This window comes from Hemiscyllium ocellatum, chromosome 17 (assembly GCF_020745735.1).
Source record: "Hemiscyllium ocellatum isolate sHemOce1 chromosome 17, sHemOce1.pat.X.cur, whole genome shotgun sequence".
Lineage (NCBI taxonomy): Eukaryota > Metazoa > Chordata > Chondrichthyes > Orectolobiformes > Hemiscylliidae > Hemiscyllium > Hemiscyllium ocellatum.
In genome coordinates, this window is record NC_083417.1 from 40,107,900 (window position 1) to 41,261,332 (window position 1,153,433).

At 40.0% G+C, this 1,153,433-nt stretch overlaps 9 protein-coding genes across 17 annotated transcripts; 3 read left to right on the top strand and 6 right to left on the bottom strand.

Annotated features, from left to right (window-relative positions):
* Positions 1-72,575: 72,575 nt before the first annotated feature.
* Positions 72,576-85,882, bottom strand: c17h16orf87 (chromosome 17 C16orf87 homolog). 3 transcript variants are annotated; one of them, XM_060838103.1, is made up of 6 exons: positions 85,656-85,882; positions 84,341-84,440; positions 76,715-76,768; positions 76,048-76,230; positions 74,437-74,509; positions 73,134-73,252 (listed from the first exon to the last, which is right to left on the bottom strand). In XM_060838103.1, the coding sequence occupies exons 1-6, from the start codon at positions 85,722-85,724 to the stop codon at positions 73,231-73,233; spliced, it is 501 nt and encodes a 166-aa protein (XP_060694086.1). In that variant the 5' UTR covers positions 85,725-85,882; the 3' UTR covers positions 73,134-73,230. The 3 variants fall into 3 exon arrangements, with proteins under 3 accessions (XP_060694085.1, XP_060694087.1, XP_060694086.1); XM_060838102.1 differs by lacking the exon at positions 74,437-74,509 and having other exon boundaries at positions 72,576-73,252; XM_060838104.1 differs by lacking the exons at positions 74,437-74,509; positions 76,715-76,768 and having other exon boundaries at positions 72,576-73,252.
* A 29,034-nt stretch (positions 85,883-114,916) lies between these two features.
* Positions 114,917-148,647, top strand: gpt2 (glutamic pyruvate transaminase (alanine aminotransferase) 2). The gene is made up of 11 exons (XM_060838105.1): positions 114,917-115,309; positions 130,744-130,833; positions 132,010-132,118; positions 132,971-133,104; positions 133,265-133,508; positions 135,500-135,579; positions 135,728-135,864; positions 140,866-141,040; positions 141,834-141,989; positions 144,961-145,073; positions 147,570-148,647. The coding sequence occupies exons 1-11, from the start codon at positions 115,004-115,006 to the stop codon at positions 147,658-147,660; spliced, it is 1,635 nt and encodes a 544-aa protein (XP_060694088.1). The 5' UTR covers positions 114,917-115,003; the 3' UTR covers positions 147,661-148,647.
* Positions 148,648-197,555: 48,908 nt separating this feature from the next.
* On the bottom strand, positions 197,556-224,864 carry dnaja2a (DnaJ heat shock protein family (Hsp40) member A2a). Its single transcript, XM_060838106.1, has 9 exons — positions 224,707-224,864; positions 218,087-218,146; positions 216,282-216,505; positions 216,121-216,201; positions 210,355-210,488; positions 206,625-206,821; positions 199,042-199,186; positions 198,239-198,366; positions 197,556-198,018 (listed from the first exon to the last, which is right to left on the bottom strand). The coding sequence occupies exons 1-9, from the start codon at positions 224,782-224,784 to the stop codon at positions 197,827-197,829; spliced, it is 1,239 nt and encodes a 412-aa protein (XP_060694089.1). The 5' UTR covers positions 224,785-224,864; the 3' UTR covers positions 197,556-197,826.
* Positions 224,865-269,464: 44,600 nt separating this feature from the next.
* On the bottom strand, positions 269,465-311,845 carry LOC132823712 (neuropilin and tolloid-like protein 2). The gene is made up of 10 exons (XM_060837693.1): positions 311,775-311,845; positions 308,872-308,925; positions 293,610-293,687; positions 292,386-292,526; positions 291,831-292,079; positions 288,486-288,530; positions 288,250-288,377; positions 282,112-282,340; positions 277,632-277,745; positions 269,465-270,182 (listed from the first exon to the last, which is right to left on the bottom strand). The coding sequence occupies exons 1-10, from the start codon at positions 311,809-311,811 to the stop codon at positions 269,599-269,601; spliced, it is 1,659 nt and encodes a 552-aa protein (XP_060693676.1). The 5' UTR covers positions 311,812-311,845; the 3' UTR covers positions 269,465-269,598.
* A 4,887-nt stretch (positions 311,846-316,732) lies between these two features.
* On the bottom strand, positions 316,733-562,305 carry itfg1 (integrin alpha FG-GAP repeat containing 1). The gene is made up of 18 exons (XM_060837695.1): positions 562,071-562,305; positions 549,471-549,549; positions 549,246-549,382; positions 548,172-548,229; positions 534,765-534,845; positions 517,810-517,904; positions 484,231-484,289; positions 478,742-478,832; positions 465,903-465,997; positions 442,530-442,699; positions 397,082-397,232; positions 392,473-392,581; positions 365,447-365,490; positions 348,927-349,005; positions 336,564-336,688; positions 335,217-335,299; positions 329,842-329,959; positions 316,733-317,128 (listed from the first exon to the last, which is right to left on the bottom strand). Exons 1-18 carry the CDS (start codon positions 562,252-562,254, stop codon positions 317,069-317,071), a joined length of 1,818 nt encoding a protein of 605 aa, XP_060693678.1. The 5' UTR covers positions 562,255-562,305; the 3' UTR covers positions 316,733-317,068.
* Positions 562,306-562,503: 198 nt separating this feature from the next.
* On the top strand, positions 562,504-824,665 carry phkb (phosphorylase kinase, beta). Of its 4 annotated transcripts, none has more exons than XM_060838109.1 (32): positions 562,504-562,580; positions 563,760-563,852; positions 576,554-576,640; positions 602,239-602,377; positions 643,468-643,567; positions 651,349-651,456; positions 651,700-651,780; positions 661,826-661,941; positions 666,745-666,808; positions 672,774-672,869; positions 680,629-680,826; positions 692,268-692,325; positions 696,683-696,760; positions 718,225-718,383; positions 719,490-719,584; positions 755,695-755,750; positions 755,975-756,068; positions 763,427-763,510; positions 764,164-764,268; positions 767,170-767,252; positions 767,350-767,440; positions 773,124-773,185; positions 773,285-773,447; positions 778,352-778,433; positions 784,631-784,688; positions 788,848-788,938; positions 798,512-798,714; positions 810,186-810,320; positions 814,662-814,791; positions 815,905-816,012; positions 819,417-819,557; positions 824,168-824,665. In XM_060838109.1, the coding sequence occupies exons 2-32, from the start codon at positions 563,789-563,791 to the stop codon at positions 824,300-824,302; spliced, it is 3,264 nt and encodes a 1,087-aa protein (XP_060694092.1). In that variant the 5' UTR covers positions 562,504-562,580; positions 563,760-563,788; the 3' UTR covers positions 824,303-824,665. The 4 variants fall into 4 exon arrangements, with proteins under 4 accessions (XP_060694092.1, XP_060694091.1, XP_060694093.1 ...); XM_060838108.1 differs by lacking the exon at positions 788,848-788,938 and adding an exon at positions 796,560-796,650 and having other exon boundaries at positions 824,168-824,664; XM_060838110.1 differs by lacking the exon at positions 788,848-788,938 and adding an exon at positions 796,560-796,650 and having other exon boundaries at positions 562,508-562,580; positions 563,682-563,852; positions 824,168-824,664.
* Positions 824,666-850,782: 26,117 nt separating this feature from the next.
* Positions 850,783-958,776, bottom strand: abcc12 (ATP-binding cassette, sub-family C (CFTR/MRP), member 12). The gene is made up of 30 exons (XM_060838341.1): positions 958,670-958,776; positions 958,418-958,576; positions 958,175-958,322; positions 952,135-952,368; positions 948,464-948,637; positions 938,396-938,543; positions 937,760-937,908; positions 937,557-937,664; positions 937,127-937,411; positions 936,949-937,020; positions 933,350-933,474; positions 908,375-908,447; positions 908,072-908,275; positions 904,248-904,382; positions 896,993-897,089; positions 895,266-895,355; positions 891,835-891,924; positions 890,610-890,707; positions 889,872-889,883; positions 887,590-887,790; positions 880,993-881,219; positions 874,835-874,972; positions 874,527-874,713; positions 866,116-866,205; positions 865,837-866,026; positions 863,266-863,425; positions 861,241-861,319; positions 853,236-853,349; positions 851,476-851,640; positions 850,783-850,875 (listed from the first exon to the last, which is right to left on the bottom strand). Exons 1-30 carry the CDS (start codon positions 958,774-958,776, stop codon positions 850,783-850,785), a joined length of 4,152 nt encoding a protein of 1,383 aa, XP_060694324.1.
* A 33,532-nt stretch (positions 958,777-992,308) lies between these two features.
* Positions 992,309-1,099,010, top strand: lonp2 (lon peptidase 2, peroxisomal). Of its 2 annotated transcripts, XM_060837696.1 has the most exons (15): positions 992,309-992,636; positions 1,004,504-1,004,729; positions 1,008,033-1,008,164; positions 1,009,374-1,009,496; positions 1,012,947-1,013,128; positions 1,013,762-1,013,856; positions 1,019,094-1,019,352; positions 1,026,248-1,026,389; positions 1,030,889-1,031,039; positions 1,041,250-1,041,376; positions 1,046,606-1,046,739; positions 1,081,524-1,081,663; positions 1,091,040-1,091,247; positions 1,095,016-1,095,206; positions 1,098,281-1,099,010. In XM_060837696.1, the coding sequence occupies exons 1-15, from the start codon at positions 992,407-992,409 to the stop codon at positions 1,098,500-1,098,502; spliced, it is 2,562 nt and encodes an 853-aa protein (XP_060693679.1). In that variant the 5' UTR covers positions 992,309-992,406; the 3' UTR covers positions 1,098,503-1,099,010. The 2 variants fall into 2 exon arrangements, with proteins under 2 accessions (XP_060693679.1, XP_060693680.1); XM_060837697.1 differs by lacking the exons at positions 1,019,094-1,019,352; positions 1,026,248-1,026,389; positions 1,030,889-1,031,039.
* Positions 1,099,011-1,130,163: 31,153 nt separating this feature from the next.
* Positions 1,130,164-1,146,760, bottom strand: siah1 (siah E3 ubiquitin protein ligase 1). 3 transcript variants are annotated; one of them, XM_060837698.1, is made up of 2 exons: positions 1,146,579-1,146,760; positions 1,130,164-1,133,908 (listed from the first exon to the last, which is right to left on the bottom strand). In XM_060837698.1, the coding sequence occupies exon 2, from the start codon at positions 1,133,904-1,133,906 to the stop codon at positions 1,133,058-1,133,060; it is 849 nt and encodes a 282-aa protein (XP_060693681.1). In that variant the 5' UTR covers positions 1,133,907-1,133,908; positions 1,146,579-1,146,760; the 3' UTR covers positions 1,130,164-1,133,057. The 3 variants fall into 3 exon arrangements, with proteins under 3 accessions (XP_060693681.1, XP_060693682.1, XP_060693683.1); XM_060837699.1 differs by having other exon boundaries at positions 1,146,494-1,146,760; XM_060837700.1 differs by lacking the exon at positions 1,146,579-1,146,760 and adding an exon at positions 1,146,442-1,146,490.
* Between the last annotated feature and the right edge of the window lie 6,673 nt (positions 1,146,761-1,153,433).

Genomic DNA, 1,153,433 nt, shown 5'->3' on the forward strand with positions numbered 1-1,153,433 from the left:
AAACCAATTTCTAGTAATGGAATGATAGACCGGAATGGCAATGATTTAATTTTTTCATAATGGAACTTAGACTGAGTCAAAGGGAAATATTAACAATGCAATGGATTGAAAACGATTGTAGAATTTTTGGAGGAGGGGGAATGGGTATTCATAAAGTAGCACAATCATAGACTTTCTGCCCTTTACCTTACAAGTCTTGTTGAGACACATTGGAAGGGAAAATAGCAGACCTAGCTGGGCTCCAGGAGGCCTGGATCTCCCTTTGTAGGTGATGGTTGTCCACCTTATTCAGCTAGTTGCAAAGTGGTTGCTAACATCCAGTTTATACCTAAGAATTTTGAAGATAATAGTATGCTTCTGACTTATGTTTCTTCTCGGTTTTAATCTCAGCTTCATCATGTTATCTGCTCTGATCAGCAAGCTGTGGGTGGTGTGACCCATGGACGTCTTGCTTCCCAACCCCTCTTTACACAGGCCAACCCTTTTCTCTGATTTCCTGCTTTCAAACAGCCAAGAATTGCTGTCTACCCAGCCACAGTAGTAAGGGAGAGAGAGAGAGAGAGTAGTACTGTATGAATGAAGAGGCCACATCACTTGATGTTACATTCGCACCCACAAGTTCAGATATTGGCACTGGATATTAGCCTGGAAGTTAGGAATGAGTTGCAAATAGCAAGTGTTGAGTCATGCAGATTTGAATAGTCAGTAGCCAGACCAGAGGCAAAGGAAGACTTGTTTACCAATATGGATAAAATTGCAAACAAATTCTGCTGCATTGAGGGTCTTGCTGTGGAGAAATACAGGATTGTGCTGACAAGCAAGCTTACCAGGATGCAGAGTATATTGGTTGATCTGCTAGACAGCCTGCTGTGACTGTTAAGGAGTATATAGCAATTTGGCTCCAAGTTGGCAGAGCAAATGGCACATACTTTAAGCCTTTCTGCAGTCTCTGTTTCACCTTCCTGTCATGATACAGATCCAAAGGCATTGGCACATCTGTTGCAGCCAATTATTTAAGATGGTCATTAAAGCTTATCTCTTTGATCAAGTTTTTTTATTGTCTGTCCTAATACCTTATTTTATGACCGAATAACTAATATTATTCAATATTGCACCAATGAAGTGTTGTGGGACAACTCACTACATTACCAGTGCTACATAGAACATAGAACATAGAACAGTGCAGAGCAGGCCCTTTGGCCCTCGATGTTGCACCAACTTGTGAACTAATCTAAGCCCATCACCCTACCCTATCGCATCATCATCCATATGCTTAGCCAAGGACTGTTTAAATGCCCCTAATGCGACTGAGTTACCTACATTGACAGGAAGGGCATTCCATGCCCTTACCACTCTCAGAATAAAGAACCTGCCTCTGACATCTCTCTTAAATCTATCACCCCTCAGTTTGAAGCTATGGCACCTTGTACAAGCAGACATCATCATCCTAGGAAAAAAACTCTCATTGTCCACCCTATTGAATCCTCTGATCATCTTGTATGTCTCTATTTAATCTCCTCTTAGCCTTCTTCTTTCCAATGAGAACAGACCCAGGACCCTCAGCCTTTCCTCATAAGACTTTTGCTCCAGATCAGGCAACATCCTGGTAAATCTCCTCTGCATCTTTTCCAATGCTTCCACATCCTTCCTCTAATGGGGCGACCAGAACTGCATAAGTGCAAGTTATCGTTGGAGATGGCCATTGAGTTGGTCCTGAATTTGTAAAACATTTCCTGGGCCTATTTTTTTTTCAGTTCAGAACCAAGGACAAAGTGAAATAAGAATCTTTGTTCAAAATATCCTGACTTGGGTGCAACTGGTGATTCCAACGTAAATTATGTTCAGAATTGTGCCCCCTTTGTAAAATTTTCTTTTCCATTCATTTCAACTCAACCCCTATGTTTATATCAACAAAGGATTTGAAAGGACATGGGCACTACCTCCAAAACTCAGGATAGCCCAATGTTTAATCCTTTACATTTAGGTGTATTTGAGTGGAAAGTGTATTTCAATACAATGGTGAGAAACAAAGCATATCAAAAGTTACAATTCCTTCCCTATATTACACAAAGAAAATTTGACTTGAGAAAGTATTATAAGCATTCATGCTGTTTCACATTAGTTTCTAGATCACACAGAATTTGAATACAGCTGAAAAGAGAGACTTCTTGCACTCATCAAATTTCAAATGGTCACACAGATTTACACTACAGGAACAAACAGTGCTAATTCATTGGCAAGTCAATTCTGATTGACATAGCATTGCAGTCTTGGCAATGAGAAACTTGAGACTCCTGCATCTGTTTCATAGCTCACTTTCTGTCCAAGGAAGGTAAATACATAAGAATATTTTTTCACTGGCAACAGTTTCATTACCTAAAATAAATTATTTGGTTTTATTTTCTATTATTGATTGTTCAGAGTATGGCAATTATTAGAATCTAATAGTATTCATAGATTTTAAGAAATTGAATTTCTAGCCGTATCTGTAACTCAACAAAGAAAATGTCCTCTAATAATAGTATTTAAGGCATTTCCACAGAATTCCTTATACATCAAGTGCATGAATGTTGAAAATCGGGAGGTTCTCCTGAACCCAGAAGACCTGACCTATGTGAAGTCAACATTACTATAATTCCATCCATGTCTATTGCTTTTCCTGGACTCAAAACTGTAATGTAAAAGAACCAAACCATTTACTGTTCCATATGAAATGAAATTTGTTTTCTGACTCTCGAACTGTGAAATATTGCCATCCTCATTTATTTCAGATCAGTGTAAAGTTTAGACTCCTTTTACTGTGATTTTCTGCTTGCAGTCGGAGAAAACTATAAACGTACTTCATCCATCCTTCAATTACAAATTGAATATTCAGCCATGGATTGAAAGCTGTTTTGAGATTCTTGCCAATATGACAAAAATTTGACTATCTGATATGGCCTATTTTACAGCCTTCTCTGACACATCAATAGGAGACGGAAAACCATTTCCTCGTGCAGTTTGGAAAAGATTGCTAGCAGCAACTGGCATTTGTAAAGTACAAAATGTGCAGAGAATTGAAGTTATTTATGGTGCCTGGAGCATACATGTACAATATACACACTTTATCATGACAGGAGCAAATTCAAGAATTTTGGGCAAGCATGATTTAGTAAGTATAAAGTCAACTAAGTCCTAGCAAATCATATTCTAAACACATTTTGGACAATTACAGTTTATTCTCAAATATTCATCAGATTCATATTGATTTTCAGCAGTCTAAATAACGACTGATTGGAGATTTCCAAATTTTTACTATACTATAGAACTGTATAATCAGTACTCAGAAGAGGTTTGAAATCACAGTTCCCCTCAATAAAAAAAAGTGGACTCTACTATTGAAAAGAAATTGCATGCTTATAATTCTCTGCTTTAGGAACTTTATCCAGTGTCATTTGCTCAAATAGCCATAGGTTCACTCTGTTAACAATAAATCAAGATGGACAATCACATAACATTTTTCATGATTACTGAAAGTTTTAATGCTTTACAATCGCTGTACATTTGCAATGTAGTCATTGGATTAATTTCAAACAGCAAGTTATGAGTGGTAATGGTCAGATATTCTGTTTTGGTGGTGTTGAAGAATATTTATCAAGAAATGGAGGGTATGTTCTTCAAAATCGTGCCATGGTATTTTTACATCCAGCAGAGCAGAAAGATGGGGCTTTGGTAAGTGGAAACCAACATTATTGATGCTCACTGGCTTGTGGGTGATGGAGGGAGTCCTTGTTACCTTCCAGTCATTATTGTCTTGACCTCTGTGTGGCTGATCTGCAAACCAACTTGAACACCTTTTCCAAGATTGTAAGTCATGTCTTGAAATGTGTGCAGTACGTCGGCACTATCATCAAAGAAATCCAGGTCTGTCAATCGGTAGTAGTACCATGGGGTGCCATATACAGCTCTTGCCTCTCAATTAAATCAGATAAGAGATAAGCAAGGTGCTAGTGGGAGGGAAGTGCTTATAACATGAGGGTTAAATAAGGTAAAGTTGTCATGGTCCCATAGGGTCACTTCCTTAATAGAGAGAGAGCGAGGGACATGGTGAAATTAACCTGAGGGTCAGCACACCTCGTTGAGGGACACGGTTGAGAAGTCTGGATTTCCATGATGAACTCAGCTAGTATGGGAATTGAACCTGTGTTATTAACATCACTCTGTATTGTAAACCAGCTGTCCAGCCAACTGAACTAATCAACCTCCACCACAAGGACAACATATTTGCCAAACTAATGGGTTGAATCTTACTTTTTATGATGAAAAATTAATAAGGTTGAGAAACCTTGAGACACAGTGGGTAATCTTCAGACAAGGGATTAAGGAAACTGCAGAAGTTACCACTCTGCAAAGTGGAGGAATCAATGAAGAACAATCGATCACTGACTCAAATGAAAGTTGATTGACAAAAGCTGGCAAAAAAACCCAAAGTATCCGAGAAAAGAACATTAAGCAAAGATGAGAAAGCAATGATAAGTGGGAAAGATTCATTTAAAGCATGAATGACAGCTGCAGGAGAGAAAAGGGAAAAGGTTTGGAGTTAAAAGCCAGGGAGACACTAGAAACTGCAAAAAGGAACAACTCTTATGCCATGCAGGATTGAAGAGGGACTGACAAGAAGCAATATAACGCCGATTGCTAAGATGATTTCTTCATCCTGAGACCATTACCAGGAGACTGATGAGTGCAGCTGCATCGCTATACTCAGCTGAAAAAATAAACAACCCTCTACAATCTGTACAACCTCAAATATATCATAAAATAAGCTGGTGGTGTTTTAGATTGCAAAATAAAACCTAACATTTTGTTTGTATTTTACAACTGTTATGTACTTATCTGACAATTTATAAGTCATAATTATCAAAATTATGAGAGAAATTCACAATATTCTCACAAACATGCAGTTGTTTCTTGACAACTAAAGCTATTCCAAATTAAGCTGTGCCATTTAAATCCAGCATACAGAAATTGTGGATGTTCTTTTACAGATATATGACATTCTGCTTATATTCTGAATGGAGTGTCCAAAATTTATATTAAAAGTCAAAATACCAGATTATTTCAGCTGACTGAGCATTTGGCAAACATTTCTACTTATCTAATGGAATATAAAAATGTTCAGAAATGGATGCAAAATTCACACGGTACTGTAGTGATTGGAACCAGGTAGATCCTGTTGACTACAAGATCCTTGATTGGGGTCATTAACCTGGGCCAGTCAGGATAACCCTGGTTGACCAATATAACCAGGAGATCAATCCATAAAAAGATGGTGGTGATCATGACTCGTGAAGGGCAAACCAATGACTTTACGGAGATTGTCAACAAGTTGATCCCAGACAGCATTGGTAAGGACATTGAAAAAGCTTGTCAGTTCATTTACCCTCTTCACGACGTTTGTGTTCGAAAAGTCAAAATGTTAAAGAAGCCCAAGTTTGAACTGGGCAAACTGCTGGAACTGTATAGTGAAGGAGGAAGTGGCTCAAGCAAACAGGTGAAGAAACTAGTGCTAACGTGGATCGAGCTGATGGATATGAACCCCCAGTTCAAGAAACTGTCAAAATATGTATAATAAAACATTTCTTTGCTCATAAAAAAATAACCAGGTGATGGAGGGTGCTGCACGAAGCAGTCCCCTGCAACCGCAGATTACGGTGGTTCACGAACTCCCAGCCCAACTGTTTGTTCTGTCATTCTGTGGAATCTGTAGACCATGTATATATTGGGTGTGGGTGCTTGCACTCCCTTTTTGATTTCCTTAAAAACCTTCTCATTTGTTTTTGTTTGCACTTCAGTCCCACACTCCTGATCTTTGGGCAGCCGGAGCGGATGGGGGAGGGTAGGTCGAGAACCACCTCATGGGTCTGCTCCTAGGCCTGGCCAAACTGGCTATAAACAGGTCCGGGCAGCGGGCCGTGGAGGGGGTTGTTATTACCAACTCCTGCCCCTCTTCCGCGACTATGTCAGAACTCGGATGTCCCTGGAGAAGGAGCATGCAGTGTCCATAAACATCCTTGAGATTTTCAGGGAAAGGTGGGCACCGCAGGGAGCGGAGTGTGTTATTCCCCCCTCCAACTCTTATTTTGATTTAATCCCTGTCTTCACCTTCACTGTTTGATCACACAGCAATGCCCTCTGAGAAGGGCAATGCTTGTCACAGGCTACCCTGGTGTTTCCTTTCTTCCTGGTGATGGAAATTGAATAAAGATTTGTACACCCGTTGTCTCTCACTGTATCTCACACCTGCATACACACAACATGGGTGCTGGGGAAAATATAAGCACTACCACAGTAAAGCGGTAGTGAGGGAAAAAGAAAAAAAATATAAAAAAAGAAAAAGATATATAACCAGAGGAACCATTGTTAGGCAGTAGTGTTGGGGAAGGAATAAAAAGTGGAGTCCTCCCCTTTTCTCTTGGGAATCTGGGGTGGAGGGTGCTGCACACAGCAGTCCCCTGCAATCACAGAAAAAGAAAAAAATATATAACCAGGAGATCTAGAATCACCTCAGTTCAGGGGACTGCCTCTGAGCTAGCTGGCCACACAGCCAGTGCACTGTAAGGGAAGAGAGAGTAGGGAGTGACTAGGGAGACATTTGCCTTCCTTTATTCTTCTTTGTTTTTGGTTTTCCTTTCTTTTACTGAGAAAAAAATATAAATTGGAGATTGAGAATCAGCTCAGTTCAGGGGATTGACTCCAAGCTGGCCACAGTCAGGGTACTGTGCACTAATAAATAAAGGGTGACTTAGTGACAGACTGCCAGCCTCTGTACAGTTTTTTCAGGGGTAACAGGAAAAAACAGTAGTTGCTTGAAGAACATTCATTTGTACCAGTCATCTTGGAATTGGGGTAAGCATTTCTGGGATAATGCCTTTAGAACATAATAGAACATAGAAAAATACAGCGCAGTACAGGCCCTTCGGCCCTCGATGTTGCGCCGATCCAAGCCCACTTAACCTACACTAGCCCACTATCCTCCATATGCCTATCCAATGCCCGTTTAAATGCCCATAAAGAGGGAGAGTCCACCACTGTTACTGGCAGGGCATTCCATGAACTCACGATTCGCTGAGTAAAGAATCTACCCCGAACATCAGTCCTATACCTACCACCCCTTAATTTAAAGCTATGTCCCCTCGTAATATCTGACTCCATATGTGGAAAAAGGTTCTCATGGTCAACCCTATCTAAACCCCTAATCATCTTGTACACCTCTATCAAGTCACCCCTAAACCTTCTTTTCTCCAATGAAAACAGCCCCAAGTGCCTCAGCCTTTCCTCATACGATCTTCCTACCATACCAGGCAACATCCTGGTAAACCTCCTTTGCACCCGTTCCAGTGCCTCCACATCCTTCCTATAGTATGGCCAAAACTGCACACAATACTCCAGATGTGGCCGCACCAGAGTCTTATACAACTGCAACATGACCTCAGGACTCCGGAACTCAATTCCTCTACCAATAAAGGCCAGTACGCCATATGCCTTCTTCACAGCACTATTTACCTGGGTGGCAACTTTCAGATATCTGTGTACATGGACACCAAGATCCCTCTGCTCAACCACACTATCAAGTATCCGACCATTAGCCCAGTACTCCATCTTCTTGTTACTCTTACCAAAGTGAATCACTTCACACTTAGCTACATTGAACTCCATTTGCCACCTTTCTGCCCAGTTCTGCAGCTTATTTATATCCCACTATAACCTGCCACATCCTTCCTCACTGTCAACAACTCCACCGACTTTCGTATCATCTGCAAACTTGCTCACCTAACCTTCTAGCCCCTCCTCCAGGTCATTTATAAAAATGACAAACAGCAATGGTCCCAAAACAGATCCTTGCGGAACACCGCTGGTAACTGCACTCCAAGATGAACCTTTACCATCAACTACTACCCTCTGTCTTCTTCCAGCCAGCCAATTCCTAATCCAAACCTCCAACTCACCCTCAATGCCATACCTCCGTATTTTTTGCAGTAGTCTACCATGGGAAACCTTATCAAACGCCTTACTAAAATCCATATACACCACATCTACCACATACACCTGGTCCACCTCCTTAGTCACCTTCTCAAAAAATTCAATAAGGTTTGTGAGGCACGACCTGCCCCTCACAAAACTATGCTGACTATCCTTGATCACATTATTCCTATCCAGATGTTCATAAATCCTATCCCTTACAATTCTCTCTAAGACTTTGCCCACAACAGAGGTAAGACTCACCGGACTATAGTTACTAGGGTTATCCCTACTCGCCTTCCTGAACAAGGGAACCACATTTGCTATCCTCCAGTCATCTGGCATTATTCCTGTAGACAACGAGGACATAAAAATCAAGGCCAATGGCTCTGCAATCTCCTCCCTTGCTTCCCAGAGAATCCTAGGATAAATGCCATCAGGCCCAGGGGACTTATCTATTTTCACCCTTTCCAGAATTTCCAACACCTCTTCCCTACATATCTCAAAGCCATCCATTCTAATTAATTGTGACTCAATATTCACATTGGCAACAATGTCCTGTTCCTGAATGATTACTGACGAAAAGTATTCATTCAGTGTCTCCCCAATTTCTTCAGCCTCCACACGCAACTTCCCACTACTATCCTTGACTGGACCTATTCCTACCCTAGTCATTCTTTTATTCCTGACATATCTATAGAAAGCCTTTGGGTTTTCCCTAATCCTACCAACCAAGGACTTTTCATGTCCCCTCCTTGCTGCTCTTAGCTCTCTCTTTCGATCCTTCCTGGCTACCTTAAAACTTTCACTCACCCCAATTCAACCTTCACACCTCATCTTTACATAGGCCGCCCTCTTCCCTTTATTTGGGAAGCTTGACTCATTTGATCCTGCTGTTGAAGACTGGGCCCAGTATGTGGAAGGAATACAATATTTTTTCTGGGCAAGTGACATCGGGGCAGATGGAAAGCAAAGAATAATCCTTTGGACTGCTTGTTGGCCTGCAGCATTTTTGGTTATGAAGGGCTTAACTTTCCCAGAGGCACCAGACACTAAAACATTCCAAGAGTTGACAGAGGAATATCATCAGAGGTTAAGGAATATCATCACCCCAAACCTCCTCTAACTCTGAGATGCTATTTGTTTTATTTGGCTGTTAGAGAACTGAGGGAATCCGTATTAGGATTTCTGACAAGGTTGAGACAGCTGACAACTGTACCATTCAAGATCGGAGACAGTTACAGAGAGTGGTGAACTCGGCCCTGACAATCACAAAGGCCAACCTCCCATCTATAGAATCAATCTATCAGGCCCGCTGTCAAGGAAAGGTCGCCAGCATTCTCAAAGATTCTTCCCACCTTGGCAACATTTTTCTACAACCTCTACCATCAGGGAGAAGGTAGAGAAGCCTGAACACATGCACTAGCTGGTGTCAAAACAGTTTCTACCCTACTGTTGTTAGAATACTGAATGGACTCCCAAACTCTTAGCATTCGCCTGTACTTGTGTTTTTGCCGTTGTTTACCTATTATTTACTTATCTATGCTTTTTAACTATGTGATCTGCCTGTGTTGCTCACAAGACAAAGCTTTGCACAGTGCCTCAGTATACGTGACAATAAATTCACTTCAAAGTGATTTTGGTTTAACCCTAATGAGATGCTGACAGACCATTTGGTATGTTGGATTAATGATGTAACCTTGCAAAATCTTGCGCATGAATCACAGAAGGTTGGTCTGCAGGTACAATAAGTAATTTGGAAGGCAAATGGAATTTTGTCCATCATTGCAAAAGGGATTGAGTTTACGTTGGAGGTTTTGTTGCGGCTATACAGGGTGCTGGTGAAATTACACCTGGAATATTGTGTGCAGTTTTGGTATCCTTACTCGGGAAGGGATGTATTGGCACTGAAGTGGATGCAGAGGAGGTTTACTGGGTTGATTCTGGATTTGAAGGGGTTGGCTTATGAAGAGAGATTGAGTTGACTGGGATTATATTCATTGGAATGCAGAAGAATGAGGGGAGGTCTTACAGAAACACATGAAATAATGAAGGGAATTGATTAGGTAGAAATAGAGAGGATGTTTCCACTGGCAGGTGAAACTAGGACAAGAGTGCATAACCTCAAGATTAGAGGCAGCAGATTTAGGACTGAATTGAGAAGGAACCTCTTCACCCAGATGTTCTATGGAATTCCCTGCTCAGTGAAGTAGTTGACACTACTTCAGGAAATGTTTTTAAAGTTAAGATAGATTTTGTTTTGAGCAATAAACGGGATATGGTGAGAGGGCAGGTGAGTGGATCTGCGTCCACAAAAAGATCAGCCATGATCTTATTGAATGGCAGAGAAAGCTTGAAGGGTCAGATGGCCTACTCCTGGTTCTAGTTCTTGTATTTGAAATCCCTTAAATGAGGTTTGGAACAATTAGATTGCTTATCGACATCCAAATCAAAACCGATTTAAAAATAAAACTTAGTTAAATGGTCACCCAGTTCTCATGGAGGTCGATACTGGCACAGTTGTATCGGTGGTTGCAGAATGTGCCTTTAACAAGATTTGGTCAGGAATCTGACCCTTAAGTTTGCGCAAGACCTCAGCCAGACTGCGAACATACACTGGGGAAACGTTGCAGATTAAGGGTATGACTTCAGTTCCGGTCTCCTATGAGAAGTAGTTGGTGCAGATACCACTGGTGGTAGTAAGAAGCTCTGGCTGAAGCTAATTGGGGTGGAATTAGTTGAGAAAGATTCACCTGGATTGACTCAATATCTTTAGATTAGAAAATGGCTGCCACAGTGAAGTCCTAGTGAAATACCCATAAGGATTTATATCAATTTACAGGATAGCCATTTGGGTATCACCAGCCTGCACCCTTTTCAAGTGGGCCATGGAGAATATTTTATAAGGGCTACCCCAGGCTGCCATTATTCTGGGTGACATACTAATGACAGGAAAGACCAAAAAAATGCATTGGTCTCCTTAGAAGGGCAAAATGTGTGGTCCAGGTACCCCAGAGGCCTACTTGGGTTACAGAGTTGACAAAACTGGTTTACAACCATTGGAAGAGAGTGAGGGGTGATCAAAGGAGCCCCAGCTCCCACGGCTATACTGGAGCTTAGGTCTTTCCTTGGGTTAGTGAATTATTACAGAAAATTCATACATAACCTGGCCTCCATTTTGGTACCCTTACACCTGCTATTGAAAAAGGATCAGTGTTGGGAATGATCGCCGAGCCAAGAAGTGGGCTTTTGGGAAGGGAAAAAGCAACTATCATCATCTAAAATCAAAAAATATATATAACCAGGAGATCTAGAATCAGCTCAGTTCAGGGAACTGACTCTGAGATGACTGGCCAAGGCCAGTGTTTTGTGAACAAGTAAATAAAGGGTGACTTGGTGATGGGATACTGGCTTCTGTGCAGTTATTGCTGAGGCCATATACCATTCTCTCTCTTATCCACTGTTGCATCATTTGGTAAAAGAAACACTGTGCAGTTCCCTCTTCAATTTGCCATTCATTTGGGTAATTGGATGCGCACACACCCCTCCCCAGTACGACATTGTTAAAATTAAATTGTCGGAGGGATCTAAGATGTCGGCGATCTGAGAAGATCACACTGCAGAGCTTCGCATCACAGCAGGAGCAGGACCATCCTTTAACCCACCCATTCTTGGGGCGTTGGAAAGATTGTGGAGCCCCAAGAAACATTTAAAAATTGACTTACCTGTATTTTCAGCTGTCCAGGAATGCCTAAAAAGAAGGAGGAGCATCTGAGGCCGGGCTGCAGCTCAGCCTGCAGCAGCCTCAGAGCAGCTTGCTCTCCAGGACCTGGTGAACCAGCTCTCGAAATCTCGCGAGATGTTGGGGAAACAGATTGAAGAGAAGCTGGCTCCAGTCTCTCTCATGCTGCAGAAGCATGAGCAGCAGCTGGGAGACCTGGAGAAGACGACGGATGAGGTGGAGCACAGGGTCACAGTGGTGGAAGCTGATGCCAGTTCATTCAAGGAAGAGATCCAAGCTCTGAAGACGCAGGTTCATAATTTGCGTGATCAAGTGGATGATCTTGAAAACAGGGGCAGGAGACAAAACATTCGGATCATCGGTCTGCCTGAGGTAAGGAAGGTGAGCAGCCTGCGGAATTTGTTGAAGATTGGATTATGAAATTTTTTGACTTGGAGACTGGCATGAGAGGATTGAAGATAGACAGGGCTCACCGGGTCGCAGCACGGAGATCGGGTTTGGGTCAACACCCTCGTCCTTTCCTGGTGCGTTTCCATCATTACCGGGATAAGGAGAGAGTCATGGAGGCTTCCAGACTCCAGGGGAAGGGTCCAAAGGCCCTAAGTTATGAGGGGTCTAAGATCATGTTTTTTCAGGACTTTTCAGCGGCGGTGATCCAGAAACGAAAATCGTATGATGGTGTCAAGAGAAGATTGAAGGAGCTTGGGATTCAGTACTCCCTGAGATATCCGGCAGTGCTTCGGATCACCTTAGATGGATCCATGCATCTCTTTGACACATCAGAGAAGGCAAGAGACTTTGTGGACAAACTAACCTAATTTAAACAATTGTCGTATGTATAAATATTGTTGCTTGGGTATGTGTTTATCATTCTGTAAAAGAAATGGAGGAATCCGGTTGGAGCTTTGTTTTTCCCCTTTTTATTTCCTCTATTGATAATAATTTGGTTCAAACTATGTCTGGCAGTGGTTAAGGTGTACATTTTAAATTTCTAAGTTAGGACATACCAAAGGATGGGTGGGGTATCTATTCCTCCTTCTTTTTTAATAAAAGAATTTTTTTTATTCATATTGATATTCTATGGGGTGTTTATTCTTTTTGCTTGTGCTTGCGATGCGGCTCTAGCTGGGAGAAGTGAAGGTAGTTGAGATGGTTAGATGCCTATTTATGGGCAGTTCTGGACGGGTAGTTGCCCCCTCCGGGCAGGGGGTGAGTTCCCCTACTCAGCACTATTGGCGCTTAATATGTTGGTTTGTTTTCTGGTTTTTGTTTTTTATTTTTAATAATTTTGTATGTTTGTTAAATGTAATGGTTTTAGTTTATGTAGTTTTTATATTTGGTGGACCATGCGACACTAAGGCTCAGCAATTTGTGGTTTGGGTTCCTCCTCTCTGGAATTTAAATGTAATTGCAGAAGATTATGGCTAATGATTTGATTCGATGGTGTACCTGGAATATCAAGGGAAGTCACTCACCAATTAAGAGGAAGAAGGTACTCTTGAGTTTTAGAAAGGAGAAGTGGATATTGCTTTGTTACAGGAGACACATTTGGATGACAAGGAGCATCTGAAATTACAGGAGAATGGCTTTGACTGAGTTTATTTTTCATTATTTAATACCAGAAGTAGGGGAGTGGCTATATTGGTTAGGAAAAATCTCTCATTTAAATTATTGGAATATGTTAAAGACACATACAGGAGGTTTGTAATTCTTAAAGCCTTGATAAATGGGGAAGAATATGGCATTTTAAATGTTTATTGTTCCCCCCAGCTCATCCTCTTAAACTCTTGGTAGATGCTTTTTCTAAACTGATAAGTCTCAAGTCTTGGCACATCATTATAGGGGGAGATTTTAACTGCCTCATGGACCCCACAGTAGACAGGTTGCCTAAAGGTCCCTCAATATCCTCTGCACAAACTAAACAGTTATTGGGTCTGTGTGGGGAATTAGGGTTGGTGGACATCTGGAGGTATCTCCACCCTACAGGTGGGGATTTCATGATTTTCACCAATCCGCATAGATGTCACACGAGGATTGATTTTTTTCTGACCCCTGCTGTAACCCTGGATCTGGTGGCATCCTGTATGATTGGTAATATTGCCATCTCTGATCATGCTCCAGTGCTCCTCATGGTTAAGATTAAGGATGTTACCATGGATTCAAGGTACTGGTGAATAGACCCCTTTATTCTCATGGACAGCAAGTTTGTGGAGTATTTCTCTAGGGAATTTCGGGCATTCCTAGACATCAACATAGGCTCGGTTGATAGCTCATCTGTTCTCTGGGAAATTGCCAAAGCTTATGCCAGGGGGTTAGGTATTTCATATTCCACCAGTAGGAAGCGGCAGTAGGGTGAGCAGCAACGTCTCCTTGAAGCACGGTTGAAGGCAGTCGAGAAGGCCTACATTGACAGACTCTCGTTGGTCAAACTACAGAGGATTATGGCACTGCGGACTGCACTAAATTCCATGCTCACACAGACGGCAAAGAAGGAGCTGGTTTTTACAAAGCAAAGGTTATATGAGCATGGTGACAAGCTAGGCAAATACTTAGCATACCTTGCCAGAAAGAGAAGTGTCCCACAAACCATTACAGCAAATAGGGAATGGTCTGGGAGCCTAACATGTGATTCTAAAAAGATTAATGTGGCATTCCAGAGATTCTACTCCAAGTTATATCAGTCTGAGAATTGTGAGGAGGGGCAGGCCAAAATCTTTTTTAGAGATCTGAAGCTCCTGGGTGTGACTCCCAAACAACAGTCCTTTCTCAATGCCCCATTATCAGTGCAAGAAGTGCAGGAAGCTGTGAGGCAGCTTCAGAGTGGAAAGGCACCCGGTCCTGATGGACTTCCCAGTGAATTCCATAAGGAATTTATAAGTATACTGTCAGGCCCAATGCTGAATATGTTTAATGATTCATACAGTCAAGTTTGTCTCCCACCATCTCTGAGAGAGGCCAATATTTCACTTATCCTTAAAAAAGGGAAAGATCCGGAAGACTGTGCTTCATACAGGCCCATCTCGCTCTTAAATGTGGACTTTAAGATCCTCTCCAAGGCTCTTGTGTTAAGGCTGGAGACTGTGTTACCCTCTATTATTAAAGAGGATCAGATAGGCTTCATAAAGGGTCGCAGATCCTCCAATAACGTTAGGAGGCTGCTTAATGTTATTCAAGCATGCCAACAGCAGTCAATACAGGGATTGGTGATTTCTTTAGATGCAGAGAAGGCATTTGACTGAGTTGAGTGGCCATACCTTTTCTATACTCTAGACCGGTTTGGTCTGGGCAAAGTTTTCAAAAGATGGGTAAAGGTTCTCTACAGTGTACCTCTCACTGCGGTCATTACCAACGGGGTACGCTCAAGCAATTATAGTATTTCTAGGGGCAGCCGGCAGGGCTGTCCCCTTTCACCATTACTTTTTACGTTGGTGATTGAACCGTTGGCAGAGGCCATTCGTGGAGATCTCAATATATCAGCTCCAGAGTGGGGTCAAAATTACATAAGATGTCGCTGTATGCAGATGATGTTCTAATTTTCTTGACAAATCCAGCAGTTTCAGTGCCTTGCCTGATACAATGCATTCATGCATTTGGTGCTTTTTCAGGGTATAAGATTAATTTTGCGAAATCAGAGGCTATGCCTATGGGTGGTCTTATGAAAGAGCTAGCTCTTGACAGGGACTATAGATTCCCATTTATGTGGTCACAGGGCAGTTTTGTGTATTTGGGCATATTCATTACTCCAGTTCTGGATCGGCTGTTCAAAGCCAACTTTACTCAATAATTTGAAAAAATTAAACAAGATCTCCAAAGATGGGAGGCACTTCCAGTCTCATGGTTGAGTCGGATAGCGCTTATTAAGATGAATATTCTTCCTCGTTTGCTATACCCTATACGGATGCTCCCCCTGATTTTCAATAAACAAACACTCAGGAGACTGAACGGTTGGTTCAGCTCCTTTATCTGGCACCATAAACGGCCCCTCATTAAATTAGCCAAACGGCAGTTGCCTCACAGGTTGGGGAGAGTAGACCTTCCAGACATTAAAAATTTCCAATTAACATCACTTTTGACCTACATGAGTGATTGGGTTTGTGGGGACCCTCTTCAATATGGCTAGATATATAAGTCTCCCAGGCAAGGTGCCCCCTTACCAGTTTGCTGTTTTTGGACAAGGTGAGGACAGTTAGGGAATGTTGCCATAACCCAAAGGTTATCAATACTGTTAAAGCATGGAGGGCAATTCAGCACAGGGAAGGTAATATGGCAAAACATCTTTGTTTATGCCTTTACTGGGTATGCCGGGTTTTCAATCGGGTATGATAGATTCAGGATTTAAACGTTGGGCAGCTAGGGGTATATCTTGCACGGATGATTTATTTGAGGAAGATGTAATGATGTCCTTCGATCAGTTAGTACGGAAGTCCGAGTTACCAAATAGAGACCTCTTTCGTTTTTTTCAAGTTAGGGATTTTATTCAAAAAAAGACCACACTTTTGACTGATCCCTACAAATCTGACATAGAAAGAGGGGTACTAAGGGCTAAGAGTACACTCTGTCAGTACTCTAATCACCAATTGGGGGGTGCCACCTCAGATGAGTCTGATCGACTCTGCAAGATGTGGGAAAGAGCTGGGTGTTGAAGTTTCTTCGGAGGCATGGGAGGATATTTGGGAGAATGCAAGGAAGATATCAATTTGCAATAGGACCCATGCTTTACAGCTGAAGATTCTCCACAGGGTCCACTTAGCCCCAGACCGTTTGTCAAAAATTAAACCAGGGGTATCTTCAGCATGCCCCAAGTGCAAGGTCTGTACGGGTACTCTTACCCATTGTCTTTGGTCTTGCAATAGGCTTCAAACATATTGGAGCGCTGTGGTGGGTGCAATGGAGAGGATTTTAGGTGTAGGGGTGGAGAAGGACCCTATTTCACTCCTTTTGGGCCTACCCATTGTATTTCCTGCAGACTCGCATAAGAAAAAAACTTTTCAATATTCTTACGTTCTGTGCAAGGAAGAATACCTTGGTAGGTTGGATATCAGAAAAGCCCTCAGGCCTGTCGGGTTGGTGGAAGATTGTCATGGAGCATATTCCCCTGGATTTTCTCACAAATATGGTACACCACAAAACTGAGAATTTTTACAAGACATGGCAACCCTTTTTGAAATACCTGGACACAGATTTATCTGCCACACTAACAAGGGCTTTTATATAGCCGTAACGATTGTGTTTCATGAGTCCAATATCCAGGGAGGAGGAACTGTGAATGTATGAGTGTTTTGTTTGGCTGGGCTGTTATTACTATTTATTTGTTTGTTACTAGGTATTTGTTTATTTAGTTAAATAGCTAGTTTAGGTTTTTTTTTCATTTTATACTTTATATATATTTATACATTCGTAAAGGAGGGTGGGTTGGGGATTTTTTTATTATTTGGGTTTAGTTTTATACTATTTTTGTACTGTTTTGAATTGCATTGTTTTGTATTTGTTGTAATATTTAAAAATCTATTTTTCTTATTAATATATTATATAAAAAAATTAAATTGTCTACCTTTTCTCTTCTGAGTTCATGTAAATGTCCCACAACCATTTGATTGTATTAGTTATGATCTGCAGGTGTATTTAATGGACTATACCATCAGCAAAATATTACAGCCTGTTTAACTCATCTTTTACCTCACTTACTGTTTTGCTTAGGACTGAAACACTGATGGGGTAGAATCTGCAATATATTATTTTCTGTTCTGGTACAAGAAGGGTTTTATTTTTTTAAAAGGTTTTTCTCCTGAAATTGTATTCTTTTCAAGAGTTAAATCAATTATTGCAGATTTGCTTATTTGTCTAATTTTGTAAATGTCTAATTTCTTGGTTTCTTCATTAGAGTTATTCTTTAATTGATAAGCTACTACTTGTTTAGTGAAGCGAACCCAATGACCCACATGTACTCCAGCCCAGCCTATTCCATCCCAATGTGCTTTTTGTTGGCTGCTTACAGCATTGCCGTGGTAGGATGTCATTAAATGCCTTTGCTTTCTTCCACATCTTTATTCAAAGTAAGTTTCCAGCAGCAGAGAAAAAACCCATTCATCAAGTATTATGTTTCAGAAATGACACATCCACAGCAGGAGGCTCATGTCATACGTATCTCTCCAATGTACAGATTTCAGGCTGCATCCTCATAACATTTGGGATTTCATTTTGTTTTGTGACTCTGTACAGACATCTTGAGAATTATTGCGCACCATTTGCATATGTTGATCTTCATTTCTAAAGATGTATTTCCTAAAATGCTGATTTCAAGTATTTAATCCCTGTCAGTATTTACTAATCAGCAAAGTAAGGCAACTTTATTTCACACAAATATTGACCAATGTGAGTATGCCTCCAACAGAGCATTTTACCTGTCATGCCAATGGTTGTTATCTTCCATAACATTTAGGAATTTGGTGAGAATGTTATGATATCAAAGAATCCAACAAATATTTATGACAGAAATCATACATAAATACTACACTCCTCAGATATCCAAGTGCTGGGCACATATAAAGCTAATATATTACAACAGAGAAGCAAACCTCTTCTAATATGTCATGCTTTAAGAGATCTAAAGATAAGATGGAATATGAGATGATGAGTATGTTTCTTAGTGGTAAACTGACATAATATTTGTGAGACATAACACAATATCATAACTTTATGCAAAAAGGTACACAATTTTACCAAAAATTAGCACAGTTCCAATTTTGGAGAGTTTCAAGTAGGCTTTCTCTTTGTGAGCTCTAACAAGCTCTCATGGTATATTCTCCAAAATATTACACCATTACCTATGCATCATATCTCTATGGTGCCTTGCTTGTACTTTCTTGCACTCGCCAGCAACAGAAGTACTTAGTGCTGTCAGAATCTTCATGGATTTCTGGCGTCTGTGTCACGTTTGAAACTTAGCTGTGCACCAGGTCAAGTATTCTCAAGCACAGTCATGCGATTATTGAATCAGTTGGCCAAAACAATGCCTTGGGTAGAAGTAGTGATCAAAATGTGCAATGCAGTGTTCAGATTGGGTTTAATTCTGTTTGTCAAGACAAAGGAGACATCATGCATTGTCAGTAATATAGAGAAACATCTCAAAGTATTTTTTTTCAAAGTTGCTCCAACTTTTCCAGGGAGGAAAGATTTACCCTGGAGTGATTTAAACAATTGACTGAGGATTGGTTAATAGCAGAAAATATCAAGTTAAAGTTAAAACCAAGAGCTAATGAAGCAGAAATAGTTGAGGCTTCATCATTGCCTCTGGGATCGGACAAAGAGGTTAGCTAATGCAACAGTTTGTGTTGGCTAGATTTCAGTTGCAGATGAAGCAGTTCAAATTCAATTGGAAAAAGAAATGAGAAAGGCAAATATTTCAACTTGAACCCAGAGAATGAAATTGGCAAAGAAGAGAAAAGGAAAAGAAAGAGAACCTCAAAGAGAGGAAGAATGAACTAGCTAAGAAGAAGCATAGTTTATGTGGTTTAAAACAAGTTGTTTCAGTCAATAGAAAGGTTAGTAGATTTAAATTGACCCAAGGAAACCAGTATATTTCATCACCATAAGACAGGGCACGTAAAATCAAATTGCTAGATGCAAAAACATTAAACCAGTGGGAGTAATAGGAATACTTCAGAAGTCTTCAGGGATCAAAAACAGTACTGATAATGGAAATGTGTTTGAAATAATTCCAATGGCGCACATGAAACATGTTCCTTTGGAATTTATGACAGTGGGGGCATGGGGGTTAGACATGGGGATTCTTCTTTAATACTGTTAGTCTGAGTCAGGTTAGTGGAGATTATAGAGATTTTGTTTCTCTATAAGATAGAAGTGCTCCCTTACTCTTTCACCAACGTAAGTAAACAAAATTAATTATTTAAAAGCTACAGGTACAGCTTTTGATTGTTCATGACATTTGTATTCCAGATGGTTTGATGAAAGGGAAAGTATTAATTGGGACCTTTATGGGATTGTACAATGTTCATTTACAAAATAATTCAGTAGGCAGTATTATAGCTGTGAGAATTGTATCTAGTTTACTTAATGAGGCAATGGTAATGTTTTGCAAGCTTGAAATTCTTGGCATCTGTGAACCTTTCATGAAAGCCAATTGAGATAAAAGAAGTAGATTTTGTAAAGGAGCTTCCTCAACTGTTCCAAAATTATGCAGTAGCTAAAGCCAAGCTCATAAAGGTAGATTAGCCCAGCACCAAGAAAGGTTAATACTAAAAATGCAAGAATGTGAAAGGTGACATGAGGAATTTGGCTCTACTAAAGGAAAGTGAATCAATGCAGAGAACCCACTTTCATGCAGAAAAGATTGCTGATGAAAAATGGACATGAGAGCATTGGTCACAGGAAATAAAACACCTAAATGAGGGCTAGAAATGTCTAAATGATAAGTGTTTGGAAGTAATTAAAAATTAAAAATTTCAAGTATCAGGAGTCTCTAAGAAATATCATGACAAATGCCTTAGAAAAGTAAAGACAATTGCAGTTGATCAGAACAGTTAGTGACCGTGAACTAAATATCCAGATTGACAACCTATTGGAACTTCATCTTGGAATGAATAATAGTAGCCTTGAACTCCAATGCAATCTGGGGAATAGAAAGAAAAGATATGCAATAGGGACAGGCTGATCTAGACTTTAAAAGCATTGATGGGAAATTTTAAGGAACCGAATGAGGAGCTAACTAGTAAACTGAAAGAGTCTAAGAAGCAATTAGTAACCATGGAGGGAGAATTCCAAAATGAATGGAATGCCCATTATGAAGTTGCTGGGATTCTGTAGATAACTCCAAAACATAAGCAAAATGAATTTGCTGGACAGTTGCCAAGCTGAATTAAAAATCAACAAACTTGAAAATTAATTGAAAATTAAGAGATGTTTGGGAAAATTGTGGATCAAATGGAATGGAAGGCCCCTTTGTTGATGTGCTAGTGAGAAGAAAATGTGTATGTACAGAAGGCACAACAATGCAGATAAACCATCAAGTGACTTAATAAAGAGAGAAAGCTCATTCAGTGTTTCGTTCATCTTTTGTTTTTCTAAACAATGAAATTGCAAAATTTGTTACGAAGGAAGTGGCTGAAAAAGATTGCTTTGAAGCTATCTGTCAACCTGAAATACATACTTAATATAGCAAAGTTAAAGACCCATTGAAAATCAATAGAGGAGTAAGGAAAAACTTACTCAACTTAGTAAAGTTGAGAAACCTGCGTAAAAGTCATTTGTACCAAACAGCATGATTAATATGCATCCAAATGTGAAGAGAGGGAAGCCAGCAGAGTGTTACTTTGCAGTTACATTAGTAAGGTTGAAAATCCAAATACAAATTGGTTTAGATTTTTCTAAAGAAAGCTTTAATATTGATCTGGAGAGCATCCATTAACCATTGCATTCGATTTTCTATCATTCAGCCAATTTCATGTCCATATAACTACTGTCTCTTTTATTCCATGAACTTTAATTTTGTTCACAAATTTATTGTGCAGTACTTATGCCTTTTGGATAAAAGTCCTTGTACAGTTTCGTGCCTTATCAACTTGAAGTACAGGCATTCTGTCTAAAAGCTCCTCCTTATCAATATTAAATTTGTGGGCGACACGGTGGCACAGTGGTTAGCACTGCTGCCTCACAGCGCCTGAGACCTGGGTTCAATTCCTGACTCAGGCGACTGACTGTGTGGAGTTTGCACATTCTCCCCGTGTCTGCGTGGGTGTGCTCCAGTTTCCTCCCACAGTCCAAAGATGTGCAGGTTAGGTGAATTGGCCATGCTAAATTGCCCGTAGTGTTAGGTAACGGGTAAATGTGAGGGTATGGGTGGGTTGTGGGTCGGTGTGGACTTGTTGGGCTGAAGGGCCTGTTTCCACACTGTAGGTAATCTAATCTAAATGCTTTTCGTGTATTAATTATCTCATCTTTCAGCACAACCTGTGCAGAATTTTCTAGTTTGGTAAAAACAGAGGCAAGGTATTAAAGTAATACCACAGCTATGCCCTACCCCCTCCCTTGTATAAATCTCCTTTTTGGACCCTAATCAGCCAACTCCCCCCAGAACATACAATGCCACTTAATTATACCCAAGAAAACGGCAGCTCAGAAAATGGCACCTTCTAAAGTTTAAATGTTGACATAGTGAATCTTGCACTGCTGATCTCCCTGAGTACACATGTGCAACAGCATAAGGAAGTGTCTAGGACATCCCAATAAGCAACTTTGCACCTCAGCCTTGAAGCAGATAACATTGTTGACTTTTAGGATCCAATCTACAACATTGGCATCAAAGCAAAATCTCTTATGTGCGCTGGACAGCCTATTGTCAAGCTTCCAATTTGCCTGAGTCTTTACTTAAAGTGTGAATACTATGCGCAATCAGTCGCATGAATGTCCAAATCTATCAGCAGTTCATCAGGACTCACAAGGGCAGCAACTCTAGCAACCTTGACAGAACCTTAGACTTGACTATGGGTTGCAATTGCCCTTTGACCTGCAAAGCATGAAGGGCAGCATTGAGAGGGACTTTTCGAGCATCTCATCTCTCGTTTCCGCTCATGCACATTAAGCATTCTGAAATGCAGCTGAGAATATTATTGATTCTTTGTAAGAGACAAGCATTCATCAGAAATCATCAATGTGCATTCTCCCAGCATTTTAGGTTCATACAAAAAATCATGAAGGTGAGTACAGCTTTAAATAGTTCATCAGCAGCATGCTTCCAGGCTGGTAAAACACGGACTTCCTGTTGGATGTAACACTTAGATTATTGGACATGATGATGCACACATTTAACAAAATGGGTCTTTATTCAAGTACTCAACGCTAATGGTAATATTTATATTAATGTTGTGCTTCCTATACATCTCTGGGTCAAATTAGTAGATGCCTCGGTGCATATATAAATCAGTTTGTCTCCTTATTAAATTTATCATTTGCTGAATTTTAATTAATTAATTGTATAGCCATATTCTTTGTCTAGCTTGCATTGTTAGGTTTCACCGGTTGAAGCCAAAGTCATGTCTTGTTTATCTTTTCTATTTGAAATGAGTACATGAAGACATTTTATTAATGCAGTATATAACATTGCAATAAGACAATGCAGTATCAACCAGCTGTATTGCTCAGGAGAGGCTTTTTTAGTCAGTAAAGTCAAATAAAATAGTACAGTTTAATCATAAAACTCTGTAATTGTATGGTTCTACATTTCTAGATGGCTTTCATAAAGCATAACACTGTAGATTATTTTTATCAGGATGTTCAATTATATTCACTTTTACTGTAGTGTAAACTTTGGTAACCTTACCGCAAATCTCTTTATATAGTCAGAGACATTAAATCCTCCAGTACTGAGACGAACAGATCTATACAACTGAGAGTCTTTGTGCAGCATTTCCATTATGCCTTTTGCATTCATAAACTTGTGCAAGCCTGAGAGCAAACTATAACAAAGCAATTCTCCTCTAGTCCATGATGGATGGTTACTTGATTAGTGCTAATGTGACGCATCAAGTATTTCATCTTATCAGGCACTTTATTTGGCATTTTAAAAATTCTGTTTAAACATTGCCATGCTTAAGTGCGTCAACTCATATCTACAACTCTGATATTTCCTTCCTGCAAGACAGATCTTGAGCTTGTTTACACCATTAGAAAGCACATTGGGAAATTTAAGCACAAATAATTTGCTTGAGATAACGCCTGGTCTTAAACATGTGAGATTCGAAGGACCTGCTGTGTGTGGCCACAATGGAGAATGTAGACATTGCTCATTGGGAATTTAACACATAGTGGCCAAGACAGACAATTTATTATTACATTCCCATCTTGTTAGTAAACAAACTAACAATCGTAAAACTGTTGTGGCAGTTCCTGTCCACTAAATCATCAGTGTTTATGGAACAATCAAATCCACTGGCTTTCTAGTTTTCATTCATTAACTATTTTCTCATCCAGGTTGGCATTAGAAGGCAAAACTAGGACTAAATATCTTGAATAGCAGATTTGTTTAAGAATTTCCATGTTTTTTCATGTTGGTATCTCTGGAAGCAATGGGCAGAATTTTGTTTCTTTGAGACTCAGCGTAAAGGTGAACCAAGGAGGCACTTTCACTTCGGATGGGTCAGATTTACTCGTACAATTATGATCTTTGCAGCTCAATACATATTCACACATGGTAAATTCTTAAATGTTTTGTGTGCAGCAAGTTCTGCCCCCTGCCAGGAATTTCTGAGCTTCAACTCCTGGATGCTGTATTTAAAAGGCACCAGTGCACCAGTACTCCATTGTCTGCATCTCAGGAGCAGTACTCAAACTCTCTCATCACCACCTGGCGGCATCAGAGGCCAGGCAAAAGGCAGCACCACACTTCAGCCTTGCCATCCTAAAGGTTATCCTGAAGACCATCCGGGAGAGAAGGGAAGCACTTTTCCCTCAGGATAGTAACACGGGGCAGATAAAGGCAGCATGGACAGAGGTGGCATTGGAGGTCAACACCCAGGGACAGCTCAGAAAGACTTGGCTTCAATTCTGTAACAGGGTGAAAGATCTCCTGTGCTCTATAAGGTTGTGTGCCACTGTCTGCACAATGTTCACTGCACTAACTTCATCAATCCTCTTTGTTACTTCCTTAAAACTTTTAATCAAGTTAGTATGACACTATCTTCTCTTAACAAAGCCATCTGTGCTTATTCCTATGTAACAGTTAATCCTGTCTCTTAATATTTGATTCCAGTAATGTGCCTACCCTTGACACCAGACTGACTATGTTATCTGGCCTATTTCTCACACACTTTTTTAATAGGGATCCACCTCTAATCATCTGGCACCTGATCTCTCTACAGAGGATTGGAAAATGATCATTAGAGCATATATTATGTTCTTCCTGGCTTCATTTAACAGCCTAGGAAACAATTTAAAAGGGGTGAAAGCCAAGGTACAACAATCCAGATGATGGACCTATATCTCATCACAACACATCCACTCTTCTGACAGACAGCAGAGGTGTTTGTCTGAATCAGTAGATAGCGTAATTAATCTATGCAAATTAGTAGTCTATTTGAGCCACCAATGTTAATTTCATGAGTGCATTCTTTGTTTAGAACAAAAGATGAGACAATAACAGCTCGGAGTTAACATTCCGTTTGTGAGCCTAAGAAGCAGGAGTGCTGTTCTGATTTTTCCACAAGAATAATAAAGCACAGCCAGCATGGGCTCTCCATTTCCTAGCAATTGCAAACATCTCCCTGCCCAAGTGTTTCATTTCACTTAGAATAAAAGCAAAAAGGTTGGAAAATTGAGATCCCGTTTCTGAAATCTACTTCTAGACAATGGAGTAAGCTGAGAAAAGCCACCAGAGGTTCAGGGTCATGCTCATGGACCAAATGAAGGTATTCTGTAAAAAGTACCCAGTCTGCATTCAAGGTCCCAATGTAACGGAGAGCATATTGTGAGCAGTGAATACAGAATACGTGAAAGAAGTACACACACACACTAGTGCTTCACCCAGGAGGAGTGCTGGGGCCTGGGATGGTGAGGAGAGAGGAGATAAAATCACAATTCTTATATCTCCAATGATTACACGCTTCAAAAAGTGCCATAGGAGAGAGAATGGGGTAAAGGGAGTGACTGAGGAGTGGACCAGGATATCACAGAGGCAACAGTTCCTTCCCTGTGATATCAATGAAGATGGCACAAATGACAAAAAAATCTGGTGAAGACAGGGGCTGGTGGTGTGAAAGGTGAGGACATAGGGAACTCTATTGGAGGGATAGGAAGGGGCAGAGCAGAAGTGCAGGAATTTGGCAGACATGGTTGAAGGCTTCACCAATCACGGTGGAACTTTTATGGTGCTTCTGAGATGGCTTCAATTTCACTCAACAGAGGATGTTACTGCCTCACTTGATTAAAATGTATGATCAGTGGCAGGAGACCCCACATCTCTTTTTGGGAAGTCCTGCAGCATAAAATGCCAAACAAGAACTTAACTAGGCAACAAAGCCTCTTTGGGTTAGAGGTCCTACTCATTGAGAGCTGCCAGGCAATCAGAGAAGCACACCACCAGAAAGATGGTGGCTGCTGATGGTAATATGTCCATATGAGGCTCATGATCTCCAAAAGACCACTGCCACAAAGCAATAATGGGAATGGGAATCATAGGTTGGAGGAGAGGAACAGAGTTTACAACAAGGATAATAAGAGGTCTCAGCAGGTCCCTCACTTCTGGCTCCTAAATTCCTCAGTCAGGAACTTTTTGCTCAATCCAGCAGGATTTGCTTTTCATTCAGGCATCCTGTGTGGCAAGCCCTAACCTTACCAGCAACAATGGGATCAGGCCCTTAGATGTGTGTTAATTGCCCATATCAGTGGGACAAGAAGTTTGTAACTGGCAGAAGCAAGGAGGTCACAGAGTCCCTCCACAACAACCTCACCCATAATTAAAGGCCCCCCCCCCCCCACCCCACCATCCCCCTACCCAACCCCCCACATGTCCAAACCCATCAGAAAGGAAGGCATTAAATTATGCCAAATTGTTTGAATTAAAAACATCACCAGATGTTTGTTTAACACTGCGTTAATATCTCTATTTCTGAATCAGTTCAAGTTCTATGTCAGGATATAGATTCATAGAGTCATAGAGATGTACAGCATGGAAATAGACCCTTCGGTCCAACCTGTCCATGCCGACCAGATATCCCAACATAATCTACTCCCACCTTCCAGCACCCGGCCCATATCCCTCCAAACCCTTCCTATTCATTTACCCATCCAAATGCCTCTTAAATGTTGCAATTGTACCAGCCTCCACTACATCCTCTGGCAGTTCATTCCATACACGTACCAACCTCTACATGAAAAAGTTGCCCCTTAGGTCTCTTTTATATCTTTCCCCTCTCACCCTAAACCTATGGCCTCTAGTTCTAGACTCCCCAATCCCAGGGAAAAGACTTTGCCTATTTATCTTGTCCATGCCCCTCATAATTTTGTAAGCCTCTATAAGGTCACTCCTCAGTCTTTGACGTTCCACGGAAAACAGCCCCAGCCTGTTCAGCCTCTCCCTGTAGCTCAGATCCTCCAACCCTGGCAACATCCTTGTAAATCTTTTCTGAACCCTTTCAAGTTTCACAACATCTTTCCGATAGGAGGGAGACCAGAAATGCACGCAATATTCCAACAGTGGCCTAACCTATGTCCTGTACAGCTGCAACATGACCTCCCAACTCATGTACTCAATACTCTGACCAGTAAAAGGAAAGCATACAAAACGCCTTCTTCACTATCCTAGCTACCTGTGACTCCACTTTCAAGGAGCTATGAACCTGCACTCCAGGTCTCTTTGTTCAGCAACACTCCCTAGAACCTTACCATTAAGTGTATAAGTCCTGCTAAGATTTGCTTTCCCAAAATGCAGCACCTTGCATTTATCTGAATTAAACTCTATCTGCCACTTGTCAGCTCATTGGCCCATCTGGTCCAGATCCTGTTATAATCTGAGGTAACCCTCTTCGCTGTCCACTACACCTCCAATTTTGATGTCATCTGCAAACTTACTAAATGTACCTCTTATGCTCACATCCAAATCATTTATGTAAGTGACAAAAAGTAGAGGACCTAGCACCGATCCTTGTGGCACTCCACTGGTCACAGGCTTCCAGTCTGAAAAACAGCCCACCACCACCACTTTTCTGTATCCAAATGGCTAGTTCTCCCTGTATTCCATGAGATCTAACCTTGCTGACCGTCTCCCATGGGGAACCTTGTCGAACGCCTTACTGAAGTCCATATAGATCACATCTACTGCCCAGCCCTCATCAATCTTCTTTATTACTTCTTCAAAAAACTCAATCAAGTTTGTGAGACATGATTTCCCATGCACAAAGCCATGTTGACTATCCCGAATCAGGAGAATCGACGTTTCGGGCATGCCCAAAACGTTGATTCTCCTGCTCCTTGGACGCTGCCTGACCTGCTGCACTTTTCCAGCAACACATTTTCAACTCTGATCTCCAGCATCTGCACTCCTCATTTCTCCTATCCCGAATCAGTCCTTGCCTTCCCAAATACATGTGCATCCTGTCCCTCAGGATTGCCTCCAACAACTTGACCACCACCGAGGTCAGGCTCACCGGTCTATAGTTCCATTTTTAACCATTTCAAGACATCCAGCATTTCCTCCTCTGTAATCTGGACATTTTGCAAGATGTCACTACTTCCCTACTGTATATATTTTCCACATCCTTTTCCACAGTAAATACTGATGCAAAATATTCATTTAGTATCAACCCCATTTTCTGTGGCTCCACACAATGGCCACCTTGCTTATCTTTGAGGGGCCCTATTCTGTCCCTAGTTACCCTTTTGTCCTTACTATATTTGTAAAAACCCTTTGGATTCTCCTTAATTCTATTTGCCAAAGCTATCTCGTTATAGATGGACAAACATGTCCAAACAGATTGATTCAAGGGAATATATCAATGGGGTGGCACAGTGGCTCGCACTGCTGCCTCACAGCAGCAGGGTCCCAGGTTCAATTCTAGCTTCGGGTGACTGTGTGGAGTTTGCACATTCTCCATGTCTGCGTGGGTGTGCTCAGGTTTCCTCCCACAGTCCTAAGATGTGCACGTCAGGTGAATTAGCTATGCTAAATTGCCCATAGTGTTAGGTGCATTAGTCAGAGAGAAATTGGTCTGGGTGGGTTACTCTTCGAAGGGTCGGTGTGGACCGGTTGGGCCAAAGGGCCCGTTTCCACACTGTAGGGAATCTAATCTAATCACATTCGCTTTGAAATTTAGGACATTAGTTTCAAGTCCCATACAACACCAAGACTTGAACTGAGTTATTAACACTCCCACTCCTTCCTGTTCCCAACTATAAGCAAGAAAATACTCATCCAACACTTCCAATCATTTTCACATCTCCTGATACCTCTGCTGATTCCTCCCTCTCTATCTCTGTCTGCTGTGATTAGAGAACCCACCACGATAAGTTTGTTCTCTTACTGTATTAGGAAAACCACAGCTGATTTACACCCATTCCGCAAGCTCGCAGGATCAACATTACACCCATTTACCAAGGAATGTGGTCAGAGACTGTTCTGTCGGTCCCCAGCTGTGGCCCTCCACCACAGTTCTATCTTACTAGTCGCTAGTCAGCCCTTCAATTTGGTAGAAAACAAAATGATGTCCTTCCATTAAGATCAGTGGGAGTCTATGTCCCTGTCCTAACCAGGATCGTTGACTGATTTCATATTTTCCCTCAATTCCTGCCTGTTAATATCCAGGCTTCAGTGTCCTCCAAGGAATATAGGTCATAGAACAGTGAGAAACCAAACATTTTCAATGCAGGCAGTGCACATTTCAGAGCTCAGAGGAAATAGAAACCAGAAGATCTGTGTAATTTAATACTGTTTTATATATAAATATAGAACAATCAATGCGTCAACAAAATCATTGCAGTCAAGAAACTTTAATGAAAAACAGCTGCCAGATCAGGCATGATCACAGTCAGTAAGATCTGGCAAGAGTTAGTGCTAATATTATTCATTTTTGGAGCACAAATTGACAAGTTTAAGCAGATATACGACTACAAAATATTTGGCTATGACTAACTGATCTGCCTTTCACGCAGGAACATGCCTTGCATTTGGAGTTGCAGCCTCAAAAGCTGGTCTGACAGCATTTTACAGAGAAGAATAATAATGGATTGTATGCCAAAACGGTTCTGTACAATCAATTCAACTTGGACTTTGCTTCAATTGCAAAAGGTTAAGATATCGAAATAAATGGCTGTGAAAGCAAAGTACCCTCTGTAATTATTATTTGCTCCCTGTTACATGTGGGAAGACTTCAAACACATTAACAAGAGTGAAGTTTAAGTACACTGGCTCTATAATTACGTCTGTTCATTTCCAACAGTTACTAGGCCTTTCGTGGTATATTTTAGAATTCTTCTTCTGGCTTCTACTACTTGTCAAGGGTCAGATACAAAATTAGCAAGGAGACTGGCAAGGAAACAGCAAGATTTCAATGAGAGAGTGCAGCAAAAACGAACAAGCAGAGCAGGGCAGACTTTGAAGAGTGCGCAGAGGGAGAAAAGAGCGTGACATGAAGCAAAGCAGTACTAAAAAACAGAGTCCATGAGGAGGGTGCTTGGAGCCTGCAAACAGCTAGGCAACAGAGATGGTAGGAAACAATGAGTGAAACAGAAAATAGCAAGACGTCAAGGAAATCAAAGCCAGAAAACAGGTTGATATCAAGAGCAGTGTCAGAAAGCAGTGAGGTCTCAGGCTGAGTACAGCCAGCAAGCAGAAGACAACAAGGAGAGTGCGACCAGAAGACAGGGGGAATGTGGGAAGAGTGGGTCCAGATAGGTGTCAGGCTTCAAGGAAAGTGGGACTATAAATAACCAGACTTTGTGGAGACCTTGAGCCAGAAAACAGCAAGACTTGAAGAAGAGTAAATCTAACCACCAGGAACCATGAAGCCTGTAAGTTCAAAGCCCACATTTGGAATCAACATCAAGAAACATGGCATCACAGTGAAGAATCATCTCTTTAGTATTTTATTTATTTTATCTAAATGCAGGAATTTCCTATGTACTAAGAACAATATTAATTGAAATAATAAAATACAAGCACAATCAAGACTTGAAGCATTATAATTTAATTACACAAACAAATAATTAAATAAAGGTTACTGGACAGGTGATATGTTGCGCATTATGTGATTGGATGGATGATCAGTAAACATGTCTGTCGGAAGCGCTTGTGGTACAAGGAATTTTGTTTTAGAATTGCTGAACTGGAGGCCAAATTGCAAATGCTGTGCTGCATCAGGGAGGGGAAATGTTACCTGGACACATTATTCTAGAAGGCAATCACACCTCATATGTTATAGTAATCTGATTTGGTGTATGGTAAAGGACATGAAGGTATGACTGCAAGTGTTTTAGTAAAACTAATTTTGAATCCCCACCCTCTGTTTGTCTCATACAATAACAGCACCTGAATAAACATGTTTCTTGAGTAATTAACTGGTCAAAGTGTATTTATAGAACATTTTACAGGCAATATGATAATAGCCGGTGACAGTACTGTTAGAGAGATAGAAATAAACTTCTGTATCAAAGAGAAAGAGCCCAGAAGGGTATGTTCCATTTAAAGTAAAATACTGTGGATGCTGGAAATCAGATACAAAAGCAGAAAGAGCTAGAACCACTCTGCAGGTCTGGAGAGTGAAACAAAGTTAACATTTTGAGTCCAATATAACTTTTCTTCTGAAGTCGAGAAAGAATAGCAAAGAAGTCATTTGTAAGTAGTTTGTAGACCCCTGATGATAACTGTGCACTGGTATTGGGCATTCAGTAAGAAATAATGGGATTTTATTTTTTTCCCTTTAAACTAAGGAGACTCAGAATCTCCCGTTTATTTTTTTTCCTGTTTCTTTTTATTTTATTAAACAAATTACAAAACAGTTTACAAAAAACATTTACAGCTGTACAAGAGACAGCAATTTTACAAGGGAGCAGAGCAGCAAAGCTAGGCCCCAAACCCTACCATTTGACCATTTCACAGGGAGATGAGGACAAACCTCAAATCCCAGTTCCACATTTAACAAGACAGTGACAATGACATTTGTACATTAAACAATACGGTTACATACAGAAGTGCAGACAATACAGACCCAGCAAGCCCCCACCCCTCCCACCTTTCGACCACTCTAAGGCAGCCCGCCCCTACCCACCTTCCAGTTCTCGGTCCACCCCGTGCCCTTTCCAGTTCTCGGTCCACCCTCACACACCTTTCAACCACTTCTAGGACAGCCCGCCCTGGCACCCGCCCGGGGTGACAGCGGTTTGGACGGCCTACCCACCTTCCGGCTTAATAATGGATTTTATAAGAAAGGTATGGCAATAATCATAGGTGATTTTAATCTAAAGATAGATTAAATGAATAACATTGGCAAAGGTAGCCTGAAGGTGAGTTCATAGAATGTTTTTCAGAAGAATTCCTTTGAGGAACATGTTCCGCAGCTAACGGGAGACCAAGCTGCCCCAGCTGGGGGTATACAATAAAGCAGGATTAATTCATGGCCGCACAGTGAAGGAAAAATCTAGGGTGCTGTGGTCATATACACATCAATTTCGAAAGCTCTTAACATAAAAAACAAAGATTTAATTTTAGCCAGAAATATTCTTTTTAGATACTCAATCACAGTGAAATATCTATTTTGGGTTCACTCTGAGAGCTGGCTCTTGAGGGAGCTGGATCAGTGTGTGCGCACATGACTGCGTCTGAGGGGAAGGGGACTGTCTCTGGACCAGCTGCCCCACATCCAGTATGCTCGGAGGAAGGAGGAAGGAGGTAGTGAGAGCTCTGAATCCTGGGCCTGCTTTGGAGCTGCGGCCTGGGCTCCCCCAGGTCAAGGAAGTGTTGCTGCTGGTCTCTGGGACCCCACCCGGACCTGCCTTGGAGCTTGCCTCACTGCTGCTGCCTGGGACCCAACTTGGGCCCCTCCCAGGACCTCCACCACTGCTACTGCTGGAGGCCCACCTCCACCGCTGCTGCCCAGGACTCGCTTTGCGGCTGCCTGGGACTTGCCTTAGGGACCCTCCCCAACAGGCCTGCCTCCACTGCTGTGACCAGGGGCCTGCCTGGGACTCACCTTGGGACCCTCCCAGGACCTCCACCACTACTGCTGCCAGAGGCCCACCTCCACCGCTGCTGCCTGGGACTTGCCTTTGGCCCCTCCCCAGGACCTCCACCACTGCTGCAACCAGAGGCCTACCTGGGACTCACCTTGGGACCCACCCAAGACCTCCACTGCTGCGACCCGAGGCCTGCCTCCACCTGCTGCTGTTGCCACTGCCTGAGGCCCCACCTGGGATTAACAACACAGCTGGTTCCTGGGGCCTACCACCATACAGCATCATGGCATGGCGAGTCCTAAAATTGCAGGACCAAGCCGCACCTACGCCTGGGTAGCCACTGCTTTAGGCTTGACTGCTCCAACCCCGGCTTCAACCTCAACCCCCTTTAGGCACCTAACTAAACACCTGGGGGTCAAGGCCTATCCCCACCCCAACATGACCATCGAGGCCTGCAATAAGGCCATGAATAGTGTGGTCAGCTCATTGGCCATCGTCACTGCGGCCAAGATGTATGGGAAGGCTGTCTTTTTCCTAAAGACTGAGCAGGAGGTCCACCTGGCCGTGGAGAGGGGGCTCACTGTGGGCGGGACATATCTACCCATCGACCCTTTGGAGGTTATGGCCCAGAGGGTCATGATCTGCAACCTCCCGCCCTTCATTGACAGTGAGCTCCTTCTTCCCCACCTCAACACCTTGGGGGAGATCCGGTCGGGTGTCCAGCTGCTCCTGCTCTGTCTCAAGGACCCTGCCCTCTGGCACATTTACTCCTTCTGGTGCCAGGTGTTCATTTGCCTGGCCCGGGAGGAGGTCACCAAGAGCTCTTTTACCCTCTTCCGAGGGCACGGCCTACCGCATCTTCTGGACGGCGTGCGGTGCTACCTGTGCCACAAGGTGGGGCTCAGAAGAAAAAACTGCCCCCACCCAGAAGGCTGCCCAGCCCACACCAGCAGCTGAGGGTGGCACCACTGCACCCACTACCCCTCCCCAAAGCCAACACCACAAGCCCTGGCAATGGGGGCTAAGCCAGAGGCTTCCAATGCCTTAGCCTCTGGCAGGGAGGGGTGAGTGTCTGGCCGGACAGAAGGCCCTAAAGAAGACGCAACGTGCCAGGCCCACCCACATGGAGACCACCCTGTCACCTTCCCCCACAACTAACCATGACCTGCCTCATCCCAGCATGACAATGCCCCCGCGGCTGTGCCAAACTTGTACCTGATCCCAGCCCTTCTGCACCCACTGACCCCACACCCAACCCCCCCCCCACCCGTTACAGAAATCCCTGGGGCTTCAATGCCTGCTCCTAGTCCAGGGGCCCCTGAGCCCCGCCACACCCTGGCACTAACCTGGGGGAAATCACCACTGCCTTCCCTCCTGCAGCAACTGTCTCTCTGGGCCCTTGCTCCACCCCACCCCACCCCACCCTGCCCTGCCCTGCCCTGCCCACCATCACCTGATAAACCAGGTGTGGGGCAGGAAGTGACACAGCTGGCCCTCCCCACCCTGGTCATGCCCCCTGCCTTCCCCCAGCCAATGGTATCCTGGGAAAAGCTGGGGGGGGGGAGGGACCTCAGGCCCCATGACCACCAAGGTGGGTGGGGAGGGGAAGGCCCATAAATTCCCCCCGTCTCTCTTGGGAAGAGCTGCTGGCCCTTGGAGGGAGGAGACATCCTGGCAGCGTGCCAGTGGCGCTGGCCTTCTCTAGGGAATGAGCCTACAGTGTTCCTTGTCTGACCTGCACCACGGTCTGACCTGCCCGAACCCCCAGGGGTTACAGCAGGACCTTCTGCTGCCATAACTCCACTGGTCCCTGGGGCAGACTTTAAAAACAACACGGGCTGTGGTGCGGGTGACAACAGCGAACTGTCCGCTGGGTCATCGAACAGTGGAGGGGAGTAAGGTGTTATCCTCTCTCCTCCCTCCCAGGCTGTTTTTCTGGGGGCCTTGGTCCTGGGGGAGGACCTTTTCCCTGAGGAGCCGGGTGTTCCGGTGTTGGGAGATAAGTGGGGCCCCGAGCCTCTGCCGCCCGACGACCCGAATTCGGGGCATTCCGGGAAATGGTGCACCGAGGAAGGTACTGCCGGTGACCCGGGGGGTGGGGTTGCCGGGGGTTTGAGGCCAGTTGATGGTGCCGGATCAGCCCCCACTCTCTCGGTGGGGGAGGGGTCGGTGACTGAGGGCGACTTCCTGGAGTAGGGTACAGGATCGGTGGTGGACACTGGGGACGACGCAGAGTCTGTCACCAGCGGCATTTTTGAGTCCCAGGTGCCCCCCACCAATCTCTCCCTTCATCCCCCTTGAGGAACAGGAGTTTGTTGAAGAAACTCGGAGTCGCCGGGATAGAGCCCAACTGGCGCTCAACCGTTGGAGCTCCTTTGAAAGAGTGTACTGGTCAGCCCACGCTGCTTGCCAGGTGCCTGAGCTCGATGCTAATGAGTGAAAGCGAGTCAGGAACTTCCTGGGAGCACTCCCGGTGAGGGCGAAGGACTTCTGAGCCCCTCCCTCGTCCTCCCAGTAAATGTATATAGTTTGTAACTGTACTGGTGGTGGGTACACAATGCTTCTGACGTGAAGACCACTATAGCCAGTCTCAACATCAACGGCAGTAGGGAGTCACAGCACAGATTCCAGATCCTCTCGGTCCTTCAGGACAAGAAGTATGTGGTGTGCTTCCTGCAAGAAACCCATGCTACCCCGGGAGATGAAGCCACCTGGCTCCTGGAGTGGCAAGGGAGGGTCTACATGAGTCACCTGACCTGCATATCTGGCGGGGTGGCTATCTTGTTGGCCCTGCATTTTCAGGCAGAGATCTTCGGGGTCAGAGAGCCTGGACCAGGCCGTTTGCTTCACCTGACGGTTCGGCTGGGGGGTGCGGTGCTTCACTTGGTGAACGTCTATGTCCCCCTGGCCGGGCCGAGGCAAGCGAGCTTCTTTGTCCGCTCATCTCGCCTCCATACGAGAACCAGTGCGTCGTCCTCGGGGGAGATTTTAACTGCGTCCTCGAGGGCAGGGACCATGGCAGTGCCCGCACCGGTTGGGCATTGGGGAAGAGGTTGGGGGACTTGGTCAAGACCTTCGACCTGGTCGATATCTGGCGGAATCTCCATCCCGACTCCATTGCCCTCACCTTCGTGAGGCCTGGGGTCGGAGTGTCCAGAATTGACCACCTGTACGTTTCACAGGCATACACTTCCTGTTTTCCGACGGCCTCCACATGACAGGTGTCATGCACGGACCATCACCTGGTGTGGGCGGAACTCCTTCCATTCGGCGCCAGGCTCGGCTCCGCGTATTGGCACTTTAACAACCTGCTGCTGGAGGATGAGCGGTTCCAGGGCTCGTTTTTGTCATTTCTGGGCCAGCTGGAGAAGGAAGCGGGGAAGCTTCCCCTCCCTGAGGCTATGGTGGGACGTGGGCAAGGCTCACGTCCGTGTTTTCTGTCAGGAGTACGAAGGGGGTTGACAAAGAGGTGGAAATCCAGGATCGAGGATTTGGAGAGGGAGGTGCTTGACTTGGAGTCACGCCTTGGTCAGCCCGACGCGGACCCGGCCCTGCGCACGGTGTATGAAGAGAAGAAGGTCAGCTCATCGGGACTCGGGGCACATGCGTAAGGTCATGGATCCAGCTCCACAAGGACCTGCACCGCGGCTCCTCCTTCTTCTATTCGCTGGAAAAAAAATGTGGCACCCGTCAGCAGCTCCTTGTGCTGCTGGCCGACGACAGGTCCCTCGCCTCGGATCCGGAGGGTATCAGGGCCCACGTCCGAAACTATTATATGGCTCTGTTCCCTCCGGATCCGTCCAGCGAGGATGCTCGCAGAGTTCTGTGGGAGGACCTGCCGCAGCTCGGCTTGGAGGATGCCGGAAGGCTCGACGCTCCCGTCACTTTAGAGGAGCTGACCGGCGCTCTCGAGGGGCAAATCCCCGGGGCTGGACGGGCTGACTATGGAGTTCTTCAGGGCATTCTGGGATGTCCTGGAGAGCGACTACGCACAGGTCATAGAACATAGAAAAATACAATGCAGTACAGGCTCTTTGGCCCTCTGTTGCGCCGACCCAAGCCCATCTAACCTACACTAGCCCACTATCCTCCATATGCCTATCCAATGCCCGTTTAAATGCCCATAAAGAGGGAGAGTCCACCACTGCTACTGGCAGGGCATTCCATGAACTCATGACTCGCTGAGTAAAGAATCTACCCCTAACATCTGTCCTATACCTACCTCCCCTTAATTTAAAGCTATGCCCCCTCGTAATAGCTGACTCCATTGGTGGAAAAAGGGTTGACAATGAGAACCTATCTAAACCCCTAATCATCTTGTACACCTCTATCAAGTCACCCCTAAACCTTCTTTTCTCCAATGAAAATAGCCCCAAGTGCCTCAGCCTTTCCTCATACGATCTTCCTACCATACCAGGCAACATCCTGGTAAACCTCCTCGGCACCCGTTCCAGCGCCTATAGTATGGCGACCAAACCTGCACACAATACTCCAGATGCGGCTGCACCAGAGTCTTATACAACTGCAACATGACCTCAGAACTCCGGAACTCAATTCCTCTACCGATAAAAGCCAGTACGCCATATGCCTTCTTCACAGCACTATTTACCTGAGTGGCAACTTTCAGAGATCTGTGTGCATGGACACCAAGATCCCTCTGCTCATCCACACTACCAAATATCTGACCATTAGCCCAGTACTACATCTTCTTGTTACTCTTACCAAAGTGAATCACTTCACACTTAGCTACATTGAACTCCATTTGCCACCTTTCTGCCCAGCTCTGCAGCTTATCTATATCCCGCTGTAACCTGCCACATCCTTCCTCACTGTCAACAACTCGACCGACTTTTGTATCATCCGCAAACTTGCTCACCTAACCTTCTAGCCCCTCCTCCAGGTCATTTATAAAAATGACAAACAGCAATGGTCCCAAAACAGATCCTTGTGGAACACCGCTAGTAACTGCACTCCAAGATGAACCTTTACCATCAACTACTACCCTCTGTCTTCTTCCAACCAGCCAATTCCTAATCCAAAACTCTAACGCACCCTCAATGCCATACCTCCGTATTTTTTGCAGTAGCCTACCATGGGGAACCTTATCAAACACCTTACTAAAATCCATATACACCACATCTACTGCTTTACCCTTGTCCACCTCCTTAGTCACCTTCTCAAAGAATTCAATAAGGTTTGTGAGGCACGACCTGCCCTTCACAAAACCACGCTGACTGTCCTTGATCACGTTATTCCTATCCAGATGTTCATAAATCCTATCCCTTACAATTCTCTCTTAGATTTTGCCCACAACAGAAGTGAGACTCACCGGCCTATAGTTACTAGGGTTATCCCTATTCCCCTTCTTGAACAAGGGAACCACATTTGCTATCCTCCAGTCTTCTGGCACTATTCCTGTAGACAACAAGGACATAAAAATCACGGCCAATGGCTCTGCAATCTCCTCCCTTGCTTCCCAGAGAATCCTAGGATAAATGCCATCAGGCCCAGGGGACTTATCTATTTTCACCCTTTCCAGAATTTCCAACACCTCTTCCCTACATACCTCAAAGCCATCCACTCTAATTAATTGACTCAATATTCACATCGAGGAGAAAGTGAGGTCTGCAGATGCTAGAGATCAGAGCTGAAAATGTGTTGCTGGAAAAGCGCAGCAGATCATGCAGCATCCAAGGAACAGGAGATTCAATGTTTCGAGCATAAGCCCTTCCTGAAGAAGGCTTATTCCCAAAACGTCGAATCTCCTGTCCCTTGGATGTTGCCTGACCTGCTGCGCTTTTCCAGAAACACATTTTCAGCTCAATATTCACATCGGCAACAATGTCCTGTTCCTGAGTGAATACTGACAAAAAGTATTCATTCAGTGTCTCCCCAATCTCTTCAGCCTCCATGCACAACTTCCCACTATTATCCTTGGCTGGACCTATTCCTACCCTACTCATTCTTTTATTCCGGACATACCTATAGAAAGCCTTTGGGTTTTCCCTAATCCTACCAAGCAAGGACTTTTCATGTCCCCTTCTCGCTGCTCTTAGCTCTCTCTTTAGATCCTTCCTGGCTACCTTAACTCTCAATCGCCCCAAATGAACCTTCACGCCTCATCTTTACATAGGCCGCCCTCTTCCCTTTAACAAGGGATTCCAATTCCTTATTAAACCACGGCTCCCTCATACGACCCTTTCCTCCCTGCCTGACAGGTACATACTTATCAAGGACGCTCAATAGTTACTTCTTGAACAAGCTCCACATGTCGATTGTGCCCTTCCCTTGAAGCCTACTTTTCCAAGCGAAAGGTCCTGGGGGAGTGTCTAAATGCCAGAGAACTGCCCCTTTCTTGGCGCAGGGTGGTCATCGTCCTGCTGCCAAAGAAAGGAGACTTTCCTTCTTTGAAGAACTGGCGTCCGGTCTCCCTCCTCAGCACGGACTACAAAATCTTCGCCAGGGTGTTGCTTTCTCGCCTGGCTCCCGTGCTGACCCACATGATCCACCCGGACCAGTCCTACACGGTCCCGGGCCAAAGGATACACGACAACGTCCACCTAGTCCGGGACCTGATCCATTTCTGTCGACGGGCAGGTCTGCCGAGCGCCTTCCTGTCTCTCAGCTAGGAGAAGGCATTCGACAGGGTCGATTATGAGTACCTGCTCGGGACTCTGCGGGCATTTGCGTTTGGGACGCAGTTTGTCGCCCGGATCCGACTTTTGTACGCTGCCACAGAGTGTCTGGTTAAAGTTAACGGGTCCCTGATGGCGCCCCTTCGCTTCGGGAGAGGAGTGCGTCAAGGCTGCCCCCTGTCCGGCCAGCTGTACTCCTTGTGCGTGGAGCCTTTCCTGCGCCTCTTGCGGAGGAGGTTGTCGGGGCTGATTCTGCGCGGCACGGGCACGGGGGTGGTCCTCTTGGCCTATGCCGATGATGTGCTCCTCACTTTCACCGACCCGGCTGACCTGGGGAGGATGCGCGAGTGCCAGGCTGTGTACTCAGCAGCGTCTTCCGCCAGGATCAACTGGGACAAATGTTCCGGGCTACTGGTGGGTCCGTGACGGGTGGACTCCCTGCGGAGGAGTTACGGGGGTTCAGCTGGAGTACCACCCATCTCCTCTTCCTGGGGGTCTACCTCAGCCCGGCTGAGGAATCCTGGCCGGCCAACTGGCAGGAGCTAGAGACCAAAGTCTCAACTCGCCTAGGCCGCTGCTCAGAGTGCTATCTTCAGGAGCCTAGTGCTGGTCATAAACCAGCTGGTGGCTGCCATGCTGTGGTACCGGCTGGTCACTTTGGTCCCTCTCCTGGCTTTGTCGCTGACATCCAGAGAACATTGGTTGACTTCATCTTCTGGGACAAAAAGATGCACTGGGTCGCTGCGCAGGTCCTGAGTCTCCCTATTGAGGAGGGCGGTCAGTCGCTGGTGTGCGTCCGCACCCAGGTCGCGACATTCTGCCTTCAGACCTTGCAGTGATACCTTTACGTCGAGCCTCCTCCTAGATGGTGCGCCCTGGCCCCCTATTTTTTCCGCCAGGTGCGTAACCTCAACTACAACACGCAGCTCCTGTTCATCGACCGTGACAGTTTGGAGGTCGCCCTCAAGATGCTGCCTGTCTTTTACCAGGACCTGATCACTGTCTGGAACATGGTTGAATTGCGCCACGCCTACCCTCTGGCAGGAGTAGCGGCTGTCATCAGGGAGCCGTTGCTCAGGAATCCGCACCTCCGTACTCGCAAGTTCGAGTGGACATCGGAGGGGAGGGCCGTGGTGGCGAGGGTGACCAGGGTAGGGGACGTGCTGGGTGCCGGGGGACTGGGCTGGACGCTGCCGCAGGACATAGCGAGCAGGGCAGCGGTAGACGTCCGGTATGTGGCCACCGCCATCCAACGCCTTAAAACGGTGGTGCTCAGACCCAACGTAGTGCACCAGTTGGAGGACGCTCACATGTGCGGTGGGATCCCGTCCGCGCTCACTCCAGCCCGGATGGAATTTCACATTGGCCCCAAGGTCCAGTACATCCAGCAGGAGCCTGTGCCCCACAACCTGAGCCGCCTCCGGAATTTTAATTTTGTCCCTTTTTAAGGACATAAAAGGGCGGGCCCTGTATCGACTGCTGCTGCACACCGCCCACCTCTTCTCCCTCATCCACCACCCAGACACTCCTTGGCGTGCCCATTTGCCAACGGGCGGTGGGGATCCTCAGTGGAGAGCTCTCTATGTGGGAGTCCTCCCCCTTTCTCTCGGGGTCTGGGATGGAGGGTGCTGCATGCAGCAATCCCCTGCAACCGCAGATAGCTGTGGTGCATGGACTCCCAGACCACTGCTTGTTCTGTGGTGCTGTGGAATCCATGTGTATATTGGGTGTGAACGTTTGCACTCCCTTTTTGATTTTCTTAACAACCTCCTCCACTGCTTTTGGTTGCACTTCAGTCCCACGCTCCTGCTCTTCGGACACCCGGTACGGAGGAGGGAGGGCAGGTCTGAAGACCTCCTTGTGGGTCTGCTCCTGGGCCTGGCCAAACTGGCCATAAACAGGTCCAGGCAGCGGGCCGTGGAGGGGGTTGTTAGGGCAGACTGCCTGCCCCTCTTCCACGGTTACGTTAGGGCCCGGGTGTCCTTGGAGAAGGAGCACGCGATGTCCACCAACACCCTGGAGTTGTTCAGGGAGAGGTCGGTGCCGCAGGGAGTGGAGTGCATTATTTCCCACCAACTCTATTTTGATTTAATCCCTGCCCCACCCCCTTTCACTGTTTTGATCACACAGCATTGCCCTTTGATGTGAAGGACACTGCTTGTCGCTGGCCACTCGGGTGTTTCCTTTCTCCCTGGTGGTGGAAATTTGAATAAAGATTCGTGCACCTTGTGTCTTTCAGTGTGTCTCACACCTGCACACACACAGCATGGATGCTGGGGAAAAAATAAGCACTACCGTAGTTAGGCGGTAGTGTGGGAGTTTAAAAAAAAGTAAAGGATAAATCTAGGGTGTTATGGTCATATACACATTAATTTCAAAAGCTCTTAACATAAATAACTAAGAGATTTTAATTTTAGTCCAGAAATATTCTTTTTTAGGTACTCAATCACAGTGAAATATCTATTTTCATTTATTCACTCCATCTCTATTGCCCAGAGGGCAGTAAAGAGTCAAACACATTGTTGAGAGTCTGGAATCATCTAAACCAGACAAGATAAGCATGGCAGATTACCTTCCTTTCTTGTTCTGATGGCCTGAACTTCCTTTCTGGTCCGATGGCCTGAACTTCCTTTCTCGTTCCAATGGCCTTAACTTCCTTTCTCGTTCCGATGGCCTGAATTCCCTTTCAGTTCTGAGGGCTTGGATTTCTTTTCAGCTCTGGCAACCAAGAGACTTTTTCAAATTTTCACAACCTGGAAATTCTACAAACCTAACAAACCACTCTGCTGTTAGATGAAGACTGCTCTTCTCAGTTGACATCTGATTCTTCTGCAATGATGTAACTATTCTTGCACTAGCATGGAACTAAAGCCTAATGCTTCCAAACAGAACTGAAGCCAATTGTCTGATCATTTTTATTTCTGTATGTCGTAAACACTGCAGTGTAAATACATCATTAACTACCATGACCTTATCTACTTATGGTCACACTTTCTTGGACATGAGATTATACATCACTTTTTCAAGTGCCTTGCTGATGATTAAACAGAAGTTACTCTCACAAAAATGAAACCAAAACCCATTTACCTCTATTTTAAAAGCCCAAATTCCTAAATGACAATGTACATAACCATTTTTATCGTAAGTTGAAGTTTTGAGGAAGAAATAAGGAATCTCTCAAAGGAACATAGTTAATTGAAGTGAGTGGGCAATAATTTGGTAGGTGTAAGTATAAAGTGGGAAAAGTTGAACCTGTTCACTTTCTTAGAAATAATTTAAAAAGCAGCATATTATGGGTGGCATGGTGGCTCAGAGGTTAGCACTGTTGCCTCACACCACCAGGGACCCACGTTCGATTCCTGCCACGGGCGACTGTCTGCGTGGAGTTTGCAAATTTTCCCCCTGTCTGTGTGGGTTTCCTCCAGGTGCTCCAGTTTCCTCCCACAATCCAAAGATGTGCAGGTTAAGTGAATTGGTCATGCTAAATTGCCCATAGATTGAGGTGCATCATTCAGGGGGAATAGGTCTGGGTGGGTTGCTCTTTGGAGGGTCGGTGTGGACTAGTTGGACCAAGGGGCCTGTTTCCACATGGTAGGGAATCTAATCTAATTATTTAAACCGAGGGAGAGTGGCAAAGTAGTGGTTCAGAGGGAACTGAGGAGCAGGAAAATTGACGTTTTGGGCAAAAGCCCTATTCCTGAAACATCGATTTTGCTGCTCCTCAGATGCTGCCTGACCTGCTGCCCTTTTCCAGCGCCACACTCTTGACTCTAATCTCCAGCATCTGCAATCCTCACTTTCACCTAGTTCAGAGGGAATTGTTTGTCTTGGCACACAAACTACAAAAAGGTTGATACGGAGGTGCGGCAAGTGGCTCGAAAGGCAATGGCGCGTTGTTGCTTATTTCATGAGGAATGCAGTATAAAAGTAAGGAAGCTGTGTTACAATTATATAAGGCATTGGTCAGACCAATCTGGAATATTATTTATTGTTTTGGTATACTTACACAAGAAAAGCTATAATTGCATTAGAAACATTCCAGCAAGTGTTCAGTCAACTGGTTCCTAGAATGAAGGAATTCCTAGACTTCCTAATGCAGAAACATTGGTCAGACTAGGAGTTCACAAAAATGAGAATTAACGTTACTCAGACAGACTGAGGGGATACAAAAAAGTGGCTACCAGGAAGATGATTTCTTTTGTGGGGGAGAATAAAACTTGGGGATAAAGTTTTAAAATAAAGTCTCTCCCATTTAAGATGGAGATGAAGATCTTTTCTTATTCTCAGACGGACATTAGAATATGAAATTCTCTTTCCCAGAGTGCAGTGGAGACAGAGCTATTGTATATTTGTAAGGGTGATTCAGATAGATTCTTGATTGATATGAGAGTCAGAGGGTATATGAATAGAAAGGAAGGTAATGTTGAGACCACAAGTGTAAAGGATGTGATCAATTTAATTAAGAAATTAAGGTGTTCATTAAATTAAAACAAATTCATGAAAATGAAATATACTATGTAGCATTTGAATAAGTGCCAAAGAGCTGGTGAGAAAATATTGTGTAGCAGTGTGGAGCTTGAAGGCCTTTGACTGATTGGAAATAGCCAAATACCTGTAAGATAAAAGAAAAGATAAATTTGTAGTGAATGTCAAGCATTCATAAGGAAACAGTTTTAAACAGTGATAAAAATATTTATTTTTAAAAACTGTTTCTATGAATAATGAAAGTCTCTTTCTCTGCATCTCAGGCAAACTAAAAAATACACACACATCAAGCATCTTGAGACACATAATGACCATGCTTGACTTAAACTCTGAAACAAAGACGCATCAAAGATTTAAACATATTTAACAAATTTGTACAAATCTAAAACAGGGTCACTTATAACTATGTTTGATTGACTGTAGAGTTACCATTCAATATTAAGGGAATACAGCTTAGAATATTTATTTTTCTTAGAGTGGTCACTATCAATACAAGTGAAGTGTTTGTCTTTAAGCATGACAAATTCTATAATACATTATTCATTCCTATAAATGTAATCTAGAATTGATTCTTACAATGAATATTCATAAGCAACTATTAAAAAATCGCAGTTTCATATTTACATCAACATGAGTCCACATCTTGATGACAAAATCTTAGAATTCTTTGGTGAGGATCTAAAATGTTGATATTGGTAAACTTAAAAAAAGTTTTTTTCTGCTATAAATACCTGTAAATATATTCTATTCTGAGATAATTTGGCCAGTTTGAAAAACTCCTAAATAGAAGGATATTTCATTGCAAAGCCCAGTCTACAGCAAATAATAAAGTTGACTAAGTTTTTATTTCATTCACTTACAGGACATGGACATCACGCACCAGGCCAGTATTTATTGTCTATCCCTAATTGCCCAGAGGGCATTCGAGAATCAATTACATTGGCTCTGGGTCTGGATTTACATGTAGGCCAGATGGGGTAAGGATGATAGATTTTCTTTCCTAAAGAACATTAGTGAATCAAATGAGTTTTTCCAACAATTGGCATTGGTCAACATTAGACTCTTAATCCCAGATTTTTATTGTATTGAAATTTCACCATCTGTCATGGTAAACTTGAACCTGAATCACCAGAATATTAGTTGGGTCTCTGGAATAATGGTTTAGTAATAATACCACCACAGCATCATGTCCCCTAGTACCTTTAAAGATCTAAAATTTTTCTTAGTTGTGCTTTTCAGCTGACAATAAGTTTGCCTGGGTATGTTTACTGTACCAGTGGGTAAAGTTAGTAGAACCATGAACACAACCTGATCGGCTGATCTTATTAACTGCTGGATCAGGCTTCAAGTACTGAATGGGCTACTTCTGCTCCCAATTTATTTGCTCATATGTATGTTGATTTGTTTGCGGGTAGTCACGCTGTAATGCAGTAACATTCTTGTAACTTTGTTTGGTTGTTAAATGTAGGATATTTGGTCAGGTCACAATCTTTTACAAGGTGACTGACCACCATCTGCTTCATTAGGCAAGTATCCTGGATGAATGAGTCACACACAGTGCCCACTATAAGAATGTTTATCCTCTTGCTAGGATCATCTCACTCTTCCATTGTTCCAGATTTTGTGCACTTTGGGAGATGATATCCCTTATCGACACATGATGAAGTGGATGATATCTTCATTTAGTTTTGCTTGTCAGCTGAAATGAGCTACCAGGGTTCATGTAGGTATACATTACCAGTTACTTGGAGACATAAGTAAGAGCAGGGGACACTTTGGGACACCAGTGAAGCTTACCTTCACACAATCAGAGAACTACTCAAAGGTACTATCACAGAAATTCACAGTTTATCAGGTTTGTCACAACATACAGTGCTGGGATTATGAGCTCAAGGCCCATTAGTTACTATTCTAGTGCCATGATCACAGGTCTACTAACCAATACAGGGAGTTATTTGAAGGCAGATTGCTTAAAATGTGGCAGCTTCTTAAGTGTGAGGGAGATTAAAGGCAAGAAACTGCACATGAGCACAAAATTGTTTCAGCCTTTATAAAGTTTCAAAATTTACTTTAAGTTTGTGTCAGACTTTTCAAATTTGGAGGAGCAAAGTGTAAGATTGAAGAGCAAAACAAAACTGAAATAAAAAGAAACCTAATGCCTTTGATGCAATTGTTCTAGTCCACATTTGATTTTTAGCCAAATGAACATGCGGTTGTTTGACATGTATGCACAATGGGGTAGCCTTTTCATTATTCCTCTAAGCACCTGTCTAAGCACCAAGTTCTCTGATACAGGAAACATCATGCCCAGGTCGCTCCCCATATCAGTAAAGTAAGAATTAAGCTGCAGAATGAGGTTAATCAATCAATTAAGTGACCAAGTAAATTTAAGAAGGGAAGAGTACTACTGGGGTGGACAGACCTCTGTGTCTATGAACTAAAATCCACAAGGAAAAGGTGTCTTGAGCTCTATTTTATTATTTGAATTATATTTGAATTGGGTCTGCAGACCTGTATACTTTAACCAAAATTCCACTGCATAATGCTCAGTTTCTGTGTAACTTCCCACAGGTGCAGGTGGACTTCCCTCAGCTCAATTTTGAGGACCTTTGTATCCTTCGATAATTGCATGAAGACAAGAGGAACTCGACAGAGAAATATCCATTGTGCTAACATTCCAAGTGAATCCTCTTTGATAGTTATGGTGAATATAATGTTTTTAACAAAATGAAGAATACTAACAGTGCACTGAATATAACAGTTTGTTGGACAACCATAAAGCAGCCTTAAAGACAATACAGAGCAATCTGCCTTCCCAGGAGCTTAAATTGCTGTCAAAGCAACAGAACACAATGGGAAATTATAAATAGAAAAATATACAAGGTACATCAGTGACAATGACACTGCAATTGTCCCACACAAATACAAGTATAGCGAAGATGACATAAGGGAGAATGCACAGTCCACAGTCTAGTTAAGTTGTGACTAATACTCAGAAAGAAATGAAGCAGGTGTTGCTTTGACAGGAGAAATAAAGTTGAATATAATGGGCAGAAGAAAACCATCTAATGCCCTCTAGACTATTATCTTGAATGATAATTATAGCTTCAGTAAAATAATTAAACTCAAGAGCGTACTGTTTAATGTCGAGAGTAGGCACAGTGCAAGAACACCATGACATGTTTTGTGTTGTGAGACTGTACTGCAAATTAATACTATAACGTCACTCATTCAAAAAAATGTTATTTCTTCTCTTGGAACTTAGAGTCTATTTAATATATCTTTCAACAAATAATAAATTACACTGAACTATATAGAATCTACAGCACTGGAATAGGTCATTCTGTCCAATGATCTGAAAAATGAACAAATCACCCAGCTCCTCAACTATTTGTTGTTAGACTCTGCTGTACTTAACTGATATAGAATTTGGAAGGGATATTGAAGGAAGACTGCATATCCTTGCAGCCATTCTGTTGCCTCTAAATAGATGAAGCGATGGCAAAGCGTAATAGCACATGTTCAATTTAATTTTGCAGTTAGTTATCTGTTAAATTTGTCAGCACCATTCTTTAGATAGTTCTGGTAGCTGCCAATAATAGACACTGGACTCTTTGCATATGTTAATGAGATGCCTAATGTCCCTAAAAGAAGTCTTGGAGAAACTCTTCATGCAGGAGGATGCAGGTCATTTTGATTACCTTTAGAGAAGCCAGGACGAGAATGAACCAAGGAACCCTCATAAAACTCAAGTCAGCAATCAGAGGGCAAGTTGTCCAGTCACTGAAATCAGTGTCGGCACCAAGGTGCAGCTCTAGATTTTGCTGCAGGAGTTCTCTAGTCAATATCCTGAACACCATCATTTTTAGCATCTTCAGCAAAGGCCTTCCCATAAACTTAGGTATGTGATCGTTCACTATTGATTGCACATCTGCTCATTCATAATTCTTCAGAAAATGAAACAGACTTCATTCATGTAACAGAATCTGAACAAAATCCAGGCATGAGCTGCTAGCTGTAAGGTAACACTCACATTTTGCAACAACAGCATAACCACCTAGAACATGGTATTCACTGCCATTCCTATCACAATGTCTTCCACCATTATCATTCTGGAGGGCATCATGGATTGTATCTGTCATATAAGTAGCAAAACAAACAACACCAGGTCAGAGACTGAGTATCCGGCAGCAAGTAACTAACCTCCCAAATTCTCAAAATCATCTTCACTAATCAAATGTTTGGCTGATCAAGCAAGCTTCATTACCTTGAATAAGATTACATTTCTTGACTATTATTGGATCTACACTCATCTAGGTCATTGGAGAATTTTTCATCATATTCTTGACTTGGGTTTTGTGTCTCCAATCTCTGACTCTCTCTTGTAGACATGGTATGTATATGGCTAGTCCAGTTCAGATTTTAGCCAGTGATAACCCCAAAAATGGAAGGATTCCAGGCTTTTTCTAAATTAAAATTTCACCACCTGCCATGGTGAGAATTAGACTTATGTCCCTGGAAATTTGCCCTGGGGATCTGGATTATTAGTCCAGTAATGCTACACCACTGTCTTCCCCAAAATAAAAGAACAAGTTTCTGCAGGGACTTGATAAGGTAGACGTTGAGATGTTTCTTCCCTTTCCTGGGGAATCTAGAACATTAAGGACAGCCTCAGCATCAGGAGTCAATTATTTAGGAAGAAGAGGATACCGTAATTCTCTTCAGAAACTGTGAATCTTCCGAATCAAATATCTCACAAGGGGCAGCACAGTGGCACAGTGGTGAGCACTGCTGCCTCACAGCACCAGGGACCGAGGTTAGATTACCGCCTTGGGCAACCGTCTGTGTGGAATTTGCACATTCTCTCCATGTCTGCATGGGTTTTGGCCTGGAGCTCCGGTTTCCTCCCACAACCCAAAGATGTGCAGGTCAGGTGAATTGTCTATGCTAAATTGCCCACAGTGTCAGAGGTAAATTTAGGGTAGAAGAATGGGTCCGAGTAGATTATTTTCGGAAGGTTGGTGTGGACTTGTTTGGCCACAAGGCCTGTTTCCATACTGTAGGGAATTTAATCTAATCTTTGTCGATGTCCTGTCATCTTAGATTACATAAATTGAAACATAGAGTGCAAAAGTAAAGAAGTCATTCCAAACCTTAATAAAGTTCTGGTTAGGCTAAAACTGGAATATTACATCCAATTCTAGTCACTACATGTCAGGAAGATAGCAAAGTTCCTTCAGATGATGCAAAGGAGATTTAACAGAATGATTCCAGAAAAGAGGGATTTTAGCTACAAGGTTAAATTGTAGAAACTGGATTTATTTATTCTCCTTGGAGCAAACTAGATTGATCAGAAATATGATAGAGGTGTAGGAGATTATAATAAGTTTAAATAAATTAGACAAAGATAAGCCTGAGCTGATGGTACAAGGACTAGGAAATATAAATTTAGGGGTTGGAAGAACATTTTTTATATAATGAGTAGCTGTGGCCTAGAACTCTCTAAATACAAAGGTGGTGGAAGTGGAGATGATTAATAATATCAAACAAATTAGCATTTGTGAGAAATGAAGTTGAACAGCTATGGGGTCCCTCCACTACCTGGAGTATTGGTGAAAGCACCTGTCATCTTTTCTTGGGAAGCCCAAATATTTAACTGCTTCAGGCACTTAAGTAGACAGCAGTAGGACCTCTGAGGACCAATGACCCTGTGAATTGAAGTTCCATCTGCCAGTGCTAATAACTGACAGTACCACCAAGAGGCAGTGGCTGATGGTACAACATCCATCGGAGACCCAAGATAATTATATATTCTAAGCATGGGTGAGTGATGGTGAGAACACAGTGCTGAGGTGAGGGACAGAGTTGACAGGCTGACATTGATGGGAGGAGGATGCTCTCAGCAGGCCTCTCTCTTCCTGCTTTCATGTCCCTCAATTAGGCACTGGATGTCTACGAACAAACGACTGCCCTGTCCCACCTAGTGTCCAGCAGCTTGTAAGCAGCCACACGATGAGTCCCCTGCACATTGCACTGGGTTAATAAGTCAATACAATTTGCAGAAGGATGAGGCTCTTAATTGATCATTCAATACCCTGTTAAAGACCCTGATTTTCTTGCTCCTCAGATGATGCCTGACCTGTGCTTTTCCAGCACCACTCTAATCTTGACTCTAATCTCCAGCATCTGCAGTACCCACTTCTGCGTGGCACAGCAGGAAGGCTGTCCACAGGCCTACTTGACATAACCTTAATTGGATCAGAAGTGTGATCCACATATCTCCCTCCTGTCCATTTAAATGCTCCCCTGTCAAACTTGCCATGGATTGGTGACCAGGGACAGGAAGGGTAATCTAATTCTAATGCTGTTTTCGAGCTGATTCCTGTTCTGAATGCAAATTTACCTTCGATTCACTCATTTCCTTCCCCATCCTTATGCAATTGTGCTTTATTTTTCAGCATTGGTCTTTATCAAAATTCTAACAGTTCTTATCAAGCAATGCTTTTCCTATTAAACTCCTTGTACTCAATAAAGGATGGGACCAAACTTGTAATTACACTAACATTGAATTTAAAGAACTCACATTCTGTTATTCTACTTGTTTATTCATGTGTTTTTTATCAAATGTTGATGATGCTCTTTGATGGTGTTTCTGATTATATTTGTCTGACATCAGAAGAGTAGAACCAGAAGGACAGATCACAGAGAAGACTGTAATGGATCAGGAGTAAGACATTACATTTGTTACGCTAGGATCACAAGCAAGGTTCCTAAGTTATTATTCCAATTCCACATGGGAATGATACTTCAAACTATCAGCCTGCTTAGTGAGGAAAGATTAATTGGCTGCCTTCCTTTACTCACCCACACTCCCTCAGTTGGGTGCAACAAAGTTAATTTAGAAAGAATCCATCCTTTATGGATACCTCTCTGACAGAAAAAGATAATTTATGCTTTAAAGGAACCAACTTAACCTGGCTTTCTTGAGTTAACAAAAAATAAGCTAATTAGTAACTAAACACAAGAAGAGATAATAGCACCAGACACACAGTTCAGAGGAAATAAAAAGTGAATCTATAAAAAAGATAAAATATGCAGTCATTTGTGAAAAGCAGATGGAAGAATAATGTTGGTGCTGGCAGTTGAATAGACAATCAAAATTCTTCATTCCTGGTTCCTTTCAGCAGTAGCTGGCTGACAACATGAGAGAGAGAGATTTTTTTTCTCCTTTTCTTTACTGCTGTGTTGAGCTGTATATTTGTTGCTCTCAAAGCTGTGACCTTCACAGAACACTAAAGCATCCACTAACATGCTGACCAGGCTGAAGTTTGATTTTTACCCCTCTTCCTGTGTATTCTTGGGATGGGAAATGCAAGCAGGTCCCTTACACAAACTGCTGTCTTTTCTCTGGATGTTCACAGACTGAGATGCTCGTAGGGGAGTACAGCTCAACTTGTAGTGCTGTTCTTCCTTTGAAGCTTCTTTGATACCTATAGATCTGATATTCTGAAATTTCTCTCCAGGTGGTCATTGGATTTACATCCATGGTCATTTTGACTATATAAAAAGCATCTGTTGGAACTTAAAAGTTTGACATATCCAGCATCATGTTTTGTAGTTATAACGCACTTGAGAGTTGTATTTAGTAACCTGCAAATAAGTAAGTGTAACAAGGAATGTTACAGTACTGCAAAGCGTGTAAAAGCTTTAGTATTAAAGGTAAGGATGAGCTAAGGATGCTAAAGACAATCAGAAGGGTCAGATTCTATTCATGCTTTTTCCTATATCACTCAACTCCTTAAAATTTAAAAACTCTAACTACTTTCTCTTTAAATATTTTCAGTGATCTAACTTCTTGAACAATCTTGACTGGAGAACTCTAGACATTCACTGCCCTCAGAAGAACTTCCTTTATGTTTTAGTTTTAATAATTGCCTTCTTTGCTGTAACTATGTCCCCTAGTTTAATATTCTGCCCTGAGAGGAAACATCTTCTCAAGATTTACCATGTCAAGCACCTTCGAATCTTGCATGCTCCAACAAGGTCTCATTCTTCCCCTTATTCTTCTGAACTCTAATGAATAAGGGTCTAACCTGTTTAGTGGTTCTTGATAAATCAACCCCATCATCCAAGGAACCAGCGTAATGAATCTCTTTTCAACTATCTCCAACATCAATATGTCAATTCTTAAATGCAAGCTCCAAAACTATTCACAACATTCTAGGTGTGACCTAACCAACAACTTGAACAGTTGTAACAAGAGCTTATTTTTAAGCTCTAACTCCTTAGCAACAAAAAACAAAAATGTATTTGTTTTCTTAGTTACTTGTTGCACCTTAACTTTTTGTGTTTCATGCACAAGAACACTTGGATCAATCTGTGCTGCAACCTTTTTGGAATCTCTCTTCATTTAAATAATAGTCTGCCTTTCGATTCTTCCTGCCAATGTGCATGTCCTCAGACTTTTATACATTAAAGTCCAATCTGCCAAGTTTTTCCTACTTACTCAACCTATCTATATCCCCTTATATACTCTTTATGTTTGTATCACAACATACCCTCCCCCCTATTTTTTGTATTATTTGGATGCATTACACTCTGTTCCCTGTTCTAGAGTCATAGAGATGTGCAGCATGGAAACAGACCCTTCAGTCCAACTCGTCCATGCCGATCAGATATCCCAACCCAATCTAGTCCCACCTGCCAGCACCCTAACCATATCCCTCATTAATTTAGATGTTAAACAATTGAGATCTTACAACCAATTCTTGTGGAACTTCACTGACTATGTCTTTTCAATTTGAAAACACCCATTAATTACGACTCTAAGTGTGTTAACCAATCCTTGGATCTTCTCTCTTTACATATACAAGCTATCATCAGATATATTTCAGATTATCGCGCAGATAAGTCTCTATTCTAATCTGCTATTTTGCTGAATATAAATTTATTTTTGTTTCTTCCTCTCCTCTCTATTAATATCTAAAAATAGATTGTAGGACTCTGCAATTCTGATGAGGATCTTCGCGAGCTAGGAGCACATTACTCATGGTTCGTAATTAAAATCTGTGGACAGCAGGCATCACCTGAACCTTCTCGGTATTCAGTACAGGTTCATACTGTAACAAAAAAAACAACCTCACAAAGTCTTGAAGGTTCATCATAATAATTAGGGGATAGATTATTAATACCAATGTGAAAAAAAATGTATTTGCTCCACATTCTGGATTATAATAATGTTTCAATATAAACAAGTGTCATTATGTATTTGTAAAATGACCACACATTGCCAACAATTATTATTTATAATCAAATCTCTAATTGACATGTGTGTTATCTAAACCCTTTCAGAATTATCTCTATTTGTAGAGATTGTCATCTTTGGAAAAAAAGAGTGTTTGTTTTTTGTTTATGTTCAATAAGGAATTACACTAGCTACTTACTTCTGAATGTTCTTTAAACCACGTTTTGTATTGTTACCTGCTGGAACCTACTGGATTTTATTCTAAGACAGCACATGTCATAGTTGGTATTTTGCTTCATTTTCCAACACAAATTCTTAAAATAGACAGAGTGGAAAATGTCCTTAAAACATGACCTTATACACAGTACAGCCGAGATACAGTGTCAGTTAAAGCAAATTGGCACTTATCCAACATTTTGTCACAGCAGCACTACAAAGTATGCTGTTTTATATCAGACTGAAGGCATGCAATCAGTTGATAAGTAACTTTGTAAGTTTTCTTGATCATAAAGCTAGCTTTACTATATTCGTATCCAGATGGAATACAGGTCGTATGCTTTTTACAGAAAAAAATTGGTCATCAAGTTTATTCGACAACATGTTGAAGTTGGCATTCAGTATCAGTGAAATAACTAAAGTTACTATCTCCATTGAGTAGAATATCCTGTTTGAGGGTTTTACCTGGAAATATACAATTGGCTTACATGTGATTGATCTCTTTATAGAAATAGGAGGAGAAAGTGAGGACTGCAGATGCTGGAGATCAGAGCTGAAAATGTGTTGCTAGAAAAGCGCAGCAGGTCAGACAGCATCCAAGGAGCAGGAGAATTGACGTTTCGGGCATGAGCCCTTCTTCAGGAATGATCCTGAAAAAGGGCTCATGCCCAAAACGTCGATTCTCCTTCTCCTTGGATACTGTCCGACCTGCAGTGCTTTTCCAGCAACACATTTTCAGGTCTTTATAGAAATAGTCAATTAACCACATTCCAAATGCAATTTTCTGATTTAAGCAAATATGATTTTACATCAGAGTATATTGCTCTAGGATTAGACAGCAAACATCGGCACAAGAGTAATGAGTCATAAAAACACTATATAATGTTCCTCATTCTCTCTGATAGTTTAATAGTAAGTTATTGATGTCAGAGCCTTCATTTTTATACATGGCATTAACATGCCTCCTCTAAGAACGACATTCTAGCACAAATAAATGAACTGGCATTGCCTTGTAAAAAACACAATTGCAACATTTCTTTTGACTTGTGACACTTGTGATTTTTTAAAAAATCTATAATTCAATTCTTCCTGAAGAAGGGCTTATGCCCGAAACGTCAATTCCCCTGTTCCTTTGATGCTGCCTGACCTGCTGCACTTTTCCAGCAACACATTTTTAAGCTCTGATCTCCAGCATCTGCAGTCCTCACTTTCTCCTACTGTATTATTTCAATGTAGTATAATGTTCTGTGATATTCATATTGAATTAGGCCTGCACTAAAATTCTGACAATTTGTCCAGATTTCAATTAATGAAATTGGGAAAGAAATTAAATTTGATACAAGGTCATGAAATTTCTAGAAACTAATAATTCCGTTCATAATGTCCATACAAGTCAAAGATATTTAAAGAAATAAAACTTCCATTAAAATTAGCTTCCTCTTTCTTTAACTAGGATATGTAATGTTTATGCCTTTGCCTATATGCACCACCTAGTGGCCTGAAAATAAAGAAACAAAATTGCAAACAATTGGAAGCAGTCGTCAGCCTTACATCAACAAAACATGTGCTTTCATCTATATTCTTTGATGCCAATAGCCCATCTATAATGCATATGGTGCATATTCAATAAGTCCTCATTTAAAATAGGTCCATTTCATATTCTTTCACTTTGAAATTGGTCAGTTAATGGGGCTTGTAATCTTATTGAGTGTCATGAGATTCATTTAACATCAATGCCCATGTGATTAGTGTCATTTTAGAATGGCATATCCTGCTTTATAACTCTCCAACTTGATGCTACTCCCCATGTCCCGCCTTCTGATACATGGCCTCTCTCAGGGCCTTGCTGCCTCTCCCCTGATAATGGAGGCCAAGATCGTGTTGTGCTCCTGTTTACATCTCTCTTTGTGAAAGCTACAGATCAGAGGTCAGGGAAGAGAAGGATCTGTGACAATCAGGGAGTGAGACGTTCAGGAAGCAGAATTAGCAAGAATTAGCAACGTATTATTGTAATCAGAAAGCTGCATCCCTATTTTAAGTTTTAAAGGTGTTTTATGATAAAAGCTTTCTTTTCATTCACCAATGTAGATTCAGTAGCCAAGTAAAATACCCTAGGATTTAACATTTTCATGCTGATTTTATTTTTTATCTGATAAAGAAGAAACTACAGAACCTCATGGCAGTTTTAGCGTGAATTCCTATGGGAATAAATGTTTTACTTAAAAGTCATTTAATTTAAAGACATGATTTTCAGGAATGCAATCAGAACTTTAAGTGATGACTTATCGTGTGGGTATAAAAGCACAGTGTCATAAAAGGAAAGATAATGTAAGGTAACCAAACGTTTAGCCAAAGAGTCTCTCAGGCAATAGTAAATGGAGAGGCAGAAAGTTGGGAGAAAATTCCAGAACCTGAAGCCACTCCAGTCCATGCTGTACATCTCTATGACTCTAATACTCTAAATCATGGCTGCCAAATAGTGCAAAAGGAATTTTGGATGCATGAGAAATGGGAGTCAGAGACTTGAAGAGACAAGATCATAAGGTTGAAAGGGATTCTGGAGAGGCTTAATGACACCCTCTTGTGGTTATTTTATACAAATATATACCAGAATAAATCTGTTTAATTTGGTTATACAAATAAAAAGTGATGGAGACACTCAGCAGATCTGGCAGCATTTGTGTAGAAAGAAACAGAGTTAATATTTTGACTCCGATATGCACATCATCAGAACTGAAAGACATTGAAAAAGTAATGGATTTTATGCTGTTGAGAAAAATGTAGGAACACCAAATGGTACAGATGCTAGGAGCACTACGGAGCAAAAGACAAAGGAAGTGCTAATGGTAATACAGAAAAGATATGGTTGAAGGGTAGGTGTTAATGGAAGGAATTGACTGCAGAGGATATGTCAGCTCTACTGATCACTAATCAGGAGAAAGCGAGGATTGCAGATGCTGTAGATCAGAGTTGAAAAGTGTGGTGCTGGGAAAGCACAGCATGTCAGGCAGCATCCGAAGAGCGGGAGAGATGATGTTTCAAGCATAAGTGATTCATCCGGAATGGTTGGGGTGTGTGGGGGGGGGGGAGGCGGGTGGAGGCTGAGCAATAAATAGGAGAGTGAGGGTGAAGGTAGCTGCGAAGGCAATAGGGAGATGAAGGTGGGGGTTGGTAGTGATAGGTCAGAGTGGAGGGTGAAGTGGATAGGTAGGAAGGAAGATAGACAGGTGGGACAGATCAAGAGGGTGGTGCCAAGTTGAGGAGTTGGATCTTGGATGAGATGGGGGAAGGGGAGATTTAGAAACTAGTGAAGTCAACTTTGATGCATGTGGTTGAAGGGTGCCAAGGTGAAAGATGAGGCATTCTTCATCCAGTTGTCGGGCCGCTTGGATTTGGTGGTGGAGGCGGCCCAGAACGTGCATGTCCTTGGCAGAGTGGGAGGTGGAGTTGAAGTGATTAGCCACAGGGCGGTGGGGTTCTTTGGTGTATGTGTCCGCAGATGTTCCCTGAAATATTCTGCAAGTCGGTGTCCTGTCTCCCCAATGTAAAGGAGACCACATTGAGAGCAATGGACACGGTAGATGCAATGTTTGGAAATGCAAGAAAATCTCTGCCAGATGTGGAAGTATTCTTTAGAGCCTTGGATGGGTGTGAGGGGGGGAAGTATGGGGGGAGGTTTGACACTTGCAGTGGCAAGAGAAGGTGCAGGTGTGGAGGGTAGTATGGTGAGGGGCATGGACCTAACAAGGGAGTTGCGGAGGGAATGGTCTCTTCGGAATGTAGATAGGTGTGGGGGGAAGGAAATATGTCTCTGGTGATGGGGTCTGATTGTAGATGGCAGAAATGGCAGAGGATAATGTGCCGTATCTGGAGATTAATGAGGTGGAAGGTAAGGACCAGGGAGGTTCTATCCTTGTTGTGAATGGAGGGGTGGAGTTCAAGGGCAGAGATGCAGGAAGTGGAGGGGATGTGCTGGAGAGCATTGAGGCCATGTGGGAGGGGAAATTGCAGTCCTTGAAGTAGGAGACCATCTGGGATGTCAGAGTGTAATTACTCCTCCTGAGAGCAGATATGGCAGAGGTGGAGGAATTAGGAACAGGAATAGCATTTTTACAGGAGGGGGAGTGGGAGGAGGAATAGTCCAGATAGCTGTTGGAGTCGGTGGGTTTCAAATAGATGTTAATATTGAGTGGGTTGCCAGAGATGGGGACGAGAGGTCCAGGAAGGGCAGGGTAGTATCAGAAATGCTCCAGGTGAACGTGAAGTCAGGGTGCAAGATGTTAGTGAAGTTGATGAACTGTTCAACCACCTCGTGAGAGCATGAGGTGGCATTCTATAATCATCAATATAGCAGAGGAAAAGATGGGGATGATGCCAGTGTAACTGCAGAAGATGGACTGTTCCATGTATCCAATTAAGAGGCAGGCATAGCTGAGGCCCATTGAGCTGCTCGTGGCGACCTCTTTGGTTTGAAGGAGGTGGGAGGATTTGAAGGAGAATTGTTGAGGGTGAGGACCAGTTCTATCAATCAAATGTGTGTGTCGGTGGAGGGGTACTAGTTGGGTCAGCGAGAGGGCTTGGAGGCCTTAGCTATGGCAAATGGATGTGTATAGGGACTGGATGCCCAGGATGATATTGAGGCATTGGGGGCTGGGGAAACAAAAGTCATGGGGGAGGTTGTGGGCGTGCATGATGTCCCAAATGTATGTGGGGAGTTCCTGGACCAGGTGGGACAGGATGGTGTTGAGATATAAGGAGACAAGTTCGGTGGAGCAGGAGCAGATGGAGACAATGAGTCAACCAGGGCAGTCCATACAAAATAGTCATAGGGTTGGGATTCAAACAGGTAATCGAAATGAAAGACAGTGTTGATGATTTGAAATTGTTTAACATAATGCCAAATCCTGAAGGTTTTAAGGTGCTTAAGCGGAAAATTAGGTACTGGTCCTCCACCTTCTCTGAAATACCACAGCAGCCTAAGGACAGAAATGTTACCATCATAACAAGATGGTTTATTGAAATTTTTTTTTAAAAACTGTGGATGCTGGAAATCAGAAACAAAAACAAAAACAGAAATTGCAGGAAAAATTCAGGTCTAACAATATCTATGGACAGACATCAGAGTTAATGTTTTGGATCCGGTGATCCTTCTTCATAACTGGTGTATTGAAATGGCAGGCAGCTGTAAGCTTGTGATCATTACTTACAGACAGAGCAGAGATGTTCTACAATGCACTTATCAAGTTGTGTTTAGCCTAACCTATGTAGAGGGGACCGCGTTGTGAACAGTAAATACAGTGGACTAGATTTAAAAATGAGCAGAGTTTATGGGACAGCATGGTAGCACTGTTGCCTCACAGCACCAGGTCCCGGGTTTGATTCCAACCTCAGGTGACTGTCTGTCTGGAGTTTGCCCATTCTCCCCATGTCTGTGTCGGTTTCCTCTGGGTGCTCCAGTTACCTCCCACAGTCCAAAGATGTGCAGGTTAGGTGAATTGGCTATGCTTAAATTGTCAATTAGGTGCATTAGTCAGAAGGAAAAGGAGTTTGGGTGGGTTACTCTTCGGAGGGTCAGTGTGGACCTGTTGGGCCGAAGGGCCTGTTTCCGCACTGTAGGGAATCTAATCCAATAAGTCTAGGTTTAGAATGCAAGTGGACCAGTGTTGTAAGCAAAGGTTACTGACCAGGTTTCAATACCTGCTTTGTTAATATGTCTTAAAGCAAGTAAGATAGATGCATTTAAGGGGAAAATAGATGCGCTTTCAATGAAACAAAGGTGGCTCCTCATTAGTATATGTGGTTAATATTCCTGCCTATGATGCAGCAGACTAGTGAAATAATTCCACAGAGGCCAGTATTCCATCACCAAATCACCCTTTAGTTACATATTAAAAGTCCTTGACACTGATCCAGCTTCCTCAGAGCCAGGTCTCAGAGTGAACAGGGTCTCAGAGTGAACAGAACCTCAGACACTCCTGTTTATACATATCAGCCAGGGCTCCCTGATGGGGGCCAGATGAGCAGCCCTGATCAGGGAACTCATATTCTGTGAGGTCCACCTGGCTAACCTTGTCACAATCAAGACAACTAGGGAATAATTCCCTGACAGGGTGGGCAACTTAATATCTTTGAGGGCTCTTGTGGTAGTGTCTTTGTCTCTGAGCCAGGAAGCTGAAGTTCACATCCTACTTATTCCAGAAATGTGTGATAATATCTTTGAACAAGTTGATTAAAACATCTGGGAAGAAAGGAATGTATGTTTACAGTGTTACATTCAGATGAGAGGAGGCATGATTGAAGCATAAGGACTAGCATCAGCCAGTTGGGCCAAGAGACCTATTTTTATGTCATAAAATCTATGCAATATAATTTTACTTCTTTAGAGATCATAAATTGCTTCCTGGAGTTTACATAATTGACCACTTTCTTTTTCATTTAACTCTGCACTCTTTTAATTTTATTTGACTTTATGAAACTGTACAAGCACCTATTCATACATTGCATTTCACATATTTTTTTAAAATGCATTATATTTTGAAAAGGTATCATATTACATTGTGAATATGAAAATTCATGAATGTTTTAAGATTACATTTACACATTTAATAAAATTACTCCAGTGAATATTTACTTACATTCTATGAAACTGTACATTCAGAAATATATTTTGTGAAAGTCAGCATTCAAGATAATAGTATGGTAGCACACATTTGTAGTTACTTGTGGATTATTCGTATATATTAGGATGTAATTTTATAAAATTCATCCACATGGTTTATGGAAGTGTACAATAATATTAGTTTGTTTTACAAATGTACACAATTACAGACATAATTTTCATCATACATGTAAGTGCACACATATTTAAACATTTTGTGGAATGGCCATTCATATACATTTTATGACCTCAGAATAAGTTGTTATTATCTCAATGCTTGCATACAGAACGTAAAGATACCTTATGAAACTATTGAAACATATTTACCTGTAGTTTCACTGTGACTTTCATAAGTCTAAAGTCAAGATTCTTTCAATTAGTAAATAATTCTTAGTGAAGTTTGAAGCCTAAAAATGCTGAAAAACAAAGGAAACATTCAAGTACTGAAGGCAATGTGGAGGACACTCATAAAACCAATCCCTAGTGTCAATGACTGAGTAATGAGGAAATACTGAAAAGACTAGAACCATTCAGCCTTGGAAAAAAAAATCTGAGCAGTGATCATCAACAAATATTCATTGAGATGGAAAAAGTTATTTAGAGCTTCATAAATCTACTGCAGAGAGACATGCCATTTTTCCCAAATGATCGACCCCACTGTTACTGCTCCGCATGAGCCCCTTGCCACAATGAAATCCTCTGAAAAGATTTAATCCAAATAGCTCATTTCGATTAACTCCGAGTTGAACAAGAGGAGATAAGCTGAAAGAAAAGAAAGAAAGTGCATTGATAAAGTGCTTTCACAACTTCAGGATGTCCCAAAGTGCTTTACAACCAAGGAAACACTTTTTAAGTGCAGTCTCTGTTGTAACCCACCGGGATATACAGCAGCTACTTTGTAATGGTCAGAACACAGAATTCCCCTGCTCGTCTTTAAATAGGATTGAGTGATTATTTACCTCCAACTGAGAGGGCAGAATGGGCTTTTGGGCAAACTCGTAACAGACAATGTGAGGATTGATATGGCAGGTCATCTTCACCAAGACAATGATAAATGTTTGAAATCAGTTTAGAGATAGAGTGATGGCTGCAAAATCTTTGTCATAAATTAAGAAGCAATTAGATGGTGGAGTTAAGATTTTGGAGTCATAGAGACATAGAGCATGAAAACAGACTCTTCGGTCCAACACATCCATGCCAACCAGATATCCTAAATTAACCTAGTCTCATTTGCCAGCATTTGACCTATATCCCTCTCAACCCTTCCTATACATGTACCCATCCAGGTGCCTTTTAAATGTTGTAATTGTACAAGCCTTCACCACTTCCTCTGGCAGCTCATTCCATACACGCACCACTCTTTGCATGAAATAGTTGCCCCTTAGGTCCCTTTTAAATCTTGCCCCTGTTACCTTAAATCTATGCCATCTGGTTGTGGACTCCCCCACTCCAGGGAAAATACTTTGTCTATTTACCCTATCCATGCCCCTCATGAATTTATAAACCTCTATAAGGTTACCCCTCAGCCTCCGACACTCCAGGGAAAACAGCCTCTCCCTTTAGCTCAAACCTTCCAACCCTGGCAACATCCTTGTAAATCTTTTCTGAACCCTTTCAACTTTCACAACATCCTTCCTATAGCAAGGAGACCAGAACTGTATGCAGTATTCCAATCATGGCCTAACCAATATCTTTTAAAGCCACAACATGACCTCCAACTCCTATACTCAATGCACTGACCAACAAAGGCAAGTATACCAAAAGCCTTGTTCACTATCCTATCTCCCTGCGACTCCACTTTCAAGGAACTATGAACATCCTGGATAAATGAACTAAGATGGGCCAATGGCTTTCCTTGTTCATGTTTCTTGTGACCTCATGTTGATGAAAGTAGTGATAACTCCAGCATAAAGGACAAAAATGCTATGTTTCAGTACAAATCCTGCAGACATCAGCTGCTGTACTTTAAATATGGCCCTCTGGAGGCTAGCAATTGAGTAACACAAGACGTGCTGCTACTCGACTGAACAACAATAATAAGCTGAGATGTGAAGCAAGAGTTTCTTAAATGTGTAAGACAGCATAGGACAGATCGCTCCCCTCAATCTTGGGTGTCATGGCTATCTTTATGACAATATTTTTTATCAATACCATTATACAGATTCTGAAAAAACATGTTGAGATCAACAAACCAATTTCCAAAGGTTTTAGTTCACATACTGCCATCTTAACGGAAGCCCAGATTATTTTCCCTGCTGGCTCAGTTTGTACACAGTATTGGAATGGTACCAAGCCAGGTATATAATTCTACAGCCCTCTGTACTGAGAGTTATCAGATTTCAACAGGAGATTGCATGATTGGATTCACTGGCTTTGATGTAATGATGGGAGGTGGAATAATTAGAAGGGTTTTGTCTTCAATCACTAGCAACTGGATATTGCTAGAAAGTGTTCAAGTAAGGATATTGATCAAGGGCAAACTCGAGTTCGGCAGAAATGTGTCTAAATTATAAAAAGAAATATGGTGACAGTCACTGTCTAGATTTTGGGGTTGAGTACTGAAAGGATAGCTGGGGTCAATAAAACTACAGTTTTAGATGATTCAAATACCTCTTGGAGAGGGAGAAAGAAAATAGCACAGCCATATTTCCTTACCATAGACGTATCATTTTGTTACACAGTTCTTTTTTTGTGGCAATGGAAGTCAACTATTACCTGCACCACATTTTGCATTTACCAGGTTATTTAAGTAGAACATATTGTGTTCAGGTGTTTGCTTATTTACTATGTAGCCATGTCTCAAACAGACTTCAAGCCAGTGAAGGAAGAAAGAGGCCTTTACAAAGGAAACCTCACATGTACATTTTTACATCAGTTCTATGCTAATAATTATGTATAATGTGTGTTTTTTTTAAGTTTTGATTTATTTTGGTCCCTTTACTGTACCATTTTAACTCCATTTTAGTTGTTTTTCTTTCACATTTTTCTTCATTAAAAGTTTTGTTCTACCACGAGGCATATTAATAATACCAATGTATTCAAAAAAAGGATTAATTAAGAGTACAAAATGTATACCTTTCTAAGGGAGAATGCTGTTTTGCTTAAAGTGTTACTGCCACTACCCAACTCCATTAAATTTGGATGCATTGCAACACTTTATATTAAAACATAGGCTTTGATCAGTAAAGAGCACCATTTTCCAGTGGTGCTATATTACTTTAATCTAAATGATGTGCTACATCAATCATTCTGGCATTTTGCTTACATGGTCTCAGCTCAAGTGGAAGGATTATTCCCTGGTCTTGAGTTCCCATTACTTCACCAGATTTAATAAAATTAAACTTGCAATTAAAGTAGGGGGAATGGAGAAACGAGTACAATTTTGCTTGCATTTCATATTAAATTTGATGTGCTCTTGTTACATGGTCGTATTTTTGATGAACTTATGTCAAAGATACACAGTGTCAAATCAAGCATGTAGCTTATAGTCATTCTCCTTTCCTATCTCCCTTTCACAAAGTCACTCATACATTTTTTTCATTATGTTTAACCATTCAAGATGAAACACTGAATAATTTCAGTTCAATTTGGGGAATTAGTCAAATGGAATATTACAATTCTATATATTTAATAGGAAAGCTAGCCAGTTTTTTTTGTAAATTATAAAGCGGGAATTTGACAAGCATTATCAGAAGAGAAAGATTGGGATCACTATGAAAGAATATGGATCAATTTTAGTGCAAAAAGAGGGTAGTCGGGCCCATCATATCGGTACTAGCCAAAAAGAATGATTCTGTCTAATCCCACTTTCCAGACCATGTTCCATTGCCATACAGGCTATGGCACCTCAAATGAAAATCTAAGTGATTTTCCTTTACATGCAATCAGAATTTCTAATACTGCCAACTTTTCAGGCAGTGAGTTCCAGATCTTCTTCACTCTCAGGAGGACAAAATCTCTTCAACTCCCTACTATTTCTTCTATGAGTTACTTCAAATCTTTGGCTCCTAGTAACTTGTCTCTGCTACAGGAAAACAAATCCTTTCGAACACCCCCAACAATTTTTTTTTAAACACCACAATTAGATCTCCCCTCAGCTCCCCACATTACAAACACCAGCCTACCCAACATTTCCTCAGTGCTAACAGTTTCCATTTGTGGCAACAAACACATGAATCTCCACTGTAACCTCTCTAGTACGATCAAATCCTTCTAGAAAATGTGATGAGTAGCATTCGACAGGACTCTGATTATGACCTAACTAATACTTTTATACTATTCTTGAAACTTCTTTGCTGTTATGCTGTAGGAGAAAGTGAGGACCACAGATGCTGGAGATCAGATTCGAAGGTGTGGTGCAGGAAAAGCACAGCAGGTCAGGCAGCATCCGAAGAGAGGAAGAGTTGATGTTTCGGGCATAAGTTGGAATTCCTGATGAAGGGCTGATGTCCAAAATGTCGATTCTCCTGCTCCAGTTACGCTCTAGGCCTTGGCCAATAAAGGCAAGTATAAACTTTACCTTCTACTAAGACATGCCAGAAATACTATCAAGATTTGATATAAGATTGTCAGCGATAATGAGAAGGCTTCTCATCTGTTGAGAATGTTTCTAAAATTTTTACATTTATGCATGTCAAAGCACTACTTGTTACAATATTGAGAAAATATATGTTTATGATTAGTACATCTTTCAAGCTTCACTGTAGAGCACCATAATGAAAAATATTGCTGAGTTGACATACTTGCACTATATACAGGGATATGTTGAGCAATGGCTATATATCGCCACCTGCAGTTAGAAATCATCAAATAAGGACTCTTCATCAGACTTCCTTGCTTAATAGCTGGCTAGAACACAATTTAGATATATTCAAATCAAGCTGTCCAAATAGATGTTATTGCATGTATCCAGAGCATGAGAATCTTGATCCTGGCCCTTCTGGCTCAGAGGTATGGACACTACCACTGTGCCAGAAGAGCTCTAAGAATTTATATTGGAGTGGGGTTATCCTCGACTCTATGCCACGTGAATTGCTCCTACAGTGTAACAGGAGCAGGAGAATCGACATTTCGGGCATAAGCCCTTCATCAGGAATTCAGGCTTATGCCCAAAACATCAATTTTCCTGCTCCTCGGATGCTACCTGACCAGCCGTGCTTTTGTTTTTATACTAGAAATAAAATCAGGAGATGCAAGACAAACTTCCAATTCACTATTACCCATTTTACATTATAATGCAGTCAAAACTACAGTGCCCCAACTTCCAACTATACAAAGAAATAGGTTGTGTGAATCTGAAAAAAAGAGGTGAGGAAAAGATTGTTTAAGATGTACTATACTAAGTATTTTAAATTTGACCTCAATAGTTGACATCAGCCGTTTCAACCAATAAGCTCCCGTCTAAGCCATAAAAGGAGAACATTTTATTCTCCCTCTGGACAATGACTCTCCTATTCTGAAAGTTTACTGGGTCTCTACCAATGCCACCAGGCAGTGCACAAATATATTTGTGCTTTTTTTAAAAAATGGCTTTCCTTCTTGGCAAAATATGTTTGTGTCTACTCAGCATCGGCCCACAACATAAATGGAATCTCTAACGCACCTCACAATGCCTGCCATGAGTCAGGTATTAAACTTCTTTTGCATAGCAAGCTGTTGAAAATGTGAGCTGATAACAAGATTCACAAGTCATCTGAGACTTAAAGAGTATGGGATAAGCAGCTGTGTATCTCTTTAACCAATCAGATTGAAAAATTGTGATATAAATGACACGAGTACTGGGAATGTCAAAATCACGTCCAGAAACAGAAATTGTCAGGGATTTGATTAAGAGAAAAGTAAAATAAAAAAGTAAAGTTGGCTGCTAGTAATTAACTTTTATTCAGTGGTAAAAAAAAATAATGCTCAGACTTGAAATGACAAGCCTTAACTTGCTGTGACAAGTTTTTTTTAAGCTTGTCTCAACCATGTAAATGCAATCACTTCAATAATGAAGACGACAGTTTCACAAAATTAAAGGTAAAGTGGCAAAAAAAGGCATTACCTTGTGAATTTCCAGAAACATGCATTTAACCCTTGCCTGCAGCCCCTGAATCTGATTTCAGCTGAAACATTAAACTTTGAAATGTTAGGTGAGCTGGATAACTGAATTTTACATTCCCTCCTGCTGTGCAACTGAAAGGTGATACCAGACAAAATGGGAATTTGTTTTTAGTCTCATTGGCAAAACTCTGAAACAGCTGCAGAATTAAATAAAAAGGTCTGAATAAATAAGACTTGCAACAATGTTATGAGAACTGGGGAAAGCACGCTACAGTTGACACTACACACTTAATCTCACTGAAGAGTAGATAAACCAAACAAGAGATTTTCAGAGTATACTTTTAACCTTATATCATTATTACCTAAGAACAGAATTTGTTCAAGGTCTGAGCTTGGGGCAGGGGTGGGGATGGGGGAGGTAAAGCACTGAACAGTATATGATTGCATTGATGTATCTAAAGTTTCATTCTGACGTCATGGATAAATGAAAGATTATCTCACTTAAGATGGTTTTAGGCATAAGAGAGTCACCCTCATTCAGAAAATCATTTCAGAAATACAGGTGACCATACCTAATATTTGGCATTTCCAATGGGTCCAGAATAGTACAAATGTGACAGCACAAGACAGACAACAATCTTCCTAGGCTGGAAGCAACACAGAATTGTTTAGGCTATAGATGTGACGACACAATAAAAGAACTCTCACAAACCATTAACAGAATTTAGTGCAACTGCTAGAGTAAACTTATCAGATGAAACCGAAGTCAAACAAAAAAAATGTAATTGAAGTTGCCCGAGTAGGTATGTAGGTCAGCAAAAGGACACCAACCCGACTCAGTGGTTAGCACTGCTGCCTTACAGCACCAGGGTCCCAGGTTCAATTCTGGCCTCAGGCGACTATCTGTGTTGAGTCTGCACATTGTCCCAGTGTCTGCGTGGGTCCCCTCTGGGTGCTCTGGTTTCCTCCCACAATCCAAAGATGTGCAGGTTAGGTGAATTGGCCATGTTACATTGCCCATAGTGTTAGGTGCATTAGCCAGAGGGAAATGGATCTGGGTGGATTAACCTTCGGAGCGTTAGTGTGAAATTATTGTGCCGAAGGGCCTGTTTCCGCACTGTAGAGAATCTAATTGTGACAAGAGCTCCACAAGAAATGCAGAAAATAATGTGAAAACAGTGTATAATTTGTTGGTTTTTGTCAACTACGTAGCAAAGTATTCCACAATTTGCCATCAGAGTGTGAACCTCTGCACAAGACTCACTGCAAAGGAATGTACAGAGCTATTGGAACATAAACAAACAGCAGTTTTAATTCAAATTTTAAAAAAACTAACAACAGCTTGACACCCTTTGCAAGTCAGCAACCCAGCTAAGGCACTGATCCGAAACATAAGTTTCTTGCTCTGATTAACTTCTCCCTATAGAAATGCCATTCCACAAGGAAGGATCACCAACTAGGAACAGATACCAGACAAACCAACAACTCTCACCATTAAAATACCTGAATGCTTTAGGGATAACTGATGAAATGTATCAAGACTGATAAAATTCAAAGAGACTCGAATTATCAGTTTTGTTCATATGTGATTTTTCTTCTTTATTGATCACAGACTGGGAATTGGTAACTGCAAGTGATTTTTGTTCAGTTTTTAAAAAAATAGGAATTTTAAAAAAATATTTATGCATAATGTACTAGCTTGCCATCATGTGGAATTGCCAGTGTTGGACTGGGGTGGACAAAGTTAAACATCACTACACCAGGTTATGGTCCAACAGGTTTATTTGGAATCACTAGCTTTCAGAGAGCTACTCCTTCAACACATAGCTGGTGGGGCAGGATCATAGGACACAATTTATAGTAAAAGATCAAAATGTCACATAATTGATGCAATGTATTGAACAAACCCAGATTGCTGTTCAGTCTTTCATCTTTTAGAATGGGTTTCGATTCATTAATTTGCAACTTCTTTCAAGTCACATTCCCAAGATAACTTAAGGGTTTTTTTTTTAAAAGTGACATCTCAGCTTGCCATAGTCATGCAACCTGTATCTCGGCTATAACTTGTTTTTACCTTAGATTGTGGCAGCCATTAAACACATCACATTGAAAGGCACTCTGTTTCAAGAATTTATAACCTTGATATATCTTTCAAAGCAATTAATACTTTCAAAATGAATTACAGGATGATTATATTTTTGTACCATTAAATAATTTATTCCCATGTGTAATTGAGACAAACCAAATTTTACTCATTTTCAGTTTTGGAATTACTAATCTATGTTACTTTGGAGAAGTGAAAAATGTTATTTTATATGCCACAATATACTGCTTTTTTTGCAGTCACCAGCCAATCGCTGTTAGCTCTAGCATTATCAATAGTTTGAATAAACAATTTTGCTGCTGCTTTTCTCAAAACTAAATCTTAAATTGATTAAACTGTAAAACCACTGATTTTTGTAACTTAATCATTCCAATTTAGTTACTATTTTCTTCCTTCAAGAACTTGCATTCCACTGCAAAATCACAGTGGTCAATTTTAGTCCTTTCTTAAAAAAAAAGTTTCACTTCTGATTTTTATTTGTTTACAGGAATACAGGGTCACTGCCTAGGTTAACATTTAATGTTTATCCCCATCAGCCTTCAAGATATTGATGAGCAACTTTTTGCAGTCTGGGTGTTGTCAGGGGTTTCCAGGAGTTTGGTCCAATGACAGTGAAAGGAAAAGCAACAAGGCTCCCAGGCAAGATGGTGTGTTGCTTGGTAAAGCGATTCAATACTTTTTTATATAACTGGTATTTAGAATTTCTCAACCAAAATGAGAAAATATAAAATTGGTTATTAAGTTAATCAAGGAAAGACAAAAGGTGAGCTGAAAATGTTTCAGCTTTACAACTGGTAGGAAGAGCACTCACTCCCATTTTATAACTCCCATGAGGATGAGAGTTTGTCCATGAGTAACTCACATGTAGAGACAATACAGATCCCAGATTTAGTCCTGAGGACTTGCTAACTTAAAAATTACTTTTACATGGTATTACCACCCTGTTTGAACGCAACATATGCTATCCTGCAGAGAACAAGCAGGAATTTCGAGAAATAAACATTTTAATCAAATCCTAGATAAATAAATCCTTATTTTAAAAATATACCGAATGCTAAGTTTAATGTAATTCTCTTTGTTTAACATATTGAAAGAGCTCAATGAGCCAGTCTCAAATGTTTTATCCTAGGAAGCATATTCTGTTAATTAAAACCAAGAAATTCCTGACCAAAGAGTGAGTTAATAACTTGTTGGCTTGTCAGAAAGCTAAAATCAGGCAGCTGCAAGCATACATTCTTCTAGATGCTACACATACATTCCAGTCTGTGCTACTTTGCATATCATTATCCCAATTTCACAATTGCCCATCAACATAATTCCGCAGCAAAATCAGTTTGAACAACCAGAAATACAACACATTGTGTGCCTTCAAACACAAAAAATACTAGAATTTCCTTTTTAAATGGTATTATTTAATTTTTCAGCTAAATGTTAAGTAGGCAATTTACCACAATGAGAAATTTGCATTGAAAAATCCCTAATTTACAGTGAATCTAAGAGGAGCCCAGGCATGTGAAGTGAATACAAACACTGTAGTGCTTTGTTAACCAGGACTACAAAGTATTGCAGCTCCAGTAACAGCAACAATGCCTCCTTCAGCACTTTCACCCTCTAATCTGTTTGCAAGGATTAGGTCCCTGTATTGAGGCCAAGAATTTTCATGTAAAGTTCCCTTTCCCTCGAGGTACGAAACACAATCACTCAGAGAACACGTATGTTATTGGGTTTTATTCTTAATTTGTTAGAGTGTAAAATTATTTCCACTTTATAAATGAAATCAATATAATTATTAAATGGAGGCAATGTTAAACACTCAAAAGATCCAACTGGCAATGACAAAAATGCCAAATCAGAATCTGCCTATTGCAAAGGAGATATGCTCAACTGTCTAACAGAGATTGAGCATATGTTCTACTTTTAGTTTTCTAGAATATTCCTCTTTCAAAAAAGTCCAAGAATCTTTTTTGATGCAACATGTTCTGAAATGTTGATGCTGACAGGAATTTGCCAGAAGTAGCTGAGATTTGCAGGAAAGAAAATATTGCACGGAATTGAAAATGAAGGAGGCAACCAAAATTTGGAAACAACAGAAGTTGGTAGTATGGTACACAGTTACCAATTAGTTGCGACCAAAGTGAGTTTTTGGTCTCAGATCTCATTACTCACGTGGTAGTTTGTGTGTTGGGGAAGGCAGGTAGTGAGGTAACTAAACAGGAGCAGACAGCACACAACCAAAAAGAATTAATGCTAAAACTATGGAAATCATTCGATAAGTCACATTTAGAGCATGGTGTACTAGTGTACTATTTTAAGAAGAATACGAATATACAGAAGTACCAGACAGGAAAAGACCAGCTAGCCTATCGCATCCAGTTGAATTCTCATGTATCATAATTCTGCAACTCCCTACCAAAATACCAAAACAAACTTTTATTCAAACAGCATTTCCAAATACAGTGTTCTATATTTAAATGACAATTAACAAAAACAGCATTTCAACAGGAGAACTGAATAACACGATCAGAAATACTTAATTTATTACAAGTCTTTCAAATGCTGTAACAGCCTAGTCGTTCAGATTATATAGGATAATTTCTACAGAGCAAATCAGGAAATAAAGACCCATGCACTCACTTTCCTGGAATAATTAGCCAGTAGGACAAATTAACATTTATGCCAAATCTACAAAAGCAAACATTTTGTTCCTGGATAGTTCAGTTTTGAATGTTGTAAATTAGGAGCGCCACTCAAGAGTTTTGCTAATTAAGTTTTTAAAAAGTAGATCCCAACATTATTTTCATCACAACATTCAAAACCAGCCTATAGATCTGGGGCATCATCAATTCAGCCCACTGGTTACATCAAATGTATTGAAGGAACACAATCTCCTAAATTGGAAGTGTAGAGTTTTAACAGCATACCCGAGTGTTAACTCTCTGTACAACTAAACATAATCTTCTGACTGATGTCATGGGCTTTTAAAACCTCCAGTTTTATTATATGGATGCAATTACATTTCTCAATGGTCATTCACATTGAATTTGATTGTGGGTAAACAAAGCAGAACATGGGATTTATTTTCCAAAGAACTTTCTTCCTAAAATTTTGATGTTCAGTCCAAATAAGCCTGGAAGAGTTCACAACAACTGGAGTTTTGATTTTCTTTAATTATTTGAGGATTAGATACCAGTTGCAGTACCCAGGTATACAAACTAATTAAAACTTGGCTTTTTGATGATGTCCCACACTGAATCGGTTGCTGACACAAGAGACTGGGATTCAGATTTAAGTTGTCTATGCCTCACGAAGCCAGTAAAGAATTGGAGAGGTGGCACTGATCTCATTTCCTGCTGGCCAGGTTCCCAATTTAAACCTCAAATCAGGCCCTCTAATTCAGAGGCAAGAATCCTACCATTGAGCCAAGGTGGACACTGAATGGGTGCAGAAAATAAAAATCAAGTCATATTCAGTCACAACAGTTCTAGGAACAAATCTGTCCCATTGCTGAAAATGGAATATTTTGTCAAACCCCTGCATCGTGCATTCAGACAATTCAGAAATACCGAAGTGAAAACAATATTTACATTGCATATGAGGAGAGCGAGCTGTTTGGTTGGCAAGTGCACAACTGGTGGAGGTACTGCCTTGGAGAATGCACCAGTTAATGACAGTTAACTGCATGTTTGGTTTACAGTTTTAAACCAGGCCAATTAACTTATTGGACAAGGCATTACCCAGAGAAATGAATAGAAAATAATTGTCACTTAGTTTGCGGTGTTGAAATCGTGCGGCATGGATACATGTTCCTAACATCTGCAGAGAACAGGAACTGCACGTCAACACATAGCTTCTAAATAAATGTGCCACCTTGAATCCAAACGACAATCCTAAATTGGTTATCAACTTTTTTTTTGCATGCTCAAGACTTGGTAGGCAACATGTTGACTGCACTGAACCAACCCACGCCAAACTCATCACAGCGACAAACATGACTTGTGATTCCATGATTCGATTATACTTGTAAATTAGTTCTGAGCATAACAAGAGCTATACAGCTCTTAAAAAAAACAATTTTGTTTTCTTTGTCAATTCATGTAAATGGTCTTGACTGCAAGACAAAGCTTGGCAAAATATCTGTTCTTCCTCCAGCAAGACTACCAAACAACTGTATTTGTAATCTTAAATGCTCCATTTTGAAAAGAACTAATCTTCTCCTCCTGCGACAGTTTGGGTTGGAATGTCAAAAAAAAAGTTTTGAAATGCAACTTGATTAAAGTTTACAGTAATTTAAAAAAAAAGACAATTTAATATACTCAACTATAAATATAATGCATGGACCAGGTAAATTCAGTGCTTAAACATTTCATTAAGCATGTGGCACCATCTGTTATACATCTGGTTACATTCTATCACAACGAATGCTGTGAAACAGCAGTGTAACCACGTTATCTATATATTGTGCCAGAAATACATTTTATCTTGGGTGGGAGGGTAACCGGAAAAGCACTTAAACATCTCTGTGAGGGAGATACGATCGAACATATAATGAACAAATTCAATCCAAAACTGGAGATTCTTACTTCAAGAGTTGTGCCAATGTGTTAATCATCGCACACACACTTACATTATACATAAATGAATCTATTTATTAACTAGAAAAACTAATTATATGTAAATAATTCCTGGATTTAATTTATGCTGGAAGATGTAAAATTAAAACCAAACGTAATCAAAATATATGTACACTGAAAATTGGAATTGGACAAATTAAGATATATGAAACTTAACACTTTTTTATTGTAGTATTTTATGCAGTGTTTAGACTAATTACACAGACCAGAATAGATAATACCTGTAAGCAATGTCATAAATAAAGTAAAACACAAGGAAATCTGCATTTGGATCAGAAATAACCATTTCTAGGTTCACGTAAACACACCAGGAGAACATCTTTGGTTCCTTTTCCTGGCTTGTTCAGTTGACAAAATGGATTGGGGAAACAAGCTTTTCACCGGTTTCTTGATCGATGCATGGATCTACACCTTTGTTCAATGTGGAATTATTATTTCCTTACAAAGTATCTTGAGATTTAGGAAAGAAATTGTTTTCGTCCACTTTGGTGTACGAATTCAAGTCACCACCTGTCCATATCCAAGACATGGAAAAGTTCTGCTTAAAAAAAAAGTCATCTGTCAATTAAGCAGAATCTAACTATAGATTTAGGCATCCACAATAATGCTGGAAAACATCACAGTACGAGATCCAAATAGGTGAAACAACTGTGCAAGAGCTGAGTCCTGAGTTGTGGTTATATTTCACTTTAGAATGCTTTGTCAAAGAATTAATTTTTGATTGATTATTTTTCTGTTTATTTCTGCCAATGCCACTGAAAATACAAAGGCTCGTTCATCTGAAAGACTTGCATATACATCAACTTCCTTTTCTTGCCTTTCTGCAAAAGAAATAATACAGTAAAGTCAGTCATGGTCAAGTCCACAGGAATGTGGTTTCTGTAACAATCTACATCTAATTTTATCAACTTCTTCATCTAACCCCACCCTTGCAGAAAGGGTACAGAAACACATTTATTAATAATCAGACTGCCAGGGCAGCCTTCTATCAACTAGGTGGGGGAGAAAGGAAGGCCAATTATAAATTCAATCAGTGTGGGAAACTTCCTTTTAAAAAAAAACTGCTCTCTTTTTCATTTGTAACTTAAAGAAAAAGAAATCTGTTTTCATTAAAAGGAAATAAAGATCAAACAAAAACCTAGGATTAGTATGTGGCTAGGATTATACATTCTCTTGACACTGCTTTGGGAAAAGTAATACTACATGCAGCATTATACAATTCAAAGGTTTGCATGTACGTTAATAGCAGTACAAATCTGGGCCTTATTTTGCTTGACTATGTTTTTTTTTAAAAATGTACTTCAGCTATAAAGCTACCTCAATGTACCAAAGAATCAGCATTAAAAGAAAGACTAATGTTTGGCAGCATGTTAGATGTTTTCCGTTCTAATTGCATCTCTGTAAATGTTTCTGCACATCTGCAATACTGAAACTCCTTTGAATTTCATGTGATAATTAATTTTTTTTAAAAGAGAAATTTTCAATGCCATTTTATAAATAAATGCCAAAATAAGCTTCAAATGTTACTTTAGGATTTAATGTTTTCAGTATGATCATTTTTATTAGGTCAGTCTATATATCCAAAAGGAGGTACTGTTTGTGGACAAACAAAACCTGTAAACCTCATCATGTCTGAATACACACTCATGCAGGTGCCTTTGGCCACTGGTATTAAGCTAATTTAATCAACGCACAATGTGAAGTCTTTTGAAAAGATGGGATGCTGTTGCCAGCAAGATATGGGAGGTACTGATAGCATGTGACAATTCTTTTTCATCTATTAAGAGAATGTCAAAGATTGGATTATTTTTACAGGCTTCTCAACAACATTCCTATTGCAAGGAGTAGGCACTTCTGTAAGTTACTGCTTGGCACAGAGGTATGCATTTAAATTGTTTTATAGTAATGTGATGTGCGTACATTTGACTGCAAGTTTGTTTTGCAATTGCTATTTTAAAACAAAAGACACCTGTAATTTTCCATAGAAAGGATTGGTGGGCCTCACCGAGCAGGGACGAAGTGTTTCGCCACAGTGATAGAGAGAAGGAAGATGAATGGATGCAGAGTCATCATGGGCCCTTTCACAAGAGGAAACGTGTTGTCACAAAGTTTGGATTTTACAAACCCATTTATTAGTGGAGAAAGGAAGCCAATATAATTAGCACACATTCATTTTTATAAACAGAGCTTGGAAAAACAGAAAAATCAGGCAAAGGACAGGAAGTGTTTTCAGAATTGCCAAGTCACTTGATCTTCATTTTTGTTGGAAGGGAAAAACACTTTTGTTAAATAAATCAAAAAATGAAATGCATTACACTCATTTAAAAAAAACACGTATAGAATGGCAATGAATTTTGGAGGAGGCAGTGTGTAGTAATGTCATTGGACCAGTCATTCAGAGCAAAGGAGAAGGTGAGGACTGCAGCGCCAAGCTAAAGTTCTGGAAAAGAACTCAATTCCCATCAAGGCAAATGGTGAAATTTGAATTCTATAAACAAAATTGAATAAAAAGCTAGACTATGTAATTATTATCAACTATTGTAAAAACCCAGCTGGTTCACTAATAACTTTTAGGGAAGGGAATATGTCATCTTTACCTGCTCTGGCCTACACATAGCTTCAGTCACAAACCAATGTGATTAGCTACCCTCTGAGCAATTAGGATGGGCAATAAATGTTGGCCTTGCTGACAGTAGTTGATGCCAAATGAACAAAAACAATAAGTTCAGTAATTTTCACTTATACAAGAATAGCTCAACATTTATTTTGGCAAAAAACACACCAAGTAGTATCAGATTAGTAGTAGAAAAAAAAATCTGATAAACAAAATCCCATGTTTTTCCAATCTTTCCAGATGTGAAAACTACTGTATCCAGTTTTACCAATATGTTTCTAAAATAAATTCATGTTCAGCCTCAGCTCTCAAAAGCTAAACTTGTGTTAACTATCCAGTACATTCTTGATTTAAAGTTAAAATCCAACTAGTCAGTCATCATCAGCATAACAAAATTGCATGCTATTGAAAAGCAAAATACTGCAGACACTGGTTAAATCAGAATGCTGGAGAAACTCATTAGAGCAGACAGCACCTGCAGAGAGTGAAACAGTTAATGCTTCAAGTCCAATACACTCTTCTTTGGAAATGAGTTTCTGTATGTGTTTTTTTTAATTTTAAAAAATATGCTGCAAATGTTCAAAAAAGTTATTAAAAAACAGCCAAAGTTGTCACTCTCGATTACTATTCAGTAACTCCTGCTGAAAAATGTATCTCTGAATATCTGAAGATAGATCAATTTGTCTCTGATGTCCCTTACCCTCTTCCTTCAAATTATCAGCTCACACTGTTAAGGCCCATTCAATTAATGGAGGTGGTTCTGGAATGCTAATGATTCACGTCAATACATAGGCCAACATGATTTAACAATTTCAGTACCAGAAAAGCAATAAAACAAGAAAAAAAAATTATTTTCATAGGGGGCAAAATTATGCCACCCGCCAATAATTGCACGTTCACTACATATTCTGACACCTTCGACACCAAAAAATTAAAATTGATCTGTAAAGTTCAATCCTCACCCTAACACACCATTCAAACCTCAATCACAAGTATTTTCACCTTTCTCGTCATCATGTTTCTTGCTAGGGGTGGTCTTGGGTCGCCCTCGTCGCCGCCGAATTTGTTCAGATTGGCTGTCGGATCTGGAACGCTTCCTGTTTTCCAAGTCTTTAGCAAGAGCAGAATTTGCCTTCTCGCGCCGTGCCCTTTCTGTTCTCCTTCTCTTAGCTGCTGATTTGTTGTCTAGCACAAAATAAAGTTTTGTTAAATCCTAACACACGTTTGACAATAGCTTAATGCGTACATCCCTCTAAAATGGAGCACACAAAGTGACAGTCAGTTACATATTAGATTCAAGTCCTTTCCAAAACTAAAACTATCCAGTTTGGAACAATCTTACACAGGATTGGAGTAGGCTATTCAGACCTGAGCCTGTTCCGCCATTCAATGGGATCATTGCTGATCTGTGACCTAATTCCATGTATCTTCTGTGGCCTATATCTTTTAATAACTTTTGCTAAACAAGTCTCTCCCAGATTTTTAAAAAATCAACAATTGATCTAGCATCCAAAGCAATATGTGCAAAAGAATTCCAAACATCTCTATCCTTGCTTACAAGTGAAGGAGTGCTTCCTAATATCTCTCCTGAATGGTCTGGCCCTAATTTTAGACTATGCCCCCTAGTTCTAGAATCCCCAACAAGTGGAAATAGTTTATTTTCACCTACCCGGGACTTTTCCTGTTAATATCTTGAATTCATCTCTGCCTTCAGCTTGTAAATCTAACAGTAACAATTTGAAACAGGCTGTTAATACAACCATAGAAATATACTGTGGCTACCATGCGCAGGTCAAGGCCATGAAACCTGCAGCAACGCAACTCTTGCCTCCCACCACCACCCACCCCCCCCCAAAACCTCTTCACTACACAGGTTACAATTGCGGAATTCCCTAAATATCACTATAGGTGTCCCCACAGCACCACGACTGCAACAGCATATTCTCAAGAGCAATTAGAACGAACAAGATGTTGTCTTAACCGGCAACACCCACATCCTGTGACAGAATAATCACTTTCCCTTCAGAATTTGGGTTTAAACTTGAATACAAGTTTAAAATTGCATTCACCATAACCTTGTTAAAATAGGCTATAAAAAGTAAGGAAACAGAAGGCTGAAGAAAATATTATTTGAACTCTGCACATTTTTGGCCCATTTCCAAATAAATCAAATTCAAATGAGTAATGAATGTTGCTGGCCCTACACTTTTGGATAATGCTAGAGCAACTTTACTACAGTAATTTAAACTATATATAGTAATCTGTACATCAGATATACAGCTATGTACATCTCCTGCCATATTTTCCATTATAAATGCCTTTTTGTTTGCACTTCTAATGGATAAGTCTTTATGAACTTAACATGCTGCAAATACCACCTCAACTTAATAAAGAGCACCAACATTGGCAGGAGGTTGGAACTACAACATTTCAAGCTACATAGTATTTTCCAAATAAAGTGTGGGCACAAAAACATCTGTAATGCAAATAAAATAAAGGGCTGCATGTACAACTTTAAAGTGTGACTCAAAAACATCTGCGCATCCTGGTCTAACTATTGCATCCCCTAACCTCACCACTTCAAGAAAACACTTAGTTACGCCTCAAGCTCTATACTTTGAAAGCTCAGCTCGAACTAGAGTCATAGAGATGTACAGCATGGAAACAGACCCTTTGGTCCAACCCGTCCGTGCCGACCAGCTATCCCAATCCAATCTAGTCCCACCTGCCAGCACCCCAGCCCATATCCCTCCAAACCCTTGCTATTCACATACCCATCCAAATGCCTCTTAAATGTTGCAATTGTACCAGCCTCCACCACTTCCTCTGGCAACTCATTCCATACACATACCACTCTCTGCACGAAAACGTTGCCCCTTAGGTTTCTTTTATACCTTTCCCCTCTCACCCTAAACCTATGCCCTCTAGTTCTGGACTCCCCCACCCCAGGGAAAAGACTTTGTCTATTTATCCTACCCATGCTCCTCATAATTTTGTAAACCTCTATAAGGCCACCCCTCAACCTCCGACACTCCAGGGAAAACAGCCCCAGCCTGTTCAGCTGCTCCCTGTAGCTCAGATCCTCCAATCCTGGCAACATCCTTGTAAATCTTTTCTGAACCCTTTCAAGTTTCACAACATCCTTCCAATCGGAAGGAGACCAGAATTGCATGCAATATTCCAACAGTGGCCTAACCAATGTCCTGTACAGCCGCAACATGACCTCCCAACTCCTGTACTCAATACTCTGACCAATAAAGGAAAGCATACCAAAGCCTTCTTCACTATTCTATCTACCTGCAACTCCACTTGCAAGGAGCTATGAACCTGCACTCCAAGGTCTCTTTGTTCAGCAACACTCCTAGGACCTTACCACTAAGATTTGCTTTCCCAAAATGCAGCACCTCACATTTATCGGAATTAAACTCCATCTGCCACTTCTCGGCCCATTGGCCCATCTGGTCCAGATCCTGTTGTAATCTGGAGGTAACCCTCTTTGTTGTCCACTACACCTCCAATTTTGGTGTCATCTGCAAACTTACTAACTGTACCTCTTACGCTCACATCCAAATCATTTATGTAAGTGACAAAAATCAGAGGGCCCAGCACCGATCCTTGTGGCACTCCACTGGTCACAGGCCTCCAGTCTGAAAAACAACCCTCCACCACCACTCTCTGTCTTCTATCTTTGAGCCAGTTCTGTATCCAAATGGCAAGTTCTCCCTGTATTCCACGAGATCTAATCTTGCTAATCAGTCTCCCATGGGGAATCTTGTCGAATGCCTTACTGAAGTCCATATAGATCACATCTACTGCTCTGCCCTCATCAATCCTCTTTGTTACTTCTTCAAAAAACTCAATCACAAACCCAAGTTTGTGAGACATGATTTCCCACATGTTGACTATCCCAAATCAGTCCTTGCCTTTCCAAATACATGTACATCCTGTCCCTCAGGATTCCCTCCAACAACTTGCCCACCACTGAGGTCAGGCTCATCGGTCTATAGTTCCCTGGCTTGTCTTTACCACCGTTCCTAAACAGTGGCACCATGTCTTCCGGCACCTCACCTGTGACTATCGATGATACAAATATCTCAGCAAGAGGCCCAGCAATCACTTCTCTAGCTTCCCACAGAGTTCGAGGGCACACTTGATCAGGTCCTGGGGATTCATAATATCATTCTAACTTCCCAGCAGTGTGTCTACAAGCACATTACTCTGCAACATTTACCCAGGTATGCAAATGAATGATCATGAATGATACATAAAACTGGTCAAAATAATCCCATTTAAAAGAACTACAACATACAAAGAACTGCATTGTGATGGCCCGAGAAAGGATTCCAGGTAAATACTGTCCATGCGAGTTAAGTTAAAAATCACACACGACACAGATGCTTTCCTATAAAAATCTGGGTCTTATGATCCTGCTCCACAGCTACCCGATGAAGGAGCAGCACTCAAAAGCTAACACTTCCAAATAAACCTGCTGGAGGATAACCTGTTGTCTACCCCAGTCCAACACCAGCACCTCCGATCACAAGAGTTAAAGTAATGTCACAGGCTTCTACATAATAAACAAGCTATATTAGGCTATCCAAGTAAACAAAAATCCCAAAATTAATGTCATAGTTTATGGTACTTGAAGGAATACATGAAGGTAGTGGAACTCTTTACATTGTTCATTGTTACTTGTAGCATAAAGCCAGTTAACATAGATAGTGATGTTTATATCATGTTCATTTGACATTTCACACCATAAAAGTATCCGCTACATATTCAAATATAATAATTTACAAGAACAAAAAGGTACATGTCATATCTTGTACAAAAAATAAAATTAATCCTAATCATAAAGTGACAGCTTCCTTGCTGCATGCACGTAATAAAGTTTACTACATATTCCTACCTTCAAATGAAAGAAGTTGAGGGAAGAATGAACTCAAAAAAGAAACAAGACCATTTTGCGGAGTAAGATTGTGATTGGGTCCAAAATACTATCACACAATCTACCTTGTTCAAACAAAGGCATCTATCCTTCCAATTATTAATAATAATTAATTCCATTGAGTCAATGGACTCTTGACTTTTTCTAACATACAAATAACAGATCATAATAACTTTTCTCAGTCGGTCACATCTGAAGCAGTTGGACAAGTAGGCATAAATGTTTGTACGTCACCTAGCGAAGGATTACTAACCACTCAGTACAGTAAACACTATCACCTTGTTCTATTATATTATGCCACCACCCAGGTTATTTGCCAAACGTCATCTGATGACTTTCACTAAAAAACAGAATTTCTAGATGTTACTTCACCAGGCAAGGAGAGATGACGACCTAGTGATGTTATTGATTGACTATAAATTCAGAGATCCAGGTAATGTTCTGAGGACCTGGGTTCAAATCACTCTGTGGCAGATGGAGGAATTTGAAAATAAAAAAAATCTGGAATGAACAATCTAACGATCATAAAACCATGATCGATTCTCAGAAATATCCATGCATTTTCAGGAAGACCGTCTATACCTATACTGGTCTACGTACAACTCCAGATCCACTACAATGCAGTTGACTCTTAACTGCCCTGTGGGGTAATTAGGGATGGCAATAAATGCTGGTTTAGCCAGCCACACCTACATGCAGTAAAATGAATCTTTAAAAATGGGCAGAAAGGATATTTAATGTGATTTACTTTCTTCTGATCCAAGTAAAGAAATTCCAAAAAATCATTAGCTCTTACATCATCTTTTAGATCTTTCTAATCAAAGTGATAGCAATTACATAGTTTCTTGCAATCTCAACCATCCTACAGCTGAAATCCTCATTCATGCCTTTGTTACCTGCAGACTCAAAATGTCACATTTCCTAGACTGGCCTCCATCCTTCACAATACAATATGAAATATCCAGATATAAAATGGTGACTATGAATATTACAGCTTAGCAAGGCAATTCAAGCATTACGAAACAGAGACAATTTCAAAAAAAATTTGAAAGAATAAAGGAAAGAAAAGCTGGTAAATAACTGAACTCACCTTTCCCTTTTGTTAGCGTTGAGTAGTACATTGGTTGTGGCACTGAAGCAACAATCAGGCATTTCCAAACTAATGGACTAACACTAGACAAGACGTACATGTGCAGCTCTAAATGCTGCACAAATAGGGAGAATATCGTGGTAAGAGAAAAAGGAGACAGCACAAATAGGAGCCCTTCTAGCCTGCTCCAACAATCAATAAAATCACGTGTAATTGGATTCTAGCCTAAGCCAGTTTTCACCCACTCCTAATCAACAACAACTTGTTAGTTAAGGATCTACCTACTTCCACCTTAAATCAATAATCAATGACTTGGCTTCACTGGCCTCTAGGGAAGAGTATTCCAAAGACTTACAAACCACAAAAGAGAAAAATTCTCAATTTGATCTTAATTTGGAGACTTCATGTTTCTAAAACATGCCCCCTGATGTTAGTCTCTCCCACAAAAGGAATAACATCCTCTCAGCATTCACCATGTCAAGACCTTTCAGAGCCCTCCATGTTTTTCAATAAGATCAGCTCTCATTCTTCTAAATTCCAATGGATTTGGGCCCAGCCTAATCAACCTTTCCTCAAAGGTAACCCTACCACCCCTAATCCCAGGTTTAAATAGAGTGATACCCCTCTGAAAAAGAAGTGTGACATTAAAGGACAAGACAAGAATAAACTTTCTTTGTGGACAGTTGTGAAACATGGAATGCACTGTCAGTTTTCGTAATCAAAGTCAAGACAATGAACATTTTTAAAAGTTGGGTTCGTAGGTAGCTGAAAGAAGAATGAAAACAAATGAGAAAGAACAGACATCTGATTAGGAACACTGTGTATAGGATTAACAAAGTGGCTTGTTTGATCAAAAGACATTTTGGTGTTATGGTCTCAAGTGTAATTTGATGTTCTTTCAGTTCTTACTGAAACTTTTGGGTTTGTTTTAACTGATTAAAGACTTGTTCTTATCATTCTTCCACTATGATCCTCCCAATTTACTCTTAGATCTGGTGCTGTAATGCACCAACAGATGTAGAGCTGAAAATAGGCACCATAACAAGGTGATTTGGAACAGTCTGAAGTATGGCTGATTAGTCATATTCACCACCTGCCTTACTTTCTATTCATGACTAGAGCAAAATGATATGGAGAATGCATGTGTAACAGGACAGACGAGGAAGGAAACACAAGCATAAGTGGATGAATGAGTCAGAAACAAACTGCAGCAATGAATACAAGATGTTGCACCTGTTACTGAGATGTAAGACACTTTTGATAAATAAAAAGGGGCTTTTTTATGGTGGCACATTATTTTTATGAAATGGAAAACTACCAATGCTTTCACATTTTCTAAGTTATATGATACAAACATTCTGAGTGAGAGTTAGACTCAACAGAATTGGCTCTTTTAAAAACAATTAAAATATTCAAAGTAGAACAAATATTGCAATTTGTGATACTACTGTCATAGAAATCATCTAATTTACTACAAGCAATGCAGACATTCATTATCAATTTCTAAGACCCTTTACACGCACAGCATACATCATATTGCAAATAAACCTTAACATAAACAGAAACAGAACACATTTAATGGGACAGAATAAAGTATCTTAGTGCTGGATGCATTGACTGGAAACTGAAACCAACTAACACTTTAAAACTTGTAAACATTCCCTGATAAACTTGTACAGCATCTTTATTGACAACATAAAAATCAACCATTCAGAATATTTTATCATACTAGAGCAATCATACAAAAAGAAAACAACTTAATATTGGAGATATTAGGATGTCTATCTAAAATCTGTCAAACCTAAAGTTTGAAGGAAGCCTCAAAAGGAGTCTAAGAAAAGATGGCTAGACATAGTTAGGAGGCTAAAAATCACAACGCCAGGTTATAGTCTAACAAACTTTCAGAGCACTGCTCCTTCATCAGCTATTATCCTGTCCTCTGATTCTGACCCACTAGCTGATGAAGGAGCAGTGCTCTGAAAGTTTGTTAGACTATAACCTGGCGTTGGGTTAACCTAGCTAGTGGGTCAGAATCAGAGGACAGGATAATAGCTGATGAAGGAGCAGAGCTCTAAAAGCTTGTACTTCAAAATAAACCTGTTGGACAACCTGGTGTTGTTTTTAACTTCAGCTGGTTAAAGGCATAGTTACCAATGGTGGGGCACAATAATAGGATGCACAAGAGGCAAGAGATCGAGGAATGCAAAATACTTAAATGATTGTAGTGCTAAAGACAAACATGAGGGATGATTCAATTAAAAATGTATAGACCAGGATGAGAACTTTAAATTGTTAGTATTGGGATCCAGAGCAATTACATTAGCAAACTTGGGATTAAGGAATGAGAAAAACTTGATAGGAAACAGAATACAGATAACAGACTTTTGGATTTGTTGTATTTTACAGATGATGATTCATGGGACTCAGAACTAGAACAGCTGATTCTAGAGGCAAGTTTGCTAACAGTCAGAGGTAGATGCTGAAGTGAGAGCTAGAAAATGTGAAAAGGATTGAGATTGTGGAAGCTAAAGACAAAGGCTTTGATCTTTCAGGTGTATAACTGGAGAAAACTGTGTCTAATCTAGGACTGCGTATGATTAAGCAGTCTGAATGCAGAGGCAGTGGAGCAGTTGAAAAGGGTCATGGAGTATAGACAAAGGTGTTCTCAGTGTATCCATGTAAACTGACACATTGAGTTCAAATGATGTTGGAAAGAGGCAAGTGAGTGAACAGCTTCTGCTTACTTGAAAAACCACACTTTGCTACCTTAAGTTCCCTTTAGAAAAGCAATATTATAAATAATACTATAACATTCATTACATATCATCAGTACATTATGAAACAGAATCAAGTAACTATAAGCAAAACTAATGGAAATGCAATCATAATATCTTAGCCAGTCATTAAAAACCATTGGCTGAACACAAGTCACACTTAACCTTCAGTTGGAAACCAACAATGTTAAATTCTCTAATAAAAAAAAGCAAATTTTAATGTCTATTTAGGTCACAGATCAGTCACAGGGATCTCAAAAAGAACAGCTGTACCTTACCAGCAAAAGGATACATTTTGCTTTGATCAAACGTTTGCTGAAGGACTTCTGTGCCTTTATGTTTCAAAATGACAAAGCAACAGAAAAAGATGCCAATGTGATTCATGAATTGATGATAAATTTGTGTTGCTTACTCACTGCTTTGCTCCCTACCCCATATAGTTATTTATCTTGGTAGACTGATGGGGTTTTAATCATCATTTACCTAAATTAGGTGGTGGTGATTTCTCAGACAGTTTAGCATTCAGTAGTCTTCTACTAATAAAAATGAATCCACACGGGCATGACTTACAGGCAACAGGAATCTGAAAAATTAAACAGTTGAAATTAAATGGTGTTTTTCTGCAGTCCATCGCCATAAACTTTTAATCACAAGGGATAAGAATACGTTTACGTATGTAGTCGTTTGTCGCTAAGAATTTTCTTTTTAATTGGCATCTACACAAATTCGCTAAACCATTCAATTCTAGCACTTTTATATAAAAAAAAACATAACACACTAGAAACACTGTACCAAATCATTTTTAAAATTCACAATTTCCAGTGTTACTAAGATTATACACTGGGCAAGGCAGTTTGCCAAGAATGCAGTCTTTTGCATTTTCCTTTTGATGACGGACTGACATCTCTTACGCAAATGTTTCTAAGAACTGGCGCCCGTCCCTCGAGAAAGAATTACTGTACTGTAAAGCGCCAATATAATCACACTATATTAATAACAGAGTTAATAAGCTTAAATCCCCAGGATTTGAATACTAAACGGCCGCATAATTTAAATTCAATACTCAAAATAACGTATTTTGAAAGTCACGGCATAAACCCATGAATGTCTACGTTGTGATTAAGCCTTTGGCAACTCGTCAGCACTTTAGTAGTATTCATGTTTGCGACAAACTGCCCGCAATGCATATGCCATATGACAACAAAGATAAATTCTACATTCAAGAAAGTCTGAAAAAAATGTCTAATGTCCCCATTCAAAGTTCATTAACGGCTGTGTGAATAGCAGACTTAGAACTCGGCTATCACCGTGGAAGTAATATGTAATTTTGCAAATCTGTTATTCGGCTGACGCCAAAGCATGCTAATCACTTTCAGATGAAAGACATTTGCTCAAGGCTGTCTTCCACAGTCATTTCCAGCTCAAGTACCATCATTTTATTACATCTTCAAATAGAATGCGTGACCATATTGTAGCAAGACGGAACGGGGTTGGGGGGGGGGGGGGGGGTAGTGAAAACTGATATTATGCAATATTATCCACGCCTAAAGCTTGTTGGAAGGTCCAATAGCAATCCAAGGTGTGGGTTTTTATAAGAAAATTAAAACAAAGTCATGTCAGTAATGAGGTCACGCATAAAAATCGAAAATGTTAGGCCAAATGCTTGTGAATGATGCTTCAAATAGACAACCTCAATAATGCAGCCTATCAAACCACACAAAGAAAGGCTCAATCCTCACCGATAAACGCGAACTGAATGTGAAATATAGACAAATGTTTCCCGTCTGAGATATCCCACCTGTTGGTCACATTCCGGACATGCTTTCGTTGCCATTTTCGTAACTTTCTTTGCCTTATTTGCAGCCATTTTCGGGCTTCGGTTGCAGGCTCGTATTCACCAGGGCTGTCCGGGATAAAAACTTCCAACACAACTTCATTCCAACTCCAGAGTAACAATGTATCCGGCTTCCATCGACCGCGAGCCCCAACACTCACTCAGCAAGGGAGCGAGCAAACCGCGCGGCCCCGACCGCGGGCCGGAGCACGTAACACCACCGCAAAGCGCGTAACCCCAGCCGGTTGCGTGCGCGCGCACCCGGCAGTATAAGTGATACACTGTGCACACACAGTGAGCGCTCGCGCACCGTATCCGGAAGCTTGCACCCTGCTCCAATTCAGGTGCTTACCCCTCGGTCTGACTTGAAAACTCAATAAAGTACACTGGCTGCATTTACTGCTGGTACATGCAATTAAAACGGAGCATGCTGCCGATTCTCAGCAGGCCAAAGTAACATGTGTGGAGAGGTTTCAGCTTGCCACTTTAATTTTGTCTGTTACAGAACATCAAATCAGAGAAAATGTTGGTAACTGACCTCTTGTGCAGAGTGTTAATTTAAAGATGCAGATTTGGAACATCCAGCAGACGTGGAAAATATTATAGACAACCAAAGTTTGAACATTAGAAAACGGGACTGAATAAACAAAGTGCACAAACTATTGTGGGGTAAAAACATGAAATCTGAATTACAAGGAGAAAGTGCTGGAAACACACTAAGCAGGTCAGGCGACATAGGGAAACTCAATTTTCCAGCACGTTCCGATTATATTATTAGTGTTAGTGATTTGTGGGAGATTGGTGAAGTTACACCGTAAATGCAAAGCCAGTTTAAAGACGACGTAGAACAAAAGGGAAAGATCTGTGTGATAGTGTGGACGCCAGGAGTAATTCAATGACAAAAGCCATCGTGGTATAAGCCTAAAGCAGGTGCTAATGACGCAAATATAAAATCAAAAGATACTCGAGAGGAGGTGAGAATGGTCATAGCAGGAATGGAGAGAGGCATGGAAAATTTGCCAGAAGGAAGCTCCTACTTTACAAAAACATGGCAGTAAAAAAGCAAGGGGGTTTAGCGTTACGCTAATCTCTAAACTTGGAAGCTATTGCAGGAGATGGAAAGGCAGGAAATGTATCTTGCACTTGTTAGGTATTGGCGCAAACAGAATTAAGTGTCACTACCCGATGGTAATGATCATGATGGTAAAATTCTGCAATATACCGAATGCTGTACATTCAAAATGATCATAACCTTTTTAAAAAAATCCATCTTGCTAGGCTTCATTTAATGAGGACAACAAAAAAGCATTTTCTTCCAGAACATATAATTATGATATTTGTGTGACTGGACTATTCTCAGAATATTCCACAATTTTTAACTAGATAAGGTTTGTATTGAAAAATATACATTAACCTGAATTTGCGGTATGATTAATTGATAATAATCTTTGTCTAGGTTTGAGAATCATGCATTTATAATTATGACCGCTGGTACTGGTAAGTGGCGTAATGTTGCAATTAATTGTCATTGTCATTTTTACCCCAGTCCATTATACTCGTGCCAAAAATGTACATGGTCCTCTAGGATTATGTGCAGATTTCATTTAGCACCTGCAGTTTTCTGTATATAGATTTTCTACTTTACAAACTGACAGTTATATATATATTGTTTTTGTGTTGCTAAAACAGTTTACATTAATGCATGCACAGTGGTCATAACAAAATACTACAGTTTAAATAATGGAAAGTAGGTTATTCATTCAAATTACTTAATAGGATATGTGTAATACTATACTCATAATGACAGAGAATGTCATGATTTACTGCTTTCATATTTAGTAATGTTGGAAGATTGTTAGATGTCACAAAGGCAACAGATCTAATGGAATAGGCCTGCATGCCATCAATTTCAACCTTAACTCACCCAATAAATGGACAAAATGCAAAACAAAAATTGTTACATAAGGGTGAGGTGCTTCTGTTACCATGAAAGACTCTCCTTCTGAACTTCTTCCCTCGCCTGAGGTCTGGTGACCCTCAGTTAAATCACCACTAGTCGCTTTTCTCTTTGATGAGAAAGCAGCCCTATGGTTGCTTATGGTCTGATAAGACTATGGTGGCACAACAAAAAAAAAGTTTTAAAAATTCTTCTTGATGTCACGAGGAATTAAGGGCTAGGGGAGAATGCAGGTAAGTGGAGTTGAAATGCCCATCAGCCATGATAGAATGCCGGAGTGGACTCGATGGGCCGAATGGCCTTACTTCCACTCCTATGTCTTATGGTCTTATGGTCTGATAAGACTATGGTGGCACAACAAAAAAAAAGTTTTTAAAATTCTTCATCCATTAATGGGATCTGTGCATCAATAACAATATTGTCTATCCCTAATTTTCCTTGTCAATTAGCCTTCTTTAGGTTACAACTATAGTGCTTTCAGGAATGGGGTTATAAGATTCTAACCAAGCAAGAGTAAAGAAACTGTGGTAAAGCTCTGTCAGGATGCCACTGTGTAGTAGTGATGGAGGAAGTGAATAGTTCAGTTGCCCTGAATAGAGTGAAGCATCTTGCGTGTTACTTCCATTGCATTCATCCAGCTAAATGAAGGGTATCCCCTCACACTCCTGAGTTTGACTTTGTAGATGGTGGATATGTTTCTGGGATCAAGGAGGTGAGTTTCTAATCTCTCACCTGTTCTTTTAGCCATAGTGACTGATCTGATTACGTTTTTGTAATATGATAACTTAGTGAGTCATAGAGATATATAGCCTGAAAACAGCTGATTGAAAAATCGCTGACAGCATGGTAATTGACCCAATTGGATAATTTCTGTTTTAGCAGACAAGACATACTTGGGTTGATGGTGGTGCAGTGGCTGCATTGGAACAATTTGGTTCGTGTGCAACTAGATCAAGAACATAATTCTTCAATAATACAGCCATAACATTCTTGGACCATAATCTTTGCTTTGTGCAGTGTGTTGAGCCATTTCTTTCCATCATGCGGAGTGAATTAAATTGTCTGGAGATTGGCATCAGTAATGATGAAGACCTCATGAAGAGGCTAAGATGGATCATCCACTTGTTACTTTTGGCTAATCATGGCTGCAAATTCTTCAGCTTTGTTTGTTGTAACAATGTGGTAGGCTGTCTCATCACTGAGGATGGGATGTGTGGAACCTCTTCCCTCAGTTAACTTTTTAATTGTCCACCACCATTTAGGAATATATATGATAGCACTGCAGAGTTTTGATCTGATCCATTTGTTGTGGGATTGTTTAGCTCTGTACATCAGATACTATTTTACTGTTAACCTTGTATGGTGTTCTGTGATGTAGCTTCATCAGCTTTGTGTGTCAAACCATGTTTGGTCATTAAGCTTGATGATAGTGATTAAGTGAGGAATATGCCAGGTCAAGAGATTACAGATTGTGTTTGGATAAAATTCTGTTGTTGTTGATATAATCCAAAGTGATAATATATGATCAATTTCAAGCTGCTAGATCTGTTTTCAATCTATCCCACTTATCACAGTGGTAGTGCTACACAACATGATGAATGGTATCCTCCACATTGACAAAGTAACTTTGTCTCCACAAGAATTGTGCAATGGTCACTCCTTCCAATATTATATGGACAGATACATTTCCAATAGGTAGATTCCCGAGGGCAGGGTCAAGTAGGTTTTTCCCTCTTTTTGGTTCACTCACTATCTGGTACAGACCCAGTCTGGCAGCAATGTTCCAGATCATTGAACAGTAGCCAGAATGTGTTTCTAATCTTTAATAATCTTGTTGACAAAATGGTGCATGCTCAACTTGCAGAATAATTGGGGCATTCCGCAATGGTTTACCATTCTTGGGAATAATGGTTTTACTTTCAGTGTATCTAAGCAACAAGAACAGGAATCATATGATGTAATGTCAGTTTAAAACAACAGTGAATGATTAATTTGATTATTATTAAAGTAATTTTAAACACATTTCTAATAATAAACCATCAAATTTGACCTAATATTTTACCAAAATAGTATGGTAACTATGAACATATTGACTTATGATTTGTCTCCATAACATCACTGCACACTGAGATTAATAATTCATTGTGTCTGAAGTGCTTTAAAACATTCCGTTGTAATGGTATACTATAATATGCACCTTGTTACAGCAATTTAATTTCCGTAGGTAGTATGCAGTAAACATTAGATGCAGGTTTTGCAAAAGTGTAGAGAAACTAAATTAATCATTCTATGATGGTAGGTTTCTTTGAAAGTAAAATCCCATTTCAGTTTTTAAATTGGATTTGTGATAAATTTTACAATTTTGTAGTTATGAAGCAGAGCTTCATGGCACCAGAATTTGTATTAGGCATTAAGATATTGATGCCATCAAGCCTCATGGTCAGCTCAATTTTCCAGTTTTAATGTCTGAAAATGATGCAAGCTGCAAAAGTCAGAAAAGGTGACGACAGATGAGGGTGCCTATTCATCATATTTATCTTGATTTTATACAGAAACCAGTATAGCATTCAACTGCACTGGAATAATTACTGTGATTTTTGCCTCTGCTCACTTGCCTTCCTGCAACTCAATAACTGATTCTCTCACTGTGCTGTATCTGTGATGGCATGATGTCGTTTGCTGTAATTGAGCCGTCATTACAACAGCAACTTGCGTTTATATAGCTCCTGTAATGCAATAAAAATTCCCAAGGTGCTTCATAGGAACATTAAGAAGTAAAATTTTGACACCAGAGATTCTCCGAGCATCCAAGCCAATTTTCCACCATTTCCACTCAAGTCTGCTTCCCTCACATCAGAAGTATAACAGAACATATCATGAATGATATTGATGTTTTACAGATTGATGTTAAATCTATTTATATACAACTTCCCTGCTGAAAAGTCTTCTCATATACCAGATAATATGGAGGCTTGACCAGACAGTACACAAAACTGAAGCCAATCAACCTCACATCCTGTTCCTGAGCACATAGTTCAGAGGTACTTTAGTAAGAGCAGAGTCTGTAAGAAAGTATTGGTAGAACTGAATAAAAATTGTGTTGACTGATACTCCCCAAGTACTGTGAAAATTGTTTTGGTATACTAAAGATAAAGATTATTGTTACCTACTCCATTACTGTGCCTCTTTGTGGGGCAAAGTTGCCCAGAATACATGTAATAATAATTTTGAGATGTTTAAGAGCTGAACAATAGCTGAACAAGTTCCTGTGTAGATATTCACATCACAAGATGATAATGGTGTGCTTGATTGAAACTATGGTGTATGCTTGCAAGATATTCTAACTTTGGTGCTATATATGGCTGCATTTATTTTCTCAGGTAGTTGCTTTTGCCAGAGATGAGTTAAATGTAGCTCTTTACATTCACAAAGTTAATATTATGGTCTGAAATGAGAAAAAAGCTGTTTTTAAAACCAATGTTTGAAAGAGTGGTGGTAATTTTGAAAAGCAAGTAACCTGACACCCATGGCAAGCATCATAACCTTGATGCTTGAGTTGTTTGAACAAGTAGTAATTGAAGTTTCGTTTACAGACAGTTTAAAGGTAATGGGTGTGCAAATGCAGCTTTCATTGGTGTCAAGAAATTGATTGCTAACTAGTCACAAGCTCATAGACCAATGATAGAGACCCTTTTGCCTGCCGACAATTGTGTGATTTCAATCTTGGGCAACTGAACAGCTTGAATCCAGTATTATGGGCAAGACCACACCCTCAAAATATATTAAGAAAGTAATCTAGACTCTAACCTTTGCTTATTTTAAAGGCAAGTGCCAGGAATTACAATGGTTAAGATACAACAAAAGGAAGAAGAAATTGGAATCATTTAACTCTACTGGAAAACTAAACAGAATAATAGATTATTTACCTACTAAATAGTAACTGTTCCAATATAGTTTAAAATCATGCAACAACACATTATAGTCCAACAGGTTTATTTCACGAGTTTTTGGAGTGCTGCTGCTTCATCAGGTAGCTGTGGAACAGGATCGTAAGACACAGAATTTATAGCAAACGATTAGTATCCACAGCTACCTGATAAAGGAGCAGCACTCTGAAAGCTAGTGCTTCCGAATAACCCTGTTGGACTATAACCTGGTGTTGTGTGATTTTTAACCTTGTCTACTGCAGTCTAATGCTGTCACCTCCACATCATGCTCCGATATTGTAACATCCCATAAACATATCCTTGGCAAAGGCATATTCAGTCAAATAGATTGTTTCTCAGGCAATTCTCAGGTCCAGGAGGAAAAACATCAAGATAAAACTGTGTGTGTGTGTGTGTGTGTGTGTGTGTGTGTGTGTGTGTGTGTGTGTGTGTGTGTGTGTGAGAGAGACAGAGTAGCAGGGGGAGATATATTGCAGTTTCCAAACCCAGCTACAGGACCCCAGCAACTGCTACTGAAAAACTAAAATTAAAAATCCTGGTTCTTGGGGAGCTTGATCCCACCCAATTAGACTTCTTTTATCATTCCAACCTAAAAAAAACCAAGGCCTCACAAGCTGTTTACTTTATTGGGTTCAAATAGAGAGTTCAGCACTTCTGCCTTCAAACCTTCTTCAAAAAAAAGGACAAAATATACCTCTTAAAGCCACAGTATCATCACACTGGGAAAATGGAAATCATGTTTAACTAATTTATTGAAGTTCTTCAAGGAAGGAACAACCAAAGTGGATAGAAGGGAACTAGTGGATATGGTGCATTTGGGATTCAACAAGGTACTTCAAAAAAGGCTAAGTGCCAAAGGTGTTAGGGATAGCATATTGGCATGGTTAGAGAATTAACTCATGGACAGGAAACAGTGAGTGGCGATAAACAGCTCTTTTTCAGATTGGCGACCTGTAACTAGTGAGGTTCCACTGGGATCAGTGCTGGGGGTCTGCAACTGTTTACAATATATCATAGAGTCATAGTCATAGAGGTGTACAGCACAGAAACATATCCTTCAGTCCAACTCGTCCATGCCAACCAGACATCCTAACCTAATCTAGTCCTATTTGCCAGCACTTGGCCCATATCCCTCTCAACCCTTCCTATGCATATACCCATCCAGATGCCTTTTGAATCTTGTAATTGTACCAACCTCCACCACTTCCTCTGGCAGCTCATTCCATACACACATCACCCTTTCCGTGAAAAAGGTTACCACTTAGGTCTCTTTTATACCTTTCCCTTCTCACCCTAAACCTATGCCCTCTAGTGCTGAACTCCTCCCACGCTAGGGAAAAGACCTTGTCTATTTATCATATCTGTGCCCCTCATGATTTTATAAACCTCTATAAAGTCACCCCTCAGCCCCCAACACTCCAGGGAAAACAATCCCAGCCTATTCAGCCTCTCTCTATAGCTCAAATCCGCCAATCCTGGCAACATCCTTGTAAATATTTTCTGAACCCTTTCAAGTTTCACAACATCCTTTTGATAGGAAGGAGACCAGAATTGCACGCAATATTCCAAAAGTGACCTAACCAATTTCCTGTACAGCTGCAACATGACCTCCAAACTTTCTATATTCAATGCTCTGACCAATAAAGGAAAGCATACCAAATGCCTTCTTCACTATCCTATCTACCGGAGCCTCTAGTTTCAAAAAACTATGAACCCTGCACTCCAAGGTCTCTTTGTTCAGCAACACTCCCCAGGACCTTACAATTAAGTGTATAATTTGCTTTTCCAAAATGCAGCGCCTCACATTTATCTAAATTAAACTAAGGGAGAACAAAACAATGGGGTATTATTTAATGGAGAAGAAAACAGAAAGCTGCAAAATGAAGAGACTTGGGGGTGCTTGTCCACAAAGAATTGAGAGTTAGCACACAGGTGCAGGAGGTAATCAGGAAGGCTAATGGAATGTTGGCCCTTATTGACTCAAGGGATTTGAGTGTAAGAGTAGGGAAATCTTACTACAATTGCACAAAGTGGCAGTGAAAGCACGCCTAGAATTCCATAAGCAGTTCGGTCCCTCGATTTAAGGAAAAATAGTTCAGGAAAGGTTCGCAAGGATGATCTCTGGTATGGAGGGATTGTCTTATGAGCAGAGGTTAAACAGCTTGAGACTCTACCCATTGGAATTTATGAGAGGTGATCTCATTGAAATATATGGGATTCTTAAGGAGCTTGACAGGGTAACTACTGAAAGGATGTCTCCCCTCATGGGAGAGTCTAGGACCAGAGAGCATAGTCATGGAATAAAGAGATACAGATATAAGACTGAGATGAGGAGGAACCAAAAGACAAAGGGTCAGTTAGACTCGAAACATCAGCTCTTTTCTCTCCTTACAGATGCTGCCAGACCTGCTGAAATTTTCCAGCATTTTCTCTTTTGGTTTCAGATTCCAGCATCTGCAGTAATTTGATTTTATTATGAGATGAGGAGGAATTTCTTCTTTCAGATGGTTGAGTGGCTTCAGAACTCCTTGCCACATAGAGCTGTGGGGCCAGAGTCCTTGTGTATATTTATGCCTGAGATAGACGGATTCTTCAAGAGAGTATTCAAGGTTTTTGGGGAAAGAACTGGAAAGTGGATGCAAGGATCAGCCATGATACTATTGAATGGTGGAGCTGGCTTGAGGCGCCAAATAGCCTACTCCTGTTTTACTATTTATGTAGTCTTGTTAAGTTAAGGAAAGAGTATGAAATAGAGCTGCATAGGGAGGAGGTGGCAGCTTAGTGGTATTATTGCTGGACTATTAATCCAGAGACCCAAGTAATGTTCTGAGAAACTGGGTTCAAAATCCTGCCACAGCAGATAGTGGAATTTGAATTCAATCAAAAAAAAATCTGGAATTAAAAATCTAATAATGTCAATTTTCAAGAAAGTCCCATCTGGTTCACTTTATGCCCTTTATAGGAGGAAATTGCCATCCTTACCTGGTTTGACCTACTTGTGACTCCAGACCCACTGCAATGTGGCAGACTGTTAACTCTCAATTAGAGATGGACAATAAATACTGGCCTAGCCAGTGACATCCTCATCCTTGAATATTTTAAAAAAGTTCTTCCACAGCTGTAGCGTGGTTTGGCCATTCTCAACACACCACAAAGCTAAAGAACCAGTTCATCATTCCTCCAACAGTTGTTGCAAACTGTAACTTTTAACTGACAAGTCAGACCCTTTTTATAAGAACCAGCCACCTTATGTCTCTTAGCAACCAATGAAAGTATCTGGAAAAAGAAGACTCATAAGCATTTTAAAAAAAAAGTAAAAAGCACCTGTGGAGAAAAATCAAAGTTAATGTTTCCGTTTTGGTGACCCTTCTTCAGAACCAGTTGAGGTTTTACAGGAATTTCTGTTTTGAATCTGATTTCCACCTTCTGCAGTTCTTTCAGGTTTTTTTTATAAGAGTCATTAAGAACATCTCAGCAACAGAATCTGGGAAGAAAGATTATTGAACTATTTTTCCAGTTTTTTCTCTCTGTTCAGAACTTATTTTGTTTGTTTGTATGTGAGTGTATGTGTGTAAGGGGAGTTTATAAAGGGATTAGATTTATAACATGTTGTTAGAGTCTAATTACATGTAATGAATAGTGACTCTTGTTCAGTACTGAAACCTGTGTTTTCTACCAATCTGAGTCTGGAAGTTAAGTAAATTGGGAAACTTTGCGTACTTTACCAGTGGTCTATCTTCTGGTAGCAATGTAACTACCCAGCCAATGTGGTATCTGAAAAGATTGCAATGACAATACCAGATCAACCTTTTCATTCTTGCAATGTATAGTATGTTTTAAAAATACATTTAAGTTTGCTAGCACCTTCCCAACCACCCCCCCCACCCTTCTTTTTTTCCCTTATTTCCTTTATTGTTTAATATCATCTCCGGGGATAGGGAGGGGGGCTTATTGTTCCCCACTATGTGATTTTCTTTTTTTTGTAGGTCAGACGGTTTAGTTGATTCAGGTGAGGGGGGATGTTTGCTTTGTCCTACCTTATTTCTTTCTTTTAGAGTGGGGCCTTTCCCCTTTTTTGTGTTATTATACTTAGTTATTACCTGCTGAGACTGTAACTTTATAGTTTTATATGTTTATACGTGGTATTATCTTTACTAAATGTTTCTAGGTGTTGTTATGGGTGAGGGGGGTAGGGTACTCATCGTTAACTTTAGCTTAGTGGTACTCTTGAATTTTTCTATTTTATTATGGGATGCCTGGGTTGAGGGTGGGGCACTGGTTGGGAGAGGATATGATGGGTTTTCAGATAGGAAGTGATGCCCCCTGGAAGGGGGAAAATCTCCTTTTAAATATGTTTTTTTTATTTAGAAATAGTTTTTTACTATATTGGCGTGAGTGTATGAAAGAATCTCTATTTTTGTGAATTTTCTATGATTTATGCTCGGGGTGCTTTTGATGGGGTTCTTCCTCCTCGGTGGTCTCGGACAGGCCTGGACAATTATGGTTAGTCATTCGATTAAATGGTGCACCTGGAATGTCAAGGGGAGTAATTCGCCAATCAAAAGGAAGAAAATACTATCAAATCTCAAAAAAGAAAGGGTTGATATAGCTCTCTTACAGGAGACACATTTACTGGATAAAGAACACTTGATATTACAACAGGGAAGATTTGATCAGGCCTTCTTTTCATCTTTCAGTTCAAAAAGTAGGGGAGTAGTCATTCTCATTCAGAAGAATCTCCCTTTCAAAATCTTAAGTCAGATAAAAGATGAATCTGGAAGGTACATACTGATTAAAGTCTTTATAAATGGAGAGGAATATGGGATTTTGAATCTTTATTGTCCCCCGGCACATCTTTTCAAATCATAATGGAAGCATTTTCCAAACTAATGGCTTTCGGGCTTCACTACACAATTATAGGAGGAGATTTTAATTGCATTATGGACCCGGAGATAGACAGGATACCCAAAAGTACTGTGGGTATATCCCCCAGATCCAGGCAATTGGTGGATTTGAATAAAGAGTCAGGATTAGTAGATGTGTGAAGGTGCCTCCACCCGCAAGGCAAAGATTTCTCTTTTTATTCTAGTCCACAAAAGTGTCACACTAGAGTTGATATGTTTTTTGCCCCCTCGACCTTTTTGAATTCCATATTATCCTGCAAAATAGGTAATATAATAATTTCTGATCACGCTGCAATGTAAATGGAAATCAAGACTAGGAACAATGAGACGGCTCCCCGACATTGGCGTATGGATTCGTTCTTAATGAGGGTTAGTAAATTTATAAAATATTTCTCTCAAGAATTCAAAACCTTTTTGGAAATTAATTCAGGTACGGCTAGTAACCTGTCGGTGATGTGGGAGACCATTAAGGCCTATGCGCGGGGTCTGATCATTTCATACTCGGTGATCCAGAAAAAACAAAAGGGAGAACAACAGCGTCTTCTCGAGGCTCGCTTAAAGGCAGCTGAGACAGTGTACGTTGATAGGCCCTCTGTTGCTAAATTACAAAGGATTACAGCCCTTAGGACAGCCCTGATTACCGCGCTTACCCAAACGGCAAAGAGGGAAATATTATTTGCAAAGCAAAGATTATATGAATATGGCGATAAGCCTGGTAGATATCTAGCGTTTCGCACAAGGAAAAAAAATGGCCTCTCAAGCTATCACATCCATCAGGGAAAGTGCTGGTACTTTGACTCACGATCATAAAAGGATCAACACAATCTTCAGAAAGTTTTACTTTGATTTGTATAAATCACAGGATTGTGAAGATATAGCCAAGAAGATGGAGTCCTTTTTTAAAAGCCTGGCCTTTCCAGACTTAACCCCTGAACAGGTGTCGATCCTGAATGCTCCCCTAACAACCCAGGAAGTACTTGACGCAATTCAGAGCAGTAAAGCACCTGGTCCAGATGGATTTCAGGTTGAATTCTACAAAGAGTTCACAGGAGTATTAGCTGGTCCACTTATGGACATGTACAACTACTCATATAGTTAGGGCTGCCTCCCACCTTCATTGAGAGAAGCGAATATTTCTATCATTCTCAAAAAAGGAAAGGACCCAGAAGATTGCACATCATACAGACCAATATCTTTGCTCAATGTAGATTTTTAAATTCTTTGTAAAATATCAGCATTGAGGCTGGAGAGGGTATTGCCATATATCATAAAACAGGACCAGGTGGAGTTTATCAAGATCCGTAGATCATCTAATAATATTAGAAGGGTTTTGAATGTGATTCAAGTCTGTCATCAGGAAAGAATACCGGGAATAGTAGTCTCCTTGGATGTGGAGAAAGCATTTGACAGGGTTGAATGGTTATACTTGTTCTATACACTGGAAAGGTTTGGCGTTGGAAAGGTATTTGCTAAATGGGTCTCAGCATTGTATAATGACCCCAAGCACTCATGATTACCAATGGTTTAGGCTCGGATAGCTTCAGTGTGGGTAGGGGCTGCCGTCAGGGATGTCCTCTCTCACCGTTGTTATTCACGCTAATAATTGAGCCACTAGCGGAAGCTATACGGGCTGATTCTAATATAACGGCCCAAGGGTTGGCACGGGTAAACATAAAATTACCCTTTATGCAGATGATGTTCTCCTTTTTCTTAGTAATTCTTTGATGTCTATGCCCTGCCTGACCCTAGTTATTAATTTATTTAGTGCATTCTCAGGTTACAAAATTAATTGCTCAAAATCGGTGGCCAAGCCAATGGATGGTCTCGCTAGTAAGTCCCACTTATTGGATGGATCTCATTTTCCCTTTTGATGGTCTTTGGAGGGTTTGTTATATTTGGGTACTTTTATTACCCCAATATTTGGTCAGCTGTACAAAGTCAATTTTGTGCATCTACTGGAAAGGATAAGGCAGGACTTTCAGCGTTGGGGGGATCTTCCAATTTTTTGGCTCGGTAAAAGAGCTCTAATTAAAATGAATCTCTTGCCCCGTCTCTTATACTCTATGAGAATGTTCCCGATGATGCTGCCGAGGCCGGCATTGCGCCAATTATATGGTTGGCTTGGTTCTTTCATCTGAAATCAGAGACAGCCCCTCATTAAGTTAAAGAAGCTTCCACAAGCAAGGGGAGGGCTGGATTTTCCAGATTTTAGGAAGTATCAGCTGAGTTCTCTATTAAGCTACATAGCCAATTGGATTTTGTCTGAACCGCAATCAATCTGGCTGGACATTGAGGCTACTCAAGCAAAGTGTCCTCTTATTAACCTCTTATGTTTAGATAAGATGAAAGTCATTATGGACCATTATAAAAACCCTATAGTGTTAAACACAATTAAAGTCTGGAAGATAATGCGGCAAAACGAGGCTAATTCACATAAAACCTCCCCTTATCCTCCTATAGTGGGGGCATGGGGTTTTTAACCGGGGCTCACAGACGCCACAATTAAATCCTGGAGATCAGGGGTATCTCCTGTTGAGGATCTGTTTGATGAGGGGGGTCATGATGTCTTTTGAACAGCTGCACCAGAAATTTGGACTACCTAATGGAGACCTCTTTCGATACTTCCAAATTGGAGATTACATATAGAAGAAGACTATGTTATTAGATAGCCTTTATAAATCAGATAGGGAACGAAGAGTGTTGTGGCCAATGGGTTTACCCTCATTCAGCACTCTCTATCATTTATTAGATAATGAAGTTTCGGAAGACATGGAATGATTGCATAGAACATGGGATCAGGAATTGGGGTTGGAAATATCCACAGAAATGTGGGACGACATCCAGGAAAGTGCCAGAAAATCTTCATCTGTAATAGAACCCAAGCCATTCAGTTAAAGGTACTCCATAGGACTCATATAGCACCAGAATGATTGGCAAAATTTAGGGCAGGAGCATCTCCAGTGTGTCCCAAATGTAAAATGGAAGTGGGCACTCTCACACACTGTTTGTGGACATGTCATAAGATCCACAATACTGGGTCAGAGTAGCAAATGCTTTGACAGAAATCTTGGGAGCGGAAATTAGAGTAGATCCAGTATCTCTTCTCCTGGGCTTTTCAAGCTTGCCTTCCCTGGATGTGCACGGGAGGAAATTATTTTCCATTCTCTCCTTTTGTGCAAGGAAAAGTATCTTAGTCAACTGGGTAGCTGAGGGCCCTCCAGGACTTTCGAATTGGTATAGGTTGGTCATGGAATGTATTCCCCTTGACTTCCTTACAAATATGGTGCACCAAAAAAATGGAATTATTCTATAAAATATGGCAGCTAGATGATCTATTATATAGATACAGATATTTCAACCATTTTGTCAAGGGCTTTCATCTAGTTGTGGTGGCGGTTAGAACATAGAACATAGAACATAGAACATTACAGCGCAGTACAGGCCCTTCAGCCCCCGATGTTGCACCGACCTGTCATACCCAATCTGAAGCCTATCTAACCTACACTATTCCATGTATGTTCATATGCTTGTCCAATGCCAACTTAAATGTACTTAAAGTTGGCGAATCTACTACCATTGCAGGCAAAGCATTCCATACCCTTACTACTCTCTGAGTAAAGAAACTACCTCTGATATCTATCCTATATCTATCACCCCTCAACTTAAAGCTATGCCCCCTCATGCTCGCCGTCACCATACTTGGAAAAAGGCTCTCCCGTCCACCCTATCTAACCCTCTGATTATCTTATATATCTCTATTAAGTCACCTCTCAACTTTCTTCTCAGGCAACATCTGAGTAAATCTCCTCTGCACTCTTTCCAAAGCTTCCACATCCTTCTTATAATGTGGTGACCAGAATTGTACACAATACTCCAAGTGCAGCCGCACCAGAGTTTTGTATTTGATTTAATGTTTGTATTTGTGTGTATTATTTTGTATGTTTATAAAAATGTTAGATTTTCAATAAAAATATCTATTAAAAAATACATTTAAAGTGACTTTTTCCAAATTTGTTCCATGAAAAATTGATCAACAACTTCTGAAATGTGACTACTGATTGATTTAAAAGATACAAGAGTATCTTCTGCCACTGCACTGACAGAAGAAATTAGTGCTGTTGATGTCAATATGCTCCTAGAGCTGGAAACCAGCACCAAGCAGGAGACTGTGAGGGATTGTATGCAGGGTGAATAATGTTTGGATTAGGGCAGTAAGGCTATTGCTCTTACTCTTTGATGTAGCCTCCTCCTGAGGAAAGAGATCAATCTGAGACTGGTACAGTTGAGAACATATGCAAGTCAAACAGTCAGGGCAGGCAGGGAGAAGGTAGTACAGATAAATTAAACTGCATTTATTTCAATGCAAGGAGCCTAACGGGGAAGGCAGATAAACTCAGGGCATGGTCAGGAACATGGGACTGGGATATCATAGCAATTACAGAAACGTGGCTCAAGGATGAGCAGGACTGGCAGCTGAATGTTCCAGGATACAAATGCTACAGGAAGGATAGAAAGGGAGGCAAGAGAAGAGGGGGAGTGGCATTTTTGATAAGGGATAGCATTACAGCTGTGCCGTGGGAGGACATTCCTGGAAATACATCCAGGGAAGTTATTTGGGTGGAACTGAGAAATAAGAAAGGGATGATCACCTTATTGGGATTGTATTATAGACCCCCTAATAGTCAGAGGGAAAATGAGAAACAAACTTGTAAGGAGATCTCAGCTATCTGTAAGAATAATTGGGTGGTTATGGTAGGGGATTTTAACTTTCCAAACATAGACTGGGACTGCCATAGTGTTAAGGGTTCAGATGGAGAGGAATTTGTCAAGTGTGTACAAGAAACATTTCTGATTCAGTATGTGGATGTACCTACTAGAGAAGGTGCAAAACTTGACCTATTCTTGGGAAATAAGGCAGGGCAGGTGACTGAAGTGTCAGTGGGGGAGCACTTTGGGGCCAGTGACCATAATTCTATTAGATTTAAAGTAGTGATGGAAAAGATCTAAAAGTTGAACTTCTAAATTGGGGAAAGTCCAATTTTGATGGTATTAGGCAAGAACTTTCAAAAGCTGATTGGGGGCAGATGTTCGCAGGTAAAGGGATGGCTGGAAAATGGGAAGTCTTCAGAAATGAGATAACAAGAATCCAGAGAAAGTATATTCCTGTTAGGGTGAAAGGAAAGGCTGGTAGGTATAGGGAATGCTGGATGACTAAAGAAATTGAGGGTTTGGTTAAGAAAAAGAAGGAAGCATATGTAAGGTATAGTCAGGATAGATCGAGTGAATCCTTAGAAGAGTATAAAGGCAGTAGAAGTACACTTAAGAGGGAAATCAGGAGGTCAAAAAGGGGACGTGAGATAGCTTTGGCAAATAGAATTAAGGAGAATCCAAAGGGTTTTTACAAATATATTAAGGGCAAAAGCGTAACTAGGGAGAGAATAAGACCCCTCAAAGATCAGCAAGACGGCCTTTGTGTGGAGCCACAGAAAATGGGGGAGATACTAAACAAGTATTTTGCATTCGTATTTATGGTGGAAAAGGATGTGGAAGACAGAGAAAGTAGTGAAATAGATGGTGACACCTTGAAAAATGTCCATATTACAGAGGAAGTGCTGGATGTCTTGAAACAAATAAATGTGGATAAATCTCCAGGACCTGATCAGGTGTATCCTCGAACTCTCTGCTAGAGAAGTGATTGCTGGGCCTCTTGCTGAGATATTTGTATCACTGATAGTCACAGGTGAGGTGCTGGAAGACTGGTGGTTGGCTAACGTGGTGCCACTCTTTAAGAAGGGTAGTAAGGACAAGCCAGGGAACTATAGACCAGTGAGCTTGATGTCGGTGGTGGGCAAGTTGTTGGAGGGAATCCTGAGGGACAGGATGTACATGTATTTGGAAAGGCAAGGACTGATTAGGGATAGTCAACATAATTTTGTGTGTGAGAAATCATGTCTCACAAACTTGATTGAGTTTTTGAAGAAGTAACAAACAGGATTGATGAGGGCAGAGCGGTAGATGTGATCTATATGGACTTCAGTAAGACGTTCGACAAGGTTCCCCATGGGAGACTGGTTAGCAAGATTAGATCTCATGGAATACAAGGAGAACTAGCCATTTGGATTCAGAACTGGCTCAAAGGTAGAAGACAGAGGATGGTGGTGGAGGATTGTTTTCCAGTCTGGAGGCCTGTGACCAGTGGAGTGCCACAAGGACCAGTGCTGGGTCCTCTACTTTTTGTCATTTATATAAATGATTTGGATGCGAGCATAAGAGGTACAGTTAATAGGTTTGTAGATGACACCAAAACTGGAGGTGTAGTGGACAGCAAAGAAGGTTACCTCAGATTATAATAGGATCTTGATCAGATAGGCCAATGGGCCGAGAAGTGGCAGATGGAGTTTAATTCAGATAAATGCGAGGTGCTGCATTTTGGAAAAACAAATCTTAGCAGGGCTTATACAATTAATGGTAAGGTCCTAGAGAGTGTTGCTGAACAAAGAGACCTTGGAGTGCAGGTTCATAGCTCCTTGAAAGTGGAGTAGCAGGTAGACAGGATAGTGAAGAAGGCGTTTGGTATGCTTTCCTTTATTGATCAGAGTATTGAGTACAGGAGTTGGGAGGTCATGTTGCGACTGTACAGGACATTGGTTAGGCCTCTGTTGGAATATTGCATGCAATTCTGGACTCCTTCCTATCGAAAAGATGCTGTGAAACTTGAAAGGGTTCAGAAAAGATTTACAAGGATGTTGCCAGGGTTGGAGGATTTGAGCTATAGGGAGACGCTGAACAGGCTGGGGCTGTTTTCCCTGGAGCATCAGAGGCTGAGGGGTGACCTTATAGAGGTTTACAAAATTATGAGGGGCATGGATAGGATAAATAAAAAAAGTCTTTTCCCTGGGGTGGGGGAGTCCAGAACTAGAGGGCATAGGTTTAGGGTGAGAGGGGAAAGATATAAAAGGGACCTAAGCGGCAACATTTTCATGCAGAGGTGTGGTACATGTATGGAATGAGCTGCCAGAGGAAGTGATGGAAGCTTATACAATTGTAACATTTAAAAGGTATTTGGGTGGGTATATGAATAGGAAGGGTTTGGAGGGATATGGGCCGGGTGCTGGCAGGTGGGACTAGATTGGGTTGGGATATCTGGTCGGCATGGATGGGTTGGACCGAAGGGTCTGTTTCCATGCTGCACGGTAGCACAGTGGTTAGCACTGCTGCCTCACAGCGCCTGAGACCCGGGTTCAATTCCCGACTCAGGCGACTGTGTGGAGTTTGCACGTTCTCCCTGTGTCTGCGTGGGTTTCCTCCGGGTGCTCCGGTTTCCTCCCACAGTCCAAAGATGTGCGGGTCAGGTGAATTGGCCATGCTAAATTGCCCGTAGTGTTAGGCAAAGGGGTAAATGTAGGGGTATGGGTGGGTTGCGCTTCGGCGGGTCGGTGTGGACTTGTTGGGCCGAAGGGCCTGTTTCCACAATGTAAGTAATCTAATCTTTATGAAACAGCTGTGTTTTTACAATAGCCAACAATTTCATGTATTCCACAGTTGAAGTGAGCTTTAAATTTCAAATTTAAATTTCCCCCAGCTTCTGTGGAGCAATTTGAACCATATTCCCCAGATAAATGATCCATGCCTGTATAATTAGTCCATTAACACTAAATGTGGTCACTCTCTCGATCTAAATTTAATAAATTGAGTCATCTGCTTGTAGTTTACAGTTGTTGGGTTGCAGATAATTTCTAATATGGACAGTTACGAAGCAGAAATAGAAAATTCTGGAAATAGTTAGGTCAGGTAATGTCTGATTGAAGGCATCATCAATAGTGCTATCAAAGAGCTCTTGCTTGTCACAACAACTTGAGTGTATTATTTTTTGTCATTTATATAAATGATTTGGATGCGAGCATAAGAGGTATAGTTAGTGAGTTTGCTGATGACATCAAAATTGGAGGTGTAGTGGATAGCCAAGAATATTTCCTCAGATTACAATGGGATCTTGATCAGATAGCTTAATGGGCTGAGAAGTACAGGTGAGTTTAATTCAGATAAATACGAGGTGCCGCATCTTGGGAAAGCAAATCTTAGCAGAACTTATACACTTAATGGTAAGGTCCTAGGGAGTGTTGCTGAACAAAGAGACCTTGAAATACAGGTTCATAACTCCTTGAAAATGGAGTCACAGGTAGATAGGATAGTGAAGAAGACGTTTGGTATGCTTTCCTTTACTGGTCAGAGTATTGAGTTGGGAGGTCATGTTGCTGCTGTACAGGACATTGGTTAGGCCACTGTTGAAATATTGCGTACAATTCTGGTCTCCTTCCTATCGGAAAGATGTTGTGAAACTTGAAAGGGTTCAGAAAAGATTTACAAGGATGTTGCCAGGGTTGGAGGATTTGAGCTATCGGGAGAGGTTGAATAGGCTGGGGTTGCTTTTTCTGGAGTGTCGGAGGCTGAGGGGTGACCTTATAGAGGTTTATAAAATCTTGAGGCACATGGATAGGATAAATAGACAAAGTCTTTGCCCTGGGGTGGTGGAGTCCAGAACTAGAGGGCATAGGTTTAGGTGAGAGGGGAAAGATATAAAAGGGACCTAAGGGGCAACTTTTTCGTGCAGAGGCTGGTAAGTGTATGGAATGAGCTGTCAGAGGAAGTGGTGGAGGCTGGTACAATTGCAACATTTAAAAGGCATCTGGATGGGTATATGAACAGGAAGGGTTTGGAGGGATATGGGTTGGGTGCTGGCAGGTGGGACTAGATTGGACTGGGATATCTGGTCGGCATGGACGGATTGGACCGAAAGGTCTGTTTCCGTGCTATACACCTCTATGACTCTGCACCACTACTGACAGTGATGTCACAGGCACTGCTACTGTATGGGCAATGAGTGTATGTCCTGCAATCGTAGTGACAACAAATGCAGCCATTTTATAAACTAATTGTATCCTTACTTTGTTGGTTGCTATGCTAGTTGTGAACAATGGAGGGCACTAACTAAAAAGGAAAACCTCAGTCAAAAGCTGTTTAGTAAATAGCAACTATTCAATGAATAAATGTGTTTTCTTTGAAATGACAATTGTGATATAAAGTAAATGTCCAATGATTAAATTTGTTACAAGCAGAGAGAATACTGGAGAAGCTCAGTAACTCTGGTAGCATCTGTGGAGAGAGAGGCAGAGTTAATGTTTCGTGTCGTGTACGTCTTCTTCAGAAACCTAAAATTGTTTGCATCTGGCTGTGAAAATATATTCTTCTTATTTACCTAACAAACTGTTCCTAATTTTGAACAACAATATAAAACATGTTAAACTTCTTTAATAATATAAAACATAATGCAATATAGCACAGGATTAGGCCTTTTATTCAAACAAAAATAACTTCAGTCTCTTCACATAACAGAAATCCTAATACTCGTAAATGTGGACGCACTGGTTGCAAAGGTCCAAAAATATTTCTTCTTCCTCAGGCAGCTAATGAAATTTGGCATGAAAGCGAATACCCTTGCCAACATCTATAGGTGCGCCATCAAGAGCATTCTGTCTGCATGTATAACTGTCTGATATGGCAACTGTATCATTCAAGATCGGAGACGGTTACAGGGAGTGGTGAACTCGGCCCGGATAATCACAAAGGTCAAGCTTCCATCTATAGAAGCCGTTGTCAAGGAAAGGCCGCCAGCATTCTCAAAGATCAATCCCACCCTAGCAATGTTTTTCTACAACCTCTTCCATCAGGGAGAAGGTACAGAAGCCTGACCACACGCACCAATCAGTTTCGAAACAGTTTCTACCCTACTGTTGTTAGAATACTGAATAGACTCACAAACTCTTAACATTCACCAGTACCTGTGTTTTTGTTTTTGCCACTGTTTACCTATTATTTACTTACCTGTGCTACTTAACTCTGTGATCTGCCTGTATTGCTCACAAGACAAAGTCTTTCACTGTGCCTCGGTACACATGAAATTCAATTCAATTCAATTCAATTTGATTCGGTTCAATTTGATTTGGCATCTTTCCAAAATGTACTTCAAACCTGTGTTTTACACAACTTCTTCATTTCTTGCTCAATGCTTCCAGTAATAAACTCAAAGATCCAAGTGTACTTCTGTGGTCTGTATGGTGCAACCAACACTAGCTTCTAGTTGCCAGCTATTTCAACACCTCCTCCCATTCCCTTGGCGACATGGCCATCCTGGACCTTCTCCACAGCCAAAATAATGTCGCTCACACTGGAGGAACAACAACTCATATTCTGCCTCAGGACCTTACAGCCCAATGACCTTAACATAGAATTCACGAGCTTCAAAATCCCTCCACCACCCCGCCCCCCCCCCCCAACCTCATCCTATGGTCAGCCTTCCCTCTCCTCTCCACCTCCTTGACCTGACCTAACCTGTACAGCTTCCTTCTCACCTATCCACTCCATCCTTCCTACTCACCAATCACAATAACCTACTACCTGTATCCACCTATCACCATCTCAGCTACCTTTTCCCTCAGCCCAACTATCCTCCCTTTATTTATTTCTCTGCTCCCTTCCTCCTCCCTCATCCTGATGAAGGGTCCCGATTCGACACATCCACTTTTCTGTTTTCCCGATGCTGCCTGACCTCCAGGGTCTTTCCAGCTCCATGTTTTGTCGACCCCGTTTTTAAAAAAAAAATCAGCCTTCACAGCTTGTCCTGCCATCTTCACTGATTTGTGATCTTTCACTTCCAGGTTAACAATCACCATACTTAAAATGTGAAAATCTGCTTTCTTCCCACAGATGCTGCCAGACTTGCTGAGTTTCACCAGCAATTTCTGTTCTTGTTTCATTGATTCCCTGTGCTTTTAAAATTGTACCATTTAGTTCATGTTTCCCTCTCCTGTTTCTTCTGTGTTGTGGACAGCAGGTGTAGGTTATTGAATTTGAATGATTTATTGTCACTTCCATTTGACAATGAATAATTCAGTAAAATACAGTGAAGAACAATCTAGTTGAATAGTTTAAGAATAAAAAGATGTAACAGAAACAGAATCTATCCTTGTTTCGCCACTTCCACCATGAGTCCTGAGATGGCTGACCAGCCACATGACAACTCCGCCACCACCCATCCTCCATCGCTATCGACTCTGAACTCACCATTGTAGGAGTCGCCATGCTTTAAGTGCCATCTTTTTGTTGCTCAGCCCATCTTGTTGACACTTTTTCAAGTCCCATGCTGGTCCCACATCCGCCTCCCAAACAGCTGCCACCATTGCCTCACCAACAGTCAGGGGTCTGTGCTCCCAGCCGACAGCGGCTGCACCAGGAGTCCCTGGCTCTGCTCCTGCCAAGAGTTCTGCTTTCGGCATGCTACCCTGCTTTGACTGCAGCCACCACCTCGCCAATACCAGGAGCCCCCACTCTAGCTGAACTACAACCAGGAGTCCCTGGCTCTGCTGCGGAGCCAGACCACCACAGCTCCAGGAGTCCCGCTCTGGCCACCCTCCTTTGAGATGTTGCCTTGTCGGCACTGCCACCTTGAAGAGTCTGCTGCTGTTCCTGCCGCCACTGCCTCTGATCACTGGAGGGGCTTTGCTACCACTGCTGCTAGCCCTGAACGCCAGGAGGGCGTTCTTGTTGCCTCTGCTGTCACCTCCAATTGCCTGGAAGTGCCATGTCTACCTCCAGCTGCCAGGAGGCTGCTGCCAATCCGTGCATAGCCCGTTCTCACTACTGTGCCGATGCCACCAATCAATGCACCAAAGAAATAAAAATGAATGGAAAAAGGAACAAAAGAGAAAGAAGTTAAAAAACAGAAAGAAAGCAGATGGGAGTGGATGAGCACCTAGGAAGAGGCTGCACACAGCCTTGCTACCCTGCCGCCATCTTGGAATCAGGCCAATTGCTCTGAGGAATCTTTGTTCATCTCCAAGCCTCTGGTCAACTATCACTTTAATTCCCCATCCATTTCTCCAATCCAGTTTTTCTCAAGTTCCTGCATTGTTTCATTGAAAATCAATGGAAACTCAATGAGTAACACCTCCGTTCAAATAGGTACTTTACATCCTTTTGACTTAACAATAAGTTCAACAGTTTGAGGTCATGAGTTTGCTGAAAAAGGGACATAGTTCATCTTACACACATCAGGACAGTTTGCAACAATTTGCAATTATGATCATCCCATTTTGTCATGCTGCACTCGTTGATGAGGATTCTACTGTTGTTGTTTGCATCTCTCCAGATCCATTTTTAATGCTTTATATCTCCCACTTACACTTCCTTTTGCCTTGCATCATTATTTCTTTACTCATTTAATCTCTCCTGCCTTCCAGTTTTATCACAAACCTTCCCCTTTGTTAGTAACCCATTCCTCTGCTTCTGTATTTGCTTAAATTGGTTTCTGGTTAAAGGTCAGTCTGAATTGATAATATTATTTCTCACTTGACAGATGCTACATGATCTACGAAGTATTTCTTGGATTTCTGCCTTTTTTTGCTGATTGCCAGAATGTATGATATTCTGAAAAAGAAACGGAAAGAGTTGGAACTTCGCAGAAGTGTTATGCTTTTCTGTAATCACTGTTCTATTTTATGCGCTGTTCTAATTTAAAAGTAACAAATTGCAAATGTTAGTATATTCAGAAAAAGTTTCACCATAGTTTTTGTTTTTTCTAAAGCTTTTACTTCAATGATTTGTACAGTATTGTAGTAATAAATCAGCAAGGCGGCCTTTGTGGAGCCACAGAAAATGGGGGAGATATTAAATGAATATTTTGCATCAGTATTGACTGTGGAAAAGGATATGGAAGATATAGACTATAGGGAAATAGATGGTGACATCTTGCAAAATGTCCAGATTGCAGAGGACGAAGTGCTGGATGTCTTGAAATGGGTAAAGATGGGTAAATCCCCAGGACCTGCTCAGGTTACCCAGGAACTCTGTGGGAAGCTAGAGAAGTGATTGCTGGGCCTCTTGCTGAGATATTTGTATCATCAATAGTCACAGGTGAGGTGCCGGAAGACTGGAGGTTGGCTAACGTGGTACCAGTGTTTAAGGAGGGCAGTAAAGACAAGACAGGGAACTATAGACCGATGAGTCTGACCTCGGTGGTGGGCAAGTTGTTGGAGGGAATCCTGGGGGACAGGATGTAAGTGTATTTGGAAAGGCAAGGACTGATTAGGGATGGTCAACATGGCTTTGTGCGTGGGCAATCATGTCTCACAAACTTGATTGAGTTTTTTGAAGAAGTAACAAAGAGGATTGATGAGGGCAGAGCAGTAGATGTAATCTATATGGACTTCAGTAAAGCGTTTGACAAGTTTCCCCATGGGAGACAGATTAGCAAGGTTAGATCTCATGGAATACATGGAGAACTAGCCATTTGGATACAGAACTGGCTCAAAGGTAAAAGACAGAGGATGGTGGTAAAGGGTTGTTTTTCAGACTGGAGGCCTGTGACCAGTGGAGTGCCACAAGGATCGGTGCTGGGTCCTCTACTTTTTGACATTTACATAAATGCGAGCATAAGAGGTACAGTTAGTAAGTTTGCAGATGACACCAAAATTGGAGGTGTAGTGGACAGCGAAGAGGGTTACCTCAGATTACAACAGGATCTGGACCAGATGAGCCAATGGGTCGAGAAGTGGCAGATGAAGTTTAATTCAGATAAATGCGAGGTGCTGCATTTTGGGAAAGCAAATCTTAGCAGGACTTAGATACTTAATGGTAAGGTCCTAGGGAGTGTAGCTGAACAAAGAGACCTTGGAGTACAGGTTCAAAGCTCCTTGAAAGTGAAGTTGCAGGTAGATAGGATAGTGAAGAAGGCGTTTTGTATGCTTTCTTTTGTTGGTCAGAGTATTAAGTACAGGGGTTGAGAGGTCATGTTGCAGCTGGAGAGGACATTGGTTAGGCCACTGTTGGAATATTGCATGCAATTCTGGTCTCCTTCCTATCAGAAAGATGTTGTGATTCTTGAAAGGGTTCAGAAAAGATTTACAAGGATGTTGCCAGGATTGGAGGATTTGAGTTATAGGAAGAGGCTGAACAGACTGGGGCTGTTTTCCCTGGAGCATCAGAGGCTGAGGGGTGACCTTATAGAGGTTTACAAAATTAAGAGGGGCATGGACAGGATAAATAGACAAAGTCTTTTCCCTGGTTTTGGAGAGTCCAGAACTGGAGGGCATAGGTTTAGGGTGAAAGGGGAAAGATATAAAAGAGACCTAAGGGGCAACTTTTTTACACAGAGGGTGGTACATGTATGGAATGAGCTGCCAGAGGAAGTGGTGGAGGCTGGTACAATTGCAACATTTAAGAGGCATTTGGATGGGTATATGAATAGGAATGGTTTGGAGGGATATGGGCCAGGTGCTGGCAGATAGGACTGGATTTGGTTGGGATATCTGGTCGGCACAGACAAGTTGGACTCAAGGATCTGTTTCCGTGCTGTACATCTCTATGACTGTAATAGGCAGGGGATGATATTAGGTGTATTGCTCTTCCAGAGAGCTAGCACAAACACAATGGGCCAAATTATGAGGAGAGTTTGAGTTGATTGGGTCTGTATTTGTTGGAATAGAGATGAATGAGAGGTATACCAGATTTTTAAGGTCTAGATTTGTAAAAGTTGTTTCTCCTAATGGGAGAACCTAGGACCTCCTTAGAAGGCATAATCTTGGAACACAGTCATAAATTTAAACCAGATGAGCGATTTCTACATGCCTTTTAAAAGTTGCAATTGTATAGCCTCCATCACTTTCTCTGGCAGCTTATCCTACACACGTACCACCCTCTGTGTGAAAAAGCTACCTTTAGATCTCTTTTATATCTTTCCCCTCTCACCCTAAACCTATGCTCTCTCGTTCTGGAATCCCCCACCCCAGGGAAGAGACTTTGTCTATTTACCCTATCCATGCCCCTCATGATTTTATAAACCTCCAGAAAGTCACCCCTCAGTCTCCGAAGCTCCAGGGAAAACAGCCCTAGCCTATTCAGTCTCTCCCTATAGCTCAAATCCTCCAACCCTGGCAACATCCTTGTAAATCTTTTCTGAACCTTTTCATGTTTCACAACATCTTTCCGTTAGGAAAGAGACCAGAATTGCACGCAACATTCCAACAGAGGCCTAACCAATGTCCTATACAGACGCAACATGACCTCCCAACTCCTGTACTCGATACTCTGACCAATAAAGGAAAACATACCAAATGCCTTCTTCACTATCCTATCTACCTGCGACTCCACTTTCAAGGAGCTTTGAATCTGCACTCCAAGGTCTCTTTGGTCAGCAACACTCCCTAGAACCTTACCATTAAATCCTGTTAAGGTTTGCATTCACAAAATGCAGCACCTCACATTTATCTAAATTATACTCCATTTGCCACTTCTCAGCCCATTAGCCCATCTGATCAAGATCCCATTGTAATTTAAGGTTACCTTCTTCGCTGTCCACTACACCTCCAATTTTGGTGTCATTAGATTACTTACCGTGTGGAAACAGGCCCTTCGGCCCAACAAGTCCACACTGACCCGCCGAAGTGCAACCTACCCATACCCCTACCCCTACATTTACCCCTTACCTAACACTACGGGCAATTTAGCATGGCCAATTCACCTGACATCTTTGGACTGTGGGAGGAAACCGGAGCATCCGGAGGAAACCCACGCAGACACGGGGACAACATGCAAACTCCACACAGTCAGTCGCCTGAGGTGGGAATTGAACCCGGGTCACTGGCGCTGTGAGGCAGCAGTGCTAACCACTGTGCCACTGTGCCATCATCTGTAAACTTACTAACAATAAGTCTTATGCTCACATCCAAATCATTTAGATAATTGATGAAAAGTAGTGGACCCAGCACTGATCCTTGTGGCATTCCACTACTCTCTGCAGATATTTCCTTTTGAGATAATGATCCACTTAGCTTTTGACTGTCTCAATTAGCACTGCCTCAAATAAACTAGCAATTTACTGTCACGTGTATTTTTACAATAAGTGAAATGTTTCATAAGTAACCATACTACGGTGCCTAAATTAATGAATCATAAAGAAGAGAAAAATGTTAAAGTTCATCACAGTTCAATTAACAACTCATGAGTTTGGAGCTACGCTGGTAAAACTGGGCTAAAAGCACCATGCCAGGCTGAGACTGCCATGCCAAGACAAGACAAGACCTCCACGCTAGGCCAAGACCAGAAGCTGCCTCCAAAGCATGGATGAGACTTCCATGCCAAGATGAAACCTCCCTGCTGGGACTAGACCTTCACACTGAGCTGCTGGGGTATCTGGAAGCCACCGCAGAAGACCTCCATGACATGATAAGACCTACACACCAGGACAAGAACGCCAATACAGGCTAAGAATGCCACTCCAAGAGAAGACCCTCCCACCAGGAGACCACCACACCGGGAGACCTGCACGCCAGGCATCAGGCCTGTACCACAATTCCAGGCTGTTGGAACCATCTTGCTTGGCCTGGGCTGGGAGAAAACTCCTTCCAAAGCCATTAAAAGACAATAATGTACACACTATCATACTTAGGAGCAGTGCTTTCCAATTCCTAACTACTCTAGGCATGAAAAAGGTTTCACTTGTATTACCATTTTCTTTTTGTCAATTATATTATATCTGTGCGCTCTGATACACAATCTTTTCACTAAGGAGACCAGTTTCTCCCTCTGTTCTGGAGCCATAGCCAAGAACCCTCCTGAATTTGAATACTTCTATTAGCCAACCTCTCCAATTCGTCAGCCTAATTGATGTTCCTCATATCCTGGAACCATTCACCTAATCTTTACTGCATCACCTTTAATGAATAACCACATATTATGTGGTTGGGTGAGACAGATGCTCATGATTCACCCAGGACATCCCCAATGATTTTATAGATATTACTAAAATCAAACAGCAAGACATGTAAAAATGTGATCCTGGTGTACAGTAGGTGGGACTTGAATCTGGCACTCCTAGCTCAGAGGTAGAGACATTACAACTGTGCCACATGAACCCTACCCAAGCTCTTTATGCACACTTTTTATCCAACCTATCCAAAGCCCAGTGGGACAAACCAAATAATACTCGGAAGTGAATGTGCTTGTCATATTGGTTATCCATGATAAAGTAGTCAAAGGTCTGGTGCTGGAAAAACAAGCAGATCAGGCAGCATCCGAGGAGGTGAATCAACGTTTTGGGCATAAGCCCTTAATCAGAAATGGGATTTGAACCTGGCATTCCTGGCTCAGAGGTTACCACTTCTGGCAGTGTTCTGGCTCACAGCTGTTCCTGATTCCTGAAGGGAATATGGCTGAAACGTCAATTCTCCTGCTCCTCAGATGCTGCCTGAACTGCTGTGCTTTTTCAGCACCACACTCTTGACTCTGATCTCCAGCATCTGCAGATCCTACTTTCTCCTAACCTATTATAAAGTACTCAAGATGTGTGGGACCAGTATGTCTCAGTAGCTGATTTCTTTCCCCCTTTTTTGGAAAATATTAACAGAAGGAGGGTAGAGAATCCTGGCCTCCCAGCTCTGCCATGCTATCACAATATTCTCATCTCAGCACCTTTAAAATGTAATTATGAACAGCATTTACCTCCACTTTGAATGATCCAGCAAAGTGCTCTAGGCTTGTGTTCACTGGACATTGGTTTGGCCAATTTTGGAATATTGCATGCAATTCTGGTCTCCTTCCTATTGGAAGGATTTTGTGAAACTTGAAATGGTTCAGAGAAGGTTTACAAAGATGTTGCCAGTGTTGGAGAATTTGAACTATCGGGAGAGGCTGAATAGGCTGGGACTGTTTTCCCTGGAGCATCAAAGGCTGAGGGGTGACCTTATGTAGGTTTACAAAATTATGAGATGCATGGATAGAAAAAAACAAAATGTTTTTTCCCTGGGGTGGGGAGTCCAGAACTAGAGGGCATAGGTTTATTTAAGGTGAGAGGGGAAAGATAACAGAAGTTGTCACTTATATCAAGCAGCGGGTGGTACGTGTATGGAATGAGCTGCCAGAGGAAGCGGTGGAGGCTGGTACAACTACAACATTTAAAAGGCATCTGGATGGATATATGAATAGGAAGAGTTTAGAGAGATATGAACCAGGTGCTGGCAAATGGGACTAGATTAGGTTAAGATATTTGATGGGCATAAGACGCGTTGGACCGAACAGTGTTTCCGTGCTACAATTTTGTTGGTGGGAATGCGCGTGCGCCGTTGGCGCCAGGCCTGTCGGGAGCTGTAGTTTCAAGGTTAGCCGCTGACGTGGCGAGGTGTCCATTATGGAACTACAATTCCCAGCCTGCTCCATCTCATCGAACATTGTTGGTGGGAGTGCGCGTGTGTCATTAGTGGATGGCCTGCCGGGAGCTGTAGTTTCTCAGGTCAGGCGCTGACTTCGCGAGGTGTCTGTTGGAACTACAATTCCCAGCCTGCCTCAGACAATAGGCAGTGTTATTTGACAGTGATGCGGTTTTGAAAAAAGGGGGATGCTGCTGCTCCAGTCCCGGAGCCGCTCTCAAGTGAACAGCTCACCGAGGCAGCAGCAATGTACGCACTGGGGGCCGCGGCCAGACCGGCGGTGGTGGTGGTGTCGGGCCGGAGCGCTCGGCGCCTGGCCGGGATGCGGCTGAGCTGGCGATTCGGGGACCGTGGAGCGGGTCTAGCCGGCGCCTGGGGCTCCGCCGCCGGCCTGATCACCGAAGGGGCGGCCTCGCTTCTCCGGGACAACTGCAGGAATGGCGACAGGGTCCTCACCATCGCGAACATGAACCCGCAGGTCCGGGCTACTGAGTACGCGGTGCGGGGACCCATCGTCATTAAAGCGGGAGAGATCGAGAAGGAGCTGCAACAGGTTGGTGGGCGGGCGAGCGGAGCAGGACTGAACCATGTACTGGACTTGACAGAGCAATGCAGTCTAGGGTGAGGCCATTCGGCCCATTGTGCATTTGCTGGCTCTACCCAGTTAACTCCGACTTTGTTTTCACTGTCCCGCCCAAGTGTGCCTCTTCAAATGCAGTTCCCTTTTTAGAAGCATCTTCTCTCCCTGTTTATTTTCTCAGATCTCATTCAGCGCCTCAGACTGAACACCTGCTAGTACACTCTCTTTAACCTTAGTTAACCAAGACTGACCAAATAATTGCACCCCCTTTTAGGCCAAAGAAACATAAATTGCTCTAAAAGCTCAGGTCTGGCAACATCTCTGGAGAGAAATCAGACGTGTTCAGTTGAGTGACCCTCCGTCAGAACATTGTCACTACTCCCAATCTCTTCTAGACCAACATTGGAGCCAAGCATGTACATCCAAAGTTGCTCAGAAACTGAGTTGCACTCCGTCTTCGACAGACATCTTCTACAAACTCACTGACTCCTACAGCTACATGGACTACACCTCCTCCCACCCTGCCTCCTGTAAAAATGCTATCCCTTATTCCCAATTCTTCCGCCTCTGCTGCACCACTTCCAGGAGGACCTGTTCAACCACAGAACACACCAGACGGCCTCCTCCTTCAAAGACTGCAGATTTTCCTCCCACGTGGTCGATGATGCCCTCCAGCACATCTCATCCACTTCCCACGCCTCTGCCATCGAACCCCACCCCTCCAACTCCATCAAGAAGAGAACCCCTGCCCTCACCTTTCACCGCATCATCTTCTGCCATTTCTGCCACCTAAAACGGACCCCAACACCAGAGATTTATTTCCTTCCCCACCCCTATCTGCTTTCCACAAAGACCATTCCCTCCACGATTCTCTTGTCAGGTCTACGTCCACTCCACCAACCCATCCTCTCCTCCGGGCACCTTCCCTTGCCATCACAGAAATTGCAAAACCTGCACCCACACCTCCGTCCTATGCCCCAAAGGAGCCTTCCACATCCATCAGAGTTTTATTTGCACTTCCACACGTCATTTACTGTATTCGTTGCTCCCGATGCAGTCTCCTCTACACTGGGGAGACAGGATGCCTACTTGCAGAGTGCTTCAGAGAACATCTCCGGGACATCTGCATCAACCAGCCCTTCTGCCCCGTGACCAAAACCATCAACTCCTCCCACTCTGCCAAGGACATGTGGGTCCTGGGCCTCCTCCATCGCCACACCCTAACCACCCAACGCTTGGAGGAAGAACGCCTCATCCTCCACCATGTGACCATCCAACAACACGGCATCAATGTAGACTTCACCAGTTTCCTCATTCCTTTCCCCCCCCCCCCCCCCCCCCCCCCCCCCGCCTTATCCCAGTTCCAACCTTCCAAATTGACACTGCCCTCATGACTTGTCCATCTTCCTTCCATCCTATTCGCTCCATCCTCCTCTCTGACCTATCACCATTACCTATCTACCTATAGCATGTTCAACTGCCGTACCCCACCCCCACCCCTCCACTTCCACCCCCTCAGCTCAAAAGCCTCGTTCTTGATGAAGGGCTCTTGCCCAAAGCGTCGATTCTCCTCCTTGGATGCTGCCTGAGCTGCTGTGCTTTTCCACTCTCGACCCACATTTGCTCCCTCGGCCTGCTCCACTAGGTTGTGATTGATCTGATGTGACTTTAACTCCATTGTTGTTGTGAGTTCTCCACAGTCCTCGAGGTCCTTGACATTAATTCAAAACTAGGCAAAAGTGAGGACTGCAGATGCTGGAGATCAGAGTCCAGATTAGAGTGCTGCTGGAAAAGCACAGCAGGTCAGGCAGCATCCGAGGAGCAGGAAAATCGGCATTTCAGGCAAAAGCCCTTCATCAATAAAACAAAACTGTCTAATCCAATGTTGAATATATTCAAAGACTCAGTTTCAGCTGTTTTGGGGAAAATGTCTGTAAACCAATGATCCTTAAAAGGGATTCTTCCTCCTCTTCACCTTCACTGAGAGTCTCCTTTCGAAACTGACTTCTCCTTCTAGATTGCTCAATGCAGGCCCTGTGCTGGGGTAAATATCACATACTTCAATATATTCTTTGTAAGTTCTTAAAATGGTTACACACACATTAAATCTAGGAGAAAGTGAGGACTGCAAATGCTGGAGATCAGAGTCGAGAGTGTGGTGCTGGAAAAGCACATTAGGTCAGGCAGCATCTGAGGAGCAGGAGAAGTGACATATTGGACATAAGCCCTTCATCAGGTCAATTTTCCTGCTCCTCGGCTGCTGCCTGACCTGCTGTGCTTTTCCAGCACCACACTCGCGATGCAAATTAAACCTGGCCCTGAATAGAACAGTCAAAGTTTAAACATTAGAATCAGCTGTGACTTAGTGGTTAGTAATCTTACCTCAGAACCATAATATAAAATTCTACATTTACCATATATCAGATCACAGACTGGAGGTTTATGTTGAATTTGTGAGCCTTGCTTTGTGGAATGTTATGTTCGATGAGAATTTTAACTCTGAAACTTTTCCTGTGGAATGATAGCAGATATTATGGTTTATTTAAACATTAAGGCAACAGGTGTACTGAGTTTACCTAATCCTGTCATTAAAAAGTCTACGTCTATATTTTATGAATTCAGTTGTGAAATATCCACAGATATTTCTATTTTTAGCTGTGATAGAAGTATTTGACTTCTGTTAAGTTGACCTTAACAATGATAAATAATACCTTTTTTTTTGAAGAGGGAGAGTGAGCGAGACAGTGGAGGAAAAATGCTGATGATCTTTTAATGTGCATTGTAGACATTGAAATACATTAGCTGTTTACAAAATCTTTGATGTCAGCAAAATGATTTTCTTGTTCTGTGTTGATGGTTGTGACTAGATTGTAGAAGTTGTATTGGTGTACTAGGAAGTCTTAATCACAAGTTTCAGATGAATGAGCCCCTTGGCGAATCGTGAAACCAATGTTTATTCATACCTCCCCAAATAGCCCCTATCTAGGGGCAGGTCTTTAGGAGACCATAAGACCATAAGACATAGGAGTGGAAGTAAGGCCATTCGGCCCATCGAGTCCACTCCGCCATTCAATCATGGCTGATTGGCATTTCAACTCCACTTACCAGCATTCTCCCCGTAGCCCTTAATTCCTCGAGACAACAAGAATCTATCAATCACGGCCTTGAAGACATTTAGCGTCCCGGCCTCCACTGCACTCCGTGGCAATGAATTCCACAGGCCCACCACCCTCTGGCTGAAGAAATGTCTCCGCATTTCTGTTCTGAATTGACCCCCTCTAATTCTAAGGCTGTGTCCACGGGTCCTAGTCTCCTCACCTAACGGAAACAATTTCCTAGCGTCCACCTTTTCCAAGCCATGTATTATCTTGTATATCTCTTAAGTCTCCCCTCAATCTTCTAAACTCCAACGAATACAATCCCAGTATCCTCAGCCGTTCCTCATATGTTAGACCTGCCATTCCAGGGATCATCCGCGTGAATCTCCGCTGGACACGTTCCAGTGCCAGTATGTCCTTCCTGAGGTGTGGGGACCAAAACTGGACACAGTATTCCAAATGGGGCCTAACCAGAGCTTTATAGAGTCTCAGTAGCACATCTCTGCTTTTATATTCCAACCCTCTTGAGATAAGAGACAACATTGCATTTGCTTTCTGAATCACGGACTCAACTTGCATGTTTGCCTTTAGAGAATCCTCGACTAGCACTCCCAGATCCCTTTGTGCTTTGGCTTTACTAATTTTCTCACCATTTAGAAAGTAGTCTATGCTTTTATTCTTTTTGCCAAAGTGCAAGACCTCGCACTTGCTCACGTTAAATTCCATCAGCCATTTCCTGGACCACTCTCCCAACCTGTCTAGGAGCTTCTGCCATTGTCTTTATACTACAAGTACAATGTTTGTTCTACCTTTCAAATTAAAAATCTGGAAATTGGAGAGCAAATTGCCCGTGCTACAAGACACTATTCACGTCAAAGCAAAAGAAAATGTAATAGTGAAAAGGAATATGTTAGCAGAGGGATAGATACAACTATGGAGTCATGACTGAGTATTCTGACGGTTGTGTTGCCTCCCTATGACTTAAAGGGATCGTCCCTTCCCCTGCTCCCCCACAGTTGAATAAAGGTGGAATTGAAGAAGGTGGATTCATCTGTTGTCATTATATGAACAACATGAGTAGAAGTAGGAATGAAGTTACCTTGCAAGATCTTGAGCTAAAATTGAAATTAAATCGCAAACAATTATAATAATAATCTCTGGATGCTTACCTGAGCCACAACTAAATTGATGACAGGTCAGTTAGATAAATGACAGTTCCATTGGATACAAGGGAACATTGATTGCATTACTTAGTGTGGAAACAAGTCCATACCGAACCGCTATCCACCCATACATTTACTCGTTCACCTAACACTACAGGCAATTTAGCATAGCCAATTCACCTGACCTGCACACCTTTGGACTGTGGGAGGAAACCAGAGCACCCGGAGGAAACCCATGCAGACAGTGTGCAAACTCCACACAGTCGCCTGAGGCGGCATTTGAACCCGGGTCTCTGGCGTTGTGAGGCAGCAGTGCTAAACACTGTGCCACCGTGCCGCTCACTAGGGGGTCGATTCTTGGGGTACCTCCACTAGTAGGGGATAAGGAACCAGCTTTTCCATTGTGACAAGCTTCATTTACCATGAACTGAGATCATTGGTCTGGTGCGATGAATAACCAGGGCATTAGGAGCTGAACTGATTTGGAATGAGTAACAAGCTGTAGAACAGAATAGCAATTTTGGATCAAAATTAGACTAACAAAAGTATACAGAGCTCAGTAAAGGAAATAGCTAGGGTGAAATCAGGAATTTTTAAAAAAACTTGGTGTTTTAAGGATGCCATAATCATGGAAAACATGGTCTGCAAATAGATTGGAAAATCAGAATTTGCAGCAATAGTGTAAGATGACGAGTTTATGAAAAACATTCAAGTTGTTTTGAAAGAACCAACCAAGCAGCAGGCTGTTTTGGATCTGGTGCTGTAGCATGTTGGCGTTAATAACCAATTCGTAATGGGAAGTCCAGGGAAGGAAGTTCATAATATGTTGGAATGAATAACTTTAGTTATACCCAAAATTATTTTTTTAAAGTGCAATTAAACTATGTGAGGGGAGAGTTGCCAAAAAATAGGCTAGGAAATTAAATAATATTGTTGTAGTTAGGCGATGAAAGACCCTTTAAGAATTCATAATTCAGAATAAGGATATGTTGCCGTAAGCAATAAAAATCACAGGAAACACGATCAGATAATGGTTTGCAAGAGAAACTAAGTATTAGGTTAAAAGAAGAGGCTTAGCGTGTCACTGGAAGACAGTGTTAGGCCATAGAATCTCAAATATAGGAACAAATCCTTCAGCCCACCATATCCATGGTGACGAACAAACGTAATCTCATTTACCTGCACTCAGTCCATTGCCTGGTCCAGAAGCTTCTGAAATGTTGAAAATACCTGCCTGCACTGCCCTCTCAGGTTCCATATTTCTACAACCTTCTCAGTGAAAAAATGTTTTCTTCAGTTCCCCCCTAAACTGCCTAGTCCTCAACTTAAACTTTTGCTCTTAGACATATCTGCCATGGGGAGGAGACTTTCATGATCTACCCTATCTATGCCTTTCATAATTTTATATAGCTCAATCAGACTCCACCCCCCGCCCCCCCAAAAAAGCCTCTTCTGCAAATCCAATTTCTCCTTATAACTGAGATTTTATTGAAAATTGGCAGAGTTTTATAAAGTTTAGCAGAGGAGAAATGAGAATTTAATGTAGAAAGGGAAAATAGCAACAAGATTGGCTGTTAGGGATGTAAATAGATTGTAAGAGTTTCCATAATTAAGAAGAGATTAACTTGAGTAATTGTGGGTTATCTGGAAGCAGACATGGGAGACATTATGATGGGGAATAAGGGCTGAAAGATGCAGCAAGTATTTTGTGTCCATCTACACCTTCTGCAATTTTTTTCTCTTCTGATGTGTGGAACTGTAGACCTTGTGAAAGAATGCATGCTGGTGAAGAAATAGTAGTGGAGAAATTTAATTGGAGTAAAAGCCAACAAATCTCTGATTCAATGGTCAAGACCCTAGGATTTTAAATTGTGACTTCAGAAATAATGAATACAATGTTTTGATTTTCTAGAATTCCCTGTTCACTATTAATTGAGGTCAGGTACGTACTGGTTTATTCCTTTGGCAGTTGGCTGCCAGGGGATTTGAGAACATCCCCTGTTGTTTGGAAGATAGTATTTGAAACCCCAGTTTTAAAGGGAGGAGGGGGAAAGAGAAAACTGAGCACTATAGGCTAATTGTGCCTTGTGATATGAGTAATAGTGGAAATGCTCAAATCTGTTATTTGGGATGTAATTTCAGGATATTTATGAAATATTAGAATAGAATCCCTACAGTGTAGAAACAGGTCCTTCAGCCCACCAAGTCCATGCCGACCCTCTGAAGAGTAACCCTTCCAGACCCATTTCCCTACCCTTTTATCCTATATTTACCCATGACAAATGCACCTAACCTACACATCCTTGAACACTATGGGCAATTTAGCATGGGCAATTCATCCAACCTGCATATCTTTGGATTGTGGGAGGAAACCGGAGCACCTGGAGGAAACCCACGAGGACGCTGGGAGAATGTGCAAACTCCACACAGATGGTCACCTGAGGCTGAATTTGAACCTGGGTCCCTAGCGCTGTGAGGCAGCAGTTCTAACCATGAACCATGTTGTTAAGCTGAATCAAATGAATTAATGAAAGGCAGATTGTCTGATACATTCATTGCAGCTTTTGAGATTGTAACTATTGGCTGAATATGGCGGGGGGGGACCCCTAAATTTTCAAGCATCATTGATTAAATGACACAAGGTTTTTGTGCAGTATTCATGCCCACTGGAATTGGAGAAATTTATTAACATAGATTGAGTAACACCTAAAAGAAATTTGAAATAAATACGCCATTTCCAGGCCAGCAGACAGTAGCTAGTGGAGTACCACAAGTGTCATTTTTTGGTCTTCTGAAATACAATTTGTGTTAGTCACTTAGATGCGGGCACAAAGTGCAGTGTATCCAAGTTTATTGGCATTACACAGTTGGGTGAAAAAGTAAGCTATGAATATAGTCTGCAAAAGGAGGTACATACATTAGGTGACTGAGCAAAAACATAGCATGGAATATAATGTGGGGAAATTTGAAGCTTTTCAATTTGTTAGGAAAAAATGTGAATCTGGGAAATCTTGATATTCTGAGAGATCTTGGAAACGTTTACTTGAAAATTCTGTTCTGCACATTTTTAAAATTGTGCTTTTGTTTTCAATTTTCTGCCGAGCCATAAACAAATTATTTATTACCAAACTTGTTCTGACAACCATGGGCCACAATTGTGTAGCTTCACAAGCATCTTGAATCTGGGTATCTTTGGTTCAAAGATAACATGCAGATACAGTAATCAGAATTAGAAAATTAGGGTAGCAAGTATTGGTGGAAGAATGAGGTGATGGTAACCAGGTGGAGGAGGGATGGGTGTCTCGAGGCCAGAGTTGAGTTAGTGGAGGAAGGCTGGCCAGGGAGGAGTTAGTAGTGGAAGGAGGTGGTGGCAGAGGAATGCTAAGGAGGATAGGTAGTCAGAGAGAGGGGAACCCTCCAGAATGTCTGATTTACACATACTCTAGGATGCTTCCAAGTAAAGAGGAATTGTCCAACAGAATCCTACATTTCCCAGACATTTCCTTCAAAATATGCTACAATGGAGATTCCACATGTGCAACTCCTACCCACGTTACAATAATGTTTGTCTGGCCAGCAGAAAATCCAGGCCCAGGAGTTCTGTCTTTTCTACAGCTATCTGAATGGGTCAAAACGAAAACATCTTGACTGGAAGGGAGTATTTACACTGGATAATGTATTGTGCTTTTTACAGTCATTTGTTTTTCTATTGCAGAGATAAAATCATTCTGGATTTTTTAGATCCAGCATGTGTTTGATTTATAAATGTTTAACTTGATAACCACAGCCCTCTCCAAATAGCGCTGTGAAGACCTTTCATTTTTCCAACATTCACAGGATGTGGGCTAGACTAGCATCCATTGCCCATCCCCAATTGTCCACTTGTGTTAACATAGTTTATATTGTAATATTGTGTTGTGAGAGCAAATGTTTTTCATTTTAAGGTGCTTTTCTTCAAAAATCAGTTCATTTGAAATAAGATATCATCAACCAATGAAGCTTTTTTAAAAAATCTAGTGTAGCATGTGAATAATGTATGTGCATAATTGAGAAATAGTATTCTGAAAGATTGAGCCGGTTTAGTGATATTTAAATGCATGCCAAATTCAAGTCTTCCAAGGACAAGACCATCCCCAGAGCCACACCACAAGAAGGCAAATGATCTTGGAGCTGCAATTTCTTTAATTTCTTTAATTTCCAGCTTCATGATATCATCCCATGTCCAGCACTTCTCAGCTGTTGTTATTCCAGTTTCTCTGTCTTATTCTTCCAAAGGTGACTCTGCCAAACAAAACATCAAACTTGCATTTTAGGTCTGTAATTTCAAATGTTTCTAGCTCAGGTAATAAATAGATGGGGGGAGTATTGGGATCTTTCAGGAATTGCTAGATTCAGGGAGAGTCCCAGACGACTGCAAAATCACTAACATGACTCCCCTGTTTAAGTAAGGCAAAAGATTGCAGGCTGATTAGCCTAACCTTGGCCTTGGGTAAGATCTTGGAAGTCATTGTGAAGGATGAGATTTCTGAATACTTGAAAGTGTATGGTGAAATGAGGCAAAATCAGCTTGGTTTCATCAAAGGGAGATAAAGTCTTACAAATCTGCGCGAATTATTAGTGGGCGGCACGGTGGCACAGTGGTTAGACCCGGGTTCAATTCCCGACTCAGGCGACTGTGTGGAGTTTGCACGTTCTCCCCGTGTCTGCGTGGGTTTCCTCCGGGTGCTCCGGTTTCCTCCCACAGTCCAAAGATGTGCGGGGCAGGTGAATTGGCCATGCTAAATTGCCCGTAGTGTGAGGTAGAGGTAAATGTAGGGGTATGGGTGGGTTGTGCTTCGGCGGGTCGGTGTGGACTTGTTGGGCTAAAGGGCCTGTTTCCACACTGTAAGTAATCTTAAAAAAAAAGTAATGAGCAGGTTAGACCAAGGAGAGCTAATGGATATTAGCTACCTGAACTTCAAGAAGGCCTTTGACAAAGTGCTGCACAGGAGGCTACTGAGTAAGATAAGGGGCCATTGTGTCAGAGGCAAGATGCTAGCATTGACTGAAGCTTGGCTGTCTGACAGAGATCGGGGATAATTGTGAATGGCAGCTGGTAACAAGTGGTGTTCTGCAAGGCTCAGTGTTGGGACCACAACTTTTCACTTTATACATTAATAATCTAGATGAAGGAACTGTGGGTTTTCTGGCTAAGTTTGCAGACAAGTACAAAGACAGGTAAAGGGACAAATAGCATTGAGGAGGTGGAGAAGCTGTAGAAGGACAGGTTAGGAGAGTGAGCAAAGAAGTGGCAGATGGAGTACAACATTGGGAAAGTGTGATGTCATGCACCTTGGTAGGAAGAATTGAGGCATGCACTATTTTCTAAATAGGGAGAAAATGCAGAAGTCTGAAGTGCAAAGATACTTGGGATTTCTCGTCCAGGATTCTGTTAAGGTAAACTTGCAGGTTGATTCATTTGTGAGGAAGGCAAATGCAATGATGGCATTTATTTTGAGAGGACTTGAATATATTTCAAGTATTTCTGAGGCTGTATAAGGCTCTGGGCAGACATACAAATATCGTGCAGTTTTGGACCCCATATTTCAAGAAGGATGTACTGGTCCTGAGCGTGTTCATGTAAGGGGCACGAGAATCGTCCCAGAAATGAAAAGCTTAACATGCAGGGAACACTTGAGGACTCTGGGTTTATACTCGATGGCATTTAGAAGGATGAGGGGGGATCTAATTGAAATATACAGAATATTGAATGGCCTGGACAGAGTGAATGTTGGGAAGATGTTCCCATTGGTATGAGAGACTAGGACTTGAGGGCACAGTCTTGGAGTAAAGGGAAGACCTTTTGAAACGAAGATAAGGAGAAACGCCTTCAGCCAGAGAGTGGTGAATCTGTGGAATTCATTGCCCTAGAAGGCTATGGAGGCCGGGTCACTGAGTATATTTAGGCTGAATAGCCTAATTTCTGCTCCTATGTCTTATGGTCTCAGTCATATTTTGATGAGGCCCACTTTGCAATGTAGCTTTGTTTTTGTTGTTAACCAGGCTTTTGAAGTTTCAATAAGGGTTTCCACTGTAAGATTGTTTTACTGTATATATTGTTTCAAACCCTTTGGTTTGGGGGGGGGAGGGAGGCGGGAGGCAGGGTGGTTTGGTAGAGATCATGTAGCTTCAGAAACATTTGGATCATATTGAATAGAACGTGATTGAGTAATTTTTTCATTGGATTTCCAATCAGTCGAAAATTCTTGAATCAGCCAGTCTTGGTTGTGTAGTGAACACTTAAAAGGTTCAGTTATACTATGTTTTACCATTATATTTTTTCCACCATTGCCAGATAGTCAGTTTGCATCACGCAATGATTAAGTTTTCTGAATCCCCTGGCAGTTGGTTTGAAAGTTACATTTTATAGTTAACGCTAGCCATGAAATATTCCCACATTGCTTAGAATGTCTAAAATGGATTCAAAGACAGTTTATGATCTGGTTTAAAAGACTGAAACACTTGACCTATGCTAGCTAAAAACAAATTGGTAGCTCCCTGAGAAAGCGCTGTCTTTAGAGACATGTTGAAAATCTGTTTAGGTACACTGCTTCTTGTTCACATTGTATGACAGCACATTAGAGAGTAAATTTCCTGGAGGAATTTGCCAAATAAATCAATTTTGGTTTTGAATTTAAAGATACTTTCCTTGTCATAGATACTAATTGATGCTCGATGCTGCCTTAATTCTTTAGGTTTTTCTGTTCGCTCCTCATCAGAGTTAGACCATAAGACCATAAGTCATGGAGTTCAGTTTCCTTTCAGCTGTTTTCCTCAGTCAAGCTGCTCATTGCTCTGCCATTGCCTAATATTGGTCGCTGTTCCTGATGCCCATCAGCTGCCAGTTTCTTGGCCTGGTAACAGCTCATCCTGAACTGACCGAGCTCCTTTTTAGGAATTATGGGATGGCCGTATTGGCCTTCAGCTTTGCTGTATCAAATACATGTGTTTGAACTCTGATTTTGGCTAGAGTAGCCCAAATAACTTCTGGCCAGTCTGTACGTTTTGACACTTGCCCATTTCTTTTCAGTCCCTTCCTCCCATCACCAAACCGTACTGGACCACTGAATTATTGCATTAGGCATCAAGCCTCTGCAGTTAGTAACTCAGTCTTTCACAGTGCTACACATGTTAATTTTTCTGATCAGAAAATGGTTTCTGTCTCCCGTCCTGGGCACTTTCCCCTAAATTCTGGCTATTTTGCTCTTTCTGCTCTAATGCAGTCTTTCATTTACATGGTCTTACTCTTCTGTATCCTTCCATTTTCTAATTTAGTTTTCTTCTTTTCACTGCTTTGTCCCTGTGTATTTTGTCATGCCATTTCAGCTACAAATCCCTCATGGACTTTTCCACCATTTTCCTCTGATGTAGTTACGACTTGCTGCTCTCTCTGTAGACCGAAGCACACCCTGGCTTTCCAAGCAACTATCTCCTTTATTGGATAAAGGTATCATTAATCTCCTTTACATTCCTTTTTTCATGTTTTCCTTCCTTGCCTAAGACCTGGGAGCTTGAGTGTGTAAGTTGGAAATAATCAACATCCTCTTGTTTGTTTACTTGTATAAGTTTAACTCTGTGGCATATTTCTAATATTAGTTTCCCTGGATCTTGCATTGTTGCCTCCAGGGTACTGCAAGATTTTATCCTTGGTACCTTTTTTTTTGTAGCGTTTTGTACTGAATTTCACACTGCATTTCACAACTGCTTTACACATTCGCTCCCTACTTCACCACCTGCAACATATCAATGCCATACTCTGAAGTTTTGATTCAGTCTGCTTTCTTTTTTTTTCCCCCACCATCACTGACTTTCCTCAGTTATTGGTGAAACTTGCAGTTGTCCTTATCTCATGCTGTGCAACTCCTTCTATAAGCATCCCCCTCTCTTCCACCCCCCTCCACCCCTCCTGCCCCAACCTTGCTGATTGCCTGTGCAAATGTTTTTAAAAATCTTTCTCTTTGAGTAACCTCAGCCAACTCTCTTAAGTTCTCTATTGCTTGGCTCGGTCACTCCTTGAAGCATGAGAGACATTATATTATGTTAAAGACACTATACTAATGTAAATTCATGTAAAAAGAATGCCTCTATCTTTCAAAACGGAAATTCAAGTTAAGACTAGATTTCAGAAATGCTGATCTGAAATCGCTTGCTTTTCAGAACATAGAATTCATATTTAAATCCAGTTTTATACTTTGCATTCAAAGTCATTGACAATGAAAGTTTTTTTATTCTTGTTTGTTCATGAAGTGCCATAAGTGACAAATCAGTAGCTCATTTCAAGTAAGATAATTGAGTTTTGAAAAGAATGTCAATCTGTGACAACATTGTCAAATGAAAACATATAATTAAGTCTTTGGTTTTGTATAGTCCTTTCACTTACTTCCAAATCATTGATATTATTTACGTTTTTAATATTGAATTTTCAAAATGAACTGAGATGCAAATGGCTGTTCTGAACAGAGTTCTATTTTTTTGTGATTGGTAGTTTGTGCTTTTTTTAATAGTATCTTGAACCCTGCTTGGTTCCCCTGGTATCCAATATAATACAAAATCCAAAGCATCAAAGAGTAGTCTGTAACCTTTTGACGAAGAGAGATTAAAGGAAGGAACAGTTTAGGAAGGAAACAGCAGAGCTTGTGGCGTGGCTGCCATTGTTGAGACAAATGGAACGTAGAATGTGCAAGCGACCACACTGGGAGCATGGAAAAAGTGAGGCCTGCAGATGCTGAAGATCAGAGTCAAAAAGTGTGGTGCTGGAAAAGCATAGCCGGTCAGGCAGCATCCGAGAAACCAGAGAATCAACATTTCCAACATGAGCTCTTCATCAGGAATGTGTGTGGGGGGATGATGGCAAGGGAGCTGACTGATCAAATGGGAGGGGCTGGGGGAAGGTAGCTGGAAATGCGATAGGTAGCTGGAAATGAGAGGTGATGGTGATAGGTCAGAGTGGTGTGTGAAGCAGATAGGTGAGAAAGAAGATGGACAGTTCAAGAGTCCCTCGAGACAGTTGCCCCCCCCCCTCCTCCATCCAAGGCCCCAAAAGATCATTCATTATCTGGCAGAGATTTTCCTGCACCTCCAAACACCTCATCTAATGTGCCTTGCTTTTTATGTGGTCCCCAGTACATTGGGGAGGCAGGACGCCACCTTGCGGGATGTTTCAGAGAACATCTCTGGGACATACTCACCAATTAACCCCACTGCCCTGTGGCCGAGCAGTTCAACTTCCCCTCCCACTTCACCAAGGGCATGCAAGTCCTGGGCTACCTCTCCTGCCAAATCCTAACCACAGAATATCAATGTCGAATTCATACATTTCCTCATCTCCCTTCCCCTCCCCTCCCCACCTTATTCCAGAACTAATCCACCAACTCTGCACTGCCCTCTTGAACTGTCCAACCTGTCCATTTTCCTTCCCACCTGTCCACTCCACACTCCACCCTGATCACTATCACTCCATGGAGGAGTTGTAGAAATGAGGACAGTCAAGTCCATGTAGGTATTTGGGGTTAAAAGAGAACTTCAGAGTTAAGATACAAGTAAAATGAAATGAACCTCCTGTGAGAACAGGCTACAACTTGGTACTGGTTAGTGTACAGGCAGCAGAGCTTTGGATGAGCTCAGATTTGGGAGACATAAGATGGAATATCTGTCAGCAGCCCATTGGAATAGCAAAAGTGTGAATTTTCTTTTGAGGATACTCTTCAAACGTTGGATTAACATCTTTGGCCTCCTTTTCTAGGGTGCTTTGGAGGTACAGTAAATATGAAAGATATTTCAGGCTGTTTTTTGGACACCGTGCCATTTATAAGGTGTTAGATATGCTGTTGATGCAATACTTCTGTTACATATTCCCTTTCAGTTCTTTTATAGTGTTAGTTTTTATGAGTTTGCATGAAGTGCAGTGGCTTATAATTTTTTATTTTAATTTATTTTCTAATCGTGGGTGGCACGGTGGCACAGTGCTTAGTACTGCCGCTTCACAGTGCCAGGGACCTGGGTTCAATTCCCGCCTCAGGCAACTGATTGTGTGGAGTTTGTACATTCTCCCTGTGTCTGTGTGGGTTTCCTCAGGGTGTTCCGGTTTCCTCCCACAGTCCAAAAATATGCAGGTTAGGTGAATTGGCCATGCTAAATTGCCTTTAGTGTGAGTTGAAGGAGTAAATGTAGGGGAATAGGTCTGAGTGGATTGTGCTTTGGCGGGTCGGTGTGGACTTGTTGGGCCGAAGGGCTTGTTTCCACACTGTAAGTAATCTAATCTACTCTAATCTCAGTTGTTAATGGCAACACTTTTGGTAACCCACTGAATCAGAGTGGTGAGCCTATGGAGTTTACACAGAAGGCTGGAGGCAAAGTCATTGAATGAATATATTTAAAAAAGGAATTATTTTCTAGTTGCTGAAGGTGTGAAGGAGTATGAGAAGAGTATGGCATTGATGCAGAGGATCAGCCTTGATCATGTTGAATGGTGTATTAGACTCAATAGGCCTAATCAGCCATACATTATAGTAGCCACTGTGCTGGCTGACCAAACACCAAATTGTACTAATCGCATTTACCTGCATTTGGCCCATAGCATAGTATGCCCTGCATTTTATGTGCTCATCCAAATGCTGCTTAAATTTGCAAGAGTACCTGCTTCCTCCACCCTCTCAGGCAGTGTGTTCCATACTTCTGCAACCTTTGTGGTTTAAAAAAAAATTTTTCCTTAATCACCTCTAAACCACATACTCTTCACCTTAAACTTACATCCTTTGGTCTTTAGACATTTCTGTCATACAGTAGGCAGTGGGAATTTCTTCCCTGTCTATGCCTGTCATAATTTTGTCTACCTCATACAGATCTTCCTGTACCACCTCTACTCTAGGGTAAACCCAGCCTATTTAGTCTCTCCTCATAACTGAGATTTTTCATTTCAGGTAATATCCTTGTAAATCTCCTCTGGTCTTACTCCTGCACTTGTCTTCTGTGTTTCTGAGTTTTATAGCACTTGTGCTGTAACCATTACATGGAACTGTTAACCTTAGCTATCTCCTTGTCCAGGATATATTAAAGCAAATAGTTACATTGCACTTAATTGTGATTGTTCTGTGCCCCTTGTACACAGGGAGCCCAGAAGCCTTTCACGGAAATAATCAGAGCTAACATTGGAGATGCTCATGCGATGGGACAGCAGCCAATTACATTTCTGAGACAGGTATGTGTACGTGTGAGGGTAAAATAAGTATTATAGTGCTTTCTGAAAGGTTTTCATTTTAAATTCACTTTTTATAGGACAAAAACAGGTTTCTCTCAGCCAGGTCCTAATTAGCATTGAAAGTTTCCTGTTTCCAAAATGTGTTTGGATTTTCTTTGTTGTTGCAAATTTGTGTTATTAATCTGGAATGCTTTCTCTTCAATCTGTGGCATGGTGGAGAGGTGAGCGGTTCACCTCTGTTCACGTACTGTTTCTTAGCATAACTATACAACTTCAATAGCCACCTAAAATGTCTTTTTTAATTCTATGTGGAATTTATTTCTGGGTTTTGTACAATATTACAATACAATTGTTTAAACAGTTAATCATTGGCTAATCGCACGTACAGTATTTGTCAGCCAAGCTGAAACCTTGGACACTGGCATCGTTGAGGTGAAAGTGGAGCCAGGAACTCCTGGTTGTAGCAGGCCCAGAACCAGGAACAAAGCAGCAGTGGCAGCGGAGCCGGGGACTCTGGGTTGCAGGACGATTGTAGATTCATCAAGGTACCTAGTATTGGCGAGGTAGACCCAGGGCAAAGATATAGGACCTAAAGAATGGTTGGTGGGTCTGGCACAGACAGGAGCGAGACAGTGGAGGTGGTGATCTGGCTCAGGAACCATAGTGGAGCTGGTAGAACAAATATTGATTCTCTTTTGGTTATTTTTTTTATTATTAAACTAATTAAAATGGTGCTGGATTGTGGCGACAGTTGAAGCTTTTCACTGTATTTTATTGTATGAAAATGTAAGTGACAATAAATTGTTCAGTTCAATTCAGAAGCAGGTGTAACAAGTAGAATGAGCAATTGAAAGTATAAAATGTCAGAAAAATACATATGTGACACTTTCCAAGTCAGAATCTGATGAATTACAGTCCCATTTCTCTTGTTAATATTTTAAAAAATGTCTTTATGACCTTTTTGTTTTGAGCTCTTTTTGTAACAACTACACATTTGAAAAGGACCTTTTGTTTGCAACAAATATGAAATATGAAGCATTTCCCGATAATTGTTTACAAAATGCAATGAACGTTTGTAGTTGAAGTGTTCAATAAAGTTATGGCTGCGGAAGGTTGCTTATTAGTGTTGTTGGCAGAAGAAATGCTTAATTGGATTGTATTTCTTTCCCAATTTAGGTTGCTGCTCTTTGTACTTATCCAGAACTGCTTGAGAGTCAGCATTTCCCTGCTGATGCAAAGGAGAGAGCCCATCGTATCCTGCTGTACTGTGGGGGTCAAAGTTTAGGTATCTTTGTTGCATCCTCCTTTGTACTTTTGCATTGATATTTAGGATAGTACTGTTCAGCAAAACTGATACTATAAAAGTGAGTGATAAATGTAAGATTCTATGGAAGGTGACTAGTGAAAATTTCATGTAAGATTATAACTTAAAACTGTTTCCAAGTTTGTCATGTTCCAGTAATGAGGAATAGTGGACATTGTTTCCTCTTCCTCCTCCAATGAGATCATGGTATGTGCATAATGCAATCTATGGAATTGGTTTATTTTGCTGGGACCGGTTGGGTTCTTCCAGAATAGTTTTGTTTGCCTGCTGATTTTAATCAGAATTACCTATTGGGCACACGTTGATATTATTGGAGTAGTTGCTGATTCAAGACCAAAATAGAATATATATATAGTCAGTGTGTGTGTGTGTGTGTGTATATTTGTTGCCCTCACACAATAGAATGACTTGTGAAGGCAGGATAGTTTGCTGTGAGGATTGAAAGAATTGTGATGAGCTTTACTCATCATTGTAAAGAGGGGACAGTAAAGATCCAAATAGAAAACATTCTTAAATTTTGACCAGTTGTGATCATCATTTCAGAGCCCAGTGCTCTCTGTTCTATCCACAGCATTTAGTCAACCTTTGAAAAAGCATAGGGAATTAGCCAGCTGGCACAATACCTAGACCAAGCTGCCAATTGAAATTGAAAATATATCAAATGTCAGCTTGTGCCTCATCTGTATTAGTAACAACACCAGAGACGTTGAGTAATACACATAGCCAAAAGTCCAGCACTTCTGGAAAGTTTGTAATTTTAATGAAATGTTAAACTGTAATATTTATCATCTATATATATATTTTTTTTGCCAGGTTCCTACAGTGCAAGCCAGGGTCTAGATTGTATACGTCAAGATGTTGCTAAGTACATAGAGACAAGGGATGGAGGAGTTCCTGCAGAATCTGATAATATTTACATTACCACAGGAGCAAGTGATGGAATAACTGTACGTAAAGCCTTAGCTCATTTGTTTAAAAACTTGAGTGTGGTTGCCACTGTTGAATTGTAGCTGATGAATTAAATATGTTTGGAATTGCTCTATATTTGAATAGTTTTAATGCTTATCATTCTGAATTACCTGCCTCTCCATTTTTTTTATTTTATAGACTATTATGAAACTTCTGGTGGCTGGAGAAGGGCGAATGCGGACTGGAGTGATGATTCCAATCCCACAGTATCCCCTATACTCAGCAGTCATCTCTGAGCTAGGAGCCGTCCAAATCAACTACTACCTGGATGAAGAAAATGGCTGGGCTCTTGATAAAAATGAACTGAAAAGAAACCTGAATGCAGCTAGGGAATATTGCAACCCCAAGGTTCTTTGTGTTATTAACCCAGGAAACCCAACTGGTACTTGAACTATTTCAAAAATAGACACTTGTGTACTCTTGAAAAGCTAGTCTTTAGCAAATGTTAGGCACTCATTGAATTGTTGTAATATTAAAGAAAATATTTAAAAGTCAGTTTTAGCAAAGGAATTAATATTGTTACAGGTATAAGTAAGGCACACTTTATTTCAGTAACACAACTTTTCATTTGTCATGGTAATGTGACTCAGTTGCAGCATTCCTGCCTCTTGTGTCTGGATGCACATAATCTTTGCTGGCACTTCAGTGCAGTACTGAGAGAATACTGCACCGTTGACCTGTTCAGGTGACACTAAACCAAGTCCCATTTTATTCTTTCAAATTGTTGTCAAGAATCCCATGGCAATATTTAAGGGAAATATACTGAGTTCTTTGATGGCCTGGCTAATGTTCCTCCTTCAATCAATCATATTATCTATCCATAGATTATTATTTGTCTCGGTGTGTCATTTACCTGTATAATTGGACATTACAAAATGTACTACATTATCTCTGGGAATTATTGGATTGCCCTGAAATGTCAGAGGTGCCATGGTAATGCGGTTTTAACAAGTCCATCCCAGAAGTTATAGTTGTTTATCTTGTACCAATGCATATGGATTTACCAATTATTATTATTTTATTACCATCTATAGCCCCTCAAAATTAAATTGGTATTATTGCAAATTCATTCTGAATTCTGCCAGAATGTGAGGATCCCTGGATGCATACATGTTTTTCTTGGGTGAAGCACCTTTGGGGTTGAAAGTAACCATGGGGAAAAAGGGATTGGGTCAAATATGTAAAATCACAAAACAGTTTTTAACCCACTGCCTACGTCCTTCCTCTTTTTGTGGCGGTGGTTTTCAAGCTATATTTAAATTGCCCATAGTGTTAGGTGCATTAATCAGGGGTAGGGGAACGGGTCTGGGTGGGTTACTCCCCGGAGGGTCGCTGTGGACTTAATTGGGCCAAATGGCCCATTTCCATCCTGTAGGGAATCTAATCTAGCAATCGATAAATAAGACCGGAATAGTCAGCCATAAAATGCTAATGTATTTTTATGTGCTCCTTGTGAGTTAGAGTGGGTCTACCAATTGTGCTGATTGTGGTTGTCCTCATTGCTGTGTTTGATACTTCTCTCCTCCTTCCACCCCCCCCCCCCCAAAAAAAAAACGATTAATGTTCCATCTTTCCCTCCTTCCTCCTAAATTGGAGATGGCTACCGTCGTTCCTATTCAATAGCTAGCCTCTTAATCTGGTTAATTGCCAGGCAGAAAATATGGAAGAGAAAAGGTAAGATGCCTACTGTTTAGATTTTGTAGGACCTACATTACCCTCCTCCCCCCTGCTGCTGTGCTGCCCTTCTTCACTTCACCCCCCCCCCCCCCCCCCCCCCCCCCCCCCCCCGCCAAACAAAATATCAGTCCCCTTGACTTTGTGCAAAACTCCATCTAGTGACTAATTTGAGAATTACAGTAATGCGCTCGATGAAAGTAAGGAATTAAATGATGGCTGTCTCCTGATACCTGAAGGTTCACATTATAGAGACATAGAGATGTACAGTACGGAAACAGACCCTTTGGTCCAACTCATTCATGCCGACCAGAATTCCCAACCCAATCTCATCCCACCTGCCAGCACCTGGCCCATTACACATATATAAAGTACTCCTCAATCACACTTTGAAATGCACTGCTGTTTACAAACATAGTGGTGCCAAATAAGTATAATAAATGAGTGAGTGGGATGCAATGTTGTCACTAGCTATACTGGCAAGAGTGCTGCACATGTGCTTTGCACATGAGTGTAGAGAGCATTTTAGGAGTGTTAGAAAACCTCTTAAATAATCAGATACGAGTGCAGCACCCCTGTCTTAGTGTTTAAACTTTTGTAAGAAGTGATGGGTTAAACTGCCTGAAAGAGGAAAGCAATTCTGAAATGGAAATTCATAAAATTAGTTTTAATATAAGTAGCTTTTTGTTTTAATCACAGGCCAAGTACAAAGCAGAAAAGGTATTGAGGATGTAATTCGTTTTGCTTATGAGGAAAAGCTCTTTGTTCTGGCTGATGAGGTAAGACCAACCTTGTTAGCTTGCTTTTGTTTTCACGTTGTTTGATAGTTAAAACCTTGTGATTTTGGGAGAGTGTTGTATTCCCAGTCATGGATTGTTTAGCCTCAGAAAATAAAGTAGACTTGGATGTTTATTTTCTCTATCCTAGGTATACCAGGAAAACGTGTATTCTGAAGACTGTAAATTTTACTCATTCAAGAAGGTGTTATATGAGATGGGTCCGGAGTACTTCAACACAGTGGAATTGGTCTCATTTCATTCTACGTCCAAAGGATACACAGGAGAGTAGGTGTTTCTATTCTGCTCAATGTAATCTTACTTGTGTGCAGTTTTTGTTTACATTTGTAAGCTTCACTTCAGGAGTTTTAAATAATGCTGCATTTATTCAGTTAATTCTTTTGTAGGGATAAATTTAATCTGGTCAGAGTATCCAGTAAAGAAGGCACAGTCTTAAAATCAGACCCATGTTATTTAGATGTGAAATCAGGAAACACTTACCTCACAAAAGGTAGTGAAAATCTGGAATTCCTTTTAGCTAAAAGACTACAGATATTGAGTCAAATTGAATTTCACTCAAATTTCATGTTTATTATAAGATCATCAAAAATTGGCTACTTGACCCCTCAAGCCTGCCCTGCCATTCAGTAAGATCATGACTGACCTATCCATGTCTCCTTTCTCTTGCTGGCATCTTTGTAGCTTTCAACTTCACAATTTCAAAAATGTTTCAGCTCTAGTTTCAACAAGAGTCTGGGGTAGATAATTCTGGACATTTGCAACTCTTTAGGAGAACAAATTGATTGTATCTCTGTCCCCTAATTTGAGAGTCCCCAACTTGTGGAAACAACATCTAATCTGGAAAGCCTACTCAGAATCTAGAATGTTTCAATAAGATTATCTCGTCTAATTCTTCTTAATTCTTTTTATTTACTCGTGAGTGTAGCTGGCTGAACAGCATTTATTGCCTATCCCTAGGCTGCCCTTCAGAAAGTAGTGGTAAGCTGCTGCCTTGAACCAATATAGTCCATGTGCTGCAGCTTGACCCACAATGCCCTAAGGGAAAGAACTCCAGGATTTTGACCCAGCTACAGTGCAGGAACGGCAACACGTTTCCAGTTCAGGATGGTGAGTGGCTTGGAGAGGAACTTACATGGGTAGACCACCACCTGCATCTCCTGCCCTTGTCCTCCTTTTATGGAAGTGTCTGTGGGTTTGGAAGGTGCTATCTAAGGGTCTTTGGTGAATTTCTGTCATGCATCTTATAGATTATACACACAGCTGCTATTGAGTATCCATGATGGAGAGAGCGGATACATTGCTAATCAAGCAGGTTACTTTGTCCTGGATCATGTCAAGTTTCTCGAGTGTTATTGGAGCTGCACTCATCAAGGCAATGGGGAGAATATTGTCACACTCCTGATTTGTGCCTTGTACAGTTGACAGATTTTGGGAGTCATGAGGTAAATTCCTCGCTGCAGTATTCCTAGCCTCTGACCTGATCTTGTAGCCACTGTTATGTGGTGAATCCAGTTGAGTTCCTGTTCAATGATTTTGGATTTTGACAATGGGGGACTCGGTGATGGTAATACCATTGAATACCAAGTAGCAGTAGGTAGACAGTCTCCTATTGGAGACAGTCATTGTCTGGCATTTTTGTGGTGCGAATGTTATTCAGCACTTGTCAGCCCAAGCCTGGATATTGTCCAGATCTTGTTGCATTTGAATGTGGGTTGTTTCAATATCTGAGGAGTGCTGGAATGGCGCTGAATGTTGTATAGTCATTGGCTCAGAACCTCAGTTCTGACCTTAAGAGGGAGGGAGGGTCTTGGATGAAGAAGTTGAACATGTTTGAGACAAGGACACCCCCCTGAGGAACTCCTGCAGAGATATCCTCGAACCACCATTTTCCTATGTATCAGGTGTGACTGCAACCAGTGGAGAGTTTGTCCGCGGATTCCCATTGAATCTAGTTCTGCCAGGGTTCCTTGATACCACACTAAGTCAAATGCAGTCTTGATGTCAAAGGTTGACTCACTCACCTCACTTCTGGATTTCAACTCTGTTGTCAGTGTTTGAACCAAGGCTGTAATGAAGTCAGGAGCTAAGTGATCTGCGCAAACCCAAACTGAACATCAGTAAGCCAGTTAATGAATGAAGTCCCATTAATAGCTAAAAGTCTATCTTGTTGAGCCATACTTGGTAAGTCAACCCCTTCATCGCAGGAATCAGCCTAGTGAAGCTTTGATTTGCCTCCAGTGCCTTATTTAAATATGGTGACCAAATGTACACAGTACTCTGGCTCCTCATTAATGCACTGTAATGTTGTAACAAGTCTTCCCTGTTTTTAAACTCAAGTAGCAATAAAGTTCAACACTATTTTTGCTATCTAATTACTTGCTGCATCTGATTGCTAATATTTTGTCTTTCATGCACAAGAACACCCTGATGCCTCTCAACATTTCGATTCTTAATATTAGCTGTCTGCTTTCTGACTCTCTGCCTTCCTCCTTGAACAAGTGTTACATTAGCAGTTTTCCAATATGTTGGAACACTCCTGGAATTCAATGAGTTCTGGAATATTTTGATCAATATCTGCACTATCTTTTGAGCCACGTCTTTAACTCCTTGGATGCTGATCATCAGGTCCTGTTCGTTTATCAAATAATTTGATCCTCGTGATAGAAACTGTTGCAAGATCTTTCTTCCCATTAGCACCTTAGTTTGTAGTGTTCTCTACTGTGAAGACTGATGCAGATAATTAAACTTGGTTCCCTGTTCCCCTTTTCAATTCTTCCATCACATCTTCTCAGTCACTTTGAACTACTTTTCTTTTTTATATACTGTGGACGTTCTTGCTGTTTGATTTCACAATTCTTGTCAATTTAGTTTCATCATCAACTTTCTCCCTCTTTATTTTCTACTGATTCACATAGCTATTTCCTTTATATATTAAAAAAATCCTCAACTAGCATTAGTTTTCTTCGCTTTGTCTGTCTGGGCTTTTGAATTGGATATTCTCCTTGGCAACCTTTGTTAGCACGGATGTTTCATCCTTCTTGCTGAGTCATTTTTGACTAGAATGATTTATTTGCTGTGCATTTTGAAATATCTACTTTGATATCTGCTTCTGCTACTGCTCGTCTGCTGATTTTACCCTTTGTCTATTCTCCTAGACAATTGTCTTCATATCTCTATAATTGTCTTTATTTAATTTCAAGACACTGATTTGAGACCTGAGTGGCTCTGCCTGAATTGAATTTGAAATTTTATTATGTAAGCATTTATCGACTCTTTGGTCAGTTGCTGCTGTTCTTTGGTTGTACATGTTAAGCATCAATTTCACAAATGCTGTTTGGTCTCTTTCACTTTACCATTATTATTTTAACACCTTGAATTAATGTGCTTTTGCACTTCCTTCCTCTCTGACATTCAATAATTTCCATTTGACCATATTAAGTTCCTTCCATTTTTCTGCACATATAATATTTCTAGTTCCTTTGTAATCTGTCCACTGTCTATACTGAGCTGTTTTAATTTAGGAATCTTTGTGAATTAAATCAAATTGATAATTTGATCTAAACTCTGTTCTGCTCCTACTATTAGGGCCTTAGAGCACCGGACATGGTATTCTCCCTCATTGACATGACTGCTGCAAAGAGTTCTTGTTTGGCAACCCTTAAGTTAATTTCTTATCCATCACTAAATTTTATTCTGGATTTTTGACCTTAACCATACTTCAGGCAAAACATGTGTGCCTATATTTATGGAATCTTGTACCTTTTGTGTCTTTGTATTCACACATACTTGGGATTAATCAAAATTTATTCCTTACATTGTATTTTTTTTTAACTATTTAAACTCTATAAGTCAACCTTGATTTTTGTCAGTCCAAGAGTGTGGTGCTGGAAAAGCACAGCTGGTTAGACAGCATCCAAGGAGTAGGAGAGTCGATGTTTTGAGCAGAAGCTCTTCACCACACTTTTCAACTACAGTCCTCACTTTCTCCAAGTTGATCTCGTTTCATTACAGTAATCCCACATTTGCCAGGATACTTTGCTCATTTCCTCTTTATGAATATGAAGAGAAAAATACTTCAACTATTTGTGGTAACCTTGCTCAGTTTTTAGCTTATTTGGCTTTCTTATCATTTGTTTTGAACATTTTATGAAGGGTTTTTGCCCGAAACGTCGATTTTGCTGCTCCTCGGATGCTGCCTGAACTGCTGTGCTCTTCCAGCACCACTAATCCAAAATCTGGTTTCCAGCATCTGCAGTCATTGTTTTTACCTATAGATTTGCAAAGGCAAAGCAAAACCATTATAAAATCTATCATTATTGATTGGGGTATTACACAAATATCTTCCATTTTTTGTATTTTTAAAACTATCCATTTAGCCGCAACTGCGTTATGGCATGAGCCCAAAGAGTTTGTCTTAATTATTCTATCATTCCATTGAATGTAACTTATGTATGATCCTTCATATTGTGGCTGATATTTTTGTATAATTGAACACACAATATTTGCAGTTACTATGCTGAGGAACACTACAATTTCTGCTGACATGGATGAATGTCAATGAATTGTTAACAAATACTACATTGGAAGAAAAACACTCGTAGTGCTGAAGTGAATAGGTCATGAAACAAATGTGTGTTCTGTTAACCAACCCTCAAAACTAAATAACTGCTTAATTTGAAGTCCCTAATCGCAATAATTTTTCTGTACCTGTATGTCCTTTTTTTAATCTGTTCATTGTGAAATTTGTATTCCATACGCTGACTTTATAACCTACTTTTAGTGTCAGTTTGGATTTCTTAGTTTAGGTTTTTCAAATAGAAAATAACATCTTTGGAGTAAATAATAGATTCTTCTCATGAACATGTTGACTTGTTTTGTGTGATTCCAGTGGGACTCGTTAATCTCTGGAGGCTATTTGGGTATGGAGAGCATTACAGCACAACACAATCTGATCATGCCTTCACCTGACTTCCATGTGATTGTTGTCAGGTGAACCCAACTGAAAAATGCATGAGCATAAACTCCATCCTCAAATAGAAATTATCTTTCTCTTCAGGTTCAACAGTTGCCTTAAAATGTTCAACTTATTCGACAGTAATGTAGAGATTATCCTGAAGATTTCAAATCCTGTATTTCACAAGTGATTCATGTAGTCTGCAACAATATAGTTCTGACTCTGTTATTTGTGCTGTTTCTATATGATTGTTAGTTTTGGCTGTGCAATTTTCCAATAGTCAGAACATGTAACTTAATTGTCTCATATTTTAGGTGTGGATTCAGAGGTGGCTATATGGAAGTTATTAACATGGACCCTGAGGTTAAGGCTCAGCTTGAGAAGCTATTATCAGTTCGGCTGTGCTCCCCTGTCCCAGGGCAAGTTGCCATGGATGTTGTGGTAAATCCACCAAAGCCTGGAGAAGAATCTTATAAGCTGTTTACATTGGTTAGTCAGTTTTATGATTTCAGTTGAATTGATTTTATTTCTCCATCACACATGATTTAGTCTTAATATTGTGCATTTTACTCCATCTGCTTATGTTACTGCTTCAATGTTATGTTGTGTGTTTTAACTAGGAAGATTTGCCAACAATTTCACTAATATTAGTAATTTTTCTGGAATAAGGTATTATTATATCTGTGCTACTTTGTCATCTGACAGCATGTGAAGTTCATGTAGACAAAATTGTCATCAGTACTGAGGACCTGCACAATTAACTACAGTTTTACCAATGTTTCTAAATACACTGTCTGCTTCCACACCCTAAACTCCAAAATACTACGTATTGAATGCTTCTAGCCATCTTCCCTCTTGTCCTCTAAGCTACTCTGGAAAGTACTGGTTATTCAGTCACTGAACTTTCCAGTCCAGCAATGAAGTTGATTCAGCTAACCGTAACAGTTTCAATATAAGCAACACCATGATTAACTGATTCCCAGCTACAATAAGAAAGGTTAACAATCTGAAACTTCATTATCACATAACATATATATAAAATGTCTTTTAATGGGAATTGCAGACAAGTATCTAAAACTATCTCCTTTGCATACATCTGCATCTAAAGTTTTTTCAGTCCTTACTGTAAATATTGGCCAACATATTGGATTTAGGACTAATTTAAATGTTCTGTATTTGTAGGTGTGTTTGATGTACAGGCACAAGATATTATGTTGTCTCCACTGAAGTATAAATGTGGTACATTGTTATTTTTAATAAGGTGTGTTTGTTTAACATGCAGGAAAAGATGAAGGTATTGCATGACCTTGCTGAGAAAGCTAAGTTAACAGAGGATGTCTTGAATACAATTCCTGGAATGCACTGTAACCCTCTGCAAGGTGCTCTGTATGCATTTCCAAGAATATTCATTCCTTCCAAAGCAATCAAAGAAGCTGAGGTTTGTAATTCCAGAACTGAAAGCATACATAATCTGGTTCTATATTTTGCAGATCAAAATGACTATTTAAGTTATATAATTTTGGAAAGGGACTTCACCTTTTCTTTTCCTATTTGGCAATTATTTCTTTGACTGTGATTTTGGAGATTTGTGGTTCAGGTTGTAAGTTTGCTCGCTGAGCTGGTAGATTTGTTCTTGGACATTTCGTCACTTTACTAGGTAACATGCGATAAAGTGCTGGTGTTCTGTCCCACTTGCTATTTATTTGTCTTTGTCTGTTGTGGTGGGTGCCATCACTTCTTCTGGTTCTTTTTCTGAGAGGTTGGTAAATAGGGTCCAAATTGATGTGTTTGTTAATGGAGTTCCGGTTCGAATGCCAGGCCTTTAGGAATTTCTGTGCGTGTCTTTGTTTAGCGTGTCCCAGGATAGATGGATGTCCCAGTTGAACTGGTGTCCCTCTTTGTCTGTGTGTGGATACCAGTGTTAGTTGGTCATGTCTTTTAGTGGCTAGTTGGTGCCCATGTCCTGGTGGCTAGCTTCATGCCCGTCAGTCTAATGTAATGTTTGTTGCACTCCTTGCAGAATACTTTGTATATGCCGTTTGTTTTGCTCATTGTTGGTGTGGGGTCCTTTTAAATTCATCAAGAGCTGTTTCAGTGTGGTGGTAGGTTCGTGGGCTACCATGGTGCCTAGGGGCTAGAGTAGTCTGGTTGTCATCTCTGAGATGTCTTTAACGTATGGCATTATGTCTGCCATACATTATGTAGGATGACCAGACTACTCTGGCTCCTAGGCACCATGGTAGTCCCACGAATCTACCACCACACTGAAACAGCTCCTGGTGAATTTAAAGGACCCCGTACCAACAGTGAGCAAAACAAACTTCATATAGAAAATATCCTGCAAGGACTGCAACAAACTTTACATTGGACAGACGGGCAGGAAACTAACCACCAGGATACATGAGCACCAACTAGCCACCAAAAGACGTGACCAACTGGTATTCACACACAGACTAAGAAGGTCACCAGTCTAACTGGTCAATACATCCATCCAGGACAGGCTAAACAAAGACACACACCCAGGAATTCCAAGAGGCCGGGCATTCAAACTGGAATTCCGTTAACAAACACGTCGATTTGGACCCCATTTACCAAACTCTCAGAAAAAGAACCAGAAGTGATATCACCCACCACAACAGATCACGACAGATAAATAGCAAGTGGGACAGAACACCAGCACTTCATCGGAGGCTCACTGATGATGTTACCTAGTATGGTGGCGAAACACCTGAGAACAAATCTACCAGCTCAGTGAGCAAACTTTTTTACAGCCGAATTTTTTTTTCATCTGTCAGATCTGAAGTTGGTGGATGTATGACCTACAAGTACATAGCACTGCTATAACTTCCTTTTGTCCAAACAGATGCATCTTTCACTCCATGCCTTCCCCATTGTAATGCTCGGCAAGATCAATGAAATAGTGTGACTTCCAAGCTTGTTCCTACTTTTACTCTATGCACTATCCCTAGGAACATAGTTTTGCCCTGCTGGTTTTAAGAGGTTGTTGCATTGAATGATGCTTGATCTTAGCACGAATATTATTTGCCTGCTCCCTCACCAATCCAGAGTTCCCTGGCTTTTTCTTGCAGCCTTTCTTAATTAATAGCAACCCCTTAAGCCAGTCTTCTGGCATTTTACTTGTGGTTATCAGTGATACAAATATCTCTGCAATGGGCCCAGTAATCTCTTCCCTAGCTTCCCACGAAGTTCTAGTAGAGATGGCAGTGTTTAGTTGGACATTTCAATATGGTGACATCTAATGCAATTTGTTTTTAAAGAAATGAAAGAATATTTTGTGTATAGGGTTCAGAAGTTATGTGTTTTGCAAATGAAAGTAGTTATGTTCCAATTAAAGTACACCAGTTTATATTATATGAATTGTTTTTTCGTGCCTTTGGATTGTGATTACAACAACTCCTGTGCACATTTGCAACTTGCATTAGTTGTAAATCGATCCAGATTTTGCATATCTGAATAGTAGCTAGGCCACTACGTATAGGTTCACTCACTGATTCTTGCGAGCAGAGGCCTATTCTGATAAGTGGTACATGCTCGGAATTTACAAATGTATAATCCTTCTAGTCTACTGACTACCATGATCTAATAGAAATAACAAAATAGACTGGGTTCTGGATACGCAAAACACAGATGCTGCTACGTTTTGCCACTGGTTCCATTGAGCATTGAGCATGTATTCTCTTTCAGATGGATATACATTGGAGGTCAAATGGGAAAGGTAGTCCCTTTTAAAACAGGAGTTCTCAGTCTGCTGTCTGGAGGAAAAGTGGCGAGCCTATACATGTAACAAATACACGTACTGGTAGATGAGCTCCGCCAGTTTTGTGAATTTAATCCCAAAGCTTTGAGTATAGTCTTCAACTTTCATATAATGGTGTCATCTCCTGCCCCATTTGAAATACATTTTTGATCACACTTTATTCATTTATCATGTGTCATTCAGTCCTAGGCCTGGGTGCCCAACTGGTTTCTTTTAATAGTTTGATCCACCTCTGAATTTAAACCTTGATGGGGTGGAGTCCTTAATCGTCATCCTAGCATTTTTGCTAGAACGGCTTTACAGATTTTTGTCAAGTTTTCTGCGACTGATTTTGGAGCTGTATTCTTGGGAGGCAGTATTTTGCCATCAATGATTTGTTTCAAAAAGATAAAATAAGTTTTGCCATTTAACTTTAATTGTGTGATCACTTTATTTAAAAAAAAACAAGTGTATAGGCAAAATTGTTGGTACGATAACTGAGTTTTGGTAGGCTTTCTGTCCATGAACTGTTCAGTGAAAGTCCTGGGATTTTTGTTGGACTGCATACTTGCTACAATCTTTCAATTGGCTGATAATTATAATGGTCTGAAGTCTGTTTTGACTGTCCTAACTGAAGTTATTCTTGATTTAGACCCGTGGGATGATACCAGATATGTTCTACTGTATGAAACTCCTGGAGGAAACTGGAATTTGTGTGATACCTGGCAGTGGATTTGGACAAAAAGAAGGAACATATCATTTCAGGTGAAGTCTATGCGATCATTGTTTCACAATATGTCTGACTGCTTTAAAAGCTGATAATTTATAGTTTCGGCTAATTGTATACTTAATTACCTGAACAATTTGAATTCCACTGGATATTTTTTGAGTTTTAAGATGAGACTACATATGTTCGATGCACTGCCTTTTTTTGGTGGTGATGGCTCACTTTGATAGAGATTTAGTCGGAAGCCAAAAAATGCTTTGATAACCAGCGTTGAGAGATTTGAGGTGCTAATAGACCTATAGGTGAAGTAGAAAAGTCACTAAAAGTAGCAAAACAAATTAATAAGGCAAAGCAAGCAAGGTAGAGGGTGGGAGGGGACATCATTTGTGAAGAAATTAGTTATAACAAACTTTTGATCAAGCCAAGCTTGGAGGCCATTATCAAGATAATCGGTTAGGAAGGAAATATTTTGATGGAGGGATCAAAGAGCTGAGGACACAGATCTGTGCCTAGTTCTGCTTAAAAAATAAGTTGAGATGAATGTTACAAAAACCTAATGATTACATTTATCAGGAAAGGCTAAAGAGACTGAGAGAACTTTTTTTCAACACTGCAACTGTAAAGTGCAGTGTGACAGAGGTCTTTATAATTGTGAAAGTCTTTTGATAAGGACATGCAATGAGTAAGTATTTACACTTTTCGGAACATTTAAAACTAGTGACTATAAACATGGCTGTCTGCATTTGCCCCTAACCTTTGGCCTAAGTAGTTTTCTGAATCCCCGTAGTGAAGGACAAAACTCTCCCAACAGTTTGTCTGCAAAATATGCTCTGATACTCATTGCCATATCGCAATTCTGCATTGACTGCAAATGTAATTTAATCAGGCATTGTCCGCACTCTGTGTCCTGCTTGACTCAGTACAGTGCTGTCACCTGATTTTACAGAACAGATGCTTATTATACTCACTGACTAAGAGATTGCAAAACCCCAACACACTGCCAACTTCAGAAAGGTACAAGACGATGTATAGGTTTAAACGTAATGAGAATTTAAAAATTGTACTTTTGATGGGCTATAAGACAATGTAGATAAATGAGTAGAGACTGATGATATGTAGTTTGTATGCCTGAAACCAGACTTCAAAACAACAGCTCTACTCTCTTGGAATCAGTGTCGTAAGGATCTACAGCACAGAAAAATCCTCCTTGGCCCCTAGTGTCTACAGTAATCAAAAATAACCACTGGATTATTCAAATCCCATTTTCCAGCATTATATGCCTTGGGCATTGCAAGTGTGCATCTAAATATTTAAATGTTTTGAGGATTTTTGCCTCGACAACCCTAAAAGGTAGTGTGTTCCACATTTCCATCACCATGTTGGAGAAAATGTCTTTCTTCTCATTTCCTCCTAAACTTTAGCTCAAATCTTTGTCCCCGATCTTTGATTCCTCCATTTATGGGAAAAGTTTCTTCCTGCCAACTCAATCTATTCCCCTCATACATCTCAATCGTGTCCTCTCCAAATTTTTTCCACTATAAGGAAAACAACATCCAGTCATTCTCTCCAGCCCAGGCAACGTCCTGGTAAATATCCTCTGATCCCTCTTCAGTGTGGTAGGGAGTTTGACATTCACTTTAATAATTACCCAGCAATTGAAGTAGGTTTCTAATCCTTCAACTTTTCCTGGATGACTGGTCACTTAACTTGGAGGGTTCTAATTCAGTTATTCAACTTTAGTGTATTTTTTGAGGATTCCAGCCACAGGGACTTATGCCATCAGAATGTTCAATTTCTCGGGTAATTCCCGTGGAGCTATTTTGTCTGGATCTGCATGTTCCAAACAGGTGACTCCAGTTTACACTGTTACAACTCCTCTCTGGCCCATGTTTGACATTGCTGATGTTTAGAATTATGCCTTTTCAATCATCTGGAGTTAGGTGTAAAAATTGGGCTTTGGAGAACCACTGCACATTCCCTTCCAGTTTGGAAAATAACTTCACAACTGTTTACTTTGGTCCCTTAGCCAATTTTATACCCATGTAGCCCTTCACTTGCATGTGCTTTAGTTCTGTTAATTGTGTTGTGCAGTATTTTATCTCCCTTTTTAAAAAAAGTCATACATTCACTGCATTATCTTCTTCAATTCTCTTAATTACTTTAGAGAATGCAAGCAATTTAGTCAAAAATGACTTGTTTTTGTACATCCATGTTGCCACTCAATTATTGACCCATACTTTTCCACGTGCCAATTAATATTGTCTCAGAGTATTGATTCTACAAATTTCCCCTCTCCCAAATTAGACTTGTTAACCTGTAGTTTCCATGTTTATTCCTCCATTTAAACATTGAAAAATAGTTTATATTGAATGACTCCATCCTTTTCCCTTTCTTGAGATTTTTCTTTTAAAGTAATTATCAAAAATATTAGAGATAAAGTAGAAGGTTGAGGAATCATGAATTGATAAAATTTGCCAACTTTTATTTTATCAAAACCCTGCACTAGTATTTGTAATGTTATTTTCTTCCTCCAGAATGACCATTCTCCTTCCTGTTGAGAAGCTAAAAGTGCTGTTGCAGAATGTGAAGAATTTCCATATTAAGTTTCTTCGGAAATACGCATGAGCACAGTTGGTTTTTTTTTCACCAGAGGAAACTCCATCTAAATGTTCAGTTTACTGTTTCTTAATTTTATTAGACTGTCAAATTAATGTTTACTGAAATGAAATGGCATAACTATTAGCCTACAAATCTTTCTTGTTACAGCTATTTGCTAGTTTGGTATTGTGATACCAACTTGTGCTGTACTTTTTGATAGTACTTTTGTTTACATTGGAAGTACTCGTTGGAAAGATTGGTTTTGTTGCACTTCAAGAAGTTTTTTATAGTTTAACAAAAAATACGTTTCTAGCAACAGGCAATATGATATCAAATATTTTTCTAGGTTCAAGCCTCTAATTGCCAGAAATATGCTGTGATCAAGAGCAGACATTTGGGGTTGTGCCTTCTTTTTGCCTTGTTGCCCACGTATTGTGAGTGGCAGTGCATTATCTGGACTAGTGAACAGCTTTTATTACACTTGTATGTAGCAAGACCATATCTTCAATCAAGGTAGAGCTTTGGTGTGTATGCAGATGGATTTTCAGCAGGCTTAAGAGCTGCTGCCTGAATTGACTCAAATGCTAACTTCTAACTCGGCCAAGTGAATGGATTTTACAATAATTCAAAACATCTGGCAGTGAGATTTTTTTCTGAACAATAGAGGTGTAATGTTTATGTTTTTACTTTGTAAAGTTTGGGAAGGCAAATGTTACAACTGTCTTTGTAAATGATATGATTCTGAATTTGTTTTCTATTCAAGGGCTTCCAAGTAGATAAATTCAGAAATCTGAAAATGAATTGGCTTGTGCCAGGAGAGGGGGCAAAAAATAACTGCAGTTTACAAGACTTTGTTAAGGAAAAGGGAGTTTTTTTATGTCTCTCAAAAATGTTTTGAGCTTATCCATATTAATGTCAATGAACAAGAAATATCTCTGCCAATAAATTGCCTTTTATTGCTCTTTAAGTTTAATTGTCTTTCAAAAGAAAGTACAATTACATATCTGAATGAGTTCTGCTCTGCCAACATCCCTTTCTGTCTCTTCTACCCTCCCCAATTGAATTTGTAGTCTTTTCTAATCATGTGACAACTATAACCACTGTGGGAGGGGCTAATTTCAGTAGATCTCTTGGAGAAACTAAGTGCTCAAATCTCATTTAACTCAAAATGCTGAGTATCCTCACCGGTGTTATTAATCAGGTACTGATGGATGAACATATGCTTTTCAGTGAAGGTTCATTCACTGGCCAAGATTCATTTAATGTGTGCAATGGTTCCCCAAATCATCAATGGACAAATGTGTTTCAGTTACAAAGGCAGACCTTGCAGGGCAGCAAAGTCTCAAAATAAGCATAAACCTTTGAGCCAGCTGACTGCAACAGGAATGCAACAGTTGGATTTGATATATAGATAAACATGTCACAGAAATTCCAGGGGTATACATTTTTATAAGTAGGTTTAACTATTGGATTCATTCTCTAATTTCACATAACATTTCTTGCATGATTGAAAATCACAATTCACATTGCACCATTTAACATAAACATCCCAGTATATTTCACAGAAGCATTAGAAAACAAGACATGACGTTGATATACTTTGTCAGACAACCAAAGATCTTGTCAAAATGATGGGTTTTAAGGAATATTTTAAGAGGGAAACAAGGTAAAGGGCAGCCCAGAGCTTGACTGTTAGGAATAGTAGGAGAGTAGCCAGGTACTACAAGAGTCTCCTGTGACTAACCTGTATGTAGTATGTTATTCTCGATACAGTGGGAAGGATGGTTGGTGACGGGCTAGTCTGTCAGGAGAGTAGAGGATTCACAGCCAGCTTTCTGGTACTGTGACTATTTCTAATGAAGAGTATGTCAGGTTCTAAGTTATCGGCTTGTAATAGGGGACTCTCTAGTCTGTGACAAAGACAGACACTTCTGTAGCTGACAGCAAGGCAACAGGATGATGTGTTGCCTTCCTTGTGCCGGAATCAATATCTGAGGGTGCAGAATATTCTGAAAGGGGAGAGTGACCAGCAGGAGGTCATTGTGCAAATTGGTACCAACAGCATAGAGGAAAGGGAGAGAGAATATGGGAAGGTGGACAAGATGTTTAAAAACTTTTGAGGGTAAATAACTGTACTACTGCAGGTGCCATGTGCTAGTGAGAGTCAGAGGATAGAGCAAGTGAATGTGTGGCTGAGGTGGTAGTGCAGTGGGGAAGGATTCACATTTTTGGAATTATTCTGATTTCTTTGGGGTAGAAATGGCCTATATAAGAGAGATGGGTTCCATCTGAATTGGAAGGGAGCCAATATCTTTTTGGGGAGATTTTCTAGAGCGGCTTTAAACTAATGCGTTGGGAGGGAGAGCCAAAGCGATAGTGAGAAAAGGCTGGAACTGGTACAGTAGATAATGGGAGCAAGTCTAACCCAAATCTGATAGTCATGGCAGACAAAAGTTTGACTGAGAATGAGGTAAGACTGAAATTCCAATTACTTTCAATGCAAGAGGTCTGACTGGTAAGGCAGATGACCTCTGGGCATGGTTGGGAACATGGGACTGGGATATCATTGCTATTACAGAAACATAGCTCAGGGAATGGACAGGACTAATAGCTTGATGTTCCAGATTATAGTTATTATAGGAAGGATAGAAAGGAAGTGAAGGAGTGTGGTGTTTTGGTTAGGGAGCACACTACGACTGTACTTGGGGAGGATATTCTGGGCGATCGTCCAGTGAAATCATATGGCTGATTTTTTTGTTTTAAAAGTAAGAAAGGGATCATCACTTTGTTGGAATTGTACTATAGGCCTCTCCAGTAATCAGCTGGAAATGGAGAAGCAAGCATGTAAGGAGATCTCAAATATCTAAGAAAAATAGGGTTGTCAATGTTGAGGGCTTGGATGAGAATAATTTAAGTGTATACAAGAAAGTTTTCTTATGCATTGCGTGAATGTACCTACTAGAGAAGGAGCAATATTTGACCTTCTGTTGGGAAATAAGGCAGGGCAAGTGATGGAGCACTTTGAGGCAAGTGATCATAATTCCACTGGTTTTAAAATAGTTATGGAAAAGAATAGTAAATTATAGTAATGCCAATTTTGAAGGTATTAGGGACTTCTAAAAGTTGATTGACTGAGTCTATTTGCAGGTAGAAGAATGGTTGGGAAGCGGGAGGCCTTCAAGAATGAGATAGTGAGTGTGCAGAGACAGTGTTCCTGTTGGTGCAAGGCTGGTAGGTGTAGAGAATACTGGATGACCAGAGCACTTAAGGCTCTGGTCAAGAAAAAGTAGGAAGCATATAATCAGGAAAGTACAGCAGAGAGTAAGTGAATCCCTAGAAGTATAAAGACAGTAGGAATATACAGGGAAATCAGGAAGGCTGAAAGGGGACATGAGATATCTTTGGCAAATAGAATTAAGGAGAATCCAAGGAGATTATAAGCAAAAGAGTAAATAAGGAGAGAATAGGGTCTGTTAAGGTTCACCGTGGCTCCTTATGTGTGGAATCACAGATGATGAGTGAAGTACTAAAGGAATATTTCATGTCCTTTTCCAGAGTAAATACTTGGAAGCTTGGAAACTTTGGGAAATAAATACTGAGGAATCTCTATTATCCGATTGAGACGGACAGGCAGTATTTTGTTTTGGATAATTAATTGATTATTTGGATAATCGATTTGACCTGAAATAAGGGAAGCTGTACAGATCTAATGCTGTGCTCTACTGGAGGATTCGTTTAAATCTATAACTTTTGAGTCTGTTATTTAAACAAACTAATCTTTGCATTCTGCAAATTGCAGATTAAACTGAGAAGGACCAAATCCTTACCGTCACATAAATATAGGAAATACCACCATTAAGCAAGGTCCCAAACAGCTTCTGCAATCCAAAGAGCATTGACAGGGTTGTGAAAGAAAGACAGAAGCACTGCCTTGTGCGAGTGTCTACTTTTTCTGCTTGCTTTTTTGTGAACGGCCCAGTTTCCATACTTTAGGGAATCTAATCTAAAGTGATGGGAATAAAGCATGTACTTTTGCAAAGGACTGTTTTACTAACCCTTACACTAAAATAAAATCCAGTTGCTGTTGCTTGAGGTGTTTGTGTTTCTTTGTTTTTGCCAGCATTTTCACATGTTTTTCAATACAGGTAATCCGAACTCACTTACCTCTTTGTAATGTTTTTATGGGACCTTGCGATCTTGTTCGGGTAATCTGATATTCGGATAATCTGATATTCGGATAATCAAGGTTCCTCTGACGTGATGGCTTGAAGACTTCAGATTACAGAAGAGGTGGTGCTGGAGATCTTAAAATGAATAAAGCTAGATAAATCCATGGGACCTGATCAGGTGTTTGCTAGAATTTTGTAGGAAACTATTGAAGAGATTGCTGAGTTCCTAGTTGAGGTATTTGCATCATCAGAAGCCTTCATCAGCTGCTGGAAGAATGGAGTTTGGCTAATGTGCTATTAATTAAGAAAAGCTCTAAGGAAATGCCTTGGAATTATAGGCCAGTGAGCCTTATGTCAATGATGAGAAAGTTGTTGGAGGGGACTCTGAGGGACAGGATTTACATACACTTGGAAAGGCAAGGACTTATTACGGATAGTCAGCATAGCTTTGTGCATTGGAAATTATATCTTACTGACGTGATTAAGTTTTTGAAGAGGTAACAAAGAAGACTGATGAAGGCAAAGTGATACACATTATCTGTATGGACTTCAGCTAAGCTTTCGACAAGTGTCCTCATGGTAGACTGGTTAGTAAGGTTAGATCCCGTGGGGAAAAAAAAGCAAATTACTGTGGATGCTGGAAGCTGAAACCAAAAGAGAAAATGCTGGAAAATCTCAGCAGGTCTAGCAGCATCTGTAAGGAGAGAAAAGCTTTGACAAAGGGTCAGTTAGATTCAAAACATCAGCTCTTTTCTCTCTTTACAAATGCTGCCAGACCTGTTGAGATATTCTAGCATTTTCTCTTTTTTGGTTTCGGATCCCGTAGAATCTGGGAGCCAGCCCAATTGGATACAAAATTGGTTTGGAGAAAGAAGGTGGTGATGGAGGATTGTTTTTCAGACTGGAGGCCTGTGACCAGTGGTGTGTCAAAAGAATCAATGCTGAGTCGTTTTTTTTTTGTCATTCTATAAATAATTTGGATGTGACTATAGGAGGTACGATTTGTAAATTTGCAAATGACACCAAACTAGGTGTAGTGGCCAGTGAAGAAAATTATGTCCAAGTACAATGGGGCCTTGATCAGATGGGCCAAGAAGTGACACATGGAATTTACTTTAGATAAATGTGAGGCAAGGCAAACCCGGAACATATACGGTCATACAGTGCAGCTTAGAAGGAACATTGGTGGGCAGTGCACATAAATTTTTCATTTAAATTATTGATGTGGATGATCGGGTTGTGTTTTACGAAATTAAAAAAAAACCTGTTCATGAATGTCCTTTGGGAACAGAATTAGCTGTCTTCACCTGGTCTGGCTAAAAATGGACTCCAAACCACAGCAATGTATTTGAGTCTCTACTGCCCTCAAAAATGTTACAGCAAGCCACATACAGTTGGACGTAACTGCTAAAACATTTTTTTTACTGGAATGAGGCCAAATAGATCATCTAGCATCCACTTCAGCATTGAAAATGAGAGTGGTACAAACACGGTCCTGTCAATTCCGTAAAGACCCCTTGTGACCATTCGGAAGCTTGTCCCAAAATTGAGAGAGGAGAATGTGAGGACTGCAGATGCTGGAGATCAAAGCTGAAAATGTGTTGCTGGAAAAGCGCAGCAGGTCAGGCAGCATCCAAGGAACAGGAGAATCGACGTTTCGGGCATAAGCTCTTCTTCAGGAATGAGGAAAGTATGTCCAGCAGGCTAAGATAAAAGGTAGGGAGGAGGGACTTGGGGGAGGGGCGCTGGAGATGCGATAGATGGAAGGACGTCAAGGTGAGGGTGATAGGCCGGAGTGGGGTGGGGGCGGAGAGGTCAGGAAGAAGAGTGCAAGTTAGGAAGGCGGTGCTGAGTTCGAGGGATTTGACTGAGACAAGGTGGGGGGAGGGGAAATGAGGAAACTGGAGAAATCTGAGTTCATCCCTTGTGGTTGGAGGGTTCCTAGGCGGAAGATGAGGCGCTCTTCCTCCAACCGTCGTGTTGTTATGGTCTGGCGATGGAGGAGTCCAAGGACCTGCTTGTCCTTGGTGGAGAGGGAGGGGGAGTTGAAGTGTTGAGCCACGGGGTGGTTGGGTTCGTTGGTCCGGGTGTCCCAGAGGTGTTCTCTGAAACGTTCCGCAAGTAGGCGGCCTGTCTCCCCAATATAGAGGAGGCCACATCGGGTGCAGCGGATGCAATAGATGATGTGTGTGGAGGTGCAGGTGAATTTGTGGCGGATATGGAAGGATTCCTTGGGGCCTTGGAGAAAAGTAAGGGAGGAGGTGTGGGCGCAAGTTTTGCATTTCTTGTGGTTGCAGGGGAAGGTGCCGGGAGTGGAGGTTGGGTTGGTGGGGGGTGTGGACCTGACGAGGGAGTCACGGAGGGAGTGGTCTTTTCGGAACACTGATAGGGGAAGCGAGGGAAGTATATCCCTGGTGGTGGGGTCCGTTTGGAGGTGTTGGAAATGACGGCGGATGATACACTGTATATGGAGGTTGGTGGGGTGGTAGGTGAGAACCAGTGGGGTTCTGTCCTGGTGGCGGTTGGAGGGGTGGGGCACAAGGGGGGAGGAGCGGGAAGTGGAGGAGATGCGGTGGAGGGCATCGTCGATCACGTCGGGGGGAGGAACAGGAGAATTGATGTTTCGGACATAAGCCCTTCTTCAGGAATGAGGAAAGTGTGTCCAGGCATCACGTCCCACCAGACGTGATCAACGATGCCCTCCACCGCATCTCCTCCACTTCCTGCCCCTCCACCCTTGAGCCCCGCCCCTCCAACCACCACCAGGACAGAACCCCACTGGTTCTCACCTACCACCCCACCAACCTCCATATACAGCGTATCATCCACCGTCATTTCCGCCACCTCCAAACGGACCCCACCACCAGGGATATATTTCCCTCCCCTCCCCTATCAGCGTTCCGAAAAGACCACTCCCTCCGTGACTCCCTCGTCAGGTCCACACCCCCCACCAACCCAACCTCCACTCCTGGCACCTTCCCCTGCAACCACAAGAAATGCAAAACATGCGCCCACACCTCCTCCCTTACTTCCCTCCAAGGCATCCTTCCATATCCGCCACAAATTCACCTGCACCTCCACACACATCATCTATTGCATCTGCTGCATCTGATGTGGCCTCTTCTATATTGGGGAGACAGGCTGCCTACTTGCGGAATGTTTCAGAGAACACCTCTGGGACACCCGGACCAACGAACCCAACCACCCCGTGGCTCAACATTTCAACTCCCCCTCCCACTCCACCAAGGACATGCAGGTCCTTGGACTCCTCCATCGCCAGACCATAACAACACGACGGTTGGAGGAAGAGCGCCTCATCTTCTGCCTAGGAACCCTCCAACCACAAGGGATGAACTCAGATTTCTCCAGTTTCCTCATATCCCCTCCCCCACCTTGTCTCAGTCAAATCCCTCGAACTCAGCACCGCCTTCCTAACCTGCACTCTTCTTCCTGACCTCTCCGCCCCCACCCCACTCCGGCCTATCACCCTCACCTTGACGTCCTTCCATCTATCGCATCTCCAACGCCCCTCCCCCAAGTCCCTCCTCCCTACCTTTTATCTTAGCCTGCTGGACACACTTTCCTCATTCCTGAAGAAGGGCTTATGCCCGAAACTTCGATTCTCCTGTTCCTTGGATGCTGCCTGACTTCCTGTGCTTTTCCAGCAACACATTTTCAGCCCAAAATTGAGAGAACTGTCCCACATACTCCTCAACAAGTGACAGTAAAATACACTCAATAATATCTTATAGATAGTGTTCTAAACAGCACCATTACCATTCCTTGGTATGGCCTGCTCAATCAACAGAGGCCTCATTCTGGTATACAGGAGAGATTTGCCCTCAAAGTCCTCGTTGATTCTGGTCCCTGTGAAACCTCATGGCATCAGGGCTAGCTAGGGCAAGGAAGACTCCTGCTGAGCACTATTATCTCAAATGCCCCCTCCCCCAGAAAAACTATGGAAGCAGTGAAAGTGACAAGGTCACAGAATGTAGTGTTGATGAGGTGCTTCAATGTCAATTATCAAAAATAACACAGTAGTATGACTACTAAGTAAGCCGCAAAGGACATAGCAAGATCAAGTAGAACCAGCCTAGCAGCTGTTACTGATTTGTTGCCAATCGATCTGACTGTGACAGTATTAATAGGAATGACAACAACATAGACATTGTGTAAAATATGGCTAAAACATTCACATCGATCTTCATTCAGAAGTGTTGAGGCACTTGCCTTGAGGTTCCAGCATCACATGCCAACCTTTAATTTGATTCACTTGACATTAGGAAGAAATGCCTGAAGGTCCTGGATGCTGCAAAAACGATGGACCCTGACAACATTCCAGCAATAGCACTGAAGACCAGCTAAGCTGTTACAATACAGTTACAGTGCAAGTGTCTCCCCAATAATTTAGGGAATTGCTCAGGTATGTCCTATGCACAAAAAGCAGGACAAATCCAACCAGGCTAACTATCTTCCTATTGGTCTATTCACGATCAACAGCAAAGTGGTGGAAGAGGCCACCAACAGTACAATCAAGCATCCTTTACAAGGACACAATTTGCTCACTGATGCAAGGTTTTAGCCTTGGTCCAAACGCTGACAGTGAACTCAACTTAAAATGAAGAAAGAGTCACATTTAAGGCAGCATATGACCTATTGTGGCATTAAGAAGCTCTAGCTGAAAATGTGTTGCTGGTTAAAGCACAACAGGTCAGGCAGCATCCAAGGAACGGGCAATACGACGTTTCGGGCCAGAGCCCTTCATCAGGAAAGGGCTCTGGCCCGAAACATCGAATTTCCTGTTCCTTGGATGCTGCCTGACCTGCTGTGCTTTAACCAGCAACACATTTTCAGCTCTGATCTCCAGCATCTGCAGACCTCACTTTTTACACTACTTTAAGAAGCTCTATCAAAGCTGGAGTCAATGGGACTGGGGAAGGGTGGTGAGTCATTGCTACTAGTTATGGTCATGTCTAAGACAAAGGAAGAGGGTTGTCATTGTTGGAAATCAATCCCATCAGCTCAGTTCCTACCACTGCAGGAACTCTTCAGGGTATTTTCCAAATCAATCTCATCAGAGAGGTTTTTACACATGTCTGCAACAGGTCATACTTCAAAAGACCCCTGGCTCAGAGGTATGGCCACTGCCACTAAACCACAAGAGCCTCCATAGTTCCTCAGGGTGGTGTTTAAGATCTAATCATATTTGGCTGCTTCAATGACCTTCCCTCCATCATAATGGTAAGGTGGAGAATAATTATACTAATAATTGCACAATGTTTAGTATCATTTTGTTAACTCCTCAAATATTGAAGCAGTTTGTGTCTTATACCTCAAGACCTAGACGATATCTAGACTCTGGTTGCTCAAATGCAAGTAATATTCAAGCCACAAACGTATCAAGCAATGACCATCTCCAACCAAAAAGAATCTGACTATCACCCTTTGATATGGCATTATCATTGCTAAGTTCCCTATCAACATTCTAGTTATTACCATTGACCAAAAGAACTGAACTAGACAAACCTTATACATACTGCGGCAACAACAACAGGTCAGAGTCTAGGAATTCTATGGTGAATAACTCATCCCTTGTCTCCCTAATACTGGTCCATCATCTACAAGGCACAAATCAGGAGTGTGACCATAAGATATAGGAGCAGAATTAGGCCAGTCAGTCCATGGGGTCTGTTTCACCATTCAATTATAGCTGATATGTTTCTTAGACCCATTCTCCTGTCTTCTCCCCATAACCTTTGATTCCCCTACTCATCAAGAACCTATCTATCTCTGACTTAAAGGTACTCATTGACTTGGCCTCCAGAGCCTTCTGTGGCAATAGGCTCCATAGATTCATCACCCTCTGACTGAAGAAATTCCTCTTCATCTCAGTTCTAAAGGGTTGTCCCTTGGGTCCGAGTCTCTCCTACCAGCAGAAGTATCATCTTTACATAAACTCTGTCCAGGCCTGTCATATTCTTTGGTTTGATGAGAACCCTGTCATCCTTCTAACATAATTGAGTACAGATCCAAAGCCCTCAACTAGTCTTATGACAAGTCCTTCATCCCTGAGATCATTCTTGTAAACCTTTTCTGGACCTCCTCCAAGACCAGTAAATCCTTTCTTGGATACGGGGCCCAAAACTGCTCACAGTATTTTAAATCCAGCAGAATGCTGTCCATTTGACTGGATGTGTGCTGCTCCAACAACACTCAAGAAACAACACCATACAAGATAGTGCAGTTTGCTTGATTGGCAAAATATCCAGCACCTTCAACATTCATTCCTTTCACCGCTGATGCAGGTGGCAGCAGGGCATATCTTTTGCAAGATATGCTAATAGTAATTCATCAAGGTTCCTTCCAAAGGATCTTTCAAACTCATGACCTCTAACATCTAGAAGGAGAACAGCAGCAGATGAATAAGAGCACATCCATCTGAACATCCCTCTCCAAGCCACTCACCATCTTAGTTTAGAACTATAATTTCCATTCCTTCACTTTTGCTTGGTCAAACTCCTGGAACTACTTTCTGAACAGCACTGTGGTTGTGCCAGTTCCCAAGAATTGCAGTAATATAAGGCCACAGTTCACCACCAGCTTTTCCAAGGCACTTAGGGATGAACAATGAATGCTACCCAATCAACAATGTTCATATCCTACAAATAAATATTTTAAAAATCTGTCAATAAATTTGAAAACTACTCAAGTTGTACTGTCCAGAAAAATCAGGCCAAATTCAATAAGAAAATTATTGATTCAGTCTACTCTCAATTGTAAACTAACTGATGGAATGATGGAAGTTGTATTAGAGAAACATAGGATTAAAGGCTAACAAATCATCAATGCCCAATAATTTAAATCCCATAGTATTTGAGGAAGTGGCCCTGGAAATAATGGATGCATTGGTGGTCATCTTTCAAGATTCTATCAACTCTGGAACAGTTTCTTTGGATTGGAAGATAGTTAATGTAACACAACTAACTAAAAAATATAGAGAGAAAACAAAGAATCACTGATCAGTTGACCTGACATCAGCAGTAAGAAAGATGATATGGGAGAGGGAAGGAGTCCACCATAAAAGATTTAATGGCAGAGTATTTGGAAAACACTGAGAGGGTTGGACACAGTCAGCATTAACTTATGAAAGGGAAATCATATTTGACAAATCTAGTAGAATTTTGAGGATATAATGAGTAGTGTAAATAAGGGAGAATCTGCATATTTGGTTTATTTAGATATCTCAGAAAGTGTTCAGTAAGGTTCCACCTAAAAGATTAGTATGTAAAACTAAAGTGTATGGGATTGGGGCTAGTGTACTGACATGGATAGGCAACTGGCTAGCAGATAGAAAACAGTAGGAATAAATGGGCCATTTTCTCATTGGTAGCCATGACCAGTGGGGATGAGTGTTTAGACCCAGCTAGTCACTATGCATATTAATGATTTAGATGAAGGAAATAAATGCAATTTCTGCACATTTGCAAGCAATGCAAAGCCGGGTGAGGGAGTGAACTGTGGGGATGTAGCAGAGATGTTTCAGAGTGATTTGACATTGAGTGAGCGGGCAAATGCATCGCAGATGAAGTATATTGTGGATAACTGATTTGGAGTTGCCGGTGTTGGACAACACCAGTTTCTAGTTCAATAGGTTTATTTGGAAGCACTAGCTTTCGGAGTGTTGCTCCTTCATCAGGTGGTTGTGAAGTACAAGGTCATAAGACACAGAATTTATAGCAGAAGTTTACAGTGTGATGTTTTCTGAAATTATATCTTTAAAAAGACCTGGATTGTTTGTTATGTCTCTCATCTTTTAGAATGAACATGTTGGTTTCAGTTCTTTCATATGTAAATTGCAGGATTTTTTTTTAAAAGTTACATTCTCAAGTGAACGTTAACAATTGGTGTCATGTCTGCTCAGATAATGCATTTACGGTGTAAGCTGCCCTGTGTGAGACTCTCTGTGCCACAACATTCAGACTGATTCTAATTTTAAAAACGGATTTACAGAACCTTACATGGCTTCATGCAGTTTTTGAGCAAAATAAAATGCAATTCTGCAAGTACACGCACAGGTTTGTGGGGTGTGTGTGTGTCAGGGTGGGGGGTTTATGGGTGTCTGTGAGAGAGTGTGCGTATGTGTGTAAAGGGGTATAAGACTGTGAGAGGATGCATGTTTGTGGGAGTGTATGTCGCATGAGAGAGGGACTACATAAGTGTATGGGTCTGTTGGAGTGTGTGTGTGTATGAGTATGTATGTGTGTGCATCTGTCTGTGTGTGTGCATCTGTCTGTGTGTGTATATAGTGTAATGCGATCACCTGTAGTGTGACATGAACCCAAGGTTCTGGTTGAGACCATCCCTATGGGTACTGAACTTGGCTATCTGCCTCTGCTCAGCCACTTTTTGTTGGTTCCAGTCCCGAAGTCCGCCTTGGAGGATGGTCAACCAAAGGTCTGAGGTCGAATGTCCTGGAGAAGTGTTCTCCGACTGGGAGGGCACACCCCTGGTCTGTTGATTGTTGTGCAGTGTCCATTCATCCGTTGCCGCAGTCTCTGCTCGGTCTCGCCAATGTACCATGCCTCAGGGCATCCTTGCCCGCAGCGTATGAGATAGACAATGTTGGCTGAGTCACATGAGTACCTGCCATGTACAAGGTGGGACATGTCCCCATGTGTAATGGTGGTATCTGTGTCAACACTCTGGCACATCTTGCAGCATCTAGCATGACAAGGTAGTATGGTGTTGTTGTGAAAGCCAGGCAGTTTGCTGTGAACAATGATCTGTTTGAGCTTTGGTGGTTGTTTAAAGGCAAGAGGTGGAGGTGTGGGGAAGGCCGTGGCAAGGTGCTCATCCTCATTGATAATGTGTTGCAGGCTGAGAAGAACATGACATAGTTTTTCGGAAGTACTGGACAATGAAGAGTAGCCTGTCGGTTGCAGCTTGTATCTGTCTCCTGAGGAGATGATTGTGGTTTCTCGCTGTGGCACGTCAGAATTGGTGGTCGATGAGTTGAGCATTGTACCTCGTTCTTATGAGGGCATCCTTGAGTACTTCCAGGTACCTGTCACATTCCTCCTCATCTGAATAGATCCTGTGTATGCATAGGTCTTGTCCTAGAGGATGGCTGCTTTAATATGTTTCGGGTGGAAGCTGGAGAAGTGTAACATCATTAGGTTATCTGTGGGTTTGCGGTAGAGTGTGGTGCTGAGATGCCAATCCTTGATTGGGATGCATGTGTCCAAGAATGAGACAGATAGTAGAGAGTAGTCCATGGTGAGTTTGATGGTGGGATGAAACACGTTGATATCACTGTGTAGTTGTTTGTGACTCTTCGCCATGGGTCCAGAGGAAGAATATGTCCCTGGTGTATAATGTTGGTTGGAGGTCCTGCGTAGAGAAGAAGTCTTGTGTGAAGCTGTGCATGAAAATGTTGGCATATTGGGGGACAAATTTGGTCCCATTGGCTGATCTATGTGTCTGGATGAAGAACTAGTTATCAAAGGTGAAAATGTTGTGGTCAAGGATAAAGCAGATGAGTCGTAGGATGGTCCTTGGAGATTGTTAGTTGTTGGTGTTGAGTACTGAGGCTGTTGCCGCAATGCCGTCATTGTGGGGGATGCTGGTGTAGATGCTGGTCTATTGTGACAAGGAATGTTCCCAGTTCGACTGATCCATGGGTGCTGGGGACCACTGTACAATAGGATTCAAGATGCCTTTGACATAGCCAGAGAGGTTCTCACACAAGGTCCAATTACCTGATACATTGGGACGTCCGGTGTGTGGCGTTTTGTATCTTTGGAAGGCAGTGAAGTCGCCTATGTGGGAAGTACATGGGATGAGGGTATGTAGAGAACTCTGAAGTTCTGACCAATGTGTCTAGTTCACAAGGGTGCTCTTTGGTTGGATCGGCCGGTAGTTGCCTGTAGTGTTCCTGTTTGTTCAATTGTCGGTACACTTCCTCATAGTAATCTGTTCTATTCTGAATGACGAAGGTTCCTCCTTTATCCGCTGGTTTGATGACAATGTTGTGATTGGTTTTGAGAGCATGGATGGCATTGCGTTGTGATAGGGTGATGTTCTGCTCTACCTTTGGGTAGGGCTGATGAATCTGGCATTTATATATTTCCTGACGGTTTGATCTTTATAGTCATCTTTTGCTGGAGTCTGAATTTATCCCGGTCAGAAAGTCATACAGCACGGTCCAAGTTGACTCCTTTTTTGTCACTCCTCTATAGATCCCTTTGATGACTGTTCCAATTTCTTCGTGGGCTCACTGGGATCACAGCTGACATCTTGAAAGAATTCCCAGAGTCTCATTCGTCTGATGAATTCCTCCATGTTTGCTGCAAGAACTATGGGGTCCATTTTGGTGGGGCAGAAATTGAGACCCCTGCTAAGAACTTCAATCTCTTCCAGTTGAAGGGTGTAGTCCAATAAGTTGGCAATCAACTTCCCTGCAGTGGTAATGTTTTCCACTGTGGTGCCAAGGTGGGCTTGGCTACTGCTGGTGATGATGCCAAGTTTCTTGTTCTTGGTGTGCATGTATGAAGGGTTTCCACTTTAGTAGCAAAAACAGATAGGTAGTTTATTATCTGATTGGTGATAGATTGGAAAGGGGGAGGTATAATAAGATCTGGGTGCCCTTGTATGCCAGTTGCTGAAAGCAAGAGTATAGAACAGCAGGCGGTGAAGACAGTAAATGCTATGTTGGCCTCCTTAGCAAATTGATTTCAGCACAGGTGCGGGAATGACCTGATGCAATTATACAGGGCTTTGGTGAGACCACTCCTGGAGGACTGAATGCAGTTTCAGTCTCCTTATGTGAGGAAGGACATTCTAGCTATGGAGGGAGTGCAGGATTAGTCAGGATTATATCCATTAGAGTTAAGGAATGGGAGGGCAGTAGAATCTCAGAAACCTATAAAATTCTACCAGGACGAGGCAAAGTAAACACTAGAAGAATGTTACTGACAACCAGGGAGTCCAGAACCAGGGGTCATAGTGCAAGGATATGAGATAGGCCATTTAACACTAAAATGAGGAGAAATTTCATCACCAGAGTGGTAAGAGTCATAGCGTCAGAGTTGCACAGCACAGAAACAGACCTTTCAGTACAACTCATCCATGCCAACCACTTAACTTTTCGGTTTCACTGCAGCTCATTAGCAGTATGCTTTACAGTACCGGTACACAGCTTGCATAAAAGTGAAAGAAAACTACAGCTGGATAATATAACAGCTATTTCCACAGTCAACAAGCACTCCAGTCATCAGCATGGTTTAAAAATAAAATATCCCGAGGTAAGGGGCTTGACCGTACAAATAACTGTCACATTTACAGGTTTGTGGTTGAAACATTGAATAATAGCTATTTTCATATTTATTGTGTGCTGCATTTATGGTCTACTTTCATACAAACAATAAATTGCATTTTCAAAAAGCTAGGAAGCAAATAACTTGATTTAGTTTAAGAATTTAGAAGTATCATTGACCTGCAATCAAGAATTTAAGCAAATAAAATATGGAAGCAATTATACAACAGTAATTGTGAAAAAAGTCCAATTCGGAATTGGGAACAAAAGTAGTTGGCACAATACCAAGCAACAAGGACCAGAAATATATGCTTTGAATGATTGTGAAATACCATGGTAATGGTTCCATAAAACAATTCAGAAGTTGGTATACCTGCTTTGGTTACAAAGAGATTTTGTTTGATATGAGAGTATTCAAGTGAACAACAGTTCAGTGAAGATCTCTGCCAGGCCATTCAGATACTCTTTGACACAGTTGACCACAAATAGTTCTTCACTCACTTGCAAAGATCATGAGGAATGAAGAGAGAAAATAGTGGAGCAGTGGGGAGGGGAGTAGAGGAGTCAGAGCAAAGTGAAAGCAAGAAAAGAGGAACACACAATGGTATGATAGGGATGAGAAGATAACAGTCAGCTGCCCAGTTTTACATGATACAAGTGAGGAAACTACAACCCAAGTTCTTTCGCCACATTCAGAGTTCACCTTGCGCTTCCAAGTAATTCCTGATGTGCATGAAAAAAGTTTATTATGACAATAATTTCTATTAACAGCTAAATTTACACTCAGTTTATGTACATCAATCTTTCAAAATATGACTTTGTTAAGGTAACATGTAGGTTAACCATTCCAAACTGTTCTTGCCCATTTAATAATGGAAAGTTAATTGGCATTCTGCAGTGACCTTGTGACTTCAGTCATAGCATTAAGGATTTCATTCTGTGTAGAACAGGAAAAAAGCAAGTGTTGTTAAACAGAAGTCACTGATTAACAACAAGTGTGCCTCTAGCAACACTATTTTAGCCATGTGAACTAATTTTAGGAGAAAACACCATATGTATAATAGAGATAAAGTACTTGAAATGCAAAACGTCCACCACTATTCAAGGTTTGACATTCTGATATGAATTGATCAGACACAGCACATCTCAGTGCAGCTTTTAGTTTGCTGTCCAGTAGTTGCAGATAGCAATTTGATGGGAGTGATTGTTGAGAATATTAACTCAACTAGACCCATCAAATCCAATTCAGCTATCCAGAGTACAACTTTACTATAATGTGTTTGATTAGAGCAGTTAATTCTTGGTTGAACATGTTTTCTTCTGCTGTCTTAGAGAATGTTTCAGATCGGTGAATTTAGCATTGGCCATGTTTCCACGCTGAAATTTGAGTTTTCACTCATATTGCACACCATTCCCACAAATACACAAGCTGGAACCAAAGACAGAACCAACACATAGCGAAAACATTCACACTATTATGCTTTTTGACCTTGTTTCCAACCTTCAATTATGAAGAAAACAAAGAGGAGGCACAGGCCTAGTGGTATATCACTAGACTATTAATCCAGAAACTCGGCTAAAGTTCTGGGGACCTGGTTCAAACCCTGCCGTGGGAGATGGTGGAATTTGAATTCAGTAAAGAATCTGAAATGAAAGGGTCTAAAGCTGACCATGAAGCCATTGTCAATTGTTGGAAAAACCCATTGAGTTTACTAAAGTCCTTTAGGGAAGGAAATTGCAGTCCTTACCTGGCCTAGCATGTTGTGTGTGGAATCTAACGACATTAGGGAAGAGCTTAATTAATACTTTTCATCAACATTCACATTGGAGAAGGGCAATGTTAGTGAGAATACAGAGTTACAGGCTACTGGATTAGATGGGATTGAGGTTGACAAAGAGGAGATTTTAGCAATTTTGAAAGATCTGAAAATAGTTAAGACCCGGGGGCTGGATGGAATTTATCCTCAGATTCTCTGGGAAGCCAGGGAGGAGATTGCAGAGTCTTTGGCTTTGATCTTTATGTCATCATTGTTGACAGGAGTAGTGCCAGAAGACTGGAGGACAGCAAATGTTGTCCACTTGTTTAAGAAGGGGAGTTGAGTCAACCCTGGTAATTATAGGCTGGTGAGCCTTATTTAAGTTGTGAGTAAGGTGTTGGAAAAGATTATAAGAGAGAGGATTTATAATCCTCTGGGAAGGAATAATTTGATTAGGGACAGTCAACACGATTTTGTGAAGAGTAGGCAGTGCCTAATCAATCTTATTGAGTTCTTCCAGAAGGTGACAATACAGGTGGATAAAGATAAAGCGGTTGATGTGGTATATATGGATTTTGGTAAGATGTTTGATAAGGTCCCACATGGTGAGCTATTGCACAAAACACAGAGTTTTGGGATTGAAGATGATTTAGCAGTTTGAATCAAAAATTGGCTAGCTGAAAGAAGACAGAGGGTGGTGTTTGATGGGAAATGTTCATCCTGGAGCTCAATTACTGCAAGGATCTGTTTTGGGTCCACAGCTATTTGTCATTTTTATAAATGATCTCGATGCAGGAGTAGAAGGATGGGTTAGTAAATTTGTGGATGATACTAAGGTAGGTATAGTTGTGGATAATGCCAAAAGGTGTTGTGGTTAACAGAGGGATTTAGATAGGATGCAGAGCTGGGATGAAAAGTGGCAAATGGAGTTTGATGTGGAAAAATGTGAGGTACTTCACTTCAAGAAGTAACAGGAATGTAGAGTACTGGGCTAATGGTAAAATTCTTGGTAGTGTAGATGAACAGAGATCTCAATGTTCAGGTGCATAAATCCCTGGAAATTGCCACCCAGGTTGAAAGGATTGTTAAAAAGCATATGGTGTGTTGGCATTTATTGGTCAGAGGATTGAGTTTCAGAGCCATGAGGTCATGCTTCAGCTATACTAGACACTGGTAAGGCCGCAATGGGAATATTGCATACAGTTCTGGTCACTGCATTATAGAAAGGATGTAGAACCTTTGGAAAGGGTTCAGAGGAGATTTACTAGGATGTTGCCTGGTATGGAAGGAAGGTATCACAAGGAAAGGCTGAGGGAACTGAGGCTGTTTTTGTTGAAGAGAAGAAGGTTGACAAGTGACTTAATCAAGACATATAAGATAATCAGAGAGTTAGATGGGGTGGACAGTGAGAGTCTTTTTCCTCAAATGGTGAAGGCTAACAAGAGGGGACATAGTTTTAAATTAAGGGGTGATAGATTTAGGACAGATATCAGGGGTAGTTTCTTTACTCAGAGAATAGTAGGGGCATGGAATGGCCTGTCTGCTACAGTAGTAGACTCACCGACGTTAAGGGCATTAAAATGGGCTTAAGATATATGTATGGATAATAATGGAACAGTGTAGGTTAGACGGGCATCAGATTAATTTCACAGGTTGGTACAACATCGAGGGCCAAAGGGCCTGTAGTTCACTGTAATGTTCTATGTTCTATATACATGTGACTCCAGACCCAAGCAATGTAGTTGACTTTTAACTACACTCTGGGTAGTTAGGGATGGGTAATAAATATTGGCCTAGCCAAAGATGTCCACATCTCATGAGTAAATTTAAAAATTACCATATTGAAAATGCCATTGAAAAAAAGTGCAAACACAACACAACTAAACGGGTTATTAAAATAAACTATTGCTTATTTAGCAACAACAGGAACTTCAATACTCACAGTACCCACTGATTGCAAAAGATCTCAAGCAATCTCAAGCAACAGTATAACTATGGAAGGGAGTCAGGTACGGAGAACTTGATTGCCAGCTTGGATCTAGAAATGGCCACTTTGATCAGATGCAGGAGCTGAACCTTCCCTTTCCTTTGCAGACCAGGTGATCAATGATCTGGAGCAAAGGTTTGAAATAACACCAAAATAAGGTAGAAGAGAGCTGGAACCCTCGATACTTTACATTTGCTAAAACCACAGCCTTATCCAGAACCTTAAAGTATGCAGGTACAGGAGCAAATTACTTCAGATACTGAAATCTGAACTGAAAACAAAAATTGCTGGAGATCACAGCAGGTCAGGCAGCAACCATAGAGATAATCACAGAATCCCTTCTGGAAACGGGCCATTTAGCTCAACAAAAGTAACCCACCCAGACCCATTTATTCTACATTTACCCCTGACTAATGCACCTAACCTACACATCCCTGAACACTATGGGCAGTTTAGCATGGTCAATTCACCTGACCTGCACATCTTTGGATTGTGGGAGGAAACCAGAGCACCCGGAGGAATCCCACGCAGACACTGGGAGAATGTGCAAACTCCACACACAGCCTAGATGACTCTTCGTCAGAGCTAAAGTGAAGGTTACAGTCTTGGAGTCCATATAAAACTAGGGGGACAAAATTTGGCATTGCTCCAGCTAATAGCCTCCACATTTCTATTAGATTTCTATTGGAACAAGGCAGGGTACTTCTTTACAAACCATGTACTCATTTTTAAAATGTACTAATAGGGGCTGTTGTAAAAGTGATGATGTCACTAGGAGGCCCTTGTTCAAGTCTCATCTACTCCTGATTTATATAAACATATTTGACCAAGTTGATTAAAAATATTTATAATTTTCAGATGCAGGCAGGAAAATGTTGAAAGTATGAGTATTGAAATCATGTGGCTAACAACAGAGCCTGTTAGTCATTACTTTGCATTAACTAATCAAGCTTCCACATCTGCATACCAATTAGCTGCTTGTTGCTGGTGATTATTCTAGATTAGATTACTTACAGTGTGGAAACAGGCCCTTCAGCCCAACAAGTCCACACTGACCCTTCAAAGCGCAATCCACCCAGACCCATTCGCCTACAATTCATCCAACACTATGTGCAATTTAGCATGGCCAATTCACCTAACCTGCACATTTTTGGAGTGGGGGAGGAAACCGGAGCAAACCCACACAAACACGGGGAGAATGTGCAAACTCCACACAGTCAGTCGCCTGAGGCAGGAATTGAACCTGGGTCTCTGGTGCTGTGAAGCAACAGTGCTAACCACTGTGCCGCCGTGCCATACTGCAGTGTGACAAAAATCGTCCCAACATTGTAGTTAGCAGAGATGAACATGTGTTTATAACTGAAGTCAAGCAGCAGCAGAATTTCCACAATGTGTACTTCCTAGCAATGTCCATTTATAATTGATATTGGTGCTAGATTTCAAGACCACAAATGCATCTGTGACTACTTCTGCTCTGACATCTTCTATCCTTAAATCATTTGGAACCACCTGCCTGTGCGATCGTATGCTCCCTTCTCATTATTTGAGTGGATTAAGTGAAAATACAATTCTGCCACACATTATAAATAGAACGCGCGTTAAACGAAGAGTTTTTTAAAAAAGTATTTAAGTGACATTCATGTACTGATTTTGGCATTAGGGTACAGTAGGGAGTTGAAAGCCCCACATTGGGATCGTGAGGAGTTGGTGCAAATTATCCTGACGCAGGAGAAAAGCAATGAGAGGATCCAGTTATTTATGAAGTATTTTGATACGAGACGTGAGCCCAATCTCCAAGCGGAATATCAATAATGATTCATTTAAATAACTATAAATCCTGGAAATACGCAGGTTCAATCATATCTGTTGAGGAGGAAATGTTTAAGAACTCATCCTTCATTGAAATTTTCTATAAACCTGTTGTTGGAGTTTCTTTTTTAGTCCATACCATACGTCTGTAACATGTTTCATTTTGGGGTGATATGCACTGATTTAAGGTTTTGTTTTATTCTGAGGTTTTGTTTTATTCCTGATAGTTTTCCTACTTTTAAAAGCAAGAGGGTGTGGGTCGTCCCAACTTAATCCGTTAATTTTCTGGAGATGCTAACTGAAGATCGAAAAGGGAGGCTTTTTGGCCTACTTTTATCCATCATTTCTGGTTTTTATAGTAGTTCTGTTAAAGTCTGGATAGGTGAATCTCTTTGTAAAATAAATGAAAATTCTAACACTGCTGTTGAACTTCTTGTGGTCTTCTGGTAAAGTGATTTGTGTTTTTCTAAATAGTGTACTAGTGGATACTAGTGTTCCAAGAATATTAAGTTTCATAACTGTAGAAAGAGAATCTCTGCTAATAAACAATTTTAATTTTTTCAGCAAATAACAAAATAAGGGAAATAGAACAATCATCTGAAAAATTAATGGGTATGTTTGATAGTGTCTGTTTACTTGTTAAAGTTGCTAGTGGCAATAAAACAAATGAAGCTGAAGTGTGTCCTTGATAATTCTTGATTCTTGTCTTTTTATACCGTTGACCTACTTATCCTAATCCATTCACAACTGATCTTCTATCTCTATGACCTTTCCTTGTTGTCCCCTTTTATGTTTAATTGTATTCTAAAGTTGGCCTTTGTCTTGATCCATCCCTGATGAAGGGCTTATACCTGAAATGTCGATTCTCTTGATCCTTGGCTGCTGCCTGACTGGCTGTGCTTTTTCAGCACCACACTGTTGACATCGTCTTGAATATAGTGTGTTTCCAGTTATGAATTTTAAGACTTATGATTTCGCCTTCTCTTGGTACTCCAGTGGTTTGCATTTCTAACCTGAGATTTCAGACTTCATCACTGGGATAAATGTCTGCCCCCTTAAATCACATGAGAGTTTGTGCTTAATGATCACTCTCTCCATCTGCATTTTGAAAATGTCTATTCTACTCAATATCTCAGGTCAAGACTCTTGTGGCAGGCATTCTGTTGTACTCTTGAGTTAACCATTAAATGATAAGAAGACCTAAACTGTATGCAGAATGTGAAAACCCAATTTAATTGTACTGACTACTTTAGGTTCCAATTACCTGTTAATTGTTAATGCGCCATAACCTTTCTTGTGAAATGCACTACAAGGAAATGATACTCACTCAAGCCTATTGAAAATGCATTTGTTCTACTTAAATTGCCTCTATTCCTTTTATAATATTGGCACGTCCCTCTGTTCCTTTCTCCATGGTGTTCAAGTGCTTTGCCAGTCTCTTGAATGACTTGCAGCAGGTATCACAGTCCTGACCATTCGAATTCCTTGTCTAGAATCTACTCGTGACTATTCCTGATTCTGGTCCTCGAGATGACAACTTCCACAGTTGTCAAACTTTTTCTTTTTGTTTTTCTGACTAACTTCTCTGTTACTACTTTTTCTTTGTCATTTTCTTAGGGACATGTTTCCACTCCCACTCATGCCCCCCCAAAAAAACATGTTTGCCAAGTTTAACCTGTGTTGGTGGTATCATCCTTCTAGTGAATTTGTAATCTGATCTTTAGAGACCAGAAGTGCAAGGAATAAATTTCAAAGAAGGGAAGAAAATTGGCAATTTTTTAAAAGCCACTTATCAAATCACTTATGATTGCCAGGGCATAAAAGTATGGAATTACAGAATATGATCTAACATATTCTGGGGATATCATAAAATCTCTTGCTGCTATGTATGAAACCAAAGATGAATTATTTAACTGTCAATGAATTATTCAGTCACCAATCAACATAATGACAAATGGGCTGAAATGTTTAATATACATCCAAAGCACTAATTTAAAAAACTTTAATTCTTGAGTGTCATGTAAATAAATTTTGATGTGTTTAATAGTACCATTTATGTAACACTTTGTGTAACACTTTCATATCACTTCACAATCTTTCTACATGCCTTTTGTAATTACAGGAGGAAGTGATCAAGTTGCAACTGCTGCTGTAATGGTGAGCAATTTATTTTCTTGAATTTGCTGTCCAGAACTTTTAAAATTTGGATGTCCAAAACATAATTTTCTCACTTTAAAGTGGTGATGTTACAATCCATGTAGTTGAACAAATTTACTGTTTTAGTTCTGAGAACCTGTAAACATTCGCTAACTAGTTTGTAAATTCACTTTTAATTTTCTACTAATATAAAGAACCAAGATGAATTGCCACCCTGGTTGTTTGTTGTGGTGGTTAATAGACGTTTTCTATTCATTAAAGCTAAGTACTTTAAGGTGTTGGAAACTTGAATAGGAAATAAAGGAACATTTGTTCAAATTAGCATGTGGAATGTTATGAGGTTAGCATTTCGGGTTGCTCAAATTACCTTTTTAAAGCAGCTAGGTTGGGAGAGGAAAGTCTAGATAGACTGCAAAAGATAATGTGACAAGTGGTGCAAGGCACAATTTAAAAATCTAGTTTATTACTGTAGAAACTCTATCTAAGTGAGAAGCATGGAAAATTTGGCCAAGCAGAGTAGGAATGAGGCGTAGTTTGTAGACAAAGAACAGGTGCTTTCCCATTCTGCTTTCCCTTATCTGTTTATCCGCTATCTCTGGATGAGCTGATCAAGGCCCTCGAGCCCTTCGAAAAGAATAAAACTCCCGGAAGCGACGGCTTACTGGCAGAGCTCTATTCTGCTCTATGGGACTTGATTGGCCAGTATATGTCAGTATGCTTCTAGCAGGTACCATGAGTGAATCCATGTGGAAAGGCATCATCACTCCCCTCTACAAGCAGAAGGGGAAGAGGGAGGAAATTAGAAATTGGGGACTAATTTCACTGCTAAATGTAGACGACAAAATCTTGTCAAAGGTCATCGCCAACTGGGTCAGGTCTGCTCTAGGATTGGTGATTTACCCTGACCAAACCTGTGCTGTACCGGGCAGGAAGATCACTGAGAGTCTCGCACTCCTCAGGGATTCAGGGATACGATCACCTACGTGCAGGACGGGGGGTGGACACCTGCCTCATCAGCCTAGACCAGGAGAAAGCCTTTGACGGGATATTGCACACGTGCATGAGAGATGTTCTCTCCAAAATGGGCTTTGGGGAGGGAATCTGCAATTGGATCAGACTGCTCTACATCAACATTGTCAGTGCAGTCTCAATCAATGGGTGGGTATCAGACAGCTTCCCAGTCAGATTTGAGTAAGGCAGGGCTGCCCTCTCTCTCTCTCTCTCTCCTGCCTTGTTTGTATGCTGCATAGAGCCATTTGCTGAGTCCACTAGGAAAGATGCGAGCCTGAGAGGGATGACTAGTCCTGGCATTGGGGGCCTACAGGTTGAGGCTTCCCTGTACATGGATGAAGTTGCTGTTTTCTGCTCTGATCCGCTGTCCATGCACAGACTCATGTGCATCTGCAACCAGTTCAAGTGGGCCTGAGAGGCCAAAGTAAACCCAGGCAAGAGCAAGGCCATGCTCTTTTGGAACTGGGCATACCAATCCTCTATCCCCGTCACCATCAAGACTGACCACCTGAAGGTGCTGGGTATTTGGTTCGGTGGGGCTGGGGCATGCGCCAAGTCTTGGGAGGAGCGTATCAGGAAAATGAGGCAAAAACTGGGCAGATGGGAGAAACAGTCGCTCTCCATCATGGGTAAAAACTGGTAATCAGGTGTGAGGTACTTCCAGTATTGTTATATGTGGCACAGGCCTGGCCTATTCCCATAACCTGTGCTGCCGCAGTCACCCGGGCCATCTTCCACTTCATATGGAGATCAAAGATGGACTGGGTCCGAAGGGACACCATGTTCAAAGATCTGGGCAACGGGGGAGAAAACGCCCCCAATGCAACCCACACCCTGATGGCCACTTTTGTGTGTGGCTGCATCAAGCTGTGCGTGGATCCCCGGTACGCAAACACCAAGTGTCACTATGTACTGAGGTTCTACCTGTCCCTGGTATTGCGAAGGATGGGCCTGGTCTCGCTGCCGCGGAACGCTCCAAGTAGTTGGACCATTCTATATCACCTGTCCTCTGTGGAAAAATTTATGAAGGAAAACACCTTTGACCACAAGTCCATCAGGAAGTGGTCAGCATGTAGTTCCTTGAGACCCTTTAGGAAAAGGAGAGAGCAGATCCTGTTGGGCAGTTCCCTGGGCAGACTGTCAAAGGCAGAATGTCTCATCGCCAGAACTTTCAAACAAGCACCAAGACACGGCTTGGCTGGTGGTAAGGGCCCTGCCTGTGAGATCCTTTATGCATGCCGGGACACTCTGCGCCACCGCACACTGCCCTCAAAACGACTGTGGAGGGGATGAGACTGTCACACACCTCCTTCTGGGATGTACCTATGCAAAGGAAGTCTGGAGGGGAATGCAGTGGTGTTTGTCGAGGTTCATTCTGAGCAGCACTGTGACGCAGGACTCTGTGCTCTACGGTCTGTTCCCAGGGATGCACACCAAGATGAACATCAACTGTGCCTGGAGGATCATCAGCTCGGTGAAAGATGCTCTTTGGTCTGTCCAAAATCTGTTGGTCTTCCAGCTGAAAGAGTTGACCCCGACTGAGTGTTGCAGACTGGCACAGTTCAAGGTCCAGGACTACATGCTGAGGGAGTGCTGAAGCTTGGGGTAGCCGCCACTAAGGCGTTGCATTAGAGCCAGTCTCAAAATCAGAAACTTGGCTGTTAGTGCTACATTCCCTTGAGAATCCATCAACCCTTACATTTTCCAAAACAGCATATTTGTTTGAAATGGGGATAGCCACAGAAGACCCCTGCACTAACTGCCTGCCTCTCTGCCTTTCCTGGAGTTAACCCATCTATGTGAATGTGTCTGCGACTTTCCCCCTTCCTATAACTGCCATCCATCACATCCCCTTGCCCTTGTAAATTCCTCATTGCCATTAACTGCCTCTTCAACTGATCCATTCGATCTGATAGGATTTGCAACCAATGGCATTTATTGCAAATATAATCCTCAGTAACCCGTAAACTCTCCCTAAACTCCCACATTTGACAAGAAGAGCATATCACTCTACTCAGGGCCACTTTTACTTCTTTCAATCTACAGACCCAGAAAATAGCTCTCTTATTCCTCTACAAAACACTCCTCCAGGTTAAATTAATTCTTATGGCTTATATTCTAAGTTTATTCAAGAGACATATCTCAATAAAATACATAATCAAGAAAGAAACCTACTCTACTCACTACTGTAGACTGACTATAAGGCCACGCAGAAGAAAAAGCAAAGGTCATTGCTCTTAAGGCAAGAAAGAAAAAAGAAAAGTTTAAATATGTGAAGGTAGTATTAATTCTGGATGATTATATGGATGACCTTGCATTTTTCCTTTAGAAAATAATCCATTGACTTCCGATGATAGAGTGGAACTCATAGAATCCTAACGCAAAGCGAAGTTGCCTATAGCAAAACTTTGCACTGTTCCAAAAGTAAGCTAAATGATTTTGGTTTTGGTTGATATCTTGGCCCTATTGATAAATGTACTATCAATGTGTTGCAATGTAAAGTGAACATCATTCTGAAGAATCTGGTGGATTGCTCATGTAATATATGTAACTTGCACTCGATACCTCAAACTGAGCCAAAGTTGAAATCAGCTTCCTTCAGCTGTGAAGAAGAAATTCTCTTCACAAGGTAACGCTTTTTAAAAAACTATATAAATGTGATAGCGTTTCAACAATAATTTTTTTTGAAAATAATTCAATGCATACCCAAGTGGTCTGATACTGAACATCAAGATTATTTCATATCAAAAAGCTACATCAAAATTGTCTAATGGTTTTAAAAAGTAAATGGCATTTTTGAAAGCTAAGAATTTGTAGTAGCTAAAGCTGCTTATGAAAGGATGACACTGATTTTCTATGTTGGGTTGGCCAAAACTCTTAATGATGCTTGGCTGTCTTTCATAAATTTCAATGAAATTGCAAAAACAATACCCTACACAATGAGTTTTACTGGAGTCCTATCTGCATAGCAGACCTCTGCACTCTTCTAACCTTGCCATTGAGGCTATATGTCACTTTCAAGTTGCTGTATGCTGCCTTTATTATTTTGATAAATCCAAAATGACCATGTGTTTTCTGATTTTGGAGTATCCTGGGTATTTTGAATGCAAGATTTGGAAGTGCATTGAGATGTAGCAGAGAATTCTGTTCAAACACATTGATTTCTTTTAGTACTTCACTGAAGTGAATTAATGTGTAATCCTAGTTTTAAGTGGGGGAATGATGAGGAGAAAGATAGGAAATGATCAAGACCCCATAAAGATGAGATCATCATTGCATTGAACCTCAGGACAACGAGAGAGACATTAAAATGGATGTTCGATTCATGTCAGTTTTTGCTGTGGAGAAAGAAATGGAGGGTAGAGAAATAACTGTTTAAAATATCAATATGTCACATTACAGAGCAGGATGTGCCGGAAGTCTTAGAAAATATGAAAGGTGGATAAATCCCCAGGATCTGATCTAGTGTTTCCCACGTTGTTGTGGGAATTTAAGAAGGACATTATAGGGCCCCTTGCAGAAACATTTGTATTATCTTTAACTATGGGTGAGATGCTAGATCACAGGAGATGGCTAATTGTGCCTTTTTCCTTGCATCTCCTCTTAAGGGGAAAAGCATGGGAACTATAGATCTGTAACACTGACTTCAGGGGTAGTTAAGTTGGCAAGTCTGAAAGCTATGCAATAAAATGCATTTGGAGAGGCAAGGACTGACTAGGGATAGTCAGCATAGCTTTGTGTGCAGGAAATCATGTCTCTCAAGTTGATTGAGATTTTTTTTTTAAGAAGGAGCCAAGAAGATTTGAGGACAGAGTGGTGGATGTTGGTTACTTGGAACTCAGTAAAGCCTTTGATAAGGTTCCATATGGTAGACTAATTAGTAAAGTTAGATCACTTGGAATTCGGGGTGAGCTTGCCAATTGGATACAAAATTGGCTTAATAGCAGGAAGGGGTTGGTGAAGGGTTGTTTCTTCAACTGGAGGCCAGTGATTAGTGATGTTCCACAGGGATCAATCCTGGATCTGTGTGTCATTTACATAAATGATTTAGATGAGAATAAAGGAGGCATGGTTACTAAGTTTGATTTCAAAATTAGTATAGTGACTGGTGATGAAGGTGACTGGTGATTAAGATTACAAAGAGATCTTGATCAATTGGGTCAATGGGCTGAGGAGTGACAGGAGTTTAATTTAGATAAATATGAGGCATTGCATTTTGGTAAAACGAACAAGGGCAGGACTTGTACAAATTAAAAGTAGGCCCTTGGGTGTGTTGTAGAACAGAGGCAAAGGGGTTCAGGTACATATTCTTTAATGTTTATCATATAAGGTGGTTAAAGTGTTTGGTGCATATGCCTTCATTGTTCAGACCTTTTTGAGTATAGGAGATGAAGCCATTTGCTGAGGTTGTACCAAGTGTTGGTGAAGCTTCGTCTGGAGTACTGTCTAGTTCTGGCTGGTCTGTTATAGGAAGGATATAAAGTTAGAGAGGATTCAGAAGAGTTATTAGGATGTTGCTGAGAATGGTGCGCTTCAGTTCTAAAAAAATATGCTGGATAGAAAGGCTCTTTTCATTGGCGCTCAGAGGTTTATAAAATCATGAGGGGCATAAAGTGAATAGCAGGTGTCTTTTCCCTAGTGAATGCTTCCAAGGCTAGAGGGCATATTTTTAAGGTGAGAGCTTTTAAAAAGAAGGTTTTCTTTGTGATTAGTGTGGAGTGAACTGTGGAGGAGGTGGTGGAGTTAGGTACTGTCAAATGTCTAAGATACTTTGATAAGTACATAAATGTTTGGAGGGAGATGGGCCAAGTGCAGATGGATGAGACCAGTTGAGTTTGACATTGTCCACATGGACAGGTTGGACTGAAGGCTCTGTTTGTGCTGTATGACCTACCTTAATCTTCCCAACCATGTAATTCAGCTGCTCATCATTTTTTCTTTTTGTGCCTCTTCATTTTAGAATGCCTTCTTTTCACTAATTTTATTATAGGACATTTGGCTATGAAAGTTTGTTTGTATTTGGCGACATTAGTCCATGTGTACCATAATGTGGAGACTATCAAGTTTTCTCTAATGTACTTTAGATATGCAAAGTACCAAACCTGAGTTCTTTTGGGTTATTCCACTAAACTACTACTTGTTTTATTTGATCTAGGTGAAAAATTCAGAAATTTTCATATCCTTCAGCCTCTGTGGATAAGTTACTGCCATTTATTAAGATACCTCTGGCTGATGAACAGATAAACAAATGAAGAGAAATTCTAATGCAGGATGCATTGTTTTTAAACATGGAGATTTTAAAGATCACCAATTCATAAAATGTTTGCATCACAAGTAGATGTAAACTTGATTTTATGATAACACTCAATGGCTATAAGATCATATTCGTTAACCTCACTTTTACTGCTAATTCACTTACTTTGTTTCAAATCTGCATTTTAAGAGCTATTTAATTTTGCTTTTTTAAAATATTGCTTCATTGATTCTAATTGCTGTTTTTCTGTTTGTAAGCTCTGGTAGTCCCAGCTATTCAAATCACCAGGACATTGGTCCCAGCAGAGTTGACTGAAGTCCCCCTCTCGAACTGCTTACTCTGCCCATGAATAGAATGCCATTCTTCCCGAGCTAAGCTTTTGAGACATGCACTCAAACTCCGTTTTACTTATCCTACGTCAGTGTTCCTGTGGCTCAAGTAGTAATCTAGGTTATGTTGGTATTATTATCTCTGACCACAACTAGTCTCATTTCTGCATTTTTCTTTTTTCTGTTCTTGAAAATAGCTTGAGACCTAAACACAACGGCCTTATTTTAAAGATTAGAAACAGTCTCACCATTGACTGCTTTTCCCAGCAGCCATGTTCAGCTTATGGTTTGACTCCACTTCTGGTCCCATTCAGGGTAAGTCCTTGCTATGATAAGGTGTCCAAATAATTTTCCCCACCCCTGTGCCAAATCTCCAGATACTCACTTGGCCATTCTGTCTCCATTCTTACTGAATCTTTCAATGAATGGAAAGTGACCAGTCCCAATACAGCTACCTGAGACAAACACTGACTGCACCCCCTCCAATCTACTGGATTGGGATCTTGACTATTCCTTTATCACATGTATCTACATCAATAAACACATTCTTGTTGCATGTTTGTCAAGGTACATATTTGGTGATCTGCAACTGCATCTAGTTACTGAAACTATTTGTAAAAATGCTTCTTCAAATCAAAGATTTGCTATCTGACCTAATATTTTATTGTTCTAGGCAATCAGTGCAGTTGGTGATGAAGTAAATAATATAAATGTACAGTCACTTGATCCACATGCTCTTCAGCGTATTCAGTTGCTAATGGTAAGTTTCTTCACCTTTCTTTTTGGTCAAGCTATCTAGTTGGAGTCCATTATCTAGCTAAATGCAAAGTTTGGTGTTCAGCATTTTCAAGCAAAGAAGGCAACAAGTGATTCTCAGAATCTGAATGTAATTTTCACCAATCATTAATGGAGATTTTGAATATTTCAAATTACCCAAGGATGAGCTAGAAGTTAACGTGAGCGCACAATGGACCAAAGATAATCATCTGGCCTTCAGCCTGAGCTATTTTATCACTGAATCTAATGAGTGTACTCCATCATGCAGAAGCTGCAATCTCCACAAGGCAAAAGTGAAACTATAGAAAATGAGTTGTGGTAGTGTTCCTTGCAAGCAGTCAAATTAGTGCAAATGACTGTGTGTTCAGCCTCCTTGTCCGCAATTATATCTGCATTGGCTTTACCCAGAGACTCATCCAGTTGATCTTTGAGCACTTGTTGCAGATCTGCACATCCTGCATAATAAGCAAAAGATTTGATTCCTGAATGCGACAACTCTTGACAATTAATCAAGTAAAATACTAGCATAACTAGTATATGTCCTCCTCCTTATCCAATCATAAGAAGGGAAATTTAATAATTTTTATCTCCAACAGACATGACTAACTGCCTTGTGCAAAAAAGCCAAAAATAGTGCAAAACATGCCAACAATCTATGGAGAATTCATATTTTTAAGTTTTTAGTATTTGCGTACATTAAAGAATTCAGAGTTGTATTTTAATCCAAGTATGAAATTGTTTAATCTTTCAGCAAGTCTATGTTCAATTAAAACAGGCTTTAAGTGTCAGTTTGAAACTATAGTGCCCTTCATTGGGAGAGAAAGAAGTCGTACAAAGAGTTTTGTAACCCCTAGGATCTTTGCAGTGGTTCATGTTGCTTGGAGCCAAAGATTTGTCCTAGAGATGTCATAACCTATCTCAAAAGGTTGGCCCAAAGTAGTTGAATAAACTCTAAGTGGTCAAAGATCATCAAGAATTTGATTCTATAGAGTTTTTTTGCTCTGCAATTATTTTCTTTAGTGGCATAAATGGACCGTTCTACCTCTTGAGCAAAAAAAATCATTGGTGATCTTTGTTTTAAATTGCACACTTCCATCTAATCCAAGATGTTGGTTCCCTTGCCTTAGTAAAATCTTGTCTCTGCCTTATGCAATAGCCTTCCTTCCACAGTTCTCTATAGCAGATTTTCAAAGTATCTCAACCTACTGATTTTTCATTTGTCCTAAAAGGTGACCCGTTACATTTCAAAGTGCCCTGCTCTAATTCTAGACTCAGCCACATGAAGAAACACTTCAATTTCCACTTTAAGACTGTTCAGCTTCTATACTTTGATTAGCAATCCATTGCCCTTTACTGCAGTGGTGAAAACACTGTTATGTCCATTCTCTGCTGTACAATGACCACCTCTTATCAGGAAGCAACAGTGTGTTGCACTAATTACACGCAGCCAAATGCTTCCAACCTTCTGTGGTATTTGAAGTTGATTTTGCCGTTAAATGTAGCCGTGGTTCAAAGTAGAATAAAAATGAAGAGAAAATGAAAGGGCTGCAAAAAGTACTCAACCTTTTTATCGAATCCTTTTGATTCCATGTCAATGGATGCATACAGATTCCATTCACCAATAGAAAATGTTAACTCAACTGAATCCCTTTGGGCAGGTTATTTCTGACTCAATGTTTCTGGATAATACTATGTGGACTAGTGTGCAGATAAAAGATTAAGACATTAGTGATTTTTTTTTCCTCCTGTTTTATCTGTGCTGGCCACTGCCCTTTTAAGGTGGTAAAGTTGATTTTTTTATTGTAGAGAACAACTTGCAAAGTGTTTTAGTATCAATAAATCTTGGTTATGTGATGTCAAAAGTTGTTTATATGCTCTAACCAGAAAGTAAATAAGCAGCAACTTTCACCAACTCCAGAGCCTTTTCTTTTCACTCCTGTCTCCCTTTCTGCTTTCTTTCCCCTCTTTCCACAACCCTCCACCCCAAAACAAACACCAGATATTTCATTTCCCTTTCTCAATGTCGCCCTCTCACTCCCTCCCCCCCCCCCCCAAAAAACTTGAACAATTGAAGGAAAATCTGACTTATCCAAAGTTTGATCATACAAGTTATGGATATAGAGCTAGCAGATTTACCACATCAGTTTGGAACTGTCAACTGAGTGGCAGCATATGGAGCTTGAATTCTTGTGCCATTACTGTAAGGGGAATAGATGCAATGTCCTATTGGTGGGAGGAACCAACTGAAGGTATTCCCTCAGACAGAACCCTACCATGGACTGAAGGAAGAATGTAATTTCACAATTATAGTTCAGCTGACTTGTGCATAGTTTATAATTTTGATTACTGCTCAACTTTACTGATTTTACATTTCTGAACTTTACCCCAACCATTTGTATATTAGCATGGTCAAACATCTGATGTGGGGTTGTGGAGGGAGGTAATATAAACAAACCCAGAATGCTGAAACTACAAATGCTGGATAAGGTTTCAGAAATAAGAATTGGAGGGCATGATCTTTGGTTTTTAAAGAACTTGCGTGGCATCTCTAAAAGATAGAAATAACAAGGTTGTTGAATGGGTCTCCAAGTTCTAAGAGAACATCAACATGATCAAATGTGAGCTGTTATGATCCCAGGTGATGCTATTACTGGACAAGTTAAATCCCAAACACAGATCTTGATGATCATGATTTGCTTTTAATAAAGTGGCCTTTAACTGAAGCATAATCACACAATGCTGCAGATTTTGTAATAATGATCACACCAGTTTAAACAGGAAATTGTAACGATATACCTAGCCAACTGTTTATAATGCACATTCAAAGATTTTAAAACTCTCAGCAAAAGTATAATTCCAAAACATGAAATATAAAGAAAAACTTTGCATCTTGCCCTAAAATACCATTTGTACAATACTCAAACAAGCATCCCTATGTCTTAACCTTTTAGGTTTAAGTCACTTGTGACTTCAACTTTTAGACTGGGACTGTAGATAATTTATTTATTGAGCTATTTTGCACCTGATTTTTTTTAATGTACTGAGCTGTAAGCGCTGACCCCTTGAAGAGGTTACTTAGGACCCATGCTCATCTTGTGACTTTAACAGAACCGTAAGTTAATGTACAAAGAGGTTATGCAACCCATCATGTCTACACTGACTAAATAAACTAGCTACTCATTCTAATCCCACTTCTTGTGCTATAGCAGGATTAGTGTTCTTCTGGTGCTGTTCCAGGTTCTCCTTAAATGAATTGAGGGTTTCCACTTCCATCTGGACAGTGAAATCCAGATGACCGCCTCTGGTTTTTAAAAGAACTTTTCTCCTGTAACCTCTAATCCTTCTACTAATAAACTTCAAGCTGTCTGCTGGCAATTGACCTCACTGTTCAGGAACACTGGTTTTGCCTGTCCAATCTATCCAAGCCCCCTCATTATTTTACACTTAATTAGGTCACTCCTTAGCCACCTCTGCATGAAACATCTCCAACATATCTGTTTTTTTTTCTCTGCTGCTGCCATTTTCAAGACTCTCCTCTTGAGCAATTTTGTTCTTTCTGTAATGTGATGATCAGAACTATACCCAGAACTCTAACTGTGATCTTACCAATGTCTACTGTTAACTCCTGGCTTTTTGTATTGTGTATGAAGGTCCCTTGAGACTCCTCTGCCAACGAATAAAATAATGTTTGTCTTTTGAATACCATATTGGGGGGTTATGTTGACTTAATGGTAATATCTTTGAACTAATACAGAGACAAAAGTAATGTTCTGGTGATCCAAAGTCATGACAGATGATGGAATTTGAATTCAATAAAATGAAATTAAGAGTCTAATGACAATGAAACCATTGTCAGTTTTTAGGAAAGCCCATCTGGTTCAGTAATTTCCTTTAGGAAAGGAAATCAGCTATCTCTACCTGGTCTGGTCTACATTTGACTGCCAACTAACAGCAACATGATTGATTCTGAACTGTTCTCTGGGCAATTAGGCATAGGGAATAAATGCTGGTCTATCCAGTGATGCCTTCATCTAGAGAGAAAATTTAAGAATCTCATTTCCCTCAATAACTTTTGATTCCATTGCCTAACAAGATTCTACCCATCTGTCTTTTAAAAAGAAACCCATTGCTTTGCCTCCACCTCACCAAATGAAGGAAAGCATTCTATATGCCTTTTTCACCACCTTAACTACGCATCCTATCAATTTCAGGGACCTGTGGACATGTAACCCAAAGTCTGTCAATTTCTTCTGCGCCTCTCAATATCATCCTGTTTTATTATTTTTCCCATGCTTTGATTGCCTTCCCCAAATACCTAATCTTGATGCTGAAAACCACTTCTTCGTCCCTCACTGAATCCTTTCAAACTTACCAAACTTCCACTTCACACACTGTACAACCAAAGCACTACTCAGCACAGCCAAGGCAGTGTTGAGGGAGACCTATTTATGCTTCTTGAAAACAGTGGTTCAACCATGAAAAAAACAGTTTAAGTAGCTGTTAACTTAAATAACTTCACATACAGTTTGTATACTCCTGATCTAAGGCTGCAATAAAATTTATTTTTTCTTAGAATAATGTTTAATTACTAAATTTTTTAAAAAAGGAATTTAGTTGAAAAAATGCCCCTGTGACTCTCATTCATCAGTTCTGTGTTATACAAAGAAAACTTCAATTTTCCAATAACCTCAAAATTGATAAAGCTCTTGTTGGATGACAATTAGAACATTGTGTACAATTCTGGTCATCACTATTCAAAAAGGATGTGAAAGACTTTGAGATGATGCAGAAGAGATTTATCAGCAGGGTTCCAGGGAAGAGGATAGTAGCTATATGGTTATATTGGAGATGCTGGTGTTCTCTCCAGAACAATGGAGATGAGGAGAGGCTTGATATGTGTGTACAATGTTGAATGAGAGGTTGAAATAGAGAGACAATGATACAGTAATAATGCTAATGATACAAACACTAAGAAAAAGGTTTAAAATTTTGGACAACAGATGCAGGTGGGAATGTGAAGTAATGTTTTTTTTCTCACATAGCAAGTGATGACCTTGAATTTACTACCCAGTAAGATGCCCAGTCTTCCAAGAGGAAGAAGGAAGCTTACTTAAGGTTAAGGAGGCAAGGATCAGACAGGACTCTAGAGGGTTACAAGGTAGCTAGGAAGGAACTGAAGAATGGATTGAGAAGAGCTAGAAGGGAGCATGAACAAGGTTTAGCAGGTAGGATTAAGGTAGACCCTAAGGCATTTTACACTTGTGTGAGGAACAAGGGGATGGACAGACTGAAGATAGAGTTTATCAGGGATAGTGGAGGGAACTTGTGCCTGGAGTCAGAGAAGGAAGGCGAAGTCCTTAATGAATACTTTGCTTCAGTATTCACTACGGAAAGGGACCTTGTCAGAGGTGAGAACGGTGTGAAACTGGCTGATATGCTCAAACAAGTCTGATAAAGTTCCCCATGATAGGCTCATTCAGAATGTAAGGAGGCATGGTTATAGGGAAATCTGGTTGTCTGGATACAGAATTGGTTGACCCATAGAGTGTGGTAGTAGGTGGAAAGTATTCTGCCTGGAGCTTGGTGACCAGTGGTGTTCCACAGAGATCTGTTCTGGGACTCTGCACTTTGTGACTTTTATAAATGATTGATGAGGAAGTGGAAGGGTGGGTTAGTAAGCTTGCTGATGACATGAAGGTTGATGGAGTAGTGGGTAGTGTGGAGGAGTGTTGTAGGTTGCAACGGGACATTGACAGGATGCAGAACTGGACTGTGTTCAGTTCTGGTAGCCTCATTATAGGAAGGATTTGGAAGCTTTAGAGAGGGTGCAGAGCAGATTTACCCGGATGCTGCCTGGACTGGAGGGCATTTCTTGTGAAGAAAGGTTGAGGGAGCTAAGGATTTTCTTATTGGAGCGAAGAAGGGTGAGAGGTGCCTTGGTAGAGGTTGACAAGATGAGAGGCATAAATAGAGTGGAGTAGCCAGAGACATTTTCCCAGGGCAGAAATGGCTATCACAAGGGGACATAATTTTAAGGTGATTGGAGGAAGGTTTAGGTGAGGTGTCAGATGTCGGTCCTTTATACAGAGTGTGGGGGCTGTGTGGAATGCACTGCCAACAGTGCTTGAAGATACATTAGGGACGTTTAAGCGACTCTTGGTTAGGCACAGGGAAGATAGTACAATGAAGGGTATGTAGGTTATTTTGATCTTAGTAGGATAAAAGGTCGCCACAACATCAAAGGCGAAAGGGCCTGTACTGTGCTGTACTGTTCTATGTTCATACTGGAAGCAAAGACAGTAGATGTTTTCAGAAGGCAATTGGATGGACAGGTGAAGGAAATAGTATTGTAGCGCTAGGTGAAATAACCCCACAAAGGGCAGTATCCCATCACCAAGTCACCCTTTATTTACACATGGAGGCTCCTTGACACTGATCCAGCTCCCTCCGAGTCAACTCAAGTGAACAGAATGGCTGACATTCCTTTTTCTCTATTTCTTTTTTTCAGAACTTCTGACACTCCTGTTTTTTTTCTTTTTTCTCTTCCCCACACTACTGTCTGACAGCAGTAGTGCTTATTTCTTCCCCGCACCCATGTCATGTGTGTGCAGGTGTCGGACACAGTGAAAAACAAGGGTGTAAATCTTTCTTTATATTCCACCACCAGGAAGAAAGGAAACACCCAAGTGGCCAGTGACAAGCAGCGTCCTTCTCAGAGGGCATTGTTGCATGATCAAACAGTGAAGGGGAGGGCAAGGATGAAATCAAAATAGAGTTGGAGCGGGACATTCCTGTTTATTTTTTCTTTTTTTTATTATTACACCCACACTGCCACGTAACTGCAGTAGTGCTTATTTTTTTCCCCAGCACCCATGTTATGTGTGCACAGTGAAAGACACAAAATGTATGAATCTTTATTCAGTTTCCATAACCCGGAAGAAAAGAAACACTTAAGTGGCCAGTGACCAGCAGTGCCTTCACATCAAAGGGCGATGTTGCGTGATCAAACAGTGAAGGGGAGGGCAGGATTAAATCAAAATAGAATTGGAGGAGGACATTCCTGCTTCTCTTTCAGGCAGGGTTCCTTAATTGGACCAGATTAACAACCCCAATCAGGGAACTCATATTCTAGGAGGTCCACCTGGCTGACCCTGTTACAATCACTACATCCCTCTACCACCGCCCCTCCCCCTCCACCGCCCCACCAAGTCTGAGGACAAAGACCAGATTTTATTTTTGTAGTTCCTCCTGGGGCATTTTAGCACCGGGGTCAGGTTCCTCTAACTCTGTCTTCAATATGGACAAACAATGTACTCCAGATTTCCACCACTGTCGGGATGCTCTGTTGCTCAAATCCCCTTGAAACCTTGTACTCTTCATCTTAAAATTTATCATCTTGTTGTTGACCTTGCAACTAAGGGGATCAGCTGCTTCCTGTCCATCTTGTCCATGCCCCTTGTAATCTTCTCCATCTCCAGCAGGTCCTCTATCAGCTTTCTCTGCTCCAAACAAAAAACCGAAGTCTATCTAGCCTCTCTTCAGAACTAAACTGCTCCGTCCAGGCAACATCCTGATAAATCTCGTCTGCATCCCCTCCAGTGCAATCACACCCTTCCTATAGTTTGGCAAGTAGAACTGCAAACATTTCCAGCTGTAACCTAACCAAAATTTTGTTCAGCCCCAACATACCCTCCCTGCTCTTGTCATCTTGCCATGAGTGATAAAGGCAAGTGTTCAAAATGCCTTGTTAACATTCCCTATGAACCTGTCCAGCCACCTTCAGGGATGTGGACGATCCCTCTGTTCCCCTGAGCTGCTTCGTGTACTGGTTTACATTGAGTACTCCCTTCTCTTTTTACTACTTCCAAGGTGCATCTCATCTCACTTTTCAGAGTTAAATTCCATCTGTCAAATTGCCCATCTGACCAACCTGTCTAAATTCCAAAAACCTAAGACTTTCTACCTCATTATCAAGCAGAGTAAGCAAAATGTGGGGGGTCGGCAGGGCTTAGCAATCTCATGACTACTGGATCAAACAGAGGTGTGTAAGACTCTGGAGGACATAGATAGGGTAGATAGGAAGTTACTTTTTCCATGAGTAAAAAAGATCAATAACCAAGAGGTATAGATTTAAGAGGTGGAGCATATGGACCATCTGCAAACTCGCAAACTATGTGGGAGCAAAACATAGTATGGCTCACAATATGCTGAGGGGCTGACATTATAGAGGCTTATAAAAATCATGAGGCGCATGGAGAGGGTAAATAGCCAAGGTCTTTTCCCTTAAGTAGGGGAGTCCAATTCTAAAGGGCATAGGTTTAAGGTGAGAGGGAAAAGATTCAAAAGGGATTTTGGGTTTTTTTTGCGCAGAGAGTGGTTCATGTGTGGAATGAGCTGGCAGAGGAAATGATGGAAGCTGATACAATTATAACATTTAAAAGGCATGTGGATGGGTATACGAATAGGAAGGGTTTAGAGGGATATGGGCCAAATGCTGCCTAATGGGACTACATTAGTTCAGAATAACTGGTCTTCACGGACAAATTGGACTGAGGGGTCTATTTCTGTGCTATACAACTCTATGACTTATTATTTGGAGACTTATGTGCAGTGTAGAAAAAAATGAATTTTAATTGTTGGTGCTGTGCATCTGATACCGTTTTTTAAAAAAAATCATACATTAACTTTGAATCGAAAGCTACAAACAGTTGAAGAAATTGCATAATTAAAGTAAATTAAAGTGTAATTAAAGCCCCTTGGGAGATGATTAAAACGTTTGCTGGCGTGAGTTTTGCAACTCAGGACAGGTTGACAGAAAAAGATTGACATATATCGTTCATGAAAGAAGCACTGTTAATAGAGTTGCCAAAAAGAGGACAGTGTTGGGCCGGGGGGAGGAGGAGGAGAGAGAGTCTGATGTTTTCTTCAAAGCAAGCAGAAGACATTGGCGTTATTAGAGGCGAAGGCATCTTACAAGACTGTCAGACATAAGTTTGTTGAACTCTGGTTCAGAAGTGTGAGTGACTTGAGTTAACTGCTTATTTAAAGGTTTTGGGGAGATACATTAATTGAAGAAAATAGAAACAAGTGAATATACAAAAATTTACCAAAGAAGAAATTAAGCCTTGCTAGATGAGCAAGAAGCTTTAACATTAATATGAGCAATTCTTCACTGAGGTTTGTCTTTTTAAGGTAGTGCTGGGTGAACAGGATTAATTTTTCTTCCTGATGTTTGCAATTTGTGTTTCAATTATTCTTGAGTATAGTTTGTGTTTTCTTTGTGTAATAAACTTTAATGTACTTTGAACAAAAGAACATGAGACATCTTGTGAATTTGTTTAGTGACTGACTTTCATGGTAAACAAAACAAAATCAGTCTAGGATTATTCAGTGCCACCATCAGCTGGGATCTTAGTAACATACAGAACAGAAAAACATCTACATTTCTGTTTATTAGGCTATAAGCACAATTCTGGGACAATGGTCTAGAGATAATTGAACAAAAAGCTATAAATCTCCTGACAAGCCATTTCCCTTTAAAGCAAAATATTTCTATTTCTCTATCCAATTAAAATGATAGAATAATCAACTATAGACATCAGCATAATGTAAAAATTCACAAAAAGTAAGAATTCTCACCAACACATGAAGTCTAACTTCGGATGAACAGTTATTTATTTGTACAAAGTTAATTAACAGTTCTCACACGTGGACCAGTTTCCTACATTCTAGATTTTTTTAATATAAGTAAATATGTGTTCCACCTCTCATTAGACAGTTAACTTGCCCAGTATGCAGATTCCTTCCATTATGTGCAATCCTAAAGTACTGCCTCAAAGCCCCTCTCAAAGATGCTTTGGTGTATGTGGATTTACATACTTCTCGTAATTAATAGGTAACTTATCAAATATCTTTACTAATGGTTTAAAAAGCTTAATAGTGAGGTCTTCCCAACTTTTAAAAGTTTCAAATTAAAAATTATGGCTTTCATTTAGAGAATGAGACTGGTTCAATCATCCTAACAGAGGATGTGAATCGTCCAGTTCATTTTCTTTATGATCTCCAAAACGTAGCATCCAATAACTTTTGAGATATTAATTCCCTAAAATGAGTTCACACTTTAAGACATTTTCTGTAACAAACTAAAAGCTGATTAATATATTATCCAAGTAAAATTTAATCTAGAGAAAAGGTACTTTTTAACTTTTTATAAAAAAAACAAACCTTGTTTCGAATTATACTGCACACTGGAAATGTTTAAAATCGCAGGCTCCTCCTGGATTGGCTCACTACTAAGATTCCCAGCTGATGGTGACACTGAATAATCCTAGACTGTTTTTTTGTTTACCATGAAAGTCAGTCACTAAACAAATTCACAAGATGTCTCTTATGCTCTTTTGTTCAAAGTACATTACAGTTTATTACGCACAGAAAACAAACTATATTCAAGAATAATTGAAACACACTCTGAAAAAAAGTCCTCTTTGCTCAATCTTGAGCATACTCAAATGGACTTCCAGAGCGCACTCCAGTAATTTCTTATTCTTCAACTCTCCTCAAATCTCAATTCATTGAGCTCAGAATCAATTATCACCAGCACTCTGTGTCTGGTGATTAACCTATGACATTTCTTTCACGTGGGATAGAAGCACCCATTTGTGGTTTTCTTTCCAAAACACACTGACTCAGAATTTGCATGCAACAAAGCCACCTTCTAAAGTGTCAAAATTACAAAAGGTCTAAGTATTGATCCACAACCCCAAGGCAACTAAATCACGTGGGCCAGGCAAATTGCCTTAAAACGTGATACACCCCTTCAATTATACCAGGAATTAAAGGAGACTATACAAAAAAAAAATCTTAAATCCAGTATTTATAATACTTTCAAGAAGTCATAGCAGGCAAAATCTAATTTGCCATCCTCTGAAAGTAATGTGCAGCATGGTGGCTCAGTGGTTAGCACTGCTGCCTCACAGCACCAGGAACCTGTGTGTGATTGCTGCTCAGGCGATTGTCTGTGTGGCATTTGCACACTCTCCCTGTATCTGCATAGGTTTCCTCCCAGTCCAAAGACATGCAGGTCATGTTAAATTGCCCATAGTATTAGGTGCATTAGTCAGGGGTAAATGTAGGGTGGCAGGGGGGAGGGAGAGAATGGGTCTGGGTGAGCTACTGTTCAGTACAGTAGCTTCAATTCAAGTGTGAACTTGTTGGGCCAAATAGTCTGTTTCCATAGTGTAGGGAATCTAATAATAACATCAACTCCTCTTAGATTTTGGAGGAATGAAAATAATCCAGTGTGAAGAGTGTTTAACATTTTGTAATCATAGGTCATCCAAAAACACTTCAGAGGCTCTTGAGCGCTTTGTAAAATGAGGTCACTGTTGTAGGGGAGGATTACAACAAGACCCCAGAAACCAATAATGAGAAAGGGGTGGTTGATCTGTTGTCATGTTTGAAGTTGCCTGTTAGCCAGGACACACACACACTGCTGTGCCTTTCACAATATTGCCTGGAATACCTGTTTTAAGGGCAGGTGGTACCTCAACGTAATGTGCCCATCCCTCCTCAATGACAATGTGGCTTTTCTACTCAAGACATTAAATTGGACTTTCTTCTGACTCAGAAAATGCTTTTATGCAGTAACTTCTACAACTTCAAACACCAAATAGACCAGTGCTTAGGTAGCTTGCTACAATCTAAGAAATGTGACACCACATTTGTAGACAACTTAATCCACAAACACAGCCCCATTTTAGTAAAATGAAAGCAAATGCTTTGAATCAAAGAGTATGGTGCTGGAAAAGTACAGCTGGTCAGGCAGCCTCCAATGAACAGGAGAGTTGACATTTCCAGCATAACAGGTTCATGAAGAATGAGGAAGATAAAAGGGAGGGAGGATGGGCAGGTGGTGGAACTGGTGGGAACATAGCTGGGAATGTGATAGGTAGATGGAGGTGGAGGTGAAAGTATGCGAGTCAAAGAGAAGGGTGGAGCAGTTGGTGGGAAGGAAGATGTGGGATGCCAACTTGCAGAAAGTTTCAGGGAATGTCTCTGGCATGCAATATTGCAGAATGTTTCAGGGAACATCTCTAGGACACGCGCACTAAACAATGCCGCCACCCTGTGGCCAAACATTTTAACTCCCCCACCCCACTTTGCCAAGTGCAAGCAAGTCCTGGGCCTCCACCACCACCAAACTCTAGCCACCCGAGGCCTGGAGGAAGAACGCCTTGTCTTCTGCCTTGGAACACTCCAACCACAGGATCAATGTGGATTTCACAAATTTCACCTCCACCAACCTTATCCCAAATCCAAACTTCCAACTCAGCATTACCGCCTTGAACTATCCCATCTGCCTTCCCACCTATCTACTCCACCCTCCTTCCCGATCTATCACCTTCATCTACCCATTCCCAGCCATCTTACACCCCAAGACCCATCCCCCACCCTCCTATTTATCTCTTAGCTGCTCCTCTCCACTTTCCTGGTGAAGGGCTTATGCCCAAACCCAAGCGATCTAGGCAGATGAGAAATGATTCTCCTCCTTCTTGGATGCTGCCTGACTTGCTGAGCTTTTCCAGCACCACACTCCAGTCCTCACTTTTATCCTAGTTGAAAATACTTTGAATGCTGTGCGTTCATAAGAAACCAAAATATGCAAAAAATCTCAGATCTTACAGAATAGTTCTGAGCAAGAAAGAATTGAAGCTTCCAATCCATGGAGCGCTGGCACTAGTACTGGAGGATGTGGGGTCTGTATCTTTGGGATCTGTATCTTTGGGATATTCTACACTTGTGCAGTTCACTAAAATTCTGGCTCCAGCATAACCAGGGAAGTGGAGTGTACTTAAGTAATGGGGTTAATGGATCAAATTTAGGAAAATGTGGTAGAGAAAAGGCAAGATAGAAGAGTATTGCGCAGGAAATGATAAACAGATTATTACAGGAGGCAATTCAGTAAAATCTAAGTGTAAATCAATAGATAAGGCTAGAGGTTACAAAAAAAAGGGCAAAACTAAAGACTAGACTAAAAACTAAAGAATGCGCATAAGATTATAGGCAAAACAGATAAACAAATGAGTCCAGGTTGATAGATTTGAGACCTGAACAGACTTTAGAAAGGGCAGGAAGCTAGGGAAAGCTGGAGGAATGATTCTCTTAATTATTCAGTATTGCAGCATGCCTCTCTGTTGAGCTAAGTTCATGAAATCTGGATGAAGAGATCTAGGCAGATGAGAAATGATAACATCAAATCACTTGTGGGAGTTACATACATGACTAACAGTAATCACATACTGTATATGAATGGAGTATGAAAGAAGCTTCACCAAAGCATTTGATAATCATGGGCAAATCACTGTAAAAGGGATAAGTCAATTCAGCTTTCTCTGAGCCCAGGAGCTGTTAACTGAACTGTGATGAATCTTGCCTGAATTTAGTGCTGTTTCAAGATGCATGGCTTCAATCATTGATGTCAGTACCATGGAGGGGTGAATTACACATGAAAGATATAAAACTTTTCACTGTCAAAATAAATTTCTATTCTATTCAAAAAAAAATAGCAGATATTGAAGGGGATATTTCAGAATACACAATAGTTATGCTCTATAGCAGTGAAAAAAAGTCCAAGTAGAGGAGCCACCATTCATGATTAACTAAAAAAGATAAAAGGTAAAACCAACTTAAAGTTCCATTGGCACAAAGATCACAAGATTGGGCAGAATACAAAAAAAATTAAAATGAGAAAAGACTCTAGTATGAAAGAAAGCCAGAAATATAGGGACAGATTCTATAGATGTTTGCAAAAAAAAAATTAACATTGAGTGCATTGGTTATGAAGAAAATAAATCTAGGACATTAGCAAGGGAGATGGCAAATGAAATGAACATTATTTTACATTGGTCTTCACTAAACAGGATACAGGAAAATCCCAGTACAAATCAGATAATGAGAGGGAGGAAGGAACTCAAGCAAATGACAATCAACAAGGTGTTACTGAGCAAATTGTTGACACCACAAGCTGACAGTTCTCAGGTCCTGATGAGCTTCACCCCGGGGTCTTCACAAGAGGTGGCTAGTGAGATTGCTAATACTCCAATTTGATTTCTTCAAAACTTAAGGTTCATGCAAGGTTCTTTTAGGTTAGAAATACACAAACACACACTAGTATAGAGAAGATATTATAAATTAAAGGCTTTAGAGCAGGGTACTTCAACAAATTTAATGTAACCAAAGTTGTCATGGTTTTGTGACAGGAAAAAACTGTTGAACCAATTTACTGGAGTTCTTTGAAGAATTAAGATGCTGTGGATAAAAGGAAACCAGTGAATGTATTGTATTTCCAGAAGACATTTGGTAAGATGCCACAAATATTATTGGGAACAATGTTTGCTACAACCAATGCTCTGGTGGTGACTGCTGACTGCATAACACTTGGTGCTAATTATTGCTGAAGTGTGCCTGTGTACACTATTAAGCCTACATTTAAAAGAAGTTTTATTTTTACTCTTTTTCTAACTCAATATATTCTTCATTAATATGTTTACTAGGTATCTGTCACTTTGTTAAAATGAGAGATATTCTGAGTGCACATTCTCCTCGGTGTCAACAAGGACAGCCTAACAGATAATAGCAAACTACAGACAGAAATGGGCTATTTTCTGGTGTTTGTACAACCCTTTATAAATGATACAAATGACTTTGAAGGGACTGAAGGTATAGTTTCTACATTTGCAGATGACACAAGGATTGGAAGAAAGATAACTCCTGAATAGGACCAGAGACTATAAAGGAATGTGAGGCGGTAAAGAACTAGCAAAGGAATTTAATGGGAAAGTGTAAAAATATCAATTTTGACAGGGGAAAAAAAAACCTATTATTTAAATGGTGAGTGACTGCAGAGCTGAGATGCAGAGGGACCTGGTGCCCTAGTGCATGAATCACAAAGTTATATGTAAATACAAAGTAATTAGGATATCTAATGGAATGTTGATTCAAGAAACTGAATAAAGACACCTGTATTTCAGTATTACAAGTCAATGGCAAAAATCACACCTGGTGTATTGCACACAGTATTGGTCTCACCACACAAAAAATAAATCAAGGTATTGGAATGGGTGGGGTGCCTTATATGAAAAAGGTGTATAGGCAAGGCTATCATCCATTGAAGTTTCAAAGAGTAGAAAGGTATCAACAGATCTCCTCTGATCTGACAGCATTTGGCCCATTTCCCTGTAAACTGTTCCTATTCAAGTACCCACCCAGATGCCTTTTAAATGTTCCAATCGAAACCAGCTCAACTTCCTTTGGCAGCTCATTCCATAGACACACCACCCTCTGAAGGAAAACATTACCCCTCAGGTCCTTTTTAAAATCTTTTCCCTCTCACCTTAAACCTATGCCTTCTAGTTTTGGAATCTCCTACCCTGGGAAAAAGATTTGGCTATTGACCCACACCCATGCCCCTCATGATTTTATAATCCTTAGCGAGTTTTGAGAAGATTTGTAGTTCAGGTTGAGGTTCTGGATGTAGGTTTGCTCGCTGAGCTGGAAGGTTCGTTTTCAGATGTTTCATCGCCATACTAGGTAACATCAGTGAGCCTCCGGATGAAGCACTGGTGGCACGGTCTGCTTTCTATTTGTGTTTGGATTTCCTTGGGTTGGTGTTGTCATTTCCTGTTCTTTTTTCTCCAAGGGGTGGTAAATAGGATCCAAATCAATGTGTTTGTTGAGAAGAGTTCCTGTTGGAATGCCATGTTTCTATGAATTCTTGTGCATGCTTCTGTTTGGCTTGTTCTAGGATGGATGTGTTGTCCCAGTTGAAGTGGTGTCCTTCCTCATCTGTATGCAAGGATACTAGAGAGAGTGGGTCATGTCATGTCTTTTTGTGGTTAGTACTAGCCACAAAAAGACATGACCCACTCTCACTAGTATCCTTGCATACAGATGAGGAAGGACACCACTTTGACTGGGACAACACATTCACCCTAGAACAACACAAACCAAACAGACACACAAGAATTCTTAGAAGCTTGGCATTCTAACCGGAACTCTATCAACAAACACACTGACTTGGATCACATTTACCACCCCCTGAGAAAAAAGAACAGGATATGATATCAACCCAAGAAAATCAACGCGTAAATCAAAAGTGGGCCATGCAAGCAGCGCTTCATGCGGAGGCTCACTGATGAGGTTACCTATATGGTGACGAAACACCTGAAAATGAATCTTTATAATCTTTTTTAAGGTCACCCATCAGCCTCTGATGCTCCAGGAGTAAAAGTCCCAAACTATTCAGCCTCTCCCTATAATTCAAACCCTCCAGTCCAGGCACCATCCTCCTATGTTTGACCACAGCTCAAACCTCTGGAATGGAACTTAAACCCACAATCTAATCCATACATGAGGTCCTACCAAGTTCAAAGAAAATTGCTAGCCATGAGTATTTCCACTTAGTGATTAACAGTCACAGGATAGAAAAAAAAAGGCTTCTCAAACACCAAATTGTGATTAGAAACTTCCACTGAAAACAAAAGCAAATTGCAAATATTAAGCAAATTTCTACTATATTACTATGGGAGGAAACAATAAATTCTTATTAAGCTTAGAACTATGAACTGCTGAAAGCACATTTCAAACTTTTGTACAAAACAATTCAGAGTCGGGAGCATACTTCCAGTTAAATTCAAATCAAGTGGTCTCATCACACATCAACTCCCCCTTCCAGAACATGCAGGTCCTGGGCCTCCTCCATTGCCAAACTCTAACCACCTGACACTTGGAGGAAGAACACCTTATCTTCCGCCATGGAACTCTGCAACCACATAGGATTAAATGTGGATTTCACTAGTTTCCTCATTTCCTCTCCCCCCACTTGATCCCAGTTCCAAGCTTCCAACTCGGCACAGCCCTCAACCTGCCCATAGTCTTTCCCATCTTTCTGCACCACCCTCCTCTTCAACATATCACCTTCTCCTCTACCTTCATCTACTTATTGCATTCTCAGCTACCTGCACCCCCCCACCACACCCACCTCCCATTTATCTCAGCCCCCCCCAGCCAACAAGTTTCATTCCTGATGATCCTCCTGCTCCTCAGATACTGCCTGACCTGCTGTGCTTTTCCAGCACCACACTCTGTCTCATATCAATCTCAAAATGTCCACTTCATTCACTCTTCCATTCCTCCCCTCGAAATGTGGGACCATTCCAGTCTGTACTTCTGATCTATGCCAAAGGTTTCTCTATTGCTCAACACTCCCATGTACTTTCATGTTGGACTTAAAATAATCCCACTGACCTAGGTGGTCACATGATGTATCATGAAATAAGTCACAGCGTTTTCAAAGTACATTGCATTTATAAATAACTTAGAATTTACCAGCACAAGGTTTATTGATAAATGAGTGCAGCTTTGCTGTATATTCATAATTATATGGAATCCACACATTTCAGTAGCTGTAGAATCATGTTCCATTTTTGTCACCAGTCAGCTCCTTAGCCTGCAACATACTTGGGGATTAGTATTTTTGAAAGGTTTAATCCCAATAACAATTAACTGCGATATATTTCTGTACTACTATAGTGAAAATTTGCACAAGACCTTAAATACTGAACTGTGTTTTATTAAAAAAGACAAATGGAACATGACTCTGAAGCTTGCCAATGTCAATTTCTGATTTCTATTTATTTGGACAGGAAAAACCACTTCTGTTACAAGATATTGGATACCAGTCCTTTATATGGTAAATCCATATTCACCCAATTATCAAGACATTTTTATTATTGATTAGTGTATGATAAGTACTGTGCAAAATAGTCTGCTTTTAACAAAGTTGATACTAATTACATTACTGAGCAGGAGGAAACTATATGCAGAGAAATGGAGGAAAAAAGGCCTTTTTTAATGGACTGATTTGAAACTTTTGCCCCACACTGCATTTTGTTTTTCAAAAACGAGGGTCAATAGTAGATTCATTTGTCCTGAAAAGCTATAGGTGCACAGCTAAGCTTATATTACTGTCAGCTTTGCTACTTAATTTGAGAACATATACTGAAGCCAATGAAGTAAGCAAATAAAAAATGTGCTGCCTCAAATTAATTTTACTAAATTCACATGTTTAACTTATTTATAGCCCCCATCTCTAAACATACCAAATTTGGGGTCCTCTGATTCAGCCCACTGTACCCTATTAGCAGTAAGTGCACCATCTGCCACTTGTGTTCCATTCCATCAACTCCTCCAATTCCCCTGGCGTTCAAACATCTTCCTCCAAACCAATCTCTTGGTTAATGTTTCAATGACTTGGCATTCTTTGTTTTTAAGAAATCTAAAGCCATGGGATCTTACGTTGTAGTATGCAATTCTAGATATATGAACACACCAGTGATTGCTTTTTAAATGCTGTTTTCCTATCAACATCTCACCAATGAAAAAAATGATCAGGTGAGTAGCATGTTGATTCAAACCAAATTCACAGCCATTGCCCAATGATTCCATAAAAATAAATGTCTGTCCATACTTTTAATTGATTCCATTACTAAACAATTGACTGCATCCACAATGACCACCACTGCAAACGTCAATCTATTCAAATTTCATACAGGGAGCTTTTGCCATACATTCAGCAGACTGCACATCATTTTCAGCAAATGGCTGTTACACGTGTCACAGCTAAACAAAAGTCAGCCCCAACATTCTTACAACAGCCAAATATTTAACAGTGCATACAAGTGATTCTAATTTTTTCAAAACTTTTAATTTGAACAAACATTTTAACAGATGACTCAATTTTGGACTTCAGAAATAACTACTTACAGTTTGAGCATGAAAAAACATTTTAAATCATTGTCACAACACAGAATGGTCCAAAGGCTTTGCCAAAATTTAAGGCAATGGGAGGGATGGAGAAAAAGCAAAATAAAACTGCCCAAACTTTATAAAACAAACAGAACTGAGCCTCCTTCCAAGCATGGGTTCAGAATAAAAAATATTTGCCATTGCAATTTGAATTTATTACTTAACAACCACAGAACTTTGAGGATTCTGGAAAAGAACCGCATAACCACATTATCTGTTACTTTGCTTTAAACTTTTTTGTTGAAGCTCTAGAAAACTTATAGATGCAGCTTCACTTGGGTTGACATGCAGCTGTTGAGATATGCGCACCACTAAATTCTTTATTTCTACGTATGTTAGCAGCTCATGTGATTTCAGCCCATACATCAAGTGTACACAAATAAGGGCCACACAACATCAGGAAAACTTTTTTTTTTAAAAGTGGTGGCAGAAGGAAAGCAAAGAATTTACAGAAACTTTTCCTTAAAAAAGCAGAGATACAAGGACAGACAAAATTTGAGATACCAGTTTAATTCTCACCAGCTGCTCCCCTGCATAGGTCTCAAAGAATTGAGCACCTCACACTGTGCCATGGTTAGTTTACTTTAAATTATACATTCGGTAAATATAATTAAAAGTTACATATACAGCAAAGAGATGTCCATCAGAGTTCCTCTGGATCGAGTTGTGACATAAAGTCCAGTTTGGCTCTTAACAAAACCAGATGAAATCTGAAAATATCCAAAACTGAACAGAACATAGTTTGCAAGTGTGTTTTACCAAAGTTTACTGATGGGCACACTGTACACCAGGGCCAGTGTGGTGGCCACTTTCATCATCAGAACTATCATTGTACGCTTCCCGTCGGTGTCCTCCTGCAGAGCCACGGGTGCTATCGAATTCTTGCAGATCAACTTCCTCAATGTCACCAATCACATCAGGAACATCAGGCCGGGCAGGGAGCAGATCTTCTAGTTCCTGAAGGTAACACAGGCATTAACTTTGCATATGCATTTTTGAAAGAAAATGTTAGAAACATGGAGATAAAAAAATCTTTTAAATATTCCTGGTTTATAGAGGCATATTAGATGCTGCAGGATTACATCCTTCCAATACTAAATGATAAAATATCAGACTGGGTGACTGGCAGAAAGCAATCACCAAACAAATGAAATAAGAAACTGGATTTTCCACTTACAGCTATTTTTTCAGGGCTTATCCAATTATTTTCAGGGAACTGAACATCAAACTTGATATACAAGTTGCCTTTTTCAAATGGATTACGATACTGTGGCATTCCTTCACCTTTAACAACACGAACACAACCTAATAGAAAATATAAAATACAAATATCAGAATAGTGCTTTGGGAACTTAGCGCATTACAAACTGTAATGACAACCAAATACTTCATGGTCATCATTACTAGCATAATTTTTATTGCATATTTATTTCATTACTTGAATCTGAATTTTTAAAAATGTTTTTCCATATTATTAGTCCAGTAATTTGATCACTGTACTAACAAATCCCTTGGGCTGTCGTAAAAGTTGTGTGGGACAGTGAATTGATAGTGAAGAGGGGGGGTAAACTCATGAAGGAAGGATGTTCCTGATGACCAGAGTGTCCAGAACCAGGGGGTCAGCCTAAGAACATAGGGTATGCCATTTAGAACTGAGACGAAAACTTTCTCCACAGAGTGGTGTTCCTGTGAGGTTCTCTGCCATGGAAAGTGGCTGAAGCTAAAACATTGAATGCTTTCAAGAAGGGTTACATACAATTTTCAAGGCAAATGGGATCAAAGGGTATGGCGAGAAAGCAGGTACTAAGTTGGATGAGGAGCCATCATATTGTGGAGCAGACTAGGAGGACTGAATGGTCAATTCCGGCTCCTGTTTTTAATTCCATTAATGTTGGAAAATGCTGTACATTGCCATTTTAATAAAATTTTTGATGGGTTGGTTGGAAAATAAAATATTTCTTCAATATTCCTATCTATTACCTGGTTCAATAACTTTTCCCGGAGGATATTTCACAACAATCTGCCGTCCATCCAAATGTTGGAATGTGAACTGAAAGCCACAAAGTGCCTCAACAAGACCAATTTTGTGGGTCATGTGCAAATCATTTCCCTCTCTTTGAAACACCTAGGAATTAAAGCAAAATATTATGGCTTGTGAACTAAATGCAACTTTACATTTTTAAAAAAAAGAGAATAAAACACATGAAATTAGATAGGTCAAGCATCACATGCATCACGACAGAACACTAAGTTTGCTCCGAGTGATATTCCCAAAATATCAGGTATAATAAAACGACTCAAAGTTTCCATTAGTTTCAAAGAATAAGAATATTCGGTTCCTATTTAAAGATGATAGTAGCTGCACTGTAAGCACTTAGCATCCAGGCCTAAATTTTCATTTAGCAACTCAAAACATACCCACTCACAGTTTACAACTAAGTATTTTATATGAAAGCTATTCAGCCAACTGACCACAATAAACCACTCCGATCAGATATCAAAAAAGAATATGCTGGAAATATTCAGCAGGTTTGGCAAATTTTGAGAGAGAAACGATTATACTTCAGACTGACGGCTTTTCACATTAGTAGTATTTTCTGTTTGTATTTCAGATTCCCAGCATGTAGTTATTTGCTTCTGTAAGTCCATAGATGATCACTAGTCTGAATTTCTTGTCCATTTTACCAAAGCCTTTCAATTGAGCTGCTCAAGAAAGATTTGGACCAATTTGTATATCTGGTTCAGTTAGATCAGAGGCACATTCTTTGGCACTTCATGGGAAAGCACATTTCATGCTATCAGAAACGTCGGTTCAACAAATGATCCACAGTAGATTTTTCTCTCTCAACAGATGCACTCTAACCTGAGTATGTCCTATACCTGTGATTTTTACTCTATCTCAACACTCTTGCATAGACCATCCCAGGAATGACTGACCTAGTCTAGAATGCAAATGCTGAGACAGTAATTCTGACTCAAAGTTATGAGCTATCTTGCATATTGCGGTTATGCCTTTGACAAAGAGCTTGGGAAGATCATTAGGCCTAGGAATTTCAGTAACAGGGGCATGAACTCCAGAAGTAGTATGGAGCAAGGCAATATAACTTTTTAAAAATTATTTAGTTTGGAATTTTGGACAAAATGGGAAAATGACAGTGCTTTAAACTAAGAAAACTGTGGAAGGAGATTTTGCAGTTTTAAAACAAGTAACTTTAACTCAGTAGGAGTTGTATTTGCTCTGTAGCTTTCTTCAAGCAATGAGGAAAGATATTAATGATTCAGCTTTGTCCTGAGAGAATCTGTTAATTGGTATTTCATCAGGACCGGGGGTCAGGACTTAGCAGTACGAAAACTGACTGGCTGCTTGGCAGGCAGACACAGACAGACAGACAATCTCTGAGGACAACATGGGCCACAGAGCCTCAGCATGCAAAAAGTATCCCTCTCCTTGCAGATAGGTTACAAAGTATTGGAAGACGGTTAGCTGCTGCCTCCAAACAGAGACTGAACAATTAATGAGCCAACTGCCCTATGGTCTGTCGTAAAGAATTGAATACACTTGGAAAAACAACTGGAGATCAAAAAGACTAAATAACAAGGACTTCATTTAATCCTGCAGACTGGTACAAATATTTTTGTCCACTGAAAACAATTTATTTTCTTTGTCTGTTTGCATGCGTTGCAATTGAGAGTTACAAGTTGTTAATTCATATTTTGTCTGCCTGTGGTTAATTTCAAATTTATTGATTTAATTTCAATAGCTTTGTGTTAAGTACAGAAAGCTAGTCAGTGGTTTCTGTTAACCAGAGTACTTGAGACACAAAAATTAAAGAATTTGAGTAATTTAATTAAATCTTTAACTTGACGAACACAAACCATGCACTTCCTGAAATGCTCTGTAGTAGCAATCAAAGTCAGGGCACACTCAGCACAGATGTTTTAATATTTTGCATTCCATATTCTGTAATTTGAAACATATTTCTACTGCTATCCCCCTAATTACTAGCTTTATAATAGAAATACAAAGAACTTTAGCATCTTATCCATAGTTAGCAGTTTGCTGGTTGTAAAATTGCTATTACTTATACAGATATTTAAAGAAACATTAACCAAAAGAACCGTCTGAACACATACATATTAATCAAGTCATCTTAGCATGATATAACACGGGACCACTTCCACAAAATGGTAACATTTCTTTTTTAAGTTCATTGCATACAACAATGATAACAATTCAGCAGTATATCATTAAAATCTATTACTTTCAATGTAGTATAGTCAACAAAGACCCAAACACACTGATGTGTACACTCATGAAAGATAATTCTATCCATTTGCCAAAATACTTTCTGCAATAACTGATGTTTTATGATAAAAAAAGTGGTTGCCACACCTACTCATTCCTATATGAATTGTACACTTGCCCAACAGTAGTGGTGCCTAAAAGCCAAAGTGAAATAACAGAAAATTGAAAGAAATGTTTCAGCAGTCACCTTCAATTTTCTGGATAAAAGCAAATCAGGGCAGTGTGGTCACAGAATACTGACCACTGTATTCTGACCACTGATCGTGAACACTGGAAATTTTGTGCAAGCATGAATCGGCTTTGGAACTACTCAGCTGTATTTTTTTGGCTCTAGCACTTGTTGCGTTTTGTGTTACAAGCAGCCGTTGAATGTAACATACCTACAACTCAAAATAGATTAAGCAATCAGTTAAGAGACAAGAACTCTAAGGCAATCTCGAAGAGGCAAGGCGGCCAAGGAATTAGCCTTGAACAGAGGTGGTAATAAGAATTTGCTGACTCACTTTGTTTTTTAAATTAAAACAGTGATGTCACAAGACATTCGCCCCGCCTCTAATCTTCAATGGGAACGTTAAGCAACCTAGTTGAATAAATAGAAGCACCTCAGTCCTGTCAAATGCAAATCTTGTGCAATCTGGGAATTCCATAATCCTTGTATAACTGACAACATATAAAGAAATATCAGGGGGAGCACAAAGAGGATGAAGTTATCACAGCAGCAATAGTTAAGGGATTCAATAGTCATTGGAAAAGAAATACACCAACAAGCAGAGTAATAATTCCAAGATGGCATGTCATTTTTCTGGTGCCAAAGTCAATGAGGTCTCTAGGCAGCTGTAGAACATTGAAAAGGGACGATTAAATGCCTCTGCAAGGGCTTGCGATACATTAGCAGTGTGCTTGCCTCTGGACCACAAGTCCAGGTTCAAGTCCCACTTTTTCCAAATGTGTGTAATAGCATCTTTGAACATGTTGATTAGAAAATATCTAAAATGCCAAAGATTGTGGTCTATGTCTATATCAATGATACCTGTTACGAAGATGTGGGTTCAAGAGAGTTAAAAGCATCAGAACTACTGGACACAGCACCAAGTGTTCTCAATAGGAAACAACTTTGGTCAAACAACTTGATTAGATTAGATCCCTTAGTGTGGAAACTGGCCCTTTGGCCCAGCAAGTCCACACCGACCCTCCAAAGAGTAAACCAACCAGACTCATTTCCCTCTGGCTAACGTACCTAACGCTATGGGCAATTTAGCATGGCCAATTCACCTAACCTGCACACCTTTGGACTGTGGGAGGAAACCAGAGCACCCAGAGGAAATCCACACAGACACTGGGACAGTGTGCAAACTCCACACAGACAGTCGCCAGAGGTTGGAATTGAACCTGGGTCCCTGGTGCAGTGAGGCTGCAGTCTAACCACTGAGCCACCGTACCGCCTAGCTCATTGCCTGGAGACAAAAACAAATTGGAATTTGGCCAGTTTAAAAAACACCCGAAAAATACCAAATGCCAATCCAGTTTGAATTTAGTTTATCTTAAAAGCAAATGACACAATCTGACGTTTTGGGGTTATACGTCTGGGGAAAATTGAACAGTTGAGAAGAGAACTACCAAGTCCCAGCGGGTAAAAGACTGCCTGAAAAATAGCGCTCTTAAATCAGTAACCTGTGAGGCAGAAATTCCTAAAAAGAAGACAACACAGGACGATCCAAAACAGAAGAACTGAAAGCTGCCTGGTTTTGAGATAAGAAGTGTTGTTTTATCAGACTAGTGTTATACAAGGGAAACTAAGAGATAGGTTAGAGTAAGGACTTGTACATATTATTCTGTTATTCCTCAAGAAATAAAGTTAATTTTTACTTTAAATAGTTCTTGGATTATTGCATGGGTTAAATCTTTTGTGTTGCTGCTTTTAAATTAAGCAGGAGGGTTTAGCAAGTGTCGTAACATATCTGTAGAAAGAAACATGATGCCTTGCAGAGTTTGAGTTGGGAGAAAAACTGAAAAGCAGGAACTCAAAATCAGACCCAGTGCCTTACATTACTGAGCATCAAAATAGGACAATTCAGCAATGCCGAGAGAGATGTTGCAAAAGAGAAAAACTTCAGATTCCTGGTGTATTGAGACCAATGGCTTGCATCTCAATAGGATGGGATGGCCTGTTAAAGATATGGGAAGCATTTAAACTGTAGCAAAGATTCTTTACCTAAGATGGCACCATAAGCCACCTTTTAATAAGTAAACCTTTCACTGTATTCATGCAAGTATATGTGATAATAAACCCAATTCAATTAATTGGCATGGTGATAGGAAGCATAACTTATGTATTCAGAAAGAAAGTGTGAAATAGGGACCAGATGGCAGAAAATTAAGAGTACAAACAGTTGAGAAAACAAAAAGGAGTTTAATTTACTGAAGTAAAAAGGAGTCTAATTTACTCAGTAATACACATTACTGAGTTTAATGTGTTACAGCCTGTTACAAATATACATTAGGTCATCTTAGCTATTATTGAAATAGTGTCGCCATGTTGGCAAATTATTACGGGCAAATGAAATGAAATTGGTGTAAAAGGCATTAAGGGAGCAGAGTTCTTCAAATGCATTCAAAAAGCTTTTTAGCCAGTATGTAGGAAGGGTATCAATGGCAGTTCTATACTTAATTTTAGGGAATTAAACTGGGCAAGTTCAAGCAGTACCCTCGGAGGAAGCCTATAAATAGAAATTGTAGGGGTGAATTTACAAAGGAAGTAAGAAAAGCAAAGAGGAACATTAAAATACATCAGGTAAAAATCAAGGAATATCCAAAGATGTCCTAAAGAACAAGAGGATAACAAGACAGAGTTGGGCATAAGGGACTGAATAAAAACAGCCTGCATGTGGAAGGAAAAGATATGCAGTTAAGATATAATGGCTGTTGGCAGAAAATATATCATGGCAGTTGAGGATAATTCTGGGACATTGAATGAGATAAACCTAAAATATTAAGGGTTTAATGTTTGGAAGCAGATAAGTCACTCAATCCACTATGCATTGCAGGTGCTAAGAAAGAACATCACTAAAGGTATTTCACAATCCTTTCTGACTACAAGCGTGGAACCAGAGGGCTTGAGAATTGCTAACATTATATTTTAGCTTAAAAGGAGTAAGTGATAGACCAAGTAATCAGATGTCCTACCTATTATTTTAAACAATTTAGAGAGACAGTTTCTATTACTATTTAGAAAGATAGATTAATCCAGCCCATTCAGCACAGACTTGCTCAAGGAAAGTCTGACTAACTCAACTGAATATTTTGAGAAGACTAATGAGTTTGATGTAGTCAGTGTGGATTGTTACTCAGACAGTTAACAAAATCGCACTTGGCAATGACATTAAAAAGCAAAATTACAGGTGCTCGAAGGGAAAACGAAACATGAATCTCAACTAGGTTCAGCACTAAGGCGCTTTTTGTGGTTTATGTCAATGATTCAGAATTAAATGGAGAAATGACAGTCAAGACATTTGCAGATGAAACAACTGGCGCTCATAGGATTATATCATAATGGAGGAAGCAGTAAACTACAAGATATCAATGGGCAGCCAGGTAGAAAAGTGGCAAACGGTAGGATAATAAAATTGTGGAAGGAGTAAAGAGGCCTTGGAGATTCCGATGACAAGGAGATAATGTCAAGGGTAGGACATGGGACACCTTTTTTTCTAAAATTAGCCAAGGCTTAGAGGTCAAGGAGATGATTTTAGAATTGTATAAAAATTAGTTAGGCTACAGTTAGAATACTGGCTATAATCCTGCATAACATATTACAGAATGAATTTAATTGCACTCAAAAGCATCTTATCAGCATGCTGAGTGTACCTACAACTAGAATTCAACAGTTCACCAAGGCATTTTACCATGGGTAACAAATTCTTAAATAAGGATTCGAGGACACTGCCAGGAATGGAGAACATTAGCCTTGAGGGAAGATGGATTAAACTGGGGTTTTCTTCTTCCATGCAGGGAGTGTGAAAGGAGATTCAAAACATGTTTCTAGAATCGTTCATGGGACACAGACTCAACATTTATTGCTCATTCTTACCCATCTAAAATGGTGTTGAGCCACCTTGAAGCACTATAGTCATTAGAGACTTTTAAGGACACCTACAAATGACAAGTGGAAGGAAATTCCAAGGTTTAGAGCTAGTAATAGCGAGGAAATGGTAACATTTCAAAGTCAAGATGACAAAAAAAAACTTGGAAGGAATTTAGATGGAATCAATTGGAAGGACCTATTAACTGTTTAGCATCTACTGCATAGATTCAAATTTACTGGTGGAAGAATTAGAATTCGGGCAGAATTTACTTTCCCCAGAGACCAGTTGAGAACAATGCAGAAATCTTCAGTGTTTAAAAAAAAACATGGTATATGTACATAAGTGAGGTAGTTTACAGGGCTACAGCACAAGCTATAAGAAGTGGAAGCAGGCCTGATAGCTCTTTAGCCGACACAGGCAGAATCAGTCACATCGCTTCTTTTAGTGCTGCAGGATGTCTACATATCTGTAAGTTCCAATGCTTCACTTGCAAGATTTAATAAGCACCTCAAGACTTATAAAAGGTTTTTTTAAGACAGCTGATCAGTAATTAGAAGCAAAGAAAACTGGACACAGCCACCTAAATTTCAAAACTGGCATATATAACATTAATAAAGAAAACAGTGCTAAATACATGTTTTTTAAATGGGTATTGTATGAATTGAGAGGTATGAAGGGAATACTATTTTACTCCACTGTTAAACAGATCTTTCATGTCTTACTGTACAAGATCACATACACCAACATATAGAAGCATAGAACGCAGAACAGTAAGCAAGCTTACATTTCAAAACTGCAGAACTGCAAAATGAAATATCAAATTTTTAGTATATACCATCAACTACTTAAGTTGCTGAATGCTTAATATAAATAATGAGGAGACCTCTTCCCTTTGCTTCTAGTTTCAAAATGCCACAAGACTTTTTCCCTCAAACGTTTGCATTCTCAAATCAGACCAGCTTTCTTTTAAAGCTGCTTCAACCATGAAATCTGTCATAAATGAAACAACAGCGCCACTGGGAAATATTGAATATTCTAGATATTATGATTCATCTAATGTATTTTCACCCTACTTCAGGCTAATTCAGCTGAACACCCGCTAAGCCTCACCAATACTGGAGAAATTGAAAATATATTATTAAAGCAAAGGTTGCATTTATCAACTTGCAGTTAGATACCTCATGATCCTTTTCTTGTAGTACAAGGATAATATCACCAGGTTCCACACCAGGAGATTGGTCTGCTTCTCCACTGAATGTAATACGTTGCCCATGCTTCATGCCTTTATCTATGTGAACTTCTAGAATCTTCACTTCTTTCACCACCTTCTTTCCTTCACATTTCTTGCATCGATCTTTTTCATTAATAACTTCACCTGTAATATTCAAACATAAGGCCCGAATTCAAAAAGTATAATTAATAGTTCCACCATGCACCTTTTGTTCAGGATATAATAAAAACTAGACCTAAAAACAGGTGCAATACAAGATATGCTTCTTGTGCATGCACACATTAGAACTAAAATCAGTTCTGAAAGCTGTACCATATACATATTTAGATTAAAACCTTAGATTCCAGAAAGTTTTGGTATTTCATGTTTAATTTTTTACGAAAAGAATTTAATGCAAAACAAATAAGGTACTTCAAGTGACTTTTCTGATAGATACAACACTGTAGGTCTAAGTCTTTAATCACACACTTTAATGAAATCTTGGATTGAAATGAATTCTTCTTTAAACTAGATTTCCAACAATGTTTTCATATGGAGAAAGATGCATTGAATAGTCAATAAGTCAAACTCAATATAGCCTTTGCACAAACATATATTTCTTTCTTATACAAAAGGTTTACTTTCGACACATAGCAAAGCAGAGATAAAGAGTTATTTTTGGATTTACAACAGACAGCAGTGGAGGAGGAGGGGAGGCATGGGAAGAGAGTGTGTGCAGGTGTACGCAGAGGAGAAAAAGCTCAGTAACACCACTACTGAACCAAAAGCTGAGCCCCAACTGAAGGTGGTGCCAAACTGGGCTCAAAAGTAGGTATAGTAGAACTAATACAAGGGAAGAACGGACTGGACTCGCTCATCTATAAACTCAACATGACTGCGTTATGTGAAGTGATTGCCAAAGTGTTCTGTTTAGAAAAAGTCACTCTGCACACTGAAGACACCGCTGCCATTCTGCACAAATATTATGTAGAATGAAGTACAGTGGATCAGTTCAACAACTCAAATTGACTATGCACAAGGTGCTGTGGAACATCAACAGTAGAAGAGTTTTCAACAACCTATCAACCTCAAACTGGGAGATACTTTCATGCTACCATTCTTATCAAGCCAACATGCTAATTTTCATTCATTGAAGATCTTGGAGGAACATGCTAGGAACAGAACCAGCTGCACCTACAATTGAGGTGCCAAATTAGTGAAGTAACAACACAGTAAACATGCTTTAAACAGAATAAAGCAATCATACACCAACTGATCAAAGCTGTACAACGCTGGCACATCAGTCATGAATGGGGGCTGACAATAGAACAGATAACAGTAAAAGGTTCCATGATTCTCCCCAATTTTGGTGATAGTGTTACCCTGCAGGATTACAAACCCTGAAACATTCTCAATGATCTTCAGTCAGAAGTCCCAATTCAATTCACCCCATGTGACAAAAGAAAAGTCACTGCATATTACGAGTAGCAACTACTAGTCCTAATAAAATCCCAAGTTTAGTTTTCAAGACTTGCGCACCAGAACTTGCTGTAACTCTCACATTCCAATACAACCAAAACACTACCTGACAAAATTAAATTGTCCAGGTAGTTCCTGCCATACAAAGCTTGATAAATCCATTTGGCTTTTCATTGTTTTGTTGGTGAGACTGATGGGCCAATGTCAGTGGTCTTTGACAGTGTAATCAAGTGACATTTATCTATCAACAACACATTTACTGACACCAGTTCATTTTTGAAGGGACCATTTGGCTCCTGACCTCATTAAAGTCATATTACTGCAGCAGAATTCTAGTGGTCAGGTATGGCGACAAGCCATCAATGCTGTATGCGATCGGGCACAACATTAAGGAGACAGGTAAAATTGAAGTTGACATATTGCACATCTAACAAATGCACTAAGGCACTAGGGAGATTCCCAGACATAGATGTTTCCTTGCCACTGGAACTGGATCAACTTTGTGTAAAAGACCATATGCCTGTTGATCTGCAACAGCACTCAGGTTAAAAGATGCCCACAAGGCAACTAGGACCTGCCAAATGTGTGGTCAGAGATGTGGTTCTAAAATCAGAGACTCATTTGCCATACAAGGATCCAGAGAACCCATGACCAGGGATGCAGAATTTCCTAGATGGATAAAAGTAGTCTTCAATGATGAACGTAACAGCATTACAAGAGCTCATCACACTTGGAGTCAGATGTCTCTACAAAGAGACCCATCGCGCTCTATTGCGTAGAATATGATAAGATTAGATGCACTCATTATGGTTATTCTGTAGAATGGGCCCAGGAAGTGTATCAATTAACAGCACAATATGACCAATAAACCAAATCCTGACAGCCAGAAAGGAAGGAGGGTTAAAAGGCTTACAACTGTTTAGGACAAAAGAACCTAAAGGAGGATATGGGTGGAGAAAAGACTATTGCTGATGTCAGTCTAACTCGAGACTACAAGAAAAATACACCTGCAGCAAGCCTGATCAACCTGGACATGACAGAGAGACAGGTGAGGCTTGTTTGATTTGTGCTTTTGATATTGTGCTTTATGTGATAAAGCAATATTACATTCAAATCATAATTTGGGTCTCTGGATTTTTACTCGATATCACTGGCAAAACTGTGGGACATGCACCTGAACAGGCAGGTCAGCAGTGGAACAATTCAATAACACAGTTACAGTGGAAACTCAATTAAATGCCCTGCCTCTTGAGTTTTTAAAAAGTCTGCTCCCGGTTCAGGAGACTGCAGCAGCACACTCCTCCAACCCCGGGCCCCCCCATTCCCAAACCGGTCCAAACCTGCCTCCTACCCCACTGTCCCCAACCCGGTCCAAACCTGCCTCCACCACTCCCATAACCAGCGTCCACCCCCGGCCTCTCTCCAGGGCATCAGACTGCACACCAAGAATAAGACTGTTGTCTCTGTGGATAAGTCTCCAAATAGCACACAGACATAGCCACACCCCACACAAATTTCTACTGCAAATCTTTGACAGGTTCCACATTTGCCCTGCACAGGACGACGTTGGAGAGATTATTCCTTTTTTTTGGGGGGGGGGGGGCGGGAAAGGAGGGAGGGAGAGAGCAGGAGATTTAGGGTACACCTCTCTGTAGAACTTGAGGGAAAGTGTGGGGGGAGATAGGGCTCGGGCAGTCAATCAGTCATTTGGAGATGGTGCCTGCCTAATCACTGTAAGACGCGATCACTGTTGGAACCATGTCTTTGATGTAATGATTTTTTTTTAAAAATCGGGACCTCGGGATCTCCTTAGGATAATCCGATTTTCGAATAATTAGTATTCAGATAATCAAGGTTCCTCTGTAAATGGCTCCTTTCTAGGTTCAGATCTTTGAATATTTAGTGTTAAGATGAGAAATGGATGTCAAAATCCTCAGCTTTTTGATTAGTATTGCGGACAAGATTAACCAATTTGGCCAAGGTGTAGTGCAGTCATTGGATTATCAGTTAAAATTAAGTCCACATGAGATTAAACATAAACGAATCAGCAAATGTAACCCCGTCATATTTGCATCATCCTGAGCACATTTGTTTACAAATCTAAATTTGTTCCCAACACACACGTGGAGATTTCAAATCAAAAAATTCCATTTGTTACATTATAATGGCAAGCTTACACCACAATCACAATGTATATGTAAACACAAGAACTTACTCACCCTCTCCATTACAATCAGAACACACAGATTGCATCTGTTGAACCATTCCTGGTGCCAACTGCCTAATCATAATCCTTATACCTCGTCCCCTGCAAGCACTGCACTTCTGAACAGCTCCTGCCTTTCCACCCTGGCTGTGTTTAAAAATAAACATTTCACGTTATAACAAATGACTGCATGTAAACATGTGATGGGAAGAACAGCTGAGACGAGTAAGGGCTTCAGTACTTAATTGACAGGTAGTTAAATTAATGCTACTATTTCAAGAATCACTTTGTTAAATGAAAGAGACCTTGGTCACAAGAGACATTAGAAAAAGGCTATGTACATTCCGAAGTCATCTCAGAAGAGTCAAGAAATAAAGCTAAACCAAGAAAGCATGCAAATGGATGGGTGCTAGAGACAAAGAAAAAGCAATTATTGTTTAAGTTTCTAAAATAGAATTATGAAGCGACACATTTTTAACATTTCCTCATCATCTGAACTGCCTAGGTTCATCTGCAATGCTATCCACCATTACTTGTGGCCATTATTCAATGAATGGCCACTTGAACCAGGTTTGCGGGAAATATACTACATAGATTGAGAGCTGGAAAATGGATAGAAAACATGGGACAAACAAACAAGTATTTTTTGTGCTTGCAGGCTGTGACCAGTGGGGCCCACATGAATCAGTAGAGTCATGGAAATGTATAGCATGGAAACAGACCCTTCGGTCCAACCCGTCCATGCCGACCAGATATCCCAAGCCAATCTAGTCTCACTTGCCAGCACCTGGCCTATATCCCTCCAAACCCTTCCTATTCATATACCCATCCAAATGCCTTTTAAATATTGCAATTGTACCAGCCTCCACCACTTCCTCTGGCAGCTCATTCCAAATACATACCACCCTGTGAAAAAGTTGCCCCCCCAAGGTCTCTTTTATATTTTTTCCCTCTCATCTTAAATCTATGCCCTCTAGTTCTAGACCCGCCCACCCCAGGGAAAAGACTTTGCCTATTTATCCTATCCATGCCCCTCAATTTTGCAAACCACTACAAGGTCACCCCTCAGCCTCCGACTTCCAGGGAAAACAGCCCCAGCCTGTTCAGCCTCTCCCTATAGCTCAAATTCTCCAACTCTGGCAACATCCTTGTAAATCTTTTCTGAACCCTTTCAAGTTTCACAACATCTTTCCCATAGGAAGGAGACCAGAATTGCACGCAATAGTCCAACTGTGGCCCAACCAATGTCCTGTACAGCCGCAGACATGACCTCCCAACTCCTGTACTCAATACTCTGACCAATAAAGGAAAGCATACCAAATGCTTTCTTCACTATCCTATCTACCTGTGACTCCACTTTCAAGGAGCTATGAACCTGCACTTCAAGGTCGGCCTCACCATGAAGTGTATAAGTCCTGCTAAGATTTGCTTTCCCAAAATGCAGCACCTCGCATTTATCTGAATTAAACTCCATCTGCCACTTCTCAGCCCATTGGCCCATCTGATCAAGATCCTGTTGTAATCTGAGGTAACCCTCTTCGCTGTCCACTACAACTCCAATTTTGGTGTCACCAGCAAACTTACTAACTATACTGCTTATGCTCGCATCCAAATCATTTATATAAATGACAAAAAGTAGAGGACCCAGCACTGATCCTTGTGGCACTTGTGGTCACAGACCTCCAATCTGAAAAACAACCCTCCACCGCCACCCTTCTACCTTTGAGCCAGTTCTGTATCCAAATGGCTCGCTCTCCCTGTATTCCGTGAGATCTAACCTTGCTAACTAGTCTCCCATGGAGAACCTTGTTGAATGCCTTACTGAAGTCCATATAGATCACATCTACTGCTCTGCCCCTATTAATCCTCTTTGTCAGTTCTTCAAAAAACTCAATCAAGTTTGTGAGACACGATTTCCCACGCATAAAGCCATATCCCTAACCAGTCCTTGCCTTTCCAAATGCATGTACATCTTGTCCCGCTGGATTCCTGTCAACAACTTGCCCACCACCCATGTCAGGCTCACTGGTCTGTAGTTTCCTGGCTTGTCCTTGCCAGCTTTCTTAAACAATGACACCACGTTAGCCAATCTCCAGTCTTCTGGCACCTCACTTGTGGTTATCAATGATACAAATATCTCATCAAGAGGCCCAACAATCACTTCTCTAGCTTCCCACAGCATTCTAGGTTACACCTGATCAGGTTCTGAGGATTTATTCACCGTTATGCATTTCAAGTGATCCAGCACTTCCTCCTCCGTAATTTGAACATTTTCCAAGGTGTCACCATCAATTTCCCTACATTCTAAATCTTCCATATCCTTTGCCACAGTAAATACTGATGCAAAATACTCGTTTAGTATCTCACTGATCTTTGTGGAGCGCTATTCCCATGTTATCCTTTTGTGCTTAATCTATTTGTACTGTAAAAGCTTTTTGAATTCTCCTTAATTCTATTTGCCAAAGCTAGCTCATGTCCCCTTTTGACCTCCTGATTTCCCTCTTAAATATACTCCTATTGCCTTTATACTCTAAGGATACACTCAATCTATCCTGTCCATATCTGACAAATGCTTCCTTCTTTTTTTCTTAACCAAACCCTCAATTAGGAGAAAGAGAGGACTGTAGATGCTGGAGATCGGAGCTGAAAAATATGTTGCTGGAAAAGCGCAGCAGGTCAGGCATTAAAGGAGCAGGAGAATCGACGTTTCGGGCATAAGCCGTTCCTGAAGAAGGGTTTATTTCCGAAACGTCGATTCTCCTGCTCCTTTGATGCTGCCTGACCTGCTGCGCTTTTCCAGCAACACATTTTTCAAACCCTCAATTGCTTTAGTCATTCAGCATCCCCAATATCTACCAGCCTTTCCTTTCACCCTAACAGGAATATACTTTCTCTGAATTCGCATTCTCTCATTTCTGAAAGCTTCCTATTTTCCAGCCGTCCCTTTACCTGCGAACATCTGCCCCCAATCAGCTTTTGAAAGTTCTTGCCTATTACCGTCAAACTTGGCCTTTCTCCAATTTAGAACTTCAACTTTTAGATCTGGTCTATCCTCTCATCACTATGTTCAAACTAATAGAATAATGGTTGCTGGCCCTAAAGTGCTTTCCCACTGACACCTGCCTTGCCTGATTTGCCAAGTGTAGGTCAAGTTTTGCACCTTCTCTAGTAGGTACATCCACATACTGAATCAGAAAATTTTCTTGTACACATTTAAATTCCTCTCCATCTAAACCCTTAACACCATGGCAGTCCCAGTCTATGTCTGGATAGCTAAACTCCCCTACCATAACCACCCTAGTAATCTTACAGATAATTGAGATCTCCTTACAAGTTTTTCCTGACTATTAGGGAATCTATAATACAATCCCAATAAGGAGATCACCCCTTTCTTATTTCTCAGTTCCACCCAAACAATTTTCCTGGATGTATTTCCAGGAACATTCCCCCTCAGTACAGCTGTAATGCTACCCCTTATCAAAAAGGCCATTCCCCCACCTCTCTTGCCTCCCTTTCGGTCCTTCCTATAGCATTTGTATCCTGGAACATTAATCTGCCAGTCCTGCCCATCCTTGAGCCATGTTTCTCTAAATGCTATGATATCCCAGTCCCATGCTCATAACCATGCCTTGTGTTTCCTGTTAGGCCCCTTGCATTGAAATAAATGCAGTTTAATTTATTAGTCCTACCAGGTCACTGCCTACCCTGACTGTTTGACTTGCTTCTGTTCTCAATTGTGCCAGTGTCAGATTGATCTCTTTCCTCACTATCTCTCTGGATGTTCCTCCCTTAATTCCTGCCTAACACTCTAATCTCCCGTCAGAATCTCAACCTTTTCCCTTCCTATGTCGGTGGTTCCAATGTGGACAATGATCTCTGGCTGGCTGCTCTCCTCCTTGAGAACATTCTGCACCCTGTCTGAGACATCCTTGATCCTGGCACCAGGGAAGCGACACACCATTCGGACTTTTCACTGCTGGCCAGAGAAACGTCTGTCTGTACCTCAGACTAGAGAGTCCCCTAACACAACTGATCTCTTGGAACCCGATGTACCCCTCACTGCATTAGAGCCGGTCTCAATACCAGAAGTTTGGCTACCGTGATACGCTCTGCTGTGAATCAATCACCTGCACTTTCCAAAACAGCATACTCGTTTGAAATGGGTATATGCACAAAAGACTCTTGCCCTAGGTGCTTAACTCTCTTACCTTTCCTGGAGTTAACCCATGTGACTGTATCTGACACTTTCCCCCCTTCCTATAACTGCCATCCATCACATACTCATGCTGTAGCAAATTCCTCATTGCATCTGACTGTCTCTCCAACCGATCCATTTGATCTGATGGAATTTGCAATCAACAGCATTTATTGCAGATAAAATCTGCAGTAACCCATAAACGCTCCTTTGGAGCCCAACTATTCATAAATTTAATGTAGCAATTCAACGTAATACTTCCAAGTTTTCAGATGAGACAAAACTAGGAGATTCAGTTGAGAGGGGGATGCAAAAACACTTCTACAGAGGCTAAGTGAATGGTAATACACTGTTGAATGGAATATCAATTATGTGGTCATTAATTTTGGTCATAAAAGCAGAAAAAAATTATTTCTTAAATGGAGAAAGGTTGGATAGTGGTGAGTTTCAAAGGGATCTGGGGTATCCTTGTTCACGTCATTGAAAATTAACATGCAGGTACAGCAAGCAATGAAGGCAAATGGTATGTTGGCTTTTAGACAGGAGGATTTCAGCAGAAGAGTAAAGATGACTTATTACAATAATACGGAACTTTGGTGAGACACCTGAAGTATGGTGTGCAGTTTTGGTCTTCTACTTGGGTATCCTTACATTACTGTACGGAATGCAATAAAAACCCAAAATGATTCCAGGGTTGGAGGGATTGTGGGAAAATTTTAAATAGACTGAACCTTTACTTGCTGGAGTTTAGAATATAAAGGGGTGACTCCATTCAAATTTACACAATCCTTTCAGGAATCCATAGACAGTGGAAGGATATTTCCCCTGGCTGGGGAAGCAGAGGTCTAGAACCAGAAAAGAGTCTCAGAATAAAAGACTCAGGATAAAGCAGAATTTATTTACACAGAAGGTGGTGAATCTTTGCCCCAGAGAGGTGTGGAGGCTCAACCATTGAGCATATTCAAGACAAAGACTAATAAATTTTTACATGTTAAAAATCTTCAACACATGTGGGGAATGTGTAGGAAAAAGGTGCTGAAATAGAGGATCCATTTTAAATTAAATGGCACAGCAGGCTCAAGGGTCTACTCCTATTTCTTATGCTGTACCAGAAAGTCGTCACCCTGGAACAATACCTCAACAAAAATAATTGTCTTCATGAAAGGGAACAACAGGAAAAAACTTGCCATTCTGCTTAGATGAGGTCAAGAAATGTTTGCTACTAATCGAGTTCAGCATTCTCTTCCTTTGGTAGATACAATAATTATTGCTTAGGTGGTTAAAAAAATTATGAAGCTTAAATGATCACTCTCTTTGATGTTGAACGTAAAATGCAAGATATACCAAGAATGTGTACCACTCCACATAGTACCAGTTGAATATCACATTGTTCTTTCTTGCCGAGCCTCTAGCACAAATAGTAGCTATCACTGTTAAGTAGGAAAGCCTTACAAAAGTGATCTTTTCAATGCCTTTGTTTAATGGATAGTAAGTTGGGAAACAAATACTGAGGATAGAAAATCAAACAAGCATTTAAATGGTTTTGAAATGCTACTTCACTCAAATCATTCAAGCTCAACTTACCCATTACATGCACTACACAGGACATTTTTGCTTAGTTGCAGCTTAGTTGTCTTTGCATTATACAAGTCTTCTAAAGAGACCCTGTTGAATTTGGAAAACAAAATATTAGTAAGGCAATTCTTATGGTAAACTAAAGCTTTTTAAATGAAAAAATAACTTACTTAAGAGGATGCACCATATCTTCTCCTCTTCGTCTACTGTTACGGTTTCTGCTCTGACCACCCATGAATCCAAAAAGACCCCCACCAAAGATATGAGAGAAGATATCATCCATCCCACTTCCAACGCCACCGCTTTCTCGCAGGCCTTGCTCACCATATCGATCATAAAGTTCACGCTTCTCTGGATTTGATAAAACTTCATATGCAAAACTTATTTCTTTAAACTGCAAATGAAAAAAAGGTTTTAAGCACTGTCCAATTTCAATCCAAAAAGAAGCACTAATTACTGCAAAAGACTACAAAACACTTAACCAGATATGTGACAAATCAGTATTTTTAACATGGAAACTTCATATATGGAGTATTCAACTTTACATAATAACTCCGCTTTCAAAATGACTTCGCCTATTTGAAAATGAAAATTAATTTGTGCATGGTTTGGTTCAAAAAGAACCAATTTCTGACTGAAAAAGTGTGTGGTTTTATTACCTACATAAGTAAGTTCTGTCCATGAAGATGATCCAGTAAAAGGAAAAGTAGTGATGGATAAAATTTCAAAACCAGAACTTTGACAAAATAAGCATGTTCTCACTGAAGTCTTACTGATTAACTAATCGTGTCTCAGTAGACTTGGAGAGTCCCTTAATAAAAATCTGGGTGTTACAGCAGTAGTATTTAACCTTCATGGATGTGCAGTATGATTATGATTTGTAAAAATATTACTAAGAACACTGGATTGCTTGTATTAAATGCAAAAGACCTGTGAACCTTTCACTAAGAAAATGTGTCTTTACAGTCGACAGGTAAACTTAGTCATCTCATTTTTAAACCTTCGGCCTAATGTGGAGGTTATTGGAATTGTAACAGAAAAGTAGATTCATAATCGCAGATGGTCTTAGAATTTACCCTTACTAAATACTCAAACGTCAGACTTTTTGTATTTTGTAGCCTATTATGTGGCCGACACACATCCATATAACAAAAACATACTCCTCAGACCATTAAGGAGCTGTGAATTAAAGACAACACTTCAGCAACATGGTCTCTTAATAGTTCTCAATATCACTCTTGAATATTGACTTGATTGCTCCTGCCATCAAGGTATTTCTCGGAAAAACCTGAGACTTATAATTTCTACATATCAATTCATCAAAAAATGAGTTTTTTTTAAGAAACAATACATCAAACTATTTTTAGGGTAACAGTGTTGACCTTCCCCAAACATTCAGCCACCTGTGTCAAAAATGAGCTGGATCATATGCAGCACAGAAATGCACTCATTTAATCCATAACTCTGCTCAGATAACCTTCACTACAATGACACATGGAATGATAAATCTGCCATCCAACTTGAAGAAAATCCACCATGAGCAATTTCTATTCAAGATTTAATGACTCCTGCTGGAGGTACAAATATGGAATATACTGCACAGTCCAATAATCTAGCATGATGATGGAACCAAATCTCAGTAAAGAGCTGTGACTTCATGGTCAAAAGTAAAGGTTATATTTAAAAGAAAAAGCATGTCTCTTCACTGTAATTTCAAATGTAGCAGCATGACTATCATTCAAAATTTTCACGGGCTCACTGTATCAAGTTGTATTTTCATAACCAGCTGGAGCAGGATTAGGATTTTGAAAGTAGTGTCTGAACACAGACTCTCAATCGCCTCTGGCAAGGAGCAAATCCAGCTATGTGCATGATCCACACTTTACAATCAAAATTTCTCAGTCAAGCATAGCATAATGTCAGATGCAAACTTTTTTTTTTAAAAAAAGGAAAGCAAAAACTTATTCACTTTTACCTTGTCGCCAGCATTTGGATTTTTATCTGGATGGTATTCCTTAGCCAATTTGCGATATGCCTTAAAGATGAATACATTATCGGTCAAACAAACTCTCAATCAAGTTGGTCAGCATCATATTCCACACATTTAAACACGTATAATAAGAAAGAAGTTGAGTGCGTGGTATTAGAAAAGCACAGCAGTTGCGGCAGCAACTAAGGAGCAGCAGAATAGACATTTTCTCCATTACTGATAAAGGACTTATGCCCAAAACATCAATTCTCCTGCTCCTTGGATGCTGCCTGACCTGCTGGGGTTTTTCCAACAGCACACTCTTGACTCTGATCTTCTGTTCTCACATTCTCCTAATAAGAAAGGAGGAGGGCCTTCTTTATTCATAAATTGCAGTTTGTTCAATGAACCTAATGACATTTATAGATGCATGATAAAAATTCCTTCAAGTATAAAAAGGCACCAGTTATTTCTAATAAACAAATTTCATGAACAATTGATTTAAATAAGCAGACATTTTACTCTGTCATACCAGAAAGCTGGCTATTGTCCACACTGCAACAATATGCACAGATTAATACAACTATACATTGACATATCTGGAACAAATTGATCTGAAATTAAGTATCCTGTATCAGGGAACCATTATACCAACTTGCCCATATTGTCTTTCTCCCCTTTTATCTGCGACTCCAGAAAAATAGCTCTTGCTGTAACACTGCATCATAATGGAATGTGGCGTTTTGACTGAGAAAGGCAAGACAACCATCCTTGCTGTCAAAGTAACATCCAAACAGATGATTCCCACAAATAAGGATCGCTGAATAACATTAAGCTGTAATCTTTCTTGCTCAGGAGCAAACAACAATTTTAAAGATTCCACTGCGCTCTCACCTAAGTAGTGCGCCAGTTCAGGTACAGAATCTAGGAACTCTGGGTTGTCTGATACTATGCAGAACTTCTTACAGTCTGGATTGAGTAAAATGTGGTGAAGCAACACCATTAACTTTGAAGTGGTGGACTTTCACTTTCCTGATTACAGTTTAAATCTGGCCGCAAACCAAGTGGAGTACTGAATGCAGTGATGCCAGCAATCAAAGTGGCAATCACATGAATGCATTCTGCTCATAGGTATAGGGAGTTCACTCCCACCCTCTCAAGGGCAAACAGGGTTGAGCAATAATAAAACCCATATGCCCTGAATAATTTAAAAATTCTCTCGGAAAGCAACCAGGAATTAAACACTCTGAACCTCTTTGCTTTTAATTTACATTTAAACAGTGAAATAAATTTTGATTGATTGGATTAAATTAGCAGTTAAAATAACTAACAAATTTCAAAAAAAAAATCATGGAACTATCATAACGGAGAAATCTGCAATTCTACAAACATAAATACAGAATTTTAAAAAAAGGAGTATTCAGCAAGTAACATTTTCTAAGGCTTTTGCTGTGAGACCAAAAGTGAATGGTTTTACCAATTCACTGATGGCTTAGGGACTGGAGAATACGCAGTAGTGTATTTGCTGGAGCAATACCATCACTGACAGAAACTTCTGCATTTGTTTTGTTCTGCACATGTGCAGACTGCCAGCTTCAGTGCAGCATTGACAATGAATGCAGATAGCTTTGTCATTATCATTGTGAAATCTGGACCAATGAGAACTTGGACTACATTTAACGCATGCCCTTCAGTGATTGGTACAATGAAAACAGCTACCTCAATCCAAGAATAATCAAATGTGCATTAAAATGTATGAAATGGTACATACCTACAGCACGTGCATGTGTGCATCTATACCTGTATTTTTCTGGTTATTGTTCACAATTCAATGCAGCAGTATGAACCAATCAATCTGAATACTTTCCTGCAAAATCCCTAATTTAGTTAACAGAACAGTTAATCTTTCAGATAAATGACCTTCTGTCCAAATGGACTGAAGTTGGATTTAATACAGGAATTTTGAAACAGACATGTAAGGAGAAACTGTTTCCAATGGCAGAACAGTCAGTAACCAAAGGATACATATTAAAAGTAAAGGCAAAAGAACCAGAATTAAGATAAGGAAGCTTCCCCACCTCCGCCCTAAATCAGTAGAGTCTGAATGCATTGCCGGAAAGTCTTAAAGAGGTACTAAATATTGCAAGGATGCGGGGCTGAGTAACAGAACTAATGTTCAGCACCATTCACAATTTATCATAAAATGAGTCCAAATCCACCCACATCAGGATCTGCACAATATTCAGACTTTGGCTGATAAATGGCCAAGAGAAAGCAAGGACTACAGATGCTAAAGATCAGAGTCGAAGAGTGGGGTGCTGGAAAAGCACAGCTGTTCAGACAGCATCTGAGGAGAAGAATTGAAATTTCGGGTATAAGCCCTTCATCAGGAATGAGGGCATGATCATTTTTTAACAAAAGAAATTCTCCTGGTCATTCAATGGCACTACCAACATTTAATACACCATTAACAAATCCAGAGATTGAACTGGATCAGCTGTGTAAATACTGTGGCAGCAAAAGGAAGTCAGAATTTGGTAGCAATTAGCTCACCTCCTCACTCCCCAATGCTGCCCACTAACTATCTACAAATTCCAGATGTGATCGAATATATTCAATTTGCCCAGGTGATTGCATATCTATTAACACAAGAAGTTTGACACCACCAGGATAAAGCAGCCCAATTGATCAACATACCAATGAACATTTTAGACATTCATTTCCTGTACGAAGGATGCACAGTAGCACATTATACCAACTACAAAATCACACTGAACCTATCTGCCCAGTCTGACAAACAATTCGATCAGAAGGGAAACTAACACATCAAACAGTCCTCTCACCAACGACCTTAAATCACAGAACAAATTTCATGAAGATCCTAAGAATTAACTTTGTTCCCTAATGTTGCAATAAGACATGGTTTTGTGGTAAGAAACAACTTAGTATCTTTGCTGCTTATAAAAATCATATGCACATTTGACATATTGGAGCTAACTAAAACTTTCAGCTTTCCTCTAAATATTGGACTGCAGATTCGGAGTACAACAGGCTCATTTTAAAATATTTTCAAAAGGGTTACGTGGAAGACTACAACACCAATGAGGCAATTTCACTATCCTCTCCCTGTCAGAGTAATCCAGATAGAATCCCATTTTCCTTATTGATTTTTAATCTTCTCTCAACATAGAAGATTTGACTATTTTATCTACACACACACTTTGAAGCAATTTTTTTTGCATACTTATAACTGTTCCTCCAGGTCTCCGTTTAGATTATACTTTAATTATGCATTATTTTACAATTTCCCACACCGGGTTTATTTAATCTCACCTGAGATCTTTAATGAATACCTGCCTTAATCTAGTGTAGAAAACGGATCTAGTATTACCCCTCACTGAACATCAACCCTTCTCTTCATTTATTATGTTGATCCTAAAGCCAAACTTCTACCAATGCTATTACAATTCTTCTTAAATTATTCATCTAGTACCACTTTCTTTTAATACTGAAGCAATTGTATGTTTTAATGTTTTGAACCAAAAACAATTAAATGGGAAGAGCAACTTTTAGTAGATGATACATTATAAAACTAACAAACCTAATACTTTATAACACTACTTCGTGGGAAGAGGCGGCAGTGAGTCTGAAAGAGGAAGCAACATTGTTTGATCATCAAAAGGCTAGCTACCAATAAAAGGAATGACATAAGTAGAGATGCACGACAGATCAGAGTTAAAGAAAAAATTGTTGAGAGTTGTAGGGTTAAAAGAGACAGGGATCTACAAGTTGGATGCAAGGACGAGAATTTTAAATTGGAGCCTGTGTACATCAAAGAACACGAGCCAATAGGTGAGCAGGGTTTACTGAAAAGATAGTATATGAAGTCGGCTTTTGAATTAGATGATTTTAGTACATAAATGATAGGTCAGCCAAAACACCTGAATCAACTTTAAATGCTCTAGTGTGTAGCTGACAAATACACAGACGATTCAGCAGATCAGTTTGATATTTTGCTAGAACCTAATGGGTTCATTTGATAGATGTATCTTAGCATAATAAAGTAAGGTTATGAAGTTCCCACATGAAATAGGATATTAAGGTTTAAAGAGCAATGTGGACAGAGTTCCTACACCCCAAGCAATGCCACAGTTCAAGGAGGCAGTTCATCACATTTCCAGGGTTATTAGTAGTGGGTAATAAATCCTGGCCAAATGCCTAACCAGCAACACCTACATTCCGTTTAACAAAAAAAAACACGCCAAGGTACATGAAAATAGACAATGGGAAATGTGATTAAAAGGTTCCTCCCCCTCTACAACATAGTGCTTAAACTAGGTAACATATGTTGTGGAAAGATTAAAAGATAATCTTACATTAAAAATTGCCTGAAATAGGAAAGCACACAAGAAATTTGCTATTTTTTTTAGAATGTTCATAACAGAATAGTTAACACTATACAGTATAACATCTAAAGCCATGCAGAAACAATTTTTACAAAAGCAAATCAGGAACTGGAAGAGTGAGCATTGAAAAGAATCTCTGCTAGGCCAATATACAAAGTAAACCAACTTAGCTTCAACATATCTCATGAAATGTCACTAGATTAATGTTTTGGATTGGCTCTGTTAAAGTACATACTGTTACATTATTCCTCTCCCCTCCGCTACTATTTCTAAAAACAGTTACAATAAGCTGCACATTCACAAAATATATTTAACTAAATTTAAATTTACAGGATGTATTTTTCTCCTGTTGCTTTGTTCCAAACCGTTCCTGTACAAAAAGCATTATTGCAATGTACTGTAGTCCCATTGACTCCAGGTCGTTGCACAAAAACAAATTTTTATAAGAAAGTGGGCGGCAAGATGGCATGACAGCATGATTTAATGGTCATAAAAAGACATGACAAAACTATCTCCTCACACTAGGCCAGAGTCAACAGAAAGTTAGTAATAACTCTTGTCAAATTTCACTCCTACCCCAGCAAAATTACATATGCTCACAATGAATTTAACAGTCTCATAAGTCAGAGGTTAGCACAAGAACAGCCTCAAATTTCTGTGGCATCATTCAGTTGTTGTTACTTAAGCAAGCAAACGACCATGACCCTTTCGTTACTGTGATTCAGTAGTTAGTACTGCGGCCTCAATGCCAGAGACTGGGTTCGATTCTACTCCTAATGTGATGGTGGCTTCACATTCTTCGTGTCTGAGAGTTTCCTCTGGGGGCTCCAGTTTCCTCCCAGGTGGACTGGCCATGCTAAATTGCCCAGTGTTCAGGGATGTGTAGGTTAAGTGGGTTAGCCTTGGAATATGTAAGGTTACTGGGTAGCGAAGTAGGTCTGGATAGGATGCTCTTCTGAGGGTCAGTGTGGACTCATGGGCCAAATGGCCTGCTTCCATACTGTAGAGATTCTATGATTCTAAGCACCAAACACAGGAAATTCTGTAAACGATAAGACCTCCAAGAACAAGGTACAAAATATACTCAAAACATCTCAGTTCAGAACTCAAGAAAGGTAATACCCAAGTTTTCAAGCGGTATGGAGAAGATCTAAACTGACACAAAGAACAGCGAATGCTGGATATCTGAAACAAAAACAAATTGCTGAACAAAGTCGACACGGTGAAGAAGGGTTCACTGGATCCGAAACGTTAACTCTCCTTTCTCTCCATAGAAGCTGCCCGGCCTGCTGAGTTTCTTCAGCAATTTCTACTTTTGATCGAGTCAGATCGATATGTGCATTCCACCTTGCATTTTGCTAATCTTCCTCATCCAACAGGAACGAAAACAATGTATCGCTTGGAGCAGTCGACTCATCATAAAGTCTTTCCAAACCATTCATCAACAACATGAAATATTTACATAATAAGCGAAAATGCGACTTCAAACGCTGGTCTGATCTGCTTTGTGTTTATGACTCACCTCTCAGAAATACAACTTTGTATTTCTAACTAACCAATCTACCTGCACTTGAACTCTCCAGCCGCGACAGAAGACATAAACTGATATATTTCCAGATTGCTGCCCGGCTAATTGTATCAGCAGCACTTCAAACGCTTCCGCCGTCACCGTCACTTCCCTCCCGAAAAGCCTCGCTCACGGCCCAGGCGCTGCGGCGAGAGACGGGCCCGGGGTCCGGGTGGAGGGAGGGGGGGGGAGTTGCAGTTACACAAAATGGTGTCGCGGTCAACGAAGCGCCACCGGGTGTTTTTCTAATCCCTGGCGAGCTGCTGCGAGGAAGGGGAGGGAAACTCGAGCGGATGCCGGCGACAGCAGTGCCGGCAAGTTCACCTCTCCCTGTCCAACCCTGACCCTCCACACCCCCGCAAAGGGAGACCGGTGAGGCGGCCCCGCTCTGCTGATAATCAGGCCGGAACCTCGACTCGTTCCTATTAAACACACTCAACTTTCGGGGTTTTTTTTCCCCCAACCCCCGGTGCCGCCATTTGTCTACCCACAACACACCAACCCAAGGCAGCGGCCTAACCGGTCAGGCCTCAGGCTTAAAATTTTTGCCGAGAGTCACCGGCTATTGAGGGGGGGAGGGGGGGGGGGGGAAGAGAAGGGGAATTTTGTTTTCCTTCTCGATCCTTGCGTATCGCCGGCGGCCTGTGACTGACCTTCTTGAGTTCGTTCTCCGTGGCTCCGGAGCTGACTCCGAGGATATCGTAAAGCTTTGTGTCCACCACCGACGCCATCGTGACAGGAGAGAGAGAGGGAAGGAGGGAGGAGAGGAAGAAGCTCGAGCACCGGCCGCAATCTGGCAGGCTCAGGAAGTGACGTCCGTCCCTGGCTCACATAGAGCGCGCCGGCGTCACCACCGCACGGCGGAGGGGGCGGGGCCTCACTGTCGTGTCGTAGCAACGCGAACAGAAATGGTGGACCCTTCTCGTTTGACTCATGATTGAGTTGGGCTTATCGTCACCAAGGAGTCCGCCGCCGCCCGAATGCCAAAGCAAAGTCTCACCGTTTAAATGGGAAATTGAAATTAAGCGGGTGCTGGAAGAGCCCAGCAACATCGGTGCAGAGCAAGTTAAAAAAAAAGGACCTCACCTTGAACTTTGTCAGAACTGGCACTGAAACAGAAAGCAAAAAAAAAGGGTTCGGGGACAGAAAGTGATGGAAACACTCAGCAGGTCATCCAAGCGTACACACAGAAATAGTCCCAATAAGCCTGTGACTGGTGGTGTTCCACAGAGATTGGTTCTGGGTCCTCCTTTGTGTGTCATTTAAATAAATAATTTGGGTGAATTTAGAACATCGAACAATACAGCACAGAATAGGCCCTTCGGCCCACGATGTTGTGCCGAACATTTGTCCTAGCTTAAGCACCCATCCATGTATCTATCCAATTGCCTGCTTAAAGGTCACCAATGATTCTGACTCTGCCACTCCCAAAGGCAGCGCATTTCATGCCCCCACCACTCTCTGGGTAAAGAATCTAGCCCTGACATCCCCCCTACACCTTCCACCCTTCACCTTAAATTTATGTCCCCTTGTAACACTCTGAGAATATAGAAGGCGTGGTTAGTAAGTTTGCAGATGACATCGAAACTGGTGACATTGTAGACAGTGAAGATTGTTTTCTAAGGTTACAAAGGGATCCTGAACAAATGGGTGAATGGGCTGAAAAATGGCAAATGGAGTTCAATCTGGATAAGTGGAGGTGTTACATTTTGGTATAAGGGTAGGGCTTATACAATTAGTGGCAGGGCCTTGAGTAGTGTTGTAGAACAGAGAAATCTAGGGATGGAGGTACAGTACACACTTCTTTAAAGTTTGGGCCTCATATAGTAGACAGGACAGTTAAAAAGACGTTTGCCATACACCTTCATTGCTCAGTCCTTTGAGTATAAGAGTTGGGATGTTATGCTGAGGTTGTACAGGACATTGGTGAGGCCTCATCTGGAATACTGTGTCCTATTCTGGTCACCCAGTTATATAACCAATATGATAAAGCTAGAGAGGGTTCAGAAGAGAATTACCAGGATGGCAGGTGAGAAGGTATATGGAAGATTTGAGTTATAAAGAAAGGCTGGATAGGCTGGGACTTTTTTTCACTGGAGCATAGGAAGTTGAGAGATGACGTGATAGAAGTTTATAAAATAATGAGAGGTGTAGATAGAGTTGATGGTAGTTGTCTTTTCCCTAGGATGGGGGATTCTGAGACTAGGGGGCACACTTTAAAGGTGAGAGATTTAAAAACGACATGATGGGCAATACAGCAGGTGGTATACATGCGGCAGATGCAGTTGAATTTAGATAAATGCGAGGTGCTGCATTTTTGGGAAAGCAAATCGTGGCAGGACTTATACACTTTGTGAGCTGAAAAATGTGTTGCTGGAAAAGCACAGCAGGTCAGGCAGCATCCAAGGAGCAGGAGAATCAACGTTTCGGGCGTAAACCCTTCTTCAGGATTCCTGAAGAAGAGCTTATGCCCGAAACGCCGATTTTCCTGCTCCTTGGATGCTGTGCTTTTCCAGCAACACATTTTTCAGCTCTGATCTCCAGCATCTGCAGTCCTCACTTTCTCCTTATACACTTAATGTAAAGGTTCTCAGGGGTGTTGCTGAACAAAGAGACCTTGGAATGCAGATTCATAACTATTTGAAAGTAGAGTCACATGTAGATAGGATAGCGAAGAAGGCATTTAGTATGCTTTCCTTTATTGGTCAGAGTATTGAGTACATGAGTTAGGAGGTCATGTTGAGGCTGTAGTGGACATTGGTTTCAGCCACTGTTGGAATATTGCATGCAATTCTGGTCTCCTTCCTATCGGAAGGATGTTGTGAAACTTGAAAGGGTTCAGAAACGATTTACAAGTATGTTGCCAGGGCTGGAGGTTTTGAGCTATAAGGAGAGGTTGAATAGGTTCGGGCTGTTTTCCCTGGAGCGTCAGAGGCTGAGGGGTGACTTTGTAGAGGTTTATAAAATCATGAGGGGCATGGATAGGGTAACCATGGGGTGTGGAAGTTCAGCACCTGAGAGCATAGGTTTAGGGTGAGAGGGGAAAGATATAAAAGAGATCTAAGGGGCAACTTGTTTTACGCAGAGAGTGGTGCATGTGTGGAATGGGCTGCTAGAGGAAGTGGTGGAGGCTGATACAATTGCAACATTTAAAAGGCATCTGGATGGTTATATGAATAGGAAGGGTTTGGAGGGATATGGGCTGGGTGCTAGCAGGTGGGACTAGTTTGGTTTGGGATAGCTGGTCGGCATGGATGGGTTGGACCGAAGGGTCTGTTTCTGTGTTGTACCATTACTGTACATCTCTATGACTCTTAAGTAGCGGATGTGATTGCAATTACAATGTTTAAAAGACATTTGGATGGATATATGAATGGGAGAGATTTGGAGGGATATGGGCCGGAATCAGGCAAGTGGGGTTAGTTTAGTTTTGGATGATGCTCGGCATAGACTGTTTGGATTGAAGGGTCTGTTTCTAAGCTGTATGATTCTATTTGAAGGGGTGGGGTCAGGGGTAGTTGCTTTCGCAGGAAATGTTATATTTCTCGCATATAACCGTCTGATTTCTGGGTCCTCTGTACCAGATTTCCTGGAAATTCTGTTTTCCAATTTAATGTTTCAATGGCAAGTGTTTAATTTCGCTAAAGCGGTGACTATTTTTTTTCCATGCATTTGCATCTCATTATTAATTAACCTTACCTTATTCTCTGCTCCTATTTCTTTGCGGCTTGCGATTTTCCTCTCTTCTCCCAAAAAGCAAGACAGCAACAATTCCTGTTGTAAAAGTCAGAGCAGTAACTTGGTGAGTGCAGCTCGCCACATGCTTCTCCGGGTCTTCATTTTATTGTTTCTTCACAAACATGTTCTTGATTGCATCATGTGCAGCATTCTTCTCCATCTTTCTTCACCAAAGTCAGAATCAGCATACCACCAGCAACATGGCTGGGCTTTAATCATTTCAAAGTCTACTTCAGCTCTTCGGGACTTCATTTTCGAGCTCAGGAATATCTTCAACATGCATGCCTTTGCCAGGTCACTGTACGTACAGGGACATTCAGCCATCTAACACATACACAAGATGCATTTTATAGAATAAAAATGAAAGAACTGTAGATATTGGAAATTTGAAACAAAAACAGAAATTGCTGAAAAATCTCAGCAGGTCTGGCAACATCTGTGGAGAGAAATCAGAGCTAATGTTTCGGCACCGGTGACCCTTCTACAGAACTGCTGCCAGATCTGCTAAGATTTTCCAACAATTTCTAATTTCGTTATGCGATTTATGGATCTTAGCTTAATTTCTTTAGTGCTTACTTGATGGCTGCTAGTCACTGAGAACTGTATACCTTTTTTGACCCAGAGTGCAGGAAGGTTTAGTAGTTACAACCTCTGTTGGTCCACCGGATAGAAGATGGCCTTCCACTGGAAAACCCACCCACCAACATTTCCAGGGTCCTCTTTGAAAAGTAGGGTGTCAATTTCTGTTCCAAAGATATAAAGACCAAAACATTTTTGTTTTCCTGTATTTTTGATTGTGGACTCAAATGGGAAAAGGACTTTTCAAAACCAATGATCATGGAAGGGTTGCTGTACTTCTTAAAAGCAAACTGCTGGTATTTATTGTAAGTGCTGTTTACAAGATTTGTTCAGCCACTGGCAGAAGTTTAGATGCAGATGCAGTGGCATCAGGGAGTGTGTACAAAATGTGATTGAGCTGGCAATAAGTAGCTGATAGATCTATGCAGTGAAGGCCAGTTATTGATGGCAAAGGCTCTGTTAGCAATTATGTGTTTGGCCCCCAGATAGATGAAAAGCTTGTGGGTGTGAATGAGATAGCCAGAAGCTGTCAGTTCTCTGAAAGGGGAGATAGTGTTCTTTTCTGTGCTCTGAAGAACACTTAAAGCCTGAAGAAATCCATTTATTATCCCTCACCAGTTGCTATAATCTGAAACCGATAAATAAGAGACTTTATAGGTTGTGAACCAGTCACTCTGTATCCCCTGTAAGCCAATAAAATGACCTGAAGAGACAGATTAGGGAGCAGCAGGTTCTGGCCAGCCAAAAGGATCATCTCAGCAAACCCTGTGAACAGGAATCATTGAATTGCCTTTCCAATTTTTCCCTCCCATAATGTCAATTGGTTTTGTGCCTGTCTGCACATGTGTAAGGGATGTTTGAAAAGAGTTAGTTTTAATCAGTCAAAATATATTTTGACCATTCATCTTTATTTATCTATAACTAAAATCTGTTTATTTGTCATAAATAGTAATTCAGAAGTAAAATACAGGAACGTGGTCCACGCTTATGGTTAACCTGGGTTGAAAAGAAAAGTAAATTGGAGAAGTTTGCGTATTTGACAGCTTTAACTTTTGTGTTGACTCCAGGAAAGCAGAGCTTAGTTTGTTGTGTGCTGCCCCATTGAGGCTTGACAAAGTTTGGAGCTTGTCTGAAATCACTTTGAAACAAAGACAACATGTGATTTGGGAATGGTATTAGTAAATGAAACCAAGGAAGGAAACTGCAGGCTTTGTCCTGCACTTAAGAAAAGGCACTAGAAATAGCAAAAGATTTCCTGCAGGTGACAGGGTTGTCCATAACATTTCTTAAGCGAACTTTCAAAACTCAGGTTGACTGAATTGAGGGTAATTTGGATAAAATATTGCCTGACAAATGAGAAAGTTAGTATTATGGAGGACAAAAGAAAATGCTGCGGATACTAGGAATCTGAAACAAACATAGAAAATTCTGAAGAAACTCAGCAGCTATGCCAGTATCTGTGGAAAGAGAAAAAGTGTTAATGTTTTGAATCCAGTATGATGTCTTCAGAATTGAATAGGATTGGAATTTCTTTTTAAATATGCATTTAAAAGTGATGGAGGAGGAGCAAGGGGAACAGGTGATGTGGCAGCCTAGTGCAAAAGACAAATGGGTTGTTAATTGTATTGAAAGAGAAATAGAAATATAAAATTTGTGTAAATTAAGGGAGGAAATGAATTCTCCTTCTTGAGATATATTTGAGGCACTGGCAAGGCACTTGGGTTTGGAGGAAATACAAGTTGGGTACCAGTGATGAATAACTGCACTAAAAACACATCTACTTTGCAATTCAGCACCTAAATATGGCATTTGAATACAGGAAACACTTCACACTTAACTTTTCAGGATGTTATGTACTCCCAAGAAAGCTTCTATTTCCTTCATGAAAGCTCAATCCCGACTGCTTTTTATGGGCTTCCAAAACACTATGCCACCAATAATAAATTGTGTGCAAGAGGAAACTTGAGTTAAAGTGGTCAACCATACCATAGTGGTATGAGGGGAGGAAGTGGGCTCCGCATCCTGACTACTCAGTAAAGGCAGGAGAAATGGAGTGGTTTTGGAATTGTTGATAAAAATTTGATTTCCTCCAGAATCAAAACACGTGTTCACAGCAGAATGAAAATTCAGTCCCTGATATTTTATTGTAATATGACTTCACTGTTTTCAACATTTGTGGATTTATATGTTAGCAATCCATACTCTTTAATTATTTCTTATCAAGTCCTCTTCGCCATATGCACACACTGCCCACATTCACCTTTTCTCCTCTCTGCTGACTGCAGTGCTAGTGTCTGGTTCACTGAATATTTGCAGATCCTTGTACTTCATCCAAATCTCATTTCCTCACTATGAGAGAGTGAGCAGTTTTAGAAATTAGAACAAACTAGGTATATTGGTCCTTTTTTCTGAGACCAATTCCAATGACTCAGTTTCTTTATGTATCCTTCAATCGTATGTCGCTGATAATACAGGGTGACCCCCCCATCTGCGGAATCCTTTTCCGTAGTTTCAGTTACCCGTGGTTTACTGTGGCCCGAGCATATTATAGGGAACCTTCCAGAACCAGGGACTGGGGTCTGCTGGGAAGGTAAATTTCCCATGTAAATGAATGGGTTCACTCCTACCCATGGTTGTGGGCTTCCGTGGTAGGTCTTAGAACATGTCCCCCATCGGTACAGGTGTCTACTGTACATTCAAATATTGTGTAAATGTGGTGAAAGTGAGGACTGCAGATGCTGGAGATTGGAGTTGAGAGTATGGTGCTAGAAAAGCACAGCAGGTCGGGCAGCGTCCGAGGAGCAAGAGAATCAACATTTCGGGCAAAAGCCCTTCATCAGGAATGAGCTGTTTGTTTACTAGCTGCCAGTAGCCTTCAGTGTTTAATGCAAGTTCTTATTAGTTTGATGGAATGCCTGATTCTCCTTTTTATTGACTTCCTAACTTCAGTCTTATGCCCCCTGATATTTCAACTCCTTGCCAGAGGCAATAATTCACCCAGATGACTTTGGAAAATTATATTCATAACTTTGGAAACTTCAGTTCAATCACTTCAATGTCTCCTTTGACAAATAAAGCAAATACAGCTTGCTTAGCCTTTCCACAAAATTTGAAGTACTTGTTGCTATGAATCATTATAGTTGTTCAGCTTGTTGCATGAATTTTTGCAAAGAATGTTATTTTTAGTTAGTTTATGAGACAAAGGTACATTCTTTTGAGCTAAAAAGACATCTACATGAAGATAATGTGCTAAATGAAAACAAAATAAACATTCATTAGTTTCTCTGTGTAATCAAAAATAGCTTGCATCCATGTAATCAAATGTTCTTTCATCTCCATTTGTGAAAAGAGACATGAAGATGCTGGCTGGAACACAGCCTGAGAGAGAGTTTATTTTTCAAAAAACTAAATCTGTGAAGGCATTCAGATTTTGTTAAAAGGAAAATCTGTGGCTTTTAATCTGATGAAGGCCGCCTAAAGCCTAAAATGTTGAAGATCTCATCTTTTAACTCCAGCAAGGCTGATATTTGGCAGCATGTGTCCAGTTCTGGTTGTCCAGTAATAGGCAGAATATTTTTAAGCTGGAGAGGGTTCGGAAGAGATTTAGCAGAATGTTGCCGGGTATGGAAGGTCTGAGTTATAAAGAAAGGCAGGATAGGCTGGGACTTTTTTCACTGGAGCATTGGAGGCTGAGAGGTGACCTGATAGAAATTTATAAAGTCATGAGGGATATGGCTGGGTGAATGGTAGGTGTCTTTTGCGTAAGATGGTGTTTCTCAGGAATAGGGGCACATATTTAAGGTAGAGGAGAGAGATTTAAAAAAGACATGGGGGCAAATTTTTTACACAGTGATTTGCATGTGGAATGAACTTCCTGAGGAAGTGGTGAATGTGGGCACAATTACAATGTTTAAGACATTTGGATAGACACATGAATAAGAAATGTTTGGAGGGATCTGGGCCAGGAACAGGTAGGTGGGACTAGTTTAGTTTGGGATTATGTTCAGCATGGACTAGTTAGACTGAAGGGTCTGTTTCCATGTTGTATGACTCTATGATCCTATGATTTTGTAAGATAGACCTGGTATTCCAGATGTTGAAATACCACAATCAAGTGATATTTTGTTATGGCTAAAGCAGTTTGACTATGAGGAGGCCATGAAGAAACAAGAGATGGAGTCCCCAAAAGACAGAAAAATTCAAGGAAAGAACCGATAAAGATAGGGAAAGGGAGGTAGGATCAAGAAGTCTGAAAATTAGAAAATTAGCATTGTAAAGAGAAGACAAAGGTGAGAACATGAATATCAAATTTAAAATGATGACGTTGAAACAGGAGACATCAAATGCTGATGAAGACTATGTTAAGGAGAATCTGAATCATAATTGGAAGTCCAGCAAGGAAATGTTTAAGTTCACACAGGCCCTACCAAAACTTGAGGGAAAAGTTGTGGAGGCATTCTTCATATCATCTGATAAAACAGTGAGTCGAACTTGGCATGAGAGGACCAAATACTGCTCATGCAGAGCAATTGATAGGTAAAGCAAATGAAATTTGGGCTTCACTGTTAGAGGAGGTTTCTCAGGATTATCACTCTGTAAAGAAAACTATATCAGCTGCATATAAGTTAGTTCCTGAGACATATGGACAAAGGGTCCAAAATTTAAGAAAATGGCCAGGGAAAATCTATTCTAAGTTTGAAAGGGTAAAGCAAAGTTATTTTGACAATTGAATATGAGCATTCAACACAACTTAGACCATTGTCTTTGAGAAATTTAAAAACTCACAGCCCTCTGTAATAAGAACCCATGTTGAGGACCAAAGATTTACAACTGCTAGATAGACAGCAATAATGGTTGAAAATTATAAATTGATGCATAAAAGCAAATCATTTTTCTGTCACTTGTAAATTTGAAAGGGTTAGAAAATACTACAGTGAGAGGCAGGCCAGTAGCCAAGATGAAGAATGGATTGCTGGAAAATCTCCCAACGTCTCCATTTCAGATCAGAAAGGAAAGCACTGAGGGTGGAGGTTAAAATTGGAAGCCTAGATTTTTCAGTTGTAACAAGGTGGGATAGATACATTCATAATACCAGAAGTTATAAGAGAAACCTGTGGAGTTAATACGAATGAATCGAAAAAGCAAACTCAAAATGAAAAGGCCATGGGTCAGGTTGTAGCTTCAACTTCACCAAAGAGACTGGAATAAACACTACTGTAAATGTAGAAGAAGTATATAGGTAGTCGAGATAAATTAAGCATTTTTGTCTCACTGGAAGATCACTCCCTTTGTTCAAATAAAGCATCCAAGGCCATAAAATACAGGGCTACTCAAACTCTGTTACTGGAGAAGGATTTTGCTTTTCCTCCGAAGAGTTCAGTGAAAACTGAAGTGTTAGCAAATGGACTAGGTGGAGAGTGCATATGGGTTACATTGATGTGGAAGAGCTGGTGCTGGACTAGGGTGGACAAAGTTAAAAATCACACAACACCAGGTTATAGCCCAACAGGTTTATTTGGAAGCATGAGCTTTCGAAGCGCTTCCAAATCAACCTGTTGGACTATAACCTGATGTGTGATTTTTAACTGTGAGTTATATTGTACAAGGTCCAATGGCATAGAACAGTACAGGACGGGAACAGATCCAATAGCTGACTATGTCTGTCCCATCCATGATGCTATTCTAACCTAATCCCATCTTCCTGCGCAAGGTCCATATTTCTCTGGTCTCTGTCAGTTCATATATCTGTCTCAATGTCTCTTAAACCTTGCTACTGTGTCTGCTTCTACTATCTCCCTTGGCAGTGCATTTTAGGCATCTACTAACCTCTGTGTAAAAAATTCTTTCCTCGCACATCTTCTTTAAACTTACCCCCTCACACCCTAAACCTATGTCCCCTAATATTTGACCTGCTGAAAGAGTTGTTTTACTCCTGGGGAATGATTTAGCAGAAGTGAAAGTGAGAGCTTCACCTATTTTTAAGGGCAATAGAAGCTAAAGAGTCAGAACACTTGGTAGAATGGGTTCCAGGAAGACACCAGAGCAATGGATATGTAAAGTTCATCACCAGAGGTCACAATTCTGCTGCAAGCAGGTGTTAGGGGAGTTAAAGGTCTAGATAAGAATGAAGAATGAAGGTGCCTTCATTAATTAAGGCTCAGGAAACAGATCCAGATATAATTAAGTTAGTACAGACAGCTCACACTGAAACTGAGGCAGAAGGAGTTCCAGGAAGTTATTTTATTAAAATCAGAATTCCAGTGAGGAATTGGAGCCATCTTCACAGACCTGCAGATGAAAAATGGATGGTTGTTCATCAAATAGTGATACTGTCCAGATACCATAAAGATAAATTGTGAGTAGCACATGAATTCCTTTGGAAAGACATAAGGGAAAATGGAAAATGCAGGCATCAATAAACAGCTTGGAAAGACAAAGGAGTTAGACTGCAGAATATACACTGAACTATATTTCAACTTTTGTGCATTAGAGCAGAGGGAAGAAAAAAGAATTTTTGACAAGAGCTGGAATTCTTTCCCGGCCCAGTTGTCTCATCATCTTGGAATACAGTGAGGTAAAAACAATGACTGCAGATGCTGTGGAAACCAGATTCTGGATTAGTGGTGCTGGAAGATCACAGCAGTTCAGGCAGCATCCAAGGAGCAGCGAAATCAACGTTTCGGGCAAAAGCCCTTCATCGGGAATAAAGGCAGAGAGCCTGAAGCATGGAGCCTCTAGCTTATCTCTCAACGCTTCAGGCTCTCTGCCTTTAGTCTTGAAATACAGTGCCTGGTGAAAAAGTAAATTAGGAAACCAACCATACACTGAGAAAACAAAGATATCTATATATTTTGCTACTGCTGAAGTTGTACAGTAACCAGTGAACTACCATGATTTCAGGTTAAGAATCTAAAACTTCAAGGATTCTAAGATCTACTCAGAATTGTACAGTGTTCCTAGAAGTTTTTAAAAAATTCATTGGATCTATTTTGACAGTAATTTTGTGCTGTCTACACAGCTGCCAGTCTTGAAAACCAATAATTTTCAGGATGCAAAACTGCTTTGACATTCTGAAATGGAAATCAAATAGATTTAGTATGGGAAATAGTTTTGTTTGCTCACAGACTCATAAATTAATTTGAATAAATGGGCTAGGAAACCAGGAATGTTAGTCAAAGTGAAAGAAGACATCAGGTTCATGTTAGACAATGACATTAGTACAAGCATATAAATTAGGAAAAGATAGAGGCCCTTTGGCCCCTTGAGCTTACTCCGTCACTTAATCAGATCATAGTTGATCTGATTTTAACCACAAATCCATGCGTTGCCTACCCCTGATAATTTTGCAACCCACTATTCTTTTCACACTAGCCTTAAAATATTCAGATATTCTGGTTCCATTGCCTTTTCATGAAGAAAAGTAACTGGAGTTCACCTCTTACAATAGTGCCAAAATCAGATGATTATGTATAGATTTTTGCAAAGTCACTGTGGCAACAAATGTAAAATATCATAGGCTGAATAGCCAAGGTCTTTTTCCCAGGGTAGGGGAGTCCAAAATTCGATGATATAGGTTTAAAGTGAGAGGAGAAAAATTTAAAAAGGGGACCTGACAAGCAGCTTTTTCACACAGAGGGTGGTGAATGTATGGAATGAGCTGCCAGGGGAAGTTGTGGAGGCAGATACGATTACAACATTTAAAAAGGCATCTGGATGGGTACATGATTAGGAAGGGTTTCAAGGGATATAAGCCAAGTGCTGGCAAATGGGATTAGATCAGTTTAAGATATTTGGTTGGCATGGACAATGTGGACTGAAGAGACTGTTCCCATGCTGTAGAATGCTATGACTCTATTTGATAGTATTCAGCCAAACCTGGGAGGAATATTTGCATATAACCATAGGAGTAGGCCATCCAGCTCATTGATCCTGGCCTATCAAAGACTTCAATGCCTTTCATCCATATTATCCCCAGAACCCTTTATGCAATTGGTAATCAGAAATCTATCAACTCTATTTTAAAAATCTTCAAAGACTGAGCTTCTCCAACTGAGGTAGAGAACTCCAGATATATCCCTCTGAGTAAAACAGTTTCTCCTAATCTCAATACCGTGGCTCAATGGTTAGCACTGCTGCCTCACGGCACCAGGAACCCAGGATTGATTCCTGCCTTGGGCGACTGTCTATTTGCACATTCTCCCCCTGTTTGCATGGGTTTACTCAGGGTGCTCCGGTTTCCTCCCACAATCCAAAGATGTGCAGGTTTGGTGATTTGGCCATGCTAAACAGTGTTCAGGGATGTCTAGGTGAGGTGCATTAGTCAGGGGTAAATATAGGGTAGGGAAATGGGTCTGCGTAGGTTACTCTTCGGAAGGTTGGTGTGGACTTGTTGGGCTGAAGAGCCTACTTCAGCACTGTAGGGATTCTATGATTCAATACATAATGGTATTGCCCATGTTTTTAAAATGTGCATCCAGATTTTAGACTTGCCAACAAGGAGAAATAATCTTTTACATATATTCCATCTATACCTTTGAGTACGATGTTAGTTTCAATTAGATCACTGTTCATTCTTCAAAACTCTCTATATATTGATATATATTCAGAACAGCTGGGGCCTAGGTCGGGATCATTGTGGTACCCCACTAGTCACAGTTTGCAACATAAAAATGATCTATTTATTCCTATTCTGTTTTCTGCTTGTTAGCTAAGCCTTAATTCAAGCCATTGCATTAAGTCCTATCCCATGTGCCTTAACTTTACTAACCAACATCCTTATCAAAAGCCTTCTGAAAATTCAAGTACATTTTGTTCATTAAAGGCTCTTGTGGCACAGTGGTAATGTCTCTATTCCCTGGACCGGACGTCCTACAGTTCAAATCCCAGCTATAGCATAAGTTTTGGGAGTAACATCCTCAAACAATTGCGAGAAGTTCATTAAACATGAATTCCCATTCACATATCCATGTTGACTGTGCCCAATCAGATCATTATTATCCAAGTATGCATTTATTACATTGCTTATAATAGATTCCAGCATTTTTCCCTATTACTGATGAAAGGCTGATTATTTTGATGTATTTTTCCCAATATACTTCAGCAAATTTATGCTTAATGATTTCATAATTTTCTTCATTTAAATTTATGAATATTAATTTAGATTACGTTATCTTATTTTTCAACATAATATAAATTATATTATATCGTGGTCATCAATCCCTAAAAGTTCTTTAACACCAAGATTATTCATTAGCCCTCTTTCACTACACAGTACTAGATCTAACATAACCTGTCCTCTATTTGGATCCTCAACATACTGTTTTAGAACACCATCCCATCCAGGAATCTTTCCTCCACAGCTTTATTACTGGTTTGGTTTACCCAATCTACACACAGATTGAAGTCACCCATGACAAGTGTTTTGCCTATGTTACATATTTCTCTAAACTCCTGATTAATACCAAGCTCCACACCACCACTCATATTTGTTGGCCTGTAAATAACTCCAACCTACATTTCCTGCCCCTTATGGTTACTTAGTTCCATCCAGATAGATTTCACACAAACAGTTACTAATGTACTGTTCTTAACTTATTGTCAGTGCAACTCCACCTCCTTTTCCTTCTTTTCTGATCTTTCTAAATGTTGAATATCTTTGAATGTTCAATTTGACACTGTATGTTATGGGATGTCTTTTCCTGCAATGACACACAGGTGCTGAATAAGGAAGACACAAAAGGGTGGCACGGCTCTTGTTCTGGTGCATGTGGGGCAAGGAGGTGAGGTGTTCCAAAAGACTGAGGAGTCAGTGCGGAGAGTATACATGGTTGATGATGTGGGAGGATGTGGTGGAAGTGATGGAAGGTGTTTCATGCTACAGAGGGGGTGTCAAAGAATGAGCTTTGGTGGGAGGTGGCACATTGACAGAGGTAAGTGTGAGATAGCACAGAGCAGAGCATTACATTTGCCCTGATAGAATGGATAAAAACAATGACTGCAGATGCTGGAAACTAGAATCTAGATTAGAGTGGTGCTGGAAAAGCACAGCAGTTCAGGCAGCATCCGAGGAGCAGTAAAGTCGACGTTTCGGGCAAAAGCCTTCATCAGGAATACAGGCAGAGAGCCTGATAGAGTGGAGAAGATCATTCATCTTCTTCCTGCACTGCTGCCTAATCCTCCTCAATGTAGAGATTGCATGATCTGGATGGTAATCTCTGGCCATGCGAGCATAGCCGATCCTAAAGAAGGGGAATTCTTTCCACCAGCTCGTTCACAAGGAGCTCCAGGTCCTCCTCATATCATGACAGTCTCCTGTTCTCCACCATCTGTTCTCACTTCATCCAAAGCCAATCAGCACAGCTTCCAGATAGCAGCATCCTGTAGATGTACAGTGGACTTTCAAAGGTGGCATGACTGCAAGGACTGCCGACCTAAGGGAGAAACTTTGCTGAGCAACAGGCTCCCCTGTGAGCAGGATGTGGTAAGATGGGGCAGAAATCAGACATGATTCTCGCAATCAGTCTGGTGAGTTTGTTAAGATACTGAAAGGAAACTTGCTCAGCCTTATCGTAAGAATCACTCCATACATCTTGATTTGACTAGCACTTTACCAAAATCAAAAATGTAAGATTCCACCCTCTGTTAAATGTCTTCTTGGATGATATTTCTCTAGTGGAAATAGTCATAAGTACTTTGTTTCTATCCTTGACACCCTCCTGGTGAATCAACATCATACATGCTGTTATTGGCTTAGTATCTTTACTGTTGTGGGATTCCTGAAACTGCCTATTATAGTGATTGGAATGATGTCAACCAGGTGAACATTATAGAATATAAGATTCCTGATTGGAGCTGTTAACTCAGTCTAATCAGGGAGCCCTGGCTGTCAGATATAAACAGGAGTTGCAGGGAATTTGCTCGCTCTAGGAGCTGGCATTGAGCTAGCTGAGTCAGTGTCATGTACAAAGCACATGTAAATAAATGGGTGACTTGATGATGAAATATCAACCTTCAAGGAGTTATTTCAACTTTGGAGTCATAGAGCAAAATATTCCTCTTCAAGTCAGGAAACAAGCATCAGATAATTTTGTAGCATGGCATTACTGACTTCTGAAAGTTAGTCTGTTCACCTTGAATTTCTCTTCCAGAGGTTAGCACTATTTCTGATTCAGGCCTGAGGTGAAGCAGGGGGTGGATGTTGAGGCTATTGGGTTAGAAGATCCATCTCAGTCCACTGGGACATTAGCCAAATTCTCTCCATGGATGTTAGACCCCCAGGACCTCATCTCTCACCCAATGCATTCTCTGCTCCCTTCATGCCCCATGCATCCTTCATGCCTCTAATCCCTTACAGGCCCCCCTTACATACTCCTTACTCAATCACCTAACGTGTAGAAATGTAGAACCACCTAATAAGAGAAGGAAGTCTTTGAAATGCTCAGGAAAATAAGAAGAAATACAATCAACTGTTCAAACTCCAGCTGCAGTTCTGGATCATAAAATAAACTGCCCCTCTTAGAAAATAATAAAGCTATGATTAAAACGTGCAGTAATTAAACTTGCCCTTGAAAAAATAGTTCCCTCGTTTCAAGTGCTTATTAACCTAAGTAAACAGCTCTTCAAAACCTCTTCAAACATTTAATCCTATTATCTGTTCATAAAAATCACAATTAAACAAAACAAACAGCCTCCTCTACAGCATATATCAATTTAAATTCAGTACATGGTCCAGCTGAACCATTGAAATCAAATTCTTAGTATTGTTAAATGCAGAACACTTTGTCCACTGTGTAAAAACAGTGTCTTTTTTTTATTTTAATGATTTTTAAAACTTCGGACTGAAATGAAAAATAACTATTTTGAAACCTAGGATTTATACTGAAAGCTCATGTTTTGAAAGCAAGGAATTTGATACTTGTTGTGAACTCTATGAGTTCCATCAATGTGCAGATGAACTGGAGCTGAGTGGCTGTTTACAAGTGAAGCTGTTTGGTTGGTGGACAAAAGTCCTCTGCCGGCCAACTATGTAATCAGTTACAGGTAGCTGAACGACTTGGGCTCTGAACAAAAAAGAGAGAATCTTGCCCGATCAGAAAAGAAACCAGCAGATCTGTAGTGGTAAAAAAAAATATTTTTCAATCCTCTGCAGTAAGCCATTCAAGCCAGAAGAAAACTAGCCTACTTTTCCTTCAGCAATTAATACAAGTTATGACTTTTATTTGGATGAATCAAAGACGTTGAATAAGGCTGAAGATAACAGGAATTTTCAAGAGACTTTACAATGGGCTGCTGTCTGAGTGTAATTAAATTGAGTGCTTCACTTATGTATGAAAGATCTTTGTTGCCTAGCTTTGTGAAACAACATTATATATATATATATATATATAGACAAAGATACAGCAGAGACACTTAAAATTCAATAAAACTCAATTAATTTATTAAGTCCTTAAATTAATAATACATGCTTTCAGCTACTAGAGATATCTCACTATCCCGGGTTCTGTAAGTAACTCAAAACATTATTACCTGGGAAAGATGCCAGTGGGTCTTCTCAACAACGTCACCACAACTCCTGACATAGGGTACCTCCTGCAGTGTTATTCTTCAAAGTCCTGTTGGAACTGCCAAAAGCTAAGATTGCAGGTAAACCAGTAACTGCTGACTGTACCAAACAAGGACAAAACATTCAGGATTGGTCATGTGCACAGATTGTTCCAAACATGGCACAGAGATCTATGTATAATGCAGCCCAGGAGACTCTGATTTTCCAACAGGACTTTGGAGAATAACACTGCAAGAGGTACCCTATGTCAGGAGATGTAGTAAAGACGTTGAGAAGAGTTCAAGCCTAGCCAGCTGTCAACTTTCCTGGGTAATAAGGTTTTGGGTTAGTTTCAGAACCCGCGTAATGATATATCTCTAGTAGTTAAAAGCATGTGTTATTCATTTAAATACTTAATAAATTAATTGAATTTTATAGAACTCTAATGTCTCCATTGTATCTTTGTCTATACGTATACTGTTGTTTCACAGAGACAGGCAACAAAGATCTTTCATACATGAATGAACCAGCCTCTGCCTCTCACAAACCAGTGGAAGCATTCAGATAAAAAAAAGGCTGAGGATCCATGTATTTCTTTTCCCTGTTTGTGTGTGCGTTAGAGAGAGGCAGGTGATTTAAAAGGGGTTTAGAGTTTTAATTCATGAGTTCATTTAATTTAGATTATTTGTTTACGGGTAACTAGAATTAAATAACCTGTAATAAATAATATTTTTTATTAATTACAAATCCTGGTCCATGTTATCTAAAAATCAGACAGTTGGGGATTTTGCATACATCTTTTAAAATTGTTCACTTTTGATTGATGCAAATGGAGATATTGCTTTCAAGGCCAACTTTTATTACCTGCCTCTTGATAAGTTGGTGGATGTCTTATAGCAAATTTATTTAATATGTATAGAGGGGCTTGATTTCCTGTGCACTATCCCAATGAGCCAGGGCATCTGGATAAAATATTCTAAAGCCAATGAAAGTTTATATAATATTCGTCCATTTAATGGTCACTGACCTTTTAAGGATAGAGCCCAATCAATAGTTATATTGACAGATTATGTAAGTCGTCATACACAACTACATTATGATATTTTTCAACGACTTTTCAATTTGCCTGTCAAAAGATTCTTGCCTTCACGGGAGATATCCTCCCAACAGTGTTCATGATTTGACTTACCTGAGATGTTGTGGTTCTGCTCGCCGAGCTGGAAGTTTTTGCTGCAAACGTTTCGTTCCCTGGCTAGGGAACATCATCAGTGCTGTTGGAGCCTCGTGTGAAGCGCTGCTTTGATGTTTCTTCCGGTATTTATATTGGTTTGTTCTTGCCGCTTCCGGGTGTCAGTTTCAGCTGCAGTGATTTGTATGTGGGGTCCAGGTCGATGTGTCTGTTGATGGATGTTCTTGCCGTTTCCGGGTGTCAGTTTCAGCTGTAGTGGTTTGTATATGGTGTCCAGGTCAATGTGTCTGTTGATGGAGTTTGGGGATGAATGCCATGCTTCTAGGAATTCTCTGGCTGTTCTCTGTCTGGCTTGTCCTATGATAGTGGTGTTTTCCCAGTCAAATTCATGTTGCTGGTTGTCTGAGTGTATGGCTACTAGAGATAGCTGGTCGTGTCGTTTTGTGGCTAGCTGATGTTCATGGATGCGGATTGTTAGCTGTCTTCCTGTTTGTCCTATATAGTGTTTTGTGCAGTCCTTGCATGGTATTTTGTAAACTACGTTAGTTTGGCTCATGCTGGGTATTGGGTCCTTTGTTCTAGTGAGTTGTTGTCTGAGCGTGGATGTTGGCTTGTTTGCCAACCAAAAGGACTGTGGCAAAAGGACTAGCCACTCTACCATACGTCAGGAGCGTCTCAGAACTGACAGCCAGACTACTGCGACCCTTAGGACTCATAACAGCAAACAAGCCAACATCCACGCTCAGACAACAACTCACTAGAACAAAGGACCCAATACCCAGCATGAGCCAAACTAACGTAGTTTACAAAATACCATGCAAGGACTGCACAAAACACTATATAGGACAAACAGGAAGACAGCTAACAATCCGCATCCATGAACATCAGCTAGCCACAAAACGACACGACCAGCTATCTCTAGTAGCCATACACTCAGACAACCAGCAACATGAATTTGACTGGGAAAACACCACTATCATAGGACAAGCCAGACAGAGAACAGCCAGAGAATTCCTAGAAGCATGGCATTCATCCCCAAACTCCATCAACAGACACATTGACCTGGACACCATATACAAACCACTACAGCTGAAACTGACACCCGGAAACGGCAAGAACATCCATCAACAGACACATCGACCTGGACCCCACATACAAATCACTGCAGCTGAAACTGACACTCGGAAGCGGCAAGAACAAACCAATATAAATACCGGAAGAAACGTCAAAGCGGCGCTTCACACGAGGCTCCAACAGCACTGATGATGTTCCCTAGCCAGGGAACGAAACATTTGCAGCAAAAACTTCCAGCTCGGCGAGCAGAACCACAACAACAGATACCCGAGCTACAAATCTTCAATCAGATTTTACTTACCTGAGAACATAAGTGCCACAACCACCCACCTCAAAGGAAATACTCAGGCCAGGTAAAAATATATTCACTGCTGTATTTAAGTAAGGAATTTGTTAACACTTGAAGTGACCATTAAGTCACAAATCATCACATTTTATACCTTGTGGAAAATACAGTCATTTGTGAATGGTCAAATGATTTTAAATTGTGGCTTTGTAGATCTCCAGCTGAGGAGAGGAAATGCAGACCATGAGGTAATTTATGGTATGAAATGGCACCATTCAGCTCATTATAGCAGGCTCTGCAGAGCAATCCCATCAGTCCCATTTCCCATCTCTTATCTCCATAGCCCTGCAAATGTATTTCCTTCAAATGCGAATCAAACTTCCTTGATTATCTTTACTTCCACAAATCTTGTGGGATGAGAATTCCACTTGCGCTGTAAAAAAAAGTCTTCCTCATATTTCCCTGGATTTTTTAGCCCAAGAACTTAAATCTCTGTCCCATGATCTATGTAACATCAGGTAATGGCAATCATTTTTCCTTGAATTTATCCACATTATCCAAGCCTGTACACTTATATCAAATATAGAACTTTAAATAATCAGTCAAAAAGTGAAATACTTATTTTATTTGGATCATGTCAATAAATTACAACACAATTTACTTGGCAAAATATGTTTATATATCTTTGCCAAATGGCATACTGAATTTGTGCAGTGTCTACATTTCCTCTCCAACCACTGTGATAGGATTACAATCATTTGTATATTTAGCTCTTTTCATTTATTGATGCAAATGGGGACTTTGCTTTCAAGGCCAACATTTGTTACCTGCCTCTGGTTGCTCTTGATAAATTGGTGGTCGTTGGAAATATGCTGTTGAAGAAATCAGCAGTATACAGATGACTTGCACTGTAACTGCAGTATGCCAATGTTCAATTTAAGCTGTGTGCCACTCCGAGGGTCTATGCGCAATATTCGGTATGCCAACACCATTTGCAGAATTGACTTTCAATTGTGGAGGTCATTGCCACACATGGACCATAGAGGTTCTCGCAGAAGAAAACTTTGCAGGAACGCTAGTGTCAATGATGCATAGGATAAATGTTCAAGTTTGTGGATTGAGACCAATCAAATGGCCAGTTTGTTCTGGACGATAAAAAGAAATTGTGAATGCAGGAAATCAGAAACTAAACTTCCACACTGTAGGGAATCTGATCTAATCTAATCTAAAGTATAAACTGCTGGAAAACTCCACAGTTCTGGCAGCATCTGTGCAGAGTTAACTCTGCTTTCTCTCCACAGATGCTCCAAATGTGCTGAATTTTTCCAGCAATTTCTGCTTTTGTTCTGGAAGGTGTTGAGCATTCATAGTCTTCTTGGAAGATCCAAATGGAAGCTGGTTCACCATTCCTGCATTCCGCCTTGCAAATTGCTGATACATCTTATGGATTTAGGAGGTGAGTTAATCTCCTTAACGTTCCAAGCCTCTCACCTGCTCTTGTAGCCATTGTGTTTATGCAGATGGTTGATTCCCAGAATGTTTGTGGGCACAATGAGATTCATGTCTCATAACTATTATAAACCATGATGATGTAACTGATCACATGATTAACATCAGTATGACAGAAGACATCAGTCTAGAATGAGCTTTGAAGAGAGAGGTTGTAGATCTTACCCTAGAGAATTAAGTTTGTGAATGCACATTGTTCAGATGTGAATAATAGAATGTTACGTACAAGTGGACCTGAAAAGTCTTACTGATAGATAAGGAACAAGCAGCCTGAAGGACAGAGTATGCAGATACCCTCAGCCAGATATTCCAGACCAATATCTTAAAATACTGGTAGCAGTATTGGCTTAAAAGTACAAATTAAAGGGGACAGCTATGGAAGACCACCAGAGCCATGATCCAAAGTTAAAACTGAGTTCAGGGGACAAAGCTGAAAAAAGGAAGACTCCAAAGGCAGTACAGAAGATTGAGAATTTGAGGTTCAGCTGAGTGAAAAGAATACCCTGAAGACAGACAGAGTACTTGGAAGATTTCAAGGATAAAATATGGTTAAAAAGAGAAGAATCTAAAGTAGGAAAAAGACCGTGGAAATTGCAAACCAGCAATATCCCTATTGAGGAAAATACAGGATCGGAAGACTTTGACAGTAAGAAGGAAAAGTCCAAATACTCACCCAGGTCAGCAGGCACAATAGACTGTTGGGATGATGACACCAGTGGAGACATTGCTATTACCTCATCTATGGACGCAACCATTTCAGTACCATCGTAATTAATATGTGAAGGAGCATTACTAGGAATTACTATCAAGTTATAGATGGGGCAGCAGAATGGCAGCGCAGCATGAGGGCTCCTCCGCCCAGGAGCCTGTAGCTCACCTACTCTGTTTTTCTTTCTCTTTCTCTGTTTTTAAAGTTTCTAATTCATAAAGTTAATATCAAAATTCAACTTACATTCACTTAACAGCTCCAGCTGAGTGCTTTTCCTGATTTAGCGATGGGTTGGCTTCCAGCAGTCTGGAGTAACAGTCTTTCCTGGTGTGGTGGTCTCAGCCCTGTGGAGGGGTCTCCCGACGTAGTGGTTTGACCCGGTATGTGGTTTCGTTGGCGGTCCGGCTTAATCTTCATCGAATGCTTCCAGCCCAGTGTTCCGCTGGCCTGGTATGGTGTTCTCGTCCAGGAGTGTCTGTCTTGGTAGCGGTTTTGTCAGGGGTGTCTTTTGGCCCAGTGTGTCTAGCCCCCCAGCATTTTGGTTTCATCCCAGTGTGGTGTTATCATCATCGATTGGTGGTTTCATTCCACCTGTGTGAATCATCTCTTGATCCTCTGAGACCAGGAGCCATTAACTGCACTTTGATAAATTTTGTCTTAAATTTTATTTTTATTGTTACTTATGAATTTACTGATGACTTCTGTCATTAATATACACACCATGGTAGGGCAGCTTGTAATACTTTTCATTGTATTTTTCTTGTAAAAGTACACTTGACAATAAATCATAAATTGAAAGTCAGCATGTTTTTATATGCTGTAGGTCTAATAGCTGGTCATGTTCTGGTAAGGCAAAGTGTAAAAGGAAGTATGACGGAATTTGATGTACTGTTTGATGCCAAATATTTGACACGTACTTTAGCCCCAAAAGGAATTCAGTTTTAAAATGGGTTAGATTTAATCATCAATCATAACAGCTTGAAGAATGAATGGAAGTTTTTTTAGTGAATTCATATCATCTAGTAGGCTATTAGCGTATGGAATATTTCAGGATAAATTAATCAGTGAACACATAGTATTGGTGTGAGGGATGGGGAGGTACCATACATTCTTCATAAGAAGGAGATTTTAGTATTGGAGCAGTCAATCTAATTTGTAATGCATGCAGAAATCAGGGCCCCAAAATCAGTCAGTACTATAGAACCTTATACATGAAGGAGCAGTGCTATTGAGTCAGCATGATTTTATATGCTATCGGTCTAATAGATGATTATGTTCTGGTAAGACAAAGTGTGGGAAAAAAACAACAAAGAAGTGAAGAAGCAACAAACATTCTTCTGACATGGCTTGTTCGGTAGTCCCAAGAGGCTTTCTGAAAGCCCACTTACCAAAGTAGCAGGAATCAAAGTCATTGACCATATTCCCTCTTGAGTATGTTCATATTCCCTCTTAAGTATCCCTCTTGAGAATGTCCCTACACTCCTTACACTTTTCAAGAAAATCACTTGATTCCAGTTGTCTACACCTAATATATAACTCCTTCTTATTCTTGACCATTTCCTTAATATCTTTGTTCATCCATTGTTCCCTACTCTTTCCAGCCTTACACTTCACTCTGACATAATGTGGAGGTACTGATGTTGGACTGGGGTGGTCAAAGTCGAAAAGTGTGGCAGTGGAGAAACACAGCAGGTCAGGCAGCATCCAAGGAGCAGGAGAGTTGATGTTTTGAGTATGAGCTCTTCATCAGGAAAGACTGGTGGACAAAGTCAAAAGTCACATGACACTAGGTTATAGTCCATCAGGTTTATTTGAAATCACAAGCTTTCAGAACACTTCTCCTTCATCACCTTTAGAAAGACCACCTCTCTAAATCCATTAACCATCAGACTCTGTGTCTCCTGTATACTCCTCAATTACACTAAATACCTCTCCAACCGATCCAAACAGTCTGATATGAGACAGACCCAAACACATCTCCTGCAGACATAATCTCCAGGGACAGTCAACTGTTCCCTAATCTCCCATGTCTGACAGGAGTAGCATTCGATTCTATTGACTGCCATAATTGCTCCTTAAAATTAGCTGACATAGGTTAGCTTAAAAAGACTTTTATCAAATTCACTTTTTGTATGATTTAGAAGTGCTGGTATTGGACTGGGGTGTGCAAAGTTAAAAATCACACAACACCAGGTTTATTTGGAAGCACTAGCTTTTGGAGTGCTGCTCCTTCAACAGGTGGTTGTGGAGTATAAGATCGTAGAAAACAAAACTTATAGCAAAAGTTACAGTGTGATGTAAATGAAATTATTATATTGAGAAAGATCTAGATTGTTTGTTAAGTCTCTTATCTTTTAGAATGGACATGTTGGTTTCAGTTCTTTCATGTGTAAATTACAAAACTTCATTAAAGTCAGTGTGTAGACTGATCACTGTTGACACTCCTTACTGGGAGACTTAAAAATTGTGTTCAAATTATAAGACCCAAAAGAAGAAGCTCTAAAAATAACCCTTTTTTAAACAAAACACCACCCTTTCCTCACCCCAGTTTTTAATTTTAAGCATGCAGAAGAGAAAAAATTTTTTAAAAATCTAGCTGAAACTCCCAACAACCAAGAAAAGCCTTCTCCTCAAATCCTCGACCAGTCAGCTCTCAAATCTCTGGATCTGAGTAAAGGAATGTTGATTCCCATCAATATTTAAGCCGCTAAAATCGAAATCTCGACAAACAAGTTGAAAAGGTCAATCTTTCCAGTTCCATGCAAACAATAAATTGAATTTAAGTTTCACAATAAACAGCTGTTTCAGTACTGGTAAACTGTTCAGCTTGGATGAAGTCTGTGAGGGTTGGATTAGCAAGCATAAACCTCCATAGACCAGGAGGTACACATGTTTAGGGTGAGGGCAAATTACCCCAAAGCTCAGTCACAGATGACAAAATGTCACTGAAACATTACCTATGTTGAGGAATTAAAATACCTCATTGTTTAGTAGAAAGATATGTGTCTGTTTAAGTATCCTAGAGAGAGTGGATACTGCACTTCAGAATGAGGATGGGAAAGAATTTCAGCAAGAATTCCCTAAGTTATTCAAAATTTAGGCAAATTGAAGTGCGAATATCATGTTATTCAACAGAGAGACACTATAGCCATCTGCTTCTACACACCAAGGAATATTCCTCACTGTTTGGTGGGAAAAGTAAAATCTCAGACAACACACTTGAAAGGTGGCCCAGTGGTTAGCACTGTTACCTTACAGCACCAGGGAGCTGGGTTCAGTTCCTTCCTTGGGCAACTGTCTACGTGGAGTTTGCACATTCTCCCTGTGTCTGTGTTGGTTTCCTCCCACAGTCCAAAGATATGCAGGTCAGGTGAATTGGCTATGCTAAATTGTCCATAATGTTTAAGTGCATTAATCAGAGCAAAATTGGTCTGGGTGGGTTACCCTTTGGAGGGTCAGTGTGTACTTGTTGGGCTGAAGGGCCTGTTTCCACACTGTAGGGAATCTAATCTAATTAAAGTAGAGTCATATCACCAGTGATAAACTGACATAAAGGTGCTCAGGGCTAGTATCTGTTACCAAAACAAATGGAGGACTAAAATTGTATGAGGCGCTCACTCAGTCAAACAAATGAATAAGCAGGAACATCCACTCCATTTCATCTATTGATAATAGTTTGGCAAAATTGGCACAAGCATGTTTTTTAAGAAAACAGGTTGCATACAGCACATTCTGATAGATATCTTTACTTAGACCAAGATTGCTGACTGCGTTTACTGTATTACACATTTAGGTAGTGTGCTTCAGCCACCCATTATGTAGAACCCTTTTTGTAGATGCGATTTTCCAAAAAGTAATGTCTCAGACCTTAAAAGGGAGAGAGAAAACCATCTGCTATTTGGATGACAATTATAAAATGAAGAAAGAACATGGTGAGAGTCAGAGTTGGATTAAAGGCACCACAGAATGCAGGCCTAACTCTGAATGGGAAATGCCAATTCTTTAGAATAACAATGATATTCTGAGGACACATTATTCAAGACCGAGGCATTACAATGGATCCACATGAACCATCAGTGAATTTCCAGTATGGAAGCGCATAATTGATGTACAGTGCTTATTGGGTTTGGTAAATCAAATGAGAAAGCTCATCCCTAACTGAACCAGTCTTACTCAACTCATAATTGAGGTTTTGAAAAAGACTTGTGTTGGTATTGGAGTCAGGAATAATCTACAACTAATGAATAGATTAAAGAGAAGATATTTTCTACTGATATTTTAATACATTACAATCAGGCTTATTCACAACAATAGCCACAGTGCATCATCTACGAGACTAGAAACTATTCTTATTTAAGTCCAAGCTTGAATGGAACATGAAAACCAATCAAAGTTTTTGTCAAAAGTTTTGATGGGGATGGAACAGAGGTACACAACAATGGAGAAGAAAGCATTAGCAAATACAAGGGGATGCAAAATTTAGCAGGCTCCCTCATGGGTCTGAAATTCCAGATGAGACAGACTGCAAGCAAAATGACTATGGAGTAGTTTATATACCAGGCCAAGTCCAAATGTCAGCAGATAAACTCTTGAGAGCAATGGGTGGTTTGAACAGTAAAAAGATCTTATTTTTGTAGGAGAATTAGGATCTTACTCTATGGCAACAACCAACATATTACTAACAGATAGAAAACTCACTCAAATTCATGCCACTTATAAATTTGACAAGGAATACACAAAGCTGAAAATTTGTTACTGGAAAAGTGCAGCAGGTCAGGCAGCATCCAAAGAGCAGGAGAATCGATGTTTCGGGCATGAGCCCTTCTTCAGGAATGGCTCCTGAAGAGGGCTTGTGCCCGAACCATCGATTCTCCTGCTCTTTGGATGCTGCCTGACCTGCTGCGCTTTTCCAGCAACACATTTTCAGTTCTGATCTCCAGTATCTGCAGTCCTCACTTTCTCCTCGAAGGAATGCACAAAGGTCAGGCAACTCTATCTGCAAGAGTGGTCAAAATATAGTTCAGTAGACCAAGTGCTGAAAAGGTACTATGAGAATAAGCAACACTTGACAATAATGGAAGATTTACTGATGTTCGACTGGCGAATGATTATATCAATGGAGATGTGAAAGAAATCCTACAGAAACTCTATGAGAGGCATTTAGATCTCACAAAGTGTAGAACAAAAGCACAACAACCCATTTAGTGACTAGGCACATTGGAAGGTAAATAGGATTATGCTTCTTCATGTCAAATGTGCGCCCTTACATAGCCAACAGCCTATTGTGTTTATGATTTCATCAAGATTTTTGGAAAGGTAATGGGAAAGGCGTTGTTTTGTTTGATTTTAGAGTAAATATGTGTTTTGTCTTAACTTATTTAACTTGGATTGATGTGATAAAACATTGCCTTTGATGATGTCCCAGAGAATAAATATTAGATAATGGACCTCAATTTGTGAATGAGGATTTTAGAAAGTTCACTGTGGAGCCAAGCATCTACCAGGTGACAAGTTCACCATTCACTCCTCAGTTTTAACAGAGAGGCAGAAACCATGAAGTCACTGAAACATAAGAATGCTGACTGGAACTACTCCGTTACAGAATAATGTCACCAAACAATGCCTACTTTTGGATGGAATTTAACAGACTCGGCAATTATAGAACATAACCTCTCAAGGCCACGAAAAGATAAAACAACAGGAAATAAACCACAGCAAAATGTAACAGAGGTGGTACAATTCCAGAGACAGGGCAAAAATTCTAATCTTTAAAACTGGGGAAGGAAACTGATTAAGCGACAGGAAGTCAGAAGGCACAGACATCAGAGAAATAGATCAACTAAGATTTTGTATTGTCAGAATGCTTGAAGGGACATTCATGAGGAGCAAGTAGGCATTGATCACACTTGAGCCAAGAAGTGAGACCATGTAGGTTTATCACAGGATGTGGCATAGCCATATCTATACTACATTTGACAAATTACAATGTGGTGCAACTGTTCCAGACACAGTGTAACACGGCACTTTAATACTGAACTGAAGTGAACCAAATTGCCTTGACTTGTGATGTTTGGGTTTTGGTGGGATTGGCATAGGGGAATCGGTGACAATGGTGCTGGTAGGATAATTATAATAATGGGGCTAATATTGACACTTATAATTACAATGACTAAGCAAGTAAATGTAAAATACTGGAATAATATAGACCAAGTAGAGAGAAACTCTAGGGTAGACATGATATAAAGAGATGCATGTAAATCATGATGGTATAACTGGTCACAAATCACTGACAGAAGTAATTCACTAGTCTCGAGCATGTGAAGAGAGAGGCCTTAGATACTACACTAAAGAGCAGAGAATTTAAGAACCCACTATGTACAGATGTATATAAAGGAATGTTACAGAACAATGGGAGATGAAGATAACTTAGATTAGTTACAGATAAGGAACAAGCTATGTCAGGAACAGACTATGTGCAGATACCTGTGAGCAGCATTGGTTTAAAGCTTTAGAGAAAGCAACATTGCTAATTGGGAATTAGAAATGGTAGTGACATTGAATATCAAAGGGAAGTGGTTTGACTGTCAATTGATGGATCATTGCATGGCACTTGCGTGTTCTAAGTTATTTTCCACTTATTTGGACAAGTCTGGATGTTGTTCATGTTTTTCTGCAATTATACAGTGTTCAGAGTTTTTCTCCAAATGCTATAATAAGATTACAAAAGTTTGTTCATAAAGATTAATTCGTTTAAGTAATAGGGGCATCACAATCAAGATCATCACAGGAAAGGACATGAGCTAATTCATTTCCTGATGAGTTGCGAATCAAACTGAATATTAGACAATCATCTGACAAGTATCCACTTCTGACCTTATAACGGATTGAGGAGAAGGGTGGGGGAGAGGGGTGGGAGGAGAATGGTTTTTTTTAAGAAGCAGCTGAAGATGACTAGGATACGGCCCTGAGGAAAACCTGCAGTGATGGCTTGTGTTAGTATGACCTGCCTGCAACTGTCAAAACCCACCTTCCTTTGCACCAGATAGGCTGCATTTCCTCCAATTCCAATAGACTTCAAATTTTCTTAGGATTTTTGATGGCATACTCAGTCAAATGCTGCCTTGCTGTCACTTCCATCTCACCTCTAGAATTAAGAACATTCTGCAATGTTTGAAATAAGAGTTGAGAGTGTGGTGCTGGAAAAGCACAGCATCGAAGGACCCATGTTTGGAATAAGGCAATATTGTGGTCTGGAGATGAGGGTCCTGCTAAACTAAGCATTGGTCAGCAAATTCTTAGCAAGCACTACTTGAGAGCACATTTGACAAATATTTCTGTCACTGTATTCAAAGTTCAATTGTGGGAAGTTAGTTTGCCAGACTGGATTTGTTCTGTAGTTTGAGAACAAGATTTACCTGGGTAACTTGTCACTTGGTCTGTTAAATGTCAGTGTTGTAGTTGCACTAAAACAGTTTGGTTAGATGCACGGGTAGTTCAAAACAGGAAGTTGCAATACAATAGCCAGGATGTCGTTTGGGCCTACTGTACTCACTGCATCCAATGTACTTAATGGTTTCCAGATATCATGTGTAGTGAATGAAATTGATGCAAGATTGACCTATCTAATGGTTTGGACTTCACAACGATGCTGAGCTGAAACATTCAGGTGGAGCTCTAACTGAAGTTGCATACACTTCAACTGTGGCTTTTGCTGACAGATGCTTTGTTCTGATATCATTGAGGCTATGGATGTTCTTTCAGTTAATGATCTAATTCTCCAGCACCATATGTGGCACAATTGCAGAATTTATTGGTTGTGGATAGCTTAGCTCTGTTTATTGTACACTGCATATTCTGTTTAGCATGTCCTGACTTCTAACCACAGTCTGTCAGCACCTAATTATTATGCCTGTATGGTGCTGTTCCTTGTATGATCTCCTAAGCCCTACACTGAATCCTGGTTTGATGGCAAAGTTTGAGTATGGACTATGCCAGGCCATGAAGATCAAAATGGTGGTAGAATACAATGCCACTGCTGCTGTTGCTGATGGTTGATCACAGTTCATGGATGCCCAGTTTTGAGCTGCGAGATTTTCTCCAAATATACCTCACTGTGTATGACAGTATTACCAAACAAACACTGGTTAATGAGTTTTGTGAAGAATTGTAGCTCAGGTTGTGGTTCTGAATGTAAGTTTGCTTGCTGAGCTGGAAGGTTCGCTTTCAGTCATTTCGTCACCATCCGGGGTAACATCATCTATGATCCTCTGGTGAAGCACTGGTGGTATAGCCCGCTTTTTATTTATGTGTTTGGGTTTCCTTGAATTGGTGATGTCATTTGTGTGGTGATATCATTTCCTGATCTTTTTTTCAGGGGTTGTTAAATGGGATCTAAGTCAACGTGTTTGTTGATAGATTTCCAGTTGGAGTGCCGTGCTTCTTGGATTGGTTAGTGTTCTCAGTTGTGAAAATGTAACTTTTTCCCACAAAGCCGGTTTTGGGGTCACTCCTGCCACCACTTTCATTGACATATGTATCTGCGATAGATAGCTTGATGAGGATGAGATCAAACAGATTTTTTGGCCCAGACTGGCAGACTTGCCCTCCTGGACTTGGTCATCTCAGTCATTGTTTGTCCTACTGAGCCACTATTTGTGATAAACTCTGAAGCCTGTCACTAGAGTACATTGTATCCTCTTGCTACAATCAATGCTTGTTCTAAGCATTTCCAAGATGAAAGAGTAATGATTTATCTATGGGAGGGCAGACAGTGTATGTTAATCAAAAGTAGGTTTATTTATTCATGTATGATCTAATGCATTGAGACTTCTTGGGATTTGGTATTCAACTTTGATAACTCCTAAGGCTGCTATCTCATACTGTATACTACTGTCATCTCCTCTGATGGGTCTGCCCTGGTAGTGTCACAGAACATGATTATGGAAGAATCTGGGACAATGGCTGAAATGTGTGAATCAGTGCATGTTGATGCCTGTGGGATAGGTCTCCCAAGTATTTGATAAGTTGCTGTGATTGCAGGGTTTTGACTTCATTGACTGCGCCATTGTCACATTTGAATTTCATGCTTGGTCAATGTTCGATGATCTGCCTCTTGTTCATATTCCAGCTTTTCCATATTCTCATTCATCAGGGGAGATGCAAGGTGATGATGAAGTCATGTTACTAATGTTATAAATACTTTTAAATAAAGGGGGTAATGTGATGAATAAATATTTTGCAAGAGCACAATGGTACATAATATGAAAAACAAGTTATAAAAATATGCTAATTAGATTCTAAAGAACTGATAGAAAATGCCAATTCAGATTCTTAAACTAATTATGCAAATGAAAGCATTGAGAACATATTTACAAGTAATGAGAGCTAAAACTCTGTAAGTAGATGTAACAAGACCAAATGGGTAAATCAGTGCACCCAGGGTGGAGTTGTGGGTGGAAGATATTTAAAATGCATGATCATTTCAGTTATCATTATTTATAATTACTTGATTCACGAAAACATGGGCATCACACAAAAGCAGCTTGGAGAAGCAACTGAACAAGAACAATCTGCATTTATAGTTAGCATTTGGCATAGGAAAGTTCCCCAAGGTGCTTTACAGGAGTGATGTCAAAAATTAAGTTAATGGGGGAAAGGAATTGAACAATGACGAACTGTGAATTCTATATGGATGTAGAAATGTAAACACACCACATTTATTTCTCAGGTGTTACCACAACAGGCAGGAAACACACTGTCCTGACGAGGTGACAATGTGCTATCTGGTATAGAGGTAGAGGCATCTCCGATGATGCCAGGAATACATGTTGGGACAATGTCCAGAGCCGAATTTTTATATACTCAATATAAAAAGACAGATACCAGATAAAACAGTGTGAAGAGAGACAGCTGACCATATAAAATATTGTGGAGAGAGAGCAAGCAAATACCAGATGCATCAGCATAAGGAGAGAAAACACCAAAACAACATATGCAAGAGAGAACAGGGATCCTGGATAAAATGGCTTGAGAGAGAATGGGAACCAGAAGGATTGAATGAGAAAGAAGGAGAAGATAAACATCAGAGAAAACAGAGTGAGAGAGAGCAAGTGGACACCACACAAAACAGTGTCTGAGAGAAAGTGAACACCAAATAAAACAATGAGAGAGAGAAAGTGAACATCAGATAAAACAGCATGAGAGTTAAGAAAGATTGGGCAGGGAAAGCGAATCAACAACAGATGGTGGTGGAAAGAGGATTCCAGATAAAGCAGTGTGAGAAAACGGGAACCAGATAAATGAGCCTAAGAAAGATAGACAGTGTGGAAAGAGTAAGCAGGCACCAGATAAAAGAACATGTGAGAGAGTGGAAGCCAGATAAGACAGAGTGAGTGAGGGAGGACAGCAGTCAGAACAGTTTAATTTGTTATGCAAAAGGAAACAGATAGTTTGCAAAAACAAGTTTTGCATTGAGGGAAGGCAGGTTTATTTAAATGAGGCAGGATTTTGTCAAAGTAGACTGGGAATAGCTACAGCTGGATAAATCTACAGATGAATAGTGGGGTCATTCAAAAAGTAATTGGGGAGAGTGTAGGCCCAACATGTTCTCTTTGAGGTGAAATGAAAAGGGAAATAAGCTTAGAGAAACCTGGATGTCTAGGAATATTCTGGACTAGATAAGAAATAAATAGGAACAAGAGAAACAATTTAACAGAGACCCTTGTTGAGTACAGAAATTGCGGAGGGGTGGGTGGGTGGTAGTGGTGGTGGTGGGAGTAGCTTAAGAAAGCAATTAGGAAAGCAGAGGCATGAAACATCACTGGTGCATAATATTGCGAAGAAACTCAAAGTATGCTACAAATAAATCTAGAGGAAGAGAATAACCAGAGAAAGAGAAGAATTAATTAGGGACCAAAGGGAAAATCTGTGAATGGAGCCAGAGGATATTGGTACAGTGGTAAGCCCCAAGTACTTCACATCTCTCTTCACGCAACAGAAGGATGATGACTGTACCGAATTTTGGAAAAGGGATTGAGAAGTTCATAAGCAGATTGACATGGGTGAGGAGGTATTGGCAGGTAAGATTCCCTACAGTGTGGAAACAGGCTCTTCGGCCCAATAAGTTCACACCAACCCTCCAAAGAGTAACCCACCCAGACCCATTTCCCTATGACTAATTCACCTCACACTGTGGGCAATTTAGCATGGCCAATTCTCCTGACCTGCACATCTTTGGACTGTGGGAGGAAACCCACACAGACATAGGGAGAATGTGCAAACTCCACGCAGACAGTCATCCAAGGCTGAAATTGAACCTGGAACGCTGGTGCTGTGAGGCAGCAGTACTAACCACTGAGCCACCATGCCGCAGGCTTATAAGTGGATAAATCCTCAGGTCTGGATGTGTTGTGCCCCAGGCTGCTGTGGGAGGTGAGGAAGGAAATCACAGGGGGCTCTGACCTAAATTTTTAATGCTGCTGTGGCCAGAAAGAGGAATGTTCATTGAGACATTCAACAGGCTATTGGCTGATGATATGAACAAAAACAATGTACAGGGCTATGGCAGAAAGGCAGGTGAATGGTACTAAGTCAAAATGATCAGATAGCTGGTACAGACACAATGGGCCATTGTGTGATTAAAGCTTCTTTCAGGACCTCGTTTAAATTTTGTGTTTGATCCAGTGTAATTCTCACGTGTTGAACTCACCAGCAACAGATGATTCTGATATACATTGCCTGTTCTATTTTGGGTCCAAAACTGAAATGAATCTGTTCGTTTAAGCATTGTCTATAGTTATTCCTTCATGCCACATAAAGTTTGACCACATGGTGGCTCCAGAGTACCATGACCATACTTTTTAAATGTTGGCAAGCATTTACACCACCAGTTGGTAACTAATCAAAATAGGCTATGAACAGTATTACATGGAATTTTCCTATTTGCAATTTAAGTATGTAGGTGAGTGAGCCAGGATGAATTTTCTCACACAATCCTCCACTTTTCACATCATCAAGTATGCAACCAAGCTGAGAGGTGCAATTCTCAGGGAATGACATGGTCAGAGAGATGGAAGTGCTTGCCACTGATGAGACCTTCTGGATACACACTATTGACACCACATTTCACATAGGCTTCCCTCAGCTTCTGATGCTGCAAGCCAGGAAATGCCCTCAAACTGTTGTTATTGTCCCTGACAATGTTGCATAGGAAAGACAAGCTCACGTCTGTGTCTAAGATAAGGATCTGGATGTATTCGTGGATGAGGTGGTGGGCAGCAGAGAGGTCCTCGCTTTTGCTGATTTCCTAAGGAGACCATGGCAACAGACCCAGCCAGCCTGGATGCACAAAGCAGTATGGCTCAATGCTGTGTCCTGAGCGAAAAGGGATATTCAGTGTCACAGTAAAAAGGTCAATGATCTTCTCTGCTCTGCAAAGATAAGTGCCAGTGTCTCCATCTTGCTACTTCATACTTAGAGGGACAGACTCACTCCAACTCTGCCACTGCACATACTACTCACCAAGGTGCATGGTCTACAACTCTTTACATTGCACTTATCATGTCCACTCAACAATGCTCACCTACCTTACCCTCCCAAACTACACCCTGCCTGTCTTCTACACTGGTTACTGAAGACTGGGTACATCACTCTTGATCATGCATGATCACTAACTGCTCTTGCAATCGCTCCCATCATTCTCAATCCCTCTCTTTGTTTATTGCAGGAGTAAGTGGCTCATAACCAGACCAAGAGATCCAAGATCGGCAGGGAGGTCTGGGGTGACACACATCAATTACCTCACTCGTAATGAGAATAAAGTGATAGATTAGACTGGAGAAGAACAGGACTGGGGACAAGGAGAACTCCATCAGTAACCAACTCAGTAGACTTCAGAGTTCTGAGGAAGGGTCACCAGACTCAAAAGTTAACTGATTTCTCTCCATAGATGCTGCCAGACCTGCTAAGATTTTCCAGCAACCTCTGTTCAGGCTTCATTGTGCTGTGCTGCTCTCCCGTTACCACCAGTGTTAACCCATTCTTAATTTGTACAAATGCTTACACACCTTCAATAAATAATCATCTCTCTTCTTTCGTGCATATACTAACCTACCCAACAAACCCTTATAGAGTGTGATTTTTAGGTTCCTAAGGAGGTCATTATCATGCTTCCAAAAAGACAGGTATGTGACCTTATTATACTTTAAGTTGCACAACTAGCATTTGGAGTAGGATTTTGCCAGTAACTATCGTAATAGCTATAGATATTGTGAAATTTAAGAGGACTCAAAAAAGATTGATAAGGATGTTGCCAGGGTTGGAGGGCTTGAGTTTGAAGGAGCAGTTGAAGAGGCTGGGGATGTTTTTATACTGGAGTGTTGGAGGTTGAAGGGTGACCTTACAGAGACTTATAAAATCATGCGGGGCATGGGTAGGATACATAGCCAAGGTCTTTATCCTGGGTTGGGGTGGTCCAGAACTAGAGGTTTAGGGTGTAAGTGGAAGATTTAAAAGGGACCATAGGGGTAACTATTTCATGCAGAAGGTGGTGTGTGTATGTAATGAGCTGCCGGAGGAAGTGGTGCAGCCTGGTACAATACAACATTTAAAGGCACCTGGCTGGGTATACGAATAGGAAGGGTTTAGAGGGACATGGGCCAAATGCTGGTAAATTAATTTAGGATATCTGGTCAGCATGGATGAGTTGGACTGAAAGGTTTGTTTCCTTGCTGTAAATCTCTATGTTCTAATAGTCACTTACCCCGCAAGGAAACCTAATAGTCACTTGCCCAGCAAGGAAATCTCCTTTCCACATCTCAGTCCTCGTCCCTGCATACTTACATGTCTGTTAGAAACTAGCATTTGTGACACATTGTATTTCAGGACATTCTGTGGAATGTGTTTGTAAAATGAATCAACTTAAATTCTTGTTCTTGTGGCACTTGTTGAATGCCTCAGATTACCAGGACATATTGTGACTCAAATCTAATCCCTATACCAATGTGGCAGGACAGCATGAACTTACTATAGCCTGGCTCTTAGATTGATTACTTAACAGCACCCTGACTGTTACCTCTAATCCTTGGAGTGCTTGCCTTTGACCTGCAGGACTGCTTGTGGCCCATTCTTCAGACTGTAAGGACACAAATTCTTGGACTCTCATAGGATGAAGTGCTTGATTGACTGTGGCCAACCCACTAGACTGGAATAGGACTAACTCCTTGACTGACGGGACAGTATCCCTGACTGACTTTAGTCTCCTAATGGCACTAAGGATTAGACCCCTTCGACTTTCCAAAGGAAATGGTAGGGACTGATACAATTACAACATTTAAAAAGCACCTGGATGTTATATGAATAGTAAGGATTATGAGCCAACTACTGGCAAATGGGACTTGATTAATTTTGGATATCTGATTGTCATGGATCGAATGGTCTGCTTCTGTGCTGTACAACTGCACATTGTCTTTCTTGATAAGTTGAACTTTGCAAGCTCATATATTATGAGTATTTCTGGTCAAATCATCCACATTCTATTTTGTGGGACAATTTCCTGAGTGCAAATTTAACTTTGAGCCTAGTGGCTCAGCAGTTAGCACTGCTGCCTCACAGCAGCAGGGAGCCGAGTTCAATTCCCACCTCGGGCAACTGCCTGTGCGGAGTTTGCACATTCTCCCCGGGTTTCCTCCCACAGTCCAAAGATGTGCAGGTTAGGTGAACTGGCCATGCTAAATTGCCCATAGTGTTAGGGGAATGGGTCTGGGTCGGTTGCTCTTTGGAGGGTCAGTGTGGACTTGTTGGGTCGAAGGGCCTGTTTCCACACTGTAGGGAATCTAATCATAAGAATAGTAGGGATTGAGTCATGTTGATTGTTCCACAGAAAATATTCCCATGATACAGTTTCTTTACTGCTCTCATGTACTTGCATTTCAATGACCCCTTTATTTGCTGCATCTTTACAAATATCTCTCTGCCTCACCACAGTAATTTGTTACTCACAGTCATTATTGTCCTTCAGAATACCATCATGCTCAATGCCTTATTATTAAAACCAGCTACTTGCAATTAACATTTTGTGATGCATGTTAGTGAAGTTATTCATAAGCTGAAATTGAAGCAATAAAATATCTCTTTACTTTTAAATGTGAATGACTGCTGTTCTTCAGAATTGATTTAAATAACAATTCCTCAAGTTTTATTAGTATCTCTCTAATTGCAATGAGATACATGCATTCTTCCCAAATTCATCAACTTGAAGTACATGTCTTGTCACGAGATGCCGATCAGGGATACTGGCTTTGAACTCAACACATTCATACCAAATAGTTGAGGATTATGGAAGTTTACAGCACAGGAAAAGGCCTTTTGACCCAGCAAGTCTTCACCAGTCAAAAACAACCACTTACATATTCTAATCCCGTTTTCCAGCACTTGTCCCATAGCTTTGAGCCATAGCATGTAAATATTTCTTGAATGTTATGGGAATTTCTACCTCTACCTCCCTTACAGGCAGTGAGTTTCACATTCTCACCACCCTGGGGGTAATAAAACCTTCCCCTTATCTTTAGTCAGTGTTGCCTGCATTAATCCCTCCACCAAGGTACCACACAAGAGAGCTGTACACAATAACTTTTAATGTATAAAAACAAACTCAGTGCTTTACAGTACTGAAAAGATTGAGGGAGCTTTACTCTAAGATAATGATGAGCTAAGGATGTTAGAGACCAATAAGAGTGGTAATCCAGTAAAAGAGTATATGTCTGGTTACCCACTGTACAGTGGTACAAAAAAATCCAAGACGACTGGCAGTGGTAATAAAGCATAGCATAAAGCACTTTTCTTCCCTTTTTATGTGGGCAAATATTAATGAAAATGTTTTCCATTAATATGTATCAGGAGTTTAATATATGTGTACAACGTTTTGTGTAGATATTTTCTAATCAATCTGTTCAGAGATGTTATTACATGCCTTTAGAGTAGGTGGAACTTAAAGGCAAGACTTCTTGCTCAGAGATAAAGACATTACCACTATGCCACAAGAGCCCAACACCCTTGTGTGTACATCAATGTTGTACATTGTGCATAAGAGAAATCGCTGTTTCCTAAGGTAATATGCAATGTACGTCACATATTTAGAATGCAAAACAAGGTTCCACGATCCTGTCATCTTTTGAGCTTCATGCAGTGTCAGCACTCTCACCTTTGAGTCAGAAGGTAACAGGTAAAAGAAGGTTTCAGTCCTCATCCAGGACTTGAATATATTATGTAGGCTACAAGGTAAATGTAATATTTAGAAAGTGATACATTGTCAGAGGTGCAGTCTTTTGGATGAGACACTATATCCGTGGTCTCAAAAGGATGTCAACTGTTCGTCGGCACTACTCCTTGAGTTGCTGATAGTTTTCCTGGTGGTTACTTATCTTTCAATAATCAAAAATAGATTGTTCTTTGCTGTTTGTGGGATCTTGTCATGCATAAATTCACTGCCATATTAGTCTATAAAGCAACAATGGTTTCACTTCAGAAAAAAATCTGAGAGGTATTTTTGGACATTGTCAGAGTATGAAAGATAGTATATAAATAAATGCAATCTTTTTCTTTCTGAGACTTATCATTTTTGTGTAATTAAGTGCATATTATTCAGAGGCAAATAAATCAGTTTTTTTTTGCAAACTGTATTCCCTGGAAGTCTTCTGCAAAGGATAAGAAAACCTCAGATTTCTGACGTTGATAGATTATGTTCTAAATAACATTAAAAACAAGCAAAATTAGGAAGAAGGGGAAATGGTTACAGCTTTTGAACCATGAAATTAAAATTGATTTCCTTCTTGATGCCCCTCTGGAATTCTACAATTCCAATGAAAGGTGTATCGTAAGGTGCACTGAAATGGGACAATTTATATTTATGTCAACACAAAGCATCATTTGGCATTCGAGCGGAATAATGCAACATACTCTGCCCAGATTTCAGTACTTGTTCTTTATATTTTGTATAAATTGTCATCTTAAATTCCATCAAATCAAATTCTCTACATTATATTATTCTGAATTGTTCATAATCATAGAGAAATTTTATGATGTTACATGATGCGTTTTGAAAAATATTGTCAGTTAGTTATCATTAATTGCAAATAAAAGTAACACAGGTGTAATTTTATGGGTAAGGCAGAAGAAGCAGATGAAATCTGAAGAGTTGTCAGTTTTGTACTGATCTGTTAACTCATGAATGGCATGTATATAAATGAGTTTAGTTCACAAGTAAAAATACCCTATTTTTCATATCTAGGCAATATAAAGTCCATTTATATCAGAGGGTTTATTGTTATTTTTAAACACTTTCTGCAAAGTATTATTCTATTTTTGATTAGCAATAATGGAAATGTGGTGAAGGCAGATCAAATTGAGGCATTCAGGATGACTTTTTTTTAAAGATAGAAATGGTATGCAGGAATTTTGGGAATAGACAGTATAAATTGGTAGTAGGTAATAGAGCCAGTGCAGGCACATTGGGCTGAATAGCCAACTTCAATGCTGCAACAATTCTACGATTCTGTGAGGACTGCAAAAGGAACAGCAGCCTTTAATTTTGCTTTATATTTCACCTTTTAGTTGGCTTACATTTTTGATGAATGCTTTATGATGTATTTCTGTTGTGTAAATGCTGTTGTTTTTGTTCTCTTTCTGAGCTCTTATCTCTTCCCAGATAGATTCACCAAATTGAACATCCATTTATTAGAGTCTATTATTTCAAACGACTATCAGTAGAGTTCTGATGATGAATGAGTTATCATTACGACACCAATTTAAAATTCCTCATGACACATCCATCACAAAATATAACAATGCAGTTGAAGTTAAGGATAAAGTATCACAATCCTCTTGATGTCACTCTGTATCATAGCACTTGAGACAATTAAATTTTGCCACTTGCAGCCTTCATTATACAAGATAGTCTTTACTGAGATAAGAAACTGCACTTCCAATAGGCAGAGTATAAAGACAAGACATTCTTCATAATGGATGTAATGTATAATGGAATGGGAAATATCTCTCATACGAGACTTTGCAGACTCTCTATACACATAAAAATATCAATTCTTTGTCAGTTCTCTGCATAGTACATCTTTTAATGGTGCAGAGTTCCACAGGATGCAGAGATAAATCCAGAACTATTCCACTCCACTTTCCAGAAGAAATAATTTTGACAACATTCCATTCCCCTTTTAATATACTGTTTCTTTCCTTGAGCTATGTACAACACACAGCCAAGACAGCATGTTAATAATTATGAGACAAAGTCATGAACTACCATGCCTCAAAATAGAACATTTATTTCTCAGTAATCTCACCCTCTTCAACAATCCAGGAGGAAGATTTTAAACTTTTAGACTTTTGAAAAATATTAGACTGCCTAATTTTGAGCAAAGAGTTTGCTTTATTGATCTCCATGTCTCCATGTCATTATATGTCATAGAACATGGAATATTGCAACACAGTACAGGCCCTTCAGCCCTCAATGTTGCGCTGACCTGTGAAACTAATCAAAAGCCCACCTAATCTACACTATAACATTATCATCCATATGTTTATCCAATGACCATTTAGATGCCCTTAATGTCAGTGAGTCTGTTACTGTTGCAGGCAGGACATTCCACGCCCTTACTACTCTCTGAGTAAAGAATCTACCTCTGACATCTATCCTCTATTTATCACCCCTCAATTTAAAGTTATGTCCCCTTGTGCTAGCCATCACCATCTGAGGAAAAAGGCTCTCATTGTCCACTCTATCAAATCCTCTGAACATCTTGTGTGCCTCTATTAAGTCACATCTTAAACTTCTTCTGTCCAATGAAAGCAGCCTCAAGTCCCTCAGCCTTTCCTCACAAGACCTTCCCTCCATATCAGGCAACATCTTGGTAAATCTCCTCTGTACCCTTTTCAATGCTTCCACATCCATCCTATAATGCCGCGACTACAAATATACGCAATACTCCAAGTGCAGCCACACCAGAGCTTTGTGCAGCTGCAACATGACCTCGTGGTACCGAAACTCAATCCCTCTACTAATAAATGCTAACACACTGAATGCCTTCTTAACAACTCTATCAACCTGGGTGGCAACTTTCAGGAATCTTATGTACATGGACACTGAGATCTCTCTCCTCATTCACACTACCAAGGATCTTACCATTAGCCCAGTACGCTGTATTCCTGTTAGTCCTTCCAAAGTGAATCACCTCACACTTTTCCACATGAAACTCTATTAGCCACCTCTCAGCCCAGCTCTGCAGCTTATCTATGTCCCTCTGTAACCTGTAACATCCTTCCGCACTTTAGTGTCATCTGCAAATTTACTAATCCATCTTTCTATGCCCTCATCCAGGCCATTTATAAAAATGTTGCCCCAAAACAGATCCTTGCAGTACACCACTAGTAACTGAACTTCAGGATGAACATTTCCCATCAACCACCATCCTCTGTCTTCTTTCAGCTTGCCAATTTCTGATCCAAACTGTTACATCACCCTCAATCTTGTGCCTCCATACTTTCTGCAATATCTTACCATGGGGAACCTTATCAAACACTTTAATTTCATATACATTTCTACTATCTTGACTCCACACCTGATGGCAGAAACAACACCTAAATGAAGTTGCTGCACCTCTTACTGGCATTTTCAACTTTATCAGCTCCTGTCCTAAAACTACCTCACAAACCTCAACTGGGAGAGATGCTGTATCTAGCTTTACTTCTAAGAAGCCTCAGCTGCAGTCAATTAAGGATGGAGGTAGACATCTGCTATTTGGCTACATGTCCCTGATGCTACAGTCAACGCGGAATGAAAAGAAAAATCTGACACGTTTTTTTTTGTGTAGTTGAAAGAAAATTTTACTTCAATGTAAACTTTGATAGTACGAGTGTGCTACTTGATCTGCAGTTGTGGTTGGGAAACCAGGAGGAACAGCTAGAAGAGCTGGGGAGCTTTACTCCATATGGGGTTATAGAACAAGCATTGTTCCTTCAGTTATGTGAGAATCAGTACACCCAATGGCTCTGGTTCTTTTCAAAAAACTGTGACAGAGCTATGTCACCAACTGCAGTGATAAATGATGTCTATCACCAGATTTATTCCCAGTACTTTTGAGGTGCTTGCATTTCTACATCTTGGTGAGATTCCAGATTGAAGGAGATGAAATAACCACATTAATCAATTTGGGCACAAGTCAACAAATCAGATGAGTGCAACCAAGATGGACATTGTGAGGGAGCTCCAGGTCATTGGATTTGAAAGGGCTCCACTGAAGATATGAGAATTATTATTACTACTAAGATAGTCTGACCCACCTTGCTTTACAACACCATCGTAGACAGTGTTTGAGGGGATAATAGGAAGCACATGAGAAAAAGAAAAGCATGTGCCTGTCCCATGGATTCTCTAGCATTCACACTGTCTGAACCTCAGCACTGCCAATGCCCTGCATAAAAACCAACTGCAGATGTACCTGTAATTGGATTGTTTTGGTGCCTCTGATGATACAGAGGACATTGGATGCCGAGCCTGATTTATAACAGACTGACCTTCCATCGCAGTTGCCAACACATTCTTAATAACTAAGGGTTTCACTGCAGTGTAAAAACAGATGAACTATAACGAAAACATAAATAGCTGGAGAAACTCAGTTGACCTGGCATCATCCGTGGAGATAAAGCAGAGTCAACATTTCTGGTCCAGTGACCCTTAATCAGAACTCAGATAATTCATAATTGATTGAAGTGTTTTCTTGTTATATGCAAGGATTCCCCGGGGATCAGAAATGGGCAACTCTATCCTGTCCTTAGTGGAAGGAATCCTGTATCAAGCAGTTACTGATGTCTTTCATAGACCTAGGTTTGGAAAACTTTACTATTTTGTCTACCGCAGGCAGAGGATGTATTTGCCCTCTGGCAAATTCATTCTTATATCATCATTTCCCTAACTTATGTTACTGTAGATTTGTGCTTGGTGATTCTTTTAGTATAATTCCCTGCAAACAGCTTAGATCAATGGCAGTTCAAGGCGGCTTCAGGTTGCTGTGGATGTCGAGAAGGTCCGTGAAAACTCAAATGAGAGGATGGTAGGATACCAGCTCTGATCTTCCAGAGTTGCCACCTGCAAACGTCTGGTCATGCAGAAAGTGAGCCAGCATGTAACCTGAAGAGCTCTGAGCATAAGCATGTCATGTTAGCATAGCTCGAATGTTGCTTGAATGAAGCAGCAGCAATGGGGTAGTGAGGAGAATATTTGTGAGGAGATCCGTAAAATGGAAAGCCTATAAGAAACAGATGCAGTGAGGTGCGCGTGAAGACTGGATGAGCGTGATGGGAATTAGATTTCTCGGGTCACAGGTGGTGAAGTGCTAATTGGACAGTAAATTGGTAGAATTGCAATGTGACCTTGGCAGCTCTGGTACATTATTGATTTTCTCTCAATGTAATGCTGAGATCAGGTAACCATCTATGCACCGCATTCTGGGCAGCTTACATTGCACTCCACTCCTTTTATCCAGAAACTGAATCAATCCGCTTTAATATTGTACTTCAATGATCTCCAGTGAATTGACTGAATGTTGTTATAGTTCTGTTCGCCGAGTTGGAAGTTTTTGTTGCAAACGTTTCGTCCCCTGGCTAGGCGACATCATCAGTGCTTTGGAGCCTCCTGCTTCGCACAATTGACTGAATGCTTTGGGGGTTTAGTAATCTACATAGAGAATGTATTTTCTGCGTTTAAATGCATTGTGTATGCAATCTGTATTCTAGTTGCACCATTCCCAATGAGGTGCCAATCGGAGATGATCCATGCCTATCACCCACATTATTATTGAATATCTCCCTTTCCATCATTTTGGGATTAAGACATCACCCTCCACTCTTTGAAATGTTAGAATTCCATAAAGCTTTCAAAAAGTATCTCCCATTTCTCAAAATAAGTCAGAATAATATAGTATTTTGCAAAGACAGAATAATGGAAGAAACATTTGGAAGAAAATCTACTATTTCATGACAGGCAGCATGGCTTTGTATGGGTAAGGTCATGTTTCACCAACCTGATTGAATTTTTTGAAGAGGTGACAAATACAGTTGATAATGGAAAGGCTGTAGATGTAGTTTATCTCGACTTTAGTCAGGCATTGGATCAAGTTCCACACAGCAGACTGGCGCAAAAACTAAAATCACTTGGGATTTGGAGTGGGCTGGTTAGAAGGATACAAAACTGGCTTGGTTATAGAAGACAGAGGGTAGCGGTGGGCGTTTTTCAGAATGGAGAATGGAAACTAGTGGTGTTCCACAGGGATCAGTCTTGGTCCTCTGTTGTTTGTGGCATATATAAATGATCTGGATGAAACTTGGGGGTGGTCTAATTAGTAGGTTTGCAGATGGCACTAAGATTGGTGGTTGCTGATAGTGCCGACGATCGTGAAAGGATACAACAGGATATAGATAGTTTGGCAACTTAGGTGTAGAAATGGCAGATGGAGTTTAACTTCTGACAAATGAGAGGTTGAGTTTTGGAGGATCAAACTTAGATGTGAATTATGCGGTAAATGGCAGAACCCTTAGGAACATTAACATAGAGGGATCTGGGCGTGCAGGTCCACAATTCCCTAAAAGTGGCAACACAGGTGGCCATGGTGATTTAGAAGGCAAATGGCATGCTTACCTTTATCAGTCAGGACATGGAGTACAAGAGTGGCCAAACCATGTTACAGTTAGATAAAACCCTTGTTAGGTTGCATTTGGAGTATTGTGTGCAGTTTTGGTCACCACAGTACCAGTAGGATGTGGAAGCTTTGGAGAGAGTGCAGACAAGGTTCACCAGAATGTTGCCTGGTCTCAAGGGCATTAGCTATGAGGAAAGATTAACAAGACTCTGACTGTTTTCACTGGAAAGACCTCGGCTGAGAGGAGACTTGATAGATGTCTACAAAATTATGAGAGGCATAGATAGGGTGGATAGTCAGAAGCGTTCTCCCAGGGTTGAAGTTTCATTTACAAGAGGGCACAGATTTGAGGTGAGAAGGGGAAAGTTTAAGGGAAATTTTTCATGCAGAGTGGTAGGAGCCTGGAACGCACTCCCAGAAGAGGTGGTGGAAGCAGGCACATTGGCATCTGGATGGTTACATGAACAGGAGGGAACAGAGGGATATGGACCAAACAAGGAAAGATTTATTTTTCAGTTCAGTTAGGACATGATGGGCAGAGGGCCAAAGGGCCTGTTCCTGTGCTGTACTTCTCTTTTATTCTTCTTTTGATGTTCTGAATAATATATACAGAAAGAAATAATTTTACATCTCAAGAAGCTTTTTATTTGAATTAGCAAATACATAATGCTGTGAGTTCACGAATAGTAACTTTATTCATATTGATGACATGACTTAAAATGTGTTAAATTAATATGTAAAAAAAGGCCATAACACGTAGAAATGTCATTCAAAATCAGCCTAGTAGAGTCTAAAAATTGATACTATAATTAAAAGAAAAGATGTTTGAAAGCACTTCAGATGTAAATCTGGTGCTGTTTCTCATCTTTTATATTTCAGCTTAGAGGCTTCTTTCCAATGGATTAGAACAATTAAAGTGATAAGAGCAGGAAACCAAAGAATTATACCTTAGCATATTTACAGTAAGTAATTATCAATGGATAAAATATTCACAAATTTCAGAACACAGAGCCTGTTATTAAGAACTGTCATCAACAGTTTGTCTCACAGAAATAGTCAATCCAAGGGGTCAAGGAAAACTGACCCCAGTTCCACATGTGTTGCTATTGAGCTGATTATCAGGATATATTAAAATGCCAAAGGAAATGCTAAATTGCCAGTACAATTTCTGCAAGAGAAAGAGATCAAAAGGTAATGCTCAGTAACAGCACAGCAGTTCCACTTCAGAAGTCAATGGACATTGAACGTTGCACAGTGTCATTTCTGCCACGTACATAGATTTCAGGAGGAATCTCCTCCATCACTCTGTCTTCTATGACCCGTTCTGGACTGTCTTGTGAGTGCTTCAAAGTATAGCAGCTTTTCTTGAAGGTGCTATTAAATGTTTTCATTGGCTGTGGCTGAGAGAAATCATTCCGAAATGGAAGATCCATTGTGCTTAGATTAGTCCTGCTGTGCTTTATGCTTGGAGGTTGTGAGCCGCAGTGATGATCATGGATGCATCTGGAGGCATTGGATGAGGAGCGCCTGAGTTTATGGTAGTTCTCAAAATCTTCAGACAAATCAGCCAAATCTGCTGTTATTTCTTTGTCTCTTAGGGAAAACAGTTCATAATGAGGTGGATCAAATACTTCTTGAAATCCTGATTTGCTGAATGCAGCTTTGCGAGCCAAAACCTTTTTGCGAGGTTGTTTTACTTGTACGAGTACAGAAATGACAAGAAGAACTAAAACAATTCCTGACGAAATACCAATGATTGTTCCATGGGTTTTGGTAATCTGGTGAAAGAGGCCAGGCTTCTTCTTTTCTGCAAAAGTACAAAAATAAAAAAATGTAAACGTAGTCATGTCAGTACCACTTTGAACGAACACGCACACAAAATAAAACTGCTTTGAGAAAAACTAGAATATAGGGCCTTGTGGCATAGCAGTGGTGTCTTTACCTCTGGGTCAGAAGGTCTGGGTTCAATGCCTTCATAACACCTCCAAACAGGTTAACAAAAACAGAACTAGAACAACTAATCTGGGCTAACTCACAGCTCAGTCAATGGCCTGCACAGTGTTAGGCACAACTGCATTCTACTAGGTCCTCTGTTGTTTCAAATCAACACAGCATCATAATAAGTTTATTTTTTGAAAAGAAAGGAGACCCATATCTAAATCTTGCTAAGAACTCCAAGTAAATTCTGAGGAGCTTATAAACCAGCCAATTAGACATAATAACCATTCCAATGTAATGGACAATTCTTCTACAATAATATCTCTTCATCATTTCTAATTTACTTAATTTGCAACCCAAAAGGCAATATGAAAGAACACAATGAACCCTTTAGGGACTTGGGCAAATGCAATTATTTTTTATTAAAATGCATATGTTACCTCATAAATGGCAAAAATTCTAACTAAATTATCTCATGGAGTAATATTAGAGTTCCATAGGATTACTGAAGTCTGTCATTCATTATATTTAAGTCTAGCTCTGTAACAATTGCAAAGTAGCGCTTAGAGATCATTAACATAAAGCACATTAAATGTATTAAGTTCAATTATAAGTCTGGTTTCAACTTGAGGATTACATGAAGTGAGTAGGGTGGGAGTACAAGCAGAATGATGTCACTTTGAGTCCTGAGAGTTTTAAAGTCCCAGGCCTCTGTCCAGTCTGCCCATTTTCACTAAACAATTTTTTGTTGCCTGCTTATTCAAGTCAGGAATACACCTCCTATAATGATATGCCTGATTTTGCAGTGCTGGAATAGGATGACGAGGTGACTAAATTATAGAACTCTTCACAAGTTAACTGTTCTTTCCTGGAGATCTTTGTGGGGAAGTCAGGGTGAGGAGGGAAATTTTTCTCCCTCCCCACAAGTACCTGCAGGACCATAACCCAGATAAATATCCAACAATTCTGTTCAACTGCTCTGAAGAAGGATCACTGGATTCAAAACGTGAAATCTGTTTTCTTTCCACAGATGCTGCCAAACCTGCTGAGTTTCTCCAGCAATTTGTTTTTGTTTCAACTATCCAGCAAGGCTGGGTAGAGGTAGCTGAGAGATTCAATGAAAGCAGCACCATTTCTCGCGGGATTCAATTATTATTTCACAAGAACAGCAAGAGTGCAGTTTGATTTCTCCCTCTCTCTGAACAACTGCTAACCTTTCTTTCATCTCTCCCCATCACTCTTATACCATCCCCCGTTCTCTCATAAGATTCTGCACACAATCACAAGTGGAGTGTTGCTGAACAAAGACACCTTGGAGTGCAGGTTCATAGCTCCTTGAAAGTGGAGTCGCAGGTAAATAGGATAGTGAAGAGTGGTCAGAGTATTGAGTCCAGGAGTTGGAAGGTCATGTTGCAGCATACAGGACACTGTTGGAATACTGTGTGCAATTCTGGTTTCCTTCCTATTGGAAAGATGTTGTGAAATGTGAAAGGATTTAGGAAAGAGTTACAAGGATATTGCCAGGGTTGGAGGATTTGATCTACAGGGAGAGGTTGAATAGGCTAGGACTGTTTTTCCCTGGAGTGTCAGAGGCTGAGGGGTGACCTTATAGAGGTTTATAAAATCATGAGGGGCATGGATAGGATAATTAGACAAGGTCTTTTCCCTGGTGTGGGGAGTCCAAACTAGAGGGCATAGGCTTGAGATGAGAGGGGAAAGGTATAAAAGAGACCTAAGGGGCACCTTTTTCATGCAGAGGATGGTACCTGTATGGAATAAGCTGCCAGAGGAAGTGGTGCAGGCTGGTACAATTGCAACATTGAAAAGGCATTTGGATGGGTATGTGTATAGTAAGGGTTTGGAGGGATGTGGGCTGGGTACTGGCAGCTGGGACTAGTTTGGATTGGGATATCTGGTCGGCATGGATGGGTTGGACTGAAAAGTCTGTTTCTGTGATATACATCTCTATGACTCTATGCTTGCTGCAAAAAACTTCTCTTTCTCATTATAAACATAGTTAGTCTTCTTTTACTTTCTTTATACTACATCCACAATACAATAGTGAATTGAGGATTAATTTGGATTAATGAAATCAGAATATTTTCCACTTTTATCTTAAGTAGTTCGTATATGCACCAAAAGGGTATTGTTCTCTTTATAGATCACCAATAATAAGAAAGATTTATTTAGTTTTAAGTGACTTTAATGCTTCTACTTAATTGTGTACAAGGACTCTTAATTGATGCAAAATTCAATTGCATTAGTTATCATGGGTTTTATGAATGAGCGATAAAACTGTACATTTCATTGACTATGCAGAATGATGGCAAATAATTATAGTTCTTTGGAAAGAAACTCCATCCATTATTGGAAAAAACATATAATTTGTCCTGATGTTAGACTGCTCCAGCTTATAAAGAATCTTTAAGAAATCAAAGTAATTTTGAAACATATTACCTGCACATTCCTGAAATAATCAGACATTGAAAGCTCAAGAGAATGCCCAAGTGCTTTTAACACACTTAAATCAGTATTAGTTACAAGAATGTCTATGTCTTCCTTAATTATTTAGTCAATCACATAGGCACAATGAATGTTCTTAGGATGATAGTTCAGTACAGCATATAAATGTTTTATGACAAGACCAGTCCCTTTAAAACAAGACATAAAATGGAGATGTAATGAACAGTGAAACTAAATATTCACGGTCTTCCAAAGGTGTGGGGAGTTTAAAGCTGGGTTTGCTAATGATGTAAAATGTACTCTTTCTAATGTCCATTCATTTATTCAAGCAAGACGTTAAAGAACATAGTGTCAAAATCTATCAAAACTGCATATTATGCCATTTTCAGTGTGCTCTGGATGGTGATTACAGTCTACTGCAGCTGAAAGTGCTTGACTATGTATTAGACTGGTCGTGGCATAATGGGTAACAGATGGCTATTAAATATTGGATGTTCTTTTGGCAGGCACAACAGTATTAAACTGTTCTCTAATATACTTTTCATTGAAACAGAGGTCATGAAGAGTATGTAGAATGGACTCACTTTATTCGTTGAGATGGAGTATGAAATACTTAACCAATATGTCACTATATAGACAGATTGAAGACTAAGAGGACTAAATGAAAAAAGTGCTTCTTGCATAGGGTGTACAACCTCTGAGTACTGTATCACCAAGGGAATGGGATAGCATTCTAGGGACAAAGTTTACTACAATTAAAATAAAGTTAGTGTATTGTGTCTAGTTTTGGGCTCCATTCCAAATAAAGGAAATTGAAGCAAAAGGGAGGATACAATTCAATTTGTCTAGGATGTTGCCTGTGATGAATAAATACAAACCTGAAGAAAGACGAGAATCATTGGATCACTTTGTTATTTCAGTGAAAATTGAAATGTGACTTAATAGAATAGTTTAAAATTATAAAAGCCGATGAGAATCTGCAGGTGGTGATGGACTGTTTCAATGAAAGAAAGGAATAGAGAAAAGTGATTATTATGAATATAGATATGAATAAATAAATATGATTTAGGACAGAGAGCAAGAGATAATTAGAATGCATTGAGACCATGGAAAGTACTAATGGAGTTAGGTTTTGAAGCAGCAACAATGTGAGAAAATTGCATTTGAAGTAAGAGGATGTATAGAATAAATTAAATTAGACTCAAAGAGAATAAAGACTATTGTTTGAATAAATTATGCCATTACGTTTAAAAGAATCTAGGGAAGGGATTGTAGGGGCATTGCTACAAAAAAATTATTAATTTATTTAAAAAGATGTAATGCTAATGAACTGGTAGATAGCAAATGAGAGTGAATCACAATGTATGGACAATTTTAGACTGATCAGGGTAACATTGGTAGTCAGAAAACTTATGGATTTCTTACAAAGTAGAGAATAGAAAGACATCAAGAAATTATGTACACAATGAATAATCAGCATAGATTTAAAAAAAAATCCTCTTAACCAGCAGGAATCAAATGTTTGAGATTGAGGTCAGAGAGAGTAGACAATGATAACAAGGTAAATACAACCTACCTGAACTTGCAAAAGTCATTCAACTATGTGCCCCAAAATGGATTAAAAAATAATTCAAAGAATTTGGAGTTAGAGGAACTAGTGGGGGAATAAATTGCTAGTTGCCTTCACGACAGAAAGCAGATTGTGTCGAAAAAAAGGAGCTATCACAATGGAGGAAGCAGTAGAAGGGTCAGTACTGGAATCTCTGCCTTTCATAACTTACATTAATAATTTGTTCAAGGCATCAAAGCAAAACTTTTACATTTGCAAATGACTCCAAATTTGTGGGATTGGGTGGGAGGGGCAAAGCTAATAGCAAGAATTACAATAAATGACACTGGGTTAATAATAAATTTTGCAGAATGACAAATAATTGGCAAACGAAATTCAACGTGGATGTAAGTGAGAGAGTACATTTTGGTGGAGATCACATAACTTAGAAAAATGACAGTCTAGGTAGAGGAACAAATAGATCTCTGAGTACAAATATATCAAAATTGCAGCACAGGTTAGCGAGGGCATGGGATAGAAAACAAACAAAATAAAAAAGTTAAAAATTTAGTTAAACCTGCAAACTCCTTGTGAGATCATACTTAAGAGTACTGCATACCGTATTATAAAAAGGAAATGGACGCCATCAATATAAATTAGTCATCATAAATCCAATAGGAAATTCAGAAGAAACATCTTTTCCCAAACATCTTTTGAACAAAGATCCGAGGCTTACAATATTTTACTTGAGGAAAGATAGGGGAGGCCCAAATGGTGCAAAAAATGGTCTACTTGGACTGAATGGTCTGTTTCTGCAATGTCAGCAGTGAAAAACAGCTTATAGAAGTAATTGATGGAAAAAGAGAAAAAAGAGAGACATGGGAACTGATGTAGATACAAACACTTAGAGAAAAATGAAGAATCAAAAGGTTAAAAAAGTTTAAAATTACTTTTTCTCTATTCTTGTTCCCGATGATGCATTCATTGGCATCATTCTGATACCTTACATAACTGGTTGCAAGAAGATTAAAAGGGAATTAGGAATTGAGGATAGCAGATTTCCATTCCCTTTTCTCTCCCTGGAAACTTTTGATTCCTTAGTGTGGAGTGAATTGCTTGCAAAAGGTGACCATGAATTGAGGTAGGATGGGTTACCCCAGCTTCTTTTCTTTGAGGGTCATTTATAAGGATCCAACTGTTGACGTGAAGCTTTGTTCTGAGTTTCCATACTCCATAGCGGGCGGGGGTGGGGGGGGGGATGGGGATGAGGGTACATGGCATGGTCACCCAGTTGTTATCATTACGGTCTTTCAGCGCCAGGGACCTGGGTTTGATTCCACCCTCGGGCGACTGCGCATTCTCCCGGTGTCTTCCTCTGGGTGCTCCGGTTTCCTTCAGCAGTCCAAGGATCTATAGGCTAGGTGGATTACCCTGTGAAATGCAGGGTTACGGGGATGGGTCATGAGATGTACTTCAGACAGACAGTCAGTCAGTGTGGACTTGATTGACCGAAAGGCCTGTTTCACCATTGTAGGGATTCTATGATTCTATGTTAAGCAGACAGCAAAGCCAAAGAGGCATGAAAAGGAAAATAGAAACTCTTCCTTTGGCTTCCTCAGATAGCTTTAACCCTGTTGGAATTTTTGGCTGCAGGTTTTGCAGAACAACTTGAAGAACTGGATGTAAATGGTCATTCCTGCTGCTTTAAAGCTACCAGATCTGCAGAAATGGCTGCATTCCTGATCCATTTCTAGGCTTGCAATATTACTGGGTGGTAAATCTGAAATGAATGTAGAATAGGTTCATATAATTGTCGGTGAATTAGTTTGTTGAATTGCCTTCTGTGTGGAAATAAAAACTTTTAGTCAAGATATCCCTGCCCTTGAACACAAAATAGTTTGTTTAGTTCAACAGTGCCTGTAGTATGTGGTTTTAAAATCTATCCACGAGTTGAAATTAAATTTAAAAACTGTATAACATAGTACTGATACAGCAACATTTCTCGATATACACAAACAGTTTCTCTGAGCTGTTAAAACAGACCATTCAAAAGCTACCTGCCAAGCATTCAAAAATAAAATCTGGACAAACTAGTTTAGAGATCAGGAGAAACAGCTTTTAATGAGCAGGCACTTTGAAAGAAATTTACTATATGATTTGGCGCACCTCAGTGTACATCAGTTAATTATAACAACTTTATTTCAGAGTCATTCTGTTTCTAGTTAATGATTTGATCTCCAAGAACAGATTTCATTTTAACTTGATAGTTCAAAACATCACTAGCATAAGACTGGCAGAAATGTTTCTTTCCAAATGAACAATTGTCAGCATCAGTTGTATTAATAAATACAAAAATAGATGATATTAATTTAAGCCAACTATTTTGTACCTATGGCAGTTGTTCAGATAGGTAATATTTTAGTAATTAGATATATTGAATCCTTATGGCATACATATTGTTTACTTATGGCTTCAGTGCCAAGTAGCCAACTTTTTCTTATATGTGCCTGTTAGATATTAGAATAATGCCAATCAAGGCCAGCACTCTAATCCCCTTCTAAGGAACAAAACTTACAGGAACTAACAGGTTGCTCAGGGTTTCCTAATGGTTTCTAGTAATCTCTATTGCACGAGAATTTGGGTAATAATGGATAAGGATAAGATCACACTTACCCTTTGATGCATGTAGCCCTCACTCCTAGTTCAGGACCATTGAACCTTGCGTTTGACATGTGCAGTTCTGACAAAGCAAGGAACATACTGTGGCAGGATAGGCTGTCTCATTCATTCAGTTATATGATTAACCAAAGATGCACAAGTACATGGGAAAACCTGAATACTTTCACAATTATCCCAGATATAACATCAGCTTAACACTGGCTATTACGTCATTAGTAACTAACATGGGGTGGAAGTAGGGTGGGGACAAACAGCAAAAAAAATGAAACATTGAAATATTATCCAATTAATCCCAAACACAAATCTCAATTAACCAAAATATTGTCTCCTTCCTCGATAAGAAGTACCTTCATTTCATTACGGAAAATGAATCTCTCATATTTTGTTGCAGAGTAAGTTGTTTTGTATTAAATAAAGTTTCTATACTCAAAATGTGGTAATGTCAAAACTAGTTAAGTTCTGTTAGACTTTGTAAAGCAATACTTCATGCAAACGTTGATGGAGATAAATGTATTGATTTAACATATTAATACACTGTCTGAGAGAAATGGCCTTTTTCAAGTCTGATGAAGTAAAGGGCATTTTTCTCTCTCAACTTCTTTTACAGATCTGAGCAAACAATGGTACCTTTACAATGATTTTCATCCCATGGGTACACACAGTTCTGGACTCCATTACAGACCAACGAATTGTTGATGCACATGTCGCTGTGGCAAAAGAATGTGTTGTCCTGGCAGGGAGCTTTGAGACAAAGGTTAGAGTCACCATAAATTATAGCACATATATTTCAAAAGCCTATACAAGATGTGATGTAGTACTGTGTATAGTCATTCAACCATGAGCAACAAAACACAGTAAATGGGCACTTTGTAAAGGTCATGTCTTTGTTAGTTCAGCTTTGTCAGTTAGATAAATTGACCATGGCTTCATTATTCACAGTAAAAGCATCAAATGAATCTCACACACAAAATTAATGAATTCACCTAATCTTGTTGGATTTATTGATTGTTAAGTTGCATGAATTTGTAGCGCGATTTAATCATTAGTATTAGAAACTTTAGAGATTTATTGCTAGTTAGTAGCATTTTGAAACAAAGGAATGGACGTAAAATTAACATAACAATGACTAGTGCAATGCAGTTTTGACATTTCTCATTTGTAATTATGATCTGGGTTTTCATGGGGCTTCCTCAGGATTTTTGTGGTTCAACTATTTCAACATGTAACTTAAACGACAAGAAGAAAGATGGGTCATGCTAACAATATCTGAAGGGATTGTTTATTCTATACAAGTAGAGATCTGAAAGACTAAAAATGTGCATACAAATGACAAAGTGCTATATTTGTGAGAATGGCATCTGCTCTGAATAATTTGTGACTGAAGCCTCTTGAGGTCTGTTTTATAAATATGAGATAAGAACATTACTTAGAGGATTTTTTGGATTATCTGTGTTCTTCATTTTTAATGGAACACACATTTTATTTTGAGTGCTTAATTTAGTATTGAACTCAGATAAGTGACTGAAAAAGGAAGCTTCATAACGAATTAAATCAGTTAAAAAACAGGTCAAATGGAATCAACTTCTATTATAAGACTGGCAGAACTTTTATAGATACTTTTCTGCACAGAGAATTTTATCCGTTTTTCACTTATCAGCTGTAATCAATTTCATTAAGTCATTTTACACACCTTCCTGAAAGTGGTACTAATTAAGCTATCTTTATTCCAAAAGAACTACAAAACTCAAAAATAAAACTGAAAAGGATGTATTTGTGCAGAGCTGTCGTGCCACTGCTGTTAAAACTATCTGTCTTTTAACAATTTAGCTCAGAGGTCTGCGTTGCAACTCATCCATTCCACAAACTAATGAAAAATTACTTCTTGCTGCCGTTGAGTAGCTTCCATAGATTGGTACGATGACTCAGTAGTTAGCACTGTTGCCTCAGAGCACCAGAGACTTGGGTTTAATTCCAACCTTGCATGACTGTCTGTGTGGAATTTGCACGTCCTCCCCATGTCTGCGTGGGCTTCCTGAAGGTGCTCTGGTTTCCTCCAAACATGTGCAGGCGAGGTGGACTGCCCATGCTAAATTGTCCCTTAGTGTCCAGGGATGTGGAAGCTAGGTGTGGTAGCAATGGGAAATGTGGGGTTATAGTATAGAGTATGGGGCTGGGTCAGAGTAGGATGCTGTTCGGAGGGTCAGTGTGAAATTGATGAACCAAATGTAGGGATTCACTGATTGTACAAGAGGACTGTCCAGACTTGCTTTCTGATTGGAAATTTAATGGTATTTTTTGTTAATAATTCTCTCACTTACACAAGAGGAGTTTTAAAAAATGTTTTATAATAGCTAGTCAACTACTTACACATTTCCATTTTGTTCTGTAAATTTTTGTAAATTTCTAAAGGCAAATTTTAGAAAGGAGAATCAAAAAGTATATTGGATCAATATTAACAATACTCCTGGCAAATAGGAGCATGAATGTTTTATTGGCAATTTTCCAAAGCAATGTTATCAGCCATTAATCAGTTAGTCTGCCTGTTCAGACACATGAATCTACACAGAGAATGTGGAAATACATTGCTGTCCAACCTCTGCCACTTCATCCAGTGGTTAGATCTTAAAATATTGCACAGTATAGCTTCCAAAGCTATTGTAGTGGTTATAATGAGGTCAGCCAGGTGAACATCATAGAGTAAGAGTTCCTTGATTATGGATGTTGATCTGGTCCAAGCAGGGAGCTCTGGCTAACAGATATAAACAGGAGTATCAGACATCCTGTTCACTCGGAGAGCTGGCTTGGGGTCAAGGACTGTAAATAAAGCTGACTTTGTGATTGGATACCAACCTCTGTGGAGTTATTTTACCTACATTTCTGACTTTCAGTATTAAAATCCTATAGCTGTGTAACAATATTGTTTCAGTTTTTAACAATGCTTTCCTTGGTGAATAGATTAGCAGGAACGACAAATATCAAATGGTAGCAGACATTTAAGGAGATAATTCAAGACTCTCAGTAAAAATACATCCCAGTAAGGAGGAAACGATCTAAGAGAAGGATAAACCAACCATGGCTAAGCAAGGAAGTTAGGGGAATTTAAATTGAAAGAAAAAGAATATAAAGATGCCAAAGTCAGTCAACACTGGGTTAAATTCCAAACCCAGCAAAAGACGACAAAAGATAATAATGACAAGAGAAAATAAACAATGACAGCAAACTAGTGAGGAATATAAAAACTGACATTAATAGCTTCCTAAATTATATAAAAAGAAAGAGAGAGGTCAAAGTGAACATAAGGACCTTATAAAATCAATTTGGGGAGACAGTTTTGGGAAACAACAAAATGGCAGAGGAGTTAAACAAATATTTTGCATCAATCTGTACGAAGGAAGATATTTTGAACTTTCCAATAATACTGAAGGATACAGAGGAGGAATTACGTACAAGCACCATCACTAAAGATGTAGTAATGGGGCTAAAGGCAGATACGCTCCCCTGGCCTTGATGGCTTGTACCTTAGGATCCTAACAAAAGTAGCTACAGAGCTGGTGGATGAATTGTTTATAATTTTCCAAAAATCGTTCTATTCTGGAAAAGTACCAGAGGATTGGGAAATTGCCAATGTGACACCCATATTCAAAAAGTGAGAAAGGCAAAAGGTGGGCAACTATAGGCCAATTAACCTAACATTTATTATTGGAAAAGCATTGGAATCAATTATTAAAAAAGTAAGAGCAGAACATTTAGAAAATCATAATCTAGTCAGGCAGAGTGAGACGGCTTCATGAAAGGGAAATCATGTCTGACTAATTTATTTGAGTTTTTCGAGCAAGTCTCAACCAGAGTGGTTAGAAGGGAACCAGTGGATGTGTTGTATTTAGAATTTTACAAGGCATTTGACAAGGTACTTTTTAAAAGGTTAATTCACAAGATAAGAGCCCACGGTATTGGAGGTAGTAATTGGCATGGCTAGAGGTTGGCTAATGGGCAGGAAACAGCAAGTGGAATTAAGGAATTCTGTATCAGGTTGATGCTCCATGACTAGCTGGTATCACAGGGATCAGTGCAGGGATCACAACTGTTTACAATATATACTCATGACTAATGAAGGAAGTGAATATGCAGTATCCAGATTTGCAGATCACAAAAATAGGTGGGAAGGCAGGTTGGTGAGAGGGATACAAACAGTTTACAGAGAGCTGTTGATAGATTAAGTAAGTGGGCAAAAAGTTGAAGGATGGGGTACAATGTATGAAAATGTGAAGTTATTCATTTTGGAAGGGAGAACAGGGATATTATTTAAATGTAGAAAAACTTTGGAAAGCTGTATCACAAAGGGCCTTAGGTATACTTGTGCACGAAATGCAGAAAGGTGCAGCAGGTAATCAGGAAGGCTAGTGGAATATTGGCCCTTGATTCAAGAAGATTAAAGTATTTCCGAGTAGAGAATTCTTACTACAACTGTACAAGGTGCTGGTGAGACCACATCTGGAGTACCGAGAGGAGCTTTGGTTCCTTTATTTAAGGAAAGATATTCTTTAATTGGAGGCAGTTCAGAGAAGGTTCAGTCAGATGATCCTTGGTATGGAGGGATTGTTTATGAGCAATGGCTGAACAGATTGGGACACTACTCACTAAAGTTTAGAAGAACAAGAAGTGATCTCATTGAAACATATTAAAATCTGAAAGGAGAATGTTTCCTCCTGATGGCATAGACTAGGATGGGATGGCATAGTCACAGAACAAACAGGTACCAATTTAATATTGAGATGAGGAGGAATTTCTTCTGTCACTAAGTTCAGTGTCTTTGGAACTCCTTTCCACAGCCAGCTGTGTGGCCAGAGTCCTTGGGTATATTTAAAGCTGAGATGGGTAAATTCTTGTTCAATATGGGCAATCAAAGATTACAGGCAAAGACATAAGGAACGTCAAATAAGCTACAATCCTATTGAATGGCAGAGCAGGCTCACAGGGTTGAATGACCTTCTACTGTTCCTTTTTCTTATGGTTTTATTATCTCTGAAGCAATTATTTAAAGGAAATATGCCAGTAACAAATTAAACTTTATTAGAATACAGAATGTTTATAAGCTATGGTCACTTACGATCCACAAATGAAGTAAAAAGCATTCGGAATCTGCTGAGCTGGCTGCCCTCATCAGCCCACATACGAACCACTCCAACTCCAGTCTGGAGCATGACATCATTAGCTACTGTGCTACAAAATTTTGCCTTTAGGTTTTCAATAGCACTGCTTCCATCATACACAGCAACAAAATTCCTCTTGCATTCATTAGAGTGATCCATTTGATAGTCCAGAAAGCGTAAATAAATCTATTGAATAGAAACACATTGAGGTCTGTTGACAGTGTTTCATAGATGTATTTGTTCATTCTTTACACTCCATACAAGATTATTGCTACAAATCCTCAGTATTAATAATCATGAACGAACATCTTTTTCTTTCTGAAGAAACATCTGAATTCAGTCTCCAAGAGCTTATTTAATTTACGTAATCATTAATTTATAATAATTTATTTTAGATTTTGTTTTATTCTGAATATCTGGAAAAATATCATGCTCATCAATGTGACCTTAATAGGGCTGAATAGACAGCTTTTTCAATGAAGTGTCAGAACCAAGTTACTGTACATCTAAGACAACAAATTTACATCCATTTGTTTGCACTTTTTTGGGGGGGCAATGCGTACTGTACTAGTGTAACAACTCAATTTTTCACAACAACTATTCTCAGTCCCTTTAAATGTGACATTATATTGAACTTCTGGAGCTTTTACACTGAAATATTGATAATTATAATTTAGAATTAGATGTAGAACCTGTACTTAGTGACTAACTCTAATTACAAGCCAATCTTCATATGATGGACTTACATTGATCATTTATGTTAATTACACAGTTACAGCTTGCATGATATTTTATGCCTTAAGACATTGCCACTGCAATACTCCTTCTCAGAAATGGCAACAACAGGATCTCATTTTCACAAGGTGGTTAAAGGTAAATTAATTCAAAATAGATTATTTTATAATGGGCCCAGGAATGGCAGATGGAGTTTAATTTAGATAAATGTGAGGTGCTACATTTTGGAAAGGCAAATCTGAACAGGACTTGTACACTTAATGGTAAGGTCCTGGTGAGTGTTGCTGAACATAGAGACCTTGGAGTGCAGGTTCATAGTTCATTGAAAGAGGAGTCTCAGGTAGATAGGATAGTGAAGGCGTCATTTAGTCTGCTTTCCTTTATTGGTCAGAGCATTAAGTATAGGAGTTGGAAGGTCATGTTGCAGCTGTACAGGACATTGGTTAGGCCACTTTTGGAATATTGTGTGCAATTTTGGTCTCCCTCCAAAGGATGTTCTGAAACTTGAAAGAGTTCAGAAAAGACTTACAAGGATGTTGCCACGGTTAGGGGGTTTGAGCTAAAGGGAGAGGCTGAATAGGTTGGGGTTGTTTACCCTGGAGGGTTGGAGGCTGAGGGGTGGCCTTTTAGAGGTTTAAAAAATCATGAAGGGCATGGAAAAGATAAATAGTCGAAGTCATTTCCCTGGGGTGAGGGAATCCAGAACTAGAGGGCATAGGTTTAGGGTGAGAGAAGATGATTTAAAAGGGACCTTAGAGACAACTTTTTCACGCATAGGGTGATGTGTGTATGGAGTGAGCTGCCAGAGGAAGTGGTGGAGGCTGGTACAATTACAACATCTAAAAGGCATCTGAATGGGTTGATGAAAAGGAAGGGTTTAAGAGGGATATGGGCCAAGTGCTGGCAAATGGGACTGGATTAATTTAGGATATCTGGTCAGCATGGGTGAGTTGGACTGAAGGGTCTGTTTCCATGCTGTCCATCTCTATGATTCTATATAGTCACCGAACCTTTAGCTAGTAGGTTCAATTAATATTGTGGTAGATTCTGTGCATTGAAGCCAGATCATTAGTGTAAACTCTTTGACTAACATTTGCTTTGCTATCAATTGAAGTGACCTGAAAATCTTTGTCAGTTCATATGTCATGGCACATTTTGACTGAACTATAGAATGATCTGCACCTATAAATAATGCACAACAATACGGTCCTTTATAGAGGATGTTTTAATACAACTCTCAAAAGTAAAAGGATGCTGTACTGTCCTATTGAAGTTTCCAGCTTTAATAAAATTTGTTATAAGATTGAAGAATCATTGTACCCAACTTTCAGAATTATACGTAACACAAACTACATGATGTGTTTTGGATTGCAAAGGCCATGTTATAATGAGGCTGAATTGTTGTAGTCTCTATGACTCTATAAATAGCAGATTTATGCACTTGTGAGCCAAACCAATAATTGAAACAAAACCCAGCTAAACAATGCTGTAAACAAATTCATCTTTGTCCCATTTCTGTAGATCAGAAATTACAAAGATGCAGTAACAACAACTTTTATTGCTATGTTAATTGGGTAATATTACTTAAAGTGAAACTCACTTTGAGTCTTACCTGATGTTAATCGGTATAATAATGACTTCACCGCTCAGTGCTGAGTTGTGGTATTATTAAATGGTTAGTACTAAATTTGAATGAAACAGTTTGTACTCTTGGGATCACAGTGGTACTGGATAGTGAATTAAGTTTTATTTATCATAAATCACATGCACAGTTATCATTTAAAATTAATAGCAATTTAAACTGCTGATGAATATTTTGTTCAAAATATTAATATGAATTATTTTATAATGCAGGAGAGGACATACATATCTGAAAGACATTTTGTAAAGTAATTTGTTAAATAAGACATGAAAAAAAATAAACTGAACAAAAATTTTAATCACTTATGAGGAAAGTGGTTAAATGTCAAGTGGCAGTTTACTTGCAAATTTCAATCTCTGCCTTTAACAGCAATTCATATTAATCAGAATTCAATACAAACAAATGACTTTTGGCAGAGAAAAGGAATTGGCATATTTAAGCGCATTGCAAATCAAACTCACAGGTATTTAGTTGTTAATGGAAATAAAGCAGGTGAAAACATTTTCTCCTAGATCATTATTCCTAAGATTACTTAGGCCCCAACTAAACGTTGGTACTGTTGAGAACAATGGGCTTATTCTAAAATTAGATACCCCCTTACATCACACATGGTGCAGCTTTCTTATGATAAAACTGTGAAATGTATAGTTATGTTTGTACCTGTGAAATTAAATACTTTACTTCCACATTTTTACTATATGGAAGTTTACAACAATGTTTGATATTGTATTATACCAAAAATAAGCAAACGAAGATTCACTTAATTCAAATTCACTCTGATGAAACATATATGAATAGAATGTTGCAATAATACCACAGAACTACATTGCTACACCAGGAGCCAACAACAAAATTAAAATTCTAGATGTTGTTTCAGGCTTTTTATAAAATTATCTATCAACTAGCAAGCTAAATTTTCATAGCTATTTCCTTAATATCATTTTTCTATTAGTATATTTCTATTTTTACAAAAGTAAAAATGTACAATATAGTTTAATTGTAAATGGTTTCCTTTAAAGCAAGGTCAAATGGTGTAAAGGGGGAAGTCATGCCTGACAATTTACTACAGCTCTTTGAGGGGGTAACAAGCAGATTAGATGAGGGGGAAACAGAACACAATATATTGAGATTTCCAAAAGGCATTTGATTAGGTACTGCACATAATGCTGTTTAGTAAGATAAGATCCCACAAGGTGACACAGTGATTAGCACTGCTGCCTCACAGCACCAGGAACTGTCTGTGTGGAGTTTGCACATTCTCCCCAAGTCTGCATGGGTTTCCTCTGGGTGCTCCGGTTCTTCCCACAGTCCAAAGATGTGCAGGTTAGGTGAATTGGCCATGCTAAATTGCCCGTAGTGTTCGACTTAGGGGAATGGGTTGCTCTTCAGAGGGTCGGTGTGGACTTGCTGGGCCTATGTGCCTGTTTCCACACTGTAAGTAAGTAAATAATCTAATCTAGTTTATTAGCACAGATAAATGGTTAGCTAACTAACGCAAGATAGTTTGGATAAAGGGGACATTTTCAGGATGGCAATCTATAACTAGTGAAGTACCACAGGGATCAGTGCTGAGGGAATAAATATTTACAATAATATTAATGACTTGGATGATAGAAATAAATGAATGACCTTCAAGATTGCAAGTGAAACAAAAATGTGTGGGAAGGCAAGAGGAATGACACAGGAATCAACAAAGGGATATAGTCAGGTTAAATGAGTGGGCCACAATTTGACAGATGGAATATAATGTGGGAAAATGTGAGGCTATGCATTTTGGTGGGATGAATAGAAAAGCTGAATATTATTTAAATTGGGAAAGACTGCAGAAAGCTGGAGCACAGAGGAATTCAAGGGCAGTCATACACGTATCATAAAAAGTTAGCATTCAAGTTCAGTGGTTAATAGGGAAGGAAAATGGAATGCTAATTTTTATTTCAACTGGAATGAGGTATAAAAATAGGGAGGTCTTGTTAACCTTATACAAGCCTCTAGTCTGACTAAAGCTGTAATACTGTGAACAGTTTTGGTCTTCCTTTCTAAGCAAAGGTATACTAGCATTGGATGCAATTCAGAGATTCGCTTGGTTGATCCTGGGCACAGTGGGGTTTCTTTTTATTAGGAGATGCTGAGTAGGTTAGGCTTCCATTGGGGTTGAGGAGACTGACAGAAGACCTTATTTCATTGGAGATTTTTAGGGGACTTGAGAGGGTAACTGCGGAGCACTTGTTTTTTTTTGACAGTGTCTAGGACAAGAGGACATCATTTCAGAGTCATAGGTGGCCCCATTTAATACAGAACTGAGGAGAACATTTTTCTTCACAAGTATAAAGTGAATCTGTGAAATTCTCTCTAACAGAGGGCTGTTAAGTATATTTAAGGCCGAGAGAGACAGATTTCAAATCATTAAGGGTTTTGAGTGTTTTGAGGATAGGGCATGGAAATGGACTTGAGGATGATCAAATCAGCTGTGATCTGATTGAATAGTGGTGCAGACTCAATGGGCTCAATGGCCTACGTTTGCTCAAATGTTTCATGTTGTATGGGATCTGGCTGGAGACCTCCTGGTAAGTCTGCCTGGAACCAAGCCTATGTGACCTTAGGACATGGGTCCAGGACAAAACTGACTGAAAGTAAGTTACAATCTTCAACACCTGGACAGGAAGAAGGTAGCAGCTGACCTTACCACTGGCTAGGTGCACAGAATCTAAATGGCAGTCAGATTGATCATTTTGGGTTAGACAATTAACAAAGGTGCTCCTATACCAAGCAGATGAAAAGCACTTTTAGATTAAGTACCAAGTAAAGGATTGATGAGGATTGTGAAGAGTTCAAGATTACAGAATAACCAGAAGGCACCTTACAACAGGAAACTCATCTGACTACGCCCAAAGAGTTAAGTAAAGTGGACTTTGTTCAAACGAACAGTGGAAGATGCACAATGAAGCAGCAAGGAGAAGAGATTCATTTAGAACTGGAAGGTACCTTGGGTTTTAAACGTGAGACAACACTCTGTAGAGATTGCAGTGTAAATGTAGAGACAGAGTATTAATTTTTCAGTTGTGTGAAGAAATTACTTTGGAATAACTTTTCTATGCCTTAGTTGCCTGAAAAGTAATGTTTAGTCTGGGCTTATTTTAAAAACGTAAAAACATGGAATCTTATTATGTGGTTCATTGAGTTAGTTACTGGGAAAATCATCTGTGTTTAAAAAAATTATCAATCTCTACTGGGAACACAACACTATTTAAAATTTGCCTGTTGTAATGAATTGCAATTATTATTTTATTTTTGTATATTTCTATTTTTAACAAAGTACTGGCCTAATGAAGTTTATTGAAGTTTTTGTTTGCATGTATTGCTGACACAGTTAGAGATTATTGCTAAAATAGATTAATAAGATTAAAGCAACAAGTTACTTGCATGAATTTTAATCTTTTGAAATTTGATTTTGTTTTGGGGTATAAAGTAATGTGGAGGAATCTTCAACTCTTTGCATCTTGACTCCATAAAAGAGCATGAGGACCAACAACTTTACTCCTAGAAGGCAGTTCTTGAGCAATCTTCTTAGCTATCTTCTCTTTATTTCTAAGTGGCACTATTCTGAAACTGCAATGTTTCAGTTTTAACATGACGCTACAAATGTTCTATCTCTAGGTAGGAACCTCAGTTAAAGATCTTTTTCATACCTTGTTATCTGAGAAGTACAAACTTAACCTACTTTTGCTTTGGGTGGGGCTTTTATTGTCCAGATGCAGTCAATTGCTTCTCCTGGTTTTATTTTCTCCTCTTGTTCCACTTGACTGGAGTGAATAATGCCGTCAGGCCCTGATAGTTCAAACTGACAATCTGGTAATAAAAAATTATAATATTTACTGGAAAATTAAACTAAAACACTTTAAATAAATCAAAATTTTCATAAAGGTTCATTTTGAACATGTAATGATAATAAAATACCTGGAATTGGGTTCAAGATTCCACCAAGGTAGATAAAGTCAGGATCTGTAAAAGTAGGAAATGTATTTTTAATTTTGATGACATGCTAAACTACATAACATTTGATGACTTCCACAAAAACTTGTCTTTTAGAGGAACCTGGTACGCAAGAAAATGGTCAGAAAGAACAGGATACATGTATGTATATATACCGAGGACAGTAAATAAGATTGGTTGAGGTACAGACACCGATTGCCTTTTGGAAGTATGATATTGTAGCTATATTAGAGCCAAGAATGAGCAAAACTGGGTGTTAAGTATTCCTGGGAATAAGTTGGTCATGGAAAGACAGAAACAGAAGGAAAGGAGGAAGAGATAGCTGTATTGGTCAAGGAGGGAACTGCAGTGTTGAAGAAAGAGGAAGTCCCAGAGAGTTCAGGACAGAGTGGAGGAATAAAAAATTATAATCACATTGTTCGGTACAATCTATGGACCAGCAACTAGCAGAAAGGATATAGTATTTGTAGAGTCCAACAAGAACAAATGCAATTTTGGACCTGATCCTTGGAAATGACATGGGTCAAGTTGATCAAGTGACAATTCGGGAACAACGATCATTGTGTCATAAAGTTCAGAATGGTGGTGGGGAATGGCATGCAACAATCCAGAGTGAAAAACAACAATTGGTGCAGAGCTGGCTTCACTGGGACAAAGGCAGAGCTAGGGAAGATTGGCTGGAACAAGAGGTTGGTGGAAAACATCTTCAGTGAGTACTGGGCTATCTTCAAAGAGGAAATGGTTAATGTACAGTCAAAATTTATTCCCTCAAATGGGGAAGTAGAACAAAGAAATCCAGAGCAAGTGAATGCCAAAAGAGGTGAAATTTAACATTAATAAAAAAAAGTGTGCTTATGACAGCTGTAAAGTTTTAAAAAATACAATAGAGAAACCAAAAGAAATATTGAAAGGATAGGGGACAGGTGAAAAAGCAAATGAGAGACTTATCAGAAAAGACTAGCAGCTAATATAAAGGGAATACCAAAGTCTTCTATAAGCATATAAATTGTAAAAGAATGGTTAAAAGAGGATTAGGGCTGAAAATGTGTTGCTGGAAAAGCACAGCAGGTCAGGCAGCATCCAAGGAACAGGAAATTTGACGTTTCGGGCATAAGCCCTTCATCAGGAATGAGGGCTTATGCCCGAAACGTCGAATTTCCTGCTCCTTGGATGCTGCCTGACCTGCTGCGCTTTTCCAGCAACACATTTTCAGCTCTGATACTCCAGCATCTGCAGACCTCACTTTCTCCTAAAAGAGGATTAGGGCCAATTGGAAATCAAAATGGCAATTTACTCATCAAGATTGAGGGCTTGACAGAAGTGTTAAGTAAATACTTTGCATCTGTCTTTAGAAGAGCAGAAGATGCTACCTAAGTCATTGTGATAGAGGAGGACACTGTATTACTAGAAGGATGTTAAAACACAATAAATGAGAAGTCTTGCATAGACTGTCAGTATTAAAGTGGACAGAGTACAGGGATTGGTTGATCTACATCCAAGGATTTTGAAGGAAATAAGAGTCAAAGCTGTGAGGGCATTGGTCATGATCTTTCTATCTTCCTTTGACTTGGAGGAGGTGCCTGAAAGCTGGAGAATTATAAATATTACAGCTTATTCAAGAAAGGTTGCAAGGACAATCTCAGCTATGTAGACTAGTCAGTTTAAAATTGGTGGTGAGGAAGCTTCTATTCAGGATAGAATTGGCAATCACATTGGAAGGGTGGGTTAATTAGGAAGAGTAAGCATGAATTTCTACACGTGTAGAAGTGTTTAATGAACGTGATGGCGTTTCCTTAAGAGATAACAGAAATAGTTGATGAGGGTAATGTTGTCTGTGGTATAACTGGATTTTCAAAAGCTATTTGATATAGTGCCACCACAATAGACTTGTGAGGAAAATTATAGGTCATGGTATAAACAAGGGATAGTAGCAATGTGAATGCAAAATTGTACGAGTGATAGAAAATAGACAGTAATAGTAAAGAAAAGTTCCAGACTGGAGGAAGGGTTATATGGAATTACACAGGGGTTGATGGTGGGACCCTTGATTTTCCTAATAATGTATTAATGATCTGGATCTTGATTCACAGGGGTCAATTTCAAAGTTTTCAGATGATATGAAACTTGGAAGAATTGTAAACTGTGAGGAGGACAGCATTGAACTCTAGAAAGACATTAACACATTGGTGGAGTGGCCAGATCAGAGGCAGCTGAGGTTCAATGCAAAGCAGCGAGATGATGAACTTTGGTAGGAAGAATATTGAAAGACCACATAGTACACAGGGTACAATATTAAAGGGGGGAAACAGTGGCACTTCGGTGTATGGGCATAGCTCATTGAAGGTGGAGAGAGCAGTTAATAAAGCACAGAGTGTCCTTGACTTTATTAATAGGGGCAGAGTGTACAGGAGCAAGGAAATGGTGTTGAACTTATATAAGACATTTGTTAAACCTCAGCTGGAGTATTGTGCACAGTTGTGGGCACCACATCAAATGAAAGGTGTAAATGTATTGGAGTGTGCAGAAGCGATTTTCAAGAATAGCTCCAGGAATGAAAAACTTTGGTTATGAGGATAGATTGAAGGATTTGGAAAGAAGGAGGCTGGGAGGATATTGATAGAGGTTGTCAAAACCATGAGGAGTCTCTATAGAGAAGTTAGGGGAGATGCTGTTCCTGGTTCAACCTCTATCTGCCTGCACTTGTTTGCATATGGTTTACCCATAGAAATCATTACAGCGGCATATGAAGGCTACTTTAAAACTACCTCCTTCTCCATTAACTTGTATTATGAAGGACTGCAGTACAAATGTCATGAGGATATTATCAACTTCTAGTTCCCTTTCAGTGACAGCATCTTGATTAGAGCATGCATTGCCAATATTGACTGTTGTTGAATCAAAATATTGGAATCCCTTAACAAACCCCTTTGTGTGAGCATTATCATTACAATATACTCAAGGAAAAGACTCATTGCTCCTTCAGACAAAAGTAGCAATAAAAGTGTCCATTACAACCCAACAACATTTTGTTTTCAAATTAGGCTACGGCTGAAGCTTTCATTACATTTGGTTCATATAAATCAAACAGTGGATGTACTAAACAGAACTTTCAACTTGAACTTCAATGAATGGTGGTAGATCAGCTAACCATTCTACATTCTATCTGATTTACTTTTTGTAGAACAATAAATCAGGAACAGTGAATAATGAATGGCTACATTGCTGCCTCCCATTTCATGCCCTTATCACAGTTGAATGTGTACCATTGAAAACCTTTTCAGTCCTTCTAAATGCCAATAAATTAGTTACCTGGTACAAATGAGTATTTTGCTCGAAATCCAAAACCCTCTAACTCCTCATCCGAGGTAAATTTTATCCATAAGAACCTCCCAGATGATTTAATGAGCGATGGTCTTTTTTGACCACAGTAACGGTTTATCACACGAGAGAATCCAAATGGTCCATCTCTGACTTCCAAGTGATCAAATCGACAATCCCATGAAGGTTCAATGCTATAAGGTTCATCAAAAGTGAGTTCAATTCGCTGGCGTGGGGCCGCTGCAAATACAGCAAAATAGCAAGAAACATAATTCTTGGAGGCTAAAGAATACAAATTGGCTTCGAGATATGCTCAGTTATAGAAAGGAATGTTTTCATTATTTTCGAGAACATTTTGAACAGAAGGGCTATCACTGTATAACATGGTGACAAACTTGCAGTTTAGCAATCCTAAGTTATACAACATTGTTCAAGCAAATGCTGTAGATAACCCCTACTGATAAATATGGGCAGATTTGTGTTGAGAGTTGACACCAAGTTTCAACTAGTGCCAATGAGGTAGATGAAGTGAACTAGTCCCATTACCTTCCAGTATGTAGATACATTCTCTGTTGGGAGGGTAAGCATTTGGGTAATTCGGTGAAGCAAAATATCCGCCATTGTCATTCCGAACCCAAACTCCACATTGCTTTCCAGACTTGTGATGTGATATAGTGTTCTGGAACTCTGCAAATGAAATGATTTCAGTTTATACTGAGGCACTGTTGATATGCCAGGGTAGGTGGACCAGAAAGCCCAGAACATGGTTCATGCTAAACAGATGCAGTTATATAATATTTAAATAGAGATTATAATATTTTGGATTCATTATACAAATGTGAGCTGCTAATGCAGGTCAACTACATGCTTTGGTCATGAGCAACCACCTTTTGCAGTGTGCAGATGTAAGAATGGGCAGGAAAAGGAGCAGGCAGAGATTGGTAAAGAATCTACTGAGTATGGTTTGTGAATAAGAGATAGCCACCAAAATGGTAAATCATGGGTATGGTGTAAACATGAATGGTTAGAAGCAGATTTTAGAGACACTCAATTGGAAGTGTATTATTTGCACTCAGTTTTCAGCATAATTCCATGTGTAAAAGGAGACTGTTAGCTGCAGAATACGCAAACTGTAAGTAAATGAAATTTAAAGAATGCGGACAATTATACTAGAGACTTAAACTAGATCTGAAAAAGTTACAGAAAACCTTTGGGAAAAGTCACCAACCCATTTGCTAAGGCTGAAGGAGCCCTAGATGATTAAAACCAAAAGGTAAATGTAATGTAAAAGGAGTTAACGTATAAGTATAATTAGGTGAGTAGGGGGCAGAAAAGACCCTTGTCCTCTTCAAAACCCTAGTCACTATTCTTTATTTTTCCCTTTCAAGGGGGTTGACAAGTAGAGGCCAAGAGGATAATTCTTCTTGAGGGGTAATGTTGAACTGGGGAGTTTCAAAGTTTCAAAATATGGGTTGGCCCACTAAATTATGAAATTTGGATAATTTTCCTTCTCTCAAAGTTGTCAGTCTGTGGAACTTTCTTCTTTGGGGAGCACTGGAGACTGGATCATTGAATATGTTCAAGATTCAGTTAGTCAGAGTTTTGATTAACAGCAGATTCAAGAATTATTGGGTGCAGTAGACAAGAAAGTGGAATTGAGACCACAATCAGATCAGCCATGATCTTTTGAATGGCAGAATAGGCTTGAGGGGCAAGATGGTCTATTCTTACTCCTAATTCTTGTATTCTTGTATTCACACTGCAGCTTACCATTATTGTCACTGGACATGCCATCTCTATGTGTATTGACGGCATAGTTCTGCAGTTGATTCTCTGATGATCTGGACCCTGCAAAGATAAGTCACCATGATCATTGCCAGTTAGACATGCTGGGGTTTTACTTGCAATTGGTAGCATCTTGATGGGTACTGCCAATCAGTTTATGCTAGATATGACAACTTCTTCCTCACAGCTCCACTGAAAGCAATAGATTCTGTGCTAGGCGTGCTGTTGGTAAAGCATCCAGTATTGTGGTTAGTCAGATATTCACATATCATACTGGTGCCAATCCAAATCAGAATAGTCTACAGTACAAAATGAGACAATTTAGGTTTTCAGCCCTTCATGCCTATATTGGTTCCCTGAAAGAGCATTTTAGTAATCCCATGCCTCCGAGCATTCTGCAAAGTTCTGCAATCTTTTCGCTTCTAGCATTTAACCAATTTTCTTTTAGAAAGTTATTACTGAATCTGCTTCCACCTTTCAGTCAGCAAGCATGAGCATCAATGAGATCGATCACCTCATGTTACATCAGCACAATGGAAGGGGATAACTGATAATGGCTGGTAAGTATAGTTCGTCCTGATCAGTTACACTCTATGCTTATTTCTGGTAAGTTTAAATAATAAAAATAAATCCTTTAACCAAACAAATGTATATTTGTTTGTGCTAATGTGGGAACCACAAGTTATATTTCATGCTACAGTCAGCTTGAGGAGTTGATGCTTCATTGTGGGAGCTTAAGTAACAGCTAATGGCATCTTTGAAGTTCAACGCCACATTGTTAGCATGTTTCAGGAGATAGTCACTCTAGTGTTGAGGCAGAGGGGGAAAGGGTCACTACCTTGTAGATAAGAAAGGCCAAGCAGGTAGTGTAGGAGACCCGTCAATGCATTTTGCTCTTCTACTGGTTTTCAGTTTTAATTACTGGTGAGACAATGGTTATACTCCCAGTGGAATTACAATCAAGCGCTTTACATCATGATGTCTCAAGTATTAGGGTGAAAACGTAGGGTTGGTTTCAGGGCAATGGGGCCTGCATAAACGACTGGGGTTGCACCGAAACAGGAGCATGACCAGTACTGTGGGGGGATTTGCTCGTGCTATTGCAGAGGGTTTAACTTATCAGGGGGCCTGGAGCCTGGACACATGTTCAAAAAGAAAATAAGCAAAGCTTGAAATGGAAAGCAGCAAGTTAGTAAACAAGTGTGGAAAATTGTGGAGACAAAAGGCTTGAAAATAAAAAAAAAGAGTTTGGCAGTCAGTATGATCTTGTTGGCAAACCATTAACTAAGTTTATGGAATGACCCCCTAATGAAGAAATTAGCATTAAGATTTCATTTATGATAGCTTCTACTTTAATAGAATCAAAACCAACCTAAATTAAATATGAACTAACAAATAAATGTTACTTCAAATAAAAGGTAAATTTCACTTTAATAGTTGATTAAACAAAGATATATCTTATACATTCATAACCACTCACATCACTCCCCATATGGCAGTAGGTGCCAAATCCTTTCTGCAATATGGTCTTTATTCATGAAAGGCAGATTGGGAGTCTGACAACAGTATCTCCAAGTTTCACAAATACAATCATCATAAGCAAAGTATGCTTCTATGAACTTGGTCTCCTTTGGCTCTTCGCCTCAATCAACTAACCAGTAAGACTCTGCTTCATGACTTGGCCAATTTTTGACAAACTTCCAGCTCTCTAGCACCTCCAAGCTTTTCAAACATCTCTTCAGGTTTTTAATTGTTCATATGTTGCCTCCAGAGTTCCTTTTCAAACCAAAACATAAAAATTTACCTCTTCTGGAGAGAAACGTATTTCCATGGGCAGCACGGTGGCACAGTGGTTAGCACTGCTGCCTCAGACCGCCAGAGACCTGGGTTCAATTCCCGCCTCATGCAACTGTCTGTGTGGAGTTTGCACATTCTCCCAGTGTCTACGTGGGTTTCCTCCGATTGCTCCTGTTTCCTCCCACAGTCCAAAAACGTGCGGGTTAGGTGAATTGGCCATGCTAAATTGCCCGTAGTATTAGGTGACGGGGTAAATGTAGGGGAATGGGTCTGGGTGGGTTGCTTTTCGGAGGGTCAGTGTGGACTTGTTGGGCCGAAGGACCTGTTTCCACACTAAGTAATCTAATCACTTCTCACAAGAATTGTTTGTTTCTGTTTCTATCTCCCAGCCTTCTATTTGTATCCTGATTGTCTTCTCCCTGGACCATATCAGAGCTTGGGCTCACACGTGGCAATTAACATTTGTGCAAACCAATGCCTTTCTCCAAGAAGAGACAATCCAACTTTCATCAGAGTAGGTATGAAGCTTAGAATACTGAAAGTAATTCATTTTCTGACTGTCCAAAGCCTGACCACCATCTACAAAGCAAATGAATGTGATGGAATCTCCTCAATTGCTTGGGTGAGTACAGCTCAAACAATCATGAAGAAGCTTGACACTGGACAAGCTTGATTGGCACCACATTCAAAAATATCCACTCTCTCCACCACCAATGGCATGCAGAGAGCATCAATTAAAAGATGAACTGCAGAAATTTGCCAATGATCCGTAGACAACACCTTTCAAGGTGAAGAATAAGGACAGAAGACACATGGGAACACTAACACTTGCCTCCAAGCCACTCACTATCCAGACTTGGAAATATATAACCACTTAGAGTCATAGAATCACAGATGTACAGCACAGATCCAGACCCTTCGGTCCAACTCATCCATGCCGACCAGACATCCCAACCCAATCTAGTACCACCTGCCAGCACCCGGCCCACATCCCTTCAAACTCTTCCTATTCACAGACCCATCCAGATGCCTTTTAAATGTTGCATTTGTTCTAGCCTCCACCACTTCCTCTGGCAGCCCATCCCAGACATGTACCACCCTCTGTGTGAAAAACTTGTACCTTAGCGCTTTTATATCTTTCCCCTCTCACCCTAAACCTATGCCCTCTAGATCTGGACTCCCCAACCCCAGGGAAAAAGACCTTGTCTATTTACCCTATCCATGCCCCTCATGATTTTACAAACCTCTATAAGGTCACCCCTCAGCCTCTGACGCTCCAGGAAAAACAGTCCTAGTCTATTCAACCTCTCCCTATAGCTCAAATCCTCCAAACCTGGCAACATCCTTGTAAATCTTTTCTGAACCCTTTCAAGTTTCAGAAACATCTTTCCGATAGGAAGGAAACCAGAGTTGCATACAATATCCCAACAGTGGCCTAACCAATATCCTGTACAGCTGCAACATGACCTCCCAACTCCTGTACTCAATACTCTGACCAATAAAGGAACATTTTTTTCACGATCCTATCTACCTGCAACTCTACTTTCAAGGAGCTATGAACCTCCATTCTAAGGTCTCTTTGTTCAGCAACATTCTCTCGGACTTTACCAATAAGTATATAAGTCCTGCTAAGATTTGCTTTTCCAAAATGCAGCACCTCACATTTATCTAAATTAAACTCCAACTGCCATTCCTCAGACCACTGGCTCACCTGATCAAGATCCCATTGTAATCAGAGGTAACCTTCTTCACTATCCACTAGACCTCCAATTTTGGCGTCATCCGCAAACTTACTAAGTATACCTCAAGCTCATGTCCAAATGACAAAAGGTAGTGGAACCAGCATTGATCCTTGTGGTACTCCACTGGTCACAGGACTCCAATTTGAAAAACAACCCTCCAACCACCACGCTCTGTCTTCTACCTTTGAGCCAGTTCATATCCAAATGGCTAGTTCTCCCTGTATTCTATGAGATCTAACCTTGCTAACCAGTCTCCCATAGGAAAGCTTGTTGAATGCCTTACCAAAATCCGTATAGATCACATCTACCACTTTGCCCTCATAAATCCTCTGAGTTTTTTGAAGAAGTAACAATCAAGTTTGAGAGACATGATTTCCCAGAGAGGGTGCAGAATGTTCTCAAGGGGCAGAGGGCTCAGCAGGAGGTCATTGTACACATCGGAACCAACAATACACGAAAGGAAAAGGTTGAGATTCTGAGGGAGAATACAGAGTTAGGCAGGAATTTAAACAGGAGGTCCTCAAGAGTAGTAATGTCTGGATTACTCCTGGTGCTACGAGCTAATGAGGGCAGGAATAGGAGGACAGAGCAGATGAATTCATGGCTGAGGAGCTGGTGTATGGGAGAAGGATTCACATTGTTGGCTCATTGGAATCTCTTCTGGGGTAGAAGGACGGATTGCACCTAAACTGGAAGGGGACGAATATATTGGCAGGGAGATTTGCTGGAGCTGCTTGGGAGGATTTAAACTAGTAAAGTGGGGGTGGTGGGGGGTGGGTGGGACGCAGGGAAGAGATCAATCTGAGACTGGTACAGTTGAGAAAAGAAATGAGCCAAACAGTCAGGACAGGGAGGGACAAAGCAGAGAACAAGGTAAGACTGATAAATTTATTTCAATGCAAGGGGCCTAACAGGGAAGACAGATGAATTCAGGGCATGGTTAGGAATATGGGACTGGGATATCATAGCAATTACAAAAACATGGCTCAGTAATGGGCAGGACTGGCAGCTTAATGTTCCAGGATACAAATGCTACTAGAAGGATAGAAAAGGATGCAAGAGGGGGAGTGGTGTTTTTCATAAGGGATAGCATTACAACTGTACTGAGGGAAGATATTGCCGGAAATACATCCAGGGGAGTTATTTGGGTGGAACTGTAAAATAAGAAAGGGATGATCGCCTTATTGGGACTGTATTATAGACCCCCTAATAGTCAGAGGGAAATTGAGAAACAAATTTGTAAGGAGATCTCAATTATCTGTAAGAATAATAGCGTGGTTATGGTAGGGGATATTAATTTTCCATAAGACATAGGAGTGGAAGTAAGGCCATTTGGCCCATCGAGTCCACTCCGCCATTCATTCATGGCTGATGGGCATTTCAATAACACTTATCCGCACTCTTCCCGTCGCCCTTAATTCCTTGCGAGATTAAGAATTTATCAATCTCTGCCTTGAAGACATTTAAAATCCCGGCCTACACTGTGCTCCGTGGCAATGAATTCCACAGGCCCTCCACTCTCTGGGTGAAGAAATGTCTTCTCATTTCTGTTCTAAATTGACCCCCTCTAATTCTAAGGCTGTGCCCACGAGTCCTAGTATCCCCGCCTGACGGAAACAAATTCCCACCCTTTCTAAGCTAATGTATTATCTTGTAAGTTTCTATTAAGATCTCCCCTCAACTTTCTAAACTCGAATGAATACAATCCCAGGATCCTCAGCCATTCATTGTATGTGACGTCTACCATTCCAGGGATCATCCATGTGAATCTCCGCTGGACACGCTCCAGTGCCAGTATGTCCTTCCTGAGGTGCGGGGCCAAAAACTGGACACAGTGTTCCAAAATGGGCCTAACCAGAGCTTTATAAAGTCTCAGTAGCACTTCACTGCTTTTACAGTCCAACCCTCTTGAGATAAATGACAACATTACACTTGTTTTCTTAACCACGGAATCAACCCGCAAGTTAACCTTTAGAGAATCCTGGACTAGCACTCTCAGATCCCTTTGTACTTTGGCTTTATGAATTTTTTCATCGTTTAGAAAATAGTTCATCCCTGTATTCTTTTTTCTGAAATGCAAGATCTTACATTTTCTCATATTGAATTACATCAGCCATTTCTTGGGTCACTCTCCCAAACTAAGTCTTTCTATAGCCTCTCCATCTCCTCAAAATTACCTGCCTGTCCGCCTAACTTTGTATCATCGGTGAACTTCGCCAGAATGCCCCCAGTCCCATCATCCAGATCATTAATATATAAAGTGAATAGCTACGGCCCCAACACTGAACTCTACGGGACACCACTTGTCACGAGCTGCCATTCTGAAAAAGAACCTTTTATCCCAACTCTCTGCCTTCTGTCAGACAGCCAAACCTCAATCCATGTCAGTAGCTCACCTTGAACACCATGGGTACCGCACCTTACTCAGCCGCCTCCCATGAAGCACCTCATCAAAGGCCTTTTGGAAGTCTAGGTAGATAATATCCACCAGGTTTCCCTGGTCTAACCTACTTGTTACCTCTTCAAAGAATTCTAACAGGTTTGTCAGGCACGACCTCCCTTGACTAAATCTACATTGACTTGTTCTAATAAACATAGACTGGAACTGCCTTGGTGTTAAGGGTTTAGATGGAGAGGAATGTGGTAAGCATGCACTTCCTCAGTGTCATTGAGAAAAAAAATCCTTGAATTAGCGAATTATGGTATAAAGGTATTCTAGTATTTACAAATACAAAGTAATCTAGTATCTCAACCAGATCTTCAGCTCTCATCTGTATATCTCTTTTTTGATTCCAGAAGAGTTTCTCTCCTCCTATTCATAAGCCTACAGAAGTCTTTGGATTTCTTTTTATGTTAGTTGTCAGCTTTTCTCATTCTCTTTTTTTTTGCAGCTCGTATTTATTATTTCATTTCCCCTCTGAACATTGCTTAGTCTGGTTCTCACTTCTATTATCAACCTAACATCTACAACACACCGTTTTCTGCTTCAAATTACCCTCCACCTCTTATCCTCCAGGGACCTTTGACTTTGTTTGTTATGTTCTTTCCCTTCATGGAAATATATCCCAACTTACAGATGATCTCCTCTTTAGCGTTTTGGTGGTACAGACTTGAGTGTTGTTGAAAGAAGACATATTTTCTCAAAGCTTTTTTGTCTTGAAGTCCTCAGGACAATTTCGAAGAATGACTAAAGTTAAGATCATACAACATTTATACAATATGAGAAGACAGTGCTGATTGATTGGATTGTGATTGGTAGAGATATTGCCATGGACAATGTACCAGTTAATAATAACTGACAGGAAGTGACCAAACTGTGTTTGAATTTTAAATTAAGCAGTTTGGTTCTGATTGGGCAAGGCATTGGCCAGAGGAATGAACCAGAGAATTGCTGTCACGTATGCACTGAACTCATGTTCTTCGTCTCTGCAAAGAATAGAACCCTATATACTTCATGCGTTATAAATATCGCTTTCACTTTACTTTGGCAATGCTTGCAAATTGTCCCATGAGTAGATGATGGAAAGCTTTAACAAGATGTGCCATTTGTTTCAGCAGTATCTCCTTTATGGGATCCCATTGATCCATTATATATTTGCCTGTCAATCCTTAATTCAAATTTACTTGGGTCAGATCTATTTTCATTCTATTGAAAGTTACCTACCCCTAATTAATTAAATTTCACACTTAATTGCTCCTGTTCTTTTCCACAGATTGTTAAACCTTAAAATACTACAATTACTGGCCATTAAATGTCCCCTTCCTCATACTTATTACACTTACCTCACCTTTCTCTAGAACCAGACCTAGCAACATTTTGTTCTCTCCTGGGGATCAGTTCATGTGAATATAAATTACCTTAAAATGCCTGAGCAGATTGTGACAACAATTGCTGAAAATTTCTTTGAAAAGGCAAGTTTGTAGTTTTACAAGTGGCTATTCAAGTACAGAGCTTATATAGTTCTTTTCAGCTAGGTCTGAAGCCAAATCCAAGTAAAAGTTAAAGCTATCCTCTATATTCATCCACCAAATAAAGTCTGTTTATTTAAGAATAGCAGTTTAGTAATTTACGCTCATCTTGCTGCCAATTTAGATTTATAAGTGACCAAAATATGGAATGGCAGCAGTTAGTACTCATAATCAATCTACAAGTGAGGCCGGTTCATTTGGTTTCTGGGAATATACCATGAACCAGTGACAACATTATAGTGTGATATACAAGCAATAGATCTGTGTGCGCTTTGACATAGAGCCAGTGGAATATGTCTCAAAAGCAGACACTTTAACAGAAGGTTATAAATGAGAAAGATATGCTTGCCAATACATATTGGTTAACTGAGCTGACCACAGTAAATGGGATACAAATATGTCTCTTATCATGGACAACATCATTGTTGGCATCCAAATGATTACAAAGAATGTTGTACCCTCTGAAAATGAAATACAAACAAGTGATATATATTTTAATTTCTGCAATGGTTAACTTACAAGTCTGACTGAGAAAGCCATAGAAAAGACAATGCTAAAGGGTACTGAGTTCATTGAGAAGGACAACAAAATAAACGAAAACAACTAAAATCAGTTCACAAACTCTAACCAAACAGACAATTCTGTCTATATGGCTAGCGTGATGGCACAGTGGTTAGCACTGCTGCCTCACAGCACCAGAGACACGGGTTCAATTCCCTCCTCAGGCAACTGTCTGTGTGGAGTTTACACATTCTCCCAGTGTCTGCGTGGGTTTCTCCGGGTGCTCTGGTTTCCTCCCACAGTCCAAAAACCTGCAGGTTAGGTGAATTGGCCATGATAAATTGCCCGTAGTGTTAGGTGAAGGGGTAAAGGTAGGGGAATGGTCTGGGTGGGTTGCTCTTCGGAGGGTCGATGTGGACTTGTTGGGCCGAAGGGCCTGTTTCCACACTGTAAGTGAACCACACTCCTAAAAAGAACAGAATAATTTTGTGTTGAGATTACTACCTCCAAAAGGAATTTGTTCAAGATGAGATCACATTCTATGGCAATACTCCTATCAACTAAAAGCTGAAATGGTGCAGAAAATTTACTTTGGGATTGCAGAATACGTGTGCTCAGCCAGGGGTGCTATATATTTACCCATCACAAATACTGAACATAATCTCTAGATATCTTTGTGTACCTTGCTATAAATTCTCAAATGACAAACTAATAAGCCTTTAATGTGACATAGTGCCCCTTGGTCAAAACTGGAATACTAATTTTGTTGAAAGCAGCTTGTTCCCCTCCATGGCAACAAATGAAAAAAAAAACCAGCATCAGCATCAACAGACAAAACAAGCCAGCTTGAAAGTCCAGAAATTTAAAAAAAATACAGGTTAGAACCAACACAATTTGAAATAAGAGAAAGATCATCAAATCTTTTATGAATTTGAATGTGCATGTTATAAAATGCGATTTCCAGCACTGAATGATTGCGGATGGCTCTGAAAGGGTAGAAGGAAAATTTTATGTTAAAGCCCACGTATCTAAGGCAGGATACACTCTTTTTGGCAATGAATTTCATAAACCCAAAAGGTTCATGTTCTGTGGTTGTTGTGTATTGTTCAACTATTAGAAAATTTTACTTACAACTATCTTCAAATGCAACTTTTCTACCAAATCTAAATATCCAACATCTAGAGCGTGTTCATTTTTAAGAAGCTGAAATTCTCCAAAGGATCTACTGACTGAATTTTCAAAAAGGTTGCACATACTGAGTATGTGTATATATTTACACATGCCTTATGCATTAAAAAGCCAATGGAGCAGGTGTTTTAGGGACCCCTTAACCTTGATCAGCACAGATGATTAACAAAGCTTCCTTTATGAATTATTCAGATCTGAAGTGTAAGTGCTCAAGAATTATGCCACTTGAACTGATTGAAATATGTTCTTGTAAGGCACAGCAAAACTAACGAACCCACGCATAATATTTTTAAATGCTGGGCAAGACACTGAATCGTTATTGAAAATTTTCTACTTTCTTTTGTGAATTGTTATATTTCTTCATTTTTAGAATAAGAAACATTACAGCAAAGTAAAAAAAAAGGCAATCTGGCTCCTCAAGTCTATACCAGTTCTCTATAAAGCATTTCAATCGATCCACATTACTCCACTCTATCCCTCTAGCCCTGCAAGTTTATTCCCTCAAGAGTTCACCCAAATTTTCTTTTGAAGACTTTCACCATCTCTGCTTATATTATTCTTGCTGGCAGAGAATTATAGGTCATCAATACTTGCTGCAGAAAGTAGTTCACATTCCTGCTCTCTCTTGTCCAAAATCATACATCTGTGTCCTTTAAACCTCATATCATCAGCAAATAGAACCAGCTGTTCTTTGTCTACCTTATCTGTCATAATCTTGCAAACCCTATCTTGAAAACAACCCCAGCTTCTCAAATTTCATCTTCCGTCTAAAATCATCATGAAACAAATGGTCATACTGACCATTCTCCTGATAGCAACAGAGCCAAGATACAAGCCTGAGAGTTTCACAGCTTCAAATACAATGGCCCACCATCACCAGCCTTGGGTTAAGAAATGACACCAAATATCAACAGTTCACATTGGCACTGTACTACTTCCTAAAGACTTACCATAAAATGTTTGGATGTTGCTAAAAGTAATCACTTATGAAATGGCAGCAGCCATATTTGATAAAGGTGAAATCTTTAACAAAGAGGCCCATTTGACAGAGATAAGATCTGTTTTTGAATCAAAAGAAATGTCAACATGATGTACAGCATAAGCTAATGATCTAGAAAATGGCATAACTTGAAAGCATCCAAGTCAGTCCTGCAGAAGACAGGGAGATACTGCACAAACCAACTGTATCAACCTATGTCAAGAAATTAAATTTTCCATACTCAGGCATTTATATGCAATTGATATTGGGATCAGGAGGGTGTGTCCAAAGCTGTCATCCATGAAATTTGTAGACGGTGAAGTATTCACTGACAGATAAAAAGAGATATTCTATTGAACTGACTATTACTGTGAGTTGGACTCCCATGAGACCGATATCTCCCAGTCTATGGTTGATGTTCTCCTGCAGCTCCTGGTCATGGTTGAATTAGATGAACACATCTCAACCAAGCCACTTACTACTTAGTGAACTCCAGTCGAATTGCTCAAGTACTATCCACCATTAAACCTTCCTGGTTTTGTCCTTTATTGGATGGTAAGATCTATTCCGCAGAACATATAGAAAAAAAGTCAGAGGGAAGATTGTAACAATTACACAGGCATCTCGCTCCCTAGTGCCACTGAGAAGGCCTTTTCTGGGATCATGATTTGGAGATGCCAGTGTTGGACTGGGGTGTACAAAGTTAAAAATTACATAACACCAGGTTATAGTCCAACAGGTTTAATTGGAAGCACTAGCTTTTGGAGCACCGCTCCTTTGTGGAGGACACAATTGTAAGACACAGAATTTATAGCAAAAGTTTACAGTGTGATGTAACTGAAATTATACATCGAAAAACACCTGGATTGTTTGTTGAGTCTTTCATCTGTTCGAATATCATGATAGTTTCACTTCTTTCATGTGTAAATCACAAAATGTTTTTTTTTAAAAAGTTACATTCTCAGGTCAACTGTAACAATTAGTGTTAGCCAGATAATATGTATTATCTGGCTAACACCAATTTAAAAAAAAGTTAAAAACAAGTTTTGTGATTTACGTATGAAAGAAGTGAAACTATCATGGTATTCGAACAGATGAAAGACTCAACAGACAATCAAGGTATTTTTCAATGTATAATTTCAGTTAGATCACACTGTAAACATATGTTATAAATTCTGTGTCTTACAATTGTGTACTCTACAACCACCTGATGAAGGAGTGGTGTTTCGAAAGCTAGTGATTCCAATTAAACCTGTTGGACTATAACCTGGTGTTGTGTGATTTTTAATTTTCTAGTATCATTCTTAAATGGCATCAATGGTTTGGAAAGAATCAACTTATCAGGGATAGTCAGAATAGTTTTGTGCAGGTGAGGTCTTGACTCAAAACTTTGCTTGTGCTTTTTAAGGAAATGACACGATGATTGATGAGGTTTGGGCTTGTAAGTGTTGTCTATGTGGACTTTATTAAAGTATTTGACAAAGTCCTTCACAATAGGCTGGTTCAGAAAATTAAGATATGAGATCCACAGCAACTTGATAAGTTGGATACAAAATTGGCTTGATCATAGAAGACAGAAGATAGTTGTGGAGGAGTGCTTTTCTGACTAGAGGTCTGTGATGAGTAATGTTCTACAATGATCAAGATTGGGATCTATGTTGTTTGTGATATATATAAATGATTTGGATGAAAATGTACACGGTCTGATTAGTAAATTTGCAGATGACATGAAAATTGGAGGAGTTGTGGATAGTGAGGAAGGTTGTTAAAGGATACAGCAGGATGTAGATCAGTTGGAAAGTTGGGTGAAGAAATGACAGATGGAGTTTAACCCAGATGAGTGTGAGGTGATGGATTTTGGGAGGTCGTGCATGAGGAAAGTATACAGTAAATGGCAGGACCCTAAGGAGAGCATTGATATACAGAAAGATCATGGGTGCAAGTCCATAGCTCCCTGAAGGTAACAATATAAATCATACAAAGAAGGTGTATGGCATGTCTTCCTTCATCAGTTAGTGCATAGAGTATAAAAGTCAGCAAGTCTTGTCACCTCTGTATAAAACTTTTTACACCACATTTGGATTGTGCGCGCAGTTCTGGTCATTGCGCTAGGAGGCTTTGGAGAGGGTGCAAAAGATATTTACTTTCGATTGCAGTTAATTAGCTACAAGGAGAGGTTGGACAAACTTGGATTGTTTTCACTAAAGCTTTGGAGGCCGCAGGGGGAAGCATATAAAATTATGAGAGGCATTGACAGAGTGAATAGTCAGAGTTTTGTTTTGCCAAGGTGGAAATGCCAAAGACTAGAGGTATAGGTTTGTGGTGAGAGGAGAACCTTAAAGGAGATGTGTGAGACAAGTTTTTGTTTTAAACACAAAAGGCAGTTGGTATCTGGAGCACGCTGCCTGGGAAAGTTGTAGAAGCAAATAAGACAGAAACATTTAAGAGCCATTTAGACAGATAGATGGACAGGTAGGGAATAGAGGGATTTGGACAATGTGCAAACAGATGGGATTAGTTTAGAAAGGCAACATGGTTGGAACAAACATGGTGGCCTGAAGGATCTGTTCCTGTTCCTATGATCACAAGTGGATTCCAAAACACGTCGTGACTTCTGTGCTGGCAAATCTACATTGGACATGATTTTACCCAAACACTAGCTAGGAGCGTAGGAATCAGGATATACTTCTATTAACCTTCTGTAGATCTCATTAAAATGTTCAACACCATCAGCGAGACAAGAGTCTACAAGCATTTGGGGAAAAGTTGCGTACTGAAGCTCTTCAACCTTGCTCCTTTTGAGATTTTTATGACCATTTAATGGCTGCACTTTGCCTTGCCCCATTTTTGAGGTTGATGTCAGGAGTTTAGCAGGAATGGTGTGGAGCCGGGCAATACCTGTATTACTCTGACTGAGCTATAGGCAAGAAAGGTTTGTGCACCTCCTTCAAGATGCTTCATGGCAGAGAAGTAGCCCAAAACTTAAATAACTTACAATCATGAAGAAAAGAAGCACAACATTGTTCATCTTTGCAGTTTTTCCTGCATCACGGATTAGATTGCTTAGTGTGGAAATAGGCCTTTTGGCCCAACAAGTCCACACGGACCTGCTGAAGCGCAACCCACCCAGACCCATTCCACTACATTTACCCCCCTGCTCCTAACACTAGGGGCAATTTAGCATGGCCAATTCACCTAACCTGCACATTTTTGGATTGTGGGAGGAAACCGGAGCACCCGGAGAAACCCATGCAGACACGGGGAGAATGTGCAAACTCCACACAGTCAGTCAGTCGCCTGAGGTGGGAATTGAACCCGGGTCTCTGGCGCTGTGAGGCAGCAGTGCTAACCACTGTGCCACCATGCCACCCACAATTCACTGCTACAGTTCTCTCATTCTCTCAAACACTGAAGTGTGTTTACACTAATCACATGTAAGTCTTTGCTGGCTCATGCACATTTGCAAGATGCCACATACCCAATGATTTTCTGTGTGAGGTGATATCCAGAGCCAAAACACCAGTAGAAGGTATCAGCCGTTACATCAATGATGGTTGCAAACTCCATATGAAATTCCTAAACACTGGCCCTTGCCCTTGGGACATACTAGCTGATAACAGGAAATGAGGATATCATCTGTGTTAGAATGATCAGAGGTTACAACAGATTGGCAACATGCACTCTCACCAAAAATAACCTGAAAATGACAGCTCATAACTAATTCATAAGTGACAGGTAGCAGAAATGAATTCCACTAATTGGCCTACAGCTACAGTAAAAAGCCACCAGATGAAGCCTCTCTCCAAGGCCAACAGAGTTGATTTCCTGTATGCGCATTACATCAGCCGGAATGACACTGACCACGGAGCTGGGATCTGGCTTTATTTTACAAGAACTCAGATCATTTCATTTCTTTTTACTTTTGAAATTAGAAATAATGTCACGCCTCTTGAACACTCCGGGGAGTGGTAACCAAAGGAGATTTTTGGTTCCATTTGGTAATTTCGATGAGGTAACAGTGGGGGAGATCCAACAGTATTTGGCGAGCATCAGGTTCAACCCTCGCACGTGTTACGATAATTAACTTGCTGAGCAAAGGGTAAAATATCTATCCATTAAGATATAAGCACCATGCGGAAGTAAATAAAAATCTCTAATTGCAAAGTGGGAGTTCCGCTTTGGTCTCTGGTATCCCATCCGTTGTTCATCGTTGAAGACATTGAAACTGGTCCAATTGTCTTTTTTTAAAAAAAATAAAAAGTTGAAAATCGATAACACTGAACGGAGAACAATTCATTAACACAAACTCAGTCTCCACCTCAGCAGCAGAGCTACTCCTCGATTTCAGAACAGGTTAGGAACACGGTTCCGATGGGTCGAGTTCCCTGAGGACTGGAGAGCAGAACAGGAAAGTCTAAACCAAGCCACGGGGCGCCTTGTGTAGTATATGAAAATGAAAGCGGCTTTGACAGTATGCAGCTGAAAATGTGTTGCTGGAAAAGCGCAGCAGGTCAGGCAGCATCCAAGGAGCAGGAGAGTCGACGTTTTGGCCATGAGCCCTTCAAGGGCTCATGCCCGAAACGTCGATTCTCCTGCTCCTTGGATGCTGCCTGACCTGCTGCGCTTTTCCAGCAAACATTTTCAGCTCTGATCTCTAACATATGCAGTCCTCACTTTCTCCTTGACAGGATGCAGCCAATATATAGCAGTTATACACGGATGCTTAGTTGCTGATATTAGCCACCAAGACGTATATCGTTGCTTTGATCCCATTTCGGAATCTTTTGGGATGAGGCCGGGCAGGAGTGGTGACTCTTTCAATGAGCGATCCATTAACATAATGGTCAGATGGGAACAGACTGGGCTCTAACTCCACTGGAATAGAGTCCCCCAGTCACCGCATTGTATTGTCTAGCAATGCATTTACAATACAACGAGAGGCAATGCATTACAATGCACATTGTAACTGATATACAATACATTGTTTTGTCATACACATTTCTACCCAAGGTACTTTAAACAGCTTATTACAATCAAATATGTTGGTAGCCGTACAGAGATACAAACGCACCTTGCGCCTTTTGTATAGACGCGATCCCTCCAGTGAGAACAATGATCGACCAGACTGGAAAAGAAAGAGAGAATTCAATGTTTGTGTCAAGTGACGCTGCAGTTTGAACATCAAATGGAATCATATAACATCGGGATAAATTCAGCAGAGATTGGAATAAAAAAAATTAAGACAACTACTTTTATGAACATCTACATATATAACATGTACACAAGCTACTCCCATATAATTGTTCATAATTAAGCGGGAAAGCTAACATGCAGAGATTTGTTTTCTAGATTCGTAACCAATTCATTTGCATCTCCCACGAAAGAAAACAGGCTTACAGGGAACCACATTTCGTCTCATTTCAAGTGTTCAGGTTTTGCTGTCGTCAGGAAGGTTTTCGACAGTCTTTAGCACCTGCGATGTCCTGGTGGGAAAGTCTCTAACCTCGGGGTGCTTTCAATGTTGGATGAAGATGGGAATGATTGTGGACGACTACAACACAACGCGCAAACCGAGAGGAATGCAGATATGAATGAAATTCACTCAACAGAATTCCTCAATATTCAAACCTTCGCGTCATTCAGGCTTTGGTGCGAGTTCTTTGCACTTTTGCAAGTTTAATATACGGTGAAGCTAAATATTCCCAAACCGTTTGAATTTACATGATAAATGCAATTTTTATCGAGCCGATTCTCAACGTCACGTTTTCCCCCTCAAACCTCAGTTTAAGCCTTATTCCAAAAACTAAGTATGATGTTCAATGTTTCAATTTGATGACTAGAATTTATAAGATTTATTTATACGCGTGCAAGTAATTTAACAGAATAACTGTTAGCCGGCATTAGTTACAAAGCAATAATGGAATTAACACCGGCCTCATCAGAAGTTCAAACAGCATTAACTATCTTGCTGCGCAGCAAGGGATTTAGGTCTGGAATCAGCTCATATTAATTATAGAAAATTAACATTTGCTATGGTTGGTGTCGTTTTGTTTGGCTCAACTGCATGAAACAAGTGTCATATTGGATACGGCTGAACATACCTTGTATGCAGATTACAGTCATTGCATATTAAGTGACTCACCAAAAGGAAATCATGCCGTGCGTATATTACTGAAAGAGATTGTGACAACTTTTCGAAATAAATTACATTTAGCCATATTGCCCCTTAAGAGAAGCCGATTGCTTTGTAAGGACGAGACTGACGCTAAAGGGAAAAGGGATAATGAAAACATTTTCCTGAATGCATGTGTAGCAGAAACTCCTCGGTCTTTCTTGTATAAACAGACTCAGATGCACCCGAAGTTTCCCAGTGCGCCAACGGAGAGGAAGGACCTCTTGGTCTGGTGCAAGCTCTCCAGCCACGGGGGGCGGGGGGAGATCCCTGAGCAAGCTGGAGAACGGGGAAATCTCATTCTGTTTGTGCATGTTCAGATATGAAGTGGTGCTGCCCAGTCCATGTGTAAGTCAGCGAACAAAGCGCCTGTGTACTAATGCTTTGCACAAGCGAATTCCAAATGCTCGTTGCATTGTGTTTGGCACAAGATTTGAGGAAATATTTGTAAGGACGATTGACAATCCTTTTCTCAGATCAGTTTCATGTTTCAGGTTTTACAATAATACTTTTCATTATTTCTGATGAATCGAATTCGGAGCAAGTCTACGAGGTAATTCAATCAAATCCATTAGACTGATGGAAGCTTTCTATCAATTATTTGTACCGTGAAATCTTGAAGTACATGAACTGGCTTGTCATACAACGTTGAGGCGGCAAGTTGAATCTGAATGAAAAAAAAACCACTAGGCTTTGCACAATTTTCACCCAAGTGGACGAGAAATATCACCATATTTTCTGTTTCGTATTCAACATCATTCAACAATAAACTTAACTCAGCATCGTCTGGCAACTGGGAAATGGTGGTCCCATGCACGGGTCACGGTCAATGACCCTTCAGCGTCTCCGCCACTCATCAAAATCTGTCAGTTCAGAGCAAAATAAAACCAGATCTACTTTCAGTAATGCAGTGACAAAAACATCAGGAGGTGAATTCAGCTCCTCCACATCGCATTTGCTTTCAATGGTGCATTTCAAAAACAGATCTGGTGAAATTCTAACCACACTGACAGGAATTTGGTGCCGTTCAGTGCTTGAATTGCGCTCGATGCCCGGACAATAAGTATTTGACGAGGAAACCCTGAAGCTGGGAAAAAATTTAGAGGGAGCTGCAGGAGGGAGCGGGTACGGGGTTGGGCGGAGGGGAGAAGAATGTGATCGTTCAAGGTGCTCGGACAGAAGGAACTCACGGCACCACGTGGAGCTGGCACTTCATACTCTCTGTTATACAACAATCTGGGCAGGTCACACCCTGACACCCACTACATCTCCCCGGTATCCGGGGGCGAGGGAACCAATTGGTTTCCATCTCTCCTGGCTAGCAGATGCAAGAAGCCGCGGTTCAATTCTGTTTTCCTTTCGCACGGTTCCACATGGACTGTCCATTCAGACCCGATGGGAGCGAGACAACTGCTCAGAATAAATCAGCAGCCCTTGCTATAAACCCTTGCGGCTCGATGTCTTCACAATGTTATTCTTGGCTGCATTAGCGGGGCCGTCTCTTTCATGCAAACTTTTTGATGGCTTGACATGGATTCGAAGTGACTGGTCATTTAAAAACATTAGGTTGCGAACACGACGGCACAGAAATATTCCAGTCCGTGTGACAACGTTATTTTACCCTGTTAGAGAAGCCCTAGCAGAACCGCCATTCGGCGAAACCCCAAGCCTCGAAAATATAAAAATAAAACTGGCATATATTTTGAAGAACAATTCTTTTGGACAATAGGATTGGATGATTTACAAAGCAGAGATGCTTCCTCTAGATGGCGACGTTATTTTATATTTTTACTACAACTCACCTTTGAACATGAAGAAAAACTGCCTTTCCAGCACCATTCTCTCGGTGCCGATTTTTTCCGGAGTACCTCTTATTGTATTGACAGCAGTTTACAAACCGTATCCAGACCAGTACAGATCACTCCGGAGCGGTTGTCAAGTAAATCAAGCGAAATGAGCCTGTATCCAGTAGCTTAATGCTCGATACTTATTTAGATTCATACATCAGGTCCATAATCCAATTTCCTGATATTCTAATTCTATTCAGAAAGCAAGTTATGCCTTTCCCCTACACCACAGACCCGTTTCTTCGGAGGCAAACTTTTCACACGAGGTTAATTCCATCCCTTTACTGGGTCTATCCCTTGGGCATTTCCTCCACAAATACCCTCAGTCCTCGAAGAATGTTCTGTGGCCGTAGGTCTTGGTTTAAATGACTTATCGATTGACAAACACAGAAGGGGGAATGCAGGAGTATCGCAGTAGTTTCAAAGCTGCCCAAATCCGTCAAAGGGTGCACAGCAGACAGGAAGGGACTGTCGTTGTTCCGAGGAGCAGAAAGAGCTACTCCAGCTCCCAGCTGGATTGAAGGACTGGGTAGCGAGTGAATGAAGCTCATGTTCCGATCTACGTGCGGCGCTTCAGTGAGCAGCTTGTACGCATGCACCCACTTCACAGAACACACTAAGCTGCAGCCTGCTGTTTCCAATTCCACACACACACCTTCAGACACAACGGCAGTGTCCAAAGGCTAAGCCGTTAATGAAGCTTCTTTTTTCAAAAAAAATAAGTTCTCCATCACTTGACGGAGTTAGTATGTACAACACTATTTTAAATAGCCAGAAGATTTCGAACTCTTATCATTGGGTAGTTGTGGTAAAACAGGTGAAAAGAGAAATTTAAATACACTCCAGATTTTTTTTTGACAGGGTGGGTTTATACCATTTTGATCGTTTCAAGTAACTGCTGCCAGAGCACACTTCAGGCAAAATATTCCTGCTCGGAAATATAGATTCCTGAAAAATGCAAGCTACGAGCTTTTCATTTATCGTCAAACATTTACATCATTGGAATTTCGAAAATCTTTCAAAATATTAACTAGGGCAATGCAATGCAACTGACAGCAATGTCTTCCAATCTGAAATGATCAGTTAACGTGAAAATACAGCAAAGGAAACGAGTTTCCAATCACATGGGCTGCTCGGTTTGTTGTTTTGCCTGAAATTCCATATTCAGTCTGAGAAAAATGCTCCCTTCAACACGGATGTACAAAATTACTAGAGATCCATAGATGAGAAACATTGCGGGAAAAAGACGAGTGGACAAATCTACGTCGAATGGGTTTATCTCCAAACAGCACAAACAGGGAAAGTATTATATACAAGGGTAATAATTATATACAACGGTAATAATAATATAATCTCTGCTTCAGAAAGAACAGTTTCCGAGTTTACTCTGCCATAAGTTTTAATGCGTGGTGTCATGGCCAACAAAAATAGCCAATTATGATTTTCTATATAGCGTTTTCACGTAGAAAAAAACTGTTTTGTAGAACGTTAAACTGGATTGCGTTAAGTAACTCACCTCTTGACACAACCCTCCCAAAAACGTTTTGCACCGACTACAAGGAAGAAGTCAAGGGTGTGGTCCATTACTGAAAACAATACACGAGATTTGAAACATTAGCTTGCTCTCTCTTCACCGATGCTGTCTGACCCTCTGTGATTTCCAACATTTTATTTTGTTTTCAGTGTGGTGGAGTTTTCAGTGTGCTCTCCACTTGATCGACTACAGCTCCAACACTGAATAAGTGGCACAAAACATCTTGACTGATTTGCACCTCATCCAGCACTCTAATGCAGGGTACACCAGCTAACAGCAGCACTGCAACAGCAGGCTAGCATTCTATTTACAGGACTACCACCCAGGACAAAGGGAGAAGTGGGAACGTTGCCAGCACCAAGTTCCCCTCATGTGACTCCAGATCCAGGCAAAGCGGCTGACACTAAAATAGCCGAGCAAGCCAGCAGCTATAATTAATTGCGACAAAGTTTGATTGAAGGCATTAAATCGAACAGAATCCAACAAGACACCTGAAATTAACATGCCACACACTGAGCCCTGTAACACCCTGAATAGTCCTTCTTCGTCTGGGGACTTGTGCCAAAATTGGGAGAATTGTCCCACGATCTAAGCTATAATTTTATTTCAGCCATAATTCCATGAGTGTGACTGTGTCCCAGACACCGACATAACAGTCCCTAAATATGTGTTGACCCATTAGCAGGACAGAACTAGCAGAGAGGCACAGCATATACAGACAGGAGGATATTACTTTGGGACTCTTTAGCATTACCTCTGAACCTCATGAAGTCTCATGGCAAAATAAAATGGACAAGGGAATCTTTGACTGATTATTTACTACATGCCTCCCTCCACCCCCACCCCTAGTAATGAATCAGTTCACCTCCATGTTTAACAACACTTGGAGGATGCATCAAGGCTGGCCAGGGCACAGAACATAATCTGGATAGGAATTTCAGTGTCTAGTGTCAAGAGTGGGTTGGCGGCACCACTGCTGGTCGAGCTGGCTTAGTCCTAAAAGGATGTAGCTCCTAGACTAGCGTGGACGATGGCAAGGGAACCAATAAATTGGAAAAAAACTTTACCTCAAACATCAATATTCCTACAGCAGACACATCACAAAAAGCTGAACAAATATAACCTGCCCATTTAGCACTCTATCAATAATTCGGTCATATAATTCACAAAATGACAGATGTTACTGACTGTGCTGCACAGTCAACAATAATACATTTATTTGTGGTTAGTTTGGGTTCTGCCAGGTACACTCAGCTCCTGGCCCTATTATAGTTTGGGTTGAAGTACAGACAAAAGAGGATACGTGAAGGTGATAAGCTCTTGATTTTGAGGCAGCATGTGACTGGGGAACTCCATGAACTGGAGTTAACAGGAATTGGGTAAAACATACCCAGCACAAAGTAGGATGGCTGTAGTTCCTGTCTGTGTTTAAGCATAGCAATATTCTAGCTTTGGCTGATAAGTGACATTCACAGCATGTGACCTACATGTGGCTCTAGACCCACAGCAGTGTGGTTGATTCTCAACGAGACAATTAAAGATGGGCAATAAATACTGGCTTGGCTACAGATGTTCCATGCCCCATAAATGAATGAAAAAAAAAACACAAATGCCAGGCAATGATCACCTCCAACTAGAACCAATCATTACCCTGACATTCAATGGCACTACCACCACTGGATCTCCACTATCAACATCCAGGAGGTTACTGTTGACTTGGGAATGAACTGGATAAGGCACATACAGTCCTACAAGATCAGGTCAGAAGTTGGGAATTCTGTAGAGATTAATTCACCTGCATCCTCAAAACATGTCCATCATTTACAAATCAGAGTGTCTGGAATACTCTGCACTTGCCTGAATGGATGCAGCTCCAAAAACACTTAAACTTGACACCATCCAGAAGAAAGCAACTCGCTTGATTTGTACCCGATCTAACATCTTCAATATTCACTCATTCCAACACCATTGCACAGTGATAGCAGTGTGCACAATATAAAAATTGCATTGAAATAACTCACCAAGGCTTGTTAGGCAGCACCTTCCAAACCCATGAACCACCTGTAAGGACAAGAGCAGCAGATACATGGGAGAACCAGCACTATTCAGTTCCTCTCCAAGCTACATCATATTCTAATGCGGAACTATATTGCCATACCTTCCCTGTTGCTGGGTTAAAATCTGTGAATTTACTTACCAGCAGCACCCATTTCCCATGGACTGCAATGGTTCAAGAACGCACCTCATTACCACCTTTAGTTGGATAATTGAGTATGGGCAATAAATATTGGTCCAGCCAGCATCACCTACATGCCTTGACTACATTTTAAACAAATCCTAAACTTTCTAAGAAAACTCTGGGAGCATATTTATGAGTAGTTTCAGATATCACAGGACCAGCTTCTCAAGGGTGATTAGACTTAGGCAATGAATACTGGCCTTGTCAGTAACACTCATGTTCTATGAATGAATAAGCAGAAATTGATACCGTCATGCAGGAGACAGAAGAACAAGTGACCAAAGTTAGGTGAATGAGATAGGTCGTAAGTAGTATGTCAAAGGAGAAGGGGAATAACGTTTTAAGCAGAAAATTTCACTGCTTTAGGCTTAGGCATGATGTCCAATGATGGGACAAAAAGAAATCAGGGATGCACAAGAGGTCTGAATGAAGAAACACAGTTTTCTGGCAAGGTTGCAGGGCTAAAAGGAAAAAAAAGGGATTGGGAGGGGAGAGTCAATGGAAGGATTTCAACATATGGATGAGAATTTTATACTTAGATGGAAAGCATAGCTATAATTGAGTATGAAGATTAAAGCATGGATAAATGTTTCAGTAGAAAATGTACTGAGTTCAACACTGAGTGAAGTAACTTTGTTGGTCAAATTGAACTTCAAAGTTGTGAAAAGTCTGTTTCCAACTTGCAAGTAGCCAGGGCACAAAACAATGGCTTCGGTCTTCGCAATGTGTGTCAACAAAATATCATTCTCATTGCCTACTTTATTTAAGCAAATCAACACCCTGAAGTTTTTAGAATTTTTTTTGAAGAACATACAAACACATCCTAAAATCATACTGCGTTAGCCACTGTTATCACTCAGATCATCCAAATTCTGCTAAAAATAAAATTCTTAGCAATGCAGCTACATGTACATACTGTGCACCTCGGTCTTGTCACAAACTAGTTTGCACTCTAGGAATTTAAATAGCAGAATTCCACAAACATTTCGTCTCATAACTGTGCTATCTCGCACCTAAAACAATACAATCATATAATGGTAGGTTAAAGCACAATTTGAAATGGAATATTTGTTTTAAATTAATAGAAACTTGAGACACCATAGTACGGTTCATTTTTACCAATCAGAAATACTGAGCATATTTTCCCACAGAGACCATTTATTTTAGACATTTCACAGCTGATGAGCCACATTAATAACATCAGAAAGATTCACCATGTTTAGAAAACAAACTTTTGAAAACGCATGCAGTGACACAATGAAATACATAATTTATTTTTCAGTGGTTCATAACTCCCCAAAATATACAGCTTAAGTTATTTTGCAATCACTGCCCAGAAACCATAAATTGGACCTCTAAAGAAATCCAGGAAGCAGTTAGACTATGTACAATTCAACATTAAACAGTCATCTTTTTTGCTAGGAGTTATATTTTAGATCTAACACTTGGCATTTGTTTCTTAGAAACCACAGCATTTCACATGGCATCGAAATGAAATCTGTGTGCTTCTTGGCGTTTCTCTCGGTCATCTGCCTTCTGAAATAAAGAGTAAAAAGGAACGTTATTAGGAAAAAGTATATTTATATTTGCATGTGGGCAGCATGATATTGGCAGATCATTTAACCCAAAATATTCATTAATTTTAAATCTTTGAACTTCCTCTGTAAACATTTTACTAGGAGATAAAGTTGTTTTTGATCAAAAACATTTAGTCAGTCAAGTATAACAATAATTGTAAAATTATATGAACGAAAGACGACTTTCTGGCTTTGTTTTTCTAAGTCTGTATCATCCATATTAAGTTAAATAAAAACCCACATTTGCATCATCTCCTTTCCACAGAATTTTCATTTAAAAAATGTCCCAAGATAGTTCAATCATTACATTTACTTATCTACATTTGGAATGTTGATATAATGCAACCCAAGTCAGACATAGTTGCACAGTAAGATATCCTCACCACCACAACACTTTCACTCTAACATAATAATGGATTAGTAAGGATCTTTTCACTTCCCTTCATTTTGAGATTGCAAAATAAAATTGCCATCTTAATGCCACTCAACTGAAAAATAGGTTTGCTCTGAGCCTTCATGCCTACTGGAAACTGTATATTCAATCTGTATTATATCAGACCATTAAAGTTGACTTTAATAGTAGTCTATTATTACACTGTGCTAGGTGTGGAAAAAAATGCTTTGCATATTTTACATCCTGATACTGAAGCTATAAGTCTGTTGAAAGCTTTCTGCTCAAAATAGGTATGGACTGTTTATAAAAATATAGTGTGCTGCTGACAAAGAACCACAGTATTCAATGGCACAGGTCTGGAACTGCTCCTTCAAAGAATGAACTAAAGGAATGATGCCTTGTTTGACACGGAAATGCACACCTTCCAGAAGAGATCCATCCAAATTGGGCACAATAAGCTGGATCAGGAGGAAGTTGATTAAACAGAGAAAACAGATGCAGGAGTAGGTCAATTGGCCCTTTGATTATGGCTGATCACCCAAATAAGAACTCCTGTTTGCACTATTTCTGCATACTCTTTCATCCCATTAGCCACAAGAATGACAGCAAATTCCTTCTTAAAAATATTCAATGATTTGGTCTCAACTGTTTTCCATGGAAGAGAATTCCACAGGGTCACCAGTCTGGTGAAGAAATTTCACCTCATCCCATTCTTAAATTGCCTACCTTGTATCCTTGGGTTGTGACGCTGGACTCTTCAGACCTCAGGAGCATCTATTTTGTGTTTATCCCGATTGTTCTGTTAGAATTTCATAGGCTTCTTCGAAATCCCTCCTAATTTTCCAAACTCCAATTAATTTAGTGTCAAACGATCCAGTCTCTCATCAAATGCCATTCCTAACATCCCAGAAATCTGTCTGGTAAACCCTTACTGCATAGTCAGAACATTCTTCCTCAGATACAAAGCAAACCTGCCCACAATGCTCCAGGTACGCTCTCATTAAGGCCCTTTACAATTGCAGCAAGACATCCTTTGCTCCTGTACTTAAATCCTCTTTCTATGAAGCCACATAATATTTACCTTCTTCATTGCCTGCTGCACTTGCATGCTTACTTTCAGAGACTGGAGAACAATCACACTCAAGTCTTTTGTACCTCCCCCTTTCTCAAACTATCACAATTCAGATAATAAACTTTCTTCCTGTTTTTGCTACCAAAGTGGATAACCTCATATTTATCAACATTCTATTTCATCTGCTATGCATTTGCCTACTTATTCAGCTTGTTCAAATCACATTGCAGAAGGCACAGGTTGTATGGGAGGTTGTACTGTGAGGAGAATGCAGAAATACTTCAAATTGGAGATATTACACTTAGCTTTCTTATTTAAATCATTGATATATTAAGATGACGTTTGCAAGCCATCCAAATTACCCCAAGTAACATTAGCCACATGTTTGTTTACTAAGTACAGGGCCAAAGTACGTGTATGAGGAAATATTTTCTATGAACCTGTCCTGTTTTGAATGAGAACTCTTGCAAAGTCCTCAGATAACCCGACAGCACTTTCTAAACTTCACATCAAACCGATACTGTTATAGCTTCAGCTTCAAACTAGAACTTTTGCTGCATTTACATTTGTAAAGGTAAGTCAACAAAACAAACCTCCAATAAAGGTGACTGTTCAAAAATAGGAGGATGCCCAGATGAGGCAGGCATGAAGAGATTTTCTTCTGACAGAGGCTGAGTTTTTGGAACTTGCTGCTTCCTCAAAAGGCAGTGGAAGCAGATACTTGGAATATTTTTAAGGCAAAGATAGATAGATTCTTGATAGAAATACGGTGACAGATTATTGGAAGTAGGTGAGAATATGGAATAATCAAACCAGCTACAATCTTATTAAATGGTGGAGGTAACTTGAGGGGACAAGTGGCCTTTTTCTCTCCTGATTCTAATAAAATCTGACTGCATTAGCACTTGGTGTCATTGGAGCTATTCCTCAAATTTCCAATATCTTAAAAATATTGGCAACACAAACTAGTAAACAAATTGTAATAGAAAATTCAGGAAGATCTTAGAACTAATCTTCCCTTGAAGTATGTTTGAAGAAATCATGGACCATGAGAAAATGCAATGAGCGAGTAAGATTTAAACAAAAGATCTCACTCATGTTCAACATTCATATTGTCCTTTTCTGATATTTCCTCTTTCTGTTTATTCATTCTCATAGGCATATAGTCAATCAGAAAACATGAAGTATACCATGCAGGTTTGAGTTACTTTTCAATCAGCATCTGAACATATATTACCTCTTCAATCATCATAGAGGTTTCTCAAGTACCGTTAAGACTTATTGGGACTAAAAAAGGAGAAATTAAACATTGCTTAACTTGACTAACGTAGCAGCAGAAATATGTCCACCTAATGGAATGGATTGACAGTTTCAGGAAGGGACTGAAGCTTGTATTGGTAGTCATGAAGGAATAAAATTTACTTGGAGGAGGTTTAGAACTTGGTTGTCATGTTAACATTGCTAGCCGAATACAAACAGTTAGAATGTTAGCGTGATGGTTATAGTTAATTTATGCCAGTGGCCATAATCGAGCAGCATTCCTGGGAGTATTCATGTCTGTGCATTTCTGCATAGTTTATCATGAATTTGTATGTCAGGCAGCAAATAAAAATGATCTTGGAGATTCTGTAGCTATACTATACTCTTGAATCTTTCAAAGTATTAGGCGTGCTGCTTAATTACATACTTCATGCTCATTAATGACTTTCAAAAATTCATTCAGGAGTGTGATTTATAGATAACATTTTTAGTGTTTGGATTTCAAAATAGTGGCATATGGGTGTTGATTACATTTGTGAGTGTTCTTTTTTAATAAAAAGTCAGAGTTCTTCTTAAACAGTGACCTCATCCATTCGGTGTCAAACAGCAGGGTGAACACAAACTCCTGGAGTGTTAATGGAATAAAATGTTTTTACGGTTAACTTTTCACGACAGCTAGACTAAACATTGAAGGTTATTAACTTGCTTTCAATTCAAAATAATCAATGATTGATTTTAGTTTAGAAACTAAAGATTGAAATGTTTTGGGGTAGGTTAGAGGAAACCTGACTGGGCTCAGAAATAAGTTTAGCTGTCTCTCCTTACAGAAGTAGAGGTCAGCTCAGGAAAACAGTTGCCTCAGAAGAAAAGTTTAGTCGTGAAATTTCCAATTCAAGAGAATTTGGTTAGAAACATGCAGGTTATTATAATTAAGAAAGCTTCAGAGTTCTCAGAGTTGTGGAAGAGATCATACAGATGTGCAGCACAGGAACACACCCTTCGGTCCAACTTGTCCACGCTGACAAAGATATCCTAAATAAATCTAGTTCCATTTGCCAGTATTTGGTTCATATCCTTCTAAAGGATTACTATTTATGTATCTATCCAGATGCCTTTTAAATGTTGTAATTGTACCCTCCTCCACCACTTCCTTTGGAAGCTCATTCCATACATGCCCCACCTTTGCATGAAAATGTTGCTCCTCAGGTCTCTTTTAAATCTTTCCCCTCTCACCATAAACTTATGCCCCCTAGTTTTGGCCTCCCTCACCGTGGGGAATAAACCTTATCTATATACCCTATCCATGCTCCTCATGATTTTATAAACCCCCAAAAGGTCACCTCTCAGCCTCCAATGCTCAAGAGAAAATAGCCCCAGCTTACTTAGCCTTTCCCTATAGCTCAAACCCTGGCAACTTGCTTTTAATCTTTGCTGAACCCTTTGAATTTTCATATCATTCTTCCAACAGGAGGGAGACCAGAAGTGCACGCAGTATTCCAACTTTGGCCTAACTAATGTCCTCTATAGCTGCAACATATCTTTCCAACTCCTACACTCAACGCACTGACTAATAGAGGCAAACATGCCAAACGCCGCCTTACTATCCTATCTATCTGTGACTCCACTTTCAACGAACTATGTACCTGCATTCCAAGGTCTCTTTGTTCAGCAACACTCCCCAAGACCTTACCATTAGATGTCTCACCTCATTTGTGTTCAAATTTAGTTTTTTTTCCAATGCAACTATAGTAGTCTGTGTTCTGTTCATGATAACATTAAATTACTTTATTGGAACTTTCTGAATTACATAACTTTTGCTTACTTCTCAATCAAAGGGTTCCTTAAAATAGGTCCTGTGCCTGTAGGAATGTACTGCATGTATGGAATCATTGTCTATCCCTCAAGAATGCACCATGTACAACATATCCCTTCCCTTCTATCCTTGTGGGAAAGCTCTTTTCAAGGACTTTGTGATTCCCAAAGCAATCTTGTAAAACTTTAAACTACTAATTCCCATTTTTAGGATTCAGCCCTACTCTCCTCCAAAAGTAATCTCTTCAGTCTGTTATGGACCATATCAAACGCCCTTCAAATATATCGAGGAGATAGCCTAGGCATGAAATTTTGTCTTATTTAAAGGCAAGCGTAAGGTGCTGTGTTCCAGATGTAATTTGATTGGTCAAACAAATCTGCTTTAACCAAAACACACTTTTGCTTTGTTTCATAAACCCAGTTAAAACACAAGAATTAGAGTAACTAACTCATTTGGAAAATGTAACAGACTAATAAATTATTTAACTATTAAACAGCAACTTATCGCATTAAAACAGCTTTGGTAATAGTAAACTCAGTGAACTAGATTGTCGCACATGTGATACTTCTCCAGTACTGGGAGGAAAGAACATTAATAAAAAATTCTGGCAGACAAAGAACTTCAGCTTTTCTACAATGGCCAAGCGATGTACAACAGCTTTAACAGCCAACTTCCAAACCACTTCAACTGAAAGCTAAACTAAAACCCTGCTTCTGTGGGAGCCTGACTCCACTTATCCATACTGCTTCCATTGTTCTAATTTTTTTTAAACCGAAGGGCTCACAAGCTGTTTACTTTATTGACTTGGAGGAGACAACTTGGTTCCTCTGGCTCAAAACAAAAACCCAGGACAAAATACACCTCTCAAAGCCACAATATCATCCCAAGTCTGTCTCACCAGGGAGAAAGCATCAGTGACTGTCAAGTGTTTCATCACTATAGACAATAAAACCTTTAATAATTTCCAATTGGACATTTCAATAGCCCCTGTTTGAGGGCATCACTTTGTACTAATTTGTGCTTACTTGTTGTTATTTCCCATCTCTAGTTGCCCTGGACAAGGTGGTGGTGAGCTTGCCTTCTTGAACAGCTAAAGTTCACGTGCTGTAAGTTGACCCACAGTACCCTCAGGAAGGGAATTCCAGAATTTTGACCCAGTGATGTTGAAGAAAGAGCAATATATTTCCAAATCAGGATGGTGAGTAGCTTGGAGGGGAACTTGCAAGTGGAAGTGGCACCAATCAAACAGACTGTTTTTTTTGTGGATGGTAGCAAGCTTTTTGAGTGTTGTTAGAGCTGCACCCATCCAGGAAAGGGGGGAGTTTTCCATCAAACTCCTGACTTGGGCCTTATAGATGGTGGACAACTTCAGGCAGATCATGTTGGTAAATTTAGAAAAAAAAACTCCGATTTGTTTCTACAGTCCACAGCAAAGAAACTGTCAGGAATCAGTTAAGGAAAACTATACGAATTTGACCAGAGGGAAGGTGGAGAGTGGTATACTTTGTTTGGATTTGAATTTCTACAACTGATGTTGGGAAATAATTTGAAAACTATAATAAATGTAAAAAAAAACTGTGGGTGTTAGGGAGACCTGAAATAAAAACAGAAAGTGCTGGAGAAACTCAGCAGGTCTGGAAGCATTTGTGGAGACAGAAAGAAAGGGTGGAATTTTCTCAGCATCTGAGTTATTAGGGCTATGACAAGTTAGTGGTAAAATACTGCAAGATCAAAAAAATGAGATCCTTGATGTTGAGATAAAAAGTTCAATTCTACATCAAAGGTTTCAATGATGAGAAGAGAATCTCATTAGTGCATGGGCTATTTGCATGCATTAACATTTCATTATTATATTCTCTTGCCTCATTTTTAGGCAATTTGTTATTCCCCTATATGGCAGAGAGAAACTAAATGGTGGTAATTCACAAATGAACATCTGAGTGGATACCAGGCAGCTCCAGCATACTGCTTGCTCCTGTGGGCCTCCAGCTTGGGCATCATTTCCAAGTGCTGTAAGGAAACACTCCATGCACTGTGCCTACCCACACCCTTATTTCATGGAGGTTGGTAATGAACATACACCAGCTTCACCACATTATCATGGCATATCTTGGACTCATTTAGAGTACAGTTCTCCACTTCAGTACTACAACTTGCAGCACACCAACAACTTGCAGTGTAAACTGCCGACAGATCCTTGTGTGTGCAGGAATGAACATGGATTGGAGCAATGTGCATCTCAGGGCTCTCAGCTTGCTTTCTTAGTGCTCGCTCCCTTGGTGCCTAAAGGTCACAGCCTATGCTGAAGATTTTTTGCACACTGATGCTTCATTCAGAACTTACATGTTCACAGTATTTCTGTCACTTTGCCTTTTGATGCAGACACAAAGCTCCAACATTCTGAAGATGCTGGTTCGATGTTATTTGTTTGTGCTGCAATTGCTGAGCAAAAGTATTACTGAAGAGCTGCTTTGTTTTTGATATTGACAACACAAGATGCAGACACAGAAGTTGTGGTTGTCTCTGTGGCACCTGCTCTAAGATTGCCCACAGGATGATAAACATTGTCTTAAAGCCAGGATCAGTATTAACCTACAGTGGATGTGATTCAGCCTTGCAACATTTTTCAAGCATAGTTGTTTATATGAAGTGAAGGTGCAGGAGAACCGTGGAATGCAATGTAAATTACAGAAGAACAATGATGCTCTACTCTGTTAGTGGTGGTCAGATAGCCACGTCATGATGTTCTGCAAGGCGATGCCTTCTTCCACTGGGGCCACTGATGGCCACTGAAGTATCCTCCACACCAGGTTTCCATGCAGGTCATGTTTGGGGATTCATTGCATTACACCACAGAGGTATGATCCACGAATAATGAGATTTATGATAAAGAATTGCTTGTGGAAATTTCTAGAGATCATGGAAAGAAACCTCATAAATGACAATTGGCTGATTTTGGGTAAATTTCAGTCTAGAGCTAGTCTTTGGAAGAAAAATAATATTGGACTCAAAATGTCACTTCTGTTTCTTTCTTCACAGATGCTGCTAGAGCTGCTGAGTTTCCACATCATTTTCTGTTTTTCTATTATATTGAGTTGAAAACACGATTTGCTGTTTTGCTCTTTTTCTAAGCTTCATTCTATATTTAGATGGAATAAAATTAAAAAAAAAACATACAAACACCAAGATTCCATTCTGAGATCTGACTTGTCCAATAGTACCATCAGCTAAGATCATAACATGTAGTTTGAGAGTACTGTTGGCAATCCTAGCATGGTTTTCCATCACTGACAGGCCAAATGGTGAGGCCCCTTGAACCTCTGCAACTCACAGGTATTCCCACAGTGCTTTGAGGGTTGGGGTTCCAGGATTTTGACCCAGTTTCAGTGCAAGAACTGTGACATATATGGTTTGTGACCTGCAGATGGTGATATTTCCATGTATCTACTGCTCTTCTTCCAGATGTTAAAGGTTGGGTGTTTGGCAAGTGTCGTTGAATCAGCTCTGGCAAATTGCTACAGTACATCTTGCAGAGAAGTTGTTTACAGGATAGATTCCAGGAAATGGCACAACTTTGTTATTGCTTCACTGGACATAAAATTGCTGAAGGATGGATATAGGCAGTTGATGTCTCATTCAGGTAAACATGTGTACCATGCCTTTTTGTTCTGCCTTCAAGTGAATGCATAGAACAGTACTTAGTGGAACACCTGTTTTAAAGTGTCACTTGCACATTCTAAAAGCCAACAATACAGCCTTAATAACTCACATCCAGAATAACTCCAAACAATCTTTCCTCGTTACCCATTTTGTACATGCAAGCCAAGCTCACAAACTGAGAAAGCCCTTAGGCTGGCTGGAAGATTAAGCATTGTCTCATTTAGGTGATAAAGGGAAAATATAGATTATTGATCGACTTGCCAGATCAAACTTCACTGTTGGGATCAAACATCCCTTCAATCAGAAATGTTTTTTGGCAGTTCAAAACCAATGCATCATTAAATCTGCTATAGTAATGTTTTTAAGTGACTGCACGGAAAAGAAGCAAAACTGAAATAGTCAAAAACATGACGCACATAAACTGATACTTAGTAAGCCAATTAACAGGAGTCATTGAATAAATTTTGTTTGCAAATATGGGCTGTTAGTTAAGTGAATAAAGGCCACTAGTTTTAATAATATTTATCTGCCTTATTTGTGAAGAGATGTTCTTTAAATGCTCTGAAGGACTCTGCTTCTACAAGGAATAGGCAGTCTATTGTCACTGCATTGTGTGCAAGAGCAGACTACATAATCAGATTGGAGAAAGTGAGGTCTGCAGATGCTGAAGTATCAGAGCTGAAAATGTGTTGCTGGAAAATCGCAGCAGGTCAGGCAGCATCTAAGGAATAGGATGTGTTTATCATCCTGTGGGCAATCCTGATGAAGGGCTTATGCCCGAAACGTCAAATTTCATGTTCCTTGGATGCTGCCTGACCTGCTGCGCTCTTCCAGCAACACATTTTCAGCTACATAATCAGACTAGCAACAAACCATATTCTAGCATTTGGAAAGTAAATTGTTTTTTTTTTCACCTGAGATTTGAAATGGGCAGTGATTTTTCACTAACCAGTTTCAAGTAGTCACTCAAATGTGCCTAAATAGTGATCACCTTCAGTCTTTTTGATCAATTCTGTACTCAGCCAATATGGGATATGAGCCAATGTCTCTAGATTGTAATCAGAGCAGAAACTTTGGCTGGATTGAATTTAGGATTTAAAAGAACTGCACAAACAATCAGATATTTAACTGAGCAGGTTCAGCTACCCAATCACGAGTGTATAGCAATCCTGTGTATCTTTGTGGTCAAGATAAGCTTTTAGTTCTGTATAAGATTATGCACAAATATCAAAGTCATTAAGGGAATAGTAATTTAATTGTTGTGGTATTGGACTATTAAGCAAGAGATCAAATACTCAAGCTCCACTATAGCACGTTTATGAAATTTGATTCAATAAATTTGACAATACATTGACCACAATCATAAAACCTAATGGTTTCTACCCGGTCTGTCCATCCATACATGATCAACTCTACTGGCTCTACTATCTACCTTCTCTGGGTAGCTATAACTGGGAAATACAGGGTGCTGGGGTCCAAATATTTGGTACATATTTCTAAAAACTGCATCCTCACTGTAAATGGGTTTCCACTAACTCAAGCTATGATAAAAATAAAGCAATTGAGAATAAAGCAAACTTTACAAACATATTTTCTTCAGTTAGTTAGAAGCCTAATCACTTGTACAGCTTTCATCTGGTCTTATTTATTTAATGTGGTACTTGCACAAAATCTGAATGCCTAGGTCACAAAATCTGAATGTCCTGGGCTTTGCCACAGAGTTCCCAGAACCTTTCATTATGTGGTGGGGTGAAATGTGCTAGTTGGTATAGTGTGCTACTTTACAACTTGACAGTACAGTCTGTTCTGATATAACACAGTAGTTCCATTCCTGTGCCATCGCGCGTTCTAAGCACTAACAGCAGCACCATTTAAACCAATGGGACCGAAATCATGTTATAACCAATACAAGGAAAGTTTGCATTCTACAAATAAAAGTCTAAATTCTTCAATCGCGTTATAACCAATTCACATTGAAGAAATGCACTTTATAGCAGAATGACTGGAATTGATCAGTAACGATTTCTGATGTCCATCATTAACCATATCTGCAGCATTGACAGAGCTAATCTTTATTTTACTAATAGCTCCCCTGTTGCAATTAAAAGTCAAGAAGTGATGGTTACACATAAGTACTACTTGTTATTTAGGTTTCTGGCTGACTTAAGAGTAGTAGAGCTGAAAATGTGTTGCTGGTTAAAGCACAGCAGGTTAGGCAGCATCTAAGGAACAGGAAATTTGACGTTTCGGGCCAGAGCCCTTCATCAGGAATGAGAGTAGTAGACACTGCCATGTGGACTTGTACAAGTAACTTAATGCTTTTATCGCCAATCTCAATGTTTTTTTCAGTCGCTGCTGGAAGCCCATTTTCCAAACTGGAGTAATTATCCAATATGGACCCTTGCATTTGCAAATGACCAAAATGGCCCTTTCACACTGCTGTGACATCAACAGACTATAAAGAGCTAAAACATGTATATGTGCTGTAATGCCATACATTTTGTGTGCAGTGACATCAACCATGATTTTATTGCATGGTGGAGCAGACTTGAGGAGTCAAAAGTCCACTTTTTCTATTTCAAATGTTTGTTTGTATACAATTTGCTCTGTAATCATTACTTACATGCAGAAAACCTTTAAGTAATATAAAACCCTAGAATGATACAGCAAAGGAGGAAGCTTATATGATAATTCTTTTGACAGAATTGTCTCATTGGTTGCATTATCCTGCTCTTTCTCCTCAGCCCTGTTGCTTTATTCCCCTTCAAATATTTATCAAATTTCCTTTTGAAAATTACAATTTATATCATTCTTTCAGACAATGCAGTCCAGATCATAATTCAATATTCAAAGATATCTCCAGTACTCTCATTATGTTTTTCAATGCTTCTATCAAATTTTATCTTAAGCTTCTCTGTTAAGGAAAACAATTCCAATTTCTCCAGCCTTTCATTCTTGATACCATTCTAGTAAACGTGTTTATTTAAAGCACAGACATCCTTCAAAAAATTTATGCACATATATCCTAAGGTCCATTTTATTCTGCATGCCCTGTAAATAGTTTAATTTTGATTCAATTCTCTTTAACCAAATTAAACATTTATAAATCTATAGTTATATTTAAACAAATCTTCATAAAGCTACAGCAGAAAGATCTTTGCAAGACTTCAATCAAATGTTAAGCTCGTATGTTAAACATTCAAAGGGATCTCTCTAAATCTGTGGGTGTTCTTAGTGCAGGAATTTTACCTGACCTCCTCGCATTAAGCACAGCTATTTCATACTGTTGCAGTTTTAAAGGATGCTTAATCAGTAACAAAAGTAAAATGATTGACCCTGCAAGTCACCCTTATTCTTCAAAAGAACTGCTCCACATGATAAGGATTCTTGCTTCCTGCCTGCCTCTAGGAATCTGTTCTAAATGGTGAATCAAACTATTAATGTGTACTATTGCAGTTTCTGTTTCTTCTGTGAAGCCTGAATAGGTCAATTTGGGGATAGCCTTTTACATTTAGCACAAACTCATAGTTCTGTGGATGCCATCCCAATATTGTGATATCAAAAACATTTATAGTTATAGTTTTTACTGGCATTGTGGACTTATACCTATGTTTTACAGCAAATTTTTGGCTTGTGGAATAAGGGAATTCCAACAAAATAAGGTAAATTTACTGCCTTGCACTTAATAACAACCTAAGCTGTGTATTGAACTTAGACAGCCAATTTAGTTCAGAAAAATGACTGAAGGATGTTCACAGAGGGACAATACAAAATGGATGAAATATTAAAAAGGGTCACCAAAAGCTTTGTTGAAGAAGTGTGCATTATGAACAAATTAAGAAAGGAGAGATGATAGTATTTAGGGAAGCTTTTCTCGAGTATAGGGCAAAGCATAGCAACCAATAATGTGGTGAAATAAGACTGGAATGCACCGGTTAGTGACAGATAGATTGTGGTAGAAGAGAAGGGTATTGTTAGAGGTGTCAAGTAGTTAGTATTTATGGCGGGGAGAATAATGGGTCAGAAAATCATTTTAATTGTTGGGTGGTCAATCAGTCAGGGTCAGTCTGAGTCAATACCCAGAAAAAGAAAGCGGGTATGTAACCTGAATAATGGCACTTAAAGTAACTGTGGGTCACAAGGCTCCAAACCTTATTGTTGGGCCATGCTTCCTTTTTATACAACTTCAGTAAATTTGCTATAATGGATAATCATACTATTTAACTTACACATTTTTCTAAGAAACAGTGCTGCACAGCACAACAGAAGCAATCAATTAGTAATCCTGTGCCGTTAAATACTGAAAACATCAACAGAAATTAAGGTAAATGAACATAACAATTCATTTGGCCATGACAGAATCTACTGATTAGTCATAAATGTGACAGCTTGCAGACCTCGGAACTAATAACTGATGTATAAAACACCAATCTGTACATTAGATGTAAACGTCAACTGAAATTTCAAAAGTACCTTCTCCTGCCAGTGTAAAATGCCGATTATAGCCAAAATGAAAACACAGACTCCAATTAAGGCTATAGCTGTAAGTAATACAATATTACTGGGCGTCAAATATAACTTGGCACTCCAGCTGTGAAAAGAAGAAAAGAAAATGAAGTTAGGTTTCAATTGAAACAATATCATTTTTAAAAGAAAAAAAAAACTGGTGCCCACTTAAATTTTGTTGGTATTTGCTTCTTTTCTGTTTTGCAACTTGTGCCAAATTATGATACTTCTGAAAGCACAAAAAATACATCCAAGGGTATTTCCAGTGTGCTTATTTGCACCAAGTCCTCCTTAAACATTACCCTTTTGCTCACTGACTTATACTGGCTCCAGGTTAAGCAGTGCCTTGATTCTGAATTTCTCTCCTTTTCAAATCCTTTCTTGGCTACAAACCTTCAAGATATCTGTGCCCCATTAACTCTACCCTCTTCAACATCCTGTTAGTAATCTCCTCACAAATGGTGGACATACCCTAAAAGTTTCAAACTCTCTACCTCCTTTTTCTCCTTGAAAGGTGCATATGAAAAAAAGCTTTTTAAAAAAAAACGAACTTCGAGCATCTGCCCTAATATAACCTGGCTTGGAAACAAATTTTGCTTTATAATCACTTTTATAAAATACCGTGGGATGTTTTATTAGTTAAGGAGATCCAAATATGAGGTTGACAAGACTGAAGTTCCTCATCTTGTTTAGCATCAGAATAAACTTGCTTTACACAGTTTCTAAGTGTTATGAAGTGGAGTTAATCACCAAAGGGTGATTAACTTGCCCTATCTGTTAAAAGGGTTGCGAGAAGGAGTGTAATCCATTTTTTCAGCAACGTTTTGTGGGTTTTTTTTAGATTAGATTCCCTACAGTGCAGAAACAGGCCCTTCAGCCCAACAAGTACACACTGACCCTCTGAAGAGTAACCCACCCAGACCCATTCCCCTACTCATGCACCTATCACTAAGGGCAATTTAACTTGACTTGGGCCAATCCACCCAACTTACACATTTTTGGATTGTGGAGGAAACCCAAGCAGACATGGGGAAAATGTGCAACTCAGGTTCCTGGCTCTGAGAGGTATTAGTGCTAACCACTGAGCCACTGTGTCGCCCTCGTTAAGTAAAAGAAATACCTGACACTCACTTTACAATCTACAAATAACACTTCATTTATCTAACTGTAACAGTGAACAAACTAACTGAATTGTTAACAGACCGAACAATTCCTCCTAACTGCTAACTGTTCCTGAATAACACAAGAGTCTCAAGGTATGCTGTTCCTATAAATACAAGCCCCACTTGTACCCCAAAACAACAAATTTAGTCACTTGAAATTACTGCCAGGTTCTGAGTCTTCTGGAACTTGGTGTGTCTTCTTTGCTGATCCTTCTTATCGGAATGTTTTCTCTGCAGATTCTTGTGTCAGGAATTTAGATGGTGTGCCGTGGTACTCTGGTAAACAGATGGTGCTTTCTCTAAAAGCTGAGGGCTATTATCTCAGCAGATGGCAGTTTGCTCTAACGAGTTTTCAACTGTCCCCTTCTTTTATAACCTTGATGACCAATCAATATTTTTACAATCGCGTTGATCCTAGGTTGTCAAAATCATCAGATTTAAATTTAATAGATTTTTGGTATCCAAGGGCCTGGTTTAAATTGATTGGTGAAATTTAAAAGTTGTTGTCTTGGGAAAAGTGCTGCGTGGTCTGCTAACCGTACGGCCTTTTAATACAAGTGTTTAAATTTGGGTGCTCAATGTGCACCTGCAAATCCCAAGCTGCTCACAGACCTATATTTTTTAAAAATCCAAACACAGAAAAGACACTACCTTTTATCGAGACCACACAATGCTTTCCTCATTTTACAGTTTTACAAACACCAGCTTTGCAACATGAAGGACCTGACATGCTTGGCATTTTTCATGTGCATACAACAGGACATGATATTCAAGCTGAAGCCTAGTCAATAATTTGTTAAGGATTAGCATAACTAATTCAGAAAGTCAATCAAGTTAAGAACACTTACTGAAAGTACAAAGCTCCTCTTTCTTTTCTTAAAGGTACAGAATGATGAGGAAGTGCAGTACCATGGGTGCTAACTGAACTTTACTACCTTTACTAAATGGCCTTCTTCATCTGTTAGCAGAACATCCATTAACTAACCACATGACCATTGAAAGCTATTATAACCTTTCAGGATGAGTCTCTGGATTGCAGTCAGCAACATGATAATGGTTTTTATACTCCGTAATTATCCAACAATGATACCAACACTGCTTCTGCCACTGCTTTTTGAGATCATTTAACTCAGCACAAACCTGCAGCTGAAGCCGCAAATTGCCAGACATGCATGTCTCAGCATTACAGCCTGCATTGTATTTATGCACTAAGTCCTCTGTTATTTTATCCTAATCTCATTTTTCCTAGCTTTGATAAGTCACTTCAAGGGATAGAAACAATTTAGTAGATTTCAAAGGTAGATGTTTTAGAACATAGAAGAGTACAGCCCAGAACAGCCGTTTGGCTCATGATATTGTGTTGAACATGATGCCATATTAAACTAGTACCTTCTGCCTGTCGATGGTCCATATCCCTACATTCTTTAGTTATTCATGTACTTAAGTAAAAGCTCCTTAAACACCTCTATTGTATCTGCCTCCACCATCACTCCTGGCAGCGCTTTCCAGGCACCTAACACTAGGTGTTAAAAACCTGCCCCTCACATCTCTTTTGAATGCCCCCTCGGCTCCCCCCCCCCCCACCTTACCTTAAATGCATGCTAGTATTAGATACTAGTATTAGGCATTTCAACTCTGGGGAAAAAGATTCTGACTGCCAACTCTATTTTTGCCTGTCATAATTCCATACACTTCTATCAGGTCATCCCTCAGCCTCCGCTGCTCCAGAAAAAACAACTCTAGTTCATCCAGCCTCTCCTTATGGCTCAAATCCTCTAATCTAGGCAGCATCCTGGTAAACCTCTTCGGTACCCTCTCCAAAGAATCCACATCCTTCCTGTAATGTGGTGACCAGAACTGAACACAATACTGTAAGTGCAGACTAATCAAAGTTCTGTAAACCTGCAACATCACTTCCTGACTCTTGTATTCAATGCCTTAACTAATAAAGGCAAACATGGCATATGCTTCCTTGTGGGCACTTTCAGGATTTTGTGGACCTGCAAATTTTATGAAAATTGAAAATGGTAAAATATTTTTTGAAAATGCCATGATGATAATTTCAGAGTTCTTAAAAAATGGGAAGTCAGTTGGTAAGGCTGTTAAAAACCCACACAAGAACCTCAGATTATATGAGTAGAAATGCAGAATACAAAAGCAAAACAAGCTTATTGAACCTTTACAAATTGGCTATTTTAAGGAGGCCAAACTTATATTTTATGGATCTTGACTACTGTTTTCTTATTGCTTTATTCATTACTGGTTTCTTCGACACTTTTATTTGGCAGGCCTGAGGGAGTGGCATTTGGGAGCTTAAAAGGGGGAAATTGGTGGAGAGGAAGAGGAGGAGCCCCCAAAGGAGTCAAATCTTATGAAGGCGTGTCTATTGTGAAAAGGAGGCACCCTCCCTATTTTCTGCCTGAGGTTAGAGTAGGATAATATTCTGGGTCCTTCCACTGCTCTTCAACCCCGAAAACTGAGGTTGCACCTGCAATTCGTCATTAATTGTGTCTTTATGGTCCTAATCGGGTTAAGGATGGACAGCTGGCCTAATACATCGCAGCGTCGAATTACAGCTGTCGAATTTAACAGGCTCTCTGACTCCAAAGTCACCAGCAAGGGAGCATAAGAAACCATCTTCTTATTGTTAGTACACTAATGTACAAATCAGAGAATTGAAACAGTGCAGCACCCATCTATAAAAAGGTCTGGGCCCTACATGAGCAGCAGAAACATCCCTACTGGGGAATACAAAGCCTAAACCAGGAAGTTGGGAGTTAGAACATTTAGCTTCAATGAAATAAAGAGAGGAGAATTTTAAACTGTGAGAGTTTAAAATATCAAAGAAACAAAACAAAAGATGATTCATTTTATTCAAACCTCCAACAAGTAAAATCTGAAGATGGTACCTATAAATCAGCATGAGAAAAGTTGGTTGGCAGTAATTACCAACTTTGATGTTGCAATCAAAAAAAAAAATTTCTCTTGCAGGGTCAGTCAACCATTTTAGATATTCTCAAACAAACTATTTGGATATGTTATGACACACCTCTGGAACAGGCGGGGTTAAAATCCAGACTGTATGGATTTAAGGTAGGGACACAATGCTATGTAACGGATAAACATTGCAACATTATGCCATTCACATATTTAAATGCTGAGTCATGGTGTACTATCAGCATGCTGCAGCTTCTGGAGAGCAAAGAAATTTGGATAGCAGGTCCTAATTTCTGCATTTAATATTGCATCTAACCGCACAATTCTACTGCCAGAAGTTATCTTTAACATCACTGTGAGTGCACTTACACCACAATGACTACAGGGCATCAAGAAGGCAAGTCACCACCAACTTTTAATTAGGGAGTCAGTTAGTGCTGCACAATAATCACTGGCCTAGCCTGTGATTCCCAAAGCCCATGAAAAAGTAAAAAAAACAAATTCTTAAGAATGACAAGTGTTGAGAGCCATACTTTTATGCATCCTGCAAAATTCAAGCTGTATTTAGTTTGAAAAGCAATAGTTTCGGCAATGATCAGCTTGAAAACATTGCAACTTCATGGACAAAAGAATGTTAAAATCCAATGTGCACAAACAAGTCTAACAGAATGTGTAGTGAGAGATTCATTGTTTAAGCAAAATCTGGTCCAAAATAAACTTACTTATTAGCATTTTAAAATCGGAATACAGCATATTATGTTTGGGTATATCGAGAATAATTCACATTGAACCCAGAGCTGCAGGTTCACTTGATATTATTTCCTACCCAAAATGAAATAGTGGGCTTGGCTAAAATGTGCACTCTTGGGAAGGTTTTGAAATCATAATGCCAGTTGTGCATAAAACTAAGAGGGATACACCAAGGTATTTAGAAAGGTCTATACCCAAAAAAGTTTTCTAAATTAGACAAATGTAATAGTCTAAAATTACTATGCCAAATAGCAAGTCACTCATTTGTGAGGAAATTCAAGTGTTCTTCAAAATATTCCTTATATTAAAACTGATTCATATAATTTAGAATTTAGTAATTGCAGAGTGAACCTTGGCTAACATACAGAGTTATTGGGAGGATTAGTCTGACTTTCTAAGCTTCCAGGAACAAAAGCTAACTGACAATTTTCAAAATACTTGTGCTAAATGTTTTTCAGAGACTTTGCAGAGATATAAACATGTAAATATTACCTTTTTGGTGAGTTATGAGGATATGGAATGACTATAAGTTGAGAATTTGGAATAATAGCTGTCCACTCTTGTCTTCTTATAGACTAACAGGGAAATAAGATAGAAAGTAATTAGTAAGGAAAGTTTTTTTTGTCAAAAGATGTACCGTTCATTCAAACAGAGAACATTTACAAGCACATCTTCTAGTTACACAGCATTCCTTTCATGTATCATATTCATATACTTTATAATATTTGTAAAAATAAACCAGTAAAGCTAACATTGCACACACTCAAAGTTCCCAGGAATTTGCCGTGTCAAAACAATTACATTCAGCCTGCAGGCCAAAGTCAAATGATGGGTACTTGGGAAGGATTGAATGAAGAAGATGCATACAAAAATTATAAGGAAAATACTCAAAGGAAAAAGGTATATTTACTTTTCTACTTTCTTACTGATTACCAGAAACTAAAAAGGAAAATACTTAAATGATTTAATTTTTCTTGTATAAAGATGACTCCCAATTTGAGCACAACCATACTGAATTGCTTCAATGCACAGACAAAAATCCACATATTTGTGAAAAACACTTGTTCGCCTGAGAATCACAAAATCACAGAATTGTTACAGTGCAATTCAGTCTGTATCGCTGTGCTGTCTTTGTGGCTATACAATTCACGTTCTACCATTCCTCTTTCTGTCTGTAACCATATATATTTTTCCTTTACAGAATTGGCAAGGGCTTGAGAATGTAAAGAGCATAAATAATCAATTTTCTCAATCAAGAATGATGGATGATGGAAAGGAATCTTAAAAACATGTATGGCAAGGCTTTAAAATTTATCTACGTAAAAATCTATACAACAAAGCCTTTTATTCCCCTTTACAAGACTACTAATGGTCACACTACCAGCTCTGCCAGAATAGTGATAATTCAGTATTGTCAATCGTGTGTGGAGATGACAGTTCTTTGGGTGACTCAAATTGATTTCACCCTCTATGTTCTGTAGAAGAAACAGTCCTACTTTTATCAGAGATTTTGTTACAGTTGTAATTATGTATTTTATTTGTTGTAGGTGTTTATATTTTGTAGGTGTATAAGGAGATTTTGTTCACTGCTCATTCGCAGCTCATTCACTTTGTAATGTCAACAGTGTTTCTAAATCTAGCATTAAGAATAAATGCTAAATTACAAATTAATTCTTAAAAATTAAGAGTAAGATTCTTAATTAGGATATTAAGAATATCCAAAACCATTAGGACAAATTTGAAGTGCACACTGACCATCAAATAAATAGGAGCATGTTACCATATAATGATGGAGAGACAGAAGCTCCTAACTTCATGCCATAATTGTTGGGTTACTACCTTTTCTCCTTGAGGTCGAGGAATGCCAACATAGAGATGGTCGAGAAAGTTTGCACTACGTCCTAGGCCAAGGACTACATAGGGCAGCTGTAGTGCAAAATGTGCTGATTGGCTGAGTTGTCCAGCTGAAAATAGACCAGAATAATCAAGAAAATTCAAATGCAACAAGACATGTACTGTTCATTGAAATTAAGTTCCAAACTAATCTATGTGATTCAATTTCATATTACTTCATATTCTCTTAACATGAACGTTTTTTTTAAATCACATCTCATTTCTAAATGGAGTTTTCCCTTTATTTTTTGTTCTGGCATACTTTGCAACTGGGAAATGTTGCATGGCCAGAAAAGTAAAAAAGGAAAATTGCAATTAAATAAGAGGATGTAAGCAGTTAAAACAACTTTTCATGATAACTCAGCATCACTTAGCAGTATAGGCAGAATTTGGTGCAGAACAGTGGCAAAAGTGGACATTCTGGCTAATTTTCTTGCTATTGGCAGAGCCCTTGGATCTATTTTATGCTTTTTTTCCTAAACAATCTCGATCAGTTTAAAATCTTAGCACACGACAAATCACATACATTGATGCTGACAGGATAAGCAACCCAATGCATCAGAGATGATACACATTCCCTGCTCAGGACCACAGCATGTGCATTACTAATGGTCACATGGTTTGAAAGAAGCCAATACCATCATCTGTCATGCACAAAATGCTTTAGTTTTATTACACTCAGGTCCTGCACAAAATACATGTAAATATACTGAAAATACAAGTTGGATTTTCGTGTAGAAATACTGATGAGACTAAGTGTTCAGTGTTGTCAAAGTGTTGATGACAGAACAATTTCTGGTAACCACACAGGCATAGCTAAAGGAGAAAAATCAGGAAATCCGCTGTCCAAGTTGTCTTACCTCTCTAGAATCCTTGGTCTGACAATATCTCACTGAGAGACTGACATTGAAATACATAGTATTACAACTTCATGTATTTGTAAGGTGATATACTTACGAACCTCACCAAAAATGTTAGGATTTGGCCACTGCAGAGTAAGTACATTTTTAGTCAATAGTTATCACATCATTACTGTCCAAATGTTTCCCTGGTACAGAAAAATAACACTGACAGTCTCATTGCTTCATTATCTTAACGATTGCTGGAGATTAAAAATGACAAAAAATTAATTTCGCTTTTTTAATACCTCGCAATGCTTAATTCCATTTTCTTTCCTCCACTTTATCTCATTTTCTGTATCCAATTTAGAAATTAATTAAACATTCTACTTGATCTCTTCAATTTCATATTTTATTACGCATTTGCAATTCTTCAATCTGATTGGATAAAATGACACAAAAGTTCCCATGCCTCCTGCAAAAAGTACTCTTCCACTTTGTTGGTCTATAATGAGCTCCATTGTAAAATTCATTGGAAGTCTGTGGCCAGGTACAAGAGTATGTACATGTGACAGCATCCATTTGTTGCAGACAACAAACTCCAATCCATTGTTTAGCAAATCGAAGATTAATTACTTTATCTGGTCGGCATGGACAGGTTGGATCGAAGGGTCTGTTTCCATGCTGTACATCTCTATGACTCTGTTTATTTCCTTAAATTTAGAAATAATTCAAAACTGAATGAACTTCGTGGTTTTAAATTCCATATGTTTACATAGCAAGTAGAAGATCATATTTTCTTTGAAAAACATTTTTCACTGTAAGATTCTCTGTCTGTGTTTATAATGTTCTACAAAGGCAGTGCCATTAGCACATAATGCACAGTACTCATGCAGTCATCATGAACCTCTGTGCATTGTTCTCTTTTCTTAAATCAACCTAACTGAATGCCTTAACAAGGTCTTTTGGTACTGCCTATCCTGGCTGATCTGCAACCCTTCTTGCTATTCCACTCAGAACAAGGTCCTACTCATCCAATCTTCACCTTGACCCAACTCCAGCTCTGCTTATTGAATTGTTTTGCCCATGCTTATCTTGTAACGCTTCAAATTAATGTGTTTGGACAATGTTTTCAATTATTTCGCTTATGGTACATTTTCCATTTATAAACCATATTGCAACATTTTCCAAACTTGCCTCAAGTAGACATATAAAGTGCAAATTGTGGTATTTGCCTATACTGAGCAGAACAAAATCAAAGCAGGGCTAGGTGGACCCAAGGACTTGCATGAAACTCTTACCATATTAATAGGTAAATACTTTACGTTTGAATTTTATGATCCTTAATGCAATAAAGTAAAACTATTTGCAATTATTGTGATAAGATTGAATGCTGAACAAATTGACAAAAGATGAAAAGGACAAAGCCAAGGATATATTTTAAGCAATGTTTGCCTGAGAAAATATTTTTGACAAACAAGGATATGGTCATTAAGGGATTATCATCAACATGTCTGTAGCAACTACTCACACATAAATAAAGAAGGGAGCTTGCTGTACCAAAATACTGCAGTCTTCCCAATGGTGAATGAACAAGACCCAAAGATTTTGAGAAAAAAATAGAATTATACAAGATTCAGCTAAATTAAACTATTCACTGACACAAAATGCACAACAGAACATCTCAAAATTTTTTAAAATGGCAGTCCTTATGTAAACAAAAGAAAAAATCAATCTGGTACCATGCAATGTTTTAATTGAACTCCATGTAGTAATATTGCAATAAACAACAAGAGGGTATCTTAGTTGTAATTTTTCAGTGCTCCATCATCTTAGTGTTTGACATGTTGGTGCTCTCTGTCTCTGTTCTGTAGATTCTATCTGACAAAGGTTTTGTGTAGGTGTTCTTTCAACCCACTCTCATCTGCAACTCTACAGTTATCCCTGCTGGTGCACTGCTTTCTTGCAGCAGCTTTTGTGCACAATTAGAGCTCCAGGTCTGTTCTGCAGAATGAGTCACCATACAGCAATCCTGGATCTTGAAAACAGACTGTGTTTGTCTCCAGACCAGGCAACAAAGTAAAAAAAAAGCAATGCAATCTAAAATGTGCAACAGACGCTTAGGTACATGTAAAATGAATTTTAATCCCAGTGTCACATCAACCACAAAAACTTCTTTGAGACATGGACTGGGGCTGGGAGAAAGGGGGCGGGGGAGGGGAATTGGTGAAGAGCCAGGACAAAGAAGAAAAATGGAGGAGATTGTTATTCAGCTGTAGATTTAGTAACACTCATTTATCTTTAGCAAAGCCCTACATTAATTCTCTGTGATACTCATTGGAAGAACTGCAAGGATCTGTCCTTATTAGTGCAATACACTATTCAAGGAGAAAGTGAGGACTGCAGATGCTGGAGATCAGAGCTGAAAATGTGTTGCTGGAAAAGCGCAGGTCAGGCAGCATCCAAGGAGCAGGTGAATCGACGTTTCGGGCATGAGCCCTCCTTCAGGAATGAGGAAAGTGTGCCATGTAGGCTAAGATAAAAGGGAGGGAGGAGGGACTTGGGGAGGGGCATTGGAAATGCGATTGGTGGAAGGAGGTTAAGGTGAGGGTGATAGGCCGGAGTGGGGGTGGGGGCGGAGAAGTCAGGAGGAAGTTTGCAGGTTAGGAAGGTGGTGCTGAGTTCGAGGGTTGGGACTGAGACAAGGTGGGGGGAGGGGAAATGAGGAAACTGGAGAAATCTGAGTTCATCCCTTGTGGTTGGAGGGTTCCCAGGCAGAAGATGAGGCGCTCTTCCTCCAGCCGTCGTGTTGCAATGGTCTGGCAATGGAGGAGTCCAAGGACCTGCATACCTGCATGTTCTTGGTGGAGTGGGAGGGAGAGTTGAAGTGCTGAGCCACGGGGCGGTGGGGTTGGTTGGTCCGGGTGTCCCAGGAGGTGTTCTCTGAAACGTTCCGCAAGTAGGCGACCTGTCTCCCCAATATAGAGGTGGCCACATCGGGTGCAGCGGATACAGTAAATGATGTGCGTGGAGGTGCAGTTGAAGTTGTAGCGGATATGGAAGGATCCCTTGGGGCCTTGGAGGGAAGTAAGGGGGGGGAAGGTGTGGGCACAAGTTTTGCATTTCTTGTGGTTGCAGGGGAAGGTGCCGGGAGTGGAGGTTGGGTTGGTGGGAGGTGTGGACCTGACGAGGGAGTCATGGAGGGAGTGGTCTTTTCAGAACACTGATAGAGGAGGGAAGGGAAATATAAGTGTTCCTATCAGCATTCCGAAAAGCCTTCCCTATCAGCGTTCCAAAAAGACCACTCCCTCCGTGACTCCCTCGTCAGGTCCACACCCCCCACCAATGCAACCTCCACTCCCGGCACCTTCCCCTGCAACCGCAAGAAATGCAAAACTTGCGCCCACACCTCCCCCCTTACTTCCCTCCAAGGCCCCAAGGGATCCTTCCATATCCACCATAAATTCACCTGCACCTCCACACACATCATTTACTGCATCCACTGCACCCGATGTGGCCTCCTCTATATTGGGGAGACAGGTCGCCTACTTGCGGAACGTTTCACAGAACACTTCTGGGACACCTGGACCAACCAATCCAACCACCCCGTGGCTCAACACTTCAACTCCCCCTCCCACTCCACCAAGGACATGCAGGTCCTTGGACTCCTCCATTGCCAGACCGTTGCAACACGATGGCTGGAGGAAGAGCGCCTCATCTTCTGCTTGGGAACCCTCCAACCACAAGGGATGAACTCAGATTTCTCCAGTTTCCTCATTTCCCCTCCTCCCACCTTGTCTCAGTCCCAACCCTCAAACTCAGCACCACATTCCTAACCTGCAATCTTCTTCCTGACCTCTCCGCCCCCACCCCTACTCCGGCCTATCACCCTCACCTTAACCTCCTTCCACCTATCGCATTTCCAACGCCCCTCCCCCAAGTCCCTCCTCCCTACCGATTATCTTAGCCTGCTTGGCACACTTTCCTCATTCCTGAAGAAGGGCTCATGCCCGAAACACCAATTCCCCTGCTCCTTGGATGCTGCCTGACCTGCTGCGCTTTTCCAGCAACACATTTTAAGCAATGCACTATTCTGCTTTGCACTAACTCCTGAATTAGGTCTATCAGTTTCCAGTGCTCTTTCTGCTTAATTATCAGTAAACAATTCACACTTACCAATAATGAATCGTGCTTAACATCCTTTCTCCCATTGATCTATATTATCAATACCCACTTGCAACTTCCTTTGCCCTTGTAAATAATTAATCATATCATTTCTTTTGATGTTAACTTCAAATTTGGAACTGCTTTCTCTGGCTCAGAACCTACCCAATTGGTACAGTATGTAAAATGAACTGTAATAGTCCTAGAAATTAAATTTTAGAGACACTGCAATATATTTTGTCACTCTGTAAATAATGTCCAAATTTGTTTCCTTTCCTCTAATCAATATTTAGCAAGGTTTTCTAAACTTGCCCAAATTCCACAGCTGATAATCTTCTCACATAATTTCCTTCATGGTACCTTGTCATAGGTTTTATTGAAGTTCATCCATTGCAGTTCTTCCATACAAGTCAGATATCTAGTCAGGGTGTTCTAACATTAGTCCATCGTTCCTGTCTTTAAATGCAAGTTAGATACTCCTAACTATTTTCTCCTTATTTAGATACACAGTTTTAAAAATTCCAGTGAAGGATTAAGAATTTCTAAATTTCCCCACTAAAGATGTGAAGCTCTCTGGTCGGAAATTGTTTGTTTGGCTCCTCTCATTTAAGAACAAGAGCAACAGTGACAACTTGCCAGTCCTCTGACACACATCCACACTTAACAGGGTCCCGAATTATAACTATTAGGTTGTCTGCAATTTTCTCTGTTAACTTAGTCACGACCTTACAATGTAGTTCATCAAACCCTGTCATTTTGCATTCCTTTAGCTTAAGACAAACAGGAAGTGCTGGAAAAAGGTAAATAAGCCTGGGCTCACCTATTTCAAAGAAAAGTCATATTCAATTCAATAAATTAACTCTGTTTCCCTCTTTATTATGCTGCCAGATTTATACCTTCTTTTCCTCAGCACTTTTTTTGGTTCAGATTTCAAGTATCTACAGTATTTTCCCTTTACTTCCCTTTATTTAAATTTGTCTTTTAAGTATCATTTGCCTCATTCTAAACTGATCCCTGGCACAACCATCTTCAGCTACTTCATCAAGAGCATTCATCATAAGATCAGAAGTAGTGATGTTTGATGATTATAGTGTAACATTTAGAACCATTCACGACTCCTCAGTTACTGAAGCAGACTATCTCCAAATACAGTAAGACCAGGGCAATTTGCAGGCTTGGGCTGACAAGTGGCAAGAAACATTGGGCCAAAGGATGACTATCTCCAACAAGTCAGAATCTAACCATCACCCTTCACATCCAATGGCATTAGCACTGACAATTTCATTGACCATAAGCTGAACTAGTCTAACCGTACTAGTAAAACAGAGAACTGTGGTGATACAAAAGACAAAGAATTGCGGAAATCCGAATCAAAAGCAAGAATTTCTTGAGAAACCCAGCAGGTCTGGAAGCATCTGTGGAGAGAACGTAGAGGTGAATGTTTTGGGTTAAGTGTCCCTTCTTGATAACTGTAGTAGGGGAGAAGCAGTGAATGATTGGAGGAGATGGAACATAGTGAAAGACAAGGAGATAGATAATGGTGAGCCATGGAGAAAGAAAGACTGCTTTGGAGTGGCACGGTGGCTCAGTGGTTAGCACTGCTGCCTCACAATGCCAGGAACTCGGGTTCAATTCCTGCCTCGGGCGACTGTCTGTGTGGAGTTTGCACATTCTCTGTGTCTGCGTGGGTTTCCTCCGGGTGCTCCGGTTTCCTCCCACAGTCCAAAGATGTGCATATCAGGTGAATTGGCCATGCTAAATTGTCCATAGTGTTAGGTGCATTAGTCAGAGGGAAATGGGAGGATTGGTGTGCACTTGTTGGGCCAAATGGCCTCTTGCCACACTGCAGAGAATCTAACCTAACAACTTGCTTTTATGCTTTCACTGGCAATGATGTGATCATAAAAATGCTCAGAAGAAAGTTATTTAACATAGCTATGTATCGGCATTTTAACTGTTAATACATTTGTGCTCTTATTTTGAGAGCATCCTTAGTATAAGACAAAGCCAAAGTTTGGACAATTCCATCATCCAGTCAGTTTTATGACACCAGCTGATGGTATTACTGGCTGAAACCTGGCGTGATAGATCACATTTTGTTTCCCCATTGATTTTAACAAGATGCTCTTTCATTTAAACACAGACACTTAATACAGTCAAACAGCATGGAAACAGACCCTTTGGTCCAACTCATCCATGCCGGCCATGTTCCCAAACAAAACTAGTCCCACCTTCCTGTGTTGGCTCATATCCCTCCAAACCTTTCCTATTCATGCACTTTTACAAACTTCTTTTAAATATTCTAACTGTACCTGAATCCACACTTCCTTTGGCAGTTCATTCCACACACTAACCACTCTCTGTGTAAAAACAATTTCCCTCATGCCCTTTTTAAATCTTTCTCCTCTCACCCTGAAAATATGCTCCCTAGTTTGAATTCCTCATCTTAGGAAAAAGACATTTGCTGTCACCTTATCTATGCTCCTCATGAATTTATAAACCTCGAGAAGGTCACCCCTCAACCTTCTACGTTTCAGTAAAAAAGAATTCCCAACCTATCCGGCCTATGTTTATAACTCAAACCCTCCACTCCCAGCAACATTCTGCTAAATCTTTTCTCCAGTTTAATAATATCTTTCTGATAACAGGGTGACCAGAACTGCACACAGCTCTGACAGGTCTCACCAATGTCCTGCACAACCTCATTATACACCCCAACTCCTATACTCCAAGGTCTGAGCATGCTAAGTACTTTATTAACCATCGTGTATGATGCAAATTTCAAAAAAGTTATATACCTGAACCCCTATGTCACTCTGTTCTACAATGCTACTGTACAAATCCTTCCTTTGTTTGTTTTACCAAGCTTATCTAAATTAAACTCCAACAGCAACTCCTCAGTCCATTGACCCAAGTGATCAAGATCTCTTGTAATCTTGGATAATCATCTTCACTGTTCACTGTATCACCAATCTTGGTGTCATCTGCAAACTTACTAACCAAGTCTCCTATATTCTCACACATATATATAAATGACAAATAAAAGTGGACCCAGTAACAAGTCCTTTGGAACACTGCAGGTCATAGGCCTCCAGTCTGAAAAACAATCCTCTGCCATCAACCTCTGTCTTCTTTATATCCAATTGGCAAACTCACTCTGAATCTCATGTGATCTAACTTTACTAATTAGTCTACCATGCAGAACCAAGCCATTATCAAGGACTTTAGTAAAGTCCAAGTAAACAATTGTCTACCACTCTGCTCTTATCAATCCTTTTGGTTACTTCCTCAAAAAACTCGAATCTAGTTTGTGAGCCACTATATCCCTCTCTAAATGCATGTAAATCCTAAATTTCAGAATCACTCCAACAACTTATCCACCACTAGTCTATAGTTCCCAGGATTCTCCTTACAGCCTTTCTTAAATAAAGGCACAACAGTAGCCACCCTCCAGTCCTCTAGCACCTCACCCATGGTTACAGAATAACAGAAATGGATTTAATAATAAAACTGAAGCCTATAACAAAACTGAAAACAAAACAGAATAATAAAATTTTGTACATATAATACAAATTTAAAGATTTCAAAACACACGGTAAAATACAATCTCATTAATCCTAAAAGTCCTCCTTTACAGTACTCAAACATCACAGAGAATTTCTTTATTTTTCAAATCTGAAAGGCTTAATTTAACTGTTCCTTCAATTCCACATCTTGAAAGTCTGATTACCTTCTTCCTGGAGCCTTTTTACAACTGAGCTTAGATTTTCTCAGCCTCAAATAATCTCTTCGGTTTTATAACCAAACACTGCCAATCTGAAATTTTTTTGATAAACTGCTTACACTGATGCAATCTCTTTCCTAACAATCCTAAAATAACCTCCCTTTCTCAGGAGCAACACTTTTATCCATCTAAGTTCAATTAAGCTTTCTACAAACTGCCTCAACTGAAACAAAAAAGCTTTTTTCCGAGTCATGGGTGATTTTCCTCAGCCTAATATTTTTCCGAATCTTTCCATCTGCGGGCTACACCATTGATTTTGTTCAGTATAAATTCTCCCAATGAAATCAAAATCCAATCTTCAGGAAGTCTCCAACACTGTTTTAAAATCAGCAGAGCTATAAAAATACTCAACTTATTGAGCTCTTTCTGACACACAAGTTTGAAACTCAAAAATATGAATTCAATTATAATAAATATTGATAAATCACACACTTCACATCACATTTGCAAGAATTTATTTTTGTTATTACATGTTGGAGATGTTGCAAGATTTGTGAGAAGATTCCTATGATCACTTTTTTTTAAAACAAACTTGAACAATTTGGTTTTAAATGTATTTCATGAGCTTCATAAAACTAGAAATTGGAGGAAATCTTGCTATTGTTTATAACTTTTTCTTATTGTTTACGGGATGAGAGTGTCAGTGGCTAGGTCAGTATTTATTACCCTTCCTTAGTTGCCCAGGAAAAGGTGCCAGTGAGCTGTCTTCTTGATGTGCTGCACCCATTGGAGTGCTGGGATTATTGGGAGTCCACAGTTATAGGAAGAGAGCTCCTGAATTTTGACCGAGCAACTGTGAAGGAATGGCGATATAATTCTATGATCGTACAGCGCGTGGCTTTGTGAGGAGCCTGCAGCTATTTGTGTTCCTTTGTATGTGTTGTTCTTGTCCTTCTAGAGGGTACAGGTTCTGAGCTTGGAAGATACTGTCAGAGAAGCTTTGCTGAGTTACTGCAGTGCATCTCGATCACATAGTGCTGCCACAGGTGATGAAGGGAATAAATGTTGAAGGTAAATGGAATCCCATTTCTCAGTGCTTGGCCCATAGCCTATACTGGTATTGCATTTTAAGTGTTCAACGAAATAATCCTTAAAAATTGCTCCTCAATTGTGGAATAAATTTGTGTTTTCACAGCTCAACAAAGTAAAGTAACTTAAAATAAAAATCTAAGAACAATTAAAATTTGAAAAAAATGTACAGAAGTATATTTTTAGTGTAAAATAAATTGGCAGTAATTAGGAATTATTACATCATTCAAAATTCAACTAATTTTGATGTGGAAGCCCAAAGTTTTCCTGGCACCTTTTGTGGGTAGCTAATGTTAAGTGCTGCAAATATCACAGATTTCTACGTTTCATTGATGAGTTTATCAGTAAGGAAGCAGTTTAGCAAATGTATGGGGTAGTTACATACATCAGATAATGAATTCCTGACTTTGCCTTTGTGTGTGAAGGCCATAATTCCTTTTTACTCATAATAACTAAGTGCTCACTGTTATTATGATCACAAATTCAGGCTATGACATTAATTCATAGAGCTGTAATACACAAACTTGTTATGTGTCAAAAACAACCACACCTCTTCAGCCTAGTCAAAGCAAACTAAATCACTTTGTGGTAGCTCTGAAAGTTAGATATATTCTCATATGTCTGCCGTCTGCACCATTACATATTATTATAGCGAGTAAGGAAAATATTCTCTTTTCCAGGGTTTCCTCCTCAAATACAACTGCAATTTCTTCTATGTTCCCTGTGCTGAATTCTCTGACATTTAAACCAGGTAATTTCATAGCAGACAATGGTACTGTGGGATTGCCTTTAAATATATAGCTTCAAAACACCACACACCATTTTTACTAGTTATGCATTATTATGAGAAATATGCTTTTAAAGTCAGGAATAATGACATTGCTTCGATAGAATTTAGTTCACTATTAGAATAACATTGTTGCCTGAAACTGTTCAAAGAGCAGGAAAAGTTTAGGAGACAAAATCTGCAGAACATAAACTCAATGATAATTTTCAGTTCAAGAATTTCAATTCACATTTATTTTATTTTAATTTGTAGTTTGAAGCTAACTCAGCTTAAAGGATAACAGTAAGAAAACAAAACTTGATATGAGTGAAAACATCATGGATTAACTAGAATTCATAAAACAGAATCATAGTGTGGAAACAGGCCCTCAGCCCAGCAAGTCCACATCTACCCTCCAAACAGCATCCCACCCAGACCTGTTCCCCTATTACTCTACATTTACCCCTGATTAATGCAGGAGAAAGTGAGGACTGAGATGCTGGAGATCACAACTGAGAGAGTGTTGTGCTAGAAAAGCACAGCAGGAACGACCTAATGAAGGGCTTATGTCCGAAACGTCGATTCTCCTGGTCCTCAGATGCTGCCTGACCCGCTTTGCTTTTCCAGCACCACCTTCGCGACCCTGACTAATGCACCTAACCTACACATCCCTGAACACTATGGGCAATTTCACATGGCCAATCCACCTAACCTGCACATCTTTGGATTGTGGGAGCAAACTGGAGTATCCGGAGGAAACCCACGCAGACACTGGGAGAATGTGCAAACTCCACACAGTCGCCAGAGGATGGAATTGAATCCAGGTCACTGTGAGGCAGCAGCACTAACCACTGAACCACAGTGCCACCCCACAGTTTAGAAGGAGTGGTATGTGGCGAATGTATCTTTGGAAAATAAATTGTCTGAGCAAAATAAGAGAGCTACTATAGGGGTTAACACACATATAACATTTACTTGAACAACAAAGTCTTGTTGTTAGTTAAGGAAGGTAACGATGGACATTAGAGTGCGCTGGAAGAGAACACAGGAAAATCAAGACAAAATCAGGAGATAGGTTAGGCAGGTAGACTTTATAACAAGAAAGAAATAATTACTGTTTTTTCAAACAGTACAGTTCACAGTATTGTGGCTGCAACATATTTTGTGACTGAGCACATAAGTTGTGAAATAAGCTTAAAAGCTGTTGCACTTTGGTGGCCTGCCTTGTGCAGCTTGGACTTTGGACACCAGATGTGAACTGCTGCATTTAAAAGTTCCATCCAGCAAGCTGACATGGATGTGAATGCTTAGTGTTTGCATGTTTATTATGATTTGATACATGAACTTAAGGCAGAACCAACTTTGTTGTAAATAAAATATTGAAATTACAGATATAAGAATCACAGATCGATTAATTAATAAGATGAACCAGAGTAGTCACATCTAACACTGAATTTGAAATTGAGTCATGTAAAATCTCTGTTGAGTGAGGGATTGTTAAAATTGAATGACTATATTTTATTGAGGGCTATTCAGAAACCATTCCTGGTTGCTATTTGGTAGACTTAGTTCCAAATGCAATACCTTATTGAAGTACCTCAGTCATACCAGTTCAATTCATCTTTATTCCTTTTAAGCAATTTGAAAAAAATATTTCTGGCAAGCACATTAGTGAAAATAAACTGCAAAAATAAGTTACATTAGACCCAAATTTTAACTTTACCTACCTGATGCATTTTTAAGATACCCATTTGCATCTGCAGTTGTGTACATGATATATGGCCCAGGCTGATTCACACCAAACGGCTACAGGAAGAAAAACAAATAAGTTTACACACTTTGCACATATAACGTAGCAAATAATGCTTTAAACAAGTGAAATCTGAGCAACTGATCAAATTTCTTCTTATCAAGAGAAAGCACTTAATCCCATTGGGTTGTGTTAGGTGCTTGTACCATCAGCAACTTGAAACATTTTTTTCCAATTTTCCTTAAATGAAATAACCTGTTCCGATAATCTGTATAAAGAAAAACTTCCTAAAACCTTCCTCACTCAATAATTTTAAATAACTTCTGCAGTCAGACGAAACATACAGGGCCTGGGGGAAGACCACTCTTGAAATACTATGTGCAGTTTTGATCTCCCCTTTTTAAAAGAAAACGATGCTCTGGCCATGGAAGGACTGCAACAAACATTCACTTGACTGACTCTTGGGATGACAGAACTGATGTGTGCAGAGCAAATGGATCAGTTAGGACTATATTCACTGGATTTTAGAAGAATAAAGGGGGATCTCATAGAAAGCTTTAAAATTCTGACAGGGCTAGACAAGGAAAACATAGGAATTATGTTCTTGATGAATGGGGAGTCATTTTAAGAACATAAGATATAATGGCAGGAGAGAACCAGTTAACACATTGAACCTGTTCAATATTCAATGCTGCTAACTCTGCTTTCTCACCAGTATTTTTCACTACCCTGAGAGATCAAAAATCTCTCATTGAGCCTTGAATATACTCAACAGCTGAGCATCCACAACACTCAAAAATTGATAAATGCTATGTGAAAGATTTTCTCCTAATCTCAGGTCAAAATGAATGACCTCCTGAGACTGTGCCTGATTTCTCTTCAAGGGGAAATAAGAAGTCAGTGAACCACCCTGTCAAGCGTCCTCAGAATCATGTACATTTCAGTGAGATCTAAAGTCCAGAACCTCTCATCACAGGGCAACTTTTATTTCATTACAGGAAGCAATTCAGTTGATGTTGTACTGCCTCCATTGTAATTAAATCATTTCATAAATATGAAAACCAAAACTGCACAATATTCTATGATTCGTCCCACCAAAGCCTCATACAAGCATTGCTCCCTTTTTCTCATATTTCCAATTCTCTTGCAATAACAGCTAACATGTCACTTGGCTTCCTAATTGCTTTCCCCTCTCACCCTAAACCCTCTAGTTCTGGACTCCCCGGGAAAAAACTTTGTCTATTTATCCTATCCATGCCCCTCATAGTTTTGTACACCTCTATAAGGTCACCCCTCAGCCTCTGACGCTCCAGGGAAAACAGCCCCAGCCTGTTCAGCTTCTCCCTGTAGCTCAGATCCTCCAAACCTGGCAACATCCTTGTAAATCTTTCCTGAACCCTTTCAAGCTTCACAACAACTTTCTGATAAGAAGGAGACCAGAATTGCATGGAATATTCCAACAGTGGCCTAACCAATGTCATGTACAGCCGAAACATGACCTCCCAACTCCTGTACTCAATACTCTGACCAATAAAGGAAAGCATACCAAACACCTTCTTCACTACCCTATCTACGTGCAACTCCACTTTCAAGGGGCTATGAACCTGCACTCCAAGGTCTCTTTGTTCAGCAACACTCCCTAGGGTCTTAGCATTAAGTGTATATGTCCTGCTAAGATTTGCATTCCCAAAATGCAGCACTTCGCATTTATCTGAATTAAACTCCATCTGCCACTTCTCAGCCCATTGGCCCATCTGGTCAAAATCCTGTTGTAATCTGAGGTAACCCTCTTCGCAGTCCACTACACCTCCAATTTTGGTGTCATCTGCAAACTTACGAACTGTACCTCTTATACTCGCATCCAAATCATTTATGTAAATGACAAAAAGTAGAGGACCCAGCACCGATCCTTGTGGCACCCCACTGGTCACAGGCCTCCAGTCTGAAAAACAACTCTCCACCATCACCTTCTGTCTTCTACCTTTGAGCCAGTTCTGTATCCAAATGGCTAGTCCTCCCTATATCCCATGGGATCTAACCTTGCTAATCAGTCTCCCATGGGGAACCTTGTTAAATGCCTTACTGAAGTCCATATAAATCACATCTACTGCTTTGTCCTCATCAATCTTCTTTGTTATTTCTTCAAAAAACTCAATCAAGTTTGTGAGACATGATTGCCCACGCACAAAGCCATGCTGACTCTCCCGAATCAGTCCTTGCCTTTCCAAATACATGTACATCCTGTCCCTCGGGATTCTTTCCAACAACTTGCCCACTACCGAAGTCAGGCTCACTGGTCTATAGTTCCCTGGCTTGTCTTTGCCACCCTTCTTAAACAGTGGCACCACGTTTGCCAACTCCCAGTCCTCCGGCACCTCAGCTGTGACTATCGATAATACAAATATCTCAGCAAGAGGCCCAGCAATCACTTCCCTAGCTTCCCACAGAGTTCTCGGGTACACCTGATCAGGTCCTGGGGATTTATCCACCTTTAACCGTTTCAAGACATCCAGCACTTTCTCCTCTGTAATCTGGACATTTTGCAAGATGTCACCATCTATTTCCCTACAGTCTGTATTTTCCATATCCTTTTCCACAGTAAATACTGATGCAAAATATTCATTTAGTAGCTTACTCTCAGTCTCTTCATCTAGCTCATTCATAGAGATTCAAAATAACTGAAGCCACAGCACTGATGCCTGTGGCACCCTGCTAATTATAGCCCATCAACTTGAAAATTATCTGTTTATGCCAGCTCTTTGTTAACAATTCCTACCACATCAAACCCATACCTTAAGCATTAAGCTTTTGTACAGCACCCTGTCAAGTGTCTGTTGGAAATGCAAGATTATTACATCTAATGGCTCCTTTTATCTAACCCAGAGCTGTATGGTCAACAAATTCTAATAAAATTGTCAAACACAATTTCCTTTTTGGAAAACCATATTGGACTGTCCAATCATTCTATGATTTTCCAAATGTATAATTATGACTTAAGAAACAATCCCAGCATTTTCCTGATAACTAAAGTCAGATTAATTGGCAGCAATGTTTTACTTGCTTATTTCCATATGTGAGAAATATTCTAGAACCCAAGAAATTTTGGAAAACCTTGGCGATTTAACAGACTTTAATTTCTTCACTACTTTTTCTTCTATGGAAATTAATTAGTACAAGATCCTCACTCTTGTTGAGCACATATAGATAAAGTCTATTTTTAATGTAATTGTTGTTCAAAATTGGGAAACCAAAAGTTATTTGTGCAATGTCTTTTCTTCACAATGCCACTTCTTCACTCCTCATGATAACTTATCCTGCTTCTATCTCCATCATTTATGTGAGCTACACTCATTTTTAAATACTTATGAATATTTTTGACCTTTTATTATTATCATTACCTATCTACCACCCAGCTGCTGGTGCGACTGGACATGTTGGGCTTTTGCCTGAAATGTCGATTTTCCTACTTAGATGCTGCCTGACCTGCTGTGCTTTTCCAGCACCACTCAAATCTAGACTCTGATTTCCAGCATCTGCAGTCATCACTTTTGCCAAGAACCTATAATAAAATCTAGCCTGCCAAATCTAGCCTTTAAAATATGCAGTAAACATGATCAATCACTGAAAGCCATATCAGGTAGAATTTCTCGAACAATGTAAGTTTATTACAACAAAGAAATTAAGGAAAAGTCCAAGCTCTGCTAAAATTCAAAGAAGAAGAAAGTCTCATTCTCTTTTCTGGTATTATCTGTTATAGAGTTTAAACCCAGAGAAAGTATTCCTCTATGCCAAATATTTAAGTTTGACATTATTGATTCTATCCAATTTTTCCTGTGACCTGTAATTTTTTCTTACATGGTATACTAGCAACATTTGAAAGTTTAGAATTTCTCAGCTTTTAAAAACGTGCAAACTGCACAAACTAAATTTTATGATTGAACTAACTGTGCTTTTCCAGATTTGTTCTATACTTCATATAAGGGAAAGGCAAGAAAGACCAGCTATATTATTTGAACAATGCATAGTTTCTTGGTTCATTGGCTGATTTTTATTCCTTTTTCTAGACATCCTAGAAATAGATGCTTTGGCCTTCCATTCCTATGCCAACCAACAAACACCAAGTATACTAATCCCATTTACATGCACTTGATCTCTAGCCTAATATGCCTTGGGATTTTAAATTCTCAATGTTGCAAAGACATCTGCCTCCAACACCCTCTGAGCATGTTCTGTATTTTTACCACGCTATAGGTGAAAAAAAAACTCTCCTTTTTCATGGCCTTCTTTCTTGTCTTCATTGGTTTGGTATAGAGTATAAAAATTGGCAAGTCATATTGCAGCTGTACAGAACTTTAATTAGACCACATTTGGAATACTGAATACAGTACTGGTCACCACACTAACAAAAGGATGAGAAGCCATTGGAGAGGGTACAGTAAAGGTTTTGCAGGATGTTGCCTTGTTTGGAAGGTATTAGCAAAGAGGAGAGATTGCATAAACTTGACATGTTTTTAATTTGAATTTTAGGGGCTGAGGGGCGACCTGATAGAAGTTTACAAAATTATAACAGGCATGGATAGAATGGATAGTCAGAGTCTTTTGCCAGGGTAGAAATATCAATTATGTGGGGAGATCGGTTTAAGGTAAAAGGGGGAAAGTTTAACGGAGATGTATGAGGCAAGTTCTTTTTTAAACAAAGGGTGGTAAATGCCTGGAAAGTGCTGCCAAAGGAGGTGGTAGAAGCAGGTATCATAGCAATATTTAAGAGGCATCTTGACAGATACAGGAATAGGGAATTGAAGGATATGGACCGCATAGAGGCAAATGTTTTTAGTTTAGAACGGTGTCATATGATAGTGCAGACTTGGTGGGCTGAAGGGCCAGTTCCTTTATTGTAGTATTCTTATTCTTTGTCCTTTTCTAGTAGACACTATAGATGGTTCTGACCCCAGTCAGGCTTCTTTTAAGGTGCCCTAAAAATCTTCTAATCTGAGGCCTTTCTGAGCTAAAATAAATCTTTGATTAGTCTGAAATAAAAGCAAATTAATGCCATTCAATAAGTAATTTCCCATCAATGCTCTGGCAGACCCTGTTCTCTGATATATGCGTTTTAGGTCACTATTATGAAGGACTGTCTGACCTAATTATATATTAAAAACTCTTTCCAAAAGTAACCCACCCATATGGCAATACTTTAAAATCCAAACACTAAAAATTATACAAATCATACAACTTGCATCACATCATATTCTTGGCTAGTTTTCTTTGTTGAATTTACAATATAGCACTTTAAGGCTTTTTTTCTCTGATAATGCATTAAAATCAGCACAAAGTAGCCCTGTGTACAAAATAAACATTCTTCATCATCTACTGAATTCTAGTCATTTCAGATTTTAAAAAAAAACTGTTTAAACCAAAACACACAGAAGGTCAAATCATTTTAAATCCATTTTCTGATCATTAAGACAACTTTCCAGACTTTCACTACTATGCAGTGTTTTCCATGGAGATTAGTTTTGGCAGGCTGCTGTCTATGACCAGGTAAGCATCAGTAGGTTTCTAGTGACTCATTTACTATAGACAAATTTTAGTAGTACTGTTCCAGAACAGATTCAACACTGGCATCCAACTGACAATGTGGAAAATCACCTCATCAGTCTATTCTCGATTATCAAGGATGCATTCAATCCAGTGTGGTATCAGTGAGTTCTAGCAAAATTAGAAATGATGGGATTGGAGACATACCCGGCACATATCAGTCATCTCAGCTTCAGGACATCTCTGCAGGTGTTCCTCAGGGTAGTGTCCTTGACCAAACCATCTTCAGCCGCTTTGTCAATGTCCTTCCCTCCATCACAAGGTCAGACTCAGGGATATTCGCCGATGATTGCACAATGTTCAGCACTATTTGTGACTCCTCAGATACTAAAGCAGTCCAGGTTCAAACGCAACAAGACCTGGACAATATTCGGCTTTGGCAAACAAGCTGCAAGTAACATTTGCATCACACAAATGTCAATGACAATATCCAATAAGAGACAGCTGAGCCATGGCCCCTTGACAGTGAATGGCATTATCGTCACTGAATTCCCCCCACTATCAACATCCTGGTGCCTATCATTGCCCAGAAACTCAACTGGACTAACCATATAAATACAGTGGCTACAAGAGCATGTCAGAGGCTAACCTACCTCCTAACTCCCCAAAACCTGTTCACACTTTACCAGAGGGTAAAAAATGAGGTCTGCAGATGCTGGAGATCACAGCTGAAAATGTGTTGCTGGTTAAAGCACAGCAGGTTAGGCAGCATCCAAGGAACAGGAAATTCGACGTTTCGGGCATAAGCCCTTCATCAGGAATGAGGAGAGTGTGCCAAGGAGGCCAAGATAAAAGGTAGGGAGGAGGGACTTGGGGGAGGGGCGGTGGAGATGTGATAGGTGGAAGGAGGTCAAGGTGAGGGTGATAGGCCGGATTGGGGTGGGGGCGGAGAGGTCAGGAAGAAGATTTCAGGTTAGGAGGGCGGTGCTGAGTTGAGGGAACCGACTGAGACAAGGTGGGGGGAGGGGAAATGAGGAAACTGGAGAAATCTGAGTTCATTCCTTGTGGTTGGAGGGTTCCGCTGCACCCGATGTGGCCTCCTCTATATTGGAGAGACGGGCCGCTTACTTGCGGAATGCTTCAGAGAACACCTCTGGGACGCCCGGACCAACCAACCCAACCACCCCGTGGCTCAACACTTTAACTCTCCCTCCCACTCCACCGAGGACATGCAGGTCCTTGGACTCCTCCACCGGCAGAACATAACAACACGACGGCTGGAGGAGGAGCGCCTCATCTTCCGCCTGGGAACCCTCCAACCACAAGGAATGAACTCAGATTTCTCCAGTTTCCTCATTTCCCCTCCCCCCACCTTGTCTCAGTCGGTTCCCTCAACTCAGCACCGCCCTCCTAACCTGCAATCTTCTTCCTGACCTCTCCGCCCCCACCCCACTCCGGCCTATCACCCTCACCTTGACCTCCTTCCACCTATCGCATCTCCATCGCCCCTCCCCCAAGTCCCTCCTCCCTACCCTTTATCTTGGCCTGCTTGGCACACTCTCCTCATTCCTGATGAAGGGCTTATGCCCGAAACGTCGAATTTCCTATTCCTTGGATGCTGCCTAACCTGCTGTGCTTTAACCAGCAACACATTTTCAGCCACACTTTACCAGATACAAGCCAGGAGCATTACAGAAGACTGTCCACTTGCTTGGATGAGTGCAGTTTCAGCTACGCTTAAGAACCTTGACACCATCCAGAACAAAGCAATCTGATCGATTGGCACAACACCCACATGAATCCACTCCCTTCACTAGTGGCACTAGATAGCAGCAGTGTGTACTATCTACAGGGCGCACTGCAGAATTTTACCAAAGGTCCTTAGATGGCATCTTCCAAACCCCTGACTAATTCATTCTAGAAGGACATGGCCAGCAGTCATATGGGGACACCACGATATATAATTTCCCCTCCAAGCCACTTAACATCCTGACTTGGAAATACATCACCATTCCTTCACTGTTGCTGCATCAGAATCCTGGAATTATTTCCCTAATGGTATTGTGCGTTGACCTACCGACAGGAACTGCAGTGGTTCAAGGAGGCAGCTTGCCATCATTTTCTCAACTAGAGGTGTGCAATATATGCTGGACAGTCTGCGACACCTACGCCTCACAAGAGAATTAAAACAAAGTTTGCATTCTATCTACGTTGGAAAATCCAACCCTCAGCTTACATGGACTCAAGTACAAGATCAATGTTCAATCAATTTTATACTGGTCAGTTTAAACATATTACATTAAAGTATATTCCTGCATTTTACTTTGAATATTCCACTAAATCTCATTATATCAAAAAAGTTAATACATTGAATTCAGCTACTGGACTCTTCTACTTCTGTGAAAATAAAGTAAGAGTTCAGTGAAGCTTTGCAGAACAAAGTGAATGCCTGCAGGAATTCATATAATTTATCATGCTTATTGTGCATAGCATGAATATAAAATTGCAGATGATATTGATGTTGTTGGTGGTAGGAGTCAGAGGATGAGTGGTAGAACTAATAACCCAAGAATGGTATCAAAACACGAGAAGATACAAGTAGGTGCAGACTGGGTAGATAAGTGACAAATACAATTTAATATAGTGAAGTATGACTCAGCTCATCTTTCATGTAAAAACAGGGAGGAATAAGAGGATGAAGGAAAAAAACATCTGGGAACACAAAGTAAGGAGACGATGTTCAATTTATATACAACCTTTGAGATCTCATTTGAGGGTACTATCTGCAGTTCTGAACTCTGCACTACAAAAATTTCGAAGCACTTAAGAAAATGTAGAAAACAATGTTTACAAGATCTGGAGATCTCGTTAAAAAGATAAAAGTTAAAAAATACACAACACCAGGTTATAGTCCAACAAGTTTAATTGGAAGTACACTAGCTTTCGGAGTGCCGCTCCTTCATCAAGTGGTTGTGGACCACCAATTGTGTGCTTCCAATTAAACTTGTTGGACTATAATCTGGTGTTGTGAGATTTTTAAATGCTTACAAGGATGGCATCAGCATTAAGAGTATGTAACAATAAGGAAATATTGAGCAGTCCTGGTTTCTTTCCTTTCGGAAGAGAAGGCTATAAGGAGAAATGCTGGAAATGTTGAAAATTAGGAAAGGAAACATTAAATGTGGAGAAACTTGTAAGCAAGTCCATAACAGGAGAGCATAAATATAAGACAGCCAGTAATTCATGAAAGAGAGAACTGAATAGAATTTTGATTTTTTTAGAAACCACAAAATGGCAAGAATGTGGAATTTTCTACCATGCTGAATGACTGAAACAAATACAAGAAAGAAAGGAATACAATGACAGCATAGGAAATGATATTTAGAATCCAAAGATGCTTGTGTGCAGTACAAGCAGCACTAGTACACACAATGGCTGAACAGTATATTTTTCTGCAGTAGATTCCAATTATATTCAGGATTCATTAACTCAGTTGGCTAGAGGTCTTATAATACGGTGATAGCATCCCAATTTTTGAGCCAGAAACCATGGGTTCGACTCCCATGCCAGGACCTGCTGTCATGAAAGGCACTCAATGTATCTCAGCAAGTTGATGAAAAGCCTGTAAATTCTTCCAACAAGGGGAGGCAGTAACAGCAGTAAAGTCTCCTTGTTAGCCATCCTACAAAAGGCAGGACAACCCACTGCAACACTTTGTTCATAAGCATAGATCAATTCAATGGAAGTCCATGGGTCAACCTCAAAAAAAAAGAGGAAGAGTGAAAAGACAGATAGACAGACAGTTAAGGTGGATAGATAGGCAGAGTATATTATTCAATTATGTAAACAGCACAGGTATTGTCTCTGTACGAGCAGTGTTAGTTTATAGAGACTGACCTTCTTGCCTTGTGAAATATAGCTAACTACAGTTAATAAATTATTGATACTAGATATACATTCAGCATTTTTAGCTTTAAAAGAAATGAGTATCATTTACATGAAATATGATCTATCAAGTCAGGATTCAGTCAGAGATCTGGTCGGTTTGCTGGTCTTCTTGTCTTCACCTCAATTAAGTTCAACCAGGAAAGGCCTCAGATGGCTCACCTGCCCCATTGTCAATTGAGGACCAAGAGTATCCAATTAATGTCCAGTTAAGCACCTCATCCTGTCGTTGCTAGTATTAAACTAATGGTGAGAGTGCAGGGCACATCCTGTGGGAATATAGCAATCAAACCCATGAAGAATACTTGTGAGACCTTGCTCAAAGGCACTAAGTACTGAGACCCAATGTCCTTGTTTCTGGTCGCTTTGCCCCACCTCAAAATTCTCCTCCTGCTGTCAAACATGTACAAAACTCTTGGATGATGTACCAATACCAGCTCTCACCTCCATGATACATTTCTGTTCAATTATACTCTCTGATTGGCTGGCAGCTCTGGGTGTGTGTGACATGTAACCCTCCTCAGTCCTTAGTGCTGGGGAAGATTTGCTGCTACCTGAGTAGGCATTATTTGATTGGCCCTCTTTAAAACAGCTGCATAGGACTCTCACCTCTCTCCAACCAGGAGGTGAGATTTCAGCTGCATCCAGAAAATTCACCTCTTAATTTCTGTCAACCCCTCCTTTCTCCAAGAACTAAGATTTCCCTGGCTTGTATGGAAAAGATAAATGTTTAGTTCAGTACTCTAAATTGTAATTTTGATAATATGAAACACTTGTTTTAAGGATCAATTAATACAGAACAGTAATGCCTTGTTGACTTTGCTTTTCCCCAAGTCATGGTTACAGCTGGTTGACATGAGGCAAAATATTTGTAACACACACTGAACCAGTATTGTTGCTGCACCAAATGTTCTTAAGCATTTTACAAACTTCTAAATGAATTACTAAATATTAAAATCCTTTGCTCTGGTTTAACAGCATTTTATGAAGATTTTTGGTCTACTCCTAAATACACTGGATCACCTGGACACAATATGTAATTGAAGATCAGGAGGAACTAAACAGAGTGTGCTGAAGGACCCTATAAATTTTGTTCCAGTATATAAGGGGAAGTGACGGTTCTTTTCCTGATATATAGAGTGACCTACCAAAAGTTTACAGTATTTGTTAAGTTCTGGGAATCCAGCATGTCTGGGTACAGGGCTAGGAAAGTTTCCCCATTAATCTTTCTTTCAGTTTTCAGACATTTCAGGATCTTCATAAAAACTGCTGTTGTTTCTCTCATGATAAAATTGGAAAACAGTTTTAAAGAAAGTTCTAGCTTCTTTTCAAATTGAATTCAAGAAACTCATCCTCCCTTTTCCTTGCAGTTATTTCTCTTTATTTCAGTAATTTGCCACAGCCAGGACATATTCCTAGAGCCAGACAGAATCTGACAGCTACAGATACTTATTTCATTCTTTCTTTTCAAATCTTGAATTACTTCATTCAACTAATTTTTGAAATCAATCACTACCTTTCAATTGGTTTGCTACTATTAACAAACATCAGGATGATGAGAATGCAGCTTGTCAAACTGCTCCTGAAAACCTGAATGTATTAAGGTTCCTATTCATAGATTTTCTGACCAAAGATATTACTTCTTGGACATTTTTCATAATAAGTAAAAAAGTGTCCAATGATGAACTATGCAAAGGAAAGACATTATTACACTATTTTTCTTTGAAAAATATTTATACTAGTTTACATCTTTCCCAACACATGCTAAGTTGGCAACAGCTATTGATTTAATGGCAAAAACCATCAGCATTGTCTGAATGGTGTAACATTGAACCCCAGAAGGTATCTTTACCAACTGCAGCAGTTTAAATACTGGATTGTCTCGGAAGTCTTAATTCTGCTTTATTTTTTAGATTCCCTACAGTGTGGAAACAGGCCCTTCGGCCCAACAAGTCCACACCGACCCTCCGAAGAGTAACACACACAGATCCAATTCTCGCTGACTAATGCACTTAACACTATTGGGTAATTTAGCATGGCCAATTCATCTAACCTGCACAATCTTTGGATTGTGGGAGGAAACCGGAGGGAACCCAGCAGACGCAGGGTGAATGTGCAAACTCCATACAGACAGTCGTCCAAGGCTGGAATCAAACCTGGGACCCTGGCACTATGAGGCAGCCAACTCTAAATACTCCATACAGAACTCAAATACACAGTAGGAAATATTATTCCATCACCTGATATAGAAGTTAATGAGAATGATGAAGAAAGTTCCTGACTACCAAAAAGAATTGTCAGTGAAACTCAATACGGATACGACAAGGTCCTTCAAAAGAAAGATTGTGCCTTTGGCTCATCCATCTTCCACTCTGCCAATGTTCAGCTAGGTCATGGAGGACATAGCAAACACCATGGAGACAGAGTTTGGCAAATACAGGACCGCTTCTCCTCAGTGGTCGGGTCATGGGGACTTCACCTTCAGTAGGTCAATTACCTGTTCAATAATTGCACTTGAGGATGCATGGGAATGAGCTCCACACATGAGTAATTAGTCATGGCTTCTGGGAGCACCCCTTGTAACCCATTAGCCAACCCTGGAAATGATATGGGAGAATAAATATTTACAGCATTTTAGAAAGTAAACACCACAACTACTCTCTGGATAGCAAACACATGCCTGCAAGAATAATCACCAGTGATCTCACACAAGGTGAATACTAAAGGAGTTAAAATCCCTTCCTGTTCAGGAATCTGCGTGCCAGGTGAGTGCAACCAATTGGCCCTTAGACATGACAAAACTAGCAAAGGATGTAAATCTCATGGCTCAGACAGCATGGCTCTTTGGATCCATGGTGAATTGCACAAGGTTATGTACTTTCCTAAAAAGGGTGCCTGTGAATTCATCATGCACTAGTTGGTGACTGATTGGGAGATGCCACCTAACCTCCCAGTTGTGCTTTGAAAGGAACTGGTTGCGAAGAAATAAATTCTGCTGTGATATTTAGTGCCAGGACATAGCACTGCATTCTAAGCCATGTTTCTGCAGATGACAACATTTTCACCATCCTGCCTGTCTTCGACAGCAATTATGTAGTGAACAAGGTTCCCTGCCTTGCGTGGGCAGATTTATTGCTCTGGACAGGCTATATCTCTTAGGAAGTCATGATCTCACAATACAACAGTCTGGTAATACCTGTTCTGATTTAGTTAGCTAATGAAATAGTGTCCTGAGTGTGCTGCATTCCTTGTACCTTGTGAGGGTTATTGTACTAATATACATTTTGAATCAGTCTGCTAATGAAGTAGTCTAAGACAGAAGCTTGAAGCAGCATGTATACACCAGAGTGTCTAGAAAAATATCTACCTCAACAGGTACATGCCTCACATATGAGAGTCAGGTCTTTGAAGATATATTTCTTTTGCTTACTGCTAACAGCAATGCAGAATCTGCAAATGTAATTCCAATGAAATGCGGTAAGGCAAAAACTTTAGTCGGTTGCCAGAAATCTAAATTTTGGCCTCCCATGCAATTACATTCCACCTTCCACATTTCTACCCAGGCAGAACTAGGATATTCTGTCTTCAATATTCACATATTTTAGAGAATGATTTATTAATATGTGAAAGGGAATGTAAAATTACTTGCTCTTGCCAGTAATTTTTTTCTTCATTAGTCCCTGCAATACAAATTTCATGATCAAAATAATTGACCTGCTATCAGTGTGGGCATAGTTTGCTGTCCAAGTTGCCTTGGGTTTCCCAATGTTTTAATACACCTGCATCTCCCCAAGATACACAGAATTGAGACATTTAGAACAGCATGACACTGTCATACTTACATGAAAAATGCCCACTAAACATTAACAAAAAAATTGGAGTTGTTGATTCCAGTGTAAAACTTTTGTTTAGTAATTGAAACTTATTACAGAACTTAACCATTGTGTGTAGAGAATCATTCGTCACAGTCTGTGCGGAGTTTGCATGTTCTACCCGTGTCTGCGTGAATTTTTGTCGGGTGCTCTGGTCTTTTCCCACAGTCCAAAGATGTGCAAGTTAGGTGGACTGGCCATGCTAAATTACCCATAGTGCTCAGGGATGTGTAGGTTAGGTGTGTTAGAAATGAGAAGTACAGAGTTATAGGGGTAGGAGATTGGATCTTCTGAGGGTGGGATGGTCTTCTGAGGGTTGGTGTGGACTTGTTGGGCTGAACGATCTATTTCCTGTGGGGATATTTCCTCTATACTGTGGGGACTCTACAAAATATAAAGAAAAGTTGAAGTGGAAGTGACTCCTGTCACAGAGCAGTTTGCAATTCTGAGCACTGTCCATCACTAAAGATGTGCAGGACCAAAACAATCTGCAAAGAAAACAAAACTTAAATCCCAAATATGAATAGGATAGCCTTCTATAGTATACCATATCCATATTGCAGGAACACGAGTCAATTTATTTGGTTCTTCCTACTCAAAGTAAGTTTCAGTATTGACTAGGTTATTATCAAGCATCCTGTATAAACAATAAGTTAATGATTAACAGCTTTCTGGAACTCATCCAATGTATCCAACTGCTGACACATTTAATTCATTGCATCTACATGAATTGCTTTCTCACTAGCTAATTAGAATTAAGTTACAAATGGACAGATCTGCAATCCCATGAAAACACAGGACTCCACAGTTTGCTTCAGTTTAAATGCTATATAAGATGTCTCACGACGTTAGTTTACTAGCTGCTTTAGAATCTTCAATAGAATGGTGTGAAAATAATCTATTCCACTGTTAATTTCTACCAAGCTACAAGTAAATGCAAGACAATTGTAATCCTATTGAAAATGAACAAAGAAAATTGCCACGTGTTAAAATATAGCTGATGACAATGATACTGACAATGCAGCTAAAATCCTTTGGTTGCTAAGACAAGTTTACTTCACAAAATTTTGTAGAAGTTGAATAATGCCATATGTGCATTAATTTCACTCAATACCCTTAAAATCACAAAAAAAAAAGTGCCCAAGTTTGGATTCAGATGTGCATCACTGGTCAGTGGATATCATGGAAGGTATTTAGAAAGCAAACTGTGACTTATCTGAATATAGAGACAATATTTCAAAAAAGGGAAATAAAGATTGGTTCTATTATAGCTTATGCAAAGACAGTTTGGAAGATGGTAAAATTCAGAACACAGTTTATATAAAATCTTTGATATAATAAAGACTGATTTTGGAAAAACAAACATAGATAAACTTAATAATTGTGTGGTTAATGCCCAGTTTGAGGATTGCTAAAATTATCACCTCAAATGTTTGCTCCCTATACTTCATATAATCTTTAAACAAAGTTGACAAGGAAAATGTAAACATTTGCATGATAAATTGTGCTCCATTAGTGTATCCATTTTAACAATGATCATAAGCACGACATTTAAATTTTTTATTGCCTATAATGAATCAAATGACAATTGTTTCAATAGTGTAATCTTATTATGGTTCTTCTGAATCAAATTAGTTTCAGGATGCAAACTAATACAAAGTTAGCATAGTCAACAAAACAAAATGAATATTTAAATTGGAAACAGCAATAGGCCATTCGTCTCCTTGAACCTGTTTTATCATTGAATAAGATCGTTGCTGATCTGATTTTGGCCTCAAACTCCGCACTCTCACCTATCTCAGTAGCCTTTAACTCTCTATATGCATAGCTCTCCTGACCCAGCAAAATAACTCTTGCTAGAGTTTCAGGTCACTTTCAACAAAGTACTTTAGCCAGTTATGGGTTATTAAGGTTTGCTACTGGATTTTTGTTTTTGAGGTTGAAGCAGGATATTGTTTTAGTTGCAGGAGCTCTTAAGTTCCTGACATTGAAAATCGATGTTTATCTTAAATACTTGCAACTCCTGTACTGTTTCACCCAAGATCAGATTGAGTGCACAGGTTATCCACATCTTTTCTATTTTCTCAAAGTGGAATCAGTTATGGAGCAGAATATTCTTTTTAAATCTACTGATCTTTAAGGCTTTGAAGAATTCATTTGATTTCAGAAGAACAAATGATGGCCTTTGTTCATAATCTACCAAACATGATTTAAATATTCCTTCCAGATTATTTGGTTTCCATTTTGAAAAATACTGACCGTGCCAAGGGTGTTATGAGAGGACAATCTCTTGTCGAGTCATTTTCACCACCTACCTACTCCAGTCTAACTTAAACTGATTAAGCTGAAACCAAAGAACTCTTAACACCTTTTCAATATAGATAGGAGAGTAACAGCATTCCAAAGAATAGTCATGCTAGTCTCAAAACATTAACTCTGGTCCTCTCTCCACAGATGCTGCCAGATCAGCAGAGTCTTTCTTTCTTTGTATTTCAGACTCCGGCAGTCACAAGTAGTTTGCTTTCAAGAAAATAAATCCAAAACAAGAGATGCTTATTTTTGAGGCGGAATGCTTACATAGCTTGGTTCACATTTTGAAAACATCTGAATTAATTGAATTCCATCTTTTGAAAGGGATAGACCACAATCCTCAATCCTCTATCTCATCCAAACTCATTAAACCGAGGTTATTTATCAAATGCGATTTGGATTAAAGAAAACAATTACCAAAAATACAGTTACTGTTTAATTTATTATTTGAATATGATAAACTTTATAGCAAAAGACCTTAAGTCGTAATACTATATATGACATTAGATACTCCCATATTGGATTTACTTTCAATGCCTATGCTATTGTTAAACGTTACTTGCTGAAACAAAACTAACTATTCTAATTTACGCAAGAGATGATTAATATCTCAATTTGTTCTGTAAACAACAGAGCAGCATTCACTAATTTGATTTTTGAATGTTATGTAATACAACTTCTGTATTGCAATTTCACAGCAGAATGCACAGGGAAACATATTCCTTATAGCCACCTAGCTCAAATGCAACTAGTTTAATTATGATACATATCAAACATTTTTAAGAAGTCAGTGTTACTTTTTGACAAATATAACCAACAAAGTATTACTTACAGTGACTTTATGTGGGCAATCATTAGAACACAATCCACTGAGAACTGGGAAAGGAAATAAACAAGTAGTGTTAAACTTTTTTTTAAGGACGAACACAAATTATTTGAATAAATAAATCTTGATTTAAGTACATGCATACAACTAAATCCTCATTCTAACTTCAGAAAACTGGGAAACATGTGGAAACCAGTTAGCTAGAGAAAGGCCCTGGAACGGAGGGATTAAAAAAATCACAAGAGTGCAGTATCATTATGGTAAATTCCATAAAAAGTTTCCATTGAAATATTCGACAATGCTGCCCCTGTAACAAGCCTTTTTCTTCCCCCAGCGATGTGGTAAAAGACAAATACTCTGAAAAGTTTGGGGCTGAATGGTTTTGGGGCCAATTTGATTATAGCTAACAGATACTGCCTCAGACAGAAGGCTTTCAAGTTTAAAACAACACAGTTGCACAATGAAAGGGGAGTGGCCAGTTCTCCCAGCTCAGCTTTTCTCTGGTTTGGTTTTTAATGGTAATGTGGAAAAGCTGCTGGACTCAAACAAGCAGGTCCAGGATAGTACTCTCTCTCTGACTTCTCTCCTGTAAGATCTTGTGTTTGATTTACCTTTTGTGCAATGGGTTGTTTGTATGAATTGTTGCAAGTATTGGGAGTATCATTATTAAATTGGGATGATCTGTTGAGTTTTCAGATAAGTTAAGTTATTTGGTATTCAGTATCCTTTTGTTTGCACTTCATTCAGCAAACCTGTCAGTAAACTCTGTTTTTTGTTTAAAACTAAGTGGTTTGACCAACAGCATCTCTCCTGGAATATCTATACACACCTGCTAAGAACAACTAGCAAAGTTAGGGTCTGGGCTACCTTCTTGAAATGTTTTGAGGGGTCTGGCCTGGTCCATAACACATACCTGACAGAAAATGATAAAAATATATAAATAACAGCAGCGGGTGCTCACTCGTGCAATGCTAATTCTCAGAACTTTTTCTGTACTTCTGTATTATAACAACAAACACTTCAAAATTATCAATTTACATCATCAATCGTCTATTTAGCTCTACAGCAAATTAGTGAAAATTACTAATAGTGTCACAGCACGGAAGCAGATCCTTCGGTCCAACCCCTCCATGCAGACCAGATATCCCAACCCAAACTAGTCCCACCTGCCAGCACCTGGTTCATATCCCTTCAAACCCTTCCTATTCATTTACCCATCCAAATGCCTTTTAAATGTTGCAAATGTAGCAGCCTCCACCACTTCTCTGGCAGCTCATTCTACCCCTGAACCATCTATCTGTAATTGCTATGATATCCCAGTCCCATGTTCCTAACCATGCCCTGAGTTCATATGCCTTCCCTTAGGCCCCTTGCTTTGAAATAAATGCAGTTTAATTTATTAGTCCTACCTTGTCCCTGCCCTGCCCTGACCTGACTGTTTGACTCACTTCTGTTCTCAACTGTACCACTCTCAGATTGATGTCTTTCCTCACTATCCCCTTGCGCTCCACCTTACTAGTTTAAACCCTCCCGAGCAGCTCTAGCAAATCTCCCGGCCAGTTTATTAGTCCCCTTCCAATTTAGGTGCAATCCGTCCTTCTTGTACAGATCACTTCTATCGCAAAAGAGATTCCAATGATCCAAAAATGTGAATCCTTCTCCCATACATCAGCTCCTCAGAAGGGCTCTGGCACGAAACGTCGAATTTCCTGTTCCTTGGATGCTGCCTAACCTGCTGTGCTTTAACCAGCAACACATTTTCAGCATTCATCTGCTCTACCCTCCTATTCCTGCCCTCACTAGCTCATAGCACTTGGAGTAATCCAGATTAGAGCCAGTCTCAATACCAGGGTTGTTCGTGCTACTTTCCCCTGTGAATTGATCACCCCGTACATTTTCCAAAACAGCATACTTGTTTGAAATGGGGATAGCCACAGAAGACTCCTGCACTAACTGTCTACGTCTCTTACCTTTCCTGGAGTTAACCCATCTATGTGACTGCATCTGTGATTTTCCCCCTTCCTAGAACTGCCATCCAACATCACAAACCAACAGCATTTATTGCAGATATTACTCACGGTAACCCATAAACTCTCCTTAAACTCCCACATCTGACAAGAAACACATATCACTCTACTAAAGGCCATTTTTGCTCCTTCACAATCTACAGACCCAGAAAATAACAGAGTCTTATTCCTCTACAAAGCACTGCTCCAGGTTAAATTAATAGTTACGGCTTATTTTTAAGTTTAATCAAGTGACATATCTCAAGAAACATATAATCAAGAAAGAACCCACTCTACTCACTACTGCAAACTTTCTGTAGGCTACACTTAAAACTATTCACTTATCTGATTTTGTGCTGTGACTTCGCCCAAACAGTTCTTCCAAGATCAGTTGTGAATTTCACTGTTTGTTAATTTTCCCAGACACACTCCAATGTCCAGCAATACATGAATTCAAACAGCAAAGGCAGTAACTGTACAGGTACACTGTGGTGTCAGTTTCTTTCTCTTTCTCTCTCTCTCTCTCTCTCTCCTGCACTGACCTCACCATGTGCTTCCTTTGTCTGTTCTTCTCACTTTTAAAACTGCAATTGTTTTGACTTTTTTCCCCCAAAGTTCCAAAACAATGTAACAGTATATAAAACAGTAATTGCTGCTCCTGGGATTCAAGGAAATCACCTCTAACTCCTAAAATACCTCAAAAAAAGAATCAATTACATATCATTAACTCCAATGACATTAGAAGTCTGGAAAAACCATTTTTGTGATTATCAGTATGCTAAAAGTAATACCATTTTAACCCTCTATAAAATCAAAAATGAGTTTCTCCATATCAAGTACAAACAGCTTAAGCCTAAAAAAAAAACTGGTTGTTACATGCACAATATTCATCATCCTGGCATCAACATAGATTCTTTTCATTGAACATCTGCACTATAATTACTGAAGTACACGGCACAAATTTAAAACATAGATGCTACCACATATATTTGTGAATGCTCCAGTCTCAAAAACATTAGACTGATAAACTGCCTGACAAAATGCTTTGAACAATAAAGTTTAGTTGCAGATTAGGGGGTAGGCAATTAATAAAAATGAAACCGTAGATTGTCAATAGAAAGAACTGCATTGATGTCAGGATGATGAATATTGTGCATGTAACAACCAGTTTTTTTCAGCTTAAACTGTTTGCACTCGATATGGATAAACTTATTTTTGATTTTATAGTGGGTTAAAAACGGTATAAACTTTAGCACATTGACAATCACAAAAGTGGTTTTTGCAGACTTCTAATGTCATTGGAGCTAATGGTATGTAACTGATTCCTTTCAGCAATCATTAGAAATTTTCACTAATTTGCTATAAAACTAAATAGGGGATTGATGATCTAAGTTGATAATTTTGAAGTGTTTGCTGTTATAATACAGAAGTACAGAAAAAGTTCTGAGAATTGGCATTACACTATTGAGCACCCGCTGCCTGTTATTTACATATTTTTATAATATTGCGTCAGCTGTTTGTATGAGCCAGGTCAGACCCCTCAAAACATTTCAAGAAGGTAGCCCAGTCCTTCACTGTTAGTTTTGAAATGCTAACACGGCAAATATATCATGCAAATTTATAAGATATCACTCCTTAAAGTTTAGAGTAAGGTAATTTATTGATGTCATTAAGTATGGATAGTAGGAAGCTGTGGTACCAGAACTTATATTGACCAACACAAATGGAAATCATGAACACAATGGATCTCAATCTGCAATCTATCAAGATAATGTGTGTTCAGGCAAATGTTGCAGATCATCAAGTATAGGAACAATTCAAACCTAAAAGCTGTGCAGCATGACAATCATGTGGAATAGATTGCTACACAATGCAATTATCTGTAGCTGCAGAACATGAAAATTTGGTGATATTCTCTAAATAACATTTCCAAGGAAACAACTTTTCTTCCTTTAAGCTGAAGTATACAATTTTAGAAAATCAATCAAGCTAGGTTTCTGAATGAACTCTGACTTATGAACATATGAAATAGGAAAAGTAGACCATTTGGCCCCTTGATCCTGCCTCACCATTTAATAAGATCATATTTAATCTGTTTGTACTTTGAATTCTACACTCCAACCTACCCTTGATAACTTTTTGATCCCTTGTCCAACGCAAGATCCTGTTTTGACTGCCATCTGGGCTAGAGTTCTAAAGACACACAACTCTCAGAGAAAATAATTCATATGTCTGTCCAAAAAGGACTTCTAATTTTCAAGTAGTGCCCTCTCGTATCAAACTGAACTGATCCACAAGAGGAAACAACCTTTTCAAGTCCAACTTCTCAAGGCCATTCAGAATTTTAAACACTCAATCAAGATACCCCTCACTTTTCTAAACTCAAATGGAAACAAGCTAAGACTGTTTAACCTATTCTCATAAGATATTCTACTCATTCCAATTTTCTATTCTATTGATTTCTACAACTAAATATAAAAAGCCATGCAGTAATCGTTGCTGGAAAGACAGTAATTTATTTTCCACTTCAATAGTAATTAAAATAATCAAGTTTAATTAAATTACCAAAACAAAAGCAAGAATGTATCTTGTTTAATTTCAATCTGACTCAATCATAAATTGTGTTGATTATTATCCAAAAGAAGATCAAATATTTAAGGACATTTTACTAACACCTTGAATTTGGGTAGAATGTCCAATCTTATGCTCCATTGACTTCCATTCAACAAATATTAGGGCGTAGGTTAGATGCCTCAACTGAAAGCGCTTCATTCTCACTGGATGCATTAAGTTAAAATCAATGCTCAAGGCATTTGGAATAGCACTAATGATGACAGATTAATTTCACATTATTCTAAAGATGAAAAGCGTCCACTCTCTCATCCGAGCAATACCATGTGCATCCAAAAATGAGCTGCCAATCTGAAGAAGCTACAGCTCAGGGCTAAGCATACACAGTAACAATCACATATGACCAAGAAGAAGAATTCGACAACGAACAGAGCAGATCAAAGCTTTCCAGTTTTAGCTCATTTGTTGTGAATGACAGAGGCCATTGGACACTCTGGAAGCAGGAAGCATGTTTCTGCTGATGGGTAAGTCCCGAACCAGAGGACACAGTTTAAAAATAAGGGGTAGGCCACTTAGAACAGAGTTGAGGAGAAACTTCTTCACCTGGAGAGTGGTGAGTGTGTGGAATGCTCTGCCCCAAAAGGCTGTGAAAGCCAAGTCTCTGGATACTTTCAAGAAAGAGTTGGATAGAGCTCTTAAGGATAGTGGAATCAAGGGTTATAAGGGGATAAGGCAGGAACAGGATACTGATTGAGGGTGATCATAATGAATGGTGGTGCTGACTCGAAGGGCAGAATGGCCTACTCCTGCACTTACTGTCTATTGTCTAAATGAGGTTGTGGCTTCATAAATGTCTCAATCCTGAATGATGGCACAAATCAGAATGAGTGTAAAATATAAGGATGAAGCTTTTGTAACCATTTTCATCCAATATTGCTAAATAATAATGGCATCCATCTCAGTTATTGCTAAGGTCCAGACCATTTCAAAAGTCAGTTTTCAGTCATTTTGACTTAGTCAGTATGATGTCAAAAATTGCTCAACACAGGAAAAGCTACAGGCCAAGGCAACATCTCAACTCAAGTGTTGAAGAATTCGCTCTGAAAGAGTTGAACATCTAGCCAAGCTGTTGCAGTACAGCTATAATACTAGCATCGGAAAGTGGAAAATTGCTCAGGTATATTCTGTCCATATGACATATCTAACATGACCAAAGCTTACACTGAGTAACCAGCAAAGTAATGGAAGGGGCTGTCAGCAAGTTCAGTTCTAGTAAACTGAACTTACTAGATCAGGTTACATTACATCGAATACATAACACAAAATGGGCCATTTGGTTCAAGCTGGCCTTGCTGGTGTTTATGTTCCAATTGAGTTCTGTCCATCCTCATCAAAATCTGCTACTGCACCCATCTATTCCCTTTTTCCTCACAAGCTTATCCACCTTTCCTTTAAATACATCTATGTTATTTATATCAATCACTCCATGTGGTAACAAATTCTGGAGTAAGTAATATAGAAAGGAATGTAGATTAAATCAACTGGTTATCCTCAGATACAGTAGCGCCTCGACTTACGAACTTAATCCGTTCCGGGACCCAGTTTGCGAACCGAAAAGTTCGTGAACTGAATCAATTTTCCCATTGTTCAGATATTTCCAGAGTCTTTTCTCTTTTTTGTCTCTTGGAGGTTGGTGATGCCACAAGAAAACGATCCAGAGAAACTTGTTTTTTTATTTGTTGCAGAATTTTCCGAAAACGGACATCACATTGTCAGTTAAAATGTTCACCTTCGATCATACCTTGAATTTTGTACATACATTGAAGCAAAATTTTACGTACAATCCTGTTCATAAACTGATTTGTTCGTGAACAGGGTGGTTCATATGTCAAGGCGCTACTGTTAAGTTAAAATCACACAACACCAGGCTATAGTCTAAAAGGTTTATTTGAAAGCTTGTACTTTCAAATAAACTTGTTGGACTAATACCTGGTGTTGTGTGATCTTTAACTTTGCCCACCCAGGTCCTGATGAAGGGCTCTGGCCCGAAACGTTGAATTTCCTGTTCCTTGGATGCTGCCTAACCTGCTGTGCTTTAACCAGCAACACATTTTCAGCTCTGATCTCCAGCATCTGCAGACCTCACTTTTTACCCAGTCCAACACCAGCATTGTATCATCAGATAGGGCACATTAGTCATATCTAGTGATTTAGGGTTCAAATCCATTCTTGGAAAATTGTGAAACTAAGTACATACATTAAATTTGTTGGCTCGCACTGGAAAAACAGCGTGAAAACTGCGAGGTTGCTTAAATTAAAATGCCTTTTTAAGGTCAATTTTACACATTCTGAAATATGTTTAACAGAAGCAAATACAGCCTCTTGAGTACTTTCCTGAAATTACTATTAAGGGTGTGGACAGAAAGCAAATCACATTAAAAGAGATCCATAAAGAAAATTAATAGAGGGGGAGCAGATTTAATGTGGGTGGTGATAATTAACTAGAAATTTTATGTGATTTGAATTCAAATGAATTTGCTGAACTGACTCTTGGAGGGAAAATGCCTGTATTAATTCAGTCATAATTGCATTTTAACCTCAAAACAATTAATTTAATATTTTGTCTCTTCAGATTAATGCAACAGAGTTTTTAAAAAAATGCGAACAGAGGATGAGAGTCATATTGGTAGGCCGTATTTCTTGTCTATTCCTAGTCATCCTGAGGGAATTAAGAGTTAACCATGTGGTTCTAGGAGTGGAGTTATGTACTGACTCCACTACATAGATTCTCTTCATTGAAGGTCTTAAATCAGTTGGATTTTTATGAAAAATGATCAGCTGTGTTCCTATCCAACACTCTCACAGGCCCCACCCCACTCTTCTTCACTAACTTTCTCAGTTCTCAATGAGGAATCATAACAATTTTCAAATCTCAAAGTCGGGTTATGGTGGGAAAAAGCTTGGCAAACAATGACATTAGTTGTTGTAATTACTAAGCTTGCACAACGTATATAGTAAACAATCTATTACAAAGCAGGAAAGGGAATGGTACCTAGCTTATTAAGATTACATTAATTAAGGACAACATAAAACGTTTCAATTATTCACCCAAATATTAAATAGTTTATTTTATAATCACCAAAATGCAATTTAGGCTACAGATAGACTACTCAAATGTCTTCAGGATGTTAAAAGATTATATGGCTAGCTAATTTGAATTGGGTCACTATTGCAATGAAGGAAAATACAACAGCCAATTTGTACTTGGCAAGTCTCACAAACATCAATATAAGGCTATCTGTTTAGTTTGTACATCTTCCCCATGTTTCCATTGGTTTCCTCAGAGTGCTCCAGTTTCCTCCCGCAGTCCAAAGATGTGCAGGTTAATTGGATTGGCTCTGCTTAATCACCCTCAGTGTCCAGGGATGTGTAGATTAGGTGGATTAGCCATTAAACATGGGAAATGCTGGATTACAGGAATAGGGAAGGGGGTGGGTCTGTGTGAGATGCTCTTCGGAGGCTCGGTGGGGTCTTGATATACTAACTGGCCTGCTTCCATACTGTTGGGATTCTATGAAGTATGGACTGAAGTCTATGTGCATTCTTGGACTTCATTAAAAACTTTGAATAGAAAAACATGGAACGATTTAAAATTTAATCAGCTCACCACCATATCAGGGAAAACATTTGACAAGTTAGAACATAGAACAGTACAGCACAGAACAGGCCTTTCAGCCCACGATGTTGTACTGTCCACTGATCCTCATGTATGCCCTCAGATTTCTGTGACCATATGCATGTCCAGCAGTCTCTTAAATGTCCCCAATGACCCTGTCTCCACAACTACTGCTGGCAACGCATTCCATGCTCTCACAACTCTCTGTGTAAAGAACCCGCCTCTGACATCCCCTCTATACTTTCCTCCAACCAGCTTAAAACTATGACCCCTCGAGTTAGCCATTTCTGTCCTGGGAAATATTCTCTGGCTATCGACTCTATCCATGCCTCTCATTATCTTGTATACCTCAATTAGGTCCCCTCTTCTCCTTTTCTCCAATGAAAAAAGTCCGAGCTCAGTCAACCTCTCCTCATAAGATAAGCCCTCCAGTCCAGGCAGCATCCTGATAAACCTCCTCTGAACCCTCTCCAAAGCATCCACATCTTTCTTATAAAATGGTGACCAGAACTGGACGCAGTATTCCAAATAAGGTCTAACCAAAGTTTTATAGAGCTGCAACAAGATCTCACGACTCTTAAACTCAATACCCCTGTTAATGAAAGCCAAAACACCATACGCTTTCTTAACAACCACTTGGGTGGCCATTTTAAGGGATCTATGTACCCGCATCCCAAGATTCCTCTGTTCCTCCACACTGCCAAGAATCCTAAACTTAATCCTGTACTCAGCTTTCAAATTCGACCTTCTAAAATGCATCACCTCGCATTTATCCAGGTTGATCTCCATCTGCCACCTCTCAGCCCATCTCTGCATCCTGTCAATGTTTCGCTGCAGCCTACAACAGCCCTCTATACTGTCAACGATACTTCCAGTCTTTGTGTCATCTGCAAACTTGCTGACCCATCCTTCAATCCCCTCATCCAAGTCATTAATAAAAATTCCAAACAATAGAGGTCCAAGGACAGAGCCCTGTGGAACACCATTCACCACAGACTTCCAGGCAGAATATTTTCCTTCTACTACCACTCACTGTCTTCTGTTGGCCAGCAAATTCTGTATCCAGACAGCTATGTTCCCCTGAATCCCATTCCTCCTGACCTTCTGAATGAACCTTCCATGGGGAACTTTATCAAATGCCTTGCTGAAGTGCATATATACCACATCCACAGCTCGACCCTCATCAACTTTTCTAGTCACGCCCTCAAAGAACTCGATAAGGTTTGTGAGGCATGACCTGCCCCTCACAAAGCCGTGTTGACTGCATTTAATCAAGCCATGTTTTTCCAGATGGTCATAAATCCTATCCCTCAGAATCCTTTCTAACACCTTGCAGACGACAGACGTGAGACTTACTGGTCTGTAATTGCCAGGGATTTCCCTATTTCCTTTCTTGATGAGAGGAATTACATTTGCCTCTCTCCAGTCCTCAGGTATGACTCCAGTGGAGAGCGAGGATGAAAAGATCTTTGCAGGTGGCGAAGCAATTGCATTTCTCGTTTCCCAAAGTAGCCGAGGACAAATCTGGTCCGGGCCTGGCGACTTGTCGATCTTAATGTTTAACAAAAGTTTCAGCATATCAGCTTCCTCTATCTCTACCCATTTCAACATGCACACATTCTCTTCAAAGGTTTCATTCACTATAAAGTTTGTTTCTTTCATAAAGACAGAAGCAAAAACTCATTTAGGGCTTCCCCTACCTCCTCAGACTCCACACACAAATTCCCTATGCTATCCCTGATCGGCCCTACTCTTTTTGACCATTCTCTTATTCCTCACATAAGTGTAAAATGCCTTTGTGTTCTCCCTAATCTATTCTGCCAAACCTTTCTCGTGCCCCCTCCTGGCTCTCCTCTGACCATTTTTAAGTTCCTTCCTTGCCTGCCTGTAATCCTGCAGAGCTGAACTTGACCCTAGCTTCTTCCACCTTATGTAAGCTTCCTTTTTCCTTTTGATGAGAAGCTCCACTGCTCTTGTCATCCAAGGTTCCTTTATCTTGCCACTTCTTGCCTGTCTCAGAGGGACATATTTATTCATCACTTGCAACAACCGTTCCTTAAACAAGCTCCACATGTCTATAGTGCTTTTACCACGGAACAATTGCTCCCAGTCCATGCTTCCAACTCATGTCTAATCGCATCATAGTTTCCTCTTCCCCAATTAAATAACCTCCCATTTTGCCTAATCCTCTCCTTCTCCAAAACTATGTAGAATGTGAGGCAGTTGTGGTCACTATCACCAAAATGCTCTCCCACCACAAGATCTGATACCTGCCCCGGCTCGTTTCCAAGCACTAAGTCTAGAATGGCCTCTCCCCTCGTCAGCCTGTCATTAGTATTGAGTTAGGAAACCCTCCTAAACACACCTTACAAAAACAGCTCCATTCAAATCTTCTGCTCGAAGGAGGTTCCAATCAATACTGGGAAAGTTAAAGTCACCCATTACAACAACCCTACTACGTCCACACTTTTCCAAAATCTGCCGACCTATGCTTTCTTCCATCTCCCTGCTGTTATTGGGGGGCCTGGAGTAAACCCCTAAAGAGGTGACTGCTCCCTTGCTGTTCCTAATTTCCACTCATACTGACTCAGTAGGCAGATCTTCCTTGACAATGGAAGCTTCTGTAGCTGTGATACCCTCTCTGATTAGTAGTGCTACACCCCCTCCTCTTTTCCCCCCTCCCTAATCTTTCTAAATGCTCTAAACCCTGGAACATCCAGCAACCATTCCTGCCCCTGAGAAACCCATGTCTCTTATGGCCACAACATCATAGCACCAGGTACTGATCCATGCTCTAAGTTTGTCACTTTTATTCCTGATACTCCTTACACTAAAGCAAGCACCCTTTAACTGATACCTTGGTTCCTTGCCAGGAAAATCCTTCCCACTAGCTGGGCTACCTCTCGCAATTGCCTCATCTGCATCAACTCTCACCTCCGGTATACAGCTCAGGTTCCCACCCCCCCTGCCATACTAGTTTAAACCCTCACGAACTATTCGAGCAAACCTTCCACCCAGGATATTGGTCCCCTTCCAGTTCAGATGCAACTCGTCCTTCTTGTACAGGTCCCACCTTCCCCAGAAGGCATCCAATTATCTACATATCTGAAGCCCTCCCTCTTACACCAGCTGCGCAGCCATGTATTAAGCTGTGCCTGCTCCTTGTTCCTCGCCTCGCTATCTCGTGGCACCGATAGTAAACTAGAGAACACTACTCTGTTCGTCCTGCTTTGCAGCTTCCATCCTAACTCCCTGAAATCACTTTTTATATCTTCGATCCTTTTCCTGGCTACATCATTAGTGCCAATATGTAACAAGATTTCTGGCTGTTCGCCCTCCCCTTTTAGAACCTTATACACCTTTTAGAACCTTATATTCAAGAAAACTTGATTTTAGATGCATAAAATTAAAATGTACAAACACAATATTTATCACACTAGAATCGTTAAGTTGATTTGATGTGTCCCTACATATTGCATATAAAAATGTACTGGAAGTCACGTGGAAATAGGTTCAAAGGGTTTTTAAGAATGAAACAGAACCAAAGAAAATGTCAGTAAGAACACATTGCTTGAAACATTAATTAACCTTGTACTGTTTTGTTCCACTGAAATAACCAAAGATAATATTAGTTTTTCAATTTTCAGATTATGTAGTTTTCACCTAAAGCTACGTGCAACATGTTGTAGATTACAGGATTTTCAAGCATATTATACGCAACAATAAATAAACCTGAATGAAGGGAGATCAAAGTTGAATTTATAGTCTCCAAAGATGACTGAAAGCCCACAACACTCAAACAATAGTTTCTTCACATATATAGCTTAGGATGTAGCTCGATACAAAAATGTTCATTTATTTGGTGTCTTAAATGCAACAGTATGCCAGAGATGTTTCACAGGACCATTAATAAATATGCACACACGGACACATAAGGATATATTAGGACAGGTGTCACACAGGTAGGTAAAAAAATGTAACATAAAGGAGGAGAAAGAGGGAGAGAAATGTAGAACTTTTCAGAGAAAGTTCCAGGGTTTTGGGCCTTGGTTGCTGAAGACATATTCAGCATTGGTGGAGCAAATTAAAATTGGGTGCACAAGAGGCCAGAACTAGAAGAGCAATGGTCCCTAATGGTTGTATATCTGGAAAAGTTAACAGAGATGAGTGTCACAAAAGAGGTTGAAAGCAAGAATGAAAATTTTTAAAATCAAATTGCTGTCAGGGAGCCAATATAGATCCACAAGCACAGTGGTGTTGGGGAAGTGAATACTTCTGAAAAATCAAATTATGGGATATGGACAACTAGATTGACATCTAATGCTAATCTTTACCTTTGAGAAGATGCAAGTGAGTCCTTTTCTTAAATATGACTGAAATGGCCTAGCAAAATATTCAAGGGCACTAAAGATCAATCACATGGCGGCCTGGAGTCATCAACAGATCAGGTATGGTTAGCCCCTGCAGGAACATTCGTGAACCTCATGGGTTTTTATGAAAATCTGTTATTTGAAAGGTTATTAGCGACAGTTGTTTCTTTAGACCAGATTTACATGATTATTTGAATTTAGGTTCTCTAACTATTGCAGTGGGACCTGAATTCATATCTCTTGATTATAAACCCAGGCATCCAGATTACTCGATCAGTAGTATTATCATATTCACTTGGTATTAGTGGAATATGGACGGCAAAATTTTCCATCAGCATAAATTTATGAAGCATGTAGATAGGAGGCCAGTATGAAGATTACTACAATAGTCAAGTCTAGATATGAGAAAGTCATAAATAAGGCTTTTCAGCCAAAACCTAGCCAAAGGTAGGTTGCAAAGAGCACACATATTAGAGGTGGAATTAAGTATGTAGGTATGTCGTCAGAAGCACATCCCAGAATCAAACCTGATACTAAGATCATCTTTCTCAAACACGTGCTAAATCTACCAAATCAACTAAGCCTTGAAATGGACAGATAGACAGCAAACCTGAGTTTGGCAGATATAAGGACATGTATGAAAATTTGAAGTTGCAGCCTCAACGTTATTCTTAGTTGATACAATTCCATGGTGTAAAATAGCCAATCTCAGTCATTAGGTGGCTTGTTTTGAAAACAGAGCTGTAATAAAGATGTATGTTTTAGGGTATGACAAAGTGGGAACAGCTTTAATTAATAACAGATGGCAATTCTGGGACCTTGATTCTAGTTGTTGTACAAGGTACTCAAAATAGAAACATATTCCATTCTTCAGCTTTGATTGGAATCATCTTCATAAGCTGAAAACACTTATGAAAGAAACATTATGTACTGACATCAACAAAGTACAATCATCAAACATATTCACATACAGCGAGAGCCTTATCTATAAGATGATAATATGAAGACTACAATTATGGGGCGAGGCTCAAGGAGCATTCAGTATTGAAGGGAAGGGTGGAAAAAATTTAGTAGAGATTTTGAAACTTGCACAGAATTTTGACAAAGTTAATTGGGAAAAATTATTTCCTCTGGTTGGGAAGTCTGTGACAAGGGGTTTTAAATTTAAAATTGGGACAAAAGGGTTTCAGTACAGCTTAAGTTTAATTTCTTTCCTGACATGGATACAGGGAATCATTACACAACAGACCTTTGTATATTTTAGGACAGGTAATCATTTGAAGCAGAGCAAGACAAAAGCTATGGGGAAGAAGAGGGGTAGCAAGACTAGTTTTCATGAGTTGAACAAAAAAACAAAAACTAGCATGGAAGGATGGGCCAAATATCTTCCCCTTGACCTGCAAATGTTTATGGTTTGATAATGTTCTTTCTGGAAAAAGTTAACCTGTTACAATAAGCTATGACAGATGTAACTGTCCTTCTCAAGATTTCTTTTACATTATCACCAACATGAAGCATGATTCATTTTCTTTTTTTAAAAAACAACAATTGATTATCAAATCTAGGAAGTAGATTGAATGATTTAGTGAGTGTTATTATTCCCATATATGCTCACTTAGTTCTTTGTTAATTACATTCTCTCCCTTGTATTTCTTGTTAAGATTATCAGGATTAATAATTTAATTAAAACACTGCAACATTACGTAAACAGAAAGTATGTTCTGACATTCAATGGCATTACCAATGAATCCCTGGCTATCAACATCTTGGGGTGTACTACTGAGCAAAAACTCAACTAGACTATCATGTAATATAGCGGCTAGAAGAGCAGTCAGAGATGAGGAATACTGCAATGAGTAACTTACCCTGCTTCCCCAAAGCCTGCCCACCATCCACAAGGCACAAGTAAAGAATGTGATGGGATACTCTTCAATAGCCTGGAAGAGTGCAGCTCCAAAAAACTCAAGCGGCTTGATGCCATCCAGCACAAAGCAGCCTATCTGATTAGCACCACATCCACAAATATTCCCTTTACAAGTGACACACAATAGCAACAGTGTGTACCATCTACAAGATGACTTCGAAATTGCTGTTCTTTCAGTGTCATTGAGTCAAAAACCTCGAATTCCGTATCAACCACACAAGGACTGCAGTGGTTCAAGAAGGCTAACCACTATCTTCTCAAGGGTATGTACGGAAGGGCAATAAATACTGGCCCAGCCAAAGAGGTCTACATTCCATAACTGGTTTAAAAAAACAATTTTCATTAACCACAGAAAATCTTTGAAAAATTTGGTGAAAAGATATCATACTGGACTCAAAACACAAACTGTTTCTTGCTCCATAAGACCACTAAGAAATAGTAACTGGGCTAGGCCATTTGGCTCCTTGAGCCTGCTTCACCATGCATTGGGATCACAGCTGATCCAACATTCCTATCATTCATTTTCCTGCTCTTTTCCCATAACTCTTAATTTCCCTACTGATCAAGAATTGGTCTCAGCCTTAAATGTACACAAAGACTCTGCACCATAGCTATCTGTGGCAAGGAGTTTCAAAGACATTCAATCATCTGAGAGAAGAATTTTCTCCTCATCTCAATCTCAAATTTGGCATCCTTTCATTCTAAGGCAATGTCTTCTAGTCCTGGACTCTCAAGGGTCCAGGACTACTGAAAATATCCTGCCAGATGGAGGCTGATCCTCCTTGGCTGGAACATCTGCAGGCTTTTGCATCATGGGCAGGAGAGGTGAAGGACTTGAATACCTCTTGAGTGTCCTGACAGAAAACTTCAGGAGCTGTTGTATTTGGCTCTGCTTCTCTATGGGTATCTGTTGGCACCATCCTGTTTCATGAAAGGCAGAGTCAGCTGCCCCCATCTTACCACTTCATTGATGCCGAGCGTTGATGGTTACAGAAATAGAATAAAGGTTTGTATGCATATCTAACAGACACTAAGTGCGCTGGACCTGGCTCTCCATGAAGACAGCAAGATGCATACACGTTGGATAATGTTGGAGGACTCCTTCATTCTTCAATGCAGTTTACCAACTGTCTTTGACAAACGTGCCTGCTGTTTCCATTCCTGTCTTTGCATTTTGTCAAGTTCATGTATGGCAGAGACTATGTCTTCTACCTGGGCTATGTAGGTGCCTGGTCTCCAGCAGACTTCTTAAGATTCAGAAACTTGAGCCATATCTTCTTCATCCACCTGTGCACGCATGTCAGTGATGTGCTCACCAGATTGCTCCACAATCCAACCTAGATAGAGAATTACTGAGGTGGAAATCTCTGAGCTAGTGGAGGCTGCAAATGAAAACTTCTTTAACGCACTCTCTGAGGCTTCAGTGGCACCTGCCTCAAGAGGGTGAAGTAGAGCTACGGGTCTCTAGTACTGGTATCTCCGAGAAGAAGGTTTGCTGAGTGCCACTAATGCCTACATAAGGCTAGAGAGGGAATTAGTTGTATTTGGTGAATAAAAATGTGTGCAACAATTACACTGCACTAGTGTTAATGGTAAGGCAACACAGCACAACACAATGAAGACACCGACTTGGTGGCCCATTGAGGTCTCATCACCACCACGAGCTGTTCTCCAGCCAGCCTGAGCATTTTCTCCTTATATGGTTGAAAGAGCCTCAAGTCCACCAACTCCTGTGTTCTGGAATTGCTACTGCTGGTCCTTCCAGTCTGGCAGTATGACAACTTATCCTTTACGAGACAAAGGAAGGGACTGAATTTGATGTAAGTGGATGAAAGAGCCATTAGTGGAGGTGCAGGAGTACGAGAGTTGGCAATGTAACACAGGTGCTTGCGTATGGAGTGTGGAGGGAAGTATGGGTTAGTACTTTGGGAGGGTGAGTAGACATGATGCATGGAATAGAGTGAGCTGTCGCCCATGAGCCTTGGTGCGAGGTGTGTTCCATGGCAAAGTTACAGTGAGTGTTGGCCGTGCAAGTGCAAAGTAGAAGAGAGCAGGTTGTTAGAACCACCCACGTGGAGCACAAAAAAAATCACTCGCATACTTTCTGCACTGCTGTGCATCATGTTTTACTGAGGACATAGTACTCATCCAGACTGCTTAGGCAAAGTGCAAAAAAGACCACCTTTTTTCAAACCTTAAAGATTTATACCAGCATGGTCTGAGAACACTCATAGCTCATGTTATGGCTTCAGAGATTTACTTTATGGGTTCCAGTGGTTCTCCTCAGTGGCATTCACATAATATGAAAGGGCTTTGTAAGTCTGCAAAAAAGTAAAATAACCTTTAATTGTTCGAGCCAAGTTATGAGTGGCTTCTTTATCTCATTAATTGTGATTAAAACTGCTTTCATATCATTAGTGTGTTGCTAACTTCTGAAGTGCATGTTTAATGCAGCTGGTGGCAACACCAGAAATAAGCTTTGTTCGGAATTACGATTAAGAAGAACAAAGGTTTGCTGGTTTTCCTGACAGTTGGCTTCAGTAAATCTGACAATTTTATTTAGAATGCTGCTTATTGGAAACTGGCAGCACTAGCAGAAGAACCAATAAAGTACGTGAAATATATTGGCAGGAAGAATAACCTGTTTCATTCAATCACACTATCTATTTATCAGGAATTAATTTTGTCAAGCTGATGACCATCTATTGATTAAAATGTTCTATACTGATTACTGAAGATGATCATAGACAATCAGTAATTTTCTGAATATTAATTAAAATGGTGTACTCAGGGAAAGATGATTGAGAATGAAAAACAGTATCAATTAACAAAAGGTACAAATGGAGTAATGCAGTATTTAAAAGATAAAAGGATCTCGAAATGGGTTTTGAGGACAGCTATTACAATGTGAACATAAGAACTCTGATGTGAGCACTGTTCTTAAAATCAATAAATACTCATTCCTTTAATAGCAATAGTGCAACTGAAAGCCAATGCTGCATTAAAGCAAGCAAAAAAAAATCACTATCACTTAGAAGTAGCTTTGAATGTTGTAATTGGTTGAATTCATCAACACAGATCAATAGGACCTTTATAGTGGGTATCCACTAAGTAAACCAGACATGATGTCAATAATGAAGCTTTTTAAATAGTGGTTCAGCACAATGCAAATGACATTGCCTCTAAACCATGCCAAGAAGTCAGGTTTTACTACAATTTGAAACTACCAAATAATTTCTCCCCATGTTTCTTTGTAGCCTCTTGGATATTAGTTTGCAACATCTGTTCTGAATTGAAATTATCATTTGTCACCATTCTGAAATGACTTAAAAGTATCTAGATCATCAACATAAAATACAGCTTGATCAGCCAATCTTTAATGACTCTTCATTTGAAATCATGAAACCTCAAAACTGTACTTTCAAAGATCATAGATTCAAATCTAGGGATTTTCCCTCTGCGGAGAGGTTGAGTTCTTAGCAAATCTGTCATTGATATCAGTCACTGACCTCTTAATTGATTTGGGAACAGGCTTACTGGCTTTGGTGGGCATCGAAAGTTGGAGGCCTGGATATAGCTCATCACATTACCCACTGAAAAGATTAATCTTTTTTCCTGTTGTTAATTATCTCTGAGGGATTAACGCTCACTGTCACAACTCCTTTCATTTTGTATATGGTTGTGGAAATTACTATTGTCTTTTTTATTTTACATTTTTTTGATAATTTTCCCTCAACCTCCAAATTCTCCCTCCATCATTTTTGACATCCTTTGCTGGTTTGTAAAGTTTTCCCAATGTTTGGAAGCATTGTGCATCTTTTCTTTCAATTTGATACTGTTCTGAACTTTCTCAGACAGCCAAAGATACCCTTCTTGTAGAGTCTTTCTTTCTCTATGGAATAAATAATTTAGAGTTATTAGGTGTCGTTTTAAATTTTTGCTTCTTTTAAAGCCTTGCCTTTTAGCTTATTTTTCTACTCCATTGTAAATGCCTTTATTTAAATTTAAAACAATTGTTTCTAACTCAAATTTCTCAGTTTCAACCTGAATGGGAAATTCTACCACACTATAATAGGTTTTACATAGTGCATCCTTCACTATGAGGTAATTTGTTGATCCTGCCTCAGTACATATGAACATGTTTAAAATTCACTGATTCTTAGTTGACTCCAGAATGTATTGTTCTGAAAAACAGCACCAAATACAATGTATGGGCTAATTTTACAGACTAGCCTTTCCAATATGATCTAATTTATACAATGATTAAAATCTTGAATGATTATGTAATGCTTCCAATAGAAATCCCTATTATTTCTTGTATTTTACTTTGTCCTATAGTTAACTACTGTCAAATGGCTTATATACAACTCTCATAAATGGCCACTTCCTTTTGACATTTTTCAACTTCACCCAAGTGACTCTACATTTTGATTCTCCGAATCAAGATCATTTCTCACTCCATTACTGTTAGTCTTTTGGCGGAGTTGCTCAATCTCCTTTCCCTAAGATGTAGGTGCAGAAGTAGCCATTCAGTCCATCAAGTCATTCAGTGAGATTTCTGCTGATCTGATAATCCTCAATTCCATTTTCCTGCCTTTTCTCTATAATACTTGATTCCCTATGGATAGATTTTCAATCTCAGCTTTGTATGCATTTAGTCAATCAACCTCTACAATAAAGAATTCTACAGATTCACTGCTCTCTGAGTGAAAAAATTCCTCCTCAGCTATGTCTTAACTGAGTGACCTCTTACTCTGACATTATGCCCTCTGGTCCTAGATCATACCACAGAGGAAACAACTTCCCTGCATTACTCTGTCAAACTGGCAGTGAATCTTGTTTGCTGCAAAAAGGTTACCTCTCATTCTTCTGAAAATGAGTACAGATTCAGCCTACTCAACCTCTCCTTGTAAAAAAAAATCCCTACATGTCCAGGATCAACCCAGTGAATCTTCTTTGGGCTTCCTTCAGTACCAGTATATTGCACAGTATTTGGGCACCACAAATGACAACGATAAAAACAGCTATGTTAACCATGTAAAGTCATCCTTACTAACATCTAGAGCTCTTTCACAGGCTAGTCAAGCAACAGCCTGACATGCTCATACTTCACAGACAATGGTCCAGACACCGGTACCACCATCCCTGGATATGTCCTGTTCTATTGGCAGGTCAGACCTAGCAGAAGTGGCAGCACAGTGGCATACAGTTGGGAGGGTCTGGGAGTTCTCAACATAGACTCTGGACCACATTAACTCTCATGACATCATGTTAAATATGGACAAGGTAACTTCCAGCTGATCACCATGTACTGTCCACCTTTAGCTGATGAATCTACTCATCTCTGTTGAGCAACACTTGGAGGAAGCACTGAGCATGGCAAGAATGCGTTCTGACATGGAAATATATTGCTGTCCCTTCACTGTCGCTGGATCAAAATCTTGGAATCTTGGTCACATGAATGACAGCAGTTCAGAAAGTCAGCTTACCACCACTTTCTCAAAGGACAAGTCATAAATGCTGGCAACAATGCTTACATCCCACAAGACAATAAAAAAGATCTGTCACACCTCACTGGGGCAGCATGCTGGAAACACACCTCATCTATTATGTCTGTTGCTCTCGATGTGGTGTCCTCTATACTGGGGAGATAGGACGCCAACTTGCAGAGAACATCCCTGGGACACATACACTAACCAGCTCCACTGCCCTGTGGCTGAACATTTTAACATTCCCTCCCAGTCTGCTAAGGACAGTCAAGTCCTGGGCCTTCTCCACTGCCAAACTCTAGCCACCTGATGTCACATCTTCTGCCTTGGGATTCTCAAACCACACAGGATCAGTTGGAATTCACCAGTTTCTTCATTCCCCCTCCCCAACTTATTCCAGATCTAACCTTCCAACTTGGCACCACCTTCTTGAATTCTCCTACCTGACCATCTTTCTTCCTACCTATCCGCTCCACCTTCCTCTCTGACCTATCACCCCCCACCTTCAGCAACCTATCACATTCCAGGCTACTTTCCCCCCAAGCCTCAGCCCCATCTCCCCTCCCATTTATCTCTCAGCCTTCTTGGGCCATCCCCTGGGGCAACCCCTCATTCCTGATGAAGAGCTTGTGCTTGAGACATCAATGTGCCTGCTCCTCGGATGCTGCCTGAACAGCTATGCTTTTCCAGCACTACACACATCGACTCAGATCTCCAGCATCTGCAGTCTGCACTTTCTGTTGGAAACAAAGACCCTCTATTTCAGAGTTATCACAAAAGTTAACATTATTTATCCAAGTATGCAAAGTCCCCAATGTGCCTGTCAGCTTGATCCAGACTAGCGGGATACACTGAGGTAGTTTCTGTACTGAACAATAATTACTGTTTATTACAGTTATTGCATAGTTATTTACCTATGGTTTGAATCCATGATCCATGGACATATAGCCCAGCTAGTTAAACCTCTAACTCCTTCTAACAGCCCTACCCTGTACACACAGATGGACAGAGATAGACAACAAATTGGTTGAGAGTGGAGCAAAATAACATTGAGGAAACATTTCAGTGGTTCCAATCCAAAGGCCTCATTTAGATGGTTCTTGAAAAATTAGTAACAGCGCATCACTCTCACTGCAAATACTTCCTTTGACATCCCAGGATGCATAGTTTTAGGTTCAGAGGACATATTGGCTTTTTGCCCCTTTAGTTTCCTTGACTATTTTTCCTTATTGATAGCTGTTGTATTAATTTTCTCTATTCCTTTTGCCCATTGATTATTTAATATTTCTGGAATGTTATTAGAATCTCGTGTATTGTGAAGATAGATGCAAAGTACTTATTCAACTCCTCTGCTGCCTTCTTTCATCTCCAGGCTCCCAATAATTATTTCCCAGCCTTATTCGCCAAGTTGCCGACGTTCACTTGGGTCTCTCTCTTCCTTTTTACATACTTAAATGAGCTTTTGCTGTCTATCTTAATTTTTTACCCTCCAAGTTTATTTTCTTTCTCTTTTTGGCAATTATTCTGATCACCTTTTGTAGCTTTTCTTTTAAACTTCCCCGATCCTCTGCCTTACCCCTAATTTTTGCCCCACTGAAAGAGAACAGAAAACATATAATCACTGGTTAATCATGATTACTTTATCCACTTCCTAGAATCCTTCTTTTTCACTGAGTTATATTATTGTTGAGTGAAGAACTATTTTCTTAAATGTCTGCCATTATTCCTCAATCACCTTTTCTGGCTAACCCCTTTCCCAATCTACTCCAGCTAACTTTGTCCTCATTCCTTTGTAATTATCCTTATTTAAATTCAGCACAGTTATTCCGACCAAAGTTTCTTACTTTCAAACTGAATGTTAAATTTTACCATACATTTCTCGGGAATATTTTGCTCAGATCATTTTTTAAACCTTTTCATTACACATTAGATCCAAAGTAGCCTAACTCAGGTTGGACCCATAACATACTATTCAGGGAGACTGCCTCAAATTCCCTACATGAGTTCTTTCTCACGGTTTCCTCTGCCAATTTGACTTTCCCAACTAGCAAGAAGATTAAAGTCACTCATGATTAATGTACTATCCTATTCACATGTCCTTATTATCTCCTGATTTATCCCAAGTCTCACTGCATAGCTGCTGTTTGGGGATCTACATACTACTCCCACCATTGTCATCTATGAATTCTACGTTGTCTGATCTGAGATCATTTCTTGTTAATATAATTGCTTTCTTTTTTGAAGCACTTTATCATCATACTTTGCTTTCTTCTTGGCCCTTCAAAAATGACAAATATCCTTGAAAGCCTCAAAAACTTTGCAAACATATATCTGAATGTCTACCATGTCATACTCATTTATTTTTATTTGTACTTTCCATCCATCTCGTTATGAACTCAGTATTCATTTCCATAAAGAACATCTAATTCTACCTTTTTATAATTTTTCCTACTCTGACCTATTTTGTCAACACACCGTGTGTGTGGCTAATTTCTGATCATTTTACCTGCATTGTTAGCCAACACTGTTGTCTTAGTTTTTCTCTTTTAACTTTTCAAAATTTACCTCACGTAAACCCTCTTCCCCCTCCAAACTATTTTGTGTGAAGTCCTCACCACAAGCTTTAATTATTGGGTTGTTCAGGTGAAGGCTGTTCCAATGGTATAGCCTTATTTCTCTACATGGACCTTTGAGCCATGCATTCAAACTCCCTGATCTTATTTACCCTCATCCAAATGTGATGCAATACCTTTGTGATTCTGCAATTCAACTTAACTCTAGCTGCCCATATTCTCTCAGCAGAACCTCTTTCTTATTCACTTTGATGTCATTGATACCCATGTAGACAATAGAAACTGCATATTTCTCCTCCCACTCAAAGGTCCTCTCTAACCCTGATATATTTCTCTTACTTCTGACAAAGGCAAACAAAACAGCCTTCATGACTGATGTTCTCAAATGCAGAAGATAAATCTATCTCCTGAACTATACTGTTCCCTGCTACAAATATGCTGTTCTTTTGCTCGCTCAACTTGAATGATTCCCTGCACCATACTGTCATGAATTGGTCTGCATATCCTCTGTTTCTACTCTCATTCAAACTGGCTGCAAGAACCTTAAACCGGTCGAAAATTTATAATAGTAGAGTTTTTCCATTGCTACCTTTTGGATCCCCACACCTGCTTCTTTTTCACTCACCTGTCTCCACCCCATCTCCATTGCCCTGTCCTTGACCATAAACGAAATCATAAGTATCTAGCCTAAGGGATGTTACTGCTTTCTGGAACAAGATAACCAGTTAACTCCCCCACCATAACACCACCCCAATGCATGACAATATCTGAAGCTTGAATTCCATCTCTTCAACTTAGACCTGCCATTCCTAGAACTGCAGAATATTACTGAAGATTTGGTTTCTACGGATCACATAAATATCCACCAGTACTCACATGCTACAGCTGCAACACATCATCTGCCTAGCCATCTGGATTTTGTTTGTATTTAACTACTTAGACTTCAAGCTTAGGATATCATTCATTGATTACCAGCAGCTGCATTACGACATTTATTTAGTTACAATATGAATTAAATACTTATATCACTTCAGTATCAATTCAACCTACTATCTCAGCTTAGAGACAAGAATAAACTTTATTCCACTACATAGCCACATACCTACTTAATGTCTCTGGACTTCTGCCCTCAAGTCTCAAAGTTTCTCTTTCAGATCAGTCCCGTTTTTGGAAAATGCCAGAAATGTACTTCCTCCCTCAATTCACGGAATTCCTTCACTTACTAAATTCCTGGATTGAAGCATTTGGTCTAGTAGTGTGACTCTACTACAAATCTGTTAACGGCATTTTTGAAAGTCAAAACATGAACAAGGTTCTAGACACAAGAATAAAAATCCCATCATAAGCACTAGCAATCACAACTAAAGTAAAAAAACCTGCAAAATTGATAACAGGTCTGTGAGAATCTAAGGAAAAGAAATGTGAATGTGATGGGTGTAAATTTTGCTATAGAACTGGAAAGAAGGAAATTATAATGCTTTTTACTGAATTGAATAAAACAGCAATTCAAAATTCACTCCACGAAGGAATTTATCCATCTCCCCATTGCCAGTTTTGCTCAAAGATTTGTCATTTGAATTTTAACAACTTTTGCTTCTGACAGTTACATTTATGGCAAGACTATGTGGCATGGAATGAACCAAAGCAACCATGAGATTATAAATCAAAGCATTTCATTCCCCTCCCAAAACAAACACTCTATGATGGTGTCTTTCAAACACAGTAACTTGAATTGCCTACTGACTAAGATCAAACACATTTTCTTACTGGCATCTTCCTCATCCCCCTTGTTTTATTTATGTATTCTATCAATTCTCATCCACGGTACAGAAGCTTGTTCATTTTTCCCACGTCTCTATTTCAGCCACTTCCAGCTACCTCCTAATTAACCCATTTAGTTATTTTTGTGGTATAAAAATAGCTTAAGATGTGACGGATGAAAAAGAAAACTGATCTAGTGGAAAGATCATATCCTTGAAGTGGTGTTCAGTTGCGTATAAGAGTACTTCAGGATAAAAATAAAAGCAGCATCTCTCAGAATTTCACATCAGCCAGAGGTTCCTGAACCTCCCTCAGGAACCAGCACCCCACAACCTAAGTTGACTTGTGGGAATGTCTGATATGACCTACCATCTGACATGAAGGGGCTTTTTGTACGGTCTGCAGTTGCAAAGCATCTACTTCAATTCCTACATCTGCCACCTATCCTTCACATGCTTTTTGTTTAAAACCATTGGACTGCAGGGGTCCCCAGTGGAGTCGTCCTACTTTTCATTGGGAATTGATGGTGGAGCGCGTTGCATGTAGCATCCCATGTAATTGCACATTGCTGAAGTTCACTCAATCCCAGCCCAACTGTTTGTTTTGAGGCGCTGTCGAGCCTGTGGACAATGTATATATATGCTGCGGTTAACTCTTTACTTATTTAAAAATCTTTTGCTATTCTTTTGGTTGCACTTCAGCAGCCACACTCCTGATCTTTGGCCATCCGGTGCAGAGGGTTGTGGGTAAGTCAGAGGACCTCCTCATGGGTCTGCTCCCACGTCTGGTCAGATTGGCCATTAATATGTGCATAAGGGGTCACAGCTACCAACTGTCTGCCCCTCTAGTGCCATAATGTTTGTGTCTGGTGTACTTGGAGAGTGAGCACAAGACATCCATCAATACTCTCAATCCCTTTAGAGACAGATGGACACCACAGAAGGTAGAGTGTTTTATCTCTCTATCCAACTCTATTTTGATTTGATTTGATTTATTACTGTCACGTGTACTCAGGTACAGTACAAAGTGTTGTATTACATGCTTTACAGGCAGATCAACCTGTACAAACGCATAGGGTAACAGAACAGAGTGCAGTTTTCAATGTTACAGCTGCTAAGAAGGTGCAGAGAGAGATCAACATTAACGTTAAAGAGGTCTGATAAGAGCTAGGAAGAAGCTAACCTTGAATCGGTTTGTACATGTATTCAAACTTTTATTTTTTTTGCCTAACGGAAGAAGGCGGAAGAGAGTATAACTGGAATGGGAGTGGTCTTTGATTAAACTGGCTGCTTTCCTGATGCAGTGAGAAGTACAAATTTGATTTAGGCCCACCACCTTTGGTGGTCTTAATGGGTTCTGCCTGTAAATTAATCAAATTGAAAAAAATAGATGATTTATTGGTGGAAGTTAATAGATGAAAAAATATAATAAGTGATTTGATGTTGGGAAGATAAAACAATTCAGCTGTATTTAAGAGCACTTACGAATATAATTTTAAAAATCTTTGATTTAATGGTGGTAATTAAATATGAAAATTGTTACAGGTGATTTTGTGGTAGGATAGATTGCTCAGTCGTATGTGGGAGCACTTCCAAATATTTTTAAAAAAAATCTCTGAATGGGCCTGTTGTGGTGCAGTAAGGCCCGGGTTTAAGTGCTATCTGTTCTAGAAATGTGTCAGAATGCCCCGAAACAGATGGATTTAAAACTTTTAAAATGTGTTTGGTGTTCAGAATAATGCTGCCACAAATCAGTTGCAATGGCATACTTAAATGAAATGACAAGTGTTTAGATAATGTACATTAATAAAAGCAAATATTTGCCAAAATTTAAAAAAAAACATTTTTGAAGGGCTCTTGAGGTGCAGTGTTTGTACCCTACCTTTGTGCTAGAAGGCCTGGGTTCAGGTTCCACCTGCTCGAGAGGTAGGTCACAACATGTCTGAACTGATTGATTACAAAGCATTTCAGTTGGCAAAGTGTCTTAAAAGAAGGTGCTGCAGACAAGGGAGACCAGTTTAAGATGATGTTTTGCAGTTCAAAAATGCAGCCAGGTATTGCTTTGTCACTTCAGGATAATGTTGGACCAGTCAGCTTTCATAACTCTGCTCTTACGTACTTCAGAAAATGAGATCCATGAATGGTTAAACTAGGCATAATTGATTCTTTATCTCTCGTATTGAAAGGAATGGAGATAAAAACTAGACTGGAAGAATGGCTAAGTGCAATGGTCTTTATGGGGATGAGAACATGAATGGGCTGATTATTAATTTACAGATTCACTAAATAAAAGCTGGATAGAAAATGAGTCTTGATTGGGATTAGGGGAAAACTTGAACGTCAACAACTTTTGCTTTTTTGAAAGAACAATAACCTACTTCATAAAATTTTCCAGCAAAACCAGACAACTGAGAACATGACAACAGTGGAAAATAAATTCAAGTAACAAGCAGTAGAGGAGTTTGAACAGAAGTTGATGAGGATTCCCGTAGTATAGTTATTGGACTCCTTTGTTTAAACTTTCCATAAATTAGTACTGCTTTAGTTACTGAGACTAACATCAGTTTCCTATTGTTTTTTAACTAGATTATTAAAGTAATCTTCTAATTGTCGAAGTATTGCATGATTTTAATAAATAAAAAAGTATGTGACTGTCTACTTACCAATGACTTTTACAAAATAAGCATCAGCATCAAAGTTATTTCGCAAAGCATGGATGGTGAATTCTGAATTTTCCTTATTTTTGTTTAATACCAGCAAGTCCAAGATACCCTGTCATAACAAACATTTGACACATGAAAAATAATGTTATAGTGTATAATCGTATAAACTTTCATGAAAATGAAGATACAGCACTTTTTAACATTAAAAAACACCATTCAAAAATCCTGTTCAGTAAAGAAGCTGATATGTGCACAAAATCATACACTATGTCCAGGAGGAGACCATTCAGCCTGTCATGTCCATGGCAGTTTTCTGGAAGAAAAATTTGACAAGTCCCACTTCCCTTTCCTTTCTCTGCAGAAATGCAAATTTTTTCTCCCAATTCAAATGATTATCCATGTCTGTTCTGAAGACCCCACTTGAATCTGCTTCCATTAAGCTTACAGGCACAGCCTTCCAAAGCCTAACCATTTGCTGAAAAAAAAATTCCTCATGTCACCAATGTTTCTTTTGTAAATTACCCTAATCAGTTACCACTGACTATTGAACCTTCCATTAATGGGAACTGTTTGTATCTCTGTACTCAATCAAAACCTCTCATGACTTCTGAAAAGAAATTTCCTCTCAATCATCTCTTCTACAAGATTAGCCCCAGCTTCTCCAGTCTAATTAGTAATCCATGAGGTTCCTTATCATTGGAACCATTAAACTCCAAAGCTGAGCATGATAATTAAGAAGCTACTTAGAGCATACTTGGACATTGAATTTCATCTCCTCAGTCTGAGCCCAACGTAGAGAAACATAAGGTGCTTTTCATAGGAACAAAGGTTTTAATATTAAAATTAGTATTATAGAATTTGAAATAAAAATTGAGGCAATCTTTCTACTTTATAAATCATTGGTGTCACTATATTTAGAATACTGTGCATAGTTCTGATTGTAAATGTGCAACAAGATATTGCAGTTATTAAAATGACACAGAAGACAGCAAGCAGAATGAATGAGGTGATGGAGGGATTAAATTATCAGCAATTCTGTAAATTGGGGACGCTCTCACCAGAACAGAGGTTGAAAAATGATACGATTGCTGTTTTTAGGAATCTAATGTGATGAGAAAAATGCAGACCGTGATAAGCTACCCAGAAAAATGCCTGAGGGGTACAAGTTCAAAGCTACTCTGTGAAATATTATTTCAGTCACTAAGTGGTCAAACTTTAGAGCAGACTCAATTAACGTGGCAATGGAAACAAACTATGTTGTTTTACTCAAATGCAAATTGGGCAATTCCTTTAAGCAAACATTTTGGGACCTCCTATGTATATTTTGAAACATGTCAGGTGGCACTTGGCAAGCAAAGTATGCTTGAATGAAAACGGCTAACTTTTGGTCTTTGGTTTCCAAAGCTCTTGCTCGCTGATGTGTTCTCCATCTCACGTCTGTATCTATTTTAGACTAATTGATAGGGAAGGGTAAAAAAACAAGCAGAATTTGGGTGATTAGTAAGCAAGTTGATTAATATGACATGTGAACTGGCATGTGGCAATTTGTATGAAAGACAAATTAGACAGGCCTTTTTTTCTGTCTCAAGTCTGAGGCCCAGGATATACTGTCACAATTCAAAACTTTGTTGATCAAAGCTGCACTAATTTAAACAATTTAAAGCATAATTATATTTAAATTCAGATATATTTCAAGAAATAAGTGAAATCATTCCTTGCAATGTGACTAACTAAAAACAATTTTTATGTTGGTGTAGCAATCTGTTATTCAACAACAGCTTATATGCATACTGCTTTTAGTGTTGTAAAATGGCTAAAATTACTTTACAGCAATGTTATAAAAAAAATGACAAAACCACATAAACAGGTTTGAGGACAGCTTTCTAACTGAAAAAGTAGGTTTTAAACAGCATCTTAAAATGTTTGAAAAGCCTGACGTTGAAACTTTTCATAGCAAGAAACTTATGAAGTAGAATTAAATAATCAGATAGTTATTACTTTGGATCTGACTAAATGAGTAATTAAGGTTTCATTAATGACGCAATGCTGATTTTCATACACATATTGCGAGGTTATATCAGTAACTAGATAGCTGAAACAGCCTAATATAAATTACAGGCTGGGCAAGTAGTCCGGTAGTTCAAAGGCTAGTTCCATGAATACCTTATTATGGGTTGAATAGTGACAGTTCTTGGACTTCAATGCCTAATAATGTATTTTAAGGACAAGTTAATGCAAAAAAATCAAGTTAGTTCTGAGGTGAAAGTGAGGACTGCAGATGCTGGAGATTAGAGTAGAGTGTGGTGCTGGAAAAGCATAGATCAGGCAGAATCTGAAGACCAGGAAAATTGACGTTTCAGGCAAAAGCCCTTCATTAGGAATTAATCAGGATTCCTGATGAAGGGCTTTTGCCCAAAACGTCAATTTTCAGCTCCTTGGATACTGCTTGACCTGCTATGCTTTTCCAGCACCACATTTGAGTTAATTCTTAGCCAGTATATAAGGCAATCTGGTCACGCATTGTTAAAATGAAATGTCCTCGCATCACCAATATAGGTTGGAAAGACTATGAGACCAAAGATTCTGGAGGAAAACAAATTACATGCACAAGGATATATTTTGTAGTGATTGATCTCAATTACAGTGATCTCACTGTTATTGCTGTGGTTTGTGTGTTGTGTGTTCAGTTTTAACGTTAGGACTCTTTACCAGCAGAAACCTTCTTGTTTAGTTCTGCTGAGCAACAAATACTCACCACTTCTAATGACATTTTACTCTATTTTCAGGATTCTGTCATCCTTTTTACCACCTTCTTCCTAGGTAGTAATAATTCATTAAGTTTCAGAGGAATGCTCTCACTCAAAGATAAGAATTGTTGTTGCTGTTACTCATCATTTACAGATTCCTAAGATTTGCAGTGTGACATTTTTAAGGTGATGCAACAAATAAGAAAAAGCTTTATATCTGAAAGGGCAACTGTCTTGTGTATTCCTGGCATGCTATCTCCAGTATTTTTATGTTTTTAAATTTCAAAAATAAATCCTCATTGAATAAATTACATTTTGAAGAATCTCTTCTTCAGTGTCTCCCTTTCATTTTCACATTAGCTAACTAATATTTTATGAATATGAAAGTGTGCACAATCAGGTTAGCCCACTACACTAACATTATTACAGCCAAGCCAATGGTGCTACATGGCTCCTGATGAAGGGCTTATGCCTGAAACATCGATTCTCCTGCTCCTCGGATGCTGCCTGACTGGCTGTGCTTTTCCAGCACCAGTCTTGACCCTGATCTCCAGCATCTGCAGTCCTCACTTTCGCCCAATAGTGCTACAGTCAGTCCCGGATAACTGACTGAATAACATAGTGAGTTATCCCCTTTTCCATAAAAGATCAAGCAGAGGAGAGCCGGTGGGCCCACCCTGGGAAAATCAGAGTACAAACATGAATTGAGACGAAGGGCAGAGTTTTACAGTCCTCCACTGGCAGGTTTCCAGTTGGGGGTGGAATTAATTTTCTGAATTAATTTCCTGTTGACAGCTCATTCACCCCAACTGCAATTTTATGGGAGATGGCAGGTACAAGGCCAGCCCTCCGTCCTTCTCACAATGGGCATTCTGTAACTATTTCACCCCCATTTTCAAACTGGCCTCAATTTTGAGGCTGGCAGGAGGATATTAGTGCAGGAGTTTAGATAAGGGAAAAAAAGGGATGCCTGACAAGTCATGCTATTTGGACCTCAAGAAGGAACGGAGACCCTGCTTCAAATGACTTCTTTCCGTTAGGCACATCTCCACATGCTCTAGTACTCTGTGGATGCTCCTCTCAACCCTAGCCCCTCTCTCCATCAAGACCCCATTCCTCTCTCCCCATTTCCCTAGGCCTCATCCTCACCATCCTCCTGTAACAATTTCTCTACTTATCTAGTACTAGAATCTAGGGGTTGGAATCTGAGGACTCATTACAGTCCTAATCCTGGCCTCTGCTGCTACTGGCATGCAGCGACTACAACTGCCAGCTTCATTAAAACTACAAGTTACCCCACACTCTTACATGTCTTTAAAGCCGCTCAGCGACCACTGTTCTAATTTTAGCTATTTGTTCGTGACAGGCTAGTTTAAAAATACGATGAACAGTGGATAATTTAAGGCAGTATGGGCAAAAAAATTGAATCTCCCCAGTTTTCTCCTCCAAACACCTTTTCTTCAATGTCACCATCATTTTCATCTCGTAGAATAGTGTTGCATCATACTATGCAAACAATTTCAAAGCAGACAAAGTATATTGATGCTAAAACTACCAATGGTCATCATTCAGATCCAAAAATCTGCACTGTATGACAAGGGTCACCAGACAATAATTATAATTAATTTATCCTCTTCCTAGCCTTATATTGTTAATCCACTATCCTAGGTGAGGTCTGTACAGACCAGGAATTGATTCTGAACGTGGAGGAATGCCTCATCTGCAGGAATCATTATTCTACTAGGTAGTTGCCACAACCATACATCAGTAAAGTTCCCAATACTAGCAGTTATAAAAGATTGACATTGATAGTCAAATAAATAATGTGGAAAAGATAATGAGCAACACTATTCTGAACTTACATCTTCATAAATGTCAAAGAAGGTTGCAACAACAGCATTTTTAATTCCATTTAAATCGGACAGCTCCCAAAGAACCTTGAACATTCGACCCACAGGCTTGCAGCTTGCATCATTGCATGGAACATTTTCCAGTAGAAAAGCTTGTGTGTTGCTGCAAGAGGAGAAAGTTGCTTAAAGATTACAAACTATAAATTGATCATTGAGAGCAGAAACATTGGTAATTTGACTCCTGGTGATTGCCAAAAAAAACAGCAATACTGGATTGGCCACCTGCCATGCATTGGTCAATATACTTTTATCTGTTCTATATTGTTACCAATAATTAAAATGACCCTTAGGGGTAAATCGCAAATTGTATTCAAGCACTTTATTAGTACCTTTACCACTTGAATAACAATACCAGTTGTAAGTAGTGGGGAGTTAACTCCCTCTACTTTGCAACTAGTTACTGGAAAAGAATGACATTTTCTCCATTTACATATAAAACATGCTATACTCTATACTAGTAACATTATGAGCTTTGCTGAATAAGAGATAGTTTTTTTGTATAATGGGCCAATGCCTACTGGGGCCCAGTTTTAGAATGCTTAAACCGTTTCACATATGACTTGAGCAAAACGAAAAACCCTCACTTCATTAAACTGGACTGGATTTGAATTCACTTCCCAGAAGTAAAAGGTTAAAGGTTTAATATATAATGTATTATATGACTTATACGTAGAAACAAAAATAAAAGTTTGTGCAGTTCACTGTGCAAGTGTATTATTTCTGTAGGCAAGTTTAAAATAACCTGTTCATTATATGTGCCGAGGACTGTAAAACACAAACTGTTTAGGGGTGGTTGTGAAGCTTGATGGATGAGAAATGTACTTCAAACAAGAGAGTTTCTATCTAGGCTGCTATTAGTGCTGCTGAAACGGAAATCCATATGATTTAGCAGGAGGTGAAAGCAGCACTCTTGCAAATGTTTTCAGATAGCGTGGTTGCAACATTGCCAGTCTATCATGTTTTCAGTCTCAATGTTTTCTTATACATCCCGAAAAAATCAGTAATATCTTCTAAGAAAGAAAACATTCCACAAAGCGAGATTGAAAGCTTCCATGTTATTTTAAAACCATTTTTTTTTACAACCGACTACACTTTTTTCAGACAGATAACAACCCATCTGTTCTTAATCACTGAAGCTTTTAAAATGCAAATACATTCCCCCAGTGAAGGATTACAGCTTACTACTTCCTTTCAACTAACCCATTTATCTAAGTAGAAATGTCTCAAAAATCTGTAATTTCCTGAAAATCTAAGTTGACACTTAACAGCCCTCCTGACCTTTCATTTATTTCTTGTCAGGAGCTATCATTTTACATCAGATGAAGCTGAACAAAAAAAACTCTTCACAGATGAGCAGATCGTGAGGAGGTGGTCCAAATCTTTTAATTGCTTCTAAAACACATTTTGGAGGAACTAACTATAATCACACACCATCTGGCTTTTTCAATTCTGTCATGACAACTCGGAGGTACAGGATGATGTCACACAGTATGCCTAATAATTAAAATGTTTGGCCTATAATTACAAACATTGTTATTAACCCTCCACAGACTCTTGATGCCCACACAGTAAGTTGAGAACTTGTACTGCATGCAACATTCCAGTCTGCAAAATGTCAATATCTAATATTGTTAAGAGAATACAAAGTGGACTCCAAATTAATGGTTAAACAAAGTAAGTGAAATTTACTATTAGGCCTCCATGAAAGCAACATTCACATTATGACAAGTTCTGAACTGAAAAAGCAAAGGGAGGCTCAATTTCAGATTTTAACAGCTTCATTTGCAGCATAAAGTAACAAAACAAAAATGTAAGGTTACAATCACAGTGAGATATTTCCCTCCAAATTTAGACGGGAATGTGGAGGTGGGATGATACTCAACATAATAGAGACAACAAAATTGGTTCCGATATTACTTTTTATGCTTCATAGTTACTTTACATATCCAATCGATTAATTTTTAACTGATTTGATTAAATTTAATTTATTGTCACATGTATCAAGATTAGCAAAAAGCATCGTTTTGCGTGCTAACCAGACAAATCATATTTTAAGTACATCAGGATAACAGAACAGAACAAAGTACAATACAGCACAGGAACAGGCCCTTCGGCCCTCCAAGTCTGTGCTGATACATTTTTCCCTTCCATACTAAAACTGTCTTCACTTAGAGTCTATATTTCCAGCATCCGCAGTCCTCACTTTTGCCTAGTTGATTTATTGCTTTATTCCCTTCCTATTCATGGATGCTGTTATCTTGTCTGCTTCCACCATCTCCACTGGCAGCGCATTCCAGGCACTCACCACCCTTTGCATGAAAATCCTGGTATATCTCTTAAAATTTCCCCTAACGCCTCGCACCTTGAACCTGTGTTCCCTAGTAATTGACCCCTCCACCCTAAGAAAAAGCCTTATACTTTCCACTCTAGCCATACCATTCATAATCTTATAAAGTTCTGTCAGGTTGCCTCTCGACCTCCTGCATAAACACTGAGAAAATCCCAGTCTATCCAATCTTTCTTCAGCGTTAAAACCCCTCATACGAGGCAACATCCTGAACAACCTTTTCCATACCATTTCCAAAGCATCCATATCTGATAGTGTGGTGACCAGAACTGCTCGTAATATTTCAAGTGTGGCCTAACTAAAGTTCTGTAAAGCTACAGCATAACTTGCCTATCCTTAGACGTAATGCCCCTTCCAATGAAGGCGAACATGCCACAGGCCTTTTTAACTACCTTATTTACCTGTGCTGCCACTTTCACTATTTTGTGGGTCTGTACACCCAGATCCCTCTGCATACCAATACTACTAAGGGTTCTGTCATTCACTGCATAACTACCACCTGTACTTGACCTTCCAAAATGCATCACCTCACATTTATCCAGATTAACTTCCATCTGCCATTTTTCTGCCCATTCCTCCAACTGATCTATGTCCTGTTGAATCTTCTAATAATCCTCCTCACTATCCGCAACTCCACCAAACTTTGCATTGTCTGCAAAGTTACTAATTAGACCAGCCATGTTTTCCATAAATCATTTACATAGAACACGAACAGCAGAGGTCCAGCACTGATCCCTGCGGAACATCGCCAGTAACAACACTCCATTTGAAAACCATCCTTCCACCACTATCCTTTGTCTCCTATGCCTAAGCCAGTTCTGCATTCATCTTGCCAGCTCACCTTTGATATTATGTAACTTCACCTTTTGTACCAGTCTGCCATGAGAGACCTTGTCAAAAGCTTTACTGAAGTCCACGTAGAGATCATCAACCGTTTTTCCCTCATCGATTATCTTCATTTGGAAGAAAATGGACTCATCAGTGAAAGGCAACATTGTTTTTGTGCAGGGAAGGTCATATCTTACCAACTTAATAGAATTCTTTGAGGAAGTGAAAACTTGATTGATGAGGGAAGGGCTGTAGATGTCATATACATGAACTTCAGTCAGGCTTTTGATAAGGGTCCACATGGTAGGCTGATGGAGAAAGTGAAATCGCACGGAGTCCAGGGTGTACTAGCTAGATAGATAGAAAACTGGCTGGGCAGCAAGAGAATAATAGTGGAAGATAGTTTCTCAAAATGGAGAACTGTGACCAGTGGTGTTCCACAGGGCTTCGTGTTGGGATTACTGTTGTTTGTGATATACATAAATAATCTGGAGGAAGATGTAGGTGGTCTGATTAGCAAGTTTATAGATGACACTAAGATTGATGGAGTAGCAAATAGTGAAGGAGACGGTCAGAGAATACAGCAGAATATAGACAAATTGGAGAACTGGGCAGAGAAATGGCAGATAGAGTCCAATTGGGCAAATGCAAGATGAAGCATTTTGGAAGATCCAATTCAAAAATGAACCAACTGGTAAATGGAAAAGTCCTGCAGAAAATTGAGGTACAGAGAGGTCTGGGTGTTCAGGTCCATTGTACCCTGAAGGTGGCAACGCAAGTTGATAGAGTGGTCAAGAAGGCATGTGGCTTGCTTTCCTTCTTCAGATGGGGCATTGATTACAAGAATTGGCAGGTGATGTTACAGCTGTATAGGACTCGGGTTTGGCCACATTTAGAATACTGCACACAGTTCTGGTTGTCACATTATCAAAAGGGTGTGGATGCTTTGGAGAGAGTACAGAGGAGGTTCACCAGGATGTTGCCTGATATGGAGAATGCTAGCTATGAGGAGAGGTTGAGTAGATAAGCATTATTTTCACTAGAAAGATAGGGATTGAGGGGGGACTTCACTGAAGTCTACAAAATCATGAGGGGTATAGACAGGGTGGCTAGCAAGAAGCCCCCCCAGAGTCGGGGACTCAATTACGAGCGGTCACAAGTTCAAAGTGAGAGGGGAAAAGTTTAAAGGAAGATAGGAGTGGAAAGTTCTTTATGCAGAGGACGGTGGGTGCCTGGAACACGTTGCCAGCAGAGGTGGTAGAGGCGGACATGATAGCGTCATTTAAGATGTATCTAGACAGATACATGAATGGGCAGGGAGCAGAGAGATACAGATCCTTGGAAAATAGGTGACAGGTTTAGATAGAGAATCTGGATTGGTGCAGACTTGGAGGGTCAAAGGATCTGTTCCTGTGCTGTAATTTTCTTTGTTCATCGCATTCTCAAAAACTCCCCCATACAAAATATGCCATCATTAGTAAGTCCGTTTGCTTCTAAACACAGAATATAGTGTTACAGCTAAAAGAGAAGGTCAGAGAAAGATCAACGCTTGTGTATGAGACGTTTGTTCATACGTCTGATAACAGCAGGGAAGCAGCTATTCTTAAATCTATTGGTGTGTGCTTTCAAACTTTTGTATCTTCTGACCAATGGAAGAAAGTGGAAGAGAGGGATCTTTGACTACATTGCTGCTTTTGTGAGGCAGTGAGAACTATTGACAGAGTCAATGGAAGGAAGGGTGGTTTCATGATAGACTGGTTTGTGTTCACAACTCTAATTTCTTGTAGTCTTGAGTAGTGTAGTTGCCATACCAAGCTATGATACATCTGGATAGGATACTCAGTATGATGCCAAATTTCCTTAGCCTTCTAAGAAATTGGAGGCATTGGCGTGCTTTCTTGATGGTTTTGACGTGGATGGACCAGACCAGAATACCATTGATGATATTTACTCCTGGGAACTTGAAGCTCTTGACTACCTCCACCTCAGGGCTGATACAGACAGGGGTATGTCCTCCACTCAGTTTCCTGAAATCAATGACCAACTCCTTCATTTTGCTGACATTGAGGGTCAGATTGTCGTCTTTAAATCATGCCACTAAGAACTCTATTTACTTCTGTCTCTGTTGTTTGAGATCCAATCCACTATGGTGGTGAATTCAGTAAATTTGTAAATAGAGTTAGAGTGAACTTGGTCACACAGTGGTGAGTATGTAACGAGGATACTAACTGGCTGAGTATGTAACCTTGCAGGGTACTGGTATTGAAGATTATCACGGAGGACGTATTGTCATCTATCCTTAGTGACTGCGGTCTGCGAGTTAGGAATTTGAGGATCCAGTTGCAGAGGGGTGAGAAGACTCCTATGTCTTGCAGTTTGGTGATTAATTCTATTGGAATTATGGTGTTGAGGCCAGAGCTAAAGTCAATAAATAGGAGTCTGACATAGGTATTCTTGTTATTCAAATTTTCCAAGGATGAATGTAGGGCTAGGGGGATGGCATCTACAAACTGTAGTGACGGTAGGCAAATTGTAGTGGATCAAGGCAATGTTGGAAATTAGAGTTGGGTGTGTGCCATTATTAATCCCTTGAAGCACTTTAAAATGATGGATGTTTGAGCAATTGGGTAGTAGTCATTAAGACACATTGTCTGAATTTTCTTTAGCACTGGAACGACAGTGGTCTTCTTGAAGTGGAAGCCTCTCATTGGAGTAGTGAGAGGTTAAAGATGTCTGCAAATGCTCCTGCCAGCTGGTCTGCATAGGATCTGAGACTCTGGGCCAGTCGCCTTCAGTGAATTCACCCTCAAGAAGGCCGATCTGACAGCTGCGGTGATGACTGTTGATACAGGTGCACCCGAGGCTATTGGGGTAGGTGACATCATTTTACTGAAATTCTGTTCAAAATGAGCATCATCAGGAAGGGATGCATTGTTGCTCACAATTCTATTCAAATTTGCTTTGTAGTCCATTATATCATGTAAGCCTTGCCACAGTCAAAGCATTTTCTTATGATTAGTCTGGGACTCCAGTTTAGTCTGGTAATATCTCTTGGCAGTCCTGATGGCTTTGCGAAGATCAATGTGTATCCTGTCCAGCTCCCTTTGACTTAGGGAAAGATTTTATGGATAACATACCTGTGTGTAATGAAAAGTCTTATTTGTCATCTATTTGTAGCCCAAAAGAACAATGTAGAAAATTCAAGAGAAGCAGCTCCATTTCAAATCAGTGGTCAACATTGTTTTTAAAGACCTTGGGATTTTTTTTCCCCACATTTGCAGATAATGTCCTTACAATTTGTTGCTGTGCCAAAAATATCATACTGGATGCCACATTTGCAATGTGAATTTAGTGCTTTTGGGGCCGTTATTTCAGAAGTAACAGACTGGCTTTGAAAGATTATCAGGGTTATATTTATGCAATTTACGTGCTGATTTATTCGTCATACAAGTTGTTCCAACCTCATGGGCTCTTCCTGCTTCTGTGGTCTTTATCCCCTGTTCTTTAACCTATCCATCTAACTTATGGCTAAATTTAATCACCAATATGGCTAGTGTGTAAGCCACAGCCTCTCAACCCTGTGCAAAGATTTCTCTTTTCTTGTGTCCGAAATCTCTTCTATATAACATTATATCCATCATTCCAGACCTTTCGTTGACTGGGAACTATATGTAACACTAAGACTCTAACTCTGTCACTTTAATTCTTTTCACTTCAAAATGTACTTTCTGACATTTAGATATCTGCCACGTTGAAAATACTAATGCTAGTTGACCAACATTCCTGGACCTGAACAAAACCTAGGATCTAATGAATCTAAGAGATTCATGATTGACCCAGTTAAGTTCCTTTTGAGGACTGCTTATGTGTAGGAATTAACAGGTCCTTCCCCTCCACCCAATCCACCATGTAAATGTCTCCCAACTGTCAGAACCCAAAGCTCCTCTCCCATCTGACCCCACACTTGACAGCTTCTCATGACTTCCATGTGCCCTTGCAAGCTTTTCCCCACCTTCCCTGATCTTTTCTGGTCTGCAGAACTCTCTCCATGCTTTTTAAACCTTGCTGACTTCGGAGTTTCAAATTGTTGGTAATTCAAGAATGGCATTGATGATATTCTATGAGATGGGAAAAGCAGCAATTACATAGCTTACAACATACATTATAGCTACCGTAAATGTTTGAAGCTTCGCAAAATTACTCCAAAAACAGCTGTTGACTTAGATAACAAGTATAAATTGTGGATGGCCACAATTTTGAAATAGTAAAATAAAAACATGGGCAATTCATGCTAAATTAATGTGGCATGGTTTATTGAATAAACTACACAAGAATATCTTAATAATATGTACAGAGTAACAATGAATTGTTCTATAAATACACACACACACACACACACACAATTTTAAAAACAAATAAACAGCACAAAAAGCTGTCAACTATAATTGTGTAACTGGAGTTAGCAATACTATTTCAGAACCATTTCTGAATTCACTGTCAGCCAGACAATCAACACCCAGGTATCTCTTAATGGGTCTGAAATTGTAACTATTGTGTTATAATTGGCTACAGAAATTACTAACTCTGAAAGAAACACTGACATAACTGCAATTTCTTACAAGATATCATGACTTATCACTCAGGCCCTGGAATGGACCACAGACACCACACAATCTGCAATGAGAGCCCTTGTCTCTAGATCTTTTTCCACCCCAAAGCCACATGACTCCCACAGTATTGAATCCCAGGTTATAGTCCAACAGGTTTAATTGGAAGCACATTAGCTTTCGGAGTGTTGCTCCTTCATCAGGTGATTGTGACTATCACCTGATGAAGGAGCAGCGCTCTGAAAGCTAGCGTACTTCCAATTAAACCTGTTGGACTATAATGTGGTGTCGTTTGATTTTTTAACTTTGTACACCCAATCCAACACTGGAATCTCCAAATCATGAGTATTGAACACAAATGCCTTTTTCAATGTATGGTTTTGAAACAGGAGACAGTTCAGGGTCACTGTTGCTTCACATATCTATTGAATCAACGCCTCTATGTCTGGAGTACAAAGGAAAAGCTTCTGGCCTGCAAAAAGCAGCTAACAATCTATATTTTCTTTCATCAAAATAGCAAAGTCAAAGTTGCAATTTGGCACAACATTCTCAGAAGACATTTGATGAGATTTTTAAAGAGAAGAAACTGCTTATAACCCCTCAGCTGTTACCTGGCCAACTAACCACCCCACAAAGGAATTCCAGCTAACTGACACAAACTTTGAACTCCATCTTTAAAACCTCAGACATTGGTAACTTGGCATCCTTTATCTTTTTTTGCACCTAATTTGATATTATTAGAATAATCTCTTTACCTTTTTCAATCTTATCTCTCCATATATCTGTGTTGCGACATTTATCCTCCCCAGAAAAACTAAATGACTACTCCGCATCAGTATTTACTGCAGAAAAGAAATGGAAGCTAGACAACTTTGAGAAATACATAGTGCTATGTTGAAAAGTGTCCATTTTACAGAAGAATTCGCTCTGGAGGTCTTAAAAGACATAAATGTAGCAAAGTCCCTGGGACACAATCAGGCGTTTCCCAGAACTATGTGGAAAGATAGAAAAAGATTGCTAGGCCCCTTACTGAGGCATTTGTATCATCAATTGCCACAGGTGAGGTGCTGGAAGAATAGTGTTTGACTAATGCGGCACCATTATTTAAGAAAGGCTGTTAAAAAAAGCTAGGGAACTATAGACTGGTGAGCCTCATGCCAGTGGTGGCTCAGTTGTTGGAAGGGTTTCTGAGAGACAGAATTTACATGGATTGAAAAGCTTGATTAGAGATAGTCAGCATGGCTTTGTGCATGCAAAATGATGTCTCACTAACTTGTTTGAGGTTTTTGAAGAGGTGACAGAGAAGACTGATGAAGGCAGAGCAGTAGACGTTATCTGTATTGATTTTAGCAAAAGTGTTTGGCAAGGTGCTGCACATAAACTAGGTAGTAAGGTTAGATCATATGGTATTTGGGGAACTAGCCAATTGTATGCAAAATTGGCTTGAAGGTAGGAGACAGAGGTTGGTGTGGAGGGACTTGAGGTCAGTGACCAGTGGTGTGCTACTGGATCCATTGCTTTTCGTCATTCATATAAATGACTTGGATGGGAATGTAGGAGGTATGATTAGTACATTTGCAGAGGATTACAATAATAGATGGTGTAATGGCCAAAAAGGTTACCTCAGAGTACAACTGAGGACCTTGAACAAATGGGCCGATGGACTGAAGAATGACAGATGGAATTTAATTTAGACAAATGCGAGGTGTTGCATTTTGGTTAGACAAACCAGGGCAGGGCTTGCACAATTAATGGTAAGGCCCTGGGGACTGCTGCCAAACAAACAGACCTAGGGGTGCAGGTGCATAATTCCTCGTAAGTGGAGTTGCAGGTAGACAGTATGGTGACAATGGCATTTGTCACGCTTTCCAATGAAGGTTGCCATGATGCTGTTGTACAGGACATTGGTGAGGCTACTTTTGGAATGCTGCATACAATTCTGGTTGTCCTTCTACAGGAAGAATTCTGTTAAACTTGAGAGGGTGCAGAAAAGATTCACAAGGATGTTGCCGGGATTGGAGGTTTGAGATGTAGGGAAAGGCTGAATAAGCTGAAGTTATTTTTCCCCCAGGGCATCAGAGACGAAGGGCTGATCTTATAGGGGTATATAAAACCATGAAGGGAAGAAATAAGATGAATAGTTAAAGTCTTTTTCCTTGGGTGGTAGAACCCAAAACTACAGGACATGGGTTTAAGCTGAGAGGGGAAAGATTTAAAAAAAGACTGGAGGGCTGACCTTTTAATGCAGAGAACCATATGTGCATGGAATTAGCTGTCATAGAAAGTGGTGGAGATGGGTACAACTCCAACTTACAGGGAAATGGGCCAAATGCTGGAAAATGGGACTAGATTAGATTGGAATGTTTAGTCAGCATGGATAAGTTGGACTGAAGGGTCTGTTTCTGCGCTAAATGACTCCGAACGTGTGAATAAACCCTACCTTGTAAAAAAAACTTAACATAGTCTCGTTGAGTGTCTTGCTAAGACAGAGTGCATAGCAGGAGAGAAAGGAAGATATTTTTTAAAAACTGGCATCTGACCATGACATTAACCAAAATGTAAGTGCTTTGAAACTAGTCAAATTCATTGTTTTCAGCATTTGCTGCAAAGAGACTTACTCAAAATTCATTTGGAGTCATTTTGGCATCATGTGGTGATTCCATTTCTGGAATGTTCAGCTTCAGAATGCGGTCTCCAGAAATCATTTTTTTCTCTAAACATCATGTTGGATGTTCCATATCTTTGAAGTGAACTGATGACAGTTTTGCACACTAACAGCATCCCATACTTTGATTGTGGGACCAGACAAAACATCAAATGGGATAACAAGCATTTTTCCACATTCTGGGGAAGTTTTTTTCTCCGTCACCTATTCAACTTTTCCATTTGACATAATCATGATCCTTGAATAATTTGTTGAGGTACACATCCATGGTGAACTGCAGACATTGCACAGTTTACATAACTGCAATGTGTGTATTTTTTTTTGCAGGCGCCTATTCATCCTATGTGAGATCTGAACACGTCCCACTCTAATAGGCTATATTTATGCAGGCCACTGAGCCACTATTCCACATACGAATGACAATAATTTAATTCCATCCTCATTTATCTGAACCTTTCATAAACACAAAAATTCCCTGCAGGGAACTTTATTTTCAGTATGCTGTTACTTACAAATGTATCGATAGGCTTTAATTTCATTCCATTGGCCAGACAAGGCATGAATTTTGTCCTCTCATATCCTCTGGTTGTCACTATGACAATTTTTGAACGCCTTTCCTCTTCACAGTTTGGTTGCTGGACATATCAAAATTCACTGACCTTTCATTCATATTACTGATGTAGAATAATGTTTTTGCTGTTCTCTGATGAAAAAAAATCAAGGAATCATGAATTTGGCAGAACTCTTTTGGCAGGTTACTAAACAATCTTGGTCCTCTGCCACAATGTTTTGTCTTACCAATATTTATAAATAGTATAACCTTCAAAGTTAAAAAATACAGAAAACATGCAAAGTAGATATCTTGCAGGAAATAAATTGTACCTGACCTTGGTGGCCTTGACATTATAGAGTTCTTTGCCGAAGCACTGACCAGCGTTGCTAAGGAAAGTTAGTTTTCTGCATCTGGAGCTTCAATAGGCATTTGACAAAGTTTGACTTGACAAACTGTTATAACACATTGCTGTCCACAGTGCACAAACTCAATGGGCTGAATGGCTTCACCTATATCACAATTTCTCTTGGTTTGGTAATCAAAGGATGCATACTTACGATAACTGGCATCAAAATATGAAGTGATATCAGGAAGTATTTTTATGCAACGATGTGAATGGATTGCATTGGTTGAAAATATGTGGGTACCAGGTTCAAAAACAATATGTAGAGATAATTGGATAACTAGCTGAAGGGTAAAAAGTTACAGGTTATGGGGAAATAGCATAACCTTTTCAAAGAGCAATGGACCAATAGGCCAGCCACCTTTTATGATGATACAACAGAAGAAATAGGAGCTGAAGTAGACTGTACCAGTCATCAAGCCTGCTCTGCCATGCAATATGATCAGAACTGATTTTTGGCTTTAACTCTAATTCCCATCTGTTCCCACTTCCCTTTGATTCCATGAGAAATAGATTTTTAGTCCATCTCAGCCTTAAACATATTCAATAATGGAGCATACACCATCCTTTGCAATATAGAAATCCAGAGTCACAAGTCTTTTTCTTCACATTAAAATAAATTGGCCCTTCACCCTATGGCTATGTCCCCAGATTCCCCAACAAAAGGACATAGCCTGGAAGTATCCACATGGCCACTCCCCTTCAGGTCCTTACATGTTTCAGCAATATCACTTCTTATTCTTCAGCTCTCTCAAGTTTAGGCCCATTTTCCACAGCCTTTCATCATAGAACAATCCATTTACCTCATGAACTAATTTAATGAAGCTTTGCTGAATCACCTCAGATATAAGTATGACCTTTCTTAGATATGGAGACCAAAGATGCACTCAGTTCTCAAGGGTAAATTCTCAACTTAGCCCTGTATAATAGCACAAAGATTTTCTTATTCTCCTACTGCAATGCATTAGCAACTAAGGCTAACATGGCATTTGTCTTACTAATGGCTTGCTGCAACAATGTGTTAACTTTGTCTTCACAGGCAAACACATCTAGGTCTCTTGAACATCAGCAAAGCATCAATATCATATCAAAGTAAATAACCTCAATTCCTCAATTTATACTTCATCTGCAAATTTGTTATTCACTAACTAATCTGTCTACATTTCTTTGCAGGCTTTTTGTGTCCTCCTTGCAGCTTGCATCTCCAGCTAGCTTTCTATCATCAACAAACCTGGACAAGAAAACCATCATTCAGAGATAAGTAACTAAATCTCCAATACTGATTCAGTCACTGTTCCAATAATCTCAGTCAGTTAACTAGAAAGTGCCCCATTTATCCCTATTGTTTGCTTAATATTCATTAATCATTGCTCTATGCATGCTAATATATTACCCTCAAATTCAAGAGTTCTAATCTTTTGTGTGGTATTTTAGTGACTACCTTTTAAGCATAATACATTTGCTGGCAACCTTTAATCTATCTTATTAATTATTTCCTCAAAAACCCTAACACATGTGTCAAATAAAATTTTTCTTTCGTAAAACTATGTAAACTTTGTCTGATCCTATGATTGTCTTTGTTGAGATTTCCAAAATGGTAGATTGCAGCATTTTCCCCAATGATTGATGTCAAGTGATGCTGAGCTGCCTCCTTGAACCTTTATGAGACCATGTTTTATCATTTTTGGCACTGTCAGTTGAAATGGAAGTTGACTGTTATAAGTGGAATACCAAGGAAGTTTGCAACTTTTAAATCAAGTGTTGCATATTGTTGAACTTTGCAATAATACAATGTTGGTTGTTGGAAGCAGTAAGAGGGCGAATATGAAACGGAATGCCACAGAGAATCTTCTAGGTGAAGGAAATTCGACCTGACACGAGCCCTCTGACTGGCTCAAATGTAGTGTGTTAAAAAGTTGTAAGTGCCAAGATCAGCAGAGTAGATGAGACATCCAGAACCTGCAGACAGAAATCATTCATCTCCCCCTTTCTCTCTCCCTTAGATAGGGTAAGGACAGATATTCCTAAAAAGCTTTAAAAATATTCATACAAAAAAAAATCTAAGTTCAGCAGAGCAAACACTGAATCAAAGCACTGCAATCACCTTACAGAGAACAGATTTTTATCATGGCATCAGCCATGTGGAATATAACTTTTCATCTTGTGTTCTGGGCTTTTGACCTTTGGAAATTTGCTTACCCTGTGTATATTTGTTTTCCAATTATAGATTAAGGTGTTAAACTGTTTGTATTTTGTTTACCGTAATCATGATTAATTGTGCATGGATTTAGAATTTTGAAGGAGTTAGAACAGGTTGCAAAAATTAAAAATCGTTTCTGTTTACTTCTCTTGTTAAAGATGAATGTGTTACAATATCTTCATTTTTTAATGCTGTTAAATTTGGTCTGAATTGCTTTTGTCCTGAGCAGCAGTCAATCAGGCAAACTGGTTATTTTGGTGGCTTCATTGAGATTTTATACATTTTGTGATGGTTTCTGGTACAATGGGATATCACTGTACATGCACCATTTTCATGGACAGTCACAGTGCTATTAGGAGGAGAGCTCCAAGATTTTTGACCCAATTACATTGAAGAACCAGAAATATGGTTCTCATCAGGATGTTGTGTAGCTTGAAAGAGATCTTGCAGGTGGTGGGTTCCCATTCATTTGCTGCCCTTATTTGAAATAATATAACCTTGCCGCATCACTTTCTTTGCAGGTAATCAATTAATTTGTCTGCAAGCAATATTGATTAAGACAGCTAAAATGGACATAGATGTTACATAATAAAAGGCTGGAGTAACTCATTCTAAAATCACGAGTTCTGTTGCTCAACAACATGTTTCTAATTAATTGAAATTAACTTCAGCATTCTGTTTATCTACATCGACTTTCAATCAATGTCTCTTGTAAAGGCCTATTCAATACTCAAGACTGATTACTAGCCAAAATTGTACGAGTCTTTGTTCTTTTTCATTTTTCCTTAATATGTATCGATCATTTGGTGAACAAATTTCACAAAACAATTTCCAGCGTTGATCATGAGACTTCATACCACAAAATAGCTCAAGTTAATTTTAAGGAAATGAATACAAATTGCAGGATTCTTATGAATTTAATCAGAGCTACAACAAAGTTGATTGGTCTACTTTTTTTCCAATATGAAACTACAAACCAAGCAACCATTACTATTTAAATGTAGAGTAATTATATCACAGAACAAAAGCCTAAAGCTGGATTGGTTACCTTATCAAAACAAAAGTAGAGATGAAATGAACACACGAGCAGGTATGTAGAGGAATTCATACATAAAATAGGAATTAATATTTAAAAACTCTGATGAAGCATCTTTGCTTCTTCCCTCATGTCTCATTCCACAAATTATTTTCAAAACTGATCAAGCAAGAGTGGATTACGTGATTTATAAGCAGTTTCTAAACATATTTAACGATGCATTTAAATTCTATCTAAATAAAAAAAATCATGCTGCAGCCAAACTCAACATAAATTGAGGAACAAACAACAGCACTGGCAAGCCACCGCTCAGTGTACGGTTAGAGACATTTTATTAAAAATACAAAAGCCAAATGATAATAGATAAACCTGTAACTTTAAAAATAAAATACAACCCTTTTCTAAGAAACTAAATTTAAGCACGTCTGACTGTTTTAATCTTAACTTAGTATCAGAAAATTCATGATTCATCATTGACAATTTCTGAAAAAACTCACTGGACTCAAAGCTATACTACCATGGAATTGTGAAAATGACTAATAGATGAGTCAGCAATTTCTAATTTGATTGCGCATATTGCTATTTTTCAGTTTATTGACAGCGACTGAGCTGAATAATTTTCAGTGTGTTGAAATGATCATTTGTAACTGCTATATCCAAATAGCTAGTCAGGTTTGTTTGCTCTGTAAATGCAGAATAAAATTTGGTAAATGGTGTGAAAATAAAAATACTTTTTCATGGCATTTGCATTAAAAAGCAATGTCAAAAAGTCAGGAAAACTGAATGATTTCCAATGACCTAATAGTGCTTGGCTCCATGACTCTCCTTCAACCTTTCTCTGCTGTACACAGAATTAGTAGGTCCTTGAACCTCTTACTTCTGCCTACAAAAGAAGCAGGAGGCTTTGTGCAGATCAAAATGATCAAATATATATTGCATATCTGATCTGTGCATGCTGCTGATGTTCACAGGCCTTATAGGTCCAGACAGTGTCAAGAAAAATAATGTGAATGTTGGATGGAATGTCATTATTTTGCATGTCCGAGCTTTAATCAAGCCTGTCCATTGTTATTAATAGGATAAATCATTGACAGTTTTAAATAGAAGCTTAGCATCATCTGCAACTTCTAGTAGAGTCAACAGGTACAAGAATGGTTATTAAGTTATAATTTTAATGTCATAAGAGGCCATGATTAAAGGGAGACTAATGAGAATTTATAGATTAAAAGTTCACACAGATAAAACCATTGATACTAGATGAAAACTAATTTTATTACCTATCATTTTTAATCAGAATAGCATACTTTCTAGTTATCACCCAGATTGTTATCTACAGCACATTTCTTAAACACGTTCTCAGTTTTTTGAAATAGTTAAATACAGGCAAGGATGAACATGTTCATCATGAGCTGCACGTCCTTTTTATCTGTTAAAATTAAATCAGTTATAGAAAGGTGAAAAATAACTAGTTTCTTCAGTCTTCTTCAATATTCTAGAGCAGACTTGTGTATTAATCAAGTTAGAGACATAATCAAGTCATGGGAGTCCAACTTGTCCATGCTGACCAGATATCCTAAATAAATCTAGCCCCATTTGCCTGCATTTGGCCCATATCCCTGCAAACCCTTCCTATTTATATACCCATCCAGATGCCTTTTAAATGTTGTAATTGTACCAGCCTTCATCACTTCATCTGGCAGCACATTCCATACACAGACCACCCTCTGTGTGAAAAAGTTGAATCTTCGGTCCCTTTTAAGTACTTCTCCTCTCACCTTAACCTATGCTCTCTAGTTTTGGATTCGCCCACTCCGGGGAAAAGACCCTGGTTATTCACTCTATTCACACCCCTCATGATTTTATAAACCTCTTATAAGGTCACCCATCAGCCTCTAACACTCACATTTATCTAAATTAACCTCCATCTGCCACTCTTCAGCCTATTGGTCCATCTGATCAAATCCTGTTGTACTCTGAGGTAAGCATCTTCACTGTCCACTATACCTCCAATTTTGGTATCATCAGCAAACTTACTAACTATACAACTATGTTTACATCCAAATTATTTATATAAATGGTGAAAAGCAGTGGACCCAGCACAGATTCTCGTGGCACACCTTTGGTCACAATCCTCGAATCTGAAAAGCAACCCTCGACCACCACCCTTTGGTCTTCTACCTTTGAGTCCAGTTCTGTATCCAAATGGCTAGTTCTCCCTGTATTCTGTTAGATCTAATATTGCTAACCAGTCAACCATCAGGAACCATGTTGAACGCCTTACTGAAATCCATATAGATCATGCCCAGCGTTCAACCTTCATCAATCCTCTTTATTACTTATTTATAAAACTCAATCAAGTTAATGAGACATTGACGGAAAGTTGCAGGAAGTCTTCAATTCAATGAACTTTTGATATTTGTACTTGGGGTGGGGGGGGTGGGGAGGGGAAGTCAGTCTTGAGTTCAAGTGTTCATAGAATCCTGCAAATTACAACACTTTCTTCTGAAGTTAACAACCGTGAGAAGGTGGCATGATCCTACTCAAGAGTCTTCTATTCTGTCAGCAAATACTGGGGATACACTTAGAAGGGTGAACAACCTAACCCTCCAAACAGTTGTTAATTAATTTTCATTGCAGTGATATTGCTGCCTGTACGAGGACTGAATGACTTTGCCTCAGGCAATAGTAATAGTGCAATAGGAATAGTTCTCAGCCACAATCAGTTGACATGCTGAGAGATTCCTGGGGAGAACAAGTCTTTGCTTCAATCTGTTTCCTAGATACACTTCCTACTTTGACAAGGACACATCTGTGATTTGTGATACTGACAGCAGTAATTGTTGTAGATCCATATCGTGCAAGGCACTGAGCTAACAGACGAACTAAACATATTTTAGATTTTTCTTAAACTAAACATCATAGAAAAAGACTAGCCAGAACAAAATAATTTTATTGTACCTTGCAATATGTGACAAACAGTATTTACATTTAACTGACTTACAAAAGACAGAACACTCAAAATCTATTCCAGCCTCTGTAATGTATTAACAAAAGCAGTGTTACAAATACTCAGCTGGTCAGGCAGTACTTGTGGAGAGAGAAAAAAAAGGTCCATGTTTCTGGTCGATGACATGAAAACGTTAAAGATGCAATCCATTTTAAGCAAATGGGGCACAGATAGAAAAAGAATAAAAGCAAAAAAAGAATGCTATGGTGAAAGTCAGAAGAAAATAAAATGATGAAAGGGTTCATAGTTTAAGGCCAAAAAGAGTGACAAAGGAATGAGTAAAAATACAAAAGATATGTTCGCAAAGAGTTTTGCATTCCAAAAACCAATTTCCATTCATCACTACTGAGTTTTTAAAAAATAGAAAAGCGTGAAGTTAGAATGAAAACTTATGCTTTGGTTACCATTGAAAAAAGTACAATGCTGTGAATTAGTCATCTCAAATTTCAGAAGTTTCTAAAATGGTTTCATAGTAAATTATCTTTTTAATAAGTAAATATAACCTTGCATTTAGCCCAAGAATCAAATATTTGGCTAAAGATTCAGTTATTCTCAAAAATAGGTCACAACAGAAAACAGATACGTATTTTTGTTTTTTGAAAATGGTGGGGCAGGTGACACATAAAATGGATTGTTACAATACCCATCATATATTTCTCTGAATGTAGCCATGGCTCCAACTATAGACGAGATGAAGGAATCATGTAAGAAACTTGGGTCAAATAGATCAGGTGTTCTCTTCATCATCACTTGTACAGTAAAAGCAAAATACTGATAGCGGAAATTTGAAGCCAAGAGAATGCTGCAGATATTCAGCACGGTTGGCAGTATCTGTAAACAGTGAAACTGAGTTAACACTTCAAGTCCAGTATGACTCTTCTTCAGAACTCAAGAATTTACACTAGCCTTAAAATATTAATTGTTTCTCTCTCCAAAGATACTACCAGACCTGCTGAGTTTCTCCAGCATTTTCTGTATTTGTATCACTCACATAATATTCATTCTGAAGTACATAACATTTCAATTAAAGGTGGCACCGGGAAGATCAAGTAGGAGCACAGAAAACTTGTCAACATGTGTTTGAAATTCCAGAAACTGTACCAGGTCAGGAGGTGAATCAATTGACAAGAAGGAAATATGCTTCATAAATGAATGCCCCGCTATATAGTTTAAAATTTTCACTTATCAGTTGTTTAATTTGCCTGAAAATAGTGCAAGAACTTATAGCACAATAAACTGATAACAGTCAACATCAGAACAAAATAATAATAATAATCAGTAAAACAATGAAAACAGCTGTTTCAATCAGTGGTGAAAAATCCAAATAAAGCATACAAACAACAGAAGAATACATCATAATGAATACTGACCAGCAAATGTACAACCCATTTGGCATTGTGACCTAAATTTACGATTTTGCTGCCTAACCCATCATCCCTTCGCCCCCAATATTTATCTAAAGTCTCATTATTTCCTTTCATCAGGAAAAGTAAATGGTGGCCAAAAAAACCTGACCACTTAGTTCCTGTGGAAAACAATATTGAGGTATAATGTTCAATACAAAGGTGTGATTTATGGCTGACAGATTGGTACATGCAATAACCAAAACAAGTAATTTGATAACCAAGTGAAACAAAATACCATGTTGCTGCTTTTCAGAGGCTGAGATTACAAAAATCTCGTTTGAAGCGCCAACAGACATCTTAACATCTCTCAATTCTTATAACATCTCAAAGAACACAGCACTCTCACATATTAAATAGTATGCACTGTTCCTTGCAATATCATTCATTAGCTGAATAAGAACAAGATTTGTGAATTATAAAGATTAAAATGATCGAGCAATCTACTGCATTTGTGTATTCGTTGTACGGTAAATTGTGCTGTAATACTATCTGACCTGAAGAATATTAAAGGTTTTGCCTTTTACAATCTGACTATTCCAAAGCAATTTATAGCCAATTAAATATTTTTAAAATATGGTTCCTGCTGGTTTTAAAATTTGTTTATGGGATGTGCGTGCGGGCAAGGTCTAGATTCATTATCTAACTTTTATTGCTCTCCAGTAAATGATAATGAATCGCTTAGTTGAACTGCTGCAATCCCACCTGTGTCAATATGCCAATAGGACTGTTTGGGATTGCCAGGATTTTGGATTTATAAATTTATCTTTATCGAAATCCTCTTTCCCTTTTAGACTAAAACCCTTTCTACTAGCGTAGTTATTAGATTTACTAGTACACAGATCAAAGTTTAGTGGAGATTGTTTTCCCCAGGACTTGTGTCCCATGTGTCGAAACCCTTATCTCCCACACATTCTTTCAGCATCCTGAAATTCTGTGTCTCTCCTCCTACGCATGTGGCACTAGTAACAATTCAGAGATTATTATGTTTTAAGTTCTCCTATTTAATTTAATGGCCTCATTCCTCAATGGAATCTCATTTCTAGTTTTACCTGTATGGTTAGTTCTGACATTGACTATGCCAACAGATTTTCCTTTTCTTTTCCAATTACTTCTCCAGCCACAAGAAGCAATCCTTACCTCTGGTATCTTGCAGGCATCACAGCTTGGGGTACTCCTTGTGACAGTTACAGGATAACAATACAATCTCTTACATGCCTTTTTACACACTTCACTTGAATGATCTCCTGCACCATGGTGCCAGTTCTCATGGCAATGTTTGCTCTCCTTCACACTGGTAACAAGTGCCCTACACCTGTAGCACCATGGTAAAGGCTAAAGTTCCTTCACTACTGCAGCTGCAGTATCCATACCAGCTTATCACCTTTGCTTGCCGCGATCATTAATCAAATCAAAATGACTACTGAACCTAAGCTATGTGACTACCTGTTGAGACAAATGTCTCTATAACACCTATATCCTGAACTGTAATGCTTAAACCTTCATCTCCAGCTCAACAACTGAGGCAAAGCTCAATTTGCAGAGATTTCCTGTGATCGTGTTGCTCTCCACAAGATGCAATATAACACAATGCAGTCATTCAAATAAAATTTCAGCCTCATAGTGAGGTTATTCGGCATCATGTTATGCAGCAATACCACTATGCTAAATGAAATTTGATTCAAAATAGATTTGCTAGCTCAAAACTGAGGGTACATGATATCAGCAGAAGCAACACATTGTACACCATCATAATATGGCCTACTCTTCACTCTACTGTTATCATCAAGCAACAAGTTTTGGTTCAGTAAGAGATGCTGAATGCCAGAACCAGAACCAATTACACAAAACCAAGGTGCCAATCTGGTGAAATTGAGGTACAGGACAACATCAATGCTAAACTGCAGATGCATTGTGCTACTGACAATCCCATAACAAACAGGTCAGATCAAAGCTCGATAGTTCAACCACATTAGTGATGAATGATACTGGGCAATTAAACAACTAATGTGGGGAGAAGGCACCATGTATGTTCCCATTCTCAATGATGGAACAGAATGATATACAAGTGCCGAAGACAAAAGGTGTAAAGTGAATGAACAATCCTAATCTTTTCCTGAGGTCCTCACCATCACAGAAACTGATGAGATTTTTCTTTACAATTATTATGTTAGCTCTTATCAAGTGAATACTGTGATTGAGTTCTTATGGAGAAGAAGTATCAGAAGACTTATTCGTAAAGCATAGGGGAGGTAAAGGTATAGTGGTATTATCACTAGACTATCAATTCAGCTAACATTCTAGAGACAGTGCTCAAATCCTGCCAAGGCAGATGAACTAAAAAAAACTGGCATTTAGGTTTGATTATTGGGGAAAAACCCATCTGACTCATTAAGAACCTTCAGGGAAGGAAATCTGCCACCCTCACCTCGTCTGGCTTAGATGCGACTCCAAACTCACAATGTGGTAGACTCTCAATTGTGCACTGAAATGACCTAGCAAGCCACTCTGTTCAAGTGCAGTTAGGAAAAGGGAATAAATTACTGGTTAGCCAGCGATGCTAACATCCATGTGAATAAAAAATTACAAATCTATTATAGACATTTATCTTGTCTAGGGTTTAATCATTTAACATCTTGATGGATTCCAAATACAAAGCAGTTATTCAAGGTGTGCTAGTATGTTTCTATAAGAATGCCATATGAAATGATGTCAATCTCACACAGAGATTGCAAAGTTGCAAGCTTGTGTGATAATAGATACATGAAATAATACAACATCCCTTGCCTTCAAGGAATAGGATTTCACCCATGAGGAAAAAAATGTGCAGTACAAAAATACAGATCAATAATAACAAAGAATTACACATAGACACATTATCTTTACACATTGAGAAAACATTTTGGCAGATATGTAATGAAACAAGATTCAGTACTTTAATAATTCTCAGGATACAGTTACAGAATTTCACATTGTTGTATTTTGTTGTATTGGCTGCTGTTGTAGAATGGTGTGGACTATTCACTGTAGAAGAAAGTGAGGACTGCAGATACTGGAGATCAGATTGCAGAGAGTGGTGCTCGAAAAGCACAGCTGGTCAGGGAGCATCCGAGGAGCAGGAGCTTCGACATTTTGGGCACAAGCCTTTCATCAGGAATGAGGCTCCTGGTCCAAGGGGGCTGAGAGACAAATGGGAGGGGGTGTGTTTGGGGGGGGGGGGGGGGGGGGGGAGAGGAGAAGGTAGCTGGGAATGCGATTGGTAGATAAGACCATAAGACATAGGAGTGGAAGTAAGGCTATTCGGCCCATCGAGTCCACTCCGCCATTCAATCATGGCTGATGGGCATTTCAACTCCACTTACCAGCATTCTCCCGTAGCCCTTAATTCCTTGTGACATCAAGAATTTATCAAGATCTGCCTTGAAGACATTTAGCGTCCCGACCTCCACTGCACTCTGCGGCAATGAATTCTACAGGTCCACCACACTCTGGCCGAAGAAAGGTCTCCGCATTTCTGTTATGAATTGACCCCCTCTAATTCTAAGGCTGTATCCATGGGTCCTCGTCTCCTCGCCTAACGGAAACAATTTCCAAGCGTCCACTCTTTCCAAGCCATGTATTATCTTGTAAGTTTCTATTAAATCTCACCTTAATCTTCTAAACTCCAATGAATACAATCCCAGGATCCTCAGCCGTTCCTCGTATGTTAGACCAACCATTCCAGGGATCATCCGTGTGAATGATGGTGGGGATGAAAGTGATAGGTCAGAGAAGAGGGTGGAGCAGATAGGTGGAAAGAAAAATGAACAGGTAGGAATGTTCAAGAGGGTGGTGCCAAGTTGGAAGGTTGAGATGAAGTTAAATTTGTGGGCGGGGAAATGGGGAAACTGGTGAAATCCACATTGATCCTGTGTGGTTGGAGGGTCCTAAGGCATAAGTTGAGGCTTTCTTCTTCCAGGCATCGGATGGTTGGGATTTGGTGATTGTCAAAGAGTTCAGTCTTAGATTGTTTTAGATGCATCATTAACAGATGTTAATACAATGTTTTCAGTGTCAGAATCATTGTTTTGGATTGCCTGCAGATTATTTTGTTCAAATTTGAATGCATTCATCTTTAGCACATGACCTTACACACAGCAATGTCATATGATGTAGACTGAGCACATGTTTCTAATATCCTTCCATATATTAAAGTATTGCTATTAATCCTTCATATTCTCATTTTGACTGAAGTGAAGCTGAGGCACTTGTCTCCATAATCTTCGATTGTCTTCTTACCCGATTCTTTCCCGTACCGCCAACATGGGATTGTTATGTTTGGGTAGGAAGCACGAGAAATGGAGGAACAGTATGAATTGGTCTTCTGAACTGAACAGTTGCAGGTGAAGGGAGACACTTGCATTGAGTGTCACTTGTGAGTTCAACTTGGTAATCTGAAATTTGATGGGTTGCAATACGCTTTGTAATCATGGATTCAACCGCGCGTGTACAGGAGCTTTGTGAGAACATTCGATTGTGTATAGTCTAGCAAGCATGTCATATGATATACTGGACTCATCACTTCCTACATATATCTTGGAATGGCTTGAGGCACTGAACATCACATTGTCTGACACTATTTGCTTTGGGACACCAAACATAGTGAAGATAACAGTTAGCAAGTGTAATACTGCTAGCATCCTGGATATGCTGCATGAAGGGGGATTTGGTAAAGTAATTTGTCATCAGAATATAATCTTTGCCATGCATTTGTAACAGGTCTGAACAGCCTTGGACTCTGGTGCAGAGGGATTTTTGTGCAGCACAAGTGGATCTTTACACTGCTGGAGTTGATAAAGCTGACTTAACCTGCACAAATGAACCAATCTATGCCTTTGTTGATGCAGACCAACAGATAAATGTTCATGCTAGTCTTCTGGTTTTCTCTGCATTCATGTGACCAATGTGGAGCTCATTCAACATATCCTGATGCAAGATTTTGGGGATGGGGATTGTGACTTGCTTCCTCTTGAAAATTACATCTCTTGAAGGACCTAGCTCATCTCTATATGGCCAAGAAGAAAGTACTAGTTTGGCAACTTGCTTAATGTGTTCAGGCTTAATGTGTTTCTAATGATGGTACACTCAGATCTTCTACCTGGTCATCATCCGATGTAGCATGTTGACTATGTTCTGCTTAGTTAATTTTTTTTGTCTGTGACCCTGTTGTCACAGCAGATATATTTGCTACTTCATGGACTGTTACGATCCATGTAAGATGGAAAACCAACAATGGCTGGACCACTTTTTTCAACAATATAGAAAATGTTTAGTGTCTATCCAGAAGAACCATACTGACATTTGAGACTAAGAATCCTAATATACAGATTCTTAGATTTACTGGAAGCCATCAGCTTGTCATGTGTAGAATTCACCACACTGTATCACTTGCCTGCATACTTCTCATCCAGAAGATGTGTAACAGGAATAATGTTAGCTTTTGCATCCATGTTGATTTTGGTTCACAGTTTGTGTTGCCTATTTTTTTCTGGGATACAATCTCAAACGCAGTGAACCTTTTAGCTCTTCAAAATGTCATCAGTGTCATATGTTAGATTGACGCATGAATGGCTTGGCTAGGATCCGGAAGTTGCTTTGTTATCGCAAACTTCATTCACGTTTTTGTGCTTCATGGGTGCAATTTTAGTAAGATTCCATTGTGTTGGACTTTGGCTGAACTCTGACATTTGAAACTCTGAACTTCAATGTATAGAAATTCCTGTAGAGTAAGAAAAGTCAGACTGATCTTTGGTGACCGCTTCGAAGTACCACTTGACACACCAGGAATCTTCAACCTTCAAAACAGATGGTACAAAATGGGGCCAAGTAACAAAACAAAGGATTACATTCTCCACCAGCGTCACTCTTCAGTATAGCTTGAGTGCTACCTATGGTATATAATTCAAATGACATTAACAGTGTGTGATCACCAAACAACCATGGTGGTCTTGTGTTATTATTGAGCTTTATGCTGAATCTTGGGTGCATCCTCACAATTATGACTTTTTGCACATCTCTGCCCAGAGGGAATTTGTGGCATGCAGCTTGCATCTGTTACCGACTATTTTTAAAATTTGAATCAAGTCTAGCTGCAATTCATTTGGAGTAGGTACACCCAGTGTCTTTAAGGATAGAATTTCAGGATTTTGACACATCAACAGTGAAGGAGTAGTAAGATATTTCTCAGCCAGGATGTTGAATGGGTTAGAAGGAAACTGACAGATGTAGTTTTCCAATGTACTTGTGGCCCTTGTCCTTGTAGATGGAAATGGTCACGAGTTGGTGGTGGAGGGAGTGCATGTTTGAGGATACAATACCAATTAAGCAAGCTGCTTTGTTGTGGATAGTGTCAAACTTCTTAAATGTTATTGAAGCTGCATATAGCCAGGCATGTAGAGTCTTTGGTCACAGACCTGACATGTGCCTAGTAGATGGCATATAGGCTTTCCAAGTCAAGAAGTGAGTTATTTACTGCAGGACTCCTAGTCTCTGACCTGACCTTGGAGCCATAATATTTATACAGTTAGTCCAGTACAGGTTCTGATCAATGGTAACTTTTAGAATGTTGATAGTGCGACATTCAGTGATGCTAATGCCATTGAATGTCAATGGGTGAAGATTACATTCTCTCTTGTTGGAGATGGCTATTGGCTGGTATTTGTGTGGTGCGAGTGCAACTTGTCACTTGTCAACCCAAACCTGAATATTGATGAGGTCTTACTGCATTTGGGCATGGACTGCTTCATGACTTGAGAAGTTGCGAATGGTGCTGCACACATCATACATATCCCCATTTCTGACCTTGTGATGGTGGAAAGGTCATCGATGAAGCAGTTGCAGATGGTTGGGCACAGGATACTATGCTAATGAATTCCTGCAGAGGAGATGATTGACATCCAGCAACTAAAACAAATGTTCCTTTCTGCTAGGTATGATTCCAAATAGTAAAGAGATCTCTCTACACACCCCACATCCTCTGATTCCCATCAATTGTTGCTTTGCTAGAACTCCTTGATGCCATGATTTGTCAATTATGGTCTTGATATAAAGAATTGTTATCCCATCTCACCTTGGAGTTCAGCTCTTTTGTCCATGTTTGAACCAAGGCTACAATAAAGTCAGAAACTGATAGTCAGTGAACAAGTTATTGCAAAGAAAAAATTATGCTTGATAGCACTGTTGACAACTCTTTTAATTATGTTACTTATGTTAGAGTAAACGGATGAGGCTGGAATTGGTCAGGTTGGATTTGTCTAGCTTTTCCTTTGTAGTACATACCACATTGTTGGGTAGATTCCAGTGTTGTAGTTTTACTGAACAAGCTTGGTTTGGCTTAGTTCCAGAACACAGGTCTTACAGGGATCTTTGCATTTCAGCTAGTGCCAGCTCAACAAAGCTCTTCATTGTACTCATGTATTTTACTCTATAGCCACAGCTACTTCCTTTTTCCCCTCTCGCTGTGCTGGGAGAAGAACTGCACTAGATACAGTGTAGATCAGATGTGGGTGTGGACTACAAAAGGAAATCGTATAATTTTCAATGGAGTTTAAGATTGCCACCATTTGTGGATACACAGTCAGATGTAACAAGCCATATGGATAATGTAGACCTTGTAAGTGCAGTATATCTGAAGGCATTTGAAAAGGTGCCGCACAAAAGGTTAATATACCAAGAATGAAAAGAGCTTGCCACTGTTCATGAAAACAAACAAAGTGGAGTCTAACATTCCCTGCCACTTTCCAAAAATCAAAATGATGAGATTGAACGATGACCTCCAAACCACACTCGCAACAGATCTAAACTACTACTGAATACCTACCTGTTTTTGTTCTAAATTAGTCACTCTATTCCACTATAGCACTCCTAATGAATACAGTATACTTGCAGCCTTTCCATTTCCCAAAATGTTTGGTAAGGTGAAGCACTTTTAGCCTGATTGTTTCGTGCTTGCAGACATCTGCTGGCTTCAGCAATGTAGCTATCATGAGGATGAGCTGTGAATCATAAAACTGCACAGCCATGGTGATGATTATGGTTTTCTAATGTTAACGAGAGGTATTTGGATGATTAGGCACCGAGGAGAAAGTGAGGTCTGCAGATGCTGGAGATCAGAGCTGAAAATGTGTTGCTGGAAAAGTGCAGCAGGTCAGGCAGCATCCAAGGAACAAGAGATTCGACGTTTCGGGCATTAGCAGTCTTCTTGAATATTCTTGTAACACTGCACTGATGTGTTCTACATGATGATATTGGCTCTTGAAACATGAACACATGTTTACAGAGAACGAGTGTCATAAGACAGTCATACAGCAACAAAAAGCAGTATAACTCCATCACAGACATCTGTATAGTCCATGCTTTATCTTTTAACATCAGGAAATATAGTGGCAATTTTGTAAAGAATCTCATGTAGCAAGATATCATATCAGATGGTATGATGTTATATTGATGTCATAAGTTTGCTCACTGATATCACTTACATAGTTGCAAGATCACAGACACATTCAATATTATAAGGGAAACCAGTCTTCAACCAATTTGAACCATTCTACGTGATATCAAAAAATGTCTATGAATATTGGATAGAGCATAGGTTAAAGGCACTGACAAAATCTAGGCTGCAGTGTTGAAGTCTAGTCTTGAGAATTAGCTGTGCCTCCAGTGAAGCTGGTTTCTTACAACTTAAATACACGACCTAAATGAGAAGTAGAAAATTGCTGAAATGTGTTATCAACAATATGCAGGAAAACTTCAATCTGATACATTACAGCTCGCCAGTCTACTCTCAATCATTGAAGCAACAGACAGCGACAACAGTGTTACCAAGCTGCACTGACTCATGAACAGCTTTTCACTAATGTTCACCGAGATCTAGCAGGACGAGATCCTGTTACAACCTTGCTCTAAACAGAAGTAAAATGCTGAATTTGAGGTGAAGGGAGAGTGACTGCTCATAACAAAGCAACATTTTACAGTGAAGCATTAATGTGCTTAAGAAAATCTGAAGTCAATGGGAATCAGAGGAAAGCTCTTCGTTGACTAGAATCATGTCCAAATAGTTGTGTTGTTGATGAGCTAATCATCTCAGCAACACGACATTGATCAGAGAACCTCCTGAAGCTTAGTTACAGTATCAGTCAATCACCTTTAATTGCTCTGAAGGCTGTCCTTCTCTCAGTTCGGACATGGGATGGTGGTTGCACAACAGCAACTTGCCAAAGGTTTCTTTAATAGCACCATTCAGCCTTAGATTTTTACCATCTATCAGGAAAAGCACAGCATATGTATAGAACACTTCGACTTGTAGGCTTGCCTGCAAGCCACACAACATCCTGCTGTTTGTTCAACATTACCAGGTCAAGATTCTGGAACTCCTTCCACACCACTGTAGGTCAACCAACACCACCTGGATTGTAGCTTCCTTCTTAAAGAAAACCAAGAAAAACAATTCAACTGATTCTGTAATGGCCTTCCTGGGAGGAAATGTACCATCCTAACCTGGTCTGTCTAATGAGTGACTGCAGACCCACAGCAATGTGGTTGACTCATAAATACCCTCTGAAATGGGCTACCAAGCCACTCAGTTGTATCAAACTGCTACAAAAATGTTGACTAATATCAGAAGGTCTACCCTACAATTGACCTACACATTGAAACAACAAAGATACATCCTATCCACTCAATCCTGTAATGTTATCTTCATTAACATTTGGAGACTTTGGAATAATTCTCCCATTGTTGCCACGAGTGCCTCATATGGGCATACTCTCAAAAATCATATCTTAAAGCCCAATTCCCAGATTCCTCCATCAAGATCCCCCATTTTGGTGGCAAAGTGTTATACAGTCCTTAGGGAACGGCCCCAGGAATCCTGAACAGTGACCCCCAATTCCAGGAAGTTTCATGGGATCTGTTGAAACATGATCTGGAAAATTTTCCACAGTGTACCACTTACCACCAGATGATGAAACAGTATCTCTTCAATGCTGAGCAACATTTGAAATAAGTACCGAGAGTAGCAAGGGCGCAAAGTGTATTCTGTAGGAGGGAATTCAGCATCCATGAGCAAGAGTGCTTGGTAGCAATATGATTGCCTGAGCTCGCTGAGCCCTGAAGATCATATTTCCCAGACCTAGATTCCAGCAATGGTGAGAGATGCAACAGGAGGGAAAATCATATTGAATCTGGTCATTACTGATCTATTGTAGCAGACCTATTTATCTACAACTCTATTAGCAAAAGTAATTATTGCACAGTTGTAAAGATGACAAAGATTATTCGTCATTGTGAGAACAGACTCATTGTGTTATTCAATGCAAACACTGCACTAAATAGGACAGTTTTGTTTCTGCAACTATTTTTATCCAGAAATACTGAATTGATCCATCTTGGTATCATTTTGAGGTGCCTACCACCAAAGATGCCAGTTTTCAAATTGGTGTTGAAAATTTGTGCTCCGGAATTAGTCATATTATTGGCCAAGCTTTTTCAATACAGTTACAATTGCAATACCTACCTGAGAAGTGGGAAATTGTCCAGGTGTTCCCTATTCAGAAAAAACAGAATTAATTCAATCTAGTCACTTACTGCCTCATTAGTTTATTTTCAACAAAGTGATGGAAGATGTCATGGAAAGTGCTTTTGAGGAGCTCGGTCAGTAATAACTTGAGTTCCACAAGGGCCACTCAGCTCAAGATTCCATAACAACCTGTGTCCAAACATGGATTAAAAAGGGGTGAATTTCAGAGGCGAGCTGAGAGTGACAATCTTTGATATGAAGACAGTGTTGTCCAAGGAATCCTAGTAAAATCAAAGTCAATAAGAATGAGGAGGAAAAAAATCCATTGGCTGAAGATATACCCAGCACAAAAAACATTGACTGTGATTTTTGGAGGCTCATCCCTAAGACAACACTGCAGAAGTTCCTCAGGTATCATCCTTAACCCAATCATCTTCAGCCACTCCTGCAATGTGTTAGCTCCATCTTTAGATCAGAAGTGGAGATATTCACTTATGATTGCATAGTTTTCAGCAGAATTTACAGGGGACAGTCATGTGGTCTCTACAATAGTAATTCAGAGGTCCAGCCTCATTTTTTTGGGAACATGTAATTTGAATTTAATAAATCTATAATACATAGCTGATCATGACAACTATGATAACTGCTGCATAAACTCATCTGGTTTATTAATGGTCTTGCCAGGTGCAGGTTTTCAATAATTATTCAATAATTACTAATAATGATTTAAATAAGCAAGTAGGGAATTAAATTATTTTTAAAATTGTGGTTAATTGTAAAATAGCTTTTGTAAGGAAGCAAGCCATGTGGCCCAGATCAAAAAGTAAGATCAAGAGTTTATTATTACTTTTATTGATCAGGCCATTGTAAATTGAGATAATGCATTTGTGAATGCTTTGGGGTCAAAGGATTTACTCAAAGGCACAGTTATGTTTAAAATGGTTAGTTTTGTACATTATAGTATGTAACGGGCCTGTGGTGTCTGTTTATGTATATGAATAGCCCTTTGGAATTAGGCTCTGTAGGGAGTTTTGTAGCCTTTAGTTGATTTGACATTTTTTGTGCATCGATTGGGACATTGAATGTGAGAGCTGAATGCTAGTATGATCCTGAAAATACACAAATGGCTTTACAGGTATCACCTTATCTTGGTAAAGATAAATGTAGTTGGCAAGATAAATGTAACTAGCTGTCATAAAACATAAGGTACGTTAAGAACGAATCAGGAGACCAGAGAAAGGGATGCCACTAAGGTGACCATTAAGTTTAAAGAAATCAGGAATTGGGCAGGAAATTAGCTGATTCAAAACTAACCATGACCTGTTTTGCACAGTTCACTCTAATTCAGGATGACTCTGATCATGTGCAGAGTATAGGAGCGAGCAAGATTTAATAAATGGTAGTACTTAGTAGTTTCATGTACAAGAAATGAAGATTGAAAAAGGTAAAACTTCAGTCAACAGAACAGAAAAACAGACCCATGCCCAGTCAATGTCATGAAACTGTATCCAGAAGTGGATTAACTGCTTACATTATTCTCATTCACTGCTTTTATTAAGGATCATTTGTTTTGCACTTATTGTAAACTTAATAAATTCTTTGGAACTTGGGATAACGTATTTGTATCTGGAATGGATCTTAGAACTAATCAAGATGAATAAACTTTTAGATTGGTTTCCTTAAACAGTCGATAATTTTCAAATGACTTGGTCTTATAACTAAAGTTGACATGTACCCCAATATCTTACTCAGACCTGCCCTACATGTGATTCCAAATTCATAGCAATGCATTTGATTCTTAACTGTTCTCTTCAATGCAGACAGTCCCTAGGAAGTAATTCAGTTTGAGAAAACAGAGGGGCAACAAATGCTGGCTTTAGCAGTGATACCCAGAACACATGAAAGAACATAAAACCTTTCACTACTCCTCTGATACAGAAGTAGTCTGTGCTCACACGCAGTAAGATATTCAGGCTTGGACTGATAACTGACAAGTATCATCAGCACAACCCAGGTGCCAGGCAATGAATTTTCAATAAGAGAGAATTGCAGTATTTTCCCTTTATATTAAAAAGCAACAACATTGCTGAATCATCTGTTGTTAACATTTTCAGTGTCACCATGGAGCAGAAGTTTAATTGGACTAGCCATCGAGGTAGCAAGTAACATAACCCCAGAGGCTGAGAATTGTACAATGAAAAACCTCATCCTCTGTCTCACCAAAGTTTCTCCACCATCTATGAGGTAGAAATCATTGGTATGATGGAATAAGTGTGGTTTCATAAATACGCGAGGAATTGGACACCATTCAAAATAAGGCAGCTTCCTTGATAACAACTGTATCCATCACCGTAAATATTCAGTTCTTCCACCACCAGCACACAATACCACTGTGTATCATTTTCAAGATACACAGACACCTTTGATAACATCATCTAAACACATCAGGTCTGACATCCTGAAGAAATAGACAGTACAAGGTATACCTTTGTATTTGTCGCACACAAATTTTACTTTAACACACAAACAATGGTCTTGCCAACAATATTATATCCTGACTGTGAAGTAAAAATCAGACAAAATCAAAATTTGCAGAGAGATGAGTAACCCAGAATATAAGAACGCCTATTCTTGGTGCGGTGAAGAATAGTGATGAGGACAGCCTGAGATTAAAGGAGACCACAGCCAGGCTGGTCACATGGGGTGAACAGTGGCACATGGAATGAAAAGTGGATAAATGTGAGGTGGTGCACTTGAGCAGGATAAATAAGGTAAGGAACGGAAGGACTCTGTGCTTCCCAGAGGATCAGAGGAACCTTGACAGACATGCTCACTGGTCCCTAAAGTTTGCAGGACAAATAGATGACACATTGGACCCTTGCCTTCATTCACCAAAGCATTCAGTGTAAGAACAGGAAGTTGATGCTGGAATATATAAAATGGCTAGGTCAAACCTAGAGCATTGTGCACAGTCTGAAATTGTGTGGTGTGTGTGATGTGTGTGGGAGAGATTGCACTGGAGAGGACGCACAGGAGACTTACCAGGATGTTGTCTGGGCTGCAGAGTTTTCATTATGAATACACTGGGATTATTTTCCTTGAAGTAGTGAAGACTGAGAGAAATGTGATTACGATGTACAAAATTCTGAAGGGCATAGATAGAAAGAAACATTTCCCCTTGGTAGAAGGATCAATGACCCCAGATTTAAGGTAAGGAACAGAAGGTTCAGAGGGGATGTGAGTAAAATGTTTCACCCAGTGGGTGGTAGGAATCTGGAACTCACCACCTGTAAGGGTGTTAGAGGCAGAAATCATCTTAACATTTCAAAATTACTTATAAATACATTTGCAATGACAAGGCATAAAAGTGCAGGAAAATGGGATTAGATTAGTTAGGTGGTTGGTTTTCCACTGACACAGACTTAATAGGCTGAAGGGCCTTTCTCAATGCTGTAAACCTCTGCAACTCTATTACACTTAAATGCTACATTGTAGATGATTCCTTTCTCAGTCACAATTGTAAAACTCCCCAAATCAGTAATTAAACAAACAAAATCAGGTTATTTTAAAAATGCCTGATGTATTAACAGTATTACCTATGGGATACATTATAGATTCCCTGCAGTGTGGAAACAGGCCATTTGGTCCATCAAGTCCACAGTGACCCTCTGATGAGTAACCCACTCAGACCCATTCCCCTACCATATTACTCTGCATTTACCACTGTACTTAACCTACACAGCCCTGAAAACTATGGGCAATTTAGCATGGCCAATCCACCTAACCTGCACATTTTTGGATTGTGAGAGGAGACCAGAAGACCCAGAGAAACCCTCTCAGACACAGGGAGAATGGGCAAACTCCACACAGACAGTCACCTGGGGCTGGAACTGAACCTGGGCCCTCGGTACTGTGAGGCAGCAGTGCTAACCACTGAGCCACGTACCACCCATAATCCTTTGAAGTTGCTGTGCTTTAGCTGATATAGTCATGTCATAGAACATTGAACATAGGATTCAAGGTGTATCAGTCATTATCTGATTTGATGAAAGTTTGTACACATGGATGGTGGGGAATCAATTGTATAGCAGCAGGGAATTAAGCCAGAATCAATGAAAAACTGAGCGTATGATCTCTAATATTTTGTTTCCGTTTAAATAAATGCTGACAAAAGCTTTTCTGCTATTTTAAAAAAAACTTTTTAGTCCCAAAGAATGTAGCCCACCTTTATTTTGCGCTCCTTTCCTTCATGATTCACTACAATATCAGGATACAGAAGGTGAGGAAGTGGGTGGTGATGATTGGAAGAATATGAGATAGAAATTCATCTATGTGATCCGTAAGGATTCCAATTAGTATAACAATGGAGAGGATGTGATCAGAAGGATAATATAATTGACAATTGAGAAAGTAAAAGTATCAACAGCTTAAGCTATGCACTGATGTTTTCTTCCTCAGATTTGGAGCTTGCAGTTTGACTAAACATTATAAGCTGCCATTCACAAGCACCATTAAAAGGTGTAGCCAAATGACTCACCTAGGTTATGATTCAATTAGTGATAGGTTCTGCAGTATTTGTATGAGTAAGTCTGGTACGCTGCCTCTTCTTATTATGAAGGTGATACGGGGATTGAACATATTCAATGAGTGGGAAGCTGCAATATGCAGAGAGCTATTACTATTTACTGTCTGAACTCTACCTCATAAACCCTATTTAAATTTCACATCATTGTTCTCAATTATGTCTCAGATTGACACTTATCAGTTATAAACTGTATACTGGACTACCACCTGTCAGTCAGCAACAATAAAAGGGCAAGTCTCAACCTGAGCAGGTCACAAATCCAGAACAGAAGCCAGTAACAAAGTATCAGATCAACCATCACAGGAAAGTCATAACTTGATTGGTTGAGCAGTTGCTATAAGGTTTGCATTTCACCTCCAGCAATTTTGAAAATTAGAAATTGCCAAACCAGTACAGAGAAAGAATGAATTTATGGGCACATGAGTAAGAGCGGATTTGTGGTCAGAGTGGGAAATGCTTATTTTCTGTTAATTTGTAATAAATATAAAATAAAGTCAAATTTTAAAAAAAATCTAAACTAAGTTAAAACTAAGCTTAATATATGAAGGTAGCTCAGCCGAGCAGTGCCAATCCTGTGAAACATGTAGGTGTCATGGTCACTTGATGTTACCTACAATGTGTCACTGACTGCACAAAACTAGAACTATAGGATTGTGCAACTTGAGTGGTGTCTGTAGTCACTGAGTCGCAATTGTAAGGCAGAGAATTACATGGATAGACTTCAGAGAGGTGGTCATACCACAGAAGTTTATAGGCAGTGAGGGAATAGGTGACCAGCAGCTAGTGCAGGAGCCAAAGGTCCTGATCACTGGTTGGTTTTGTATGCCGAATAGTGATGAAGGTGATGAATCATCAAAAGAGTGCAGCATCAGCTAAGCCCGTGGCAAAAGTGGCAAAACTGCACAGGAGTAACGGATGATGAATGGGAGTGCAACAATGATAGCAGGCATTCTTTAGTTAGAGCAGCAGATTGGAGCATCTGTGCCCATTGGTGTGATTCAGGATGGTACGTTGCTTACCTGCTGCTAAGATCATGGGTGTACAGAACAATTACAGAACATTATTGTGAAACAGGGTGAACTGCAACAGATCATTATTCACATTGAACCAATGATACAGGAAGGAAAGGGGATATAGCCCTGCAATCAGAATTCAGGGAGCTAGATGGAAAAATGGCAAGCAGGATCTCAAAAGTAGCAATCCTCAGATTATTCCTAGTATCACATGCGAGTAAGACCAAAAATAGGAAGAAAAAACAATTGAATGCAATGGTCGAAGGATGGTGCAGAAGGGACAACTTTAGATTTGTGGAACAGCAGGTCTATGTCTGGAGGAGTTAGCACCAGTATAAGCCAGACATATTGCACTTTAACAGAGCCAGAATGAACTTCTAGCCAGTGCTGTTGGAGAGGATTAACCTAACTTGACAGGTCTGTGTGAACCAAGAGGGGTGCACGGAATACTAGGAGAGGCAAAGAGCACAAGAATAGTGAAAGATGAAGTCAGAGTAAGAGAGAAAGTTGTGAAGCCAAAATCAGATCTATACTGCATGTATATGAATACACTGTGTATGTTAATAAGACTGGGAGGTTACAGGTACATAGTAACACGCAGGATAATGATTTTGTGTCAAAGATGGAGATAGCTCAAGAAAGGACTTTACTGGGTGCTAAATATTCTTGGTTATCAACAGAAGGTTGGTGTTTTTGGTTAAGGAGAGCACTGCACTGCTGGAAAAGAAGAGGATGCCCCAGAAAGTTCAGGGATAGCCAGCATGGTTTTGTGAAGGGCAGGTCGTGCCTCACAAACCTTATTGAGTTCTTTGAGAAGGTGACCAAGGAAGTGGATGAGGGTAAAGCAGTAGATGTTGTGTATATGGATTTTAGTAAGGCGTTCGATAAGGTTCCCCATGGTAGGCTAATGCTAAAACTTCGGAGGTATGGCATTGAGGATACATTAGAGGTTTGGATTAGGAATTGGCTGGCTGGAAGGAGACAGAGGGTAGTAGTTGATGGATTATGTTCATCTTGGAGCGCAGTTACTAGCGGTGTACCACAAGGATCTGTTTTGGGACCATTGCTTTTTGTTATCTTTATAAATGATCTAGAGGAAGGACTTGAAAGCTGGGTGAGCAAGTTTGCGGATGACACAAAAGTCGGTGGAGTTGTGGATAGTGAGGAAGGAAGTGGTAAGTTACAGCGGGATATAGATAAGTTGCAGAGCTGGGCGGAAATGTGGCAAATGGAATTCAATGTAGCTAAGTGCGAAGTCGTTCACTTTGGTAGGAATAACAAGATGATGGATTACTGGGCTAATGGTAGGCTACTTGGTAGTGTGGATGAGCAGAGGGATCTTGGTGTCCATGTACACAGATCTCTGAAAGTTGCCACCCAGGTAAATAGTGCGGTGAGGAAGACATATGGTGTACTGGGCTTTATTGGCAGAGGAATTGAGTTCCGGAGTCCTGAGGTCATGTTGCAGTTGTATAAGACTCTGGTGCGGCCTCATCTGGAGTATTGTGTGCAGTTTTGGTCGCCATACTATAGGAAGGATGTGGAAGCTTTAGAACGAGTGCAGAGGAGGTTTACCAGGATGTTGCCTGGAATGGTAGGAAAATCTTATGAGGAAAGGCTGAGGCACTTGGGGCTGTTCTCATTGGAGAAGAGAAGGTTTAGGGGAGATCTGATAGAAGTGTATAAGATGATTAGGGGTTTAGATAGGGTAGATACTAAGAACCTTTTACCGCTAATGGAGTCAGGTGTTACTAGGGGACATAGCTTTAAATTAAGGGGTGGTAGGTATAGGACAGATGTTAGGGGTAGATTCTTCACACAGCGGGTTGTGAGTTCATGGAATGCCCTGCCCGTATCAGTGGTGAACTCTCCTTCTTTATGGTCATTTAAGCGGGCATTGGATAGGCATTTGGAAGTTATTGGGCTAGTATAGGCTAGGTAGGATTCGGTCGGCGCAACATCGAGGGCCGAAGGGCCTGTACTGCGCTGTATCCTTCTATCATTCTATCATTCTATCATTCTATCATTCTATCAAAGTTCAAGTACAGAACCAATTTGATTAGAGCTAAGGAACAAAAGTGTGCAATTACCTTCTCATTGTAATCTATAGATTAGCTACTTGTGGAAAGGATGCAGTGTAACAAGGAAATTAGACAGTTGCAAACATCATGGAGTAGTCATAATGGAGAACTTTGATTATCTGAATATAGACTAAGATTGTGATAGTGTGAGGAGCAGAGAAAGAAAAGACTTCCTCAATAGCGTTCAGGAGAATTTCCTACAGCTAAATGTGTCTAGTCCAATGAGAAAAGAGACACTACTGGATTTCATTCTTGGGACTGAGAAGGCCAAGTAGATCAACTATCAGTAGGGGAGGATTTAGGGTGTTGTGACCATTGTATTGTAAGTTTAGGAAGTTGGTGGAAAATGACACTAAGCAAACTGGTGTTTGAATAATCAGTTGTCAAATAGCTAATTTAAATGGGATAGGAACAGAGGGGACCATATATACTGTAACCAAAGCTTGGCAGGAAAACAGTAGCTGAGCAATGGGCTACCTACAAAAAGCTGATGGATTTGACACAGTTAAGATTACTTGAAAAGGGAAAGATAAGGCAAACAATTCCAAAGCTCCTTCAATGGTGAAAGATATAGAAACTAAGTTAAAGAAGGAATTGTGCTAATGACAGATATTGGGTAGAAAATACAACCAAATACCAAGCTCAACATAGAAGCTGCAGATTGGAGGAGAATAAGCAAATAAGGGAAGAGAAAAGGGACTATGATAAAAGTCTGGCAGCTAGCAAAGGGAAATCCCAAACTTTAGAAATACAGAAAATAGGAACAGGAGTAGGTGATTTGGTCCTTTGATCCTGCTCCACCAAGTACGATCAAGCCTGATCATCCAACCTAACAGCCTGTTCCTGCTTTTCCCTTATATCCTTTAGCTCTCAGTGCAATATCTACCTCCTTGAAATCATTCAAGGTTTTGGCCTCAACTACTTTTTGTCGTGGTGAATTCCACAGGTTCAGCACCTGAGTGAAAGAATTGTCCCTCATGTCTGTCCTAAATGGTTTACTCTGTATTCTTAAAGTGTGATTCCTGGCTCTGGGTTCCTGGGCCATCAGGGAAATCCTTTCTCTCCCTAATCTATCGGTTCTGCTAGAATTTCATGAGTTTTTATGAAATTTCCCCACAATCTTCTGAATTCTTGTGAATATAATCCTAACTGATGTAACCTATCCTCATAGGTCTGTCCTGCCATCCTAGGAATTATCCTGGTAAAAGTTCCGGAACACCTTCTATAGCAAGAGCATCCTTCCTCAGATAAGGAGACCAAACTCAAACTCAAACACAAACTCAAAGGTGTGGCCTCACAAATGACATGTATAACTACAGCAAGACATCCTTGCACTTTTGTACTCAAATCCTCTTGCTATGAAGGCCAACCTTTGCTTTCTTCACTGTCTGCTTCACCTACATACTTTTCTTGAATTTTTGAGAACACCTAGATCTTATTCCACATTTCCTCTCACACGTTATAGTAAGGTAATAATTTACTTTCCTGTTTTTGCTACCATAGTAGATAACCTTATATTTATCTATGTTAGGCTGCAGCTGTCATGCATTTGCCCATTCAAGGTGTTCAAATCTCTGAAGCAATTTTGCATCTTTGCCACAGCTCATGCTCCCACCAAGCTTTGTGTCATCTACAAATTTGGAGATATTACACTTAGTGCCCTCACATAAATTATTAACATATATTTTGAATAACTGGGGTCCTAGCATTGATGCCTGCATTACCCAACAAGTCACTGTCATTTGGGAAAATACCCATTTAATCCTATTCTTTGTTTCCTGTCTGTCTACCAGTTCTCTATTTATATCAGTACACTACCCCAATCCCATGTGACTTAATTTTACATCCTAATATCTTATGTAGGACCTTATTGAAAAGCCTTCTGAAAGTACAAATAAACCACATCCACTGGCTTTCCTTCATCAATTCTACTCATTATATCTACGAAGAATTCCAGAAGATTTGTCAAGCATGATTTCCCTTAGATAAGTCAATACTGACTCTATCCAATCCTGTCACTATTTTCTCAATGCTGTCACTGATTTTTTTTTAAATAAAAGGGGCTTGAGCATTTTTCTCCACTACTGACATTAGGCTGACTCTCTCTGCTTCCCTCCTTAAATAGAGGGGCTACCAGCCAATGCATAGATTCCAAACTATGACTCTACAGAATCTTGGAAGATGACCACCAAATGCATCCACTATTTTTAGGATCACTTCCTTAAGTACTGTAACGTTGATTATCAGGCCGTGATATCAAGTTTCTTTGTACACCCTTTCTGTACTAATACTGATTTCCTTCAGTATCTCCCTCTCACTAAACCCCATGCTTCCAATACTTCTGGTGTGTTATTGTGTCCTCCTTTATCAACAGTGTCAAAGTATGCTATTGGAAAAGCACAGCAGTTCAGGCAGCATCCGAGGAGCGGGAAAATCGACGTTTTGGGCAAAAGCCCTTCATCAGGAATAGAAGCAGAGTGCCTGCAAGTTGGAGAGATAAATGAGAGTCTCATTTATTTCTCCACCAGGCAGGCACACTGCCTCTATTCCTGATGACGGGCTTTTGCCCAAAACGTCGATTTTCCCGCTCCTCGGATGCTGCCTGACCTGCTGTGCTTTTCCAGCACCACTCTAATCTAGAATCTGGTTTCCAGCATCTACAGTCCTTGTTTTTACCTTCAAAGTATGCTATTAGTTGGTCAGCCAAAGTACTCTACAGGCGCATCAATAGTAAATGGATATGAAAAGGAGCAGGTCTGATTAGGGACCAAAAGGAGGAATTACATGTGGGGGCAGGAGGCATGGCAGAGGTGTTTGTATTTGACTTTACCAATGAGGCAGATGCAGTTCAGGCCACGATGCCACAGGAGAAACCTCATTTACTAAAGTGGCTTAAACTGATATGAAAGTGGTACTGAATAGGCAATCAATATTTGAAACTGATAAAAAAAAGACCAGATGTGATGCCTTTAAGAAATTGGAATGGAGTAAACAGAAATTGCAGAAGGACTGACAACCATCTTTCATCCTTCCTTGGATCTAAGGGTGGTACTGGAGAATTGAAAACATTATGCCCTTGTTCAAAAAAATGGTGTAAAGATAAGCTCTATAAATAAAGACAGTTAATTTTGAAGGTGGGAAAGTGTTTAAAAACACTTATTTGACAGAGAATTAATAGTCACATGGAAGAATATGGGTTAACTTGGAAGAGCCACAATGAACATGTTAAAGAAAAATCATGTCTAACTACTTGCTGGAGCTTATTTTGAGAGTAACAGAAGATTGATCAGGGCATTGTTGTTGAAATGGCGTATATGGACCTCCAAAAGGCATTTGATACAGTATCACAGAACAGACTTGAGGAAAGTGATAGCTCATGGAACAGAAGGGACAATTGTAATATAGATAAAACTGGCTCAAGGATAGGAAATAGAATAATTGTTAATGAGCATGTTTTCAGGTTGGAAGGTTTATAGTGGAACTCTGAGGTCAGTATATATACTACTGCTTTTTCTGACTTACATAAATGATCAGAATCTTAGAGTGCAGAGGATGATGGATCATTTCAAAGTTTTCACATGATTCAGAATACAGTGTAGAACTTCACAAGGGCACTGGCATGTTGATAAGGTGGATGACGGGTGGCAGATGAAGTTCAGTGTAAAGAATTATGAGGTAATACAGAATACGTAGAGTCACCAAAAATAAAGGGTATTATTCTAAAGGATGTGTAGGAGCACAGACTTGGGTGTCTGTCTGCATAATTCATTAGAGGTGACAGAACAGGTAGACAGAGCATTAATAAAGCAAATAGCATTTTAGGTTTCATTGATAGAGACATAAAGTACAAGAACAGGAAAGTCATGCTTAATTTATTCAGGTCATGAGTTACCTGCTAAAAGGAATATTGTGTCCTGCTCTGAGCATCACTTCAGAAAGGACTTAAATGTGTTCGACAGAGTGCAGAAAAGTTGACAAGAATGCTTCCAGGGATGAGAAACTTCAGTTAGGGAGACAGATTGGAAACATTATGACTGTTTCCTTGGAGAAGAAGAGGCCAAGAGGAGATCTGACAGAAGAATTCAAAGTCTTGCAGGATCTGACTAGGATAGAGACAGACGACTTGTTCCCACTCATAGGATGATGGAGAATCAAAAGGCAAAGATTTGAAGTATTTGGCAAGGGAAGGAATGAGGGGTGAGAAAACAAAAACATCCCCACACAATAGTTGGAAATGCACTGCCTGGAAGTGGATTGGAGGCAGATTCAATTAAGGAATTCAAAAGGGCATTAGATGAGGACATAAACAGAAACAATGTACAGGCTTACAGAGAAACGGTGGGAGATTTGTTCTAAGTCAAAATACTTAGAAAGCCCATGAAAGCCTGATGGGCTGTATGGCTTCTTAATGTACCAGAACAATCTGTGATTCTATAAAATGCATAAGTGCAAAGAGAAGTATTGACCTTTTTTTTTTAAGTTTACTCCAAAACAGATCTCAGCTAATTCATGCTGTCACCATCCAAATGCTCATATTGGTATTTCTAGGTTGTATAATTTTTCTCTCTCACTGAAATTTAATGTTTTTGATTCAAGTGGACTTGCCAATTCCATTCAATTTATTTCAAAGGGTGAAGAAAGTAGGGCAAGGATTTGACATCTTTTTGTTATATATTATAACTTTAACAGTTGTAGCAGATTTATTTTTACTTCATGCAATAAGCAATAGCTTCTGAGATTTAATAATTTTGGTACAATTATGAAAAAAATGAGCTGTCATGAAAATGCTGGTTTGTTAATGACTAATTCATGTGTCAAACATGGATCAAACAGGCTTCACCTATAAAAACTAATAGATTTTGTAGTTGTGCTTCGCTATTGTGATCAGTTTTGGAGTTAAATGTTCATACAATCAGCTTTGAAGTTTCTCCCATCACCACAACATTTATTGCTACATTGTAAATAGGCACAGTTTGATCACAGGCAAAGGAATACCATATGGTTGCATTCATTTCCGATTTGCTATGACTGCAAACAGTACATTTCTTATGAACATAGGAAAATTTCCAATTTTTCAGAGAGAGAAATAACAAGATCCATGTAAATCATGATGTAGCTGACCACATCATTCTAACATCATTAAAACAGATAACAGAGAATGGGCACGTGAAGAGAATGATCTCAGCCACTGCATGACAGTTGTTTCTGATAATTTACCAGATACAAACCTAAGTATAGAATTGATACAGTACATGAGGAGTTGAAGATCCTTATTTGGGGATAAGGAGCAAGAACCTCAGAAGACTTCAAATCAAACTTCTACAATCTATAAAGGAGAAATAAGGATTGAAATTTTTAGCAAATGAGAAGAGAGAAAAAAACTCAAGTTGTCAGGTAAGGATAGCAGCTCCAGGAGAGACTTTGCAACTATCTCAACTACTCAATAACATAGATGAACTACAATAAGATTATGAGTTAATCTCAATGAGTTAAAGAAAGGAGTTAGAAGGGAAACCTATACTATTTCATAAGTTAATGATATCTTGGCAAAATTGGCAACAAAGTGGATGCAAGTAATGGAATCTCTTGGAATCTCTTCTACATCAGAGATTTTCCAAAGGGCGACGTTTAAATCCTGGAACAGAATGACACCCTCATGCATTACACAGTCTCACACAGAAGAAAGCATAATAATCCCCATATGAAAAAACGAGGAGGGAACAGTATGACAGAGTCAGGGTCATGCTAACTGCATCATAGAACTCAGGCTTTAGTGAGAAATGCCAATATTGTAAGCCAATTACATCTCTAGGATATATTATTTTTGGTCAAGGCATCATGTTGAATCCAAAGAAAACCACAGTGCCCTCAGTGAGTATCTGGTACTGAATGATGTGCTGTGCTTCTTAGACAGGGTGAACAAAGTGGGAAAGTTTATGTCCAAGTTAACCAATAAAATTCAACCCATAAGAAAGCCTTTGGGGAAAAAAGCCAGCAATAATTTGAGTCAGGAACAGAGTGCAGATTTTGAAAATGTTAAACAGAAGCTACTTTCTGCTGATGTTTTAGCATTTTACAATCCGGGCAGACTTGCTACATTAGCAACATGCCATACACAGGAGTAGGAGCAATCCTTATCCAAATACAAATAGATGAAACATCAAAATTAGTCTACATCATATTTAGAATTTTGATGGAGACAGACCAAAGACCATAGACAAGAAAGCATCAGCAATTACATGAGAATGTAAAAGTACTGCAGATCTCATCGTGAGACTGAAACTTCAGGATGAAATAACTATAACCTTTGATAACATTTTCGGAAGCATAAGAAATTTCAGAAAACCTTCTACACATACAAAGTTGAAGGCTTTGGCTGATGAGACACAAGTATAATATGTTTAATCTATGTTCCAGACAAAAGGCTAGCAACAGCAGTCACACTCCAGTGGGCAACAATGGATCAAGTAGAATTGGAAGATCTTATTCCTATAGAACATGTAGAGTCTTGGTCTACATCAATAGTTAACAGTTCTGAAGAAGGGTCACTGGATCTAAAATGTTAACTTTGCTTTCTCTCCATAGATGCTGCCAGACCTGCTGATATTTGCCAGCAATTTCTGTTTTTGTTTAGGATTACACCTTGTTGCACCAAATGTGTGCCATACACAGTGAAGTGCTTACAGTGCCAATTATTTAATCGTTTCCAGAAAGACCATGGATTAGGCTAGCAATGAATATGCTGGGTTTTAAAGGGAAAATGTAATATTCAGTATCGATTCAAATTGCAAAACTGCACTGAACCACAGCAGATTCAACGATCACAACACCAAAAAATGTCTTTCCTGGAAAAAATAATATTAGACAATTTATGAGCAAGGGTTTCAGGAAGTTTGCTCTGGAAGCAGGCATTGACCAGGTGACAAGCCCTCCACTTGCTCCACAGTAAGAGAAGCAGAAAAAGCAGTAAAGCTTGTGAAGTTACGAATGCATGAGAATCCAGATTGAGAATTAGCTCCACTCATTTACAGAGCAACAAAACTCAACAATGATGAAAACTTTGCCAATTAAATTATTAATAGCAAAGTAATTACCAATGGACATATCAGTTTCAGAACGTAATCGATCAAGACCATAAGAAAGTAAAACAGAGAAAAGTCATGGTGAGAAAGCAACAGAGGTAATCTAACTCTCGACACAGGATGAAAACTCGAGTCAACCTTAAAGTCAGGGCATAAGTTCCAGTTGAAGGACAAAGGTAAAAATCACAACACCAGGCTATAGTCCGACAGGTTTATTCGGAAGCACCAGTTTTCAGAGCGCTGCTCCGTCCTCAGGTGGTTGGGAATATAAGACTATACAACATAGATTTCTATATCATATGGTCTTATACTCCACAACCACCTGATGAAGGAGCAGCGCTCTGAAAGCTGGTGTTTCCGAATAAATCTGTTGGACTCTAATACTTTGTCCACCCCAGTTCAATGCTGGCACCTCCAAATTAGAGTTAAAGGACAGGAGGTCAAAAGCCACAGTGATCAGATAAACAAATCAATTAACATCTTATACAGTTAGACCACCTGAAGGGAATTCAGGAGAAACAGGATAGCAGGAGCATGGGGAGGTCTCAACAAATGTATTTTGGACCTGGTCTATGTTCATTTTTATATTTTTCAAAATCCAGAAATGCAAAAATTACACTCCTGTGCTGTTCGGATTTCTTCCAATGCAGATTTACATCCCATCACATTCTGTGATGGCTATTATTTTCTGGAAGTGATATTCAGTTTTAACAAAAAAGAAAATATTTACAGAACACAATGTTAATTTCCTAATAAATATGCTGAATTGTAATGCAATAAGGAAGTTAATTTACTAATCCACTTCGAAGCACTGACGCACTCCAGTCATTAAGCTGGGTTTTTAGCTTGTTTAAGAGTTGCCAACCTTTTCAGTCCTGGGATAGGCTTTTATTAGCGACTGTTAACTTCCCTGAGCTTTTTAGGTAAGCAGCATTACAGGACATGCACTAAATATTTTAAAATAGCACAGTAGGGTAATTAAAAAATTCTTTGCAACCACCCTTAGTGTGGTGCTCAAAACAAAAAGCAGCCTACCTCCCTGAAATGTTCTTCAGTACTGCCAAGGCATCAGGGAAGCCATCCATGTTGAAATCCCCTAAGTGAATTGTGATTGGAAATTGAAAAGGTTGCAGTGCTGTTGACTCTTGTGAAGTAAATCCCCAAACAGTGTCGCCATTCTTCAGATAGGACAATACAGGAATCCACTGTTAATTTTAAACATAAGGAATTTTAAGTGGAAAAACAAGTCTGTTTCATTTATCATAGATGAACTTTATAAGCCATATTGCCAAACCAATCTCTGAAAATGTACCAATTTTCCTTAAAATCCATTAATGTATACCATATAACAAGTTGCAATTTGCAAAACTAATAACTGCATTAACCCTGCTTCTAACCATATTGCACATCAAAGATTTGACCTGTACAGTATATATGATACAAACACAAAAACCTGGAATGTGCAACAATCAACCAATGAAGATTATAATGTTGAAGGTGAATTATTTGGCAACATGTTATTATTTTCAGGAAAAGAAATCATGAACACTTCATGTACAACCTACAGGTGGTGATTTAGTCCTCCTAGTAATTTAATCTCTAACTTATTGAAATTTCACTTTCTGTGTTTTACAAGCACAGGCAACTACAATTACAAACAAGCTGGACTGAGTCAGTGTACAGGCCTTTTTATATTCAGCTCGGGTGATGCACAATCTATTAAATAGTCATCTTGTTATTTACAGAAAAAACTTAGTCATGCTTTCTGTCAATCTGGATCTAAAACACTGGTAGATTGGGGAATTTTGACTAATTTGATAAAATCTTTAACTTTTGTGATGACTCGGAGAATAGCCAGGCTTATCTTCCAGTGCGCCACCGCAATGAGGCTCAACAATATTGTTGTGGAGATGAGGAAGGAATGATTAAAGGTTCCGTATTAAAGTTAGGGGCAGGAAAGAGCTCAGAACAGTAGAGGTTTACAATGTTGGTGCTGTACAGTCACACCACTCTTTAAATGTGGATTCCTCATGAAATAAATTCAAAACTACAATGGATGGTCTTAACAAATTTTTAGTTAGTGTGAAAAAGATAATCAAACCTAAATGTTAGCTAGCACAGCACCTCAGTCTAAATTATCATCTCTAGTGTCAATTTCATTGTCAGTTTTTATATTATCCTGTTTGAGCTCTGTTTTTACCTTGTGGATAAGACTTACTAAATGTTACTTTTCCCTAGTCCTTGATTTTCACATCCAAACACACATCTTTCTGTAACTTTAATCCTAACAATTTTAATATTAGTGTGTCCTGCTCTATTCTACAATTTCACTTTGAGTCTGTGTTAACACTTGAATGTTTTAACAAGCTAGAGACGTTTGGGTGGCACAGTAGTTAGCAATGATGCCTCACAGCACTAGGAACAGAGTTTGATTTGAGCCTTGGGTGACTGCGGAGTTTTATCAGAGTGCTCTGGTTTATTTCCATAGTCCAAAGATGTGCAAGTTAATTGGATTGGCTACGCTAAATTGTCCATTGTGTCCAGAAATGTGTAGGCTAGGTGGGTTAGCCATCGTAGATGCAGGCTTACAGGGGTCGGATAGGATGCTCCTTAGACAGTTAGTGCAGAATCAATGGGCTAAATGGTCTCTTTCTGCACATTAAGAGAAAATAATCAATTGACTATTCTCACGATCAATTGTAGTTTCCTCATGACACCGCACATTTTTCTTGAATAAGCCTAACCACTTTATACCAATTCAAGGAAGAATCATTTCCAGTTTTTGCTGTGATTTTAGAATCTTCAGCAGGTGGGACACAGTTCCAGAAGCAGACTTATTAATGAGCTTCTGAGACCCAATAAAGGAGCTGGGAACTATTTCCTTAGCTGATAGGTTGTGGTATTTATGGAAGAATCTGTTCTTTGCTATGTGGCACTGTTGCAGTTATCGGATGCCATAGCATGAAAGGAGGCTTTTTAGTCTGCTGGCTATTAGATAAAACAATTCAAAACTAATCTCACTGTCCTACTCTCCCTCACAACTGCATATGATCCTGTTTCAAATATTTATCTTCATTAAAACAGTTACTAACTTAATGAAGTAATGTAGTCTATGCAATAACAACTCTTCGCAAATGACTATTCATTTCACTCCTTACTTTTGAATGACATTTCCAATTGGTGACCTCTTGTCATTGGTAAGATGGCTGGAGTAAACATCCCTACACCCCATTTACCCCAACAAACTCCTGATATTAAAAAATGAAAACTCATCACACACGTGTGGTAAAGCAGTTCCAAATAAAGATCGAGTCATGCTACTGAACACTCGGCTCAGAATCATGTTTAAAATCCCTCTTCAAAAGTCACCCTTCACTTTGTAAGCACCATTGGAAACAAGCCCAGTCTGCACAGTTTTCCCTCATGTAGAGGCAAACTGCTAATCATATGAATTTCTTATTGCAGGCTGTTGTTTCAAATACTGAACCAACAACCTGTAGATGTATTTACTTGCTCTTTAATGTCAAAAATGTATCTTTTTAAATTACAACTTTTGGCTTTGACTCAATAAATTAAAATGCACACCAATTTGAAAAAAAAATGTAATAAGCAACTAAAGGATCCTTATTTATGAAGTGAAGTATCATCTACTATCTAAGAATAGAGCATAGATAGAAAAAACAGGAAGAAACTTAGCCACTTGATTGACAGATCAATGACTAGGCATAGATCTAAGGTAAGGAGCAAAAAGTTTAGAGGAGATGTGGGGAAAACCTTTTCACTCTGAGGGTGGTGGGTAAAGGCAGAAACCCTCCTAATATTTAACAAGTATTTAGATCTATACTGGAGATGCCAAGGCACACAAGGCTATGGGCCAAGTACTGGAAAATGGGATTAGAATCGTTAGGTTGTTGTTTTTAAACCAGTGGAGACAGTGGGGTGACCCGAAGGGTCTTTTTTGTGCTGTGGTTTATTAGTAAAAACTAATTTGAAATTATCTTTTTCAAATGAATATTATTGAGCATAAGACATTAGTTATTAATCTACTAAAAAATCAAAACTGAAGCAACTATGTGCACTAATGGGATGGCACTGGACATAGTTATTCTAGCAGTCAAAAGTTACACAATACATTATGTCTGTGCATTGAAAGTACAACAGCTCGTTCTCATCGCAAATTTAGTCCAGGATGGATTGGAAATTGCCTGTAAACACTGATTAACATACACTTTCAAATGACATGGCATGAAAGTATCTGTTTAGAGAAACTGCAATACAATCCTGAATGCAGGTTAATTTTGTTGCTAGGCAACCAACTTGAAGACAGACCTTTAAAGTGACATTAGTGCAATAATTTTAGAAATATAAAGCTTGTCAGATTTCTTTTCACACAATGAAACAAACTAATCTGACTAAATTTCCAATACTAGACAATCAAATATTTAATCTAATAGACAAAACTGAATTGCAGCTTCAGTGCTAAAGCAACCCCAAAGTGTTGTTCTCGAGATACCTCCTTAATAAACAATATGAGATTGACAATGCATACACAGATCGAACATAAAATTTATGTGCACCAAATGTTAAATTTGAAAATAATCAATATATGATTTCCATTCAATGGAATTACACTACAAAGTAATTGCAGCCCACATCAAATGTTTGAAAACAAAATGGTTTTTGCTGGAGGTGAGAAAAAACAATGCTTCTAGACAGGTAACCAAGTTATCTCAACAGATAATCGAGTTGTGCTTTGACTGAGTTTCCAAAGTTATTGAAAGATTTTTTAAAAAATTATATTACTTTTCCTTTGGCTAACAGAAAAATACACTAGGATTTATAAATCAAGCAAACAGTATGGGGACTTGTTAGTTATGAAATGGGATGACTGATCTGCAATAGATTTGTGGAAATTTTAAAGAAGATCATAAGCAATGGATTTTCGCTGCAAGACAGCACTGAATATACAAATAATATGACTGAGCAGAAACATGACACTCTTGGCATCAGGAATTGTGGATCAGGAGAGATGTCCCAGCTTAAATTAGAACAAAAAGTCATTAAGCAATGAAACCAGGATTTTCACACAAAGAATACTGAATGTGGAATTCTCTTTCTAAAAGGCTATGGATGCTAGAGCAATTTGGACGGTGTGGGAGCAAGTGAAAGAAAACAAAATCAGTTTGAAATTTAGAATAAGGTCAGAAGATCATTTTTAACACCATTTTCATCTGTACAGAGAAACTGAACTGATTCAATTTTTAATTCGAAATGTAACAGTTTCAATGGCAGTACCTTCCCAATGATGCACTGAAGAAGTGTCAGTCTAGATTACATGCTTAAGTCTTGAATAATAAGCTACTGATGCAGTATTGGGCATGATAATAGGAGAGGAAGCAATGAAATATGAGGGAGAGGGGTAGAGGTGGGAAAAAAGAGAGAGACAGACAGATACAGACAGAGAGATATAACGGAAAAAGGGATGGGTGGAATATACGTGATGTGGAGGTCGGAAGAAAGAAAACATGAGAGACAGAGATTGAAAACTGACCTGTAAATCGGTACCTGTTTATTCATACTACAGATTATTAACAGAGCTTCAAATCTTATGCTATTAGCTGGTTAGATATATTGATTAAAATAAAGCTTAACATTGCTGTCTTTGACTATGTTTGCACAATTGCATACTCAACCTTAACATTAAAAATTTCTGTAAATAACTCTAGTTATCTACAGGGTAACCAGATAACTACAGATGAGAAAGGGCTTTGGACATGAAAATTAATTCCTCTCAAGAGATCCTGCCATCTTCCGATTGTTTTAAAATTATTCCAGCATTTTTGTCTTGATTACCTGTTTGGAAGTTTATCAATTTTTGTGACAAAATATTTTCTAATTAAATAAATAACTTTGTACAAGCTATATTCTTGCAGTTTCAGTTGAAGTAATATTCCAGGTTAACATTTTCTACGCTACTTGAAATTCTATAAAACATTAAATTATAATATCTGATGCCTCAAGAATTACGATAAGGCCAAACAACATTTTCTTGCCATTTGACAAAAGAGGAAATTAAATTCTGATTATAAATTCATCAAGAACTTTTGACTGATTTCTTTGTTTATGCCAATCTTACATTGCAACCTTAGACAAAATGCATTCTACAAATATGAGAAAACTACATGAAATGATAAATCTGTTAGGGAATGCGATACAAATTAACACTCAAATTTTGGAGTGCTCCTTTGGAATACAGCAGATGCAACACAACTGGCAATAATGGCAAGAAAGTGGAAATTTGAGGGCATTTCTGCATCATGCCTGAAGTAGAAAATTACATGGTTTCACCCACCATCTCTCAAGTGGGTGGCCTTAGTAGTAAAATTGTTCAGGAGTTGATATGCTTTTGCTTCTGAAAATGTGAAACTAAGTATTTCTAAACATTATGAAGTGTCACGACCAAGGTTCCCTTTTTGAGAGTCCTTAGTTAGGCGGAGAGTGGATGGACTGAATAATTTTATCATAGACAACTGCTCCACCCAAGGCAAATTAATTTTACAAATTAATTCTAACAAAGGCAATTACTATTAAACAGAAGTAAGTTGGGCACTTATTTGAGAAAAAAAATGCAATGTTAACATCATTAGCTAAGCCATTTATTACTGTCCATCTTTAATTGCCCTCAAGAAGTGGCAACATTGTGTCTAACTTGGAAGGGAATTTGTCAGGAAGTGACACTGCCCTGCAAGACGCTATTCAAGAAGCATATATTGGTTGCTGCTGTAGATCACGTATATTAGTTTGTCCAACTTGGATCATGATGTAGCACACTGAAGTATCCCACCTGCCCAACACCAGTGTTCCAAATGCAGGAAGCATAATTGCAAGATTGTCTGAAGAGATGTGTTGTCAATCAGAGGCTGTTTTTTTTTCCACAATTGCTGCTGGTAGACTCACTGTGGAAAACGTGGTCAAGATCAGAATCTCTGATTGGAATAGCAGCAAACTGTGCAACTGTAATTTCATTCAGCATGAGGCTGGTGCTCTTGGAACAGCAGTAGCAGTAAGCCTTCAGGCATTGTAGAAGAGCAAATGGAAGGAACATAATACCCACTGGAAAGAGGTTCTGTGTTCCCAACTGGTTTTGGGGAAAGACTTTCCCTGTTGGGTAGTGAGTGGGTGGTGGATGAGGGAAGGAGGGGTTCTTTACAATGCTGGTAGAATCTCCCTGAAAGGATGATAATTAAAATACCCTGGGGTGGGAGGAAGAGATAAAGAAGGGTGTGCACATGGGACAGTTGGGGGAACAGAGTGTGCGCCTGTCTCCCCACCTTGCCAAAACTCTAACCCACAGAGCAGGCATGGAAGAATTGAATGACTCAAGTTGAATGGCAATTCACTTCCAACTGTCAATCCCTATGGATTTTGCTGTGGTCAGCTTGAAGTGTAGCAGAGATGAATCAAGGTCAGTGTTAATTAAATCCAATTCTTAGGTTGGAGATCTCCTCCCCTCCTTCCCTGGTGATCAAGACTTAGGACCTAATTGGTTTCTCACTTCCTCTGCTTTTCATCAGAAAAAGCACAAAAAATTAGCCCTGCTGCTTGGCATTTTCTACGAACTATTTTTATTAACTATCCATTCATTTAAATGGTTGATTTATTGCTTAGGATTTTGTTTACTTGAAATACATGTTACAGCGGTGTCAAATGTTACCTTTCTAAAATCCAGTAAGAGAAAAACTGAAATATTTTCCATGTGTGTTGGACAGTGCTGCAGTAGCCAGTACATACTGATAACTGATAGTAAAGTAAGTAACTAGTTAATGTGCTCAATGGGGTTCAAATCTCAGTGGCTGTTTTGTCCGAAGTGCTGAGCTGCTGAACTTTCTTTTAGTTTAGACTTTGTAATAATTTGACACAACTGAGTAATTTGCTAAGCCATTTCAGAGGGCAGTTAAATGTCAAACACATTGCTGTGGATCTGGAATCAAACATAGGAAAGATGAAGGATGGCATAATTCCTTCTTTTAGAGGACACAAGTGAACCACATGGTTTTGTCTGAAAATTGACAATGATTACGTGGCTGTCATTAGATCATCATTTAATTCCAGGTTTTCAATGAATACGAATTTCACCATCTGCCATGGTGGGTTTTGAACATTAGCTTAGGGTTCTGGATATAGTACTCCACTGTACTCCAAGGCCCAACCACCTTCAGCTATTTCATCATGTTCAAATGTGGGGATGTTTGCTCATGATTTCACGATGCTCAGCAGCATTTGAGACTCCATGTCAATATACAGGAAGACTGAGACAATATCCAGGCTTGGGCTGATAAGTGGCAAGTGAGATTTGTGTCACACATGTCAGGCAGTGATGACCAAAATTTAAACTTTGAAATTGGATCGGCCACATAAGTACTGAGGGTACAACAGCAGGTCAGATCAGAGATTAGGAATTCTGCCACACAACACATGAATAAAGTCTCTCACAAAGGTCCTTCAACAGCACTTTCCAAATCCACACCATCTATCATATGAAAGGACCAAAGGCAGCAGATGCATGGGAACATTATCTGGAAATTCCCCTCTAAGTCACTCTCCACCTTGACTTGGAACTGCATTGCTGTTCCTTTACTGTTGTGATGAAAGGTGTATGATGTTTACCCCTCCAAGGGTTTGGATTTTAAACAATGTTTTATCTAATTGTGTAAAAGGCTTTATTAATTAATAAGGTCAGTCTTTTCAGAACCATAGTTTTATACCAGCATGTGCTAGAAAACAAATGACTGATGGCCTCCAGGAGAGTAAATTAAACTTTGCTTGTACTGTGATGTTTGTAATAGCAGAAAAAAGGCAGAAGCCTTGGCAGAAACTAGGATTAACAATTTTTTAAAAATATGGTGAGAAGCTTTGAATTCAGTTCAAAAGATCTGATTGAAATTAGATGAAATAATAGTTTCTCCCAAGGAGTTTGTTCCAAGCAAGTGATGGAATAAGTTACCTCAGTTTGGGAAAATTTCCAAATGCAGAGTGCTTGTTTCGAAATCTGTATTGGTTCTTCAAAGATATTACCTTTAAAATAGTGATGGAAAAGAATAGACCGATCTAAAAGTTAAAGTTCTAAATTGGAGGAAGGCCAATTTTGATGGTATTAGGCAAAAACTTTCAAAAGTTGACTGGGGCTGGATGTTTGCAGGTAAATGGATGGTTGGAAAATGGGAAGTCTTAAAAATTGAGATAATTAGAGTCCAGAGACAGAAAGTCCTGCAAGGGTGAAGGGCAAGGTTGGGAATGAGAGATGACTAGAGAAATTGAGAACAAAGAACAAAGAATCTCAATTTTCTTGCTCCTCAGATGCTGCCTGACCTGCTGTGCTCTTTGCCATTTACTGTATAGTTTGTTCTTGAATTGGATCTTCCAAAATGCATCACTTCGCATTTGTCTGGATTGAACTCCATCTGTCATTTAGGTAAAAACAATGACTGCAGATGCTGGAAACCAGATTCTGGATCAGTGGTGCTGGAAGAGCACAGCAGTTCAGGCAGCATCCAACGCTCAGTGAAATCAACATTTCGGGCAAAAGCCCTTCATCAGGAATAAAGGCAGTGAGGCTGAAGCGTGGAGAGATAAGCTAGAGAAGGGTGGGGGTGGGGAGAGAGTAGCATTGAGTAGGAAATGACCTGGGAGTTGCAGTGGGAGAGGGACTCCCTGCGATTCTTGTAGAGAGAGGAGGAAAACTTCTTCAAGGCAGGCATCCAGCATCTGCAGTCATTGTTTTTACCTCTTTGATTTTAACCCTACTGCGAATCCTCTTGCAAGGATGCCTGCCTTGAAGAAGTTTTCCTCCTCTCTCTACAAGAATCTCGGAGTCCCTCTCCCACTGCAACTCCCAGGTCATTTCCTACTCTATGCTACTCTCTCCCCACCCCCACCCTCCTCTAGCTTATCTCTCCACGCTTCAGGCTCACTGCCTTTATTCCTGATGAAGGGCTTTTGCCCGAAACGTTGATTTCGCTGCTCATTGGATGCTGCCTGAACTGCTGTGCTCTTCCAGCACCACTGATCCAGAATCCATCTGTCATTTCTCTGCCCAACTCTCTAACCTATTTATATTCTGCTGTATTCTCTCAGTCCCCTTTCACTATCTGCTACTCCACCACTCTTAGTGTCAAAGGCAAACTTGCTAATGAGGCAACCCACACATTCCTCCAAATCATTTATGTATATCACAAATATCAGTGGTCCCAGCACGGATTCCTGTGGGACACCACTGGTCACAGATCTCCATTTTGAGAAGCATCCTTCCACTACTACTGTTTCCTGTTGCCCAGCCAGTTGTCTATCCATCTGGCTAGAACACTCTGGAATCCATGCAACTTCACCCTCTTCATCAGCTGACCATGGGGAACCTTATCAAGCACCTTACTAAAGTTCATGTACATGACATCTACATCTCTTCCCTCATCAATCAACTTTGTCACCACTTCAAAGAATTTTATTAGGTTTGTAAGACGTAACCTTTCCTGTACAAAATCACGTTGTCTGTCACTGAAAAGCCTATTTGTTTTCTTAATGGGTATAAATCCTATCCCTCCGTATCTTCCCTATCACTAACATCAGGCTCACAGGTCTGTAAGTACCTGGATAATCCCCGCCACCCTTCTTAAACAAGGGCACAACATTAGCAATTCTCCAGTCCTCTGGGAGTTCCCCAGTGTTCAAGGATGCTGCAAAGGTATCTGTTAAAGCTCCAGCTATTACCTCTCTCACGTCCCTCATCATTCTGTGATAGATCCCATCCTGACCTGGGAATTTGTTTACCTTAATGCCTTTTAGAATACCCAACACTTCCTCCCTCCTTACAGTGATTTGACTTAGGGTAATCAAACATCTATTCCTAACCTCAACATCCACCATGTCCCTCTCCTTGGTGAGCATTGATGCAAAGTACTCATTAATAATCTCACTCATTTTCTCTGACTCCATGCATATCTTTTCCCCTTTGTCCTTGAGTGGGCCAACCCTTTCCCTAATTACCCTCTTGCTCCTTGTATGTGAATAAAAGGCTTGGGGGTTTTCCTTAACCCTGCTCGCTAAGGATATCTTAGGATCCCTTTTTGCCCTCTCAATTCCTTGTATCAGATTAGTCCGACATTCTTGATATTCTTCCTAAGCTTCGTCTGTCTTCATTCGCCGAGACCTTATGTACTCATCCTTTTTCCTCTTAGCTAGTCCCACAATTTCACCGATCATCTATGGTTCCCTAATCTTGCAATTTCTATATCTCATTTTCACAGGAACATCTCTCTCGAACTGTAATCAACCTCTTTAAAAGCCTCCCATATATCCAATGTGGATTTCCTTTCAAACAGCTGCTCCCAATCTACATTCCCCAGCTCCTACCGAATTTTGGTTATCCCCCAGTTTAGCAGTTTTCCTTTAGGACCACTCTAGTCTTTGTCCAGGAGTATTCTAAAACTTATGGTATTATGATCACTGTTCCCAAAGTAATTTGCTAATGAAACTTCAATCACCTGGCTGGACTCATTTCTCATCACGAAGTCCAGTGTGGCCTTATCGCGAGTTGGACTACTTACGTACTGACCTTGGCAACCCTCCTGGATGCTCCTTACAAATTCTGCTCCATTCAAACTTCTAATACTAAGTGAATCGCAGTCAATGTTGGGAAAATTAAAATCTCCTATCATCACCAATCTGATGTTCCTACATCTTTCTATGATCTCTCTACATACTTGCACCTCTATCTCATGTTTGCTGTTGGGAGGGCCATCATACAATCCCAACATTATTACCGCACCCTTCCTATTTCTGAGCTCTGCCCATATTGCCTCACTGCTCGAGTCTTCCATTGTGCAATCCTTCAGCACAGCTGTGATATCCTCTTTGACTAATAATGCAACTCCTCCACCCCTTTTACCTGCCTCTCTATCCTGCCTGAAGCATCAAGATCCTGGGATATTTAGTTGCCAATCATGCCCTTTCCTCAACCAAGTCTCAGTAATAGCAATAACATCATACTCCCAGATACGAATCCAAGCCCTAAGTTCATCTACCTTACCTACTATACTTTTGTATTAAAACAAATGCACTTCAAACTACCAGTCCCTGTGTTCATCATCTGCTCCCTGCCTACTCGTCCCCTTAGTCACACTGACTTAATTATCTAGTTCCTTACAGGCTTTAGTTACTATCTCCTTCCTGTCCACGAACCTCCTCACATTTGTTTTCCAACGCCCAGGCACATTAGTTTAAACCTTCCTCAACAGCATTAGCAAAAGCACCCCCCCACCCCCCAAAAGGACATTGGCTCCAGTCCAGCCCAGGTGTAGACGACCCAATTTGCAATAATGCCACCTCCCCCAGAATGGTTCCAAAGTCCCAAAAATCTGAACCCTCTCCCTCTTGTATCATCTTTCATGCCACACATTCATCTTGATGATTCTATCATTCCTACTCTGAGTAGCACGTGGCACTGGTAGCAATCCGAGATTACTATTTCTGACTTGGTTCCTAATGCCCTAAATTCTGCTTGTAGGACCTCATCCCTTTTTTTTTTAAAACCTATATCACTGGTGCTTACATGCGCCGCAACAAAGGGCTGTTCACCCTACCCCTTGAGATTTTTCTGCAGTCAATCCGTGACATCCTGGACTCGTGCACTTGGGAGGCAACATCCCATTCGGGAGTCTCATTTTTGGCCAGAGAAACGCTATCTACTCCCCTTACAATTGAATCCCCCATGACTATAGCCCTTCCACTCTTTTTCTTGCCCTTCTGAACAGCAGAGGTTTTGATCAAGAATAAGAAGGAAACATATTTGTTAGGTATAGACAGCAGAGATCAAGTGAATTCCTAGAATAGTATAAAAGCAGTAGCAGTATACCAAAGAGTGAAATCAGGAAGGCAAAATGGAGACAGGAGATAGCTTTGGCAAAAAGGGTGAAGGAAAATCCAAAAGGGATTCTACAAATCTATTAAGGACAAAAAGGTAACTTTTGAGAGAATAGGGCCCCTTAAATATCATCAAGGAGATGGGGGAGATACTAAACAAGTATTTTGCATCAGTGTTTATTGTGGAGGAGGAGACGGAAGATAAAGAACCTGGGGAAATAAAAAGCGACATCTTGAAAAATGTCCATATGATTGAGGTGGTGGTACTGGACAGCTTAAAAGGTGGATAATTCCCGGAGACCTGATCGGAACTACCCTCGACATCTGTGGAAAGCTAGGATTGTGAATGCTGGGCCCCTTGCTGAGATATCTGTTTCACTGATAGTCACAGGTGACGTGCTGGAAGATTGGAGGTTTACTAACATGTTGCCAATACTTAAGAAAGGTGGTAAAGAAAAGCTAGGGAACTACAGACTGTGGAGTCTGACATCGGTGGTGGGCAAGGTGTTGGAAGGAGTCCTGAGAGGCAGGGTTTACATGTATTTCGAAAGGCAAAGATTGATTAGGTATAGTCAACATGGCTTTGTGTGTGGGAAATCACGTCTCACTAACTTGATGGACTTTTTTTTTGAAGAAGCAACAAAGAGGATTGATGAGGGCAAAGCAGTGGATATGATTGATATGGACTTCAGTAAGGCTTTCAATAAGGTTTCTCATGGTAGACTGGCTAGCAAAGTTAGATCAAACGGAACACAGGGAGAACTGGCTTGAAGGTAGAAGACAAAGGGTGGTGGTGGTGGAGGGTTACTTTTCAAACCGGAGGTTTGTTACGAAAGGTGCGCCACAAGGATTGGTACTAGATCCACTGCTTTTCATCATTTATATAAACGATTTGGATGTGAACATAAGTATCGGTAGTAAGTTTGCTAATGACACTAAAATTGAAGGTGTACTGGACAGTGTAGAACATTACCTCAGAGTACAATGGGATCTTGATCAAAGGGCCAATGGGTCAAGGAGTGGCAGATTGAAATAAATTTAGATAAATATGGAGGTCTGCATTTTGGAAAGGCAAATCAGGGCAAGAATTATACACTTAATGGTAAGGTACTGGGAGTATTGCTGAACCAAGAGAGCTTGGAGTGCCGGTACATTGTTTCTTGAAAGTGGAGTTGCAGGTAAGTAGGATAGTGAAGGCGGCATTTGGTATGCTTGCCCTTATTGGTCAGTGTATTGAGTATAGGAATTGGGGGATCATGTTGCAGCTGTACAGGACATTGGTTGGGCCACTTTTGGAATATTGCATGCAATTCTAGTCTCCTTGCTGTGCAAAGGATGTTGTGAAACTTAAAAGGATTCAGAAAAGATTGACAAGGATGTTGCCGAGGTTGGAGAGTTTGAATTATTGGGAGCGGCTGAATAGGCTGGGGCTGTTTTCCCTGGAGTGCAGAGGCTGAGAGATGTCCATATAGAGGTTTATAAAATAATGGGGTCCATAAATAGGGTAAATAGACAATTTTTTTCTCTGAGGTGGGGAAGTCCAAAACTAGTGGGCATAGATTTAACGAGAGAGGGGTAAGATTTAAAAGGGATCTTAGGGGCAACGTTTTCATGCAGAGGGTGCTGTGTGTATGGAAGTGGAGGAGGCTGGTACAATTACAACATTTGGATGGATATATGAATAGGAAGGGTTTAAGAAGGATATGGGCTAAATGCTGGCAAATGGGATTAGATTTATTGAGGATATCTAGTCAGCATGGATGAGTTGGACCGAAGGGTCTGTTTCCACGCTGTACATGTCTATTGCAGCTGTGATCTCCAGCATCTGCAGACCTCATTTTTTACTCGAAGATTTTAACCTACTGCGAATCCTCTTACAAGGATGCCTTCCTTGAAGAAGCTCTCTTCCTCCCTCTACAAGGATTTCAGTGAGTCCCTCTCTCACTGCACCCCCCAGGTCATCTCCTCTGCACAGAAGCTCTTCAGCCACGTTCTCAAACAGACTCGTTACCACAGCCACATTTCCTTCCTCAGCACCTGCCTAAGGAACCGACTGATCCCACACGGACTCCGAACTACATTCCAACCAACAAAATTTGGACCCAACCAGGACAACCTGTAATTCAGATTTCTCCAGCTTCCTCATTTCCCCTCCCCCCACCTTGTCTCAGTCGGTTCCCTCAACTCAGCACCGCCCTCCTAACCTGCAATCCTCTTCCTGACCTCTCCGCCCCCACCCCACTCCGGCCTATCACCCTCACCTTGACCTCCTTCCACCTATCCCACCTCCATTGCCCCTCCCCCTAGTCCCTCCTCCCTACCTTTTATCTCAGCCTGCTTGGCTCTCTCTCTCTTATTCCTGATGAAGGGCTTATGCTCGAAACGTCGAATTCTCTATTCCTGAGATGCTGCCTAACCTGCTGTGCTTTGACCAGCAACACATTTGCAGCTGTGATCTCCAGCATCTGCAGACCTCATTTTTTACTCTGTAAGAGAATCACAAGACTAGAGCTGAAAAGGAACAGTTAAATCAGCCTACAGACTTGACAGGGAGGAAACATTTCTTTGGATTTTGATTAACTGGAAGGTGATGGTTTTGGGGATTAGGTGGGGTTTTGTTTTGCTGGGCGTTTGAAATCCTTTATGTCGATTGCTTGGTTTGTTTGTTTTATCATTTGTGTGCGCAATAAACTTTTGTTTTATTCTTAAAACCAAATCTGGAGCCTGGCATACTTTTGTTTCACTAAAGCCCACCGCACTAAATTAAAGAAAATAATAAAATGCAATTTATCAAGCCAGATTTCAATCTGGAATCTGACTCTCAATTATAAAATCAGCTAGAATCATAACATTGTCACTGGGTCGAGATCCTGGAACTTCCTGCCAGACAGCACTGTGGGTATGCCTACGCCCCATGGACTGCATTGGTTCAAGAAGGGAACCTAACCAGTGATGCCAGATATAAAGACAGATCTTTTCAAATAAAAAAAGTATAAAGAGACAGGCACAATAATGGTGTAATGCAATATAGTTAGAAACATCACTAGTTTTGCAATCCAGAGAGCTCGGATAAAGGTTCATGTCCCAGCGCAGCAGCTGGTGGAAATAAAGTTCAATTAATCAATACATTTAATTTATAACGAAAGAGGTATTTTAGCACAGTGGACAGCTGAGCCAGAGACTCTGAGTTCAAGTCTCTACCCGGGACTTGATGACCAAAGCAGGTTCACTCATAACACACCACAATTAAATTGAGAATCAGCCTGCAACTCTTTCAATGCATGCCAATGGCAGGCAGTAGGAGTGGGTCAGGTTTCAGGTCAGCCACTTGATGGAAAGAATGCTTCTATCACCACTATACACAGCTCCAACTAAGACATGCATGTAAAAAGGAACGTTGTCATAGCAACTCTCAGTGAACTGAAACATTACCATCACTATCTATCATTTGTGCCAACTACATAACATCATTAAACTGATCACAATATTCATCATAAAGGCAGTGAGCATTGGCTGACTTGGAGGCAGACATATGTAATGTTGCATTCTCAGAGTAGATCTAGTACAAATAAAAAAGAAATTGGCATCTGGTTTCCTACTTCACCATCTGGCTTCGGAATAAATTAACCAAGAGCAGTAATTCAAATCTCATCTCTAGAATTCAGCTCTTTAGTCTCTGCTTGTAATGCGGCCTGGAACCAAGCATTTCTATTACAATTCAAAAGGAACATTGGTGAGCAAGTTGACGGTGAGAAGAGGTTCCTCAATGCATTGTTGACAGCATGTTTCTTCACTTTGCGAGTGAAGACATTTAAGTTGAAGAATGGGAATTGGACTGCTTGGATTTGGCCTTTTTGTGGAGAAGACACACCTGAAAATAAAAATTCCACTTTGTCAGGTAGGTGTCAATTCTGCAGCAGTACTAGAATAGCTTTTGCTGGAGGAACAAATAGCTCAAGAATGTTTCCAGCCAGGATGTTGCTGGGGACCGAAATCTTTGCAATCACTAATTTCCTCAGTTGTTTCTTGATCTCACATGAATGAATCAGTTTGGCCAATGTAGGAATCCCAGCAGGCAAAGGTGTATCATCCGTTCAGCACAATATGTTGAAAATGGTTACAAATGACTTGTTTGTACTTGTGCTAAGCTCTTCCTCCATTGAGGAAGGAAGATGTATGGACACTTCCCACCAACATGCATTACTGGACGTGGCACAATGACAGAGCATTGATATGGTCAATTAGTTGTGGATTCATTTAACTTTAATGATAATATGCTTCCACTGTTTTGCATTTTGTAGTGCAGTCATATAGCTTCACTCGATTGGCACTTCATTCGCAGGTTCACTTAGTGTTGTCTCCATGCCTTTTTTGGACTTGATTTAGTTGTTTCTTAGAGTGGTACTAGTACGTGAGTAGATATGCCACGTCAGGAGGCAACAGATTTTGTAACGTTGTGGGTAATTACCACAAGCTACCTGTAATTTGGCAACTTATTAAGAAATCTCAGAGACAACCAAATACTGAAACAAATATTTAAACTTGATTGCATGTAACAACCAAAATAAGACCTCTCAAGTAATTAAGTTAAGCATTACAACCTAACTTGGCTATCATTTGATTAATGGTGGGAATTTAGCTACAGTTCCATGTAACAATAATCTGTCTCTGGGATCGATACTTGTGCAGTGTTGTCCTCCAGAGTTCTGCACTGGGAATCATGGAATTGAATTCTTGGAGAATTTCCCATCCTTGAAACTTGTGGTGTGACAGAGTCAGAGAGATGTACAGCATGGAAACAGACCCTTCAGTCCAACCTGCTCATGCCGACCAGATATCCCAACTGAATCTAGCACCCAGCCCTGGCCCATTTCCCTCCAAACCCTTCCTATTCATGTACCCATCCAAATGCCTCTTAAAATGTTACAATTGCACCAGCCTCCACCACATCCTCTGGCAGTTCATTTCATACACGTACCACCCTCTGCGTGAAAAAGTTGCACCTTAGGTCTCTTTTATATCTTTCCCCTCTCACCCTAAACTTATGCCCTCTAGTTCTGGACTCCCTGACCCCAGGGAAAAGACTGTGTCTATTTATCCTATCCATGCCCCTCATAATTTTGTAAGCCTCTATTGGGTCACCCCTCAGCCTCCGACACTCCAGGGAAAAACAGCCCCAACCTGTTCAGCCTCTACCTATATCTCAAATCCTCCAACTCTGGCAACATCCTTGTAAATCTTTTCTGAACCCTTTCAAGTTTCACAACATCTTTCCGATAGGAAGGAGACCAGAATTGCACGCAATATTCCAACAGTGGCCTCACTAATATCCTGTAAAGCCACAACATGACCTCCCAACTCCTGTACTCAATACATTGACCAATAAAGGAAAGCATACCAAATGCCTTCTTCACTATCCTATATACCTGCAACTCCACTTTCAAGGAACTATGAACCTGCACTCCAAGATCTCTTAGTTCAGCAACACTCGCTCGACCTTACCATTAAGTGTATAAGTCCTGCTAAGATTTACTTTCCCAAAATGCAGCACCTCGCATTTATCTGAATTAAACTCCATCTGCTACTTCTCAGACCATTGGCCCACCTGGTCCAGATCCTGTTGTAATCCGAGGTAATCGTCTTCACAGTAAAAAATGAGGTCTGCAGATGCTGGAGATCACAGCTGCAAATGTGTTGCTGGTCAAAGCACAGCAGGTTAGGCAGCATCTCAGGAATAGAGAATTCGACGTTTCGAGCATAAGCCCCGTCTTCACTGTCCACTACACCTCCAATTTTGGTGTCACTTCCAATTTTGGTGCAGACTTACTAACTGTACCTTTTACGCGCGCATCCAAATCATTTATGTAAATGACAACAAGTAGAGGACCTAGCACCGATCCTTGTGGCATTCCATTGGTCACAAGCCTCCAGTCTGAAAAACAACCCTCCATCACCACCATCTGTCTTCTACCTTCGAGCCAGTTCTGTATCCAAACGGCTAGTTCTCCCTGTATTCCTCGAGATCTAACCTTGCTAATCAGTCTCTCATGGGGAACCTTGTCGAATGCCTTACTGAAGTCCATATAGATCACATCTACTGCCCTGTCCTCATCAATCTTCTTTGTTACTTCTTCAAAAAACTCAATCAAGTTTGTGAGACATGATTTCCCATGAACAAAGCCATGTTGACTATCCTTAAATCAGTCCTTGCCTTTCCAAATACACGCACATCCTGTCCCTCAGGATTCCCTCCAACAACTTGCCCACCACTGAGGTCAGGCTCACTGGTCTATAGTTCCCTGGCTTGTCCTTACTATCCTTAAAGAGTGACACCATGTTAGCCAACTTCCAGTCTCCCGGCACCTCAGCTGTGACTATTGATGATACAAATATCTCAGCAAGAGGCCCAGCAATCACTTTTCTTGCTTCCCACAGAGTTCTCGGGTACACCTGATCAGGTCCTGGGGATATATCCACCTTTAACAGTTTCAAGACATCCAGCACTTCCTCCTCTGTAATCTGGACATTTTGCAAGATGTCACCATCTATTTCCCTGCAGTCTATACCTTCCATATTCTTTTCCACAGTAAATACTGATGCAAAATATTCATTCAGTATCTCGCCCATTTTCTGTGGCTCTACACAAAGGCTGCCTTGCTGATCTTTGAGTGGCCCTATTCTCTCCCTAGTTACCCTTTTGCCTTGACATATTTGTAAAAATCCTTTGGATTCTCCTTAATTCTATTTGCCAATGCTATCTCATGTCCCCTTTTTGCCCTCCTGATTTCCCTTTTAAGTATACTCCTACTTCCTTTATACTCTAAGGACTCACTGGATCTATCCTGTCTATACCTTACATATGCTTCCTTCTTTTTCTTAACGAAACCCTCAATTTCTTTAGTCATCCAACATTCTCTATACCTACAAGCCTTCCCTTTCACCCTGACAGAAATATACTTTCTCTGGATTCTTGTTATCTCATTTCTGAAGGCTTTCCATTTTCCAACCGTCGCTTTACCTGCGAACATCTGCCTCCAATCAGCTTTCAAAAGTTCTTGCCTAATGCCGTCAAAATTGGCCTTTCTCCAACTTAGAACTTCAACTTTGAGATCTGGTCTGTCCTTTTCCATCACTATTTTAAAACGAATAGATCCTTTAGATTCCTTCATCCAAAATATTGCAAGTCTGCAGCTTGTGTTCTTATTAGAAATACCTTCCTTGTTCATTGTTACATTTGGCATTGACTGCCTGTATGAAGACTCTATTCCTGTAGTTAACTCCTCAACCCTTTTTGCAGGGCAATCAGTTGTCCTTGTGGCATAAAGCAGCCATTTATTAAGCAGTTGTTAAAAACAGTTTTGTTCATGTTGCTTCGACTCCTTCTCCCAGACATGGCTAATTGCTTTCAATTCCAATATAGGTTTGTCCTTGTCCCTTAACAGTTTATTCCAGGTAAGAATTACTGCTGCTTTTTTCAATCTATGAATAGTTTTGAAGTTTTCACTATCACAAATAGAATATAGTTCTGTTGCTGCTGGTCAAAAATGTCTCATTTATACATAGAACAGACTTAACAGTTCAAATACTATAGTGAAAGCACCACACAATGATAGCACCAGATAACAAAAGAGGATCGCGTTTGTGAAATCAGGCTTCTTCTTGACAATGATCACTCCTACCACCACTGATTATGGATAGATTCATGTGCAACAGGTGTATTTACAAAAGCGAGGTTCATTTGTTTTGCCCTAGTCTCTCACCACATGCTTCAGGTCCACTCTGGCAGATATAACGTTCATTGACATGGCTAAATAGATCACTAGTGGTGCTACTGAGCCACATTTGGCAATGAACATTGAAGTTTTACACCCAGAATATTTTCTGTACACTTACAATTCGAAGTGTTTCTATTAAGTAGTGTTTAGCAAGATCATAAGACCATAAGACATAGGAATGGAAGTAAGGCCATTCTGCCCATCGAGTCCACTCCACCATTCAATCATGGTTGATGGGCATTTCAACACCATTTACCCGCAGTCTCCCCGTAGCCCTTAATTCCTTGCGAGATCATGAATGTACCAATCTCTGCCTTGAAGACATTTAACGTCCCAGTGTCCACTGCGCTCCGTGGCCATGAATTCCAAAGACTCACCACTCTGGCTGAAGAAATGTCTCCTCATTTCCGTTCTAACTTGACCCCCCTCTAACTCTAAGGCTGTGCCCACAGGTTCTAGCATCCCTGCCTAATGGAAACAAATTCCCAGCGTCCACCCTTTCTAAGCCATGCATTATCTTGTAAGTTTCTATTACATCTCCCCATAACCTTCTAAACTCTAATGAATACAATGCCAGGATCCTCAGCCGCTCATAGCATGTTAGACCTACAATTCCAGGCATCATCTGGGTGAATCTCCGCTGGACATGCTCCAGTGTCATTATGTCCTTCCTGAGGTGTGGGGCCCAGAATTGGACACAGAATTCTAAATGGGGCCTAACGAGAGCTTTATAAAGTCTCAGTAGCTCACCACTGCTTTTACATTCCTACTCTCTTGAGATAAATGACAACATTACAGTTGCTTTCTTTACCATGGACTCAACCTGCAAGTCAACCTTTAGAGAATCCTGCACAAGCACTCCCAGATCCCTTTGTACTTTGGCTTTATGAATTTTCTCACCAAATAGAAAATAGTCCACGCCTGTATTCTTTTTTCCCCAAAGTGCACGATCAGGTACTGTGTTTATTTTCCCATGTTTGACTGATGCCTTGAGAAATTGAAAACTTTATAGTCGTGTCAAGGACTCTTAGACAAGGTTCTTCTTGCCATCTCTGGTGATTTAGGTGTCTGGGCATTGGCCATTAGTTGCGAATCTATAGTATGACTAGACCAGGCTGTTGTTCAATATGTCTGTGGACACACTCCTAATTATGACAAGTCACCAGAAGTTAGCGAAGTAGATTTTGCAGGGTCAAGTGGACTGTATCATATTTGCAGAATCTAGTGCCTGAAATGATGCTTGGCATTAGGCTATATTGCAAAAGTATGATACAATTGAATGGTTCACCAAGCAATTCCAGAAGTTGTGGAACCACGTAGAGGACAGATTGAGCAGGTGAGCAGATTTTCTTTCCATATGTGTTTTTAGTACATTCAATATTTTCACAGTCACCACCACTGACTTAGTTAATTAACTGAATTTCAATTCTTATCCAGCATGGCAAGATTTGAATTTGTGTTGGGATATTACGATAAACTTCAGGATTACAAACCAATCACTATGCTAGTATGCCTACTGACATATTCAAGAATTAAGCAATATATCTTTGGGCTCATGTAAGGCACAATTTTAGAATACACAAATAAGTATGGCTTTGGGCATATTTTTGGTCTGTCCAGAAACAGAAGTTTGGTTCACCTCTGTGTTGTCATTTGGAACCTTTAAAATTACATTAAATGGGGGCAGTGGACCTTCCAAGCATTAAAAGCTACCAACTATGCTCTTTTATCCTATGTGAGCAATTGGGCATGTGGGGACCCTCGTTCAATATGGTTAGATATTGAAGCCTCCCAGGCAAGGTGTTCCCCTACTAGCTTGCTGTTTCTGGACAAAATGAAGGCAGTTAGGGAATATTGTCATAACCCAATAGTTAAAGCATGGAGGGCAATTCAGTTGAGAGAAGGCAATATTGGCAAAACATCTTTTCCGCCAGTAGGTGGGTATGCCGGGTTTTCAACCGGGATTGATAGATTCAGGATTCAAACATTGGGCAGCTAGGAGTGGGTCTTGCATGGGCGATTGTTTTGAGGGAAACACAATGAGATCCCTCGATCAGTTAGCACTGAAATATGAGCTATCTAACAGGGACCTCTTTCATTTATTTCAAGTCAGGTATTTTATTCAAAAGTGCAGTCGTGTTTTGAATGATCCCTACAAATCTGACAGAGGGGAGAGTGCTCAATGCCAAGAGTACACTTCGTGTTCGTGCTTTATATCAATAATTGGGAGGTGCCCTCAGATGGGTTTGATCGACTCTGCAGGGTGAGAGTGAGAGAGCGTGCGTTAGGCGTTGAAGTCTCCTCAGAGGAATGGGAAAGTGCAAGAAAGATATCATCTAGCAATAGGACCCATTGTTTATGGCTGAAGATTCTCCATAGGGTCCACTTGGCTCCAAACCGTTTGTCAAAATTTAAACCAGGCCTATCTTCAACATTTCTCAAGTGCAAGATCTGACGGGCACTCTCACCCATTGTCTCCCGTCTTATGGTAGGCTCCAAATATTCTGGAGTGCTGTGGCAGGTGCAACGGAGGGGATTTTGGGTGTAAGGGTGGAAAAGGGCCCGATCTCTCTTTTTCTGGGGCTGCCAGTGTGTTCTTCGCAGATGTGCATAAGAAAAAAAAGCTTTTCAATATCCTCACTTTTTGCGCAAGAAAGAATGTCTTGCTAGGTTGGGTATCTGAAACCTCCCCTACCCCCGGGGCCTGTCAGATTGGTGGAAGATCATTATGGAGTTTCTCACATGTATGGTACATCACAAAATTGAGATTTTTTATAAGACATGGCCCTTTTTGGAATACTGGACACAGATTTATCTGCCTCACTAATAAGGGCTTTTATATAGCTGTAACCATTGTGTTTTATGAGTCCAATACCCAGGGATGAGGAACAGTGAATGTATGAGTGCCTTGTTTGGCTGAGTTGAGTTAGTACCATATATTAGTTTGTTCTTGGTTATTATTTATTTAGTTAAATAGTTAGTTGGGTTATTCTATTTTTCTATATATATTTATACATTTGTACAAGAGGGCAGGTTGGGTTGCTTCTTAACTCTTTTTCTTGTTTTTGTGTCCTGTTTTGAATTGGATCGTTTTGTATTTGTTGTAATATTTAAGAATCTATTTTTTCAATAAAAATATTTTAATATATTAAATACTCCTTGCCTACATGCATAATTGTTAAAACTACAGGTTGTTTTGCTGTAATGCATATTTCATTAATGCGAATTCGCTAGAACATGACTGACTAATTGGGGACACTGTTTCTATGGCATGAACTTTTAAAGCATGTATTGATTATAACACATTTACGGCCCCATTAGTTTATATGGGGCTGCTGCTATTACACGATTTTCTCATAATATGGGGTTGCCCAAGAATGGAACTACCATGTTAGAGCAGAACCAACTGTGTTATAACATTGAAACTGTGAAATTCAACAGCCATCCTTTAATTATAATCTTACACTTAAGTACACAAGCTAAAAATATAATGACATTGCATGCTGGCAAAGATTTGTGCTTTTTTTTCCTTTGGGTATGGTCTATCTTAACAAGAAATCCAGAACATGAAAGCAAGATCACCTGACTCAAAAAGAAAATTGTAATGCTTGAATGATTACCAATCTTTAGCTACAAAAGAGAGACATGTTATTGTGAAACAATAACAAAGTGCTGCAACTTTAAAATATTGAGAGTAATAAATGTCTGGATGTCATACCTGTTCAGATCCTGGCATGTTTCGGTAAATGATGCTTTCACGGCAGTCTTCATCTGCACATACAGGCAATAAATGTTCTTGCTGCCCATCCCCATCTGAGAAGGGAAATAAACCAACTTATTCATGTGCGTGCGAAGAGATTTTGAGTTAATGTTTTTACAAATATAGTGATCTCATGAAAAAGAAATGTCCTTTTTATGATTTCTCAAAATCTTGATGTCAATCTTAAGTTATGCAACACTAAAGCTAGGTTAAATAGAATTAGATAACAGTTACAACTTACAAGGAATTTGTTCAGTCAGTTGTGACTGTCAGAAAGCAACTCAGCTAGGTTCCAATCCTCCATGCTTTTCCCTTAGTTGCGAAAATTCTCTCTTCAGAAAACTGTCAAATTCCCTTTTGAAAATCACATTGAACCTGCCTTCAGCACATTCTCTAGCAGTGCATTTCAGATTTTGAGAAGATTTGTAGCTCAGGTTGAAGTTCTGGATATAGGCTTGCTTGCTGAGCTGGAAAGTTCATTTCCAGACATTTTGTCACCCTACTAGGTAAAGTCTTCAGTGGGCCTCCAGGCAAAGCACTGCTGATAATGCCTGCTTTCTATTTAAATGCTTCGGTTTCATTGGGTTGGTGATGTCATTTCCTGTTATTTTTCTCAGGGGGTGGTGGATGGGGTCTAACTCGACGTGTTTGTTGATAGAGTTCCAGTTGGAATGCCATGCTTCTCGGGATTCTCGTGTGTGTCTCTGTTTGGCTTGTCCTAGGATGGATGTGTTGGCCCCGTCGAAGTGGTGCCCTTCCTTGTCTGTACGTGAGGATACTAGTGAGAGAGTGGGTCATGTCGTTTTGTGGCGAGTTGATGTTCATGTATCCTGGTAGCTAGTTTTTTGCCTGTTTGTCCAAAGTAGTGTTTGTTACAGTGCTTGCACGCTATTTTGTAAATGATATTGGATTTGCTTGTTGACTGTATAGGGTCTTTCAAGTTCATTAGCTGATGTTTTAGTGTGTTGGTGAGTTTGTGGGCCACCATGATGCCAAGGGGTCTGAGTAGTCTGGCAGTCATTTCTGAGATGTCTTTGATGTAGGGGAGAGTGGCTAGGGTTTCTGGACGTGTTTTGTCTGCTTGTTTGGGTTCGTTGCTGAGAAAAATCGTCGGACTGCGTTCATTGGATACCCATTCTTTTTGAATACACTGTATAGGTGATTTTCCTTTGCTCTGCATAATTCCTCTGTGCTGCAGTGTCTGTTGGTTCGTTGAAATAATGTTCTGATGCAGCTTCTTGTGTGGATGTTTGGGATGATTGCTGCTATAGTTGAATATATGGTCCGTATGTGTTGCTTTCCTGTAGATGGTGGTTTGAAGCTCCCCTTTGGTTGTTCGCTCTACGTGACACCTAGGAATGACAGTTTGTTGTTGTTTTCCTCCTCTTTAGTGAATTTTATGCTATTCAGGATGTTATTGATGGTCTTGAAGGTTTCCTCTAATTGGTTTCATTTAGTGATGATAAAAGGTATCAGCCACGTAGTGGACCCAACGTTTGGGTTGGATGGTTGGTAGAGCTGTTGTTCAAGTCTCTGCTTTACTGCCTCTGCTAAGAACCCAGATATCGGAGATCCCATGGGTGTTCCATTGGTTTTTCTGTAGGTTTTTTGTTGTTGAAGGTGAAGGGGGGTAAGGCATTGGTCCACTAGCTTGACGATACTGTCCTTGCTGATGAAGTTGGTGTTGTTTGGTATATATGTCTTTAGGTCTTGTAATAGTGTAGTCAGTGTTTTCTTGGCCAGTTTAATGTTGATGAATATAAACAGGGCTGTTACATCAAAGGAGACCATTATTTCATCCTCTTCTATCTTAGTGTTCTGATGGTCTTCAAGAATTTTTGTGTGGAGTGGATGGAGTGGCATGAGTCTCCTACGGAGTGTTTTGGTCTTTAGTGTAGCTCCTTGGCCAATCCAAGTTGGTGTTCCAGGCAACAAGATTATGGTTCTGAGCAGGGCTCCTGGTTTGTGAATTTTGGGTAATCCATAGAAGCATGGTGTGTTGGATCCAACTGGTTTCATTTTTTGGAAGTCGGTGTTGTTTATTTCTCCAGATTTCTGACGTTTCTTTGAATAGGGCTGTGATTCGCTTTTCTAGTTCTGGGATCGGGTCTATCACCACTTGTTGGTAAGTGCTGGTATCTGCAAATAGTGCGTTCACTTTTTTTTGAGCCAGACTACTCAGACCCCTTGGCATCATGGTGGCCCACAAACCCGCCAACACACAAAAACAGCAGCTAATGAACTTGAAAGATCCTATACAGGCAACAGGCAAAACTAATATAATTTACAAAATACCACGCAAAGACTTTCACAACACTACATTGGACAAACAGGCAGAAAACTAGCCACCAGGATACATTAACTCGTCACAAAACGACATGACCCTCTCTCACTAGTATCTTTACATACAGATAAAGACAGGGACAATTTCAACTGGGACAACACATCAATCCTAGGACAAGCCAAACAGAGAGACACACGAGAATTCCAAGAAGCAGGCATTCCAACTGGAATCTATCAACAAACACATCGAGTTAGACCCATCTACCATCCCCTGAGAAAAAGAACAGGAAATGACATTACAGGAAATGACATCACCAACCTAAAGAAACCCAAACACAAATAGAAAGCAGGAATCTGTGGCAGTGCTTTGGTCCACTGAAGATGTTACCTAGCAGGGTGACGAAACATCTGGAAATGAACCTTTCAGCTCAGTGAGCAAACCTACATCCAGTGCATTTCAGATCTTAACCACATGATCTCTGAGCAGAGAATCTCTAGTTACTTCAAAACAATATAAAGTTCAGCTTTCATGATAGTACTCCAGCTGAATTGAATTCAATGAAAATAAAAGTTCATCAAAATAAGCTGTGTGAATTGAATTTAGAAATCTTCATTGAAGGCAAATGCAGAATATCTCTATCATCATGACAATATGTTCAGACTGGAACAGTGTTGGATGTGATGCATCCTTTTCAGAAAATCTTCATTACTCTGGATAATCAGTTTTTCAAGATTAATGGTTTTCCTACATCAGAAGGAACTTTTTTGAAATAATTCCTGTTGACATTTCAAACAGGCTTGTGTAATTTGTACATTCAGATCATGAGAGTTGACAACCTATTTTCTGTCTAAGAATCATGGACTAACAATTGGGTACACAGTTCTCATGTCAAGTATGCTCCCAGGAAATTAGTTTTGCTAATTAAATGAAAATAATGCCTTTGGGACAAGCATACAGCTGAACAGAAACTGATTCAGTGAGGCCAATAATTAGCATGAAGGAGATGTCATGCTTAAATGGCCTAAATAAGCAAGCACAGTCGCAAAAAAAATCTCATGGCAGCAACAAAACAACCATACATCCACTTAATGTTAAATCTGTGCTCTTTATCTTTGCCTCTAAGAGCACATGACAGTTCTTGGGGAATCTTTAGCTCTGTAAAGATTGGGTAAATATCTAAATGCATCGCTTCACTGCATCTTGATACTCAGCAACAAGGGGTGGAAGATGCTCACTCGTTAAGTATATTAAAGCAGAGATCAAGAGATATTTTGCTACTGTGGGAATTGTGGGATGGGGATAGTGCGTGAAGGTGTTTTGACACCAAAAATTAATGACCTTACTGAATGGCAGGTCAGTATTGACTGCAAGTTTAGTTTGGCCTATTGATATATGCACTGTGCCATTTGCCACGTACTTCCAGTGTAGATCATTCTAGCAATCAAATAAGCTATCACAACTGGGGGAACAGAAAATATTGTGGACCATAGCATTAGAAGCTGAGAGGTGACCTTATAGAGTTTATAAATCATTAGGCGCACAGGTAAGTAGCCAAGGAATTCTTCCCAGGGTAAGGAGTCCAAAACTATGGGACACTTTTTTTTCCCCAAATGAGAAGAGGAAGATTTAAAAGGAGTTCGAGAGGCAATTATTTCCACACAGAGTGTGGTGCCTGGAATAGAATGAGCTGCCAGAGAAAGTGGTAGAGGGCTGAAAATGTGTTGCTGGAAAAGCGCAGCAGGTCAGGCAGCATCCAAGGAGCAGGAGATTTGACGTTTCGGGCAGAAGTCCTTTTTCAGGAATGAGGAGAGTGTGCCAAGCAGGCTAATTTAAAAGGTAGGGAGGAGGGACTTGGGGGAGGGGCGATGGAGATGTGATAGGTGGAAGGAGGTCAAGGTGAGGGTGATAGGCCAGAGTGGGGTGGGCGCGGAGAGGTCAGGAAGAAGATTGCAGGTTAGGAAGGCGGTGCTGAGTTCGAGGGATTTGACTGAGACAAGGTGGGGGGAGGGGAAATGAGGAAACTGGAGAAATCTGAGTTCATCCCTTGTGGTTGGAGGGTTCCTAGGCGGAAGACGAGGCGCTCTTCCTCCAACCGTCGTGTTGCTATGGTCTGGCGATGGAGGAGTCCAAGGACCTGCATGTCCTTGGTGGAGTGGGAGGGAGAGTTAAAGTGTTGAGCCACAGGGTGGTTGGGTTGGTTGGTCCAGGTGCCCCAGAGGTGTTCTCTGAAATGTTCAGCAAGTAGACGGCCTGTCTCCCCAATATTGAGGAGGCCACATCGGGTGCAGCGGATGCAATAGATGACGTGTGTGGAGGTGCAGGTGAATTTGTGGCGGATATGGAAGGATCCCTTGGGGCCTTGGACAGAAGTAAGGGAGGAGGTGTGCGCGAAGTTTTGCATTTCTTGCGGTTGCAGGGGAAGGTGCCGGGAGTGGAGGTTGGATTGGTGGGGGGTGTGGACCTGACGAGGGAGTCACAGAGGGAGTGGTCTTTTCGGAATGCTGATAGGGGAGGGGAGGGAAATATATCCCTGGTGGTGGGGTCCGTTTGGAGGTGGCAGAAATGATGGCAGATGATACGCTGTATATGGAGGTTGGCGGGGTGGTAGGTGAGAACCAGTGGGGTTCTGTCCTGGTGGCAGTTGGAGGGGCAGGGCTCAAGTGCGGAGGAGAGGGAAGCGGAGGAGATGCGGTGGAGAGAAGTGGTAGAGGGAGCTACAATTACAAATATAAAAGACATTTGGACAGGTACATGAATAGGAAAGGTTGAGAGAGATATGGGCCAAATGTGGGTAACGGGGCTAGTTTAGTTTAGGATATCTGCTGGCATGGACAAGTGAGACTGAAGGGCCTGCTTTCATGCTGTATGGTTCTATGACTCCAATAAATTTCTCCACATCTCAGGCCTCAAAGGTTTACTCCTTACCCTTAAACTGTGACACCTGGTCTGGACTCCCCACCATTGGGAACATCCTTCCTGCATGTAACCTGTCTAGTCCTGCTGAATTTTATAGCTTTCTACAAGATTCCCTAATTCTTTTAAACTCAGTAAATATAATCCTCACCAAATCAATCTGTCCTCGCATGCCATGATTTCAGACTCTCAGCAATTTCCAACAGTTCTCTGAAATGGCCGAGCAAGCCACTCAGTTGTATAATTTGCTATAACATCTCACATGGACAGCTGTGGTTCAAGAAGCCTGTTCAACACCTTCTGAAGGGTAATTAGGAACAGGTAATAAATGCTGAAATAAAAATATCCATTTGACCCTTCAGCTTTTCTTGTTCTTTCTCAACCATTAAAACAAACAGTCTCTGATAATTGAACTTCAACTTCCTTATTTTTATTGATTTCTCTTCTTGCTTTCACCTGTGACTTTGTGATCTTGTTACCACAGTCAGGAAAATCCCAAGATATACTTCCTGTAACATTTCTGTTGCCTGATTTTCCACTGGCTTTTCAATCATGGTAAGTATCCCTCCAATCACTTCACCAATTTTGACCGGACTCTCCAACCTCACTTTATATAATAGAACACTCTTCTATTCACCATGAATTCCATATATATTACCATCGTTTCTGGCAATACTCTTTCTGAACTACATATCCCCTCATCTTGCAAAGATTCATTTGGTCCTGTATCTCTTAAAATCTTAAATTCTTTATTTGCTCCTCCTGACATACATGAGTAAACCTTACCATTGCAAATAAATTCTTTAAAGAGATCTGGTACTCAACCAAGTCCTGATCAGGGTATACAGTCTGTTGCAACATTTTAGCTTTCACTGTGCGTTCCTTTACCAATTCAACAAAACTTACTGGTTTATGCTGTTTTCCCATGTTTGGCTTCCCAATGCTTTTTCTAAACCACCAACACTGCAACTTCACGTGACCCACTTTATTGCAGTGAAAAACACTTCGACTTTTTCACATCTCTTTCCCCGCATGCATTTCCCTTTTATCCTGTGGTAAGCTATTTTTACTTGTTTCAATGAGATCACCTTTTCCTTTATCACCTAAGGATTTCTCCTTTTTCCCAATTTCTATCCCTTGCAGATTGAAATTAATGTCAGAAGCCAAACACTGATTTATGAACCAACTCAATTATCTGTGATTTGCACTGCTAATCTTGCAGTCTTACCTCTCTGCTGTTCCACCCGAGTTCTCACTATCAGTTTTCACCGGATACCTCCTCTAATGGTGATGCACATACCTCACTAGTTCTACTTACAACTTTGTTTGAATCATCAATATACATATGGTCACAGCATTTCATTTGTTTTGCCACTTTCTTAAATGAAATGAAAAGGTTTCTACATCCTTTTTGAACTTAGGCAACACTTGGACATATTTAAACAGATCTCCACCAGGCCTTTAGCTACAATGGGATTACTCTTCATCACTACTCCTCATCACTATTCTGATGTTTCGCCTCTACCTCAGCCATTTTAAGTCTACTTTTAGTTTTCAGTTCCAACCTCTGAAGTTCAAAACCTCTTGTTCTCTCTTTCATTGCTTTTTCTCCGTTTGTTCCGCTAGGGCCTATTATTTTTCCTCTGCTTGTAATTGCAATTCAAATTGTTTCATTTTCTCTTCTCTTGTTCTGCTAGGGTTATTTTCACCTTTTCTTTTCCCCTAGTACTGCCTTTAATTTAAGCTGCTTCATATGCAATTGAACTTTAGCCATCTCCAAAGATTCCAATTGCATTCCAATTGTAAATGCTGTGCAAGTGCCACAGTTAACTTTCCTTTCCTCAGACACAGACAGCCCCAACTTTAGCTTGTTTGCCAATTTTGAAAGCCTGGCCTTCTTCATTTGCTGTAAAACTCCCATTGTGTCTTCCACGCCGAAGAAACTCTTAGTGACTGAAAGAGCCAATACACAGTGTGCACCCTGTTTAAACCATGCAACTTCAACACCAGAAATAAAAAAAACACCAACACTCACCACTGTTGAGTCCAACAATCCTAAACCCCAATCTCCAATTACAGATTTTAATCCTAACAAAAACCCCCAAATTGTGATGCACCAGACCAAACCCCCTGAAAATATATTAAGTAGAAAGCCTGGACCCTAACTTTTTTTTCCCCCTTTAAAGGCAAGTACCAGGCATTGTATTCCAGATGCAATTTGACTGATCAAACTACTTGATTTGAAGTAAAACACACTTTATTCACACTAAGTTAAAATACAACAAAAAGGAAGAAATAAATTGGAATAAATTTTCCAATAGAACTTAATTAACAGAATAATAGATCATTTATCTGCCAAACAATAACTATGCCATTTCCAGACATTTTGTTACCCTATTAGGTAACATCTTCAGTGGGCCTCAGGTGAAGCAATGCTGAAACCTCCTGCTTTCTATTTATATGTTTGGAATTCTTTGGGTTGGTGACATCACACCATTAACACACCCGTGGCAAAGGCAAGTTCAGAAGTATAGGTCATCTCACAGGCAATTCTCCAGTCCAAAAGGAAAAGCATCAAGAGAAACCTCTGAGACATCGAGGGAAAGGGTAAGAGTGAGCCCGAGAACAGCAAATGTCAGCAGTGATGTACTGCAGCTTCCAAACACAGCTTCAAGACCCCAGCTACAACTACTACTGAAAAACTGAAACTAAACATCCTGGCTCCGGAGGTGCTTGACCCTATCCATTCAGACAGCTTCTATTGTTCCAACTTTAAAAAAAAAGGCCTCACAAGCGGTGTGTTAGATTGAAACAGACAGCTCTGTATGTTTGTCTGAAAACCTTTTTAAAAAATAACCCAGGACAAATATATTTCTTAAAGCCACAGTAACGTCACACACTCATTCAACATTCCTTTCAACCAATTTACAGTCACTCAAATAATAATCTGCCTTTCTATTTTTTCAACCAAAGTGGATAACCTCACATTTATTCATTTGATATAAAATCATGCGTTTTCCCAATCACTCAGCCTTTCCAAATCACGATGCAACATTTCTGCATCCTCTTCACATTGAAGCTCACCCTTCCATTGAACTTTCTGTCATCACCAAATTTTGAGATATTACATCTAGCACCCTCATGTAAATCACTAATGTACTTTGTAAAAAGCTGGGATCCTAGCACAAATCCTTGCGATACCCATTAGTCACTACCTAGAATTCAGGAAAAGTCCCATTTAATCTTACTCTTTGTTTTCTGTCTAATTAATTTTCTATTCATCTTAATACGCAACCCCAAATCTCTTGTGCTTTAGCGTACGAGTATCTAATCTAATATTTTAGTTCAAAATGGGCAATTGTATGATTTAAATTGCCCCAATGGGAGCTAATATTCAAATAGTTATCTTATCTGGATATTATTTTTCTAGTTGCTTTAAAAATATAATTTCCTTGTACTAATTATTTCTGAATAGACTATATTCAAATAAATTACTTTGCTGGCAACTATCCTTTCCATTGAATGCAATATGAACATCAAATCACTGTGTACTATCTACAAGTTATATCTCCAATATCAATTTCACAGGTGACCAAAAATTATACTTTTAATTCAATACAGTTCGTCTTATTTGGGGTCAAAAATAGCACCCACAGTGAACAGTATGGTTTAGGTTCAGACTGTCGCCTCCTTAATCAACTGTTTTCAGTAACCTGAAATTGTGTTTAATTTTCCAGATGATGCCTTTTGAATTCCAAGTTGGTTGATGGATAATTCAATTATATCACTGAAGGTTTATAATGGAGATGACAAAGGAATTATCATAAAAGGTTGAGAGTACACTTGCATGTGATCCAGCATAATAATTAGCATAAGTCTTGCTCTGGGCTACTAGCTAAGGAAAATACGAAGGAACTGATCATGCACAAGAGACTATCCATCAGAACAGAAAATCACATTAAAACATCATTATTAGAGCTTGGAAATACTGGATAGACAATGAGCAGGCTCAAGGGCATTAGGAATAATATGAAGTGACAAAAAGCTGCTTTATATCCAAGTCTAAGATGCCAAAATTGTTGGATAAATCAATGTACAAAGTATAATTCATTAAAATGAAAATTAATTTTACTGATTGTAAAACCAAAAAGCAGGCAAGTGTCTTGTGTAATCTAACAAAGCATTTTAGATCCAATTATAGTTCGAAAAAGCTCAGTTTAGTTAACCATTCACTGGGTTATGATCATGGACCAGACATCCAAAATTATGTCATGGCCTTGCTAGGGGCAGTAACATTTTTGAAAGAATATCAAGTTTAAGATCCTAGGTACTTTGTAAAAGCCACAAGGTTTCATTATTCTGAACAAAGGTAAACATAACTACACAGAATTAGAACAGCATCCATAGAATCCCTCCAGTGGAAACAGGCTATTCGGCGCAACAAGTTCACACCAACCCTCCGAAGAGCATCCCAACCAGACGCATCCCCCTTCTCCTGCATTTCCCATGGCTAATCCACCTAACCTACACATCCCTGAATGATGAATAATTGAGCAACCTGTGACAGGCAGTCAGTATCAGTGAGGAGTGGGTAAGGGATTAGGAACCTCTCAAAAAAAGTAGGCAGATTGCCGACTGAATGGGGTTGAAGGAGACAGACAGGAGGCTGGATGAACATAAGAAGCCAGGCAGCATCAGGAGATGGAGAAGTCAATCTTTTGGTTATAACCCTTCTTCAGGAATGGAGGTGGGGTGGGGGAGCTGCAGATAAAGAGTGGTAGGGAAGGTTTTGGATTGGGAAAGGGACAGAGTGAAGTATATTGGTGAATACAGGTGGTGGGTATGACCAGGTTGGTTGATGGGAGAAATGAATCTGATAGGTATTTGAAAAGGAAAGGTTGGTCGGTGGAATGGAAGGGAGGAGGAAGGGCTGGAAGGGAGTTGGGAAATGGGAAAGGAGATTATTTGAAATTGGAGAACTCAAAATGTTGAGTTCTCCAGGCTGTAGGCTGCCCAGGCACCGTGGGGCAGCACGGTGGCACAGTGGTTAGCACTGCTGTCTCACAGCGCCTGAGACCCAGGTTCAATTCCCGACTCAGGCGACTGACTGTGTGGAGTTTGCACATTCTCCCCGTGTCTGCGTGGGTTTCCTCCGGGTGCTCCGGTTTCCTCCCACAGTCCAAAGATGTGCGGGTCAGGTGAATTGGCCATGCTAAATTGCCCGTAGTGTTAGATAAGAGGTAAATGTAGGGGTATGGGTGGGTTGCGCTTCGGCGGGTCGGTGTGGACTTGTTGGGCCGAAGGGCCTGTTTCCACATTGTAAGTAATCTAATCTAATAAGGTGTTCGTTTTCCAACTTATCTTCCGATTCATGAGTTGATCAATTCTGGGTTGGTTGATTCATTCCTCCCATCGACCAACCTGATCGTACCCACTACCTGTGTTCACCTATCACTACCTCACCACTCTGTCCCTCTTCCCAAACAAAACCCATCCTACTCCCCTTTATCTGCAGCTCCTCCTACCCCCATCTCCATTTCTGAAGAAGATATATATCTGAAATGTTGATCGCCATCTCCTGATGTGGCCTGGCTTGCTGTGTTCTTCCAGCCTCCTATGTCTCTACTTTGGATTCCAGCAACTGCAGTTGATTTGTCTCTCATCCTCAATCAGCACTGCATGAATCTATTAAATGGCTCACAGACTTCTCCTGAACCTGCACAACCTTCATGGCTTTTCCTAAGCCCTGTCATAAGCATGTTAATACTGAGGCCCAAGTGCTCTGAGGCTGCTACAGCAGCATCCTTTTCAAGACTGAGAATCCTCTCGCTGCTCTTCAGTACTGGAGTGACTAGCATCCTGAAAAACCAATGATCTGCTTTCACTGCCGCTAGCAAACTGACCAAAACTGACAGTCTGATATTTGGAAAAACAATTTTATTAAAGAGAGTCATCATGGCTTTGAGAGGAGCAGGTCATGCCTCCCAAGCCTCACTGAGTTCTTTGAGGATGTGATGAGACACATTGATGAAAGTCAAGCAGTGGATGTGGTGTATATGGATTTCAGTTAGACATTTGATAAGGTTCCCATGGTAGGCTCATTCAGCAAGTTAAGAGATATGGGATACAGAGAAATATGGCTGTTTGGATACAGAATTGACTGGCCGAAAGAAGACAGTGAGTGTTGGTGGATGGAAAGTATTCTGCCTGGAGACTGGTGACCAGTGGTGTTTTATAGGGATCTGTTCTTGGGCCTCTACTCTTTCTAAGTTTTAAGAATGACTCGGATGAAGAAGTGGACGGTGAGTTAGTAAGTCTGTCGATGATACAAAAGTTAGTGGTGTTGTAGATAGCGTAGAGGGCTGTTGCAGGCTACATTAAGACATTGACAGGATGCAGGGTTGGACTGAGAAGTTGCAGATGGATTTCAACCTTGTTAAATGCAAAGTAATTCATTTTGGAAGGTTGAATTTGAATGCTGAATACACGGTTAAAGACAGGATTCTTGGCAGCGTGGAGGACCAGTGGGATCTTGGGATCCATGTACATTGATCCCTCAAACGTTGTCACCAAAGTTGATATCGAGTTGTTAAGGCGGCGTATGGTGTTTTGGTTTTTATTAACGGGGGACTGAGTTTAAGAGCAATGAGGTTTTGCTGCAGCTCTATAAAACCATGGTTAGAATATTGTGCCCAGTTCTGGTTGCCTCATTATAGGAAGGATGTAGATGCTTTAGAGAGGGTGCAGAGATTTACCAGGATGCTGCCTTATGAAGAGAGGTTGAGTGAGCTAGGACATTTCACACTAGAGAGAAGAAGAAAGAGAGGTGACTTGATTAAGGTGTACAAGATTATAAGAGGCATAGAGACAGAGCAAACATCCAGAGATTTTCCCAAGGCAGAAGCGGCTGTCACAAGGGGTCATAATTTTAAGGTGACTGGAGGAAGGTGTAGGGGAGATATCAGAGGTAGGTTCTTTATGCAGTGAGGGGTGGGTGCGTGGAACGCACTGCCAACAGTGTAGCAGAGTCAGAGACATTAGGGACATTTAAGTGACTGCTGGACAAGCACATGGACAGCAATAAATTGAGGGGTGTGTAGGTTAGGTTGATCTTAGATTAAGATTAAAAATCACACAACACCAGGTTATAGTCCAACAGGTTTAACCCCAGTCCAACACCGGCATCTCCAAATTTAGATTAAGATAAATGCTTGGCACATTGTACTGTACTGTTCAATGTTCTATGTCTCTGTTCACTTGTGCTCGAACTGCACTACTGCTAAAAATTTATTTTAAAAAGCTCCACCCTTGATCCTAAGCAGGATTGTATGTAGCAATCATTATAATGCCATGTTCCCTGAATGTCACAATTGTCCAGCTAACTTACTTTCCACTTCCACCAGCCCAGGACATACACAACACAAATGCATACAAATAAAATGGATTTCATCACAGCAGTTCAAATAAAATCAGAAAACAATTTTGCTTCTCATTGGTGAAGTAAACTTGGTCCAATTGTTTCTGCATTAGGCTTCAAAAATCTTGATCTAAATGACTACAGTTGTAAGCAAAGCACAGGAAAAGGATCAGGAAATCTTACCAAAATCAGCAAAAACCGATTGTCCAATTTTCTTGGCATCTGAAGGCTTTGACATCTCATATGAGGCAGGAGCTTTTGAGAAATTTCCATCCTGTTGGGAGTAGGTTAATGAAGAATTGATTATAAAGAAACATTCTCTATAGGACAGATTTGTACCCTTGTAGCAGTAGTCTTTGCACCGTCAAGTGTGTTGCTCCATCATTTGTTTAATATATAAAAAATTCATTTATCAGCAAATGAGACTTCTCGATGCTTTGCACAATAGTCCAAAACATAAAACTTTAAAATATGCTGCAGTACTATTTCGTCTTTAGCCTGATCCACTTGGCTCCCTTAACAGCAATTTCATGTATTGCACTGGATTGACCATATAACAGTACTGAGAAAATTCAACTAAGGTTAAATCTTGTTATTTAAGTGGATGCAGAGGATCCCACAGAACTAATCAATCAAAGAAGAACAGGGAACTCTGGGAGTTTTGGACAACATTCTTCCCTAGCATATGGCATCATATGATAAAGATTATCTGGTCACCATTATTTGCTGTTTTTTGGCCCTTTCACAGCAAAAATTGGCTGTCCTAATTTCCCTCAACACATTACATAGAACGATAGAGCACAGGACAGGCCCTTCGGCCCTTGATGTTGCGCTGACCTGTGAACTATTCTCAGCTCGCCCCCGTACACTATCTCAAAATCATCCATGTGTTTATCTAAGGTTTGTTTAAATCTCCCTAATGTGGCTGAGTTGACTACATTAGCATTTATGGCATTCCGCGCCCTTATCACTCTCTGCGTAAAGAACCTGCCTCTGACGTCTGTCTTAAATCTATTACCCTCAATTTGTAGTTATGCCCCCTTGTACACGCTGATGTCATCATCCTAGGAAAAAGACTTTTACTGTCTACCCTATCTAATCCTCTGATCATCTTGTATGTCTCCATCAAATCCACTCTTAGCCTTCTTCTTGTCAATGATAACAGATTCAAGTCTCAGCCTTTCCTCATAAGACCTTCCCTCCAGACCGGGCAACATCCTGGTAAATCTCCTCTGCACCTTTTCCAATGCTTCCACATCCTTCCTGAAATATAGGGACCAGAACTGTACACAATATTACAAGTGTGGCCACACCAGCGTTTTGTATAGAACTCAATCCCTCTACGAATGAAACCTAACACACCATATGCCTTCTAACAGCACTATCCACCTGGGCGATAAAACTTTCAGGGATCTATGTACATGGACTCCAAGATCTCTCTGCACATCAACACTACCAAGAATTTTTCCACTGACCCAGTACTCTGCCTTCCTGTTGTTCTTCCCAAAGTGCATCACCTCACATTTAGCTGCATTGAACTCCATTTGCAACCTCTCAGCCTAATTCCACAGTTTATCCAAGTCCCCCTGCAACCTGTAACATTCTTCCAAACTGTCCACTTTAGTGTCGTCTGCAAATTTACTAATCTAGCCACCTATGCCTGCATCTAGGTCATTTATAAAAATGACAAATAGCAGTGGTCCCAAAACAGATCCTTGTGGTACACCACTAGTAACCAGACTCCAGGCTGAATATTTTCCATTAGTGGTTACTGTTAAAAGTTATTAGTTGCAAACTACATGCCATACCTTGAATATGTGATGAGTCACCATCAAAACTGAAGATATTGCTTTGAATATAGCTCATTCTTCACTTGCAAACAAGATTGAAACAGGGGAGAACATGACACTATCTATTAGAGTAAGATTTTTAAAGCTTCTAAAAGTCAGATAATTATTAAACAATCTTCCAAGCTACATGCAAAAGTCTTTACTGTGAACTTAAGTCTCAGCATGTTTTGCAAGGACATAACAATGCCAAATATTTTTCATTATGTGGCATCACTGGGATGGTTCACATTTTATTGTCCATTTCAAAATGCACTGGAGAAGGTAGTTATGGGTTTTTTTATTTGAATCACTACACTGTCACAAAGTACTTCTGGTAGGAGTTCTAAGACTTTGGCCCAACAACAATGTCCATGTTAAGATGGAACTCTACCTATGGAAGAAAGTGAAGAGTTTTCCAACTTGACTTATGTCTTGCAGATGGGGAAAGTTTTAAAGAGCCAACACCCAGTCAATAATCACAGCTTTACGTGGCTGCTCCTATTCAGTTTCTTATTGATGGCGATCTACATGATATTGATGATAGGGGATTTAAGTGATTATGTTGCATTGAACATAGAGTAAATACAAAGCAGGAAGCTTATGTCTATCACAATGGCTCTGCATTAATTGCTCCAGATTATACAGGAAGATAATGGTAGAATTAAGACAATGATAGAAAATGCTATAAATACTTAGCTTATTAGGCAGAGAAGAGAAAGTTAATATTTCAGGTTGATGACCATCATCAGTACTGTGTAAAGTTGGTAATTTCACAATCTTAGTGCAATAGTAAGAAAAGATAGGAAAGGAGAAGAGGATGAAGGGAAAAGATAAAAGGAAGGTCTGCAATAGTGTGGAATGTAAGAATGCTTAATCCAAAACAAAGGATGGCGATGCAAGGGAAAACAGCAATGTAACAGACAAATACAGAAACAAAAGATTTGTTTAGACTTTGGCAAATTGAGCTGCTGCTTCTAGAATTCTTTACTGGACTATAATTTAAATCCCTTTCGCAACTGGATTGTAATTTACAATGCTAATGCTTTCCTTTTAAATCCTCTTTGAATAACAAGACTATATTTCCTTATCTTAAGATTTTACCTAGGTACTTGAACATAAGATAGCACCAGTAAAAGGTAGCCATTGTAAAAATGTTTCACTGTACTCCTCTGTACATTTGTACTGGAATACAAATGACAATAAAGGATATTCTATTCTATTATAAAAATAGCAACAACACTACAAATTACTGTTATCAGATTGAAAAATTTCAGAGTAGTGGTCACGATCTGAAGTCAGTGAAATCAATGTTGAGTTTGGAAGGTTTTTATAGAAAGATGAGATGCTGTTCCCTAGAGTTCCTTTGCAATTCACTTAACAGTGTAGATGCTGAGGTCAGAGTGTGATCAGAACAAAGAATTAAAAAAGGTTAGTGACTGGAAACTTACAATCATGCTTTTAGATTGAAAGGTGGTGTTTCTGCAAAATGATAACCCAAATTGCATCAGATCTTGTAATGGTCAAAACAGTGCGTATCAAATTGGAAGAGATACATACAAAACAATTTTTCACCTAGAAGTTATATATTGGGCTCTTTATGTTGGAAAAACAGAAGGGAAAGGTTGACCTTGCGATTCCAGTGCTAAAAAATAATGATTTTATTGAAAAGAGCATGGGTGTTAGAGACAATGGTTCCTTTAAAATGCTGAAAGAGAAGGGAGGGAGAAGGAACAACACACTGGAGGCTACAGAAAATTAATGTGAAAGTAATGGTATTAAAGATGAGGGCCAGGAAGTTGCTAGCATGGACTTCTTCTATTTCTGAACAAAGGAATTGGTTTGAAATGTTCTTTTCTCCCTACTAGAGCTTCCTGGCCTGCTGGGTATTGCTAGCATTTTCTGCTATTTCCAGTTCCAAACATCCCTCGTACCTGGTACAACTGAAAACCTTTTGGGCAAGGTCAAAAAATAAGGAAGACTATTCCAAATGTAGATAATATAATATATTTCTAGGCAAGACCACCCTCCAGATCCAAGTACACAACTGTTCAACAACGCTAGGTAGAAAACTCTAGCATTAAGCACACAAGATTCAGGATTTTAGAATTTTACAACACATATTCGAGAGAGATCCCTAAAAAAACTTCATAATCAAATCATTCAGTCTCATTCTCATACATTTCTTTTGGATTGTTTTATTCAATTCAATTTATTTGTTTAAGTTTAAAACCTATTTTGGATTCTGCTGTCTCCTCCACTTCTGGGAGAGCAATCTGCATCCTAACAAACATTTTAAAAACTTAAAAATCTACTCCAAGCTCTCTCTATCAGAAATTAATTCCATTGCATGATGCATTGCATTGATCCACATGGCATATGGATATAGATTTTAATATTTAATTCGTCAGAACTCCATTTCAAACAGTGCCATGAAGTTGTCTCTTAACCTTATCTCTTGAATGGAAAATCTAATTTCCATAGTCTTTCCTTATAATTGCAAGCTTTCAAATCAGATATCATAGCAAAAAAAATTCTTTAGACCTCTTTTCATGACCTTTTTATTCTTCATATATTAACATTTCCAGATGTACCTGGGGTTAGCACTAACACATTTTCTTTGCATTTAGTCTCTACATTTATTGATAAAACTGTTTACAAACCATTTGAGGTGATTGGTTTCATAAACTTGTTTTCACCTTTAATGATTTGTGCATTTGAACCGTTACATTTCTCTAATCAGTTCAAAGCCTTATGATTGGATTCATTTGTTCTCTCATTATTCTTCACTGACATCTTAATATAATCGGACAGATGTTATGCTCATGATGTCAATACTGTTTTGCTGGGATATAAATCCACCCACAACATGACATGGGAAGGACAATGAACCTAAATTACAGTGAACTCAAATTGAGAGCAGACTAACTGTTGGAATACTTAATTTGCTCTACTTCAAGAGTATGGCAGGTATAGAATTCTCTGCAGTTCATCACATCTCAGCAAATTGATCCAAATAACCTTCATAGAATGATAGACTATGCAGAATTCAAAGTACTATTACGATGAATTTATTTGACCAAAATTAATGATTAGTAAATCAATTAAGAAATCAGGATCTTTAGCAACATGAAGCAATATTATACAAATTGCTAAGACAATTTAATAGTTCAATAATTATAAACTTTTGGGCAATTTCAAATATATTAATTCCAATTACATTCATTGCAGGTGGAGATGATACTCATGAATATTCACATCTCCTCCTGTTCCCCAAAGGAATTTCCTTGAACTTAATTTTCATTTATTTCACTTGGCACTGTTCTCAGAATACGATTCGACAAAAACAGCTTCTAAATTGATTACGCACTTTTTCATCAGCTCAAATTTAGTAGAAAATCTGAAGGCTTTTAGGTATGTCTGTTCAAGGTAGAATAGCATTTCCCAGGAACATTGAACATGAAGTTGATGCAATGAATATCTGCAATCTGATTGAAAACATGCTACAATTCTTCCAATGGAAGGAGAACAGAACTGTGAAGAATATCTTTCATGTTATGTATGATTTCAAAAACAAAAATACAAAAAGATGGTGTTTATCTAATATCATAAGACTATATTGCCTTTTAGATTTAAAAAAAAATCAAACAAAGTTAGTGGTCTGGGATTGGACATTTCTCCATTTCAGGGTTCCAGAGTCAAACAACACCCCAGGGCAGATGTTGCACAATTAGAAGGAAAACAACCTCCACGGTTCAATCTTGTAATGTCACCTTAATCTATTTGTGTTAAGTTTTCCAACTGCCACACCTATCACTAAGAAAGTCAAAGGCATTTATGGAATACCTTGTTTTCCCAAATTTCGAAGTGAATTCCATCAGGCTCTTTCGTGGTAAGAAATAAATCTGGAACAAAGATAAAATAAGTGATTAGACAAACAATAATTCAGTTGTTTTAAATGCTTAAACATGAAATATGCATATTTTAATACACAAGATCTTGAAATTACAACTCTTACATTCACTTAGCTAATTGAAAACATATCAAATGCATATTGTTAGAGTAAAACAGTACTTCTGCATTGGAAAAGCACCTCTCAGGTCCTTGCGCTACTCAAAATGTTTCAAAATCAGTTTTGACAAATGGTCAGTGGTGTTTTGTGGGAAAAGTAACCGTCAATTCATGACCATAAACTGCAATAAGATCATGGCCAGTTACTGTTTTTATGAAATCTGTTGAGAGTGATAAATGTTCACAGAAAACTTCCCTTTCTTTGAATTGAAAAATAATCTTCGCAGGATGTGGGCACTGACTAGCCCAGCATTTGATAACCATCCCCATTAGTCCTTGAGAAGGTGGTAGTGGGTTTCTTGAACTGTTACAGCTCATGTGGTGTACATATTGCACAGTGCTGTTAGGAAGGGAGTTTCAGGATTCTGACTTAATAAGTGAAGGTACATTCCAAGTCAAGTTATAGCTCCAAGTCAAGATGGTACATGACTTGAAGGGGAAGTTTCAGGTGTGATACTCCTAAGCACATCCTATCTAAGCCCTTCTCGGCTGCAGATGCCGTGGAGTTTGTAAGCTGTATTTAAAGGAGCCCCGGTGAGTACATCTTGTATACCAAGCATGATGCTTGCCCTGGGTGGTAATGAGATTCCAGAGTTGCTGAAGTTGCACTTACCCAGCCAAATGGCAAATAATCCATTGCATGCCTCACTTATGCCTTGTATGAAGGGGACAGGCTTTAGAAGTCAGGTAGTGAACTACTTGTTGCAGAATTCCCAGATTCTGACCACTCTTGCAGCCACAATAGTCACATGACTGACACAGCTCAGTTTCTGGTCAATGGTTACTCCAAGAATATTGATAGTTGGTGATCAAATGTCAAGGGAAATAGTGACGTATTTTTTAATTGGAAATAGTAATTCCCCAGCATTAATGTGGCACAAATACTACTTGGCACTTCACAGACCAAGCCAGACCACTGCGTAACTCTTGTTGGACATGGTCATGGATGGCTTCAGTGTCTGAAGAATCATGCACTGTACTGAAACACAGATGATTGCACAAAGAATTTTCTCAGTTTTGACTTTATGATGGAAGAAAGATGAAGGAGTCAATAATGGTTAGGTCTTGGATAGAACTTGAAGAACTTGCAGTAATGAATGGAGAATGAAATGATTGACCTCCAAAAATCACAATCTGTGGGTAAACTCATACCAGCAAATTTCAATTTTGCTAGGCCTCGTTGATGCCACACTCAGTTAAATGCTGCCTATATGTGAAGGGCCATCATTCTCATCTCATCTCTGGAGTTCAGTTTATTTGCCCATAGTTAAACCGAGACTGTAATGAGGCCAGGAGCTGAGTTGTCTGGGCAGAACATAACGTAACTGCAGTCAACAGACTATTGCTGAGGAAATGCCATTTGTTAGCAATGGTTGACAACCTCTTCATTACTTAATGATCCTGTGATAATTGTTTGGGTTAAATTTGCTCTGCCTTTTTGAAGAAGACACGGCTAGACAATTTTCCACACTGTTAGGTAGATGTCAATGTTGTAGTGGAGCTGAGAGTTCAGGGGCATGGTTAATATTGAAGCACAAGTATTCAGCACTACCGTTGAGACGTTGTTCGGCCATTTTTGTAATATTCAATACATTTAGCAGTTATTGATATCACATGGAATGAATCAAATTTGCAGATGACTGGCATGAGATGCTGGAGACCTCAGGAAGAGGATGAGATGGATCAGCTAAATGGTACTTGTGGCTAAAGGTGAATCAGTCGTGATGTGCTGCACTCCCCAATTTAGATTAGATTAGATTACTTACAGTGTGGAAACAGGCCCTTCAGCCCAACAAGTCCACACCGACCCACCGAAGCGCAACCCACCCATATCCCTACATTTACCCCTTACCTAACACTAGGGACAATTTAGCATGGCCAATTTACCTGATTCGCACATCTTTGGACTGTGGGAGGAAACCGGAGCACCCGGAGGAAACCCATGCAGACACGGGAAGAATGACTGTGTGGAGTTTGCACAGTCGCCTGAGGCGGGAAATGAACCCTGGTCTCTGGCACTGTGAGGCAGCAGTGCTAACCACAGTGCCACCATGCTGCCCTGGTTATTCTAGAATGGATGCGAGAGGAAACTGGCCGGGTGTTGAATAAGTACTTCACATCTGTCATCACTTTGAGGAAGGAGGAAGGAGGATGTAGAATTTTGGAAGGAGGACAGAGAGGTTCTTGAGCAGTTTAGCACAGGAGTAAGGAGTCGTTAGAGGGTTAGAGGGTTTGACAAACCTCCAAGTCTGGGTGAAATGTATCCCAGGCTGTTATGGAAGGCAAAGGAGGAAATTACTTTTATTTATTTCAAAATAAACTTGATTAATAAATACACATACATAGTCACTTAAGCAGTTCAGTTCAGTTGTGTCGCATATGAAGAAACAAACAAGCAAACTTTGGAGTTTGACTCTATTCAACAAACTAAACCAAAGGTATTTTTTACTTGCACAAGAATATATTTGAGGTACCAGGGGAGGTCTAATAACGGAATGGATCCATATTTAACTTCAGCGTAAAGACCTTAGACACCGGTCTTTCTCCACTGCACCTCGGCAGCAGTTTCCCCAAGCATGTAGCCCTGGACCTTGGAATGTGCCAGTCTACAACACTGTTGGAGTCAACATCTTGCTTTGGAAGACCAGCAAGTTTTGGACAGAGCAAAGACCATCTTTCACATTGCTGATGGTCTTTCAAATTCAGTCAATGTTTGTCTCTGTGCATGTCCCAGGGAACAGACCTTAGAGCACAAAGTTCTGCGCCACAGAGCTGCTCGGAATGAACTTTGACAAAAACCACTGCATCTTTCTCCAGATTTACGTTGCAAAGGCATGTTCCAGAAGGAGATAACGGACACTGTCTACCTATCCCCCATCCTGTTTCTAGGGCACAGGCATCCAGGGTTATTTTGAAACACTTACAATAGGGCCTTTTCCAAATCTTTACATTGCTCGCCGACAATGTGTACTCTCTAGCATTACCATGGGCCAGGGTCCGGGTCATACTGGTGTTACATGAGGCTCGAAATAAGATGCAATGCATCAGTCTGCTGCATAACTGATCTCTGTTTTAATGGACTTGCGCCCCCATTTTACATTTTTTAAAAGTTTTTTTTGGTGGGTGTTGGCTGGTCCTTGTCTCCGGCTATAGCCGGTCTGTGGTATTCTGCTCACTTATCACTGAAGAGTTGTAGTAATTAGAGCGTCAGTGATAAGGTGAGCCTGGATGTTCTTCGGGCGGACGTTTGGAATCGTTCAATGCAGAGGAATTTCCTGTTATTCAAGCCTAGCCACTTGCCTTGAGCACTCATCATGAAGCACATGTACTTAGGCTCAGAGTCTCCCATCAATTCATTATATCGGCGTTAAGGTGGTTGTATTTCTGTCTTTTTTTCCTGCCATGCCATTTCAAGAGCTTTGCTGTCATTTTTGTACTGCACTGGAACATCGACCACCGCAATCTTTTGATCTTTCTTAAATAGGAGATCGGGTTTCCACAGTGAGCCATCTTTCGTGAACAATCTCAGCTCAGCGTATGATGTCCAGCCGTACTTACTGACATGCTTCTGCAGCTGGTCTACGATCTTATTATGGGGTCTTATTGAAGCACTTTTAATGAATGGGCAACAACCTGAGATGTGTGAAATGGTTTTGATTGCCATCTCACACCTTCAGCAAGTTTTGATTCTGTTTGGCCTTCCCCTTGATAGGGTGGCTCTTGTCGGGTATAGGTTATTCTGCAGGAGCAAGCTGTGAGGATTTTAGTTGACTTGCTGGTTTCAACCAAGAGTATGAGATCTTGTCATCTCTAACACTGAATGCTTGCCCCTTGACATTCAAGCCTTTGCCACTTTTCGAATTCCCACTCTTCTCCATCCTGCATACCTGTTGGGCAGTTTCTGTCACCAGGCGTCTGGCTCCTGAAGTGCTGGCATTTTTGTCTGGATGGGAGTCATTGGGTCCATTTCCTCTTCGCAGCCGCCAGGCAGGAAATCTTGGATTTCTTGGAAGACTTCGAGTTCTCGCAGTCCTGCAACGGTGTCTCTGATGTATTCCCTTCTATATTGAAAGATACACATCACATCGATCACATCCTTGGATATCTCTAATGTCTCGTACTTGCAGACAATCGTAGATGGAATCTGCGCTTCTAATTTTGGGATGCCTAGACTGCCCATTCTTGTTGTTGGCATACAGGATTCCATCATTGGTATGAGGTGGAAGGTGGAGGAATTCTTTTGTAGCATTGCTCATGATCTGGTCCAGATTTAGGAGTATGCTTTGAGATGCTTCGGGCAGGATCAAATGAAACTAGAATCTGGGGATGACATGAGCTTTTAGGATTTCTAGGCATTGCCTCGGTCAGAGAGATGTTGCCTGCACTCCTTTCACCCAGGTCTTAAGCCTCTCCTCCCATTCTCCTTCCGACACACCTGCCCACAGGTCGATATGGCACCCAGGTATTTTGCAGTGTCACCTGGGGCATGTAGGCTATAGATTCATTACGCAGCTTCCAATTAGCGAAGTGATTGGACAGGAAGGTCTTCCTCTTAAACGAGATCTTTCCTCGTAAAGTGGAAGCCTTTTGGCTTTGTGATGTTAATGTCGAGGCCCACATGGTCACAATATGACTGGAGCAGCTTCAGATTCCTCGCCATACCGGTGAGAGTCTTACTCAGAAGGGCTATATCATCGGTGATGGCCAAAGTTGAACAGTTGACTCTTCTGCCACCCAGGGGCATGGCAAACCCTGAGTCAGCCTTCTCCAGACAGCATATCAAAGGATCCAGAGCGTTGTTAAATAATATGGGTGAGAATGGATCACCATGCTTTATGCCCCCCTTAATGTTTATTGGAGTGGTATAAGTACCATTCCCTTCTACTACACTTATATTGTCAGTGTAGAGATCCTTGATCAGGCCTACAAAAACTTTTGGGAGATGTGTTCTCTGCAGCAATTTCAATAGTAATTTGTGCCCAACTGAGTTGAATGCTTTCACCAGATCAACAAAGACAACTGCGAGATCCTTACGGTTATGCTTCGCTCCCTTAGTTATGTTCTCAAGGATGACAATGTTCTCATTGCACCCGGGAGTGGCTGCTAGAAACCCCTTTCGTCTGTTGTTAACTTAGACAGTTTCACTGAGGCATTTCACCATTATTTTTGTGAACAGTCTTAGCAGCATCAGCCTAATGATTATCGGCCATCAGTTGTCAATGTTTTTCAGGCAGTCTTAATCCTCGCACTGAGGAATCATGACTGTGCGTTTCGTTTTTAATGATTCTGATATCGTGCTCAATTTTAGCCATAGGGAGAAGAGTTGGGTAGACAAGTTTCCTCCTCTTTGTGAATGGATCTTATATCACTCAGTTTCAGGCCATCTGGTCCAGTGGCACTGTACTTGTCTATCCCCTTGATGGCGGTCTTGACCTCTTCTACCTCTATGGGTTTTACTAGGGATCGGTCATCTACGTTCCTGATATACTGAGCGTATTTACTGATATTGGATTTAGGATTTAGTACCGATAGTTTTTCTTGGAAACTTGCCTCCAATTCCTCTTTTGGGAGAAGATGAGCGGATGAGGTTGGCACCCCCATGATCTCTCAAGCAAGCTGGCACCAGTTGGCTTTGTAGAGCTACTGCATCGCTTTGACCAGAGCTCAACGTGTTGCCCATCTTTTCTTTGTGCCGGTATTATTGCCAGTCTTTGTGTCTTTTTTTAGCCCGACTTTCGAGGCTTTGTCCATTTATTTTGTCTCTCCCTACCAGTCATTAAGAGGTCGGTAATACTCTCCATCAGTCCAACCCAGAGGGCCAGAATGTCTGGGTTGTTCCTCGTGCTCAAAAGCTCCTCAGCTTATTTTAGCTGGTCATCTTAGTCCCTGTACTTAGGGATTGAAGCTGGTGTTCACTACAGTTGGCTCTTTGGTGCCGGTTTGTTTTATCAGAATTATCTCAAACACACACTGCCGCAGATTCGTGCAAGTCATTAGCTATGCTCGTATCATTTGGGATTTGGACCTCCGTCAGGGTGCTCGTAAGGTTTCTGCGTTTGTCAGAGATTTGCTTGGGTGTTTTCGTATTAAGGATGCTAGCGATCTCTTTATTAATGAATATGCATCTTGCAAATCTATTTTCTAATTCCTTCAGGAGTGCAACCTCCTCCTGTGATAACATGGGATCACTATTCCCTGGTTTGCCTTTGACCTTGAATGCCATTTTGATGTAATTTTCATTTCGTAGAATGGGTTGCAGATGCCTCTCATTTGACCAAGTCCAGCCTGAGTTATAAACTGCTGGTCATATATGCTGCATGCAACGTCCCCCGTAGGAGGGGGTTTGTTACCTTTGCAGTTAGGATAATGGCTGCAAATTGTGTGCTACTCTCCTGCTTTAATCGCAGCATAAACATTTTGTCTGGATGCTCTTAATTTTATGCACCTTGGTCATATGGTTCTTGAACAGGCTCGCTGTGAGGAAGAGGGTATTGCAGTCCGTGCAGGACAACCCGTCACCAGGATAATAGATCATTACCTCTTGGACAGATGTTCTGTCATATATTGTTTCAATGACAAATCCTTCCATGAGGGCAGCTGTCTCAGTTGTTATACTCTTGATCTCGATTTTAGTCTCATTAGCCAAATGCTCCGAGCCCTGTTTCGATATTTGATCATTCTTGTTGTAGAAGGTTTGGGTAGTGATGCTTATATCATCCGATGGGTGGACTGCCCACATGGGATCTTCTACAACATTATCCATGTCATCCTCTACTGGACAAGTTGGCTCCTTGGGAGGAATAACCGAGCTCAGCTCCAAGTAGGGCAAGAGGTATCATCCCAATATCACCATCTCGGTTTGACTGGAGACTGATCTTGTCGTCAGCTTTGTAGAGCAGGTGCAGTTAAATTTAACAACTTAACACAGCTCGCTGTTGTGGACGAGGCTGCGGGAAAGTTGTTTATCCGGGACGCTTCCCAGTCGGACTGCTCCATTGAAAATGGAGCACTCGTGCTTTTTGGGAGAGTGATACCGAGGTTTCCGGGCTGTGTATACCACGGCCGTCTTGTACTTTTCCTCAGCCAAGGCTACTAAGCTTACCAGCACGGCCAACAAGGAGGCATAACACAAACTATGCGCAAAAAATGTCAAAATGTCATAGTTATGCCTGAAGGTATAACTTGCCATCAACAAAGCGATTTCTTGGTTCTTATTGAAAAGTTCTGGTAATGAGGCATCCTGCCAAATGACTGACAGTCTGCTCAAGGAACAACCCGTCAGGATCCACCATCTCTTGTTCCTGCAGGTTCTCGAGGAAGCTATGTGCTGATCACTTTCTGATGGACCGGTAGTCAAAGCTACTTGTTTTTTTGCATATTTCTCTACGAAGGACAGGCGATACCAAATGGACCAACTACTTAGAGCATTTAACAGGCATGAGGCCAGTCCCATCCTTCACAACACTGGAGACAGGTAGAAGCTCAGAATACAGTGACACTTGATGCTTTCTGTACTGAGGGTCTATACACATCTTGATGAAGTTGTACACAGAAGTGGCCATCAGGATGAGGGCAATGTTGAGTACACTTTTCCCCTCCATTGTCCAGAGCTTTGTATGTGTAGTCCCTGTGGACACAGTCCATTGTAGATCTCCAAATGAAGAGGAAGATGGCTTGGATGACTAAGGCTTGCTAGTCTTTACCCCCTAGAAATCCTCTGTGATACTGACCCCCATCGTCTGCAGCAGTAGGTTCTGCATGCTTTTCTGGAGTTTGGACAGTTTTCCCAATCTCTCCTTTACATTCTGAATACCTTTGAGGATAAAGAACCTCTTGATGTTTCCCACCAGCCCACTGCAGACTCAGAAAAGAGCTTCATGGTTCTCCAACCTGTGCAATCCTTTCTGAGCTCCTCAATGTTTTCTGGGGTCAACAGCTTCACATTCAGCTTCCATATTCCCTTGTTGGACTGGTCATTCTGTAGGTGACAGTGGGCCAGCACGAAGCAGTGGTTAGAGAACAACACTGGCTTAATGTTGGTTGATCTGAATGAATACTTGCGGGACATAAACAGGATATCGAGATAGTCCTGTCTGGCCACGACCAGGTGTATCTGTGCTGCGCTCCATCTGCAACTTGGCAATTTTAACAGTTTCCATCAGGAATCTGGACATACTGCCCGGTTTGCTGTCAGCACCTCTAGATCATCTATCTGCATTGAAGATGCAGTTGTAGTCTCTGGGCAGAACAATTGGCCTTGACATTGCTAGCAGTAGGGTCTACAGCAGGATTGCCAGCTGCTCACTCTTTATCACTCAGGCATACATGTTAATTTGTCTCAGGGAGCGTTTCTGTACATAAAGTCTGCTATGAGGAGGTGCATCTGGGGCAATCTACAATGAGAGGTCCTAGTTTTAGGATCAAGGGAAGCAGATTTAAAACAGGGATGATAAGAAATGACTTCTCTCAAAGTATCGAGAATGTGTGGAATTTGCTACATCAGAGTGTGGAGGATACTGTGATGTTGAAAAATTCAAAAAGGATTTTGAATTCAATACACAGATTTTTAATTAGTAATGGATTAAAGTGTTGCGATCATGGCTGCTCTATATCAGATGTAGACGAGCAGGCAGCTGCAAGAACACAGCAAGCCAAGCAGCATCAGGAAGTGGAGAAGTCAACATTTCTGGTACAACTCTTCTTCAGGGCTTCTCCACCTCCTGATGCTGCCTGGCCTGCTGTAGTCTGCCAGCTCCTGCTTGTCTATCTTGGATTCTTACATCTGCCATTTTTTTTTGTCTCATGACCGGACCAAATGACAGTGCAGGCTGGAGGGGTTGAATTTCCTACTTCTGCTGCAAGTTTTTGCATTCTACAATGGCAAGACCCCCACCCAACTGGTCACTATTCTTGTTGAAATGCTTCCTCACAACCCTAACGCTGGTAAAAGGTACACTCCCAATCCAGTCTATGTGCCATAGCATGCCATTTGCCAAAAAGTGCTCCCCGGCCTTACCAGAACAAACTTGAAAAGTACATTGACATACTGATGGAGTGGAAATGTGTTGCTGGAAAAGCGCAGGTCAGGCAGCATCCAAGGAACAGGAAACTCGACGTTTCGGGCATAAGCCCTTCATCAGGAATGAGGAAAGTGTGTCCTGATGAAGGGCTTATGCCCGAAACGTCGAATTTCCTGCTCCTTGGATGCTGCCTGACCTGCTGCGCTTTTCCAGCAACACATTTTCAGCTCTGATCTCCAGCATCTGCAGACCTCACTTTTTCCTCCATATTGATGGAGTGGACAGTCAGGTGGCAGAGTTATAGACATGTACAGCTTCCAAACAGACCCTTCAGTCCAACCCCTCCATTTGATCAGATATCCTAAATTAATCTAGTCCTATTTGCCAGCATTTGTCCCATATCCCTCTAAATCCTTCCTATTCATATACCCATCCAAATGCCTTTTAAAATGGTGAAATTGTACCAGCCTCCACCACTTCCTAGGTCAGCTCATTCCACCCTGTGTGGAAAAAAATGCCCCTTAGATTCCTTTTAAATCCTTTCCCTCATTCTAAACAGATGCTCTCTAGCTCTGGACTCCCTTACTTCAGGGAAAATATCTTGTCGATTTACCCTATCCGTGCCCCTCATGATTTTCTAAATCTCTTGTGAAGTCACCCCTCAGCCTCCAATGTGCCAGGGAAAACAGCCCCAGCCTATTCAGCCTCTCCCTATAGCTGAAACCCTGGCAACATCTTTGTAAATCTTTTCTGAATACTTTCAAGTTTCTTAACATCCTTCCAATAGGATGGATACCAGAATTGGAATATTGCATACTGTTCTGGTTGCACACTATGGGAACAATATAAACACATTGGAGAGCATACAGAAGAGTTTTGTAAGTGTGCTTCCAGAGATTAGAGACTTGAGTTTGAGGAAACATTAGAGGAATTGGTACGGGTGCCTTGAGGATAAAGCCGACAAAAGATTTGTCAGGGGATTTCAAAATCATGAGGCGTCTGAATAATGTCAATCGGGAGAAACTGTTTACCCTTGTAAAAGGATTGAAAAACAGAAGGCAGGCTTTGTTCAGCAAAAGGAGCAGATGCAAAATAAGAAAAAAATCTTCACAAAGTGTGTTAGGGTATGAAATATGTTGCCTGAAGGTGGGGTGGAGGTAAATTCAATTGAAAAGCATTCAAACGATCATTGGATGATTATGTAAATAGAAGCAATATGCAAAGTTATGGGGATAGGTAGGAGTTTGACATCAAGTTAAATGTTCAATGCAGTTACAATGGGCCGAGTGGCTTCCTTCTGCACCGTAACAATTCTGTGATTTAATCATGTGTATTTTTAAGAATAGGCTGATTCTGTTCATCTGAGGACTCACCAGATTCAAAACATTCACTCTGTTTCCTTCCTATGGATGCTGCCAGATCTGCTGAGTTGTGCCAGCAATTTCTGTTTTTGTTTCTATTAACTTTGTACCCTGATTGGTACATTACTAGGTTCACCACCAGACAGCTCGAGTTTTCTTCTGCTCAACATAATTGGCGGAACAACACTTTTCATTTACAATTTCCTGACAGCTATGTCCCAAAGCCCGGGGCGTTCCATCACTCAAACTGTCAATTTGGAAAGGCTCTGATAACTTCTCACCTGGGACAGCTTTATAGGATGCTGATTAAGAGATGACAAGAACAATTTCTACCCAGTGATCTTTATATTGATTGTAATCTTAAAAAAAAAGTAATGGAGGATCTATCTGGCTTTTCAATTAAAGAAATCAAAAAGAAAGAGTATGAAGATAAAATAAATCAAATAGCATTCATTTTATTGCTCTGCTCTGCTAAAACAAAGTGTAACTTGAGAAAATTTAACCCATAGTGATGTGAAAGAAACTGTGTACAGGTAACAGTTCAAAACTTCAGTATTCACTTCATGTATTCCTACTGCCAGTTTTCCTAAGTGCAGCTCGGAAAAATACTGTTATTTACTCCAAGTGAAACCTTGCACGTGGATCAATTTGTAGAATTTCACAAACAGTTGTCTATACAGAAATCACTCAACATGTATTTATTGTTAAAAGCTTTGACAAAGGGTCAGTTAGACTCGAAACATCAGCTCTTTTCCCTCCTTACAGATGCTGCCAGACCTGCTGAGATTTTCCAGCGTTCTCTCTTTTGGTTATGTATTTATTGTTGCTTGACTAAATAGCAAATTATGGAACAATACCTTATGAACATCAAATACACATTTAAGTTAAAGTAAATCAGTTTAACAAACAGAAAAAAAAATGAGGTAAATAAATACAATAAATTTCAAATAGTGATATGGGAGATCAAGTATGCTAATTTTCAGATTACCAAGAGGCTATTTAACTACAATAGTGTAAAGTCTTCCATTATCCTTACAGATTTTGATAACCTTATTAAGCAGTCTTAATTAAAATCAGTACAATAGAATTGTTTATTTTTCCCTCTTTCGATACACCAAACATGGGATATGTCAGTGTTTAGTGCAAACAGAGTGGAGTAAAGAAATCTGTTGTGATGAGATTGGCATTTTTAGGAAATAAGTCAAACCTGAATCACTAAACAGTTCTGGTCTCCTAATCCAAAAAAGAATTTAGGAGCAAATTACTGCTGATGCTGGAGATTAGGGGCAGCCCTGTGGCTCAGTGGTTAGCACTGCTGCCTCACAGCATCAGGATCCCAGGTTCGATTCCAGCCTTGGGCAACCTTCTGTGTGGAGTTTGTACATTCTCTCAGTGTCTGTGTGGGTTTCCTCTGGGTGCCCCGGTTTCCTCCCGCAGTCCAAAGATGTGCAGGTCAGGTGAATTGGCCATGCTAAATTGCCCGTAGTGTCAGGGGTGAATATAGGGTAGGGGAATGGTTCTGGGTGGGTTACTGTTCGGAGGGTTGGTGTGGACTTGTTGGGCCGAAGGGCCGGTTTCCATACTGTAGGTAATCTAACCTAATCACAGGTTAGGCAGCATTCATGGACAAAGTTAAAAATCACACAATACATTCACATAAACCTGCGGGACTATAAATTTGTGTTGCGATTTTTTAAACTTTGTCCACCCCAGTCCAACACTGGCATTCCACATCAAAGCATCCATAGAGAGACAGCAAGCTAACATTTCAAGTCTAGATGACTCATCAGAACTGTTGTGAAATGTGGAGAGGGTAGCATTTTCACTATAGTTGAGGGGTCGGGGTGGGAGGAGAAGTGCTGGGGAAGAAAGGATGTTGATAGTTCAGATTAAGTGAATGTAAGAATGACAGACCTATTTGAAGGGGTTGAACTCAATATTAAGTCCATTTAGTATTGAGTTCAACTTCTTCAAATTATGAACCAACTCTCATCCCTTCCCCTTCTTTTAGCTTTGTTTGTTACATAGTCTGTCACCAGGTCCTCTTCCCACCTCCACCCGAGTGGGACTGTCTGTTCTTTCCAGTCTGGCAGTTGGACAAACCATTGTTCTGTTATTCTCACATTCCAATCTGAACTATCAATATCCTTTCTTCCCAGTACTCTCCACATTACCAACCTCTCTGTCTCCCTATAACATAAATGCTGGCCCCTCCACACTCCATGTCAACTCTGATGAGGAGTCATTTCGATAGCAACATCAGCTTGCTCTCTCTCCATGGATGCTGCTTGACCTGCTGCGATCTTCAGAATATTTTGTTCTTGGTAAGGAAGGATCTACTTGCCAAAGAGATGGAACGCAACAAGGGTTCACTCGAGTGACCCTGAGATAAGATGCCAATCCAAAAGGAGAGATCAAGTAACTTTGGCTGATATTCTCTGTAGCGTAGATTAGAGAAATGTAAAGAGATCTTGTTGAATTATGCAAGTTTCTTACAGGACAGACAAACAGGAGGCTGGAAGAACACAGAAAACAAGGCAGCATTAGGGGGTGGAGAAGTCGACGTTGAGTATTAACCCTTCCTCAGCTCTAGAAGTAGGGTTAGGGGAAGCTACAGATAAAGAGAGTGGTAGCCAGGGCTGGGGTGGGGGGTGGGGAGTGGAGCGTAGCAGCGCAGCATCAGGTGGTGAGGAAGGGTTTGGCAGAACACATACTGAGATTTTGTTTTCCAAGTTTAGAGACACTAACTATGGTTCATAATTGGTCTCAAAAGTATACAAAATTCTTGACTAAGAGGGGATTAGTAAAGGAAAATTCACTGTTCCACCCCTGGAAAACTGTTTGCAGAGACTCTGACGTGTTTCAGCTGAAATGGGGGTCCTGACCACTGCCAACTGAGATCCCAGCTGTGCCCCTTGCATGGCCCCAATTGTTGGCTGCCTACTGGTGGCAGGTGGATAGGTAGTCAATGCTATTATGCATCGCAGGCAAAATTGGACAGAGGCAATACTGTGAATCCTTTTAAAGCCACTATTATATATTAAAATGCACTGTAGACAATACTGATTTACTAACCTAAAGGGGAGCAGGAAGGTGGGGGAGTGGAGGGGAACATGGAGGTGAAAATAAAGTGTGGGCAGATCAGAAAGGAAAAGTCTCTGTCATCAACCAATCTCAACATTAAAGAATAACAATAAAGGTCCCAACTAAGTTTGAGTTTGGGATATGATTTGCCCAGTCTCACTCTTAGCTATGATCCTGGACAGTGATCCAGTCTCCCTGTTGCACCTTAATGCCCATTTTATATTTTTCATCTTCTGAAATTTGCACATATCTACTTAGCTGAGAATTTTCCTTCCTCATGGTCAACACAGCCCTTAAACATGTTGACTCATTTTGGGTACTGCCGTCCTTACTCCTCCTTGTTGTTTTCAGAACAATGATAGGATTGTCACCTTTCACTACTATAGCCTTTGCATTCAACAGATCATTCTCTCCATCATTTGTGCTATCACTAAAAACAGCTTCTCTTGCTTTTTCAGCATTTGAAAGGTCATTTGATGACACCGAATTCACTCTTCCATCATCTGTTTTGAATCTCTTGGCATCTTCTCATGCAAACAGTTGCCTTGTCAATCTCTGCCTTCCCAAATTCCAGTGTTTTCTGGGTGAAACAATAATTAATTTCACTTCTCCAACTTTGCTAATTATGAGGCAATCCCTTCCATTAGAAATTAATGCTTTACAAAATATCTCTTTACAGTCTGCAAATGTGATCTGTGGTTCTAATGGCATCTTGTTTAATAATCAATCACACTTCTGGTCTGACATTTCTGCTCCTGGCATCCTTCACTGCCTTACTGATGATTAAGATCTCAATATCAGGGAACAACATCTCATTCTTCTCCCCTAAGTATTTACAATTGTTTGGTCTTAATATATTTAGATTCTAAGCACCACTCTTAATTTCAGATAATTGATGTATAAAGAGAATGCTGTATGAATGTGGTGAAAATGTGAAGAGATATCTGGAATGTGGAGTGGTATGTGGATCCCTCAGTGGTATACCACTGCTGGTTAGGTGGTCTACCTGTCTGTCTGTTCTCTGCTACAAGCATACCACAGGATGACTGCTAAATTATTCACATTAAACTTTCACTGCTAAATACTCAATTTCTTCACCAACAATGCAACGTGGCTGCAGCATCTTGTGTGAGCAAATTGTGCTGCAACAACTGACCATGGCTTCTTCGGCAGTACCTCTCAATCCCACCATCTCTAACACCAGAAGGAAAAGGGTAGCAGTTATAAGCGGCATACTACAAGCTCCAAGTAACTCTCTACATTCCTCACAACAGATCACCATTCCTTTGTCAATAGGTGAAATCTTGGCACGGTCCACCAGCAAATAGTATAGGAATACCTTCACAACACAGACTGTAGCAATTCAAGGCAACAGCTTCCCTCAAGCTTTCAATGGAAATTGAGGACAATAAATGTTGTCTTAGTGATTTCCTTTTGTAAATGAACAAATACAACAAAACTACTTTTCTCCTAAGCTCTTCAAAATGTTACTCTAAGAATTTCAAATTCTTGGCATCTATGCTTTATTTTTGTTATCAGTAGCACCTTGTTCTCTGGAGCCATCATTACTTTTGAAGTTTAATCACTCTCAAACGAATCAGTTCTTTTCTTGTCTCTATCTACCATGGCTGTGCATTTGTTGCTCATCGCTAACATTTTCCAATTATATGCAAAGTAATTGACCTGAAATGTTGGCTCTTTCTTTATTCACTGATACGGTTTTAAGTTTACTTTTTCCAGCACTTTCTGCTTTGTTTCATGCAAATTGCCGGATGCAGGTTTCATCAGGCCAAGTCACATTACCAAAAAAAAACATGAAACATTTACAGAAGTTGCTGGAAATGCTCAACAGGTTTGACAGCATCTGTGAAGAGAAATCAGAGGTAATGTTTCTGGTCTAGTGACACTTTCTCAGAAACATTTGCTTTTTCTTGTGATATAACGACAAATTGTAATGAATTCCTTTGACACCAATGCAATGAACATGACTTGATATAAAATCTCCCACACTGATTAATTAGAAATGAAAACAATTATCAGAGGAAATCTGATGAATTAATGAAATGTTCTTAGATAATACTTGTGGAGAATATAAATTAGTACTTGCATGATAGGTTACTGCTCAAGTGTTGCATATAACGAACGGAGTCTCAATCTCTTTGTATCAAAGTCAACTTCTATACTATTAAAAAACACATGGAACTTCACAAAATAAGTACTCTGTATAAAAAATATATAAAAACTTTTACTTTGAAACTAAAACAGAAATTGCTGGCGAAACTCAGGTCTGGTAGCATTTGTGGGAATAAAGCAGAGCTAATGTTTTAATCTTGTGACTCTCCATCAGAATACAAGTTTTGTTTTGCTTCACTTATTAAAATGTGAAACTTACTGGAGTGTTGATATGGAGTGTTTGATGGTTAAATATAACAAGACAACAATCAAAGATCTAACAAATGCAGAAAACCAGTTGGTTCACCATACGGGTGATACAGCTAAGCTCTAGATTTATTTCTCAATGCAATATAGTACATTTTTAAAAAAATCTTCCAAGGGTATGCACATCTCTTAAGAGTGGGAGCCATGAGTTTAACCTGGATCTGTGGGGTCATAACAATGAGGCATCAGGATGTTTGATCAGCCAGCTGTAAAATACTCTACTTTATAAACAGCTGTAGAGTCAAGCAGCAGTTAGTTACAAAGAACTACATGTGAAATGAGCCGAATATTTGTTACACTGGCCAATTCTTTGCTTATTACCCCTCAAAATTGACATTAAATCTTGATTTAATATGATGTGTGGGAGAGAAAGGACAATGTTCTCTCATCCAAAACCAGCAGCCATTGAGCTACGTCTTTTATGCCACTTCGTATGTCAGGGTTCTGTCATTTCTTGAACCTGCTCAGAAAGTATGCCAGGATTGTTGCAGTGGAATTACCATTGTATGATGGAATCTTGAAACCTTCCCCATCTTGAAAGATATAGATTGAATAGATGCAGAAAGCTGCCTACAGACCACTCCTCATTGAGAACCTCTGATCTACAGTACAGTTGTTTCAAATGAATTAGAGTAATTACAGGGCTACCAAACATTTAACCATATGGAAATGACTAAAATATTCAATACTTTTTGTTGGATTTGAGGAGTCAGAAAAAATATGGCGGCCAAAAGTGGGTAGATTATTGTGTAAACTTTGTAAATCACCATGTTTTACTGTGCCAATTTACTTTCTTCGAATTCTAATTATTCCGACCTACCCTTAAATTACCTTAAAACTTAACTACATCTATTGCTTGCACCTTTGTTTATTTGTATATATGTTTATTTCTACACCATTAATTTTGAAATAAAGCAGGTTATTTTTATTTACAACTTTCTTGTCACTTTCCAGTTTTTTAATTTTATCATTAATTTGATTTTAAAACTTTTCCTTTAAAAATGATAAAAGAACAGCGTCACTTTTCTAACCTGGTCTGATCGCAACTCTTTACTTCTCATAGAAATATTACTATTCTGCAATTTATGTTTCGTATGTTTCAAGATTGCAGATGAGGCCCAAGTGACTTCCTTGATGATCTTGGATAGTGATTTCCATTGCCAAACATTCACACCATGCTGGAGGTGGAGGCAGAGGCAATGCAAGAACATTATTTTATTTTTACATTTTCAGCATCTACACCATTTGGTTTTTAGGAGACAATGGGAACTGCAGATACTGGAGAAATCAGAGTTGATGAAGCGTGGCACCGGAAAAGGCATAGCAGGTTAGGTCGCATCCGAGGAGCGAGTGTAAGGACTGGGGAGGAGGAAGAGGTTGAGAAGTAAATGGGGGTAAGGATGGGGACTGAGGGTTGGGGGAATACAGAAAGGTAGGTACCAGGTGGGCGAAGGAAAGAGGTAATAGGGATGGGTTGGAGGGAAGGGTGGAGCGGATAGGTGGAAAGGAAGATGAATAGGTAGGTCAAGTCAAGAGGGCAGATCTGAGTCAGAGGGTTGAATCTGGGATGGGGTGGGGGTAGAAGCGATTTGGCGAATTCAATTCCCAGAGGTGGAGGATGAGGTGTTCCTCCTCAGTTTTCAGGTGGCACAGAAGGATTATGTCCATAGGGGAGTGGGAGGGGGTGTTGAAGTGAATGGCTATGGGAAGGTGGGGTTGGTTAGTGATGTTCTAGTCTGTACACACGAACCAACTCCCCCTTCCCATAGCCATCCACTTCAACACCTACTCCCCATCCCACTTCCCTAAGGACCGTAGCCATTTTGGACCTCCTCCACAAGGGCACCTGCAAACTGGAAGAGGAACACCTCAACTTGCACTCAGGAGCCTACAACCACATGGCATTAACATTGAATCATCGGTTTCCAAATCTCTCTCTCAGATCCATCCTCTTGACCTGACTACCTGTCCAGCTTCCTTCCCACCTATCTGCTCCACCCTATCACCATCAGCTCATACCTTTGCCCACATTTCCCTCATCCCCAAACCCTCCACTTCCCCCTCCATTTATCTTTCAACTTCTTCCCCCTCCCCAGTCCTGAAGGGTCCTGCCCAAAATATCTGTTCTCTTGCTCCTTGGATGCTGCCTGACCTCTGTGCCTTTCCTAGCAACATGCTTCAACACCATTTGGCATTTATAACCTTTTCATTCCCATTCCAATTTTTGCATTGTTTACAAAATCTTAAGTATGACAATTCTTCTGAGCTTAATGTAGTTGAAAGTATTACTGAACCAGCTCAAAACGCAACTTTGAAAAAGACTTGCTCATCTTATAAAAATCCAGCTGAGATTAGTTAATTTTAGAAATGAGTATTTGTATGGATTTTCTAATCAGCCTGTTCAGAAAAAAATCAGGTGGGAGTTGAACCCAGGCCTCCTTGCACAGTGGCAGGGCAAGACCACTGCACCACAACAACCTCTTTAGAGAATTTGCATAACTTTGATGGAACATGTGTTGTAACTGAGATGGATGTAATTACGCTAACATTTGATTTATGTGCTTGTTGCTTATTTTCCTAATTAATTAGCTTAAATGTAGAATGACAGATGTTGTCTTCCTTCAAGCATTAGTACAATTAGTGAATGAAAACATATAGTCAACAGACAAATCAAGTTTTCGAGTATGTAAATCTCAAGTAAACGGTTGTTGTGGTTCTGTTCGCCGAGCTGGGAGTTTTTGTTGCAAACGTTTCGTCCCCTTTCTAGGTGACATCTTCAGTGCTTGGGAGCCTCCTGTGAAGCGCTTCTGTGCTGATTCCTCCGGCATTTATAGTGGTTTGAATCTGCCGCTTCCGGTTGCCAGTTGCTGTCCGCTGCAGTGGCTGGTATATAGGGTCTAGGTTGATGTGTCTGTTGATAGATGTCACCTAGAAAGGGGACGAAACGTTTGCAACAAAAACTCCCAGCTCAGCGAACAGAACCACAACAACGAGCACCCGAGCTACAAATCTTCTCACAAACCTTGATCAAGTAAACTGTGATATGGAAAAATTAATTTGTGCTTGAAAGTACTTTTTTGGACATTGTTTGCAGTCCCAAACTCTTCAAATGCCCGAACACAGTTAGGATACAATTTCTGGTGATTAAAATGTGTTTTCTTAAATTAGGACAAATGGACATCCAGCTGCTACATATTTTGCCTTCTCAATTAACTCCAGTGACAATGCTCATAGGTAGTCTGAAACTGCAACCAGTCTTTGAATTTTTGCGTGGTCCTGCCTAGATTTAAATATTGACACCTTTCTCCAAGTACATAATAAAATTTGACTAAAGCTGCCAATCACATGAGAAATAAGGTGAAAATACACATCCTCATGCAAAGTTACAGATCATAAAGTGTATTTGTAATCTTATCAAACTTTAGTTGCAATTTTATTCATCCTTCACTTGTTTTCATTGCCCTACTTCTGATGTAAATTTGTCATTTTTCGTTAGATACAGTAACTTTATTTGGTGATTGCATTCTCTGCATTTCTTAAGAATCCTAGTTGTCTACTTAATTAATTAACCTATGGCAAAATATTTTTTTTCTTAATTCCCACAATATATTGTAGGTAATGCAGAACTGATCATTGGCATCATGTTGCTATAAGACAATTGTTCTCATTGTTAAGTCTCAATGGCCTGTGCCTCTAACAGGCTGCGATTGCTAAGCCTAATAGTGGTCACATACTGGCAGTCTATAAACCAGATAACAAAAAAAGTACTTTTTTTAAAAAAAAGAAAGTTGAAGACCTAATGCTTCCAAAGAATCAGCCTTAATAGGATGCTGAATTTGATTCTTCTAGAAATTACATACAAGTAAAACTCTGGTGAATACGTTCAGGAGTACCTTTAAAATAAAACTTGAACTTGTACTCAAGGCCTTGAGAAACATATTGTGCTGATATTCAAAAGAAGCAGCATCAACCTGGGAAAAATGCTACAGTCCATTATAAAAGCTGTAATAGCAATGCACTTGGAAAATAGTGACACGATTGGACAGAGTTAGCATGGATTTATGAAGGGGAGGTCATGCTTGATAATCGACTGGAATTTTCTGAAGATGCAGAGTAGCTGATAAGGGGAAGTAGATGTGGTTTAATTGGATTTTCAGAAGGCTTTCAAGAAGGTCCCACGTAAGAAAATAGCATGCAAAATTGAAACACATGAGATTGAAAGTCATGTACTGAAACTGACTGAGAACTGGTTGGCAGAAAAATAGGCTTCCTCAGAGTGGCAGGCAGTGATTAGTAGGATATCACAGGGATCAACACTTGCACCCCAGCTATTCATAATACGTATTAATGATCTGGATGAGGCAACTGTGTCATTTTTCCAAGTTTGCAGATGACACAAAGCGAAGTGGGAGGCTATGTTATCAGGAGGATGCAGAAACATTTCAGTGCAATTTGATCAAGCTAAATGAGTGGGCAAATGCATGGCAGATGCATTATAACATGGATAAATGAGAGGTTATCCACTTTAGTAGTAAAGACAGTTTATTATCAGAATAGGAATAGATTGGGAAAGGGGGAAGTGCAATGTGATCTGGGTGCCCTCGTACATCATTCACAAAGAAAGCTTGCAGGTGGTGAAGGCAAGTGATATGTAGACCTGGTTAGCAAGCGGATTCAAGGCCAGGAGCAGGGTTGTCTTGCTGCAATGTTACAAGGGATTGGTGAGACCACAGCTGGAGTGTTGTGTGCAGTTTTGGTCTCCTTATTTGAGGGAGAATCTTCTGTCAGTTGAGAAAGAGTACAAAGAATGTTTACCAGACTGATTCCTGGATCTGTTAGGACTACATTCATTGGAGTTTTGAAGAATAAGGAGGGGATCTCTGAGAAATCCTTAAAATTCTAATTGGATTAGATATGCTAGAAGCAAAGTTGTTCTCAATGACCAGAGAATCCAGAACCAGGGTCATTTTAGGGATAAAATGATCTTTTAGCATGCTCTTTCATCACCTACAGACTGGTCAGCCTGTGGAATTCTCTGCCACAGAAAACCATTGAGGCCAAGACATTGAAGCCTTTCAAGATAGATGCTGATTTAGCTCGAGACTGAAAGGAATCAAAGGATATGGGGAGAAAACCGGAACAGGGCATTGAGTTGGATGACCAGCCACGATCATACTGAATGGCAGAGTAGATTTGAAGGGGTGAATGGCCTTCTCCTGCTTCAATATTATATGTTTCTATACATACCCTACTGTCTACAGCCTGAAAATTATGATAATGTTGATAGGAAATAATATAAAATTCTCTTCAAAGCATTTAAAATCTCTCCTTTTACAATAATTTGAAGAAAAAGATACCTGGCAGAAAATACAGGACCCAAAGAATTTCCATCAGTAGCAAACTGAATTTGTAGACATTTTTTTGTGAAAAATTAGACACACTTCATATATGAAAAATACAAATTCAACTTAGTCATAGTTATAGGCAAAAAAAAAGACAACTCAAGCCCAATGACTCTTGGACCAGCAAGCCAAAAGGTAATGAAGACAAAGAAGATACTTCAGTTGATTAGTCTCATGTCACTTCGAAATATGCATTTTAAAAACATTTTTTTGACATCAGAAACTTTAGTTAGAGAACAAATTGAATTTTCATTTTAGGAATACCATTTTCAACAATCTATAGGAATCCATACACCCATAATGCAGTTTACATAAATACAGGACAAAAAACAAACACAATAAAACAGTAAGCATTTACTTGAAATTGGCCATATTTGAAACAAACACTCTTCTGTCGTTGGACATGATTATGTACATTAATAATTTTCTCCTGTTAGTTGGAAATATGAGCTAACAATGACATAAAACAGAAAAGAACACTGAGGACCTGAGTGGACTGAGCAAGTAATATGCATCTCATTAACCAGATTAAAGGAATGAGAAGTAAACAACACACAACTCAGAAGGACATGCAAATTACATTAAATGGGGTAATACTGAGGGAGGTACAGGGAATAAAATAAACAGAAGAAAGAATGGATTAACAGGGAAGCAAGCAAAGAGACAGAAAGGGAACTTTTTCCCCCAGAAAATCAAGTTTTTAAAACCTATATTTTAAGCCTGAAGGAATGAGTTTCCATACTGTTGTTCATTCTCAGTGTTGGTGAGATTAATTGGCAGTAATTAATACTTACTTTGTAAGTAGACTGCAATCAACAATATTTAAACCTTTGTGGCGAGTTTAGTTCCGACTGATTGCAACAAATCAACTGTCAGCTAGGATCACAAGTTGGAATCTAGTGAGAGACCTAGATTCCTCAGTAAAGAGCCAACCAGTCTCCACTTCAAAGCTTCAGGTTAGAATTGTGCCATCTTAAATCGGTTTCCATTTGACATATCTTCTGCACTCACTCGTTAGTGTTTTCTTCATTGAATATGCCTCACAGCACCTCTCAAGCAAACTGTTTGTTGTTTCAGGAGCTTTTCTTTTCCTGACTTTAAAGCCACTCAGGACTTCTTTTCAGCCCAAACTGTTTCGGAGCTGAATAGAAAGCACTTTTGCTGCTAGAGACCTATCCACAGAGAACTGCACTCTGCTTGTGGATGTTTCTGTCTTTCTCGTGACAAAACTTCTGCCATGTCTCCCAATGGTTATTTTTTCATTCAATTTGTTTTGAAAAAAATGCACTGTTTACCTCATGTAATTAACCACTTTTTAAAATTGTATGTAAACAAACAAATTTTCGGTCCTTCCAGTACTACTCTCAGAAATAAGACAGACACAGAAACAGTCGGTCATTTAGCCTAATGAGTCTGATCTGCTATTCAATGAGACCATGGCTAATCCTCAACTGCACGTTCCTGCTTTTCTCCATAATCTTTTATTACCTTATAGATTAAAAAATTTCAATTATATCTGTATACTAAACCCAGTCTCAACAGTCTGCTGCAGTACAGAATTCCACAGATTCACTAACCTCAGAAGATATTTCTCCTCATCTGTCTTAAATATGCAATCTGTTATTCTGAGATTATTCTGTTTGGTTGTGGACTCAACCACAAGAGTAAACAACTTTCCCACATCTATCTGTCAAGTTCCCAAGAACTTTCAATGTTTGAAAAAGTAGTCATCTGTCATTCTTCTAAATGCCCAATCTACTCAACCTGTCTGCATAAGACAGTCTATTGATATGGTATTAGCCTAGCGAATCTTCTCTAGACTGCTTCCAATAACAATACAGTAGCGCCTCGACATACGAATGACCCTGTTCACGAACAAATCGGTTTACGAAAAGGATTGTATGTAAAATTTGGCTTCAACGTACGTACAAAATTCAAGATACGAACGAAGGTATGAACGCAAAAAGCCCATGTGCGACCACGTGATTTCATTGTTCTGCTTTGCTACGCGCTTGTTGAATGCAAAAGCTCTTGGGTCCTGCATGATCTCACTCAGTTCGTCTTTGGCGTGTGAGCTGTGAACAGTGTTCGTTGCTACGTCCAAGCATTCCAAACAATGGGAAAAATTGATTCAGTTCGCAAACTTTTTGGTCCGCGAACCGGGTCCCGGAGTGCATTAAGTTCATAAGTTCCGGCGCTACTGTATCTGTTTATTTAGATAAAAAGGACCCCCACCACTGCTCAGAATATTCCAGCTGTGGTGAGACTAATACCTCGTATAGATTTAACAGCACCTCTCTACTTTTACACTCCGTCCCTTTTGAAATAAAAGGCCAACATTCCATTTACTTTCCCTATTATCCACTGAACTTTGATGTTAGCTTTTTGTAGTGCATACCACAAACTCCCAATCACTCAGTTCTGCAGTTTGCTCTTTTAAATAATATGCAACTTCTCTATTTTTCCAGCTAAAGTGCATAATCTTACACTGTCATATTTCACCCAAAAAGTTTTTGCTTGTCTATATACCTTTGCAGACTGTCATTCTTACCATCTGCCTTCTCACCTGTTTTTGTGTCATCTGCAAACTTGGCTACTGTACATTTACCTTCCTCAACCACGTCATTAACATATAGTACAAGCAACTGTGGCCCAGGTACTGATCCCTGTGGCACTAATTATAGATTGCCTTCCTGAAAATGTCCCTTTTATCCCAACTCTCTCTTCTATTCACTGGCCAATCTGCTATCCTTGCTAATATACTACCTCTAGCACCATGTTTTTTATCCCAAGCAGGCTTAATGTGTGGTACCTTCCTAAACACCTTCTGGAAATCCAAAGAAATGTCTTTTCCCTTCCTAATACACACAAGATAAAAATGCAAATCAAACTTGTTGTTGTACATCACTCTTCCACTTTAGAACCCAAATGATGAACTAATATGAATCATTATCAAAGACAAAATCACTTGCTATTCAAGACATTTCAATGATAACATTGACTAGGAATTTAACAAAATAATGCATCCCCAACTACAAAAAGAATGATACACCTGTCCCCATCCTGAAGTTATGTTAACATTTTGTAGAGAGGACAGGAGTTTTTGAGGATTAGCAGGTCAATGGGGAGGAAGACAAACCCTCAGGGTATGGGGGATAAGGTATCAGGAAGAGTCGCAGAGAAATCAAGTAGACTGCCAAGATATTGGCCAATAGGTAATTCATCTGTGGTAGCAAATGTGGATGCATCAGAAGAACTCATTGAAGATGAAGAGATTGCAGGCTGTGTTTAAGTGCAAGGTCCTGTATATTCTGTACCACGAGCTGTGCTGAAAAAAGGCCTTCATGGTTGATTTTTAAGGGTCTGGCTTTTTTTTTTTAAAAAGCTGTAGCCTACTAAGAGTCACAGTATCCCCAATTGCAACTAAACATAAATCTGCAAACATCTGACAAATGTCTTCTATGTACATTGAGTTCATTGACCTGTCTCTGCAGAGCTCGTTACTTGGCCATAGACAATGCCCTTTCATGTTAAATGGAAATATGTAGTTTTATGGGGGTACTACATCTTTACCAACCAAAATCTGCCCACTTTGCTGCCCTCAACCCCAATCCAAGCAATGTCTGTGTGACAGTGAAGCTTCAATTCCCACATTGCATGCTGCATACACAAACATCTGGAGATTCTTTACAGCAGGGTTGTCCAAACTTCACGCAAGGAGGATGACCAACGTGTTTTCTTTTGGCCAGCTGTTCAGCAAATTTCAGAAAGATAAAGCTTGGCACAAGAGTAAACACATATTTTAGCAAAAATGATGCCAGACAATAAAACCTAAACTAAGAACAGAAACCACACTAAGCTAACTAATAATTTCTGTTTATCTTTCTTGGTTGAGGAGATCAAGAAAGGGACAGGCTGGGCCCAAGCCCTGAACATCACTGAAGTATCTGGGGACCAGAATGAGCCGTAGAGTTAGGTTTGACTGAAACGGACGGCTGTTCACCCCTGCCGACAGAATCTCTGACCTGGCCTTGATAGAATGCACTCAAAAACTGGTATCAGAAACAGGTTACATTTCAGCCTGGAGTTTCTTTCTGTTTCAACTGATTTTTGGGTTGTTGGTTAGGACTGGGGAGGAAGGGATGTTTAGATATGACTAAGTCAAGCACATTCAACCATCTACTCAGCCAATCATACACTCGCCCAGCCTTCCATACTGTCCAATTGCTAAACACAACCCATTTTCTCACTCACTGTCACCTAATCCCCAGCCTCCAATTCTCTAGTCTTCACTCAAACTCTACCCTCCAATTCATTCATCACCCAAATTAGAATCTAACAGCTTGACCCTCTCTATGATGGTCTGCCTCTCCTTACCCTCCTTTCCCAGGATGTGTTTCCTGTAGCCCTTCTAGTCCTGTAAAATCACAGCTCCTCAGTGAAACCACTCATTTTAAGCGACTCGCTGCTCCTTCAATTACAGACCTGTTTCCCTCACGCATGAACCAGGTGCATGCCTTTAGTGGGCCATACTGTAGCCCACAGGCTGCCTGTTAAAGAAATATTCTTTGAGCATAGCAAGCAGAATCAAAAACAAAATTATTTTTAAGTGAGCTTAAACTAGCCTTTGGAAGGTTACTAAGATATGACGGTTTTCGTATTGTTGGACTGAGGTTGTAATTCTTCCAGGACTTGGGTGTCAAATGAACAATTGTATGACATAAAACCAAGAAGGAATCGAGGGGAGATGCAGAAAATAAGAAATTAAGACTTGCGTTCCTGCAGTTCTTTTACATCTTAAAGCTTCGTATCATCCATTTCACATAAATTAGAACAATTTCCGTCTTCCGGCTATAATTATTCATGTAAAGGTGAAGCGTCAAAGAGTATCATGCTGGAAAAGCACAGCTGGCCAGGCAGCATCCGAGGAGCAGGACAGTCGACGTTTTGGACATAAGCCCTTGCCCCAAACATTGACTCTACTGCTCCTCAGATGCTGTCTGACCAGCACTCTTCCAACACCACACTCTTCAACTCTGATCTCCAGCATCTGCAGTCCTCACTTTCCCCATGTAAAGGTGCATATACTATACTGCAGAATAAGCACCAATCCAGCTTTTCTACCACCACTTTCAATTAAATATTTTGGTAGTTAATTTAGAATGCCTGTAGAAGTCCTGATAACCAAGCGATAGATCGTAACGTTGCTTTAAAACAGTCTTGATGCTTTCAAATGGTTAACAAATGCAGGGTGTAAAACAATTAAAGAATTGAGAACACAATTGTATTTTGTAAATTTATCTCACAGTTTGTATTATTTCAACTTCATGAAATTCTGCACTATACAGCTACAAATCCCAGTGAAAACCTTGGCAGGGACTTCCATATTAAGCAAAATGTTCAGTTTTCTAACATTGCCTTTGCAGGCAATTTTTCTCCCCAAAAATCCAATACCAGTTAGGAGGAATATCAGGAACAAGAAATGTATTTGTTTATCATAAGATAGCTTTCCTGACATTAAATTCTAATTGCTTGCAATGTTAAAATGAGGTCTACAACCGGTACTATATTTCTACCCAATTAACAGTTGCACGCTTAATTCCCTGAACAGAGATAACGTTACACTGAAAATGCACTGACAATTTGAGCTAAGGAGCATTCAGAGACAAAAATGAATGCCTTTGAAACCATGTGGAAGAAGGTAATATTTCTGCTAACATTGGATTAAAACAACTTGAAGTTACTCATTAACCAATTCTTCATTTATTTCCAATTATCTTTGCATGCAAATGCAAAGTATCATTAGAAACACATCATAAATTTCATTATCACAAAGATTTAGCTAGAAAAAAATGGATATTCATGTTAATGCAACCTCAAAGCCTCTGTTTTACACTTTTTGTATTTGGTAGAATAGGATGATGATGAAAAGGAACATTTACCAAAGGAAAACTACATCCCTACTTAAACAGATATCCAATAATTCAGCTCCCTCTTCTCAGAATCAAAAGTTCTTAACATAGACATAGTTGACAGAACATTAGTTGATAAAATGTTTCTTTCTAAATTTTCTCCTTTCCTTGCTAACATTATTTACTTCCCCTCTGAAGGTTTGTTTTGATTCCATGGGCACTAGTCATCTTTTGGTACATTTTAGAAGTAATTACGGTTACAAACTACATTGGAGGTACCAAAAATCAAAACCAAAAATTACGAATTACCTCCACATAAATTTCATTTCATTGTAACTTTTACGTAACATTAATCAGAACCTACGCAAATTGAGTATAAATTAACAGGCAAATCAAAAAGAAAAAAGGTAAATTTCTTTTTGAATAGTCAATTTTTAAAATGCCGTAGACTCGAGTTGTACAGCACAGAAACAGGCCCTTTCGATCATCATCACCTGTCATCAATCACCTATTTATACTAGCTCCTTTTCCAGCACTTGACCTGTAGACTTAGATGCTATCGCACTTCAAGTGGTCATCCAAATACTTTTTAAATGGTTTTCCTCCGGATACTCCGGTTTCCTCTCACAATCCAAAGATGTGCAGGTCAGGTGAATTGACCATGCTAAATTGCCCATAGCATTAAATGCATTAGTCAGGGTAAATATAAGGTAGGGGAATGGGTCTGGTGGGTTACTCTTCAGATGGTAGGTGTGAACTTGTTGGGCAAAAGGGCCTGTTTCCATACTGCAGGGAATCTAATCTAATCTAAACTAAATTTTGTGCTGGTTCCAGCCTCTACCAGCTTTTCAGGCAGTGAGCTCCAAATAACTGCCACAATCGAGATGAAAACCCTTAAATTCCCTCTCAACTTCTTTCCTTTTACTATGTCTGATTTTACTAAGATATTTCCCCATATAAGTGATCCCTCGGCCAAGAGCTTTTTTTTGCTATCTACCCAATCGATGCCCATCATGATTTTGTACAGTTCAGTCATGCTGGCCTAGGCAGTGACACACTCACCCAGTGAGTGAATTTTAAAAAAAATTGGATCTGCTCTCAGCTTTCTGAGCACTAAGGATAATGACCCAAGACTATATAGTTTCTCTTCATAGCTTAAACGTTCCAGCCCAGGCAACACCCTAGTGAATCTCCTCTATAGCCTCTCAAGTGAAACCATATCCTTCCTATAGTCGGGCGATCAGAACTGCCCACAGAGTTCCAAGTGTGGGCCATCACGTTATACAACTCCAACATAACCTCCCTACAGTTGTACTCAGTGCCTCAACTGATATAGGCAATTAGGCCACATGCCTTCTTAACCACTTGATTCGTCTCTCCTGATGCCTTCAAGGATGTATGGACATGCAGACCAAGGTCCCTCTGATACTGTGTACGTCTGAGTGTTCCATCATTCATCATCTACTTGCTTGTTCTGTTAGTCCTCCCAAAATGCATTACTTAACATAACTACAATAATTCCCCTTCAGCATGCATGGAATTTACACAGCTATGTACTGCCACAATGTGCTTTTGGTTTATATTGGGGAAGTCAGAAAGTTATCTGGCAACAACTTTCACCTCAGATTCACAAGAAAGACATGGTAAGGCATATTTCTATTAACCCTCTCTCCTTCGATTAACAGACCTAATCATTTAACTCTTCTTTATTCTTTCATGGGATTTAGGTAAGGCCAACATTTTTCATCCATTCCTAGTACCTTTGAATGGAAATGGCTGGAAAGGCTATTTTAGAGGCAATTGAGAATCAAATATTTTGCAGCTGATCTGGATCATGCCATCATGATCCCAGCCCCACTGGACATGCCAGATCATGTCTTCTTTAAATTTAAGGTAGTGGCCTTTCACAGAAACATAAGCAGAGAATGTTGATGATTTGGCTTTAAACAATAAAACAGAAGCTTAATGTGCAAAAGAAATGAAGAATAAATTAGAACAAACCAACCTATTTGCATATAACACAGCTTGAAAAACTTTAAAAACATGGCAGAAAAAAAATGCATCATTCCAATGAAATAATTTTACAGTCATCAAATGCCAGAGATCTGTCTTTGCTGTCACATATTAACTGTTTCTTTTATTTCTGGTTTAAGAGTTTGATAGCTTTGCTCTTGATTATTTACATAACTGAGCTCAAACTTAATTAAGTTTCAAATAACTCCAAGGCTCTAACCAAACATTTACAGTCTAAAGTTTTCAAACTAAAATCTTTACGCTAAGGTAATTATTCCTCACCATTCTGAACTAAATCCTTTCTCGAAGGTTAGCTGTTCTTACACCTGTGTTTTTTCTGCAAACTGATGCCAAAACCTTCTCAATCTATGGTTTTTCCCAAACAAAATTCACGGATTCTTTTAAACTAAATGCAAGCTAATGCTTTTCAATATTTGCATTCTCCAATCATAAAATTCTCAACACAAAATGTCATGTTATCACTCCAGGGCTCCAAGGCAGTTGCTCTTCGGCACATACCAATCGTAAATTATAGGTCCTGAATGTTGAAAAGTTAATTATTAAACCCCTATATGCACACAGACTAAAACCCTCATGCCCCTAGTTAAAATCCAAATGTTAAGATAAATGATACTCGTGTATGAATTCACATACCTTACATCGCAATATGTAGGCCAAATCAGGTAAAAATAATATGTTTTCTTCCCTGTGGATTTTAATGAACTAGATTGATTTTTATAATTAATAGCAATTGTCATGGTCACTAAGATTGAGACTTGCTTTCAATCCAAGATTTATTAATTGAATTTCATTCCAGAGGTTGCTTTGTAGGATTTGAACCCTTGCTTCCAGAGCAATAGCCTTGCCTCTGGATGACTAGACACTATTTATATTGTATTTTATGAATTTCACATTGCTGTATTCTCAAAAAGTAGGGAGCACCGATTATGCTTTGAAATTGCTTAACTTCCCAGAATCCCTTTTCAACTAATCAACCAGTAGCACCCCAGTCTAGATACTTCTGGGAAAACGTCCAGCTTTTTAGCACCTGAGCTATTCACACAGCCTTTTAGCACCTGAGCTTTTCATACAGCTTTTCAGTTGTTAGACCTTCTCTGCTCACAGAGTACATCTGAACACTTCTGACACTTTTTTTGCCAAACAAAAAATTCTCACATCTTTGAGTGATTTCCTGTTTCTCCTCTCAAAGGCTGAGTGTTCCTCTTTCCGCCAGTCTACTTTTTCTTCACATCTTTTGTGTAGTTGCAAGAGCAGTGAACTCTTTCCCAGTTTATCGGTGTGGAGCTCTCCTTTGTGACTGCAAGCCATGTGATTCTTTCTTAACTTTTTCTATTTCTACAGTTTCCAGGTCAACAGCACCAGGTCTCACCAGTATTTATTTCACAAGAAAATGATACTTTATTGCCTTATAATTGACAAAACTCCCTATCATTCTTGCAAATAATTAAAGATTCTATAGGTCCTTGAAAGCAAACATTTTCTTTACTATATTGTTTCTAGTGGTAACTACTCATTACTGCAGAGTCAACTGAGAGACAAACCTGTCTTCACTTAACATTTACTTCCTGTGAGGATTACTGGATAATGGTCAAGAACCTTGCAATGTTCCTCCCTTTCCTAAAAACTAGGGCTACTGAGACGAGTGCTGCAGAACAACTACTGCAAATTCAGCCAAGATTTGCTAACGCACCGTAATATGCTAAACAACAAAAACACAAATTTAAAAAGTCAGTGACTAATTACTAAGTATGATATCAACATATTACACTTTATAAAGATTGAACTCAATAGCAATCATATTCAATATTAAAAGGGTATATCTTGGCAGCATTATTAAGGTTCATGGGATTAATGCCTATATTTCTGTAGGTTTGTTGTAATATTGCAGTGAACAGGCAGCATGCTAACTGACACATGCTAATTTTACAAATGATTGCAGCTTCTATATTTTTTAAACATGGTTTCCTTTTTAACAAATAAAAACACTTTCTAGAAAACTAAATGTTCTAGTTTGATCAACTTCAATAGCTCAACTGAATCTTGAGCCTGGCAATCTAAACCTAACACTTCATCCAAATCAGTATCTTAGTCAACTCCGTTAACTGTCCCAGCTCAATAGCGACCTGACTTGTTTTTGTTTGAGTTCAGCATGGTGCTGGAAAATCACAGCAGGTCAGGCAGCATCCGAGTAGCAGGAGAATCGAAGTTTTGGGCATAAGCCCTTCTTCAGGGATGAGGCTTGTGGACGGGGGGGGGAGGTGTTAAAAGATAAATGGGAGGGATGTGTGGCTGGGGAGGGTGGGAGGTTGGGGGGGGGTGGGTGGGAGGGAAGGTATATGAAAATACCAGAGGTAGATGAAGGTGGGGCCAAATTTGATAGGTTGAAGGGGACGGTGGAACAGATAGATGGGAAAAACGATACACAAGTCAAGAGGGCAGTGCCAAGTTGGAGGACTGGGACTGGGATAAGGTGGCGGAAGGAGAAATGAGGAAACTGGCGAAATCCACATTAATCACATGTGGGTGCATGGTCCCAAGGCAGAAGATGAGGCATTCTTCCTCCAAGCATCAGGTGGTTAATATTTGGCGATGGAGGCGGCTCAGGACCTGCCTGCCCTTGGTGGAGTGTGAGGGGAGTTAACGTGTTCAGCCACGGGCGACGGTGTTGGTTGGTGCAGATGTCCCAGAGATGTTCTCGGAAATGATCTGCAAGGTGACGTCCTGTCTCCCCGATGCAGAGGAGACCACATTGGGTGCAATGGATTCAGTCGATGGTACTTGTGGAGACACAGGTAAATTTCTCTTGAATGTGAAAGGATCCTTTGGGGCCTCAGATGGAGGTGGGGGCAGAGGTGTGGGCACAGGCTTTGCACTTTCTGCATTGGCAGCAGAAAGTGCCATGAGTGGGGTGAGGGCTGGTGGGGGGGCATGGATCTGACAAGGGATTCACGGAGGGAACGGTCTCTGCAATACAGCCTCTTGATCTGTCCATCTTTCCCATCTATCTGCTCCACCCCCTCTCTGGCTTATCACCTTCTCCCCCACCTTCATCTACCTATTGCATTCTCAGCTACCTTACCCCCAGTCACACCCCACTTTTATCTCAACACCCAGCCCACAAGCCTCGTGCCTGATGAAGGGCTTATGTCCAAAACACTGATTCTCCTGGTCCTTGGATGCTGCCTGATCTGCTGTGCTTTTTCAGCAACACCCTCTTGACTGATCTCCAGCATCTGCAGTCCTCACTTTCTCCTTGTTTTATTTTGATTGAACTGATTCAAATTAGTAATAAAATGGCCTAATTTCTTGATTTTTTTTTCATCCTCTACACGAAACTTCACTTCCTATTTATTCACTTAAAGCACCACAGAACGACATGTTTGTTTTTTTTTGTTGTGAACTTCACCTTATTTGATAATTTAAAAAGTGAGTAAAAGACATGGCAGATCACATACTTAGAGATCATGCAAGCTGCACTCTACATGAGTCAGCCAGGATAATACTTATATATGGAGAAAAAATACTTACATATATGGGATAGGCTTACTTTTAAGTACATACAGATATCTTTGCTCCTGAGTGAGAGATTCTGTGCCGGTATGAAACAATTTTAACCGAAAGGGACAACAGAAATCAGCTATTATGCTTAGTAATGATAAACACAACAGAGTAATGACAGATCAAGACTGTAGCCAGAATCTAGGCTTTTCATATTTCTTGCTAGATTCTGATAATGTCTGTGCAGTGGCAGTGGGAGGGGGAAAGGAAGCGAGGTAGCTAGCAACATCTCCAAGAAACAAGAGGGAACAGGGAGAGATGAAATGAGCTATTATTGAAGATTAACTTTATACCTGCTTCTACCATTTCCTACAAGAGTTACAGGGTACACTATCAGTATTACATAGTTATTTTGAAACAAGTCCCAAGTAATACAGTAATGTGCTAATATTGGAAATGTTTTGCAGTGACTGACATATCCAGCCTTATTAAACATTTCTGTTAAATTCTACAGCATTGAAACTTTTCCCACAAAATATTATGTCATCACAATTCATACATTAATTTTGATTTTTTATTAATCAACAGAGTTCAGCGATCTTACCTGCAGTGAAGTCTTTATTCAGGTCAATGAAAGCATGAGAATGAGGTATATACATTTGAACATCGGAGTCCAGAGCAGAATACCATGTTTGATTTCTGGGGGGAAAAAAGTTTTCAAAGTTATGACATGGCATCACCTATGTTGGGATGTGCGTGAATCAGCAGTGAGAAAACTGAATAGAAGAGGTCAGTAATGTAAATAATACTTCAGTCTTCATTTATGGTTTTCAGTTTGAAGTTAATGAGTAAGACGGAAATAGTTATGGATTGTTCTACAATGCAGAAGAGACAATTCTCAGGTTTATTCATTTTGAAAGCAACCAAGGGACAATGGGAAATCAATCGTTATGCTTCCTCTGGCAGGCACAACACAGTAACAATAGACTGAAGCCAGAACCTAGGCTCATCATATTCCTCATTACATTCTGGTAATGTCTATAAAGTGGCAGCAGAAGAGGGAAAGGAAGAGAAGCAGCCAATATCTTGCTGCCTGGTACAACACACACAGCAGAAATGTGGAGGTTGTTTCGGGACCAATTGCAGATAGTGCTGGACAGGTTTATTCCACTGAGGCAAGGAAGGGACGATAAGTTGAAAGAACCTTGGGTGACAAGGGTTGTGGAACATCTGGGCAAGAGGAAGGAGGAGGTAGACAAGCAGGAGGCTGGAAGAACACAGCTAGTCAGGCAGCATCAGGAGGTGGAGAAGTTAATGTTGTTGGTGTAACCATTCTTCAAGACTAAGGGTAGGTGTAAAGGGAGCTGCAAATAAAGGAAGTGGGGGATGGCAGGGTGGCGAGGTGGGGAAACAATCAGGTAGAGAGTACGATCTGGTTGGTCATTGGGAGAGATGAATCTGGTAGGTGGCTGAGAGGAATGGAAGGGAAGGAGAGGGGCTGTGAAGGGAGTCAGGGGGTGGGGTGGGGAAGGGAGGCTATTGTATGTTGAGTCCTCTGGGCTGTCAGCTGCCCAAGTGGAAGATGAGGTGTTTTGCCTCCAATTTGCAGTTCGATTCATTGTGGCAAAGGAGGAGGCCAAGGATGGTCATGTCAGAAAGGGAGTGGGAAGGGGAATTAAAATGGGCGGTGACTGGGAAGAAAACTTATTTAAAGTTAAGGAGGCAAGGATCAGATAGGGCTGTAGTGGGGTACAAGGTAGCCAGGAAGGAACTGAAGAATGGACTGAGGAGAGCTAGAAGGGGGCATAAAAACTTTAGCAGGTAGGATTAAAGGAAAGCCCTAAGGCATTCTACACTAATGTGAGAAACAAGAGGATGGCCAGAGTGAGGGTAGGGCTGATCAGGGATAGTGGAGGGAAATTGCACCTGGAATGGGTGGTAGTAGGGAGGTCCTCAATGAATACTTGACTTCAGTATTCACTCCTGAGAGGGACCTTGACGTTTGTGAGGAAAGTGTGAAACAGATTGATATGCTCAAATAGGTTGATGTTAAAAAGGAGGATGTGCTGAAAATTTTAAAGTTGATGAGGAGAGATAAATCCCCTGGGCCAGATGGGATATACCCAAGGTTTCTACAGGATGCGAGGGAAGAGATTGCTGCACCTTTGGCGATGGTCTTTGCATCCTCACTGTCCACTGGAGTACTGCCAGATGATTGGAGGGTGGCAAATGTTATTTCCTTGTTCAAGAAAGGGAATAGGGATAATCCTGGAATTACAGACCAGTCAGTCTCATGTCTGTGGTGGGTAAAGTATAAGAGAGGATTCTGAGAGACAGGATTTATTATTACTTTGAAGACTATAGTTTGATTATAAATAGTTAGCACAGTTTTGTGAGGGGCAGGTCATGTCTCACAAACCTTACTGAATTCTTTGAGGGTGTGACAAAACACATTGATGAAGGCAGAGCAGTGGATGTGGTGTACATGGATTTTAGCAAGGCTTTTGATAAGGTTCCCTTATCAAAAGACTTGGATGAGGAAATGGGAGGGTGGGTTCGTAAGTTTGCTAATGACATGAAATTTGGTGGACTGGTCAATAGTGTGGAGGACTATTGTAGCTTGCAATGGGACATTGATAGGATGCAGAACTGGGCTTGTAGGTAACAGATAGAATTCAACTTGGAAAAGTGTGAGGTGATTCACTTTGGAAGTTCGAATTTGAATGCAGAATATAGGGTTAAAGGCAGGATTCTTGGCAGTGTGGAGAAGAACTTGGGGTCCATGTCCATAGATCCCTCAAAATTGCCACCCAAGTTGATAGGGTTGTCAAGAAGGCATATGGTGTGTTAGCTTTCATTAGCAAGGGGGTTGAGTAAGAGCTGCAAGGTTATGCTGCAGCTCTATCGAGCCCTGGGTTAGACCACAATTGGAATAGTGTTCAGTTTGGATCGTCTCATTGTAGGAAGGATGTGGAAGCTTTAGAAACTGAGCAGAAGGGATTTACCAGGGTGCTGCCTGGACTGGAGGGCCTGTCTTATGAAGGTTGAAGGAGCTAGGAATTTTCTTGTTGGAGCAAAGAAGGATGAGAAGTGATTGAAAATGGTGTATAAAATGATACAGTGGATGGCTAGAGCTCCTTATAGAGTGTGAGGGATGTGTGGAATGCACTGCCAGCAGCGATAGTAGTGTCAGATAAATTAGGGACATTTAAGCAACTCTTGGATAGAAACATGAAAGACAGTAGTCAAAAGGAGTGGCATTGGAAAAGCACAGCAGGTCAGGCAGCATTTGAGGAAGAGAGTCGATTTTTCGGGCATAAGCCCTTCATCAGGAATGTTGGGGGTTGGGGGGGGAGGTGAGGGCAAGGGGGTGGAGAGATAAATAGGAGGGGTGTTTGGGGCTGGGGACAAGGTATCTAGGAAGGCGATAATTGGACACACGTGGGAGGTAATGGTAATTGGTCAGAGCGGAGCATGGAGCAGATATGTGGGAAGGAAGGTAGACAGGTGGGAGAGGTTCATGAGGGTGGTACCAAGTAGATTAGTCTGATTTTAGACCAGGAAAAAAGGTTGGCAAAACATTGAAGCCAAAGGGCCTATACTGTGCTGTACTGTTCAATGTTCTTTGTTGTAAAGTGGAGGCAATTGAACAGCCAACCATTCCCCATGATCCTGACCCACAGGTGGTACCTGGACATTGTTAATTCCAGCTGATGTTTTTATTGGACAAATCAGACCCTATATATAAATCTGGCGTGATGAATCACAGTTTTCTTTGCTTTGATATTAATGAGCTTGTCTCTCATGGAGATAGAAGAAGCATGTATTGTCACAGATTTTGTTCTAACAATCAAACTGAAGTCTATCAAGCAAACCAAATGAAGAACAAAATATAATAAACTATTTTACCTATAAACACAGAGCAATATACAGTAAAATTATACTCCTATTAAACTCAAAGCCCTCTTTTACAAGTTTCAAAAAGAACAAACAACATCCCTTATATATGTACCCAACAGCAATACTTGTATAGTACTCACACAAGTATCTCTTTCTCCAACACCTCAATAGGTTTAAAGGTAACTGTGACTTTAACTCATACTGGTATATGATCGCTCTAGGATTAAGTAGAGTCTGAACAAAATCATCTTATTCACAGCCATATTCAGCTTTATATTACTAAAGATGTCACTTAAATTTAAGATCACGATTTTCAGGAATGTGAAACCAATTTTTTTGTGCAGCACTGAGTTACATGGGGACCAATGTTACAATTGGAATTAGGTTGTTGAGGGCCTTCCTTGACAACGTGCCATAACTTAAAAGAACTATTACAATTGTGCCACTCGTTTCACAAGCCATTGGAAAATATAGATTTCATTTCATTGGCAGTCCCTCACAAACAAGATGACTCTTTCAGTCTTGCTGAAAAATGCGTTTTTGGAAAAGCGCAGCAGGTCAGGCAGCATCCAAGGAGCAGGATAATTGACGTTTTGGGCATAAGCCCTTCTTCAGATGCATTTTTCAGCTCTGATCTCCAGCATCTGCAGTCTTCACTTTCTTTCACCCTTGTGGTGAGTCTGTAAGTGGCTGTACAGTCTGTTGTGGCTTCCGCACACCTTGCCACATTTGGGGCAAAATGTGGTTGTGGGTAGGAGTGGATAGGGCATTGCTGTGGCAGCACACTCATGCTGTTTTCACCTGGCTTCCGCTTTTTCCCCAATGATAAGTTTTAAGGTGCTCGATGCCTTCCCAGACTGTCCTATACTTCAGGCAGTCTGGGGCTAGTGATTCCCAGGTGTTGATGGGAATGCTGCACTTTGCCAGTGAGAGCTGGAGGGATCCCTGAAGCATTTCCTTTGTCCGCCTGAGACATGCCTGCCATTTTGGAGTTGGGAGTACAGTAGGTACTTCGGGATTCTCATGTCAGTGATGTGAACGATGTGCCCAATCCATCACAGCCGATCAAGCATTATTCAGTGCCTCAATGCTGGGAATGTTAGCCTGATCAAGGATGTGGGTGCTTGTGCACCTGTCTTCCCAACATATTTGCAGAATCTTGTGCAGGCAATGTTGGTGGTACTGCACCAATGCCTTAAGGTGTTTGCTGTAGATAGTCCACATCTCAACTATATAGGAGGACGGGAACCACTACAGCTCTATATATCATGAACTTGGTATTAAATCTAATGTTGTTCTCGAATTCTCGAACATCCGTATCCTCAGGTGGCTGAAGGCTGTGTAGGCACATCTAGCACACATTAATCTCTTCATCAATGTGTGTTCTGGTCGACATGACACTTCCCAAGTTTTGGAAGTTGCCACCATTCTCTAAGGCCTTCCTGTGGATCTTGATAATCAGAGGTTTGCTCCATAATATCAGAAACATTGGTGGAGGATCATCGTGCAGATGTCCATGCTCCCAAATGCCTCCATAAAAAGGCGCTAACAATGATCTGGAGATAGTCTTCGGAGTTTGCACATATGCAAGCATCATCCATGTACTGCAGCTTGACAACATTAGTTGGAATGACTTTGGTTTTGATTTAAAGATGGCAGAGGTTGAAGAACTTCCCACTGGTTCTGCAAGTTAGTTCCACTCCAATGGGGAGCTTGATGATGGCGAGATGAGGTACTGCAGTGAGGTACATCAAGAACTGTGTTGGAGTGATGACGCAGCCCTGCTTGACACTGATCTGACCGAGGAATGGGTCAATGATGGAGCGATTCATCATTACGATTTCCATGTCGTCGTGGAGCAGGCTAAGGATGGTGACAAACTTGGTGGTGCAGCCAGACAGGAGAATGACGCTCCATAATGCTTCCCAGTTGATGGTGTCAAAGGTCTTTGTAAAGTTGAAGAATGTCGCATGCAGGGATAGGTTCTTTTCTCTGTATTTCTCATGTAGCTGTTGCATGGTAAAAATCATGTCCATGGTGTCCCACAGTAGCCTGAAGCCACACTGCGATTCCAGCAACAATGCCTCAGCCGCAGAGAGGAGACAGTTGAGGAGGGCCTTGACAATGACTTTTCCAACGGTTGACAGCAGGGAGATTCTCCTGCCGTTTCCACAGTCAGACTTGTTCACTCTTAATTAAAAATGCTCACCTGATGGAGTGGATCCAGTAGTGAGGCGGGTGGGCTGCCTAGTGTCTGCACTGGTCTACATTTGAACAATGATTCCAGGGTGCCCATAGATCTGTTACCTGTTTTTGGGTAGAATTTATGTAAGGGTCTGTAGAATTTATGTAAGGACCTCCAGAATATGCTTGGGTCACTGCTTAGTGGGGCTGCTCCTCTTGGCCTTCCTTACTCTGGCTGGCCAGATGTTGCAGCATTACTGGCACTTTCTCCTCTCCGATTGAGGTAAATATGTCAGGCTTCCACTGGAGGATTGTATTTGCTCAGATTTGTCCAGGTTGGGGGTTCGACAGTGATGATGCTTTGGTTCAGGTAGAATTTGGCTGTCCATCTGCATGGTTTTGCCACTATGGGGGGGCCTGGGCTTTTCATAGGGAAGGTACAGGCTGATCAGCTTAATCATGGCCAATGCCCCATGAAACATGGGAGATCAAGGGATCATTAAGCTCAATTGTGGCATTGAACTTCATTTGAACACTGTGGCAGGAGAAAAGTAAGAATGGATCAAGGCGAGAAGTTAAAATGATAAGTGACATGAAGTTTCAGTTCACACTTGCACACCAGAGAGGTTATTCCACAAAGTTAGTCTTCTCATAATGGAGGAGATAAGATCACAAGACACAGGAACACATGGTGGCCATTTAGCTCACCAAATCTGCTCCATTCAGCGAGATCACAGCTGACCTGATAATTCTCAGCTCCACTTTCCTGCCTTTTTCCCGCAAAACCTATATTCTTTTACAGATTATAGATCGGACTCTGTCAGCTTTGAATACACTGAATGACTTAGCTGCAACAGCCCTAGGAGGAGAAAGAGGCCTAGCAGGAAATGATCTCTTCAAAGCTAACCTGTCCAATCTCCTCACAATCTATGTTTCAATAAGACTGCCTCTCATTGTTCTAAATTCCAATAACGTAAAAGCCCATCCTACTCTACTTCCAGCCATAAGTCATTCCTTTCACACTTGGAACAAACCTTACCTGAACTGTCTCCAATGCCAGCATCTCCTTCCCTAAGTAAGGGCTCAAACTCTTCACAGTATTCTAGCTGTGGTCTGACTTGTGTAATTTTAGTAAGATTTCTCTAATTTTATACTTCATCCCCTTTTAAATATTAACCAATATTTCATTTGACTTCCCTACTGCCCACTGTAGTTGACTGAAGCATGCATCGGTGCTAGCTTTTTGTGATAATTGCACAAGGACTCCCAAATCCCTCTCTGCTCTAACTGTTTACAGTCTTTAGTTAATTAAATAACATCCAGTGATTCTGTTCTTCCTGATGAAGTGTCTGACCTCACATTTTCCCACATTACATTCCATCTGCCAAGTTTTTGTCCATTCACTTAACTTGTCTATATCTCCCTGCAGATTCTTTGCAAATGACACAAAATTAGGTGGAAAGACAAGTGGTGACGTTGATGTAAACTTGACTGCAGTCCATTCACTTTTCTCATCCATGTCATGAATATATACCGTAAATAATTATGGCCTCAGCACCGATCCTTTATAGCATTCCACGACTTACAGGTTGTCAACTTGAAAATGCTCTGCTTATCCCAACTCTGTCATCAATTATTTAGCCAACCTTCTGTCCATGCTAATATACTAGCTCCAAAACCATGAGCTCTTATCTTAAGTAGAATAATATGTGGCACCATATCAAATGTCTTAAAAATCCAAATACATCTCACATTCTACGTTACCTTTTCTTATCCTGTTTGTTCCAACTTGAAAGAATTTTAGTACATTTGTCAGGCTTGCTTTCCCTTCATGAAGCCATGCTGAGCCTGCTTGATCATATTATATGTTTCCAACTGCTCTGCAAATGCATCCTTTATAATATACACTAATATTTTCCCAAGAACAGGTGTTAAAGCTAACTATACAATAGTGAGACTTCTCAGGATGTGGATGTGCTGATAAAGTCAACATTCATTGTCAATCATTAACTGCCTTTGAGAAGTAGCATTAATCCTTTTTGAACTACCTTAGTCCTGTAGTGAAGTGATTTTCAGACTATAGTTGAGTAGGGAGTTCTAGGATCATAATCCTCTGTGCAAGAAAGAATATATTAGAAGTTTAAATCAGGATGGCATGGGAATGGGAGTGCCGAAAACAATCCTTTTTTTTTTAAATATTAAAGTGAAAGATTATTCCTAATTTAACATTTTAATCATGGCATTAAAAGTAATTCATCAAAATTAGAAGACAGCATGCTGAAATGACTACATTTCACACACACTGCAATGTGGCCTTGGTGTCAAAGTCACTTTAAACTTACAGTTGGAATTTAGCTCCATTGTCCACATTTGAACCAAGGCTAGAAGGTCAGAAGTTGAGTGACCCCAGCAGAACCTAAATCGAGAAGGCTATTGCTAAGCAAGTGCTGCCTGATGGCACCTTCCAATATTTTAATGATCGAGAGTAAACTGAAAAGACAGTAAATTGGCCATATTAGTTTTGTCCTACTTTATATATACCTGGGAAATTTTCCAAATTCTTGGGCAGATGCCACTGTCATAGTAATACTGGTACTGTTTCTATAGGACAGCAGCAAGGTCTGGAGCAGAAATCTTCAGTACCATTGACGGAATATCATCACAGTCCATAGATCTGACAGGAGCCAGTGGCCTCAACCATTTCCTGATCTTAGATGGAGTGAAATTGGCAGAAAATTAGCGTTTAGGATACAGGGCATCTCTGGAAAAGAGGAATCAATATTGAGAACTGCTAGGCAGTTCCTTCTCAACTGTGTCACCATTACTGCTACTGGAGGAACAGGACATATTCAGGAATGGTGATGGCCTTCTCTCAAACATGGTATGGAAGGTATGATTCCAGGAGTATGACTATATCTTGACCAACCTGAAAGACAGTTCTTCAAAGTTTGGCACTAATTTCAGAAGGAAGATTTTGCAGGGTTGACAGGGCTGTGTTTTCCATCATCATATTCACAGTTTTCGTTTATGTCAGATGAGCCACCTCGTTTCAGAAGGCAATCACATTGTGTGGCTCTGCAGTCAAGTGTAGACCATTTTTAGTAAAAACTTATTGGTTTGCAACAATGTTGTTCTGTTGTTATCATTAGACTTCAAACTCCACAATTTTATTAAATTCCAATGGGATTCGAACCCAGATCCCCAGAATATTACCTGGATGCCTGGGTTACTAGTCTAACAACTATGCCTGCACTTGGGCATTGGCACCCATGTAGGAGCTATGGAGAAATTTTATTTTGGAAGAAGAAAAAGAACCACACAGAGTGTGGAGGCATGGAATGCATGGCCAGCAGTGGTAGTAGAATCAGATACATTAGGGACATTTAAGCAACTCTTGGATAGACACATGGCAAAGAGTAAAATGAAGGGTATGGAGATTAGTTTGATCTTAGAGTAGGATGAAAGGTCGGCACAACACTTTTTTAAAAAAACTGCTACGGTGTTCGCAGTCTTTGAGGCATTCCAAGCTGGAATGACTATGAGGCTAGATTTTGCAAAGTGAAGATTTGGAATCCCTTGCGATAGACAGAGGTTTATTGAAATTTGATAATCCAGAGTCACAAATATCTGGATGATCCTGAAAACAAAAATTCTGGAGATTACAACGGATCAGGCAGCATCCGGGGAGAGAAAACAAACTAATGTTTCAAGACTAGATGACTCTTCAGAGCTCTACAGTAGAGCAATCCAGACCCGAAATGTTAATTTGCTTTCTCTCCATGGATGCTGCCTGACCTGCTGTGATTGCCAGCCATTTAAACTGTTGTGGTGCATTTGGTCACAGCTGTCCATTAACTTATGTGGGACTTAAATGTTCTTAAGGAGGCAAAGCCGCATTTAATTATATAATAATATAATTTAAAATATAGTTATCTTTTGTGATCAGTGTATCTATTTAGTGATTATTGCTTATCTTTGTTTTGTTCAAATTTATGTAATGAAGCTACTTTTGATGTTTCAATTTAAGCCTGCAGCATCTTTTCTTACCCTTGGATCTTCAATGCACTTTATTCTTTAGCAAAATAACAAAGATTCACTGTTCAGCATTGTACAGCTGGGATTACAAAACTATCAACAGGCGTCAGCCTTGGCTAAGTGATTACTTATTCATACTTGAATCAGGGAATAAGGCTTGCACCCATGGCAAGAACTGAGCCTGTGTCAGTTGACATCCCAATGCAGGACAGTTGTAATTTTGCAGTGTAAGAGGCACCATCATCTTAATGAAATGTTGTGGTTCTGTTCGCCGAGCTGGAAGTTTTTGTTGCAAACGTTTCGTCCCCTGGCTAGGAGACATCATCAGTGCTCTGGAGCCTCCTGCGAAGCACTTCTTTGATGTTTCTTCCAGTATTTATCGTGGTCTGTCCTTGCCGCTTCCGGGTGTCAGTTTGCAACAAAAACTTCCAGCTTGGCGAACAGAACCACAACAACGAGCACCCGAGCTACAAATCTTTGCACAAACCTGGAAATCTTGATGAAATATTAAGCCAAGATTCTGTCATGTAGACAATAAAAGACTCACTCGCTCGGTTTGAGGAGGAGCAGAGGGGTTTTCCAGGGCAACATTTATCAATAAACATTAAAGTTAACTATTATGATTATTCGATAGGTATCTATTTCTGGGACCTTGCAGGGGTTACTATATTTCCCTATCTAGAAACTTATATGATTTCCTGGTCATCTAAGTACTACACAAATATACATTCTTATTTACCACTTATACTGATGACCTGTTGATCAAACAAAGTAACTAAAATTTTACAAATGATACTATGTATGAAAAATGTGATCCTTGACCTTATTCCTAAATGGCCTGGCCCTATTCTTCATATCTTCTTGTTTTGGATTCCATCACCAAAGAAAACAATTTCTCCACGTGCTATAAAAATCCTTCTAAAAGAACTTAATTAGATTATTGGCCAACATTATAAACTTGTGAATACAAACCCAGTTTATTTTGTCAGCCAAGCCAGCTATCAATCTGTCTGACCTTCATAAGCAATACATATTTGCTAATTTAAGATATCCAGAAATAAAACTGTGCTACAAATGAAGTCTATTTCCACAGAACTTTACGTAATGTGGGGAAAGTGATGTTTTTGACCTCTTATTGATAAATCTATTCCAAATGGAAAGTTTTCTGCTTAACATCTTTGACCTTAATTAAGTTCTGACATGTAACAACATGCTAATATTTTAAAAGTAGGGCTCAATATTGCATCTTGAAGGAGGTCTTTTTTCCCTTATATTCCCAAGAGTATCACTGTATCAAAACAAAGTTGATCTTCTGACTTCGCTACAGCACACTGCATCAATATGAATCAGAGTTCCTGCTATTATTGCAAATCAAATCCTTTGGAGAAACTATACAAGTTGTAGTTTGCCATTTGCTTTGTCCAACAACATTGTCATCATTACTGAATTGGTGCTTACATCCTTTACAGACGTTTAACACATGAAGGGATAAAGACCATTCATATCCTTAATGGTGAACTGCATTTTATTTATGATCTGTCAGTCTCAGAAAAGGAAAGATAAGGTGGGTGTATAGTATTTTCCTTTATGTTCTCAGGATTTCCTAAAGAACTCAAAGTAAAGGAAATGTTTTGGAGGTCTAATTGCTTTTCCAGCATTGGAAAATCCACACTTAATTTGCATGCACAAAAGTCCTGTAAACAGCAATTAGATAAATAATCAGTTTGTATAGTTTGATTGAAGGCGAAATATTGGCCTGGATTGCATGACAAATCCTTTGCCCTTTTTCTAAAAAATGACAAGACCTTTTAGTGCCACCTAAGCCAGGAGATTTATTTCATCATCCCATCTTAAAATAAGACATCTCAGGAAATGCAGTCTTCCTGCAGTGATCTAAATGTTTCATATTTTTGTTTTAAAACTGTGGTGCTGCAAAATGTTACAATTAATTTTTGAATGTCAAGTTCCTATCAGGAATGGACATAATTATATTGAAAATTAGTGAAAAATACAAATTGGCAAAACTCCTGTTCTTTCATTTGTTTGATGGAATAAGAGATTCATGTATCAAGTCAGACCAAAAAACAGCTTTAGAATTCCTAAAGTATTTTACTGAAGCAGATAAATGTTAAAAATAAGCATTAAAAACATACAAAGAAGCCCATTTAGTTAAAGCACTGCAAATTCCATGTGATCTATATGGACTTCAGTAAGGCGTTCAACAAGGTTCCCCATGGGAGACTGATTAGCAAGGCTAGATCTCATGGAATACAAGGAGAACTGGCCATTTGGATACAGAACTGGCTCAAAGGTAGAAGACAGAGGGTGGTGGTGGAGGGCTATTTTTCAGATTGGAGTACTGTGACCAGTGGAGTGCCACAAGGATCGGTGCTGGGTCCTCTACTTTTTGTCATTTACATAAATGATTTGGATGCGAGCATAAGGAGGTACTAAGTTTGCAGATGACACCAAAATTGGAGGTGTAGTGGACAGTGAAGAGGGTTACCTCAGATTACAACAGGATCTTGATCAGATGGGCCAATGGGCTGAGACGTGGCAGATGGAGTTGAATTCAGATAAATGTGAGGTGCTGCATTTTGGGAAAACAAATCTTAGCAGGACTTATACACTTCATGGTGAGGACCTAGGGAGTGTTGCTGAACAAAGAGACCTTGGAGTGCAGGTTCATAGCCCCTTGAAAGTGGAGTTGCTGGTAGATAGGATAGTGAAGGCGGCATTTGGTATGCTTTCTTTTATTGGTCAGAGTATTGAGTACAGGAGTTGGGAGGTCATGTCTGCGGCTGTATAGGACATTGGTTGGGTCACAGTTGGACTACTGCGTGCAATTCTGGTCTCCTTCCTATGGGAAAGATGTTGGGAAACTTGAAAGGGTTCAGAAAAGATTTACAAGGATGTTGCCAGAGTTGGAGGATTTGAGCTATAGGGAGAGGCTGAACAGGCTGGGGCTGTTTTCCCTGGAAGTTGGAGGCTGAGGGGTGACCTTAGAGGTTTACAAAATTGTGAGGGGCATGGATAAGATAAATGAGACAAAGTCTTTTCCCTGGGGTTGGGGAGTCCAGAACCTGAGGGCATAGGTTTAGGGTGAGAGGGGAAAGATATAAAAGAGACCTAAGGGGCAACTTTCTCACGCAGAGGGTGGTACGTACATGGAATGAGCTGCCAGAGGATGTGGCGGAGGCTAGTACAATTGCAAATTTAAGAGACATTTGGATGGGTATATGAATAGGAAGGGTTTGGAGGGATATGGGCCGGGTGCTGGCAGGTGGGACTAGATTGCATTGGGATATCTGGTTGGCATGAACGGGTTGGACCGAAGGGTCTGTTTCCATGCTGTATAACTTTATGACTCTAATTTGTTCAATATTAAGTATCAGGAAGTATAAAATCCAACAATGTGACTATTTCTTAGAATGTCAATAAGTGCTGAATGTCAGTGATTTTAGCCAGGTTGCAGGCTGTTAATTTCTTTTTTCAGAGGATAATGGAATTACAGGCTAGATCGACAATGAATACCCATCATACATTGCCCTGAAAAATGTGATGGTGAGCTGTCGTTTTGGACCTCTGCCCACATCATCATTAGGGGGCTCCAGGATTTTAACCCAACGACAGCAAAGAAACGGTGATATACTTTCAAAGATAGATTATGAATGGCTTTGAAAGTAACTTATTGATGGTATCTGCTAATTCTGTTGTATGGATAGTAACTTCTGAAGGTGCTGTCTAAGGAACCTTGGAGAATTTATGCAGTGCATCTTCTACATTGTATACCGTGCTGCTACTGTGCATTGACGAAGGAGGGAAGAAATTTTTGTGGGTGTGATGTCAATTAAACAGACTTTGTCCAAATGGTGTCAAATTTCTTGAGTATTGTTGGAGCTGCATTCATCTTGGCAATTTCTGACTTGCGTCTTGTAGATGGTGGACAAGGTTTGGGTATCAGGAGAAAATTCACTTGCTGCAATATACCTAGCCTCAGACCTGCTCTTGTAGATGCGGTATTTATACAGCGAGTCCACATCAGTTTCTGGTAAATAGTAACTTCCAGGTTTCAGATAATGGGAGATTCAATGATGGTAATGCCATTGAACATCAACACATGATTATTTCAAACAAAATTTAACCAAACAATTATTCATATGTCCGAGGCAAATGTTACTTAACACTTGCCAGCTACTACGTCCAGTTTCCAGCAAGCTTCCCCAATTTGTTAGGATTTCCAAATTGTTTAGATCCATGCCAAGGACAGTGAACCGGCTCCCCTTGTGTATTTGGTCAGTTTCTTAGTTGGTTGCAACTGGGTTAATTAAAATAAAATATTTTCCCTTGTGGATATCATTCTCCCATACTAAATGAATTTATGCTTTTAAAAGGAATACTTTAATTGGATTTTCTTGTTTTAATAAAAGTTTATTAGTTATTAAATGCATGGACGTTTAACATACACACACGCATTAGAACAGAATGTCAGGAGAAGTTACAATTTTAAAAAAGGCACATGGATCAGTCTGGGTCATGTGTGTTATGGAACAGGCCAGACCGCCTCAAAAGGTTTCAAGAAAGTAGCTCGGACCCTAACTTTGCTAGTTGTTTTAAGCAGGTGTGAGGTGGATATGCCTGGAGTGATGCAGCTGTCCCAACCACTGACTTTTAAATAAACCAGAATTTATTTGCAAGATTATCAAATGAAATACAGACTAGAGAACAGAATACTGAATAACTTAACCTATCTGAAAACCCAACAATTTTTTCCAACTTAATGACGCTGTTTAAAATACTTGTAACAATCCCCATAAACACCCTTTTGCAAAAGAAAAGAAACATCCAACACAAGTTCTTACAGGAGAGATGTCATAGAGGGTGGATCAGCATGGACTTGCTTATTTAGGTCCAGCAGCTTCATTACTGACCACCTGCTAAAACCAAATTAACGAAGAGAAAAGGTAAGCTGGGAGAACTGGCCACTCTCCTTTCATTGCACAAGTTAGGTCCACTACTTTTCATCGTTTATATAAAATGACTTGGATGAGAGCATTAGAGGTATGGTTAGTAAGTTTGCAGAGGACACCAAAATTGGAGGCATAGTGGATAGCGAAGGAGGTTACCTCAAATTACAATGGAATCTTATCAGATAGACCAATGGGCTGAGTGGCAGATAGAGTTTAATTTAGATTAACGCGAGGTGCTGCATTTTGGGAAAGCAAATCTTAGCAGGACTGAAACATGTAATGGTAAAGTCTGAGGGAGTGTTGCTGAACAAAGAGACCTTGGTGTGCAGGTTCATAGCTCCTTGAAAGTGGAGTCGCAGGTAGATAGGATAGTGAAGAAGGCGTCTGCTATGCTTTCTTTTATTGGTCAGAATATTAAGTCCAGGAGTTGGGAGGTCATGTTGTGGCTGTACAGGACATTGGTTAGGCCACTGTTAGAATACTGTGTGCAATTCTGGTCTCCTTCCTATCAGAAAGGAGTGGTGAAACTTGAAAGGATTCAGAAAAGATTTTTAAGGATGTTACTAGGGTTGGAGGATTTGAGCTATCGTGAGAAATTGAATAGGCTAGGGCTGTTTTCCCTGGAGCGTCAGAGACGGAGGGGTAATGTTATTGAGGTGTATAAAATCATGAGGGGCATGGATAGGATAAAACTAGAGGGCATAGGTTTAGGGTGAGAGGGGAAAGATAAAGAAAAGAAAAGATCGAAGGGGCAACTTTTTCACACAGATGGTGGTGTGTATGGAATGAGCTGCCAGTGGAAGTGGAGGCGGCTGGTACAATTGCAACATTTAAGACATCTGGACGGGTACATGAATCGGAAGTGTTTGGAGGGATATGAGCCCGATGCTGGCAAGTGGGACTAGATTAAGTTGGGATATCTGGCTCAGCATAAATGCGTTGGATCGAAGGATCTGTTTTTGTGGCGTACATCACTCTAAGTGCTTTTTAAAAAATCTTGAAAGCCTTTTGCCCACGTCAGTATTTGTTAGCTACAATCAAACTGGTCCTAAAACCCTTCAAACCTGGAGCTCCTGAATTCTCTGCGTTTACAAACCCTCTAGGGAAAAAAAAACAAGGATAACAACCTTGTTTAAAGGAGCAGCATCATCACACGTATGATCTATGCAGTGTCCCATCCAGTGCCATTAGTAGCAGTTGGTAATGCATCCTCAGTGATGCAAGACTGTGGAGTGATTTAGGCGGCAGGTGAGACAGAATGGAATAAAAGGTCAGGCATTAGAGTCCATAAAAAAGAGGTGTATAGGGTGCTTGATAGGAAGGGCAGACCTGGTTTTCAGCACACATTCCTGATACTTGACGTTTCATCAGGCATGGGATTGTCTTTTGGACCTTTAAAAAGATCCAACAAGAATGGAGTAATCCTCCAACCAAAGCATTCAGAAACAGAACAGAGCTGACACTGGAATGCAGTCTGGAAATAGGTTTTGCTTAAATTAATGAACAACACATGTGTGTATGACTTTTTCCCCCTAAAGTGATCATGCTATTTACTTACTCAAATAGTAATTTTAATTTACTCTAATAATTCAGACAACAAAGTACATTCAAATGCTTCAGCTACGATGTGGGTTTTGTAAATATTTATATTTTGTAGAAGTGACATGGTTTATTCAGATGACAGAATTCCATTAGCAGCTCAATAATTAACTCCTTCATATGGAACTTAATTGCAATATCAAGATGGCGGCAGAGAAGGATGCTTCTGCTGGAGCTCTTCTGCTCACCTATATTCTTTTTTTCCTTGTGTTTTCCCCTCTTTTCTTCTTCTTTTCTTCCCTTAGCACCAGCAGCAAGTTACCGTGGCCTGCGATTTCCAGAGCAGTGCATGGGGAAGCAGCCTCGGAGCAGCACACAGGCAGCAACTCCTGGACAGAGCCCGGAGGAGAGGCAGTCCTGGAACTTAACTTGGAGCAGCTGAGTACCGGTATGGAGCTGACAGGGCTTGGAGATGAGCAGGGACAGCTGTTGGACTGGGATCGTTCACAAGCAGTCAGACCACATGTGGAGGCTCTGCGCTGAGCTACTACAATGAAATATCTATCGAAATTTCCTACTTTAATGTCAACCCTTTAAATTATGTCCTATTTTTAACTTATTTTTCAACTCTGCAATTACTTTTATTCCACTGCTGCATCCAAGAATTGTACGTAGGTACTTGTACCTAAGGTGTCGCCATAATGAGGCAGATGTAAAAGCTTTTTACTGTACTTCTACAAATGGAGTACATGTTAACAATGAAAGGATATTCTGCATTGATTATTTATTCAAATTGACAGAACTACAAAGGGTATAAACAGATATTTGTTTCTACTACAAAAAAAAATTCAGGTGGTTGGAGCTGAAACTAGCTAAATCTATTTTAAACATAATTACTTGAATGGAATGCAATGTGAATGCCAGTGCCTACCTTCCAATCAATGAGCATATCTGTGGCTTTGTGTTCCCTTTGATGGTTCCAAATATGTCGGGTATCATATCACCATTAAAACTGAAAGGGAATAAATATGACTTTAGCCAAATATAATTTCAGGGACCAGATAACCAAGACTTTCAATCAAATTAAGTCAAACATTGAAAAACGCAACACCTTTCACACTTCATCACAATTGTACTGCATGGCAGGAAAATTGTGTACTACATCAGAAAAAGGAGAAAACGCTATTTTTAAGAAAGTAAAAATGAAAACAGGAACACAAACAGAATTATTTATTCCCTCAGGTTTGTTTTACCGTTTAATTAGATCATGACCGATCTGCATCAGATCACCATTTATCCATGTTGCTTTCATATCCCTAAATTAGCCTTGATAGCAAAATGATCACACTCACTGTTGAAACTTACGACTGTCTTAACTTCAATAGCTTTATGGCAAATACATTATACAACGTCCATCGGACAGCTGGGTACTGTGACCAGTTTTTTTTAAAAAACCCTATATCATACAGAATGTCAGTACCAATTGGTGTAACTCTCAGAACAACTAAAAGCCATTTTTGGTATTTAATTTAAGCAGTTCTCAAACGTTCCAATTCACTATTTCCTATTTTCTGAAAATAGTGGATCGATGTTTATCTGCAATATTCCACTAACTGAATTTGCAACTTGTGGAATTATAGACTAAAAAGAAATATCATAAATTTAATAAAATAGCCAGCAAACTCAAAAAGGGAACACAAAAACAATTGCTGAAACATGTTATGATACAGGCACACTACATTTATATTAGAGATCTGCATGAATAGTTTGACTTCACAATGCATTGCCACAAGCTAAACAAAAAAATATATAGTCTGAAAAATTACTTCCCCTTCAAAGAAAATCAAGAAACAGTAATCCAATTAAGTTTGAAAATTTAAGTATCTTCCCCCTTTGCATTTCAAATTTATATGCAATACAATCACAATATGAATACTGTAATTATGTATATGAACATACATCATATCATTTAATACAGGCTTCTATTTAATCAAATCTTTCCTCAATTCCACAAATGCATTCAAGTTAGTGCTGTAATTGAAAATGTTTTAAACGGTAACAATTTTACCAGCATCCACTGATTTAAATTGCTACCAGTCCCCAACCATCATATGCTGATTAAGTTTTTAATATCCATAAAATGAAGTCTAAGGTGGTAACAAAGATGTTTTACTTTCATCAAGGTAAACATTCCCTGGATTAGAGTGGTGCTGGAAAAGCACAGCAGGTCAGGCAGCATCCGAGGTGCAGGGGAAAAAAAAATCAACGTTTCGGGCTTTTACCTGAAACATCAATTTTCCTACTCCTCGGATGCTGTCTGACCTGCTGTACTTTTCCAGCACCACTCTAACCTTGACTCTGATCTCTAGCATCTGCAGTCCTTACTTTTGCCTTAAACATTCTCAGGAGTTAACTCTTAGAGAAACAACAAATTTAAGCCTGAATTTGCTGGCAAACTTTCCCTATGCATACCATGCTACCAAATAGATTTGTTAACTTGTGGCAAATACAAGGACATGAATGGTATAGCTAATCACTTAAACAGACCAAGGTACTATAGAACTCTTACATCATAACTTATGCAAGGTACTTGAAGGGAAAGCAGTTACAAAATTTTGTAAAACCAATTCTTAAAACAAATTTGATAATAAGGGTAAGTGAATTGCTCTAAAACAAATTCCAGTCAATCATTGTTGTTTGCAAGAACATTACAAGTCATTTTTTGCACTGTTCACATCTTGATATAAACATTGTAAACTCTGAAAGCCAAGTGACAAGTTACTGTGGTGCTCTTTGGTGAGTGAAATTTTACCCTAAAATGTATTGGTCTTCCTCAAAAATAATTTGTCAAGAATGGCCAATTCATCTGACTTGCACATCTTTGGACTGTGGAAGGAAACCGGAGCACCCAGAGGAAACCCACGCAGTTCTCAAAGCCTGTGGGTGCTCATCCAGCTGGAGCAATTTGAATAAAAAAAATACAGGCAACATGGTTGGCTCAAATTACCACATGCGAACTGGTTGCTTCTTAATGGAATTTCCTAATCTTTGCTAAATCACTATTGCTCGATTCATAATTAAAACATTCAAAAAATATGACACTGGCTGTGTCTTTTTTGCCATGATCTCATTTAAAAGCCAATTCACAGATTTACATTTGATGCACTATTAAGCCTTTTAATTGTGCAGGTATCTAAACACCAATGACAGGACTGACCCGGTTTCAATAGCTAATTCTAACAGTGAAGTTAAAAGATATCAGTCTTTCAAATTTGTGGTCTAAGTATCCAAATGATGGGAGATACATCACATTAATATATTCAAGTTACATAATTAATAATTATATTAAGTATTAATTATTTCCTTAGATGCTGAAGTTTGTTCAGCTTTATTCCAATGAGCAAGTGCAGATTTTTTGAAAATTCAGTTTAAAAGTCTAATGATGATCATGAAACTATTGTTGACAAACCATTATGGTTCATTGATGTCCTTTAGGGAAGGTGATTTGTCACCCTTATTTAGTCTGATCCAGATATGACAAGACCCACAGGAAACTGGTTGACTCTTAACTCCTTTTTGGATAATTAGGGATGACAACAAATGCTGTCCTACCCAGCAACACCCATAGCCAATGAACAAATACGAAACAAAATCCCGATTGATCATGCACCAAATAAAAATTATTGAAGTGTTACAACCTTCAAGAATGAAAAATGCTAAAGCTATCAATGGGACATAAATTGTGATCAAATCCCTTGGTTTTGCCTCTACTGCATGCCATTTATAAAGCAACTGTCACAAAACAATCAACCAAATTATGCTTCATCAATTTATTTCTTGACCACATTGCTCCCTATTTATAAAATTACTATTCATCACATATCAAACATAAACTTAATTAAAAAGTAAGTCTGCCAATCTGTTTAGTTAAACGAAAAGTAGAAATGAGAAAATATCAAAAGTTAACAAAGCAGTACATTACTTACATTAGGTGTGGATTTAAAATATTTTTGAATAGAAAATAAAAGAGATACTTAAGTGGAAAATTAGAAATACCAAGAACTGGAAACTAACATTTGCTTTGCAATTTTGGTCTGCAAGTAATCATGCAATCTGCATTTGGTGAGGCCAGTTAGAGGGGACACATTGTGAACAGCAAAGGGAGTATGCTAACTTGAAAGTAATTCACTGTTTCAGATGGGAGGAGTATTTCGGTTCTGGATTGAGAGAAGGGTGGTGGTGAAAAAAAAGGGTGGTGGTGAAAAAAAAGGGTGGTGGTGAAAAAAAAGGATGGTGGTGAAAAAAAAAGGGTGGTGGTGAAAAAAAAAGGGTGGTGGTGAAAAAGCAGATGCTGCATTTCATATCTACATGAGGGTGCTGTCGAAAGGGGACAGGGCGTTAAGTGTAATGGCAGATTGATTCAGGATGCCCTAAATGGATCGATCCTTTCAGAATGTGGAGAGCAGGGAGATAAGAGGAATTTTATGGTGACAATGCTTAACAGGTAGTAGAAACTATCTATTGAATGTGGAGGGAGTTTGAATGGATGAGGACAAAGGGACCCATCCCAATCTCTGTTTCTTACATGTATAAAAAGCCTGGTGGAAGAATACTGGACATTTATCTAGTACTGACTTCTTTTCAGGTGAATAGCATAGCATAGCATTACATATAGGGCAAGTGCGTAATCAAAGTGATGACAGCTTGCAGCATTTAGGTTACTTGGTAGCTTTCTAAATTATCATGAAACGCTACAGTGCTTTATCAACATTTTTCTTATGTTAACAAATATAACAAAACCTACTTTTATTCACAAATATAAATTCAGGAACAAGTGAAGAGGGCTCTTGGAATGCAAACCTCTACCACAATGTGCTGACTCAATAATTATGTAGTTCTTTCAGACTGTGTATTATAACTACAAAACTGAAAACAATGAATATTTTTATTAAGACTTGTCTTCTCACACAGAAAACCTTGGGCTCATTCACATCTAACACCATGCTCTGAAAGCTTGGCTCACATTTGACAGCTGTAACAAATTGTACATGAGCAGGGGAAATTATCTACAATATTCTAAACAAAACATAAAATCCTAAAAAAAACACAATCAATTCATTTCATCTCCCCATATTCAGAGATTTTTGAAAGAAGTAAAGCAAGGATCAGGACCTTCTTCAGCCATATCTATTTGTGCATAAGTGAATGCATTTCAACAAAGCTAGAGTTTAGATAATTTGTTTGCTTAAAAAAAAGTAACAAGCAGGGTAAAAAAAAATTACCACCATCCACAAAGATGGGGTGATGACTGAGTGGTATTATCGTTGTACTGTTAATCCAGAGACCCAGATAATGTTCTGGGTTGAATCCTGCCATTGTAGATTGTGGAATTTGAATTCAACAAAAGAAAATCTGTAATTAAAAATGTATTGATACTATGAATTCATTGTCAATTGTTGGAAAAGACCACATTGTTCACAAATCTACTTTAGGGAAGGAAACTGCCATCCTTACTTGGTCTGACGTATTTGTGACTTCAGACTCTCAGCAATGTGGTTGACTCCCAACAGCCCTCTGGGCAATTAGGGAGCGGGGAGTAAATGTTGGCCTAACCAGCGACACCCTCATCCATGAATGGAGGAAAAAATTATGAATCAAATCAGGACATTTGGCCTCTCAATTAAGCTGTACCATTTAATACAATAATACGATCGGAGTAAATAAAAGTACATACATTTGATGGTAAACTAGTTTCTGCTGAGAAGGAATGTTGTTTGCATGCTCAATGGTGAGATTTGCAGGGCTAATACACAAGTATTTTGCTTAAATCAGCTATAGCTCATTGAGGACTTCCCCATTTTTGACTTGGAAGATTATAGATTCGAAGTTACATTCCAGTGCAAACTTGAGGAATACCACAATGTTGGAGGCCATTTAGTTGAGACAATAAGTCGTGGCTCATTCTTCCAACCCTGTGAAGGCGTTAAATCCCAAGGTATTGCTTTGAGGGTGGCAGGAGGATTTTCCTGTGCCCTTAACCAACAACAGTAAAACAGATTATCAAATTGTTCTTGTTCACGAGACCCGCTATAAACTGTTCAGCTGCCACATTTCCAAAAAGAAACAAATCGCTCATCTGTTTAGAATTATTCCTAGCACAAAGGAAGATGATGATGGTTGCTAGAGATCAGTCATCTAAGCTCAAGGACAAGAACCAGAGCACTTCCTGTTGGGCTCCTCATGGTAGTGCCTTTGGCCAATTATTTCAGCTGCTTCAAAGACCTTCCCTCCATCATAAGGTCAGAAGTGGAGGTCCGCTGTTGACAGCACAATGTTCAGCACCATTTGTTACTCCTCAAACACATGCAGCAAGACCTGGATGACCTCCAATACCAAACAGAATCTAAGCATCAACCTTTGATAAACAATGGCAATACCACTGAATTCCCGACTAACAACACTATAAAAGGTTACCATTGATTAGAAGGGACACTGGACTAGTTCTGCAAGTACTGTGGCTATAAGAGCAGAAACTACAAACACTGCGGCATATAACTCACCTCCTGACTCCCCAAGCCTGGCCATCATCTACAAAGCAGAAGTCAGAAGTGTGATGTATTCTTCCAGGCCCAAAACCACTTGCCTTGCTAGACAGCATCCAAGACAAAACAGCCCACTTGCTTGACACATCCACAAAACAGTCACTCCTTCCACCACCATCACACAGTAGCAAAAGTGTGTACCCTCTCTTAAGATGCACTGCAGAAATTCTCCTCAGGGTCTTATACAGCATCCTCCTGTCATAAAGCTGGTTCACGTTTTCCTAAAAGCTGTTCCTTTCCTCAAGGATACTATGTCCTTGGTTATTTTCAAGAGAGATCATAAATGCTCCCGGTGTCGATTAGACTAGTTTGGTACAGAGGTTAAAGAGTATTCAGAGTCCTTTTTGTTTATATGTATGCAAATGAGACTTCAGACCAAAGTAGTCATGTTTCAGAAGTGACCTGTATAATGGAGGGGGAGTAGTCAGCTTTCTGGGCGGCACTGTCGCTCAGTGGTTAGCACTGCTGCCTCTCAGCACCAGGGTCCCAGGTTCGAATCCAGCCTCGGCTGAATATCTGTGTGGAGTTTGCACATTCTCCCAGTGTCTGCGTGGGTTTCCTCCGGGTGCTCCGGTTACCTCCCGTAGTCCAAAAATGTGCAGGTTAGGTGAATTGGCCATGCTGAATTGCCCAGTATTAGGTGCATGAGTCAGAGGGTAATGGATCTGTGTGGGTTACTCTTCCGAGGGTCGGTGTGGACTAGTTGGGCTGAAAGGCCTGTTTCCACCCTGCAGGGAATCGAATCTAAGCTAATCTAATCTTCTAGCTGAGCAGTTTAGTCCAAAACTAGTTGGGAACTCAACAGTGTGCTTATGTGGAATTTCTCCCTCCCTCTTTCTAACTTCAACCTGAAAGCATCGGTTCCACTTTTTTTTAAACCGGTCTTTAAGGGCGTTTGCTTATTGGGACTGTAGAGTATATTCAAAGCAGCATAACTAAGGCTAGTTTGGATAGACTGAGTTCTGTCAGAGATTTTTATTCTTTTTTGTGTTTCATTGTGTAATTTTGTGAATAAACGTTTTTCTGTATTAAAACCTGGTAGACAACCTCGCTAACTGAGTCCTGGTAATTTTCACTGTACACTTACTGAAACAAGTTGCAAAGTTATGGTCTAGGCTGCCTGTTCATGAATGTTTCGAGTGGTCTAGCCTAGTCCATAACATTCCAAATCCGTTACTATTACCATCTAGAATGCTGGCAGGTGGGAGTAGATTGGGTCGGGATAGCTGGTCGGCATGGACAGATGGGACCGAAGGGTCTGCTGTACATCTCTATGATTCTAAGGACAGGGGCAACGGATATATGGGAACACCATCACCTGCCAGTTTCCCTCCAAGGTGCTCACCACCCTGACTTTATAGCATCACAGAATTCTGATGATGCAGGAGGCCATTTAGCCCATTGTGCCTGCACCAAATGTTATCTAGTCAAGCTCCATCATCTCGTGCCAATCTCTTGTCTTTTCCCCATATCCCTGCACACCATTACACAACAAAATACCATCAAATGCCCTTTTGAGTACCTTAATTCAATCTGCACATTTCTAGGCATATTCTATACCCTAACAATTCACTGTTTGAAGATGTTTGTTTTCTCACATTGAGAAGGCATTGGTTTAAATCATTCGTGATTCATTTACAAGCAGAAACAGCTTCTCCCTATCTATGCTGCCCAGCTTGCTCACAATTTTAAAAATTTTAATCAGATCTCCTCTCAGTCTACTCCTCACCAGGAAAGAACAGTCCCAATGTCTTCCATCAATCCTCATAACAGTAGTTTCTCAAATCTGGAATCATTCTCGGAAATCACTTCTGCACTCTAATACATTTAGATCTTTCCCAAAATGTGGCACCCACAAACATATGTAATACTCCAGATTAGTTTGAACAAGTGTTTTTTTATAAATTCAACATTATCTCTCTGATTTTAGATTTATTGATGGGGGCATAGACTATAAGAACTATATGCTTTAATTATTGTGGTTTTCACCTGTCCTGTCTTCTTCAATAACTTGTGCATATATACAATCATGCCTCACTGCTCCTGCACCCCTTTTAAAATTGCATCCACTACTTATCTTTCAGTGCTCTTCCAAAGTACAACGAACCTTATTTGCCACTGCATGGCCATTCCACCAACTTGCCAATATCGTTTTTAGGTTCCACACTATTGCCCTCAGAGTTTACAATTTATCTAAGTTGTGAGTCATCTGCAAACTTGGGTATTGTCTCCTGCATACCAAGATCCAGATCATGAACATTTTCATAACCCAGAAATACATCACTGCTCCTTCAGGGTCACTAAGTCAAAATCCTGGGAATTCATCCCTAACGGCATTGTGGGCCTACCTATAGCACGTGAACTACAACAGTTCAAGAATGCAGTTTGCTGCTGCCTTCTCAAGGGAAACAAGGAATGGGCAATACATGCTGGGCTAGCTAGTGATGCCAAAATCCCATGAATTAATTTAAAAACAAAAAAAAATCACAACATGAATACATCTAACAGGCAACTCATAGGGTTTCTCAAATATCTTTCCAAAGAATTTCAAAAGATGCTGAATTTCATGTTTTCCAATCAATATTACAGCAGCTTCTCATTTGAACCAATGTAACTGCTCAGACACAGTGGTGTTATATTTGTGCAGAAAGGCCATCAGATATACATTTATTCAAAATTACAGCTTTTTGTTTTCATCAATAGCAACAGTTCTACACTTCTCAAATCATAAAGCACGGCAACAGACTCTTTCGTCCAACCAGTCCATGCCGAACATAATCATGCCGAAACTAAACTAGCCCCACCTGTCCGTTTCTGGCCTATGTCCCTCCAAACCTTTCCTATTCATGTATTTATCCAAATGTCTTTTAAATATTGTAATTATACCTGCATTCACCACTTCCACTGCTGGTGTATTCCACATGCCAGCCACGTCCTTTGCCTGTCTTTTCTAAATCTCTCTGCTCTCACCTTAAAAATGTATCCGCTATTCTTGAAATCCCCACTTTAGGGAAAATAAACAACTACCATTGACTATCTATTCCTCTCATTATTTTATAAACTTCTATCAGGTCACCTCTCAACCTCCTACGCTTCAGTGAAAAATGTCCCAGCCTTTCTTTATAACTCAAATCTTCCCTACCCAGTAACATCCTGGTAAATCTCTTTTGAACCCTCTCCAGCTCGATAGTATCCTTCCTATATTGGATGACAATAACTGGACATAGCATTCGAGAATAAGCCCCACTAATGTGAGGCCCATTCTGGAATACAACCTTAACATGACTTCCCAACTCCTACACTCAAAGGAATGAGCAATGAAGGCAAATGTGCCAAACACCTTTTTAACCACCTTGCCTATATGGACTCAAACTTCAAAAGAATTAGGTATCTGCATCTCTAGGTCCCTCTGTTCTCAAACATTACCCAAGACCCTATCACTAATTGCATAAGCTTTACCCTCGTTTGCAGCACTAAAGTGCAGTACCTCACATTTATCCAGATTGAACTCCATCTGCCATTTTTCAGCCCACTGACCCATTTGATCAAGATTCCTTTGTAATCTTAGAAAACCTTTTTCACTGTCTTCTATGCCACCAAATTTGTGTGTCATTCACAAACTTACTGCCCATGCCTTTTGTATTCTCATCAAAATTAGGTCATTCTTGATGAAGGACTTATGCCCGAAACATTGATTCTCCTACTCCTTGGATGCTGTGCTTTTCCAGCACCCCATAGTCTATGCTGATCTCCAGTCCTCACTTTCTCCAAATCGTTGATATCAATAACAAAAAAAAAAGGATGCAGAACCGATCACTGTGGCACACCATTGCTCACAAGCCTCCAATCCAAAAAGGAATCTACCACCATTATTCTCGGTCTCCTGCCGTTAAGCCAATTATGTATCCAATTGGCAAACTCACCATGAATCCCATGCGATGTAACTTTACTAGTTAGTCTACCATGCAGAATCTTATTAAAAGTTTTACGAAGATCCAAATAAAAATGTTTACTGCCCTGCCAATGTCAATCTTTTTGGTAACTTCCTCAAAAAACTCAGTCAAATTTGAGACACAAGATTTTCTTCACACAAAACTACGCTGACTATCCCTAATCAATGTTTGCCTCTCTCATTGTCCATAAATCCTATTTAGCACATTGTTGCTTTTTATAAAAAGGCAGCACTATATAAGTGCACAAAAAATATGCACTCTCTATAGCTTCCATTTTGTATGTTTGCATTCAAAGTTAATGTTTTTGTTTGATGTATGCTTCCACGAAGTAATTTGATACACTTTTGTTAAAACTGGTAGAGTAATGCAAGTTGTTTAACAGAAAATGTGTCTAGAAATTAAATTTAATATTACTGTATTTAATACTACTTTACTATATTTATAACACTGAATAATTAGATTAGATTCCCTAAATGTGGAAACAGGCCCTTGAGCCCAACAAGCCCACACCAACCCTCCAAAGAGTAACCCATCCAGATCCATTTCCCTCTGACTCATGCAAGTAACAATTTCGCATGGCCAATTCAAAACCTGCACATCTTTGAGCTGCGGGAGGAAACCAGAGCACCTGGAGAAAAACCACGCGGACACGGGGAGAATGTGCAAACTCCACACAGACAGTCGCCTGAGGCTGGAATCGAACCTGGGGCCCTGGTGCTGTGAGGTAGCAGTGCTAACTGCTGAGCCACCGTGTCACCCAGTCTATCGCCATATCTTAATTTTCTTTTCTCCACATACTGCCTAATCAACCATTCCCATCCATTAATGCTAAAATGCCCAGTCAGATTTAATGCAATTCACCCAACAGAAGACAAGTGATTCAACATGCTGTTTCATGTTGAATGGCCACCACATGAACTACCACATCATAAATACTTAGCACCCATTTATGTTTTCCTATTCCTGGAGAATTCCTGAATGTCAGAATGGCTATTGCAGTTCATCATTTTTTTGTCTTTTCTTGTTTCAGTTGTTGTTACAATTCTTCATCAATGTCACTTGAAAACACCACAACTCCATATTTTTCTTTTAAGAGTTCCCATTAAACGCAATTGACAATTGTTGAGAAAATTGATCAATTTTCAATTTGCCTTCAAGACAGCAAAGAAAGGAAACAAAATTGATAAAAGAAAATGGTCTTTCGTGAATAAAAAAAAACTGGTATAGCTGTAACTGTGCTTGGCCAGTCAGAATGTCACCCCCATGTTGATTTTATTGATTACAGTGTATCGGCATCCATTAAGTGATAATAAAATGGATAAATCAAGGTTCTAAGTTCATTCCATAAAATTAAAAACAAAAAAACTTGGCTGGCTTGATAGAAGGATACACACAAGAGAAAGCAAACAATAGTTTATCATTTTCTTCTTATTAGAGATTCTGACTACCTACTGTTGCTAAGATTAACCAATCTTTTTGTAATTTTGCTAAATAGCTTCAAATTAGTAAACTGCAGGACTTGTGCATTCATTGAAACAATCGTAAACTTTCTGCTTGAGAAGGGAAGAGCATTCTAAAAGTACGAATGTTTCTAAGGCAATGTGCATCAGCACTTTATCTAGTGAAATTTAATTTCTTGGTTGCCAACTGAACGGCATTTTATTTTTAAGCCCAATGAATAACTGGCAAGCTTCTCCTTAAATCGGGGTAGCCAATAATTATCAATGATCAGGATTAGAACTTAACTGAAATCTTTTTAAGAGGGGTTCAATATGGGAAACATCTACTATACAACAAATGCATCCAGATTTTTTCTCTACTGTTAGCCGCTCATGTTATGGCACAAAATAAATTATTCAAAATTGTGAACGTTAGTCTCAGCAATAAATTTGACTGACCAATTCAGAATAAAGGAGGACCATCCAGATTCTGGATCAAGTGAAATGAGCAACAGCAACAGTCAATGGATAAAGGAAAAATGTGACTAGTTTGCCTATTAGTTTTGAACTAGTTAGAAGAAAAAGATAAGAATAAATGCACATCTACTGCAATGTTAAGAGATCAACTGCTTTCCATTTACTTCAGAAAAAAAAAGGAAACTCCAATTGTGAAAATTTGGCGATTCACCTTTAGTCACTTGGTTTTACAGAAATTTCAGGACAGTCATGAAAAGAAAAGAGACATGATGATGAAACATTTCATCTTGCACTCATCAAAAGAAAGGGAAAAGCGATGAATGCAGGGCAAAAACCTTTGACATCATGTCTCCTTTTCGAGCATGTCACAGCTCAATTACTTTTGAATTTTACATATTAATTTTGCTTTTTATATTTGTTTGGTTGTATTCAGTCTCCTTAAAAGTCCAATTGACAATCAATTTCTCAAATGCAGTAAAAATATATTTGTTATACGTTGTCTAGCATAAATTAAATTAGACTTTTGAACAGCCAGCAACTTTCAAATCACTCAGTTTCAGAGAAGAGCAGAGCTTGATATATACAGTGCAATGTAAAATTCAGAGCAACCTTTGTGCAACGTCAGATAGATACGCAAGTAGTCACATATAACTGATTACAAGTATAGTTAATATCGAAAAAGCATTTTGCTGTTTTCAAATTTAGCATTGTTTGGACCATGACAATTGTTTGAAGATTTACAAAAATAATTTTACGACAATTGCAAAAAGTTAAAAAAGTGACATTCACTGCAAAAGTGACTACTAGAAGGAACATTAACAAGATAAAAATTCAACTTATATTCCCTGTTCAGAATAAATTCAACTGGTTATTCATTTGCACAATTCTGAGAGTTATTGCTAGCACTCACAGGGCTGAATTAGTTTTACTTGACAATGTGGACAGACTTGCTTCTTTACTATTAGACCCCTTGTAATGAAACAGAATATTTCAAGAAAATCAGCATGAAGACCCCTCCCTAGCTATTCCTCAACATTTTAATCAATGCATTGTTTGCATCATTTTCCGTTTTAGATCATATTCATATTGTTTAAACTTCGTAGAACGATACTATAAAATGCATGTAAGATTCAGAATTCCTGTACTTGGTCTTCCCAAAACAAAATAGATCATCAATAGTTGTTATACAGACAGAGTCAGAGTTACCTTTTGACCCATGTTGTCCATGTCAGTCATCATTAAGCATCTATCTATCTACTCTAATCTCATTTTCCAATATTTGGCCCAAGGGCTTGAACACTGTGATATTTCACAGATTTGTCTAATATATCTCAATACTTCTGAAGAATGCCTCAATTAATAAAGGGTAGCTAGTCAAATAGAAATAAGAACCAGCATGGATAGAAGTCCTGGACTTTGAATTAAAGTCAGCAATTCTAAAATATTTTTGAAACAGGACATGTGAATAATTTCATCATTTTACCAAATTTTTACTTTCTCTTCTTGTTGCTACCCTTCTAATTTCTGATTTGAAAAGAAATTCTCAGTAGATAAATACCTCTTTTTTTTTCTCCTAACTGAAGTTTTACTCAACATTATTTTTCATCACTGGCAAAATGCAACACAACAGTTATATCAGCTGAGATAAAAATTAAATCAAATCAGTCAATTCAACATACTTGCAGAACTTTGAAACTGTCAGGTATTTGCCAGTAACAGTTCCACAAAGGAATTTAAAAAGAGGTGGCATGAAGAAATAATTTTCATTACATTGGATTAGCACATGGTAATAGTAGCAGCCAAACTGCATCCTTTATTATAGACTTCGTCACATTCAACTACAAGTTGAGACAAAGAGAATACTTACTCCAGTACTAGCGGTTCATCCAAAAAGCTGTGCTTTAAACTGGTAAAAAGTTTTGAATCTAAGAAAGAAAAAGAAAAACAATGTACTTACATACAATCAGAAAACCTCATGTGGTACTCAAAGCAAAGTTTCAACAAAATATGCTAAAATGTACAAGTTTTCAATTGTATACAATCAACAGACTCAGCAAAATCTATAATGGCCCACTCTCAGGAAGCCAACTACAATGATCTTCTACTGTTCAATTAGTAACATTCTTACCTGCAAATCAGAAGATTTAAAGCTTAAGTCCCAATCTAGATACTTGAGCACAAAATTTAGTAGGATACTTCAATGTGGTACTGAAGGAGCATTACACCATTGCTGCTGCTTTCTTTTAGATGGCAAATTAAACAGAGGCCCAGGTCTGTATTCTCAGATAAACAAAATAAAAAATTCGATGGACCAGCTTTAAACAAGGGAGTTCTCTATTGTGTGCTTGCAAAAGTTTTCTTCAGCTAGCAACTATAAAAACAATGATGTAGCTATTGTTATACTATAGCTTTTGAGACTTTGCAGTGGAGGCTACCTGTCTTGTTTCCCAAATTAAAACAGAAATACCACTTCAAAACGTGACTTTCTTGACAGTACAGTAATCCTGAGGTCATGACAGAATCTATTCAAAAGAAAACTTTATAAAGTCCTAAAAGATGAGACTTATTCACTTGCTTCCACATCAAAATGAAACATTCAATAGTTAGCATGATTTGAGATGGTCCTTGTTGAGATTAGGTTTACTTAAATCACAGAGTTGTATCTTGATTGTTTGTCTGTAGAGCTTACAATAACATTATTTTAAAACAAAAAGCCTACTCCAAATTCAAAGTTGCTTCATTTAAATTAGTGTAAATAATCAAAATATTTGACTCCAAACAAACAAACAGTCAGCTTGGTGTGTTACTTTCATTGTTTAATTTGAAACATAAATTATAATTATACAATTCAAGTATATAAAGTGTCTTTCTTTATTAAACAAAAAAAAAGATAAAATTTGGACAAAGGTCAAAATACATTCAGTAATATGCACAAGCTTACCCAATGTTTGATTACTTCCCCAGAAAATAACAATGCTTGTGTTGTCACTGTGATCCTTAGATCGAAGAGCAAGTAAGACATCCATTTGTGAGTCACCATCATAGTCTCCTGGTACCACATTAGTAATCACCAGATCACTGAAAGGAATAAAAGGAAAAAAGTAAACGTTCAACCATTCTACTTTAAAAATGTAGAAAAGAGGGGCAATATAAAATGGGTACTTACTTCTGCTGAAGCACCACTTTGGGTTTTGGCTTATAATAGGGTGCCTTTACATCAGCCAACAAGATTACCAATTGATTTTCTATAACAGATAAAGGAAATTAAGAAAATTAAAAGAAAGAATACCAATTGTACATAATTTTCAACACATCATAATGTAAGAGGATTTTTGTTTCATATTGCTCAAATTATTTGGAAGATTGCCAAAAAGACATAACCCATTATTTTTTAATCCATCCTAAAGTCAAAGTATGTCATACTGAATCATAGCAGTAAATCCCAATAGGAAGGTATATGGAAACTGAAACTTGCAAAGTTGATTAATCCTGAAAAATTTTCATTTCTTGGGTTCAGTCAACAATGTAATGAGGCAACTGAAAAGCAAAAATATTTTCTATAACTTGTGATTTGATAAAGATGGTTTGAAAGAACAATGTGCTTTGTTTTGCAATGGAAATAGGCATACTATCAACTGATTTCAAAGTGCATTGAACAGCAATTGGGGAAAAATTCAGTCTATTAAGTAAATAATCGATCTGTTTTGCAAACGTATACCTTTAACCATCCAAATATTTCAATTTTCACCATAGAATAAAATTAGTGAGAAATCTGTCTGGTCTGGCTTTTGCTCAACCTAAAACTATACTGCTTGGTTCTCTCCCCAGAGCCTGATATCATCCTTTGAATCAAATAATGATCTTATTTTCCCTTCAAATCTGCAATCCTATCAGCATGAACAATGTTCCCTGCCAAAGCATTTCTTTCTTCAATAACTAGCAACAGTAAATGAGCTGGGCATAGAAGAACAACTGCTCAGTGGCAATGTACTGATCAGAGTCAACCGCCTGATTCAAAACTTTTCTTGTTGTTGAATTTTGAATCAAAATAAAAAAGATCTGGCAGTTACCTGTCAATCAGCATTGACAGGTGTACTCTTCATGGCAATGCCTCTGCCAATCAAAGTCCAACTACCAAACAATCAACACTCCCCTCTCATGTAACAAATTTATTGGCTATCCTGTGGCTCAGTGCTTAGCACTGTTGCCTCACAGGGACCTGGGTTCAATTCCCGGTCGTGCATGGAGTTTGCACGTCTGCGAGGGTTTCCTCCCACAATCCAAAGATGTACAGGTCAGCTGAATTGGCCATGCTAAATTGCCCAGAATGTTAGGTGCATTAGTCAGGGGTAAATATAGGGTAGGGAAATGGTTTGGGTGGTTTATTCTTCAAAGGGTCAGGGTGGCCATGTTGGGCCAAAGGGCCTGTTTCCATACTGTAGGGAATCTTATCTAATCTAATCTAATCCCTTTGAATTTGTGTTCTTAAAAATTGTCCTGACGAGCACAAAGTGAAAAGCTTTGACAAAATGTGTATTGTTTTCAGTGATACTCAATACAAGAAATATAAACAAAAAAAAACACGAAGTGTTTCTACAAGGTTACAAAAAGGAAAGTCAAAAAGAGGAGCTCAAGTAAATATCAAAGTTTAGATTAGATTAGATTACTTACAGTGTGGAAACAGGCCCTTCGGCCCAACAAGTCCACACCGACCCGCCGAAGCGAAACCCACCCATACCCCTACTTTTACCCCTTACCTAACACTACGGACAATTTAGCATCGCCAATTCACCTGACCAGCACATCTTTGGACTGTGGGAGGAAACCGGAGCACCCGGAGGAAACCCACGCAGACACGGGGAGAACGTGCAAACTCCACACAGTCTGTCGCCTGAGTCGGGAAATGAACTCGGGTCTCAGGCGCTGTGAGGCAGCAGTGCTAACCACTGTGCCACCGTGCCGCCCATATCAGTTTCATTCTTAGGGGAAATCAGAATATAGCATAGAAACAGATTCTTCAGTCCAACTAGTCCATGCCGACCATATTCCGAAACCAAACTAGTCCCACTTACTGGCTTTTGGCCTATATCCTCCAAACCTTCCTTATTCACGTACTTGTCAGAATGCCCTTTAAACGTTGTAACTGTATCAACAGCCATCACTTCCTTTGATAGTTCATTCTACATACTAACCACTGTATAAAAAAGTTGCCTCTCCTGTCTTTTTTAAATCTTTATCCTCCCACCTCAAAAAAAAAATTTGCTCCCTTGTTTTAAAATCCCACACCCGAGGAAAATGATCCTTACTATTCACCTTATCTTGCCGTTCATGATTTTATAAAGAAATGGAAAACAAGAAAATGGTAGAGCTTTTGAACAAATATTTCATAGCTTTCTTTGCAGTTGAAAACAATACACGTATCGTAATGATAATAGAAAATAGAAGCAAATTACATTATTGATGCAATACTACATAATGATATGCTACAGAAGGATTTGGGTGCCCTCCTACATGAATCACAAAAGGTTGACACGCAAGTATGGCAAACAATTATGCAAGCAAAGCCAATGTTAGTCTTTATTGCCCGGAAGATGAATGAGGTGAGACATTGACGAGACCACACCCAGCATTCCACATGCAGTATTGGTATTCTTATTCAATTCTTTAGGATGCAGTTCAGAGAAGGTTCACAAAGTTGATTCCTCGGATTAAAGTTTTGTCTTATGCGGACTGGTTGAGTTATATTGATCTGTTTTCATTTGAGTTTAGATGATATTGTTGAAACACAAGATTCCAACAGATTTGACAGAGTAGTTGCTGACACAATGTTTTTTCTGGAGGAATCTAGCACTAGAGAGCATTATTTCAGAAAATGAAGTACAGTAACTGGTTTAAAAATGGCAATGAGAAGACATTTATTCGCGAAATTTGGAGGTGTCGGTGTTGGATTGGGGTGGACAAAGTCACACCACACCAGCTTATAATCCAACAGGTTTATTTGGAAGCGCTAGTTTTCGAGGTGCTGCCTCTTCATCAGGTGGTTGTAGAACAGGACCATAAGACACAGAATTTATAGCAAAAAGGCGACAGTGTCATGGAGCTGTAATGATAAACAAATTTAGATAGAGTCTGAGTCTTGTATCTTTTAGAATGGGATATATAAATCCCAGAACTCCTTTTAAGTTACATTCTCAAGATAGCTTCAGCATTTCTAACAATAGGTGTATTCTCAGCTCAGATAATGTATTAAAAGTGTGAGGTTAAAATATATCTGTGTCCCAATATTGAATCAGACTGGTTCTATTTCTTAAGTGGGACTTATAGAATCTTACATGGATTTCTGCTGTTTTTGAGTAAAATGTAATTCTGCAAATACAAATTCATCCTATAAACTTATATGTGCGCGCATACAGGAGAGACTGAGTGTGTGCACAAATGGATGTGAAAGAGTGTGTGTATGTAAGCTTGAAGTACGTGCATGAGTGTGATGGGGTATAAGCCTGAGAGGGTGCGTGTGTGGGCCAGAATGCAGGAGGTGAATGTGTGTGCGTATGAGAGAGGGTCTGCGTGCATGCATGAGTATGTAGGAGTATGTGAGAGAGGAAGAATGAGAGCATAGTGCAGTGGGGTCATCTGTAGTGTGACATGAACCCAAGGTACGTGGATGAGGCCATCTCAATGGGTACTGAACTTGGCTATCAGCTTTTGCTTGGCCACTTTGCATTGTCGCTTCTGGACTTCAGAACAAGCAACAACACAAAATGGCCGAGCAGAGGCTGATAGCCAAGTTCAGTACCCACAGGGATGGCCTCATCCACGACCTTGGGTTCATGTCACACTACAGATGACTCCACTGCAATATACATTCTCTCTCTCACACACACACACACACACACACACACACACCTCTCACAAGCGCAAACATGCATTCTCCGCAATCACACCCACACATGCAGACCCTCTCACAGGCTTATACCCCATCATAGCCATGCACATACTTCACCAAGCTTACACACACACACTTTTCCAAGCACTCAAACCCACCTTCACTCTGTCTCTCCTGCACGCACGGACATCAGCTTATGGGGTGAATTTGTATTTACAGAATATATTTTGTTTTGCTCAAAGACTGCATAAATCAATGTAAGATTCTGTAAGTCCTACTTTAGAAGTAGAACACTGGGACACAGACAGACTTTAACCTCACACCTCTTATGCATTATCTGAGCTGAGATGGCACCTACTGTTAGAAAAGTTGAAGCTATCCTGAAAATGTAACTTAAAAGGAGTTCTGGGATTGACATATTAAAGAACCAAAACTAGCATATCCCATTCTAAAAGATGAAAGACTCAAGCTACATTTGTTTAATATATCATTACAGCTCTATGACACTGTAACCCTTTTGCTATAAATTCTGTCTTAAGGTCCTGCTCCACAACCACCTGATGAAGAGCAGAGCCTCGAAAGCTAGTGCTTCCAAATAAAACTGCTGGACTATTACTTGGTGCAGTGTGATTTTTAACTTTATTCTTGACAGCCATGAACGCTTAAAATGTTCTACCACAGAAAGCTGGGGAAGTTGAGTAATTTAGCAATGTAATGGTCGATAACTTATTCAAGAAGACAAAGTCAAAACATTTCACTGGGCCTTTATCAGGACTGAGAAACAAGAAATCTAACTGATATCCCCTTTCAAAGTTTTGTTTCTTGAGTCTCAATCTTCATGAGTGCAAAACAAAAAGCCTTCATTTGGGTCTCTTTTTAGCAATGGTTGTTTGAGTGGCCTGGCCACAGATTCCTGAGCATAGATGAATTGACCCTAGAGTTCTTCAAAGTCTCAGTATGTTAAAAAGCTTCAAATTGTAAACAGCAGTGCTGTAAACTACCTAGTTACTTTTAAAATGAAAGTAAGGAATCAAAGAAAATAATCAGTATTTCTACATGGTTAAGAAGCTAGCACGCTTCCTGTAATCATGGGGAAGAGGAAGCCATTTTGAAATCGGTTACAGGCTTCTCTAACAGACATCAATTGTAGTTTTGCCTTGTGATTTTCTGCCAGTTAGGAGCTGGACAGCAAATGACACATGTAGCTTGGCTTGCACCTTAAAAAGAAAAAACTGACCCTATTGTGCACCATATAAAACACAGGGAAGAACACAGCTCAGATTCAAGATCCCATTTGTGAGGAGTCAATGAAGGTTTTAAGTTTTGTCAAGCTTGCAGCTATAGGAAGAGATTTGTAGTCTAATTCTCACAATGAGAGATAGTTCTGCGAGTGGAAATGATCGAGCTGGAAACGTGAAAAGGCAGTTGGGAATAACTGTAAATTGTTTGACACATTAACAGTAATTCAATGGAGAGAGTGATAAAGATGGCTTAAAAGGAATGGTTTATTTTCATAGCTTAAAAAGTATAAATTATCTAGAAGAGAAAACTGTTTAGCCAACACTGCTTTTGTTCAGCTGTTTATTACACTAAAATTTGAAAACATGAAATTTTAAAGGTGTTATTTCTTCAGTTCTTTGAACTGAAAGTTTAAATTTTCCTTAAAAATTCATGGTCTCTTTGCAGATGTGAAAAAGTACACAAGATGTAAATGATCGAGTTGTGACTCCCAGGGATATATAGCTTAAATATAAACAGTAGCAAATTTCCTCAACTATTCTTTTTTTCCTGCCATTTTCAACCCTTCGTACTGAAGTTCCTTCAATCACAACTGCCAGAAATTATAAACAAATTCTCAGGATGCCTTAATAAATATATATAAAACAACATCTAATGCAGCCATTTAATATAAATTAATTGGCTTTCGAAAGAAAAAAAATACACCTTAAAATTACTAAATCGATCTTACTCATACAAAATTCTGGCTGCCTTAAATTGCATTCAGCATTGTTAACTTCTCAATAATAAGATTATGACTGTTCTGATTGTAGCCTCCATTCCACATTTCCACTTATCCCCAATAAAATGTGTTTTACATAGAGTCATTGAGATGTACAGCATGGAAATAGAACCTTCGGTCCGACCCGTCCATGCCGATCAGATATCCCAACCCAATCTAGTCCCACCTGCCAGCACCTGGCCCATATCCCTCCAAACCCTTCCTATTCATATACCCATCCAAATGCCTCTTAAATGTTGCAATTGTACCAGCCTCCACCACATCCTCTGGCAGCTCATCCCATACATGTACCACCCTCTGCGTGAAAAAGTTGCCCCTTCGGTCTTTTTTATATCTTTCCCCTCTCGCCCTAAACTAATGCCCTCTAGTTCTGGATTCCCCAACCCCAGGGAAAAGACTTTGCCTATTTATCCTATCCATGCCCCTCATAATTTTGTAAACCTCTAAGGTCACCCCTTAGCCTCCGATGCTCCAGGGAAAACAGGCCCAGCCTGTTCAGCCTCTCCCTGTAGCTCACCCTGGCAACATCCTTGTAAATCTTTTCTGAACCCTTTCAAGTTTCCCAACATCTTTCCGATAGGAAGGAGACCAGAATTGCATGCAATATTCCAACAGTGGCCTAACCAATGTCCTGTACAGCCGAAACATGATCTCCCAACTCCTGTATCCAATACTCTGACCAATAAAGGAAAGCATACCAAACGCCTTCTTCACTATCCTATCTTCCTGCGACTCCACTTTCAAGGGGCTATGAACCTGCACTCCAAGGTCTCTTTGTTCAGCAACACTCCCTAGGTCCTCACCATTAAGTGTATAAGTCCTGCTAAGATTTGCTTTCCCAAAATGCAGCACCTCGCATTTATTTGAATTAAACTCCACCTGCCACTTCACAGCTATTGGCCCATATGGTCCAGATCCTGTTGTAATCTGAGGTAACCCTCTTCGCTGTCCACTACACCTCCAATTTTGGTGTCATCTGCAAACTTACTAACTGTACCTCTTATGCTTGTATCGTCATAAATCTCTCACCGTCTTAAGAGTATTCAGTCATCCTGTTTCCAATACTCTCCAGGGAAGGGAATTCCAAAGACTCAATTCTCAGAAAAAAAAATCCCATTTATCATGTTAAATGGAAGAACCCTTATATCTAAAATGAGCCCCCTCATTGTTGTCTCCCCCCACCCTTCCCCCATCCAACCTATCAAATCCCATTGGGATTTTAAATGATTCAATAAGGTCACTTTCTTTTGATGCAAATTTCAATGAATAGAAGCCCAGCTAGTTGAAAGATTTGTCATTAAGGAACACTCTAAATATCTCAATCCCTCTCCTAGCCCAGATATAAATTAGGTAAGCTTTCTCTGAACTTTAATGAATTTGTATCTTCTCTCAAATCAGATTAAAACTGTATATATACTCCAGATTTGCTCCTAATGATGCCTTATACAACTGTAGTAAAACATTCTTACTTTTATATCCAACTTCCTTTGTTAAATTCTCAATGCAATCAGGCAGAGTTAAGGGTCCCACATGAAATACATTTTTGTTTAGACAGATGATAATCTTCTGTAATAGAAAATGTCCATTAAAGTTTGCTCCCATTATATTACCCTACTGAGTAAAGTAGTGTGCCATCACATACATGAAAAATTATACAAACACTTTTTATTACATTTATGAGCACTGGTTTGTACAGGCAAGAATGTTAAAAAAAATTTGCAGAATATCTTTTATCCTGTAACTCCACTTTGATTAAAGCTTACATTTGATTTTGACTTCTACTATACAATGCCATGTGAAATCCTTTGGCAATTGAATAGCTTTGGCACACTTGGATGCACCAAAATATAGTCATTCTTGAGCTCATGGCTTCTTTTTAAGTTGGGTAAAGTCTCTAGTTCATGGTTGACACCTCTATTATTTTCTCTTAAACTCTTATCTTGCCTTTCAAAATTAAAGTGCTGCAAGGCATTACTTTTTCAAAACCACACACGCTTTAAGGTGGCACCAGAGAGTGGTGACACTATATCACACTGTATTTTGTAACAACAAAACTCATGACAATAAATAAACCATATCTAAAGTAGTATTATTCTCATTATTTGAATACAAACTTAAATTGAAGGCCCATCTGCCTTACAGTGGATAGAAAATATGCATGGTATTATTTAAAAAGAAGATCACAGAGCTCTTCCGGTGGCCTGCCAACATTTTCAAGTGATACCACAACACATTTGTTCATTTATTGCATTGCTGTTCCTAGAACATTCCGTATGAAATTTGTCTGCTACAGATTTTTATTCATTCATGGGATGAGGTAGGCACAGTCTAGGCCAGTACAGGGCAATTATCACGATTACAAATATACCATATAAACACCACTGAAAGTCACATGACATCTTGTGACTGTAGCAAAAGATAAAATATTTATCCTGATTTTTGTCAAGATGTCTCAATACCTCACATTACCTATACAATCCTTCTCCAATTCCTTTTCTTTAAGCACCTGCCTGTTTACATTCTTAACTATCTCATAATAGTCAGAGAAACACTTGGAATGGCTTCCTTTCCATTCCAAGACCATTGTCAGTGGACATTTGGGGTATCTGTCCTTGAATTCTTTTACTTTTCATCTGTGCTGTTCACCTTCAGTGAAACTATCCAAAATTAGGTTACTTACTCACAGTGTGGAAACAGGCCCTTCGGCCCAACAAGTCCACACCGACCCTCAAAGAGCAACCCACCCAGACCCATTCCTCTACATTCACCCCTTTACCTAATACTACGGGCAATTAAGCATGGCCAATTCACCTAACCTGCACATCTTTGGATTGTGGGAGGAAACCGGAGCACCCAGAGGAAACCCATGCAGACACAGGGAGAACGTGCAAACTCCACAGACAACTGCCTGAAGTGGGAATTGAACCTGTGTCTCTGGCATGTGAGGCTGTGCCACCGTGACGTCCACTATTCCAGGTTTCACATGCTATGAAAATGCCAGTTCAATCTCATGATGCACTCTATACAACGATGAGCTTTCATTCAAAAACCTACATATCATTAAGACCTTCTACTTTTAGCTTCGTCAAATCATAAACACAGTAATCTGTTGGTGAAACTCTTTGATAAATCATTAATCTATAGACTTGATTAATATATTCTGATTGGTTGCCAATACTCCATGAACAAGGTTGTTAACAATAAACACAATCCCAAAAGTTGCTCACGCAAAAGCAGGTGGGTGGTTAATTAGCTAGATGAGCTGTAAAGGTCTTCAGGAAACAGCTTAGTTAGCAGAATAGGTAGAAGCGTGAATGAAGCTACTCGGTGTGGTTAACAAAGATTGAATGCATGTTGGTATGAAAATAAAGGAATGGGAATATACACAGAAAAAAAAGCAGCAAAGGATGAAACAGACAAGCCTAGGGGAATTCAATATATAATTTTCTCTATGTTTGAGTGTATATAAACGGATTGAAAAAAAGCCAAAAAAGTGATTTTTAAAATATAAATAAACAGAAGAGGTTATAGAGGATCAAAGTCATGATAACATTTGTTAGAGCGGAGTTAAAGCAATAAAAGGCATTTTTGGAATCCCATTGTATAAAGGATGTTAAAGTTACAGAGATTCATGAACTTACAACAGAATTATGCCTGGGATGAAAAATTATAAGAAAACAGTAAACCTGAAATACTTCAATGATTTAGATTCACCCAGAAGACATTAAGAGGTGGTTCAGCAGAGGATTATTCACTAAAGATAGACTGGGAAACATCAAACTTTGATTGAGAAATCAGGCAGGGCTGAAGGTAATTTTAAATGCATGTTGAAATAATGGATCACAATTTAAAATAGTCACAAATTTGAACAGAAAGTTTACAGAAATTCCTTCATGCACAAGTATGGAATGCTTTACCATGGGAAATAATTGAATCAGGGATCATCGCAATTTTTCCAAGGAAAATTAAACAAACATTTGAAACAAAAGATACGCTTTCACTGAAAAAGTGGGGCAGGGGAATGCTTTATAATTGTTCTAAAGAAAAAGAATAATGGATGAAGTGGCCTTCCTTTGCAATGGAAATCTTGCACCTGTATGTTATTTCTCTTTTCTATTTTTATCTAATTACAAAATAATTGCTTTGTGATTAGAATTCTTCTATACTTCAAGATTTTTTTAAAAAAAGCTGTTATGTTACATCAAGTAGAGTTGGTGATGTGGAAAGCATAGAAAAATTACAAATAAAAGTAAGAAGAATTAAACTATGCAGCAATGCCAAGATATATTTGAAGTAACTTAAATGTTCAAGTTAGAAATGAGAGTTGAATGACACTTTTAAAGTTCACTGTAACAGAGATTTGAACTGGGTTGCATTGCTAATTTCACATTATTAATGTACAAGAGTGCAATATTTGCAGTAAATTGTTAAAAATTAAAATATATTACACTGGATACACTTTAATATTTCAACTTTCTCAAATTGTTAGAGATGGAATGCAAACATTGGGATATACACGTTGGAAGTTGCAATGTTGTCATGCAAAGCCATCAAGACCTTGGCTTAGTGGCACAAAACAATAATGGCAAAAGGTTGCCTTTCAGACAAGTGAAGAGTATACCGAGAGGTTCCCTACAGAAAGGCATTACTATTATTGTTTTTTTTATCTGAAAAAATGATAATAGACAGCATGCAGACAAAGTTTCAAAATTTACAACAGCACAATATTTGGAGGCATTGTGAACTGAGAAGGACAGGGATAGACTTCAAGAGGTTAGAATGAGGTTTGTGGAATGGGGTGGACAAAGTTGACAGGGAAATCTAATTTAGAGTAGTGTTAAATGATATATTTCAGAAGCAAGGAAAAGAAATGTTAATACTATGCTCAACATTTTATATGCTAGATTAAGGTTAAGAAAAGTTACAAGATGTTAACTATTTCCTCTCGCACTTCAAAGCATGACAGAATTGTTACAGGGCAGAAGGTAGTCATTCGGTCCATTGTGCCTGCATAGGTTCTTTTGTCTTGTGCCAATCTTTTGCCTTTTCCTATTCCTTTATTGGTCAGAGTATTGAGTACAGGAATTGAGGTCATGTTGCGGCTGTACAGGACATTGGTTAGGCCACTGTTAAAATATGGCATGCAATCGTGGTGTCCTTCCTATTTGAAAGATGTTGTGAAACTTGAAAGGGTTCAGAAAAGATTTACAATGATGTTGCCAGGGTTTGAGGATTTGAACTATAGGGAGAGGTTCAATATGAATAGGCAAGGGTGGTTTTCTCTGGAGCGTCAGAGGCTGAGGGAATGACCTTATAGAGGTTTGAAAAATCATGAGGGGCATAGATAGGATAAATAGACAATTTTCCCTGGGTGGGGGAGTCCAGCATGTGAGGTAGGTTTAGGGTGAGAAAAAGATATGAAAGAGACCCAAGGGGCAACTTTTTGACATGAAAAGAGTGGTTGATGTATGGAATGAGCTGCCAGAGGAAGTGCTAAAGGCTAGTACAACTGCAACATTTAAAATGAATAGGAAGGATTTGGGAGGGATATGGGCTGGGTGCTGGCAAATGGGTCAGGATTAGTTTGAGGTAGCTGGAATAGTTGGACTGAAGGGTCTGTTTCCATGCTGTACATCTCTATGACTCTGTAATATCCCCACCTATGTGTATATCAAAATAATTATTCAATATCCTCTTGAATGCCTGAATTGAATCTACCTCCACCACATTCCCAGTCAAGACATTCCATATTGGAACTGCTTGCTGAGTGAGAACCATTTTGCTCACATCACCCTTGCTTCTTTTGCACATCATTTTAAAAATTGATGCTCACTTTTCTTCTTTTCAGTGGAAATACCTATCTATTTTACTTTATCTATTCTATCTGTTTTGCTCATGATTTTGGAAACCTCCTTACAGCCTACTTCTCTCCAAGGAGAACAATCCTAACCTTTTTTTTCCCAATTCTATCTTCATAACTGTAGTTTATCACTCACCTTAAGAATTGCTTGTGCACTCTCTCTAACACATTCATATTTTCTATAATGTTGCAACATAAACTGCACACAATACTCTAACAGAGGTCTAACTAGCGCCTTGTACAAGTTCAACATCACCTCCCTACTCTTGTAATCCATGCCCTTATGAGTAACTTCAAGTACACTGTACATTTTCTCCACCTGCCCTGCCATCTCCAAAGTTCACTTGCTGACTGAAGTGATAAAAATTAAATTGCAATAGCACACAACCACCATTCCCATAAAATACACACAGTATGGTCAAAATAATAGTTACCCTTTGAAAAGCCTAAGTTTGATTTTTTTTCCCCATAAGAGCTTGGAATTAGAAGAACACACTGGCATGTAGGATGGAAAGAAGTTACAAGGGATGCAGGATTCTGCAGATTATCCTGATTTCACAAGTCCATCGAGAAACATAAAGTCAATGCGAGTTGGCAAAAACAGAAACCATAAGAATACACCCTATAAAGTCAATATTAAACTGCTTGTTACAACTGAGATAATGAGGAAGTTTAACAAAAAAGTCATTCTCAAATATTTCATCACCGAAATAATGAAAATTATAAAGAAAGTTCCTAGTTAACCGAGCCATCTACTCACACTAAATTAAAAGATAACAACTAATTGATAAGTAAATTAAATGCTCAGAAAGACATGCTTTGAAATTTCTGACTTGTGGCAAAATATTTTGACAGGTGCCAGATTAATTATTAACAAATGAGAGAAGCAACACCAAGAAACAAACATCCGCCGCTCACCTGTCAACTTTATGCAATAAACATCAGATACATCTCTATGACTCTATAACCAGTCCTATCGTGGCTGGCTGGAACTACTCACTCGATCTGATGAGAAAGATGTCGGTCTGCTTATCTGCATTAAAGTCTCCAAATGCAGCCACGGTTCCCCAGGCTTCCGACCCGAACAACTCGGCAGTAACATCTTGCAGAGAGGAGACAGCAGAACGCCATGGGAGAAGGCACAAGGTAGCGAGGATATGACAGATAATACCGGCGGGGCCCATGGCCAGCCAGACAGGGGGAGAGAGAGGGAGCAGCACCAGCACTACCACCGTCACCCAGCAACCCAGTACAACCTGCTTTTCGGCAGGTAACCATGGCACCTAACCAAGCCCAACGAATGTTTAAAAAAAGGGCATATCAAAGTATTAATTAATAGAACATAAAATATGTATGCGTGCTTTAAAAGATGTTGTTTTGAATTATCTGGGAAAGTTTAGATGGCAGGTGAACTTCGCGACAATGTCGCGCAGCACTGCCTTAAGTCTATCCAATATGGACGACCTGCGCTGGATATTGACAGATTTCAGATCCCGATCGAAACGTACAGGTTTGCAAATAAATAGGTGGCATGAGTGAGAAACTGTTAATGGTGATGTGACGTTTTACATTTCATGCTTGATAGTGAGCACAGCTTGTTTGGTGTAAGTTTTCCATTTGATGCTGACTGTCCTCGCCTAAGTCTTGTCATCTAACACAGTATGTGCTATATATAGACATTATATTTGTTTATAACATTTGTGAACGCACGTTCATGTTGAATAAAGCACGTTTTTGGTACTTTTGCCAACTGGTAGTTAGCAACTCGTAGTACACTTGCTATTCGGGTTGTTTTTGTCATCGGTATTTGTGCTGATGTTTACAATATTTTGCACGTTATTTCCAAATGCATATGTATTCAATATAACATTAAAATTCTTAACATTTAACAAAATAGGAAACATCAGTGAAAACAAAATATAATGTTTGATGAAATGATGTTATCCAGTCTTATTTTAGCGTTTCTAGCTACCAGTGTTATCTGAACTGTAACCTTTTCCAAACATATCACATAACTCCTTCTGAAATGCCTACCATGTGATGTTAAGTAATTTAACGCCATTGAATTTTCATTTGCTGTAAAGCAGCCAGCCGACCAGGTTTTGTAATTTAGATTAAAATGGAAGATTTCACGAGCTGTTGCATTATTCATGCAACGATATCACTATTAGATACTACGCTATGACAATATACCTGCTCTACTGAGGTACCATCAATAAAACAAATATATTCCTATACTTTTATTTTCATACACGTTTCTGAAAACAATACATCTTGAAGGTACCTACCTTTTTTGTAATTGAATACAGATGTTCATGAACACATTATTTTACAAAGTTGAACTTGAAAATTTTAAAATTTATCAATGCCTTCTTCCCTTCCATTTAACAAAGTTTCAGTTACTCCAGTTCAGTTCATAATTTGGTTTTTGTTACATTTTACTTATTTACAATTTTGTCTTTGTATTTTGTGTATACAATGATGACATGAAGACTTTTTTATCTTTAAAGATAATGATAATGTTTAATTCACAATTAACATTGATCTATTTATAAATTGTGTACATTGAAGTTTGTAAGTTTGCAAAATGTAACAGTGCATGCTTCCTTAGATTTCAACGCACATCGTTTACTAACATTGCATGAATGAACTAACTACTTAACGTGTGAATTGCTATAATATACTGTAGCAAGAGAGGCGTGTTTTTGAAAGTTGAAAATGGAAGTTACCAACTTCGATGATGATGACAACCCCACCTACAATCGTAGTTACTCATTACTGGGTAAGTTGTTCCTGCTTATATATTGAACATAACATTTCAGCATGAATATGCAAATAAGTATCAAACTTTGTTTGTATACTAATGCTTTTAATAATATCAAACACAGATGAATATAGTATTTACTAGGTTTCAACATTTGGGAACATGGAACTGAAATGGGCCGAATGGCCTTACTTCCACTCCTATGTCTTATGGTCTTATGGTCTAAATGTCATAGCTATTACAGAGACATGGCTGAGGGAGGAACAGGACTGGGAGCTCAATGTTCTGGGTATGGATGCTATTGGAAGGATGGAATGGGAGGCGAGAGTGGAGGGGGAGTGGCTTTTTTGTTTCTGGAAAACATAAGTGCCATACCTAGAATGTCCCTGGGGGATTGTCCAGTGAAGCTACATGGCTGCAACTGAGAAATAAGAAGGGGATGATGACCTTGATGAGATTGTACTAGAGGCCCCCAAAAACTAAGAAGGAATTTGAAGAGCAACTATGTAGGGAGATCTCAGATATCTGTAAGAATAATAGAGTTGTAATAGTATGGGACTTTAATTTTCAAACATAGACTCAGATTGCCATAGTTTTATGGGCTTGAATGGGGAGGAATTTGTTCATGAATGAATGAGTTTATTGTCATGTGTATTTTACAGTGAGAAACTCTATAAATAGAATAAAGTACATCCTCACAATATGGCGCCTTTTTGATACTTTAAGAAAAAGGGAAAAAATGAAAATAAATAGCTTAAAGAGAAGTCCATCTAGTTTCAAGTACTGAGTTGCTCAGAACCACCAGCACCTCGCCACCTTCAAGATGATTTGCTTTATCAATAAGTACCTACTAGCAAAGGAGCACTACTAGTGTACCTACTAGCAAAGGAGCAAAAGCTTGGGAAATTAAGCAGGGCAAGTAACTGAGATGTTGGTGGGGGAGCACTTTTGGACCAGTGACTATAACTCTATTAGTTTTAAAATAGTTTTGGAAAAGGATAGATCTTCTGGAAAATTTGACATTGTAACTTGGAGCAAGGCCAATTTTGATGGTATGGGATGTGTTTTCGAAGATTGATTGGGGTCGGCTGTTTGTAGGTAAAAGAATGACTGACTGGCAAGTGGAAGGCTCTCAAAAGTGAGATAAAGAAAGTTCACAGATGGTATGCTCCTGTTAGAGTGAAGGCAAGGTTCTTGGGAGGAGGGAATCATTGATTACTAGAGATATTGAGGCTGAAAAACAAGGAGGAGGCATTTATCAGCTGTAGACAGCTGGGATCAAGTGAATCTCTTGAGGAGTAATGGGAGGTGAAGGAGTATAGTTAAGAGAGAAATCAGAAGAGCGAAAAGGGGATGTGAAATAGCTTTGGCAGATAAGGTTCAGGAAGAACCAAAAAGCTTCTACAAGTACATTAAGGGCAAAAGAGTTCCTAGGTGGAGAATAGGGCCCCTTAAAGATCAATGAGGCCTTATATGTGTGGAGTATCCAGAAATGGTGAGATACGAAACCAATATGTTGCATCAGAATTGACTGTGGAGAAAGACATGCAAGTTAGGGAATTTGGGGAAACAAATAGTAATGTCTTGAAAAAAGTCCACATTATAGGAAAGGAGGGGCCAGTGGTCTTAAAATGCATAAAAGTGGATAAATCCCCAGGACTTGATCAAGTGTATTGGAGGACATTCGTGCAGCTAGGGAAGAAGCTGTGGGCTCCTAGTGGAGATCTACTCTCCTCTACAGCTACTGGTGGGGTGCTGGCAGGCTGGAGAGTGACTAATGTGCCTTTATTTAAGGAAGACAGCAAGGAAAAGCCTGGGAAGTATAGACTGGTGAGCCTGATGTCAGTCGGGGTAAGGGATTAGCTTACTTAGTGTGGAAACAGGCCCTTCGGCCCAACAAGTCCACACCGACCCGCCGAAGCGCAACCCACCCATACCCCTGCATTTACCCCTTACCTAACACTACGGGCAATTTAGCATGGCCAATTCACCTGACCCGCACATCTTTGGACTGTGGGAGGAAACCGGAGCACCTGGAGGAAACCCACGCAGACACGGGGAGAACGTGCAAACTCCACACAGTCAGTTGCCTGAGTCGTGAATTGAACCCGGGTCTCAGGCGCTGTGAGGCAGCAGTGCTAACCACTGTGCCACCGTGCCGCCCACAAATTCTGAAAGACAGTATTTATATGCATTTAGAGAGGCATGGACTGATTAGAGATATTCAGCATGGCTTTGTCTGTGGGAAATTATGTCTCTCAAACTTGATTTGAATGTTTTGAGGACATGACCAAGGGGATACATGAGGGCAGAGTAGTAGACATTGTATACATGGACTTTAGCATGGGCTTCAACAAGGTACCGTGTAGCAGACTGGTTAGTAAGATTAGATCACATGGCATCCAGGGGAAGGTAGGCAATTGGGTACAACATTGAAATAAAAGTAGGAGACAGAGACTGGTGGTAGAGGATTGTTGTTTGGACTGGAGGCCTGTGATGAGCAATGTTCTGTAAAGATCACAACTGGGTCCACTATTGTTTGTAATTTATTTAAAAGATTATGAGAATATAGGAGGCATCATTAGTAAGTTTGTGAATTAAACTAAAGTTGGTGATGTAGCTGGTAGCTGAAAATGTGTCACAGGAAAAGCGTAGCAGGTCAGGCAGCATCCAAGGAGCAGGAGAATCGACGTTTCGGGCATGAGCCCTTCTTCAGGAATGAGGAAAGTGTGCCAAGCAGGCTAAGATAAAAGGTAGGGAGGAGGGACTTGGGGGAGGGGCGTTGGAAATGCAATAGGTGGAAGGAAGTTAAGGTGAGGGTGATAGGCCGGAGTGGGGGTGGGGGCAGAGAGGTCAGGAAGAAGATTACAGGTTAGGAAGGTGGTGCTGAGTTCGGGAGTTGGGACTGAGACAAGGTGGGGGGAGGTGGTACACAGGGTGATGAAGAAGGGATTTGGAATGCTCATTTTCATTCGTCAGATCATTGTGTATAGGAGCTGAGGCATCATGTTGTAGCTGTACAGGACATTGGAGAGGCCACTTTTGGAATACTGTGTATAGTTCTGATCCCCCTGCTGTAAGAAGGATGTTATTAAACTGGAAAAGGAACAGAAGAGATTTACCAGAGTATTACCAGAACTGGAGAGTTTGAGTAATCAGGAGAGGCTGGGATCTTTTTCCCTGCAGCGGAGTTTGAGGGATGACCTCAAAAGTTGTTTTGAAGTTGGAAAGATGATGAAGAAAATTGATGTGTACGAAACATAGCCCTCAGAACCAGAAATCTGGGGCATTAAATAGGTGTGTTTGAAAACTGGTTCTCAATTCCACCTTCAAACAATACAATGGCAAAAAACTGTGAGCCATGCATTTACAGTAGTGTACTTGTTTACTGTGCTCAAGAAAGGAATTGTTGCAACCCTCAGGTTCAGGCAGATAAATGAGCAACTGTGTTTATACTGCTTTTATTCAGAAATTCAATGTTCTTTCCAAGAAGATTAAATCTTTAGTAAATTGTCACTATTTGCTTAAAACAGCAAGAATACCTTGTGTGAACTTTCAACAGTAAGATAATTACATAGAACATAGAAAAGTATAGCACAGAACAGGCCCTTTGGCCCATGATGTTGTGCCGAAGATAAATCCCAATGTAAAATAAAATAACTTAACCTATGCACCCCTCAATTCACTGCTATCCATGTGCATGTCCAGCAGTCGCTTAACTGTCCCTAATGACTCTGCTTCCACAACCACCGCTAGCAATGCATTCCATGCATTCACAACTCACTGCGTAAAGAACCTTCCCCTCTATATCTTTCTCCTAATATCTTAAAACTATGACCCCTCATGCCAGTCAATCCTGCCCTGGGGAAAAGTCTCTGGCTATTGACTGTATCCACGCCTCTCATTACCTGGCATACCTCGATCAGATTACCTCACTTCCTCCTTCTCTCCAGAGAGAAAAGTCTGAGCCTAGTCAACTTCTCTTCATAAGGCAAGCCCTCCAGTCCAGCAGCATCCTGATAAACCTTCTTTGCACCCTCTCCAAAGTCTTTGTATCTTTCCTATAGTCGGGTGACCAGAACTGGACACAGTATTCCAAGTGTGGTCTCACCAGGGACTTGTAGAGATGTAGCAAAAACTCGCGGCTCTGATCCCCCTGTTAGTGAAAGCCAAATTGTTATTTTGTTTTCTGGGTAGTCTTCCAAGGTGTTGTTCATATGCAGTCTGATGTTTGCAGCATGTTGAAATGTTAGCTCTAACTTTGTTTGTCCCATTACCACCAAACAACTGCTTGGAAACATGTAGTTCAACCAGCATCAAAATTTTGTTTGTGAAAATTTCTGCAGATTAACAACAATCTCTCCAGATTGTGTTAGAGAAGGGACTCTTTTCTGTATTCTTTTTAAAGACTCTGCGATGAGAGTTATTGGAGCATTCATAAAATATAATTACTGTGTCTCAGCATTTATAAAAGTAGAAAGATGTATTTTTCTACTTCCACATTTAGGCAAAATTGACATGACCCTAAAACAAACAGGATAACACGTGAACTTTCATTTTGTGAATGGGAAATAATACAGCAAAGAGATTTCAGTGTGGGTAACTGTTCACCCATTTTGAACCAAATCCAAGTATTATTTAAAATATGCAACTTTCTGGGGAGATGGTCATGTCACTGGATTACTAATCTAGAGGTCCAGGATGAAGTTCTGGGAATGTGGATGTAAACCTCACCATTGCATTTTGAGATTATCTTGAGATTAATAAATCTGGAATTTTCAAACTACTCTCAGAATATGACAATTTCATCATTCCAGATGAAGTGCTTATGCTCAATGTCAACTCTCCTGCTCCTTGGATGCTGCCTGACCGGTTGTGCTTTTGCAGCATCAAACTCATCAACATATGAGAGCTGTTGTTAATTGTTCTTTTAAAACCCCATCTGTTTCACAAATGCCCTTTCAGACAGGAAATCTGTTATCCTTACCTGATGTGGCCTTCATGTGACTCCAGACCCGTAGTGATGTATTTAATATAATACAGCAAATAGGGATGATTGCTGGTTCTAATCAAGCACCAGGTTGAACAAGCAAACACAGGGGAAACAATATCCCAAGAGACTGCTTCCCCAATCATAATTTATGCAGTCTCATTGATTACAAAGGCTTTTGGAGCATCGTAAGATTATCGGTTATGTACAATTATTACAGGGTTCTGTATCTTTCAAACTTTTCTGTGGTTACTGAACTCTAAAGATAAACACTGCTATCTGAGTGTGTGTTCCTCAGCACAGGGTCTCTTTATCTTGTTATTGGAGCCCCTGCATGAAGGTGTTCTTTATATTCCACACAATCCACTATACTCAGTCAGGACAACTTCTCATCTAAGTTAAACGATCCTTTTGTTTCTGTAATAATAATTGAGACCCACTTCCTCTTGTGATGCAGGGGGTTTACCCATACCTATCTATTACTTTAACCCTTCACTAGATTACGATGATTCCTGGCATTAGCAGGCATTTTAATCATGGTATCCCATAGTCTGCACTATGGTGATTATCTATCTTCCTATACTGTTTACTACAGTTAATCTGGTTCCAATGTTAAACGATTCAGTTGCAATATACACATTCCAGTCTTCCTATCCCCTTGTCTCTGCTTTTAGATATATTACACACCTAGAAAAATTAATAATTAAATAAATGTATCACAGCAAACAATGTGAGTCTGAACAAAGGTGTATAGTTTCAGGATACGGGCTGATAAATGAGGACTGAAATAAGAAATTCATTCACTTAACAGATTGTGAATCTTTGCAGTTCTCTAACCGAGAAGGTTAGAGGACTCCACTGAATATATCTAAGACAGTAATAGACTTATTTTAAAGAGGACCAAAAACTAGAGTTAAAGCCAAGGATTGTCCATGGTCATATTGAATGCTGAGTAGACTTAGCAGGCCACATTGTCTTCCCTACTTATATTTCTTATGTTCTATATAAACACTATCTCTGCATCTAGTTAATTAAAATCTTCCATAATTTTAAAGATCTCTGTTGAGTCACTGCTTTCAAGAGAAAGGAGCTTTTCATCTTTTCAAACCAGTGTATGCAAGCATATACTGAAACATCAACATTTCATGTAGTTGAGGGCTGATGTAATTGCTTTCTCCATGTTTTTTAAGATAAGCATTTCTTGCATGTAAAGAGTCATCTGTTATGTCTTCTATTATGGCTGTGGAGTCCGATTGCAGACCTGCATGTCTTTCCATGGTGCTGCAAAGATGAACAGTCCAATTTTTTGTTTGGATTGTCCAGTCCTCTGAGCTTGTCTTTTGCCGCATTTAATACTAGATAGTTCTTTCGTGTGCATCTTCTCATACCTGTGGTTATGCCATTTGTGTTGTGGCTCATTTTCAAGGAATCTTGGAGTCTCAATCTCAATGTACCTCACAGGTGTTGCATCTTGCGGAAATTGTCCAGTGACCCTCAGTGTCTAATGTAGGTGGCGAAATGATCCATTTCAGAAAGTGTGCTGATTTTTGAGGCCCACTACTCTTTGATCGTCACTGGAGTTACTCAAAGTTTCCAATTTTAGCTGTCTGTTGGATTTCGGTTCAGAAGTCAACCCCCCCCCCCATGTTGATGTAGAAAATGGCAAAAGGATGCGGGTTGGACCGAAGGGTCTGTCTCCATGCTGTACATCTCTATGACTTGAAGAAATTCACGCTGAGGCATCGATTAATATGGGCAGTTAACATTTGCCCACTTCATAGTGTTATCACTGATGATATTCAACCAGTAATGGGCAGGAATTTGCCAACTCTCAGGGGCGCTGCCAGCATTTGAGTTGTGAGCTTGTAATTGGCCAACAACTATCGTAGAATCATCCGGCATGAAAACATACCCTTTGGTCCAACCGGTCCATGCCAACCATGGTCCCTACTTTTCTGCATCCTATGAGGAAAGTGTGGTTCAATTGGGCCTGTACTCACTAGAGTTTAGAAGGATGCAAGAAAGAAATTCTAATGGGGCTGAACAGACTGGAATCAGGGAGGATATTTTCCCTGGCTGGTGATCCAGGAAATAGAAGACACAGTCTCAGGATGCGAGGTGGACCACTTCCGACTCAGATGAGGAAAAGGTTTTTTTTTCAGTCAAAACATAGTTAACCTGTGGAATTCTCTATCACAGAGAGCTGTTGAGACAATGTCACGCAATATCTTCAAGAAAGAGAAAAGACATAATTCTAATTTAAAAAGAATCAAAGGATATATAAGAAAATGGGAAAATGGCTTTGAGATCAAGGTTCTACCAAGATCCTGTTGAGTGGAGGAGTTAGCTCAAATGACTGAATGACCTACATCTCCTTGTTTCTATGTTTTGATGTGAAATTACAGAGAATACTATTGTAATTGGTACTGCCAGTTATGAAATTTAAAGTTTGAGTTTGAAAACAGGTTAGTGACCTCTATTTTAAAAATCAGTTCTTTATTAATAGGATGGAACACATTAGCTGTGACCTCGGGAATTAGGAAAGTGTGTTTAGATTGATGGCTTTTAGCATACATGTGTCAGTTGTTTTGCAAAATTCATTTTCTTGCTATCTGTATATTTGAGAAGGCTAATTCTGTGTTGTGTGGGAAATTAAAGCATTCCTTTTATGTTGTGGTTTTAAATTTAATGGAGACTTGATAATTATTAAGGATGTTGATGACTTCTTCTGCTTCTATCTGAGTCTTCTATCTAACACCTTGTATCAATCCAAATATAGATGGTTATGTTACTTTGTGACTGCATCATCAAGCAAATGAGTTTGAGAATGTAAAAGGAGTCCCCAAAAATCAAAAAGTAGCCCTCAAGAAAATCTTGAGACGATTACTTTCTCTCTGTTTTCCAGATGCCCACTAAGAGTTAGTGGTTTTGCCTTTTCTGAGCTTTTGAATTTATGGTCCTATTTTCGTTGAACGTAACATAGGTCTCTTATTTTTATTTAATTCAGAAGTAAAAATTGACTTTCTGCAAATTAAATGTCCTGAACTTATTGAGCAGTGAAAACTGCTTCACTACACAAATGGTAATGTAGTTTCACTTCTTACATTTCCAAATTTTACGAGTGAAAAAAAGAATGTGAGCAGGCAGATGTAGAAATTTATTCAAGATGACAACTAGGCCCATGTTCTCATCTCGGGAACCTTCGACATCAGCTGCTGCTCAAGGTGTGAGTGCTAGTTCTTTTGATGATCCTGGTGAAATGCTATCACAGTTTCCAGAACTTGGTGAATAAATTGCAATTCCCTTTTGATGTTTAAGTTAAAGATGTTTTATTCAAGGAATACTGGAGTGTACTGTTTTGTGTTTCTACAAGAGTATTTCTCATGCTTAGATTAGGTTTCCTACAGTATGGAACCAGGCCCTTCGGCCCAATAAGTCCACACCGATCCTCTGAAGAGTAACTTACCCAAACCCATTCACCCACCCTACATATACCGCTGACTAATGTGCCTAACGCTATGGTCAATTCACCTGACTTGCACATCTTTGGATTGTGGGAGGAAACTGGAGCACCCGGAGGAAACCCATGCAGATACTGGGAGAATGTGGAAACTCCACTCAGACAGTCGCCTGAGGCAGGAATCAAACCCAGGCCTCTGGCACTGTGAGGCAACAGTGCTAACCACTGGGCCACCCTGCCACCCCAGATTGACAGATTCATGTAACTGGCACCCCCACTTACCCCTCCCCACTTCAATTCCCTATGCATGATAGACAAAGGGGAATTGATTGTACTGCTAAAGTCTGAGACTCCAGCAAGATGAAGAATTGAAAAAGTAATTGCGACATTCTATATAGATTACAAAATTTGTTAGTTTGTGAGAGGTACTGCATTTCCTTGATATAATTCCACTGTTTCTGTACTCTGACGAAAAGGATGAGAAGAAGCTTCAGGTAAAAAACATGGAAGGCGGAGGAGCTGGTATCGTTACAGTCTAGATCTGTAAAAAGTAGTTGATGCTTGCGGCGAAACAGAACCCAATGAAATAGAGATAATTCTTCATACAAAATAGTCAAATTTGCAATTATCAGACCTTACTTATTGGAGATGTTCATTGTCAAACAAGTGGCAAGTAACATTTGTACCTCACAAATGCCAGGCAAAGTCTTTACAGTAAATTGAGTGAGAAATTACTTAATTTAAAACAGCAGGGTTTGAAAAACAACTTCTGTTTGACGTCTCTAAATTCCTTTCTAATGCTGTAACAGACTTCAGATTTTTCCTGTACACCAAAGGTGCTTTAGTGCTACTAGAATTCTCCTTCTGATCTAAAATCACTAACTTTTAAAATAAATGCTGCCTAACTTCTGTTTGTAACTATCAACAATGAGGTGTAATAAGCTGTACTTAATTGGAGAGGTCCTCGGGCAAATTCAGCAATATTTTAACTCAACATATCTAATTCGCATCAGAAAGTGGATTTTCATTGATTTGACCTTCTCCCAAAATATCTAACTTAGGTTGATAGCAACAGATGGTTTTCATAAGCAGAACACTTCTCCAATGAAAAGAAATTCACAACTATTTATATGAATGAGTGAGCTAATAAACATAAGAATAATAATGGCCCCATTGCTTGTAATACTGACTACCCTAAGACCACACTTTCAGAAGGTTTAAATCCACCAAGGAAACTAATGCACAATGGTACAAATTAAAACATCTCTATCTTGTCACTGAGATGAGTGGGAAATATTTGAAAAATACAAATACTTAGCACAATTTTGTTAAATGTACAATTCCCACACATTTTGTCTTGATCAAAGTAATAATGGAATAAATTAAAAATTAACACTTTCAGTATTTTTACCTAAAAGACAATTTTATCTTTGTGTAAGTTAGATAAGTAGTTCAAACTATTTTAGTGTGTGCTATTGCACATTGTGTTCTGTCCAAAAGTAACCACAATCTGCTTCTAGGTCAGATGATGCAGTTTACTGTTCCTTTCCTAGCTAATACTTTTTTTAGATTAATGTGAACCAGTAAAGAACAGCTCCATATCCTGTTGCCATTTTGTACAGGGAAATCACGGTGGGAGGCTTCAAGTTTGATAAGTAATTGTTAACCCAATGCCGTCCAATTTTATGACAATTTCCTTGAGCAAAATCTTTAAAGTCACAGTTTGGTAACAAAAATTGGTGTGATACTGCAGTTAATTGTGCATGGCTGGAATCCAGAGCTAGTGGTCCCTTGAGCAAAACTGGATAAGTTAATTGTCAAGGATATTAGTTACATCGCTGTGTCGGTAAACATTGATGCACTTCGTTCCTGATGAAATAGTCTTGATGAAATCTCCACCATTAGGCATGGGTTCCTACTCTAGCAGTACGTTGTGGTCTTGTTGTGTTATTTTTCTTGATATTCTTAGACCCTCGATGCAACTGCAATATGCTAACTTCTGTGAACAACCAAAATTTATTAAGCAAGTACAAGCTTTGGGGGATCACTTAAAACTCTTCGCAAAACTTGGGAAGCATGTCAAGAGAAGCTCTGAACAAAAAAAACAGTCCTTCCTTTATACAGTACAAGAGTTTCACATTACAGTCAATAATGCCCCGAAGACAACTCTAAGTCATTCTCCCACAGTCTCATGCTGTTCAAGACACAATGTAGCGATCACATCATTTCCAGAGATAATGTGATTAAATCATTCCTAAATGGCAAGACCTGATGAAAATTGTATTTTTAACTACAGGGTATGGTCAGAATTCCAACTGCAGTGTTCTTATTGATTCTGAATAGGAGGATGATGATGCAAATCGCTCTGAATGACAAGGGATGACAATGTAAATTCACTCTGAATAACTAGGAAATGGCCATGCAAATCACTCTGAATGTTAAGAGATGGGATTGTAAATTCCTTACATTCTACCTGTAAGACAGAGATATACCACCCTAAAACAGAGGCATACCACCCTACCCTTGAGACATTCAATTTCCTACAAGTCAGCAGAGCAAATCAACACTTTAATATTTCGGTACAGGTACACAATCCTTTATCTGAACACTCTGGACCAGCTGGGTTTTGTAATTTGTAATTTTTTGAATATCGGAATAAGAAACAATTCAACCATGAGATTTGAAAACATCTTACCGAACAGCAGGCTCACAGTGAGTACTACAGGCCCTGAGACCGAACTGAAGCCTGCCAGTCCTGCCTCCCTACATCGCATCTGAGTGACTTGCATCGAGTGGGTGTGGAGTTGGGTTAACTATTTGCACGCTATACAACCTTGTTAATAAAATCATACCTTCACAAGAAAGCCTTCGGATTTTGGAGCTTTTCGGATTTCAGGATTTCGGACAAAGGGTTGTCTACCTGTATTATGTCTGGATCTTGCACAGCAGTTTTTGGTTTTTAGTTTTTTCGTGGAATGTGGGCATCATTGGTGAGGCCAGCATTTAATGCCTACCATTAATTGTCCTTGAGAGGTGGTGGTGAACCATCTTGGTCTCCTCCGGTCCAGCTGGTGCAGTACAACTTAGAGTTACTCACTAAAATTTAACTATGCATTATTGTTGTGTTGCATTGTGAAAATAAATTTGTGCACTATTTTATCCAATCTGATTTACTCTTGTTTGCGTTCAGTCAATTGATTTGTTTAATCAGTTCTGTTACCATTTTTCTTTAATAATTTAGATCTGATGAGGCATGTATCTAGAAAAAAGGAGAGTAAGTTGATTGCATTGACTAATAATTCAATAGTTAATCTTTAGAATTATCAGAGAGGAAGATAACTTTGATTGAATTTAAATTCCGAAATTGGTAAAAGGTCTGAAAAGATGCTCTCAAGAGATGACACTGTCAATGTGACAAAAAAGAAATATCAGAAGCAGACTGAGGTCAGGAGATGTGTAATTTAAAAAATAGTTACTACTAATTGAACCTTCAACAGAGAATGAATTCTACTAGCATTGTGCTTTGATATTAGAAGGGTAATATTGGTAATAAAGCATACTGAAAGTTTTGTGTGATGAATTGGTAATGTATGTTATGATTGTTTTAGTTTGTATTATCAACATTTTGAGGACTGGTACTAAGTTAGAAGGCTACTATTTTTAAAATCATGAGTAATTTTAACTGTTTACTAACTCTGACATAATGTTTTATACAAACACAGTAGTGTGTTACAAGGGATCTTAATGGAGAAGCATTTGTAATTATGTTCTGGGATAAGATTTTGCAAACCAAACTTAATTTTTGTAAGCTCTCCTAATGTGGTGGTGAGGGAATCTTCTTGCATTTGAGGTCACTTGTAATCTCGACTGTCTCAGATTAATGACAAGAAATGTAATAATTTGAAGGACTAAGGGTTGAATTAAAACTATCATCTTAAAGTAAATTATCATTTTCTTCAGGCCTCCAGAATTGAGTATATGCAAGATAAATCAAAGGTGTTTGGACAATGTTTGCACTGGAATAATACAACAATATTTAGAAAACTAGTTAATAATTTTAGCAGAAATAGTGTGCTCTTCAAGTTTTAAACCACAGCTAGGTTAGTTAGGGATCTTTCACTGTGATGCAAATTTATATGTAATTTTGCTTTGATTTGCATTCAATTAACTCTGCATTGTGACACCTGAGTATATTATAGTTTTAACTGATAACTTTGTAACACTATTTGGTCTATTTTGGATTAACGTATGGTTTTTATCTTTTCTTAGACTCTGTTTATGAACCTGCCAAAACTGTATCACTAATTTTCTCAGATGATAATCGTTTGGATAAACTTGACAAATATTACAGAAATGGTAAGTTGATTTTGAGCACAGACTTTACATTTGTAACATTTTAGCTATAAATTGCAATGCTTTTCTGCGTAGTTGTATTGAAATCTATCTTTTGGATATTAGAAGATTGCCTGCTGCACAGGGAGAAGGGTCTAATTCTGTAATATATATTCATGATCTTGCTAATAGTTTGTTATATTGCGCTCTCTTACATTGCGGTTGCAGATATTGTCTATTCCGTATGTGTTTGCATTACTAGTACACCAATTACCAGAAATTATTGACAGTTGAGTGCAAAGTGTTTGCATTTATGTGTTACCTTATTGCAGCTTCAGAAATTCACACCCTACTCTATAACCAATAAATTTCAAGTATTATCACTGTCCTTTTGTGGAATGCAAATTGATTGTTTGCCAAAGAGAACAAACTAAGGCATATACCTCTGCCAATGCAACACTTCTTTAGCACTGTATTGAATGATGTGATTAATTAAAACTTGCATAATATTTTACCCTACTGCATAAAATTGACTTTTGTGTATATTCAATGAAATAATTCAGAAAGTCCAATTTGAAAGGAACATCCTTTACTATCGCACACTAAAATAAAGCCAGTACATGGGGCAAAAAAAGGCTAGTTTTAGCCTGGGATAGAAACTTTGTAGACCTGCCCTACCCTAGGTCTGCTTTCTTTTTATATCCAGAAGTGTTATCATACGCAATTGAATTTTTTTTTAATCACTAAATTGCCGTGGTGTTTTTTTTCATCTGTTACCATAGACCGTAAAATATATGAGCTAAATTAGGCCATTCAGCCCATCGAAGTTATTGCCCACCACCAGTAAATCACCTGCGTTTCCAATTGAATAAGTCACGTGCAAAGCCTTTTAAGGGTAACATAAACCATCAAAGGTGAGGAAGAGGTAGGGAGAGGGAACTAAATCAAAATGAAAGGGCTGGGTAGGCTTTATAAAGAGCCTAGTGATTAAAAGTTCCAACTGGGCAGGCCATTGCATATGACCATGGGAACTCGCTCAACAAGCTCCCAAGGGAGATTAGTGATTTCTCATGGGATTTGAAGGGCTGATCAGATCCCTCCCCTTCTTAGTCAGAGGGTTCCCACTCATTCATGTGATGATAAAGCCTTCTATGTCGTTTTGCCCAGGGTTCCATTCCTTTTGCTTTCTACATCTAGTCGAGCTGTGAAGACTATCAAAAAGTCAATATTATGGCTCATCCTTAGTGGTGTGTCTGTTGAAACGATTGTCAATAAAGAGGGTTCCCGCTTGTTGACATGTTCTTTTTGCTATCTTCTCTCCAGTTTTGACCATGTATGATACCGGTCCCCTTTTTTTTAAAAAACAGTAAGTCTTGAAATACCTGGAGAGGCGTTACCAAAGTTCTTTATGTGGACCTTATCTTCCCCCTAATAATCTTTGAGATGTAGGAAATGCTTTAACTCCATTCAGCTCCTTCGAAACCAAGCCCTTTTTAATGGCTTTCACCTTCTCTTCGACAGGGTAAAATCCACCATTGTCAGTTCTGTACCAGAGGTACAGAAGTTTACCTAGAATGCACTTTTTTCCTTTTTAGCTGATATCTGCCTCAGAAAAATATCATAGGACCTCCTACAGACTCTCTGTGTGTACCTTTTGAAGTAGCTGCTGAGATTTAAAGTCATCCATGTAGACTGCCACTTTAGGCATCCCTTGGAGGATGTTCTCTATTAACCTTTGAAAGATGGCACCAGCTGAAGGTACCCCAGTTGGCAAGCAAGTGTACTCATACAGTCCTTTGTGAGCATTTATAGGATGCCTGGATGATTCCTTAAGCTCCAGTTGGAGATAGGTATGGCTCATGTTCAATTTTAAAAAAATATGTCACATCCGGTCAACTTTTCATACAAGTCTTCTATTTGTGGCATAGGGTTTCTATCTCAGGGAGAAAATCCGTTGACTGTCAATTCATAATGCCCACAGAAACTGAGCAAGGGTCAGCAGATTTTATGACTAGAATTATTGGTGTGACCCATTCAACAAAGTGTACTGGGTGTGTGACGCCCAATTCTCCTAGAATTTCCAATTTAGCCTGTACCTTTATACATAGTCATAAGAGAGTGGCCATGCCTTGAAGTATGTAGGTCGGGTCATTGGGTCTACATAATTTTTGCAGTGGTGCCTCTTATTTTTGTGAGGTCCTCTTGGAAATAATTTGGGGTACTTACTAATGACTTCATATAGATTGTCAGGATCTGTTGCTAATCCAGGCAGATTTTCCGTAGCTAATCCCTTCTCAACCTTGAACCACGATTAAGAGGAGTCAGACTGTGTTGCCTGTGTGTAACTGGTGTTACTGTGGCCCCAATGTTATGTAAGGGCTCCCCATTGTATGTAGCAAATTTAGCCTTGGTGCTTTCACGCTTAAAGACAATATGCACAATTGGGTTTTCCTAAAGGTTATGCTCCCCAACAATAGATACAGTGGTACCTGTGTCTGAAGGTCTCGACCCTCGGGAAGGGGTCTGTTGGTTCCCCGATCAGTCAAACAATCAACGGAAACAGAGGCTGCTTCAGCAAGATTTCACAGTTTATTTCAATGCCGGGCACAGGTTTGTCCAATTACACAGAGGTTAAAAGCTTCTGTGTCCCTTGGAGAAACTGTGCAATTTCACTTGGAACAAAGGCATTTTTTATGTTTCTTAAGATATAGTACAGTCTTAATTGCAGAGTGAATCCAGTAAAGTGTAATAAAATGACAGAATGGACAGCAGGTTAACCCAATGATATTTTCTGGATAACAAAGTTGTTTACTATACATTATCTCTTCCCACCTGCATTTCAAGGTTAACTGAGATGAGTAGTAATGTCCTATCTATCTTAGTTAATTCCATGTTGTGAAAGGTCCATTGTTCTGCTTTGTCTTTAATTCAGTTCATTCAGCAAGGCAGGAATTCAGCTTTTAGCAAGGTGAGAAGCCGTTTTAAACAGTGTTAATTTGCAGCCTGAAGCCATTTTGTTATGTTACTTTGTATTGAAAAGCCATTTTATGGTTAATAAAAGCATGCATAAAATAGTTATTCCTGACAGCAGAGTGAAAGTGAGGACTGCAGATGCTGGAGATTAGAATCAAGATTAGAGTGGTGCTGAAAATGCATAGCAGGTCACACAGCATCCGAGGAGCAGGAAAATCGACATTTCGGGCAGGAGCCCTTCATCAGGAATGAGGCTGGAAGCCTCAGGTGTGGCGAGGTAAATGGGAGGGGGTGGGGCTGGGAGAAGGTAGCTGGGAGTGCAGTAGGTGGATGGAGGAAGGGGTAAAGGTGATAGGTCGGAGAGGAGGGTAGAGCGGATAGGTGGGAAGGAAGATTGACCGGTGGGACAGATCTTGAGCATGGTGCTGAGCTGAAAGTTTGGAACTGGGGTAAGGTCAGGGAGGAGAAATGAGGAAACTGGTAAAGTCCACGTTGATGTCCTGGAGTTGAAGGGTTCCGAGGCAAAAGATGAGACTTCTTCCTCTAGGCATCGAGTGGTGAGGGACTGGCGGTGGAGGAAGCCCGGGACCTGCGTGTCCTCGGCATTGTGCAAGGAGGAATTGAAATGTTCAGCCATTGGGCGGTGTAGTTGATTGGTGGGGGTGTCCTGGAGATGATCCCTGAAGTGCTCTGCGAGAAGGCGTCCAGTCTCCTCAATGTAAAGGAGGCTGCATCGGGAGCAATGGATGCAATAAATGACATTTGTGGAAGTGCAGGTGAAACTTTGATGGATGTGGAAGGTTCCTTTGGGTTGTGAATTGAAGGTTGGGGTGGAATGTGTTGCCGAAATTGATGAACTGCTCAACCTCCTCGTGGGAGAACGAGATGGCACTGATGCAATCATCAATGTAGCGGACATTCTCCGGCATTTCTGCCACCTACAAATGGACCCCATATCAGGGATATATTCCCCTCCCGACCCCTTTCTGCTGTCCGCAAAGACAGTTCCCTCTGTGACCACCTGGTCAGGTCCACGCCCCCCAACAACCCATCCTCCCCTCCTGGCACCTTACCCTGCCACCACAGAAATTGCAAAACCTGCCCCACCCACAAAAAAAATCCCACCTCACCTCCATCCAAGGCCCCAAAGGAGCCTTCCACATCCAACAAAGTTTCACCTGCACTTCCACAAATGTCATTTATTGCATCTGTTGCTCCCGATGTGGTCTCTTTTACATTGGAAGACTGGATGTCTTCTTGCAGAGCACTACAGGGAACATCTCCTTGGCACTTGCACTGATCAACCACACCGCCCTGTGGCTGAACGTTTCAACTCCCCTTTCCACTCTGCTGAGGACATGCAGTTCCTGGGCCTCTTCCCCACACCCAATGCCTGGAGGAAGAACGTCCCACCTTCCGCCTCGGAACCCTTTAACCCCAGGGCATCAATGTGGACTTTACCAGTTTCCTCATTTCCTATCCCCCCACTTTACCCCAGTTCCAACCTTCCAGTTCAGCACCATCCTCATGACCTGTCCCACCTGTCAATCTCTCTTCTGATGAAGGGCTTTTGCCTGAAACATCAATTTTACTGGTCCTCGGATGCTGCCTAAACTGTTGTGGTCATCCAGCACCACTAATCCAGAATCGGGTTTCCAGCATCTGCAGTCATTGTTTTTACCTAATCTTTCTTCCCACCTATCCGCTCCACTCTTCTCTGACCTATCACCTTTACCCCTTTCTCCATCCATCTATTGCACTCCCAGCTACCTTCTCCCCAGTCCCAGCCCCACACCCTCCCATTTATTTTTCTCCTCTCCCGAGGCTTCCAATCTCATCCCTGATGAAGGGCTCCCGCCTGAAACTTCCCTGACAACAGTATAATTCCAGATTTTAGGTACTCATGTTTACCTGTCTATCTAGCGGGTGACCATATACTGAATGGTTCTCTTAAATTATAACCACTTTGGGAGAAGTGATTCAACTAAACTAGATCAGCCTGATTTATTTGCAAAGCCCTGTCTTAAATTGACTTTGCCCTTTGCCTGGGATTTATGCATTTTGCTTCTTTCGGTAGCCTTGACTGGAGGGGACCCTATGATTACAAGTGTAGCATGGACATTTTCACTCCTCACTGTTTTTTGTGGAGAAACTTACCATCTAGTTCTGGAACTTGGACCTTTGGCTCCAGTCACTCTTCCTTGGCAACCAATAGGAGCTGCAAGTATTGTCCGCTGAGAACAAGGCTCAGTGGCATGAGGGTAACCCAAGCTAGAGGACAATATTGTCTATAGACTCCTGAAGCTCATGACCCCCTTTTAATGCATTTTCATGGGAAAGAGCCAGTGCTATGGCTTTCTTGAGGTCTAAATCTTGTTCAGTCAGTCATATGATCATCTATATGATCAATTAGGTATTTACAAGCAAAGCGCTTATGGCAATGCTAACCATCAGAGGTGAAGGGGAGGGCGAGGGAGAGTAGGAAAGGGCAATTTTATATCTATATATATCTATATATATATATATCTCTCTCTACTTTATATGTATATTTTTCTCTCTCTTCCATATCCAGAAGTGCTATCACGCACAACCAAGTAACTTTCCCACCATCAAATAATCATGACTTTCTTTTTCCCTTTTTTAACTACTAACCCCACCACCAGTAATCAACTGTGTAATCAAATAACTATTTGCAAACAAAGCCGATTATGGGAAGTGCAAGCTATCAAAAATAAGGGGGAGGTAGGGAGAGAAGGCAGGGGCTAAATCAAAACAGAGTTGGAGGGGAAAATAAAGCACCGTACTCCCTGCAGTGTAAGTCTGCTTTTTTAAAAATCATTTAACCTATTTTCCTAATCAACCTGTTCAGCGATGTTATTACACATCTCTGGAACAGGTGTAGTTTGAACCCGTGCCTCCCTGTCCAGGGGTAGAGACTCTACCAATGTGCCACAAGAGGGCTCAGGTAGTGAGTTCCAGCTGGCAGGTCATTGGCTGCCCAGAGAACTCACACTCTGAGCTCCACAGGAAGATTAATGTGTGAATACCCATGGGCCTTAAAGGGGTTATCACATTCAACAATCTTTATCAATCAGTAATTTCAAATCTTGAGGCAATCTTGATTCCCTGCTACTTATTCCAACTAGTTGAGGGATGTGTTCGTCTATTGACACACATGTTCTGTCTTCATTCTTCATGCAGAAAGTTCTTCATCATGATCAAGTTCCATTTGCTGCAGTATTCATTCTCCATAAGGAAAGAGATTATGTTTGTCGGAAAGTGATTTGGGGTTCTTTTTTCATTAATTTTCTGTCAAGAATCACGAATTAGAATTGCTTGGTTTTCTATGAATATTGTATGCTGTGAGTAAATGACTGAACAATAGGACCAAAATGAACAATGCGATGGAATGGAAAGGAGGAAAAGTGCAGTTCTAAAGTTTAAAAAAAAGTAACTGATTGGAAAACAGTGTGAAAAATCAATTTAGACTAGAGTTTGGGCATTTTCCTTTTTTATATATTCTCACTTTTACTCATTGAATTTAGAAATTTCACTGCGTAATCTGTTCTGTAACTTAGTTGGAATGTCTTGTGGCGCAGTTGGTCTGTCTGTGCCTCTCAGCTCGGAGCTCAGGTTTGAGTCTTATCCCAGAACATAAGGTACATTCATAAGGTATTCAAATAGGTTCCATCTGACACGTACCAGTGACAGGCAGTAAGAATGGGAGTGATTCCTAGTTAGCTATGGGGTCAAAAGAAGGCTTCACCATGTTTCTGCGTTGCTTCATGCAATATGCACATACAAGGCCATGTCTGTACTTGTGATGTGAGCTGTAACAAGCAGGTGGCTTATTTATTTGCACTCACTTTTAATCTTTTAAAACTTGATTATGAAAATATGTTATATATATTCTTGTTCTTGAATGGACGACTGCCCAACGTGTTCCTTTTTGAGCTAATGCTTCACATATTTGTTAATTTCCAGTTGTTCCATGAAGATGTGACAGTTCAATTTACATTTGCAGATGTTGTGTGGAGATGTGACAGTTCCATTTACTGGAACATTTTCAGAAAATAGCTTGATGTTATAGTTACCATTTTTCACTATTCAGGAAATCTTGATTTAACCAGTATGTCAAAATCTTTTAGAAATCTATTATTGAACTGATGGCACTTTTTCATATTGATTTCTTTGCTTTTCCTACCAACAATATATTTTTCAAATAGCTTAGTTCCATTTGTTTTAAACCCAAATTGTATATGCTACATTTTGGAAATTTTATGGTGTGCAATAAACACACACATACTAGAGTGATTGAATTCAAGCTGAGTGCAAGTGTGAAATCTTCGAGGAGAAAGTGAGGTCTGCAGATGCTGGAGATCAGAGCTGAAAAGTGTTGCTGGAAAAGCGCAGCAGGTCAGGCAGCATCCAAGGAGCAGGAGATTCGACGTTTCAGGCATAAGCCCTTCAGAAATCCCACATCGGGTGCAGCGGATGCAATAGATGATGTGTGTGGAGGTGCAGGTGAATTTGTGGCGGATATGGAAGGATCCCTTGGGGCTTAGGAGAGAAGTGAGGGAAGAGGTGTGGGCGCAAGTTTTGCATTTCTTGCGGTTGCAGGGTAAGGTGCTGGGAGTGGAGGTTGGGTTGGTGGGAGGTGTGGACCTGACGAGGGAGTCACGGAGGGAGTGGTCTTTTCGGAACGCTGATAGGGGAGGGGAGGGAAGTATATCCCTGGAGGTGGGGTCCGTTTGGAGGTGGCGGAAATGACGCTGTATACGGAGGTTGGTGGGGTGGTAGGTGAGAACCAGTGGGGTTCTGTCCTGGTGGCGGTTGGAGGGGCGGGGCTCAAGGGCGGAGGAGCGGGAAGTGGAGGAGATGTGGTGGAGGGCATCGTCGGTCACGTCTGGGGGGAATCTGCGGTCTTTGAAGAAGGAGGCCATCTGGGCTGTACAGTATTGGCACTGGTCCTCCTGGGAGCAGATGCGCGGAGACGAAGGAATTGGGAATATGGAATGCCGTTTTTACAGGGGGCAGGGTGGGAGGAGGTGTAGTCTGGGTAGCTGTGGGAGTCAGTCGGTTTATAGTAGATGCCTGTGTTGATTCGGTCGCAGGAGATAGAAATGGAAAGGTCTAGGAAGGGGAGGGAGGAGTCTGAGACAGTCCAGGTGAATTTGAGGTCGGGGTGGAAGGTGTTGGTAAAGTGGATGAACTGTTCAACCTCCTGGGAGCACGAGGCAGCGCCGATACAGTCATCGATGTAGCGGAGGAAAAGGTGGGGGGTGGTGCCAGTGTAGTTGCGGAAGATGGACTGTTCCACATATCCTATGAAGAGGCAGGCATAGCTGGGGCCCATGCGGGTGCACATGGCAACTCCTTTTGGTTTGGAGGAAGTGGGAGGATTGGAAAGAGAAGTTGTTCAGGGTGAGGACCAGTTCAGTCAGTCGAAGGAGGGTGTCAGTGGAAGGGTACTGGTTGGTACGGCGGGAAAGGAAGAAGCAGGGGGCTTTGAGTCCTTCGTGATGGGGGATGGAGGTGTACAGGGACTGGATGTCTATGGTGAAGATAAGGTGTTGGGCACCTGGGAAAGTGTGAAAGGCAAGTATTTTCTTGGAACTTTCTCTTCATCTCTGAATGCAGTTTGAATGTGTCTTGTGTATTGGTGATATGGTGGTGTATTGTTTTGTCGTGTGCCCAATACATTTTTAAAACAGCAATTATGCTAGAAATTCATTCAAGATAAACAAATTTTAAGCATGGAAAACCAGCTTGAAGTATTATGTTAAAAATGAATATTCCAAGCCAATATCACAACCATTATGTTTATGCTGAGTTGAAATAGTACATTGAAGTTTTAAAATTTCATTTCTGCAGTCTGCCACTGAGTGATTTTCCTAATCCATCCTACACTGTAGTTTTTCAAAAGAAGGCCAAATACTTTCCCAAAGCAGACTGAGTCTGATAGCATTCTTGTGAGAACATAAAATAAAGAATTGATGTGTATTTTCTGCTGTATAGTAAAAGCAATATTGAGAATTATTCAAATATCCCCCCCCAGAAAGGTGGTCAAGAACCTCCGCATTAAATCATTTCACTATCATTTCCCGGACTGCAGCCTGAATCAGTTACACGTCTTATTGCAAAGTAAAATTGCATTGTCCTACCAGTCCATAGGGGTGTTCTCTTGTAAGAGAAAGATGACTGATGGTGGTTCAACCCAAGGGTCACTATGCCTCAGGTGAAGGGAGAGATTGAGAAGGAGAGGTCTTCATGGTAGTCTCAGCTGGGGAAAGAATTGAACACCACAGTTGGCATCATTGCATTACAAACCAGCTGTCCAGCAAACTAAGCTAACCAACATCATAATTAGCCATGGGAGAGATCCCTGAAGACTGGAGGGAAGCGAATTTTGTGCCCTTATTCAAGAAGGGATGCAAAGAAAAACAATGGAACTGTAGACCAATAAGTCTAACATTTGTAGTAGATAAGTTACTTAAGGATATTGAGAGATAAGATATACATGCGTTTGGAAAGACAGCATTTGATTAGGAGTAGTCAGCATGGCTTTGTTGCGTGGGAAATCATGTCTCACAAACTGGATTGAGTTTTTTGAAGAAGTAACAAAGAAGGTTGATGATGCAGAGCAGTAGTTGAGATCCATATGGACTTCAGTAAGGCGTTTGACAAGGTTCCCCATGGGAGACTGATTAGCAATGTTAGATCCCATGGGATACAGGGAGGACTAGCCATTTGGATACAGAACTGGCTCAAAGGTAGAAGACAGAAGGTGATGGTGGAGGGTTGTTTTTCAGACTGGAGGCCTGTGACCAGTGGAATGCCACATGGATCGGTGCTAGGTCCTCTACTTTTTGTCAATTACATAAATGATTTGGATGCGAGCGTAAGAGATACAGTTAGTAAGTTTGCAGATGACACCAAAATTGGAGGTGTAGTGGACAGCAAAGAGGGTTACCTCAGATTAAACAGGATCTGGACCAGATGGGCGAATGGGCTGAGAAGTGGCAGATGGAGTTTAATTCAGATAAATGCAAGGTGCTGCATTTTGGGATAGCAAATCTTAGCAGGACTTCAACACTTATGAAGTTGTACAGGATGTTGGTGAGGCTGCACTTGGAATATTATGTTCAGTTTTGGTCATCTTGCTATAGGAAGGATGTTAATGAGTTTTGAGAAGATTTACAGCTCAGGTTGAGGTTCTGGATGTAGGTTTGCTCGCTGAGCTGGAAGGTTCGTTTTCAGACATTTTGTCGTCATACTAGGTAAAATTTTCAGTGAGCCTCAAGATGAAACCCTGACTGTGTCGCCCGCTTTCTATGTGTGTTTGAGTTTCCTTGGTTTGGTGGTGTAATTTCCTGTGGTGATATCATGTCCTATGGTGATGTTATTTCCTGTTCCTTTTCTCAGGGGGTGGTAAATGGGATCCAAGTCAACGTGTTTGTTGATAGTGTTCCAGTTGGAATGCCATGCTTCTAGGAGTTCTTGTGCATGTCTCTGTCCAGCTTGTCCTAGGATGGATGTGTTGTCCCAGTCGAAGTTGTGCGGTGTCTGATGGCTCGTTGAAATAATGTTCTAATGCAGCTTTGTTTGTGGATGTTGGGATGATTGCTTCTGTCGTTCAATATTTGGTCCGTATGTGTTGTTTTCCAGTAGACACTGGTTTGGAGTTTCCCATTGGCTGTTTGCTCTACTGCAACATCGAGGAATGGCTGTTTGTTGTTGTTTTCCTCCTCTTTAGTGAATTTTATGCCAGTAAGGATATTATTGATGGTCTTTCCACACACTGAAGCACAAAGGAACTATGAAGAGCAGAGGAAAATCACCTATACAGTGTATTCAAAAAGAACAGATACCCAATGTACACAATCCGCCAATTTCTCAGCAACAAATCCAATCAAGCACACAAAACACGTCCAGAAACCCTAGCCACTCTCCCCGACATCAAAGATATCAAGGAAATGACTACAGATTTCTCAGACCTCTTGGCATCATGGTAACCCATAAATCCACCACCACACTGAAACAGCAGCTAATGAATTTCAAAGACCCTATACAGATAACAAGCAAAACTAATGTCATTTACAAAATGCCTTGCAAGATAACAAACACTACCTTGGACAAACAGGGAGAAAACTAGCCACCAGGATACATGAACATGAACTAGCCACAAAAAGACAAGACCCACTCTTACTCGTATCCTTACATACGGATGAGGAAGGATACCCCTTCAACTGGAACAGCACATTCATCCTAGGACAAGCCAAACAGAGACATGCATGACAATTCTTAGAAGCATGGCATTCCAACCAGAACTCTATCAACAAACACATTGATTTGGATACCATTTACCATGCCTGAGAAAAAGAACATAAAATGACATCACCGCAGGAAATGATGTCATCACAGGAAATGACATCACTAACCCAAGGAAACCCAAACACTTAAATAGAAAGCGAGCTATACCACGAGTGCTTTATCCGGAGGCTCACTGAAAATGTTACCTAATATGGTGACAAAACATCTGAAAATGAACTTTCCAGCTCAGTGAGCAAACCTACTTTCAGAGGATGTTATTAAACTGGAAAGTGCAGAAGAAATTTTACAAGGCTGTTGTCAGGACTCGAGGATGTGAGTTATCGGGAGAGGTTGGACAAGCTGGGACTTTTTTCTTCAGAGCGTAGGAGACTGCGGGGGGATATTATAGAAGTGTAGAAGATCATGAAAGGCATTGATTGAGTGAATGCACTCAGTTTTTTTCCCAGAGTTGGGGAATCGCAGACGAGAGGGCATCAGTTTAATGTTAGGGAGAAAGAATAAAAGGTAACCTGAGTAGCAATTTGTTTTGTACAGAGGGTGGTGTGCATATAGAATGAACTGCCAACAGAAGTGGTTGAAGTAGGTACATAAACAACATTTAAAAGGCATTTGGACAAATACATGGATAGGAAAGGTTTAGAAGGATATGGGCCAAGTGTAGCACAATGGGGTCAGAATGGATTGACGTTTTGGTTGGCATGGACTGGTTTGGGCTGAAGGGCCTGTGTCCGTGCTGGTGGACTCTATGCTTCTATTCAGATGTACTGTGTTTTTTCCCTCGCAAACTACAATTAAAAGCTATTAATTTTCATAATCACCGTTGCATAATCGATCATCCTTTCTTGATTTGCATTTCAGTTTCAAAACCATTTGAAATAGAGTCATAGAGACATATAGCATAGAAACAGACCCTTCCATCCAGCCCGTCCATGCCAACCAGATATCCCAAACCAATCTATTCCCACCTGCCAGCACCTGGCCCACATCCCTCCAAACCCTTCCTCTTAATGTACTCATCTAAATGCTTCTTAAATGTTGCAATTGTACCAGCCTCCACTACTTCCACTGGCAGCTCATTCCATACACGTACCACCCTCTGTCTGAAAAAGTTGCCCCTTAGGTCTCTTTTATATCTTTCCCCTCTCACCCTAAACCTATGCCCTCTTGCTCTGGACTCCCAGACCCCAGGGAAAATACCTTGTCTATTTCCCCAATCCATACCCCTCACAATTTTGTAAACCTCTATAAGGTCACCATTAAGCCTCCAACGCTCCAGGGATAACAACCCCAGGCTGTTCAGCCTCTCCCTATAGCTCAAATCCTCCAACCCTGGCAATATCCTTGCAAATCTTTTCTGAACCCTTTCAAGTTTCACAACATCCTTCCAATAGGAAGGAGACCAGAATTGCACGCAATATTCCAACAGTGGCCTCACCAATGTCCTGTACAGCCGCAACATGACTTCCCAACTTCTGTACTCAATACTCTGACCAATAAAGGAAAGCATACCAAATGCCTTCTTCACCATCCTATCTACCTGCGACTCCACTTTCAAGGAGCTATGAACCTGCCCTCCAAGGTCTCTTTGTTCAGCAACACTCCCTAGGACCTTACCATTAAGTGTATAATTCCTGCTACGATTTGCTTTCCCAAAATGCAGCACCTCGCATTTATCTGAATTAAACTCCATCTGCTACTTCTCAGCCCATTGGCCCATCTGGTCAAGATCCTGTTGTAATCTGGAGTAACCCTCTTCGCTGTCCACCACACCTCCAATTTTGGTGTCATTTGCACACTTACTAACTGTACCTCTTCTGCTCGTGTCCAAATCATTTATGTAAATGAGAAATGTCCAAAGTTTTTCTATATCTCATTTTGAATGTTTTGAGGAATAAATATCAGCAGATCTAGTGACAGACTGCTCAAGGGCATTGCACTAGGAACAGATGTCAGGCTTGTTCATCGCCTTCTGACTGCTTTTCCAAACTCTGTCATCAACAACTGGTTGTAAGTCCACACACCAATCAGCTACTTGTTATAAGCCGAATGTCATTTGCACATCATCTCTTGGTACTAATTCATCTGCAATTAATCTTCTTCTAATGGTTGACAAACAAATGTAAACAGTACTTCCAATAAGTGCTTAAAGCTTCCTATTAAAGTGTGCAGTAATCCCTTCCACAATCCTTGTTTGAACTACGTTTTTCCCATTTCAATCTACAATCCATAAACTGGATCTAAAAAAAATAATATTGTCTTTGCATGGTACACAAGTCATGTCATGCACTGGGACAGTGATATCCCCACCAATGATCAAAATGAAATAGACAATGAGCTCCCAATACAAAATATGTTGGTCATTGGACATTGGCCATCTTGGTTAAAGACGAATCAGAGTCTGGGGAGGCAGTCAGATGGCTATGTACAAGCCTGACATCTGCCCCTGGTGGACTGCTCTTGAGGAGTTTGTCACTGGATCTGCTAATATCTATTCCTCAAAACATTCAAAATAAGTAGCTGTTTGGTATGTGGAGTTGCAACCACTTGTTGATGACAAAGACCTTATGTCTCCTGACAACTCTTTTTGGCTGTCAACTATCTGAACAGCTTTTTGGTGTCCAGTGAGAAGGGCAGAGGCCTTTGGACCACTGAAAGGGAGGTAGTGCCCTTTTCTCTGCAGTTTAAAAAAACACACATGGTCTCCACAAAGCCAGTTTATTTTTGCTCACTGTTGCTTTTAACCAATGAGTCAGAGACTTTATAAGTTCTTCCATTCTGTGCTTCTTGTAAGCAAGTTAAAGTCCTTGGAGAAGAAAGATTGCGAAAAAAAGTCCTGGTAATCCAGAAGGATCATCTCCATAATCCTGCTGACAAGACCATTGAACTGCCTTCCCAGTTTACCCTTGACTATTGACACCTAGTATTGGTCGATGTTACATGTCTACAGTTAATAGTTGTTAACCTGTAGCTAGGTTCTGTTTATATAACTGGTAAAAAGTCATTTTTGTAAACTACAGAAACCTAGGCCATACTTTCAGACAACCCAGATCTAAAAAGATGGGTAAATTGGAAAATTTTGCATGCTTTTACAAATGTTAAAAATTTGATCATGGTTCCAGGAATAACGGAGCTTGATTTCCAGGGCACTATTCTCATCATGGGTGACCCCAGCAAGTAAGAAATTGTAATATTAGAAATATGTGCAAGATCAAGACCAAGCAATCTAATTTAGATACATAATATTCATGCCCATATGAAAATTAACTTAGAGACTTGGTATTGCTAAAATATTATTTTTAATTATCTGATTTTTAAATGTTGGAACTGTACTTTTTTATTAATGGTATGGATATTCACAATACTGGAGTTATAAATTTGGATCTTTTTTCTTTGTATCTTGTTACTAATGTGTGTTTATTTTTCAAAACCACTTGCTACTTATCTTACAGATAGCTGTCCACAAAGATCCAGTGATCACAATGGATCTTTCCTGACTTTGCTTTAATTAGAATGTCAATTTAAGATAATTTATGGTTTTCAGCTGCAGTGATATCATCTAGTCAATTACAGAAAAGAATTCTCAGACAGCAAACCAGAAAGCAAAAACGCATTTTACAGACAATGTTTAGATGAGATTACTTACAGTGTGGAAACAGGCCCTGCGGCCCAACAAGTCCACACCGACCTGCCAAAGTGCAACCCACCCATACCCCTACATATACCCCTTACCTAACACTACGGGCAATTTAGCATGGCCAATTCACCTGACCCGCACATCTTTGGACTGTGGGAGGAAACCGGAGCACCCGGAGGAAACCCACGCAGACACGGGGAGAACGTGCAAACTCCACACAGTCAGTCACCTGAGGCGGGAATTGAACCCATGTACCTGGCGCTGTGAGGCAGCAGTGCTAACCACTGTGCCACCGTGTTTACATGAACATAAATACACATGGAAGCTCATATAACCATAAATATAATTTTTTTTGCCTCATGGAAAACGTTGAAACTCCACAAAAATAAAATGATTTTTTTTTCTGTGACTAGTTATTCAGATAGTACTTATGAACTTAGTTCATTATTTAAAAACTCGACTGAGTTAAGTTCAATAAAATGTATTCTTTGAAGACATTTTAAACAGACAAGTCATATAAAAGTGGAAGTTCATATCTATTCAAGTGATTCCTGAAGATTTCTCATCTGTGGGAATTCAACAGAGCAACTTGGGGAAGAACAGGGAATGACAGACAGCAGTTTTTGTATTTCATATTTATTTGCACATGTGCAAAGACCCAAATATGCTGTCAGTTTCACAGTTGTAATGATAGCAAATGCTGGGTTATTGCAACGTTTTGAAAGTTCTCTTATTTTCTTGTTCTCATTACATGGGTATTGATTCCCTGCTGCATTTTGTCAGAAGTTAGTACTTTTCGATTGTAATTGCTGAATTAGAAGAGGGCAAAGGACGCATGGGAATTTAATAGAAACAAGGTTTATAATTATTTCAATCTGAAATGACACTACAGCGTTAAAGTAGTTCTTCTGTAACATGATGGTTGCGTTCTTGTACAACCCAGTGTTATTGAAGAATCGCATGTTAGAAACAACAATTAAAGTGTTGGTGATGTAATCATGTTACTGCCAACACATTTTTAAAAAGTTTGTGCTTTAGAAAGTGTCCTCCAATTCATCAGTCGCATTATAGTGAATTTGTTTTAACGAAACACGTGTTATAGCAGAATGACCTAACATAGAACAGATACCATTACCTGGCAGATCTAATCTTCCTACATCTTGATTTCTACTTTGCGCTGCTATTAATACTTCTTGAGTAATATGGGTAGTTGGGGGAGTGGTGTGACAGCAAGCATCGATTTAAATCAAACTTTTAATTTTTTTGCGGATTGTATAGTATGCGATTTAAAATCGTTCTCGCACGAAACATTGTCTCAGACCAACAGTACGTGAGAAGGATTTACTTGGAAAAATATCCACATTTATGATGGATACTGGACGGTAGCATTTCATACTTGCGTTTCTGTCAGCTAACCTGTTTGGGCACTTGCCTGTGCTGTGATGCATGCCATTCAACAACATTTACAGTGAATCAGCACAACTGCAGTATTTGGATTGCATGAAGTTGTTCAGCTATAAATAAATTATTTACAATTGTGTTTCCATTTCTGAGTATTTTTTGGCATGTTTTGTAAATTCATAGGAATTTTGCTATATTCAAAATAGCTTATCAAAACCAGCATCTTATCAGAATTATCTGTTATTATCATAATGATAAAATATGCGCTATTAACATTTTAATTTACTTACCTAATTTTAGTATCTGAAACCTTAATGTATTGGAATGTTCCCAAATAAGCAAAAAGTGGACTTAAAGTGGCCACAGTAATCACCTGACCAAAGATTAAGCCATCATAAAACCATCATAATGTCTAGTCTGAAATGAGAATAGTATTTTTATGAAGAGATAGAAACTAATTTGAATCAAAGAGGTCTAACTCCTGTTTGATTTACATCATTATGAGGAATTCACATTTTGGACATACCAAAAAAGACAACACTCTGTCTCCAGGCCAGATACTCACAATGTATCCAGACCTGTGAATAAATATTTAAACTGTATTTCAGGCAACAGCATTTGCAGGTTTGATCAGATGTTTGAGACTGGAACTGGAGAAATCGCTCTCTGGAAAAACAACACCTGGTGGCAAAGCAAGCTGAAGAAACATCTAAACACCAAGAACGCAAATATATCTGCAAGATTCATAGCTGTAGTTCATCCAAGACACCACTGACCAATTGTGGTCTTTGGTTAATACCTTATGCTTTCAGGAAATCCTATGGAATTAAACGGCATACTTTTTTTTCTTCCTTTTGTAATGAACACTATCCCCTTTTTTAACTAAGTACATGTACTTGTATGTGCGTGTTTGATGCTGCATCCTTATTATGTTTTCTTCCTCTGAGTTAGCAAGTTAAAAAAAATTGCCCTTTCACTTCAAGAAGCTCTTCTAATTGGCTTTTTAAAAAATGTTTTTGGTGAACTAACTTCACTTTAATTGGACAGACGAATAACTGTATTATGAAAAGAATTTAAAATATTTTGTCACAGCTGAGTAGGGAAGTTGAAAAGAAGCAAGCAGATTTACCTCTCCACAACTGGTTGTAACAATGTCAACCGCCCTTTGCTCGAGAAACAAATGGTTGCTGAAAGGAGAGACAAGTTGCCAAAGCTTTTTATCTTCGATTCATTAGGGCAAGCATCAGAACGAAAGATTTCAAATTATCACAATTGATACTGCAGAAGAAAAAGGTTTCCTGCTGAATCTGATTGGCTGAGGCATTGACATGGAGAAAGCACCAGAGAATTAGAAACTTGATATCCCCTGTTCAGTGCTTAACACCTTCAGTTTCGTTCATTGTAACTTCCCCTGTCTCTATCTCCTAACCAACTTCCTGATACTGCTTGGAGGTTGATTGGGGACCAAGGCATGCGAGGGGAATTATGAAAGGAAGCCATAGGGAGGTGGGAGTAGAGTCTGAAGTGTTCAGGGATGCTATTGGATTGGAGGGGTGAACTAGAATTTGAGGCTGAATTAGGGAAACCTTGAAAAGACTTGTAATATAACTGAAGGCAGACAGCACAGATATAATCTGGATTAGTGGTGCTGGAAGAGCTCAGCAGTTCAGGCAGCATCCGAGGAGCAGTAAAATCGACATTTCGGACAAAAACCCTTCACAGATGTAATCTGTCATGTTGAAAGGTTGTTGCTTCAATGGAGTTGCACCTTGCTGCTAGGCCACCTCAAAAACCTAACTGATGCATTGATGCTACAGCCAGGAGAGCAAATCCTCTGACAGTCCATGAGAAACTTTCAAATGCAGTTTTTGGTGTATGTCTCCACTTTACAACTGACTGTGAAGTTAGGCTCTTGTTCATATAGTCTAACAAAACTTTCCATCTCCCTCAACTTTAATTGAAACACGATTCTTGAAGTATTTTTGTTGCTTGCTTTTCCCTTTTCTTTTGGAAAGCTTTTATATTGGTTTGTACTAGACTTCATTTGTTTTGTTTTTACCCACATTCTATTTTGCCCGATTTATTCGATGTTTTCATACACATTATGAGAGATATGAGGTCATTCTTTTTAAGAATCTTGTTGTTTGTGAAGCCATTTGTGATATTTTTAAAGATTAATTTTCTTCTGCTGCTTTCATTTAAGGGATTAATTGTCAATGTTCATGCAGCTATTTTTGTTTATCTTTTATATCAAGGATTAAGCTTAGTCATGACTGCTCTTTCACATTAATCCTTTGTTTTCTTTCCATGACTGGTGTGATATTTAATTTATTTTAGACTGTCTTTACTCCATTTTGGAATGTATTTGGGCTTTTACTTTGTTCATTAAATAGTCTGACAAATAATCAGTAGTAAATTTTTCCATAACCCTTTTTTCATTAACAGTAGTTATTTAGTTCCTATATTTTGATACAGTTGCATTAGATGATAAATGATTAAGTAACACTGCTACTTTTTCTTTACACCATTTAATGAACTCTGTTCCCATTTCTTTTTTAAGTATGAATTTTGACCAATATCCGTTCAGTTTGCATTTTAGATCTCTAAAAAGAATATGTGGTATGAGATTAGGAAAAGAGCAGCAGATTGTTTTAAAACTAGTTTGAAGGAGAAACAGAAATTAACTACAATTTCTGAGTGGTTGAAGTAGTGCGAAAGGATACTTTTCTCAAAGCATTATTTCACGGGACTGCTTTTGTTCCCTGGAAACATTTACCAATTTGGATTGTGTGCTGGTGGGAATGGTGCCCAGATTTGAAGCTGAGACTAAAACAAGAGGGATAGTCAATAATACTGAGGATCAAAGGAAGCTTAAAAGGAATTAATACTAAATTGCAGAAATGATTCAGCAGCTTCCAAGATCCAGTTGCTTTTCAATTAATTTATTTCACTGGAATATCTAGATAACTTGTTTTATCATTTATTCTTATTTGAACTCATTCGCTTTTATTTCTGACACCCTAAAAATATTAGCTGACAGTTTTCATACATCATGCAAAAGTATACACACAGAACTGGAAGCCAAAAGAACTACTATCTCAGATTTAGGAATGGTAAATAAATCATTCTCAAAATTGATTTCATTTAACGTAGATGAGGACTCAAATAATTAGGTGAGCAAAGGAGGCATGGGAAAACACTGGTGGATAAAATTAGGGAAAATCCCAAGATTTTCTCCAAGTATATTAAGAGAAAAAGTGATAAGTGCTGGAAAGTGCTATTAGTGTAGTTATGTTGGTGCAGGCTTAATGGGCGAAAGGACCTCATCTATCATGTATAACTCCACAGTAGTCATTTAGGTGTTTCATGTTCCTCGTCTGAAAAAAAATTCCAATTTATTTACCAAATTATTTGCTCTTTCCATGCTTTTTCACTTTATATTCAGCTTTGTATTTATCAGGAAGTTAGTTGCACTTTGAGTTCAAAGAAAGACTGTATACAAATCTAATGTTACCTGAAGAAATAAGCAAAATGTGAAATGATGTTAAGTGTATATAAAGTTACGTAATCAATGTAGACAGCAATTTAAAAAAAAACATTTTTTTTGGTGTATATCATCATAGTAATAATTATAGTGAAACATCACTGCAAGCATCACAGGCTAATCTTAATTCAAAAAAAAGGAAATGTAAAACATGTCAAAGCAACTAATGAAAAACACCATTTGATGAAGCAGAGGAACTATTAACTTATTTGTTAAGACTGTTTCATATCACTGGGGTGCAACATGTATGTAGCTTGATTCCCATTCACTTCCCAGCTCCAATTGTGACATATTCTCCTGGGAGAGGTTTTTTTAAAAAAACAGAAAGTCTTCTGTCATTTCAAGAGAATTAGAAAAAAGCTCAAGGAGGCTTTTTTTTCCCCAAATCCTCAAGGACAATCAGACAGGTTTTTTAAATGTGAATTGCTTCCTTTAAACAATACAAAATTTATCTCAATGTTCCATGAGAACTTTGTTTGTTTAAATGAAAATGGGCACCACTAGCCAAGCTAGTATGTATTTTCCATCCCTAATTGCTAAAAGAAGGTAGTGGTGAACTACCTCCTTGGACTGTTGCGGTTCTTGGGGTGTTAGGAAGAGAGTTCCCGGATTTTGACCCAGTGACAATGAAGGACTAATTATGTAGTTCAAAGTCGGGAATGCTGGTCAGCTGTTTAACTCTGTTCATGGCTATGCATCTAACTATATGCTTGCAGTGGGATGTCCTTCAACACAATGAACAATATTTATACAGAACATTCCATGACCTTAGGATGTCCAAAGTGCCTTACAACCAGTAAGGTCCTTTTGAAGTATAGTCACCTCTGTAATAGAGAGAAATATGGGAATCACTTTAAACATATTTCCCATAAGGAGCCCTATGATGATGACCATTTCATCTGTATTAGACATTAGTCTAATCTTAATTAGATTAGACTGCCAGCTCTTCTTTATATAACAGCATACAATTAAACAATTCACTGGATAAGGGGATTGCTCAATCTTCCCCTCTATCACTAATTGGGGAGCCCAAAATTAGATTAGATTACTTACAGTGTGGAAATAGGCCCTTCAGCCCAACAAGTCCACACCGACCCACCGAAGCGCAACCCACCCATTCCCCTACATTTACCCCTTTACCTAACCCGATGGGCAATTTAGCATGGCCAATTCACCTGACCTGCAGGTCTTTGGACTGTGGGAGGAAACTGGAGCACCCGGAGGAAACCAGGGCAGACACGGGGAGAATGTGCCTGAGTTGGGAATTGAACCCAGGTCTTTAGCGCTGAGGCAGCAGTGCTAACCACTGTGCCACCGTGCTGCCCACAAAATGTCAGAAAAAAGACAACGCAGATATATTTGCATGTATCTTCAGCCATAAGTCTTGTATTGATTATCTGTCTTGGCCTCATCCTGAAGTCCACAACATCACACATGTCATTCTTCAGCCAGTTTGATTCGCTCCACATGACATCAAGAAATTGCTGAAGCAGCTGGATGATGTAAAAGCTGTTGGCCCTGACAATATTCCAGAATAGGCACTCGCAAAACCCTTAGTCAAGCTGTTCAAGTAAACTGACATCTATCTGGCAATGTAAACAATTGCCCAGGTATAGTCTTAGCACAAAAGTCAGGAGAAATCCAACCTGAGCAGTTAGCACCTCACCAGTTCACTCTCAACCATTAACTAAGGACTGAAAGCTTTTAGTGAGTGTACTTTCAAACAACCTTACTTGACAACAGCCCATTTGTTCTTTTTCACTTTGCTGCAAGTGTCACTTGGTCCTGGCCTCATTAAAACCTTAATCCAAGCTCAGGCAAAAAGCTGAACTCCAGAGATAAGGCGATTGTGTTTGCCCTTGACATCAAGGAGTGTATATAGGTTTGCTCGCTCAGCTGGAAGGTTCAGTTTTAGATGTTTTGTCACCATACATAAGGATCAGTGGTCGGTACAACTTCGTGGGCTGAAGGGCCTGTTCTGTGCTGTACTGTTCAATGTTCTATGCTTGGTAATGTCATCGGTGAGCCTATGGATGAAGCACTGGTGGTATGGCCTGCTTTTTATGTGTGTTTAGGTGTCCTTGGGTTGGCGATGTACGTTCCTGTTCTTTTTCTCAGGGGTGGTAAATTGTGTTTGTTGATAGAGTTCCAGTTGGAATGCCATGCTTCTCGCGCGTGTTTCTGTTTGGCTTGTCCAAGGATGGATGTCTTGTCCCAGCCAAAATGGCGCCCTTCCTTGTTTTTATGTAAGATACTAGTGAGAGTGGGTCATGTCTTTTTGTGGCTAGTTAGTGTTCATATATCCTGGTGGCTAGTTTTCTGCCTGTTTGTCTGATGTAGCGTTTGTTTCCTTGCAAGGCATTTTGTAAATGACATTAGTTTTGCTGTTGTCTGTATAGGGTCTTTCAAGTACATAAGCTGCTGTTTTAGTGTGTTGGTGGCTTTGTGGGCTACCATGATTCCAAGAGGTCTGAGTAGTCTGACAGTCATTTCTGAGATGTATTTTATGTAAGGGAGAGTGGCTAGGGGTTCTGGATGTGTTTTATCTGCTTGTTCGGGTTTGTTGCAGAGAAATTGGCGGACTATGTTTGTTGGGTACCCATTCTTTTTGACTACATTAACCTGAGCTATAAATCTTCTCAAAACTCACTATCAGGGTAGTATTTGAGTATAAAATGAGGTCTGCAGATGCTGGAGATCACAGCTGAAAATATGTTGCTGGTCAAAGCACAGCAGGCCAGGCAGCATCTCAGGAATAGGGAATTCGACGTTTCGAGCATAAGCCCTTCATCAGGAATGAGAGAGAGTAGCCAAGCAGGCTAAGATAAAAGGTAGGGAGGAGGGACTTGGGGGAGGGGCGATGGAGGTGGGATAGGTGGAAGGAGGTCAAGGTGAGGGTGATGGGCCGGAGTGGGGTGGGGGCGGAGAGGTCAGGAAGGAGATTGCAGGTTAGGAGGGCGGTGCTGAGTTGAGGGAACCGACTGAGACAAGGTGGGGGGAGGGGAAATGAGGAAACTGGAGAAATCTGAATTCATACCTTGTGGTTGGAGGGTTCCCAGGCGGAAGATGAGGCGCTCCTCCTCCAGCCGTCGTGTTGTTATGTTCTGCCGGTGGAGGAGTCCAAGGACCTGCATGTCCTCGGTGGAGTGGGAGGGAGAGTTTAAAGTGTTGAGCCACGGGGTGGTTGGGTTGGTTGGTCCGGGTGGCCCAGAGGTGTTCTCTGAAGCGTTCCACAAGTAAGCGGCCTGTCTCCCCAATATAGAGTAGGCCACATCGGGTGCAGCGGATGCAATAGATGATGTGTGTGGAGGTACAGGTGAACTTGTGGCGGATATGGAAGGATCCCTTGGGGCCTTGGAGGGAAGTGAGTGTGGAGGTGTGGGCGCAAGTTTTACATTTCCTGCGGTTGCAGGGGAAAGTGCCGGGGGTGGAGGTTGGGTTGGTGGGGGGTATGGATCTGACGAGGGAGTCACGAAGGGAGTGGTCCTTGCGGAACGCTGATAGGGGAGGGGAGGGAAATATATCCCTGGTGGTGGGGTCCGTTTGGAGGTGGCGGAAATGACGGCGGATGATACGTTGTATGCGGAGGTTGGTGGGGTGGTAGGTGAGAACCAGTGGGGTTCTGTCTTGGTGGCGGTTGGAGGAGCGGGGCTCAAGGGCGGAGGAGCGGGAAGTGGAGGAGATGCGGTGGAGCGCATCGTCGATCACGTCTTGGGGGAATCTGCGGTCCTTGAAGAAGGAGGCCATCTGGGCTGTGCGGTGTTGGAACTGGTCTTCCTGGGAGCAGATGCGACGGAGACGAAGGAATTGGGAATATGGGATGGAGTTTTTGCAGGGGGCAGGGTGGGAGGAGGTGTAGTCCAGGTAGCTGTGGGAGTCAGTCGGTTTATAGTAGATGTCTGTGTTGAGTCGGTCGCCCGAGATAGAGATGGAAAGGTCTAGGAAGGGGAGGGAGGAGTCTGAGACAGTCCAAGTGAATTTCAGGTCGGGATGGAAGGTGTTAGTAAAGTTGATGAACTGTTCAACCTCCTCGTGGGAGCACGAGGCAGCGCCGATACAGTCATCGATGTAGCGGAGGAAAAGGTGGGGGGTGGTGCCAGTGTAGTTGCGGAAGATGGACTGTTCCACATATCCTACGAAGAGGCAGGCATAGCTGGGGCCCATGCGGGTGCCCATGGCAACTCCTTTAGTTTGGAGGAAGTGGGAGGATTGAAAAGAGAAGTTATTCAGGGTGAGGACAAGTTCAGTCAGTCGAAGGAGGGTGTCAGTGGAAGGGTACTGGTTGGTGCGGCGGGAAAGGAAGAAGCGGAGGGCTTTGAGTCCTTCGTGATGGGGGATGGAGGTGTACAGGGACTGGATGTCCATAGTGAAAATAAGGCGTTGGGGACCGTGGAAGCGAAAATCCTGGAGGAGGTGGAGGGCGTGGGTGGTGTCCCGATGGCAGCAAGGAGCTCGAGCAAAACTGGGGTCAGTTGAAGGGATGGATAAAACTTTCCATTGATTGATGTCATACCTAGAACAAAGGAAGATGGTTGTGATTGTTGAAGGTCAGTCATCATAGCTGCAGGGCATCAATGCAGGAGTTCCTCAAGGTAGTATCTTAGGTCCAACTAATTGCAACCGCTTTATTGCTGACCTCTCCATCATGAAGGCAGAAATGGGGATGTTTAATGATGATTGTAACTCTGATATTGAAGCAATCCATGTTTGTGTGCAGCAAGATCTCGACAACATACAGGGTTCTCACTTGGGAGCATAGTGATTTAAAGTAACCAGTCTGGAATCATAAATTGGGAAAACATGCCGAGTTGAAACAACTGACAAATTGCAAGTAATATTCACATCACTAAGTGCCAGGTAACCACCATCTCCAGGAAGAGAGAATTTGTCCTTTGACATTCGATGAAATTATTGTTGCTAAGTCTCTCACTAGCAACATCCTTGGGGTTTTAAATGACTAGAACTTGAACTGGACCAACAATGTAAATGGGGTAGCTGCAAGAACAGGTCAGATGCTGTTAATTCGATGGTGAGTAACTGATCTTGTGTATCCCAAATGCCTGTCCATCAACTGCAAGTTCTCATCCTAGTCAAACATTGTCATGATTTGAAACTATATTGCTATTCTTTCATTGTCATTAGATTAAAGTCTTGGAACTCCCTAACAGCATTGTAAGTGTTCCTATACCCGAAGTACTGTAGTGATTCAAGAATGCAACTAACCACCACCTCCGGGGCAACTTGAAATGAGCTATAAATGCTGTCCTTGACAGCAACATCCACATTGCATGGATCAGTCCAGAGAAAGACAAATAAGATTCCACATGCTGGAACTCTGAAACAAAATGATAGAAATGATCAGCAGCGTGTAAATTGGTCTTGCTGCTTTATATTGCTGCAAAGGATGACGTTCACTCCCGAGTATCATCTAAACTGAAGAAAACAGTTATTTATTTGCCAGTTCTCTCTCCGGATTAACTTCATAAGTGTTGCAAATGTTATCGATTCAAAATGTAATTGTTAAAATAAACTAGGGGACCACATTAAATACCCAGTTCACCACCTTTATTCTCAAATTTCATCTAATACCTGTTAGCTTATAGTCCCTCAACTGCTAATGCTCCTAGCAGATTTATCAATATTACTGCAGTATAATTCTACTATGCATCATTAGGTATCTACATAACATCAATGTATGTCTGTTGAATTATCTCATATATTTTTGTTTCTTTTCAGTAAAATCAACTGTTCTCAACTACCAGAGTCCTGCAACGGGTCTTTTCCCCAGCAAAACAGTTGGTGATTGTAATTATGCCAAAGTTCGAGATTGCCTTTATTGTGCTGCCAGTGCATGGGCTGTAGCACTGGCTTATAGGTAAGTGCATTCCTTGTGGATATCTATAGTACACTACCAAGAGACTTTTGAATTCAAATGTTTTTAGAAGATTTGTGTCTGCAGAGCTTGGTGGTCAATAAATTGCAATGTGAAGTGTAAAGGTTTGCATTGATGTGACAATTCATTTATAATACTAAAGCAAACAATGTCGAATACAAACTAATTTTTCTGCATTGGATGGATGTTGTTTTGGATAGAGTCCATTTCCCTCTCCTCCGCCCTTGAAGCCCGCCCCTCCAATCACCACCAGGACAGAACCCCACTGGTCCTCACCTACCACCCCACCAACCTCCAGATACATCGTATCATCCTTCAACATTTCCACCACCTCCAAACAGACCCCACCACCAAGGGCATATTTCCCTCCCTTCCCCTATCAGCATTCCGGGAAGACCACTTCCTCCGCGACTCCCTCGTCAGGTCCACACCCCCCACCAACCCAACCTCCACTCCCGGCACCTTCCCCTGCAACCGCAAGAAATGCAAAACTTGCGCCCACACCTCTCCTCTCCCTTCCCTCCAAGGCCCCAAGGGATCCTTCCATATCCGTCACAAATTCACATGTACCTCCACACACATCATTTACTGCATCCGCTGTGCCCGATGTGGCCTCCTCTACATTGGGGAGACAGGCCACCTACTTGCGGAACGTTTCAGAGAACACCTCTGGGACACCCGGGTCAACCTACCCAACCACCCCGTGGCGGAACACTTTAACTTCCCCTCCCACTCTGCCAAGGACATGCAGGTCCTTGGCCTCCTCCATTGCCAGACCATGGCAACACAACGCCTGGAGGAAGAGCGCTTCATCTTCCGTCTGGGAACCCTCCAACCACAAGGGATGAATGCAGATTTCTCCAGCTTCCTCATTTTCCCTCCTCCCACCTTATCTCAGTCCCAACCCTTGGACTCAGGACCGCTTTCTTGACCTGCAATCTTCTTCCTGACCTCTCCGCCCCACTCCCTGTCCAGCCTATCACCCTCACCTTAACCTCCTTCCACCTATCGCATTCCCAATGCCCCTCCCCCAAGTCCCTCCTCCCTACCTTTTATCTTAGCTGGTTTGGCACACCTTCCTCATTCCTGAAGAAGGGCTTATGCCTGAAATGTCGATTCTCCTGCTCCTTGAATGCTGCCCGACCTGCTACGCTTTTCCAGCAACACATTTTTCAGCTCTGATCTCCAGCATCTGCAGTCCTCACTTTCTCCATTTATAGCAGCACAGCACTGGTCTAAACTTTGCAGTGAAGAATTTTGTGCTTCTCTTGTGATTGTATCAAAAGAACTAGAACTCTTTGCAGTGTTGGAGATAATTTGACCCAACATTTGTATGCCAACTCTTTCCACTCAACCTAATTCCACTTTCCCCTCCTTGTTCAAGAAACACTAAGTTGGTACACAGGCAACAACTTGGAAGGAAAAGTTTGTGTTGGTCTTTTGTGCAACTAGTATGAAGTACACTAATAAGGAATCTTCCTACTAGATATTGAGACCACACCTGGAGTACTTTGTGTAGTTTTGATCTTTATATTTAACGAAGGATGTATTTGAATTGATGTTGATATGGTGATGGTCCACTAGGTTTGTCTCTGGGATGGGAGGGTTTCCTAAAATGAGAAGCTGAGGAAGTTTGGCCCACACTCTGGAATTTAGAAGAATAAGAAGTGATCCCATTGAACCACAAAAGATTCTGAATATATGCAAATACCGAAATGGAGTTGAGCCTGAGGACTGTCCATAATGATTTTGAATGAAGGCATGTTGTTGTCTACTTTTCCAACTTAAGTGCTTATGTTCTTTTCTGGTCGTTCTGTACATCCTCCATCTTAACTTTACTTAAAAATTGACTCTGTGCCTTAAGCATGACAAGTATTCTGTGCTTCAATTAAATAAATTTCTTCAAAAGTCTTTCCTTGCACTCTGATATTTTAAATTAATAACTAATTGTTTTTGACACTTCATAACTAGAAGAACGTATTTCTTTATACACAGCAAACTCTTATTTTAATATTGTTTATCAAAATCTTATCTTAGCCTTTTCTATTTCAATGAAGAAAAAAATCCCATTATGCCTGAGCTCAACCCTTGACATTATTCTGGTGAATTTATGCTGTATTATTTGAATGACTTCTAAGTATTTTTCATAACAAAGCTGTTAATACACAGTGATTTAAATAATCTAATCAATGTTTAGTACAAATTCATCCTTTATTCTGTACCATTGTCCTGAATACTTTTATTTAGCACATAAGATTCCACATTGTTTTTGAACCCCAAGTAGCTCTGTTCACCAGTAAATATCCAATAATGTCTTTTCATTATTCATATACTCCCTTTTTCCCTGACTCATATTAAATTGCATCTTCTGCCTCATTGCCCAGCCATTAGCCTGCCTATGTCTTACTGTTGGGCCCCTGTGACTCATATCTTTTAAGTTCTGCTAATTAATACTGCTGTGTAATATTGAAACAAAGAAAAAGAAATGAAATATAAATGATGAAAATTCAGTTTCCTGCTGTATTCTAACATTATAGTGTAGATTATCACAACATATTGAGAAAAAACAACTGTTGGAAGCTTCAAACCAAAAGTTAAATGGTACAGACATCCAATCACAGAGTAAACTTAGCTTTACATTTAACCTCAAAATAGTTGGTCATTTATTACATAACCTTCAGTGTAACTTGACTGAGAATCTCTGATCAGGATCAGCCACCCCCAATAACAACGGCCCCAACCACCTCCCTGACCATCCAACTAACCCCTCTCAATTTTCACTTGCTGACAACCCTCATTCCCCACCAAGCAGATCCAACTATTCCCTGCCAATGTTAGTGGCTACCCGCCCACCTGACTACTATTTCTCCTCCACACCACCCCCGCCCCCAACTACCCAGTTTTTTTCACCAGCCGGACATGACTGGCTCTTACCAAGACCAAACTCACCTCACCCCCACATCTCTGAGCCACCTCACCCCTCTGATTCGTCTCGCCCCCATCACAATTTCTATCTCCCTTCCCAATTCACCTTGGCCCCTCAATTCATATTCCCCACCCCCCCCACCCCAACCAACTGATCCATCTCACCCTGCACCCATTATGTCCACTTACTCACCTTATCTATCTTTGAACCATTAAGTCAACTATTCACTAACCCGTGTTCATTTATTAAAAGTCATGAAACCTTTAAATAATTACTTGACTATGGTAGCAAGTTGCAAATAAACCAAGTGCCATGGTAATGGAATCTCTCTGCGTTGCAGTACTCAATGCACGGGCTGTGAATGTAAATGGCTATGTGCTATACATATTAGCTTAGTTGAATATATCCTCAAGAAAATGGAATCAAAGAATATCACTTGCACTTTTAGATAATGCAATAACTTTAGAGTGTGCAACTGGGATGTTTACTATTGTCCAATGTCACATGTTTTTACTTATGATAGTAAAGGGCTTTTGAAAAAGGGGAATGTTTTCTTATCATGGTTGAAGTGATGTCCCTTTAAGGCATCACAGTGCAGTTGAGCCTTGAATCCAGGAACCACAAGTTCTCTGTACTATAGCATACAAGACACAAGCTATGTCTGAAATTGCTCTGTACTGTGTAAATTGGTTTAGCTAAATAAACCAACCAGAGATCTGAAGTAATGAGAATACACAAATCACATTTGTGTTACATTTAGGTTGCGCAGACTATTATTACACTATTGTCATAAAAAGGAGTGTATATTCTCCTTCCACTGATTCTCTTAAACTCAGTAGGTATGCCCTGTGATTTATACAGAGGCTGACACTGCCCATTTCTGCTTCAGCACTGATTGGAAAATCCCAGAAGCAATTGGGATTCTTCAGAACTTTCTGAAGTCTTACCAGATCGGAAACATTAACTCTGTTTCTTTCCCCACAGATGCTGCCAGATTTGCTGAGTTTCTGCAACATTCTGTGTTTATTGTTGAATATTAGTTTTGTTGAGACTTGAGCATTGTTTAATTGGTTCTCCAGTACACATTCTGATTAATTTGGTCAACTTCACCTTTGAATATTTTACAGCAAAAACGGTTTAACTTAATTCTAAAATATAAAATTCATTTCAAGGTGACTTCTAAGACTGATACCTCTCTGAAGCAAATTTGGCCATATGACCTCTTGTACCACTGTCCCACAAAGATCCCACCAATATTAGACTGGTGTGATCAGGTGTTTGGCCTCAGGATATTTTAGATGGTCTGTTTTGGTATCCTGAGCACGTTCCTAGGCAACAAGGGATTCTAGTGTTGTAAAAATGTCACTGAACCGTCATTCCTGTTTTGTGCCTTATAATTAGGTGTGAAAAAGTTTAGATCTATAAATGGTTCGGAACTTAATCAGCTGAGCAAGCCTACAAGATTGGTCATTGTAATTATCAATTAATATACATTACATAACTTTTTTGTACTTGTATTTGTTTCAGAGCATACTTAAACAAAAGCTCTACTTCCTACTGTTAGGATCTCTGTTGAGACTAATAACTTTTCTTCAAAGAAAGCTGAAACCCAGTTATTTATTGAAATAAAGAAGACATAATAATCCACGGCTTACTAAAAAAAGCACTATAATAAAGAGGGAGAGATTGAAATGTAGAAAGAACAAGAAGTGTTAAAATTGAAAATGATCTATATAAATAGAAAGGATTAGCCACTGTGAGCTTTGGCATCTTGGAGGGTGAAGCTAGGGAATTTGTAATGGAAAAGAAGGAAATGGTGAAGACTTTGAACAAGTATTTCTTGTACAAGATACAAAATGCATTTCAAGAATAGTTGAAAATAGAGGCAAAAAAACGAGCAGCTTAAAGTAAGCTATATCACTACAGCATACAAAGTATGGCCTAGTAGCAGGAGTAGGTCAAACTCTCCTTCAAACCTGTTGGCCTCAAATCCACTTTACTGCCTCCTGCCATACCCTTTACCACCTTGTTTATTAAAAATATTCAAGGACTATTCATCAGTAGCCTTTGGGGGAAAAGAATTCCACGGCTGAAGAGCATAGGGACAGGAGTAGGCCATTCAGCCTGTCAAGCCTGTTCCACCATTCATTGAGATCATGGCTAATATGTGGCCTAATTTCATAAACCTGACTTTAGCCCATACCCATTGATACCTTTGCTTTACAAAAATTAATACATCTCAGGTTTAGCATTAATAACTGATCCGACAACCACTATTACTTGTAGAAGAGACTTCTAAACATCTACTGTCCTTTTTGTGTAGTGATGGACTTTAGGCTCAATCTACAAACTTATTATCTTTTATGTGTGAGCCAAGTCCTGCGTGCTCTTTAAAATAAAGCAATAAGAAAAAACATTTAATCTTGCACTTTTAGTTTTATTCTAACAATAAGTGGATAAAGTATACAGAGCTCTGGGTCTAAACCTTTCTGTCCCTGACAAACTACTAAGTCAGTCAGTTCACAAAGAAAAAAGACCACTCTCTGTCCCTGATCCAGTCTTTTATACGATACAAAATATCATACCATCACTCATTGGCTGTTGCCCTGATTCCATTCCCCGCCTCCTCGCATTTCCGGCTGTCCGATCTCACGTGACCTTCCCTTTTTCGGAGACAAAGGACCACCATGCGGCCTCCTTTCGAGCGCAAAACGGCAGTCTCGCCCACTTCCGGGGCGTGAAACGGCCGATCACGTGACCTCCCGGAGCACGAAACAGGGAGACCACGTGACCACGCCCGCGTCCCGGAGCATCACGTGATCATCCTTTTTAGCGCACTAGAGGACCACGTGACCTCCGAGCGCCGAGGACACGCCCCCCAGACCCGACAATTTAGTTTCCAGGTAGGTTTTTTTAATATATATATTTACAGTAGAAATGTTGCATCTCTCCTGAATGGCCTGGCCTTAATTATATGACTATGCCACCAAGTTCTAGAATCACCAGCCAATGTAAATAGTTTAGCTATGCTGTCTCGTCCTGTTAATATTCGAAGGCTTTGATTAAATCATCCCTTAATCTAAATTCTAAAGAAAACAGGCCTAATTTGTATAATCTCTCCTGTATCTCTGAAAGAAAAAAAACTCGTTATTCATACCCTGAATTGTACAGGTGCTGCTATAAGTGCATAACTGGAGCAAAGTGCCTTTGGAGTGGTGGGGTACTGACAGCAAGAAAGCAGTGTCCCTGTTTTAACTACCACCTTGGCCTGGGAGTGCCAGAAGATGAACTGAAAGTCTTTTGGGACGAGCGAGAGCTAAGCTTTTCCTGCACTTGCTTCTCTCTGAATCAAAGCTGTTTCTGCAATCCATCTCTTCCATGCTTTGTCTTCCGTCTTCACCAACACGGACTTCCTCTCTCCTGACTTTGCTGTTCCCCCACTCAGGGGTCCTATGTCTTTATTTTCCAAATCTTCAATTCCCAGAGGAAGTCATCTCCTACTACCCATATCTGGAAACAACATGTTTTAGCACTTTTTGATTTTTTGGAAGCAATGCTTTTAGGTCTCCTGTTTCATTCCCACTAATTCCTTTATTGTGTGGATGCAATCACATAGTAATTTACCTTATGCATTGACATTCGGTTTCTTTACTTGCACAGAAGCAGAATTACAATAAATCATCAGTATTCTCAAAGTTCAATACCACTTTATCAAACTTAAAACCACAACACACGTGAAACATTGATTTCTTAGACAACAGAGTATTTAAATTGGCACAAAATAGTCAGCATAAATTAGCAACAAATCTGACACCCATAACTATACATAAAAAGCCAGCATTGTAAAGACAATCTCAGCAGACCAAAGAGTTTACAGCTCAATAGTTATACGTTTGTCTCTAACAGTATCCTTGCACCTCAAATAATTCAGACACTTTAAGGTTTGATAATGCAAAATTTTAAATTTTATGATATAAAAGTAAGTTACATTCTTCAACTTTTTCACGCAGAGGGTGGTACATGTATGGAATGAGCTGCCAGAGGATGTGGTGGAGGCTGGTATAATTGCAACATTTAAGAGGCTGCAAATGTGTTGCTGGTCAAAGCACAGCAGGTTAGGCAGCATCTCAGGAATAGAGAATTCAACGTTTCGAGCATAAGCCCTTCATCAGGAATAAGAGAGAGAGAGCCAAGCAGGCTGAGATAAAAGGTAGGGAGGAGGGACTAGGGGGAGGGGCGATGGAGGTGGGATAGGTGGAAGGAGGTCAAGGTGAGGGTGATAGGCCGGAGTGGGGTGGGGGCGGAGAGGTCAGGAAGAGGATTGCAGGTTAGGAGGGCGGTGCTGAGTTGAGGGAACCGACTGAGACAAGGTGGGGGGAGGGGAAATGAGGAAGCTGGAGAAATCTGAATTCATACCTTGTGGTTGGAGGGTTCCCAGGCGGAAGATGAGGCGCTCCTCCTCCAGCCGTCGTGTAGTTGTGTTCTGCCGGTGGAGGAGTCCAAGGACCTGCATGTCCTCGGTGGAGTGGGAGGGGGAGTTAAAGTGTTGAGCCACGGGGTGATTGGGTTGGTTGGTTCGGGCGGCCCAGAGGTGTTCTCTGAAGCGTTCCGCAAGTAAGCGGCCTGTCTCACCAATATAGAGGAGGCCACATCGGGTGCAGCGGATGCAATAGATGATGTGTGTGGAGGTACAGGTGAACTTGTGGCGGATATGGAAGGATCCCTTGGGGCCTTGGAGGGAAGTGAGTGTGGAGGTGTGGGCGCAAGTTTTACATTTCCTGCGGTTGCAGGGGAAGGTGCCGGGGGTGGAGGTTGGGTTGGTGGGGGGTGTGGATCTGACAAGGGAGTCACGAAGGGAGTGGTCCTTGCGGAACGCTGATAGGGGAGGGGAGGGAAATATATCCTTGGTGGTGGGGTCCGTTTGGAGGTGGCGGAAATGGCGGCGGATAATACGTTGTATGCGCAGGTTGGTGGGGTGGTAGGTGAGAACCAGTGGGGTTCTGTCTTGGTGGCGGTTGGAGGAGCGGGGCTCAAGGGCGGAGGAGCGGGAAGTGGAGGAGATGCGGCATTTGGATGGGTAGACGAATAGGAAGGGTTTGGAGGGATATGGGCCAGGTGCTGGCAGGTGGGACTAGATTGGGTTGGGAGATATGGTTGGCATGGACAGAACGGACCGAAGGGTCTGTTTTCATGCTGTACATCTCTATGACTCTATGACTTTTAATGTGAAGGTAAAGTCATCATAGCCCAGAGGACAATCCATCTGCTGTCTTATTCGCAAAAGATGTCTGGTGGTGGTTTACCCTGAGTGTCACCACAGGCGAGGGGAGAATTTGCAAACGAGCATCCTTGATGGTAGCCTCAGTCGGTGCGGGAAATGAGCTCATGCTATTGGCATTACTCTGCATTGCAAGCAAGCCATTCAGCCAATGGAGGTTTTTGACCCCCACAATTAACATGTGCATTTCGTTTTTGCCCCATAATGCAGCTGGTGAACTTCTGTAGCTTTAAACTAGATACTCCATATTCATTTGTAAGGAATTTATTACCTAAATGACTTCAAGTTTTCTTGGATCCCAGTTAGCTGAGTGTTCACTCATTTAAAACTCTAAAACTCTGCCCTCCCTTTTTCAGACTCTCTCACTCTCCTTTTGTCACCCTTTGCTTCAATTTGCATTTCCCTTTGGAGCTACTTTATCCACTTTTAGCACCCCCTCTCTCTTTTGAACCCTTGCCCAATTTTCACAATGTCTCAGTTTGCATTAAATTGTCCTTCAGTAAATTAAATTATGCTTGAATGTGAAATGTAGTTGCTGAAATCTCAGTGCAAGGGCAAACTTCCAAATGATGTAAAGATTCGTGAGATTAAGATGACTGGATCTTGTGAGAAGTGTTAATGACTGCTATCTCATAATTCTTTCACGGTTCCACCAATTCAAAGTGGTCTAGAAGCATTTGCATGTCACCACAGATGATTAAAAGAGCCACAATTTCCTGGCCTATCATTCTGGGGGATGTTACTGCTTTAGGGCATACTGTGTACATGAGGCCTTCTCACAAAATAATTCAGACCTATTTGTTTTCAAACTTTTGTCTTGGCCACTGGCAAACCAGAATCATGCAGTTGAATGCATATTATCCATTTTTTAAAAGTACCACAATGTTTCACTTAAGTCAATGGCTGGCAAGTGGACATGGTTTATCCACTTCTAATGTGGCTCCTGTCTCTTGTTCAGACTCCAAACACATGCACGGCTACCCTACAATAGTAGTTACACTTTTTTATGTTGTTCCTTGTGGCATGTTATAAATGTTCTCGAGCAATATTCCACTTTGAACCATTCTGAAAAACCATGTAATACTCAGTTGAGTGAATATCAAGATTGATAGTAGCAAAGCTGTATGCTGTAAAACCCTTCCAGTGTGAGGGATCATGCTTTCCTCCTGGACAGGGGGAAAGATAAGCTAATCGGCCCCTATCTGCGCACCCTTGACAGGATCAGTGATACTAGCAACCCTATCTGCACTTCCCAAGTCTCTAGTCATCCCAACAAATGTTAACACATACAGATTTGCTCATCAACCTTCAGTTACTTTTCTGTTTGCTGTACACAGTCTCCTGTAAGAGAAGAAGGTGGCCAGTTAGTGTCTTATAAATTTGTTTGGTTGAACTGCTCATCATAATTGAGTAGTTACTAATATTAGATTACATTAGATTACTTACAGTGTGGAAACAGGCCCTTCGGCCCAACAAGTCCACACCGACCCGCCAAAGCGCAACCCACCCATACCCCTACCCCTACATTTACCCCTTACCTAACACTACGGGCAATTGAGCATGGCCAATTCATCTGACCCGCACATCTTTGGACTGTGGGAGGAAACCGGAGCACCCAGAGGAAACCCACGCAGACACGGAGAACGTGCAAACTCCAAACAGTCTGTCGCCTGAGTCGGGAGTTGAACCCGGGTCTCAGGCGCTGTGAGGCAGCAGTGCTAACCACTGTGCCACTGAAGGAAATGTGCATTGTCAGAGTGTGACTTGCAATAGCGAATTTTGTTGAGGCTGAGGCAAAGCATTTGGATTTTGGGACTGAGTTCCCTATCGAGATTATTGGTACTGGATTGATGCATTGAGCAGTGGTTTGAGTTTGTAGTAGGACATGCAGTTGGAGAAAGAGCTCACTCACTATGGCAAATTGAGATAACTAAAATCTTTCTGCACAGTATTCAGATTCTTGGAGCAATATGTAATACTTCTAACGTTAACATCAAGGTTAATAATTTACAATTTCTGGATGGTGTCCTTTTCCACAACAGATAGAAGATATTGTCTCTGAGAGCATTAAGATACAGGAGTAAAATTAGGCCATTTGTCCAACTAAGTCAACTCTGCCATTCGATCATGGTTGATATGTTTCTCAATTCCATTCTCCTGCCTTCTCCCCATATCCTCTGATTGGCTTACTAATCAAGAACCTTTCTATCTCAGTCTTAAATTCGCCCAATTACTTGACCTTGACAGCCTTCTGTGGCAATGAGTTCCACCCCCTGGCTAAAGAAATTCATCTATTCTCAGTTATAAGGGTTGTTCTTTCACTCTGAGGCTGTGCCCTTGGGTCCTCATCTTCTTCCTACTAGTGGAAACATCATCGCTATGTCCATTCTATCCAGGATTCTCAGTGTTCTGTAAGTTTCAATGAGATCTACACTCATCCTTCTACACTCCACTGAGAACAGATATGTGATCCTCAACTGCTCCTCATGTGACAAGCCCTTTATTCCCAGGAAAATTGTTGTAAACCTCCCCTGGACCCCATCCAAGGCCAGCGTATACTTCCTTAGATATGGAACCCAAATTATTCACAATATTCCAAATGTGGTCTGACCAGAGCCTTATACAGCCTCAGCAGCGCATCTTTGCTCTTGTCTAGCCATTATGAGATGAACACTAATGTTGCATTTGCCCTCCTAACTGTCAACTGCACCTACATGATAATCTGAAGAGATTCCAGAATTAGGACTCTGGAGTCCCTTTTTGCTTTCGATTTCCAAAGCCTTTCCCCATTTAGAAAATAGTCTACCTCTAATTTTCCTACCAAAGTCCATAACCGCATACTTTCCAACATTGTATGTATCCTGCTACTCCTTTGCTCACTCTCCTGGCTTGTCCAAATCCTTCTGCAGCCTCCCAACTCTACCTGTCTCTCCACATATTAGTGTCATCTGCAAACTTAGCAACAATGCCTTCCGTTCCTTGGTCCAGTTCATCTATTACAATTCTTCTACCATTACCACCAATACAATCTGAAAACTTTGCATGATCTGTTGCATGTTCGGCTATTCCTCAAAGTATTACAGCACAGATTCTGTTTCCAACTGGCACCTGCCATTTCTTGCAGCCACAATGCTACTCTACTTTGAGGTGCAGGATTCCTTCAGTTGTGTTAACTATTCAAAATATTAAGTTTCCTGCTGTGCGTAATCAACGGATACTGTGGGCAGGGTTTAGCTGTATGCAACAATTGTCTTAAGCATTGGACAGCGTAATTTTCCCGTGCTGCCTGCATCACACTGAACAGATGCAGCTTAATCCCATTCCGTTATCATTTTAGAGATTTAGGTGATTCAACTTCCACAACTTGATTGTAGCTCATTTGAACTCTGAAAAGAAGTGCAAAGGCTGAGAAATTTTGTGCACTCCTTGAGTAAAATGTGAATAATATTAGTGGTGGAAAGCCATCTTCAATGTCTTTGTTTATGTCGAAAAATAATGCAAAAACATCGTGGTAGATTCCTAGGAGCTAATACTCCATTAAATTATCATTTGGAAAGATGAAACAAAGGAAGGAAGAAAATTAAAGTTTAAGAAATTGTAATTCCTTATGAGCACTTTGTACTATTTCTTGAAGTTTTGCACACTTTTGTTTCCACCTTGCTATATATTGTGAAATCAACACAGTGAGTATTTTCCAGACATATTGGTCAAAGGCTAGAGTGCTGAGATCCCTGCTGTTTGTAATAAATATAAATGATTTGGAGAAGAATGTAGCTGGCCTGATTAGTAAATATGTCAACAACACAAAGATTATGGGAGTTGTGGATAGTGAGGAGGATTGTCAGAGAGTGTAACAGAATATAGATAGGCTGGCGACTTGGGTGGACAAATGGCAGATGGAGTTTAATCCGAACAAATTCAATGAAGGAGGGAGGTATACAGTAAATGGCACAACCCTTAGAAGAATTAACATGCAGAGGGATCTAGGTGTACAGGTCTACAGTTCCCTGAAGGAGTCAAAACAAATGAATAAAGTGGTCAAGAAGACGTATGGCATGCTTGCTTTCATCGGTCGGGGCTTAGAGTTTAAAGATTGGCAAATCATATTGAAGCTGTATAGAATTAGGGCAAATTTGGAATATTGTGTACATTTCTGGTCACCTCACTACCAGAAGGATGTGGAGGCTTTTGAGAGGGTACAGAAACAGTTTCCAGGATGTTGCCTGGTTTGAAGAGTATTATCTATGAGAAGCGATTGGACAGATTTGGCTTGTTTACACTTGAATGTCGAAAGATGAGGAACGACCTGATAGCTGTTTACAAATTACGTGAGGCATGGATAGTTGGAGTTGTCTTCTCATGGTAGAAATGTCAATTATAAGGGAACATAGATTTAATGTGAAAAGTGGAATGTTTAATGAAGTTTAATGAAAAGCAAACATTTTATACAGAGGGTGGTAAGTGCAAAGAATATGCTGCCAGAGGAGGTGGTGGAGGCGAATACAGTAGCAATGTTTAAGAAGCATGTTGACAGATACATGAATAAGCAGGGAATAAAAAGATACAGACTGTTAAGAGGCAAAAGATTTTTAGTTTAGGCATCACACGCTGGCACAGTCGTGGAGGGTTGAAGGGCCTGTTCCTGTACTGTTCTTTGTTGTCTAAGAGTGTTCAGATTTGTCGTTGTCAGTTAGTGAGTTCAAACCATTGCCTGTGATTTGACTCCAATGTGTAGTCTATTTGAGAGTGAGACAATAAGTCTGCCAGACCATTCTATGGCTCAGTGAGTTTTTTTTTCTTTTTTTTCTAACTGCAGGAGTGCTTATATTTTCCCTAGCACCCATGTTGTGTGTGCAGGTGTGAGACACAGTGAAAGACAACAGGTGTACAAATCTTTATTCAATTTCCACCACCAGGAAGAAAAGAAACACCCAAATGGCCGGTGATGGCTCAGTGAGTTTATTTGGTGAATGACTGATTTGCAATTTGCACATGTCATTGGTTGTATTTGATTCCCAATCTGTGCTAAATTAGCTGATCTCAGTTAAGATGGAAGGTGGGTGATCACATAGCATTGCCCTTTGATGTGAAGGGCACTGCTTGTCACAGGCCACTCGGGTGTTTTCCTATTTTTCTGGTGGTGGAAATTAAATAAAGATTTGTGCACTTTGTGTCTCACACCTGCACACACACACACACACACACACACCATGGGTGCTGGGGAAAAAATAAGCACTACCGCACTCGGTGGTAGTGTGGGAGTTAATTTAAAAAATAAAAAAAAGAAAAAAAAAAGATGGAAGGTGGGATATTAGTTTTGGGGGGTTGGGTAGTGTAGCAGCAGCCAGAGCTGCTACTCCTAATTTTCATCCTGACATCACTTCTTGAAATTGGCTAAAAATGGTATAACTCTGGTAAACCTTTGCTGTACGCATTCTAGGTCTTTAATGACTGCAGAAAGTCCTTGGGGAAAGACCACATTTGCTCCTCCTTACCCAGTTTGTTGAAATGCTGACAGATAAGTATCTAAACATGTAGACTGGTGCAGCAAAGTGATTACTTGCTTGGCTATAAGCAGTGATTTTCTGAATACACAAGTGAGCCAGCTTTACACCATGGGGTCAGGTTAGCTTGTACTAGATGTGCAGAGATCCTGATGCTGCTATCTTGGGAGTTCATTATATGACTGTCCTAATGTCATCCTTATAATCTCAAAATGTTTCTATGAACTAGTTAAATCCCTGTTTTTTTTTCCACAATAAACAATTTGTTCACTTGCTGACCTCAGCAAATCTGACAGGTTTACCTTCTGAATGTGTAAGACTTGCATCTCATGTTGCACCTCATGAGCTTAATTAAGTTATTCATCATTATCTATCTGCAATTACTCTGATTGCTACTGAGGTAGAGCTTTTGTATATCTTAAACTGCTTTCAAGGAATAGTCTGCGTAAAGGAAATGCAGCTGTTCATGAATATTTGTTTAATTATCGTCCAAACATTCCGTCATAAATTCAACTGCTTTTTCTTCAATGAAACAGATTGTCAGAGTATGCAATGATTTCAACATTTCTGTTCTGTTATTAATTGTTCTGAGTAATTTACTTTCGTTTTAATAATTTTGCCAATTCTTGGTTTTGTTTGGAATTCTCAATTTATTACCTTTATGATCTTCAGAGAAGCTGTCTAATATGAATGCTACTGCTATTCTATGTCTTGCAATCTATTATCTTACTGGGCTTGAAGTAAATGTAGGGTCTAGATTAGAGTGGTGCTGGAAAAGCACCGCAGGCCAGGCAGCATCCTAGGAGCAGGAAAATCTATGTTTCGGGCAAAAGCCCTTCATCAGGAGCCCTTCCTGATGAAGGAGTTTTGCCCAAAACGTTGATTTTCCTGCTCCTCGCTTGCTGCCTGACCTGCCGTGCTTTTCCAGCACCACTCTAATCTAGACTCTGGTTTCCAGCATCTGCAGTCCTTGTTTTTAACCTAGTTGAAGTAAATGTAGTAATGAGTTTTTAACTGAAATGTTAAATCATTAAGAGGAATAATTGTGATATGATTTGGAGGTGTCAGTGTTGGACTGAGGTGTACAAAGTTTAAAAATCACACAATACCAGGTTATAGTCATTATTTCACTTGAGAATGTAACTTTAAAAACGTTCTGGGATTTACATATGAAAGAACTGAAACCAATATGGTCAATCTAAAAGATGAGAGATTTAACAAACAAACAATCAGGTCTTTTTCAATATATAATTTCAGTTACACCACACTGTAAACTTTTGCTATAAATTCTGTGTCTTACGATACTCCACAAGCACCTGATGAAGGAGCAGCGTTCCGAAAGCTAGTGCTTCCAAATGAACCCTGTTAGAGTATAATCTGTTGTTGAGTGGTTTTTAATCGTGATATGTAATTGTCAGTTTCTTTGTTCCTTGTTGCTGTTTCTGGGTGGATTAAGTCAATGTCAGCCCAACTATTCTGTTAAATAAGCGTTCTGCATCCAACCATTTATGACTGGATACGTTTTTTTTCCCCCTATTTCCCCCTATGGCTGAAGATAGATTCATATTGGTTATGAATGTACGGGTTCAAGTAATCCCCCATTACTTCCCCAATTGTCATTATTCATGTGAGAGGCCATTCTACCATTTAAGGTTGTGAGTGACAACAATGTCAAAGTTAATCTTGCCCTGAGTTAGCAATGATGCATTTCAATCAGGCTGGCTTCAGTCAAAATTCCACAATGTTCAGATTTCCATTCAGCTATCATCCAAAAAAATTTGTATATATTTTGATGAAGCTCCATGTCTTTTTTCATGTAACAAACAGCAAGCCACCTGCGGAGATAATTACCACGGTATTTACACAATAGGGTTTATGAGAGGGAACCAGAATCATGTTAGTTCAAAGAGGTGCTTTTCGTATGGGCCTTCGAGCAGTCAGGGTTTTGGACAAGTCCTGATTTGCTTAGAAGTCATTGAGAAAAATTTTCAAGAAGCAGAAAATCATGGATGAATCAAAGAGGAAAGGCACCCACCAAGACTGTTGAAGTCATGAGCTTAAGGAACCCATGTTAAGTTGCAATAGTGAGCTGAGATTGTTTTTCAGTAAAAGTCTCTGTGAACTATCGAGTGAATGGACAACAACAATTTGCTAAAATTAAACTAATTACAGTCATGAAGCAAAAATTTTAGTACGGAAATAGGATTAACTCTTCACTTAGGCTTGTATACCTGTAAGGTTATTGCTGGGTTAAAATAGATTAATCTTTCCTTCTGATAATGGTAATGACATTGTTCCCAGCGTTCTTACATAGCTAAGTATAGTTCATGTTTTGTTTTGTGCGATAAACATTTTATGTTCTTTTGTTTAAAAATTAAGTATATCAGTAACCTTTTGTGATTTTGTTCAGTAGCTGACCTCCATGAAAAGCAAAAAGAAACAAAATAATATTTTATGGTTTCACTCTGGGATCTGATTTGTCCCATATTACCTTCATTATAGTAATACAGTTCACGGGCCTGTGACGTGCAGTGGTTGTCACTGACTTGTAATCCAGAACCCTAGTTTAATTTCCTGGGAGCATTGGTTCAAATATCACCATATCAGTTAAAGTATGTAATTATATTAGCTAGCGTAATAGTGATCCTGTAACCACTGTTGATTATTATCATTAAAAATCCATCTGATTGGCTACTGTTCTTTTGAGAAGGCAATCTGCCATCCTTACCTAATCTGACCTGCGTGGGACTCCACAGCAGTCCACAGCAATATTGTTGACTCTTAACTGTTGGCTTTGCAATTCGTGATGGATAATAAATGCTGGTCCAACCAATGACACCCACGTCCAAAGATTGAATTTAATAAATTTACGATATAGGCAATTATGTTCAGTACATATTTCAATGCCAAGTGAGTCTCAAATCTGAAGCCAGTTAAAATTAATAAAGTAAGTTCAAGTCCATGTCTTTATGAAAATTCAGGCTTCCTTTTGTATGCTATATAAATGCCTTGGTATTTAAAATACTTTCAAAATAATTATCAGCTATGAAATGGCTGTGAATGAAAGTGTTGTTGTGTTAGGCTTTATTTTTGTCAGTGATTTTACTACATTTGACATTATGGTAGAGCATACTTCTGCTCCAATAAGTCAATAACTGAATGATAATTTGAGATTGAGCATCTGCTATTGCACTAACTCTTGCTGGCAACAAACATAGTTACGAGCATGACAGTTTCGGTGGAGCTTTGATGTGAAGTCACCTCTTCTTAATTGTTGAATTCATTTTAATGGTGATGATTTCAATCCAAAAGAAATTAAATGTTTAGAATTTAGTGCTGCATAAAAGAACTTTATTTGACAGAATGAACATGCTGACAACTTGATTGGGTAAATGGAATGGGGTAATCAAAAACTAAAAATTAACTGTCAGTGTAACTGCAGGGGGCTGTCGATTATTTGTCAGAGTAGAAGAGTTTCTTCATTATGATAAATAATCAAAATTTCACATTAATCATGGACACTTTACTTGCTCACAAAAAGACTAGATATGCATGCCCAATCCGCAGTAAATATTGAGCCAGAATTTGTTTTTACGTTTCAGAAACAGCAGTTCTTAGTTTTGATATTAGTAGGGTCAGTGCAATTTTTTATGAAGCATAATATAAGAATAAGAATGTGAACAGCTTGGTAAAAAGTAGTCAACACTCTAGTCAGCTGGAGTAACTTTTACAAAATTTTGCTTCACCCACAATCTTCCACAACTGTTAGTACCTAACAATGTATTTCACTCTCCTGATGCAAGATTTGTCATAATGGTTATGTTCTACTTTCAATTGATTGACTTGTTTTGGAAAACAAATCTCGACTTGTTTGTCCAGCGGAGATTCACACGGATGATCCATGGAATGGTTGGTCTAACATACGAGGAACGGCTGAGGATCCTGGGATTGTATTCATTGGCATTTAGAAGATTTAAGGGGAGACTTAATAGAAACTTACAAGATAATACATGGCTTGGAAAGGGTGGATGTTAGGAAATTGTTTCCATTAGGCGAGGAGACTAGGACCCGTGGACACAGCCTTAGAATTAGAGGGGGTCAATTCAGAACAGAAATGCGGAGACATTTCTTCAGCCAGAGAGTGGTGGGCCTGCGGAATTCATTGCCGCAGAGTGCAGTGGAGGTCGGGACGCTAAATATCTTCAAGGCAGAGATTGATAGATTCTTGATGTCAACGAGGAATTAAGGGCTACGGGGAGAATGCGGGTAACTGGAGTTGAAATGCCCATCAGCCATGATTGAATGGCAGAGTGGACTCGATGGGCCGAATGGCCTTACTTCCACCCTATGTCTTATAGTCTTATGGACTTCCTTCAGTTAAACTTGCTGAGTAGTTAGCATAATCTATTCTAGTATCAGTAATTAATAATGACTAGATAATGCATAATTATCAGAAATTTGATTACAGAAACATAAGATGTGAAGCCAGACTGAGTAAACCTTGAAATATTTGTAATTCCACAGAAGAATGTGTTGAATATTTAGACATTTAAGAATTAGCAATCCAACTCCAAAATGGCTCAACCAAAATATGTGTCCTAGATTGTAATGAACTCTGCTTTTATTTCTTTGTTGATTTCTAAAATTTTAATATTTTCATCCACCTCCTTCATGCTGTCCTGTGTCGTGTTTGTTTATCATGCTTTACATGTCAGTTTTGTTCAGTCTGAGCCCTTCAGCTCCTGAACTCATTACAGCATTGGTTCAAACATGGACAAGGTTATGACACCCATAGCAAGCCAGACCGAATCAGACTCTCTCACACCGGATATATCAACATTGAAATTAAAACATTCAATAGCCTTCAAAATTGCCCAATTGTCCCTAACCAGACTTTAAGAATAATACATATCAGACTCTAAATTTTTAACTTAAGCAGAAATTATGATTTTTTTTTACTGTAGCTTTAGCGGAGCAAAGCTAAATAACAAGATAATTTACTTAATGGATGGCCCAGTGACTATCATTAGACTATTAATCCAGAGACCTGGGTAATGTTCTGGTGGGCCGGTTTCAAATTTCGCCATGACAAATGGGGGAATTTGAATTCAATAAAAATCTGGGATTAAGAGTTTAATGGTGACCGTGAAACCATTGCTGATTATTTGAAAAACCTACCTGGTTCACTCATGTTTTTCAGACCCACAGCAGTGTGGTTCACTCTCAACTGCCCTGTGGGCAAATTAGGGATGGGCAATAAACACTGGCTTAATCAGTGATGTCCATGTTCCTAAATGAATTAAAAAAAAGTCTATGGTTTAAACCTAATTTTCTTTGATCAGAACACCTACTCTCACACATTGACTGACGGGCACAAAGGTAAGGGATAAATTAAAAGAAAATAATTGTAATTTTCAAGCTCAGTAACCATTGCCATGAGGAGTACCAGGTCTTCATGTAATCATTGAATGATGCTTTGTAATATGGCCACACAGGGTTGTTTCTTGCTTGAATTCTGAAGTCACCAGTCAATGCAAATTGCTTCCAGCAGTTTCTGAGGAATATTCACTTATTTCTTATAAACTGGGATTATTTTCTCAGAACATTCAATGATTCTTTAATTGAATATGAAATCAGAGAGAGTAAAACTCAAACACAGCTCCCATGTCCAGCAGCTTCCAAGCACACTGCATTCTGCCCAATAAAATCCCAGTCAATACCAGTTCAGTCTCTGGTTTCATTTCCAATATAGTCTGTGATTGGCTGGCCAAGACCAGCCACCTCTTGATTAACCAATACAACACCCAACAAACAGCTACCAATCCTTGAAAATAATACATCATGGTGTAGTGATCTTGGAACACTAAGTATCCTGCAATTATCTTTTAGGCCAGACCTAATATACAAACATAAAATTGTTTCTGTTCTCTTTTTGTTTTCAACAAACTGCTGTCAAAGTACGATTTTCACCTTCAGCTCGTAATTCCAAATCAATATTGAGAAAAATAAAGGAGAAATGGCGATGGTCTCAACAGGCAATAGAGCTGAACTTTAGAGGTGAAATGGGAGGACTGCCCTTGCAGAAAGTCTGCAGTTGATCAAGTATGACATCAATGAGCACGAGCAAAAATGGAGTCAGTAGGAATCCAGGAGGTGTTGGGGTGGGGGGTGGGGGGGGGTGGGGGGGGCGGCGGGATGGGGATAGGTGAAGGGAAAGAAACATTCCAATGGTTGCAGTCATAACCAAGATAGTTGTCATCGCTGGAGGTCAACCATCCCATCTACAGGTACAGGGCATCATTCAGAGAGAATAGGTTACCTCCAAATCAACTTATTCAGAAATGCTATTTCATACCTCTGGAGCAGGTGCGATTTGAATCCAGACCTTCTGGACTAGAAGTACAGACACTACTGCTGCACCATGAGAACCCCACAATGAGAGACAATGTCCAAAGCTCAACCATCTTCAGTTGTTCCTTTAGTAATATTCCAGTGAAAATATTAGAAGTGACAATGTTCATTGATGATGGTGCAAAAGTTCAAAACCATTCACAACTCTTCAGACATTAAAGCAGTCCATGTCTCTGTGCAGCACCACCTGAACACCATCCAGGATTGACCTGATTGGTGACAAGTGGCATTTGCAAGACATGAATATTTCTTCATTTTTCACTCTTGAGCATAGATTAACAGGAACACTACTGACTGAGCTAATCACATCCAAAAATACATAGCAGCTGGAATGATTCTGAGGTAGATGTTGAGAACAAATAGTAGGGAAAACCATGCTTGACTTCATCTTCACTGACCTTTCTGCTGCAGTTGCATCTGCCCATGACAGTAATAGTAAAATTGACCACCCTGCAGCCTTTGTGGAGATATGTCCTGCTTCACATGAGAGGGCCCTCAATTTTGTTCTGTGGTACTGTCACATGCTGAATGGGATAGATATACTAAATACTCAAGACTTGGAATCTGTCAGGTCAGTAGCAGCAGTTCAGTACTCTAACACAATCAGTAAACTCATGACCCTACTTTATCCCCTCTCTATCATTAGCATCAACCCTGGTTTAATGAAGAGTGCAGGAAGGCATCCAGGAGTAGCCCCAGGCATACCTAAACATGTGGTAGCCCGGTGACGCTACATAGAAGGACTATTGCCATGCAAAACACCAAAAGTAGCAAGTGATACAGTAAGTGATTCCAATGGATCAGATCTAAGTTCTGCAGTCTTACCACATCAGGCTGTGAAGGGTAGTGGACAATTAAACAACACAGTGGAACAGGAGGATTTACACACAATGAAGGGGGAGCCTAGGTCATCAGTGTAAAAACGCTCTTCTTATGGAAGCGCCAAGAGGTTGATTCATGATTCAACTTGATCGATCCTCTAGACATCTTGGTGTCACAGATACCAATCTTCAGCCAGTTCAATTCACTGCACCTGATATCAGGAAGCAGCCAAGGAATTCTATAATGGGTCCTGACAATACTCAGCAATAAGACATGTGTTCCAGACCTTGCCATACCTTAAAGAAGCTGTTCTGCTGCATTTACATTATAAATATCTATCAGACCTTGTGGTAAATTATCCAGGTATGTCCCCTACATAAAAAAATGACTCGTCCAAACTTGCCACTTACTGCCCTATCAGTTCATTCTTGATCATTAGTAAAATGATGGATAGTGTTATTAAACAGCATTCGCTTTGCAATAACTTGAAGACTGATGCTCAGTTTGGGTTTCTTCAGAGCAATTCAGCTCCTGAGCTTAAACAAGGGAAAATGAGCTGAATTTCACAGGTGAGATGAGATACCAAAGCTACAGTTGACTGAGTGTGGTACCAAGGAGACCTACCAAAACTGGAGTCAGTGGGTAGAAGTGGGAAAGTTTGCCAGTGGTATGAGTCATTACTGCTACAGAAGAGGTCATTGTGGTCATTTGAAGTCATTCATTTCAACTCCTGGACATTTCTGCAGGAGTTACTCAGGCTAGTGGCTGAGACTCAATGATCTTCAGCTGTTTCATCAATGAATTTCCTTCATCATAAAATTAGAAGTTGGAATGTTGCTGATTGTTGTACAATATTGAGCATCATTCGCAATCCTCAGATACTGAAGCAGTCCATATCCAAATGCAACAAGACCTAGGCAATCTTTACGTTTGCATTAAGACAATATTTAAGTTACAAGTGGCAAGTAACATTCATGCAACAAATGACAAGCAATGAACACCTCATAAAGGAGAGAACCTCATATCATATTCATTCGCATTACCATTATCTGTATGCTCCACTTTCAACGTCCTGGTGTTTGCCATTGACCAGAAACAAAACTGGACCAGAGAAAATGGGCGGCACGGTGGCACAGTGGTTAGCACTGCTGCCTCACAGCGCCTGAGACCCGGGTTCAGTTCCCGACTCAGGCGACTGACTGTGTGGAGTTTGCACGTTCTCCCCGTGTCTGCGTGGGTTTCCTCCGGGTGCTCCGGTTTCCTCCCACATCACAAAGATGTGCGGGTCAGGTGAATTGGCTATGCTAAATTGCCCGTAGTGTTAGGTAGGGGTATGGGTGGGTTGCGCTTCGGCGGGTCGGTGTGGACTTGTTGGGCCGAAGGGCCTGTTTCCACACTGTAAGTAATCTAATCTAATCTGAAAAGCAACAGACTATTTTGACCTCACAAAGGCCTTGAGCAAAACAACTACGAGGGATTATGGAATATCCTCCACTGTTTTGGCTACTCTTGCAGATTGTCTTCATTCTTCATCTGCCACATGATAACATAGAAACTGTGATCCAAAGCAACTGAACCAAGACAGATCCAATTCCTGTTTGTGTTAGGGTCAAACAAGGCTGTGCACCAGTACTCCTCTTGATATTCCTTGCAATGATCCATCTTACTCTCAGCAAGCTTTCCACTGTGTGGATCTAATCTACAGAACAAACAGGAGCCTATTCAACCTTTTGCCACTGCTGCCGGTCTGTTTCCGAGGTAGCCACATCCTGTGCCATCGAATCACAGTATGTAGACAAGGCTTCAGTCTGTACTCAGTTAGAAGCTGAGCTCCAAGCCATCTTCACCAAGGCGTACGAGAGCATGAGCCGTAGACTAAATATTTGTTCTTTACCTCCATACAAGGTTCACCTCTGACTTCACTGTGCCAGCACAGCTTGCAAACACCTATCAAAGAAGGTATTTCAAGACCTCATTCATTACCAAGCTCATGGTCTACAGATCTAAACTCCTGACCGTCTATGTGGCTCAGATGCATATGAGACAAAATAGGCACCTCAAAATCCTGGATAAATATCACAAGCTCTGCCTCTACATGTAGGTACCAATGATATAGGTGGAAAGAAAAAATAGATTCTCTTGTGGGAATGTGAGTAGCTAGGGACTAAATTCAAAAGTAGAACTGAAAAGGTAATGATCTCTGGATTACTATCTGAGCCACAAGCAAACTGGCATAAGGTCAACAAGATTAAAGAGGTAAATGTGTGGCTCAGAGATTGATGTGGGAGGAACACGTACAAATTCATGGGACATGTGTACTGGGGAAGGAAGAATTGTTCCGATGGGGCGGGCTTCACCTGAATCATACTGGGACCTGAATTCTGGTGAATTGCATAACTGGGGCTATGGATTTAAAATAAACAGTGGGGGTTGGGCTCAGTTGCCTGGAAAATCATGGAAAAAAATGAAAGAGGGTGAGGCCACAGCAGATGTTAAAGTTCCCAGAACAAGTAATGAGTAGAGCGTATGGAAAGGGTCAGGAATCGAATTTCAGACACAGCAGATGAGGGTACAAGAGACCTGAGAAGGGGGGCAATTAACCCAAGACTGAGGGTGTTGTATTTAAGTGCATACAGTATAGCATACAAGATAAATGAGCTTGTAGCGCAGATTGAAATCGGCAAGTACAACATTGTAGTTCCCAGCCCTGATCCACTTGCTAGGCTGGGGACTAATTTCCAAGATAGACATCCTGTTGAAAGGTTAAAAACAATGACTGCAGATGCTGGAAACCAGATTCTGGATCAGTGGTGCTGGAAGAGCACAGCAGTTCAGGCAGCATCCAACTTGAACTGCTGTGCTCTTCCAGCACCACTGATCCAGAATCCTGTTGAAAGGTCAGCCAGATGGGCATGTTGCCATACTCCTAAGAAATAAAATCAAATCGATAGCAAGAGGGTATAGAGTTGGAGGTATAGAATTTACGTGGGTACAGTTCAGGAACAACACTGGAAACAAGACCCTGATGGGAGTTGTGTACAGGCTTCCTAGTAGTAGTCAAATGTGGGGTAAAAAATAAATCTGGAGATACAAAAGGCAAGGAAGAAAGGCATTGTTGCAATAATCATGGGAGACTTGAATATGCATGTGGACTGGGAAAATTAGGTTGGTCACAGATCTCAAGAAAGGGAATTCATAGAATGTCTCAAGATGGTTCTTTTGGAACAACTTATGAAGAGCTGGACCCCTCCAGAGGGGATCCTTGGTTAGAGATCGGTTAAAAGAATCACTAGGAGCGTAGCCTAAAGCAAGTTTACCAGTTTAATAAATTAAGGCAAACTGGCGCAGATTTGTCCAGCAACACTTAGGTTAAAAGCGTCTGTGTTCAATGGAGAAATGATGCAATTACATTCAAAAATTAAATATTATTTATGTCTTTTTAGATATAGTACAGCCTTAATTACAAGAAAAGTCCAATCAACTGTAATAAGGTGACATGATTGACAACAGTGTTATTTCCTGTGAAACAGATTGTTATACACACAGAATCACCCCATGTTTGCTAGTTCAAATACCAAATCTTATAATTCATATTATGAAAAATCCATTATATTCTCTTATCTTCTATTTAGCTTAACTCAGCAAAGCAGCAGTACAAGTTCATAGAGTCAGTCATTACTTTCAGCCATTTTGTGGTTAATAAAAATCGACATATACTTACTGCTTCTGGCAATAGCCTATATTCAAATATATATTCAAATTTTAGATCCTCACTTGTAGTAGACTGCACTATGGAACAGACAGTTTTGGATTTGCTGATGTGTAGTAAGGCAGTTTTGATTAGGGAGCTTAAGATGAAGGAACCCCTAAAGGGCTAGTGACCATAATATGTTAGAATTAACCTACATTTCGAGAGTCAATGTAAATACTATAGGTTGATTATCCTGGCTTTGGCCATTGGTAATATTTGACAGTCCATTGTTGAGGATGAGGTTGTGGAGTACTGGAAGTGCATGGTAAAATAGGGCTAAGCCAACACTGCTTCATAAAGGGAAGATTCATGCCTGACAAATCTGTTAGAATTCTTTGAGGAGGTAATGAGCAAGTTAGGCAAAGGAGAACCAGTGCACATGATCTATTTGAATTTGCAAATGGCCATTAACAAGGTCATGCACTGGAGGTTGCTAAATAAGATCAGAACCCATGGTATTACGAGCAAGGTACTGGCATGGATATAGGATTGGCTGAGTGTCAGAAATCGAGAGTAGGGACAAACGTGTGTTTGTCAGGATAGCAGTCAGTTCCTGGTGGAGTTCCATCCTGGGATGTAGCTATTCATAACATGCATTAAAAACCTGGACATAGTTTTGCAGATGACAAAGATGGGTGGTGGGTGGAGGGACGGATAGTGTTGAGGAAGCGAGAATGCTGCGGAAGGATATGGACAAGTTAGGAGAGTGGGCATGGAAGCGAAAGTTGGAATACAATGTGGGAAAATTTGAGGTTATACACTGTGCTAGGAAGAACAGACTATTTTCTAATCTGGGATATACTTCTGAGATCTGAAGCAGGAGTTTTTGAAGGTTAGCCTGCAGGTTCAGTTAGAGTTAAAGCAAATGCAATGTTAGCATTAATTTCAAAGGGCTGGAATACAAGAGCAGAGGTGTACTGCTGAGGCTGTATAAGGTTCTGGTTGGACCACAGTTAGAATATTATGAGCAGTTTTAGGTCCTGTATGTAAGGTTGGGTGTTGGATGGGGTCTAGAGCAGGTTGACAAAAATGATCCTGGGGATGAAGGGCTTGTTATATGAGGAGCAGTTGAGGACTCTGGGTCTGTACTTAGTTAAGTTTAGAAAGATGAGGTGTCTCATTGAAACTTACAGAATACTGAGAGGCCTCGATTGAGTGATTATGGAGAAAATATTTCCACAAATAGGAGAGAATAAGACCGGAGAGCACAATGTCAGAAAGAAGGGATAACCATTTAGAACTGCGTTTACAAGGAATTTCTTCAGCCAGAGGGCAGTTCATTTGTGGGACTCACTGCTGCAGAGGGCTGTGGAGACCAAGTCATTGAGTGTATTTCAGACAGAGGTAGATAGCTTTATGCTTGGTAAAGGGATCAAAGGTTAATGAGAAAAGCAGGAGAATGGAGTTGAGAAACGTATCAAACATATCAAATGGCGGACCATACTCGATGTGCCGACTGGCCAATTCTACTCCTGTCTGTGGTCTTAAGCTCCACAAGATCCTGCAAATCCATTGTCAAGTATTCTTGCTCAGGCTGAGAGCATCAAAGCATCAACCATACTGTAATTCAGCTCTGCGGAGGTGGTGATTAGAGTGGTACTGGAAAAGCACAGCAGGTCAGGCAACATCCGAGGAGCAGGAAAATCGATGTATCGGAGGCTTTTGCCTGAAACATCAATTTTCCCTGATCCTCGGATGTTGCCTGGCCTGCTGTGCTTTTCCAACACCACTCTCATCTTGACTCTGAATCAATTCTGCTGGGCAGGCCATCATGAGCAAGCCTAATACAAGAATCTTGCAATAGGCATTCTATTCCAATCTTTGACAATGCAAGTGAGCTTGAGGAGTGTATAGGAAACACTGTAGAAAACCCTCAAAGCCCCTTTGAAAATGTGCAAAATCCCTGTCAACATATGGGAAACCCCATCCTGAGAAACCCCCTCTCCCACCCCTACCAAGCAATTAAACTCTCACATTCTGTCACTGTCACCCGCTCGTGCACGCGCGCTCTCTCTCATTCTCTCTCTCTCTCACACTCACACACACACTCACACACACACACACACACACACACACACACACACACACACACACACACACACACACACACACACACACACACACACACTCTGACCATTTCACCTCTATTCCATAACTACTGCCTGCCCAGTTTTGATAGAGACTGTAGGTCAAGTATTAGATATTCGGCTCACCTGAGAACTTGGTTCTTGATTGGAAGCCAGTTTTCCACAACGTAAAAGATGGATAGAGTCATAGAGACCTAAAGCATGGAAACACACCCTTCGGTCCAACGAGAGTGCTTAACTTGAATACGTGACCAATCTGTACCAAAATGCCATTAAGGTGTGCCATTGTGAGCTGGCTTATGGCGTTGAGGTTGGACATTCAGTTTTGTATATGAACAATGTATTTGACTGAGACTATTGTTGTCCTAGCAAGTTTTAAAGCATTGTAGTAGCAAATTCTTTGTAAGTAAGTCTTGCTTGCATCTGTTAAATGAATCCGTGTGCTTTTAAGTGTATCAACAACACCTTCACATTCACAAAGGATCACCTACCCTGTTTCTGTAAATAGCTGGAGTACATTACTTTTGTGTTTTGGATGATGTGGGATTGGTTGATTCAAATGCTAGGTACAAACAGGTAAACCTTTTTTGCTTGTCAGTGAAAATCCTCAAGTATAAAAATCTTACCTATTTTTCAGTAAACTAGTCCACCCTTGCCTTCACCTTCATGCTGTTAACCGTACTTCTCAATTTGAAACACATTAATTGAAAAGCTAAAATTAGATTGGCAGTTAGAGGAGAATTGTGTTTTTTTTTACAAAAATGAATTGATTTAGTCAATTTAGGTATTTATGCCTGTGACCTTCCAATTTTGAGGGAGCAATAATGGTGCTCCTTTTCTTGACTGACCTATTCAGTTAGATAGTTTTATATATTTGAAGCAAGATGATTGGTTGAGAGGTATGCTTGTAATTGTATAATTTCTCATGGATTTTCAACTGTTGGGCAGCAGACTTGATTTGTGCAATTTCCCATGGCAGTTGAACTATTTAAGCTGCAGTTGGGATTACATTTCTCTACTTGATTATGCATAAAATCAACCATGCAATATTTGTTGCAGTTATTTTTGATGCCATGATAAAGTGAAAGTTAATGAATTCCTAAATTATTTTAACTTTTGAGGTTTATTACGCACTTAACACAAAGAATGATAATAACTAAAAATTAAGATTCTGATTAATGTACTTTGATTTTAGCTATTGCGTTTGGGAACTTATTTAGCTTATCCACTAAGTTACACAATTTCATTGTTTTTGATAATATAAAGTTATAGTGGAGGGCTGGTTACATTTAATCAATGGATACAATCACATCACCTTTTGGGAAAATTCGTTAAAGAAGTGCCAGAAAACAGGACCACTGGAGATTCCTTCCTTTCCAATATACACATTTCTAAACAGTCACCAGGCCTGTTCCCTCCATGCCAATTGGGTTAAAACCAGGGCAATGATTTATTTTATCAGTCAGGTTTTCTTGCACTGAAGAGGATATTGTAATAATAACATTATTTTGATATTGTGATATATACAGTGCAGCAAGACATTTATTGTTGAAGTAGAATCTGTACAAGGATAACTTCAAAAAAGTGCTGGAAGGCTCTCTTCCTACATCCATTTTGTTCCTTATTCAAGGGCAATGGTCATCATTAAGTGAACTTTTAAGATCTATATATCATAGTTAAATTTTTATATTCCATATTATATTTATATATATGTAATTTTTCAATGCTCAAAAGAAGGCTATAACATATATTTACTCCACTGTTATAAGTGACATTCCTGCACTGGTGGTGATCTTGATCCTGAGGTCCGATTCCAACAGAAGTTGTGGTGGGGGGTGGGGGGTGGGGGCTGGTGTGTCCTCAAGGCCAGAAATGTGAAAATGCCTAATTTCTCTTACGTTTAAAAAATTCTTTTTGTTTACTATCATGGAAGGACTGTCATTCTGAACTTTTTATTTTGTTATTTTTCTGTTGTATTACAGTGATTTTGTACTTTTGAAGGTCTGGAATGCTGGACTTCGTTTTTTTTTTGTTTTTCTATATTTTTTCCTAAGAATCTGTACTCCAGAAACTGTATCTAGGTACATTTGTGCCTAAGATGGCGGCATAAGTAGTGACTTATAAATATTTCATTTTACTCATGTGAGTACATGTGACACTAAAACTAACTCTATTCCGTTCAGTTCAGTTCAATTACCATTCCCTAGAAAGTCTTTGAAGTGACAAAGTGGCCATTCTTGCTATATTTTTTCCTGTCAATAAAATTGGAAATACCAGCTGTACAGAACTTGCACTGGAAAGCAACACAAACACGTGAATAAGTAATACTTTTATTTGTTCCTTAATCTAATGTGATTCTTGGTACTCTGCCAGTATTTTAACTAGACACAAACCAGAGAGTAATTTTAGGACACTGATTTATTATTCCGAAAAGCCGTCATCATACATAGTTCTACGTGTTAAAAGTGGTTGGGAAACTTTTAAATCATAGCATGCAAAAAATAAAAGCCCTGTGGATGGGTTTGTTTATTGTTCCATATTTTCACTTGTCTTTTTGTGAAAAAAGCTGCCTTTTTAAAAATGAATCATTTGATATTATATTATCAGTGCAGTGAGTTGTTTAAAATTCTGAGAGAGTATTATGGTGATTTGCAATGGGTGACCTCCTCAATCATTTTCCAGTCAACCTCCATTACTGCACCAACTGTAGCAATTAATTATGCTCAGAGTAGTATACTGCATTTGATTTTTATGATTTCCCTAAGAAGAACAGTTTTCAGATACTTAATCTACAGGCATACTCAAAGAGTGAAATTTCAGGCCTCAAACTTTGTGAAAAATATCCTTTGAGGCATAATTATGCCAAGACCTTAAACTCAAAGCTTAAAAATCCTGCCAGACAGCTGAAAATCTGCAACCATGTTGTTTACTGAAGTTGATTTAATGTAACAGAATGCAAACTACTCATACGTTCCAAATTTTTCTATGTATTTTGTTTAAGAGGCATAAATTGGTATGGTTAACTTGTTTTTATTTTAAAAATCTAGTTAGTAGCTCCTTTTCTTTGGGGTCTGGGAAGAATGTCTGCAGAATTCTACTCAGTTTCTCTGATTAGGTGCTGGTCGCAAATCAACAAACAAAAATATAATTTTCTACTTCAATCTCATTTCTTCCATGAATAAAATTTCTCTTTTCACAGAGATAAATCAATGCACAAGTCCAGTATTTAATTCTGAATATCATTCATCATTTCATAATGAAAAATGAAGTCAAGAGTTCCACTCAGACTATCTTTGTATTGCTAACCCATTGTGATGATCATTACCTTCCTTTTTGACATTGACTATTGTAGAAATTTCACAAAAGAATAAATGTACAAGCCTGATAATCAAGATCATACATGTTGTACAATGGCTCTGTGATTTTAAAGTGATGTGCATATCTCATTTTGTGTTACTGAAGGTTTCTGAAAGCAAGTTATGATCCATAAAACTATGGTGTGTGTGTGTGTGTGTGTGTGTGTGTGTGTGTGTGTGTGTGTGTGTGTGTGTGTGTGTGTGTGTGTGTGTGTGTAGAATACTGCAGTAGGTAAAAGGAATCCACTTTATTTGTGTCACTTTTTGTGAATCAAATGTTAATAAATATTTCTAATAAAATCCATTGTTTAATGAAATCCTCACATGGTTTCCGTCACAAGTGTTTGCTTCCTTTTGGCAGTGGTTTTTCAGTACCCTGGCATGATGGAGATTGAGTAGTTGCAGTATTGAATTTTATTTGAGTTTGAAGTTACATATCATAAGAGAAATAAGATCAAATGCATTTTTAACAACCAATAATAAAATTATTTCCCAAATAATTAAAGAAAAATGTTGTTATTTTACAGCAAAGCTAAAAGTTTCTTCTGCCAGTAGTATTGACACATAATTATGCAAAAAGCAGTTTCTAAATTAACTACATTTGATTTTTAAAAAACTCATACAATCACTGATTTCACTTTCCATTGACTGTTCAGTGCTGTCATTTTCCTAGTGCCGAACAATGGAAGGATGCAACATGCCTTACAAGTGAAAGAATGGGGTGGGGAATGGGGGAGAGGGGAAGTGATTAGAAACTGCCACATTGTATAACTGTTGATGATTTCAGCCATGCATTTTTTTTTAAAATGGTAATTTGGGTAAAGATACAGAATTGTGATCAGCAACTTTGAAACTGATTTAACACTGGAAAGGAATTTGTTGAAAATTAGAAGCTGAGAGTATCATTTTCTTAACATTAAAAACCTTCAGTGAGTCAACCTTATTTCATTTTAAAATGTTCTGAAAATTCCATGTCCTAGTCATCAAAATCCACTATGCCTGTTGTTAATGCTGTTACAGGCTTTCTTTCAGTAACATGTAACACCACAGAACATTAGATTGTACCATTTGTTAATGAAATGATTTATAAGTTGAAAACCCAGCACATGCACAAAATATATTAATTTTCAGAATTGAAACAACTGATTGTCCAAGTAATTTCTGTGTGAGCTACTCAACATATCTTTACTATCGATTTATTGCAGGAATAACTTCATCTGGTCTTCAGCAATTCCTACTTCCCCCTAGAGAAAATTTTGCCCCACGTAGTCAGGTGCCAGAATTTGTGGAAAGGTATTCCTCCTCAGCTTCCATGAAATAAAGTTATGACTGACAAGTATAGCTTTTTTTTTTAGAAACCACATTATTTTTGCCATTGCTAAGAGCTAGAATTTTTTATTCACTTACTTTATTCAATCACTGGCTGCATCTGTATTTATTCCCCAGTCTTATGTTGCTGTAGAGAAGGAGGAGGTGATCTCACTTCTTGAACTGCTTCAGTCTATTTTGTGTAGTAGATCTGTAATGTCATTAGGGAGGGAGTTCCAGAATTTTGTCAAGGGCACTTAAGGAATATCAAGATATTTCCAAGTCAGGACAGTGAGTGACCTGGAGGGAACTTAAAGGTGGTGATGTTTCAATGTATTTGCCATCCTTGTCCTCCTGGATGTAAGTGTTTGTGGCTTTGGAAGATGTCTGAGGATTCTAGGTGAACTTCTGCAGTACATCTTGTAGATGGTCCACACTGCTACCATTGAGTTTTAAAGATGGAGGAACTGAATGTTTGTGGATGTGTTCAAGCACGCTATTTTCCCTGAAAGGTGTTGAGCTACTGTTGTTCGTGCTGCACTCATCCAGGAATATGGCAAGGATTCCAAAACATTCTTGACTTGTGTCTTGTAGATGGTAAACAGACTTTGAGAAGTCAAGTTAGGTCTCTGTCTGCATGATTTCTGATCTCTGCCCTACTATTATAGCCACAATATTTATGTAGCTTATCCGGTTCTATTTCTGGTCACTGGTGACCTCAGAATTTTAATAATAAATAATTCATAGATCAAAATATCACTGAATATCTACAGCAATGGCTATATTCTTCCTTCTTGAATATGTTTAGAGTCTGACACTGGTGTGGTGCAAGTCACAGAATTGGTATGGCGCAGAAGGAGGTAATTTGGCCTGTACTGGCTCTTCAAACAAATAATACTTGCTAACTGTCATCAAAACTCTCATGTTGCATGTGGACGTGAGCTGCTTCAGTATCTGGTGTAGAATGTCATGCAGTTATCAATAAGCATCCCTACCATATTCAGTCTTCAGTACCATTGCCAGAATATTGTAAGGCCTAATAACTTTCACAGTATCCGATACCTCCAGCATTTCTTGTAGTCATGTAGAGTGAATTAAATTATCTGAAGACTGGCATTTGTGATACTGGGGACCTCTGGACCACCATTAATGACTAAATGTGGCAATACTGCTTAGATCTAATCTGGTTATGGAAGCATTTAGCTCAATTCATCACCTTCTTTTCATGCTGCAAGTAGGCCTACATTGTTGCATCATCAGATTGCCACCTCATCTTTAGGCAACGATGGTGCTGCTCTTGTCATGTCCTCCTGCTCTTCTTTTAACAGGATTGATCTGCTGGTTTCATTAATCAGAAATCCCAAGACACCAGGTTACAGTCCAACAAGTTATTTTTTGAAACCACAAGCTTTTGGAGCATAGCCTCTTTGTTAGGTGAAGTGAGAGGGAAGCACATAGAACACAGAATTTATGGGCAGAGAGATCAAGGGTGGAGAGTTCAAAAGATCATACAACTGGTGTGAGTGGTGTCTTGAAAAATCAGTTTCTGCAGGTGAGCAAGGGTGTTAGAGGTGTGAGTAAAATGTCAACAGCTGAACAACAAGTGAAGGATGACCTAGAATCTGATTAAATGAGGCAGAGAGATAATTACAAAACTTTGAAAATAAACTGGTGCTCGAGACAAACCAAACAACTGAAATAGCATAAATCATAAACAGAAGCTGCTAGAAAAGCCCAGCAGGTGCAGCAGTATCTGTGAAGACCAAACAGATGAAGGGTCACCAAACCTGAAACGTTAACACTGATTTTTCTTCACAGATGCAGCAAGACCCACTGAGGAGGCCACCCACCCCCACCCAATTCTTCAACCCCTGTCCCTTCTGATTTACAGCATCCAGAGTTCTTTTGGTTTTTATTTAACTGGGATAACATGCTTGGTATAAAAGTTGCATGCCGAGGGTCTAACCAAAGTAATAAGTAATCTAAAACTGTACAAACTAATTAAGGTAGAGCGATCATAACAACTTATCAAGGTGATGGTGTCAAAACAGGACAGTAGGGAAGATTTTACCGATACCGAATAGTATGGTGGGGTCACATGTTCCGTGACATGAACCCAAGGTCATATTTGAGGCAATTTTCATTGGTATACCTATCATGTTATTTCGTGAAATAAAAACCGAAAGAACTGTAAATCAGGAGCAGAGATGGGGTTTGCGGGGGGAAGCAAGTGAAGATGATTCAGAGTTAACATTTCGAGTCTGCTGACTCTTCCTCTGTTTTTGATGCACAGATGCTGCCGGGCTTTTCCAGCAGCTTCTGTCTGTGTTCCATGTTATTTCAGTCGTTTGTTTTATCTCCAGTATAATCTTATTTTTAATTTTTTGTAATTATGTCTCTGCCTTATTTAATCAGATTATGGGTTATCCCTATGGTTGTTATTCAGCTATTCAAACTTTACTCACGCCATCTAACACCCTTGGTCACCCGCATAGAATTATTATTCAACACTACACTCACACCATTTGTGTGATCTTTTGATCTCTCCGCCCTTGATCTCTCTGCCCATAAATTCTGTGTTCTGTGTGCTTCACTTTCATTTCACCTAACGAAGGGACTATGCTCAAAAAGCTTGTGATTTCAAATAAACCTATTGTACTGTAACCCGGTGTTGTATGACTTCTGACTTTATCCACTGCAGCCCAACACCAGCATCTCCACATGCTGGTTTGATAGTGGGAGTGGTAGAGTAGGGTATTTGCCAGGCTGTGAGGTTGCAAAGTATTGCAATGCAATTCTGTTGTTGCTGATGTCCCACAGCCCAGTCTTGCATTGCTAAATCTGTTTGAAGTCCATCCCATTTATTCACTAAAAGCAGCTTTTGCAAGTGTATTTTCTGTGAAAATCACATCCTATCCATGCTCCTTGAATAAGGAGCCTGATATCGGGCACTCCTGCATCTGTTTGGTTTCTCTCTGCCCTGTTGTAGGCATTTTGCTCCTACACTAAGAAGAAGGAAAGTGAATGAATGAGATTATGGGTGGGTGGCATGGCTGCAAGTATTGGTGCGCGTGGGAGAAAGGTAGTGCAGTGTAATGAAGCACAATGAAGGCAGCACAGAGAGCGTAAAAGCATATATGTTTGGTAATGTGAAGGTTTGAGAGAGGGAGAGCAAGTGAAGTGGAAATGTTACAGACAATAGAATGAATGATGGGTCCTGAGCTTTGTGGATGTATGCAGTGGCGGAGAGAGGCTAAGTGTGAGTGGCAGTGAGAGTAATGTGACATTTATCCTGACAAAGCAGAGAAAGTCACTAATCGTTATACGGCCCTGCTGGTCATTTCTCCGCACCCAGGAGATGACCGTGATCCAGGCGGTGACCTTAGATTAGACTGCCATGGTCTGGTGGTGGTACAGCCGGCTCTGAGAAGAAGACAGCCATCCTCTGCACTAACCTATTCACCAGGAATTAAAATCACTGTGGGTGAATTGTGGTGCCAATAACCCCTTCCCCGTCATGTTGTTGACATATAAGCATTACAGATTTGTCTGTATTCCACTGCATAAAGATATGCAGACAAAAGGGATCCTGGTTTTTGGTAAGTAGCACATTGTGTGAAGGACGTGGTAAAGTGGATCAGAGGTCAGCCATGTGAAATGTCATAGAGGCAGGATATGCAATTAATGTGGTGAGCTTAATAAGATGTGGAGAGAAACCCATGATGCCTTCTGGCAGTGAACTATCCCAAAAGCTGAACACTGCTTTGACTTGACCAAAAGACATAAAATTCAGCCTGATGTGTTTTTGGTGAATGATGAGTTGACTGTTTTGTGCATAGCTAAATAATCTTTTTTAAATGTCCCTGATAGCTTTTCTATAAATACGTACTACCAGTATTCACTTGTTTTAAGCAGAAATCAATACTTAACATTTTGCAAGTAATTATTAATAAAGTAAACCATGAGATACTTTCATACTTGAAGCTAGTTGGCTAGACATTATTCATTTCATTTGCAATTCAAACAATCCCTATGATAAATTATAACCTCATGTGCTAAGTCTACAGCAATCTTCTTTTAAAAAATTATACAGGATAAAATCAGATTTGACCAACTCAAGTTATTATTCATATTTTTCTTAGTATTGATTTTTGATGTATTTAACATATAGTTTGTGCCTCTACAGTTAGTTTCATATTAATTAAAAATATTGATCTTGATGAAAGTACAATAAATTCCCTGTTATCCAGAAGTCTCATTTCAATCAGCAATCAACAGAAGTAGGTTTTCTTGCTTTGATTGCCCCTCTCTCCTTTTGATCAAACCTCGCTGATGGTATTTAAGAGCAGAGCTTGCTATAACTGGCACATTGATGTTACCAGCAACATTAATTTCCCATGTGTGCAGGTTACCTGGCAATATACTGATTTTGAAGGGGGCCTTGTGAGGTGGAATGGTTGTGCCCCTACCTCTGGACAAGTAGGCTTGGGTTCAAACCTTCCTTGCTCCAGAGGTATGTAATAATATCTTTGAACAGGTTGATTAGAAAATATCTACAACTAAGCTGGGGAGGTGGCTGTCGAAACAAATCCTTTCCACGTCCCAATTCTTCCACTGGTCACAACTAAGTTTGGAAACATCATGTTATTTTTTTTTATTCACTGGGTATGTATGCAAACGTCAATATAGTAAACTAATAGCTCAGTATTAATAACAATCATCCATTTTCAATTTGTAACAAATAAGAAATTAGTTTGCTGCAGGCAAAACTCTCTCAAACAACAATGTAAAGGTTACTAACAAAGGTTTAAACTGTGCACATGCAAACCCACTCACGCACACACAACTGCCAAGCCTGAGGGAAAAATGCAAATCTATATAGTGTGATCTCAAAAGTACTTTTGCCAATTACAGTAAAATTCAGAAAGAACAAATTATTCACAGATTGTCCTAAATGTTGGTCTGTAGCTGAAGTCGTTTTCCATCTAAGTTTTTGAGCAAGAGGGTGTTTTCTGGATCATTTCCAACTGGTTGACATGACCATTTTAGAACTCTCCACTGGTAATGATGAGGTATTCAAATGCGTTTACAACTTGCAAGCTTTGATGAAAAGGGGTTCAGAGAAAAGAGAGTGAAGGCAGTATTCCAAATCAGTTGTCTTCCTGCCTGTCTGTGTTCAAATTCAAAAGCTTTATTACACTAAAAGAAGAATCATTTGACATCTCTCTAAAAGTCTTGCAGACCCTGACTTCAGTTGAACAGCTTGATCTCTTTGCAAATGCAACATTTTCCTACGACAGTCAGTCTCCTTTACTTTGTAATGTACTTTTTCCACATAGTCCAAGAAATAGTATAAGTACATAGAGTGAAATAGTAAATTAATGTTTCAAATAAATACACTATGACAAATCTGCCCTAGTTTGAGTTAATTTATATCGGTGAGCATTCAACATTCATGTTTGACTTTCAGGCACTTGAACCTATTGAATGTTCAGTATGGTCAAAAATTGTTTTCTGTTGCAGAAATGATCAGATGTAATCCTGCAAGATAAAGTGTTAGCCATGCAGGCAACCATTTCATAGAACTAACAATTTTTCTAGTAAAATCTGAAATATTTTTGGACTAATTATTCTCATTTATAGAATATTTATTAGCTATATGCTCTGCTGCAATCAATTACAGTAATAAACTGTCTTTACTCAAAAATGGTACAACATTCTATTGTTTTGTGATGTTGTCATTACACTGAACAATAAACAATGCAGTAAGTTGATAAAAAAGTTATAGAATTATTTATACCAAATCCAAGTTTAGATTTAGATAGTTTAGTTTAGAATACTTACAGTGTGGAAACAGGCTCTTCGGCCCAACAAGTCCACACCGACCCGCCAAAGCACAACCCACCCAGATCCATTCCCCTACATTTACCCCTCCACTAACACTACGGGCAATTTAGCATGGCCAATTCACCTAACCTGCACATTTTTGGACTGTGGGAGGAAACCGGAGCACCCGGAGGAAACCCACACAGACACGGGGACAATGTGCAAACTCCACACAGTCGCCTGAGGCAGGAATTGAACCCGGATCACTGGCGCTGTGAGGCAGCAGTGCTAACCACTGAGCCACCGTGCCACCCGAGTTCAGAGCAAAGCATTGTTCAAAATTAGAAAAGCAGGAACAAAAAGAAATTAAAAGGAAATTACTGTGTCAGCAATTGCTTGTTTTGAATTAAAACAATCAGTTCAAGATACTGCCTACAATTCTGGTTGCTCTTCTGTTGGAAGGATGTTGTTAAACTTGAGGGTGCAAAAAAAATTTACAAGGACATCTCAGGGACTAAAGGGTTTCAATAATCTGGAGAAACTGAATAGACTGTTTTTTTTTCCCCTGGAGTGTCCGAGGCTGAGGGGTGATCTTATAGAGGCTTATAAAATCATGAGGGGCATGGATAGGGCGAATTGCCAAGGTCTTTTTTCCAAGGGTGGGGGAGTCTTAACTAGAGGGCAGAGGCTTAAGGTGAGAGGGGGATGATTTAATATGGAGAAAAGGGGTAACCTTTTCTAGCAGAGGGTGATGCATGTATGAGAACGTAAGAACATAATGAGCAGGAGTAGGCTGTCCGGCTCCTCGAGTCTGCTCTGCCATTCAATAAGATCATGGCTAATCTTTGTGTGGACTCAGCTCCACTTACCCACATTTTCACCATATCCCTTCATTCCTTTATTTTTTCAATAAGGTATCTAGCTTAGCTTTAAAAACGATTACTGAAGTAGCGTCAATTCCTTCTCTGGGCAAGGAATTCCATAGATTAACAACCCTCTGGGTGAAGAAGTTCAGCTCTAAAGCTGCTTCCTCTAATCTTGAGGCCATACCCTCTTGTCCTAGTTTCCTGTACCAGTGGAAACATTCTATCTATTTATTTTATCAATTTTCTTCATAATTTTATGTTTCTGTAAGATTCCCCCTCATTCTTTTGAATTCCAATGAATATAATCCCAATCTACTCTGCCTGTTCTCATAAGCCAACCCCCTCAACTCCGGAATCAACCTAGTGCACGCTCTCCACTGCCAGTGCCTCTTTTCTTAAGTAAGGAGACCAAATCTGCACACAGTACTCCAGGTTTGTCTTCACCAGCACCTTGTACAACTGTAACATTATCTCTCTCTGCTCTTAAACTCAGCCCCTTTAACCATGAAGGACAAAATTCCATTTGCCTTCCTAATTCCTTGTTGTACCTGCGGACCAACCTTCTGTGATTCATGCACAAGGACACCCAGGTCCCTCTGCAAATCAGTATGCTGCAACTTTTTACCATTCAAGCAATAATCTATTTTGCTGTTACTCCTACCAAATGTACGTTTCATTAACCTTGTATTCCATCTGCCAGACCTTTGCCCACTCACTCAATGTAAGTATGTTCCTCTGCAAAGTTTCACAGTCCTCTGCATACGTTGCTCTGCCACTCATCTTAGTGTCATTGGCAAATTTTGACGCCATACACGTTGTCCCCAACTCTAAATCATATATAAATTATAAGTAATTGTGATCCCAACACCAATCCTTGAGGCACACCGCTAATCACTGAACAAACTGCCAGAGGAACTGGTGGAGATGGGTAAAATTACAGCATTTAAAAGGCATCTGGATGAGTGTATGAATAGGAAGAGTTTAGAGGGATATCAACCAAATGCTGGCAATTGGGACTAGGTCAGATTGGGATGTCTGGTTTGGACCAAAAGGTCTGTTTCTGTGCAGTATGACTCTTAAGTGATTCAATATTTTTGTTACAGGACAATATAGAAATCTTTGAGTAAAAGTATCTCTAAAGATCACTATGGATATTAATGTGTCAGAACAAATCAATTAGACAGACCAAACATGATAGTCTGTCTAGCCTTTGTCATTGCTCAGCTTTTGTTAAAATTTGAGTTTTCTTATTTCCGTGTCCTTCTCTCCTCTTTCCATTTTTGTTTCGTCTTTTTTCAATTCCAATTTTCTTCTAACAGTTATAACTGAATGTGAACCAATTTCTGGTGGTGACATATCAATTTCAGGTTCCTTCTAATTCTAAATGCTGAGTAATCATTTTTAGCATTTGAGCCTTACACAATCATGTCTTTATTTCTACATCAAACGTCTCCCCTAACTGCCTCAGTGTAGCCTAAATCAAAGATTTAAAATATTCAAATGCTTCATTTTCTACTCCCAGTAAAGTCTTAACAACAGGTTGATTCTAGCTGATGGTAATGCTATAAAAGTCAGATCTCCAAGTGAAACTTGGCTTGAGAGTTCATTTGTTTTATTTTGGTTTGCAGTTTGGTTACTGTGGTTGTCAATCACTGAACAGGTTCACATGAGACTGTCACTGTTCTTTTAACAAAAGAATGTGAGTTCATTACGCAAAATGAAAGAAGAAGGCTTTGTAGAAATGACGATTTGGAATGATCGTGACACAAACAGCAAAATGAAAAATGTAACCCTTTTCTCAGTAATATTAACTTCAATGAAGTATCACTTCTATCTTAAGCCTAATTAATTCATAAATGATGAGGTTGTAAGTATTTTCTTTCAGAGGTTTTCCATACATTCACCAGATATGATTCTTTCCTTTATTATCCTCATGAAAATCTCTGTCTACTTTAATTGCATTAGTTTTAAGATTTCTTTTCAGCTCTGAACATCCGGACTGCTGCAAATGAAGTTGTTCTTCTGCAGTATAAATCTATTCTTTCCAACTGAAGCTTGATTGTGGCCCCCAGACTGTCTTTCTGCACACCATAAAAGTTCAACTTTATAAACATTGCATAGTTTAATTCCCCTGATAGACTATCTAGTCATTTAATTTGAGTTCCAACCTATTTTGGAAATGTTTGAACTCACTGTTCCAAAATAAACTTTAGACCTTTGCTTTAAAAAAGAGTTTTACAGACCTGAAAGCTAAAATCTAATTTTCCTCTACTTCTAAATCCAAGTTTCCAAATAATACCAGTATACTGTAAACTGATATCACAGTACAAATGAGTTATAACAAGAAAATATGTGTTCACTCCAATTGATTTCACTGTTTATTCTGCTAATGAGCAAGTAAGCACCTCTATTTTATTTCATAATTTAAGCAGTCTTTCATTTCACTCTCTAATCTGAATGATTTAAATGAAGCAAGTTAGTTCTGATTGTATACAGTGCTAGGTGTTATGCATTACCTGTGGCACACTTTTAACCAGGAAGGCTAAATATTTTATAATGGATTGAAGTATTCCTTAGATTACTGATCTATTTATTTAATCAATAAACAATAGCCACAGGCCAATCCCTAGCTCTGTATTTCATAGTCACTTTACAATGTTTTTCATGGTGATTCTAGTCTGTTATGCCTGTGGGGATACAACAATACTGATTTTTTTTTTCTTAAATCCATTTGAACTGAATAATTGATTTGAATACAGAGAGCAGATTTGCTTTATATTAAATTGCTCAATTATTTTGCATCATTTATTCAAATCGATATTTACTCATGATAATTTCCAGTTTAACTTAATTGTAATGGTATTGGGCTGTTAGTATACGTTTTTGATTTTTATTTCATAAATTAAAATTTTGTCATGTCATACCTCCCCTTTATAGACGAATTGATGATGATAAGGGAAGGACTCATGAGCTGGAATATTGTGCTGTTAAATGCATGCGAGGAATTCTCTACTGCTACATGCGTCAAGCTGATAAGGTAAAGTGCTAATGCATGGGTGCACAATATGACCTTTCGTTTAGAATTTCAACTTCACTTATAACCATGAACATACAAATACAAGGAGTTTATAGGAATAAACAATGATGTCTCATTTTTAGTTTTTTTTTAGAAAAAAGCTTTTGTAGCTTCTACTAACCACTGGTTGGAATCAATTTGATAAAATTAAGTAATTAATGAACTTGAAAGATTAATGTTTGTGAATGTTCTTATTTGGCCTTTTAAATTGCAATTTTAGCCAAGTTTTTATCAGCTTTTTTCACCAAGTTTTATGGCAAATCATAAAAAATAAGCTGTCATTTCCACAATGTTTGAACCAGATTGCTTTGTCTGAAGCACCAATATTATTCAACTTGACCCAAAATGATTTTGCCGAGCAAAATGAAATAAGGTGTTCCCAATCATTGAAGTGCTGTGGATGCCTAGTCATTGCTACAGAATAGGGAAATGAGCCTGATGCGAATAAGTGACCGTATCCATCCCTGGCAAAGGGAAGTCGTATCTTAGATGCCTGCAGTTGTATATCAGCACCCTATCTTTGTTGCAGAGATCTGTACTCTGGCACTGCTTTTCAATCCTTCACTGAGCCAGTGTGTCGCATCCACCTCCAGAAAATGTGACCTGCAGCATTTGTCAACTGTTCCTCTGCCATCCAGAACTGTTCACATTCTTCCATCTAAATGAACAGATTAAATGAGACAGGAAAACATGCAAGTGAGAATAGAGGAAACTTGAAAAAACAACAGAGAAATAGAAAATCTAAGGAAAGAGGTTCCAAAAGTAAGACAACAGGAACTTGTTGTCTTCACTTCACCATAGAAGTTAGAAAATTACAAATTTCAAGTCAGCACAGTTGGATTTAACTGTGTTGAGGCTTTTTTTTGTCCACCCATGAGAACTTTCAGTAATGGTTTTATACTTTGACATCTCATTTTAATATTTGACTCTTGCCCAAAGTTGACAGGAAGTGATATTGAAGCTGATGGGTAGGAGGAGGAACTGGGTTAAGAGCTGGGCGCCACCAGAGATCAAGTGAATGAGTTGGAAGCATAGTATAAATTCCTCCATCCGTTTATGAAACCAATCTGGTAGCCTTGTTGGCCTCCATAAGCTGTTCCCCAGCTGTCTTCTCCTTAGCATTTCCACTCACCTTAAACATTTGTAGTTTCTGACTCAATCAGAGTTCCATTGAAACCTTCATTATCCTCCCCTTCCTGCTTTGGTCTTGTTTGTTAATGTATTAGCCATGTTTTTATATAGAATAATGCTGTGAAACCATAGTTAATGATTTTAAGAAACTTGTAATGGCATTGACTAGAAGAGTTCTAATCGAAAAATCCTGATTATAACCAGCTCAAGAAGCACTCGGCAAATTTTAGTGACAGGATTTGATTAATTAAGTTGCTTTAAGACTTTTACATAGTTTGTAGGTATAAACACTTGTGCCATGGGCAGGTTGGGTTGGAGTCTTATCTCTAAAAACAGAATACACTCTATTCTGATATACTGCAAGAGTTCAATTCCCATGCAATACTGCATTATTATAACAACACCACTTAAACCAATAGGACTGGAATCACCTTATAGCCAGTGCGAGTAAGGAAATTTTGCCTTTTACAAATAATGGTCTAAATTCTTCCATCGCTTTAGCCAATTCGCATTGATAAAAAGTGCATTACAGCAGAACCGACTGTGGGAGTCTATCCTCCATATATTGCACTCATTTCAGTTTACTTCCAGATGCTATGATCCCATCCTCAATATTTCCACAGCCCAGATTTTCCTTCATTGCTTCCAAATTCCACAGTCCTATTAGTAGTTGCATCCCTCAAAATCCATGTCCATCACTAATTCTTTGCTCCCACTCCCATTGCCAATTACTCCAAATCTTCACCGCCACTGGCTCCAATATCTCACTAAGTGGTTTGAAACAACATAATTTATTCTTTTCTCTGGTCCAGTCATCTTGGACATAGCCAGGCATAGAGAGCCACAAGCTGAAAAAAGTCTGTGCAAAAAACATTCCAGCTCTATACCAGTCCAGACCTCACTGCCCTCGTTCCCAAACAGCGGGTGTACTCTGCTGCTGGCCGGTCGGTTGGGCTCAGAGATTGGGTAGGCCCATTATGGAAGGAAAGGAGTTGGAAAAAATTTAAGTTCCAGCAGATGACCTAGGTGTGAGCAATGGATCATTGGAGTCTGACTCACAGGGTTCAGCATGTGACACAGGAGAGCAATAGAACCCAGATCTCCAAAGAGTTTGGCAGGTGATGGATTAGTGAGGTTAAGGTAGAGTAAGTTGAGAGTATGCTTTGGGAATAGGAGCTGATAATTGATTGAGCGAGTGGGGGAAGTTGGTTTGGGTGAGTGAGTCTGGTGAGGATATTTGGGAAGTGTATGTGGCAGAGGAAATAGTTCAGAGATTGATTTATTTCACTATGTACAGTGAAAAGCTTTGCTTAGGAGCAGTACAGACAGATCATAGTAAGCAAGGATGTATGGATCATAAGATGAAAAAAAATTAGACAGAGACCTAGAAGTTACATTGCCCAGGGTGTGCACTAGGCAAGATCAAAATTAGCAAGATCAGCATTATTTGAAGTTAGAGTGTCCATTCATCAGTCTACTAACAGCAGGGAAGAAGTTGTTCTTGAACCTGCTGGTCAGTGTGTTCAAGCTTCTGTATCTTCTGCTTGACAGAAGAAGTTGTAGTAGAGCATTGCCAAGGTATGATGGGTCTTTGATGTTGGCAGCCTCTCCGCAGCAACAGGCCGTGTAGATGGATTCTATGGGTGGAAGGTTGGTTTCTGTAATGGTCTGGGCTATGCACACAACCTTCTGTAGTTTTCTATGGTCCTGGGCAGAGCAGTTGCTATATCAGGCCTTTATGCTGAATAGTATGCTTTCAGTGGTGCAGTTATAAGAGCTGGTGAGGGACCTTATGGACATACCAAATTTCCACCTGAGGAAGAAGAGGTGGTGTTGTGCCTTTTTGACCATCACATCTATGTGGGAAGTCCAGGACAAGTTGTTGGCTTTCGTCACTCTGAAGAATGTGACATTCTCCACCCTTTCAACCTCAGCTCCATTGTTAAAGATGGAGATATGTTCTCCTCCTTTCTTTCTGAAGTCAATGATCAGTTCTTTAGTTTTGTCAACAATGAAGAACCTGAGGGCATACTCAACACAAAAGACCCCAAATGGCCCAGACTTTCTGGCTGTTCTTACTCCCTTTTTTTGTCTTTAACCAAAGCACCAGAAATGAAACACAAACCACAATAATATCTGAGAAGGCTGCTTATTCCACTAATAGTTGGTTGCTATCGTTTATCAACTCCTTTTTTGCTTCCTCAACCAACCACCTGTTTCACAGTGACACAACAGTGCTTTTGATTGTACTTACCTGTATTTCCAAGCTTGTCTTCATCACAGGCACTCAACACTGAACAATTGAGTACCATCTGTTGGATTTAGGGTCATAATGGTCATAAGAATCATAAAGTCTGAAGCAGTAGTGGGGGAGCTTGGTGAATAGATTAGATAAGAATAGCAGAGATGATTTGGCAGGTGCAGTTGGACCAGAATAATGGTTAAAAGGTTGGAATAGTTTGGATGTTATTTAAGGGAATTGATATTAGAAGAATATGAACATTTAGGGGGTTTTTTTGACATTGCAAAAGATAGATATTTTATACATTTGGGTATGATTGCTGTTTCTTTAAAAACAGTCAAAGAAAATAAGCAGACTTAAAAGAAAAAACAGCAGCTCTAATGCTTCTACCAAGCTTTATGGGATTGCCTCTTTGTCTGTCAAAACCTTAAGAAAGATAATTGGAATGTGCATGAGGTTGTTTGTTCATTTCATTCTGTATTTAAGAAACAATTCTTTGTCAAGTTTAAAGACACCAAATTTTCAAAATCCATTAAACCTGATAGCAGTTTTGTAGGATTTTGCAAAAGGATTTAAATCAAAAACAATTGTAAAATCTCATGAGAAATGGTTTAATGGCATTATTATAAATTCAGCCAACCAGTGTGCCATTTCAATGTTCTGGAACAAAAACTGCACAATATGTTTCAAAGTTATTTGCAAAAGATTTGATTCCTAATGTTTTAACCTTATTATTTTGCTCACTAAAAGAGCTAGATGGAAGCTTGCCAACAGAATACTTATCAAGGTGAATGATTTTGCATGTTCTCCTTTTGTGAAACAAATTTACTTGATATTTTCAATTTAATGCAGGATCTGCTGTGATGCTCAATTACTTTCAAAGGTGAAAGATTTGTTGCAGCCAACTGTATTAAATGCTCATTTTCCAAGTGCATTGCCAAAGAGCTGGATCTCAATGCAGGAATGGAAGCTCTAAAGGGCTGGACTATTGGGATTCTTCTGTGAGAGTGATCTAAGAAACCAGAAGTGATTCAAATTAAGGAAACTTCAAAACACTGAGGCAGTTGAATTGGCAGTGAATACCCTGAAGTTTCAGTAATAAACAGTCAGCAGTTATAAAGTATAGGTAGGTCAAATAACATCTTGCAGCAAGTGACTAAGTCCAGAGTTTAGGTTTGGAGTGATATGGTTGTGTTCACAAGAGATCTGTCATCTCAGTCTTGAGGTGTCATTATCAAGGTTTCCAGAGATTATACCCGTACCCCAACTACCCGTACTGATTTGTTAACAATGTTTGCTCCAGCATGTGGTCATGAGTTGAACTGGTATCGGTAGTGATATCCAACAGCATTGTTTTAAATTGAAATAGTTGAGCATGGTGAAACCAGTACACTTCATGAATGCTGAATTTGTAAAAGTACCAGGAGAAAGTATCATTTTTGACAGGATTCTAATTAATGGGGTGGATAATTAGACTGAATTTCCTTCTTTGCTCCTTCATTCTTATGCATTATTAAATCTAATTTTCTTGGAATTGTAGGTTGTACTTTCCAAAAAGTGCTCAACTGCACTCTAAGATATTATGTAACATGAATATGTTGATACAAATATTCATCCATAAGAGCATAATAAAACAACCAGGTACCTCAGCTGTTCAAATCAATCAATGAATTCATGTTTAATCTATATCTCTACAATTTTCCAGTCTTTAATCTATATCCCTTGATACCTTTGTGCAGCAAAATGTTGTCATTCTCAGTTTTGAAAATTTCAGTTGACCCAACTTTCACAGCCTTTTGGAGATTGAGTAAAAGATTTTTACCATCCTACACAATTTCACTTGTAACTGGCTTTGCCCTGATGTCAGGATACAGATCCGAGTTTTGCTACCAAGGCAGATAGTTTGAGTTGGAAATTTCCTAATTCAAAAGAGCTGCCTTAATTTAAGGGTCTTGCTCGATCTAAATTTTGTTTGAAAGGTGCAGAATGGAATTGAAACAGGTCTACTGATCCTGTGAACAGATTCTAGGCAGCCACAAAAACATGCAGTTTCCAAGGGACACCTTGGTTTTTGGGGCTTTTGCTTCAGAAGCAGTTTGGCCCTCCAGCCCTCCTTCCTCACATCCTGACACTCCCATGCTATGCCTCTGCCTTGTGAAACCCCATAATTCCTCCAGGACAAGAAGTGCTTCCATCCATCCCTGTACTTCGCATACCATTCCCACCCATGACCCATCCATTAAACCCATCTCCGATGTTCCTCAAAAATCCTGGAATTCCACCTCCGTAGACTCTAACCCAGCACCCACCATGACCAGACCTTTGGAACCATATAGAGATGGTTATTTTTAAAAATCAATCTCCTAACAACTGATACAGCACTCTTTCATACACACATCATAGTGAAGAAAGTTCCATTTATGAAACTCATTCAAATATTTTCAATCTCCAAAAGTAGTTAATTTCCTAGAAAAAAAACAAACTTCTATTCAGATCCACCTTTTTAAAAATCCTTGTATAGTTGTTTAAACTGGAAAGGGTTCAGTGGAGGTCTCCTAGGATGTTGCCTGGTATGGAGGGACGGACTTACGAGGGAAGGATGAGGGACTTGAGGCTGTTTTTGTTAGAGGGAAGAAGGTTGAGAGATCTCTTAATTGACACATATAAGATAATCAGAGGGTTAGATAGCGTGGATAGTGAGAGCCTTTTTCCTTGGATGGCAATGGCTAGCACAAGGGGACATAGCCTTAAATTGAGAAGTGGTAGATATAGGACAGATGTCAGAGGTAATTTCTTTATTCAGTGACTAGTAGCGGCATGGAACGCACTGCCTGCAACAGTAGTTGACTCATTAACTTTAAGGGCATTTAAAGAGTCATTGGATAGGCATAAGGACAAGATTGAAATAGTGTAGGTTAGATGGGCTTCAGAGGGGGGAAGGGCCTGTACTGAGCTGTAATGTTCAATGTTCTAAATTCTATAAACTGTTAATCAAACTAAACACAAAATACCCTGCTGAGATCATTGTAGATTTTGAAACTCAACCACATGTTCATAATGGCATGATATTAGCATTTGGGAGATATGAAGAAGGAATTTGGTTTAAATTAGATTAGATTCCCTACAATGTGGAAACAGTCCCTTCGGCCCAACAAGTCCACACCGACCCTCCGAAGAGCAACCCACCTAGACCCATTCCCCTACATTTACCCTTGACTAATGCACCTAACATGACGGGCAATTTAGCATGGCCAATTCACCTAATCTGCACATCTTTGGACAGAGGGAGGAAAATTGAGCACCCGGAGGAAACCTACGTAGATACGGTGAGAATGTGCAAACTCCACACACAGTTGCCCAAGGCAGGAATTGAACCTGTGTCCCTGGCGCTCTGAGACAGCAGTGCTAACCACTGAGATGGTACTTTACTTTAACTACGTCAGATGGCCTATCAATTGAAGCATTCCGGCAAAAGGCTTTTTCAGAACTCCTACTGACAGCATTAGCCTGCTTTCTTTCATCTTTAAAGAATAGGAGTTATAAAAGACAACTTCAAATCATACAAGGTAAATAAAATCTACCCACTTTTCCAGAGTGTTTACATCAACAACATACATTTCTGACTCCAACACTGACTAAAGTTCTGTAAAACTGAAGCATAACCTCCTCCCTTCCATATTTCCACTTCTAAGATGAGGAAGGGTCACTTGACTCAAAACCTAGATACCCGACCTGCAGAGTTTTTCCAGCAATATCTGCTTTTGATTCAAATTTCCATCATCTGCAATTGTTCTTCATTTTTTTCATTCACTAACCTTTTTGATTATGATTCTACCTGTACTAGACTCCTGGATTTTTGTGTTTCTTGTTAATGTTTGGACATCAATTCCATTGCATCTCCACTATTTCCAATTTCCTAGAAATAAGGAAACCTTCCAATTTGCTTTTAAGTCCCAAATTTAAGCACCTACACGGTCACTCTCTCAGTCTCTGAAACATTTTGTGCCCACATCTGCATGCTTTACCATGTCTTGTAGTGACATCTGCAAACTTATATGCATAACTTTGTTTCTCTATTCAATTTAATAGTATGCACATTGAAAAGCTGTTGGCTCATACATATTCCTGGACTATACAACTTGTTCCTATTACATCTCATTAATCAGGGTAGGTTTCCTTAGTATAAAAGCAGAAAGTACTGAAACATCTTAACATGTCTAGCAGCATCTGTGGATAAAGAAACAGTTAATGTTTTGAGTCCGATATGACTTTAGGACGAAACTTACACTTCGCAAATCAACTGTTCCTGTCATTGATCAGTTCATAATTGTCAAACTACTGAGTTATTTAATCAATTTATTTTTAATAGGTGGAACATTTCAAACAGCATTCAGATCCATCAAATTGCCTACATTCTGTATTCAATGTGCATACAGGTGATGAAGTGTTATCAAGTGAAGAATATGGACATCTTCAGGTAACATACTACTTTTACATAATTTTAATTCTTCTGACAAAAATTTTAATGCTGTTATTAGAGATTTTAGAGGGCCGTCATGCTAAACTCATGGTGGAGGTCATAGCTCTGGGCCAAATCTACCTGCAGACCGAGAACTGAAAATGTTATTACCGCACAATGTGCCAGTTATAGTTTATTGATTTATTAATACAACAAACTTTCAGTGCTTTGTTTTGATTATTTTATTGTTCTATGCTGCAGATTGATGCTGTATCTTTATTCTTACTGTACTTGGTGGAGATGATTTCCTCAGGACTACAGATTATCTACAATACTGATGAGGTACTGTTTGTTAAAATAATCCATTTAGGCAAATAAACAAGTTAATTTCCCAAAATTTTGGGAAGTTCATAACACTTGATCAACTTGTTAAAAATTAGATGGGCAAAATTGGAGTCTGGTGGAGGACAAGCAAAATGTCTGAAGGAATGAGCAAGAATAGAAAGGTAGAGTAGAGAGGAGACTGGAAAAGAGGAGAAAGGACAACAATGAGAAATGACTGATGGAGCATGGGAGTAGTTAATAAAGACATAGAAATCACTTTAGTCAAGGGGGAAAGCAGTCACCTTCAGAATGGAAACACAGAAAATCTACAAAAGGAGGCCGTTTGGTCCACTTTGCCTGTGCCAGACAATATAAAGAGCTGCTGAGCCTAATCGCACTATTCTCTTAATGGTCTGCAGCCCTGTAGATTCTGAAAATTCAAGTACATGTGCAGCTATTTTATTTAATGCAATGTAAGTTTCTGTCTCTACCACCTGTCCAGACATTGAGCACAAGAACTGCACTACCCTCTGAATGAAAACCTTTCTCCTCAACTCCCCTTTAATCCTTCTATCAATTAGTTCAAATCCATGGTTCCTGGTTACTGGCTGCACTGCTGATTAAAAAGAGTTGCTCTTCTCCAGAGGTGATTTTTCATCAAATTGTAAATAATTTCTTTACATTGTTGTAGGTCTGTGTTGGGAAAAAATTTACATTCATTATTATAGGTCCGATGCAGTCAATCCACACACTTCATGCTTCTTTTGGGACAAGGTAAAAGTGTCATCCAACAAGTACCCCAGACTTTGGCTCACAACTCTGAATCTGCTCAAGACGTTTGAATCTTAACTAATCACAGTTTCAAATATTAGCATGGCAAGCATACTGTAGCATAAGATGGCTCAAGCCCCTCTGAAAATGAATACATTTCTTGGATTTAGATTGTACATATTATGTAGGAATGATGTCACACTTTTGCCTCATGTTACTATCGCAATGTAGGTAATCATACATATTATAGCAGCAATACCTGCCTTCCAACTACATGATTCCACTTCCTTTTGCTGACGAGGGGAAAGTGTGGAAAAATAATAATATCACTGGATTAGTAATTCAGAGGCCCAGTCTAATAGGACATGAATTCATATCCCACCATGGCAGCATGTGAAAATACATTCCATTAATGAGCTGGAATTAAAGGTTAGTCTAATGATGACAATGAAACCATTGTCAATTGTTCTGAAAACCCATCTGGTTAGTGTATGTCCTTGAGGAAAGGGAATCTCCCTGCCTTGCTGGGCCTGGCTTATGTGTAACTCCAGCAATGTGGTTGAAGAATAAATACATCTGAAATGGCTTGCTAGCCACTCGGTTGTATCAATACTGCTATCATCTGAAAAGAAGGGATGAATGAAAGAATGGACAGACCACCCAGTGTTGGCACAAATTGTTGTCTGCCTGATTCAGTTTCCCTTTAAATTCCAACATCTTAAGCTGACATGGATTGATCTGCTTTCCTGCATCAGACTGTAATTTGTCTTGTTCTGTTACTATAGATGATGTTACATTTATAATCTGATGGTTGTCTCTCTCCAAAATGATTTCCCCTGTTTTCTCCTACCAGTTCTCTTTCAATGAAATTGTCCCTTTTGTTTTACCCCACCTGACCAGGAAACAGTATTTCTCATTTTACCCAGCTGGGTCTCTGTAGGAAACAAGGTCACCTGTTTTACCCTACAGCCATTCACCAAATTCACTTCACTTTACCCTGAGAACAATAATAATTAATTCCTTCTTGTTTACCCAAGGAACCAAAATACATTCAATGTGCCACGCCGTCTTTAATTACTGTACCCACTTGCTCCTTCTCGGACTTGGATCATCAAATTGGCTCATTGGCTGTCATTTCTAATGTTGACATTCCCATATTAGGGCTGGTAAAATAAACATATTAGCCTTCCTTTGAAGTTCATGTTCAATCCTGTGCCACCAACTGATAATCCAAAGACCCTATTCATAATGCCAACTGCTGTGGTGATTTTCAGTCCTCCGTATGGTATTAGTATTCAGTGGCTTAGAAAGCATGAATCAAAACACTACTGTATTTTAGAATGAGTTAGTTAAAATATGTGCGAATTAGTATGAAGATGGATTTAAACTTTAAAATTGTTTGCAGAAATGAGAGATTTAAGGTATTCCAAACAACTGCAGCTTCAAGCTTATTGTTTTCTACCAGTTTCAAGGCATAGTAGTGGATTTCCTTTAAACAAGTTAAGCATGAAATCTTTATTTTTCCAAGTTGATTAATTTTAAATGTACTAGCTGTTTCGATTGTATTTTTAAAGTGGATCACAAATATTCTGTGAGTGTATGGTTTGGTGCTCTCATTAGAGTTGCAAGGTTATTGAGGTAGAAGTAGGTAGTTTTCAGAAGGGAGTGGATTTGTAGTTGAAAGCTTATGTCAAGGTTAAACACAAAACCAAGATTGTGAATAGTGTAACTCAGCTTAAGGCAGTTACTGGAGCAACGAAATTCACCCAAGAATGGAGGTTGTGGCAGAGATCAGATGAAAGTTTTGTCTTTCCACTGGTTAGTTATAAGAAATTTCTGCTCAACCACTTGAGACAAGCAGTGAGAGAGAGTTGGAGAGGTTTGAGAAAGCTTGGATAAGTCAGAGCTGAGTGTCTTCAGCATACCTGTGGAAAATAAAATGTTTTCAGATTATGTCACCAAGTGGCAGCCTGTCGATCAGAAATAGAATGAGACCAAGGAGAATCCCTTGCAGTCATGTCTCTAGTTTTATTGAGAAGGTGCGAGCAAAACAGGCAGGGTTATTTCTACACAGATGGACAACAAAGAATGGTCTTGAGGAAGATGATGTGATTGACTGTCAAAAGGTTACAAATAGATCAAGAAGGGTGAGGAAGGAAAATTTACCACATTCACAGTCCGATTGAATGCCATGTTACCTTTGATAAAGGCAACACCAGTTGTGGTGTGAGCAGAAACCTCATTGGAGAGATTTGAGCGTAAAATTGGCTAACTAATGGAAGGCAGAGAGCTGGGGCAAAATGATTATTTTAAGGTTCGCAAACTGTCACTAACAGGGTGCTAAAAGGATCAGTGCAGGGAACTACAACCGCATCGCAAACTATATTAATGACTTGGATGAAGAGATGGATTGCATTATCAGCAAATTTGACGATAGTCAAGGAAAGTATATTGTGAGGAGTGCACACTGACTAAGTTAGTGGGCAGACATTTGGCAGATAACATGTAAAATGGGAACAATGTGAGGTTGTCCACTTGGGTAAGAAGAAAACAAAAATTATGGTGGAGATAGATTGAAGAATAATTAAGTACAAAATGATTTATGTGCCTTCATATATGAATTACAAAACCTCAGCATGCAGTTACATCAAGTAATTTGGGAAGCAAATGGCCTTTATTACAAGAGAGATAGGTTATAAAGAAGGGAAGTCTTGGTACAACAGGGTATGGGTGTGATTGCTCCAGAAGTGTTGTGGCAATTTTGGTTTCCTTATTTAAGAAGAGGTATATTTGCTTTGGAGGCCGTTCAGAGAATGTCATTAGGACTCCTCTCACTGGTCCCAATCCACCTCTCTCGCAACGGTTACCGTGTACTTTTATTCTTGCATATCCTAATCTGTCTTCCTCTTCCCCCTTTGCACAATCCAACTCCCCTCACATCTCCTATCCTCTATCTTATCACCTTATATGTCCCATTCTACCATGTCCCAGACATCCCATTCTACTTTTACCACTGCATGTCATATTTCAACTCAAAGGTTGCATTTTCTCTTTCTTCACATATCCCTTTGTGCGCCTTCTGATACTTCTTTCATTGTGTGTCTCCTTACATGTCTCACACCTTAAACCATTAGTTCTCCACTACTGACATAATGATATGCTTTTCGGAGAGTCAGTGAAATGTAAATGAGACAAGGGTATGACCATATCTTGAAGAATCTGGAATTTTCAACATATTTTCTTTCTTCATATATTTTCTGTATTAATTTGTACGACCAACTACTGCTAATTTTCACAATTTCCACGTTCACAGTCTGAAATCCAATAAAAAGCGATATGGAGTAGGGCTGATGTTACATTTTATGTGAAGGGATAAGAATGCCACATTATATAACACACTCATTTTTGTCTGTAAACTGAATACACAGCACTGAGGGCAAATGGTATAAATTTGCTTTCTCACAGCAAGCTGCAAAGTAGTCATCAAAAAAATTGGCTTAAAGCCATTTAAGTTCATTAAAACACAATGGGGCTCCTATCATCAATCATAGGAAACTGCTAAGTGCGGTTAAGTTTTAAGTTTTTCTTATTTTCAGACATTCACTGACTTTGAAACAAATTGAAGCTGAGATTTTGTGATAATAAGAATGGTGAAACTATCAGTGTCCCCCGTATATTGAGGTGGACTGGTCAGCAACATCTGGTCTGTGTGTTTGGAAATGTTGACAGGATCTCAGATTTTCCACTACTCCTCCAGAGTAGTCTTCTTAACCAGTGATCCTCAAAACCAATCATCAGGTCATAATTCATTTATTGCCAATAGCACATCACAGTGAATCTATCTCCAAATCCAAAAGCTGTAGTTGATGTGAATCTGATCTGCAATCTTCTTCCTGACCTCTCCGCCCCCACCCCACTCCAACCTATCACCTTCACCTTGACCTCCTTCCACCTATCACATCTCCATCGCCCCTCCCCCAAGTCCCTCCTCCCTACCTTTTATCTTAGCCTGCCTGGCACATTCTCCTCATTCCTGATGAAAGGCTCTGGCCCGAAACGTCGAATTTCCTGTTCCTTGGATGCTGCCTAACCTGCTGTGCTTTAACCAGCAACACATTTTCAGATGTGAATCTGATCAAACAGCATTCTGACAACCCTGTGGAATGTGGGAAAAGCCAGAAGAGGAATCACAATATTTTAAGCATTATGTGATGTCTAATTCTATCACCAGATATTTGAAACACTGTTCTCTCAGCTTGTCTCTGCTTTTCCCTGGAGTTAAGTGCTCTCTTAACAAGAGATAAAATAGATCATAATAAATATGAAAAATGGATTGTATTGACAGGTTGGAGGCACAAAGTTAGTGTGGAAGTTGATTCTGAGGGATGGGTGTAAATAAAACAATTAAATAGGGCTGGGTGTCAGTGGTAGCTATTCGAAGAAGGAGGTGCCCTAGGAGAGAGGAATGGGAGGAGAACCGTTATGTCGGTTTCAGAGATACAGAAGGATAGTGACTTCAGGTTGAGGTGGTTGGCACTTGAATGTGCGATACCATTCTCCCTTTTTTGTTTTGATGATTTCACAAAACCTCTTTTAGCATTGAATCCATGAGAGAAATAGATGTATGTGAGGAAATGGACATTAGAAGCTTACTTCTGTTTTCTTTTCTGGGGTTAATCTCCCTTGATTAAAAATTGTTTCAAAATATAATTTGTTGGTAATTGTCAAATGATCTGATCTGGCCATTTACGTACCTTCCCTTCAAAATTAAGACAATGGTGTGTTTTAGTGTAATTACCACATACTGAAGGAGCATGCATTTATTCATTTGTGTGACTGTGGTTAATGATCCAAGGTAAGTATTTATGAGAAGATTCTGGATATGTATGTTTACTCTCGCATCTCCATAGCCTGCTTTTCACTGCATTTTTAAAATACAGAGAGTATGTACATTAGAAGAAATGATATAGAAAATCCAGCTTTTATTATTAATTATTCATTCTTCAATTATAATATAATTGAGATGCTGCTTCTAATACCATCTGTTCTATCTAGTAGCTACTTAATAGTGCTTGTGATCACTTCTGGATCAAAGAATCCCTACAATTCAAAAGAGGCCATTCGGCTCATCATGCCTACACCAACTCTCCAAAGAGCATCAAATCCAGGCCCAGCCACCAGCATCCTATTTCCAATACCCTGCATTTTACCATGATTAACCCATCTACCCTGCACATTTGTGGACACTATAAAGCAATTTAGCATGGCCAATCCACCCAACCTACATATCTTTGGACTTTGGGAGTGAAATAACTGCACAGAGGCCAGTGTCCTGTCACCAAGTCACCCGTTATTTACACGTGCAGAGTGCATGGACTCTGACCGGCTAGCTCAAAGCCAGTCCTTAAAGTGAGGAGGCTGATTTGAAGTTTTGCTTTATAATTTGCACCCTCGCTCCTCAAACCTATTCAACGGTACTTCATTCCTTGTCCACGTAATTGGCTCTTAGACTGAACATGATCATCAAACGCACAGTTCTTTTCTACTGCAGGGATGTGCTTATTGCACCTAAAGAGAATGTTAAATATCCCTCTGACAGTACATTCTCCTAACCAACCACAACCCTTTTTACTTGGATGCCTTTCCATTTCATGCTGCAATTGTCTAAAAGCCTATTCTCCCTGCAGTGTGTGTGTATGTGTGTGTGTAAGAGGGAGGGAGGGGGAAAGTGTGAGTGTATATGTGTGACGGAGAGGGAAAGTGCATGTGTAAGGGAGAGAGAGAGTGTTTGTGCATATGTGAGGGAGAGGGAAAGTGTGTGAGGGAGAGAGAGAGAGGGAAAGTGTGAAAGTGAGAGGGGGAAGAGGGAAAGTGTGTGTGCGAGTGGGAGAGGGAAAGAGTGAGAGGGAGAAGGAAACTTGTGTGTGTGTGTGTGTGTGTATGTGTATACGAGAGGAGAGGGTTAGTATGTGTGAATGAGAGGGAGTGGGAAAGTGTGTGAGTGTGTGTGGGTCAGAGAGAGAGAGAAGGAAAATGTGTGTAAGGGAGAGGGAAAGTGTGTGTGTGTGTGTGTGCACACACGCGCGAGGGAGAGGAAGAGAGTGTGAGCATGTGAGATTGTGCATGCTTGATAGAGTGTGTGCACAATTGTGATGCTGTATATGCCGCACCATGTGTGTTTGAGAGAGAGAGAGAGAGAGAGTGTGTGTGTGTGAGAGAGAGAGAGAGAGAGAGAGAGAGAGAGTAGTGTGATAGGGTCACCTGTAGTGTGACATGAATCAAAGATCCTGGCTGAGACCGTCCTCGTGGGTACCAAACTTGGCTATTAACCTCTGCTTAGCGACTCTGTTGCGTATCTCAAAGTCCACCTCAAGTTTTAAAAAATTTTTGTACATAATTCAGTTTCATTTGTTTTTGTAAAATGAATAAAATTTGGCGAGTTTCAATTTTTCACATAATCAAGAATTATAATTTTCTACTTTAAACCAATTTATTGCTTTAAGAGTGCCAATCAAGCATTGTTAATTAAGCAATCATGATGTCCAGTATAATCACCAAGTCCCAGAGTTATCTATATCATCAAATTGGATTCTATGGAAAATGTGTTGCTTGTTGAACATAATTTAATTATTTTATTCCTTTAGGTTTGTTGCCTGCTTTACTCCTTATCCTTGATACTTCTGTTAATGAGTCCTGCCTTTCCTCCTCTGCATTAATTCACGTGTTACTGTTTGATATTACAATTTAGCTGAGGTCTGTTCTCACCACTTTATTGTAGATTTGTAGATTACACTGCTAGTATTATTATTTCAGATCATAATCTTGTTGCTTTACTTCAGATCTCACTGTCACTGCTTTACATAGATACAAACTGTTAAATTGGTAGTCACCTTTGCCTGTCATTGTTCACAACACAGATGCTATGTGTTTCACAATATTTACAACACATATGGATTAAACTAAAAGAGATGATTAATGGCGAGTTTTTTTTTCTCAGCTGTGCTTGTCCTCTATTTTCCTGAAAGCAATGATGTACAACACTATGTTAAATTCTGAAGTCCAAATTCTAACAACATCATGCCTCATGGCAATTGGTAGACTCCAGTGCCATTGCTCTTTAGCAAAGTGAAGATTCAAATTTGGACATATACAGAGAATACATTCGACACAGGGTATAAAATTGTGCATAAGTGAAATTTAAAGAGGATTTTTTTAAAGTAGAGTCACTGTCAATGAACAAAATTTTGGAAAAAGGGGTAGAGAAACATATCAAATTGTGATCTGCAGTTTTTATGACCAAACATTTAGGGGAACAAGAAGAGGCTGGTGAAAACTAAGTTTGTCCACGAGCAGAAATCTGTCTTCAAGGTATACACATTAGTCTGTAAGCAACTGATGAAGCAGTTGACACCTTTTTGATGATGCCTGGTCTGGCATCCTTCAGGGAACTAAAATCAAGTTTTAACTCAACACTGACCATTACAATCTCAACATTGCAGACTCTGACTCCGAGTCAAAGATGGACTAGGCACTGACAATTATGTATACGAAGACCTGCTGAAATGGTTCCTCTGTTTTGGTGGGCATGGTCAACTATATTCTGCTTCTTGACTTTCCTGACATATCTCTCTTCAAGTGTTGCCACTGAAAGCATGTTATGCTGTGATTTCAATGTTTCCAAGAAAATATTCAACACAAAAGTTCATATATTTCTGTGTTGCTTAATAGAGCCATTAAATCTGTTAACTTCCATAAATTGGATTTCTTCTGCAGGTTTTCATGTCCCTGCACAGAATGTGAGAGTCTGTGGCAAGATCAGCATTTATTTACTGTCTCTAATTACCCTTCAAAATGTGGTGGCACCACTTTCTTCAATACAATACAGTGTGCAACTCCATGAACAAATATTTGCTAAGGCAGATACCATAGAAAACATTGTAGGAATGTGACACCTTCTTGAAAAGTGAACAAGAACTAAACCATCACAAGTAGATGTTTCCAAATGAGAGTTCAAATGAAGGGACAAAAAATATGAGATAGTCACTGGAGGATTCAAAATAAGGCCTCTTTCGGACTACTCTGTTCAGTTCTGGTCACCCCATTATAGGAAGGATATTATTAAGCTGGAGAGTTCTGAAAAGATTTGCCAGAATGTTGCCGGGAATGGAGGGCTTGAGTTATAAGGAGAGGCTGGATAGACTGGGACATTTTTCACTGGAGCATAGCAAGTTGAGGAGTGACCTCATAGAGGTTGATAAAATAATGAGTGATATAGATAAGGTGCATGGCAGGTGGCTTTTCCCTAGGATGGGTAATTTCAAGTATCAGGGGAATATTTTTAAGGTGCGAGGAGAAAGATTTAAAAAAGAGACACGGGGCAATTTCTTTTACACAATGTGGAATGAACTTGCAGAGCAAGTGACAGATATGGGTACAGTTACAATGTTTAAAAAACATTTAGCTGAGTACATGAAGAAGAAATGTTTGGAGGGATATGGGCCAAGCATAGGCAGATGTGACTAATTTAGTTTGAGATTATGGTCAGCATCGACTGGTTGGACTGAAGGGTCTGTTTTCATGCTGTATGACTCTATGAATCTATAAATCTGCTGTGCTCATTTCCTTTGCAATGGTAGCCTCCGTCTGTACTAATTATCTGTCAACTGCAGTATGTTTATCTCTCGGTGTGAGAATGTGGGTGCACAGGTGTGAACATAAAATGATTGAATCGACAGAGCACCTGAACTGCAGCCAGACCTGATTTTGTAAGTTGTCCTCCTTCTACTCATGTCAAGAAAGGGATTCCAGTTTCAAGCCAATTGTGCCAGGATAAGAAGTGGATGCAAAACCGAATGACTTACAACAATTTATGCAAGGCTTGTAGGAACTAAGTGCCAGCAGCAAACAGGAAATGAAGGAAAATGATTTTAAAAAAGACTAAAGTAGGCATATCTTATCTGTATTGTAATGTTTGTTCCACAATCTACATGCATTTCGGTTACCTTGCCATGTAAATACTAGAATGCCAGAAAAATTTATCTGTTTGAGGTATGTCTTATTACTATGGTTGAATAGGTCTCTGATAAATGGAGAGAGTCCAAATGGACATGTTTCCAGCAGTATGGGTTTTCCAACCGTTATTTGATTCCAGCCACTTTATTACAAACATGCCTAGGTTGAGTATGACAGAGGCTTCAATATTCAGGAAGGAAACAGAAACCTTAGCATATTATGATGTAAACTAATTGCTGAGTGTCTTCTGCCTGTGTCATAACTTTATGTTGTTCAATAGGTAACTTTCATTCAAAATCTTGTATTCTGTGTGGAAAGGAGCTATCGCAGGCCAGATTTTGGTATGTGGGAGAGAGGAAGCAAATATAACAATGGCAGCACTGAACTGCATTCAAGGTATATTGTTTCACATCTTAATGAATATTTTTATATCTGCAGTTAGTATGTTTATTACATGTATAAATATAATGGGAAATGGAAATAGCTGGTTTTGTCATTATGTGCTACTAAAATATTAAATGCAACAAGGATGATGCACTTTTTTTCTAAACTTAACAAAATTTTATTTCTCTTGCATGCTTTTTCCTATTTTAAGATAATGAAAAAATGTAATTTCCAATCTGAAGTAGCCATTTATGTTGAACGTTTTTGCAGCATTACTTTCCATTTCTATCCCTGTGCTAACATTTAGGGAGGTGTAGAGTAATTTTCATAACTGTGTGCAATTAGGTTCAGAATGCCAAAAGCTTTAACAAGTTTTGTTGAGCATTTGATATTTAAAAGACATCAGTTTGTACAATGATGCTGTAAAATTTCTAACAGCACATTAAAAATCCTACCAGAATGTCACGACTATCCATAATGACAGTACCACGGTAATAAATTATTTTAAGTAAAAGAAGATTTAAAATGACATCAGTTTCCACAAATTTCGTTTTCTTCAATCTCTTTTTCAACTATGATATGCTTTATTTTACATTTAAGCATTTGGACAAATGTGGCAAGTGCTATTCTCCATAGATATGAATTTGCAATCTCTTATTAATATTAATGACAGGAATGAAGGAACAGAGTTAAGTGTCTAGGTTAATAGATAACATTGTAAGGATTTACAGTTTGAGGATTGTATACACTAGATTAGAAGTTATTAAGGAGCATAGGCAGATTATGGCTTGTGAAGTTTATTGTGGGTTAATGTGATGTGATCCACTTTGAGTTTGCGACAAGCAAATCAGTATATTTCTTCAAGGTGAGAGACGAGGAGCTTAAAACTGGTAGCACAAACTACAAAGTTACTAAATTTGTACAAAAGTATTCAGATCACCAACACTCCACTGAGTTATTACTGTGGAGGTTAAAATGCAAAATTGGGCAAACAATACTTTAGATGCACAAGTCTTTGGTCTGGCCTGCTGATTTCAGTTTTCACACCAAGCCTTGGGAAAGGTAGATCAGCCATGAAAGGGGTATAACATAGTTTCCCCAAAATTCTAGATGGGCTGAAAGAGTTAAATTTGGGAGGCAACATCTAAGAAGTATTATCATTGGACCATTATTCCAGATATCTAGGTAAAATTCTGGGGACCCAGGTTCGAGTTTTGCCATGGCAGATGATGGTATTTGAATTCATTAAAAGTCCGGAATTAAGAGTCTAACGATGACCTTTAACAGTCTAATAATGAATCTATTATCATTTGTTAGAAAATCCATTTGGTTCACTAATGTCCTTTAGGGAGGAAAACAGCCATCCTCACCTGATCTGGCCTACATGTGATTCCAGTCTCTCAGTGGTTGAGGCTTAACTGCCCTTTGGGCAATTGTGACTTATATGTCACTAAAACAAGGACTATTTTGGAGCACTCAGCCAGTACAGCATGTTCACAGAAATACTCAAAGAATCACAACTATTTTCTTGCCAACATTGGTACATGGCAAGATTTGTGCATGCCCTTTACGTTTCGCAGAAGTAAGAAAATCATATAACATTTGAAAGGAAGCGTCAAATGCTGGCTAGCAAGCGAAGTCCTCATTCTGTGAATGAACAAAACAAAATTGTATTATTTTACATTAGTGTTTACTGGAATTTAAAGTGTTGAGTTTATTTAGTTGTGTTATTTTAAATGACCAAGGAATTCAGTGAGTACGTACAGAGAACCTACTTGTTCTGGTGATGGAATACAGAAAAAGAATGCATAATCACAAACTAGAGTCAGCATTCACAGCGCCAGGGATCCAGGTTTGATTCCAGTCTTGGGTGACTGTCTGTGTTTGTATGTTCTCCCCATGCCAGCGTGCATTTCCTTCCACAATTCAAAAATGAGTAGATTATGTGGATTGACGACTCTAAATTGTCCAAAGTATCTAGGGAAATGCAGGATGGATGGTTGAGCCGTGGTAAATGCAGGGATAGTTTGGGTGAGCTAGGTTTGAGTGGGATACTGTTCAGAAAGTCGATGCAGACTCGATGGGCTGAATTACCTCTTTCTGTGCTATAGGGATTCCATGATTCTAAAATATTTGACTTTTTCTTTCAAATATTACTGTGATTTCCTTACTTCTGTGAAAGGTAAAGGGCACGCACAAATCTTGCCATGTATCAATGTTACCAATAAAGCAGTTGTGATTCTTTGAGTACTTCTGTGAACATGTTGACCTGGTTAAGTGCTTTAAAATAGTACTTGTTGTAGTGACATAAAAGTCACAATAAAAGATCCAAGCATTGGTGAATACTACAGAGTTATCCCACATCCTTACTATTCCTGTGCTACTGCAGAATGCAATGATCCTTTAACATCTGGGTATCATGCCTGAGTGTCCTCCCTGATCGCACTTCCAACACTACAGATTGAAATGTGGATGTTCCCTCCATTCAGCTCCACTGTAATGATGAATTGACATATGATTTTCATATTGCCCATCTCAAATCGTAAAATTTCTATCCAGACATGTGACATCCTTCTCTCCTTAAGCCTGTAGACACATGACAGATTTTGCTGATTATGAAAGAGGTACCCAAGGTGTAGCAGTTGAAATACAGCTTTTCACTAGTTTAAGATGCTTCACTTCTTTCGCTTCTTAAAACCTTCTCATCTCCTATTGGTACTATGCATTTATAATAGACATTAGAACTGTGCATGTGAATATACATTTACAAAACTGCTCATTCAATGCAATGATTAAACATCTGTGCCACTATTTACCCTCAGAAGGCTTTTTTTCTTTTCCCTCCCATTGTATTGAGGTGTTGGCCTAACTTCCACCGCGAAGGTGGTAGATACTGGTGACTTTGAAAACTTTGGCAAATATACACTGGGTGTCTAAGCATAGAGGTGCTGTGCTGCCAAGAGCCTCTCAGATAGGTGCATACTTACCGTCCTCACTGTTGCTACCGGTGGCAAAGGGGTCATGCCAAAGGGGAGATAGAAGGACTGGAGAACTCTAAATATCCTGAGGAAAAGCTCCTGCAGTTCCTATTGATTTCTTCTCCCTGTGGATGCCAGCTAGAACTATCACCCTTTCTGTGCTGGTAGCCAAGCACACTCTTCTGGAGCTCCCACAATAGTAAGAACATGGAAGACTCTTCCATGTTTCCTTCCAGTCAACCAGAAGCCTCTGGCACAGTCGATTAATGTTCCCTTGCATCTTTCTGCAGGTTGATCATGTCACGTAAGCCCAAACATAGGGACATGTCTTCTTCATGATGTTGAACAGGCACCTGGTGTCTAGCAGTCCTCTGAATGTAAGAGGTCTCAGGCATTTCTTCCTCATGTCAATGATGTGCTCAATAGATTGTGTCATTGTGTTTAATCTAGCTTGAGTATCCACCAAGGTGGTTGTCTCTGTGTCTTGCCAGTGAGTTTCTGAGGTTCAAAAGACATCCTTCTCAAAGATAAATGTGATGATGAAGAGTTCAGCTTGCAGCTTTTTGTGCTGAATCTGTGCTAGGTGCTGCTGGTGCAATAAGAATTAATTGGTGAAGTTGCAGAATTGTTTATGCAGTGTAATGAGATTTCCTGTGTGCATAAAAGATCAGATAATAATATTACTTATTGGGTTCCTGACCATTCCTGTCTCCCCATTGTCACAGGAGCAGACTTAGTCATCCCTAGCCAGCTGCAAGTCCTCCTCAAATGGGGTGAGATCTTGATAGCTGTCACCTCTCAGTTGCTTTTGTATACCTTTTGGTCCACGTAACACAAAGCTAAATAAAGACCGAAAGTGCTGGAGAATAATTTATGTAATAATGAGAATAATCTAGCTTAATCTGTGGAGAAAGAAAAGTTAATGTTTCAAATCCAAAATGACTCTTCTTCAGAACTGAAGGGGGTTGGAAAATGCTGGTTTTTATGCTGTAGTTGAAGATGGATGAGGAACAAGTGGAATAGATGGTGAGAGTCACTGTCACTGACCTATGCTCCACTGACCTCTGCCCAAGCCAAATGGGTTTGAGGGGATGGCCTTCTGGTGCCATTCCCTGGTAAAAGAATGCAATTTCTCACCGTGACTCCAACCTGCATTTGCAAGGTAAGATCACTAAACGTGAGTGCCAGTTTCCTTTTCTTTGTGACATTTCCTAATCATTAGGGAAACCACCACAAGGTCTTTGAATTTTCCTGGAGCATTCCTAGCTTTCAGCAAGTGAAGTGGCAGTCTTTAAATGTAGCGCCAGAAGCTTTTGAGTCCCAAAGGTCCTGCCAAGGAAGAGAACTTCTTTCTGATTCACCACATATGATTTGCTAAATTACTGACGCAACACCTTGGTTGCACAGTTAATTAGGTGAGAGACTTGTAATTGTAAAGATAACCCACCCCACACATTCCTAAGATGCTCATTGCCATTTTTAAACTTCAAAATGGAAAAATCTTGGCCTAAGTTAAAATGTATGCACAATGTACAGTTAAACTGAGTTTAATAGTAATTTGACCTCATCTTAACCATTACCATCAAGCCAGGGGATCAAACCTGGGCCAATGGAGAGTGCAGGAGGGCAGGCTAGGAACATTTTATTATTGGTAATAAAATACTTCAAAATTCAAATTGAACGTTTGTTGTAAGAGCATGATGTTTAGTAATTTAAAATTTGGTTAATTTGCAAAAAAATCTCCCATCAAAAATACACACAGAAATGTATGCTTCTGAGATGCTTATTGTATTAATTGCATGTACTGAGATTTCAAATATGCCCTTTTCTTTAATAGTTCAGTTGGTATGGCCAAAGCTGCGTTGGAAGCAATCAATGGTTTTAATCTCTTCGGCAATCAGGTATTTTGAATTATATTTATTGCTTGTTTGTTTCCATATCAGAATAGGTAACTGTCAGTAATCCATCAACAACTGTGAAGGAAAAGGCATGCAAAGTCAGTGCATCCCATTCGCAAGCAGCGGTGTGTTTATATAGGATCCTATTTTTGGATTGATTTGTATATAAAGTTAATGACTATAAATTGTGTAACTATGAAAATTTAAATTCACAAAAACGAGCAATATTGAGTGGCAATGTTTTATTTAGTTTTTCTGACTTTTGAAGATAAAAAATTGCTTTAAATAATTTGAAAAAAGGCAATTCAGTTGTTTCAACGTATCAGTAGTGTAGTTTTCAATCTGAAAATTTACAAAATTTTATAGATTTCAAACTGCAATGGTAATTTTTTTCCTAAATATAATAATACAAAATTGGTAGGAGCAAATTTTTGGGAATCCAGAACTAAGCTCAAAATTCATGACCATGCAAGAACGAAACAATAGTTTGCAATTGGGTGGCTAAATATGCCTGAACACCAGACAGTAAAATGGTATTAAAGGGTTCTTCATTATTCAAAGATGCACCAAACATGAAACTTTATTGAGGAGACAACACATTCAGGAAAAGGTAGACCTCCTTAAAAACCCAAATTCTTAACTGATCATGTATTGTAGATCTTTATCATACTACTTCCTTTAACATGATTCAGACTTACAGAAATCCATCACCAATAACTTGTGTTTATGTGCTAATATTTGTTTACCCAAATAGTATTCTTAGCAAATTTGTAAGGGGCTGAACATGTTTAAGCAGGAAGGATGTTTCTCCTGGCTGTCAGGTCCCAGAAGCAAGGGACACATTATCAAATTAAATAATAGTATTTGGTCTGAGATGTGGCTGAATTTCTTCACACAGATGATGGTGAGTCTTTGGAGTTTTGTATCTCAGTTGCTCTGGTGACTCAGTCATCAAGTAAATTCAGGATAGAGAACATTGGATTTCTAGATTTAAAGATAACAAGGGATATAGAGATAGTTCTGGAAAATTATATTCAGGTAGAAAATCAGCCATGATCTAGTTGAATAGGAGAGAAGGCTCAACAGATAGCATAACCTACTCCTGCTTCAATGTGCCGAATACGTAGAAAAACATTCTATGGTGTTTTGTAAAAGCATAATGGATAAAAGTAGATACTAAGCCTTAAATGGAAATATTGAGATTGGTGACCAAAATCTTATCAAAGGCCTATTTTAAGAAAATTCTGTAGAGAGGAGATAAACTGAAGCTGGATAAAAGAAATTGGAGTAATTGGTTTAAATAAAGAGTTCCAATGCCTAGGAGCTAAAGGTATAAATGTTAATGCTTTGGTGAACAGAGCAGGTATGCATCAGAAACAGAATCACAGGAATAGCTTTCTAGCCATTTCCTTCAAGTTAATGCCTAATTTGCAGCACCATAAAATATCCTAGATTCATTTGACCCACTGTAAAGATGAACAGTAAAATATAATTCCAGAAGATTAATTTTTGTGAAATCATTTTCTGACTCCAATATACTGCAAGTTTAACAACATAATCCTTAACTTCAAATCTACAATAAGCGTCCCTCACCAGTGATGATAATTCTGTGTTGCTAAAAGAACTGGACCCAAAGACTTATTGAAATATCATACGCATCAATTTCTTAATCTACAGTTATATTTCTAGCAAGGTGAAGTCCCATCTCATCTTGTTAGTTAAACAAGGAAGCCATTTGGTCGATTGTACTTGCATTAGCTTTACAAATGACCTAGTGTCAATTGTCTATTTTTTCCTGATTTGCTTGCACTTCATTTCTGTCCAAATAATTATCCAGTTCTGCCTTTAGTGTCTCAGTCGAATCTTCCTTCACCTCACTTCCAAGCAAAATGCATCCAAAATTATTAACTTTATTTCCGGTGTCCTGCGACATATTATATGTCCGCAATAGAAATGTGGAATTTATTCAAACTGCTGTGTGTGGTTGATAAGTATGTACCTGTCAGACAGGTAGGAAGTTTTTGAGCGCAGGAGCTGTGGTTTACTAAGGAAGTTGAATCTCTTGCTAGGAGGAAGAAGGAAGCTTATGTTAGGATGAGATGTAAAGGCTCAGTTAGGGCAGATGAGAGTTACAAAGTAGCCAGGAAAGACCCTAAAGAGAGCTAAGACGAGTGAGATGGGGACATTGAAAGGTTGTTAGCGGATATGATCACAGAAAACACTAAAGCTAGTTCTATAAGTATATAAGGGGTAAAAGAATGACTAGAATAAGATTAAAGCCAATCAACGACAGTAATGGGAAGTTGTGTGTGGAGTCAGAGGAGATAGGGGAAGCACTGAAAAAATATTTTTCATCAGTATTCACACTAGAAAAAGACAATGTTGTCGAGGGGAATACTAAGAAACAGGCTACTAGAGTAGATGGGATTGAGGTTCATAAGGAGGAGGTGTTAGAAGTTCTGGAAAGTGGGCAAATAAATAAGTCCCCTGGGCCAGATGGAATTTATCCTAGGATTCTCTGGGAAGCCAGGGAGGAGATTGCCCTGCCTTTGGCTTTGACCTTTATGTCGTCATTGTCTACAGAAATACTACCAGAAGACTGTTCAAGAAGGGGAGTAGAGACCACCTTGGTAATTATAGACCTGTGAGCCTTACTTCAGTTGTGGATGAAGTGTTGCAAAAGGTTATAAGAGGTAGGATTTATAATTGTCTCGATAGGCATAAGTTGATTAGGGATAGTCAACATGGTTTCATGAAGGGTAGATCGTGCCTCACAAACCTTATTGAGTTCTTTGAGAAGGTGACCAAACAGTTGAATTGGGTAAAGCGGTTATTGTGATGTGTATGGATTTCACTAAGACGTTGATAAGGTACCCTATAGTAGGCTATTGCACAAAATATGGAGGCATGGGATTGAGGGCAGTTTAGCAGTTTGGATCAGAAAGTGGCTAGCTGAAAGAAGTTGGTTGATGGGAAATATTCATCCTGGAGTTCAGTTACTATTGTGCACTGCAAGGATCTGTTTTGGGTCTACTGTTGTTTTTCATTTTTATAAATGACCTGGATGAGGGTGTAGAAGGATGGGTTAGTAAATTTGCATATGACACTAAGGTAGATACAGTGGATAGTGTTGAAGGATGTTGTAGGTAACAGAGGGGTATAGATAAGCTGCAGAGCTGGGCTGGGAGGTGGCAAAAGGAGCCTAATGCAGAAAAGTGTGAGGTGATTCACTTTGGAAGGGGTAACTGGATGGCAGAGTACTGGGCGAATGCTAAGATTCTTGGTAGTATAGATGAGCAGAGAGACCTCTGTGTCCATATGCATACTTCCCTTAAAGTTACCATCCAGGTTGATAGGGCTGTTAAGAAGGCATACAGTGTGTTAGCTTTTATTCGTAGAGGGTAAAAAATGAGGTCTGCAGATGCTGGAGATCACAGCTGAAAATGTGTTGCTGGTTAAAGCACAGCAGGTTAGGCAGCATCCAAGGAATAGGAAATTCGACGTTTCGGGCGTTCCTGATGAAGGGCTTATGCCCGAAACGTCGAATTTCCTATTCCTTGGATGCTGCCTAACCTGCTGTGCTTTAACCAGCAACACATTTTCAGCTTTATTCGTAGAAGGATCAAGTTTCGGAATTATGAGGTCATGGTGAAGCTGGACAAAATTCTGGCATGGTCACCACATTATAGGAAGGATGTGGAAGCTTTGGAAAGGGTTCAGAGGAGATTTGCTTGGATGTTGCCTGGTATGGAGGGAAGATCTTATGAGGAAAGGTTGAGGAAATTGAGGCTGTTTTCATTACAGAGAAGAAGGTTGAGAGGTGACTTAATTGAGACATATTTAATAACCAGAAGGTTAGATCAGGTGGACAATGAGAGCCTTTTTCATAGGATGCTGATGGATAGCACAAGGGGGCACAGCTTCAAACTGAGGGGTGATAGATATAGGACAGATGTCAAGAGTAGTTTTTTTACTTAGAGAGTAGTAGGGGCATGGAACACACTGCCTGCAACAGTTGTAGACTCACCAACTTTACAAGCTTTGAATTAGTCATTGGATAGATGTATGGAGGAGAATGGAATAGTGTAAGTTAGATGGGCTTCTGATCGGTTTCACAGGTCAGCACAACATTGAGGGTCAAAGGGCCTGTTCTGCGCAGTAATGTTCTATGTCCTTTTCTATGTTTTATATACCTCTGAAAGATTTCCATTGAAATAAACCTTTTCAGTGCTGCACAGTCCTTATGCACCATAACTTTTCCTTTAGCTTTTTTTCCTTGTTAACAGGTGGGCATCTAATAGATTCCACTCACATGGTGTACAGATATTAGAATTTTTTAATCTCATATCTAAAAAGCTTTATTATAAGGAATGTCTAAACAATGTCAAGTTTAAAATTGTCGGTGCCAAAGGTTTGCCTGATAATTGCTCCATGAAACGGTTTGGAATGTTTTACTATTTTAAGGATACTAATTAAATGCTAGCTGCTGTTGTCATGGTTTAAATCTGTATTTTGAAAATAACACCTCATTCGTACATGTACCATAAGACCATTCAGCCTATCATGTCTACTGTGCCATTCGGTCATGGTTGATATGTTTCTTATGATTTTTTTCTACCTTCTCCCCATAACCTTTTGATCCTCTTACTGATCAAGAACCTATCTATCTCTAGCTTAAGTACACTTGATGGCTTGGCGACAACAGTCTTCTGTACCAGTGATTTCCATAGATTAACACTCTTCCCCCCTAACCCACTGGCTAAAGAAATTCCTGTCAATTCTAAAAGATCCCTTTACGCTGAGGCTGTGGCCTGCTAATAGTGGCAACATCTTCTCTATGTCCACTTTATCCAGACCTCTCAGTATTCTGTAATCAGATCCACCCTCATCCTTCTCAAATTCATCAAGTACACACCCAGAGTCCTTCATATGACAAGTTCTTCATCCCAGGGATCAATGTTTTAAATCTTCTCTGGACCCCCTACAACGCCAACATATCCATCCTTGGATACAAAGCCCAAAACTACTCTCAATATTCCGAATGCGATCTGACCAGAGCCTTATATCTTAGCAGTATATTTCTGAACTATTATTCTAGCCCTATTGAAATGAATGCTAATATTTCATTTGCTTTCCTAAGTGCCATCTGAACTTGCATGTTAACCTTAAGAAAATCCTGATCTAGGACTCCCAACTCCCTTTGTGCTTCACATTTCTGAAGCCTTTCCCCATTCAGACAGTAGTTTACACTTCTATTCTTTCTAGCAAAGTGTATATAATCTCACACCGTCCTGTATCGTATTCCATCTGGCACTTCTTTGCCCATTCCTCTAGCCTGTCCGAGTCTTTGTGCAGCCTCCCCACTTCCTGTCCCATAACCAACTTTGTGTTGTCTGTAAACTTTGCCACAGTGCCCTCGGTTCCTTCATCCATATCGTTAATATATTACCTGAATGGTTGTGGTCCTAATATTGATTCCTGTGGAACTCCACTAGTCACTGTCTTCCATCCTGAAATAGACTCCTATATCCCTACTCTGTGCCTTCTGCCTTTCAGTCAATCCTCTGGCAGTAACTTACTCCTAACACCATGGGCTGCTATCTTATTTAGCAGCTGCCTGCGTGGCACCTTGTAAAACACCTTCTGGAAATCCAATGAGATCATGTTCACTCGCTTTCCTTTGTCTAACTCATTCATTATCTCCTCAAACAATTGTAACAGATTTGTCAGGCATGACCTCTGCTTGTCGAAGCCATGCTGACTCAGTCATATTTTACCATGCATGCCCACGTACTCCACAGTGTCATCCTTAATACCGGATTTTGCAAATCACATCAATGACCAAGGTCAGGCTAACTGGTTTATTGTTACTAGTCTTCTGCCTCCTTCCCTGCTTAAACATCTGTACGTCTATAAATATATGTATGATATGATTAAACTCTATTATCACTTTTAATTTTATTTGTAGGGATGTTCTTGGTCAGTGATTTTTGTTGATTTTGATGCTCACAATCGGAACAGACAAACATTGTGTTCGTTGCTTCCACGAGAATCACGGTCTCACGTAAGTAGAACATCTTCACAAAATGAAGAGACAATTGCTTACACCATTCTCATGGTTCATGACTTTATTATTTTGAAACCTCTATTGAATTGGGAAGGTATGCAATAAAGTGCTGATTTATGTGTCCACCTACAGATTTTGTTTTGTCCAATAGATATTGCCTGTACTAGGTCCTGTGGATAAACAATTTTCATTTGCAGTTAGCATTTCTGCAAAGTAATGGATTTATTAAAAGTTTGATTGGTTAAGACTGCATAGTATGTGCATACCCAGGCATACTCATTATTCAAGATATTGCTTTAATTTTTAAAAGTTCATTCATGGGACATAGGTACAATTGGGCTAGCCATCATTTATTGGCCATGTCTAATTGCTGTGAAGAAGGTGCTGGTAAGCTGCCATCCATGGAGGGTAGGTACATCCACAATGCTATTAGAAGGGAAATTCCAGGATTTTGACCTAGCTACAGTGAAGGTGTATAGTTCCAAGTCAGAATGCTGTAAGACTTGAAGGATGACTTGTATGTGGTGGTGTTCCCATGCATCTGCTGCTGTTGACTTATAGGTGTGGAGGTTGTAGGTAAGAGAGATGCTGTTGAAGGAGCTTGGGTGTGTTGCTGTAGTATACCTTATAGGGGATACACATTGCTGCCACTGTGCTTTAGTTGTGTAGTTACTGATTATTGGAAGTAGTGCAGGCATGGCAGTTAAATGTCTACTTTGTCCTGGCTGGTATCAAACTCCTTGAGTGACATTGGAGCTGGAACTGTTCAGGCAAATGGAAAGTATTCCATCACACTCATAACATTTGACTTGTAGATGGTAGACAGAATGTTCTGAATTTATGCTTAGTACAGTGTTACTTTTTCAAAAGTTATCCAATCTCAATCTGCAAATCTCAGCAGTGCATTTTAATTGCAAAGCATCTGCCTATTTTAACAGCAATGTTACTGTTTCAATGTAATTTCCTCCAGAAATCACTCGGAACATTTATCTCCGTGATTAGGAATTTATTTGAATCACATTAGTAAGGTTATGAAAAGTGTTGTTGCACTATAATCACTTTGATTAGAGAGATTTGATAACAAAGGATCTAAATTAGATGATTTCAATTGTAATGAGGATTTCAAAATCCTAATTAAAGAAATAATTAATTTGGCTGGAGTTTCCCTAATTTTGGGAATGTTGCTTTTTATGATTGCTGCATAGGTTTCCCTCCATTGTCAAGCTCTATAACAAGCCAAAGAAACAAAAGTATTCAAAATTATAGTTTTTTAAATGTGACAGGAGATTCTTCATCTATTTTTGCTAGTGCAAAATATTATAATCTCTGGAGAGATCATTAATCTTTAAAGAGAAATTTAAACACCCAGTGATCGACTAAACAATTTCACATTTTGAACCCAAAACAAATTTTACTGTGTCAAAAGATGAAATTAAGCATGTGCTATAAATTTTGCACTAAAATCTAAGTCTTCGAGTATGCACCCAGACATCCTCTCTCTTCCTAATTTCATCCAAACATCCCCTTATATAAGATCTTGAGGGATCATTCACTTCACTTATAAGGAACAAACCAAATATGCCACCAACTTTCTCAAATAAATTTGTTTCTCCTTTTCAACTATTCCTTGAGATACTTGATTTCATGGTGATCCTTCCTGTAACTTTTGCTAGTGGCTGTCAAACTCTTTTTCAATATTCCACGTAGACTTCTCTTAAACTTAGATCTCACTGCATTTATACTCATTGCTTTAGAAACCAGGAAGAACCTTGGTTCCGAAATGCCTCCACTCTAATTGTCCTGACTTGGGATAGACCAGTCTGATTTCTCCTAGTCTGCTTCCACGGTTTCTGTACAGTTCATGAGTCCACTGCTGCTTTTTACTTTATCTTAGATTCTACCTCTCCTTGCCTACAAGCTCCAATCAAACTGGCTACTTGTTTCTGAGAGCAAAAGCGCAGTTTAATTGAAACAAAGGAACCTTTCCAAACCCACAGTCCAACTCCATGTTAATGTGACATGCTTTGTGGTGCTCCAAACAAAAATGTAAACTAATTTTCAACGTATTGTTTTAAAGGTAAAAGGTAATTAGACGCATATAAATGATTTATATCTTTAATGGAGGAATCAGTGGTCCTTTTTCCAGACTTGCTATTTCCAAGAATTTTCCTCATTGTTTGCTAAGTTGCTTTTAGCTTCTTTGGCCTGAGAATTACTTTGTTTAATTCTTCCTCAGGATGTAGGCATTGCAGGTTAAGTCAGCATCTATTTCCTGTTCCTAATTGGCATTGAATAAATGGGGACTGTCAGATTGCAGTGATCTGTATGATGTAGGTTCACCCCACAATACTGTCAGGGAGATTGATTGGATGATTTTCTCAGCAGTTGTGAAGGAAGTACATACAGAATCTCATCAGAATTCTGTCATTAGGATGCTAAGTACCTAGAAGTTAAAGGTAATAAGACAAATGGGAATTGAAAATTAACTAGCTGGTCATATTAAAATATATGTGCAAAGGAGCATTAGAATGTCAAAAAATGCAAACAGTGTTAAAATGTATATAAGAAAGAGCCAGAACGAATGGGAGATTGTATTTAAATGGAAAAGCAAGCTCAGTGAAGAAATTAAAGAAGTTCTTCTAAGGTATTTTTGTTTCAGAATATGCTTCGCTATTAGGTGTTGACTCTGTTAAACATGTATAGTGTGTAGCTTGGAGGAGAATTTGCAGATTGCTGCATTCCCATGCACCTGCTATGCTTATTGTTCTAAATGAGGGAGTTTCAGAGAGAAGTTCTGCAAAGAAATTTTGGTGAATTACTGCAGTGCATCTTGTAGGTGGCACACTCTGCTAACATCATGCATGTTGAAGATGGTGAATGGGGTGCTGGTCAAGTGGACTATTTTGTCTTGGATGGAGTTGAACTTCTTAAATGTTGTTTGAACTGCAGTCATCTCGGGAGAGTATTCCATCATGCTCTTGACACATGCCTTGAGGTTTCAGAAGATGTGTTTCACACCACAAAGCTTCTGACCTCCTCCTGTAACCGTGGTATTTATGTATTTGATTCAATTCAGTTTCTGGGTCAATAGGCAACTCTCAGGGTGTTGGAACTGGGAGATTCAGTGATGATAACGACATTGAATTCAAAGAGAGAATGGTTAGAATATGTCTTGATCATTGTCTGAAATGTTGGTTAGGTCTGCTTCACATGGACATGGACAGCTTAATATCTGAGAAATCACAAATTGTACTGAATATTGTGTAATCATCAATGATCATCCCCTTTTCTGATGGTATGGTAGAGAAAAGTTCATTGATAGAATACTGAAGATGCATGAGCTATGAAATTCATAATTAAAATTACTTATTGAGATAAATATAGATCCCCCTGTATCTACTAAAAGCTCTTTGTGGCTTTGGCACTGCTTAAGTCTTCTCACTTGTAACTATAACTTATTTAATAAACACCAGTGACTCTTCTAAGTGAGTAAGTATGTAAGTACCATGATCCATATGCCAGTTTCTCAACCAAGATTTTCCATTTATTTACATTTAGAATTCAATTCTTTATCTAAAGTTATTTTCTAAAGGAACTATGAAATCAGACATTCTCAACAAGAAGCAAATAAGCCTTGATTCCTGTGGTATGGCCTACATCCCTGATCCTTAGATCATACCTTCCAGAAGGCAAAATCATTTAAAGCTCTCAATTAATATTGATACTTTCAATTAATATGGATTCATTAAGTATCAAATTCCTTAGGTGATGATGATCAGACTGACCTGACATTATATCCAAATGGCTAATCATGTTGGATGAAACACTAAACTGCACACAGTGTAGAGCAGCAAATCATAGCCTGTGAGCAACATCTCCATTTGTAAATTTTCATATTGATATGATGGTGCATATATTGATCTATGATGCACAGAAACCAATAATTATATACTGAATTTTGCTATACTGGAATAAATTATAGCAGAGAGGAGGGATGATACCTTGGAAGGATCATTAAATGAGACCATATAGTTAGAAGGAAGAAAACATCTCAAAAAGGGGTAAATGCGCTGTTTTTTGTGTGTGTGAGAGAGAGAGATACATGAAAGTGTTAGGAAAACATAGAAGTTAAGTGTGTAATTAAATTTCAGAAGCTTATCAGAATAATAAGTGGATTTTAACTATGCAAGAATTAGTAGGGAGAGTTTTAGTATGAAAGGTAATGAACGAGCAAGGTTCTTAAACTACATCTAGGAGATTCGTTTGGCTTAGATGGACTTGAGGTTCTTGAATGTTGTTTGAACTGCAGACATCTGGGCAGATTATCCATCGTGCTCTTGATACATTCCTTAAGGTTTCAGAAGGTGCGCATCACACCACAGAGTTTGCAGCTTCTGGCCTGCTATTGTAATCATATATTTGATTCAATTAAGTTTCTGGTCAATGGGTAACTCTGAGTGGTGAAGCTAGGAGGTTCAGTGATGATAGTTCATATAAAACCCAACAAGGGAAAGGGTAGTTCTGAGCCTAATTTTGGTAATTGAGCATGTACAAGAGGAAGGTGTTTCAATAAGGACACATTTTGGAGTTAGTGATCAAAACTAGCACTGCTGCCTCACAGCATCAGGAACCTGGGTTCGATTCCAGCCTCTGGTGACTGTCTATGTTGAGTTTGCACATTCTGTCTGTATCTGTGTGGGTCTTCTTCGGGTGCTCTGGTTTCCTCCCACAATCCAAAGATGTGCATGTTAGGTGAGTTGGCCATGCTAAATGGCCCATGGTGTTAAGGGCTATGTAGGTTAGGTAGATTAGTCAAGGGTAACTGTAGAGTAATATGGTAGGGGAATGGGTCTGGGTGGGTTACTGTTCGGAGGTTTGGTGAGGACTTGTTGGGCCTGATGGCCTGTTTCCACACTGTAGAGATTCTATGATTGAGAACTCAATTTGATTTAGGATTGTTATGGCAAAGGATAAGGATGGACCAGGAATAAAAGTTCTAAACTGAGGTAAATATGAGACATAATTTTGGTTAGGACACACTTGGACTATTGCGTTCAATTCTGGTTGCCATATTATAGGTAGGATGTGGAGTGTTTGGAGAGGGTATGGAAGAGGTTTACCAGGATTTTGACTGGATTAGAGTGTATGAACTATAAAGAGAGGCTACAAAGCTCAGGTTGTTTTCTCTGAAGCATCGAAGGCCGAGAGGTGACTTGATATAAGTCTGTAAAATTATGAGATGCATAGATAGGATTGATGGTCAGAATCTTTTACCCAGAGTTGAAATGTCTAAAACATGCATTTAACGTGAGAAGGGGAATGTTCAAAGGAGCTGTGAGGGGCAAGTTTTGTACACAAAGAGGGGTGGAAATCTGGAACATGCTGCCAGAGGTAAATACGGTGAGGACACTTAAAAGACTTTTAGATAAACTTATGAATATGCAAGGAGTGGAAGGATGTGGAGAAAGGACAGGTAGAAAGGATGAGTCTAATTTGGAGTCATGTTCGGCGCAACATTGTCGGCTGAAGGGCCTGTTCTTGTGCTATACTTTTCTTTGTTCTATGTTGTGCTGCTGTTTTATATTTGCTTGAGACTAGGGTCATGTCAATTTTCAACAGAAAATAGTTTGGGGAGGCACCAAAGTACAGAATATGTGCTTACATTGATCCTTTATCATCTGTATGCAGTCTTAGAAACATGACTGAACTCGTATAATAGTCATATAATTTACAATTTGTAAGAAACTATGAAACTGATGTTATAAATCCAGAAAACTTTAAAAATGTCTGTCAAATTCCACTGTTGTATGAAAATGAGGTAAGAGTCTCACAGGCATCTGTGCTGGGACCTCAACCATTTGCAATTTATATCCTTGATATAGATAAGGGGAGTACAGACATGGTAGATGAATTTGCGATCACTATCAAGGTAAGCTGAGATTCAGGTAGTGCACATAATCAAGAAGGCTAATGGGGTCCTATCCTTTCTTTTGAGAGGAATATAACATAAAACATAAAAGCTATTATGCTTCAGCGAGACAGAGCATTGGTGAGACACATCCAAAATACTGTGTACACTTCTGGTCTCCTTATTTAAGGAATGATATATCTAATTCAGAGGAGTTTTATAAGATTAATACTTGGAATGAGTGAGTTGCATTTGAGAGGTTAGCTTGGACAGGCTGAGCTTGTTTCCACTGGAATTTAAGAGTGCGAGGTGATCGAAGTGTATAAGATTCTGAATGTGTGTGGGTGTGGAAAGGATATTTACTCTTGTTGCCTAATCCAGAACCAGGGGTACTGCTTTAAAATTTGGGGTCACCATTTTAGGACAGAAGAAGGTTTTTTTTTTCTCTCTCAGGGTTGATAAACTTCCTGGAATGGAACAACTTTGCATTTCTGACAGTGGATTCTGATTAGGGCTCCTTAAGAAATGTAGAGTTGTACTTTCACTCTGACAGATTCATCATAGCCCAGAGCGGTTTGTTGCTGTATTCTGTACTTTAAAGGTCCAACATGGCAGAGAGCCAGTTTAACCCTTCCTATGAGAGGTTAAGTATATAAAGGAAATATGAGTTTAGGGTGCCAAGAGAGCAATGTACCAAGTAGGTAAGGGGTTAGGTGCTAGGTAAGTGGGATGCTTGGCAGTTTGGAAATAGAGTGTCATGTAGTTCATGTGTCAGATGGTTAGGGGTAAGATGCTTGGTCAGTAATGTGCCAGATAGGTAGAAATAAGATGCCAGGTTGGGGGTACCAAGAAGTAAGGTGCCAAGGTGGTAAGGAGTCAGTATGCAAATTGAAAAGGGGCCAGGTAAGTGATCATCAGTCAAGGTTTGTAGAAGATGGCAGGGTTGAATGTGGTCTTGGGCTCTCGTGGCCTCCTGCCGTAGTAGGGAGATATGGTGTCAGGTCCAGTGGCAGAGGAGTGAGGTAGCAATGGGAGCAAGCGCCAGAAGGCATGGAGTCAGGTCCTTTGTCAGGGTTAGCTAGTTTGCTGGGTATTAGGTCCCAGGGAAGGAAGAAGCATATTGGGAATGTGGTACCAGGTCCTAGGAGTTAGGGGGACACTGAGACCAGGGCACAGAAGCAATCTGTTGGGTTTAGTGACTGAGATGTCAGATCTCTTGATTAGAATGAACTGTTGGGGCCAGTGTTGGAAGTTGTCATGTCTTGAGTAAACAGGAGATTGTCGAGTCAGAGTTGAGGTGATGTCAGGGCCTGAGGTAGTGTAGTTAGTGGTGGGTGTGTGGTAAGTTAAGGGGGCCAGTTTAATAATTGATGAATTTGATTAGGATTTTAATAGTGTACCTTTTGCTGAGTAAGAGTTTACTTCACTATTACAGAACTCTGTGAATTGGCTGATTTAAATGGATGCGTTCAGAGAGTTCCAGGCATGGAGGGATTGCCCAGCAGAATCTTCAATTTACTGGACAGTTCTTGGAGTTGTGCATAGGGACCGGGCAGAATCCTCAACAATGTTTATATAGTAGTTCACAACTTAAATGTCAATTCATAACTTTAATTTCTTATTAGTTATAGTTTCATTTCAAATTTACACTTCATCTAAAATTCTCTTTATTCATTTCCTTCAAGTGAGTGTGATTTTGCAGAGATATCGTTTTTCATTTGAATGCATAGTTACATATATTTATTGCTTTTTTTTAAACATATCATTTGTCATTTTGAACCAAGTAAAGTACATTGCTGCTGGGCAACCAAATAAAATGTTTAATTATATCCTATGATATTTTTCCAGAATACAGATGCTGCTTTACTGCCGTGTATAAGTTACCCTGCATTTGCAGTGGATGATGATGCCTTGTTTGATCAAACTCTTGAGAAAGTTGTTCGTAAACTGAATGGAAAATATGGATTAAAACGTTTCTTAAGAGATGGATACAGGACAGGATTGGAGGACCATTCACGGCGTTACTATAAACCGGCAGAAATCAAGGTACTTTAGATAAGTTATCATTTTCCTAAAACATTCTAATAAATGCTATTTTGCTGAGTTATTTTGAAAAAAAAAGTAAGTATGACTGAAAAATGTCCGGTGTTTTTTGAAGTTTTTCATCTGGCACTGAACAGGGCAATTCACAAGAATATTAAGGTAAAGGGGAAGCTTCCTTTCCTTCCCTTGTCAAACTGGTTGAGAAATCTTCAAGTGGACTCTTTCCTATTAGCTGTCACAAGCCTACATTCATTGAACAATGTATGCATCGAGACTCTGACAGTTTCATGCACGATGAGATTAGCCACAGCAACAACCTCATTAATGTGGTCTAAGCTCCTTCACCACGTAAGCTTGATGTTTACATAAAAGCTGTATCAAAGCCATCCTATTAGATAAAATTGAAGTTGTAGTGGATAGTGAAGAAGGTTGTCTCAGAGTACAACAGGATCTTGATCAGATGGGCCCATGGACTGAGGAGTTGCAGATAAAGTGTAATTTAGGTAAATGTGAAGCTTTGCATTTAGGTAAGGTAAACAGGGCAGGACTTATAGAGCTAATGGTAGTGCCCTGGAGACCGTTGCCAAACAGAGACCGAGGAGTGCAGGTGCATATCCCTTCTAAGTGCGGTCGCAAGTAGACAGGGTGATGAAGGAGGTGTTTGGTGCGCTGGCCTTCACTGGTCACTGCATTGAGTATAGGAATTGAGATGTAATTTTGCAGATATACACTTCATTTGTTAGGCCATTTTTGGAATACTGTATTTAATTCTGGTGTCCCTGCCATAGGAAAGATGTTACAGAGTCGAGGAGTTGTACAGCACGGAAACATACTCTTTGGTCCAACCAATCCATTTCAACCATAATCCCAAACCACTCCCACCTGCCTGCGCTTGGCCTATATCCCTCCAAACATTTATTATTCATGTACTTATCCAAATATCTTTTCAATGTTGTAACTGTACCCGCATCCACCACTTCCTCAGGAAGTTCATTCCACACACTAACCACTCATCTTGTGCTTAAAAAATGTACCCTCCTGTTAGTTCAAAATCTTTCTCTTCTCAGCTTAAAGATATGCGCCACTAGTCTTGACATGCCCCACCTCAGGAAAATACACCTGCCATTCAACTTATCTATATCCCTCATGATTTTGTGAACTTCTATAAGGTACCATTTGTTAAACTTGAAAGAGTTCAGTAAAAATTTGACAAGGATGTTGCTAGGAATGGAGGGTTTGAGCTATAGGGAGAGGCTGAAAAGCATGGGGCTTTTATCCCTGGAGTGTCAAAGTCTGAGGGGTGACCTTTATAGAGGTAGATAAAATCATGAGGGGCATGGATGGGGTGAATAGCCAAGGTCTTTTTCCTAGAGGAAGTGAGTCAAAAATTAAAGGATATAGTTTTAAAGTGAGAGGGGAAATATTTAAGAGGGACAGAGGGTGGTGTGTATATGGAACAAACTGCCAGAGGAGGTGGTGGAGACAGATACAATAACAGCATTTAAAAGACATGTGGTTAGGTACATGAATAGGAAGGGTTTTGAGGGGTATAGGCAAAATGCTGGCAAATGGGACTAGATGTCTGGTCGGTGTGGACTAGTTGAACCGAAGGGCCTGTTTCCGTGCTGCATGACTGTATGATGACTGCCTAGGTCAGACCATATCACACTGGATATCACACAAACTCATGAATGAGCCCAAGGGTCATTTTCAGTTCTTGAAAATGGTCAGTCTACTTCTGACAAGGTATCTCAGAACTTTGAGCAAGAGATGAAACTGATTATTTCGCATTGCTATTGTGCAGCAGCAACACAGGTGATGTCCATCAGTAACAGCTGCTGCTGTAAACCCAAAAAGATACAGTGACTTGCATGAAGTTGAGTCATATGGCAAATGAATTTCAGTGTCGATATAACACTAGGTGTGTAGGCGATATGCACCAAAGGCTGATGGATCATATCAAACCTCATGTCTCTTTTACTGTTCACAACAGGCAAGGGACTGATCGTGCCCATTCATCTCATGCTTGTAAAACTCAAAGCACAGTCTCGAACATTAAATGATTTTCTGCAATTGGAAAACTTATGTTAAGTAATCCCAACTGTGTTACAAATTATGCTAACAACTAAACTAGGATAATCAGTCTGGCTCATAGTGTGGCACATCTGTGCACAATGGAAGTTACATGTATAAAAATACATTGGAACCTATTAGATTAGATTACTTAGATTAGATTAGATTACTTACAGTGTGGAAACAGGCCCTTCGGCCCTACAAGTTCACACCAACCTGCCGAAGCGCAACCCATCCAGACCCATTCCCCTACATTTACCCCTGCCCCTAACACTATGGGCAACTTAGCATGGCCAATTCACCTAACCTGCACATTTTTGGATTGTGGGAGGAAACCGGAGTACCTGGAGGAAACCCACACAGACACGGGGAGAATGTGCAAACTCCACACAGACAGTCGCCTGAGGTGGGAGTTGAACCCGGGTCTCTGGCGCTGTGAGGCAGCAGTGCTAACCACTGTGCCGCCCGTATTCTTTATGGACAGGAAGAATATTAACGTACTTTGCACCTGTTTTAATTTAACAATGTAGGATCAGCCATTCCCTGATTCATTGGTCAAGACAACACTCTGAGAAATCAGGGGCAACCTGATTTGGTTTAAATTTGAACAAAGCTTGAAGTATACTCAGTCTTCATCTAGTTAGTGCGTTCTCTATGATAGTAGCTCTTCCACTCAGAGTTCATTTGCTTACCAGTCAACACATTTTTCTTACTTATTAAATAAGCGTTTCCCTTTAGATTGATATTCATGCAAATTGTTTTGAAGAGCTCAAGACTCAATTTCTATACTGTCAAATTACTATTTGTAAGTCCTAAATTAATGAACATATATTTGAAGCAACCTTTCTACTTTCTACTGTAACCTCTCTTTTGAGGTGTTTGGAGGCTAAAGCCTCTATCTTTGCTTTGACCTGTCTTCCATTTAGTTATAGAAATTGTGATAGCAAAAATGTGCACCTTGAGGATGTTGTCGAGTTGGCAGTGATGGAAGCACTGTGAGAGTGGTCATAACATTGGTACAGGATGCATAATGTGAAATCAAATAGAAAGGCGATGAGGATGACAATATTTTACATTTTGAATTTGGTCTATACAGTACATTGAGGCTGTGGTTTCTCCTTTCCTCTTGTGAAGGCAGCTGAATATGTTGTTTGCATTTGATAGCCTATTATCCACTTCCTTGTCTGTGGTGCAACAAAATGAGATGGTGCTTTCAAATGGATAACTTGTTTGATGGCGGTTCTCTTGGTAGCAATACTTAATGTCTGTGTTTGTCTTGCAGTGCAGGCTGATGCAGGACTCTTGTTTTCTCTAAACTGATTTTTAGTTTGAAGAGCTGCACCAAAAATGATGTTATATATGCTGCCAGACCTGCTATGTTTTTTCCAGCAATTTTTTTTTAAATTTTCTCTGATTTCCAGCATACACAGTTCTATTTTTTGTGTGTGTATACATTGCCAGTCTGATTTGCTGTGGGCCAGGAGAGTGCAATCATCAGAAAAAAGGAGTTTACTGATGAGTTCTTTTCTTACATTTTCATGTGGCTCTGTAGATGCCCAAGTTTAGAAAGACCAAATCCATCTAGAAGCTTATGTCAACTCCCTCCTCAGGATGTTATCTCTCTTTCTTCGACATCCTACTGAAGATGGTAAAGATGAAGAAGAAAAAGGAGTTCCATAATGTTAATTACACCAGTCCCATAATCCACATCCCCAGGCAACTGTTCAGGACACATGAATCCCACAGTGATGAAATTTTAATTCAATAAAATGTAGAATTTAGGCTAATCTGATTGTTGTGAAAACCCCTTTAGGGGAAGGAAGTCGGCTGTCCTTACATGGACTGGCTTACACGTGTCTCTAAACGCACAGCAACATAGTTCAGCCTTACTATGAGGGCAGATCAACCACGTTTCAAGCTTAGGGTGGCATTCCAACACCTCCAGGGGTTTTGTTGCTCTTCATCTGGTTACTGGACAGTTTCTTCCAGAATCGCTATCCAGTTCTTCTTTAACAGGCAGTGGTTTAGTGTGGTTAAAGGCAGTATCCTGCTTTATTACTTGGGACTGAAGATCTTTTCAAAGTGCTACAGCCAGAGATCCAGGACTAACTCCTTGTCAATGTGCAGTGTCTTGCCTTGGGAGCTCGTCAGAGAGTTTTTGGTTTCATCTGCTCGTCTATAGCCAGTTTTAGTGTTTTGCAGAAGCTTCTTCTATCACCAGTATCAAAGTACAGTTGAATTTTTCTCACAATCTATCACTGATTTTGGTTGTTCCTCAGTTTACAGAATCATAGGGGTCCATAGCACAGAAAAAGGAAATTAAGCCTATCAAGTCTGCAACAGTCAAAAACTATCTAACTATTACTAATCCTATTTCCCAGCTCTTGGCCCATAGCCTGGTTTGCCACAGCATTGCAAGTGTACATCTAAATACTACTAAAATGTTATAAGGATTTATGTTGGAAAGAGCTCCATGCTTGGCTTTCTTTTGCTTGGTTGGCCAGCTGAGAGAGGTCTGTCCATGGAGCTGACCTTTGTATTGCTCGCAAGTTCTGGAATTCCTTGTCATCAAACCAGTCCTCATTCTTCTTAGTGCTGGATCTGATAACCAATTGGAAATATCCATTGTTGTAGCTTTGATGTGTTCCCAGAGTTCTTCTGGTGCCAGATCAGTAGTAAGGTCAGGGTGTTCCTGTTTCATGTATAAGGTTGCTTGATGTCCATCACTCAAAATGAGGTTTGCACTTGCCAGTCAAAATTTCTTTTTAGAGGTTGGGGCTAGGTTTGCTCTTGGGGTTAGGCTTAAAGTGAAATTTCAGCTTTGAGTGGAGTTGATAGCCTATATGGCAGACAGACTGGGCATGAATCTCCTGTGCATGATGTCGTAATGGTGTACATTTTGGTTACATCTGGTGCACTAAGATGTAAGGTGCCAGTGTTTGGAGCCGTGATGTGCCCATGTAATCTTGAAATGATCTTTTTGGGAAGGAAGATGTTGGCTTTGGACTGCTGTTTTTCTGCAAAAAGTTATAAGAATTGATGCCTGTTTTCATTGCATTTTCCAAATTCCTGGTTTCTGAGTGCTCCCTTCCATAGATGGCTGTCATAGCCAACTCTAGCACTGATTGCCAAGGGTGATAATTTGTCCTTGGGAGAGCCATTCAAGGTAGATCTCTGTGAACTCATCTTTGTCAGCTGGGTTAGCATACAGGGTTGAAGGGTGAATTCTGCTGCAAGTTGCATGTCGCTGGTCTTGAAGGGAGAGTTCCAGGAATTTTATGCATCCAGATAGCCACTTTTGAGAATAAAAACTGTCCAGTCTACCTCAGATTTCTAACTAATTGCAAACATTCAATGTTTTGGCCTCAACTGTTTTCTGTGGCTGAGAATTCTACAGGCTCGCCACTCTGGGTGATGAAATTTCTCCCAGTTTCTTTCTCAAGTGGCCTACTCTGTATCCTAAGACTGTGATTCCTGATTCTGGAATCCCCAGTCATTAGTAACATCCTTCTTGCATTTCTGCTGTCTAGTTCTATTAGAATTTTATAGGTTTCCATGAGATGCCCCCCACCTCTATTATTGTTTTAAACTCAAACAAAAATCTGAATCTATCCAGTCTTTCTTCCTTCATCAGTTTTGCCATCCCAAGAATCAGTCTGCCTCACCTTTATTGCACTTCCACCATAGCTAGAATGTTGCTCCTCAGATAAGCAGACCAAAATTGCAGTAGGACTCCGGGACTGGTCTCCCCAAGGTTCTATACAATTGCAGCAAGACATCCCCAGTCTGTACTCAAATCCTGTCTATGAAGGCAAACATACCATTTGCCTCCTTCATTACCTGTTGAGAGGTGTGCTTTCAACAACTGTTGTACAAGGCCACCCAGGTTTCAATGCACTTTTCCCTTTCCCAATCTTTTGCAGCTCAGATAATAAACAGCCTTCCTGTTTTTGTTACCAAAGTGGAACACCTCACATTTATTCACGTTATACTTAATCTGTCATGCATTTTCGCATTAACTCAACTTGTCCAAAGAGAACTTCAAACAGAACCTCCCCATTTCTTGTAAGAGAAATTTCAACGTAATGGACCATAAAAAATAGCAAAAGTAGACTTTTCAGCCCCTTGAATCTGTCCAGACATTCAGCAGGGTCATGGCTGACGTCGTTTACACAATCCCTTAAGTTGTCATTTAATTTTCCCAGACCTAGCCCAAAGCATTAATTCCCAGACCTAGCCCAAAGCATTTAATTCCCAACTTCCATTCCTTTCCTTTCATAGCCTGTAATCTTTCAACCCAAAACTTAAATTCAGTGTTCTGTCTGGAGACTCTGTGTCTCTCAAATCTTCATAAATTTGGTCTTTTGAATCCCAGCTTGAATTCATGCCAGTGTTCCTGTGTATTGGACTATCGAGACTTTTAGCCATTAGCTGCTTCTTCTGTTTGGTAGATTACTTGACTGAAAGTTTCAAGAAAACCCTAAACCTCTCACTGCCTGTCTCCGCAACAGTGTAAATCATATTGGCTTTACAATATGGTAAATATACAAATGAATTAGTCTTTAGCCCTCCGTGTTATTCTACCTTGAAATTAAATGGACATTTAAAAGCATAATTGATTACAAGCTAACATTCTCAACACCTTGGGACTTCAGAGACTGCTAGTCCAGCTACTGTAAACCACATGTTGTTGCTGTTGTTTCCAAGTCTGAACACTTCAGAACTTACAGTCATAGAGATGTACAGCAAGGAAACAGACCCTTAGGTCCAACTCGTCCATGCCGTCCAGATATCCTAACCTAATCGAATCCCATTTGCCAGCACTTGACTCATATCCGTCTAAACCCTTCCTATTCATATACCATCCAGATGTCTTTTAAATGCTGCAATTGTATCAGCCTCCACCACTTCTTCTTGCAACTCATTCCATACACACACCACCTGGGTGTGAAACAAGTTGCACCTTAGGTCTCTTTTATATCTTTCCCTCACACCCTAAACCTATGCCCTCTAGTTCTAGACTCCCCCACCCCAGGGAAAAGACCTTGTCTATTTATCCTTTCCATGCCCCTCATGATGTTTATAAACATCTATAAGGTCACCCCTCAGCCTCCGACGCTCCAGGGAAAACAGCCCCAGCCTTAGAGTGGGTTCTTTCTAGATTATATGTTTCACTGATACCTGTCTTTTGATTAAATTTTAAAAATATAAACAGTAAGTACTACGTTAGCCTGGAGCACTTTTTTTTAGAGCAAAACAATGGTGCTATTTTTTGGGTCTATCGAGTGTGAAGGATCAAAGATGGCCTTTAGTAAAGTGATGTGCTGTTTTTGTTCGATGTGGGAGTGTAAGAACAGTTAACATTATGTTTGCAGGAGGTGTCTTAGGTTGTGAATCCTATTAAATTGAATGGATTGGTTGGAGCAACAGTTAGAGGCAATGAGGGATTTACACGAGCTAGGAGATGGGATGGATAGCAGTTGTAGGAAGGGAGAAAGGTCGCAGATATAGTCAGATAGATGGGTTAACTCCAGGAAAGGTAGGAGAGGTAGTGCAGGAGTTTTCTATGGCTATCCCCATTTCAAACAAGTATGCTATCTTGGAAACTGTAGGGGGTGATGGACTCTCATGGGAATGTAGGATGAACAGTCAAGTTTCTGATATCAAGACTGGCTGTAATGTAATAAGGGGTGCATCAGGTTCCAAGCGATCGATTGTAATAGGGGACTCTCTAGTCAGAGGCATTGACAGATGAGAAATCAGAATGGTCTGTTGTCTCCCTGGTGCCAGGATCAAGGGTGTCTCCGAGAAGTACAGAATGTTCTCAAAGGCGAGAGAAACCAGAAGGAGGTAATTGTCCACATTGGAACCAATGACTTAGGAAGGCTTAGGGAATGAGATTCTGAAGAGTGTCTCTAAAAGGTTAGGCAGGAATTTAAAAAGAAGATCCTCAAGGATAGTAATATCTGGATTACTCCCAGTGCTATGAGCTAGTGAGGGTAGGAATAGGAAGATAGAGAAGATGAATGCATGGCTGAGGAGCTGGTGAATGGAAGAAGGGTTCACATTTTTGGATAATTGGAATCTCTCCTGTGGTAGAAGCAACCTGTATAAGAAGGATGGATTGCACCTGAATTGGAAGGGGATTAATATACTGGCAGGGAGATTTGCTAGAGCTGCTCAGGAGGATTTCATCTAGTAAGGTGGGGGGCGGTGGCGGGGAGAAGGGGACCCAGGGAAATAGTGAGAAAAGAGATCAATTTGAAACTGGTACAATTGGGAAAAGGAGCAAGTAAAACAGTCATGGTAGGAAGGAAGAAAGCAGAGAACAAGATAGGACTGATAAATTAAACTGCATTTACTTCAATGCAAGAGGCCTAACAGGGAAGGCAGATGAGCTCAGGGCATGGTTAGGAACGTGGGACTGGGATATCATAACAATTACAGAAACATGGCTCAGGGATGGACAAGACTGGCAGCTTAATGTTCCAGGATATAATGGTATATGAAGGGTAGAAAATGGAGGGGAGGGGAGGGGTGGGGCGGGGCGGGGGGCCAAGAGAGGAAGGGAAGTGGTGCTTTTGATAAGGGATAACATTACTATTGTACTTATGGAGGATATTCCTGGGAATGCATCCAGGAAAGCTATTTAGGTGGAACTGAGAAATAAGAAAAGGATGATCACCTTATTGGGATTATTTTATAGACCCTCTAATTGTCAGCGGGAAATTGAGAAACAAATTTGTAAGGAGATTTCAGTTATCTGTAAGTATAATAGGGTGGTTATGATCAGGAATTTTAAATTTCCAAACATAGACTGGGACTGCCATAGTCTTAAGGGTTTATTTGGAGAGGTATTTGTTAAGTATGTACAAGAAATTTTTCTGATTCAGTATGTGGATGTTCCTCCTAGAGAAGGTGCAAAACTTAATCTACTCTTGGAAGTAAGGCAGGGCAAGTGACTGAGGTGTCAGTGGGGGAGCACCTTGGGCTCAGCAACCACAATTCCATTAGGTTTAAAATAGTGATGGAGAGGGATAGACCAAATCTAAAAGTTGAAGTTTTAAGTTGGAGGAAGGCTAATTTTGATGGTATTAGGCAAGAACTTGCAAAAGCTGACTGGGGGCAGATGTTCGCAGGTAAAGGGATGGCTGGAAAATGGGAAGCTTTCAAAAATGAGGTAACGAAAATCCAGAGACAGTATGTTCCTGTTAGCATGAAAGGAAAGGCTGATAGGTATAAAGAATGCTAGATGACTAGAGAAATTGAGATTTTGCTTAAGAAAAAGGAGGAAGCATATGTCAGGTATAGACAGCAGAGATCGAGAGAATCCTTAGAAGAGGATAAGGCAGTAGGAGTATACTGAAATCAAGAAGGCAAAAAGGGGACATGAGATAGCTTTGGCGAATAAGTTTAAGGAGAATCCAAATAGTTTTTTTTATAAATACATTAAGGACAAAAGAGTAACAAAGAAGAGAATAGGGTGCCTCAAGGCAGCCTATATGTGCAGCTGCAGGAGATGAGGGAGATACCAGTATTTAGCATCAGTGTCATCTTGAAAAATGTGCCTATTACAGAAGATGAGGTGCTGGATATCTTGAAATGCATAAAAGTGTACCTTAGAACCCCGTGAGAAGCTAGAGAGGTTATTGCTGGGCCCTTTGCTGAGATATTTGTATCATCGATAATCACAGGCGAGGTGCCAGAAGACTGGAGGTTGGCGAACATGATGCCACAATTTAAGAAGATTTGGAGATGCCGGTGTTGGACTGGGGTGTAGAAAGTTAAAAATCACACAACACCAGGTTATAGTCCAACGGGTTTAATTGGAAGCACACTAACTTTCGGAGCGACGCTCCTTCATCAGGTGATAGTGGAGGGCTCGATCGTAACACAGAATTTATAGCAAAAATTTGCAGTGTGATGTAACTGAAATTATACATTGAAAAATTGATTGTTAAGCCTTTCATCTGTTAGAATACAGTGATAGTTTCACTTGTTTCATGTGTAAATCACAAAACCTTTTTTTTAAAGTTGCATTCTCAGGTTAGCTGTTAACAATGGTGATCGCTAGACAATATGTTGAAGGTGTTAGCCACCTGTGTTCTCTGTCTATGACCTGATGTTTAGATTGATTCTAATCTAAAAAGTGAGATAACAGAGTGCTACATGAATGTATGCAGTTTTTGAGCAAAGTGCAATGTAACTCTGCAAGTACAAATTCACCCCACAAAATATGTGTGTGCGTGTGGGTCTTTGTCTGTCTGTGTGTGTGTGTCTGTCTGGGGTGGGGGTTGTGAGTGTGAGAATGTGTGTGTGTGTGTGGTGAGTGCAGAGTGTCTTAATTCTGTGAGGGGGTGCATGTGTGAGTGTGGGATTATGTGTGTCTATAAGGGTGTGTGCAGTTACATCATACTGCAAATTTTTGCTATAAATTCTGTGTTACGATATAGCCCTCCAGTATCACCTGATGAAGGAGCGTCGCTCCGAAAGCTGGTGTTCTTCCAATTAAACCTGTTGGACTATAACCTGGTGTTGTGTGATTTTTAACAATTTAAGAAAGGTGGTAAGGAAAACCAGGGAACTATAAATCAGTGAGCCTGACTAGTTGTTGGAAGGAATCCTGAGGGACAGGATTTACATGTATTTGAAAAGGCAATAACTAATTAGGGATAGTCAACATGGCTTTGTGCGTGAGAAATCATGTTTCACATAGTTGATTGATTTTTTTTGAAGAAGTAACAAAGAGTGTTCATAAGGGCAGTGTGGTGGACGTGATTTATATGGACTTCATTAAGGCGTTCGAGAAAGTTCCCTATGGTAGACTCATTAGCAAGGTTAGATCTTGTGGAATACAAGGAGATCTAGCCATTTGAATACAGAACTGGCTTGAAGGTAGAAGACAGAGGGTGATGGTGGAGGATTACTTTTCAGACTGGAGGCCTGTGACGAGTGGAGTGCCACAAGGATTGGTGCCAGGTGCACTACGTTTCGTCATTTATATAAATGATTTGGATGTGAACAAAGGAGGTATAGTTTGTAAATTTGCAGATGACACCAAATTTGGAGATATGGTGGACAGCGAAGAAGGTTACCTCAGTGTGTGACGGGATCTTGATTAGATGGGCCAGTGGGGTGAGAAGTGGCAGATGGAGTTTAATTTAGATAAATGTGAGGTGCTGCATTTTGGAAACGCAAATCAGAGCAGGACTTAAAAGTTTGGACTTTCCTTTAATCTTTAACAGGGAATAGGTTTTGTAATGCTCTTTGATTTACCCTAAATTCGACACAGTACCAAACATCACAAACTTATAAACCTCATGTTTATAATATTCATTAACTGAAAATATTGATTTTCTTTTCTTTTCTAGCTGTTCGATGGCATTGAATGTGAATTTCCTTTGTTTTATATTTATTTGATCATTGACGGTGAGTAGACCTTGAAGTTTATTTCGTTTGGAAAACAGTTTTTGCTTTAAGATCTGAAATATGTCACTTTTTGATTCATGTTGGACCAGAAATGTGTCATTTATATTAGAAATACCGGATTTGCTGTACAAGGATTAGAGAAATGTTAAAATATGGAATTAACAAGTTGAATTGATTACTTCCAGTATTTGCAAATATAGTTTAAACTCTGATTTATACTGTAAAGATAATGTTATTGATTCAACTGCCATTAAGTATTTTCTCACTTTTCATTTCCATTGACTTTATAAGTTTGGATATTGATATAATCCCTGCCTTCATAGAGAAATTGAATAAATCCTTAAAGGGATTGAGACAAAGTGGGTTGTGTTTCAAAACCAGTACAGACCAAATGGGCCAAATACCAACTTTTTGTGACAATCTGTGGTCCTACTTTAATCATTAATATTTAAGGTAAATAGATCTGTTCATTTTGTTTGAGTAATCTAATAATGGCTAATGGATGTCTTCATAATAACTGAAATGACAATAAGCATTTATTTTTAAATATTTCTCAAGATATGGTGACATCTTTCCAAGTTACACCATGTAAACGAACTGTTGCTGTCCTTACAATGATTGCGCTCAAATACACTTGCATTAGATAGAGAATTCAAGGATTTGAAGGCCAAGCGGAGGTGGCTGGCACTTTTGTTCTTGGCAGTGTTCATTGCTTAACACTTCTGTGGAACGGCTTTAGTCTGCAATTTGCCAGCATATCCTTGGATGTTGTCCAGATTCTATTAAAGGTGCTTATCATCACATACCATTCCTTCCTCAAATAACAGATCAGTACTGTTTCACATTGAATACAACTGAGATAATATTCTGCATGAAACAAGAGCACAAATTATGTTCTGGACGAGATACTTCATAACCTACTACTGATATCAGCTTGTTATTGTTCATTTTCTAACCAGTTAGCCATATTGTGATTTCATAGGGTTTGTAGTTACACTCATTTAATGTTCCTGCCTGAAGTGATTTCTTTGAATTGTTGCTTATTTATTCTATGGGACAATTTTTTCAGCATGCATTTCAGTTTATCCAGTGAACTCATGCAGAATCAACTATGTTTCGGTTATCTTAATCTAATGCCTGAGTCACTGCTTGTGACTCCACTTTATAGTTAGCTTGCTGTTCATTTTTTTATAACCTTATATATAGTTTAGCAATTTGTTGTGTCATTTAAGAGACCATTAAAACTAACCACGGATAAAGAGTGATTGTATCTCAGCCAGATCAGATAGGGGTTGCAGGTTCTTGTTTCTGAACAATCTTAGTAAATCAGTTTGATTTTTATGATCATTTGTCAGGCTGGTATGCTGAGATCTGAACTTGTGACTAGTTTACTAACTATAACTGCTAGGCTACATGACAGAGCAGCATAAAATATCTCAATTGAATGCTTTGATTACAAACTGATATGATCTGTGCGTATACCAAATTCCGGCAGATATCTGTATTTAACAGGCATTTATTACCACAAGAAAGGGACTGTCAAATTAGGTTGTAGTGTTTAGTTAGCATTCCATATGTGTTAGTTAACGTGTGTATTACGACATGACAATACAAACAAACTATAGTAATTTGCCATAATACATTCTCTGTTTGGAATTAATAATGTTAATAAATTCAAAACTGGGAAATTTCCTTTTGTCTTAGAAGTTAGTTTAGTAAAGATCAAGGCCATTTGACTCACTGAAACTACACAGATCTGTTGATGGACAATGCAATTAATCTCACTCCTGGGCTGTGTCCTCTTCTGCTAGCAACATTTTGTCCTTGAGATATTTATTGAACTTTGTTTCAGATCTGTATGCATGACACTGTCAGGCAGTTTCAAATCCGAACTACTTCTTGCATTAAAAAAAGATTTTGCTCATATCACCTCTGGTTCTTTGGCTGCTCACTGTAAATTGTTGCCATATTATTATCAATCCTTCAGCCCTTCAACCCTTAGAAACAGTTTATTTACTGTATGCAAACGCTTCATGATTTTTAATACCTCTGTTAAATCTCTTAATTGCCTTCTCTACTCAACTGGAAAAAATTGGATTGTTCCCCTTCTGGTTGAATAAATATAATATGCCATACCTGGACTATTCTTGTAAATCTTTCCCATACATCTTTTAAAACCCTCCAAATCCTTTCTAAAGTATAACATGTAAAATTGAACACAGTACACCAGCTGCAGCTAAGCTAGTGGATTTAATGAAACCTCCAAGTTTCTGTACTCTGTCTCTCTGGTTATAAAGTACGGAAACCCATATGTTTTATTGACTGATGTGTTACCCTGTCCTTTTGCCTTTAATGTTTGTCACTCCACATCACCAGGGGTCTCTTTGCTCTTTTAACCCTTGAAAATTGTAGGCATGGTCCTGCTTCATTCTATCATGTAAAATGTCTCAAGGGCAACTCTGCTTCTTGAGTTCTTTGTCTGAAGGCAGTTCCAATTCACGATGTCAACACCTTCACCATGGGTGGGGCAAGGAGGCAGGTCCTAAATCTAGCCCAACAGGAACAGGGATTGAACCGCATGCTTCAAACACAACCTGATTTACAGTTATGCAGCCAATAGACCAACCATCCCCACAAGGAGGCTCAGTAACTTTAGTAACACTTTTGCATGCATATTGTATCCTGGAGCTGAGAACATGATGGTAAAGTCTCCAATTTATTGTCACCTCACCTTTCTTGTTCTTACCTCCTGCTGTTGCCTTATGTTGAAATGATTTATAAATTGAGCCTCAGTTTAGTTATCCACAATTTAAATGTACCTTCCTTGGATATCATGTCCTGGGTGACATTTCAGCCTGGAGCTTCTCATTTAGAAGTAGGTACCCTACCTAAGGCAACACAAGATCATCAAGGTTAATTGAAGCATATCAACAAATACTAGCTTGTCAAGGATGCTCATATTTAATAAACAAAAAATAGTTGTAACTCACATATTTCAGCATGGGATTTCATTTAACGTAGGTTTGATATATATACTAGTTTGTCAGTGTCCTCTTGAAGCTTATTCCTATCTTCCTTGCTGTTTTGTCCACCTCCAGTTTTCTTGCCATCTGTGAATTTCAAATTGTGTCCTTAAGTCCAAGTCATGAATGTAAGTCAGAATCAACAGTAGTCTTCGTGCTGAACTTTGGGTAATGCCATTGCATACCTTCATCCAGTGCGAAAAAAGTACTCATACAACCTTCAATTGTCTATTCCTGAACCAATTTTAGTTTCATGCTGCTGTGGTGCTTTTTATAAAATGTCAGTTATATTGATAAGTTTAATAGTTGGTACTTTACTCATTGCCTTTTGAAAGTCCACATATGCAGCATCAACTGCATTGTTCTAATCACCCTCTGTGTTACCGCAGCAAAGTGTGACCACATTTCTAAACAGCTCCTGACCATTTCCTCAATTTCATCCCAGTGCCTTTTTAAATACTATTATCTACAGTTTTTTGAAGTGTTGTTTATTGTGTTTATATGACATTTTTCCTATCTTTTTTGTATTGATCACAACTGTCTAGAATTTGGTAGTGTGGATTTGTGGTTTCTTGCAGATATTGGGTATTAAAAATAAAATCCAAAAGACATAGTGAAGAGTTGGGGAAGTTGGAGTCAAGAGTTATTATAACTTTTGAATTGCCTCATTATTATTATTTAATGATTAAAAATATCTTTTATTTAAGGTTCTTTCTGGTGTAAGTTGATCATGCGATCATCTGTCTTAACTTATTAATTAGCTTAAGTTATTAACTGAATTAATTTCTTATGAGTATTGATGTTTGAAATAGTTAACAGAATGATGGACATGATTTGACAGCATTGCAGTGAATCCTTCATTCATATTGCCATTGCATTCATTAAATAAGTAAGGAGCTTTAAAATAATTATTCACATATACAAATCTCATGAGTTTTGTGAAGTTGAATCTATACATGATTCTGTTGTTATTATGTAAGATATTATATTTTATTGGTCTTTGAGATCAAACTAACCTTATTAGTTACATAATACCTTTGTTTTCTCCTTTCACTATGAATGGATAATTTCATCGTTAAATGTTAAGTAATTTGGAATATTAAATTTTTACCATTGTATACAGGTTCCTACTTAAAATTGATCATCTTATGTGAAAAATATTTAACAAGCATGATATCATAGCTAATGTTTAATATACCTTGTTTGAATCTTGCTTGAAGGGTATGGAATTATATGCAAAGAATATAAGCATTTAGTAAAGGATAAGTTGGTAAGAGTACAAGAGAGTTAGCATATTTTTGGAACTGATTCTTAAAGATGATTTTTTTTAACAGGGGTGTTTAGAGATAAACCTGAACAAGTGAAAAAATACTTGACACTCCTTGAACCGTTGCTTCTCCAGTCATACGATGGTAAGGAAGCACTTATGTTCCTCATGAACATATTCTGGGAGGGTAGTTTATTCTTTTCCTTGTATATGCTTTTGGAATGTGCATTGAGAAAATGATAAGCAAATCTAATGTGCGTTTGATATGACATTTTGAGCAAAATGATCTGTGAGATTACTTTAAAACTGGATCAATTATTCTTAATTGTCCTTTATGTACATAAGACAAGATCATTATGTGTGTCTCATGAGTTGAAAATGTTGTTTTATGCAGTGCAGAGTCCTCAGCCTACACAAAAATGCTCTTTGTTTTTAAACCAATATGGATTTCAGCTTTCTTCCTTTGTGGCTATAACAGGATGATCCATAAATATAGATATAGATTTAGACAGATATAGATTTTTCAAAATGTCAGAATCTTAAAAATACAATTTATTTGGAGTTCTTTTCAATGGAAAAGTGATGAAAAATTACTAATTTTTAAAGATAATTGTACTTTAAGTGAGAGTTGATGGAGTTGTAATTGTGTCCGGCATTCTCATTGCAAGACCTGCTAGACTATGTAACTCAGGCTTTGTTCCTGTCCAATTGGTGATGCAGGGTAGGCTACCATCTTCTGTTATATCTTTCCTCACAGTAATGCATCTGATTAAATTTTCTTCCTAATTTTTTGCATTGCTGCTCTTCCACATTCTGACTTTGCCACCCCTGGAGCTCTCATTTTATGCAATCTGTAAACCTGCTGCTATTGTGCTGATCAAGATTTCCAATTTAATTTCACTGACTGTCTTATCAAATCGAGAAAGCACGGTTCTCCCTTTATGGCACCGATATCAGCATTATGCTCTCCCAGGTGAAATTTACTTTTGTCTAGACGTAAATGTAATTCTCCATTTGTCTGCCCAGAAATGTATTTTATCTAGAGCTACTGCATTATACTAAGGCTTTGTTATCTTATGCCAGTCAGTATGATTTCATCAGGTGAAATTCTGGACATCTTACATTTGTTCCAATTGTCTATACACAAGCAATGATAATGAAACAACCAAAAAATGTCATATTGTACAGGTTCTTACAACCAGTGAATAAAGAAACTTTCACCCAATTGATGTATTGAAAGCAAATGTGAGAGTCATTCACAAATACTCACAATCATGAGTAGCTTCATGATTGCTTAATGAAAGAGTTAATTCCTTATTTAATGTAAAATTCTACCTGAACAATTAAATACGTAGTACTGGGGTGGGGGGAGTCAAGGGAATAAAAAGTAGAATGCTTTATTTACATTAATAGTACTACTTACTCAAGTCAGTATGTGAAAGGTGAGTGGATTAAAATCGTTATTGTGTAATTCGGCCCTTTTTCTTGCGCAGTTTATAATCCCTATATTATATCTTGAAAGTCAAATCATTTTGATAGTAATGTTATTCCCAGTGATGTGCTCCATTTTCACCAGGAGAAGGTGAAAAGGATCTTCACTGTCATTGCCAGATTCCCAGTTATGCTTAAAAATATCTCGCTGAGAAAATTATGACATCTACGATGTTGATCTGACAATGTTGTGTTCCAGCTCATTTATGCTCATTTAGGTCATTAGTGTGTCTGGTTTCAACAGAGCTCCCAGCAGTGTTATCTTACGTAATAGCTTCACTTTGGATAAAAAGAATCCAGCTACTAGCTAATATGAAGCAATTAATACAGCTCCTTGTAATTCTGTTAAACATGAAATGGCAAATGCATTATTTATTGGTAAACTGGCTTAAAGCCATGATGAAATTTTTCATATAAATACTTGATCAAGAACCAACACTATGTGGAGATGATATTTCTCTGTAATTGTCATACCCTGCTTCTTGGAACAGAAGAGTAAAAATGGCTAAAAACGATTACTCATCTGTAGCTTGCCACCAGAAAATTGTATTTATATTACAAAACTCACCTTTTTAATAATCTCAAGTGTTTGTTTTGACAGAAGCTGAACAGAATTTTGAAATGCAAATATGCCTATGTTACTTACCCAAAATAGTGATTAATTGATTGAATATTACAAATTTGGGGATTCTTAGTTTGTGCAACTACAGAAAAATAGAATTTGATTCTTAAAATTTAATGTAATGGAAAATTAATAGATAGCAGTGTGGATTCAGTCCAGTTTGTCTATCTTATGCTTATTATAATGTTTCTTGCTATGTTCTCCCTTCCCTCATTTCCATTTTATTTTACCTTTGACATAATACACATGTCTCTTGCATTTGACTTCACAACAAGCCATTTACAGTTGATTGCATTCTCTATAAATCTGTACCATCTGTTCTAACACTTAAAAGTGCTGAGAGTTACAAATAACAGTATTAGACTAGTTTAAGTTTCATAAAAGAAATGGGAGGCTGCACTCAGTAAGCAGATTCATTGCAAGAGCAAAAGTAGGGGAACCAACATTATTTTCTAGTTTCAGTTCAAATGAATAAATGAAAACACATTGGATTGAGGAGGTCCCTGTCAAATCTGTGGAGCAAGTAGTAAAACAAAGTGGTTTTCAGTGAGGGAAGTGCTGATGCACTCAACTCTCATAAACGATGTGTGTTATTTTTGCAGTGTATATGCAATCCTGTGGAAAACAAAGGAAGGGAAAATATGACTGCTTTTGGGATACACATGATCTATTTCAGTTAATTTGACTGTCACAACTCTTTCACTCAGGCACAGGTTGTGTACTGCTCTTGGAGGCATTCCTTAAATACATAGAACATTTAGAACATCACAGCGCAGTACAGGCTCTTCGGCCCTCGATGTTGCACCAACCTGTCATACCAATCTGAAGCCCATCTAACCTACACTATTCCATGTACATCCATATGCTTGTCCAATGACGACTTAAATGTACTTAAAGTTGGCAAATCTATGACCGTTGCAGGCAAAGCATTCCATACCCTTACTACTCTCTGAGTAAAGAAACTACCTCTGACATCTGTCCTGTATCTATCACCTGTCAATTTAAAGCTATGCCCCTCGTGCTCGCCGTCGCCATACTTGGAAAAAGGCTCTCCCTGTCCACACTATCTAAGCGGAAGGCCCCAAGGAATCCTTCCATATCCGCCACAAATTCACCTGCACCTCCACACACATCATTTACTGCATCTGCTGAACCCAGTGTGGCCTCCTCTATATTGGGGAGACAGGCCGCCTACTTGCGGAACGTTTCAGAGAACACCTCTGGGACACACGGACCAACCAACCCAACCACCTCGTGGCTCAACGCTTCAACTCCCCCTCCCACTCCAACAAGGACATGCAGGTCCTTGGACTCCTCCATCGCCAGACCATAGCAACATGACGGCTAGAGGAAGAGCACCTCATCTTCCGCCTAGGAACCCTCCAACCACAAAGGATGAACTCAGCTTACTCCAGTTTCCTCATTTCTCCAACCCCCACCTTGTCTCAGTCTCAACCCTCGAACTCAGCACCACCTTCCTAACCTGCAATCTTCTTCCTGACCTCTCCACCCCCACCCCAATCTGGCCTATCACCTTCACCTTATCAACCCCCCCCCCCCCTTACCTCCTTCCACCTATCGCATTTCCAACACCCTTCCCCCAAGTCCCTCCTCCCTACCTTTTATCTTAGCCTGCTTGGCACACTTTCCTCATTCCTGAAGAAGGGTTCAAGCCCGAAATGTCGATTCTGCTGCTCCTTGGATGCTGCCTGACCTGCTGCGCTTTTCCAGCAACACATTTCCACCCTATCTAACCCTCTGACTATCTTATATGTCTATTAAGTCACCTCTCAACCTTCTTCTTTTCAATGAAAACAGCTTAAAGTCCCTCAGCCTTTTCTCGTAAGACCTTCCCTCCATACCCGGCAACATCCTAATAAATCTCCTCTGCACCCTTTCCAAAGCTTCCACATGTTTCTTATAATGTACGTCACTAGGACTTCCTTGGCTGGCCCCACTGTCATCTTCCACCTTCTAGTGTCCATTCTGCTGCCACCCTGACAAGGTGTCTGTCAGTGAGGCAAATGATGTAACCTGCCAACGTCATCCTATTGCCATCACCATGTCCAGTCAACCCTCTGAGCTGTCCTCTTTGGACTTAGTGAGTGCTACTTTTCCATGTGATACTCAAGATCTTTGGTAGCCAGTGCTGGCGAAAGACATCCAATTTATATGGAACGCAGATGTTCTCTTCCATATCTTCCTGGCATAGACTTTGCAATTAATACTACTATAGGCTGATAGGCTCACAGCCTCTCGGCACTGCTGATGTTCGGTTCCCACTTTGTGTGGAGCCCCGAAAAGACTAGCGTAGATGTCAGTCTCTGCATTGTCCTGCTCAGTGATGTAACTTCCTAGGAAGGAGTTGTCCTTGCTATTCCTTCCCTGATGGTGATGTGAAGGCCTTGTTGCCATTTACTTATCATTGTCTTGATCCTCTTGTAGCTGATGTGTAAACCAACTTTGGCACTGCTACTCTCTAGACTAATGGCCATGGCTTGGAAATGCATGATTCTTCAGCCAGCAAGGCAAATTATCTGTGAAATCCATGCCCATCACATCGTGGTTTTGCCATGGAATACCAAAGCCTGCATCCATACTGAATGAAATGAATAATGAAACAAAAAGGTATGAAAGAGTTTGCAGCCATTCCATCCTCTTATGATTATATTGAAGGATTATCATGCTTATGTTAGTCTTGATGCAGCACCTGGAATTGTACTATTAGGCTTTGAAAATAAAACACTATACTGTCTTATAGTGTACCAGAGAGACTATTTAAAGGATACAATCCAGCAACATGAGAACTGCAGTGGTTTAAAAAGGCAGCTCAAAGCAACTGTAGGGAGGGAGTCAATAGCCCTAGCCAAAGTTGCCCAAATTCAGTTTAAAAAATAAAAGAAAACATTCTAAGTTCTGACTAATTATCCTCCTAATGGGCTACTGACTACATGATTTATTTCTTGTCTATTTTACATAGAAGGTGCCATCTTCAATCTGCAGCTTCAGTTGGAGCCATTTCTGTTGGTGACACTGATACCCTTTTCCTTGGTGGGCAACTTTGGCAGGCAGGCTGTCTGTCTCAATTGGATGGCAGTCACATGGTGATCTCTTAGGAACACAAGAACAGGAAAAGGGCTTTCAGCCTGTTACATCATTTATTGTGCTTGTAGCTGATCGAAGACTTCAACATCTTTTACCAATACTATCCTCATAACCCTTTATGCCATAGAAATCCATCAACCTCCACTTTAAACATACTGAACTTCAACAATCCTCTGAAGTAAAAGAGCTTTTCTTAATCTTTGTCCTAAATGGCATCCTTCTTATTTTTAAATTATGCTCTCTCAAGGCATACTGCCCATCCCTCGAAGTATTTTATTTCAATGAGAGTACCTCTTATTTTCCAAAACTCTAGACAATACAGGCAATCTCTCCTTATCTGACAATCCCACCCTCCTGGGAACAAGTGGATCTTCTTTAAACTCCTTCAATGGCAATTTCCTGTGATAAGGACACCATAACTGCGCACAGTACCCTAGGTCTAACCAAGATTCTATACAAACTTGACTGCTCCTGTACTCAAATCCTCCTGCAATAAAGGCTAACGCTCCAGACAACACCTGCATGTTAGCCTTTAGGGATTTATTCACAAGGACATCCAAATCCCTTTGCAAATCTGCATTTTTCAACCTCTCAACATTTAAGAAACACTCTGCACATTTGTTCTTCATACCAAAGTGTATAACCTCACATTTTTTTCCACATTATATTCCATCTGCCATGTTCTTGACCAATCTGTCCAAATCCTCCTGAAAACGTTTCAAGTATTCCTCAACACACATTCCTACTTAGCTCTGTATCTTCTGCAAATTTGGAAATGTTACATTTGGTCCACATGTCCAAATCATTGACATGTATTGTATGTAATTAGCTAGCTTTGTGGTATTTACTTGTTATAGTCTGGCAGTCTATTTTCTGCCTGTAGTCGATCTTTAATCCATGCCAGCACATTACCCCTTGTGCCATGTACTTTAATTTTGCTAACCAACCTCCTGTGGGGAACCTTATGAACATCTGAATGTAGTGTGTCCATGAAGCAATTATGTGTGTAACACCCTTTAAAAAAAAATCCAAGTTTATCAAACATGATTTTCCATGAGTAAATCAATGCTGACTATGTCCAACCAGATTGCTTTTAGCCGTGTCCATTTATCACATCCTTTGTGATAGATTTTTCCTACCACTGATATCGGCTGAAGGGTCTGCATTTCCTCTCTTCTTTTCCCTTGGCCCTTTCTTACATAGTAGGGTGAGTTTTTGAAGGTGATTACCAATGCATCAATTATCTCCATCGCCACCCAACACTCTGTGATTTGGACTGACAGGTCTTAGGGACTTGCCAACATTCAACCCATTAGTTTCTCCAGCACAGCTTTCTTATGAATGCTAATTTCCTTCAACTCCTCCTCCTCCTTCTGGACCTAAAATTCTAGAGATTTCTTGTAACTTTCTCAGTGTGAATGGACACAAAGTAATCATTTAGTTTCTCTGCCATTTCTATATTCACTATTAAAAGTTCTTCTGACACAGCTTCTAGTGGACACATGTTCACTGTAGCCAAATATTTCCTTTTTTACTTACCTGGGGAAATGTTTACATTCCATGTTCTTTTTATGTTCTTTTCCTAAATCACATTCATATTGTACCCTTCCTTTCTCCATGTCTTTACATTCCTTTGAAGTATTCTGAAAGCTTCACAACAATCAGATTTATTACTGTTTCTGGCCACTTTATAAGTCTTCTCTTTAAATCTTATATATTCCTTCATTTCCCCTGTCAGCCACATTTGAATGACTTTTTTTTTAGTTTTAATTGACCACCATTGATAAAATACTGTCTGGGGTGCTGCTAGCTAGCCATTCTGACTCCCTTCCCACAATTGGTCCTGGCAGTGGAATGACATAGGATTTGATAAAATTGAGTTTAGTAATCCTGTATCCTGTCCTGAATTCTAAAACATATGTTGGAAAAGAGGAATGGGCAGCACAGTGGCTCAGTGCTTAGCACTGCTGCCTCACAGTGCCAGGGACCCAGGTTCGATTCCAGCCTCAACTCTGTGTGGAGTTTGCCCGTTCTCCCAGTGTCTGCATGGGTTTCCTCTGGGTGCTCTGGTTTCATCCCACAATCCAAAGATGTGCAGGTTAGGTGAATTGGCTATGCTAAATTGCCCATAGTGTTACAGAGATTCATAGGTTATATGCATTAATCTGGGGTAAATGTAGAGTAAAAGGGGAATGGGTCTGGCTGGGTTACTCTTCAGAGGGTCAGTGTGAACTTGTTGGGCCGAAGGGCCTGTTTCCATGCTATAGAGATTCTATGATTCCAATTGAAAAGTTCATTTCAGACCTGGAGCAGGAGATGGCAATTCAGCCTCCGAAGCTTGCTCCATGATTTAATACAATCATGGCTGGTACCATCTTGGCCTCAACTGGGATAATGAAGTCTGGGGTAGTGAATTCCACAGATTCATAACCCTTTGAAAGAAGTAATTCTTCCTCATCTGTTTAAAACTGTCCCCCTTTAACCTAAGACGATGTATTATCATTCTAGATTGCACCACAAGGGGTAATATCTGCTCTCCGTCTATTTTGTCAATCTCCTTTGTCCTCTTATTTATCTCAATTAGATCTTCTAACTCTAGCATTTATCAGCCTAACCTGCTCAATCTCTCCTCTTAACACAAAATAAGATTTCTCCAACTGTTTAAAAGTGGTTTTATAAAACCTTGTTATCAAACAATTAGAAGAGAATATTTGGCATTGAAATGATTTCCTACTTGTAATGCAACATTCTTTCTTCAAATGAAAGTCAATGGTACTACCATTACTGACTCCCCCACTATCAAAATAGACAATTCTCCTGGACCGGATGGGATTTATCCTAGGATTTTCTGGGAAGCCAAGGAGGAGGTTGCCAAGTCTTTCGCTTTGATCTTTATGTCATCATTGTCCACAGGAATCATGCCAGAAGACTGGAGGATTGCAAATGTTGTTCCCTTGTTCAGGAAGGGGTGTAGAGAAACTCTGGAAATTATAGCCTTACTTCAGTTGTGGGTAAAGTGTTGGAAAAGGTTATATGAGATAGGATTTATAATCATCTAGAGAGGAATAAGCTGATTAGGGATAGTCAACATGGTTTTGTGAAGGGTAGGTCGTGCCTCACAAACCTTATTGAGTTATTTGAGAAGGTGACCAAACAGATGGATGATGTAGTGTATATCGATTTCAGTAAGGCATTTGATAAGGTACCCTATGTTAGGGTATTGCACAAAATATGGAGGCATAGGATTGAGGGTGATTTAGCTGTTTGGATCAGAAGTTGGCTAGCTGAAAGAAGACAGAGGGTGGTGGTTAGTGGTAAATATTCATCCTGGAGTTCAATTACTTGTCAGGTCTGTTTTGCAAGGATCTGTTTTGGGTCCACTGTTGTTTGTCATTTTATATAAATAACCTCGATGAGGGTATAGAAGGATGGGTTAGTAAATTTGCGAATGATACTAAGGTCGGTAGAGTTGTGGATACTGGCGAAGGATGTTATAGGTTACAGAGAGACATAGATAAGCTGCAGAGCTGGGCTGAAAGGTGTCAAATGGAGTTTAATGTGGAAAAGTGTGAGGTGATTCACTTTGGAAGGAGTAACAGGAATGTAGAGTACTGGACGAGTGGCAAGATTCTTAGTAGTGTAGATGAGCAGAGAGATGTCTGTGTCCAGGTACATGGATCCTTGAAAGTTGCCACCCAGGTTGACAGGGTTGTTAAGAAGGCATACAGTGTGTTAGCTTTTGTTGGTAGAGGAATTTTGTTTCGGAACCATAAGATCATATTGCATCTATACAAACTCTGGTGCAGCTACATTTGGAGTACTGCGTACAGTTCCGGTCACCACATTACAGGAAGAATGTGGAAGCATTGGAAAGGGTTCAGAGGAGATTTACTAGGATGTTGCCTGGTGTGGAGGGAATGTCTTATGAGGAAAGGCTGAGGGACTTGAAGCTGTATTCGTTAGAAAAAAGAAGGTTAAGAGTTGACTCAATAATCAGAGGGTTAGATAGGTTGGACAGTGAGACCTTTTTCCTCGGATGGTGATAGCTAGCACAGGGGACATAGCTTTAAATTGAGGGGTGATAGATATAGGATAGATGTCAGAGGTAGTTTCTTTACTTGGAGAGTAGTAGTGGAACGTGCTGCCTGCAACAGTTGACTCATCAACTTTAAGGGCATATAAATGGTCATTCGATAGGCATGTGGACGAGAATGGAATAGTGTAGGTTAGATGGGCTTCAGATTGGTTCCACAGATCGGCGCAACATCGTGGGTCAAAGGGCCTGTACTGCGCTATAGTGTTCTGTGTTCTAAAATTCTGGAGCTTACCGCTGACCAGACACTGAACTGGATCAGCCATATAAATGTTGCACTGACAAGAGCAGGTCAGTGGCTAGGAACTTTGCAGTAAAAGTTCACCTTCTGACTCCCTACTGCTTGTCTACTATCAACATGCTACAAGTCGGAATTCTTAGTGAATACGTCCCACTAACTTTCCTGGAATAAAGGGATTATCCTCTATAGAAGGTTTGAGATTGGTCTTAGATTTATTGGAATTTAGAAAAATGGGAGGTGACCTTATTAAAGCATGTAAGATTTTGAAGGGCTTGACAAGAGGATGACTATTCGTTTGGGAAAATCCAAACTTGGATCAACTATTTAAAAATATGAGGTCTCAACATTTAAGATAATGATGAGGAATTTCTTCTTTCAGAAGGTTGTTAGTACGTGGAATTCTCTTCCGTAAAGAATAGTGGGAATTGGGTTAGTAGGGCTGAATTAGAGGTTTTTTTTGATCAACAAGAGAGACAAGGAGAGTGAGAAGAAAGTGGAATTAAGGCTGCAACCAGATTAACTGTCAATTTATTGAATATAGAATTAGGCTTCAGGGATTAGATGACTTGCTCTTGTTTCAGTTTCTTATGATCTGATCATAGAGCACTGTGGTTGGGATCTTGACATTGCATTGACTTTTCTGCCAATACAAGGCACTATCGCTGACCTGCAGGTATGGGCGAGCCGGTAATGAGAGTTTGAACTGCAGTCTGGATTTTTGCAGAGACAGGATGCTTAGTTTCTGGAGAGTGTGTGAGGCAGCCAATTTCACAACCATAAGTGTTGGAATCCAGACAAGGCTGTTGAAGTGTTGACTATGATTTGAAGTAGAAGATGCAAGCATGAGGGATCATAGAGAGGCAGAGGCCTGGCATTTGGGCACTTCTCCCACTTAAATTCTCTCAGGATATTCAATATAACACCTCCCACTTAATTCTCTCAGGATATTCAACATAACACAACAAGTGAGCTTCAATCCTTTAATGTGAAATAGAAAACAAGCACAGAGGTGATGAACAAGGACAGTGAAACTGCTTGGAGATCTGCATCATGCATTGACATTAAGAGTGGATCTATTTGAGGCTCTGTCTTCAATGGAAGTGTTCTCACAGACAGCTCAAAGTAAGTTGAAGACTATGCCATCTTCCTTAGCTAGAAGGGCTCAGCTGAAACATGCTTTGCCAAATATTCCATGACATTGATGGCATCCTGAAGAAACCCAATTAATTTTTATCAGGTCTTCCATCTCCACATGTAGCCTTTGTCATACATTCACCTTTTCCACCTCCTGTTCCTCAGATGAGACTTCATTCCAGGGCCTTTCTGCCTTTGAGCTCAACACGTCCTTGAGGAACCATGTTATAGAGAGTGCATTAGACAACCATAAAACATAAAGCATCTTACAGGGTGTCATTTGACCAGCCCAGGCGCAAAACCACAGCTGTAGAAGTTTGATTTTTATTGCATGAAGAAAGATGAGATGGCAAAAATGTCGTGCAAATATTTTGAGATTGGCTTTACAGAACAAAACAGAAGTAAAAAACATAACCAAGTTCATAAGAATAAGAAGCTTCAGACAAGAAAATATAAATTATGGGATTAGAAACCCATGAATTCCTAGGATCTGATAGTCTACATCCAAAAGATCTAAAAGAATTGGTTGTAGATGTATTGAATGCAGAAATTTTCAAAATTCCATCGACATTGATCCTTGCAGTTTGGAAAATGGCAAATGTAACTCTGCGGTTGGAGAAAGGAGTCTGACATCAGCCATTAGGAAAATGCTGAGGGTGTATTTTATGGTCCTTTTTAATGTCAGCAAGGAAAATGGGGCAATTCCAAACAAAGTTCCCAGCCACTATGCTAGTTTGATTCTGCCATGTCCACAGCCAGCCATTTTCACTAGGACAAAGAAAGGACTGCTCCACAATTTCAACTGGTCCCTGATTAAGGCTGAAAAAGGTGATCATTAAAAAGTCAGTAATAAGGGTTAATGTGATTTTTGCGGAGGCACACAAACAGTGGGACAGACCAGATGAAGGAGGTGGGTGCAAAGTAAGAAGCGTGTCACGACAGCTCCAGGGTACTAGCTGGGCTGTGTGAATAGAGGGGGAACAGGTGCCATTAGTACCTTTGCATGTGATGGGGTGACATTAAGCGCTGAGGCATCGAGGATATTGTCTCATTGTGGCTTTGTGGAGGCAAGGGCAGAGGACAAGGCAGCCGAGTATAATTTGAGGTCATCTGAATGGAAAGAATACAGCAGCTGGTGATGGGGACATGTCAATCAGACTTTGGACAATATGGAGCAACTTTCTGTGCAGGATGGATGAAGTGCTGAACATCACAAAGACAGGAGGAAGGGATGAGGGGCAGAAAAGGCATAGATGCCCATGCTCTCAGTATAAGATCAACCTGCAAAGTGGCAGCTATTAGAAAATGGCTAAGAACCAATGCTGGAGGAGAATGCAGCTCTCCAGAAGGTTACTGTACTGTGTAGTTTGCTTCTGGCTCCTACAAATAGCACACCACTGATGTCTGTTATGCCTTAATTGGTAGCGGACTTGCTTCTAAGTCACAAGCTTCCAGGTTCACTTTCCAATCCTGGGGTTTTAGCATAAAACTCGATGCTGATTTCAAGTGCCATACTGAGGGAGTGCAGCAATACTGGGGGTGCCTTCTTTGGAAGTGACTTGAAACTGAGGCCTCAGTTGCCGATTCAGGTGGATGTAAAAGGTGGATGGCACTATTTCAAAAACACCAGGAGATATATCTTGTCCTGGAAAATAATTGTTCTTCAATAACATTAAAAAACCTCATTTCTGCTTGTTAATACATTGCTGTTTTTAAAAACTTTGGAGTGTTCAAGTCAGTTTCTATATCACACCATGACTACAATTCAAAAAACATTTTATTGGCTATAAAGCACTTTGAGACATGTGCTTGTGAAAAGTGCTATATGAAAATGCAATTGTTTTATCTTTGCATTGCTTCTCACCGGTCGTTGCTTTATTAATTTATCAGGACTGTAAAGCATAGTCACTTTGTGGCAGATAGGACCTTCCAAGTACTGTGTAGTTACTTTGGCATCGTTGGATTTGCCCAGGTGTGATGCATTATCAGAGGTGCCCACATGTCCACATGACATCCTTTCCACTCTATCAACTTTTAGCTGTCTGTGATCACTACCAGAATTTTCTTCATGTATACATTTACTGTCCCATTAGTTACAATGACTCCTTCATCCTCCACTAATCCAGTTTGCTCTTCATTCCAACCCTCACAGTACCTGTTTAGATATTGTAGGGGATATCCTTTGTAGAAGTGGTTACTCACCACGGAACCACAGAGGTGATATAGCCAAGGCTTCCCAATACTCGCATTGAGTAGATCATTGTTCTTTTGGGGTACTAGTGCTTCGATAAGTTTCTTGATACAATGTAATACACTGCTATAGGGTTCTTACTTGCTGTAGCAGTCTACTATGTGCTCTCAATAACAGGACCCCTCAGAGAATTGTCAGTCTTGAGAACAGTGAGGACATGGATACACTGGCTGGCTGGCATTTATGGTTCTTCCCTAACTACCCTTGAATGGAGTTGCTTGCTAGACCATTTCAGAGGGCAGTTGCAACTCATCCACATTGAAGTGGGTCTGGAATCACATGTTGGGCAGACTCAGTGAGGATGGCAAATGTTCTTCTCAAAAGGATATTAGTAAGCTAGATGGGTTCTGCCTACAATTGATGATGGTTCTGTGGTTATTATTAAAATATTAATCCTTTTTTTGTATAGAATTCAAATTCCACCATTTGCCATAGCAGAATTTGAACATGTCCCCAGAATATTAGCTGAGATCCCGGATTAATAGTCTAGTGATAATACCATTAGGCAATCATCTCCCCAAAGGTAACTACTCAAAAAAAAAAGAAAGAGAAGGAACGAAGTATTGAAGGGAGGAATGAAGAAGAGCCTATGCTAACAAAGATGTAGTGTTCTTACCACACAAGGATGTGGCTATGCATGGCATCAGGCTTGAAGATCTCCTCAGGATACCATAATGGTAGGGGATGATCTGTTTCAAGAGTAGTTCATCTGAGCTCCTCTGATCCAGGATTGAGGACTTGACATGGAACACATTCTGTGCTACCACCTCTATTGAAGACACAGTCTAGCAAATATTCCTGTCATTTGTTCATTTTGGGAGGTTTATGATCACAGTTACCTATGGAGGCAGTTGACAATTTGAAACAACTTTCTGATAGTTTATTGAGAGTTAGCATTTTAGGTATGGTGTATTACGTGATTAGGCAAAGAAAAATATAAATGACCCTTAACAGATGAGAATGCTTCACTGATCGCGAAGTAATTCTGTAAAATGAAGGAGTAAAACAGCGCAGTCCCACGTCCAGGGTATCTTGCAGTCTTTTGTGGTAGTCTTTACTAGCAACGATCATTATTTTCCCTTGGGCTGATGTAGTGGATGTCCTAGAAAAGCACAGCAGGTCAGGCAGCATCTGAGGAGTAGGAAAATCGGCATTTGTCCGAAATGTCAATTCTCCTGCTCCTCAGTTACTATCTGACCTGCTGTGCTTTTCCGGCACCATTCAGTTGACTCTAATCTCCAACATCTGCAGTCCTCACTTTGGCCTAGTGGATGTCCTGGTCTTGCCCCAAGAAAATGGTAGCTTGTCTCCCCAGATCCCCTTCTAACAGCTCTCCCTGTGTTATTTTGGGGCCTGGCCATTTATGTTATGTCAAACACCTGTCCAAATCCTCTTGGCCAATGGCTGTGAGCAGCTATTCGTACTGCCAGGGTGACCTTGGTCCTCCTTGCTCACCTCCATTCAAAATTTAGTTTTCATTCCTTCTAAGAAACAGATATGCTGAAAATACTTGTAGAATATAGAAAGGAGCGCACAGAAATGGGCCCTTCGGCCCATGATGTTGTACCAAACATGATGGTAAATTAAACTAATTCCTTCTGCAGCTCTTGATTCATATCCCTCCGTCCCTTGCATATTTATGTTCTTATCTAAAAGTGCTTTAAATGCCCCTATCATATCTGTCTCCACCCCGGCGTCGCATTCAAGACTCCTACCACTGTGTGTAAAAACCTTGCCCCTCACATCTCCTTTGAACTTCCCCCTCATACCTTAAATGAATGCCCTGTAGTATTAGACATTTCAACACTTGGAAAAAGATTTTGACCGTCAACCCTACCAATGCGTCTCATACTTTTATAGACTTCTATCAAGTCTCCCCTCAGCCTCTGCCGCTTCAGAGAAATTAATCCAAGTTTTTACAGCCTCTCCTTATACCTTATACCCTCTAATCCAGGCAGCATCCTGGTAAATGTCTTTTGCATCTTCTCCAAAGCCTCCATGTCCTTTCCATAATTGAATGCTATACTCTAGATATGGCCTAACCAAAGTCTCATAAAGCTGTAACATGACATCTGATCAAAAAAGGCAAACATGTATAACAAGTGAGCAGCAGCTTACACCAGGTGTCACATTACCGCATATATTCCTGTGTAGCATGAGACCTCATTTCAGTGTATTACAGTAATAACTAGCTTTCTATGAGGTAATATGGCACATGATAAATCTTTTGTTTGAATAGGAAGCTAGTTAATACTGTAACATAGTGAAATGAGGTCTCATGCTACACAAGAAATACCAAATTTAGAATACTAAAAACACATAGTTTTCAAGGGGCCACAATTTCCAACACATTGAAGCATATACATTCGTCTACCAGGCTTGTCATTACCATTGAAGAACACCTTGTACCTTTGTCCTGCCACTGCATGTATGACTTCAAAGGTCCTTATTTACACTGCTCAGAAAGGAAAATAATACACAGAAATAGTAAGAAGACACCACAATGATCTGCTCGGTATTGTGCATTTCACGGCAGCCTCTGTGTTTGATCAGCCATGTAAGTGAAGGAGTCGGAGGCAGCATTCTGTCTTGTCTCAAATTACAATGGAGATGCGTATTATAGTTTTTCTCATTGTGCAGGTGTTTGTGGGGACTCTTCAGGGGCTGCTTTATCTTCTTCATTACGGAAACAGACTTCATCATCAGGGCCCTGCGATATAGATGCTGCTAATTGTCAGATGGGCCAAATGGGCTGAAGATAGTGATACCCCATGTGAGGTGGCATCCTCATACTCTTCAGTGACATTCCCTGTTCTTGACTGGTGCAAGTGCAGTACAAGTTGTATGGCATCCCCCATACAAACGTGTGCACAACCATTGATATTGACTCGAGTGCACATTCTCTATAGATCAATGCATATTTCTTTAATGTTCAGTGACATATGATTCTCCCAAAGGTTGGCTGCTCTATCCATGAATGTATTCACGTACTCAAAAGTCCTGAGCAATAGTAAAATGTCTGAGCTGGATAGATTGCTCCATTCACAGCCCATAACCCTGCACTGCATCAGACAACTCTGATGTGAGAGGACATTACTCGCTGCCAGTCTAGGTATAACCTCCTTTCTAGTGACATCTGAAACCCTGTATTAGTGCCCAGTTGAGTATGACTGTGTCTGTTCATGATTCTGTAAAGGAGTCTGCCATAGCAGCCCCTAACGCTTGCATTTTCTTAAGTATATTAGTGAACATGCTACTCACCCTATGCACCCTTCCTAAATATGTGAGAGGTGAAGTACCTCAATTGTTTTTTGGAAAACATGACCATGTTCTTTTGGAACTTTGCTAACCATTTCGGCCCAATGTTGGTGAGAGAAAAGGTCTCCCTGGGAGGCATCTGCACCTGTGGGTGACACAAGTAAAGTTAATAAAAGTTAGCCTTGGAGAGCAGAATCCTTTGCCATGCCGAAGATTCATAATGTAGATCAGTGTTTGGCATGGTGTTAGTTTGAGTGAAGTACTGTGCAGCCCCCATAATGAGCATATTTCCCTGTAATTACTATCTTCACCATATGCATCAGTTTTGCAACGGTCAACTTTCTCATGGACAATGATCTTAGCTTTTTCTCTCAATTTTGCCTACATTGGTATGATGCCATGAAAACGTTCTCCTACCTGTTTGAGACCCCTCTTGAGAATTAAGTGTCTGCTCCTCCTGCACGGACAAAAGAAAACAAGGCATTATGTCTTCTGTAACTATTGACATCATCTTTAATCCATTAGAGGTAGTGTGGCAGGTTTTCAGCAGCTCAATGGCTTTGAGAAAATCTGAGCCTTCAGTAAGTGGCCTCTGCAATCAATCTTCCTGTGTTCAGGGGCAGCCTACACATTGTGGTTCCTCTGCTTGTATATCTGCTGGAGGGTAGTGCTCAGAGATCTGTAATGACGGTTAGAGGTAGCATTTACTTTGCCAGAGAAAATCAGGTCACTTTCTCTACTAAATCTAAGATCTTCTGATCACTTGTACTGATGACATTGACAGTGATTTCTATTAATGTCTTTTGATCTGGGAGAGTAGCTCTTACTTGCCACTTGTAGGAAGACTACCTCCTTTCTCTCGTTGTGTTCAGCATCACCTCCAGATTTACTTCCAAAAATTGAGGAGCAACCCTGCCCTGGGATCTAGGTCACGAGCTCACCTGAGATGCAGGAGAAATACAATTTTCTGTGATTCTTTACTATTCACACAGCATGGTGAATTTAAATCTGGCCCTGATGAGTTAACCTTCCTCATTTCCCACCTCTGCAGATGATGATTGCCTGGCAAACCCAAAACAAACACCTTTGTACAAGTTAAATAGTCAACCACATGAAACATAGGGCCCATTTCTGTATGCCCCAAAGGTGAGCAAAGGACCAGAAAATAGACACGACTTCTGTTTCCCAGAAGTTCCTATCCAATCCATAAAAACTACTACCTGTAATAAAAAAGTTATAACAATGCAGTTCGGAAAAGATTCACAAGGATGTTGCCACAGTTGGAGGGTTTGAGCCATAGGGAGAGGCTGAATAGACTGGGGCTGTTTTCCCTGGAACATGGGAGGATGAGAGGTGACCTTATAGACATGTGAAAAATCATGAGGGGCATGGGATGGTATAAATAGACAAGGTCGTTTCCTGGTTTGGGGGAGTCCAAAACTAGAGGGTTCAGGTTTAGAGTGAGAAGGGAAAGTTTTAAAAGGGACCTAAGGGGCAAAATTTTCACGCAAAGGATGGTATGTATATGGAATGAGCTGCCAGAGGAAATGGTGGAGACTGGTATTAAATTTAAAAGGTGTCTGGATGGGTACATGAATAAGAAAGGTTTAGAGGCATATGGACCAAGTGCTGGCAAATGGGAATGGATTAATTTCGGATATCTGGTCAGCATGGATGAGCTGGACTGAAGGGTCTGTTTCCATGCTGTACATTTCTACGACTTAAAAAGTCCTGGTATAATCAAACACAGTCACTGTAGTTTTATGAAAGGGAAGTAGTATTTGACAAATTTATTTGTGTTTCATGAGAATTAAAAAAATAAGATGGATAAAGGGGGATTGGTAGCGAGAAAATACTTGGATTTTCAAAAGGCAATCCATAAGATATCATACAAAACATAGATACGCAAGATGAACACTCATAGAGTTGGGGACAATCAGTTAGCATGGATAAGGTATTGGTTATGAGACTGAAAGCAGAATCATAGGATTGTAGAAACCCAACAGATTGGGAGCAGGTCATTCAGCCCATTGAGTCCACATCGATCCTCTGAAGAGCATCCCACTCACACCCCTACCATATCCCTTTAACTGTGCATGACTAATCCACCTAGCCTGAACATCCCAGGACACTGGGCAATTTAGCATGGCCAATTTACCTAAACCGCACATCTTTCAACAGTGGGATGAAACCAGAACATCCAGAGGAAACCCACACAGACATGGGACAAGGTGCAAGCTAAACACAGGCAGTTGCCCGAGGCTGGAATCGAATCCAGGTCCCTGGCACTGGGAGGCAGCAGTGCTAACCACTGTGTCACCCTACAGAGAAGGGATAAATTGGGCATTTTCAAATGGGGAAGGCTGTAACTAATGGACTCATGCAAGGATCAGTGCTGAGGGTCTCAACTATTTCAAATTTCTGTTAATGAGTTACAGAAGAAGACTGAGAGTAATGGATCCAAGTTTACTGACAATACAATATTAGGTGGGAATGTAAACTTGGATATAAGCTATGCAAGTTAAATACACCTTTCATTCCAAATGCACAGCCATTCACAAATTATGCAAAGGACAGGTTGACATATGCAATATTGTTGGGAAAATATGTAGTCAGTGAAAAGAAACGGATCTGTTTTATAAGTTCAGACCACAAAAATAGAATAAGCTCTTCTCGTAACCTTCTTGATTCTTTATCAGTGGTGGTACACTGTTGGTTGTAAAGCCAGCTATGGTTTTTTTGCTTCACTGGTTTGCACCTGGTGTTATTCTTTCCTGTTTTTTAAAAAATAATTCTTTCAGTGTCTCTGAATGTAATTTTTCCTATTACTTTTTCAGACAGTTGGAGAGAGCAACTTTACAGAGAAAGGGAACAGAGAGCTGATGTTGCAGCACATTCCTAGAGGTTTCAGTTTGTCATACTCACTGGTTAGGGTGCAGCTTAACACAGACCCAATCCGAAGGCTGTCATTATGCTGAGTTTCTCGAACCCATAACAGATGGTGCCAATTTTTCTGGATTCACTGTTCCAGGAAATAACATTGTATTATATGCATCATTTAGCTTGTCTTTTTTTTGTTGCAAACAAATTCCGTTAAAGTTTTAGTTTTATTTTTAAAGCTGTGTCCATTTTTCATTTCCAGTCTTTGCATATGTAGTTACGTTTTCTTCACTTCCTGTCCTCTACCCAATCTAATCATTGAAGTAGAACCTGGCCCTACTTCAAAACTCTAAGAAGTTTCTCCCATCCTCTGTGGTAAATCTCTCACATTCAATCTCATTAGTGTGGCCTGCCTTCAACTGCTAACAATAACCTGCTTCTGTCTACTTTGTTGAGCTATTCATAATTTAAATTATGTGGATGCTCACTCTGCAATGTTATTCCATTGAAAATCCAACTATTCAAGTCTTTCATTTGTATTAATTTTTGGTAAACAGCATTCTAATAAATTTGCATTTTGGATTGCCAACAAATCAGCCTTATGTATTTAATTTTTTAAACTAGATTGACTATTTTGTTGAACATAGAGAGGAGGAGGTATTACATGTAAAACGGTCTTCAGGAAACAGTGCAATATCCTGTCTGCTGCAAGATATCAATAAAAACAGTCTCAAACAATATGAGATGAGGCTGCAGTATAAATTTTTAGAGGGATCGCATTTGGTAGCCACAAATATATTATTTAGCTCTGCAAAATTATTTGAATCCAAGGAGAAGGAAGATTATATTCTATGTCAATGATTGATGAGAATGTCATTTGCTTTATATAAAACTGCTTCAAATGGTACTTGAAAGGACGCTCCTTTGTAGTTTACTGAAAAACAAGTGAGAATATTTTGAACAGATTTGAACATTTATGTTGTGACTATATACTTTTTAAAAACTGTAGATGAGTTTCAGTGACTAGTTATCACACAGTACATCTGGTAAATTGAAGGGGTGACTTTTATGGTCTGCATCGAAACATAGTATAGTCCTGAATGCTAGAATATCATATCAATATTTGTTCCTTAATCCCCTGTAAAACTGTACATATGTAACTCCAAAACCTGCAAAAGTGAACAAAGCATACATCAGTACTTCAATTTGTTTCAACTACCATCTCTAATAATATTAATGTCATATGTTACTGATAGTAAAAAGTCCAACTACAAAAGTCCTTGTCATCTATTTGTTTTTAAAAAAAGTGTAACAGTGTACCTAAAAGATAATGAAGATGCGTTTTATTTTTAAAACAAAAATCAATTTGAAAAAGGATTTTGGATTACTTTTTAATATCCACTTCAGTCTTTGGATTTCAGATGGCTCCCTGAAATAAAGGTTTACTGTTTTGAGTAATTCATTCATCTGAATATAATTGAATTAATTCAACCCAGGGACTAATTCTGTTTGTATTTTATACACATGCTCGCTCAAAGGGTATGAACATTGTTGGTTATGCCTGCAGTTATTGCCCAACCCTAATTGGTCATGAACTGTCTTCCTGAATCACTGCAGTTTATATGATGTAGATACGTCCACACAGCTATTAAGAGACGAGTCCAGATTTTTGAACTAGTGACAGTGAAGGAACTTGTGATTTTTGTGAAGATTTGTAGCTCAGGTTGTAGGTTTGCTCGCTGAGTGGAAGGTTTGTTCTCAGACGTTTTGTCACCATGCTAGGTAACATCATCAGTGAGCCTCCTTTGAAGTGCTGGTGTACAGTCCTGCTTTCTGTTCATGTGTTGCCCATAGTGTCCATGGGAAATGCAGGGTTACAGGTTGGGGTAGGGGAGTGGGTCTGGGTGGGATACTCTTCCCAGGGGCAGTGTGGACCCAATGGGCTGAATGGCCTGCTTCCACACTGCAGAGATTCTATGATCCTATGAGGAAGATTTTCTTCTGTGAGGATCATTAGTATTTGGAATCCTGAACCCAACAAGCAGTAGAGGCTTGGTAAATGAATATATTCAAGGCTGAATGTGGAAGCTTTTTGATTGGCAAAGGAGTCTAGGGTTATTGAGGGGAGACAGGTAAGAAAGTGCAGTTAAGGCCACATTATATCAGCCCTGATCTTATTGACTAACCGAACAGGTTCAAGCGATTGAATGGCCTATTCCTGTTCATATTATGCATATTTGTATATGTGCACGAAGGTTGCAATAATTATCAATGTGTTACTTTATTATTAAGCTGCAATTTTGAATTTTGCACTGTTGGACTTAACAACATGAGCTGAACAAGCAAGAATAACAAAGGAAATGTGAAGGTCAATTTGAAACCTAAGTCTACCCCAATCACCTGAGGTTTTCTTCAAGAAAAGCTTGACTACAGTGGAGTTTGCATATAAATACGTTTGTTTTTCATTTTGTTTGGGATGTCAATGGATTTTATGATGCATATGTTTAATCAATATCTATTCCTTAACCCTACAGGCTTTGCAGTTATACCAAAGTACTATTATGTACCGGCTGATTTTATTGAATCAGAAAGGATAGCACCCGGCAGCCTAAAGCGTTTTCCTAGTAATTCTGGACATGATGGAAGTCTTTTCTTATGGGGACAGGCCCTGTACATAATTGCAAAGCTGCTTGGTAAGTAAGATAATTCTGTTGGCTCAACAAATTAAATTTGAAACCAGCAACAACATGCTTTTATATAGCTCCTTTAATGTGGAAAAAAAATCCCAAGGTGATTTACAGAAGTATAAGGAAAAGTAACACTGCTCGAGCAGTTGCAAAAATGTTATGAGTGGGGCTACTTAAAGCCATGGACAGTTTTGAACACAAGGATAAAAACCTCACATCTGAGATGCAGGTTATACAGAACCAACATAGGTTGGCAAGAACAGAAGTGATAATTAAACAAGAATGGGTGCAGCCACTAGAAGTTGACAAGGAGTGGAGGAGCAGAGTTGGGCAGACTATCAGACTACATAGAACATAGAACATAACAGTGCAGTACAGGCCCTTCAGCCCTCGATGTTGCGCCGACCTGTCATACCAATCTGGGGCTGTTTTTCCTGCAGCGCGGAGGCTGAGGGATGACCCTCAGGTTTACAAAAGTATGAGGGGAATGGATAGGATAAATAGAAAAAGTCTTTTCTCTGGGGTCAAGGAGTCCAGAACTTGAGGGCATAGGTTTAGGGTGAGAGGGGAAAGATATAAAAAGGACCTAAGAGGCAACCTTTTCACACATAGGGTGGTATGTGTATGCAGTGAGCTGCCAGAGGAAGTAGTGGAGGCTGGTACAATTGCAACATTTAAGAAGCATTTGGATGGGTATATGAATATGAAGGGTTTGGAGGGATATGGACTGGGTGCTGGCAGGTGAGACTAGATTGGGTTGGGATATCTGGTAGGCATGGACTGGTTAGATCGAAGGATCTGTTTCCGTGCTATACATCTCTATGATTCTAACCTACACGATTCCATGTACGTCCATATGCTTGTCTAATGACGACTTAAATGTACTTAAAGTTGGCAAATCTACTACTGTTGCAGGCAAAGCATTCCATGCCCATACTACTCTCTGAGTAAAGAAACTACCTCTGACATCTATCCCATATCTATCACCCCTCAATTTAAAGCTATGCCCCTCATGCTCGCCATCACCATACTTGGACGAGTTTGTATGATATAATATGCTGGCTGAATTTTAATTAACAATCAATTATTTCCTTGTGCCCAATCCACAATAGTGGACGAATTGATAAGCCCGAAGGATCTGGACCCTGCTAGACGATATGTGCCTTCAAAGGATCAGAGAAATATCAGCTTGAGGTATTCTAACCAGGTGAGTATTAAAGACAGTTCAGCCAATGTACTTAAATTAATCTAACTAGAAAACTGGGAGAGAAAACAAAGTTTAAAATAGTAAACTTTCAAAAATTCTTGAGCTTTCTTGAAAGCAATTTACTGACTTTATACTGTTGCTATTAGGTTTTATAGTTTGGTGAAACACCATATCAAAGACAGTTGTTAAATTGTATTTAATGTAACTGTGAAAAATATTAATAGGAGCTACTTAAGAATTGACTAGCTATATAATATGATGGTCAGTTGTAGCCAGAGTTTTTGTTATTTCAGATGAGCAGTTAATCACAAAATTGCCATCCGGTAGATGGAGCTGAAAATGTGTTGCTGGTTAAAGCACAGCAGGTTAGGCAGCATCCAAGGAACAGGAAATTCGACGTTTCGGGCCAGAGCCCTTCATCAGGAATCTTCATTGACATTTTCAGCTCTGATCTCCAGCATCTGCAGACCTCACTTTTTACTATCCTGTAGATGGAGGCCATTTGGCCCATTGTATCTGCACTAACTACTTGAAGGAATATCATCACTTAGAGCCATTTTCCCAACCTGTTCCCATAATTCTATGTGTTCTTTTTATATAAATAATAATTACTGCCCTATTGCATGCTTCAATTGAACTTATCTCTACTACATTTCTAAGTGGTGCATTCCAGGCATAATCACTCACTGTTTGAAAAAAAATTTTTCTCAAATCATAATTTCTTCTTGTTCTTGGTCCTTTTACGAGTAGGAACAGTTCCTCCCTCTCCACTCTGTGCAGACCTCTTATGATGTTGAAAAGTTCAATCAAACAACCTCTTAAGCTATCCTCTCCAGGAAAAACACTCCCAACTTTTCTCATGTCATCCCTGGATCTGTTCACTTCACAATGTATTTACATCCTCCTTTAAACATGGTGCCATTAGCAATACATAATACAACTAAACTGCTCAAATAAATAAATTTGTTTCTGAAATGCTTATAGTATGATAATTTCATCATACTGTGATCAAATACTAGTAATTTATGGGATGTCAAAGATATTTATATAATTGTGACTAAATAATGGATGATTTCTCTTGCAAACTGTGGTAAACTTATTAGCAGTCCAACATGATGAGTTAAGGCATGTCTTAAAAGTGCCTTTGCAAACTGAGAACTTCATAATAAACAAAATTTGCATTTATTTCACAGCCTGATGTCTTCCTAAACTGCGTTACAGCCAATTAGTTTTAGTCACTAATGTAATGTAGGAAATAGTTCACCCAATTTGTGCACAGTGAGGTCTCTCAAACAACAATGAAACATAGATAAACTGTTTTTGTGGTATAGTTAAATAAGATCTTTTGCATCATGAATTATGTTTTTTTTTGCATCAACCTGAAAAGGCAAATTTAATGTTTCCTCTGAAAGACAGTATAGTCCAACAGAAGCTCCTTAACGTATGTAATGATGTTCAATCAGATTCTATGTTCAAGTTGCTGGAATGTGTCTTGAATCCAGAATCTTCTAACTCGAGCAAACATTGTACCATTGAGTTACAGCTATAATTTTCTGAAAACCCTGTTGTACCCCGACTTGTACAAGGACTTTTTGATCTGAATGTGTAATATTAGCATTCAACTATATTAATGCATAGATGTCTACATTGTTTATTTGGAGATATAGTGGAGTTTTATGTGCAAGTTACTTTTTGTTACGTGTTCAGTATCATATTTTTCCTAATGCAGCAGTACCAGTCAGTTCTACAAGAGATTGTTTTGCATAGAGGCATATGCCAATGCTGCCCATTTTCTAGCTGAATCGTACCATAATCAAGACTGAACTGATAGTCGATCCTTACAGTTTGAACTAGATATCAATATCTTCCACATTTGCTATCACATGGGCTTTTGACTTGGCTTCAGGAAGGCCAGAAAGACACATGTGCTAAGATGAGATCAGCACAAAATGCAGCCGCATTATAGGGCAAGGACCACATTAAAGACGACTGCAAAGGTCAGAGGCTAGGAATACCGCAGAGATTAACTCAACTTCCTGACTCCTCAAAGTCTGTCTACCATCTACAAGGCTCAAGCGAGAAGTGTGATGGAATACTCTCACTTGCCTGAATGAGTGCACCTCTGACAAAACTCAAGAAGCTTGACACCGTCAAAGACAAAGCAGCCCACTTGATTGGCACCACAACCACAAACATGCACACGCTCCACACCAGTGCTCAGTAGCAGCAGTGTGTACCATCTACAAGGTGCAACGCAGAAATTCGCCAACTATCTTTAGACAGCTCCTTCCAAACAAACAACCATTTTCATCTGGATAAACAAGGGTAACAGATACAGATGCCACCACCTGCAAGTTACCCTTTAATTCAGTTGCCAGCCTGACTTGGAAATACGAGCTGAAAATGTGTTGCAGGAAAAGCGCAGCAGGTCAGGCAGCATCCAAGGAGCAGGAGAATTTCAAAATATGGCAACTAGCTACTGTGATTTGGGGGAATAGTTTTCCTTCTCTTGACATTTCTGAACTATGAAAGCTCTGTTAGAATGGAAGTGAGGCTCCTCGTTTCTTAAGGAACCCTGATTGGAATCTCCTGTCAGAAATGTAGAGCTCTCACCTTTGTATAAAACAGAATGGGAAGATTGGCATTTGATTACAAGAACCCAGAAAATTAATGCATTATGATAATTGGAAATGAATAGTAGAAGTTTGAAAAGAACAAAATTTGAGAAATAGAATTAAGAAAGAAAGAAAATAAAAAGCCAAACCCAAATGTCAACAGGAAAGGGAAGAAAAGAAAAGATCAGTGAAACAGAAACAATAAAAAACAAGAGAGTACAAATAGATCTCAGAACCTCAATATGTTTTGACGTTCATCCAGCTTGTTCTTCTATGCTCAAGTAACCCTTTATAGGCTCTGTTCATATTTCTGCAAAGAAATGTCAGAAAGGAAATTGTATCATTTTAAAAAGATCAGATAATTAAATTAATACATGCTCCTCAATCCTTTGAGTTGACAAATAAACTTTATAATGGTTGGCAGAAAGACTGTTATGATGAAGTACTCTGTTTTAAATCTAGGCTAAAAGTATTGCAGTGCCTAAAGGAATAATGTAGCTTTCTAGTTCTACCTATTTAAGATTTTGAAAGCCATGCTGAAACTGACTTGCATGAAATATTTAGAATCTTAGAAAAAATGCTGAATGTTTCTGAGTAACAGATCATTCGAGCAAAAATAAGCTCAATCATTATGAGGTTATTATAAAATTAGATTGTATTATCAGTGTCAGAGTGCAGCCTTGTCTGCAATAAGCTAGAATGAGTTGGACGAATCAGAACTCTTAAACATTACTGGATGAGGTCAGCGATTACAATTAAAGGTATCTGAAGAAGAACTCATAGTGCCTTGAGGTTCCCCATTTCTGGTTTTCACAGAGGCAAGGCAAGGGATGACTAACCAGTCTGCCTGCTGGAGTGATTTATGTTGAGGCTCATGTTCATATTTTAACAGTAATTATGTTTGTCACTTGTGATGGTAAGGATTTGCAGACCTTGGAAAATCCAGCGGAGAAAGTGAGGTCTGCAGATGCTGGAGATCACAGCTGAAAATGTGATGCTGGTTAAAGCTCAGCAGGTCAGGCAGCATCCAAGGAACAGGAAATTCGACATTTCGGGCATAAGACCTTCATCAGGAATGAGGAAAGTGTGTCCAGCAGGCTAAGATAAAAGGTAGGGAGGAGGACTTGGGGGAGGGGCGATGGAGATGTGATAGGTGGAAGGAGGTCAAGGTGAGAGTGATAGGCCGGAGTGGGGTGGGGGCGGAGAGGTCAGGAAGAAGATTGCAGGTTAGGAGGGCGGTGCTGAATTCGAGGGAATCGACTGAGACAAGGTGGGGGGAGGGGAAATGAGGAAACTGGAGAAATCTGAGTTCATCCCTTGTGGTTGGAGGGTTCCTAGGCGCCTGGGAACGCATCTCCATCGGTCCTCCCCCAAGTCCCTCCTCCCTACCTTTTATCTTAGCCTGCTGGACACACTTTCCTCATTCTGATGAAGGGCTTATGCCCGAAATGTCGAATTTCCTGTTCCTTGGATGCTGCCTGACCTGCTGCGCTTTAACCAGCAACACATTTTCAGCTTGGAAAATCCAGCAGCTGTAAGAAACTGAAATGCGCTGAATCCGTGAGGTGATTGCTTTTACACACTGTTTGTGGATCAAGAGAAACAGGACCGATTTCTGCAGGCCCAACAAGTTGTTCAGTAAATGTTGTGCACCCACTGCTGCACATTACAAGCTGTGTGCCTGAACCTCACTGTTGGTCCCCCTGTCCACCATCCCTTTCTCCCAATATGAGCATCATTCGAATCTTGCCCCACCACCTGATCAGGTGCCCTTATCAACACCATCAGATCTCCACCACCTAGTATCCTCTCTCCATTAGCCCAACTTCCAACCACAATCAGTATCCGCAAATCTTTTTGATATCTAACCTCTCCCCTTGGTTGTAGTCATGTGCAGTAGACTTCCTTGCCCAATGGCCTCTAGCTTGAAAACCAGTCTGACTGTGCTTGGGTCCATCAGAGAAAGATTTAATTGATGTTCTGGATTATGAGGAAATAAACTGGGAAGTACTAACCTAATTGTGTATGATGTAGATATAGGAGATACTGGTCCAATTAAGCAACATCCTTTTCGACATAACCCTCTACCAAAAGAAGATAGAGCACATATGCTTCAAGATGGCATAATCAACGTGAGTTTTAGTGACTGGAACTCAGCCAGATGCTATCAAACGGCTATGTGCGGACTATTGCAAAGTCACGCCGTTACAAAGACTGGTGCATATCCAATTCCATGGTTGGAGGGCTATGTCAAAAAAGTGGGACAAGCAACTTACGTTTTTAAGGTGGACTTGCTCAGAGGCTAATAGCAAGTACCTCTGTCAGAGAGCAAAGGCAATTTTGACTTTTGAAATGCCAAATGGACTATATCAGTTCAAAGTCATATCATTTGGTATGAAAAAAGCTCCAGCCACTTTTCAGAGACTGATTAGTAAGGTCTTTGCCAGGGTACCCAACTGTGTGGTGTATATTGATGACCTGGTGATTTTTAGTCACTCATAGAAGGAACATTGACAGCATTTATCGGACTCGTTCGATCGAATTCGGAAGGCAGGCTTGGTGATAAGCCTAGCTAAAAGTGAATTTGCCAAAGCCCAATTCACTTTCCTGGGCCATGTTATTGGATATGGGCAAATGGCATCACAAGATGTAAAAACGAAAGTAATAGGGGAATTTCCCACACCATCGATGAAAAAAGTTGTACCACAGTTGCTGGAGTTGAGTGGATTTTACCGTTTGTACTGAACTTGAGCTGTGTGGCCGTTCCACTCCCGAATTGTTAAATAAGGGCAAGAAGTTTCAGTGGACAGCGGACTGTCAAAAGGCACTTGACAGCCTACAAACGGTGTTAACCACTGCCCCGGTATTAGCCACACCAGATTACACGAAGCCTTTCAAGGTGACTATCGATGCCAGTAATGTGGGTCTCGGTGCAGTGCTCCTACAGGAGGATGACCAGGGGATTGAAAGACCCATCAGGTATTTTTCCAGGAAGTTGAACGTTCACCAACAGAAATATTCAATGGTGGAGAAAGAGCTTGGTGTTGGCATTACAACATTTTAGTGTCTATATTACCAGCAATGCATCTGAAACAATTGTATATGCTGATCATAACCCATTGACATTTGTGGAAAAATTTAAGGACAAGAATGCCAAACTATTTAGATGGAGTTTGTTGTTGCACCCATTCAATTTGACAATTGTGCATGTGGCAGGTTGCAAAATCGTGATTGCCAATGTATTATCGAGACTCAAATAAGAAACTGGGGCATTTGGTGGCGGGTGTGTTGCAGCCTGAATTTGCATGTGGTTGTGCATATTTGCATGTGTGTAGTTAGTACCGTGTATATGTGTGTTTACACTACTAGCCGGATTTTTAAAAATGAAGCCATCTTTTGGTATTGATGGTTCTTTTTTTAAGCGGGGTGGTGTCATGAAGCTGGTCATTTTTTTCTAAAAGCTATTCCTTTTCTCAAGGATACTGTATGCTTGTTTTTTTTCAAAGGGGTCATAAGCATTTCCTAGTGCCAATTAAACTTGTTTGGTACAGAGATTAAAGGGTATTGAGAGTCCTTTTTGTCTATATGTAAACAGATGAGACTTCAAGCCAAAGCGGTCATGTTTTAGAAGTGACCTATATAATGAAAGAGGAATGATCAGCTCTCTAGCTGAGCAGTTCAGTCCTGAACCAGTTAGGAGTTCAACGGTGAGCTGTGTGGAAACAAACTCACTCTCGTTCTGCCCTTCTAACTTCAACCTGTAAGCATTTGTTCCATTTTTTTTACTGTGTTTTAAGGAGTTATTGGGATTATTGTGTGTAGTCAGAACAGCATAATTAAGTCTAATTTGGATAGACGGAGATATGTAGGGGTTCTTATTCAGTTCTTTGTGTTTCATTGTGCAATTTTGTGAATAAATTTTTGTCTGTTTTAAAACCTGTAGTCAACCTCTCTAACTTACTCCAGGTAATTTTCACTTTACACTTACCGAAACAAATTGCAAACTTATGGTCTGGACTGCCTGCTTAAGAATATTTTGAGTGGTCTGACTTGGTCTATAACAGCCATGCCCATGCTCTGTTCAAACATTTCCATGGGATCTGGGAATTTAAATTCAGTTAATAAATCTGGAATTAAAAGTCAGTCTTGCTAATGGTGACCTTGAAATTGTTGCCATTGTTTAAAAAGCTCATCTGATTCACTAATGTCCTTTAAGGGAGGGAGTCCTTACCTGGTCTGACCTATATATGATTCCAGAACTACAGCCATGGAGTTGCCTCTTAAATCCCCCCTGAAATGGAATAAGAGCATATTGACCACCCAGTATTGTCTTAGGCACCAGGAACAACAATTGCATACCTAAACTCTGTCAATATTGCAAAATAGTCTCCTAACAAAATGATCTTACTAACATCTGCAGGCCTGTGCCAAAATTGGGTGAGCTGTCAAGCAGACTAGTCAAATAATAGTCTGACATATTCGCACTCAGTAAATCATACCTTGCAGACAATGCTGCAGATAACACTATCATCATCCTTTAGTCTGTCCTCCCGCTGTGAGCAAGCACTTGGCACAGAAATGACAAGAGGGAGGAATGGAGAGAATATGAGCATGAAATCAGGAAGGAGAACATTTTGGCAGCAGTTGAGATTTCCAATATGGTAACTATGGAGTCACTCATGTTCCCTCAAAAAATTTGGAACCTTTGGTGAATCTTAAATATTATGCTATTGTTATTAAGCATAATGTGGAATATGGCAATTGAGTAAGGTTTTACCCTCATTGTACACAAGTACATTTATAGATTTCAACTCCTTGAAAATATTACTGATGTAGAAGTCAACCTCCTACTTAGGTGAAAGTGTAATCTCAATTACCTTTACTATGACATAAACAGTATTTGCTGCAGGATTCCCAGCCTCTTTTTGCCACAGTATTTATGTAGCTACTCTAGTCCAGTTCCTGCTCAGGGAGTTTTGTTTCAGCTGGAGTTTAGAGGGGTGAAGGGTAACTTTATTGAAGTATATATGTCATGAATGGGCTGGAAAGGTGTACATGGAAACTCTGGCGGATGAATCTGAACCTAGGATGCGCTGTTGAAACATTAAGGGTTATATTTTTAAGACAGAGATGAGAAAATTTCTCTGTGGGGTGTGCAACTTTGGAACTCTGCCTCGGGTGGTGTAGTCTTTGAATGTTTTTAAGGGGGAGTTAGACCTTTTTTTGTTAGGCAAGATAATCAAAGGTTATGGGGAGATGGAATTTAAAACAATCAGTTTAGTCATGGTCTTATTAAATGGCAGAGTGAGCTCAAGCGGCAAAATAGCCTATTTCTGCACTTAATTCAGATTTTCATATACAATAGTAATCCGCAAGATGTTGTTAGTGGCAATCTCGGTAAATGCACTGCTGTTGAATATCAAGGGGAACAAATACAGCTGTAGATGAGTACTGCCACGACAAAGTTGAATGACATTGCAGTGTTGGACATGAGCAGTTTTAGTGATGGTGCAAGTATGTTGTCAGAAGCTTATTTTGGGAACAATTAGGACACCAGGTTTGAACAGGTTAGCTTAATCTCAAATTTGTCAGGGAGAAGGATGGAGTCAGTGACTGAGGAGCAGAAATTGGATCGAAACCAAAGACGATGACTTTGGTCTTCCCAATATTTCAGAAGGAAATTTATGCTTATCCAGTAGGAAGTTTGCAATAGTTTGCAAGGACACTGGGTCATAAATAGCTTTTCCTGAAGCAAGAAGTGATGACAGATTTAAAGAAGTAAATGACAATACCTGAAGACAGAAAATCATTAACAATCAACTAATGTTACAATATTTAAAAGGCATCTGGTTGGGTATATGATTAGGAAGGGTTTAGAGGGGTATGGGCTAAGTGCTAGCAAATGGGACTAGATTACATTAGGATATCAGGTCGGCATAGATAAGTTGGACAAAGGGTCTGTTTCCGTGCTGTAAATCTCTATGATTCCATAATGTGGGGATGAGGAGTAGAAGCTGAATGGTCAGCAGTTTTGTGGGACGTAAGCAGCGATGAAGACTGCACCCCTTGGAATAAAAAGTCTTACATTTGCATGTATTTCAGCCAGTAATGCTTCATTAAATGTGTTTGTTTAAAAAAAGGTTTATCGAGGGCTAACCTCTATTACACTGTACAGGTTGATGTACTGTCAGCAAAAACACTGTTAGTTATCACTATCTGTAGATATTTCTTAATCAACCTGTTCAGCGGTGCTACTACACCCCTCTGGAGCAGGTGGGACTTGAACCCAGGCCTTCTGGCTCAAAGATGGTACACTATCACAGTGTCTAATTGTTTTGAGCAGTTTGTGAGAAAAGGTGGAATTTATTTATACTTGGAGTTTCAGCACACGTAGCCTTATAGTCAAGTATTAGGGTAAGGATTAACCATGTGGCTTGGTTTTCAGTGTATCTTCATCTATCAGAGACTAGGCAAAAGTGATTTTATACTTGTGTTTGTCACAGTGAAATATCTTGTCTTGACTGGAAATTTGATTGTTTCCTCATAGAAGATGAAGACATTTGAGGTGATAACTCATCCTGAATTTACTCTCCTCATTTCCCATTGACTAATTGAAATTCATCACCCACACATCCACCAACTGAAATATAGCTCATTTCTTTTATAAGATCCCTTTAGCAATCTAACAATTTGTCTTTGTCTCATTATAGTTTACAGATAATAGTTAGTACACCTACTTCCACAGCCCAACAAGGAGCCAAGTCTGCAATGGCTAAGGTTTCCTGCCCTTTCGAAAGTAAATGTAATCAATCTACTGTCTTGCAAGATTGAGAAGCTCTGCTGCTTGGAACAAGTTGTTATTGATCTTAGTGATATTATGCTAAGGCAACAGAAGAAGGTCATTATTGGAGATGTTCATTATTCACAGAACAAATGAGTAAAAATGAGAACTTTGTTAAATTCGGAAAGAAGTTCTGGCAGGGTCTTCCCATCTTTCTTAAATGTATGAGAAAGATGACCTGAAATCTGCATATCTTAATATTCTGTGATGGAGGTCACTGCTGCTACTCCATTTGAATTATAAATTATTTGAGCAGTAGGCATTGGGTTCTGTGTGAAATAAGACAGCCTAAGCTACTTTTTGTGACATTAATGTCGAAATCAAGTATGGGAAAGGTGGGAAAACCTTTTATGTCTAGTAGTTGATTCTACTGAGTATAGTTCTATGATGACTCTTCTTACATAGTGAGTTACATCTGTGGGTATCTCAAGTAGCTATCTATGAAATGTAGTTCAGTAAGACAAAGTCCCCCCGACACACACAGTAAATTTAACATCTTAGAAACAGGTTTAGGCAATAAACAATCAAATGTTGAGTTTTTGCGTATTTACAGGCAGAGAACGGTCACCAGCATTGAATGTTTCCATATTTCCACATTTTTCTAATTTAAATGCCCTGGTGATGTTCTTAGTTTACCAGCAAATTAGCAATAAAAGTGTTATGACTGGATAGTGAGAGTTGTGTGGAACTTGCTAATATGCTAGGACATGTTAAGATCAAGAAAGATGTGGTGCTGGGGTTCTTGAAAAGCATTAAGGTGGATAAGTTGCCAGGGCACAATGGTATCTATTGCAGGTTATTGACTAAGGCAATAGCGAACGTTGCTGGGACCTTAACCAAGATCTTTGAATACTTGCTAGTCACTGGAGAGCTCCCGGAGGACTGGAAAGTATCTAATGTATCTGCTCAAGAAGGGAAATAGGGATAATCCAGGAAACTATAGACAGATAAGCCTCACATTGGTGGTTGGGAAACTTTTGGAGAGGATTCTTAGGGAATAGGATTTATGTGCATTTGGAAAAGAATGGCCTAATTAATGATGGTAAGCATGGCTTTGTGCAAGGTAGATCATGTCTTCATAACTTGATTGAATTTTTCAAGGAGGTGACAAAGGTGACCGATGAGGGTAGAGCAATGGATGTCTGCATGGATTTTAGTAAGGCTTTCAACAAGGTCCTTTATGATAGGCTCATCTAGAAAATTAGGATGCTTGGGATCCACAATGACTTGGCTGCATGAATTCAGAATTGGGTATTGCAGGTAAAGAAGGCAAAGGGTAGTGGTGAAAGGGAGTTTTTCTGGCTAGAGGTCCATGACCAGTGGTGTTCTGCAGGGATCTGTAGTGGAACCTCTGCTGTTTGTAATATATATATAAATAACTTGGATGGAAATGTAGATAAGTGGGTTAGTAAGCTTGCAGACGACACAAAGATTGGTGAAGTTATGGATTATATAGAAGTTTGTAAAAGGATCTAGCAGGATCAGTCCCAATATGGGCAGGTAACAGGAAGATGGAGTTTAATCAGAGTAAGTGTGAAGTGCTGCACTTTGGGAGACCAAATGTTAAGGAAAACTATACAATTAAAGACAGGACCTTGATGTAGAGGGATCTTGGGGTTCAAATCCACATTCCCTGAAAGTGGCTACTCAAGGACATAGAGTGGTAAAAAAGGCATATAGCATACTTGTCTTCATTCGTCAGGAAATTATGTACAAGAGCCAGGATGTCATGTTTATAAGACTTTGGAGAGGCCATACCTAGAGAATTGTGTTCAATTCTGGCTACCACATTACAGAATGGATATGGAGGCTTTGGAGATGGTACAGAAGTGGTTTATCAAGATGCTGCCTGGATTAGAGAGTATGAACGATAAGGAGAGGCTAGTAAAGCTTTTTATTTCTCTCTGAAGCTGCAGAGGCTGAAGGGAGACTTGATAGAAGTCAATAAAAATTATGAAATGCATAGATAGAGTTGAAATGTCTAATACTAGGGAGCATGCATTTAAGCTGAGAAGGGGATAGTTCAGAGGAGAAGTGAGGGGCAATTTCTTTTACACAGAGTGTGGTAGGTGTTTGGAATGAACTGCTAGGGATGTGGTGAAAGCAGATACCTTAGGAGTCTTTAAAGGATGTTTAGGAAAGTACATGAATATGCAAGGAATGGAGGCATATGGACCAAGAAATGGCAGGATATGGACTAAAGGCAGGCAGAAGGGATTTGTTTAATTTGAGCCAAAACTAATCCCTTCTGCCTACCCCTGGTCCATATCCCTCCATTCCTTGTTCAGATCGCTCCATTCCTGTGTATGACTGGGATGAGAGGAATGTACTGAAAATCAAAACTGACTACTCCACAAGTTGCACCATTGGTTTTAATATGCTGAATCTTATGTTCCTTTGGTGAAGTCTGTTTTGTTGAGGTTTTTGGAGGGATTTCCACCATGAGGCTTAGTGGGTGTTCTGCCATATCTGTATATGCAGACGCGCACTGGCATTCTAAAACCACACATCTCGTCATGAACATGTCAGAGAAGGGAGAGAGATGGGACTGCAATTCTGTAATAGGGACCTAGAGGCCCTGGTCAAAGGATGTTGCAAAGAAGAACTTTTCTGTTTCCAGGAGACCAGTGCTAGTTGCCATGACACCAGACCCTGGGCAGCCCAGTCTGAGGTCAATACCCAGATCAGTGCCATCTCTGCAGTCCCCAGAAATAGCCAGCAGTGCAATGAGCTTTTTCCACTGCAGCAGGGTAAGTGTCTCACTCATCTCTGTGCTACCAGTTCCCACCAAGGCTCATGCTCTGCCTTTTTTATTGTTGCCTGAAACACTTTCCCTCATTTGCTCTCTCACCTCCCCTTCCCCACCAACCTTCACCCTCCCACACCACTAACCCTGAATCATGTCTATGTTTCCACCTCAGCTTTCACCTACCTATGCCAGCATTAGCAGCCATATGACCCACCCTCATCTCACTTATTCCTTTCTTTTCTCTCATTAGAGGAGATGACAGCCCACTCAGAGCAGAGAAAGCTGGTACAGGTGGAAGGAGTATTAACATTAAGTTCCTCATCTTGGACAAGAAGAAAATCCTGGTCTTGGCTTCCTCAGGGATGCCAAGGCATCCATGCCCCATCAATCAAGTTCCATTCTTCATTCCACTCGACTTTGATTTCAATGCTACTGTCCGTCTGCTTCATTGCATGACACCTCCTAGCACAGTCTGCCATGCCTTCTCTTTTGTGGTTTGTAAGTACTGCCAGCCTATCTTATCACCTCAGCAGCAAAGTAGCCAGACCCCTGAAAAGCCACTTCTTCGTCCTGTGAGGATGCAAGTCCCAAAGCCTCAGGAGAACCACTAACTAGGGTGCATACTCCACCCTCCCATCAGCTCAGATACTGACACCTCAGCATGAACACTAGGTTTGGAAAATGTGCAGGCACAATCTGGTGAGCACCTAAATGTGACAGCTCCACAGGGGCTGAAGAACAAACACTCCAGGCTGCTGAAACTCCGATAACTGCCGGAAACAAGGCAGCTACTCAGTCCCAAGCAGAAGAGGACCCAAAAGTGTTGGCAATCAGGGACGTTGTCCACATACACAGGGAGGAGCAGAAACAGTAGACAGGCATGTCGGACACAATGGCCCTCATTGCCCAGGAACTGCAGCAGTGCAGCGAGTAATGCAATAATCCGGCTCTACCAATGGCCAGTTGGTGTCTGCCATAGGCGGCCAAGAGCAGCACCATCAGAGTATTCTGTTATCATAGTCAGTGGTCCTCGGGTGGCAGAAGGCACCCAACCAAAGAAGGAGTCAAATATAGTCCCTTCAGTATTCTCCACTCGGCATTGCAGAGGTGACTGGGACCTCCCCCTTGTTGTCTCTCTCTGATACAGAAATTTGTTTGGTCCAGACACATGCATTCCTGGGTTTGCCCATCTAAGCCTCCTTGCAGAAATGCAGTAATCTGCAGTCTCTTCTGCTACCTTGATACACTTTGTATGGTATGATGTGTCTGTATAGCACACAAAACAACGTTTTTCACTGTATTTTGGTATATATGACAACACCAAATCAAACTCAAACTCAATCAGGACATACGCTAGAACGTAATAGTAGGGAGAAAAGACTATTGAAGGCACATGAGTGACAGGGTGACAATGCAATGCATGTAATTTTGCACTTTTTTTTATAAAAAGGTTCCTAATTTCACTCTATGTCTGGCTGTTTGACTCTCTGTGTAATTCCTAAATGTCATTATAACAGCAAGGGGCATTACTTTACAGCCATATGTGATGTTCCGTGGTTGGAAGATTATGCTGAGAGCCCACTGTATCATCTGGAAGCAAATGAAACAAAGTATATGCAGGGCTGTGGTGTTGCTGACATACATGGCCATCCTCATTCAAAGTCCCTCCACATCCCTATTCTTTTACCGTCTCTTTAACCCAAAATGTAGGTGTGAATGATTTGATCAGCAATATCTGGGGCAGTTGTGCAACACAAAGAAAGAAGTAATGCATTACAGTGGCCAAGGAATTGTGACCCCACAGCTTGTTGTTCTGTACAGCGCTTGGGTCTGTGCAGAATGTTATTTTTCTCTGGTGGGTCCTCCAGCCCATCCCTCACAGGTGAAGTCACTTACCCTACCTACACCAAGTGTTGACAGCCATTTTCTTTCCTATTATATACTTTTGATTTCCAAAGTCTCACGATGTCAAAATCGTCCTGACTGTTCTGTTTTGGTACCATTACCTTGATTACTTGTGATTATCTCTCTACCTTAATTACTTTGTACAGGTTTTGATGACTTTGGTTAGACCCTTGTCATGCCTACTCATGTTATTATAACCATTTGATTTGTCTCTAGCACCATTTTATGTTTATTATTTGTAATTAGCTCTCTGCCTTAATTAATTGATTCATAGGTCATCTCTTCATTTGTTATTCAGCTGTTGACATTTTACTCACTTGTTTGACACACTTGATCACCTGCAAAGAGTTGGTATTCAGCCTGTCGACACTCTATTCACCCTATTTGTACTTATCTGTTGACCTGGAGTTATCTTGCCATTATCTCTCTGCTTATATATTCTGTGCCTGTGTGCCTCGCTCCATATCACCTGATGAAGGAACAGCGCTCCAAAGGCTTATGATTTTAAATAAACCTGTTGGGCTGTAATTGGCATCATGTGACTTCTGACTTTGTCCACTCCAGTCCAACACCAGCATCTCCACGTCACTTTTGATTTCCAGCACAATGGAAGGAAACAATGAACACTCCCCAACTAATGGTCTGCATTCTCCTCCTCAATGTGTCATTGAACCCCCAAACATCCAAATCCCCTTTCTGGTATCCGTTCCTGCTATCCCAATGGGCTTTGCACCTCCAGCCATGTCCCTGCACCTACCATCCTTCCTCCCTATCCCTGATGTATAAGGTGATCATGCCAGGTGTGTCATTCATCCTACCTTCCTCTCTCGCCTGCCCTCTCCTCCCCACCCGGTTTGAAGCCAGGGTGCATGAACCCCTTCCAATCCAGCTTTTCTGTATCTCCCTCTTGCAGATACTGTTACTCCCCCCCACCAACCTCATTCCATAATGTCATCTCAACTTTCCACAGCCTGTAGTCTCCAGTCTCAAAGAATGACTTGCCAAGTCTCCTTCCGAAGCAGTGGCTGCTCTTGCCCTACCTTTTCATCCTCCAATGCCCTACTGCTCCAATTTCTGCAGATGGAGCAGACAGACTGACTATGATCCACCTCCTGGAGCTGCCCAATTGGACAGGTCCAGATGAGAAGTACCTACACTCCTGATTGGTGACTGTACAGTTCCTTGACCATGGTTGCCCTACACAACTTCTACAAATTGCCCACAGGACTGACAGGGATCCACTCCTCCCAGCTACAGAGGCACAGATCCTCTCAAGACCATCCCGACAGAACGCCTGACTATTGCCCTTCCCCTGTACTGGTATAGGAGGCTGCATTTGATTTACAGCGCAGGGACTACTGGGTATCTCCAATGACTTCCATGAGGAATGCATCCCTATGACTTTGAGACATCATTCTCTGCTTGCTGCACATGCAGTGTGTTTACTGCTGGCACATGCTTATAGGTATGAAATTGACAGAACATGGTGCTGTTAAACAAGTTGTCCACCTCTGGACTGAGGACAGCTGACTAGCAAGACAAGATGCCTGATTATGTGACTGCACTAATAGGCACAACAAAACAAGACAAGACAAGGCATAGATGCTGTGTGAATGCTGTTAGGGAGTAAGTGAACTACCCTTTGATTCAGTCTGATCCAAACCATGAGTTGGGCACCTGTCCATGCATACAAAATATTCACACAGCAGCCTTTTAATACTATTTGTCAATGTGCCCTGTATTGCAAATCTGCTGTTCCAGAGCACCCTGTCAGTGTATTGGAGAGGTGCCATGATGGTCATGAGGGATTGCTGAATGCCGGATATCACTATCCATGGATGAAGGGTATGTGCAGTTGGTGCCCATGGTTCATGCCTTGAGATGTGATTTTGTCCTATACATTATGGAGGCTCTTTGGAGTAAATAGTGAACTGAATACCTATTTAGGTTTCCAATCAAGTTTTCTCAACATTCAACTTGTTTGGTATGTTTTATAAGGAATATTAATGAGGCAAGTTGGACCATCAACAAGCAGTAATCCCTTTTAAATGGCAACTTGCCATTGCCTCATGAGTAACCCACCATAATGTAAGTCAAAAGCATAAAAGGTAGAACCAGATGCTCCTGATGTTGATTAGGGCTTCGCTAGAATTCTTGTTTAATTCTGCTACACATTTTGCCATATTGTGTGTTCTTTAGACCCCTATAAGAGTCAGCCCAATGTTTTCATTCAATCGCTAAAATGGCCAATTATTTCACTTTTAGTACTGATATCCAGAGTATAGTAGACTTTCACCAGGTTACTTTATGAACTCAAAAATAATCCATTTATTATAAAACAAACCTAATTCTAAAATCAAGTGGCAAATCTGATTAACAACAAAGTACAGACATGTTTTTTGTATTTTACTTTATTTTTGATTGCGGGCTGATTTGGGGAAAGGATTGTTTTACATCAAAGGACTGGGGAAGGAATTGCTGTGCTTTTAAAATGTAGTTTCTGAAGTTCATTCTAAATCATGTTTACACTGTTGCTTTGCAAGCAATGGGAGAAGGTCTACAGTAAATCAATAGGTGTGAGTAAAAGGTGAGATTTTGACAGTCACCAACAGCTAATTGCTTGTGATTAGTTGTGGATGCTAAAGGTCATGACAAGTCTCTGGTTCTTAGGTAGCTGAACAGCTTGTGAGAATGAATGATATAATGAGAAGCACTCATACCTTGCAAATGGGAAGTAGTCTCACTCTTGTTCTCCAATAAAAGAAAGCTAGTTGTTGCTATTCACAAATAAATCAGAACTTGATAATTTGTGAACCACTCACTGTGTGCTTCTTCTAAAGAAGTGAAAGAACCTGAAGTAAAAGCTCAGAGAATTAAAGACTTCGGAAACAAAAGGAACTCCTCTATCAAAACTGCAGACTGGTGCCATTGAGTTTCTCCAGTACTTTTCTTCCTTGCATCAATAGCACTTTTTGTTTGCCAGTATTTATCTGTCTGGAAGTGAGAGTGGAGGGGAGGGTTTAGAAGAAGGTTAGAGTTTTAACATGTAGAATTATAGGTCAGCAGTTAGTAATCGTTTACCTGTGTTTAGAATCTAATTATTTGTGAAATAAATTTAATTAAGTACAAAAACCTGTTCTACATTTTCTGTTAACCTGAGCCTTTGGATGTTAACTGGGGACTTCATCTACATTTGTAGCTTGATCTCTAGACCACTACCCCAGTGAGGCGTAATATAAGCTATGACCTGGAATTAGAACTATGCCCTCTTTTTAATGTCAAAGCAAACATGTTCACAAAACACAGCTCTGCAAAGATTATATTTAAAAATGGCAAGAAAAAAAACACCCTTATTTAACAATAGTCTGAAAAACAAAACTTTGACAAATTCTCTCAGTTCACCAGATTTCTTGTTGGCAATTAGAGACTAGTAGAAGCTCTTCCGAGCTCGAATGGAGATTAGATTAGTTCCACTCTAACAACTACTCAGTTTGGCTTTTCCAGATTTACAAGGTAGTCAAAATACTATCATGTGGGAAATTTATCAGATTCTCAAAACTTCAATCAAGGGAGAATTTAAACAGAGACACTTTACTGCAAAGCTTTGGAGAGGTTTTGTTTTCTTTCTGAACAGGAATTAAGACCATTAAGGGGTGACTGGAACACCATCAGTACATGATCCATAGTCTCTTCCAATCAGATTTTTCTTTAACATAGGGTAGTGGAATGGGTCTGGGCAGGATACTCTTCAGGGGGTTAGTGTGGACTTGTTGGGACCGGATGGCCTGTTTTCACACTGTGGGGATTCTGTGATCCAAAGGGCAATAAATCATCTTGTATCCTCCTAAAGTTCTGTTTGGCTGTATTTCCAAAGTCATTTGATTTATCTGTAACCAGTAGCTCACTTTAAACTGTTGACTTCATTCCCTGGTAAAACTCAGTTCAATCAAGACAGTGCAAAAGCAGTTCAATATCTTCCAATTTCTGACATTGTCCGTAAATATAGATACATAGTTCCAATAAAAATTAAAGGTTTGCATATTATTTAGGAAATGTTTTTGTTAAATTCCTATGGTAAACCTTCAGCCAAAAACATTAGGATCTTAAAAACATCCAAGATAGGGATACAAATGATAAAGTGAACAATTGCAGTTTGACTCTTCATCACCTTCAGTTGGAATGTAGGGAGGAGTGACCTGGATTTTGGCCTTGTGTGGCATGTATTTGATGGTTGGAATGATATAGATTAACGAAGCTGAAAAATAAGATGGTACGTCCAGAGCAGTGAGGTTGATGATAAGGACTTATCAAGTGATGAATGACATAATGGAAAGCAAATAAATCCCAGATTGGATGGTAAGTAAAGAGAACAGAGTAGATCATCTTGGAAAATATGATATCTTTATTGTTAGATTGATATTAAATCTGAATTGTGTGGTGAAAGACATTAGTAAAGTAACCGCCAATAAAGTAAGAGTTGTCATTGTAAAGCTTTTTTCAAATTCCTATTCCCAATTGCTTTTTGATTGATGGATCAACAAACTCATTTTGCTAGAAGGAGCAACTTCTTAGTGATATAAAAATATTTTGTTCTGGGGAAGGGTCTCTAGATCGGAAACGTTAACTCTGATTTCTCTCCACAAATGCTGCCAGACAAGCTGAGCTTTTCCAGCAATTTCTGTTTTTGTTTCCAATTTACAGCATCCACAGTTCTTTTGGCTTTTTAAAAATAGTTTCTTCTGGTTCCTTGAATAGAAAGCTGTATGAAAAATTGTACACCCTATTGCATTGTCTGTATTGTTATATAATGAAAACCCTAGGCATAATTAACACAATGTGGCTAATGACTTGTACCGTATAAGACTGTGTTTTGTCCTTCAATAGTAGGATTGTAGAAGTATGTTCTTATCTAATGAGTCAAACGTTCAGTTATTCTTCAGAAAAGCACATCTTTACTGCTTCTGAAAAGGTGCTGCGGTGGTGTAGGGGTTCTAGACTAGTCATTCAAAAACCAACTAAATTATCTGATGACATGAGTTTGAATCCCACCATGGCAGGTAGTGATCTTTCAATTCAGTGCAAGTCTGAAAGGAAAAAATTAATGGCCATCCAACTGTTGATTGTCTTAACCCATTTGATTCATTCTCTTACCTGCTCTGGCCTACATGTAACTTCAGATCCACAGCAATGTGTTTGAGTCTTAACTGCTCTCTGGACAATTAGGGATGGGCAATGAATGCTGGTATAGCCAGTGACACCCACCAACAAAATCAAGTTATTCTGACAAATTGAGTATTAGGTACTGTAACGTGGAGGTTCATAGCTCCTGTGTTGTGCTGCTGTACTTTGAATAAATACTGTGTAACAAAGTAATTGACTTTACACATAATTGAAACATTTTCTGCGCGCAGCAGGTACAGACTCTAAAACTCCAATTCTAATTCAAATAAGCTAAGTTAGTTTAAAAAATTTTAGAAATGCAAAGCATCTGGAATCACCAAAAAACGGAGTTTAAGGTGAACTTAACTAGAACATGGTCTATATACTTGGTAAGTGAAGTGGATTTTGGTAAATTTACTGGTTGATATTTCATGGCATTGCACATATGCAGTTGAGACCAAAACTGTATTCAAGTAATGTAAATTTGGAGCAATGGGATATAAATAGCCCCAGATAAAGGAGCTGAGAGAGCAATAAAAATAATACTTGTGGGAAAACAGAAAAGGAGGTTGGGATAATCTATACAAGGAAGGAGACAGATACAAACAATGTAAGGAATTGATGACTGACCAATGAATATTCTCTACAGGAATAATGTTTTTGTTCAGATTTTTAGCTGACCTTGGCTATGGTGTTGGAGGGGGAATCTTGTATTCTGGCTCCCTCCCTTTTTCTGCACTTTCTTTAATATTGGGATTGTTAACTGACATCCCGAGATGCTTTCTCCTTCTCCAGTATCTCAGATTTGTTATAGTTATGGGTGAGATATTGTTCCACTGCGGGTGCAGAGTTTCACATCATAATGTAAAGCATGAGTGCTGGAACCCCAAATCTGTTGGTCAAAACTAGTATTTCAAGTAATGTGACAAAATTAGACATAGAATTTCGGTTTACCCCAGGGTTTTCAATAAAACATGCACCATGAGCATTTAATATAAAATTAGTTAATCACTTAAAGACTTTTATATCATTTATTGTGTTTCAAAACCTCTACAGTGGAATGTGTACAAATGTAAGTTAGTAAAATTTTGGCTGCGGAGGCACATCAACAAATCAGTGTATAATTTTTAAGTCTGTTTCATCAAAATAACATGTTTATTTCCAAAGTATATTCTGCATTTACTGTTGCCACTACATGTCATATTTTGGTACATGTGCCACTGTGCAAAAGAAGGTGATGAAGAATTACTGTGTGCTACAAAAGGGTGGCTAACAGATTGGTGTTAAATATGCTGGTGGGCAATGCCAGTTGTTTTGCAAGAACATTTTGCTGAATAGATTTCAGAATAAATTATTTATGGTTGTGTTAACTGAATGTGCCAGAAGACAGTTAGTTAATTGATGTTTTAAATGTTGATTACATCAAAAGTAATTGATAATCCCAAAAAGCCATATGAAATCTGAAGTTCAAAGCAATGGTTTATATATAAACTTAAGATTTTGATTCTCATCCATAAGCATTTTTAAGTGTTTTCTATCCTTTACTTTGTTTTTTTTAAGTCACATTGAAGACTAGGCATGATTTCCTTTCTCATAGTTCAGTTACTCCATAGCAGGTGATTTCTTTAATTGGGATGTGTATGTGAACAACAGAATCCATCACAAATTCATCACTGTCCAATTTTTTTCACAATCTCCTGCAAGAAAGCATCTAATCTCTCTATCACCCTTCTTTACAATTGTGCAGTATAATTGGTTTTCAGTTGATAACTCAGCATGTGAGATCAAGTTAGTGTGCCTGCAGCCTATTATTCTGTGGCACACTTTGACCAACTGGTTTGGCCCATATATCATCTCTTTCATCTTATAAACCTAGACTAATCTATATGATCTCTATGAAGGCAAATCTGCTCTCATTTTGCTAGATCTAGACAATAATGAGCATAGATTCTCCAGCTATTTTTGATCACTTATAAAGTTTTTGTTTCTGTTGTGTGGTCCCAAAAGGAGTGAGTGGATAATGTAGGAAAACCATGGATGCAATTATGTGCCATAATATTTTGATTGATCGGTCAACTACGCTGATCCGTGAAACATCTCTACATCTATACTTTCCTTTAGGTATGTAGTTGATTAGCTAACACTACAAAGAATTTGATATTTTATGATGAATGCATAATTCCCTGTATATAATACCTTCTGCTATACAGTACCTCGATGTTTTGGCTACCATTTTGATTTTGAACTTCGGTCGCAAACTATTTTGTCAATTCAAATAATGCATGTGTTACAGAAAAAATGTGTAGTTAATTAGAGAATAATTTTACAAAAATAAGACATGACCACATTGCACTTATCAAGTGATATCACAAAACAATGTACATACAGTTTGAGGGTCAAAATTTCCTGAAATGGTATAAATGGCAAGTTGCACCAAATTATCCCGAGTCATTACACCAATTTTAGCTAACTTTGCTATGCGTTTAATGCATTTGTGCTGGGATGTATGAATGACTTCTTCCCCACTGCAAATTCCATTTCCTAATTGTCAATTCCATTACTCTCCCTGGCAATTCTCTGATGCTAAGACAGATTGTTCACAGCCTTGATGAACTTTTAAACATACATTTTCACCATCATGAAGAATGCCTATTTTGACCTCTATAATATGTATTCCACCATCCTTGCCCCTGCTCACCTACTATGGAAATACTCATGTATGTATTTGTTACCTCTGGATTTGACTACTTTAACATGCTCTTGATGACCTCCCATGTTTTACCCTCCGTAACCTTCCTTCTTCTCAGCCTGACTTTACATATTTACTGATGATTCATATGTATTGTTTATTTATCCTGTCTCCTCATGTGAGAGTGCTATCCAATTCAAATTAACATATTGCAGTGCATTGTAGACCATCATCTGTTGATGCATGGGCTACTGTCACAGCTAACAAGATCTTTCCTGTGAAGATGACATAACAATATGTTTCTATTTTTGTAACAAAGCTGGTGCACAAGGCAAGCTTCTCTTTATGGTAGGCAGGTCATCAGCAATGTTACGATTCTGGAGAACATGTTACGTGATGTTCTGTGAATCATTAAGGCCCACTGCATAAGAGGAGCAATAAAGATTTTGAGTGTTCTCATCTTCTGGTGGCACTTGATGAGCGTTTAGGCAAAAGGACCTGTCGAAAAAATCTCTAGGGCACTTGGAACTTTTCCAAAGTCAGATGTGAAAACTAATAGCAACACTGAGACTTGACTTGTGGAGGAGAAGTGCTTTCAGTTGCACTGATCGGTATCATTTTGTGTTTCAGTAAAACCTAGAGTTATGACACCAATAGCAAACCAAACCAAATCAGCCTCTCTATCACTGAATTTACTTCCAAAAAATGGAAATAAAACATTTAATGACCATCAAATTGCTTAATTGTTCCTAACCAAACTTTACAAACATCAGATCTTGAACACAATGCTATAACTTAAAAGAAAAAGATAACAGTATATTGTTAATAATGCAAATTTAGCAAATTGAGGGTAAATAACAAGGTAATATAATGAACAACCACAATCTATCACATTCATTTTTGATAATAACCCACCACATACCCATGTACTCGCACAACAATACAGTTGAAGGTAAATCAAAAAAGAAAATAAAAGGATGCAGTTCAAATAAACAGTTTCAAATGATGAATGCCTGACCTTCATGAAATCCTTGGACAATGAGTTGTTGCATAGACTGTATACCTTTCTTGAATCCTGAAGTCACCAGTTAGTACAAACAATTTCAACAGACTCCTCGGAATATTTACGTATTTTTTACAGTCTGAGATTCTTTTATCAGAACACTCAACAATTCGATAATTGGAGAGCAAAACAGAACAATCAGCTGAGGAGCTTCCCAAAATCACTCCTCATCTCCCTCAAAAACCCAATCAGAACTGTTTTTTTCACTTTCCAATCAACATTTCTGTGGTTGGCTGGTTAGCATCAGACCTTCCTTGATTGACCAATTCAACATCCAACCAGACACCAGCCTTGAGCATAATGGCAGCCACTGCCAATTTGGCTACAGTGTTCTTAAGTTAATTTTTTTTTAGATTCCCTACAGTATGGAAACAGGCCATTTGGCCCAACCAGTCCACTCAGACCCTCCGAAGAGTAACCCACCTCGACCCATTTCCCTCTGACTGATGCACCTCACACTATGGGCAATTTAGCATAGCCAATTCACCTAACCTGCACATCCTTGGACTGTGGGAGGAAACCCACGCAGCCGTGGGGAGAATGTACAAACTCCACTCAGACAGTCACCCAAGGCTGGCATCGAACCTGGGACCCTGGTGCCGTGAGGCTGCAGTGCTAACCACTGAGGCCGTGGAAGGAGCCACTGTGCCGCCCCATTATTAAATTCCATTACTACTAGGTCTGTCCTAGCAAATGATACCTACTTTTCTTTTTCCTCTTTTAAAATACCAGTGTTCAAAGTTCACCATTAAACTCATCAACTCTTAGTTCCAAACTAAAAACAATGATAAAAACAAGAGAAAAGTAGTGATGGTCTGGACACCTAGTGAGCCATATCTCAAACTTGGGATTTTGCCAGATTTTTAGTGCTGAACCCACCCTCCCCAAATTATTATACAATTAGTATTCTATGTGCTGTAATGCTTTATCCCTCCCTCACCTCATGCTTTCCCTCACCTCTAGACAGAGTTAGACTGCCACCCCCCACTGGTCCTGGAAATGAAATCCAGTTCTTCCACCAGCAGCTTCTGAACCTAATCCACTCCAGAGAAAAGAGGACCCTCCGTGATTCAGCTCCTGCTCTCACACCCTACGTATCATTCTTAGTTGTATTTACCAAACAGATTTGAAATGCCATTCATCGGCTAAAGCACAAGTAGATGAATGGTAATCCTGTCTGGGGATATGATGTCACACCCTGTACACTATGAAAGTTTGATGTTTTTTGAAACTGCTGCCTGTGCACTGTCTCTCACTAAATTATTTTCACCATTATTCCATGCCTGCTAACCTACATTCTTAACCAGTACCTTGATCTTTAAAATCTCATCCATATTTTCATATCCTTCCACAGCCTTTTCCCTCCTCATCTCTGTCATCTCTTCCAGCTGCACAACCCTCTAAGATTTCTGAGCTGCTGTAATTTTGGCCTCTTATGCATTCCAAATTTTAATTGCTATATACTTGGTGGATGTGAAATTAGCTACCAACATCATGAGCTTTAGAAATTCCTCCATGAACCTTTCTGCCTTGCTTTTCTCATTCACAGTCCTTAAAACCTGCCATGTTAAACAAATTTTTAACCATCTCTCTTAAGTGTCATGCTTTGTTGTGTTATGCTTCTCTTATTGCATCAGGATAGTTCAGTATTTTAAAATTGCTAGATAAATGCAGTTTGTTGTTGGAGTATAGAAGGAATGGTTTTTTTCTTGTGGAAAAATTTAAAGCATAATTATCACTTAAGGAGAAATTTGAAATTCTAACCATCAGTAAAATTTTGAAAAGAGTCTAATCTTTAATTTTACTGTCATCCCATCATTTTGACAAGAATAAAATCCATTGGGCATATAATAATAGAAGTCCAAAATTAAGGGTCACCGTTTTAGGATAAAGGAGGATTTTCTTTCTCTCTGTGGGTTGTGCAATTAAGGAATTCTGCCTCAAGAGGAAGAGTGCTTGAATGTAGATTCTTGTTCAACAAGGGAATCAAAGGTGATCAGGAATAGATAGGAATGTAGAATTTGGCACACTCAGATATGATCTTATTGAATGCCAGAGCAGGCCAACTTCTGCTAATTCATGTGTTTGTATAATACTATGTGAGTATTGAGATTTTGAAGCTGCTACCAATTCATACACCTTGAGCAGTTGTCAGCTGAGCACCTTTAACCTTTTCACTAGCACATACCTATATTTAGGTTTGAACAAACTGCACTCTAGACAGCATTTATGTTTATTTTTGCATGCACTGCTTTTCTTTTGTTCAAACAACATAATGTTGCAACCTCACAATGTGCAGTGACTGGAACAAATGCAATTGAAGAAAGATTAATTAGCAGCCAAAAAGAAAGTGATTATATGGTGCCCAAAAATTGAGTGTCTTTCGAAGTTTGTGTTTTCAGAGCATAGCAAAGAGAACATCTGATTTTGGCATGGTAATAGTACAGCAAAAAAAAAGCCCTCAAGGCTAGCTATAGTTATAGCAATTATGCATGTAATCTGATGTCATGCTACAATAAACCGAATATGAAGATCAGTCAAATGTTCAAACATGCCTTTGATCTGCAGTATATAGATAGTTCTACTGTTGTGATGATGTACCATTAGGTGCCAAAACATTATGAGGACTTGGGCCAGAATTTTATGGTCCTCTGTCAGCAGGTTTACAGACAGGGCCCATAAAATTATCATGGCAACCCTCTCACCAATCCCCAAACTCTTTGCAAGTTTACTTGGGAAACTACTCCAGTTGAAAGCCTATAGTAGCAAATTATTGATCAGTTAAGGGCTGCTTTCTGACCGACCCCAATTTGTGTCTGCCGGATGGAGTTTGGAATCAGTGGGCAACCTAGCAGGAGATTCTGCTGGGGCCTCAGATGGGAGGGAGAAGAGGCATCTCCTCAAGGTCCCCCTTTCCACTTTGGTCATGGTACCCATCCACTCCTGTCCATGGCCTGACCGCCAGTCATGAAACTAAGTGAGTTTGCCTTGTCCTGAACACCAAGAAACATCGAGTCTCACTATTGCTGCCACTGGTTCTACTGAGCTTGCAGAACTGCCAGCTAATCAAATTAATTTATCAAAGTAATGCTTCTCAGATTGTTAAGTAGCTGTTGGGCTGCCATGATCAGCAATAATGTGATCCCTGCAGCATTTTAGCTGGTGGGGTAGGAAATCTACAATCCAAAGAATTCTGCCTTTTAATTTATATAGTATTCTACATATTTATATTTTTGGTGAATGTGGAGAAATGAGAAGGTATTGAACTGGTTGGACACTTTGATTAAATTCTTTCTAAAGGGAGAAGAATACTCATGGGCATTTTTTTGAAATGAAGTCAACAGTTTAATATGAACTGTGATCCACCTAGAAATCAGAAAGCCAAGTGACTTTGGAAAAAGAGCTAAGCAATGGTTTTAGCGATATAAGGAATGGATTTAAAGATATAATGTTTGGAAAACCTTGCTTTGGAAGAGATTATCGGGTTCTGTGCTGATAATTGCCTACCAACCATTCCTGGTTTTCAGATCACTTTTCAAAACTTGGGACTAACTTGGTTTACATGCAAATTGAACTTTACTTTTTTCTACTTTGTATCCATAAGTGCCAAAGTTTGCTTGAAATATCTTTCATTAGTCTAAAGGTATCAGCAATTCAACTTTGTCAACAAGAAATGCAGTGGACTGTGAGAGTTCATCAGATTCAGTCTTTTTGTTTTTCAGACTATTCACCAATGTTTTTTTCCCTTTACAATAAAACACTTCTGCAGAGTTTTTAATGTTCTTTGTGTTATGTGAGTGTGATTATATTGGGATTAATAATAACTATATCTCTTATGTTCTATAAACTTCTAATGATGACGATGGTAATAGCAATAGGACGTTAAATGACAATGATTAGATTCTCTGTTGTTGGAGGTAGTATTTTCCTGCCACTGACCCTATCAGTATACCAGTTATCTAATAACGAGGTCAAGTTGTAGATGCACAGGAGTATTCAAATGCACAGTGCTTGTCGAATATGTTCAATACTGCTGCTGATGCTCACGGTTTGCTATTTGACATTTTGTTCAGGGCAGAATCAGAATGTTAGGATGTCATGATTTTTAAATTTATTATCAGATTAATTTTTAATTCACTTGTCATGCCATGTGAACTGAAAAAATTATTATTGCTTCCTTTCAAAATGTCTAATCACTGAATGGAAAGTATTCATACAAATAATAATTTGTATATTAGCAAAAATAATGCGGCCAGAACATTTCATCTTGCACTTTTGGGCAAGTGCAACAATTCCAACAAATCACAATGATTTAGACCATGGCAAATAAGGATACTGATTGGTTGACTTGTTGCTTTCATGAAAAAAAAGGAGGCAATGACCTGGTGAAATTATCACTAGACTGTCAAATCCAGGTTTGTTATTGAATTCAAATTCCACCATCTGCCATGGTCAGGATTTGAACCTGGGTTTCCAGAACATTAGCTGAGTTTCTGGATTAAGGGTCTAGTAATGACCATGAAACCATTGTTAATTGTCAGAAAAACCCATCTGGCCACTCTTATCCTGTAGGGAAGGAAATCAGCCACCTATAATAAAATCCAAAAGAACTGCAGATGCTTTAAATCAGAGACAAAAATAGAAATTGTTGGAAAAGCTCAGCAGATCTAGCAGCATCTGTGGATAGAAATCAGAGCTAACATTAACTCTGATTTCTCTCCACAGATGCTGCCAGAGCTTTTCCAGCAGTTTCTATTTTTTAATCTGATGGTGGATGCTTAACTGAGCTCTGAGCAATTAGGAATAGGGAATAAATGCTGGCCTAGTCCACATCCTGTGACTGAATAAAAAAAATGCAATAGGCATCCCAACGTCCTGGATCGTTCAAAAAAAGGTTTGAACGTAAGTCTTTTGTTTGCAGAGAACAGATTCCTGGATATTAATGTATGTTTTTTAGAAATTATATATGACTTATGTAGCAGGTTTGACTGATTATTTTAAATAGAGCTGAAAATGTGTTGTTGGAAAAGCGCAGCAGATCAGGCAGCATCCAAGGAACAGGAAATTCGACGTTTCGGGCATGGGCCGTTCATGAGGAACTCATTCCTGATGAAGGGCTTATGCCCGAAACGTCGAATTTCCTGTTCCTTGGATGCTGCCTGATCTGCTGCGCTTTTCCAACAACACATTTTCAGCTCTGATACTCCAGCATCTGCAGACCTCACTTTCTCCTCCTTGATTATTTTAAATAGATGGTTTGTGTAGTTACTAGCACACCAAGAATTATGTCAGTGCTCCACTTAAGACCTAGTAAACATCTAGGTTCTGGATTAGTGGTGCTGAACGAGCACAGCAGTTCAGGCAGCATCCGAGGAACAGTAAAATCAACATTTCGGGCAAGGGCTTTTGCCCTAAACGTCGATTTTACTGCTCCTCGAATGCTGCCTGAACTGCTGTGCTCTTCCAGCACCACTAATCCAGAATCTGGTTTCCAGTATCTGCAGTCATTGTTTTTACCTAGTAAACATCTAGTCCAGCTCAAATTACATCACAAAGAAACAAAGGAGCTAAAATTTTGAACAACAGATTAAAGAATTGTTTGTATGCTGCTGCTATCCAGTGTCTACACAAAAGGTTTTTGCCAATAACTGCATGCTCCTTCAATCCAAAAAGATGTTTTGCTTACCACACAATTGACCAGTATCCTCTATAAATTTCAATGTCATTGTAATACCAGGTTTGTCGGCCCTTTGTCATTGTGATTAGCCAATCAAAACAAATAGCATGTTCCTTCAGTCATTCACAGGTTGCAGCCATCCAGCCCATGTATACAAATGTGAGATAAGACATCTACTGTTAGATACAATTCTCTAATTGGGAAACATTTGCCACACAGCCATTTCTAACCTTCATAACTTTCTACCTTCTCTCTTCACAAGATAAGAGAGAAAGCAACCTCAGATAGAGGCTTACATCCAAAGGGGAAGGGGAATGGTCCTCCAATGACAGGCTGTTTAATATTCATTGGCATGTACACCAGGTTCACTGAGAAATAGACCTGTTTCAGGAGGCTGCAGATTCTTGCAATAACTTGCCTTGAAACTCTGAGCCACTTGATATGTTGACCTTTACATACATTGAGAGAGTTGATCGTCCGCCAATGGTTCCTCTGTTGTGGCCTACCTCCTTGGAGCTGGATCACTGTAACTGTCTTCTGCTCTGTTGAGCAGTATTGAGGTGAGGTGAAGATATCTGGTATTGCTGCTGATGTGATTTGTGTCATTATTGTTGCTCCTGTACCTCTGTTGCAGAGGGGCATTAGGTTTATTGTCACATGTACTGACGTGAGCACAGTGAGAAGTTTACAGGTCACCACTTAAGGAGACATCTTAGGCACAAAAGTACCTAGGTACAGAATTTTGGTACAAAGCAGAAAAATAATGAAAACAAAGTTTAAAAAGTTAAACATTACAGTCCTTCTTACTTAAAAAAACATAGAAAACAAAGAAACATAGTTAACAGTTCAACACTGCTGTCAATAAGCACCAAGCCAATGCTGGGCTTGCATTCATCACAGGGGCTTGAGCTTGCCCCCACTGCCATGCTGGAGCAAGATAGACCTGCATCATCGTTTGCTACCCTATGATAAAAGGCTAGTAGTAGTGAAGACATGATGAATAAACTGACTTCCAAGAATTGGCAAACATTTGTTAAGCACAGACTGCACTCTGAGAAAGAGTGATGTGGTTAGTAGCCTCTCATCTGGCCATGGTCACAACCTCAGAGTTCCGTTACTGAAAAGCTTCTAAGAATGTAAGAAATAGGAGCAAGAGGAGGCCATTTATCACTTCAAACTTGCTTTGCTATGCAGTAAGATCATGGTTGATCTTCTACCTCCCTTCCATCTTCCCACATTTATATGCATATTCATTAATTCCCAAAAATCAATCATCCTGTGATTGAATTTACTCACCAAATGAATCTCAACAGTTCTCTGCAGAAGCAAATTTTAAAGATTGATAATCTTTTTAATTAAATTGATTCTGTTAATTTTAATTTTAAATGGCCTAACCCTTATTCTGACACTATTGACCTCATGTTTTAGATACCTCAACCAGGAAAACAATTTCTCAGTGGGGTGGCAAGGTGGCTCAGTGGTTGGACTGCTGCCTCACAGGACCAGGGTCCCAGGTTCGATTAAAGCCTCGGACGACTGTCTGCGTGGTGTTTGCATGTTCTCCCTGTGTCTGCATGGGTTTCCTCCCACAGTCCAAAGATGTGCAGACCAAGTGAATTGGCCATGCTAGATTGCCGAAAGTGTTAGGTGCATTAGTCAAGGAAAAATGGGTCTGGGTGGGTTACTCTTCGGAGGGTTGGTGTGGACTGGTTGTGCCGAAGGGCCCGTTTCCATACTGTAGGGAATCTAATCTAATCTAATCTAATCTAATCTAAAGTATGCTAGGTTTTTTTTGAGTGAAACCTCGCATTCTAAATCTGGGGAATAGCCTTTTATCCCAGAAATTCGTGTAATGAACCTCTGCAACACACCTTCAACGGCAAGTATGATCTTTTTTAGATAAGGAAATTAAAGCTGCACACATTACTCCAGGTGTATCCTCACCAATGCAGTGTACAACTGTAGTCAAACATCTTTACTCTCCTACTCTAATCCCTTTGCAACAAATGCTAGCATGTCATTTGACTTCTTTATTATAGTATGTGCCTGAAATTCGAAAATGACAGTTTAGTTATTGAATCTGACTATATACAGTATAAATTTGAATTGGTTATTGCTTTATTTATCTTATTAATAACATTTGCAGTATGGTCAAAAATAGTAATTTGGTCAAGTTTTCTTCGTTCAAAAGAAAACTTGATTGAATATTTGTTTTCAGTTTAGGATTAAGAAAAGTGATGGCTTGTGATGGAGCTGATAAAATCGACTGATAGAAACACATTTTTCATTGTTCATTGCCCAGCCTTATTATTGAATTGCCTGGAGACAACACAGTGATGCAATTTTTAATTGCCTAGTTACCCAAATTGGACATTAATTTTGTACTGGAGGTTTGGAAATCGCCATCAGCATTTACATTTCTTACTCAGGCAGCTTTAGGTATTTAGGGCCCTTCAGTGAGCTTCGTCACAGATGTGCACATTGAGTTTCTGCTTTTATTCGTCATTTTAATGAGGTAATAAATTCTTCGACTGCTACTCCAAATTATGAGGAGAATAGGTAAGATGAATGGCAGATGTCTTCTCCCCTGGGTGGGAGATTTCAAGACTAGGGGAATATTTTTAAGGTTGGAGCAGAAAGATTTTAAAAAGACACAAGGGACAACATTTTTACACAGAATGGTTTGTGTATGGAATGAACTTCGAGAGGAAGTGATGGAGCGGGTACATTTACAACAATTGAAATACATTTCAATAAATACGTGAATAAGAAATGTTGGAAGGGATATGGACCAAGCACAGGCAGGTGGAATTAATTTAGCTTGGGATTATGTTTGACATGGACTGGTTGGACCGAAGGGTTGCTTTCAATGCTCTATGACTTTGTGATTATGGCTCTACTCAATAAGTTACATGAGGAAATCCTTTGCATTGACAGCTACTTCCTAAAGTTCTGTCCCAGATTTTACCTTTCATTTCATAGCTTTTAAACAAAATGCAAGTATTGTGACATTAATAGTTGAGATTTTAAAAATTTGTTTTTCTAGCAACGAATTGGTTTGGGTTGGATGGTGGAACTATAAGTAAAAATGCTATAGAATGTTGTTGGATTGCTTTTGTGAATCAAGGATAAATGTGCATAACATTTCCTCAAGCAATAGGTGACATTGAACTATGGTGTAGATTTGGAATATGTGTGCTGATTGCTGTCTTATGATTTGTGCTCAAGCAAATACTTACTGATATGCCTGCTAGCACACTTTAGGTGGCCAGTATGCCATAAATGATCCTTTTGAGCAGGGGTCTCACACAGTCTACTAACAACTTGTCAAATAATTCCCTAAAGACTGGCACAGGCATGATAAATACAGGTCTTACTGTTGCTTTGGGTTTTCCCGTAATCTGACAGATGTGGATAGTTCTGCAAACATTACTATATCCTTATGGAGCTGTGGCAAATAAAAATGCTGGCTTATGCAGTCTTGGTTTTCTCATATACTGATGTCCAAATTAGAGTGGTGCTGGAAAAGCACAGCGCATCAGGCCGCATCCGAGGAATAGGAAAATCGATGTTTCGGGCAAAAGCCCTTCATCAGGACTGAAGGCAGAGAGCCTCCAGGGTGGAGAGATAAATGGTGGGGAGGGGAGGGGAGAGAAGGTAGCAAAGAGTACAATGAGTGGATTGGGGTGGGGATAAAGGTGATAGGTCAGAGAGGAGGGTGGAGCAGATAGGTGGGAAGGAAGATTGGCAGGTAGGATAGATCATGAAGATGGTGTTGAACTGGAAGTTTGGAACTGGGGTAAGGTGGGGGCAGGGGAAATGAGGAATCTGCTAAAGTCCACATTGATATTCTGGGGTTGAAGTGTTCCAAGGCTGAAGATGAGGCGTTCTTCCTCCAGGCGTCGGGTGGTGAGGGAGCGGTGGTGGAGGAGGCCCAGGATCTGTATGTCTTCGGCAGAGTGGAAAGGGGAGTTGAAATGTTGGGCTACGGGGCGATGGGGTTGATTGGTGCGGGTGTCCCAGAGATGTTCCCTAAAGCGCTCTGCGAGAAGACGTCCAGTCTCACCAAAGTAGAGGAGACCGCATCAGGAGCAGCAGATACAATAAATGACATGTGGAAGTGCAGGTGAAACTTTGATGAATGTGGCAGGCTCCTTTGGGGCCTTGGATGGTGGTGAGGGGGGAGGTATGGGCGCAGGTTTTGCAATTCTGACAGTGGCAGGGAAAGGTGCCAGGGCGGGACCGTGGGTTGTTGGGGGGCGTGGACCTGACCAGGTAGTCACGGAGGGAATGGTCTTTGCGGAAAGTGGAAAAGGGTGGGGAGGGAAATATATCCCTGGTAATGGGGTCTGTTTGGAGGTGGCGGAAATGTTGCCAGATGATGCAGTTTATGTGAAGGTTGGTAGGGTGGAAAGTGAGGACCAGAGGGGTTCTATCCTTTTTACGGTTGAAGGGTGGGATTTGAGGGTGGAGGTGTGGGATGTGGATGAGACGTGTTGGAGGGCATCTTCAACCACGTGGGAGGGGAAATTGCGGTCTTTAAAGAAGGAGGCCATCTGGTGTGTTCTGTGGTGGAACTGGTCCCCTTGGGAGCAGATACGGCGGAGGCAGAGGAATTGGGAATATGGGATGGCATTTTTGGAGGAGATAGGGTGGGAAGAGGTATAATCTAGGTAGATGTGGGAATCGGTGGGTTTGTAAAAATTGTCAGTGTCAAGTCGGTCGTCATTGATGGAGATGGAGAGGTCCAGGAAGGGGAGGGAGATATCCGAGATGGTTCAGGTGAATTTAAGATCGGGATGGAATGTGTTGGTGAAGTTGACGAACTGCTCAATCTCCTCGTGGGAGCACGAGGTAGCACCGATGCAGTCATCAATGTAGCGGAGGAAAAGGTGGCGAGTGGTGCCAGTGTAACTACAGAAGGTGGACTGCTCTTCGTAGCCGACAAAGAGACAGGCATAGCTGGGGCTCCATAGGGGTGCACATGGCTGCCCCTTTGATCTGGAGGAAGTGGGAGGATTTGAAGGAGAAATTAACAAATTAACTGATCAAATCTGCCTGGAGAAAAAGTGGGAATAACTATCACGGTCACTGATCCTACTCCAGATAAAGTCACATACCAGATGCAACCAATAAGGAGATTGCTCTCATTCAACCCCTTTGTCACAACCTTAGCACTTACTGCATGAATTGGTAGGAAGATCATGCCTATCCCAGCAGTATAGTTTGGGAAGCCCCAGTATTTCTCAATATCACTACAGGCTTGCTCACCTCACCCTAGGGAAACGTGGCCACCCTTCCTTTGGATTCAAAATCCCAGTAACTCTCAGTAAACCTGATGCGCTTTTCTCAAAAGTCTACTCTGCAGTAACAATAACTAATGTTGAATTGGCCACTTTCACTGCTTTTGCTTTTCTTTTCATAGAGTCATTTGTCTCTTCCCACTTGAAAGAGAAAAAGAAAGCTTCTATTTCTGGTTATGCAAACTTTAGAGTTAAATGAACAAGTTGAGTTGTCATCACCCTTCAGTCTGTGACAGTACTTTTTTTATGTGATGCAATAAAGTTCCTGCTTTTCAACTGAGGTTGTTTTAGCTCAAACTCCTTTTCCTACTATGTTTTAAAAATTGCTCTTTCCTCCCTTCCCATTGGTCTCTTCCCTTATTATCACTCTTTTTCCTTTTCTTGTTCTTATCATTCTAATTTCTGCTACTCGAAATTTAATCTTTAGTGTTATGCTATCGGTTTTATTATCTTCAGTTTCCACCTGTAAACCTTTGTTCACGCCTTTTAAAATTTCTGGTTTTCTAGTGTTCGAGTGACAATCTAATCCTAATTGTTTCACTAAATCTTTTAACTGTATGAGGGACAGATCTTCTCAGTCTTCAAAAGTAATTTCCCCTAATTCTACCATGAATGCACTTGCACCAAATGGCAGAGGATCTAGTGAGAACTTATACACTTAATGTAACATCCTAGGGAGTGTTGCTGAACAAAGAGACCTTGAAATGCAGGTTCATAGCTCCTTGAAAGTGGAGCTACAGGTAGATAAGATAGTGAAGAAGGCATTTGGCATGCTTTCTTTTGTTGGTCAGAGTATTGAGTACAGGAGTTGGGAGGTCATGTTGCAGCTGTACATTGGTTAGTACATTGGTCACCTTTGGAATATTGTGTGCAATTCTGGTCTCCTTTCGGAAAGATGTTGTGAAACTTGAAAGGGTTCAGAAAAGATTGACAGGAATGTTGCCAGAGTTGGATTTGGAGATGCCGGTGTTGGACTGGGGTGTACAAAGTTAAAAAGCAACACCAGGTTATAGTCCAACAGGTTTAACTGGAAGCACACTAGCTTTCGGAGCACCGCTCCTCCATCAGGTGGTTGTGGAAGATACAATTGTAAGGCACAGAATTTATAGCAAAACTTCCAGCCCCACAATCTCAACTCTAGTCGTAATAAGACTGTTATATGAAAGGCTTAGTAAGTTAAGTGAAGCATGCATCATCCAAATTCCAAAAAAATTGTCCAGTTCCATGGTGTCCTTAGGAAAAGACTTTGTAAGGACTGCAAGAAGCTGCTGAAAAATGTTTAGGACATTTGCTTAACTCTGCCTTCTGTGTTGGGTGCTATTGTTATTTGTTTCTGCAGGGTCGAGCAGAAATACATTAGATATTGTACAGCACTCGTTTAGATAGCTTTTTCCCCTCTAGCCAAATAAGTGTCCACATATGTACAAGCTGTTTTCAAATAGTGTCTTCTAGTTCTGTGGATTTATTAAAACATTACAAATATGAGCCAAAGAGACAGCCTCTTCTTCCCATTCTAAATAACAAATTTTTCTGCAGGAATTTGGATGGCTGGATGGTATTGTTTGTCGGCAATTTTTGTGTATTGTCTAGAGTATTATGTAGAGTATTAATTATAATTATTTTATTTTTGAGTGATTGTTTACCAACAAAGTTTCTTCAGTATCACTGAAATAATTTCTGTATGATGCAAATTTAATTCCTGAAATGCTGCACCTTTATCTCTAATGCTGCAGTAAAATCTGCTGAATAATGTATAATATATCACAAATGTGTTTTTTTGCTTCGGACCATTAAAAACAGAACCTTACCATTGAAGTTTACTGATAGCGTAGGAGAATGTATTGCACCAAACAAGTTATGCATCATACTAAACAGCATTGACATTCAACCCCTTTGGGTACTGATTGAATTAATGGGTTTTAGCTATCCAGTGTCGCATCGCTTTCTCAGCAAAACTACATTGATTGCAAAATATTAGATATATCAGCAGTAAGACTCATCATTGTATTTTGCTCTTTTTTACTAAATTTACTTCTATGTCAATGTTTATAGTATGCATTCATAATTTGTATTGTATTTGACATTTATCCATTTTTGTTGACTTTCAGGGTCTTGCAGAAAATGATGTGGTGGTTCACGTGGCCCTGATTGCTGAAAGTCAGCGGTATGTGCCCATTAGACAGATTGTTACAAGTTTGTGTCTCATGTACTGTATTTATTTGTTCTTTTGCCTAGAGATTATACAACTGACAAACTGAGAAAACTAATTCATTCGTAACTTGTACCTTCAACATTGTTAACTTGCATCAAAAATTCAGGTATTGCATCTTGCAAGACTTTTACTAGCATATGTTGTAATGTTAAAAACTGAGCATTCTGTGCTTGTAGCCTGCAAGTATTTCTCAACACATATGGAATACAAACGCAAACACCACAGCAAGTAGAACCAATACAGATATGGCCACAACAAGAGCTTGCAAAGGTAAACAATATTTTTTTGTAAAGCAGATTGCGTTCAGACAGCTAACTGCCATTGGAGAACAATGAAAATGATCAGTTATGTATAGAAATGTAGTTGTTCTGCAGTGCAATTGAGACTCCTCTTCTAGCTTTACCTCCTGAGAATCATGATAAATGGCAGCTGTGTTCTGATTTAACAAAAGTAGTAATAATCATTGGCATCAAATTGCTACTTCTATAATTTTTGCAAAAGTTAATTTAAACAAATGCCCTGTATTTGTTTTCATTTCCCAATGTTTGGCCTAATATCTTTTTAAAGATACATAAATTATGTGTTAAAGTAGTCTCCAATTTGTGCTGAATGCCAATGAGATAATCAACGTGAAAAATGTAATTTCAGTTATGTAAAACTGATTTACGTAACAGGGTTTGAAAAGCAAATTTTACCTGTAAGCTGTGAAATATAAGATTATAGTTTCAGTGTGCTGAAATCGAGACAGAGGAGCGCAATAGACAATCCTCTTTCAAATGATCAGACTTCCTTTAACTCTTTTGTTTTTTGAACTCCACCTCAGCTTCAACAGTAGGCTTCTTCAAGTATAACACCAAGACTGAACGATACTTCACTTGTTTTCTTTAAGTATATTTTTATAGTTAAGTTAGGTAGATCTTTAAACAGGCAATGCAAGATGCATTATTGATCTGTTTCTTTATTGTCCTGTTGATCTGGGTCTCTTCGTTGAATAAGGTAACTTCAGTAGCTTGTTGCTAGGCTGTGTTCATAGTTAATGTCACCACTAGGTGGATGTGCTATGTCACAGTCTATTGTCATGTAAACAATAGAAAGAAATGGTGCTGCTGGAAATGTGAATAGTAGGGTTTACCCTTTTTGAGGTGCAGGTGGCGAGGTAGCAACACCTAGAGAGGGCAGACACTCCTGCTCCCGCAGAACTGATGAATCTTGGAATGAATGTCCACAGCAGATTGCTAAGGTGTTTAAAAAGTGGGATACTGTCCTTTATTAGCCAAGGCATAATATACAAAAGTGAGCTGGCTATGTTACAGTTATGCAAAACAATAATTACACTAGAACTTGAGTCCTGCATGTGATTCTTGTCACATTACAGAAAGGATGTATTTAATTGGAGAGGCTATAGGTATGTATGAGGATTTTGTCAGATCTAGAAAATTGAACCTATGAGGAAAGATTGGATAGGTTGGGTAGTATCCCTAGCAACAGAGGAGATTTAACAGGAGATTTGATTGAGGGATACAAGGTTGTGAGAGTCCTGGATAGTCTGAATGAATAGGATCTATCTGCTTAATTTGAAGAGGGATCCATGGTGAGGGGCATAGACTTTAAGTAATTAGTAGAAGGGTTAGAACATAGGAACTAAAACCAGGAGTTGGGCAATTCAGCCTGTTGAGCCTGCTCCCCAATTTAATATGATCATGGCTGGTCTCATCTTAACTTGAACTCTACTTCCCTGTGATTCCCCATAACCCTTTAACCCATTACTAATTAAAACTCTGTCTGTCTCCTCATCAAATGTATTCAATGTACCACTATCCACTGGACTATGGGGTACTGAATTCCACAGATTCTTGAACCTTTGAGAGAAGTAATTACTCCTCAACTCTGTTTTAAATCTGCCACCCCTTAGTCGAAAGCCATAATCCCTCATTCCAGATTTTTTCATATGTGGAAGTGTCTTCTCTGCATCTTCTTTGTCAATCTTATTTAGCATCTTACATAACCTCATTAGATCTCCTCTTATCCTACTAAACTCCAGCGAGTATTGACTAAAACTGTTCAACTGCTCCTCATAAGAGAAGTTTTTCATCACTGGAATTAATCTAGTGAACATTCTCTGACCTGCCTCCAATGCAGTTCCATCCTTCCTTACATTTGAGGGAAGATGAGGAAAGGTTTCTCCTCACAAAGGGTGGGAGGAGTCTAGAATTCACTGCCTGAAAGAGCATCAGAGGCAAAAATCCTCAACTCATTCAAAAGTTGTCTGGATATGTATCTGAAGTTCTGTGACCTCCAGGGATACAATCCAAGTGCTGGATAATGGACCAGTATGGATGACTTAGTTTTCAGTAGGTGTGTATGTATGAAGGACAAATTGGCTTCATCTGTACCGTAAAGTAACCATATTTTCTAAATATTCTAAGTATCTGAAGAGGAAAAATATGCAAGGATGTAAGAAGGATGACAGTATGTGAATTGTTTCTTAGGAGGGCCAGCATAAGCACAATGGGTTGAATGACCTGTTCTGTTATATACTATGAAAGACTAAAGCAATGGGCAACATTCCAGTGGATGACAGGAGAAGTTAAATAGCAAGGAGGATGATGATAAAAAACCTGATACTCAAGCAAGTTAAGAAACTAATGGTGGGTTTAGAGAAGATGTGAGTGACAGTAACAGAATCCACTGTCTGGAAAAATGAAGCCACAGTTTATGATCTAAACTTATTGAATTTATTTCAGAGTCCAGAAGTTTATAAAGTGCCTAATCGAATGATGAGATGTTATTCCTCAAGCCCTTACATTGTGCTTCGTTGGAGCAGTATAGGTGGCTAAGACTATAGAGATCAGATTGGCAATGGGACACAGAATTAAAATGACAGAGAACTGGACGCTTAGGGGTGCACAGACTGATCAGAGGTGCTCTACACAGGTCCACCAAATTGACCTTTGATTTCTTCATTGTAGAGGAAAATGTGTCAAACACGGCAAATATAGCATCCTATATCGGAAAAGATATAATTAGTTTTCTGTTTAACCTGGAAGAAATGTTTAAAACACTGGTCAGTGGAAAGGGAAGAGAACAAAAGCAGCTGTTGCATCTCTGGAGTTTGCATGGTTAGGTGCTGTTTTGAGAGATGATTAAGGAGTGAATCAGATTGTCACAAAGGGGGCAGACACTCAGGAATGCTGAAAGAAAAGGTAGAGAATATGTGATTGTGATCACGTTGTGTTGGAGCTTGTGGAGGATAATCTGTCTGTGGAGGCTGAGGCCAAGGTGAATCTTATCCTATTTCTGAACGGGAAAATGAAAGGTGAGAGCAGAAGTACAAGTATAAGAACGAGCAGTCAGAGGCCCTGTCAATCTCTGAAGGGGTAGTCTTGTTTGAGGAAAAATGAGGATGCATCAAAAACATCTGATATGGAAGTTAGACGTTTCAGAATTAGATACAACATCGAGAAACTAGGAAATGGGATACAGTTCCAAAAGGAAGTAGGGTTAGGAGGAGATGTAGCCTCTCCTAGCGTGCCAATTTGCTAGCCATTCCATACTCCACTGTCCTCACCTTCTGTGGTCTGAGACCCACCTGGTGACCCATCCCTCATCAACCACTGACTACTCTAAGGCCTACTACTGAGATCCTGCTGACCACTGACAATCACAGATGCCACCCTTCTACAATCCAATGTCCTCAATTAATCTGACACAACATAAGTCTTCAGGTCAATTACTGATCCAAGGGCAGCTATTTACTCAATATTAAAACCAATCTCTGATGCCAGTTCAATGCCCTCTACCTTCCAACACTACTGAACCAATTTCACATTCTGGAGGATAATTGACAATCTCCTTCACCCTTTGATTATTCCCTCCCCTCCTTCCTGGTCCCCACATCTTCAATCATGGGCCTTCCTTCCTGACAAGCAACCAACATGTTCCATCTGGCTGGCCATGAGCGGGGAAAAAAAAAGATCAAATGTTGTCTTGCTATTAAATTTCCTTCCTCTGTGAGGTGGAGTGTATTATTCTTGAAAGCCATTTTACACTATCTAGACATTCCCTGACCTGACACACTTAACTTACATATGACAGCAAAATACTGTAGATTCTGGAAAGTTGAAACAAACACAAGGAATGTTGGAGAAACTCCATACATCTGGCAGTATCTGTGGAGAGAGAAAGAGAGCTATATTACTTTGCTTTTATTGACTAGATTGATATCTGGGTTGTGTTATGATGAAACATTGGACAGACTGGCTTGTTTTCTTGCTGAGTAAAGGTTCACTGATTCAAGTGTATAAGATCCTGAATACTCTTGACAATGTGGACATGGAAATGCTCTTTTATGGATGAATCCAGAACTTAGAGACTAATTTAAAATTATGGGTCACCCTTTTGAGACAGATACAAGGAAAGTTTCTTTTCTCTGGAGGGTTTTGCGACTTTGAAACTCTGCCTTAGAAGGTGGTGGAGGCTAGGTTGTTAAAAATGTTTAAGGCAGCAATTTTTAGTACGTGAGAGAATCAAAGGTTATCAGGGTAGATGGGAATGTGAAATTCGAAACACAAACCGATCAGCCACGCTCTATTTAGATGACAGAGCAGGCTCAAGGGGCTGAATGGCTTGCTTCTGATTATAACATGTATGAATGTGTGTGGAAATATACATACATTGAAAGAGAAACGGTGCGCAACCCTGGACTAGGCATTTCAGACCAACTACCCACAGCTTCCCAACAGCATTCATGCTTCATGTCCCACAGCTATATTCATGCTCGGTATCCCTCAGTGGAGTGCATGTTATGTAAACTCCAAGGTGTACATACTCCATATTCCTGGCCAGTTTGCACCATCTGTATTACTCCAACAACATTCATGCTCTACATCACCCCAACACTGTGCATACTCCATGAGGAAGTGGTAGATGTGGGTACAATTGCAACATTTAAAAGACATTTGGATAGGTATGTGAATTGGAAAATTTTGGAGGAATATGGGCCAGGAGTAGGCAGGTGGGATAGTTTAGTTTGGGATTATGTTCGGCGTGGACTGGTTGGACCAAAGGATCTGTATCTGTGCTGCATGACTCGATGACAGTGCAATGCTCTGTATCACTCCAACAGAGTGCATGCTCCGTGTCGTCCCTAAAGAATGAGTGTTCCATATCACCCTGACAGCATGCATGTTCTGTATCACCCTTAAACATATTTCCTGCATAACATCCTAATGGCATTCACCTTCCATATAACCCCTAAAATAGACTTTTTTTTTAATCACTCCAACAGTGTGCATGCATGCTGTGCATTACTCAATTCCATGTGATCCATAGTCCCTGGATCACATCCTGTGAAATCTGTTTGATGAACCAGAGCCAAAATATCTTAGTAAAGAGGCTGTTGGTAAACACTGAACAGATTAGCAAGCAGCAGTTCGAGCTGAAGAATGAGGTAGTCCCCAGGAAGCACTCCTAGCACTAATAATGTGTCTGCATGCCATGCTGTGCCCCCACTGCCCTCCAAGCACCTCCACCATTTTATAACCTCAACGCAGCTGATTCTGATAAAATTCAGAAATTTAAAGATCCAGCTGCGCATTTCCCTCATTTCTGGAATCACCTGGAAGCTTACATTTAAATGAGAGGGACCTGGTGCAGTTTTACAATTACTGAGGAAAAGAAAGACTATTGAAAACTTAATGTAACCGCCGTGTCGCAATTACATTGACCCACTCCTGCAACTGACATGCCTCCCCACCACAGCTACCTCAGCCTCAGTATCTGCTTATAGTATCTAGACATTCCCTGACCTGACATACAGCCTTGAACCTCACCACAGATCCTGCCATTTGTTCCTGTCCCATGGATCTGCCTAATCACACTCAGCACACCTCCCTAACCACCTCATTACGCAGACACTGACACCAAAACACCCCGCCACAGGGACCCCATTCAGAGTCATAGAGATGTACAGCACGGAAACAGACCCTTCAGTCCAACTCGTCCATGCTGACTAGCTATACTAACTCAATCGAGTACCATTTGCCAGCACTTGGCCCATATCCCTCTAAACCCTTCCTATTCATAAAACCATCCAGATGCCTTTTAACTGTTGTTTTTGTACTAGTCTCCATCGCCTCGTCTTGCAACTCATTCCATACATGCACCACCCTCCGCATGGAAAAGTTTCCCCTTAGGTCCCTTTTAAATTTTTCCCCTGTCACCTTAAACCTACGCCCTCTAGTTGTGGGACTCCACCACCCTAGGGAAAAGACATTGTTTATTTACTCAATCCATGCCCCTCATGATTTTATAAACTTCTATAAGGGACCCTCTAGAGAGTACAGCCCCAGCCTATTCAGCCTTTCCCGATAGCTCAAATCCTCCAACCCTGGCAAAATTCTTGTAAGTCTTTTCTGAACCCTTTCAAGTTTCACAACATCCTTCTGATAGGAGGAAAACCAGAACTGCACACTATTCCAAAAGTGGCCTAACCAATTTCCTGTCAGTTGCAACATGATCTACCAACTCCAATACTCAATGCTCAGACCAAGAAAGACAAGCATACCAAATGCCTTTTTCACTATCTTATCTACCTGCGACTCTACTTTCAAGGAACTATGAACCTGCACTCCAAGGTCTCTTTGTTCAGCAACATTCCCCAGAACCTTTACCATTAAGTGTATAAGTGCTCTGATTTGCCTTTCCAAAATGCAGCCTCACATTTATCTAAATTAAACTCCATCTACCACTCCTCAGCCATTTGGCCCATCTGATCAAGATCCCGTTGTACTCGGAGATAACTTTCTTCACTGTACACCCCACCTCCAATTTTGGTGTAATTTGCAAAATTACTAACTATACTTCCTGTGTTCACATCCACATCATTTATATAGATGACAAAATGTGGTGAACCCAGTACCAATCCTTGTGGCACACCACTGCTCACAAGCTCCAGTCTGAAAGGCACCCCTGCACCACCACCCTCTGTCTTCTACCTTCTAGCCAGTTCTGTATCCAAGTGGCTAGTTATCCCTGTATTCCATGAGGATATACCTTGCTAACCAGTCTACCATGAAGAACCTTGTTGAATGCTTTACTGAAGTCCACTCCTGCCCTGGACATGACAGCTGCCTTCCCACTGCTGGACATGCTCCTCTCCCCACTAGGACCTAAACCTCCTTTTCAAACTCCCTCTCCTCCCCCACTAGTGGACCCAACATCTCCCACCCAGTCGACTCTAGCCTACTCTTTAGTAGTCCAAAGAAAACAATCCAAGCTTATCCAGCCTCTCTTCATAGTGAAAGTGAATCACCTTTGCACTCCCTCTGCTGCAATCAGATCCTTCCTCACGTTTGTTCTGATGAGTGCAAGGTGAAAAATCTTCGCAACCTGTCTCTTTGCAGTAATATTAAAATTCTGTACCAAAAAGGAATTGATCTATAATTTAATTTGTCCACCGTTTAGGATTATAACGGCATTTCTACTTTTATTAGCATCAATTGTATATAATTAGTAGGTTTAAATGTTCTTAGAGTTAAGCATAGTTACTTTGCAGCAAAACTGTTTATTTTTGTACTTGAGACATATTTCTAGAGACACGTCTGTTTTCATAAAGACTATACTTGCAGGCCTATCTCTACCTCGGTGTAAATAAAAAACTTAAATTGTCTGGAAGACCAAACAGACCCATTGGATGCATTGGAACATCAAAGGTCAGTGTTTCAACATATTGGGAAAATTATATAAATTAGTTGTTGCCTCTATCGTGATAACTTCACAAATTTAATAATGCGAAGGATATATTCCAGAATACTGTGAAAGCTTATTATGCAGTACTTAATCTCTTGTGGCATTCCAGATAAACCTTGGCTAGAAAAGTAAGGAATAATCAGCCCAGAGAATACTAAGATTTATAAGATTTATTTTTGTCATAATTTCTTAGACATTCACAATAGCTAAACTTGAATTAGCATTGAAAATAATTTAGTTAGAAAGCATTCAATTTCACTGCGCAATATAATTCACTAGGCAAGAATTAAATTGTATTCAGACTGCTTGAAGTAATTAAATAAGTATGATTGAAAGGTGTGTGTCCAATTGGAATTCACAATATCTAAATTTAAGTACATCTTTAATGGGTTTATATGTCTGACGGTTGAGCTATGTCTGTTAAACAATGTTAATCATGGTGATTAATCTGGTGTGAATGTAAGTAAGTATGTAATTGTATAACATAATTTGTGATCAAGGTTGAATTATACCAGTGTCATGAATAAAAACAATATTTATTCTCTTTCTATATGTAAAAAATCTTTTTTACTCATTAAATTCAGTTTTCAATCAAAATTACTTCTTTTTCTTGCAGCTTTACAGAATTCTAGGAAAGACAGTTGTGTGCTATCCCATTGTGTTTGATTTGAGTGACTTTTACATGAATCAAGATGTCATGATGCTGATTGATGACATAAAGGTAAAACTAGGGAATATGAGACTCTCTATTTATCCTGACCCAAGAAGTGAATGTTAATAGAAAAAAAAGCCCCATCTTCTTTCAGAAAAGTAAACACTAATTCATTTTTGATATAGCAATGGGGTTAATTAAATAGCACGTGTGTTCATGTTTAAGCCTAAATGAACTGCTTTACTTTGAGGAAAAGAAGAAGCATTGAATTTAATAAATTAATTTGAGATTTTTTTTCAGGCTTTAAAATGTTTGTGAAATCTAAGAACACCTGCAATGAAATTAGTTCACACTTAAATAAAATCATTAAACAATTCTTTTTTTTAAATTGTGTGACAACAGCTATAGTTTATTCCACTGATTTAGATGATAGCATGAAATTGATGCCACCAAAAAAGTCAATTTTTAATATTAATTTGAGATATTTCATCCTATAATCATAGATTAGAGTGAGGACTGGTTTATTAATTTTGGACTTGCATCAACAGAAGGTACAAGTATTTTACTAAAGCCAGTTTTGCAGAATTTTAATTTATTTTAAAACATTATGGCATTCTAAATATTGCATGTTTAATTTGTTATAAATATGGGCGAGGTGATGGTCTTATTATCATTAAGACTATTAATCCAGAGACCCATGGTAGGACTTGGATTCAAATCCTACCATGGAATTTGAATGCAATAAAAGTCTGGAAGTAACGATTACCATAAAATCATTGCCAATTGTCACAAAACCTATCTCGTTCACTAATGTCCATTAGGAACGGAAACCGTCATCTTTACTTGGTCTGGTCTACATGTGACTCCAGACCCACAGCAATGTAGTTGACTGTTAACTGCTCTCCAAAATGGCCTAGCAAGCCACTCAGTTGTAACCTTCACTAGAAAGTCAGCAGCTAGTGATTTCCATATCCCATGGATGATTTTTTTTTGTTTTAAAAAGTTTGTAAAATTTATTGAGTGTTATTTTGTTCCTCTTGCACAATTCTACAGATTGACTGTAAAAGTAGAATTGAAGTGTTCAAAAGTATCGTAGTTGATTTCAAGGCTGAGGAACTTCATCTGCTTGGCAGATGGGAGAACCTGGAATTGTTCTTCATAGGGAAAGTTGAATGGAAATTTGTTAAACATGTTCAAAACTGTGAGAGGTCTAGACTTTGATTAGAGAGAGAAACAGTTCCTTTTCACCAAAAGATCAAAAAGCACAGGACATGGGTTTAACGTGGTTGGTGAAAGAAGCAACAGCAGCAGAGCAAAAACATTTACCGCCTGATTTGCTCTTTTCTGAAAAACACTATTTAAGAATGTGGTGTAGATTAATACAATCAGGGCTTTAAAAGTGGGTTGTAATAACAGCTAAAGAGAAAATTGTAGAAAGGAAAGAGCAGGGAATTAGCTAATTTGCCTCAGATAGTTGTCACCAACATGATAGGCTCAATGACCTCCTTCCTGCTGTAGCTATGTTATTGTTGTGTAAATCTCTAACATTTCTTAAGTTACTCATAATTTCAGTTAGTTCTTGGGTCTCAGTTACAGAATCCAGTTAGAGGACATGTATGTTGTTGAATTGTCAGGCCAGAAAGATTCCAAGCTAAAAGTTCAGCCAAGTAATGTAGTTGGTATGAGTATTCATTGGCTATATATAAAAAAAAAGTGGTGTTGGTTCCTATTCTTGCTCCTCGTTACTATTTACTAATTTCTGCTGGAGTGCATACATACATGAATATTAGTTCAGAACAGGATTACTTCATGTGTGATTCCATCCTTCACCACAGTCACATAGCCCATCAATTTTCAGAATCTAAAGGTTACATGGAAAGAAGTAGCATTTGAGCAAGACTGACTTGTGCACTTACTGCATAAACAACTGCTGGTGATTAATATCAGACTTTGTTAACTTTGGTTTAATAATTCTTGGTACTCTTGTTATGGTATAGGTACTGTGATACCTATAGTTATTTTTCATGTTAACGATGTTACAGTCTGTGGCAAGGTAGAGTAGAGTAGAGAGTTGCTTTTAATCAGTCACATTAACCATATACAACTGATACAGTAAAAACGAGACAGTGTTCCTCCAGGACTGAGGGTACTACATGGACAGTATAAACTACACGCTTGTACACGGAAGAAATGCAAAACACACAAGTTACAGTGCAATAGAAAAATGATTGAAAAAAAGATACTTTTTTCACAGCAATTCGAAGTTGTGCAAAGAATTTCAGATGGGAAAGAGTCCGATCATACTGTGTTAAGGAGCCTTATGGCTTGGGGGAAGAAACTTTTGGCCGTGAGAGACCGTATGCTCCAGTCACTTCTGCTAGATGGCAGGAGGGAGAAGAGTTGAGTGAGGGGTGTGTGGGGTCTTTCACAATGCTGTTAGCCTTTTGGATGCAGCGTGTGGTGTAAATGTCTGTAACGGAGGGAAGAGAGACCCCGATGATCTTCTCAGCTGTCCTCACTATCCGTTGTAGGGTCTTACAATCCGGGATGGTGCAATTCCCGAACCAGGCAATGATGCTGTGAGATTGGCTTGTTCCATTGTTCTCATGTTGTTAAAAGTGTTGATGAAAATCATTCCTGTTGGCATTTATAATCTGAAAAATGCCATTTTTTATGTGAATTTGTTTTCTGATTGTTTCCTTTATTTAAGTGGTAGTTGTGTTGACTGCCCAAAGTTTTTTGAGCTTCGCACCGAGTTGGTTCAACACCTCTCTCATTGTGCTTTACTGCTGTTCTGTAAGGGTAAAATATGTGTTATTGGGTAACTCAGAAAATGTGTTTAAAAGATATGATGGTTCACCGTATAGTCTCATGCATTGCACCATATTTCAATAAAATTGTATATAGATCATTGAATTGATAACTTTTCCAATATTGTATCCATTAGCAAGTTGTTCCACTTGTTTACAGAATTTACTACAGTTTACTAAACAATATTGGAAGATGAATCGGCGCCCTCTTTTCCTTGTGCTAATCCGTGAAGATAACATAAAGTAAGGAATAATTCTGTTATGGATAGTTTTCCTCACAATCTATTTCCAAATATTAAATCATAGAAGAAATGTAAATTTATCATGTTTTGCTATTTAGAGGGAGTCGTCTCAATCCTGTGTTGGACATGTTGGCAGCATTCAAAAATGGTATTGTTGGAGGAGTGAAAGTTCATGTTGACAGACTTCAGGTACATTTGTGCACATTTTTATCTTTTATGGACTGTGTATGGTATTACTTAAGTGAATAAAAAATCTGTGATTAATCTACACATAGTAAAAATTACTAGCTTGATTAATTGCTGATTTTTTTGGCTGAACCGAAGTCTTTAAGCAATATCAGAGAGCAAAGTCAACACAGCAAAGTGACATAAGATTAAGTCAACTAGGAGAAAGTGAGGACTGCAGATGGTGGAAATCAGAGTTGAGAGTTTGGTGCTGGAAAAGCACAATAGACCAGGCAGCATCCGAGGAGCAAGAGAATTGACATTTCCGGCATTCAATTCCCCTGCTCCTCGGATGCTGACTGACCTGCTGTGTTTTTCTAGCACCACACTCTTGACATAAGATTAAGTCAGCGAAATAATTCTGATCATATAATGATCTAATTATTAATGCCTTCATTTTGCTTCTTTAGTTTGTCAGATGATTCACGTTATATTTCATTCATTGTGAAAACTGTTTCAACATAATATTATAGTCATGCTACGCAGGCGATTACTCATGCGGAAACAAATGCAATAAGAAATTATTCTCTTTTAATTGTATTTTTTACACATTAGTATGAAAAATTATGCAAAGTCCTCAAACTAATACATTAAAGTGATGATGTTTTATGTATGAATTCATCAGAAATTCATGATTGGGTTAACCATCAAGATTTCAAGTTCTGTATATGACAGATTGGCTTCTGAAGTTTTTTGACAGTGGTGAATTGGCTTATTTTGATTTTGGACTGGAGGGAAGTTTACAATGGCGTTCCCCAGGGGTCAGTAATGGGTCCATTGCATTTTTTGATATATATTAATGACTACGACTTGAATATACACAGCATCATTTCAAAATTGTAAATACCATAAAATTTGGAAATGTAATGAGCTGTGAGGAAGATATGATAGACTTCAAGAGGGCAGGTTGGTGAAATAGGTGGCATTAAGGCAAGTGTAAAGTAATATAGTGTGGTAGGAAGAATGAGGAGAGGTAATATAAATTAATTACTACAATTCTGATGGAAGCAAAGATTCCACATCATTGAAGATAGCAGGACAGGTTGAGAAAGTGGTTAATAAAGCATGCAAGGTCATTGGCTTTATAAATAAGACACATAGAGTACAAAAGTAAAAAACACTACTTTTATTGAAACACTGTAAAGAGTGTGGTTGTGTACTGCAATAGATATTTCATCTTTTTAGGAAACAGGTAAAGATTTCAGAGACACTTCAGAAAATATTTCCAAGAATAATTTCTGGTTGAGAGATTAATTAAATGAATAGATTGGAGAAGCTGGGCTTGTTCTTAGAGAGGAAAACATTGCAAGAAGGCTTAATATAGAGGTTCATAATTATGAGAGATCTTGGCAGACTTGATTGAAAGAAACTTTTCCCATTGGCAAAAGACTTGAGAATTAGAGGATATAGTCTAAAAACAATTAGCTAAAGAATTACAGACACCGTGATGGAATTTTGCTTAATGCAGCAAGCGGTTAGGATCTGGAATATTGAGAATATGGCTGAGAATATGGTGGAAGGGGATTCAGTCCTGGTCCTTAAAGGGGAATTGAATGAGTATCCAAAGGAAAACACTAGACAGAGGCTGGTGTTGGATGGTTGTTTTTCAGACTGGAGGCCTGTGACCAGTGGAGTGTCACAGGGATCGGTGCTGGGTCCTCTACTTTTTGTCATTTACATAAATGATTTGGATGCGAGCATAAGAGGTACAGTTAGTAAGTTTGCAGATGACACCAAAATTGGAGGTGTAGTGGACAGCAAAGAGGGTTACCTCAGATTACAACAGGATGTGGACCAGATGGGCGAATGGGCTGAGAAGTGGCAGATGGAGTTTAATTCAGATAAATGCGAGGTGCTGCATTTTGGGAAAGCAAATCTCAGCAGGACTTATACACTTAATGGTAAGGTCCGAGGAAATGTTGCTGAACAAAGAGACCTTGGAGTGCCGATTCATAGCTCCTTGAAAGTGGAATCACAGATAGATAGGATAGTGAAGACGGCGTTTAGTATGCTTTCCTTTATTGGTCAGAGTATTGAGTACAGGAGTTGGGAGGTCATGTTACGTCTGTACAGGATATTGGTTAGGCCACTGTTGGAATATTGCGTGAATTCTGGTCTCCTTCCTATTGGAAAGATGTTGTGAAACTTGAAAGGGTTCAGAAAAGGATGTTGCCAGTGTTGGAGGATTTGAGCTATGGGGAGAGGCTGAACAGGCTGGGGCTGTTTTCCCTGGAGCGTTGGAGGCTAAGGGGTGACCTTATAGAGGTTTACAAAAATGTGAGGGGCATGGATAGGATAAATAGACAAAGTCTTTTCCCTGGGGTCGGGGAGTCCAGAACTAGAAGGCATAGGTTTAGGGTGAGAGGGGAAAGATATAAAAGAGACCTCAGGGACAACGTTTTCACACAGAGGGTGGTGCGTATATGGAATGAGCTACTAGAGGAAGTGGTGGAGGCTGGTACAATTGCAACATTTAAGAGGCATTTGGATGGGTAGATGAATAGGAAGGGTTTGGAGAGATATGGGCCGGGTGCTGGCAGGTGGGACTCGATTGGGTTGGGATATCTGGTCAACATGAAGAGGTAGTGCCGAAGTGTCTGTTTCCATGCTGTACATCTCTATGACTCTATGACTTGCAGGACTACAGGGAAAGGATAAAGGAGTACAGTAAGCTAAATGGATCATGCAAAGTGTTGGTACTAACTCCATGGGTTACCTATCTTCCTTCTCTGTTGTAACTATTCTATGATCCTAATCTATGAGCTTATGAATAATGAATGGGCTAAGAGGCGCATTTTACTTTTCAAGGCGATTCCACGTAATATGTTTGGAACTGTTGGCCAGTTTATATTCATTCATAAAATGAGGGCATTGCTGGCTAGATCAGCATGTATTCCCCATTTTTTATTACTCGTGATAAGATTGTGCTAAACCACCTTCTTGAAACACGGCACTCCTTGAGACATGAGTCAAAGCATTTCATCCACTGACAATGAAGGACTAGTCATACAGTTTCAAGTCACGATATTGTGTAGCCTGAAGGGAAATTTTGCAGAACGAGATTTAAACTGAAAGTGATAATAGCTTTGCTTTGCTACATGGTGAATAGAAGCATTGAAAATCTCAAGACAAGATGCGGTATTGATACGTCTAGATCACCATCCATAATAATGAAATGTTTCATTCAACTTCATTTATATACAACTTCATTTTTATAGAACCTCTTTGATCATAACTGTCCAAGATATTTCACAGGAGTATTGCAAAAATAAGTTTGACACTAAGCCACAGAAGCTAATAAAGTAAATGAGATGTGGCTTAAGGAACAAGAGGCTGAGAGGTGCTTATGCAGCTGAATGCATGGCAATTAAAGTTGGCAATAGGCCAGAATTGGTCCAGCACAGAAACCCAGTTAGAATGCTTCTAACATGAGATTGCAGGAAAGGTGGGTGCATTCTTTGAAAAGAAGCAGTAGGAAAAGTTATTAGAGACAGGACAGTAGTTTGCAAGGATATTAGGGTCAAATATAGTAGATTGATGGGAAATGATGAAGGTGAGAAAAGGAACCAATAACAATAGCAGCTGACATGTAAGCCAGGAAAGGAGGTTACATGACAAGTAGTTTATGAGAAGAACCAAGGGACTGAGGAGGCGAGATTCATGGACAAGATGAATTTGAACAGACTAAATTGTAAGATGGGAGAACAATCAGAGAAAGTTATGAGTCCATGACTAGGGAAGGGAATAACCTGATGGATGAAGGGAAAGAAAACAGCATTGCAGTTGAATGAATTGTTTCAGTCTTGATGTCAAGGTTTATAAGCTTGTCACATTTGTTCGAGGTGAAGCTGGCGGAGACAGGAGAGAGGGATTTAAGAATGCAATTCATAATGGAAAACAGAAGCTGTGGGTTGTCTTTCCAATCTAGAATGACATTGAACAGTGAGCAGAACCTGATAGGGCATTATGTAGATGAGGCGATAACTAGTGAAACTAATTATCAACTGAAGCTTCATTGCTATTGTACGGAAGATTCGTGTTGAGGTGATGGGAGCATTGCCTTCCTGGAGAGCTAGCAAGAGATTCTCAGCGCCTCCTTGAGAAAGCCAGAGATGAAGAAACCTGCAGATGCTAGAATCCAATGTAGATAAGCAGGAGGCTGGAAGAACACAGCAAGCCAGGCAGCATCAGGAAGTGGAGAAGTCAACGTTTTGAATGTAACCCCTCTTCAGGACTGGGGGTGGGTGTGAAGGGAGTTGTAGATAAAGGGGGGAGAGGGGTTGGGGGAAGGTTTTGGGTGGGGAAAGGGACAGAATGGTGAGGTAGGGATAGGTGAACATAGGTAGAGAGTGCGACCTGATTGGTCAATGGAGGAATGAACCCTTCCTTCCAGCTACCAACCAGATTCATTCCTCCCTGAAAATGTGTTGCTGGAAAATCGCAGCAGGTCAGGCAGCATCCATGGAGCAGGAGATTCAGCGTTTCTTTATTTATATGTCATCCTTTATTTATATGTGAAGAGTCCTTGACATTGATCCAGCTCCCTCAGAGCTTGCTCTCAGAATGAACAAGATTTCTGACTCTCCTGTTCTTATCTGTCAGCCCAGGGCTCCCTGATTAGACCAGATTAACAGTCCCAATTGAGGAATTCATATGAAGCCCACCTGGCTGACCTCATTACAATCACTATCAGACTGTGAAGAGAAATCAGAGTCAATGTTTCGGGACCAGTGATCCTTCTTCAAAATGGTCTGAAGAAATACCTGAAATGTTAACTCTGATTTCTCTCCACAGATGCTGTCAGACCTCCTGACTTTTTCCAGCAGTTCCTATTTTTGTTTCTGATTTCCAGCACTGCAGTTCTTTCAGTTTTTCAATCTAATTACATACCTTCCCTGCTTCCAATCCCACAAACAGAAGTGAAAATTCCACCGTAATGTCAGAAAAATGTCAACCAAGTTTCATGCAGCAAGTTTATTCCTGATTTTATTTTTCTGAGCTGCATATATTTCCTCTAATTACAACAATGAATTGTAATTCTCCAATTGTGTTATTTCATCAGAACAGGTCAATGTATCTGACAATTCTTCAAGATATTGATTCTGTATTAGAAGCATCTAAGTTTTTATGTGAAACATAGTTTCATTTAAAAAATAAAATACATTGCCATTTTATCCAGCCATAAAGATCAAATGTAAAGCCCTAAAGACAGTGGCCTAATATAGTATAAGACGCTGGGAAGTTGTCTCAATATATGAGTTGTCTCAACGTTTTTCATTGGCTTCAATATTAGAGAGGCCGTATTAGCACAGAAATGACTATAAGTTTGTAAATGTGTCAATCTTTAATTTAAGGTATGAGATTTTGTACGTCATTTGTTATGGCAGAATGTTAAACTGTTGATCATCTGAACTGTTAAATGGATTGCTCAAGTTGTACATATCAACTAATTTACAGAAAAAATAAAAATTATCATTGTGCATTTAATGTTATACTCTTTGTGTGATATGCCTTGATATGAATGAATAGATTTAGTTTCTTAACTAATAGTAACAACATAATGCAATCGTAATGTCTACCTTCTGAAAACCATGAATAATTTAGCAATATTTTCTTTTATAAACAGCTCTTTCTGTTTTTATTGCAGACATTAATATCTGGTGCAGTCGTTGAACAGCTTGACTTCCTTCGGATAAGTGATGAAGAGGAGTATGGCCCAGCTTCAATCTTTTATCCAAATAACATATTGTGTTTTTATTTGAAAATGTCTTTCCTTAACAGGATTAATTTGAGAAATCTGTTTTTCAGAATTCCACAGTTTGTAAGTTTTGAGGAGCTGGAATTTCCAAAACATTCAAAAGTGAAGCGGCAATCAAGTGTACCAAATCCTATGGACAATGAGCAACAACCTGAGATAAATTTGCATGACTGGATGTTTGCCCCCACAATGGAAATTCTGGAAAAGCTGTCTGTATGGAAATAAATTACATTTAATGTTCCACTAATACCTTTATTTTCCTCTTTGTCACATCAAAAATATAGTTTGTCTTCATATTGAAGAATATAGACAATTTATATCCATGCAAAATATTGGGAATTCTAAGACATACTGAGGATAGAGCTAGTGGATATCACATGCCATCTCTTTACTAGATTATTGTGCCCAATTCGTGCTGGTTCTCTATTTAATTATCATCAGATTTCAAAAGCCACCCTATTCGTGCTGGTTCTCTATTTAATTATCATCAGATTTCAAAAGCCACCCTATTTTTTTTCACAAACATAATCCATTGTTGTCAACCCTTCCTCCTTTTTACTATTTAAAACTGTTTGTAGATTTTTGTTACAAACATAAAAATTATGAGCAGGAGTAAGCCATTTGATCCCTTAAGCCTGTTCTGCTTTTTCAGTAAGATAGTGGTTGTTCTGATTGTGGCATCAACTCCACTTTCCTGTCCACCCCTGTACCCTTTGACTCCTTTGTCAATTAAGGATCTGTCTAGCTCAATCTTGAAAATATTCAGTGACCTTGCCTCACTATTCTCCAGGAAGAAAGTTCCAAGATTTACAGCCGTCTGGAAGAAGAGGTTTCTCCTCATCTCCATGTTCTTATTTTAAAACTACATCCCCCACATGGGAAAACCTCTTCTCAGGATCATGTATATTTCATTAAAACAATCTCTCATTCATTTAAACTCCAGTGGACGTAGATCTACCATGTCCAATAAATTCTCATTCGATAGCATTACTCCCCTCAATCCTGGGAATCAGTTGAGTGAAAGTTCATCACATACTTTTTTATGCAATTATTTCCTTTCTTAAACAATGTGACAAAAACTGTATACAATACTCCAGATGTGATCTGTCTAAAACTGTATCATGTTCCATTCCCTTGCAATAAACAAAGACATTCCATTTGCCTTCAAAATCGACCTTTCAATTTAGACAACACTTCTTTTCCTGCCAAAGTGGACAAGTTGACATTTTCCCACATTATCCTACATCTGCTAACTGTTTGCATGTTCACTTACCCTATCTATATCCTTTTGCAGATTCCTTATGTTCTCTTAGCAACTTACTTTCCCACATATCTTTGTGCCAAGAGTAAATTTAGCAACTCCGTACTCCGTTTCCTCATCAAGCCATTGATGTATACTTGGAAATCTGAATACACCATATTTACTAGTCTCATTTTATCAACTCTTAGCTTTACATCTTTACAAAAACTCTTCAAAATTTGTGAAACAAAATTCCACTTTAACAAAACCTTTAAAACATAAGCCATGTTGACTGCTTGATTATGATATGCTTTTCTAAATATGCTGCTACCACTTCCTTAAATGTGGATTCCAATAGTTTAGGATGTCAAATTTAGGTTAGATAGACAGCCTGTAATTCTTTGTTTCTGTCTTTCCCTAGCTTAGATATTGCCACATTTGCAATTTTTTTCAAATCATCGAAACTGTTTTTTTAGAAATTTGAGAAGATTGCAACCAATTCAGCTCGTTCTTTTTGTTTCAAAGATATAGAGCTAGGAACTTCATTCATCTTTAATCCTATTAGTTTGTCTTGGGCTTGTTTTTAATTTTATGACAATGTTTATTTTAAGTTCCTTCCTCTCATTTTGTTAAGTTGGGTATTTACTACAACGACTACTACTACGTTGTCAGCAACATATAGTCTTTAAAGTCTGGTTGAAGATTTGTAGCTCGGGTGTCCGCTGGAAGTTTTTGCTGCAAACGTTTCGTTCCCTGGCTAGGGAACATCATCAGTGCTATTGGAGCCTCCTGTGAAGCGCTGCTTTGATGTTTCTTCCGGTATTTATAGTGGTTTGTTCTTGCCGCTTCCGGGTGTCAGTTTCAGCTGTAGTAGTTTGTATGTGGGGTCCAGGTCGATGTGTCTGTTGATGGATGTTCTTGCCGTTTCCGTGTGTCAGTTTCAGCTGTAGTGGTTTGTATATTGGGTCCAGGTCCATGTGTCTGTTAATGGAGTTAGTGGATGAATGCCATGCCTCTAGGAATTCCCTGGCTGTTCTCTGTCTGGCTTGTCCTATGATGGTAGTGTTTTCCCAGTCAAATTCATGTTCCTGGTTGTCTGAGTGTATGGCTACTAGGGATAGCTGGTCGTGTCGTTTTGTGGCTAGCTGATGTTCATGGATGCGGATTGTTAGCTGTCTTCCTGTTTGTCCTATATAGTGTTTTGTGCAGTCCTTGCATGGTATTTTATAAACTACATTAGTTTGGCTCGTGCTGGCTATTGGGTCCTTTGTTCTAGTGAGTTGTTGTCTGAGTGTGGAAGTTGGCTTGTGTGCTGTTATGAGTCCTAAGGGTCGCAGTAGTCTGGCTGTCAGTTCTGAGACGCTCCTGACGTATGGTAGTGTGGCTAGTCCTTTTGGTTGTGGCATGTCCTTGTTCCGTGGTCTATCTCTTAGGCATCTGGTGATAAAGTTGCGTGGGTATCCGTTTTTGGCGAATACCTTGTATAGGTGTTCCTCTTCCTCTTTTCGCAGTTCTGGTGTACTGCAGTGTGTTGTGGCTCTTTTGAATAGTGTCCTGATGCAGCTTCGTTTGTGTGTGTTGGGGTGGTTACTTTCATAGTTTAGGACTTGGTCTGTGTGTGTTGGTTTCCTGTGTACCCTTGTGGTGAATTCTCCGTTGGGTGTTCTCTCTACTAACACGTCTAGGAATGGGAGTTGGCTATCCTTTTCCTCTTCTCTCGTGAATCGTATTCCTGTGAGTGTGGCGTTGATGATTCGGTGTGTTTTTTCTATTTCTGTGTTTTTGATGATTACAAAGGTGTCATCTACGTATCTGATCCAGAGTTTGGGTTGGATTTGTGGTAGGGCTGTATGTTCTAACCTTTGCATAACTGCCTCTGCTATGAGTCCCGAGATTGGTGATCCCATGGGTGTTCTGTTGATTTGTTCGTATATCTGATTGTTGAATGTAAAGTGTGTGGTGAGGCACAGGTCTAGTAGTTTAAGTATGCCGTCCTTGTTGATAGGTTCGGCCTCCTGTGTTCTGTTATGTATGTCCAGTAGGTTGGCTATTGTTTCTCTGGCTAGGGTTTTGTCAATTGATGTGAACAGTGCCGTCACGTCGAATGATACCATGGTTTCTTCTTTGTCTATGTGTGTATTCCTGATGATGTCCAAGAATTCCTGTGTTGATTGTATGGAGTGTTTGGATCCGCTGACTAGGTGTTTCAGTTTTTGTTGTAGTTCTTTGGCCAGTTTGTATGCTGGTGTCCCTGGTAGTGATACTATGGGTCTGAGTGGGATGTCTGGTTTGTGTACTTTGGGTAGTCCGTAGAATCTGGGGGTGTTGTTGCTTTCCGGTTTCATTCTTTGCTGGTCCGCTTTGGTTATCTGTCCGTTTTTTTGTAGATTCCTTAGTGTATTATTCTATTGGTGAGTTGTGGTGTGGGGTCGGAACCACCCCAACACACACAAACGAAGCTGCATCAGGACACTATTCAAAAGAGCCACAACACACTGCAGTACACCAGAACTGCGAAAAGAGGAAGAGGAACACCTATACAAGGTATTCGCCAAAAACGGATACCCACGCAACTTTATCACCAGATGCCTAAGAGATAGACCACGGAACAAGGACATGCCACAACCAAAAGGACTAGCCACACTACCATACGTCAGGAGCGTCTCAGAACTGACAGCCAGACTACTGCGACCCTTAGGACTCATAACAGCACACAAGCCAACTTCCACACTCAGACAACAACTCACTAGAACAAAGGACCCAATAGCCAGCACGAGCCAAACTAATGTAGTTTATAAAATACCATGCAAGGACTGCACAAAACACTATATAGGACAAACAGGAAGACAGCTAACAATCCGCATCCATGAACATCAGCTAGCCACAAAACGACACGACCAGCTATCCCTAGTAGCCATACACTCAGACAACCAGGAACATGAATTTGACTGGGAAAACACTACCATCATAGGACAAGCCAGACAGAGAACAGCCAGGGAATTCCTAGAGGCATGGCATTCATCCACTAACTCCATTAACAGACACATGGACCTGGACCCAATATACAAACCACTACAGCTGAAACTGACACCCGGAAACGGCAAGAACATCCATCAACAGACACATCGACCTGGACCCCACATACAAACTACTACAGCTGAAACTGACACCCGGAAGCGGCAAGAACAAACCACTATAAATACCGGAAGAAACATCAAAGCAGCGCTTCACAGGAGGCTCCAATAGCACTGATGATGTTCCCTAGCCAGGGAACGAAACGTTTGCAGCAAAAACTTCCAGCTCGGCGAACAGAACCACAACAACATATAGTCTGCAGTAATGTGCTAATATAAACATAAGATCATGTGTTTATTCCCATTTATGTTGAATGACTTTCACATCCTTATCACTGTTAAAATCCAATTTGCCTAGTTTGATAACAGGGAGCTCTATAGACACAAATCATTTAATACTAAATATTGTTATGTTTTTAAACATTAATATTTTTGCAGTTTTGATTTAAATAACAAGGGGAATATTTACAAGTTTAATTAGTAACTTGATAAAATAATAGAACTATAGTTTATACTTAAACATTTTAAAATGCAACATGTATCCTCTCTACATCTGTTAAATGTTTTTATTCCTATTTGTTTCCATACATTTTCTGAGTAAACTGTTCAGAATGTACTCCAAGAAAGTATGTTAAAAATGTCAACATCATTAGATAATAAAATATGCTACAGTTTCACTTCGATTCTAGATACAAACCCTGAAGTAAATTTCACTTGATTTTTAAAACATATTTCAGTGAAACTAATATTGTCTACTGACCACTAGAAGTTTTTCTTTTGTATTTCTACATGTGTTTATTTAGGATGGCCTCTCCCTTGTCAGTGAAGCTATACTCTTGAGTATTTTGCTGAAACGAGAAGGGTCTCATTTCATTACAGCAGAAGGTGGGTTTATTACATTGTCGAAGAGTGATGAAAATTTTTCTAACTGCATAATTTCCAGTTCTTAACAAATTTGTCTTATTTATGTGTAATATATTCAAGGTTTGCCTAAACATTTGTAGCTGATTGTCATAGTTGCGGGTATGTCCGCCGAGCTGGGAAGTTGAATTGCAGACATTTCATCCCCCATCTAGGTGGTATCCTCAGGGCTTTGGAGCATCCTCTGATAAGCTAAACAGAGGACAGCCAGAAAATTTCTAGAAGCATGGCACTCATTCATGGACCCCATCAACAAACACATAGACCTAGACCCAATATACCGGCCACTACAATGAACATCCGGAAGCAGCAGGAATAGAACCAAATAAATTCCAGAAGACGCAGTTAAGCAACGCTTCGCAAGAGGCTCCAAAACACTGAAAATGTCACCTAGAGAGGGGGCGAAATGTCTACAAATCAACTTCCCAGCTCGGCAAACATTCCCACAGCTACGACAATGTACAATCTAAATCTTACTCTTGATTTTAAGTACTAATCCTGAAACCATAGGCAAGGGTCCAACTGTTGCATGGACTGCTTGGCTATCAGGTGCAGTGATGATTTATGTTGGGGCCCATCTGGGACTACTGTGAAAGAACACATGGTGTGGCAGTACTGAAGAGAGAGGGTTAGGCCAGAGCCTGGAGAAAACGTTGTCAGCAGGGGATCCAGCAAACACAAGAGAATGAAAAGCAGGATTGGAAGCAAAATCAAAAATTCAACAAGGTGGGCATTTTAAGTAAAGAGGGTCATCAGGAGTCAGGAAACTAATGCTTTAAATGTAATTTTTGCTGTCATGTTAATTTAAGCTTCAATTACTGCAGCTTTCATCTGAAAAGGACGAATGCAGCACAGTTTTGTAGTTGAAACCAAGGAAGATTGCATATTTACAGTCACTTTCATGAAAAGCAGTTTTTAAATTTCAGTTGCTATCCCATTTTCGAATATAGTGTTGAAAAGCATTATGCTTGGAATTTTAAAATAATTGCTCTATTCAGTGAAACAAAAAACACTTAATATGATTTGTTATTTAATGAAGCTTCCAGATATATGCCACTCTAAAGCTGTTGAGACTTTTATTGTTTTCGCAGGCAAATTGTAGATTTTATTCAATTTTACAAAATGTAGAACTCAAAACTCTGCTTGATTGCATGGTAATTTATTTAGTCTCTCTTGATAGCTACTCCACAGATAACATTCCTCCAGTTTGCACATATTTATATAACATATGCCTATAGAAGCATTTGGAATTAAATAATATTTTGAATAGACCCAGATAATGCGATGTCTAATTGTCCAATGTAAATGATACACAGGATTGCTGCAGGCTGCTTATAATAAGCATTCCTTTGAAAAACATTATGTTTGATACATACAAGGAAACTTGTCCCTCTCTTCTATAGGACACATAGAGATCAAAACTCTAATCTTGGAAAATAGTGTTGGGAAGCTGTAGCTCTTCTGGGTTTTATAAGTTCTGTTTCTTCTTTCACTTTGATTTATATAGTGCTCCTAAAATAGAAAAATGTCTCTAGATACTTCCCAGATGAAAAGAAAAATGGATAATGAGGCTTTAGAGTCATAGAGATGTAAAGCACGGAAACAAATCCTTTGGTCCAACTTGTCCATCCCAACCACATTTCCTAACCTAATCTACTCACTTGGCCCATATCCCTCTGAACCCTTCCTATTCATATACCCATCCAGGTGCCTTTTAAATGTTGTAATTGTACCAGCCTCCACCACTTTGTCTGGCAGCTCAATCTATACACGCACCACCCTCTGCGTGAAAAAGTTGCCCCTGAGGTTCTTTTTATATTTTTCCCTTCTCATCCTAAACAGATGCCCTCTAATTCTGGACTCCCCCACCCCAGGGAAAGTACCTTGTCTGTTTACTCAATCCACGCCCCTCATGATTTTATGAACCTCTCTAAGGCCACCCCTCAGCCTCCAACGCTGCAGGGAAAACAGCCCCAGTCTATTCAGCCTCTTGCTATAGCGGAAAGTTGGGAGAGGAAATTAAAGTTTGGTCCCAGAGTTGGATGTTAAGGAAGAGATAAAGAATGCAGACTGAGTTAGAGGATTTGGGAATGAGATACCTAAACTCTCTGTTCATTAATAGAGCACCAGCAGGTTGCAAAGACTGCTGTAGTTCATATATGTCGCCGGACTCATGTTGGAAAAGGACTATAAGGACTATAACTTGTGTATTATATAGACACTTCTTTTATTCTCATTCTGGACTTTTAAACCCTATATTCCCATGTTAATTTTTCTTTAATTATATCAATTCTGTGACAACACTTAAAGTATCTGTACCTAGGTACCCTGTACCTTAGATGGTGCTGCGAAGTGCCATGACAAACTTTTCACTGCACTCATTTGAGTGTGCGTGACAATGAAGGTTATTCAATGTTGAAGAACTGTATATTTTTATTATTTTCTGTACAGAAATAACAATGACAGTTTTCTGTAAGCTTATGCTGATTTACAGTTGTTTTACACTCAATTTCCACTCAAATTTGTCAAAATATTGAATTCATACCATTCATTAGGGTAAGGTCAGTAAAACATCTAGTTACAACTAAGATAGCAAAATGAAGCACCAAAGGAATGTGACAAATTTTTCAAGGAGTATTCCATTTTTTTTGTAATATCGCCAGGGAATTAATTTTTCCTTTGCATTGTGGTGAAATTCATTCTTGAAAATCGCAGATTCTGGTTGTATATTTCTTGCTTCATTTTATCTTTTTCTGACCTTTGTAGCCTTGATGTTGTTCAGCTGTGGATGGCAATGAACAGAGACCATCATTCTGTTGGTTTTAGAGACATTGATGCTGCTCAATCGCACAATTTAGATTAAAATAGAAAATTGTAGAAACACTGTAGATTTTAACCTTTACAATTCCTTTGGTGTGCAGTTATCAATCAACATAACAAATTATCATTCAGAGTTACAAAAGGATGCATTATTAAAATGACACATGTATAATTTGGAGCGCAGTATGGGATTATACAATGCAATTAGATGCATGCCAGAGAGACATGAAACCAGACACTGTTAAAAAAACACTTCTGTTTCCATGGCTTCATTATTGTACAAAAGACCAGCAGGAAGGAAAAATTCAGAAAGAAAATCACTCTCGTTATTGTTAGAGTAATAGTAGTTTTCTGTGCACTGTTTCAAATACAATTTATTTCAAACCAGTAGTTTTTTTGTGTAGAGGAAAATGATTTGCTCCGCAGTACTTGCATATTGCTGATATTACTTATGAGTTGAAAACACATGTTTTATCATGTTTCCTTCTTATAAGTCAATCTGGTGTTGTATTGTTTTTAATGCTTGCCATAACTCCTAATGTTGTATGAGAAATTAACCCATAAAATGTTGAAATAGCACTAGTCACAGCAAGCGAAATGTTTGACCTATTCCTCACCTTTTTAACTTGTTATTAATTACAATTTGTTTGAAATGGAAATCGACAATGGTCCATTACTTTAATGGCACATACGGAACTTATTTAACCAAAAGGTTTAGGGATACAGAAAGAAATAGAGGAACAACAGGAAAGGACACCATATAAATTATAGTTAAATTGGATACAAATTCAGAAAGGGAGTGCACATAATCTCTACTCCCCTCAGAGCATGATCAAAGAACTTCTGAATTATACCTAAATTATATCTTAACAGAGATGTTTAACATGTAGAAAGTATACTCATAGTTACTATCTTAATAAACATGGCAGCCAGTTTAAAGTATCAAATTCGCACGGCCAGTACTAAGATATACAATCAAATTATTAATTTTTTGCTGTAGAGGTCATAGTAAGCAAAATCCTATAGGAGCCTTAATGATTTGAGTTATGTTGAGAATTCAGGTAGAATTACGTGAGAATTTTGACAACGCTTATCTTTATGTTGGGAGCACCTCATTGCATTTATCATGCATCTGCCAGCTGTTGAGGTGAGTTTTACACTCGACAGCACAAGTTACCTATTAAGGGGGATTATTGCTTGTTAACTACCCTAATAGTGGCTTATTGCACCTCATTCATATGCAACTTCCTTTCTTACGAACTGCACAGATAAAATTAGATGCCAAGAATTCTTAACATGAAAGTCAGAGCTGGTACCTGGTGGTTTCAGCTCACTGCTTACTCCAGAAGGACATACATGCTGGAAATGGTCTCAACATCTCAGGGCACGTACCATGGCCATTGGCCAGATGCACTTCATGTCCACACACATTGGGATTTGACATGTGCCACCCTCCAAGAAATCACAAGAACATCTCTGATGCACTTACAGTAAGCTTCTGCACTTCAATGCAGCACTGACCACAATCATGATAATGCTGCAGCATGGACACTGTGTACTCAGGCACACATACTCAGCTCATGGACTGCACCAGGCTATGTCACTAGACTCTTTGCTTGCTGTCAGAACACTGGCCTGCTCTGTGCCTCCCTGAATGCTCAAAGCATCCCACTCTTCCTTGCTTTCCCATGCCTTGCCCCCTCAGCCTGAGTTACCAAGCTTACACAATTGCTGTATTGCTGTAGGGATTAGAGACACAAATCCAGATTTGTTTGTCATGGTTGTGAGCAGTCCTCCGATCAAGGAAGGACTGTGGTCAGGTGCTCCAAATATAATAAGTCAAAGGCAGTCTCCACATCAGTTCAGGGGTTTGGACTCAGTTAGTTAAACACTCAGGATGGTCAGTGTCAAGATTCTCTCCACATGGTGGATGAGGAGCCAAATGTTGAGAAGCCCACCAGCCATCTTGAATCTTTCTGCCTAACTGTGGGCTGCTTTTCTCCTGACATGAGACAGAGACAAGTATTAAGTGAGATGAAAGTGGGTGCATGGCTGTTACGTTTAATGCAGGTTTGGGGGGGGGGTGCACTGATTGAGTATGTTGTGCAGAGGACATGTATGGTGAGTGGTGTTGTGGGATTGGGGTGCTGACAACAAGCGAGTGAAGATGTTGCAGGCAATTGTGAGCTTGTGTTTTGTGGGAGGTCGATAAATTATCAGAGATATTGTGAGTAAGGTGCAGAGAGAAATGGGGGCACTTGAGCTGACAGAGTGAAGAAGGATATCCCAGCAGTGGGGAGTTGTTCCTGAAACAATGCATGGTGAAATGGGGCTAAAACTGGAATAGAGGGATGCTATGGGCCGGGGAAGGTAGTTAATCCGGCGAGTTTGCTAAGACGTGGCAAGAGATCTTACTAGACTTGTGATGAGAAGCCCTACAAAACGTTTGATGCATTTGACTCTTAGCTGAGAAAATGTAAGACAAGACAGTTTATAATATGGAAAAAAGACTATTTACCTCATTTGATCTTTGCTTTTGTATGAGTTACATAGCAAAATTCATACAGCCATATCCTTCTATTTCTTTGCTGGTGTTTCTGTTAAGATATAATTCTATGATTGTGCTCTGAGGGTAGCAGAGATAATATGTACTGCCCCTTGTGCTGAAATCATAAAGACATCAGGAATGCTATGTTTATTCATCCTTTTAAAAGTGTTGATTTAACTATGGAAGCTTTTGAACTTGGTACGTATATGACATTGTTGCTCATTATAGGCGATCATTTCTTTTGTTTTGGTCCTGTATGATTAGCCTTAAAACTAAGTATAGCTATCTATACTTAAAGTGGTTTGTAGTTTAATCAATATTTCTGACAAATAATACCCATACTTGAGTGTCAGCCGTTCTAATTGGATCACAGTATAAATTAATTATTAATATCAAACTTTAACATTTACAATAACTGTGAATGCATGTGGCTGTTGGTAAGATTCATATAATAGTTGAATCAGTCGATTATGTGATCTGCATTCCTGTAACAATGTATTAATAGTAGGGGGTTTGCCAGAGTGCAATTCTTGTATTCATTATAATGTTTTAATGGATGAAAATAATTTGCTAGCACTGTTCTATGTTGCACTTCCACATATATGCCAGACTGTGCTGAGTTCAAAGTTATTTTATGTGGAAATTACTTAATCTTAGAAAATTCGTGGAACATCGCACCTGAATTCCAAATTGGTTTTGCTTTCAGCAGTTTTGATTTTATTCCTTTAAATTATCTAAACTTTTTTTCCAAGTTAAACTGTACATCCTATTAAAAATGGTGTTCTGTTTTCAGGGACTGTTGTAGATCGTTTGGAAAGAGTTTATCAACGTTCAGGCAGAAAGAAACACTGGTCTGTATAGTCCTGTTTGTTTTCCTGTATTTCTCTATGTATTACTGTGTGTCAAGTTTCCATGATTGATATTTCAGATATTTAAAATAAGAATGCTTATTGTCCCAAGGCTTGTGAAGGTTTGTAGCTCAGGTTGAGGTTTAGGGGAGAGGTTTGCTCGCTGAGCTGTAGGTTTCATATCCAGACGTTTCATTACCTGGCTAGGTAACATCATCAGTGGTGACCTCCAAGTGAAGCGAAGCTATTGTCTCCTGCTTTCTATTTATATCTTTCTCCTGGATGGGGTTCCTGGGGTTTGTGGTGATGTCATTTCCTGTTCGTTTTCTGAGGGGTTGATAGATGGTATCCAGATCTATATGCTTGTTTATGGTATTGTGGATGGAGTATCAGGCCTCTAGGAATTCTCTGGCATGTCTTTGCTTAGCCTGTCCCAGGATAAATGTGTTGTCCCAGTCAAAATGGTGGTTTTTTTCATCCGTGTGTAGGGCTATGAGGGAGAGGGGGTCGTGTCTTTTTGTGGCTAGCTGGTGTTCATGTATCCTGGTATCGAAATCCTAGTAGCACACAAACCCACCAATACTCTCAAACAAAAACTAACAAACTTAAAAGACCCAGCACAACCCATGGACAAAACCAACATCATCTATAAAATTCCATGCAAGGACTGTCACAAACACTATGTAGGACAAACAGGAAGAAAGTTAGCCACCAGGATACATGAACACCAGCTAGCCACAAAAAGACACGAACCCCTCTCCCTCATAGCCCTACATATGGATGAAAAAAAAACCCATTTCGACTGGGACAACACATCTATCCTGGGACAGGCTAAGCAAAGACATGCCAGAGAATTCCTAGAGGCCTGGCACTCCAATCACAACGCCATAAACAAGCACATAGATCTAGATACCATCTATCAACCCCTCAGAAAACGAACAGGAAATGACATCACCACAAACCCCAGGACCCCCATCCAGGAGAAAGATATAAATAGAAAGCAGGAGACAACAGCTTCGCTTCACTTGGAGGTTGCCACTGACGATGTTACCTAGCCAGGTAATGAAACGTCTGGATATCAAACCTACGTACTAAATGCTTATTGTATTATTTGAATCATGGAACATACAGTAGAGACGGATTAATCAACCTTGAAAGCCTTTGCTGGAATTAATTGTATGTTGCAGCACCATTAATCTAGGACTGTATATTGCTTAACCCACTTTCTTTTCAATTATTGTCTTATATTCATCATATTTATCAAATATTCATCCATTTTACTCTTAAGTTTCTGTCCCTATAACCAGATGTGATAAAGCAGTGTTCCAATATTACTATGTGAAAGACTTTTCATTCCAATCATTCTCCTTTATTTTTCTTGTGTTTTTTTTATGTCTGCATCAATATCTTTGCTTGTGATTGATGTTAGACCAACTGATCTACAATTACTCGTTTCCTTCACTCTTTTTGTTAAAGGGAGTTATTAGGAAAGATTTACCCTGTTGGCAGTATATTCATGTGTAAGGCTGCTATCTGTTCTTCCCCCTATTTTCTTTCGGCCATCTTGAGTTTTACTTTTTTTTTGGAATCAACTTCCTCTTAACAATTGTTCCAATTCCACATCCTTGTCCATCTGTATTCTTGCATCATAATTTTGCACTGGTGTTTATAAATATCCATCAGGTCTTCATCCTCCGCAGTTAGATATGCTGCATTTTATGTGGTATACTCTTTATAGAATCATAGAAATTTATGCTTCATCCTATGCACTTTCCTCTCGTCCATAGCCATCATCTTCAAAAATCTATCTAACTATATTTTATAGTCACTTACGGAATCAGCTTCTGCCACGTTTCCGTTAGACAGTTCTGGACCCGAACAAGTCCCTGAATGAAAAAAAAACTCTAATTACCTCTCTATACATTGTTTCAAGTCTAAGACTTCTAGTTATTGTCCCACTAATTACAAAAAACAATTCTTTCCCATTTTCTCTCTTAAAACCACTCAGAATTTTAAAAACTACATTCGGCCACATGTTGATCCTCTCTATTCTCTAACCACGGTCATTATCTTTCCACCTTCTCATCTGTCCCTTATTTTTGGTAGTGTCTGGTAAATCTATTTTGTATCCTTTTTAATGCACTTTGTGTCTTTCCTTAAATGTCCTTCAAACTACCAAATTCACCCTAAGTGCTCCATTCACCTAAGTCATTTTTGAAAATTGACAAGAGTAGTGGAACCAAGCTGCCAGTTGAACAATGTCATCACCCCACCTTCAACTATATATTGACTCTTTTATACATTTATATGTTTTTTCTTCGTCTTTTTATTTTGACTGCTAGTTTTCCTTAAACGTTCTCCTTTAGCACTTCTAATTTCCCTTTTTACTTCCTCATTTTTGTCATTTTCATATATTCCTGATTACCTTCAAAATGTCATTTTAACTGCACCTATACCCAGATCATTTATGTGTGTGGAACCTAAGCAACCTCAATAGTGCTGATGTGCACTTCTGTTAGGGCTTTACAATCAAAAAGGTATACATTACCATTCACTTTGTGTACCTTAGTCATTTCTGTAGCTACTTTAATACGTGTACCTTAATTTTCTATAACAGTTCTTTTACACTAGCTTTGTCAAATAGCCTCTGACATGAAGATAACATTCCCTACATGTATTTTTTAACCATATACTAGACTTTCTCAAATAGAGTAGTAAAATCAATGAAGCGCAGCCTGCCTTTTACAATCCATATTAATTCTCCCTGATTTGGTCACGCTTTTCTAAATATTCATTAATCATATTTTTATTCACAAATAAGGGCAGATTGCCTGTGACTTTCTGTCTATTCTGTTCCATTTTCTTGAAACATAACATTTGTTACCCTAGAGTACACTGTAATTCTCATTTCTAGAAATTTTTTTAGGGAGTTTTGGAATACTCCATGTCTGAGAACGGTAACTCTCATAACATTTTTAAAAATATATTTGTTTTGAATACTTTTTTCATCCTTAATATTCCAGTCTCACTTTCAGCTTCCTTAAAGATGAAAACAAACATCTCCACTTTTTTCATCTTTGTTATAAGGCGACTCTTTTGTCTCTAAAAGGTCACACCTCTTTAAATATCTTCAGTATATTTACTTATAAAATCCTTTACATTACAATTGACTCTGCCCCTTTAAATTTATATAGTATTTGCATTGTTTTCTTTTTAAAATAGTTTTAAAGTTTGATAAAGATTTCAGAAATTGCGGTTCAGAGTTTCTGCTGCAAACAGTTTTGGGATTCTAAGGTAAAGTCACAAAAATAACTATTAGTCAAGGATTTCAGTTGTATTTTTTGTAATTGCTGATAAATATCCCTCATATTTGATGAAGGACCTAGTGCCCTGAATAAAAAGTAAAATGAAATCTAAAAGGATTCTTGCGTCTAATAATAAAGAGCTGATGGATCAATAACTGTCAGGGAAATCACCTTTTGTTGCATACAAGTTTGGTCAAGTTCAAGAAATATTTTAAGTAGACATATATTAGAGGCATTAAATGGAAAGCACCTGCCATCAGTATGGTTTAGGAATATCTGTGTATCAGCACTCTGGAGACTGCTGACAGGATTTCTCCAGTTGACTGTCTTCAAATCCCACCTTTGTACCTGAGGACTAGTGGTAATGCCAGGGAGCATTTTTGACACTTCTTTCAGCTTTGTAATAAATCTGATAGTGTCGTATTATATAACGCAGTTTGCCAGCAGACCAATTGACATATGAGCATCTAATCTTTCAGCAGAGGTGACAGAGGTCAATGCTGTTCAATAAGACTTGAACAGACATTGTGAGGAAACAAGCATTCACTTTCAGAGCTGAAAGAGAACTTCTAAAAATAGTTAATTCTTTGTTTTGTGAGGTTGGTGTGGGAAGAGTATTGGATCCCTACAAGTATCATCAAGTATCTACCGTAGTTCCTAATCTATTTAGCCATGTCTTACATATTTGTTGTCCTTTTTACAAATACTTAATTGTAATTTCATGACAAAAATGGTACAGTGTAACAATGAAATGGTTTCATTTTATAAGATGTAGACTTTTCAGTATGTTTAGAAATCTGATTAACTTTCTTTACAATTCCTATGACCTTTATATAATCATTGTGCAATATATTTAGGTTGGCTGTACGTTACAGTGCTGCACTTTTAGAGCTGATTGCTGCCTCTATTGCCCCACATATTACCACAATGCTGGTACATGGGAAGCAGGTAATTAGGACAGCATTTGAGAGATTTGGTGCCATCTTCAGTGTGTCATAGTTCCACCCAAATCTTTTTAATGAATGCCTTGCACTGCATAATTGTCTGCTAACGCTTTATAGCAACCACCAGAGATATGTCCATTCTCTTCACTTAAATGATCTCTTAGATTTGCTAGATTTGCAGCATGTGTTTGATTAATTTAACTGAATAGCTAGTTTTGCTTTTTTTCTGCGCAAACAAGGCATTTCATTAAATAAGTTTCTTAATTTAAATGATTATCAGTTACATATTTTATTAATTATGCCTAGCTGCATCCGTTGTGGTTCTCATGTTTCTGACTTGCATATTCATCGGCTGTGCTTGTTAAAACATTTTTCACTAATTCCTTGTTGCACTCCATCAAATCCTGAATGCTTGATCCATAACATTCCCACATCTCAATTTTCAGAAAGTACAAGTTGACATTTTGACACAAAGCACATTGTTTACACTTCACTTAAAACCATTATTGTATGTAGTTCATTACAAACATTGAAACATTTGGATTTGACTTTCTACCAATGTTATGTAAAACAAAGAGCATTACTGAGTTTTTGGACCAAGTTAAAATGTATTTATTCTAACCTGTATAAGATTTTGTTCACTTACCTGAGCATAGTACATGGTTCATTATTTTTACTTTTGCTAATTATCTTTGACTTTTTTGTTGCTGTGTGCTTTTATTTAATCTCACTTTAAAACTTATCCTGCTGCCTCCCATTTTCTTATACTTGGAATCTTAGAGACTTTCCTGTGATTAATGGCACACTAGACATACAAAACATATGCTGAGGTCTGCCTCCATAACTAGTATTTCCTGAAACAGGTCATTAGCCTGTCCCTGAAGGCTAAAGCTTGAAAGCTGCCACTCCACATTATATGCGGCTGACCAGGTAAAATTCCCGTTCTCACTACCTACAGTAGGAAATTGGAAAGAGTTGAAGTTTGTTTGACTGTTTAGCCACATTGTAAATGCATCTTTTGTGGCTATCAAGTCTTGAAGTGGGACTCAAATACTTATGTCTTGGCTCAGCGGCATTCCCTCCTCCATAGAGACAAGGATGATAAATTTACATCAGCAGGGTTGTTCCATCCAGCCTCTGGTAGGTCAAGGTAAGTATTCGAGGGAATGCTTTCTACAGTTTAGGAGAATTGTGCATCAAATTATATATAACTCTAGTGCTATTCCATCAATCTGTGACATCAGCACATCCTTGACATGGCATAGCAATGCAAACTGCACACCTTTAGAATTAAACAGAAATTGTTCCTGTCCATGCCAAGGAGAGAGAAACATTCACAATGTGAGGTTGGACTGGATGATCAGAGGCTAGGGAGTGCTACTTTGAGACTTGGGAAGATGTCAGGCTGAGACTTGATGGGGGTGTTTTGGCATATTGGAATTCAGTACAGAGTCTAGCATATTGGGAGACTGCAGATTGGGGATCGGATTGGCACATTCTGACAAGGGGGCTTGGGACAGAGGCAATAGATTGAAACCGCATCGGGAACAACAGATACAATAAATGATATTAGTGAATGTGCAGGTAAAACTTTGATGCATGCGGAAGTTTCTTTTAGGGCCTTGGATGGAGGTGAGGGAGGTGGTGTGGGCACAGGTTTTACAGTTCCTGTGGTGGCAGGGGAGGGTGCCAGGAAGGGATGGTGGGTCGTAGGGGGGTGTGGACCTGACCAGGTAGTCATGGAGGGAACGGTCTTTGCGGAAGGCGGAAAGGGGTGGGGAGGGAAATATATCCCTGATGGTGGGGTCTTTTTGGAGGTGGCAGAAATGTCGGCGGATGATGTGGATTATGCAGAGGTTTGTAGGGTGGAAGGTGAGCACCAGGGGCGTTCTGTCCTTGTTACGGTTGGAGGGGTGGGGGCTGAGGGCGGAGGTGCGGGATGTGGACGAGATGCGTTGGAGAGCATCTTCAACCACGTGGGAAGGGAAACTGCAGTCTCTAAAGAAGGAGGCCATCTAGTGTGTTCTATGGTGGAACTGGTCCTCCTGGGAGCAGATACGGCAGAGACGGAGGAATTGGGAATACGGGATGGCATTTTTGCAAGAAGTAGGGTGGGAAGAGGTGTAATCCAGGTAGCTGTGGGAGTCGGTGGGTTTGTAAAAAATGTCAGTGTCAAGTCAGTCATCATTAATGGAGATGGAGAGGTCCAGAAAGGAGAGGGAGGTGTCAGAGATGGTCCAGGTAAATTTAAGGTCAGGGTGGAATGTGTTGGTGAAGTTGATGAATTGCTCAACCTCCTCACGGGAGCACGAGGTGGCGCCAATGCAGTCATCAATGTAGCGGAGGAAGGAGGTGGGGAGTGGTGCCATTCTACCTATCCACTCCACTCTCTCCTCCCTGACCTATCATCTTCATCCCCTCCCCCACTCACCTATTGTACTCTATGCTACTTTCTCCCCACCCCCATCCTCCCCTAGCTTATCTCTCCACGCTTCAGGCTCACAGCCTTCATTCCTGATGAAGGGCTTTTGCCCGAAACGTCGATTTCGCTGCACTTTGGATGCTGCCTGAACTGCTATGCTCTTCCAGCACCACTGATCCAGAATCTTTTACCTTTACTTTATTTGTAAAATAAGTTAGGACCTTTCTTCACTTTACCGCCATTATCTATTCATGACCCTTTTTTCCTTTCCTAATTTCCTTTTTAAGTTCTCTGTTGTACATTCTGTCCTCCTCTGGGCATCTGCTCTTTTGAGGCCTAGGTATCTGGTCTTTATTCAGTCCTGCATATCCTTCAAAATCCAAGGATCATTACATTTGTTGGTCCACCCTTTATCTTTGTTAAATATGTTAGCCCTGTACTCTGCGAATTTCCTTTTTGAATGTGTTTTACTAAATATATCTGCTACCAGTCCGCTCTGGCCAAATTATATCTCATCTTCATTATCTAAAGTTAAGCCCAGGACCACTGCTTCTATTGCAGGACATCTACAAACTGGATTTTAAAAAACTATACGGATATATTTTAAAAATTACCGTCCCTCTAAATCTTTCGCTCTATGATCTCCCAGTTAATGTAGCCAAAGTTGTAACCCTCCTCTATCGTTACCTGATTACTTTTACACTTAACTGAAATTTGTGTACATATCTGCTCTTCTCTGTCTTCTGACTGCTTAGGATCCTGAGTTGCACTGTATGTAATTTTGCAGATGAGTCCTACAATAGACATAGGATCCATCGTGTACATAAATTAATTCAATGGTAATTTCAGATAATCACAAAGTACCCCAGAAATTGTAAGTACAAATACAATTTTACATGAATGCAGTTTAATGTGCCATTCTGAAGGACCTTGCAACCTAAAATTGGTATATGTTGTACTTGTTTTGATCATTTCCACACCATTGTGACCAGAGATAACTTTTATGAAATATCGCCTGCAGGAAGTGCTAGGATTCCATATCAGGACTCCCTGTAAACTCAGTTGATATTCCTGCCTCAGGACTCATCTCGATTGCAGTCTCAGTGTGACCATGTCTCAGTTGCAATGCCTATCTGGTACTTCCTTAGTCACAGTAACAGTATGGCTTCACCTCTGTGCCAGTTGCTCTGTGTCCTTTCCCAGTTTCAGTCACTCTGTGGTCCTCTATTGGAAAAGGTCTTGCTGTGACACTGTCTTTTTAATGGTCTTTTTGTTATGTTAATAGTCCCTGCAACAATTGCCTAATGGCCCTCTCTCATTTACAGTTATATTTTGTTGCAGACTCTATCACTTTTATCTTTCTAAAAAAGAGCAAAGAGAGTTTCTTGTCTGTGAACTTATTTTGTTGGCCATCTCTTCCTTCATCTCGAGGTAGATTGCCTGAAAGCTAAATAATTCACTATCTGATAACCTCACTGGGAACTGACATGATGCCCAGCCAGAAGCCTGGCATTACAAGTCTAAGTTGTCACCTCTATTTGAATATCTACTCATTTCAAACACTTGCCACATATTGATATTCACATCTTTAATGTACAAGACAACTCAAAGAAAAAAAGATGTATTTTACATCAAGCAAGTGTCATGTGAACAGCAGGAAAACTGTTAAAATGTTTTCATTGTTATTTTAGGTTTGAAACTTGTTACAACTAATATTCACAATTCACAAGTAATCTTTTCAGAACAACACAGAGTGCGTTTCAGCTCATTTTAAAATGCATCTTTTAATGATGGTTATTTCTGAACAGTTGGACAATAAAAGGAGGATCCATCTGCATTGCTGGCCATGTCATTATTGGTTATTCATGCATGAATGAAATGGTCTGCATACCATGTCCATTGATATAAATGTAAAAATTGTGGCATTTTTTCAGTGCTGTTCCAAAATGTACTGTATTGAAGTTGTTTATTGTGACATTAATGTTGTCAATGAATTTCATGAGGAAAGATATGTTGCTGTATCTCAGTGTTTGAATGTGCTCTCACATTGTGTTGCTTCGTTTGACCTGAAAAGACTTGAGTTGGATAAGGCTGATTTTAGCCCCACTTTGTTGATAACTACTTTTATAATAGGAATCAAGAAAAATCCTTCAATGCGCACTTAAACTCTTAAAGGTATATTTAAGGACTGGAACTATTACTTTAGACACACACAGGATACAAATTTAGCAGTAGGACCAACATTTGAGCAGATTTTGAGTGCAGGTTGTCTCACTAATAAGTTGGTTTGTTTTCACCCATTTTCGGCCCAAATCACGAACGCAGCACAGCATATAGCAGTTCTCCACAATCCCAAACACCCTCACAGCCAATTCCCCCAACCCCTCCATTTCTTTCTGACCTTTTCTTTCTTAGATATTTTTTCATTTCTTGGTCAAATTTTCACTGTGTGCCATGTTATTAGTTTTGTTGGTTCTTTTCAGAATTCATAATTATTTTCTCTCATGTCATTTTCACTCAGCAATTATTTATACTTTCTGCTTTTTCTTTTCCCTCTGTTGTTTCTCTCATTTCCTGAGTTACAATAGATTGCACTTATATAGCACCTTCAGTATAGACAACATTCTTAAAATGTTTGAAGCATCAGTTAATAGGAGCAGCTTTACCTTACCTTTTCCTCAGATGAGGGGATTGTCCAGTGATGAAAGGCTGAGTAAATTGGGCCTATATTCTCTAGAGTTTAGAAGAATAAACCCTGATTTCATTGCAACATTCACGTTTAGGAAGAGGCTTTACATGGTGGATACTGAGACATTTTGTTGGCTGGAAAGTCTACAGCAAAAGTGTACAGTTTAAGGATAAGAGACTAATGATTATTTAGAATTGACTGAGGAAATATTTCTTCCCTTAACAAGTTGTGAATCTATCCCAGTGGTCTGTGAATATGCCTTGACTCCATGTATTTATGTTAATGTAGATAGATCTTTGGTATCACAGGGAATCAATGGATATGAGATACTGGCAGGAATGTGGATTTGAAGCCCAAGAGGAGCCCATATCACATTGAATAGCTGAACTGGCTTTATAGACTATATAGGTTTATCCTCTTCCAATTTTTAAATGTTCTTCAGAAAGGCAGAATCAGACAGAAATGTGCAGTAGTCCAAGATGAAGCTATTCACATGCAGATATTAAGAAAGAGCTTAAAGAAGGGAGGAAGTGGGAAAGGTTTAAACTTGTTGGAGAATTCAGAATAGAAGGAGGTCGTTTAATCCAGATACCCTGCCAGATATTTACAGAACAATGCTGACAGGCCTGTTCTCCTGCTCTATCTCCGCATCCCTATAAGTTTATTGCTTCAAGTGCTACTCCATTTTGGAAACCGCTGTTTTGCCTTTACTGCCTTCATAGGTAGCAGGAGCCACTTCATTATCACTTGTTCTGTAAGGAACCTTTTCCCTTGCATCCATGTATTTCTTGCCCAAATCCTTGTACTATTAGCTAATAGGAGGAGTTTTTTTAGGATACCTTATTTAACCCTACCATAATTTTGGATATCTGTATCATATCTCCCTTCAAGCTCATTCAAACATACAAGTTAAAAGTGGAGTAGGACATTCTAGCCTCATCTGCCTTCAGTAACATCATGGCTGATCCAACTGTGGCTTCAACTTCACATTCCTGCCTATTCCTGATAACCTCCAACTCCTATAATAGCCAAGAATCTAAGTCCAACTCTACTGTTCTCTGGGGAAGAGAGCTCCATAGACTGTCATGCCTCTGAGGAAAAAAGAAATCCTCATCTCCAGCTTAGTTGGGGACACTTTACTTTAAACTGTGTCACCTAGTTCTAGTTTGCTTCAAGGAGACCAATTTCAAACTTTTCCAACCTAAGCTAATTTTGTAAGTAAAGGCTTTCATCCCTGGAAACATTCTGTTAAATGTCTTCACCACCCCCTCAAGGAATCTCACATCCAATTGTGAAGAAACTCAGAATTATTACAGAGTAGGCCATTCAGCCTATTATTGTCTGCATTGGCTTCCTGGATATTTTGACTTAGTCCAGTGTCCTTTCTCTGTGACCCTGAACATTGTTTCAAACCTTCTTGAATGCCAAAATATGAATCTTGAGCTCACCCAGTCTTGAACATTCCCATAGAGCTGAACTCTGATATAAAGTCTAGTCACTGACCCTAAGACTAGAATGTCAAACATTAACATTATGTGCTAAAAAGCCAATCAACATTGAAGCTGAAACCAACAGATCTAATGTAAACTCAAATTTTCGCCAACGGCATCAAAGAGCTACACTTCCTTTGTCTTACATCTTATCATTAACTTTAGGGAGAAATCGTCTTAAGATATTGAGTACAAATATCTGTTACTTTCCTTTTATAATAAATTGATTCTTCCTTAACATTTAGTTTTTATCATAGCTATACAATGAGTTTACATATCCTGCTCTTAAAGATTGAATATAAAGTCTGTGGTTAGTTCTGAAAGCCATCTATGTGCTCTGATTTATAATTATTTGGGACTACTACTAATAATCAGCTGGCATTTCCTTTACACATTGAAAATTTTTCCTGTTCTTACTAAGAAATGCAGAATATTGCTGAGAAAGAGGCATACTGTTAATACTTTCCATCTTGTATTCATCAGGCAGAATCACAAAAATGCCAATGTCAACGGTATTTTTGCAATTCTGTCCTAAAGAGTGCAACACAAACAGCTTCAACAGCGTATTTCCTTTTTCAGCAATACTCAAATACCAATCTTCAGGTATGGCAAGATTTCATTTTACAAGTTAACCCTTTAGAGATACCTGTAACACTTTTGGTTCAGTTTTGAAATAGGTGGAAATAAAATAGCTTTACAGAAAATTGTGCACACAGGTAGGTGTTTATCAGATATCTTGAATGCAGTGGAAAATTAATTACTAACTCTTCTGTGGCTAAGAACATTTGGGTTACTTGCTAGTTTCGTTGTTATTCAGTGTCTGCAGCCATGGCTTTGTTTACCCTTTTCAGACTAGGATGGATAGCATTTAATTTCTGTTTGCTCGAGCATAGTCATTTCATAGTTTTTTTTTCTCTCGCTCATTGATATATTTATAAATTGGAATAGAACAGGATTAGTTGACTATACTTTACATTATCTTATACAGCCAATATCTAGTAGAATTATGTTTTTTTGTTACCAGGTCTAATGTACGCCTCACTGCAAGTATTTTAGGTAAACAAGTGGACAGCCTTGCTCCATCAATTACTAGGGTTTTAGTTCAGGGTAAACAAGTAAGTATACACCTTACTCATCAGTACAACAGTTCTTTGATACATTTTCTTTCTTTATTTAATATTGATATTAATTTTGCAATTCTTTTCCTGAGTCAATTTTTTCTAATGTTTATGTATCGGGGTAAGTCATCTAAAATAATAAAATACTTTCAATTTAAACCATGCTATGTTTTATTCCCATGCTGTGTAAAGAGTGCCCATACTTTCAGTCAGTCAGGAGATGACTCATTTTAGTTACTCTTATATGTGGAAGAATTCTTTCCCCGGAACATTAGAAAGAACAAAGTTACATTCCACAACTAAGCAAATCCTGAATCGCATCAGTTAATTTAGTACATTTTGAAACAAAGACTTTGCTGTAATGAAAGGAAGCATGTCAGCCAATTTGTAGAGAACAAAATCACAGGAAGAACAATTCTGTCTTATTTATTCATTTGAATGAGGGAATGTTTTTAAGATTTTTTTTGTGTAGTTACCATTTTCCTTTCGCTATCTATCCAACAGTTCAGCTGTGAAAATGTGACAGTCCCCTAGCATATGTACTCTTCCAATTCCTTAGTATGAATGTTTAAATCAAATGAAAGATATGAGCAATGTTTTGGCGTATTCCTGTCTATAAGGAGAAATTTTGCTTAGTACTCATTAGACAGTATTCCATTTTGAATTCCATTTTGCTTAGTACTCATTAGACAGAAGAAATTTTGTCTTTTCAATTGAGAGAGCTGGATTCATTCTCAGATTCCAGAGATGGAAGCTGTGTTCTAACTCATTGCACCAGAGTGTCTCCCATTTGAATTACCCATAATGTTTCGATAATTTTATGCAAAGAATGAAGAGTAACACTCGTGAAGCCATGCATTTCTTTTGGACATATATCTAGGTTGGTAAACCTATTAATTTAGCAGAGCATTTTATTTTAAAATGCAGCAAACTAATTAAATAGTAGATGTTTTCCTCAGCATTTAGACATTGCACAGCTATTTTTAAAGGGAGTTGCAGTCTGACTATCTTAATATCTAAGCACTTCCTCCTCACTATATTAGACAAATCACTTTCAGCATTCACAAATAAGTTCAAAATCCTTGTTAAATAATTTCTGCTTCTTTTGTCAGCACATGTCAGAATAACATAAAATAGAAACAAAGTGAACAGCTATAAAGAAATATATAGCATCTGGGAGAGGCTTTTCATCACATTCAACATGGCGCCATGAGTGAATGAATGTTGTGCATGTGCTGCTGCAGTGTTCTTATGAGCTATTTCCAACATAATTAGAATAGTGGTGTCAACTCACTTTCGCACCCCAAACTGGAGGCCAACTTTTAAACAGCGTAAAATTATTTAAAACTTTATTAATTGTAAAAACTAAAATGAACCAGAAAATTGGCACGTTTAATGCTCTACATTTGCCTTTTCTTGCCTAGGTTTAATGACATTTTTATATATCCATGACAGAACAACCTCGATTATCCGAACAAAATGAGCGGGGAGTATTTTGTTTGGATAACTGAGTGTTCCAATAACTGAATGCTTGGATAACGGATAACGTTTTTACGGGACATTGAGACATTGATTGGATAATCTGAAATTTGTATAATTGATGTTCGGATAGCCAAGGTTTCTCTGTATACATGACAAATGAGCATTTTAAAATTTCTTAATTGGTTAATCATTTTTTTGAACTTTTTATAAACTCAAGAGGGAATATAGCTTATATTTTGAACAACTGTCTGTAAATAATTGCACTTTTTACAAAAATGAGTTTATCATACTTAAAGTATGGTTCATATTTATGTGTACATGTATTATATGAATAGATTTTTTCACTCACTAAACTTTCCTCATTGCTATTTACCAGATTACAATAGGAGTGTTCGGGCATGAAGAGGCAGTGATTTCAAACCCCTTGTCTCCAACGGACATAAAGAAGATTGTCTACACTAAATGCGCCCAGCACGATGAAAGGGAGGCAGTGCTTCAACAGGAACTTGTCATTCATATTGGTTGGCTTATCTCTAATTCTCCAGAACTCTTCCACGGGATGCTGAAATTTAGAATTGGGTATGTTAAATATATATATCATTTGACTTTCCAGCGAACCTTTATTGAAATACTGACTTCTGTTGTTAAAGACATTAACATGCATAATCATTTTGAGGGAAGCTGATGAGATCAGCCATAATTGTCTTAAATAGTGGAGCAGGCTCAAATTGTCTGCTACTGCTCCTTGTTCTTATGTTCTTCTGTAGTTGTTGGACCTGTTTGCTGAAGAAATAAATGCTATTAGTTAAACTTTCCTGAAATTAATTTTCTGTTCTTAATCCTGTTTTGCCTTGCAAATTCCCAGGAATTACTGAATAATTGTACAATGTAATTATGTACTTCTTAACCAGTCAAATTGAAGAATTGTGAATTTAGCAGCATTTAGATTGAGAAAAACTTTGTTGATTACACTGGGCAAATTCAGTGCTGAATGTTGCACAGAAGCAAAGAGTAAAAAGGATTGGGTTAAAGGAATGAAAAAGGATAGAGGATAAGTTCAAAGAAAAACTAGATATCGCACTTTTCAACAATTAAAACCTGATGGCATGAAACTTCACACATATCAAGTAATTTTTAGTCCCAGAGATGATCTTTAACTTTGCAGATCATTAAGCATTTCTGTCATATGCATAAATACCTGTGGAGTTAACTTAAGTAGATCCAAGGAAAGCGCTAAATTCTTGTGGTGGGTTTAGCAAGTGTAGTACCCTTGTGCCACCAAATACATTTCAGTGGTGAACCAGAAAGTGACATATAACTTTTGGAAAACTAACTTGGAGCAGCTCAAATCTCATCTTTTCGATTTTCACATTTACTTATTGTGTTTTCTGAAGATGCTGTAACCTTTGCACATAAAGAACAGTGAGCACCATTAGCCTTGTCTTTATTTTGACAGAATGTTTGAGGTAAACGTTTTCTTGAAAAGTGTAGTAAGAGGTTAGATAACATCTGTCAATGTACTTATGCATCTTAACTGCCATTCTGGACTATTTAGTAAGATTGGTATAATCACCTTTTAATTAAATCAGGTTATTCAAACATTTTGGATTTTCTGGGTGGAAGAAGTGAGGGTGAATAACAGTTCTAACTTCATCCTTCGTTTGAGTTGGGGCAACAGTAACATAGTTGTAATGCCATTGTACTAATAATTGAGAGCTAATGCTTTAGGGACATCAGTTGAAATCCCATCACAACAGTTTAGGAATTTTAAATTCACTTAATGCTTCTTGAAAACTAGACTCAGAAATGGTAATCATGAAACTATCTTCAGTGGTCGTCAAAAGTTCATCTGGTTCACTAACATCCTTTAGGAAAGGAAATCTGTCATTCTTTCTGATCTGGCCTACATGTGACTCCAAAGCCGCAGGAATCTGGTTGACCCTTAACCATCTTCTGAAGCGGTCTAGCAGTCGCTGTTCAAAGACATTTAGGAGTGGGAAGCAATTACTGTGCTTGCTGGCAGTGCTAACATCCCAAGAAATAATAAGTTGAAAAATAAATCTCTTGGCAATCATATTAAATTTACTTATCCTATATACAGATTCCTTTTTATTCTTTATTTCAGTCTGTTACATTCCAAGTATGATTGTTCCACTTTCCTCCTTTCTTCCATAAAATCCACAATTTCTTCTGTCATTTATTTTTGTTTGAAATGCTTTGCTTTTGTCAGAATTTAACTTTTGCATTTTCCATTAGGAACTTCATGATCAAGTTACACTCCTCCATTTCTGTTTCGTTGTTTCTTCCACCTACAGTATTGCAAAATCCAATCATTCAAAATCCAATCTCCTCAGTTTCCTAATATTTTATTAGGAATTTTCACCTTGATATTTGTCATAGGAACCACTGCTATGTGATCACTGTCACAGTGTCCTTCAGGAAATGGTTTTGATTCCTTAATGCAAGTTTCTGAAACAGCTATTTGTTATAATAAAATCAATCTGATTTCACATTTGATCTTCTGGACTTCTCCATATCCAGCTTTAGCCTGGATCATGATTGAGCTGTTTGTTTATAATAGTCTCCTTGTTCCATTGGAAGCAATTGACCCACATGACGCCTCTATTGTTGTATTCTTCAAAACTATGTGGGACAACAATTCCTAGTATGCGAGAGCTTCCTACCTTTGCATTGAGATCACCTGTGATGATGGTGTTGTCTTGAGAACCACATTGTTTGCTAGCTTGGTCTTGTAGAAAACCTCAGGATTTTCATCTGATGGATATGTATTTGTAAAATTTTGACATTGAAAGGTGGGCCTACTATTGTGATGAGAATTCTCTGGGAAGTAGCCAATTAATCTGAAAGAGGCTTGGAAAGCTTATAATCAAGAGCTACTGTGAGTTCATTTTTATATTTATCTCTCCCAAGTAGGTAATGACTCCTTCTTTGTACTGGTACTTCTCAGCTCTCATCCATCTTACTTCACATAACCCAAGATTATTGACTAATAACCTACACTTCTCTTGAAACACATTTTTGGCTTTCCCTATTTGATTGATATTCTAACATTCTAAGCCACAATTATTCTGGGTTCAGTTTTTTTGTACTCTTATAGTTTGTTTTCAAAGTATTTCATGGGTTGTGCAGTAAGATGACAATGGTCTTGATTCATCTGTTGTTCATGGATGTCTATACCAGTAAGATGCTGACTCTATTGCTGCAAACACCTATTCATATCTTGATAAGAACTATTCGCTTTGATCATATTTGGTCAGGTAAAAGGATAAACATGAAATGGTTTCCTGTTCCTTCCTCCATATATGTTTGGAGGTTTCACAAACTCTCTTCCCAAATGACCCTCCACCATCCAGCCATTTTCTTCCCAGGTCGCAACTCATCTGCCTTCACTGCCATAGAATCCACAGATTCAACATTGGCTATCATTCATAACCCTGAGCTAGGGGCACTCAGTCAGGCTAGCTGGAATTGTAGGGTTGACGACACCTTCAGTCTTGTTCAGGAATCACCAAATGCATTTCAACTGAAGTAACGAAAAGCTTGGATCTGAAGAAAATTCATTAACTTGTTAATGAAATTTTGGGCAAGATAACGGTTTGAAGTTCCATTAGATGTTTGAAAAGCAAAGGATAGCTCAATTAATGAAAAGGAGCAAAGCCAGAGAAATGCTTGTATTAAAAAAACTCACCTGACAAAGGAGCAGTGCTCTGAAAGCTTGTGATTTCAAATAAACCCGTTGGACTATAACCTGGTGTCATGTGACTTCTGATCTTGTCCACCCCAGTTCAACACCGGTATCTCCACATAAAAAAAAACGTTGACGACCAATCAAAAATAAAGAGGCATGTCCAGAAACTTTGCAAGAAGGAATGGAATTCATGTTGAAGATTAAGAAGAATTGGTGAGTACTTGGATGCTCTGAAGACCGAAGCAACAATCAAGCTAGGAACCAATGAAATCTTGACTCTAATCATCAACAAGATTTAAACACTGGCATTATCCCTGCAGATCTAACCAAGTCTGGTGTTCTCAGTTGTGAAATAAATCTGGCATAATAGAATGTGAGATAAATTGACCAATCAGCCTAATGATCAGCAGTAAAGATCAGCAGAGAATCCTAATGACTAGAGTTAGAGAAAATGAAAGCAGAGAATTCAGTCATTCGCTGGCTTTCTGAAAGGTGAAAAAAACAAGAAATGCAATTCAAATTAAAAACCTTGGCAGGAAGAGCCATTGAAAATAAAATTTTGACTTACCCATCTTCTATTGATTGCACTAAAGCATTTAATAAAGCCCCATCAAAATAATCTCATGGAAATGCCAGATGATGTGAGCATCAATGGAAAAATCTTCAAATCATCAGGATTATTTACTGAATTCAGATAGCACCGATCAGATTTGAGAACAAATCTGTGATTTGGGAGCAATTAAAATAAAAGCCTGTCCTCTCTCACTGGCCTGTTTCTCTTATTCTAGCAAATGCACTGCCTGAGGAATTAAAGAGACGCTATAAAGGTAGGAGGGAGAGTAATCAACAACATTGGCTGCACCAACCAAACCAAACTTATCTCAACAAATGAAGAAGCTTTCCAAAAGTAATTGATGTAGTTATGAAGGCAAGCAGTAGACATGGGCTAGTACTCAAAGAATAAGATCATTCCAGTGGTAACATCATAGTAAATGGAAGTAAGTCAGAACATGTGAATAATTCAACTATCTAGGGAAGCCCAGTGCCATTGGTGTCAAAAGCGGTACTGAAATCCAAAACAGGATTGGACAGGCCAGAAGTGTTTTTACAAATCTAAGTAACGTTTTAAGACCTGTCAGCTGTAGTTTGAAACTATAATCCATGTACTAAATTACTATGTCTGGTCAGTAACCAATATGCATATGAAGCAGGAGCATTGGAAAAGAGAAAAAAAAGAAAATCAGCAACTTTGAAATATGGTGTTTTTGGTAAAGTGCGTCAAGAAAAGAACTAACAAAGCAGTACTGGATGAGGCCAGAAGAACAGGATAATTCTTGAATATATTACAACACGGGGTAAACCCTCCTGCTTAATTTAAACCAGCAACACAGAATAGATTTATCCCATGCAGTAATCTGTGAAAATTCAAGAGGCCAAGAACTAGTTAAAGTAAAAGTAACAACTTTATTTCTTAAAGTATAGCAGAGAATAATTAATGAACAACTATTTACAGCTCCTTCCTGTAACCAATCTTTTACTTTCCTTTCTATAATACTAATCCTATTAAATCCCCTGATTAAGATTTACTGAAAAAAATCTCAAATTTCAAAATCAGCCAGATATGGAATCTTCATTTTGATCTTCTTGTGTCATCATCATCTTAGGGATTTTTGTTTCACAGATTACTGATCAATAAAGGTACCTTTAAGAGAGCTATTCTTAGGGCAGCCTGCAGACATTGTTGGCTTCACAGTTCTCCTCCCAACTGTTCAATTTTCCCTGGTCTTATACCCCAAAGCATCCGATTGTGTCATTGGCTTTTAAGATTGTCAGTATACTAAATTCAAACTTGATTGGAATTTGGTATTTTTCAGGGTATAATTTAAACTGATTGGCCTAATTCAAATCTGTTTCCCTAGCTTTTGACCAAGTGTTACACTGTTACCTTGTTCAGAACACTTGGTGCTGTCAGATAGTTCTGCTAGGTTTTAACTCTCTTAAAGGTAAAGTACACCCACATCTTCATAACAAATAGCGTCATAAAGTGGCAAATGGTCCTGCGACCAAATCAACATGGACATCTAATTCAAACCCATCGACTTCCACAGCGACCTGGTCTCCACCTCCTCCCACCCCCCACTTCCTGTAAAAATGCTATACCTTATTCCCAATTCCTCCATCTTCATGGTATCTGGTCCTGGGTAAGCAATTCCATTCTACGACATCCCAGATGGCTTCACATTTCAAGGACCGCAAATTCCCCTCCCACATTGTCAATAATGTCTTCCAGCGTATCTCCTCCACTTCCCGCACCTCTGCCCTTGAACCCCACCCGTCCAACCGCAATAAGGATGGATCCCCCCGACCTCACCTTCCACCCCACTAATCTCCGGATACAGCACAATATCCTCACCATTTCCACCACCTTCAATCAGACACCACCACCAGAAATATATTTCCCTCCCCACCCATCAACATTCCGCAGAGACCATTCCCTCTGCGACTCCCTAGTTAGGTTCACATCCCCAACCAACCCATCTTCCACTCCCAGCATCTTTCCTTGTTGCTGCAAGAGGTGTAAAACCTGCACCCACACCTCCCCCCCTCACCTCTGTCCAAGGCCTCAAAGGATCCTTCCACATCCGGCAGAGATTTTCCTGTATATACAAGCACCTCATCTGTTTGTTGCTCTCGATGTTGTGTCCTCTGTATTGGGGAGACAAGACACCAACTGATTTAACGTTTCAGGGAGCATCTCTGGAACACATGCACCAACCAATCCCACCGCCCTGTGGCTGACCACTTCAACGTTCCCTCCCACTCCGCCAAAGACATTCAAGTCCTGGGCCGCCTCCACTGTCAAATCCAAGCCACTCAATGCCTGGAGGAAGCACACCTCATCTTCCACCTTCAGACATTCCAACAACACGGCATCAATGTCAATTTCACCAGTTTCCTCATCTCCCCATCCTCCAATTCCTCCCAGAACCAACCTTCCAGCTCAGCACCGCCCTCTTCAACAGTTTTACCTGTTTATTTTCCTTCCTACCTATCCGCTCAACATTTGCCTCTGACCTATCGCCATCACACCCACCTGCATTTACCTATCACCTTCCCATTTCCCTGCCCCCCCCCCAGCTCATCCCCACCCTCCTACTCATTCCCCCACCCCACCCAATCCTGATGAAGAGCGTGCCGAAGCATCAATTTTCCTGCTCCTCGGATGCTGCCTGATCTGCTGTGCTTTTCCAGTGCCACACTTTTCAACTCTGATCTCTAGCATCTACAGTCCTCACTTTCTCTTGAAAAATGAACTACTTTGAATATGCTATCTGTGCCATAATTTGGACTACCTGATCACCACTGGAAGAATTAGTGGGAGATGAGCAAGAGGCTTTGAGTGAAATGAGCAGCTAGACAACAAAAAAGGCTCAACCACAGCTCCCTTCAATGAGTTCATCCACAGTTGCTATATTGGAAAATTTAGATTATTGCTACAGTTTCCTATTTTTGAATTGCTTTTCTGAGTGCAGTTCATGAAACCTTGTCCGTCATAGCTCTTACAGCAACTTTTTTCATGCAATCTTCTACTCTTTACCTCATTACTTATGCATCTGGTCTGTATGGAGTGCTTGACGTGGTAGGAGAGGTAGAAATGCTCATCGCCGTCAAAACCTTATGACATTCACAACGGTGACACTATATTTAGAACATAGAACAATACACCACAGAACAGGCCCTTCAGCCCACAATGTTGTGCCGACCGTTGATCCTCATGTATGCACCCTCAAATTTCTGTGATCATATGCATGTCCAGCAGTCTCTTAACTGTCCCCAATGATCTTGCTTCCACAACTGCTGCTGGCAACGCATTCCATGTTCTCACAACTCTCTGTGTAAAGAACCCGCCTCTGACATCCCCTCTATACTTTCCTCCAACCAGCTTAAAACTATGACCCCTCGTGTTAGCCATTTCTGCCCTGGGAAATAGTCTCGCGCTATCGACTCTATCTATGCCTCTCATTATCTTGTATACCTCAATTAGGTCCCCTCTCCTCCTCCTTTTCTCCAATGAGAAAAGTCCAAGCTCAGTCAACCTGTCTTCATAAGGTAAGCCCTCCAGCCCAGCAGCATCCTGGTAAACCTCCTCTGAACCGTCTCCAAAGCATCCACATCTTTCCTATAATAGGGCGACCAGAACTGGATGCAGTATTCCAAGTGCGGTCTAACCAAAGTTTTATAGAACTGCAACAAGATCTCACGACTCTTAAACTCAATCCCCCTGTTAATGAAAGCCAAAACACCATATGCTTTCTTAACAACCCTGTCCACTTGGGTGGCCATTTTAAGGGATCTGTGTACCTGCACACCAAGATCCCTCTGTTCCTCCACACTGCCAAGAATCCTATCCTTAATCCTGTACTCAGCTTTCAAATTCGATGCCTTCCTAAGTGCATCACCTCGCATTTATCCAGGTTGAACTCCATCTGCCACCTCTCAGCCCATCTCTGCATCCTGTCAATGTCACGCTGCAGCCTACAACAGGCCTCTATACTGTCAACGACACCTCCAACCTTTGTGTTATCTGCAAACTTGTTGACCCATCCTTCAATCCCCTCATCCAAGTCATTAATAAAAATTACAAACAATAGAGGTCCAAGGACAGAGCCCTGTGGAACACCACTTACCACTGACTTCCAGGCAGAATATTTTCCTTCTACTAACACTCGCTGTCTTCTGTTGGTCAGCCAATTCTGTATCCAGACAGCTATGTTCCCCTGAATCCCATTCCTCCTGACCTTCTGAATGAGCCTACCCTGGGGAACCTTATCAAATGCCTTGCTGAAGTCCATATACACCACATCCGCACCTCGACCCTCATCAACTTTTCTAGTCAAATCCTCAAAGAACTCGATAAGATTCGTGAGGCATGACCTGCTCCTCACAAAGCCGTGTTGACTGCATTTAATCAAGCCATGCTCTTCCAGATGGTCATAAATCCTATCCCTCAGAATCCTTTATAACACCTTGCAGGCGACAGACGTGAGACTTACTGGTCTGTAATTGCTGGGGATTTCCCTATTTCCTTCCTTGAAGAGAGGAATTACATTTGCCTCTCTCCAGTCCTCAGGTATGACTCCAGTGGAGAGCGAGGATGCAAAGATCTTCGCAAGTGGCAAAGCAATTGTATTTCTCGTTTCCCAAAGCAGCCGAGGACAAATCTGGTCCGGGCCTGGCAACTTGTCAATCTTAATGTTGACAAAACTTTCACCACATCAGCTTCCTCGATCTCTATCCATGCCAGCATGCACACCTGCTCTTCAAAGGTTTCATTCACTACAAAGTTCATTAAAGCCCAGCTGCACACCTGCAAGCCAGGAGCTGATCCTCAGGACAAGACCATGAAGGGACTGGAGTAAGACCAAGCACCTGATTGACTATGGCCACCCCCAAACCTGAATCAGATAAGCCATTTGACTGACTATGGTGGTATCCACTCTCACTAAGGACATGTCCCTTTTTGACTTGCAGACATGGCCATTTGTTTCAAGCACATGCATTGTGTTTGCCACCTAATCTGTAAGTGTGACATTGATGTAGAGCTGAAAATGTGTTGCTGGAATTCCTGATGAAGGGCTTATGCCCGAAACATCGAATTTCCTGTTCCTTGGATGCTGCCTGACCTGCTGTGCTTTAACCAGCAACACATTTTCAGCTCTGATCTCCAGCATCTGCAGACCTCACTTTTTACTGGTAGATTGCTGCTGCCAACCTCCATGGAGGATGGATGAGGAAGAGAGCATCCACAAAGGTAAAGTTGGATGAAGACCCATGTAAGCAAGTGGTGAGCAACAACTGCATGATTGCTGTGGCACTCATGTCAAGAATTGGCATCATTTTTTTTCAGGGAAGGAGGAGAATTGGAAGCTGTATATAAATGAGATGGGTTGGGCTCATAATGAAATACGAATGCCTGGAAAGAAGACATTTGCCCCTCAATAGCATGAGTCTGAAGTCACCGTTTAAATCTCGAGGGGACAATTGGAAACTGTTTTGTAGATGTCATGATTCTGGTTCTCACTCTTTTCATTTCTTTTCAACTTTTTTGCTGATCCCCACACTGCTCAAGAGAGTGGGATCTTCGAATGAGAAATTAAATCCTGTTCCATTTGCACTGCACAATTTGAAGAGAAGCACACAAGTGACACTCGGTCCTGACTTCCTCCCTGTATCTACATACAAGGAAAGATGAACTTGTGTTATTACTGTACGTGGGACCTTGTACGTATCGTACCTGACTTTAATAGAAATTACTGAACTTCAAATTTGTTGTGCGGTGTACTAAGAAAATTGGATAAAACGAGATGTTTTGTATACATTTTCTCACTCCTCCTTCACCTGGTTTTATGCCATGGAATTAGATCAAGAATATGATGTTTCTATAGATTAAGCATACTTTTAAAATGACTTGATATTATGGAATTGCAGTTTCTTTAATTCATTTGTTGACATAGCATTGCTGGCTGGGCCAGTATTTATTGCCCATCCTTAGCTGCCCCAGCAAAGTTAGTGGTGAGCTGCCTTCACTTGAAGAAACACTGCAGTCCCTGTGCTGTAGGTTGACTCACATGCTGTTAGGTCAAGCTATCCAGGATTTTAACCCAACAACAGTGAAGGAATAAGATACATACAGTGAAAGCTATATTTTGTAGTCAAGATGGTGAGTGGCTTGAAGGGACGTTTGCAGGTGGCAGTGTTCCCAAGTATTACCTACCCTTTTTGGATGGAAATGGACATGGGTTTTGAAAGTGTTGTCTAAGGATCTTTAGTGAATTTGTGCAGTGCAGCTTGTAGATAGTACACACTGCTGCAACTGAGCACTGGTGATAGTGAAGGGTGATTATTGTTTGAGAATGTGGTGCCAATTAAACGGACTGTTTTGTCTGGATGGTGTCAAACTTCTTAAGTGTTATTGGAGCTGCAATCATGCAGGCACTTGGAGAGTATTCCATCAGACTCTGATGCGTTATAAAAGGCTCTGGGAAGTGAGGAGGTAAATTACTCACTGCAGTATTCCTAGCCTCTGTTCTCTCCCCATTTCCTTTTTGAATGACGTCCACGATTCTGGTATAGATTTACTTAGAATTAGCTGTTCCAGTCTTGTTAGATCAGATTCTGCCTTATTTTAATAAAACCTGTCTTCCCCCGATCCAAAGCCCTTTTTAAACAGACCTACTTTTTCCTTTTCCATAGCAAACTTTAAACACACAGTGTTGTGGTTACTATCACTAAACTGTTCTCCCATTGCTAACTTCCCAATTAATGTTGGTGAAGTATAATATATTTATCCTATTATTGTTCTGACACAACTCACTAAATTATTGACTTCTCTGCTTCTCTAATGCCTGTTTACTATTTAGGAACCTATAATATACTTCCAGCTGTGTGTGTGTCCCACTGTCAAATGAGTTTAAATTCCTCCCGACAGCATTAGCAAATCCACCTCCAAGGCTATTGGTCTCATTCTGGTTCACGTGCAGACTGTCCCACTGGTATAGGTTGACTTGCCCCAGAAATGAGCCCTATGATTGAAGAACCTAAAATCTGAGCCATGCATTTACTTACTCTGTGCATCTATTATTGTACTCTCTAGCACATGGTATTGGGAGTAATCCGAAAATTACAACCTTTGTGGTCCTGCTCTTTAGTCTGCTGCCTAGCTCCCTAAATTCTTGATGCAAGATCTCCCCTCTCATTCCGCCAAAATATTAATGCCAATCTGTACCAAGACCTCTGTCTTATAACACTCCCCTTTCAGGATGCCCTGCAGCCACTCTGTGATATTCCTGAACCTGGCACCAGGTGGCAACACACCATTCTGGAATCCTGTCTACTGCCACAGAAATGCCTGTCTGTTCCCTATCTAATGAAGCCCCTTATCACAATCACTCCTGTTTTCTTCTTCCTTGCCTCCAGTGCATTCAGGCCACCCCACAGCTTACAAATCTCCAAAGCTTTGTGAAATCTGCAAACTTTGAAATGGTCCCCTACACAACAAATGTATATCATGTGCATCAAAGCAAAGGTCCCAAAACTGACCCATGGGGTATTCCACTACCAACCACCTTCTAACCAGCAAAATGCCCATCAGTCATGAATCTATCCCTCAGCCATTCTGTCCCTCAGCCAATTTTGTATCCACATTCCTTCTATGGATCAAGTCTGTGTGGTGGGATTAGACTCAATGTCTTTTTTTTTTATCTGAGCCCACGAAACTGATGAGCCAAATGACCTCATTTTGTGCTGTAAATTTGTGATGTTTTCTCTGTTCTCCCTACAGATGGATCATCCATGCAATGAAACATGAACTAAAGATTCGAGGTGAGAATCTATCTGATGATTATGTGTACCAGATGTCACCAAGTGATGTCAAAAAGCTTCTTCTGGATACTCTGCAGCCTGACCAACATGACAGGTATTCTGAATCAATTAAGTAACATGGCAACTATATACTATTGAAATGTGCTGTCTTTTGAGTGAGCTATTTAACAAAAATTTCCCGGCACGCATGGATATAAAAATCGCCATGGCACCTTTCACAGAAGATCAAAGGTATTCTCTCTGTGCCCTGGCCATTATTTACGCCTCAATCTACAACTCAAAAACAAATTATCTGGTCACTTCCTGTGTATAGGATCCTGCTATCAAATACCAAGTCTGCCTATATTAGAACAGAAGAGAATATTTTTTATTGTCATGTGTGCACCAGCACAGGAGTACAGTGAAACATTTTACAATAGCTGCCTTTAATGGCCAAGTCTAGGCCATCATTACCGAAGTACAAATCTTGGATACAAAGGAGGATTAAAAGGAAAAGTAGTAATATTTCCTACAGTGTCTAAAAAATAAATAAAGGATTTACATTACAATCCACTCAAGAGCGTCAAATAGCAGCAGGTCAGAATACGGTCTGCCTGCCCACACCAGGCACAAGTCCAACAATTGTCTCGCTTCTCTCCAGCCTCCAGTCCACTCCTCATCAGCACTCAGCAGCAACAAAGGAAATTGTGCTGTACTAGGATTTGCTTCTCTCGCGCTGCACTGGGACCCAGGAGTCCCTTCACGCCTAGGACTCGAGATTCCCCACCCACTACATTGGGATTCGAGTTGCCCCACACGCTGCACTGGGTCTCGGGATTCCCCATGTACTGCAACGGGGCTCGAGATTCCCCACGCACTACAGCGGTACTCTAGTTTCCCCTCACCCCGCTCCTGTACTCGGGTTTTCCCTCACCCCGCTCCTGTACTCGGGTTTTCCCTCACCCCGCTCCTGTACTCGGGTTTTCCCTCACCCCGCTCCTGTACTCGGGTTTTCCCTCACCCCGCTCCTGTACTCGGGTTTTCCCTCACCCCGCTCCTGTACTCGGGTTTTCCCTCACCCCGCTCCTGTACTCGGGTTTTCCCTCACCCCGCTCCTGTACTCGGGTTTTCCCTCACCCCGCTCCTGTACTCGGGTTTTCCCTCACCCCGCTCCTGTACTCGGGTTTTCCCTCACCCCGCTCCTGTACTCGGGTTTTCCCTCACCCCGCTCTTGTACTCGGGTTTCCCCCTCACACCCTGCTGCTGTACTCGGGTTTCCCCTCACCCCACTTCTGTACTCTAGTTTCCCAAAACCCCGCTCCGGGACTCTGGTTTCTCCTCAAGCCTCTCCGGGACTCTGCTTTCCTCTCACCCCACTCCTGTTCTCTGGTTACCCCTCATGCCTCTGCTGGAGTCTAGTTACCCCTCACGCCACTCAGGTATCTGGGTTTCTCCTTGTGCCGCTTGGGACTTTGAGTCATAGAGATGTGCACTGCGGAAACAGACCCTTCGGTCCAACCCATCCATGCTGACCAGATATCCCAACCCAATCTGGTCCCATCTGCCAACACCTGTCCCATATCCCTCCAAAAACTTCCTATTCATTTATCCATCCAGATGCCTCTTAAATGTTGCAATTTTACCAGCCTCCACCACTTCCCCTGACAACTCATTCCATACACATAGCATCCTCTGTGTGAAAAAGTTGCCCCTTAGGTTGCTTTTACATCTTTCCCCTCTCACCCTAAATCTATGCCCTCTAGTTCTGGACTCCCCCACCCCAGGGAAAAGACTTTGTCTATTTATCCTATCCATGCCCTTCATTATTTTATAAACCTTTGTACGGTCACCCCCTCAGCCTCCAATGCTCCAAGGAAAAACAGCCCAGCCTATTCAGCCTCTCCCTCTACAGCCCAAATCCTCAAACCCTGGCCACATCCTTGTAAATCTTTTCTGAACCCTTTCAAGTTTCACAGTATCCTTCTGATAGGAAGGAGACCAGATCACAAACATCAGGTTTCTCCTCACACTGCTCCAGGATTCCTAATAAGAGAGAAAATTATAGAAACTAAGTAAAAAGAACAGGCAGAGCAGAGGCGCTCCACTTTATGTAGTTGACCTTAAAGTGTGTAGGGATGTCCAGAGATCATGAAAATTACAATATAAATAGAAATTCTCTTCTACGATTTTGTAAAGTTTAGATTTAATTTGAGGATATAAAATCATGATCAATGGGGTTTGATTATTGGAGACAATTTAGATTTAAAAAAGTGCTCGAAATAAATTTTGAAGCTACCTCAATCTAAATATATTTTTTCAACATTTAGTCTCATGATTCAATGGCATGGCATATAACTGATGTCTTTGGAAGTGTACAAAACTTGTGTTGAGAATTTAAATGAATGTTTCAACTATTTTCATAAATAATGAAACAGTCTACAGAGGCAATGTTAGTATCACCATTGAGTTACAAATGCTTAATTCAGGTTAAGGCAAAATGCATGAAATTTGTATCTGAATATTATGGAAATGAGTGCAGAAGCTATTAAACTAACACCAGCATTTGTAGAAAATTAGAATATAAATCTTCAGCTTCTACATTTTACAGCTTAAAACATTTTAATAGCCTGCACATCTCTGTAAAGTGAGATCAAAATAGATGTTAAATGGTGCAGATGGCCAAATTGAATGTAGAAAATGAGACAAATTAATTTGCCTTCTGCAACCTATATTCTCATTGTGGTTTGAAGAGGAAGATGGCAAGTTTTTTTTAACAAAAAATTTAAGTTACTAAATGCTGTTCTGAGATTATAAATCCCTATGCTGTAGACCTGGTGGGTTTACTAGCAGCTGATCCATTACATAAAATAATGATGTACACAAGACCCTGAGGCACATCATTTGCTTCCTATGTAAATGGTATTGCTAATAAACTACTTCACAATAATCAGCCAGATTCATATTCTTTGTACTATCTGGTTTAATCTTTCACTCATTTGAGGATTCTTCAAGCATTTAAGGAAGTTGTTGGAGGCGAGTCTGAAAGATAGGATTTACATGCATTTGAAGATGCAAGGAATGATTAGGGATAGCCTGGTTTTGTGCAAGGGCAATATTTGTCTGGTAGTAGTATCCCACTGAAGGTGGGGAGGTAAGTAAGGACCAAGAGGATCCTATTGGTGTTGTAGGAGAAAAGAGAAAATGTGAGGGCCAAATTGCCGGAAATAGGTCAGACATGGCTGAGGGCCCTGTCAATGACGGTGCTAGGGAATTCTTGTTTGAGGAAGAAATTGGAAATTTCAGAGGCCCTCTTATGCAAGTAGGCATCATTGGAACAGATGAGACTGAGAATCTGGGAGAATGGCATCTTTACAGGGACCCAGGGAGTAAAAATGTATAGTCAAGATAACTGGGGGAGTTGGTTGGCTTCTAATGGATATTGGTGGCCAGCCTTTCCCGAGAAATTGAAACAGAGATATGATGGAAGGGAAGAGCAGAGTCAGAGACGGACTAGATAAAGGTGAGAGCAGGGTGGGAATTGGTAAAGAAATCAATATACGTTTCCAATTCTGGTCAAGGGAGGGAAGCAGTACTGATGATGTCATCAATGGACCAAAGAAAGAGTTGTGAGGAGTGATCTGACTAAGATTGGAACAAGAATTGTTGCACGAACCCCACGTATAACTGGGTCCAATGTAGGTACCATGGGCGCACCATTAACCTGAAATAAGTGAGATGAGTTAAAGGAGAATTTGTTCAGAATGAAGATGAGCTTGGCCTGGTAGAGGAGGGTGGTGGAGAATGAATACTGTCTAGGCCTTTTGTCAGGATGAAATGGAGAGCCCTGAGACCATCCTGATGAGGAATGGACATGTAAAAGAATTGCACGACAATAGTGAAGAGCAGATGACTGAAGCCTGCAAACTGGAAATTCCAAAACTGACAGTGTCGGAGAAACCATGGATGTAAGTGGGAAGGGACTGCACAAGGGGAGAAAAACATTGTGTCGAAATATGAATAGATGAGTTATTTGGGGCAGGAGGAGGCGGTAACAAAGAGTCTGCCCAGCACTCGTGTTTGTGGGAAGGAGTTAGGAGGATGGGGGTTAGGGACTGTGAACTTGGAGATAGTGGGGTTTTGAGGGTGAGGTGAGATCACCAAATGAAATGAGATTAGTTGTGAACAGAATGGTCTCCTGGAGTTCATTGTTGGGGTCTTGATCCAGAGGGAGATAGCAGGAGATCACATTTAGACAGCATGTTGCAGAATTTCAATTGGACATTCTTCTTCTATTTGGAATGTCATTGATCAAATTCCAACAAGTTCCTTTAGCTCATGTCAAAAGGATCACATTTGCATGTAATAATTCTGTGCATTCCATTCATAGCAAATTTTATTTTCATATCCCTAATTCTTTGAAAATGCAGAATGAGGAGACATCTTTCTTTTTCTTCAGAGCATGGAAAAACAGGCGTCATCTTGATGGTTCCTTGAATCGTACTCCAAAGGGTTTCTATGACAGAGTATGGCAGATTCTGGAGAGGACTCCTGAAGGCATCATAGTGACTGGAAGACATCTGCCCCAAGTATTTAAATCATATGATAGTGGCCTGTAGCATTTTCATTTTATAGTCAAACCTTCAGCAAAGCTCTGCATCCATGTTCATGCAAACCATTGCGTTATACTTGATCACAAAGTGATTCTGCAATGGTCTATACATAACCAAAGTAACCTGCACACTGCAAGTATGTTTTCTTCCAGTGTCAAATGTTGCAATGTACAATGATATGAAACATATTCTGTAACCTAGTGCTATAATTCCCATCTTATTGGAATAGATGTCTCACATTAAGGTGAATGTATTTCAGTCTTTGCACTTCTGTGGAAAAATCTCAAAGTGGTGCAAGGTGTTTAATGAAACTGGCAGAATAACTGCCTGTCTGATTGTCTCCCCAACTGCAACATCTACCCTGAGGCACTAATGTAATTCAAGAAGATCTAGACTATTTTTTTAAAGTTAACTTGATTCTGGTGACTAGTGCAGGTAGTTCTTCTATAATGCAATGGTCGTCTTCTTGTGTAATCCCATAGTATAGAAAAATTGTACTTTAGAAACAGTGTTTAAAGTGTTGGCGATGTATTCACTTTACAGCAAACGTATATTTTAAAAGCTTGGGCTTCAGAAACAGTGTCCCCAGTTCGTCAATCACATTACAGCAAATTTACATTAACAAAACATGCATTATAACCGAATGAACTGAATGTAAAATAAATATTTTTCAAGAATCATTATAACTATCACTGGTAATTTGACAGCTAATACAAGTAACTAACTGATAAATTGCTTTCTTTCATTACGACATTTTTTTTTGTAAGTTGACCTTTAACTGTTTTCTCTAAATTTACTTAGTCTTCATGAGTTACTCTGATTTTGTGATTGTTAGTGCACACATTCTGAGAGTACTGCTTTATTAAAAATTAAAGTAAAATGTTCATAATAATCATCAGATTTCCAGAAAGCAACTAAAGTAATTGTATTGGGCTTCTCATGGTGTGATAACATCAGAGTTTTAGTAACAATGAAAGTATACTTGATAACCTCTTAAGCAAGAAACAACGATTTATAAGTCTATGGAAGATTTAGTTTGTTTTTCATCAGCAAGCATTCTGCCTAACATAAGCATATTTGTTTCTGCAGCAACCAACTTTATCAGATATGACCATGTACGAGATGAACTTTTCACTCCTTGTAGAAGACTCTTTACAAGACATTGTCCAGCCTGAATATCGACAGATCATTGTTGAGGTGCTGATCAATATCCTATTTCAAACTCATCCCAAATTTTCATAATTTTCAACTTCATGCGTAGTGTTTGCTGAAGCAAGTCCGAATGTGTTATGTAAATGTACAAAACAAGTTTGTGCCAGTCAAACTGAAGAAATAGGTCTGCAATTTAAGAAGACTAATGGGTGAGAAATGCATGGACCCATAAGATGCGAGTGCAATGTAAACAGAAACTACCGAAGAAACTCAGCACATCTGGGAGCAGGTGTAGAGAGACGAAAAAAGTTCACAGTAGTCAGATTTGACAGTCGTAGTTGACTCAAAGCATTAACTATGTTTCTCTTTCCACAGATGCTGCTAGGCCTGCTCAGTTTCTCCAGCATTTTCTGTTTTAATTTTGGATCCCTAACACCTATAATAACTTTGTTTTTATTTTACTGCAAGTTCGCCTGCAACCAGCGCACTCACTTCCACCTGAATTTCACAAGTAATTGTCATATGTGGCTAGCCCACCAATACATGGCCCAGTTGAGGCCCTTTGAGTGGGCAATTTATGCATGAGGCCCTCCTGGAGATGGGCAGGGGTCCAGATTCGTACTATTTAAAGAGTGGTCACCTGAATAATTAAAATAGGGCAAGCCAGCTAAGTGGAGACCATTTATACTGGGATATGTGGAGTTCTCCTCCACCGTAGGATCCATCCCATAGTATTGGGGTATTGAGGATGCTGTATATTGTGGCAAAGCTGCGTATAATTATAGAATCATAGGGACAGATATTTCCCTGGTCAGTCATTGTTCCAACATCAATTGAAGTTGTGCATAGTTACTCAGTAAGCGTTAGACTAATTAATATGTGGTTTAATTCCTGAGTAACTATTCAGTAGACCTCACTTCCATATCCCTCAGACTCTTTACAGTTCCAGACCCTGACCCACCACCTCCAGAAAGCCAAAATCTTCCATTTGGGACTGGATATCCCTTCCCCGGACCTGAAAGCACTTGACCCAATTCCCAAGCACCTCCCTGCTACCACCACTGGAACCAATCCACCAACATCAGACCCAACTCAACTCCCCAACAATGTCCAACCCAACCCAGTACTATTGCTGCTGCTGGACCTGACCATCTGGACTCCTCTGCTGGTTGGATTGTGCTCAAAATGACACCCCTCTTCTCCCCACCACCAGACCTGATGCGACACTCCTACTATTAGGCCTGAACTCACCCAGTGCTGACACTTATCTTCCATACCCCCACCAGATTTAATTTCTCCAGAAAAAAACCCCATACTTTCCTAAATACTTAACTGCCACAATGCACCTTTCCCTCACCCCAGATGACACCCTACTCCCGTCCCCAGCTAGCATTCTACTTACTTGGCACCATATCCGGTTATCTTATCTCACACCCAACATCCCTACACATATGACACACAGATTTTCCGGCACCCTTACGGTTATCTTATGTCCTCATGTTTTGACAGCAGCTTTCTAAGTCGATGTCTAGATCTCCACATTTCAAATTATGGCAGCTAACTGCAGAGAAAAGGGGCATGGCTTACCTTCCTCTGACACTTCTAAACTACAAATTAACTGTCAGAAAGGAATTACAACTCCTCATTTCTGAGGAATACCTGAGTGGTATCTCTTCTAAGAATAGCAGAGCTCACTTCTTGCTTTAAAAATAAAAGGGCGAGAAAATGTAGCTCATTGAATGAAAAGGGACAGAAGGGGCCCACTCTGTCTCTCCCAGCTTTTTGATAGTCGTCCAATTATTGCATTCCCTGAGCTCTTCCCATCGTGTTTTAATTCTATGACATTCAAATCCAATGCTTTTTTGAATGTTAATCTTGAAACAAACTGGGCAATAATTTCCCTCTTTCTTTCTATTTGTCTTGTTAACGAAGTTCTTCATAATTTTGAGTCACTTTTATCGAATCCCTTCTAATCTAATGAAACCAAACCCAGCTTTTTCAATCTGTGCACAGAACTAAATTATTTTATGGAGTCACTCTAATGCCTTGACATCCTTCCTGAAGAATGCCCAGAATTGAACAAAATCCTACAGTTCACCAGTGTTTTATAAAAGTATAGCACCGCCTCCTTGCTTTTGTATTCCATGCCTGCATAAGTAAAGCTAGGAAACCTTATTTGTCATTTTCAAAGATTTATTTGCAAACACTTTCAAGGAGTCTTTTTTTCCTACATGCCTCTTCCCCATTAAAATTGCACCATTTAATTTCTATTGTGTCACGATTTCCAAATCACTGTATTGCTTTTTGAAGGTGCTGATGTATACTTGATGGAAAGACTGATCTCTGTGTATGTTGCACCTTCCTGGTATTACATAATCATATGATACAAGAATAGATCGAATAATTTAAATCAGAAGAAACACTAGAATCTTTTAAAAAGTACCTTGTATTAAATAAATGGAACTTTGGAATATGGGAAGCAAAAATTGTGTCAAAATGTTGAACTCATTAGGGCATCAAACAATTAATTTCAAGATTGTTACTGTTGGGTGTATTTTCTGCTGTTTATTAATTTGACTAATTTACACACTTATTGTTCAGATGACTTTCAAACCATCTCCATAGCAATATGATAGCTTTTTCTTAAAAGGAAATCAATATCTTTTAATTTCCAAGTTTTACTTTTGGGCTTTGTGTTTTTTACAAGAGTAACTTATCCTTCAGTGAAATAAGTGCAAACATCTTGTTTATAATACTTGAATTAAGTTATCCCACTTGCTCTTTATGACCTTATCTTTGCAGATGTTAACATCTTAAGACATCATGGCCCTGATTTTTTAAAAACAAACTGAGATTGTTTAAATCACATTTATTTCATGTTTGCTTTTACTAGTTCTCAACTCAACAACCCTATTTTCTACAGTTAAAATTACATTCTTAAAACAAATGTTATATTCTAAAACATTATAGTTGCAATAACATAATTATGATGCATTGCTGGTATTTCCACATCTGTTTGAATTCAAGCTTTGACCAGAATGTCAGTCTTAATATTTGATTGGCATTCTGCTTGGTGCTTAAAAGGTGCTTGGTGGGGCCCCTTCCCTTCCCACAATAGCCCAGATTGCAGTCCACCTAGAACTCTGAGGATGAAGTGGTATGGAAAGCATTGGGAAATCACCTCAGCTACTCTTCTGTCACAAATCATTTGAAATTCTCACATGAAAGACACGGTGAGTGCCTGTTTTAGAGAAGAACACAGTAGTCAGGTTGTGAAACTTGCTGATGATGTTTATTGCAAACTTATACATTAAAACATGCCTCTTATTTTACTCATCTCCCTGTCATAAAAATCTGTTCATAAATCTCATGGTGGAGTAGATTCTTAGAAAAATAGCTTGGATACATTGCAAACTACATTTTTCTTTTTCTTTTTCTTGTTGCTGCAGCTGCTTATGATTGTTTCTGTTGTGTTGGAACGCAATCCTGAACTGGAATTTCAAGGTGAAGTAAATTTGGACAAACTGGTGAAAGAGGCTTTTGATGAATTTAAGAGAGACAAAAACAGACTAGAGCAAGTTGAGGTTAAGGTAAGTAAAATTAACCTCATATGTATAGAAATTATGGTCTGGAAAGTTTCTATTCATTTGGTCTGTTTCTTTCAGTGCAATTATCCCATAATCAGCTTGACTGATGCAAAACATTGTAAAATTTTAAGTGCAAATTGTATTTGGTACAACATGATTATTTGCTCAAGTTTTAAAAATATTGTGTTAAATGCAGGCCCTCATTTCAAAACTGATGATGTGGACAGGATAGTTGTGTTTTAAAAATAGGAACTTCAACCCCTTGAATTTTATGACTGTTAAGAACAGGCACAAAACAGACCACCTCATGAGTTTAACTTAAAACAATAAAAAATTCATTATCTCATCACCCAAGACACACACAGACTTTGAAAAAGGTAGTTAAAATACCAAATATTTAGATTTCTTAAAGAGTCCTAAAGTCACATTTCCATACTAACTAACTGGGCACAGAAGTAGGTCTTTTGGCTCTACAGTTCATTAGGAATAAATGACAGATCTGGTTGTGATGCAAGTTCCACATTTCCATCAACTTAATAACCTTAAATGCTTGTTAGGCAAAGGAATCAAGCTACATTTGCCTTAAAAATATTCAGTGATCCTACATCCACCACCTTTCTGCAGCAATGAGTTCCAAAGTTGCACAACCTTTGTAAAAGAAAAACTGTCCCCTCATCTTTGTCCTAAAAGGGTGATCTCTCATTTTAAAACAATGCTCCTAGGTGCAGACTCAACCGTGAGAGTTAACATCCTTTCCATGTCCACCTTCTCAAGACCATTCAGGATATTATAGGTGGGAGAAAGTGAGGATCGCAGATGCTGGAGACCAGAGTTGAAAAATGTCATGCTGGAAAAACACAGCAGGCCAGGCAGCATCCGAGGAGCAGGAGAATCAGTGTTTCGGGCATAAGCCCTTCTTCAGGATTTATAGGAATTATAGGTGTCAACATCATCCCTCACTTTTCTGAACTGTAGTGAAAACAAGCCCAGCGTGTTCAATCTGTCTTCAAAAGATAACCTGCTCATTCCAGATATCAAACTGGTAAACCACCTCTAACACATTTATATCCTTTCTTAACTAAGGAAACAAGATCTGTACATGGTGTTCAGATATTGTCTCACCAATGCCCTGTATAACTGAAGAATAAGATCTTTATTGTCAATTTCTCTCATTGTAAAGGCTAGCATCCCATCAATCTTTTTCCTTATTACATGTTGTGCATATTAGTTGTTTGTGACCAATGCATTAGGACACTTGGATCAGAGTCATAAAGGTCTGCAGCATTTTAAAAAAGTCCTTTGGCTCATCAAGTTTGCATTCTTCCGCACTTCAGAAATATACTGTTCCCGACACTTCTGTTTTTGTTTGCATACGGAGAAGATCATATCCACTATAGATCTGCCAGCATGGAAACTATACTGTGTTTCAGAATACATTCAGTGTACAAGTAGGTAGAATTTTCTAAGAATAACATGAGCAAAAAACTTTCCCTATGACACTAAGAATTGGAAAGAGTGCAGGTGAAATTTACAAGGATGTTGTCTGGACTCAATGGTCTAGTTCTAGGGAGAGGTTGGACAAGTTGGGATGTTTTTCCTTAGAGTATGGGGGGGTCCTTATAGAGGTGTATAAGATCATGATAGGCATGGATAGGGTGAATGCATTCAGTCATTTTTCCAGGGTTGGGAAATCGAGGACCAGAAGGTGTCAGTTTAAGTTTAAAGGGGAACAAATAAAAGGAAAATCTGAGGGGAAACTTTTTTACACAGAGGGTGATATGCATAAGGAATGAGCTACCAGCGAAAGTGGTTGAGCCGGGTACATTAGCAACATATACACAACATTTGGACAAATGCATGGACCAGTTTGGGCCAAAGGGCCTGTCTCCATGCTGTAGGACTCTATGACTCTAAGTGAGATGCCCTTTGTTTTTGTATAATATGATGATTTTTTTGTCATGCCACACCATGTGTTTTGCTATATTTTTGTCGTACATACTGAGCTACAACCTGTGTTTGAAAATGGGCTTACCTTCCAGCCAAGGAGATCAACAGTCAAGATTTGACCCTAGCGTGACCTCTAGTTCTCAAGCAGTTCAGCTGTACTTCAATCCTTTTTGGATGCCATTCTGGTTTCTGAGCTGAGGTGCCTTTGATAAATCTTGATAGGAAGCTGCAGAGGAGCATCAAACGCAAACTGGGAAAATGTCTGTTTCATGGGAATACAGCTCACAATACTGTTCAGCCCCAGATGGCTCTTGCAGTTTTCAAATAAAATTAACTCAGGGCCAAAGAGGAGATCTGGGGAGCAGGCCAGTAGCAAATCCTCCTTACACTGGAATCCTTTGGTTTATAGGCCAGCAGTTGGTAGACGCCCATGACACATTAGAATTCCTGGGAACAAAGTCCCAATTCCCAGTAGTTGTGATAAGGCTTGCACCATCAATCAAAACAAACCTTTTGTCCCCCGAATATGAACCCATGGAAATTATAGGCTGAAAGAAAATGGATACAAAGGTATAGCTCTCTTTGCCCACCCTGTGCCTAAGGAGCAAATCATAACCCCAATTTACCATTTGCATTGTAACATTCTGACATTTCCTTGAGGGACATAGGCTATTCACTTATTTCTCCATGTCTCCCTTCCAACCCAAATGAAATTGTAAGTACATGGAACCCTGCAGTTAGAAAGAGAGTATCATTTCAAAGATGCTGCCTGCTTCTGTAGTAGTTAAATTTGTTGTTAATGTGCCACCTTGAGTTGATTTGAATCTCAAGAACTTCATAAACTTCAAGAACTCTTGATTTCAGCTGTGATGCATAAAATATAGCATGACACCAAAGGTGTCAGTATTCCTTGCATCTGACTATATTAAACAGTGCTGTTTTGTATTTTAAGCAATAACGTCCATTCCAACATTGGGAAGCAGATTTAGCGATATGCATTTTGTTGTTGAGTATCAGCAAAGCTGAAACCTGCTGATAAGTGTGAGGAAATCATTGATATCATAGATGCACACCCTCAGCAGACTGCCAGTCTCTAGTCATGTGAAGAAGAATTCCTGAAACTAAGACTGTCAGCATATTTTGTAAATCATAATTTTGATGCAAGGCTCTTCTTCATGAATCCTCATCCCAAAGGCAGGTTTGACTCTCCGCTTCATGATCTCCCCAGTGGCTAGGCAAGCAGGCAGATCTGCCCCCCAGCTGGAACAGGGAGCAAACCCACATTGCTGGCACCAATCTGATCTACACCACCCATCTAGATAATTAAGATTCCAAGGAGTAAGAGTTGCTGTGGCAACAAACTACAATTCTTGTAATTTGGATAGTGATAGTCAAAGTTCCAATTTCTTTCTAACACCTTACTAACTAGGAATCTTAATCACTGTTATCACCTGATTTGCACAACATAGGCATACGTTGGAAAGATTTACAAGTTGATACTCACCCTGTTTGGCCAAGTTATATGTACGCCTACCCTGTCCACAAAATTTTGGAATAGGATTTGAGCTTGAGGTAGGGTTGCTATCATTGTAACACATAAGGGACTATGAGAGTAAATTCTGAAAGAAAAAATGACTGGATAGGAGTGAATGACTTAGTGAAGGAAAGGGAAGGAGATATTTAAGTACACTTTTTAAAAATTTTTCCTTCGCAGGGTGAGGGTATCTCTAGCCAAACCAACATTTACTGCCCATTCCTAACTGCCGTAGAGGGATGATGGTAAACTGCCTTCTCAAACTACTGCAACTTCAGGGACTGGGGATATCCACAGTGCTGTTAGGAAGGGGTTTCCAGGATTTTGACCAAGTAACAATGAAAGTCCAGCGATGTGGATGATGTTTGGCTTGGAGTTTGTGATGTTGCCGTGTTTCTGCAGCCCTTGTCCTTCTAGGTAGTTTGGGAGGTGCTATTGAAGAAGTCTTGGTGAATTCCAGCAATACATCTTGCAGATTGTGCACATGCTGCTACTGAGCATCGGTGATGAAAGGAATGAATGTTGAATGTGGTGAATGAGAGGCCAAATGGCCCTTGAATGTAGTTAGACTTGCATTCATCCAGGTGGAGAGTATGTACTCACAGTGCAGTGCAGGTTATGGTTAAAAGAAAAGCACATCACTGGTCATGTTGGTGGGATGTGTTTTTGATTTCTAACTTGGGTCAGAGTACAATCCATCACTTTTATTTGAAACTTCTTTTTGTTGATATTGGTTTGTTTCCTGGTACCTGACAGCTATCATGCATCACTGTTATTATTAAACTTTGACATTTTATCGGTTAAGAATGTATTTTATTTACCACCAACTTCAAAAAAGCAATGTTTTGGCTATTGCTGCTCAAGCTTCCATGCATATTCATGACAAGCACTCATCAATATTTTCAGACAGCAAGAAAGTAGATCAAAACTTCAATGTTGAATATTCATTTTATGTTCATAATCTTGGCTTTAAGCTGAACAGATTTGATTTTTATAAACCTATTATTATGGCAAGTAATTGGTATACTTGTTAGCATTAATTCACCCTCAGAAAGATTTCCAAGTATGTGTAAGTAGAAAGAAACAAGATTGGAAATTCTTGTTATTTCATTCATTTTGTATCTATTTACAGGACATGACCGACTTCTACAATACACCTCCAACTGGAAAGAGAGGGACAGCCAGCTATCTGATGAAGGCTGTGATGAATACATTACTCGAGGGTGAAGTTAAATCAGGACCTGATGACCCCTGTGTGATTTGCTAAAGACAATGAGCTTTAAGTGTTTACCTTTGTGAGATTTATGGTGTGTACTAATGCATGTGTTTGTTGCAATCTTATTCACTAAAATTAAAGTTACATATAGTAGGTCAGTTTACTGCGTTTTGGCTGCTTTTCCTGAATTGTAATTCTTGATTGATAAGTTCAGTCTTAGATTCATTTAAAAATACATAAAGGAGGTTATTTAATTTGGGTGATGCTGCTTGTGTGATAGAAAGCCTGTTTAACAAATGAAACATTCAGTACCATTGCTCAATGAGAGTGTTACTTTATATATAGTTTAACTCTTAATAAATATTTGGAATTTGTGCGTCAGTGTTATGAGTTACGATTTAAATTAAATGGCATGTTTGAAAGTGAATTTAGTAAAGTTATATTTGAAAAAAACACTGCCAAATCTGCATTATTCAATTGTTTAACAGTAGTTCAGCAGGGTCATTTCAAACACATTTAAGCTCCAGCAATAGAGATCCTTCATAAATGGTATTTTCACAAAAATGTAAAGCATGCAGAGAGGCAAGTGGAGAATAATGGTTCTTATTTGTGTTCAATTTTAGTTTGATTTTCATTATGTCTTCTGTGCTCCCCCAGGTCATACTCCAACACAACCTGCAAATGCATAGCCCGGCATGTCCCCCACTCAGCCATTACCATTGAGCCAGGGGATTAACCCTGGTTCAGTAGAGAGTGCAAGAGGACATGCCAGGACCAGCACTAGGCATACCTAAAAATGAGGTGTCAGCCTGTTGAAATGTCCAGACAGGACTACTTGTGTGCCAAGCAGCATAAGCAGCAAGTGATAGACAGAGCAAAGTGATCCCACAACCAATGGATCAGATCTAAACTCTGCAGTCCTGTCACATCCAGTCATGAAGGTGGTCAACAATTAAACAATTCACTGGAGGAGGAGGAGGCTCCACAAATATCCACAATCTTGATATAGAAGAGCCCAGCACATCAGTGAGGCATGGTGGCTCAGTGGTTAGCACTGCTGCTTCACAGCACCAAGCACCTGGGTTTAATTCCAGCCTCGGTTGACTGTCTGTGCGGAATTTGCACATCCTCCCTGTGACAGTGTGGGTCCCCTCCGGGTGCTCTCATTTCTTCTCACAGATGTGCAGGTTAGGTGGATTGGCCATACTAAATTACCCATAGTCTTCAGGGATGTGTAAATTAGGCGTATTAGTTAGGGGAGATGTAGAGTAATAAGGTAGGGGAATGGGTCTGGGTGGAATATGCTTTGGACGGCGATATGGACTTGTTGGGCCAAATGGCCTGTTTCTACACTGTAGGGATTCTATGATCAGTACAAAAGATAAGGCTGAAGTAATCACAACAATCTTCAGCCAGAAGTACTAAGTGGGTAATCAATTTGTCCTCCTCTAGTGGTCCCCAGCCTCACAGATGTCAGTCTTCAACCAATTCCTTTCTCTTTGTGTTATATCAAGAAACAATTGGAGGCACAGCATACTGCAAATGCTGTGGGACCTGACAATGTTCTGGCATTGTACTGAAGAACTAATCTGTTCCAATAGAGTTACAATACTGGCATCTACCCGACAATGTGGAAAACTGTGCGGGTATGTCCTGTACACAAAAAACAGGACAAATCCAATCCAGCCAATTACTATTCCATCATTCTATTCTCGATCATCAGTAAAGTGACAGTGCTGTCAAGCAGCACCTGCTCAGCAATAACCTGCTCCGTGATGCCCAGTTTGGGTTCTACCAACGCCACTCAGCTCCTGACCACATTACAGCCTTAGGTTCAAACATGGACAAAAGAACTGAATTCCAGAAGTAGTGAGACTGACAAACCCTGCCATCAAGGCTGCATTTGTCCAAGTGTTGCATCTTGCCCGAACAAAACTGTAATCAATAGGAATCGGGGAAATCTCTCCATTGGTTGTAGACATATCTGGCACAAAGGAACATGCTTGTGGTTGTTGGAGGTCAGTCATCTCAGCTCCAGGGCAGCTCTACAGAAGTTCCTCAGGGTAATGTCCTTGGCCGAACTATCTTCAATGACCTCCCTTAATCATATGATCGGAAATGTGGATGTTCATTGTGCAATCATCAATGTTCAGCACCATTTGTTATTCCTGAGATACTAAAGCAGTCCATGTCTAAATGCAGCCAGACCTGAACAATGTCAAAGTCTGGGCTGACAATGACATGTAACATTTGCGCCACACAAATGCCAAGCAATGACCATTTCCAATAAGAAAGAATTTAACTGCCACCTCTCACATTTAATAGTGAGACCATCACTGAACTCCCTTCCTCTATCAACATCCTGGGGGTTACAATTGACCAGAAATTCAACTGGATTCACCATACAAATACGGTGGCTACAAGAACAGCTAAGAGGCTCAGAATACTGCAGCAAGTAGCTCACCTCCTAACTCCCCAAAGCCTGTCCACTAACTAAGGCAGAAGATTGTAATGGAACACTACCTTCCTTACCTGAATGAGTCCTGTTCTACAACACAGCCCACTTGATTGATAACACATCTACAAACCTTTACTAGCAACACTCAGTCGGAGCAGTGTGTACAATCTACAAGATGCACTGCAGACCTTCACCAAAGATCCTTAGGCAGCACTTTCCAAATCCGCGACCACCTCCATTTAGTATGTCAAGAGCAGCAGATGCGTGGAAACACTACTACCTGCAAGTTCCCCTCCAAGCAACTCACTACCCTGACTTAGGAAATATACCACCGCTCCTTCACTCTCACTAGAATTCCATTGTGTTTAAGAAAGCAGCTCACCACCACTTCCTCAAGAATAACCAGGGATGGGCAATAAATGCCTACATCCCATGAATAAATGTTTACATCTTGCATATCCTATCACCAAAGAAGCAGACTTCCATGTTATAAGGAGTGAACTGATTCCTTTATTTGCCTTAGTCCTTCTGAACTTTAAAAAAAAGTCAGGTTGCCAATTATACTGATCTAACACTATATGTACCTCAGTATTAGAAATAAGTCAGCCAGGTTCCTTCAGGGACCATTAAAGAATGGGTTTATACAATTAAAACTAAAGATATAAATATTATTAACAAAAGGATTAAACTGTGCAAATATACACATTTACCCTTCTTGAAAACTAGCGCACACAACGTTCAAGCCTAGGGAAAAAAAAATAGAAAATTGATGTGCTTGGACCAAGTGACAGTTAACTTCAGGAAAAAGAATTACTCGAGTTGCCATATAAGAGGCATCTGGATGGTTACTTTAATAGGAAGAGTTTGGAGGGATATTGGCTAAATGCTGGCAAATGGGACTAGATCAGATTAGGATATTTGGTCAGCATAAATAAGTTGGACCAAAGGGTCTGTTTCTGTGCTGTATAGCTTTATGACTTTATGTTGGTCTGGAGCTGAAATCACTTTGTTTACAAACTGTTTGCACTGGAATCTCTTCCTGGATCAATTACACCCAGCTAATTTCTGTTGTACAAAACAGGAACAGACCCTACAGTTTAGCTCGTCCATGCCGACGATATCTCGATCTGACCTCATTCCATTTGCAAGCATTTGATCCATATCCCTCTATACTCTTTCTATTCATGTACGTATCCAGGTACCTTTTCAGTGTTGAAATGATATCCACCTCCACCACTTCCTCTGGTAGCTTGTTCCATATATCAACCATTCTCTGTGTGAAAAGTTACCCGGAGGTCCTTTTTAAATCTTTCCACTCTCACCTTAAACCTATACCCTCTAGTTTTGCACCCTCACCCTAGGAAAAAGATCCTGGTTTTCATGCTATCTGTGCCATTCATGATTTTATAAACCTCTATAAGGTCGCCTCTCAGCTTCCACGCTTCGGGGAAAACAACCCCAGTCTATTCAAGCTGTCCAACCCTCCAGTTCCACTAATATCCTTGTAAATCTTTTCTGCACCCTCTCAAGTTTAATAACGTCCTTCCTAGCGCAGAGCGACCAGAATTGTACAAAACATATTAAAAGTGGGAACACTCCACTTGCGATCATGGGCAGTCCACTGGTTTACCACTCTCAAACTTTGATGAGAGGATTGTCAGAATGAAGCAAAGCGGGAGAGGACAAAGATTGTTGCTCCAGGCATGATAACTTTCTGGCTGCATTATTTTTTAAAAGATAGCTTTTTATGTACTCAAACTGGGTCATGTGGCCTCTCCAAAATTATTATAGACTTAAGTAACTCCAGTTAAGCAGCTTGTGATTTTTTCAAATGGAGCATTTTTCCTCCTGAAGCAAGTCTCCTTTGCTTATTAAGGTAACTCTTTCCAAAACGAGATAGATATAGGTCCATTTAATGATATTCTCAATTAGTATTAGGTCCATTTAATGGTATCTTTAGTTAGTATTTCAGACAACTCAGCTGTTTGGCAGTAGGTCTTCGTTAACTGTCAAAAATATTACCATTTTCAAATTATGTGGTTTATGTTCATCGTTTGACAACTGAATATATGAAGAGAATGGCAGAAAAAGACCATTCTGTCTGCACAGCCTATCCTTAGAAGTCAGAAATCACGTAACACCAGGTTATAATCCAACAGGTTTATTTGAAATCACAAGCTTTTGGAGCACTGCTCCTTTGTCAGGCGAAGTGAGGGAAGTACACAGAACACAGAATTTATGGGCAGAGTGATCAAGGCTAGAGAAATCGAAAGATAATGCAAATAGTTTGAGTGGAGTGTCAAATAATAAGTCTCTGCAGGTGACCAAGGGGTGAGACGGTGTTAGTAAAATTTCAACAGCTGAATAGCAAATAAAGGGATGACCTGTAATATAATGAAACAAGGTAGGGAGATAATAAGAGCTTCCGGTCTTCAGGTAAGCAACCTCCAAGGCAGCCTTTGAGGTACACAACAATGCAGAATCAAGTTACATGTGACCCCACCGCACTGTTCTGTGTGTGTAAACTCTAGACCTCCTTACTGTCCTGTTTTGACACCATTTACCTTGATAAATTGTTACAATTTCTCTACCTTAATTAGTTTGTTCAGTTTTAGATTATTTTTTACTTTGGTTAGACCCTCGGCATGCAACTCTTATACCGAACATGTTATTCCAGTTAAATAAAAACCAAAAGAACGGTGGGTGCTGTAAATCGGGGGGAAGGGCAGGGGTTGATGGGGGAGGGCTCAGTGGGTCTAGAGGCATCTGTGAAGAAATATCAGTGTTAACGTTTCAGGTTTGGTGACCCTTCCTCTGTTTTGTCTTCACAAATACTGCCGCACCTGCTGGCCTTTTCTAGCAGCTTCTGTTTGTGTTCCATGTTATTCCAGTCATTTGGTTTGTCTCCAGCACTAGTTTATTTTTTTTTGTAATTATCTCTCTGCCTCACTTAGTCAGATTATCGGTCATCCCTTTGTTTGTTATTCAGCTATTGACATTTTACTCATACCTCAACACTCTTGGTCACCTGTGGAGATTTATTATTCAACACTCCACTCATACCATCTGTATGATTTTTTGCTCTCGCTGCCCTTAAATTCTGTGTTTTATGTGCTTCCCTCCCATTACACCCGATGAAGGAGCTACACTGCGAAAGCTTGTGATTTCAAATAATAAACAAAGCTCTTTCGTTGCCCTTCGGGACCATTAGTTATGATATCTTGTGAGGCTGACAAGATAACTTAAAAAAAAGAATATTCTGCAGCCAATTTTGAATAAATTTTGAGCCCTTCTTGGTTTCCAAGGAAATTGAACAAACTCAGAAGCCGTCTGTTGGTCATTAGATGGTTTTAACCAAGCAAGCAACCTACACATGAAATGACCCAATCTCTTCAGGAATATGCAACACAAAGGAACATTTATTAGGTCAGTCCTAAATGACTCTTAAAAACTTCCAACTGTACTTTATTTCTCATCTTCTTCAATTGTCTTCCTACAAAAATCTGTTTATTACCAAATACAATTATCATCTCAATTTGGACTCCATCCCCAAGAAATACGTTATATCTGAACTCCTTAATATCCATTTGCCCATGTGATTGAATCACCTATATTAGCCTTAAAGCCTATAAGATAATCTCTGAATTGCCCTTTTCCTCTGAAATTTAACTTCATTAGCTCTCATATGCCAATCCCATCTGTCAACTCAGTTGCTTTGAATACTGGGATAAACTGAAGATTGTAGATGCTGGCGATCAGAGTCAAGAGTGTGATGCTGGAAAAGCACAACAGGTCAGGCAACATCCGAGGAGCAGGAGAATCGACATTTCGGGTAAGAACCATTCATCAGGAAGGGCTGATGGTTCCTGATCAAGAGCGGTTGCCTGAAAGGTCAATTCTCCTGGTCCTCAGATGCTGTCTGACCTACTGTGCTTTTCCAGCACCACACTCTCTACTTTGAATACAGCACAGCCAATTTGACCAACGAATCTATGTCTGTGTTTATGCCAACACCAGCCTCCTCCTATTCTGTCAGTTCATGCCCAAAACCCTGTCAAGTGATTGTTGCAATGCTCTACCCAAGCTGTCCAGCTACAGAGATGCATTTGGAGCATTGTCAGCAAATCACTGTAACTGCTCTGGGACCCAGTTTATGGTGCACATAGGGGTAAAGAGCTGTTCCCTCTGAAGAAATCTCTGACCACTAAAATCTATTCCAGAACTTGGGTTATGGATTGGAAGAACATCAGAAGACTTGACTAGCAGAGATTACATGCGTCATGCATTCGGAATCGAGAATCTTTTATTCTGAGTGAACACCAAGTACAACACCAGCTGCCTTGATGACCACATGGTACATTTAAAGATGCCCTGCACTTATGAAAGTGCAACAATTGCAGCAAAACCAAGTAGTCTTTCAATCTGGGAGGCCCCATTGGCAGGTAATTTAATATCCCTGCCAGCCTTAACAAAGAGAGGTTCTGTAACCATGTAGCTATATGCAGCAAACTGTGTGAAATGTCACAGAGGTCTAGATTCGGGGCTGAAGAAATTCAAGTCCAGTTTTCTTAACCGCTACTGCAGGATATGTATATGCATGGAGTGAGGTGTGAGCTCCACACTGATGAGTGTACAAATGTCTGTGACTAGCTCCCTGAGTCACAGTCTCCTTTTGCACTGCTGTTCTGGCATGCTTAGGTAGTTTCCCCTGTTTCAGTAGATCCTGCTGTGTTGGTAGACAGACCCACTCCTCCATGGTTGTAGTTCGACAGCAGTGCCTTCTTTATGTGCAATTACCCTTCCTCACTATGTATGCAACCGCTGTGATACCTCAATCTGCACATGCGATACAGCAAGTGCAATTTCCAGGTGCACTTTTCCTATTGTCCAGGTGAAGTCTGAGGACCCTGGTTCAATGCCCTGAAGCCTACACAATATTATTGTATTCACAGCCCCAGATATGCTGGGGTCCTCTCCCCTAGACTCAACCCTTGCTTGATGAGTACCTGTAATATTTCAATACGTGCAGCAAAACTTTGCAACCAGATTAATCAATTGATATAAAGTTTTAAGACCACCCTTTCCTGCTGACTCACATCAGATATGATTCAAAAGCTACCAATTCCTGGCTGCCTCCTAGATCTTATGAGGTTTCTCTTTTGCAATCTTTTATTGCAGCCTCAATGAGCTTTAATAAAGGCTGGATATTTTGCCTTCCATGCTACCTAAGTAGCCAGTGGCAGAAACTTGCTTGCAATTTCCAACCCAGCTGCCGGGCCACAGTTTTAAATGCTATCCCACATGTAGTCCATCCCAATTTGGAAATGGAAAATCTGACCCAAGATTTCTCTGTAACTAGCCTGCAGTATTTTCTCATCTTCCTCCTGGAGTGAGTACACGACAAGCAGTAGTACTTTGAATAGTCCTTTCTCCAAAATATTAGTGTTCCACAAAACCAGCAATGACTGCAAAAATGGTATCATTTAGTATCAAACAGACGGTTTTTTTGTCCATGTTGACAACTGCTTTTGGCATTCTCTGAACTGACTATGTTGTTAGTCATTTAAAAAATTGTCTCCCTCATTCTGTCTTTCTGCCTTGTAAAATAATTTCCTATACGGGCCTGTGCTAAATGTTTTCGCCGAAGTCTCAGCATAGAACAAATTTAAGTTCATATTCCTTGCAAAACCAATGTACTAACATCTCTAAGTTAGACATATTGCTTCCCATTCTTGGTCTAATACTAGCTTCTGTCATATTTTCTGGAGCCTCCTGTTGGACAGCCAGATGTCCATTTGCTTCACAACAACTTCTAATTGCCAAAGTCTGGATGTAGAAAGGAGCGCAACATAATTTCAAAGGATAGCTGGATGGAACATCACCGTGCCCTTTCCAGCCAGTGGAGCAGAAAAGGTTTGAAACAGGTAAGTTATTTGTGCTGTTTCTCAGTGGTTTCTGCCTGACAGGCTCGGAGATTAGAAGAGCTCCCCTGAAAATTGTGAACTTTTTTAAAGATTTTCCCTTTTGCCCTCTATTCGATCAGTCTTTCTTTCCAGTCCATTTGCTCAAGTTGTCATTTAATTTCTTTCAAATTGACCTCTTTGAACCTATATACCTGCCTCCTGGTCTTTTTGTTCCTGAACCTTGGATCACATTAAATGCAATCTGTTTGCAACCTTGCAATACTGTTTCCCAGTAACTGCACAAGGTATATTAATCTACAAATGCATTAAACTTACCAGCTCTGGCTCCATTTAATTTGACAAAACCCAAGTTGTGTAATGTTGATTGAAGTTGCCAATCAACATAACTTTTCTGATATATACAGTATTTCTAAATAGAGTGAAGTAGCTGCTTTTTCATGTAACCTAATGGTCTTTAGCATACCCTAGTGTTAGTTTGGCTTATTTCATGTTAGAACTGTGTATTTTTCCACACCACCGTGGAACAACTCCCTTTTCCTGAGAGATCATTACATGACCTGCTTTTCTATCGACTTTGTTTTTTTGAATGTATCATTCCTCTAAATATTTAATTCATTGCATATTCTCTGGAGTTCACTAAATGGTTCATATTCCTGTTGGATCATAGATCCCTACTATCACAGCAATCTCCAAGTCCATATCAGTGTTTTAATACACATTTGCCTCCTTTCCTAGTCTCCAAAGTCCATAATTTCTTGCTTTCTGTTCATCTGCTCACCCCCCTACATCTGAATCTTATTTCCTCTGTGACCCATTCTTGTCCTCCCCTCTCATTTAAAATGATTCTTTGTCTCTAGGCTTAAATGTCAAATATTTCTCTTCTCCCTCGGATCAAATCCTTTATATTTTGAAATTGCTCTCCCTTTTTGTAAAGGAATAATAAAAGGAACGATTCATCTTTCAGTAGATACAAGGGATGCATGAAACGTAATGCTTACATGATTTGGTATTAGCCTTTCAGTATCTGATTTCTGATCAAACCTAGATGTATGGACAGTAAACACCTGTCCTCAAACCAGCAAAGTGCTGTCACTTAGAATAACTTGTTTTTCATTCTTTCATTGGATGTAAGTGATGCTGACTTGGCCAGCATGTATCGCCCACCCCTAATCTCCCTTCGGATGGTGCTGATGAGCAACCGCCTTAAATTGCTACTTGCAGTGCATGTGGTATTGGTATACCTGCAATGCTGATAGAAAAGGAGATTCAGGACGTCAACCCAGTGACAGCAAAAGAACGGCAATATACTTCCAAATCAGAATGTTCAGTGACTTCGAGGGCAACTTAAAGTTCATGGTATTGCCATGTGCTTCTCTGTCTCTCCAGGTAATGATGGTCATGAGGAGAAAGTGAGGTCTGCAGATGCTGGAGATCAGAGCTGAAAATGTGTTGCTGGAAAAGCGCAGCAGGTCAGGCAGCATCCAAGGAGCAGGAGATTCGACGTTTTGGGCATAAGCCTTTCGAGTTTCCTGAAGAAAGGCTTATGCCCGAAACGTTGAATCTCCTGTTCCTTGGATGCTGCCTGACCTGCTGCGCTTTTCCAGCAACACAATTTCAGCAATGATGGTCATGAGTTTGGAACATGTCAAAGAACCCTTGGTGAGTTACTGCCACACACCTTGTGGGTGATACACATTGCGGCGCCATGGTGATGAAAGTGAATGTTGAAGTTGCTGAAAGGGGTGCCAGTCACGCCAGCTGCTTTGTCTTGGATGGTGTCAAGCTCTTATTGATGCTGCACTCATCCAGGCAATTGAAGAGTATTCCATCACAGGCCTGACTTCTGTGTTGCAGAAGGTGTGTGAAATTTGGGGAGTCGGGTGATGAGTTATTCACTACAGAATTTCCAGCTTCGGAAAACTGCTTTTCTAACCAGAATATTTATCTGGCTGACCTAGTTCAGTTTCTGATCAATGATAACAGCCAGACTGTTGATAGAATTTTTCTACTTTCCCCATTCACCATAATTGTGATTTTTCTGGAGTGAAGTTTTTTGTGCTACATTAATGTTCTCATCCATTTCAAGAAGACGGCCCCCCGCCACATTTTCCAAGCATCAAAGAAGGGAGGTCTGCATATGACCAGGTTTCAGAGATGACACTGTATTTCCCAGTTTTGCCTTTAGGAAGTTGTAACAACATTCGTTTTTATAAAAATGTCTGCAGAAAAGATAATTTCACTCCAAAATGGTCCTTCTTCCGTTTCTTCAAGGCAGTTTCCAAATGAATCATGCACAGAATGCAGCTCGTGTGCACACCAACTGAAACATCTAAATCTGGTTTAGACCTGCAACATCTAAATTTGGTCTAGACCTGCAACAGTTTTTTTTTCTCAGCTAAGCAAATCTCTCAATGTCAGAAAATAACCTGAGGCAGCTGCACGGTCATTGATCTTAAATCGATACCAAGGGAAAAAGTCAAATTGAGCATTCAGTAGATTGTCTCAATTCTAACAATCTGGCAAGTAATAGTCAACCTGCTTCAAAGTAGCAATATGCTGCCTCTGTCTCTGACTATTTTTGAAGGAATTATGTTCCTGTTGACTGTGGAAACTTTAATGTGAGAGGCAGGGTAGAGTAGGGTGGAGGGGCACGTCCTGATGAATAGGTATTGGTTCCTTTATGATTGCTAATTTCTATTAATTTCCTTTTGTCAGAACTTTATTATGAAATGATCAACAATGGAGATAGAATAAAAAAACAATACAGCACAGGATCAGGCCCTGTGGCCCTCCAAGCCTACACCACCACATTTTCCCCTTCCACGCTATAACTGTCTTCACTAACAGAACCTGCATCCCTCTATTCCTTTCCCATTCATGTATTCATCCAGGTGCTTCTTGAATGCTGCTATTGTGTTTGCTTCTACCATCTCCTCTGGCAACATGTTCTAGGCACTCACCAGCATTTGTGTGAAAAACCTGCCTTGCACATCTTTATTTAAACTTCCCCCTTCGCACCTTGAACCTGTGTCCCCTCGTAATTGACCTCTCCCCTCTGGGAAAAAGCCTCATCCTTCTCCCTCTATCCATACCATTCACAATCTTTTAAACTTCCATCAGGTTGTCCCTCACCTCCTGCATTCCAGTGAAAACAAACCCAGTCTATCCAACCTCTCTTCATAGCTAAAATCCTCCATACCAGGCAACATCCTGGTAAATGTTTTTTGTACCCTCTCCAAAACATCTACATCCTTCGTGACCAGAACTGTATGCAATATTCCAGGTGTGGCCTAACTAAAGTCCTATAAAGCTGCAGTATAATTTGCCTATCCTTCTACTTAATGCCCCTTTCAATGAAGGGAAGTATGCCATAAGTTTTTTTTTACTACCTTATCTATTTACATTTGGAAGAAATGGGCTTATCAGTGATAGGCAGCATGGTTTTGTGCAGAGACAGTCATGTTTTACCTACTTAATATAATTATTTGAGGCAGTGCTGTAGATGTTATATACATGGACTTCAGTAAGGCCCCCCATGGTAGGCTAATGGAGAAAGTGAAGTCGCATGGGTCCAGGGTGTACTAGAAAACTGGCTGGGCAGCAGGACACAGAGAGTAGTAGCGGAAGGGAATTTCTCAAAATGGAGATCTGTGACCAGTGGTGTTGCGCAGGGATCCGTGTTGGGAACAGTGTTGTTTGTGACATACATAAATGATCTGGAGGAAGGTATAGGTGGTCTGATTAGCAAGTTTGCAGATGACACTCAGATTGGTGGAGTCGCAGATAGTGATGGGGTTTGTCAGAGAATACAGCAGAATATAGACAGATTGGAGAGTTGGGGAGAAATGGCAGATGGAGTTCAACCTGGACAAATATGAGGTGATACATTTTGGAAGATCCAATTCATGAGCAAACTATACAGTAAATGGAAAAGCCCTGGGAAAAATTGATGTACAGAGAGACCTGGGTTGTCAGGCCCATTGTACGCTGAAGGTGGCAATGCAGGTCAATAGAGTGGTAAAAAATGAGGTCTGCAGATAAGAAGGCATACATGCTTTCTTTCATCGGATGGGGTATTAAGTACAAGAGTTGGCAGGTCATGTTACAGTTGTGTAGGACTTTGGTTCGGCCACATTTGCAATCCTGCGTACAAATCTGGACACCACATTACCAAAGTATGTGGATGCTTTGGAGAGGGTGCAGAGGAGGTTCACCAGGATGTTGCCTGGTATAGAGGACGTGAGCGATGAAGAGAGGTTGAGTAAGTTAGGATTGTTTTCATTAGAAAGATAGAGATTGTTGGGGACCTATTGAAGTCTACAAAATCATGAGAGGTATAGACAGGGTGGATAGCAAGAAGCTTATTCACAGAGTGGGCAACTCAATTGCTAGGGGTCACAAGTTCAAGGTGAGAGGGGTAAAGTTTAAGGGAGATATGCGTGGAAGGTCCTTTATGCAGAGGGTTGTGGGTGCCTGGAACACGTTGCCAGTGGAGGTGGTAGAGGCAGGCACAATAGCATCACTTAAGATGTATCTAGACAGATACATGAATGGGCAGGGAGTAGAGGGATACAGATCCTGAGAAAATAGGTGACAGATTTAGATAGAGGATCTGGATCAGCATAGGCTTGGAGGGTTGAAGGGCCTGTTCCTGTGTTTTAATTTTCTTTGTTCTTTGTTCTTTGTTCTTTGTGCTGCCATCTTCAATGTCTGCACACCCTTCTGCATATCAATACTCCTCAGAGTTTGCCATTCATTGTATAATTTCCACCGATACTTGACCTTCCAAAATACATCACCTTCCATTTGTCCAGATTAAACTCCATCTACCATTTTTCTGCCCATGCCTCCAGCTGATCTATGTCCTGACAATCCTCCTCACTGTCTGCAACTCCACCAACCTTTGTATCATCCACAAATTTACAATTAGGTTAGCCATTTTTCCCTCTAAGTCATTTACATACGTCATGAACAGCAGAGGTCCCAGCACTGGTCCCTGAGGAACATCACTAGTCATGGCCCTCCATTCCGAAAAGCATCCTTCCACTGCTACCCTCTGTCTCCAATGTCTAAACCAGATCTATATACATCTTGCCAGCTCACCCCGATACCATGTGATTTCACCTTTTGTACCAGTCTGCCATGCAAAATTGGAATTCGGAACAGCGAATTCGCATTAACAAAACATGCATTATAGCAGAACATATTCTCAAAGGGTTCCAATTTTAAATTATTTATCTTAAAATTAATTTCACCTGAATTTTGGTAATTTTTACGTAAAGTCTTTCTTTATAAGTAGAAAGATGAGCTGTGAGCAAACTACTTCTGTAAAACTATAGTCACTGGAAGTGAACTGGAGAATTGTGCTTACTTCATTATGTGATTAAACCTACCACTAAAGAACTACACACACAATAAGTGAGTATATAGATTCACAGCAAATTAAATTCCATTCAGTCTAAATGCTCCCTTTGAAAAATTAGGACAAAGTAATTAATCACATGCCTTGTCTTTTTTTGTGTCTTGATTTATTTTAGGCATGTCTTTTTCTCTCCCCAAATTCCAAACACAGGACTTGATGCTTGACTTTATTAACTTTCAGCTCCAACTAGGAGTTGCCTCTCATCAATTTTTGTTCAAAATCTGACTACCTCCCTAAAAATCATTTCCTTTTTCTTTTCATCCTGACCTCGAGAAGAAGCAGGTCAATATCACTGACAGATTCCCTATAGAGAATTGTAGCAGGGCTGTAAGCTAAACTGATTAATACCTCTCACAGGAGTTATGTTCTCTGCAGACATTTCATGCCTTGCATAGAATAACCTTTGTTTCGCTGGCTGTGAATGCTGGTTTTCTATATGCAACAAGATGACAGACAACATTTAATGTCCCTGTCGTCCTTGGATGAGACAATGAGTCTACATTGCACAGTCTTAAAGTTAATATGAATTATAACATTCCTGAAAGTGGCTTCAATATGTCTGCAGCCTGTGATCTTTTCAATCCCTGCAACTTTATGTTATTGCAAAAAATAGTTAAATCCTAAAATCGCTTATTGGGAAAGTGAAAACCTTGAAATGTGTCAGGCATGTTTGGAATATTGAGAAGTTGCATGATCCATCGCAGAGGAACAGAAGTCCATAACAACGCAACCAAGTTTTCATCAGATCCTTTCAAACTGCCTGCCTTCCACTGTTTTCAAGAGCTGATACTTCCCCGATTCAACCCTTTTAAACTGAAGTGCCCCCCACCACATTTCCAAATTGTCAACTGATTTATTTTCCCTCCTTATAATTTATCCCTCTTCAAATTAATGAACTGAAAACCGCAGGATTGTAGTTTTTTGATCTGTACTCCCAGAGTGCAGCAGCTACACTGAAGTGCACAGGTTAGTGAGCTGGTAGTATGTTAATTAGCATGTAGGGGGACATTTTTGGCCAGCCACGTTTGATGGCAGAACTTCCTATTGCCATCACCCTGGGAAGAGGACCTCCCTCCCCTCTTTCCCTTACTCGTCACTAGAGTGTGGAGTAAGCTGTTGCTTGGTAGGTTATGGAGGGAACCACCGCAGGCTGAAAGGCTTCCAGTGGGTGAAGTTCTGTCCGGCTGACCTTGAAATATGGTGCCAGTGTTTATAACCCCAGAAGGTCCTGCTAGGGCCAAGAACCTTCCCCTCATTGTCCCCACATGATTGGCAGAATCATTCGCACAACCTCTCGCTTTCATAGATAATGAGGTGAGACCACATAATGCGTGAAGTACTTCTCCCTGCACTTTGGTGGAAGTGATACTCACTTTGTACTGATTCATCTTTCATGCTGTCTGTCATAAAACAAGGAAATAAGCACATGGCAGCTTTATTTCAGGACACTGCAGAGGGACCCTGCATACCATCCTCCCCTCTGCCAGTGAGCCCATTGCCTCCAACAGCTCTGGCCAAGGAGCGTGCACCTGCACCAGTGCAAGTGATTCTTGGCAGGTCAGGGTCTACCAGGCCCAGAGGACAGCCTCTCGAGTCTTCCCAGTCCCCAGGGTGTACCAGATAACAGGCATCTCCACCTAGGTGCATTAGGAGAGAGAGCAAAGAAACCTTTCAGGTCACCTTAGTTACCTTGGTCCTTTTGGGGCAATGATGGAATCTGTTGTTGTGTCTACAGGCTCCAAAAGGGAAATGTGTGCCTGGCTTTCTCATAGCCATGCCAGAACATCTAAAGATGTGAGGTTGACAATGACCATACCATGTGTCAACTTCTCAAAGCTTTGGAATGGAAGAAACAGTTCAAAACTTCCTCACTTCCATTTGTACAAGCATTGTTGGTGAAGATGCTAAGGCATATGCAGGTCCAGTGAAGGATCATAGCATCCAGCAGCATTAGGGGATAGTGAGATGGCAAAGTATATCAGGATGTGGAACAATTTGGTTGTATTCGCAAGGATATGAACTATTTAGTGTGATTTGTATGTCTTTTGGCACAACTGTCATTTTAATACAACTATCAGGATCACATGGTTGTGAAAATACTCAATGTTACTGTAGTGCTGATCCTCAGCAAGGTTTGCATACACGTTTATAGTTTTTACAGAGCTGATGAGATCAGAACCAGAGATAAAATGAAAGATCACCATTTTATTGCATAGATAAAGCAACTGAAAATCCATCTTAGTGATGCATGTTGAATACAGCTAGCAGCGGACTAACTGCCAACCACATAAAGTTAATGTGTAAAGAAATGTCTTTGAGCAGCTCAGCTAACCTGGAAATAGGACATTACGCCATTGTCTCTGGCCTCTTAGGGTCCACAGAACATTGCCTTCAACCCTTTGCAAACCTTGCAAAGAACATTGCCTTTTCTTCTTCATAGAATCATAGAGTCATACAGCAAAGAAACAACTCATATATGCCGACCAAGTTTCCCAAACTGAACTAGTCCCACTTGCTTGTGTTTGACCCATATCGCACTAAACCTTTCCTATTCCAATACCTTTCTTTTAAATGTGGTAAATGCATCTACCACTTCCTCTGGCAATTCATTCCACATATGAACTCCCCTCAGTGTGAAAAGATTACCCCTCAGATCCTTTATAAATCATTCTCCTCTCGCGTTAAAAATCTGCCTTCTAGTTTTGAACTCCTTAGCCCTAGAGGAAAGACTTTACTGCTAGTCGCCTTATCTATGTCCCTCATGATTTTATAAATGGTCATACTCCAGTGAAAAAGGTCCCAGTCTATCCAGCTTCTCCTTTTAACTCAAAGCCTCCAGTTCCAGCAGCATCCTTATAAATCTTTTCTGAAACCACTCCAATTTAATAATATCCTTCCTATAGCAGAGCAACCAGAACTGTACACAGTACTCCAAAGGTGATCTCACCAGCGTCATGTACCACCTCAACATGACATTCTAACTCCTATACTCAGTAGTCCAAACAACCCATCTAAAGATCCTCAGTAATGTCTCCCTCTTCAGAGGTCTCTTTTTGGTTCCTGTATCTCCCCCTCTGCCATCATATCTCCCACTTTTGCCCCTGAGATTGTAGAGGGTTTAGCACACCATTATGATTTGAGACATTTTTGTCTGGGTGTACTACATTGAATTAACTTTTCAATCAAGTGTTGAAACCTCATTTTCAGGAGGTCTATGGTCAGGTCCACAATGGCCCTGGTTGAATCAGATAATGTATCTCTCCTCATTATCAGTCTGAGGATTTTGTAGAGAGATGTAAACAATCAGGTATAAAAGAATATCCATTGTCATCCAGCAATCATGACATTCCTTTACACATTATCAAAGATATTTCTTTACACATTATCTTTACGCAGTTGGCAATTAGTTCAATGCTAGCTGTATTCAACATGCATCACTGAGATGGATTTTCAGTTGCTTTATCTATGCAATAAAATGGTGACCTTTCATTTTATCTCTGGTTCTGATCTCATCAGCTCTGTAACAGCTATAAATGAGTATGCAAACCTTGCTGAGGATCAGCACTACAGTAACATTGAGTATTTTCACAACCATGTGATCCTGATAGTTGCATTAAAATGACACTTGTACCAAAAGATGTACAAATCACATTAAATAGTCCATATCCTTGTGAATATTATCAAATTATCCCACATCCTGATACACCTTGCAATCTCACTATCCCCTAATGCTGCTGGCACCTGTGAATAGTCCAGAATATGTTAATCATAATATCTCCCTGGATATCTGGTCCAGACCTTCATTATATGGCTGTTGTTATTGAAAATATTTTGGACATTAGGGGAGGACTAGAATTCCTTTCCTTTTGATGAAGACTGCTGGCTCACGATAAGGTGCTCTGTTTATTATGCTGATGTAATTGATTACACTCTGAATTTGTGGAAAACCAGTGATGGCAGTAAAGGCTTAATCCCTAACTGCCTGAGTCCTCATGTCAAGAAGCAAAAGATGAATTGGTGAACTCTTGCAAAGGCAGTATTAGTGTTCGCCAGGAAGTGGCCATAGATCTTATAGCAAAGGTGAAGACAATAAAAATTTACAACATTTTGTTAAAGGCAGAAAAGGCAAAGTTAACTACCTGAACTGGAAGCTAACTTTCAGACTTCGTGTATGCGCTTGCTTTATGTGGTCAAATATCCAAACACAAAGTATGTCAATTGGACAGAAGTTTATTGGAAAGGGGAGGTAATTCCAGCATGTTGTGCAATTGATGAGATGCAAATATATGCAAGATGCATGATGGCGAGAAGGTCAGCTTGTCCTCTGAGGACAAATTGCTTGATTGTTGAAATATATCTCAAAGGCAAGACTCAATTTTTGGACTCTCAATTAATGAAGTCATCATGGTTGCCATTATTCTGTGCCTCCTCAGGGAGGGGAAAATTTGCCGTGAATATCTTCTATAGACATGGAAATAGTAAAAAATGGGAAAAGGAGGAGCGGAGCTGAATGTGGACTAATATGGGGATTTGCACATAGAAACAATAACATCACTGACTCACTAAATGAATACTTTACAGACCCGTTTACTAAGGACAAACATGTTGCCCAAGTCACAGTGAAAGAGAAGGTGGCAGACATCAGACAAGTTAAAAGTTGATTACAAAGAAGCATTGGATAAACTGGCAGACCTTACTGTTGGTAGTCACAAGGGCCAGAGAGAAGTTTCCAAGGATAACAAAGGAAGTAAGGTTGGAAATTGCAGAGGCTTGGCTGCTAACCTTCCAAATCTCCTTTATACAGACAGGGACAGAAATCACAGGTCCTGGTGCCGTTCCTGGACAGACCCCAGCCTTTGACCTGAGAACAGTGGGTCTAAGCACAGTAGGCCCTTTAGAGACCTGCACCCCAGTTACTAGGCATTGAAGGCCTTCTGTACAGGATTAGTGCTGGAGAAGTGAAAAATTGCAAATGTTACACCATTATTCTAAATATGGTGTAAGGATAAGACTAACAATTATAGGGCTGTTTGGTTTTATTTTTATGGTGGAGATTTTTTTTTAGAAAATGTGGGCAATTACCATGGAGATGAACCATTATTGTGTCTAATACAAACCCCACTGTACCCAATTACCATGGAGATGAACACACTAGTGTCTGGTACAAACCCCACTGTATCCAATTACTATGAAGATGAACCCATTTAGTGGCTGATACAAACCCCACTGTATCCAATTACCATGGAGATGAACCCATCTAATGGCTGGTATAAGCCCCACTGTACAAATTAACATGGAGATGAAACCATCTAGTGGCTGGTACAAACCCAATGTATCTAATTACCCTGTAGATGAACCCATCTAGAGGCTGGTACAAACCCCACTGTATCCAATTTTAGAAACCTCTTGGGATTGTCCCAGTCAGACAGTTTGCTGGCTGTCATTGTGGTTGCTAGCTCCATTGGTACATTTTCTATTGGATTTCTTCATGTCCCAGCATTGAAAGCTGTTAGTCAGTCAGGGGTTGGCAGCTTTCCAGGCTAGCCAATACCACCTATTGCAGTAGCCATTTGATGGATCATTGCTCGAACCTTCAGGCAAAGGTGACTTCGCAGGGGTCAGGGCGGGACCAGGAGTTTGTTAAGTGTAGAGAGGTAGCTTCCTGAAAGCTAATTGGTTTCTGCTACTATATCCCTCCATTGGGTTCAGGATACCAGACGAGGAGGGCTTCTAACCTCCCTCCTCCCAAAGCAGACTATAGAATACTGTGGAAGTTGACTTTACTGTTAGGGTGCCCACATGGGCCTGGTGACTGTATGAGAGCCTTAAATCACTGATGTAAGTACAACTATCATCAGCATAGTTTGCTTCAATTCACTAATAAGTGTTCCATTGGCCAAATTATTTGAACAAATAAAATATTTGAATTCATATTTCAATTCTAATCTTTATAGGTTGTGCTCTGACTTCCTAAAGGGGTGAGCTTGCCTGATGCATCCGGGTATTTTGGGGGGAAGCCAGGAAAGCCTGCAAACTAAGCAACAGCTTCTTGTAGCAGTTTAAACTGCGTTAAGACTTATGCAGGTTGAACCATACAAATTTCCAACAAAAAAGCAAAGTGCCTTTGTGTTTGATTGAATTACAAGTTGGAATTAGAGGACCAACTAAAATTACAAATAAAACAGACTTGATATTCTTCTTAGAACCTTGCATTCAGCATATAAATAAAATGTTGCCATTTATGAATTCCTAGCATTTGTGTTAAGGACCATCATAACTCACTATTACCTGCAGTGCTCATAATATATGGGTCCTTCATCCTTGTTAAAAAATTGCCATAATTCATTGTTCCTGGTGAGATCTGTGGGCCTAAAGCAACAATACCTTATGGTGATTTTTCATTTGAAAAATACACTGCAACAATCATTGAAAAATTAAAGCTTATTTCTGTTATTTGTTTTTTTAAAAAGCAGAAATATAATAAATTGAACATCAGGAGGCTGAGCAATGATCTTAAGAGTTTACTTGAAACCAAAACATAAATTATCATCAGACTGAACGTTATCCCCTTCAGTTTGCTGAAGTTGCATTTCAAGCAATGCACCATAGCCATCCATCTTTTTTATAGACAGTTCAGAAAATGTTGCAATTACAGCAGTATCAGCTCTCATAAAACACCATGGCATTGCTTTCCAACCTTCCAGGCTAACAATGAGTTCAGAAATTTCAGCAGTCAATGTTTCCTTGCTTTGGATATCAGACCCTGGTAATTGTTGGAATGTGCAGCAAAATTGATCTTCAGCCTTTGGCACCATGTTCACATGATAGTCCTCACACTGCTCGGCACATTGTTTGAGCTAGTGGACTCAATCACTATGAAATAGATTTGCTGCCATTAATGTCCTTTTCGTTTGGCACCCACAGATCCTGCTTTGTCTAGTGTGGTATAGGAAAACAATCAGGTCATCTAATGAGAAGAGGTGCAAATTGTTGTGCAACTTAGTGCATGACAGCCATCAGATACAAGTTACATCAGTAAGATAACCATTGTTAGTTAAAAAGCACACAATACCAGGTTATAGTCCAACGGGTTTATTTGGAAGTACTGGCTTTCAGAGCGCTGCTCCTTCATCAGGTGGCTGTGGAGCAGGATCATAAGACACAGAATCTATAGCAAAAGATCATAGTATCATGCACGCAACTGCTATGATATATTGAATAAAGATTGCTGTCAGAACTTAACAACAATCTAGGTTTGTTCAATATATTGTAGCAGTTGCGTGCATGATACCATGATCTTTTGCTATAGATTCTGTGTCTTATGATGCTGCTCCACAGCTACCTGATGAAGGAGCAGCGCTCCAAAAGCTAGTACTTCCAAATAAACCCGTTGGATTATAACCTGGTGTTGTGTGTTTTTAGTTTTTAACACCTCCATATCATTATTAGTTATAACATTGTTATGAGGAGAACTAGATTGTAGGTCTGTCTCCTTCAAGATTCAGTGCTGTTCTGCCTTTTCCCACCTTAGTCATCATAACTTTATCAGATTGGGTAGACCTTAAAGCAGTCTTCAGTGTTAACTCCTTCAGAACCATTAGTTATACAAAAGTAATGATTCTAATGATTTAATCCTCTAGACACATACGTTGTTTCTTTAATTCTCCCATTGCCCTCCCAACCCTTTTGCTTTGCAGCATTACTTTTTTGTAATGTAATGTCTCCTGTTGGCCACGCTATGACAAGCTTTGCCTTTTGATCTCTCCTCCCTTCTACACTATCTGCATTTGCTTAAAGCATGTTGTATCTATTTTACCTTCTGTGAACTGAATTGTTAACTCTGTTTTTTCTCTACAGAAACTGTCGGACTTACTGTATATTTTGAGCATTTTCTGTTCTGTCCATCGCTAATTCTCTTCAATCTGCCGATGGTAACCATATTTTCAGCTGTCTTGGTTCTGTGCACTGGAATCCAATTAATGGAATCTCTGCCTTTCTACCCTTCCTCCTCTTTAAGATGCTAACTACAATTTACTTCCAAGTTTTTCATCAGCTGTCAACAAGTATCAGATTTGTTTCATAATTCCTCCTGTAAATATCTGTGAAACATTTTACCACATTTAATACTTTAGATACATATTTATGACATTTGGTTCTTTGAACCTACTCCACAGTGGTTGTAGCTAGTGGGAAGCTCCAGTATGGGAAACTACAGATGTCTTTGCAGGATGCCCTTGAGCTGTTCTCACCTGAGAAAGTCCATAATTTAGACAGCATCATCTTGGCTGGGCCAGCAACAGCCTGGGATCACTGACTAACAGTTAAAAATAAGGGTACTGGTGCAGTGGCAATGATGCCATCCATCCCAAGGGAGGACAGCAAAATCATGCTCAAGTTCCATCCTTTCATAGTGTTACCTCAGTAATCTGAATGATTGTTCAAGGACAAATTCTGGACTGTTTGACACTTGAAGAGCTGTTCTGCAAACTAAAATCTACAGCTATATTGTATGGACAGGCTCATGAGCATTCTTCATGAAGTTGTTTTGATTTTATTTGATTTAATTCAATTTACTGTTGTCACGTGTTCTGAGATACAGTGGATAGTGTTGTTTCACATGGTCTACAGACAGATCGTACCAAACAAAGTGCGTCAGGTAGTAGAACAGAATGCAGAACGTGATGTTACAGCCACAGAGAAGGTGCAGAGAGAGAGAGAGAGAGAGAGAGAGAGAGAGAGATCAGCATTAACATTTGAGAGGTCAGTTCAAAATTGTGATAACAGTGTGGAAGAAACTGTTTGTGTTTCTGTTCATATATGTATTCAGACTTTTATACCTTCTGCCTGAGGAAAAAGGATAGAAGAAAGTATAACCAGGATGGAGGAATTTTTGGTTATGTTGGTTGCTTTCCTGAGGCAGCTGGGAGTTTAGATAGAGTCAATGGATGCAAGGCTGATCTGGGTGATGGACTGGGCTGAGTTCATGACTCCCTGTATTTTCTTGTGCTCTTGGACAGACCAGATGCCACTCTGTGATGCATTCAGATAGGATGCTTTCTATGATGTATCTTTAAAAATTGATGTGGACATGCCAAATTTTCTTCACCTCCTGAAGAAGTAGAGGTGTTATTGTGCTTTCTTGATTGTTGCATCAACATGGGTGGGCCAGGCCAGATTGTTGGTGGTCATCACTCCAAGGAACTTGACACTCTCGACCATCTCCACCTCAGCACCTTTGATGCAGATGGGGCATGCTCTCCACTCCACTTCCTCAAGTCAATGACCAGCTCCTTTGCTTTGCTGACATTGATGGAAAGATTGTTGTCTTTGCACCATGCTACTAAGCACTTAATCTCTTTCCTATACTCTATCACATCACTGATTAAGATCTGAACTAAAATGTGGTGTCATCAATAAACTTGTAAACAGAATTGGGGTGGAATTTGGCCACACAGTCTTGAGTGTAAAAGGAGTACAGTAGGGGCTGAGTATGTAGCCTTGTGGGGCACCAGTGTAGAAGATTATCAAGGAGAGCTGTTGTTGCCTATTCATACTCTTTGCAATATATGAGTCCGGAAGTTGAACATCCTGTTAGAGAGGGAGCAGTAATGTCCTAGGTCTTGGAGTTTGGAGATGAATGGTGTCGAAGGTAGATCGGGGTCAATATGTAGGAGCCTGATGTAGTTGGCCACTACTTTCACACTAGAAAGAATGGGGTCAAACCCAGCACAAAGTCCTACGCCCTTGGTGCTAAACTCCCCAATATTCCTTGACAGTGACCACACAGGGTTTCTGAAAATACACCAAGCATTTTTAGGTGTATTTCCATTAGACCTATACTGCATGCTACTCAATAAAGTCCCCATCTAAATCCTCTTCAGCAAAACTAGCATGAAAGGACAGCAAATCTGTCCTTCTGGCACTTTGGAACCTGCACCAACCTTTACCACTGCCCTGTCTGCATCCCACTCAAACCTAGGATCTCAAGTGCCAATCTCATCTCTATGTCGTCCTTTAAAAGGACACACAGTGTCAGCTTCTGAGATAGTGGCTATGAGTGAGAGTAACAGCATTTCAGAGTCATTACCATCTACTACCACTGCATTAGCAAGTTACAGTTGTTATGTATCTGAAAAGCAAAATGCATATGGGAAGGGTTGTAGCATGAGAAAGGAGGAAAAAGCAAAAGTACATTCTCAGACCATCAGAAGCAATTATCAGATGGGGGAGGAAATGGGATGTGAAAAAGAGGAGATGTACAAACAAACCATCACTGTCAATGATCTTGGCCTTCATGCTGACCATATTTTCAGTCATGTCCAGTCCTCCTTATGTCTCCTCCATGGAGGTAAGCCGTAACCAGTATCATGTTACTGTTAGCAGTTATGCAGTACTTAATCCAACAAGAAGGTGGGAAATTTGTCAGTGTTTGTGTGATGTGGCCTTCATGGTTGTATTGGTGGCACAGTCTCCAAGCTGAGTGTCTGAGGGTGAGGTGAGGATGTAAATGCTAAGCATGAGTCATGATTAATAAAAGATTGTTTGGAAGTGAATGATGGGGGACATGCAATGTGCAGCATTGAGAACACTGCTGTAGTTCACAAAACATGGCTTTTGAAGACACATTTTAATTACCTTGACCATTCAGGTGAAGCCATTGAACATCTTGAGCTCTGCATCGAGGCTCTTGAGACCAGATTCCTGACATTGACTGCCACGTGTTTCTGATTTCATTGCTTTCTGATAGTTTATCTGGGCAGCTTTCTGGCCCCTTGTGGTTAGATGACACTCATTCTCTTCAACTCCTCAGCCACGTTTTCCGGCATAACAATGGAACATGTTAGAGTGGACCCTCTGCAGTGTCATGTCATAATTCAGTATACTTATACCTAATCTCTTCTCTGATTTGGGGAGGCAATTAGCCTTTGCTTCAGCCAGAATGTGCCTCCCTTTAAGCACTGCAGCTGGCTTTGAGTAGTTCAGACTGAACTAGCCATTTGGATACAGAACTGGCTCGAAGTAGAAGACAGAGAGTGGTGGCGGAGCGTTGCCTTCTGGAAGCCTGTGACCAGTGGAATGCCACAATAATCGGTGCTGGGCCCACTACTCTAGTCATTTATATGAATGACTTAGATGTGAGTTAACAGATAACACCAAAATTGGAGATGAGAAAAGTTACCTCAGGGTACAATGGGATCTTAATCAGATGGGCCAATGGGCTGAGGAGTGGCAGATGGAGTTTAATTTAGATAAATGCAAGGTGCTGCATTTTGGAAAAGCAAATCAGAGCAGGACTTATACACTTAATGGTAAGGTCCTGAGGAGTGTTGCTGAACAAAGAGACCTTGGAGTGCAGGTTCATAGTTTCTTGAAAGTAGAGTCACAGGTGGATAGGATAATGAAGAAGGTGTTTGGTATGCTTTCCTTTATTGAGCAGAGCATTGAGTATAGGAGTGAGATGTTATGTTGCGGCTATACAGGATATTGGTTAGGTCACTTTTGGAATATTGCGTGTAATTCTGGTGTCCTTCCTATCGGAAGTATGTTGTGAAACTTGAAAGGGTTCAGAGAAGATTTATAAAGATTTTGCCAGGGTTGGAAGATTTGAGCTGTAGGGAGAGGCTGAACAGGCTGGGGCTGTTTTCCCTGGAGCATTGGAGGCTGAGGGGTAACCTTTTAGAGATTTATAAAATCACAAGGGGCATGGAAAGGATAAATGGACAAGGTCTTTTCCCTGGGGTGGGAGTGTCCAGAGCTAGAGAGCATAGGTTTAGGGTGAGAGGGGAAAGATTTAAAAGGGACCTGAGGGGAAACTTTGTCACACAGAGGGTGGTGCGTATGTCGAATGAGCTGCCAGGAGTGGTGGAGGCTGGTACAATTGCAGCATTTAAAAGCCACCTGTGAATAGGAAGGGTTTAAAGGGATATGGGCCAAGTGCTGGCAAGTAGGACTAGATTAGTTCAGGATATCTGATTGGCATGGACAAGTTGGACTGAAGGGTCTGTTTCCGTGCTGTGCATCTCTATGATTCTATACTATAAATGGTGCTAGCCTCTCAATGATTTTCTGGCCCTGCATGAAGCCTGCATCCAAAGCAACTGGAATGGCTTAGTCATACAATGTGATCCTCACACCTATCTTTGGTGTGTCATCACATTTTGCAACCAATCTATTTATTTAAAACAGGTTGATGAACAGAATTTAGTGTAAAGTAATATTGCAGAACTTGCTAGGAAATAAGGTTAAGTTTAATGTGCATGCTATTATTCAAGAAATAGGTCTGTCTGCCTTCTGCTAAAATATTGACCAGGCAGCAATGTAAATTCCTTCCTATATGCAGCAGGGAGCTAGCAATAACTGATTTCATTGTGTTAACCAATCTCTGAGTACAACTTTAATAAATAATAAAATAGTGCAGTCAGAATATATTTTTGACACTGAGGCTCTAATGTTTTATTTCCTGAAATAAATTACCATTAAACCCAATGGTGTATAGCTTCAGTATCATCATGATCATAAAACTTGGAGCCAATTTATTCTCACCTCGCAATAACTGAAACATGAGATTATGTAAGTAATTGCTCATCCCACTGATATATTCAAAATAATGCATTCAGCTCCATAAGCACATTTATATTTAAGAACATTTGAGTCAATCTTTCTCTAATCTAATCAAAGTATGTTTTTGTAGAAATTCTGAACATGCGTGTGAATTTTCTTTGCATATTTATGATTCCATTTTGTTGGTAGCAGCCAGCATTGATGCAAAAATTGAATTCTGATTCTGTATCAGCACAGCTGGCTTGTCGAATTCCACAGCCTGAAAAATAGTAACCGAATATTGTAATTATCTTATCAGCATTCTAACAAATGTGCACTGATGAGAAACACTAGGCTATAGATTCATGCTGGGCATAAAGAATAATGGTGTTGCTACTAGAATTGTGAATTTTAGCATTGTAGTGAAGATGAGCATCATGGATGTTGCTTACCTAATGGGGGAGGGGAAACACAGCTGCCATCAAATTACACCAGTTTTCTATTTGTAATCATATGGTTATGGGTCAGTCTTATCCCAACTATTATTTTATCATTTTCAGATAAGTACTGCCATTAATATGTACTAATGATGATTCCATTGTGTGTCTGTTCCCTAAATTACAATGCTTGATTTACACTCACTCTTACTATATAGATAAACGACAGAACTATATAAAACTTTACAAATGAGCAATTCTTGCACTTTTTCTTTCCAGTTCAACAACAAGTCTTGATAAATGATCATTGTAATGGCCACAGTCTAATCATCAACTTGAGGGGGGGCATTTCAATTATCTAGAGGCAGGTTGTCTATTGGTACTGTTAGTAGAAGCTAACAGCATTTAAAAGTATCCACAGCATTTGTACAGGACATCCTTACCTTTCCATTTTCCATAACTAGAATTCTGTCACATTCTAGAACTGTATTTATTCGATGTGCAATTGTCAGCATTGTGCAATCTTTAAATGCTTCTCTGATGGTCTGTTGAACCAACAAATCTGTTTCTGAATCAATGGATGCTGTAGCCTCATCTAAAACTATAATCTAATGGAGAAACAAATAGAGATTTGTTATAAGGTATTCTATAATTGGATTTCCTTTCCTTTTAGGTTTCCTATCTTACCTTTGCACCATTAAAGCCATCTACACTGCACATGTGGTGCTTGAACTTACTCATTGTTCTAGCAAGCAACAGATCAGTGCGATAATATCCAAAAGTGCAGAATTCATACATTCCAACAAATAAGGAAAATTCCAAAAGACAGACCTGTCATTCATGGTTAACTAAAAAAGTCAAAGATGGTCTCAAAGACAAAAAAAAATAAAATTGTACAAAGAAAGAATCAGAGGATTAGACAGAATGTTTTTAAAATGTAAAGAATGATAAGAGAAAGTTAGCCAAAATTAGAAGAACAGATAAGAAATGTATTTTCAAATATTTTTAAAAAGGAATGAACAAGATAAATGTTCCTATCAAAAATGAGTCAGGGGAATTAGTTATGGAGGTTAAAGAGCTAGGAGATGAATTGAAAAGATATTTTGTATCGGTCTTCACGAGAGGATATAAATAACATCCTGCAAATAGCTGTAAGTCAGGATTTGAAAGTGACGGAGGAATTCAAGAAAGTTTCAGTTACTAAGGAAATAGTACTCTGTAAATTGTTGGAACTGCGAGTTCACAAGTTCCCAGGTCTTGATGAATTTTATTCTATGGGTCTCTAAAGAAGTAGCTAATGAGATGGTTGATGTGTTGGTTTTAATTTTCCAAAACTTAATAGATTTGGGGAAGGTTCCTTTAGATTGTAAAATAGCTAATGTAATTCCTTTAGTCAAAAAGGACAGAGGCAGAAAGCAAGGAACTATTGGCCAGTTAGTTTAACAGCTGTCACAGGAAAAATGTTAGAGGCTAGTCTTAAAGACATTGTAACAGGGCACTTGGATAAGCTCAAGGTAATAAGGCAAAGCTAACATGGTTTAGTCAAAGGGAAGTCATGTCTAACTAACTTGTTGGAGTTATAGGGTCACAGAGTCATGGAGTCATTCAGCATGGAAACAGACCCTTTGGTCCAAGTAGTCCACGCCGGCCACGTTCCCAAACTAAACTAATCCCACCTGCCTATGTTTGGCCCTTATGCCTCCAAATCTTTCTTATTCATGTAGTTATCCAAGTGTCTTTTAATTATTGTAAATGTATCTGCATCCACCACTTCCTCAGGCAGTTCATTCGTATACAAACCACACTGTGCAAAATAAATGAACCCTTATGTCCTTTTAAAGATGTTCTCCTCTCACCTTAAAAATAAGCCCCCAGTTTTGAACTTCCCCACTGTAGGAAAAGACCCTTGCTATTCACCTTCTCTATGCCTCTTTTTAAGGCAGAGGTAGATAGATTCTTGACTACCAACAGAATGAAAGTTCGTTGGATGATGCAGGAATGTAGAGTTGAGGATAAAACCAGATCAGGCTTAAAGGGCTAAGAGGCCTAACCTTGTTCCATGTTTCTGTATAACATCACAACTTCTTGATTAATGTCAGTTTTGTTTTCAGCAACTGTCTCCTTTAAGACATTATTGGTAATGTTTGTTTAGTTCTTTCATACTTTTTATCCTTGAAGCCTAACTTTAATTCCTTTCTCTTACCTTTGAATGCCTCAGAAGAGCTCTTGCCATGCAAAGTAACTGACGTTCTCCAACGGAGAAGTTTTCCCCATTTTCAATCACATCAGAATCCAGTTTCTTTGGAAGTTTTGAAATCTTCAAAAATAAAAGTTTCAAAATGACTATGTAACATTATATTCTTCCTCTGATAATTGTGCTTTCCTATAAAAGTTCAAAAATAATCTTTAACCAGACTGTATATAAAAGAATGTAACCAATGCCTTTCTTGCTGCTGATTGTAAGAATTGTCATGATCTAAGCCTTGGAATAAGTATTTTCATCAACAGAGGACTGATTCTTTTTCCTCAGCTCTTCAAGTTGGTCTGGAAAATGAGAAGGCTGACAATATATCTTGGAGGAAAGTGTCAGGAAAGGAGTACAGTGGTTGCCATTGGGCAGAAACATGTCAGTGTGTCTGCCAATTTGGCAACCAATCAAGTTACTTAAGTGGCAATCAAGAGCTATCTCCCTTCCCACATCAGGAGGGCTGGAGCTGCTTGGAGAGATCAACGGGAATGGAGTAACCCACAGTCTGCAGATTTGGTCCCCTGATTGTAATATTTGCCCTGCAGCTCCTTACACTGTGCATAGCAACCCACCACACCTCCCCGATTGTCAAGCTTGTCTGCCTGCCCAGCTTCCCCAAGATCCTCACCTTCTTCCAGGGTCATCTGGTGATTGATGATCTTTCAATAGGATAGTGGAGGCCTATCCTTAGCTCCCCCAGCAAAATACTGTCCTCAGCTCCCACCATTCATGTACCATTAACCAAAGCCACAGGACTTTAAGTTTCCTTTTGAATTCAATGCTTAGTCTTTTTTATCTCAAAACTTTTATTTTAAAAATGAGACCCACCTAATATATAGTTCTCTAGCTCTGCAGCTAGCATTTTGTTAATACTTTGTGTAGAAGGTGGGCTGGTGAGCTTTCACTGTTCTGATCTTGGTTAATATAGCTTCTAGAGTTGTGTTGACCAAAGTTAATTGTTTATTTTCTGGTTGCTGGGAGAACAGATTGTCACTCGCAGTGTTGGGACATCTCGTGACCAATCCTCCAGCAATCTAATATAAATGCATTCATTAGAAGGTTGTATTGTTCTTTGAGGGCTCATTCGTTATGAAGGACAAGTCTTTGTTTTGGTGGGTAGAAACAGATGATACAGCAAAATGAGCATTCCATCAAAAAGTGAACTTAAAGCACAATTCTATACAAGCTGCTCTGATTGTCACTAGATTCGAAAATAACATCTGACATACTGTTTGAACTGAAGTAAACAGTGGAGGAAATATTGGATAAGACCCAAAATGAGTGCTGAGAAGTGTTGGGAATAAAAAATTCATGCTGCCTGCTCATTTACATGATTGCAATATGTAGCTAACAGTAAGTGCACTGTTGATTAACTGGCCTTCTAAGTATCTGATGCACAAAATCATAAGAGACTGGAATGCATTCAATATAGCATGAACAACTTAAAGCAAGCCAACTCCTTTTAAAGGGGAAATATGTTTTGCTTCGAAAAGTGATGGAATTGATCATACAAGTTTTAACCTGGGAGAGTCATGATTAGCCAATACAGCCCTGTGTAATATTGATGCAGGTGGCCAGCAGGAAGAAAGGTTACTCTATCCACAGAAGTCTAGTTGACCCTCCATCTTCAAATCTCATATTGCAACAACTGTCTCATTAATCTCACCCAAATTCAAAGTAGTATCCTCATCTCTCATTCACCAGTTTCCATCAATTATGGTTTGTAGCTAATATTCATAGCTTCCTCTGGCCCTTGTTCAGTTAGAACTGCTGCAAGCCTCACAGCCGTAACTAACAACTATTTCGCCATGACAGTCACCCAAACAGGTTGCACCTCGCTTGCTGACATATTTTTCTGTCTTTTTCAGCACAGGCGAAGGCAACAGCAAACACTGAAGCAATTACAGCCATATGTTTTCACCATAACAGAAGGGGGAGCATTGCTGGCCATTATTGCGATGTCCATGACTGAAGCTGTGGCCAGAGGTTAGATAGAATGGATCCAAGATGACAGTGGGCTCCTCCCTAACCTTCCTTCTCACATTTCATTTGCCCACTGGTGCATAATCTCTTTCTGTGCTGGGGAAATGATCTAAGTTTGCAACTTCTGTTTCTTCTACTCTTTTGTTTTTTTTCCCGCTGGTCAGGCAGTAGTGCAGGAGAGTGAAGGAAGAAGAAACTGTTGATAATGAAATACTGTTCCCCAGTGCACACACTTACAGCTTTTGGGTTTAGATGGTAAACCATCTGTGCTTGAGAGGGTAGCTTAGAAATAAAATGTGTAATGGTGAGGCACCAGACATGAGCGCCCTGCAACCAGACATTTGTGGGTCGGTTCACCAGAAAGTGCTTTGAGACTCAGATGAGGACTTCAGTCAAATAGAATAGGGGAAAATCTGGTGGATATGCATACACAATGCTGAGTGCATTGGGAGGATTATCAGAAAATTACTAACAAAAAGTGTGGACATGTTTGGCAAAGTCGTGGCACATAGCTGTGAGTGAGACTTGAAGTCCATCCTTTCTAAGGTGAAAATGATGATCGATTCCATGCGAACATTTGTGATCCCACCCCTGATTGTAATATCTGATGGCTGATGTTTCAGCTTCCATTGCAGCACAAACAATAGTCAGCAAAAATCTAACAGCTGCAGTGGGAGCTTGGACTCAAATGGTATGCTCAGTCTGCTGGTGTCATTTTTTAAATTCATTGGATCTTACAGTAATTTAACTATCTATTCTCCAAGGCTGTCAGCATTGCTGAAGTCTCTCCCTAGGTGGAAGAAAGAGGCCATGACTTTGTGGAACACTTACCTGCCTTCCTGTCTCTCTCGATGACAGCATTCATTCTGTCATCACTGTCATTCTGCAAATGTGTTGCTTGCTGTTACCTATTAGTTAATCAGTCCAAACAGAAGTAGTGCAGTCCAAAACCTGGTCTTCTATGGTAAAACTGCTGAACGCCATCTGTAGCCTTGTCCTCTTGAATGTCAGAAGCCTTCTACCAGCAATTCTGCTGCCATTGTGGGAACGTTGCATTGCAGAACAGGTCGTTCTGTTTCATCAATGCAAATTCGCTGTAACACGATTGAAGAATTGGGGGCACTGTTTCTACAGTGCAAACATTTAAAATGTGTGTTGGCTGTAATGCGATTACAGCATCAACACTTTAAGCACAGTTTCTAACAAGCAAATTTTCTATAATGCAGGGTTCCACAAGAATGCAACCATCGTGTTATAGAATAACTGACTGTATTATGTAAAGTCGTATAGAAGACAGGCACCAAAGGAAAGCACAAGGTTAATTACTTCAGTATTGTTAAAAAAAAGACATTTGGTTGAAGATTTTTATCTTGCACTCATTAGGAAAAATGTCAAAGTGAAGGGAAAACAACACTTATACTGTATGAGACAAAAGTTCAAATGGTAGGTATGTTACTAGAAGAATGTACTAGTTAGTGAAGAATGACAGTTAAGTGCCAATCTTTGTTTAAATTTTAAACCAGGCAGGAGGCTTTTAGTCGGTCAAGGTATTACACCCAGAGAGTCACTGTCACTTATTTTGTAATGTTGAAACAAGTATAGTGAGTCCACTTGTTCTTTCTGTCTGCAAATTACTGGGCCTGCATATTAATATGAGCAGCTTTCAAGAATAGTGGGTGGCACAGTGGTTAGCACTGCTGCTTCACAGTGCCAGAGACCTGGGTTCAATTCCCGCCTCAAGCGACTGAATGTGTGGAGTTTGCACATTCTCCCCGTGTCTGTGTGGGTTTCCTCAGGGTGTGCCGATTTCCTCCCACGTTTCAAAAATGTGCAGGTTAGGTGAACTGGCCATGCTAAATTGCCCGTGGTGTTAGGTGAAGGGGTAAATGTAGGGGAATGGGTCTGGGTGGGTTGAGCTTTTGCGGGGCAGTGTGGACTTGTTGGGCCAAAGGGCCTGTTTCCACACTGTAAGTAATCTAATCTAATACACAAGTGCAGCACATTGTGAGCCCAACTGACAATTTTAAATTGGTTGCTGGTCTATTGTTTAGCACACTCAGGCTTATCTAGCCAATGGTTTCCAATCACAGAATGACAGTGTGATTGCATTGGGAGTTTTACATGCAGGAACTGGTTGGGTATAGTCAGTACCTTGCTTGTTGTGAATAGCTATCTGGCAGTCTTTGGGATATCTTTCCAGATACATACCTAGCATCACATCGATACTGAAATTTATGGAACAACATTTCTCATTTCTATGATATGTAAAATACGTTTTTGGATAATGCAACATCCTGTCAATGTCTATGTCAAACTCCACTCATGTTGCTACAGCATAGTAGCAGCTTGAAACAATTAGATTAACCTATTCCTCAAATGTTCCATAGTCCAAGGTAATCAAAGGTAAATTGAGCACTCATTCGGACCAAAGGTGTTGGCTTTAATCTTGTAAATAATTTTGCTCTCAATGCAGTGAGAAATGATCTAATCAGGTGTATAAGATAATGAGAGGCAAAGACAGAGTGATCAGAAAATAGCCTTTTTCCTTAATTGAAGCATTGATAACAAAGGGGCATAATTTGAAAGTAAACAGCAAAAGATTTAGTGACATTTGAGGAAATGTTCTTTTCACCCAGAGAGTAGTAGGAATCTGAAATGTACTGCTTGCGAGGGTAGAAGAAGCAGGAAACCTCAACTTTTAAGAAGTACATGGATGAACACTTGAAATGTCATAACATTTGGGTCAAGTGCTGGAAAGTGTGCGTAGAGTAGAGAGGTAATTTTATTTTGGTCAATGCAGACTTCATGAGCCAAAGGGCTTCTTCTGTACTATATGACTCAATGATTATGAATCTAGGGTCATCATTATCCTGAAGGAAGACTGTGGTTTACCCTATTTCAGCATTAAACTGACACAGTGAACAAAGACTGGAACCAATTTACAAGGTCACTGAAAGGTCAGTCATATAGACTGTGAAATACTAGATGCTTTGTTTGATACAACTGATTTGGAATGTTTGGGGTGATTTTAATTTTAGCATTTTGGTCAAGTGGACTCTTTGATGGTCAATATCAAAGTTAAGATGTGTGATTGTTAATTCACACAGTCAAATAAGCTGACTGTGGACAGCCCAGTCAGAAAAAGGGTGATTGAATGCCTCTACTCTTCTTCCTTCTCATCTTCTACTCCTTACTGTATACCCAGTGGCAATAACGAAGTAACATTTACATCACTCAAATGCCAGGCAATGTGTATCTCCAACAAAGGAGAATTTAATTATCACCTCTGGGCATTCAATGACATCACCATCACAGCCAGAAGGATGTGGATGCTTTGGAGAGGATACAGAGAAGGTTTAACAGAATGTATGGGGGATTTTAGCTATGAAGAAAGATAGATCAGATTTGTTTTCACTACAACATAGGAGGTCAAGGGATGACCTAATAAGATTGTGAATGGCATGGATAGAGTGGAAAGTTTGAGGTTTTTTTCTCGGGTGGAGGGGTCAACATTTAGGGGATACAAATTCAAAGTGAGAGGAGAGAAGTTTAAAAGATATATGCAAGGCATGTTTTTCACACAAAGAGTGGTTACTGCCTGGAACACACTGCTAGAGGAGTTGGTGTAAGTAGACACAATAGCAGCATTCAAGAAACACCTGGACGAATACATGAATTGGAAGGGAATAGTAAATGAAGACAGTTTTGGCATTAAAAGGCAAAGTGTGTCAATGCAGATTTGGAGGGCTGAAGGGCCCTCCTGTGCTGTATTATTCTTTGCTCTTTGTTTGTTCTTTTGTTCTGTATCCCCACTATCAACATCCTAGGAATTACCATTGATCAGAAATTGAACTGGGTTAATCACGTAAGTACTGAGACAACAAAAGCAGGTCAGAGGCAAGGAATTTTGTAGCAACTAAGTCACCTCAAATCTACCCAAAGCCTGGCCACAAGGCACAAGTTAGATGTGTGATGAAATACTCCCCAATTATCTGGATGATTGCAGCTCCAACAACACCCAAGAAGCTTGACACCATCCAGGACAAAGCAGCCTGCTAGATTTGCACCACACCTTCCAACATTCATTCCCCCACAACTGACATTCAGTAGCAGCAGCATGTATCATGTGGAAAATGTACTGCAGAAATTCACCAAAGCTCCTTAGATAGATTTTTTTCAAACCTATGACCACTACCAGCAAGTTGGGCAAGGTCAGCAGACACATGGAAATGCCACTATCTTCAATGTCACTGGGTCAAAATCCTGGTACTCCTTCCCTGACAGCTTGTGGGTGTACCTGCACTAAATGGATTGCAGCGATTTGAGAAGGCAGCTCACTACCACCTTTTTTAAAGCCACAAGGGATGGGCAATAAAGATTGGCCAGTCAGCAATGCCCATATCCTATGAATGAATTTTTAAAAAAATCATGGCAAGATTGAACAAGATGTAGTAAACTTGACGGATTTTGGGAGATACTGCAGAGTTTTTTTAGATTAGATTACATACAGTGTGGAAACAGGCCCTTCGGCCCAACAAGTCCACACCGACCCGCCGAAGCGCAACCCACCCATACCCCAACATATACCCCTTACCTAACACTACGGGCAATTTAGCATGGCCAATTCACCTGACCCGCACATCTTTGGACTGTGGGAGGAAACCGGAGCACCCGGAGGAAACCCACGCAGACACGGGGAGAACGTGCAAACTCCACACAGTCAGTCGCCCGAGGCGGGAATTGAACCCAGGTCCCTGGCGCTGTGAGGCAGCAGTGCTAACCACTGTGCCACCGTGCCGCCCCTCCAGAACAGTCAGAAAACATTGCTTACACTTCCTTTATATGCAAACTGTCCATCCCTAGTTGAGTTGCACATCAGAGACAAGAGCCATGGGGCCAGCATGTACCTCTGGACATTCAGTGGCTGTTGTGGAATTATTTCTGAATTTAAGCATGTCATAACTTTTTGCATAACGGGGAAGCCCTATCCTAGTAAAGTTATATGCACATAGAGTCTGCTTTTTTTCTGGAAAGATGGAATATAACATATTCTCCTCTCTTAGCACACAAAGCATTAGTGGCCTTATGTCTACAGCAGTGAGGAATCATACTAGATATTCCACCCACTCCGGCCTGGAAAGACCCCAATACAAAGACATTAATGGCAAGTGTCATCTTCGCAGTCACTGACAACATCACACTTGCCCTGCTGCTGGTCTGTTTGCTGTATGTGGCAGATCTCAGTGAGCACTTCCTTTGGAAACACATTCTTTATTCAGGTTGAGGTAAAAGAATTGTACCCTGAAAGCCCTGAGAATCCTCCTCCACCACTTATGCTTCCCTCTTTGGATATTTTGTCTTCCATTGTGCTGCCACTGATGAACCATTCTCTCACTACAGGGCAAAATGGGATTGGAGCAACCATGATCTGGAGAAAATAATGCAAGCAGAACTTTTGAATCCAGAACCAAAGCTTTCCCCACCTGCCACCTCAGCGCTTGCAGACTTCACTAACAATTTTTAGGAATCAATCAGCAACAATGTGATTTTAACAGTGCAGGTGATTAGGCCATGAATTTAAAATAACATCATTAAGGTCAAATTAGGATCTGCCCCATTTGTCCACTTTCAGCACATATTGTCTTCAATTAAATGATGTAGAGTGTGACCTACAGCAGAGGTGTGCACATCCAGTGCGGATGTCTTTTTCTGTCAAGAATAGATACTGTCTGTTATGCATAACAGTAACATAGATAAAGGTATTATCTGGAACCTCTGCTGAAATAATCTATAAATCCACACTTGCTAATGTTTTGAAAAATACTTATGGAGCCACTAAACATTATAAAAACAGTTGAGTGTTGCTGAAACTATAAAAGCAATTAGACACTTCACAGAGGACCATAGAAGTATAATTGCCTGATTTATTAATATTAATTAGCATCATTTTTTAGTCTTTAAGTTGTGTTTAACTTACCATATCCTTCATATAGGTCCTCTCAAGAGCTTCCCATATTGCATCATCTTTGTAATTCCTAAAAGGATCTAAGTTGTACCTTTGGTAAAGTATAGAATTTTGTTAATGGGAAATGAATTCAATTCAATATTTATACAAATAGCTATTGAACCAAAGTAAGGTGCTAATAATGTAAGGGAGATAAAATGATGATCCATAAGACTGTAAGAAATAGGAACAGGAGTAGGCTGTTTGGCCCCTCAAGCCTGCTCCACCTTTTAATAGGATTATGGGTGATCCAACATTCCTCATCTCCACTTTACTGCCTTTTCCCAAAATCCATGATTAAAAGAGCTATCTATCTCAGCCTTAAGTATAGAAGGAATCTATCCCCATAGCTCTCTGTGGAAAAGAGTTCCAAAGACTCTCAACCCTCTGAGGAAAGAAATTCCTTCTCATTTTAGTCTTAAATTGGCACCCCTTCATTCTGTGACTATGCCCTGTAGTCCTAGGCTCTCCCAAGAGGGGAATCATCCTCTCAGCATTTACTGTGTCAAGCCCCTTAAGAATCCAATATGTTTCAATGAGATCACTTCTCATTCTTGTAAACTCCAATGAATAGTCACAAACTGTATAGTCATTTTTCATAAGACTACTTCTCCGTACCAAGGATCATCCTAGTGAACTTTCTCTGAACAGCCTCTAATGAAATAATAATCTTTTCTTAAACAAGTGGACCAGTACTACTCACAGTATTTCAAATGTGATCTCACAGCACCTTGTACAGGTGCAGGAAAATTACAATCAATGTATCCACCAGCTCTGTGGCTGTCTCTTTTAAGATCATAGGATACAGGCCATCAGGATCAGGGGCTTGTCAGCCTTTAGCCCCATTAATTTGTCTAATACTACTTCTTTAGTAATGGTGATGCACTTAATTCCTCCCCTGTATTTTTTAGTATTAATGGAAAGTTCAAAGTATCTTCCATCATAAAGGTTCATTAGAGAATAAATACCACAGAAATTTTAACAGATGGTACAAGATTTAAAGAAGTGTTGTGGAAAAGCAGACCCACAGAACAGTATGATTAGATATGGTCAATGCTGTTAATAACCTGTCCCACTGAATCAACCAATAAGATACAATATCCAGCTTTCTGAAGTCATTATCAGATATATAAAATCTACAATCTTTCACATTTATCCAATATTCTCTGATTAGGCATTACATTCCAATTTGTGAAGTTTAATATTAACAAAGGTGGATGAAGATTATGACACTTCTAGATCTGTGACAAAAGGAGAAGAAAATAAATGACATAATGACTTAGACTAAGTATTTTGTGTTTCTGCTGAGATTATCTCTGGGCCAGGAGGCCTGGGTCCAAGTCCCAGCTGCTCCAGAGGTATGTTGTAATGTGTGAAAGTGTTGATTAAAACATTAATGTGATGCTCAGAGCTTTGATGCTGAAATGTTCCTCTAGGAAGAAAAGCTGATGGCCTGTCACGATGTCAGCGAGTCAGTTTTCATTTCATGTGAATTGTCTACTTAAAAAGTAGCAGTATACTGACTTTATTACAAATAAACATTTTTGTTGACTGAATTAGGATTGTATGGTAACTATTTTCTACTTTTTTGTTCTTAAATTGCATTGTATTTTTATTATTCTTTCACAGGATGGAGGCATCACTGGCTAGGACAGCACTTTCTGTGTATTTCTAATTCTTTTGAGAAGGGTGAACCACTGCAGTCCATCAGATGTGCACCACATTAAACAAGTGTTTAGTCATGTACCATATGGGAAAGTGTCCCAAACTTTTCTATGGGACAAAACATAAACAAAAATCCTGCAGTGATCACCTCTACACCATCTGGTTACAGGTGGTATGTATAAAAACTCAGTTTTAAATCTGCACATTCGAGACCAGTGCAATATGTAGCAAAGATCCCAAAACAGAAACCACACAGTAAATTAAAAATAAAACAATATTGTACCATGTAATCAACATCTGATAATAATTGGGGGTTTTAAGAAGAGTTCCTACCTCACTGTACCGACAAATAGAACTGGGTCCTGTGGAATCACTGAAAGTTTACTTCTCAGGTCTTCCAAAGCAATAGTACAAATGTCAACATCATCAATCAGGATGGTCCCTGTGAGTGGTTCAACTAGTCTGAATAATGCAACACTCAGTGAAGACTTTCCTACAACAAGAAATTGTCAATATTTGAGAGGTTTGTATGTTAGTTAAGTGTAAGAATGTAGGTTTCTAATTTTTATCGACATGCTGCTTCTTCGTGAAATCATCAAAAAGTACATCATTGCTTTCTACCATGAACTTCAGCCATTCCTGTTATGTCCGCACTTTTTTTTTAACCAGTGCACACTTAGCCTCCCTTCAATGTTTATCCTCTGTAAAACTGAGGGCATGCAGTAATTTTCTGCCTGTGTCCTAACTCATAACTCACACCATTCCCCCTGTGTAAATGTCCAACACTGGCTCCCAGTAAGGTGAAAGGATTTAATTTTCCTTTCTTTCAAAACCTTTGTTCCTCTTATCACTAGAATTTATTTTAACTGACAATCCTCTGAGTTATTTGCACTGACTTCATTCTGGTCTCCTGAGTATCCTCAATTTTAATCGTTCTGTAAAACGATTAAAAGCGCCTTTAGCTGCCAAAGCCTTAAGCTCTAGAATTCCTTCCCTAAAACTTTTAGTCTGTCTTGGCTTTGTTCCTTTAGTACACATACCAAATTTATCTCATTTAATCATTAGCCCAAAATCCATTTTTATGGCCACATTTCAAACTTTATGAGAGAACAAATCTGTGTAATATGTTGCACCATGAACTATGCTACATTCATACAAGTTTTTGTTGTTGAAACCAAGATTTCAGTGATATTATAAAGGAAGGAAAAAAACTCACATTATAGAATCTTTCACAAGCCCACAAGGTTTTTTTCCCTAATGAAACACTTATGCAGGAAATGTCGACCCTCCTGCTCCTCGGATGCTGCCTGACCTGCTGTGCTTTTCCAGCAACACACCTTCTGGCAATGATACCAAAGCCTAATTTCTAATCTGTGTTTTCTCTAAAATTACTTCCAACTGGAAGCATAGGACTAGGAAATTGTCCTTTCAAATCTTTATCAGGGATGTAGTGGATGTCTTAAATACTCAGATTGATGCTAAGGAAGGGGTTACTTCCTTTTGTTATCCCAGTTAACCAAAAAAGCTTTGATGCTTGTTTTAGATTATAATTTTAAACTGAAAACCTTTCACCTCCGAACCCCTCTCATCTGCCACAACCAAGCCCCAACACCACCACTACCCAATACCAGACCCATATTTAACTTAAATGAATGATTTGCCGTTATAGGTTCAAGCCTGAGACAGTTCAGTGTTGCTGTCTGCTATTCTTGTTTCTGCAGTTTTAATCCAACCCAAGTTATTGCTGGTGTCATAATAATGTATAGAGCTATGTAGTTTGTTGCGAATATTTGTCATGGACTTCTACTTATATCTTGGTCACACCGTTGTGATAACCTTTGTTATCTACTCTGATAGTGATGTTAATTGTATTGATCCAGAATATATTTATAATCTTAAGTTTTTTTTTCTGTCCTATTAGCTTAGGCCACTCCACCAAATTGACAAGTCATTTTAGTTCTTTATAAATTTGTAACCATTTCCAGTGTGGTTTTCTTCTTTTTAAAAAATATGTTTTGGATTTGTAAGAATCTGAGTTTTGATAAACCAGGGACATGGCTAAAGCTAATGCTGGAAGCTATGTGCTTCTGTTCTCAAAACATGCAGACAGAATCAACTAGGGGGAGAAGGGATGCTGGGTAGAAGTGTTACATTCTATTACAATGCTAAAATGTCGGGATGATAGAAGGGATATTGCTAAGTGTAAATCTGTTTGTATCAAGCTATAGAATAGGAAGGGAACTATTATTGTATTTAGAGAAAATGCAGAGTCAATAACACTGTAAAGCAAATAAAGATTCAGATATAGAGGTGAATGAGAGCAAAACTGCAAGTGTATTGGGAAAGAAAAGATAATTGATATCATTCACATGGTGAAAAATGAATGATGCTAAAACTGTCTTCTGCATCAGAATATTTTTAGATGAGCAAGAAGTGAAGCAGTGCTAGAACTAGTCCCAGAATTAAAATGAGTCATCGAAGCAATGAAAGATTAACAGGAAGAAGTATGAATGCCAGAAATCTGAAACAAAAACAGAGAGTGCAGGAGAAACAACAGGTCTGGCAGCATCTTTAAAGAAAAAACAGTGTCATAGTATTTTGTGCTTAGTGTACTATAATGGTTTGAGTCGGTTCTGATGAAGAATCATTGGACTCGAACCGTAACTTTGTTTTCTCTGTACAGATACTATCAGACCTACTGTGTTTCTCCAACACTTTGTTTTTAAAAGCAAGAGAAAGTGTTGGTAAACATGTGGGAAACTATCGCTGCAATATAACGTACACTACTGTTTCATAAATAACATCCTTTTGTTTTAAATTCTGATTAATAAGGTATTTATTTTACTGTCATTTTCAATATATTCTACTGTCATTATCCAGAACAGTTTTCTCTTTATCTCTTACCTGATCCTGTTCTTCCAACGATTCCAATTTTCTCCTGAGCTTCTATATTTAAATGCAGCCCTTTTAAAACTATTGGAGTGTTTTCTCTGTATTTCATCTGATAGTTCTTAAACATGATTGCACCTTGATTAGGCCATTCCTTGGAAACTGTCACATTTTTAACATGCAATGGGGCTTCTGAAACACAAAGCTGACAGAAATATGTAATTTTAAGAAACAGTGAGACAGATGTACTCTGGTGAATTGGGTTTTAAAATGTTTGTCTCTTTATGTGCTCACCTGTATATATTCCATTATTCGTTCTACTGATATGAATCTGGCTTCTGTTTCAATTCCCATTCTTATGCAGATTTGGAGTAATCCTGTCAGCTATAAACAATGAATATTTTAAGTTCAGTTCTGTGCATTTCTGAATATGTCTTGTGATAATAATTGCTAGCTAATGCAGAATAATTGAAGAAGAGCATCTCATCGTTTGATTAGGCACCTCCTAACTTTTCAGATCCAATACTGTTCAACAATGTAAGGACATAATCTCCAGCCCAATTTTGTTTCTTTTCAATTCACAGGTTTTGTTTTTATTCTTGTTGTTCTCTTGTTTTGCTGTTCATTATTCTGCTATTCCATGTTCTCTAGATACATCTTTTGGTGCTGTACTTGTCATACTGCCATTCCTAAACCCTGTGCCAATACACTTCTCTCACCATAGGTCTTCCCTTTTGTTCTCTTTCCATTTCTCCCCTTTCCTTATTTAAAACTTGCTACATTTCTAATTTTCTCAGCTCTGAAAAAAAATCACTAATCTCAATTGTTGGCCAATTGATGCTGGGATAAGAAATGGCTCAGAAAATGATTTGAAAATATCCCTGGATATCTTCATCTCAGAAACACAATTTTCAAGGAAGGGGAAATGAGAAGCCACTTCACATCTAATTGAATCCCAGTAAGCTTCCCGAGGAGCTTGTGTATCAGCTGTAGAGGCTGAGAAGAACAGATATCACTGAACCTGAACTTGTGTGGGGAATGTTATTATCCATCATCAGGATCAAACCTAGCAAAAGTTAAAGTTTTTTTCACGTTCAAAATGTTTGAGGAGCTGGGGTTCCTTGTGCTGGATTTTAAACATTACTTTCCATTGGTTGTTTGCTCACTTTTGTGCTTGGAAAGCTGATGATCTCCTGGGTGATGTCTACTCTCTTCTGCAAAGCATTGGCAAACCCACCATAGATGTTGGCTGCATTTGCACCTCTCATTTCCCACCTCCTGATGTAATCAGCGCCAACACCCAAAACATTCAAGATTGCTATATTTAACACTTCAAGTAATGATGACGTTTCTTCTGAAGACTGGTTTTGCAGTTTTATGGGGATATTTTGTTATCCTTCCTAATTGTTTTAGTAATTAATTTACACAAATAGGAATCTCTCAAACTTAAATCTTTTCATAGATAAAAATGTCAGACATGTGTCAATCTAATTGAACAATGTATCATCATTATTATACAAGACATGGGACAACTATTTAAAATGAGGCGTTTTCATTGGTGATGATCCAGTTAACATATTATAAATAATGTGGTGTTTGAATCAAATAGTATGATTAATTAAATTTCGCGCATATATGATAGAATACTCATCCTGCTCATGTCCACATTTGTAAAGACACTTCTTTTTGTTCTAAATGATCAGGGAAACTTTAATATTAAGCTCACATTGATTTTACAAAGTTACACACACAGGAGCATATTGTATCTAAGTGAGAAAACTGCAGTGAGGCTCCTACTTTGCTATTTTTCTGTTTTGCTCTTTTTCTGGAAACCTGACATAGGAAGAATTGTTTTCTTAATGCTAACTTTCACAATCTTGTTATGTAAATTACAAACAGGAAATTACATCACCCACCTTAAGAAACCAAGACCTATAGAGAGGCAGGACATACCACCAGCGCTTCACCGGAAACCCTCACTAATGATGTTACCTAGTTTGGTGACGAAACATCCGAAAACTAACCTTCCAGCTCAGGGAGCTAACTTGCATACTTAGAATTTTAGATATTGTTTACAATATTTTCTAACTGCAAGATGATGTGAGCAACATAGTGCATAATGTATTTTCAGAAGTACATTGTTTGTTCTAATAAAATCAAATGAGTAATATATTAGATAAAGGAAGGACGGGACACCTTGGATCTATATTGTATTTCTCATGAACTCAGGATGTTCCCTATACTACAATGGTGACTATCCATCAGGAACACTTTACAGTTGATAAAATACTTCAGAAGCATTTTTATAATGCAGGGAAAGAAGGCTGCAAAATCCACAGTTTAAACCTCTGTTTTGAAGATCAGCAGTGAGTGCCCTTTTTCTGAAAACAATATTTGGTCCATTGTCAAGTTCCAATTATATTCATTCAAGAAGTTAGAATATAAAATGCAAAAATGATTTTATTGATGAAATGAGATAATTTTGCTCCTTTGAAGAACCCTAGCATCACAAGATTATTTTATCTGAAAGGAAACTCAACTTTTTTGCTCTTTCTATTTTGTCTTTTTTTCTCATTTGGTTGCAATGTGTCAATTATAAATTTAAAAAGTTAAGGGGGGGGGGAGTGATCCAAGATAGCGGCGTCCTGTAAGGATCACGTTTGCTGGGCTCCATGCTGCAACACTGACCCGACAGAGACAGGACACATCCCAAACACTTTACTGTGAGTGAAAACACAGTAAAGGAGCTAGAAATCTGAAAAATATCTACATACCTTTGTCCTTGCAGCTGAAGAATGCTGAAGAAAGGAGGAAGCTTTCCCAGGGCTGAGGCCATAGCCCTGCCCTCTGAAGCAGTGAACTTGTTTCCTCACCAGACCCTGGTTGGGGAGCTGGCCAAATCTTGTGAGGTCCTGGGAAGGCAGATCGAGGAGAAGCTGGCTCCTGTATCTGCTATGCTGCAAGACCTGGGAAAAGGACCAATGAGCTCGAGTGCCAAGCTGCGGGGGGGGGAACGGGGGGAGATGCAGGGATTGACTCCTCCAAGAGCCGGATTGAAGCCCTGGAAACACAGCTCTGGGGTCTGTTGCATCTGGTAGCTGATCTCGAAAACAGGGGCAGTAGAAAGAACTATGAAAGAAGAAAGAAACAACTATGTTGCTGGCATACCGGAAGGGATGGAAGGTGAGTGGCCGGTGGAGTTCTTTGAGAAGTGGTTCCTGGAGTTCCTTGGAAGTTGAGAAGGGAAGGGTAACAATTGAAAGAGCCCACTGGGTCATGCATGAAATCCAGGTGTGGATCAGCACCCATGCCCTGTCCTGGTAAGGCTCCATCCTTATAAGCCCAGGGGAGGGATTCAAGGGCATTGGCATGTGGCAGCTCCAGGATCATGTTTTTTTCACGACCATCTCAGCGGCAGTGGTCTGCAAAAGGAAGTCCTACGATAGTGTTAAGAGGAGATTGAGAGAGCTTGGGCTCCCGTATTCTTTAAGATATCCAGAGGTGCTTCAGATCAATCATAATGGATCCATACATTTGTTCGATTTGTTCGACCAGAGAGTGGTGGCTGTGTGGAATGGTCTGCCCCAGAGGGCAGTGGAGGCCCAGTCTCCGGATTCATTTAAGAAAGAGTTGGATAGAGCTCTCAAAGATAGTGGAATCAAGGGTTATGGAGATAAGGCAGGAAGAGGATACTGATTAGGAATGATCAGCCATGATCATATTGAATCGCGGTGCAGGCTCGAAGGGCTGAATGGCCTACTCCTGCACCTATTGTCTATTGTCTATTGTCTATTGACTTGCCAGAAAAAGCAAAGAATTTTATGGACACATTGACTTAAGTTGAATGGCTGAATAGGTGTAGAGGACAAAGCTGTTGGGGTTTGCTCTTCTTTGTAAAGGACTTGGTGGAGTCTTCTTTCTGGTAATAATTGCATGAAATGATGTCCGGGATGGATAGAATATTTATCTTTAATCTCTAAGTATGTTAAGGGATGGGTGACATCTTCATTTTTAATTTACTTGTTCATTGCACTAACCTTGCTTTTGGATGTTTTTTTCTCTACCGGGTGGTCGGTGTGTGTGGTGCGACCCTAGCTGGTAGGAGTTGAGATGGTGGTTGGGATGGTTAGTAGGGTTGTAGGGTGTGTATGCACCCCCATTGAATGGGGGGATAAATTCCTCTAATCAGTGCCTTTGGTGTTTTTTTAAATTTTTCTCTTTTTTGCACGTTTTTGTACGTTTTGCAGATTTGTTGGCTGCAGTTATTTTAGTCTGTGTAGTTTTTGGATTTTGTGGATTCTTTTGCATGACAGCTCAGTGATTTGTAGCTTGAGTTCTTCGTCTCTGGAGTGTAAATGCTGCGATAGAAGGATATGGCTCAGGATGTGTTTAATAGGAGCACCTGGAGTCATTCATCGGTCAAGAGGAAGAAGGTACTTTCCAGCCTTAAAAGGGAAAGGCTGGATGTTGCCTTATTACAAGAAACACACTTGAATGATGCAGAGCATTTGAAGCTGCAACAGAATGGGTATGACCAGGTTTATTTTTCATCTTTCAACACAAGGAGTAGAGGGGCAGCCATTTTAGTTAGAAAGAATCTCCGATATAAGTTGTTAGAGTGCATTAAAGACACACATGGGAGATTTGTAATCCTTAAAGCTTTGATACATTGGGAAGAATACGGGATTTTAAATGTTCACTGTTGCCTAGCCCAGCCACTTAAATTCTTGACAGGTGCACTTTCTAGACTGATTAACCTTGCATCTCAACATATCATCATAGGAGGGGATTTCAGTTGTCTCACAGACCCTACGGTAGACAGATTGTCCAAAGGCCCGCTGATATCTTCTTTGCGATCTAAACAATTAAGGGATTTGTGTACTGAATTGGGGTTGGTAGATGTTTGGAAGTATCTTCACCCTACTGGCAGGGACTTCACGTTATTTTCAAACCCACATAAATGCTATTCCAGGAATGATCTTTTTCTGACCCCTGACATCTGGGTTTGGTGGTGTCATGTACAATTGGCAATATCAGTATTTCCGATCACGCCCCAGTGTATTTAATGGTTAAGAGTAAGGATACAGTGGTAGGCTCAAGGCACCGGTGACTGGACCCCTTCATCCTTAAGGATATCAAGTTTATTGAATTCATTTCTACTGAGTTCAGGGCTTTTTTAGATACTAATTCAGGCTCGGCTAGTAGCCCATCCATCCTTTGGGAAACAGCGAAAGCTTATGCTAGGGGGTTGGTTATTTCCTATTCAGCCAGTAAGAAGCGACAGACGGTGAGCAGCAACACTTACTCAAGGCGCCTCTGAAAGTAGCTGAAAAGGCATATTTTTACAGGCCCTCGCTGGTTAAACTGCAGAGGATCACGGCGCTTTGGTTTACGCTGAACTCCATGCTCACACGGACAGCCAAGGGGGAGCTTACATTTGCAAGTCAAAGGCTGTTTGAGCATGGGGATAAGCCGGGCAAGTACCTACCTTATCTTGCTGGGAAAAAGAGTGTTCCCCCAGGCCATCACCTCGATCAGTGAGGACACTGGAAATTTAACCTAAGATTCTAAAAGAATGAATGCAGCATTCCAGAAATTTTACTCTGAATTATACCAATCTGAAATTGGTAATGTGAGAGAGGTTGGGTTATGATGGAGTCTTTTTTTAAGAATTTGGACCTTCCAAGGGTGATCCCTGAACAAGAGTCTCCCCTCAATGCCCCATTGTCAGAGCAAGAAGTGCAGGAAGCTGTGAGGCAGCTCCAGAATGGGAAGGCGCCGGCTCCTGACAAGCTCCCCAGTGAGTTCTGTAAAGAATTTATCAGTATATTGTCAAGGCCAATGCTTGGTATGTTTAATGACTCACATAGTCGTGGCCTCTTCCCACCATCTCTAAGAGAGGCGAATATCTCTCCCATTCTTACGAAAGGGAAGGCCCCAGTAGACTGTGCTTCCGATACACCCATTTCACTCCTGAATGTTGACTTCCTATCCAAGACTCTGACATTAAGGCTAGAAACTGTACTGCTCTCCAACATTACGGAGGATCAGACAGGATTCATAAAAGATTGCAGATCGACGGATAATGTCAGAAGATTACTTAACATGATCCAAGTATGTCAACAACAATAAGTACAGGGATTGGTGCTCTCCTTAGATGCAGAAAAGGCATTTGACAGGGTTGGGTGACCATATCTTTTTCATACTCTGAAGCGATTTGGCCTGGGAGGGACCTTCATCAGGTGGGTGGAGGTTTTGTATAGTGATCCTCTTGCCACGGTCCCCACCAATGGTGTATGGTCAAGCAATTTTAATATTTGTTGGGCCAGTTGACAGGGCTGTCCCTTGTCACTATTGCTTTTCACAATGGTGATTGAAGCACTGGCGGAGGCAATACGCAGGGATCCCAATATAGCCGCTCCAGAAATGGGGACAAAATCACATAAGATCGCATTGTATGCGGATGACTTTCTTGTCTTCTTATCAAACCCAACAGTGTCAGTGCCACACCTGATACAATGCATCAGTGTATTTGGTGGCTTCTCGGTTTATAAGATCAATTTTGCAAAGTCAAAGGCCATGCCCATGGGTGATCCCTGAGAGTGCCTGATCCTGAGGGCGGATCTCACTTCCTTTTTAAATGGTCGCAGGAGGGCTTTCTCTACTTAGGCATATTTTTTACTCCCATTTTTGATCAGCTATTTAAAGCCAATTTTGCCAATTTATTCGATAGACTCAAGCAGGAACTTCAGAGGTGGGAGGCGCTTCCGATCTCTTGGTTAGGTCGGATAGCCCTCATTAAAATGAATATTCTGCCCTGCCTGTTGAATCCTATGCAAACGCGTCCTCTGCTTTTTACTGAGCAAATATTTAGAAGACTGAGCAGCTGGTTTAGTTCTTTTATCGCAAGCGGCCCCTAACTAAATTGACTAAATTGCAGTTACCTTACAGACTGGGAGCAGTGGGCCTGCCAGATAACAAAAACTAACAATTAAGCTCGTTGCTATCTTACGTTAATGATTGGGCTGGAGGGGACCTCACTCACTTTGGTTGGACACTGAAGCATCTCAGGCAAGATGCCTCCATATTAGCCTGCTGTTCTTAGACAAATTGAGAACAGTTAAGGAATATTGCCACAGTCCAATAGTCATCAATACCGTCGAGGCGTGGAGCGCAATACGACAGGGTGAGGGCAATATTGCTATAACATCATTTTTGACACCCAAAGTTGGTATGCCAGGCTTTCAGCCAGGGATGATGGAATCTGGATTTAAACTATGGGTGTGTCTTGCCTGGTTGATTTATTCAAGTGGGATATACTGATGTCCTTTGACCAGTTGGCTTGGAAATATGAATTGCACAGTAGAGACCTCTTTTGTTTCTTTCAAATTAGAAACTTCACGCAAGAAGAGACCACACTTCTAACTGATCCTTATAGATCTGACCTGGAGAAGAGAGTGTTGAATGCTGAGGATACATTATCTGTTAGCAATGTTTATCATCCATTGGGAGAGGGTCCCTCGGACAAGACTGAATGGCTCTATAAGGTATGGGAGGATATCTGGGAAAATGCAGGAAAGATCTCGATTTGCAACAGGACCCAATGCCTTGCAATTGAAGATTCTCCACTGGATCCATCTGGCTCCAGATCGCCTCGCTAAATTTAAAGCGGGAGCATCTCCAATGTGTCCTAAATGTAAAGTGAGCATGAGCACACTTACTCGTTGTCTCGGTCCTGCCACAGACTGTGGGCATACTGGAGCGCTGTGGGAGGCGAAATGGGGAAGGCCTTGGGGACAGATGGGGAGATGGACACGATGTCTCTTGTTCTTGGCTTTTTTAATTTTCTTCCATTGGATGCACACAAAAAAAAAGGTTTTCAGTATCATCACTTCTTGTGGCAGGAAGAACATCCTATTTGGGTGGATGTCAGAAAATCCCCCAGGGCTGGCGGGCTGGCGTAAGCTAGTTATGGAGCACATCCCTTTGGACTGTCTTACGAGTATGGTGCACCACAAAACTGAGAAGTTCTATAAGTCATGGCGGCTCTGTTTGGACTACCTAGGTACAGATTTGTCTACCATATTAATAAGAGCCTTTATATAGCCATAGCAATTCTATGTAATGAATGTGGTATCCAGAGGGGAGGCACTCCGAACGTATGAATATGTATAAACTTGTGTGCCCAATGATTGAGGGCAATTGCTTTGTTTTGCTGAGCTTATTATAATTATTATTATTGTTAAGACTTTTCTTTTTTAGCTTAGTTATTTGTTGATATTTATGTAACTAGCAGGTTTGATTTTTAATATTAGTTTGAATTGTTTGGCTTTGTATTTGCTGTGATATTCTTCCTTTTTTTAAATAAAAATATATTTTAAAGAAAAGGCTGCGTCCTTTCATCCCCTCTTTATGAATAAAGTTCAAATGCTATACATATTACTTCTCCCAGAACATTATTCATAGTTTAGTCTGGAACTTTTAAATTCTTGTTATGTTGTTGAAATCGTGCCTTTCATTCCAGTCTTTTCTGGTGTCTGAAATATCCTTTTCACTGAATAGGAAAATCTCAAATATATTGAAGTTTATTTTTTTTCTGAATTCTATTGAGTGTGTTATTTCAGAAGCAATTTTATGGTACTTCTGAAGATCAATTAGAATAATCAAAAGGTGGAAACTAGAAGAATAAATCAAAGTTTCCTCACCTGAATAGCATATGACAAAGCAAGTCCCTTATTTGATGCAGGAATTGAGTCAGGACTCAGGATAACAAAGAGAGCCACAGTCAAAGTCATGAGAGCTGTGAGTATATCAATTCTCACAGCAAGCCATCGCATCGAACAATTAAATAGTAAAAAATGGCTAGAATTTATATCACTTAAGTCTTTAAATCTGTAAAATAATAAAGAACACTATTTTTGACAACAGTTTAAGATTGAAAACAGTATGATAACTGTAGAAAATTGATCATTGTGATATGCATAATACCAAAGATATAAAGAGCTTCACTTACCGTTCAATAAAATCATCTGTTTTATTGTAGGCATGAATTGTGCTTATTCCTTGAATACTTGCGGTAATATGAGAGAACCAAGGGGATCTGCTAATATTTTCTATTCTCTTCAGTTCTCTGATGCCTTTTTGAAAAAGTCTGCATAGAAAAAGCATTTAGGGTTTTTTTTGGATTCTCTACCTGACTTTAAATAATTTTCCCTTCCTTCATTAATTCCCACACTCAGGGCCAAAAGGATTGATTGATCTGTTCTGAGGCTTCTGTCAATGGAAACAGATGCTAAAAATTGGTAGGAACAATTCTAGTGATGAAAACTTCAAAGTATGGCTTCAAAGATTACAATAATAGATGTTTAAAAATGTGAAGAGCTTACCCTGATGGACATTGACTCTCCTGTGAATGAATGCATCTAATATCATACCATATACTCATCCACAGGCAATCAGGATTAAGAATATTCTTCTCTCCTCAGAACCAAGTGTAGTGAATCAGCCAATAACATAACTAAAGATTAAAAACACTTTGCCTTGATACCTTTAATCAATATGCATTGTCATGTATGCAGGTACTGAAGTAATCTTACCTCTTCAATCATTATATTTTCTTCAATAGGCTGCACATAGAACTTAAAACTGTGCAACCCCAAATTAACATAAAGTTGTTCAATTTGTTCATAGTTTGACTGGCATACAATGAGCTGAAAATGTGTTGCTGGAAAAGTGCAGCAAGTCAGGCAGCATCCAAGGAATAGGAGATTCGACGTTTCGGGCATAAACCCTTCTTCAGGAAGGCTTATGCCCAAAACGTCTATTCTCCTGCTCCTTGGATGCTGCCTGACCTGCTGCGCTTTTCCAGCAACACATTTTCAGCTCTGATCTCCAGCATCTGCAGACCTCACTTTCTCCTGGCATACAATGACACAGACTCTGATACCCATCCTAAATTTCTGAATGTAACTATCATTTATTTGATTCGGCATGTTCATTCTCAGGATTTCTCAGAACTGTGGAGCGAGCTCAAGCCTGGCACAACTTGAACAAGTTGTTTACTAAATTCTCCCATCTAACATTTTGCAATTAGATTTTAAAAACTTCAAAAGTACGAGTGATGATGATAGCTCATGGACAAAAGATGATGAAATGGATGGCAGAATGGGAAACAAAGCTCAGTGCAGGGAAATACCAAGTGATGCACTTTGGTCGCACTTCAATGAAAAGAGACTATACTGTAAGTGTCACAATTCTAAAAGGTTGGAAAAGTAGAGAGACTTTGGTAGCCACGTGTACAAAATTTATATGTTACAAGGCAAGTTGATAAAGTTGCTATAAAAGCCATGTGGGTTACTGGAGTTACAAATGTATCAGTGGAATGTGAAAGCAAAGAGACCATGCTGCATCTTTACAAATTTGCAGATAAGGCCTCTGTTGGAGTATTGTGGCTTCAGCAAAGTCATAAATGCTTTTTAAAAAAGTAGCAAAGGAGATTTACTAGGATGTTATTACAGTTCCCATTAAAGTTTAAAAAGTTGGGATGGTTGTCATTGGATAAATAATGCTGAAAGATAGCATAATAAAGGTTTCAAAATGTTGAGAAGTTTAGATAAAGTTGGTAAAGAAAATATTCCCTCCCGAGTAGATCAATAACTAGAAATCACAGATTAAAATATATTGGTTAAAGGTAGAAAGGAGTAATGTTATCACCGAATAGTTGGTATCTGAAATAATATACCTGAAAAAATAGTGTCAGTGATTCCATAAATCATCTTAATAGTGATTTTGATAGTCAAGTTGAGTCATGTGCAGGATAATGAACAAAAAACAGGGATGTGGAATTACACGGCAACTGCTCTTTCAAAGACCCAGCATTCTAAAATAGCTTCTGTGTTGTCAGTTTCTATGATTTCATCTTCAGCTTACTTTGAAATTAAGTCAAAAATCATATTTTCAGTTTTCATACCTTTCGCGTCTTATGTGTGTACTTTCAAAAAAAATGAAAAACACTTTTTACAAAGACCTACAATTTGGGAGATAATTAAAGAATTCCACACTCAACTGTTTGTTGTAAACTATCACCTTTGCATCTGATCATATTATCCAGTGACATGTTATTTTCTTTTGTGAACACCTTAAAAACACACTCAAAAATGTGAAGTCCCACCTGACCAATTAGAGTTTAAAAGTTAATACCATTACAAAATAGCCTCATGTTGCAGCTTCTTGGATACCAGCACTGCTGAGTTTAGCAAATTGATTTGTTTTAAATGAATTAAATGACACAAACAGCATTTGAAGAAATTTGATGTAAATACATTAGTCAGTAGACTATAAATATCCCACAAAGGAATTTCAATGTTTTCATGTCTCTAAGTCCTAGTGTTAAAAGTTAAGGTGAGGGCTGTGGATTTTTTAGAATTACAGAAATGTTAAGTTGAGGGGCCAAGTACATAGTGATGAAGTACTGTTCTATTAACAGCTAAATCACCAATAATCCTAACATTGTTGATTCGGCTGTACCTTACCTTTTTCCTTTAATTTAGATAGTAATTAGAGCCTTTATACCAAAAGGCTTCTCAACCTGAAACTCTTCCTCTTAGATTAAATTGTTCCAATTTTAGATTTAATTAAAAGACTTATCTCTAAAATACAGTAGATACTTCCTTGAAATCCTATAGGGAATGCAGTGGGGCGAGTGGAGTTAAGTGTTGGCACTGATTAGGTGAGTAGATATTTGATGAATGACTAACACACATTTGACCTGTTTCATATGATTTGCTGAGAGGTATACTTTGGGCCATATTACGTGCAGAATATCATCGAATCATTTTTTGCATTGCTGTCATTTGAATTGTCAAACTTTATTTAAATTCATACAGAATACCCAGTAGTGTCCCTAAGATGGAAATGTGTCAAGGTTATTGAGAGCTTATTTTAAATGTGGCTTGGAACTAATTGGTCTATCATTTAAACAAATAACTATCACTCACCATAGACGTTATGTGTATTGAGGGTTATTTTCTTAATCGTACTTTTCACATGCTTTTTATATTTAGAGTCATAGAGTCATTGAGATGTACAGCATGGAAACAGACCCTTCAGTCCTACCCGTCCATGCTGACCAGATATCCCAACCCAATCTACTCCCACCTGCCAGCATCCGGTCCATATCTCTCCAAACCCTTCCTATTCATATACCCATCCAAATGCCTCTTAAATGTTGCAATTGTACCAGCCTCCACCACATCCTCTGGCAGCTCATTCCATACACGTCCCACCCTCTGTGTGAAAAGGTTGCCCCTTAGGTCTCTGTTATATCTTTCCCCTCTCACCCTAAACCTATGCCTCTAGTTCTGGACTCCCCCTCCCCAGGGAAAAGACTTTGTCTATTTATCCTATCCATGCCCCTCATAATTTTGTAAACCCCTGAAAGTTCACCCCTCAGCCTCCGATGCCTCAGGGAAAACAACCCCAGCCTGTTCAGCCTCTCCCTGTAGCTCAGATCCTCCAACCCTGGCAACATTCTCTTAAATCTTTTCTAAACCCTTTCAAGTTTCACAACAACTTTCTGATAGGAAGGAGACCAGAATTGCACGCAATATTCCAACAGTGGCCTAACCAATGTCCTGTACAGCCGCAACATGACCTCCCCACTCCTGTACTCAATACTCTGACCAATAAAGGAAAGCATACCAAACACCTTCTTCACTATCCTGACTCCACTTCCAAGGAACTATGAACCTGCACTCCAAGGTCTCTTTGTTCAGCAACACTCCCTAGGATCTTACCATTAAGTGTATAAGTCCTGCTAAGATTTGCTTTCCCAAAATGCAGCACCTCGCACTTATCTGAATTAAACTCCATCTGCCACTTCTCAGCCCATTGGCCCATCTGGTCCGGATCCTGTTGTAATCTGAGGTAGCACTCTCCGCTGTCCACTACGCCTCCAATTTTGGTGTCACCTGCAAACTTACTAACTGTACCTCTTATGCTCAGATCCAAATCATTTATGTAAATGACAAAAGTAGAGGGCCCAGCACTGTTCCTTGTGGCATTCCACTGGTCACAGGCCTCCAGTCTGAAAAACAAACCTCCACCACTAACCTCTGTCTTCTACCTTTGAGCTAGTTCTGTATCCAAAAGGCTAGTTCTCCCTGTATTCCATGAGATCTAACCTTGCTAATCAGTCTCCCATGGGGAACCTTGTCGAATGCCTTACTGAAGTCCATATAGATCACATCTACTGCTCTGCCCTCATCAATCTTCGTTACTTCTTCAAAAACCTCAATCAAGTTTGTGAGACAGGATTTCCCATGCACAAAGCCATGTTGACTATCCCGAATCAGTCCTTGCCTTTCCAAATACAGGTACATCCTGTCCCTCAGGATTGCCTCCAGCAACTTGCCCACCACCGAGGTCAGGCTCACCGGTCTGTAGTTCTCTGGCTTGTCTTTACCACCCTTCTTAAACAGTGGCACCACGTTTGCCAACCTCCAGTCTTCCAGTACCTCACCTGTGACTATCGATGATATAAATATCTCAGCAAGAGGCCCAGCAATCACTTCTCTAGCTTCCCACAGCGTTTTCGGGTACACCTGATTTGGTCCTGGGGATTTATCCACCTTTAACAGTTTCAAGGCATCCAGCACTTCCTCCTCTGTAATCTGGACAGTTTGCAATATGTCACCATCTATTTTCCTACAGTCTATATCTTCCATGTCCTTTTCCACAGTAAATACTGATGCAAAATATTCATTTAGTATCTCCCCCATTTTCTGTGCCTCCACACAAAGCCCACCTTGCTGATCTTTGAGGGGCCCTATTCTGTCCCTAGTTACCCTTTTGTCCTTAATATATTTGTAAAAGTTTTGTAAAATTTTGCGTTTCCAGGATTACATGTCTGAATAAGGAGACAGTGCTTCATTTACTGCCTTGTCTATTGTACTGGATAGCACCTCCTAAAGGCTTGTGTTGATGCAATTTAGTGGGATTGATGTAGTATTGCCTTTAGATATATTTGTACAACTACTTCCATTCCCTTTTAACTGGATAATCATTCAGCTTGTCAAGGAATTGTGTGAGAGAACTGAGCAGCAATGAGTTCACTGAAGAGTTTCCTTTTGGCATCTGTCTATCCAAGCCCCAACATTCAGAATCTAGACAAGTCAGACTGCTGTATGTTTCTATTAGCTCAGATCAGATTGATGATATAACAACTGGATGATTTGGTTTTAGTACTGCTGACCAAGACACCATGTGGACTCCAATGTGGTTTGCATGAAGCATGTTATGGAATTATCTGTGTCCTCCTCAATGGGCACAAGATACTTAGTTTAAATGCTTCCTCTGAAAGAACGCACTGTTGACAATGCAGTACCCCCTGAATATTACATTATAATACCAACCTCGATCACATACTCAAGCCTTTGGAGTTCTTACGACTCAGTTATGAACATATTACTACCAAGCCAATGGTAATACCTTTTTGCATAATCTTCATAATGAACTTATAGAAGAAAAAAACATCATATGCAGTTTTCTCTGATAAAAAATGTGTGCAATTAAATACTGTTTCTCCAGAACTTCTGTGAGACCAAAAAATTAAGAATTAAATGGAGCTACTCAAATATATTCAGCAGATAATAATATAAAAGGTGATACAATAGTGATATAAAAACCCAGAAATATGCAACAAGCAAGACTACTTATTTCTGAAAAGAGAAAAGATGAGTCAATATTTTAAATTTCAGGTACTTAGCAGAGTAGATTTTCCAAGTTTGAACTTAAAATATTCCTCTTTCCTCTCATATGTGCAATCCCACAATTTGCACCTTTTATTTTCATCTCTGCAGTATTTAATCATATCTTGCGATACTTACATCTCCCCAAAGATATCATGAATTTCAAATTTACTCCCTACAACTTTTTGAAAAAGTTGTTCTCAATGGGGTATACTTTATGATTTTGTGATCTTAGTATACAGCTTCCCACAGTGATGGTATATTGGGAGTTCTAACATGGAACTGAATTCAATCTTCAATATGTTAGTAAAAACTCCAAATCTTAAGGAATTGAATTTATGCCAAGGTTGCAAATCAATAGCCCAATGCTTTTAATGCTCCATTATTGAATGCATTAAAAATATTTAGCAAACATAGAACTTACTTGAAAATGATAACAAAAACTATAGCCATGATAACAACTGCGATGAGAAGGTATGGAAACACTGCTGCCAAGGTTGCTATCGTGAACAGCACGACCAACACCTGTTGTAGAAAATTCTCGGCTTGAAACGGTAGCCTCACATCAATTTCATCCATGTCCTTGGAAAAACGGTTAATGATCCTTCCAAGTGGGGTGGTGTCAAAGAATTTCATTGGACTATGCAAAATCTTGTTTTTAAAAAAGAAAATAAATGAAATACAATTCCCAAACTAAGTGGCTATTACCAACGTGAATATAAAGTGAAACTTATACAGCTACTTTTCAATAATTCTTGCAAGATTATTGTCTGCGTTGTAAGTCCCACTTCTGTTCAAAAAATTAGCTCTATATCCTCGGGGAAACCAATTGGAAGCACATTTTATTCCCCACCCCCCCCGCCTCAATTTTGGAGTGGGGAATGTCTGTCAGGCATCTTTATACAGGTCTCAGGTTGATGGGTGCATCTGTATGGCTGGCAACTTTCCATATTGGGCAACCTCACCAAGGTCTGCCCCACATGATAGCTCCCTTCTCCACTCTTAGTCCCCCTGTGCAATTCAGCCTCACCATTAACTCTCTCATCCCTGTCTCCCCAGCATCTCATGTCTTATCTCTCCTGGAGACCACATGTATCTAAGATCTTTTAGGGGATTTGTAACTTGACAAAATGGAACAACTGCTAAAGTGGGAGGCAGGGAGCACCCATGTCCCAAGTGCTGCTAATACACTAAAATAAGACTATCCTGTGGCAGGGTGAATGATCTCCCTAACTAGCACAGCAGTATCACAAGTTACATAATCTGTCAAATATTATGATATTATAACCAAAAACACAGATTTTACTAATTACTAGTGGAAACGCTTGGGAAAAAATATACAAATAACTGATAAATCACAAAATACAATTTGTGGATTTATTCAAGTAATAATCTCCAAGAGAATGGATATGTATGTACGTTCATTTACTTATTTTGGGTATAATGGATAATGCTGAAAACAGATGATTGCATTTAACATCTATTAGTTTTCAAGTTGTGCTAGACATTGCACCAGTAAAATGAAGAAATTGAATTTACTGAAGAATGTATTTCTTTTGGAAATTCTTTCAGAGACAGTGGCATGTAGTATTTTCTAACTCTGCCACCTTGTTCAGAACAGATGAACAAAGCAAGGTCTTAAAATGCTGTCACACTGATATATCTCAGGCTAAAAGCACCAGAGCATTGATTTTCTCTTCTTTCTGTCTGTCACTGTAGAGACCTAACATATAGTAGATTTGTTTATTGAGAACAGAGGCTTTTAACATCTGAGCACCAGCCTCAGCACATCTATCCAAAAACCCAAGTGACAAGGCAGACCTACAAATTTGCGGTGTTTCTGCTGTGCTATAAATAGAATGAAACTTGAACTTTTCCTGCAGAAGGAAGAGAAATGAAGTTGCCTCTTTGAATAAATTTATAGCTTCATTTGTTTTGTTCAGTTGAAGATAAGGAGTGACTGAGCTGGCTCTGTAACCAATTTTTAGCAAAGAAATTGCTGACAAGTCGCTTTTCCCCATTACATCCTGCCACTGTTAACATTTAGCATACCTTGGATGGCATGTACTTAATATTTTTTGGAAGAAGTGAGAATCTCGGCATATGACAGGAAGAAATATTATAATGAAGAGAGCTAACTGTGGAAAAGGACAGGTGAATAGAAATCTCAGGTTTCTTTGATGGTTTTCAAACAAAAAGCCGAAGTGTTTGAGTGGGCTTCTCCGCAGCAATTGACTCTCCCCCCACATGGAGACAGTGAGGTCTGCAGATGCTGGAATCAGAGTTGAGAGTGTGTTCCTGGAAAAACACAGCAGGTCAGGCAGCATCAGATGAGCAGGAAAATCAACATTTTGGGCCGGAGCCCTTCATCGGGAATGAGCCTATTATAGATGATGGGAGGTCAGCCAGGACAGCGTTACAAACAGATGTGGACAGGAAGAATGGCTCCACTCTTTTGCCACTCTTCATTTGACTGCAACAAGTGTTTTTGTTTAAAAAGGTTATATTTGCCAAATCATTCAGTATTCAACAATTGGCATCTGTACCTTCACACAGATAGGATTTCTTTAGATTTAAAAAGGAATTAGAATGATACTTGCCATATTTAGCCCATTCTAAACAAAATATTTTAAATGCCCTGACTTCTATACACATAGGCACTCCAAGTTTACTGTGTATGCACAAATAACTTACAAGTATGAGTTAAAAATCACGCAACACCAGGTTATGGTCCAACAGGTTTATTTGGAAGCACTAGCTTTTGGAGCGCTGTTCCTTCATCAGGTAGCTGTGAAGGAGCTTCCAAATAAATCTATTGTACGATAACCTGATGTTGTGTGATTTCTTAACATTGTCCACCCCACTTCAACACTGGCACCTCCACCGTACATTTGGAAAAGAGACTAAGCAGAATTTTTAGAGTCCATTAAGAGTTGAAAGTATAGAGATTTTGTAGGTTGATAATGAATGATTTCAAGCTGGGTTTGTGGCCCCTCTGGATTCAGCATTGAGATAATTCAAGGATGTTGATGGATGATTTATGTCAGTATTATGGCATTAGTAGTTTCTGCGTTGATTCTTAAAGCTCTACCTGTGGCATGTGGATGGTTAAACAGCAGACAGGTCTCAGCCTTTCAAGCTGGATAGACAGAGAGTGAATGAGAATGGCTCACTCTGAGGCCCTGCTCCTTTAGAACCATTTTTTAAAACTCATGTTCTATCGTCTGGAGGCCAGTAATTTCTTAAATACAGAAGAAGGTTAGTTGGTTTGTCTCATAATCACCTCTGTGCAATGATCTAAATGTGTCATCTCTAGTGAATTCCGGGTCAATGCTTTGCATCATTAGATTAAGACTGAATTAATTATTTTCTCAGTTAGAGTTTGTTGTCTGAGATGATTACACCTAATGTTTCTTCCTCATCTAGTTGAGTACACAAGTGATGTCTGGATGCTTTACGTATCAGAAGATAGCTCTTCAGACTCTTGCAATGTGATTGACTCTGATGGGGCTATCCAGACAGGCTGACTGCAGTTTAATGGCTTTGGAATTTCTGAGGTAAAGTCATGTAAATGTACAACATCTTAAAAGCTGCTGCATCAAGTTATGGCAAGATTATTTCAGCCTTTAAAACAAAGAAGTTTTCAGTCCAATGATTAAATAAAATATTTTTTATGTGAAGTATGATTTTATAACAATTGTAATAATCAAGTTAGGAGTAACACCAAATTACAAAGACTGCAAAAATGTTGCCCTATATCAAAACAATAATATACAAGTCTTATAGCTGTTCATCATATTGTAATTGTACACTAGAACAAAATTCATGATGTAACATTTTACATCAATGTGACCATTGATTGAATCCTTTTGCTTGTCTCTGTGTTGCCTTGGTTTGACATGAACTGCACTGAACTACAGTACTTGTAAAAGGCATCCTCCTATAACAATGGTAAGTAGTATCTAGTTATAGAGTCACAAATCAAACCTGACTTCCAAGGTTCCAATGAGGACTTTTGCATTCAGACCATCAGTCATGCATGTGAGCAAAAAGATCTTGTACACTACAAACAGATTATTGGAATTGTACACTTCCACAATTATCTATCCATTTCAATACAACTATACCTTTGTTAAGAAACTGCCTGCTACATTCAAGAATCCATGATTGTGCAAGGTCTTGGTAAATGACAAACAACTAAGTGTTGGCAAACAACTAAGCAGTAACTGACAAATAATTAATCTGCCAGACTTAGTAGGCATGGGAGTTTATGCAATCAGGTATCAGAAATTGTTCTGTTAAGGAAAAAAGAGCAGTTTTGTTAAGACAGAACATGCCCATAATTAAAATACTGATATATTAAAGACAATAACATAAGGAATTTGCTCAGGGGTATATTTTCAGATGCAGCAACTTTGGCAGAAAATCAATGGAAATCCCATTTAAGTAGTATATTCAGGTGAGCAGTGAGGAACTCTGAAACAATTCCAAGCCTATTTTGCAACGTTTCTACAGTTGGCTTTACTCTTCATACAGGAACAGAAGAACAGAAGTGCAACTTTCAAGTGAAGTGTGGTATTCTGATAGAGGTGACATCTTGAAAAATGTCCATATTACAGAGGAGGAACTGCTGGATATCTTGAAATGCATAAAAGTGGATAAATCCCCAGGACCTGATCAAGTATACCCTACAACTCTGTGGTAAGCTAGGGAAATGATTGCTGGGCCTCTTGCTGAGATATTTGTATCATCGATATTCACAGGTGAGATCCCGAAGACTGGAGGTTGGCTAATGTGGTGCCAGTATTTAAGAAAGTTGGTAAGGACAAGCCACGGAACATAGACCGGTGAGCCTGATGTCAGTGGTGGGCAAGTTGTTGGAGGGAATCCTGAGGGACGTGTATTTGGAAAGGCAAGGACTGATTAGGGATAGTCAACATGACTTTGTAAATGAGAAATCATGTCTCACAAACTTGATTGAGTTTTTTGAAGAAGTAACAAAGAGGATTGATGAGGGCAAAGCGGTAGACGTGATATACATGAACTTCAGTAAGGCATTAGACAAGGTTTCACATGGGAGACTGGTTAGCAAGGTTAGACCTCATTGAATACAGAGAGAACTAGCCATTTGGATATAGAACTGGCTCAAAGGTAGAAGACAGAGTGTGGTAGTGGAGAGTTGTTTTTCAGACTGGAGGCCTGTGACCAGTGGTATGACACATGGATCAGTGAAGGGTCCACTACTTTTCATCATTTATATAAATGATTTGGATGGGAGCATAAGAGGTACAATTAGTAAGTTTGCAGCTGATACCAAAATTGGAGGTGTAGTGGACAGCGAAGATTACCTCGGATTGCAATGGGATCTTGGTCAGTTGGGCCAATGGACTGAGGTGTGCAGATAGAGTTTAATTCAGATAAATGCAAGGTGCTGCATTTTGGGAAAGTAAGTCTTAGCAGGACTTATACACTTAATGGTAAGGTCCTAGGGAGTATTGCTGAACAAAGAGACCTTGCAGTGCAGGTTCATAGCTCTTTGAGTCGCAGATAGATAGGATAGTGAAGAAGGCATTTGGCATGCTTTCCTTTATTGGTCAGAGTACTGAGCACAGGAGTTGGGATGATATGTTGCAGCTGTGTAGGACATTGGTTAGGCCACTTTTGCGTGCAGTTCTGGTCTCCTTCCTATTGGAAGGATGTTGTGAAACTTGAAAGGGTTCAGAAAAGATTTACTAGGATGTTGTGAGGTTTGAAGGATTTGAGCTATAGGGAGAGGTTGAGTAGGCTAGGGGTGTTTACCGTGGATCGTTGGAGGCTGAGGGGTGACCTCATAGAAGCTTATAAAATCATGAGGGGCATGGATAGGGTAAATAGACAAGGTCTTATCCCTGGGGTGGGGGAGTCCAGAACTAGAGGGCATAGATTTAGGGTGAGAGGGGAAAGATATAAAAGAGACCTAAGGGGCAACTTTTTCACACAGAGGGTGGTACAGGTATGGAATGAGCTGCCAGAGGAAGTGGTGGAGGCTGGTACAATTGTAACATTTAAAAGGCATCTGGATGGGTATATGAATAAGAAGGGTTTGGAGGGATATGGGCCAGGTGCTGGCAGATGGGACTAGATTGGGTTGGGATATCTGGTCAGCATGGACAGGTTGGACCAAAGGATCTGTTTCCATGCTGTACATCTCTATGACTCTATAACTAATTTGGAACTGGGAATTACTGCATAGAAACAGGTGCAGGAAAGTAAATCCATCTGTGAAAAGGATATCTGATACATGTCCTAAAACATAATTTAATCATTACAGTTGTACTTTTAGCATCAAGATTATTACTATTTTATATTTCCTGAGAGAATAAACTGAAACAGAATCTTGTGGAGGTGCCAGGAGTGTCAGCTGTTATACCCATCAACTTTTGTCGGGAAGGGCCACATTGAATCTTGTGTCATTCAGGCACTTGACATGGCAATGATAGGGCCAGGATGGATTCAGAGCAGTTGAGTGATGGCAGGAAGGGAGTTACAGGGAGGGAGATGGCAGTGAAGGCAGGGGGTTGGCTTTCAGCTTCTCCTGTCCTGAAACCAGCTCCGTTGTTCATGGACTGAATGCCTTTAAATGAGAGTCAACCCCAGCTTCACCCTCCCATTGGGACCCCAAAAACAAATAAACCAGAAATTGTTGATTTCTGTGTCATTTCCAACTTGCTGAGCACCCCTGCCCATCACTAGCTTAATACAAGCAGCAACAGGACGCCCCTTAAGAGCCTCAATTGCTAGTAAGATAGAAAGACTGTCCAGGGGTTGCCCACTGCAGACATAATTACGATGGAAGCTTGAAAGTAGCAGATTCCTGACCCAGGAACCTACCACTCAATTAAATGCACATTGCAATCAATCCCACCTTGCAGGAACAGTGATAAGTCCACCCTGCACATGTCAATATATTAATTTAAAGTCAAAGTTAATTTCACCTTTATAAGAGAAATCTATAAATTCCTGTATCAAACATGCATCTTACCTTGTAGAATACATCGTCATGTAATGAAGATGAAGCTTTCAAAGTAAACTTTGTGAAAATAAATCCCTTAATGACACTCAGAACAATGATTACAACAATGGACATCCCATAAATTAGTTGGTAGAATCCTAGCTGGGGATTATTGGTGATGCTGCTACAGTCCACTGTCGTGGTATTGTTCCTTTGTGCAATACAGTCAGGCTACGTAATTAAATACAAAACAAGATTGTCAAAAACTTAGTTCCTTAGACACAAAACACATAATAGCCTAGGAATTACACATTTTAAGCTGAATCATCAGACAAACAGTAGGGCAGATTGGGAGGTCTTAAGCTAATAGTTTGTGAATTTCCCTTCAGAGGTGCTCTATTGCTCATCACATCATATCCAATGTTATTTAGATTAGATTGGACTACCTACAGTGTGGAAACAGGCCCTTCGGCCCAACAAGTCCACACCGACCCTTCGAAGAGCAACCCACCCAGATCCATTCTTCTACACTTACCCCTTCACCTAACACTAGGGGCAGTTAAGCATGGCCAATTCACCTAACCTGTACATCTTTGGATTATGGGAGAAAACCGGAGCAACCGGAGGAAATAGTTTTTCTTAGCTGAATTACAGTTTCAATACTGAATTGTATAACTTATGTATGAATCAGTACAATAAATTCTTAGCAATGGTATTAAAGGAGCTGGAACTTGTAGGTCTTTGGGGGACGTAGGATTCACCAATCCTTCCTCAAGAGCAAGTTGAAATCAAAAAAGGAGTGGTACAAATTATGGATGGAAGAGACATCTTGCCAATACAATTTTCTTTCTTAGCCAGAGAGGGTTGGGGCTGATTTCAATCTCAGATTCTTACTCCTCCAGTCCCAACACAGCAGACTTTGACACTGAAAGATAACATAACTTCTACCTACACTATTAATGAATTTGGTATCATTAATGTTGTCCCAGGGAAGCATTGTTTATTTTGTTAGTATTTTTGTAAAATTTAAATTAGTTTTCATTTTGTCTCAGAAACACACTGGTTGCTGAAGATGCACCTTTTGTAGACAAGCAGGAGGCTAGAAGAGCACAGCAAGCCAGGCAGCATCACGAGGTGGAGAAGTTCAACGTATCAAGTATAATGCTTTTTCAGGACTGGTGGTGGGGGTAGGGGGAATTGCAGATAAAATGGGGCAGGGGGTAGGGTTATGGGTGGGAAGAGGGTTGGAGTGGTGAGGTGGTAAGATGCATTTTATCACTCACTGTCAATCCAACAATCAACACAGAACAGATCAAGGAATCTTTGCACGCAAGTTTTCTACTCCTGTTAGAATTTCTCTCAGTTTAATTACCTAGAACTCTGGCTTTTGCATATGGAAATACACAAATAATTGACAACTACTGAATATGAATTTTGGAAAATATAATTATTGATGTGAAACCTTTGGGCTATCCCTTTGGTATAAATAATCCTGAATGTGAATTCAGTGAGGCGGCAATCATTAGTACCATTGCCTCTGGCTGCATGGATGTTGTTTACTGCCCAATTTGTATTTATTCTCCAAATTGCATTATTAACAACTATGTCTGCTTAAGATGCAATTGCACAAATTACTGCTGAATCATTTAGAAATTCTTTAGTGCTGCCAAAACAATTTAAAATTATTTTTGTGATTGTAGTATAGTTAGTAAAGTATATTTTAAATTTATATTTCTTTCTATATATTGCAAATAAAAGTTAAAAGACATAAGGTAAGTGAAAACCATTTGGTCCATTGTCCCTGTGTCAGTTCATGGAAAGAACTATTGAATTAGCTCAACACTATTTGATCTTCCCTCAGAGCAATTTTTATCCAATTTCCTTTTTATAATTAACATTGAATTTACTTCCCTCATCCTTTCAGGCAATGCAAGAACTTGTTATGTAAATTTTGTTTGCTTCATGCACTTTTCATAGATCATAGAATCTCTACCATATAGAAGCAGGCTATTCAGTCCATTAAGTCCATACCGATCATCCTAAAAGCATTGAACAGACCCACCCTCCACCCTTACCCTGTAACTCTGCATTTCCCATGGCTAATCCACCTAGCATGCATATCCCTGGATACTATGGGCAATTTAGCATGGCCAATCCATCTAACCTGCACATCTTTGGACTGAGGGAGGAAATCAGAACAGCCAGAGGAAACCTATGCATATATGGGAGGAATGTGCAGTCTCCACACAGACAGTTGCTCAAGGGTGGAAATCAACCAAGGTTTTTGGCACGATGAGGCACGTGCTAACCACTGAGTCACCATGCTGCCCTTCATTATCTCATTGAATCTGTTTTCTCTGATTACTGACCCTTCTATCATTAGAAACAACTTCTTCTGATTTATCCTATAAAAATCATTCATGATTTTAAACATGTCTGTCAAATCTCCTCTTAATGCCTCTGTTCTAAAAATAGCAAATACATCTTTCCCTGTCTCTCCATTAAACTGATATCATTCTGGTAACTCACTTCTGCATCCTCTCTAAGGCATTGACATGGTCCCTAAAGTATGTTGCCAAGAACTGATTACAACTTCCAGTTGAGACCAAACCAATGTTTTATAAAGGTTTTGCAAAATCCCTTGCTAGGGTGGAATCTATTTCTATTTTTTTTAAAAAACTGACTGCCTTTTTAACAGCCTTCTCCTATGTTTTGTATTCCACATAATCTTCCCAAACAGAGGAAATAGTTTCTTGCTATCTAGTCTAACTGTTCCCCTTAATATCTCAAAAACTTGGGAAAAACAATCACCAATATTCTAAATTATGTGGAAAATAATTTTAGATTTTTTAAAAACTCTCTCCTTGTCAATTAACATTTGGAGTTCTAGTATTGTGCTGACACAATCATCTTACTTATAGTACCCAAAATAAAATCCTATCTCATCCTGTTGAAACACAAAGTGGAAGCCCTTTACCCATTTATAGTGTGTACACCTTATTTCAGAGAAAACACTTGCATTTGTTGTATAAAGTGAAGCTTACCCCAGCCCCCTCGTCTATCCAATAACTTAGCCACCATCCGCTAAAAGTTGTCGAGGCAATTATGAGGATGAATGTAAAGAGAACAAATAGAAAGAATATATATCCTAGAAAATAAATCAAACAATCAATTCAATTAACTATTTACTGAAGTTCACATCAAAAAGAATACAGATATCAAAATAATATGAAACTATAGGTCAACACTGAAAGATAAATATGTTGCCAATGAATCATACATTTGCATGTCATTGCTGCAATCCAGATTGACAAGATAGAATGTTCAGAGTGGAAAAATAAGGGTGTAAAGTAAACATTACCACCCAAGTTTATATTAATTTCAAGAATGTAAAGCACAAAGCTACAGAAAATTTGTGTAATTTATAAGGAACATTAGTCTAAATTCATTGTCTACACAAAAACAAACTGCCAGACATTTATATCATAAAAATGTAATGTTGCAGATGCTGGAATTCTGAAACAAAAATAGAAAATATTACTTTCACAAAGGTCAGAGAGCATTTTGGAAAGTGCAGGCAAAATAACTTTGGATTCAGGATCCTGCTTCAGAATATCAATTATTATATGATTGATGTGATCTGGCATTGTTATGTATTGCTGGGACAATATACTGATAGGTGTATCCAAAATTCTCTGAGAAGAGCAGATTGCAGTCAGATATTAGCTCTGGGCAATGCACTGGCAATTTTAAATACAAATTATCAAACACCTAATGATGAATCCTTCTCTGGTTATATTTTAGGAAACAAACATCATTTAACGATTCGGCTCACCGGTGGGCTGGATGTTTTAAGCTAATGTGTTAATATGAGACATCTGCTTCAGCATCATCCAGCAAGGATTCAAATCACCATGACAAATCAGCATGGGACTTTTAAATTGTGTGAGTAATAATAACCAGGGCAGGGTAAACTCTGTTAGGCTCTATATTATTTATGGCATATGCGTGGTCAAATTGAATAGATTGATATATTAGACAATTAGTTTCAAAACTGTGACAACATCTAAGATGGTTGGCAAGCTCATATTTGTCAGGTTGTGTGGTCTGAGGAGAGAATAGCAACAGCTGTGTGCTGTAAAGTATAACTGTGGTGAAATCCTTGGGGATGATAGTAGCCTTTAAAATAAAATCTGTCCTTCTTGTTACAGTTCAGCTAAAGTAGAAAACAGCCTCATGGATAGGTATAATCAAAAGGGATGGGAATCTACTTACCTCCCCCTGCCATAACATAATGGTGGTATGTTTTTCCTGGTACTGAGCCTGATCGGTTCTCCTCTTCTTTTGTAAGTTGCTCTTTTTGTGCTGTACAAGTAAATTCACGATTCAATTATTATTCCACTAATCAATGCTATGCAATGTATATGACTTTGAAGTTCAGTGTAGCTGTTATATGATAACATAGAGAGGTTTATTGTTAATAGTACCCAAAATAACTTTCAAGTTATATTCAAATGTTAATTCTGATATAGTAATCTGAAATGAGTAATGTCAAATATTTTCAAAAGTATCTAGAAAATTGTCATTTTAATAGACAGGATAAAGTACAAAATTTCCCCAATGTATTTTGGGTTTGATTCTAACTCAGATGGGCGGAATGAACCCTCTCACAGCTATAAAGATTAAACTTGAAATAAGATAGAGCAATCTCAACCAATTTATTTGTAAAATTTGTTCATGGGATGTTGTTGTTGTAAATAGGCCAATATTAATTGTCCAGAAGGCAGTTAGGAGTGAGCTACATTACAGTGAATCTGGAGTCAAATTGTAGGCAAGTTAGGACAATTGCTTTCCCTTCCTTTAGTGAGCCAGATGGATTTAGACAACAATTGGCAATGATTGAATGGTCATCATTAGGCTAACTTTTATTTCCAAATTTCACTCTGCCGTGATAGGATTTACACCCTTAGCACGTTCCCAGAACATTAGCCCAAGGCTTTGAAATACTAGCCCTGTGACATTACCATTATGCCACTGCCTTTCCTAGTAATTCCTAGTGGACATTTTACAGTCAGCATAATACCACCTAGAAACTGATACTAAGATAACATCAAGATGCCAGAAAGGACAGGGGTCTGATATAATAAGTGGGGAAATCATACTGTCATTGTCAGAAGGTCTCTTCAGAGGTTGGGTTTACAGAACTATGGTTATCTTACTTAGATTATCTGAGATAGATCAAAATGTTGGAATGTGGGTGGTTGGGGCCACAATCAGATCAGCCATGACTTTATTAAATTAAAAATCACACAACACCAGATTATAGTCCAACCGTTCATTTGGAAATACTAGCTTTCAGAGCACTACTCCTTCATCAGGAAACCAGTGGGGCAGGATCACAAGACACAGAATTTATAGCAAAAGATCACAGTGTCATGCAATTAAAATGATATAATGAACAAATCTAGATTGCTGTTAAATCATACATCTTTTAGAATGGGTTGCAGGTTTCAGTTCATTAATATGTCAATTCCTGAACTTCTTTTAAGTCACATTCTTGAGAAAACTTAAGGTTAGCTCAAACAATGTATTAAAGATGTGAAGTTAGAGTCTGTCTCTATTCCAATCTTGAGTCAGACTGGTTCTATTTCCATTACATGCAGGGACACCTCCCACCATGTACACGACAGGTTCTCATATGACTCAGCTAATGTTGTCTATCTCATACGCTGCAGGCAATGATGCCCTGAGGCTTTGGACATTCGCAAGACCAAGTAGATGTTACGACAACGGATGAATGGACACTGCACAACAATCACCAGGCAGGGATGTTCCCTCCCAGTTAGGGAATACTTCAGCAGTCAGAGACATTCGGCCTCGGATCTTCGGGTGAGCATCCATCATGACTTTGGGATATACAACAACGCAGAGTGGCCAAGCAGAGGCTGATAGCCAAGTTTGATATCCATGAGGATGGTTTCAACTGGGACCTTGGGTTCATGTCACACTACAGGTCACACACACACACACGCACACACACACACACACACACACACACACACACACACACCCTCTGCCAAATGCACACACATACACCCCCCAAACTCACACCCATGCGCACACCCTTTTACACCTTCTAACAGGCTTATACTCTGTCACACTCATGCACATACTCTACCAAACATGCACACACTCACATTCACTCTTTCCCTCACAAACACACAAGCACACACCCATGCACACATATAAGTCTATGGGGTGAATTTGCATTTGCAGAACTGTATTTGCGGACACATTGTATCTTTCCCCAAAAAGCACACTGCTGACTGTCAATGCATGTAGTCAATCCATATAACATTTTATAAATTCCTACTTTGGAAATAGAACCGGTCTGACTCAAGATTGGGATACAGACATACTCTAATCTCACATCTTTAATACATTGTCTGAGCTGAGATGTCATTTTGTTTTAATAAAACCTTAAGTTATCTTGAGAATGTGACTTAAAAGAACTTCTGGGATTTAGACATTAATGTACCGAAACCTGCAACCCATTCTAAAAAATGTAAGACTTAACAGCAATCTAGATTTGTTCATTATAACGTTTTAATTGCATGACACTGTGATGTTTTGCCATAAATTCTGTGTCTTATGATCCTGCTCCACTAGTTACCTGATGAAACAGCAGTGCTCTGAAAGCTAGTGCTACCAAATGAACCCATTGGACTATAATCTGATGTTGTGTGATTTTAAACTTTGTCCACCCCAGTCCAACACTGGCACGTCCACATAATGAATTTATTAAACAGGCTTGAGGGGCTGAATGGCCTGCATTTAATCCTAATTTTTATATTTGTATATGCCAACACAAATTCATGTACTTCCCTCATTGACGATGATGACTCCAGCAATGGCTTTACATTCAGGAGTCTACCCATACCACCCACTACCTCCTTATGGGACGGGAGTAGCCTGGTGCATGGCAATGGGATATAAATCTACTCTCCAATGCAATGAATTTTATACCAGATCTTACACAAATTCACTCAAATGGACTATACAGCCACATACGAAAAGCTGCTTTATCTTAAGACAGCACGTAAACATAGAGAGTAACAGCTTTAATGAAAACATTCATTTCACTTGACGTGAATGTCCTTGCATTAATGGGCCGATTCAACATTTCTTGGTCAGCCATGTGTTTCTATCAAGTTCAGAAATTAAAGATTGCAATTCCACTTGGTGGGTTAACTTGACTGACAGAGCTTCAATGTATTTTTTTCTACTTTCTCTTGCTTATAATGGGTTGGAAGTAGCTGTGCTGCCTCTTCAGCTTCATCATGTTCAATAGTGCACCATTAGACCTGTCAGTCAAGTTTTCACCTACCTCCTGAAGATAAAATTCTCACCTGACACTCCATGCAATAGTTAGATAACTAAATAATTTTAACAACAATACTTTTGAATGTTTTAGAAACAAGTATAAAATGTAACAGTAAATACATCAAATTGAGCAAAACAGTAAAGCAATTTGTTTCAAAATACCATTCAAATAATTTGGGAGCAAAATATAATACTGCTCTGCCTAGTTGTATGCCAGTTAAATGGGAGTGTTGGCTTTCCTAAAGGAAATGTTTACTCAGCAAATTTCAGTATTGCCACACAATCTGTGTAAGAACTTTAATTCAATAGGTAAGTGTTAATACCTTTCATATAATTTCGATCCTGTTTCATTGTCTTCGCATTCTCGACATTTTCATATGCTGGATCATTCATCTCATCAGTCATATCAAATGCTAAAAGTTAAAAAATGATTTTATATCAAAATTGTACTTGAATTTACATTTACTGAATATTTCATAAATGATGAGAGGCTAGGAGCTGATGAGCAGTGAAATAATTTAGGTGTCCATGTACAGAAATCATTCAAATGTGGTGAACAATGAGTCCCCATTCCCGGCATATCTTACGGGTATCAGTGGACATCCCTACTTTTGACCTTATGCTGGAGGGAAGCTGAAGATGGCCAGGATAAGACACTGTCCTGAAGAACACCTGCAGCAACGTAATGGAACTGAGATGATTAGCCACCAAACCACTTCTATCTACCTATCTGTTAGGTATAATTCCAATCAGTGATGATTTTTCCCTCAATTCCCATTGACTTCAGTTTTGCTCATGGTCCTTGATGCCATGTTTGATCAAATGATGCCTTGATATCAAAGACAGTCAATCTCACCTCACTTCTTTTCAGTTCTTCTATCTATGTTTGGACTCAGGACACAATGAGATCAGAGGGTAAGTGGGTCTGGTGGAATCCAAATTGAGCATCAGCCAACAGCATCTTGCTCTGAAAGTACCTGCTTGACCACATTGTCAATGACACCTGCCATCACTTTGCTGTTTGTCAAGGATGATGTTGGGATATTGTCTGTAAGGTATAACTCTGTGAGAATGGCTGTCAGGCTGTTGCTTAACTAAGTCCGTGTGACATGCTGACAAGTATTTGTACAAATTCTCAACAGATTTCACTGGATTGACAGAGCTGCTATCTTCTTTTTCAGTGCCTAGGTTGACACTGAGGTTCATCTGTTTTGATCTTTTTAGATTTTTCTGAAGCAGTTTGGCACAACTTAGTGGCTTGCTGTGTCATTTCAGAGGACATATTAAAGACAACCATTTTTCTACAGATCTAACGTCTATCACACGTAGGCCAGACCAGGTAAACACTGCAGATTTCCTTCCCTAAAGGACAATAATGACATTGGGCCTTAAACCTTCAGATTACGAGACCAGAATGCATAAAGGTGATATATATTTTCCTGAGTTTAGAAGACTGATACATGATTTATTTAAAGTTTTGAGAATAAATGGAAGAATGTCACATTGTTTGGCTAGTTAGCTAGTGTTGAAGGATATGTTCAGGTGTTAGGTTCAATCCCTGTACCACATGTGGTAGTTCAATGGGGTGGGTCGAGAGGAGTTATATTCTCTGCTGAACAAATGCAAGAAAAGGGAAAAATCTTAAAATAATAGAAAACCCACTTAGGAATGAAATTAAAAAGTAGCTTTTAAACACAATGGTAATGGAAAAATCTCCTCCAAAAGTCTGTGGATGCTGGGTCAATTGAAATTTCCAAGACAGAGATTAATTTTTTTATTCAAAGAGAGTGATGTTGGAAAAGCACAGCCGATCAGGTATCATCCGAGGAGCGGGAGAATTGACATTTCGGGCGTAAGCCCTTCATCATCATGATTATTTCTAAAGGCAAGGATTCAAATGATATGGATCAGAGCTGGGTAAATAAAGATATACAGATAAACTGTGATCTAATTGAATGGAAGAACAAATTGAAAAGTTTCAATGGTCTACTTCTGATCCCAAGTAATACAATTTTAGGCAAAATACCTTTCTTAATAGAGACATACTTACCTGCATTGTCCAAACCTTCGAACTCAATGTCTGAAGCAGTTCCATTTAGGTTTTCTATTTCAGAACTAGGTGGCATCGCGTTGTTCTCTTCTGAATTCTAAATGCAACGTGAAAGAAATGTTGAACTGTAAACTGACATAGCATATATAGTTCACTCTACCAGGGTTCTTTGCAGAGGTTGGTGTGATATGATGTGCATGTACCTGTAAGAAGGCATCTTTTAGACTGTTGTCAATCATTACCACCTCAACACAGGATGTGATATAGTGGTTCCATGACTCTAAATCCAGTATACAGCAGCGGAAGTCATTGTCTCCCAGTGAACATTGTATGTATATAGTTTTACCTTTAAATTAAGAGCCCCATTATTCTACTAATTCTTATCCTATGATTGGTATATTTAAAATAAATAGAAGAATGTCATGTTGTTTGGCTTGTTAGCTAGTGTTGAAGGAAATGTTCAGATGTTGGGTTCAATCCCTGTATCACATGTGGTAGTTCATGGAAGATCTTGACCCATGCTTAATGCTGATCAGTATCCCTCATGCACTTGTTTCCCTCTAACAGAGTTGCTAATGGTCTATTGTGAATGGCTAACTACCTGTAGCGATCTCTGCAATATTTAATCATGATGAATCCATCTTGACTTAAATGGCAGGAATTGACCAGTTCTGCTTGCAGGTAGATTTATGGATCCATATCAGTCTGGTGACCTAAATTAAGCTATGTTCTGTTAAGCTATGAATGATATTTGTGTACTACAGCCACTTAAGATTTGTGTCCGTTTTCTCTAATCATTGTCTTTGTTTCACTTAGTTGATCTCTTTGCTAATCTGCTGTACATAAATAGAAAGGTTTGCAAGAAAGGCACAGTTTTTTGGACAGAATTATGATGTATCACTTTAGAAGCTTTGGTTAGTTTTCATTGCTTTTGTATTGAATAGAAGGGCTTCCTGAAGAAGCCCTTCCTGAAGAAGGGTTCATGCCCGAAACGTCGATTCTCCTGCTCCTTGGATGTTGCACTTTTCCAGCAACACATTTCCAGCTATTGAATAGAAACCTTGTGTGACTAAGATCTTGATCACATTGTACTGAAACGAGGGAGAAAGGCTAACTAACAACCTTTGGTTGAAAGCTTACTTTCATGATCTATATTTAAGCTTAAATAAAATGTAATATAATAATAACACATTTTGGAGGGTGGGATTGAGAAAAAGCTATCAAAGTATTCAGTTTTCAAATTATATTGAGGAAAAGATGTAACTAAATAATTCCTTTTCAGTACATGTTAAATGAGTGGATACAAATTGATACTATGTTAAAACAAAAAGGTGAAGAATTAATACATTTACAGTTTACAGTAGTTACAATGGGTAGAATTTTCCTGGTCTACCCAAAACTTTTAGAAGGGAAGTGTTATTTAATTGGGCAGAAAACAAAAATACAGTTTCCGAATGGTGGGTTAAACTGTTGGTATTAAGTAATTGATGGGTCAGCATTTCTTACCACAGAACCTCTTCTGCATTAATTATGATACCATAAATATTCATTACCATCCCAGTCATCTGATATTATCAGTCACAGCCCATTGTGTCTACAAAAGCTCTCCAAAAGAGCATCATTGCTCAGTACCATTTTCCTGCCTTCTTCCCATCCCTTGAATGTTGTTTCTATTTGAATAATCACCAACTGCCCACTTGAATGTCTCAATTGAACCTGCAGGCATTTCAGACCTGAACCATTCATGGTGGGAAAAAGTTTCTTTCTCAAATCACATTGGTTTCTTTTGCAAGTCACTTTAAGTCTGTGTCCTCTTGTTTTTAAAGCTTGGATGACTGTAGTAGTTTTTCCCTATCAAGTCTATCCAGCCCCATCATTATCTTGAAAACTAGTATCAACTCTCCTCTTAGCCATCTTCTCTTCAAGAAGAACTGTCCTATCCTCTTCAATCTATACTCATTCCTGGAATAGTGGACAACTTTATTCTTCCTGAAGTGTAAAGCAGTGTCTAACTTGCCTGCACTCCACTGTTGGAAAAGTTAAATAATCATTAGCTTATTATTTTCAATGAATTTTCATTTGCAAGCAAAAACATAAACAAGCACATACTTTCATTTCGCAATTAAGGTCAGTATTTAATTGGAAATAATAATCATGGGTGAGGACATTGAGTTAAGATTTTTATATCTAGTGAAATTTTAGGCCTATGCTTTATGAACACAGTAATACTATCACACAGAAGAAATCACAAGTGTAATTTAATTTAGTAAGTGATTACGTTCTGTAGTATAATGAAAATATTATTTACACTCCAGAGCATGATGATAGAAAGTACAATAGCAAACAGTAAGCTACATCAGTGAAGAAGCAAATAATTAATATTGAAGGCTTCCTATTAGATGGATGCTGTGAAACTTGAAAGAGTTCAGAAAAGATTTACAAACATATTGCCAGGGTTGGAGCGTTTGTCCTAAAGGGAGAAGCTGAATAGGCTGGGGCTGTTTTCCCTGTAGCATCACTGCCTTGAGGAGTGACACTATAAGAGTTTTATGAAATCATGAGGGGCATGGATTGGGTAAATAGACACGGTCTTTTTCCTGGGGTGGGGAACTCCAGAAAGAGGGCATAGCTTAAAGGTGAGAGGGGAAAGATTTAAAAGGATCCTAAAGGGCAACCTTTTCATGCAGAGGATTGTGCATGCATGGAATGAGCTGACAGAGGAAGTGTTGCAGAATGGTACAATTGTAACATAAAAAGGCACCTGGATGTTTATATGAATAGGAAGGGTTTAGAGGGATATGGGCAAATGGGACTAGATTACTTTGGGATATCTGGTCAACATGGATTCGTTGGACCAAAGGGTCTGTTTCCGTTCTGTACATCTCTCTGACTCTATGATTTGAACACCCTCAGCGTAGATTAATGTTCTTGCTAGCTCTGAGTAGGACACTAGTAGATGGAGCCCCTGTTTATTAATTTAAATGGACAGAAATTAAGGGCCTTGGGCCTCTGATTTTCTGACTAGAGCATTTTGCCAGCACCACTGCACAATTGGTGAATCAGCCCTATAGGATGAAGAGTTGGAGCTTAAAAAATATGTATTGATCAGAAAAATGAAATTGATAGCAGTGAAGTGATAGCAGTATCACAGCAGTGGAATGGACGATGGAAGAGGACTTGCCATCTGAGGTAGTTTGGGCTGAGGTTAGAAATAGGAAAGGTGAGGTCACCCTGTTAGGTGTTTTCTACAGGCCTCCTAATAGTCCTAGAGAAGTAGAGGATAATATTGCGAGGATGATTCAGGAAAAGAGTGAAGGTAGCAGGGTGGTTGTTATGGGGGACTTTAACTTCCCAGATATTGACTGGGAGAGCTATAGCTCGAGTTCATTAGATGGGTCGGTGTTTGTACAATGTGTGCAGGAGGGTTTCCTGACACAATATGTCGACAGGCCAACAAGAGGGGAGGCTATATTGGATTTGGTTCTAAGTAATGAACCAGGCCAGGTGTTAGACTTGGAGGTAGGTGAGCACTTCGGGGACAGTGACCACAACTCGGTGACTTTTACTTTAGTGATGGAGAGGGATAATCGTGCGCCGCAGGGCAAGAGCTATAGCTGGGGGCAGGGAAATTATGATGCAGTGAGGCATGACTTAGGTTGTGTGGATTGGAAAAACAGGCTTCAAGAGAAGAACACTAATGAGATGTGGGGATTGTTCAAGGAGCAGCTACTGCGTGTCCTCGATAGGTATGTACCAGTCAGGCATGGTGTAAAGGGCCTTGTGAGGCAGCCGTGGTTTAGTAAGGAATTGGAGTCCCTTGTGAAAGGGAAGAAGGCGGCATATGTAAAGATGAGGCGTGAAGGTTCAGTAGGGGCGATTGAGAGTTATAAGGTAGCCAGGAAGGAGCTAAAGAGGGAGCTAAGAAAAGCGAGAAGGGGACATGAAAAGTCTTTAGCTGGTAGGATTAGGGAAAACCCAAAGGCTTTCTATAGGTATGTCAAGAATAAAAGGATGACTAGGGTAGGTATCGGTCCAGTCAAGGATAGTAGTGGGAAGTTGTGTGTGGAGGTGGAGGAGATTGGAGAGACATTAAATCAGTACTTTTCATCAGTATTCACTCAGGAACAGGACACTGTTGCTGATGTGAATATGGAATCACAAATAATTAGAATGGATGCCCTGGAAATATGCAGGGAAGAGGTTTTGGGAATGTTGGAAAGGATGAATATAGATAAGTCTCCTGGGCCTGATGGCATTTACCCCAGGATCCTATGGGAAGCTAGGGAGGAGATAGCAGAGCCATTGGCCTGGATTTTTATGTCGTCATTGTCAACGGGAATAGTACCAGAGGACTGGAGGATAGCGAATGTGGTCCCATTGTTCAAGAAAGGGAGTAGGGATAGCCCTAGTAACTATAGGCCAGTGAGTCTGACTTCAGTGGTGGGCAAAGTCTTAGAGAGAATGGTAAGGGATAAGATTTATGAACATCTGGGTAGGAATAACGTGATCAGGGATAGCCAGCATGGTTTTGTGTAGGGCAGGTCGTGCCTCACAAACCTTATTGAGTTCTTTGAGAAGGTGACTAAGGAAGTGGACGAGGGTAAAGCAGTAGATGTTGTGTATATGGATTTTAGTAAGGCGTTCGATAAGGTTCCCCATGGTAGGCTAATGCTAAAACTTCGGAGGTATGGCATTGAGGATACATTAGAGGTTTGGATTAGGAATTGGCTGGCTGGAAGGAGACAGAGGGTAGTAGTTGATGGATTATGTTCATCTTGGAGCGCAGTTACTAGCGGTGTACCACAAGGATCTGTTTTGGGACCATTGCTTTTTGTAATCTTTATAAATGATCTAGAGGAAGGACTTGAAAGCTGGGTAAGCAAGTTTGCGGATGACACAAAAGTCGGTGGAGTTGTGGATAGTGAGGAAGGAAGTGGTAGGTTACAGCGGGATATAGATAAGTTGCAGAGCTGGGCGGAAATGTGGCAAATGGAATTCAATGTAGCTAAGTGCGAAGTCGTTCACTTTGGTAGGAATAACAAGATGATGGATTACTGGGCTAATGGTAGGCTACTTGGTAGTGTGGATGAGCAGAGGGATCTTGGTGTCTATGTACACAGATCTCTGAAAGTTGCCACCCAGGTAAATACTGCTGTGAGGAAGGCATATGGTGTACTGGGCTTTATTGGCAGAGGAATTGAGTTCCGGAGTCCTGAGGTCATGTTGCAGTTGTATAAGACTCTGGTGAGGCCTCATCTGGAGTATTGTGTGCAGTTTTGGTCGCCATACTATAGGAAGGATGTGGAAGCTTTAGAACGAGTGCAGAGGAGGTTTACCAGGATGTTGCCTGGAATGGTAGGAAAATCTTATGAGGAAAGGCTGAGGCACTTGGGGCTGTTCTCATTGGAGAAGAGAAGGTTTAGGGGAGATCTGATAGAAGTGTATAAGATGATTAGGGGTTTAGATAGGGTAGATACTAAGAACCTTTTACCGCTAATGGAGTCAGGTGTTACTAGGGGACATAGCTTTAAATTAAGGGGTGGTAGGTATAGGACAGATGTTAGGGGTAGATTCTTCACACAGCGGGTTGTGAGTTCATGGAATGCCCTGCCCGTATCAGTGGTGAACTCTCCTTCTTTATGTTCATTTAAGCGGGCATTGGATAGGCATTTGGAAGTTATTGGGCTAGTATAGGTTAGGTAGGACTCGGTCGGCGCAACATCGAGGGCCGAAGGGCCTGTACTGCGCTGTATCCTTCTATGTTCTATGTTCTATGTTCTAAGTGGTTAAACAAAAAGAAAGTAACTGTGCACACATGGTTATAAAATTAGTTAATGCTTCAGGTCATTTCAGTTTTATGAAAATGCTGGCTATCGAATGTTGCCCTACCTACTTAGTACTTCTGACATTTGATTTTATTATAAATACCAATATCCTTTGAAATAAAGTATGCTATTGGAAAGGACAACTTAGTCCAGTTAGCATATTTTTTCCACTGATTACTAACTGCCTTTTAATGGATTCTGCCACATCTATTCAATCAATGGAGGAAACATGCACTAAAAGCCCTCCCTCAATCTTGAAATTTCTGCAGGATCTACATTGCTTATATTTTCTCGACTCAAAACCTGTCAGATACATTTTATACATGATGTTATCATGATCACAGCACCGAGGAGCTAACTGTGTTACATAGAGTATTTGATCATCTTTGTCTTTGGTTATTTATATAATGTTCAATCATTCTTAACCAGATCTTTAGCTAGCTTTTAGATATTCACATTTCCAAACTGCCAGGTTAATGTTGGAATAATAACCTTGTTCGCTGAATTAAGGTTTGCGTGTCTTATCAAGATAATGTTCTACTTAAAATGAGGTTGTCAAATTAATATGAGTTGGATTAATGAGTCGTGACTGCAACATAACTCTTAAAAAGCAAAGGACCAATTATCCCACTTGAAGCTAGCTGAATAATTAAAGCCCTGTGAGTGCAAGAATTTCTTCAGTGACCTAAATATTAATACAACAGCATAAAATTCAGAGAGAAGCTGATGTTTCCTCTCCCTGACTTTTAAATTGCTGATTTTGCTTGTATCTTGTTTTGTTTTCAGTTAATCTCAATAAAGATTCTCTCTTTATTAATATTTCTAATTTACAAACGTAACTTTCATTTCAATGGAAATCTGTATTAACTTGTGAGTGATAAGTTACATAAAAGATTTTAAAAACTTGCATTTATATAGTGCTTTTCATAGCCACCTGACATTTCAAATACTTTACAGCTAGCAAAGTACTCAGTTGAAATTTTCATTGTTGTGATGTCAAATACTTGCAACCAATTTGTGCACAGAAAACCCTCACAGAAAACAATGTCATAATGACCAAATAATCTGTTTCTGTAATCTTGATTGAGGGATGACTATTGTCCAGGACGCTAACGATAACTTCCTTACTGTTCTTTGAAATAATGCTATGGGACATTTACATCCACCCACAAAGGCAAATGGGTCCCCAGTATAACATCTTTACCAAAGGACACTACATGCAGCATTGTCAGTCTTGATTTATCCATTGAAACTTTGAAATTACGCTTTAATCCAGAACTATGTAACACTGAAGGAAGAAGATTGCGAGCTGAGCAATGGTATGCTTGTTGTAACAAAGTGGGTACTAACTTTGAAACCAAGTTCAACTTTTACAAAGTATATGATAAGTCATAAAAGCATTATAAGTAAACATTCTGTGATTTTCTTACATTTGGTTGGTTCATTTGATAATTGTTGATCAGACTGGCATAGTGTCCATTCTCATTCATCAATAATTCATGTTTTCCTTTCTCTTTAATTTTGCCATCCTCTAATAGAAGGATTTCATCACAATGTTCTAAATACTGAAGATAACAAAAAAAATAGATTTGCATATTAGTACAGTTCTTATAATACTGATACTTATGCATTATGTGAGCCTGTACGCCTTCTATAAATGCCAGATAATATTGCAGGGTGATAATATGAAAAGAAGCTGCTTCATAGGGGTGGCACGGTGGCACAGTGGTTAGCACTGCTGCCTCACAGCGCCTGTAGACCCGGGTTCAATTCCCGACTCAGGCGACTGACTGTGTGGAGTTTGCACGTTCTCCCCGTGTCTGCGTGGGTTTCCTCCGGGTGCTCCGGTTTCCTCCCACAGTCACAAAGATGTGCGGGTCAGGTGAATTGACCAAGCTAAATTGCCCATAGTGTTAGGTAAGGGGTAAATGTAGGGGTATGGGTGGATTGCGCTTCGGCGGGTAGGTGTGGACTTGTTGGGCCGAAGGGCCTGTTTCCACACTGTAAGTCTAATCTAATCTAATATGTTCTGAAATGCAGCATGAACAATTCAAACTGTGCGACAAGACAGAATTCATTGCTGGTGCTGGAAGTGTTGTAGTCTGCCCATATTTAAAAGGATCTTGTTTATGCGACCACATTTTATTGAATTTTACATTTCTGGAAAAGTATCCCTGCCAAGAGAAAGTTGACAATTTTCAATGCAGGCATATTTAACCAGCATTCAGTGGTTATTATTTATCATTGTACTCCTTCATCATACCAGCCGGAGTCACCATTATTTACTTTTTGAGTTGTCAATTATGCCTATATAGATGGAATCTCTTTGATGATGGTACCACTTAGGTGCTGGACCATTCAGATATTGTGGGAAACCCAACGTGGTTTCCTGCATCAGGCAGTTTGTACATTTCATTACTGACTTCTGTCACCAAGAGGAATCCACCACTGCCAAGGCACAAAACATAAATGCTGTAGCACCCAGACGCTCAACACGTGAATTGACCTGACAGATATTATCTGAGTGATATCGATGTTCATGGCATTATCAAGTAAAATGCAGAGCAGGCTATGTGGTACACGAAGATTCTGAGTGAAATTGAGGGGAGGCAAACTTCAAGGATTAACTCTCAGGTGAAGAAAAAATAGCAAAGATTGTTTATTTGGACTTATCCAAAGCATGTTTGTTGGTCCTTTTGCCTACCAGTGTGTTTCTGCGGAAATCAAACTCATCCATAAGCTGACTGAGATAAGGTGAATCCACAAAGGAACATGGGCTATTTGAGTAGTGTCAGATTCCTTTTCGAATCATAGAGAACTATAGCACAGAAACAGACCCTTTGGTCCAATTTGTTTACGCCGACCAGATATCCCAACCCAATCTAGACCCATATCTCTCCAAACCCTTCCTATTCATATATCCATCCAAATGCCTCTTAAATGTTGCAATTGTACCAGCCTCCATCACTTCCTCTGGTAGCTCATTCCTTACACGTACCACCCTCTGTGTGAAAAGGTTGCCCCTTAGGTCTCTTTTATATCTTATCCCTCTTACCTTAAACCTATGCCCTCTAGTTCCGGACTCCCTTACCCCAGGGAAGAGACTTTGTCTATTTTTCTTACTCATGCCCCTCATGATTTTATAAACCTCTATGAGGTCACCTCTCAGCCTCTGACTCTCCAGGGAAAACAGCCCTAGCCTATTCAACCTCTCCCTATAGCTCAAATCCTCCAACCCTGGCAACATCCTTGTAAATCTTTTCTGAACCCTTTCATGTTTCACAACATACACGCAATATTCCAACAGTGGTGAAACCAATGTCCTATATAGCTGTAACATGACTTCCAATTAATAAAGGAAAACATACTAAACGCCTTCTTCACTATCCTATCTACCTGTGACTCCACTTTCAAGGAACTAGGAACCTGCACTCCACGGTCTCTTTGTTCAGCAACACTTCCCTAGGACCTTATCATTAAGTATATAAGTCATGCTGAAATTTGCTTTCCTAAAATGCAGTACCTCACTTTTGATGATAGGCAGTGATTGAAAAAAGTACAAAAGCATGCACAGTAGTTCCAAAAACATGAAGCATTTTAAATGCAACAGAGGATTGCATGAAGGCTAAAAATGTTCACATTTGCTGTCAAATTAATTGATTTCATTTCCATCAGAACACAGTACCCAGGAGGTATTCTGTACTGTTGGTGTTGACCTTTTTTTAAAACAAGTTGTTAGGCCACTAGAAGCTGAATTTTTCTGGTTCCCTTCTTACCTATCTTCATCCTTCAGCTCAGTTAGACTCGAAACGTCAGCTCTTTTCTCTCCTTACAGATGCTGCCAGACCTGCTGAGATTTTCCAGCATTTTCTCTTTTGGTTGGAGCTACTCACCCTGTCTGTCTCACATACAAATTTTGTTTGGTTTATCATAGAGTCATGGAGTTATAGAGATGTACAGCATGGAAACGAACCCTTCGGTCCAACTTGTCCATTCCAACCAGATATCCCAACTCAGTCTAGTCCCACCCGGCCCATATCCCTCCAAACCTTTCTTATTCATATACCCATCCAGATGCCTTTTAAATGTTGCAATTGTACCATCCTCCACCACTTCCTTTGCCAGCTCATTCCACCCTCTGTGTGAAAAGTTTGCCCCTTAGGTCTCTTTAATATCTTTCCCCTCTCACCCTAAACCCATGCCCTCTAGTTCTGGACTCCACCACCCCAGTGAAAAGACTTTGTCTATTTATCCTATCCATGCCTCTCATGATGTTGTAAACCTCTATAATGTCACCCCTCAGCCCTGAAGCTCCAGGGAAAACAGCCCTAGCCTATTCAACTCAAATCCTTCAATCCTGGCAAACCTTTCTGAAACCTTTCAAGTTTCACAACATCTTTCGCAATATTCCAACAGTGGCCTAACCAATGTCCTGTACAGCTGCAACACGACCTCCCAACTCCTGTACTCAATACTCTGACCAATAAAGAAAAGCATACCAAACACCTTCTTCATTATCTAATCTATTTGCAACTCCACTTGCAAAGATCTATGAACCTGCAATCCAAGGTCTCTTTGTTCACTCCCTAGGACCTTACCATTAAGTGTATAAGTCCTGCTAAGATTTGCTTTCCCAAAATGCAACACCTCACATTTATCTGAATTAAACTCCATCTGCCACTTCTCAGCCCATTGGCCCATCTGATCAAGATCCTGTTGTAATCTGAGATAATTTTCTTCGCTGTCCACTGCACCTCCAATTTTGGTGTCATCTGCAAATTTACTAACTATACCTATTATGCTCACATCCAAATTATTTATATAAATGATGAAAATTAGTGGACCCTTTTACCATGGTGGTTTCTATTATCTCATTTTTAAATGGTTTCTTTCTTTTTAAACTTCACTGGTTCACATGTACTTTTGGATTATTCTAATAACCTCTGTGTGTTTTTGTCTTTTTCCTTTGCCTTTAGTCTTTATTTTATTTGCTCTTATATGGTTCATGTCTAATATTTCCCGTAAACAACATGTGTCCTTATTTGAAACACAGTTCACTGAACGGACCTGTAGAGTGTTTCCTGTGCTTTCTGTCTTTGTATTTGCTTTCTCATCACCAATAACGTCATATTTCTGGTGTAGTCTAAGAGAATGTGAGCCAAATTTTCACAACTTGTATACATTTGATGGTAAACCTGTAATTCAAAATCTCATTCCCTTCTATCTGACAAATGTAAACATTTCATTACAATACCTGCAACTGATGAGTGACTAGAATCACTGTTTTCTTCTGGAGTGCTTTTTTGATACATTGCTCGAAGATGTGCTTCCCAACATGGGCATCCACAGCCGATAAGGGATCATCCAACAGATAAACATCTTGATCTGAATACACAGCACGAGCAATGCTAATTCGTTGTTTCTGCCCACCAGACAGGTTGATCCCTCTTTCTCCTATCTTTGGGTTAAGTAAAATATCCATTAACATGTTCATATACAATATTTGATTAGATGTCCAATTTGTCTTTTGATTGCTCACTTAAAAATAATTTCTTACTTCAGTTAAATCACCAAAAGGGAGTATGTCCAAGTCCTGTTCTAGACTGCAGACTTCAATCACTTTTTTATACCTGTAGATTAATGAAGACGTTAAATGCAATGTTCCACAATTGACTGATTGTTAATTTTTCAATAGAAGCATGTACTAAGCTAGCGCAATTACAAAATGCAATGCATTCCTCAGGCACACATAGCAATCACAAGATGCAACATACCCCAAGATAAAGGCAACAAAATGCTCAACCATTTGATACAGCACATCTATAAGCTACAAGTACCAAAGGCTAGGTGTTATAACATAGCCAGAATACCTAGATGTCTTCTAAAGCAGAGAAATCTCAGGATGTATTCGATCGAATCAAACGGCAATAGTTCCACCAGAAAATAAATGCTTCATTGAAAACAAAGGCAGAGGAGGTCATCACCAATTCAAGTAAATAATTGGTGTAGTGATTGGAACCAGGGCCAGGTCGATCAGTGAGTCTGACCTGGGTGGTGGCAAGTTGTTAGAAGGAAACCTGAGGGACAGGATGTACATGTATTTGGAAAGGCAAGGACTGATTAGGGATAGTCAACATGGCTTTGTGCGTGGGAAATCATGGCTGACAAACTTGATCGAGTTTTTTGGAGACGTAACAAAGAGGATTGATGAAGGCAGAGCAGTAGGTGTGATCTATGTGGACTGCAGTAAGGCGTTTGACAAGGTTCCCCATGGGAGACTGATTAGCAAGGTTAGATCTCATGGAATACAGGGAGAACTAGCCATTTGAATACAGAACTGGCTCAAAGGTAGAATACAGAGGGTGGTGGTGGAGAGTTGTTTTTCAGATTGGAGGCCTGTAACCACTGGAGTGCCGTAAGGATCGGTGCTGGGTCCTCTATTTTTTGTCATTTACATAAATGATCCTTCCTATTGGAAAGATGTTGTGAAACTTGAAAGGATTCAGAAAAGATGTACAAGGATGTTGCTAGGGTTGGAGGATTTGAGTTATGAGGAGAGGCTGAATAGGCTGGAGCTGTTTTCTCTGGAGCACCGGAGGCTGAGGGGTGACCTTATAGAGGTTTACAAAATTATGAGGGGCATGGATAGGCTAAATAGACAAAATTTTTTCCCTGAGGTCGGGGAGTCCAGAACTAGAGGGCATAGGTTTAGGGTGAGAGGGGAAAGACAAAAAAGAGACCTAAGGGGCAACTTTTTCACATATATGGAACGAGCTGCTAGAGGAAGTGGTGGAGGCTGGTACAATTGCAACATTTAAGAAGCATTTGAATGGGTATATGAAAAGGAAGGGTTTGAGGGATATGGGCCAGGTGCTGGCAGGTGGGACTAGATTGGGTAGGGATATCTGGTCGGCATGGAGAAGTTGGACCGAAGGGTCTGTTTCCATGCGGTACATCTCTATGACTTTATGACGATGAGATCCTTTTTTGGGGTTGTTAAAATGGGCTAACTAAGAAGTCCTGGCTGACAGATATAAATAGGAGATTCAGAAAGTCTCCTCAGTCCAGGGCCTAGCTTTGAGCTGACTGGTCAGAGCCCATGGACTGAGCACATGGAAATAAAGGATGACTTGTTGGCAGGATTCAGGCTTCTGTGCAGTTATTTCAGTGAGAGAGATGGGTTATGATCCTGTCTGCTCTCAACTTGCAGTATAGACAATGATAGGCTTTTTACTTTTAGCAGTCTTTGTGCCTGATGAAGCATCAGTTAGGTTAGTTCCCACAACATAAGAAAGAGACAAGGGTAACATCATACTGAAAGATTCAATAGATAATTATTACAACTCCTAGTATTGACATATAGTATAATAATAGACATTGCTAGTCTGGGCTAATATTGATTAACTTTATTAAAACTGTAGCATGCTTCTCTCAGCACATCATATTTCAAGTGACCCCAGTAAGGTGGAGGCCACGATCTTAACACCATTATCTCACATGTCATGCTGCAGTAATGATATCATAAGTGTGTCTCTTAGTGGTATATTGCATACTAGCTGTGTGATGTAATTCAACAGGTTGAACAGTGTTTTGCCTTATACCCAACGGAGAGCGTAGTCACCACAGAAATACAGAAAGGAGAAGCAGCAGACTATCAATTGGCCCATCGAGTTTGCACTGCCATTCAACATTATCATGGCTCATTCTCTATCTCAATGCCCCATACCTTTCATCTTTCCCCATACCACTTGACATCTTTTGTTTCTAGAAATCTATCTATTTCTTTCTTAAATATATTCAGCCACTTGGGTTCCAAAACCTTCTGTTTCTGAAAATTCTACAGGTTTGCCAACCTCTGAGTGCAAGAAATCCCTCTCATTTCAGTCCAAAATGGCTTGTACTGAGACCTTGATGCCTTGATCTGGCGCCATCCCTGCCTACAGTGGGCAGCACGGTGGCACAGTGTTTAGCACTGCTGCCTCATAGTGCCAGAGACCCGGGTTCAATTCCCGACTCAGGCGGCTGACTGTGTGAAGTTTGCACGTTCTCCCCGTGTCTACGTGGGTTTCCTCCAGGTGCTCCGGTTTCCTCCCACAGTCCAAAAATGTGCAGGTTAGGTGAATTGGCCAGGCTAAATTGCCCGTAGTGTTATGCCCGTATGGGTGGGTTGCGCTTCGACGGGTCGGTGTGGTCTTGTTGGGCCAAAGGGCCTGTTTTCCACACTGTAAGTAATCTAATCTAACCTGTCAAAATTTTATACGTTTCAATGTGATCATTCTCATTCTTCAAAACTGCAGTGAGTACAGAAATTAAAATAAGAAAGTGGTGGAGAAGCTCAGCAGGTCTTGCAGCATCCATAGAGACAGAAACAAAATCAATGTTTTGAGTTCAATATGACCTTTTTTTTGATTTCAGATCCCCAGCATCCACAGTACTTTGCTTTTATTTGCAGTAAATAAAGGCACAATCAACCCTGTCTCTACTCACCTACCTGCCAAGCTATTTGTTGCACCTACATGCTTATTCCAATGACCAGTGTACCAAACAAAAACAGAAATTACTGGGGAAGCTCACCAGGTCTGGCAGCATTTGTTGGCAGAGAAAACAAAGTTAACGTTACACGTCCAGTGACCCTTCTTTAGAACCCCACTTGTCACTGCCTCCAAACCTGAAAACTATCCACAGACAGGTTTCCTGTCTGCTATCTAATCCATGCTCATATCTCACCACCAATGGTTTTGGATGCTACCCTTTCAGTTGGGGCTTTGTCAAAAACTTCCTGAAAATCCAATTATATTACATCAATATATTCTTTGTTATCTATTCAACAGGTTTTATCCATAAAAACTACAAAATATTTTCAAAATTTTTCCCTTTAATAAATTCTGTTGGCATTTTTTAAATGTCCTGTTGCCACATCCTTTGTAATAGACTCCAGCATTTTCCCTACAACTGATGTTCGGCTAATTGATTTGTAATTCCTCGTTTTCCCCTTTCTCCTTTCTTAAACAATGGGTTTCAATTGTTACCCTTCAACCTACTGGGATTCTTCCAGAATCTACTGAATTTTGGAACTTGCCAACCAATGCATGAATTATTTCCACAGTCACCTTCTTTTGTATACTGACATGTAGGTTATAAGACCCCAGGGATTTATCAGTTTTCATAACCACGAATTTCTCTTGCACTTTTTTTTAACTAATACTAATCTCTTGCAATTCCTCATATCCAACAGATCCTTGTTTCCCTAGCATTCCTATGGATTTATTTGTGTCTTCATATCTAAGAACAGAACTAAACTAGCTGATTAACCTCTCTGCCATTACTATGTTCATTTCAGGATATAAGTAAGGGCCAACAATTCTGTTCACTCCAGAAGCTCAACATACCAAATGTCATAATGTAAGAGATCAATTCTGAACCCACAGTAAAGGAGCTTGGCAAAGGTATTAATTTGCTTGCCTATGCCACCTAAACTCAAATACAAGAAACCAGCATTGGCACTTACTCCTCTGTCTCTGCTGGAGGCAGGGGCAATGCTCCAGGATATTCATAATACAAGACTTGTGATGCAGTATAAGAACAAGTGTGACCTCAGTGATTTCAACAATTATTGAGGCATGTCCCTATTGAGCATTGTGAGGAAAGCGTTTTCCCCTGTTGTTCCTATCAGTTTGTAGATCTTGGCTAAATGCATCCACCTCAAATCCTAGGGTAGTTACAGAACTGACAGATTCCACAATTGACATTGAGAAATGCTGTGAACACGAAAGCAATTAACCATCTGAGCTGAGGTGGCCTAATTAAGCTACTGGAGAAAATTGGCTGATCTGCAAAAAGCTCATTGTAATTTCCTCTTTCTGTGATAACATTATAGGTAAGATCAGCTAAGGTAACATTGAAATGCTGTTGGACCCACAATAGCATCAAACAAGGTTACAGTCTGGCATCACATCTATTTCGCATATTCTTCTGCCTGCTAATGTTATATGCTTTCAGTTCATTTTCAGAAGTTGTTTACTTATATACCAGAACTGACAGAATGCTCTTCAGCCTTGCATGTCTGAGATGTAAGACAAAGGTGTGCCAAGATCACCTCAAAGAGTTGCTTTACACTGAGGATGCTGCAGTTACATTCTGCTGACAAACATCTTCAGCAGCAAGTAACTAGATTCTCTCACATCTGTAAAAATTTTGATTTGATCGTCAAGCTTGGGAAGACAACTATCATGGTCCAGGATGTTGCCAAGCTGCCATTTGTCAGCATTGTCAATGTCAGTTCATTGTCATGGTTGGTGATAGCTTCACACATCTAAGTTCCACAACCACCAGCAATCTGTCATGTGCTGCCACATGCACATTACAATTGCTGTCATGTTCAAGCTGAGTGACATAGTGTGGAACACAGGAGCAATTTGATGCAGAACAATAATTTGTGAGTCTATTAAAGGTGCACCTTAAAACTGCACCTCCCTCGGCAGAAGTGAGACCTGGACAACGCATGCGAGGCAGGAGAAAAGCTTGAACAGTTTCTGCCTTCACTATCTTAGATGTATCATTGATTTCTTTCGGTCAGACAAAGTCACCAACTCAGATGTCCTCAAACATGCTAATTGTTTCTGGTTAAACCACATTATTAGATGGATGGCAGTCTAAAATCAAAGACACTCTGGTGAATTGACTACTGGATTGTGATCCTCTGATTTCCATGCCTCCACTGCCAAGGACACCTGCAAATGGGGTATGAAGACAACACACATTAACACTGTTAAATGGAAGATAGTTGCTGCTGTATGTAATCTCGAGAGAATGACTGATTACGGGGGTATTGGTAAAGATCAACAGAAACGGACAGCTCAACTGACCGAGGAGTGAGCCCAAAGAAAACAAGGTCCAATAATTCATAAAGCTACTCAGTCCACTGTATTCTTCTGCAGCAAATATGACAGAGTCTTCTAAATGAGATCCTGGAGCCTTTTACAAATACCCTGGAGCTGTTTCAGAGAGTTCAGCTGATGTCAAACAGCGACTGGAGGAGCAGTGGAGGAGGAACAAGAAGAAGAGAGAAAGATGAACTGGACAACAGTAAAATCCTGCATTATATTCAATACTTCATGACAACACTGGAGTGTGGTGACACTTTACATACAACAGGATGTACCTACTAGAGAAGGTGCAAAACTTGACGTACTCTTGGGAAATAAAGCAGGGCAAGTGACTGAGGGGTCAGTTGGGGAACACTTAGGGGCCAGCGACCATAATTCTATTAGTTTTAATGTTTTGATGGAAAAGAATAGACCAGATCTAAAAGTTGAAGTTCTAAATTGGAGGAAGGACAATTTTGACAGTATTAGGAAAGAACTTTCAAAAGCTGAATGGGCGCAGATATTCGCAGGTAAAGAGATGGCTGGAAAATGGGAAGCCTTCAGAAATGAGATAACGAGAGTCCAGAGAAAGTATTAGGGTGAAAGGAAAGGCTGGTAGGTATAGGGAATGCTGGATGTCTAAAGGCTCTCTCTCTCTTATTCCTGATGAAGGGCTTATGCTCGAAACGTCGAATTCTCTATTCCTGAGATGCTGCCTGGCCTGCTGTGCTTTGACCAGCAACACATTTGCAGTAAAGAAATTGAGGGTTTGGTTAAGAAAAGGAAGGAAGCATATGTCAGGTGTAGACAGGATAGAATGAGTGAATCCTTAGAAGAGTATAAAGGCAGTAGAAGTATGCTTGAGAGAAATCAGGAGGACAAAAAGGGAGCATGAGATAGCTTTGGAAAATAGAGTTAAGGAGAATCCAAAGGGTTTTTACAAATACATTAAGACCAAAATGGTAGCTAGGGAGAAAATAGGACCCCTCAAAGGTGAGCAGGGTGGCCTTTGTGTGGAGCCGCAGGAGATGGGGCAGATATTAAACAAATATTTTGCATTAATATTTACGATAGAAAAGGACATAGAAGATATAGAATGTAGAGATATCTTGAAAAATGTCCATATTACAGAGGAGGACGTGCTGGATGTTCTGAAACGCATAAAAGTGGATAAATCCCCAGGACCTGATCAGGTGTACCTGAGAATTCTGTAGGAAGCTAGGGAAGTGATTGTTGAGGCTCTTGCTGAGATATTTGTATCATCAATAGTCACAGTGAGGTTCCGGAAGTCTGGAATTGGCTAACGTGGTGCCACTGTTTAAGAAAGGTGGTAAGGGCAAGCCAGGGAACTATAGACCAGTGAACCTGACGACGGTGGTGGGAAAGTTGTTTGAGGGAATCCTGAGGGATAGGATGTACATGTATTTGGAAAGGCAAGGACTGATTAGGGATAGTCAATATGGTTTTATGCGTGGGAAATCATGTCTCACACACTTAATTGAGTTTTTTGAACAATTAACAAAGAGGATTGATGAAGGCAGAGCAGTAGATGTACTATGTATGGACTTCATTCAGGCGTTTGACAAGGTTTCCCATGGGAGACTGGTGAACAAGGTGGGTTTCATGGAATACTGGGAGAGATCACCATTTGGATTCAGGACTGGCTCAAAGGTAGAAGACAGAGGGTAGTGGTGGGGGGTTGTTTTTCAGACTGGAAGTCTGTGACCAGTGGAGTGTCACAAGGTTCGGTATTGGGTCCACTATTTTTCATAATTTATAAAAATGATTTGGATGCGAGCATAATAGGTATAATTAGTAAGTTTGCTGATGACACCAAAATTGGAGGTGCAGTGGACAGCGAAGAAAGTTACCACAGATTACAATGGGATCTTGATCAGATAGGCCAATGGGCTGAGAAGTGGCAGATGGAGTTTAATTTTGATAAACGTGAGGTGCTGCATTTTGGGAAAGCAAATCTTAGCAGGACTTATACACTTAATGGTAAGGTCCTAGGGAGTGTTGTTGAACAAAGAGACCTTGTAGTGCAGGTTCATAGCTCCTTGAAAATTGAGTCGCAGGTAGATAGGATAGTGAAGAAGGCGTTTGGTATGCTTTCTTTTATTGGTCAGAGTATTGAGTACAGGAGTTGGGAGGTCATGTTGCGGTACATACAGGAATTGGTTAGGCCACTGTTGGAATATTGCATGCAATTCTGGTCTCCTTCCTATCGGAAAGATGTTGTGAAACTTGAAAGGATTCAGAAAAGATTTACAAGGGTGTTGCCAGGGTTGGAGGATTTGAGCTTTAGGGAGAGTTTGAATAGGCTGGGGCTGTTTTCCCTGGAGCTTCGGAGGCTGAGGGGTGACCTTATAGAGGTTTATAAAATCATGAGGGGAATGGATAGGATAAATAGAAAAAGTCTTTTCGCTGAGGTGTGGGAGTCCAGAACTAGAGGGCATAGGTTTAGAGTGAGTGGGGAAAGATATAAAAGAGATCTAAGCGGCAATGTTTTACTCAGAGGATGGTACGTGTATAGAATGAGCTGCCAGAGGAAGTGGTGGAGTCTGGTACAATTGCAACATTTAAAAGGCATCTAGATGGGTATATCAATAGGAAGGGTTTGGAAGGATATGGGCCAGGTGCTGGCAGGTGGGACTAGATTGGGTTAGGATATCTAGTCGGCATGGATGAGTTGGACCGAAGGGTCTGTTTCCATGCTGTACATCTCTATGACTCTATGTGAAAAAATACTTTGCAGTGTATTTTTATATCCATATGACAATAAATCTTTCTGTTAATGTAAATCTAAATGAGTCAATCCAGGCAATGTTTAGCACTGGGTTGACCATCTTAGGAGAATCATCATTTGGCAAGACAGAATGTTGATAGGAAACAGCCTCAGTCCTTAGTCACAAAGCATTGTATTTTCCCAAGTTATACATAGTATAACTTCCCTGCTGTCTCATAGTGCAGTAACTTTCCCAGTCACACAGTCAGCACTCGCCACCTCACAATATGTAGCACCTTTCCTTTCCAAGTCTCACAATGCCATATTTTGCTCAATTTCATAGTATAATTTTCTTTTAAATATAAAGCATTTCTGAGGCTATAAGATAATAAGACAGAGATGCAGGATTATGGCATTCAGCCCATCAAGTCTGCTCTGCCATTAAATGAGATCATCACTGATCTAATAATTCTTGCATCCACTTTCCTGCTTTTTTCCCATAATTCTTGATCTCCTTGTTGATTAAAGTTTTTCTATCCTAGCCTTGAGTATATTTAATGACCTAGCCTCAATAGCGGTCCATGATAAAGAACTCCACATATTTACAACCCCATGAGAGAAGAAACTCCTCTTTATCACTGTCTTAAATATGCAACCCTTTGTTCTGAGATTAAACTATCTGGTCTGAGATTCTCCCACAAGGGGAAATAATGTTTCCGCATCTACTCTAAGAATCTTTTATGTTTCAATAAGGTTGCCTCTCATTTTTCTACATTCCAATGAGTGCAGATCTAATCCACCAAACCTCCCCTCGTAAGACAATCCCTCCATTGCTGGTATCAGCCTAATGGATCTTCTCTGGACTGCCTCCAGTGTCAGAATATCTTTTCTTAGATAAGGGACCCAACACTATTTACAGTATTCCAGTGATGGTCTGATTAATATTGTTTTAGTAAAACCTTCATACTTTTATATTCCATTCCCTTTGAAATAAAGGTCAACTTTCCATTTTCTTTCCTTATTATATATTGAACCTGTATGCTACCTTTTTGTGATTCATGTATGAAAACTCCTAAATTCCTCTGTTGTGAACTTTATGCAGTCTTTCTCTATTTAAATCACATTCAACTCCTCTATTCTTCCTACCAAAGTACATAACTTTCCATTTTCCAACTGCCACGTTTTTTACCCACTCACTTAACCTGTCTATCATGTCTCTTTGGGCTCTTCGTATCATCCTCACCATTTACCTTACCACCTAGTTTTGTGCCTGTCTATAATACATTCATTTTCCTCATCTAAGAAATTAATATGTATCATAAATAATTCTGGCCCCACACTAATTCCTATGGCACTCCTCTAGTTACAAGTTGCCATCCTAAAAATGTCCAACCCCCCCCCATCCCAACTCTCTGTCTCCAATAGTTTGCCAAACTCCTGTACATGCTAATTGTATTACCTTAAACACCATGGCCTCTCATTTTATTATCTTATCAAAAGCATTCTGAAAGTTCAAATATATTACATCCACTCTTTCCCAATTATCTGTTTTTATTTTGTTATCTCCTCAAAAACTTTTAGTAAATTTGTCAGGCTCGATTTTCACTTCATAAAGCTATGCTGACTACATTTGAGCATATTATGTATTTCTAAATGTTCAATCAATGCATCCCTTATAATATTATCTAACATTTTTTCCAATAACATGTTTAGCTAACTGACCTAAAGTTGCTACACATTGAAATGCATTTGATGCGTATATATGTTTAAATTACAAGCTTCACCAAAGATAAGTTTGTAACTGTAATTAATTCGTGAAAGCACAGATATAAAAGCTCTATTTAACAGGAGATGACTCGATACAGAGCCTCACAGAATTCTTTAGCATCCTTCTGGGCCTTTTATAGTTTTGGTAATCTCCTTCAATGAGGAAGGTACGATGCTGCACGCCATTGACAGCTGACGGGAATTGAATATTTCCTGTATTTAATAGTTCTTTAGCTGCATACAACTTTGCAATTTTTTGACTCTGTCACCTTCATGAAGCTTTATATATTGCAAGGTTATGATTTTCAATATTCAGAACATGTACAATTCATGTTTGAAAAAATATAATTGAGACAGTCCCAGTAGGTTCTCCATCAATTTAATCAGTGACATTTCACTTCAATTTAGTATTAATTATATTCTCCTTCATCTGATTATTAAATCTTTTGAATGATTTGTGACCCTGTTTATCTTTCTTCATTCCATATCACCTATAGTGTCTCAGTTCTGTGTAAAATCTTTTGCTCCTTCACTGGAAAACAGTCCATGAGTTCCTGGATAATTGATTATTTCTGGAAAAAAAAGAAAGCCTGCATTCTCTCCCTTTGTAGTGTGGAAAGGTATCTGATTTGTGGCAAGAAGATGAGAGTTACAGATTGACCAGGCCATTATTTACTTACCTATGCTATTTAACTGTGTGATCTGCCTGTATTGCTCACAAGACAAAGCTTTTCACTGTGCTTCAGTACATGTAACAATAAATTTAATTCAATTCATTTAGTAAAAAGCAAGTGTTACATGTCAACATTTAGAGAGCAGATCCTCTTAATCCTTATTCCTACTGCATTCAACCTTGGATCTGATAATTGATTTTTTTCTGATTATAAAATGCTAATACGTGACTGTGAAATTGAGTGGTAGTAAATTTGGATGTGGTGAAATTATATTCTTTGGTTTCAGCTAATTTATAATGTAGCTGAATTGAGTAATGTTTCTGCAGTAAAGGAATCGTAATAATGAAATCTGTAATAATGGAAATATGGAGTCTTAGGCTCTCTCGTACACCGGGAGAATGAAACATGTGTCTCACAGATCAGTAGCAATCATCAAACATTTATTCTCAGAACATTGACTAAGGTACAATTATATATTCTATTCCAACTATGGCATAAAATGCAGTTTCAAGTGATTCTATCCAGTCACTGGATACCCTAGGGCATTGAATGTAGGATGTTCTCTGGCTTAGAGACTTTTTGAATTACTCAAACAACATTGAGAGATTTCAGTTTTAACAGAACTGACAGTTGCTATAAATGAACTTGATTTTGTTTCTTTCTATGCGAAATTGAACTACCAGTCAGTAAAAAATATAACCAGAATCCAAGCAGACAGACAACACAACTACCATTTGAATAGATATTCTAATCATTTGGACTAACTGTATTGGGAAAGTTGGTTATATTTAATTCTTTCTGCCTACAACTTTTCATCTAGCTACATTTTGGATGATTAAGTATCTAGCACAATTGCTGCATTTTCTTCAGCCTTGCACTTAAATGTATCTAAATGTGTCTGTTATAATTTTCCTTACTGTCTTGTATGACTTTGGGAGAAGACCCATGAAAATAGTGTATGTGAATAGACAATATATTTTGCTGGTTGTAAAGCTTTGCTTCAGTGTTTCTGTGGATTTTCCATTGTCACACAGCAGTGACTGGAAATATCTTCACTGGGATTCAACTACCGAAAGCTTTTCCTAGTTATCATGGACTGATTCAATAGCATTGCACATAAGAGCAGAGCAAGTTGTACACAATGTTTGTAGCACTAAAAAGGCTGAAGCTACATTTTCCCGCACAAGAATCAGGAGCATTGGTGAAGGCTGAGTCAACTGTGGCTTTCAAAAGGCAATTGGATAAATATGTGAAGGGAAAAAAATTGCAGAGCTTTGGGGAAGCTTTGGGGGAGTAGGACCATTCGAGTTGCTCTTGGAGAGATCTTCCATGATATGATGGATTGAATGGCCTCCTTGTGTATCCATTCTATGAAGCAGTTCTAATATTTTAAAATTTCCCAACTATAGAGGGTAGTTTGTTGTATTTTCTGTCACCATCCACCCATCTGTAAGTTTCCTGTGACATTTTCAAGCTTGTGGGAAGCATATATGACTAATGATAATGAGCTAACCTCAGAATATAAAATGAAATTGTCACCTGCACACACACACACACACACCATGGGTGCTGGGGAAAAAATAAGCACTACTGCAATTAGGTGGTAATGTGGGAAAAAAGAACAGGAGTGTTTATATAAAAAAATTAGCATGAGTGTAAAGATAAAAAAAAATAACCAGGAGAATCACACAGCATTGCCCACTGATGTGAAAGGCACTGCTTGTCACTGGCCACTCGGTTGTTTCCTTTCTTCCTTGTGGTGGAAATTTGAATAAAGATTCGTGCACCTTGTGTCTTTCACTGTGTCTCACACCTGCACACACACAGCATGGGTGCTGGGGAAAAAATAAGCACTACCGCAGTTAGGTGAAAAATAAAAAAAAACAGGAATGAGAAAAGAAAAACAAGAAAAGACAAAAATATAAAATGAAATTGCAACATTTAAAAGGCATTTGGATGGGTATATGAAAATGAAGGGTTTAGAGGGATATGGGCTGGGTGCTGACAGGTGGAACTAGATTGGGTTGGGATATCTGGTTGGCATGGATGCTTTGGACCGAAGGGTCCGTTTCCATGCTGTACATCTATATGATTCTATGAAATTGTGCTCTGTTCCACTTAGTACACAGTTCATTCACAATGATTGAGCCCCATTACCTTCAGCACCAGGATTGTAAAATCTGTGTCAGAAACCCACCCAGTCTATTTCTATGAAGTTAAAGATCACATGACACCAGGTTATGGGGCAACAGGTTTATTTGGAAGTACACCCTTTTGGAGTGCTGTTCCTTCATCAGGTAGCTAATGGAGTTGGACACAGAATAAAAGATCAATAGTAAAAGATCAATGATGCAATTTATTGAACAAACCTAGATTGCTGTTAAGTCTTTCATCTTTTAGAATGGGTTGCAGGTTTCGATTCATTAATATGTAAATCCAAGAACCTCTTTCAAGTCAGATTCTTAGAGATAACTTAAGGTTTTATTTAAAAAAAGGTGATATCTCAGCTCAGACAATGCATTGAAGGTGTGAGGTTAGAGTTTGTAGAAATTCCAATCTTGAGTCAGACTGGTTCTATTTCCAAAGTAGGAATTTATAAAATGTCACATGGATTATAAAAATATTGACTGCCTACTGATTGTGTGCTTTTTGAACAAAGTAGAATGTATCGGCAAATACAAGTTTGCAAATGCAAATTCACTCCCATAGGCTTGTGTGTGTGTGTGTGTGAGAGAGAGTCTGTGTGTATGTGTGCTTGATAGAGTGTGCACCTGAGTGTGATGGAGTTATGTATGATGGATTACATACAGACTCTAACCTCACACCTTTAATGCATTGGCTGAGATGAGATGTCATCTTTCTTTATAAAACCATATCTTGGGAATGTGACTTGAAAGAAGTTCTGAGATTTATATATTAATGAATCAAAACCTGCAATCCATTCTAAAAGGTGGAAGACTTAACAGCAATCTAGGTTTGTTCAATATATTGCATCAGTGTATGACACTATGATATTTTGCTATTAATTCTGTGTCTGAGGATCCTATTCCATTAGCTACCTGATGAAGGAGTAGTGCTCCAAAACGTTGTACTTCCAAATAAACCTCTGGGAGTATAACCTGGTGTTGTGTGATTTTTAACTTTGTCCACCCTAGTCAAACATCAGCACCTCCGTATTATTTCTACAATAACTGGTGTAGATTATTTTATTTGTTAAGTAAAGCTTTTGTTTTCATTGGTCATCCTATGTAATGTTTTTATTCTGTATCAGTAAAAGTTAGCATTCCCATAGTTACAAAGACTAAAACATAGTCATTAGTAATGTCACTGAATCTGTCCATGTTGATCGTCATTGCTATCAGATATCAGTCAGAATGCATTGACTGAAAGAGTGGTAAAAGCAAGATTAATCCTAACGTTCAAAAGGTAATTCAACACATTTTCAAAGAGGACAGAAATGTCAATCCAATCATGTTTAAGCCTTCGCACCATTCCCACCCAACCTTTATATTTAACTCTTCATCTCCCCACTTCACCCCCAGGGCAAATATCATGATGTGCTGTCTCCCACCCAGAATGTTGGTGACCTTTGATGACAACCACCTCCTGGAGTGCCCCATGCCCTCTTGTGCTCTATCATCCCTCACCATTGTATGTTGAGTTGCCCCTCTCCACAATTATTGTCTCCCTGTGTCCCAGCATGTTGCATCTAATCTCCACACTTAACTTCTCTGAACTCCTAACCACAGCAGCAGCTGTGATAACTCTCCTCAACACTCAGGGAACGGACCCCAGGACTAGCCATGGTTCACTTCATTGACTGAATTGGAACAACAGACCTGGTGGATGACTAACCAGACCCCTGACTGATATCTGTGCAGCTCCTCAACTAACTTACTGCTAATCCTTAGGTGCAGGTTGCATTTGACCTGCAGGACTGACCATGATCCACTCTCTGGACTACAGTGATATCGAAACTCTGACCTACTCCCCTTGAGTGTGTCCCCTGGACTGACTACAGTCTCCTTGACTTGACGGATGACTACCTTCACCTTGGACTGCCAGACATTTGCTTCAGGCATATCCACTGTGTAGACTGCCGGCATATTATGCAGGTGTGACATTGATGTCGCATGGTGCCTTAAAAGAACATATCCAAACTTTGACTGATCATTGCTGGCAAGCATAACAATCTGCCTGACTTTTTTGTCTAAGCTAGAAGGCAAAGCATGACAGAACTACTGTGAGTCTGCGAGTTCTGAATGATGTCAAAATGTGCAAAGAGACAAAGCACGGGAAGGAGAAGTCCTGGGAGTATCCAAATAGTTACAAAATCAATCAGTGCTAAGAAGGCAAGCCGAGCCCTGAAAAGCACCCTGGGAATGCTACACAGTCCTTTGAGCAAAACAGCCTGGCAATAGCATTGCAATGTAAGCTCCAATTTGGAGCTCCACATGCTCCAGTATTAAATTGGTGAATCATATTATCAATGAGTTGAGATATATCATGCTGATGTGGTGAGGCTGGTATTTTGTCACTGCCAACCTCCATGGATGAAGATTGCAGGAGCATGCCTGTGAAGATGTTGGAGAATGCTGGTCAAGACAGATGCACAGAGGAAAGGCCACTGAGCTGCAGTTGCCAGGTAACTGCTCTGACTTTCATGGTATGAGTTGGGGCTACCTAGTTTGTCTTCATTGCTTATGAAAATAGCAACCTGCATTTAAATCAGGTGAGAATAGATGATAATGAAATGATAATGCATGCAAATAGGTCTCTTGCTGCTCACTAGTGTGATTCTCACCTAGTTGTTAACATTTTATGTGGGGAATGCAAATGTTTCTTTTTTACACTGATTCTGATCCTGCCACAACTTTCTAACTGAATCACCAATGCATACATCATTCAGGTGCTAAGGATACACAAGCCAATATAACAAATGTGTAATAGATAAGGAGAAGGGATATAAAATAATATACTAATGAAGCTGAAGAGATAACAATGTGACATTATAAAGCGTGATGCAAAGAGAAAAAAAAACTTGCTGCATTTCTGAAAAGAGTAACACAGCTTTGTTGTGAGCTCATGCCTTAGAGGGTAATTTACAAGCATGCTCTAGGAAAGTCACTCATCCAAATATATTTTAGCCAATAATGAGCAAACAAAAACTACAATTGGCATGACGATTCGCATGAATTATTTGATTTGTTTTGATTCAATTTATTATTGTCACATGTACCAAGACATGTGACAGGTATTGTTTTACAGGCTAACCAGAAGAATCATACCTTACATTAGTGTATCAGGGTAATAGAACAGAATATAGTTTTATAGCTACAGAGAAGGTGCAGAGAAAGAAATAAATGAGAGTTCCGTTCAAAGGTCTGAAAACAGCAGGAAAGAAGCTACGCTTAAATTTAGATTAGATTAGATTAGATTACTTACAGTGTGGAAACAGGCCCTTCGGCCCAACAAGTCCACACCGACCTGCCGAAGCGCAACCCACCCATACCCCTACATTTACCCCTTACCTAACACTACGGGCAATTTAGCATGGCCAATTCACCTGACCCGCACATCTTTGGACTGTCGGAGGAAACCGGAGCACCCGGAGGAAACCCACGCAGACACAGGGAGAACGTGCAAACTCCACACAGTCAGTCGCCTGAGTCGGGAATTGAACCCGGGTCTCAGACGCTGTGAAACACCGTGCCGCCCATTTGTTAAGTGTTTTCAAACTTTTGCATCTTCATCTGATGGAGGAAGGTGGAAGAGAGTATAATCAGGGTGGATGGGGTCTTTGATTATTTTGGCTGTTTTCCTGAGGTAGCAGGGGGTATAGACAGATTCAGTGCAAAGAGGGCTGGTTTTCATGGTAGACCGGGCTGAATCCAGAACACTCTGTAATTTCTTATGATCTTGGGGCAGGGCAGTTGCCACACCAAGCTGTGATGCATCTGGATAAAATACTTTATATTGTGCATCTATAAGAGACAATGTGGGCATGTCGAATTTCCTTAACCCTCTGAGGAAATAGAAGCTTTGGTGTGCTTTCTTGACCGTAGTGTTGACATGAATGGACCAGTACGGATTGTTGGTGATATTTACTCCTAGGAACTTGAAGCTCTCGATCACCTCCACCTCAACATCATTGATACAGACAGGAGAATGCCCTTCACTCTACTGCCTGAAGTTGGTAGCCACCTCCTTCATTTTGTTGACATTGAGGGATTGATTGTTTTATTTACACCATGCCACTAAGCTCGCCATCTCCTACCTGTCTCACCGTTGTTTGAGACCCAATCAATTACAGTGGTATCATCAGCAAGTTTGTAATTGGAGTTAGAATTGAATTTGGCCACACAATCGTGAATATATAAGTACTATAGCAAGGGGCTGAGTATTCCTGATGAAGGGCTTTTGCCTGAAACGTCGATTTTACTGCTCCACAGCTGCTGCCTGAACTGCTGTGCTCTTCCAGTACCACTAATCCAGAAGCTTACTGATTGTGATCGGCAGGTCAGGAAGTAGAGATCTAGTTGCAGAGAGGGGAGCAGAGCCCTAAGACCTCGGAGTTTGGAGATGAGTTTGGTTGAAATTATGATGCTGAAGGTGGAGCTAAAGTCAATAAATAAGAATCTGATATAGGTGTCCCTGTTATCCAGATGTTCCAGGGTTGGATGTAGGGTCAGGAAGATGGCATCTTTCGTGGACCTGTTGTGAGGTAGGCAAAATGAAGTGGATCAAGGCAGTCTGCGAGGTTGGTGTTAATGTGTGCCATGACTAACTTCTCGAAGCATTTTACAATGATGGATGTCAGAACCACTGAGCGGTAATCATTAAGGCACGTTGCCCAATTTTTCTTTGGCACTGGGATAACAGTTGTCTTCTTGAAGCAGGTGGGAACCTTACATCAGAGTAGGTCGAGTTTAAAGGTGTCTACAAATACTCCATCTAGCTGGTTCACTCAGAATCTGAGTCTGTGGCCGGGGACTCCATCCAAGCCAGTTGCTTTCCGTTTGTTCACTCTTAAGCAGGTTGATCTGACATCTGCAGTGGTGACTGTGGGTATAGGTGCACCCAAGGCTGAGGGGGCAGATGATTTCTCTGTTCTTCTGTTCCAAATGAGCATAGAATGCATTGCACTTATCGGGAAGGGATGTATTGTTACCAGCAATTCTACTCAATTTTGTTTTGTAGCCTGTTATATCGTGTAAACCTTGCCATAGTTGCTGCATGTTCATGCTGTTAGTCTGGGACTCTAGATTAGTCTGGCATTGTCTCCCGGCATCTCTGATGGCTTTGTAAAGTTTGTGCCTAGATTTCATGTAAAGGTCAGGCTCACCCAGCTTGAACACCTCAGACATGGACTTTTAGTAGGATGTAGCTCTCCCAGTTCTTCCATGTTTTCTTTTTGGGGAACACTCAGATTAACATCTTTGTCATGTAGTCCTCTACACACTTAGTGAAGAAGTCTGGGATGGTAGTGGTGTGCTCACTTAGATTGGCCACTGACTTCTTGAATGTGAATGAGTCCATCAACTCCAAACAGTCACATAGGAGCTTACCCATTACCTCAGACCAGTATTGTACGACTGTAGACCCTCATGTTTCAGTTTCTGCTTTTCAGCAGGAAGAAGGAGCAGAGCCTTCTGGTCTGATTTTCAAAATGAGGGTGGGGGAACAGAGCAGTAGGCATCTTTGATAGCTATATAGCAATGGTCAGGGGAGCTTGGGCCTTGGGTCAGACAGGGGATGTATTAATATCTTGGTAGACACGCCTGAAGTTGGCCTGGCTGACGTCACAATAGACAATAGACAATAGACAATAGGTGCAGGAGTAGGCCATTCAACCCTTTGAGCCTGCACCACCATTCAATATGATCATGGCTGATCATTCCTAATTAGTATCCTCTTCCTGCCTTATCTCCATAACCCTTGATTCCACTATCTTTGAGAGGTCTATCCAACTCTTTCTTAAATGAATCCAGAGACTGGGCCTGCACTGCCCTCTGGGGCAGAACATTCCACATAGCCATCACTCTCTGGGTGAAGAAGTTTCTCCTCATCTCTGTTCTAAATGGTCTACCCCGTATTTTTAAGCTGAGTCCTCTGGTTCGGCACTCACCCATCAGCGGAAACATGTTTTCTGCTGCCAGAGTGCCCAATCCTTTCATAATCTTATATGTCTCAATCAGATCCCCTCTCAGTCTTCTAAACTCAAGGGTATACAAGCCCAGTCGCTTCAGTCTTTCAGTGTAAGGTAATCCTGCCATTCCAGGAATTGACCTCGTGAATCTACGCTACACTCCCTCAATAGCCAGAATGTCTTTCCTCAAATTTGGAGACCAGAACTGCACACAGTACTCCAGGTGTGGTCTCACCAGGGCCCTGTACAGCTGCAGAAGCACTTCTTTGCTTCTATATTCAATTCCTCTTGTTATGAAGGCCAGCATGCTATTAGCCTTCTTCATTACCTGCTGTACCTGCATGCTTGCCTTCATTGACTGGTGTACAAGAACACCCAGATATCTCTGCACTGTCCCTTTACCTAAATTGATTCCATTGAGATAGTAATCTGCCTTCCTGTTCTTGCCACCAAAGTGGATAACCATACATTTATCCACATTAAACTGCATCTGCCATGCATCTGCCCACTCACCTAACTTGTCCAGGTCACTCTGTAATCTCCTAACATCCTCATCACATTTCACCCTGCCACCCAGCTTTGTATCATCAGCAAATTTGCTAATGTTATTGCTGATACCATCTTCTATATCGTTAACATATATTGTAAACAGCTGCGGTCCCAGCACGGATCCCTGCGGTACCCCACTGGTCACTGCCTGCCATTCCGAAATGGAGCCATTTATCACTACCTTTTGTTTCCTATCAGCCAACCAATTTTCAATCCAATCTAGTACTTTGCCCCCAATACCATGCGCCCTAATTTTACTCACTAACCTCCTGTGTGGGACTTTATCAAAAGCTTTCTGAAAGTCCAGGTACACTACATCTATTGGATCTCCTTTGTCCATCTTCAGAGTTACATCCTCAAAAAATTCAAGAAGATTAGTCAAGCATGATTTTCCCTTCATAAATCCATGCTGACTCTGTCCTATCCTGTTACTACTATCCAGATGAGCTGTAATTTTATCCTTTATAATAGACTCCAGCATCTTTCCCACCACTGAGGTCAGACTAACTGGTCTATAATTTCCTGCATTCTCTCTCCCACCTTTCTTAAAAAGTAGTATAACATTAGCCACCCTCCAATCCTTAGGAACCGACCCTGAATCTATCGAACTCTGGAAAATAATCACCAACGCATCCACGATTTCCAGACCCACCTCCTTCAGTACCCTGGAATATAGACCATCAGGCCCCGGAGACTTATCAACCTTCAGACCTAACAGTCTCTCCAACACCAAATCCTGGCAAATATAGATTCCCTTAAGTTCAGGTCCTTCAGCCACTGTTACCTCAGGGAGATTGCTTGTGTCTTCCCCAGTGAACACAGATCTGAGGTACCCATTTCATTCTTCTATCATTTCTTTGTTCCCTGTAATATATTCCCCTGTTTCTGTCTTCAAGAGCCCAATTTTAGTCCTAACCATTTTTTTGCCTTGCACATACTTACAAAAGCTTTTACTATCCTCCTTTATATTATTGGCCAGCTTACCTTCGTACCTCATTTTTCCTCTGCGTATTTCCTTCTTAGTAATCCTCTGTTGCTCTTTAAAAGCTTCCCAGTCCTCCATTTTCCCACTTATCTTTGCTATGTTATACATTTTCTCTTTTAACTTTATATGTTTCTTAACTTCCCTCATCAGCCACGGCCGCCCATGCCTCCTCCTGGGATCTTTCTTCCTTTTAGGAATGAACTGATCCTGCAACTTCTGCATTATACACAGAAATATCCGCCATTGTTCCTCCACGGTCATCCCTTCTAAGGTATTGCACCATTGAACTTTGGCCAGCTCCTCCCTCATAGCTCCATAGCTCCCTTTATTCAACAGAAGTAAGGTCACTTCCGACTGTACCCTCTCCCTCTCAAACTGCAGATTGAAGCTTAATGTATTATGGTCACTACTTCCCAATGGCTCCTTCACTTCGAGATCTCTGACCAATTCTGGTTCATTAAACAATACCAGATCCAGAATTGCCTTCTCCCTGGTCAGCTCCAGCACCAGCTGCTCTAAGAATCCATCTCTGAGGCACTCCACAAAGTCTCTTTCTTGAGGTCCAATACCATCCTGATTCTCCCAGTCTACCTGCATGTTAAAATCCCCCATAACAACTGTAGTAACATCTTTGCGACAGGCCAATTTCAGCTCCTGATTCATCTTACATCCGACATCCAGACTACTGTTTGGGGTCCTGTAGATGACTCCCAAGAGGGTCTTTTTACCCTTAGTATTTCGCAGCTCTATCCACACTGACTCTACATCCCCTGACTCTAGGTCCCCCCGCACAAGGGACTGAATATCCTCCCTTACCAATAAGGCCACCCACCCCCTCTGCCCATCAGTCTGTCCTTACGATAGCACGTGTAGCAGTGAATATTCATTTCCCAGGCCCTGTCCACTTGAAGCCACATTACCGGCTATGATGAACAAGGCTTTGGGGTATTCTGTCTCAAGGCTATTTGTCACAGTGTATATTTCACCAAGTGGTCGTCACTTCTACATGGGATGGAATGTAGGTTGCTGTCAGGATAACAAAAGTGAACTCCCGCAGCAGGTAGAAGGGGCAGTACTTTACTGTTAGATATTCTAGGTCTGGGGAGCAGTAATTTGCCAGGGTCGTCAGGTCTGAACACCAAGTATTGATTAGAAGGTAACCCCTCTGCCCTTTGCCTTGCCTGAGGATACCATGCAGTCTACCCGGTGAATTGAGAAGCCTTCAGGTTGTAAGACACAGTCAGGTGAAGCATGAATCACAGTCAGGTGAAATGAGCCATGTGTCTGTAAAATAGGGCACACAGCAATCTCACAAATCCCGTTGGTAGGTGAGTCTAGCTTTAAGTTCGACAAGCTTATTTTCAGTAGCTTGGATATTTGCCAGGAGCATGCTGGGGATTTGAAACAGCGTTGTTTCGGTCTCAGCTGCAAGCCAGTGTATCTCCCACATTTCCTGGGTAATTTTCCAAAGGGGAATTACCCCAAAATAAGCAGCCTCTGTATGTGCAGAATTTTATTCAGTTGATTTTCCACAGCATCTGCTAGGTGCAATATCCTGAAATCAGACTGATCTTTCACAGAAATTGAACAGAAGAAAATATCAGGCATTACACCCAGATCTTTCACTGTGTGTTTCCAACAGACAAGGTTTTTCTGCTTGTGGTATGTAGAGAGTTCACCACAGATGTATGACACTCATCTCACTTGATGGGTAAAAATTAGGTATGGGCTGATGTCGAGTATAAGCTTCCTTTATATTCAATACTGATAGCAACAATAAATTTCATATTGGATATGTATTTTATTTTTACATATTTATAGCCAGTTGGGAACAAATGCAATTTTATAATAGTATAGCTTTTCTGGTGGCTACAATTCTGAGAAGTGAGTCCTGATTGACATGACGACCATAAGAATTAGGAACAGAGCAGGTGATTTAGCGCCTCAAATCTGGTCCAACAGGTACAGTCAGTTCTTCTACAATACGATGGTTACATTCTTGTACAGCCCCATGTTATAGAAAAATCATGCTTTAGAAACAGTGCTTATAGGTATTGCTGGTATAACGTGTGTTTCATAACACAAATTGGCCGTAACACGATTGACAAATAGTGGATGCTGTTCGGATAGCACAAACTTTCTACTGCACAGGTATGGTTATTCTCTCTAGCGCAAGGTTGCACAGGAACACATCCATCACATTTTACTAGAAATGCTTGTAAAGTGTTGGCGCTGTAATCATGTTACAGCCAACACATGTTTTAAACATTCGTGCTGTGGAAACTGTATCCTCAGTTTGTCAATCGTGTTACAGCGAATTCACATTGATGAAACACGTTGTAACAGAGCGACCTGTAATTGGATTATGATTGATCCGACATTTCTCATGTCCCTTTCCCATAACCCTTGATTCTCCTAATGATCAAGAAACTATCTATCTCAGTCTTATATATACACTTGCTTAAGTGTCTTCTTCCAAGTTATTTATATATATACTATATGCCAGTTTTAATCCCAGCACTGATTCCTGTAGAACATCCCTGGTCACGGATTATGAACCCAAACAAAACCCCTTATCCCTACACACTGTTTCCTACCCATTAGCCAATTCTCTATTCATGATATTATTATACTTCCTACGTATCTTATGATTTAGTCTTGTGAGGTACCTTGTTGAATGCCTTCTGAAAGTCGAAATGCAACACATTTACTAATTCTGCAGTTACTTCCATAATAAATTATAGCAATACTTTTCCAGTAATAGAGTTTAGGCTAATCGGCCTACAGTCATCCACTTTTTGCCTCCCTCCCTTTTTGAATAGAAGTGTCAGGTTAGCAGTTTTTCAATCTCCCATTACTTTGCCAGAATGTAATGATTTTTAGAAAAGACAATCGATGCATGCATTATCTAATTGCTTGTTTGGTTTTGGAACCAACGTCAAATTAAAGAAATTTCTTTAATAACTTTTAAACCAAAGCAGCAAATTAGATTCAGTCAAGGGAACCTTGGAGATTTTGAGGCTTATAACCATGAAATATTGAAATATTAATTCAGGTAATAGCTAAAATAGGTCAACAACAAGTCATGGACTCTCCTAACTCCTGAATAATGTGGGCAATGCCAAAAATTTGGAACAATTATGTGAGATGGCCAGCAAGAAGCAATAATCCCATTTTCCAACCAAATGTTGAATAGCAGGAGATGATTCTTGCTAGAGAGTAGTGACAGGCCTATTTTGACAGTCATGGCAATGGCCTGACTTTTCCATCAGGACTAATTCCCCACTCTAGCCCCCTTTGTGAAAAATCAATCAGGAGATAGCTAACTCATAATCTGGTTGCCCCACAGTGATGGTCGGCTGGGAAAAGCCCTATTGAATCAAAGTGGGACTCCTACCAAGAGAGCTATTAGCCACTCTAATGGCCAGCCACACTGCCATTCCGGAATGTGTCTGCATTCAGTAGTGGCCTTATTCAACTTACAGAGAAGTGTCATGGAGCCTTGACATCAGGAAAGATTGGGACTTTGGACTAGGATCCTTGAAAGACCCAGTAACAGAGGAAAGGAAGAAGTAAAGGACCAGGTTTTACAGACTGGGACATATAGTGGATGGTGAAAACAATTTGGGAGGCTGTTGTCATTGCATCCGATGGCCACAGGGTGCACTCCCCCAAGGAGGTGCACTCACTTTGAGCTCAACAGAAGACCATGCAGTGAACACTACAGTCCCCTGCTCCATGTAAATCAATAATGGAAGTAGAATGAGGAATTTAAATAGCCATAACTGGCCACATATGGGTTTCAAAAGGCAGAAGCCTGGCAGTTTTGCCATCCAATGTATTGTGCAAGTCAGGTTTAAGGTTGACAAGAAGATGTTGGGGAAAACACCCGTTTTATTTTATAAGACCATGCCCCCATCTTCAAATCTGTCAGTTCCATGTGTGCATTTCTACATTTTATCTGCATCTCTGCTTTGACGGCACTTTCTTTTCATGGCTTATCTGTATATTCTTAAAAAACTAAATCTTTTGCCCATGATGTGACTGAAATGTTCTGTTGTTCTATTCCACTCACAATTCCTTCTGATTGGTTGTTTGATTTTCAACCAATACCTGCTCCTTTTTCTGACCATGAGTAGTTTTACTGCAATTGAGTTTTCAGTTTTGAAAAGAGTCTGGGATCAAAAAAATTAATTGCAGTCCCTCAAGCTATGCTGACTGGCTTGCTGAATGAATCTAGTATTTTCTGCTTGAGTTACAAAATCAAAATTGCATTTAATAAAAATTTATACAGAACATTCTATGTGCCAATAAAAAAAATCTGCAATAGTGTTAAATGTGCGTGTATGTCTACTCCTTGAAATCGTTTTAATACCTTCGTACTGATCTTTCCAACTTCCTTGTTAATATATTTATAACTCAGATGTAATTCAGAATTCCAGACTGAATTACAATGCACAGAACTAGAGAGTCTTTCTACTTATATGATATAATCGAAGTTTAGTTATAGTTTTGGTTTGAATGCAGAAATATATTGTGCATCTCAAAGTACTAAAAGTGAAATGTTTAATCAATTACCTGAGAATTTCAATTTCACTTTCAAATCAATTAAACTACTCAGAGAAAACTCATTGGCTTATCTTGAATGTATTAAACTGAAATAGCTCAACAGAGAAGCAGCATGCTAACAAGGAAGTGTGTTTGAAATACTGCTGGTTACCTTCTGGAGAGCAAACCTTGCGACTACATTTTGCTTTCTCAATATCTCACAATAACAAAACACTCCAACAGATTATATTAGTTAAGAAAAAATACCTTTCTTCATCATATGTCTTTCCAAATAATATATTTTCTCTGACATTCCCATGAAATATCCATGCTTGCTGCGACACGAAAGCAAGTGATCCATTGATAGCTACCACCCCATTGTGTAAAACCATCTGCATTAGGAGAAAAATTTCAAATTATAATTGTTCATTCAGACCTCTGGTGAGACTTTCTACCTTCCAAAATTATTGATCAAATAAAATTTATCATTTTCCTCAAAATTATTGGGTCAGAGTTTTTGAAGTAAGGCACCTTATGGTGAAATGCCACTGTAGGATGGTTCTCCCTTGCCTTTAAACTCCAACAGGAATGGTCTGCAGATTGCAGGGAATGTGAATTGCTAATTGCAGCACAGTCTCTGAAACATTGGTGAAAGACTAATTAACAATTTTCTGAATCATTCCTGATCAACGGGTTTATGCCCGAAATGTCGACTCTGCTGCTCCTCGGATGCTGCCTGACCTGCTGTGTTTTTCCAGCACAACACTTTTCAATTCTGATCTCCAGCATCCGCAGTCCTCACTTTTTCCCAATTTGCTGAATCAATTGAGTGTCATAAAAGTGAACAAAAGAGAAAAGGAAATAAGGTGAAATAAGGTTAATTGGATACAGAAAGAAAAATAAAGTAAGAGAAGAAAGAATAGATTAAACAAGAAAATGTAGGCGCAAATGATTATTAAGAAAAGCAATTTTAAAAATTGAAAATGCCAGAACAAAGCATTAAGAGAAAATAGTGAACTCAAATAATATGATTTTAAACAGAAGATAGCAATTCCAGCTGTACTGCTGAACATAGGGTGGTCTGAAACTTCCTCTGCTGCCTTCATCCAGCCAGGTATGATCCTTTAGGAAAGCAGCAAAGCCTTGTAGCTGAGTTCTTGGTCAGTGCATATCTTTCCTAACTGCTGCTTTCCTTTATCCTGGGTGAAGGCGGGCATAAACCGCCCCGTGTTTACCGTGGAGCAAGGCCCACATCAGGAAAACCAGCAGTATCCATTTTAAAGCAAACAGTATTCATTTTAAGACAGCAGCTGCCAGCCCGACCACGTGACCGGGAGAAGGGGACCCAAAGACAGATCCAAATACACATCAGACCAGACACTAGTCAGGACTGCAGACAATGGTCATGACTCACAGATCAAAACCCACCTTATAATCTCGTCAAGGTCCCAACTGACACACACCCATAACCTGATCATGCAAAACAGTCCTACACAAAAGAATGAACCTAACAGACACTTTGGAAGTAACAAAGGGGGGGTGCTAGCCTCCAGCCCTCACGGAGAGACAAGCAGATAGCACCCGGACCCATTCACATAAAGATAAACAGCAAACCATTTGTTTGTGCTGCCGACTCTCCGAGGATGGCAGGAAGCTTGACATTCACACATACTCCAGCCATGAGTACCACCATTCACACTCATTCATACCCAATCTCCTACATCCTGACTCATGAAGTATATAACTTGTAACATCGCACGGGAAATGTTAGAGCGATCGAGATTCAAACCTCGGTTGGTCTCCGCCGGCGTTACATACTTCAATAAAGTTACCGATTGTCGAACCGCACTCTGGGCTCGGACTGAGATCATTTCATCCGCGCTAACATGGGGGATTGATTGTCCTCCACTTTTACTTTCTGATGAAGCTCAATTACAGCCAAGATTGACACTTGAGGAGACTTCTTCTGACACATATGAGATAGGGTTACGGGAGGAGGGGAGTAAAATTGGGGAAGAGGGAACTGTGTTGGATTGGATCCCCAAACATGTCCTGCCATTAGGGGAATTTTATCAACAGCAGGACTTCCTTCTGGCAGGTTTCCTACCACAAGTAGTTAAAAAAGCAGATTTAAATATTTAAAAGCCCTCCAAAGAATCATTTTATCAGGCCATCAATAGTGTGCCAATGCAGACTAATCTTCCCACTGGATGGACAGACTGAAATAACTCTGTAGATGCAAGCATCCCAATACCAATCTATCTTTATTTATAACTGCATAGCCTTTGACATTAACACTGTCTTTCACTAGGTCATGCATCCAGGGGGACAAATATCCCTGACATTCAGCCTTTTATGTCAGTCAGGTCTCCCTGACTGGACCAGATTGAATTAAAAATCCTATAGTGTCACGTGCATCCAATATAAAACTGAGTGAAAAGTGTGTACTGCCACTCATTCATAATTCACCTCCATTCACTGAATTAAAAAATTAAAAAATATAGCTTAAAGTGAGGCCAATGTTTCCTTCTCCACTGCTACAGCACACCAGAGACCCACTCTGGGCTTCCTAGCCACACACCATGCCACAGAGAGTGTCCCACTCCAGGCTTCCCAGCCCACGCCATTACTGCTGTCAGAGGCTACTCCACACAGAAGAGAAAGTCTTGCTTCAGGCTTCAAAGACCAATCAAATGTGTCTGCAGCCAGGCTGCCTCTGAAAACGCCACCATTGCTCCGTATCCCATCAAAGCTGAAGAGCTGCCTTTTTTCAGGTAACTTTGAGGGAATAAAAAGGGGTAGAAGAAAAAAGAAAAGTGCAGACAAGGAGGACACTCCGAGGCACAAGAGCCCAAGTGCTGCCTACTCTGCTGATGTCATCTTGATCCAATCAGGAAACTCGTATTCTATTATGCCCATCTGGCTGACCTCATTACAGTCATTTCAGAGGCCACCAGCTGCATGTAGCCAGTCTTCCTATGGCATCCTGGGAGAGGCTTTTTTTCAAGTGGTGGGCTTTGACCAGAGAAATTATTTCAGAGATGTTGCCTCTCCATCAATGTAATTTTTATTTTTACTTAAATTTTCTTTGGCCTACCTGGACAGCAAATCACAGTAGCAGGTTGTTCTTGAATGTCCACCCATGAAATCAAAAGGCAAGTCACATTGGCCAGCCAAGCATGCGGTCGACACAGATTTCCAATCATTGTCAGGGCTCCAACCTTTATGGGAAAATTTTTCCCTACATTCTATAGGTTTTTAAAAGTTCTAACATGGGCTAAAGTGTACCTGTTTCACTATAGCTTCACTAATTTTGATAATTGACTAGTTTATATCTTTAATCACAGACAGACAAAAACATATAGATCTGATCACATTTAATAAACAATCTGATTGTGTGAATGAATTTCAAAAAAGATGTTCAGCATAATGTTTCTTTATAATTTAGAATAGGCCATTCAGCCCAACAAGTCCTTACTGACCCTCCAAAGAGTATCCCACCCAGACCATTACCCTATCCTATTACTCTACATTTACCCCTGATGAATGCACCTAACCTTCACATCTCCGAATGTTATGGGCAATTTAGCATGGCCAATTCACCTAACCTACACATTTTTGGGTTGTAGAAGGAAACCAGAGCACCCGGAGGAAACCCATGCAGACACGGTGAGAATGTGCAAACTCCACACAGACAGTCGCCCAAGGCTGGAATCAAACTTGGGTCACTGGCACTGTGAGGTAACAGTGATACCCACTGAGCCACCATGCTGCCCAATTTCTTCCTATATACGTAAGAAAACTGCTTTGATCTAAGCTTGGTATTAGCAGTTTACACTTGGTTACTAAATCAAAAATGTGCTTACCTGTCCCAGTAGAGCAGATATTAAAGAACTTTTTCCACTTCCTACATTTCCACAAACTCCTAAGAGTGACCCCTGAGAGAAAAAAAATCCATATTAAGATTTAATTTATTAAACCTCAGACATGTCCTCAAATGTAAGATATACCAGTTTAACAGGTGTAATATCTGTGACCATGTACCTTTTCCAACCTGAAGCTAATACTGTGGAGAGTTGTTAATACAATGTTGTCTTTTTCTGCTGATGTTTTAGATGTAATTTCTGGCAGTTGACCAGAACTACTGGGGTCATTTGCTCCATTTGCTCTAGAAACTTTTTTTCCTTTTGGCATCTTGTCAGCAGCATTTAATGTTCCATTACCATTTGTATTGTCCCATGAAAGTGAAGCATTTTCCATCAGCATGGCGTATGGAGAGTCTTTCATACTTTTCACGTATACAACAGGATCTTTCATGACGAGAATTTTCTAATAATAAAGTAAATTTTTGAAAGGAACATAAATGCACAAATCTGAATTGGAACTTTAATAATTGTTTAATTATTCTTCTATAAACAACATGCATATATTTAAAACAATAAATGTAAAATTATTATCAAAGTTACTAATTTACCTTTAACCTCCGTAAAGAAATTTTAGCCTCTGCAAATGCTTTAACTGAATATGGCAGACTGGCCAATGAAAATTTCATTGAATTGAAAACTGCAATCACAGTAAATGCCTTGAGTGATGAGAAAAAAAATATAAGGAACAAATTTACAGATAGTCAGGATAACACTAAGTGTGTTATTAAATGTTCTCTTCTTCTAATCTTACCGTGGATGCTGTCAACTCGTATCCCAGGAGTGTGTGTACAACAAATGTGAGGACTGTGGCCAATGTTGGTACAATAGGAGTAACTGAAGTATTCACACTTTGAACATATCCTGCTTTTTCTAATATCTTTCGTTCAGTTTTACGAACATCTGTTTCAGAAAATTAACAGCACAAATTGTCTGCATCAGCCAACATCTAATGTCCCTTAAGATCCATAAAACTTATATAATTTAAAATATGCATTATTTCTTGTTTCTGGGTACTGATATTTCATGTTTTGAATTATAAAGATAACATAAAGCTACTGATATGTTTACATCCTACATATATATATGTACAGAGGAATCTCGATTATCCGAACAACACGAGCGGGGAGTATTGTGTTCGGATAGTCAAATATTTGGATAATCGAATGTTCGGATAACACATTTTAGCCAAGCATCAGGACCTTGCAGTCTTTTTCAGATAATCCAAAATTCAGATAATTGATGTTCAGATAATCGAGGATCTTCTGTACACACACACACACAATATGTATATACACACACACAAAAGACAATTCAGGTTTAAAAGAAAGCATGGCTTTAATGAATGGGCAACTTTTACTCCAGTTCACTGAAAAATGTGTTTTCTTACCATGAATAGTACGTGCAAACGATTTCTCCCATGCATACATTTTTATCAGTTTTATATATGTCAAAACTTCATTCATTAATCGCACTCGAGTATCTGTCTGAACAATGGCTTTGCGTCGAAATCCTGTAGTAAGTTGTGCCATTAACAGCTGGAACCAATAAATATCACAAATAATTTCATGATGTATTCTGAACTTCCTGTATACCAATTTCACAAAAATGCTTCTGAACTTCAAGGCATTTGATTGAGAAAAGAACACAAGAAAATAGCAGCTGAGAAATAAAGAACACCTTTCAGAATATCCTTCCAAATAAATGTATATTGTTGATAGGAAAATGTAGAAGAGGCAAAGATGGTGCTAAAGTAAATTAATAATGGAAAAAGATATTAAATAGGTAAGAAAGACATGCTTTGTGCGATCTTTCAAGAAACCAATGAACGGAAATACAAATATAGGAACATTAGAAAAAAATGTTAGTCCAAGATTAATAGTCAGCTCAGCAATTTTAGTTGTCAAAAGTGTTCATGTCAGTAAGAAATTCTTCCAAATTTATAATGATAATTGTTTCAAGATAAATAGAAATTGAAAACTAATTGTTCCATTAGAATAGAAATAATAATTAGAGAAGATAGCAGTAACATGTCATCCATCATTAATGGCTCTCTACCTAAATTTATCATAACTTAAAAACAATGTGCCTTCATGAATGGATCCTACATACCTGACAATGTTAACTGAGACAGCAACAAACTAACATTGCATTTATTTAACACCTTGTACACATGCAAAATGATAACAAAGCTCATTTTGTGTGGAACCTGGCATGAGTACATGATCTGTCCTGAATTCCCTCTCCAGCAAAATTTATGGAAAAGAACATTGGGTGACACATAAAACAGTTGGATAATTGATCATTACAAATTTTGTTGCCATGTAAAATTTCAGTCCTAGTATCCCTATAGTGTGGAAACAGGCCCATTGGCCCAACAAGTCCACATTGACCCTTCAAAGAATAACCTACCCAGACCCATTCCCTGAAACTACTACTCTACATTTACCCCTAGCTAACGTGCCTAATCTACATATCGCTGAACACTATGGGCAATTTAGCATGGCCAATTCACCTGACCCACACATCTTTGAACTGTGGGAGAAAACTAGAACACCCGAAGGAAACCTACACAGGCACAGGGAGAATGTGCAAACTCCACACAGGCACTTGCACGAGGATGGAATCAAACCCAGGCCCCTGGTGCTGTGAGGCAGCAGTGCTAACCATTGCATCACCTTACTGCCCCTGAATGGCCTGATATATATAATATTTAATGAGTGCTGTTAACAATCTCAAAAATCACAGAATTAAGAATGTAAGAAAAATCTCATAAATTGGAAATAAACTAATAAAACAATAAGATCACAAGATGAATGAACAGAAGCAAGCTATTCGGCATAAAGTTCACTATGCCATTTAATTAGGTCATTGCTGATGTAATAGATATGTTTATATAATTGATATATTTTGAAGAAAATTGACAAAGCTAACTGAGGTAAACTTGGATTTAGTCCTGCACTAGCAATCCACAAAATAATTACTCATCAAGTTTAGAGACCACTTGTTTCAAAACTAGCAAGCAGCAATTAATTTGAGTTCAGCACATGATGATCTTGCTCAACCGTTAATGTCAACATTTTGAGAAAATGAAATCCTAAATGAACATTAGAAAGTTTTACATTACATCCTCGATGCCCTCCTCTACTGTGGTGTGACTTGCTAATTGTGCCTATTAGATGCATAAATCCCTTGGAAGCTGACAAAGAAGTGTCAAACATGTCAAGAACTGTCAAGACAGGTCAAGCTTAAAAGGAACTGTTGAAAAATGTCAAAACTATCTATAAATATTAAAAAAGTATCAATATGTCTAATAGCAAAAAGTGGTAAACCTATTAATAGTCACAATTTATTTTAATTGAATGAAGTTTCTTTTTTCAAATACAATCTAATCTGCAAGATGGAACTTTACATATAAACAAATTAAGAACAAGAATAGGGTCATGAAGCTCCTGGAGCTTACTTTGCCATTCAGAGGTGATCTGATTATTCCACATTCCTGCCCACTCTATTATCTGTTCTTCCTCTTGCTTGTCAAGAACATAGTCTAAGACTCTGCTTCTATTCCTTTTGAGAAAAAGAGTTCCAAACACCTACAACTATCTTTCAAATAACAATTCTCCTTTCTTGAAGCCCTTTATTTGAAACAGTGATTTCTAGTTCTGGATTTTCCTTGACACGTGCATTCTGTCTAGAGTCCTCAGGACCTTATGTGTTAGCAAGTTTTGAGAAGATTTGTGGTTCAGGTTGAGGTTCTGGATTTGGGTTTGCTTGCTAAGCTGGAAGGTTCGTTTTCAGATGTTTCTTCACCATACTAGGTAACATCATCAGGTAGCCTCCAGATGACGCACTGTGGCATGGCCCACTTTGTATTTAATGTATTTTCATGTGGTGATGTCATTTCCTGTTCTTTTTCTCCGGGGATGGTAAATGGGATTCAAGTCAATGTGTTTGTTGATACAGTTCAAGTTGGAATGCCATGCTTCTAGGAATTCTTGTGCGTGTCTCTGTTTGGCTTGTCCTAGGATGGATGTGTTGTCCCAGTCGAAGTGGTGTCCTTCCTCATCTGTTTGTAAGGAAAGTAGTGAGAGTAGGTCATGTCTTTTTGTGGTCAGTTGATGTTCATATATCCTGGTGGCTAGTTTTCTGTTTGTTTGTCCAATGTACTGTTTGTTACTATTCTTGCAAGTTTTTTGTAAATTACGTTAGTTTTGCTTGTTGTCTGTATAAGGTTTTTCAAGTTCATTAGTTGCTGTTTTAGTGTGTTGGTGAGTTTGTGGAGTACCATGACACCAAGAGGACCGAGTAGTCTGTCAATCATTTCTGCGATGTCTTTGATGTAGGGGAGAGTGGGCTAAGGTTTCTGGATGTGTTTTGTCTGCTCGTTCGGGTTTGTTGATGAGAAATCAGTGGACAGTGGTCATTCTCTTTGAATACACTGTATAGGTGATTTTTCTCCGCTCTGCATAGTTCCTTTGTGCTGCTGTGTAGTGGTTATTGAAATAATGTTCTAATGCAGCTTTGCTTGTTGGTGTTGGGGTGATTGCTTCTGTAGTTCAGTATTTGGCCAGAATGTGTTGTTTTCCTGTAAATGCTGGTTTGAAGTTCCCTATTGGCTATATGCTCTACTGCGACATCTAGGAATGGCAGTTTATTGTTGTTTTCCTCCTTTTTAGTGAAATTTGTGCCAGTAAGCGTATTATTAATAGTCTTGAAAGTTTCCTTTTATTGTTTCGTTCAGTGATGAGAAAGGTGTCATTCACGTAGCAGACCCAAAGTTTGGGTTGGATGGTTGGTAGAGCTGTTTGTTCGAGTCTCTGCATTACTGCCGCTGATATCAGAGATCCCATGGGTGTTCCTTTGGTTTGTCTGTCGGTTTTGTTGTTGAAGGTGAAGTGGGTGGTAAGGCATAGGTCCACTAGCTTGACTACATTGTCCTTGCTGGTGACGTTGGTGGTGTTTGGTGTATGTGTCTTTGGTTCTTCTAATAATACAGTCAGTGTTTCCTTGGTGAGGTTGATGTTGATGGATGTGGACAGGGCTGTTACATCATAGGAGACCATACTTCATCCTTGTCTATCTTGGTGTCTTTTGTAGTCTTCAGGAATTCTTGAGTGGAGTGGATGGAGTGGCGCGAGTCTTTCACTAAGTGTTTTAGTCTTTGTGTAGCTCCTTGGACAGTCTGTAAGTTTGTATTACACTGTGGGTCTGAGGGGGGCCTTCTAGTTTGTGAATTTTGGTAATCTGTAGAAGCATGGTATGTTGGATCCATCTGGTTTCATTTTTTTGGAAGTTGGTCTTATTTATTTCTCCAGATGTTTGAAGTATTTTGAGTAGAGCTGTGTTTCAGTTAGCTGAAAGCGTGATTCAGTTCTCTGGTTGTGGGTTTGGGTATAGCGCCACTTGTTGGTAAGTATTCATATCTGCAAATAGTGCATTCACTTTCTCAATGTAGTCTCTTTGATTTAAAACGAACGTCAAATGTCCTTTGTCTGCAGGTAGGATAACAATTTTTTTTAACCTTTTTTTAATCTTTCTAGCGTTTTCCTTTATTGTGTATTGAGTGTGCCTCAGAGACATGCATGAGAATTCCTAGAAGCATGGCATTCTAACTGGAACTCTATCAACAATCGTATTGATTTGGAGCCCATTTATCACCCTCTGAGAAAAAGAACAGGAAATGACATCACTATGGGAAATGACATCACCACATGAAATTACATCACCAACCCAAGGAAATTTAAACACATAAATACAAAGTGGGCCATGCCACCAGTGCTTCATCTGGAGGCTACCTGATGATGTTACCTGGCATGGTGAAGAAACATCTGAAAACGACCCTTCCAGCTCAGCAAGCAAACCTACATCCAGAATCTTATGTATTTCAATCATATTGAAAACTCCAGCTGATACATAGGCTGCCCAAACTTTCCTCATGAGGCAAATTTTCCCCTTCCAAATATTACTCTCATAAATCCTCACTGAACTGCCTGCTGATAGATTTGCCTGTTTCATTGAATAAACAGCTCGATACTATACAAAATACTCCAGATATGATCTCACCTATCCCCATATTCTCCCCACTTTTGTATTCAATTTCCCTCATAATGAACATGAGCATTCTATTCACTTTTCTAATTACCTGCACGCTAACCTTTTTTAAAATTCACAAATATAAGCACCAAAGTCCTTTTACATTTCTCACCATTGAGAAAATGCATTTATTCTTTTATTCTGCTGGTCAAAATGATCAATTTCATATTTTACTATATTTTGCTCCATTTGTCAGATCTTTACCCTCTCGCTTGATCTACCTATATAAATTGGTGGACTCCTCCTGCCTACTTCACAATTTACTTTTCTACATAACTTTGTATCATTTCAAGATTTAGCAACTGTACCTTTTGGCTTTATCAGTCAATACAATTTGCAAAAATTCTTGATGCAAGTTGATTTTGATAGTGAATCATGTAGGTCCGATTCTTTAAGTGCAATCTGCAATCTTGAAATAATATGAGTCTGATTTTGTCACCTCATTGACTTTGTGATAGTAAATATAAAACCTTAGTGTTCCATCCACTTTTGGCATCATCACAATAGGTAAGCTCCAGGCACTATGAATCAGTTCAATAATATCACTGTCCAACCAGAACTTAATCTCGTCCCTGTCTTGAGCTAATATCTCTAAACCGAATCTGTAAACACATTGTTTCAGAAGTAATGCTACTTAAACATAAACACCATAAACAACCAAAGATTTTTTTCCTGGCCTGTCCATACACATTGACATATGGTTCTATAATAGCCTTTGTGAGTCACTTTGAGAGTATTCTAAGAAAATAAAAAATGTATTACTAACTTTTTAAGTACTTCTGTATTATCCAGCCTGATTGTCGATTGTTCAAATGCTGATTTATTTTCCAATTGTTCTGATGTTTCTATTTCACTCCCTATTTCTTTTAATTATGTAAGTACAATTGTCTTCTGGCTATCAAACCCTGTCATAATCCCTTCTTAACATTTTAACAGGACACTCTCTCTGATACTTTTTCCTGACTGTATTATTCTCTCTATTATTTGTGTCATTGAGTTTATTGTTGGTTTGATAACTTCCAGTAAACCTTGCTTATAATAGTTCCCCAGAGAAAGGTAACAACACAACATCTTGACTCATTACAAAATTTCAAACTCTAATCTACAATATTATTCTATTCTAGTTTTCATTGTTTGTTGAGCACTCTTTGAATTCTTCTTGGCCAACTTGCATGCTTTTATTAATTTCTCTCTGAAACTTGAAACATGGGTTAAAAGCTTAGTCTCTGAGCTTTGGTTTGACCATTTCTGTTTAATCATTTCAAGTGGTCCTCTCACCATATGTTCATATATCAGTTCAAAAGGACTGAATCCTGTGGACTCATTAGAAGCATCCCTATGGTGAACAGTAAAAACGAATTCCTTTACTCTAACCATTACAACATTTTTGACAATAAGGTCTAACAATGATCTTCAAAATTTGATGTCATCTTTTCAATGAATCTTGAGATTGTGAGTGATATGTAGAAGTATATTTTTTTCCATCCAAAGCTCGTCTCCACTTCTTGGAATGTTTGTGATATAAAATTTCAGCATTTATCTGATTGTATTTATTTGGGTAATTCATATCTTCTAAAAGAATGGGACTAACTTTTACAATTCCATTCTTGCAATGCTTTTCCAAAAGTGACCACTTCTGGAAATCTTCTGTAAGTATCCAAAATCATTAAAAGATGCTGATTCTAATTCATGGTTTCAGGTAACGATTCTACGGAAGATTTTAAGGTTCTATGAAATGATTCATCTGTAGCTGGTATCAGAACTAAATACACAAATTGAATAGATTGAATGGATTTTGCCAACTATCTGATAATGACCACATCTTTGTGTAATCCTAGCCAATCAATTTTTTTTAAGCCTGTGATTTCTAAATGCCTAATTAGCCTGCCATTGGAATTTTGTGAAGTTTTCATAAAATTTCATTATGATACTCAGATGAATCTACCATGTGATGGGTGAATGCAGATTTCTCATTGGCTGATATTTTCATTGCTCTTAACATCCTTGAGGCATTGCCAGATGTTCCTACAGATCATGGACGCTGTTCAGACCAGTGTGGTCTGGTGACTTCTGACCAGATTGGTAGAATCTGGTACTAAATTATCCTCTAACAGTTTTGAGGAAAGAGAATGGCCCATATTCTCCCACGTCACCTCCTGACAGCAAATTGCAGTACCAGCTATCAACTACCTCTCAGAGGCAATGCATCCTAAACTGGAAGTTAAAAGTGAATTCTGACTTGCAATATTTGAACTGGTGCACCGCTGGGCTTTAAATATGGCACCAATGATGTGAAACCTGGATTGTCATGCGGTGGTGTGCACATCTGCCACTGCAAGTGCAGGAAAACACAAAAATGGCCTTGAGGAAGCATGTACTATTTGAAGAGGTGACCAGTGTATAAGTTTGCAAGAAAATTTGCTGGAGTTCCAGGAAAGAAAGCCTCCATAACACTCATCTGAAATGGACACAGCCAAATTATGAGAAAATTCAACCCATGTTATTTCCTTTGCTCTTCCTGACTACCATGAATTTTTCTATGCGCCCTGTGTTCATGCAACAATTGTAGAAATAATGAGGGATAAAGAATTTTGAGCTGTATAATCAAATGGGAAATGTTTAAATCTGAGACATTTACTTTGACAGCACAAATAATAATTTCCATTTCAAAGTAAAGTGTCTATCAAACCACAGAGAGGAAATAGGTCAGACCTTTTTTTAATCCTTTCAGAAGCACACTTTCCTACTGCCAGTGCAACTAAATTACAGCACAGAAACATGACATCAGAAGGCATTTTACATTGGAAAAGTACTGTATTACTGTTACGTGTGCCAACAATTACATAATGGAGATGTCAACTTACTCATACAGGACAGTTCTGTCTGCTGAACTGCTGCATTAGATGCATACCTACATTACAATGCAACATCTAGGCATGACATTTGAAAATGTCAAAATGGTTTACAACTCAGATTTTCAAAATTGCCTCTGCATTATTTTCTTCATAAACTCTCAAACTTGTTATGCTTTTCATGGGTTTCCAAAACTGTACTACTTGATGACATTATGTGGGAACAAAACCAAATTCCATTCAGAATTGGAAAGCCAACCTCAGCAGGTTGCACATTGGGCATTCCTGAGCCGCAATGAGGTCAGAGAGTCAGGAACATGAAAGAAAATGACATTTCTTCCCCTCAAAATATATAAATAAAACCATTCATTCTCTAATTCTGTCTCTGAACCCAGATGAAAGTTCAGTCTCTAGTCTCCAAACATAAGGAGCATGTTCAAGCCCTTTAAATGGCACAGGGAAGGCAAATTATGAGGAAATATTAGAAAGATGTTTCAGAGGTATTCATGTTCAGGAAATACTTCTGCATTCTAGTAATTTTAATGCGATGGTAGTTGTGAAGACAAAAACATTGGAGCTAGCTGCTTTGATGGAACAAGTTTATGTTTCTCTGTTTAACTTTGTGAACTAAGTAATTATAAAAAGTGGACACTTATGAGTTAATAAGTTTTATACGCAAACATTGCTCTGGATCATTATAGAGAAAGGAAAATTAGTATAATAAGTATGTAAGTTAGCACGCTGAGCTATAAGATTTGTTTTCATTCTTACAACATAGTATACAAGAACTGTAAAAAACACTACATCAGATAAACAAGTAGGAAACTTGCCACCAGGATACATAACACCAACTAGCCACCAAAAGACAGGACCCTATATCACTACTTTCCATTCATACAGACAAAGAAAGATAACAATTTTACTGGGTCAACACGCACATCCTAGGAAAGGTGAAACAAAAACATGCACAGGAATTCTTAGAGACATGGCATTCTAACCAGAACTCCATCAACAAACTCATTGATTTTGATCCTATCTACCTTCCCTTGAAGGAAAGAACTGGAAATGACATCACCCACCTTCAGAAACCAAGACCTATAAATAGAGAGGCGGGACATATCACCAGCACATCACCAGAGACTCTCACTGATGATGCTGCCTCGTATGGTAATGAAACACCTGAAAACAAATCTTCTAGCTCAATGATCTAATTTACATACTTATAATCAACCTGAGCTACAAATCGTATCAAAAATCACCAGTTAGTATAATCTGTTTGATCATATCTTTCAGAAACATCTCATAGTACTTGTACTGAATTATTTTAAAAATGTTGTTAGAAGGTAAATATGGCAGCATTCATGCGCAGTAAGATACTATAAAAGAGTTAGAAAGAGTCTGTTTTTTATGATCCTAATTGAGTGAGAAGTGGTGAACAGGACATTAGCAAAAAGCCTTCAGTTTCCTTAAACAGTTGTAATATTTTGATATCCAGCTAAAACATTTGACAGGCTCTCAGTCTAGCAACTCCTCTAAAGGAAAGTATTACCTCAGATGCAGTATATAGTTAGTAAAGCACTACAATACTATTAGCACAGCTCAGTCAGTGGCTGAGTAATACTTCTGTGCAGCATCAAGAATATCCTGCATTGTCAGAGATGGCCCATTATGTGCCTATTCAGGTGGATATAAAATATAAAATGCTGCTACTTAAGGGGCACAGAGTTCTTTAGGATAGCTAAATTCACACTGCCAGGGCAAATCATCTTCACCCAGTGCACTCGAACAAAAAGATGAAGAAGGATATGTTTCCCTCAAGAAATGCAACATAGATGTCAATGTGTGGTTCAATTGTTCAGAAGAAACCAATTTGGAGGAAGTTCCTGTATAAAGGGACGCAATTCTTTGAGAACAATTATTGGCAGGTGGAAGTACAGAAAAGGAATCAGAGGAAGGAATGCCAAAACTCAAGACCAAGAACCAATTCAACCCCCTGCCTGCTAAGTGTGTGGTCAGAGATGTGCTCTAGAATTGGGCTTATCAGTCACATACGGACCCACAGAACCTTTGACGATTAACACGGAATTTCTTAAAATGGATAATCATACTCATTAGAGCTTGACTACTGATGTCGGCAGAGTTCTTTACTGAGTTGATCGAGAGCTTACTATATGAAAATTGGCTGTTAAGCTTGCCTAAAATATAACAATGATTACATTTCTAAAGTAATCCATTGGTTATATTATTTCAATTAATTTAAGAGCCATGGTCTTTGCCAACTAAGCTAATAGCTAATGCCCATAATTAACTGTAATGTGAGATATCCAAAGTATGAAGAGGTGTTAAATAAATGCAATGTAAGTTTTGGTCATGACTTCAATATTTAACACCTCATTTGAACTGAAACAATCATTCATCTAACTCAAACTTTACAGTGCTCACAAGTTAGCTCAGCGGATGTGTACTAAAATTTGAGACAATAGGTGTGTTAGGATTTCATTGTAATGTCATACCTGAACAGGTATAAATAAAACATAAGCAACAATCCCCAACAATGATGTTGGGCCAAGGATAACGTAGCAATATATTGTGCAACTGATTAGCAATACCGGAGTACCAAATATAAAAGGACAAAACAAAGCAGCTTCAAATAGTCGATGACCATCATTTGACAATAGGTTCAATACCTGTATAAAGAAAGTAAAATGAAGCAAGTTAACTCAAAGCCATGTTTTTCAATCTTTGAACTTGATTTGAAATCAATCTATATTTAGCACAAAAACCTTGATTCCTCTCTTTTGCTTTCATGTTTTGAACACTACTTTTTCAGTGGCAGATGTTGCCAAATAATTCTACACTTCTGCAAGACAGAAGTTGAATCTGAACTGTCAGATCCATTTGCGAAAAAAAAGTTCACATCATTGTTAGGAGAGATTTTCATTATTTCAGTTCCAAAAAAGCTGATATCACTTTCATCATTAAAGTGTTGTGGAGAGGTGATGATTTTTTAAATACCCTTGTCATGTAAATTAGTAGGTTCCTGATATACGTTATACATTTAGAAACAAACCTTCAAAACAAACCCTTTAAAAATGTTACATATTTGGCACAGATGTTGACTGCTGTTTAATCTCTTAATTGATCTAGTTGCTCTTTTAAATTTTAAAGTATTCAGAAGGGTGTAATATTTCTCTCCAAATGCAGACCTAGTTCACTTAAATTCAGATGCTGGATCTATCCTACATTCTCTTTTTTCAGAGAGGTTCCCCTTGTACACCCCTTGTATTTATTTGATTACTATGGGTTAACAAACTCGGTCTATGCTATTACACTCAATTTCTGAATGGTGGATTGTAGGAAAACAATAGTGATCAAATGTTAAAATCAGAATATTAAAGCAAGTCTATAATGACTTACAAAACTTTTTCAAGAGTCCCCTCATTTAAACTGATGAAGATTTGTAAATTTTGTGAATAATTCTTATATGTAATAATTTCAGTTTATTTTATTGATATTAGGAGCAAAGTAATTGAATAATTTCTTCCTCAGTCAACTGGAAATACAAAATATCCCATGCCGTCTAAACAAATTTTGTGTTCCAGTTTTAGTTTCCTATTTTTATAAATATTAAATATCAAATTAAAATTTACATATATATTCCCAGACAAATAGTATATAATGAATATAACAAATAAAAAATAAGGAATTATGGTAATATAATGATTATGAAACTGGACAAAACTGAAACTGAAACTTCTACCAAAGTGACCTCTAGGCAACAAAGTAGAAAATTGCCCATATATTGTTTGTTCACAAAGAGCAGGACAAGTCCAATCTGGTAAAATACTAATCCATCAGCCCAATATCAGTAAAGTCACAGAACATGTAATTGGCATTTGTGTAGAGAAACAAACTAAATGGGTGGTCCTCTTTGTTATCATGTATTTCTTTGCCCACATATTTCAGTCTAATCAGTATTTTAACCAATAATTAAACTTTGATCATCATAATTCAAAACAGATTATTTGTTCATGAACATATCATTGTTATGGGAGCTTGCTGTGCACAAATTGTCATACATCATCTACATTTTAACAATAGCTACACTTTAAACAGAGTTCCATTGTTATAAAGCATTTTAGAATGTCCTGAGGTCATGAAAAGTCATGATAAGTACTGATAAGTCTCATTTGATTAACAAACTGATATCCATATATTGAACTAGGCAGCAAAAGACTTTCAGAGATTTATAAGGGATTTGATATGAATCTGTAGTTTAGCACATAAGCCAGTTGACACCATTCCCTTCTCGACCCATTCCCTGTCCAGACATTAGTTTCCCAGTGCGGAAGAACCCAGCTTTTTTTTAAATCTCAACCTGTTCAGACATGTTATGACACACCAGTAGGTGGGACTTGAATCCAGGTTTTCTGGCCACAGGTAGGGACACTACTACTGCATCACAACAATCCTGAGAGCACAGCTTTTTAAAAATATTTAGTAACCCAACACTAAATTCAACTGATCCCAACACTTTATTTTGTAGAGTAACCTGCATTCCTACCAGCAATATCATTTTTATACATCACTTTCTTGAAATAGTGGAACACAAAAAGATAATAGGAGGTTGCAGCAAATGGAGACATGTGAAAATTAATAATAGTGAGTAATTGGTTGGGGAAAGTTCAAAGCTTTGAACACATTTAAATTAGTTTTTTTGAGTTAGTATTACTCAGCGATGGAAAATGTTACTGTTGTTTGAGTTACTGTAGAGTGCCTTGAGATCTGAAACACAATGTGCTATGTACAAGGATATGGGTGGCATTGCTCACCAAATCCTGCATTGGGACTAAAATGGAGAGAGTATCAAAGGATGTCATAATAAGTAGAAGAATGAAAGGTTTTTCAAAGTGGCAGCATTCAAGTGAGTTGCTGATATTTGATATACTGTTGACAGGTCCTGGGATATATCTCACCAAAGGGCCAGCACCATGTTTTACTCGCGGAATTACTGAATAAATGATAGTAATACATTTGGCAGCAATGAGGGTTGGATATTGGTTTTGAAATATAATATTGGGGACGTCTAGATGTTGTGGAACATTGAGAAATCGTACTGAAATCTCTTATTACAGGGAAGGGAGAATATTGATTTTTGACAACACTGGGCTGTCAGATGATGGGATAAGAACATAGAGAAAAGTGTACGAAGTTAAAAATCACACAACACCAGGTTATAGTCCAACAGGTTTATTTGGAAGCACTAGCTTTAGGAGCGCTGCTCCTTCATCAGGTAGTTGTGCTTAGTGCTTACAAAGAAACCAGTTGGACTATAACCTGGTGTTGTGTCATTTTTAACTTTGTCCACCCCAGTCCAACACTGGCTCCTCCACATTAAGAAAAATATATGTCCTGCATACCTGCCGTGCTGCAGGTGGAGCAGATCAGGTCTGTCAGTACTTGGGAGTGCATGAGAGGGTACCTTAAGATGAAGAAAAATCAGGAAGTAGGTTTAGGAAGCGCAAGCAGGGTATTGCAGTCTAAATGTATTGGGGAGAGGTCTAGGCACCTAAGTGTATTTGTCTGACCTCTCTCATTTCTGGAAGTTCTGAGAGGAGTCCAGGAAACCCAAAACGATTAAGTTAGGGATGTGGGCCAAGCAGACTTTCCTCCAATCTTCCTCCTGCCAATTATTAAGACAGCAAAGTTTTACATTTAAGTCACACACATAACGACCTCAGGGTGTCTTGAAGTGCTGCAGGAAATGTAATTGCTACTGAAATACTGTTGTAAAATATGAAATGGTCATCTAAATCCTCCCAGATTCAAAGTTGTGTTGTATTTTATGACTTTAATCACAGCCACAAGCCTAGCAGAATAAATTTGAGCCAAGGCAGATCAAGATCAGTTAAGAATGTGTTGTGTCGAATCAGGAGCGGTTGGAATAAACTTGGATGGGTGCAGCAATAGATATGTAAACCATTTAGACATTTGGTCTGACCAATATTTCAACTGACTATTATCTGTGAAACTATTCTAAAAAGCTGGATCTACCATAGGGAGAAAAGCAGAAAAAAAAAGTCAGAGAGGCATTGCCACTAAATTACTGTCACATAATCTTCTCAACCATATGGAAATCAATGAAGGACAACTGAGTAATCTTATATTATAGATTAGTGCTTACCTCACCAATGGAAATGTTGTTTAAACTTTTAAGATGGATCAGCTTAACAAATGCCGAAGTAGAAATGGCACCTTTTAGTCGAATGGCAGTCTGATAATTGATAGCCCATGAAGCTGAGAAGAAAGCTGTTTTACAGAGCTCTGTAGTAAATAAGGCCAAGCACAGACCAACTCCATAAACAAGATTGTCTGATTTTTTTTCAATATGCTGAAGTATAGCATGAACCAGCACTGCCTGTAAAGTAAGGAAGGATAGCAGCAGTTAAACAGTAATAATACTGTGACATTTTTGTGTTTGACAAAATATCAATGGGATACATCCACTTTATATATCGACAACAACAATAATAACCAAAGCCTGCATCCATGTGGTGCCTTTAATGAAAAAACATATCCAAAGTCAAGTGATAGTGAATGTACAGAAAATGGACACTAGACCAAGACAGCAGGGAGTAAGGTGTGAGCAAAGCTTTATTTTTAAATGGTTTCCATGGTTTTAAAAAGTCAGTGGAGCAATAAGGTATGGGGTGGGACGTTCAGAACAGAAACATGAATAACTGAAATGTTATCAGTTCTGGTAAGAAGAGGGAGCACTAAATGATTATTTGGAAAAGCATAATTTGATTAGAGATAGTCAGGCCTTGTGAGGGGCAGGTCAAAATGAACAGCCTTATTAAATTCTTTGAGGATATGACAAAACACATTGATGAAGGTAGAGCAGTGGATGTGATGCATATGGATTTTAGCAAGGCATTTGATAAAGTTCCCTATGGTAGGCTCATTCATAAAGTAAGGAGGCATGGGATACAGGGAAATTTGGCTGTTTGGATACAGAATTGACTGACCGATAGAAGACAGAGGGTGATAGTGATGGAAAGTATTCGGCCTCGAGCTCGGTGACCAGTGGTGTTCCGCAGAGGTCTGCTCTTAGGCCTCTGTTCTTTGTGATTTTATAAATGACGTGGATGAGGAAATGTAAGAGTGGGTTAGTAAGTTTGCCAATGATATAAAGGTTGATGGAGTTATGGATAGTGTGGAAGGCTGTTATAGGTTGCAACAGGGCATTCATAGGATTCAGAGCTGGGCTGAAAAGTGAAAGATGGAGTTCAACCTGGAAAACTTTGAAGTGATTCATTTTGGAAGTCAAATTTAAATGCAGATTGCAGGGTTAAAGACAGGGTTCTTGGCAGTGTGGAAAAACAGAGGGATCTTAGTGTCCATGACCATAGATCCCTCAAAGTTGCCACCCAAGTTGATAGAGTTGTTCAGAAGGTGTGTGGTGTGCTGATTCTAATTAGCAAAGGGATGAGTTTAAGAGCCGTGAGGTTATGCTGCAGTTCTATAAAACCCTGTTTGGACCACACTCGGAATATTGTGTTCAGTTCTGGTCACCTCATTATAGGAAGGACGTGGAAGCTTTCGAGAGGGTCAGAGGAGATTTACCAAGATGTTGCCTGGACTGAAGGGCATGTCTTATAAAGAAAGGTTAAGGGAGCTAGGGCTTTTCTCGTTGGAGGGAAGAAGGATGAGAGGTGACTTGGTATAGATGTACAAGATGATGCGAGGTATAGATAAAGTGGATAGCCAGAGACTTTATCCAGGGCGGAAATGGCTATTACAAGGGAGCATAATTTTAAGGTGGTTGGAGAAAGGTTTAGGGGAGATGTCAGAAGTAGATTATTTACACAGAGAATGGTGGGTGCGTGGAAAGTACTGCCAGTGGTAGTAGTAGAATCAGATAAATTATGGACAATTAGGCAACACTTGGATAGGCACATGGATGACAGGGAAATGAAGGATATGTAGGTTAGTTTGATCTTAGAGTAGAATAAAAGGTTGACACAATATCGAGGACCAAAGATCCTGTACTGTATTTTACAGTTCTATGTTCTATATTCTATGTTCTAAACGTTGGAATGGAGGAATATGGAGCAGATAGGCTGGGATGAGGTCATGAATTCATGGAGTCATAGGGATGTACAGCAAGGAAACAGACCCTTTGGTCCAACCCGTCCATGCCGACCAGATATCCCAACCCAATCTAGTCCCACCTGCCAGCAGCCAGCCTATAGCCATCCAAACCCCTGCTATTCATATACCCATCCAGATGCCTTTTAAATTTTGCAATTGTACCAGCCTCCACGACTTCCTCTGGCAGCTCATTCCATACATATACCATCCACTGCATGTTGCACCTTAGGTCTCTTTTATATCTTTCCTCTCTCGCTCTAAACCTATGCCCTATCCATGCCCCTCATGATTTTATAAACCTCTATGAGGTCACTCCCTCAGCCTCCAACTCGCTAGGGAAAATAGCTTTAGCCTATTCAACCTCTCCCTATAATTCAAATCCTCCAACATGGCAACATTCTTGTAAATCTTTTCTAAACCTTTTCAAGTTTCACAACATCCTTCTGATAAGAAGTAGACCAGAATTGCATGCAATATTCCAAAAGTGACCTAACCAATATCCTGTATAACCATAATATGACCTCCCAACTCCTGTACTCAATACTCTGACCAATAAAGGAAAGCATACCAAACATCATGACTTGGAGATGCCAGTGTTGGACTGAGGTGTACAAAGTTAAAAATCACACAACAATACAATAGGTTTATTTGGAAGCACTAGCTTTCAGAGCGCTGCTCCTTCATCAGGTGGTTGTGGATAATAAGATTGTAAGACACAGAATTTAGCAAGAGTTTACAGTGTGATGTAACTAAAATTATGTATTGAAAAAGGCCTGATTGTTTGTTAGAATGACCATGTTGGTTTCAGTTCTTTCATTTGTAAATTGTAAAACTTTTTTTTAAAGTTACATTCTCAATTGGTGTCATGCTGGCCCAGATAATGTATTGAAGGTGTTAGCTTTCCTGTGTGAGGCAATGGTCAGACTGATTCTAATCTAAAAAACGGATTTACAGAATCTTACATGGATTCATGCAGTTTTAGAGCAAAGTAAAGTGTAATTTTACAAGTACAAATTCACCCCACGAACTTATATGTGCATGTGTGCATGCATGAGTGTCTGTGTGGGGTGGGGGATGTGGGCGGGAGTTAATGAGGGTCTGTGAGAGTGTGTATATGTCAGTGAGTGTGAGTGTAAAGGGGTATAAGTCTGCAAGAGGGTGTGTATGGTAGTGTATGTGTAAGCATATCAGAGAGGGTGTGTGTGTGTGTGTGTGTGTGTGTGTGTGTGTGTGTGTGTGTGTGTGTGTGTGTGTGTGTGTGTGTGTGTGTGTGTAGGTGTAGTGCAACATGTGACCCTATTGCACTATATACACAAACAGACAGATGGACACACACGCAGGCCCTCTCTGATATGCTTACACGTACACTACCACACACACCCTCTTGCAGACCCCTTTACACTCACAGTTGCACACATACACACATTTTTTCACAGACACTCATATCACTCCCATACACACACATACACACACACACACACACACACACCTGCATGCACACATACACTTCGAAGTTTGTTGGGTGAATTTGTACTTGCAGAATAACATTTTACTTTGCTGTAAAACTGCATGAATCTATGTAAGATTCTGTAAATCCGTTTTTTAGATTAGAATCAGTCAGACCATTGCCTCACACAGGGAAGCTCACACCTTCAATACATTATCTGGGACGACATGACACCAATTGTTAAAGTTCACTCGAAAATATAACTTCTAAAGAAGTTTTGCAAATTATATATGAAAGAACTGAAATCAACATGGTTATTCTAAAAGATGAGAGACTTAATAAAAAAATTCAGGTATTTTTCAATATATAATTTCAGTTACATCACACTGTAAACTTTTGCTATAAATTCTGTGTTTTACAGTCTTATTCTCCATAAACACCTGATAAAAAAAGCAGCAATCTAGTGCTTCCAAATAAACCTGTTGGACTATAACCTGGTTTTGTGTGATTTTTAACTTCATACCAAATGCTTTCTTCGCTATCCATCTGCCTGCGACTCTACTTTCAAGGAGCTATTAACCTGCACTCCAAGATCTCTTTGTACAGCAACATTCCCTAGGATCTTACCATTAAGTGTATAACTTCTGCTAAGAGTTGCTTTCCCAAAATGCAGCTCTTCGCATTTAACTAACTTTAACTTCATCTGCCACTCCGCTGACCATTGGTCCATCTGGTCAAGATCCTGTTGTAATCCGAGGTAACCTTTTTTGCTGTCCATGACATCTCCAATTTTGGTGGCATTTGCAAACGTACTAACTATACCTTTTATGCGCACATCCAAATCATTTATATAAATGATGAAAAGTAGTGGACCCAGCACTGATCCTTGTGGCACTCCACTGATCACAGGCCTCCAGTCTGAAGTTACTTTAAGATGCTAAGGATTTTGGGCGTAAAGTTTGTGGCATAGGCTTTATCAGTGAAGGTGGCCTTGATGTATGAACAGGACTTATTGTGGGGCAGGTTACTTTCATACAATGTTGAGGAAAGGGTTCTGCAAAGACAACAAAAAATATTAGGGTATGAGCAAGAAACAAGGTAATTGAGACTTGTCTTCCCTAAAGGGTGCAGTAGGGACTGCTTGCCCTTAGATTCATAGAGTCATAGAGTCATAGAGATGTACAGCATGGAAACAGACCCTTCGGTCCAACCTGTCCATGCCGACCAGATATCCCAACCCAACCTAGCCCCACCTGCCAGCACCTGGCCCATATCCCTCAAACCCTTCCTATTTATATAGCCATCCAAATGCCTTTTAAATGTTGCAATTGTACCATCCTGTGGCAGCTCATTCCATACACATACCACCCTCTGTATGAAAAAGTTGCCCCAAGGTCTCTTTTATATCTTTCCCCTCTTACCCTAAACCTATGCCCTCTAGTTCTGGACTCCCCGACCCCAGGGAAAGACTTTGTCTACTTATCCTAGTCATACCCCTCATGATTTTGTAAACCTTTATAAGGTCACCCCTCAACCTCCAATGCTCCAGGGAAAACAGCCCCAACCTGTTCAGCTTCTCCCCACAATTCAAGTTCTCCAACCCTGGCAACATCCTTGTAAATCTTTTCTGAACCCTTTCAAGTTTCACAACATCTTTCCGATAGGAAGGAGACCAGAATTGCACACAATATTCCAACAGTGGCCTAACTAATGTCCTGTACAGCCACAACATGACCACCAACTCCTGTATTCAATACTCTGACCAACAAAGGAAAGCATACCAAACGCCTTCTTCACGATCCTATCTACCTGCGACTCCACTTTCAAGGAGTTATGAACCTGCACTCCAAGGTCTCTTTGTTCAGCAACACTCACTAGGACCTTAATTCAAGGTTTATTGACATCTTTACCCTGGTGAATCCTAAGGTAACAGAAATTGGGAAAACAGGATGATCCACCAAGCATCATACCTTCAACATAACTTACATACTCCCCCAGCAGTGAATGTCAGGGATGTAGGGTGGGACCATTATTGTTGGAACACTACAGATGGCCTCATCACCTCATTTTCTAACTGTTTCTGCCATTATTCTACCTAATGTGGAGGAAAATCATGATTTGCAAACCAGACAGTATTAGTTCACTTACTGATGTGTGTAATAGTTGTTTGGAGCAATTCTCTCTGTACTCTACCTAAACAATAGTTTTAACTCAGATTTGAAGATTAATATCAGTTCTACTTGTGCAGGGTTTTTTTTCTTTTTATATTGATTATATTTTTGTGTGAGATTGTGAAATAAATGGCAGTTTTACCCTTTAGGTATGCAACCTCCTGAAATTGTGCTGACATTCATTTTATGCTTTACCTTACAGTAAAGGTCATATTGCAGAGAAAAGGTTTCAACTGGTTTCATTAACTTGGAGAGACATAAATAACATACATTTATGATCAAGATCATGTTCTTTCATGCTTTAAGGTATGATGGTTTATTAGTGCTTATTTTTTTCAGTGCTTATTTAAAATCTATGCCATTTCAAATTTACTATAATAAAAGAAAATAAATAAATTATTATAATAGCATGTAATTAGTTCTTAAACAAGAAAATGTACGTGATTACTTACTGGTCCCAAAAAGCTAGAAATCATACAAATGACTGTGCAAGTTATATTCATAATAAGCCTTGTTTGTTGAAACTGCATTGTCACTTTCTCCAGGGAAGCTTTCTCAATGCCTGTTCTTTCCACCTCATTCTTCCAAAGGCGTAAGAATCTGTAAATATTTTTCAGCAAAATGTCACAAGGTTTTCTCTTATGCCTGTTTTTATAAGATGTGATCACTCAAAATGTATTTTTAAATTGACAGACCTTCTGGCGTTCACATCTGAGCAATTAAAATGGGACAGGGGAGGCACAGTGTCCTGATTCAGTTTCTTCTTGAACCCTTTGACCATCAATGGTGTCAGCCATGAGAAAAAGATGTATGAAAATAAGCCAGCATCTTCAATTGGAGATGGAGATGGATTCCTGTGAAAATGTTTTTCATTGTATATAATAAAGATTGCTTAATTCTGAAAATCAGACAGGTCTTGTGTCATAGAACATTTTTTTTTCACTTACTTTGGCTTTGGACGTATAGGAATCATTGTTTTCAAACTTTGATGGTACTTGTGATGCTTATTTTGTACTTCATGTACACCTTCATCATTGAAACCTGGAAATTCCATGTCACCAACTTCAGGGACTGCACGCCAATATCAGGAAGATGGCTCTTAAAATTAGTGACACAAATTAAATAGTGAAGTAACTAGAAGAAAAAAACATAGCTTCTATACAAAAATTGAGCATCACAGTAGAGTTCTTGCTTTGATTTAAACAAATGTGATAATGGTTTATATCTAATTGTTAGAATATTTGACATTGCATTATCAACGTTAATGTGGAATTGCTTGGACACCAAGCTTCCTAATTCCAGGGTGAAGCATGTAGTTCAGCAGTGCTATGACAGCAGGTACACCAACATTTCTTTACCTTGCTAAAAGATAATCATTTGGAAATAAATTCAATCCCCAAATGAAAGATCTGCATAAATAACTAACAGGTTTCACAGTTCAGAGTAAACATTATGTAATAATTATGATGATGAAATTATTCTCCAAGTTTCTTAACCAAAATTTTGTAACAATTTTCATCCTCACAGCAATTTTACATGTATATCCCTTTTGTACTCAAAATGTGCTTCCTGCTCATCTACCTGCTTATAGTTCTGGATGTCGGTTTGATCGCTGAGCTGGAAGGTTCGTTTTCAAACGTTTTGTCACCATACTCAGTAACATCATCAATGAGTCTCCATGTGAAGCACTGGTGGCATAGCTTGCTTTCTATTTTTGTGTTTATGTTTCCTTGGTTTAGAGATGTCATTTCTTGTGGTGATGTCATTTACAGTTCTTTTTCTGAGGGTGTGATAAATGGGATCCAAGTCAATGTGTTTGTTGATAGAGTTCCAGTTGGAATACCATGCTTCTAGGAATTCTCATGTGTGTCTCTGTTTGGTTTGCCCTAGGATAGATGTGTTGTCCCAGTCAAAGTGGTGTCCTTCCTTATCTGTTTGTAAGGATACTAGTGAGAGCAGTTATGTCTTTTTGTGGCTAGTTGATGTTCATGTATCCTGGTGGCTAATATTCGGGCTGCTTGTCCAATGTTCTGTTTGTTACTGTTCTTGCAAGCTATTTTGTAAATGACATTAGTTTTGCTTGCTGTCTGTATAGGGCGTTCAAGTTCATTAGCTGCTGTTTTAGTGTGTTGGTGAGTTTGTGGGCTACCATGATGTCAAGAGGTCTGAGTAGTCTGGCAGTCATTTCTGAGATGTCTTTGATATAAGGAGAGTGGCTAGAGTTTCTGGATGTGTTTTGTCTGCTTGTTGGGGTTTATTGCTGAGAGAACTCGGCAGACTGCGTTCATTGAGTACCCATTCTGTTTGAATACCCTGTATTGGTGATTTTTCTCTGCTCTGCATAGTTCCTCTGTGCTGCAGTGTGTGGTGGCTCATTGAAATAATGTTTTAATGCAGTTTTGTTTGTGGGTGTTGGGATGATTGCTTCTGTAGTTCAGTATTTGGTCAGTATGTGTTGGTTTGAAGTTCTCCATTGGCTGTTCGCTCTACTGTGCCATCCAGCAATGGCAGTTTGTTGTTGTATTCCTCCTCTTTAGTGAGCTTTATGCAAGTAAGGGTTTTATTGTTGGTCTTTTCTTCCAGATGTTTCATCACCATATGAGATAACATCATCAGTGAGCCTCCGGATGAAGAACTGGTAGCATGGCCCACTTTGTATTTATGTGTTTAGGTTTCTTTGGGCCGGTGATGTCATTTCCTGTGTTGATGTTATTTCCTATTCATTTTCTCAGGGGGTGGTAAATGGGTAAATGGTAAATGAAAACGAACCTTCCAACTTAGCAGACAAACCTACATCTAGAACCTCAACCTTCTCAAAACACGCTAACTCCTGCTTGTAGTTTCAGTTTCAGTTCAAGATACATCACACAATCGTTCTACTCTCAAAACCTGTTTTATTTTCTCTGAAAGAAATGCCAAATATGTGGTGGTGAAAGTGACCATGGAAACAGGATTCTGCCTGGTTACTGATTTCTGGAAACTTTATCCAGCTTAAGAGGCTTTTGTTTACTTGGGAACACTGTGGTAATTTAAAATACAGCTTAAATAAATAGCAAACCTTTAAACAGCACATCATGGAATTAATCAAAATTATTCATTTGTGTTTGTTGTCCTATCCTAATTATTTTGTACTTCATTATTTCACACTGATAAAGACAGGAACAGGAACTTCAAGGAGCAGTTCTTCCATCTCAATCTCATTGATGATGAATGCTTTAAATACCTGTGCCTCATTAAGAAAGTACCCACTGAAATCTGTTTTTTTATTTGATATTCATTAATGGAGTGAGAGCATTGTTTTTCATTCATAATTGTACTAGAAATGATAGTGATGCACCACCTTACAGTCCCTGGTGGACATAGTTTCCTGTTGAAAGGACTTCTCTCCCTCTTTCTTCCTCTTCAGCTAGGTAAAAACAATGACTGCAGATGCTGGAAACCAGAGTCTAGATTAGAGTGGTGCTGGAAAAGCACAGCAGGCCAGGCAGCATTCGAAGAGCAGTAAAATCGACATATCAGGCAAAAGCCCTTCCTCTTCAGTTGTTTGTCTTTCTCTGCGTTCCCTTTGTTCATTCTCTTCTTATGTTCCAAGCCAAGAGGAATGATTATGACAACATTCAAGTCTGAGAGGTGATAGTCAGCGCAGAATTCTTGCAATGATGACATGCCCACCGCTCCCTGTGGCTGTCACCAACTTTAACTAAGGGTTATAATCAATAAATACTTAAAGAACTTTGCAAAAGCCAATGGAAACCAATCAGGAACTAACATGAGAGCTGTTCATGATGCCCTTAAACATCAAAGTATCTTTCCTGCTGCTGTACACATGTTCAAATATACAAGTGTTTACAAATGACATTTTCCTAAAACTTTGAAGTTGTAAACGGCATTGTAAGAGTCAAATAAGCATTACACACCAACAATACCACAACCTGCCTCCTCTGGAAAATACTACTAAGACTCATATGACATACATATGGAGACTAATGCAGCCCAAGCCAGAAGTGTACACATGAACTATAGACACATTTGGGACCAAAAGTGACAACTGTAAGTGCTGGAAATATGCATTAAAGCTAATTTTAAATATGGAGTTATATGCATGGCTTAGTGCCTGTGTGAGCTCTTTGCAACAGTGATCCAATCACTTCTATTCCCCTGTTACTTACCATATTTCTGATTTTTTTTTTCACTTCAATTTCTTCCCCAAAGAAAAGTATGGTCTCCACTGCTGCTGTGAATCTTAACAGAATAACTATTGAGATACATTGGAGTAGGAAATCATATTTATATCCCATTGATATTTCATTTTCTTTCCCATTGAACACCACAGTAAGGTGACATAGCTGGCCAAAGCATCACACTATCTTTTATAATAAAAGATGTTCAGGGTAGCTCCAGAAGTTATGCTGAACCACAGAGAAGATTTACCCGAACGTACTAAGGAAAACGAACTCACTTATGAGGAAATACTAAAGAAGATGGGTTGTACTTCTTACAGTAGAGACTGTTTAGCTGGTATTTAATAGAGCTGTTCAAAAATATAAATTTTCTTGTCAGGTTCATTGCAGCAGAGAGTAGATGCAGAGAAATTATTTTCATTGGCAGGATAATAAGAACTCATATTTATGATAATTGGCGCAAGAGTCAAGGGAACATTTTATGTGTACATAAAGGCCTGGATTGTAAAGTAGTCAAGTAATAATTTCTGCAGCATAGACAGTTATTATGCATTAGATTCTTGCACAATTCCCAAAATAGCAAACTCCTACTAAATTACCTGGGAAATTGATTTTCTGATGGGAAATTCCCCAATGTCTGGACTTCTCCAAAAGTATCCATTCTAGTCAGAGAGTAAAGTTAACAGTTACTTAGGAATAGTTAGACGATTAAAATCCTGGGGTAGGATATTACAGAGAACTGAGTGATGTGGGCCACAACGAAATTTGGAGCAGTATCAATGAGAAGTCCCACGCTGCTGAATTCAACCACTTCCAGAGGAGGATCTAAAACCCAAGCCTTCCGACCCAAAAGTAGGGCCATAACTACTGCACCACAAGGGCCTTTTTAAAGAAGAGTCGATGGACATGATGGATATTTCCCTGGAAGTGGAAATATTAGCCTGTCCTTTGAACATTAGCCTGGATGTCTGGATTACCAATCCAGCAACATTGCCACTATGCCATCATCAGCCTCTGCTCCATCTTTTATGTAAAAACAATGAGGTAAAAACAATGACAGCAGGTGCTGGAAACCAGATTCTGGAGTAGAGGATTCCTGATGAAGGGCTTTTGCCCAAAACGTTGATTTTACTGCTCCTCGGGTGCTGCCTGAACTGCTGTGCTTTTCCAGCACCACTCTACTCCAGAATCCACCTTTTATAGTTTTGACAAACAAGGTGTCAGTTTTCTCATTTGATAGCAGTGTGTTGCTAATTAAGAGTAATTATTGCTTGTTAAATGCCTTGTTAATTGCTCAATTTGTTTAATTGATATTCGGTTTCCTATTTTATCAAATACACCAAGTAAGCTAGATGTTAAGAACACTCAACGGGAAATTCAAAGTAAGTACCTGGCAATATCATCTCATTACTTGTTTCAAGGGACCTCAATAAAGAACACTGGGCAACAACACCTCAGGGCAAGCTCCATTTGTACTGGCCATACGCACCCCACTTTAACATCCAACTTGTGCCAGCTCATCATCAATTCACTTACAATATGCTTTTGCACTTCAATGCTACACCAACAACTATCACTGTGACACTGTAGCAAAGACATTGTGCATTCAAGGACACACACACACAGCCCATGGACTAGACTAGGCAGGATTCATGGGCTCTTTCTCACTGTCAAAGCACTCACTCACTGTGAGCCTACTTGGGTGCTCACAGTATCTGCCTTGTGTTGCTTTCCTGTGCATTTGCACACCTTGACCCCCAGCCAGAAATACCAGATTTATATAACTTTTGTCTTGCCTTGCCCTTTAGTGCAGATACAAAGCCAAGAAGTTTTTCATGGTTGTCTGCAGGCCTCAGTTAAGACAAGGGGAAGAGCCTTTGAGCTTGGAGTCCCAGCACAGCAAGTCAAGAATAGCCTCTGTTACCAGTTCAGGAGCTTTGTCAAAGTCAGGATCCTCTCCAGACAAGGGGAACGTTAGGCAGTGCACCACCTGTGTTGAGTCTTTTTGCCCAAATGCGGGTTCTTTACATTCTGGAATGAGAGTGAGGCTGGTATTAAAGGTAGTAAAAGTTGGTGGCCATACATTACTTTAGTGCAGGTGGGGAAGTGTCCTGAGTCTGTGAGTAGGCAGCACAGAAAGAATGTATGGTCAGTGCAGTTGAAGCTGGAGTGGGTAAGAGTGAGTGTGGAAAGGTTTTTCAGACAATAGTGATAATGGTAGAGCATGAACGTAGATGGGAGATGGGTACAGTATCAGAGACAGAGTAAGTGTGAGGTACCGAGAGTAGTTGATGGCACTTATGTTGACAGAGTGGAGTGAAAATTGCTATGCATTCCTTCTGGTGGCTGCGACTGCATTAATGCAGGTGGCAATCCTGGACTGGTTTGGCATGGTTTGACCTTGTGGCGTCTACTGCTGATTGTGGGGAAAGAAGTAGTTGCACCTCTTCACCACTCCATCTAGCAGGACATCCAGGTCCCTGATTGCAAAGCAGAGCACTGACTTCCCCCTATTATCATGTCCACAGCAAATGTCAGAAACTGTACATGGCACCTCCAGAATGACAGTATTTGTCCAAGTCAACCTTGGGCTTTTGAAGATGGCACAGGTCCAAGGGATGCCAGTGACTTCTGGGATATCTACCGAGTGGTGTTCTGGGAATGTCACATGATAAGACAGTACCAAAATTGGACATGCCAGGTGTCATTGTCAATGAGGAGGAGAAAATGAGAACTGCAAATGCTGGAGATCAGATCCGAAAAGTGTGGTACTAGAAAAGCATAGCAGTCAGGCAAGATCTGAGGAGCAGGAGAGTTAACGTTTTGGCCATAAGCCCTTCATCAAGAGGCAAGGCATAGTGAGAAATCTTGCTTGGCCTCATGGTGTAAATTGCTCCAAATACCTCATTGCAACTTGGACTTAATCAAAACAAGTACATTTCAGTTCCTAGCTTACCTCCTAGGTAACTTTTACAGTGACCCCTCCAAACTTAACTACGCTTATCATTAATCTGGGATCTGGAATGCACAACCTGCAATGTGGTGGAGGCAGATTTAACAGCAAAAAAGAATTGGGTTTCTATTTTATTTAAAATAGGAATTGAATTATCGAATCATAGAATAGTGCAGAAAATGTTATACAGCTATCAGGTCTACTCTTTCAAAGAACAATTCAGTGACACCACCCTCCCTCCAAACCATTTCCTCAATCACTCAAGTATTTATCCAATTTCCTTTCTAATGCTACAATTAAATCTGAATCCAAAACCCTATTTCAAATTTTAATCACTTGTTAAATTAAAAATACTTTCTCTTGTGGTTTGTCTGCTTCTTTTGCCAATTGGATGAAATGCATGCCCTGTGGTTATTGACCCTTCAGTCATGAGGAATGGTTTCTTTTTGTTTACTTTACCTAAGGCCTTCATAAGTTTTAATGACTTCTAACAAATCCCTTCTTAGATCTTTCTGTTCCATGGGGAATAACCTCAGATTCTCTAGTTTATCCATTTAACGCTAATCTTTCATCACCGGAATCTTTCTAATAAATGTCTTTTGTACCCATTCCAAAACTTTCACAGTAGACACAATTCTCCAACCAGAGCACTCCAAACAGGTGATTTATTTAGTTTTGGCATAACTTCCTGCAGTTTGGACTTCACTGCAGTATTTTGCCCAGGAATTTGGAGGCTATTCACATAGTTTTATTAACTTCTCCAGCCAGTTTCAAAGAATTCTGTCTGTACTCCCTAAGGTTTCTCATTTCCTGTACTCCCATTACAATGATACCAGTGAAATTATATTACCATTTTTCATTCTTCATTCTTAAATGCATCACTTATCACACCTATAATGAACACATGCAATTTAGCCGTTTCTATTTTCAATGCACACAAATACATGGTTATGAACCTATGTTAGAAAACATGTCAACTTATAATGTGATTGGATGGATATATATTAATCTTTAACGTCATTGATTGAATATAAATATCTTGAACTTTTTGAAAGGAACACTTATCAGAGTTATGGACCTTGGCCTTCAGCAGTAATAGTGTTGCATTTATAATGAACTCCACCAGTTTTTTGTATGGAGCGACAATCACATGACCCAACTTGTAAAAATGATATTGGATTTGAACTAACAGTCAGGGTCTGTCACAGAATAGAAGGGGCAACAGCCATACCCTTCTCTCCTTTTTTTTGAAACCTCTGTCAACAAAGTAGAGCTGTTTGTAGATTTGAAGGCTACCAGAAGACATAAGACAAAAGATATAAGACAGACAAGCAGAAGTAGATCATTCAGCCTGTTGAGTCTACCCTGCCACTCAATGAGATCACAACAGACTTGAAAAAATCTTCAGTTCCACTTTCCTGCCTATTCCCCTCAACCCTGATTCTCCTACTGATTAAAACTTAGTCTTTCTGAGCCTTGAATATACCTAATGACCCAACCTCAAGCAGTTCTCTGAGTTAAAGACTTCCACAGATTCAATAGGAGAAAGTGAGGACTGCAGATGCTGAAGATCAGAGCTGAAAATGTGTTGCTGGAAAAGCGCAGCAGGTCGGGCAGCATCCAAGGAGCAGGAGAGTCGACGTTTCAGGCATGAGCCCTTCTTCAGGAATGGCAGATTCACTACCCTCTGAAAGAAGAAATATATCATCCCTTTTAACTGGATGACTCGTTACCCTAAGATTATGCCCTCTGGTCTTCGACTCTCACAAAAGAGGCAACGATTTTCTGCATCTACCCTGTCAAGTTCACTAAGAATAATGCACGTTTCAATAGGTCACCTTTCATACTTCTAAATTTCAATGAGTACAGGCCCAACCTAACCAACCTGAAGGAGTTGCATTACTAATAAAGGAGTATGTCACAGCTGTACTGAGGAGGATACATCAGAGGACTTGTGCCTCAAGGCAGTATGGATAGAACTCAAGAATAGGGAAGGTGAAATCACAATACTAGGGGTATAATAAAGGCCTCACAAACAGGAGGAGATAAAGGAGAAAATATGTAGACAGATTTTGGAAAATGCAAAAACTGCAGGGTTGTTCTGATGGGTGATTTTAACTTTGCCTGTATTGACTGGGACCTATTTCATGGGTTTAAATGAAGCAGAATTTATACTTCAGCGGGTTCAGGACAGAAAGTAGTCAGTACAACTATGGAAGGGTTAAACTGGACTTAGTTTTGGGAACTGAGCCCAGCCAGGTGAGTGAAGTTTCAGGGAGGGAGCATTTCAGGAATAGTGACCATAATACTGTGAGTTTTAAGTTACTCATAGATAAGAACAACAGCAGTCCTTGGGTGACCAAGGATTTATGAACTTGGCCACAAAGAAGAAGGAAGCATACGTAAGGTTGAGGAAGATGGGAACTGACACAGCCCTTGAAGTATATAAGAAAAGTAGGAAAGAACTTAAGCAAGGAATTAGAAGGGCAAAAAGCAGTCATGAAAATTTATTAGTAACCAGGAGAATCCCAAGGCTTTTTATACAGATATAAGAAGCAAGAGGGTAGCCTCGGAAAGGGTTGGCCCACTCAAGGACAAAGGAGGGAATGTATGTATGTAGGCAGAAGAGATAGGTTAGGTCTTGAATAAATACTTTATATTGGTATTTACCAAAGAGTAGGAATTAGTGGAGGATGATCTCAGGGGAGGAAGTGTCAAACTTCTAATTCAAGTTGCTATTAAAAACAAAGAGGTGTTGTGCGTCTTTAAAAATATTAAGATAGGTAAGTCCCCAGATCCTGATGGGATCTATCCCAGAATACTGAGGGAAGCAAGAAAATAAATTGCTGTAGTATTGAGAAATAAATTTGTATCCTCTTTGGCCACAGGTGAGGTCCCAGAGGACTGGAGAACAGTTAATGTTGTCCCATTGTTAAAAAGGGTAACAAATAATTCAGGAAATTACAGGCCTGTGAGCCTCACATCCCTCTTTACAAGAAAATTATTGGAAAAGATTCTCCGGGACAAGATCTTTAAGCATTTAGAAGCAAATGGATGGATTAGTGATAAACAGCATGGTTTTGTGCAGGGGAGGTCATGCCTCACTAACTTGATCGAGATTTTTGAAGAGATGATGAAGATGATTGAAAAGGGAAAGGTGGTTGATGTTGTCTACATGGACTTCAGTAAAGCCTTTGACAAGGTCCCTCATGGCAGACTGGTACAAAAGATGAAGTCGCATAGTCCTAAGGGTGAACTGCAAGGTGAATACAGAACTGGATTAGTCATAGGAGACAGAGAGTAGCGATGGAAGGATGCTTTTCGGAATGAAGGGCTGTGATTAGTGATATTGCACAGGAATCAGTGCTGGGACCTCTGCTGTCCATGATGTACATAAATTATTTGGAGGAAAATGTAGCTAGTCTGATTAGTAAGTTTGTGGACGATACAAAAATTGGTAGAGCTGCAGATGGTGAGGAGGGTTTTTAGAGGATACAGCAGGATATAGATCAATTGGAGGCATGGCCAGAAAAATGGCAGATGGAGATTAATCCAAACAAATGTGAGATGATATATTTTGGAAGGTCAAATACAGGTGGAAGTTATACAGTGAATGGCAGACCCCTTAGGAGTATTGATATGCAGAAGGATCCGGGTGTGCAGGTCCACAAATCACTGAAGGTGGCAGTGCAGGTAGATAAGGTAGTAAAAAAGGCCTACGGCATGCTTGACGTAATTGGAAAGGACACCGAGTATAAGAATAAACAAGTTATGCTGCAGCTTTACAGATCTTAATTAGGCCACACTTGGAATATTGCATACAGTTTTGGTCACCATGCTATCTGGAGGATGTGCATGTTTTGGAGACGGTACAGAAAAGGTTTACCAGGATATTGCCTGGTATGGGGGATTTTAACTATGAAGTAAGGTTGTATAGACTGGGCTTGTTTTCACTGGAATGCAGGAGGTTAAGGGACAACCTGATAGACGTTTATAAGATTTTGAATGGCATGGATAGAAGGGAAAGTATGAGGATTTTTTCCAGGGTGGAGGGGTCAATTACTAGGAGACACAGTTTCAAGGTGCAAGGGGGGGAGTTTAAAAGAGATGTGCAAGGCACATGTTTCACACAAAGGATGGTGAGTGCCTAGAAAGCATTGCCAGAGGAGGTTGTGGAAGCAGACATAATAGCAGCATTCAAGAAAAACCTGGATGAATACATGTATAGGAAGAGATAGAGTGATACAGATTCTGTTAGTGAAGACAGTTTTAATATGGAAGGGCAAAGCGTGTCAGTGCAGGCCTGGAGGGCCATAGGATCTGTTCCTGTGTTGTGTTGTTCTTTGTTCTTGTTCTTTGTTCTTTGTTTACTCCTCATAAGACAATCCTTCCAATTTAGGGATTAACCTAGTGAACCCTTTCTGGACTTCCTCCAATACCAATATATCTTTCCTTGGACAAGGAGACCAAAACTCTTCAGAGTATTTCAGATGTGGTCTAACTAGAGCATTGTATAGCTTTATCAAAATGTCTCTATCCCTTGAAATGCTGAACTTATATATCAGCTTTGTGTGAGATAAACATGAGGACTCCAATATCTCTCAGAGCTGTGGCTTTCTGCACTGTTTCTCTATGATAAATAATATTACCATAATATCATTTATTCCTCCTGTTGAAGTGTGTATCCTCACATTTTCCCACATTATATTCCATCTGCCAAGTTGTTGTCCATTCACTTAACCTGCCTATTATCCCGCTGCAGACACATTCACTTTCCTCATCCAAGTCACTAATGTATATTGTAAATAATTGTGGTTGCAGCACTGATCCCTGTGGCATTCCACTAGTTACAGCTTGCCATCCTGAAAATGCATTCCTTACCTCAACTTTATATCTTCTATTAGTCAGATGAAATATCCTGGATATAGCCAGGATGCATTCATAATGAAGGCACAGTTTTCTTCCACTTTCTAAGTCCTTTGGGCCACACAGAGATGGCTGCCAGGAAACAAGGGCAATGCCCTCCATACATGGCAAACGACATTTTCACAAAAATATTAGAGTGATGCAGAATGAAAATACAATGCTGTCCACTCTCTCAGCAGAGCCATAGCGGAATAGGTTAAAAATCACACAACACCAGGTTATAGTTCAACAGATTTATTTGAATGTACAAGCTTTTGGAATGCCATTCCTTCATTAGGTAGTGTACATTTGCACTTTCAAATAAACCTGTTGAACTATAACCTGGTATTGTGTGATTTTATTTTAACTTTGTCTACCCCAGTCCAACACCGACACCTCCACAACATAGTGGAATAGAGCAGAGAGGTCTTTAACAGGACCTTGCAGTGTCACCCTGAAAAGGTGTGTTGCATTGTATCCTTTACAACTGGAATCAAAAAATAGGACATGTCCTGGATGCAGAGGAAATGGGATAATTTAGAGCAATCCAATGGGGTTTAAGTATGACCAGTGGTGTGAATGTCATATGGTCCTGACAGCAGCAAGCATTTCCACCCTTCCTACCGCACAATTGCATAATTAATAAGCTGAAGAGGAGGCAACTACGTGAGAAAAGTTAACAGGTGAGAAGGTGGACCATTACTCCATGCACCTATCTTGAATCTCACTGGAAAAGGCTTTGTTGAAAAATCAAAAAATAAATCAGCTTCAACTATAAAGAACCTAGCTGGCTTATTCTTTTCCATAAAACTTACACAGTGCAGTTTATGTTTATTGAACTGATAATTTTGCCTCCCTTTTAAATTCAAATTGTGTGGGAACCAACCCAGGACTGGGACAAGAAAAGGAGTCAGTTCACTCTCCTATCTTGGTCAGAACCATATCAATAAAATCAATAGAAGTGATGAATAGAATAAGGAAAATGTTCCACCAACTATAACAGTATTATGTTATCATTACTATAAAACAATGTTTTCACATTCATCGTACTTGGTTTTATGGTTTCAGAAATAATAGTCTGTTGTGTCATGAATCAATTCCTCTCAGAAATATTGTTCAGTCAACCAGAATAAATAAGAAAACTATGATGGGGATGTTGTGCTTGATTGTCTTGAATTTTAAATTCAATCTTACAACTTTATAAGTTGTAAATTGTTGCTCTGCTCGAAAATAATCATGTGCAATTACTCTTGCAAATGCTTTGATTGGTTACTTAAGATACTAAGTTAATTAACCAACAGGAATTATGATTTAAAAAGAATGGTGAATTCTGAGAAATATTTTTGCTTTTTTCTGCTCAGAATCCATAACACTTAATTTCAGTTTGTCTAGATTTGAGAACAGCTTTAGAGATGAAAAATATCCCTGTGGCAAACTACTTCACTATAGAGAGCAGTGCCACCATACCCCTGAACCTCACCATCACCACCATCAATTGGAAGATTTTGTTTGTGTCAACAAATTATTTGTTGAATTATTTACTCAACATTGTCTTTATGGCAAAAAGATTATTGTGAAATGGATCATGCTAATACAATTCTTTTGTTCATAAACTCTTTTTTTATTTGAAAAGTGTTGTCCAATTATGGAACAAGCCAAGTCCTTCATGCAAAGACCTGCGTCAAGCAAAGTAATGGTTATATCAATGAACTTGAGTGTTGGCTCGCATGCTCCAAGCTCTTCTGTCCATATATTTTCAGTACACTAAAAGCAGATGTCTGGCAGATACTGGTGAGGGAGATGTGGGAGTTAGGATGACTATTCTTGGCAGACATTACCTGAGAGTCAGACACTACCTGAACATATGGTCATGCATCGAGTGGTCACAGAAGTAAGTAACCATTGCTGAAGCTTAGCGTACCAGCTGGCATTATATGGGAGTGGATAGCCATACTGTGCCAGGGGAATGATGGGCAATGTATTCACAGTTTACTGATTGATTGTGCTGCACACTGTTCTGCCCATGAGGACCTCCTCCTATCAACTTACATTGGCAGGAGGCCCAATTAATTTTTGTAATCAAACATCATTTAAACATGAATCACAACATTTCTGTGCTAATCAAGTTACTCAGGCAACCCATTGTAAGGGTAAATCCTGTGCACTTATTGCTTCTTAAAGCCAGTCTTGAAATGAAGCTTAGGTGAGATTATTGGTGTGTGGAATTGCAGGCACAATGCCATTGATCAGGGAATCTTAGTTTTCTGATACCCTAGTGGAAGTGCTGTTGTAGAAATAGGGTCAGGAAGGAGGTTTTGTTTCCTGGTAGGTGACATAACAAATAAGTTGATGCAAGGTTTGTGAAGGTTTGTAGCTCAAGTTGAGGTTTAGGGTGTAGGTTTGCTCGCTGAACTGTAGGTTTGATATCCAGATGTTTCATTACCTGGCTAGGTAACATCATCAGTGGTGACCTCCAAGTGAAGCGAAGCTGTTGTCTCCTGCTTTCTATTTACATCTTTCTCCTGGATGGGGTTCCTGGGTTTTGTGGTGATGTCATTTCCTGTTCTTTTTCTGAGGGATTGATAGATGGTATCTAGATCTATGCGTTTGTTTATCGTGTTGTGGTTGGAGTGCCAGGCCTCTAGGAATTCTCTGGCATGTCTTTGTTTAGCCTGTCCCAGGATAGATGTGTTGTCCCAGTCGAAATGGTGTTTTTTTTCATCCGTGTGTAGGGCTATGAGGGAAAGAGGGTCGTGTCTTTTTGTGGCTAGCTGGTGTTCATGTATCCTGGTGGCTAACTTTCTTCCTGTTTGTCCTATGTAGTGTTTGTGGCAGTCCTTGCACGGAATTTTGTAGATGGCGTTGGTTTTGTCCATGGGTTGTACTGGGTCTTTTAAGTTTGTTAGTTTTTGTTTGAGAGTATTGGTGGGTTTGTATGCTACTAGGATTTCCGAAGGGTCTTAGTAGTCTGGCTGTCATTTCTGAAACTTCTTTCACGTATGGTAAGGTGGTTAGGGTTTCTGGCTGTGTTTGGTCTGCTTGTCATGGTTTGTTCTTGAGGAATCTGGGCACTGTATTTTTTGAGTATCCGTTCTTCTTGAATACGTTGTATAGGTAGTTCTCCTCTGTTTTCCGAAGTTCGTCTGTGCTGCAGTGGGGTGGCTCATTGGAATAGTGTTCTGATACAGCTTCATTTGTATGTGTTGGAATGGTTGCTGGTGTAGTTAAGTATTTGGTCAGTGTTTGTTGGTTTTCTGTATGCATAGGTTTGTAGTTCTCCATTGTCCTTTCTTTCAGAATCCTAGTAGCACACAAACTCATCAACACTCTCAAACAAAAAGTAGCAAACTTAAAAGACCCAGTACAACCCATGGACAAAACCAACGTCATCTACAAAATTCCATGCAAGGACTGCCACAAACACTACATAGGACAAACAGGAAGAAAGTTAGCCACCAGGATACACGAACACCAGCTAGCCACAAAAAGACACAACCCTCTCTCCCTCATAGCCCTACACACAGATGAAAAAAAACACCATTTCGACTGGGACAGCACATCTATCCTGGGACAGACTACGCAAAGACATGCCAGAGAATTCCTAGAGGCCTGATACTCCAACCACAACACCATAAACAAACACATAGATCTAGATGCCATCTATCAACCCCTCAGAAAAGGAACAGGAAATGACAGCACCACAAACCCCAGGAACCCCGTCCAGGAGAAAGATATAAATAGAAAGCAGGAGACAACAGCTTTGCTTCGCTTGGAGGTCGCCACTGATGATATTACCTAGCCAGGTAATGAAACGTCTGGATATCAAACCTACAGCTCAGCGAGCAAACCTACACTCTAAATAAATTGACATGTATGGAGAGAGGTGACGAGTCAATTAGTGCCAGCATCATGTGCACAATCTGGTTGCTGAACCAGGAAACATTTAATGATTTAACCAGGATTGCAAATTTACAACTCCACTGCATAGCTCTCTTACAATGAATACAGTGTGGCAACATTACACTTTACCCTGGAACTGAACACATTAGCAATTCACAAAGGCAGCAGCCTCAGTTCCAGGGGCCACTACAAACAAAAGGCTGTCATCTCTGCACCATAACCTGATTAATCTGTCTGTAAAATTTTAGTGGTTTCCATTAGAGCAGGAGAATATACTTTTAAATACCACTGAAACTGGTCATTTCCTTGTGTTTACAAACAATGGGTGTTTTCTGGAGTGATGGCAGCACAGGCACAAGTGAAAATGCTGTGATTGCATCATTGGACTCTAATTCAAACATACCTGTTTTACTCCAGCCCTTCTCTGGTGGCTGCACTAACGCGTGAACAGCTTGAAAACTGAAAATCAGGACTCTCCCAGTGATCTGGTATTTTTCTTTTCAGTTTTTATCCCACTACCATCTTTTTTGCACCACAAAGTCAGGTAGCATTCAAATGTATTGCATTGTAAAATTCAGAAAGTTGAATATTAATCCCAAAAGTTTAAACAATGATTCAGGTATTTGTTTGTTAGATAATTAACTTAAAAGAATATTAATATTGTCACTGAGGAATTATCAGTAGGCACATTCCCCAAAAGTGTTTTATCTGTTCATTATTTCTTAAGAAATGTATTCCTTTCCCTGAAATGTTTTATTAAAGGTTTATATTTAGATACAAGTGCACCATTGAAAGGCATGGGAACTAGTACCTTTGTACAATTGTTGTAGTATGTTTGTTGAGCTGGGATTTTGTATTGTAGATGTTTCATCCCCTTTCTAGATGACATCCTTAGTGCTGTGGAGCCTCCTGTGAGACACTGCTGCAATTGGTCAGTTGGAAATTATGTGGTTTTGTTCCTGTTGCTTTGGTTACCGGTTCCGGTTGTTCATTGCAGTATGTGGGGTCTAGGTCAGTGTATTTATTCATGGGGTCTGTGGATGAGTGCCCACATACTCACAACTGCTGCAACTGGTAACCGAGCTACACGAACAGGACAAGACAAACAGGATAGCCAGAGAATTCCGAGAAGCATGGCACTCATCCACAGATTCCATGAATAAACATTGACCAAGACCAATGTACCGACCACTGCAATGATCAGCCAAAACCGGCAACCAGAAGCAGCAGGAATGAAACCACATAAATTCCAGCAGACACAGTGCAGCAGCACTTCACAGGAGGCTCCACAGCGTTGACAATATCACCTACAATGGGGATGAAACATCTTCAATCCAAATTCCCAGCTCAGCAAATATACCCACAACAACTGCAACCCGAGCTATAAACCTTCACACAAACCTTGAACCTTTGTACAAGTTTTTTTATTCAAGTTTTTCTTTATTTTTTATACTTAATTTCTTTCAGTATTGTTTCTTCAAGGTACTATAAATACTGAATACACGCATACTGTTCATGAACAGTAAAATCATTATCTCATGCAGAACAGCCAGACTCACCAATTCAAGTCTTTACGTAGGTCTGTTTGGTTTTCTAAGCCTGATTTGGTGCTTAAATCTTCAGTCTCCTTGTTGCTGGAACAATCTCTGTTTAAATAAGAATGTGTTGAATCACACTTTCATTTCAAGCCTCATTTCCACACTGTTCATTTCAAAGTTCACTTTGGGCAACAGTTACTCTGTACAAAGGTAAAAGACGTACGGAAACAACAGTTGACTTTTCTCAAATCTTAGAAGTCTTCATTAGAACTGTGCTTTATAAAACTGTGTCATACCGCTCAAAGTAAGTACTGTTTTCACAGAACCGTTAGCCTTTACTCTGCTTTTCTGGCATTACCACTTTCCAAATGCTGATTGTGACATTTTTCGGTATTATTTCTTTGGTGTACTCAAAACAACCCATTAAGCCATAAATCATAGTCATGTCATTAGGGGCACAGAAGGAGGTCATTCAACCCATTCAGTCTCGGTCAACTCATTTAGGATAATCTAATTTGTCCCATTTCTCTCTTGCAGCCCCCAAAAGCTGAAAGTTTATCATGTTTGCACCCATCTCATTTTATTTTATTTCATTCATCATCTCCCTTCCACCACACTTGTATGAAATGAGTTTCATGTCATTATCAACTGTTTCACAAAAAAGTAATTCCGCAGAACCCACTGTATATCTTTTGCCCAAAACTCTAAATCTGTATCACCTGATCCGTGTACCTTCAACTCTTGGGTCTGCTTTCCTTTCTCTACATTGTCTAAACTTACCATTATATTGTATGTCTCTGTTAAATATCCTTTGAGGCAAAGATTGCAACTCAAGCTTCTGTAACCCAAATTTGTAGCTATTATCTGATGTGATGGCAGGGCATTTAGAGAAGTTCAAGGCAATCAGGCCAAGACAACATGGACTGGCGAAAGGGAAATTCTGTTTGTGAGAAACAAAACTCATGTATTAATAAATTTCAGACAAAGTCAAATTCTGAAGCAGCAAATTTTATTGATACGAACTTGCAAGAACGGGAGCCTAACGAGTAAGCACCCCGATCTGAGGGTTACATTCTGATTTATGCTGTTCAGCTGCATCTCTTGGTCCTCCCCTTTCATCCCATTGGTTACTTTTGCGGTAGCGCATAGCCTATCACAAACTCTAGCTTCACTCCACCTTTGTCTAGTTTCTCTCCACCTCTGTTTACTTCTCCCATTACTCTAAGCCCGTCGCCCCTTACTCTTATTTATCTCATTTCTTATATGTGACTATCCTGGCATAGTTTGCTGTCTTCGTGCGATCATCCTGCCAAACTAAATTCCATCCGTTGGCCACATCCTTCCTGCAACTGGCACACTATTCTCCTGTTACTGGTACATCCCGCTACACGGTCGCTCTGCCCTATTAGTCATGGATAATTCTACCTGTTTTCGCTTCTCACTGTTTAGTATTGGCATGCGCAGTCTAATTTTATAATGTAAACTTTGGCAGAAGAAACACCTGTTCTCTTATTCTGCACAATTTCAACCATATACCTTACATGTTAAACCAATATTTTGAGTAAATTGAGCAAATAACATGTGCTGTGGGTAAAAGTGAACCAGTGGATGTGTTGTGTTTAGCTTTCCAGAAGCCATTTGATAAGATGGCAATGACGGAAAATAAATCATGGTGTAGGGTGTAACATAATGACATGGAAAGAAGATAGGTAACAGGAAAGAGGCAAAAGTGGGTCATCTTCTGATTGGCAAGTTATGACATAATGAAATGGTTTGTAATGGAGTTAGGTTCAATCAAGGCATTCTAGAAAGTGTTAGATGATTTGAATAGAAAATACATGGAGAGTTATGGGGAAAAGGCAAAAGAATAGCACTAAGTCATAATGTTCACTTGGAGCACCAACGTAGATACGATGGGTCAAGTGACCTCCTTCATAATAAATCTGTGATTCTGTAATTAGTGGTGTACTACAAGAAAAAGTGCAGAGGCCTCAGACTTTTACAGTTGAATTATTAATTTAAATTACTTGGCTGAAACGACCAATGAAACAAAAATAGGCAGGAAATTAAGTTGTGAAGAGGACATTAGGAGAGCACAAATGGAAACTTTAATTGAGGTCAAAAGTCATGCAACACCAGGTTATAGTCCAATAGGTTTATTTGAAAGTCACCTGGGGGCAGCGCTCCAAAACCTGTGATTTCAACTAAACTTATTGGACTATAACCTGGTGATGTGCAACATTTGACCTTGTCCACCCTAGTCCAACATCTGCACCTCAGAGTTTAATTGAATGAACAAAGATCACGCGAGCAAGCGGAGTATAATATGGTAAAGTGTGAAATTGTGCATTTTGGCAGGCAGGATCAAAAAATATTATTGAAACAGTGACAGAAGAACCTTGTGTTCATATGTTAGATAGTGGAAAGTGGCAAGTTATATCTCAAGAGCAGTTAGCAAAGCATGTGGGATCTTGAACTTCATAAATCAAGATATTGCATACAGGAACAGGGAAGTTATGCTGAACCTTTTAAAATTTCTGGCTAGGCCATGACCAGAATATTGCCTCCAGTCCTGGATACTCAGTATTGAACAGCCGATTCTTAGTACTGCACATGAATGTCAGCCTAGATTTTTGTGCTCATGTCTTTGAGTAGGACTTGAACCTATGGCTTTCTAGCTCAATGAGTATTACCAATAGAACCACAGCTTAGAGAAGGGTTACATTGATAAAGCAATCTGTGGTCTGCTTTAAGAATATTTGGAGTTGAGCCTCCTAGTTCCTTAAGTATCTTTACCATGATGTGGAGGTGCCAGAGTTGGACTGGGGTGGACATCTTTAAAAATCACTCAATACCACGTTATAGTCCAACAGGTTGATTTGGAAGCATAAGCCTTCGGAGCGCTGCTCCTTCATCAGATCATGATCCTGCTCCTCTAGATACCTGACAAAGGAGCAGCGCTCTGAAAGCTTGTATTTTCAAATAAACCTGTTGGACTATAACCTGGTATTGTGTGATTTTTAACTTTATCATTACCATGATCACATAATTCGGGATAAAACTCTAGACTTTCTTTATGAATGCAGTTTACTTCTGAATGTCTAAAGGCAATTACAACCCTCCGTAGAGTGTACTGTTTGCAAGCAGGTTTCAAGACTTAGACTGAGCTCACTATTAGAACTATTCTTAACTCCAACATATAGAAACATGATACCTTGTCTTAGAATAGTGGTGATGAGATGCCCTCTTCTTCCATCCTCAGCTGATGTCTGCCCATGCAACAGAAAGGAGCTTCACCTAAAAAAACTCAAAGAACTACAGATGCTACAAATCAAAAATGAAATCAGAAATTGCTGGAAAATCTCACCAAGTGTGGTAGCATCTCTGGAGAGAAAGTAAACTTCTTGCATCATAGAGTCATAGAGTCACAGAGATATACAGCATGAAAACAGACCCTTCAGTCCAACTCATCTATGCTGACCAGATATCCTAAATTAAACTAATTCCATTTGCCAGCATTTGGCACATATTCCTCTAAACCCTTCCTATTCATATACCCATCCAGGTACCTTTTAAATGTGGTATCAGACTCTTAAGACTTCCTCTGGTACATCCACCCTCTGCGTGAAAAAGTTGCTCTTTAGGTCCCTTTTAATTTTTTCCCCTCTCACCTTAAACCAATGCCCTCTAGTTTTGAAATACTCCACCCTGGGGAAAGGTCCTTGACTATTTATCCTATGCATGTCACACATGATTTTATAAATCTCTATAAGGTTGCCTCTGAGCCTCTGGCAGTCCGCCTCAATCTGTTCAGCCTCGTCAAACACTCCGACCCTGGCATCATCTTTGTAAGTCTTTTCTGAACCTTTTCAAGTTTCACAAAATCCTTTTTGTAGCAGGGAGCCCAGAATTGCACACAGTATTCCAATAGTGGCCTAACTAATGTCCTGTATAGTCGCAACATGACCTCCCATCTCCAATGGCTCTTCTTCAAAATTTCGGCCAAGCTGCCCATTATGTAACAGGCAACTTATCCATTTTCCAGCTTGTCTGTTGAACTGAAAATCAGGTGATAAAAAGGCAAACTCCAAATTAAAGTCAATAGAAGTGACCCTGTTCATGAAATAATATGAAGCAATTTTTTAACTGAAGGAACAAAATAGATTTTTTTTAATTAATTCTACAAAAATTGGGAATTCACTCTGACATATTATCAAAGTAGTTCTCTGGCAGCAAATACATTGTCATATTGGAAAATTATGGAATGCTTGCCCATACAGATAGCTCTTCTATAACATGATCAGTGCATTCCTGTGCAACCGCACATTATAGAAAAATTGCGCTTTAGAAACAGCACTTAAAGTGTTAGCGATGTAATCACGTTACAACCAACACACGCTTTAAAAGTTTCACTTTAGAAAATGTGTCCCCAATTCGTTAATCACGGTAAAGTGAACTTGCGTTAATAAAACACATGTTACAGCATAACAAGTTGTATTCTGTCCAAAACAATTATGTGCTCAAAGCCAATGATTTTCTGATATATGTTGGCGACAGGCGAAGTTCCCTTTTGCTAGATCCTGCTAGAAAATCACCTCAATCAAAATCAAGTAAATGATTTACTTTGAAATATGTACAAAGTTGAATGAAGCCCTTGCACAACTTCAAAAACAAACACATCAAGATTGATGTTTATAGGACATCCAAATCATTCTGCTGAAAGGATAAGGCACCCATTACCCAGTAAATAACTCAATGGGTTGATCAGTTACAGAATTTATTTCCAATTAGGCCAAGGGTTCTGACTGTGCTGTGGAAGTATGGTTTGTGGAGATGAATCATAAAATTTCCTTTGTAAAGTACAAAGTGTAAGATATCAGTCAAAGTTAAAACTGCTTTGTCATTCCCTGTTTTACTCAGAAGTGAAGGTGCGACAAATCAATTTAGATGTTTTGCATATTGTAATCAAATCTTGCAATTGGATATTTAATTTGAAATCTGGATATTGCAGAGAGGAGTACAGAGCCATGAACCCCTGTTTATTGTGACTCTCCTCTCATGAAGCTAAGGTCATGGTACTGCCTGCATGAGCCCATAGGCTATCAGAACTAGTTCCATGCCAATATCTAAATTATACAAAGTTTCATGCTGAACTTCAGATTCTTATAGAAAGCTCTTCCATATAAACAGATCAGTATTTAGTTTTTCTTATAGAAGTTGGTCTCTAAAAATCAGAGAACTCTTTTAGGATTCCTCATAGTGTGTTGGCTTCCATATATTTTGACCCCATTTGCCAATGGTAATGTAATTTCTACTAGGTTTGACTGAATCAGTATTGAGCATTGCAAACCTGGGTTTTCGAGGTTCCCTGGCCTAGTGCTCCATGGTGTGGCAGAATGATTCACCTCCTGCTTCAGAAAATGTTCCTTACTTTCTCCATCCTCTCAATCACTCTGGTTGCCCTCTTTTGTCAACTTTCACTCATTGCAACATTCATTTTGCACAGCGGTGAGAAAAATGGTACTATCTGAAGGAACGTCAAAGTCATTGTAAGTAATCAGCATTCACTTGCTACAATGATGCAAGGGATCTGAAATTTTCATGAAAAGATCTATGATTGTTAAGATTATTTCCAGGGAGGCAGAGACGGCTAGGAAGATATTTGAATTGAGAGTTTTCACAAATTATGAAATATTTTATCAGAGCAATCAGGAAAAATCTATTTTTTTCCAATTCTGGGAATGGTAACCAGGATTTATTAACTTAAATGATCACGAGAATGCAAGGAAACAGATTAGAGAAAGTATCTTTAGCCAAAAACACTGTACAGCTTGTAATGGTAGTTGAGGCTGAGACCATTGAACTTTCTAGAGACAATTAGATGGATGTTTTAAGCAAAAGATGTTCTTGGATTATGGACAGAGCATGGACAGGTAGAATTAGCTTTGTATTTGTTCAACAATAGCTGATATATATATGCTAGGATGAACAGCATACATTTTAGATTGCAAACATCAATTGTGATTATTATTACGAACATCAGTCAGTTTTCTTTAAATAAATATGCATTATCAGTTAAAGCTGCAAGTCAGTTTAAACAGAAAGCATTGTCAGGATTTGCTAGCAAATGTTTTATCTTTTTAGTTTAAATAGCAGAATAAGGATAGAAAGTCTGTACTGAATGTGAATAAAATGAGGGCAAGGAGACATGGAGATGCTTGGCTCTGCCTTGATTAAATCCTGAAGACTGGCACTGCAGAATATTCCAGTTCACTAGTTCTTGGAGCAGAACAGTGAAGCATGTCCGAAATAAAACCAGAAAATACTCAGCAGGGCAGACAGCATTTTCTCTTTTTAATTCAGATTTCCAGCATTCACTGTGTGTTCATATGTATTAGCAAAACAAGTCTGCCCCTTGTGGTTCAAAATGTTCATTCTCAAATGGAGCAAATTACACAATCTGTGATGTGGTTATGCATTATCATATGGTGTAAAGGTGACTAGCATAAGTATACTTAAGGAGATAGGGGATAAACACAGGACAACGCTAAATACAAGGATATTGAAATAACTCCTCAGAGTCCAGTATCTCATCATCAAGTCACACTTTATTTACGTGTGGACAGTAAATGGACTCTGACCAGGTAGCTCACAGAGTTAGAGTGGTGTGTATCGCTGAGACTCCAGTTTATATCTGTCAGTCACAGCTCCCCGATTGGCCCAGGATAACAATCCCAATCGGGGATCTCATATTCAATGAGTTCCACGTGGCCCTCATTCCAATATCTACAGATATACCTGACATCCAGCAGCACTTCATGGCCACAAATACCTCCATGGACTGAGGTCGAGATATGGCTCAAAATTTTCACTCACTTCTGTCACAAATCCAAACATAGTCCACGTCAGTCAGACCTAGACAGATTCTGCACTGAAAGAATTTATGCTCAGCATGACTTGAAGTTTCAGAATATAAAATACATATCAATACTAAAAATCTTAGCAAAATATTTTTACGCTTGCTAATTAAAATGTTTACATCACATTTATTAGGTCTAATCAATGAATATTATACAATCAGAAATATTCCTGATTATAATCAAGGCTTGGAGAAAGTGAGAACTCCAGATGCTGGAGATCAGAGTCGAGAATGTGGTGCTGGAAAAGCGCAGCAGGTCAGGCAGCATCCGAGGAGCAGGGAATATCATTCCTGATGAAGGGCTTTTGCCCGAAACGTGGAGACTCCTGCTCTTTGAATGCTGCCTGACCTGCTGTGCTTTTCCAGCACCACACTCTCGACTATAATAAAGGCTTGCCTAGTTCTTCTAAGAAACATGTGAAAGACTAGATGAAAAAAATTCAACAATCCCTCTAAAATTACTCTGTTTTAGTAATCATGTGAAATTCTGCATTTTCGAATACCTAAAAAATTTGTAATCCAACAACCTTTAAATATATATTGTACAATGTATGAATAGAAATAGAACTAGATTCCTTTCACAATCCTTAAGTACAGTAGAGTTAAAGTACAGAGCAAGTAAATATAATTCTAAAACAGATACCTTTGAATAAGATCATTTTTACTCCACTATCTTGAAAGAAACAAAGAAAAGGAAAACAGACTCCAGTCCGTCCAAGGATAGGCAACTGAAAGCACCTGCAGAATTGAGAAAAAGGGTGACTGATTCATAATATCTTCAATAACCGAAGGTTTTGAAGTAAACTAGTTGTCATGTGCCAGTGTATTTATTTCTGAGGCAACCTGTATTGTTAAGTTTCTCTCACTTTGTGGCTCAGTGGTTAGCACTGCTGCCTCATAGCGCCAGGGACCTGGGTTCAATTCCCACCTCAGGAAACTGTCTGTGTGGAGTTTGCACATTCTTCCCATGTCTGCATGGGTTTTGTGCGGGTGCTCCGGTTTCCTCCCATAGTCCAAGGATGTGCAGGTTAGCTGAATTGGCCATGCTAAATTGCCCGTAGTGTTAGGTGCATTAGTCAGGGGCAAATGTTGGGGAATGGGTCTGGGTGGGTTGCTCTTCGGAGGATTGGTGTGGACTTGTTGGGCTCAAGGGTCTGTTTCCATACTATAGAGAATCTAATCTCAAAAAAAAACGAAGACTGATTGAGACTCAGCAAATAAAAATCTGATTCAAAGCGATGTTGAAAGGAATTTGTTAATATTTATCATTTAGAAATCCAGAAGACCAGAGAAATGCATTTTTGTTCTATTGTTTTCATTCATTGCTGATGCAAATAAAATCACTAGTGAACTCAGAATCTTTGTCTAAGTATGTTAAGAGTTCATATTCAGTGCACTTGTTAAGGCAGAATTGCATGGTAGCATGTGATACATTCCAGTAACTATTGTAAAATTAATTTATGCATCATGATCCCTGGAACTTGCTAGGTTGGAGGATCTGAATTATGTACTTACGCTCCTAGTTCTTATATTCTTAAGCTTGCTTAAAAATTTGATTGGAATGTCTTGATTGTGAGGCCTCAAGATATACATAATTGATAGTGAGCTTGAGAAGATTGTTTTATGTTTGTCACAAGGCTTGTTGCTCAACCTTCTATTCTTCTATTCTTTTCCTTGCTGGTTCTTTGTGGCCTTTAATAGCTTATGGGTGGCTGCTGTCTACTCTAGTAGATTCTGCAAACTGTTTCATTTCCATATTGTCCTGTTACTGTTCTCTATAAATATATCACTCATCAGTACAGGAAATTTGATCCTTTGTTCACAGTCTCTTGCACATCACAGCTGGTGTCACTATTACTTAGTCAAAGAGATAGATTTTGAGGAGGTAAGAAAGATCAAGGATGAAGGCATGGAACATTGACATTCAGAGTTGGGGATTTCGGCAGCCAAGTGCATAGTTATCAATGGTGAAACAATGAAACTGGATCTTTCAAAAGAGCCTAGAACTGAGAGTGTCTTACAGGGTCATAGGAGAATGGAGAGGTCTGATGGAGGGATTTGAAAAGCAGGTTGGATGGAATTTTCCCATGCTTTGATCTATTAATGGAATGGCAGAAAATTTGGGTATTTGAACATAGAAAAGGAGAGTACAGGCCTTTCGGCCCTTGATATTGTGCCAATGTTTTGTCCTACTCTAAGATCAAACTAACCTACACACCCCTCATCTTACTATCATCCACATGTCTATCCAAGAATCCCTAATGTCCTTAATGTATCAGACTCTACTACCACTGTTGGCAGTACATTCCATACACCACCACTTTCTGTGTAAAGAACCGATCTCGGACATCTCCTCTAAACCTTTTATCAATCACCTTAAAATTATGCCCCCTTGTGATAGCCATTTCTGCGCTGGGAAAAAGTCTCTGGTTATCCACTTCATCTATGCCTCTCATCATCTTATACACCTTTGTCATTGTTGTGGTTCTGTTCGCCGAGCTGGGAATTTGTGTTGCAGATGTTTTGTCCCCTGTCTAGGTGACATCCTCAGTGCTTGGGAGCCTCCTGTGAAGCGCTTCTGTGACGTTTCCTCCGGCATTTATAGTGGTATAAATGCCACTAGAGGAAACATCACAGAAGCGCTTCACAGGAGGCTCCCAAGCACTGAGGATGTCCCCTAGATAGGGAACAAAACGTCTGCAACACAAATTCCCAGCTCAGCGAACAGAACCACAACAACGAGCACCCGAGCTACAAATCTTCTCACAAACTTTGAACACCTTTGTCAAATTGCCTTCAAACTTTCTTCATAAGACATGCCCTCCAGGCAGTATCCTAGTAAATCTCCTCTGCACAATCTCTAAAACTTTCACATCCTTTCTATGATGAGGCAATCAGAACTGAACACAATATTCCAAGTGTGGTCTAACCAAGTCTCTATAGTGCTGCAGCATAACCTCGCAGCTCTTAAACTGAATTCCCCCGCTAATGAAAGCCAATACACTGTATGCCTTCTTAATAACCCTATCAAAATTTTGGTGGCAATGTTGAGGAATCTATGGACATAGACCCCAAGATCCCTCTGTTCCTCCACACTGCCAAGAATCCTGCCTTTAGCCATGTACTGTGCATTCAACTTCAACCTTCCAAAACGAATCACTTCAAAATCTTCCAAGTTGAACTCCACCAGCCACTTATAAGCCCAGTCCTGTCAATGTCCTGTTTCAGGTAAAAAGTGTGGTCTGCAGATGCTGGAGATCAGAGCTGAAAATGTGTTGCTGGTTAAAGCACAGCAGGTTAGGCAGCATCCAAGGAACAGGAAATTCGACGTTTCGGGCCAGAGCCCTTCATCAGGAATGAGGAGAATGTGCCAGGCAGGCTAAGATAAAAGGTAGGGAGGAGGGACTTGGGGGAGGGGCGATGGAGATGTGATAGGTGGAAGGAGGTCAAGGTGAGGGTGATAGGCCGGAGTGGGGTGGGGGCGGAGAGGTCAGGAAGAAGATTGCAGGTTAGGAGAGCGGTGCTGAGTTGAGGGAACTGACTGAGACAAGGTGGGGGGAGGGAAAATGAGGAAACTGGAGAAATCTGAGTTCATTTTTGTTCCATAGGCAGGTGCTGAGGAAGGAGATGTGGCTGTGGTAATGAGTCTGTTTGAGAACGTGGCTGAAGAGCTTCTGTGCAGAGGAGATGACCTGGGGGGTGCAGTGAGAGAGAGACTCACTGTTGCAGTGAGAGAGAGACTCATTGAGATGCAGTGAGAGAGAGAGACTCACTGAGATGCAGTGAGAGAGAGACTCTCCCCTCCCCCCACCTTGTCTCAGTCAGTTCCTTCAACTCAGCACCGCTCTCCTAACCTGCAATCTTCTTCCTGACCTCTCCGCCCCCACCCGACTCCAACCTATCACCCTCACCTTGACCTCCTTCCACCTATCACATCTCCATTGCCCCTCCCCCAAGTCCCTCCTCCCTACCTTTTATCTTAGCCTGCCTGGCACATTCTCCTCATTCCTGATGAAGGGCTCTGGCCCGAAACGTCGAATTTCCTGTTCCTTGGATGCTGCCTAACCTGCTGTGCTTTAACCAGCAACACAATGTCCTGTTTCAACCATGTATATGTACATTAGGGTAATAGAACAGAATTGGAATATAGTGTTACAGAACCAGAGAAGATACAAAGAAGGATCAACTCTAATATATGAGGAGTCCATTCAAAACGTTGATAAAGGCAGGGAAGAAGCTGTTCTTAAATCTGTTGGTACGTATTTTCAAACTTTTGCATCAGCTGTCCAATGGAAGAGGGTGGAAAAGAGTATAGCCAGGTGGGAGAGGTCTTTGATTATGTTGGCTGCTTTTCTGAGGCAAAAACAAGTATAAATGGAGTCAGTGGAAGGAAGGCTGGTTTTTGTCCTGGACTGGGCTGCATTCACATCTCTCCATAGTTTCTTACTGTCTTGGGCAGAGCAGTAGCCATATCAAATTGTTTTGCATCTCATTATTATCTGATCTCATCTCATTTCTATGCGGCTCCCTATTTTCCCCCTACTTTCCCATGAAACTAGATAGTACCAATTCATGGCACGGAAGTCAGAATGGTTACAGCTTTCCACTCATATCCTGAACCTTCATTTAGCTCCTCCATCACTACCAGTTCCTAGCATGCTCCAGGGACACCATCCTGTTCCACCTTTCCTCATTCAAGTGTGGAATATCAAACCACAAGTCCCACCACATCATCCTGGCTGCTTTCATTCCAATTTAAACACTATTTCAGCCCTTCAGGCTTTTACTTTGTAGCTCACAAACACTGAGGCTTTGCATACTTCTGACCCTTACACACATGCACTAACACATTTCATACATCTATATAGGATTCATCTTATGGCTTTTACTTGAATTTCTTTGTACTGACCTATGTTGCACTAATTTCAAGGCTCCCAGCCTTTTTAGTGAATTATACTCATCAGCTATAACTTAAAAACTGCTAGTGTCTTTGTCTTGTTATTTCTCTTTGACATAGAGGGAGAACCAGACAGCTCGAAAAATTCAGAGCATAAATGGTCAAGCGGGTGGATTATTAATTTCAGGCATTCAGTCCTGTCAAAGGCTGTCCCAGGGCATGTGCCACCAACTTGATAGATGTGGATTAGTTCTGCACTGTTTGTTTTTAAAGGTCACAAATTCAGTTTGGAACTGTGGCCAAATACATCAGTGCTAAGAAAGCCGTGACTGCAGTAGAGTGTTATGGAAAATCCTTGCAGTGTCAATGGATACGATGTTTGTACTGTTGAGTTTATGACAGACAAATACATGAAGGTGTGCAGTCTAGTTTTGCCTTCAGAAGAGATTAAAGCTTTTAGTGCAGAAATATCCCAAGGGCAATGCAGAAGTTGGAGCTTTTTGTCATTGCAGGAGAACCAAGCTTTTGTTTTCAGTTTAGTTGAGGGGTACTAGTCACTTCAGCAGAAGTAGTTTTTAGCTTTTTCGTGTGGAGAGTTTGTATATAAAACTCAAGTTTTTAGATCTGAGAAACTTTAGGATATCACAATTATGAAAGGTTCATGTTATCAGACTCAAAAAGGAATCATAAAACAGTCTCAGCAGTCCAAGAGAAAGAAACTGGAAAATGTCAGTTCAGTAGAGTTTTAAAAGTTGAGATAGGAGTGATATTTTTCTGTGGGATTCACTGTAACAGATAGCTTTGGAAAACAGATTGAAACTTTGTTGTTTATGTAAAGATCATTGTAAATATTTGGTTTGTTCCTTATTGTGTAATAAATCTATGTTTGTTATAAAGGAACATCTGCAGCTTCATGTGAACATATTTCAGTAACTAAACACAATGTTAACCAAATGAAAATGTTAAATGTATTATCTATGAAGTCAGGTTTAATTCTGGGATCTGACCTCTCCAATATTACCAGTAACTGGGATCAAATCATGGGACGGGGCACAGACTGAAACCTATAGAAAATGCCAGCCTTTACACCTGCGTACAGAAAATGGCAGATTGGTTTTCTAGAAGCACAGATTCAGACACCTGGAGAAGGAGTCAGAAACTGATGCTGCTGTGAAAAACAGAGGTGTGTTGTTACATTGCTATAAACTGTTATTTGTTCGCTACCAAGCAGAATGCTGATGAGAGCTAGCTTTCTGTATGAAGAGATGGAACTTGTGAAAACCAAGGAGCTGTTGGAGGGTGCCTTGCCTCTGCAAGCCTGTTCAGAAATACTCAGAAAACTGAGTGGAACCATGTTCAAATGACTTTGGAAGACTCCATCTATTCTGGCAGGAAGAAGAAGGTCTGCTGCAAAGCCAAGAAAAGCGTGGGACTACTTTAGGCTACATGGTTGCCAGGAAGGTGACATTACACATAAATGGATTGTAACGTATTTCAGTTATGTTAGTTGATGAAGAAGTGCTTTTCCTTTATTTGGTGCATTAGTTGTTTGCTAAGCAATATGTAGTTGATGTTGATTTCGACTTGTTTGAAGCAGTAAAAGTCTTAAAAATTAAATATCATCTTGCGATACTTCACATCGGTTTCTGAGAAATTCATTTCTCTTCTTCAATGTTATTCGAATCTACAAGCACTTTTACAAACCCCTTCACTCTTCTACTCTAATGTAATTGCAGTAGACACAAGCATACAATTTGTTTTCCTAATTGTTTGTCAGGCCTTTTGCTTACTCCACAATATGAATGTCCAGTTTGATGGTTGAAAGTTCCTCACCCAATGTCCAGTCTGAAACCGCTTGCCAGGTCTGAAACCAACTCTTCCACCAATGCCCTTCCTCCCAACCAAGTGCCTGGTCTGAAACTCCCTACTTGATGCCCAGTCTCCCTCTCACCAGGTCACAGACTGGCAGTGTTATAGTGACTCTCTCCTTGAGGGCTGCCTCGGGTGGGAGAAGGAGGAGGGGAAAGGGGAACGGGCCTACCTATGTAAATGAGGCAGCTCCTCAGACTTGCTGTTGCAGTCCCTGGTGCTGATAATGACCCTGCAAATGGAGCTTTTCACTGAACTGTCCCTCAAGAGGCAGCTATTCACCAACTGAATGTTTCAAGAAGTTTTGACACTGATGTGTGTCGAAGTGCCGGGTAGTAAAACTCCATCGTCAGTCAGAAGTAGAGGGAGCCATAACAAGAATCTGTTTAAGTTCAGCCAATGTTTTACTTTTTGAGTTATCTTGAAGGTTCTCTGTCCATAATTAATATCTGTAGAAAATGTGTTGCACTGTACATTTTGTTATTTCTTTGTTCAGAAGTAGATTTACTGAACATCTTGGAACCTTTATTCAAAAAAGCAAATTTTTGCAATTTCAAAATCACACATTATCTGGTTCAAAAGCTAATTTTACACATGGAATGCTGCAATGGAACCGAATAATCCAATTCCTGCTAAGGATGACAACATAAAGACTAAATTCTTGTGTATTGTCTTTGAAACTAAGATATCATTTAGATTTGATTCTTATGGGTGATTAAATCAACAAGATGCTTTTGAATGTCGCTAACTTTATGAACTGCAGACGTGTCAAGGTAATGTTTTGCCACAGGAAGAACGAGAATGCAGAAGAGTAAATAGGTTTTCCTTTGTACAGTAACAAGATCGGAGTGGTATAGATATTTCATATTGGCATTTTGAATACAACCAAGGGTGTTGGAGAGCTAATTGCAGAGAGAACAATCCCTTTAAGATGCTCAAATGTGAGTGTAGATAAGATAGTTTTAGTGAGGGCATCTCACTGTAAGATATGGAAATGATCAAGATTGAATATTTTGATAATAGAAACTTTTGGGATGCAATGAGAGATGGGAAGCCCTATTGTGATATGGAAAACAGGGCAATGGTAAGAAGAGAATTATGGTATAGGTATTTAATATTGGTATTTTGAATATAACCGATGTCAATTGGTCTTCCCTTTCTACCTGAATTTAATAAATGATTCAGAGACTAAATCGGAAATGCATAGATCTATTTACTCCCACAGTGGCCACTTGGCACAGTGGTTCAGTGGTTAGCACTGCTGCCTCACAGCACCAGGGTCCCAGGTTTGATCCCAGCCTCTGGTGACTGTTTGTGTGGGATTTGCATATTCTCTACGTGGGGATGCTCTGGTTTCCTCCCACAGTCCAAAGATGTGTGAGTCAGGTGAATTGGCCTTCTAAATTGCCCATAGTGTTAGGTGCATCGTTCAGAGGGAAATGTGGGTGGGTGACTCTTCAGGAGGTCGGTGTGGACTTGTTGGGCCGAAGGGCCTGTTTCCACACTGTAGGGAATCTAATCTAATCAAAAAGGACAAAATTAGTTTGTTCTCAGCCCTTGAGCAGAAGGAAAGAATATTTTAGGCTTTTAGACTCTGAAAAGGTGGGACACAAAAGAGTGGATTTTGCATCTCCTGTGATTGTACAGAAAGGTGTTGGATATTAGAGGAATGCACCTCGGGTGCTACAGAGGGAACAATCCCTTTAAGATGTTGAAAGATGAGTGAAGCTAAGATATTTTTCGCGAACGCATCTCGCTGAAATGATCAAGAATGGATATTTTAATTATAGAAACCGGTGGGATAGATAGTGTGAAAGCAAGCCCTATTGCGGTTTTAGGAGATAAAACAATTATAAGAAAAGGATTATAGTAGAATGGAACAGGCACAGTGACTTTGTCAAATACAATGGGAAGTTGTCCTAATTCAGAGATCAAGTGCTTAACCTAGACTGAAATTTCAGTATGGTGCTTAGTGTGTAATCGAGTATTGGAAGTTTTGTTTTTGGATGAGACTTTAAGTTAAGGCTGTGCCTTCTCATATGGTTGCAATGAAAAGACAATGGGAGCTCTCTTTGCTGTCCAGGCAAATATCTGTTGTTTATATGGACATACAAATTAGGAACAGGATTAAGCAAGAAAAAGGTAGAAAATAGATTATCTTGTTGTGTGGTCTTAGTGCCATGCCTGAGAGTTTGAGTTCAAGACAGACTGGTTAAGGAGAAGGCAAAATCAAGGATTGTCTTATAGCTTAGATTCCTGTAAAACTTTATTTCTTGCATGCTAACATTGTATACAATTGTACAGGCAGTTCTCCTATAATGTCGTAGTTGTGTTCCAGTGAAACTTTGCTCAATAGAAAATTGCTTAGTAGAAATAATGGGGCCTATGGAAAAGCGGGGTTTGGGACACTCCAGCAAAAAATATCACTCATGAATGTCATCCAGAAGTCTAACACAAAGTACAGCACAGCCTCAATGAAGGTTAAAATCATATTTATTAACAAAAGTAAATTTAACACAATACATTTAAAAAATGTAAGAAAGCTGCTCTCTGCACAGTAGGTCTCACTGCTCTGTTGGCAGTTGACAGCAGTGAAAGTGCACTTTAGCACGAAGACTGGCGCTGACTTTGCACTTGTGCAGAACAGTGCAGAAACTACTGTGCAGACACTGGCGCATGTACAGAACAGCAAAACGACTGGCACCGATGTTGCGAATGCATGGAATGGTGAGAACTGACGCATGCACAGAACGAAGTGCATGAACCCCCACCACCGCAGAATTGCACTCCTGCAAATGGAGGTAAGCGTTCTCAAAAATACAGTTTCCTAATTCTTCAGGGACATTATTGCCAAATTGCACTACCAAAATGTGTATTACCCAGAACTACCTGTAAACGGTCTGGGAAACACTAGATTCTCATTGCATTGTTGGGAGACTGATTCCCTGATCGACAGTATGGTGCTGGAAAGGCACTGCAGGTCAGGCAGCATCCGAGGTGCAGGAGAGTCGACGTTTCCGGGCAAAAGTCCTTCATTGGGAATGTTTGCTCGAATTTGACTCAACCCCACACTGTTGCTGGTATCCAGTGGGTGTCAGCTCTGCAACATCATTGTAAGGTTACTGGAGGTTCATAGAGCTCTTAAACATCACTAGTTGTTCATAACTAGTTGGGGTGGCTCAGTACAATCATGAATGCACTGACGTGCATCATTGACTGCAAGTACTTTGGGTTATTCAGAAGTGGTGCTATTTCGACACAAATTGTCAAGAATGTAAAATGCCATTTTGTCAACCCAATATTGCACTTGAAGTCCATGAGACCCTTGTGAGTTGACTCTGTCAAACTGAACAGCCTTATCATGAGTTGGGCCATGGAGATGTTGACCAGTGGGGGCGCATGTGCAGTGTGCCGTTGCGCTGGCCTTGTGTCAGCTGCGGGGAGCCGTAGTTCCCGTTTTGACGGTGAATTTTAATGATTTGTCCGGAGACTGAGGGGGAATAACATTCACCCGGAGCAGACATGGGCTCCACTACCATGCAGATCCCTAACCGGCTCCCTCTACTTCTGACTAACGAAGGGGTTTTACTGCCCGGCGCCTCGATGCGCATCAGCGTCGAAACTTCTCGAAACATTCAGTTGGTGAAGAGCCGCGTCCTGAGGGGGACCTCGGTGAAGAGCACCATCCTCGGGGTGATTCCCAACACCAGGGACCCCGACAGCGACACCGAGGAGCTGCCGGACTTACACAGGTACACCCCGGACCCTGACCCGGCACAGGCCCAGGCCCCATCCGGGGGAAGCCCCTAAGCGGGGAGTCACTCAGAGACCATCAGACCGTGGCCCCGGGGAGGGGCAGGCCCGGCCCGGGTAAAGGGGAGGGGGTCAGACTGGGTGTTGGGTAAGGGGAGGGAGGTCAGACTGGGCACTGAGTAAGCAGCGTGGGGGGGGGGGGGTTGTCAGAGCGGGCACTGGGTAAGGGGAGGGGGGTATCAGAGCTGACACTGGGTAAGGGGGGGTCAGACTGGGCACTAGGTAAGGGGAGGGGGTTGACTGGGCACTGGGTAAGGGGTGGGGGGGTTACTGGGCACTGGGTAAGGGGAGGGGGGTCTGACCTGGCACTGGGTAAGGGGAGGGGGGGGTCTGACCTGGCACTGGGTAAGGGGAGGGGTGTCAGAGTGGGCACTGGGTACGGCGATGGTGAATCTGAGTGGGCACTGGCTAAGGGGTGGGGGTGTTCAGACTGGGGACTGGGTATGGGGAGGGTGGAATCAGAGCGGGCACTGGGTAAGGGGAGGTGGGTCTGACCGGGCACTGGGCAAGTGTAGGGGAATCAGATTGGGTGCTGGGTAAGGGGAGGGGAGGTCAGAGCGGGCACTGGGTAAGGGTAGGAGGGATCAGACTTGTCACTGGGTAAGGGCAGGACGGGATCAGAGTGGGCCCTGGGTAAGGGATGGGTTGGGGGGGGGTCAGACTGGGCACTGGGTAAGGGGATGGTGAATCTGAGCGGGCAGTGGGTAAGGGAGGAGGGGTGCCTGAGCGGGCACTGGGTAAGGGGTGGGTGGGGCGCTAGGTAAGGGGAGGAGGGTCAGACTGGGCACTGGGTAAGGGGAGGGGGGAATCAGAGCAGGCAGTGGGTAAGGGGAGGGGTATCAGAGCGGGCAATGGGTAAGGGGAGCTGGGTCAAACTGGTCACTGGGTAAGGGGAGGGGGATCAGAGCAGGCACTGGGTAAGGGAGGGGGGTGCCAGAGTGGGCACTGGGTAAGGGGTGGGTGGGGCACTGGGTAAGGGGAGGGGTATCAGAGCGGGCACTGGGTAAGGGGTGATGGATCAGAGTGGGCACTGGGTAAGGGTAGGGGGTATCAGACTGGTCACTGGGTAAGGGGAGGTGGGTCTGACTGGGCAAGGGGAGGGTGGGGTTAGATTGGGCACTGGTTAAGGGTAGGGGAATCAAATTGGACGCTGGGTAAGGGGAGGGGAGGTCAGACTGGGCGCTGGAAAAGGGGGGGGTCAGACTGAGCACTGGGTAAGAGGAGTGAGGGGGTCAGACTAGGCGCTGGGTAAGGATTGGGGGGGGATCAGACTGGGCACTAGGTAAGGGGAGTGTGGTCAGACTGGGCATGGGTAAGGGGAGGGGGGATCAGTGGCACTGGGTGGGGGGGGAAATCAGAGCGGGCACTGGGTAAGGGGAGGGGGATCAGTGGGCACTGGGTAAGGGGAGAGGGGCCAGACTGTGCACTTGGTAAGGGGAAGGGGATCAGACCGGGCACTGGGTAAGGCGTGGGGAGGTCAGACTGGGCACTGGGTAAGGGAGGGTCAGACTGGTCACTGGGTAAGGGGAGGGGGGGTCAGACTGAGCACTGGGTAAGGGGAGGGGGGGTCAGACTGGTCACTAGGCAATGGGGGGTCAGACTAGGCACTGGGTAAGGGAGAGGGGGTCAGATTGGGTTTTGGGTAAGGTGAGGGGAGGTCAGACCGGGCACTGGGTAAGCAGCGTGGTGGGGGGGGGAGGGAGGTGTGTTGTCAGAGCGGGCACTGTGTAAGGGGAGGGGGGGTCAGAGCGGGCACTGTGTAAGGGGAGGGGGGTATCAGAGCTGACACTGAGTAAGGGGAGGGGGTATCAGAGCGGGCACTGGGTAAGGGGGGGTCAGACTGGGCACTGGGTAAGGGGGAGTCAGTTTGGGCACTGGGTAAGGGGAGGGGAGGTCACTGGGCACTGAGTAAGGGGAGGGGTGTCTGACCTGGCACTGGGTAAGGGGAGGGGTGTCAGAGTGGGCACTGGGTAAGGCGATGGCGAATCTGAGTGGGCACTGGGTAAGGGGTGGGGGTGTTCAGACTGGGCACTGGGTATGGGGAGGGTGGAATCAGAGCGGGCACTGGGTAAGGGGAGGTGGGTCTGACCGGGCACTGGGCAAGGGTAGGGGAATCAGATTGGGTGCTGGGTAAGGGGAGGGGAGGTCAGAGCGGGCACTGGGTAAGGGGAGGGGAGGTCAGACTGGGCGCTGGGAAAGGGGGGGGTCAGACTGGGCACTGGGTAAGAGGAGTGAGGGGGTCAGACTAGGCGCTGGGTAAGGATTGGGGGGGGATCAGACTGGGCACTAGGTAAGGGGAGTGTGGTCAGACTGGGCATGGGTAAGGGGAGGGGGGATCAGTGGCACTGGGTGGGGGGGGGGAAATCAGAGTGGGCACTAGGTAAGGGGAGGGGGATCAGTGGGCACTGGGTAAGGGGAGAGGGGCCAGACTGTGCACTTGGTAAGGGGAAGGGGATCAGACTGGTCACTGGGTAAGGCGTGGGGAGGTCAGACTGGGCACTGGGTAAGGGAGGGTCAGACTGGTCACTGGGTAAGGGGAGGGGGGGGTCAGACTGAGCACTGGGTAAGGGGAGGGGGGGGGTCAGACTGGGCACTGGGTATGGGGAGGGTGGAATCAGAGCGGGCACTGGGTAAGGGGAGGTGGGTCTGACCGGGCACTGGGCAAGGGTAGGGGAATCAGATTGGGTGCTGGGTAAGGGGAGGGGAGGTCAGAGCGGGCACTGGGTAAGGGGAGGGGAGGTCAGACTGGGCGCTGGGAAAGGGGGGGGGTCAGACTGGGCACTGGGTAAGAGGAGTGAGGGGGTCAGACTAGGCGCTGGGTAAGGATTGGGGGGGGATCAGACTGGGCACTAGGTAAGGGGAGTGTGGTCAGACTGGGCATGGGTAAGGGGAGGGGGGATCAGTGGCACTGGGTGGGGGGGGAATCAGAGCGGGCACTAGGTAAGGGGAGGGGGATCAGTGGGCACTGGGTAAGGGGAGAGGGGCCAGACTGTGCACTTGGTAAGGGGAAGGGGATCAGACTGGTCACTGGGTAAGGCGTGGGGAGGTCAGACTGGGCACTGGGTAAGGGAGGGTCAGACTGGTCACTGGGTAAGGGGAGGGGGGGGTCAGACTGAGCACTGGGTAAGGGGAGGGGGGGTCAGACTGGTCACTAGGCAATGGGGGGTCAGACTAGGCACTGAGTAAGAGGAGGGGAGAACAGAGCAGGCACTGGGTAAGGGGATGGGTCAGACTGAGCACTGGGTAAGGGGAGGGGGGTCTGACCGGGCACTGGGTAAGGAGAAGGGCGGTCAGATTGGGTACTGGATAAGGGTAGGGGGAATCAGACTGGGCGCTGGGTAAGGGGAGGGGGGTCTGACCGGGCACCTGGTAAGGAGAAGGGCGGTCAGATTGGGCACTGGATAAGGGTAGGGGGAATCAGACTGGGTGCTGGGTAAGGGGAGGTCAGCCTGGGCACTGGTTGGGGGGGAGTCAGACGAGCACTGGGTAAGGGGAGGGGGCTCGGACCGGGTACTGGTTGGGGGGGGGGGGGGGGTCAGACTGGGCAAGGGGAGGGGATCAGACTGGGCACTGGGTAAGGGGAGAGGAATCAGACTGAGTACTGGGTAAGAGGAGGGTTGTCAGACTGGGCACTGGGTAAGGAGAGGGGGGATCAGACTGGACACTGGGTATGGGGAGTGGTTTAAGATCAGGCACTGGGTAAGGGGGGGGTCAGAGCAGGCACTGGGTAAAGGGAGATGGGCCAGACTGGGCACTTGGTAAGGGAAGGGATCAGAGTGAGCACTGGGTAAGGGGTGGGGGGATCAGAGCAGGAACTGGGTAAGGGGAGGGGATGATCAGACTGGCACTGGGTAAAGGGGTGTTTCAGACCAGGCAGTGGGTAAGGGATGGGTGTTTCAGACCGGGCAGTGGGTAAGGGTGTTCAGATTGGGCACTGGGTAAGGGAGTGTTTTAGATTGGTCACTAGGTAAGGGGAGGGGTTCAGACTGGGCACTGGATAAGGAGGGGGCAGGTGTTTCAGATTGGGCACTGGGTAAGGGGGTTGTCAGACTGGGCATTGGTTAAGGGAGTATTTCAGACTATGCACTTGTTAAGGGAGTGTTTCAGACCAGGCTCTGGGTAAGGGTGTTTCAGACCGGGCACTGGGTAAGGGTGTTTCAGGCTGGGAATGGGGTAAGGGAAGTCCAGACTAGGCACTGAGTAGGGAGGTGTTTCAGACTGGGAACGGTGGTGGTGATGGAAGTGTTGGTCTCAGACCTGGTGAGGGGTTTCCGACTGGACATTGAATGGGGAACTTCAACCGTCGAACTGGACATGGATGATGGATTTCAGACCATCAGGCTAGTCATTGACCATGGCCATCAGGCTGGACATTGCATGGGGAGCTGTGACCGTCAGGCTGAACACTGTGTGAGGAGCTATGACCATCAGGCTGGACATTGCGTGAGGAGCTGGGCACTGGGTAAGGGGAGGGGGGTCAGAGCGGGCATTGGGTAAGGGGGGGTTCAGAGTGGGCACTGGGTAAGGTGAGGGGGATAAGAGCAGGCACTGGGTAAGGGGAGGGGGGATCAGAGAGGGCACTGGGTAAGGGGATGGGGGGGTCAGAGTGGGCACTGGGTAAGGGGAGGGGGATCAGACTGGGCACCATGTAGGGGGAGGGGGGTCAGATTGGGCACTGGGTAAGGGGAGGGGGAATCAGAGCAACCCCTGGGTAAGGGGAGGTGGGATCAAACTGGTCACTGGGTAAGGGGAAGGGGGTTCAGACTGGGCACTGGGTAAGGGGAGGGGAGTCAGACTGGGCACTGGGTAAGGGGAGGGGGGTCAGACTGGGCACTGGGTAAGGGGAGGAGATGGTCAGACTGGCACTGGGTAAGGGGATGGAGAATCACCGGGCACTGAGTAAGGGGAGGGGGGGGGTCAGACTGGGCATTGGGTAAGGGGAGGAGATGGTCAGACTGGGCGCTGGGTAAGGGGAGGGGGGTCAGACTGGGCGCTGGGTAAGGGGAGGGGGGTCAGACTGGGCATTGGGTAAGGGGAGGGGGGTCAGAGCGGGCGTTGGGTAAGGGGAGGGGATGATCAGACTGGCACTGGGTAAGGGGGTGTTTCAGACTGGGCAGTGGGTAAGGGATGGGTGTTTCAGACCAGGCAGTGGGTAAGGGGGTTCAGACTGGGCACTGGGTAAGGGCAGGGGGGGATTAGAGCAGGCACTGGTTAAGGGGAGGAGGGGAATCATAGCGGGCCCTGGGTAAGGGGGGGGTGGGAATCATAGCAGCCCTTGGGTAAGGGGAGGGTGGATCAGACCGTGCACTGGGTAAAGGGAGGGGGGATCAGAGCGAGCATTGGGTTAGGGGAGGGGGGGGAATCAGACCAGGAACTGGGTGGGGTGTTTCAGACCGGGCACTGGGTAAGGGTGTTTCAGGCTGGGAATGGGGTAAGGGAAGTTCAGACTAGGCACTGAGTAGGGAGGTGTTTCAGACTGGGAACGGTGGTGGTGGTGGTGGTGGTGGAAGTGTTGGTCTCAGACCTGGTGAGGGGTTTCCGACTGGACATTGAATGGGGAACTTCAACCGTCGAACTGGACATGGATGATGGATTTCAGACCATCAGGCTAGTCATTGACCGTGACCATCAGGCTGGACATTGCATGGGGAGCTGTGACCATCAGGCTGAACACTGTGTGAGGAGCTATGACCATCAGGCTGGATGTTGCGTGAGGGAGCTATGACCATCAGGCTGGACATTGCATGAGGAGCCGTGACCATCAGGCTGGACCCTGTGAGGAGCTATGACCATCAGGCTGGACATTGCATGAGGAGCTATGACCATCAGGCTGAACGCTGTGTGAGGAACCGTGACCATCAGGCTGGTCGCTGTGTAGGAGCTGTGCCCATCAGGCTGGTCGCTGTGTGTGGAGCTGTGACCATCAGGCTGGACATTGCATGAGGAGCTGTGACCATCAGGCTGGACATTGCATGAGGAGCTATGACCATCAGGCTGGATGCTGTGTGAGGAACCGTGACCATCAGGCTGGATGCTGTGTGAGGAGCTGTGCCCATCAGGCTGGTCGCTGTGTGAGGAGCTGTGCCCATCAGGCTGGTCGCTGTGTGAGGAGCTGTGCCCATCAGGCTGGTCGCTGTGTGAGGAGCTGTGACCGTCAGGCTGGTCGCTGTGTGAGGAGCTGTGACCGTCAGGCTGGTCGCTGTGTGAGGAGCTGTGACCGTCAGGCTGGTCGCTGTGTGAGGAGCTGTGACCGTCAGGCTGGATGTCGCGTGAGGGTTGTCATACTGGACATGAACTGGGGGAGTTGTGACCATCTAAGTGCACACTGAATGATGGATTGTCGCAGTGACATTGTGTGAAGGACTTTTGATCAGAAAAGATTAAATAATTTTAAGATTTTAGAGCTTGATGTCAAGTGGATAGTATTTAGAATACTACATACAGTTTTGGTCGCCACATTGCCAAAACGATGTGGGTGCTTTAGATAGGATGCAGAGAAGGATGTTGCCTGGTATGAAGGTGCTCGCTATGAAGAGAGGTTGAGTAGGTTAGGATTGTTTTCATTAGGAAAAAGGAGATTGAAGGGGGACCTGATTGAGGTCAACAAAATAATGAAGGATATAGACAAGGTAGATAGAGCTAAGCATTTTTCCAGGGTGAGGGATTCAATAACGAGAGGTCATGCATTCAAGGTGCGAGGTGAAAAGTTTAAGGGGGATATATGTGGCAAATACTTTACGCAGAGGGTGGTATTTGCCTGGAATGCATTACCAACAGAGGCAGTAGAGGCAGGCATGGTGGATTCATTTAAGGTGCGTCTGCTCAGATGCATGAATAGGTGGGGAGCAGAGAGCTACTGATGCTTAGGAATTGGGCGATAGATTTAGACAGTGGATTTGCATCGGCTCAGGCTTGGAGGGCTGAAGGGCCTGTTCCTGAGCTGTAAATGTTCTTTGTTCTTCATGGGAGTGGCAGATTGAGTTTAATTTAGATAAATGTAAGGTGTTGAATTTTGGTAAGGCCATGCAGGACAGTAAGTGGTATGGTCTGGGGAGTGTTGCTGAACAAAGAGACCAAGGGGCGCAGGTGCATAATTCTTTGAAAGTGAAGTTGAGGTAGAAAGGATGGTGAAGAACGCATTTGGTGCGCTTGCTTTCATTGATTATTGCATTGAATATAGGAGTTGGGGCATCATGGTGCGGCTGTATGGGACATTGCTTGGGTCACTTTGGAACACTGCGTTCAGTTCAGGTCTCCATGCTATAGGAAAGATGTTACTAAACTTGAGACAATGCAGAAAAGATTTACACGTATGTTGCTGGGGTTCGAGGTTTTGAGCAATAAAAAAGGGCTGAATAGGCTGGGGCTGTTTTCCCTAGAGCCTCAGAGGTTAAGGGGTGACCTAATAGAGGTTTATAAAATCATGAGAGGCATGACTAGGGTGAATAGCTTTTATCCCAGATTAGAGGAGTACAAAACTAGAGGGCATAGGTTTATGGTGAGAGGGGAAAGATATAAAGTTGACCTAAGGGGCAACTGTTTCACACGGAGGGAGGTGTGTGTATGGAATAAACTCGCAGAGGAAATGGTGGAGCTGGTACAATTGCAACATTTAAAAGTTATCTTGATTGATACATGAATAGGAAGGTTTAGAGGAATATGGGCCAAATACTGGCAGATGGGACGAGATTAATTCAGGATATATGGCCGTCCATGCTGACTCTGTAATTATCTACTTTTGAACTTCGGCTTCAAAGGTTTCAATGATGGGATTTGAATACACAATATCTGGGATAATTGTGGTCCAGTACTATGCTACCATATCTGTAATCAAACCTGCTATTATCTGTAAAATTTCTAATTAATATACCTGATATTTTGAACAGTCTGAGGATTACAAAGCCAAATATATCTCTCATAAATTTGGTCTGTCATAGATAACTTATTTGTCATCAGTTCATCTTATAGTTGAATCTCATGTTTTATATTTGTGTTAAGGTATGTTGTCCAATATCTACTTACAGTTGGATATAGTATAGGAGGAAGAAAGCCATTGGAAAGGATTTAACATTTTTCTTTAGATGTTGTTTAAGCAATAATTTGAAACTGGGAAGTCAGACCCAGGAGGAGGGTTTTAGAATGAAAGATATAAAAATATTTAAAAGTAAGGGTTGGGAAATCACATATATGAATAAAATATGTTATAAGTGTAAAAGTGAGATCTATTGCCTCGTGTTCATAGCCGTCTCTCTCTTCTCCTCTAAGAGGCTACTCCTTCCCCCAAACATCCATTTCCCCCACTGCAGCAAGGTGAGGAGGGGCATGGCTGTTCTTTTGTCTTAATACCCTGTTGGTCAGTTGCAACAAGTGTTTTTTTTAAACAGATAGCTATCGCACTTCAATTAAATTAGTTAACAAGATCAAAAATGGAACAGAACCATTTTCAAGATTTTCTTGAGTAAAGAGGGTGGAGTTTTATTACCAATGCCACACCCCAAAAGAAGGTTACAAGAAATGTGCACCAGACACACAATGAACCTCCCCTTCCTCGGTCCTGATGAAGGCTCCTGCCCGAAACATCGACTCTGATGCTGCTTGACTTGCTGTACTTTCTCAAGCTCCACATTTTACAAAGAGGCTGGGGGTTATGTCTACAGACAAGAAGACAAAGGCACTTGTAGTTTACAGTTTACAGTTTATTAGTGTATCCGAGTTGCAAGAGTGAAACCCAAGTCCCAGTTGCTTGGCTTTTGTCACGTTACCTCAGAAGTGAAGATGTTTGCAGTGCCCATAATCAGCCAATATTAGTTTTTTATTCCAAATTGTTTTTTTCATTGCTACTGATTTATTAAGATCGAGAGTGAAGAGTTTCCAGTATCCTTGCTTCCCATATTTAATAGTGAAAGAAGTGAGTGTTGACAGTGAAGAGGAATTGATCGGGAATTGTGACATTGCATGAGAGACAAATGTCTTACAGTACATTAAGGGAATGCAAGCATTAGGAATTATTTTCCTTCCTCTTGAGCATACATGAAAGGCCTTTGTTTAATATCTGTTCAGAAAGGTAGCATCTGTGACAGTGAAGCTGTCAAAATGGCACTGATGCCTGTATTTGGGTTTGGACTCATTAACTTCTGATACACAGAAGAGTGTTCAAACTGAGCCAAACCTACATGTAAAGTCCTAGAAATAAGAAATGCCAAAGCGAAAGCTGAACAGTGTATGATGAGACTGCATGTAACAAATAACTGTACAATGAGACATGACAGCCTACAAGAGAGAAACAATTTTGATTTGATTTATTATTGTCACATGAATCGAGATACAGTGTTGACGGCATGGTGGCTCAGTGATTAACACTGCTGCCTCACAGCGTCAGGGACCCGAGTTCAATTCCAGACTCGGGTGACTGTATGGAGTTTGCAGTTCTCCCCGTGTCTGCATGGGTTTTCTCTGGGTGCTCCGGTTTCCTCCCACAATCCAAAGATGTGCAGTTCAGGTGAATTGGCCATGCTAAATTGCCCAGTGTTAGGTGCATTAGTCAGAGAGAAATGGGTCTGGGTGGATTAATCTTTGGAAAGTCGGTGTGGACTTGTTGGGCCAAAGTGCCTGTTTCCACACTGTAGGGAATCTAATCTAATCTATTGTTTTGCATGCTATCCAGGCAGTTCATACCTTACATAAGTACATCAGGGTAATAGGACAGAATGCAGAATTTAGTGTTATAGCTTTGAAGAAGGTGCAGAAAAAAGATCAGCTTTAATATATGAAAGGTCCTTTGGTACCAACAGACCAAAATCTGTTGGTACATCTTTTCAAACTTCTGTATCTTCTGCCTGACGGAAGAAGGTAGAGGAGAGTATAACCCGGGTGGGAGGTATCTTTGAATATGTATGCTGCTTTCCCAAGGCAATGGGAAATATAGAGTCAATGGATGGAAGGCAGATTTGCTTGATGGAGCTGGAGCTGCATTAAGAGCTTTCTGTAATTTCTTGTGGACTTGAGCAGAGCAGTTGCCATACTAAGCTACGATGCATCCAGATAAGGTGCTTTCTATGGTGCATCTATAAACAGCGGAAAGAGTAATTGTGGACATGTTGAATTTCTTTAGCCTTCTGAAGCAGTAAAAGCGCTGGTATGCTTTTTTGACCATAGTGTTGACGTTCATGGACAAGCATGCATTGTTGACTATATTTACTCTTAGAAACTTGAAGCCCTCGACCATCTTCCCCTCAGCAACACTGATACAGGCACAGTATGTCTTCCACATCGCTTTCTGAAGTCAATGACCAGTTCCTCTGTTTTGCTGACACCGAGGGAGAGATTGTTGACTTTCCACCAGGCCACTCAGCACTCTATCTTGTTCCTATACTCTGTTTCATTGTTGGTTAAGATCTAACCAACTTTGGGGGTTCATCAGCAAACTGTTAAACAGAGTTAGAGCTGAATTTGGCCACATGGTGTTTTTTATATACATACGGAGTTTAGTAATGCGCTGAGTATGCAGCCTTGCAGGAGATCGATGTTGAGGATTATCATGGAGGACATGTTCCTATCCTTACTGATTGCGGTCCATGGGTCAGGAAGTCAAGGATCCAGTTGCAGAGGGGTGAGCACATTCCTAGCTCTGAGTTTGGAGATGGGTTCGGTTGGAATTATAGTGTTGACGTTGGAGCGAAAGTCAACCAATAGGAGTATGATGTATGTGTCCTGTTATCCAGTTGTTCCAGGGGTGATTGTAGGGGCAGGGAGATAGTGCTAACCACTGAGCCACTGTGCCGCCCCTTGGTAGGTGAGTCTAGCTTTAAATTCATCTGGCTTGCTTTCAACAGCTTGGATTTTTGTCAGGAATATGGTGGGGAGTGGGTACTTGAAATCATGTTATTTCAGTGTCGCCTGCAGGCCAGCATGTCTTCCATGCTTCCTGGACTGCTTTTGGTCTGGCCTGGGAGTCAGTGTGTGTCGTCTGCCATTCCAGAAGGTGTGAGGCTGCATCCGGTGGGGTCCTGGACGTATGTTGTGGCCTTGAGTGCTCTGGAGGGTCTTATTCTTGGTATGGTTGGGCCACTAAGTCAGGCCTCCACGAGGTTAGCTAGTCCTACAGAATTGGGTTTCTGGTGTTCAGGTCACGCTTTTGAAACACTACTAAGTGGTTGGTCTCTCTGTTGAGGTCGCAGTTCCAGCACCAGCAATAGGGGCCCATCATTTCATGCAGCCACACACTTCAGGAGGTCCTGGTCTCTGTTGGATCAGATCCAGTTGGGTTTGGGGGTTTGGTTGTTCCTGAAGGTGAAAGGATCACCAGACCTAAAAGTAGATTTAACAGAACATTATTAGTAATTCTGACAGATTTAAAATTGAGATTTAAAAGAGTAGAATGATTATAATGGAGGTAAGGAAACAATCTGCTGGGAACAGCTCTCAAAGAGTCACCAGGCTTTCTTTGCCTCTTTGCCCCTCACAATTTTACAAAGTTCTGAGGTGAACTCCTCAGCCTCCGACGCTTCAGGGAAAAAAAGCCCTGCTCTATTCATCCATTATAACTCAAACCCTTCAGTCCATTCTTTTCAAAAACGTAGCGTCTACTGATGTTTGGAGAGTAAACTACCTGATTTTCTCCTTTTAAACTACTATGTATCCTCACTTCCCGATTATTGTTTTGATTTTATTTGGTTCCCTTACAATGATCAACTTATAAGCAGGGACCTGAATCTCATTGTCGCATTTAACAATTTTGTATTGTTTCTTATAATTAAAAAGAATTAATTTGTACTCTAATTTGCTGACTTTTTTTCTCCTATTGTAGGATTGGCACAGCTGGTATTGCTGTACAAGTCGTGGGTAGTAATTGGCCGAAGCCACACTATACTCTGTTGATCACAGGTCTCTGTCGGTTTCATGTTGTTGAGCTGCTGAAGGAGAAGCCATTTGCAGTGGCGGAAGTGGAGCAACTTGATCGGCTGGAGCAATACACAGAGGGCATTGGAGAGCTGAGTGACCTTTCACAGCAGTTCTACAAATATGCAATACAGGTTTGAACTATTTCATAAATTCAATCTCTATATCATTTTAGTGACTCAGTTACAGTTTGAATAAAGATATTTGTCTGCTTAGCAGAATATAGAATTACTCATCCCAATAAACTTTGTCTTGATTACTGTAATAGAGATTTGTTACATCCAAAGTTCATCCAATGATACTGTGCAAAGGAGTTTCTCGTCTGTTTCAGAATTTAATCTAATCATCATAAGAGGACAAATCACAGGTGTCTATTCCTTTAATTTTAAATATTAAGATGTTGTCTTTTATCTAAACTATTCAAGAAAGAGGAAATTTTAAGTAGAGTTACTTTTTTTTTACTGTAAAATAATGGATCTGTTGATAAATGAGACCTATAGTGTTGAGCCATATGTTTTGTAATAGATTTCTTTCTAACTCTTTAATCTTCTTGAGTGTAGTACTTACCTCCCCATAGCTTTCTTCATGTATGAGATAGAGGAAATTCAGGACAGTGGGAGTGAGCTAGAGCACCAAACTTTTATGCTACGTGAAATAATGACAGGAGGAGTTTTAATCACCTCACCTTCCAAAGGATAGGTGGTTTGATGTGTTTGGGCAGTAAAAAGATTTTACATTTTCTAACTGTACTCAATCCCGGAATAGTGTAGGCAGCTAACCTACTCTTAGGATATAGTGTAGGTGTGAAGTCAGCCAAGTCTTAAGGAGGCTGTGTGCCTGCAATTTTAATACAATTTGTATGTTTAATATATTAAATCCTAGAGGTAAAACATGAGATGAACTGCGTCCATGATCTATACGCGTCCACCATGCCTGTGCTAACCATGGTGCCTTTCTAAACTAATCCCATCTGCCTGCACATGGTCCCTATCCCTGTATTCTCCTCCTGTTCATGTGTCTGTTTAAACACCTTTTTGAACCTGGCTGTATCTGCTTCTACCATCTCTCCTGGCAGTGTGTTCTAGTGACCTACCATCCTTTGTGTAATAAACACTTTGCTGACATATCTCATTTTCCTTCTCATCTTAAAACTATGCCCCTAAGTATTTGATATTTCCATCCTGGGAAGAAGACTCTGACCATTCACTATATCTATGTGTTTCATAATTTTATATACTTCTATCAAGTTGACCCTCAGTTTCTGACACCCAAGTGAAAACAATCTAAGTTGGTCTAAACTCTGCTTATAGTTAATACTGGACAAGTGCAGCTTCAAAAACACTCAAAGTTTGACACAAGGACAAAGGAACCCACTTGATTCTTACCAGATCCGCAAACACCACCGACAGTAAGCAGCAGTAGCGTGTACTATCTACAAATGTACTGCAGATATTCACCAAAGATCTTGAGGTTGTATCTTCCAAATCCATGATCACAAAGGACAAGGACAACAGATGTATGAGGACACCACGTGCAAGTTCCTCTCGAAGCCACTCACCATCTTGACTTGGAAATACATCAGAAGATACCTTTCAGAAAATATATTTCCAGGACTGCAATTTCCCCCCATGTGGTCAACAATGCCCTCAAGCGCTGTTCCTCCACTTCTCACACCTCTGCTCTTGAATCCCACCCCTCCAATAAGGATAGAACCCATCTGGTTCTCACCTTCCACCCTACCAATCTTGAATACAGTGCATCATCTCTGGAACAGACACATCAAGCAAACCGACCGCCTTGCATTGGCCACTTCAATTGCCCCACCCACTCTGCCAAGGACATGCAAGTCCTCGGCCTCCTCCACTGCAAGATCCTAGTCACTCAACGTCTGGAGGAAGAATACCTCATCTTCTGACTTGCGACAGTCCAACCACACAGCATCAATGTCGATTTCACCAGTTTCCTCATCTCTGCTCCCCCCACCTCATCTCAGATCCAACCCTCCAACTCAGCACCATCCTCTTGAATTGTCCTACTTGTTCATCTTCCTTCCTACCTTTCTGCTCCATCCTCCACTCTGATCTATCACCATCCCCCCCCCCCCCATCTTCATCTCCTTGCCTTTCCCACCACCACCTCCTATTTATCTCCTAAATAAATCTCTTTAATTTGCCTCCCCACATTCTTGGTGAAGGGCTTAAGCCTGAAATGTCAATTCTCCTGCTTCTTGGATGCTGCCTGACCTGCTGTACTTTTCTGGCACCACATGTTTTGACTCTGATTGCCAGCGTCTGCAGTCCTCACTTTCTCCTTGGAAATATATCACCATTTCTTCACTGTCGTTGGGTCAGAGTCCTGGATTTTTCTCACTAAGCATATTGTGGATCAACCTACATCATGTGGACTGCAGCAGTTCAAGAAAGTACACACTCACTTTCTCAAGGGAAAACCTAGGTTTCGCAATAAATGCTGGTGAGCCAGTGATACCCATTTCCCACAAGTAATTTTTTACAAAGTCTTACACATTTGTAATATGACTTGTCAACCAATGAAGACAAGCATCTCTACCTTTACCACCTTATCCATTTGTGTTGTAACTTTCAGGGACCCCAAGATCCCTTTGTGTATTAATGTTCCTGCTATTAACTGTATACTTTCCACCAGCCATACAGTATACTTAAAATAATGCATCACTCACTATTGCATCACTCCATCTGCCATTTCTCTGTCCAACCTCCCAACTGATCTACATCCTACTGTATGCTTTGATAACCTTCCACATTATCCACAACTGTCAATTTTCATGTCACCTCCAACTTACTAATGAGACCACCTACAGTTTCATTCACATCGTTTATATATATTACAAACAAAGAGGTCCCTGTTCTGATCTTTGTGGAACACAACTCATCACAGACCTCTAGTCAGAAAAACACCCCTCTGCAACTGAAACATGCAGTCACCTCAACCCCACTAGTAATTCTCTCTCTGCCCCCAGCATTTTAGCAAAATTCAAATTCCTCTGTAATGCCAGACTTGTTTACTTCCTCCCATTCCTGGCAACCCCCCAACCAATCCTGTTGCATTCCAGCCCGATATTGATAAGCCCATCAATCTGACTGGCAGCCAGGGAATAAGCCTGAAAATATCTACAAGATGTCAAGTCAGTAAATTCTGAGAAAAGTGCAGGAAATCTGTAGTTCTGGTTTACTGCTTCATGAAAATCATCTATCCTTTCTCTCTTTGTGTTTACAATTTGCATTAGTGCTAATATATTTGAAAAATTCTGAAAACTCAAATGTTGTTTTCGAAAAATTATTGTGATTTACTGAATAAATCTTTGATCTCGAGAAAGCTTGTCAGAATCAAAAAGTATGTGATCTATCTCTCACATTGCAAATTTATATAGTAACAGATAATTCATTAACTGTTTGCAGTTGGTGGAGATGTTGGACATGTCAGTACCAGTAGTTGCCAAACTAAGAAATTTGTTGGATAGCCTTCCTAAAGAAACGTTGCCTGATATCTTGGCGTCAATTATCCGCACAAGTACGAATGAGAAGTTGCAGGTATGACTGCTTATACAATTCCTAAATTTCAACTCTAAATTTTAACTGTGTTTCTGCATTGTGGAACAATTATAATTTTAAATGCTAACACAAATTTTTCTCTCCAAACTCTGCTCTTTATGTTATTAATCATAGAATCTCTAGAGTGCGAAAAGAGACCATTTGGTCTATCAAGTCCGCATTGGCCCTCCAAAGAGCATTTCTCCCAGACCAAGCTCCCACCACCATTGCCCTGATACTTGGCATTTATTAAGCCTAACCCAACTAGCCTACACATCCCTGGACACTATGGGCAACTTAGCATGACCAATCCACTTAACTTGCACATCTTTGGACTGTGGAAGGAAACCAACACCGGGAGAACATGCAAACACCACACAGTCACCTGAGGCTGGAATCAAACTCTGGTGTCTGCTGTTGTAAGGCAGCAGCGCTAACCACTGAGCCACTTAGTTTAAATGAAAATCATAAATGATCTTAATGCAATATACAGGGGTTTCTTTGGGTTCTTGTGTGTTGGTAGTGTCCCTGTCTCTGAGCCAGAGACCTAGATTCAAGTCCTACCTCCTCTAGAGATGTATAATAACATCGTTGAACAATTTGATCAAAAATATATTTCAAGGGGTTTGCCAGGATAACAATTAAGAGATTTGTTTCACCTGTCTGGAGGATCTAAAACACAAGTACAGCTGTAGGATAAGGGATTGATCATTTTGTGCAGTCTTGAGGAGAATTATCTTCACGGAGATGAATGTAAGCTTTTAGAATTGTTTGCCACAGAGGTCTCTGACATTGAGTATATTCATCTCGGGTTTTTTTGATCTCTTAGGGAACCACAATAAAGTGAATTGAGACAAAAGATCAGCCATGATGGTACTGATGGCTCGACAGGTGTGAGGCACTTTGTGCTCTACTGATGCTCCTATCTATTATGTCCTTGTGTTCAAAATCTGTTTTTTGTCACAATAGCCACAATTGACAGAAAGACTAGCTTTGCCAATTGTAAATTAAATTTAAGTATTAATAACTTCAAAGTTTCTTTAATAGTAAGTTTAGTATTTTAACTCAACATGAAATACATTGTAATTTGAATTTTTATTAGAGCTTTGCTCCTGGAAATTGTGGTTTTAGATCTGTGGATGTAACTTACTAAAATTTTTCAATAATATCTAATTTTCTTTCTGTACTCATCCTGTCTCTGATACACAGATACTTGATGCTGTTAGTTTAGAAGAAAGGTTTAAAAAAACCATACCATTGCTTGTTCGGCAAATTGAAGGACTAAAGTTACTTCAAAAAACTCGGAAGTCCAAGCCAAATGATGAGAAAAGGGTAGGAATGGCTTTACTGTATAACGTTATATTCAGATATGTAATCCACTTCTATCGTCAGGTGTGAATAATAAAATCAATTGCTGTTGGAGACTATATACCATCACAAGTTATACTTCTGTTTAAACAAAAGTGCTTTATAATATACTGATTGATAATGTAAATGTTGGCTTTGGCTTGATCAAGAATCTTGTTGCTCTGGACTCTAACAGCATTCGGTGCTTCTCTCTATTCCTTGAACAACAGCATCCCTCCCCATTAAAACAAAAGTGGAGAGGTAATCCTACAGAATGCTTAAGCATTACATTAAAATAAAGCATGTCATACTAGTACACTGAAAATAAACTGCTCCAGTGTTTGTATACAGTATTCTGCAAAGAGTATCTATTGCCAATAGGTGACCATTGACCACTTGTGCACGTGCAGGTGGCAGTAGTGAAGTCACACTGCTGAAACAGAGCCTTCTGGCTACTCTCCCCATGATAGGGTGTTTATAGGGCTTACTATTTCGCTCTGTAAATGGCGCAACAAGTGAGGTACTGAGGGCTCTTTCTGAGTGCACCTCTAGCTCACTAGTTTTCAACCTCATTTCAGAGGGTCTGCCTAAAGGATGCATTAACATTTTGGTGCTGCAAGTTTAATAAAACCACTTGTTTTATTAACCTACAGTCTGATTAGTCAATTCTGTCATACTGTAATATCCTTTGATTTCATTGAGCACATGCTTAGGAGTTCGACTGCAATGCTGTGTTCACAAAATATACAATCACTGTGCCACCTATAGTGGTGGCATTGGCAATAAACACAGCCATTCTGTGCTGAGTTTTATTGTGGGCTGCCGGTTTAGTTTGGGCTACTTGTTATAAGTAAAAAGTGAGGTCTGCAGATGCTGGAGATCAGAGCTGAAAATGTGTTGCTGGTTAAAGCACAGCAGGTCAGGCAGCATCCAAGGAACAGGAAATTCGACGTTTCGGGCCAGAGCCCTTCATCAGGAATGATGAAGGGCTCTGGCCCGAAACGTCGAATTTCCTATTCCTTGGATGCTGCCTGACCTGCTGTGCTTTAACCAGCAACACACTTTCAGCTACTTGTTATAACCCATGTAGTTCTATTGATTTTGTTATTCCTATATCTGTTTCTGAGAGCATATTAGTCTGCCCAGGAATCCATTTCAGAGTTATACTGGTTTCTTCCCTGTTTAATTTTATACACATGGATAAAAATAGGAAAAGCACTTAAGATGATCAAAAATAGGAAGTATTTACAATGTTTGAAAAGGAGACCCTCAATCCAGTTGGAGTGAATATAGAGCCAGACTAAATTCCCCCTCACGTTTTTCTAATATTAAAGACAGAATGTCTTCCATTATCTTGTGTATTATGCTGACCATATAATTTCTACAAAGACAATGTTCTGTATTATGGTGTCTGTATTCTAGTACCTGGCCTGTTCTGCTATTTTCCATCAGCTGTTCCTCTTAAGATCCTTCTCATGTATACTATTTGGCCTAACTTTTAGCCATCTATCTAAAGATTTCCTTCTATGGTCCTGTGTCAGTTTTTTCTTGATTTACATTTTTTTGTAAAGTGCATTTAGTAAGTCTCTTATAAAAGTAAGCTGTTTGGTTTTCGAAAACGACTTTTGTATTTTTTTATAATGACATTTCAAAAGCACATTTTCAGTAATATTTGGGAATATTTTGGTGAAAACAGGAGTTCTTCCATCTTTATTAAGAGGAATTGCATTCTTTATCCCAGTAACAATTATGTAACAAACTGTGGTAACGATCTCTGTTTGTGCCTTGCCAAGAATTGTAACTAATTTGATTGAAGGCGTTTACCTGTATATATTCCAAATATGTACATTTTGGAGTAAACATTTGAAAAACAATTTGTTTTTATTACATTGCCAAAAGAATTGCTAATGTAGTGTTTGGAGGTGTTACAAGTTCAAACTGCACAAAGTAACAAATGTTTTTAAGTTAATGTGGTTCTGTTCGCCGAGCTGGAAGTTTTTGCTGCAAACGTTTCGTTCCCTGGCTAGGGAACATCATCAGTGCTATTGGAGCCTCCTGTGAAGCGCTGCTTTGATGTTTCTTCCGGTATTTATAGTGGTTTGTTCTTGCCGCTTCCGGGTGTCAGTTTCAGCTGTAGTAGTTTGTATGTGGGGTCCAGGTCGATGTGTCTGTTGATGGATGTTCTTGCCGCTTCCGGGTGTCAGTTTCAGCTGTAGTGGTTTGTATATGGGGTCCAGGTCCATGTGTCTGTTAATGGAGTTTGTGGATGAATGCCATGCCTCTAGGAATTCCCTGGCTGTTCTCTGTCTGGCTTGTCCTATGATGGTAGTGTTTTCCCAGTCAAATTCATGTTCCTGGTTGTCTGAGTGTATGGCTACTAGGGATAGCTGGTCGTGTCGTTTTGTGGCTAGCTGATGTTCATGGATGCGGATTGTTGGCTGTCTTCCTGTTTGTCCTATATAGTGTTTTGTGCAGTCCTTGCATGGTATTTTGTAAACTACGTTAGTTTGGCTCGTGCCGGCTATTGGGTCCTTTGTTCTAGTGAGTTGTTGTCTGAGTGTGGACGTTGGCTTGTGTGCTGTTATGAGTCCTAAGGGTTGCAGTAGTCTGGCTGTCAGACTACTGCGACCCTTAGGAATCATAACAGCACACAAGCCAACGTCCACACTCAGACAACAACTCACTAGAACAAAGGACCCAATAGCCGGCACGAGCCAAACTAACGTAGTTTACAAAATACCATGCAAGGACTGCACAAAACACTATATAGGACAAACAGGAAGACAGCCAACAATCCGCATCCATGAACATCAGCTAGCCACAAAACGACACGACCAGCTATCCCTAGTAGCCATACACTCAGACAACCAGGAACATGAATTTGACTGGGAAAACACTACCATCATAGGACAAGCCAGACAGAGAACAGCCAGGGAATTCCTAGAGGCATGGCATTCATCCACAAACTCCATTAACAGACACATGGACCTGGACCCCATATACAAACCACTACAGCTGAAACTGACACCCGGAAGCGGCAAGAACATCCATCAACAGACACATCGACCTGGACCCCACATACAAACTACTACAGCTGAAACTGACACCCGGAAGCGGCAAGAACAAACCACTATAAATACCGGAAGAAACATCAAAGCAGCGCTTCACAGGAGGCTCCAATAGCACTGATGATGTTCCCTAGCCAGGGAACGAAACGTTTGCAGCAAAAACTTCCAGCTCGGCGAACAGAACCACAACAACGGACACCCGAGCTACAAATCTTCAACCAGACTTTAAAGTTTTTAAGTTAACTTGCACAATTGTGATGTTCCTTGAGCTGGTTATCCCACATTAAAGACACTGCTTACTTCTAAGTTGTAAAACCAAATGTTAGAGATTATGTTACACTTATTAGAAGTATTATACAATTAATAGATTGTGGCCATCCGACCTATTCGGAGAAACAATCAAGTTCCTGGAAGACCATTGCATTTGGATGCAGTTGAAGAGGAGGATGATGATGAAGATAGTGATGACATTGTCATGTTGGAGAAGAAGATTAAAAATTCAAATATACCGGAGCAGGCAATGAAAGTTTGTATGAAGGAGATCAAAAGGTGCGTGGTGGTGGTTAACAAATAGCAGAAACCTTTTTCTTCTTCCAAATGTAGCTACAAATACATAGCACTGGGTTGGTGCAGTTTTTTTTAAAGTTAACTTTCTGATAGGAACTTATTACATTTGATTTTTTTTATATTCTAGGAAAGGTACACAATAATTTAGATTATTCTATTGAATTTTTTGCTGTTACCAGTACAGGTCCAAAATGTGTGATAGAGTAGCATATACTGTCAAGGTTAAATGTCTTGAGCCTCTTGGTGGTGATGTTCTGTTTGTAAAACTAAATAATGATACTCGCACATGTTTCAAAACAGTATTCCGATTTGGAGGACTTTGGCAGATATCAGCAGTACCAGTCGTACAAATTAATTAATAGTCTGTTTTCAGATTCCATTGTGGTGCTCTCACATGTCTTTCTATGTTTTGTTTTAAATTAATGATTTTGTTTTTGTGATCATTGTCCATTGCTGTTCTAAATTCCTCCCCAGGAATATTAATTTTTTTGTTTTTTGAAAATGTTTTGTGGCTGTTTTTTGTTGGCGTGAATCATTTCTGCAGTCAGAAAAGTGACTCTAAAACTCCACATCCTTGTTCTTTTCATTTTTAAAAAAAAGGTTTGCCATTTGCAGGTTAAAGAAGATGCCTCAGTCAATGCCAGAGTTTGCTTTGACCAGGAATTATCTGGAACTAATGGTGGAACTACCTTGGAATAAAAGCACAACAGGTCAGAAACAATTCTCAGTGATCCAGAAGAAAAGAAAAGTGGATTAATAAATGGTCATGGAGCTCAAATGATCTCCTTTGTAAGGAGGGGACAGTATACAGAGGAACCTCAATTATCTGAATGACACGGGCGCAGAGTATTTTGTTCGGATAATCGAATGCCGGATAACAGTTTAGCCAAGCATTGGGACCTTGTGATCTTGCCAGATTATCCGAAATTTGGATAATCAAGGTTCCTCTGTATATTGTAATGAATATTGCAGTGTCTGCTGAAGTCAGCAATTGTAGGCAACTGTGTATGCATGCAAATCCAGAAACACATGCACACAATTCCAGATCCACTAGGCCATCATGAAAAATTATGATGTCATACACAACATGTATGTGCTAACATCAGCAGATACAGCCTAGAAATTATTATATATGTTTATGCAATGCTAAATATTGTTTTAAGTTCCAGTACTTGTATCTCAAGGCATTTTTTCTTTTCTGAAAAAGCAGGTCTGTAATTTTTTTTGTGTTGGAGGGCTTTATATTTGAGATGCTGCCTGATGTACATATGGAATACAAGTTCTTTTTTGAAGAAAGTCATTGCCAGGTGACTGCACTCTTCACAGAGGAAGGTTCTGGTCCCCATTTGACCCTGACAGTGGAGTCCCAATTAACTAATAGTTTGGTCCTAAAAATAGCAAATGAATAAATGATCTGTCGTTTTTGTTCTTGGTAATGTTGTTTGAGTAAAAAATAATGTTGATCTGGAAACCACATGGACTTTATAGTTTTATTTAGATTTCTAAAACGTAAACTTGCACTGGAAAAGTTCTCATCCAAAAGATGGCATTTCCCTCTGTACAACAGTCCTCACAACTGCACTGAAATTGTCATTTAGATTGTGTTCCAATTTATGGTTGGCTAGACTTCAAATCAAGCTGGCAATTTATTTATAACTGCATGTAAAGTCAGACTTATTCATTAATTTATAGTTTATCTGAGGAGGTTTATCTAAGAAAAGTACTTTGTGATATCCCAGAGATGATAAGAGGCTTGGCATATGATGGAATGGAGATCCCTTAATATTTTATTTTCGCTTTATCATCTGTCCATTTCTTGCAATCATTCCTTCTGTCTGTGATAATTTACTTTCCAATGTCAATCACTTCGGCTCAGAACTCTGCAGTGTAATTGGCTGGACCACAAGGATTTGGGAATTGTGATTCATAGAGTCACAGATTTGTACAAGGTGGAAACAGACCCTTCAGTCCAACTCGTCCATGCTGATCAGATATCCTAAATTAATCTAGTCCCATTTGCCAGCTTTTGGCCCATATTCCTTTAAACCCTTACTATTCATATACCCATCCAGATACCCATTAAATGTTGTAATTATAGCAGCCTCCACCACTTCCTCTGGCACACATGCTCTACCCTCTCCACGAAAAGGTTGCCCTTTAGGTCCCTTTCAAATTTTTCCCTAAACCTATGCCCTGTAGTTTAGGACTCCCCATCCCAGGGAAAGGACATTGGCTATTCACCCTATCCATGCTCCTCATGATTTTATAAACCTCTAAGGTCAACCCTCAGCCTCTGACACTCCAGGGAAAATAGTCTCAGTCTATTCAGCCTCTCCCTATAGCTCAAGCCCTCCAAGCCTGGCAGAAATCTTGTAAATCTTTTCTGAACCTTTTCAAGTTTCACAACATACTTCCTATAGCAGGAGGACAAGAATTGCACGCAGTATTCGAAAAGTAGCCGAACCAATATCCTGTACAGCTGCAACGTGACCTCCCAACTTGTATACTCAATGCACTGACCAAAAATGGCAAGCATACCAAATGCCACCTTCAATATCCTGTCTACCTGGGACTCCACTTTCAAGGAACAATGAACCAGCACTCCAAGGTCTCTTTGTTCAGCAACTCTCCCCAGGACCTTGCTATTAAGTGTATACCTGCCCTGATTTAACTTTCCAAAATGCAACACCTCACTTTTATCTAAATTAAACTCCATCTACATGCTAGAAGAAGTCCTTGAAGAGGAATGAACCTAGGGGTTGTGCATTCCTTGGTGGTGGTCATCTGTTTGAAGCCCTGCAAAAATTCCTTTAAAAGTATAAGCCACTGGAACTGCGATGATGGGGACAAAGTTTTTTTCTTCTTTTGCTCAAAAAAAAACTCCCCCTCACACCCAGGACACGCAAGTCCTAGCCCTCATCCACAAAGAACACCTCAGGAGCCTCCAACCACACAACATCAACATTGAATTCACCAGTTTTCAAATCCCCACCCCCCCACCCCATCTCATCCCCAGTCCAAACCTCCAAATTGGTACCGCACTCTTGACCTGTCTTATCTGTCCATCTTCCTTTCGAACGATCATTTCTACCTTCCTGACCAACCTATCACAACTACATCTCACCTTTCGCCTTCTCACCCTCATGTGGGTGGCACAGTGGCACAGTGGTTAGCGGTGCTGCCTCACAGCGCCAGAGACCCGAGTTCGATTCCCATCTCAGGCAACTGACTGTGTGGAGTTTGCACATTCTCCTCGCGTCTGCGTGGGTTTCCTCCGGTTGCTCCGGTTTCCTCCCACAGTCCACAAATAAGCAGGTTCGGTGAATTGGCCATGCTAAATTGCCCGTAGTGTTAGGTGCATGAGTCAGAGGGAAATGGGTCTGGGTGGGTGCGCTTCGGCAGGTCGGTGTGGACTTGTTGGGCTGAAGGACCTGTTTCCACACTGTATGTAATCTAATCTAATCCCCTATTAACACTCCCCCCTCCACATTCCTGATGAAGGACTTATGCCTGAAACGTCAACTCTCCTGCTCCTCGGATGCTACCTGACCTGTACTTTTCCAGCATCATACTTTTTGACTCTTACTTTATGCAAAACAAAGTTTAGTATGTGAAAATGTGGGGCTGTGTACAACTGAGGCAGATTGCCACAGCAATCTCAAAAATGATCAAATTTATTTCAAAGAGAAATATCAATGATCTGGGCTTCTAAGCTGCTGCGGATGTTTAAATTCTACAGCAGCTGCTACTTCCCATTCCTAAATGTCAAACTTCAACTCAGATGTGTTGTTAGTGCCAGGAGCTCATGGCAATATTAAAACTGGGCTCATTGCTGGACAGCTGGTGGGCCTGAATCCTACCACACTACATCTGTGGTATTATCCTTAGAGGAAGATGCAAAATAGTAATCTGTGTAGGAAGAAAGGAATACATTATCATCATTTTCAAGAAAGAACAGGATTTTATTTTCTTCATTTCTATCCATTTTTCAGATTATCTCCACCTTAATTACTAATTAAGATTGCTGTCATCTGCGCTTCAGATCAATAATATTTATATTTAATTTCCAAAACCTCATTTTAAAAGCCTGGAAAGTAACTCCTTGAGGTCATGTTTCGTCTGATAGATTGAAAATTAGTTGAGGCTTGTTATTTCTCCTTCATTTTTGCTTCAATTTTATTATATTTCATTACTTGTTCTTAATTATAAGTTTCATGTGTTACCGGAAGTGATTATGCTTTTTTTGAGTAGTTGTGATGTGAAGATTGTGAATTAATATGGCCCCAATTCCCTGAAAGACCCCTAGTGCCACCTCTCAATCCATTCCCCCTATTTGTAATCATGTGAAATGGCACTTAAGATACATCATCAGAGCACAGATAAAAGTATGTTAGTATTTTCTACATTATGTTTTCAACATTCCATGTTTTATTTGACATTTTATGTTTTCAGCCAACCTTCCACATTTTGTCTTTTCTCACTTTAATTTTTTCCCATGCTTTTCGATACCTTGGCTGTTTGCACCTTCTTATATCCTTTGCCTTTTGTATGACTGATTAAACTTTCATGATAACAGATGTTTGCTTCTCAAGTAAACATTTCAAGTTATTCTAAATTGATAAGGATAGACTTACATTAAGCCTGTCACAAAAATTAGTACAATTCAAGCATCTTGGGGATTTGCTATAAATACATGGAGGAAAAATGTTGAGTCTCATAGTTGGAGTATTCTGGAAAAATTTTGACATATTCATATAGATTATGTAGTTTGTAATCGGTTGATGCAATTGCATTCATATTTGCTGGAATGTAATTATTTAAGTGGCTACAGTTGTTTAATTGTTCATGGGTAATCTGGAAGATGGCATTCAATTATTTGTGGTGGAAATCTATATTTGTGTAATGGACTGTAACGCTGCTGTTAATTGTTATTTTGTGCTACAGTGTTTATGGGTGACAATTTCTCAATAATTCTCATTGCTTCATTTACTATATCTGCATTTTATTGGCTTTAGAATAGAATAGTTCATAATGTACTTGCCAGATTACACAAAATATACAAGATATTATAGATGTATTCTTGTGAAATATAGTAATGTTTCTGATGTTGCAGTGTAGTTTGTTTCTTTGGGCCCTGTGATCTGGATCTGACCTTTTTCAACATTGCTCCCTTGCACATAGTTATTCTGTCTTTGTCTGTTTACCAAATTTAATATTGGTTTGGACTCCTTCACTAAATTTTCTTTAGAATGATGAATGTTGCAGTGGATACTGCAGCAGGACCACCTTGAGAACCAAGTGACTTTAATTATAGATATGTATATGAAAAATAATAAGTGGTAAATATTAAAAGCAGCACGTACCTACGCCATCAACCCTAAGAATATACAGAACTGTTTATTTGCACTACATCAATAATATTTGGGTTTTTTCAGATTCTAACATTATCACACATTTAGTTTTAGTGTCAACAGGCTTCAAAATCAGTTTACATCACAACTAGGCTAGAATAATAAACTGATGACATCAGGTGAAGAAGCCATTTTAGCTTTGCCAGGTACTGGAGAAAAGGAGAAGGGATGATATTATTGTTACGTTGAACATCACTACTGCCAAAATGCACCTGAAACTATGAACTGAATTTTACTAAAAATTTGGCTAAATGTCAGTTTTTCATGGAGTTTCATGGTGGGTTCTGTTTGAGCTGGATCATGAAGTTCTCTGTTGGTTGCCTCATAGTGCATCTTACAGGCACCATTATACACAATGGTGAACTCATCAGTGGTGTAAGTATTTGAAAACCCTATATCCTGTGATTGTGTTTTCTCAGGGCATAGTTCTTGTAATGAAAATAAATTGGAATATAATTTACTATGGTAAATTGCATTGTAACATATTCTATGTCTATTGACAATAAATGATTTGGTTGGTTTTGATTGGTTTGCAGATCGCTTGGATCTTCGTGCTGCAAGACATTTACTTGACAGTGACCATTATGCAATGCAAAAGCTCAAACAAAGGGTGTTGGAGTACCTTGCAGTTAGACAACTTAAAAACAACCTGAAAGGACCCATCCTCTGTTTTGTGGGACCTCCTGGTGTGGGCAAGACCAGTGTAGGCAGATCAATCGCAAAGACCCTCGGCAGAGAGTTTTACAGGATAGCACTGGGTGGAGTCTGTGATCAGTCTGACATTCGTGGTCACAGGTATTAATACTGTAGATATTTGAATATCTTCCTTGTTTAAAATAATATTTATAACTTTGGACTTGTACATTTTAAACCCCTTTGGTGAAATTCTGATCAATGGAATAATGGGTGGCATGGGGCTCAGTGGTTTGCACTGTTGCCTCACAGCACCAGGGTCCCAGGTTCAATTCCAGCCTGGGGCGACTGTCTGTATGGAGTTTGCACATTCTCCTCGTCTCCACGTGCATTTTCTCTGGGTGCTCCAGTTTCCTCCCATCGTCCAAAGATGTACAGGTTAGGTGAATTGGCTATGCTAAATTGCCCAAAGTGCTAGGCACATTAATCGGAGGGAAATGGGTCTGGGTGGGTTAGTGTTCGGAGGGTCGGTGTGGACTTGTTGGGACGAAGGGCCTGTTTCCACACTGTAGGGAATCTAATCTAATTAATCATTCATGTTCTATGACGTTAGGTCACTTATGCATTGCTATTTCTTTTTATTTTTTTTTCAATTGTTATATTTGGATCCCTTTTAGTATTTAAAATATTTTCATTTTACAACAAAACATAAGACCTTTCTGTTTAGACGAGATACTTTCAAAATTCAACTAATTTGCTTTGGAAAAAAAAATCTCTTGCTAGCCATGTTTCTGAGCTGGAAAGGGAATATCATTTAACAAAATTTTTCATGAAAATTGGTAAAACTGATTCCAGAACTCTTCTCCATCTTAAAGAAGTATACATTGCTTGCTACTAACATGAACAAAATCCTAGTTATATATAATCAAAACAGAATAACCAGATTAGGGCGTTCAACCCATGAGCCTGTTCCACCATTTGGTTAGTGAGCTCTTAATACCATTCCCAAACAAATATCTATCAATCCTGGTTTTCAAAATTTCAGTCAACCTTCTATCCAGAACATTTCTGAAGAGTTTCAAATATATTTTATGTTTTGTGTGCAAGTCCTTTCTGATTTAGTTTCTCAATGGCTTTGCTGTAATTTTAAGATAATGCCCCTTTAGTCTGTATTCTTCCATCAGAACAAATCCTTACCCATTGAATACCGATAATATTTTAAAGATGACAATTAGATCACCCCTCGGGCGTCTGAGTCCAAAGAAAGTACAAATCAAAGCTATGCAACTGTCTTCAGTAAGTTTTACTTAGAGACTTGGCCTTCTTGTGAATCAAACTGTTCATGTTTAAGGCTTCTATTACATTTCAGAAATGAATGCAGTGTGAAATAACTCCTCAGAAGCTGGTATGTCATCATCTAGTCACTCTCTATTTATGTGTGGAGAGTCCTTGAAACTGATCCAGCTTCCTCAGAGCCAGGTCTCAGAGTGAACAGAACCTCACAGAGTCATAGAACTGTACAGCATGGAAACAGACCGTTCGATCCAGTTGTTCATTCCGACCAGATATCCTAAATAAATCTAGTCCTGTTTGCCAGCATTTTGCCTCTATTCCTCTACACCCTTCCTATTCTTTTCTCCATCCAGGTGCCTTTAAATGTTGTAATTGTACCAGCCTCCAACACTTCCTCTGCAGCTCATTCCATAAACGTACCACCGTCTATGTGTAAAAGATGCCCCTTAGGTCCTTTTTTAAATTTTTCCCCTCTCACCTTTAAACCTATGCTCTGTAGTTTTGGATTCTCCCACCTGGGTCACCTCTGACACTCCTGTTTATTTTTTTTTTCGCTAGGCCCAGAACACAAAGCTCTCACCTCCTTCCTCCTCCTTGTTCTTGTTCTTGTTCTTCTCCTTCTCTCTTCTCCTTCTCCCACAGGCACACACTGCCACTGGTCCAACTCCTGACTGGGAAAACACCCGAGTGGCCAGTGACGAGCAGTGCCCTTCACATCAAAGGGCAATTCTCCTGTTTATATTTATTTTTCTTTTTTTTTTATTAACCCCCACACTACCGCCTAACTGCGGTAGTGCTTATTATTTTTATCCCCAGTACCCATGGTGTGTGTGTGCAGCTGTGAGAGACAAGGTGTACAAATCTTTATTCAATTTCCACCACCAGGAAAAGTAGGAAAACACCCAAGTGGCCTGTGACAAGCAGTGCCCTTCACATCAAAGGGCAATGCTGTGTGAACAAACAGTGAAGGGGAGGGTAGCGACTAAATCAAAATAGAGTTGGAGGGGGAAATGAGACACTCCTGTTTATATCTGTCAGCCAGGGCTCCTTGATTGGACCAGATTAACAGCCCAATCAGGGAACTCATTTTCTGTGAGGCCTATCTGGCTGACCTCATTGTTACATAGTGTTCGAAATGGGATCTGATAAAATCTCTGTGCAACTGAGGTATCACATCCTCATCATTTCTATTGAGCCTCTTTAAGATAAAGATCAATTTTCCTTTTTCTTTATTCTTCATTCTTGTAAACTTGTGTTTAGTGAATGGTTTTTTGCATACCATCATAAACCGTTTTGCTTCTCTAGATCTCCTAGTCCTACCTTTTAAGAATTATAGCATGATTTTCCTTTTTTGGATCTGCAGTGGATGAGCTCACACTACTCCGACAATGAACTGTAATTTTTGCCTGCCTATTACGTTTGTCTATGCCTTAACATAATTTCCTGCTCCTGTGTACATATGCTGATCCTGCAGCAGCTCAGTGAATTTAACTAATTGATAGCTGTTAAGTTAAATATCACCATCAAGCCCATGCTTTTGGTTTTTTTCATTTTGGTATTGATGTAAGTAGTTGGAGGGGATATTATTTCGTACTGTGTGATGTATAACTTTCGAACCGGACTGTTGAATTATGAAGTTCTGATGGTATTCTTGAATTTAAGTATATAATAATCTAAATCAGTGTTTTATGAGCAACCTACATTTTTACAACCACAGTGGCTCAGTGGTTAGCAGTGCAGCCTCACAGCACCAGGGTCCCAGGTTCGATCCCAGCCTCGGGTGACTGTCTGTGTGGAGTTTGCACATTCTCCCCGTATCTGCGTGGGTTTCCTCTGGGTGTTCCGGTTTCCTCCCACAGTCCAAAGATGTGCAGGTCAGGTGAATTGGCCATGCTGAATTGGCCATGCTAAATTGCCCATAGTGTTAGGTGCATTAGTCAAGGAGAAGTGGGTCTGGGTGGGTTACTCTTTGGAGGGTCGGTGTGGACTTGTTGGGCCGAAGGGCCTGTTTCCACACTGTAGGGAATCTAATCTAATCTAATCATAAAATAGTAAAATATATCAGAACACATCACAAAATGGTTATAGAGCAAATTTGATAGTGGGCCACATATGGATCTTAGGACAAATGGCTGAGAGCTTTGACAAAATGTTTTAAGGAGTACCTCAAGGAAGTGGAAAGATTCGTAGAGGGAAGGAAGCAAATTCCACAGCTAAGGGCCTCAGCATATGAAAGCACATCTGCCAGTAGTAAAATGATAATTTTTGGGGCTGCATAAGATGCCAGAATTGGAGGAACGCAGTGATCTTAAATCTGTATGGCAGTGGAGGTACAAAGCCCAAAGGAATCTGAAATTGAAGATGAGAATTTTAAAATTGAAGTGTTGCCCAACTGACACCAATGTAGTGGGCACATGGTTCAGTTGGTTAGATAGCTGGTTAGAATATAAGACAGATGAGGATGAATTTATTCTCTGAGGGTTCAGAGTCTTAGAGCTATGGGCAGAGTGCTTGTGTATATTTAAGGCTGAGATGGATAGATTCTTGGTCAGATAGGGAGTTATGGGAAAATTTAGGAAAGTGGATGTGGGGAGTGTCAAATCAGCTATGGTGTTGAATGGCTGAGCGGTTTTGAGGGGCAGGACAGCCTTCTCCTGTTCCGATTGCTCACGTTATTATGGTCTTACAAGATCGTGATGACTGGGAGAGTCCTCGTGGCATGCTGGTAGTGTCCTTGTTTCTGAACTAGGTGGCCTGAATTCAAATCCCACCTATTCTATACACTGCAGTCTCTGAACAGTTTGATTAGAAAATACCTCAAGATCATTGGGAGACGGGTTTGTGGGAACCTTTGCTAGGATAAAAACTTGAATGACAGTTTCATCTAGAGTTTTAAGAACCATCATTATGAAATATAGTCATAGAGATGTACAGCACAGAAACAAATCCTTCGGTCCAACCCATCAATGCCGCCTAGATATCGTAACCTAATCTAGTCCCATTTGCCAGCGCCTGCCCATATCCTTCTTCATATAACCATCCAGATGCCTTTTAAATGCTGTAATTATACCAGCTTCCACCACTTCCTCTGGCAGCTCATTCCACACACATCCCACCCTCTGTGTGAAAAAGTTGCCCCTCAGGTCCCTTTTATATCTTTCCACTCTCACCTTAAATCTATGGTTGCTAGTTCTGGACTTGTCCCCCCAGGGCAAAGACCTTGTCCATTTATCCTCTCCACGCCCTTCATGATTTTATAAATCTCTATAATGTCACCCCTCAACCTCCGACGCTCCAGGGAAAACAGCCCTAGCCTATTCAAACTCTTCCTAGAGCTCATACCCTCCAACCATGGCAAATTTCTGGTGATTCTTTTCTGAACGCTTTCAAGTTTCACAACATCCTTCCGATAGGAAGGAGCAGAATTGCACGCAGTATTCCAAAGTGGCCTAACCAATGTCTTTTACAGCTACAACATCACTTCCCAACTCCTGTCCTCAATACTCTGACCAATAAAAGAAAGCATATCAAACGCCTTCTTCACTATCCTATCTACGTGCAACTCCAGTTTTAAGGAGCTATGAATCTGCACTTCAAGGTCTCTTTGTTCAGCAATACTGTCCAGCAACTTACCATTACGTGTATAAGTCCTACTGTGATTTGTTTTTCCAAAATGCAGCACCTTGCATTTTTCTAAATTAAACTCCGTCTGCCACTCCTCAGCCCATTGGCCCATCTGGTCAAGATCCCGTTGTACTCTGAAGTAACCTCCTTCGCTGTCCACTACACCTCCAATTTTGGTGTCATCTGCGAACTTACTAACTATACCTCCAATGTTCACATCAATCACATCAAATCATTTATATAAATGATGAAAAGTAGTGGACACAGGACTGACCTTTGTTGCACACCATTGATCACAGGCCTCCAGTCTGAAAAGCAGCCTTCCGCCAACACCCTCTGTCTTTACCTTTGAGCCAGTTCTGATTCTCCCTGTATTCCTTGAGACCTAACCTCGTTAACCAGTCTCCCATGAAGAACCTTATCAAATGCCTTACTGAAGTCCATATAGATCAAGTCTACCACTCTGCCCTCATCAATTGTCTTTGTTACTTCTTCAAAAAGCTCAATCAAGTTCATGAGACGTGATTTCCCACGCATAAAGCCATGCTGACTTTCCCTAATCAGTCCTTACCTTTCCAAATACATGTAAATCCTGTCGTTCAGGATTCCCTTCAACAACTTGCCCACCACCAATATCAGGCCTGGTCTATAGTTCCCTGGCTTTTCCTTACCACGTTAGCCAACCTCCAGTCTTCCGGCACTTCACCTGTGATTATCGATGATACAAATATCTCAGCAAAGAGCCCAGCAATCACTTCCCTTGCATCCCACAGAGTTCTAGGATACGTCTGATCAGGTCCTGGGGATGTATCCACTTTTATGCATTTCAAGACATCTTGTACCACCATCAATGTAAAATGGAAATTTTTCAAGATGTCACCATCTATTTCCCCACATTCTTATATCTTCCATGTCCTTCTCCACAGTGAACACTGGTGCAAAATACTCGTTTAGCATCTGTCCCCATCTCCTGCTGCTCCTATGGCTCCTTGCTAATCTCTGAGGGGCCCTATTCTTTCCCTAATTTTTCTTCTGTCTTTAATGTATTAATAAAATCCTTTTGGATTATTGTTAACCCTATTTACCCAAGCTATCTGATGTCCTCCTTTGCCATTCTGATTTCCCTCTTGAGTATACTTCTACTGCCTTTATACTCTGCTAAGGATTCCCTTGATCTCTGCTGTATACTTGACAAGTGCTTCCTTCCTTTTCTGAACCAAAGCCTCGATTTTTCTAATCATCCAGCATCCCTTACACCTACCCGCCTTTCCTTTCACCCTATACTGTCTCTGGGCTCATTTTTGAAGGCTTCCCATTTTCCAGCCATCCCTTTATCTGCGAACATCTGCCCCCAGTCAGCTTTTAAAAGTTCTTGCCTAATACCGTCAAAATTAGCCGTCCTCCAATTTAGAATTTCAACTTTTCGATCTGATCTATCCTTTTCCATCACTATTTTAAATCTAATAGAATTATGGTCACTGGCCTAAAGTGCTCCTCCACTGACTCCTCAGTCACCTGTCCTGCCTTATTTCCCACGAGTAGGTCAAGTTTTGCACCTTCTCTATTCGGTACATTCACATACTGAATCAGAAAATTTTCTTGTATACACAACAAATTCCTCTCCATACAAGCCCTTTACACTGTGGCAGTCCTAGCAAATGTTTGGAAAGTTAAAATCCCCAACCATACCCACCTGTTTATGCTTACAGATAACTGAAATTTGTTTCTCAATTTCCTGCTGACTATTAGGGGGTCTAGAATTGTTCTTTTTGAGTATCTTACTGCATCTTTATAGTATTTATTATTGATAAAGCCATATATAAATTTGTTTAGATATTCTTGGTATATTTGAAATGTTCTGGGAGGATATTATTTTCTACCTTCAAAAATAATCTGAAGTATCCCATGCATTTTTTAATAAGTAGTATACCACAGTTGGGTTATATTAACTTGCATAGTCACGAATTGGGTGAATGGAAGTATTAGCGCATAAACTAAAATGTATCATCTATCTTCTCTTTTCAGTTTGATTTGTGATTTTGGTTAGTGCTTTTTCAATAACGTGCTTCGGATAACATAATTTAAAAAAGATCAGGCTTTTTGCACTATTTTCTAAAGATTTGAATATGGTGTCTTTCAGACGAACATATGTGGGCAGTATGCCTGGCAGAATCATCAATGGTTTAAGGACTGTTGGCGTGAATAATCCAGTGTTCCTGCTGGATGAAGTAGATAAATTAGGAAAAAGTCTACAAGGGGACCCTGCTGCAGCCCTCTTGGAGGTATAAATATTCCAAAATTTAAATTGCTCAGTGACTGAATTGGACAAGCTTGACCTAATAATCTGCATTGAAAAATCTTAATGATAATAAGCAACAGCTCTTTGGCAAAGAAACATGAATTAATTTTACTTTTTTCTAATCATGGGTGCAAATGCTAAATCCTATTTGAGTTTCAAAATAAAAGAGCTTGTGTTTTAACCCTTTTATTGTTTTCTACCAGCAATTTGCTGTTTATAGGTCATAGAGATGTACAGCATGGAAACAGACCCTTCGTTCCAACTTGTCCATGCCAACCAGATATCCCAACCCAGCCTAGTCCCACCGGCCAGCACCCGATCCATATCCCTCCAAACCCTTCCTATTCATATACCCATTCAGATGCCTTATAAATGTTGTAGTTGTACCACCCTCCACCGTTTCCTCTGGCAGCTCATTCCATACACGTACTACCCTCTGTGTGAAAAAGTTGCCCCTTAGGTCTCTTTTATATCTTTCCCCTCTCACCCTAAACCTATGCCTTCAGGTTTTGGGCTCCTCAACCCAGGGAAGAGACTTTGTCTATTTATCCTATTCATGCCCCTCATGATTTTATAAACCTCTATTAGGTCACCCCTCAGCCTTTGACGCTGCAGGGCAAACAACCCCAGCCTATTTATCTTCTCTCTATAGCTCAAATCGTGCAATCCTGGCAACATTCTTCTACATCTTTTCCGAACCCTTTCAAATTTCGCAACATCTTTCCGATAGGAAGGAGACCAGAATTGCATGCAATATTCCAAAAGTGGCCTGTACAGCCGCAACATGACCTCCCAATTCCTGTACTCAATACTCTGACAATAAAGGAAAGCATACCAAACGCCGCCTTCATTATCCTATCTACCTCCAACTCCACTTTCAAGGAACTATGAAACTGCACTACAAAATCTCTTTGTTCAGCAACACTCCCTAGGACCTTACCATTAACGGTATAAGTCCTGCTAAAATGCAACACCTCGCATTTATCTGAATTAAACTCTATCTGCCATTCCTCAGCCCATTGGCCCATTTGAACAAGATCCCATTGTAATCTAAGGTAACCTCCTTCGGTGTCCATTGCACCTCTAATTTTGGTGTCATCTGCAAACTTGTTAACTATACCTCTTATGCTCACATCCAAATCATTTATATAAATAGAGTCATAGAGATGTACAACATGGAAACAGACCCTTCAGTCCAACCCGTCATTCTGATCAGATATCCCAACCCAATCTAGTCCCACCTGCCAGCACCCAGCCCATATCCCCCCAAACCCTTCCTATTCATCTACCCATCCAAATGCCTCTTAAATGTTGCAATTGTACCAGCCTCCACCACATCTTCCGGCAGCTCATTCCATACACGTACCACCCTCTGCGTGAAACAGTTGCCCCTTAGGTCTCTTTTATATCTTTCTCCTCTCACCCTAATCCTATGCCCTCTAGTTCTGGACTCCCCAACCTCAGGGAAAAGACTGACTATTTATCCTATCCATGCCCCTCATAATTTTGTAAACCTCTTTCAGGACACCCCTCTGACGCTCCAGGGAAAAAAGTCCCAGCCTGTTCATCCTCTCCCTGTAGCTCAGATCCTCCAACCCTGGCAACATGCTTGTAAATCTTTTTTGAACTCTTTCAAGTTTCACAACATCTTTCCAATAGGAAGGAGACCAGAATTGCACGCAGTATTCCAACAGTGGCCTAACCAATGTCCTGTACAGCAGCAACATGACCTCCCAACTCATGTACTCAGTACTGTGACCAATAAAAGAAAGCATACCAAACACCTTCTTCACTATCCTATCTACCTGCGACTCCACTTTCGAGGAGCAATGAACCTGCACTCCAAGGTCTCTTTGTTCAGCAACATGCCCTAGGACCTTACCATTAAGCGTATAAGTCCTGCTAAGATGTGTTTTCCCAAAATGCAGCACCTCGCATTTATCTGAATTAAACTCCATCTGCCACTTGTCAGTCCATCTGGTCCAGATCCTGTTGTAATCTGAGGTAACCCTCTTCGCTGTCCACTACACCTCCAATTTTCATGTCATCTGCAAACTTACTAACTGTACCTCTTATGCTTGCATCCAAATCATTTATGTAAATGACAAAACGTAGAGGGCCCAGGACCGATCCTTGTGCAACTCCACTGGTCACAGGCCTCCAGTCTGAAAAACAACCCTCCACACCGCCTCTGTCTTCTACCTTTGAGCCAGTTCTGTATCCAAATGACTAGTTCTCCCTGTATTCCGTGAGATCCAACCTTGCTAATCAGTCTCCCAAGGGGAACCTTGTTGAACGCCTTACTGAAGTTCATATAGATCACATCTATTGCTCTTTTCCTTTCATCCTAATAGGAATATACTGTCTCTGGACCCTCGTTATCTCATTTATAAAGGCTTCCTATTTTCTAGCTTGCCTTTTACCTGGGAACATCTGCCCCCAATCAGATTTTGAATTTTCTTGCCTAATACTATCAGAATTTGCCTTTCCCCAATTTAGAACTTCAACTTTTAGATTTGATCTATCTCTCTCCATCACTATTTTAAGACTGATAGAATTATTGTTGCTGGCCCCAAAGTGCTTCCCCACTGACACCTCAGTTACCTACCCTGCCTTATTTCCCAAGATTAGGGCAAGTTTTGCACCTTTTTTGGTAGGTACATCCACATACTGAAGTCTTGTACACACTTAACAAATTCCTCTCCATCTAAACCCTTAACACTATGGCAGTCCCGATCTATATTTAGAAAGTTAAAATCCCTACCATACCCACCCAATTATGCTTACAGATAACTGAGATCTCCTTACAAATTTGTGTCTCAATTTCCCTTCGACTACTGGGGGTCTGCAATACAATTCATAGAGTTATAGAGCACAGAAACAGACCCTTCAGTTCAACCAGTCCATTCTGAACAAACTTCGAAACTAAACTAACCCTACCTGCCCTCTCCTGGCCAATATGTCTTCAAATATTTCCTATTCATGTACATATTCAAATGTATTTTAAATGTTGTAATTGTACTTACATCCACCTCTTCTCAGAAAGTTCATTTCACATGCGACCCACCCTCTGTGTAAGAAAAAAATTGCCTCTCATGTCTTTTCTAAATGTCTCCCCTCTCACCTTTCCTTGAAATTTCTCATCCTATGGAAATGACAACCACCATTAACTATATCTATACCCCTCATTACCTTATAAACTTTCATAAGGTCACCTCTCAAATTCCCACACTCCGGTGAAAAAGGCTCCAGCCTATTCAGCCTTTCTTTATAACTCAAAACCTTCCAGACCTGGCAACATCCTGGTAAATTTCTTCAGAACCCTCACCAGCCTAATTATATCCTTCCTATAACTGGGTGACCAGAACTGGAGATGGTATTCCAGAAGAGGCCTCACTAACATCCTGTACAACCTCAACATGACTTCCCAATTCTATAGTCAAAAGACTGAACAATGAAGTCAAACATGCCAAACACCTTTTTAATCACCCTGTCTATAGGTGAAGCAAACTTCACAGAATTATGTCCCAGAACCTGTAGTTCATGTTATATATCATTATCCAAGGCTCTGTCATTAATTGTATAAGTCCTACCTTTGTTTATTGTACCAAGATGCAGTACCTTACATTTATCCAGATTGAACCCCATCTGCCATTTTTCAGCCCATTGACCCATTTGATCAAGAACCCTTTGTAATTTTAGAAAACCTTATCTGTAATGCTTCTTATAAAAAATGTAGGAATATAATCTATAGGCAACCGAAAGGTATAGGTCAAGCTTTTAATTTGAAAGGTTTGAAATTCTTATCATTCTTTTTCCCCATGGCAAACATTTTCTTTTGACTTGTGTTGAATATCTATAACATTAATGAGCCTTTTTTGAGTAGGCTGTGGTGGGAGTTTGGGTTTTATAATTAGTGAGAGGTGTTGGACCAGAATGTTTTCGAATTTTGCGTTGTACTTCATATCTCAATTATTAAGATGTTTCTATTTTGCTGACCATAGTACTTAGTAAAAAAGGAGTTTGGTAATGTGTTCAAATGTCTATACCCCGGTAGCCCTATAACACCCAACAAACTACTTTGGTTGTAATTTAAAGGTAACCTTCTAATATTTCTGTTTAGGGCCTCCATTTTCATGTTGTTCTGACTACTTCCAGTTGGAAACTGCCCAATACTCTGGGTGTGCATTTCCCTCTGAGAAAGTGTGAATAGTAGATATGTCTACCACCTTTTTTTGGCTTCAAGTGCAAACAATTTACTGATTTACTGATTTACAGATTAATTATATGGGGTCTGTGGAAAAGCTTTTCCCCTGCTAGTGGCTTTCAAATAAAGTCTAGTAATCGTTAACAATTTGGGAAACTAATGTTGTTAGAATTGTTTTTGCATGTAATGTTTCATTTAAAACATTATATTCTTTCAATGAAACATAAAATGTTAGTTACAGTTTACCAGAACTTATTTGGCTAATTTATCTTCAGGTGTTGGATCCTGAACAGAATCATAGTTTCACTGACCACTACTTAAATGTCTCCTTTGACCTGTCCCAAGTGCTTTTCATAGCTACAGCCAACACTACTGCTACCATTCCTCCAGCGTTACTGGATAGGATGGAACTCATCCAAGTGCCAGGTAAACATATCCTAAAGTATTTCAAGTTTGAAGCCAGATTTGAAAACTTTTGAAAGAAATTATCATTTTCATTTACCAAGAACCTTAACATTTAAGTAAATTTATATTATGGGGGACTTGTTATCGAATGACAATTTCTATAAAGCAACCCCGGTGCACAGCAAAATTTCAAAGATTTTCTGTGGTTCTTAGATGGCTGGAACTTCTGTAACTTAATTTTAAGAGAGGAATCTTGCTAGGAATTTGGCTGTGCTATTAATGGTCTCTTATTATAGGTCTGTATCTATGCTGTCAGCATGGGATAGTGCAAAGATTTAAAAGTTGAACCCAGTTAATTAAAATAAATAGATGGAAAATGATAGACTGTTCTTATTATTTCTCTTCATAATGCATAAAACTGGCCCGGTAGGTTTAACTGACTTCCAGAAACTAATGGGTGGGGATCTACTTTCCTACTGTCCATATGTTTTTTAACTTTATTTTCTAAGGCCTGAGGAAGATGCAGGAGTAGTTAAATGCCTGTCTACCTAATCTTTCACCATATCTGCATCTTCTAGTCTTGGCTATAAGCCAACATCTTCCTAAATCTCCTTCGCACCCTTTCTAGTGTAGTTACATCCTTTTTATAAAGAGGTGACTTGAACTGCACACTGTAATCGAGTTGTGGTCTTAATGATTTAGACAGTTCCAAAACAACATCTCTGCTCTTTTACTTCACCAGCCGAAGTGTGGAGTGTAGGATTCCAGATACCTCTTCAACAACTTTATTGTCCTGTCCTAATGCCTTGAGAGGTCTATGGACATTCACTCTGAAATTTCTCATTTCCTTTTACACCTCTCTGTATTTTTCCCATTAATCAGCTATTCCTTTGACTTGTTTAACTTCCCCAAATGCACTACCTCATGGGTTTGCCACTTTACTGCCATCTGATCAGTCCCCTTCTCAGTCATCTTCCTTGCCATCAATTATGCAGCTAATTTTTGTGTCATCTGAAGACTTCTTCATGATCCCTACATTTACAAATAATGTAATACTATTTTTTATTTTTATTTTTTAACTAGTCTGCCATTTGGAACTTTATCAAAAAGATGCCTTTTAAATATTGTAATTGTACCTGCCTCCACCATTTCCTCTGGCAGCTTGTTCCATACATGTACCACCCCCTGTGAAACAGTTGCCCCTCAGGTCCCTTTTAAAACTTCGCCTTTTCACCTTAAACCCATGTCCTCTACTTTTGGACTCCCCTGCCCTGGGAAAAAGACTTTGGCTATGCTCCTCATGATTTTATAAACCTCTTGAAAGTCACCTCCTTAGCCTTTGATGCTCCAGGGAAAAAAAGTACCAGACTATTCAGTCAAACTATTTAGCTCAAACACTCCTTTCGAACTTAACAGTGTATTTCCTATTACAAATAGACCATAATTGAATGTGGTATTCTAAAAGAGGCCTAACAATATCCATAGCTGCAATGTGACATTCCATCTCCTGTACTCAATGCAGTTACCAATGAAGGCAAGCATGTCAAACATCATCTTCACTACCCTATTCACCTGCAACTCCACTTTCAAGAAACTATGCATCTGCACATCTAGGTCCCTTTGTTTAGCAACCTTCTCCAGGGCCCTACCATTAATTTGATTAGTCCTGCCCTGATTTGCCTTACCAAATGCAACACTTCACATTTGTCTAAATTATACTCCATCTCCCATTCCTTGGCTGTTTGGTCTCTCTGATCAAGATCCCACCGGACTTTGCGATAACTTCCTTCACAGTCCACTTGCTACCCATTTTGGTGTCATCTGCAAACTTACTAACCATGCCTCCTATATTCACATCCAGATCATTTATATAAATGATGAAAAGCAGTGGACCCTTGCAGCACACTACTGGTCAGAGGCTTCCAATCCAAAAAAAAACCCTCCATCACCACTCTCTGTCTCCTACCTTCAAGATAATTTTTTTATCCAGTTGGCAGCCACCCCTAGATTCCACGTGATCTAACCTTGCTAACCAGTCTACCATGTGGAACCTTGTTGGATGCCTTGCTGAAGTCTATGTAGGCAACGTCTACTGTTCTGCCGCCTTCATTCTTCTTTGTCACTTGTTGAAATAACTCAAATGAAGTTAGTGAGGCACAATTTCGCATAAAACCATGTTGGCTCTCCCTAATCAGACCTTGCCTTTCCAAATGCATCTAAGTCCTGTCCCTCAGAAGCCCCCCCTAACAACTTACCCCTCGGTCAGGCTCACCTGGAAATAGTTCCCTGACATTTCCTTGCACCTTCCATAAATCATGACATTAGCCCACCTCCAGCCTTCCGGCACATCACCTCTGGCTATCGATGATACAAATATACCCGTAAGGATCCCAACAATCTCGTCCCTAGTTTCCCACAAAGTTATGGGACACGTCTGATTGGGTCAGGGATTTATCCACCTTTATGCATCTTAAGAAGTCTAGCACCACCTCTACTGTAATATGAATACTTTTCAAGATAGTCCTATTTATTTCTCAGAGTTCTCTGTCTTTCCATACCTTTCTCCACAATAAATACTGATGCGAAATACTCGTTTAGTACCTCACCCATCTCCTGCAATTGTACACATAAGTGGTTTTGTTGATCTTTAATGGGCCATATTCTCTCCTTACTTACCCTTTGCCCTTAATGTATTTGTAAAATCTCTGAATTCTCCTTAACCCTATTTGCCAAAGCTGTCTCGTGTCTCCTTTTTGCCTTCCTGATTTCCCTCTTAAGAATGCTTGTACTGCTTTTATACTTTTCTAGGGATTCATGCGGTCCCATCTGACATTTTGTTTTGACCAGACTCTCAATTTCTTCAATCATCCAACATTCCCTACACCTACCAACTTTGCCCTTTGCACGAACAGGAACATACTGGCTCTGAACTCTTGTTCTCTCTTTTTTTAAACAGTCTTTCACTTTCCAATCATCCTTTTACCTGAAAATAATCTCTCCTAATCAATAATTGAAAGTTCTTGCCTAATACTGTCAAAATTGGCCTTACTCCAATTTAGAACGTTAACTTTTAGATCATGTCTATTCTTTTCCATAACGATTTTAAAATTAATAGACTTATGATCACTGGCCCCAAAGTGCCCCCGCATTGACACCTTAGTTACTTGTCAAAAAGTGTGGTGCTGGAAAAGCACAGCAGGTCAAGCAGCATCTGAGAAGCAGGAGAGTTGTTTTGGGCATAAGCCCTTCATCAGGATGTTGACTGTCCTGCTGTGCTTTTCCAGCGCCACACGTTTTGACTCTGATCTCCAGCATCTGCAGTCCTCACTTTCACCTTAGTTAATTGCCCTGTCTTATTTCCCACAGAAGGTCAAATTTTGCTCCTCCTCTAGTAGGTACATCCCCATGCTGAATCAGAAAATTTTCTTGTACACACTTAAATTCCTCTCCATACAAGCCCTTAACAGTGTGACAGTCCCAGTCTATAGTTGGAAAGTTAAAATCCCATACCATTACAACCCTATTATTTTACAGATAACTAAAATTTCCTTACACATTTGCTTCTCAATTTCCTGTTGACTACTGGGGGGGCCTATAGTCAATCTCAATAAGGTGATCATCCCTTTTGTGTTTCTCAGTTCTACCCATGTAACTTCACTGGACGTTCTCCCAGGAATATCCTCCCTAAGTTCAACCGTAATGTTATCCTTGATCAAAAACGCCTCTTTCCCCTCCTCCCTTGCTCCCTTTTCTACCCTTCCTATAGCATTTGTATCCTAGAACATAAGCTGCGAATCCTGCTCTTCCCTGAGCCACATTTCTGTAATAACTATGATATTCCAGTCACATGTTCCCAATCATGTCCTGAGTTCATCTGTCTTACCTAGCAGGCCTCTTGCAATGAAATAAATGCAGTTTAATTTATCAGTCTTACCTCATTCTCTACCTTGCTCTTGCCTGCCTTGAGTATTTAACTTGCTCATCTTCTCTAATGTATCAGCCTCGGACATCTCTTTCCTCTCTACCTCTATGGGGGCCCCCCAATTAGTTTAAAACCTCCCAAGTATCTAGGCTATTGGTTCCCTTCCACTTCAGGTATAACCTGTTCCTCTTATACAGGCCACCTCTACCCCAGAAGAGATCCCAATGATCCAAGAAATATGAATCTCTGCCCCCTTTTCTAACTCCTCAGTCACACATTCATCTGACCTTTTCTCATTAGTACCTGACACCAGGAGTAATCCAGATATTACTACCCTTGAGGACCTGTTTTTTAACTTCCTGCCTAATTTCCTATGCTCTCTCTGCAGAAACTCCTCCCTTTCTCTTCCAGTGTTGTCGGTACTAACGTGTACAATGATCTTCTGTTGGTCACTCTCTCCTTTGAGAGTATTCTGTTTCCTGTCCAAGGCATCCTCGATTCTGGCACCAGGGAGGCAACATACCATTCTGATGCCTTGCTGTTGGGTGCAGAAATGTCTGTATGTACTCCTGACTAGAGAGTCCCCTATCATAATTGATTACTTGGAATATGACATACCCCTCATTAAAGTAGAGCAGTTTCAATACCAGAAACCTGGCTGTCAGTGCTATATTCTCCCAAGAAGCCATCACCTGACATTATTCAAAACAGCATACATGTTGAGATGGGGTTAGCCACAGGAGATTCCTGAACTACCTGCCTACCCTCCTGCTTACCTTTCCTAGTTGTAACCCATCTACCTGACTCTGTGATTTTTCTATTTTCCTGAAACAGCCAACCGTACACCCCCGACTCCTGTAAATTCCTCATTGTCTCTAATTGCCATTCCAACCGATCTCTGCACCTTAAACAATCTACCCACCCAGAATGTGCACAAAAACCAATCACAATACACTTTCTCAAAGCTCACCGTTAGTACAATCTTGCTACTCAAAAACATCGTTCCAGGATTACTTAATCAAAGAATGTGGTGCTGGAAAAGCACAGCCAGTCAGGCAGCATCTGAGGAGCAGGAGAATCAACATTTCAAGCATAGGCTTTTGTTCAGGAATGCAGCTTATGCTCGAAACATTGATTTGCCTGCTCCTCAGATGCTGCCTGACCAGCTGTGCTTTTCCAGTACCACACTCTTCGACTCTGATCTCCAGCATCTGCAGTCCTCACTTTCTCCCAGGATAACCTAATACCTATCTTTTACCCTAAAAATTTAAGTAAGAGACAAATCTCAGTAACATAATAAAAACTGTCACCCTAATATATATAAAGCAGATGAAGATTTATACGTTTTCTAAGTCTTAAAAACAAACACTTGGCTGATCAGGCTCTGAAATCACTGATCAGTGATAATGTAGTTCTGATAATGAGGTCTCCCAAGGTCAGGGGTTATACTGCACTGCACTGTTTGTTTTCCTTTGACTATCTCCAGAGGTGATTGTAATTTCAGTCAGTCAACTGTTGACATTCACTACTTGATTCTTTTTTTGTATTCTTGTTGACCTCTAGCGCCATTCTCTGACCTCTCCATGTGGCCACTCTCCTGAAACTTGGTTTCCTGTTCTCTCTCTTCCCTCCTGTTTAGAGTACTGTTATTTTTGATTTTTTGAAAGTTCCATAAAAAATGCAAAACATTGAAAAACAATAATTACTGCTCCAAGAAAGTGAGAAAGTCCGACACTGAAAAACCTCAAAAAAAGGGAGCAGCACTTACAACCAGGATCTTTTCTTGTCCACCATTTTGTCCACTTTTGCCTCAAGTTAGTCAGACATGTGTAACAAATGTATATTGAATATTCCTGATTAATTTGTGTCTTACTAAGTGACAGTGTATCCTGCTTCTTGGAGTTGATTCCAAATTGAATTCTAGTACTGATTTGCTATATTAGCTGTAGGAAGTTGCTACCTTAAATACATTCTTGAAAAATGAATTGATATAATAAATGGGTTATAAAAGTTATCAGTGTATTGCCAAATTTGATATTTGAGCCAATATGATTTCTAATTATAATTAACTAAATTTTGGTCCATGGCATTGCCTATTCAAATTTTCATATCCATAACTCAATAACTGTTGAAATTATTTTAGTCATTAGTATAGGCCTAGCATCTCCATTAGCTAGGGGGTGTCTTTTGGTGTTATTTCCTCATCAAAATCTTTCACAATCACTTGTATTCCTGCTATTGGCAAAGGGCAAACAGAAAAAAAATACTACTGAGCTTTAAAAAACGTCAACACCACAGCAGACACTTTTCTAATATCGTGACTTTAATGTTGATAAAGACCCCAAAGTACTTCAAATAAACACAAGGTATAAATGAACTTAGTTATTGCGCCATATTAAAGATTATTGCACAAGATAGGAACCTACGGTGTTAGGGTGGATTGAGTGAGGATTGTGGATTGCTTAACACACACAGTCAGGATTAATGGATCTTTTTTCATATTGCAAAGATGTAACTAGTGGAGTGCCATGACAATCAGTCTTGGCACCTCAATTATTTACTATCTATGGAAGTGGGAAAGCACATTGTTGTGAGGACATAAGGAAGCTTCAGTGGTCTTTAGATAGGTTAAGTGAGTGGGCAAAAATTTGGCTGTTAGAGTTTAATTCTGGAAAGTGTAAGGTCATGCAGTTTGATAGAAGAAATGGAGAGTGACTCTTGTACAAAAATATACAGTTGAGAAGGCTCTGGGTGGTCTTGTACATGAAACAAAGCGTTAGCAAGCTGGTGCAGTGAGTAAGTAGGAGGTAAATAGAATTTTGACCGTTATTGTTAGAGGTTTGCAGTTTTAAAATAGGGAAGTCTTGTTAGGGTTTTGGTAAGTCTTGGTAAGGCTATACGTGTGGTACTATGTACAGTTTTGGATTCAGTATTTAAGAGGCAGTTCAAAAGAAATTGATCAAGCTGGTTCTTGGGCTGAAGGGCATAACTTATCAAGAACAGCTAAACTGCTTAAGCCGTTATTCATTTGAGTGTAGAAGAATGAAGGTGATCTGATCGAAAAATACAAACTCTGGTCTTGACAAGATAGATGTTGAGAAGATATTTCCACTAGGGGGAGCCATTCAAACTATGGGACATAGTTACTGCAGAATAAAAGGAACTCATTTAAAACCTGAGATGTGAAGGAATTTATTTTCCCAGAGGTTGGAGGTATCTGGAATTCTCAACCCTAGAAAGTTATAGAGTTAGATCACTGGCATTTTTTTTTAAATTTAAGGAATTGACTGCTATGAGGAAGGAATGAAAATGTAATTGAGGCCTGGGACAAATCGGAAATGATGTTGTAAAATGATTGAGCAGGCTTGAGGGGCCAAATGGCCTGCTGCTGCTCCCATTTCTTATGTTCTTTATAAAAAAGCAAATATTAAAGGTGTGATCAAAGGTTTGCTCAAAAAGATGACTTTAAATGAGGACTATAACGTAGGAGAGGAGAAAGACCAAGGTGCATGGCCTTCAGTGAGATGATGGACAAGAGGGATTCGGGATCAAAATGACGATCTGTTCATGGGAAGAGAAGGCATGAGTGAGGCTCTAGATGGGTCCGTGGGTCAATATTTACCAAAGAAGGGGACTTTGTCAAAGCTATGGTAAATGGGGAGGCTGAGACACTGGATAAGATAAAAATAAATATACAGGAGGAACGAAAAATGCTGGCAGTACTTAAAACTGACAAGTCATTCTATCCACATTAGATGCATTCCAAATTGTTGAGTGGTGCAAGGGTAGAAATTGCACAGGATCTGACAATTGGTTTTCCTTCGATACTTGGGTGGTACCAGAGGACTGGAAGATTACCAGTGTTACATGCTAATTTAAAATAAGTCAAGCACAGATAAATCTAGAAATTATAGGCCAGTTTATTGAGCATCAGTGGTGGGAAAGTTTTTGGAAAAATAATTTTGGAGAAAATGAACAGCCACATGGAGAAGCATGTAATAATAAAGGAACACCTTTATGGACGTGTTAAGAGCAAGTCATGTTTGATTTACTTGATTTTTGTGATTCAAACCCTGCACTTTCTGATTTGGGCAGGTACATAATCTGTCAAAGCCTAAATTAGCAAATGTTATGTAGCATTAGATTAGATTAGATTCCCTACAGTGTGGAAACAGGCCCTTTGGCCCAACAAGTCCACACCGACCCTCCGAAGAGTAACCCACCCAGACCCGTTTCCCTCTGACTAATGCATCTAACACTATGGTAAAAACAATGACTGCAGATGCTGGAAACCAGATTCTGGAATAGTGGTGCTGGATGGGCAATTTAACATGACCAATTCACCTGACCTGCACATCTTCAGACTATAGGAAGAAACCAGAGCACCCAGAGGAAACCCACACAGCTCCACACAGACAGTCACCCGAGGCTGGACTCAAACCTTGGAGGCTGCAGGTGGAAAAGCATTTTTATTCAATGAACATTTACAGATTGGAAAGCACTGTCTAATGTGCTGAGGAGTACCAATTCAATAGCACCCTTCATTGGATTTGGATAAATTATTGAATGAGGAATTGAGGAAAGAGAGAAAGTGCGCATAACTAGATTGCTGTTTGAAAGAGCTGTCACAGGATAGCTTCCTATTGTGTTCTAGGATTCTAGAAGCTCAGATCAGTGGAATGAATAATTGGTATAGGGTGAGGATTGGTGGAGGGAGAGTGAAGGCAAAGAGTACCTGTGGAGTGATTTAAATGCACGTTTGTGAATTTTAAAATTGAGGTTTATGGGGTATGTGTGCCATCATAGATTAGTGAGGGGTAATGTATGGGCATAGACATGTAGAAAAAATCTACAATCTATATCCCATCTCATGCAATGTGCTGAAATATGGAGTCGGGAATAAATGGATGGCCAGTAGAAAAATTGAACATTTTAGCTCCACAGTGTCCTTTTGAGACTTTCGAAAGTGGTTGAAAATCTTATTGGTTTGCACATAGGGCGGCATGGTGGCTCAGTGGTTAGCACTGCTTCCTCACAGCACCAGGGACACTGGTTCAATTCCTGCCTCGGGTGACTCTGTGGAATTTGCACATTCTCCCCTAGTCTGCATGGGTTTCCTTCCACAATCCAAAGATGTGCAGGTAAGGTGAATTGGCCATGCTAAATTGCCCATAGTGTTAGGTGTATTAGTCAGGGATAAATATAGGGAAGAGGAATGGGTCTGGGTGGGTTACTCTTTGGAGGGTCGGTGTGGGCTTGTTGGACGAAATGTCCTGTTTCCATACTGTAGGGAATCTAATTCCATCCAGACCCACATTTTGTGTGGTAAATTGTTAAGAAGGCACACAGAATTGTTATGGTGCAGGCACAATCAATAAATCATGTCTCATAAGATGTGTTTCAGCAAATGGCTTGGAAAGGATGCTATTCTTGAATAGAATTTGAACTCATGAAGATATATGATTTCTGTACTTTGTTTATTGTCATACTAAAACCTTGATTTTTGTCACTGTTTTTATAGTTTTGATTAATCAGCAGTCCAATGTGATTCATGGTGTAAAAACTCTACCCCGCACTAAAAATTATCAGTTATTCATACTAACCTCAATGTTTGGTATGTTATTCTGACCTTCAGTGGGCTGAGATTACTAATGTTTCTGTTATGGTTCGTGATTAGAATATAATGCTGTTGTGTCACTTTATGATGTGTAAGATTGAACATTTATTGTAATTTGAGTGTATCAGCATCCATACTCCTAGATGTTAAACTGGGAGGAGGGACTGTAGAGATATACTAATGAACAACTTTAAAATTCAAGTATTCAATTATTCTCTTTGTGTGAACCAAATATGTAGTTGATCAAAAGATACCTGATCAGTTTGTTACCCATGTGATGCTCACCTCTGATCATTTAAACTATCACCATGAACCATAGCCTTGTGTGAACCGTTGTCTGCCCCTGGGAAAGTTAGATATGACTCAAGGGCAGGACTTAGGATTTTGGGTGTATTCAGTCATAGAGATGTCCCATTTGCCATCATGATGAAAGTCTGGGTCCAGGTGTTGCATTTCCATCATTAAGGATGTGAAAATGATATGGAAGGGTAATGTGTGTTAAGGGGGTTGAGGGGTGAACAGAATGTCAAGGAGAGAACTGGCCCTTGGAATGCATTATACTAGGTTTTTGTAATTGTTTTGAATGCAATTGCCATTTATAATGTGTGTTAATTGCCAAACATCTGTTAGGCTGTATTCTTTTTAAGGACATTAAGTGCATTATCTTAAATGGTGGATTCTTCAAATATCAGGTTATATTCAAGAGGAGAAGATTGAAATTGCTCACAGGCACTTGATCCCTAAACAATTAGAACTGCATGGGCTAACACCCCAACAGATCCAAATTCCAAAAGAGGCAACTGAAGATATTATCAGCAGGTCAGTGTGTTTTATGTCAAAAATCATCTGGGTCCAAAGCTTTTTGTTAGTTATGGTATGGTTTAACTTATTCAATTTCAAGACTGGATTGCTTAATAGCTTAAGATTAGAGCAAGGGAAGGAGCTGCATGATACTTTTTGGCATTAAAATAATTTCTCAAGCTATTGTAAAGAAGCTGAAAGAATGGTTAGAGATGTTATTTAAGTAGATATCGTGGTGATTGATAAATATTAGAATAAAATTAATTTTTGTTGTGAGTAATTGACGCTTGTGTTTTGAAGCAAATGATGGTGTCAGAAAGTAAACAATATGAATGGAATTGTGAAAAGCACATGGAAAATATTTTGAAGATATTGTGTAGAAACAAATAGTGATGTTGGTAGTCAGGCAACTCAGTTTGCTGAATTTATTTTACTTACAATACGCCAGAAATAATAAAGAGAATGTAATTTAAACATATCAAATGCTTCAAATATTGGTAAAGTGAAATGAAAAAGAAATGCAATATAGCAAACTTGGCTCTAACCAGCTCTCTTGATAAAACAGCAAAAAACTATAACCTAAAAGCTATAAATACTGCGATCTACTGCAACGTCCCAGTATTTATATTGTAAATAAAATATAACAGTAATGTATATATCCCGGGCATTAGATTCCTATGACAGTTGTGTCTGATATAACATTTTAGTCTGTTCTCATGCGATCTCACGTTATAAGGAAATCTCACAATACCCAGGCCATGTAAACTAAAGGGGCCAGAATAACATTATAGCCAATACAGGTAAGGAATGTTCGCATTGTTCAAATAGCAGTCCAATCTCTTCAATCGCATTAAAGCCAATTCGCATTGAACAGACATGTGTTAACCGACTATTTTTTGAGTGGTTTTATGTCGATTTTAGAAGGTGTGGTTTTACATTTTTTTTGAGGGATATTGATGTCTTGAAACTTTAATTGGTCAGGGTTCACTGTGGTTACGCGTACCTCTTGATTAATGGGAATATTGGATCAACTAGTACATTCCTGGTTCCAAAGTTTCCAGTTAATAAAAAGTTTGCTGTAACCTGGAGTCATCGAGACGTATAGCATGGAAACAGACTCTTCAGTCCAACTCGTCCATACCGACCAGATATCCTAAATAAATCTAGTCCCATTTGCCAGCATTTGTCCCATATCCCTCTGAGCCATTCCTTTTCATAAACCCATCCAGATGTCTTTTAAATGTTGTAATTGTACTAGTGTCAACCTCCTTTGGCAGCTCAAGGAAGCTTAGCATTTTGGATTTGTTGAATCATGGAATGTTTCATGGTAGAAATAAACCATTTGTCTTATCAGATCTGTACTGGTTCACAAAATAAAATTCTATATTGCAAACACAATACCTCCAGTGTAAAGATATTTCTTCTGTTCTCTGCTTTCAATTATTTTGATTATCTGAAATTTGTCTCCTGTGATCATTTCACTGTTACTGACATCATAATGAAATTCTTATTCTTCAATAACATCCTCGTGAATTGTTATTGCAACTTTTCTTGTTTTTAATATCCTTCATGTGAAGAAGTTCACAAAAACTGACAAATTTATACTAATTCAACAGAATCTGATATTCTTTTTGAATGTAAAACCAAATGTGTTTTCCATTCTCTAGAGCCTTCCACCTTTTAGTAAACTGAGTATCAGTACATCAAAATCCTGTACTCATAATTTTCATTGCTCTGACAGTCATGAAGGGAAAGAACAAAAATAGTGGGTAAAATATTGGAATACATAACCATAATCCTGGAAAACAATTCCATGAAAACTATGATAAGGCACTAGTCAAACCATATTTGGCATGATCATGTTTCAAAATGGACATATTACCTATATACAGAAATGTGACCTACATTGCAAGATAATGAGGTAAAAGCAGAAAATGCTGGAAATGCTAAGCAGGTCAGCTAACATCTCTGGAGAGAAAAACAGGACTAATATTTCAGGTCTTTGCCATTTTATCAGAACTGGGAAAAGATAGAAATTTAATATGTTATGAGCAATCGAAAGAAGAGTGGTTGGGATGAACAGCCAAAGGAGAAAGTGAGGACTGCAGATGCTGGAGATCAGAGCTGAAAATGTGTTGCTGGAAAAGCGCAGCAGGTCAGGCAGCATCCAAGGAACGGGAGAATCGACGTTTCGGGCATACGCCCTTCTTCAGGAACAGCCAAAGGAAAAACCTATGAAGTGGTTGGGGAAGGCAGGAAAGATTAAATAACAAAGGTTTTATGGTGTAAGTCAAATGGAGTAAAATGGATAACCATAGAAACAGAAAAAGCATTTCTAGATAAAATACGAGAAAATGGCAGGATCCTAAATAGCTGCCAGCAGGCAAGAAGACAAGGATTTTTTTTCAAATTCCGATTTGTTCATGGGATGTAAGTTCACTGGCTAGTCAGTGATTATTGCCCATTTCTAAATGGATTAGTGGAAAAAAATTTGAGAAGAGCTATACAGCCAGGCTCCTCCCACTCTGAGGTCTGCAGCCTATAGTATGTTGGCAGCTCCATTCAGGTGATGCCTTTTGAGTGGTGACAGTAGTCTCTAGTAGCTGGTGAAATACCAACAAACATTGGTACGTATCTTCGAGCTGGGTCTGTAAATGTCTTGGAAAACATTTTGAATCCACACCAGGACAATTTTCCTGATTCATTCCCACACTGAGGATGTTTCTTGCAGTGGATAATTGATCTGCAATCCTGCCTACATGAGGAAAACGTCCCCTGGCATGTGTCAGGGAACCATTTCAATCCAGCTATACATTGTTTTCTTGACTTTCCACTCTTCTTTAATGCCAAACTGGGATTAATAAAATTCTGCCCATGCGAGTCACTGTAGCAGAAAAAGGTGACGTATGGCTCAATGAGGCTATTCTGGCTCTTGGTAGAGCAATTAATCAGTTTCATTGTTATGCTAATCCTATAACCTTGCAAATTTATTTTGCTCAAGTGCCCATCCAATTTCCCTTCAAAATAATTGATCATTTCTGCTTTGACTATCCTCATAGTCAGTCATTTTTGGGTTGTTACCATTTGCAAGTAAACAAAAATGGTATTTTACATTAACCCCATTGTGTCTTTTGCCCAAAATCTTAAAGCATTGTCCCCCAGCCCTTGTATAATCGGCAAATGGAAACAGCTTTTCTTTGTCTACTTTGTCTAAACCTGCCATCATCTCGATCAGATCTTCTATGCTTAGATGAAAACAACCCTAGCTTCTCTTACTTCACCTGTAGTTAAGTTTCTTCAGCTCTGAGATCATTTTGAAAACTTTCCTCTGCCCCTCCATAAAGATGTTTACAACTCCTCTAAATTATGGTCACTAGAATTAGACACAATATTGTAGCTGTTGCCTATTTAGAGTTTTTGAAAGATCCTGTGTAACTTCTCTGCTTTTGTTCTCAAAGTCTCTTTATGAAGCTCAAAATCCCATATGCTTTTCCAGCTGCTCTGGCCTTGCCACTTGCAATAGATCTGTGCACTTGAAACACCGAGATCCATCTGTTTCTGCTCACTTTCAAAAGTGTGCCAGTGCATCTATATATTGTCAATCTCTATTCCTCCTTCCAAACTGCATCTCGCACTCCCTTCTCTGCATTAAATTCTACATTACTAGTATGCCTATTTCCTATGTATGTCATGTCGTAGTCAGTTGACAATACCTTATTTTTTGCCACACCTTCAAATTGGTATTACTGACAAATTTTGAAATTTTACACTGCATCCTAATATACATCAAAAAAGAATGAAAATGGATGGATTCCTTGGCATCAACCCAGGCAACCTGAATCAACAACATCAAACACAACCCTGTCAAATCTGCAATATTCTCCTCATGAATATCTGGAACCTTATGGGAGAGCTTTTCTGAAGAAGAGTCAAATCACGTCCTGACAGTTGATGGACTCAAATCTTACAGACGATGCCGTAGACACTGCTATCACCAATTAAAGAGATGTCTTGTCCCATTGGTAACACAAACCCATCAGAGGTGATGAAACAGTGGTATACTGTGGGGAGGGAGGATCCTTTGGATTCATCAAGAAGTGACTTTCCATGTTTTCCCCGTACCCCCAGAAAAACTGATTATCAATACTCCTTCATGTGGAAGACCTGAGAATGACAAAGGCTCAGAATATACTCAGTGTGGGGGACTTCATTGACCATCACCAAGAATGACCAGTGGCATCACAACTGAACAAGTTTGCTGAGTCCTAAAGGACATAGTGGCTTGACTACACCTGCAGCAAGCGATGAGGGAGCTGATGAGGGAAAATCTATTCGACCTTGCAATCACCATTTTACCTCTCATAGTTACAACTGACTGTAACGTGTCTAAACCTTGTGGCGATGATGCCATGTTTCCATTAATGAAACCCACCATTCAGCTTTGTTGGGCCAGCAGCAGAATGGGACTGACTTTTATCAGACCTAGGAACTGAAAACTGGTCATTGATGAGGTGCAGAACCACAAGCAGCAGAATTATATTTGATCATAAGCTGTAACTTCATGGTCTGCATGTACCCCATTCCAGCCAAGGTATCAACCTTGGTACAATGAAAAGTGCAGGTGGGCATGCCAAGTGCATCATATGGAATACCTAAAAACAAAAGATGTCAGCCTGCTGAAACTACAACAGAGCACTACTTATAAGCCAAACAGCAGGCAATAGATATCACTAAGCAATCCCATAAGCAACAGATCAGAACTAAACCTTTTTAACAATCGGTTTGTGAATGGTGCTGTTAGGGGAAGGAGATCCAGTATTTGGATTCTGTGGCACTGATATAATAGCACTGTAGTTCCATGTTAGGATACTGTGTGGCTTGGAGGATACCTGCAGGTGCTGATGCTTCCATGTATCTGCTGCCCTTGTCCTTCAAGCCACTCTAGAAATTTCTTATGTTCATTGTGAGAGCCAACTCTTAATTTTACATAGCTGTCAATGGGGCAATTTAAATAAGGCTTTCTCATTCTGATCTCTGCTTTTGGTGCTGATAAATTTCTAATGCAAGTTTGAGACAGGTTAATCATCGGTTAGTTTGATCAGGAGTAAAGACCCAATTGCAATTATGTAATATTTGAGATAGTTCCACCTATGTTAATGAGCCATGTAATATCTTCTGTCTTTTGTTTGTAATTTATACTGGATGGTTTTGAGTATGCTGTTTCAAAAAAAATTTTATGCTTTCCAGATATACCAGGGAGGCAGGTGTTCGCTCTCTTGAGAGAAAGATTGGAGCTGTTTGTCGTGCTGTGGCTGTAAAAGTGGCTGAGAGTCAACATAAGGTTACAAATTCCAATCGCACACATGTGACTGAGAAGGAAGGTGCGCTGACTTCTAATTATATGAAATGTTGGATAAAAATGCCTTTATCAAATAAAAATAATACGTAACACTTCAGCTGTAAGTAGAACAAAAAAAAGGTGCAGCTCCATTTAACCAACTAACTGACAAAGTGCATGCCTACAGAATAGATGATGTAGGTGAACGGCAAAGAGTAAATGTATGCTCATGTGAAAGAGTGTCAGAGTGGAAACTCGTGGCCAGTTTTAGATCATTATCAACTATAAATTACAACTTTTTGAAAAGTATTTAGAAGCAAATGCTATATGTGCAAGATGGCAAATTATGCCAAACTAGTTGATGCTAACAATATGCAACTATCCCAAAGAATATGATCAAGATTAATCAATGAGATGTGAGCGGTGAAATGCAGTTTATTGTATATGTAGATATGAGTTTAGTACAAGAAATAAATGAGGTCTGAGCATTTCGGTGGATAAATTTCAAATTCATTTACTCAGGTAGTGACAAAACCAAATAAAACATGAAGACATCTAACAGGAAATGTGACTTATTGGTCCAGAGATGTGACATAAATTATTTATGTTGTGTTGGTGAGGGAGAGGTATATTGCTGTGTCAATGTTGGCTGCATTACTAAGACTAGGATTTACCCGTGTTGGGGAGGTTCAGAGAAAGACTTTGTGATGAACTGCTAAACTGAAAAAATATTGAGTGGAAGCATATAGGGATTTGAGTAATTTGGCCTTTGACAAGATGTCAATGATCTTACTTCATCTTTTATGCTGTTCACAAGTTCTGTGGTGAGCTTCTTGCTAGGCAGTGCAAGATATCAATTGATGATCTTTATTGGTTGTCAACTGCCTTGTTAACACCAAAACATGCCTCATTACTATTCAAACTCCCATCTTGCCAAAGTCGCGAGACATTTAGAAAACTTGACAAAGAAACCAGAGTGTGGACCTGGCAGATTCAGCTTGCCATTTGGTCTGAATGACCTTTATGTTGTACACCAGTCAACAACATCTCAGAAGTATAGTAAGGCATCAACAAACACGCTCCTCCTCTATCTGCCAACCCATCCCAAACGAAATTGGCAATTTTAATGTACACTTGCATCAGGCTGTGGAAGCATGGACTTGCATTGCAGGGTATATCAGCAACTTGGATGCTGCCTCACCTGCTGCGCTTTTTCCAGCAACACATTTTCAGCTATATCAGCAACTTGCATTGAAAAGCTGCAGTGGGGACACTTTGCCAGCTAGATCACGCTGAATCTCAGAGCTGTTCACTTGCTTTCTTAGCTTTGCCTTGTCTTGCTTTGCTAATTAGTGCAGTCACAAAAACAGGTATCTTGCCTTGCTGCAAAACAATCCTCAGTCTAGGGGGCACTCTTGCTGTATAGTAGTGTGCTACATCAATCTCTCACCAGTTCCATGTGGCAGAGCTTACATGGCAAACATACAGTGCATATACAGCATGTGGGCACTCATAACTCCAATTCTAAGGGGAGTAATCATCAATGGACATACTCATTAGTTGCCAAGTCTTGGTTGAGTAAGTCAGAAAGCCTCCCATACTAATCAAAGGTGTGGACCACAGTCAGACATCCAGTTACAGGGGAGTTTCAGTCAGGGGATTTGTGCCTTTATAGTCCAGGGAGGGAGCCATTGTCATTTTGTGGGGGGGCAGGGCTAATGCAGTTGGGGAGATGACTGGGCACCAAACATGGGTCTTGACACTTCTTTCCCGGCAGTCATGTCTGTCAAAAGAAAGGACCACAGTATGTCATTTCCACTGACAGAAACCAATTTGCATGGAGATTTGGGGATGTAGTCATGGGGAGGGGAGTGTGGTTGTAGCTGTGGCATTGAACCTTGGTGGTTTTGTCTTTGGGAATGGGAGCAGATGGCTCTGGACAAGTATACAGTACAAATGTACAAAGAAAGAAAAAAGTACAATACAGCAGAGGAAACAGGCCTTTCAGTCTTCCAAGTGTAGACTGACATATTTTACCCATCCATACTAAAACTGTCTTCACTTACAGAATCTGTACCCCTGTATTCCCTTTGTATTCATGTGTTTTTCTTGAATGCTGCTATTGTGTCGTCTTCCACCACTGTCTCACCCTTTTGTGTGACAAACTTGCCTCGCACATCTCTTTTTTTAAACCCCCTACCCCTGTCCAGCACTGCACCTTGAACCTGTGTCCCCTAATAATTGATCCTTCCATTCTGTGAAAAAGCCTGATACTTTCCACACTATCCATGCCATTCACAATCTTTTAAACTTCTATCAGGTCACCCCTCAACCTCCTGTGTTCCTTTGAAAACAAACCCAGTCTATCCAACCTTTTTTCATAGCTAATTGTGATGGGGCAGCAGGATTTCAAAGACAGTGAAACTGGTAGGTATGGCTGGAAAGAGTATAATGCCAAGAGGATTTATTGTCCATAGTCAAAAGCATTCTTATATCAAGTGGGGGGAGAGAGTCTGGAATGGTCATTCACAGCATATGATTTTTTTTTAAACTGAGTGGGAAGAGTAGGCAGTTGTAGATGAATGTAAATGGGCAGAGGGGGGACATCAGAAAGTCTGAATCCATGGAGTTGTGGAATGGATTCAGAGCAACATAAGTTACAGGGCCATGAGGCTGCTCCCTAGCCATCCTACAGCAATTATACTCTCTGTATGTAGGACAACCACTACTGGACAAATCTTTGACAGTAATATCTTTGCATTTGGAGGAAGCCAGGCATTAGAGATGTTGAACCAGGAGGGCGAGAGATGTCAAGAGCACCTCATGCCATGTATTTGCATTGTACTCCCTGCTTGCAGATGGCTACACAGACCTCTATTCATTAATGCTCACGAGTGGCCGTGGAAATACATTGGGTGCCTACCCAAAGAGAGACAAAAGCAGGTGCATGCAAGTTAAAGGCATCAACATTTATGAATACAGTTCTGACTTCAATACCAGCCTTTTTCACCCGTGCCACCCAAGTGCCCTCAATATGTTTTCTTTCTCTCCCTCCCACTACCATCTCAAAGTAGGCTGCCTGATTCTGCTGCTGCGGTAGAGAGAATCTGTTCTGGTGTGGAACATGTTGAATCTGAAGGTTTGGAAGGGCAAACCTAGGGACGCTTGTGTGTAGCTAAGCCAGATATGCCAAGGCTACGCTTGCCAGAGGCAATTTGAACTTTCATGGGTCAAAAAGGGGGAAGGAAGCATGGGGTGGACAGCCCAGCCATCGCAACAGTGTTCTGAATGTTTGGTTCCACCTTTTGAAAAAAAACTGGGTGCCTCTTGGCATTGCCCTATCTTCTGAGGGGACAGGGAACCTGCACTGGGCGTCAGGTTTCCCTGTTCTCCTGTTGCCATGCCTTTGGTCCTGGGAGCCATTGGTTGAGATGATCGAGTGTAAGTGATCATCCAGGACCTCCTGAGGTTTCTGGACCTGGCCCACCATGGCAGTCACCAATTTGTCTATGGAGGCAGACAAATGATCACAATATTCTCTGCACCGGTGTAGCTTCTGGGCTCTGAGATCATTATACCCCATGTACCTGCCAGCCTCTATTACTACTACTTGTATATTTGGATGAAGTCCCTGTTTGCCATCGGCACACAGGGTAATCTCCTCTTAATAGGTGCCTGGTCTCTGGCAGTTCTCTGAGCGCCACCTGCTTGGGCCATGTTTTCCTCAGTCAGTTGTGAAGTTTTTGATGTGAGGGGCTTATCAGATTGTGATTTGCCTATGGTTCTAACCAAAATTACTTTAAGAAAACCGTAAAAGTGTGTATCCTGTCAACTCAGAATGCAATTAAAATAAAAAGAGAAAGTTCGGTGGTATACTGTTTAATGCAAATTAACAACATAGTATGCTAAGAAAGAGCTTTCGTTCAATGCTAAATTGTGGATCTCCATAATTTTCTTTAGTTATGACAACAATAGGTTAATGGTGACATTTATTAGTTGCCGTGAGGATTTGTTAAAGAGGATATATATGATGAGCTGCATGAACGGAATAAGGTGTAAGAAAAAGAAAATAGGTGTATAAAACAGGTATAAACTGAAGATTTGAATGGAAGACTCAGATTGAAAGCAAAATATTATTTTCTGCAATATTTTCCAAAATAATTCTCTGAAGAGGTTTTGTGTATATTTCATCCTTTTCTTTAAATAAAATGTTGTAAGTACCTTTTTACAACATACTCTACTGGTCCATGCTTGTGCTCGTGATCCAGGCAAGCTTCACTTTGGGCATTTATTTTTACTTCACCTTTCTGATCTTCAAATAGCCCCTTTCGGGTTCTAACCAAACATGTTTGGTCTGGAACTTTCAAACTCCTTACACTGAGGTAACCTGTCTCCTAACATATTCACCCTGTTTCATTTTTCTTTATTCTTTCGTGGAATATGGGCATCACTGGCAAAGTCAGCATTTGTTGCCTATCCATAACTGAGTGGCAAACTAGGCCATTTCATAGGACAGTTCAGAGTTAACCATATTACTATAGATATGAAGTCGCATGCAGGCTGATGAATCTAAAGGAACTCATTGCCTCAGAAGGCTATGGAGGCCAAGTCACTGAGTATCTTTAAAATAGAAATGGATAGGTTCTTAATTATTAAGAGGATCAAGGAATATAGGGAGAAGGCAAGAGAAACTCATCAGTCATTATCAAATGACAGAACAGACTCGATGGGATAAATGGCCTGATCCTGCACCTATATCTTATGATCTTCAGTGACGATTACAGATTTCCCTTCTGAAAGACCATGAGTAAATCAGATGGGTTTTTCCGACAATTCATGGTACCATTACTGATATTAGATTTATATTCAAGATTTATTAGTTGAATTTAAATAGCACTAGTTTACCATGTTGGAATTCAAACCTAGGTCTCCTGAGAATTAACCTAGGTCTCTAGATTCCTAGACCAATAATGTTACCACTTTGCCATTATCTCCCCTAAAATTGCACTTTCAAACTGATACCTAACATCTGCAGTCTTTTTTTGATTCATATTACTGTCCCTTTCCTTATCCTGTGAGCTCAGGTTTTGGGTTGCCCTTGCATTCCCCCTCATGGGAATGTATATTGCCTGAAACATTTCTTGCTGATCTTTGGTTCTACTTTTCCTGTGACAGATATATTTTCACTTCTTTGAAATTAGAAAGTAGGATCAAGGAAGAAGAGTAGGTCATTCAGTTCTTCAAACCTGCTCAGCCCTTCAGTGGCTGATCTGGTGCTCTTCAAATTTGGTGTTTTCACTGTAGATTGCTGTTGTTCTTCTTTATAGTTTTGTTGGTAGATGCTGAGACAACATAATGATTTAAAGTTTCTTTCATCTGCTGTCATTGTGAACTTATCATGTATATCCTTTTCTTGCATAATTCCAAACCTAAATTTCTTTTGCTTGCAGAATACCATACTATTCTTTTTAATATTTGATTTAGTTCCTCTTTAGTTCCACTTTGCCTTCCTAATTGTTTAATTGACTTATTTCAAAATCTTTTCATATTCCCTATTGCCAATCACACTTTAGGGCCCCGTATATTTGGTGTATGCCCTTTCTTTTAGTTTGTGTATTTAATTTATTTACTCATTTATAGTATGTCATTATTGACAAATTGTTCATGCTTTTTAATAGAATATATTTCTCCCATATCCCATTGATCTTCATTTTAAATGTTCCCATTGCTATTCTATTTCCTTGTTAGTCAGTAACCTTTGCTAGTTTAGTTTTAGTAAATCCCTTAAAATTTTCATTCCCTTAAAATCAGCTTCCTCCACCCTTTACAATTTACTGCTTTGGGCTTTGTCTTAGTATGTGCTTCTCAAACTTCATCTTCATCTTAATCTTTTGTGTGAATGCTATTGCCTGAATGTTCCCCTAAAAATGCTTCTCTGATCTGTTTCATTTCTTTCATTACTAGATTCACCAGTGTTTCCTCCCTTGATGGTTTCTTTACATATTAGGTAAGGAAGGGATTTTGCTAAGAATAGATTTAATTCCTCATGATGGTTTCAAACTACTAGTATTAAATAAGACTTATGTAGGATAGGTCTTTATTGTACTGAAAAGTGTCTCATGATAAATTAAGTTGCTAGTTTGCCCAAGTATGGAAGAGTCTCATTAGTGATGAAAGTTATTGTGGTATTAATATTCCATGATTGTGGGTATTAATATCTAAGGGATTGATTCGGTATGAGGCAAAGCTGAAAATTAAAACTAATCATGTTATGCAAAAATTTGGATAAAACATAATTTTTGAACACATTATGTAATTAAGAGAAAATAATGTGAGGTAGCTCCTTTTTTGTTCTGTTATTAGGATTCTCTTGACCATCACCATTATTGATGGTGGTGGCATCCGTTAGTGTCATGAGACCATGGATCTGCACCTGGGAAGTCTTGCTTCAATCTTTGTTGGTAGAGCAGCATCTGTTGTAGCTGTAGAAGCCCATATAGGAGTGGCAGTCTTGGCCAAAGCGACTGCATCTGAAGGCGGTGTCCTCCGGTGTGACCTTGGTGCTGTTTTTTTGGTGGTTGCGCTTTTCTTCAGCAGTAAGCATTAATCTCTCTTTTTTTTAGACTTCTGCGTAATTCCAGTCTCCAACAAGAGCAATCGGTTGCAATGTCCTCCCTCCTCTCGATGTTCATGTTCATTGACTTCATGTCTCTCTTGCAGACACTTTTGAAACGAAGATGGGGCCGCCCTTGTGCTCTTTTGTTTGAGGCCAGTTCCCCGTACAGCAGGTCTTTTGGGATGCTCCTGTCTGACATGAGGTGTACGTGGCCTAGAAAGCAGAGATGGCATTGTTGGAGCAGGGTGAAGAACCTGGGTATCTGGGCATGGGCCAAAACCTCATTTTTGGTAACTCAGTCAGTCCACTTGATGGCCAGGATGCATCTCAGGCTGTGAAGGTGGAAGCCGTTGAGACGCCGCTTCTTGTCTTGGGTAGATGCTCCAGGTCTCACTGCCTTAAAGCAGAGTGCTGAGGATGTAGGCTGCAACCTCGGTGTGCATTGTTAGCTTTCTGTTCTCCCAGACTCTCTTAGTCAGCCTAACGAATGTTGAGGCTGCTTGTCTGATCCACCTGTTGATCTGAGTCTAGGGAGAGACTGTGCAGGATGGTGGAGCCAAGGTATCTAAACTGGTGATAGTTGTTGATGGTAATGGCAGGGGGGTGCTCAACACCTTGACACAGTACGTTGGTCGTCTTCAGGCTGATGGTCAAACTGGCAGGCTCCTGAGACGCTGTTCATAAGGCACTGCGGTTGCTCTTCCGAGTGTGTTGCCAGTGCCGCATCGTCCGCAAACAACATGTCAAAGCTACTATGCTACTAGACCACAAACACCACCCACCCAGCAACACTGCAAGCACTAAGGATAGCAAGAGGCAAGGCCTAAAAAACAGCCAGGCGCTGCACAAATAATTACCGGCTACAGCTATGTGAAAACATTCAGTCATCATTTGACACAGGCAACATCTCCGTGGAGTGTACGAGGGGATCAAGAAAATCATCGGTCTGACCCAGGGCAAGACAGCATCACTGAAAACCGTAACAGGCAAGACCATCAAAGACAAAGGCAAGCAGATGGAGACACAGATGAAGCATTACTCTGAACTCTACTCCAGAGAAAACAGCATCTTGGACAGCATGCTGGACGCCATGGAATGCCTGCCTGTCACAGAGGAACTAGATGCATTGCTGCCTGCCGAAGAACTGAGTAAAGCAATTGACAGCCCTCTGACTGGGAAGGCACCAGGATTGGATGGCATTCCACCAGAGGCCATTAAGTATGCAAAGGCGTCCTGCTAAACTACTTGCACGAACTACTGCTCCAGTGCTGGAAAGAGGGAGCAGCGTTGCAAGACATGAGAGACTGCAACATTGTAATCCTATGTAAGAACAAAGGGGACCGAAGCGACTGTATCAACTACAGGGGAATCTCTTTGCTGAGCATCATTGGGAAGTCTTTGCCCATGTGGTCCTGAACAGGCTGCAGAAAATCGCCAAAAGGGTATATCTGAGATTCAGTGCAGTTTCAAATCAGAACACTCTACAATCGACATGATTTTCTCCCTTCGACAGCAGGGAGAAATGCAGAGAGCAAAGACAAACACTCCACATCGCCTTCATTGACCTTACGAAGGCCTTCGACCTTGTGAGCATAGACTGACTGTTCAAAATCTTCACCAAGATTGGTTATCTCCCGAGGCTCCTCAGGATAGTTGGTTCATTCCACACAGACGTGAATGATGTCATTCATTTTGACGGCTCTTCAGAGGCCTTCAACATTCGCATCGGTGTGATGCAAGTCTGTATCACACTAGTCCCTACCCTGTTTGGCACCTTCCTTGCAGTCATGGTGAAGCACGCCTTTGGAACATCAGCTGATGGTGTCTACCTCCAAACCAGATCAGATGGGAGGCTGTTCAGTCTGTCCCAGCTGAGGCCGCAAACCATCATTGATCCACAACAGAAAATTCATCAGCTGAAATGCTGTTTGAACAATGGACAGTTCTGCTCTGTCGATAGCACTCTCTCCTTTAATTTCAAGTACTGTGAATCAAATTAAGCTGATCTTTCCATGCAGCATCAAGGGAGTGCTGTACTATTGGAAATGCAATTTTACAATTAAATTTTAAGCTGAGGCCTCAATTGCTTGCTGCAGTGGTGTCAATGAATATGAAACCCCATACCCTAACTGTTTACTGATTAAAATGTAGAAAACCCAGTTGTGTGAACCAGATAAGGAGAAAGACCTGGATATGATTCCTGGTGAATTGTGGAAACATCAAGTCTTTGTAGGTTACCTTCTGTATGTAGGAAACTGGTCTGAATTTTACCAAAAATCAGCTAGCTGTCAATTTCAAGGAGTTTCATTCAGAGTTTCTCTCCGTGAACTCTAACAATTCTCTGACGTTCACCTCATATGTATGCACACACCTATGTGATGCCACGCATTATATCTTGTGTTTAGCAGCAGCAGGAATACTTGCTGCTGCTTAGACGTACTGGAATTCATACCTCCAGCACCACATTTAAATCTTGTACACCAGGTCAGTATCTGTAAGCTAGGAACTGCCATAAGTTGCAGTGTGGAAAAAAACTGTCCTGGAAATGTGGCAAATAGAAGTTACACACCACTTTGCTAACAGGGACCTAAAGGTCCTGGTGGACAGGGTTGATGGAGAATAGGGCGGTCCTCATCCCTTGGAACTATGAGGTGAGATCACTATACCAGATCTTGCGACCTGTTCTGAAATTGCCACCAAAGTTAGTGTGGTGTCCACAGTTCAAAGGAAGCCAGCAGTATAAGAAGAAGGTTAACGATCTTCTGTCCTCTGCCAGAGTAAGTGACACCGTCTTCTCTCTGCAATTTCACATGCACAGCAACTCTGCTATTGCACCCACCAAGGCTCGTGGTCTACCACTCACAAATGCATGCAGAATCTTACTTTACTTGTTTACCCATCCATCCCCACCCTGAATCTTAACCCTGCACGATCACTAACAGCTGTGGCAGTCGCTTTCATCTTACTCAATCCTCCTGTTTGTCTCATTACAAGAGGAACAACTAACAATAGGGTACAGAGAGCCAAGGTGAATGGTGGGATGTTCAATGTTTATCACCTCACTCCCTGTGAGGAAAGAATCCTTGCCTTCGTGGGAGAGATCAGTGACTGCTCACATGATGCCAAGACCTCCATATCCCAACAACTAAAGAAATTTATATAGGTGCTGTGTTGCTGTCTCATAATCAGCACTGTCAACATGCTCAAATGACAACCATTATTTTGCAACTCATTCTTTATCTTGCAAATGGATTGGGTAGGTTGGCTCGGTTAGATTTGGGCATGCATTCTCGTGAGGACGTCACTGCCATGATGTCAAAATCATTCAAACTTGGTCAACTTCCAGTTCAATGCATAGAATCTAGAAAGCTCGGAAAGAAATTTGGTATTAAGATGTTCAGAAGCCCATTGGAATTGGTGCTTATTTAGTCAAAAACTGGAAAAAGATCCAAGGTGACACTGATGAGATTATTGTGAAAAATGTTAGAGGTCATTGGAAAGTCAGAGATGAAAATTTAATGGTGGTAATGTTGGTCCTACTCACCTGTTGAAGAAACAGCTGGAGCCCTGCATCACCTTTCGATGGGAGCGGCAATGCTATTCTGACATAATCTAATATGTACTTGGATTGAATCTTCTTTCTCTCATATCTTTCTTCTGTCATGCTATAATCCCTTCTGTTTTAGAAGTTGAAGGTGGTGGAAGCACATACTTCTTTCTCCATCACCAGAACCAAGTATTTCTTTCTTTATAGATATTCTTCCAGTTAGTGGAGAAAAAGGTAGAAACTGAGAAAATGAAGAGAAACTGAGAATCAATTTTGCACTCGCAGACAGCAGTTCAGAGATTAATACTGTACATGTGTAAGAAGTCAATATAGAGGAGGGATGTGTGTTCTGGGACGCCATGCAAAGTGTATAGGATTTAGATTAGTGGGAAAGGATGGAAAACATGCCAGTTCACAAGACTTTGAAGTTTGTTCTGCTGCAGTGGAGTCAAATTAGGGATTTAGTCATAGAGATGTACAGCATGGAAACAGACCCTTCGGTCTAACCCATCCATGCTGACCAGATATCCCAACCCAATCTAATACCACCTGCCAGCACCCGGACCATATCCTTCCAAACCCTTCCTATTCATATACCCATCTAAGTGCCTCTTAAATGTTGCAATTGTACCAGCCTCCACCACATCCTCTGGCAGCTCATTCCATATACGTACCAGCCTCTGCGTGAAAAAGTTGCCCCTTAGGTCTCTTTTATATCTTTCCGCTCTCACTCTAAACTTATGCCCTCTAGTTCTGGACTCCCTGACCCCAGGGAAAAGACTTTGTCTATTTATCCTATCCATTCCCCTCATAATTTTGTAAATCTCTATAAGGTCGCCCCTCAGCCTCCGACGCTTCATGGAAAAAAGCCCCAGTCTGTTCATCCTCTTCCTGTAGCTCAAATCCTCCAACCCTGGCAACATCCTTGTAAATCTTTTCTACACCCTTTCAAGTTTCACAACATCTTTCCAATAGGAAGGAGACCAGAATTGCACACAATATTCCAACAGTGGCTGAACCAATGTCCTGTACAGCTACAAAATGACCTCCCAACTCCTGTACTCAAAACTCTGACCAATAAAAGAAAGCATACCAAACGCCGCCTTCACTATCCTATCTACCTGCGACTCTACTTGCAAGGAGCTGTAAACCTGCTCTCCAAGGTCTCTTTGTTCAGCAACATTCCCTCGGACCTTACCATTCAGTGTATAAGTCCTGCTAAAATTTGCTTTCCCAAAATGCAGCACTTCGTATTTATCTGAAGTAAACTCCATCTGCCACTTGTCAGCCCATTGGATCATCTGGTCCAGATCCTGTTGTAATTTGAGGTAACCCTCTTCGCTTTCCATTACACCTCCAATTTTGGTATCATCTGCAAACTTACTAACTGTACCTCTTACGCTCGCATCCAAATCATTTATGTAAATGACGAAAAGTTGAGGACGCAGCACCAATCCTTGTGGCACTCCACTGGTCACAGGCTTCCAGTCTGAAAAACAACCCTCCACTACCACCCTCTGTCTTCTACCTTTGAGCCAATTCTGTATCCAAATGGCTAGTTTTGTATTCCATGAGATCTAACCTTGCTAACCAGTCTCCCATGGGGAACCTTGTCGAACGCCTTACTGAAGACCATATCGTTCACATCTACCGCTCTGCTGTCATCAATCCTCTTTGTTAATTCTTCAAAAATCTCAAGTTTGTGAGACATAATTTCCCACGCACAAAGCCATGTTGACTATCCCTAATAAGTCCTTGCCTTTACAAGTACATGTGCATCCTGTCCCTCAGGATTCCCTCCAGCAACTTGCCCACCACTGACGTCAGGATCACTGGTCTGTAGTTTTTTGGCTTGTCCTTACCACTTTTCTTAAATATTGGCACCACGTTAGCTGACCTCCAGTCTTTCAGCACCTCACTTATAACTATTGATAATACAAATATCTCAGCGAGAGGCCCAGGAATCACTTCCCTAGTTTACCACAAAGTTCTAGGGTACACCTGATCAGGTCCTGGGGATTTATCCACTTTTATGCGTTTCAAGACATCTGGCACTTCCTCTTCTGCAATCTGGTCATTTTTCAAGATGTCACCATCGATTTCCCTACATTCTATATCTTCCATTCTGTCTTCTACCTTTGAGCCAGTTCTGTATCCAAATGACTAGTTCTCCGTGTATTCCATGAGATCTAACCTTGCTAGCCAGTCTCCTATGGGGAACCTTGTCGAACGCCTTACTGAAGTCCATATAATTCACATCTACAGCTCTGTCCTCATCAATCCTCTTTGTTATTTCTTCAAAAAACTCAATCAAATTTGTGAGACATAATTTCCTACGCACAAAGCCATGTTGACTATCTCTAATCAGTCCTTGCCTTTCCAAATACATGTACATCCTGTCCCTCAGGATTCCCTCAACAACTTGCCCACCACTGACGTCAGGCTTACAGGTCTATAGTTCCCTGGCTTGTCCTTACCACCTTTCTTAAACAGTGGCACCATGTTAGCCAACCTGCAGTCTTCTAGCACCTCACCTGTGACTATCAATGATACAAATATCTCAGCAAGAGGCCCAGCGATCACTTCTCTAGCCTCCCACGGAGTTCTAGGGTACACCTGATCAGGTCCTAGGGATTTATCCACTTTTTTGCGTTTCAAGACATCCAGCACTTCCTCCTTTGTAATATGGACATTTTGCAAGGTGTCACCATTTATTCTATATCTTCCATATCCTTTTCCACAATAAATACTGATGCAAAATACTCGTTGAGTATCTCCCCCATTTTCTGCGGCTCCACACAAAGGCCGCCTTGCTGATCTTTGAGGGGCCCTGTTATCTCTCTAGTTACCCATTTGTCCTTAATATATTTATAAAAGCCCTTTGGATTCTCCTTAGTTCTATTTGCCAAAGCTATCTCATGTCCCCTTTTTGCCCTCCTGATTTCCCTCCTAAATATTCTCCTACTGCCTTTATACTCTTCTAAGGATTCACTCGATCTATCCTGTCTATACCTTACATATGCTTCCTTCTTTATCTTAACCAAACCCTCAATTTCTTTAGTCATCCAGCATTCCCTACACCTTACCAGCCTTTCCTTTCATCCTAACAGGAATATACTTTCTCTGGATTCTCGTTATCTCATTTCTGAAGGCTTCCCAGTTTCCAGCTGTCCCTTTACCTGCGAACATCTGTCCCCAATCAGCTTTTGAAAATTCTTGCCTAATACCTTCAAAATATGCCTTTCTCTAATTTAGAACTTCAACTTTTAGATCTGGTCTATTCTTTTCCATCACTATTTTAAATCTAATAGAATTATGGTCACTGGCCCCAAAGTGCTCCCCCACTGACACTCAGTCACCTGCCCTGCCTTATTTCCCAAGAGTATGTCAAGTTTTGCACCTTCTTTGGTAGGTACATCCACATACTGAATCAGAAAATGTTCTTGTATACACTTAACAAATCCCTCTCCATCTAAACCCTTAACACTATGGCAGCCCCAGTCAATGTTTGGAAAGTTAAAATCCCCTACCATAACCACCCTATTATTCTTACAGATAACTGAGATCTCCTTACAAGTTTGTTCCTCAATTTCCCACTGACTGTTAGGGGGTCTATTATGCAATCCCAGTAAGGTGATCATCCCTTTCTTATTTCTCAGTTCCACCCAAATAACTTCCCTGAATGTACTTCTAGGAATATTCTCCCTCAGCACAGCTGTAATGTTATCCCTTATCAAAAATGCCACCCCCCCTCCTCCCTTGCCTACCTTTCTATCATTCCTGTAGCATTTGTATCCTGGAACATTAAGTTGCCAGTCCTGCCCATCCCTGAGCCTTGTTTCTGTGATTGCTATGATATCCCAGTCCCATGTTCCTAACCATGCCCTGAGTTCATCTGCCTTCCCTGTTAGACCCCTTGCATTGAAGTACATGCAGTTTAATTTATTAGACCTATTTTGTCCCTGCCTGCCATGACTGTTGGACTCGCTTCTGTTCTTAACTGTACCCAGTCTCAGATTGATCTCTTTCCTCACTATCTCCCTGGGTCCTCCCCCCCCCCCCCCCCCCCCCCCCCCCCCCCCCACACACACACACACATTTTACTAGTTTAAATCTTCCCGAGTAGCTCTAGCAAATCTCCCTGCCAGTTTATTAGTCTCCTTCCAATTTAGGTGCAATCCATCCTTCTTGTACAGGTCACTTTTACCCCAGACGAGATTCCAATGATCCAAAAATCTGAATCCCATACACCAGCTCCTCAGCCGTGCATTCATCTGCTCTATCCACCTATTTCTGCCCTCACTAGCTCGCAGCACTGGGAGTAATCCAGATATTACTACTCTTGAGGACCTCCTTTATAAATTACTGCCTAGCTTTCTGTAATCTCCCTTCAGAACCTCAACCTTTTCCCTTCCTGTGTTGCACACATGACCTCTTGCTGGCTCCTCTCCCCCGTGAGAACATTTTGCACCCTCTCTGAGACATCCTTGATCCTGGCACCAGGGAAGCAACACACCATTCTGATTTTTCGCTGCTGGCCACAGAATTGTCTGTCTGTACCTAGGACTAGAGAATCCCCGAACACAGTTGATCTCTTCGAACCCGACGTACCCGTCGATTTTGGTTAGTTAATTTTCAGACAAAGTCGATGGCTGTACCGGAATACCTGCTGGAAAGCCTGCACTTAGTGGCCAAGAGCTTGGAGAAATCCAGTAGCAACTTGGCACTTGCGTGTCTAGTCACTGGTATCCTGCACCATGAGGAAACCTGATGTTCTTGCAAGCATTTCTGGTCACCCCATTATTGGAAGGATATTATCAAGCTGGAGATTTGGAAGGGATTTACCAGGATGTTGCCAAGTATGGAAGGCTTGAGTTATAAAGAAAGGCTGGATAGGTTGGAACTTTTTTAACTGGAACCTGGGAGGTTGAGAGATGATCTGACAGACATTTATAAAATAATGAGAGACATAGATGGAGATAATGGTAGTTGTCTTCCCTAGGATGGAGAATTTCAAAGGCGTATTTTTAAGGTGAGAGGAGAGAGATTTAAAAAAGATGGGCAAATGTTTTACATGGAGGGTGGTTCATGTGTGGAGTGAACTTTCTGAGAAAGTAGTGGATGTAGGTATAACGTTTACAAGATATTTGGATACATGCATGAATAGGAAAGGTTTGGAGGGATGTGAGCCAGAAGCAGGCAGGTGAGACTAGTTTAGTTTGGGATTTTGTTTGGTATGGACTGTTTGGACTGAAGGGTCTGTTTGCGTGCAGTATGACTCTGTGACTCTCATGTTTGCTCCACCTGCTTACTATGGCAAGAAATGATGAAATGATGCAGTCTCTTGTGTATAGTAGGTCTCCGTGATCACCCTTATAAGCCTAGTATTGGAAAATACAATTAATTTGCATATCCTCAGCAGCAGGCATGGAGGAGTTAAATGTATAAAAATTAAGAACTCTTATCATCTTGACAGTCATAAACCACATGCTATAACATAAATCAGTTCAGTGGTAAATTATTTTATTGTGAATGACCAGAATAAAATTCAAAATTGAATTAATACATGAGTAGCTTCTGTAAGCTCATTTCTGCCGTAGTTCTTTTCACGATTGTGCTTCAAGCTGTGCAGAGAAGCCTAGAAATATCTTCTAGCAAATGTCTCGGGCTGTCATCTGCTGATCCATTGATGCAATTTAGAAAGTTCACAGACCATGCCATGCTCAGGATGTGATGGTGAATGTAGGAAGAAAGAAGTTCTTCTCTCTGGTGCATTTAGATAGGAAGAACAAGGAAACCACCTAAATCTTAGAAAATAAGAGATTACATGGAAGAGAAAATCAAACTCTTCGAAGTACTAATGTAGATTAACAAAAGCATAAAAATGCATATAATGCACTGAGTTCATTTGTAAAATAAGTCAATTCAAAAGCAGGCAAATTATGTTAAATACGTATGGAATTTTAGTGATCACAGATTACAAGAAGCATTTATAGGCAGAATCATTTATTTGGAGAGGCAATGGCCTAGTGGCATTATTGCTGGACTGTTAACTCAGAGACTAAGGTAATGATATGGGGACATGGGTTCAAATCCTGTCATAGCAGATGGTGGAATTTGAATTCAACAAAAGAAATCTGGAATTGAAAGTCTAATGATGACCGTGGATCCATTGTCAATTGTCAGGAAAACCCAGCTGGTTCACTAATGCCCTTTAGGGAAGGCAACTGCCATCCTTATCTGGTCTGGCCTATACGTAACTTTAGACCCACAGTAATGTGGTTGACTATTAACTGCCCTCTGGGCAATTAGGGATGGGCAATAATTGCTGCCTGGCCATCAATGCCTCATCCTGTGAATGAATTTAAAAAAGGCACTGGGAAATTGTAGAATGGTTTCAACACTGTAGGTAGTAAGGACTGCAGATGCTGCAGGCGAGAGATGAAAGATGGAAAGCTGGAAAAGCAGGTCAGACAGCATCAGAGGAGCAGGAAAGTCAATGTTCCAGGCTGAAATCCTTTGTCAGGATAACCATTTAATACACTGCAGGAGCAACCAGTCCCATTTTCTGGTTCATTCTCTGTAGTTCAGCAATTATTTTTACTTTTAGATGCTTATCCATTCCTTTCTGAAAGGGATTACTTGAATTTGCCTCCTCTATCCTTTCAGATATCCATTCTAGAACATAACTAATCATTACAGAAAATGTTGTCTCATATTACAACACTATTAGGCAGGAATTGGGAACAGATATTCTCGGGGAAATGCACGACAGAAATGTTGAGTTTGCTTAGGGAGCACTTGCTGCAAGTGCTGAATAGTTTTGTCCCACAGAGGCGAGGAAAGGATGGTAGGGTGAAGGAACCTTGGATGACAAGAGATGTGGAACATCTAGTCAAGAGGAAGAAGGAAGTTTGCTTAAGGTTGAAGAAACAAGGATCAGACAGGGCTCTAGAGGGATACAAGGTCGCCAGGAAGGAACTAAAGAATTGACTTAGAGCTAGAAGGGGCATAAAAAAAATCCTTAGTGGATAGGATTAAGAAAAACCCCAGGTGTTCTACACTTGTGAGGAACAAGAGGATGGCCAGAGTGAGGATAGGGCTGATTAGGGATCATGGAGTCACAGGAGGTAGGAGAGATCCTTAATGAGTACTTTGCTTCAGTATTCACTAGTGAGAGGAACCTTGGATCATTTGTGAAGACAGCATGAAACAGGTTGATGTTAAGGAGGATGTGCTGGAAAGTTTGAAAAATAAGTCACCTGGGTCAGATGGGATATACCCAAGGTTAATATGGGAAGCGAGGGAAGAGATTGCTGCCCCTTTTGGTGATGATGTTTGCATCGTCACTGTCCATTGGAATAGTACCAAATGATTGGAGGGTGGCAAATGTTATTTCCTTGTTCAAGAAAAGAAAGAAGGAGAACCCTGGGAATTACAGAGCACTCAGTCTTACATCAATGGTATGCCAAGTATTGGAGACAAATTCTGCCTCTCAGAATTATTACTATTTGGAAAAGCAAAGCTTGATTAGAGATAGTCAGCAAGGCTCTGTGAGAGGCAGGTCATACCTCACAGCCTGAATTCTATGAGGATGTGACAAAATACATTGATGAAGGTAGAGCAGTGGATGTGAGGTATATGGATTTTACCAAGGCATTTGATAATGTCCCCCATGGTAGGCTCATTCAGAAATTAAAGAGGGATACAGAGATTTGGCTGTCTGGATACAGAATTGGCTGGCCCATAGAAGACAGAGGGTGGGAGTTGATGGAAGGTATTTGGCCTGGATCTTAGTGACCAGTGGTATTCCATAGGGATCTGAGCTGGGACCTCTGCTCTTTGTGATTTTTATAAATGACTCTGATGCGGAAAAGGAAAGGTGGGTTAGTAAGTTTGCCGATGACACGAAGGTTGGTGGAGTTATGGATAGTTATGGCTGTTATAGGTTGCACTGGGACATTGACAGAATGCAGAACTGGGCTGAGAATTAGAATTCAACCGGAAAAGTGTGAAGTGATTCACTTTGGAAGGTTAAATTTGAATGCAGAATACAGGGTTAAAGGCAGGATTCTTGGCAGTGTGGAGGAACAGAGGGAGCTTGGGGTCCACATGCATAGATCCCTTAAAGTTGCCACCCAAGTTGATAGGGTTGTTAAGAAGGCGGACAATGTGTTGGCTTTCATTAGCAAGGGGATTGAGTTTAAAAGCCACGAGGTTATGTGGCAGTTCTATAAAACCCTGGTTAGACCACACTTGGAACATTGTGTTCAGTTCTGGTCACCTCATTATAGAAAGGATGTGGAAGCTTTAGAGAAGGAGCAGAGGAGATTTCCCAGGTGCTGCCTGGACTGGAGGGCATGTCTTATGAAGAAAGATTGAGGGGGCTTTTCTCATTAGAGCAAGAAGCATGAAAGGTGACTTGATTGAGGTGGACAAGATGATGAGAGGCTTAGAATGGATAGCCAGAGACTTTCGAAGGGTGGAAATGGCTATCATGAGTGGGCATAATTTTAAGGTGATTGGAAGAAGGTTTAGGGGAGATGTCAGAGGTAGGTTCTTTACACAGAGAATGGTGAGTACATGGAATGCACTGGCAGCAGTGGTAGTGGAGTCAGATACATTAGAGACATTTAAGTGACTTTTGGATAGGCACATGGATGATAGTAAAATGAAGGGTATATAGGTTGGTTTGATCTTAGAGTTGGATAAAAGGTTGGCACAACATCGAGGGCTGAAGGGCCTGTTCTGTGCTGTACTGTTCTATGTTGTTTTATATTGCCTTTGATTTTAGCGAGTTTTGAGAAGATTTGTAGCTCAGGTTGAGGTTTTGGATGTAGGTGTGCTTGCTGAGCTGGTAGGTTTATTTCCAGACGTTTTGTTACCCTACTAGGTAACATCTTCAGTGGGCCTCAGGCGAGAGAGTAACGAAACATCTGGAAATGAACCTTTCAGTTCAGCGAGTAAAGCTACATCCAATGCCTTCTATTCTTCATGTAAAAGTTCATTGGCAAAATGTTACCAAAGCTGAAAGAGTATTAATATCAGGAAATTCATATCATCCTGAAGTTGTTTACACCGGATCTTTTTTAAAAATTATGGTGGGGTTTGCTAGGATCGAAAAAGGAGTGCCTCAAGAACTTTTCTGGGGATCCGATTCAGCATTCTACTTGCTGATTAAAAAAAGTTTCTCCTGTTTTTCTTATTTGATTTAATGATTTATGTCCCATAGTTCTAATATCCCTGACAAATGCACACTTTTTCTCTTGCCTATCATACCACACTTTCGCAATCTCGAAGCTTTTTCTAGAGAAAAGGGCTTCAGCTTTTCTGTTTTTCATGATATATAAAACCTGTCAGTATAATTACTAATTCTCAATAAGCTGCACTGCTGTTTCTTGAAAACAAATATTCAGAAAGTGAATATAATAATACCACATTACACCACAGCAATGGCTAAAGGTTTTAACTGTTGATACATTTTGAGAGCTATAAATCAAAAAGTCAGCAAAATATGATTTGTTACTTATGACAAAGTTTTCTTCATTGGGTCTGTTTTTATACTTTTTTGGTGAAGAAGTAAATGCTGGAAGACAGTGTTTGCATACATTTTTGGGGTTACATGTTGAATTTTGAAATCAATTTGCCATTTAAAAACATCAAAATGCTTTTAAAAGGACCATTTTGAAATGGATATTTTATCAATTTAAGTGCATCCTCAAAGAATGTGTTATTTAAAGTCTTTAGTTACAAGAGAAATATACATGTTCAAATACATTTTGAATGGTAGTGAAAAATGGGCAATATCATGTTATCATCACATTGGATGGCCTAACTCATATTTAACTCTTATTATTTGAACTAAAGTCGGGATGGATATGAGGTGGCCAGTGTGATAGCATCCCATTTAAAACTTATTAAACTTTTAAATGTTGATAAACATTGTGTCTTGGACATACATAAGAACAGAAGGAATAGATGCAGGAGTGGACTATAAGGTTCTTCATGCTTGCTCCACCGTTTAATACAATCACAGCTGACCTTTGGCCTCAACTCCACTTTCCCATCTGTTCTCCATATCACTTAACTCTCTGAGAGACCAAACATCTGTCTGTCTTAATATTATGTATTTTAAATGATTAAGCATCCACCTCTGTCAGAGAGAAATGTTGAAGATTCAAAGCCCTTTGAATGAAGACATTTATTCACGTTAGTCCTAAATGATCAGCTCCTTATCCTGAGACTTGTACTCATATGCTGCCAGTAAAGAACTGAGATTACACTTTATTTTTGTAACTCTAAGGAATGAGAGTCCTTTGGGCTCTCAGCCCCTGAAGGCTGCAGTTTCTCCATGATAAAATATACTTGAGACATATTAGATCACCGAGAATCACAGGAAGTGGGTGGGCAAGTAGAACTAAGAAGTAGAAGCTCACCTACAATTGCTTCGAATGCTGGACCAGGCTCAAGAGGCTGAAAGCCCAGTTCTTGCTTTTTTTTATGTTTATGTCGAACTGTAAAGTAGACAAAATATGTGATTATGATTTATAGGTAAAATTTCTTGTGAAGTATGGTGCGAAGTGTTTTAACTTAGAGTCTTTATTTAATCATAGCTGTATTTTCTGACATTGAATGCATGCTATTTTAAATTGCATGTGCACAGATTTCAGGGGACACGAGGGGGAATAAGGGAGGGCCTGGGAGGCTGATGGCTGGGGATAGGGTGGGGGAAGTGGGGAAGGATCAGGATCCAGGAAAGGGTTCTGGCCCCAACTGCGATATCCCCTACCATGTCCTGGGCTCTCTTTGTCACCCCCAATAGCCCCCAGCTTCTAGGCCCATTCCTCGTCTCACTCCGTAGATGCCCCGTCATCCCACATCCGGTGTCCCTCTCCCCACCACTGAAGTTCAGTTCAGAAAAGTATGCACTTCTCTGCGAATGCACAGTGATGCATTTACACTTGACGTCAGTGATTGTCAGTGTCAGCAAACATTGCTGAAATGATAGTGTTTGATCTTTATTTAATATGTTTTTAATACTGATGTAATCTTTGTAATTTTTGTAAGTATCTTTGTTACTAAAAATATATTTGACTATCCGAGCGCAATCCTTGCATATGTAGAAAATAATTAAGAAATCTAATGGAATGCTGGCCTTTATATCCAGAGAACTGGAGCATAAGGATACAGAAGTTATCATGCAGTTATACAAAATTCTGGTTAGACTACACTAGGAGTACTGTGAGCAGGTCTGGGCACTGCACCTTAGGAAGGATATATTGGCCTTGGAAGGAGAACAATGTAGTTTCACAAGAATGATACCTGGACTTCAGGGGTAGGTTATGAGGAGAGAATATGCCTGACTTCATCTGCGGGAAGTGCACGCAACTCCAGCTCATTGGAAACTGCGTTAGGGAACTGGAGCTGAAGCTGGATGAACTTCAGATCATTCAGGAGGCTGAGAGAGTAATTGGGAGGAGTTACCGGGAGGTAGTCACACACTCCGGTACAGGAAAAAGGTATATAGGTTACAATCAGGGGACGGAAAGGGAACAGGCAGACAGTGCAGGGATCTCCTGTGGCTGTTCCCCTCAATAACAAGTCTACCATTTTGGATACTGTTGAGGGAGACACTTTACCAGGGTAAGCCATGGGGTACAAGTCTCTGGCACAGAGTCTATCCCTGTTGCTCGGAAGGGACAGAGGGTGGGTGGAGTAGAGCATTAGTCACTGGGGACTCCATAGTTAGGGGGACAGACAGGAGATTCTGTGGGAATGAGAGGGACTCATTGCTGGTGTGTTGCCTCCCAGGTGCCAGGGTCCCTGATGTCTCTGATCATATTTTCGGGATCTTTAAGGGGAAGGGGCAGCAGCCCCAAGTCGTAATCCATATAGGCACCAATGACATAGGTAGGAAAAGGGACAGGGATGTAAGGCAGAAATTCAAGGAATTCTGATGGAAGCTTAGAGCTAGAACAAACAGAGTTGTTTTCTCTGGTTTGTTACCTGTCCCACGTGATAGTGAGGTGAGGAATAGGGAGAGAGAGCAGTTGAACATGTGGCTACAGGGATGGTGCAGGAGGGAGGGATTCAGATATCTGGATAATTGAGGCTCATTCTGGGATAGGTGGGACCTCTACAAACGGGATGGTCTTCACCTGAACCAGAGAGGTATCAATATCCTGGAGGGAAAATTTGCTAATGTTCTTCGGGAAGGTTTAAACTAACTCAGCAGGGGATTGGAATCTGAATTAAAGCTCCAGTGTACGAGAGGTTAAGAGTAGTGAGGTCATAAATAAGATTTCAAGGTCGCAAAAGTGTACCAGCAGGCAGGAAGATGGTTTGAAGTTTGTCTACCTCAATGCCAGGAGCATTCGGAATAAGGTAGGTGAACTCGCAGCATGGGTTGTACCTGGGACTTCGATGTTGTGGCCCTTTCTGGAACGTGGAAAAAGCAGGGACAGGAATGGTTGTTGCAGGTTCTGAGGTTTAGATGTTTCAGTAAAACAGGGAAAGTGACAGAAAGGACGTTTGATGAGGACTCCTCTACTGAGGTAATATGGACTGAGGTTAGAAACGGGAAAGGAGAGGTCACCTTATTGGGATTTTTATCTAGGCCTCTGAAAAGTTCCAGAGATGTAGAGAAAAGGATTGCAAAGATGATTCTGAATAGGAGCGAAAGTAACAGGGTAGTTGACTTTCCAAATATTGACTGGAAGTGCTATAGTTTTCTGACACGGTGTGTAGACAGGCCAACAAGAGGCGAGGCCACATTGGATTTGGTACTGGGTAATGAACCTGGCCAGGTGTTAGATTTGGAGGTAGGTGAGCACTTTGGTGATAGTGACCACAATTCAGTTACGTTTACTTTAGTGATGGAAAAGGGATAGTTATATACTGCAGGGCAAGAGTTATGGCTGGGGGAAAGGAAATTACGATGCAATTAAGCAAGATTTAGGATGCATAGGATGGGGAAGGAAACTGCAGGGAATGGGCACAATTGAAATGTGGAGCTTGCTCAAGGAACAGCTACTACTTGATAAGTATATATGTGTCAGGTGGGGGTGGGGGGGGGGTAGTGGTTTACTAAAGAAGTTGAATCTCTTGTGAAGAGGAAGATGAGACATGAAGGCTCAGGGTGCTTAAGAGTTAGCCAGGAAGGACGTAAAGAGAGAGCTAAGAAGAGCCAGGAGGGGACATGAGAAGTCTTTGGCTGGTCAGATCAGGGAAAACCCGAAAGCTTTCTGTAGATATGTCAAGAATAAAAGAATGACTAGAGTAGAGTAAGATTAGGGCAGTCAAGGACAGTATTGGGAAGTTGTGCATGGAGTCCGAGGAGGCACTAACTGAACATTTTTCGTCTGTATTCCCACAGGAAAAAGACAGTGTTTTCGAGGAGAATACTGAGATACAAACTATTAGATTAGATGGGATTGAGGTTCATAAGGGTGAGGTGTTAGCAATTCTGGTAAGTATCAAAATAGATAGGTCGCCTGGGCCAGGTGGGATTTATCCCAGGATTCTCTGGGAAGCTAGGGAGAAGGTTGTAGAGTCTTTGGCTTTGATCTTTCTGTCATCATTATCTACAGGAATATTGCCAGAAGACCGGAGGATAGCAAATGTTGTCCCCTTGTTCAAGAAGGGGAGTAGAGGCAACCCTGGTAATTATAGACCACTGAGTCTTACTTCAGTTGTGGGTAAAATTTTGGAAAGGATTATAAGAAATACGATTTATAATAATTTAGAAAGGAATAATTTGAATAGCAGTAGTCAACAAGGTTTATGATGGATAGGTCATGCCTCACAAACCTTATTCAGTTCTTTGAGAAGGTAACCAAACAGGTGGGTGAGGGTAGAGTGGTTGATGTGACGTATATGGATTTCAGTAAAATGTTTGATAAGGTTCCACACGGTAGGCTATTGCAGGGGACAAAGCTTTAAATTGAGGGGTGATAAATATAGGACAGATGTACGTTCTTTACTCAGAGTAGAAAGGGTGTGGAACGCCCTGCCTGCAACAGTAGTATACTTGCTAATTTTAAGGGCATTTAAATGGTCAGTGGATAAACCTATGGATGATAATGGAATATTGTAGGTTAGATGGGCTTCAGATTGGCTAGGATGGCCAAAGGGCCTGTACTGTGCTGTAATGTTCTGTGTTTCTCTCGAATTGAAATGATCTAGGGATGTCTGATCCAAGTCTTCAAGATATTAACAGGAAAAAACAGTGTAGATAAATTATTTCCCCTGTTTGGGGATTCTATAACTAGGGAGCATTGTCTAAAAATTCCAGCCAGACATTCAGGAGAGATGATGGTTGTTGTAGCCACTGGTCTTTTAGGATTTTCCCTGTCAAGAGTTTCTGTGACCAAGGGCAAGTCAACCAGGATAGTTTTAGGAATTGGTTTAGACATGTAGAGGCAGGTGCACACAGCCTTAAGCACTTTTAGATGTTGTGTTGATTATCTGTAATTTGATATTTGGCTTCATTCAAATAACAGCTGTTTCATTTTTCATGTATTTAACTTTTGAAAGTTGACCATTAATTGATGTGAAAATCGTAATAAAAATGATTTTGAGGTAATACTATATACTAGTGAGAAAAAGAATATTGGGCTTTCTTAAATTTCAGGAAATGAAATTAAAATATAAATTAAACAGATATGTAATAAAGATACATTTTTATTAGGACATTAAACAGGGCTGAAAATTTTTCAGCCTCCAAGGCCTGATATGTAGGCACTGAAATTGAATTGATGTAAGTGATTGAGTTTTGGTTTATTATTACTTCAAGTTCTTTCTTGTCTTCTGTGCATGGTTTAGTATGTTTGTTTGTAAATGAATTCATTAGCCTCCTCTGGGTATTCAGATATTATCAATATGTCAAATGTATGTTGGAGCATTTTTGGATATACTGTTATTTAGGAAACATAACTGTTATTACTGTTGTATTTCTACAATGAGGTCTTTAAAGTCTTAAATACAGTGAAGTCGTTGATATGTCGATGTTGAATATAATTATTGACCTTATGAAAATAATGCTATTGAGTACTATTGATAGAAATGAAATTCAGAAAGAGATCAGTTGAGAAGTCTAAAACAGAAGGCATCCTTTCTGGATGGATTAGCCATGACTGAAATTGATTTAACAGCAGAGCTTTAGAAGGTTGGAAAATAATAGCTATCTGGAGGAAATATTTAATACAATTTCCTTTCAAACTCAAATTTATTTTCATCCATGATTTGCTATCCATTTGAATTGTGTGCGAGTGAAATGATTACATTCCAATACAGATAGTACTTCAGATATATTGGGTGGAATCTTTCCAGACCTTGAGCAACCTGGACTAAGGCATGAAATTTGGAAGAATTGTGAGAGAAGTTGAGTGAGGCCTTTCTCAATATCGAGACCAGCAAGTTGCGTTTTCCAAGTTCTGTACTTGGAGGCAAAATTCTCATTGCTGGGTGATGAGAATCTATTATCATTCATTGTCACCCTTATTACTTAATCTTGTATCATTAATATTCATTTTCCTATTCTACATTGCACTGGATAGAAACAAGACATCGGGTAGCACGGTGGCTCAGTGGTTAGCACTGCAGCCTCACAGCACCAGGGTCCCAGGTTTGATTCCAGCCTCGGGCGACTGTCTGTTTAGAGTTTCCTCTGGGTGCTCCGGTTTCCTCCCACAGTCACAAAGATGTGCAGGTCAAGTGAATTGGTCATGTTAAATTGCCCATTGTGTTAGGTGCATTAGTCAGAGGGAAATGGGTCTGCGTGGGTTACTCTTCAGAGGGTCGGTGTGGACTGGTTGGGCCGAAGGGCCTGTTTCCACACTGTAGGAAATCTAATCTAATCAAAATTCTCAATATGAAAGTTGGAGGAGTTAATTTGCAACTCCAGCACACTGCTTGCTCCTCTGAATAATCATTGGATACCTGGCATTAATGTTTCGGAATAGCCACCAGAAGTACTTCATGCCCACAGATGCCAGCAGCTGATATATGTTGACTTCTCCAGGTGGTGGCACATGTTCAATACACTAATAAACTTCAGTGTTGCGTAGTAGGGCATACACCCTCCCAGTAAAACCTTAGATACTTGATATAATGTATTGGGAAGAGCTTTTTTTAATCCCATTCATCATTTTTGTTTCCATAAATTCTTTACAGCTATCACTTGCCCAAAAGTATCCTGAGAATGGCTGAAGGAGAGCTACCATGTAAATAAACCTGACCTCCTTTAAGCCTTCTAAAAGTAGTCTTGAAGAATTCTGTGTTTTCAATGACAACAATTTGCAATAAACAAACTTTTATTTAATCACATCCTGCAATGCATTGTGTACCAAGTGAATACTCATTAGTAATTCAATTTAGAGAGAATATTTATGCAAGTGCAGAATAAGTCAACATGGTTTTGTGTGTGGGAAATCATGTTTCACAAACTTGATTAAGTTTTTTGAAGAAGTAACAAAGAAGATTGATGAGGGCAGAGCAGTAGATGTGATCTATATGGACTTCAGTAAGGCGTCCGACAAGGTTTCCCATGGGAGACTGATTAGCAAGGTTAGATCTCATGGAATACAGGGAGAACTAGCCACTTGGATACAGAACTGGCTCAAAGGTAAAAGACAGAGAGTGGTGGTGAAGGGTTGTTTTCCAGACTGGAGGCCTGTGACCAGTGGAGTGCCACAAGGATCAGTGCTGGGCCCTCTACTTTTTGTCATTTACATAAATGATTTGGATGCGAGCATAAGAGGTACAGTTAGTAAGTTTGCAGATGACACCAAAATTGGAGGTGTAGTGGACAGCGAAGAGGATTAACTCAGATTACAACGGGCTGAGACGTGGCAGATGGAGTTTACTTCAGATAAATGTGAGGTGCTGCATTTTGGGAAAGCACATCTTAGCAGGACTTGTACACTTATTGGTAAGGTCCTAGGGAGTGTTGCTGAATAAAGAGACCTTGGAGTGCAGGTTCATAGCTCCTCGAAAGTGGAGTCGCAGGTAGATAGGATAGTGAAGAAAGCGTTTGGTATGCTTTCCTTAATTGGTCAGAGTATTGAGTACAGCAGTTGGGAGGTCATGCTGCTGCTGTACAGGACATTGGTTAGGCCACTGTTGGGATATTGCGTGCAATTCTGATCTCCTTCCTATTGGAAAGATGTTGTGAAACTTGAAATGGTTCAGAAAAGATTTACGAGGATGTTGCCAGCATTGGAGGATCTGAACAGGCTGGGGCTTTTTTTCCCTGGAGTGTTGGAGGCTGAGGGGTGACCTTATAGAGGTTTACAAGATTATGAGGGGTATAAATAGGATAAATAGAAAAGGTCTTTTCCCTGGCGTCTGTTTCCATGCTGTACATCTCTATGACTCTAAGTGTCTGTCTGTGAAACTATTTACTTAAGAGGAGGAGTCTTTAGAAATTGCTCCTCTTCAGCAGCAATATTTTACAGGTAAGCACTGAAGCATGTTCTTTTAGAAATTACACTGTGAAAACAAACACTTGACAAGAAGGATTCACTTGTGACTTAGTGTTTATAATGTTGCAAAGCATTGTAGTATTTCTGAGGATTGGAATTTTTTTAGAAACCAACAAAAGGCAACCAAAGAAGAAAAAGGTAAATGAGTCAACTACTGTATATTCTCGAGTTATAGTCAAATTTTTTTTGACTACTTGTTAAGATTAAATTTATGGGGTCAACTATTACATTGATACTACTTTCAAGGGGCTGAAATTCATGCCCGTCAAAATCCATACCCTATCATTAGCAGAAGACCAATTGATCTCTAAACGAATTAAAAAAAACAAAATTTGGCAATTCTGAAAACACAACAGCCAGTGAAGGAGAAGACTGGGAGCGAAGCGGAACAATCGGCAGACTGGAAAGCTGGAGTGAGACGTGACAGCCAGCACGCTGACTCATCAACGTTGTTTGTTAACTGTGAAGAACTAGAGTCGACTTCTACACAAGATATATAGAAAATTCCAGGTTATTTGGCCCAAAATAGGGGGTCAGGTTTTACATGAGATCGAATATTAATCGAGTATGTATGGTAATTAGGAATATAAAGCTTGATTATTAGTGTTGTTTACAAGTATGTAATAATTAGTAGCTAAAGTAAACATTCGTCCCATGGAGGTATGGACAGAAGATGCCAGAGATGTTGCACAAATGTCTTGTTCATTTTCACAGTTGATGTATACAATGTGCATGTCATTATTAGAGTACAACCAAGTAGTACAACTAAGAAGATTGAGGAACTTGAGTTAATTAATACCAGTGAAAAAGATTTGGAGATACTTAAAGCCAATGCAAGTTTAAGACCTAAAGGTCTGAATTCTGGTATTCTAAAATACATTGTTGGAGATAATAGATGCAATATTGATTTTCCGAAGCTGCCTAGATTTCAGAATGGTTCCTGCTGATTAGAAGTTAACAAATGTAAAACCAGTATTCAAGAGGGGGAGGGAGAGAGAAAATAGGGAATTGCAGACAAGTTAGCTCATGATGCAGATTGTGATTTACACAAGACCATAAGGTTAGATGCAAAATTAGGCCATTGAGTCTGCACTGACATTCAATCATGACTAATATATTTCTCAATCTTATTCTCCTGACTTCTCCCCATAATCTTTGATCCCTCAAGAACCTACCTATCTTTGTCTTAAAGACATTCAGTGACTTGGCCTCTACAGCCTTCTGTGGTAATGGGTTTCACAGATACATTCTCTGGCTGAAGAAATTTGTTCACTCAGTTCGAGAGGATCAGCCCTTCACTCGGAGGCTGTCCATTTGGGTTCTCGTCCTACTAGTGGAAACATCTTCACTATGTCCACTCTATCCAGGCCTTTCAGTATTCTGTAAGTTTCAGTTAGATCCCCCTTCATCCTTCTAAACTCTAATGAATACAAACCTAGAGTCCTTCACTTGTCCTTTAACAAACCCTTCATCCCCAGGACCATTCTTGTAAACTTCCACTGGACCCTCTCCGAGGCCAATACTGCTCACAATATTCCAAATGCAGTCTGAATTGACCAGAGGCTCATACAGTTTCAGCAGTACATCCCTGCTGTTGTATTCTAGCCCTCAATGAATGCTAACATTGTATTTGCCTTCCTAACTGCTGCCTGCACCTGCTTGTTAATTTTAAGATAATTCTCAACTAGGACTCCTAAGTCCCTTTGTGCTTCAGATTTCCAAAGCCTTTCCCCATTTAGAAAATAGTCTATGCATCTATTCTTCCTACCAAATGCATAATCTCACACTTGCCCACATTGTAATCCATTTGCCATTTCTTTGCCCACTGGCCTAATCTGTCCAAGCCCATCTGCAGCCTCCCCACCTCCTTAACAGTACCTTGCTCTCCACCTATCTTTGTGTCACCTGCACACTTGGCAACAATGTCTTCATCCAGATTGTTAATGTGTAGTGAATAGTTGTGGTCATGACACTGACCCATGTTGAACTCCACTAGCCACTGAATGCCATCCTGAAAAAGCCTGCCTCAGTACAGGTCACCAAATCCAGAATTGCCTGTTCCATGGTGGGCTGTACCACTTGCTGTTCCAAGAAATCATATCGTATACATTCCACGAATTTCTTTTCTTGGGGTTCACTATCAAACAGATCTTCCCAGACAACCACATATTAAAGTCCCCTATGATTATAGAGCCTTCCTACATACTCTTTCTATCTTATTTCTTGCCCCTCTTCCTACTTACTGCAAGGAGGTCTGTACTGAACTCCTATCACAAGGTTTTTTGCTATCCAGTTTCTTAACTTTTCTCACATAGATTCGATGTCTCCTAAGCCCATATCATTTCTTGATATTCATTTCATTTCATTTGATTTTTTTTTTTACTAACGAGGTAACCCCACCTTCTCTTTCAATAGGATGTGTATCCATTTCTTTCCCAGCTCCTGGTCCCCTTGCAGTCACATCTATGATGCCCACGACTTGGTATCTGCTTTCAGGTGATTAAATGGTAAATGTCCCTCAGTCTGCTGAGTCAGCTACTTTATTAATCTTTTAACTAGACTGCTGAAATTTAAAATATAGAAAGACAAGGAAGATTGACTTCTTCTATTCCCAATGTCCCCGAACTATATGTTCACTTGGACTACGTCTCACTCTGGATGTGAACTCTCCTTTCTGAGGGTGCACAACTTACTGGTATATATTTCTTGTTACAAGTTTTGGATCTTGGATTCTGGGTCAGTGAGAGACATGGATTTTTCTATGTCTGAAGTTAATAATTAACCTTTAAGTGTGTCTGTGAACATTAGATTAGATTACTTAGATTAGATTAGATTAGATTACTTACAGTGTGGAAACAGGCCCTTCGGCCCAACAAGTCCACACCGACCTGCCGAAGCGCAACCCACCCATACCCTTACCTAGCACTACGGGCAATTTAGCATGGTCAATTCACCTGACCCGCACATCTTTGGACTGTGGGAGGAAACCGGAGCACCCGGAGGAAACCCACGCAGACACGGGGTGTTTGCTTCTTTTAACGGTCCTGATGCACCGTTGGAATTAATGGATTTTTGAATGTTTTGGTAGAATTTTATGACCAACCAAACCTAACATCCAGTTTGGAAGGTTAGGAGAGGGTTGTTAAACTAAAGGTCACAGCTGAGAAAGAGAAATGTTTTCTTTTTAGTATTACTTTGAGTAGTCCTTTGAATTCATGGATGAAGATAGTTGCATAGACCACCACTCCTGAGAAAGATTCAATATTGGGAAACTAGATTACCTTGGAGAAAAGAGTTAATGTTAGTCTGAGGCTAGACGTATTAGGGTAAAAACCCTACAGGAGTTACATAAAGCTGAATGGGTTAAGGTTTAGTGTTGCATTATAGCTCCAGGAAGACACTATCTGCGACTCCAGTCCATAAGTTAAAGTCACGTGATTTAAACTTAGCGAGATGTTAGAGATAGTGAGTACTGTATAAGGGGTACTTTAGGGTACTATAGAAAGGATATGTTTTGGGCCCTCTGCAAAAGCTGATTTTCTTTTCAATTTATGAAGGAATGATTTTGGATTAATTGAATAATACTTTCGTTGTGCATTTAGAACTCCTTGTTAAAGGTAATATGTTTTATTCTATTTGATTTTCATTCCTGCAAATATAAATTTGCAAATTCACCCCATAGACTTATATATATATGTGTGTGTGTGTGTGTGTGTGTGTGTGTGCGCGCATGCTTGTGCGTGAGGGAGAGTGTGTGTGTGCACGCGCGTGTGTGTACATGAGTGTATGTGTGCACGCACATGTGTGATGGAGTATATGCCTGTGAGAGAGTGTGGGGGATGCGTGAGTCTGAGACGTATGCACACACCCACCCCCGCATTCACATGCACATCCTCTCATAGACGTATTCTCTGTCACACTTGCGTGCACATCAAACTCTCTCTCTCTCTCTCTCACACTCACACTCACACACACACACACACACACACACACACACACACAATTTTATCAATTCCTACTTTGGAAATGGAACCAAGAGAAAATGAGAACTGCAGAGGCTGGAAGTCAGAATCGAAAAGTGTGGTGCTGAAAAAGCACAGCCAGTCAGGCAGTATCCGAGGAGCAGGAGAGATGACTTTTCGAGCATACGCTCTTCACCCTGGTGAAGGGCTTATGCTCAAAACATCATCTCTCCTGCTCCTCAGGTGCTGCCTGACTGGCTGTGCTTTTCTCGCACCACACTTTTCAATTCAGAAATAGAACCGGTCTGACTCAAGGGTTGGATTCACAGACTCTAACCTCATACCTTTAATGCATTGTCAGAGCTGAGATGTCACTTTTTTTTATAAAACATTGTTATCTCAGGAATGTGACTTGAAAGACGTTCTGGGATTTACAAATTAATGAATCTAAACCTGCAACCTCATTCCAAGTAATTAAAGACTTAACAGCAATCTAGGTTTGTTCAATACCTTTCATCAGTTGTATGACATTTGATGTTTTACTGTAAATTCTACGTCCCATGATCCTGCCCCAGTACCAATCTGACAAAGGAGCAGTACTCTGAAAGCTTGTACTTCTAAATAAACCTTTTGGACTACAACCTGGTGTTGTATGATTTTTAACTCAAACTTTGAAGACAATAATTAGAGCTTAATGTCAAGAAAGTCCGATTGATTGAGATAAGGGAATTTCTTTGTTACTATTTGCCCTTAGGGATATTATATGAGCAGAGGAACAGGAGTAGGTGATTAGCTCCTTGACCCTGCTCCGCTATTCAATAAGATCAAGGCAGATTTGTGGCTTAACTCCATTTGCCTCCTTTGTGCCCATAGAATCTTGATACCCTTACTCAATAGAAATTTGTCCATCTCCGATTTAAATTTAACAATTGAATAGCATTGACTACCATTTGAGGAAGAGCGTTCTAAGCCTCCACTATTCTTTGCATGCAGAAGTGCTCTCCTGAATGGCCTGGCCCTAATTTTTAGACTATGTCCCATGGTTCTCAATCTTCAACCAGCCGAAATAGTTTTTTACCCTGTCTTTTCCTGTTAATATCCTGACGACCTCGGTTGGATCACACTTTAACCTTCTAAATTCTAGAGAATGTAGGATTTAGTCCATTCGAACAAATATATTGACATCAAATAAGAGAACTATTTAAATTAATTAAATAAAAGTTATTTAACCAAAGCAAAGTGTTCAATCAATGTCCTAAATTTCCAAGAGAAACTAAACAATGTATGTGAGTTGGCTCAGAAATAATTGAAGGAGGCTCAATAAACAATGAAAACTATAGCAGACAGAAGCTAAAGTTTTGAATTTTTGTGGAAGGGGGCATAGTGTTAATGTTGTGGCCTGTCTCTGGGCACCATTGAAAGCAAGGTTTACTGGACCTTGTCAAATCAAGAAGAAATTCAGTGATGTAAATTCATGTAGTGAGTTCCCAGACAGGAGAAGAAATCAGCAAGTGCACCATATTAACCTATTGAAATGATGTGTGTGATACAAAAACAGAAATTGATGGAGAAAGTCAACAGGTTTGGCAGCATCTGTAGAGAGAAAACAGAGATAATGTTTTGAGTCCAGTGGCCCTTCTGCTTTTCTATTTTTACTAAGTAAATAACTAAGGGCCAGAGACTGATCCTTCTGGCATTTCACTGGTTGCAGTTTACTAATATGAAAATACTTCACTTATTCCGACTCTCTGCTGCCTGTTTCTTAACCAATCCTCCATTTATGTCGATAAATTAACCCCAACTCTGTGAAGCTTTTACACTGCATATCAGCATTGTTAATGGTTTGAATCGTTTATGGCAATCCAAGTATATTATATCTGCTAGCTCTTTTACCTACCTGTTACATCATCAAAAACACTAACTCTTCTATTTCATTCTTCAGTTATTTACAATCCAGATTAATGACTTTGTTAAAGGAACTGAGTGTAACATTTGCTGGTGATACAAAGCTAGGTAAGAATATAAGCTATTTGGAGGACGTAGAGATGCTGAAAAGAGATGCAGATGTCTTAAAGACAAGATAACAATGTCAGATAGTAAGAGGTTATTCAATTAGGTAGTAAAAATAGAAAAGCAGAATTTTTAAAGAGGTGTGAAACTGTAGAGCCTTTTGTGTACTCACAGAAGAGATGTAAAGTCAGTAGGTAGGTACATCAAGCAATCAACGGCAGATAGCACATAATGCCCCGTGACTCAACACATGCAGATCCCACCTCTACACTACTCACTCTAAAGTATGCACAGTGGCAGTACATTATCTGAGGTGGTGGCTATGAACGTCGGATTGAGTTAGTGTTTTATCATTGTCTGTCTTGTTCTAATGGCACTTTATTATATTGTACCACTGCATGAACAAGGTAGCAGTGCTTGGATAGCTGAAAGGAGAAGGGCACAAGAATAGGGTTGTAGTAAGGCACAGTGTGTATGGGAAGCCCACCCCACAACCTCAGTCATAGCAATGCCAAAATGGGAAGCCACTGTCTCTTTCATCAGAATGAAGCCAAACAACCATACTACCTTTATGCGTTACCTGTTCTGCAAGGAAAAGCATCAGTCAATGGGTATGGTGTAATGTGTTTGAACAATGCACCTGTCTTTGTGGTTGTGTGTATAAGCTATGAATGTGGGTGTGAGGCTTCCAACAATACTAACTGAGGATGAAGTGAAGCTATGAAGGCGAGGTATGAACATGGATGAAAATTGTTGGTTCATGAAAGATAGTGTGATGTGCTGAACAGTGTTTGAAGTTATTGTTGCAGTTGATGGATTGTGACATTTAAAATATGCTTTCACTAGCCTGCCCATTCATGTAAAGTACTTGAATTTGACAATGCTGTGTCAAAGGACTATACTCCTGCATTGACCTCCTTGTCTATCTGCTGTATCTCCTACTCAGTTTGTTTGAATGGCTTCCTGGTCTGCTACAGATAGAGATACCTCTCCTGCAATCCAACTCTTGTATCAAGACCTCCAGGCTGCAAGGAAAAAAACCTTGAAATCAACTCTGCTATGTTGTGTCATTCCTCTGTTTTCTCAGGAACAAATGACTTTTGCAACCATTTGCAGCCCTTGTTCTAGGCACTGTCTTGATAAGATATTTATAGCAAGATAGTTAAGGTATATTTTTATAGAAGTACTAATTTTCTACTTTTATTACAGGAAAAGAGGCTGTCCATGAGATGACCAAGTCGGAATCCATCACTGATACAACTGACCTTGCATTGCCTCCTGAAATGCCAATTGTGATTGATCGGCATGCATTAAAAGATATTCTAGGAGCCCCCATCTATGAAATGGAGGTAAAATTGAATTTAAAGTTTTGTTACTTCAGCAAGTGGGAAATGGATCTAAAGCAAATGGGCGGCACAGTGGTTAGCACTGCTGCCTCACAGCGCCTGAGACCCGGGTTCAATTCCCGACTCAATGCGACTGACTGTGTGGAGTTTGCACGTTCTCCCCGTGTCTGCGTGGTTTCCTCCGGGTGCTCCGGTTTCCTCCCACAGTCCAAAGATGTGCGGGTCAAGTGAATTGGCCATGCTAAATTGCCCGTAGTGTTAGGTAAGGGATAAATGTAGGGGTATGGGTGGGTTGCGCTTCGGCGGGTCGGTGTGGACTTGTTGGGCCGAAGGGCCTGTTTCCACACTGTAAGTAATCTAATCTAAGTAATCTAATCTAATCAAATAACTAGCAAGATGTGTATTGTAGAAAATCAGCAACCAACGTTCATACATATTGTTTACATTTGTTTATACTTTTCAAAAATATATTCTTTAACAAACTCTGTGTCACATTTATCGCACGTCACTAATTGTTTTTAAACGAGTGGCTTGATAGGCCATTTAAAATGGTGGTTAAGCATCCTCCACATTGCTGTGGGTTACAAGTCACAAGAGGGGTAAACCAGGTAAAGATGGGAGATTGCTATTGAACCAGATGTATTTTTATTATGATTGGTGACAGTAATAGTGACCATGAAACTGAGACTTCACTATCAATTCCAGATTTGTTTATTATATGAATTTAAATTCCACCGTAAGCCTTGGTGATATTTGAATTTCATGTCTTCAGAGTATTAACTTGGGCCACAAGATTATGGGCCCAGTAACATTAAGGAGACATTAGCACCATTTATGTCGATGCTGACTAAATGAAATTGATACTGCATGTGTACGCTGTTGGTAAAGCTTTTTTTCTTGGCTCTGATAATCCTCATCTCCAACAGTATTGCTTTCAGACTTGGTGCTGCAGCTCATGAGCCCTGTGATATGTTGTGCATAATTGTACTACACATACAAAATGTTAAATACTTCAGCATCGAATATTTCCGATGCATTTTAACAGAAACATCAGAGAACAGTCCTGTTAAATTGATTCAGGTTATATTTTTGACGTCGAGAAATTCGAAATTTAGTTAACTCTGTAGACTCTTTCCCAGAAGGACTAAAATCAAAACAGTTCAAAAATCATCTGTTTTCATTACATATTATTCAACTTAATTTCCACTCTTGTATCTTAATGTTCCGTAATCATTTGCCCTTGAGAAGGTAGTTATGCGCTGCTTTCTTGAACTTCTGTAGTCAATTGGGTAAAGGTCAGGGGAGTACAGAGGAATCTCGATTATCCGAATACCAGTTATCCGAAAATCGGATTATCCGAAGGAGATCTCCAGGTCCCGATGGAAACATTACACCAAAGATGTGTTTCCAACAGTGATCGCGTCTTTTGTTTACAGTGATTAAACTGGCACCGTAGCCAAATGACTGACTGCCCGCCCTGTCCCCACACTTTCCCTGGAGTTCTACAGAGGGGTGTACCCTGAACCGCCCTTCCTCACATTATCTCTCCAACATTGTCCTGTATAGGGCAAAGGTGGAACCTGTCAAAAGGTTGCAGTAAAAAGTTGTGTATGTGGCTGTGGCTGCACGTGTGTGTGCGTGCGCTATTTGGAGACTTACCCCACAAAGGCAGCAGCAGCAGTCTTGTTGGTGTCCAGTCCAGCTGCCCTGGAGAGGAGGTGGTGTTGGGGATGGGTGGTTGGTGTTGCATGAGGTTAGGGGGCAAGGGGGCGGTGTTGCATGGAGTTGGAGGCGGGAGGGGCGGTGTTACACAGAGTTGGGGGCGGGAGGCAGAATTACTTGGGGGTGGGGGGGGAGGTTTTGCATTGGGTCGGGGCCTCGCACGCTGTGTCCTGCTGCAGTCTCTTGAACGAGAAGCAGACTTTAAAAACTCTGAGCGCCTGAGGACAGGCATTTAATCGATTTACCAAATAATTGATTATCCGAATGAAATAGTGCCCGCCCATCACGTTCGGATAATCGAGGTTCCCCTGTAGTTTGAATTATGTCTTGTTGAAGATGGTCATTGTGATGCAAATGTTACTTGCCACTTATCAGCCCAAGTCTGGATATTGTCCAGTCTTGCAGCATTTGGACACTGGCTATTGCAGTATCTGCAGAGTAGTGAACAATGCTGAACATTGTACTATCCTCAGTGAATCTCTATGCATCTGACCTTACGATGGAGAGAAGTTCATTTTTGAAGATTAGTGTAGGTCATTGATGATGGTATACCTAGGACACTACCCAAAGGAACTCCTGCAGTGAAGTCCTGGCACTAAGTTGATTGACCTCTAGCAACCAAAGCTGTCTTCCTTTGTGCCAGGTATGACTTCTGCATGATTCCCATTGAATCCTATTCTGCTAGTGTCCTTCAACACCATGCTCGGTGAAAATACATTTAGAATATATTCTGTTTTTGAATATATATCGTTATTGGTGCTTCCTCCAGTTGGTGTTCAACATGCAGGAGAATGAGCCGGAGAGCAGGGTGTGCAGTAGAATGTCCATGTTTAACCTGATGCCATGAGGCTTCATGAGGTTTGGAGTCAATGTTAAGGAATCTGAGGGCAACTGTGTGACTCTATACCACTGTGCTATTGCCTCTGGTAAATCTATCCTGCTTTTGGGATCAGAATATCCAAGGTTGATAATGGTGGTATCTAGGACATGGTGCATAACTCTAGATTGATAAAAGGGCTGTTCTTAGGGATGTAACTCAAAGAAGACTTGTTACACACGAATAATAATTCAAGTTTATTTGAGAAGAGGTGATGGTTTTTGTTGTTAAACTAGTTCAGGATGATTGCCAAATTCTATTTCACATAATTAAAAAACTTACAGGAAACTTTTTGCCATGTTCCAAATTGTCAGATGTCTTCCTTTCTGACATGAATAATGAAGTGCAGAGCTAATAGTATCAAAGGCTGAATTTTTCCCTTTCTTAGAGTGACAAGAGAAATTTGTGAGAAGGTCCTATAATTGAGCAGGGTAGTTCAAGGTGATACCTGCCTCCTTCAAGCCACCTCAGCAATTAAGTTCTAATTGGGAAACTCCATGATCAAACCTCCCACCCTGCCACCAATTAAAGCCTTTAAGTGGTCAATTAACAGCCTCTTGAAGGCATTAACCCACAACCGTTTGATTTATTGTTGTCACATGTACCTAAGTACAGTGAAAAGTTTGTTTTGTGAACAGTACAGGCAGATCATACTATACAGATCATAGGGTGCTTAGGGAGAGTGAAGCATACAAGGTTATGCCTGCAGAGGATACGGTAGAAAAGCAAGGTCAACATTAGATTTGAAATTGGGGAGGTCCGTTCAGCAGTCCAATAATGGAAAAATGTGCTTTAACCTGTTGGTGCTTGTGTTCAAGCTTCTGCATCCTCTGCCTGATGGAAGAGGTTGGAACAGAGTATTACCAGGGTGGGAGGAATCTGATGATGTTGGCAACTCCACAGCAAGAAAAAGTGTAGTTCGAGTCTATGAATGGTCAGATGAGAAACCTTCATAACTGGGAAACTGGAGTGACTTGCCTGCCAGATTGTGAAAGTAGCCTTTGTTTTCCCCAATCAGAGAACATTTGGGAACAGAATTAAAGTGTGGGGACAGTTTGTTATGCTTCATTATTTCTGGATTCATCAAAACAGTTAAAGATTTTAAAATGCACACAGAATTCCCCAGTTTACCTGTCCTTGAGACCCAGGGTGATAAAAAGCATAGACCAGGTTTCTGAACTTAGCAAGAATTTCAAATGATAAAAAAAAATAGAGTCTAGCTATAGATAATTGAATGTCAACATGTTACTCAAAAAGAAATTATAAAGAAATATAAATTTGGAACCCCAAAACACAGGTAAAGAAGAATGGATTTTATGAATGGAGAGAAAGACTGAGAAGACAGCTCAATGGTCCCTGTGAACAGGGAGCAGTTTGCTGAGATGTTCCTTTTAGCTTATCAAGATGTGCTGACATCTGGTGTCTGTCTTCTGCAAGTCCAAAAATGGTAAGGACCTAAAAGCCAAAGCTTTTAGGTCTGTTTGGGTGAAACAAAGTATTTCCAAAGTGCCTGAACGGACCCAAACAGATCTAAATGCACCTATGGACAAATGTATATGAAAACCAAAAAAAAACCTTTATCGAAAGTGAGTTGGTCCTGAAGTTTAAAAATAAAAGATTCCTGATCTGCAGTAGTGACTGGTTTGTGCTGATGGGGTAGAATTACTAAATGAATCACTTGATACCCAGGTCCCCTTCAAGTATGAAAGAGTTTCTTATTTTACACTGGTGGAGAGAGAGCCTTTAGCCATCCAGGGACTTCACCATTGATCAAAGAGCAACATATACTTTTTATACATTTGCTATTAGTCCACTTTGGCAGTTACAAATCAGTCCTATTGCTGATTACATATGTGTCAAATTATGTATACAATGTGCCCATTGTATACATTTTACAAAACTCTTCCTATATTATCCTAATCTAATTACTTGGATATACTCCTTCTTTGAAGGTAGATAATTATTCTAGGTTATAGTTTAACTTCAGAAGCAGACTTCATAAGGTTCTGTATCAGCTAATAATCTTCCTCAGCCATTTTATTTCAACTGAAAACCACTTTCAGCCATTTATAATGCTTCAGCCATGGGCAATCCTAAGAATACTTATAAAATTTTTGGCATACTGGTTAAGAGCCACAGTTTATAGTAACTGCTGAGTGAAAAATACGATGGCTTTCTTTAGGCTAAAACTGGTGTTTATTGGAGAGAAAAGAAGCAACTCCAGCCTGTATGGCAGTCATATGACTTCTTTCAAATGTTCACAGACCCAAAGCTGTTCAACTACCTGAAACAAAAACAGTTGTGTAATCGTTTGCAGACAGGAGTCTATTGCCATCAATAACTGGTCATTAGCCCATAAACCAATCAGCTACCTGTTGCTAGTCAAATCTTTACTTGTACACAGCCACAAGGTTCCAATCCATCCGTAACCAAACTTCGCTACTGTTTGAACAAGCAGTTTTGTAAACAGCACCTACAGTTAGCAAGTTTTGAGATTTGTAGCTCAGATTGAGGTTCTAGATGTAAGTTTGCTCACTGAGTTGGAAGGTTCATTTTCAGACATTTCGCCGTCATACTTGGTAACATCATCAGTGAGTGGTGAAGTGCTGATGTTATGTCCCTCTTTCTCTTTGTGTTTAAGCTTTCGTGGGTTGGTGATGCCATTTCTGGTTCTTTTTCCCAGAGGGTGGTAGATGGGGTCTATATCAATGTTGATATCAGGGTTCTTGGCAGAGGCAGTAATTCAGAGACTCAAACAAACAGCTCTGCCAACCATCCAAATCAAACTTTGGGTCTGCTATGTAGATGACACCTTTGTCATCACTAAACGAAACAAACAAGAAGAAACCTTCAAGACCATCAACAATACCCTCACTGGCATTAAATTCACAAAAGAGGAGGAAAACAACAACAAACTACCATTCTTAGATGTCACAGTAGAACGAACAATCAGTGAGGAACTCCAAACCAGCATCTATAGAAAAATAACAAATACGGACCAAATATTGAACTACAAAAGCATTCATCCCAATACCCACAAATGAAGCTGCATTAGAACATTATTTCAATGAGCCACCACACACTGCACTGCAGAGGAGCTACGCAGAGCAGAGGAAAACCAGCTATGCAGCATATTCAAAAAGAACAGATACCCAATAAACACAATCTGCCGATTTCTTAGAAACAAATCCAAACAAGCAGACAAAATGTGTCCAGAAACCCTACCCACTGACCCCTACATCAAAGACATCTCGGAAATGACTACCAGACTACTCAGACTTCTGGGCATCATGGTAACCCACAAATTCACCAAGAAACTAAAACAGCAGCTAATGAACTTAAAAGACCCTTTATAGACAACAAGCAAAACAAACGTCATCTACAAAATACCTTGTAAAAACTGTAATAAACACTATATTGGACAAATAGGCAGAAAACTAGCCACCAGGATACATGAGCTACCCACGAAAAGACATGACCCTCTCTCACTAGTATTCTTACATACAGATGAGGAAGGACCTCTCTACATCTGGGACAACACATTCATCTTAGGACAAGCCAAACACAAACATGCAGGAGAATTCCCAGAAGCATGGTGCTCCAACCAGAACTCTATCAGCAAATACATTGATTTAGACCCCATATGCCACCCCCGAGAAAAAGAACCAGAAGTGACATCACCAACCCAGAGAAACCTAAACATGTAAATAGAAAGCAGGACATAACACCAGTGCTTCACCAGAGGCTCACTGACAAGGTTACCTATTATGGTGACGAAATGTCTGAAAACGAACCTTCCAGCTCAGTGAGTAAACTTTATCCAGAGCACCTACAGTGAATGTCTAAAAAGTGTAGCAATCTTTCACCCACCTTGCTTTTTAAATCAACTTTCTCCTGTTTCATTCCAGGATCAAAAATACAGAAAAGAAATGGTATTTACAGGCCACTCAAGCCATTCTCTTTTCTTTCCTCCAACTTGTCCAACATCCCTCTACCCCAACTTTTACTGACGCCCAAACCGTATGAGTTCTCTCTTAACACCTTTAAAACGTCACGAAGCATTTTGTTGGTCTCAGTCTTCATTGCTGCTGTTCAGCCAGCAGCCTGGCCTGCCATACAGGTTGATGCTGCACACAGTAGGTGCCAGCTTCTGATTAACCAATAGCTTTGATGGAATGGGAGATGTGTACCAAAGGATCTATTGGTTGAGAAGCCTGCCATGTCACCATTCAAGTGTTTGATTTTCACTTGATTCATCAGGGCTTTCTAACTGGCATGGACAGAGGTTTCCCTAAAGATGTTGTCCCTGACACTTTCTCAAAAATAAGGGAAAATCTAGGCCCAAGAGGGATATTATTCCCTTGCAATAGATTTTGCTGCCACATGAAATTTGTAGAATGTGTGCCAAATCAAAAAGAAAAATAGTTATAAATTTGGAAATATATTATTCTTAAATATTTAGAGGAGACTTGCAATAATTTTGAGATTTTATTTATTTGTTATTATTAAGAAAACAAGCCATTCGTTTAGGAGAATGTGTGCTCATGTGTAACAATCTGAATATTAATCCAGTGAGAGCAAACATTTGGAGCAGTGGGAGGGGCCACATGGATATAGAAATGAAAAGAGATGTTGTTGGAAAAGCTCAGCCAGTCTGGCAGCATCTGTGAAGAGAAATCAGAGTTAGCATTTCAGTTCTACTGACCCTTCCTCAGAACCAGATGTAAAACATTCACTGATTTCTACAGATGCTGCTAGACCTGCTGAGCTTTTCCAGCAACTTCCATTTTTGTTTCTGATTTACAGCATCCACAGTTCTTTAAGGTTTTTTTTAATTGGATATAAAAGTGTATCAGTCAAAGTAATGATGGATTTTTCTTCCAGTATATAATCCAGAAAATAAAAATGAGTAATGTTAACTGTTTATACCTTAATTCAAATAAGGCTTTACTTTAGAGTCATAGAGGTGTACAGCACAGAAACAGACTCATCAGTCCAACTCATCCATGCCCACCAGATGTCCTAAATAAATCTAGTCCCATTTGTTAGCACTTGGCCCATATCCCTCTAAACCTTTCCTACTCCTATACCATCTAGCTGCCTTTTAAATGTTGCAATTGTACCAGCCTCCACCAGTTCCTCTGGTAGCTCATTCCATACACACACCAACCTCTGCATAAAGACATTGATCCTTAGATCCCTTTTACATCTTTCCCTTGTTGAAATCCCATTCACTGTGAATCTTTTATGCTAAGCATGCTATGACCAGATTATTTGCACATCGGAGAACTGCTCCAACTTGGTGCAAATGGCAGAAATAGCCTGCAGTCACAATTTCTGTTCATAAAGCCAGAATTTCCTATTTCCACGATGATCAGAGTGTCGTTCGGACTTGGACATTGCACTTGCATGATTTCCAGAGGCAGCTGCCTCTTGATTGGTCAGCTGTCTCTATTTAAGATCCATTTTGGCAAACTTGCTGCATCAGATTACACTTTGATGTGCTGGGCAGAAACCTTTTGGGGAAGGAGTAATATTTAGCTTACTTTGGTGAATGTTAATTGCAGAGAAGTTATTTTTGTTTACATGTGTGGACACTTGTGAATACTAGGTGAGCTGGCATAATATGTGATGGGGAATGGGTGGGTGGAAGTAGGCATTAGTTGAGGGTATGGAAGTTGGGTAAAGGGACAAATGGTTGTGTTAGCATTCGGTTTAGGAGCTGTGCAACTGTGCAGAGGACCATAGAGGACATGAGTTGGCATTAATAGGCATGGCAGTCTTGGAGTTGTAGACTGGAGGCATGTTTTATATTTTGTTTTTTTTATTGTAATTCTTGGGCACAATTAGCTGCCTCAGCTCTTTCCAGATCGTCTCGCCCAAATTCCAATCCAGCCTCCCACATCCAGCCTGAAAATAGATAGTCTGAGCTTTTAAATATTGGGTTCATGGAGTTGGGAAATTGTCCACCTCTGCAACCCTGACCTGAGAATTAAAATTGGAGCTCATGTTCTGTAACATTTTCTATTAAAGGTTTAAATTTAACCTCTAAAGTTCGAATGAACATATGTTAATGGATAATGTAAACCATTATGGCAGATGAGGCAGGTTTCATGGATGAATGATTATTTGTTTAACTCATCAACATTGGTAATTAGTTCATACCTGTTCACAGAATGATTCTGTACCTTTGTATCACGCAATTCCCTAGAATCTTCATCTAGCTGTTTTATTTGAAAAGAGGCACAAAAGCATTGATGAATAGAATGGCTTTTCAGGCACTTCTACTTAAAAAATCAAATGATTCAAATTGAAAATTCATTTATTAAAGAAAATGATTTCTAATTGACTCCGGATACATTCGGCTCTGTCTAAGTTTGTCTAGCTGGTTCAAGAAGAACTTTTGTTTCCCTGGCACTCAACCCAAAGTGGCTCCATGCAGAAAGGCTATCTGATCCTACAGATGTCTCATCCATATTGAACCAGTTCCTGCTTGATATTCAAAATTTCCACATTACAGCAGAGATCGTTAAATAATGATCTCAGCTGATATTTTTTTTCTCTTGCTTTCCCAAGGCACACAAAAAATTGTAACACCCTTCTCATAATCTCAGCAGTACCGATCAGGGGACAGTCCTGACACCTTCTAGCCTGCATGGCACTATTTCACACAAGGATCAGAAGCATCGGAAGGCTACTTATACATGGTTTTAAAATGCTTTCTGGAAATGAGGATTTTGATTTATAAAACTTTGAATATGTTCCTTTTTTGTTAAACAGGTATCTCAACGCCTGAGCCAGCCTGGTGTGGCAATAGGCTTAGCTTGGACACCATTAGGTGGTGAGATTATGTTTGTGGAAGCAAGCCGAATGGAAGGAGAGGGTCAGTTGACTCTAACAGGACAATTAGGGGATGTTATGAAGGAATCAGCCCATCTTGCAATAAGTTGGCTGCGCAGTAATGCAAAGAAATATCACTTAACAAATGGTATGTAAAATGTATTGTAATGAGGATAACTACAGTGTAATAATTTCAATAGTGTCTGTTGAAAACTAAAATCTTAACCCATGAAACATTCATTTTATAATTCTGGAAGAGACAAAATAAATCTCCTCTAATTAAGGAGCACAGAGTATTGTGGCTCAAAGAGCAAACCAGAGAGTGGGAATTCTGTGGTGAATAACTCACTTCCTGACCCGCCAAAGCCTGTCCACCATCCACAAGGAACAAATCAGGAGTGGATTGGAATGTGTTCCACTTGAAGGGCATGGATAGGATAAATAAACAAAGTCGTTTCCACAGGATGGGAAAGTCCAAAACTAAAGGGCATATGTTTAAGGTGAGAGGGGAAAGATTAAAATGGACATATGGGGGATCTTTTTCACATAGAGGGTGGTCCATCCATGGAATGAGCTGCCAGATGACATGATGACGCTAGTACAATTACAACATTTAAAAGACATCGGGATGGATATATGAATAAGAAGGGTTTAGAGGGATATGGGCCAAATGCTGGCGAATGGGACTAGATTAATTTAGGATATGTAGTCGCCATGGCTGAGTTGAACCGAAAGGTCTGTTTCCGTGCTGTACATCTCTATGATTGGAGGAGTACAGCACCAACAACATTCAAGGAGCTCAGTGCCACCCAGGACAGATCAAACTTCAGCATTCATTCTCTCCACTTTTGACAGTGGCAGTGGTGTGCATCATCTATAAGATGCACTGTAGCAACTAACAATGCCTCTTTTAACAACATTTACCAAGGCTGTGACCTCCATTATCTGGAAGGACAAAGGCAGATGATGCATTGAAACACACCACTTGGAAGTTCCCTCAAAGCCAAATAGCATCCGTACTTGGAATTGTGTTGCTGTTCAGTCACTGTCACTGGATCAATATTTTGGAACACTCTTCTGAACAGCTCTGTACATGTACCTATGGATGGACTTCAGTGGTGGAAGGAGGTGGCTCAGCAACCCCTCCTCGAGGGCAATTCAGGGTGGATGGCAATGATCCAGACCAATGAAAGAATATAAGCAAACACAGGGATTTATGATTCTTCAAAGTTTACCAGCAATATTTAGCATTCAGAGACTTACTAGTATATTACTTTGGCATAAGAAGAAGTGCCTCAGTTGTCGAATTGACCCAGGCTAACCTGGATGAACTCTCTTCTGAACAGCTCTGTACATGTACCTACGGATGGATTTCAGTGGTTGAAGGAGGTGGTTCATCAACAGCGAGAAGATACCTAGATCTTGTACATTTATCTAGCGAGCAAATTTCTCCAGTTTTTAGTTACAATATATGCACACATACATGCTAAAAGAATTTCATTTGTAATCAGGATTACAGGTAGTGCTTTCACCAAGAATCCAGTCTTAAACTAAATAAACTCAAGTTCAAGGCACACTATCATTAACTAGTAGGGATACCAAAAAAAATGCTTGGATATTACGGAAGCACACTCAATTCCGCATGCTTATGAACAAAATGAACAAGATATCATTGATTTTTACACCTGTGATTAACTTCTTATCCAGTATGGTTTTTGCTTAGAATCGTTTATTTTTGTTACATTCCATTTGGTCTTTGCATTACAGAATGTGGAGTCAGTTTATTTTTAGAAACTTTATTTTCTCATCATTTTCTTCATGTCAAGAGGAAAGTACTGAATATTACATTTTAAATAAAAGGTTTGTTTTAAATTAACATTTCTTCAGATGAAAACATCCGATAATTATTGCTGAGAGATATTTAGGAGAGTAATTAGCAGATTCCTCTTGTAGCAGAGTTGTTTCCTTCAATCTTTGACAACCACATGATTAATTGAGTAGAATTTTGATTTTATTTTTGAAGAATATAACAATATTCTTATGCTCTGCTCCAAGCTACAAAGAAAATGAAAGAAACATAGAAAATAGTTCCAAGAGACTGCAACACCATTTGGCCTAACCAGCCTAATTTGATTTTCACTGTGAGCACTATAGATCTTCTATCACAATGCCATACTCTTATCATGGAACCAGTCCAGTCCTCTCAGAATTTTGTGTTTCAGTGAGATCCCATTTCATTCTTCTAAACTAACTTGACCACAATCAATCTGTGAGGTGCAGGTGCCAGTGTTGGACGGGGTGGACAAAGTTAAAAATCACACAACACCAGGTTATAGTCGATAAACCTGTTGGACTATAACCTGCTGTTGTGTGATTTTTAATCCAATCAATCTGGTGAGCCTTTACTGAACTTCCTTTATGGCAAGTAAACGTTTCTAAGCAAAACCAAACGCAATACTCCAGATGTGGTTTTGACAATGTCTTTTGCAGCTGCAGCAGATGTCCTTGCTCCTGCACTCAAATCCTCTTTCATTTAAGGCCAACATACCATTTGCCTTCCTAAATGCTTACAGTACCTGGATGCTTGCTTTCAGAAAGTGGTGTGGAAGGTCTCCCAGATCTCTCTGTACATCAACAGTTCCCAATTTATCGCCATTTAAATAATAGTCCACCATTTTGTTTTTCTTGCACAAGTAGATAACTTCATGGTTGCTCAAGCACTGATCCCAGTGGTATTCCACCAGTCAATGCCCTCCACTCTAGAAAAGACCTTTTTATTTCTACTCTCTTCCTGTCGGCTGACATTTCTCAATCCATGCCAGTGTTTTATCCCATAAACCCTTATGCGGGCTTTATCAAAAGCTTTCTGAAAATTCCAATATATTATACCCACTGTTTTCAAACTTGCTAGTTTGTCAAACATGATTTCCCTTTCATAAATCTATGTGGGCTTTTCTAGTTGCATTGATAGTTTCTAAATTTCCTATTATTGTATCCTTTTATAATAAACTCTAGCACTTTATCTACCACTGATATTATACTAATTACTCTCCAATTCCCTGTTTTCCCTCCCTTTTTTAAAATTCTGCAGTTACATTTACCATCCTCCAATTTGCCAGGACTGATTCAGAATCTACAGAATTTGGGAAGATGGCAATCATTCAGTTTCTATGGCCATATTCTTTAGAAGGTTTAGATTTTTAGCTTTCACTTCTATTCATTTTCAAAGCACTTTTTTATTTACTCAAACTAATTTCATTAAATTCTTCCTGTTCATTAGATCCTTTCTTCCCTATCGTTTCTATGAAGACGGAACTAAAGTAGTTATTTAATTTCTCTGCCATTTCTTTGTTTTCCAATACCAAGTCTCTCGTATCAGAATATAAGAGGCCCGTATTTGTCATCCCTGGTCTTGTTCTTTTCACACACACGCAGGAACTTTTACAGTCTTTTTTTTGTTCTGTACATTGTTTACTCACATACTCTCATGGTCTCTCTTGGTTGAATTCTAAACTGACGGAACTTAAATTTATGTACCTCTTTCAATGAAATGTTTGTGAAATTACTATGTTATTGTAGCAACCAATTAGTGAACCGAAAGGAGCACAGACAACAAGATAACGAGCAGATAGTTCATTTTAGCCAGGTTGATTGAATCATTGAAATTCATTTAATTATGTGAGTTTTACTTGAGCAGTTGATTTTCCCATAAGATAAAATGCTGTACTGAGATTTGTCACATTGTTCCAAGGGTCCCAATCAGAAACGTATGGAGGCAGTGGCTATGTGATAATGTCCGAGATGAAAATAATTTTCCAATAAGGTGCAAAAATGTATTGTAAAAAACCAATGGTTTAATATGGAAAGAGTGTTTTTGTAGTTGCAACAATGGATATTTTTCTTTTCCCCTGTTTAGCTGCTGGTAGCTTTGATCTCCTTGACAACACAGATATACATCTACATTTTCCAGCTGGTGCTGTTACAAAAGATGGACCATCTGCTGGGGTCACTATAGTAACCTGCCTTGCCTCTTTGTTCAGTGGGCATTTAGTGCGTTCTGATGTGGCAATGACAGGTGAAATAACACTGCGAGGCCTTGTTCTGCCAGTAAGTATTTAAATTTCTGAAGAACATTACTCTTAACTCTCATTCACATTATATCATGCACAATATCAAGAAACTTTGATCAGTTTTTACTTCGTAAACTATATAACCTTTAAGAAATACAGAGATTAATTTTTCTTTATTCAAATATTAACCATCTAATTAATTAAAATCTTCTTTGTTCTGATTCAATCTCTTTTTAAAATTGCAGTCTTCTTTATCTCTTGAATGTGTATTGTGTTAAAAGCTGTTAGGGGAAGTTAGTCTTCAATCAAATTATACCATTTGAATTTTTCTGACCAAAGAATATTTTAGAATTGTTTCTTTGTTTTTATTGAAGTATTTACTGGATGTGCACTCTAGCAACATTTTGCCCATTAATGAAATCTCCCACCTGGCAATATTCATCACCATCTGATGTGTCAAACTACCATGATGGTGGTGTGGCCTTTATTACATCTTGATCTCTCTCTCTCCAAATCCTGGTACCTTCTTGGAATTCCATCTTTCCCAACTCTCTTGCACAACAACGCCACCCTCCCCAATCCCATTGAATATCATCTTCCTAAGCTCCAGTCAAAATTTCTGACTAGAGTATTCTCCCTTAGTCACTGTTATTTCTTGCTCCTCGTTTTAGTGATTGCAATCTCCATTTTAACTCACATCATCCTCCTAATGATCTAATGTCATTTATCATCTTTCAAACGCTCCCTCCGTATAAACTCTCCTACCGGTGTTCATAGCTGTCTCTCAGCCTTGCTAACTTACGAGGCCTCTGTCCTCTCATCATTTTCTTGTATTCCTCAGAGCGCCTACCAACCCCACTTTTCTCTGTCTGACCCTGGAATAAACTCTCCCTTAGGTTATGTACAACAGCATCTGTTTAACCTTTCATTCTCTATTCAAAATGCTACTTTAGCAGCTGTGAATCTGCATTTAATACAAAGAACAGAAAGAAAAGAGTCAAGGAAAGCACGATGAGGTAAAATGTCATGGCATCAGCTGTTAGCTTGTGTGAAAAGATAGACATCTGTTTGACTTGCTGGTTGGAGATATCATATTTTGATCTGTGCCTTTGGAAAATCACAGGCTTTGAACAGCAGTATTATTTTTCTAACAGCTTATGCTTTATACCTAGTACAAATGTAAATTAAATTTGGGCAGTTCCTCAATTACTATGGGAAAGCACATCACTTCTGCTGAAATGGGATGGATCTTTTGCCATCAAATTTTTACATAAAGTCAGCACCATTGCTATTATTATGTACCTGTACTACACTGGAACTGGAACCAGTTGTGCGGTTGTTGTCGTTTCTCCCTCAACAGCCCATTCTTCGTTTTTTGCTGCTTTCCCCATTCTGCTTCCGATTCCATTTTCCATTCCTTTTGCCAACAAATTTTCCAATTCCCTCACTACTCAGTTGTTCACCCTGTTCACCATCCTGCCCATAGTTCCTTTCTCCACTCCATTCACCACCAAGCTTGCTGTGTTATTCACAATCTGCTGGCAATCCCTGTGCTGTCCCCTCACTTGTCACATTCTTCAGGGAGGTCACCATATGAGGCACTAAGGATTCTTTCTGATTGCTGTTCAGTGATTTGGCAATTCATTTCAGGTCACCAGGTGACCGTATTAAGTAATCTGAAAGTATGAAGCCATCACCCGAGTCCATGATATCACCAGCAGTGAAGCCATAAGCACTACACCTGCAATGACTGTAAGTGTGCTCCCTGCAGTTGGGGTAGTAGTGATTGGAGCCTTTAAAAATACAGATAGCAAGATTAGCGTGTGAACATCATTGACAAGGAATTTAATGCCTATCCTTAATTGCCTTTGAATATGGTTGTTAATTGTCACCTTGAAGTCTATGCAGTGTAACTACATTCAGTGCTGTTAGGGGGAGAGTTCCAGAATTTTGAAGGTACAGAGAGAGTTCCAGTTCAGGATGATGTGTACCTTGGAGAAAAACAAGTGGTATATGCTTCTCTTGTTTTTCTCAGTGATAAAAGTCATGGATTTAGAAGGTCCTGTTGTAGGAGGCTTACAGAATTGCTGTAGTGCACCCTATAGATGGTAAACACTGCTGTCGCTGTCTATTGGTTGTGGAAGTGAGTACTTAAAATGATGGATCTGGTGCCTATCACCCCGACTGCTTTGAGCCACTGGTTTTTTGCTTTGCATGGTCATCATATTGATATTTTTACAATGATGAGTAACCACAGATCTGAAATGTATATGGACCAGATCGGGATTACTTCTGCTCACCTAGAAGCCAGAATCTTAGCCAGTGTTGAGTACATATATGTCTGTATAATGAGCATGGGATGGAGTCCTTTTAAAATATTTTTTATGGAAAAGGCTGTTTTGAAGGTATCTTAGAAGATCATTATGAGAATGACAAAGTGGATCAGTTTCAGCAACACTGAAGGGTTTTGTGAATTTGACATATGACCTAGTACTGGGAATAAAAATGAGACATCACAGTTTGCAAAGTTTTCCTTCAATTTAGTTATATTTAATCTCTAAAGATTATATTTTATCCCTAAATTGAGGTGGATGTCATTTTGTTTGACTATTTAGTTAAAGGAAAACACAAAGAGATTACAATAAGGTTCAGCATTTTCTAATTTAGGATTTAACTTCTTCAATCAACAGCTCTGCATCTTTATCACCACTCATTGCTGGAATGTTTCTCACTGTTTAATGTGGCCATGCTGCCTCAGCAAGAACATTTTCTGGTGGAATCTCAGATTACCCTCCTTCATGTTATCAGGCTAATTTGGTTTCTTATCCCTGAGCACCATTGTTTGTAAGACTTAACATGATTTATACATCATGGGTACAGTCTGAAAAACTTCAACCAATGAGAAGCATTTATTCTAAAACTTTGAACTGTACTATTAAGTCTTCTGTTGAGGAAGTGTTATTATCTGTGCTTCCCATCCAATAGTTCAAGAATAATAAGGAAATTATTTATTAAAAAGGAATTAAATAATCAATTTGTTCTTTTGAAGGACCTGGAATCAACTTTACTTATAGACAGTGATGCTGAATGTTTCTAATTCTTTTCTACTAGGTGGGTGGAATAAAGGACAAAGTTCTGGCTGCACACAGAGCTGGACTGAAGAGAGTTATTCTACCAAAACGAAATGAGAAAGACCTAGATGAAATTCCTGCCAACATGAGAGAGGATCTTGATTTTGTAACTGCATTTTGCTTAGATGATGTACTTAATGCTGCTTTTGATGGAGGATTTCCAGCTGATTCAAGACATAGTATTTTAAATAGTAAACTCTAAAATGTTTGCTACTTACATCTGTTTTCTTGTCGGCTCAACTTTAATGTAACAAATACAGTTTCTGAAGAAGTTACTGTACTTCTACTTTGCGATGTGTTAGAGAATGATAGAATGCAGGTTTGTACCCCCAGGTTACTGAACTGTGCTATGTTATCAAAGGAAGATCACTTCTCTTGGGCAAAAAGGGAAAATTGTTTTGGGTTGTAGTATATACTTTCCAGCGGCTAATTTTTGAACTGATTGAGGCATTTTTAACAAGGAAAGACATATAACGTAGTGAAAGAGAATAATATTAAACAAAAATTGTTATAAACCTATTAAGTCTATTTTGCTAAAATTCTTTCAGAAAAAGTTAATAATATTCCTTTTACATTGTGATGCTTATCATGCAATGAAAGTGGTACAATCAATTTATTTTGAGCTTTGCCCAGGAACAATGATAATGGATTGAAGACTTAGAAAATTAATGAAGTAATGGTATTTAAATATCAATGCTGATAGCCGAAATGTTGGAATAAAATATTCTGTTCTAAGATAGTTATAGTTTATTTATCTTCTCCAAGCAAATTTACACCAAAACATTTACCTAAAACATTTGTGTGTGTGTGTATGTGTATATAGAGGATGCTCTTCGTAGGGTCAGTGTGGATTCAAAGGACCAAATGGCCTGCTTCAACACTGTAGGAATTCTCTTTCTTTTAAGAAAAGGCTATTATTGCTGAAGCAAATATCATGGATAAAATAGCAGGTGGCAAGAATTGCCTGGTCATGTTAAATGTGCAGAACCGCATGCCTCCTATTTGGTCCTCCCAATGCGACTGACTCTGCTATTGTTGGGAATGAAAAATCCAGCTCATGACTGGATAAATATAACTTTTGGTTTTTCACAGTTTTGAAAATAGTTACTTACAGTAAGTTTCTACTTATTGCTGCTGCTGTCTCAACTATACCATGAAGAGTTACAGAATAGAACATAGAACATTACAGTGCAGTACAGGCCCTTCAGCACTCGATATTGCACCGACCAGTCATACCAATCTGAAGCCCATCTAACCTACACTATTCCATGTAGTTTGGTTTCAGTGCAAAGAACTGACAAGCAACAAGAATTGTAAACATTTAAAGAAAAACTCTGAAAGAGACATTGTTGTCAGTTTCCAGTTGGATAATATTCCAATATTTGCAAACTAGATTCTCTGAACTCCACACGTTAATTTTTTATGAATTAAAAAAGCTGTGAGGAGCTAACAGCAGTCCTCAGTACACAGGCCTGTGATTGATGCATTCATCAACTTACACTTGGAAATATAGCCCAGCTTAAAAGTTCTCAGAAACCATGTGCTGACTATGTGAAAAAAATGTTACAGCAAGAGATTACAGACTTCCAAAACCATACTACAATGCCTGTAACTGCACTGATAGATGTTCTTCCCCAGCAAGCCCCATATAATCCATGTATATTTACTTGGGCAATCCTATAAATATCTGCAACTGCCTTAGGAGAAGAAATTAAGATCTGGACCATTTGCCCTACAATATGGTGAACCACACATAGCCATTTTTGTTTGGGATAACTTAGTTAATAATTGGCACGGCTCAGTGGTTAGCACTGTTGCCTCACAACACCAGGAAACTGGGTTCAATTCCCACCTCGGGTGACTGTGTGGGGTTTGCACATTCTTTCAGTATCTGCATGGGTTTCCTCCAGGCGCTCCAGTTTCCTCGCACAATCCAAAGATGTGCAGGTCAGGTGAATTGGCCATGCTCAATTGCCTATAGTGTTAGGTGCAATAGTCAGGGATAAATATAGGATAGGGGAATAGGTCTGGGTGCTTTACTCTTCAGAGGGTCAATGTGGACTTGGGCCGAAGGGCCTGTTTTCATACTAATCTAAACATTTGCTATAATCATTAAGAATCATAATCATGTCTATAGCTGAGAAACTGTAAGAAAGTCTACAAAAAGCAAGGATCTGAAGGTGGTTGAATTCTGAAATAATAAAAAAAAGTTGGAAATAATTTGTAGATCTGCCAACATTTATGGAGAGAGAACGAGTTATTGAGCTAGATTTTTCATATTCAATGTGAGCAAACCCACTTTGGAAGGACCAATAAGGAGACATATAGGACTACAAATCTAAAATGACCAGACCATTTCTACCACCTGCTATATTCCTCATAGTGGCAAGTTGTGACCAAACGTGCATTTAATTCAACATTGGATTTGCTATTTAAATACACCCTCCAAATATAGTTTACCTTAGAGTGCTATTTTATGAAGTCAGCTGGGTTCCTGAACACCCTATGAACAGGGCAGGTAAATCATAGCTTGGTTAGGAGATAGCTTGCTGTGGAGTCAGGAGCCTTTTAACAAACAAGTTTAAAAGCACTCACCATTTCCAATTGTCATCATTAGCCATTGCTTGAAAATATAGTCATCTGTCTATTTCTGTGGCTGAATTGGGAGGCTGTAGTTAGTATTTCAGTCCTCACCCAACTTTGGAAGATCACAATTCATGTGAGTGGCTGTCTTTCTGAAGTTGGGAATGAGACCCAACTCTCTCTTCCCAGAAAGAAGAAATTCAGTCCAATGCTTCACATTTATGACCTTCAATAGAGCTGTAATGGGATTAAGGAAGTGAAAGGAGAAGGGTAGTATTACAAACAAAAAGGAAGATCTGTGATATGATTGAACACAGGCAGTTTGATTTGGATCCCATTTATCACCACTGAGAAAAAGAATGGGAAATGACATCACCATAGGAAATAGTGTCATCACAGGAAATGACATCACCAACCCTAGGAAACTTAAACATATAAATAGAAAGTGGCTACATCACCAGTGTTTCATTCAGAGGCTCACTGAAGATGTTATGTAATATAGTGGTGAAACAATGGGGACAGAGGTTATTGTCTAAAATTATTGAACTCAGTATTAAGTCTGGAAGGCTTCATTAGAACACTACAGGAGGCCAAGGACTGAGGAAGTGATCCATTAAGTGCCAAGACTGGTGGCGTGAAAGGTGATGACAAAGGAAACCCTATGATAGTTCAGAGTAGGGGAGAAGATGGCATGTGAGCAGAAATGTATGAAATGGAAAGTATATAATCTAGAGCCCTATGAATCAAGTTTTATGGGGATGGAAATGGAGGGCACTTGAATGCTAATATGTAAGATATGAACAACGTAATTGAGTAGATTTGGATAGCAGCAATTTTTGCTGGGATCTCTAAGACATTCCTGATGAAGGGCTTATGCTCGAAATGTCAACTTTCCTGCTCCTCAGATGCTGCCTGACCTGCTCTGCTTTTCCAGTGCCACACTTTTTGCCTCTAAGAACATTAGCATACCACTAATACAATTCTGCCATAGTTTGTTGAGAGTGTTAATTTGCATATACTACAGTCACCAGATATACTAAGCTGTGAGAAAGTATAAACAACTAAGAACTGCTTCAGCTACAGAAACTCTTGTTGCAAATTTGTAAGAAACAATCCTTCACAATGTAACTTTCAACTTGGACCGAGAAAAAGCATCAAAAAATGTGTAATTAAGCATCCACAGGAAGCAAGACAATATTTTTAAAAAAGGCTAAATATTGAATGTAGACTCCATATACATAAATTTGCAATTGCCCTACCTCTGCTGGTCACTGATCTCATTAGGTTTTGCAAAATCTGTCGGAGGTGAAATGGTTGTTTAATGAGACATGAGACAAATGTGTTCACATTAAAAGACTGGGCTAATCTTGTTGGCAAGGTATTATACAAAAAACAAAAAAAATTACAGCACAGGCCCTTTGGTCCTTCAAGCCTATACCGATCCAGATCATCTAACTAAACCTGCTGCCTATTTTCTATCCCTTGTAATCCCTCTGCTCCCTGCTCATTCATGTATCTGTCTAGATACATCTTATATCACGCTATCATGCCCGCCTCTACCACTTCCATTGGCAATGCATTCCAGGCACACACTACCCTCTGCATAAAGAACTTTCCACATGAGGAGTAAAAGGATGATGAGGGTAGGAATAGGGCCAAAGACAGAAGTAGGAAATTGTATGTGGACCTTGTGGAGATCGAAGAGGTGTTAAATGAATATTTCTCATCTGTTTTCACTCAGGAAAAGGAGAATATTGTAGAGGAGAAGACTATGATGTGGGCTATTAGAAAGGATGGAGGTTAGTAAGGAGTTGGTGTTGTCACTTCTAAATGGTGTGAAAGTAGGTAAGTCCCCTGAGCCAGATGGGATTTATCCGAGAATTCTCTGGGAAGGTAGGGAGGAGATGGGGGAGCCTTTGGCCTTGATCTTTGAGTCGTCATTGTCTACAGGTTTAGTACCAGAGGACTGAAGGATTGCAAATGTGCCCTTGTTCAAGAAGGGAAGATGTCCTAGGTAATCATCTAGCAAGCAATCCAGTTTGATTGGAGATAGTCAACATGGTTTTGTGAAGGACACATCGTGTCTCAAAACCTCACTGAGTTTTTTGAGAAGGTGACCAAGCATGTGGATGAGGGTAGGGCAGTTGTCATGGTGTACATGGACTTCAGTAAAGTCTTCGATAAGGTTCCACATGATAGGCTTTCGAAGACAATGCAGAGGCATGGGACCGATGGTAATTTAGCAGTTTGGATTAGAAACTGGCTTTTTGTAAGAAGGCAGTGAGTGCTGGTTAATGGAAAATATTCAACCTGGAGTCTGGTTACTGGTGGTATGCCCTAAGGGTCTGTTTTGGGACCACTGCTGTTGGTAATTTTTTATAAATAACTTAGATACAGGCATAGGTGGAAGGGTTAATAAGTTTGCAGATGACACTGAAGTCAGTGGAGTGGTGGACAGTGTGGAAGAATTTTGCAGGTTGCAGGAGAACTTGGATAAACTGCAAAATTGGGCTGAGAGGTGGCAAATACAGTTTAATGCAAATAAATGTGAGGGGATTCATTTTGGGAAAAATAACAGGAAGGCAGAATACTGGGTCAATGGAAAGATTCTTGGTAGTGTAGATGTGCAAATGGATCTTAGTGTCCTTGTACATAGATCCCTGAAAGTTGCCACCCAAGTTGATGGTGCTGTTAAGAAGGCAACAACAGTGGTCCCAAAAAAGATCCTTGGGGCATACCACCAGTAACCAGACTCCAGGCTGAATATTTTCCATTAACCAGCACTCACTGCCTTCTTACAAAAAGCCAGTTTCTAATCCAAACTGCTAAATTACCATCAGTCCCACGCCTCTGCATCGTTTTCGAAAGCCTATCATGTGGAACCTAATCGAAGACTTTACTGAAGTCCATGTACACCACGACAATTGCCTTACTCTCATCCACATGCTTGGTCACCTTCTCAAAAAACCTAGGTGTGTTAAGTTTTACCTAGGATGATGATGTCGGCTTGTACAAGGGGGCATAGCTGCAAATTAAGGGGTGATAGATTTAAGATAGATGTCAGAAGCAGGTTCTTTACTCAGAAAGTGGTAAGATCATGGAATGCCCTTACTGCCAATGTTGTTAATTCAGTCACATTAGGGGCATTTAAATAGTCCTTGGATAAGCATATAGATGATGCTGGAATAGTGCAGGAGGATGGGCTTAGATTAGTTCACAGTTTGACACAACATTCAGGGCCAAAGGGCCTATTCTGTATTGTATTATTCTATGTTTTATTGAATGTAACTTTGCTCGCTGAGCTGCAAGGTTCATTTTCAGATGTTTTGTCACCATACTAGATAACATCTTCAGTGAGTCTCTGAATGAAGCACTGATGGTGTAGCCTGCTTTCTATTTATATGTTTGAGTTTCCTATGGTTGGTGATGTCATTTCCTGTGGTGACATCATTTCCTGTTCTTCTCAGGGAGTGGTAAATGGGATCCAAGTCAATGTGATTGTTGATAGCGTTCCGGTTGGAATGCCATGGCTTCGAGGAATTCTTGTGCATGTCTCTGTTTGGCTTGTCCTAGAAAAGGAACTGGAAATGACATCACCAACCCTAGGAAAACAAACTTATAAATAGAAAGCGGACTACACCACCAATGCTTCAGTCGGAGGCTCACTGAAGATGTTACCTAGTATGGTGACAAAACATCTGAAAAACGAACCTTGCAGCTCAGTGAGCAAACCTACATCCAGAACCTCAACCTGAGCTACAAATCTTCTCAAAACTCCCTATGTTCTATATTCTATCTTCCTTCAACTTTTTCCCTCCCACTTTGAACTCATGACCTCTAGTAATTGAGTCCCTCACTCTGGGAAAAAGCTTCTTGCTATCCACCCTGTTTATACCTCTCATGATTGTGTACACCTCAATCAGGTCCCCCTCAACCTCCATCTTTCTAATGAAAAAAATCCTAATCTACCTCTTCATATCTAGCACCCTCTATACCAAGCAACATCCTAGTGAACCTCCTCTGCACCCTCTACAAAGCATCCACATCCTTTTGGTAATGTGGCAACCAGAACTGTATGCTGTGTTCCAAATGTGGCCGAACCAAAGTCTTAAACAACTGTAACATGGTCTGCCAACTCTGTACTCAATACCCCATCCAATGAAAGAAAGCATGCCATATGCCTTCTTGACCACTCTATTGGCCTGCATTGCCATCTTCAGGGTACGATGGACCTGAACACCCAGATCAGTTTTCCCCAGGACTTTTCCGTTTACCATATAGTTCACTGTTGAATTGGATCTTTCAAAATGCATCGCCTTGCATTTAACTGGATTGAACTCTATCTGCCATTTCTCCACCCAGTTCTCCAATCTATCTATATTGTGTTGTATTCTCTGACAGTCCCCTTCACTATCTGCTACTCCGCCAATCTTGATATCACCTGCAAACTTGCTAATCAGACCATCAATACCTTCCTCCAGATTATTTACGTATATCACAAACAACACTCTTCCCAACATGGATTCCTGTAGAACACCACTGGCCAGAGTTCTCCACTATTACTCTATGTCTCCTGCTGCCCAGCCAGTTCTCTATCCGTCTAGCTAGTATACCCTGGATCCTGTGCGACTTGTATTTCTCAATCAGCCTACCAAAGGGAACGTTATCAATCAACTTTGTCACTTCCTCAAAGAATTCTATTAAGTTGATAAGACATGACCTTCCCTGCACAAAACCATGTTGCCTATCACTGATAAGCCCATTTTCTTCCAAATGGGAATAGATCCTATCCCTTAGTATCTTCTCCAGCAGCTTCCCTACCACTGAAATCAGGCTCACCGGTCTATAATTACCTGAATTATCCCTGCTACTCTTCTTAATAAACAAGGGGATAACTTTAGCAATTTTGTAGTCCTCCGGGACCTCACCCATGTTCAAGGATGCTGCAAAGAAATCTGTTAAGGTCCCAGCTATTTCCTCACTTGCGTCACTCAGTAACCAGGGATAGATCCCATCTGGACCTGAGGACTTATCCACCTTAATACCTTTTAGAATACCCAACATTTCCTCCTTCTTTATGCCAACTTGACCTAGAGTAATCAAACATCTATCCCTAATCTCAACATCCGTCAATGTCCCTCTCCTCAGTCAATACAGATGCAAAGTTCTCACTAAGAATCTCACCCATATTCTCTGACTCCACAGATAACTTTCTTCCTTTGTCCTTGAGTGGGCCAACCCTTTCTCTACTTACCCTCTTGCTCCTTATATATAAATAAAAGGCTTTGAGATTTTCCATAACCCTCTTTGCTGAAGACATTTCATGACCCCTTTTAGCCCTCAATTCCTCGTTTCAGAATTGTCCTACATTCCCGATATTCTTCCAAAGCTTCGTCTGTCTTCAGTCGCCTGGACCTTTTTCCTATTAGTTAGTCTCACTATTTCACCTGTCATCCATGGTTCCCTCATCTTGCCATTTTTATCCCTGATTTTTGCAGAAACACATCTCTCCTGCACTCTCATCAACCTCTTTTTAAAAGCCTCACATATATCAAATGTGGATTTACCTTCAAACAGCTGCATATTATGAAGAACATATAAGCAGAAGACTGCTACTGACCTGTTGAGAATAGATCACTAATAATTTGCATTTGTAATTCTCTGGAAACTGGGATTAGAATCAAATCATTTGGGTTCCTGATTCTTCTGCCTACAGCACAGGTGGGTTTTCTCGTCCTTTCCAAACCTCAATACACAAAACAACATATAACCAAGCCCTTGATCATTATTGCACAGCTCAGTGTCAAATTTTGTAGAGTGCTGTGAGATATTCTATTATATGTAAATGTGAGTTTTTACTTTAGAAACCCAATAAAACACTCTGGTACTAACCTACTCAGGAATGAGTAGGATGTACTCTCTTCTCTAATTAAAATTCCACATTGCACTGATTTGCAGCTAGTAAGAGTAACACACAAAGTGAAACACTGAAACATAAAAACAGAATCTGTCCAAACATATGTGACTTACAAATACAGCTGGATCACTGGACAATCTTGTGACAAAAGGCAAGGGAATTTCATGGCAATTAGGATTGTGATGGATAATTTTTTTTGCTGCTGTCAAATTAGGTGAAAGTTCATTCCCTAATTGTTAGGAAGTCCAATAACATGAGGAAAGGTCCTTGTAGTGTATTGTGGATCCCATCTATTTCCTCTATAATTGAGTGGTGCTTTAATGTTTCCACTTTGGAATAATTTTCAAATGGATGCACTCACCAGGTTTCCTAAAAATTGCATCACTGAATTTGTAATTAAATCTGTTGGAATGGTATTTACACAAATCCCTGTCGCAAACTGAAATGAGCCAGTAGCATTAAGGTGCTTATTACAGAACTTGGTTGCGACTGGCATAACATTTCAAAGGCCAGATATGGGGTGATGGCTGGTATGTGGGAGTTGACACATTTATTCAGGGTTTCTTTCTGAAGCTAGGTTTGTGGCAGCACTTTTTATTTGTTTTAGGGGTGAAATGTCAGTTTATACTAAACATTGTCTAAATGCCCCGGAAAGGTGGTGGTCTGCCTTCTTGAACTACTGCAGTGTTCGTGGAGAAGGTAAACCCATAGTACTTTTTAAATGCTTAATATCTTTTGGGTCTGTAGGGCTATCTAGATTGTAGTATGCGTTCCTCGTCTGTCTCCAAAGCTTTCCTCTTTTCCAGTCTTTGCCCTTTCTTCAGTCTTACATACATTGAAATTCTCACAGGAGAAGACATGGTATTAAACCTTGTAATTTAATGTGGGCTGATGCCAAAAGTTCCAATTGACTAAATAATGTTTATAGTTTTAAATACAATTGACTGTTTCTCAGGGAGAAAAAAATAAATAAATAAAATGCAGGAAAACCTGTAATATGAACAAAGGTCATCCAGACTAAAAGCAAAATGCAGCACTTTCTCTGAGGTCTACTGGACTTAGTAAGCCATTTACTAATCATAACTTAGAACAGATGGGAAAAGCAATAGTAGATTTGCAAGTGCTCTTCATCATTACCAACCTTTAAATGCATTACCTAAGCAATTTGATTCCATAATGGCGGTTCCACTCACTTTTCCATTCCACCCCACAACATACACACGCACTTACAAAAGTCTTAATTTTAACAGTCTGGTAGGAACTGTTCTTGACCCAGTTTGTCTTAGCACAGTTGGTTCTTTCTTCACTGTATTTTGCACTTTTAGGACTAAAAGGATCCTGAGGCTGATTTGGGATGCTTCCTTCTACTAACAGCACACTGCTGTGAAATGGATGTTTGACAGATTAAGGGCACAATATCCAAATCCCCACTAAACTGGCCTGCCCTTTCAACAGATTTTGTACAAACTACAGCTGCCAGTTTTTAATGACAAAGCCTTGATTATGACTGCTATCAGTGGAAATATGGACAAAGGTAAGGAAATATGAATTATAACCAACTCCACTCAGAACACTTGTGTCATTAACTTAACGATTTTACTTTGATCCTTACTGGCATTAAAAATCCAGTAAGGTGAAATCTATATCTATTGATGTAGCTGTTGATACATATAAACTCCATTTCGAGGTGGTGCAAAAAATTTAAATGATCAGAGGAAAAGATAATATAATTTGTAAGTCACAGAAAGCACTCAAAGATGGCATTGCAGGAAGAATGCATTTAGGAATGTACTTCAGATTTTTAAAATAATTTTCGAAGAGAACTAATGCATTACTTTCCAAGTAATTCTCCTTGCCATCAAACAAAAACAGGCTAGCTCCTAGACCTGCCTTCCTCAGCCTCACACTCTTGGCAAAAGAGGCCAGCTCCCAGTGTCGGCTTTCCCTATCCTTCCATTGCATTTCTCCAAGCTTCCATCCTATTACCAAAGCTGGTCTTTGTCCCTGTTTCAGCTGAGCTCCACTTCAGCCCTAGCCTGTGCACTGTCCCTTGGCCCCTGTTGATTTTGACGTAACTGCACATGGAATATAGTGACATCACAATATGTGAGGACCTCTCCTGTGGCCTGCTGACACCCTGGGCCACATCTGTGCAAGTGCAAAGGTCATTTTGGCTTTATGGATAGTCACTCTAGATACTTTGGGTAGGTCTGATCAAATTTTGCCAATATTCTTAAGTCTTCATTCCCTTCTAGTCATAATGTAAAAAGTGGATGTAGAAACTGATTAACAATCTAACTGATCACAAGAATGCTCTTTCCATATAATTTGGGTCACTGCGTCAAAATCTTGGAATTTCCCCCCTAATGGCTCAACTACACCAACTGGACTGCAATAGTTCCAAGAATGCAGCTCACCCCTACCTCCTCAAGGACAATGGGAGATGGACAATGATACACCAGCTGATAGGTTGGTAACTCCAAGAAGAATTCTAAACATAAATCAATGAGTAGGGCCACCTACAAGTGGAAATCATGCCAAAATTCAGAGCCAGAGCTCCATCTAATTTCTACTAACATTACAGGGTAGGATTCAAATCCTGCACTTTCTGATTTGGGCAGGTACATAATCTGTCAAAGCCTAAATTAGCAAATGTTATGTAGCATTAGATTAGATTCCGTACAGTATGGAAACAGACCCTTCAGCCCAACAAGTCCACACCGACCCTCCAAAGAGCAACCCACCCAGACCAATTCCCCTACCCTATATTTACCCCTGACTAATGCACTTAACATTATGGGCAATTTAGCATGGCCAATTTACCTGACTGCACACCTTTGGATTGTGGGAGGAAACTGGAGCACCCAGAGGAAACCCACGCAGACACGGAGAGAACGTGCAAACTCCACCCGAGGTGGGAATCATATGCGGATACCTGGCAATGTGAGGCAGCAGTGCTAACCACTGAGCCACCGTGCTGTCCCATTCGAATCATAACATTTGATGGGCAAGACTATTCACAGAATAAATACATATTTGCTGCTGTTTGTGGAATATTGCTAAAGACCATTATTGCAACATCTGAATTGTTTTTAAATAATGATGCTATTCTTATCTTTACACTTATAAGAGTATATTCTCTCAGTATTACTTTTCTATTTATTAATTTGCCAGTGGTGCTTTTAGGGTAAATATTTTGGCAAACAAGCTTATAGTTATAGGGTTTTAAAGTTATAATGTGGAAATTAAATATAAAAATTATTAATATTTAGGCATAACATACATCTGAGTGAGAAACACAACAGAAGATTCAGTTGATGCAACAGCTTAGAAATACAATAACAATGAGAGAAACTGCTGAAGTTCTATGAACATACAGAACAAATATGAGCAGTTCTTTGTTAAGATAAACAGTTTACCAGCTCCTTTTAATGTCACCAATTTTTTGCCAAACCATAAGTGCTTTGGACTGCCTGCAATGCTAGTGTATTCTTCCTTAGACAAGGGATCAAAACTGTTCACACTTAGGGTCTGATTCCGTGCTGAATAATTCTGTGACTCAATGACTATTTCAGGAGTGTTCTAACTAGTGCCTTGTACAGTTTTAACAAAATTGCCCAACTGTTATATTCCTTTTCCATTGAAATAAAGGCCAATATTCAATCTACTTCCCTATTACCCACTGAACTTGTATGTTAGCTTTTTTTGTCACTTATGTACAAAGACTCTCAAATCCTTCAGTGCTGTAGCTTTCTGCAGTCTTTCTGCATTTATATCATAATCGTCTCTATTCTTTCTGTCAAAGTGCGTAACCTCACATTTTCCTCCATTAATTCTAACTACCAAATATTTGCCCAGTTGCTTAACTGTCTGTAGTCCTTTGCAGAGGCTGTCATCCTCATAATTCACCTTTGCATCTCCTCTTGCATCATCTGCAAACATGACTGTAATACAGTTACTTCCCTCATCGAAGTCATTAATATATATTGTAAATAATCGTGGCCTCACAGTTCAAGATGTGGAATTGGTTAAGGTGGAATTAAGAAACTGCAAGATGCAGAAAACATTGGTGGGAGTTGTTTATCACTGCAGATTAATACCTTATAATGTAAATCAATATTAAAAAGTGAGGATACTGGAGTAACCATGGACAACTACAATCTAAAAATAGACTTGGTAAACCTAATTAGTACGAAAGTTGTTGAGGATAAATTTTTTGAATATGAGAGATGGTTTTCTACAGCAGTTTATTGGAGGATGTAACTGGGCAATGGATTATAGCCAGTATTGTGTACTGAAAAGGTGACTAATTAATAATCTTGCTGTGAATGAACCTTTAGGAAACAGTGACCATAATATGATGGCATTTTACATTTAGTTGCAAGTGATTAAATCCATCTGAAACTCGTGTCTTATCCAGAATAAAGGAAACAGTGATGCTGAGAGACAAACTGCCTATGGTGGATTCAGACATGCCATTAAAAGCAAAGATAGCAGATGGATAATTGCTACCATTTAGTTTATAATAAAAATATATTATAATGTACAAAACCCCAAAGAAGATTCTGGGTAATCCAGGACGAAGGATGGGAAAATATTCTGGCTGTAACAGGCTGCTCCTTTTTTGACGTATTTTAGGTGCAGCAATTACTGGTTTATATGCTATTGCATTGTTTTGGAACTTTGCAGAAAAGAAAGTCAAAACAATGGCACTTTTAAAAGGCAGAAGAACAGGGTCAAAGGCAGTGCATGGTGAGGTCAGTGCAGAAGAGAGAGAGAGAGACAGACAGAGAGAAAGAAACCCATATTGCTAACTGACACAGCGGTAAACCTGTACAGTTACTGCCTTTGCTGTTGAATTCATGTATCGCTGAACATCGGAGTGCATCTGGGAAAATGAACAGTGAAATTCACAACTGATCTTGGAGGAACCTGTTTGGAAGAGGTCACAGCACAGAGACACATAAGTGAATAGTTTTAATTGTGCCCTTGGAGAGTCTGCAGTAGTGAATAGAGTGGATTCTTTCTTGATTATGTTTTATTGAGATATGTCTCTTGATTAAACTTAAAAATATAAGCCATAAGTATTAAGTTAGCCTGGAGCAGTGTTTTGTAGAGGAATAAGATGGGGTTATTTTCTGGCTCTGCAGATTAAAAGAAGCAAAAATGGCCCTTAGTAGAGTGATATGCTCTTATTGTCGGATGTGGCAGTTTAGTGAGAGTTTACGTGTTACTGAGGATTATATCTGCAATAAATGCTGTTGGTTGTGATCCTATCGGATCGAATGAAATGGTTGGAGTGACAGAGGCAATGAGGAATTTACAAGAGCAAAGGGATGTGATGGAAAGCAGATATAGGAAGGGAGAAAGGTATCAGATACAGTCACACAGATGGGTTATCTCAAGGAAAGGTAAGAGAGGTGGGCAGGTAGTGAAGGAGTCTTCTGTGGCTATCCCCATTTTAAACAAGTATGCTATTTTAGAAAATGTAGGGGGTGATGGATTCTCAGGGGGAATGTAGCACAACAGCCAAGTTTCTGGTAATGAGACTGGCTCTACTGCAATGAGGGGTACATTGGGTTCCAAGAGATCAATTGTATTTGATAAGGGATAGCATTACAGTTGTACTGAGGGAGGATATTCCTAGAAATACATCCAGGGAAGTTACTTGGGTGGAACTGAGAAATATGAAATGGATGATCACCTTATTGGGATTGTAATGTAAACCCTGTAATAGTCAGCGGGAAATTGAGAAACAAATTTGTAAGGAGATCTCAGCTATCTGTAAGAATAACAGGGTGATTATAGTCTGGGATTTTAACTTGCCAAACATAGACTGGGATTGCCATAGTGTTAAGGGTTTAGATGCAGAGGAATTTGCTAAGTGTGTACAAGACTTCAGTATGTGGATGTACCTACGAGAGAAGGTGCAAAACTTGACCTACTCTTCGGAAATAAGGCAGAGCAGGTGACTGAGGTGTCAGTGGGGGAGCACTTTGACGCCAGCAACCATAATTCTATTAGAATTAAAATAATGATGGAAAAGGAAAGACCAGATCTAAAAGTTGAAGTTATGAATTGGAGAAAGGCTAATTTTGAAGGTATTAGGCAAGAACTTTCAAAAGCTGATTGGGGACAGATGTTTGCAGATAAAGGGAAGGCTGGAAAATGGGAAGCCTTCAAAAATGAGTTAAAGAGTGTCCAGAGACAGGATATTCCTGTAAGGGTGAAAGGAAAGGCTAGTAGGTACAGAGAATGCTAGATAACTAGAGAAATTGAGGGTTTGCTTAAGAAAACGAAGGATGCGTATATCCGGTATAGACAGGATAGATCCAAGTGAATCCTTAGAAGAGTATAAAGGCAGTAGGAGTATACTTAAGAGGGAAATCAGGAGGGCAAAAAGGGGGCATGAGATAGCTTTGGTAAATAGAGTTAAGGAGAATCCAAAAGATTTTTATAATACATTAAGGACAAAAGGGTAACTCGGGAAAGATCCGCAAGGTGGCTTTTGTGTGGAGCTGCAGGAGTTGGGGAAGATACTAAACAAGTATTTTGTATCAGTATTTACTGTGGAAAAGGACATGGAAGATATAGAATGTAGGGAAATCGAAGGTGACATCTTGAAAAATGTCCATATTACAGAGGAGGAAGTGCCAGATGTCTTGAAACGCATAAAAGTGGATAAATCCCCAGGACCTGATCAGGTGTACCCTAGAACTTTGTGGGAAGCGAGGGAAGTGATTGCTAGGCCTCTTGCCACCAATAGTCACAAGTGAGGTGCTGGAAGACTGGAGGTCAGCTAATGTGGTGCCAATATTTAAGAAAGGTGGTAAGGACAAGCCACAGAACTATAGACCAGTGAGCCTGATGTCATTGGTGGGCAAGTTGCTGGAGGGAATCTTGTGGGACAGGATGTACATGTATTTGGAAAGGCAATGACTGATTAGGGATAGTCAACATGACTTTGTGCACGGGAAATCATGTCTCGCAAACTTGATTGACCTTTTTGAAGAAGTAACAAAGAGGATTGATGAGGGCAGAGTGGTAGATGTGATCTATATGGACTTCAGTAAGGCATTCGACAAGGCTTCCCATGGGAGACTGGTTAGCAAGATTAGTTCTCATGGAATACAAGGAGAACTAGCCATTTGGATACAGAACTGACTCAAAGGTAGAAGACCGAGGGTGGTGGTGGACGGTTGTTTTTCAGACTGGGGACCTGTGACCAATGGAGTGCCACAAGGATCAGTACTGGGTCCACTACTTTTTATAATTTATATAAATGATTTGGATGTGAGCTTAAGAGGTATAGTTAATAAGTTTGCAGATGACACCAAAATTGGAGGTGTAGTGGACAGCAAAGGTTACTTTGGATTACAATGGGATCTTGATCAGATGAGCCAAAGGGCTGAGGAGTGGCAAATGGGAGTTTAATTCAGAGAAATGCGAGGTGCCACATTTTGGGAAAGCAAATCTTAGCAGGACTTATACACTTAATGGTAAGGTCCTGAAGAGTGTTGCTGAACTAAGAGACTTTGAAGGGCAGGTTCATAGCTCCTTGAAAGTGGAGTTGCAGGTAAATAGGATAATGAAGAAGGTGTTTGGTATGCTTTCCTTTATTGGTCAGAGTATTGAGTACAGGAGTTGGGAGGTCATGTTGCGGCTTTACAGGACATTTGTTAGGCCACTTTTGGAATATTGCGTGCAGTTCTGATCTCCGTCCTGTTGGAAGGATGTTGTGAAACTTGAAAGGGTTCAAAAAAGATTTACAAGAATGTTGTCAGGGTTTACAATGTTAAAAATCACACAACACCAGGTTATAGTCCAACAGATTTAACTGAAAGCACTAGCTTTCAGAGCGCTGCTCCTTCATCAGGTGATTGTGGAGGACACAATTGTAAGACACAGAATTTATAGCAAAAGTTTACAGTGTGATGTAACTGAAATTATACATTGAAAAATACCTTGATTGTTTGTTAAATCTCTCATCTGTTACAATGACCATGATAGTTTCACCTCTTTCATATGTAAATCACAAAACCTTTTTTTAAAGTTACATTCTCAAGTTAACTTTAACATTTGGTGTCAACCCAGATAATGTATTGAAGGTGTAAGCCCCTGTGTGCTGTTGTCTGTGCCATAACGTTTAGACTGATTCTAATCTAAAAAATGAGTTAACAGAGTCTTACATGGATTCAAACGTTTTGGGTAAAAAAAGTTTTAACCACCTGATGAAGGAGCAATGCTCCAAAAGCTAGTGCTTCCAATTAAACCTGTTGGACTATAACCTGGTGTGGTGTGATTTTTAACTATGTACACCCCAGTCAAACACTGGCATCTCCAAATCATGGTTGCCAGAGTTGGAAGATTTGAGCTATGGGAAGAGGTTGAATTGGCTAGGGTTGTTTTTCCTGGAGCTTCAGAGACTGAGGGGTGATCTTATAGAGGTTTATAAAATCATGAAGGCCATGGATAGGATAAATAGACAAAGTCTTTTCCCTGGGGTGGGGGAGTCCAGAACTAGAGGGCATAGGTTTAGGGGGAGAGGGAAAAGATATAAAAGAGACCTAAGGGGCAACATTTTCACGCAGAGTGGTGCGTGTGTGGAATGTGCTACCAGAGAAAGTGGTGGAGGCTGGTACAATTGCAACATTTAACTGGCAGCTGGTTGGGTATATGAATAGGAAGGGTATGGAGGGATATGGGCCGGGTGCTGGCAGATGGGACTAGATTGGGTTGGGATATCTGGTCAGCATGGACGAGTTATACTGAAGGGTTTGTGTCCGTGCAGTACGCCTCTATGACTCTAAGTGCTCCAATTGTAGAACAAAAAAAATCCAAAAAAAGTGGCAATAGATTTGTGAAAAATAACCAAGCTCAAATATTAGGAAGACTTTAGAATTCTCTAAAATGATGACCAACCAAAAAAAATGAGAAGATAGAATGAATAAGCTAATGAGAAACATACAAAAAAATAGAAAAACCTTCTATAGGTATGTAAAGGAAAATAATTTCAAAAAACTACTGCATCCATCATAAGATGAGTCCTGAAAATTTATATATTTTTTGTTCATTCATGGTACCTAAGCTTTGCTGGGTACAGCAATATTTTTATTACCATTCCTAATTGTCCAGAGGGTAGTTAAGAGTCAACCACATTGCTATGACCAGATCAAGCAAGAACGAGAAACCAAAACAGATGTTGCTGGAAAAGCTCAGTAGGTCTGGCAGCATCTGTGGAGAGAAATCAGAGTAAATGTTATAGTGGTTCTGTTCGCCGAGCTGGAAGTTTTTGTTGCAAACGTTTCGTCCCCTGGCTAGGAGACATCATCAGTGCTCTGGAGCCTCCTGTGAAGCGCTTCTTTGATGTTTCTTCCGGTATTTATAGTGGTCTGTCCTTGCTGCTTCCGGGTGTCAGTTTCAGCTGTCCGCTGTAGTGGTTGGTATATTGGGTCCAGGTCGATGTGTTTGTTGATGGAGTTTGTGGATGAATGCCATGCCTCTAGGAATTCCCTGGCTGTTCTCTGTCTGGCTTGCCCTATGATAGTAGTGTTTTCCCAGTCGAATTCATGTTGCTTGTTGTCTGAGTGTGTGGCTACTAGGGATAGCTGGTCGTGTCGTTTCGTGGCTAGTTGATGTTCATGTATGCGGATTGTTAGCTGTCTTCCTGTTTGTCCTATATAGTGTTTTGTGCAGTCCTTGCATGGTATTTTGTAAACTACATTAGTTTTGCTCATGTTGGGTATTGGCTCCTTTGTTCTAGTAAGTTGTTGTCTGAGCGTGGCTGTTGATTTGTGTGCCGTTATGAGTCCTAAGGGTCGCAGTAGTCTGGCTGTCAGTTCTGAAACGCTCCTGATGTATGGTAGTGTGGCTAGTCCTTTTGGTTGTGGCATGTCCTCGTTCCGTGGTCTATCTCTTAGGCATCTGTTGATAAAGTTGCGCGGGTATCCGTTTTTGGCGAATACCTTGTATAGGTGTTCCTCTTCCTCTTTTCGCAGTTCTGGTGTACTGCAGTGTGTTGTAGCTCTTTTGAATAGTGTCCTGATGCAGCTTCGTTTGTGTGTGTTGGGGTGGTTACTTTCATAGTTTAGGACTTGGTCTGTGTGTGTTGTTTTCCTGTGTACCCTTGTGGTGAATTCTCCGTTCGGTATTCTCTGTACTATAACAGAGCACAGATGATGTCTCAATGATGATGTTATCAACAGATGCCTAAGAGATAGACCACGGAACGAGGACATGCCACAACCAAAAGGACTAGCCACACTACCATACATCAGGAGCGTTTCTGAACTGACAGCCAGACTACTGCGACCCTTAGGACTCATAACGGCACACAAACCAACAGCCACGCTCAGACAACAACTTACTAGAACAAAGGACCCGATACCCAACATGAGCAAAACGAATGTAGTTTACAAAATACCATGCAAGGACTGCACAAAACACTATATAGGACAAACAGGAAGACAGCTAACAATCCGCATACATGAACATCAACTAGCCACGAAACGACACGACCAGCTATCCCTAGTAGCCACACACTCAGACAACAAGCAACATGAATTCGACTGGGAAAACACTACTATCATAGGGCAAGCCAGACAGAGAACAGCCAGGGAATTCCTAGAGGCATGGCATTCATCCACAAACTCCATCAACAAACACATCGACCTGGACCCAATATACCAACCACTACAGCGGACAGCTGAAACTGACACCCGGAAGCGGCAAGGACAGACCACTATAAATACCGGAAGAAACATCAAAGAAGCGCTTCGCAGGAGGCTTCAGAGCACTGATGATGTCTCCTAGCCAGGGGACGAAACGTTTGCAACAAAAACTTCCAGCTCGGCGAACAGAACCACTACAACGAGCACCCGAGCTACAAATCTTCACACAAACCTTGATCAGAGTAAATGTTTCAGGTCCAATGACTCTTCTTCAGAACAGTTCAGAAACTCTGCTTTCTCTGCATAGATGTTGTCAGACCTGCTGAGCAGTTTTTGGTTTTGTTTCTGGTTGACAGCATTCGCAGTTCTTTGGGGTTTTTTTTGTCAAGGAGGAATGAGATTTCCTTATCTAAAAGAAGGGCATTAATGAACCTGTTGGGACTTTGACAATTAACCATAGGTACACGGTTGTGAACTGTTTACTCAAGATGTTTTTATAAAATTGAATGCAAATTTCACAGTGTCATTTGACCCCCATGAGCTCAGATTAGCGAGAAGTTCAAGATTGCTAGTCTAGCGAAATTACCACTCCACTATTGACTTCCCGTCAATGAAGTGCAATGAACTAGCACAGAAACTAAAATATTTTGTGGCCTTGAAAAGACATCAGCCTTTTTGTTCTCCTTCCTTCCCAGCCACTGGAATTTGAATTATCGATCATATTGTACTGTTAATTGATTTATTTCCTGGGTCCATCCTGCAGAATGGCCTGTTAATGCCTGTTACCTCTTGGCCAATGATGTGATGGGTCCACCTCCTGGTGGAGACATCCTGGCTTCAAATGTATTAAACTCTGTTATAGTGTTACTGTACAATAGCTTTTGAGGGTGAAGAAAAGATACATTTTACAGATTGTTTCCAATGAGCTCGCTAATCTTCAATAGGGTGGTAAACAATGAGTTTAACTCCTCAGTGGCTATCACAGTTACCCCATGAATGCTAAGGCTCAGCCAAGTAGAATCTCTCTCACTCTCACATGCGTGCGTGTGTGCACATACACATACACACATGTATACACACACACAATACACTGACTTGCTACATTGCATCTCATTCTAAAATCTACTCTAGTTTTAGGTGTAACATGGTTACAACTTAACATTACAGGTAAGACGATCTCTGATACACAAGACAAACCTCATGATTTGTTCTTAAAGACAGACAACAAAGAGAATAACATTTACCTGAACACCCAACACAACACATACAATGACCAAAATCCAAGGGGAAGCCATTACTTCTGTGCTAAGCACCGCCTTCTATGTTCTTGCAGGATCTCGATTTGACTTGGTTTAATTGATACTTTGGTCTTATGCATCTTATTCTTACCGTGTTATATTAAAGTATTCAATTTAATTTAAGCTAGCTTCAGATTTGTTTTAAGAGGTGGGTAGTCAAATTAAATATTTAGACAATTGACAGACTTTCCCTCTCCAATGTAGATGAATGGTATTTTTCAACTTATTATTACCCCATGATCCATTCACACACATTGATTCTGGATGTGAATTACACTGAGTGTCTTTGATTTGCATGGTCCAATTATTCCTGGAAATAATGCCCCAGAAACCAACCCATTATCAAACCGGATATACCAATCAGGGGGTCTTGAGACTCCCATAGGAAGGATGTCTGCTTTTTAATTTGCAATTTATTTTTTACAGAAGGATAAAAACAACTCAGTTATTTCAATTTTGGAAGAATCGCTGGACCCAAAATACAACTGTTTCGCTCTCCACAGATGCTATCAGATGTGCTGAGTTTCTGCAGAAATTTCTGCTTTTGGTTCAGATTTTCAGCTTCCGCATTCTTTGTTTTCTTATGGTCCTGTAACATTTGTACCACTCTGTCTTCAGTGGGGGGCTTCCCATCGGTACCACATCTGGTGTTAATTTTTAAAGCTTATTTTCCTCATTTGGAGATGATATACCTTGCCTTCATTTCCCATTGTTGCCCAGTCTCAGTCACATAGCCAGTCGACCAAGTCCTATTCTTATTCTTTGGTAATGGGATGTGCCATGAATGGTAATTAAGATTATTCTCTCACTTATCCCTTTCTTGACTGTAAGGCCAAGATGGTGTTCTCAACTATACCCTTCCTTAAGTCTGCAAATATTAAGTAATTAATGTTTGTATTGCTCAACCACTTCTAAGTTTTCTCAGTTATGGTTTTAACTTCTGTTGTATCTATGTGAATCAAAAACTGCTTTTTCACTTGTTCACCTATTTTCATGCTCTGGAATACAACTTGTTTTAACTGGTGACTACACGGAGCCAAATAGCTATGCTATGCCACCTGATCAATCAGATTAACTATTCCCAGACTTGTAAGCATTATTCCTGTCAGGGATTCCAGCACTAACTTTTTCTTATGCACTTTAGCTAAACCACCTTGTCATGAGCCCACCTATTCCTGTGTTGTAATAGTTTCCTAAAATGATTCTGAATAACTACTTTAAATGGGGTATCATCACATTGAAAGGAGTCCATAGGTTGCAGGTTAATCAGCACCGCTATTAACCTTACATAATATTCATAACGTGTATCATACGGTTGTCCCACTACCAGTCCTGAGATAGGTATTGCTGACAATTCAGAGCATCAACAGTCTTTACGTTTCTACTTTTTGTTCAGGTACTGGACCATTTATGCCATTACTGAAGCTTCCAAATCTACTCCATTTTCCTGAGTATTAGTTTTATCTCAAAAAAAAATCCCAGCAATCTAGTCTATGCTTGGGAAGTTAAATTCTCCACTATTACAACCCCATTATTCTTACACATATCTGAGATCTTTCAGTCTGCATTCCACATATTTGGCTACAGCTTGTTTGGCTGGCTCCAGTCGTGTTCCTCTTAAATTAAAAACTTTCAATGTCCTCCTCATTTAAGGTGCAACCAAATATCTCTAATATCGCCTTGCGCCCTCTGGCTTTCCATTCCTCCTCTCACTGTCCTCAAACCCATCTGCACTCCCACTGAGGTTATCCACAGTCCTTACACTTTCTCACACATCCAACTGCACTGCTCTTGAGTGATATTCTTTATGGAAGCCTGCCTGATTCCTTGTGATCCTTTGTATGGTTTTAACTAATTGATGTCATACCACTTACTTCTTCCAATGTCTATCAGAACTTTGTATGTTGATAAACTAACGATGTCCACAATGCTGTATGGTCTTACAAATTTTGGAACCAGAAAACTGTATTCATGCCATCACTTGCTCTCCTGTCTGTAGTTCTGGAGGATTACTTTTCAGTCAAAATAAGCATTACTTTATTATTGCTTCCTCCTCAATTTCACAGTTACTAGTAACAGTCTTGACATAGGTCTCTCATGGTTGGTAGCCTCTAGTTGTGATTCTGGTAAATCTATTTCTAATAAGAACTCAATTCCTCTCATCTTTCTCCTGTCATTAATTCATGGGGTGTAAATCAGTAGAACTGGATATAGTGTTTCACACAATCGTTAGGACACAGGGTAACACTCTGACCAAGATTGTAGTTCTGCTTCCTGAGAGTAGTTTTCAAAGTTTGGTTAATTCTTTTGCACAATGCCGCTGGTTTACAGATGATAGACTGTAGGGAATTTCTGTTGTGTTCCGAGCAATTTCATTGCCAAATGAATCACTTGGGCAGTAAAGTGTAACCCTTGGTGTGAGTCTAACACCTAAGCAATTCTCACCTTTTGAAATTTTGCTGTATCAGTATTTTTGCACTAGTGGTTGCAGTATTGTTTATCATAGGAAAATTGCTGAAAGTGTCTATTATGACTAGAATGTACTTATCAGCTCCTTTGCAGGCAGACAATGGGCCTACATAATCAATTTGTCATTGAGTCCAGAGTCCGGCCACTGGTTGCGTATGCTGCAATTCTACCTTGTCTGCTATACGTTCGAGACACCACTCACGCCCTCCACCTCCTCCAAGACTTCCGTTTCCCCGGCACCCAACGCCTCATCTTCACCATAGATATCCCATCCCTCTACGTCTCCATCCGCCATGACCAAGGCCTCCAAGCCCTCCGTTTTTTTCTTCTCCAGACGTCCCTAACAGTACCCTTCCACCGACACTCACATTCGTTTGGCCGAACTGGTTCTCACCCTTAACAATTTCTCATTCAAATCCTCCCACTTCCTCCAGACCAAAGGGGTAGCCATGGGCACACATATGGGCCCCAGCTGTGCCTGTCTCTTTGTTGGCTACGTAGAACAGTTGATCTTCCTTAATTACACTGGCACCACTCCCCACCTCTTCCTCCGCTACATTGATGACTGCATTGGCGCCACCTCGTGTTCCCACGAGGAGGTTGAACAATTCATCAACTTCACCAACACATTCCACCCTGACCTTAAATTTACCTGGACCATCTCTGACACCTCCCTCCCCTTCCTGGACCTCTTACTTCTTCAAAAAAACTCAATCATGTTAATGAGACATGGTATCCCATGCACAAAGCCATGTTGACTATCCTCAATCAGTCCTTGCCTTTCCAAATACATGCAAATTCTATCCCTCAGGATTCTCTCCAACAACTTGCCCATCTCCATTAATGACGATCGACTTGACACTGACATTTTTTACAAACCCACTGACTCCCACAGCTACCTGGATTACACCTCTTCCCACCCTAGCACTTGCAAAAATGCCATCCCATATTCCCAATTCCTCTGCCTCTGCCGTATCTGCTCCCAGGAGGACCAGTTCCACCATAGAACACGCCAGATGGCCTCCTTCTTTAGAGACCGCAATTTCCTTTCCCACATGGTTAAAGATGCCCTTCAACGCATCTTGACCACATCCCGCACCTCCGCTCTCAGACCCCACCCCTCCAACCGTAACAAGGACAGAATGCCCCTGGTGCTCACCTTCCACCCTACAAACCTTCGCATAAACCAAATCATCCGCCGACATTTCCGCCACCTCCAAAAAGACCCCAACACCAGGGATATATTTCCTCCCCACCCCTTTCCACCTTCCGCAAAGACCGTTCCCTCCGTGATTACCTGGTCAGGTCCACGCCCCCCACGACCCACGCTCCCATCCTTGCACTTTCCCCTGCCACCGCAGGCACTGTAAAACCTGTGCCCACACCTCCTCCCTCACCTCTATTCAAGGCCCCAAAGGAGCCTTCCACATCCATCAAAGTTTTACCTACGCATCCACCAATATCATTTATTGTATCCGTTGCTCCCGATGCAGTCTCCTCTGCATTGGGGAGACTGGGCACCTCCTAGCAGAGCGCTTTAGGGAACATCTCCGAGATACTCGCACCAATCAACCACACCGCCCCGTGGCCCAACATTTCAACTACCCCTCCCACTCTGCTGAGGACAAGGAGATCCTGAACGTCCTTCACCGCCGCTCCCTCACCACCAGGCGCCTGGAGGAAGAATGCCTCATCTTCCACCTCGGAACACTTCAACCCCAGGGCATCAATGTGGACTTCAACAGTTTCCTCATTTCCACTTCCCCCACCTCATCCTAGTTCCTAACTTCCAGCTTAGCACTGTCCCCATGACTTGTCCGGACTTGTCCTACTTGCCTGTCTCCTTTTCCAACTATCCACTCCACCCTCTCCTCCCTGACCTATCACCTTCATCCCCTCCCCCACTCACTCATTGTACTCTATTATACTTTCTCCCCACCCCCACCCTCCTCCAGCTTATCTCTCCACGCTTCAGGCTCACTGCCTTTATTCCTGATGAAGGGCTTTTGCCCGAAACGTTGATTTTGCTGCACTTTGGATGCTGCCTGAACTGTTGTGCTCGTCCAGTACCACTAATCCAGAATGCTATAGGTCCAGATTATTCTGAGTGTAAACAAGACAGTGTTCTACATTTTGTCTTTTCCCATACTGGAGCAACAGCATAATCGTTTAATTTGGGTCTTGGTGGATTCAATTCCTTGATGCCCATCATATCATCATTCCATAGATTATTCGATTTCTATCCTATGCAGATATTACATATAGCACATTCCTTAACATAAATCCCTCTTTTAATCTTAAAATATTTCCACCTTTTTATTTTCTATGGGCCTTTTAAATCAGGGTCTGTAGAGTAATGGAGTCATAGAGTTGTTCAACGTGGAAACAGACCCTTCAGTCCAACTCGTCCGTGACAATCAGATATCCTAAACTAATCTAGACTCATTTGCCAGTATTTGGCCCATATCCCTCTAAACACTTCCTAGTCACATATCCATCCAGATGCCTCTTAAATGTTGTAATTGTATCAGCCTCCACCACTTCCTCTGGCAGCTCATTCCATATACACACAACCCGCTGCATGAAAAAATTGCCTCTTAAGTTCCTTTCAAATTTTTTCTCTCACTTAAACATATACTCTCTAGTTTTGGACTCGCCCACCCTAGGGAAAAGACCTTGTCTATTTACCTATCCATGCTCTGCATGATTTTATAAACCTCTATAAGGTCACCCCTCAGCCTCTGACACTCCAGGGAAAACAGCCCCAGCCTACTCAGCCTCTCCTTAGAGCTCAAACCCTCCAACCCTGGCAATATCCTTGTAAATCTTTTCTGAACCCTTTCAAGTTTCACAACATCCTTCCAATTGAAGGGAGAACAGAATTGCATACAAAAGTGGCCTAACCAATGTCCTGTACGACTGCAATGAGACCACCAACTCCCATACTCAATGCTCTGACCAATAAAGAAAAGCATACCAAATGCCTTCTTCACTATCTTGTCAACCTATGACTCCATTTTCAAGAAACTATGAATCTGCAATCCAATCTTTGAGTAGCAACACCCCCCAGGACCTTACCATTAAATGTATAAGTCCTGCCTGATTTGCCTTTCCAAAATGCAACGCCTCACATTTATCTCAATTAAACTCCATCTGGCACTCCTCCGCCTATTGGCCCATCTGTTCAAGATTTCATTGTGCTCTGAGGTAACCTTCTTCACAATCGACAACAACTCCAACTTTGGTGTCATCTGTAAACTTACTAACTTTCCCTCCTATGTTCACATCCACATCATTTATATAAATGACAAAAAGCAGTCGACTGAGAAATGAGCATTGTGGCACACCAATGGTCACAGGCCTCCAGTCTGAAAGGCAATCCTCCACCACCACCCTCTGTCTTTGAACCTTCGAGCCAGTTCTGTATCCAAATGGCTAATTCTCCTTGTACTCCATGAGATCTAACCTTGCTAACTAATCTACTATGAGGAATCCTGTCAAGCGCCTTATTGAAGACTATTTAAATCCAAAGCTCTGCATTCATCAATCCTTTTCATTACTTCTTCAAAAAAATGCAATCGTGTTAGTGAGACATGATATCCCACGCACAAAGCCATGTTGACTATCCTCAATCAGTCCTTGCCTTTCCAAATACATGCAAATTCTATCCCTCAGGATTTTCTCCAACAACTTGCCCACCATTGATATCAGGCTCACCGGTCTATAGTTCCCTGGCATTTCCTTACCACCTTTCTGAAATAGTGGCACCACATTAGCCAACCTACAGTCTTCTAGCACCTCACCTGTGACTATCAATGATACAAATATTTCAGCAAGAGGCCCAGCCATCACTTCTCTAGCTTCCCACAGAGTTCAAGGGCACACCCGATCAGGTTCTGGGAATTTATCCACCAATATGCATTCTAAGACATCCAGCATCGCCTCCCCTGTAATATGGACATTGTTCAAAATGTCACCATTGATTTTTAGATTAGATTAGATTCCCTACAGCGTGGAAACAGGCCCTTTGGCCCAACCAGTCCACACCGACCCTCCGAAGAGTAACCCCAACCAAACTCACTTCCCTCTGAATTCTGAGGGGCATGGATAGGATAAATAGACAAAGTCTTTTCCCTGGGGTCGGGGAGTCCAGAACTAGAGGGCGTAGGTTTAGAGTGAGAAGAGAAAGATATAAAAGAGACCTAAGGGGCAACTTTTTCACGCAGAGGGTGGTATGTGTATGGAATGAGCTGCCAGAGGATGTGGTGGAGGCTGGCACAATTGCAACATTTAAGAGGCATTTGGATGGGTATATGAATAGGAAGGGTTTGGAGGGATATGGGCCGGGTACTGGCAGGTGGGACTAGATTGGGTTGGATATCTGGTTGGCATGGACAGGTTGGACCAAAGGGTCTGTTTCCATGTTGTACATCTCTATGACTCTGTAATGCACCTAACACTATGGGCAATTTAGTATGGCCAATTCACCTAACCTGCACATCTTTGGACTGTGGGAGGAAACTGGAGCACCTGGAGGAAACCCACACAGACATTTGCCCAAGGCTGGACTCGAACCTGGGACCTTGGTGCTGTGAGGCAGCAGTGTTAACCACTGAGCCACTGTGCCGGCCACATTCTATATCTTCCACGTCCATCTCCACAGTAAACACTGATGCAAAATACTCATTTAGTATCTCCGCCGTCCTCTTGCAGTTCCGTGCATTGGCCGTCTTGTTGATCTTTGAAGGGCTCTATTCTCTTCCTAGTTACCCTTTTTCCCCTGAATGTATTTGTAGAATTCCATTGTATTCTCCTTAACTCTATTTGCCAAATCTATTTCATGTTCCCTTTTGGCCTTTCGGATTTCTCTCTTAAGTATATGCCTACTGCCTTTATACTCTTCTAAAGATTCACTTGATCAAAGTTTGAGAGAAGATTTGTAGCTCGGGTGCTCATTGTTGTGGTTCTGCTCGCCGAGCTGGGAATTTGTGTTGCAAATGTTTCGTCCCCTGTCTAGGTGACATCCTCAGTGCTTGGGAGCCTCCTGTGAAGCGCTTCAGTGTTGTTTCCTCCATCATTTATAGTGGTTTGTCTCTGCCGCTTCTGGTTGTCAGTTCCAGCTGTCCGCTGCAGTAGCTGGTATATTGGGTCCAGGTCGATGTGTTTGTTGATAGAATCTGTGGATGAGTGCTATGCCTCTAGGAATTCCCTGGCTGTTCTCTGTTTGGCTTGTCCTATAATGGTAGTGTTGTCCCAATCAAACTCATGTTGCCTATCATCTGCATGTGTGGCTACTAAGGATAGCTGGTTGTGTCGTTTCGTGGCTAGTTGGTGTTCATGGATACGGTTCGTTAGCTGTCTTCCTGTTTGTCCTATGTCGTATTTTGTGCAGTCCTTGCATGGGAGTTTGTACACTATGTCGGTTTTGCTCATGCTGGGTATCGGGTCCTTTGTCCTGGTGAGTTGTTGTCTGAGAGTGGCTGTTGGTTTTTGTGCTGTCATGAGTCCTAGTGGTCTTGATCTCTGCTGTCTGTACCCGACGTATGCTTCCTTCCTTTTCTTAACCTCAGTTTCTCAAGTCATACAAAATTCCCTGCACCTACCAGCCTTGCCTTTCACTCCAACACAAATATACTCTCACTGGACTCTCATTATCTCAGTTTTGAAGCACAAATATGTTTATGGCAAAAACCTACCAATTCTTAAATAAGGATGCATAGAGCATGATGTCTAGCAAATTTATAGAGGTGGTCACACCACAGGTTCAGTCAGATAGATGAGTGACTGTCAAGAGAGTAGGAATGTAGTGCAGGAGTCTGCTGTGGCTATTCATCTCTTAAACAGATATACCATTTTGGGTACCATTGGAGGAAGATAGCCTCTCCGAGGAAAACAGTAAACTCATCTTGGTCACCAAAGAATGAATATCTGTTAAACAGGGCTTATCATGTTTCAAAAGAATAATGGTTATAGGAGGACACTCCTGTCAGGGGCACAGGCAGGAGATTGTGTGGCCATGGCTGAGAATTCAGGATGGTGTGTTGCCTCCCTGGTGCCAGGGTCAAGGACTTCAAGCAGTTGCAGCATATTGTCATAGGGGAGAGAAGCCAAAGGTTGTTGTACATATTGGGAAGAATGACAAAGCTAGGGAAAGAGTTGAGGCTTTGCAGAGTTAATGTGGGAAGTTAGGTAGGAGGTTTAAAGGCACAAACTCAAAGATAGTAACCTCCAGATTACTCCTAGTGCCACATGCTGGAGAGTACAAATAAGATAGGACACATACATCAATAGTTGAGAGGATAGTGCAGTGGTCAAGTATTCAGATTTTTGAATCATTGGGATGTCTTCTGGGCAGAAGAGATATGTTCAAAAGAGAGGGTTTCACCTGAACTGGAAGAGGACCAATATCTTGGAAGGAAGATTTGCTAGTTCTTTTCAGGAGCCTCTAAGCTATTAAGGGGGGGTGAAAATGAGTGGAGATTGAGTCTTAAATAGTCCTGAGAAAACAAAAGACAGGTGAGGATGGTTCTGAAGTTAGACAGCAAGTTAATTTGAAAAGGCAAGCAAGGCAGAGAACAAAATAACTGATGGATTAAACTGCATTTATTTCAAGGCAAGAGGTTTTACAGATAAATTCAGGGCATGAATGGGAACATGGAATTGGAACATCATAGTTATTAGAAAAACATGGCTGACAGAGGGACAGGACTTGCATCCCAATGTTCTGGGTCTAGGTGAAGGATAGAAAGGGAGACGAAAGGAGGGGGGAAAACGTGGAGATTTTGTTGAGAGAACACATTGTGGTACTTATAGGATATTTGAGGGGTCATCCAGTGAAGCTATATCGAACTCATAAGGGGTCAGTTACCTTGAAGGAATTGCAATGTTAGTCCCTCCCCCTCAGAGTCAGCATGGGAACTAGGGAGCAAATATATAAAGATCCCAGGAATATGTAATAATAGGGTTGTAAGTAGTGGTGGATTTTAACTTTCCAAACAGTGGCAGTCCCAGTGTAAAGAGCTTGGATAGCAAGGAATTTGTTAGGTTTCTTGAACACATTTTTCTTTCAGTGTGGAGATATACCTACTTCAGAGGGAGCAAAATTTCACTTTCTCTTCAAAATAAAGGGAAGACAAGCAACTGAAATGTCGATGGGGGCACTTTGGAGGCCACTGATCATAGTTTTATTGGTTTTAAAATGCTTGTGGAAAAGGATAGGCCTTGTGTAACAAAAAAAGAGTTAAGAGTTAGGCAATCTTTGATGGAATGAGACAGCAACTTTCAAAAGTTTGTGCAGTTGACTGTTCACAGGTAAACAGACGATTGGCAATTGGGAGGCTTTCAATGGTGAGATTATGAGAGTTCAGAAGCATTATGTTCCTGTTAGAGCGAAGGATAAGACTGGTAAGAGTAGGGAACAATGGATCAATAAAAGATCATGAGGCTTTGGTCAAAAGACGTAGCATATGTTAGGCACAGGCAATAAAGGATCAAGTGAATCTCTTCAGGATTATAACTGGTGTCAGGACCTAGAGAGGGAACTCAGGAGAGCAAAACAACAAAAAGATATTCTATCTGCCAAGGCTAAAGAATAATCCAAAATAAAATTTACAAATATGTTACAAGCAAAACAGCAACTAAAAAGGAGAGAATAGGGTCCCTTAAAAGATTAAAGTCATCTGTGATAGTTACAGGAGATGGGAGAGAAACTAAAATACTTTGCATCAGCTTTTACTGTGAAAGACACACATGGAGGTTAAGAAATCCAGGGAAATCAATATTGATGCACTTAAATTAGTTCATATTGCATAAGGTCAGCTATGCCATGTCCTCAAGAAAAATAAAGTCATCAGGACTTGATCATTTATAGCCAAGGGGGGAAAAAGGTGCCAGAGGACTGCAGGGTGGCTAATGTGGTGCCTTTAGTTACAAAAGATTAAAGGAAAAGCCTGGGAACCAGAGAGAAGTGATTTTGACATCAGTTGTGGATAAGTTGTTATAAGTGATGGAGAGATAGGATGTACATGCATTTGGAGATTCAAGGACTGATTCACGATAGTCAGCATGACTTTGCACCTGGGAACTTACTTCTCTATCTGGAGGCTCTTTCCCCAGGAAAGATGGTCTTCAGATTCAAATGTATCATTGGAGTTTGTGCATGAGATAAGTATTGTTGGAGGAGTTCTTGCTGTCTAGGTCTGACCAATTTACTACATTGGTATTTCTCCACAAAAACTAAACTGGCAAAAAAATAACAAGTGTTTATTTGGACCCTGCTGCAGGAATTTCCTTTCTGACTTGGTGCATTGCAAATTGCATCTTTCATTGAAGGGCATCCCCTATCCTCTTGTTCTGGTACAAAAACAAAAATGGATGACAGAATCAGACACACCCAAAAACAAACAAAACTTTACTTCCTCTTCATTATCCAATCCACACATCAGCTCTGTTGGGTTATGGCAGCAAACATTTTAAACTGATCCCAATTCCATCATACTTTAATACAAGACGGGGGGGGGGGGGGAGAAGAGGAGGAAGAATTCTAGTAATTGGGGTGATCAAATAGGGAATGTCAGATGTTGCTTCTGTGCTTGCCAAGTTTGCTGCTCCGATTTGTAAAGGGGGGTCATTGATACTGGTGGAGCTGCGTCGGTATTTTCAAATCACATTAAAAGCATCTTCCTAAATGAAATACTTACATAAACTATTCTCATGTGATATTACCCAGCCATCACCAGGTTCAACACATCTCCGCAGGGCTTTCCCTCTAACTCAGCTATTGTCTTGATAGTTGGTACTAATTCCTACACCCGAACGCTGTAGTTCTTTGCAGATATAGAAGCAAGTTTCTTTGGATCTTATGCTAAGTTCTACTTCTTGGAAAGTTTAGCCTCAAGTGGTTTAAAAACAAAACTAAAAACAGTAATTGGATTGAGATAAACTTTTATTGGAGTTTAAAATGCAAATAAAGCATAAACACACAAATCAAGTTTCAGGCAGAACAGTATAAAAAGATTAACTGTAATGCTTACACAGCATTTACTTTACAACAGCATGGTTTTAAGCAGAGAAAATGGATCTACCATAAATCTACTTTAAAGGTCAGGGAGGATCAGACAGCAGAACAGGAGAAAAATGAAAAAATACACCTTTGATAAAAACACATTACTTCCAAATCAAGTTTAGAGGAGAGAGTATGGTGACTGGAAGCTAGAGGTAGTATACTGTACAATAAGTGGCTAAATTCCACATACTTCACACAATAGAACACCCATAACAGAGAGAAAAAAAAAGGGATTTTTCTTAGTTACCAGTGCTACTGCTGCAAATACTATATCTAATTATTCAGATTCTTTATGGTTTCGATCCTTCCATAAAAGTGAAAGCAGAAATTTAGTTTGTATTACATTGTAACTAAATAAAAATTGTTCACAAGCTTAGATCATAGTGTACTTTAAAGTATTGAAATTGTTTGATTACACATTCAATAGTTAAGTCAGTCATAACTTTCTATTACTATTAGAGAGAAAAATGTTGTGTATTTAGCCTCTGGCAGCTGTATTTATACTACTGGCACTGCATCTTTGGAAGAGTTCCTGAATAATCCTCACCTTGTTACACAAAGAGTTTTTTTTAAAAAAAGTCACCTGGAAGCTCAATAGAACTATTTAATCTGAACGTAGATGCTTGTTAAGATAGATAAACAGTTTGCTCAGACAGGTGTGAATGGCTCTCCACAAGCATGAGATTTTGTCAATGCATTGTAGGGGGTCATTTTATGCACACTGATAAGATTGTTTGGTTGGGATAAAGTATATAAAAAAGCTACAAGCTCCATAATCTCCGAAGTTAATGTGCAGACTATTTAAAGTAATCCAGTTACTCCTAGAACATTAGTCACGTTACATAGTGACTTACTCAACTGCAGAGATCTAATATTAGAGTTTAGACATAAATACTGTTAATATACATGTCAGTGTAATGCTTTAAATAATGGTGATTGGAGAGTTGAAGTTGCTTTCCTTAAACTGAAATTTGAAAAAAAAAATTAAAATACCTGCTTAACATACAATCCTGTAACACTTGTAGATCACTGGATTAGTACTCAAACTCCGTTCTTAAATTCACAAAAATAAGTTGCAGGTGTAGAAATTCAGTCTTGGATCATTTATCTTAAGTTGTAAAACTGCTAGTTAGTGGGAAGACATTGCATCACTTCTAAACAGAATTGGACTGCCACTAAATTAGCTTTAAAAACACAAAACCAAAAGGGAGGAGACCATCTAAATCAGAGAGGAACCTCAATGTTCTAAAGAACAAAGCAAAAACTAAATACATGGCTACATTTGTCAAGGCAAGATTTAAGAAATTCAAAACTTCTCACTTCCAAAAAAAAACCAGACTATGAATAGGTCTCACGTTTACATATTCCTGGGATATAGTGTGAGAGAAGTTGAAGGATTTACAGTTAGTTAACATGTTTAATCTTGTTTGCAGAAGCTTGAAAATCCACAGCTGAACCTCATGCACAGTGAAATGACAAGGTTTCAAAACCACTCAGGCAAGTAGCTGCAAGTTATTAAAATATGATCACAAAATTAATTAAAAAAGGAGGAATAAGTGGAAGTTTCATTATCATCCTGTACAAAACAAAGCTAGGCATACAACTTACTGCATTCAAGCAAAGTACTACATTTAAAACAGTAGATAGAATAGACCGGCTTAGCAATTTTAAGCTCATCTAGCTCATCATATCCAACTAAAAATATTTTAAAGTAGGTATTTGTTTCTGAGAGCAGGGGTCTTTAGAATATCTGGGAAAAGAGCTTCTGAAGTTTACACTTTATTCAAGCAGTAGCTCCAGTCTACCTTCATAGCAGTGGGCATCCAAATTTTTTCTTCCATTTCTTTTATAATTGAAACTATTTTACTTAAAAGCCAGGGGCTATAAGAAGCTTCAGCTGAAACAATTGAGATGAATATAATGGAAGGGAGGTAAAAACCAAGAGGCCAAGTACCTTTCTGTATGAGGTTTTAGATTATGATCTGAATGATCAACCCACAGACATTTTGATATTAAGCATTCAAATTAGTTATTTAGTAGAATCACCATTAATGAAAGTGCATTAAAATGTTGGTTTTGTCATCCAATATTTAATCAGATACCAGAACTGAAGCATTTTCAGGACTTAGAAAGCATTCAAATTCTTTTAACAAACAGGAATGTAGTACTTCAAGCAAACAGGTTTAAAAAGTGAATATACAGTATGAACTTCTAGCTTGTAAACTGAACAGGATATAAATGAATTAAACAGTTTTGAAAATATGATTTTACCAAAATAAAAGGGAAATTGAAATTCATAAAACGCCACACAAAATTGTACAAGACAGCAGCAGCTCTATGTAGTGTAGTGAGAAAAGCAGCAACTTAATCTACCCAAAATGGCTCGTCAGTAAAGAGACAACAGAACATAAATGGTTAACACCTTTTATCTGACATTACACAATCAAAATTAAACTACAAAATGAACAACAAGATTGTAGCACTTGCATTGGTTTTATACACCCATTTTCTTTAGGTTCATAGTATAACCTTTCACAAAGAGGGTTTCTGTTCAGTGGTTTACTGCATTTATAATTAGTGTTATTTAAAAAAATTGAGCCATTACCACCATGACCCAGATGCTGAACAATCAAGAAGCCAGTCTGATAAATACCTGGCAGCAAACATTATACAATACATCTAATATTCAAGAGTTCATTGTACAGCATTTACTGCCCCTATACTGGCCCTGACAAGAGAACGTGGAAATGTCAGTTTCAACACATTGAGATCGTAACATTAATTCCCAAGTTTCCATTTTCTGCAAAAAGCTGTGCAATGCTAGTGTCAAATACCAGACAGTCACTGTTCATAATTGCTGTAGCAATTCCCTCGTGAATAGAGCGAGGAGTTGCTTCCCAAGTCAGGCGTCGTCTGTGGCCATTGAGTTCAAGTCTATAGGCAAAGTTTTCTGCTTGCTTGCGTGTTCCAATTAGTTGTACTATGGCAAAAAATTGTTGGTGGCCATCATATTTTTCCTGTTTTTCTAAGACCAACATGAAATGAAAGCCAAAACATGACTGCATCATAACCCAATCTACTGCACCTGGAAGGTTAATGTCTGTGGCCAGGAAAACTATGTCCTCACCCTGTAAGGTTGTAATGGACTTGTGTTGATGCATCAGATGTGGCATTACAGCATCCAGAGAACCCTGCCATTTACAAGAAGCACCAGGGCAAGGACATGAGTATGGCCTGAACTCACAGAGTTCCTCATGGTCTGCTTTCTCTGTATGTGGCAGTGTTATCTCACAACCTGAAGAGGCATATTTACAAGGAAACAGTACAGAGTTGGCCACTTTTTCCATCGCCAAATTGCGAATGGAACCCAATGGGCCCCGGCAAGTGGGACAACATGTAAGCTTAGGACGGCAGTTACTGCAGACAAGATGGCCACTCTGGCACTGAAGAATTGGTGGCAGTACATAGTCAAAGCAGACTGGACACTCAAAAAGACTTGCTAAGTCACTATTGGAGGCTGTAGTTCCTGCCAATGCTGGGACTCTTTGGGCAGGAGTGCATTTTGATGTACCAGTAGGGAGTGTTGTGGCAGTCTGACGACTCATTTCTGAAAATAAAAAGGAAGATTTAGAATGGCAGTCTTTATTTCATCCTCAAAAACACAAGTCAATTCAAGACTCCATTTCTAAAGTAAAATCTCAATATTATCTTGGTCAACAGATTCTACACCCAAGTATTTGAATATACGAAGCAGAGTCCTAACATATCTTTTGCTATATTAACTTCCCGCTACAGATACACCCATTCTTTTTCCGCTACAAGAGAGAATGCTCTGAAACAGTTCTCATTCATTGCTATGTCTACAATCCAAAAATGTGCAGGTTAGGGGAATTGGCCATGCTAAACTGTTAGGTGAAGGGGTAAATCTAGGGGTATGGGTCTGGGTGGATTGCGCTTCAGCAGGTTGGTGTAGACTTGTTGGGCCAAAGGGCCGGTTTCCACACTAAGTAATCTAATCTAATGTTTAAAAAAAATCATTTTGTCCTCAATTCAATTGTATCTACATATAGGGACACGAGAAGCAGCAATGCCTATTATTCATTTGTACTGAAGAGCAAAACTACACTGAAGATGCAAAAATAAAAATAAAATGCTGGAAATACTCAGGTCAGAGTTGGAGAGAAATTGACAAGTCACTGACTTGAAACTGCCTCTATTGGAAGGTTGCTTTTGCAACAGATTCTAGTTGGAAAGTAATGCAGGTAAAAGATGCATTAAGTAATAACTTTAAAAGCATCCATCTGAAAATGCATTGCAATTTAGCTTTCTAGCCTATAGCGCCATTCCTCAGGATGTGGCTGATAATAGCAAGCACAATTAATTCCCATCTGTTGGTTTCTAGCCTCAAGGAAAGTACCACATTACACACAGTCAGCTCTGATAGAATGGAACTGTCTTGTTCTCGTGTGATCTTGTGTTAAGAAATTTGATCAATAGGAGAAAGGGAGGACTGCAGATCAGAGCTGAAAAAAAAGTGTGTTGCTGGAAAAGCGCAGCAGGTCAGGCAGCAAAGGAGCAGGAGAAAAAAAAAACAATGTTTCGGGCATTCCTGAAGAAGGGCTTACGCCTGAAAAACATCGATTCTCCTGCTCCTTGGATGCTGCCTGATCTGCTGCACTTTTCCAGCAACATATTTTTCAAATTTGTGCAATAGACAAGCCAAGCCATTTAAAACTAAAGCATTAAAATAATGCATTATAGCCAAAACAGGTAAGGAAAGGTAGTGTTCTGCAAATAATACTCTAAATGCTTCAATCCCATTAAGGCCAATGTGTTGAAGAAGCATGTTCTAACAGAACTGACTGTTCATGCATTAGGGTACAGTGGAGAACTCCTCGATTGCACTGACAAGTGTCATCAAGAGTATTACATCATTTGAGTTAATATTTGAAGGACTGGAAATAGATAACATGTTTTCATAGGGAGAGCTAGGCAAGCATGTCGAGGAGAAAGATACACAAGCAAACTTCAAAAGAAGAGCAAAGGTAATAAGTGTGTTGAGACATGGTCTTAAGTAAACAGTGCAAACAAAAACTATTAATTTTTCTGGTTCTTTAACTGAAAAGATTACAAAATAGACAGAGAAAAAACAATGTATAATGCTTTACACAGCAATTTTTAAACTTAAAATTCAGTGCTTCAATATTACACAGGAGTTGTTTAAGAAAATGCATCTGGATGGGTATATGAATAGGAAAGATTTAGAGGGATGTGGCCCAAATGTTAGCAAATGGAACTGTTTATTTAGATCTGGTCAGCATTGATGAGTTGCACCAAAAAGGGTCTGCTTCTGTGCTGTGTACCTTGATTTTATAATATTAGAGCGATCAGTCTAAAATAGCTGGCCTCATGGCAAATGCTGCCAATTGTATTTGTCAGCAGAACATACCTCTGACATTTTTTGTGTGTTTAAAAACAAACTTTTCATAAAATGTGTGCACTACTGGCTTAGTCAGTATTTTAGACCCATCCCAACTGCATTGCTTCCTGAGCTGCAAGGTGCATGGATCAGAAACAAAAGTTCCACAGAACTTATGACCCAGTGAGAAATACAAGAACAGTGATTCAGTTCCAAGGTCAGAATGGCAAGTGGTCTGGAGTGGAACTTGGAGGGGCCAATGCTCCCACGCACCTGTTGCCTTGCCCTTTATGGTGGATGCTGACACAGGGCTGGAACCTCAAGTTATTGCAGGAACGTAACTTGAAAGTAGTTCTGGGATTTACATATTAATGAATCAAAAGTTGCAACCTATTCTAAAAGGCAACTTCTCAGCAATCTACATTTGTTCAATATATCACATCAGTTGTATGACACGATGATCTTTTGCTATAAATTCTGCATCTTATGATCCTGCTTCACCAGCTACTCAAAGAGCAGTGCTCCAAAAGCTTATACTTCCAAATAAACATGTTGGACTATAACCTGGTGTTGGTGATTTTTAAATAGGGTTAGAAGGCATTGTTGTAGACATCTATTAGTTACTAGAGTGCATATTGTATGAAGCCACGTATCCATTCCAGTGTTCACTCTTTGAAAAGAGTTAGATACCAGGATAAGTTCCACAATTTCAATATTTCCCCGAACAAAAGGGATTGGACAGAGCATAGAGGTCATGCTGTGGCTGTTCATCAGTTAGGCCACTTGTGTGCAATTCTGGTATGCCTCCTTTCAGAAGGAAAGATGTTTTGAAATGTGAAGAGGTTCAGAAAATATTTACAGGAATCTTGCCAGGGTTGGTGGATTTGAGCTATAGGGAGGTGTAGGCTGGGGCTGTTTTCACTGGGGTGTCAGAGGCTGAGGGGTGACCTTATAGAGGTTTATAAAAATCAGGGGCATGGATGGGGTAAGTAGATAAGGTCTTTTGCCTAGAGTGGGAGAGTCCAGAACTATAGGGCATAGGTTTAGTGAGTGAAAAAAAAATTATAAGGGACTTCAGGGGGCATTTCCACCCCCTCATCTGAAGCTGCTTCCTCCTGTGAATCTGTCAATGAGCTTTTTTTAAAAAAAGGTGTACAATTCACAAGTTCTTTATAAAGGAAGGAGCTCACTGGCAACATGGTGGGTGGGTATCAGTGGAGACAATTCCACCACCTCCGAACAGACCCCACCACTAGGGATATATTTCCCTCCCCTATCAGCGTTCCGCAAGGACCACTCCCTTCGTGACTCCTTCGTCAGGTCCACACCCCCCACCAACCCAACCTCCACTCCCAGCACCTTCCCCTGCAACCGCAGGAAATGCAAAACTTGCGCCCACACCTCCTCCCTTACCTCTCTCCAAGGCCCCAAGGGATCCTTCCATATCCACCACAAATTCTCCTGTACCTCCACACACATCATCTATTGCATCCGCTGCACCCGATGTGGCCTCCTCTATATTGGGGAGACAGGCCGCCTACTTGTGGAACGCTTCAGGGAACACCTCTGGGACGCCTGGACCAACACTTCAACTCTCCCTCCCACTCCACTGAGGACATGCAGGTCCTTGGACTCCTCCATCGCCAGACCATAACATGACGGTTGGAGGAAGAGCGCCTCATCTTCCGCCTGGGAACCCTTCAACCACAAGGGATGAACTCCGATTTCTCCAGTTTCCTCATTTCCCCTCCTCCCACCTTGTCTCAGTCGATTCCCTCGAACTCAGCACCGCCCTCCTAACCTGCAATCTTCTTCCTGACCTCTCCGCCCCCACCCCACTCCGGCCTATCACCCTCACCTTGACTTCCTTCCACCTATCACATCTCCATCGCCCCTCCCCCAAGTCCCTCCTCCCTACCTTTGATCTTAGCCTGCTGGACACACTTTCCTCATTCCTGATGAAGGGCTTTTGCCCGAAACATTGAATTTCCTGTTCCTTGGATGCTGCCTGACCTGCTGCGCTTTAACCAGCAACACATTTTCAGGTCTGGCAGCCTCAAGTTAAAGCAGCATCAATGTTTCAGGTCCAGTGACACTTCAGAATTACTGCACAAAAGCTTGGGCTTGCTTTTTATACTATTAAAAAGTGTAGACTACCTAGCTCCACAAACTGACCTTGCCATTCAGTAACATTCTTAACTCCACTTTCCTACCAACTTCCCCACCCCTCAAAAAGGTTTGATTTGACAGACAAGTTATCTATTCTTTGATGACCCATCCTACACTTCTTGTAGGAAGAGAGAGAATTCCAATGCAAGCAACTTCAGAAGACATCCTCTTCTACAACAAAAAAAAGTGTCCCACGGATCATCAAACTGATCAGGCTCAGTCTAGATTTAAAAGACAGCCTCCCATTCTAAACTGTGAAGTCCAGCCTGTCGAGTCTGCAAAGACCATTCTTCACTCTCCATGCTACTGCCAATGTAAGATCGTCCCTCAATTAAAAAAAAAAGGCAGAACTGTACATAAGCATCTGGGTGTCGCTCCAACTCCTCGGCAAACAAGGCTGACATTCCAATTGCTTTAACAACTTGTTGCAGCTGCTTTTACATAGACTGGTATGGGTGTCAACAACAAGTCCTATTTAATTTGTATTTGCTTTCATGGTGGTAAATTCATGGGGCCTGGAATCTAGTTTAGATGTTTAAAATTAGTCTCTTTACAGTTTCATGCATGACTGAATTGGCACCATGAACATGCCTCCCTTGCTAACATTTAAGTTCAGCCTCATTCTGTACCCAAAACCACCTCCTCAAAGCCAATTAATCATGACAACCAAAATTACACACTGCTCAAATTTGATCATGGCAGATGGTGGAGTGTGAATTCAATAAATAATCTGGAAAGTCTAGCAGTGACCACAAAACCATCATTAAATTATTGGGAAAATCCCATCTAGTTCATTAATGCTCTTTAGGGAAGGAAATGTCCATCTTTACCTGGTAAGGCACACGTGACTCCAGATGTACAGCAATATGGCTGATGCAACTGCCCCTGGGCAAGTGGTGTGGGGGGGGGGGGGGGGGGGGGGGGGGGGGAAAAGGGGGACGCACACGTTGTTGGCTTAGTAAGCAATGCTCACATCTTCTGAAGAAATTGTATGGCCATGAAGTTCCTGAATCACCTGTTTTCTTAAAGCTTACAAGATTCAGATCAGATTACAAACACCCTGAATGGTGCTTCTACATCTTTGGACCTGCGCAAACAGTATCCGTTGTCTTTCATTTGCTTAACAAAAGTTGCTATCGGAACAGTTTATAAGAGGGGTATGACAGCTCCAACCCAACAGTTCTGCACTAGTGGATTGACGCTTTCATAACTTAGCACCAACTAAAATTGAGATCTGAACAGAAAAAAAGGTGGGTTCATGAGAAGAAAGCAGCAAGAACTGGGGAGGTTCAGCAAAACATTGTGCATTAGGTATGGAAAAGGCTGCAAGTCAGAGGATCACGCATATCCAATTTTGGAAGCAGGACTGATGGTGAACAGGGAAACAAAATATTTCTATTTTTATATGAAATTTATCAATGTAGGAATTTAGAAATGAAATATTTCAACTGGAAAAGTAGTGTCTTAATTTTTAATGTCCTACAGAACTTAATCTCAACTAGGTTTCATACCCCAATAAAAATCAATGTTTCACTTAAAGTCAATTTCCAGGAAAGCAACTACAAGTGAGAACTTATTGTACAAGTCAAAATCACATTATGCTATTTTATCAAAGTGGCATTTTAGGAAATATATGCTATTCACAAAATAAGCATGCCTTCTTCACTGACAGAAATATATATGAAAAAGTAGTTTTGAATACGTCTCCTTCATAGATTTTAATAGAGGGGAAGAAAATAAGTATGCAGCCCATGATTATCACTAGTTTTGCATGTGCATTTACCTCCTAATTTGTTCCTTAACCTCCTTCTACTAATGATAGCAGACATCAAGAGCATGAGTAAAAGCATTGAGGTTCAATTCTAGCCAAAGTTAGTCTTTGAACCCTAGCCTACATTATCCCAATAATTGACCAGCAGTGCCAGCTCTCAACTCTGAATATTCCTGTTCTAAACATGTAGAAGTTTGGTCTTTATTGCCACACTGCAAGTTCCACAAGGTTATTTACCATACTCTCCTCCAGCATTAGTTTGAAAATGTGTTGCTGGAAAAGCGCAGCAGGTTAGGCAGCATCCAAGGAACAGGAAATTTGACGTTTCGGGAATAAGCCTGATGAAGGGCTTATGCCCGAAACGTCGAATTTCCTGTTCCTTGGATGCTGCCTGACTTGCTGCGCTTTTCCAGCAACACATTTTCAGCTCTGATCTCCAGCATCTGCAGACCTCACTTTCTCCTCCAGCACTGGTTTGCTTTGTGAAGGCATTGGTTCTCGATGGTTTCAAGTTCTGGTGAAGTGGAAAATGTGAAAGATGAAAACATTTTGTTCTTTTACCAATTCTTAAGTCACAGGTCAGCCCATCGGATCTCAAAAAGGCCTATAAGAGCATCTTCTTTCAAGTCAACATCTCTGGATCAAGGCACCAAAATCACAAACCATCCAATGGAATTCCATTTGTGCTTGACACCAGGTTCCAGATGCAATCACTGTATTCAAACAGTATTTTCATTGGTGTGAGCCCAATTCAAATGGGGCCAAAATATTAATTTCAGTTGGTGGGCAGAATTTTTTAAATGTATTAAAGCACTTCACATATTCCAAAAGGTATTCCAAAGTACTTTAGTTAAGAGGTAGAGCCATTGTCAGTTACTCGATTTTGACAGTGTTAAAACATTACAGAAGAACATGAAATTGTCATGTCTGACCAAAGTGCTTTGGGATTTTCATCTCAAAAATGGAGGGACTTCAATTTAAAGTGTTGCATTTTAATATATTTTGCACTTTCAATTGTCAACTTGGAATTGGTGTTCAGTCCTTGGCAAACAATTGGCAGAGATTAAAAAGATTTAAAAACTACTTTTAACAGTATTTTCAGCTTAGGATTTAGGTTGCAAGTAGTTGATCAAAACAACAGTCAAAATTCTTCTAGAGTAACTGGGACGGTACAAGAGATTAAAAATTAAACAAACTTCAAGAAACATAGCCATAGTTTCAGTTTTGCAAGAGTGATATGTGAAGGTGTTCATCACATCCCTTTCTTGATAGGTCATTTGTGCAAAGATATGGAAGCAGGGCTAATACACACAAAGTTAGGTTAACTGTCAATTTCAGTGACTATTAGAGGATGAACCCACTAAAACACGAGTGTTAGGCAACAACCATCTCCAAAGATAAAAACTCCCAGATCCAAATCAATACACAAAAAAAAAGCAGCTTGTGACAGGAGGGGCAAAAAGGGAGGTTTACATTAAACGAACTTCTCTAGGAAGATGCAGGCATAGTTGGCTAAGTGTCTTTTAAACATCGTTAAGTATATGTATTTGAACATTTGGAGGGATATGGGCAGGGAGCAACCACGTAGGATTAGTTGAATCAAAGGGTCTACTTCCACGTTGTAAGATTCTATGAATCGGCCACATAAATAGCTTCCTTATATGCAGAACAAGTTAAGTATTAGGAATTAAATGGGTTAATGCCCACAGACTGGAATTTTGGGGTTCTTGTACATACTTAATGAATTTCAATCTGAGGATTAGGGGTATGAGGGTCAAAATTTTGACAGCACTTTTCTCCATTTGCACTATCTCCAAAAAAGTGTGATAAATCTTGTTTGAAGGTAAATGATATTGAACTCACTATAAAAAGTTAGAGAAAGAGCACCAGTCAGGGCTGATATCTACTAATACTAGACAACCCCAAAGTCTAAAGCAACTACAGTTGACACCAGCCAAAACAGTTACAGAAATTCATAAGCCTGTTCAAATATGTCTAACACCTGCAGAAGAGGAATCTTGAATCTAGGCCCTTGGCCCAGAGATGGAGAAACACTACTACTGCACACAAGAGCACCTCATGGAGAGAGCTGAGTCTAGGTGGAGATCCTGATAGTGTCAGGCATAACACCCCTAGCTTGCAGCAGTCTTAGCAATTACATCTAGGAAGTCAACATAACATGTAATATTGTTAGCATGCAATAAGCGCATGATAACACTGTGGTGGTTTATCACCTGTCAAATCAAATAAGCCCTTCAACCTACTTTAGACTGGAATTTTAGGGTTCTTGTTGCATAGTGGTTGTGTCTCCATCTGAGAGGAGACATCCAGAATCCAGTCTCACCTGCTGTAGATGTCATAACATGTCTGTACATTTGCCATATTCTCTCTAACAAGTGGGACATTCTGATGAAGGGCTTATACCCTAAACAGATTCTCCTACTCCTCCGATGCTGCTCAACCTGCTGCGTTTTTCCAGAGTCATACTTTTCAACATTTACTACCCTCAACTCCCAAGACTGTTCCAGAATCTGAAGTATCTAGGAAATAGTGAATATGTTGGATGCCATTTTCCATAACCATGGATGTAGATCAGGCCCTTAGGATTGATCAGTTTTCAGTTCCATAAATTTCTCTAGCTGGTCTTCAATTCTTCCTTCTCAACAGACACTTGCTTCCTCAATTTTAGAATTAAACTGCTGAGAAGAACTGGAGTAACATTCTATCATTTCCTTGTTCTCCATAGTCTATGCTCCTATTCCAGGAAAGTGACCAATATTTGTCTACATTAACCCTTTTTACACAATAATACTCTTATCATCAAGTTACTCAGTATTTTCCCTTCTTATTCTACATTCCCTCAATTCTTCATGCTGTTGTACAGTCCTCCAAGATCAATGTATAGCAGCAACTTCCGGAATCAGAAGTCAAAGCATCCACACGCTGATTGGGATGCACAAACCCTTCAAAAGGGACTGTGGAGATTGTAGGGAATATGGCTCAAATCTCTTGGCTCTTCTGCTGAGTTTAACTACTGTCAATCCTCAGGTTTGCTACTGTTTCTAGCAACTTCAGATTTATTACTCTATTTGGACCAAATACCATCTTTAAAATTCTGTTAGCTATGGTTGGGGTATCTTTGTTTCTATTTCTCCACTTCCCCCAGTAAAGAACTGGGTGAACTGCCAAATGCATACATAATTACCCTGAATTAGGCATGACAGATAGGCAATGCTTTTCAAATAAGTTACCCAATATTTTCCTTATACATTTAAGACTAGTTGGGTCAAACTACTTCATAGCCAGAATTTCAGCCACGTGTACTTTAATTTTAAAATTCATCTTTATTTAAAGAAGGAATTAACCCTCATCTTTTCCAGACATTTTGTTTTAAGTCTCTACAGAGAGTTTTGATTAAATTACAGGAGCAGTATGCCTTGCTGCAATTGCCAAGGGTCTTGGCACAACCATACCCAGAGGATTTATGCAATTTTGACAGTCTATACGTCTAAACCAAAAGGCTTAGGCTCAAGCTCCTGCTCCAGGAGGTGAACAACATCTCTGAAAAGGTTGATTGAATAAAAATCCAAACATTTGCCTCAGCTATGAGAATACAAAGACTTACCAGACTGATTTGTAGGACAGCAGGATTAATGCAAGAAAAAAAAAGTGCATCAGATGATGTAACAAAAACTACAGGTATGGCAGCATCTGTACACCTAATGCTGTAAGGTGCCAAGATAGAAGATGAGGTGCTATTCTCCAGCTCGCATTCAGCCAAAGGAACACTCTGGTAGAAACAGTATGAAGTAGCAGACAACTGTTCACTTCCAAATCACTGTCTCAACCATCATCTTCAACCTCTATACAAATCAGATTTCTGTTTATCTCCGCTTCATGTATACTCAACCACTAACTGCCATTGCTATTTGGAGTACAGAACTCCAAGCTCAAATCCTCACCTGCATTAAATAGATGCCTATTCTGAATCTGTAGCCCAGTTCTAGATTTGTCCCACCTCTCTTCCTTCCCCCCCCCCCCCCAATAGAAAATGATCCTTTTAGCATCTACCTTTTGATCCCCAAATGTTTCAGCAAGATCACTTCATTCTAAATCCTAATGAGTAGATGCGCAACCTTCCCTTCATCCTTGAAATCAACCAAGCAAGTACATTTCTCCTTAAATAAGAGGCCAAAACCATACATTCAGGGGTGGTCCCACGAACGTCACGTAGTTATAGAAAAAGACTGAAGTATTGTTGCAGAGTCATAGGTCAGAATGGGATACAAAATGAAAGTAATAGTACCTAGCATCTTAAACATTTTTCAGGCAGTGATCAGCAAAGCTGTTAACTTGTTTTTGGTCTCCTTCATCTAAGGTGAGCCACACTGAACAGTCAATATAGTTGCAAGGTGCACAAGTAAATTACTGTCTAACCTGAGAGTGTTTGGAACGTGGTAAGGAGAAAAAATAATAGGTATTTCACTTGTATGAAAGGAAAAATAGCTTTAAGCATAAAGAACCCAAGTTGCATAAGGGCAAATAGGGACAGGCAATAAATATTGGTCAACTAGTAGTGCCCACATCCCATAAGAGAATAAATTAAAGTATATGAATGCCCAGAGACTGCAGATCGATCAGTCCTTCAGCCTCTTGAAGGAATAGAAAGAAATGGTTCTTAGCAACGCTAAGCTAAACTTGCCATAGTCTTGGTTTGTTAAAAATACTCATGTGACATGGTCATCACTGACTGGTCAACATTTACTGCCCATCCACAAGATGTCCTTGAGAAGATGGCAGTAAGGCACTTTAGGTAGACCCACAATGGAGGGAATTCCAAGAATTTGAACCAGCATCACATAAGGAACCACGATATGTTTCAAAGCTAGAATGTCAAGTGACTTGAGGGGAATTCCCATGTAACTACTGTCCTTGCCCACATAGATGGAGGTGGCCATCGGTTGGGAAGGTGTGGTCTAAGGATATGGCATTGCATCTTGTAGACAGGACACACTGCATCTGCGCATTGGTGGGGGAAGCAACTGGATGCAGTTGCAAATCAAGCCAGCTACTTTGTACTGGATGGTGTTAAGTTTCTTGAAATGTTTTTGGAGCCACACATGCAGGCAAGTAGGGAGTATTTCAACATACTAGTAAGTTATGCTAGATAGATAATGGATAGGCTTTGGAGTAAGGGAGCAAGTTCCTTGTTGCAGCATTCCTAGCCTCTGACCTCCTCTTGTACTCTATATTTGTGAAAAAAAAGTCCAGTTGGGGTTTTTTGTCAACAGTAACATCCACCTTTCTCCAACTCCCCTACCCAACACCCAAGACCATCATCCAAATCTTGTTGCATTTGAACATAGATTGCCTCAGTATCATTGTTATTATTAGGCCACAGGTTGCTCAGCAAGGACTCGATGATTTAACCCAAGGGTCACCACACATCAGGAGAGGAGAGGTTGCTAAGTAGCTTGCTGTATGGTGATCCCAGCCAATAGAGGAATGAGCTCATACTGGTGTCACTGATTGTAACCAGCCATCCAGCCAACTGAACTGACCAACTCCTCTGTGTTAAGTTGATAGAAAGAGGTGGCATTAGGTCGTCAAGTACAGAAGCTGTGAAGGAAGGAGAGGACTAGTCTAGTTTATTAACCTTGAGGGTAATCCTTTGTTGGAGGGATAAGCAAAAAATCTACTAAGTAAACTAACAGTGCATTCCTCCCAAAAAAAACTTTTCATTTTTCCAAATGATAAACCAACTTTGCACTTTCCTTCCTTCACATCTCTTCCCTCACCACCACTACCCCTCCACCCTAACACAATTTGTGTTTAAATGCTTTACCTGGTTACTATAGTAACTTCAATCCCAGCTGCGACTAAGCAACCAGACAGCACTTATGTATACACGTTGCATTTAAAAATTTAAAAAGCAGGGCAACGTGGGAAGAACAAAACTGTTGGAAAAATCCCCTTACAGCAGGCCCAGTTTGCACCTGCTATATCTAAAGGCGTTAATACACTGTATACGTAACGTATTACAGGCTACAAATAGATTCCCACGAGTTAACAGGAGAATTGTTTCAGAAAATACTGTGCCAAATTGAGACCTCGTGATCTTTGGCAAAATTATATTAAACTATCAGCAAAGCCACTGTCAACATGGAACAAAGACGCAGTGCTTGGAGATCCCCCCCTTACAAACATTTCCATTGTATCAAACATACATAACAGGAGGCGAATCGCACTGGATCACAATCGAGAACCAACATTTTTTGTTTATCTTTCCGTTGTTTTACCACAAACAACAATTAAAAATTAAAAGAAAGCTGCAGAGAGAATAGGATGGAAGTAACCAGATTGGGAGCGGAAAGACTTGGCGATCGTTCAGGAAACTGCGTTAAAAGTCACGTTTGTCGGGGTCGCTCTAAACAATGCGAGGACGGAATGAGTAAATAATAAAATTAGAGGGCCCCGGGAACGGGCCGGGGGCAGCCGTTTCTAACAAAAGCGAGTGGGAGAGCGAGCAGAGGCCCGCGGCCTACCAAAGGCTCACCATGCCGGCGGCCTCTCCCACACAAACAACACAAAACAATCCGCTCATACTGCAGCCTCCGCCAAAGGCCAGGAGCCCGAAGGAAAACGCCTTCCGAATAAAACACGACAAAGCGGGAGAGAAGGGCGAAGAGACAAGCCTTAAGTCAGGCTACATCGAGAGTTACTCCGACCACAATGACCCTTCCCCACCAAGCAGAGACCGTCCCCCTTTCTCTTGTCCCACCTCACTGTCCTTATGGTGATTGTGAGCATGTCCCGTTCCTAACTGTGCTTACCGGCGTTAAAATGCAAACTCGAGTCGCACCCAGATACGTTGTTGCTTATCGTGCGCGTCGCTCTCTTCCCTCCCCCCACACTCACTCTCTCTGGTCAGTTGGATCACACACTGAGCCGCCGACTCCAGATGTGGGGGTGGACCGACGGCTCCTTCGGTTCGCCTCCCCCCCCCCAGCGCGGTCAGTCTCGGCCACTCGCCTCCTGCTCCCGCGCGGCAGCGGCGGCACCAAACGGCCGCGCTCGAGCTCACGACAGCACGCTCACCTGCCCTCGCAGCGCGCTTAATTATTCCAGCGGGCGGGCCAATCAGCGGCGCCAGCCAGAACCCGCCCTTGCGCTCGCTCCTTCCCGCGCGAGGCTGGTGCGCCAATAGTGATGACGACTAAGATTGTCGAGGGTTCTCGGTGAGGGAAGGACTTCAGCTTGGAGCAACCCTGGACTCACTGAGCTACACATCATTAGGTATAAATAGCACAGGGACTCGAACATACACGGATAATACATGGCTCACTGGAGATCAAACCTCACTTTTGATAGTCATCACAGAAGGATTTAATTCAACTATTTAGGGTCCCAGTTTATTTGATTGGCAAATTCAAGTAAAAACAAACTCATCCAGGGCTGTACTTAATAAGAAAACAGCTAGTTTTTGCAAATTGTTTTAACAGGTGGCAGAAAAAACCCACAAATTACCAACTTGTAACTCTTTATAACTTAGTTTATATCCCTATTAAAAAACTTTTTCAGACTCAATCAAAAACAGTGTAAGGCCACATTTTCTGATAGCCAAACAGTTGTTATTTCATTGTAAATGAGGTTGCACAGGGAGATTCTGCTGTTGGCCCCGAACCCACCAGACCTGACATCCACCCTCCCTGCCTTACCCTGCAACAGATTGTAGCACTGACCTGGCCCCTTTGTCAAATTGCATCCAGAAACCCTATGAACTTTGCGGTCTATCACCTTCTTACTTACTACTTATCTGCCACCCTACTTACCTAGCACCTTACTCCTACAGTGACTCCCCTCAGGCATTTTATGCCTGTTACCATACCATCTCCCCAGCTGACATGCGACATGCCTGCCACTCCGTCCCCACACATCTGGCATCCTACCACTAGGCATCTTTCCTACCCAGCAGGTGTACTACATACTTGACAATCTACCTGCTTGCCACCCTAACTTCTACTCATCTGGCACTCTAACTCAGGGATCTAATCCCTTCCCAGACAGTATCCCACACCCTGGTACCCTACCTCTTCCTAGCAGGCATCTGATCCAGCTGGCATCCTATTTACCTGACACTTTGGCATCTGCCACTATCTATCTGGTATCCTAATCCCTGGAACTCTTATCTTCCCCAACTGGCATTCTACTATTCTATTTTAGTGGCACTGTTCCTGTGTGGCACCCGAATTACCTATCATTCTAAACCTGTACTCATCTGTCAATATAGCCTCCCAGCACCATAACCTTATACTTAACTGATGTACTCACCATTTGACAGCAGCTTCTGAATTCACTATTTGAACCTTTAAATTTCAGAATGCAGCAGCTGACTGGTATGGAAAGGGAGTGTGGCTTTTCTTTCTCTGATAATTTTACTTTATGAAAGAATTGACAGAAAAGCACGGCTCTGCATTTCAGAAGGGGTCTTGATTCGAATCTCCTCTCAGAAGTATGGATTTTTTTCATAAAAGATGGGCTGAAATGGCAATCTACAAAGGACTGCCTGTGCTCCAAAAATTTGGCCTTTTTTTAAATAGTGAATTTTATTTTTGTATTTGTTCATGGGATGTTGGCTACGCCAGCAGTTATTGCTCAGAGGACAGTTAATAAGCAACTACATTGCAACAGGATGTCACATTTCCTGCATCAAGGACATTAGTGAACCAAATGGGTTTTTAATGACATTTTTTATTGAATTCAAACATTACCATCTTCCATAGTGAGGTTTGAATGCACATTGCCAGAGCATTAGTCTGGGGGAGTCTGGAGTACTAGTCTAGGGACAATACCAAGAAACCACTGCCTCCCTTTTTTAACTAGCATGTCTGGCTGTAACTCTACAGATTTTTATATAATCTCTAAGTAAACCTACTAAATCTTCCCACTAAATATAGGAATACAGGCTGAATCTTATGTTTTTTTTGGGCTGCATCTGTTTTGTTGAGTTTCACAGAGGGTTTAACTCCTCAAGGTCTAGTGAGATCTCTTGACTTATCTTACCAAACTCACCTTATTAATTACCCAACCACCCCTCTGGTGTTCTCTCTATAAACTCTAACCCCATCCTACTACTCACCATTGTCAGAAAACCTTGTCATTCACTAGATTTGTGGCACCTGTGCCATCTTTATGAGGTCCCTGTGTACTTGAACAAGCTCTAAAACTCCAAAGCTGCCCCACGTTTCAATGGTCAGTCTTTCCAACTATGTATAAGAAGGGGGAAATGGATCCATGATTCTTTGACAGAGACCAGGAGATTCTCATCGATGGGATCATCCATAGGAGGGCTGCCCTTTTCCTGAAGGATCAGTATTGGTGACCATGCTACCATACTCTGGCAGCCTGGTCTGAGATTGCCAGCTGAATTAGTATCATTCAGAGAATAGCTAGCAGTGCCACAAAAAGGTCAATGACATTCTTTGCTGCATGACGGCAAATGCCACACTCTACTCTCTGCTACCTCATACTCACTCTATCTCTGTGACTGCACACATTCTCCACCAAGGCTCATGCTATCGCTCATACTATTTACATGTAATATCTTTCTCTCTTGGTGTCACTCCTTCCACCCACAACTCCCAAAACCACTAAATCTGTATGGTCTCTGCATTGCCTAATCATGCATGAGAAAACACCATCTTTTGACCAACTACACCAAAACTAACAGCTGTACACCCCCTTTCACCTCAGTCAAAAGGGAAGTATCCTACATGACTCTAATACCATAAGACATAGGAGCAGAAATTAGGCCATATTGGCCAGGTGGTTTAAATTGGGAGACATTATTACAATGAAAGATAAGTTTAAGAAATTCACCAGTCCATGGTCACATACTTGAGCCAACTGGGTTCCCATACTGTAACTGTAATCCTACAGCCCCTGGGCTACAAGGCCCATTGCCTTTAATATACCTGTCTGCTGCTCCTGTTCCTCCCTGTGCATTTGGTTGAATCCTGACTGTTGATAGCTCCGCAGCTGACTGGCGAAGAAACAACACAGGTCTCTGGCTCTCGGAGATCTGCTAAAAACCAGGCATCTACTTAGCCTCAGGCAGGAAAGGACTCTGTGCTATCAACAGTCAGGAATTCAACAAAATGACCTAATTTCGGCTCCTGTGTCTTATGGTATTATTGTCATGTAGGATACTTGCCTTTATCAGCACTGGCATAGATTATAAGAGCAGGGGAGTTATCTTGTAGTTGTCCAAAACTTCAGTTGGACCACAGTATGAGTACTGTGTGCTGTTCTGGTCACTGAGATCCACCAGGATGTTGCCGGGATATAGCACTTTAACTATGAAGGATACCACCTGATGAAGGAGCAGCACTCAGAAAGCTAGTGCTTCCAAATAGAGCTGTTGGACTATAACCTGATGTTGTGTGATTATTAACTTAGGATTATAAGGGGCATGGACATGGTGAATAGAAGGCAAGTGTTATTCTTAGTTGAAAGGTCAATATCAATGGGTCTTTTTTTTAAGGTGAAATGCAGGAGGTTTAGATGGGAGGGTAGTGGAACTCTGTAATACATTGCCTGTGAGGATAGTTGAGGCATGAATCCTCAGGAAACCTTTATAAACTACTTGGATGAGCACTTGAAATGTCAAAACATTCAAGGCTATGGGCCAAATACTAGAATGTGAGACTAGTGTAAATTTAGAGTAGTTTTGTTTTTGATGCAGATTTGAAGGGCTGAAGCACCTCTTCTGTACTGTCTGAATCTATGATTCTAGAGTGTCCATGTCCAGTTTTTAATATTATGCAAGAGTGTATAACATTGCCTCATCAGGGAGAACAGAATGTTGGAGGCAAACTCACATCATGGAGCCGCATTGGCTGTCTACAAACAACTCTAATATCTTTGTGTTAGATATTTTGAAAACTAATTGAAAATAAGCCATAACCAGCTTTGGACCACAGAGAATTTGATAAATGGAAAGTTACACACCCTCAAGCAGTATCTGTTTCTGTCAGTACAGCCAGCTGTATAGATCAGTATGTAGGACATTAAACACCAAAGAAACACATCTAATTTTGTTTTATTGGAATGTAAGTTCTTTCAAGACAAAATACATGTTTAAAGTTGTCTCCATTTAAAAAAAAGACTGAATTTTCTTTTGAGCAGGGGCATCGAACCATAGTATGCTCTGTTCCTGATTATTGATGTAAAAGTAGAAACATTCTCTTAGAACAACAGCTGCAAAGGAAGGAGCAGTTTTAAATTTAAACTGACACAAAGTCATGGGCACATGCCTTAAGGTGGTACAGCCCAATGGTTCTTGACCGAATTATGCTAGCAGAAACCTCACTATGAAGTGACCCTTATACATTAGCCTCCTGTGTGCAGTCCAGCTCCTTGACCCAAGCCCTCCTGACCATTTCATGCAAGCTAACAGTTGAATCTTACTAATGTCCGTGATGCAATAGCAATGTCTGTTCACCTGGGAAGATACAGCTGAGCTGAGCTGCCAAAGTCACAGTCACTTGTAATTCACTGATTGCCTACTCATAGAGTGGCAACACTCACTTTAAACCTTGGGCCGTGGGATATTGTCTAGGGATAAGGTTTGGTAGTTTCAGTACCTTCTAGGTTGCATTGGCTACACAGACTTGCTCAAACAGATGATAGCCAGAACTGAGCACATGTTCAATTTACAGATGTGAGATCCTATTTACAATAAAGTGTTACCCATACCACCAAAGTGCTCACAGATATTCATCCTTCTCCTTCCCACTACATCTCAGTGCAGTCTCTAGTTCCACAGTTGGGGTGGCAGTAGGTGCTGTACACTAGACATTGTTGGCGTTCGGAGCATGACTTGGCCGATTCTGTGGGGGCTTGTGTCTAGTGGGCCCATATATATTAATTGTGTCTTTGCCAGAAGCAAGTGCATCCTCCTCAGGTGCGATTCCCATAAGGCTGAAAGTGGCAGCAGAGTGGAGGTGAAAGGCCCACCCACCATTGGAGTGTCCTGAAAAGAGATCTCTCAGGTATTATATGTGGATTTTCCTCGAGCTGGTTATCTACTGGCTCCATCCTGTCACCTGGAGTGAGGCCAAGATCCCTTATTCCCCTTGTCAATTTGTTGGCTGTGATGGGAACCAATGGCTATGGTGAAGGTGTGCAGATCCTTCTGCATGTCCAGCAGACTCTGAGACTGCTGGACCTGGCTCCCCATGGCAGCTATCGACCTGTCCATGGAGGCAGTCAGATAATTGCATGTCTGAGGCAACAAGGTTCCATGGTTTTGCTGCATTCCTGCAGTTGTTGCATTATTGTGGCCTTCCCCACCCCACCTCCCACAAACCTGCTTGCTGCTCTTGTTTCTGCTTGTGCATTTGTATGAAGTTCCTGATTGCTGACATCATTGTGTTATGTCGTATTTGGCACTGAACAGATGTCTGGTCTCTGACAGTCCGTTGAGCGCCAGCGACCTGTGGTATTTTATTCCTTGGCCAGCTGTGGAGATGTGTTAGTGAAGTGCTGACCAGCAAGTGGTTTCCAACTCTAATCTACATACAGTACCCACCAAGCTGTCAGTATCTGAGGTGACTTTGTGGTGCTTTCTCTGAAGTATCCGTGCTCTCTTTCTCAAAGTTGGTAAAGGGGTTACTCTCTACTGTGCCAATGTGGACATGCTGCTGGTACCTGTAAGACATGAAATATAGATAGCATTGCAACAGAAGGGCCATGTTGTGGCAAACGACAAATGTATTGACGATAGGTTTAATAGTTTTTACATTCACTCATGGAATGTGGGCCTCTCTGATAGGGCCATAGGACTGCAAGGGATAAACTAAAAATCATCACAGTGATTTTATGGCTTAGCCAGCATGCTGCTGGGCCAACGTTTATAGCCCGTCCCTAGTTGCTTTTGTGAAGGTGGCAATGAGCTGCCTTATTAAACCGGTGGTAAAGTGCCTTTGTTGAACAGAAGTCTATATTCAAACAATGCAATTAAAGTACATCTAACTTTACAAACTTGCTATTGAAACTGAAAGTATAGTTTTTGTAAAACTTTTTCAAAACAAGTAAATTAAAGAATTCCGGGAGCAGGAGTCTTTATTCTGGTTTCCACAAGAGACTGAAATTTCACTGAGGCATTGAGGGCCAAGTATTATCTGAATTTGTAAAATTTGTGGGGAGTTGGACTGTATCCTTACCCCCATTCCCTACAATGGAGCTGGCAAAGGCAGGAATATCACATAAAGTTGGAATATCCTCACTCTTATCCCACACTGGAAAAATTGCCAGAAGCAGGAATGGAGGCATGAATCCTGCGGTTGGGTACATCTGATCCACACATTTTAAAAATGCTTGGACTGACTTGATGAAAAGCCAGGCCTTAGTTTTCTGCATAGCTTAAATTTAACTTCTTCATCTGGCACTTTTTGTTCCCAAATCGTTTGATCCGATCTGTGACAGGATTATGAGATGAAATGTTTCCAGAAAGCTACTTCTTAAAAATATTAAGTAGTAATTTTGTAAAAAAAAAGAAAATTGACCTCTGATAAATGTATTTATGTTTATAATACTTCTAGGTCATTTCAGTCTCAGATATTTTCTAGCTCCTGTAAGATTCCAGATATATAGATGGCAAAGCAACAATACAGCTTTCCCACTCCAGTGTACTTTATTTAGAACTGTAATTTTGAATTCCATTCTATGATTCCCTTTGAAATTTGATCACTATCCCAAATATGTTATGAT

Bases quoted from the DNA above. Each gene is read 5' to 3' on its own strand.
- c17h16orf87 (XM_060838102.1), bottom strand. From the start codon at position 85,724: ATGGCTGCAAATAAGGCAAAGAAAGTTACGAAAATGGCAACGAAAGCA. The intron at 76,769-84,340 runs GTAAATGATGAT...TGTTACTGTTAG, and splicing joins ATCACCACCACCTAATTTAG to ATTTACAAGCTGAAGGCAGA. The intron at 76,231-76,714 runs GTAGGTGAAAAT...ATTTTGTGCTAG, and splicing joins ATTAACAGGAAAAGTCCCGG to ACAACAAATCAGCAGCTAAG.
- gpt2 (XM_060838105.1), top strand. From the start codon at position 115,004: ATGTACGCACTGGGGGCCGCGGCCAGACCGGCGGTGGTGGTGGTGTCG. The intron at 133,509-135,499 runs GTACTTGAACTA...TTTTAATCACAG, and splicing joins TAACCCAGGAAACCCAACTG to GCCAAGTACAAAGCAGAAAA. The intron at 141,990-144,960 runs GTTTGTAATTCC...TTCTTGATTTAG, and splicing joins AAGCAATCAAAGAAGCTGAG to ACCCGTGGGATGATACCAGA.
- dnaja2a (XM_060838106.1), bottom strand. From the start codon at position 224,784: ATGGCGTCGGTGGTGGACACAAAGCTTTACGATATCCTCGGAGTCAGC. The intron at 216,506-218,086 runs GTAAAAGTGAAT...TTTCATTTGCAG, and splicing joins ATCCAAATGCTGGCGACAAG to TTTAAAGAAATAAGTTTTGC. The intron at 199,187-206,624 runs GTATCTAACTGC...TTTAATTCCTAG, and splicing joins TACAAGAAAAGGATCATGAG to GTGTTTCAAAGAGAGGGAAA.
- LOC132823712 (XM_060837693.1), bottom strand. From the start codon at position 311,811: ATGGTGCTGGAAAGGCAGTTTTTCTTCATGTTCAAAG. The intron at 292,080-292,385 runs GTAATGGGACTA...CTGTATTTGCAG, and splicing joins ATGTATCTACATACTGGAAG to CGGCCCCACGCCAGCGAATT. The intron at 282,341-288,249 runs GTAGGTTAAGTT...TCTATTCAATAG, and splicing joins AAGCCCCACCCAAAGCAAAA to ATTTATTTACGCTTTCTGGA.
- itfg1 (XM_060837695.1), bottom strand. From the start codon at position 562,254: ATGGGCCCCGCCGGTATTATCTGTCATATCCTCGCTACCTTGTGCCTT. The intron at 549,550-562,070 runs GTGAGTAGTTCC...TATCTGTTATAG, and splicing joins CATCTTTCTCATCAGATCGA to AAAATCAATTGGTAATCTTG. The intron at 392,582-397,081 runs GTAAGTTCAGAA...TTGTTATGACAG, and splicing joins TCTTTGACATTTATGAAGAT to GGTATCTTGGACTTGCTGGT.
- phkb (XM_060838109.1), top strand. From the start codon at position 563,789: ATGGAAGTTACCAACTTCGATGATGATGACAACCCCACCTACAATCGT. The intron at 672,870-680,628 runs GTAAGTAGAACA...ATATTTTTCCAG, and splicing joins CACGAGAATCACGGTCTCAC to AATACAGATGCTGCTTTACT. The intron at 784,689-788,847 runs GTCTGTATAGTC...CAATATATTTAG, and splicing joins TCAGGCAGAAAGAAACACTG to GTTGGCTGTACGTTACAGTG.
- abcc12 (XM_060838341.1), bottom strand. From the start codon at position 958,776: ATGGAATTTCCAGGTTTCAATGATGAAGGTGTACATGAAGTACAAAAT. The intron at 897,090-904,247 runs GTAAGAAAATCA...CGTTGCATTTAG, and splicing joins ATCAAATGAACCAACCAAAT to AATTCAGAAGAGAACAACGC. The intron at 861,320-863,265 runs GTAGGAACTCTT...ACTTTACCAAAG, and splicing joins CTATTTGTCGGTACAGTGAG to GTACAACTTAGATCCTTTTA.
- lonp2 (XM_060837696.1), top strand. From the start codon at position 992,407: ATGGGCTCCACTACCATGCAGATCCCTAACCGGCTCCCTCTACTTCTG. The intron at 1,013,857-1,019,093 runs GTCAGAAACAAT...ATTGGTTTGCAG, and splicing joins TTGGAATAAAAGCACAACAG to ATCGCTTGGATCTTCGTGCT. The intron at 1,031,040-1,041,249 runs GTAAACATATCC...TTCAAATATCAG, and splicing joins GGAACTCATCCAAGTGCCAG to GTTATATTCAAGAGGAGAAG.
- siah1 (XM_060837698.1), bottom strand. From the start codon at position 1,133,906: ATGAGTCGTCAGACTGCCACAACACTCCCTACTGGTACATCAAAATGC.